This window comes from Malaclemys terrapin, chromosome 3, assembly GCF_027887155.1.
Source record: "Malaclemys terrapin pileata isolate rMalTer1 chromosome 3, rMalTer1.hap1, whole genome shotgun sequence".
Taxonomy (NCBI): domain Eukaryota; kingdom Metazoa; phylum Chordata; order Testudines; family Emydidae; genus Malaclemys; species Malaclemys terrapin.
The window spans coordinates 74,671,794-75,791,095 of NC_071507.1; the positions used below are offsets into that span (position 1 = coordinate 74,671,794).

At 41.6% G+C, this 1,119,302-nt stretch overlaps 2 protein-coding genes and 1 long non-coding RNA gene across 4 annotated transcripts; all 3 read right to left on the minus strand.

Annotated features, from left to right (window-relative positions):
- Positions 1 to 54,015: 54,015 nt before the first annotated feature.
- LOC128834741 (uncharacterized) lies at positions 54,016 to 115,909 on the minus strand. Its single transcript, XR_008444479.1, has 5 exons — positions 115,822 to 115,909; positions 109,485 to 109,559; positions 89,089 to 89,214; positions 64,453 to 64,633; positions 54,016 to 56,071 (listed from the first exon to the last, which is right to left on the minus strand). It is a non-coding gene; the product is annotated as an uncharacterized LOC128834741 (long non-coding RNA).
- Positions 115,910 to 282,030: 166,121 nt separating this feature from the next.
- On the minus strand, positions 282,031 to 969,839 carry RYR2 (ryanodine receptor 2). Its single transcript, XM_054022704.1, has 106 exons — positions 969,608 to 969,839; positions 793,893 to 794,012; positions 760,383 to 760,487; positions 730,192 to 730,212; positions 714,763 to 714,777; positions 709,470 to 709,544; positions 708,575 to 708,653; positions 706,705 to 706,817; positions 695,093 to 695,192; positions 691,195 to 691,291; positions 664,688 to 664,762; positions 659,658 to 659,814; positions 644,486 to 644,650; positions 642,162 to 642,283; positions 638,532 to 638,715; positions 637,384 to 637,519; positions 633,443 to 633,538; positions 609,967 to 610,085; positions 609,618 to 609,751; positions 607,424 to 607,665; positions 604,790 to 604,982; positions 602,441 to 602,657; positions 599,105 to 599,209; positions 594,073 to 594,176; positions 589,487 to 589,570; positions 577,373 to 577,532; positions 565,946 to 566,093; positions 559,211 to 559,419; positions 556,487 to 556,661; positions 547,281 to 547,489; positions 545,217 to 545,563; positions 544,191 to 544,305; positions 543,159 to 543,319; positions 541,428 to 541,587; positions 541,071 to 541,157; positions 538,458 to 538,684; positions 535,761 to 536,562; positions 533,050 to 533,250; positions 531,903 to 532,008; positions 529,064 to 529,207; positions 528,069 to 528,342; positions 520,954 to 521,068; positions 520,039 to 520,171; positions 512,263 to 512,366; positions 510,098 to 510,233; positions 508,868 to 509,054; positions 507,804 to 507,906; positions 505,971 to 506,091; positions 500,647 to 500,816; positions 498,380 to 498,600; positions 496,329 to 496,419; positions 488,098 to 488,238; positions 486,240 to 486,403; positions 481,779 to 481,857; positions 480,861 to 480,950; positions 478,967 to 479,104; positions 474,132 to 474,209; positions 470,737 to 470,812; positions 464,358 to 464,484; positions 462,705 to 462,820; positions 458,368 to 458,432; positions 456,971 to 457,092; positions 453,686 to 453,735; positions 444,905 to 444,965; positions 443,005 to 443,243; positions 439,267 to 439,348; positions 435,237 to 435,367; positions 433,389 to 433,709; positions 430,718 to 430,958; positions 430,203 to 430,290; positions 422,914 to 423,006; positions 419,702 to 419,872; positions 416,268 to 416,327; positions 413,203 to 413,337; positions 405,831 to 405,867; positions 404,532 to 404,643; positions 402,750 to 402,846; positions 395,348 to 395,451; positions 394,417 to 394,468; positions 394,215 to 394,268; positions 393,435 to 393,458; positions 381,179 to 381,278; positions 379,424 to 379,503; positions 373,591 to 373,667; positions 369,532 to 369,605; positions 355,878 to 355,958; positions 354,829 to 354,917; positions 352,172 to 352,300; positions 349,086 to 349,190; positions 346,067 to 346,148; positions 343,275 to 344,578; positions 341,231 to 341,298; positions 337,809 to 337,956; positions 335,573 to 335,659; positions 333,372 to 333,590; positions 329,869 to 329,999; positions 321,061 to 321,103; positions 319,232 to 319,365; positions 310,614 to 310,674; positions 308,358 to 308,504; positions 304,795 to 304,929; positions 299,916 to 300,072; positions 291,497 to 291,561; positions 289,724 to 289,824; positions 288,246 to 288,297; positions 282,031 to 283,314 (listed from the first exon to the last, which is right to left on the minus strand). Exons 1-106 carry the CDS (start codon positions 969,653 to 969,655, stop codon positions 283,219 to 283,221), a joined length of 14,925 nt encoding a protein of 4,974 aa, XP_053878679.1. The 5' UTR covers positions 969,656 to 969,839; the 3' UTR covers positions 282,031 to 283,218.
- Positions 969,840 to 1,028,337: 58,498 nt separating this feature from the next.
- On the minus strand, positions 1,028,338 to 1,109,815 carry MTR (5-methyltetrahydrofolate-homocysteine methyltransferase). Of its 2 annotated transcripts, none has more exons than XM_054022591.1 (33): positions 1,109,728 to 1,109,815; positions 1,104,382 to 1,104,596; positions 1,101,808 to 1,101,897; positions 1,100,414 to 1,100,483; positions 1,099,374 to 1,099,466; positions 1,099,160 to 1,099,266; positions 1,098,560 to 1,098,619; positions 1,097,667 to 1,097,761; positions 1,089,077 to 1,089,177; positions 1,087,864 to 1,087,925; positions 1,086,359 to 1,086,426; positions 1,084,820 to 1,084,899; positions 1,082,758 to 1,082,870; positions 1,078,032 to 1,078,172; positions 1,077,015 to 1,077,200; positions 1,075,970 to 1,076,149; positions 1,073,095 to 1,073,211; positions 1,072,859 to 1,072,999; positions 1,069,023 to 1,069,112; positions 1,066,972 to 1,067,124; positions 1,066,195 to 1,066,302; positions 1,062,214 to 1,062,314; positions 1,054,610 to 1,054,677; positions 1,052,526 to 1,052,646; positions 1,045,532 to 1,045,613; positions 1,039,296 to 1,039,394; positions 1,038,122 to 1,038,197; positions 1,035,770 to 1,035,925; positions 1,034,152 to 1,034,348; positions 1,032,264 to 1,032,464; positions 1,031,066 to 1,031,258; positions 1,030,142 to 1,030,254; positions 1,028,338 to 1,029,997 (listed from the first exon to the last, which is right to left on the minus strand). In XM_054022591.1, exons 2-33 carry the CDS (start codon positions 1,104,538 to 1,104,540, stop codon positions 1,029,911 to 1,029,913), a joined length of 3,708 nt encoding a protein of 1,235 aa, XP_053878566.1. In that variant the 5' UTR covers positions 1,104,541 to 1,104,596; positions 1,109,728 to 1,109,815; the 3' UTR covers positions 1,028,338 to 1,029,910. The 2 variants fall into 2 exon arrangements, with proteins under 2 accessions (XP_053878566.1, XP_053878565.1); XM_054022590.1 differs by lacking the exon at positions 1,109,728 to 1,109,815 and adding an exon at positions 1,109,400 to 1,109,510.
- Between the last annotated feature and the right edge of the window lie 9,487 nt (positions 1,109,816 to 1,119,302).

A 1,119,302-nucleotide genomic window follows, 5' to 3' on the forward strand; every position in this document is an offset into this window, starting at 1 on the left:
AGTTCTGGATAAAATCAGAAATGTCTTGAATCTTTCCTACAACTCAAACAGAACTTTTTTTTTAAGGTTGGAAGTCTTTTAATTTATCCAAACTAGCTTGCAGATCCCTAGCAATAACCTTTTCTCCACTAATATTTCCTGCATGTTTTTTTTTTTATTTGTTGTATAAATATGTTTCATGGTAGAATTCCAATTTATATGGGGGAAGGGGGAATCAGAAAATGAATTTCCTTCAACTGTTCTCCCTTGTGTTTTTATTTTATTATTAGTTTTGGGATGTGCTCTAATAGACATCTATTAAATGTTCCAGCTGAATACCTCATTTAGTAGCATACGTTTAAAAATATCCCCTTGATTGTCTTGTTTACACAGTACAGTTGCACTGGATAAATGAAACAATAAGGGTCATGACTTTGACTTCCTGTGATATAGTTGTTGACAAGGCTGGAGTCACAAATGGAAGAATTGATTAGATATCATATAGATCTGGTTAAATGCATACAGTATCTATTGTACCACATCAGGTTGATTGTGATTTAATAACAATAACAGTTTGAAAGTCTACTTTCCACTTCAAAATATTTCCTTTGTTCTAGCTCTAATGGTGCTCTCCAAGAGGAATAATGCATGTGAAGATTTTAAATTAAATATGCATGAACTTGGCATGACAAACTTCAAATACTTTAAAACTATTTGAGATTAATGTCTTAATCACACCTATGTTCCCTAAAAGTCTTTGTAGCAAGAAGGCAGTTCCAGGCCAGCAAGTTGAACAGTGGTTGCCAACCTTTTTTGCTGGAGCCCCTGCATTGAGATGGATTGCTCTCCAGTTACTCTAGTTACCTACTCGCTTCCCTGATCACCATTATACCCCTATGAGATAAGAGGAGTGTTATCCCTCTATTGACACTGAGACACAGAGTTCCTGATTCAGCAAAGTAATTTAAGCGTAAGTTAGAAATGTGCTTGAGTCATCCCATTGAAGTCAATGGGTCTACTCACATACTTTGCTGATAGAAGGCCAGAGAGATTAAGTGACTCATTGTGGTCACAAGTCTAGACTAGGCAAAGTGGGAACCCTGTATGCAGTAACTGTAATACTTTAGATTCATACAGTGTCTTTCCTTTGAGGACTTACCCACCTTTTAAAAGCAGTGTGATCTTCATGTCCATTTTTCAGAGGAGGCAACTCAGGCACAGAGCTTTTCATTGATTTGCCAAAGGTCACACAGCAAACCAGTGCTCAAGTCAGGAATAGAGCCCCAAAACTGTCATAGCTCAAACTTCATTCCTCTCAAATGCAGGTTAGCTATAAATTACTAAAAGGCAAGGTCTGTGCTGAGGAGAGCATAAACAGGGGAGAAGCCACAAGGAAGGAGTAAAGTGGCCATATATTGGATGTTCCTCTTTAGAACTGGCTTCCTCCCCTGCCAACAAATCAGTGTTCATCATTTCTGCAGCAAATAGGGATGGAGCCTGTGGTAAGGAAAGGAACCATTTTTTTTTTTTTTTTTTTTTTACTTTCTCCTCTAGGAATTTTGACCTAGAGCAAGTGGTGGGATGAAGGCAGATAGATCTACTTCACTCCGATTTTTATCTTCCCATTTTGTCATTGAGAATGCTACAAATGTGCTGATGGTAGACGCTCCACTGCACACCACAGGGCATACTTTTCAAAAGAACACAGCATACCCAATGGGGACCAGACTTTCAAAACAGCTTAGATGCAAGATAGTCACCAGAACAAGTGTGCTTCTTTCCCAAAAGATCGCAGCATAATGGGGGGCTTTTGGATGCTGAGCAGTTCCGAAAATCTGTCTCTGAACTCTTTGGAAAGTCTGGCCCTAAGAGGTCTGTGTCTAGCCAACCACCACAGCTCTAGGTGGTCATTCCCTCTCAGTTAGGTCACATGGTAACTGGCCTAGCCATACTGCCATTGCTAATGAGAAGAAGGGAGTGAATGGGAGCACAGACTGAAAATATCTCAACTGTGCATGACTATGGATCTGTGGGGTTTGGAACTAAAAATCGTCAGTTCCCTGGCTTCTGCAGATTTTGCTGGCCTTTCTCACCTTGGAATCCTTATGACGGCTGGAAGGCAAGTGAAAACTCTGCCTTTTACAGAGTTAAACACCCTGCATGTAAGTTTCCCCTTTGCACAAAAAGAGAGTAAACAGGCCTGTGTATTGTTCTTGTAATTATAAAATATGTGTTGAGATGGCACAGTAAATAATAAAGTTTGTCCAGCACCTGGGGCTATGGGGTCTTAGTCCATGACTAGGGCTCCTGGGTGCTACACTCACACAAATAAATAATAAATACGGTAGCTCTTTCTTGCCCAACAACTTAGTCTAGAAGGTGTCTCTTGCTTATGAGAATCCTGCTGTCTCAGATTCTATCAGATCATTGCAGAACTCAGTCCTTCAAACCAAAGCAAAAAAAGACAGCAACCTAATAAAAATGCCTCCCTTGGAATTCTCTCTGACAAATCTAATCAATCATTCTATCCCCTAGAGATTCAGGATGTGCTGCCAGTTCAGAAAGAGAAAATGTTGTGGGAGGGGATAAGAGGAGAGAGGGTGAAGGCTTATAAGGGGAAAAGCAAAATGGGGTTTTGCCCATGTGGGAGCTAAAATCAACTTCCTCTATTGTCTTCATATGGTAGGTACCTGCAAGACAGACTCTTCTGTAGATTCTCTAACTGTTTAGAGTCAGGCCATGAAAAATGTTGTTTCAACATCGTCCTTTAAATAAAGCTCTGCCAGTCATCAGGAATGAGATGCAAAAATCAATTCCCCTTAGAGCCACTGTCTAATCAGTGTGTAATGGGAGAGAGTCCTGTGGATCGTCCCTAGGCCTTAGGGAAAGGGAAGTAATGAACACCTCTCATACCACTCTGGTACTTTGTCTCAGCAGTCACGCAGCTCATGCAAACGATTTGTCTTCCACTAAGGCAGCCTATGAGGGAAGTGGAGCACAGAGATCCCACAATGTTCAGCAGCAAAAGCTCCTCTTAGCTCTGGCCTGGTATTTTCATGTCTACGTCCCTCTATTTTGACAATTATTTTTTTAGAATGAGCAATTTCTAACATTTTTATACATCACCCTTACATTTTAAATAATGGAGGGGGGGGGGGGGGGTTGGGGGATTTGGAGGTGGGAGGTTACCTGTGCTTTGCAAAGGCAGCCCTTAGTTTTAGGGATATATCTCTATAAACACACACTGCAACCATGTCACATTGTGAATCAATTCCATACCTTTATATATCCAAAATCACAAGCCTTGTTTAAAGCTGAAGGAGCAATACAACAAAAACAAATGCAATTACTATGGCATATAAATCAACACGCATGGAGAACAATGGCTAGAACTGGTTCTTCAACTCCAGGGGGAAAAAATCTTCCAATTGAGTTAAAGGATGCCTCTAGCTGCTAGTAGTAATAACAATAGAATAATACCTAGCTCTTATATAGTGCTTTTCATCAATAGATCTCAAAGAGCTTTATAAAAGAGGTCAGTCCTATCATCTCCATTTTACAAATGGGCATAGAGAAGTGAAGTGACATGCTGAAAATCACCCAGCAGGCCAGTGGCAGAGCTAGTAAAATAATCCAGGTCTCCTGAGTCCCAGTCCAGTCCTCGACTCATAGGTCCTTTGAATCTGTGGGCTAGCCACTAGAAAGCAGCCTTACATCTTCATCCATATTTGGCTTCTCCTGTCTTCAAGTGTGTGCAGCCAAAGACCTTGTGGAAAAACCCCACCAGTTGGGTAGGTTGATCATTATACTGCTCACTAGCCTCTACAGATTCTGAAATGGTAAGTGTTTGAGTAGTTCAATTTTAAATACATGTTAGTAACTAATACACACTCACAGATCTGCCAGCCATCTGACACTTTATTGTAACAAACTTTGCAATGCGTGACAGATAATTTTACTGTTTCTTAAGACACTTTTGCAGCCCTTACTCCACAGCTTTAGGTATTTGACTATTCCTGTAGATCATGCATTATCATTAACGAACAAAAATGTAAGTGTAGCAGCGGATTCAACAAGCCTGGTCATGTGGCAGAAATATACCAGTTAAATACTACACAGGAAAGAAGGGTCTGAGAATTATGTAAGGGGCATAGTAATTTATTAGAGCAATATGATTTTTAGAACTTCATTATAGAATACTTGGGAAAGTCATTCTCCCTTTGTTGTGAAAAGACAGTTCTTTAGACAAATAGCTATGCCTCTGCATTTCAAATGGCTGAAGAGAGTCGGTTCCTTTACAGAGTAATTAGATAACAAAATTATAATCTCTGTCTGGACCATTGAACCTTGTTAAAGGTGACTTAAGTAATCTCAGGGAAACTGAAAGCCTATTTAGAGAACAGATATTAAGCAGCAATAATTAAGTAACACAGTGGGAGTGCAAATCCCAGCAGAAAATGGTGTAATAACACCACCATTTCAATTACTTGTGAGTAGCCCCTATAGTTTTCTTCAACAGAAATCTACTGCCATTTGTGATCTCCAAGAACAGATTGTGCCAAAGAATATATGGTCTGATTCTGCTCTCTTGAAGTTAATGGAAGTTTTGCTATTGGCTTCCGTGGGAGCAGGATAGGAGCCTTAAAGTGTTGCTTGCACACAAGTGCATCCCAGAAATTCTGTGCTTGTTTTCTATATGAAAAACAAATGGAAACTGCTTTTTCATTTGTCTTATGTTGGCGCAGTGGGGCGTATCCTGTCCTGTGTTCCAAGCCTGAAGCTACATCTATACTAGGAGTATTTTACCGGTATAGGAATACCAGCATACTATACTGGCAAACATCTCCTAGTGTAAGCACAACTGTACTAGTATAATAAAACCACTCCCTATGACAGAGCATGCTATGTTGGTAAAAGTGAAGTTTTCCCAGCATAACTGCATCTACGGGAGAGGGTTCTGCTGGCCCAGGACAGCTATGTCGTCAGGGATTACACCTCCTCACACCCCCGATCTGCAGGCACAGCTATACCAAGTATGTAGTGTATTCATAGACTGAGCCCCACTCCTTGGGGTAGGAACTCTATAAGATTCAAGAGAGGAATCCGCTCCAGCCACTTCTACAACCCGTAAGGCTACACTAGCTTCTGTCCTGCTGTGCATTACTGTGTTTGGAGGGTGGGGACAAGAGTCAGTGTATCCACATAATCCTGCATCCACCAGGACCCAAGCTTGTTCCTACCCCCGCCTCAAAATGACTCGCCACATCAGCATGAGAGGAGCCTTTTGCTAGGGTGGGCTCAACATGTAGAGCACAAATTCCCTACATGAAGGTTCCAAGCACCTTTGCTCCTTTCTGCTAAACAGATGCTGTGGACAGAGTTCTCTGTGGCTCTGCTAGTATTTCCTCAGTAAGAAAAAATTACCGACCAGATTCAACAGTATGAGATGCAAAGTAGCCACAAACCTGGCTTAGCTAGACACTCTAATGGCAAATCTGACCTGAAATAGGTTTAAGTGCAATAATTCACTGTTGCAGAAATAAATCAGAGCAGCAAACAGCAGCTGAACTGAAAATAATCAGACAGTGTATTTACCATTTTGCTAGAAGCTACAGCCACTGGCAATTTTCCCAGCACAAAAACAAATAGGTTTGGGACTCATTTGTACAGTTTTAATACAGGAAAACAGATTTCTTCTGTCATTAATAGCATTAATTGTATTTCCGCCAATGCACTTTACTTTTAGTCATACCAAAATAGATCTGATTAAAATAAATCAGTGTTTGGTGTATGGCTGTTTGCATGATGGAGTTGCTCAAGTGTGTTAGTGTATCAAGCAAATTCTGTTTACTATTCAAGCATAAATTCTTTGCAATATAGACCACAAAATATACATAAACAGATATGAAGAAAATCTCATTATGGTAAGCTTAGCCTACAATTGCAGCGTGACACCTCACCCATATTCTTCATTGTGATATTATTATGATATGATTATAGCATAATTATGATGTATTTTATGCAATACGGGTTGTGTAAGGTGTCATGGGAAAAGTTATGATTTGCTGAATATGATTATCCTATTTATATGCATGTTTCATTTTTGTACCTGAATTTAGAAATATGAACTATGTAACTGTACTTCAAATGTAGTTACACTTGGGAAACTCCCACTAGACAAAAGGCTTTCAGTCTAGATAGCTGGTTGGGAAGGGCCTATTCAGGGCAATGAGCCATTAGGGAAAACAATAGGCCTTAGGAGAAGCTTATCTCTCACCTGGTGAGCCTTCCTAAGAACACTCCAGACAGCCTGTAAGTAATGGCTGCTATGACTATACAAGGACATGTGACCAGGCCACATGATTCTAGACTCCATCTTGGGATGTCAGTATTTTTCCACAAACTCATCTAGGAACCAAGTTTTGAAACAAAGGGTACCTGCCATATGCTAAAGCTATATAAGGCAGGGAGTGACACTGTCTGTTGTTCTTCACTCCCCACACAAGAAGACTCCTGGAAACACCTGAGGAAAAGAGACTGAACTGGAGGAAGTACTTAACCCGGGCTAAAGGAATTTCTATTCTGTGTGTGAAAGACCTGGGAATTCCAAGATGTAAAGCCAGTGCACCTTGTCCCTTAAGAATCTGTAGCCTGCTTGTATCATCAGCCAGGGTGAGAATTTGTTAATTTCTATCCTATGTTTCTAATATCTTAATCAAAAACGCAACCTGAGCCTATTTGCTAGGTAATCTGCTTTGATCTCTTTGCCATCACTTAAAATCTATCTTTTGTAGTTAATTTGTTTTAATCTAAACCTGTGAGTTTGGAGTGAAGTGCATGGGAATCGTAGCTCAAGGGGCAAAGGCTTATGCATATTCCTTTCCACATTGGGGGGGAGGTGAACTGGATAACAAATTCATACTGACTGGAGTTTGGACCAAGGCAGGACGGTACAGCGCTGGGGTCCAAGGCTGGGAAGCTGGTGGTTATTTTGGCTGTACCCTCTGTATGGTTGGTTCCCATGCAGTGGCTGGTCAGAGAGCCTGCATGTAACTGCAGCTGGTGGAAGTGTGGACTGGGAGCGGATCTGCAGCTTGTCACAGCACCGCAGTGAGAGAAGGAGCCCAGACTGGTGGGTTAGAAGGCTCAGTGAAATCCCAGTTCCAGGTGGCACCCTGGGAGGGGGAAACCTGTCACATGCATAACAAACATCAGTTTGTTGCACTTCTTTCCCGACATTGCCAAGAAGTGTTTTTTTCCTATGACAAATTCAGATCTTGGAAAACCTGCTCAGGACAAACTTTGACAAACATTTTCACTTATGAGACAGTTCTGCATTTCTCTCTGCCACACTGCGCAGGCAGCTGAGTAATGTCATGGGAACAACATTGTTCCTGTCAGAATCAGGATTAGTGTTCTCAAAATGTGCCCTATGATGACTTGACTTCAACTCTATGTTTGTTTTAATAGTATGTTACCAGATGTGCCCATTACTTTGGGGTATGCTCATTTATTCGGGTTACTCCTCGGGGGAAGGGGGTTCTGTAATCCTGTCAATGTACTGATTGTGTCACTTGTGTTTACATATGGAGCTCTACTTCTCCCTTCTGCAAGTCCCCTCCCAATGGAGCTATCCTGCAGGACCTAGGATCCCTAGGGCTGGGTTACTCCCACCCCAGAACCGAGTGAACACCCACACACCCACACGTACATTAACAGAGCAAGTCTGAGCGGACCAGGTCAGTCAGCACTGTCAAGCTGACCCCTTATATGTCTCTGGACTCACTGGGCTGGAGGAAGCAGCACTTTCAAGCTGTCTCTCCTTATATGCCCCTGGGCTCCATGGACTGGGTCAAGCAGCACTTTCAAGCTGTTACCCTTATGCAGGACCGGCTCCAGAGTTTTTGCCGCCCCAAGCGACGGAAGAAAAAAAAATTGCAATTGCGATCAGCGGCACTCCAGCGGCAGCTCCACCGCGCCGCTTTCTTCTTTGGCGGGAATTCGGCAGCAGCTGCTTCCCTCTGAGAGGGACCCACCTCCAAACAGCCCGACGTGCCGCCCCTTCCCCTTGGCCGCCTCAAGCACCTGCTTGCTGTGCTGGTGCCTGGAGCCGGCCCTGCCCTTATGCATCCCAAATTCAGCACGTCCCTATCCCCACTCCCCCAACACAATTGTACTGGCAGTAACCTACTCGATGAGCAAACCCCACAGTATTTTGGGCACTGAAGGGATCTTTAACTTAGGTAAAAGAAGCATTGCTGTAGAGTGAATGGGGGAAGCTACAAACACAAACGAGTAAAATTCAGCAAGAGAGAGAGAAGCAACCAACTTAACCATAGAAGTTATTTGTTGAATAATAGTGCTAACTACACAAGGAGGACTAAACCAACCTAACATACACGATTAAAGGTTAATACCTAAGGTAGAAAGGAAAACAGAGAGAGAGAAAGAGGGGGGGATCTCACCCACTCCATAAGGCTTGAACGGGTCGGGGTTCCCAGGTGAGGGTGGTAGCTGAGAGTCCTGAATGCTGGAGACAGGCAGACCCCCTAGCACGATCAGTCAGAAGATGGAGTTCCAGTGGAACTGATGCATCAGAACCCTGACTAGAGGGTGAGTAGGGATTTTTGTAGAGAAAATACAATGGTTCAAGGGAGGACACTAGATTTCTTTATAGGTAAACTGATGACTCAAAGGTTTTCTTTAGACTAGACAATAGGAGATGATGACTCTTGGCTATGGGTGGTGTTTTCTTCCAGGGAGCTCACAATACAACTAGGCTGCTTCAGTATTTGGATATCAATTAAGGATTCATTACTAGAACTGCTCTGAGCTGGGTGTGTGTGCAGGCGTAGGTTCATTAGCATCTGGAGCAGAGATTCCCATGATGCAGTGCTTCCCTGCTTTTTCTGGTCCCGGAATTCAGTGTGGTTCTCTGTTCTACATTCTGTATGTAAATTGAGATATCTTCCTGTCCCATCTGTCATGCGGATGAGGCTAGGGGAGTTGTCTCTGCTCTACATTCTGTATGCTAATGGAGATGTCTTAATCTTGTCACCCTTGTCAGGAGGGGTCTAGGAGTGTCTCCCAACACCCTTCACTGCTCTCTGCAAGTTTTCTTCCTCTGATGGGTTTTGGTTTAAGCAAAGGCGGGGGAGGGGGAGAGGTGTCTTTCATGAGTCAGGCTGGATACTGCACCCTGGTTCCCCAAGAACACAGAGGTGTCTGGTATCAAGTAGTAACTAAGCTATCAAGTAAAAACTTTAGGGGATGGGGTAGGGAATAGCGTTTCAGCCTTGCTCAGATGAATGGACTAGAGGATGGGTGGATACACACTTCTCACAATCAGATATTAGAGATGGAAGAGCAGTGCTAGATTACTCAGTCCATCTCCTGCCACTGCAATTTGTTCTACAGAGCTAAGTTTCCTATAAGGTGCATGGCTGCACAGCAGCCTATTTAGCACCGCACAGGCACTTAGGGAACCTGCCCAGGGACCTGCTGCGGCTGAGGGTGGGGCACCCCTGCTGCAGCCTGGATCAGCCATCGCCGGATCTAGCCCAGGTGCGGCCTCAAGCACGGCCAGGGCGGGGTGGCACAGCCCAGCCCAGCCCAGCCCGGCCCAGCCCAACCCTGGAGTGGCCCAGGCCCAGCTGGGGCAGCGTGGCCTGACCCCAGAGCGGCCCAGCCCTAGGCGTGGCCCAGCCCCAGGCATGGCCTGGGCAGCCTTTCCCTGGCCCCGACTTGCTGGGATCGGGCGTGGGGCACATATCCTGCAGCTCCAGTCCCAGAGCTCCCGCGCCTCTCCCACCCAGCCCAGGTGTTGCTGTGGGGAGAGAGTGTTGGGGGGAGTCCTGTCTCCCCGCAGTAGCCCCAGAGCACCCTCCTGCACCCCAAGCCCCTCATCCTGGCTCTACCCCAGAGCCCGCACCCCCAGCCGGAGCCCTCACCCCCTGCATCCAATCTTCTGCCCCAGCCCTGAGCCCCCTCCCACAAGAACCCTCGGCCCGACCCCCACCACATGAATTTTGTTATGTGCACTGATATGACAGTGATGTGTCACACATCAGCTCCATATTGGTGCACATAACAAAAATCATTCTGCACATGGGTAGGAAAAATTAGAGGGAACACTGCTACACCCTATATTTTTTTTTTTTAGTGATTTATCCAGTTTAGTTCTTAAAAGTCTAAGTAATGGACCTTCCATTCCCAAAATCTTATGGGAAATTATACCATATCCTAATAGTATCAGGTAGCTTTTCCTGAAATTCAACTAAACTCTTCTTTCTTAATTTCACCCCATAATATATATATATATATGGTATTTATATGGACCCCCATTACCATACTGTCTGAGCACCTCACAATCTTTATTGTATTTACCCTTATCGTGCACCTGTGAGGTAGGGAAGTACCCACTATCCCCATTTTACAGATGGGGAATGGAAAGACAGACTAAGACTTGCCTAATGCCATACAGGAAGTCTGTGGTAGAGCAGGGACTTAAACCCAGTTTTCCACATACTGGGCTAGTGCCCTAAAGACAGGAAGATCCTTCTTGTTTAGTCTTCTCTCATAGCTGTAACTCTCATACTGCAATGTGCTCAGTCCTCTTGTTGATGCTCAACAGGAGCCATAGCAGGGACCCAGAGGCTGGAAATACAACTCTCGGCAATTTTGCCTCCTGCTCTTATTTCCCCGTGGAAATAATGTGGCTGCACAGGAGACAGTACAACAGGGCTCACCTCCTGTGCTCCCCACCTCTGATCGCTCTCTCCGTCCTCCCCTGGATTCTGTGGTGCTCTGTGCTCATTGAGCTCTACTGGAAATAGAGCCATGCGGCAAGCAAAAGGGTAGTGATGATGCAAAGGGGGCACTGCCGATGTGTCCATTACACAGAAAGGATATCTGTGTGTAGAGGGCCATCTCCATGCATGGATCCAGGGAGAATCAGCCAGCCCACTAACTCTTCACTAGTCTCCCAGATCCCTCACTAGTACTCAGTAATATCCAATCAATTAAACTGTGTGATGCTCAGCATGGGGGACCCAAAACCATGAGCCACTCTGTTACCCCTCTTAGCCTGAGCAAGTGAGAGCTTTGCTGCTGCTAAGCTATGTGTCAGCTTCCTGACACACAATTATTCATCTGCCCTGCCAGCAAACTGTTCAGGATTCTGCAAGGTAATGATCAGTGCACCCCAATTCCTGGGTTCCCTTGAGACTTCCCTCTGCAGTGTCCAGTCCCTCTCACTGGCCACTCACAGAAGCTATTACTAGTTTGGCTGTGTCCAAAGAGCGTCTACGGTCAGCTGGGGTTAGATTCTCCACCTTAATCCATGGTACTTAGATGATTTATTGCAAAACTAAAAATAAGTTGCTTGAAATTACTTAACTCTATATTCTTTGTCAATAAAGAGTGAAAGAGATATGTTTACGAACAAAACAAAAAAAACACCCTTTCTAGTGTCTACGGTTCTAGTAAGATATAGCTTTGCCTAACAGTTTCATACTCGCACCAAATTATTAGCATTCTCCAGCCTGTTTTGCAGGAGGAACCATCTTTTTTAGATAGGAAGCACTGGCTTCTTTGTTCTCTCAGGCGATGGATAACTCGAAGTCTTTCAGCCGTTTCTTATATCCCCAAAGTTAATCTCTGTCTTCAAAGTGAGGAAGGCCTCCTGGGGGCTCAGCTTTCTGCATCCACCATGGAGCTGACACCATGTTAATTTTGTAGTCTCCTGTGATTTACAATGCAAATGATCTTTCTGCAGGCTCCGATGCAAATGAATACCTTTTGTCTCTGTCCTTAGCCACACCTGGCTCGATTTGCAATTGAGCCAAAGAGGTGTTTGTCTTTCTCTTTTGTCTGGAGGGAAAAAAAACCTGTTTTGCCTTCTGTGTCTGTTTCCAGATTCCAAATCATAATATCACATATTATCCATAATTTCATGTACAGTGTTGTTATATACATTTCACACATTACATGACCAGCATGTTGTTAGTTTCCAAATAATATATTACAAGACCTTTTAAAATAAATATCATGACAAAAGTGTGAGAAGTGTATTGAGCTGGTCAGGCCAGCTGAGATTTACTGTTACATGCGAGGGTGCCTCTTGCCATCTGGCACTGGGGTGCTCTTACAGTCATACTATGATAACAGGGTCTCAGTTCAACTATCATCTGTTCCTGAAGCTCCATTGACTCTAATGGGAATTTTGCATCTGAATGATTTAATATGACTACACACAAATTTAATAATAAAGACAAGGAATCACAAATAAGTGATATCTAAATATATAGGGCCTGATTTTTTTTTTGATTTTTTTTTTTTAGATGCCAGGCTCTCATGTTGTGCGTGCTACTAAATGTGTGTACAAATAAATATGGCTGGAGTTCATAATATAGATGCTTCACCAGTATATTTGAAGGTGTCTTTTGGTGTGTTACTATTATGAGTCTGCTTTTATGTGCTACACCTCAAAATGTTGAGAGACTCTGCTGTCTGCAAAGACAGGTAGCCATTTTGTGCAGTGCACTGCAGACTGCAATAGCTGAAGACACAGCAGGTTCTTTCATAGAACCATCGCTTCTGTTCTTTCATGCACTCACTGAGTGGATATATCTGTGTCGGTTTTTGTATATGGAGAAACCTAACTTAAACCAGGTAGACAGACATCTAAATGGCATTCGTTGTACCAAATTTTATTTGCACTTACAGTTACTTGCTGTTACAACATGAGACTGGGTTGAGGTCCCTTTCAAATTCAGCAACAAGGCAGATTGCATGAATGTTACAATAAATAATTTACCATTCATTACCCTTTAGGCAAAAAGGTGACATTCGGTCTCAAACCTATGCATATTGCATATAATGTATTTCTTTACTATAAAGAGACTGCTCATGATAGTACATCACAATCACAACACTTTATTTATAATACACAAGCTTTCAAGGGGCCAAGAAGCAATTTTTATGACTCAGCATATTGTTCATAGTGTATAATGTTTATTAGTCAAATAAAAAGGTCATGTACTAGCCTATCAATACAGCTACAAATATTTTCTGCACTTCACTATACAGTAGGGATGAAACTTATCCAAATGCAGATACCCACATTAGGTTCTTGGCCTCTTGTATGCCACACTCAGTACCCCAGCATGAGAGCATACAGGCCGAGTGACTAGGCAGAGGGAGTGTTTTCCTGGCTACAGTGATGGATTCCATGATAGAAAGCCTCAGAAAGGCAATAACTCATGGAGCCATGGGGGACGGAGGGGCTGGAGGGTCACCAAAGGAGGGGCTAAGAGATCCAGTGGCAACAAATACTCATTCAAGGGACACAAGGAGACAGCAGCCACTGTTTCAGCCTACAGTGTGGAACAGCAAATATGGATGGGCTGTGCTACATCTCTGCATCCTGCTTATAGGTTACGGTGGAGTGAATTAAATTCTCTCAGCATGTGGAGGGTCCCTTCCCAAAATCAGATTATTCTGGCCTTCTGCAGGAGAGTTGAATTGCACCACTTATCTTTTAAACTGATTCCTTATATACATTTAAACTACGTCATGGGGCCAGATACTCCTCTCACTTCCCCAAGTCTTTTCACCAGTGGAACTCCACTGACTTTAGTGGAATAAATCCTGATTTACACTGGTGTGAAATCAGGATTTGACCCTGTTTTGTGTTCTGCCGTGCATATAATCAGCCTCATTGCAACAATTTCACTTAGACATTTTGAAAATGCTTTTGAGGCTGGTGCATTAGATAGAGTTCAGAGAAAACACTTCTTAATTTTCAGGTCATCACATTCCAACAATCAATATTTTAATTTATTGCTAGATAAGTACCAGTATTTCCACTGATGTGATCATTCTACATGTTCTTATGTTGCTTTGGTGTTATTTTATTTATAATTTCTTTTAGAATAGAAATTAAAGGACAAATTCTGTCCTGATTTACATTGTATTCAATTCCATTGGAAAGATGTAAGGCCAAACTCTGTTTCAGAGGTTTACAGCATTTTTAATATTTACATGCAGAACAAAATTTAGGAAAAAAGAAAATGTATCTTCCAATTACATTATTGTTCAGTTTGGGGCAGCTCCATTTGTTAGGAACTGCATCCAAACCTACTTGAACAGACAAGGCTTTGCCACACTCTTAAAGCTCCCACTGGCCTCTCCCCCTTAAGCAGCCTGGGCTAGGTTTTTCTTTAACATGCCAGAGAAGACTGGAGACATAACAGAATAAAATAGATCAGGCACATAATCCAAATCCAGGTGTTATAATGACCCAGGAATTCATTCCAGGACAAGAGGAGCTAAAAACCTCAACAAAAAAAAAGAACAAAGCCACTAAATTGGGAGGTGATGTAATCTCATTGACTCACAGCTATCTTGACACTGCCTTATCTTCCCCTTTAGTTACCTACTTCTATTTATGGCCTGTAAGAATTAAAAACCTGGGACTTATCAGATAGTTATAAATACCCGTGAAAATTTAATTATGTCAAACATAGGGTAGATGGGAGAATCAAAAGCCTCATAGGTGGATGCATGCATATTATTACTGCTACCAGCATAATAATTAATATGGGTTATGCTCATTATATGGTGATCACCTCTGGTGCCAGAACAATTGTTTCAAAAGAACTGAAATTACTGCACTGGGAATTCTGAGGATACCCAAGGGTAAATACAGGCATCTATAACTGAAATATCCATTTAAATTCTTGTCTATATCTATATCTATATAGGGAATTTAAATGGATATTTCAGTTATAGATGCCTGTATTTACCCTTGGGTATCCTCAGAATTATATATATATAATGTCTATATATGTCTATGTATAAAATATGGACTTTTTTTAACCTGACCAGGGAGGAGTATAAAAATATTGCTCAGGCGTGCAGGAGTGAAATCAGGAAGGCCAAATCACACTTGGAGTTGCAGTTAGCAAGAGATGTTAAGAGTAACAAGAAGGGTTTCTTCAGGTATGTTAGCAACAAGAAGAAAATCAAGGAAAGTGTGGGCCCCTTACTGAATGAGGGAGGCAACCTAGTGACCGAGGATGTGGAAAAAGCTAATGTACTCAATGATTTTTTTGCCTCTGTCTTCACGCACAAGGTCAGCTCCCAGATTGCTGCACTGGGCAGTACAGCATGGGGAGAAGGTGACCAGCCCTCTGTGGAGAAAGAAGTGGTTCGGGACTATTTAGAAAAACTGGACATGCACAAGTCCATGGGGCCGGATGCGCTGCATCCGAGGGTGCTAAAGGAGTTGACGGGTGAGATTGCAGAGCCATTAGCCATTATTTTTGAAAACTCATGGCGATCGGGGGAGGTCCCAGATGACTGGAAAAAGGCTAATGTAGTGCCCATCTTTAAAAAAGGGAAGAAGGAGGATCCGGGGAACTACAGGCCAGTCAGCCTCACCTCAGTCCCTGGAAAAATTATGGAGCAGGTCCTCAAGGAATCAATTATGAAACATTTAGAGGAGAGGAAAGTGATCAGGAACAGTCAGCATGGATTCACGAAGGGGAAGTCGTGCCTGACTAACCTAATTGCCTTCTATGATGAGATAACTGGCTCTGTGGATGAGGGGAAAGCAGTGGATGTGTTATTTCTTGACTTTAGCAAAGCTTTTGATACTGTCTCCCACAGTATTCTTGCCACCAAGTTAAAGAAGTATGGGCTGGATGAATGGACTGTAAGGTGGATAGAAAGCTGGCTAGATCGTCGGGCTCAACGGGTAGTGATCAATGGCTCCATGTCTAGTTGGCAGTCGGTTTCAAGTGGAGTGCCCCAAGGGTCGGTCCTGGGGCCGGTTTTGTTTAATATCTTTATTAATGATCTGGAGGATGGTGTGGACTGCACTCTCAGCAAGTTTGCAGATGACACTAAACTAGGAGGCGTGGTAGATACACTAGAGGGTAGGGATCGGATACAGAGGGACCTAGACAAATTAGAGGATTGGGCAGAAAAAAACCTGATGAGGTTCAACAAGGACAAGTGCAGAGTCCTGCACTTAGGACGGAAGAATTCCATGCACTGCTACAGACTAGGGACCGAATGGCTAGGTAGCAGTTCTGCTGAAAAGGACCTAGGGGTCACAGTGGACGAGAAGCTGGATATGAGTCAACAGTGTGCTCTTGTTGCCAAGAAGGCTAACGGCATTTTGGGCTGTATAAGTAGGGGCATTGCCAGCAGATCGAGGAACGTGATCGTTCCCCTTTATTCGACATTGGTGAGGCCTCATCTGGAATACTGTGTCCAGTTTTGGGCCCCACACTACAAGAAGGATGTGGAAAAATTGGAAAGAGTCCAGCGGAGGGCAACAAAAATGATTAGGGGTCTGGAGCACATGACTTATGAGGAGAGGCTGAGAGAACTGGGATTGTTTAGTCTCCAGAAGAGAAGAATGAGGGGGGATTTGATAGCAGCCTTCAACTACCTGAAGGGGGGTTCCAAAGAGGATGGAGCTCGGCTGTTCTCAGTGGTGGCAGATGACAGAACAAGGAGCAATGGTCTCAAGTTGCGGTGGGGGAGGTCCAGGTTGGATATCAGGAAAAACTATTTCACTAGGAGGGTGGTGAAACACTGGAATGCGTTACCTAGGGAGGTGGTGCAGTCTCCTTCCTTGGAGGTTTTTAAGGCCCGGCTTGACAAAGCCCTGGCTGGGATGATTTAGCTGGGAATTGGTCCTGCTTTGAGCAGGGGGTTGGACTAGATGACCTCTTGAGGTCCCTTCCAACTCTGATATTCTATGATTCTATGATTCTATGAATACCAATAAAACACCCCCAAAACCAAAAAAGTATGAAATTGGCATTTATTTAATAAACACCTGAAATAGTTACCCCTATCTAAGGGATTGTGTACACAAAGCAGTAATGCAGCTGACAGGGATGTGATTTCCAAAGTGCACTAATATTTTGCGCATTGATTCGTTCATTTAGACCCTGTTGGTGTCCCCTTAAGTTTCCCTAGTGCGCTTTAATATAGTGCTGTTGAAAAGAGTTGTATGTTAAAGCTCACTAGGGAACATTACAAAGAGATTATTCATTACAGGATATACTACTGCAAGGAGTAATGTATATAAATTACTCATTACAGAATATAAAGAGCCCGCAAAAAAACTGCATGTAAAGTGTATTTTTGTACATAGCTAAAATGGTTTTTAACTATTTCCATGGCAAGCATAGGATTTTCCACGACTGCTCACTTGGCTGACTTTCTATGCAACCACTATACAGGGCCTTATGCTGGCTCTCCTGTGAGTAGGCCTATTAAAGTCCTTGGCAGTTTTCAGTTGCTCGCCAATTAAAGTGTTCTTCTGTCTGCCCCAAATTAATTAACAATTGCAAATAGCTTGGCAGAGGAAACAACTTTGCAAGTGTTGATTGAGATATAAAAAAGGAAAATGAGCAATCTCAATCCCACAGTAACTGGTTTTGGACTTGTGTGGCTGTAGTAAAGGTATGGCGTTGGTACTTAGTGGTAAGAGCAATTTGTATTGTGATGTTTTATGTGCTATGAATAAAAATTCAATCAAGTGCCCCTATTGTAAGACTAGTTTTCAGAATTTAGTTGGTTTCTCACTAGTCATTTCTTTTAACTGCTTCCTAAAACTAATTGCCACATATTTTGGTAATAGCTGCACTAACCCAGACAGTGATCAATTAACTAGGGACACCTGAGTCCAATTAAGGGCTGCCTGGGATCTTTAACACACCCCCTCCACACACACACACACACACACACACATTTAGATAGGAAGAGGAGAGAGAAGCGGCTATAGGGCTAATAGTAGCAGTGAGAAAGGCTTCTCCGGAGCAGAAGGTAGCTTTCCTTCCTACAAGGGAAGGATGCTTTGTGGATGTCAGGAAGGCCATTCCAAATGTAGGAGGCAACATAATAGAAGTAAAACTGAGCATAGGAAAGGAGCCTGATTCTGATATACGGTAGCTGAGCAATGGAGAACCTAATTACAGCACAGAATTCCCATGACCAGTCAGAGTAAAATGAGTCCCATTCATTTACTAAGCAGCCCTTCTGCTGGGGGAAAAGATGGTTGTAGAGGCTGGAAGCAGCATGTGGGAGGGGGTGTGAAGTGTGCTATGGCAGTAGCCACTATGGAAGCATCAGTGCAGTCAGAGAAAGGACTGCAGCCTGGGATACATGACCATCTTTGGGAAGAGACTGGCATGACAATTCATATTGAAATTCCATCAGTATTTTGGGAGTTTCTTTCTTGGTTTTGGAGGGTAATGTTTAGCATTTCTTTCACAGGCTTTTGTGAGGCTTTACTACTTTTTGTAGGGATTTTTTTTCCCCCTTGAAACTCTATTAGCAACACTGGATGATCTGATTTTATTCAGTGTATAAGGTGACTCTGAAAGTGATGCAATGACAGGAGAGGAGATTCTGCTTTTCAAAGCAAGGAGAGAAAGACTATGTATAGCTGAGACCAGTCAACAAAACGGAAAAGCAGAAAGTGTCACAGAAATGGTTAGAACCAGCAAGAAAAGATTAATCTTCTAGGAGTAACAAGGTCTGCAGTTTCATGCCCTAAATTACTTTAAATCATAGGTTTTCAAATCGTGGAGCATGTATGCAGGGACCCGATAAGGTTATAGGGGGAACAGGCACCTGATGTGAATTAGAACATTCCTACATCTTTGCTACTTTCTGAGGAATAGGAATCAGCAGAGGTAACACGCAACAGAGGGTCCTGTGGCACCTTTGAGACTAACAGAAGTATTGGGAGCATAAGCTTTCGTGGGTAAGAACCTCACTTCTTCAGATGCCAACATTTCTGCAGGCAGTGGCAACAGCCAGAGCACAAAGGGAGGCTCCAGAAAGGGGTGGGTTTGCTCTCCAATCCCTCCAAGTGCTTGTTATTTCCTTGTCCCCTCACACCGAACCTGCACATGCCATGGACACTGGGCTGGTGACAGCAGATAGTGGCACAGGGAGCAGTAGTACAGAGGAAGCAACTGGAGCTAAAGAGTGGAATCAGCAGGTTCCTGATAGGGATTGTGGCCTGGCTGTGGGAAGAGTGGGGCTGCATGAGGAGGCAACAGGCTGGTAGAATGAGAGAAAGGGGGCTGGGAGGAGCTAATCAGGAGCGTGGGGACAGGGCCAGGAGATTGGGGGGGGGGGGGTGCACATGGGACATGAAATTCCAAAGGGGGATGCAGCAAAAAAGTTTATGAATCTCTTCCTTAAATACTTGCACGTAAACGGGTACCTATGGTTTTTGGGGCACCCATATTTTGTTAAAAAAATAATTTGATCCCAATTACAGTGTGACAAATTCACAAGGGAACATAGATTTCATATGATTTATGGCCCAATCCTTCAAGTTTTGGAAGCCATAGCAGTAGAAGGGTGCTGAGAACCTCCCAAGATTGAGCTGATAGATACTAGGATATTCTACCATTGGGCTATTGCAGTTCATCCAAAACCTGATTGAAGGATAAAAACACATTAGAATGGAGCCTTGTACACGTAAATATAGTAACAAATCTGTTCATATAAATGCAGTATTGCTGGCTGCATGGTATTGATTCTATGACTTAAATCATGTATTAGTAAATACCCCTGATTTATATTGTTCACTTGTCATGTACATTTCTCTAGGCTGGGGAAGTGAGCTTTGTTTATCCTGTTTTATGAACTATACTCAAGGATGCAGACATAGATCTGACTTTGATGCTATTTCCTATATTTCCATCCTTTTTGTCTTAAAGTCCAAGCTCTTCTCTTGTGTTGTGACCTTCAGCTATGTTGTTTTTAAGCACTATGAAGCTATGACTTTTTGAGAACAGTTCATTTTTTATCCACACCCACACGTGGTGACTAATAAGTTGTTGTTTGATTCAAGCTTCATTCGCATTCTGTAAGCATTTGGAACAGCAAAATTCTTGTTTTCTCTTTTCATATAATCTATTTGTTTAACTGCAAATAGTTACACTGAGAAGGTAAGGGTCACACTTAATTTATTTTACTGAATTTGGACCAACAATTTATTTGCGTACCCAGGGTCTTTAGTGCAGCTTAGCGGACCTATTCATACCTTGAAAATGCCTTAACAAATATCCGAAGGCGATAAAGACAAAGGACATTATTGTTAATCTATTTTTAATTATATTTCATCGCTGATTTTTAGTAGGAAGTTCTGATTAAAAAAATGATGGCATAACATGGCCTCAGAGATGGTTTAAGTGACTAGGAGTAGAAGCATGGAATTAAGAAACCTAAATATGAGAGAATCTTCCTGCTAATGAGAATTGTTAAATTGTGGAACTGACTTCCAAGAAAAGGGGTGGAAGCAGGGCCGGCACCAGGCAACCAAGCACATGCTTGGGGCGGCCAATCTTGGGGTGGTGGGGGGCAGCGCGCGGCATTCCGCGAGGGGGGCGCTCCAGCGGCTCGGCGGGAGGCGCTCTGGCGGCATGGCATGCGGCGGGGGAGCGGCGGGGGCGCGGCGCTGGGGGGGGTTCCGGCGGCGTGGTGCTCTGCGGGGGGGGGTTCCAGCGGTGCAGCGCTCGGCCGGGGGGGGGAGGGCTCGGCGGGGCGGTGCTTTTTTTGGGGGGCAGCAAAAAAGTTAGAGCCAGCCCTGGGTGGAAGCTGCTGCAACTTGGAAATTTCAGGAAAAAAACTTGGACCACACTAGTCAATGTACAAGATGGAATAGGGGCCCAACCTTGCAGCCAGGAAAAACACCTTTGATTTCATTGAGTACCATGTGTAAGGAAGAACTAATGGATTGGCAGAGAGGTGCTAAATGATCTAATAGGTCTTTTCTATGTCCTTCTGTATAGCCTGAACGTTATCCAATTCAGGCACCCTTCCCAAAAAAGTTTTTACCATGGATGTCTTGACCCTGCTGTGACATGGGCAGACCAGGTGCCAGCTCATGCCAAGGTCCCCATGTCTCAAATGGACACTGACAAATACAAGCTGGAATTATCTAGCTCACCCTTTTTAATATTGTTTAAAAGATATTCATTAGAATATATTTAGTATTTAGACTTTATTGAATGCTTCTGGGCGGCTGTATGCATTAATCTCACTTATACGATCTGTAGCCCATATTGTAAGGTAATATTTGAGCATTTGTATTATGAATCTCTGACTGTAAATCACCGGAAAGAGTCGTTAAACTTGTGTAAGTTACTGGGCTCCAACAGAAGGTGGTATTTCCTGCCCAAAAGGGATGGTCGGCTGACACCAGATAGGTTATTGTGGAACACTATAGAGTACAAAAGATGTTTGTTGCTTTTGCCTCCTCTCTTCCCCAATCCCCCGTAAAGATGAGTCATGCAAGTAAATTCCTCCCATCAGGTCAGAGCACAAGTGAGGAAGGGCATAAAATTGCTAAGAAGGAACTGTATCTCTGCTGCTTGGACTCTGAGGGGCAAAGTTTCTAGGCATAAGCAAGGGATCCTCAGGTACTTATGGACATATAGTGCTTGCTTATTATAGAAGCTTCTATTACTTTTTGAAATTTAAGATTATAATTCATTGTTGTATGTGTGTTGCCTGCTTTAACCTTGTAAATAACTCTCATTTCCTTTTCCTATTTAACAAATCTTTATATAGTTTACTCTAGGATTGGCTACAAGTCTTTCATATAACTCAGGAAAAAAGCCCACTGACTTCTAATTGGACTGCAAAATCAAATCCACATTTAATCCATGTAGCTGCTAATGTGTATATGAAAAGGAAAAATTATTACAGACCTTATAAATGTAGCTTTTATCAAAAATAAAAGATCCTGTCCTGCAGTCCTTTATTCATTCCTTATTCAGGCAAAACTCCCATTGACTTACCCAAGTCTGCAGGATTTGGCCCAAAGGGCCTATACTTAAATTACTTTAGTTTTAATATCACACAAAAGTGAATGAAGATCATTACATCCTGTTTCTCTTTGTTCAGTTAACAAATGCAATACAAATGGGAAAAGCTTTATTCCAAAAATTACTAACATGATGGAAATATATTTTCAGCAAAAATGTAAAGGAAAAGGTTGACATTTCAAGGTAGCAATTACTTCCTGTACACATCAGAGTTTCAAATACCCTATTTGTCTGTTAAAAGCTACCAATGTTCTATAGAGAAGTTGCATTAGCAGAATCCTTTCCCACACAATACTATTATTTCAGCAAGAATCCATACAGTAATATACATTGTATTTTCATTTGCCCATGCAGGAAATTCAGCTCATTTCAGAACATAAACAAGATTATTTGAAATAACTTTTTGGGACACTTATCCTTGCAACAATGCATGCATACTTTCCTCTTTAAAGTTCTGTGAGGAAATATGGAACCCTTTCATTCTTAATATAGAGCATTCATCCCCAGAGATTCTCATGGATCCATAACTGCCAGATTGCTTACTTGACAGAAAATTCCCTGTTAGCATAAATTCTTCACCAATGTCATTACTACATTTGGCTAATGTAAAAAGATTTATCTTTCCGGCATCACTTGAACATTTTGTAAATACATGTTTGGGCATTGTATATCTTGCATAGAGCACATACAATACACATGATAAACGTGGTGCATATTCATTTACCAATGAAGAAGCAAAAGAAAACTAAGTATTTAGTGGTGCCTGGAAAAGGATAGGAGAAGACTAATTTAGAAATGGGGTTAAAGAGATTTGAGGTTCCAGGTCAGGGGTAAAATTTTCAAATGTGCCTCAGTGATTTAGGATTGTTATTTCCATTGACTTTACATGAAACTTTGGCTTATGTTCATATGTTCCTAAGTAACTTAGGGCTAGAATCACAAAGGGAGCATTTCAGCCTAACTCTTGAAAGTCACAGAAACAACATTTTCAAGGTAGGTATGTAGGTTCCTATACATTTCTGGTGTGTGCGCGTGTGTGGTGCCTTCCTGCTTACTGAACACCGTGTTTTCGTTCCAGTGTGTGTGTATGCAGTATTAGGTGTGGGCAGTTACTCGGAGCCTGCTGCTACATGCCATTTGGACTGTTATGTTTTGTTCAGAGTGTTGCTGACTTAACTGGTTTATGTGTATTGCAAGTTTTGATTAACCACCTACCTGCACATCTTGCTTCAATTTCTTTGTGTTTTGGGATTGCTGTTCTGGGATGTGTCAGAGTGAAACAACAGTGAATGGGGACAGATAGGCTCTGTGATTCATCAAAGCCAGCAAGTTAAGCAGGCAACTACCTAAACTAGCCAATGTGAGATGAGGATTAGAGGGGTGTCCTAAGCCTCACCTCTCTGATTTAGGGCCTAAGTCCAGAGAGGGGCCCATCTCTACTAGTGATTCACCACCTGGAACCCTTCTCTTGGGGCCAGATGGCTTAAGTGTATCTTATGAGAATTAGTTGGGCACCACCTCCAGCTGACTTTTGGGGGAGTGAAGCAGGCACCTATCTTTTAGCTCTTAACCAGTGATCAAAGCACTCAGCTGGGATGTAGAAGATCCAGGTTCAATTCCCCCCTCTCTGTCAGATGGGAGAGAAGGGATATGAACAGGGCTCTCCCATCTCACAGGGCAGTGCTCTAACTACTGAGTTATAGATTTCAGAGTAGCAGCCGTGTTAGTCTGTATCAGCAAAAAGAACAGGAGTCCTTGTGGCACCTTAGAGACTAACAAATTTATTTGAGCATAAGCTTTCGTGGACTACAGCCCACTTCATCGGATGCATGCAGTGGAAAATACAGTAGGAAGATAGATATATAGATATATATACAGAGAACATGAAAAATTGGGTGTTGCCATACCAACTATAACGAGACTAATCAATTAAGGTGGGCTATTATCAGCAGGAGAATTTTGTAATTATTTTGTAGTGATAATGGGCCATCCTGATTATCACTACAAATGTTCTTTTTTTTTCTCCTGCTGATAATAACCCACCTTAATTGATTAGTCCCGTTATCGTTGGTATGGCAACAACCATTTTTTCATGTTCTGTGTGTGTGAGTGTGTGTGTGTGTATGTGTGTGTATGTCTTCCTACTGTATTTTCCACTGTATGCATCCAATGAAGTGGGCTGTAGCCCACGAAAGCTTATGCTCAAATAAATTTGTTAGTCTCTAGGGTGCCACAAGTACTCCTGTTCTTTTTACTGAGTTATAGGACATTCTGATTCAGGGCTTCCTCAATCTCTCCTGTTGACATTGTTCTACTTTGGATAACTAATTAAAGACTCACTAGAGCAGAGGGACTGGGTCCTGGCTCTCCCAACTCCCAGGTGGGCTATAGAGTCATTCTCTCTCTCTCGCCCAGTGACTAGATTCATACCAGCACTTTTGTGAGAAAAGTATTCAATCTAGGCAGTGTAACAGCCAGGAAAAAGGAAATTCTCTGTCTTAAACCAGAGACTGACCTTGCCTTGAAGTGAATATAAATTGTGACTATTTTCCCCCCTTCCTTTCTAAATTAATATCACCACATCCTCCCGAGGAAACCAGTCTTGTTTGTATACTATAATTGAATTCAAAACAAACCCAGTTCTTGTGTTAAAACACACACCTCCTGAGAACAATCAGAAAGCAATTAAATTACAAGGTGAATGTTAGCGCGTCAGAAACATGACAGGACGTCAGTATGGAATCTCACTGACATGTGTACAAACCATCACAATCAATACAACCTTTTTTCCCTTCCCGTTGAAATTGCCGAAGATGCCAATGCTCACCTGGGGGGGTTAGTAAAATGACACAGAGGGTGCAAAGGTACTGACTTTAGTAGTAACCCTAGAAAACAAAGAATAGTCTTTGCAGCAGCTGAGCTTCCAAGAATAGGACACACCTTATTGCAAATGATAATAAGGAAAGTCAAAGATTCTCTCTGGCCTGATTATGAACTCACTTAGCCAGACCACCTAGCCAGGCCTGTCCCCTGGCTTGGACCTTAAGCCAGCCAACACTACACCATCATCAGCATTAAGAAGGCTCAAGTAGCTTTGGAGCATACACCACAAGTCTCTTCTGGTGAATGTTACTATCCTGCAGTATCGCAACCCCGAGCTCCCAATTGCCAGAGTGGCAAACAAAGATCACCATGTCTCCTGGTGTTAATAATGAATCTGGTTTGGAAACTCCCCGCCCCACACACACACACACACACCAGTTCTCCCCCTATGCTAGGAGCTGTGCACACCCTGTTCCTCCTAATTTTCTTTCTCTTCGCTCTCTCTTTCCTGGTGTCAGCATTTTTAAATACTATTGCGAGGATGGGCAGAACTGAGGTGGAGGGTATTTTTATGTAAGCAGGGTCTGAATGAGCTCTCCCATGATGCACTGGGAGAAAAGACTTAGGAGCAGACTGTGTTTGCATAGATGTGTCTACTTTGCCTAGGTGCCCAGCATGATGGCGCGCCTTTGCCAAAATGATCAGTTCTGGCTGATCTCAAGTTACAAATCACTCTAGTATTCAAATGCAGAGTTAAAGAAATGTTATCTTTATTGTATGAGTAAAGGGCAGCAGAACTGTGCTTTGCATGCCTTGATTGTGGGGGGCCCAGTGAAGATGAGAAGGGGCATGGGCATGTATATTTATACCTACCTTGTGATGTGGATTCTGCCTAAAGAGGCCTGGACACCATTTGTCCTTCCTCTCCACAGTGTTTAAAGACAGAGCTGATTAGACTAAACTGAGTCATTGTTTCTGTTCAGTGATTACCAGAGCTGACTCCCTCATAAGCAGCTCCCAGGGCTATGCCTTAGACCTGGTGTAGGGACAGGGGTGAAATGAAAGACAATGCAGAGGCTGTACTGGAAGTGAGGTTCCCTGCTATGCAGTGAAATCATTAGGAGTTGAAATCACTAAAGACCTGGGTTAAGTGGTGGTGGAACTTTAGAACACGGCATCGCAGAAGTAGCAGTGAGTGTCCAACAGTGGCAGTCTGTGACCAGCAGCAGCAGGGAAAAGCAGCGGAGGCAGCAGCAAACAGCAATTGCAGAAGCGTAGTGACCCCAGAGACATTGCTCAACACCCCTGTCCCCCCACTTCTTGGGTGGGAGATGAACCCCTATAAACATATCTCTGAACTCTGGGTCTTTGCTAAACAAGAACAGCCAACTGTAAGTGGGGTGCAGCAGAGGAAGAGGAGAGTGATGTGTTAAAGCAAAGTTTGTTCATTGGACTTTGCCACCACAAGGTGGGAAACTGAGGCAAAGGACACTGCCCAACACGTTGTGGGGTAGGGTTTTTGCTTATGGTTGCATGCTTTTGAATATGGTTGTGATGTTTTCCCAGACTAATGCTTGGTTTCCTTTCCCTTTTAATAAAAGTTCTCTTTTGTTATACGCAGACTCAGTGCTTGTGAATGGGGTAGTATTGCTCTTAGAGGTGCTTGGGGTAGTAAATTTTCCCAGATTACTGGGTGCGGGCTTGAGCCAGTTCTGCTCTGTATTGTTAAAAGGAACCCCTAGATATTGAACCTGGCCCTTCTGGCTGTCAACTCCAATGGGGCAGAGAGGTTATTTTTATGTGAGAAAGTGTTAATGACTGCCATCAATCAGTCCTCCTGAACTATAGACAACTACAGAGGTGTCTGAAGTTGTGGTCATGCCAGAGGCTCCAGGTATCTTCCCATTTGCCAATTTCTGTTTTTGGTGGGGTCAAAAAAAAAAAATCAAGAGAGTTCTGCCCACTGATGCCTAGAACAGTCCCTGAAATATTGGAATTGATAAGATGTGGCATTCAAAAATCATCATGTTATAAACTGACAAATGCCATCAAGGTGAGTTTTCTTTTCTGATACAGAAGGGAAAACAATAAAGCAGAACAGACAACAAATAACAAGAAATTATGACTTGCAGAACCAGCTGAAATTACAGAAACTCCCTTACCTCCCCCACCCCCACAAAAACGCAAAAAAAGGGCACTTCTCTTCACCTTCATCAAGAAGGGAGACTGTACCTGAAAGTGTACCCTTGCTCCTATTGGACTGCACTTAGAGCAGGGCCAGCAAACAAAAAATCTACTTGACAGGGGAACCAGCAGAGGGAAATATTTTGCCACTTGGAATGATCTGGCAGCCACAATAATACATGCTGGTAAAAATATCCCATTTGTTTCATTCAGAAGGAATGAAAGTTTATTAAACCACATGGTCTGCTCTGTCCATGTCACTGAGTTGCTTCTAGCCTAATTCCCCACCACATTCCATGCTCCTTGTGCCTTGTCCAGGGAACATTAGTCGAACTGACGTCAGAGAGCCAATCAGGATATACCTATCTTTGTATGTATCATTTAGTATCTCTCTGGCAATCCATTAGTCCTTTCTTACACATGGTACCCAATGAAGTCAAAGGTGTTTTTCCTGGCTGTACCATGAATTTTTTGCAGAAATCTCATTGTCTATAGGGATTTGAAGCAAAGCACCAAGGAAGCTGAGGTGTTACTTAGGGCATGTCTACACTGAAAGAGTTACAGCGCTGGGAGTTATAGTGTCGCTCAGAGAGCATTGAAGGGAAACCGCTGTTGTGTGTTCACACGGTCAGCTGCCTGCACAATAGCGTGTTCACACTTGTGGCTCTTGCAGAGGTATTTGGAGCGGTGCACTCTGGGCAGCTATCCCACAGAGCGTTTCTTCCTCTTCTGCCACTAAGAGTTGTGGGAAGGCGGAGGGGGTTGCGGGGCATCCTGGGTCCTGTCCCAATGTCCCATGATGCATTGCTTCGCATCCCATCAATCCCTGTGCTTCCGTCCACATTTGGCACCATCTTTCAACAGTTTGTGTACTGTGCGCCCTGCCTCTTCGGGCTGCAGGAATGGATCCCAAACTATTGACCAGTATGCTGCTTGCTCTGACCAACACATCATGAGTGGCAGTGGAGTTATTCCTTAAACTACAAAGGCAAGAGGAGTGCAACATTGATCTTGCCACGCATAGTAGCTACGACACGAGATTGCTTGTGGCATTCATGGAGGTGCTGACCACAGTGGAATGTCTCTTTGGGGCTCGGGAAACAAGCACTGAGTGGTGGACTCACATCGTGATGCACTTCTGGGATGATGAGCAGTGGCTACAGAACTTTCGGATCAGGAAAGCCACATTCATGGGACTGTGTGATGAACTCACCCCAGTCCTGCGGCGCAAGGACACAAGAATGAGAGCTGACCTGTCATTGGAGAAGCATGTGGCGATTGCACTGTGGAACCTGGCTACTCCAGACTGCTACCGATCGATTGCTAACCAGTTTGGAGTCGGAAAGTCGACCGTTGGACTTATGTTGACGGAAGTGTGCAAGGCCATTAATTGCATCCTGATCCGAAAGACCATGACTCTGGGCAACGTGTTTGACATTGTAGATGGCTTTTCACAAATGGGCTTCCCTAACTGGAGAGAGGCGATAGATGGCACCAATTCCAATTCTGGCACCAGACCACTTAGCCACTGAGTACATTAATCACAAGGGGTATTTCTCTATGGTTCTCCAGGCACTTGTAGATCACTGGGCGTTTCACAGACATTAACACAGGGTGGTCCAGAAAGATGCATGACACACGCATCTTTGGGAACACTGGCCTGTTCAGGAAGCTGCAAGCAGGGACTTTCTTCCCGGATGAGAAGATCACTATAGGTGAAATCGAAATGTCCATTGTGATCCTGGGCAACCCCACCTACCCCTTAATGCTGTGGCTTATGAAGACATACATGGGGCAACTTGACAGCAGCAAGGAGAGGTTCAACAACAGGCTGAGCAAGTGCAGAATGACTGAGTGTGCTTTGGCCATTTAAAAGCCCCCTGGCGCTGCCTGTATGGGAAGCTGGACCTGGCCGATGACAATATTCCTATGTTTATAGCTGCGTGCTGTACACTCCGTATTATTTGGGAAGGGTAAAATCTTCACTCAGGGCTGGATCACTGAGGCTCAGTGCCTGGAGACTGAGTTTGAACAGCCAGAGACCAGGGCTTTTAGAGGGACACAGTGCGGGGGCATTAAATTCAGGGATGCCTTGAGGCAGCAATTTGAAGCTGAAAGCCACTAATATTTGTTGCTGTGCTCGTAAGTGTAGTGCACTAGGAGGTGATTGGTGCAGACAATGAAGCATGTGGCTTTAACATAATAAAATGTTGCTTTGCAGGGCTCTTTTTGCTTTCAATTAATAGAATTGTGTTGGTTTGAAAGCAATCTTATTATTTTATTAAAAAACAACAACCGGAGGAAAGAGTCAAACCAAAAAAAATCAGGGGGATGGGGGAAGGGAAGGTCCCAGGAGGAGGGTCCCAGGATGGCTAAAGATTTATGTATGTCCAGGGATCATATCCAACCTTCTCCTTTGGAGTACAATGCAGGGAGTACTGTACTTCAGCAGGGCCAAACTGCAAAGGGATGGGTGTTGAGTGCAGTGAGTAGTGGGAGTCAGCATTGCTGGACTGTGAGGAGGGAGGAGTGGAATGCCGTGGGGATAGACTGGAGCCAGGAGGTTGATAAGAATGTGTTGGCGGTGTCTGGGGGGAGTATGAGAAAAGGTTTTTTGTGCTAGTGGCCACAGAGAAGGACGGGAGAGGAGCTGCTTGGTTTGAAGAGCTAGTATCGCCTGGAGCATGTCCACTTGGCGCTCCACAACCTTTAAGAGCCACTCTGTGGCTTCATTCTGGCATGCAGCCGTCCCTCTTCTCGCTGTCCCGCCACTCCTTCGATTCCAGTTTCTTGGCCGCAGAATGCATCATAACATTACTCCTTAGGTATTCTTGGTCGCTTTCTAATTCTGCGCAGCTGTTCAGACACCAATAACAAAGAGGGAGGCTGGGGTCCCAAGGTCATCTCTGTGAAGTTTAAATGCAACATTTTACAGAAACAGTATTGTTTGCAACAGAGAACAGTGATTTAAAACACAGCCAGTACTCTACTGCCCTGTGACAGGTGAGAGAGTTCAAACTGATGACCAGAGAGGTGAGAACAGGCATTATGGGACACCTCCTGGAGGCCAATCACAGCATTGTAATCGCCATGGTGTCTACACTGGCATCGCAGCGCTGTATCCCTGCTGTACACCTCTTATTGGGGTGGGTTTTTTACAGTGCTGCAACTGTGCAGTTTCTGCACACTAAGTGGCTTGGCAGTGTGTACACCTCGTGAGTTACAGCGCTCAAAGCTTCTTTACTGCAAAACTTGCCAGCGTAGACAGGGCCTTAGGCTCTGTCTACACTGCCACTTTCAGCGCTAAAACTTTAGTCATGCAGGGGTGTGAAAAAGCACACCCCTGAGCAACAAAAGTTTTAGTGCTGAAAAGCTCCACTATAGACCACTACCACTGCTCGTTCGGGGTGGGGGGGTTTTTTATCGCCGGGAGAGCTCTCCCCTGGAGATACAGTGTGACTACACTGCCCACATCACAGCACTGCCACAGCAGTGTAACATGAGCAGTGTAGACATACCCTTAGAGTGGTGAAAGGAGTATAGTTAAGTGTCATGGGATAAAATTAAACAGAGGACTGTTTGGCTGAACATACAGCTAAATGTTCTAACTGTGAGGACTATTAAGCTGTGCCTGCAAGATATGAGGTGGAGGTTTAATTGCTTGATACTTAAAACTGCAAGGCCAGAGTACTATACACTATATTGTAAAGAACACTCCTACACTGATTAGAGAGAGGAATAAGTGGGGAGACTGAATGAAGGGCAAAAATAGACATTGCATCAGATCCTCTTTTTGTATAAATCTGTATAGCGCCAAGGATTTCTATGCTGCTTTCAATGGAGCTACTGTGATTTACATTAGGTGAGGATCTGACTCACTGTAATGTCTTTTTTTTTCCTTCTTCTTTTTCCAAAAAACATTTTATTTCACTTCACGTTGTGGGTGCTTATTTTGACTAAGTGGGAATACTTTGAGTCCTGTTTATGCCTCGGTTTCCCCTGTGTGCTGCATTGTTACCCAATAAGTGGAAGGGGACTGTTTTCTCTCTGGGCAGGCTGAGAGACATAGGTGTGGGTGTCGCCTAGCTGTTTGGGCCTTAGTCTCCATATCAGCAGAGCATAAGACAACGGCAAATCCAGTTGCCAGGACATTGAACAATCCCCAGCTTGAGCTCAAAGGACTGGAGGGGTATGAGGTGGGGGTTAAGAGCTGGCTGCTGGAAAGAGGAGGGGCTCTCACTTGGAGTCTGACAAAGGAGGCCAGGTGGGGAGACAAAACTTGAACCAAGGGGTTCGCTACAGTTTGGCAGGGCTCTGGGCTAACCAGAATGGACTATGCTTTCACCTTCAGTTCTCTGTGCTAACATAAGGACTTCCTGTGCTGTGTTCTAGTTGACTAATAAATCCAACGCTATCAGTTAGACTCACTGAATGGAGCTCATGGTGTGAAGAAAGAGTATTGAAGGCCCAGAGGTCCAATCTGAGGAGGCGGTGAAACAACATGGCTTATTTTAGAGGAAGCATGAGACACATGGAAGGCTCTGGCACACTGAAGGGGCTTTTCGTAGAGCAGTGGTTCTCAACCTACAGGCTACTTGCGCCCAGTCAGCACATAGATGTTGCTCATGTTACACCCTCAGGGTCGTAACTAGGGCAGGGCAGGAGGGGCACTTGCTCCAGGTGCAGAGCCAGCCAGGCAGGTGTGCAAAAATGGGGTGGCACGGGATCAGGCCCAACAGCATCAGCCTTCCCCCAGCAGGATCAGGCCCAGCACATCGGCAGGAGGCAAGGGTGCTCTGTGCCCCCGCCCCCCTGCAGGATCATGGGTCCAGTGACCCCAGCTGGAGAAGGCTCCCTGGCACTAGGACAGCTGAGCTATGTGCAGCTGAGGTAGGAGACCAGTGGGCATGAGGAGGGGAAGTGCAGATGGTTAGGACTGTGGGGAGGAGGGTGCAACTGGTGCATGGGGGGACTCGTGGCTGGGGACATTCCCTGGATGGGGAGCAGCCCATAGGTAGGGGACTGGATGCTGGAGGGGGTAGTTCCGGGGGGGCAGTTCCTGGGGGCGGGGGTGAATTCGGCCCTGTATGGGGCACCCTGGTTCTGCAAGGCAGGCATGTATTCCAGCCCAGTGTTGCAGAAGGGGGCAGTCTCAGGTGGTGTGGGTGATGCGGGGAGGGCAGTCTGGAGACGGGTTGAGGGGCAGGCCTTGGTTGGGGGGGTCTGGGTACAAGGGGGGCAGTCTCTGGCTAGGGGGCAGTCTGGGGAGGGGCTGGCAGGCAGTCCCTGGGGAGGGGTTCTGGGTGTATGGGAGGCAGTCCCTGGGGACTCATCTTTGCAGACAGACTCCGCAGCTGCGCTCTCCGGGCACTGAGCCCAGCTGCTCTCCCATCAGTAGTGTAGAAGTGAGGGTGGCAATACATCCTGCCATGCCACCCTTACAGTAAATTAATTAATTTTAGCAGTAAATGTTTTGATTTATTTTGCTAATTTAGAATGCTCTTGGTAGACATTTACCAGCATTGAAATGAAAGGTACTATATTGATTTGAATCGTATTCCTGTCATATAACAAATACTAAACTTCCTTTTTTTTTTGGTAGATGTACTGGTAGTATATACATAGTGTGGATGCGGCCCAGATAACATACAGAGAACCACATATGTGGCCCTCAGTGGTAAATAGGTTGAGAACCACTGTCCTAGAGACTGTTCCGAAGCTGGGGCCATAGCACCAATCCTGTGGATCTCTGACACTCAACACCTGTGAAAACCAGCCTACTTCTCTTAGGCTAGATCTACACTACCCGCCTGAATCGGCGGGTAGAAATCGACCTCTCGGGGATCGATTTATCGCGTCCCGTTGGGACGCGACAATCGATCCCCAAATCGGCGCTCTTACTCCACCAGTGGAGGTGGGAGTAAGCGCCGCCGATAGAAAGCCGCAGAAGTCGATTTTGCCGCCGTCCTCACAGCGGGGTAAGTCGGCTGCGATACGTCGAATTCAGCTACGCTCTTCACGTAGCTGAATTTGCGTATCTTAAATCGACTCCCCCCTGTAGTGTAGATGTACCCTAAGTATCTAATTATGGATTTATTTTCTGAATTTTAGGCACCTAAATATGAAACTGTTGGCCTTGTATTAAAGGTAGGTAAAGGTACATAAATACATTCCTCTCATGATGTTGTTCTAGGTAAACTATTGCCTGTCCTTGCCCCAGGGATGGTCGGTGATTGTGAATGAGAGGGAAAGTAGAGCTGTGTGAAAGTCAATGGAAGAAGAGATTGTCCACCTGACTGCAAATGACAGGGGAAGTGTCCACAAGACAATCTATCTGTTACAATGTGGGGCCAGATTTACAAAGGCGCTTGGGTTCCTAAAGCTTTAGAAGCCTAGTGAGATTCACAGATTCACCTAAGTGAGTTAGGTGCCTAACTCCCATTGACTTTCAATAGCTTTTTAAATAGCTGTGTAAGTCTGGCCCATGGTCCATACTATGAAAACATTTGAGAAACCCTGGACCAGAGGATTAGTTGCATAGGTCTTTTCTTTCTTAACTTCTATGATTTTATACTTCATCTATTCAATTTGACTATATGGCCGCCAGTATAACTCTTCTTTATAATGTAATAAGGTACATTTCCAGGGGACATGTGATTATACAAAAGAATCCCATATTGGATGGGGCACAAAAGGAAGGTGGCACAAACATGGGTATTGTTTGATGGAACTTCAGTCTGTGGAAGCAGAGAAAAGGATAAAGGGAATTTGAATGCAGATATCTTAACTTTTAGGAATAAAGTAGGTGTTAGGCTAACACTAGCTCTAATAACGTGAGATTTCAGGCAGGGCCTGGGCAAGTAGAAAGTGAGCGGAACAAAAAACTGTGAGAGATGCTGTTTTTTCGACCTTGTGTTAGATAAGAATGGAATACAGACTGTAGCAGGAACTGCTGAGAAAAGTAAGATATCAGAAGGAATATGTGTAAACAAGATGCGGCTGTTGACCATTATTGTCTGTAACAAAAGGTATAAATGCTTGTCCTAATTGTTTATCTAACGGAGACCTGCCTGGGACGAGGAGAACCCCTGTCCGGGTGTACTCTCCCCTTGCAAGTGTCAGGAAAATAAACTGTCTCTGACTTGTTGCAACCAACCTGAGAGTGAAGACTGTTTTCTTCCACAAGTCTGCAAAGTGATCACATTCAACAGCACTATACTAACTGAATGTTTTTAAATCGGGGAAAAATATGGAGGGATAAAAACCTACTGCATATCAGCTAATTAAAATTTCTCCTCATTTCTGACAGCCTTCATTGCCAAATGAGTTTACCTTAAAAAATCTTGAGGAAAAAGGAAATATGCAAAGAGCATCAATTATGAGGATTAAATATGTTCAGTCGAGACCATCGGAATTCATTTCAAAAGTTTGAATGACAGACAGTGAAATGCTATGAAGAATGAAAAAGAAGAATTGATTAATCTGTGATCTGCATTCTTAAGTGAATATAAAAGGCTATGTGATGAGACAGATTAGTTTCCTTTGTCTGTCAGGGGAAAATCCCAAACTTTCCATACCAGCGTTATTTTGTTGTGTTTTTTCCCTGCACAAAATCAATGCTAAGGGGAGAAGGAAGGAAAAAAAAAAAAAAACAACCCTCCCTAGCTCCTTCCATATAACATTTCATTTCAAACTGATTTGCAATTAATGACTGAAATAGTAGATGTATCAACCACCACCCCCAATAGCAGTAATCTTACGGTATTCACCAACTCCCTGGTCTGAAGTGCTTACATAGAAGGAGAATTCATTGATCATCCAGAGCTGGTTAGCTTGTGAACAAATCAGAGGATGAGTTCATTAAAAATGGGAACTCTTAAAATTCCCAGACTGTAGTTAGAAATCTCTCTAGCCTGAATTATTCTTTTAAGGATGGGAGGTAATTAATTAAAGATTATCTATAAATATGGTTACAGGTTTAGATAAAAAAGCAGTTTCCTCAAAGCAAGAAGTTGGCAAAAAATTAGATAACTTTGATATCAAAATGCTGATTGACATCAGTATTTTAAAATTCTGGTTTTCACCCAGTTGCTTGTGTTTAAACAAAACCATTAGCTTCCATGTGTAAAAGATGAACTTTAGGACATCTGGAAAGGAAGGTATTTGCATGATTGGAGCCAGATTCACTCCCTGATACACAGTGCACACTAGCAAGGAAATATGGAAAAACCACTAATAGCTACTCATCACATATCAGTCTGGCATGCCAATATTCCCAGAAATACATATTTGCTAGGACCAGCATCCCTGATAGGATTCAGCACAGATAAAAGGGCCAGTTTTTCATAGGACCAGCATCAGAGGAAAGAAACTGTTCCAGCTCCAAATACAGCAGATGTTACCAGATGCTGAACGCTCCCTTTTGATATTTAGATGGGTACTCAGTTTGCCATCGCTCTTTTATCTCGTAACCTACAGAGGCCCAAATGGGAGGCACAGGTATTTGAAACAGGCAGGGTTGAGACTCCTGAAGTTCAAGGTTTTGCTAGTTACTTTTATGTTTCAAAACTAGCTTCATTCAAGTCAGTGAAATTTTTCAACCCATGTTTTTCTCCGGATGTAGCGCATTTTATTTTTAAATTATTTTATTTAACTAAAGAGAAGTCTTCACTATGTGCTAATGTTAGGGACAGAAGAACAGTCTGCAAAAGCTAGGCAGACACAAGTTTGTGTTTTATGGAATAGATTTTTCTTTTTTTTTAAATTAGCCCTAAATGTCACAATAGGAGCTGGATACTGAACTCTTTTTAGCCACACACACACACAAGATTTTTTTATTTGATTTCTTTTCTTTCCCTTTCTCTACTTTTTTTTTAAAAAATGCTCCTTTTTGAGGTTTTTTTTTTAGTTTCTGATTTATTTTGTTCTCCCAAAGGAACAGTGAACCTAACAATAATAACATTGTTTGACTTGAACCTTGTGTGAGTAAGTGTGAAATTAAATAAAAAGTAGTTGAACATGCCTACTTTTAAACCTGTGACTAAAGCCAATAGGCCAGATCCTCACTTGGAGTAAACTTGTGGCAAATAGATTCTTCTTACAGATTGAATTATTTAACAAGCAAGAAAGTTCCTTCTCCTTTCTAGAAGTGGTTGCTTCTGATCAGCATTTAGGTAGAGAAGTGTAGGAAGGTTTTACTCCTGCTTTGACACTTCTGTGGATAAATAGTTTGCATCATTTTTCACTGCTGTCTATCTGGCACCATGAATAAACATTAAAAATAAAGTTCAAAGGGCTCACACCCTTATACAACACTATTTCACATATGTCTACCAGAATATTGTCCCTTTTCACATAATTTCAGGACTAGATTCTGCTCCCACACTCACCCCCTTTACACTTGTGTAACCCTATGGAAGTCTGTGGAGTTCTATCAGTGACACTGAGAGCAGAATTTGCCATTAATCACCTATCAAAATGGCTAATTATGAAGATTAGGCAATGCATTTTCTAAAACGTTTTCTAGAGAAGACAGGACTATCATGCAACACAGCCAGTGACTGCAGCCAATATGATGGATGTGATGATGGTATATTGTTGCATGTCTAATTGTGTACAGCCTCTTCTGAGCATGTTCCCAGGTATGAGTTGCCCAGTTAAGTGCTTAAGTAGAATTTTCAGAGACTGAGATGGAAAGGCTCTTCCAGTTAAACTCCTTAAAGTAGTGGGAAGATTTGCCCAAGGAATTACTCAGGATAGCTTTAAACATTCCAATAGCTCCACACATAGTCCTTTTATGTAAGACATATAAGCACACAGCTAGCAAGCTATCTGAAAAACAGAGCATTAGAAAAATCAGACTTAAAGCTTTAAATCTTTGCCAGGTTTCAAACAAACAAGAAAGAGAAAAAGTAAGTTAATGGCGACCAGTGTGACAAACTATCCATAATCTTGATGCTGAATTAAAAGTGGACCCAAAGTGCCAAATGTATAATACTCCTACTCAGTCAATTTGCCTCTCTGTGTTCTTTGCTAAACCCATCACTGTGTTATCTGGTCTACCCAGGTGGTAACTGCCTGGGGATTCCTGGCAAAGGGATCCTCCCAAACAATAAGGGGATCTCACACATACAATATTATCCAGTCAGCCACCTTTTATTCTATAAGGTATTTCTTGGTGATTCTTTAATCACTTTCCTACAATGCTTCTACTTTTCAGAGGCATAATGGGCAAAATCCTCGGCTGGTCTAAATGGAAGTCAAGGGAGCTATGCCAGTTTACATCAACTAAGGACGTGGCCTAATACATCCAGACAATGACATACAGGAAGTGCAATTCCTTCTGCTCCACAGTGAGGCAGAGGGCCATAAGTGAGCCCATATTCTGTAATGTAGTATATCCGAATATAATGAAAGAGTTACATAATTTTCATTACTAATGAGTGACAATCAGGTGGGAAAGAAATGAGACGCCTGAATTTCTGTGTAACCCCCACTTGGAGTTCTCCAGCTCCTAGAGTGACCGACTGAGCCTCAAGGGGGTCCAACCCTAAGGGCCACAACAATAATGGCTACCAGAGCCTCTGACAACATTGCCAAGGATACTTGGATTGAGATGGAGGAGAGGTTAGGTTCTGGAAGGGATGGATGAATCTGATTCTATGATTCCAGTTGAATTGCCTCCCAGGCTTGTAAGTCTGTTTCAGCAAACTTTTGATGTAGTAGAAATTCCAGCTGGGTCATGAAGTTTAACAACAGTGCAAATATGCTTGGTCCACATTTGTAGCTGACCAAACACCTCAATTCAGCAATATATAGAGGGGTGACCATTAGCAGAAAATCCAATTGGCACAGACGGCCAGCACTCATTCACAGGACAAATGCTTGGTTTTTGTCATCAAAAGTCGGGACAGCCAGGGCAGGACTTAAAAGGGGACTGTCCTGGTCAAAATAGAATGTATAGTCACCCTAGGCTGTGGTAAGAGCTGCCCGGGCAGCTGTGCGGTGCCCTGGACCCTCCACTTGCCCTGGGCAGGGGGTGGGGTGGGATGCCCGAGAGCAGCCCCCGGCCTGTGTCCCTGTCCCCCCAGCACAGGTGGAGGCTTCCCAGGCAGCTCTTACCATGGCCTCGCTTCCGGCCAGGCCAGGAGGTGGGACCATGGGGGAAGGGGAGGAGCAGGAAGCAGGGCCCTGTGGCAGGGGATTGGGCAGGGGATCCAAATGCTCTTTGTGCCTAGGGCCCCAATAAATCTTAATCTGCCTCTGTTTGCAGAGAACATATGCAAGTATGCACAGAGTCTAGTAACCACGTAAGCATGCCCGTGTAACAGGGCCAGCCTTAGGGAAAATAGTGCCCTGGGCGAACGTGCATTTTGGCTTCCCGCTCTCCCCGCACCCTCTTCATCCCTAACCCCTGCACCCTTCACCTCTGCCCCTGAACCCCTGCACTGTGCCCCTGTTATCCCTAACCACCCCTTCTGTGCTACTAACCCCTGCAATGTGCTCCCTTTGTCCCTAACCCTTGCACTATGCTCCCTTTGCCCTTAACACTTGTCCCTCTCCTGCATTCCTAAACCCTGCACTGTGGCCCCCTTTGCCCCTAATCCCTGCCCCCAATCTCTGCACTGCTTCTGTGCCCCTACTCCCAACTCCTGCACTGTATGATACCTACAGACAGATTTCACGATGCATGACAGAAAGTGACCATGACCGGGACTCACTGCAGTGCAGGGTCAAATTGAAGGAGCTGGGAATGCCTACCACAAAGTGCGGGAGGCAAACCACTACTCCGGTGCTGCACCCACGAGCTGCCAGTTCTACAAAGAGCTGGATGCAATACTTGGTGGCAACCCCACCTCTACTGCGAAGGCCACTGTGGATACTTCGGTGGCTCGCGTTCCAGTTAAGAGTGGACTGAGCCAGGAGGAGCAAATCTTGGACGAGGATCTGGAGGGGGACCCAGAGGCAGAGGATGACTCGGAGGTCAGAGATGCATGCAGCCCGGAGCTCTTTTCTACCCCAGAGGAGGCTAGTCAGTCACCGCTATCGGAGCTTGGCGAAGTGCAAACAGGAGAGGAGGCCCCTGGTATGTGGATTTGATTTTGGGAATCGCTGAAGTGAGTTGTTGGAGGCAGGAGGGTTTCAGAAAGCAGGCTTGTGTCTGTATGATGCGCATACCACCACATGCCTAGTCTGAGCAGCAGAACAGGCTGTTGATCGACTCCCTCACTTCACGGGAATCTGCCTCAGAGATCTCCAGGAAACTCTCATGGAGATACTGGGCAATCTGCTGCTGCAGGTTCTTTGGCAGAGCAGCATTGTTTCTTGACCCATTCTTGATGGTAACTTTCCTGCACCACTCTGCTGTCACAGGGAGGGTGGGGGTGGACTATTGCTGCACACAGGCGAGCCACATAAGGGCATGGTGGAAGCCACAGTCTTGGAGAAGACCCTCCCTTGATTCCTTGCTCACCCTCAACAGCGAGATATTTTCCATAATGAACACATTCTGTGGAAAACGTGGGGAGAGTAATGATTATAAGGCCACTCCTACAGTGCTGGCTGTCCTCAAGAGCCACATGCCCAGTGTAGAATAGGGTCTGGGAACACTGATTTCCCCTGCCCCTGTGGTTTCTCACCATTCTGGTGATCTTGTGGCTCGTGTGTGCTTACCTGGAATCAGCCAGTTAGTGATAGGTATGTGAATAGTGGCTGTGTTTTAAATCACTGAATGTGATTCTGTGTGTTGCAAACAATACTGCTTCTGTAAAACGTTGCATTTTGGCTTCACAGATATGACTTTGGGAGCCAGCCTCCCTCTTTGTTATTGCCAGCTGAATGGCTGCGCAGAATTAGAAAGTGGCTATGAAGAACTAAGGAGGACTTTCTGCGTGATGTCATGATGCACTCCGCGTCCGATAAGCAGGAATTGAAGGAGTGGCGGGACAGCGAGAAGAGGGACTGAAAGGAGACTGCTGCATGCCAGAATGAAGCCACGGAGCAGTTCTTAAACGTTATGGAGCACCAAGCAGACGTGCTCCAGGCGATACTAGCTCTTCAAACCGAGCAGCTTCGCCCCTGCCCTCCCCTGCAGCTGCTGTCACAAAAAAGTCTTTCCCATGCTCCCGCTAGAGACCACCAACACACTCTTAGCAACCTCCTGGCTCTAGTCTGTACCTGCTGCATTCCACTTCTGACCCATCACCGTCCAGTCCTGCGGACTCCCAGTACCCACAGCACTCAACCCCTGTCCCTCTGCAGTTTAGACCTGCTGAAGTACAGTGCCCGCTGCACTGTCCTCCAAAGGACAAGACTGTATATGACACCTGGACATACACAAATAGTTAACCGTCCCGGGACACCACCTCCTCCTGGGACCTTCTCTTCCCCCATCCACCACAGTGCTGATGTGTTTTTTGGTTTCTGTCTCTCCTCCAGTTGTTGTTTTTTAATAAAAGAATTGTTTTGGTTTGAAAGCAATCTTTATTCCATTAATTGAAAGCAAACAGAGCCCTACAAAGCAACAGGCAATTTTCTTAAACCTTCATAGTGCACCGTCTGCACCAATCACCTCCTAGCATTATTGCACACCTGAGCATAGCAACAAATAGTAGTGGATTTCAGCTTCAAATTGCTGCCTCACTGCATCCCTGATCCTTATGGCCCTGCGCTGCATCCCTCTAATACCGCTGGTCTCTGGCTGTTCAAATTCAGCCTCCAGGTGCTGAGCCTCAGTGGTCCAGCCCTGAGTGAAGCTTTCACCCTTCCCTTCACAAATATTATGGAGCATAGAGCACACTGCTATAAGCATATGAATATTGTCATCAGCCAGGTCCAGCCTCCCATATAGGCAGTGCCAACAGGCCTTTAAATGGACAAGGGAACACTCAACAGTCATTCTGCACTTGCTCAGTCTGTTGTTGAACCTCTCCTTAGTGCTGTCAAGTTGCCCCGTTTATGGCTTCATAAGCCACGGCATTAAGGGGTAGGCAGGGTCTCAGGATCACAATGGGCATTCAACTTCCCCTACGGTGATCTTCTGGTCCTGGAAGAAAGTCCCTGCTTGCAGTTTCCTGTACAGGCCAGTGTTCCCAAAGATGTGTGTGTCATGCACCTTTTCAGACCAGCCTGTGTTAATGTCTGTGAAACGCCCACAATGATCAACAAGCACCTGGAGAACCATTGAGAAATACCCCTTGTGATTAACGTACTCGGTGGCTAGGTGATCTGGTGCCAGAATTGGAATATGTGTGCCATCTATTGCCCCTGCATAGTTAGGGAAGCCCATTTGTGCAAAGCCATCCACAATGTCACACACATTGCCCAGAGTCATGGTCTTTCAGAGCAGGATGCAATTAATGGCCCGGCACACTTCCGTCAACACGAGTCCAGTGATCGACTTTCCCACTCCAAACTGGTTAGCAACAGATTGGTAGCAGTCTGGAGTAGCCAGCTTCCACAGTGCAATCACCACGCACTTCTCCAGCAGCAGGGCAGCTCTCATTCTCATGTCCTTGCACCGCAGTGCTGGGGTGAGCTCATCACACAGCCCTATGAATGTGGCTTTCCTCATCCGAAAGTTCTGTAGCCAGGGCCTGTCATCCCAGACGTGCATCACAAAGTGATCCCACCACTCAATGCTTGTTTCCCGAGCTCAAAAGTGACTTCCACTGTGTCAGCACCTCTGTGAATGCCACAAACAATCTCATGCCGTAGCTAGTACATGTGGTGAAATCAATATTGCACTCCTCTTGTCTTTTAACTCCACTGCCATTCGTGACGTGTTAGTGAGAGTGAGCAGCATATTGGTCAACAGTTCAGGATGCATTCCTGCAGACCCAAGAGCCAGAGTGAGCAGTACACAAACCGTTGAAAGATGGCACCAAATGCAGATGGAAGCACAAGGACTGCTGGCATGCGAAGCAATACATCACAGGGCATTGGGACAGGACCCAGGATGCCCTGCGACCCTCTCTGCCTTCCCACAACTCTTAGCCGCAGAAGAGGAAGAGATGCTTTGTGGGATAGTTGCCCAGAGTGCACCGCTCTGAATACCACTGCAAGTGCCACAAGTGTGAACACGCTATTGCGCAGGCAGCTGACAGTGTGAACACACAACAGCACTTTCCCTTCAGCACTCTCTGAGCGGCGCTGTAACTGACGGCGCTGTAACTCCGCCAGTGTAGAGATACCCTGAGACTTGTTGCCGTGGGGGTGGGGTTTGCGGTGTACCCTGGGAGTTCTCTATGAAGAATAAGTTTCAGAATACACAACAGAAATCTACCTTACAGGTAAGAGATCTGCAGTTTGGGGTTCAAATAGGAGAACCTTTATCTCAAAAGTGAAAAGGGTAAACTACTTGGCTCTCATGTCCTGCAGTCTGGATAACACAGTGATATGCGCTATTCAAAAACTGTACTAAGATTCTCTAATTTCAGTGCTGTACTGTAGGATTTTTCATCATTGCATATTCAGAGTTTCAGCAGCTACTTGCAGTTAGGCAAGAACTCTATCTGCCTTTGGCTAATATTAAATAAGAGGAAAAAATACACCCAAGCAATTGTGGTGTAAAAATAGTCACTAGTTGGGGATGTAACTTTGTTGTGGGAAGACAGGTGACCCATCTTTCTGTAGCTGAAAGCTAATGGTCTAATTTCCCTCTCACTTACACTGCCACAGATCAAGAGTAATTCCATTAAAGTCAATGGAATTACACCGGTGTAAAATGACAGTAGTTTTCTTGAGTTGCCAAGTAGCAATAATTCTCAACTGTTCTTTAAGATTTGTTCTTCTGATGGATACACCACCAGAACTAATAAACTGAGAGAGAGAAAATGCAGAATGTCTTAAAATGAGACCCATAACATCAACTAAGGCCAACTTTCCTTTGTGTGATTTAACCTTTTTATTTTAGGCTAAGTTCTTCACTGCCTTGCACTTTGTGCAGTCATTAAAATTTGTGTAAAGGTTATAAAATGCTACTATTCTGAGTAGATAACGTTTTTTATACCTTCTTTGCACAGGTGTAAATTGTGACACTGGCAGACCAGGTGCCAGTGCATGCCAAGATCCCTAAGTCTCAACTAAACATTGATAAATGCATATCTGGAAACCAGTCTGGCTCACCTGTGTGTTAGTATTGTTAAAATAGGTATTAGGTTTTTGAAAATGCATTTAGTGTTTAGACTGTATGAAATGCTGGTGTAGTTGCTGCATGAATTACTCTCACTTGTAATCACTGTATCCCATGTTATAAGTTAATATGTAAGTGTTTGCTTAATGATTGTAAAAGTATTTGTTCTGAAACTGTAAACCCCCACAATCAGGAGTGCAGCATTACCAAGTACAAAATATTTCTTTACCACAAAAGGTGTTAGGCCTTGCCCACAAGAAGGCCCACTGAAACCAAATGAGCCATTGTGGAACATCAGAGAACAAAAGACTTTTTTGATGCCCTCCCCCCCCCCCCACACACACACACACCTATGAAGAAGAGACATGCAAGGGGATTTGTCCCAGCAGTTTGAACTCTGGGGGAAGGAAATAAAAATCCCTGACAAGAAAAAAAACTACATTTTTATGCTGCTTGAACTCTGTGAGGCAAAGACTTCTATGCATAAACAAGAGATTCTCAGCTGGTTAGCCCTAAAGGACATACAGAGCTTGCTTATTATATACACTTCTATTACCTTTTAGAACATAAAATTGCATCTCATTTGTGTGTGCTTGTTTACCTGCTTTAACCTTGTAAATAACTCATTACTTTTTCTTAATTAATAAATCTTTAGTTAGTTTAATACATGATTGGTTATAAGTGTTATCTTTGGTTTGGGATTGAAGGTGCAATTGACCTCGGGTAGGTGACTGGTCCTTTGGGACTGGGAGTAACCTGAATATTGTGGTGATTTTCAGTATAAGAGACCATCTAACACAAATGCAAGATTACCTGTGTGACAAGATGGACTGGAGAGCCCAAGGGGACTGTCTGTGACTCCAGTTAAGACTGTTATAGTGCTTGAGGAGTTAACACATGAAGGTTGGTTGGTGAAATCTAAGTGTGGCACTCAGAATCAGTTTGTGGTTTGCACCCTGGTTTGTAACAGTCTGCCCTAAGGTTGATATTCACGCTCTTGAGCAACTCCAGACAGAGGAGCAGTGCAAACAGTACACATCAATAGACTGAAAGCTTCCCATGAAAGGGAGATGGTAGTGAATATGATTTGTTGTGCTGATGAGGGAACAGTGAGGAAGAGACTCCTTTGGAGAGCATTAAGATTTGGGAGGGTTTGAGTCCCACCCAAAGGCAGGAGATGCTGGCCCTTTTGAAACACCACAGCAGGTATTTTTGAAGAGAGGCAAGCCAGAAACCAATGGAAGCTCACACATTGCAACTCATAGTACTGGAGCGGCAAAAGGAGCTTCCACAGCCAGGGCATACACCCCCCACCCCACCCCCACACACAATGAAATGTGTATGAATGGGATATAAAATGCTACCATTCTGACTAGATAAAGTTTTCTACCTCCTTTGCACAGGTGTCTATGACTACCCAAGATGCAACACAGCAGAGAAAAATGTCACAACTGTAGCAAAACAGGCAAATGCTGCTCAGAATTCTGCTGTCATTTACCTTGCTGTAAATATGAAGTAACTCCACTTAAGTAAATGGAGTTACTACAGAGTCACACTGGCATATGAGCAAACTGTGAGTGTTACATAGCTTTTTAATCACTACCAGACTGTCTGAACGACATGACAGGAATTCAGAATTTTTAGTCTTGGTAAAGAACAGAAGTTTATTGTGTCTAAGTGCAATTTATTTCACAATTTTTACATTTACAATTGATATATGTTTTTTCATGCTAGCACAGAACAAAATATGTCTTCTATCCGTTGCTTTCCTCAGTTGTGCTTGCTGTACATTCTACTTCCAGTTTTATATTTCTACAGGTACACAAATAGTTGGGAAAACCCAGGGAAAACGCTGTGAGAATAAAATATTGTATACCAGGATAAACTGATTTTTTTAAACCAACATGATGCAATTGTAATTACACAATTAGGACGTTTGTGGGCCTGATTCTCATTTCCATTAACTGCATCAGAGATACTTCTAATGCATACTGATGTAAATGAAATCAGAATGTGACACACTGTCTTTCCTGGAGTTCACAAGACCTCATTAATTTGGGATCTGATTAATTTTGGCCTCATAGGACCTAAATTAACAAGACTTCATTCTAAGAGTAATCTGTCTGCCTCTGCTAAATATACTGGAGCTATTCCCTTTGTGAGCTATTAATGTTCTCATGGTTTGCCAACTCATGGCATTTTCATTTGGATGGTATTAAACAAAACACAGAGGCTTAATACCTATCACAGCATCCCCAGTGAAACCTGATGCCCACCCTCTGTTACACTGATGCACCTTTTGGCATTCAGAATCAATATTTGTATTAATTTGTCAGCATGCGGATATCAAATTGACTTGATACATATTTCACTTTTAATGTGATTCTATGTGACGGGATTTGTTCTAAGTCTTATCTGTGCTAATCATAACTCCTTAGAATCGTTTTGAAAATCCAGTTTACAGTATTTTATGTGATTTTTTTGGTTGGTTTGTTCCTTTTTTCACATATCATCCAACTTGGAAAATCACATTAGAAAGATCAAGTTTTGGGAATGAGAGTGTTCAAACTACATGATAGTATCCCTTAAACCTATTTATTCTGTGGGGTTTGGGCACTTGGAAAGGTAAGACTGGCTCAATATTTAAACACACATGCAAGTATGCATTAAGAAAACTGATAGAATAATTGTTGTTATTTAACACAATAAGGTCAGATCCCAGCTGGTGTTAATCAACACAGTTCCACTGACTTCAATGCAGCTATGCCGATTTACATCAGCCAAAGATGATGGTCACCTATTCCACATGTGTGGGGCCCAGGCTTTAAAAAGCATTCAGGCTCCCACTCTCTGGTAAGACAAAGGCAGCTGGGAGACTGGGGGAGTTTCCCAGCAGAAGAAGGCAAGGAAGTTTGGATGTGAGTTGTTTTCTTTTCCTTTCCTTACCTTGCAGATACTCCACAAGGAAGAACCTGCAATGGAAGAAAAATGGCGTGTTGCCAGAACCACTGCTAGCTCTTCCTCTACCTATACCTGTGGGGCCCTTAGGCAGACAGGGGCATCCTGATCCTGGAGGCTGAGAATAAGGCCTGTCTCTCCTTAGCCAGGAGTGGCGAAAGCTTCCTAAAAGCATGTGGGGGCCACCGGCACCAGAACTGTGGTTCCCCCCATGCTGCCCATTCCCTCCAACCCCTGCGCCACCTTTTTCTCCAAGCCCCCACCTTGGTGCCATCCCTTCTCCCTGAGCCCTCGCCCCCGTGCCACCCTTTCTCCCGAGGCCCCATTCCCATGCCGCCTCTTCCCCCCCCAAGACCCCACCCCTGCTTGCTCCTCTTTGCCCCTCCCCCCATCACTCATCCTTAGGGCCCATAAAAAGGGGGGGACATGAAAGTCAGATATGGGATACCACCTGGTGCAAGTGTCATCTGTTGGTGGAGTTGCTCAAGAAGCAGGGTTGAGAGCTGCAGGAGGAGGTGGTTTATCTGCGTAATCTGGAAGCACAAGGACTTCATCAATAGGGCACATGAGGAAGCATCTGGGCTGGAGAATGCTAGTTGACTACAGATGACACAGCAGCATCCCCCACCCAGGTCCCCTGTCCTATAAAGAACCAGTATGCTGTACTGGCCACAGAAGTAGACCCCAGTGGCCAAGGAGGAGCAGCCTGCCCCAAAAGCTGATAGGCTCCCAGCCACCACACCCAAGAGGAGGACTCATAGGGTGCTAATAGTCAGGGACTCCCTTATGAGGGAAACGGCAGCATCCATCTGCTGAACTCACATGATAGCCTGGAGGGTATGCTGCCTGCCTGGAGCCCACATCCAAGGTATTACAGAAAGGTTACTGAGGCTGAACCACTACCCCATACTACTCAGCCACATGGGCAGTAATGATACTGCCTACTATGATCCTGAGCAGATCAGCATCAACTACAGGGAGTGAGGATGAAGGAGTTGGTTGTCCATCCTCCCGGTTGAAGGTAATGGCCCAGGCAGGGACATACACATCCTGGAGATGAATGCATGGCTGCACAGATGGTGCCAACTGGGAAGAAGGTCTGATGGGGTTCCACCTAATGGAGAGGGGAGGAGAATCTTAGCACACGGACTAACCAACCTATAGGAGCAACAGGAGGGAAATCAATGGGAGAATCTGCTCAACATCTTAGATGTCTATACACAAATGCAAGGAATGTGGGAAATAAACAGGAAGAACTGGCAGTATTAGCATGTAAGCTAAATTATGACTTAATTAGCATCAGAGAAACTTGGTGGGATAAATCTCATGAGTGAATATTGGTACAGCTTGTTCAAGGAGGACAGGCAGGGAAAAAAAGAGAGAAGATGTTGCATTATACATCAAGAATATATACACTTGTTCTGAGGTCCAGCAGGAGGTGAGAGACAGACTAGTTGAAAGTCTCTGGGTAAAGATAAAAGGGGAAAAAATAGGAGTGACATAATGGTAGAGGTCTACTCTAGACCAGCAAATCAGGAAGAGGGGGTGGATGAGGCATTTCTAGAACAGGTAACAGAAATATCCAAATCACAAAATCTGGTAGTAATGGCAGACTTTACCCACATATCTGTTAGAAAAGTAATATGGCAAACCACAAATTTTCCAATAAGTTTTTGGAAAGTTTTGGAGACAACTTTGTTTCGGAAAGTGGAGGAAGTAGCCAGGAGACAGCTATTTTAAACTTCATTCTGAGCAACAGGAAGAATTGGCTGCTAATCTGAAAGTGGAAGGCAATTTGGGTAAAAGTGATCATAACATAATAGATTTCATGATTCTTAGGAAAGGAAGGAGTGAGAGCACCAGAATAAGGACAATGACTTCAAAACAACAGACTTCAACAAACTGGTGGGTAAATGTTCATATGAAGAAAATCTAATGGATGAAGTAGTTCAGGAGAGCTGGCAGTTCTTCAAGGAGAAAATATTAATTGCACAACTAACAAACTATCTCAGTGTGATTGAAGGTTAGGTAGAATATGGCTCCATCACAAGCTCTTTAATGACCTGAACATCTAAAAGGAATCCTACAAAAAGTAAAAAAAATGGATGAATTGCAAAGGAGGAATGTAAAAGAATAAAACAAACCTGTAGAGGCAAAACCAGAAAGGCTAAGGAACAAAATGAGTTACATCTAGCAAGAGACATAAAAGGCAATAGGAAGACATTCTTTAAATACATTATAAGCAAGAGAAAGATGAAAGACAGTGTAGGGAAGGAGAGCTAATAACTTATGACATCAAGGAGGCTCAGGTGTTTCATGCCTATTTTGCTTCATTCTTCACTAAAAAGGATAATGGTGACCAGATAGTCAACATAATTAATATTCACAGCAAGGGGGAAGGAACACAAGCCAAAACAGAGAAAGAACTTGTTAAAGAATATTTAGATAATTTAGATGTATTCAAGTCAGCAGACCCTATTGTAATTCATCCTAGGGTACTTAAGAAACTAGCTGAAGCAATCTTGGAACTATTAGCAATTATTGTTGAGAACTCATGGAGGATGGGTGAAGTCCTAGAGGATTGGAGAAAGGCAAACATAATACCTATGTTTAACAAGGGAAACAAAGAGGTCCCCAGGAATTATAGCTAAGGCTAAGTTTTTGTCACAAATATGTTTAGTAAAAGTCAGGGACAGGTCGCAGGCAATACACAAAATTTCACGGAAGCATGGGACCTAGGGTGACCAGATGACAAAGATGAAATATCGGGACGCGGAGGGAGGGGGGGGAAAGCTGGTGCTGGTGCCCCCTCCCCACCGCCGCCAGCCCCGTCTCCACCCAACTCTCAGCTCCGACCCCCAATACACCCCCAGCTCCCCCATCCCCTCACTCCTGGGCCCAGCCTGGGCTCCGAGCTGTGCAGCCGAGCCACACTCCAGGCCCCTCCTGCAGCTCCCAGCCCAGCCGCTCCCGGGCTCCATTGCCCCGGCCCCTCCGAGTCGGGGCAGGGGGGGCTAGAGCCCCTCTGGGCTCCGCCTGTATGCCGGAGTGGAGGGCAAAATTGCTTGTTTGTCCCGTGTCCCGACTGAACATCATTCAGGACGCGGGACAAACAAACAAATATCGGGACGTCTGGTCACCCTATTGGGACCTGCCCTGACTTTCACTTAATATATCTCTGAAAAACCTGGGAGGTGGGTTCAGCATCCACTGCTCCTGGGGCTCCCGCATCCCCCACTATTGTGGTCAGTGGGAGCTCTGGAGCCCCCCGCCACTGTAGGGAATGGGAGCTGCAGGGTCCTCTTGCCCACAGGGTTGGGCTGCTGCAGGGTCCCCACTGCTCCCGGCTGAACGGCTAAAGGGTTCCCCCACCAGTGTGGGGGCTGGAAGCTGCGGAGAGCGGGGGAGGAGAGCTGGCTGAGAGGTCCAGCCCAGGGGAAGAAAATGTCACGGAAGTCAGTGGAAGTCATGGATTCCGTGACTTCTGTGACCTCTGTGACATAACCAGTCAGTCTAACTTTTATATCTGGAAAGATACTGGAACAAGTTATTAAACAATCAATTTGTAAGCACCTAGAGAATAAGAAGTTATTAGGAACAGTCAGCATGGATTAGTCAGGAATAAATTATGCCAACCCAATCTAATTTCCTTCCTTGACAGTGTTCCTGGCTACTGGATTGGGGGAAGCAGTAGACAGGATATATCTTGATTTTAGTAAGGCTTTTGATACAGTCTCACATGACATTCTCGTAAGCAAACTGGAGAAATGTGGTCTAGATAAGTTACTATAAGATATGTGCACAATTGGTTGAAAGACCGTAGTCAAAGAGTAGTAATCAATGGTTTGATGTCAAACTGAGAGGATGTACCTAGTGGAGTCTCACAAGGATCTGTTCTGGATCTGGCACTATTCAATATTTTCATTAATTACTTGAATAATTAACTTTGCAGATAACACCTAGCTGGGAGGAGCTGCAAGTACTTTGCAGGACAGGATTAGAATTTAAAAGGACCTTGACAAATTGGAGAATTGATCTGAATTCAACAAGATTAAATTCAATAAAGACAAGTGAAAAGTACTTCACTTAAAAGGAAAAATCAAATGCCCAACTCCAAAATGGGGGATAATTTGTTAAGTGGTAGTACTGCTGAAAAGGATCTGGGTATATAGTGGATCGTAAACTGAATACGAGTCAACAATGTGATGCAGTTGAAAAAAAGCTAACATCAGTCTGTGTGAATTAACAAGAGTGTTGTATATAAAACACGGGCGGTAATTGTCCCGCTCTACTAGTTACTGTTGTGGCCTCAGCTGGAGTCCTGTTTCCAATTCTGAACGCCGCACTTTAGGAAAGATGTGGACAAATCGGAGAGTCCAGAGGAGAACAACAAAAACAAAACAGGGTTTACAGAACCTGACCTATAAGGAAAGATCTTTTTCAATTATAATCACTACAGTTGCAAAATAAGAATACAAATAGGTAAATCTTTTAGCTCTAGTTTAATTCATTAAAACTAAATTAAATGAAGCCTTCATTTCTTTTGCATTTAGTTATAGCTACAGTACCTGCAACAAGAAAATCAGATTTAATTCCACAGATCACACTGGATAATCTGAGGATAAGCACAGTAATAAAGGAAATGATACACAGTGGGAACTTAGTTCCCTATACTGAATTAGCTATTAGCTATAAAATGCTAATGAATACACACATTTCATTAGCACTCGAACGCTGATTCCCAACAATGGTGCCATTGAATTATACAACAAAACAGCAGCGTTATCAGAAAGGACATATGGTGGACATGAAATCCCCAAGAAAGTTTGCCTCATTAGCAATATGTTGTTTCTATGGAAACACAATCATAACATTTAAAAAAAGTAAAGGGAGCTATAGTATTAAGTGGGAGACTTTAATCACCCTGATATCTGCTGGGAGAGCAATACAGCGGTGCACAGGCAATCCAGGAAATTTTTGGAAAGTGTAGGGGACAATTTCCTGGTGCAAGTGCTGGAGGAACCAACTAGGGGCAAAGCTTTTCTTGACCTGCTGCTCACAAACAGGGAAGAACTAGTAGGGGAAGCAAAAGTGGATGGGAACCTGGGAGGCAGTGACCATGAGATGGTCGAGTTCAGGATCCTGACACAAGGAAGAAAGGAGAGCAGCAGAATACGGACCCTGGACTTCAGAAAAGCAGACTTTGACTCCCTCAGGGAACAGATAGGCAGGATCCCCTGGGAGAATAACATGAAGGGCAAAGGGGTCCAGGAGAGCTGGCTGTATTTTAAAGAATCCTTATTGAGGTTGCAGGAACAAACCATCCCGATGTGTAGAAAGAATAGTAAATATGGCAGGCGACCAGCTTGGCTAAACAGTGAAATCCTTGCTGATCTTAAACGCAAAAAAGAGGCTTATAAGGAGTGGAAGATTGGACAAATGACCAGGGAGGAGTATAAAAATATTGCTCAGGCGTGCAGGAGTGAAATCAGGAAGGCCAAATCACACTTGGAGTTGCAGTTAGCAAGAGATGTTAAGAGTAACAAGAAGGGTTTCTTCAGGTATGTTAGCAACAAGAAGAAAATCAAGGAAAGTGTGGGCCCCTTACTGAATGAGGGAGGCAACCTAGTGACCGAGGATGTGGAAAAAGCTAATGTACTCAATGATTTTTTTGCCTCTGTCTTCACGCACAAGGTCAGCTCCCAGATTGCTGCACTGGGCAGTACAGCATGGGGAGAAGGTGACCAACCCTCTGTGGAGAAAGAAGTGGTTCGGGACTATTTAGAAAAACTGGACGTGCACAAGTCCATGGGGCCGGATGCGCTGCATCCGAGGGTGCTAAAGGAGTTGGCGGGTGAGATTGCAGAGCCATTAGCCATTATTTTTGAAAACTCATGGCGATCGGGGGAGGTCCCAGATGACTGGAAAAAGGCTAATGTAGTGCCCATCTTTAAAAAAGGGAAGAAGGAGGATCCGGGGAACTACAGGCCAGTCAGCCTCACCTCAGTCCCTGGAAAAATCATGGAGCAGGTCCTCAAGGAATCAATTATGAAACATTTAGAGGAGAGGAAAGTGATCAGGAACAGTCAGCATGGATTCACGAAGGGGAAGTCGTGCCTGACTAACCTAATTGCCTTCTATGATGAGATAACTGGCTCTGTGGATGAGGGGAAAGCAGTGGATGTGTTATTTCTTGACTTTAGCAAAGCTTTTGATACTGTCTCCCACAGTATTCTTGCCACCAAGTTAAAGAAGTATGGGCTGGATGAATGGACTGTAAGGTGGATAGAAAGCTGGCTAGATCGTCGGGCTCAACGGGTAGTGATCAATGGCTCCATGTCTAGTTGGCAGCCGGTTTCAAGTGGAGTGCCCCAAGGGTCGGTCCTGGGGCCGGTTTTGTTTAATATCTTTATTAATGATCTGGAGGATGGTGTGGACTGCACTCTCAGCAAGTTTGCAGATGACACTAAACTAGGAGGCGTGGTAGATACACTAGAGGGTAGGGATCGGATACAGAGGGACCTAGACAAATTAGAGGATTGGGCAGAAAAAAACCTGATGAGGTTCAACAAGGACAAGTGCAGAGTCCTGCACTTAGGACGGAAGAATCCCATGCACTGCTACAGACTAGGGACCGAATGGCTAGGTAGCAGTTCTGCTGAAAAGGACCTAGGGGTCACAGTGGATATGAAGCTGGATATGAGTCAACAGTGTGCTCTTGTTGCCAAGAAGGCTAACGGCATTTTGGGCTGTATAAGTAGGGGCATTGCCAGCAGATCGAGGAACGTGATCGTTCCCCTTTATTCGACATTGGTGAGGCCTCATCTGGAATACTGTGTCCAGTTTTGGTCCCCACACTACAAGAAGGATGTGGAAAAATTGGAAAGAGTCCAGCGGAGGGCAACAAAAATGATTAGGGGTCTGGAGCACATGACTTATGAGGAGAGGCTGAGAGAACTGGGATTGTTTAGTCTCCAGAAGAGAAGAATGAGGGGGGATTTGATAGCAGCCTTCAACTACCTGAAGGGGGGTTCCAAAGAGGATGGAGCTCGGCTGTTCTCAGTGGTGGCAGATGACAGAACAAGGAGCAATGGTCTCAAGTTGCAGTGGGGGAGGTCCAGGTTGGATATCAGGAAAAACTATTTCACTAGGAGGGTGGTGAAACACTGGAATGCGTTACCTAGGGAGGTGGTGGAGTCTCCTTCCTTGGAGGTTTTTAAGGCCCGGCTTGACAAAGCCCTGGCTGGGATGATTTAGCTGGGAATTGGTCCTGCTTTGAGCAGGGGGTTGGACTAGATGACCTCTTGAGGTCCCTTCCAACTCTGATATTCTATGATTCTATGATTCTATGATTCTGGCTATTCTACTATTTCCTAGTACTGTATGAAGGTAAATATAAATAAAGCATCAAGGGTGTTACAGGTCAATGAGTCATGCCAGGTTTTTTCTTTGAATTGCATTTTTCCATTTTAAATTGGGTAAATTTAGGGTATAGTTTTGTGCATTTTCCATCAGGCCGATTGTACCTTTGTTTTGTTTCACTAGTTGTGCCTATAGTTCTGTGCACGACTACATGTTTTTCTGTCACTCATGTTTCATCCTGCAGCTGGAGGCCTCGAGGCCTTTAAATCACCCCTGGAGCTACCAGCTCCTTTAAATCACCGCTGGAGCCCTGCCGCCGCTACCCCAGGGGGGCTCGGGAGGTGATTTAAAGGGCCCTGCGCTCTGGCCACTGCAGGGAGCCCCGGGCCCTTTAAATCGTCAGCCTGGGGAAGCTGGTCCGGGCAGGCATGGCGTACCGGCTCACTTTCACCTCTGGCGGTTGGTACAACTTCCTATGCTACTCTCATGCCTTAATGAAGCCCACTTTGTAACAGTAACTATACGCTGTAGTTAATACTCCATTCTGTCTTTGTTCTATAGTGTTACAGTTTACCTGTTTTTAGAGTCCAATCCAATTCTATTCAGCAGAAGTTGGATTGGGCACTTAAATCACAAGCTCTTTGGGCGGGGGGGGGACGGTGCGGCCCAGGTGTCGGGCGGCAGGGACGGCTGCAGTAGGGGAGGCACAGCCTCCCCTAGCCTATTATACCTGCCACCCATGCAAATCAGTAGATTTCCTCTTCCTCACTCTGTGCTTGAGGAGTGGCAACCTTCACACAGTCTTCCCTGTTACGTACTCCAGCAAGACCAATAACATCAACACGGTGACAGACCGGCAATTGACCGCCTCATTGTCTAAAAGCAGCTCAAACAACAATCATTGCTCTGTGCCTGTCTGTGCAAACTTTACTCATATGAGTAGTCCTCTTGCCATATGAGCTTGGCATGATCTATGGTCTTTTTTTCCACATTTCTGAGGGATTTCTTACTTCGAAAAAGAAAAGGGAAAAAAATCTTTACATCTTCTCTCTATTCGCTAACAAACAAACGCCCACCTCTAAAAACACAGGTCGAATGGACAACAATACAGAGAACAGGTAATTTTCATTCCTCTGTAGTAAAATGCTGGTAGTTATTTTTCAACTTCTTTTTCCTGAAATGCACACACAAGCTCTTTGCTCCCCATTTTTCTAATGGCAAATATGTGTGACAGATTGACAACATCCTGTAATATCCTGATCACATTTTATGAAATTAAGATGAACTTTATTGAATTAAGTTACATGTTATTGAATTAGATTTAATACCTTTGGGGTACATTGTATTAAAAATGTAATTACATATGTGTTATTGTGGCATTATATGTACCTTTTCTAGTAGGAGGGGGATGGTAATGTAATTATTTAGGTTATCAGCCCTTTGAAGACACCCCTGGGGACAAATACATATACTAGTTCAAACTGGATTTTCCAGAGACCAACAGCCAAAGAACAATTTTTTTGAAAAATAGCCTGGATTTAAACTGATGCAGCGCCTTCTTTCTCACCCAGCAAATGGACAGGGCCCCTAGTCCATTGAGGGCCCCAATCCCTAGGGTAGGATTGGAAGGACTGGGCCTACTAAAACTATGTTTTGTTCTAAGTTGAAGCTCTCTTGAACTTGTAACCACAACAAAGCTTATAGGCTGGGATACTGAAAGGCTGCTCCTGCCAGACCCATGTTAGGTTTGGGGTGATCTCTGGTAAATTTACTAGCATGTGTGTATGTTCTTTTATTGTTGTTAATTTGTTTTCTCTGTAATGCTTTTTACCTTAAGACTAAAATAGGCTTGCATGGGAAGTGCTGTGTGGTACTTATAACTGTAGCAATTACACTTGTTAACCATTTCTGAGGAGAAAGCAAGCAGGTGTGCTTGGGTAACCTGTCTGTGCTGGGAGTAACACAGTGAAGGCAGGGATGTGAGCAGCCTGGAAATACCCCAGTCAGAAGGGAGAGCGTCACAGGTCTCCACCCAAGCAAGGCAACAGCTGGGGAGCTGGAAGCCTGGCAGTGAGTGTCCCTTGCTGGACCACTGAGGGGAAATACAGGTGCAGTTGCCTAGAAATGTGACATATATGGTGGCAGAGTTTGTGGGATCTGTAACAGTGTGAATTGCATAAGTGCCAAGAGCAGCAAAAACGTGTACTGTAGACCGAAAAGCACAAAGGAAAAAGCTTCAATAGTCTGTTTATGGGGGGAAATAGCAGAAAGAGGGAAAGGGGGAAATGAATTATGACCAGCTGAATTAAAATCAGGTGGTTGAGTTATGCTGAGAAGGACAGATCAACCCTGTGGATAGAACAAAATCACAGCTGTATTTGAACAACCAGTCAAGAAACCAGGGCTTTGGAGATGTGCTCTGGCTCCACTCCAGCTCCAGGCAAAAACCTGCAGCTCCACTGCTCCAGAGCTGCTCCACGCTCCAGCTCTGGGCTCCGCTCCAAAGCCCTGCAAGAAACGATGGTCCAAGTTCACAAAGAACCTCCAGACGGCTGTCTGAGAGTCCAGCACACAAGGGAAGTCTTGGAGCCAATGCCCTGGAGGGAAGCAGGAAAGAGGTTGACAGATGCAGCAATTATATTCCATCCAGACCAAGCATATCACTGAATTAGGAATGGTGGACAGCTCAGTAGCTGGAGCAGAAGCAGCTGCAGTTGGAGAGGATCAGTGTGCATCTGGAAATCCAGTAGCTTGAAGACTAGGAGCAAGAGAGAGCAGATCAGTTACCATGTGTTAGAACACACCTTTTTTTCCTAATGAAGATGCAGACACAAGGGCAGGACACAACCCAGGCATACAGCATGTATACAATATTTCTGAAACAGTCTCAGTGATCTCTTTCGTATAATACACATCATTTTCTTTGCACTGCTATGATAGTGCGAAATAAGTAGTCTGGTGGCCTGAGCCCAAGAGAAGCAGCTGTGTCTCCTGTTCTAATCCTAGCTCCCACAATTGCTCACACTCTGTGCTATGGGCAAGGCACTTAAATACCCACACAAAGTCTTCCCCTCTGTAAAATGGGGATAATAATATTTACTTATCTGTAGGGAAGATGACTTACTAAATCTTTGTCATGTTTGAAGTTCTAAATGCTAAAGAACATTTAGTCAAACCCTGAAGTCCTTACTTCTGTGGAACTGCCTTGGAAATTGGTGGGAGTTTTGCCAGAGGGACTGCAGAGGTTGGTCCACTTTTAGAAGCCCAAAAGCCATTGTCAGTAGCAAGTATAGTCCAAAGGACTATAAGGCAAATGCAGTTTTTAAAAGGCCCTTCTTTCTCACCTGCCATGTTTAACATGTATGACATCCTAAAGAACAGAGATGTGTCACTATTCAGGCAGACAGCTAAGCTAGCAATGCAGTGAACCTTACACACATAAACAGAGCTTGACCTCAATTAATTAATTATGCTTTAGTCATTAGATAGTGCACCCCTCACTGTGAATCACCAAACTAATGAGGCATAAAAGTGACAAACTCTTAATCATCCCAAGAGCTGTGGCAAACCTTAATGAGACAAAATGAACCTAGAGGAGAAGAATGTGTCACGTTGCTTTTTTGTTTCTTTGGGAATTAACATTTTTAAAATATGGCATGAAAAGAACGATTGTACAGATTGTTATACTGTCAGGTTATATTGGCTGTTCAAAGTCTGCATTTGTATGCAGTTAAATTAGATGTAATAGAACCTAAATGATACTCATTAGGAAACTGCAGCTACCTAGGGCTTGTCTTTATGAACGGCACTGCAGTGGTGACAGTGAATTTTTCATAGCCCTGAAAGATGTAATGATGCTGATATAGGGCTGTGGTGTAGACCTGGCTCTAGAGTCATTGGGAGTTAAGAGGAATGCACAGTGTGTGTTTGTGCAGTGTGTCTGAGACCATCAAAGAAAGTCAAATGGGCAAAACAGGGCTGTTTGGAGTTTTACAATCAGTAGCATTTTCTCACCTTACCAAAACTCTTCATTACTAATCAGACGTTTCCCACACGGAGTAATACATACTCACATGAGGAAGCCCAGAGTCTCCCCTAATACAGTCCCCTTATACCACTCTGCTTTGAATGCCAGGATATACACCCAGGAGGCTTTATGCGGACAAGCTTTGGAAAAATTGACCCACAGTGTTTAGTTCTGCTTTGTTTTTCCTTATCATACACCAGTCAGTTCGCGGTGGTGTAAAGTGAGAATAACCAAAAATATAGGATGTGCACTACATGTCCCAAAACAAGATAATCTGCACCAAATGTGGGGGCTGGTATCTTCTTCATTGGAGATGTGTGGCACAGGAAAGGCAGAAGGGCAGCTGGGCTCTTCACAGGTGTGATGTTATGAGTGTAATATAATGTCTCATTGAAAGATGACAGGGCCAGAAAGAGTTAATTAACTCACAGACTGACCTGACTCATGGGTGAACCTTAAGGACTGGTTAGGAAGATATGTAAATGAATAGAGCTTTGAAATGCAAGTCTGCATTGTTAGAGATCTCAAGGGTAGATGTTTGCTCAAGTCTTGTGATGTAAGCAAACTAGTCTTGTCTATTGCTATAACTTTAATTCAAAGATCAAAAAAGGAATATTAACATTTATGATGATACTTGAGTGAAATAGTATTATTGTCTATATGTCTCTTTGAAGGTTGTGGTAACCTGAATCTGAACTGTTTAATGGATAGATTACCCTGTGCTAATTGCCAGGATGTTTGAGAGAAGGAGAGTTAAGCCTATTGTTTTCTCAGGCCAAAAGGCTGCTGGAAATGTATAAGAACCCTGGGACATGATCCTATTTCATCTTGGATATGCTTTGGGTTTCAAGAGGGGGAAACCTTAAGCCACAAGGATTGAGATCCCCAGTCATTGACTTGAGCCACCCTGAACATGGACATTGGACTATAACCTATGAACTATATCTAAAAGGACTTTTGACAACTACAAGCTCACCTCTGCTATGCATCTGAACCTCAAGAATTGAATTCAAGTCTGTATGTATATTGATCTTTTAACCAACACACTCTCTTTTCTTTTTAATAAATTTTAGTTTAGTTAATAAGAATTGACTATAGCGTGTATTTTGGGTAAGATCTAAGTTATAATTGAACCTGGGTATGTGGCTGATCCTTTGGGATTGGAAGAACCTTTTCTTTTATATGATGAGATAAGATTTTCAGTAATCATCATCATATCTGACAGGTGTGTCTGGACGGAGGCCTGAGGCTAGGCACTTTAAGGGAACTGCGTTGTTTGGACTTCTGGGTAACCAGTGAGGTACTATAGAAGCTGTTTTGTGCTGGCTTGGTAAATCCAAGTATTCGAATAACCACCAGCTCCTGATGATTCCTTCAAATTTGGTGCTAAAATTTTAACAAGTGACTCCTAAGAGCCTCCTCCATCTCATAGAGGTGCTAAAATGATAGGAGGAGGAGGAGTGTATGATGGACTGATAGATAAAGAGAGAGAAGGATAGGATTGAGAACTTGAAATGGAACCTAAGTCTGAGAGAAACTTTAAAACAATAAAAACAGGAGGGGTGAAGGGGAATAGCTTTTCCCTGTTGGGACGCTCTGTATCTTGAGGGAACACCTTTCACCCCCATGTTCATCCTTTATAATATGATTGTGTGGTATCCAATGCAAAGTTTGTCATGTCGGGTGTCTTCAGAAGGCTCTGCATTGTTGTTATAGTAATGTTATAGGTTGTAATATCACATATATAGTTATGAGGCTGAAAATGTGTCCTCGTAGCTTAAAACAAGCCCAGGCAAAACTCTCCAGGAGCAGAGGGGCAGTTCGCACCTCATTAGGGTATGTATGGGACAAACCCAGCCCAGCCTCACAGAAACAAAGGATACTGGCCTAGGCAGCAACAAAGGATCTGTTGGACTCTTGAGTGAGTCACTTCCCTTCCCTTGGTCAGTTTGGGACTACAATGAGGTAATGCTCAACTGACTCTGAAGAGGGGGCGCAAAGCCAAGAGGGAAGAAAATAATGATAAAATGGAAACACATTTGCCATGCTCTTTCTCTTTTCCACTTCCATATACAGACACCACCACCAAGTGACTGAAGCACTGATCAAAGGGGAGAACCTGGCTGAAGGGCAACCAGCCAGCCTGTGGTGAGAAGCAGCTAAGTTTGTAAGGGCACTGAAAGTGTTAAGATCAACTTAGAATGTGTTTTGCTTTTATTTCATTTGACCAAATCTGACTTGTTGTTAAATTGATGAACTCATATAAGCTTGCAGCATCCAACGGGCATAACTGGATACATAACTGCAAGTCAGAGGTTCCTAGGGTGGCGTCTGGGCCCGGAGATATTGACTAGTGTCATTCCGTTGCACAATCCAAGCAGCAGCTGGCCAAAAGTGCTCACTCACGTAGCTGGGAGCAGCTTACATCTGTGTGAACAGCCCGGGAGTGGTGGTTCTCACAGCAGAGCAGGGTAAGGCTGGCTCCCAGAGACAAGGATTAGAGTGGCCTAGCAGATCACCGGTCCAGATAACACCAGGGGAACGTCACACCTGTTCTTTAGGATTTGGGCCACTTTTCCTGCTCCCTGCAACTCAGAGCTGTATCAGTCCCATCAATTGCTTCTTCCTTATTTCTCTGTTTTAGAAAGTTGCTTGCTCAAGGGGGTTGGCTTTGTGACAACCATGGACTTTGCTCCAGCAAGGAAGGCCTTGGTTTTTCTGTTGGTGTCACAAGCATTTTATTGACTCAAAGCTTCCACTCAGGAAAAAAATTCTGTGATCACACACACACACACACAAAGAAAATGATCCCTGATTACTTAGTGTATTCAAATCAGAAGAGCGTTTGTAATGTGTTGTAACAGACCCCTGTGTCTGTTATCTGGCACACTTAAACATCTAGAACTGCTAAAATCATAATCTAAGATACAATAGGCTAGTTCCTGTACCCCGCCAAAGAAATTTCAGCTGCAGATGGCCCAGAATTGGAAAAGGACCCACTTAAGTTATTAAACCAAGGAGTAAAATGTACAATAAGGTCTTGCTATTTGCCACTGAGGGAAAAATACTATCCATCTGTCTTTGAGGAAAGAAAAATGCCTTGATATTCTTTTGGTCCTCCGCTAATTTAGTAAGACTTTCAGATGTGAACTTTCTTTAATATTAATTTTAAATTTATGTTTGTATCATACAGGTTGTGCATAGGAGTTCTGGGGTGGAATTAATGTGATCCTTAAAACTATCACACACAAATCAGTATGGAACTCAATTGCTGATAGTACTTTCACAGATAGCTAGCTTTTGTCCACTCATTCATGCTTAAAATTCTAGCAGTTAATAATATAAAGGGAGCTTACTCAGATTTGTATATATTTATCAAAATAAAGATTTTAATTTTGGGATTGTGTTTAACCAGGAAAAGAAATTGTAATGTACATCAACTGAATTTTAATTCTAGGACCATATTCACCTGTCTGTCTTGCAGAAAGGGAGTGCGGTTTTTTTATGGGAACTTAATGATTTTCATTGGACAAAACCCTGTAAGAAAGGAGGAATTCAAAGGCTCCAGGACTGAACATTATAAATAAATAAAATCTCTCCACCCAATGCAGTGAAAAGGTCTAATCCTAGCAAAACAATCATAACATTTGGCTACTACCTCTGCAATGAAAAAAGTTGTAGGGCAAAGGACTTACATAACAGGGGTGAAGATCACCCATACTCCGCACACCTGACATATGAAATTTCCAATATCAGTCATGCTAGGCTAATTCATTAATTTTATTGACATGTCCTAAGTTTTAAGGATAAATATAAATGTTTTCCCCACTATTGGGGCCTCAGGACACAATTAACATCTATTTTTCTTGATCTATAATTATAGAGCTAGACAGGAAGCATAATTTCAGTTTCTCGAACATTTTGAGTTTCCTAAAAATTTTTCATCCCAAATTAGGAAATAAAGCCAAACTCGAATTTCTTCATGGAATTGAAATTCCATGCTATTTTGTATCAGAAATACTGGGTAGCCCAGGAATCCAGCTCACTGAGAAATAGAGTAGCCCAGGGAGCTGGCCAACTGGCTAGCTAGTCAGCCTATGGATACTTGGCTCCCTGGAAGACCGCTGGGTGGGGAGCCAGGCAGGCAGGGAGCAAGGGATTTCAGGAAGCTGGGATTCCACCCAATTGCCAGCCAGATGGTTGGAAAGCAGGAAATCAGACAAGTAGGTAAGCTGGCTGGCCAGCCTGCCTCCCTGCCGGGTTTCTGTCAAAAGTTTGGATGGAATTGATATGTTCCATCCTGTTGAACATTTCTCTCTGCCCACTGTATCTGCATCTGAGTGCTCAAATTGTCATTAGGTTGGAATTGCCTCCTTTCAGTTCCACTGCTTTCTGGCAAAATCCTTTCAAATCACTGGAGAAGAGTGAAAATAACTCGGCCTTTAACAATAACAGAAAAGGTCAATCTTATTGTTTGAAAAGACGGCAGGGATCCTCTGATTGTCATTGAGAGAGCAGCACACCATTGAGCCCTAGTGAGAGTGGCACTTCACCTGCCTGAGATTGCCTCAGGTCAGGAAAATCCTCAACTGGCCTTTTAGAGCAGCTTTCCAGCTGCTTTCCACTGCCTCAGCAATGGGAGAATACAGAATGCAGCTGAAGATCTGGCCAATTGATGCAGCGAGTTACACCTGATCTATACCGGCGTGAGGCCAGAATTAGGTTCATCCCAGTACCTTCCAATCTGGGTATCATTTCAATCAATGGGAGCTGCAGATATTCATGCAAAGAATATAAATATAAAAAAAGGATATTTAGGAGCCTAAATATTGATCTAGGTGCTGCACTTTCGGTTGCTAAATGAGAAAAAAATCTGCCTAGATAATTGAATAAGGATCACAACTTCATCTTTCTGTGTTATGTAAGCAAACGTATATATCAGAGCAAACATGCAATCCATTTGTTAACATCTGACTACAGCTGTTGGATTTATGCACAAATCAAACTGAATATGTTGATCCGTAAACTCTATTTCCAAATCACTGGAGCACAATATGAAACCATAGTTACAGCAATAGCAAATCTCAGCCTGTTTGCCTTTTTCAGCTCTTAGAAATGTAATGGTGGCCCTTCAGCTTACTTAGTATTTCATAATAATAAAATCAGAAATGAGAGAGACCTATTAGGTGATTCCTGTCTTAAGATTACTGGTCTAGCACATTGTCAAAACGATGCTTACCCACATTTGAAAAGCAGTTGGAGCTTCTGGGATGAAGTGTGCTATATAAGCACAAAGTATTATTATTATTATTTTATTATGATGATTACTATTGCCTAGTACCAACCAGTCTTGCTTCTCCTCTCTATAGCATCATGTGTTCTCAAGTGTGAGCTACACCAATACATCCCAAGGTGCTAAGTTCCAGACCTCAAGGGGTCTCTTATCCTGCATGGCTGCTTTGAGAGCTTCCCCCTGCCCTCAAGGCTTGCTTGGCTCCCTCAGTACACAGGTGTTGGCCATTTCACACAGCCTAACTAAACTGATCCAATAAAGAATGCATGCTGTGCTCAATAAACGCTGAAATTGTTGCAAGTACTGGGGAATGAGATATGGGACTTTTCAGCATGAGGCATGTGTGAGATAGTGAAGAAAACAGATACTGAAAAGTCAATTCATAAAGATTAAATGAGTATTGTGGTAACTCAAATGCATCTGATTTTTTGTCACTTTGGAAAAAAACCCCAAAATTATTAAAATATCTTCTATAGCTAATGAAAAACTTTTTCAGAACCACATACTTTCAGCAATACTTCATAACCAAGCTGAATCAATAAAATTATTTTAATATGTAAGAAGAATGTGTCTGGCAACACTTTCTTTCAACTCCATTTAAATGCATAGATGTGTGCTACAGTGCAGACTTCTATTTCTAGCAAGCAACAATTCTTACAGCTTTAAAGTTAATAGCTCTGATGCAGTTTGAGACAGTTTGCGTTAAATTCGTTCTTATACTTTAACAGAACGAATAAAACACATCAAGGTCGTTTGGGGCATGAGATTTGAGATGAGATTGCTTGGCATCTGGTTTACATGGTTTAAGATCAGACTTCCATTTAAAAGAAAAAGAAAAGGTAAGATCTTCCTAGGCTCAGGAAAATTAAATTGATTAGCGTGATTCATTTTATACACCAATAAGAGGGTATTAATCACGTTGCATTGTTTAGCCACAGTTTCATTATAACTGCAACATGCAGACTAGCAGATTATCCTCATTCAAAAAGAAGTCATTCCAGGTTCAAAGGTTTGTTAAAAAATTTCTACCTTCATTATACTTTTATTTTGGGTAGATTTTTGATTTATGGGGTTGTGACTTACAGTTAAATGCCTGTTCCTGAAATGTGCAAAGCATCTAAACCCTGTCCCCCTGCCAACTCTCCAATGTCAGTGGGAGTTGCAGGTGCTCAGTATTATCTTTTCATGCACAAAAAGAAAAATACTTTGTGACCAATCCTTGTTCATGCACTAACTGCTTTGTGCCACTTCAGCAGCTCAAAGTCCCCTAACCTAGGTCCCCTGATCATATCACTTGGTGTAGGGAGCATTGTCAGATAGTGTAGAGATACCATAGTGGATTCTACACCCCCATCTCTGCAACCAAAATAAGCCATGTGTACACAGGAAAAGGGGCCACGGGGCATCCCTTGCACCATAATCCAGTAATCTTCAGCCGCTGTAAAAGACTAGTGAACAGTTGGCTCATGAACACTGCTCTGGGTGTGGTCTATACTTTCATTCTAAAATTAGTTTTTTAAAATTTTAGATTAAGCATTAGCAAAAAGAACTAATGGGAGAGAGCACAATGTGTGTCTTCTACACACCCTGAGAAAAAAGTGAGTGCTGTTTCTGCAGACAGGCTGAGTTCTTAAAAATGTAAAGAAGCAAGAGAAAGAAATCAAAGCAGAACGGTTTCAAGCTACACACACTCCTTGGAGCCCCTCTCAGTATAAGGCACTGCACTGAGAATCAGTTCAACAGATACAAAACCCTGCACGATAGCACCTATCGAGCCTTAAACTGATTCTAAACATTCTTTTCCCCTCCATCCACCTACCTGCATATACATCTTTTCAAATGGCTTCTCCCAAAAGCTCATACATCACCGCATTAGTGGCATCAATAAATCTCACCGATTATGATTAGGAATTTCCCTGATATCACTGCAAATGATTCACTCTCTAGGGAAGTTTGGTAGCCAACTATTTGTCAGGCAGCTGCTGATTGCTGTTAACACACTAGAATAAGAAAAGAAAATGGTAAGAAAAATTGTTAAAATAAATCTTAAGTGTCACGAACGTATTTGGCCAATAGATAACAGTATTATGTACAGTAAGTAATAATTTAAGAGAACTTGCATTTATTGATCCAGAGCCTCAGCCCTGATACCATTTTCCATTGCTCTGGTGGTGCAGAGGGGAAAGCTGCCCTACGTGGGCAGCCAAAGGTGCCCTCCAGTGGAGATCACTAGAGCTGGTGTAAAGCCACCTTGACCCATTTGTTCAGCTTGGACAGACCCAAAGACTGGGCCGTCGGGCTTGATTCTGCTCTTAAATCAAGAGAAATTCAGTTAGGTCCTTATAGTCTAGCGCTAGTCATCTGAGAATCTTGGAGAATTTTACACAGGTCAGTATAAATAGCCACGTGTTATAAGCAGGGAATCTGAGACACAGGGCATTAAGTAACATTCCCATAGTCAAACAGTACATTAGGAACAGAACCCAAGTCTGCTGAAACCCAATATTCTCTCCTATTCTCCATCAACTACCTTAACTCTGCTCCAATCCAATATCAGTATGTTTCCAAAGTAACATTAGATTCCAGACACCTATGGTTTGAAATAGTAGGCCCCAAAGAGAGTAATTGGGGTGGGGAGGATATGCCATTTAGCTATCTCACACAGGTACGTTTACCATCCTCAGCATCTACATATAGCAGATCAGCTTGGTCCCATGGCTGCAAGTTGTGTACCTGGCCAGCTTGGTCCTGTCACGGTTCCCAGATAGCTTTCCCCTTCCAAGACCCTGTTCCAGGCCCTTGAGTACACTCGTCTTAAGTGGCTGGGCCAGGCTCAACATCTCTTTGGGGTAATATCCTGCAACCCAATCACTCTCTGACAGGGTCCCCAGCCTACATCTCCCTGGGTGCCAACGGTGTTACCTAGCAGTCCCAACTGGGCTTGGACCCTGCCAGAGTTCCCCCCTTTGGGATCCTGTGCTCAGTAATAGCATGCAGTGACACAGAAGCAGTTTCTCCAAAACAAGATGCAATTTATGTAACCGAATGAGACACAGAGCTTAGAAAAGTAGATTCAACAAAGAACCGTATAGGCATATTGTCTTACATATGCTTGGCATTCTCCTCAAGCCTTAGGTAGATATAACTTAGCCTTGATGTCCTCTGTTCTCTCTGGTCACCAAGTTACAGCTTGCTTGCTGCAGGCCCCAGATCTTCATTAAATATGTTCAACCCTTAAAGTTTAGACTCAAATTGCCCAGCTGTACGAATGAATTGTGCTCAATTAAATGAAGGTCGACAGTTGACAGCAAGAGTTTCCTTCTGTTTCTTTCCTCTGAGCCTAATTTCATTGCTCCTCAAGAGCCACCAGAGGAAGGGACCATTAGTGTGAGCGTCTCCTGTGGCAAGAGAAAAAGGGGCTCCACCGCTGCTGCTGCACTGACCCCCGATCTTGGACCCAGGAGAGGATTTGTGCGTGGGGAGCAGGAAGGCCAGAAGGGATACACGTTGTACCCCCCATTGCAAACCAGTGGTTAATTCATGCTGAAGTGGTACTGGTGTGTGTGTGTGTATATATATATTTGGTAAGTACATGCAAAACCTGTTTTTGTTTGCATTTTGTGTTGTAATGGAAACCATTAGCTCTATAGGAAATCAAGGAACTCACCCCCCAATTTTTACCCAATATACTCCTCTCCTTCCAGATCTAGGTCATGGCTCCCTTTCTTTTGGGCAAGGAAAATTAAATGGGACTCCCTTCCTTTTTCTTTTATTTGCCAGAGAAGAACTTCCTCTTGCAATGGCTGAATGTACTAGCCCATGTCATTCTGGGGAGAATGAGAAATTGGACTCTACTAGTGTCTACAGGTTTCTTGTGCAACAAGACAGAACACTAATGGCAGAAATAACAGGGACAGTGGGACCAACCTGGAAGACATCAATTAATATCAAATGTTTGATGTTCTGAGGGTGGGGGGGGGGGGTGTTTTCCCCCCAGAAGCAGTAGTTCTCTGGTGAAAGCAAGGTCTTGTCTCCACTGCCCCAGAGCGCAGACTACAGGGGCGTGAGTTGCAGCATTCACGATGATATTGGTCTGTAACTGCCCCCTGTAGACCCTGCTAGCACAGAGATACCTAATTCATATTAACATAGTCCCATTTAAAACAAGACTACGTTAATGCAAACTAGATATCTTTTAGTTCACACTAGCAGGGTTTACAGGGGGTCATTACAGCACAAAACTTTAGTGTGCACTGCAAGTCATACACCCCCAGTCCATACTGTGGGGCCATATGGACAAGTTATGTTTGCTATGCTACCTGCAGCCATGGGGTTGGTTATTTGTGTGAAAGAGGGAAAAGCACAGATGAAAACTGGGGCATGCCCTACTCCCTTGGAAAAACCCAGAGGTGAAGGTTTTGGAGAAGAAAATGCTCTAGGTTTCCCCCTCATAGAGTTTCTCTTGAATCCTTCCATCAGGGATGTGGGGTTTGTTCCACCTATGAAGGATACAGGAACCCCTACCCACCTGGATTTGCAGAGATCTCTGTAGATTACTGGGATTTGCCAGGGGCCCAGGGCCACATATTCAATGGCTCTCTGTGCTAATATACTGGCTCCAGGGCACAGAATGTTATTATTTCTATCACTAATCAGAATTAAGGGCTCAGACCTGTAGGTTGCTGGTCACTTCTATCCCCCACTTACTGCCATTTTTAAAAAGTGTTAACAGGTGAGATGCCCATCACAGGTATGTTTATACATGTTCCCATGTTAAAGTGGCTTGTGAGAACCAAACAGAGAGCTGATCAGGCTTACAAGACTGACTAGCTGGTATCCACTAACGCAGGGATCGGCAACCTTTGGCATGCGGCCCGTCAGGGTGAGCACCCTGGCGGGCCAGGTTGGTATGTTTATCTGCTGCATCCACAGGTTCAGCCGATCACGGCTGCCACTGACCGCGGTTTGCTGCTCCAGGCCAATGGGGGCAGTGGGAAGAGGCGGCCAGCACATCCCTCGGCCCGTGCTACTTCCCGCAGCCCCCATTGGCCTGGAGCAGCGAACCGCGGCCAATGGGAGTCGCGATCGGCTGAACCTACAGATGCAGCAGGTAAACAAACCGGCCCAGCCCGCCAGGGTGCTCACCCTGGTGGGCTGCATGCCAAAGGTTGCCGATTCCTGCACTAACATTTTCAAAAGTTCTGGATCCACATTACTTATAAAAAGAAATGTGACTAAATATCTATGTTATACATTTTATTAAAATGCAAAGAATATATATCACCAAAGCTAAGTTCTTATTAATAATGTTAAACTAAACTAAAAATAAAGCACTACAACTCAAATCATTATCAAATTAAGGTCAAATCAAAGTATTGGACTGAAGATAAAACATCAAATTAGTACAAAAATAATTAGTTCTTATATAGTTTCAAAGAAGGCAGCTGTCTAATTAGTTCTAAATCCCATTTAAAGAATTTTACCAAAGTTAATCAAATCTGTAACTTGAATGGTTAAATATCTTAATAGTAAAACAACATTATCTTATGTCTGAACCACAACCTCAGAGCCAATTACTGAACTTCAGCCTAATATTTCTGTTCTTATGGAGTGGCTAACCCTCCCCCCAACTCCTCAAACAAGATATTATAATACAGACTTTAAGAAAACTCTCTTGATAAGCCGAACTAAGACACACTTTTATTTACCAAAAATTAGATGACAGTCTCAAATTTCTCACAGACATAGAATTTACTCTGAGTAATTTCATGAGACACTATTTAGGGCTGCTTAAACCTGGGGAACTTTTCTCTCCAGTTCCTTCCCTGTGTGGACTTTATGGGTACTCACACATGCATGTGCATGCTCACAGCACACTTTCACTTCCACACCCTTAAACTAAAAAAGGATAGAAGTGCTGGGCGGTCTCCCAGTTAATAAAAACAAAAGACAAAAAATATGAAGAGGAGGTTTCCAAACTCTTCAGCCCTTGGTGTGTCCTCGACTTTATTTATAGAGTAGGGGCTGGAACTGCAATCATGCAACCAAACAGTGATGATCTGCTAGCCTAATGCTTCTTGCTAACGGGTCTCCTTCATGTGCAAAGAGATTGTCAAAGGCTGGAATGGCCTCGCTGATGCTGTTGGGACTTCTTCTCCCCAAGATGATTGGTCTTGGAGGTTCTGGAATTTCAGTCTCCTCTCAGGTGGCTTGTTGACATGTGTAAGCTCAAAAGCTTGTCTCTCTCACCAACAGAAGTTGGTCCAATAAAAGAAACATTACCTCACCCCCCTTGTCTCTCTAATATCAAGATAAAACTCACTTAAAATGTATAATTGTACATGTTATATAATGCCTGTATTCCCATAAAACTATTCTCTCACAGACTACCTACATATTACATTGTGGGATTCCCTGCTTATCTCTCCAGTAACTCCATCTGACATTTGCTCAGTTTATAAGTAAAAAAATAAATAAATAAAAACATTTCTCCGAACTGCTGTTGCTGCAAACTCCGCTTGAGACCTGGAAATGAAGTGTTTTCCTTTCTGTGCCTCACATCATCACTGGCACTATACGTATTTTTTTGTTCATAATTCAAGGAGATCAAAGATAACCTTCCTCTCTGTGGCCTACATCCTGCAAGCATGACTGGAGGCTGCGGAGGGGAGCAGGTAAGTTTAAATACTAGGAGCCATACTCTGCACTAAGAATTAAGTCCAAGTGCCTCCTATACTCCTCCCTTCTGCTCAAGAGTGCAAGGTACAACGGTGATAGGATGGATGCACCAAGCAAGTTTGAATTCCTTTTCAGTCCTCACCATCAAATAAGGAAGTCCTTCCTATCTGAACACCCTCCCCGAGGTAGTGGAGCACAAGTATGTGGGGGATGATGGAACTTTAAACATCATTCTATACAATACCAAACGGATGCACCAGTGATGTATCTACTGAATTGCTCTAAACTGTATTGAATGTAATTTGTTCTCTGTGGAGTACAGCTTTGAGATGTTAAATACACCATATAAAGAACTGTAGAGTGACTATAAAAGCTTAAATTCATCTATGATCTTTGTGAAGTTTGCCAGAGCATTAAACTAGAGGTGGTTTGAAAAGCCACTGACAACCCTGAAACTTAAATTATAACAATTAGTCTCTGCTGCCTTGAAAGGCATAGAAAATTAACAACATACAGTTTGAAGACATTTACAGCAATTGAGTTGTAATGGTCAATCATTTTTAATGCATCAAGAATTAATTTAATGCATTAGAATTTAAAATGCTTAATACTGAGCGGCTTTATAAATGTTATTCAGTCACTTTATAAATATTTATTTTACAGAGTATTATTTATTTTGCACAATTTATAAACCTATTTTGGGTACTAATCAGTGATGTGCCAACCAGTTCAGAGAAAATAAGAACCAACCCTAACCTCCTCCCTGCTCTCAAACTGCATTTGGTGCAAGATTTGTGACTATTTTAAAACTTTTTGTTTTGCAGTTCCGATCAAGAGTGGAAGGGAGGCTGTTTATGCTGTATTTCCAGCCTGACTGGAGTAGGAAGTCACAGAGATATCACAAGATTGCCCATTAGTGCCAGTTAAAAATTTTCTGTCACAAGTACTTTTCAACAGAAAGAGACTTTTAAAAAATTAATCAGGAAAAATTCTCTTTTCAGAAAAAAAACAAATATTTGATTCTTAGGGGAGGGAGGAGGTTAATGAAAACCTGAAATTTCAAAGAAAAAAAGATTTCATTTTGGTCATCATTTTTCATGGGGAGGAAAATAATAATTTCCCAACCAGCTCCATGGCCTATGCAATTTGCAGAGGGGTTTGAATAAATGTGGCTAACCACCTGAACTTCTAAGTGCTTGATCCTTGGGTCAGGCTGAGCTCTGCTTAGTGCAGGACCCCAGGAAGGCAGGAACAAAGGGGGTACGTTGTCTGTATTGTGATCCAGGGATTGTCTGCCAGCTGCTTTTGCCCCTTGATCGAATTGGAACAACATGAGGGCTGCACCAACCTGCACTGGTTGGCAACAGCCTCCACAAGGGATCTTTCAGCAGCCAGTGATCGGCAGAGGACAGCAGCATTCTAGCTCTATCCACTTCCCTGGCCGTGCCCCCAACATGCCAACTTCAATGCAAAGGGAGGAGGAAGTGGCATACACCTCTTGGAGAACTTGCCTGTACTGGGTACATACTCAGCTTGTTGGTTAAGACAAGTTATGGCCTCTTTATTCCACCAGAGTTGTGAAAAGGGGCAATATTAGGGGCCAGAATCTGGCCTCAAATCTCTCATGATCATGAGACGGCTATAAGTCCCAATGATTTCAATGGGCTCTACGCAGAGCAATATTCACTCACAGTGAATAAGGGTGGCAGTACTGCGTCCCTCACAAAGTTCAATGGGAACAGGATTGGGCCTTTCATCAGCCCAGAGAATAAGATAATACAAAGAAAGATTTCTTTTGTTTCCCCTAGAATCCATGAATTGGGATAAAGAGTCAGAATTTCTAAGCTCAGTCTGGAGATGTAATAAAAGCATTAAGTCAGTCTAATCAAACGCTGGCGATACTGAAAGTTATACTCATGTGGAAACAGTTTTCACAGGCCTTTATCACTGTGAAGCTGATTACAAAGCCAACTGAGGTAAATGGGAATCTTTCCGCTGACTTCAATTGGCTTTGGATCAAGCCCAAATTTAACAGCATCCCATAGGTCTGGTTTTACTTCCTTTTTATTATTATAAAATGTTTACACCAGTAGTGCTGGCTCATGAAGCAGAGAAATGAAATGCTCTTTAAGAAAAAAAATGATTCCCATACCATTTTGAGCTTCACTTTTTGACCATCATTTGATGTGTGTGTGGGTACTTAAAAAATTGCTTTTTGAATGTTTATTTAAAGTTACTGCAAGTTTGTCATTTCACAAACGTAGCTGCTGGAATGTCTTTAAAAGCTTGTATGGGATATTAGATTACTCCTAATTGATCAAGCTTGCAATATAGTTAAAATCTATTGGAGCAGTAACAGAACTATTTAACATCCTGTCTTTTCAGAGTCGGCATGGTATTTATTCATCTACAGTGCCTGAATCTATATTTCCATTCCATTCTATGAACTCGCTGAATTTGGCTCATCATGTCTCCAGAATAAATATCCTTTGTTGATTTAGGAAATAATGATTCCCCCCCTTTCTCTCTCTAAATACTGCAATATAATATGGTTACCATGCTTTCCATTACCGTTGTTCTTTGAGATGTGCTGCACATGTCCTTTCCATTGTAGGTGACTTACAAGCAAACACACATGGAGGTGGGTTCGCAGTCTACCTGAGCAGAGATTGTAGGACAGCCCATCATCTCTGGACTGATGGGAAATAATATTACAAGAAGCAAAATTGTGGACTGAAGACCAAGTGTCTGTGAAGACCAAGTGTCACCAAGAAAGCTGCAGAAGATGCTCTGATAAAATGCTCTAACTGGCAGGGTTGTATTAGCTAGTTGGTAGCATAAACAAATACATGAAGAGATCCAGGATGAGATTCTCTGAGTGGAAACTAGTGGGCCCTTAGCACGATCTACTACCACTACAAACAACTGCATAGAGGATCTAAAAGATTTAGTCCAACCCAGGTAAAAAGCTAAAGCCCCTCTCACATCCAATGAGTGAAGATTTTCCTTCTCTCTGTGCTCATGGTATTTCTGAAAGAATGTGGGAAGTAGATTGCTTGATTAACATGAAAATTAGAGACTACTTTCATGAGAAATTTTGGATAAGGGTGGAGATAAACTTTATCCTTATAGAAAACTGTGTAGGGGGCTCTGATAGCAGAGCTCTCAACCGGCCTACGCTTCTGGCTGAGATAACTACCACCAGAAATGTTACCTTCATGAAAGGTGAAGGAGAATGCAAGTTGCCAGAAGCTCGAAAGTAGGTCCCATCAATTTTGCTAGGACTAAATTCAGATCCCCAGGGGGAAGGGGTCTTATACATGAGGGTATAATCTGACTAAGACCTTTAGGAATCGGGTAACAATGGGATTTGGAAAAAGGGATCTATTATCCCCCAGACATGGAAGGCCGAAATAGCCATGAGATACATCCTTATAGGGCTAATGGCCAAACTCTGTTTTAGATCTAGAAGAAAGTCCAGCATGAGGTCCAAGGGTGCCCACTTTGGAGATACACCTTTTCTACAAGACCAGATGGAGAAGTGCTTCCACTTAGTCAGGTAAGTATTCCTAGTTGAGGGTTTTCTACTATTCAGAAGCACTTTCTGAATGTCCTTGTGACAGAGTGCTAGGTATAAAACCCTGAGTCAGCACTTTGTTCACAGCAGCTCCAATCAGGCATAGCAGATTGGATCTGACGAGGCAGACCTGCGCCTAATTTGTGGATGGGGCAGAGCTCACAAATAGACACAGGAAGGAAACGAAAAGTGGGAAAGCACGCAGTGAGAGGGAAAGAGAGAGAGAATGCTCTCCCCCTGCTTGTAAAGGCGCAAGATATGCTGTGAAGGTGGTGGGACTCAATTATGAATAAACTGCACAGAGTGTTGAATCAGCACAAGGGTCTCTGCATGGTTTGTTGACTGAGACAAAAGCAGGACCAAGGATGCCCTGTTATAGTCCTTCAAACAGGACTTTTCAAAGACTGACAGCCATGAAGCATCCATGCTGTCAAACGGGGAGCTCGGAGGTTGGGATGGAGCAGGCACCCATGTTCCTGAGAAATTACATCTGGATCCAACGGGAGAGACAGGGGAGGTTCGACCAACCAGGATAACAGGGTCAAGTACGGGTGTTGATGAGGCCAGGCCGGTGCTCTGAGAATGAGTTGAGCATTGTCTTCTTTCACTTTGAAGACAACTCTGGAAAATAAAGGAATCAGAGGGAAAGCGTACAGGAGGGATTTCTTCCAGGATAGGAAACAGGCATCTGTCAATGAGCCTGGGCTGAGCCATCCCCAGAAACAGAACTGATGACATTTTTTGTTGGTTCTTATTGCAAACAGGTCCACTTGGGGAGTCCCCCACAGTTGGAACATGGACCTGCCTATGTCTGGGTATAGTGACAAGTCATGGTGATCAGAGAAGGATCTGCTCAGCTTAACCGCTAATGTGTTCTGTTTCCTGGAAAGTAAGCAGCTCTGAGATTCACTGAGTCAGCTATACAGAAGTCCCAATGGCGAATTGCCTCCTTGTTTATGTAAAACATGGTTGTCGAATTGTCAGAATTAACAATTTTTCCCCCACTATGTGAGGGAGAAGCCCAGAGAAGATGTGTCAGTGTCTAGAGTGAGGGTTGGTAACAGGAGGAGAAAGTGAACCCTCCATTCAAACTTTCAGAGGGTTCATCCACCAGTCTAGAGATGACAAAACTAACATTGGCACTCTAGCCAGTTTGTCTAACTGGTGATGACTCAGGGCATACATTGATGATAGCCAGGCCCGCAGTTTTCTGAGGTGTAATCTGACCTGCTGAACTACATAAATACATTCTGCTACGTGACTGAGAAGACTGAGGCAGCTGCATACTGTTGTGACATCACTAAGTCTTGTAAAGTTTCAAACCTGACTTGTGGTAAAAAGGCCGTGGCCTTCTTGAAGTCTAAGACTGCCCCCAATGAATTATATTGTCTGTACCAGTTTTAGGATTGATTTGTCTCGATTTACTGGGAGCCCCAGTGTGTCAAACATTGACAGGACAGTTCATATGCTGGATAAGACTTGAGCCTCAGACTGACCTCTGATCAATCAGTCATCTAGGTATGGGAACACATGGACACATTATTTTTGTAGATAAGCTGGTATGACTGTCATGAACTTTGTGAACACTTGAGGAGAGCTGACAGACCGAACAGAAGCACTGTGAACTGATAATGGCAGCCATTCAGCATTAATCTGAGATACTTCCAATGGTTGTGGTGTATTCTGACATGGAAGTAAGAGTCCTTTAAGTTGAGGGCAGCCTACCAGTCCCTCCGGTCCAGAGAAGAAATAATTGAAACTAGGGTTAACATTATGGAGTTTTATTTTCTTTAGGAATTCATTAAACTATCTTAGGTCCAAAATAGGCCTGAGACCTGCTTTTGCATAGGAGATCAGGAACTAGCAGGAACTGAAGTTCTTCCCATCTATGGCCCCTGCCTGCACAAGAGATTGGACCTCTTATTGAAGAGCAATCTCATGAGGCCAAGTATCAGAGGAAGGCTCTGAGGACTTGGACCATTGACTACATTTCATGTCCAAAAGCTCCAGCTCTGCACAAATATGACAAGAAAATGAAGCAAGAGCTCTTTTCAAATCTGCCCTTCCAGCAATTTTATTCAGCAGATTCTTTAACCTGGGTCCCCGATGAATCATCCTCCCTCTTGGGATCATACAGATTTCTTTTTTCTTGTAAAAATGAACTTGGCTGTCTCCTTGCCTGTAAGGCAATAGGTATAAAACTCTTGTTACTGCAGCTTCAGTGTATGATCCACTTTCTTTGAAGGAGCGAGATCAGGGGAGAAAGACCACTTGGGAATAAGAACGAGAGCTGCTGCCCTGCAGGTTGAGCCTGCTAGTCCCTGCTGCAGTGTGTGATGTACCACAGTTCATAAACTGCATTATGTGATGCAGTTCAATCTGCCCATAGCTGATGAGTTGGACAAAATGACTGGAAGGGAAATAGGCCATTTCAGAACCGCGACATTATAAAAATAAAGCTCATCTACCTTACAAGCAGCTTTCCCCTGGCTTGTGGTAATTCCATTTTACACATCCATTCAGGTGTGATTCTGGTCTTGCTTTCACTGGTTTGACAACTGCATAACTCCATTGGACTCAGGGGTATCAGTCCTGATTTACAGTAGTGTAAAGGAGAAGAGAATCAGGTTTAGAGACTCCCAACTTGTAGAACATAGATGCTTTGTTATTGTTTTCATGCACCTGATTTGAGTAGTCTCTGCATACATGAGTTTTCTTCCCTAATTTGGAATCTTGGGGTTCCTACTCTGGCTCAAAATAGAGGGTGAAGCTGCATCATACATTATGTCTCATAAAACTAGGGCCTGATTCTGCAAAATGCAGAATGCCTCCTGAAGCCCCTCAACTCCCTCAGTACAATGGGAGTTAATAAGAGCTACTTTACATCCCCTACTACATCTGCGCAGCTGCACTGGGTTAGCTCCTTGCATCAAAAGGAGTAATTGAAGCTTAAGTCCTTAAAGGTAATAATTTCCTATTTGGGGATATGAATTGTCACAAACTGTTAGAACAAAAACTCCTTATTGTATTTGGAAATAAATCACTTTATGTTTAAAGGCTTTAAAAAAAGAGCTTGCTTCAGAATCACTGCTAAAAGAAACTAAGTCTATGATCAACTGAATAAATTACTGTATCATGTATAAATCCTATTGTAATCTTGGACTTCTTTTCATGGTTTAAAGCAAAGATATTTTTGTGGGTCAATAAACTGAATCTGGTGTAAACTCAGACAAGAGCTACTAGAATATAACTCATGTTGCTGTTCTCTGTAGATAACCAAAACACACACTGCTTCTGCAGTAACAATAATAAGCATGCAGACATACTATGTATTTACTTCATTTGGAAGAGGTACTTAACATACTATAACTAATGGTTCTTGGCTATAAACAACAGTGTTTATGAAGTAAAGGATACTATAAAACCCAATCCAACCCACTAAAATGAATTGGTTCCTTTCCATAGACTTTAATAGGTTTTGGATCATGCTCATAATGTACAACAGAAGGTCATATCTAACCTGGTGTAGTTCCATTGACTTCTTGAATGAATACAGCCCTTTGTTATAAGTAGGCTTGGCGGAACTCGATTTCTTTTCTTATTGCAACAATTAATATTGATTTTTATTTTTAAGATTTTTTTTCTATTTTTAACTATTTTTATTTTCCAGTTGCTGGAAATTATAGGGAAGTCAGGTTGAGGTTAGGACAGCTGACAGAAGATGGTCACTGCATGGCTGAGGAGCCCAAGAAAGCCAGGCACAATGTGCAAGGCAGGCTGTGGTCTTGGCCCGGCAGAGCAGAGACTCTCACCATGGCTGCAAGGAGGAGAACAAGCCCCTGGCCATGGGGTGCTGCTGAAGAGTTCTTGGCTGGTGAGTGAATGGAGCTGCATAGGGCTCCCTGCACGCCCGGATGGCCAATGACATCTGATCCCTGCAGGCACTAGGTGAGGGGAAGGCTGCTGTCCTGGCTGGGCAGAGCAGAGGCTTCTGGCACTCTTAGCTGATGAGCGAGAGAGTAGGTCCCTAATAGTGGGATTGCATAGGGCTCCCTGCACTGCCACAGGAGCCATTCAGCAGCGGGATGACCTACCCAGCTGCTGGAGGCTCATCCTCACCATGCCCCCACCGCATCTTGCACCTGCAGGGATTGGGTATCACTGACCCTGTGGCTGTGCAGGGAGCCCTCTGCAGTCCCTCTAGGGTGACCAGATGTCCCAATATTATCGGGACCATCCCGATATTAGCAGCATTGTCTTATATAGGCAACTATACCTCCTCCTCCTTCTCCCTGCCCCTCCCCAAAAATTGTCCTGATTTTTCACACTTGCTATATTGGGTCACCCTAAGTCCCGCTGTCACGCACCTGCTTGCTCACTTGCCAACTGGGGTACGCACACTGTCTCTGGGCAGCAACCGTTCAGCAGCAGGATGCCCTCCTCCATGGCAAGGGGCTCCTCCTCTTCTTTGCAGTTCTAGCAGGGCGTCTCTGTTGCCCATAACTTGTACCTGCAGGGATCAGGTGCCACCAGGCCTGCAGCAGTGCAGGGAGCCCTCTGCAGCCTGCTGTCACAGACCCGCTCCCTCCTTCCCTCTCTCCTGTGACAGTAGGGCTGCAGAGGGCTCCCTGCATTGCTGTGGGACTGGTGACACCTGCTCCCTGCAGGCGCACTGATGCTTACTGATTGATTTTTTTGGGTTGATTTTAGCATTTCAGCTGAAATTTATGTTTACTGACATTTATTGACTGAAATCAAATCCTACCAAGTCTAGTTATAAGGCTTTACTGCTTAAGCAAAAGAAACTATATGAACAATCAGACAGCTTTTTATTGGAAAAAGGGAGATGGTCTTACCCAATGGAGTCCCTCACACTTCTATTATCTTTGGGAGTGGAGAGGATATTTTTTCACGAGGATCCTTATTTCTTATTTTAAACTCTCTATGAACAGCAATGGGTAGCCATTCTTCCAATACTTCTTATGCCCTCTGTGACGTTGTGCAGTCTATATGGTTTTATAAAAATATGATAAGTGAATATAACGTAACTGGGATATGCTTAATGCAAAAGGTCTCTTGTAAGGTATCATTACAAAGCTTATAATCTACTGAGTGTGATCATCCTATCTGTAAAATGTACTACTCTTGTATCTGAAACTAGGAATATAAAATATAACTCTGAGGGCCTGTTGTAATTATGCGAAGGGTAGGCCATTAATGGTGGTTTGGAATCTTTATGACTCCCATTAACCAGGACCATTGTCTGCAGATGGCTGTTTTTTACCTGTGAGTCTTCCTGTATATGTGTGTGCTGGCAAGTGGGTAATGAAGTCTTGCAGTGACATGTGATCATGTCACCTGAACTGGAATCCATCTTTAACTTGGTGCTTCTCCAGTGGGAGGGGGGGTGGAAACCCAGAGGGACAAAGGGTTCCCGCCTTATGCAAAAGATATATAAAGGGGTGGAACAGAACAAAGAAGAGAGATGAGCCATCATGAAGAACCCCCTAGCTACCACCTGAGCTGGAACAAGAGCTGTACCAGGGGAAAGAATTGTGCCCAGGCCTGGAAGGTGTCCAGTCTGAGGAAAAAACTTACTGAAGCATCTCTGAGGGTGAGATTATCTGTATTCAGTTTGGTTAGACATAGATGTGCACATTTTATTTTATTTTACTTGGTGACTTACTTTGTTCTGTCTGTTACTACTTGGAACCACTTAAATCCTACTGTCTGTATTTAATAAAATCACTTTTTACTTATTAATTAACTCAGAGTATGTATTAATACCTGGGGAAGCAAACAACTGTGCCTATTTCTCTATCAGTGTTATAGAGGGCGAACAATTTATGAGTTTACCCTGCATAAGCTTTATGCAGGGTAAAACGGATTTATCTGGGTTTAGACCCCATTGGGAGTTGGGCATCTGAGTGCTAAAGACAAGCACACTTCTGTAAGCTGTTTTCAGGTAAACCTGCAGCTTTGGGGCAAGTAATTCAGACCCTGGGTCTTTGTTGGAGCAGACGGGAGTGTGCTGGAGAGGATGCTGGAGTCCTGAGCTGGCAGGGAAAACAGGAGCAGAGGTAGTCTTGGCACATCAGGTGGCAGCTGCCAGGGGGTTTCTGTGATCCAACCTATCACACCCTCTATGATTAACACCAGTGGAAAAAAAGACAATGATATATATATATATATATATATATATATCTAAAAACATCATTAGTGTAAGCAGCTACTTGGAAAATAATTTGATCATAAGTAGTCTGTTATTTCACCAATCCTGCCAACTGATATGAAGCAAAAAAACACATGAAGAAGAACACCCACAACCTAACACTTAGCCTCTGCAACCTACAAAACTGTTGGTGTCAGAATATGAATGGGAGGTGAGCAGTCAAGAGAGAAAAGTCATAAGAACAATGAACTTTTAGTAACAGAACCATAGTAAGTCATTTGTTTTCAAGTACTCAAATTATAGTAGGATAATGTTAATTAGTAAGATATTTGAGGTATTCTCACCCCAGGGTCAGAGAAGTCTGTATTTAACTCAAAGATTGAAAAAGACCAGTTAGGTCATCTTGTTTCCTCTTCTATCATTAGCACTTTTAAGGAAAATAAAATAAATGAAATGATTTAAGAAGGGGCTTGGCTCAGAAAGCCACATTTTCTCATCATTATCTCATCTTGCGTGTATTTTGTTTCATTGTGAGAGAATGTGTTAGATGTCCCTGTGGACACAAATATCGTCTGCAATCTATAAATGGCTAGAACCACTAGAAAACTCACTTCCACAGAAACCAAAATCTCATAATGGCAGAAAGGGGTGATCATTCACGAGCTTTCTCTCAACCCTACTGCAATATATCCATAAATCAATCCTTTAGTACAAAGTTTAAATGAAATGAATTTATCATTTCAGATTGTAACAAGAATAGGTTACTTTTTCTGTTCTCTTAACACTCAGTGACACGAGAAAAGGGATTCATTTTGTGATGCTTTATAACCTCATCTCATAATCCCAGTAGAACTACAAGCCACTCAGGATGCTCAACTACGAATGGCTTAAAAAATCAGCTCCATCACTTGGATGGTTTGCCCCATTATTTTTTTAACTTACTGAGAAAAAAAACAACCCCAAAAAATGTACTCTGGCCTTTGTCAGTCTTCTATGCCTTATGGACAACAAGCATGTTCTGCTGACTGAGGACACAACAGATGTCAGTGATCCCTCTCAGATAGTGGATAGTACCACATGCTTCAGAAGAAGATGCAAGAAAACCTTGTCTTGAACAAATATAGAATGACCTGTCCATAGAGCAGTTTCTTCCTAGCCTTCATAAACTAGCATTTGGTTTATGCTTTGAAGAATGAGGGATGCTCTTCTATACTTACAGGTTTTATTTTGTCATTGTTTTTAATGCAATATAATTTAACTGTGGATGTTCCTTAATTAAGTAAGAGGCCTAATCCTTTTCTTTGAAGCCTAGTACACACTTGGCCTCAATATCTAATGTCAAGCAGTACCATGACTTAATTAAACACATTGTATAAAAGTCTTTGCTTTCAATGTGTTACCTTTCATGGGATGTGCTCTATTTTTTTATTTTTAAGAGGAAGCTTTCCGGTGTGAATAGCTGTTTGCAAGTATTTGTCAACAGAAACTTACTTGGCTTGAGTTTTAGCTTTTCTCTCTCCTTTGTCTCTTAATAAACATTCTCTGTCCTTTTGCCCTATTTTTTGTCTTCAAGAGCACTATGGAAACATAGTACAAGTCATTACTCTGTCACACTCCTACACTTCTTTTTCTTATCTTCAGCAAAGAAAGTGAGCTACTTTTTTATTTGACAAAAACACAAATGCAAATTAAGCCATTTACCCTAATTAATTCACATTGTTTCTATTTCTCAGAGGTCTGACCTGAAGCTTCCCCCTGACCTTTCTCTGTGAGCTCTCCCTGATGAGAGTCTTAAGTGCCACTAATCACATAGTTAAGAGTCAGCAAGGAAAACATGTCACAGTAAGCAAATGGCCCTTTAACATTCAACTCTGCTCTGATGCACAGGTTTCTTCTTTGCTAAGCAAAGAACCCTTTTCAAAAACACAAGCACACCAGTGAAAAGCGGTCTTTTTAGTTGCCTTTTAAAATTTGTTTTCCTGAAGTTTCATAGTGCAAAATTAAACATACAGCACTGTACAGTAAGGACTATATGTGTACATGCAGATACAAACTTAGATATATGAACTATACACACAATTAAGATTATCTATTGGGATTGATCCTGCTCTCATTTATACCAGTGTAAATCTGGGGTCCACTAGAGTCAATAAGAGCAAGGTCAGACACAGGTTTCTCTGATACACAGTGATTGATGATACAATTATGTGCAGGTAGATGCAATAGAAGTGTTTGAAGCTTGAAAGTGCGAATTAGGGGTGGAAAGGAAACGCTGCCCGGTGTATACTGGGGCATCTGCTACACCCATCCCCAGAATTATAGGGCCAGTGTCAGTAGTGGGAACAACAGTATTTCATTCCTATTTGCTGCTTTTGGTAAGAAGGAAATTCCAAAGTGGATCTAAGATAGGGGATAAAATGAGAGTGTTGGGGAAACTGGGTCAGCTGGCCACCACCCAAAAAAGTCAGGAGAAAAGAAATGGCATATCTGCAACTCCTCAAAGATATTGGATGAACTTGTAAAAGATCATGAAGCCGCACTTGCGCCAAGAGAAACTGCAGGAAAATAAAAAGGGTTGTAGGACCTGTCACAGCAGCTTAGCTGCTCACTGGGAATGGCCTATTCCCCAGTTTCCCCATCTCGCTGTACTTCAGTTTCTCTTGTTCTTGGGTAGTTTAGATTTCAGGCCAAACTCAAAAGTCCTTCTTTTGGGGGTAAATAAAGATCTAAACCAAAAAAAATTGCAAACCTCCTCCACTTGGGCAAGGGCTCCATTTATTTATGTTAACTCAGTACTATCAGACCCATATTGCCACTTCCGTTCCAGGTTGGTTTTCATGCAGTCAACATTCATGTTCAAAAATTAAGCTTTACAGCTTTACAAGAAAGAATAAATAAATGGCAAATGCAGCATTTAGTTTAAACAGACAATGCAAAGAAAAGAGAAAGCGAGAAAGGGAGCTGAGAAACAAATTAAAGAGTTCTGACCCCATGAAATTAAAGACATGATCCTTTCCTGTTTTATATGCGATGCTTCACCCACCATGATAAGGAGCTATAATTCTAATCAGATGCAAAAAATTAATCATATTTCAAGGGGAAAAAAGAGCAAAAAAGTTGAATACACTAGGGCTGTCTTGGTTTAAAATCCTTCCGTGATAAATGTATATTTTATAAGGCATGTACTATACCATAGTTAACTTTGTAATTAAGTGCTAATCTTTATGGCTTTGTAGTAAACAAAGCAATACACAGCTGCTGTGATTGATTAAATGCTGAAGCACTGCTGAGGCCTTAATCAACTTAAAAAAACAATAGCTTTTCATATACAGTTGAATGAACATTTAAAATTGAGAATAAAATGGGTCAAATTAGAACCAAAAACAGTGGAAAATATTTGCCAATTTTTGGAAGCCAATTTATTGTCCTGGAATAGGAGGAAAAGAGAAAAAGACAGAAATAGAAATCTAGAACATAATAAAAGGAAGATATATTTCATAATGAGAACAGGTAACTTTTTTTCATTTGTTGAGAATATTTGACACTACAGTATTTTTCTACATATGAGTTATTGTTTGGCACCTTTAACGGTAGGTCTATGCAGGCTAGACCTAGGGTAGGGTGGGTCTATGCAGTGTGTAGAGTAAAGACACTGCTCACCCAGCTAACACAGGTATAAATAGCAGGGCAGATGGCAAGCCACTGCCTATGTGAGGGTATGTACCCTAGGGCCTAGATGGCTCTCTGCACACCCAAGCAGTGCCTCCCATATCTACACTGCTACTTTTAGCACTATAGTGTCTCACTGCCTCGGGTCTGTGAGAGCCTTTTCCTGCCACAATGAAAGACTTTGGCAATGGGGAAAGGCTCTGGAAGAGAGGAGGTAGTATGGAAATACTCCAGCAGTGGGGAGCTGCTGGGCCTTCTTCCCATGCCTTCCCCCAGTCAGAGCCTTTCACCGCCATATGTAGCTACAGATGGCAATGAACGTGGACTCAACCTACCTTTTATTACTGCATATAGCTACATGTATTATAAACAATGCCGAACGCGTAGACAAGACCTTTGAAGCATCAGGTGAGCATCTCTCACATCAACATTTGAAATTCACCACATCCTAGGAAAGGGGTCTTCTCTCCAGAGTAACAAGAAGACACGAATGACACAAGTTGCTCTAATACACACAGGGCCAAAATCATACCTCTATAACAAGATCCAATGGCTGGATATTGAAGCTAGACAAATTCAGATTGGAAATAAGGCATAAATACTTAACAGTGAGGTATAATTAACCACTGGAACAATTTATTAAGAAATGTGGCAGAGTCTCCATCACTGGCAATTTTAAAATCAAGATTAGATAGTTTTTGTTTTTTTTAAATATGCTCTAGTTCAAACAGGAATTAATTCAGGGAAGTTCTTTACAGGAAGTCAGACTAGATGTTCACAGGGGCCCCTTCTGGCTTTGGATTCTATGAAATTCTATTTGCCTCAACAATTTTAATACCCCCAAATGAGAAGAATGACCACCATCGTACTACAAATTTGCATATATTTGGTCTTAGTTATATATGAATATAATTTAATGTTGCCAATTCATTTTACAAAATTAAAAAGAACAGTATATGTTCAATAGGTCTGGACTTTTGTATGGCTTCAAATGTTGGGCACTCAGGAAGAGACAGGAGGAGATCTTGAATACAGGGAAAATGAAAAAATTAAGATGGAAGCTTGGAGTTACAGGGATAGATCATGTTTGGAGTGAACTAATTAGGGAAAGTGTGAAGGTGGTACCAACTATAGAAAAGCTGAGGGAACCCAGGCTTAGATGGTTTGGCACATGAAGAGAAGATCAGAAGAATATATGAGATACAGGATGTTAAACTTGGAGAAGAGTGTAAGAGAAGGGTTTGAAGACCCAAAATTAGATAGATGGATGGATGGATGGATGTCATACAAAAGGATATGACAAGCTGCAGAGTTTCCGAGAAACAGCTTCAAGACAGATTGTGATGGAGAAAACTCAAAGAGCTGACCCTATATAAATGGGACCACGTCTAGAAGAAGATGCACAATAGGAATTTAGAGTGATAGCTGTGTTAGTCTATATTAGCAAAAACAACGAGGAGTCCTCGTGGCACCTTAGAGACGAACAAGTCTTACCTCACACTTGGTAAAGCAACCCCCATTCTTTCATGTATTTATACCTGCTCCTATATTTTTCACTTCATGCATCTGATGAAGTGGGTTCTAGCCCACAAAAGCTTATGCCCAAATAAATTTGTTAGTCTCTAAGGTGTCATAAGACTCCTCGTTGTTCTGCTAAAGCTTCCAACACTACCACAGGCTTCATCTACAAGAGAAAAAAAAACAACATCATACAGAGTGCACCATTTTAATAGAGCTGTTCCTTTTGCATCAAGTATTTTACATCATAATGCCCTGGAGATGAGCTATTTCCAATAGGGCTCAATTAGGTTGACAGATATAACTTAATAGCTTCATGGGAATGGTAACCATGTATAACAACATCACAGACACACATCTGGAGTATTGAAGGTTTTCTAAGCACTTTAAATGCTTTGTTCCTTGCTGAGTCCTTTTCTCGTTTCCATTCGGACCTGATAGGTTTGGAAATGTGCTAATCACTGGGAAGGTGCTCCTATTCAGTAGGACTAGATCACAAATGAATTCAAATCATCATAGCTTATGTACAGTATAGAAATAAGAAATAAGGCTAACTGTACTGTTGCAGATATATTTGGAAGATAATAAAATAACTGGATTTTTTTCACCCTTGGTAACTTCTTTATATAACACATAGATGGTAGTGTCCTCTCTCTCTCTCCGTGTATTTGGTGATGCACATGAGTTTAGGAGTACTGCAATATTTGGGGTTAAAGAAGAATAGCTTGATTTCAGCTGCAGATTCAAGGGCCAGAATGGATGAGGATCCCAGCCTTGCACTCTTACACTGGGGAGAAGGTGCAGGTCTCTGGAGGAGAAGAGAGATGACAGACCACACACAACACCCTTTTGTTATGTAAAATTAATCAGAATTGCCATTCTGTGTTCTGTCCTTGCTCATCCTGTGTCATCAGCAGAAGATGGAGTTATTTACCTGAAGACAGGCAAGTAAGAAAAGACCAAAATTCATCTGATGCTTCCCCAGGCCTTCCTAAATAACAAAGGATCACTTTACCAACAAACCAAAACCCCTATACAGCCATGTTTAGTGAGCTATGGGAAAGGTTTCACCTTCCTCTGAACCATTAGGTTTAGCCCACTGCTGCAGGCACAAAAGAAGATCCAAAACCTAGTGTTCTTATGTGGTATGGTCAATCCTATGAAAAAAAATTTAAATACCTGGTACAAGTTTTCATAGTTTCTTATATGTATATTCATTCTTGATCTACAAAAAACAAGCTTTTTAATACCATTAATTGCTACATAAAAAGACAGCCAGCACAAGAAGACACTAACATAGATTTTGATTGTTAATTAGGAGTTTGAGAAGTTGTCATCCAATTTACTACTAGTGGTCTTAGATGACTGGAACTCTCTCTATCCCATATGAAGTGTGTAGCATAGAATAAAGTATGTAATTATTTGTTGTGTTTAGTGTTTCTGGAATTTTAAGTTAACAACATAGCAACTGGCAAATGGATTTCTTGCATGTAATTAAAATTCAGTGAGTTTTCTCTCATTCAGTGATTATGTAATTAACATATAATGAGGCCTTATAGCTAAATGAAGCATTATTGGGTTACAGCTTTACTGTTAATCAAACTAAATTAACTTGCCCACATGATCTGCAAATAGTTTAGTATACCATATTTTCCTCAAATCATTTTTTTTCATTATTATTAGGTATAAGGAGTACAAAGGATACTCCCTCTTTTTCCTTTAGTTTTAACTTCTCCTCTTAGAATTTGCTGTCATCTAACTTCTTGCTCTGTTGTCCCCATGGATTTATGTCTCCATAACATTACGTTCACAAGCATTCCCTCTTCAGTAGGAGCTGCTACATCCTACCTCTGATTCTTCTACACTACTAAGCCTTAGACAACAGAATCCAGGATGCAAAAACACTGGACAGGCTTCTGGCAAAAAAGGACTTGAAAAATCTGAATTTCCAAAGGAGAAGTTTTTGGAAATCTACTGTTATGGAGAGCAGCATTAATCTCGGTCACTAACAGCAAGGGTTAGGTATTGTAGGTAGACTGCTCATTGCCAATCAGAACCCCCTGCTGGCTAAGCAATTTGACACCTGTGGGCTCAGTTGGCCTGTATCAGCTGACTTGGTCTCACAGGGCTTGGACTACAGGGCTCTTTAATTGCAGTGTAGATTTTCGAGCTCAGACTATCCCACCTACCATGGTCCTACAGCCCAGGCTCCGGCCTTAGCCCAGAAGTCTACACTGCAATTAAACAGTCCCGCAGCCCAAGGGCCACGAGCCCATCAACTGGAAATGCAATGTAGACATACCCTCAGCATGGGGAGGAGGAAGCACTCAGTGTTCCTTCAACCTCCACTTCTGGCTCGGAAGCTGATTTTTCTTATCAGAATCCCCCGCCCTCCACCCCAACCCCATCTCCTCCAAACCAGCCTGAAAGCAGGAAGAGAGAAAGAAGGCATTATTGTCACCACAACTAGAAACTGGAAGAAATTCCTTCTACTTAAAATTATGATTATTCATACACTCTGATTTCAGCTATGATGTATACAGTAGAGCCATTGAACAAAAATGGACAGAACAATTTTCCATAAAAAATGCAGTTTGGTCAAAATCAAAATGTTTTCTAGAAATATATCGATTTAAACAAAATTTCAACAGGAAAAGTTTGTGTTTCATTTCTTTATTGTTTTAATTAATTTCATTTTGATCTTTATATTATATTTAATACTGTGTATACTATATTATTTTAATACAATGCAAACATTGAAAAAATGAATTGAAACAGAGTCAAAATGAAACATTTTCAACACTATATAAACAAGCCAAGTTGATGGTTCCAAATGGAAATTTTGGGGAATTTTCATTTTGAAATTTTGACTTTTTATTCCAATTCAGGATGACTTTTTTTTAAATGTCAGACTATCCCACAGAACAGAAATTCTGGTTCTCAACCAGCTGTAGTATACAGATTTGAGTTTACTTAGCTCATGGATTTCTGAAGATTCATTTCCAGTTTTGAGCATTGAGGGGGCCCCTGAATTTTTCAAGGGTAGCAGGTTATTCTTGTCAGACTTGAAAAACAAGGCAGGCATGCATACTTTTCTTGATTAGATGGATGGTAGAGTAACCATCTAACGAGGTCTCTGGAGGGTAATCTGTATCCCTGAAGGATTTTTTATGTCAATCTGTTATTCAACCAAGATCAGTTGCATTCTATTGTAGTCTGTGCACTGTTACCTAATTTGCACTATTACCTATGAACTACTGTCTCTCGCTCTCCATTCCCACTCACCTGCTCTGTTTTCGCTCTCTTCCTCCCCCCCACCTTTGCCTTCATGTTGTGGGGGGGTTTTTTTGTTGTTTTTTTTGCTTCTTTTGCTACCCTGCCTTCCTTGTTTGAACTCATAATATTGTCTGCACCATTCAGTTCTGGCTCCCAGCACTTGCGGCCTATTAAAATGGACAGGCATCATTATTTGTTAAGTGCTGTCCATTTATCCAGTGCATTCAGACACAATACAGAAGATTTTACTTTGCCAAGCTTTAACTTTCTGTGTGGGGTAGACAAGCAGTTACTTCCTTACTGTCTATTCTGTTTGAAGAATTTGGAAATGATGCTTTAGGGAATGATTCTACCACTCTTACACTGAGTAGTACTTAAAACTTCAAGCAGTCTCAATGATTTCAATGGCCCTACATGTGGAATGAGGTACTACACAGCATGAAAGAGGTGAGCTGAAACCACCCTGATACTCCATTGCCTTGCAACTTGCATAGGCATTCTACACCAGATGAAAAGTGAAGGGGTGTTAAATGCTTTAATTCTGATTGAGTAGGCCTTTAGATCCACTTTGCACATGTATAAATGACTACACAAGGTGCAGGGCAATGGCAAATCAAATGCCAGGATTCTAGTGGGCCAGATTCTGCTCTCATTTACATTGGAATAAATCAGGAGTAATTCCCAGTTTATACCAGTACAACTGAAAGCAGAATGTAGCCCAGCAAGTTCAAAATCAGATAACTTCAAGCTGTGCAGTCACCATGCACTGGGTTCATTTTTGTCATACTATTATTATTTATAAAGTTTTTGTTTGGTTGGTTATTTGGAGACTGCAAAAGATATTGACACTCTGTCCCATAGAAAGGAGATTAAAAATTCTGGAGGGTAGAATTCTGCTCTCAGTTATGACAATGTAAATGGGAATAACACCAATAGAACATCTCTAACTGAAGGCAGAATTTGGCCCTAAATATATGTTTATACAGCTGGGTCAAATTCCCAGCTACACAGAGGTTGCAGGTGGTTATCAGAGAACTTGGATTTCAACTTGTGAAAGACAGAAATTCTTTCTGTAGCAGTATTTAACTTCTTGGCAGGCTCCTCAAGCCTTTGTGTTGAAAGCCAGGAGATTCCCTCCCTCTGGGCTATCATGTGACTGAATCAGAAACAGCTCAGCTATCTTGTCCATTCTACAAGCCACACCCCCTACCTTTTCAGTCACGTTATGTCCTGAGACTTGGTTTACTTTAGCCTTTGGAAATGGAGTCCCTATGTCAGATCTATTTATGAATGATGTATCAACTTTACTTTTACAGATGTAGGTGGAAAAAGGCCTCATTCACACATTGTGGTTTTCCCCAATCTTACTGAGTCCTACAGCTTCATTAACAGAATAGGCTGGGGTCTCAAATTTTATAGAAAATCCGATGCAAAGGAATGAAAATAACAAAAGGAAAGAACAATCTCCAAATATTCTTACCTTTTTCCTCAGTAAGAACCACAGAATCATTATTGGCTGAGCTAATCCAAATATTTGCAGTCAACCCAGCCTGCCTTCAACCCACCTCAGATCCAAGTGCATCCTACTGTGAAGAGCTTCATTGTACTTTACTACTGAAAAGATTAACATCTGAAATGACTTCACCAGTCCTGGTTCATTCTGTTCTGTGTCCCCAATCACTTGATGACCTCTGAAAAATAATTACAATTCATCAGCACTTGGCCCAGACACACAGACATAAGCCGTAATTGGGGATACCGCTGTTATCCCATTCAAGCTAGATCCTTACCCTGAATGGCTGGTAAAAGCGAGTGAAGAACTTCAATGCAACCTGCGAGTATAAATACCTCCCTCAAAGGGAATCTCCTAGTGACCCCACAGCATGAAATAGACTGTTTCTCAAAAAACACATAATTAACAATTGCTATTTCCTGTCCCTTCTCTAATCTCACCTTCTTAGGATGTCATATAGAAAGTGCTGGTGAATGAAATCGAGCAGTTCCTGATCTTGGCAACTGTGCTGGCCCACCCAAGCTAGGCTTCACATTTAGATGGGGCAGAGTCCAAGAGGTTGTTCTACTGAAGGTTCTTCCTGAGTTATGGGACTAAGGAGAAACATCTATGCTACGAGGCATATCAGCAGCCTTTGGCATACTTATCAGGTTAATTGCTTTAAAAGTTGGAAAAAAAACTGAAAATAAGTGTGTGTGTGGCTATCATTAACATTATCTACATTAATTTCACTCTGCTTCTTCAGCTTTCAACAAGAGTAAATATAACAAAATCCTGCTTATTTTATTTACATCACACAATGAACAGGGTTGTATGACAGGGTTGCCTGCAATCACAGGGGACTGGACTTGATGCCCCAAAAGGTCCCTTCCAGTCCAATGTCCCTATGACTTCAGTGGGATTATTCATGGGTAAAGTCATCTATGGGTTAAATTCACACTTTATTCATAGATTCATAGATTATAGGACTGGAAGGGACCTCGAGAGGTCATCGAGTCCAATCCCCTGCCCGCATGGCAGGACCAAATACTGCCTAGACCATCCCTAATAGACATTTATCTAACCTACTCTTAAATATCTCCAGAGACGGAGATTCCACAACCTCCCTAGGCAATTTGTTCCAGTGTTTAACCACCCTGACAGTTAGGAACTTTTTCCTAATGTCCAATCTAGACCTCCCTTGCTGCAGTTTAAACCCATTGTTTCTGGTTCTATCCTTAGAGGCTAAGGTGAACAAGTTCTCTCCCTCCTCCTTATGACACCCTTTTATATACCTGAAAACTGCTATCATGTCCCCTCTCAGTCTTCTCTTTTCCAAACTAAACAAACCCAATTCTTTCAGCCTTCCTTCATAGGTCATGTTCTCAAGACCTTTAATCATTCTTGTTGCTCTTCTTTGGACCCTTTCCAGTTTCTCCACATCTTTTTTGAAATGCGGCGCCCAGAACTGGACACAATACTCCAGCTGAGGCCTAACCAGAGCAGAGTAGAGCGGAAGAATGACTTCTCGTGTCTTGCTCACAACACACCTGTTAATGCATCCCAGAATCATGTTTGCTTTTTTTGCAACAGCATCACACTGTTGACTCATATTTAGCTTGTGGTCCACTATAACCCCTAGATCCCTTTCTGCCGTACTCCTTCCTAGACAGTCTTTTCCCATTCTGTATGTGTGAAATTGATTTTTCCTTCCTAAGTGGAGCACTTTGCATTTGTCTTTGTTAAACTTCATCCTGTTTACCTCAGCCCATTTCTCCAATTTGTCCAGATCATTTTGAATTATGACCCTGTCCTCCAAAGTAGTTGCAATCCCTCCCAGTTTGGTATCATCCGCAAACTTAATAAGCGTACTTTCTATGCCAATATCTAAGTCGTTGATGAAGATATTGAACAGAGCCGGTCCCAAAACAGACCCCTGCGGTACCCCACTCGTTACGCCTTTCCAGCAGGATTGGGAACCATTAACAACAACTCTCTGAGTACGATTATCCAGCCAGTTATGCACCCACCTTATAGTAGCCCCATCTAATTTGTATTTGCCTAGTTTATCGATAAGAATATCATGCGAGACCGTATCAAATGCCTTACTAAAGTCTAGGTATACCACATCCACCGCTTCACCCTTATCCACAAGGCTCGTTATCCTATCAAAGAAAGCTATCAGATTGGTTTGACATGATTTGTTCTTCACAAATCCATGCTGGCTATTCCCTATCACCTTACCACCTTCCAAGTGTTGGCAGATGATTTCCTTAATTACTTGCTCCATTATCTTCCCTGGCACAGAAGTTAAACTAACTGGTCTGTAGTTACCTGGGTTGTTTTTATTTCCCTTTTTATAGATGGGCACTATATTTGCCCTTTTCCAGTCTTCTGGAATCTCTCCCGTCTCCCATGACTTTCCAAAGATAATAGCTAGAGGCTCAGATACCTCCTCTATTAGCTCCTTGAGTATTCTAGGATGCATTTCATCAGGCCCGGGTGACTTGCAGGCATCTAACTTTTCTAAGTGATGTTTAACTTGTTCTTTTTTTATTTTATCCGCTAAACCTACCCCCTTCCCATTAGCATTCACTATGTTAGGCATTGCTTCAGACTTCTCGGTGAAGACCGAAACAAAGAAGTCATTAAGCATCTCTGCCATTTCCAAGTTTCCTGTTACTGTTTCTCCCTCTTCACTAAGCAGTGGGCCTACCCTGTCTTTGGTCTTCCTCTTGCTTCTAATGTATTGATAAAAAGTCTTCTTGTTTCCTTTTATTCCCGTAGCTAGTTTGAGCTCATTTTGTGCAAAGTGTCAACATGAGGTCTATAAACTAATGTCCTACACTGAGATCCTAAGTGGCTCTGATGTGATGGATAGTCCTAGTGCTGCCTTCCCCTTGCCCTTGGAACTATAGCCCATATGAATCTTCATTGAAGTAGGATTTGGTCACAGTTTGTAACAAAAATACCGTATTTCCACTTGCTCAAACTTGATTAAATATGTTCCCGGTCCAAATTCTGATCTCACTTTCACAGGTGAGAATTTAAAGTGATTCCATTGACCATGTATCATATTCTCTGGTTATCTGTGTCTGTTTTGTGTTGTCCCAGTGACACACAGTGTGGTTGTACAGCTGCTAGCACAGTAGAGCTAGGATCTTGGAATGAGTCCTCTAGGTGCTACAATAATATTCAATAAATAACTGAACTGGCTAGATGAGATGGGTTTACAGCTTTTCTGTTCATAAGAGTGGTGAACAGTAGCCAGAGTATAATGGTGAATCTGCCTCCAAATGTATTCAATGGGGGGTCACTCCACAATTACACCAGTACAAGAGCCGAAGTGGTCCATTGTTTGATTAATAATCATAGGCTAGATGACCAAGTGCACCAGAGCAGCTCTTGGCACACTCTATGGTAATAGGACTTTAGGCTAAGGTCTCTTGGGTCCCAGAAAAAGGCTCCCAAGGAACCACTCGGCTGGCCCAGATCACCAGAATGCATCACAACCTGACCCCACCTCCTCACAACCCTGATACATCTGGGAGGGCTTGTCAGAGCTATCTGAAGTTTCTGCTATGCTAAAAGAAATCCTCAATTGTTGATTTAAGGCAGCTTTAAATCCCCTGAAGTACAAAGGGGACTTCAGAGGAGCTGAAAATCTTGCCCCATACATTTATAAAGAAAACTGGCATTTTTTACCTGTTACAAATACCACCTTGGACTATCAATCAGTAGGACATTTTTAAATGGTTACATTTACATTTCACAATTAATTCTGTCTGTTTGCTATTTACATTTCATGTCACTAGAACAACTAAACCAAATTAGTACATGAGGTTTTTCTACAATCCCTTTTTAGTCTATTTTACCTCTTGGTACTCTTCAGTAGGGAGATGTTGCAAACACTCCTGGGATTGCTCATAGCCAAAAAAATAAAATGTATGACTTAAAATTTCCTTAAACCTTTGTAATAGATGTGATATAGCTTTAAACACAGCAACAAATAATCCCCAACATCTAAATTTTGGGCATAGTCTACTTGAAAATATCTGTTTCATTACAATTAATAATCTGTCCAATGCTATGTAGATGCCAGAATACAAAATTATCCTAAACAACATGAGAACAAGTCTAGCAACAGCTCAGCTGTTTTTATGAGTAGCATTACCATTTTGCCAGGTGTTTTTTCTTTACTGCAATCAGGGCTTCAAAGTTTATTTATTATAGTCAGAGCTGGTAACATTACTTATAGTTAAGATTTCCTGACGTTTCATTATAAGACTCTGTTTTCAGTGCTTATAACTTTGCCACATTTTAGCTATTTAGACTGAAACTTTGCATGCTGGGCGGTCTGCCTAAGGCTGAATTTTTTGTGGAACGTTTCAACTAACATAGTTCAGCCATTTCTGAGAATGAGGTTAGAGAAAATATGCTGTTTATCCCTCATCTAAAAACCTTCCAAATGTTTCACTGAACAACTCCAGTGCCTCCCAGCTTTGGAACAGGGTTCTGAAGTTTGGCACAGGGTTGCCATTGTGTTCCCTGTGGAAATTCACCCATATTTCACAAAGTTATAAGTCTCTGATAAATTTCAGTTTGCATATGCTTGGTAAAGACTTGATAGGGCTTGGCAGGTAAATTCTCTGAAGATTCAGTCTGCAATGAAAATGCTCCACTCCTTCACAGCTCCTACTTGCAAACCAGACTGTGCACCTGCCATCCACACATAGCAACTGAACCGTACATGCTTCATGCTAAGGCTGCAGGAATTGAGCAGGACTTTCCCTGCAATAATTTGTCCCAGCTGCCAGGCTCGACTGTGTCTCTGGCACCAGAACTGAGACTACTGAGTGCTCTCAGTGCTCACCCTGGCTGACATCCAAGCAGCAAGGAGAAGGAGGAAGCATCTAATTTTAATACAGAAAGGTGATAAATGGAGTGGATATGCGCTGGGGTGATGTGCGTGTGTGTGGGGTTGAGAATAGGGTGGGTAGAGCCAGAAAATAGCAGGGTGGGTAAGAACAAAAGGTGTTAGGAGCTGGAATTGGGGCACTGAGGTAGAATGGTCTATAGCACAAGAGCACACTCCACTCCCAAACCTGAAATTGAACCCAGGAGCCCTGAGTATCAACATCCCTCTGTTGTGACCATATAGCTATGAAACACACAAAGTGAGAATCTCATCCCCCTCTACCGGCTGGTCTAGATAAAGGATAACACTGAATTATTGCTACCACTTGCCAGTACTCAGTTAGCTAAAATGGTAGAGATCTGTGCCATGGATCTAAAGTTCTGAACCCATCTGATGACCCAAGATGGTAGTCAATATGGTTCCACGTGATAAAATGTATGTTTTTCAGCTTACTTTTTTTTTAAATATGAAATTACATCCAAAAACTATGCTAAAAGAATGTTAAGGTTGCATAGTCAAGCACCCAAAATTAGGAAACGCCAGAATTAAAGTTGCCTGGGCATTAGCATACAGTTTTTTATTACATGCTCACACATTTTTTCCACAGGATCCTTGCCTTATTTAATGCACAGGATGAACCAGCCCTGGGATGAATCAGGTTGTGTAATGAAGGAGACTGCTGTCTATAGGGCCCCTATCTCATTTGTTCCAGAAGTTGGGAAGCACGTAGCAAATGTGGCAGCAACTGAAGGAAGAGAAAGGATAGTCTTGTGGTGAAGGAAGTTGAATGCGACCCTGAAATTTTTCCCTGCCTTGGCCACAGAGCTGTTGAGTGATAGCAGGCAAGTCACATAAATCAAAATGTTCAGTTGGCCACCACTAATTGCATGTTCCTTATTATCTGATTATTGTGAGACATCTGGAGCTATATTTGCAGAAGTGCTGAGGGTTCACAAATGCAATTGAAGTCAGCAGGAGCTGTACTTCGAACAAATAAAACGCTATAGAAATGCAGAACCCTCTGAAAAATTAGGTCTGGAGTGTCTGAAGTTGGGCACTCAAAATTAGTGGATGCCTTTGACAACTTTAGCTTTAATCTCTCTGTGTCTCTGTTCCCCAGCTGAAAAATGGGGATAAATAGCACAACATAATCTCACTGAGGTGCTGTGAAGATCAATTAAATTAATGTCTCTGAAGATCTGAGACACTATAGTGAGGATCACCATAGAAATGCCCAAGAGGAAATAAATAATTCTGTATTCAGTGTAATTAAATAAAGGCTGGAGCCACACACCGAATGAGGAGGCTAAAAAGAAATATTGAATAGCGCTAGAGATAGCTAGAAACTGGAATTTCCATTCCAGGGGAAATTATGAAACCTTAAAACATTTTTCATCCCAAACCAGAACAAAAATTGACATTTCAAAATTTCCTATGGACTGCAAAATTCTGAAATTTTGTTTAGAAAAAGTCAAAAGAACATTATGTTTCAACCATTTCAAAATGCTCCCCTAGTTGCTCAAAACCTCGGCAGCCCACCAGGCAGGGAACTGGGCAGCTTGTGAAACCTGGGAGCCAAGGTTGAGGAGCCACAGACCCTGGATATCCTAGGAGCCCTGGCTCCTACGCAGTTTGCTTGGCAAGCGTCCCTAGAGTCAGGAATCCTTGGTGCCCAGACTGACAAGGAACCAAGAGCCTGGAAGTCTGGGCTGCAGGCAAACTGGCGAGGAACCAGTCACAGTTCCATTGTAATTTTATCAAAATCAACACACTCCTGTGCAACATTTCAGTCTCAACAAATCAGCATTTTCCAACAGAAAAGCGTTCTGATGGGAAATTTCCAATGAGTTTTAATAACTAGCCTTTCACTTACTGAGACAGGGGTCCCGAGGAAATAAAACTGCATGAGAACATGCAATTCAAGACTGTCATAATGCACATGCAGAAGGCAGCTGAATTAAGGTTATACAGGCCAGTCAGGGGCAGGCTGTGTCTGGGGAGAAGAACCACAGGGGAGTGGAGTTAATTCTGGAAGTGGGTCCCTGGAACAAGGGACTATGTGCTCAGAGAGGTAGTCCTGGGGCTGGTGTTCCAGAAGGAGAACAGCACTAGCTATGAGAAAGAAGCTGGCTGAGAATGGAAACTGCAAGAAGCAGGATTACCAGAGATCCCTGGGAGAAGAGGCTGTGAAACTCTAGGGCTTAGCCTACACTACAGAGTTAGGTCAATATAAGGAAGTTTATGTTAACCTAATTATGTCAATATCTTCACTTCGATGCTGCTTCTGCTAAAGTAAGTGGCCTGCTACGTGGGCATAACTCCATCACCACGAGAGGTGAAGTGCTGATGTCGATGTAATTAGGGCAACACAGTGTCCATGTAGACACTGCATTATCTACATTGGCGTTGGCCAAATGAGGCTGACAGCTGGAATCCTCCTCTCCCCTCCCCAACACTGATAGCCCGAGCTGTCAGCAGGGCGCGGTGCTCACCCGGTGCCTGGTGTCAGCGCCAGGGTGGGCTGTAGGGACTCCGCTGTGAAATCGTGCCTGTCAGACAGCTCCATCTGTCAGCACTGAAGCAGCTGTCAGCATCAGGAAGCCAGCTGTGAGCCCTAGGTGGGGCTGAGGCTATCAGCTCCAGCTGTTAGTGTCCCACAATGCTCCACTTCAGTCAGTGGAAGTGCTCCTGGTGAGGACGCAGACCACTGACAGAAGGAGCAAGTGTGGATGTGAACCACCAACTTCATGACTGCGGTGGCTTTATGTTGACATAACTTAAATCAATTTAATTTTGTACTGTAGACAAGCCCTCGAACAAAGGGTGAGCTAAGGAACTGTATTTTGTCTGTTATGTGCTTATAGTTGGACAATAAACCCAGTTAAAATGAGACTAGGAATGGGGAGAAGCCCTGCCATTTTACAGCCCCATTGTCACTCGGCACTGTTCAAAAAACACTGAGAGATAGTCCCTGCACCAAAGAGTCTCATTTCAATAGACATGGCAGACAATGGGTGGGAGGGGAAGTGACCTGCCCAAGTCACAGAGCATCTTCCAGCTTACTGCCCTATCCAATGGGGGTGCTCTGCCTCTCATACACACTTCTTAAATCTTTATAGATTAATTTATTGAATTTTAATCAGAAAAAAATCCTTATCCTTAATTAACCCTATTTCCCAAAACATCAATGGGCCATATTCTAGCCCAGGGGTAGGCAACCTATGGCACACGTGCCGAAGGCGGCACGCGAGCTGATTTTCAGTGGCACTCACACTGCCTGGGTCCTGGCCACCAGTCCAGGGGGCTGTGCATTTTAATTTAATTTTAAATGAAGCTTCTTAAACATTTTAAAAACCTTATTTACTTTACATACAACAATAGTTTTGTTATATATTATAGACTTATAGAAAGAGATCTTCTAAAAACGTTAAAATGTATTACTGGCACACGAAACCTTAAATTAGAGTGAATAAATGAAGACTCGGCACACCACTTCTGAAAGGTTGCCGACCCCTGTTCTAGCCTTACACATCTGGTCCCATTAAGAGTTTGCTCACTTATTAGAAGAGCTAATTTGACTCCTTTACTGTAATATCTGGTTCTGGATTACAAATTTTGGGTAAATTTTTCCCTTCAGATTCATGCATATCCCTAGTGCTTGTTCTGCACTTCCCTCCCAGCATTCTGTGTATCGATGTCAATAGGAATTGCACAGTGAGCCGGAGAACAGAAAGCATACTAGAAAAGATCCATAGCACAGATTAAAGCACAGAATGGTCCCAATTAAGTCAATTTTAGTGGTTGTTGTTTTTTCCAACGACTTGAACTGCTTTCAAGGATTTCAAAAGCAAATTCCTATTTATTGTAAACTAAAATATGGGGCCAGATTCACAATTACATTCTGTCTGCTTTGTGCCACAAAGCAATCATTAACCCAGTGCAAGCATTTAAATAAGCTTATGGTTGCTAGCATCTCTGGAGTGGCAAAAGAAACTGGAATGTGCCAGTAAATGCGGCCGTTAATTTTTTTGTGTCAATATTTCTAGTAAAAAGATTTAGCACTCTCAGACATAAAACTAGACATGATAAAAATAAGCCCTTTTCTTACTAGATTTTAATTTAGGCATTATGATCGGTGTGATTCTTTTAAGCTCTCTGTATGTATGCATGTCTTCTGACATGTATAAAGCTTATTAGCAGACCCACCATCTCTGCCTAATAGAAAAATGCCCTCTATATTTTATTTATGCTTTAGTACAGAAAGACTTTGGGTCAGAGTCTCAGCTGATGTAAAAGCTATAGTTTATACCATTGCTTTACCCCAGCTGAGGATCTGGCCTCTTATTTTTTTTTTTCAAATGGAGATTTTTATTTTTTTAAAGAAAGTTCTTTGTATCAGGGAAGCGTAACAGCTACATTGTTTTATGTTTTTTAGTCTATTGATCAGCCTGGATTCATTGATATTTGCAATAATAATTTCTCAAAATGCCATAACCTCAGGTCAGGTACTGGATTGAGCCAAAAGTGCTTTAGTGATGAAATGGAAGGGAGTGTGGCTTATGTCTCCCAGTAGGCCTGGTTTTTGTCACATGATCCTTCTGTGACATGACTCTGGTACTCATGTCTCCCCTCCCCATCTGCAGAGATAAGTAAAACATGGGACAGCTATGACTGACGCTGAACCCCTTGAAGAATCAGCTCACCCTTTGACAGTGGGCTTCTTGGTAACAATTTGTTACTAGTAATTAAAGGGACACACCTTCAAAAAAATACACCTCTGTCTGATGACTTTTTACATACTATTGTTACAAGTGACAGCTAAATATACTATTAGAAGAAAATATTTTCTTTATTTATCCATTTGCTTACTTTGTGAAATTGATAGTGCTATGTGCCAGCTTTGCTTTTTCCCCTGTACAGCTGGTTAGTCAGTTTCCTTTGTTTTTTGGGTCTCCCCTGTTTTTTCCCCCCTGTCGCACAACAAAGTGCTTACATTTAGATCTCATATATCCCAATTTTGTCATAAACCTCCATATGGTGCCAGAATTACACACAGAATAAAGTGAAGTAAGAAGATATTATAGGGGAATATAGAATATTTGGCTGCTAAAATATGCTGCCTATGGTGCTTTGATTTCAGTTAGCCTGGAGATTAGAGGGATTGGAAACAGGAGATCATCCATGACAGGCTTGATGTGAAGCTGAGTGAAGAGAATGGGGAATGTACTCTTGGACAGAAAACCAGACTGGGAGTCAGGAGGCCTCACTAGAGCTGAGCAAAAGTCAAAATTTTCATCCCAGGAGAAATTCTGATATTTCAACATTCGTTTTCATTCCAAACAGTTATGAAAAGTCAAAATATCAGTTATTTTCACAGAACAAAAAGTTTCAAATAATTTTGATTCAGAAATGTCAGAACATTGTTTGATCAAAACAAAATTTTTCAACACTCTTGAATGGAAACCTTTCATTTTGCTTTGTTGAACTGAATTGAAATATTTGTGTTTCAGGTCAGTTCGTGATTAAACTGCATCTGCTTAGAGAGCTGTGGTGCCTTATAGGAGTTACAGTTCAGGTGCTTCATGCTTGCATTCTTCCTTTCAGTTACAACTTCTTGGCTGGACTATATTTTCCATGATGCACCAGGCACCTGACCCTCAACTTGGACAGTGAGGAGTCCATGGTGCATCATGGGAGATGTAGTACAGGCAGAAGCCCAGCAGAGAGGAGAGAATGAACTTTTACAGAAATTGGAGTTGGAATGTGACCTCATTTTAGAAAAGGTTTGACAGACAGCACAAAATGCTCAATGTGTGTAAAGCTAGCTAAATGATAAAGCCATGAAAGGGCTGAATGTATGAAAAACCTCAATAAAAGGGTAAAAGTGGCAGTTCCTCCTCAAATTCAAAAGCAAGCCACGTAATGCATTCTTTATGGCATGAAATACGCATTTAATGCCCACTTCCTGCTCTGCCTAACAGAATGCTGTAAGTACATTAAAATGGCTTTGCTTTCATGAGTCATAGGGCAACTTTCTTCAAGGCTCAGTTGCCAGCTCAGATTATTGTAGTGCATCTTTGAAAGTTCAGAGTGAAACTTAAAATATAAGGTACAGAGTGTTGCCCTAACTATACATGTCTGTGTTTTCATAGAGCAGTTCACATTCTGAGGCTATATCCTTAGCTGGTATAAATGGGGTTAGCTCTTTTGAAGCCAATGGAGCCCTGCTGATTTATGTCTGGCCACAGCTACAGTTATTGCTGTTTTAGAAACCCTAATGGCCAATGCTGAACACAAGACTTTCAGGATAAGGTAGTCAAAGATGGAGGATAGATGTAATGTGGTTCATCCAGACTGACAACAATGGGCATCTGGAACCAACTGTTATATCCACACATACCTAGATAGTAAGCTGTTTGGGACAGAGTCCATCTTTTTGTTTGATGTTTGTACAGCTCATAGACCATTGCATCTGACTGATGCTCCTAGGCACTCCCATGATAAAATAAATAATAATGTATGTTATGCAACAATAATCAAACTTGTTTGGGTGTTCCATGCCATGCATCATAGGCTTGGGTATCAGTATGGTGCAAATACTTTGCACACACAATCCGGTTTATTTTGGATCTAAATCAGGTTGTTCTTGCCCTGCACCTTCCTTCATGAGTCTTTGTTGCTTCTATTTACCCCTTCAACTTCTTTTCCCTATGGCACACCACCCACTGGTTTTCAACTACACCATCTGATTCCTGTGGTTGCCACCTGGATCCATGTGTGGTGGTGGTTTAACAGATAAAGCCAGAGCCATCACAGACAGGCCAAAAATGTTAGCATGGCACTTGATGAATCCATGTACGGGATGGCCAACTGCTGAGTTGACACACTCAATTTACTTGTTTATGCACATTTCCCCCTCACTTTTCAGAGTATTTGTAGTGGATCAGTCATTTTCCTATTCCTCCACTCAAAGTCTAGAGAAGACAGGCTGAAGATGTCTGGTAAATGGAAAATCAGGAGAATGAGAAAGAAAATGTAGGCTCAATGCCTTAGTTCCGTTAAGGGGAAATTAGCTTCTTCTGTTATCTGGCAGCTGCTAAATGTCCACTATAAATCTCCATTTTAAGGCATATGTAACTTGGTCATAAAGAGTACTGCTTGCAGATAAGAAAATGAACTCCTGAAAGGTTAGGGATGTGATAACTCTCTTTTTAACTCATCTGCTCTAATTGCCAGAACATCCATCACATTTCCTGGTATCTTAGGGGGGTGGGGGGGAAAAAAGGGAAATCAGTAAGACTTGGCCGCAAGGTAGGGAAGAGAATGGATGCACCAGGAAACTAGAGGGACAAAGGAAAGGGCTGAAGAGACAAAATTGCAATCGTCAAAAATTTGACAAAATGTTTTTGAAAATTTTGAAAGTTTCTAATTGAAAGTGTTCTCAAAGAGCCCATTTTGAACATGTTCACAAAATGTTCTGTTTTCCTCATCTCTCCCCCATGTTTTCTATTTTGTCACTATAAAAAGGAAAAGGGGAGAGAGAAAGGGGTCATTGGGAGAGGAATGGAAATTTTCTAAAGACAAACATTTTTAAAGTGTTTGTTTCTGAAAAAGGAAATTTTTCATTCAATAGTATTAGAGCTTGTCAAAACCTAAGGGTCAAGAGGACAGCCAGAGAAGGCATGGGAGAGAATCTGATGCAAGGGAAAGGACAGTCAGTCAAATGTTCTAGAGATCCAGAAAGGCAGGGGAAAGACTCCCACACATCAGGGAAGTCAGTGAATAGTGAGAGAAAGGAGGGAAGAGGATCTGATCCCCTGGGGGCTTGGAAAAGCAGCTAGCAGGGATAATAGAAAGACCATATTAGGACACACCAAGGATCAGGAAGGGCTGACAAATTCTATTAAGGTAAGGAAGACACAGGAATGGATGGATCATGGACGTGAAATGGCAGCCGAGAGAGGAGAGAGGGAAGTCACATATTTGCCTGGTGCTGTCCCTAAGAGAAGAGAAAAAAAGAGAGAGAGAGAGAGAGACACACACACACACACACACACACACACACAGGAAGAAAAAGAAAGGAGGTGGACCCAGAAAACAAATACACTCTTTAAGTAGCATAGTGACCCAGCAACTCAGCTCAAGGGAGTGCTGCTAGGACATTAGAGTTGGAAAGGTTGAACTCCCTGGCTTAATACTATTGTGAATGGTGGAGTTGTGCATAAACGCAGGCATAATCAACAATTTTATCTTAATATGCCAAGTAACTGCTCCCCTGAATCAGTCAATTAAAGAATCCCCAGGTTCACATTACCATAATATACGCTAACTGCACCCAAGGAACCATTATCATGTAGCATACTGCAGTCTAAGGACTCCCCAAGTAGGCATTGTCAGGATACACCCTAAGGGCTCCATTCGAGCTATTATACCATAGTGTCTAAAATCTATGGATTAAACACTCCCATAATAGGCATTGATGTGATAGAACGTAGCAGCTACTGCCTATAATGTCAGTCACCCATGGATAATAGGAAAAACCAATACACTTCCAGTGAAATTGAAGAACCACAATCAAATCAAAGGAAGATACACAATCACTATCAGTGTCATTCGAAATTGTAATGGGAGCAAATTTTCCTACTAGGATTTAAAATGACTGAATTTGTTTTACATTACCATAAAAAACCTCTCAAAATAATGCAGACTGTGACAAAAGCTCACAAAATGGTACATTCATGTCTCTCTCAATCCTCCCATTGTACAAACGTGTGAGAGCCAACATTTTTATTTCTTAGGCAATTTTGCACCATCGTTCTACATTAATCCTTAATTTCCTCACCCTGATTGTTAAACACAGGAAAAATGTAACCACCTCCACCCCAACTATGAAGCAATCCTCACTTGAAAACAGGTTCATTTTAAATGGTTTTACTTCCAAAATGTTCTTCCACATTTTGTTCAAAAAATTTGCCCCTAAAAGGGATTACTTATGCTAGTCCATAAATTGGGGGGAGGGAAGATTGAATACTTTTGCATTTCATATTTTGCACTAATCTATATTGCTTTTAAAAAAATCTGTACATATGCAAGATTATCTAGTGGTCCCCAATCCCTACAACAGGGCACTGTACTACATCAAGATGCTTTAAGAATGGAATTATGATGAGCACCATTCTAGAAATCAACAATTACATTTTAATATAAAACAGAACAAGACAATTTAGGTGCAAGCACATAGTGATATCCATCTCTGCCCAGTACAGACTGCATCTACACATGTCTAGGGTAATAAATATGACTGTGCTCTGTCCACATTAGCCCTCCCACCATTGCTACCATGGGTGAAACAAACTGCATTGGTGGTATTGCAAAAGTGGAAGATTCCACAAAAATGCTTAGATAAGGCACCAGAATGCCAATGTATTTCTAGCTCTCTTCCCCCCACCCCTCACCCTCCTCCCATCCCCTGACAGTCCCAGCAGCTACAGCACTAGCTTTTGCTTCTGTCACAAAAGACCATGACTTTGGCCAGGTCTACACTAAAAAGGTTTGCCAGTGTAGCTATACCAACACTCTCCTCGTCTAGATGCAGCTTCAAAGGGCAAAAAAGTGTTTGCCAGTGTAGCTTATACCAATCCAGTGATCAAAAGAAGCTATACTGGCAAAAACACTTATGTCCTTATAACCAGGGCCGGCTCCAGGCACCAGTGAAGGAAGCAGGTGCCGGGGTGGCCAATAGAAAGGGGTGGCACGCCGTCTGTTATTGGGGCGCACGTTCCGGTCTCCGGCAGCAATTCGGCTGCAGGTACTTTAGTCACTCACTTCCTCTTTGGCGACACTTCGGCGGCAGCTCAATCGGGTTTTTCTTTTTTTCTCCTTCGCCGCTTGGAGCGGCAAAAAAGCTAGAGCTGGCCCTGCTCATAATTGTGCCGACGCTAGTGTATTTGCTGGTATAGAAATGTCACAAAAGAGTCTGACTCTGAACAAAGTCACACCCCAATATTATTATACCAGCAAAAGTTTGGGTGGGTGCAGACCCGGCCTTAGCAAAAGAAGAAAAGTGCTTCAGCACAGTGGTGAATTCTCTTGAATGCCTCCAGCCACCTCTGCTGGGGTGGGGTGAGTCTCACTCACCAGAGCCAACAGTAAGCCCTGAGTCTCTAAATATCAACTAGAATTATATAAAGAAAAGTATCCACTGCTGAAAAAAGTACTATTAACCCCAAGCATTCATAGATCTGAGTCAAGCCTAAAAAAAAAAAAGCATGATTATTTTTTTTTTTTTTAACTCTGATGATTTTTAAACCAGTGATTTGGTGGGTTCTTTTTATTGCCTTCTGTTTTTTGAGCTTTTAGTGGTCATATTTTCAGGCTATTTCCTGGTAAAGGAAGAACAGGAGTACTTGTGGCACCTTAGAGACTAACAAATTTATTAGAGCATAAGCTTTCGTGGACTACAGCCCACTTCTTCGGATGCACAAGTACTCCTGTTCTTTTTGCGGATACAGACTAACACGGCTGTTACTCTGAATGCTGGTAAAGGAGGATACCCATCACAAGTTCCCCCTTGTGGTCAGACACAGCAGGGCCACTTTTCTGGCACCTCCCCTGGTGGCAGCTGCCATGACTCTGCAGTGGTTTGCCTTCTTGAGCCCCCAGTCCTCTGGCTAAGTCATGCCTTTCTGTCCACCACTTTCAGTAATACAGCGAGTTCTGTAATAGGGTAGCCCCGTTGGTTAGGTGATGAGCCATCTGTGTCTTCCCTGGCCCAGATTCTCCCGTTAAGGGTGGGGTTTATACTTTCTGCATTCCTTCGGAGGAAGTAGAAAAACCCAGGCCTGCCCTCTCCACCAAGTTCCAATTCAGGGCCCAATGGTACACAGCTAAGGCCTGTGCACAAAAAGTGTTATACAGCTAAGGTTGCCAACCCTCCAGGACTGGCCTGGAGTCTCCAGGAATTAAAGATTAATCTTTAAAGATTATGCCATATGATGAAATCTCCAGGAATACCTCCAACCCTATATACAACCCCTGGATCACTGCCTCCAGTCTCCTCTTTCCCAACAGGTAGACTAATGACCTAATAACTGACCTGACTGTTAGGAGTTTCTCCCCTAAAGGTTTGGTAAGGTGTCTGCAACCAGAGCCTTGAGCAGCAGGACCTCTTGCAGTGCTCCTTCCCAGGAGTTCAGCATGTAGGTCAGTTCATCCCCATTGTCTGCTCCTCTATTGTACTGGCCTGTTCTCCTTTCAAGCTCCTCCTCCAAACTTTGCAGGTGTGGTCAGGGTAGGGCCATTTGGTCTTAGAGACACTGCTTAACCCCTTCTTTACCACAGTGGGGTTTTATACCCTGTCACATCTCTGCAGCTAAGAGGGCTAGAAACTGACTTTAAAAAAAAAAAAAAAAGTATGCGAGACTGTCAGCATTTAATACATGCCTCCAGGAGTATTACCAAAACACCAAATATCATGAGACTTGTGATAATTCATGAAATATGGCAGCACTGAAAAGGACAAAGTCCATTTTCAAGTTCCTTGGTTCCTCGGAGATCTAGAGGGAATTTTTATTTCACTACATTATATTGCCCAGCAGGAAGCTCCCCCTGCAGGACTCAAGGGACCTGCATGAATAGACTCTGCACTTTTCAGTGATTGCCTCAATAATTGGGTTCTCTTTTTTGTGTTAGTTTAATTATTTTTAAATTAAAGAGTTAACAGTGGAAGAAATGCATCTCTCTTGTGTTCTCTGCACTCAGCCAGAGTTTCATAGATTCCATGCTTCAGGACTTTGCCATCAAGTGCCACTGGAAATGTTGCTAAAAATGCAACACAGATTTTTATTTTGTTTCAATTTTAACCAACCTTGACCAGGAGTGCTCTGAATATTCTCAAGCCTCTTTAATCAGGCAAAGTCTGTGAAACATGTCACAGCCAGGATGGCCTCTGACACTTGTGGAGTTAAAGTGAGCCATGCTACTTGGTAAATTAAAGGAAATATGTGGGTAGGAAGATACAGGCTGAACTTCTAACTTGAGCTGAATCACTGACTCGTGTCACTTGGGTGAATCACTTATTCACCTTATGCCTCAATTAGTGGTAAATCTGACTAAAAGAAAGGAAGAATCTCCCTGGAATCACCATGTGCCATTCTTAGCTGATTATCCTAGATAAATACATTTCATAATAAGAAAGCTCATCCAGAAACGTTTGCTAATTGGCAAAAGGTGACATTTTCCAAAGTGCCTAAATGACGTAGGAGTCCAAGTCTTATATTTAAAAGTGACTTGGACAATTAAGCCTCTTAGTCCCATTGACTTCATGTAGGGACTTTACAAAATTTTATCCTAAGCCCACATAAATAAATGTGTCAAAAAACCCACAAACCCTCTGACTGGTATTAGACAAAAATGTCTATGGACATGGCTACAAACCACAAAAATACCAAACAAGAGATCTTCATATCATAGGAGGAGATAAACAATGGGTGAGGGGAAATTTTTAAACCAGACTATGTGCTATAACGTCTATTTATACTGAGACTTTAACTGAGACTCCATATGCAAAAGAAGTAGCTCAATTACTTGAACTAAAGGAGAAACTTAAATTAGCTCTGGCAGTCACACTCCTTTTCTCCCACGCATGCATGACTGCAGTAGGCAGCCTTTAGTGTATGCTTGGTCATGTCCCAGATATCATGCCTTGGCTGAGGTATGAGCAGTCTGTGAGATCACCTGTCTGAGCAGGAGGATTGGTATTTACTCAAAAGTATTTTGTGAACCTGTATTTTTTGCAAAACCTCTTATGATTAGCACTTCAGGGTCTATCAGTGCACACAAAGCTGCCCCTCACCAGTAGAAAGCCTGGCTTCCTACTGGCTGGAGGCCTAAAAAGGGAATGTGACTACTGTTTCTAATTAAGATACTCCTTTTCAGAATGAGATAGGGCTCAGTTTCAAAAGAAGCAGTGGTCTCAGTTCAAGGGAAGTCAACTTCTTTGGTCTTTCCCTCATTTGCCCAGCAGAACCATCACAATGGTGGTTCTGCTTTTTGAACCATCAACTCCGTAGCAATATTTGGTCCCTAGAAGGCAAGAACAAATGCTTAGTACGCAGAGTGCTAATGTGGCTATCTGAACACCACAGAACAGAAATACTGGGGGCAGAACCAAAGAGAAAACTTTGCCCTCCCACTGAAAAGTGTGGCACTTTGGGGCCACAGGTGAACATTTTTCCTAAGAATCCCAGTGTCACTGATCCCGTCACATCCAGGGCACAGAAGAGCTTGATTTCTGTCAGCAGTAACATGGTAATTGCCAGCAGCCAGTTGCATTGGGGGGGGGGGGGGGGAGGAGGGAGAAGGAGGGGGGGAATTAGAGAAGAGAACCATAATCTTTCACACATGACAGCATGCAACTAGAGCTGGTCATACCCTTTTTGCAGAGGGGGGGGGGGGCGCGCAAAGTAAGATTTTCAGCCAAAAATGAGGTTTTGGCAACACACTTTTTAGTGGTTTTATTTTATCATGAAATTTCAATGAAAAAATTCTCAGGACTTTTTTGGGGGGTCTGGGGGCAGGAGAACAACCCCCCCTCTTACTCCCCTCCCCCCTTTTCACTGGAAAAGGTTGCAAAAGTTGAGAGAATTTGGAGAAAACTTCTCCCCCTCCCACCATCCACCCCACCTTCACTTTCCAGTAGGGAAATGTTAAAAAGTGACACGGTGGATTTTTCCCCTTTAAAGAAGAGATGGGGGGAAACGGGTGGTGACTGGAAGGAGAGGCATGGAATGGGAATCAGGAGATCTGAATTGGTCTCCACTTTTGTCACTGACTTGCTATGTAACTGTGGCCTGATAACTTATGGCCTGATTTTAATTGTATCAAATTGATTTTAAAAGGAGCAGTGGGAAATCAAGCCATTATACTTCCTGTGGCTAGTAAAATGGGGATAGTGTTGCTTATGCATCATGGTAATTTTGAGGCCAATAGATAAAAGTGTTGAAGAGGAATGGAGAATTTGTGGTTTAACACACAGTGCTTGGATTCAATTCTCAGCTCTGCCACAAACTGAGAGCTTGGGCAAGTCACTTAGGACCTGATTTTCACAGCTCCCAGTGAATTTAACTGGGGTCTTGGGTATGTGTATATATATACACACACACACACCTTTGAACATCAGGGCATTAGTTTTTCTGTGCTTTCATTACCCATCTGTAAAATGGGGATGATAATCTTCTTTCTCCAACACTTTCTGTCTAGTCTATTTAGATTTAAAGCTCTTCATGGCAGGGACTGCTCTTATTAGGTGTTCCTACAAGTGTACATTTTGCATACCATGGGGTTCTGATCATGTTTGGGACCTCTCGGTAGTAGTAATAATAATAGTTACATGTTATTTGACTATTCTCCCAAATATGTGCATGACATTCAGTTTTCAGTATTCAATCTTCGTAAAGGCATGACTACAAAAAATTCCAAATCACGAAATGCTGGGTTTTGTTCAGTTAAATTATACTAAGTGTATAAGTGAATTATGCCTTTGAGGCAGCTGCAAGACTTCCCTGTTGAAGGAGCTCAGGTATCCCTGTTGCATTCAATTTACTCTTTGGCAAAGACAGAGTGGACATTTGTTTTGCAATCTACTAAATTTGCAATCATTAAATGGTTGTGCCCTGTTCCAATTTGAGAAATGTAATGGTGCACTGCCATTATGAAAAATCATATATTTTGGACGGAAGGACGGAGACTGAAGATAAGATTTCATTTCCTGTGTTACTAATAGTTATAAAAATCTAGGGTAAGATTTTCAACAGGACTCAGCATCAGTCCAGTTCTTCTCTACTTGAAGTCAAATATCACCTTTGTAATTTTCATTAATGTAGGCTACTTACAATGAGTGTAGCTATCTGAATTAAACAGGACTTCACATGAATATCTTCTTGTGTGACTGTACAAGGTTTGATTTCATGAGCCAATTTTAAAAAGACTAAAGAGCCTGATTCCCATTTGCATTAATGTTCCTTTACACTGTTCTGGAAATGTAAAGAGACTTTAGTATAGAGACTTTAACAATAACCATCCTCAGACCACATCACAGCCTGTGTGCCAAGTACCACTGATCTCGTGTACCCTGTACTCCCAAAGCTCTCTACACCATGAGCTAGCATGTAGTAAAAAGACAAAAGTAACCTCCTTCCCCCAGACTCTGTTGCTGCATAAAGGCAGGTACAATTGCATTCCTTGTATTCCAGCAGTGCCCAAATCTAGAGCCCACAATAAGAATAGCTGGTGGGGAGAAGTGGGTGAGGAAAGTACAGCTGCCCCCACACATGGAGGATCGTCTGCTGCACCCTTTCAAAAAGTGTATGGGTGTAGCCACTCTCACCCTGCACTGCAGGAGGCATTATATTGAGGGGATACATCCACCCGCTATCAAAACTGAGCGCACTCTACAGGCCCTTCTAGATCCTTCACTGATACTGTAACCAAGATGTCTACCACTGCTATAAAGGTCTTCTTCCATATGGCAGGACAGGAGGCTATAAACTCACCTGACACATAAGGATCTGGCCATGGTGGTCCATGCATTTGTCACCTTCAGGCTTCACTATTGTAATGCACACTACCTGGCAATGAAAAGCTCCAATTAATTTAAAATTTATTAACCCAACTAGTAAGCATCACAAGCTTCCACAAATATATCAGCCTGGTGCTTCAGATCCTGCAATAGTTCTCCAGTGAATAGCTCCTGGAGCTCTAGGGTATCCTGCTAATGCATGCACCTAACAGGAGCCATCTGAGCCTATATATTTGGGTTGTCTAATTTTAATGACTCCAGCAATGGTGCTGCCTCTTACTCACCTGAAGATTATGCCACACCCGAACAGATCCCACCATCAGGGCTGGCTGTAGGCACTAGCAAACCAAGCACGTGCTTGGGGCAGCACATTTTCAAGGGCAGCATTCTGATCTTTTTTTTGTGCTTCCGGCGGCAAAAGCCTGGAGCCGGCCGTGGCAGCAGCAGCACGTCATGGGGCACCCTGGGACCGCTGCAGTTCACACCGCAGGGGAGCAGCACCCACACCTTGTGGCGTGGCTGGGCCGGGCAGGCTTCGAGTGGGGAACACTCAGCTGGGGGACACCCCCCCGGGGCACACGGAGCCGCCCCCAGCGCTGCAGCCGGGGCTGGGGGAAGCGACCCAAGCTGCCCAGGGACTGTGGCAGGGCAGCCAGAAGCAGCAGCGGGCCCATAGAGGGCGGGGCGCTGTCGTGCGGGGCCTGCGTCCCGCTGTCCGGGGCTTTGCTGCCTCTGGGGCTACCCTGCCCCGGCTCCTCAGCCCTCTGCCAGGGTGGTCCCCTGGCTCTACCCTCCCAGGTCCCGGCTGGTCCTGGAGGCGGGAGCCCTGGATGGAGGGACCCTGGGCTGAGGCTCGGCCCGGGAGCCCTTCTGCTTACCCCAACTCTGCCAGTGCCAGACCGGCTGGAGGTGAAGGGGGAGCGGGCAGAGTCATCACTGGTGAGGGGGAGCCCAGGACTGGGGTGGCAGGAGGGGGGGGGGGAAGAGCCCACGGCTGGGGTGGGGGGTGGGGGGGGGAAGAGCCCAGGGCTGGGGTGGGGGGCAGCCAAAAATGTTTTTGCTTGGGGTGGCAAAAAACCTAGAGCCGGCCCTGCCCACCATAGTGAATAGTTAGCCTAAACTTTGCATTTGTGCATTTCATCTCAGTATTCCAAGTTATTCCCCTTTAAAGCTTGCTAATGAACTCCCCCCCCCCCCATTTGATTCCTCCCTTTCCAGTTCTCAAGCACTCACACAAGCACCCTGGAGCCGCAGATGAATATGTTAATCTCCACATAAAGAACACTTATTTTCACTGACTTTTTAAAATCATCATGCAAACATTTATGGCATTTAAAAAACCCTATTTCTAACAAACCATAAAAAATGGTGTCTTGTGTCAGACTGGAGTTGTGAATGTTGTTTGTGAGTCATGGATGCCAAAAATATGGGCATGACAGAATATTGATATCCAGATCAAGTCTCCTTGATAGCGGTCCAATAATAGATGTGCTGAGAAGTGTCTAAGGTCAATGAATGTTGTACTGTTCATATTAACAATGTGAAATCACACAGAGAATTGTATGCTACTAAATCAGGTTTGTCAAATGGGTAAAGCAGAATCCATTTGTGGTGTGCCAATGCAGTTGTGTCACATACATGAGTTAAAGACCTGATTACCAATTGCCTTACACCTTGTGAGTTCCCTTATCCCCGCGCAAAGCATGTATACCACACTACCATTGTGATTTAGTAGCATTTTATAGCCAGTTTGCACAGATGTAAACAATGACTGTTGCAAGGCCATGGGGAATCTGGACCTATAAATTTGCCATCGGTTGTGCTTATGTAGTCATTCAGGATCTGCTGGTTAATTTCAAAAAGAAAAATAAGCTGGCTCCTGGGCACTATGTACAGTATTTAGAACACAGGTTGGCATCAGAAGCATGTAGGGACGCAGCAACTGTCAGTGAAATTCAAAAATACTTGGTGGGGAGGGGGAAGGAAAGCAGACTGCTACTATTGTTACTCAGCTTAATTAACAACAAGAAAAGAAGACTGAATGACATTCTCAAGGAAGGTGGCATCAAGGCAGTAACTTTGCAAAACCCAGCAAGCTCCAGATGGTTCTCACTTCACAGGGCTGCCTCAGCTGTTTGTGACATGAAGCGCACACTTGTGCCAAGCTTTCAGAAATAAAGTTTGCAGCGGTCAACGGGAATCACAAATGCTCTTTCTGAATGTACAGTATAGAGTGTCAAATGTGTTCTTAGCATTTTCTTTCTTGAGGCTACATTGCAAGATGTCAAAACACACATATCAAAATGCTTTCTGGGGAATTTAAGTGATACAAGAATTATTCACCCTACAGTATGATTCACACAGGAAAATTAACCTAACCTGCTTTCAGCATAGTCTGCCAGGGGTGATCTCTCTCCAGCACACAGTATTAAGAAGTCTCATCTAAGGATCTTATTATTTTACATAGATTTCATGTACCATCCAAATGTGTTAATGAGTGATTTTTACAAGAAAATTCTTAGTATTGGTTTAAAAATTTCCCAATTGAGAGACATGGAAATTATCTACAGAATCTATACAGCATGGGCAGTAGCAAAACAAGTCTCCTTCAAATGATCTACCAGTATCTTTCATCCTGGACCCAAAAGGCCCGATCGGCAGGGTTAGAATAATTCCTCGTAGCTATGTGTGACGACAGCACTGAGTTGTGCCAGTCTTAGCTGCAATTCTGTGATGGGGATAAGTACTCAAACGAACAGCACTGAGTCCCCAACTCATTCCATGTAAGTCACCAAAATGGTAATAAATTTTGGTCACTACCATTGCAGGGTGGATTTAAAAAAGCAACCTAGAACTTCTTATAGTCTCTTTCCAAGCCCCTGTCATTATATATATGTTCTAAGCATGGCCAACCAGGTCAGACCAATAGTCCACCTTGCCCAGTATCCTGCCTCTGACAGTGGCCATGCCAGATGCTTCAGAGGGAATGAACAGAAAAAAGCAATTTTGAGTGATCCATTCCCTGCCATTTAGTCCCAGCTTCTGGCAGTCAGAGGTTTAGGGACACCCAATGCATGGAGTTGGATCCCTGACCATCGTCTAGACACTTATCCGATTCTTTTCTGAACCCACTTACACTTTTGGCCTTCACAACATCTATGATGGGGTGTTCACTAGAAACCAGCCCTGAAGGGCTTAAGGTGGCTCAGAAGGGGTCAATTAACCTTACAGGCATCACTGCTAAACCCTAATTGAAGATGAAGTCCAGCTGGGCAAGAAGCTGAGGTATAAAGCCAAGAAATTTGTCCCAGAAAGGGCTGGGTGGGGTTGGCTAGAGTGAAAATGGAGGATTTTCTGACCTTCAAATGATGATATCAGCAAAAAAAGCAAAACCAAAGAAGGAAATAAAGCAAAACATAATTGTAAGATCACTAGTCAAAGTAACATGATTAAGTGACGTTAACCCTATGAAAATAACAGTCTGGATTAAAAAAAAAGCATAGGGGATATAGTAAGAGCCATGAAGCTGCGAGATGAAAATCTTATAGTTGAATATAAAAACAAGCAGCAAGCTGATAAACTGCTAAAAAACTAAAACGCTAGGACAAATTAAAATAAGTTGCCAGCTACCATAGGGAAATGAAAGGAGAAGTCTTTGGAGTGCTGTTAGAATGGAACAATGATGAGAGAACCAAAAGCATAGGAGGAAAATAAAGTGTTAGCCAGTAAGCAATTAAGTAAACAAGGAGGAGAAAGCTAGCCATCAGTAGCAGTGCTGATTACATTTAAGCGAGGGACTCTACCTGGGAAAGGAACACTAGGGTGTCAGATGTTCAGAACCGAGCCATATATCCCTCCCATAAGGTGTTATATGTAGCTACTGCTTGCAAAGAGAAAACAAGATGCAGTAAATGTGAGGGAGTGCGTTCCTATGAAAATTGTACAGAAGGTACATAGGTCAAATGTAGTAACTGTGTTGGTAATCAAAGTCCAGCATATATAGTGTATTGTAGAAAGACACGCTAAAGAGATATAAAAGACAAACACTTAACAGATATTATGCAGAAGCTGTAAGGTGACTCTCAAAGTATCAGGAGAGAAGGATGAGAAACTCAGCACAGGAAAAAATGGAACCACAGACAGATTCTCATTCTATAAAGAATATGATAAATACTGTGGAAGGAATAGGCAATAATATATTAGTGGTGGAAAAAACGTTTATTGCATTTATGAGAGCAGTGATACATTGTACATCACAAACGGGGAAGGAAATCAGAAAATGAAAATTATATCAAGGGCAGTGGAAAAATACTTGTATGTTAGCCATTTGTCAATGAACTGTATTCATGCAATTTTTAATAAGGTTAATGGTGAAATATGACTAGTATGGGAATCACAATCTTTTGCTGGAATGTGTACAGTTTGATAGCACATGGTCAAGTACTAAAAGAAAATATCTTGGAAATGAAAACAAATCAGATGTTATATTTATCCAAGAAACTTGGTTGGTTGAAAAGCTTGCTTTTAAAATTCCAGGGGATATTGCCTTTAGGAAGAAGAGGAGGCATTTGTACTTTCATAAGGATAATTTTAAACTACATAGCAGTAGAGCATGAAGACATAAGCCTAGGATATAATGCTGTTGAGTTCCCAATGAAGAGAAATATTTCCTTAAGAATTTATAATACCTATAATCTATGTGGGAACTGAGAAAGCTTGGAGCTACAAGAAATAGGAAAGACTGCTAAAAGACCGTATATTATATGTGGTGCCCCAAATGGAATAAATTGTGGTGAAGACAGACAACTGTTTAAAATAGTGCATACTTATAAAATAAATGTAGTGGTTTTAAATGATGGCACTCCAACTAGATCTAATGCAACAGATTTTTTTCCTGCTTAGACCTGGGAATTATAACAGCAGATATTGCAAGTAAATGCAGCTCGAACATATATAAGGAAAAAGGAATGAGGAGTGATCATGTCTCTATACTTATTACTTTTCAAGGGCAATGGGAAATTACCCACCTGGAATTTTAAGAAAGCCACCTGGGAGCTACTTACAAGTTAATGTACTGAATTTTTGAATAATCATGTGATGACAGAGAAAATTTCAGTGATAATGTAATAATAGGATTAATAGCAGTAGCTACTGTAGCCATACTTAAGATGTTGAAGTACCCCAGAACTAAAAAACTCACTTCCATGGTGGATGAGGTGTGCAAAATGGCAATTAGAAAAAGGAACAAAGCCTAAAAAAAATGCAATGAATACCAGAAATATAATGAAGTATAAAAGTGGTAAGGAATAACAAAGAATTATTTAAAAAAAAAAATCAGAGAGAGAGTTGGAGAAAGTACTATGAGTGGATAAATAATGATACCATGACATCAGAAATATACAAGCAAATTTAAAACTGACTGAAATTCAGACTAACAGTAGTCAAGTCCTAGGTCTTCTTGGGAATGACAACATAGTTAGAAGTTCTGATAAGAAAGCAGGAGTTCTAGCAAAAACTTTCTGAAGGGTGAGTAATGATGAAATCAACATTTTCAGAGTAGCAGCTGTGTTAGTCTGTATCCGCAAAAAAGGTGCCACAAGTACTCCTGTTCTTTTTGATGAAATCAAAGTGACTTTTCCACCAGATTAAAAGGCAATTCATTGAAGAGAGTCATAATTTACTAGGTAGTTGGGATAAATGTGAAGTTACTATATTGAATGAATGGTTTTGTATGTGAGAACTTGAGAAAGCTATTGATATCAGCAAGAATATATCTGCAGGTAAAAATAATATATGCAACACCATATTAAAATTTCCTTGAAAGCAGTTTGAGGGGTCTCTTGGAATTATAGAGCACTATATAGGAAAACAGAGTCATAGCATTAGGGTGAAAACATGGAGTAGTAACTCCATTAAGAAAATCAGGCAAACTATCCACCATAGTGGATGCCTATAGACTAATTGCCCTTACACCCTGTCTGGGTAAAATTACAGAGAGAATGGTGAATGAAAGACTGGTTGCTTATTTGGAAAACAATGACACTATAGATAAGGTGCAGAATGGCCTTAGGAGAGACCAGGGCTCCCACTGTCCATCATTTTCCCTCTTTTCTCCCCAGCTGGCAGCCTTTGGGGAAATTTTCTGTGGGCTACTGCCCACAAACCAGGGGTCAGCTTCTCTTCTTCCCCTGCTCCCCTTTGCAAAAGGAGAGGGTCTGGCTGGAACAAGGACCAGTCTCTCAGAGAGCCCCCGGCAAGACAGCTCTCAGGGCTTAGTCTCTGAGTCTATTGCCTCCCTTTGTGGGGTTTACCTTCAGCCCCACTTCCTGGGGCATATTGCTTTACTGTCAGTCAGGGCGGTTTTGGGAGTGGTGCATCTCACAGCAGTCTCCTTCGTAGCTGGACTCCCTCTGTTAACAGCAGTCCCTGAGCAAAGTAAGCTTCTTCCTGTTTACCACTCCTGCCTGTGGTAAATTCCTCCCCCTTTAATCTCCTCCCACTCCAGGCTGAACAAGCCTTGCAGATGCATCTCATTAGCTTAGAACAAGCCCAGAGGAGCTCATTGGCCTTCTCCATACCAGTGTGAGTGTTTGTCCTTTCACAAAAACAACAAAGAGTCTGGTGGCACCTTAAAGACTAACAGATTTATTTGGGCATAAGCTTTCGTGAGTAAAAACCTCACTTCTTCGGATGCATAGAGTGAAAGCTACAGATGCAGGCATTATATACAGACACATGGAGAGCAGGGAGTTACTTCACAAGTGGCGAACCAGTGTTGACAAGGCCAATTCAATCAGGGTGGATGTAGTCCACTCCCAATAATAGATGAGGAGGTGTCAATTCCAGGAGAGGAAAAGCTGCTTCTGTAGTGAGCCAGCCACTCCCAATCCCTATTCACTGAACAGTGCACTGACCCACAGGAACCTTCCTACCAACACTACAAGAAGAGGAACTCTGCGTGGACTCCTCCTGATGGTCGAAATGACAGACTGGACCTCTACATAGAGTGTTTCCGCAGACGTGCACAGGCTGAAATTGTGGACAAACAACATCACTTGTCCCATAACCTCAGCCGTATAGAACGCAATGCCATCCACAGCCTCAGAAACAACTCTGACATTATCATCAAAGGGGCTGACAAAGGAGGTGCTGTAGTAATAATGAACAGGTCAGATTATGAACAGGAGGCTGCCAGGCAACTCTCCAAGACCACATTCTACAGGCCACTATCCTCTGATCCTACTGAGGAATACCAAAAGAAACTACACCATCTGCTCAATAAACTCCCAGCTACAGTACGGGAACAAATCTACATGGACACACCCCCAGAACCCCGACCAGGGGTATTCTATCTACTACCAAAGATCCATAAACCCGGAAACCCTGGACGCCCCATCATCTCAGGCATTGGTACTCTGACAGCAGGATTATCTGGCTATTTGGGCACTCTCCTCAGACCCTATGCTACCAGCACTCCCAGCTATCTTCGAGACACCACCGACTTCCTGAGGAAACTACAGTGCATTGACGTTCTTCCTAAAAACACCATCCTGGCCACCATGGATGTAGAAGCACTTTATACCAATATTCCACATGAGGATGGACTACAAGCTGTCAGGAACAGTATCCCTGATGAGGCCACAGCAAGCCTGGTGGCTGAGCTTTGTGACTTTGTCCTCACCCACAACCACTTCAGATTTGGGGACAACTTATACCTTCAAGTCAGTGGCACTGCTATGGGTACCCGCATGGCCCCACAGTATGCCAACATTTTTATGGCTGACTTAGAACAACGCTTCCTCAGCTCTCGTCCCCTAGTGCCCCTCCTCTACTTGCGCTACACTGATGACATCTTCATCATATGGACCCACGGAAAGGAGGCCCTTGAAGAATTCCACCTGGACTTCAACAATTTCCACCCCACCATCAACCTCAGCCTGGACCAGTCCACACAAGAGATCCACTTCCTGGACACTACAGTACAAATAAGTGATGGTCACATAAACACCACCCTATACCGGAAACCTACTGACCGCTATACGTACCTACATGCCTCCAGCTTCCATCCAAGACACATCATACGATCCATTGTCTACAGCCAAGCCCTAAGATACAACCGAATTTGCTCCAACCTCTCAGACAGAGACAAACACCTACAAGATCTTTATCAAGCATTCGTAAAACTACAATACCCACCTGGGGAAGTGAGGAAACAGATTGACAGAGCAAGACGGGTACCCAGAAATCACCTACTACAGGACAGGCCCAACAAGGACAATAACAGAACACCACTGGCCATCACATACAGCCCCCAGCTAAAACCTCTCCAGCGCATTATCCACGACCTACAACCTATCCTGGAAAATGATCCCTCACTCTCACAGACCTTGGGAGGCAGGCCAGTCCTTGCTTACAGACAACCCCCCAACCTGAAGCAAATACTCACCAGCAACTACACACCACACCACAGAAACACCAACCCAGGAACCTATCCCTGTAGCAAACCTCGTTGCCTACTCTGTCCCCATATCTACTCTGGCAACAGCATCAGAGGACCCAACCACATCAGCCACACCATCAGGGGCTCATTCACCTGCACATCCACTAATGTCATATATGCCATCATGTGCCAGCAATGCCCCTCTGCCATGTACATTGGCCAAACCGGACAGTCCCTCCGCAAAAGAATAAATGGACACAAATCGGACATCAGGAATGGTAACATACACAAGCCAGTAAGTGAACACTTCAATCTCCCTGCCTTGGGTTTAGCAGGCCAATGCTCAAACCACTGAGCTATTCAATCTCCCTGGTCATTCTATCACAGATTTAAAAGTCACTGTCATTGAACAAAAAAACTTCAGAAACAGACTTCAAAGAGAAACAGCAGAACTAAAATTCATTTGCAAATTCAACACCATTAATCTGGGCTTGAATAGGGATTGGGAGTGGCTGGCTCACTACAGAAGCAGCTTTTCCTCTCCTGGAATTGACACCTCCTCATCTATTATTGGGAGTGGACTACATCCACCCTGATTGAATTGGCCTTGTCAACACTGGTTCGCCACTTGTGAAGTAACTCCCTGCTCTCCATGTGTCTGTATATAATGCCTGCATCTGTAGCTTTCACTCTATGCATCCGAAGAAGTGAGGTTTTTACTCACGAAAGCTTATGCCCAAATAAATCTGTTAGTCTTTAAGGTGCCACCAGACTCTTTGTTGTTTTTGTAGATACAGACTAACACGGCTACCCCCTGATACTTGTCCTTTCACAATACACCATTGATCACATTATTAAATTAGAAACAGAAATTCAAAAAAGTAGGAGGCACAAAGGTTTCGTGATAACTAACATTCTAGATATTGAAAAGGCATATGACATGCTCTGGAGGGAAGGTTTGTTGGACAAAGAGTGGAAGAATGGATGGATGGATTAGAGAATTTTTGTGTAAAAGAACATGAAAGCGAGAGCTGGGAAAGCTATGCTGAATATATATAATATTAAAAATGATGCACCACAGGGAAGTGCTACCATCCTGACCTTATCTAATATTGTGGTAAATGATCTCCCAAAACAGATCAGTTAGGAGTCACTCTAATTCCCAGGTGATTGTAATCTGTGGGTTCAGAGTAGGAATACTGCGTGGCAGAAAGGAAAAATCAACAAAGTGTTAGGAGAGACCTCTGACTGGGGAAATGCATGGGGTTTCAAGCGCTCCATTGCTAAATCCAAACGATAGGCCTTTACAAAAAGGGGAGTTACAAAGAAATGCAAATTGTATCTATATGGAGAACAAATAGACCAGGGTTTAAATTCTTAGGGGTAATATCTGATACTAAATTACTTTGGAAAGATCATATAAATTACATGAAAGATAAATGTTCAGGAAGGATTAACCTGCATAAAAGCCTTGCTGAGACTAAAGAGGGTGAGAGGCAGATAAGAAAAAACTGCTGATAGTATACAGAGCCTTAATCAGACCAGTTATTGACTATGGATGCCAAGCCTTTGGGTCAGCATCAAAATCAGAACATAAAAAATTAGATTTAATACAAGCCCAGGCACTACAAATTGCATATTGTACGTTTATTACAACACCTATATGTGCTACAAATAGCTGCTAGTGAAATGCCAGTAATACTACAAATGAAACTGCTGAACCTTACATTCTGAGGAAAGTTAATGAGAACTGCAATGATGAAAGGACCAAACAAATATATACCTATGGATCCAAAAAAGAAAAAAAAAAGAGTTCGTGATGACATATTGTATACCAAAACTGGGAATTAATACATCTAAAAGAATATCTGATTATGTAGCTGTCACGACAGACAAACTTGTAGCAATAATGCTACCATTAAATTGGATCTGGGATATACACACAGCAGCATGGGTCATTTTTTTAGATTCAGTCTCAGGCCTGATAGCAATAAAAAAGGGTGTCTCAATATGCAGAAGTTATTTTATCAATGAAATGATATTTCTAATAACAGAGTTAGTACTGATAGGGACACGTAGCACTAGCTTGGATCCCAGAGCATAGTGGGATAACAAGGAATGAAATGGTGAACAAAGCAGCTAAAAACATTATAAGAAATAGAAGGGTTTTCACAGAAATACCCTTGAGTAAACAGGAATTCAAAAGCCAAGCACAGAAAAATGTAAAAGAGGACTGACAAAAAATTAGGATTAATGAAAGAAGAGAGAGATTTTTTTAGTTGTGCCCTACCGTTGAGGATAATGACATACTTCAGGGTCTGGGTAGGAAGAATGAAGTGCTTTGGTTTAGAGTAGTAATTGCCCATTGCGGCTTAAAAAAACATTTTCTAATAAACAGACACAAAGCTAGACTATGTACACCTTGTAACATGGAAGAAACAATTGTTCACTTTGTATAGGTGTGTGAGGGCTTTGGTAAAGAAAGGGAAAAGCTTTCTAAGGAATTCAAATGTCTTAAGGTAAAAAAAAAATACATTGTATTATTCAGTAAAAACACTGTGGAAATAAGGTATTATTAAAAAGGGGTTGTTACATTACCTGAAAGATACAGGGCAGAGTGAGAGGATATAAACTGCTAATTATTGAAGTTGGTGGTGGCTATAGACTATTCAGTCAAATCTGCTTTGCCATATAAACAAAAAAAGAAAGGTGCTCCAGGGAAAGTGTCTGCAGTTTCTCTGTGAGCACAGAGAGGTGGGTAGAGGAAACCCAGGGGGAGTAAATACCCTGGGAGCCTGTCCCTGATGGAAGGAGTTTACCCAGGGGCATTGCGGGGAAGAAAGCCTGTGGAAGGCAGAGTAGGAAGGAGCCCAGGGAAAGAGCAGTGAATGGTTAAGACTGCATAGACCTTGGTTGCTGATGATTGGGTCCCTGGACTGGAAACCAGAGTAGTGGATGGGCCCAGATTCCCCGGCCAGCTACTGGGAAGTAGCACAGATTGGGAATTGGCACAGAGGACAGCCTTGGCTGGTGTATGGACATTTGGTCGGGAGGGACTTTGATACACTCAAAGGTGCGGACTATAGTGACCAGGCCAGAGGGCCAAACCAGGAAAAAGGAGGAAGGGAGACCACAGGGCGAGCAACTGATGTGGGGGGGGGGGGGCAAACTGGGAGAAAGCTAATCCCCAGATGTAGCCACTTGGAGGTGCCAACTGCAGCGACGTGTCAACCAGTTTACAACATCCCATGGCAATAAGTTTCACAGGTTGACTGTGTGTTGTGTAAAGAAATACTTCCTTTTGTTTGTTGTAAACCTGCTGCCTTTTCATTTCATTGGGTGACCCCTGGTTCTTGTATTATGGGAAGGAGTAAATAACACTTCCTTATTCACTTTCTCCACATCATTCATGATGTTATAGTCCTCTATCATATCTCCTCCCCCACCCTCGTCATCTCTTTTGTAAGCTGAACAATCCCAATATTTTAAATCTTCCCTCATATGAAGGTTATTCTATACCCCTAATAATTTTTGTTGCTCTTCTCTGGAAATTTTCCAATTATATTCATCTTTTTTGAGATGAGGCAACCAAACTGCATGCAGTATTGAAAGTGTGGGCACACCATTTGTCTCTCGGTCAGCAGCACTTGTTAATTTTTACAGTCAATCATGGATGCAAATGGAAACAATGGATGCTTTTTTAACCCCTGCTGAGAGCATTTGAAAATCGGAAGTAGTTTTCTAATGGTCACTTATGACTCAAGAAGGATGCCATATGGATATCCCTAGAGACTGAAATCTTCATTTTAACTACTAAAAAATACATCAAGTTTAGTAAGAGTACACACTTCCCCGAACTGTGTATTCCTCTTCTCCATACTCCAATTCTGGCCCTCCAAGAAGGGATATTCTTTTTCATACGTACTCAGTGTTGATCAGTGGAATACACCCTACAGAAAATCCCCTGCAGGGCAGATGGAATTTTAAGACATTTTGGAATTGTGTGGAAATCTCTATGCCTTAATGTCTCCCCAATTCTAGATAAAAGACAGGTCTCTCCCCATGGCCCATTGGCTTCTCTGCTGAGGAGGATACCAATGCAATGGAAGTTTCATGATGAACACTTATCCATGAGGACCAGGAGCAAGATCACCAACTTATTTCACATAGGTTTCCAAAAGGATGTGTGTTTTCTTTTATTCAGGGAGAAGAATATGGAGGAAATCAATGCATATTTTGAAGAGGAAGTAAAAGCTGATGGGAGAGTATATCCTTCATTTATACAGGCTGCCACAGTTAAAGATGAGTACATGCAGTTTAAATCATTTTTAAAATTAATGCTACACCCTGGTATACATGACATATGCTACTGTCTCTTCTGTAATCAGTCAGTCCAAGAGATAGTTCCTGACTTGGCCACTTCAGTTTAAAATAATGACATAGATCCCTGCTGTATTCTCTGGAGAACATTTCTTGACAAAAATCATCTGAAATTCTGCCTGAAGTCTCCTGTAAGTAGAGCAGCACTGAATAAACTTGTGAGAATCCCCAGGCTCCTGATGACATGATATGAATTGAGTTTCAGGAAAGGATTCTAACATGGATAAAGAAGACTGGAGTAACCGCCTGAAGTTTGCTGCCTTGAAGGATATCTAACTAGACATTTATACCAAGCTCATCACCATCCTACCTGTGCCTCTTACAATTTCTAAAAATAAACAAAGCCAGGCCTCACAGAATCCCACCAATCTCAGTATTCAAGATCTTTATTAAGCCATTGGGAAACTTGGGGGACAATAACAGACTAAAGTGCCAGTAGTTCCTGGATGACACCCAGTTTTATGTCTCCTTTATGTTGAATGTAAAGAGCACCATCTCCTAGGTTTCTGGTGCCTTGTATAGATCAGCACATGGATGAAGAGCAGCTGGCTAAAGTTGGATCCAGGAAAGACTGAGGTGATGTTGGTAGGAAGAGGACTGTATTTTGAAGACCCCACTTCCTCTCTGAAATGCCCATGTGCCCTCAGCTTGTCAGTCTGCAGTCTTGAGATCCTATTGGACTCCTCAGTGTTACTGATTGCCCAGATAGTCATATCAACAAAAATGCCTGCTGCCATCTATGATCAGCCAAATGATGACACTGTCTCTGGTTGGACACAGATCTGGCCATGGAGAGCCATGCAATTTATGACATCAAGATTTGATTACTGCAGCTTAGTTTACCTAGGACTGATATGCCACACTAGCTTGTACAAAATGCAGCAGCTCATCTACAGTAGTTGCACCTTAAAAGTTCCATCCACTTTGAAAACTGTTGCCTTCTTGAAAGATATTCCCCACACCAAAAGTACTAGTAGAACTGGTAATATGTCAAACAAGTGGAAAATTTTAAAGCAGACCCACAATAGTCACCAGAAAAATTGCTGTGAAAACATCATTCTGATGCTCCTCCCTCTGCATTGGCTCCATATTAAATACAGAATCCCTTTCAAGGTTTCTGTCTTGATAGCCAAATTTTTTCATGGGATTAGCTTCAGCTTCCTGAGAGACTGACTCTCCCTCCAGGACAACGGTCTCCAGTGATGGCTACATTCCACACTATGATGGAACTTGCTACCAGACGAGGTAAGAATTGCCATGAGCCTTACCACATTCACAACTAATGCAAAATTCATTTCTTCAAACTAGCATTCTCACAATAAGTACCGGTTCTACTTTCAGGGCTTAAATTCAGCGGAAGCTGTTCGGTAAATATTTTCAAACTTGCAGGGCTTCAGCCCAGCCCTGGTGCCTCCTGTGGAGCTGAAGCCCCAAGTTCTGGGGTTCCAGGAAATAGTCTATAAAAATTTGAGCCCTAACTACTTTCTCTCTCTGTCTCTCTCTCTCTCTCTCTCACACACACACACACACACACAAAACCAACAGAACTTTAATTCTATTCAAGTATTTACTTCTAGCTGTGGGAAGGAAGGATGGGGTGTTATTGCTGTCTTTTTTAAATATTTGGAAAGTGCCTAGAGAACACAGTGATGGGCACCAATATAAGAACCCAGATAGATATTTCTTCTGTATTCTTTAGTAATCTTGTCTTACACCCGCTTTCACAGCATGAGCCTGTCTCATTATGCTGACCTTCAGAGATCAGCCCTTGAATAGAAAAGAAAGCTGCATAATTTTTAGTGTGTATAGGTAAGATTATCTAAGGCATGTGAGTGACTTAGGAGCCTAACTTGATTTTCAATGTAATTTGGGCTCTTATGTCACCTAGATGCTTTAAAAAAGTTAAACTTATTAAACTCTAGATTTTCATTTATTTACATATGGTCTGAAAATCTCTAGTTTGTTAATCAGTCTTCACGATGGGGCAGTTTCCGCCTCCCTTACTCACACAGGGCCTAATACAATGTCATTGATCAGACACACCAATTAAATTGGACAGTGATGGAGAGGAGATCAGTAAGGAATAACTAAACAAAAGCACTGAGTTCTAAGAAGAGATGTGAAAGAACACATGGAGATTGCTTGGAACATAAAATGAGATTATTTTTCCAAACTGCAAGAGTAGCATGAAAAATGGTTCAGATGTGAGCGGAAGGAAACACGGGTTATTTACAAAAGCTTACTTGCTGAGAAAACAGTTACGTTATACGTTTGCTGTGAAAATAACTTGTGCTCTTAAACCGTAGATTTGAGCATAAATTGGAGAACTATGTAATACTGCAAACTAGTGATAAAAGTAGTGATCTAGCATTTATTTTGCATGTTTCAGGCAAACAGCTCCTAATAGTTTGACATACTGTACTTATTGTACATACTAAATATAAGCCATATATTTTATACACATGTGTGCGTACATATACCTACACACTACATAATATATGAAATATATGAGTATGTGGTGTGGTATAAAGGTTTTATCAGCATAAATTCAAATGTGTGCCATTCCTGCCCAGTGAGGAATCCACTGAGTGATGCAATAAGTGATGCAAGTCTTCACAAACAAGTGCTGATAGAAGCATCATATCCCCATCATGTATTCTGTCCGCAGAATGTATTAAAAAGATCAACTCCTTTAGACATGTTCTAGAGAGTTTTACAAAACTATTGGGACTATTTTTATTTTCTCATATTTTTTGGGTACACAAAGGTTTTGATCCTGCAAGGTGCTGAGCACTGTGATCCAATCCAGCAAAACATTTAAAAACATGTGAGTGTTTAATCATGTGAGTCATCCCACAATGGAACAGTTTGCGTTCTGAAAATTAAGCAGGTGCCTAAATGCTCTGCTGGACGGGGGCCAGAATGCTCCACATTTAAAGAGCACAGCGATTCTTTTAGTCTAAATGACTTTTTTTAAATTATGAGACATGCGAAGTATGAAAGAATAATAATAAAAGGGCATGTACAATGTCTGCCTCCTCTGAGACAATCTGCACTAAGCTAAATAAAAACAGGGTCCCTGTCTGTAGAGTCCTTGGAGGTTTAAAGAAATAATAGACAGAAAACAGACGTAATAGTTAGGTAGCTCAGCAGTGTTTGTCCAGCACCTAGCATGTTGAGCCCCCAACCCTGAATGAAGCCTTTTGTTATTACTGCAGTACAAATAATAACAAATACATGATACTTCCGACTTGTAAAGCCACGCTTCCTTCATTATCAAATGATCAAATCTGCAGTACTCATGGCATGATAAATATATGTAACTCCCCTACCACTGCTACAAGTGTTATAGGAGCTTTAAGGATCAGAAAGTCAGGAACTAGGATTACATATCATCCCAAAGTGGTTTAAACACTTTCTTTTACTAGGCAAAACACTAGAAAATATACTGTAAGAAACAAACCTGCTTTGGCAGTGGGATGGACTTGATGTAGGACTTTTCCATCAGCGAGACCTATGATTTATTATTCATTCAGTGTGTGAATTGCCTGATATGACAGTTCTGAATCCTATGCTGTCTGACTCCAGCAGATGTAATTTACAATTAGACCTAGAACTTGTAAAAAGCAAATGATTTCAAATAACTGTGCTTATTACAGTACACAAACAACCTTTCCAATGACTCCAGCTCCTAGATTTTTAGGATGAGAGTCCTAAAATGTTATTTAAGGTGGTGTGGGGAATGGGAAATTTGGGAGTGCTCGTTATTTTTCATAATGAAAGCTCTGATATTTTCTTTTCTTTAGGAGAAAAAAAGCATCAGCAGTTTGGAGAATTTTAATTATAAAACCTTCCACCTTGGAATGTTTCCTGAATACAGAGTCCTATGATTAAAGAAGCCAGTTCAAAGAAAAGGTTTTTGCTGCAGGAAATGAAATAATTTTAAAATATAGAAAAGGGAAAAGAAACAAAGGTGAAATTTGAGATAGCTTAATCTATGGAGCCAGCACAGGCGTACTCTCCTAAGAAATATAAAAGAGGAAACAACCAAAAGATGAACCTCTAATTGGGAGCACTGCATTTGCTCTTTCTCAGCCAACAGAATTCTTGTGCATGATAAAAATATTTCTGTATAGCAACTGAAACACAAGGAATGAGGAATTAAGGTTGAAGAGGATAGGAAATTCAGTATGGATAAGTCCCCCAAAGTACAGATGCTTATCAAGATCTCTAAATATCCATCTCTTCCCACTTCTAACCCATTTTATGTATCTCCCCCTTTCTTCCACTCCCTGCCACTCTCACTCTTCACTCCCTCCGTTAAAGGTTAGTAATCTTTATGGCTGACCCCACTCCATCAGTGGCCTAAACTCGGTGTCCCTTTCGGAGACTCCCAGTGTTACTTTTCTCTCTCACTACTTCCCCCATCCAATAATTCTGTACCAAACTCCCTTTATTGAAGCCAGTTTATGTCAGGTGCCAGTGTTACTATTTAGGGTGATATGAAGTACCCCCTGCTATCCATAGACTGAGCTAGTACAATCCATTCTGCTTCCAGTCCATCTACCCAGTGAGGATGAGAATGAACTAATAAATGAAATCTAGTTGCCCAAATGGCACCTCAGCCACTTCATATGGTCTTTTTTAATTTCCTTAGCTCTCTTATGGTCCTTAAAGTCACTTTATTTTTGGACAATATTTTCAAAAATGTTCTAACTCTGTACTCACTGAAATCAGTAGGCGTTTTGCCATTAACTTATGTTGGAGCAATTACACCAACATTGGGTGCTTTTGAAAATCTTACCCTTTAATAGTATGCGTGTATATGTGTGTGTGTGTGTAACATAAGTTTAAACTGCGTCACATTGTGGGTGAAGTCTTTGGCCCCATTGACATCAGGATTTCACCGTGTGTTTATTTGTCTTAAGTATAATATAATTTAGGTGTCAATGCACCTCAGGAAGTTTGGGATCTAATTTGGGATGGGTGGACCATACAGTTCTGCAGAATCCGAATTTGGAAACCCAAATCTTGTGCGTTTCACGGTGTCAGTGTCTCTGTGAAATGCCTTGGCCTCCTAAACTACTTCCTACATCAAAACATTTTGCTAGGCCCTCAAGGCTTCCATAGAAAATCACCTCTGCTAACATGTCCCTTTCCTCTACCCCCAACAGTTTCAGAACATCTCCTAATTGTTTCCTTCCAAGTTCCTAAATTCCTTCTCCCACACAATTCTTTTTGCCTGCAACTATCCTCAAGCTCCAAGATTCAGCAGTCAGAATAAGGCTCTCAAATTGCACTCACATCTGCACAGTTGTTGTTTTTTTCTACTTGCTTCTGAATTGAGTGTGTAGGTTGGGGAGGAGGGCAACAGTCCCAGATTTCTTCAAGTCTGATCCATCCCTTAAAATTATTTTGGGGTCTCCTTGTGATTCAATGAATTTCTGCCCTGGTGAGTGAGGATGGATGAATTTGTTTGGGAAAACATAAGACTTTTATCTGATATTTCAACCTTCCCTTGGATTTAGAGCTGAACTAGAGCAAAACCATGTGTTTACTTCACTTACAGTTTCTGAACCCAAGATCAGAACTGCCCAGCTTCTATTGTGGCATTTCCAGATATGACTGGTAGCAACGTCACAGGAAACATCATGAAAAAGCTTGTTCTTACAAGAATTGCATTCCACCTTTTGGATATCCAAATAGTCTGAATAGCGTGCATGAGCATGCAAAGTTTTGGTTGCACACCCAGTTGAAGTTGGCTTTCAAATCTTTTTGGCTCTCCTCTCTCTAAATGAGAGTCTGACTGATTTGTACCCGTGATTACATTATGTGATCAACACCGCTAGTTGATTCTGCATCGAGGCAATATCATTTCTAAACTCTTTTCTGCTTCCTGTAGTTCTTCTCCTTAGTGTGAACATATGAACTTTGAGTTTGGCTTAATAAACACAAATTTAATTTGTTTGGGTAGATGGTGAGTTTTCATCATACACTCCATTCACCCTGTCCTAGTCAATGATATGTTATTAATTTACTTCCCTGCGCTTCCACACAACTACCATCCCACCCCACATATGAGTTTCAAGATACCTGGAAAACTTTAAGTGAATTAGACTCCCCCACTGGGTAATTCATGTTTGCCAGCACTCCTCGCTAAATGAGAATTTCAGAAGTCCAACAATAATTCTATCAGTGTGTCCCAGAATCTCTGAGATTTCTAACTATGGTGAGAGGTAAGGAGAAAATGAATCAGAGGCTTGGAGGTTCAGTTTAGATAAACTGTTATACCAATAGAATAAAAACCAGCAGGATCTTATTAAGAGGGATAAGGCAAAGATGCCACATTTATTGTAAATATACTGATAAAGCAAAAGATAAAAGTAAACAACGTTGTTTGACTACTTATTTCTTATACACACACACATACATATATATATATATATAGCGAGAGAGAGAGAGAGAGAGAGAGAGAGATTCATTCACACAATCATTCATTCAAGTTCTGTATAGGTGTTATAGTTACCAGCCTAGAAGTTGCTCATGCCAAGTTACTGGCCAGGTATCTTGGTCATGAGGATGGAGCCGAGTCCGTGTCAAGTGCACCTGATGCTCCTGGAGACTGGCAGCAGAACCAGAGACTCAAAGTCATCAGTCTTTAGAGTCCATTCTTATAGGAATTAATTCCTATGTTAGTCTATGGGAGCTGTTTCATCCTGCTGTTGCTGACTCAATCAGCAGATGGCACATTCCTGTCCAAAGTGGCACATTCCTGGTGGCTCCACACTGTCCAAAGTTTGTGTTTCTCATCCTTCCAGGTGATGGGGTGGATCCCAGTTTATCCTCAGGGGGTTGTCTGGTGGTCCTACTCGACACATTCTTCGGCCGATGGATACTCCTTTTCTAGGCTGGCACCTCCCTAACCATTCATGTATATCAAGCATTCATCAGCATACATTCCATATCTTAACCATATTTTAATTTCAGGGTGTGTGCTAATTCATTTGAGACTCCCGGCCCTTTAATCACAGAGGGAGGGGGTCTGTCCTAGGAGCCATTGAATGAAGTGAAAGTCACTTAATGGCTTATAGTGTTTGTTTGCATTGTATCAATTACTTCAAGAACAAAGTCAGTTAACTTGTTTGTAAGTTTTACATAGGAGTAAAGTATCTTTCACAAGATAGATATAATCAATGGTTTCTACAGACAATAGCTTACAAGTTTTAACAGAAGACCCAAAAGATTTTTGTACTTGGTGAAACTGTTGGATTTTAAAGTGTGGGGGACAAATTATGAGGGGGTCACTGTCACTTGGGGGAATCACTGTTAGTACCTTCTTTAATATCCCTACATAATATCCAAAAGTGCACATGTTTTTCCAAAGTTGGCCCAAATTATTAGCAAAAAGAACAGGAGTACTTGTGGCACCTTAGAGACTAACAAATTTATTAGAGCATAAGCTTTCGTGGACTACAGCATATATGCATCCAAAGAAGTGGGCTGTAGTCCACGAAAGCTTATGCTCTAATAAATTTGTTAGTCTCTAAGGTGCCACAAGTACTCCTGTTCTTTTTGCGGATACAGACTAACACGGCTGCTACTCTGAAACCAAATTATTAGGAACATTTTAAGTCTCCCAACTGGGCCCAAGTTGCTGGCTTCCACACACCCTCCCGTCTACAATCTCACTACTCCTGCCCTACCTCACCTGGAAAATTGTTGGTTTGTGGGGGTGTCATCCACCCCAGTCCTCCCCTTGAATAGCAGGTCTTCTGGGAGATGATTGACTGGCTCTCTCCCCCTCCTTTTGCGGCAGCATGTAGGTGATGGGACATAGCATCTGCTCCTCTAGGTCCTATGCTTCTTCACCATCTATTCGTCTGCACTCTGAGGATTTCTTAGCATTTAGGGCCATCCAACAGTCATAATTTTTAACCCTAAAGAGGCAGTTCACTGTGCCATAGTTGACTTTCATTTCATTGCAGGATAAATAGATGCTAAGCTGACTTCTGATGTATCATAATTAAGGCTCTACTTGGATTGCAGGATGATCTTCAAAATAATTGTGGGTGAGTTGTAGACAAGACATGGAAAATTGCAGAAATGTAATAACGGAGCTTTATTAATAGTGGTAATTTGGAAAAGCTAGAGTAGATCTATTTTGTTTATGAAAAAATTGCTGGAACAATATAAACACTCAAGTATAATGTTATGCCTGCTAATTTTTTTTTCATAACCAGACATTTTGCTGCAACTATATTACATTCGTTTGGGAGGGGAAAATGACTGTTACAATATAAAATTCAGAAGACTAAAAGTCTTAACACAATGGCTGTAGAAATTGAGTCCAGTCACTTTAGCCTTGTTCATTTTACAGGCATTGAATGTTAATACAGTACTAATTGCATACTCAAAATGTATGCAAAATTGTAGTCTGTGCAATGTAAGCTAATCATAATCAAAATTGTGGTGGAAGCCTAATATTGCAGGAGCCACAATTTCCGCAATATCGCAAATGAAGTAGGGCCTTAAATATAATATATAAACTTTTAAAATACTGTACCTACAGTATAGAAAAACAACATTCAAAATGTTTCAGTTACATTATATATATATATATATATATATTGTACTCTGATGGTCAAATTCTACCTTCAGTTACACCCATGTCAATCCAAAGAAGTCAATGGGACAAATTCAGAGCTGGTGAAAGCAATTGTAACTCCACTGAAATCACTGGAACCAGATTTCCAGCTGGTGGCAGTAGGCATAGTTGTACCGAAGTCAATGAAGGTACACCAATCTACAGCCGCTGAGAATCTGTCCTACAGTATCCAAGTCACACATCTTCTGCACTTTGGTTTCCACCCTTTCACAACTGCAATCTAAATTTTCAGTCCATGTAGGAATTAGCATTATAACACTTGAAAGGCAAGTTAGACAAATTTATTTAATTTAGCCTTCTGTGAACATGTATGCATATGCACACACACACACACACACACTGTGGTTTGGGTCCTTTAATCTGGTAGTGGTGAACGTAGTTTAATTTCAGAACAAAATATGATTGGAAGCAGTATTGTCCAAAGCTCAGCAAGTTAATGTAGCCAAATAGATTTATTTATTGGTATGGAGATTTTGTGACTCTGACATCAAAAAAAGCCGAATAACCAACTTTATTCATTTGCTTATTTTGTGGGAATTCACACAAGAGACTAGAAACAAGTGCTCAGCACTATGTTTTGACACTATTTTATGTAGCATAGTTAAAATCTCATCTCAAAGAGAAGTTATTGTGAAAGGCTCTAATTAAAAAAGAGGAATATATAATTCAATTTAGGAAAGTATTTAATTATTCTCAAACCTTCCCTAAGGCTTTTTATTTTCAATTGTGTTTGTGTAATGATGATTTCCAATGCAAAATAATAAAGATCTCTTATTGATGTACTGTGCATAATTTATTTAGATGGAATATTTAGAGTTTTCTCTTGATCACTTTGAATTGTATATAACACAGAATCCTCTGCGTATGTCTAAGCAAGGTACCTGACAATTTTTCACATTTTTATTGAAAAGCCTTTTTTCTTGATTCATATACTACTCTAATATCATGAATTTCTTAATGCTTCTAAGCTATAATTCAGACAGACGGGTCTATTTTTGCTGGCAGCAGTGTTCATTTGATATAACATGTATTAAGCTTGACAACTGTTTGTTTAGACATAAACACATAGCTGACCTTAAAGTCATTGTGACTTTTATGTGCATTACCCATTCCCTAGTAGTTAGAAATGATTATCCCAGATTATCTATATGGGCCTATAGAACTATTTTTTGTTGTTGTTCTGTCATCTGAGCTACCCCTGTTGTAAGTTAAATAGTTTGAGCCTGATTCTGTTCTCATCTATGCTGATTTTATACCAGTTTAACCCCCGTTGGGCCAGATTTTGTGGGACATTTCAATTGCTTTGTTCTATTGCAGCAATGTGAAGCAGCTTTAAACCTAGCTTTATTGAGGAGTTAAACTTGGTTTACAGCTGTTTTGTACCACCAGAATAGTACAAACCAGCAGTAACATACTAGCCCCTGCTAATCAAGGGAATGGAAATAAAGCCTAAGGGCAGGTCTACACTTGAAATGCTTCATTGATGCAGCTGTGCTGTGCCACTGTAGTGCTTTAATGAAGACAGGTTCTTCCATCAGCATAGTTAATCCACCTCCTTGAGAGGCAGGAGCTATGTTGGTGGGAGGAGTTCTCCCTCTGACATAGCACTGTCCACCCCGGTGCTTAGGTTGGTATAACTACATCACACAAGGGTGTGGATTTTTCACACCCCTGAGCAATGCAGTTATACCAGAGTAAGTCTGTAATGCAGATCTGCTCTAATATTCAAACCCTTGTAATAAAGATTAGCTATATTAGGAGGATTTACTAGGCAAGTTTTATGACTAGAAGAGTTTTAAATTATTTACCCCTATGTAAATCACAAATTGGTATCTACTTTCCATGTGAGATATTAAGTTTTCTATTAATCATGTCTAGGCTATTAGGGTGACCTGAAAAGCTCAATCTAAAACAGCATCACATCTTGAGGTCTCTGAATCACCATTCTGACACTGCATTGCATACATTCAGGGATGCACAAGCTTCATTAACCAGATTGTTTGTATATGAAACCTAGATGTCATTAAGCTTGTTTCCCATAGTTTTCCTATTTTAACAAGAAGAGAGAAGAGAAGAGAAGCTAAATGAAACCACTCTTCGGTCTTGTTAGATTTTGGCTTATTTCTCCACATCCTGATGTGTTCTTTCCTCTTGCTGATCCACAATCTTCCTCAGGTGATGGGACGAATTGGCTGCTTTAAATAGTTCAGGAGAAATATTGCAGTGCACGGCCAGTCCAGACTGGGGTAGTACAAATATGGTATAAAGCTGCTGGTAAGGATCAGAGCCTAAAGTTTTCTTCTCACTTGGAAAACTGCCCTTTCAATCCTTTATCCTCTCTGTATTGTGTCAGAACTAGGAGTTTTATTTCAGTTCAGTCTGAACACTTGCATAATCTTTTCCTTCTATGTGAATATTTTCATCATCTTTTACAAATTCCTCTGATGATCTGAACTGATTGGAGAGCTATTTCTTAGCACTTATAAATTGTTCAGGGATTTTGTATTTCAGTACATTTCTGGATGTGGGTAGCTCATTAGCTTCCATATTCAGACATTTACAACTTGAAACAGACTCTCTTACTCTGGAGGGAGTATCAGTATTAAATTCTTAATTATCTGTCATCCCTGTCAATGTATTCCCACAAATTCTCAGCCTGTCCCTCTAGCTTTTACTTCCTGATCTGTATAACCAGCTCATTTTAAACTTTCATGATTGGGGGAACCAACATCCTCGTCCTCCTTAAGTCACGAAGTCTTTCCTAGGACTCTCCCCTGCTTCTCTCTAACATATTACTATGGCCTGGTTTAAATCTAATGCTTCCTTTAAGAGTTCAGAGGTCTCGTATGAGCTTAGTCTTTGGGATTCTCAAACCAAATAATGTTGCCATATTGGGTCTTCATGTCATGACATAGGATCTGAGCATGATATTACAACATTTTGATGTAAATATGGAGCAACGAATTGTGACACCCCCATGTCACCATAATGCTTAAGATAAAATTTCAGAATGGGTAGAAATCTTGTCTGATTTACTGCTCAATTAAGTTAAAACCAACACATATTAAACAATAACGAATTAACCAGCACAAATTGAGTGCAGTTCTCCTCTGCACCAGTATAACCTCACTAAAACCAATGCAAAATGTCAGTGTATATCTCCAAATTGAATATAACTCAAAGACTTGTCTAAGACCTACCATGCACCGAGTACAACCGCACCATCCATCTAAAGTGACATATTACAGTCATTCTTCAGAGTATAGCCATAATGTGGGATTACATCAATAATTTCTCTCAGCAGCTTCCATATCTGATTTCTTCAGTTATGAATAAAATTATGATTTTTAAAACTCTCAGCCCTGAAAAGTCACACTCGGGCATATGAAAGTCAAGCATTGTCATTTCTGGCTGGTACACAGGCACCAATAATAACAGTTCTGCACTATGGGGATTAGTTCAGAATTCCTTTGACTATGCAAGAGATTGGAGGCAATCCAGCTCATTCCTCTATAGCTGTACTGACTCTTCAGAGCTGCAGAAGAAATACAAATTTGTTTTTGTCCTTAGACTGAACAGATGGTACCCGGACTGCAAACAGGGAGAAGATCTGTAGAATAAGGATGTGTCCTTCTTCATAGATTAATTTATGATAATAACGGCATGTGAATACCCACAAGAGACTGATTTTCATAACAGGCCAGATTACATCTATCCTTAATGACAGTGTGCAGGGGAGAAAGAGGGCAAAAGGAGTCACAATCCCTCCCAGAGTTTCCCTAGGGTGTTTTAATTCCATGCCATTGGCAGATTCGCCTACACCGAAGGAAGCTTCAAGTGGCCATTTCTGCTGGCATTAGGACTGATTTGAGTCATCTCTTGGCAAAAAGTGTTTGGAGAGCTAGAGCCATTGTGGACAGTGATGAGAGAGTTTTTTCTAGTAAATCAGGGAGACTCATCATTACAGGACGATTGAGGTTTTTATATAAACCTATGAACATGGCCACTTACAGTGCAGTTTGGGACATCTGAGGGCATCTGACAGGCAGATCCAAGTTTTATAATGGTGCCAAGGCAGGCAGAGAAGCCACTGTTGAGTGATGAAAGGTTCCCCTCCCCCTCAGACTGAGCGCCTTTGCATTGCTCTCACATAATCAGGGAAAGTCATGAAAATATCAGTTGCTTCAGGGGGTTTTCCTTAAAGGGAGTAAAATTCAGCATATTATTCTATTCAGCTTTCTTCACCAGATAAAGCTGCTCCTTCTCCCTTTTCTAGACAGCTCATGCACTGGGTAATACTCAAGTAGAGAGCCTCTTTGAAGTAGTTTCTGATTTCAGACCTAACTCTTAAAATAAAGAAAAACTGTACATGCCTTGAAATATTTGGAGCTAGAATGCGGCCCTTTTACTCACTTTGTGACATTTACTCATGCAAGCAGCCTCACAGAAGTCAGTGGGAGTAAGTGCCAGTATTACCCACACTGGATGTTCAAAAATCATGAGTCAGGCTCCCACAAAACCCAGGAGAATGGACTAAAAATCATGTGACTTTCAAAAAGTAATAAATGTTGAGTTCTTTTGATTTGCCTGCTAAGCCTTTAGGGGGAATTTGGGTCATATTTTCAGTCTCCTCAAACCTGAGCAACTTACACAAAAATATGAGATTCTCATCTAATCACACGATTCCAGGAGCTGGGGCTTTAAGTGAAGCATCAAATATCACAAGACTTTCAATAAATCATCCAGAGCTGGCAATACTGAGATGTTCAATAAAATAAATGGAGTTGCACAATACAGTCTTTAGTTCATGTATGTTTTTTTCCCCCTAAATATGTTGAACTTCCTTCTAGGAGATGCTGCCTTTCTTGTCAATAAAGTTTCTTCCATTTCACACTTGAGAAAACAAAAACGATTCTCTGAGCAGAAACAAATCCTTTTCCATGCCCAATGTGTGGTGAAAGAATAGCCTTTGCCACAGTCTATGCTCCTAATACTAATAGTGCTATTTCTTTATATAACTTTTTTTTTCCTATTTTGACTTTTAGACTTACAATGATGGTTCTGATTGCAATCACACTGTAGTTTGACACACTACTATTACAACATAATTATACAGTTGTTATGCTTTGGGATATTTGTAATTGCCACTAACTCATATTAGCAGGAGATTAACTGTATGACTAAATAACTTAGTTTGGAATCCTAATTAATATATTACATTGTATTTACTCTGAAGTTATACTGTTTGACATGTGTACTTAGTACCATATCCTGAAACAAAAAAGTCAATATACGGATTTCTTTTTAATGGACCAAACTCTCTACAGATGTAAATTGTAAAGTTCCATTTAAGACAATAAACCAATTTACACTGACAGAATATTTGGTCCAATAAGCTCAGTGTAAATATAGCATAACTACAGTCATTATATTATGTTACCCTTACAACTGTACAGTTGTTATCCCATCCATTATTCTCATTTATTCAAGATGGCAAAGTTAATATGATAAAACCATTTTACAGGTTCTATTAGAGAAGCAGATAAGGACAACAGCAGCCCACAAAGAAACAAATATAAAGCCAAGCTCATGTCTCCATAGTAAAACTCTGCATATCGACCTGGCTTTTGCCATAGTAAATAATTCAAAACACAAAGCTAGCTCTTAATCCCTTAGTCAAGGAGGTAGAGGAAGTTAGATACTAGGTAATATCTGTTATATGTCATCTGTCTAAGAAAGGTAATCCAACCCAAATTCCACAAATCTTGCCTTCAAACTAAATTGGCAAATGAATGTCAGTATGTGTCCAGTTTCTGGGTTCACTTCATCTTTGGGAAACATTGACTGTTTTATATTCTTTTTTATCACCTGCAATGAACAATTTAGTATAAAATGAAATACTTTAATTAAATGTACACCTAGCAGGCTAGTTAACTTCTTACAATAACTGACCAAGAAAATTCTTAATTTCAATTCCTATTTTTAATACATTTCATCTGCCTGTCTTCTTTCTGTTGAGCTATATTTACTCATATTATCACATAACTTCAAAATAAAATAAAATAAAAGGAAAGGAAAAGTTTGATCTTTCCCACAGGTTTGCTGACAACTTACATTTTGAGCACAGTTTGAATCAAAAAAACATTTGGGATCTTATCCATCTTGGCATTAAAAATTTTCTTTGAATGAAGGAATGCAGCTCTAGGGGTGTTGAAATAATACAGTGGCAGAAATCCTAACTACAGAATCATTATTAGGATTTTTCTGCTCACTCACATCACTGTATTACCATTCTTTAAAAATGAAACCCTATGCACAAAAAATACATCAAACTTGCACTTAGCGGGGAAGAAAGGTATTCCCTCTCCAAATCAATAACCAGAGGAAACTGTGGTAATTTCAGAGCTCACTGAGTACCCTTTGGTTATAAAAATGCGTTGGTCTACTCTTTTTGTGTGTTCTCTTCTTTTACAATTCAGCAAATGATGCAGTAGGAAATTCAGGTCACCAAATCAGATACAAATGTATATTCAACAGTCCATATTTTTTTCAAATAAAATCCCAATCAATTAGAAAAACCCTCCATCTGTTATGTTACCCTCTCAGATGTTTCAACAACGAGCAATCTATTATATGGCATAAAAGGGCACTAAGCAAAGAAGAAAGTTAACCCTGTGTGTGCATTCTGTTTCACATCATTTAATTCTTTTAAGTCTTGATTCAGTGCTCATTGAATTCAATGGAAAGATTCCCATTGACTTCAGTGGGAATTTGATCAACCATTTAATGACCTCCTGAAGATTTCTTTAAAGAATTATTGTATTAAATTGTACAGTAGATACAGAGGTCAGTAGATTAAACTGCAAAGTCTACAGAGGGGCTCAAACCTGCAAAATATAGGTGTGAATTTCAAAAATGTATGCTTTTGAAGTATTCAAATCGGGAATTTTGATTCAGGCAAATCTCTGAGAAAGAAGCCTCAAAATATTTCCATAACCTGTGTTTCATCAATAATGGACCTGCTAGCACAGGGCTTCAAAACAGTACACTTAGCCATTAGTGCTCTGGCACAATGGCTTGTTTTCATTTACTTTCCTGTGGCAAACATTTGGGGTAAAATCATAGCCCCATTTTGTACTCTTGGTGGTAGTTTTGTGAGTTTATATGTAGTGTGTTACAGGCATACCATGGAATTACAATGGCGGGTTTTAATACCCAAATTCTCTAGTGCAGACAGAAAATGTGTTCTAGGAAGGTTTAATCCCATTCAGTCTGGCCAGCCAAATTCTGTTAGAAACTGATTTAGCCACAACAAAATTTAAACTGTGCATAAGCATAGCAGATAAACTCACTTGAAAGCCTTGTGAAGATGGGGCATCACATTGCCTGAAGAGCAACTGCAAGAGACCATTGCAAAGTAATCAAGCTGGTCTCTACAGTGAAGTCTTTTCATCAGAATACATACTCTCCAACAGTAAATGTGTCATGACAACAAAGAAGAAAACTATTGTTCTGCTTTAGAATTTATTATACACTATGGCATCTTATACATGTATACATCTCATACATATCCTTTTTTACTACATTACCAACAGTTACTTATTTTTATTGTAACAATCAACCATATGTTGATTGTGATGAACTGTTCCTTTACACACAGCTAGAGCAGGGTACAAACCAAAATCTAAATATTCCCAAACTTTGGGGGTATTTGGAATCCAAACCTAGATCCAGATCTGAATTTTGCAGCTAGGCTCGCTCTCTAAAATATGCTAAACTAAACCCAAGATTTACACACCCCTACATTTTGTAGGATTCAAAGTCTGGATCCTACTCTTGTAGCCTGGACCTGATTTTAGTCTCAACACATGCAATTGCTTTCTTTATAAAATAATAATCAGCAGTTGGTTTTATGTGCTTTGTTGCTAAACCTGTTTAAAAAAAAAAAAAAAGGCTAGTGCATTGATATTACCTTCGTAATTCCAGTGACTTTGAACCCGCTGGCTCTGATAGCTCTCAGAGAAACAGATTTTTCAAACTACAGCTGGTCTCCCTTAATCTGATGCATTCTAGAACTATTGGAATACCAGTTCCTTTGGTTTCTTTCCTGCTTAGAATGGAATACTACCAGAGGATTGAAACTCTTTGTTGTCTTTTATCAGTCCTTGACTTTTATCTTAATCAGGTTATCAAGAATTCTTTTTCAGGGATGATGATGTGGCCACTCAATGTATTGCTAGAACAGGAACATGAGCACTTCTGATTTTTTAGCTCAAGTGAGTTCATTGCTACTTTAAGGAGACTGATGTGGAGTAGTGAAGTGAACAGAGAAGCTACTTCATGGATAAAATTGATTCTTATGACAGAGACATATATGAAAATAGGGCAAAAGCTTCTTCACCAAGGGCAGTAGACGTAGCCCAGTGGGGCCTAACAAGGTAACAGAACAGAGACAGGAAACACCGAACTTAATGTAGACATCTCAAGGAGTTGGACAAAGACCGCAAAGATCTACACAGCTTAGCTATTAACATGTCTCTTTCCACATGATTTTGATGGGATCAAGCTATTTTCAATCTCAAAAAGGTGCTATGGCTTGAATTCTATATATTTTAAGGCATGGATATTATTTTCAACCAACCATCTTACAATGAAACACTCTTATTGGTCCAAATCCTTACTCATTCTCTCTGTGGGCATGGAGCCTGGCCACAGCTCTATGTCCTGCCTCAGCTTGCCATGGAGCAGGATCCATAACCAGAGGGCACAGGATTCCTCATCAGCCATGGCTCTGTGCTTACCCAAACACCATTGCTCCTCCAGAGGAGGAATCCCAGACTGATCCCTGCAGTGTCATATATTTATGGAGTGGCACGAGGGAGGCAATGCCTAGCCAATGACCCTGTGGGAGGGGGAAAGCAAAAGTGACTATGCACAAAGTTCTGTCAGATACACCAGGTAAACAAACTGAGAAAATAATGTCTCCTTATCACAAGTTGGATTGGGCTCTCCCTGCTGGTCACCTACCTGACGGCTGTGAGGGGAAATGCAAGCCTCTGGATCCACAAGTGTTTTAAGCTTCCCTTGGTCTCAGGAGACTGCAGCACTCTTTCATCCCTTAGCCTCTCTGGCATATTTCCTGGGCACCAATACTCAATCAGCTACCCGATCATTGAAATGGACACCCTTATCCAACTGGCCTTGGGACCCCAGGATCAGCACTCACCCCAAAAGTACCCTACTAGCTTAAAAAAAAAAAACCTTCCCAGAATCCAACTGAAAGAGTGAGACTTTTGGATTCAGTTCAACTCTTTCAAGGGGTACATGGGAGTTTTAGCATATAACACACAGAGGGACATTTTCCACAGAGTGTAACACATTCTTTGCTTGTTACTTAATCACATGAAAATTACACAGATCCATACAAAAAATAATAAACCCTGGGTGCATTTCCCTTCACTGTACTCACCCTTCCGTTAGGAGTCCTTGGGGGACCATCTGTGTTTGGGTAGGTTCCCCCCATCCATGGTTCATCCAGCTCCTGTAGCATCTTATCTCATCTTAACACAGTAGAAAATATCCAAAAGAGAAAATACAGAAGCTTCTGCCCTTTTATAACCTTCCAATCACTCAGTCAGGTGTATCCCTTGTCAGCCTCAACAGGTGACCACAGAGTTCTACGAGGTGTCTTCATTGCTAAGTGACCTCTCCACTGACAAACTAGTTCCTCTGGGCAGAAGCTAGCCTTTTGTCTAGGGTGATTCCTTCTTAAATAGAGGACCATCATCATTTAATAACCTCTGTTGTTAGGCCTTTGCCACTAACACTCTTGCAATTTTAGTCCAACATGCAGGTGAAAAGAAAACAGAAAACAAAAGACTGCACTTTCAAAATAGAGTATGCAGCTTGGTAAAGATATATACAGAGTTCATAATCTCATCCAGAATTCACAAATTGTACAGACAGATTCCCCAGTTCATCACCCTCCTAACCTCTTTCAGGTATAATAAACTGAGGTGCTACTAGCAACAACAGAATTTAGAGCATTCTAAATACCACCACGTGATTACAGAGTTGGCATTATCCCTTTAACAGAACATAATATGGCACTGGCAATGCAGATTAAATATTACAAATAAGTAGCAAGTAAAATTCCTGGTTTTATTTTTGATTTTTCCATAATATTTTGGTCTAAGATTCCTAAAAACATGCACTTTGAATTTTAAAAGTTGCCAGTTGAGGATCCTCAGAATCTCCTATTACTATTTTTCTTGCCTCAAACAGAACTCCACAGCTTCCCTGATTTTGTTTGCTAATAGTAATGATTCTGCATGAGGAGAGATATTATTAAGGAGAGAGAGAGAGAGACACACACACAGAGGTAATTTGTTGTTAAGCATTCTTTGTCCATAAATTTCTTTTGTAATTAGACTTAACTGAAGAATGCAAAAGTGATAAGATAACAAAAGGAAGGGCTGTATTAGAGCTGAGTTGAAAGGTATATTATGTAATCAAATATTCTTATCCATAGGGATGTGAACAGAAAGTTATATGCGCCCCTCAAAAGTTGTTTGTCCGTTGCCTGTGTAATTATTGCACTATTTTTTTAACTATTACATAACAATTATAGATCATCAGAGGATTCCCTGTTCTGAGCACTGTGGAATAAATTGCATAAACCTATGAAATCAGTAGCTTTAATTGTGATACACATTATATCTTTCTGGATTATTCTAAAAATCAGTAGCTGACCCTTAATGTTGTTTACTCATGGACATTTTCTGTTTATTTTACAGTAGCATCCAGAGGCTCCATCTGAGATCAGTCCCCATTGTTCTAGTCACTCTACATATTCACAATAACAGACAGTGCATCACCCCCCCCCCAAAAAAAACCTAAAAACCTAAAGAGAAAGAGGAAACCAAGGATAGAAGAAAAGGGATAATTATTTCCCCACATTTACAGAATAGGGTTTATCAGTGAGACACAGGCTCAGATTATCATGGACACCAAGGCCCTTCTTTTCCACTACTCTGGAAATGGAAAGTTGCTTTAATGGGGGGGTAAATTACATTTACACCCACTTTAAAACTGCATTCCATTGCCTGAGTAGTGCAAAGTGACATTTGGAGTACATGAGAATTCAAGCCTAACGTTGTATCCTCTGAGGTATTTGGGCACCTAATGCCCACTGATTTCTTTTGAGAATGTGGGCCAAAGTGACTTGCACAATACCACATTGGAAATCTGTGCAAGAGGCTAGTGGTAAACCCAGATCTCCTGTGTCCCGGGCCAGGCCAGGCAGGCCAGCACCTGAACCACATGCCCATTCATCCCCCTTCCCCACTGGTGCCCCCAAGATGGCTATCTTTTACCTAAGCAAATTATCAATACAGCAGTCTAGCCCAGCCATGACAGATTGGTATGCTACAGATAAGAAATTTCACAAGTTTCTTGCGAGGTTTATAGTAAACCTTCTTCCAACACATATTATTTTTCTAAAATAGGTTTTGTTGTATTAGCACCAGATAGTGTGTCAGAAGAAATGCTAACACACTTGGCATAAAAAACTTTTGAAGACTGAAGTTAAAAGCTGCCTTTCAAACAACTCAATGAAAAACTCTCTGAGAGAAATCAAGTCTCTAAGGTGCCACAAGTACTCCTGTTCTTCTTTTTGCGGATACAGACTAACACGGCTGTTACTCTGAAACCTATAAAAATATTAGAAATAGCTAGTGTATCTTTACAGGGTCATGATTAATGCCAGACAATATTTTATATTTGAGGCATATTCAAATAATAACCAAGGCCTACCCCAAATCAGAGGTATAATCAGGTTCAGCGCTTACCTTCAGTTAAAGCTTTCTGAAGGTCAGTGTACATGTTGTTTCAATAAAGAACCTTGCATAGAAAAGTGGAAGAAAAGTTTTACAGTTAAGAAATGTAAGAACCTGTTTCCCCAACCATCATTTCTCTTTCTCCTTATGAACACATTGCACACAATGAGAAGCCGGAACCATTTCGTAACCAAGGCTAGAAGTTTTTTGTACTATGTATTCATCGTTTATTCATGTAATGTAGAAATGAGTTCACACAAGTGTTCTGTACATTCACTGACTTGACTTACCTAGCCTTCTTGATATTGTAAGCATGTTCATCCTCTGGGTATTGAACTGAAGGTCAAGCTGAATTTACTTAGAACATTTCAAAATATCAGTCCTTTCTTTTAAAATAACATTTCCATCCTATCTTGCTTACGGGGCTTGGTCCAGCAAACAGCCTCAGAACACATCTGGTCTTTCTTTACAAAGGAAGGTGGAGTATGCTTTCCTTTGGCCCTGATACACAATAGCCCAGTGTGTAGGGCCCTCACCGGACATTTGGGACACCCTGGTTCAAATCCCAACTCCATCTGATTTGGAGCAGGAAGCTGAACCCAGGCCTTCAACATCTGACATGAGTGTTCTAACCACTGGGCTATAGGATGTAAGGGGTCTGCCCCCAGCTGCACAGTCTCTTCCTCTTTTTTCTTTTTTGGTGAGAAAGAGCTGACCTGGCTTAGGCACCTAACTCCAGGAGAGAATTCACAGCTGTGAATCCCAAGCAGAAGGAGGCTTAAGCCCCACTCATCTCCTGAGCATTTCCTACTGGCTAGCTTAGGCGGCTTCCTGGTCAGCATGCTGGCATCTCTCCCCCTGCACTATATAGGGAGCCTGAGCACCTACTCAGGGCTGTGGATTCCCCTAAGTGGCAGAGCACCTAATAGGTAGGTATTGCAATACCCAAGTTTCATTGTGGGTCTAGCCCTAAAACCATAATCCTGCAACTGGGTTCTACTCATGCAGATGTGGTTGCAGGATTGGGACCTAAATTTTTTCTCATTACTGTATATCATAAAAATGTCAATTCAGCTTTTAAGTGGTGTATTTTTGAGTTGCAAATTGGGTATTGGTTGGATTTCCTCAGACAGAGGAAATCCCAGGGTATATCTTGAGGAATTCTGACTGGCAGAACGCACTCCATGTCCTCAGGAAGATCTCCACTCCTTGCTCCCACCCAGCAATGTGTTCCAAATAATGACAAGGGATGGGCCTGCCATCCACCAAAGATACCTTGAAAGGACAGAAGACTTTCAGTCCTACCCTCCAGGAAGACAACATTAAGCCCAGGGAATGAGGGGTGCTTCATAAAATGTCTGTGGCCAGGTCTACACTACAAACTTTTGCCAGCATATTTGTTTTGGTCAGTGATGGGATGAGGTGTGATTCCTGGCTGATGTAGCTGTGCCAGCAAAAACCCCTTCTATACTAGCATTTATACTGACAAAACAGGCTGGGTTTGCAGCAGTTCTGCAGAAATAGACCTGGGGATTACAGTGGAGGAGAATCTGGAGATGAGTTATAGAATCATAGACTTTAAAGTCAGAAGAGACCATTATGATCGTCTAATCTGACCTCCTGCAAAACGCAGGCCACAAAATCTCAGCCACCCACTCCTGTATCAAACCCCTAACCTATGTCTGAGCTATTGAAGTCCTCAAATCATGGTTTAAGGACTTCAAGGTGCAGAGAATCCTCCAGCAAGTGACCCCTGCCCCACGCTGCAGAGGAAGGCAAAAAAACCCCAGGGCCTCTGCCAATCTGCCCTGCAGGAAAATTGCTTCACGACCCCAAATATGGCGATCAGCTAAGCCCTGAACATGTGGGCAAGACTCACCAGCCAGATACCCAGGAAAGGATTATCTGTAGTAACTCAGATCCCACCCCATCTAACATCCCATTACAGGCCACTGGGCATCTTTACCGCTAGTAGTCAAAGACCAATTAATTGCCAAAATTAGGCTATCCCATCATACCATCCCCTTCATAAACTTATCACGCTTAAGTCTTGAAGCCAAATAGTCTTTTGCCCCCACTGCTTCCCTTGGAAGACTGTTCCAGAACTTCACCAGGGCCGGCTCCAGGCACCAGCCAACCAAGCACGTGCTTGGGCAGCACCCTAGAAGGGGCAGCCAATGTTGGGGTGGCGGGGGGGCGCTCATGTTGTTTTTGGGGTTTTTTTGTTGTTCGGCGGGGCGGCGCTCAAGGGTTTTTTTCTGTGTGTTTTTTTTTGTTTGTTTCGGCCGGGCAGCACTGGGGGTGTTTCGGCAGCATGGCGCTGGGGGGGCGGGGACTTCGGTGGCGAGGCCCGGTGCTGGAGGTGGTGGCGCTCAGGCAGGGGGGTTTGAGCGGCCCAGCGCTCGGGGGTTTGGGTGGCGTGGTGAGGCAAAGCGAGGCGCTCGGGGGGAGCGGGGGTTTGGGCGGTGCAGCGCTCCGGGGATTTGAGCAGCGAGGCGCAGCGCTCGGCGAGGTGCTCGGGTGGGGGGTTGGTCGGCCTGGCGCTCCAGTGGTTTGGGCGGCATGGCCCGGCCCGGCGCTCGGCGAGGGGGGGAGTTTGGGCGGCCCGGTCCGGCGCGAGGGGGGGGGGGAGTTTGGGCGGCCCAGCGCTGGGGGGGGGTGTTACGGTGGGGTGGTGCTCTTCTTTTTTGCCTGGGGCGGCAAAAAAGTTAGAGCTGGCCCTGAACTTCACTCCTCTGATGGTTAGAAACCTTCGTCTAATTTCAAGTCTAAACTTCCTGATGGCCAGTTTATATCCATTTGTTCTTGTGTCCACATTGGTGCTCAGCTTAAATAATTCCTCTCCCTCTTTGGTATTTATCCCTCTGGTATATTTATAGAGAGCAATCATATCTCCCCTCAGCCTTCTTTTGGTTAGGCTAAACAAGCCAAGCTCTTTGAGTCTCCTTTCATAAGTCAGGTTTTCCATTCCTCGGATCATCCTAGTAGCCCTTCTCTGTACCTGTTCCAGTTTGAATTCATCCTTCTTAATCATGGGAGACCAGAATTACACACAGTATTTCAGATGAGATCTCACCAGTGCCTTATATAACGGTACTAACACCTCCTTATCTCTACTGGAAATACCTCGCCTGATGCATCCCAAGACCGCATTAGCTTTTTTCACGGCCATATCACAATGGCAGTTCATATTCATCCTGTGATCAATCCATACTCCGAGGTCCTTCTCCTCCTCTGTTACTTCTAACTGATGAGTCCCCAATTGATAACAAAAATTCTTGTTATTAATCCCTAAATGCATGACCTTTCACTTTTCACTATTAAATTTCATCCCATTACTATTACTTCAGTTTACAAGGTCATCCAGATTTTCCTGTATGATATCCTGGTCCTTCTCTGTATTGGCAATACCTCCCAGCTTTGTGTCATCCACAAACTTTATTAGCACATTCCCACTTTTTGTGCTAAGGTCAGTAATAAAAAGATTAAATAAGATTGGTCCCAAAACTGATCCCTGAGGAACTCCACTAGTAACCTCCCTCCAGCCTGACAATTCACCTTTCAGTATGGCCTGTTGTAGTCTCCCCTTTAACCAGTTCCTTATCCACCTTTCAATTTTCATATTGATCCCCATCTTCTCCAATGTAGCTAATAATTCCCCATGTGGAACCATATCAAATGCCTTACTGAAATCGAGGTAAATTGGACCCACTGCATTTCCTTTGTCTAAAAAATCTATTACCTTCTCAAAGAAGGAGATCAGGTTGGTTTGGCACGATCTACCTTTTGTAAAAGCATGTTGCATTTTGTCCCTATTACCATTGACCTGAATGTCCTTAACTACTTTCTCCTTCAAAAATTTTTCCAAGCCCTTGCACACTACAGATGTCAAACTAACAGGCCTGTAGTTACCCGGATCACTTTTTTTTCCTTTCTTAAAAAGAGGAACTATGTTAGCAATTCTCCAGTCATGCGGTACAACCCCTGAGTTTACAGATTCATTAAAAATTCTTGCTAATGGGCTTGCAATGTCATGTGCCAGTTCTTTTAATATTCTTGGATGAAGATTATCTGGGCCCCCCGATTTAGTCCCATTAAGCTGTTCGAGTTTGGCTTCTACCTCAGATGTGGTAATATCCACCTGCATATCCTCATTCCCATTTGTCATCCTACCATTATCCCTAAGCTCCTCATTAGTCTCATTAAAGACTGAGGCAAAGTATTTGTTTAGATATTGGGCCATGCCTAGATTATCCTTAACCTCCACTCCATCCTCACTGTTTAGCAGTCCCACTTCTTCTTTCTTTATTTTCTTCTTATTTATATGGCTATAGAACCTTTTACTATTGGTTTTAATTCCCTTTGCAAGGACCAAGTCTACATGGCTTTTGGCCTTTCTCACTTTATCCCTACATGTTCTGACCTCAATAAGGTAGAGCCCTCCCATCGGCCACTCCTTGTAGGCTTTCTCCTTTTTCTTAATCACCTCTCTGAGATGCTTGCTCATCCAGCTTGGTCTACAAGTCCTGTCTATGAATTTTTTCCCCTTTCTTGGGATGCAGGCTTCTGATAGTTTCTGCAGCTTTGACTTGAAGTAGTTCCAGGCCTCCTTCGCCTTTAGATCCACAAGTTCTTCAGTCCAATCCACTTATCTAACTAATTTCCTTAATTTTTTTAAAGTTAGCCCTTTTAAAAACATAAATCCTAGTCACAGATCTACTTTTGTTTATCCTTCCATTTAGTTTGAACTGAATTAGCTCATGATCACTCGAACCAAGGTTGTCTCCTACAACCATTTCTTCCTCACTACTCACCAAAACCAAATCTAAAATGGCATCCCCTCTCGTTGGTTCAGCAACTACTTGGTGAAGGAATCCATCAGCTATCGCATCCAGTAAAATCTGAGCCCTATTATTATTACTAGCACATATATGGGAAGTTAAAATCTTCCATGATCACACAATTCCCATTAGTATTTATTTAATTAAAAACATTAAAGAGGTCTCTATCCATATCCAAATCAGATCCCTGTGGTCTATAGCACACCCCAAGCACTATCCCAGGGAAGGATCTAGTAGCTTTCCTCCCCAATGTGATTTTTGCCCAGACAGACTCTTATTTTTTTAACAGTCTACCTCATCATTAATATACAATGCTACTCCACCACCTTTGCCTTTATTTCTGTCTTTCCTAAACAGCAAATACCCTTCAATACCTGTACTCCAATCATGACTACTTTTCCACCGTGTTTCTGTTATCCCTATAATATCTGGTTTCACTTTCTGCACCAGTAACTCTAGTTCCTCCATTTTGTTACCTAGGATCCTCGCATTGGTGTAAAAACATCTTAATTTTTGCTGTTTGGCTTTGTTCACATTCTTTACCCGATTAGGCACAGACATTCTACTGCCAGTATCACCTATTAGACTGGTATCTACACTACCCTTCCTCCTTATGTCCATTCTCCTACCCACGGCTGTATCCTTTCTTACTTCATTTTCTTCCCTCTCAATGTTAAAATCCAGCATGGAGATTACCTGGACATCTCCCCCAAATGCCTAGTTTAAAGCTCTCTTAATCAGTTGTGCCAGCCTCCATCTTAGAAGTCTATTTCCCTCCCTACTCAGGTGAAGTCCATCCCAAGAGAACAGTCCTCTGTCCATGAATGCCTCCCATTGCCACCACTGCCTGAGCCACCTGTTGATCATCATAATCTTGTCACACCTTTGTTGCCCTTCTCTAGGAACAGGCAGAATTCCACTGAAGATCGTCTGAGCCTCAATTTCCTTAAGCGTCTTCCCCAGCCTGGCATAGTCTCCCTTGATACGTTCCAGTGAGAATCTAGCCGTATCATTTGTTCCCACATGAAGGGCAATCAGTGGATTCTTTCCCGCTCCTGTTAGGATCCTCTTCAGCCTCAGGTCCACATCACGTATCTTAGCACCCAGAAGACAGCACGCCATTCTGTTCTCTGGATCAGCTCTGGTTAGAGACCTGTCTATTCTTCTCAATAAGGAGTCCCCAATCACATAGACCTGCCTTTTCCTGTTGATGGTGTGATTCTCCGGTCTATCCCCTGTTCCCTCTGGCTGCAAGTCCTCTCGATTCCTATTCTCCCTTGCAATCCTCTGCAACCCATCCTGTATCCTCCTGGGGCTCATATTTGGTGTTATCTCCATTGACTCTTCCCCTCTTCCGATAGGACTAGCTGCTTTTCTCTTCTTCCTTGCCCTCTCACCTTCAGTGACCACCTGCTGAGCCCCTTCTTCATTTTCCAACTCTGCACACCTGTTCCTCAGCTCTATTTCTCCTTCACTAGCCCATCTTTTCCTCTGCCTGGTTCTCTTAGGCCTGGTCCACACTAACCCCCCACTTCGAACTAAGATACGCAACTTCAGCTACGTGAATAACATAGCTGAAGTCTAAGTACCTTAGTTCGAACTTACCGCGGGTCCAGACGCGGCAGGCAGGCTCCCCCGTCGATGCCGCATACTCCTCTCGCTGAGCAGGAGTACCGGCGTCGACGGCGAGCACTTCCGGTATCGATCCAGGATCGATTTATTCTGTCTAGACAAGACGCGATAAATTGATCCCAGAAGATCGATTGCTTACCGCCGGACCCGGAGGTAAGTATAGATCTACCCTTAGTCACATGCTTCCACTGTCCACTTTCCTTACCCACAGTCTCCCCTCAGAGTTCTTTGGTCCTGCTTCCATCTGCAAGTTTGAGCTTTTCCCTTCAGCCTCCTTGTGTCTTTGCTCCATCATCTGCTCGAACCCCTTTCTAAACTCAACCAGAGTTTCCACCTGCATCTCCAATCCTCGGATCTTTTCTTCCATCAGCTCTATCAGGTGGCACTTCATGCAGATGAAACTCTTTTCAGGTACCCCTCCAGGATCATGTACATGCTGCAGCTTCCACATCCAGTCATCTTCTTTCTGTCTCCCACTGCTTAGGTCACTACCACTGCTGCCTCTGTATCTGTCATAGGCTTTCCCACCTAAATCCTGTTAGTCTGGGAAACACAAACCAAACCAAACCACCACCACCCACAGCAAAACAAACCTCCAATGAGCACCAAAACACTGCCAGAACACCACACACTCCCTTCGCTAGCCTGTCTGTACCTCTGCCTGCCTCTCTTAGTCTTCCTCCCAAACTCCCCTTGCAAACTCCCACTCAAACTCCCCTGTTTACAGCTCTGTTTGCTGGCTCCTGTGCTGCTGCAGCTGTCTGTGATGCTGCCTGATTGGCTGGCTACCTTTATCGGACCCCTAGTCAGAGAAGCCCCACCCCCTAATCAGGGCTCAGCTTCTCTCCCAGCACACTGCCCCTACCAGCCTCTACACATACACATACAAATATCTACAAATACCTTCAGCAGTGTGCCCTTGTTGCCAAGAAGGCCAACGGCATATTGGGCTGTATTAGTAGGACCATTGCCAGCAGATCGAGGGAAGCGATTATTCCCCTCTGTTTGGCACTGGTGAGGCCACACCTAATATATAATATATGGAGATATACCTATCTCATAGAACTGGAAGGGACCCCAAAAGGTCATCAAGTCCAGTCCCCTGCCTTCACTAGCTGGACCAGGTACTGATTTTGCCCCAGATCCCTAAGTGGCCCCTTCAAGGATTGAACTCACAACCTTGGGTTTAGCAGGCCAATGCTCAAACCACTGAACTATCCCTCCCCCCACCTGGAGTATTGTGTCCAGTTTTGGCCCCACCCACTACAGAAGGGATGTGGACAAATTGAAGAGAGTCCAGGGGAGGGCTACAAAAATGATTAGGGGGCTGGGGCACATGACTTATGAGGAGAGGCTGAGGGAACTGGGGTTATTTAGTCTGCAGAAGAGAAGAGTGAGGGGGGATTTGACAACAGTCTTCAACTACCTGAAGGGGAGTTCCAAAGAGGATGGAGCTAGGCTGTTCTCAGTGGTGGCAGATGACAGAACAAGTAGCAATGGTCTCAAGTTGCAGTGGGAGAGGTCTAGGTTGGATATCAGGAAACACTATTTCACTAGGAAGATGGTGAAGTACTGGAATGGGTTACCTAGGGAGGTGGTGGAATCTCCATCCTTAGAGGTTTTTAAGGCCCGGCTTGACAAAGCCCTGGCTGGGATGATTTAGTTGGGGTTGGTCTTGCTTTGAGTAGGGGATTGGACTAGTTGACCTCCTGAGGTCTCTTCTAACCCTAATCTTCTATGATTCTATGATTGAAACTGTGTTTTTGGCAGTATACGCTTTGCCTCTATAGTATACCTGTAAAGCTACACTGAAATGTCAAGGAAAAGGAGATTTGGTGGCGAGAGACACCACAGATGGGATCTGTGGAGAGACTCCCTAAATCACTAAGAGTATGTCTACACTGCAGTAAAACACTCATGGCTGGCCCATGTCAGCAGACTTGTGGGACAATGGAATTGCAGTGTAGACATCCAGGCTTAGACTGGAACCTGAGCTCTGGGAACCCACGAGTGGGCATGGTCCCAAAGCCCAGGCTCTGGCGTCTACACTGCAGCTAGAGCCCCACAGGCCCAAGTCAGCTGATGCAGGCCAGGCATGGGTGTTTTATTGCAGTGTAGACATACCTGGTTCCTGGTACATTTTCTTCTTATTGGATGAGGTGATGGGAAAGTGCCATGCGTGAACAGTGAAACTCCAGGTTACTAGGAAGACCTGGTGTCCTTCTCAGCCCTGTTTTGGGTCTATTGCTATTTTATATATTAAGGAAGACTTTTTCATCTCTTAATTTTTCAGAAAATAGCTAGGTTAGTATGTTTGTTGGTGTTACAGTGCAGAAATTTTAATCTGTACTGTGCACAATATTTAATTTAGATGTAGACTAAGAATGTGATGAAAATTACTTTTTGATATTTGTTTGAATACCAAGTAAGTAGTTTGCAATGAATAACAAATGAGTAATGAATACTTTCATGAAGCATTTATGAGCTAGTGAGACCTTTTGACAGCAGGAAGATTTGGCCAATGGAATTATGTTTCACCAACAGTGAGACACCAGACCGTTTTATTTGTAGCTATGGCACTTATCACTCTAGGATCTGTGCATTTTTCAAACATATTTATCACGCTTCTCTGAGATAGGGAAGTATCTCTCCCTTTTACAGAAGGGAAAACTCAGGCACAGAGTTCTGGTGTCTTGCCCAGGGCTATATGGCACTCTGAGATAGGCAGGAACAAACTTCAGATCACCTCATTGCCAGTCCTGTTTGTAATTTACAAGGTAGTCCTCCCTCCTTTGGAATATAATAATGATCGGTGCATGTGTCCTCAGCAGAAGTGTGGCTGAGGTAAACAGTGCTTAGTGGAAATCCCATTCAGGACTGTTGCAAGTAAAGGTTAAATTGGGACACTTTATTTTATAGTAGATATTTAAGTTACACATGTGTCCTACAAGGTTGCCCCCAGCTTTTCTCTTCTTACTCCCCCATCCTGCACAACTAAGGAAGAAGATACTTCAGGACCATATGAAGATGGCAGCCTGGACTAGCTGCTCACAGCATCAGCCAGCTGCAAAACAGTTTAAAGCAAAAATTCTGTGGGTGCAGGAAATGAGATGCAGATTCATAGGCACCAGCTTCTAGTTTTCCCCAGGGGTGCTCCATCCCCGCACCACCCCGGGGCCCCACCCTAACCCCACCTCCCCGAGATGCTAAACACCTGTGGCTAGTGGGTGCTGAGCACCCACTATTTTTTCCGTGGGTGCTCCAGCCCCGGAGCACCCATGAAGTCGGCGCCTATGAGCAGAAGCAACCTACATCCAGCTGTACTTCACTACTCTGAAACCCCTTCCATCTCCTCACTTGGCAGCAACCACTCTCTCCATCCCTCTCTACACAGCACTCCTTCAACCAACAGCAGCTTGTCCCGTCTGTCACTCCAACCAGCATCCCACAAACCACCCTCACCCACTAATTGCCAACAACCCTTCTGTCTTAAAAATTATAACATAACACAGAGATCAAAATAATGTAGTCAAAACAAAACATTTTGACCTTATGGGATTTCACCTTTTTGTCCTTTTGAAATCTTGGCTGGTGTGAAAGTCACACATTCTCCACACATGTTCAGTCCTTGCACTCAAATGAGAAGAAGGCTGATTATCTGGGCGTCCTTTTGGGAAATCCTGAATTTTCCTCATCCAACATGTCTTCCATACTCTGAATATTGTATTAGTGTGACATCTATTGGAATACTGTGTCCAGTTCTAGTATCCACACTTCAAAAAGGAGGGCTTGGATTCAGGGTCTAATCCCCAAACATTCAGCACAGGGTTAATTAAATTGAAATCCATAAAGAAATTTCCAAGAATAAATAGATAATTCAGAAGTGCTATTTTGGTGCTGGGTTGCCAAAGTCACCTTCTGTCCTAAGTATCTCAGACTTCAAGGGCACCTTGTAGGACCCAGCCCTCCCTGACTGATTTCACCCTTAGCTGGAAATGCTGAATTTAATCCTCAAATATTCCTTTTTGTCCTCTGCCTAACTAGAAAATAGCAATGAGTGGTGCCAACCTTTCCATAAGAGACCACTTAAAGGAGAGAGATTTCATTCATCATATTTCGAGCACTGTGTCAGCCTCACTGCAGCACTACGGAAAATATTAATTTCTTTTATTTTGTCTTAAAACATGGCTCTAAGCTTTGTTGAAAGGAGCACAGTGAGCCATCACAGCTCAGTATCTTTCACAGAGTAGCAATGGATTTTTCTCTTAGCTTCATTCAGCTACCGCTGTACTTACTCTAAACATGTTTTGAAGTTGGCAGGCTCTTGCTTCCTGTAGGAGCATCACTGCTGTGCCTCTTTCTGCCTCCAGACTTGACAGAACAGTTCAGGTCATTTTCTGAAAGAACGGGGCTTTGCTTTACTTTAAGTCGGTAAAGGAAGGGATGTGAGATCAGATCCTGGTTCCATCCCCTTTGTGAATTTGGAGAGCTCCCCTAACATAGTTCATGCAAACAGAGTCCCCAGTGGCATAAAATTGACTTAGGCAGCTCTATGTGACCCAATCAGAAGCAGTCTGAGGCAAGCAGGGGTATAATAGCAGGGGTGGAGCCAGAGCACACTGCACTCTGCCTATTGCCAGCCCACAGAGGAGTCCCTAAGGGAACACTCTAAATAATGTAAATTAGAGCAGCACTTAGGCTGCTCTAAATTATTCTTGGGATTCAGTTCAGCTCCCTCATTGGCCCAAGGGTCAAGAATGTGGAAAAGCAACTTAAAGACACCTTTCCCTCCCCATCCTAGAACCTGCACCAGGTGCAGTTCACCCAAACCCAGGGTTCTGGCCCATGGATTTACCAGCATCCATCTTCCCCAAAAAGATTAGGTACAGTTAGTGACACTATAAAATAAACATTTCCTCTGCCCCTAACAGACATATTAAAATCTCACTAGACAAATGCATATGTATATGGTAAATGTTTCCTGGAGACAACTATTTTTCATTCACAGATTCATAGTTTTTAAGGCACAAAGGGATGATTTTGATGGTTTAGTGTAATCTCCTACATAACACAGGCTCTGAACTCTCTCCAATTGAGTTGTGGACACAGAACTGGACACAGTATTCAAGTAGCAGTTGTACCAGTACCAAAACACAGAGGTAATATAACTTCCCTACTCAAATAATCCACTGTTTATACATCCAAGGTTTGCATAGTCCTTCTGACCACACTGGTTGCTCATGTTCAGCTGATTATCCACCATGACTTCCAAGTCTTTTTCAGAGTCACTGCTTTCCAGGATCCTATAAGTATGGCCTGCATTCTTGATTCCTAGATGTACAAACGTGCATTAGCCATATTGAAATGCATTTAAAAACACATTTAAAAAAAAGTGCATGCCTTAAAGCTCCAAGTAATTAAACACCATTTTCCCAATACTCTCAATAAATTCATTTAATAAACAACAGCAAACAAATCCTGCTTGACTGATCTCCTGATGGAATTTCTGTGAAAGCAGACAGAATAGAAAATCTACTGCTCTAGTTTGCTTATGCGGTTTCAGTGTAGACTAGTGAATCGGAATTTAATGAAGTTTAATATTTTACTAACTCACTTTTGCATTCTTTAATATCCTCAACACAATGAGATCCCTAGGAGAGAGACTCAAGAGCAATATTTTAGGGCTTTGGAAAATGACACATCTAGACTTCCTGAGACAGAAGAACACGTTACTCTGACCTTTAAAGATGAGGATGAGGTGAAAATAAAGGGAGAAAAAGGGAGTGATCTTCCTGGGAGGGAGGGGGGAAAGACAATTCGTCCAATCAGATTTCAAGGTTGTGCTATTTTCAAGTTCCAAATGATGAGGAGTGACACACCTGGAAACTTGATTAAGCTTCACATGTGCCACCGTTGACTGTATAATGAGGATGTCCACTGTGCTTATAAGAATGAGAAAGAGGTAGGTTGGGGATGAATTACACTAATTAAGAGTGGCTCTGACTGTATGAGATAACAGCTACGCCAAGTTACATCTAAAAGAGTCCCGTGTGAAGGCTGCCAAGTTGCAGTCTTCCTAAAGACTCTGATGGCAATAAATGAAGCTCCAGCTAGTTCATTTATTTTTATCAGATTTCTTCTAGGTGAGAGATTTTGTTATCAAGCTGTTGCAGAAACATCCTAAAAAGCATCAAGATATTGATTTAGATAGACTGAGCAAAGATTTATACCTGACAGATGTTTGATTAAAAAAAAAAAAAAAACCACACAACCCTCTCCTCTCCCTAGAAATAGCTATAAAGGTTGAGGCTTCCTGTGGTTAAATATTACAAAATGTACATAATAGTCTTAAGACATCAGAGGCAAACAGAAGGGTATTAGCAGAGTCCTGATGATCTGTCAATCATATAATAAGGCAAAAGTTGCTTCATCAGCAAACTAAGCCAGGCTCAAGGGCCACACTTTAATCTGTCATTCCTATCTAATTCTGATTTCACACCAGTGTCACTCCATTGACTGCAGTGGAGCTACTCTACATTTCCAGGGGTATAAATTAGAGGATAATCAAGCCTTTGAGTCAGTTCCCAAAACACAGATGGACCAAACTTGTTGAAGTTGTTGAAGAATCACATTTTAAAAACTGAATACATTTTGTCACTTCTGCAGAGACCTCTTGCCCCACTCCAAATCAGGTAACACAAACCTCAGGGATTTTTTTTTTTGGAGGGGAGGGATTTAGAAATTGTGGATTTTTACACCTAATTCCCAGATTTAGGGCAACATTCTGACCCACAAAACCACCATTCAGCTGCCGCCTAGCCCTGTAGGTACCTAAACTCTCCCTTGGTCTCTCCTGCTGAAGCTGTTCCACTTTGGATAAATAATTAAACAAACATTTGCACAGGGGAATGGGGAATCTAGAATGTGGGCTTCCCTCCTCTCAGGCGAGTGCCCTACCCACCATGTCAGAGTCATTCTCATAAACTCTCTCTTTCTGGCCCCATTACTATTTAAATATTTAATCCAAAGGGGAACAGCTTCAAAGGAGCGACTGAGGGAGCCCCCCATCAGAATATCCCACAGCTCAGTGGTTACAACTCCATACTGAGAGGTTGAAGAGCCCTGTTTAAATCCTTTCTCCCCATCAGACACGGGGGGGGGGGGTGGAATTGAAACTTGGTCTCCCACATTCCAGGTGAATGCGCTAACCACTGGGATAAAAGTTAGAAGGGAGGCACTGATACCACCACTTTCGCCTCCTCTGGAATTTCTTGCAAGCAAAGCCTAGGAGCTTAAGCCACCTGACTCCAGGAAAGGTCTTAGGCACCTATTTCTCCCCAGGCATCAAATAGGGAGCCTAATTCAGACTTTGAAGATTCCAGTGATTGTCAAAGCACCAAAACGTTAGGCATTGCAATGCTGAGTACTGCCCCTTTGTAGATCTGGGCCCCCTTCCTTAGGGCCATTGCCAGTTATGTCTGACCCTTACTCAGCTTTGCAGAAGGAGGGAGGACAAAGGAGCTAACATCTTTCTTCTGCCCACCTAAGAATTAGCCCTGGTCCCACCCACTCCCCCGCAAATTGGGTGCACCACAGAGAGAGGCCTGCACTACTCTAAAAGGCCTTGCAAGATACTGCACTCATGACCAGATGTGTGTAAAAAAAATATCCATCTCTGTCTCTCAACAGAAAGGTCTAGCTTACAAATACAATTGAAACTCACTGTGTCTGCTGGGCATTAGAACAGGTTTAATTAGTGGAGTCCATCCCAAACCAGGGGCTGGAATAAACATTACTGGTGACAAACTCAAACTGGGACCTTCATAATCTCATAAGCAAGAATTCTATTAAATGAGCCAAAAGGACTCTTCCCCCAGTTAAGTCCCCCAGGAGCTCCTTTAAGCTTGTCCCAACTGGAAATCACTCTTTGCATATATTAATATGCCAAGGCTACAGGGACTATTGTTTTTTAAAAAGTCAAACGCTGAAAAAACAAACAAAAAAAACCTCCAACAGAGTTTAGTTTTACCTCAAGAAAGTCAGCAACATAAAATCCCTTAAAGAAGAAACTGTAGGGCAGATCCTCAGCTGGTGTTAATCAAATAGCTCCATTGAAGTTAATGGTGTTACACTGATTTCCACCTGCTGAAGATCTAGCCCACTATATTCCAAATATAGTTGGGCCTACCAAATCTGAACAGCACCAAAAGAAATAGCAGGCATGATCTCATTTTTGCATTTACATCCTAATTGCTCAATTTAGAGTTCTCTCATTACATGTGCCATGTCCCATGCTCTGCTCTAGTACTGCAAAGGGGCTAGAAAGCAGCTGGATCTCACTACATGGAGATTCCCCTGGTGTGAGAGCATCCCCAGTTGGCATATAGTCAGTGTGACGGGTTCTTATGCCACTAACCTGCATTCTTCAAAGAAGAAGATATGTTTGAAGTTTCAGGGGACAGGGCCAAAAACCTACAGTCTATTGGAGACAATGGGAGTTGAGGAAGCTCAAACTGCCTTTGAAAATCAAGCCACTTATTTTGGTGTCCAAATTATTATTATTATTAGTTAATTATTTGCATCACCATAGAACAAAGTATGGATTCTGGTGCCTAACTTCAGGGATTTATGTTTAAAAATTTTGGCCACGGTTCACTAAAAACACTTTGCACAACTTACTCAGAATTTATATTACTTTTAGAGCTCCAGCAGGGAGCATCTCTCCCTGACAGACTGCTCATCATATACACCTACACAGTTCCCAAATGACAGAAACCTCTCTCTTCTAACTCCACTCTAAACGCATTACAATTTCTTTTTAAGAATTTGTTTATGGTTCTCTCAAAAATATACTCTACACATATTTCTAGCTAGGTTGAATGCAATTCAGTAATACTCTCCTGGTATAACAAACTGCACCAGTGTTACCATTGTGTAAGAAAGAGACAGAACCATTAGCTACCTGCCCAAAGGGAGGCAACCTTCACAATGTGATTGAAGTTAAATCCCCTGTTTATTTCCCATTACTGTCCATTCCTGATTGAGCGAGAGGTTGCTCCATAGTAGGATGCCATCACAGACATCTCTCTTACCCCGTGGCTAGGCACATCACTTTTTGAAGTAAAGTCTTTTATCATCATTCCTGATCATTTAAAAAAAAAATTCTCACATTCCCTCTCCTTGCTGTCATTGGAGTATAAAGTCTCTCTCTTTTTTCAATCACATTGGTGTCATAATCATGTTTTCTGGGTTTGAATTGTGTTTTGTGTCTCCCAGAATTTGTCTACATGGGTAATTCAGAAAAGTTTATCCAAATTAACTAGTGGTAGGAATTTAAAGTGGGTTAGGTAAACCACATTAAGCCCCATGTGGACATTTTTAGGCCTGGTCTACACTACAAAGTTAATTCAACATATCACTTTGCATTGACCTAGTTTGGAGTGTGTCTACACTCAAATTTGTCTCCTCCAATGTAAGTGCCCCATTATAGTGATACCAACTCAAGTGGCACTGGGCCACGGTCAGCACATTGAGCTTGATGCAGTGCAAGTGTAGACACTTCGTGACCTATGTTGACTCTAACAATCCTCCAGCAGCTGTCCCACAATCCCGGACATTGACCACTTGGGTCACAATTGTGAACTCCACTGCCCAGGGGGGATGCAGACTGGAAATCACACATCCCCATTTAAAGCCCAAAGTATTTTTGAAATGTCTTTTCCTGATTGCTCAGCTTGGTGAGCACACCTCACAGCTCTCCCTTGTCGTGAACATCTGCCCAGCAAATGATGCCAGCTTCATGCTCCAGATGCCCTCTTGCCTGGAGTAGACAGGAGGTATTGGATCTCCTGGGTCTGCAGGAAGAAGAAGCTGTACAGGTGCAGCTATGGGCCAGTCGTAGAAATGTGGACATCGGCGAGCAGAGGCAGGCCAAGGGGATAAGCAGCAGCAGGGCCTCCAGAAAGCAAAGGAACTGTGGTAGGTGTACCAGAAGGCCAGGGAGGCCTATAGTTGATCTGGTGCTGAGCCACAGACCTGCCACTTTTACAAGCCGCATGCCATGCTTGGTGGATACCTCACCATCATCCCACAGGATGGGAGGAAAATGGGAGATGTGACACCAGCTATGGCATGAGCCAGGACCTCTTCGAGACTCCTCTGCAGTCTAGTCGGTTCTGAAAGCTGAGCATGGGCAAGCCCGATGCAGGAGAAGAAACCTCGGGTAAGTATGTAAATGCATTTCCCATTGCAATGTTTACATGTACTGATGGAGCCTGACCCAACATAGCAGGACACAGGTAGCAACTTTTCATTAATTTACTCACACTAGAAGTAGCAGCAGTGCAACAAACAGAGGTAGAGTTGGTATCTGCTTTTCATTCCCCTCTAGAGTTAGATGGGGTGGGGAGCATGTATGTACAGGGGATGGCCCTTGAAACCCCTGAAAGATCTCAATGAAACTTACATGGAGGTACTCTCCCGAATCCTCTCCCGAAGCTTTCTAGGGATGGCTGCCTTATTTCGTCCTCCACAGTACGACACTTTCCCACACCCCTGTTTGATGACTTCGTCAGGCACCATTACTATAAACAGGCTATTGGTGTACAGGCCCGGGCAGCTTCAGGACACCAGCAGCAGCTCTGCCCTCTGTGCCTTTGTTACCCTCAAGAGCAAAATATCAACTAAAATCACCACTGCCTGTGGAAAATAGTGCCTGTACTCAGGGCCATTGCCCTGCATTCATAGCCATGGAAATAGGGACCAAAATTGTATTGTTTCATGCAATTAAATGATTCCCTCTTCATTTGCCACCCCCCGCCCCCCCCCCCCCCCACACACACACACACACCTCCGCTGCTGGACCATATTCACCAAGACTTGGACTGGAGAGCAGTGCTGTGGACAGGCACTCTGAAGCTGCAGCATCAATAAACATGTCTTGTTTAAAGCTTTAGGGGAGCAAGGAAAGGGAGTTCTGAAACTTAACTTTCACTTCACTTTCCTACTAGACCTACGATACCTCTGTGTGTTGTATCTGTAGCTGCTTCTGTTGTGGCTTGGAGGGGGTCTCCCCTCCACACCCGTGGAATGCCTGAGCTGGATAAGGAGGAGAAAGAAGAGTGCCAAGTTGTCTGGTGTGGCTCACAACCAAGAGTGCCAAACTGAGGGCAGACTGTCAAGAAACAGGGCACAAACCACAAACTGGCTGTGAATTCTTTACTTAGATTTCACCAACTAACAAACAAGTGTTAACTCCTCAACCACTACAACAGCCTTAACATGGTGGTATGTACAGTCTCCTTCGGTACTCTGGTTTATCTTGACACCCAAGCAAGCCTGCCTTTGTCAAAGGTGGTCCCTTACATTAAAAATCTCATCAATATTTAGGTTACTTCCAGTCCCGAAAGACCAGTCACTTACCCCAGGTCAAGTACACCCTAGATCTCTTACCAAAGATAACAGTTGTAGCTAATCCTATAATAAACGAACTAAAGATTTATTAACTAGGAAAAAGAAATTAGTTATTTACAAGCTTAAAACAGGTAAACAAAAGAGTGATAGAGTCTTAGGTTCCAAAAGTTGATAGTAGCTGCTATAATAGGTAAGTTTTATATGTCCTTTAGGGCGAGCCCAAGCTGACTAGCTGGGGATCCCTTGCTTATGCTCAGAAATCTTTGCTCCCAAGAGTTCAAGCAACATAGGGATAAAGTTCCTTCAGGTCAGGCATTTTTATTCCCCTCTCTATCCCCCTGCAAGAGTTCAAACTGATGGGACCAGCAGAGCATTTTTGCACGTCTCCTCTTCATGGGCATGCGGGGGAGAAATCAACAAAGTCTTTGGTCAATTGATGTTCCACAATGGCTTGTCTGATGTCCATAGGCTTTCTTTTGTTGGGGAGGAAAGACACCTCTTGCGGTGAACTAGTATTTCACACTTGGTAATGATTTTCTCTTGACTGTGGGCATTTCCACTTTCATAGCAAACACTATAGTTTTATAGTTACAGAGCAAATACTTAAATATTACCTTATAGCATAGGATACAGATATTACAAGTGAGATTTATGAAATGCTTGTAAGTTGCTGCATGTATTAAGTCTAAAAACTAAACCTCTTCTTATGACTCGGACACCTATTTTATCAATACTAACCTACATGTGAGTTAGACTGGTTTCCAACTATGTATTTGTCAGTGTTCAGTGAGGCCTAGGGGCCTTGGCATGAAGTGGGTCCATCAGAGTCACAAAGAGGACTTGGGAGGATATCTTTTCTGAGATTCTGCAAGCCAGCGCTGCATCAGACCATGAAAAGTGTGTCTGAAGGGTGAATAATTTAGATGATATGGAGAAGGAAAGAGCAGACAAGAGAAGGCCCAGGAGTCTCAGCAGGAAAAGGAGACGGAAATGCACCAGGACATAATGGGGCTTCTCTGGCAGCAAACACAGATGCTTCAGACTCGTGTGGACCTATAGGTTCAACAAGCATGGGCTTGTGTCCCTTTGCAGTCGTGGACAACTCCATTTTAGCACCTTCCTACACACCCCCAACATTCCACATGACATCAGGAGCCGCATCCCTATCCCTACCCTTACCATTCCATGCCCGGAGCAGTAAGGACAGCCGCAGTTTTACATATACTGATCCATGAGAGCCAGAGTCACTGTATGTGTAGCGAAAATGGACGTCAATATTCTTTGCCATTAAGTTCTGTTAATTTATTTCAGAAGTTTGTATTGTATTATTTTTTAGTTGTACAGAGTTTCCATGCACTGGTTTTGGTATGTAATGAAATTCTATTTTTTGGAAAATAATTCATCTTTATTACTTCACAACATATGCTGCAGAATGCCTAGTGCTACTGAAAGTAGCCACTATTTGTTATTGCACAGGGCAAGAGAACTCATACAATCAATGACAAACACAGTGTAATAATTATAAAAGTACAGGGAACACTGCAAAATTAATAGGTACAATAACAGTGTTATCATAAATATGCATAATTCCTAACAGCCACATCACATTACTGTGTTTGTCTGTCAAAGTGCTCTTTCAAGGCCTTCCTCAGCCACATAGCTCCACGTTCAGCTCTTCTAATAGCCCATGCATCTGGCTGTTCAAACTCAGCAGAAATTTGATCTACCTGGGTGGCAACTTTCCCCCTTTGCTTCACAGATATTATGCAGGACTCAACAGGCAACTATAACCAATGGGATATTTTTCTCACTGAGATCCAATGTTGTGAGTAAGCAATGCCGGCATCCCTTCAATCCACCAAAAGCACATTCAACTGTCAATATTCTTCTCCCACTGAGCAAATAGTTGGATTTTTCCTTTGTGCTGTTGAGGTGGCTGGTATATGGCTTCGGGGCTAGGAGAACAAGAAATAAGCTTAGTCCCCCAAGATCACTATTGGCATTTCAATATCATCAATGGGAATCTGCTGCTTAGAATATCCCTGCTTGCAGCTTTCTGAACAGGCTTGTTTTCTTAAATATACAAATGTCATGCACCTTCCCTGACCAGACAACATTAATGTTGGTGATGTTTCCCTGGTGATCAACCAACACTTGCATAACCATAGAAAAATAGCCTTTCTGTTGATGTACTCTGTGGCACATGGGCTGGTGCCACAATAGAGATGTGTGCCATCTATTGCCCTACCAGAGTTCGGGCACTCCATAGCTGAAGAGCTATCCACTATGTCCCACACATTACCGAGAGTCACAGTCCGTATAACAGGAGAGGATTAATGACCCCATACACTTGCATCACAACAGCCCTCACTGTGGATATTCCAATGCCAAAATGGTTTCCCAGTGACCATTAGCAATCCGGTGTTGCAAGCCTCCACAGACGTGGTCCCCAAACTTTTTACCTTGTACCCCTCTCCTTACCCCAGTGCACCCCACCTCCCACCTACCCCGGAGCCAGGAGCAGGGCCACAGTTCTGGGGCTGGGGCGGGCAGACAGACAGGGGTAAAGCAGCCAAAGCTGGAGCCGAGCCTCAGCCAGGGGCCAATGCCGGCAGCTGGTGCCACGCACATGGGGCCAGCAGCTGTGGCCGGTAGCAGAGCCCTGGGAGCAGGGCTGGCAGCTGGGGCTGGGGCCGGGCCAGGAACGGAGCTGGGCTGTTCTCCCTCCCTACCCCCCTTAGGGGCTGGCCTGGGCCCCAGCCTTGCTCCTTCCCCCCTCCCCCGAACATTTGCCCACAGATTGGGGACTTCTGTTCCACTGTGTGATCACCACTCACTTCTCAATTGTCAGTGCAGCTCTCATTCTGGTGTACCTGTGCAGGACCGCAAGGCGAACTCAGCACGCAGACCCAGGAATTAGCATTTGAAAGTTCTGCAGCCATTGCTTGTCCTCTCAAACCTGCATTATGATGCAATCCTACCATTCAGCAATTTTTTTCTCAGGCCCAGAAGCAGCACTTCACTGTCTGCAGCTGCTGTGTTAATTGGGGTGCCAGAATGGGGAGGCACGAGGGGGCAAGGAGCCATGGCCCATCCATTTTTTGCCACAGGCCTGGCCCCTTGTCCCTCCTCTTTCCCCCAAAGCCCCAGCCCTCCCCCCCCCCCAGGCTGGCAGCAGGGAGCCCGGCCCAAGTAAGAGTGTCCAGAGAGCCCGGGCAGCTGTGGGGAGCAATGGACCCTCCACCTGCCCTGGGTGGGAGGCCTGGGGACATGGACTGGGGGCTGCTGTAGGGCACCCCCACCCCAGACAGGTGGAGGGGCCCAGGCTCCCCAACCCAGCTTCCGGCTTGGCAGGGGGAAGGGAGTGGGGCCTCATGCCCCTCCCCTTTTAGGAAGAATCCGTTGCCCCAGCATGAATGCCACCAACAATCTTGAATTGGTTTTCATTGTGTTTCACAGCAATGTTCCCTCCACCAAATCATCATGGCCCCTGCTGCTGCTACAGTTCTTCTTGCAGCTCTGCAGCTACCAGCAAATTGTTCATCCAGTGTTTGCAATGCTCATGACAGTAGTGTAAGGCCATGAGGGCTCCATGCTTCTGTCAGAGAAGGCAGGCATCAAGAAATGAGATGCGGTTTAGTGGATTATTTTTTAAAAAGCACAAAATAATGGGATGTAGATGACATTATGGGATGGAGAAAGTTGCATAATGGGAACTCTTCCCTGGCTCCCAGTCACTCCCTGTGCAATTAGTTTCTGGCCCACCATGCATTACCGCAATTTCCCAAAAGACAGCACATCAGACCATGGTGAGTTGCACACTGGGATACCTACCTATGGTGCACTGCACCGTGCATCATCACAAGCAATCCAGGTGAGTATGCGCAGCGGCAACACAAGGAGCTAAGTATGCATGTGCACGAGTGATACATTGACTGTGGTGGCTTATGCTGACATATCATGTGTCAACTGAGTGTAGCCATGACCTTATTCAGAATTAAAGTGGCCTTTATTCAGTTTAATTTGATTCATTTCCAAAGTGACTTGAGATAAACCAAATTAAGGCCACTTTAATTCTGAATCAGAGCAGCCACCCAGGGATTTAATGTGGTTTAACCAACACACTTTAAATTCACCCCTTTAGTTAATTTGGATGAACTTTTCTGAGACCCCCTTGTAGACAAGCCTCCAGTTTCTTCTTCGTCACTGATTCTGTGCTTGGTAAGAATCTGCCTTAGCTTTGTGCAGTTCATCAGCATGAAGTAGTCTGGTCATGTCTCAGTTCCTTACAGTCTAGCTTGTTGCTGGTTTTGATTTATTTCTCCTATTGCCTTTCATATTGGGATTTTAGATGTGGGCATAGTAGCTTAAGCAGAGAGGGGTAGAATCATTTGCTCTGCTTGTCTGGAGATTAGTGTTGCCAAGACGAAGAAATAATGTTTTCATTTGGATTTAATTTTTGAAGTGAAGGCAGAATTTGCTGTTTTGGATGAGCTGGCACCAGGAGCTGAATGTTATTTTCCTATGTATGTTGAGTGGGATGGGAGAATAGATACATTTCTGCTCAACGGCCGTTGTTGCTGGCATTCCTATGTACACGTATTATTTGTTTGGGGAACTGACTATGTAGGGTTCGTGGAAAGAGACAAACTGTATTCTAGTTTATCCCTGGCTGCTGGAAAAGCCACCACCGCCCTTGCCCTCCTAGCAAGTGAAGCTCAGTCCCATTTGAGAATCAGGCTCTAAATTCAATAGCGTATGGTCAGTCACACTGCTGTCTTTTGCTGAGCTAAAGGTTCATCAACCTAAGAGGTCTGCTCTTGCTTTGCTATTACAGACCAAGACTTTTCTACTTAGTAATTTAATTCCACCCACCATGACAAAGCTGTGAAAGTTCTGTGCCTTTATTTCGATGGGCTGTTGTGGAAAGGTGCATCATCTCCAAATATATGCTTATTCGGGGGTGGAATCTGGTTCTCTGCCTATGCACGTATTTATGTCTCCACAGATCTTTCTAGTGCTGGAAAACCAATACTTTCAATTTTAGGTATAACCTTGAACACAGCAGGGGGATTTTGTAAGTGGAAGATATCAGAGTGCAGAGAGTCTTAGGCTATTTTGACCCACAGGTATGTGCTTGGCCCTTTTTTCAGTAGCAAGGGAGCATGATGTATTTTGCAAGAGGCCACTGGGGCTGGTGGCCCAAAGCTCCGTGAGTAGGGTAAGTGCATCATTCTCCCTGTCTAGGGCTGTTCTCCAACATTAAACAAAACACCATTGAATTTAAGACAAATTATCCTCACTTTTAAACACAAGAGCTGAAGTGTTGGCTACTAATGGCCCATTAATCTCTGAAGTATCTATTGTCCTCATCAATTAAGTCTATTTGATATTGAGCTAAGCAGATCTGAGCTGCTTTTAACCCTTCTGTTGCAAGAGGGAGACATCACAAAGAGGAGCTTATCTAACAAGCTTTATTATTTTAATGTTTTCCAGCTGCTCCCGTGACAGGGCTACTCCTTCCCCATGCCACTCCCACATGGTGAACAAACATCAGCAGGTGGGAGGAGCTTGCTGTGGGTGGAATGCAGCATAGTCCAGTGGATTGGGCCCTGCCTTACAACTGAACTAGGTTCTGTTCATGATTCTGCCACTGAATCACTGTGACACCATTTCATTTAACTTCTCTGCGCTCAGTTTCCCCATCTGAAGAAATGGGGATATCACTACTTACCTCTTAAAAGCACTTAGAGGCAGTGCATCCCACTGGATAGAGCACTGGCCTGAGCTTTAGAGAACCTGGGTTCTAGTCCAAGTTCTGCTATTGGTTTTCAGGATGACATTAAACCAATCACTTCTAATTCCTGTGCCTCAATTTCCCCATCTGTAAAATGGGAATAATGATAGCAACCTCCTGTGTAAAGTGTTTAGAGATATACTGATAAAAAGTGCTACATAAGAGCTAAGTATTAGAGATGAAAAGTGCCTTCTTTCCCAAAGCACCTAGTGTCTACAGGTACATTTTGCCTGCTGGCAGCAGTAGATACAGTACAAACCTCTGTAGCCTTAAGTTTGAAGGAACCAATCTCAGAAATGTTGAAATAACCACTTATGATAGTAATCCCATTTTGCTGACGTGAGACCCTTTACCGTCAACTTTTGCCCAGCTATTTATCAATTCAGTTCATGAATTTAACCATCTATCATTATCTTGTGTAAAGTAAGATGAAATAGACCCAAAAGCACTAATCTCCATGCATTTTTGAGGCACATAAACTAAACTCCAGAAAGGAATGTTTTTTTCCCCCCACTCAGATTTATTTTTTTAAGTAATAATGATATACATACATTTGAGTGTTTATGAGAAACTTATGGAAGAATATCTTAAATCTATAGAAAGGGATGTTATCAAATACTTATTACAGAAGTAGGATTGCAACAGCAGCTAACCTCTCTCAAAATGTTACTGAATTATAAAGGCAATATTAGAAGATCTTTGGGGCAGGGACGCTCTTTCTGTTCTGTGTTTGTAAAGTGCCACAGCCTAGCATAATGGGTTCCTGGTCCATGACTGGGTATCTAACCACAATATAATAATTAATAGTAAACTATAAAACATCAAAATATTCACCAAATCTTTACAAAGATTGTGGCAGAGGTATTGCTAAACCCTATAGTTTTTGTTGACTGTAGAAAACCAGATAAAAATTTTAAAAAAGCTTTAAATTATGCATTCAGGCTATCTTTGTTGCACACATTGATTGCGCAGCTATCACCATGTATCTGCTTGCACATTACATGGCTTAAAGCTGGGTCAATTAACGTTTTTCCAAGTAAGAAGAGTAGACACGCCCCACTCCCCTGCAGGCCACAGCTTTAAAGAAAGACATGACCAGTCTTCTGCATTCCCAGGATTTCATGGTTATTTGAAAGCCAGAACAAAGAGATGCATCTTGCCCAGGTTCAATTCCCTTTAAAAGTTCTAAGTGACCTCACTACAGGGTGCTACACTAGTGTGGTGACACTTCGTCTTACTGGTAGCTACAAGTTTAAAGACAAGCATGGTCAGTGCTCCAAAAACTGTGGTTAAACTCCTGCCGTTATTGAGTTCCCTTTTCAATATACCACTGAGTTTCACAGCACTCAAATGCAGTGGGGTCTCAAGTTGTGTGCCTGTGGAAGCACTTGCTCATGGTCCCTGGCAAGCTGGCTCCTCAATGTCCAGCTGCTAAATCACATTCAAGGAAGTCCCAAAAGCATTACGTTTTATTAAATTTATATCTGTATTTTAAAGTTATTAATCCTCCATGGAAACAATTTGTGCAGCTTCATAGGAATGTTATGTGAACATAAATGTGAGGGACCCTAGTTCAATAGAGAGTCAATTGGATGAGATATGTCCATGAAACATTCTGTCCATTAACTTGTGGTCCACTCTATGAGAAAAAAATATGCAAAATAACTCCTGCTCTAATCATAAAGCTGAACTGATCATGTTATATTCACAGCTTTACTAACACATGATCTCACAAATGCAGAATGATGATTTTCATTGAAGGATCATGCAGCGGAGGCAGCTGGGCTGTGAAGGAGAAAGTTATTAAAAACTTGAACATCTGACATAGTAGCAAACAGAATAGAAGCAATGACTGCTCTGAGGAAATGAGTTTCTAAAATGATATTTTCTTGTAGCAAGATTTCAGTATGAAAGTTTCCCTATAAAACTTTGAGCTTAACTCATTCCCTTCTATTTCCTGGAAAGTAAGGGAAGCCACTCAGGTAGATCTTGCTGGGGCTGCAAAAGTGGAAGAGAGGTTCTACTTCAGTGTCATAATTCCGCATGCCCTGCCATAACCCTGCAACATCCCTTCTGCTGGCAAGCCACAGGGTCAGAGTTCTGCAGAGTTTTGGGGGTGGTGGTAGAACAGATCTTCACAGAATTTGCCCTTATTTAGATAGAAGATATCCATGGGTCTACATTGCAATAGGAGGTATGATTGCAGTTCATGTAGACATAAGCAAAGTAATTTTAATCTACCTAGCTCAAGTACTGGACTCCGCAACATAGGCTGTACAAGCCCATCTGGAAGCCTGGTAAATTACTTGAGTGGCCCACCCACACTGAGCCTGTACTGTGCAGCTTCATTCTTACTGGTATCCAAGATAGTTAGCTCAGGTCTGTCTACACAAGCTGCTGTCACACCCCTGCAATTGCAATGTAAGCACATCCAAAATGAATGCGTCTTAGAGTGGCATTAACTAGGGTTACCATTCGTCCGGATTCCCCCGGACATGTCCGGCTTTTTCAGGTTAAAAATAGCGTCCGGGGGGAATTTGTCAATGTCCGGACTTCCCCTCCTTCCCCCTCCCATGCAGAGCGTGCGCGCGCTTACAAAGCAGCCGGTGCTCCGACAGCCAGAGCCAGAGCTCGGACAGCCAGAGCCAGAGCCCTGCTTGCACTTCCCCCTCCTCCCTCCTGAAACTTGACACCCCCCCTCCTCTCCCTCCCTCCACTCACAGATCGCCGGCTCCGACACTGCTGCCCTCCCCCGCTGTCGAGCACGCTGCTCTGCAGCACAGTAAGGGGGCCGGGGGCCAGAGAAGCGGCAGGGAGGTTCGGGGGGGGGGTAGTCAAGAGACAGGGAGCAGGGGGGAGGGTTGAATGGGTCAGGGAGTTCGGGGGGGGCTGTCTGGGGGTTGGGGGTGTAAGGTTTTGGGTAGTCAGGGTACAGGTGGGGGGTCTCAGGAGGGGGCAGTTAGGGGACAAGGAGCGGGGGGGTGTTTGGGAGTTCTGGGGGGGGCTGTCTGGGGGTTGGGGGTGTAAGGTTTTGGGCAGTCAGGGTACAGGTAGGGGGTAGGGTCCTGGGGGGCAGTTAGGGAGAGGGGTCTTAGGAAGGGGCAGTTAGGGGACAAGGAACAGGGAGGCTTAGGTAGGGGGTGGGGTTCTGGAGGGCAGTTAGGAGCAGGGGTCCCAGGAGGGGGCAGTCAGGGGACAGGGAGCAGAGGGGTTTAGATGGGTCAGGAGTTCTGGGGGGAGCTGTCAGGGGGTGGGGGTGTGGATAAGGATTGGGGCAGTCAGGGGACAGGTAGGGGGGTAGGGTACTAGGGGGCCAGTTAGGATGTGGGGAAGGTCTCAGGAGGAGGCAGTCAGGGGACAAGAGGCAGGGAGGCTTAGGGAGGGGGTGGAGTCCTGGGGGGCAGTCAGGGGACAAGGAGTGGGGGGGAGGGTTGGGGGTTCTGAGGGGGCAGGAAGTGGGAGGGAGTGGAAGGGGCAGGGGCGGGGCTAGGACAGGACGGGGGCGGGGCTAGGACAGGGGCAGGGCTCCTCCCGTCCTCTTTTTTGATTGTTGAAATATGGTAACCCTACATTAACCACATTTGCACCCATCTCTGAGAGAAGTATTGTGCACAGGAGGGGACTCAGCAGGTATGCAGGGAAGGAGGAGTGGAGAAGAGGAAAACAGGAAGGAGACAAGGATCAATTATGCAGGGGCCATCCTGGGAATTCCAGATGGTTCTGAGGGAGGATCCCCTTTAGGCCGGTTGGCTGTTCTATCAGTGGTCCGGTAACATTTTATAATCTTTTGGCATCTGTACCGTAGCCCTTAAATACTCTTTTCCCTGGCTTTGCTCTCTTCATTCACTAAGTGCTTGTCTACACTTGAAATGCTACAGAGGCAATGCTGCAGCTGTGCTGCTGTAGCTCTTCAGTGCAGACACTACCTATGCTGATAGGAGGGGGTCTCCCATCAGCATAAATAATACACCTCATCGAGAAGGGGTAGCTAGGTCGATGGAAGAATTCTTTCATCAACCTAGTGCTGTGTACACCGGGGGTTAAGTCGGTATAGCTACATCTCTCAGGGGTGTGAAGACAGCTATGCCAATGTAAGTTCCCAGTGTGGACCATCCTTAAGTATCAGTGATGACCTGGGTGAAAGAAGCAACAGGAAAGATAGCTACAACATCTATGGGGGAACTCTTGTGCTGAGTCTGATCATCAGCACCACCAAGAGGGGTTTCAAAATATTATAGCTAGATGGTGCAGGAGGCTAAGCAAGGTTTTTCTGCCTTCACCATAGCATCCAAGAATGCTCATGTCAAGAAACTGTTCCAGGTAGTTGGTGGCTTGGTAAAGTTATGTTGCTTCCACTCATTTACCAGGTAGAGTTTTTCTGGTGACAAAGAAGGTTTCAATAACTTTGTAGTAATTTTATTTTGCTGAGTCCGTTTGGTTATTTGCATGGGCAGTCAATTAAAAGTGTGATAGCTAGTTTAGAAATAGTGTAAAGCTACCAAGGCTAAGTATGAGTATTAAGAAGTATCAAAAATAATTTAACTAAATAGAGCCTTTGCAGAACTCAGCAGCCCTTCTTCTTGGGGATCAATAGGATAAGGAAACTCACTCCTCTGAGGGGTGGACTTGCAGGAAAATTTCTGAGAGATGAACCTTGCAGTTTCTTGTACTGCTCCTGTTGGTCTCTCTCCAGGAGGATACAATCTGGGCCTGGGCCTTGTTTTATTTTATTAAAAATCAGGAAACAAAATGTTCACTGCTTAGATGTAATATAAATTGACAGATAACAATATAGATGCACGATCTCGCTTTTGTACTGCCGATCTTTCACATCTCCTTGCTTTCATTTTGCAGAATGTCTTCATTTCAACATGATCATCGAGGTCAGAACTTTAGCCTTAGCATTTCTAAAAAGATTTAAACGTTATTGGCCATCTCAGAATGGTAAACCCACTACAGCACCAGGATCCTGGATGATCATTTGAACTTGTCTGAAAAGGTGGTCTTCTATGCATTTTATTAAGTTTCTCATCATTGTTTTTTATATTATCTTACCTTTATTTTCATTACAGTTCACAGAGCCTGCATAACAGTTGTTGGGGGTTGGGGGAAGGCTTCACAGCTATTAGTCTAAAAAGGTTTGTGGGCTTCTTAAGATCTGCCATTAAAAGGGTCTGATTTTCTACTGGTTTTCACCTTGTAAGTCACAACTATGTAAAGTGAGAATAAATCGTTGCCATCCAAGACTGATAGTACTGGTGTAAGTAGCTACACGAGCTGCAAGGCAATAAAGAATTAAGCCTCCTGTGTCTATGCTTAATACTTCAGATCAAATTCCTCAGTAGTAATTCATACAAATGGCTAGAATCTCATTCAATAACTAGAACTGTACAGCTTTAGAGACAAAGAGGAAAGTTTTCAGAAGCATCTAAGAGTCTCGGGAGATTTTGAAAATTATACCCAAGCAAGAAACTAGCACTTCTAGCAAAAGAAGAAAAATATCTGTCCACAAAAGTATAGCACCATTACATTCCCAAAATTTAAGAAATGCAACCCTTCAATCCTTTTCAATGTGTACAGTGAGTTACATCATGGCAGTTAATTTAATATTCTATCAACCAACTAAACGTTTAATGATGCCGTTAAGTCCCATGCATTGATGGAGCAGAACATTAGATGGGATTTGCTATATAGAAATGGAAAAAGAATTTTTTCCCATAGATCAGAAGCCCTAAAAGTAAGACTTTCATATTGCTGTGGTTTTCCCAAATGCAAAAATCAGGCATGTACTTTCAAACTTTATTTAATATAGAGAACAAGAAATAACAAAAGTAAGGTCTTCAATACTGAGAGCCCACAATGTAAATCTCCTCTGTAGAAAGCTACGTGTGATCTCAGAATGGCAGATGCCTCTGTAACAGAAAGGGGAATCTTAATTTAAAAGTTTTGGTTGCAAACTCAAGTCATAATAGATTTAAGTTTCATATTCCACACAAATACACATGCTATATGTAGATTCCTAAAAGTAAAAAGCAGGTATAAAACTGTTAAGTTTGCTTAAGGAAACACCCACCAATACTAACCGCTAAACAAACAAGAAATGCCCAATTAAGATATCTTCTCACACACGTTGACCCCTACACACCGCAGTCACCATTTTTAATGACAGTCTCCACCCTTATAAATAGCTCCCATACACTTCTAAACTGTTGTGACATATGAGTGTACAAACCAGACTGAGTAAGGAGTGTCACCCCTACCCTGTAACCTGGGGTGCCCTTCACAGTGCCTTGCTGTTGTAGCTTCCAACCTGGACTACTCACAAACAGCTTCCAACATGTCAGTCAATCCCAACTTTGTCTGTATGTGTGCTGTAGCCAGCCAATGATACCTTGGCTCTTACCAGCCTTAAACACACTTCCAGTCCCAGATTTTCCCCCAGGAAAGTATGTCCTGTACTGCCCAGTGCTCTCCTGGGCAGTATAAATAATTAAGTCCATTATTTCTTTAAGAGAATAATATGCACACAATTTGTTACCCCAAATGGGGTCAATTTAAACACACTGGATTAGATAAAACAACAAAAGTTTATTAACTCCCTCCCACATAATTCACCTAATCAGCACGTTAGATTGCCAGAGTGAGATTCTTTCCTAACTCCTCAGCTTATGCCCTGAGGCATGAGATTTGATTTCCCTTATGTTTTTCTGGAAAATGTTGCTGGTAATAAAATTATTCAGTCACTTTTTTTCAAATCAAGCTCAAGTATTTGATTCACTGGCCCTCTGTGGCAATGTAGTCCAGAAACTGATGTCTTGTGTGAAAATGATATATTTGTAAAATGATATATTTGTTGTATATGCACCATAAAATTGGCTAGGGTATCCATGGAATAAACTGCTCAGCCATGTGATAAACTGCATTTATTATGCACCTTTGACCATGTTTTCTTCTGCTCACCAATCTGCTCCAGAGCTATTTCTAATACTCTGAACCACTGAGCAGTTTCAAAAAGCGACCATTTAGAAAAACCCTGCCATAAAAGTGTTGCCCTCTTTCCCCCAAATATAGAATTACAGACATGCCTAGAGACAGAGATTATATATACTCCACATATAGCACACTACACACTTATATCAAAACCTGATGATCCGTTTAAGACGGCTGGTCTAACCTATCTCAGTTATCATGCACCATAAAGCATGCATTGCTATCGTTCTAACTCAGAATTTGCTACTTTTATCTTAGTAAACCAGTTAAAAATATGTGGCTGACAGTAAATTTACTGAAAAAAAATGATCTTGCTCTTCACCTAGTGCGGCTCTTAACTACCACTCATATTTTACAGCTGCACATCGTTTTTCATCCAAGTATCACAAAGAACTTTATGACCATGACTTGAGAAGCCTGAAATCAGAGGGAGTTTTTAAGAGTGCAAGGGATACAGTTACACCCCTGAATAAATTCAGCTTTTCACCCCCTCAAAGAGATAGTCAAAACTTTCCCTCTCTGAGGTTTCTACAGGACTACGTAACCACTTACTGTTTGACTTCGTCTGGGGTATCTGCACTAAAAAACACAATTGTAATTGTAGTTCTTCCCATTCTGTAATTGCTATGTAAATTAGACAAAAAGTTTCAAGTTGTGAACTGAAAGAGTCCTGAAATTATGCTTTTTTCAGTGAATTCATACGACATATGTCATCCTTAATAACCAGAAAGAAATCAAGGTCTCTAAAGTTATAAATATTTTGCCCTTATAGAGGTGAATATTCAATTTTTCTTCTTGTGTTTACACTTTTATTCTTTTCCCCCCCAACACAGTTTATGAAGAAAAAGTGATGCCATCATCATGTTAAAAAAAATTAATTGATGGTTGATTTTGTGCATAAGAAAAGAATAAATTAAAACAACTAATGTCAGAGACTGGGATGAGAGTGGTCACGCCTAGCGACTGGAGCAGGAATCAGTAGCCAGGAATCACAGTCAATGGTCAGAAACAGAGCTAGAGGCCAGATGCCAGAGCCACGGGGCAGAGCCAAAGTCAGATGTCAGGAATTGGAGCGGAGGGTCAAAGCTGGGTTACCTGGAGGCTGGAGTGAGGCAAGGCTAGAGCAGGGTTGGGTCCAGGGCAGGAGCAGGAACTATTTCAGCTGTGGTCAAATGCTTTGAGCAGCCACCGAACTACTCCTGCTGCTGGGCTTAAGAGCTGCTCGGCTGACTCTTCCCACCAATCAGGCAGTCTACTACAAACCAGCTGTGCTCATTCCGTTGCCCAGAGACTGGCTGTGCTGCAGGCCTGAGTCCTGACAATCGTTCTCCAATGAGCAGTTAAACATTTTGTTTTATAATTTAAAAAAAATCAGTGTCCATTATCACACTCATTTTTGATTGTATGAAAATGATACTTGGGAGGTTTTTTACCCTGTAAAGACTTTTTGAGCGGTAAAAATGCTAAACACAGTGGAAATACATTTCTCACTTCCACACTATAAAACAAGATGTTATTTCCTCTTGGAGGAATAATAGTGTCTTTGTGATATATAGAGATGCATGAAATAAAATAGATGATTATGGACTTGGATAGGTCAGGAGCTTGGTTTTTATGTCAAAAGTAATTTTTAAATAGATATCTATGTCTGGAGGCACTCTCTATCACTTCTATTCCAAACTGCTAAAAGTGCATCCATCATCCAACAAAATTGTTATGATACTGAGAGGCATGTTCTTCCTGTTTACCCTGAAGAAAATAAGAAGCAGTAGTGAATAATATGGAAAGAAACCCAGTTCCATACTAATAAAGTTTAATTAAAGCAACTTCTGGAGTGCCAAAAGACTGAGTGTTCAGAGGTGTCAAAGTTTTTCTTTAACAGTTTCTACAGCAGGTCACAAAATCTCAGTGAAACATGAAGACCTGTGGTGATCATTCAGTGAGACACATGGTAGCTGCTATTTTATAGGTGGGTAGATGCTCTATGTTTATGTGGCAAGGAAGGAGTAACATGAAATATTCATGCCTATAAGGATAAATGTAGCAATGTAGCTTGAAATCAAAAGTTCAGAAAAAAATAATGGGAGACAATTTTCACAAATATATGAAAGATGGAGATGAGGAGAAAGAAAAGGTATAGCTAAAATAAAATGAATAGGCCAAATTTATCCCTGGGTAACTACTGGCTGCAATGGAGTGACACTTGGGATGCCTTTTGCCTAGCAATTATAATATTGATTTTTTTTAAATAATTAGTTATGAAAAGGTTTTGCAAAGAAAGAAATCGCACCAAAGCCATTTTACTTGCTCTAAACTCTGCATGTGAAGGGGAGGGGATAAGAAAATATTAATATTTATATACATTTTCACAACAGAAAATAAGCTGAAGCTTTTCATTGCTAATACCTAAATTTATAACATTTCCTATAGTTATGAATTGCAATATAATTTTATTACTATTTTAACTAACATTAAAAAACATTCATTATCTTTGTAACCTTTCTGGTAGGTGCTTCTCCCAACAAAAGGGCCAAGATCACTAGAATATACCTGACTCATATCACCAAGATTTCATCCTAACGGAAACAACCCTGCAGGGCCCTGAATCTTGGCTAACTACTCAGGGCAAAGGGGCAACAATAGCAACACAGAATCGAATATAGGACTAATTGAGAAAAATCTAATATTCTGGCCATAAATTAGCAGCTACAGCCTTTTCCAGTCACACTGCCTGTTAAATCTGCCCATGGGGTACAGTCGCTGCTTCCCTTTGAAGTATCTGCCCTGAACAGCCACCAACCTGTTCCAAAGACAGAGGGATCGGGATATGGGAGGAAAAGAACCAGAGCCTGCCTGTGTTAAAACAGAAAGTCTAAAGAGACAAGAGCATGGATTACACAGATAGGACATCAGGCATTTAGTGAGCAGGCACAAGTTCAAGTGACAGATCATCTACCCAGGACAAATCCTCTTCTGGTCTCAGGCCAGTTCCTTCTACTGGACATATTTATACATTGCAAAAAACAACATCAAAGTAGGCTGCCTGGACAGAGAGGGCAAATGAATGAATCGACATGGAAACTGAGGTATCTTGTCATGCCTACAGCGCGATGACCTCTTTAGATCCAAGTAATACAGCTTGCACTGCTGCTGCCTGTGATTTACCTGTTATTTTGGGATAGGGAGATGTACGTTTTTAGTGCTGCCAGTCAAGCATTAAATTCCATTTCCCCAAACATTCCCACCCCAATATCTCTGAACACAATTGTAGGCATTATAATTCTTCTTCTTCTGATCTTCTATTGAGAAAATAAATCATAGGATAAGCTTTATCAGAGAAAAGCAATCTTTTAAACTTGTAGCTGTTCAGCAAATACAGATCCTTCTTTACCAAAGAACCAGAATCTTTTCCATCATTATAAATTAAATTTAGGGAGAAAAAAGATAGATATGTTGTATGGAGAGGGGTAAAATGTGGCAGAACTGTCATGTTCTTAATTTTCTGTTCTGGGGGAAAATGGTATTTTGATTAACTTTAATTATTAAGACGAGCAGATTGTTTCACTCTGCCAAAAAGACACTGTAATATTCATTTTTCATTAACAGCATTTTTAATATAATGTGTGAGATATCCCCACACAGATGTTTATCAAATCAGTGCCTATGTGGGGGATTTTAATAAGCCTGATCCATAGTATCTCATAGATTACATCCATTCATTATCTAATGTCTTGGCCAATTTGAATCTCAGTTCCCTAAACAATCTGCCTCCAGCTGTTATCCAAATTTGTCCTTGCAAAAGGTTTTCATCAATCCCGAAGAATTTCAGAAAACAGGCTAAATGTGTTGTATGATTAGGATGGGCATAGATAGACAAGAGGAAGAAAGCATTTGTAGCAGAAATAGTAGAGACTTCAATTCAGCTATATGTAAGGCTTTCCCTGTTCAGTAAATCACTTAAGCATGTGCTTAACTTTACACAGATAGTTAAGTCCCACTGAGGAACCTAGAGAGTGTTTAATTAATTTATTTTCCAGCAGGTCAGAATAGCAACATCATAATGATATTCTCTGGATTTTCCCCCAAAACTTAGTGAAGCTTGTACTTAGCCAATGCTTTCTAACCAGTACATTCACAGTCACAAAGCAACATTTCGGAAAGTCATTTAACTAACTGTATTCAAAATATGAAGGCTGAGCCATTTAGTTTGTTGTGATTCAGGAGAAGACTGCTACATCAGCTTATTGGAGAAATGGGATATGGGCAGTAATTGGAAACCATTATACTTTTAGAGTCCAGAAGTGCTAAAATAAGATTAATGGTATCACCTTAAAATGTAAAACATTGCACTTAATAATATGCTTGATAAAGTGCACTTATGTACATCATATTCAGCTTGACTAGCTAGGAATGCAAAGAAGAGGGTTGCCAAGAACTATGCAACTGATGACAGGAATGACAAACTACTTAAAATAATGAGAATACTATAGTCCAAAATCCAAGAGAATTAAGCCATAAAATTGTAGATCCAGAAGATTTCTATTAGTCTCTTTGTTCCTATAGACAAAGCGGATAGCTACCAAATACCCTTACTTCCTCTCTAGGCCCCCCAATCTCTTTCAGTATTCAAACATACTAAAAGCTCAGTCCTTTCTAGTCCAGAACAACTATCTGATCTCACGTACTTCCTTTCCAATTGCTTCTTCTCTCACCCCATTCACAAACTCTCCCCAGCTTAGTTTAAGTAGTTATTGGTGTTTTTGTCTCTTTAGAAAGAAACTATTTCACATTTAAAAAATTAGTTAAATGAAATGAGATTTTCTGCTTCTTCCAAAATAGAATATAGTTTAATATCAAACTAAATTTCCCTTTTAATGACAAGTATTCTTTGGCCACTAGGATTGGTGGATAGCAAGAGTGCTATGGGCTGCCATATTCTCAGTTACCCTGGCACAACCCCACTGCCTTCAAAAGGTTCTGAGAAACTCAGTAATTCACTGAATTCATATTGGTCCATCCCTTTAAATGAGATGAGAACTTGCCCATTGTCAATAGAAATATTCAGCAGTGATTAGAATGTGGTCATATTTGTTTATGGTGTATACTTATCATGTAACACACCAAATACTACTAAAGGGACTTGTTTAAAGCTTTAAGATTTTGATCTTGCAAGTCGCTGCACCACCATTATAGAAAGTCAACCAGGGTTCCACCCAGGTGCACCACTGCATCTGCATGAAATGAACTGAAGGATTAAGATTTAAGATCATATTTCAATCCCCCTCCCCCCCACACACACACTTTAAATTAAACCAGTTCTAGGACCCTTGCGCCTTTGTAGAGCTCATTGGATGATTGGGACCTTGAAATCAATGGGGTTGGGCACCTAAATCTATGAGGATTTGAGCCTTAGATCCTACCATCTGTGATAGGCCCACAGGCTGATACTACTGGCATTGATAAGGGCTTCTCAGCTGACATGCACAAAGTGTAAAACTCTTGCCTGACTCCAACCAAGTGAAAAAGAGCATTTCAAGAGATTATTCAAACGAGCTAAATTGTACAGACTGCATGATTGAATGTATTCACTGGGACCTATCTAGACCTATTGAAATCAGTGGAAGTTTTGACATTGACTTCAAGGGGATCATGATTGTGCCCTTAATCAGAAAGTAGCATGGCAATTTGTGGAACTTAATGAACATCTAGATACGTTTATGTACCAAGGTAAAGTAAAGAGCCCTTTTCCCAGCCACTCAATAATTTACAGGAAATACTTCACCTGGAGGTCACTGCTGTTGTTTAAAAAAGAAAAAGGAAGAGAAAATAGTTCTGAGAAAAGTTAAAGGTTAAAAATTTAGTAAATGTTGCTATGAATATGGTTTAATATATTAAGACCCTGTTCTGTCTTCAGTTAGATGGGAGTTAATTCCCATAAACTTCACTTGCCATTTCATTAAGATAACTGAGGGCAGAACCGGACCATTAATCTATTCATGGTAAAAGTGTGAATCTTTAACTACTATGAGAAAAGTCGAACTTCATTTTTAATGTTCCATTAGGTTCATAAATTGTATTATGCCCACCATTATTAACACCTTTATTACTGCCACCGTATGACTCAGTGCAGAAAAATATCGAGTTAACTTATCCTATGAATACAACTGCTTTAAAAAAATATTGATTTATTTAATTTCAAACTTTAATACTTTTGAAATGAAGGAAAACCGGCCTTAGAGTAAGCACTTAGATCAGAGGTGGGCAAACTACACGAGACCATCCTGTCCAGCCCTTGAGCTCCCGGTCGGGCTGCGGGGCTGCAAGCTCCTGCCAGGCAGCGTGGCAGGCTCCAGCCAGGAGGTGCAGTTACCAGTCCTGGTGCTCTGAGCAGCATGGTAAAGGGGTGGGGACTGAGGGGGTTGGATAAGGGGCAGAGGGTCCTGGAGGGCAGTCAGGGGACAGGGAGCGATTGGATAAGCGTGGAGTCCCAGGGGGCCTGTCAGGGGGCGGGGGTGTGGATAGGGGTCAGGGCAGTCAGGAGACAGGGAGCGGGGGTGGGGGTGTTGGATACGGGGTGGGGTCCTGGGAGGGTGGTTAGGGGTGGGGGGTTTCAGGAGGGGGCAGTCAGGGGACAAGGAGCAGGGGGCATTGGATGGGTCGGGAGTTCTAAGGGGGGCAGGAAGTGGGAGGGAGCGGATAGAGGGCGGGAGCCAGGCTGTTTGGGGAGGCACAGCCTTCCCTATCCAGCCCTCCATACAGTTTCGGAACCCCTATGTGGCCCTCAGGCCAAAAAGTTTGCCCACCCCTGATTTAGATAATAGATTTTTTGCTTTTAAAATTGATGTATGCAATTCTACCTCTGGATCTTAAAAATGCTGTTTCAAGTAGGACTCTGTTTTGTAATGATTCATTATTTGCGGACCTGCCAGACATCAAGGAGTTTAAAATACCTGCTTAGCAGCATCAAAGATGATCTATTGAGATGATTTCTTAGCATTCAAACAAATATTGTTAGCAAATTAAATACATGACTTGACTCAGTGGTAGTTGCTGTTTCACAGTCTAGATTTTGAAATGAAAATATATGATTGACATTTCATAAAAAAACTTCGATACAGTGGGTTGTGTGACTGGGCATCATCCTAACTAACAGTGTCTCAAAGCAATACTCCTTATATTTTGTATTATCAACTTGCACTCTACCCTTACTTAAGTCAGACAGCACTCATGGATCTCAGGTCTAAAACAAACCATGCCCATTCTAATGAAACAATGCAGGGAAACCTGTCAGTTTTCCTCCACCCTGGACTTTGTTCTCCTGTGAGTTTTTAAATGGGTGGGTGCAGCCTGGCTCTAAGCAAGCATTTTCAGATTTGCCTCCATTGGGTAGTGGATTTCATTTTATTAAAAACTTAGTTTCAAAGAGTTAATTTTGGATCCAAAGCCTGCTCAATTGTTCTGAAATGATGTAGCTCCATTGACTTCCCAGGTGCTATGCCAATTTACGCCGGCTGCAGATTTGGCTCATTCACTTAGTTATTGTTTCCAAGTCATTTTTTCTTAGGGTACAAGTGGTATGGGTCCATATTAATTTGTATCAAATTTGACCAAAATTCAACTTGACAATTTGTAATGCGTGTATGGAAAGGAAGGAATTAAACTTGATGCATACTAGTTGCAATCCTAGCTCACATTAAAATGTTTTTTTTTATATTTAAATATTTAGTTTCAGACTCGGTCCAATAAAGAGATTCAAATTAGACTCAGTTATGCTTTGGCAATACTATTTAAGTCAGTATATTTGCATGCATGTAACTGATGGCAATTTTAAAAAGTTTAAATTGCCAAGCCACTTTATTAGTGTTTTAAAGCAGTTTACTATGTATGCAGCAGTCACATTTATTGTGCAAAACCACAATTTTAGTGACCGCTCTGTATTAGAGTCACTAAATACAAAATTTCATCTGATAACCATTATGTTTTCTACATTAAAGTGGTTTTTTTTTTTTTAAATGGTCTAAAACTGATGCAAACCAAAAGCTCTAGACTATTGAATAATGCATGTTTCAAAAAGCCTGCCATAATATATTTACCTGAGTAACAGCTCCAGTCAAGCAACTGCTCTGGAGGTTTAAAGGTCTGTCATATGTAAACAATCTGCAACAGTTTCGAAATTGCATTTGTGGTCAATTTTGTGACTTCAGTTCTGTCATGTCACCACTTTTCCTTTGTTCTTGTGTGTGTGTGTGTGGGGGGGGGGGTTCATAGTTCAACTAACGTAAAAGCAACATAGTGAAACCAGATTTAAGTATTTTAAGAATCTGATTTAAACCCAGAAAGGAACAATATTTTTTTTATTCGTTTAGCTATTGATCCAGATTGGTGATCCAGGCTCTTTCATTCATAATGTTTTAAAAGAGCACATTGACCATTAGGATTATATATCAATTTAGGTATATAACCATCATTTTGGTTGTTTAGATTTTCTAAATTTATGTCATACTCTGAACCACATGGTAATAGCTTGAGCTGGTCAAAAAAAATGTGTGTCAGTTATGGGATTGACGGCACCTTCGACCCATCTCTGTCTTGAAGTGCACCCTCCTAAGATATCAGGCCTTCACCCGCCCTAGTGTGGAATCTCACTATTTTCCCACTTTCATATACCGAGTCCCTAGGTTACAACACTCCTGTTTACCAAACATGGTAAATCAACAGGTCCAATAGGATTTGGCTGCCCCTGCATGACTTACCTTGGCTAGTGAGCCTGGGGTAACTTTGAACAGCTTCTGAGTCACAAAATAAAGTATTATTTAATCTTAGTAATAGGAACAAAGCATAACAAGAAACAGGATTTTAACATATTAGGAAATATGCATCTCCTACCTAAAGCTTAGCATTTTGCTATAAATTTAGGCAGGTCTAGCTGCTTAGGATCCATACAGCAGGGCCTGTGTCTGTGTCACTCTGCTCTCCTCAAGTAATACCCAGGGTTGTTGCAGGGGTGGAGCCTCAGGGGGAAGGGGTGGCACTGGGGGAGGGGCCATGGTTCAGGTACCAGTGGCCCCCTCACTTTTAGAGACCTTCTGCTGTTCCTGGTAGCACCCCCACCAAGTCCCTCTCCCAGGTCTTTGGGAACAGTCTTTTCATCTGTTTCAAAGCTCTTTGTTTCAGTTTTTCTACCTGGAATGCCCCAAATGCCACCACCTTCTGCCGTGCCAGATTGCTGAAACCAGCATGGATAGGGGTTAAACTTCAAAGACACTAAAACCTATATTGCCTTTTGAGCACTCCTGATTGGGTTATCTATAGCCATTGTCTGGTTACTTGCCAGATATTCAAAAACTACCCAGGTCTGAATTAATCCCTAGTAATCCTGTAGCAAACTAATAACAAACAGAAATATACAAACAGAACATATAACATTCATTATTAGTCATCTTCCAATTTCTTCACATTATGTTTCATTTTCATATTTTTTGTCCATTTTGTTCAAAAATTTTCATGAAACTTTTCATGAAATTTTGGTGGAGAAAATCCCCTGATTTCATTTTTTTTATTTCCCCCTTCCTCCCCACTACAAAAATATTTTAAAAAAGTAAAAAGGCATAGAAAGTGGGATTTTTCCCCACAGTTTTGAACATTTTGAAAAACAATGCATTTTTCTTGAAATTTTTCATTTCTAGTTTTCCTTGAAAAATTCTGTGAAAAAATCAAAATCCCATTATTTTCAGTAAAAACAAACCTGTTCAAAAAAAATTCAATATGTTCTAATAAATGAGTTCCCTCTCGACCAGTGACCGTACTAATAAATCAATACCCTTATTAACTATGGCCAAACTTTTGATACCTATTTCATGTGAACACCCAAAATCTAAGGCAGTCAGAATTAAAAACCAGTTTTGAAAATGTGGCTCTCTCTCTCTCTCCATGGCTATAATTGTTCTTATTTCGTTAAAGCAGGTAGGCCTCCCTTAGAAACAAATCTCAGAGGAAAATGTAACAGATAAAATGAAAAGCAGGTATCTCCTTCAAATGAGAAGCGTTCTTCTTGTGGCCACCACTGCCACCCAGGTTAGCATGCACAGCCCTCCTGTTCATGATGAGTATCTTTGACACAGGTGGAACTATGCCAGAAGATGGAGTGGAAGAGCAGTTAGGAACACAACTGCTGAGACAGGAGATCTTCACATACTGAGTTGTGCAGTGGCAGCAACGAATTGATACCGGTTTGGGTTCCCTTTGCAGCCCACAGAGCATAGGGGGCATTTATATGAGTAGCAATGGGCCTCTAACCATGCTCCCTCCTGGCCTTCACTCCCACAAACCCATAATTCTTCTCCCCCTCCCCTTCCCAAGGAATTTTCTCTCTTCACAAATGAACTGGATCACACCTCTGCCCACCCAAACGTGGGCTCCTTGCTACCCACCTTGGCCCTGGTCCACAAGTTGCCCCTTCAGTCTGAGGGATTTGCAAAGCACTACAAGTTGTGAGCCTTGTCTGCTCCCCCATTGTGGCAGTTGTAGCCTGTGCTTCACAGCTGGGTTGTGAGTGGGAGAGGCAGTGTGAAGGAGCATTAATAGCCCCAAGTCTTAGATATCATCTGTCACACCCCTTTCTGGATCCTGGTTTTGTCTGGAGAGGATATGTGAAAGTTATAGCTTCAGTTGCGGGAGGAATGCAGTTGGCAGCTGTGCACCTACTGCAGCTCCTCTATTGGTGACCAGCTGAGCCTCTCTCTGCTTTCCCAAAATCCCCATAACCACCACACAGTTCAGCCTGCTTCCTTGGTTTAGGAGACTCAGTGTATCAATATAACAATAAATACGGAGGGAATTCAAATTTAGGGCAATTTGTAAAGACAATTTAGCCTGAATAAATATTACAGGATTGGGCACTCCAAGCACCAACTTCAGCATGTCAGCAAAGGGATCTATGTCATCTTCATGTAAATATTGTACTTTTCTAAATGTACTTTATAGAAAATGTTCAGTAGATAGGTCTCCTCAATAATTTTGACCCGACAGCATCTCTTGCCTGTGATCTTTTGTCATTTGTACTGTATTAGTTTGAGTTACATTGCATTCTTTTCAAGGCAGGGATGGTCTTCTTAGATGTTTTAAAATACTTTCCATACCTCTGGTGCAAGGTACTTCATGAAAATCTTCTTACACTATATTCACAGAACAATTTCATTATAAGTGGAAACAAAGTATAACTGGAGTTGTAATCTGCATATTGCCATACCCTAAAATAATTCCCGATTCTCATTTTACTTCTCTATAAACAAAATTTCACCCTATCCAAGTTTGCTGTGGATGAAATTAATTCCAGTTCAGAGGATCCAAGCAAAACTTCCCATCCTACTTAAGCTCAAATCCTGAGCAGCAGAGCACATCTTGAATATTTGGATCTGAGTTGCTCTAATGCATTGGTGAGTGGGGAAGGTGCACTGCACAAGTTATGACCCTGCCTCCAGGAGCCTGCAATTTAAAACACAAAGTAGGATCAAAAGAATCAGAGAAAGGACAGTGATAATGTCAACTTTTGACAGATACATGGGAGTGGTGACAGAATTATGTTTATTTGAGTTAGGCCTGGTCTACCCTAAAAAATTGTCAACTTACCTATACTGCTCAGGGGTGTGAAAAATCCACACCGCTGAGCTACGTAGTTGAGCTAATCTAAGTCCTTGTGTAGACAGCATTAGGTTAAGGGAAGAATTCTTCTTTCAACCCAGATACCATCTCATTGGGAGAACCCCTCCTGTCAGCATAGATAGTCTCTACAGTGAAGCACTGCAGCTATAGTAATTCAAATGTAGACAAACCCTTAGAATTTGCAGGTCTTAGACAACACATAGGGAGTTTTGTCATTGAATTCAGTGGGGTCAGAATTTCACCCAGAGATTCTTAAATGAAGAGAGGGTGAATGACTGGAGAGTTATGCTAAGGTGGTCATTCGGAGCATAGGGGTCTTTTGTGGCATAGATGACAGCAAAGACAGACCTGAAGTGAGATGGAGGGAAGAAAATGAAGGGAGCAATGAGGCTTTGCAAGTGATTAACATTATTCTAGTAATATGTTGTCTCAGTGGTTAAAATAGGTTGAAGCTGGAGGGGAAGTACTCATTACACCGGCTATAGAGGACAGTAAGCTGTGCACGAGTGCAATTTACCCAAGCCAGGGAGAGAAAGGAGAGCTCCCTGTGCTTTAATCCCTAGGCATTCCTTACACTAACTACAAAGTAAGATAACACTATCTCCTTGAAAAGGCCAGTTTTAAAAAAAAAAAAAAAAAAGAAAGGTTAATGTTAGCCATTTTACACACAAACATTGGGCTTAACTGTTGGCAATGACTGCAGTAATCCCTGCCTTTGCAGAACCACCCGGATTTTAACTTTTCTCTCCTCTGAGTACAAATCATTTAAAAACGGTCTTACTGAATAGGGTCAGTTCAACTAATAATTTCCTTTATGTAACAGCTGATCCCTGAAATCACACCAATAGCCCATTAACAGCAAGTAATTAAATAAGTATCAATGAATTCTAAGGGGAATGAATCTGTTATAGAGAGTGTAGAGTTCCAAAAGAGATGGCTGAATGAGAATTTACATGCATCTTTGAAGGCAGGTGTTAGCATTTGTGATAGGTGAGCTGATGTGAAAGCCATTTCCAATGCTGTGAAACTGATCATTGTGTCAGTAATGGTGACTACCTTATTTTGGAGCTATGGATTTATTAACAGAAGACTTGCCAGGCTAGATCAAACCAGTGGTTCATTTAAACCAGTGCCTTGTCTTTGACAATGATTTTCAGAGCAGTGTTCATGTCTACCTATGTATTTGTACATCTCCTAGCACAAAGGAGTTTCCAGTGAGCCCCAATTTGGGTTCTACCATAATAGATATATAAACATGTTTCAAAAGGTGTGAACCCCCATAACGTTCAGTCTGCAATAGCTTGCCTATGGCAGAAAGCACTTCCTAACCCAGAGTAATTGATGCTTTATGTCTTGAAGCATGAGGATTGATAAATACATTTTTATATCTAGGTAATGCAATTGTAATATTATTGTCCACCTCAAAGACTAATCTTTTAAAATGTTATTAAACTCTTGGCCTTTATGATATGTAGCAGTGATTTTTGCAGGTTAATTGTGTGTCATGAAAAAAAACGTTTCCTTTAATCAGGTTTACATTTGTTGCCTATTAATTTCAATAGTTGTGCCCTAGTTCTTGTACTGAAAAAGGGTAACCCACTATTAACCTGCTTCTATGTTTAAAAACTGCTTCTATGTTTTCCATTTCTCTTTACCAGCTCTTAATCCCTGACCCTTACTCAATGACTTAAGATGCCTGTACACATTACTTGAAAGGCTTTTCCCTCAGAGAATTGCCCTCACTACCACCAGCGAGAATGGTTTCCAGACCAGGCAGAAGATGTGTGCACTAGTGCTAGATGTTACTGCTAAATAAGGTGCAATCAGGCACACAGGCCTGCTGTAAAAACAGTCTTTGAAGCTATTGAAGTGGGTTGTTGTTGTGGAACCATTGGTGATAGGCTGCCAGTTCCAAGTTTTACGTGGACAGAAAAACAGCTACTAGAGGTCCCAAAACAATGGTCTACTGGTGGCTCAGTTCTAGCACTGACACTTCTTAATCTCTTCACAAATATCCTTCCCAACACCATTGCCGAACATTTTATCTATTCAAATGACATCTGTCTGGCAGTACAGGACCAGAATATTAGTCACCTTGATAAGATTCTGAATTCTGAAATGAAAAAGAGACGACTGTTGTATTCGCTATCGTCAAACATGTAGACTTAAACCTAAGTCCAAAAAGACTGTTTCTGGTTGCTTTCATCTATACCACAGTGTCATAACTATAAAGGGAAGGGTAATAGCTGTCCTGTGTACAGTACTATAAATCCCTCCTGGCCAGAGACTCCAAAATCCTTTTCCCTGTAAAGGGTTAAGAAGCTCAGGTAACCTGGCTGGCATCTGACCTAAAGGACCAATAAGGGGACAAGATACTTTCAAATCTTGGGGGGGGAAGGCTTTTGTTTGTGTTCTTTGTTTGGGAGTGTGTTCGTTCTCGGGACTGAGAGGGACCAGACATCAATCCAGGTTCTCCACATCTTTCTAAACAAGCCTCTCCTATTTCAAACTTGTAAGTAAATAGCCAGGCAAGGCGTGTTAGTTTTCCTTTGTTTTTCTCAACTTGTAAATGTACCTTTTACTAGAGTGTTTATCTTTGTTTGCTGTACTTTGAACCTGAGACTAGAGGGGAGTCCTCTGAGCTCTTTAAGTTTGATTACCCTGTAAGGTTAATTTCCATACTGATTTTACAGAGATGATTTTTACCTTTTTCTTTAATTAAAAACCTTCTTTTTAAGAACCTGATTGATTTTTTCCTTGTTTTAGATCCAAAGGGGTTTTGGATCTTGATTCACCAGGAGTTGGTGGGAGGAAGGAGGGGAATGGTTAATTTCCCCTTGTTTTAAATCCAAGGGGTTGGATTTGTTTTCACCAGGGATTTGGTGAAGGTTTTTCAAGGTTTCCCAGGGAGGGAATCCATTGAAAATGGTGGCAGCCGAACCAGAGCTAAGCTGGTAATTAAGCTTAGAAGTTTTTATGCAGGCCCCTACATTTGTACCCTAAAGTTCAAAGTGGGGATCTCAGTCCTGACATGGTGAATAGCGGTGGGATCATTTTAAACCCAAAAGCCAGTGAGATTTTTTTTTCCTTCTAGCTGCTTGGAAAGCCGAGCTGGAAGTAGATAGATGCATATCTTATCTCTCCTTGCCTGAAGGCAGAGGTGTTAAGTTTTTTTTACAGGTCCTTTGTTAAGAGAAGGGTTCAATTAGCAAATGACTGGTAAAAGGTATTTACAAGCTGAATTGTTTTTTTTTTTCTTTTTACATCCTCGGGAGTAGCTAGTTAGAAAGTTACTGTTAACTCTGCAGCAGCCAGAGCTGAGAGCTTCCCAGTTTGTCAACTGCAAAGGGGGTTACCCAGCACAAGAAAACAGGAAAAATGACTACCAAAGAAGTAGCTAACAAAATAGAACTGGCCAAACTAGAAGCAGAAGAAAATGAAAGAAAACATCAGAGACTGCTTCAATTAACAAAACTCGAGACAGAGCAGAGAGAAAGAGAAGAAAAAGCCAAAGAGGAGGCCCACAAGAGAGAGATGGAGCTGAAAGAAAAAGAGATGGAGCTGAAAGAAAAAGAGATGGAGGAGAGAGAAAAAGAAAGGAAGCATGAACTGGAAGTAGCAAAGGCTAAGCAGGATGCACCAGCCAATGCTAACAACCCCCCTCCAGGTACCACTTCCCATCCCAGAAGATTCCCCACCTACAAGGCAGGCGATGATACTGAGGCCTTCTTAGAAAATTTTGAAAGGGCCTGCCTTGGATACAGCATCGCTACAGACCAGTACATGGTAGAGCTGAGGCCGCAGCTCAGTGGACCCTTAGCAGAGGTGGCGGCTGAAATGCCTAAGGAACACATGAACAGTTATGAACTTTTTAAAAACAAGGCCAGACTCAGAATGGGGCTAACACCCGAGCATGCCCGTCGGCGGTTCAGAGCCCTAAAGTGGAAACCGGATGTGTCATTTACCCGTCATGCCTACCACATTGACAAAAATTGTGATGCCTGGGTATCAGGAGCAAATGTTAAATCTCTGGAAGATCTGCTTTCCCTAGTAAAAATGGAGCAGTTTTTAGAGGGTGTTCCTGAGGAAATAGAAAGGTACATCCTAGATAGGAAGCCCAAAACTGTAACTGAGGCGGGGGAGATTGGAGCCCAGTGGGTGGAGGTGGCAGAAAAGAAAAAAACTAGTAGCAGTTGGAGCGAATATCAGAAGGGGCAAGCCGAAACAAAACCTTACCACCGGGGACAACCCAAGGCCCCACCCACATCCCAAGGGAAACCCCAGACGCCTTCTCACCCCACCACACCAGTCTCCACCAACCAACCTCGTCCCGGTGATACCTTAGCAGGGCGATGTTTTAAATGTAATGGACTGGGACATATAAAGGCTCACTGCCCCAAGAACCCCAACCGATTACAGTTCATTACACCCCAATCACACCAAAGATCCCCAAACCCAGATGCCTCTCTCATACCCTCGGAGCGAAGGGAAACCTTGAGAGTGGGCGGAAGGAAGGTTACCGCTTGGAGGGACACTGGGGCTCAAGTGTCAACTATCCACCAATCTCTAGTGGACCCCAAACTCATCAACCCAGAGGCTACAGTGACAATTCAACCCTTCGTGTCACAATCTGTAACCTTGCCTACAGCCACGTTGCATGTCCAGTACAAGGGCTGGTCAGGAATGTGGACTTTTGCAGTCTATGACAATTATCCCATTCCCATGCTGCTGGGGGAAGATTTGGCCAACCATGTGAAGGTAGCCAAGAGGGTGGGAATAGTCACCCGCAGCCAGGCTAAGCAAGCTTTCACCCCCATCCCTGTTCCTGAGCCGTCCACCAGGGCCCCGTCTGTGTTACCGGAGACCCAGACAAAGGTGGTGGAACTGGATCCTCTGCCAACGACTGCAAAAGCCGTAGTGGATCCAATCCCAAAGACCCAGCCAAAGCCAGTCCCAGAACCGGAACTGGCAACGCAACCAGCACCAGAACCATTGCCAGCCCTGAGTCCAGCCCTTGCAAACCCGTCTACAACTCCAACGCCAGAGGGCACCAGCGAGCCTGAACTGGCAGAAGCAGCAGATAACCCTACCCAAGAGGCTCAGCCAGAGCCTGAGTTACCACATAGTGCACCAGCGGACAGCGGTTCACAGTCAATGGAAACAGCCCCAGCACCTGCATCGCTTCCAGAGGGACCAAGCCCCAGTCCACAGTCCAAGGAGGAACTGATGTCTCCAGCATCAAGGGAACAGTTCCAGGCCGAGCAGGAAGCAGATGACAGCCTTCAGAAAGCTTGGGTGGCGGCGCGGAGCACCCCACCGCCTCTCAGCTCTTCTAACCGATCCCGGTTTGTTGTAGAACAAGGACTTTTATACAAGGAGACTCTTTCTGGTGGGCACCAGGAAGACTGGCATCCTCAAAGACAGTTGGTAGTTCCCACTAAGTATCGGGTAAAGCTCTTGAGCTTAGCCCATGATCATCCCAGTGGCCATTCTGGGGTGAACAGAACCAAGGACCGGTTGGGGAAGTCCTTCCACTGGGAGGGAATGGGCAAGGACGTTGCTAATTATGTCCGGTCTTGTGAGGTGTGCCAACGAGTGGGAAAACCCCAAGACCAGGTTAAAGCCCCTCTCCAGCCACTACCCATAATTGAGGTCCCATTTCAGCGCGTAGCTGTGGATATTCTGGGTCCTTTCCCAAAGAAGACACCCAGAGGAAAGCAGTACGTACTGACTTTCATGGATTTTGCTACCCGATGGCCGGAAGCAGTACCCTTAAGCAACACCAGGGCTAAAGGTGTGTGCCAGGCATTAACAGACATTTTTGCCAGGGTAGGTTGGCCCTCCGACATCCTTACAGATTCGGGAACTAACTTCCTGGCAGGAACCATGGAAAACTTGTGGGAAGCTCATGGGGTGAATCACTTGGTTGCCACCCCTTACCACCATGAAACCAATGGCCTGGTGGAGAGGTTTAATGGAACTTTGGGGGCCATGATACGTAAATTTGTAAATGAACACTCCAATGATTGGGACCTCGTGTTGCAGCAGTTGCTTTTTGCCTACAGGGCTGTACCACATCCCAGTTTAGGGTTTTCACCAATTGAACTTGTGTATGGCCGTGAGGTTAAGGGGCCATTACAGTTGGTGAAGCAGCAATGGGAGGGGTTTACGCCTTCTCCAGGAACAAACATTCTAGACTTTGTAAGCAACCTACAAAACACCCTCCGACATTCTTTGGCCCTTGCTAAAGAAAACCTAAAGGATGCTCAGGAAGAGCAAAAGGCCTGGTATGATAAACATTCCAGAGACCGGTCCTTCAAAGAAGGAGACCAAGTCATGGTCTTAAAGGCGCTCCAGGCCCATAAAATGGAAGCGTCGTGGGAAGGACCATTCACGGTCCAGGAGCGCCTAGGAGCTGTTAACTATCTCATAGCCTCCCCCACCTCCAACATAAAGCCTAAAGTATACCATGTTAATTCTCTTAAGCCCTTTTATTCCAGAGAATTAAACGTTTGCCAGTTTACAGCCCAGGAAACAGATGACGCGGAGTGGCCTGAAGGTGTCTACTACGAAGGAAAAAAGGATGGTGGCGTGGAAGAGGTGAACCTCTCCATGACCCTTGGACGTCTGCAGCGACAGCAGATCAAGGAGCTGTGCACAAGCTTTGCACCAATTTTCTCAGCCACTCCAGGATGGACCGAACGGGCATACCACTCCATTGACACAGGTAATGCTCACCCTATTAGAACCCCACCCTACCGGGAGTCACCTCATGCCAAAGCTGCTATACAAAGGGAGATCCAGGACATGCTACAGATGGGTATAATCCGCCCCTCTAAGAGTGCATGGGCATCTCCAGTGGTTCTAGTTCCCAAACCAGATGGGGAAATACGCTTTTGCGTGGACTACCGTAAGCTAAATGCTGTAACTCGTCCTGACAACTATCCAATGCCACGCACAGATGAGCTATTGGAGAAATTGGGACATGCCCAATTCATCTCTACTTTAGACTTAACCAAGGGGTACTGGCAAGTACCACTAGATGAACCCGCTAAGGAAAGGTCAGCCTTCGTCACCCAGGCAGGGGTGTATGAATTCAATGTACTCCCTTTCGGGTTGCGAAATGCACCCGCCACCTTCCAAAGACTTGTAGATGGTCTCCTAGCAGGATTGGGAGAATCTGCAGTTGCCTACCTCGACGATGTGGCCATTTTTTCTGATTCATGGGCAGAGCACATGGAGCACCTGGAAAAAGTTTTCGAGCGCATCCAGCAGGCAGGGCTAACTGTTAAGGCTAAAAAGTGTCAAATAGGCCAAAACAGAGTGACTTACCTGGGGCACCAGGTGGGTCAAGGAACTATAAATCCCATACAGGCCAAAGTGGATGCTATCCAAAAGTGGCCGGTTCCAAAGTCTAAGAAACAGGTCCAATCCTTCTTAGGCTTGGCTGGATATTATAGGCGATTTGTACCCCACTACAGCCAAATCGCCGCCCCGCTGACAGACCTAACCAGAAAGAACCAGCCAAATGCAGTTCAGTGGACTGATGAGTGTCAAAAGGCCTTTAACCAGCTTAAGGCAACACTCATGTCTGACCCTGTGCTAAGGGCCCCAGACTTTGACAAACTGTTCCTAGTAACCACAGATGCGTCCGAGCGAGGCGTGGGAGCAGTTTTAATGCAGGAAGGACCGGATCAAGAATTCCATCCTGTCGTCTTTCTCAGTAAAAAACTGTCTGAGAGGGAAAGCCATTGGTCAATCAGCGAAAAGGAATGCTACGCCATTGTGTACGCGCTGGAAAAGCTACGCCCATATGTTTGGGGACGGCGTTTCCAACTACAAACAGACCATGCTGCGCTACAGTGGCTTCATACCGCCAAGGGAAATAACAAAAAACTTCTTCGGTGGAGTTTAGCTCTCCAAGATTTTGATTTTGAAATACAACACATTTCGGGAGCTTCTAACAAAGTGGCTGATGCACTCTCCCGGGAAAGTTTCCCAGAGTTAACTGGTTAACAATTGTTTTTGGAATGAAACATATTGTTAGTTTTTATATAATCAGTAGTATGTCTAAAGGTACATGTGTCTTATTAACTCTGTTTTCTCCTAGAACTCCAGGAAGAAATCACAGCCAGTGTGGAACCGAACATCCAACACTATCTGTGATTTGGGGGGCGTGTCATAACTATAAAGGGAAGGGTAATAGCTGTCCTGTGTACAGTACTATAAATCCCTCCTGGCCAGAGACTCCAAAATCCTTTTCCCTGTAAAGGGTTAAGAAGCTCAGGTAACCTGGCTGGCATCTGACCTAAAGGACCAATAAGGGGACAAGATACTTTCAAATCTTGGGGGGGGAAGGCTTTTGTTTGTGTTCTTTGTTTGGGAGTGTGTTCGTTCTCGGGACTGAGAGGGACCAGACATCAATCCAGGTTCTCCACATCTTTCTAAACAAGCCTCTCCTATTTCAAACTTGTAAGTAAATAGCCAGGCAAGGCGTGTTAGTTTTCCTTTGTTTTTCTCAACTTGTAAATGTACCTTTTACTAGAGTGTTTATCTTTGTTTGCTGTACTTTGAACCTGAGACTAGAGGGGAGTCCTCTGAGCTCTTTAAGTTTGATTACCCTGTAAGGTTAATTTCCATACTGATTTTACAGAGATGATTTTTACCTTTTTCTTTAATTAAAAACCTTCTTTTTAAGAACCTGATTGATTTTTTCCTTGTTTTAGATCCAAAGGGGTTTTGGATCTTGATTCACCAGGAGTTGGTGGGAGGAAGGAGGGGAATGGTTAATTTCCCCTTGTTTTAAATCCAAGGGGTTGGATTTGTTTTCACCAGGGATTTGGTGAAGGTTTTTCAAGGTTTCCCAGGGAGGGAATCCATTGAAAATGGTGGCAGCCGAACCAGAGCTAAGCTGGTAATTAAGCTTAGAAGTTTTTATGCAGGCCCCTACATTTGTACCCTAAAGTTCAAAGTGGGGATCTCAGTCCTGACACACAGAAAAGCAAATAAACAGCTCAACATATTCCAGAATGGACACAGACTGGACCACGACCCAAAGCCTGTATCTAGATGTCATACTGGATCGCATCTTGACTTTTAAGGAACGCCTTACCAAGACCTTCCTGAAAATAAAAGACGAAAAATAACCTGATCAGCAAATCAGCTGGTTCTATCTGGGGAACCAATGTGTAGACATTAAGGGTGCGTTTACACTTGGAACTCAGGGTGTGATTCCCAGCTTGAGGAGACATACCTGAGCTAGTTCTAATCAAACTAGTATCTTACAAATAAAATGTAGCTGCAGCAACATGACAAATTAGCCATCCCAAGTATGTGTCAGTTAGAGACTCTAGGCATGGCTAGCCCATCCCACAAGCTGATGCTGCTGTGGCTACATTCTACTTTTAGCTCAATGAGAGCTAGCATGGTTCTGTCTCCTTATAGCTGAGAATTACATCCCTAGCTCCAAGGTCGACATACTCTAAGTAAGTCTGGGTTTCCCTTCTGCTAGTGTGGCTCAGTTCTTTTCACACAGGGCTAGTAGATATTCAACTGAATGAAACAATACATACAACAGGTACCAGGAGATCAACCAACTTGTCCTGGCTGCTGATCCTATCCAATATTGCCCCTCCCAACATCAGGTGACAAACTGCCCTGCAGAATCTGCTCCTGAAAGTGAAAGATATGTCACATCTACCTATGTTTAAAGAGATGTTTAATTTACTGAGCCACAGTCTCAGCTCAAGGCAACCCATTTTGAACAATTCCCCTAAGGAACCCTGATATCACTGCCAGGTGGCATACTACGTGGCAAGAACAAGCATAGTCAATGCCTATCTTGTGACAGATCCAACAGTCCAGACTCCTGGTTTTGACTTTTCACATCTTTGGGTGAAGTTCAATTGCTTCAGATGTGGAGAGATCAGATGCGCCACTAAGGACTATAAATGGGGCTTTTGTAAATTGCCTCTTCGCCGCTGTGACCAGTTAGAAGATGTGGGCCACATACTTTCAGGCTGCACCCATTGGCAAGAGCTGCCTGATTCCCTCATTAACCTGCATAACGCTTTCCTCTCAGCTATTGAATGGTTAAGACATTTAGACTAACACACTTTCCTTGATTGTCTATGTAGATGCAATCACAATATATGTATACATACTCAATAACTAATGAAATTCCTTTAACAGTGCCTTGTAAAGGACTTTATCAAAGACTTTGAAAAGTCCAGATAAAGAAGAGCCAGTAGAAATAATTTATCTTTAATTATAGATTGTGAAGGCTTTACAATCTTGACTTTGACTTACTATTTGTTCTGGCCCACTTATGGACATTGTAAAACTAAAAACTAAACGCACTGTTTTATTGATTGAACTAGATCAATAAAAGTTTCAGTGGTATATGGAGAACAAAGTTATACGAGTACATGAAAGCTAAGAACATTTAACAAATTCATCTACATAAAGTAACTTTGAGTCTCCTTGATTTTTTCCTCCAGCATATTTTATTTTGATTTTAACTAGTTTAAGTTTGGCAACCACATTATGTTAAAATATGGCACTTAAGCACATGCTTACCAACAAACATGTGTGCAGTCTCATTCATTTCTCATGGTTGCAGTTAAAACATGCTCTTAAGTGCTTTGCTAAATCAAGACCAATTTGAGATATAATTTGTAATAAATAATAATTTCAAATATTCTAAGTTTTTGCAATATTTTTAAGCTATTGCAAATAAAATAAATATAGAGATTGAGAAAAAGAGCTAAGTCTGATCACAAAAGAATCTATGAATTCAGTAATCTGTCCTACAGAGAGTATTTAATTTCCAGATATCAACTAGACCAGAGTTTTACAGTCTTGTGGGCAATACAGAGCTTGATCACCTATAGAACGTCTTTATATTTCCTTTGATAGCATGAGGCCTCATGCCTTTTCCTCACTGTCAGGCAAACATGAGAAAATACCAATGAAACTGCACATGGCAAGCATAGAAGTTGAAGCACAGCAGGTCAGCTGCATCCTTTCCTCTTCCAAAGAGCCTTCAGAGCTTCCCTCCCCATCCCCACCCCCCCAACACACACACCCCACAACTTGGGATGGATGAGGCAACAAAGATTGGAAGGTGGCACACTTGGAGATCAGCACAATTCTCTGTGGCTTGCTTTCTTGGATTTCCACTGGAAATTTCACAGGAGAATTAATGTTGCCAGAAACTGCATTAGTTTTCCTGTATAGTTTTCCCCATGTTGTGGGGTATTGTGTGTATCCTTAGTGCCAAGAATAATCTGGCTCCTGTAGTAGCCATGCTGCCATTGGGGAGGAGGGATATACAACCAGCGCAGAAGATCACTGGAGCCATTTGGTTGCCCTATGTATTACTGTGGATCCACTGGGTTTACAGGCCATGGTCCATTCACTGCTCCATGAAAAGAGAAGCAGATCAAAGACTGAAATCTTTGTCTACGCACATTTGAAAATCCCACTAGGTGCCTATCTGCATTTTTAGGTGCCTAAATACCTTTGAAAATCTGGTTGTGAGGCTATTTGCCGTGCATGAGGGTGAGTGAAAGAGGAGAGAGAGAGAATCAAGAAAGGAGACTGGTGGCCTCCAGACAATTCTCATATGTCCGATAAAATAATTTTCCACAAATCCAGTTGGTGTGTTCCACATTTTAATTCCTTTACAAAATTCATTTGAACAATGAATTCATTTTAGGTTTCAAAGGGTTTATACACTTTCTTATTTTATGTAGGCCAATCCATCCACAATATATCTTGGGATTCAGATCTCCCATAATTACATGCCACTGTTGCATAATTTAATTGATACCTTACACCACTGGAAACCTTTTGGCCTATCATGGATGCCTGAATTAGTAGCTTGAAAATGAATATACTTGCATGTCTGCTATTGTGCCAATCACCTTCATTACAATCTTTTTTTCCCAAAAAGTATTTACTATAAATTGTACAGTATTAACATCCTGTCCCACAACCCCTTCACACCACTGATTGAATATCAGATACATGGTTGCAAGAGTGCATAATCACCTTTATAACAAAAATCTTAGTGAACCAGTTCTAAACTAGATAACTTTCTTAAGTAATGCTATCATTGTGTCCTATTAGGAGATTCACAGAGGTGAATACCTTTTCACCTACCACTCCACACGACTTAAACCTTAGGCAATTTATTGTGGACAAAAAAGGAAGACTTTCATCTACCAATATTATTTTGACTAGATAATGATGAAAAGGTTGTTTATATTTGCTGAGAAACGGGAAAGTTACCACATAGAAGAAGATGAACTTGGTGGACCCAAAATTCTTTAAATCAATGTATCAAATACTACAGTGATCAGTGAGGTATAAAAATCCATACAGAGTAGTATACCTAAACAAAGGAGAGCTAAGAGAAAACCATAGGACCCACATCAGCTAACTCTTCGCTTAGGGAGTGATCCAAAGCCCAACTACGTCAGTGGAAAGATTCCCATTGACTTCAATAGCCTTTGGATCAGGCTCTTAGCCACTGCATTATAAATAGATCTCTCATCATAGTGGGCAGCAGTTGACAGTTAAATGAAGGGGTTGAGCATAAATAAGCAAAAGGCTGTCCTAATGTAATAACTTCAGTGTCACTCTCAGAGGTGTTCCTGTTAGAAGAAAATATATGCATTTTCTCTCATTCATACTGTTTGTGAGGCAATGCTTCCTCCATGACGACGACAACAACAACCTTTCACCCAAGTGGATCTTAAATTACTTACTTACTGCTGGTACAGACTACATCCTGTGTTCAGAAAGCAGTTTGCTGACCACTGAAGTATAGTCACAAGAGGAAACTGAAGCAAATGGGAAAGCAAGTTAAGTGACTTCTTGACACAAAATGAGCTCAGTCTATTAAACCTTTGTTTTTTTCCCCTAAAGCAGCTGAAGTGCGCAATGCCTTCTGTGGGCCAGTTTCTTCAACTCAGCAAACTATACATTATGAGATTTTTTTTTTTAGTTTTTTTTATTTCTTGAAGGCTGTCAGATAACCTGGCCCAGATTCTCAGCTATTGCTGAGGAACACTCATGGTAGCCCACTTCCTAGCATAACTTAGAGCAGCCTGAAATAGGGCTGGCCTGTCATCCACTGTTGTAGGAGTCAGAGGTCCCTTGTAACTCCAGTGTTCAACTTTTCAAAAGTTTTATCAGAAGAAGGTTCACTTTTCCATTTTGACCCAGGCCATTTCAAAACCTGCTTTCAGTTCCTTTACCTCTTGTTAGCACTGACCTGGAGCAGATGCTGCTTCCAAATTCTATTATTTCTCATTTTTATTTGACAAGATTTTATTTTGGGCTTCCTTTTCTGTTACAGTGGTTCTAAGACAATCTAGGTATTTCAAGCTTATCTTAGCAAATCAGACTAAATTTTACCGCACACACTCATTCCTCAATTTATTTGTTCAAATCAGCAATTTGTTGCTTCATGATTTGTTTCTTCTGCATTTTCCTACCTAAGAAATAGTCTGTCCATGCTAAATAAACAATCAAATAATTCTTCCCCTCTGTTACTCTTCCCCTCACTGTGAGAGGCAATCTTCCTTATACCTAGCAACCCTACTCTGTCACCATATATTCCCATCTGCCAGCTTCTTTCTGCTGTATCCCTGACTATAAGCAGTCAAGGCTCCAGAAACATGATCTAGCTCCACCAATGCAAAATATGACCATGACCTTCAAATAGTACCCATACAGGTATAATCTTCACACAACAGCAAATAGACTGTAGGGGCAGTATTATGTGGAGTCCTGGATTTTATCTTGTCTTGAAATTGTAAAAGGTCACTGTTATGGGGTTGGTTCCCCTAAGGTGCCCCCAAACGGCATGACAGCATTCTGAGCTCACCCAGCCTTCAGTGTTCAATCTGCAGGTGGCCAACAGCACAGATCCTGGTTATGGGAGACAACCCTCTGACTGAAGCTGTGGAAGTCTACCCTTTCCAGGGCTATCAAAGGTCAGAAGCAAAACCAAACACAAATGAACACACACAGAATGGTAGGACTTTCTTCATTCAGAAAGCCTGTGGTATCCTATAACTCCATTCAGTGCCCATTGGCAAACCTCTCGTAATAGTCCCAAAGTAATGGTTCAGCCTGAGGCCCTCCTTTCTCTTGAAAGGGGTCACTTGTACAGCTCCTGCCCTCATCCAGTACCTCTCTAAGAGCTGAGGATTGAAGCTCTGCTCTCCTATCAGGTCTGCCACCAGTTGTGCTGGGCTTTTCTCTTTTACAATTTCTCTCCAGACCTGACACACCTTGCAGGTGTGTGTGTGTGTGTGTGTGTCAGGGGGGCGGGGAGGGAGGAGAGGCTGCTTGATCCCAGAGCAGTTCATTAACTCTTGCCTGCTCAATGTGGGATTTATACACCCCATCATATTCACATTGAATTTGACCTCTGTCACAACAAGCAGCACAACAACATCAGGACACTTCATTTCAGGCCCTTGGGGAATTCCTCTCTTTCAGCTGACTCCACACTAAGTGGCAAAATTGTAGTTGAAAAGCTGGCATAGTTGCCAAGCTAAGGTGTATTTAATGCAATTTTTGTAGTTGGACAAACAAAACAGGAAATGGTATTGGGCAAAGTTGAAGCAGATGCTGAATTTTAAATAGAGCAGTCAAACAATACAATCACGTTTTATCTTTGATCACTGACTGCAGGAGGATTTTAATTAATAAAAACCCAGCAGCAATAGTCAACTGCATAACCACATAAAGCAGAACACATTAGTTACATCATGGTTTTTGCTGTTTTATTGTGTTAATAATTCACAATTGTCCCCCAACACAATGGGCCTACTTCATCCTAGTCTCAGTCTCATTCCATGGAAGTCTGTAGAATTAGAAAGGAAGTGAATTAGATTAATTGTGAATAAAGCACAAGAAAGCGCAGACAGAACAACTATTTTTGATTAATTAGTCTCTTAACTTCATACATTACTGAACACCATCCAAGGTGTGCTATAATCTTCCAAAAATTGTACTTGTTCTCCTGTATTATTCCTTAAATAAGAGTGTTGCTAAAATCTGAGAGTAACAGAGAGAACTTACTTAGTAGTACTTTTTTCTTCACAGAAATCAGTAAATGAGGTATGTGCACGGCACACTCCATCCAAATTCTGAGGAAACCAAAAGAGAAAAACCAGAATGGAAATTTACACACTATATGACACCCATGCAATTAAGGAACTGGCCATGGCAACCAACACAGAGGAGAGGGGAACATCATGCTAGTCTTTTGTTTTGTTCTTAAGGATGTGGACTACTTTTAGTGAAGAATATTTAAGTTTGAACAAGCTATTGTAGGTATTGGACTGTGGTCAACTCCTGCCATGAATTGGAGGATAGGCATTAAACAGAGAAACCACAACTAATGGGCAACATCAATCCTCATGATAGGCTGAAAGGCTTTTATTTAAAGTCTGTGAAACTGCATTTTGCTGGCCTGAAGTCTATTAACCTTTATTAGTGCAGGGGCTAGCTGACTCAAGCGACTGAATTTTAGAAGCACCCCTTAACACATTCACAGAGTAGATGAGCTCCAAATGAAAGATGACCAGGTCAGTAAACTATATTTTCAAAAAAACTATTTTGATCATGTACTTATTAAAATTCAGGAGATGTGTTTAAACTGTCTAAAACTCACGATCTGCCATTTGCCTGTTATGGCCATTATTCATCATGAGCCTAGATTTGCCTAATATACAATCCAATAATACAATGTAATGTTTTTTATACAAATCATGGAGACTGGTGGAAAATAGGCTTATAATAAGATAAAGTTTAAACTAATGGTCAGAGACTGCTCAAGACAATCTGCTGCCCTAGGCAAAATTTCAGCATCCCATCACCCCCTACGCCCTTTGAAGTAAATGGCAGACCCCAGCACTTCTGCCACCCCCCCTCACCACCAGACCAAGTGCAGGTGGTTGGAGGCTGACAGGACAGAAAGGGGCCTGGGGCTGCAAAGGGCCCTGGGCCCTGGTGACAGACTCCCCACTCCCTCCGGAGTGGGAACAGTCTGAAACCCAAGCGGGCTGAGCCAGGCCAGGATGAAAGTCCCCTGGGCCTCAGCACTAGGCTTTGCAAGCTGCTGAAACTCACATCCTGATTGGGCAATCCCCCAGCTGTTTCTGCCCTTCTCAATAACCCTTTCCAGTAGAGCTGGCACAAGCTGCCCAGAGCTCGAGATTGGAGCACCCCAGGTGCTCAGCACCCCTGACAGCAGTAGTTCCTTCCTCTGGAGGCACTCAGCTCAACCCAATGGGTCTTGGGTACTGGCAAGGGGCAGGTCCCAGCCTGTCAGGCCCATTTAATGGGCAGCACAGACCCCCTCACCTGGAATAAAGCCACCCAGGCTGGGGTCACTGATCCCCCAAACACAGGGGCAGGCTCCTTCTCAGTAGAAAAGTGCAGGTCAACGGACCTCAGCCCCCACACTTCCGGCCTGGCTTTGCACCTGGCTCTCCCAGCTCAGCCTCACATGTCGGCCTTTGCACCACCATGACCTTTGTACCACCTATTCTGCCCCCTGCTCCTGGCCTGGTTCTCAGCAAGACCCGCACCTCCCAGTCCACCCCACTGCACCTTTCCAGGTGAGCTCCTTGCTGATAGCCAGGGTGGTGGTAGTGCCTCCAGAGCCCAGACACAGTGGAGTTGAAGCTGCAGCTGCAGTTGCAGGCCAGGGGGGCACTAACAGCTGGGGCAGGGTTCGAGGTCTGTCCAGGCAGCAGGGCTTGCAAGGGCCAGGTGTGGAGCAGCATGTGAAATGCAACCTAGATGGAGCTACTACAAGGTGGGTGCAAAACTGGTTGGAAAACCATTCCCAGAGAGTAGTTATCAGTGGTTCACTGTCATGCTGGAAGGATATAAAGAGTGGGGTCCTGCAGGGATCAGTTCTGGGTCCGGTTCTGTTCAATATCTTCAGCAATGATTTATAAAGTTTGCTGATGACACCAAGCTGGGAGAGGTTGCAAGTGCTTTGTAGGATAGGATTAAAATTCAAAATGATCTGGACAAACTGGAGAAATGGCCTGAAGTAAATAGGATGAAATTCAATAAGGATAAATGCAAAGTACTACACTTACGAAGAACAATCAGTTGCACACATACAAAATGGGAAATGAGTGCCAAGGAAGGATTATTGCGGAAAGGGATCTCGGGGTCATAGTGGACCACAAGCTAAATATGAGTCAACAATGTAACGCTATTGCAAAAAAAGCGAACATCCTTTTGGGATGTATTAGCTGGAATGTTGTAAGCAAGACACGAGAAGTAATTCTTCTGCTCTACTCTGCACTGATTAGGCCTCAGTTAGAATATTGTGTCCAGTTCTGGGCACCACACTTCAGGAAAGCTGTGGACAAATTGGAGAAAGCCCAGAGAATAACAACAAAAACGATTAAAGGCCTAGAAAACATGATCTATAACAGAAGATTGAAAAAACTGAGTTTGGGTAGTCTGGAAAAGAAAAGAGACATGATAACAGTTTTCAAGTGCATAAAAAGTTGTTACAAGGAGGAGGGAGAAGAATTGTTTTTCTTAACCGCTGAGGATAGGACAAGAAGCAATGGGCTTAAATTGTAGCAAGGGAGGTTTAGGTTGGACATCAGGAAAAACTTCCTGTCGGGGCGGTTAAGCACTGGAATAAATTGCCAACGGAGATTGTGGAATCCCCACCATTGCAGATTTTAAGTACAGGTTAGACAAACATCTGTCAGGAATGGTCTAGATAATACTTAGTCCTGCCATGAGTGCAGGACACTGGACTAGATGACCTCTCAAGGTCCCTTCCAGTCGTATGATTCTATGCAGGCCGCTGACAGCAATTCCAGGCCAGAACAGTCAATGGGCCCCCACGCACGCACAAGCCATGTCCGCAGTCCACCTGACATTTGGGCAGTGCTGCGCCTGTGCTGGCTGGTGCTCAGTGAGCTCTTCCGGTACTGCCAGGGCTTCCACATGCCTGCCCGGTAGGGTTGCCAACTGTCTAATCGTGCAAACCCAAATACCTTTGCCCCACCCCCTCCCTGAGACCACCCTCCTGTCCCGCCCCGTCTCTTATGCCCCACCCCTTGCCACTCCATCTGTATCCACAAAGGCAGCCCCTGGGTTTGTCTGGTTGGATTCCTCAGAAATGAGGAATCAAAAATTAGTGGCCACTATTTGAAAATCTGGGGCTAGAATCAACTTGAACTGAAATCGCTTAATGTTTCAGACTTAGATATACAACAAACAATTTAAACTGTATTAACATAACACTTCTGCAAAGATCATGGTGTTAGAAAGAACAGATCCTAGATGTCTCAAGAGTTCGGAGGGATGGTCCAGTGGTTAGGGCGGGCAGAAAGCCTGCCTTAGCCCTGCTGCACTGCCAGTGACGGCTGGGGCACCCGGGCCCTTTTCAATCACCTGGACTCCATGGCAATTGCCCCCTTCCTCCCCCTCCCCCACCGTCGCAGGCCTGACTATGCCTGTTTCATGCATGTCCCAAGTTGCTTGACACTTGTGCCACACACACAGCCACCATGTTATCTATGCTGGGGCAGGGAGCAGCTGGGAAGGGGTAGTAGCATTTCCCCTAAAGCCTGGCTGGTAGCTGCTTCCTGCTCCTCAGAGCCCCAGCTAGTGGATGGCAACTCTCTCTCAGGCAGCCCCACCAGCCTCTTCCCCCACCGCCATGGAGGAAAGCTCAACTGGTGTGGGGGGTGGAGAAAGCCAGTGCATCTGGCTCTGAGCTGGTGCTGGTTTCCCCAAGCCAGGCTGAGCCCCAATAGGGTGGTGATGGGCATCAGACATTCCCAGTGCAACCCCTGCTCCAGACTTCAGCAACTATAATGCTGCCCAGAGCAGGGTAAACCCCTCCCCCGCAATATCAACTCCGGAGGGAGCCTATGCCCAGGCTGAGGGGTTCCAAAAGCAGGAAGCCAGCCCCAGACAACAGGCTTGGTATAGAGGTCACAACATAGACCTAGCTATTGGCAGCCCTAAAGGTGCAAGTCTACAGTCCCAGAAAACTGCCATCCTCAGAAATCTGCTGTCATAGGCAGCTGCTTAGTTTGCCTATAGCTAGAGCAGCCTCTGTTAATGACTGAAAATAGCAAAAGCGACTATGTCAGAAATTGATGCTAGATCTGAAAAGGAAATCTGGCATGAGTGTGAACAGAAACTTAAAACCATCAGACACATTTTAAGAATGTATTTCCAGCACGTGTCTATAAAGTCCTTTCTGGGTTTACTGTACATACATCATACAAGAATATTAATGATCAGTGAGTTATTAGTTTTCCCAGCAATATATTAAATGCCACCTTTTGAGTATATATCATGACAACAGTGTACCAATTGGGATTGGGGTGCTCTTATGGTTACATAGCTAAAATAGGAAGTTGTGTGAAATAAATGACATCACTAAGGGGGTGTGTGCACTATTGAATTTTATCCGTTTAACAGAAAACTAAAAATGCTAAAGGGACTGTTCAAATATTATGCTTCACCCTGCACATGCTGACAAGTTATGTACTTTGTAGATTATTGCTCTGTGCTTATTATAGCAATGACATTTATAGCTAAAGATTTATTAAATGTTCAGTACTTCACAATATGTTATAACTTACAGAAAAGTGACTGGAAAATACAAATTGTTATCCAAAACTCTTTGCCTAGCACAGATATTAGTTTGTGTGGAAAACCACAAGATAAAGTGTTTTGTACAGTGCTTCTTCTGCACTACAGCTTCATCAATTTTATAACTACAGTGTTTATACACACTGACACTATGATTTTTAATGATGGAATTTACTTCACTCCCACAGGAAGCTTTCCTAGTGCTAGATTACTGTCATCAGCCACCATCTTCCCCTGAATTATAGGTCACCCAAAAGGGAGAGACAAAGATGGTCTTCTCATACCAAAATGCTTACTGATGAAAGTTCTTGTTCACATGGCAGGGCCATGTGCTGTTTGACAAATATCGGAGCTAAATACCAGATCCAGGCATTGGGATATCAGGAGTACACTTTAGGTAACAGTGGCTCTAGGCTTGGGTCTTTTATTTATTTACACTAGGGACAAGAACCTACATTTTTCTCCTACTGAAGTTAATAGAAATTGAGTGTGCAAGGAATGTAGATTGAGGCCCTGACGGACAATTTGTTCTTTGTTACCTTCATCTGTGCATCTCTATTGACCTCAGAGAGTGTTGTGGGTGCAACTGAGACTAAAATATAGCCCGCAGTTCCAAATTCTGTTTCCATTACACCGTTACAACCCCAACCTAAATTTAGCAAGCCTGAAGTGATAGAATAGCACAGGTGACTTTCTGCCACCTTTCTTTCTGACCCTGGATGATACCTGTGGGCCATTCCAGCCCCTGGCACAAGTTAGAGCAGTATCAGTGCTATTTGTAGTAACTGTCCCCTAGAAGCAATCAATCAGCCTTGGTATTTATATCATACCCAATGCCATGGCTCTGAGTGACCATATGGTTGTGCAGTGCCTTTGATTCCATCTCTGAGAATGGGATGGGGTTGGGCAGTATCATGTAGTCTGAAATAGCCCCAGTTTATTGATCTTAAAAGTAAACGGCAAAGTCCATCTTCTCTCCCTAAGCTTTTGAAGAGGCAGGAGAATTATGCGAGCGGTTAGTAGTGGTAGAGGGGATTGTTTCACTCTTAAATATGCCTGGTTGCTGATGGTTGGATTAGATGGAATTGCTGGAGCAGCAATGAATGGTATTTTGAGGACTGTATTGTAAATTATGTCAAGGGTGACTAGAGCAAATGGAGAGGGGTTCCTGTTATAAATCTAAATACATAAATAATAAGCACTAGATGGCTGCGCCTTGGTTTTTTTTCCTCTCTCTGCTGAGTGCTGCTTAAAGAAATAAAAATTGCAAATCTTCTCTCTATATAATTTAATATACAGGGACTAAATCATCCCTTCTTGTGGAAAAAAAGCTATGGGAGGTGTAACATTGAGACAAAATGTCAATAGTTTTTGAGGCTGCAGAAATTCCATTCAGAAATCTTCCCTTCTTAGGAAGAGATTTGTGAGGACATTTCAAGAGAAGAAAGCATGACTAATTATACATGTGCAATAATCTCTAAGGAAATACCACAAGTGCAACTAAATGAAGGGCCTGTCCTTCTGTGCTACTTTTTGGGCCCCTCCATGTGCCCTCAGAGTCCACTAATGAGCTGTCGGATAACTAATGCCCATGTAAGTTTTGAAGGTCTCAACCAGGAGACCCCAGCACCACCACCACCACTACCCAGTGATCTGCATGGAACTCAGTTTAATCACTTTGTGAAGATTAACAGCAGGAATTAAAATTGGTTCCATGGAATTAAGGGTTCTGATCTTGGTCTCACTTGCACTGGATTAATAGCAGTACATTTTCATTGCCTTTAGTGAAGATAACTCTGGATTGACAGAGTGTAATTGAAATCAAAATCAGGCCCTATGTATTTCAGACTTGATACTTGGACAGCAAACCACTGTCTGCAATTTCTCCTAAACAGAAAAGGTAGAACATTAAAGAGAAAAGACTCAGCCACAGCTTTTGAATTCTTGAGTGTTGATAAAATTCTTATAATGGATTATCCACAATTAAATGGAGAGTTAAACCCTGTTTGTGCTTAATTTAAGTCTTAAAGAATTTTGGTATTTGTTGTTGTTATACTTGCATTGCTCATTTTTCTTGAGACATAATTGGCTTGATTCTGACCTCACTTATATTGGTTTTACCATACTGTAGGCCTAAACTTCAATCAGTGCAAATTGATGTAGCATCGTTTATTTTAATGGACCTACACTGATTTCCACCAGCTGAAGACCTGGGATCGTAACTCCATTAATTTTAGTGGAGTTAAAACTCATTTTCATCTGCATGAGCAAGATCAGAATCAGGAACTAGATGAAAATTGATAAGATTATTTTTCCTTTGGTTGCTCTTTATTGTTTATAGTTTAGTAAGAGGGTACTTTTTTGAAGCCTTTGATTCATCAATATTCATGTAATATTTCAAAAATAACTAATACAATAAAGAAATGTCATTGTCTATTAACTACATTGCTCTTTAGTCAGGTTAATGCTTTCACAATGAAAGCTCAGATACAGAAGTCAAGCTTAAAATATTTCCACTGATCTGAGAGACATTTCCTTTTCATAAAGCATTTTGAAAAGTGTCTAAAAACTAGACCACAAAGGGACTTAGACTTTGCTATGCCCAACTTTTACATGCCTAGTAACCCAGTGGAATCCATAGGACTGAGTTAGGCACCCAACCTCCCTATACAATGCATAAGGAGAGAGAGTCACCTAAGAATTGGATCCACAAAAGCCAGCACTCTGGGCCTGGAGCCACCTAAGCTAGCCAGTAGGAAATGTCAAGGAGGAGGGTGGGTCCTAAGCCCTGTCCCTCAAAGGGACTTAGGTGCCTAAGTCCAAGTCAGACTTTCCACTTGGGATTCACACCTATAAATCCCTAGGCTGGTTTTTGGCAAAAAAGGGGTGGAGAAAGAGGTGGTGCCCGTACCTGCCCTCCCCTTTATAACTTTTAGCCCAGTGGTTAGAGCACTCACGTGTGATATGAGAGACCCAGGTTCAGCTATCACCTCTCCCCAGTGTGGAGAAGGGATCTGAACTTTGGTCTCTTCTCGTCCCAGGAAAGTATCCTAATTGGGCTCTCAATCTCTCCTGTTAGAGCTGTTCCACGTGGTGTAAACATTTAAACATGCATGGGTTGGAGAGAGAGTGACAATGACTCTATAGCTCACTCTTTAGGGCACCCAATGGGGAGAGCCAGGATCCAGTCCTCTTAATCCAATTCATATTTAATTATTACTTTAGACTACAGCATCTGTGCACATGTTCACCGTCAAAAACATAGGCTCCTAAGAGACTTTCACAGAGGAAATGTAGACACCTACTGAGTTAGCTGGTAACTAAGTGGAGGTTTTGATGCTGTCAGTGGTTCCTAAATGTTGGATTTAGACATCCCAAGTGCTAGAGAGCTATGTTCTTGTGTGGATCTAGCACTAAGTGATTTATCTTAAGTCCCATTTTCAAGAAAGACTATGACCCTTAGGAGCTTAACTCATTGACAATCAATGGGACTTAGCATCCCAAGTAGAGTGACTATATGTCCCTACACTGAAAACAGGACACCCAGAGTGGATATAAACCCTTCTGCCCTAGAAGGTTTCCCCATCCCCTCCTCTGTCCTTCTCCCTGACCCACTCTGCTTCAATTTCCCTCATCCCTTGCCCTCTGCTCACCTCTCTGCACTGAGGGAATACGAGTTGCCTGGTGTAGTCACTGCTGCTCTCTGGCCGCCCAGACAGTGCTTAATTTGTGCTAGGGCTTAGCCCTGGGACCTCTTTCATTACATATTAAGCACTGCATGGATATCACAACTTTTTTGGGGGGCAACACTGGGCTTCTGTCCAGTCTGCGCCCTCGTAGGGCAAGAGCAAATAGGACAAATGCCCAGTTTTGCCAAAACATCATGACATCCAGGACAGAGCTTAAACAGGGGACTGTCCTGGCCAAAACAGGACATATGGTCACTTTACTCCCAAGGGCAAAATTTTCAAAGGTGTTTAGACATGTAAATATGCAGATAAGCACGTAGCAGGATTTTCAAAAGGGCTTATGTAAGGTTAGGCACTTAACTCTCATTAGGATAATTTAAGAATTATTTGAAAATTCCACCAGTCACATATCTGCACCTTCAAGCATCTAAACACCTTTGACAATCTAGCTCTAAATATCTAAGTCACTTTAGAAAATATTGTGGGATTCTAGGTATATCCCACATTCTAGGTGAGTGGCCTTACAACTGGGCTATACGCTATTTTGGCCTCTGTCTCTAGAAATTCCATCCTGGACCTGAAAGAAGTTTTGGTTTTGACAAATCAGTATTTTCCAACCAAAAAAAAAAAATTAGTCTAAAAGTACCCAATCAGTTCTAGCTGGCAATTCCGCATATCACAATAATGCTGCAATACTGCTGTTTCCTCTCCAGGCACAAGTTTGTTTAATTACCAAGAGAAGACTGAGAAATGAAGCAGTTAGTACTCAGGTGTAGACCATGGCTCCTCGCAGTACTGCTAGAGTATTTTCACAAAGAAAAGGCAAATTAGCGGTACTCAATGTGCCCCAGCCTTCAAGCAGAGTGGAGCAGCAAACAGTCAGGGCTCTGGCCTGCAATCAGGTAGGGATGAGCACAAAGCAGTCTAGGAGCACAGGCCTCCTGGCCTATGGAGGGGGTGTACTGCCACCCCAGGGTCAGCAGGGAATCCACCTGCAACAAACTGACCATGTTTCTGGTTGCACCGCAGGCAGATGGTAGTCTGGTTCTTCTGGGCTGCTTCCTATTCTCGCTCTCAGGTGTACCTGCATCCAGGGCTTGTCCTCAGTCTCCCTGGGATACACCGCCAAGGATAGCAGTGGCAGCCCCTCAGCATCAGGAGTGGCACAGTTCTCTGGAAGCTCATGCAGGTCCTCGGGGCAGCAGCAGTTCTCCTTGGCATCAACTCCGGCAGCGGGGAAGAAGCATTTGTCTCCTTTGGCAGCTCCCTCTCACAACTGGGCTGCTGGGTCAGTCTTTTGTACTTCCTCTTCCTGTCCCACCCCTCTGCTTCTGGCATGGCCCTCCTGGTTCCACCCACTTCTGAGGGAGGCCACACCTCCTCGCTACATCAGGTAATACAGATTTAAGGCTGACAGCTCAAATTTACCTCTGCCTCCCTGTGCTTATGCCTTAAAAGAAATTATCCCCTTAGACTATTCCAAATTATTGGCAATTTATAATTTCATACAAACGCCAATTTCAAATAGAACCTGTCACTCCATGATTTACAGAATCATACACATTCCCCAAAAGTGGAATTTAATTGTGACTGTCTACCAACTCAGGGACAGATATATTTCTCTCTCACTCAGCTGTCAGTGGGAGGATTGCTATTTGACACATTTATGAGATTCAAATATTGATTTTCCTCTCACAGGAGGAATTTCTTTGGATTTGACTCCCTGCCCTCTCTCCTTTCACTCCTCTTCAATTCAGTGAATTAATCCAAGGTGCTCTTAGAGACAAAGAGCTAGCTTTTGCCACTCTTCTGTGACTTGGACATCACAGGGCTAGATCCTTTATAGTACACAGCATGGTGACTCTCTAGCTGCTTGCCCTGAGAGACTAGGCACTGCTGTCTATCCTCCATCGGGGTATGCCCTCTTCCTCCTCACAATCGACCTGCTGGTATAGACAGTCGCCAAAAGGTGAGTCCTGCTGTCTAGATTCAAAGCAGCAACTAGTTCCAAGAGGAAGCCTCGACCAGTTACTCTTATGGGGAATGTGAAGGAGGTTTTATTCAGCCCTACCCATTATGGTTATATGGAGTCTCTTTTGCATTACACGTGTGAGATTATGGGTTATGAGCAATTCCTCAGAAGAATTTTTTGTTTTTAGCTCATGATGATGTCACTCTCACTATTAGAATTTGCATGGAATTGTTCTGCTAAATGTCTTGGATAGGCTTGGACTTTCTGAGGGTCCATCCCCTGCACTCCCTCAGGATCAACTCCTGATGGCTCTCTGAGGAATTAAGCTCTCTTTAGTTCAGAAGGTGCCCTAATTAAATACCAGTTTCATGGGTAAAGAAGCATGGCTTCCCACAGGCTGACTGGACAAAGGCTTAACTCAAGAGTAGCAAACTCCCCAGACACCCTATAGGAACCCACTCTAAATCAAACTCTGTATGACATGAATCCCCATCTCTTTCTGCTGTACTTTTACAGCCAACCTCACCAAAATGTTCACCTGAAGCCTCTTTTCCACTTTGCAGCAGAACAGGTGGAATACTGAATTTTCTATATAATATCTTTTCACAAATCTGTCCTCACCCCTACAAAATATTTCCAACCCCCTCAGTAAAGGAGAATTGCATTTTTAAATGAACAATTAATTTGGAACTTGTAAATAATGAAAATATACCGATATCTAAAAGAAAATAGATGTCCCAATTCTCTTCCATCAAATATGCCAGGACAATGGGCATAATTCCCAATTTATTAGCCCCACTGTTATGCTATTAAGCACTCCAAATTTAAGGAGATGACTGATTCAGGCGTAGGACCCCAAACTAGCTCAGCTGTGCAATCACACTCGGGCTTTGCTGATTTGATATTCTTACTAGAGCTGGGCTGAAAAGGAGAAGGAGCAGGTGTCAATCAGTGTACCCAGCTGATTGACATGCATCCTCAGAACACTCACTCTAACTGTAGGGGGACTGAATAATCTATCATGAGGCCACCATCTCCTCTGAGAATCAGTCCAGTAAACAGTGATTCCATGCTTCTCAGAATGGAGCACCCATGTTAATCAAATGGTGTGACACTGATGTGTCAACTTCTGCTACAAGCAAGTTTCTGTGGAGATAGATTTCAAAGTCTGTCACTGAGCTCAGATTGCCAACTTCTCAATCAGATCCCCTTATTTGAACCAGTATGCCACTGGCATAGTTGAAGAAACAGACTAAGTCACACAAAACCTTAAGGCCTGATGCAAAGTCTGCTGGAGTCATAGAGGTCTATAAAATCAGAAAGACTCCCATTGGATTCAATGGGCTTTGGATCTGGACCATAGTGTGTTTCTTTTCACTATCCTATGCAATCCTTGAGTCTGAGTGCATAAAACTGGCAGTGATTTTTTTCTGTCTGAATAGACTCAAAAAGCAGAGAAAAAAACCAAAACTAAAAGCCTTGTTGTTATGTGTTTGCTTGCTATACTATTACCACACAATGAACTTAGTTAAATAAGGGTTAAGGTGGCTCACATGCAATTAATATTGACACAAACCCTCAAAATCCAGCAAAGAAACCATTAAATCCCAATATGCCTAAAAGACTAAACAAACAGATACACATACTCTGTACGATACATCAGCACTTGCTCACCAAACATCCACACATCATCACAGTCACTCCCAGTCTTAACTGTGGCCACTGATAATGAGGTGGTTTTGGAACAAACTGATAAATTAAACAATATAAAGTCTCCAGGACCATATGGTAATCCCCCAAGAGTTCTGAAGGAACTCAAATATGAAATTGCAGAACTACTAACTGTGGTATGTAACCTATCACTTAGATCAGTCTCTGTACCAGATGATTGGAGGATAGCTAATGTAATGCCCATTTTTAAAAAAGGCTCCAGAGGCTATCCTGGTTAAAAGATAGGAAACAAAGGGTAGGACTAAATGGTCAGTTTTCACAGCAGAGACAGATAAACAGAAGGATCCCTCGAGGATTTGTACTCTGACCAATGCTGTTCAACATATTCACAAATGATCTGGAAAAAGGAGGAAATGCTGAGGTGGCAAAGTTTGCAGACAATAAATTACTCAAGATAATTCAAAGCTGACTGCAAAGAGTTACAAAGGGACCTCACAAAACTGGGTGACAAAATGACAGATTAAATTCAATCTTGATAAGTGTTAAGCAATGCACACTGAAAAATATAACCCCAACTATACATAAAAAATGATGGGGCCTAAGTTAGCTGTTACCACTCAAGAAAGATCTTGAAGTCATTCTGGATAGTTCTCTGAATATATCTGTTCAATGTGGAGCAGCAGTTGAAAAACCAACAGAATGTTAGGAACCATTAGGAAAGGGATAGATAAAACAGAAAATATCATAATTAATATATAAATCCATGTAAGCCTACATCTTGAATACTGCATTAGAACTGGACAAAGTACAAAGAAGGGTAACAAATTATTAGGGGTATGGAACAGATTCCATATGAGGAGCGATTAAAAAAACTGGGATTGTTCAGGTAAGAAAAGAGATGACTAAAGGGGAATATCATAGAGATCTATAAAGTCATGAACACTGGAGAGAAAAAGTGTTATATACCCTTTTACATAACACAAGAACCAGGGGTCACCCAATGAAATTAATAAGCAGCAGGTTTAAAAAAAAACATAGGGAAGTACTTCTTCATACACCACACAGTCGACTTGTGGAACTCATTGCTAGGGGATGTTGTGAAGGCCAAATGTATAACTGGGTTCAAAAAGGAATTAGATAAGTTCATGGAGGATAGGTCCATCAATGGCTATTAGCCAGGATGGGCAGGGATGCAAAACCATGCTCTGGGGGTCCCTAAGCCTCTGACTGCCAGAAGGTGGGACTGGACAACAGGGTATGGATCACTCAAAAATTGCACAGTTCTGTTTGTTTCCTCTGAAGCATTGGGCACCAGCCACTGTCAGAAGGCAGGATACTGGGCTAGATGGACCACTAGTCTGATCCAGTATGGCCGTTCTTATATCTTGGATTGATAGTTGTCTCACTTCTTTCAGCATGAAATCTCTGTTAAGCAGAGCACTATAAGAGATGGAAAACAATGCCACTCTGCTTTCTACACTGGCTCCCCACAGAAAACCAAGTCAATTTCAAGGTCTTAGTCCTCTTTTTTTAAGGCTATTTTTGGCATTGGCTCAGCTACCTAAAGAATACCTTTCACCTAGAGATCACATGCTCCCTCTTCAGCCATGTTTCAGCACAGAAATAATTCAACCCTCAGCACCATGAGAGGGTTTGTACACTGCTGGCCCAAAAGCATGGACCTCCCTTCCAGAGGAAATGAGAATAACTATAGATTTTATTACTTTCCAAATTAAGTGCAAAACACACTTCTTTAAGCTTTCCCACAATATCATCAGTGAGAGAAGATACGAGGAAGAGACAAACAATTTTTTAAAAATTCAAAGTTTAGCTACCTCCTAAGGCGAAATCTAGCCTACTTGTTAGATTAATTCTGGCATTTGGTGCGTTAAAATAAATTATAAATAAAAAAAATTAATGGAGATATCCCATCGCCTAGAACTGGAAGGGACCTTGTCATTGAATCCAGCTCCCTGCCTTCACTAGGAGGATCAAGTATTGTTTTTGCCCCAGATCCCCAAGTGGCCCCCTCAAGGATTAAACTCACAACCCTGGGTTTAGCAGGCCATTGCTCAAACCACTGAGCTCCCTGCTTGTGAGGTGTTCAGATACTATGGTGATGAGTATTAAATAGATCTGGAGACAGGGTTTGAGTCCAGTCCCTCTGAAATGAAGGGAACAGGATAGAATAGTTTATAAACACAAGCAATGGCATATGAAGAAGAATGGCTTCTTCTTGTCACCCCATTCTCCTCACATTTTTTCTAAAACTACAACCTTGAGGCAGGCTGCAGTAAAGCTAAATTGCATCAGCACTAGAAGCCCTACATAAATCACACAAGCCATCTAAGTAACAGCAACAGGAATAAAAAAAAAAAAAGAAATAAAGAAATGAAAGCAGTGTTATTGATTATATCATCAAGATTTACATATGCTCCTGAGGCCCAATACCCAAGAAGCCAGTTTTAAAACTAAACATTTCTCAGTCACACATTTCTACTAGACTAAGCTAATTGGCATTGTGGATAGGAGAATAATGGAACCTCAAATTAGCCTCCTCTGATAGCATGCCACATCTGTTTATCTGTCAGTGTGGTAATACACCAGGAGCGTTGAGTAATTTGTTTACAAAAGAAGAACAATTCACTTAAAAGTTTTGCAACTAAAGAAGTGCATCAGGAGAATAGCAACTATCCACTGATTGTATCACAATAGTAAGTGTGCGAACATCATTTGCAGACCATTAGTCAACATAATAGTAAAAGCAATGATGCTCTTTCAAAATGAACACAAGCTAAAAATGTGCTAACATTTACAATTGTTGGTTCTAGCAGTCACAGCATGTCCTTTTGCCTATCCCAATTCCTATCATTAAGGCAGTGGTTCTCAACCCATGGCCTCCGGGCTGCTTGTAGCCCAATCAGCACACAGCAGCGGTCCGTGTGACACAGGGCCGGCTCCAGGCACCAGCCCACCAAGCATGTGCTTGGGGCGGCGCCTGGAGGGGGGCAGCGTGGCGGGGCACTCCGGCCTGACAGCGGGGCTGCGACTGGGCTCACCGCCCTCCCCGCGGTACTCCGGCCGGTCGGGGAGAGCAGGGCCCCGGCCGGGCTCGCCGCCCTCTCCCGGCGCTCCGGCCGGTCGGGAAGAGCAGAGAGCCGCGGCGGGCTCTCCGCCCTCCCCCCAGTGCTCTGGCCGCCGGGGGCTCTCCGCCCTCCCCCCAGTGCTCTGGCCGCCGGGGGCAGCGGAGAGCCCCAGCCAGGCTCTCCGCCCTGCTCCCGGCACTCTGGCCGCCGGGGAGAGCGGAGAGCCCCGGCCGGGCTTGCCGCCCTCCCCCCCGGTGCTCTGGCCAGTCGGGGATTGCGGGCCCATGGCCGGGCTCGGTGCCCTCCCCTGCTACGCTGGGGGGGGGGGGGGGAGAGACGGGGACGCGGCGGGTGGCTTTTTTGCCTAGGGTGGCAAAAAAGCCAGAGCCGGCCCTGGTGTGACATCCTCAGGTCCATACAGTAGTGTGTACGTGTGTATGCATATATATATATAGTGTGTGTGTGTGTGTGGATGCGGCCCACATAACACACAGAGCTGTATTTGGTGCCCAGAATGGTAAATAGGTTGAGAACAACAGCATTAAGGGGTTTACAGTGATGATCCATGCCCTGAATTGTCAAAAGAACCAGCTTCTTTTGTCTCGCATTTTAGGCCTAGACTATATTAAAATAGGTCCCGTTTCTAACTAATATAGATCCATCTTATACCAGGAAAAGTGTGTGTTTCCTGGTATAGCATATACCAGTTCCCCAACCAAAATAAACTATACTGGTGAGACAATTTCGGGAAATCTGTCTATGTACAATTTATTAATTCTGTTTGAGACTATGAACTCTTTAAGACTTTATGATTATCTTTGTGTTATGAGGGAGGAGCACCTGAGTGTCTCTGAACAGATAGTCATTAAAGACAAGCAATACATGAATAGATCTTGCAGAAACAGAACGGGGTGGCTGCATTCTAGGTAAAACCAGTTTTCTCCAGTTTCTTCTGCAGAAAGCTAGGATTTTAAGGAATGAACAATCCCCAGAAGGCAACAAAGAAACGTGTGTGTCAGAGCTGGGATTTAAAGGCTGAGAAGTTGAGGAGGGACTCACAGAAGAACTCAAAAGGACAGGTTTCCTGAGCAAGAGGGAACCTTTATGTGTGATAGATCAGTTGAAGGACACTGACTGCAGGCGTCAGAGAAAGATACTCCATGATTTGGAGGAGAAATCATGAGCTGGAGGAGTGCAATCCAAATCCCAAAGAACATTGAGGCAGGGAATGGCATAGATGTTTTTTATTTTACCTACATCTGTGTCTCATGTGCCCTCTAAAGTAAACAGTGATTGTTTTTGAAATCCTTCTGCAAAGTCTGTGTCTATTTGCTTCAACTATTATGTGTCCCTAAGGACTAAATGTAAACCAAAGTGCCCATCAGGATGGAGCTCTGTGAAAGGGTGAGCTTAAACTATTGAGAAGTCTTGGGATTGTTTCGGACTAGGGCTGCTGGGCCCTACTTCCAGATGGGGTATCAGACAGACAGTCTGTGCCCAAGTATTGTGCTAAAGAGGCTGGAGTCAGACCAAGGGAAGCTTAAAATCACACGGGCCCCGTATGTGGTTCCAAACACAGCAGCCTAGTGAGTCTCCAACAGAGGGAGCTCAACCAAGGCTGTGACAACTGGTAACAGCACTTTTATGCGGGTATAACGAGTCTACACTTGGGCTTTAGCCTGCGTTGTTTAAAAAAAGTCACACCCCTAACTGACATTACAATACCAGCAAAAGTTTCTAGTGCAGACTTAGCCTAATATTTAGATTGTGAGCTCTGCTGGAGAGGATTCACCTTGTTGTTACATGTCTATACAATGGCTAGTACAATGGGGCCCTGACTGGGTCTCCTAAAGGTTACTAACTAATTATTAGCCTTTTCCACACTTGCAAAAAAGATATAGGGCTCTATTTCTCCTTTAAGATAAATATAAACTTTGAACTGACTGAGTGACAAGTTCTACTTGAGGAAATCAGAGGACTTGATTCAGAAGCAGTTTCCTATATACAGTCATTTCCCAAATGAATAGCTGGTTCCACACCACAAAACTACATCTTATGGAACTATCATGCAAGTATCCCTTCTAATTAAGCAGTATGGAATCTGATAGAAAAAGATAATAGATTCACAACCATATTTTAGAATTAAACATTCAATTAGAGTTAAGGTTGAGTACATATCAGTAATTTAAGGGTAAAAGTATTACAAGATGTTCACAAAAATTATCAAAAATGAGTATTATGAGGATATTCAGAATCATTTTTTAAAAAATAAATCCAAACAGTTTAAGGTATGGAAATGCATAGTTAAGGGACTTTAAGCAACCTTAATTCTGCTCAATAATGCCATGCAATAACCACATGGTTCTGATTAGTGCATAGGAGTTTGTAGTACCAGATTAGATTAAACTAATTTTCTAAAGACACATTTGATTTTTTTCCCCTCGTGACAACACTACAAGGCATAGTTAATTTTTTTAGAGTGCCTTAACTTCACATTTCTAAAAAGTAAACAGTGGGACAGATATAGACCGAATATAAATCTCTATGAAAGAGATACAATAATTCTCTCCATATCTGGCACACTTAGTGGAATATTGGAGCAACAGCAGGTGTGAAAGAGGAGGAGGTAAAATTCTGTCAAGAACAGGCTTGTGTGCAGAAGAGGGAAAGTAATACGAGGGACAAATTCATCTTTATTTGGCAAGTGTGCAAACATGCATATATATATATATACTGTGGCAAAGCTCCAACCTTGTCTCAGTGGATCCCACACTTCCAGGTGGATTACGCTATGTGACCCTCCACATAGCCTCTCTCTCTCTAGACGCAAGGGTTACAGCCTACTGAGCCATTTTCATCATAAGCCAGCAAGGGAGGTGGGAAGAAGCAACCCTCCCTCACACAGTCTCTGTTGTCTCACATTCTCTGTGATTAATCAGGGAAAGTGGGGAGAAAGGGGGAACCCAGGTCCCCCTCTACTCCAGGCTCCAGCCCAGGGACCTTAATAGCAGCCGCTATTGGTAGCTGACTTTTTGAAACAGGACAAGTACAATTCCCTGGGCCACTTCCCCACAATAGCCTCCACATCACTTCACCCTTACCTCAGGGTCTCCTTCCTTAGGGTTTGTTCTACCCAGTTTCTCCAGCAGCACAGCTTCCTTCTACAACTCTGATACACATCCAACTGGCTAAGTGGGAGGCTTTTAACTAGTTCCAGCCAGCCCTTGATTGGCTTCAGGTGTTCCAATCAACCTAGCTGTCTCCCCTGCTTTCTAGAAGGGTCTTAATTAGCCCCAGGTGTCTTGATTAACCTGGAGCAACTGCCACTTGGTTACCATGGTAACAGATTTGTTTAGCCTGGGGCTAACATAGCTGTTTCTTACTACTTTCCTATAGCCATCTGGCCTTGCCCCGTCACAATACACGCACACATATCCCGTAAACAAATATCTACCATAAGAAAAAAGAAAAAATGAAGAAATATCGTTTTCATTGCCACTGGAAGACAAAAAAGGATTTATACTTTAGAAAGGGTTGCTTCCTCCTTTAGAATAGTAGGAATTCCCAGCAGTCTGACACTTTTCTGAGCTCCACTTTCAGCTTTTCTCAGTTGCTCCCTTAAGATTAACTGAATCTTTAGCTTTGAATTATTCGATTTTTCTTTGAAATCTCACTTGGATCTAACAGACTAGAAAACCTTGCCCTGACAAGAAACTAAACTCTCTCTCTCTCACAAACACATACACATACACAGACAGAGCGAGAGCAACAACTCCTGCTTCAGATACACAGCATGATCAAAGATTTGTTTCTGCACTAATACAAGAAGCTGCCATTCAAGGGATGTAGCCCTGCTGTGTTGTATGGTTTTGATTTTTGTTTCCTCCTGAGCTGGATAATACTCCCAGCTTCTCTTCCAATTGGCAAGGCAGAGGCTGTATAGACTGACTCCAGAAAACTGCTCCAGCCCCAAAACAGTGGTAGAATCCATTTGTTGCAAATATAGAAACCAAATGAAAATATCATGACTGGAATATGGTGTATGTATTCCACTCCCCAGCCGGGGGATCTTGCCTTGAATGGAGGGGAAATACTTGTTCTAACTCAAAAGGTGTATACAAACTAGGCTGTCACAGTTGGCAGGAAGGACCTGCATCTGGGCCTCATTAGAGATGCAGGTCTTTAAAAAGGAAGCATTTGATTCCAGGAGATAATGTAAGGGCCCTTTGTTCCAGAGAGGAACCCAGACCCTCCATGGGTCCTGGGCCAAGAGAGAATGCAGAGAAAGTTAGAGATGTAGTCATTCTACTTTGGACTTGAAAGACTGTTTTGTGTAGTGCCCCTGAGAGGCCAGGGACATTCACCGAGTTAACCCTTCCAAGGAGTCAGGAATAAAATCATTTTTCGTGCTACAATTGTGCCAGGCCTCACTATGTGAATCCAAAGATTAGCTGCGGCTGCTCACTCACTCACTCATGCCCGTCACCCCAGTCGGGGTATGGGCCGCCAACCACAGATCTCCAGAGTCCTTTATCCTGGGCCATTTGCTCTAGCTGGTTCCAGGTATAGCCCATTTTTTTGCCTCACGTTCCATGTACCAATGGTAATCCTCCTGGTTGCAAGAAGGGTAATCAGCTTAGTGGCTTCCTCACGACTTTCACCACCCAGCGTCATGCGTCTTCGAGTCGAAGACCTTTCTTTTTCCAGGCTAAAAGTCTCTGTTATCTCTATTGTTGGCGTTTCTATAGCAGGTTGATTTTTTACGGGGTGGAGTTGCTAGCCCCACGCCCAACCCTCCTCCTTTATCCTGACTTGGGACAGGCAGATGGCCCCAAAGGACCTCTCTGGTGGAGTTGGGGCTGCTACAGAGACCTAACTATTAGCAGTATCAGCGCCTCATTTCTCCATCACTAATTTTACCTCAGAATAGGACCATATAACATATTCTATTTCCCCCTCTTTTCTGATTTCAAGTTGGGAACATTTTCTAAGTGTTTTTATTGTTTTAAATTCTGTGGTGTCACTATGCCCCTTTGATAACATTTGCAAGTTCATGACTGCTACTGAGTGATGTAAGCACAATAGTTTTTAAGGCAATACATACTTTACATACTTTTTTTTTAATGTTTTCAGGGTGTTTCATCTTGACAGGTTTTAAAATAACTTTTCTCTCTGAAGATGAAGATTCCAGATAAGCTGTTTGACTTATACCCTGGTTCCACATAGAAAGTTTATTGCAAGTTGTCTTGTTCGCAAGACTAATTATGGTATTGGCAATAAGTTGTTACAATTTATTTTGCTGATGGATGACAGTTGAGTGACTGGTCGTTGAAAAAGAATCCTAGCAATCAGCTATTTTTATAGGATCAAACTTTCCATGAACTGATGACGTATCTCTAGATGTTTTCATCTGGAGAAGACCTTCCCAGTTTCCTCAAAAATGGTCTCATCCAGATTTTTGATAGTTTTGGGAGCTCACAGGCTTACAGTCTCTGTAGTATGCAAAACCCCAAATATTTTTAAAATATTGGTTTAAATAGGAACTTTTCCTAGCTGATACTCACTGACAATGACCTAATTTGAACCTGAATGGATTAAGTTGTGTGGTTCCAAGACAGGCCTCTTTCCTGATTTGTCCAGAGATCTTGGAAGCAGATGCTGAGAGACAGAGTAAACACAGTTCACTAACCATAAAAATCAGGAGCAAGACTGATAAGCTTTGCCTTTTGGGTCAACAAGCCACCTGAGGGGAGGCTGACACTGAAGAATATCCAAGACTAATCACAACAAGCACCACCAAGCCACTCCAGCCTCTCTATGAGCCTGAAGGAGTCCCATTAGTGAGAAGAGCTGTGCCAGCGGAACATTACTCTCTGGCTTGTCTGCAATTCCAGTTCCTACTCTACATAGGTCCAGAAGATGATGAGAGCTGAAGAGGTCACAAACTCCCTTTTATCTTAAGTTTCTTTTTTCTGTTTTTGTCTTTTGTCTTGATTAGCTGGGAGATGTCCCAGACTATTTAGCCTTTTCAGTTTTAGGGTTTGGAAGTGAAAGTGTGGGTGTGTGCATGCATGTGTGTGTACGTCCACCCATATACTCCACATAGGAAAGGCACCTGAAAGAAAAGTTCCCCAGGTTTAAACAGCCCTAAATAGTGTCTGTAAAATTACTCGACATTGAGTGTCTTCTGTGTTCTCTGTTACAAGCCCTGAGAGATTTGAGACTGCCATCTGAAATTTCTGGTGGTTTTTTTGTTTGTTTGTTTTGTTTTTAAAAGGTGCAGGTGGGGGCTTGTCAATAGAGTTCTATTAGAGTCTGTATTCTAATCTCCCATCTTTTTTGGGGGGGGGGAGGTGAGAGGAGGAAGGAGGGAAAGGGTTAGCTGCCACACAAGAATTGAAATCTAGGGAGGAAGATCTATTTGGCTCTGAGGTTGTTTCAGACATTAGATAACTTGTTTTTTTAGTGGTACTGTATTTAATCATTCAAACTGTACATTTGATTGACTTTGGTAAAATTCTTTAGTTAGGACAACCAACCGGACAGCTACCCTCTTTAGAATTTATAAGGACTGATTAGTTTTAGGATTAAGGGGATTACGGTATTTATGTGATGACTTAACTCCAATCCAATATTGAGACTAACTTGTTAATTTGACCTTGATTTCATATTGAATAGATAGTTGTATTGTTTTGTATTTAGTTTAGTTCAATATAATTAATAGTAGGTTAGCTTTGGTGATATATTTTCTTGATTTTATTTTTGTTTAATTAAGTGTTTTACTAAAATTTATAGAATAAATACTGACTCACATTTCTGTCGATAAGCAATGTGGGTCCAAAAAACTTTGAGGACCTAGATGGATATCAGCCAATCAACTTAAAAGCCTGACTGGCTCCCGCTAATTAGTCTCTTTTGTAGTCATAGACTTTAGGGCCAGAAAGCACCAGCAAATCATCTTGTCTTATCTTCTGATTATCACAGGCCTCTAAATACCACTCAGGACTTGCACATTAAATCCAACAACCAAAATTACAGCAAAGTATTACAGCCATCAGGAAATGAAATTATTGTGTGACAGGCAGAGAACAATATCCAAGTTCCCTGCAATGGCAGAGAATTGATTAAGTGAAAGAGAGCTTATCCTGGCAAGCACCCCACACTGCAGAGGAAGGTAAAAAACCCCAAGGTCACAGCAGTCTGACCTGAGAGAAAATTCTTATCCTACCCCATATATGAAGATCAGTTTGACCCTAATCAGGTGAACAAGAACCAGCCAGCCAAATACTGAGGGAAAATTCCCAGGGCTAGCTCAATACCGTATGACAGGGTGAATATCAGAAAGTTCAGATAAATATCAAAATGTTTGGGGGTGTTTATCTTTACCTCATCTAAACCATTTGAACTGGGCTGAATATTTTGAGGAGAGATTTCCTTACAATGTTTTGATACTTCTTCCAGGAAATACAGAATTTCCAAACTGCAAAATATAATAAAAAGGAAAAATGACTGTTGTTTTTTTCAAACCAGATTCTGATTGAGTCAAGAGGGGAGATTATTATTTTATCTCAAGATCGGTTCACATCAAAATATTCAAATCCAAGTCTCCACCCAAACTTGCCCAAAATTCAGGGTATGTAGATCCAGAATTTTGCTTCAGTCTGAATTTTATCAAAGCCCCACTTCTATACTGAGATTTAAAATACAAGGACACAGACTTTCATGAGCTACATGGTGAATCAGTGGTTCCGCTCCACCCCCAATCCAGCTCCATTCTATCACCATTCCATTTTGGCAGTAGAAGCCCTATTATAGAAGAAAAATTGTAATGCAGTGCAAGGGTTTTTTTTTTTATTATTATTTTTATTTTGCAAGAGTCAACAAATGACTAAAAGAGGACAGGACTGCAAGCCATAGCACAGAAATGAGAGAATTATATGACATTTTGACATTCTTTTCTTTGTGTCATACTTTACAGCTAAAAAAATATGGATTAAATTCATAAATAGTCCTTCAATCGATAATACAGTCGAATAATACTTTAAATATGTTAATTAGCTAAAGCAATTTGTTTTTAAATAATGTGTCTTCTGCTTTGGGGAATTCTTTCTTGGATACATGCCCCCTTTCCCTGCTCCTCTCATCCCATTTCATAATCAAGTTAAAGCAAATAGAACAAATCCTGAAGCCTTTACTCAGTTTTCACTCACTCCTTACTCAAGCAGACACTGTTAAAATGAATGTGACTTTTGCCTGAGTGAAGTATGAATAAAAAATGCATAAGAATTTGGCCCACTGTTAAGATGAAATACCTTCCATTAATTTTCTTCAATCTATTAAAATGCTGCAGATTTGTATGGATGAGTTAAGACACACTCAGGAATGTTAAGATTTCTACTTCAGCCTGGTACATATTGCACTTCAGGAGTTTTAGTCAGAAACAAAACATTCCACAGTGTCAGTCTCCGCCACCGAAAGTGGGCCGAGAAAAAAAATCTATTCCTATTTATCTCAGGCTTGGTTAATCATCAGGAAATTGAATCAAACCCGGCATGCTCACCAATCTCCCCTGGGCAGATTTCTAGTTGCAGTAGAATAATTGTATTATAAGGGTACTTCTATAGAGATGGATGTACTACTAGAGACTACCAGCTTTAACTTCAATAAGAAATAATATTAAACTTGGAAAAAATACCTTAAATACAGAATAATAGTAATCCCTAGTGTAATGAGATCTTGAGGATGCTTCCTAATTATAAAATAATAATTGGGCTGAATAAACTTCAAGGAGAAAGGACAACTGCCTTGCTGACCTATAGGGAAGTGAGGAATATCATGCCAGGAAAGGCCTGATCCTGCTTCCATTTGAGCAAAACTCCCATTCACTTTCATGGAGAACAACACTGGGGCCTGAGGAAACTAATGAATCAAATCACCATTAAAAACTTTATTTAAACTCCTTTCCCTTTCAGCAGTTTGACAGCTTCACTTAGTTTTTCTAGTAGGTTTCAGAGTAGCAGCCGTGTTAGTCTGTATCCGCAAAAAGAAGAACAGGAGTACTTGTGGCACCTTAGAGACTAACAAATTTATTAGAGCATAAGCTTTCGTGGACTACAGCCCACTTCTTCGGATGCATATAGAATGGAACATATATTGAGGAGGTATATATACACACATACAGAGAGCATAAACAGGTGGGAGTTGTCTTACCAACTCTGAGAGGCCAATTAATTAAGAGAGAAAAAAAAAAAACTTTTGAAGTGATAATCAAGCTAGCCCAGTACAGACAGTTTGATAAGAAGTGTGAGAATACTTACAAGGGGAGATAGATTCAATGTTTGTAATGGCTCAGCCATTCCCAGTCCTTATTCAAACCGGAGTTGATTGTGTCTAGTTTGCATATCAATTCTAGCTCAGCAGTCTCTCGTTGGAGTCTGTTTTTGAAGTTTTTCTGTTGTAATATAGCCACCCGCAGGTCTGTCACTGAATGACCAGACAGGTTAAAGTGTTCTCCCACTGGTTTTTGAGTATTTTGATTCCTGATGTCAGATTTGTGTCCATTAATTCTTTTGCGTAGAGACTGTCCGGTTTGGCCAATATACATGGCAGAGGGGCATTGCTGGCACATGATGGCATATATCACATTGGTAGATGTGCAGGTGAACGAGCCCCTGATGGTATGGAGTGGAAATCCATCAACCTCATGAAAAAACTCGTACAGATACAGACAGACATCATCTTCCTTTCCAAATGCAAGCAGATGGACATCATACCAAAAGGACTAAAGGTAAAAAATCCATTACAATCTACATATCACACAGACTATGCTGAGAGACTGTGTCACACACTCTCAAAGAAACTGCGAAACCACCTGATCAGCATCCTATATAGCAAACAGGGAAAGATTAAGAATGAGCTCTCAGAACTGGATACTCTCATAAGAAACCAACCTTCCACACAAACTTCCTCATGGATACACTTTACAAAAACTAGACAAGCCATTTACAAGACAAACTTTGCTTCTCTACAAAGGAAATAGGACACTAAACTATCTAAACTGCTACATGCCACAAGCAGCCACCACAGTAGTTCCCTTAACCCACCCAGCAATATTGTTAATCTTTCCAGCTATACTCTTAGCCCAGCAGAAGAGTCTGTTCTATCTCGGGGCCTCTCCTTTTGTCCCTCCAGACCCATGAATATGATACAGTTCTGCGGTGACCTTGAATCCTACTTTCGACATCTCCGACTCAAAGAATATTTCCAACATACCTCTGAACAGCATACTAACCCACAGAATCCTCCCTACCAGCACTACAAAAAAAAGGATTCTGCGTGGACTCCTCTGGACGGTCGAAACAACAGACTGGATTTCTACATAGATTGCTTCCGTCGGCGTGCAAAGGCTGAAATTGTGGAAAAGCAACATCACTTGCCACATAACATCAGCCATGCAGAACACAACGCCATCTACAGCCTCAGAAACAACCCTGACATCATAATCAAAAAGGCTGACAAAGGAGGTGCTGTCGTCATCATGAATAAATTGGAATATGACCAGGAGGCTGCTAGACAGCTCTCTAACACCACATTCTACAGGCCATTATCCTCTGATCCCACTGAGGATTACCTAAAGAAACTACACCATCTGCTAAAAAAACTCCCTGACAAAGCACAGGAACAAATCTGTACAGACACATGCCTAGAACCCCGACCAGGGGTATTCTATTTGCTACCCAAGATCCATAAACCTGGATATCCTGGATGCCCCATCATCTCAGGCATTGGTACCCTAACATCAGGCTTGTCTGGTTATGTAGACTCTCTCCTCAGACCCTACGCTACCAGCACTCCCAGCTATCTTCGAGACACCACTGACTTCCTGAGGAAACTACAATCCATCAGTGATCTTCCAGAAAACACCATCCTGGCCACTATGGACGTAGAAGCCCTCTACACCAATATTCCACACAAAGATGGACTACAAGCTATCAGGAACAGTATCCCTGATAATGTCACAGCTAACCTGGTGGCTGAACTTTGTGATTTTGTCCTCACCCACAACTATTTCACATTTGGGGACAATATATACCTTCAAGTCAGCGGCACTGCTATGGGTACCCGCATGGCCCCACAATATGCCAACATTTTTATGGCTGACTTAGAACAACGCTTCCTTAGCTCTCGTCCCCTAACGCCCCTACTCTACTTGCGCTACATTGATGACATCTTCATCATCTGGACCCATGGAAAAGAAGCCCTTGAGGAATTTCACCATGATTTCAATAATTTCCATCCCACCATCAACCTCAGCCTAGATCAATCCACACAAGCGGTCCATTTCCTGGACACTACTGTGCTAATAAGCGATGGTCACATAAATACCACCCTATACCGGAAACCTACTGACCGCTACACTTACCTACACGCCTCCAGCTTCCATCCAGGACACACCACACGATCCATTGTCTACAGCCAAGCTCTAAGATATAACTGCATTTGCTCCAATCCCTCGGATAGAGACAAGCACCTACAAGATCTCTATCAAGCATTCTTAAAACTACAATACCCACATGCTGAAGTGAAAAAACAGATTGACAGAGCCAGACGAGTACCCAGAAGTCACCTCTTACAAGACAGGCCCAACAAAGAAAATAACAGAACACCACTAGCTGTCACCTTCAGCCCCCAACTAAAACCTCTCCAGCGCATCATCAGAGATCTACAACCTATCCTGAAAGATGATCCTTTACTCTCACAGATCTTGGGAGACAGACCTGTCCTCGCTTACAGACAACCCCCCAACCTAAAGCAAATACTCACCAGCAACCACACATCACTGAACAAAACCACTAACCCAGGAACCTATCCTTGTAACAAACCCCGATGCCAACTCTGTCCACATATCTATTCAAGTGACATCATCATAGGACCTAATCACATCAGCCATACCATCAGGGGCTCGTTCACCTGCACATCTACCAATGTGATATATGCCATCATGTGCCAGCAATGCCCCTCTGCCATGTATATTGGCCAAACCGAACAGTCTCTACGCAAAAGAATTAATGGACACAAATCTGACATCAGGAATCAAAATACTCAAAAACCAGTGGGAGAACACTTTAACCTGTCTGGTCATTCAGTGACAGACCTGCGGGTGGCTATATTACAACAGAAAAACTTCAAAAACAGACTCCAACGAGAGACTGCTGAGCTAGAATTGATATGCAAACTAGACACAATCAACTCCGGTTTGAATAAGGACTGGGAATGGCTGAGCCATTACAAACATTGAATCTATCTCCCCTTGTAAGTATTCTCACACTTCTTATCAAACTGTCTGTACTGGGCTAGCTTGATTATCACTTCAAAAGTTTTTTTTTTTTCTCTCTTAATTAATTGGCCTCTCAGAGTTGGTAAGACAACTCCCACCTGTTTATGCTCTCTGTATGTGTGTATATATACCTCCTCAATATATGTTCCATTCTATATGCATCCAAAGAAGTGGGCTGTAGTCCACGAAATCTTATGCTCTAATAAATTTGTTAGTTTCTAAGGTGCCACAAGTACTCCTGTTCTTCTTTTTTCTAGTAGTTTCTTCCTCTCTCGTTTAAAAATTATAACTTCCCAACAACTACCCAGAGGGGTGCTGACTATCATATGAAAACTGATGAAGGTCCAGAAATCAAGACCCACCAAATCCACCATTATGCCCAAATATCTGGTTCTGACAGACACTTACCCTCAGTCTCTACTATGCCTTAATCGTCTTCTATCTATGTCACCAGAGCTCCTTAACCTGTTTGTTTTATTGTGTCTCTCTACTAACTGCAACTGCACTAGCTCACATCCTGCAGCTTTGATCACAGCTTCTACTGCTACTGACAGCAGGAAAGCTTTCTTGAGTGAAACAACACTGGCAAGCAGCAGGTGGAAATAAAAACAAAGAGGCTCAGGTGTTCTAGGGACATCAGTGACACTACAGGCCAGAAGACAGCAGCTGGAGTACAAACAGAATCAGATGCACCAGCAAGAGCAAGAAAACACACACACACATTAGTGACCTGCAATTCCACATATATATACATAACAAGAAATAAGAGGGCAAATTATACAAGGATGCTTGTCAAAACAATTTAGCAGACTAATCCACTAAGACGCTAAGATAACTTATCCAAATCCTGGATACTGCCAAAGCTCTTAATACTGAACAAACAGATCAAGGAAGCCTCTTTCCTACAGTGCAGAGGCAGACAACACTTTCTGTAAACTGGTGCATCTTGGGAATGTCGTCACTCATTGTGCCAGTTTATCATCAGCCTCATTCCCAGCAGTAACACAAAGAATAGAGATACAAACGTAGTGGATACAATTGTAGCATTCACTATGTGCTAGGCATTTTTTAAACATTCAAGAAGGGATAATCCGTATTCTGATGAGTTCACAGTATAAAGGACAGGTAGACAAGCAGACACAGGTTGAGGTAAAATAACTGTCATTGTATATACAAGTCAACTTGATTCACTGTAAACAGCACCTCAGAAACAAAAGGGGGTTAAAGGTGGACAGATTTAGGGCCTTGTAGATAAACTCAGGGAACAACAATGGAATAGAGGGGACAGAAATGGTGGCTGCACAAAACTCAAGAAAGATAAATAGGGAGAACAGTCATTTAGCGTTTTGAAGATAGTGACAAGTGCCTGGATCCACAAAGGCAGGTGTGAAAGTGAGCCAGTACTTCGTACCGGTAAGAACCCGCACCGGCCCATACCCAGCCCATATTAAAGTGCTGCCGCTTAAAGCACTACCGCGGTAGCGCTTTAATGTCCCTGCCCCTTTTGCCTCCCCTGTCGGTGGCTCTGCCGGTACGCACCCTACTGGCAGGGCTGATGACGGTGGCGACGGGGTGTGTGTGGAGGGGCAGCAACATTAAAACGCTGCCGTGGCAGCGCTTTAAGGACACTCCTTTGCCATGGCAGCACTTTAACATTGCTGCCGTTTCCCCCTACCCCTCCCGTTGGCAGCCCTGCTGGTAGGGTCCGTACCGGCAGAGCCGCCGACAGGGGAGGCAAAAGGGGCAGGGGCATTAAAGCGCTGCTGCGGTAGTGCTTTAAGGATGGTCCTTTGCCGCGGCAGTGCTTTAATGTCGCTGCGTCCCCCCCCCCCCCGGGGGGGGGAGGCAAAGGGAGCAGCTGCCCTGGGGCTGGTGATTTAAAAGGGCCTGGGGCTCCGGACACTGCTGCCGCAGGAGCGGCATCTGGAGCTCCGGGCTCTTTAAATCAACATGGGAGCCCCGGGCAGCACGGGCCAAGGGCTGGCTGGGGGATGCTGCCCCCCCCCAACCCTGCCCCTTCTGCCCGAGGCCCCGCCCCTTCTGGGGGCAAGAGCTCCCCCCCCCCCCCGTACCAGTACGTGTCCTCAGTTACTTTCACCCCTGCACAAAGGTATTTAGGTGCCTCAATCCCAGACTAAGGCACCTGAGTCCCAGTTTTGGCTCCATTACAAACCACAAAACTCAAGCCTAACACCTGTGGGAGCCTTAACTCACTCAGCACCTAAGTTTTTGGAGTAAAAGATCCTTCAGTGCCTATGTTTCTGCTTCTAAGACGCGCATTGCAGCCTCCCTCTAAGCACTCAGGTGCCTGTGTCCTACCAGAATCCCGGAGTGATTCACAAACCAGGCCTTTGGCTGCCTAAGTGGCTCGTGGGGCCTGATGCAATAGGCATGCTCAGAGGTACCCGAACCATTGGACTACAGAGCCATTTATTCTCACTCTCTCCCCCTCTGGCCCAATGACTATTCCACTGTGGAAAAAATACTTAAATAGTCATTCGTTTTGAGAGAGAGAGAGAATGACTCTGCAGTCCAGTGATTCAGGCACCCACCTGGGAGGTGGGAGACCCTGGGTCTAGTCTCCCCTGCTCCAATCGCTCTTTCATTATTTATCCCCAGTGCAACAGTTTCAACAAGCCCCACAGTTTATCATATTCCACTGAGAATTGGAAGAACCCTGTTCAAATCCTCTCTCCCACTTTGGCTGGGGCAGAAATTGAACCTGGGTCTCCCACAACCCAGGCAAGTGCTCCTACCTCTGGGCTAAAAGTTATAAGGTGGATACCACTGCCTCCTCTTCTAGCTTGTTGCAAAACAGCATAGGCACCTAACTCTAAAGAGCGAATCAATTGTGAATCACAAGCAGAGACAGGGAGAGATAGAAGAGTGGATCTTAGCACACAACCCTTTCATCAGCGTCTCCTATTGGCTAGCTTAGGAGGCTCCCTACTTAGCATGCTGCTTTTTGTGAATCTCAGTATAAGGTGCCTATCTCTCCCCATTCATTGTATAGAGACTTAGGTTCCTAACCCAGGATTTGTGAATCACAGTGATTTTCCAGACAGCTAAAAGTTACGTGCTGTGGTACTCAGCATCATAATGTCTAACACCTTTTGAGCCTGCAGGAAAAGAAGTTCTGATACGATATGGATGGCATCATTGGATGGATTTAAATAGAAGAGTGAAATAATCAAACTGATGGCCAAGGAAAATGACTTTAGCAGTTACATCTAGAATGGACGTAAGGGGACAAAGAGTATGTCTGGGAGGCAGAGGAGCAGGATGTTTTAATAGCACAGGGGTCGGCAACATTCGGCACGTGGCTCGCCAGGGTAAGCACCCTAGCCAGCCAGGCCAGTTTATTTACCTGCTGATGCGGCAGGTTCGGCTGATCGTGGCCCCCACTGGCCGCAGTTCGCCGTCCCGGGCCAATGGGGGCGGCGGGAAGCCACGGCCAGCACATCTCTCAGCCTGTGCCGCTTCCCACCCCCCCCATTGGCCCGAGACGGCGAACCGCAGTGAGTGGGGGCCGCGATCAGCCGAACCTGCCGCATCAGCAGGTAAATAAACTGGCCCGGCCCGTTAGGGTGCTTACCCTGGCGAGCCGTGTGCCGAATGTTGCCGACCCCTGTAATAGCAGATGATGAGGGCCTACATGAGATATTTAGCTGTGAGGATGCGGGAGGGAAAAGATGGTCTCTGGAGATCTTGAGATGGAAAAAGTAGCAGGATTTAGATGTAACCTAGATGTGTGGAGCCAGGAATAGGGGGGAGCCAAAGGTAACTCCGAGAAGACTGGCATAAGACAGTGATAGGGAAGTATCAGGGGGTAGCCGTGTTAGTCTGTATCTACAAAAACAACAAGGAGTCTGGTGGCACCTTAAAGACTAACAGATTTATTTGGGCATAAGCTTTCGTGAGTAAAAACCTCACTTCTTCGGATGCATAGAGGAAGTGATAGGGAAGTTAGTAGTGTTGTTAACAGTAATAAAGAGAGGAGGAGAAGGCTGGGGAGGGTCTGGTCTGACCATGTAAAACAAAAATTGATAACAAAGAATGCAAGAAGAGATATCAGAGAGACACACTGAGATACAGGGTTAGATGCAAGTAGACAGCTCAGTGCTGGAGACATCAATTTGTGATTCATCAACATAGAAAACATAGCTGAAGCCCCATGTGCTAATGAAATTGCCAGAGACAAGGTGGAGAAGAGGATGAGCAGAGGCCCAAGGACAGATCCTGGGTACAACTACAGAGAGTGGAGGAAGAAGGAAATGGGAATAGTCAGAAAGAGAAGAGATAAATCAAGAGGACAGTCTTCTAAAACCCTGTGAGGACAAGATGTCAATAAGGAGAAGATGATCCAACTGCGTCTGAAGCAGAGGATAGACCAAGGAAGATGAGGATGACGACTTATATGGAGCTTAATGCAGTCTAAGGGTCCAGCAACAGAGATCCAGTTGCATAGCTGACATTCAACTTTCTGACCTGAATTTTGCCTAAGGATTTTAGAACTGGGCCCCAAATTGTTTGAGACCTAAAAGTAAGGGAAGTTATTTCATTCAAACATAGTAGTCTTACAAGTTACTATTACTCATCTAATAAAATGAAAATAACTGATATGCACTTGCATAAGGTTTTTCAAAAATCCTTTCTGTGATCATCATTGATTTATTCAGCCAGCAACCATTATTTTTCAACTGAAAAAAAGGCCGGCTGATAGTGCAATTACCCACTAAACAGAGTCTGCAGCGCAACTTTGTGATTTACAGCAAAGCACTTATGATGAATGACCGAACCACACAAGTATAATTATTATAGGGACCGTAACAAACCATTTTGCGTTCCAAAATAACTGATTAATATTGGAAAAACATTGCTGAAGCTGGATTCTAACTCTCCATGCTGATAAAATACATAATGTGATACCAAATTACCCAATAATTAAAAGAAAAACATCAATCTTTATTTTTTAGTTCAAGAATATTTGAAAGGGAAGAATAAACAAATATTTTCATGTGATGATTAATTTTCTTGGTAAGAAATACCCTCAATGCATAGCAGAGAACTACAAAACTTAATACATTTAGAACTTCATTTGCAGAAAGACAGACATGAAAAGTCTGATTCTTATTTGACAATATAAAGGGGCCTTACAGGGGGTAATTTATATCCAATTCACACTGACAGAACTGTGTAAAGAGACTTCAGTATAAATGAGAATGAAGCTTTAAAACATTTGTTCATAATTCTCTTACTGGCAATAAAACTCTCAAAATCTATTTGACAGTCTGAGTTGGCAAAACTTAGCATTACACACATACCAGCAGCCAACATCAAATTCATGAAAATGTGCACCATATAAAAGTTACTCAGAAGGAGGGGAGAGAAAAGCATGATGACAACATGCTTTTGAAAATGGTGGGAGTGCTGTGGCTGGGGTTGATGTACTGGGTTGTATTGTATGGCTAGGATTAGTTGGTGGGGTGAGGCAGGTATAAAGTGAAGCATGTGTTTATGCTCCTCTGGGCAGGAGACAGAATTTTCTCAGGGGCTGGTCTAAAACTGTGGAATGAACTCCCCCAGGAACTAAGGACCGTCACAATTCTCACCACCTTTCTGCTCCAAGTACAAGGTGCATTTCTTTGACCTTGACATCTCTAACATAACCATAGAGCAAGAGCATATAAACACCCTACTAAAACAAGACATTCCACTGCACATGCTTCTCCCATGGGGACCGGAGGAGCAAACAATCAACACATGACAAATAGGTAGTCATGTTGTTTAATACGCTACTGGAAGGCTCTCAGATATTAGAGTGATGTGCATTATATAAGCACCTACATAGAATAGAACAGAAATGCTGTCTTGAATAGGGTTTCCTTCATGCATAAGGGCCTTTAGGGAAACACAATTACCCAGATTGGAATTTGGCAGGACACCAGGGTTCATACTTCTATTCTTACAATAAAAAAAAAAAGCATTAATATTTTTAATTATCTAATGTGAACAAGTTGTATGTTTCATCGAAAAGAGACCCAAGGATGTTTGCTGACCCACAGATTATTCAGATTTTTTTAACTCTCTCTTCCCCTGCCATTATGGGCATCCTTATATTGTTCACATCATTGCAGGATTGTGAGACTCGTCAGGGGCTCACCAGACAGATGATAGTCCATCCTGTGTACAGGAAATCACCATCTAATAATCAAAAACATGTCTACCTCCACCATTTTCAATACATGTATAAATGGTATCTCTCGTGGTGTTTCATGGGCTATGCAAGGTTCAGACTCAGTTTGGAGCCCGGCCTCTGGGACCCTGTGATGGGGTTAGGTCACAGATCCCAGGCTCCAGTCCTGCCTCAAATGTATATACCACAAGTAAAGAGCCCCATAGCCCAAGTTCCATAAGCCCAAGTCAGTGGATGCAGGCCAGCCATGAGCGTTTAATTGCAGTATAGACATACCCAATATGGCCATCCAGATGAGTATGGACATATTAGGGCTAACTAAATTGCAGCAGCAAGTGGAGATAAGGGTATTGAAATGGGCTGCACATCAAATATGTCCATATTGCAGCAATTGGATAGGAAGGTTGTGGAGCCTCCACCACTATATGTCAACCAGCTGAGATGTTAACGTCCAAAGCTGAGGGAAATAAGCTGCATTTGAAAAACGCAAGAGGTAAGCAGCGGAGGAAATATAAACAGGGTCATAGCTCTTTCCCAATGCTCCTCCTAGGGTGGTGCCTCTCCACACTGCCTAACACCTGGAGTAGAATCTAAAAGCCCTAACGTAATATGAAGTTTGCGTATTTAGTAGTGAAAGCCAAGGAACTGATTGATTTCTGGGAGTCTTATGATGTCTTCTTCGTTGTTTCTGAATGTAGCTTATACCATTGTATTATTTGTCGTCCCCCCCCCCGCCCCCACTGTGACATCTTGAACTTCTCAGTACAGGAAATGGGAATTTTAAAAACGTATCTGCATCATAAAATATGCTATCAAAAGCAGCAATCTCTTCTAGCCACTGTGAAAAGCTCTAGTGTGAAAGGACAATAATGATCAGACTAACTAGAGGTTAGTGCAGCAGCCAGAGTGGAAGAAAACAAAAGAAAATCAGCTTTTTATTACTCCAGAGATAGCATCCTTCCCTTCACCATTCAATAAGGACACATGCAATGCTGAATGTTGTTGTCCTAGGCAAACTGGAAAATGTTCACTCTTCTTCCAAGCCGATAGTTACTCATATATTAAACATTCACTGAATATTTTCATGTTTCTAATATTTTGCTACGCTAAGTGATCACCTGCTCTGCCAATGCAGGTGATCACTTAGCGTAGAGCTGGTGTGGACCACATGACCATTCTGTGTGTTTTAATTCAAAAGAAAACAGAATTATGTCTTTAAAATAAATTTCTAGCAGGGTATGAAAACTTCTCTCAACAAGACACTTCATCCCCCACTATTTGCCTGATTGTGATACGGGATAGAAACCCTACACTGGACAACAACAGGTTAAGTAGCCGCCCTGGCCTCAAGGAGCTTCACCCCATCACACTTGCAAGGCATGCACAGGTGGGAGGAAGAGCTTAAAAGGGGATCAGGGCAGGTCACTTGTTGACAGACTAGGGAAGAGAACAGACCTTCAGCTCCTGTGGAAAGGGCTTACAACTGCACAAAGACCCTTCCCTGAGGGAAGGAAGGGCCAGTTTCTGACATGCCTTGAGAAGGAATGATTCCTCTCTATTTCTTAATAAATCAGTTTGTGACCTGGGTCCCAGTAGGGGCCAGCTGTGGTCACTCAATTAGGGTGAACTGCAAAGAATGGGGCAGACAATCCCCATACATATGGTGGATATTCCAATACTTAGATTTACCAAGCCAGCATAAAACAGCTTCTTTATTATCTTGCTCGCTACTCAGAAGTCCAAACAACACAGTTCCCTTAAAGTGATCTATCCAGATACCCACGTCAAATATGATGAAAATTTCTGTAAATCTTATTTCATCATATAAAATAAAAGGTTCTACGAATCCCAAAGGATCATACACATTACCTCCCAGGTTAATGAATGTTTCCGATCTTACCTAAATACATGGTACAGCCAATTCTTACTAACTACACTAAACATTATTAAAAAACAAAGAGAGAGAGTATGGTTAAAAGATCAATATACATACAGACATGAGTTCAATTCATTGAGGTAAGGATTCATAGCAGAGATGGTGAGCTTCGTAGTGAAAAATGTTCTTTCAGAAATAGTTAATAGTTTATAGTTCAATGTCCAAATCTCATATTCAGGGCATACCAGCATAACTGGGACCAGAGGCTAGGTCTATACTACCCGCCTGAATCGGCGGGTAGAAATCGACCTCTCGGGGATCGATTTATCGCGTCCCATCGGGACGCGACAATCGATCCCCGAATCGGTGCTCTAACTCCACCAGCGGAGGTGGTAGTAAGCGCCGCCGACAAAAAGCCACAGAAGTCGATTTTGCCGCCGTCCTCACAATGGGGTAAGTCGACTGCAATACGTCGAATTCAGCTACGCTATTCACGTAGCTGAATTTGCGTATCTTAAATCGACTCCCCCCAGTAGTGTAGATGTACCCTCAGTCTTGCGACTCAAACTTCCCCTGATGAAGCCTAAGCAGATCTGATATGACAGAATCAAGACCCAAGGATCTTTTATACAATTTCATGTCTTTTGACAAGTTGGAGTTCCTCAGGGAACAAAACGTAATTAGGATGACTTTGAAGGAGGTCCATCACTGGTACTTAGCTCTATGAATTAACATAAGGCCCTTTGCTTTTTCGTCCACCATTCACAGTACATTTCAAAGAGAGATTAATATGGAGATATCCCATGTTTACAATTCATTTAAATGATAGGATCTTCTTTTGACCTCTGAATTATCAGAATACAGCATAGACAGGGGCTGTTGATTACATTGCCCACCCTACTCATACATATGTAAATACACAAAAACACAAACTCATGTTTTTTGAGGGTTATTTATTTTGCAGGATGTTTAATCCTTTCTAGCCATGCGTCACACAGTTTATTTGTGTTAATTCCGCTTGCATTTTTGTTTATGGATTATGCTGGAAGGGGAGAGTCTTTAAAATGAGCTGGCTCGAGAGCCAGGTCACAGGAAGAGGCTGGTCACCACACAGGCAGAGTGGCCATCGGCAAGAGACACCCAGTGGGGAGAGAGAGGTTATGCCGTGCCTGGCCAAAAGTAGGTGCCAGCTGTGAGTAAACCCATTCACACCAATCTACAATATAGATGAATTAATTTAAGAAAATATCTAAATTTGACTTTGTGAGGAAAGACTGAAGAGAGTCACTGGGCTTTAGAAGTCAACAATCACAAACAATCACAACCTGAACAAGAACTGGATCACCGGTATTCATAAACTAGCTTGAATACAGAGTGCATGTAAGCAAGAATTGACAAAGGACTTCTAGCAGACATGAAACTCATCCTTGATCCTCTCAAAGAAATATAATGGAGCTATATTACCGCTTAATCAGAGCAACTGCAGTCAGTCTAAGCTTATAATACAGTCCCATCTTTAAACTTCCAGCTTGTCACAGATTTCCTTAGTTTTCTTTGTAGTTGCCACTCTGTATCTAGAATCTTCCAGTTTTCAGTACTTCCAAGTTTCTGGACTTAGCATGCCTAGAGTTCTCCAGTTCCTGAATCCTGCAGTTCTTCTCCACTCCAAAAGTTATAGCCTCTGTATGTAAATGAGGGATACACAGGCAATTAGCTGATTAGCTTCTAAACAACTCTATCCTGGGTGTGTCTAGGGCATCTACTGTCATAACACTTACTTGCCAAATACAGTAATTGAGAATCTCAAAGCTGTGCATAATGGACTCTGCTCTTTGCCTCTCTTGGATTTGGAAGCTCTCGCTTACTAGACTTAGTTTCTAGTCATGTGTTGTTAATCGTTCCTTGTCAAATCTTCTTAGTTCATGTTGTGGTTTCACTTTCAGATATCAGAGATAGTAAATGTTCTCTTCTTGTTTATACTTATGTTAGACAAACTTTTAAACAGATAGAGAGATAAAGAACTTAAACCCAGACCATTTTATGTTAACATAATTATATCCAACTAATGTGCCACAAATAAAACAAGGCTTAACCACACAAGAGTTGCATTTGCCCTGGATCAAAACACAAGTACTCTCTTGCTCCATCTAGTGACCTGGTGAGGTATGCTTTAGACCTAAACTTGCAGAGATTTCACCATAGCTCTTTTATGACAGCCAAGAATCCAATGTATGTATTTATGGTACTACTGCACCCATCAGTTCTTCTGATATGGTATTTTGATGTATATCCCATGTGATATTATTGACCTCCATGTGGTTGTAATCAGAGCTCAGTTTGGTCCCATGTCTGAGTTACAATTCGCATGGTGGTGTGTTTTGATGCATCTATCTTGGGGGGGGGGAATACACACACACACACACACACTCTCTCTTATTTAAATAGGCTTCATCCTTTACACAACAGTAAAGAAATGTAGGGTATTCAGATGGATCACAAAGGTGTCACATTCTAGGGTGCAATCCAGACCACTGATGGGTTGACAACATCTGCCCTGTAACCTTGGGTGCCTCATAATGCTTTGCTGCTGTAGATCCCAACCTGGGTTACAGGCATGCAGGTCACACCCTGAATCTGTATATAGTTGCAGCCCTGATCCAGCAGCTCTGACCCAGTAGCCTGCCAGCAACACACTAGTCACCATCTGGCTCCCACCAGCCTGGGTTACAACCAGCAAGATAACCCCAACACACTCCAGGTCCCAAATTTCCCCAGAAACGTGTGCCCTGAAAGGTCCAGCCCTCTCCTGGACAGCTCAGAGAAATAAGGTATATTGCTACTGTAAAGATATAAAACCACATCACAGTTTATTAACTTGACTGGGAGTAAATACAGAATTCCCTTCAAACAGAGAATTGGTAAAAATGAAATAAATTTATTAACAGACTTACATAGGATTAAGTGAGTTCAAGTATAAGGAATGAAGATAGAAAAAGTTACAACAAAACAAAATACACTTCTAAAATCTAAAACTTAATCTAGTAAGGTACAATCTTTGCCTAAGCAGGTCTCTCACCTATATTCAACCAAGGAGGGGTTGATATTGCTGGGAACTGAAGGCAAGGGCTTTGTACCTTGTGTCTGTCTACTGAAGGATGCCAAAGATGGCTTCAGTCCTAGTTTATATCTTCCAAAGTTCAATGAACTTGTTTCAAGAGGCAGAATGGCCTCACACATTTCTTCCCTTCTTGTGGGTTTCCCATCCTCCTGTATGATTTCTGTGTAAATGGGGCTTCCAGTTTTTTCCTGATTCCACTATGTTTATTTTACATAGAAGACAAGAAGATAGTAATGACATTTCCTCCTGTCTGGGCGGACTGTACATCCGAATATCAATGAATATCCAGAATTCATTATAGAATGTTAATCCCTACATTTTACTATATTAATTACCAGTTGTCATTAGCTTTCAGAAAAAAACCTCATTTATGCATTCTTATAAAACAGCAATATTGTATATGATCATTTGATTCAATTGCTTATCACTTTAGGTTCAGCCCTTGTCTTCATAGACCAGTAAACCTTTGAAATGGATTCTTCTGAGGTTTACCCCTTAAAGTCAAGTTTATTCAAACCACAAGGAAGGAGACATGGAGTCTGGTGGTGAAGAAAACTCCATGCTTTTTCTTCCCCCACTTGTTTGCTGAGAGGCAAATTGTTCTACTTCCTGCCATCTCCTTCCCTTGCTGTCTTGTTGGTCCTGTTTATATGTAAATACAGACCTTCATTGTCTTTGCCTGAATATTGGGCAGGTCAGAGAATCAAAGACACATTCCTTTATCTAAGATAGACCTATTTAACAACTCCCCCTGACATACTTGATTTACACACACCTTAATGATAATTCCAACATATATTCATAATTCTTAATACACATCACATACGTACATCATGAAAGAATATTAATTATCATTGAGTTATAGTTGTCAGATGAAAACTGGCAAGGCATATTTTATGCAAAGATTATTACAACAGTGTGTAGGGTGTGAATACAGGGACACTTAGTGTCACAGAAGATACCTTGAAAAGAAGAACAGGAGTACTTGTGGCACCTTAGAGACTAACAAATTTATTAGAGCATAAGCTTTCGTGGACTACAGCCCACTTCTTCGGATGCCTTGATTTTATCCTTGGCTCTCCAACTATTTTATTGTGTTACCTTGGACAAATCTTTTAACTTTCATCACCTTAGTTTTTCCAAATATGAAGTGAAGATAATGATACTTACCCATTTTATAAAGTGCTTTTAAATCTACAAATGAAAGGCTAGTTGAGTGCCAAGTATTATGATTAGAGTCAAAAGTAATCTTACACATAAAATTGCATGCAAATTCGACCATACCTTCCAACAGCCTGTCTCCTCCCACCTGACTGCTGAAATTCAAAGCATCTCACTCACCAGCTGTTGACAATGCAAAGTTTAATAGAGAAAAACATGAGTATCTTTTTATATTCCATTTAAGCAAAGAAAGCTGCTTATCTCTTTTGGAAAATAGGGACCTAGATGTGCATCTCCAAATTATGTTCTTGTCTTGCCAATGGCTGTGCTCTCCACCTGTACATGAATGTCTAAGGAATTAAACCAGTATTCTGAATATTTACAATCAATTATTAAATAGCAGTGATAATTAGAGCCAATGGGAAGTTTATAGAGATTGATTGCTGCTTTACAAAAATGATTTGCATTCTAACAGGTGTTTTATTATAATGTCTGTGCAGCTTTCAAATGCAGGCACCTGGAACATGCTCTGTGGCTCCATGCCATCAGATTCTTCTAAATAAATGTATATGATTACAAACGAGTATAACGAAGCCAGTGAAGCAGTGCAGCATAACCTCCATTTTGCCAGTGTATGAATCACTCATTCAGCAGTATCTTGGGCTGTGGTTGCCATGCCAAATGAGGTTAATGAACAGCCCACTATGTTTCTTTGCCTTTGCTACCATACGGGACAGAACAATACAGCACCACTTGAACGAAGCAGGTGCTGAAATGTGTCCAAGTGAATGAGTCTGTATATCTGAAATAGTACATCATCTATTATGCTCAGTCCACATTTCACTTCCTTTTTAATTCTATCTCTGAATATTTCTTCTTTGCTTCCTTTGGTGCTCAGAGATCATTTGCATTTTGTCAACAGATTGCAGTGGAAAATCTGTTTAATTTCTTACCTCTTTCTCATGTGATATTATAGTAACTCCTCGCTTAATGTTGTAGTTATGTTCCTGGAAAATGTGACTTTAAGCGAAACAATGTTAAGCGAATCCAATTTCCTGATAAGAATTAATGTAAATGAGGGGGGGAGGGTTTAGTTTCTAGGGAATTTTTTTCACTATATATATATATATATACACATACACACACACACAGAGTATAAATTTTAAACAAACAATTTAATACTGTTCACCGCTATCATGATTGTGAAGCTTGGTTGAGGTGGTGAAGTTAGCGGGCAGAAGAGGGTGGGATATTTCCCAGGGAATGCCTTGCTGCTAAATGATGAACTAGCACTCGGCTGAGCCCTCAAGGGTTAACACATTGTTGTTAATGTAGCCTCTCACTCCACAAGGCAGCAGGAATGGAGGGGAGGAGAGACGGCATAGCAGACAGAGACAGACACACATCTTGTGTGTGGGAAAGAGAGAGAGATGCACACGGCCCCTTTAAGTAAGCTGACCCCTTTAAGTAAGCTGACCCACTCTTAAGTGCATTGTCTTTTTAAGTGGATCAGGAAGTTAAGACAGCAGCTGCTGCCCCAAGCTCTCTCTGTCTCTTTCTGTCTCTCTCTGTCCGTGTCCCCACCCTGTTCCATATGGAGAAGGGTAAGCCGGGTGTAGGAGCAGGGGGGAGGGGGACACCCTGACATTAGCCCACACCCACCCCCCACCTGCACAGGAAGCAGGAGGCTCAGGGAGCAGCTCCAAGGCAGAGGGCAAGAGCAGCACATGGCAGTGGGCAGCAACTGATAGCCTGCTGGGCAGCTACTGCACAGGGAGCGGGGAGCTGATAGGGGGGCTGCCGGTCCACCCTGGTTCCAAGCCCCCACCAGCTAGCTCCAATGGGCTACTCTTCCTGCAAGCAGTGGACAAAGCAGGAGGCTGCCAAACGATGTTAGAAGGGAGGCAGTGGAGGCATGGTTGTGCTGGGCTGAGTGTATATCCACCAGTTTCAGGCAGGTTAGTACATGGCATGGCTTAAATATGCTCCGCTGCCACTACCATTGTATATACTCACTCTACCTCAATGAGAGCTAGAGCGAGCATGTGTATGTGAGCAGGGGAATCAGATCCCTAGCTCCTAGTGTAGATTAACCTTAACTGATGCATAGGCCTTGCACTTCTGCATGAGGTGAATTTCAGCCAGGTATAACTGGAGAGTTCCTCCACCGAGAAGGAAGAAGAAATCCTCCACCAGGCCACTGAATGTCAGCTCTTTCACAGTGACCAATCCATTGTCAGGGCTGAAAGTAGCCTCACTAGTGGTTCCCTTTCCTTTAAAACTCAACCACACATTGGGAGAGGGCTGCTGGATCAGACTACAACTTACACCGGATCCATGAATCCTGTCCACATGAAGCAGAAATACTCCTGCTCCACCACAAGATGGTCTTTCTTGACCACTTGCACCTTCTGTTAAACCTTGGTGCTAAGAACAAGAAAAATAAACTTTTAAGATAAATTGAGCCTTTATATGACAGTACTGGACTCAGTTTTTGAAAAGGGCTCCCCTAATCTGTATGCACAATTTTTGTAATCTGACACACCATTTTTATATATGAAAAAGTTATTTCTGATATCCAGAATACTACCAAATAATCTAGATTTCTCTTCCCTTATTTAAAAAGCAACTAATTACATCACTTCTTTCTATCTCACATATCTTCCACTAAAACTCAATTTGACTTCTATGGGAGCAGAGTCAGGCCCACTGTATATTATCTACACCCATGAAACCAGAAATCTGTAATTACATTTTTATTTATAAACCAAGTCAGAGAATGTGTGTCTAAATCATAAAATATCCAGCTCTTACTGTAGATTATTTGTTGATTCATTTTGTAACATGAAATGCCTGACAGGGTGTACAAGACAAAGAGGAGAAAAAATCACTGAAAGAAGAGATGTGTGATGGTACCTCACATAAGGCTTTATGGAAATATGCTTAGAATGTGTTTTATGCTACATATGCCATGTAACAAATCTCCGTAAAGGTTATGATCTACTGAATATATTAATCCTATCTGTATGCATGTATCATTTTTGTATTCAAAGTTATGAATGTTGGCTGTGTACTGGCTTGATTTCTACATAACCTTAGTAAAAAGAAGAACAGGAGTACTTGTGACACCTTAGAGACTAACAAATTTATTAGAGCATAAGCTTTCGTGGACTACAGCCCACTTCTTCGGATGCAGGCTCGTTCACCTGCACATCTACCAATGTGATATATGCCATCATGTGCCAGCAATGCCCCTCTGCCATGTACATTGGCCAAACCGGACAGTCTCTACGCAAAAGAATTAATGGACACAAATCTGACATCAGGAATCAAAATACTCAAAAACCAGTGGGAGAACACTTTAACCTGTCTGGTCATTCAGTGACAGACCTGCGGGTGGCTATATTACAACAGAAAAACTTCAAGAACAGACTCCAACGAGAGACTGCTGAGCTAGAATTGATATGCAAACTAGACACAATCAACTCGGGTTTGAATAAGGACTGGGAATGGCTGAGCCATTACAAACACTGATTCTATCTCCCCTTGTAAGTATGCTCACACTTCTTATCAAACTGTCTGTACTGGGCTATCTTGATTATCACTTCAAAAGTTTTTTTTCTCTTAATTAATTGGCCTCTCAGAGTTGGTAAGACAACTCCCACCTGTTTATGCTCTCTGTATGTGTGTATATATATCTCCTCAATATATGTTCCATTCTATATGCATCCGAAGAAGTGGGCTGTAGTCCACGAAAGCTTATGCTCTAATAAATTTGTTAGTCTCTAAAGTGCCACAAGTACTCCTGTTCTTCTTTTTGCGGATACAGACTAACACGGCTGCTACTCTATAACCTTAGTAGAGCATTTGGTCAGTTCCTGGAGAAAAGAATGTTGAAATTAAGTACCTAATCAAGAAACACTTAAAGGACAATGGATTTTGGAATGCTCCAATCCACATAAGAAGTCTACTTGAGGACATTCATGGTAGCATGTAAACAATGGATGCTACCTGTAAAAACTGAGAGTCATGCATGGACATGTGACTTGCCCAGGTGACTTCTCAACTCCATCTTGGAGCTGGACTTTGCATAGGAGTGAGGAGGGAGTCTCCACCCACAAGAGAAAGTCTATTTAAACCCCTGGGAGACCCCTCCATTTGGTCTTCAGCTGGCTAAAGAGAGAGCCTCTCCATCCCCCCTGCCCCCCCCCCAGGATACCTGAAAGAAACTGAAACAAAGGACAGTGACTGCAAGGGGTGTGAGTGATTGCTGGACCCAGGCTAAAAGGAGATTAGTCTGTAAGAGGGAGCATTCTGGAATTGGTGAGGATCTTATCTGTATTCAGTTTGCGTGTTTTAATTTATTTTGGTTGGTGACTTACTTTGTTCTGTCTGTTACTACTTGGAACCACTTAAATCCTACTTTCTGTATTTAATAAAATCACTTTTTACTTATTAATTAACTCAGAGTATGTATTAATACCTGGGGAGGCAAACAGCTGTGCATATCTCTCGATCAGTGTTATAGAGGACGAACAATTTATGAGTTTACCCTGTATAAGCTTTATACAGGGTAAAATGGATTTATTTGGGTTTAGACCCCAATGGGAGTTGGGCATCTGAGTGTTAGAGACAAGCACACTTCTGTAAGCTGTTTTCAGTTAAGTCTGCAGCTTTGGGGCACTTGGTTCAGACCCTGGGTCTGTGTGGGAGCAGACAGGCATGTCTGGCTCGGCAAGACAGGATGCTGGGGTCCCGAGCTGGCAGGGCAGGAAAGCAGGGGCAGAAGTAGTCTTGGAACATCAGGTGGCAGCTCCCAAGGGGGTTTCTGTGATCCAACCCATCACAAGATGACTATAAGCAAGTTTAAAGACACCAGCTGACTAGTACAGTTGCAAAACATTGACTCTTCTTGGATTCTGAATAAGTATGTAGAGCCCAAAGATTGCGGATCGTTATAGACATTTTAAAGAGAAGAACAGAAGCAAATAAAAATCGTGGAAACTTAATTATCAAAGCTCAATTACTGTATAATATTGATTCAGAAAATTATACTCTACTTATAAGCTGTATTCCTCATACATTGTAAGACCTATTTTTCCCATCGTTTGGTCCACTCATCTCCATTGAGGGGGAAAAATCTATGTTGAAAGCATAAGCAATATCTGGCAAGCGTAAGTCAGTTTCTGAAGTCTAATGTATGTCAAATGTGATCATAACCATAAGATAAAAGCATAATTCAGATATGCGTGCACGTATACTCATAGTGGGGTCAATTAATATCCCAGTGCAGAGAACTCAAGGAAGACTTAGGTACTAATCAAATTCCTCTATAAGGACTTTAGTGGTAGCTGGTCAAAATGTTTCATTTAAAATGTTTATCCAATGAAAAACGCCTTTTTTTGTCAAAAAGGAAATTTCCACGGGAAACATCAGTTTCTGATTACATATTTTGTTTTTTCATTGAAAAACCAAACACCTAAAATCTGAATTTTCAGCCAATAATCAATTATTGCAGTTTTTAACAATCAAATAACAAAATTCAGCCAAAAATATGGTTTTCAGCTGGACATTTTCTGTTTTCAGGTTTCCAGTTTTTCAGCAAAAACATGAAAACTTTTAAAGAAAATGGTCAAAGAAAACAAATTTTTGTTTCTGTTAAACTTCTTGGGGAGGAGGGGGAGTTGAAATATTTTCCGATCAGTTCTCTTAAGCACTACTTCAGCTTTGTGCTGTGCTGGCTCTTCACACAGCAGTGAATTTCACTCAGCCGGAACTTCCACACACTAAGCTAAAAGAGGTGATTAGGCCCCTAGAGAAGATAGTTCCTTTCTTTTCCTTAAAGATGCAGATTTTAGTCACTATTCATTCTTTGGATAGATCCATTGAAACCAAAATCCTGGCTCTAGATTAGAATTGAAGTTCATAAATTTAATCTCTCTTCATAGTGGCTAAATCTGAATACGCTCAACTTTATAAAAGTTCAAAAGCTTTTGGATTCTAGGTTTGTGTGCCACATTATAAAGATGCAAGTCAGATCGAGATCTGGAAATAGGATTCTTGACTACTCATGCTCTTGCCCAGACAAGGAAGTCAAGACACTAAGATTCTGTTCTTGCCTTAGAATTCAATACAACTCCTATTGAAATCAGTGAGGAGCTTTCTATTGTTTCCAATGGGAGTTAAGTGCTTAACATGCTTAAGCACTTTTGAAAATCCCTCTAGTTGGCTATCTGCATCTCCAGGTGCCTAAATACCTTTAAAAAAGTGACTCACTCTCTATCTTTCATTTTCTCTCTAAAAAGGGGGTTAATAATATAGACTTACTCAGCATTGTAAGGTGATTTGATATCCTCACATAAAAGGCTCAGTGGAAATTATCATTATAATAAAAGGTAATTGTCTTTATGAGCTTGACATATCACCTACTGATGACTTCCTCATATGCTTCATCATATATCCAATTATGTTTTTAATCAACTTAATAAAAAACAGCATCAATTATAATGCAAGTGAGCCTGTGACTTAGGTGGAATCACCCATTTGATAGCAAAGAATTACTATTTATTAGGACTGCATTAAAATTTTAAGAGTAGTTTTATAAGGTCCCGTAAGGTCATATATTCACTCCAATCATTAATCTTCTCCGGGCATCTTTAATCAGGGGCTCCTTCAGAGTCATTAAGTAAAACGTTTGCCCTCAGATCTTTAATTATAATGCCCAGATTCATTAAAAAAATAATCAACATGATTATTGAAGGATTCCCAGATGCGAAGCTGCTCCCTGCTTCAAGTGAAGGATGACATATAAAATTCAGGTTCACCCTATACAAATTATAATATTTGGGAGTCTGGGAGGAAAAGACCACGGGATTATAAAATGGTGCCTCTAGAATTTAAAATGAGGTTGTTGAAGTCAAGAAGTCATGAGATGGATAGAGGAGGTTCCTCTAAAGGTGAAGAAAACCACCAGGACTCAAACTTGTAACATTTAAGGTTGTCAGCTAAATTGTATAGAACAAAGAGATAGAATATAAATCCTTATTTAAAAACAAAACAGAGTGCAAAACTTTTAGATACCATAGTGATCGACAAATTGTAATTAAAGCTGGGCAAAATTTTTCAACCAAAACTCTTTTTCACTGAAAAATGAACATTCAGGTCAACATTTTGAATGTGGCCCAAACAAAAAAAATGGGAAATGCCTAAATATTTTAACAGCTCCAAAACATTACATTTGACATGTGTTTGTGTGTGTGTGGGGGGGAGGGGTCAGATTCACAAGGGGATTTAGGCACCATTCACAAAATGGAGGCGGAGGCACCCCCTGTTATAGCCAATAGCCCAGGGTTTAGGGCATTCACCTAGATTACAAGAGACTAATGTTCAGATCCACAATCTAGAGCAAGGACTTGAATCCAGCTCCTACCGCTCCCAGAAGAGTGCCCTAAGCACAAGTCTATATTCTAAGGTGGGTATCTCTTGGTCTCTCCTGTTGAAGCTGCTCCACTTTGGATAGCATACCTGAATAGTGACTGGGCCAGAGAAAGAACAAATAGGAATGACTCTATAGCATGGTAGCTGGGACACTCACTGGGGGAGAGAGGAGGGAACACCTGGGTTTTAGTCCCTGCTCCAAGAATATAAGATCCAAATTATTAACATTGACTATAATTATTTACCTCCAAGTACTCCTTTATTAGTGTTACTAACTGATGAGTTTAGAATTCCTAGTTTACCTTCCAGTTAGTTAGTTAATGACGATAATATTTTACACAACTATTCTAGGCAGCACTCCTGCTGAGTGCAGGACCAAGAAAGTGTTCCCACCTGTTTCTCACACCTTGCTGGTGGCTTCACTTAAAGTTGAAGAATCTCAGCCCCACTGAGGATCAGGACAGATGATTGTAAACTCTTTGGAGCATGGCCTATCTTCATTTTGTCTTGTTCTGAGTTGAGTATATTGTCAGCACTTAACGACTAATCCCTCCCCCTTCCAGAAAAGAAAAAAATGCAGAACAGTCATGGCAGAAAATCAGCACTGAATTCTTGCTCAAAAATGTATTCATCTTAAGATTTCTAGAACTCCCTGTTTGTTTTGTTGAAACCAGGGCCGGCTGCAGGCACCAGCCTGGCAAGCAGGTGCTTGGGGCGGCTGCTCCGGAGAGGAGCGGCACGTCCAGTTATTCCGCGGCAATTCGGCGGATGGTCCCTCACTCCCGCTAGGAGCGAAGGACCTCCCGCCAAATTGCCGCCACAGATCACGATTGTGGCTTTTTTTTTTTTTTTTTTTGGCTGCTTGGGGAGGCCAAAACCCTGGAGCTGGCCCTGGTTGAAACTATAATAGTCTCAGATTGTATTTCAGCCAAAACAAATGCAGAAGAACCGAAAAAGTTAGTTCAAATTTGAGTAACTTTAGAGATTCACATGGGGTCATTTTAATGGGCAAATGGGCAAATGTTGCCATTTAATGGGCAAATGTTTCTACAGGTCATTATTTTATTATCCAAACCAATTTCCCCACCTTTAAAAGAGTGACAGGATTATGTTTTGCTGCAGTATGTAACCAGGTGTGGTAAGTTTCAGAGTAGCAGCCGTGTTAGTCTGTATCCGCAAAAAGAACAGGAGTACTTGTGGCACCTTAGAGACTAACAAATTTATTAGAGCATAAGCTTTCGTGGACTACAGCCCACTGATGCATCCGAAGAAGTGGGCTGTAGTCCACGAAAGCTTATGCTCTAATAAATTTGTTAGTCTCTAAGGTGCCACAAGTACTCCTGTTCTTCTTTTTATAGATCAGAGGATATGTCAAGTGAAGACTGCAGTGATTAGTAAGATTATGAAACCCAAGAGTCAAGCATCACTAGATTCAGAGTAACAGCCGTGTTAGTCTGTATCCGCAAAAAGAAGAACAGGAGTACTTGTGGCACCTTAGAGACTAACAAATTTATTAGAGCATAAGCTTTCGTGGACTTCTTCATCCGAAGAAGTGGGCTGTAGTCCACGAAAGCTTATGCTCTAAGCATCACTAGAGGGTTTAGAAGAATAGCATGTGGTTTTATACATTGCCCATAATAATTTTTTTCTGATAGACATAATTACCAAGCAGCATTACATGGAATCTTTTGCTACTAGTAATATGCTCTGCTGTGTTAAGTCTTGTCCTAGCATTATTCTCTGTCACCCACCACAGTGGACCTGCCAGTCACCTTGGCAAAATTACTTTAGTAAGATATTAATATAGCTAATATCATTGGTAGCATGCAATAAAGAAAAAAGTCAGGAGGAATTGTGAGACATTTTCTCTCAGTAAAATGAATGGTAACATACGTGCTCTAGTTTACCTTCCTAGAGAACGGCCCCTTGTTGAAAAATTCCTTCTTTGTGGTCTCTACTTTCTTCCTCTTGCCAAAACATTGACGAAATTTAAAAAATTCAGTTTCTGTGTTTATCTTATTTTAAATGTTTCTAAATGAATTTAGTGCTAATGAAAGGCATGAATGGAGACTGACATCTTCTGTTCATCCACTGTATACTACAGGTACAGCATTGGCAGTAACTGTGCAAGCTTCCAACACAGGTCTGGCTTCAAGCCGTCTGTCCACAGCTGAAAGGCAATGAAAGTCAGTTGCTAATCGCCTGAGCCAACCGGTCTCTTCTAACCTTTACTTGCTCTTTTTTCCTGAGTTCCTTGCTGCCTTATGAAAAACATGCGGCTCTGGCTCTATGTGTACTTTGTTGTTCCATGGGGCAGATCATCAGTGGGTATAAGTTTTCTCTGTTCAATTCAATGGAGTTATGACATTTTATATTAAATGAGACTATTCCCTCTTTAAGTTTAAGCTTGTGGTGGAATTTCAAAAGCTAAAATTAATGAATGAAATTTGGACCATTGAAGTCTATCACAAAATGCCCTTGATTTCAGGGCCCTAGGATTTCATCCTGTGGATGTATCATTCCCTCTCTCCAGATTGAGGGAAATTGAGGGAAGAAGAGGGAGTTAAATAAGGCCTATTCAGCACATTCTAGCACTCAATTCTCTGCTATATTAGTATGTTATTAAGCATGGTGATTGCTTACACTAGGATGTCTCTAAAACTATCTGTTTGTTTTTCACATTGGTTTACATACATCAGAGAGGTAATGACAGTATGTGATAAAGAAAAGGAAACTTTTCTGAAAGAGGAATTATTCATCTTTGAAACCACCAGGAACTCCCCACTCAGTTATTTAATATTAGAGCTGGTCAAGCTTTGTTTTAAAAAAGCTTTTCATCAAAAAATGCCCCTGACAACAACATCTTTCCCAAAAGTTTGTCATCGTTGTCAAAAAGATTTCATTTTCACAAAATAACAAATATTTTGAAAAAGATGTAAAAATTAGTATCAAAAAAGGGTTTCAAAATGTTTCATTTACTGAGCACTAGTCTTCGGTCAAATATAATTCATAAAAAGTTCACTTACATTCAATAAAGCTTTTAAATGCCATAACATTGTGAAACATTTTGGGGAAAAAGATGTCCATTTTGAAAATTTCAGAACAAAAACTTTTGAATGTTTTCCCTAAAACAGATTTTCATTATTTCTATTAGCTCTATCTGAAATTAAAGAAAACATATGGGCAGAGAAGTTTTCTAAAAGTTTGACTGTTTTGTGCTTCTGAAGGTGCTGGTCTATTTGAATCCTAGAAGGCAGTGGGCAGAGCCCACCAAAAATCTTGTGAGGGAGGATCCACAAGACCCACCTGGAGGTGCTGGTTTTATAGATTTAGGCCAGGTCTACACAAGAAACTTTTGATGATATGATAATACCACATAAGGGTGTGATCTTTTATGACACTTTTGTACCAGAAAAAAAGCCCCCGTGTAGATGCAGTTACATCAGCAAAAAGAGTTCTTTTGCTGATATAGCTTATTTCATTTGAGGTTTGGTATAAATTATACCAGCTAAAAGAAATATTTTTAAAGGTGTCTTTATTGGGGTTTGGGGGTGTAAGGAGTGTTTGCTGGCATAGGTATACCAGCAAACCCTTTCTAATGTAGACAAGTCTCTAGAGACTGAAGTCAACTTTTCAAAGTGGTACAGTCAGAGTAGCAATTATACATGTTACCCCACATCATCTAGTGTGCCTTGAGTCTGTTCTTGAGGGCCATTTTATGACTGAAAGGACAGTTTAGTTTCTATGCTGTGGCAACCCAGTTTTCTGCTCTGATTGCTGTAAAGGGGGCCAATTAGTGCTAATGGTAATGTGGAAAGTTTGGGGATATTGATGGTTAGGAGCTTATCCTAACAGATTAACTCTCTGGGTATGGTAAAAGCCACAAAGGGAAACCTAATATTTATCACTGGTGCTTACTCCCCCTTTCTTCTCTCACACATGCCTTCCTTTTTATTTGTTTTTGCTAATTTCCTGTAATTAATTCCTTACTGATTAGTTGTCTAATGATGTGTCTTTAAAAATTACATCATTGATCACCATACTTTTCAACATTACAAACAACAAATTTCAGATCACAATATTGTTTCACTTGGCAACAACTGGAAAGGAAAGGCAAGTAATTATACACTACTGTTATCAAAATCCCTTAATTGGATTCGTTAATGTTCCTTGGATTGCTAGATGACTGAACTATTTAGATTATACATTAATGTGACATTCTCCTATCTTCGTCCTCATTTACCACAGGTAATAGATGCTCATCTTCTCCACCAGCATGTGCAAAGTATGTGTAGAAAACAATTCCTTCTATTTTTTAATGAACGCTTAATGGGCACAAGGTGGAGAGGCTGCCTGTCATCAACTTATATTTATTACACATTTACCTAAAGTGGTGGTGAATCATAAGAATAACTCTTTAAACTGCAGTTCCAATCAATCTCCATCATCTGTGTCATTACCTCCTGATTTCATTTGTAGCACGACTGTGTCCTATTGCATTAAATGGCATTAGTGTATGGGTCTTCAGTAAAACATTTTGGCCTTTTGCAACTCCACAGATTTATTACGTATTGATTCAAGATTTTATCTTTAGAAAAGGGCAGAGATCAAATGTTAAATCTGCATTTCCAAAGTCCGAGCTTGTGTAGAATTTTAGCTTAGGGGTCAGAGGCCCTAGATGTCAGTAACCAGTATGTGGGTGGTCATGCCTAATGGTTGGAGCAGGATGCAGGCCTACTAGTTGGAGCAGGAGTCAGGAATTGGTAGTCAGAACCAGAGCCAAGGCCTAGGAATCTGAGTCAGGAATCAAAGCCAGGGAGGGGTAAGAGCTGGAAAAGTGAAGCAGGGTTGGACCTACTGAGGAGATCAGAAGCAAGGCGGGGAACAAGGCAGGCACAAGAGAGATTGCTGTGATGGGCATGTGCATATGTTGCTGTTGGGATTCAGAGCAGCACCAAGCAGGTGGAGTAGTTAATCAGGTCACCCTGCTGTGGCTCAGCTGTGCCCATAGGCTGCCTGGAGACTGGACAAGCACAGTTGCAAGATCTCGCTACTGATACTAGAAGCATGAGGAAAAATCTCAACTAGCAATTGTCATCAGATTTCATCCTGATTTTTAAAGCAGCCACAACAAAATAATCTGAACCCCAAATTAATTGCAGACATAAAATAACACAACATAAACTTACAAAACACAGACCATTTCTGAATATCAAGCCATAAGCGTCCTGTCCAGTATTGTGCTTCTCATGATTCTATCAATTTAAATATCTCATCCCAAAATATCAATGCACTAACCTCGAGGTCATCATTTCAGATGTATTTGGTGGGTAAGGTGTAAGAAGTATCCAGTTTTTTTCTATAGAAGTGAAGTAATCTTTATCCTAATATTCAGCTGTACTTAGCTGCAGCTGCCTGTTGGGTCACTAATGACCCTTGATGAATCCTGAGCCTTTTTGTATTAAATATGGTGACAGTTTTCAAGCACTGTGCAAACATTAACAAATTTATATTTCCAGGCTTTCTATAAGATTATTATTTTTATCCTTGATTTACTAATGGGGAAAATGTAGCAACAAAGATGTTATATGGCTTACCTAACACAAATCAGTGTAGCGACAGGAGCAGAACTCAGGATACATGGCTCCCAGCGCTGTGCTCTACCCACCACATAGTAATGTCTCTCCTGAACTGGCTACCACACAGCAACAGAGAACTCTTCTTGTGCTATCAATCAACAACCAAAAACACAATCAAACGAACAAACAAACCAAAACCAGAGCACTAATAAACAGGTAAGAATTTGAATGGAAATGCAAGGTGGATATGCAAAACTGAAGAAGAAATTAAACAAGTGAAAAAGTACATACTAAATGTCAAATAGCACTCTAGAGGAATTCAAAAGAGGGATAATAACAGATAAATGAAAGAATCAGCTCCTTTATAGATAATGTGTCATCAAAGGAGTAGAGGAATTGTGGCCATTCATAATATAGTTTTTAAATCGAACAATCAGTCCCTTTGAAGCAAATTGAGAAGCGCTAAATTAAGTTCTCGTTCCATATTAATGAAGTTGCTAGGGATCAGAACATCTAGAAGTCATTACAAAAAAGTCCTCCAAACACAGAGATGAGGCATCAAGCCATTTTCTTTGGTGGGAGCCCCCTAGAAATTGCTAAATGAGTACACAAGCAGTCTCCTTTATTCAAGTATGTCCCCTTGAAAGTGTAACTTCCTAAGCTGATGTGCAGGGGCAATGGGAGGGGTTAAATACATTTCATTAGGGTCAGTGCTATTGCCTTACCCTTATACTGAACCTCTATCATCCTTCATTCACAGCCAATAAGTGTGGGTAGGAAGGAGGGAGAGTAAAGGAAAAAGAGGAATAGAGGAATAAGATTAAAGAGAAAAAAAGGCAGCAAGGGGGTGGATGAAATTCTCCCTTTTGCTTAACGGGAACCTGGGGAGTTCTGAAAGGGAAAAAGGGGCTTTTGGATGGAATGCTGATGCTTAAAGATTCCATGGCAGTGGGTGCAGATTGTTGTGGGGAGCTGTCAGATGGAATGCTGATGCCCAAAGATTCTATGGCAGTTATGAGTGACAGGTTAGCTGAGTGAGACAAGGGAGGAGAAACTATTAAGCTGTACTCTGGTCGCTAGGGGGCTCTTCTTCTCCCAGCCTGAGTGAGTGAAATGAAGTCTCACAGCACCTATGAGCACTTAAGCCGGGTGTGCAATGGGGTGTGTGGACTCCACATGGATGAGGAAGGTGCCAGAGAGGTCCTGGGGGTGGAGCTGGCCCTATCAATCATGTATAATAGGGAGGAAACTGCAGTCAGCATGAAGGGGTGTGTGGCAGTGATGAATCTAAGCAGCAAACTGCAAAAGTGACTCCTGAAGCCATGGCGGGAACTCTGAGCCAAGAGACCTTCAGCTGGACCCTACAGAGAGTGCAGCGAGCTCCCAGGGCGAGCCAGACAGACTAAACCTGACTCAGCAGCCTAGCAGGGAGATATCTCAAAACACACTATGTGGGCACTGTATTATTGGCAGCACTGTGAACTTCCTCCCCCACACACACACTTTTGATGGGTCCTGGGAAGAAGTTGAATGCATTGAGATTTGGGACTTTCCTTTTGATCACTCCATCCAGAGAAACTTAATTTGGCCCACAAAGGGAAGGGCCCCTTTGCCAGTAGGTAAGGAACTGAGGCCTGTGCTGGAGCCACCCAATGCAAATAACTGGGTGCAGTCAGGCTCTCTCACCATCTGGGGGAAGAACCGCAGGGGACTCGGTTACAGAATGAATAAGGTCAGGGCCAGACAGCATATCCCATGAACCCTCACCAGCATGCTCAAAGGGCAGGTGAGCAGAGTTAGTAACTGTCTTGCATCAATAGATTTCTCCCCAGTGTTATCAAGGCCAGTGAATTCACTTTCCTCTCAGTGCAGAACAGAGAAGTGTTTTTCCACCCCACAGACACCTGCTGTCTCCCAGTATCTTGCTATCGCCCCATTATACAGGCACTTCTTGGGATACATTCACTCCTGCACTAGTGGGAACAACTGCACCTCTTGTGGTGTGACAAAACACATGGCATTTGTGCTACTTTCCTCTCCCCAGTTTCTACCACAGCAGTTACAAAGCATTTTCTGGTCTTCCCAGGAAACTCAGTGCATCCTCCAGCCAACATTTGTGTGCACCCTCCCAAGTCAGCCCCAAACATTTTTCTAGTTTATATTGTCCAACTCTGGGCTCCCATCAAAGCAGTGGTCAATGGTTCATGCTGCTGATATACACTTTCTTGCAGATTTTCTACAACTGGGGATTTGGTGTACAAAATGCTGTAACTGCTAGGATTTGTTTCCTGTGTATTGTACTTTTCCATTCTTTAGTAGTCTGTCAGTCTGCAGGGCCAGTCCCCCAGGAAGGCACATAAGTGTTACTCTAGCTGTTTTATATACAGAGAAAACAGGCACAAAGAGCAATTCAAGAGACTTATCTAATGTAGGGTTACCATCTGTCCGGGTTTCCCCAGACATGTCCGGCTTTTTCAGCTTTAAATGGCCGTCTGGGGGGGATTTCTAATAAAGTAGAAATGTCCGGGATTTCCCCCTTCCCCTCATGTAGAGTGCGGCGCAGCTGATTGGACAGCTGGGCCTGATTGAAAGCCGTTCGCAGCCACTGGGGCCTCTAGCAGCCAGAGACCCTCCCCCTCCCCCACTCCCTCCTCCCCCGCAGAGCAGCGCGGCACAGTGTTTGGGTCCATGTGGAGCCCTCAGCTCTCCCTCTGCCGGGTGAGGGGGGAGCAGGGCAGGCGGGGGGGGGTGCAGAGGCTGCAGGGCGAGGAGGCACAGGGCAGGCAGGGGCAGGGCAGGTGGGGGGTGCAGAGGCTGCAGGGGTGGGGGGGTGCAAGGGCTGCAGGGCAAGTGGGGAGCAGGGGCATAGAGGCTGCAGGGGCAGAGCAGGCGGGGGGTGCAGAGGCTGCAGGGCAAGTGGGGAGCAGGGCAGGCAGAGGCATAGAGGCTGCAGGGGCAGGGCAGGCGGGGGGTGCAGAGGCTGCAGGGGCGGGGGGGTGCAGGGGCTGCAGGGCAAGGAGGAGCAGGGCAGGCAGGGGCATAGAGGCTGCAGGGGCAGGGGGGTGCAGGGGACACAGAGGCTGCAAGGGTGGGGGGGTGCAGGGGCTGCAGGGCGAGTGGGGAGCAGGGAAGCACTTAGCAACCCCCAACCAAGATCAGAGTTGGAGGGAGGAGGGGGAATGCGGGGTGCTCAGAGGAGGGAGCAGATTTGGGGCAGGGACTTTGGGGAAGGGGTTGGAATGGGGGTGGGGAAGGGGCGGAGTTGGGGCAGGGCCAGGGGTGGGGAAGGGGTGGGGCCAGGGGCCCCGTGGAGTGTCCTCTTTTTTAAATGTTTGAATATGGTAACCCTAATCTAATGTCACACAAGTCAATTGTAGTGTCAAGAATAAGTTCCCTGGCATCATAATGTGCTTCTCTAGATACACCACATTGCAAACCATCAATATGACATAGTCCAAGGTTAAATCTAGTGTGGACTTACTGAAGTCCAAAGAAGGCATTATGTGTAAACCTAATAAACAAAATGTTAATTTCCTAGAAGATCAAAATATAGGTTGAGCAAGTCATGAAAATGGCTTTCATTTCAAACCAGAAAAGTTCTTATATTATGTCAGGATTCAAAAAGGGCAAGCGGGCTGAGCTGGAGCAACTGACCTCAACCCAAGGCAAAATAATGGAAAAGCTAATATGGGACTCAATTAATAAAGAAATTGGAGGATAGGACTATAATTGGTGCTGATCAACACGATTTTATAGAAAATAGGTCATTGCAAGCAAACCGGATTTCTGTTTTTGAGGCACTTACAAGTTTAATTGGTAAAGGTAGCTGCACAGATGTAATAGACTTTTGAAGGCATTTGAATTGCTACTACACCACATTCTTATTAAAAAAAATAGCACTAGACAGTGTCAATAAATCGTGTTAAATGGATTAGTAACTGGGTAACTGATAGATCTCAAAAAGTAGTTGTCAACGGGGAATCATGAATGAAAGGGGGTGTTTCTAGCGGTTTCTGCAAGGATTGGTATTACGCCAGATGCTCTTCAATCTTTGTATCAATGATCTGTAAAGTAAATACAAAATCACTGCTGATAAAATCTGTGGATACCCCAAAGATTGGTGGAGTGATAAATAATGAGGATGACAGGGCAGTCACAGACAGAACAATCTGGATCTCTTGGTAACCTGGGCTCATTCAAACAAAATGCAAGGTCATATATCAAGGTACAAAGAATGCAGGACACACCACAGCATGTGAGGACTGTATCCCGGAAAGCAGTAATTCTGAAAAGGATTTAGGTGTCCTAATGGACAACGCAACATGAGCTTCCAGTTCAATGTTGTAGCAAAGTTAACAGGAACGTTGGATGTATGAACAGAGTAGAAGAAAGTAGGAGTAAGGAGGTGATTTTTACCCCTGTATATGGCATTATAAGCAATAATGGAATACTGTGTCCACTTTTTATTTTTTATTTTTTTATTTTACTTTCATTATATTATTTTAAATGGATGTTGAAAAATTGGAGTGGGTGCAGAGAAGAGTCTCACAAATTATTTGAGAGCTGGAGAAAATGCCTTATGATGAGAGACTGAATGAGCAAAATCTGTTTATCTTATCAAAAAGATGATTCAGAGGTGGCTTGATTACAGCGTATAAGTACCTTCAGAGGGAGAAACTACCAGGTACTAAAAGGCTCTTTAATCTAGCAGAGAAAGATATAACAAGAAACAATGACTAGAAGGTAAAACCAGACACATTCAAATTGGAAATAAGGCACAGATTTTTACAAGTGAGGGTGATTAACCACAGGAACAAACTACCAAGGGAAGCAGTGGATTCTCCATGTCTTAATGTCTTCAAATCAAGACCAGAAAATGTGCTTTAGTCAGACAAGGTATTGGGCTCAATACAGGGGTAGCTGGGTGAAATTCTAGTCCTAGCATCTACTTTTACTGCCATTTCTTTGAGTACCTGTTCTAGAGTATGAGGAAGCTAAATTCTCATTCACTGGAGACAAGCTTGCACTCATGCATTCTGTGAAAGCCACCTAGTATTGTGAAATGGGGATTTCAGATAGCAGATGTGATGATAGGAAAGTGCATATGAAATTGACAACAGGCAGTGCTTCCAGTTTGAACTTATTATTAGAACTTTTCTCTCTAAGAATTAGTATCTCAATTCCATACAGAAAGGAGACCAAATTTATTCTACTTCAACCCTTTTGGAGACTTTCCGAGAACATTTTCAATGAACAGTGAATCAACTTCCATTAGAATTATACTGCATAACCTTCAATATTTGGGAGTTAAATGAACCGTGAAAGGAGCTGTCTAAGTACAAATAGGTAAATTGCGACTCTTGTTTGTTCTTTTCTCTCCTTGTGCTTTTTTCTGAAGCGTGGCAAGGACTCCTATAAATGTAAATAGGTTTAATTGGCTTACATTTGAAGGTTTAAGTGGAAAATGTTGGAAAAGTCACTCTGCACACAACTAACATTAATAGGATGGCAAGGCTACACCATAGTCTACTGAAGCTGCATGTTTATTGCAGCTGAAAGTACATGATAACATTCAGACTGCAGTGCTTGCTGGAATTAATATTGTACTGGGGAGGGAGGTGGGCTATTTGTTTTTAATTATTCACTTCTTCTTTGTCCAATATGCATTATATTGGCTATCAGTAGCACATATTTTTTCTTTGATGTTTTTTTGCTGTTAAGAGACTTTAATGTCTTCACATCTTAATTAAAAGATGTTGACTTTTGGCAATGAAGAAAGATACAATTGAAAACTATTTATTTTTATAGTATCTATACAAACGATATCCCAAAATACAGAGTTAAATACATGATACAAATAATTCATAGCAGCGAGAGAAAGGCAATAAGAAGTATAACAAAGGAGATGTAGTTGTTTTCAGATGGGATTTTAAAAGAGGTTGGCAGTCAATGTTGCAAAAAAGCAAAGGAAGGCTCTTTTAGATGGCAGAAATTGCAGAGGAGAAGGCTCTCTCAGCAAAAGTAGCAAAATTATATGACATGACAGAAAGGAGGCTGGTGTTGTAGAAAAGGGGATGGAACAGGAAAGGGAAAAGAGAATCTGCAAAGGAAATTGGTGGAAGTCCACTGAGGGCTCTTAAAATAAGGAGAGGCAATTTTGATCTGGATCCTAATATGACTTAGAGAGCTAACAGAGTCATTTAACAATATGGTCAAGCTTCTTTTAACATGTTGAAAGCCAGGAAGCGGTAACCAATAAAATCTCTTGGCAGTAGACGGAGCTTGTGTGCAGTAGAAGGGCATTTTAATCAAAAAAATAATCAAGAGAAAAATGGTAAATGTTGTATAGTAACCTAAACTGCATAGATACTGATAACAATCACATATAGCCAGTTTTTCACACATGTTGAGATGTAATCTTCCATAAAGCTCTAGATAGGGTTCATATTACAGGCTTGTGTGAAACCGATGTTATTGTAGAATGATAACACTTATGGGATTCACAAACAAATTGGTTCAAAACTGTTACTTCAGGTGTAAATACAGCTGTCACATCACACATGACTTGTCATTTCATAAATCTTGTGTCCCTAAAGACTGAAAATATAATAATGAGCATACAGAAGGTCTCGTGAGATGTCAGCACTGAAGTTAGCCAGGGGAGAACACTTACCCACAGAAAATGAAGTGGTTGTTCAAGAGGTATATTATTAAAAAAACAACTACAATCTTCATCATGACCCTGCTTCAACAAAGCATTTAAGCATATGCTTAACTTAAAGTGTTTAAGTTCTTGTTGAGTAGTAATGAACTTAAGCACGTGCTTAAGAGCTTTGCTGAATTGGGGCCTGTGTGATTATGTATAAAAATTTTAAAGAATGGTGTGTTTTGCCTATTTCTATCCCTTCTCTATTTTCGTCCATCTCTGATTTGTTTCCATCTTCAACTCTTTTCCCATCATCCTTATGTTTTATTGTCCTTCCACACCTTCTGTCTCACTTTTTCAACTCTATCACCTCTCCCGCAATACTTTATAGAATGAAAAAAAAAATGAGTGAAGGGTTAAAAGGGGAGTTGAAAAATACATTAGTAGCAGGGTGTCAGGTTGCATTACTCCATCTGATGCAGGCCAGGATATCAGCCAAAGGGATTCTTGTATTCCAAGTCAAGCAATTCAGAAATGAGCCAGCTCAAGGCTCCAAGTCAGTGTTGTGGGGGTTTTATCCAATTCTCTATTCTATGCTGCCATTTACCAAAATTCCCCCTGCAGTGGCAATAGGATATAGTATTCTTTACTTCTCATCCTTCACTGATTTTTTTAAATTGCTAAGCACTGTTATGTGTAAAGGATGTGTAAAATCAAGGAAGAGAATCCAGATCTCCTGAGTCCTAGGGCAGTGCCTATACCACCAGTCTTTCCACTCATATCTTTTTAAATAAGTAGCATATTTCTATTTCAGACATCTCATTAAGCATGTATGTAGAGCGCACTGATGTCTAACTCACTCTCTCTAAATCACTTTAAAGGTGATCTCCATATAATAATCTCTGCATTGATAGTAACACAGATATGGCTCAAATGAAGAACTGAACCCTATCCACAATGTTTTTTTCTTCAAATGGGAATATTAGATACCTGGTGACTTCATGGTGTTTGTTCTTTTTACTAAGAAGTAGTTTTTTATGATTGTCTTTCTGGAGTAGTTATCAAACTAAAATCAGCTGATGAGGCTAAAAGGCTACTTGATGTCCAGTCATAACTATAAAAGCTATTTAGATATTCATATTAATATGGCCCCAACCATCCTCAAAGCTGGGAAAACACTCTTCATAGATTGGAATCTCTGGCTCACACATTCCTTCCCATGTTAACTCAAGAGAGGGAGCAGTTAGTAGGAAGTCTCTGCAAGGATTTCTTAATGGAGAAACCCAACATTTCCCTGTCAGGGGAGAGAGGGAATGTTCCCCACATCTCTTCCCACGTGGTAAAAGCCATGGCCCTGCCTTAAAACTTGGCAGAGCCATAGAAGGTCTCCACCTCTGCACTGGTTTGTCTGTTTTACCAGCCCTGCATGTACCTGGCAGTGAGGCTCCATTTGAGTTGCTCTAGCATGGATTCGCCCTGGCTACTGCAGCCCCTAGAGATCCAAATGGGGAAACTCTGCAGATAAATTAATCTGGCCTTGGTATGCATTAGGCCAGGGAGGGGGCAAAGTTGTCTTTTCTCTGTCTAACCCACTGGTACAGCCCATTTTTCTCTCTTTCATTGTGCAGAGCCTGTGACGGGCCTCTGTTGGGTCCAGGGTAGTGGGGAGGACAGTGGTACAGAAAAAGTTGAATACTCCTCTCTGCACAGATCAGATGAGGTACAGTTCAGTTTTTGCACTTCCTTATTTCAGTCAAAATCAGAAGTGGCACTGAAATTTCCCAACAAGAATGGAGTTCATGGTATATCTTGCTCTAACAAAAACAGCTTGTACCGGAAATCTTGCAAGAAAATCTGTTCTTATCAGATTTCCAGTCCCATTTTGCAGGATCAGATTAGTGTGATGCATATATCCTATGCTTCTTAGAGAAAGAGAATTCTAAAAGTTTGATACAAAGCCTTTATTTTAAAATGTTTTCCTTAAGGCAGCAATTACATTTAGAGCCTTAATTACTTTATAAATGAGCTTTGATCTCTCGGTTGTAACTGCCTTCAGTTCCGTAGAAGATGTCTAATTATCTTATCTAAGTCATTAAATATGCATTTGCTAAAGTAATTTTCCTTTTCCCAAAAAGATGTTATCATAATTATTGATTTTCTTTCCTTCACAGATTATGATTTGAGTATTGTTATGTTTTACTGACTATCTATTTATTTTTGTGACCAAGTGAAGTCTTACCTTCCTTTTTTAGAGACACTTTTCTTATAATGTGAACATTTGAATTTCATGATTGCAGAACAAGAACAACATGACAGTGAATTAATACCAAAGCAGGATACCTTTCCATCAGCTTCTAAGCAGTACCAACACACTGGCTTTTTTAAAAAAAAGGGCTGGGTGGACTACATGTGCTTATAGAAATCATCTTAGAAGGGAGAGCCAAGATCTTTTACTAAAGAGCAATGCTGAACTTGTTTAAAAAAAAACACATGAAAGAGCCAAGTCAAAGTACTGTAAAGGAAAGAGTGTGTCACTGTGACAAGAGTTGTACTTTATGAATAGATAGCCCTAAAAAGCCGGGATCCATTACTCACCTATTCGGACAGATTTTAAACGAGTCTGAGCTAAGCATAGTCAATAGCAGAAATTCCTATGGGAAAATACAGAAATGGCTAAACAGATGAAAAATACAGAGCATTCCATATCTTTAAATACTGTATCCCCTACAGAATGACTGTTCCTTGCCAGGTTCATTCATATTGCATACTTTAAATGACCCTCTAATACAGAAACATACACACTATAAGGAGAGTGATCAGTTAAGGCGAACTATTATCAGCAGGAGAGAAAAAGAACTGTTTGTAGTGGTCATGAAAATGGCCCATTTCCAGCAATTTGACAAGAAGATGTGAGGAACTGTAGGGGGGTGGGGAAAGCAAGGGGAAATAGTTTTACTTTGTGTAATGGCCATTCAAAAGGTGGACTTCAACTGACATTCTATTTTCCTTCACTGCAATTTCTCCTGATCAAGTCCTAGGCTGAAACTATGGTCCCAGGGAAAAAGCACATAATCAGCTTCTGGCAACACAATCTGAGTAGTTCTAAATACACTTTAATTCCAGTTGTGCCACTGCAGATCCAAGGGAACTGCATGTCTAAGAATCACACACACGTCCAGGGCGGATACAGCACCATGGAGAGATTCATAGAATTTTGTCAGCAGCACAGAAGTTAGTATTTTGAGCAAGCTCGCTGCCCATCAGTGTCATGAGAGTAGTGTTATATCAGATCTAGTGATCACATTTTTAGTGTATGAGACATTCACACCCCTTATGGGATTTGAGACATGGAACCTTGAAAACAAAAGTATCTGCTATATCCCTTGATCTTCAAGAGAATCTGTGAAAGCTGTCAGTAATACTAGGGCTTATATCTTGTTTGCAGATACTGAGTCTTGGAGGGGCAGCCTCAAGGCAGTGTGTCACATGCTGATTAACACATTGGGCCTGAGCAGCAGTTTCAGTCCCCCAGTCAACAAGAAGTCTGAGAGGTTCCATTTCAGCAGTATTTTGCATAAAGCACCACGTCACACTACAGCACTCTAGAGAATGGTGATCTAGCACTTGAGCAGCTTTGTCACATCCCAAACGTATTCACAGCAGCCTCATGAAAGTCCCAGGACTGCTCTAGCAGAACCTATACAGCACTTATGAAGTCCTCCATGCTGTAAAGGAGTCTGCTGTCAGTGTCTCAGTATGCCTTTAATAGCATGGGAATCCTTTGAAATGGGGGTCTGCCTTTTCACTCAGTGGAAAGATTTTCAGCTCCTTTCAACTCAGGTATTGCTTAGGTGAAGAGCCAACCAATCCCAAAGGTGAAAGGCTGATACTTAGTAAAATATCTTTGACTCTCCTTACAAATTTGGTTTACTGGGGGAAAATACAGGTTGATGGGGAGGGGTTAAGAAGTTAATATTTTGAACATATAAAAATATAATAAATGCAAAAAATAATTTTATCTGCCATCCACATATCTCTTGGTGCTTTACAAATATTATGGAATCCACTGGAACTCATGAGTATTTCAAAATGAATATTTTGATGAGCTCTGTCTCTTTTGCTTTTTGCAAACTTTCTGCACATAGCTAATGATTTTCTCACATTTTTTCTTTATATGGATTGTGATTTAAAAATAAAACTTTGTGTGAGCCTTTGTGCAAAGTTTAAGAAAAGAAGACTAAGAAGAAAAAGAGTAATGTGTGCACTTAGCAGCACTCACTGACCATTAGATAAACTCCTCTGCCATTGCTGGAGAAAGTGATCTGCAAAACAAACAATAGCTGACTCACTGACAGCTCAGATATAGCGTAAAGGAAAACCATAAGTCTAAATTGAAGACCACTTTGAACTCTACCTCCCAAATCTTTCCACCTCTCATGGGCACAGGGAGCAGGAAGAAAATCTCAGGTTGAGTGCTGATCCCCGGAATGAGTTTAATGAATTCTCCTTCTCTGGACTTTTGTATGGAATTTATTCTTTCGGCACATGTGTATGTGTAGTGTTTTGGAAAAAATAATTAAAATGGTATTCAAAATTCTACCCTTGTTTATACCAGTGCAACTCCCACTGAGAAGTGCACCATTGTAACAGAGGGGAGAATTCAGCTAATTGATTCCTATTTATCTATATTCCTATCATTTATAATAATATAATATAAATAATATATGGACATATCCTATCTCCTAGAACTGGAAGGGACCCCAAAAGGTCATTGAGTCCAGCCCCCTGCCTTCACTATCAGGACCAAATACTGATTTTGCCCCAAATCCTTAAGTGGCACCCTCAAGGATTGAACTCATAACCCTAGCTTTAGGGGGCTAATGCTCAAACCACTGAGCTATCCCTCCCCCTCTATAAAACAGGCCCCTCATACATACAGTGCAGATGCCCTGCTCCACAGAATTCCCCACCCACACACAATACAGAGCCCTCCACAATTGATACAGCCCATTTTACAAATGGAGAAACTGAGGGCACATCTTCACTACCCACCGGATCGGCGGGTAGCAATCGATCTATTGGGGATCGACTTATCGCGGCTAGTGAAGACGTGATAAAATCAATCCCTGATCGCTCTGCCGTCGACTCCGGAAATCCACCGCGGCAAGAGGCGGCAGCGGTCGACTTGCCGCCGTCCTCACAGCCAGGTAAGTCGACCTAAAATGCACAACTTCAGCTACGCTATTCACGTAGCTGAAGTTGCGTATCTTAGGTCGACCCCTCCGCTGTAGAGTAGACCTAGCCTGAGACACAGAGAGGTGAAGTCATACAGGTGACTCACCCAGTAACAGTGCTAGGAATAGAACCCAGGTCTCCTAAGCCATACTTTAATGCACTAGCCATTAGGCCATGTATACATCTTGCATACATTTATATGAGCACAAGTCAGTTAAAGTCCAATTTAACTTTATGGAACTATATGGTCTTGATTCTGATCTCACGCCAGTGTAAATAAGGAGTAACTCCAGAGCAATAAATGGATATCAAACCAGTGGAAAATCAGAATTTGGTTCTGTAATCTTATGGATTTCAGAGAATACCAGTTTATTACAGTTTTGAAGATTATCCCCTGTACTACATAAAGCCTGTCCTTCCTTAGGAATTTTATTCATGCTAGTGGTTTTTAATTATATTATGCAATATCATTAACTGATGAGAGTCTCTGTAATGTACCGTGACTTGAGATACTCACAATTTCCATTACTTAGATTATTTATTTACCATTTCAGCTGGTTGTCCATTTCAGATATAACTATAGAAAGGGCTATGATGAGATTTTGAAGTGATGGGTCATGGGATATTTCCTGGGAAACCAGAAAGTTAAAGGTTGTGACAGATGACAGAAGATGATAAAAGAATTATAGATTGTTTAGCAAATGTGTCACATAATAGCATTCTGTTTCTTCACCTTTCAAAGGGTGCCGGCAAAGGTGTAGCTAGAATCCCTTTTGAGACAGCAAGGAACCGCAGTGTAAACTTCAGCTGTGGCGGTCTCATGTGAAAAGTCATGTAAATTGCCCACTTCATTTTACGTGGTATCCTGCAAAGCGTGTGAACCCCTTATGCATAACAATCTGTCCCACCTTGTGTTTAGCTTGAACTATCTGATTTCCTTCTTCGGACTTGAAGAAGAGCTCTGTGAAGCTTGATAATTTATCCTTACACCAGTAGAAGTTGGTCCAATATAAGATATCACTTCATTTGCTTTGTCTCTCTCATATGAAAAGGTTACAATGAGAAATTACCTGATGAGAATAAGCAAGTCTTTTTTCCTGCATAGCTTTGGTGGAGATTTCATTTCCTTAACACAGGGGTCGGCAACCTTTCAGAAGTGGTGTGCCAAGTCTTCATTTATTCACTGTAATTTAAGGTTTCACGTGCCAGTAATACATTTTAATGTTTTTAGAAGGTCTCTCTCTATAAGTCTATATTATATAACTAAATTACTGATGTATGTAAAGTAAATAAGATTTTTAAAATGTTTAAGAAGCTTCATTTACAATTAAATTAAAATGCAGATCTTATCAGTTTAGTGTGATCCTTGCCCTTGCTTTTCCTTCTGAGTTTTCCAATGTCTGGTACGTATTTGGATACTTTAAGCTGCACACAGGCTTCTGAGTGATCAGTTGTTAACCGGCTCCGAGAGGGACGGAGGACAGATTTCATGTGTGAAAATGCCTGTTCACACAGGTATGTGGATCCAAATGCTGAAAGCATTGCAAACGCAATTTTCTTCAAATAGTTAAATTTCACTGGCAGGGACGTCCAGCAGGTCAGAATAGAGGCCCCATGATCTCTCTCCGTAGCTTCAAGTGCACTCCGCAGATCTCCAAACTTTGATGCCCACAATTCTGAGTTTTTTAACTAAATGAGCTGCATTTCAAAATCTTCAACACCCATCCACTGAAATACAGACAAATCCAAGTCACTTTCATTGAACTTTTCAGGTTGAATTAGAAAAGAAAGCATTGGGCCAAATCACTGGAAATCTTGAAATCTGTCAGAAAATTCTGATTCCAGTTCTTGCATGTACATTCCAATCTCATTGACACTGACAGGGCAATGCGTCGATAGCTCTTATGTGTTGGAAGTAGCAGAAAGTCGAAGTTCGAATATCCAGAGAAAAAACTGCTAGTTTTACAACAAATGTCTTCCAGGCTTCATAAAGACCCAGAATCATTTGCCCTGCACCCTGGAGACAGAGGTTGAGTTCATTTAGGTGAGCAATGATGTCAGTTAGAAACATGAGCTTACACAGCCATTTGTCATCATCCAGTTCGGGGGTAGTTTTATTCTTTTTCCGACAAGAAAGCCTTGATTGCATCAAAACAGTTTACAAAGTGCACCAAAACCTTGCTACAACTTAGCCACCGAATGTTGCTGTAAAGTGGAATGTCGTTATAAGCACTGTCCATCTCTTCTAGCAGTGCTTAAAACTGTCTGAGAGTCAAAGCAGATTGAGCAACAAGGAAATTCACACCACTGTATTCATCACATTATTAAGCTCTAAATTAGACATTTTAGCATGCAGGTTTTCTTGATACAGTGAAATTTGACTGTTAGGCAGCCAATTTGATCTTCAAGTAACTTTACAAATCCCTTCTGTTTTCCGACCATTGCAGGAGCACCATCTGTTGTCACACAAAATATTTTTCTGATGTCAACTCCTCATTCTTCAAAATGGTTTACAAAACTTTCCACTATATCTTCTCCCTTTGTTGTGCCATGCAGGGGTTTTAGGCAACGAAGTTCCTCTTGGATTTCATCGGAAGCACAATAGCTTGCAACAACTGCCAAATGTGGAACATCGTTTATATCCACACTCTCATCAACTGCAACGCTAAACACTGTTGTGTCTTTTAATGCAGTCTGCTTTTCGTTAATGTTTTCTGCCATTTCGCTTATGCGTCTCTCAATTATTCTGGCAGAGACAGGAAGTTCTTTTATTCTAGATACGATTGTATCTTTATTTGGCAAATCATTGAACAAAACCTCCAAACTGCTGAGAAAAACTTCTTTTATATATTCCCCAACTATAAATGGCTTTCCATTTTTTGGAGTGCACTGTGCAATCTTGTAACTTCCTTCTGTAGCTTGTTTTTTACTTACACTTAAGCATTTAAAAACACTGCTTTGCTTCTCACATCCTGCTACTACCTTTTTGATCGATTCAGTCTCGTCTGCTTTGTCAAGAAAGGTTTTCTTGTGCTTAATTTCAAAGGGTCGTTGAACACCTGATGTGTGACAAACAACACTTTCACAACAGAAAGCACAAACAGCACGGTCCTTCTTTTGAATAATCCAAATGTGTCTGTCCAAGAAGGCTGAAATGAACAGACATCTAACTTTGCTCTCTTAGGAGCTGGCATTTTGTCAAATGTACCTCTCAACTCACAGTGGAAAAAAAAATCGCGACAGATGGCACATACAACGTCAAACGCAGTGCGCTGCAGGGGGCCGGTGGCTGGAACTTCAGGCTGGCAGCGGGCTGAGCGGGGCCGGCGGATGGAACCCCAGGCCGGCAGCAGAGTGCCACTGAAAATCAGCTCACATGCCGCCTTTGGCACAAGTGCCATAGGTTGCTGAATCCTGCCTTAACATTTCAGCCATGAAAGTCATAGGTGATTCCTAAACTGTTGATGTTTTTCTAAGGACCCAAGGAATGTCTTTTGGTAACATTTTCAAAAGCACTTAAAGTGACTCAGGAGCCTAAGTCCTGTTGACCTTCAATTGGCCTTAGATTCCAAAGTCACTTAGGCACGCTTGAAATTGTTTTATAGTCCTGTAGTCTTAAAAAATTCCTGCAGTACAGGAGTGCTTTTTTTTACAGGAACTCATTGGTATTCAGGACTGCAGCCTGCAGGGCAAGATCAATTTTCCAGGACTTTCTATTTAAGCATGAATCATAGACTTTAAGGGTCAGAAGGGACCATTATGATCATCTAGTCTGACCTCCTGCAAAATGCAGGCCACAGAATCTCACCCACCCACCCCTGTATCAAACCTGTGTCTGAGCCATTGAAGTCCTCAAATCATGGTTTAAAGATTTCAAGGTGCAAAGAATCTTCCAGTGGGATGCTTTTGTAAAGGACAAAGAGCATACTGTGTCTATGGAACAAGTTTCCCAAGGAGATCAAGTGAATTCAGAGCCTGACTGTCTTTAGAAAACCCTACAAAACCTTCTTTCTCAAAAAGGTGTATCCAACATAAGACAGACACATTGCCTTCCACCCAAAAAAACCCAACTGGCCAAAACAAATAAACCTTGAAGCAAATCAAGCTTTAAAAAAATAATTGTATCCCTTTTACCAGATGGTGTCGGCAGTAACAGAAGCTGGGTTCAATATCTAGGGGTTCCTCTTAACAATACAAAACAGAACTGGCTTCATACACTCAGAGCATGGCAAAAATGTGCTGGTGGGGCATGGATCCAAAAGCATTAGCCAGATCGAGCCATGTTATGGTACATTGCCTCCATGCCCTCCTGGCCATGTCGATGGCAGTTTGAAGGACAAAGTTGTGTTTCTAACAGTCTTTGCAAGACATGATGTCCTTCTGGATGGAGCTGATGACCCCTCCCTTCATTGACCAGTCTATAATCCTAGCCGCAATGCAGCTGGCATACAGTTTGTACATGGTGGAGCAGAGAGAGATGGGTCTCCAACCCATCAGAGACTTCTTCCAGGAGCTGGCAGTATGACAGAACTGTTTGCACTTGATGAAAATGGCAGTTAGTACCAGGTAACCTGGATCTTGTTTTTTCAGGAAGTCATAGTCAATGGCATCTTTTCTTGGGGATGTGTTTTTTGTCTTCATAAGTCTAGCCATTATTTCCTGTGATGTAAAGATTTCTTCCAGGCCCCCTTCACAGCTAAGCTGGGACAGAGGATGAAGGCATCCTGGACCTGCATGTCATTCTGGACTGAACTAAACTAAAACGAAAGAATCCTAAAGGCTAAGCTACAGTCTAAGGTTGACATGCGCATTCTGGATGCTCCATGTAATGCCATAGGGCAGTTGAGAAGGAACTGAGGGCGGTTAACCTGCGCAGTTCTGTATATTCTTGGTGCAGTGCACGAGGAAGTCTAGAGTGTGTGTGTGCAGGCTGAACAAGTACTGCTATCAAAAATATCCAGTTAAAGGTGCCTGTGTACCTCAACTGGAGCACCCATATGAACACTACTCAAAGAAACAGTATTTCCTTCAGATGTGTGATCTGTCTTTGACAGGTGTTTGTATACATGTGGTAGGTTCTAGTTACTGCATAACTGCAAAATGGCTAGGTACAGTAGGTGTCTTCCCACAGTTTCATGGTTTGTCAATGGCTGTGGACCTGACCCTTTGGTATGGAGTAACAAGAGAAGGTATTCCTCTCAAGCATTTCTCCCTGAGAAGCAAACATTGAGCTGTGACTTACAAAGACTATTATTGAGATTGGCCTTCTAAGGCCTTGTCTTCACTAGACTATTTTAGGCAGTTTCAGCCCTGCAGTTAAAAAAAATAATAAAAAAACCATATACCATCTGGATCAAATGTGTGGATCAAATTTACAAGCATGTTAATTACCCCAAGCTAATTGGTAATCAATTATCTCAAAGTAAAAAGCTTGGTGTAGTCATACTCCAATTCCAGGTTGCCCAGGGTTAGAAGGTGTCTTAGATGTCCCCTGCATTTCTGTGCAAAGGCTAATCACAATCCATCTCTTCACAGAATATTGACTCATACATATAAAACTAATTACATCATGAGTTAGGGATCACAATTTCCCTACTTACTGGTTCTGTATGATCACACAGCACTGGGAATTCTCTAATTATCCCAGACTTGCACATCATTTAGATGCAAAGGATGAGATAGAAAGGTCAAAATGCAGAGACACACAAAAAGCATGATTTCCATCTATTTGGATATTAGTCATAATAGCTTGCGACTCTCTAGGAGAAATCAGAGGGTCTCTATTATTATTTCTAAAAGCAAAAACTGAACCAGAAGAACAGGAGTCTGTATACAAAGTGGTCTGTTAAAATAATTACATCATTGAAATATTTTGTTTTAACTAATCAGGAATTTTTGGTGTTTTATTTTGGCTTTTTTGCATAGTTGTTTCAAAGTATTGCAGCATGTATCACATAAATCTACTTCTGCAGCAAGGCAGAAGTGTGGGTCAGTGGAAAGCATAAATCAGGCTATGTGCCTTGCGAATAAAGAATGCAGTAAAGAATGCAGGAGAGTCTCTTTCTAAGATTGATACAGAAAGGGAGGTAAAAATGTAAGAGGACTTGCTCATCGCTTTATTGTCATAATATTTCAGACTTGTCTGGCATCTTCCACCATAGTTGTCAAAGAGCTGTAGGGAGATGAGTTAATATTATCCTTATTTTACACATGTGATAACTGAAGCAGACTGCTTGTGACTTGCCAAAGTTCACAGAATGTCAGTGGTAGTGAGGAACAGAACTTTCAAAATGGATGTTGATAAATTGGCAGGGTTCAGGGACGAGCCACAGGAATGATTAAAGGATTAGAAAACATGCCTTATAGCAGTGGTTTTCAACCTTTTTTCATTTGCAGACCCCTAAAACATTTCTAATGGAGGTGTGGACCCCTTAGGAAATTCAACCTGTGGTCCGTGGATCCCCACTGTAGAAGTCAGACTGAAAACTAACTGAACAGAATTCAACTACAAATGCTGCATGTGCTCAGCATGGCATTTGATGCAATATGAGAAAGGGCCCTAAACTGTGAGCTTCTATGGTAACAACAACACTTCCATGTTTTGACCTGTAGGTGGTGGTATTCACACTTTTGATTGATCAGAAAAATGGAATGCCTTTTCTGGGATCTGAAACTTTATTTTCAGAGTCACCTTTCGTGGACCCCTTAGACATAGTCTGTGGACCACCAGGTGTCTGCGGACCACAGGTTGAATACCATTGCCTTATAGTGATAGGCTCACTGAGCTCAATCTATTTAGCTTAACAAAGAGAAGGACAAGTCTAGGGTCTATAATTGCCTACATGGGGGAAAAAAATTGATACTCTTCAATTTAGCAGAGAAAGGTATAACATGATCCAATGGCTGGAAGTGGAAGCTACTCAAATTTGGGCAGAAAATAAGACATACATTTGTTACTAGTGAGTGTAATTAATCATTAGAACAGTTTATCAAGGGTCATGGTAGATTCTCCATAACTGGCAATCTTTAAATCAAGATTAGGTACACTCTGGGAATTATTTGGAGGAAGTTCTATGGTCTGTGTTATACAGGAAATCAGACTAGATGATCACACAATGGCGCATTCTGGCTTGGACTCTTGGAATCTATGAACTTTGGTCTCTGGACTTCTCATTGCATGCTCATTCCACTAGATCAGTTATCCTAAATAGCAGAGTGATTGTTGGGAGCTCTATGAAGGATATTGTAAATCCTATATTTTAAAGATTTGTGGGCTCCACAGCAAAAAAACTAAGCATGTTGTATGTCATGTGACCCCAGTTTAGGGAGGGTGAATAAATTGCGTCAAGGTCAGCAATCTTTCTACATACTCTATAACAAAAATAACTTGGAATTAAGGCATACTTTAACAGTAACTGTTGTGGGCCATTAACATTTTAAGATAACACACTGAACTACTTAAAAACTATTCTCAGTAGGCATATCATATATATTAGGCCACTCACTGTAACATGTGCTAGAGATGCCTAGAAATTAACTCTTTCCTGTCGGTAAGTGTTAGTGTTGGAAATCTTATCAGTTGCAATGAAGGAAGTCAGACTCTATTTCCTACTACTAAAGTGATGCCTGCTATGTTTCCCATCGCAACTTCAGTATTTTTCCTAGTTATTAGTAAATTTTCTCCCTTCATTGATTTAACAGAATTGGTGAAATGGAGTCAATGGATTTATACTGATGAAGAATATGGCTTATTGTCAACATTGAACAAATAATTGGCAGAAAAAGAATCGTAATGAATTTAGTCTTCTTTTTTTTGCTCAGGAAGTGTTCGCAAGTATTTTAGTAATTTGTAGTCTGTTGCCAGGTAATAGACAAAAAGCAAATACAAATAGTCTATTGTCATCCTTTCTCTTGCATTGACGAGGGTAAAGAAAACATTCCTTCATAGCTGGCAGCATTCTATCTGACTGATGCTCACTACCACAACACAGAATAGCAGCCACATTAGATGTCCCTGTAAAAGACAGCAGTACTCAACTATGCCATTTCAATTTTGTATGGTACTACACAGACTACAGGTGTAAAAAATAAGTATGTTCATTAATCTGGTTCATAACAAGCGATACCACCTTCTTCATAATTACTGCAAATGATCTCCTCAGTGATACCAGAATAGGTCATGCACCTATCCATCTTAACCATGTCCATGGCACATATTTTCCAAGATGGTATTTTATGCAAGATTTATAATAATTTCAAGCTTCTTACCATAATTCTTCTCTTCCTTAAATAAACTATGCAAGAAACAAAATAGTGGTGACCTTTTGAGAACATTCTATCAGATATTCATTTTATTACCAGAACACACCAGTGAGTTTGATATTAATGGATGTTACCTAGCTCCACTATTTGTTTTACAGTAATGAGATTTTATAAACACTCAAAATTGAAATTAGCTACCTTAGAACACAATACCTACTTATCTGTAATATGTGCAAGACATCTCTAAACAGCTTTCACCAATCAAGTCATTTTCCTTTTAAATGTCTGTATTTCCATTAAAGATACTTTAATCTTTGTTTTCCATTGTTGTTGTTTAAGAATGCTATACAGGAAAAACTGCTGAAAATTTTTTCATAAGGATACACAACAGCACAACAATATCAATATTTGTTAAGTGCTGTGGTCAAGCTTGACGGCATTAGGGATTTTCTGATTCAAATTTGAATATGTGGATTTGATGCCTGGGTAGACTGGATCAATGTTATAAATGAAAAGTACTTTCATAGTAAGTCAAAGCTTGATGAAGCAATCACCTAGTGAGAAACTGTAAAAAACCATCAGTTATTTTCATGAAGTGGTACATTTATATTTAATCCCTGGAAACAGGAGAAAAATCAGTATGCATATTTTCCAGTGGAATAAGACACTAAAGCTTTGCCTACACTGGCAAATTTCTGTGCAGTAAAGCAGCTTTCTGAGCTGTAACTCCCGAGGTGAACACACTGCCATGCCACTTAGTGTGCAAAAACTGTGCAATTGCAGCACTGTACAAAAACTACCCCAACGAGAGGAATACAGCTTTCTGTGCCAGGGCTACAGTGCCGCGGTGCCAGTGTAGACACCCTGGTCAATTACAGCACTGCGATTGGCCTCCAGGAGGTGTCCCACAATGCCTGTTCTCACCTCTCTAGTCATCAGTTTGCACTCTATTGCCCTGCCCTCAGGTGACCAACCATGAACCCTACCCCTTAAATTCCTTGGGAATTTTGAAAGTCCCCTTCCTGTTTGCTTGGTGACTCATGCAGTGGTCTCGGCATATATTTCCAGATGGACATGCTCCAGCCGTAGGAATCAGGATACCTACGGTCAGATTTCACAATGCATGACAGAAAGGGGTCATGACCTGGACACACTGCAATGCAGGATCAAACTGAAGGATCTGCAGAATGCCTACCACAAGGTGCTGCACCCATGAGCTGCTGATTCTACAAAGAGCTGGATGCGATACTCGGTGGCAACCCCACCTCCGCTGCGAAGACCACTGTGGATACTTCGGTGGCTCACGTGCCAGTCGAGAGTGGACCAAGCCAAGAGGAAGAAATCTTGGATGAGGATGTGGAGGGGAAGGAGGATCCAGAGGCAGAGGATGACTCGGAGATCAGAGATGCATGCAGCCAGGAGCTCTTTTCGACCCCAGAGGTGGCTAGCCAGTCACAGTTGTTGGAACTTGGCGAAATGCAAATAGGAGAGGAGACCCTGGTAAGTGGCTTTCATTTTGGGAATCACTGAAGCAAGTTTTTGGGGGCAGGAAGGTTGCAGAAAGCAGGCTTGTCTGCCACCGCATGCCAAGTCTGCCTTATAGTGATAGACTCACTGAGCTTAATCTATTTAGCTTAACAAAGAGAAGTCTCCCCCAATTCACGGGAATCTGCCTCAGAGATCTCCAGGAAACTCTCATGGAGATACTGGGCAATCTGCTGCTGCAGGTTCTTTGGTGGAGCTGCTTTGTTTCTTGCCCCATTAAGGGTAACTTTCCTGCACCACTCTGCCATCACGGGGTGGGGTGGAGGGACCATTGCTGCACACAGGCGAGCTGCATAGGGGCCAGGGCAGATGCCGCAGACTTGGAAAAGACCCTTCCTTGATTCCCTGCTCACCCTCAGCAGCGAGATATCTTCCATAATGAAAACAGCCTGTGGAAAATATGGGGACAGTAATGATTATAAGGCCCCCCCTTACAGTGCTGACTCTCCCCAAGAGCCACATGCCCAGTGTACAGTATGGCCCTGGAACACTGATTTCCCCTGCCCCTGTGGTTACTCACCATTTTGGGGGTCTTGTGGCTCATGTGTGCTTGCCTGGGGTCAGCCAGTTAATGATAGGTATGTGAATAGTGGCTGTGTTTTAAATCACTGAATCAGTGGTCTGTGTGTTGCAAACAATACTGCTTCTGTAAAATGTTGCATTTTGGCTACACAGATATGACCTAGAGAGCCCAGCCTCCCTCTTTGTTATCACCAGCTGAACAGCTGCACAAAATTAGAAAGCGGCCATGAAGAACTGAAGAGGACTTTCTGCGTGATGTCATGATGCACTCTGTGACCAAAAAGCAAGAATTGAAGGAGTGGCAGGACAGTGAGAAGAGGGACCAAAAGAAGAACATGTCATGCCAGAACGAAGCCACAGAGCGGCTCTTAAGGAGCACAAGGCGCTACTAGCACTGCAAACCGTGCCCAACCTCCCCTGCAGCTGCTGTCGCAAAACTCTTTCCCATGCACCCCCCAGACACCGCCGACACACTCTTATCAACCTCCTGGCTCCAGTCTGAACCCGCTGCATTCAACTCCTCCACCATCACAGTCCAGCACTACGGACTCCCAGTACCCACTGCACAACACTTGTCCTTCTACAGTTTGGCCCTGCTAAAGTACAGTACCCGCTGCACTGTATTCCAAAGGAGAAGGTTGGATATGATACCTGGACATACACAAATCTTTAGCCATCCTGGGACCCCACCTTCTCCTGGGTCCCTCCCTTCCCCCATCCCCCTCAGTGCTGATATCTTTTTTTGTTTGTCTCTCCTCCGGTTGTTGTTTTTTAATAAAAGAATTGTTTTGGTTTGAAAGCAATCTTTATTCCATTAATTGAAAGCAAACAGAGCCCTGCAAAGCAACGGGCAATTTTCTTAAACCTTCATAGTGCATCATCTGCACCAATCACCTCCTAGCATTACAAGCACTGCACTCCCGAGTACAGCAATAAATATTAGTGGCTTTCAGCTTCAAATTGCTGCCTCAAGGCATCCCTGATCCTTATGGCCCTGCGCTGCACCCCTCTAGTAGCCCTGGTCTCTGGCTGTTCAAATTCAGCCTCCAGGCTCTGAGCCTCAGTGGTCCAGCCCTGAGTGAAGCTTTCACCCTTCCCTTCACAAATATGGAGCGTACAGCACACGGCTATAAGCATAGGAATATTGTCATTGGCTAGGTCCAGCCTCCCATACAGGCTGCACCAGCGGGCCTTAAAACGGCCAAAAGCACACTCAACAGTCATTCTGCACTTGCTCAGCCTGTTGTTGAACCGCTCCTTGGTGCTGTCAAGTTGCCCCATGTACAGCTTTACAAGCCACGGCAGTAAGGGGTAGAAAGGGTCTGCCAGGATCACAATGGGCATTTCGATTTCTCCTACGGTGATCTTCTGGTCCGAGAAAAAAGTCACTGCTTGCAGCTTCCTGAACAGGCCAGTGTTACGAAAGATGCGTGTGTCATGCACCTTTCCGGACTAGCCTGCGTTAATATCTGTGAAATGCCCATGGTGATCCACAAGCACCTGGAAAACCATTGAGAAAAAGCCCTTCCGATTAATGTACTCAATGGCTAGGTGATCTGGTGCCAGAATTGGAATATGTGTGCCATCTATCGCCCCTCCGCAGTTAGGGAAGCCCATTTGTGCAAAGCCATCCACAATGTCATGCACGTTGCCCAGAGTCACGGTCTTTCAGATCAGGATGCAATTAATTAGGCAAATACAATTTAGATGGGGCTACTATAAGGTGGGTGCATAACTGGCTGGATAACCGTACTCAGAGAGTTGTTATTAATGGTTCCCAATCCTGCTGGAAAGGCATAATGAGTGGGGTACCGCAGGGGTCTGTTTTGGGACCGGCTCTGTTCAATATCTTCATCAACGACTTAGATATTGGCATAGAAAGTATGCTTATTAAGTTTGCGGATGATACCAAACTGGGAGGGATTGCAACTGCTTTGGAGGACAGGGTCATAATTCAAAATGATCTGGACAAATTGGAGAAATGGTCTGAATTAAACAGGATGAAGTTTAACAAAGACAAATGCAAAGTGCTCCACTTAGGAAGAAAAAATCAGTTTCACACATATAGAATGGGAAGAGACTGTCTAGGAAGGAGTACGGCAGAAAGGGATCTAGGGGTTATAGTGGACCACAAGCTAAATATGAGTCAACAGTGTGATGCTGTTGCAAAAAAAGCAAACATGATTCTGGGATGTATTAACAGGTGTGTTGTGAGCAAGACACGAGAAGTCATTCTTCCGCTCTACTCTGCTCTGGTTAGGCCTCAGCTGGAGTATTGTGTCCAGTTCTGGGCACCGCATTTTAAAAAAGATGTGGAGAAATTGGAAAGGGTCCAGAGAAGAGCAACAAGAATAATTAAAGGTCTTGAGAACATGACCTATGAAGGAAGGCTGAAAGAATTGGGTTTGTTTAGTTTGGAAAAGAGAAGACTGAGAGGGGACATGATAGCAGTTTTCAGGTATTTAAAAGGGTGTCATAAGGAGGAGGGAGAAAACTTGTTCACCTTAGCCTCTAAGGATAGAACAAGAAGCAATGGGTTTAAACTGCAGCAAGGGAGGTCTAGGTTGGACATTAGGAAAAAGTTCCTAACTGTCAGGGTGGTTAAACACTGGAATAAATTGCCTAGGGAGGTTGTGGAATCTCCATCTCTGGAGATATTTAAGAGTAGGTTAGATAAATGTCTATCAGGGATGGTCTAGACAGTATTTGGTCCTGCCATGCGGGCAGGGGACTGGACTCGATGACCTCTCGAGGTCCCTTCCAGTCCTAGAATCTATGAATCTATGAATCCAGCCCTATTGATTTACCTTCTTTTAAATTGTTCTTAAATCCACCTCTCATTTAATGTATTCCAAACAGAGATGCACGCAGTTAGGAACACCTCAGGAATGGAGGTTGTTCGTAACGCTGAACGAAACTTTATGGTTGTTCTTTCAAAAGTTTACAACTGAACATTGACTTAATACAACTTTGAAACTTTACTATGCAGAAGTAAAATGCTCCTTTCCCTTTTTTCAGTAGTTTATGTTTAACACAATACAGTACTGTATTTGCTTTCTTTTTTTTCTGTCTCTGCTGCTGCCTTATTGTGTACTTCCGGTTCCAAATGAGGTGTGCGGTTGATTGGTCAGTTTGTAACTCTGGTGTTTGTAACTCTGAGGTTCTACTGTATTATATGCAGTAATTTACCTTATACAAATTTGCTTTGGAAGGTAGAAAAGAAGAGGTTACTCACCTTGTGCAGTAATTGCAGTTCTTAGAGATGTATCCTTAAGTGTGCTCCACTTCAACATGCGCCTCTTGAGGTGTATGCACACCTGTAGTAGAGCACCCATAGGGACAGTACTTAAAGAAGGTGTCACGTCAGCAGACAATTACATCTTTCAGTTAAAAGAGAAGGATTTACACCAGAGATTAGTTAGGTCCAATTTGGTTTTGTTTCTTTTTTTACTGTCAGGAAATTTAAAGGCTGATATGTCAAGTGTATTTTGGCCCAGATCTTCACATCCAATACCTGATAATATAGTCCCAAGACCATGTTGTTGTAGATCCACCCATGATTGCACTGGTGTGCAGGAAGCTAAGCTCCACACTGTGCAGACTCCTGGCCTCCATTTGCACAACAGATACATGAAATTTGGCTGCCGGAGAACTTCAGCATTGATAGAGAACGTTCCTTTGTCCACTTATGCCAGTCATGGTTTGTTTTTTTTTTTTTTTTGCCTGAAACAAGATTCCACACAAAAAAACCCCATAAAGACAACCAGAAAGAATAGATAAATTGCACAGATAGAGGGACCAGATGTCCCGTTTTTAAAGGGACAGTCCTGTTTTTCTGGAACTTTTTCTTATATATGTACCTATTACCCCCCATCCCCTGTCCCGTTTTTTCCACAGGTGTTATCTGGTAACCCTCACAGATACCATTAAAATATCACATGGACTACATAGAAAGATGCTAATTCAAGAAAGACATAGGGAGGAGACAGAAAACTAAATATGAGCTTTTAGTGCAAAGCTATTGTGAAAACCCAGTATTATTCTTGGATGTATTTGTAAATGATTACATGTAAAGTAAGAAGTACTAGTAATACTCTATTTGCCTGGTGTGGCTCCATGTGAAATATTGTATGCAGCCTTGCCCCCAACTTTTTAGGAAGACTAAGGAAAATACAGAGGGAATCAAAAACCAAAAAAGGATAAGATACTAGGAGACTATGGGGAGAGACTGAAGGAGCTACATTTATGAAAATTAAAGTTAGACGTAGAACAGTCAGCAAACAAATCTACCCCTGCTTTCTGAAATGCCAGCTTCTGTTTCTTAATTGAGGTTGTACCAGATATTAAACTGATACTACATTTGGTTAGTTAAGAAAGAAGGAAATTCTTATTTTAGATATATTATAGGCTAGAAAACAAAGGACTGGAAAATTATCACAGCCAAGAAATATTTCAAGGTAATAGTGTAAATGAAGGGAATTAGTCACAGTCTCAGAGGACCATAGCAGTTTGTACTATTGGCCTGGAGCTGCAAATTAAAAAATTATGAAAGGCAAAGAAAATGCTACATTAGTAAGAGTAACTTGATGGTGGGGGTTCGCAATGCACCATACCTGCAGCTCTTCAAAAATGGCTTAGACAAGACATGAGAGGCAAAGATATAGGGAGCAATCTTGTAAAATACAGAGGGTGAGAGCATCAGCCTTAAAGGACTAAGTGGCCTTGTTCTTTCTGTGATTCTCTCATGTCAAAATCACTAATAAAATGACAGATGGATGTTTGTGATTGATAAAAGGAGACTATTAGTGCTTGTGAAAGGAGCTACACTGATGACAAGTATAACGTAGACAGGGACCTCCTAAGGTTCCTGAATCCTGACCACAAAAGACTGGTCTGTATAGACAAATGGCTATTTCAACCTCTACCCTCATTTACTTCCTGTTTCATGTGTATTTTTTACTTCTCCATCATCATTCATTCTTTGACTTATTTGCTAAAACTAACCAGAATACATGACCACATACAATACAATGTTGGTAGCTTCCTTGTACCCAGCATGCATCAAAAAACATCAGCAAATCCCCTCCAACATCTTATAAAGAGCGTGTCTTGAAATATTTTGTATAACTTGTTCATACCTTAACTACAAGGTAACGGCTGAAATATTTAAAAATGCAAATATTAATGTATGCACTTGTAAATGTAATTGGACCTTAAAATATCTAACGGTACATTAGGTAAGTACTGTAATTGAATTCGTAGACATAATACAATAATGCTTTTTCAACTGGTGCATTGTCACATAGCCTTGTACTTCAGCCTGGAAGTAGCTTTCTCCCATGGCACACTTCTGACTTCATTTTAAAGTTTAATTCTTTCCAGACAGTTGCAAAAGAATTAATTCTCTGCAGAATTTGGCAGCAGTCATGTGAATAAGCTATTATTTATGCTGCATTCCATTTTACAACATCCCATTTCAGAAGCTTGGCAACAAAAATCTTAGGAAATCAGTTTGATCAGTGATAGTTAAAAGCTATAACATTTAAAGATTTCCCTTCCTTTTTGCATGAATCCAAAATGCAGTATTTGAATAGCTTTCCTTCCTTTTCAGTATTTGACAGATTTGCTTGAAGGATCATACTTGAAAAAACTGAATGTCACCATTAGAATCAGAATGAGTTACTGAAAATACACAGTTTAATAAGAAAAACATAATACTCTCATTACATGTGGTTTTATTCTCAACTTTTTGGAGTTTTCTTCTGAATCTTATGTTTTGAATACCACATCCAGGTCACTATAGCGAACTGTGGGCTAGTATCTCAGTGGAGGGAGCAGGGGATGCAGGGCAGAAGACATTCACACCCATGGTCCACAGCCACTCCATGAAGCATACCTCTACCCACTTTCAACAATGCCAGCCAAATCTTGCTCACATCAGTGAACCCATTATCAGCTGGGAGGAGACATATGTCCCTGTGAATGGCGGGTGGGCAGATTTATTCAGTAGGTGCAGATGTATATAATGAAATGGTAAGCATCTGTTCCACCACCAAAGATGGGCCCATTGTTCATTAACGTGGTTTCACACATATTGGGTGCTACAGAGTCTTGGGCTCAAACAGTAGAGAATGATGTGGAAGGTCTGATGTGGAAGGTCAAGATTAAGGAGACATCCCTCTTCTATTCATATATCTATCTGCAAAGTCCATATTCTTCCTTCTGAATTTAGTTATTGAAACAAGTACTTCATTGATCTTTAAAACTAAGTCAACATCATCAGCCTGGTGCTCAGAAGCAAAATCTATAACAAACCACTGTATGTGCTTTTGTGAGAGGGAAAACCTCTTCTGCTAACATCTCAGGGGGGTAGTGAATAAGAAAACAAATCAATTCCTGGCAGCTGTTTCCTATTTTTATAATCATAATTATAAACCAAAATTCTGGGTTCAAAGAGCAATGGAATGTTAGGGTATTTGAAATCTCAACCCTGCTCTGGACCCAAATTTCAGAATGGCCCCTGTATTTCTGTTCAGCTGAACTGACAGCCTACATCTGAACAGCCCTAGAGGTTGGGAAGGATTGAAATATGATTTTTGTGGCTTTTAAACTCCATATTCATAACAATTACTTCCCACTTCTCTTAGCTACAACTGAGTGCTAATGAAGCTACTGATTTGCCTTTATGACTGGATGAAGTTGTGGACTTTGAGTGAAAAAGATGCAAAGTGGGATCACCACAGAGCACAGGAGGATAATAATTTCAACAAAAAGACGGCAGAGAGTGATCCTGATTGTTAAATCAGGTATTAACTAGCAAACTCAGTAAGAAAAGGCTCAAATGTTAGCAAAACCATCTTGCTTCCATTCTGAATTTCTCTTTTTATTTGTAAAGACTGCCATTACAATTGAAAAGGACTCAAAATGGAGTGATGTACACATCATTGGTGCTTCATGATGAACCTGATGGAATCCCTGAATGGATATTGCTTCAGCTTTGATTTTAAAAAATGGTCTAACAAGAAAATCTTTAACTCCACTATTGATCACAGGTGGCAAAAATAAAAGAAAGAGAAAAAGAAATTAAACCAAAACTACTGTTAAGTTCATAACATATACATTGTTGGCTGATGACACTGATTCCAAATGTACAATAAAGCCCACAACACTTTATTACTATGAGTATGATTATTGTGATTGTTTTTCTCATGTTGATCAACTTGCTTTTGAAGGTTGTTGTTTTTTGTTTCTTGGTTTTAAACTTGCATAATAAACATGCAATGAAATATTTCTTTTTAAAGTGTTTTTCAATCTGTTTTCATACAAAGATTTCATAAAGTTGCAGTGTTGCATCAGAGCATTACCAAAATAAGAGCAAGAGCAAAAGAGGAAGGTAAATGTGAACTTAGCTTGATGAGAATAACCTACTCTTGTCCTGAGACACGCCACAATCTTATTAAAAAGATGTGCACAGTCAAACCCCTCCCCCCGCAACCTCACCAAAACACAAAATAAATATTAACTGGGAAGAAAGGGACGGCACAAAGAAAAGATAATATGTCATCATGCACTCATCTTCTGCATAGCTCAACCCACATATAGTAAGGCACTATTTCCCCACAACTTAGTGTCCAAAACAATCCTTTACAGTGCTCTGTGAACTATATAGTTTCTTCCAGGATGATGAAATAAATAGATTGAATAAATGTCACTACCACATTACCCCACGTGTGTTCTCAGAATCAAGGGATTCATCTGGCAGTCTCATAAAATAATTGCCTCTTCGTGTGTGTGCATGTTATGTATGGGGATTTATGTGTGGGTGTGTGGTTTTTTCCCCCCCATGAGTTGCTGTTTTAAGTTTTCATTGTTCTTTACTCCATTGTTCTCAAAGCAAATAAACAGGGAAAAAACCCAGCACAGTCAGGTAATCAGAAACATAGCTTTGGTGCTCCAAAAAGCACACAGCTTTGGAGAGTCGAGAAATCAGTTCTTCCCTAAGAGTTGGGAGATGGATAGATATATTTTCAGTGGCGATTCGTATTTAGTTGAGCTGGTCTTCATACTGTTTTCGGAAGCAGTCACCAGCAGGGAAAAACTCCCAGCACCGTTCTTGATACATTTTCCATACATAGGATTCCTGCAAGACACAGGAGATTTAAATAATTAATCTGATTCAGTGAGAGTACATTAGTCATCCCTCATCTTTCAAAAAAGACTACATTCTGTTCTAAATTTTCTGATTCAATTCAAAATTGATCTGCTGTGTATGAACCTATATGTGATGGAACACACTAACAACTTAGTTCATTTTAGTCTAGGCTTTTGGGTTTCTATCTCCTGGATGAAAGTATTATAGAAACACACATATGTTAGGCTAGGGAGTAGTTTAAAGAGACTCTTGAAGAGCTCAGGAATTTTGACCTTCTTTCTGGTGAAATAAAAAATGGAGACAAAGGGTACGTCTACACTACCCACCGACTCGGCGGGTAGTGATCGATCTATTGGGGATCAATTTATCGCGTTTAGGGTAGACGGGATAAATCAATCCCTGATCGCTCTGCCTGTACTCCATTGCGGCGAGAGGCAGAAGCGGAGTCGACAGGGGAGCAGCGGCAGTCGACCCTGCACTGTGAGGACACGAGGTAAGTTGGCCTCAGATATGTCGACTTCAGCTACGCTATTCTTGTAGCTGAAGTTGCGTATCTTAGGTCAATTCCTCCCCCCCAAATGTAGACCTGGCCAAAACAATTAGTTTTGCTCTTTTATGTCCAGGAGCAACTTGAAGCTCAAGTACAGTTGCCTGCAATACCAAACTGTAGCTAAGGATTAGTGTTTTAATGATCCTTAAAGGAACCTCCGCTGAATTTCTACATCAGCATTTCAAACATGCCCGTGTACAATATATAAAATAATACAATGGCTTTAATGATATCAATTTCTGGTAGAATCCATAAATGGGAAGTTTCCCCTAACTATAGGTTTTATCCCCACCTGTTTTAACATATAGTTTACTGTCCAAGGGATCTAGTCTTGTCCTGATGTATAGCGCTTATACCAAATATATCCCTACATTCATTGAATCTGGTGTATTGCACATTTTAAGGGTGACTCTTCAGCTTTTGAATAATACAGTAAAAACAAAACGAGACAGCATTTTATTGTAGCAAATACCAGCGATTCAGTTGATTAGATAGCTCAGAGGGCTCTCTCATTCCCCACATCTAAATGAAAGCATTGAATAACTAACCAGACTGGAGTGATTACTGGTAGTCACTGTCTGGACTCAGTGTATGCAGTGGGTCAACACACACAATAAGTAAGGTCAAACAATGGAGCAAACATAAATGCAGCAGTATTTTTCCCTAACAAATATTATCAATTTACAAAACAGAGGTAAACATTTTAGTCTAGTTTAACATGTCATTGTCAAAGGACAAAATAGATATTCAGAAATAGTAAAACAAGTTTATAAAATGTGCACCCAGTCAAGACTGACAGGCCGTATATAGACAGAACATGATTACAGTAGTTTAGTATATTTGTCAGATTTCAGAGAGAACAGTTTAAACAAACAGCAAAAATGTGCTGTATCCCTGTGGTGTACTGTAAGCAATCTCTGTGTGTGTAGGACCTGCAACTACCCATCACTTTACCGATCACTCTTACACAGCTCTCAGTGGGAATTCCAGCTGTCTGAGCACGTTTGGCACACTTTTTTTCTGTTGACAATTGTAGCTAAAAGGCTTGAGGAAGTGTCAAAAGGTTTGGAAGAACATTTCAAAGAACAGTGAAGGCAAGAAAAAAAAATCTCGGTAAAATAAATCTTTGGGGCATCATTTCCCAAAGGGTTTACCTTTTATCTGCACCCAAAAAAGCATGTAGCCACCTACATCTGGACTCAAAATGTGAATGTTTGTAAAGAAAGCAGATCTTTACATTCCAGTTTATACAATTCATGCACATAGATGCTCATTCAAAAAAGGAAGCCACTGGAAGATATGGCCTGTGAAGACTAACAAGCACCCTTGCCAAAAATATGGTTTAGTTCTGGTTGCCCTTGTGAAGGTGTAAAAGGAATGAGGGCAAGGAAAGTCTCTTCTCATCAAGTGCACCTGTGCAAGATGCAACCCATATCACGTTTGTGGGTTTTGAATGCCAACAGTGTTTCACGTAACAGGGGTGTTGTGAGGAATAATACATGAATGATTGCTACAGTGAGGTGAGCCTTATAAGTATGTAGTGTGACAGACCCAGACCAGTGGGGTACAGGAATCTGGTAGAGGGCAAATATACTGGTCACTGGATGAGTAGTTTTCTGTTCCCTGAGTGACCAGAGCAGGGGCTGCACTAGAGTATTCAGGAACCTGCTAGAACCAGTTAAGGCAGGCAGGCTAATTAGGACACCTGGAGCCAATTAAGAAGTTGCTAGAATCAATTAAGACAGGCTAATCAGGGCACCTGGGTTTTAAAAAAGGCGCTCATGTCAGTTTGTGGTGTGAGTGTGAGGAGCTGGGAGCAAGAGGTGCAAGGAGCTGAGAGTGAGAGGGTGAGGGTGTGCTGCTGGAGGACTGAGGAGCACAAGCGTTATCAGACACCAGGAGGAAGGTTCTGTGGTGAGAATAAGGAAGGTGTTTGGAGGAGGCCATGGGGAAGTAGCCCAGGGAGTTGTAGCTGTCATGCAGCTGTTACAGGAGGCACTATAGACAGCTGCAGTCCACAGGACCCTGGGCTGGAGTAGAGGGCGGGCCCGGGTTCCCCTCAAACCTCCCAATTGACCTGGACTGTGGGTTCTTCCAGAGGGGAAGGCCTTTGGGCTGTTCCCCAAACCACATGGTGAATCTCTGAGTCAAGAAAATCCGCCAATAAGCTCAGGACCCACCAAGATAGAGGAGGAACTTTGTCACAGTAGCTAGATAGAAAGACAACCCAAAGAGGGCATAGGCAGGGCTCCAACTTTCAGCAATGCAGCTGTCAGCACTGTGGGAGAATCTATGATATACTTCCCAAAAAGAGAAGTAGGAGGAGGCTCTGAGTACACTCGTGTCAGAACTGAGATCCCCACTTTGAACTTTAGGGTACAAATGTAGGGGCCTGCGTGAAAAACTTCTAAGCTTAACTACCAGCTTAGCTCTGGTTCGGCTGCCACCATCAATGGATTCCCTCCCTGGGAAGCCTTGAAAAACCCTCACCAAATCCCTGGTGAAAACAAATCCAAAACCCCTTGGATCTTAAAACAAGGAGAAATTAACCATTCCCCTCCTTCCTCCCACCAACTCCTGGTGAATCAGTTCCAACCCCCCCCTGGGATCTACAACAGGGAGAAATTAACCATCCCCCCTCCTTCCTCCCACCAACTCCTGGTGAATCAAGATCCAAAACCCCTTTGGATCTAAAACAAGGAAAAATCAATCAGGTTCTTAAAAAGAAGGTTTTTAATTAAAGAAAAAGGTAAAAATCATCTCTGTAAAATCAGTATGGAAATTAACCTTACAGGGTAATCAAACTTAAAGAGCTCAGAGGACTCCCCTCTAGTCTCAGGTTCAAAGTACAGCAAACAAAGATAAACACTCTAGTAAAAGGTACATTTACAAGTTGAGAAAAACAAAGGAAAACTAACACGCCTTGCCTGGCTATTTACTTACAAGTTTGAAATAGGAGAGGCTTGTTTAGAAAGATGTGGAGAACCTGGATTGATGTCTGGTCCCTCTCAGTCCCCGAGAACGAACACACTCCCAAACAAAGAACACAAACAAAAGCCTTCCCCCCCCAAGATTTGAAAGTATCTTGTCCCCTAATTGGTCCTTTAGGTCAGATGCCAGCCAGGTTACCTGAGCTTCTTAACCCTTTACAGGGAAAAGGATTTTGGAGTCTCTGGCCAGGAGGGATTTATAGTACTGTACACAGGACAGCTATTACCCTTCCCTTTATAGTTATGACAACTCGCCTCAGAGGGCATTCTCTCTGGCCTCTGGCTACATCCCTCTGGTATGGTGTATCTGTTCACCATCCATGGCTGTGCCATCTAAAGCCCCTGCAGAGCCCACTGAAATTAACAAAAAATAAATGAGAGTCTGCAGTTCTTATCTTTGCAAGAGTGATTTGGGGGTGGTGTACAGCAGTGTACAGTGTCTTTAGGCTGCTCCTTGTGCTGGATTGTTCCTTGGGTGAGCCAGCCCTATTCTGCATGCTGGTGAAAGGGAGGGAAGGGAATGGATCCATAGTCCTGCCTCCTTGCTCTCCAGGGAGGGGAGAGAAAAAGTGAGCATAGGAACTAATAGGCTGAGCTGAGCAAGTGGTTAGAATTTCATTTGGATAAAATGTTGTGAAATTTAAGAAGCTTTAGTTTTATCTGTTCTCCTCTTAAATGAATGTCACCTGCCTGAATTTCATGTGTATCTGGGCTGTATGTCATTAATGGACACACTGTTACTCATTGTACATGAACAAATTCTCTTCCCCTTGCCAAATTTGGGAATGCTTATTCCAATCTGAAAGTTAGAATCCAGTTTGATATCCTCGTTAAGAGGTGCAAGTCTCACTATAATTGTCCTTATGTCTAATAAGCCTGCCTCTTATGGAAATCACCAGCTTTCAATATTGCTTATACAGTACCATGGGAGAAAATGGTATTTTACAGAGATCCATGGCACTGTCCTGGCTTTGAAAAGAATACAATATAAATTACAAGTAACCACGTAAGTAATAACAATAACAAAGGAAGCGAGGGAGATAGCCAATAGGAAAAAGTCAAGTGACTTGTTATTTTAATGGGATGTACGTATTTTGTTAGTTGCAATTTTCCTTTCATGCTTATTTTGGGGAGACAAGTTTTAAGAGTACAAAATCAGGTACCAGAACAGATGCAAAGGTGCTGAAGAGGAGGTTAACAATGAAACTCTGGTCAAAATAAGTGAGTTTTAAGGAATGTTTTGAATGAGGTCACTTGTTCCACAGGGAGAGCTTCATACGATTGGTTAGAATTCTTATCTAGTTGTGCCATACTGAACATTCCTGACTTTTATCACTAACAGTTTTTAAATAGTACTGGTATAAACAGTGCTCACTTACCTGTCCTGTATGCTCTGTTTCATCTTTGTTAATGAGATACATCAGAAAAAATCTACAGACAAAGACATTTTCATCAGAAACAAGCACATGGAAATATCAGAAAACCAAGGAGAAATACAGACAGATGGATGTTTGGCATTATGTTTTATAGAATAAGAATAATTCTGTTAATGGATATACAATATACGCATGACATTTAGAATTTTAGATATATATTAAACCACACACAATCTCAACACTTCTGAGGTTCACCCATCATTCATTTTTACTAGCTGACTACAATTAATAATGGATGACCCTCAAAAGAGTAAGAGATTCGAGTTTTGTTTACTATAACCATGCAGCAGTTATGATGCTTAGATGAAGCTTTCCCAACCCTTCTAATAGGAAAATTATAACTGAAATGTTCTTGTCTCAGACTAGTGAATTAGGGCTTTATTGTACACACTTACATTGGTGAATAGTCAAGGAGACTGTTTCCATGAATACACATTATTCAAGATGATTAGGGCTTTCAGAATCAGTTTATTAAACAGTTTATTAAAGAGGGTGTTTTATTAGATCTTGTGGTTCAAACTAGTCAATACAGATGAAAAAACTTTGACAGCAGAATATAACCCTGTGGTTTTATTAATACTCTAGGCTTGATGCTTTGGCATATTTACACACATGCTGATGATTTCATAATCTAGCTCATTTTTATATTAAATCCATTCTAGACATGACATCTCTCTCTATAAAATATAAACGTAAAGCATGACCATTAATTTTGAGTGCCCAATTTGAGGTACCTAGGACCAGATTTTTCAGAATACTTAGCATTAGATAGCACTTTATATATTCAAATGCAGCTTCCATTGACTTTAGTTGCAGCTGTGAGAACCAAGCACTTCCGTCTCAAGTTGGGCACCCAGATAATCAAGAATACACAATTAGTAGCCATTTGTGGAAAAAATGGTTTAAATGGCTTGATTAGCACCACACAGGAACTCTATAGCATAGACAGTGATAGGATCCAATTCTCCAGGGCAGCATTCAACTGCCTTAACTGTGCGGCTGTCCTTTTTATGCTATCTGTTCCCTACTTCATTTGCTATACACCTTCCAATTTCTGCTGCAAATAACAGTTTCTTTCACTACACAGCACTAATTCATTCCCAGAGCAGGGCTCATTCTGTGCACTGAATGAGACAGGGCCCATGGAATAAATACTATGCAATCATGTAATTAAAGTCTGCATCATAATACATATGCATAGTGGGGCTGAATTAAGGTTACACAGGCAACCTTTAACCTGGCATTACCTATCACAATGAGAAAAATGGAAAGGAATCTTTCTCTATACCTCTCTTGTTCACTCATACAGCATATAAAATCTATACAGTGGTCCTTCTCCCTTATTTTGTGGGACTGATTAGTTACTTGCAAGGGCTGATGGAAGTCATGAGTTATTGATGTTTGTGTGGTTCTGTACTTACAGATAATTGGCCAAGTTGTGCTCCTGCAGGGTATGTGTTTCAAAGCCATGGGGCACTGTGTCAAAGTAGTCATTGCCTATCCCACAGATAAAGCATTTGGTCTAAAAAAATCCAGAAAATATATACATTGTTGAAATGCTCTATAACAGTGCTAGCTTCTTTGGAAAAAAAACCCAATAAGCACACAACAATTTATTTAGAAATTCTGAAACATGAAATATACTATGTGCTTAATAAAGGTTTTTGCTTTAAGGACTCAGCCTAAGCCTCAGCCAAGCACATGAACAGAAATTTAATTGCTGTCACAATCACTTCTTGCTGTTTGGTAAAAAAATCTTTGGCATCAATAACTGAATAGGAATAGATCAGGAGAAAAGAGGGCATGAATTAATCAGGGCTGAAAAGCAATTTTTCCTTTTTGTTCTCGCCAGGCTACTTAAATGAATATAAGAGTCACTGTAGTCCATAGCAATCTTTACCTCAAAGGTAGTTATGTTTACCCATTTGAAACTGAATACACTCTCAGTTGAGATTACAGAACACAGCAGGTACCTGATACTCTTCTGAATTCTGACAGTCAGATTTAAACAAGAAAATGGGAACTCTGCAGGAACAGACTACTTTCACTTAGGATATCCAAAGAAAATACACAAGTGAGATTAACCATAACAGGGGACTGGACAAGATGACCTCTTCCAGTCCTATGATTCTATGATTTGTAACCTGGTTTCATTAATGCTGAATATTGGGAACCTCCAAGCTAAACTAAAAAAGCCTTCACCAACCACTGAGGTCAGTTTTGTTCTATTCAGCCAGAGCTGACAAAGTTAAAATAAAATAAAATCCTTAGCATTAACATAAAAAGACACACAAAAATAAATTGGTAGGTGTTTTGGCTTAGTTTTGCTAGTTTATCACCTATAAGGAGCCAGATGTACCAAAGAACCAACTGAGATTGCAGGTAGTGGACAAATAGGTCTAAAATGTGTCAAGAGCAGAATATCAGTTTTGATTAACTGTGTCCTGTGTGATTCTAACTGGTAGTGCTGAAGTGCAGTCAAAGAGCTCTCTCTCCACTGTACCCCTTTCACAGGCAAAAGTGGGCAACAGTAAATGCTATTCTGTAACCTGGCTGTTAGCAGAGCACTTTGATTAAAAGGAATTGTATTAAGACTGTTCTACAGAATGCTACATAATTGTTTCTGTAGGCTTTTATGTGATATAGTAATATATTTGCTCTAAGAAGATATTTAAAAAGTCATTCAGTCAAAAAAAGTCAGTCATGGAAAGTCATCTCAGTAGACCAGACTCTCAGTTTTATTTGTCAAGTATCAGAGGGGTAGCCGTGTTAGTCTGGATCCGTAAAAAGCAACAGAGAGTCCTGTGGCACCTTTAAGACTAACAGATGTATTGGAGCATAAGATTTCGTGGGTGAATGCTCACTTTGTCGCATCCGACGAAGTGGGCATTCACCCACGAAAGCTTATGCTCCAATACATCTGTTAGTCTTAAAGGTGCCACAGGACTCTCTGTTGCAGTTTTATTTGTGTGACTTCAATATGGTTTCACTGAGGGGTAACTGAGGACAGAATCTTGCCCAGTATGCTGTTTGATACTGAACCCTTTGTTGTACTGCTAACTGCATACTTTCCTGTCAGTTTAAAATTACTCTCTGATGAATCATCGCATTTGGATAATGAATGGACATTCTGGCAACCAGCACTTTACTTAAATATGATAGAGTGAAGCAACTAGGAGCTTATCATTTCTTACCTCCATGTCTTCTTTAACTTGTTCTTGTTGGTCTCTTAATTCTCCAAAAGCATCAATAATTAAACCTGGTGTTTAAATAAAAATGATACTTAACATTCAAGAGTACAATATGGCGAAATGTGCATACCCAAGGAAACCAAGGTTGCGCTCTGACGGAGTAAGATCAAATGAGAAGTTGTCTCCAGAAGTAGTAGAAACCTTCATATATTTTGAAAATCACTCTAGTGTCTAAATATGTGAAACAAAGCTGACTACACAAAAAGAAAACAAGTCCCTCCAACTAGGCTGGCAGAGATTTTGTAACATACTTTTTAATTGGGTGTTTTGGGACAAGTGGATTTCTGTTTTATATGTACAGCCCTAGCCTTTTCTTTTATATAGTAGGTAAAAGGTAGACACACATTTGTAGGGTAATGGAATCTTTATTTAAAAAAAAAAACCCAACCCAATAAAAGGATACTACTATATACTTAGCAGAGTTCATAGCTTTATTATATGAATACCATGGAGATGGCCAGGGGCTATGTGCATCCTGCAGCTCCTGCGCTCACTATGCTTGTCACTTAGTATGGAATTCCATTAACAGAGCTCCGAAGAAGTAATGGGCCATTTCTTAGAGAAACAGAAAAGGAAAAAACATTCTAGGGTCAGAGACCTATATTATAAATACAAAGGGCCTGATTCTTCCCTCACTTGCACTGGTATAAATAAGACCAATGCCACTGAAGTTAATGGAGTTTACTGCTGTACAAATTGTGAAAGTGAGATGAGAATTAGGCTCAAGTTTTACAGTTAAGACCTGTCAACTTATATTCAGTTACTCACAACCAGGGAAACCAAACTGGAAAAGCAAACAGCATGAGATACACTGCTTGAGGCTATCAAAACCTGGAATTCTGTTTTTTACAAATGCCTTTTAAAAACAAAAGTTTGCTTGAATCTTTGAGACAACACATCAGAATTGTAAACAATTTGCCACATAGCTGAGAACTCTTATCTAAGCACACCTATAAGAAGCTGGGAGGTATCCTCTCAGAGCAAAATTCATCATCTAACTACATGTTAGCTGGTACAAGGCAATCAAAGATCATTATTTATAAAAGCAATGAAACCATCAAACTCTTGACATGTGTTACTCCAAAAGGATGTATATATTGATTTGAATTTTTAGAAACTATAACTGTAATAAAAGAGCATCCTCTTCAATGCTGTGGGCATCCTTGACAATTTTGCACCACCACACCTTCTCTGCTACTTTTAGCCTGAACCAGCTAGGTTAAAATTAGCATGGGTATGCCTACACAAGCTGCAATCACACCTTGATTACATAGACACATTGTAAACAAACCAAAGCCCTTTAATTCTCCTAGAACAATTAATACCCCAGGATCAGCATAAATACAATAAAAAATAAATGACTTCCCACAGTCTCCAGAGTACCAAAGCAACACAACCAACTCCCCATCTCCTTACAGCAAAAAAAGAAAAGTGGGTCTTGCAGAGTGCTCTGAAGGATGACAAATTCAGGTTGTTATGGACTTGAGGGAAAGCAAGTTCCAAAGATCCAGGGCCCTGTCAGCCACCTCCTCTCTGGTAACGATTGAGCTTATGCTCAGGCATCTCCACTGACTACCTAGGGATAGTTTGCCACTGGGAGAAAGGAAGTCTATGAGGTAGGTAGGTCCCAGGCCACTTCGGGCTTATAGGTCAAAACCAACCATCTTAAAATCCAGTAACCAACAGTCAGCCAGTGCAGATCACAGGATACAGGTTTACAGACTGGGTCTCAATCTACACCGCATTCTCTCTCAAATAATGAATAAGGCAATGACATCTCCAGCTGGGACAGTTTAAATGGAGATATAAAGCTACATGTCATCAGCACACTGAAGACATTGCAACCTATGCCTCCTCACTAACCTTTCCAAAGGTCTCATGTAAACGATGAACAAAAGAGCTGACAAGATGGAAACATGTGGAATTTCCCATTGGAGAATGTCCTCAGGCAAAGAAGCAATTGTCCAACATGTATGAGCAAAGCAACCTGACACAGTGACAGATGGCACTATATTATGTAGCCTTAATTGCAACATCCCACCTCTCAGAACCCAACTATTTTGGTTGCATGGCAAATCCTTCAATTAATGCTCTCAGTATGTTCATTCTAACAGGCACACATGTTCATCTCTTTCCATCTGCTATTGCTTTTTAAAAAAGTAAGTTTAGCCTTCACAAGAGACAATGGTGAAAGAACAGTTAACTACCCATAACTTTTCTTAGAGATGTGATGCAGACGTGTAATCTACTTAGGTGTGTGAACACCCAGTGCACCAGAGCCAGAGAACTTTGCTTAGCAGTACCCATAGGGGCGGCGCTCATGACTTGTCCCCTAAGCCCTTCATCTGGCCATATGAGGTGGCCTGACCCTCTCAGTTCCTTCACACCAAACGTCAGAAGTACAGACTCCAATGCAGAGGGGACAGAAGGTGGATCGTGGAATACATGTCTGTGCCACATCTTGAAAAATAACAATTAAAAGTAGGTAGCCTTTTCTTCTTCAAGCAGATGCAGCTGTGTAATTCCAGTTAGGTAATTTACAAACAGTACTTGTAGGAGGTGGGGCTCTGAGTCTCTTTAAACAAGGACTGCAGGATTGCCTTCCCAAAGTTTGCATCTGATTTGGATGCAGCAGTAATGGCACAGTGGCTTTTAAAAGTACGTACAGAAGACCAGGTGGCAGCTCTGCAAATGTCCAATATAGAAAGGTCATTGATATTGCCTGGGCTCTTGTGGAATGAGGAGACATAAGGAGGCCTAGTCTGGGCTACTTTGTATGCTGTCAGGATACAGGAATGTACCCACGTGGAGATCATCTGTGAAGAGACTGCTTGACCCTTCATTCAGTCTGCATATGAAACAAAAGAGATGAGGAACAGAAATGTTTGGTCTTATCCAGATAAAAAGCTAAACATCGCCTGACATCCAGTGTTGAGATGTTGTTCCTCTGGGGTTGAATGTGGCTTAGGGAAGAACGCTGGTAAATATATAGCTCAATTCAACTGAAACTGGGAAACCACCTTGGATAAAAACTTAGGATGCAGCATCAGGGTTACTTTGTCTCTAGAAAACTGCATGTAAGGGTGCTCTACCATCAAGCCTGCAATTCACACAACCTCCTTGCAGACGTTATCGCTACAAGGAAGGCAGTTTTCTGACACAGAAGGGAGAAAGAAGAAGTTGCCAAAGGCTTGAAAGGAGGTCTCAGAAGGGTCACTCAGACAGTATTAAGGCCGAACAAAGGAATCACGCTTTAAACGGCGGATAGAGACAAGTGATTCCTTTAAAAAATCTCACTGCCATGGGGTTTGAAAACATTGATGTCCCACGGATTTGTGGATAAAACGCTGAAATCGCTGCCAAGTGGACTCTCAATTAACTCAATGCAAGACCAGAAGACTGAAGATGTAACAGGTACTCCAAGGTTTCCTGGATACAATCCAGCTTCAGTTGAACTCCATGGGCTAATGATCATATCAAGAACCGCTTCCAACTGGCTAAATAGGTCACTCTGGTGGAGGGCTTCTTACTAGTTAGCAAGACTTGCCTGACTGCCTCTGAATATAGTTCTTCCTCCTCATTAACCATGTAGCATCCACTCTCTGAGATGGAGGGAGGTGAGCATTGGGTGCAAAACCTGACTGTGTGGCAGAGTCCGGAGGTGGGGAGGAAGGGATATGGGAGACTAAACTGATGATGTGAGGAGAACAGAGGAACAATACTATCTCAGCCACAGTACAGCAATGATAAAGAGCTTGGCATGATCCAATTTCATCTTGAGAATGACCTGCAGGATGATCAGGATTGGATGCATTGGTGACAACAGTCTTAGTCAGCGGGGACCAAGCGAAGGGAATGCCCTGGCACACATTGCCCTGAACCACCCATTAGCATAAGGCATCTGCCAATCCTGGATTAAGTCAGACTAGTCTGTCCAAGTGATGATGATTCAGATGATAGACCAACTTCAGCCACATTTGAAGAGAATGAAAGTGCATTCTGGCAAATTGGACTACCTGTGTGTATGCAGCCAGATGACCTAATAACCTTAGGCATACATGAGCTGATGTTGAGGGTTGAGACTGCAGTTTCAGACATAGGTGGCAAATAGTGTGGCATCAGTCAGTCAGCAGAAATGCTCTTGAACTTGTAGAGTCTATCAGGGTCCCAATGAACTCAATTCTTTGAGCTGGAACCAATGTTGACTACCCATTGTTTAAAATGAAACATAGACGATCAAGAAAATGTAGCATGAAGCGAACATGAGAGAGGATTTCTTCTATGGATCTGCTCTCAGGAACTAATAGTTCAGATATGGGAAGATATGAATGCCCTCTTCCTGAGATATGCTGTCACTACAATGATGGATTTAGTAAAAATCAGGGAGCGGAGGACAGACCCAAACGGAGTGTGGTGAACTGACAGTGCCAGTTTGCCATGACAAACTGGAGAAACCTCCTGTGGCTCAGAAGAATTGCTACATGGAAATAAGCATTCTAAAGGTCTAGGGCAGCAAATCAGGCATTATGATTTAAGGCAGGGAAGATGTTTGCTAGAGTAACCATACAAAATCTCACATATCTGATGTATTTGTTGAGATCATAGAGGTCAAGGATAGGTCTCAACCCTCCTTTGGGCTTGGGGATCAGGAAACACCAGGAGTAGAATCCCTGTCCCCGATGCTGCAGGGGGATCTGCTCTACAGCTCCAAGCACCAGTAGAGACTGGACCTGCTTGAGGAGCAGTGTCTTCTGAGAGGTGTCCCTGAAGAAAGATGGATTGGGGTGGGGAGGAGGGATGGAGAGGAACTATATGGCATAATCCAATCTGATGGTGCTTAGGACCCAGATGTCTGTGGTATTCGAGTCCCAATATGGGGGCAGCATTGGGAATGAAGAGGAACTGAGGATTGGCACTGGTGGTATCGAATGAGACAGACTCCCATTTGGTACTTGGAGAGTTGCCAGTACTGAGGCTAAAGTAGTCCGAAGCTCAATGAAGGCATCTGCCACCAAGACAACGATGGTGCTGAAATATGCACCAGTGGCTAGGGGGTCTTCAGTGCCAGGCACGTGTTGGCCTCCATTAAACAATCCAAGGCCTGGGCAGCTCTGTGACACAGCCAGGAGGTGCCAAGGGCACAACAGAGGATAAGGCAGTAGAAGTGATGGCACCAGAGTGCTCATGAATCAGTGGAGAGTCTGGGACTGAGAGCAAAGGAGGTCTGATGCCACTCAGTATGCTGCCGGGATGGAAATAGTCACTGCTAGTATCAACATCATGGATACTGGACTCAACAGATGCCCCACGGCCAAAACCGGAGTTGATAGTACAGGCTCTCACTGATTTCAGTCTGATACCAGGGAGAAGTTGAATAGACTTGCTCCATTCCACGTGCCGGAGGGAGTATGGTGCAGATCAGCACTCTTCTTAGGAAATGAGGAGGAGTCTCCCCAAGCCCTAGAATGATCCAAGTTCATTTTATCAGACTTCTTTCTCACTGTACCAGAGGAGAGTGAATGACCCCTCTTTCTCTTGAGGGAAATGCCACAGCCCGAACATGGAGTGGCATCACTTGTCAGATCCAAAAGTGACCACTTATCAGATGAATGGATGAAGGCCTCAGTGCTGAAGCAGTCTTCACGATCTGCTCTACCCGGTGCCAATTCAGCTGCAAGTCTCTCGCCACCAGAGTCCTTTTTGTGAATGACTTGCAGATGGATCATAACTCTCTAATGTCTTCTTCACTGAGACACAATAAATAGCTTGCGTGGGGATCACTGTTGGGGATGGCCCCCTCCCACGATGGACAATGCTTGAACCTGGCTGAAGGCACATCACAGGGCAGCTAACTACTCTAACTAAAACTTAACATGAAACTTAACCAAAGAAAAAGTTCTCAGAAATGGAGAACAAAAGTCTGAGGTGAAGATACTGCAAAGAGCTCCGACTCTAGCCATGGGTAATAAGAAGAAACTTACTGAAAGGGTCAGGGAAGCACCGCCCTTATATGACCAGGGGAGGGGCTAGGGCTAGCACTGCCCATACAGGTACTGCTGGGCAAACTTCTCCAGCTCTGGTGCATTGGGTGCACCCATGCCTAAGTGGAATACACAATTGCATCTACTCAAAGAATATAAGTGATAGGATTAAGTATCAGAGGGGTAGCCGTGTTAGTCTGAATCTGTAAAAAGCAACAGAGGGTCCTGTGGCACCTTTAGACTAACAGAAGTACTGGGAGCATAAGCTTTGGTGGGTAAGAACCTCACTTCTTCAGATGCATGTCTTGCATCTGAAGAAGTGAGGTTCTTACCCACGAAAGCTTATGCTCCCAATACTTCTGTTAGTCTTAAAGGTGCCACAGGACCCTCTGTTGCTTTTTAGTGATAGGATTCTTACTGAAAATTTGACAAAAGCCAAGTATTGGATACTAAAAGCCTTGATTTTGTGTTCCTTTTATGGGAGAGCCTCTCTCTTCATTGGAGAAAGATTGAAAGGCTTGTTTACTATGGGCCAAACACTCCCTTCTGCCCTCCTTTTCTGTGCCTTTTGAAGAACAAATCTATTACCTTGCTGCTCCTCCATATCTTCTCTTCTGTTGTATTAAACTTCTATACTGCACTCATTGTGCTAGTATGAGTGCCTTGAAAGCGGGACAACTCATGGAACGGATCCAGAAAGGATAATGGCAAAAATGGATTGGAGGTCAAGCTGTACTGGAGAGAATCTCAAGAGTCACTAGTCTTTTGCACTACAGGATCCTGCCTACCTGCATGTCCTACTTCATATCTGTTGCAATGATATGTGGTACACCCATCTTGTATGTGTAGCCCCATTCTCTGAATAGAAAAACCATGATGGAGGAGCTGGTATTGCTCTTAGCAGCAATAATGTATTGTGATTAAAGCATTGTAACTTGCCACAGACTTAAAGAGAAGCATGCCCCATTGTGACTGTACCTCAAAATGACATCCTGTACCCACATATTCACCGTTATATGATTATATGTGTTGTCCAAAATATGCCTTGCGAAGTATCATTTGAGAAGTAATGACCCATTGAACATTACTATCCTATTGAATTGTATGTATTACCATTGTATGTGAAATTGTGAAGTTTGCTATACGTTATTGAAATATATTGTGAGTCTGGGAGATGCCCACAGCTGGCCTTCAAGTGGCAACAAAGGAAAAATTAACATCTCCAAGACAGATTTACATTAGGATTAGCCAGCCATGTATTAATGGCCCATTAAAAAGAATCCACTCCCCCAGTGGACCCCTCCTGAAGCACGTAGACAATGCAGGCCCAGTGTCTCAGCAGGGTATCTAGAACACATGATCCCTGACTCCATGTTTGAGACAGTATCTTTCCATTTAGATTGATTGGGGGTTATAAATTGGAGACCGTGACATCAGCCCCGGGCCTCTCTCCTCCCCCACCTACTCTGAAGGTAACAAGAACATTTGAATGAAAAGACTTTGAACTGGGGAGATTGGCTCCAGGCTGAGCAGGGAATTCAGCCTGTGAATTAAGAACTGTGAACTGCTTATAGCGTCTAATGGGGTGAGAAAAACTGCTTGATTCAAATCTTGCTTAGTCCGATAAAGTTTAGAATTTAGATTGTTAATTTACTTTTATTTCTTATGTAATCAACTCTGGCCTCTATGCCTAACACTGATAATCACTTAAAAGCTATCTTTCAGTACTTAAACTTATTTTAATATTTTTTCTTTATTATCAGTGAGTTTGTCTAAAGTGTTTGGTGAATCTGCTCAGATTACAAAGGCTGGTGCATGTCCACTATCCTTTCATGAAATGGCAAACTAAGCAATGAGCTTACATTGTTCAAGAGAAGATCTTGAGCAGTGTAAGACGTTATGTTTCTAGGATGCAAGGCTGGGAAGTGTGGGGGATTTTCTGGTGTTTCCCTGTATATGGTTCATGAGTGGCTTAAAGAGTATTCATGCAATTTAGCTGGGTATGTCCCTGCACGTTGTTGACTGAGTGATTACAGCACCTGGAGGGGTTTGCTGCTTGTCACTAGCAAAGCATCATGAGAGACAGGCCAGGCTGGAGATTTAAGTGGGCACAGCGGTCCCACAATTCCAGGTTGTACCCCAGGTTGTCACACGCATCAAACTGTTTTCCCTCTGAATCCCCCTCTCCTTGCCCTGTCCTCACTCCTGGGGTTATGTGGAGTTGGGGGAAACATCCTACCTAGCTATTATCACCCCTCTTTGGTGACATTTTGGTCTTCTAGTTCCCATTAACATCATGTATGTGGAGGGATGACTGTCGCACTAAGATTCCAGTGGTTTCAAATATCACTTCCCTGTGGCCACAGAGTATGAACACATACCTTGTATGATGGCTAGCAGAATGACAATTACAAAGAAGAAGAAAGTAATGTCAAAGATGATCCGATAGATCTCATATTCATCTCCTGCTGGATCCTCAATTTCATCACCAATGCCTCCACCCGCCCGCACACCGACATACATATGAAACATGTAGCACTGGAAAAGTGAGAAAAGGAAAGAACACATAACCATTTAAAAAACCCATTCTCCAAGACTTTGGCTACTTATTACTACATATTTGTATGACAGTAATACCTAAAAGCCCCAACTCAGAATGGCATCCCACTAGGAGGTACTGCAGAAACAGAGAGACTGTTCCCGAATTGAAAAGCTTTCAGTCTAAATAAGCAAGGCAGAGAAAAGGCAAATTTGACTTTCTTATTTATTTACAGGAGAGGAAACAGAAGCACAGGGGGTGAAATGAAATTACCCAAGGTGGCACAGCAAGTCAATGGCAGAGCTAGGAATAGAAATGAGGTTTCCTGATTCTCAGACCAGTGCCTTATCTACTAGACCATGCTGGATCTCTCCCCCCACACACACCTTTTTTTTTTTTTTTTTTTTTTTGAGGGGGTGTGTAATTTTACAGCAAGATTGGAAATGCTGCTGAGATTCAAGTGGCAAAATTTCATGTTTCCAATTGCAGCATAAAACAAAGAGGAAAGGGTATTACAGCAATTGTATCAGATTGAAAAAACTGCTAACTGCTTGTAAGTAAGTTATATGCTCTTATTGTTGCTTAGCGTGGCCTGGTGAAGTAAGCATGAGGTGACAGTGCAGGCACTGCTATATTCTAATTCTGGCTCTGCAACTGAATTATTACAATTTTATTTAAAAGGCAAGAAATTATATTTCTTTATTCTTTCCCCATCTTCAGTACCTCAAAGGAAAAACAGCTCTTGAGAATCCTTCTTCAGAGGACATGTTAGAGATGCATGAGATAATTAAAGTGCACTTCCATTCTGAAGAGTGACTAGTAATAGCAATGTGGGGCTCCTTGTTTATCACATCACAATGATCTCATACCAAATGTGCTCAGTTTAAGAGTTAAAATCTTTTTTTCTGACTCCCAACCCTACAGACACACTCTGGGATCTTAGGATCAAGCTGGGTTCTTTTCCTTTCCACAACTTCACAAGTCATGATGATTCTACAGTGTGAATGATGTTCTCAGTTATACTTGCACAAGACCTTCTAGAGGCTTGTACAGGTAGTACTGAAGGCACTGTGTCACCTGCAGGATCATTATTGCTGCTGATAAGGGTGTGTTAGAAAGAGAAAGCTTGTCTTTTCGGAGCCCAGGTTGAGTTCTAAATGGGGGTGGTAATTTTTACTTGTAAACTGAGTAAATGGGATATCAAATCGGTGATACGTAATAAATACGGAACCCCAAAAGTGCCATTTACATAAGAATTTTTTAGAGTACAAATCACACTTTAAGAGAACAAAATGAAATTTTAAGAATGAGAAATCTGGATTAAAATACTGCATCTTTGAAAAGCAAATCAGGATGGAACATACTGATATTAACTCATTTTGGTCCGGAGGAAGAGGCAACAGTGAGAGGAGGTAGAAAAAGTATATGGAATTGTGCACTGTGCAGCCCCAAATGCACATGGGCAGGTAAAGAACATAGCTAGCTGTGTGCAAAAGTTCCAGCAGAGGGATTTCATGCCTGATTCTGTGACCATTGCTCTGACTGAGTATTATTTTACTTCAGGAGTAGTCACAGTTAGATCGGGAGGTTATATGCAGACTAAGTTCCTACTCAACATACATGGGGGAAGGATAGCTCAGTGATTTGAGCATTGGCTGGTAAATCCAGGGTTGTGAGTTCAATCCTTACAGGGGCTATTTGGGGCAAAAATCTATCTGGGGATTGGTCCTGTTTTGAGCAGGGGGTTGGACTAGATAACCTCCTGAGGTCCCTTCCAACCCTGACATTCTATGATTCTATAAGGGTAGCAGAATCTGACCCTTTCTGATTAAGGGCAGTGGAAGAAGCTGCAATTACTGTAATTTTTTTCACACCTCTTCAGAACCAGAAAGCTTTGTGGGCTTTCTATTAATGTGTATTAATGTGGGGATTTCTATTAATTCATAAAGGGATATAAATTCCCTACTAGATGACTTTTGATATTTTCTTCAGACTTTGATAAGGGAGTAGTCTGCAAGGGATGGGCAGAAAGAAATCTATTCTGTTCAGGTTCATATACCACCTTTGTCACTTTAGTATCTGAGCGCCTTCCAGTCGTGCATTAAACAATGTCAGTAACATCTGTCACATGTGGTTCCATTTCTTTCTCATCCTCCCTGCAGGGAGGAAATTGTATGTGCAGGGTAGGGTTTTGATAGCTTTTTGGTTTGGGGGCGTTTATTGAGTCATTACTCTCTTCTGAAGCTGAATTATAGGCTTACATGTGTCATGCTATCTTAGACAAATTGTTCCAAATCAGAGTTTTTTCACTCTTTGAATTTTTCATTTTTTGGATTATTTTACACTTTCCCCTCCTCTTGTACTATGATCAGAATAGGATCACATCAAATCTCCATGTTGCTATAATTAGAAATGTAACCTCAACACACATCTTAAAAAACATTCTTAATTTGATCCAATTAAGTAGGAGCCACTCTGCAAACTGCACAGCTGCACAGTATTTCAGACAAATGGAACACAGTTGAACATTAGGGCTTTCCCAATCTGAAGCCACATTTGTAACTTGGACATACTATTGTAGAAGAGCAACAAACCCTGCCTCCTTATAAACTAAATTAGGTCCAGAATTATGTTGTTGGGTTTTTTTTTGGCAGGATAGGGGTGGAATGTTTTTTAATTTTTGTGATGGATGCTACTTGAGGAACCAGATTGTGTTTTTGCAGACTTCCCTGTATAAGTGGTGCATACGATGCTGAAGAAAGCCCAGTGCAGTAAAGACATCAGGCCTGAGAAAGTCATGTTTCCTTCCGTCATCCCTGCTTTCTCCTTTGGCACTTTCCACTTGCAGATGACAACCCCATAGCACTTCCAGTTTAGTTGCATTGACCGGTGCATTAGGAGAGGTGGAGTCAATGTTCCAGCCATTTCCCACCTCTCCCCACACACTTACATGGTCATGGGAGCATCAAGTCCACAGTGCCTGTTTACTGCTATACATCTAGACCCAAGTTCTGGGAAGGCCAAGCAGTTTCTTACTCGCCCTTGAATCCCAGTGTGGCCCTGTAGTACAGGCCACAATCTATCCCATTAGTAGTTTATCTTAATTCCTTTGATTTATCTTTATACAGAACATGTCCATTCATTGCATCTTGCCTTGCCTTCCTCCCATCCCTACAACCTCCACTCTTGACTGGATCAGAGGATTCTGAAATGCAATCAATTCATTTCGCTCTGAAATCAGTTGGAAATTCAAAAAAGAATTAATTATGTCAAGCTACAAAAGTGCCAAGGAGATATTGTACTGTCAGTTATGGTGATTATACTTGCAAGTGGATGTTCTCTACTGACTAATTTACAAACATGCTAAAGCCAAAAAGAAAACCCTTCCATTTCCTAATGAGTATTCCTAATGTATTTCACATCAAATGGACTTTAAAGCACAGAGAAAGCGGACAGGTACTGTCGACCAAATTCTGATCTTGCACTCTTGTAAATCAGTAGTAGCTCTATGAAAATCAGTGGGATTACACTGGCATAACGTAGAAGAATCTGGCCCTGTATGTCATTGCTGTACAGCTAGTCAAATTCTGCTCTGGTTTGCACTGGTGTAACTCTGCAATATTTCCACTAAGTCAATTTTGTTCCTATAGTTTTCACTAGGTTTAAATCAATGGAACCGGGAGCAGAAATTGATTCTTAAGAAGTATTCTGTGGAGAGCGTAAGGCTACTTCATCTTAATAAAATACCTGTCGTATGCACCAACACCAATAGCTAGTTGCTAAGAAAAGGCATAATAAATGCAAGAGCCATAATGCGGTATACGGTAACAGGAATGATCTTATAAATATTTTGTTCACAAATAGTTCACAGCATAGCAATTTGAGACTTACAAAGCCAAGGCCAAAGGAGGAAAGTGAACTCCTGTGGAAAACACCATAGCATTTTTATAAGGGTTTTTAGTAATGTTATTTTCTTTTACAATTTGTCTGATAGTTAGGATTTTTAAAATATGTGGTATTGGTGGTTAGGAAATGAGGTAAATAATATGTAAAAAATACATCAGAAAGTCACTATGCTCCTGAGATTTTGTAATGATCTAGGCAACGTCTTCTGAATCAGCAAAACCTGACACTAGCAGACCCTTTCAAATGGCAATTTAAAACAATTGGATAAATAATTGTCAGGCTACCAAGCACCAAAAAGTTTCCAGTGACAGAGATGTCAACGGAAGACATCTAATCAATCAATTGAGGTTAGTGGGAATCACTGGATATTCAGCACTTTTGAAAAACAGGCAGATTTTAGAACCCTAACTTTAGGCTCCTATTTTTGAAAATATTGGTAACAGTTTACAATAACCACTCAACTCTCTGTATGGCCTGTAAAACTGCAGCATTCAGAAGTACTTTCACGCAACTTTTGCGAAAGCCTCATGCAGTGAAACAACTTTCTGACTTTGTTTGATTTTTTTAGTCTCAGATAAATCATAGCACAGACTAATGTCACATTATTTCATCTCACTTGTGGCCACGTTCTCTAACTCCTGCAGGTTTGTATTACATTTTTTATTCCTTCACGCTTCACTGATAATCTGCCTGTTCTGAGCAGCCATCCTTCTGGCTATAGGTATTGTTCAGGAACAGTTGCATGAATAGGAGAGGGGGAACAGGAAATACAATAATAACTTAAGTAAAGATGAGCAAAAAGCAAACAGACTTACTGTTAGCATATCATCACATTTCATATCTGGCATATCTCCATCTTCACTCTTGTTGTAGAATTTACGGAAAAAATTGAATGCCACTACTGTGTACAAGTAGACTACCACTGCCAGTAATCCCACTGTTAAAACAAGCTAGAAGAGAGAATTATATGATGTATGTATTAACACCATGAAAACATGCAGTGCAATTTTCTTATATGATGGGGAAAAGAAAGAAATAACAAACTACATTTATTGGCGAAGATTAAACTCACTTTATTCACCCCCATTTCTTTCCCCCTCCTGAATCTGGCATTTTAAAAAGCAATTTTTGTTTTATTTTAGTAAAATACTGGTGTATTTTATGCAATGTTAGAGCATTTAAATTGGCTCATGAATGTTAAAATGTTCCTAGAACTTTGAGGCAAAAAAATATATATATATAAATTAGCAAAAATGTAAATTCATATCCATACCGATATGTGTTTACAAACAAACAGAAAAGAAGATATTTCTATTCTGTAAGCTTAAAAAATACATTCCTGTTTCCTAGTTATAATATCAGTGCAGGTCACAAGTACATTCCAATGCAATTATTAAATGAAATACCCAATGTCTGGGAAATTAAAATGGTTGTAAGTCAATTCTGTGTACATACAGCAGGTTTTGAGTTTGTCAGATACTCACTTTGAGCTTCTATTCAAGGATCTCAAAGTACTTTATGAACAACGATGATGTAAGCTTTAAACCTATCTACCATGGATTTTAATTATTATTCCCATTACATAGAATGGGAAGCTGAGATAGAGAAAGCTTAAGTGACTTGCCCAAGGTCACAAAGCAAGTATGCTGCAAAATAAGAAAAAGCCTCTAGAATCTTATATATATATATATAGAGAGAGAGAGAGAGAGAGAGAGAGAGAGAGAGAGTGCTGAATATTATATATATCATAGAACTGGAAGGGACCTCGAAAGGTCGAGTCCAGCCCCCTGCCTTCACTAGCAGGACCAAGTACTGATTTTTGCCCCAGATCCCTAAGTGGACCCCCTCACAACCCTGGGTTTAGCAGGCCAATGCTCAAACCATTGAGTTTCCCCCCCCTAATTTCCTTGGCTTTTAATAAATATGTGGAAGAGTAGAAAATATGAGATCTTTGCTTTTGTTTTTGAAATTTTAAATGAGCAAATTTTTAATGCATGGAAGACAAAATTTTCTGGAGTCTAGAAGTTAAAACCAGCTTTAGATTTACTGACCAATTCGATTTAAGCGTATGCTTTGATCAATCTGTAAATCAATGCCACTATTTGAAAGTGTTACTTCATCTCCATGCACTTCAACTTTGATGCAAAACTACACTTCAGAAGCAAATTGTACAGACCCAACTTGCAAAATTTGGTGCATCTTGGAGTTCATGTAGAAAAGTGACATTTAAAAAGTTTGCTATCTAGCTTAATGATAATTTTATAGTGACACAGTTTCAGTTATACCTGGGGGATCCTAGAAAAAACAGCACATTAATATTAGTATAATATCTCCTTTCATAAGTGGCAATAAATCCCCCCAAGTCCTCAATTGCTACAGCATTAAAATATTGCCTTGAGCCAGATGAAAAGTAGTTAGAAGTGAATTACAATTTCCTGCAGCAAATATTCGAAAAAAATGAATATTTTAACAAATAATTTTCATAACTACCTAACTTATGAAGTACTATATCACTTTACATTCCATGTACTTAATTTGTAGAGGCTTCATGTAAAAGCTACAGATCTGCTGAATCATATCTGGACATTTAAAAGGACTTGCGTCTGGAAGGCTAAAATTTGACCAACCTAAAGTGCACATAACTCAGCTTTGCAAATCTCTCCAAACATGCATGCATCAGCCTTGCAAAATTCTACCTGCCCATTGGTCAAGGACAACTATTTTTATTTTTTTTTGGACAGGCAAGTAAAAGATCATACTTTTTCTGTATCGTTAGTTGTCATTGTAATGGGCAAACAAATAGATATTGTTCTTTCCTTGGTAAATATGAGTCATAGTGAATGAAAAAACTTAGCACTGGTTTGTAATTGTCAAGTTGAAACCAGAGCACGGTTTGCTTTTCTAGCATATAAATTATCATTGTTTGCAACCTTTAAAAAAAAATAATTTTCTAGGCCCTGCAGCTTTTCCAGGTCAGTGTTCTCCAGCCTTCTAATTCTGTTGACGAACCTCCCCTCCCAGCATCCCAAGAACCCTATTGCTTCACTCTCAAATATTTAGTTCTGCAGACAGACTTGGTGAGCTCCATAGAGTAGAGTTTGAAAATCCCTTTTTTAGGTAAGAAACCTGATTAATAGCTTGTCAATGTGTGCAAATAAGCAGGACTCTCTCCTGCCCTTAAATATGGGGGTGGGGGGGTGCCTCATTGCATAATTTAGACTATAAGCAGTGCCTATAAAATTGGTGATATGGACAACATAGCTGAGGGCAGGATTCACCTTGCATCTAATAGCTACTCACATCACACTCATTCACACAGATGAAGAGCTTGCTAAAGACTTACATTCCGATTGCATGAATTTGCTTAAAATAAAGCATAGTAGTCCATTTCTACAAATCACTCAACAATAAAATTGGAGCCAGACAGATGCAGTTTAAATTGAAATTTTTGTGATGCAAACTGCAGTCTGCCAGCTGATGAGTTACTAACAGCAAAATCATGGAATGCTGTTTTTTTGTGGTTTACATTGCTGTGGTCCAAATCACATCTAGTCAACTTGAACAGTGTTGTGTTTTGTCAACAACAAAAAACAGTGACTAATTTATCAGAATCTTTAATCCTAATGTGCATTGTAGGTGAAATTAACCCAAGCTCAAAGGGCCGTATGTAAAGAATAAGCCATGCTTAAACTCTGCATTAAGGTACAAAATTTCAGCCCAGCCTCAAAACCTGTTTAATTTAGCTCGGAGCTGGATATAGCCATGGCTGGGGAGGAAAAGAAGGCTACTGAGTAAATACATTACCATTCTATGGCTATTAATACAGCTCAGACTGTAGTAGCCATTGGAGTTCTAACACACCCTCTGCACAGGGAGGCATAATGGAAGGATCCATGTAGCAGCAGATCCTCTGGCCCTCTCTCTGCTTCACCCCTAGCTTGGTGGTACACAGGGTGACACTGCAGAGCAAGCTTCCAAATCCTATCCTATCCCTCCTTGTGTAGCAACTCAGCTGATGCAGTTCTGCTAGGATGGTGTCTGCACCCAGAGGACGGCCTGTATTTGCCCTGAACTAAATGCTTGTGTGGGCCTTTTGCACTGGTTAGACTTTCAACCTTGAAGCATAGGAGTGCTGCTATAACAGAACTAAATTGACAGTAAAATTTGGTTATTTTCTTCAATATATGTCTGAAATATAACTTTGGATATCATGATTATCCTCCAGCCCAGCTTCCTCATCAATACAAGACTAAACTTTGCAATTAAAGAACATTTCTCCTTTCCATCCTTGAGAAAAGTTTCCTCCAGTCAGTTTGAATTCAGGCATGGGATGAACCTTCCTTTAGCAAAAAAGGGAGAGGGAGATGAAGCTTGATACCTGTTTGCCATTGTGGGTTACTGACGACAGAATAGTTCGTAGTGTCTTGAATCCCATTGCAATGTCAAGGAGATGAGCAGCAAAGAAAAAGTTGTTGTAATGGCCGAGGATTGACATAGTCATATACCAGGCTAGGTAAAGAAAAGACTATTAGGGAAAAAAGAGAGAGAATTGCATTAGGAAAATAGGAAATGAAATCTACAGCCTTTGAGTAATAACCAGTCTTACCTTAGTCACAAAGTAAAAGAGAGAATTATATTAGAGCTCAAACTTGCCTTTCTGTTGGGTATTCAGGTATGGTGGTTTACTACAGTGACGCTTGCTAGAGCTGGTTAGGAGTTTGCCGACAAAATGTTTTTTGTCGAAAATGGCAATTTGTCAAAACTCAAACCTATTCACAGGAAAGAGTAAGTTTTGCCAAATTTTTCAACTTGAAATTTTTTTGAAGAAGTGAATTTCAAAATTCTCCTAACATTTAGTTGCAACATTCTCCAATCAAAAAAAAAAAATTGTTCTTCTGATTCCAAATTACTTTTTGTTCAGAAATGTAAGCAAAATATAGTAAAGAAAATATAGAAAAATTTAAAATGGTTGAAACAGAAATGAAATATTTTGAAATTATCAAAACAAAAAGTTTTGATTGACCTGAACCATTATTTATTTATGGATTTTCAGTTTGCAAAAATTTTGAGATTTTTATTTTTCATCCCAATGTGGGACAGGAAATTTTTTCAGTAACCTGAGAATTGTTATGGGACAGGAAAATCACTTCCCACAAAGCTTTAATGTTTGGATGTTTAAAGAAGGACTAACCTTAGAACAGGCTTGAAAACACGTGGATATTTATAAAATAAGTATAGGTTTGTCAGGGTTTTAATTTTTATTCTGAATGCTGTTGTTGCAGATATTTATGAGGGAATAAGAGCTTGTAACTCCACAACCCAACTATGTATGAGATCATAGCATTTTGCTCTGAAATGGTCAGGATTATAATTTCACTTTAGCATTCAGCAAGAGAAATAGATGGAATCTGAGGGAAGAAATATCTTTCATAGTTGGCAATAGAGGTAAGAAAAAGTATGAGAAATATACAAGAAAATGGACACGTAGGCGGGCTTACCTTCAATCCAGCACTGGTCATGCCACTGCTTTGGTTTATCTTCAATTTCACATCAAACAAACCATCACATCTGTTTTTTTCACAGTACTGCTCCCCTTCTAAGTGTGGTTTATTACCATAAAATAACACTCCAAACCTTCCAGCCCTCTTCTCTGGGCTCATTTAGTTCTTTCAATTTATGATGGACTTTAGCATCCATATAACCCTCCCTCTAGACTCAAAAGTCTTTCCAGTCCTTAATCAGCACTTCCTCTTGCTTATAATTCTCCCTTCAGGCTCACAGTCCTATGCACCCCTCTTACATCAGTGGTCTCTTGTTCCCTGCAGGTTCCTAAGCCTGGGACCGCAGGAGAAACTGTCACCTGCCCTTTCCCAGTAAGCTCCCACCCCAAACCCAGACCCAGCAGGCCTGTTTCTGAGTCACCAGTTTCCCATCCTTTGCATTCATTCCCTTCATCTGGGGAGGTGACTAGGCCTGGGATGGGGGAGGCTGATCCCTAACACTCAAAGGTCAAACTCACCCTGTGCCAGGATATAATTTGAACGTCTGGTATACTGAAAGGTTGGGTATTATTTTAACATGGAAATGAAGAGGAGTAGAGTTAATAAATCATATTCTGTGCCAAATCCTACTTCCAGATATACTAGTGTAAATCCAGAGTAACTCCACTGAAATCAACTATTGCTATCTGTACTTGTTCTAGTAATTCTCAGTGGCTACACATATAAAATGGAAATAGATCTAAGCCTGGCATGAGAAATTGTGATTAAAGTTGATACCCACACTAAAATAATTCAGATTCACTCTTTTCTTATTTTCACAAAATATCACACACAAATTTTTGTAAGTTTCTATGCACAACAGAGGTACACAAAAACAAATCAGAGAAAGACCCAACTGAACTCTATTCAAGTCAAGGAAGTTTCTGCAGATTTTTACCGTGTAACTGAGAAGGGAGTTTGGCTTCCTGTCCAAGTTCACAGGTCAGGATTAAAGAGCAATATTACCTCCCGTATCAGATTAGTAAATTGTTATCAGTAGCACACAGAAGTAATCAGACCTCATACATTTCAACCAGTTCCTCATGCTTAGAGCTCTGTTTTATTTTACTAAACATGTAGTAAAATGAACTTACATTATCAGTGAAAACAACTCCTAATTTCCACATCTGATACTTTACGTCAATGGAATTTAGCCTGCAAAAAAAGTAGATGTATATAAAAGCTGAGTGAGAAATCACACAGCATCCATTCTACCATAAGTGCATTATCCTGTAGGTATAATAAGCTACAATTGTCCTGTTTCTCCTAAAGTTGAAAAGAATAGTAGAATTTATATAGAGAACATGCTGTTATTGTGGGATGTTCCTATCTGAAACAGAAGCAGGAAAATGTTTAGATGAACAAATCTCATGTGTCTTTGTCCTACTGAAACCAGGGATGAGGGCTATTGAAAGAAAGGGTTATAAAGATACGAGAAATGAAGCTGGGAAATTGGTGAGGGAGGGAGATGAGAGGGTTTAATCATGGAGGAGAGCAAATTTAGTATGTTTAACAACAGCAGCAGCAACAAAATGAACGTCAACTCTCTATGGATTAGATTGTGCCATTCTGGCATAGCCCTGCACTGGGGGCAGTGTGGAGCTCCATGCCTGCCAGAGAAGCATAACAGAAACTATCTCAGAGAGGCACAATGCCTCTCAGAGTTCCCCAGTACACAGGGGCATCACGCAAACTGTTACACACCACTTTAAGGGTTACAGCATGTAGCTTCTCTATCAGGCCAGCCAGTTCCACTGGTCAGCTCAGCTTCCCAATACTCTCCACTCTCTGGCCCCTTAAGGCAACTTAAGCTATGAGGGAAGGAATTAGGCAACAGTTCCTTCATTGATTTGAGTGCCAGGGTTGTCATTCTGTCCAATCATTAGAAGAGCAAAGAAAATTCTTTACTTCCTTCTTTACCACTACACACCCATTAAAGGCTAAGTCAGAATCTAGTCTATACTTGTATGTTGCATCCCATTCTCCCCACTCATTGTCTGTCTTTGTCTATTTTACTCAAAGTTTAGTCTTAACACTCCATAAAACAGGGACTAGGTCTTCTGTGTTTGTAGAGCTCCCAGCACACCTTGGGTTCTATTGCAATCTAAATAGTAATGATTGTGTTAAAACAGACACACACACACGAGAGATTTAAAATTAGGGATATTCATAGATAAAAATGAAATATTCTCTCAGAAATCTACACCTGTTAGTATTTTAGTAAAATTATTTCCAAGGAATTTTCAATTACAATTAGCATTCTATTACCAGTAAAAATTATTGTATACACACTCTGCAGTATTTACTCATTTGCTGTATTGCTACCAGTTGCTGGCCGTCTTCATAAGAATGGCCATACTGGGTCCATCTAGCCCAGTATCCTGCCAGGTGCTTCAGAGGGAATAAACAGCAGAGGTAATCATCAAGTGATCCATCCCCTCTCATGCTGTCCTTCTACCATTCAACCCCTTCAGTGGCCCAGCATCACTTACCCATGACCACTATGCTTCCTCCTCCTCTCTTTCTTTCCCCTCAGATTGATTCTTTCTTCTTACTCCAACAATCTCTTCCTCTCAACCCTGATACTTCTTCCCCCCAAAAGACCCCAAAACTTAAAGCTACATTTTTCATAATACAAATAAACCATTTTTTGTAAATAGGTGAGACAAGGAACTATCACGAGTCGTCACCATGGCTGCTTGCTTGGACATTAAGCCCTGTTACATGTTGAGACACTTTTTGGTTCTTTATCTTTATGGAGTGGAAACTATTTGAGCTGTCTGTGAAGTGTTTAGCAGAAATAGACCCTATTCTGATTGGGGACTTTTTGAACAATTATAATTAGATAATTATATTAAAATATTATCCCCCTTCCCCATGCAATTGTGAGTGAATTAAATGCTCCTTCAAATAAAGAGCAAATAACAATGATTAGTGTTAGGTATAGTGTAGACAGGTGTAGTGCCCTTGTCATCTCAGATTGTGCAGTGGTTCTCTGATGGCTGCTTATGAGAGTTTACCTAAGGCCACTAACATAACGTAATCTATTCGGGGCTTAAACTCAGGTCTCCCAAGGTTAGAGTAGGTTTTGTTAGATTCTCAATTTCATGGACAGAACAATTCATCAAAAATAAAAAAATCTCTCTGCTTTGTTTAAATGTTTACCATTCAGAGAAGATTTTGCCATCAAATCAGTTGAACTTCCATTAGAAGTATTATTATTTATATAGCACCATAAGTCTACAAGGAGATTTACAGGTCAATAAAAAGGCAGAAGACAGTTCTATCTTACGTGCACTGGTATAAATCAGTAGTTATTCCACAGAAGTCAATGAAGTAACAAGGATATGAAACCTGTGTTAAGTGTGATCAGAATTAGGACAACAGTCTCTGTCCAAAGGAACTTACAACGTATTTTAATTGTGATTACGTTGATTTTACTTATAAAAATGCCAGTTACTTAACACAGAGGAATTGTAAAGTTGGTGGTTGTCTGGATTAGTGGAAAATTTGTCCTTTGCACTCATTCTCACACTACTATTATAATACATACTTTTCACTATATAAATTTCACTCTACCACAGAAATGGTTTAGATGATACAGTAAATCATATACTGTATTAACTCTCATTTAGTATCTTGCCACACGCAAACACCCATTGATTTCCATAGGACAGCTCACTGTGAGAAGTGGCACCATTGGGTTTTTAATAAACAATCTCTGCTGACAGAAATAGAAATAGTTTTAACACAGAGAAAAGCATGGCCTAGTAGGCCACACATAGGGACTAAGAGTATTTGAGTCCTAACCCCAGTTTTACTACTGATTTGGTGTGTGGTCTTAAGCAAGTTCATTGACCTCTCTGTGATTCAGTTTCCCCATTTGCATACTACATATCCAGTTCACAGTACTCGAAATCATGTGAAAATTAATGTTTTTAAGCAAAATACAAATGTTATTAATTTTTTAAAAGACCGTGTTATTACTTATCTTCATACCCATAGCAATTTGTTTTCCATATCATCTCTTTACCCTATTTATTTCAAGTTTGCACATTACTTGATACAGTTGACAAAATTAATAGAATGTTATAATATAAAATTTACACAGGGCATGCTATTGCAGATGCAAATCAAAAGGGAAAACTTGTATGGTTATTAGTGCCCCTTGGAATATTATTGGCTAAGTTCACATTGTGTTCAATAGCCTTCTTGGCTAGAAAAGTTTTGTATAATGTAACTTTTTCTCCCCAGGACAAGCAAATTATGGTGTCTTTGTATCTGACCACCTCCAAACTGCTTAATGAGATCTCAAGTGTCTGTCATACTTGAATGCACATTTGTTGTCTGAAACATTCAAAAAGAATAAGCAATTGTTGCACTCCTATGGGTACGAGAGCATCCTTGAACAGTACTTCTGACACAGGCCTAGAAGCAGACAGCTTTAGACGACTCTACCTGGAGGGAAAAAATAGATTCCTCTGTGGACTAGTTATTTTGGGTCTTGAGTCCTCCAATTCAGATGACTGCCTGAGAGTACTCTACACCTTATTACAGTGAGGCAACAATGGAAGGGTATTAGTCTAGATTCTGCTGCCATTTACCCTGGTGAAATTCTGAGCAACTCCATTAAATATGTTTTGAACATATCCTTCAAAACTACAAGACTTGACCCCTGCAGAGGAGAAGAGCTGGACCCTATCTTGACTGATCAAAATAACATATTGCAGTTTGTCTGTTGGGATGTGATCTGTTCTCCTTTCACAGTTGAAATATAAAATCTAAGAGCCAATATTATGGTTCAAAGCTGTTCAACTGATATACAGCCTGGTCTCTTGTAGTTTCCAGACCATAAACTGCAAGGTGACACTCCAACCCTAAACTGGATGAAGAAATAGGAACAGTAGAACCAAAAGGTACCACCACCATCTGAGGACAATGTATTTACAAATAACTCTCTTCACTGAGTGAAGATGCTACAACAATATACCATGTAGGTATACCTGTAGGAGCTGCATTCTTAGCTTCACAAAAGGGGTGACAATGATACAGGAAGGCCATCAGAACACATACTGTTATTTAAGATCTGACTATTCCTACTAGTTGACCTATTGACTTAACAATGGCTTTTCTTAAGCTCTCAAGTTATCTTGCTGAAGAAAAGCAGAATTCACTTTAGAGTCTATAATTGCTCCCAGAAAAGTTAACACTTATGTTGTTTATCCGGATATCTAATTTCCTGAATAGAAACCAAGTATGTGAAGGACATGGATTATTCTTTGAGGCAAACAAGCTCTGATGATACAGATGTCAAAATAAGGGCGTACCAGGAGCTCGCTATGATAAACTGTTTTCAATTCCAGACACTTTGGGTTGGATTTTAACCTTACAATCCAGCTCAATTAAGGAGCAGCATGTAGTTGAGCAGAAGCAGGGAACAAACCAGACTGACATTCAAATGCCTAATCATTCCCTGCTTTTCTCTTGCTTGGGGCAGGAGGTGGCATGGGGTGGAGTAAGCTGTGCCATTCCACTTTCCACTCCATTCCACTCTGCATCAGTTCAGCTGTACATAGCCCCGCCCACTCCCTGTCAAACTGCAGGAGTGGAAGTAGCAGCCTAATGGCAAGGTGGGTAGCCTGAACAAGGGAGTAAGCAGCTCCTTACATCCCCCTTACTTTTCTGCATGGGCATGCACCCACAGAGGGCATGCACCTCACTCCTGACGCCAAGGTAAAACTTGAGGCTCTGCAGATATGGAACACTTAACTAAAAGGGGCTGTTGCCCAGTTAGAACATAGGATACCTACTGTGTGAATCCTAAAGGTTGGGAGCACTGAACCAGTCCTAAAGGAGGGGATTATGCAGACCCTAGAAGCACCATTCAGAACTGGATGCTTCTGATAACTTAGTGAGTACACCTCTCAAAATGCCCCTCCGTTTAGTCCCAAAGTTACCTACATTTCAGAAAAATTTGGTGTCCTCTCACTTTTCACGTTGACATTTTTTTTTACATCAGAAGTAAAGAATCAAGAAAAAGAGGTTACAAAAGCATTATTTACATTACATGAATGAATCCTACAGCATTTTAGATTACTGAGTGAATAATTTGGTTTCCCTCATTTTGGGTCTTTTTTACAAACTGCACCCCACATTTGGGCCTTGGCAGGTCAAGAGGCATTCTCTTTAATCCTGGAGGATCTGGTATTTTAAGACGACCGAGTTTTGGAGGATAAGGAAAGTAATGGCAGTAAAAACTTCAATTGCTTCAAGTCTTGTGTCCCTCTACTCTTCCTGCCTAGGATGTATCATTGGATTAACAGATACTAGAGACTTTTCATGAGTAGAACAGAACTCAGTCACTTTCTTGAGGTGTATGGGAGACAGACAAAGTGGAGACCAAGTAAGATCTTTCTGTCCGCTACTGACTTGGAAAGTCATTAGAGTTTTTTGGGTTCTGGATTAGGGTGGTTACTCTTTTTGGTTTGTATTAGGGGTGACCTATTTGTGCTTAATGGTTGTATGTATATTTGAGAACACATTTGGTTGCTCACAGTCTTTTCATTCCTGTATTGCTATACTTTTGATGTGGTAACAATTAAAACACCTTACATTTTATAAAACAGATTAAGAGCTAAGTCTTCTCTACAACTTTGTTTTTCTAAGAATCATTATCACCACATTATCTAATAATTTCCTTAGTTAGAGAGTGAAATGGCATTATGAAATGATGGAAAAAATAGTTCTAAAATCCCCTCAAATGCAGTAAAGTAGAAACTAGGACCGGTTGTGATGTTAATTTTTAAAAATTTCAGAATGCTTAGATTGGTGGCTAGTATGCAAATACCACATGAACAATTAACTGCTTCAAAATAGTTGCAGGATTTCTAAGACACAATGTATAACTGAACAAATGCACAAATCTACAACTCCATTAAGAAAACAGTTAAGTTGGCACTTTCACCTTAGTTTCAAGAGAACATTTGCCTAAACACTATGGAACACAAAAACACTATGGCATCAAGAGAGCCAAGTCTGCAATTGCGGGGATGTCACAGGTCATAGTACTGATGAACTGGCAGAGTAGTGCCCTAGCAGTTGTACAGAACCTGCCTGCACTATGTTTGGCAACCGCCTGTGCTATTAGTCCACCACCTTCAAAGCACCAATATAGTCACAGTTTCTTTAAAGGTCCACTTCATTCAGCTACTACAAGCAAAAGGTTTTTCTTTTCCAAATACTACATTTGTTTTCCTTCTCAGGAAGTCTACTGATGCTGTAATGTTAACTGGAATTAGAACTCTGAACTTTTCTGCCTGAATCATCTTAATGTGCATTTATAAAAACTGTTCAAAGCACCTACAGGGAAGCACCAATTGCAGATTTATAAAAACAAGTTAGATTGGGGTGCCGGATCCTTCATAAAAGTGGAGGGCCCATGAGGCCCCACCGCTTCTGTGGCCCCACCTATACCCCATGGCTCTACCTGCCGATCAGTCCAGAAGCCGGGTAAGGTAAGAGCCACCGAGGGGGCCCGGGCTACTGTGGGGAGCCCCGGACCCTCCACACGACCTGGGCAGGGAGCCCAAGAGCAGCCCCCAGCCCATGTTCCCCCCAGCCCCGGGATGCACCACTCAGGGCAGGTGGAGGGTCTGGGACTCCCCACACTGTCCCAGGCCCCCTGGGCTGCTCTTACCTTGGCCTGGCTGCTGCTCTGAGGCCCCACCCTCTGGCCAGGCCAGAAGCTGGAGCCTGGCCGGGGTAACGGCTACCTGGGTCACTGTGGGGAGCCCAGACCCTTCACCTGCCTTGGCTGGGGGGCCCGAGAGCAGCTCCCAGGCCATTTCTCCACCACCCAGGGCACTTACCTTACTGCCTGCCTGGGGGGCAAGGCCACAGGTGAAAGAGGAGGGGAAGGGGGCCAGGGCCTGTTCCACCTCTGCCCCCACCTTCCGGCACCACTGGGTTAGACAAACACCTGCCAGGGATGGTCTAGATAATATTAGTCCTGAATCACTGGAAAGGGACTGGACTAGATGACTTATCGAAGTCCCTTCCAATCTTATATTTCTCTGATTATATAAGCGGTAACAAGATACAGCAAGATACAGCCCCAAATCCACATTGATAGCCTTTGTTCTGCTACGGCCATGAACAGTCTAGGTGTTTCCTAAAGGGTTTTGTTCTCTGAAGGCAGAACAGCAATCCTCAACATACATCCAGAGAATGGAATCTCTGGTCCTTATTGATAATATGAGGTTCAGGAAAAAATGCAGGTAAGTGTACAGTCTGATTTATGTGGAAGTCAGAGTCTACTCTGGGGATGAACTTAGGTTATAGTCACAATGATGGAATACAGTTGTGGGTCAGCCATAAGGGCCACCAGCTCACCTTACCCGTCTCGCCAATGTGATGGCTACTAAGAAGGTGACTTTGATAGACAAATGGTAAAGTGAGCATGTTACTAGTGGTATCATTAAACAACTACAACATATATTTGATGGCAACCCCATCCTGAAAGAAATTTTTCCTAACCCCTCCCGCCCTCCCCCCATTTCTGGCCTTCAAACAAGCCCCCACCCTCTCCAAGTTCATCATCAGAAGCAAGATCCCCACAGACCAGGACAACAATCTGTAACCTCACTAACCCCTCTTTGTCCTATGACTGCAGAGGTGTTAACAGGCCTCTCTACCTTGAATGGTCCCTTACAATATGCGCTAACTATTTCTGCTAAACAATCTGTTCCACCTTGCATTTTGCTGATATGCTGGGAGTTCCTTTCCCAGACCTGAAGAAGAGCTCTGTGTGGCTCAAAAACTTGTCTCTCTCATCAACAGAAGTTGAGAAATAAAAGTCGAGAAAAAAATAAAATAAAAGATCCAATAAAAGATATTACCTTACCCACCTTGTCTCTTTAATATCCTGGGACTGACGCAGCTACAACTACACTGCATAAAGCCAATTAAGCAAAGTTTCCAAGACTACACATCTAATTTTCTAGATTATACAGCATTCATGGCATTGTCTATTAACAACATGTCATTTCTTTTCACTTGTTTTTAAAATTGGAATGTATGATATACCACACTGTCCATTTTTTCTGCTGATTCGTATTGCAGGAACCATCAAATGAAGATAATAAAATTTCCAGCACTGCTATCATTAGGCCTTATTAAAACAATGGCCATATTATGCATTCAAACACTAATATAACAAAATAAATCCACAGCCATAAAATAATTTGCTGTTCTATGACTTCTCTGTCTACTGTACCTCTCTAACTTCTGTTTGTCCAGGACATTCACTAAATCATAAAATCAAGAACATTTATCATGTACAGAATAAGCATAAAAGTCTGCGCCTTGCTGTTTCCTCACGGGGCTGCTCCACCCCTGCTCCGCCTGAGGCCTCGCCCCCAAGGGCCCTGCCCTCACTCCGCCCCCCAGATCCGACTCCCGCTCTGTCCCCACCCCTCAAGGCCCCCACTAACCTGCCGTTCTCCCCGAGCTGCCAAACAGCTGATTGGGGGTGCCGCTAAACAGCTGTAGCTGGTGGACGCTGAGCACCTGCTATTTTTTTCCCTGGGTGCTCCAGCCCTATAGCACCCATGGAATCAGCGCCTCTGAAGCACGGCCACAACATTCAAACCTAGATAACAAATGTCAAATGCTTGATTTTCATTTATACACAAAACCAGAAGGAAGTACTTACACCGCAGATAAGGAGCTATCTTTCTTCGGCTTCTTTTTTTCTCGGGCATCGCTAAAATCCAGAGCAGCCTTGTCCATTCCTAGTAACTCACTGATTCGGTCCCGGCCATAGAACTCCCCGTATTTATCCATAACCTAAAGATTAGAGGAATGTTTAACACAATCAGTTGGGTGGGAGAATGGTCATGTTTTCATTACTCTGATTATTCTTTTACATCTGATTAAATAAGATATAATTGTTTCCATCTTAAAATAAGTTACTCGAAATATGCTTAATATATCTGGTTAAAAAAAACCTCGTTAACAGGACTAACAGTTGAAAGTGAGTTTCAGTGAATTCCAGCTAATACCCAAAAATATTATATCTATGCTTACAAATATTCTGCCCCTTTCACAAAATATCTGCAAACATTAAAATAGCTGGACATGAACAATTACAGGATGTAACCAGTCCCCTATCATTTCCGAATACTTCATTACTCACTCTTATCCCACAAGATTTACTTATTTGTAACCTTTGTAAAATATACCCACAGGAAAACATTAGAGATTACAGGCACATAACTGAATAAGAAATAGTGTATAGTCGCCTAAGAAATTGTATAGTCGCTTAATATTTTGTGGTTTAGATCTCGGTGGATATTTTTTGTACATTTTGAGACTTTTTTTTTTTTGGTATATGCATAAAAACAGCTCTGCATTATGGTGACTTAGGCAGTACCCTGGGGAGCAGAAAAAGTGTGTAAAACAAAGAACCCTTCCTTAAAACACTGCATTTTGCCTTTAAGACACTCACGTCTGTTCAGAGTATTTCTCTACCCCAGCATACTAAAGCAGGCATTCTACAGTCTGATTGAAAACATAATCCTTTCTTTTTCCCCTCAGCTTTCCATTGGCTACTTTTTAATAAATTTTCATTTATGAGCTCCTGATTAGCCTTCCTAGACAACTTTAGTGCAGACTTTCGCTATCTATCTATCTCCCAACAACCCCTTCAAATATACAAATGGCATCTTCCTCAGCAAGGCTAACAAAACATAATTTTTTAGCCAAGGTAATAATTATTACAAGCCAAAAAAGTGAGAAATATTTTAAAAGTCAATTTCTGATAAATTTTCAATAAAAAACATTACTCCTGTGAAATCAGTGGAGTCACACTGGTATGAAGCCTGTGTGACAGACAGAAAACTGACCCAACAACTTTAAAACTCCTTTTTTGATCTTTATCAAACTCCTTAGAAAGATTTTTTTCCTGTGATGATATTGAGATCTATAAAATTGTCAGGAAGATCAGGTTTTATTCGTGGAAACTGGAGAAGTGGTTGACAGTAATATTTATAAGAAACTAGCATCAATGTTCATATTTAAGCAGCACAACTCCTTAATGTTATCTATCTGTTGATGGATAATCTTCTATAAATAAGTAGACACATACAAAAACATATGGTTGCGTGTATGTAATATACACACACACAAAATTTCACATGCATCTTACATTTCTGATTTTTATTTAAAAAGGCAAATAGACTTATAAACTTATAGACCTTAAGGTCATAAGGGACCATCATGAGCTCTAAATTATGTGGAACAAATTTTCAAAATTAATTGCCCAACTTGTATGCAAAAAATGTGTAACTACATGCACAAAGTGGGTGAGGAATTTAAAATAGTGTAGAATGGTAGACACGATAATCTACAGTATATAAGCATATATATATTTTAGAGAAATGTACCATCTTCTATTACACCAAAAATCAGCACAAAATTCCAATAAACTTAGAAAAAACTGAAAAATAATCAAGCCTATTGAAAAACAATATAAAGCATTACCTTTCTTTTAACAAACTTATCCCAATAGTTGTTAGGAAATGATCTGAAAAATATAGATGAGAAAAGATACTTTGAGGATTATTGTTGTACCGAGTAAGTATAAAAAAAATAACAAGAACGAGAAAATGCACATACATTGGTCTGGTCTTGCAATCCATAGACAGACAATTCCTGTTGAAGGCAGTGAAGTTCTCCTATGTATGGGCTCCAGAAACATTGTTGGAAAGTGATGTAGAATTCCTATATCTGCAGGGTTAACTAAATCAAATACAGAGCGTACCTAGCTGGAAATTAAAATGTTGCCATAAAAATGATGGTGGTATTCGCCCTGTCTAATGTGCAGAGTTTATAAGGCTTGATCTTTCTCCGTCAACATCCACATTAAGCCATTAGAGAACACTGTGATATGCTATGGGCTCACTTATCATCATTATTATTTATATCTATTATTTGAACTACCATAGCACCCCAGACACTGTACAAACATTGAATAAAAAGACAGCTTTGCAGATGTTTACGGGGGCAGGAGGAGCTTCTCCTAAGCATGAGGGGCAGCATGGGAGAAAGGACAAAGGTGCTTGTTTCAAAATTTAACAAGTGGGAATTAGAGGCATGATTAGAGTGGGAACTGACATTTCAGTATTGAATGACAGATAACAGGAATGTAAGGGATTGATGGTAAAGAGTCTTAAAAGTGAGGACCAAGAGCTTCTCTTTGACGTGATAGAGAAGGGGGAGAGCCAGTAGAGGGATTCAAAGAGAAGGGTGACATGGCCAATGCAATAGCACAAGAGAATGATCCTTGCCAAATCATTCTGAATGGATATAAACGGGGAAGGATTACATTTGCCAAGTCCAGAGAAAAGGCTGTTGCAATTACTGAGATGTGAGATGAGAGCTTGGACAAGAGTTTCAGTTCTGTAAATGGATAAGAAAAGCCATATCTTTCATATGTTATGCAGAAAGAATCAATAAGATGTAGACATCCTGGATGTGAGGACCTACAGAGAGGTCCAAATCAAAGATTAAGCCCGGGTTATGGGCTGGGGTGACAGGCAAGATGACAGGTGGTGTTGTCCATGGCTAGACATCCACTAAGATATCTTGAAAGAAACCGGTGCAGAGAGAGCAGTGGAGGAGGGGAGGGTCTGAGGAGACACAGGTAGCAAAAAGGTGGCTGGGATTGTGGACATGTAATTCAATTAATTTGGAGAAGTAGAGTTGTTTAGCTAGGAAGATGGCAGCACTGAGAGGAAGGAATGAATTTGTAATGGAGGAAGTAAGTATGGTCACAAGATTTCTGGTAGTGATGCTCTGTGGGAACAGGAGTGAAAGACATCCTTCATATGTAAATGAAACACAGCTATACTAAATGCATCTGCCTCATCTGGAACAGAAATTTTTGTAACCACAAATGTCATGGATCACTTCTAATTCGGGATACAAGTCAGAAGAGGAATGCACTCTGTAAATCTAGCAGAAATCATAACTGTCCCCTCAATGTAGGGCCTCAGCACATCACCTTGTCAACCAGTGGGCAATCTTTGCTTAATATTCAATTCAGTTCTATGTCTATCTATGTATACATGCATTTAGAGGGTCAACCACTGTAGTATCTAGGTGACAAATACAAGAATTTAAGCTTCAGCATTTACTGTGCAGGACTGCATGCTCACCTAACCTGCTGATGTTGTATGCCATGTGATGTCTTTTCTTTTGGGTGGAACTCTATTGGGAGTGGAGAGTACTTTGGTTCATGATAGAGTTAGGTTAAGTGATGAGACTGCACTGCTCTGAAGGAGGAAAGGTCAACCTGATGTAGGAAGTTCCACAGTTAGACTTTTTCTCTGAAAATGAGTTGTCTCTAGATCATATTAGCCTTGTTTTGGATATCAGTGTACCTGTTGATCACAATGTTTGTTGAATGGGAGAGGGAGAGGTGATCCATTAGGCAGTTGATCTCTCCCCCACAAGAGACTTTAAAGATGAGAACTAAGAAAAGCAACTACAAGAAAATAAAACAATATATAACAAATGGGAAAAAGGGTAAATTGATAGCAATGAATATAAATTAGAAGCTAGCAATTGTAGAAAATTGATAAGGGAAGGAAAAAGACACAAAGAGAAATCAATTGACTATCAGATGCTGGGAATAGGTGATGGGGGATGGATCACTTGATGTTTACCTGTTCTGTTCATTTCCTCTGGGGCACCTGGCATTGGTCACTGTTGGAAGACACTGGGCTAGATGATACTGGGCTAGATGGACCTTTGGTCTGACCCGGTATGGCTGTTCTTATGTTCAGAGCAAGAACAATAAGAAGTTTAAGTATATTAAGAACAAAAATGAGCCTAACAATGATATTGATCCATTGCTCTATGGAAATGATTGAATTGTCAATAATATTATTTAAAAAGTCAGAAGTATTGAATACATATTTCTGATTTGTGTTTGGGAAAAAACCAGATTATGTATTCAGACCATAAAAAGATGATGACATACTTTCCATTCCATTGGAAACACAGGAGGATATTAAACAGCAACTACTAATGTTAGATGTTTTTAAGTCAACAGAACCAGATAGCTTGCATCCAATAGCTTTAGAAGAACTGGCGGAAGAGCTCTCTGGACTGCTAATGTTTATTTTCAATTAGTCTTTGTACACTGAGGAAGTTCCAAAGGATTGTAGGAAAGCTAATGTTGTGCCAATATTTAAAAAGGGTAAGCAGGTAATTATAGGCCTGTCAATCTGACATCAATTCCAGGCAAGATAATAGAACGGCTGATATGGGACTCGATTAGTAAAGAATTAAAGGAGGGTTATAGAATCAATGCCAGTCCAACATGGGTCTGGTTCTTGACCCTGTGCTATTTAACATTTTTATCAGTGACCTGGAAGAAAACATAAAATTATCACTGATAAAGTCTGAAAATGACACAAGGATTGGGGAAGTCATAAATCATGAAGAATACAGGTCCCTAACACAGAGAATCTGGATTGTCAAGTAAGCTGAGTGCAAATAAACAATATGCATTTCAATATGGTCAAAGGTAAAGTCATACCTCTAGGAACAAAGCCTGCAAGCTATACTTACAGGATAGGGACTCTAACCTGGGAAGCAGCGACTGTGAAAAAGACTTCAGGCTTATGGTGGATAATCAGCTTAACCTGAGCTACTAGAGTGATTATATGGCCAAAAGGGCTAATATAACTCTTGGGTGTGTAAACTGGGGATATTAATTAGGAATAGAAAGATAATATTACTTCAGCATTTGGCACTGATGTGACTGCAACTGGAACACGGTCCAATTTTGGTGTTCAAGAAGGAAGCTGAAAAATTAGGGGGGGTTCAGTGAAAAGCCACATAAATTATTAAAGGTCTGGAAAACATTGCCTTATGGTGAAGGACCATAAGAAATCAATCTATTTAGTTTATCAAGGAGATGGTTCTGAGGTGACTCCATCACAGTCTATGGGTATGTCTACTTAGTGATAAAAAAAAAGAAGGAAATCGATCGCACTGAGTTTCAGAGCCCAGGTCAGCTGACTCGGGCTCACAGGGTCAGGCTGTAAGGCTATACAACTGCAGTGTAGACATTCGAGCTCAGGCTGGAGCCCAGGCACTGAAACCCCACAAGGGGAGAAGGGTCTCAGAGCCCAGGCTCCAGCCCAAGCTCAAATGTCTACATTGCAATTTTATAGCCCCAGAGTCTGAGCCCTGTGAGCTCAAGTCAGCTGACCCAGGCCAGACACAGCCATGTCACAGATCTTTCATTGCACTGTAGACATATCTTATAAGCACCTACACGGGGAATAGAAATTTGATAATAGAAGCCTCTTCAATCTAGCAGAAAAACATATAAAAAGATCTTATAGCTGGATACCAAAGCTAGGCAAATTCAGACTCAAAATAAAGCACAGATTTTTAACAACAAGGTTAATTAACCTTTGGGACAAACCATGAGGTTTGTGGTGGATCCTCCACCACCGCAAATTTTAAATCAAGATTAAACAGAAATAAATTCAGCGAAGTCCTTGGCCTGAGATTGGACAAATGATCAGGGAGGAGTATAAAAATATTGCTCAGGCATGCAGGAGTGAAATCAGGAAGGCCAAATCACACTTGGAGTTGCAGCTAGCAAGAGATGCTAAGAGTAACAAGAAGGGTTTCTTCAGCTATGTTAGCAACAAGAAGAAAGTCAAGGAAAGTGTGGGCCCCTTACTGAATGAGGGAGGCAACCTAGTGACCGAGGATGTGGAAAAAGCTAACGTACTCAATGCTTTTTTTACCTCTGTCTTCACGAACAAGGTCAGCTCCCAGACTGCTGCACTGGGCAGCACAATATGGGGAGAAGGTGACCAGCCCTCTGTGGAGAAAGAAGTGGTTCGGGACTATTTAGAAAAACTGGACGTGCACAAGTCCATGGGGCTGGATGCGCTGCATCCGAGGGTGCTAAAGGAGTTGGCGGATGAGATTGCAGAGCCATTAGCCATTATTTTTGAAAGCTCATGGCGATCGGGGGAGGTCCCAGGTGACTGGAAAAAGGCTAATGTAGTACCTATCTTTAAAAAAGGGAAGGAGGAGGATCCGGGGAACTACAGGCCAGTCAGCCTCACCTCAGTCCCTGGAAAAATCATGGAGCAGGTCCTCAAGGAATCAATTCTGAAACACTTAGAGGAGAGGAAAGTGATCAGGAACAGTTAGCATGGATTCACCAAGGGGAAGTCGTGCCTGACTAACCTAATTGCCTTCTATGATGAGATAACTGGCTCTGTGGATGAGGGGAAAGCAGTGGATGTGTTATTCCTTGACTTTAGCAAAGCTTTTGATACGGTCTCCCACAGTATTCTTGCCGCCAAGTTAAAGAAGTATGGGCTGGATGAATGGACTGTAAGGTGGATAGAAAGCTGACTAGATCGTCGGGCTCAACAGGTAGTGATCAATGGCTCCATGTCTAGTTGGCAGCCGGTTTCAAGGGGAGTGCCCCAAGGGTCGGTCCTGGGGCCGGTTTTGTTTAATATCTTTATCAATGATCTGGAGGATGGTGTGGACTGCACTCTCAGCAAGTTTGCAGATGACACTAAACTAGGAGGTGTGGTAGATACAGTAGAGGGTAGGGATCGGATACAAAGGGACCTAGACAAATTAGAGGATTGGGCCAAAAAAAACCTGATGAGGTTCAACAAGGACAAGTGCAGAGTCCTGCACTTAGGACGGAAGAATCCCATGCACTGCTACAGACTAGGGACCGAATGGCTAGGTAGCAGTTCTGCAGAAAAGGACCTAGGGGTCCCAGTGGACAAGAAGCTGGATATGAGTCAACAGTGTGCTCTTGTTGCCAAGAAGGCTAATGGCATTTTGGGCTGTATAAGTAGGGGCATTGCCAGCAGATCGAGGAACATGATCATTCCCCTTTATTCGACATTGGTGAGGCCTCATCTGGAGTACTGTGTCCAGTTTTGGGCCCCACACTACAAGAAGGATGTGGAAAAATTGGAAAGAGTCCAGCGGAGGGCAACAAAAATGATTAGGGGTCTGGAGCACATGACTTATGAGGAGAGGCTGAGGGAACTGGGATTGTTTAGTCTCCAGAAGAGAAGAATGAGGGGGGATTTGATAGCAGCCTTCAACTACCTGAAGGGGGGTTCCAAAGAGGATGGAGCTCGGCTGTTCTCAGTGGTGGCAGATGACAGAACAAGGAGCAATGGTCTCAAGTTGCAGTGGGGGAGGTCCAGATTGGATATTAGGAAACACTATTTCACTAGGAGGGTGGTGAAGCACTGGAATGCGTTACCTAGGGAGGTGGTGGAGTCTCCTTCCTTGGAGGTTTTTAAGGCCTGGCTTGACAAAGCCCTGGCTGGGATGATTTAGTTGGGAATTGGTCCTGCTTTGAGCAGGGGGTTGGACTAGATGACCTCTTGAGGTCCCTTCCAACCCTGATATTCTATGATTCTATGAGTTATGCAGGAGGTCAAACTAGATGATCACAATGATCATTTCTGGCCTCACAATTTATTAATAAGAACTTGAACTGGCCCTGATACTCAACGGGGAAACCAGGATATTAGGAAGATCACTAGCATGACATGTTACTCTTATGCTTAGGAGACAGACAGCTGTACTTTGGACTAATTGCCATGTCAATGCAGCTTCCAACAGCTCTAGGAAACAGGTATTGCAGCACTGTAACCTTGAATTAGCAAAGGGGGTGATCTCTGTGATCAGGTTAACCAGGAGTGGGCTGAGTTTTCTTCTTACCTGATGGTATAAAAACAAGTTCCCAGCCTCTTTATCAATTTGGATACGATGGTGTAAAATTAGGTTAAGTGTGCCTTAACATCTGAGCATCTCCGCCACAGTACTTGGACTAGTGTTCTCAACTGAAGGAGCTGTCACAGCCATGAGCCTCTGCTAGATCTTTGAAATAATTTCATCTACTCACTACCATTGTCTTCTTCATCCAGACATGGACAGAAACACTTTTCTACCTCTCACAAGCAAGAAGACTGAAGACTGTCAATTATTGATCTATGTCTGTGTTACTTCCCTGCTGGATTACTGTAATGAGTTCTACATAGCAGAATCATAGAATCATAAGACTGGAAGGGACCTTGAGAGGTGATCTACTCCAGTCCCCTGCACTCAAGGCAGGGCTAAGTATTATTTTCAAATGCCTGTCCTCTGAGTGAGATAGACACACAGGAATATATTACTGTACTTCAAGTCCCTGTGTGCTGCACATGGGTCCCATTGCATTTTAAGTATTTGGCACTCATTTTCAAAGCCCTTAAAGAAACCAGGGGCCCAACCACCTCAAGAACTGCTCTTTCTTTGCTAAGACCTTCCCCTCAATAGAGGTAGCAATAAACTAACATGTAAGCTCTCTCTTTCTCTCTGAAAACAATTAACACAAGAAACCCACAAAGGAACAGAGAAGAGAGTCCTACTTGGATGATAAAGGGAATTTTAATTCTTCCATTGATGACTACGTTTCATGATGATTGGCACACTACAAATAGATACATCACTGTATCTAACCTTCTGTTTACCACCATTCACCTTTCTATTTTCATATCCCTCAATTCCTTTCTCCTGTTATCTTCTCTTTCCCCCACGTCGTCCTCTTTCTGGACCCTTTTTAAATGTATTTTTCCCTTTGCTCACCTCTTCTCTTCACTCTTCCCCGCTTTTATATATGTTACCCTTTTCTAGTATCTTCCTACCACTTCCTTTGTTTTATTTTCTTTCATTCTTGACCTCCAGACTATTGAACACTCTGTCTGTAACCTACCAAGAGCCAGAAACTACTCTCCAGTTCTGGAGAGAGGCAGGCCACACCAGAGGAAGCTCTGTAGCTTTTTAATAACATCTGAACAATTTTATTATTAGATATCTGAGTTTTCCAGATACTGTATATGTCTTCAAGTGTTATTCTTATTCAGTTGAACAATGCAAATAAAGTTCCTGTTATAACCAGTTAATTCTCTTTTTAAAAAACATAATGAGAAAATCAAGTATTCTGAGAAAGCAACATCTGTTTCTATTTCTCACTCTTTTTACTCTGCACCACAGTACATTGCAGTCTGAAGGCAGATGTTAGCTAGCTTCATTGTGTGTGTCAAATTGAAGGTTTTTTTTCCCAACCTGAAGAAGCTTTATTTTGTGTGCATGTTTTTGCCCAATATTTTTCTACAGTTGTGTGTCATGGTACAATGTTAGCGCAACTGTGATAAACTGGGAAATAACTTTTATGTTTCATGACTATGGTACATACCTCTGTGTCTGTGTTTATGATGAGTTACTTGTTATAGAATTAGCTAAAAAGAGGTTGTTAAAGCAACCAGATGGGAAAGATAAAACTATGATAGAGCACTCAGAATAGCCAGTTTTATAGCTGTGAAGAGGTGACTCCTCAGCCCCGATGACACAGCTCGTTTGCCAAGGTTAAGAAGAGAGAGTTCCAAAAAACCCACTAAGCCACCGAGGCCTGGACAAGGTTGGGAGGTTAATGAGTGGCTAAAGCCGGCCCTGGAAGTGTGAGCGAGAGCTGACAGGCTGGCAAGGGAACACAGGAAGACAGAGAAAGCCTGCTGTGAGCAGGACAGTCTGTTTTCTCCCAGTAAAAGTGGGGGATTAGCTGGGATGAAGGGAGTTTACAAAAATCTGGCAAGGAAAGACTGTTGTGTAATACCCATGCCATTTACTGTTTCTACACTTTGCTCTGCATGCTTTTGTGCCTTTGGGGGAATGAATAAATAATACTTTGTTTGGAAGGCATTGTTTCTGAGTTGCTTTAGTCAACTTGACTGATCACAGGTCCCCGGAGCGAAAGGGCGAAAGGTGTCAAATTGAGTTGGGTGTCAACACAGTTAGGGTTGACGTCCAGAGACCCAGACCCAGAGTGGATGGACCATGTGGTTCTGCCCAGAATGAGTTGCAGGAACCTGGGCCTGTCACCTGAGGGGCACACTCAAGGCGGTCTAAAAGGTTCCAAAGTGCAGTTCACCCAGTATCTGTGGCAGTCGCATTTGTTCATAAATATAATACTTACCAACGTGAACTTTATTGTGCCTTGGTTTTTTTGCAGGGCAAGTCATTTCAGATTCAGGCCCTCAGAACACAGACTAATAATCATGATATACAATAATTCCTACAGATGCTTACAGTCTATTGGATTATTTTGCTGGAAGCCTAATCCCCATCGCCATCGTTTACTTCTGAGAAACTTGAGAGCTAGCTATATACAATGTGTGTATTCCAGAAAATTCTGTACACAGCTATAAAAGCTAAAGTAAAAACACTCACTGTGTGTTGATGACGAGTCTGTCCCACTGCCCTTTAATATCATCTTCTGAAGGCTGTTCTGTAATGTACAGCCCATCAAATTCCAATTTCCTTGCAACTTCCTTTTCACGCTTAAAAATAACCAGTGGAACCTGCAATAGAAAAATAAACATATTAAAAATTAGTTCAAAATCAGTGACAGCTCTGGGAGCTGCTATCTTTTAAGAACAGCTAACTGCTTATAAAAATTGAATGCACAGATTGAATGAAGCTAAACCAGCAATCAGAAGGAAAAATTGCATACTACACATAAGCTACAGTAGTCTTTCAAACAGTCAAGTATTTGACTAATGCCAGGAACCTGGGTATGTATAGATGAAGGAGGCCCAGATCCTTCAGTGCCATGCAATGACTTTGCACTGCACTGTTTCAGTACTGTGGCCATTAACCCAAGAAGGCTCAGACAAATGCCAGGGGGATCATATGGTGGCATAGAGCCAATATAAGGGTTTGTAGACCACACACCTTCCCTGCTGTCAGCATAGCAGGGTGAAAAGGGGCATGGCTAAAAAGTGAGCAGCACATTGGGCATGCTCCTATGTCAGGCTCATCTGGGGTTGCATAGGGTTACCATACATCCGGATTTCCCCAGACATGTCCGGCTTTTTGGTCCTCAAATCCCCGTCCAAGGGGAATTTTCAAAAAGCTGGACATGTCCAGGGAAATAGAGAGGCATAAGCCAGGGGCCACCTGGCCCCAGCACGACCCGCCGGGATCGCAGCGCAGCCCAGCCGCCCCGGCTACATTGTAGTGAGCTCAGGCGGGGCGAGGGAGAGGGCGCAGATGCAGAAGGTGGCGGAGGGGCCGCTGCTGCCCCCGCAGGCCGGGCAGACTGCGCGCCCCAGCCAAGCCCGCAGGACCACAGGGAGGCCAGGCCCAGCCAGCGGCTCGGGCTTCCCCCGCGGGCGGGGACCCCCCGGCCACTGGGTAACTCTTCCTGTGGCCCCAGGGCCGCGGGAGCTGTTTCCAGCGGGGAACGTGTTCGGCGGCGGCAGGAAGGAGGCTGTGGCGCGGGGCGGGAGTGTGGTGTATGCCTGGGCTGCAGGGACCCGCGCCGTCCCGGTTGCCGCTGAGCATCCGAAGCCTCCGCCAGGCAGAGGCTGCTGGATGAGCGGGGGAGCAGGGCAGGAGGGGGGCGCAGAGGCTGCAGGGCGAGTGGGGAGCAGGGGTCACGGAGGCCGCAGGGCAAGGGGGGGTGCAGAGGCTGCAGGGCGAGTGGGGAGCAGGGGTCACAGAGGCTGCAGGGGTAGGGTGTGTGTGCAGGGGCTGCAGGGCGAGTGGGGAGCAGGGGTCACAGAGGCTGCAGGGCAAGGGAGGGTGCAGGGGCTGCAGGGGCAGGGGGGTGCAGGGGGCACAGGGGCTGCAGGGGCAGGGGGGTGCAGGGGGCACAGAGGCTGCAGGGGTCGGGTGGGAGTGCAGGGGCTGCAGGGCGAGTGGGGAGCAGGAAAGCACTTAGCAACCCACAACCAAGATCAGAGCGGGAGGGAGGAGGGGGAATGCGGGGTGCTCAGAGGAGGGGGCAGAGTTGGGGCAGGGACTTTGGGGAAGGGGTTGGAATGGGGGCGGGGTTGGGGTGGGGGCGGGGAAGGGGCAGAGTTGGGGCAGGGCCAGGGCCCCCATGGAGTGTCCTCTTTTTTTCAGTGTTGAAATATGGTAACCCTAGGGTTGCATTAAGGCACCTGGGGCTGTTAAAGATTGGCATAAATTAAAGTAGTCCTGAGGCTGCTCTTAAGACACAGCAGGGGAAACAGCTGCACTGGGATGAGAATAATGCAAAAGACATCGTTAAAGTACTTTTGCACACCGCCTCCTTGAGTTGTGCTCAGTGCACTTTGCCTGCCCCTGAGGATCTGGACTACAAGGCTCTGGATGCCTTCCCTGGGACAGAACTCTCTATAATGAGCTGGGTGACTGACATTCAAGAGAAGTGCCTCCCATTGGGGCTGGATGCGGCTGGCAGATCTTTAAGTTCCATTTGAATGGACTTTCCTTAGAAAACTGCTACTGACAGAAAAGTACATTCTGGTTGCACTAAAGCGTTAATTACATACAGAGGGCTGTTTTATTGGACTTTTATTTTGAAAAGTGATTCTGTTAGGCTCCCAGCATTATTTCAGAATTTCCCCAAATTCACCTTTTATTTATCCACTCCACATGAGTGACTCTGCACCTAAACCACAGCCTACAGCTGGACAGCATTATATTGGAACAATAACAATTAAAACTATATTACTTGATAATAGGGTGGATATTACACTCGATATAAAAACTGTAATTCAAATATTATTTGAAGACAGCTTCATAAAAAGTTTTTAGTGGATTTTACTCATTCCCATTTTAACAGCAATTTACAGACACAAATCTTGCACACAAATAAAAAGCAATACAGTTGAAATGGATTTTTTTTAAAGCAATGTGTGTCTACAGTGGCCACAGGTCGAGACTAGAACTGTCCCTTTTAAGGACAATGTCTTCCATTCAGGGCATCAGAAATTGTGGGAAATCATTATGGCAAACAGTTACTTCAATAGTTTAATTCATGTCTACCAAGAGGATAAATATAAAAAGTTATTTTTTGAAAGACATTCCATAAAACTCACACAGAAAAAAAGAAAGCCGTATCTCAAAAGCCAGGACCTGGAGATGGTACTGCATATGTCACCTGACACCCAGTCATTGAAAATGTGTTTCACTATTTATTGGTGTTGTGCAAGTATTTAAAGTGCATAAGGAAATCAGCCACTTGGTAACCATTTGCCTTCACTTGGAAAGCAGATCCTGTCTCTGTGGCAAAGAAAAGGTAACCAATTAAAGATAGGATGAAAAAATAACTAGAAGTCAAATAATTTCCTACTGCATAAAAACCTGTGCAAAGAGAAATGCTATTCATGTGCCTCCTTTGAGCAAGCTGCTGCTATGTTGCATTCCACTTCTGATAAAACAAGACTAACAGAGGTATAAAAGGGACAAGAGGAAGGCCTTGTCAGAATATCACCCATGGGAGATCAGTCAGAAACTCTAGTCCAACTACCACACACACTTGGCAATATACACTTCTTGTGCAGCACAGCCAGCTGACATGCAATGCTGCCATTGTAATCTATCCTCCTCTGATCACATGTATCCCCCTCTACTTGTATTTGAAAGCCACAGGTGGCACCTCAGCCAGAACAGGGCTGCATTAATGTACATGGCAAATGGCCATGTGTTGAGTCTATGAGAACATGCCATATGGAGGGATTCCACCTCCCTCACATGACAGGCCTCACCTTTCTGAATTCTTGTGAGGTTCATCACATGCATAACTTATATACAGGGGAAGCCAGCAACCTAGTGGCTCTTCATGGGGGTCCTCACCCTGTTTGTGAAAAATTTCTGTGATTTTGCTCCACTGCACATCACTCAATGGAAAGGAGCAAAGGGGTCTACAAAAACAAACAGTGCTACATTCCTCGACCTCTTACTTTCAAACAGTAATATCCAATGATGCAGAAAAAGGAGATGACTGTGTGTAGGATGGCCAAAATCCGCAGCGTGGGTTCCATATAGCCACTGCTTTCTTCAAGGACATAGTGCACAGCGATGATCCGATGGGAGCCGCTTTCCAGGCTGTTTAACTTGGAGTCTTCCTCAGCATTTACCACAAGAACTTCCTTTTCTTCTATCACAGCAGAGGTGGAGACCTGTTCAAATCACTCACAGTCAGTGGGAAAACTATTTAATTTGACAGGAGTTTTGCATTTCTACACGCTATGTACTATAAATCACAGAGACAAACAAAAATGTAAATGGGGGGAAGGGAACCTTTTTTTGTGAAGAAATCGCCACTAGAAATACCTCACAGAGATCCCTCTACTTTATTCCACTGGGATGACTGGTTTTGCCATTCCCTCACTATAGAAAAGCTACCATGAACTTGACAGATCACTGGGGATCCATGGAAGGTCATGACCATAGAGTCATAGATTTTAAGGTCAGAAAGGATCATTATAATTGTCTAGTCTGACCTCCTGCACAACGCAGGCCACAGAATCTCACCCACCCACTCCTGTAATAAACCCCTAACCGATGTCTGAGCTGCTGAAGTCCTCAAATCATGGTTTAAAGACTTCAAGGTGCAAAGAATCCTCCAGCAAGTGATCCCTGCCCCATGCTGCAAAGGCGAAAAATCCCCAGGGCCTCTACCAATCTGCCCTGGAGGAAAATTCCTTCCCGACTCCAAATATGGCGATCAGCTAAGCCCTGAGCATGTGGGCAAGACTCACCAGCCAGACATCTAGGAAAGAATTATCTGCAGTAGCTCAGATCCCATCCCATCTAACATCCCATCACAGGCCATTGGGCATGTTTATCGCTAATAGTCAAAGATCAATTAATTGCCAAAATTAGGCTATCCCATCATACCATCCCCTCCATAAACTTAGCAAGCTTAGTCTTGAAGCCAGATATGGCTTTTGCCCCCACTGCTTCCCTTGGAAGGCTGTTCCAGAACTTCACTCCTCTGATGGTTAGAAACCTTCGTCTAATTTCAAGTCTAAACTTCCTGATGGCCAGTTTATATCCATTTGTTCTTGTGTCCACGCTGGTACTCAGCTTAAATAATTCTTCTCCCTCCCTGATATTTTTCCCTCTGATATATTTATAGAGAGCAAGCTTATCTCCCCCTCAGCCTTCTTTTGGCCAAGCTCTTTGAGTCTCCTTTCATAAGACAGGTTTTCCATTCCTCGGATCATCCTAGTAGCCCTTCTCTGTACCTGTTCCAGCTTGAATTCATCCTTCTTAAACATGGGAGACCAGAATTACACACAGTATTCCAGATGAGGTCTCACCAGTGTCTTGTATAACAGTACTAACACCTCCTTATCTCTCCTGGAAATACCTCGCCTGATGCATCCCAAGACCACATTAGCTTTTTTCACAGCCACATCACATTGGCGGCTCATAGTCATCCTGTGGTGGAGGCCTTGTAACACACACTGCAGCTCTGACCAGCCCTGCTCTGATTCCCTGATAGCACAGCTCTGCCAGGGATTCGTCTAGGTACGGAAGCTTCCAGGGACAGGAGAGAGTCATCAGTGGAAAAGCGAATATAGCTTGGAGCAGCATTAACTATCTTCTGCAGGACTGATTTATGTGCTCCCGCCACAAATTACACTCCCTCTGTTTGTGCAGTCTCTGAACTATGCAGACCAACTGGGGCAGGGTCTAGTGTGGGGGAGGAGAGGGGCTGTGCTCTGAGATGGTCTTCTGCAATGAGGAAGGTGAAGACCCCCCAGTGTGCAGGCCCAGCAGGCTCTAATTAGCATTGTGCCTTATTGAATTTGACTATTTAAATGGTTAACTCTTTCCTGCCATGACTGTGTGTAGAGAGGTCAGGCATATAGGCTTTTGGTATGTGTGGCATGTTTTACATAAGATTCTCTATTTTTTTTAGAATTGTACTGATGGAAAAAATACTAATAGACATTTTAATAGAGGTATAACTTTAACAAGATAAGCACTCAATACATTTTAAATATTAAGCAGATCCTTAATTCACTAGGCTATGCAGTCTTTGGCTAGTTTTAATTGGAAGTTAGAGTGTGTTAATTTGGCTGCGGAGTCTCCCATGTTTTTCAAATTCATGCAATACAAGGGTTGATTAGTAATAATACAACAAATTTACCTTATAGAAGAGCAGGATGAAATTGATGGCAAAAGCAACAAACAAAGCCAACATCCTCATGTTATAAAAATTGCGAGCAAAATAGTTCTGAAAATAAAAATAAAAAATACAATTTATCTATAAATAATTTTATATATTGATTTAGTCAACTTTGATGAACTCATAAAAATTACTTCTAAGAATCTTATGTTATAAAAAATATTTAAAGTATCCAAATCTAGAAAGCTTGTAGAGTTTTACTGTTAAAAACCCTCACAAGAACACCTCTTCCCACAATCTCCTCCAAAAATTGCTTGCATGTTTACCAAGGTTTTCAGTTAGAGTGGGAGAATCATAAAACAAAGCTGAATTTGGAACCAAATCTTAGACCTTGTGAAGAGTGAAATGCTTGGATAACTCGGTCTTGAAATTAGTTTTCATGTTGTTAGGCCACTGTACTTTCAAGTTCCAACTGCAACAGGATTGAAAGTGGAAATATGGGAAATCCCATGAAAATACTGTTCCCCTAAGGTCTGTAGCCGGACGTGGTTTGAACAGTCCAGGTAAGTTTCAGATGTGGAGCTAAACTTGTATCCTAACTAAATCTTTTGGATATTTCCCATGGCTAATTTTTAAAACATTCACAGCTGCTGCTTTTATCTCTCTCTACATATACACACACACACACACACGCACACAAACACACACACACACACACACACACACAAACTACAATAAAAGAATACTAAAGTTGCAAAGTGAATCACTCAAAAAAATCACTCAAAAAGTCAGAGAATGTTGAAGATAAGGCTGTATGCATAACCGTAACTCTCCACCCCCTTTTGCGAATGCATTACAATTTACAAGCTGGCATAAATATGTATCTAAACTGGGGGGGAGGGAAATTGAATTATTTGAGAAACATGTTCCTTTAATTAGTCTTATTTTCCATAGATATGGGCTTTCAAGACAGTTTTTAAAAAGGTAAATATTTCATGCAAAATAAAGGACATCTGTTTTATGCAGATTTATATCTAGATATGAAATTTTAGACTAATATTGGGTTTTCAAAAATTCTTTAAATTGGTTTGTCACATGCCATTTGTGCTGCTCTGAAAGGTCTCATATACAATGGAAATTATTTATCACTGCTCTAGGGGCTAGAAAGCAGAGAAGCAGTGAAAGGTGACCCTGCAGACTCTTGAACACTATGGCCTTAGCAGTAGCTCTTTTTACAGGAATATGTGTGGTGGAGTTGTCATGCAGGCAGGTGCAGAGCCAATGGGTTAGAGAGTTGCTTGGATCCATGGGAGAGAGCAGAGGAGCCCTGACTTGTGGTCGTTGTCATGGAGAGGCTCTGTAGCCACTACCACAGGTCTGAGACCAAGATTCCATTCTTCAGCCTTGTGCCTTTCAGATATTGAGCAAAGCCTCTGAATGGTGCCTCAGCCTGAGAGACAAATGTAATTTACCTGTGAGAGAGCTTCTGAACTCACCAAATTTTGCTCTCAGTTCTGAGATCTCTCCACTCTCCCCTTCATGGATTCCAAGGCCAGAAGAGACCAGTGTGATCATCTAGTCTGACCTGTTGGATAACATCGGCCACAGAACTTCCCCAAAATAATTCCTTTTGAATGTCAGCATATCTTTTAAAAAAAAATCCATCTTGATTTAGAAATTGCCAGTGATGGAGAGGCCATCACGATCCTTGGTAAACTGCTCCAATAGTTAATTACCCCCACAGCAGGTTCGTGCTGCTTACTAATAGGATTTCACAGCCGCAATGCAGCTATGAACATTCGTGGCAAATTATTTTCAAGAATGCGTATAATTCTTCCACCCCTTAAAAATACAAAATACATATGCATCCATTCCAGCCACAAACCCCCATATTTGCATTCACAAATTGGGTAACTGCATGTACAAGTACCAACTTGTGCAAAGAAAAAAGCAGCATGGTTTTGTCGTTATAAAGAGTGTACGTGCTTATTTGAAGGCAAACATTACATGCAGATTTAAAGAAGGCCCTTAATGTTTGTTTGTTTTTTTAAATGATTATTTTGCCTAGCACATTGGTATTTTCACTGTCATGTTGTTTTTATGCCTTTTTGGGGGGTGGGTTAAGGGCAGAGAATGAGTGAAGGTTGCTACAGCTTTCTCAGATGCACAGACACTTTCTGTAGGCCTTTGTGACAAGTTCCTGGCTAACATTCAAGTATTGAGTCCAATGTAGATAACAGTGTAGATAACATCTTACAAGAAGTTTCTGCTGGTATGCTATGATTTTCTTCCAAAAGGCTGATTCCTGGACTTCTGGTTCTCCATATCTGTGTGCATGAAGCTGTCTCAGCTTCTGTTTCCCTTTGTCTTCTTTGGCTTTTTCTTCCTTTTCTCCATCTTCTCCCCTGAGAAAACAAATAAACCCATAATGTGTGCTGAGTCACTGAAGATAACCTAGAGATCTATTGTAAACTTTTTTCCCACCCAGATGTTTACAGTCAGGGGTCGACACCACCACATTGCGCGACGGACACTTGACAAAATTACCATATTTAGTGACGGACATTGGGGGTTGGGGGTATTGTGTCATTCAGTCATTCAATGTTTTGAAAAATTACCATGGATCTCAAAATTTTTACCATGGACACATTGCTGACCCCTGTTTACAGTCCCACCACATTAAGGGGAAAATCCTGTCCCCTCATGAAGCCACAATAGCCATGATTCGTGCAGGGAAGAGACGTGAAATGAAGAGGAATCCTCCCTCTCAGGCCACAAAGAAATGGCTAAAATGTTCTGTGGGTGATACTGCAGCCACTGCATTGCAGTAGCCTCTCTTAAATGAGGATATTTGACTGGTGAATCCAGGTAATTATGGATCCACCTGCTCCACCCTTCCTATTCCCAAGCCCCACTCCATATTTGTGTAGTTAGTACCAACAGAACTAAGCTCTGTAATGCACTTCGGGTAGCTCCCCTTCAGCCTCATGACTACACCACATCTGCTGTGATGAGGGCTCCAGGATGCAGAGAAAGCAGCAGGATTTGGCCATAACAGAAAATAGTTGACTTAAAACTTAAAACACATTTATGTTTGAAACAGAATAACTGAAAAAGCATTTCCTCCTCTATTTAGGAACCAAGTCTTGAGTTCAGGATTCTGCATTTCCCCTCCAACAGTTGTGGATACCACAAGCACTTACAAGAATTGATTGTTGCACTTTCAGGTGTATGTGACGTATCAGCTATACAAAGGAAAACAAGGAATCCTGAACTATGGGATGTAATTTCACTCTATTTTACCAGTTAAAACCAAACACTGTATTTTGCATTCCATTACATTTATTTGATTTTTAACTCGGACCATAATTCTATTACTAATATGGGACCTAAAACAATGTTGCATTAATTTAGAAAACCAAAAACAAATCAAAAACAAAGAGAAAGGCTGAGTTGCACATTGAAAAAACTGACATTAAAGTTTGTGCTGCATAAAAATCTAAAAGCACTGAACTGTCATCCTGCAGTGAGCAATGCCCACACAGAATTTTGCTAAAGCCAAAACAATATTGGACTGACGAGGTTTGTAAAATCAAAATCACCCTGGTTTACATACCTAGCAGCTACACACAGTGCATTCAGTGAACCTGTAGCTGAAGACTTTGCCAAAGACCATACACCTTACTATAAAATTGTTCTCTGGAATTTATGTGGTGTTTGTCTGTGTCTATGTTAAATGCTTCTAGCCACTTTAGACAAATGGACTAAATAACGCTGGTCAAACATTTTCTGATGGAACCTTTTTTTCCATTGGAAACTTCTGATTTGATGGAATCAATATGTGCTGTGGGAACATTTAGACTGTCAAAACTTTTGATGGAAACCAGGCAGGCAAGCAGATTGGCCAGCCCGTCTGGATTCCTCTCAGCCTGCCTACAAGCTGACTGGAGGGTAGGCATGCAGACTGCTTGGGTCCCCAGCCTCCCAGAATACTGGGCAGCCTGCCTGGTGATGGCTCCCTTAGTTGCTCGGCTTCCAGCGCTACCCAGCTAGTCAGCTCCCTGGGGTGCCCATCTGGCAGTTGGGCTGCCTGGCGCCATAATTTACATCCAATAGAAAATTTTAATTTTCAACTTTTCATTCCAAGTAAAAAAAAAAATATTTGGAAATGTGACATTTTTCATGGGACAGAAATTCTGGTTCCGGCACAGCTCTAGAGCTGAATGTAAATCAAAGCATTTTCTTCCTAAGTCCTGGTCTACCCTAAGTGGGGGGGATTGATCCAAGTTATGCAACTTCAGCTACATGAATAACATAGCTGAAGTCGACGTACTTAGACCTACTCACCGTGGTGTCTTCACTGCAGCGAATCAACTGCTGCCGCTCCCCCATCGACTCCACCTGTGCCTCTCATGGCGTTGGAGTACAGGAGTCAACGGGAGAGCGCTCAGGGGTCGATTTATCGCATCTAGACTAGATGTGATAAATCGACCCCTGCTTGATCGATCACTGCCCGCTGATCCGGCGGGTAGTGTAGACATACCTTTAGTCAGCAGACAGCCTGGAACAATAGTTCTAGGAGGGATAAACTCCCTCTTCCCTTAAAGGGGTTTTAACTCTGAACCTTAAAGATAACTATTAAACATCAGACATGTTAGCTTTTGTACTGCTGGTCATTTTAATACAATCTTCCAGCTAAAGCTCTTGTCCCACAATCCCACTCTGCCTCTCAAACCTGTTCAAATGCCAAAGGCCCTAACTATTTTCTGCCCAGCTGCCAAAACCTCCAGTTTCCCCTTGGTGTGTGCGCGATAATGTGTGTGGCAGATTGAAAAGTGAAATCTTTGGGACAGCATAAAATAAATTGCATTCAGTATCACAAACAAATGCATGCAGGGGCTACTTACATATTTAGACTTCTAGTTTTAAATTCAAATGCTCCTGTAACTAGGAGTTCGGTGCCACCTTAATGACTAACAGATTTATTTGGGCATAAGCTTTCGTGGGTAAAAGGTACCACCGGACTCCTCATTGTTTTTGTGGATACAGACTAACACAGCTACCCCTCTGATAAATGCTCCTGTGGAATTTTCCATTTTCTGCACCAGCATGCTATAGAAGCTGGGGTTGTTGAAGTAGACATTAGGTTCAGTTTTATGTGGAGTACATGGGGCCTTGGACGCAGGGGAACTCAGTTCCAAGTGATATTGGGAATTTGTCTGTTCAAGCAGCCCAGCCCCGGGCTGGACATACAGTGAAAGTATGTCTCAACTCTTAACTCTCCTGGGGAAGGGAGGGAGATAGCGTGAGACAGTGTGTAAATTCTAGTCATCAGAAGACTTATCATAGAGCAGCACTATAGAGAAGGCTGACTGTTATCCCAGGTGTCATGTAAATACAGGGATCACAGCTGGAAACGGAACTGGGAAGGATGGACTGGAATAAAGGAAGGCATAAAACCACCATAATGGCATCAATTTTATGCTGGTTTCACTGCACTGGGACTGTGAGGGGCTCCTTTGCCAGCGAGGATGATGTGTGATGGGGAACCTACATTCAGACATGTGAGATGTCTCTATGACACAGAAATGAAGGAGCAAGGGACTACCTGTAAACAAAACTGATTTCTCAGAAAAACAAACTACAGTTCTTAGGGGCAAGGTCTAGGGTTATACCTACTCTGCTTTTTCAAGTTCCGATTTAGTTTCTTCTTTCTCCTCCTTTTCATCGTCATTCACTTTCTGCTCCTTGAATGAGTCAGATAAAAAAAATGTCATAGAGTTTAAGGCCAGAAGGAACCATTAGATCATCTAGTCTGACTTCCTCTATATCACAGGCCACCAACACCATCTATCACCCACACACTGAAGCCAACAATTAAAGTGAGACCAAAGTATTACAACCTACATGAGACTAAATTGTTAGGTGAAAAAGGCAGAGAATAGGAAGGGCTGAAATGTACCAGTGATCCAAGCCCTGCAATGGCAGGAAAATGATTAAGTGATACCCAGATAATCCTGGCAAGTGACCCACATCCACAGGTTGCAGAAGAAGATGAAAAGAACCCAAGGTCACTGCACGGGACTCACCCCTGCAGCACCTCCTGCTGGTCATCTCAGGAATTAGCTCTCTAGCCTGCAGAGCACCCTCTGCAGGCTGGTGTCCCACTGCCGCTTGGCCCCCATGTCCCTCCCGGACCCCGGTGCCCCTTTAACTGGGTGCTGTCCCCTGGCAGTACCCCCACAGTTCTGGGTCTCCCCCTCCCAGGGGAACCCCCACCCACTATCCCCACTTCGCCTCAGTCTTGGCTACTGCCTAGTCTCCATCTAGCCCCCATTCACTGGGGCAGACTGCAGTATAAGCCACTCATCACAGGCAAAGGGGTTCGGACCTGCTGCCTCTGCTTACCCATGGGCTGCCTCCTGCAACCCAACTGCCCCTTTTGCCTTACCCTAGACCTGCAGCCTGGGGCTTTCCTAGGCCGGAGCTCCCCAGCTCTCTTGGCCTTTCCCCAGCCCTGCCCCACTCTAGGCACTTGGTTAAGCTCCCTGCAGCCAGGCCCGTCTCTCACTGAATGCGGAGAGAGACCGTTGAGCTCTTGGCTCCCAGCCTTTTTATACCGGCCAGCTGTGGCCTGATTGAGGCGTGGCCCAGCTGTGGCGCTTTCCCAATCAGCCCAGCTTTTAGAGCTGCAGCCCTCTCCAGGGATGCTTTTACCACTGCAGCCCTCTTTCAGGGCTGATTTCAAGCCCCTCAGGGCAGGAGCAGATGTCCACCCTGCTACACTGCCAATATGACCTGGGGAACAAATCCTTCCCAACTCCATGTATACTGATCAGTGAGACCCTGAGCACATGAGCAAGAACCAGCCAGTCATCCAGTCTTGCACGTTGATAAAGAGAATGCTCGGTGCCCTCCATGTCCAAAGTCCCATCTCCAGCTGTGTCCATTCCTGATGCTTCAGAGGAAGGAGATAAAAAAAAAAAAACCCTCCCAGAATACCTTGTCCCCTGAAGATACCTGGATGAAACCCTGACGCATGAACTTTAGAAACATAAGACCAGGGCCGGCTCCAGGCACCAGTTGAGCAAGCAGGTGCTTGGGGCGGCCAAGGGGAAGGGGCTACACGTCGGGCTCTTCGGCGGCAATTCGGCGGAGGGTCCCTGTCCCTCTCGGAGGGAAGGATCTGCCGCCGAATTAGAAAGCGGCGAGGTGGAGCTGCCGCCGATCGCGGCTCCCCAGCCCCCGCCGCTTGGGGCGGCAAAAACCTCGGGGCCGCCCTGCATAAGACAAATCAGAAGTGAGCCCCAGGGCTGTTGAGATCTGGCCCTTACCAACACAAGCAATCCCATCTAAAAGTCTAAGCAGTATTATACGGTATGCGGCCTTCAAAACATGGCTAAAAGGCAACAGTCATAATGCTGAACATCAAGGCATTTTTTATTAACCAACGCTAAACTGAGGGAAAATGACATTTCCCTTTGCATTTACAAAAGACAAACTGAATTTTGAATTTAAAAGCAAACCAAATAACATGGACTAGTCTGAGCAGCTTCAACCTCATGATCCCAGAAAGACTAAACTTTGGTAATTCACTGTTATTCTTTAAAAAGCATGCCACACTTAAGAAAAACACTAAAATCACAGAAACATAGTTGTAAGTTTTATTTCTGGCCCACACAGAACAGACTGAAACATGATGGATAAAAATATAGTTTGTTACCTGAATTTTTTCCTGCATCTCAGGTAATGGGAGTAAGGAAGATGTGCTCAACAAATCACTCAGACCAGCATTTGGATTATGAGGAATCAGCTTATACTGGCCTCCTTCTCTTTTCAAGTCCAAGCCAAATATGTCTGAGAGTAGGTCACCATCATCTGATAAAGCTGTCAGATCAGTCAGATCTTCTGCTGGCAATGCAGCTTCTGTGGGTTTCCTTTCTCCCTCTTCCCCTTCACCACGTACCTCATCCTGAGTGGGATCTGGCATATTGGCTAAAAGTTCAGCTACCTTGATCTTCTTAGCCCCTTCTACCAGGCTTCCTCCGAGTAGCAAACTGTACATGATGCGAAAGAAGCCCCGGAAAACACTACAGGTGAAATGCAGTAAGCCCATCAAGATGCTCCAGTAGGAAGAAAATAAAGCCATGAACATGTCCTTCATGGTCATTTTTTTCATTTTCTTCATCTGCTTCTTTAGACTCTTCACGCTGAGCACTTTTGTAAGAGTCATTATATTATATTTGAGGGCTACCAAGGCTGCCTTGACAGTCACAAGGGAGAAGAAGCCCCTGCTAGGGTCCTGTTCCTCAGGCTTATCTTTTTCATTCTCTTCTTTATTTGTGGACCTCTCATTCAAATCTGACTCAGAGATCTGGGCAGCTAGCTGCATTTCAAAGATGGTATCCTCACAGAAATTAACAAAAAGTTCCATCTTTTCCTTCTCCCCTCCTTCGTTTACTACATCAAAGATAAACTGCCTCTTTGACTCTTTAACCTGAGGTTTCTCCCACTGAGTCCGACTTGACTCACTTATTTCAAAGTAAACTCGCTCAATGCGCTTTGCACTACCCATGATTTCTATGCGTCCAAGGAAGGGCTGAAAATAATTCAGAACGCTCTCTGCTAGTTCAAGAAAAGTCTGCAACCGAGTATCATGGCGCATGTGCTCTGAAAGGTTGGTTAGAAGAACAGCAACATTGAAACCAATGTCTTTGGCAGGCTCATGGAACCGTTTCACAAATTCCTCATAATCCAGAGTCTCATTCTCATCTGTCTCAGCACAAGATAGTAGAAACTCAGTTTCAGACTGGGTGTAGTGCTTATGGCTTTCCATGGCCTTCTGAAAGTCCCTCTTTGAAATTATACCCTTACCATCAGGGTCATATTCCTTGAATGCATCAGATGAAGTTAAATCCTTCAACTTTAAGAACATATCAAAAAACTTCAGAATCATTTCCACGTTATTGGAAGACTCCACTAGCATGTCAACCATCTGCTTGCCAATAGTTCCATTCACAACATTACCTAAAGGGGGTGACATGCAGTAACAAGTCATTGGTGACAATGAACATTTTGGCAAATAAAAGCATTGAATAATGACTACTGAAATCATCACATGGTAAGATTTACAAACTGCTAACTGATCTGGTTGCATGCAAGTCTTCAGTGTATAATTATACAGGTTATCATTTAAAAATACTATACCAAATCAAGATCTATGAGGAAGGATTGAAAAAATTGGGTTTGTTTAGTCTGAAGAAGTGACGACTGAGGGGAGCCATAATGACAGATTAAAAGGTTGTTACAAGGAGGAGGGTGAAAAAATTTTTCTTGTTTGCTTCTTTTCCTGTCCTCAGAGGCTCTATGTTTAAATTGCAGCAAGGCCGATTTAGGTTGGACATTAGGAAAAACTTCCTGTCAAGAAAGTTAAGCACTGGGACAAATTGCCTAAGGAGGTTGTAGAATCTCTGTCACTGGAGGTTTTTAAGAGCAGGTTAGACAAACACCTCTCAGGAATGATCTAGTTATTACTTAGTCCTGCCTTGAGTGCAGGGGATTGGATTAGATGACCACTCAAGGTCCCTTCAGGTCCTACACTTCTATGATTCTATAAAGATGCAATAACAGAAGTAATTATAAGCACTGCTTTTGAAAGAAGGAGATAAATGTCAGTATGTATACATCTAAGATTTCTTTCACATTTAATAGAATGCTGAATGGGAGATAGAATTTAGGAGTGACATTGAGACTTTTCTAGCCACTCCTCTGAGGAGCTTAGATATGCTGTGGAGATTAGGTTTTCTGGTTCTGAGGGAGAAAATAGGTATCTTTGGGACCATCTTTGTTTATTCAATGCCTAGCACAATGTGGTCCAGGTCCTTGACTGAAGGTCCCAGTGGCCACTGCAAATCAATAAATAATAACCATATTTTTCAATGGCCACCTGCTACTGGGTGAAGTTGAGGTGCAACGGTAGCTGTTGCAAATGTTAAACAGGACAATCCCCCAGAGCCATGGTAGACCTACCCAGGTGAATTCAAAGCCCATTCTTTCATGGTTAAGGTAATTGTCAATACAAAAAAGTGTGATGTTAAATGCAGCACACTGAAGTTGCTAACACACAGTAAATAAAACAACTGATAAATAGTGAAGCTTCCTTCTGTAGCAAGAACCTTGGATTCTAGCTTCACCAGCAAATAGCATCTCATTTGAACCAAAATAGAAGCCAAACACATGGAAATAAGTAAATCTTTGTAATGATTCAAACTGAGCTGGCCTGTGCATAATTAACATTGATTTAATTAATTCTTACATTATCACTCACCATGCAAATTATAGTTATAGTAATTCCCATGAGCCTTTAAAGATCAACAGCTCTTCTGATAATAAACAAATTAACTTTAAAATACTAAAAAAGGAAGAGACATTGGTTTTGCTGTGAAAAAAATGTGCAGAGGAAAAGACACGGTTATAATACTTGCAAAATAAACTTTTAAAATAAATTAAAATTACCTTCCAGCATAGAGAGCAACATGACCACCATATCCTTCTGAAGATCCATTAACTCTTTCAGTAATTCAATTTGACTGGAATCCTGCAAACATGAATACATTGTAAATAAGACTATTTTGGGCCAATATTTCTATGACCCTCAACTGAGCCTCTGATCTTGCATGAACATATTTTGCACAAATAGGAACTTGCACTTGTAAAACAGGTATTTTACACATACAACTGCCAACTTGAACTAATGTTTGTGTTTGCACGTGTAGGTTTAAATAAATGAATAGAGACATCCCATCTCCTAGAACTGGAAGGGACCTTGAAAGGTCATCAAGTCCAGCCCCCTGTCTTCAATAGCAGGACCAAGTACTGATTTTGCCCCAGATCCCTAAGTAGCTCCCTTAAGGACTGAACTCACAACCCTGGGTTTAGCAGGCCAATGCTCAAACCACTGAGCTATCCCTCCCCCCTAATTTTCATCTAGGGAAAATCAGACTGAGAAGCTGAAAGGCCATTAGTGTATTTGGCCCTTTATGTCAGATCTGAAAATAAAATGAAATCCAACTATTTACTGTCATACAGTAGCAACACACACACACACTTATTTGTTTAGAAGAAACAGTAGTTTAATACAGCCATAGTGCAAGTTGAACTACTATGGAGAATAAAGAAAAGAAAAGCTTTTCTGATAGTATGCAGCTGTGTCAGAGTTGAAGAGATGATGCCTATATAATACTTTATGTCTGCTAAACTGATGATAGTATTGCGATGATCAGGTTCTCACCCACACTGCCATAAGAAAAATGTCATAACAGCAATAGCATTGAATTACAAAAAGCTCAAATAAGACAAAAAGTCACAGATCAGTCATAGTTGGGAATGTTTTATACGAGGTAAAACAAAGTTATTAAACTTTAATTGTGTAGAACTTTGTCAATCTTTAACTATTTAATCTGAAATTTCCCCATGTTTCTTCTGTACCTCAGGCATATTTTTCTTAAAATTTCGCCATAGAAAGTTCAATGGCTTCAAATCTATTTCCAACCATTCTTGGAAGAGCTCTAGTGCCAGCCTTTATGATGTACACCAAAGAGGTGTCATTTGCCAACCCCACTGAAATCCACCCAGATTTAGTCAATTCAGAAAAGACTCTGAAAATCAGTATTTACACTTGTTCAGATGAATTTATTAAAAGTTTGCTATGAAAATACCTGAGCATCCCATCTGCATTAGGCATATTCAAAGCCTCAAAGATCTCCCGATATGTCAACTATTCTGAGATACTGAACATGCTCCCAGGCCCCAAGAGCTTGAACTCCAAATGGGAAAAAGACATTGCACTGTCCCATAGAGTAGGAGGAAACCATCAGGTCTAATCTAGCAACTAATATTAATAATCCTATGAACTTCCCTCACCCTATTATTGAGCAAAGCCTCATAGCTGTCTTAGGAGGCAGGCAAATAGTCTCTCATTTGACAGATGTAGTAAGAAAAACATTGTGCAAGGTCACTTCAGATAGATCTGAGAATACAAACCTGTCATCGCAAACCCAAGTCTCATCCATAGCCATTCTGCCTTTTATAATGAATGTGCCAAATCTATGCACTTAGGTGTACTATCTCTAACCACTAGACCCCATTTCCTTCCTAAGCCAGGAACAGAATCCAGGAATCCTGAACACCAACATTACCCTACTGTCTAGCAAACAGTTGGCAAAGTGTGTGTCAAGTCCTCTCTACTAGCTGATCCACATACAGGATGAGAAGATATTACTGCTATCTGTCACTCCTCTAACTCAAGTGGTGGAGGTCTGTGCTGTGGATCCAAAGGTCCTAGATTCAAACTCTGCTGATAACTCATTCTGAGGGTCAATATGGCTCCATAAGATGGAGTATTTGGTGGTGGTGGATTTTTATATGTTTTTATAATTTATGAAATTACATACAAAAAACTATCATACAAGATGAAGCAACCAAAAGTTAAGAAGTGCCAGAATTAAGGTTGCTCATACACATTTAATTCGGTCCCCTCATAAGGTTTTATGACATAACATGATCACTTTTTTTTTTACCATAGGACTCCTGCCTCATTCAGTGCAAAGGATGAACAGTGAATAAAGCAGAAACTTTTAATAAGAGAAAAGCATGTCTTCTCATACTAAAAGCACTACACTGGGACCCAAGAGGATTTTACTCCTAGCCTGGCCACAGACTTTCCACATGTTGTTGAACAAGTCTACTTTTTCATTCTTAAAATAAGTATATTTTGGTAACCATGACAATATGTGTAGGCTATTTGTGCACCTCTATTTTGTATGTGTCTCCCCTTCATCATTTAGAAAGTCTGCATTCACTACAATGCTACCTGCTGTGAGAATGCCTGTTCATGAAGACAAAGAATGTCTATAGCACTAAGAAGTTCAGCAGAACCAAGATATCAACCTTCACTCCATACTACATCCCAACTTTCATCTCTGTGGCACATTCAAAGACTGGATTCTTGAATCATATCAGAATCTAAAATAATTATAAAAATCTCCGTCTTTAGAGCTCTAAAACTCTATAACTATAACTTTAAATATTATAAAAGTAACAACAGAGATTAAAAATAATGATAACACCAAAAAAGCATTTCCCACTTGTCTGGCACCTGTAATCTGAGTACATCAAATTATTTTTCAAATACTCCACCACACCCACCTGAGACAGGTAAGAAGGTAAATATGACTCTGCTTTACAGATGCAGAAATTGAGGCACAGAATGTTTGATGTGCCCAAAGTTACAGAGGAAGTTGGTGTCAAAAGAAAGGGTTGGATCATAGGAGTTGCAGTGTCATTCTGTAATCATTTGGCCAAGTTTCAGTCCCACTAGTTCACAGCCTATACTGCCTCAATTCTTCTGTATTCCCTTGCATTGTTGTTCTGGTCACCCTCTCTTAATATGAAAATAATTTGTTCGGGCAACAATTCAGCTAATGTATTGTAAAAAATTAGTAACTAAAAAATAAGAAAAAAAAGTGCATGATACCTGAGATAGTTTCATCTGCATGTGGGCAAACACATGAAGAAAACCAACCACTGCGTCCCATAGCCTGCTGTGTGCCAGACTCTGCTGGTTCCCTGTACATGGACCCTACCATGCAGATGACAAGAAAAGGAGAACAGGGTTTATATGCAAGAGAATTACATTAAACATTAGGATAAAATTAGAATCACAGTACCTAAAATATGACCAGTTGAGAGCTGCTACACAAGAATTTTAGGAACTGTTAAGGAAAGCTGAAACATAAATGGAATGACAATTTCATTTGATAACACATTAACAATTACTATAGAATATCCCTACCACTTCCTTTGCTTTAAGGCAACTAAGGCCACATTTTCAAAGCTCTGTATAAAGAGGGAGCCGCAAAAAATGGATCTCAATGTTCATGGAACAGTACTAGTTTGCACCTTTAAATTGGAATCTCATGAGGGGCACAGATGTTTAGTCTAATTCTCCTCTACTTAAGCAAGTGTAAACCAGGAGTAACAATGATGAGGTTGAGGTAAAATTGTTTTAAGAAGAGATGAATCAGGCCCCTTGTTTTTTGTTCAGCAAGTTTCACCTGTTGTAAAACACTGTCTGGTGTTACAATGGTATCATATTTTTACAAACATCAGACGATATTTCAAAGGACAATGAATAAGATAATTATTAACACTGTGAACAGAATAGTTTGGGTGTAGCAGGCCAAATCTGTTAGAGCTGTGTGCATACATTTGCATATCACCAGCTTCTACTAGTACTTATTCAAGCCAGTACTTTCACAATTCACTCCTATGAGCTCTAAAATAATACAGATTTCCATAATGAGGATTTGAATGTGAATAAAAAAGTACAGTCTGTATGCTCCGTCTTTAAATAAATCCTTCCCAAGAGAAATTACAATGATTAGAGGTCTGAATCCTCACTCGTATAGGTTTCATATCTCTGTAAGTCCATTTACTTTCAGTGGAGTTACTCCAGAATCTGGGCCTATTTTTTAAACATTATTTTTTGGGGATAATTTCTCAAAAATAGTTATCAGATAAAGCTACCTTTTGGCTTATCAAAATTATCCTTTGGCTGATTAACATAATTACCATTTATCAGAAGGGTAGCCGTGTTAGTCTGAATCTGTAAAAAGCAACAGAGGGTCCTGTGGCACCTTTAAGACTAACAGTTTGGGTGTAGCAGGCCATTCTGTAATCATTTGGCCAAGTTTCTCTCCCACTAGTTCACAGCCTATACTGCCTCAATTAGTCTTAAAGGTGCCACAGGACCCTCTGTTGATAATTAACATTATTTCATATAGTGGAGTTTTGAATAAACTCCTGACAGTTGAACCGCAACTTCCATAATGAAAATATTGTGTAATCACAAAAAAGGCCCCAAATTATTTTTAATCACTTCATATTATCATAAGCAGCATTTCTCACTTGATTATTTTACATGGGAAAAGGCTAGTATATTGTAGCATACTGGTATGTGACATTCACTAAGAAATAAATGAATTATATGGGACCTCAATCTGCAAGTAGAGTGTCTACTTATGGGGAAAGAAGTTCTGTACGTGGCTAGAGGATCCAATATAGTATAGGATGAATGGTAGTGAACCATGTTAAGGCTGCCTAACACTTTCCCCTAACATTTATCACACTTCCTTTTTTAAGAGAACAATAAAAGGTACTTTAAAATTAAAACACAGGAGAATTTGATTCTTTAAAAATTCTAGCTAGTTACATAGAAAAGAAAAACTACATTAAACAATGTAATGAAGATTTCAAAGTCGAGTACTCAAAAGTTAGGAAATGCCAGAATTCAAGTTTTTCCATAGGACCAAGCTTCCAGGGAGTAGTGATGACAAAAAAACCTAACTGACTTCAGACTGAGCTTGATAAGTTTATGGAGTGGATGATATGATGAGACTGCCTACAATGGCATGAAGCCGATCTGCAACTGCTAGTAGCAAAGATCTCCAACGGTGGGTGATGGAACACTAGATTGGAAGGGCTCTGAGATACTACAGAAAATTATTTTCCAGATGTCTGGCTGCAGATCTTGCCCACATGCTCAGGGTCTAACTGATCACCATATATGGGGTCAGGAAGGAATTTTCCCATGGCTCAGCCTGTCAGAGACCATGGGATTTTTTTTCTTCCTCTGCAGCATGGGGCATGGGTCACTTGTAGGTTTAAACTAGCGTAAATGGTGGAGTCTCTGTAACTTGAAGTCTCTAAATCAAGATTTGAGGAATTCAGGAACTCACAGAGTTTATGGGTCTTTTACAGGAGTGGGTGGGTGAGGTTCTGTTGCCTGCAATAGGCAGAAGGTCAGACTAGATGAGCATGATGGTCCCTTCTGGCCTTAAAGTCTATGAGTCCCCTTGCCTCAGTCAGTACACGGAATGAAGGTTCTCATAGAATGACACAGCTATTCAGTTTTTTTCCTTATCTTTCAATGTGTGGCTCCATATTTTATTTGTTGCACCCCTTCCAAGCCCTGCACTCAGTACAGAATTATTAATTTCTTCTAGAACTTTTCTATGGCGCTCATTACATCCTGCCAGCAGTTTCTTCTTGTTTATTGCAAAGAGGGTCCAGGTCAAGCAAGTCTCTGCAGATCTGAAACATGGCAATATGTCATGGGGAGAGAGTTTTTTCAAGCAGTATATTTAGAGCTTTATAATCAGCCCTAGCACCTTACGCTCCAGCCAGAAACTGACAAGACGCCAGAGCACTAATTGAATATGCCACATGATATTCCACTTACTAAGCACACAGCCACATTCTACGTTAGTTTTACTTTTCAGTTAAAGTAAATGTGAAGAATGCATTAGGATGCATTGCAGTAATACAATTTTGAGGTGCAAAAACAAATTATAATGGCAAGGTTCCTGTTGGAAAGAAAAGGACACAACTGGCTACATACTGGGACACAAGCAGTCTTGGTTAGCAAAAGAGGAGACAATTCAGTGATATCTGGGAATCTGCTAGATTCTTAGGTTGCAAAAAAATAACAAATGGCTACTACACATATTTCAAAACATTATTTCTTACTAATTTCATGCAAATGACAATGTGAGCAGTTACCTGAATATACTCTGTGAGAGTATTGAAGACCTGTTTTGCAACTTGAATTGCTTTGGAGAAATTACGTTGTCCTTGCTCATCAATAACATCCTTCCCAGAATAATACCAGTAGAAATCACTAATTGATTCCTATAAAACAGATGTAAGAAACAACATATACAAGTCAGGTATTCAAACCGCCACTCCTTGGTTCATCAGCATTTTCATAAAGTAGACTTAAAAAACAAACTTAGTTGTGAGCAAAACACTTTTTTACATTCATTCATATGGATTTAAAATAATCTCAGAGATTTTCGGTATCATCAACATAATGCATTTTCTCTCTCATTGCCAGTGAAACTCACAGGGAAAAACAAAACAAAACCAAAAATCCCTTCAAAATCTAACTTTTGTCTAGATTACCTGGCCTTTTTGTTTATTTCAAGCTTCACACAAACACAAGGGTCCTTAAACTGAATAAATAATTAACACAGTGCTGTGTGCTGTTCATGTGAACTATGTGTCTTTATACTGTCTTTATACTCTCTGCCTGTCAGCTAGCTAAATCAAGGAACTGAATATTCTTTGTGCACAGAATTCTTTTTTCCATCTTCTTTAAAGAATGCCAGTTGAAACTTCATCAAAATGAGCTACAAAACATAAAAGGGTTTATTGTTGTTATTACAACCGAGCCTCTAAAGAACTTTCAAGGTCACACAGTAATACTGACAACAGCAACAACAACTAGAAAAGGATTGATTTTTCACATACTGGAATTTTTAGAAACAACAACAACAAAAAATGCTAAAAGGAAATTTAATTGGTTAAATTAAAAAAAAGATACAGTGAGGTGTGCAGTAATGTGGATTTTCAGACAGATGAGACATATAGGTAAAATGATGAATATGTTTACTGCAATACATCTTCTATGTGTTTCATGCACTTGGTTCAGAAAAAGAATTAGATGTTCTGCATTACCCTTGGATGGATTATGACAATGTGATGCTTTCCCAGAGAAATGGGATTTTGATATTATCTCTTTAAACTAAAGCTAATTAGCACCAATTGTTCAGAGGCTCAGTTTGGATAGGAACCCCAGATCAGACTGAGGCCTCCTAATAGTACAGAACATTGCAGCACATCTCCTCAGCAACACGGACTATGATGAACACATGAAACCTGTCTTCCACTCTCTACACTGGCTCCTGATAGAACATCAAGTCAAGTTCAAGGTCTTGGTCTCTATCTTCAAGGCACTCTATGGCCTGGGCCCAGATTATTTAAAAGATTCCCTAAAGCTCCAGGATGAAGACCATGGTTGACAACTATGCTCCTCTGGCACAATGAAACTCTCTACAATAAAGGTAAAGCTTATTTGAAGGAGACAGAACTTTCTTGGTCTGTGTGTGTGGAATGAACTCTCCCAGGAACTAAAGACGATCACAAACCTCACCACATTTAGCTCCAAGTGCAAGGTGCAGTTCTTTGATCTTGCCTTCTCTAATATATATGCATAGCAATGTGTGTGTTCACACACACACATGCGCTCGTTGCTAAGCGCCTGAATATACACATAAAAAAACCGCTCCCCACTATACAAGATGAGAGAACAAACAATATGTTGACAGATGTGTACTCATGTCCCTAACACTGCTGGAAGGCGCTAAGATACTACAGTGCTGAACACAGTATAAAACCTATATGGAATAGAATAGGATTATGTACTTGAAATGGATAATCTCCAATATCCAGTAACCTGTGGTAATTCCACATCTTGATGCAAGGAAATGACTCAAATGGTCACCATAGAGAATACAGAAAATGCATACTGTGATTGGGCAAAACCACAGGTTAGGGCTGAGCAGGTGCTGAGAACATATGAGCAGCAGAAAAACCTGTTCTTGGTTTAAGTAGTAGTACTCAATTTTTTCATAGTAGGACCCCATACTATCTAGCCAAGAACTGCCTCCCATTTAACAATATGGAAAATGTTTAAGTGTCTCCTTTTAGCCTGTCTCTTCTGTTGCTGCTGTGGCTGCGACTTCTGGCGAAGGAGGCATAAATGAAGTCAGATGAAGGAAATTGCTTCTGGAAACAGACCATGAACCTCCTTCTCTAGCTCGGCTGTAAGTCTGGTCTTTCCATTGAAGTTCTGTTGTCTCATCTTTTCCAACCTTGCTAATAATCTCTTCCTGTGAGAAAGGAGATCTTGCACCTTGGATTGAGCTTCCTGAAAGCCAGAATGTCAGTGGGGAGTGATGTCAGACATCACAGCTCTCACCAGTGTATCCGGTGCACCATAGAAAGATAGAGGGCCTAGCTGGGAACCCACGAAATGCCCAGTGATAACGTCTTTTTCTGCCATCTTCTGCTCCCCAAGGAAATGATTTAGCAAACGGAAAACCCAGTCCCCAAAGCTGGAATTGATATCAGACTATCTCCAAGAAGCAGCTCCAGATCCCTCTTTCAGTGTCTCCAAAAATGGAGTATGAGGGATATTCAAGTGCAGCAGTATTGTGATGAATGTGTAATGTACTGGTAAATGTAATGTAGGCTTAGTTTACTCATAATCAAAGCAAACTAAAGCATCTCTGTGTTAAGGCACATGAGGTATAGATGGAAATAGTAAAAGGCAGCTACTTGTATTTATTTGAAATTAGTATGTAAAATGGGTTTACCTGAACTCTCAGTAAGTAATCCACAGTGGAGATGATAATATTGACAGTTGTGTTGTTACCAGTTTGAGTTCTCAAATAATTCTGAAAATCTAAAAATGAGAGGATGAGTTCAAGTTAAAATTTATTTAAATCTCAAATATTTTCAGAATTATTTATTAAAATAAATTCTGGTATAATCCATTGGTCAAAACCTACTTTAAAGACCTGAAACATCTTTTAAGTAACTTTCCTGTTTAAATCCATATTTTAATTCAATGAACCGTTTACCTCTTCCTGAATGGTACCATCTTATTGAGGAGATCATGTAACAGTTTACAAGTTCTAATATCTGATTTCTCCTGTGAACATATTATAAGTCTGACTTTGATCTCACTTATATCAATTTTACACTGATGTCGCTACATTAATGTCACTGGAATTATTCCCGATTTACACTAGTCTAAATGAGATCCGAATTAAATCTTATGCCATTACTGTTGACAATGATATGAATATTTGACAGCTATAAACTGGAATCCTTTTTTATAATGCCACAAAGTATATGAGTAAGTGAACTAATATTAAAAATACTTTAAAAGAAATGGCTAGTATTTCTTGCTTTTATATATGAAAAATTATTGTTCCTCCTTCAATGAAGATCTCCCATATGCTCCTGGAATGACATTCCAGTGACAACCAGAACTCTAAAAATACTGTGCATGCCAAAGTATAATATGTTCACTGCAAAGCCCTCCTTTGAGATTTTCCTCTCATTTAGTGATCAGGAGCTAAAACTAGAGTACGCTTCATTTTCTATTTAATTTACCTTTCACACAGTTCTTGCTCCAGGAGTTATCATTTTGTGAGCCATTTTTTTCTCCCAATGTTTAAATGAACAAGGAAACTTGACATTTTAACTCCACATAAATATTTTTCTTTCATGTACAGTTCAGCTACTCAGGAACCTTTCATAATATTTCCTTAAAACTTGCCAAGCCTTCAGCACTGATGAGCTTTTATCCCTGGTTACCATCACCTTGGCTCAGCTGACTGGCAGCCTGCCCACAAACCTGAACTGTGTCCTTCACAAAGCAACTGGAGGAAGCGGAAGAGGTCACAGGTGAATTCGTCATCCTGCATTACCTTTTCTCCTGTGGAAAGCCAGATGGAGGGACAAATTATCACAGACTGTCAACTAGCTCCCCACTCCCTCTTACCAAATCTCCATATTTAATCTGAAGTCACCATTAACAAACAAACATACAAAATGCAATTTATAGCCACTATTCTATCTGAAGCATGGCATGTGGCTGGCAGATAGGTGCTATTTCTCTTCCATAAGAAAAGAACATTTACATTTCAAGACACAAATTTCTCTCTATACAATGTGGCAGCATGGGCTTGGCAACATTTTAGAAAAAATCCATCATTTACACTCTTCTTTTGTTTTTGTTGGCATGAAGTCTGCATCATGTACAAAGGTTAATACTGGATTTACTTTGTTCCAATGTCTGATAAATATTGAAAAGCCCGAAAAATTAATCAAGTATTGCAGAAGAGAGACCTATACAAATATATATATATTTTTAAAGCAAAATAAGCCAACAACTTTATAGACATTTATGTTCTCAGAAAACACTTAACCTGGGATTTTCAAAGGAGTCTAAAAGAGTTAGGCAACCAATTCTCATTGAAAGCCAGTGGATACAAGGCACCTAATTCCCTTAGTTCTGGTTAACCAAAGCATTAAGTATGCGCTTAAGTGTTTTTTCTGAATGGGGCTGGACTTCAGCGTGTCCTTAAGGACTTTTGCAGAACTAGGCCCCATGGCCTAGTTTTTCTGTAGATAGCAGTTATCCAGGTGTTTAGAGCTTTAAAAGATCTCCAGAATTGCTTTAGAAAATCTGGTACACTAACATGGTCTCCATTCAATTAATGCACCTCTACAATCCTATCAGTACAGAGAGTCAATCTGGAAGTCTAAATGAGAAAAGGGGAAGCATTAGTGGGTCTAGGAAAGATCAGGGATTAACAAAATTGAACTGGAAGCTCGATAAATTGGCATAGAGGGAAGACATAATAGCAAGCAAAACTACACTGGGGTATTAAAGGCAAATGATTTCATTATTAGGGCTTTATACAAATAGTTTGGGGACAAATGGTGTCTTGGCAAAAATGGAAACAATTTTTTTTTTAAATACAGAGGATTTTAATGTGCAATCATTTGTTACTTGATGATGGCATGAAACTAAAAGACAAAAATGCAAGTAAATTGAAAAAGTACAGTATATTAATTCTGAAAGTTTTCTTAAAAATAGGAGGCATTTTGGACTGGTACCTGAACTTCCAAATCCAATGTGATATTAAGAACACTATCCTTTTCAGTTGGTGAATAAAAGAAATAATGAGAGTTAAACAAAAATATAAAACTTCTCACAGACTGGAAGTGCTTGAATTAGAGAGACAATATATATGCATATATATAATGTATAAACAGGAATATGGTTGGATGTTTACTGTACATAAAAATTATGAATGATTACAATTACAAATAGCCAATGGACTTACCAGTCCGCAGTCTGTGACTTTCAAAGTGAGAGGCTTCAGTATAATGGTAGGGTTAGGAAGCAAAACCATTTTGAAAACTAATGTGAACATTAAAAGAAGTATATAAAATCATTTCACTCTTTTCCCTGTTGGCCAGCAAGACACAATATTTGGTGACCAAACCAAGTATCACCAGGTATACATAAAAATGTGGCAAACATAGGGAGAATTAAAATGTTTTTTTCCTCCCCCTAGTTCTTGCTGCATTCTCACTGAAATGGCAAAAAGAAAAAAAAATTGCATAGTCCTCTCCCTGACAATGAATCAAGTACTAGATGATGTTTAACACAATTTGTCTCTGGGTCGGACATTTATACCAGATATATAGCTTTTCAACTGTACAAGATTGAAAATCCTTACAACTAATTAAATAACGAAACACAAAAGACTAAAAGAGGATCCTGTGCACACAAGTAGTATATAAATCAACAGTACTATATATGGGTTCAATTCTGCAAGATGCTTAAACACTTTGCTGGACTTAGAATGTTCAGCATCCTGCAATATCGAGCATTTTATTTTTATAACTCAATTGGATTCCTCATGTTTTAATATTAAGTATGTGCTTAAGTGCTTTGCTGGATAGGGGCCAGAATGCTAAGAACCTTGAAGAATCTCAATTACCCTTATGGAACCTGAGCCTGCAAAAACATATGCATGTAAATGAGACTTCAATGACTTCAAGGGGATAACACATGTAAGGAAAATTAATCCTACATAAGTGTTTGCAGGATCAAGCCTACAAAAAGCCTAACTACACATTCCTTGAGTATCCAAATCTCTCACCGACTTCAGTGGCAGTTTGGCGTGAACAAAGAACACAAATCAAGACTATTATGGGAATGTTAAAAAAAACTGCATTAATCATTTAGATTTCAATAAATTCAATAAATTCCAGTAAAATTGATCTATGTTACTCTTACAGTTAAAGATTGTTTCAATATAACTTTTTTTTCATAGCAAATATTTCACATGTATTTTATTTAGGCCCCTCCCACTCCCTATTTTAAAAAAAATGTTTGCCAGGTGAATATTTTCTTTTCTTCTAAAGGAAATTTAATTCTGCCATGTGGCTAGCTGACCACTTTCACTTGGAAAAGGTGTGTGTGGGGGGAGCATAAAAAGTGACAGGAAAAATAAATTCAGTAGATGCAGCAAAATTAGGACCTCAATTGAGGAAAATATTTAAATATTTAAGCACAAGAACACTTCAGCATGCTTTCTTGAATTAGGGCCTAGGTGAGGTGAGAGTGTTAAAGTAGTATAGTCACAAGAAAAAATGGTGGCTTTTTAAAACAAACTACTGTACAAAGCTTGGCAGGAGCTTTGAACAGCACTTGATCTGCACTGTTTTCTCACTTTCATTTCTCACTTTCATTCTCACTCAGAAAGTTTCTCAGAAACAATTAATATTCATATTGAACTTGATAACACAAAGTGCTAAGCACTCCAGCCATTAATTTTAATGGAATACTCATGTGCTTAAATAGAGCACATACTTAAGTCCCTATTTCAGCAAAGCACTTAAAAGCATATGCTTGGTTGAATCAAGGCCTATGAACTTTGCTGGGTCGAGACCATAGTGCTTATAACCTGGCAATATTGAGTGTCCTATGCCTGACTTTTAAGTGGTTGTGTGTGTACTGAATATTAAAAATATATATATTAACAATATACATAAAAATAACACTAGATACAAGTTTGGTGCTATTAAAAACTTCAGCATCACTTTGACCATGGTGAGAGGGAAAGTCCAAAGTAAGAGGAATGGTTGAGGAGGCCTTTAAAAATGTAATCATTTGATAATGTCCTTTAAAGTGGCTGAAAATATTTATTTTTATTTCCTCTCCTACCATTCACCTCCCTCTCAATACCTCTCCACTTTTGCTTTTCTTTCTTTTCCCCTTCTCAGCTTTTGGAGACATTCACGGAAGGTGGGGAGGGACAGGAAAGCCTTGAATTAAATGATAGCAATATTCCTTTATAATGAAATCATTTCCTGACACAACAACTTCACTATAAGAATCAGTTTGCTGAAAAGAAATTGCAATTTGCACACTGCAAAGCATTTGGTTCTTTCATTCAATGTCTCTATAGAGATGGTTTCATAACTGCTGAGTTACTGTAAGTGGGTTTTCATTGAGATAATGAAAGACTGTCTTTTGAGGTTTTGTTATTTCAGTTTTATCCTCCCTCCTAGTATATTGGATCTGATCATTCACAGTACCTCATGGAAAAATGTATTTACATCTGTGTAAAATGAGTACAAATCATACACAAAATTATACCAAGTCAGAAAGGTAGTGTTGTATGCCTCCTATCATAAGGAACAAAGGCAGTGGTAGATCAGACCCATAGATTCATTTTTAAAAACAAACTATTTATATGTTTCAATGTTAATCACAAGCAGTTTTGAGCAGTATGCCTGTACTGATTACAGAGATCAAATTCTTCTGACCAATAAAATATCTGAATCTCTTTTATAATGACAAATCCTTAGCATTAAAAAAATAGACCATAATCTGACTCACAAACAAATGCTGGTCCATTAGCATTTTTTCAGGATACAAACACTATTTAATGACTACAGAAAGGTGTCTCTTTGGAGACTACAAGTTACACATCTGGAATTCAGATCCATTTCTTTGCTTAAAATCTAAGCAAGCCACTTTTGGTGTCACATACACAAATTCATGCCTCCACACACAAACATTTATACATATAGTGTACTTACAAATATACGTATTGCATATAGCATGACTTAGGGAAGTGAGTCACTGCTTAGGTTAGCTTCAATTGATGTGATGTATATACTATAGTACATTTGCTTAAACATGTAACTATTTGGTTAAAATGCTGCCATTGCCCATGTTGCACATAAATGGTATGGTTACACACATGAATGGCTTTATGCCTACAGTGTGTGCAGTTGCGAGTCTGATTCTGTGATGTATACAAACAGAAGCAACGTCTGCAGTAAAATAAAAATAAGATTGAATGTAACAAGCATATGTATCTCCTTGAAAGTGTTTGAATCTCGATTCATTAATTCTTTCCTAGCCTCCATTTTGAAATCCCCACTGCTATTAATATTTAAACAGATTTGTGGGCCATTATATATTAAAAAATATTTACCATTCTAAAAGGCACAAGGGCCCAATTTTGACGAATGCACAACTGTTAAAGAGCAAAGATCTGCCATAGTAACACCAATTAATTTATTTCCACTAAAAGATCCAGAAATTGTTCCGCTGAGTTACCAGTGCCATATGTCTGTCATTGTCTGTTTATTGCCCCTCATTTACAATAAATCTCATAGGAAACAGATCATTCAAGATCTCAAGCCAGATAAAGTAACCTTTTCCCCCTCGCTGAGCCATGCACAACTACCTCTGCTAGCCCAAGCAAGCTAGTTTCGCTTGTACTAGTGTAAACCCAAGTGCAGGGCCCTCACAGGTGGAAACTCTGCTAGGGAGATGTGAAGATGGAAAGGATTGCTACAGCAGAGGTTGAAGCAGGCAACTCTCCCAAGCAAAAGGATGCAGTAACGCTAGCTGGAAATACACTAATTCAGAACACTCACATATCAGCTTCAGCAGCTTATAAATATTGTTGATATGAATTTAATTTCAAGATGTATGTGACTGCCACTAACACGAGGTAATGTCCTGCAAAGATTTAAGCACATGCTTAATGTTAACTGCTAAAGCGGTGTGAATGGACCTTACTGTAAATGAGAATCCGGCTCAATTGAATTAAAAACATGCTTAAAGTTAAGAGAATGCATGTTTTTGCAGGACTGGGGCCTATTTAACTATTTTGTACTACTATTGGTTTTTAACAACTCTTCTGTGTTTTATTCTATCTGTGTTATCAAATGGAATGTGTGCCAGGCATGCAGATTGGTGAAAGGCTAATCTTTAAAGGGATAACTGTCAGGTCACATTTCCCCCTGTATTTAGATTTTATAAAAATAAGCTTTTTAAGAGCTAAGACAAACAGAAATAATTCCATTACATTAAAAGAATCTAACTGAATCCACACTTTATTAATCAACATTTCACTGCAGTGTTTTTCCCCCAAAGATTCCAGCACTGTACTTGTATATAAGAATATAACAATAAAATTGGCTAGAAACTAACTAAAATTGTTCAACTGAGGAGAAATTTAAAAAGCACCTAACAACATGAAGAGAAAAAATAATGTCCTTTTTATAATTTAGGTGTCATTCACAATAAGAAATTTTGTTTTTGAATTGGTTTGATTTTGATTTGAATTGATTGAAAATTGATTTTCAAACTTACAATATCCATTTAAGCGATGTCAGCAGATTATAATATTAGATACTTTGCAACTTGTATTTAAAGGCATCTTTTAAAAAGTGGAAGTTAAATCTTATTGAGGAAAACAGAATGGAGCATAAACTCTGGCAAGTGAAGTGTAAAACTATAATTAGGAAGGTCAAAAAAGAATTTGAAGAACAGCTAGACAAAAACTCAAAAAGTAACAGCAATTTTTTTTAAGTACATCAGAAGCAGGAAGCCTGCTAAACAACTAGTGGGGCCAATGGACGATCACAATGCTAAAGGAGCACTCAAGGAAGATTAGGAACGGAGAAACTAAATGAATTCTTTGCATCCGTCTTCATGGATGAGGATGTGAGGGAGATTCCCAAACCTGAGCCATTCTTTTTAGGTGAAAAATCTGAGGAACTGACCCAGATTGAGGTGTCATTAGAGGTGGTTTGGGGGAAAAAATGATAAATTAAACAGTAATGAGTCACCAGGACCAGATGGAATTCACCCAATAGTTCTGAAGGAACTCAAATGTGAAATTGCAGAACTACTAACTGTGGTATGTAACTTATCATTTAAATCAGCTTCTGTATCAAATGATTGGAGGATAGCTAATGTGACGTCAATTATTTAAAAAGGCTCCAGAGTGATCCCGGCAATTACAGGTCGGTAAGCCTGACTTCAATACCAGGCAAATTGTTTGAAACTATAGTAAAGAACAGAATTATCAGACACATAGATAAACATGATTTGTTGGGGAAAAATCAACATGCTTTTTGTAAAGGGAAGTGTAGCAGGGTGGACACCTGCTCCTGCCTGGAAGGGCCTGAGATAGCCCAGGGAGCAAGCAGCTACTTGGCTGATTGGGGGAAGTGGCGGCAGCTGGGCCCAGGCCCCAATCAGGCCTCAGCTGGCCGTATATAAGAAGCTGGGAGCCAGGAGCTCAGTAGAGTCTCTCTCTGCCTTCAGAGAGAGAAGGGCCTGGCTGCAGGGAGCTAGATACAGAGTACCTGGGTGGAACAGGGCTGGGGAAAGGCTGAGGAGCTGGGGAGCTCCAGCCTGGAAAGCCCCAGGCTGCGGCCTAGGAGAAGGCTAAGGAGTACTGGGGGTTGCAGAGGGCAGCCCAGGGCTAGGCCAAGGCAGCAGGTCCAAACCCCCTTTGCCAGTGATGAGTGGCCTATACTGCAGTCTGCCCCAGGGAGCGGGGGCTAGTTGGTGACTGGCAGTGGCCTAGTGCTGAGGCAAGGTGGGGATAGTGGGTGGGGGTTCCCCAGGGAGGGGAGACTGAGATCTGTGGGGTACTGCCTGGGGGCAGCATCCCAGTAATAGGGGCACTGGGTCCTGGGAGGGACACGGGTGCCAGAAGAGGATAAGGCAGAACACCAGCCTGCAGAGGGCGCTCCAGAGGCTGGTGAGCTAATTCCCTGGACGACCAGTAGGAGGTGCCACAGGGGTAAGTCCGGTAGTCTTACAGGAAGTCATGCCTCACCAATCTACTAGAATACTTTGAGAGGGTCAACAAGCATGTAGACAAGGGTGATGAAGTAGATATAGTGTACTTAGATTTTCAGAAAGCCTTTGACAAGATCCCTCACCAAAGTCTTTTAAGCAAAGTAAGATGTCGTGGGATAAGAGGGAAGGTTCTCTCATGGATCAGTGACTGGTTAAAAGATAGGAAAAAAAGGGTAGAAATAAATGGTCAGTTTTCAGAATGAAAAAGGTGACTAGGGTGTCCCTCGGGGATCTGTACTGGGACCAGTACTGTTCAACATATTAATAAATGATCTGGAAAAAGGGATAAACAGTGAGGTGACAAAATTTCCATATGATACCAAACTACTCAAGGTAGCTAAGTACAAAGCAGACTGCAAAGAGTTACAAAGGGACTTCACAAAACTAGGTAACTGGGCAACAAAATGGCAAATGAAATTCAGTTTTGATAAATACAAAGTAATGCACATGGGAAAACATAATCCCAGCTACACATAAAAAATGACGGGGTCTAAATTAGCTGTTACCACTCAAGAAAGAGATCTTGGAGTCGTTGTGGATACTTCCCTGAAAATATTCACTCAAGGTGCAGTGGCAGTCAAAAAAGCTAACAGTGTTGTGAATCATTAGGAAAGGGATAGATAATAACACAGAAAATATCATATTGCCTCTCTATAAATCCATGATACGCCCACATCTTGAATACTGTGTGCAGATGTGGTCACCCCATCTCAAAAATGATATACTGGAATTGTAAAAGATTCAGAAAAGGGCAACAAAAACATTAGGGGTATGGAACAGCTTCCATATAAGGAGAGATTAATAAGGCTGGGACTTTTCAGCTTGGAAAAGAGGCAACTAAATGGGAAATATGTTAGAAGTCTATAAAACCATGACTGGTGTGGCGAAAGCAAATCAGGAGTAAAGTAAATGTTATTTACTCCTTCTCATAACACAAGAACTAGGGGTCATCAAATGAAATTAATAAGCAGCAGGTTTAAAACAAACAAAAGGATGTATTTCTTTACACAATGCTTTCAACCCATGGAACTCTTTGCCTGAGGATGCTGTGAAGGTCAAGACTCTAACAGGATTTTAAAAAGCCCTAGATAAGTTCCTGGAGGATAGGTCCATCAATGACTATTAGCCAGGATGGGCAAGGATGCAAAGCCATGCTCTGAAGAGTCCCTAGCCTTTGTTTTCCAGAAACTGGGAATGGGCGACAGGGGATGGATCACTTGATGATTACCTTTTCTGTTCATTCCCTCTGGGGCACCTGGCATTGGCTTCTGTCGGAAGACAGGATACTGGGCTAGGTGGACAATTGGTCTGACTCAGTATAGCCATTCTTATGTTCTTAAAGAACACCATTCTAAAAGTTAACAATTTTAACAATAGTTTTATACATATCTCTAAACCTCATTCCATTTTATAGTTTAAAAATGAATGGATTATTCAATACTGCTGAGAAAACATCCATATGTTGTGAGCTTCAATTACGAGTCTATAAAAGAATGCTAGCACTCTGAGTTCAAGTAGAGTTTTGTCTGTGAAGCCCTCAACTACTGTTTAAGTGTCCTTTCTGTATAAATGCTGTTGTGGAAATTTATAAGTCTTCTGAAGATAAAAATCAACTGGCCTTGAACCAAAGGTGACATTGTAGCACATGCAGGGGCGGCTCCAGGCACCAGCGCAGCAAGCACATGCCTGGGACGGCAAGCCGTGGGGGGTGGCCTGCCGGTCACTGTGAGGGTAGCAGTCTGGCTGCGTTGGGCGGCATGCCAGCAGGAGGTCCGCCGGTCTCGCGGCTTCGTTGGCAATTTGGCGGGGTGGATGCTGAAGACACGGCACTGGCGGACCTCCCGCAGGCATGCCGCCGAATCTGCGTGACCAGTGGACCGCCCGCAGGCACGCCGCCAAAAGCCGCCTGACAGCCGTGCTTGGGGCAACAAAAAACATAGCCGCCCCTGAGCACATGGCAAATACTGTCAGGCATCAGAAATAAAGTATTGTTATCCTCTGTAATTTAAAATTCCATGGCACTATTCCAAAACTGTCTCTCAAGTGAGATCAGTCAAATGCAATTATAGTATTCCTCTAACAAAAGGCAAGATTCACAAAAGATTTAATGAAATGAAAAATGGGTCTAAAAATCTATTTTCAATTAGTAAAGAAGTTCTTCTAAATCTTAGTAATTTTTTTTCAAGCATACTAGTATTTAGTAAATTGTAGAGATTGTATTACATGAAGAATATGTAAATAAAATAAATCAATTAAAATAAAATCAATCTCAGATAATTGTAGTAATTCTATGTTTTTTAAGGAGACTGCTAATCAATCTTCTATTGAAACTCTTAATAGGATAGCTGCACAGTCTGATGATTAAAGGAAGAAAGTGGAAGTCAGAATTTCTGGGTTCTTTTCCCAACTTGGTTAAATGACTTGCTATGTCATCTTGGGGAAATCACTTAATTTCACTGTTTTATTTATCCATCTATAAAATGGGTATAATTATGGCTACCTATCTTACAGGGGTTAGTGAGGCTTAATTATTTGTAAAGCAGTTTAAATTTTTCAAATAAAAGGTATCAAGAGTATTATTGTTAATAATATCAACAGATTTTAAAGTGATTAGTATCTCAGGGATACAGTATTTGGCTAAAGCAGAACTCCAGTAGCCTGACCCAAACTCTCTTTTCCTTGCTGCATAGTAAGTTTGATCTATTTAACCATACATCACAAACAACAATAATGATTTTATGCAAACCACGCCAGTCATATAGGCGGGTATGTGTTTCAAATGGCAAGTACCGGTAATTTTTACAGAAGTTGCCTCACCAGCTAATTTAGGAAAAATCATTCTGACCCAAGGACATATTCAAGTTTCTTTTTGAAGTCTTGTTAAAAGAAAAAAAATCCTGTACTAGAAGAGTGCCCAACAATAGCAAGATAATGCAAGTGTAGAGTAAACAAATGCATTCCATTATCTGTCAACTAAAGTAAGGGCTTTGGGAGGAGAGAAAAATTGCACTTTCAAGGTTATCATGATCATGGTGAGACAGCATAGACAGAGATAGTTAAATGAAAAATGGAAAACCATCAAATGGGATAATGAACATTTGTGCAACTTTGATTTTGAACCTTTTTTTGTAAAAGAAACATGACAATCAAAACAAATATACATACAGAAAGATACAACATTAAGTACATCACAAAAACAAGAAGAAACACATTTGCTGAAGAACCATCAGTGTTTTTACCAGTGGGGGTTCCAGGATTTTGTACAGGAAGGTGGTATTAGTGAAAGGGGAATCAAGACAAGGAGCTTAGACGGGGATAGCACAAAGAGAAGATTGGAAAGGGGCAATTCATCTTGACTCACTGCAGGGTTTTCTGCTGATGCCAATGTGGAGATGGGAAAAGAAATCAAGTTTTATAGAACACCACCACCACTAAGAGGTCAAAGCCTACTTCCATTGAAGTCAACAGAAGTTTTTACAACTGACTTGAGTAAAAACTGACTCAGGCTCATAGTCAGCAATAACAAGTTAACAACTCATCGATAAATTCCTGCATCAAATGTAGAAATAGCAAGGAACCAGGTTATAGTGTGTACTCTGGACCTCACTCCATTTCCCTAACAATCAACCACATGTTCCTGAATCTTGGAGTAAGTATCTGTACTGTAAAATGGAATGGAAAAAAATATATTCTCCCGGGGGTCACCCAATCTAAACTTTGGTGCTCTCTTGGAATGACTTTTTAGATAGGTATTTGTAGGATTGCTAGCAGTTATGTGAGCTCAGCTATCCCATACAATCTAGAATGTCTAGCAATCATTCACAGCAGGATCTAGAATTTCTCCTCCAGACACAATGGCTGGGCTTTCATAATGCTATCAGGCATTAATACCAATGGCATTGGGCTGCCTATAACTCATATTCAGTGAATTAAAATGAGTGTGCTCAATGACAGATGAATTATTGTTATCCTTTACCTCTAAGGGATACACATTTTCTCTGTTGTATGAAAAAGCTCTCAAAGTGCCAAAATATCAGGAATAATTAGTAACATCCTGATGTAACCCTGAAAAGAAACAGCAGAGGTGTTTTCTTTTTGTTTTGCTTTTTAAACTACCAGCTACTTTAGCAAGTACTGTAGTAGAAAATGAATTCTGACTGCATAGTGTAAACCTAGCCAGTGGCAGCCAAGATCTCCTTTCTATCCCAACCTCCAGCCCTCTCTGGATCCACCACTGATTTCCTGTGACTGCACAAAATCAATGCAGCGATAAAGCCACATTAAATGCACAACAAAATAGTACAGGAGGACTACAGCACAAGGGTTTGTATATACATATAGATATATTTTTTAAAAACATCCAACCATTGCAAATACTGGGCCCACTAAAAAAAACCACAACCAAACAAAAAAAAAATTAAATAAATTAAAAAAAAGCTTGCTGCTCTTACATCTAGCGTGCCAGTTACTGTGCAAATCCTGAGAAAGGGAGGAAGAACAAAGAAGTGGGGAAAGTTGGCATAAAAACGGAAGAGTTTGGAGTACACAATTATAATAATAGAAAAGAATCCACTTGTTTAAAAGCCTCATAGGAACAAAAAAAACTCATGGTGTTCAGGAGCTGTACAGTGCTGACACAAAGCTAACAACAGGAAAAAATAAATAAAAGGCAGCTTGTTTTTAATAATTACCACGCTCATGACTGATGACTGAGGAAGGGTGGACAGGACATTTAGTTCAAAGAAAAGAAAACAGGAAAAAAGTAAAAAAAAAGTTGAGAATTTGTTTTTAGCAGATACAAAAGACACTCAGTATTGGTTTTGGCAAATTAGTTCTGCACTAAAGAGAAAGATCAAATACAAACAAACAAACCAACCAAAAAATTCTCAGATGAGGAAGCATGAAAATACCCTATGAGAAGAGTCACTTATGCAGTTGTCAGAGTCGTTTATAGTTGCTTGCAAAATTTGTAATTTCTAATAACTTTGGTAGATGATTAAAAGAAAAATGATCCTGTATCAAAAAGCCCATTTCAAAAGCCAAAATTATTAATAATAATTTAAAAATATATATTAATAGAAATTATGCCCAGAATGTCCAAACATTCTGGAGAATAATTTGCAGAGAAACATGAAAGCAATGGTCAAGCCAGCCTATGCCTTATAAGACAGACAGCACAATCCAGAGTAATGGGGCCAAAGTTTACTCATGTAAATTGACTTGACTGAGATTACTCAAATGAGTCAGGCAAGAAGGATATGACCTACAATTTATTAAGCTATGGGAGCACTTTTGATGAAAGAGAATAATTTTAGAAAAGTACGTGTGATCTGTCTTAAAGGCATTCAGTCAAATTAAACAATGTGATGCAAGCACTTGAACAATCAAGACATATGTCATGTAAAACAGCTACAGGCACAGTAGCCAATGACATATGCAGTGAAGCAGGTATGAATTATGAACTCCAAAATACAATAATGAATACGCAGTCAAGCTTTTTTTCCTTGTTTTTAAGAATAAAAACATGTAAAAGGATTAGTTAGTTGTAGGATTTAAACACACAAAAATATGATGAATGAAGAATGTAATTGGGAATAGAGAAAATGTGCTTTGGTAGCTCTATTAATCACATAAAAAAATAAACCTAATGGTTCCAGACAACCACACTAATAGGATGACAGAACACATTATGAGACAAAAGAAAGAAACTAACAATGAACTGACAACACAGAAGGTAGAAAACCCAAATTGTTTCAAAATCATAAGTAAACATAAAATATCAGAATATTTCCCAAAAAGACAAATTACACAGAAATACTTGTAAAACAGAAACTTTCACAACAAATGTCTTCCAAACAGCAGCTACTGTTCCCTTGACCTCTGATATTTAATTTATTGCTTACTAAATTGTCTATTTTTTATTCAGCCGGAGACAATTTAACAAATCAGTTGGGAGCCCTTCATTTTATTTTATGCTGAAACTGGTTAGGGATTTCTAAGTTGTTTGACATAAATACTGCTGTTTGTGATTGGAATCTCCTTTCAAATTTACTCATAATATTTTCTTTGCTACTTCAAAATGATATACTGCACTCCTCTGAGACATTCCCTCACTCTCAAACGTGCTCTAGTGATCTTTTATTGTCTAGTACTGTCTAAAGTAGGCCAGTTAAATTATAAACTATCTGAAGAAATATCATCTTAGCTTCACCCTTAAACATCTTGATGCAGATTTACAAGGGTCCTTAACTATACAGTTTTGATGAAGAACAGTAAAAAGGAAAAGATTATTTTCATAAGATGATAATACCTGATCCTTCTTCTGTCACCATGCCAAGGCCCTCTGCTTTGTTTTGGCGTTCAAATGCATTTAGGTCAAGAACGCTGCAATGAGAAAAGCAATATAGCATTTAGATTCTTTGATAAATCCAATATTTTATCTTGTTGATTTTCAAAATGATGGAATTAAACTTAGAAATATAATTATCATCTTAGCTGGAAGATGGAAAATAGTGTTTAGGAGATAACTGAAATGTAATGTCACTAAAGCCAGGTACACCATTTTTTTTAAACAATGGGCCAAATTCAGCTCTAAGTTACACGGTTGCACATTTAGAGAAATTCCATTAAGTCAATTCAATTACACTGGATTCACTGTGTAAATGATAGCAGAATGTAGCTCATTATGATTTACTGAAAAAGAAAGTACATGTATATACATCTCACATTTCATAAAAATAATACATTATTATTTGTGTACACATATTCCCCCATTATGTACTGGGAAATTACATAGTTGTGTAAGCCCAAACACAGGTCACTGTCTGGCCATACCGGAAGGAGGATAGGAAACATTTTACATGGGTTTAATCAGGCTCCAACTTTATTATTGGATGTCTGGGACTACCTGGCAGATAACAGTGTACAGTGCAGGTAACTCCATGTTTATGTCGTAATTACCTGGGGAGCTTCCCCCTTTCTTACTGTTCTGCTTCCACCTGGAACCATGCGGCTGAGACATGCTGAAGCGCTGTGTGCCTTCCTGCTTCAGCCTGCTCCATGTAAGGGAGGGTTCAGGCAGAGTTGAATATAAGCCAGTACGCCCCGGTACGGCATACCAGACCAGTTTCTCCAGGTGGCAATTTATAGGGCCTGGGTTTCCCAGCAGCGGCTGGAGCCCTGGGCCCTTTAAATTGCCGCCAGAGCCCCGCTGCCAGAGCCCCCGGGTAGCGGAGGTGGCCGAGACCCCAGGGGCTCTGGTGGCGATTTAAAGGGCCCAGGGCCCCGCTGCGGTAGCAGCAGCTGGGAGCCTCTGGCCCTTTAAATCACCATCGGAGCCCCGCCGCCGCTACCCCAGGGCTCCAGCAGCAGGCCTCTGTCAGCAACTTAAAGGGCCCAGGGTGGTAGTGGTGACCAGAGCCCTGGGCCCTTTAAATTGCTGACAGAGGCCCGCTGCCGCTACCCAAGGGCTCTGGCAGTGAGTTAAAGGGCCCGGGGCTCCAGCCACCGCTCTCGCCCGGGCCCTTTAAATCGCCGCCTGAGCCCTGCTGGGGTTGCGGCGGAAGCTGGGACTCACGGGGCTCCTTCGGCAATTTAAAGGGCCTGGGGCTTCACTGCGGTAGCAGCAGCTGGGAGCCCCGAGCCCTTTAAATCACCGCCAGAGCCCCCAGCTGCCGCTACTACCCCGGGGCTCTGGCAGCAGGGCTCAGGTGGCGATTTAAAGGGCCCTGGACTCCACTGTAGTAGCAGCGGCTGGAGTCCCAGGCCCTTTAAATGGCCCTCAAGCTCCAGGGCTCCCAGCCGCCTCTGCAGCTGGTAGCTCCGGCAGTGATTTAAAGGGCCCGGGGCTCCCAGCCGCCACTACTGGAGCCGGAGCCCGGGGGGCCTTTAAATCTCAATCTAAACACTACCCCCTTCTGGTTGAGGCCCCGACCCTGCTCAGGACTCCGGCGAACCGGTAAGTCCTTTAAGTTACTTTCACCCCTGGCTTTAGGTATAGATCTTCCCCTTTTAAACCCTACATTCCTAGGGAATGAGTCAGTAACCACACTGACCCTTTTGCAGCAGTTTTCATCCTCCCCTCCAGCCATAAAGCACTAATCCCTTCATATCAACCAATGTATTTTTACATTTTCCATTTATTTTGGTTTATTAAGATGTTTAAAGGTCTGTAGTACCATGCAGATGTACTCTGATGCACTGGGAAATCCAGTGCCAACATCTCTACATGGTTGTGGTAGAGATGATTAGATATATTTTTTTTTACTGAAATATTTTTCCATCAAAAAAGGGGTTTATTTTTTTTTGGTGGCGAAAATGTCATTTTCTATAGAATTTTGATTATTATTGATGGTAAATTAAACTTAAATTTGCATTTTGTTTCTGTTCTGTGTGTGTGTGTGGGGGGGGGGGGAATCAACATGAATGGAAAGAAAAAAATATCATTTCATTTTGAATTTTCCTAGGAAAAATCTAAACATTTTGAATGAAAATTTTCAAATAACTTTGAATTAAATATTTTTCAATGGGTTGGGGAAAGACGCCTGTTTTGCTGACAACCTCTATTCTGTAGGCTGCTTAATCCCAAATAGCAAACATTTTAAAAACCTTATTTACTTTACATACAACAATAGTTTAGTTATATATTATAGACTTATAGGAAGAGACCTTCTAAAAACATTAAAATGTATTACTGGCATGCAAAACCTTAAATTAGAGTGAATAAATGAAGACTCGGCACACCCCTGAAAGGTTGCCAACCCCTGCCATAATGGCTCCATCTCCTGCCTTCCCTGGATTTAGTTCACTGTGCCCTACTTCACAACCTGCTCTCCTCTGAGCCACACAGAGAAGAAATTATATGGTTCCATTTATCATAAGTCTGTATACCTTGTTGATGGCTCATCTACCTTGGTGCAGGGATTCTCATTGTAACAACTATTTTGTTCTTTGGATAACATAACAAAGGTGGTGATCTGCAATCCCAGATGGGTTGTAACTTTCTGACGAAAACTTCATATTTTATTTTTTTCTTTGAAAAATATAAAGCTCAATTTGGCAAACACTTCATAACCATTGTTATCATACCAAAAGTATTTTTTCATTAAAAGTAGAATATTTAACAGCTATTTTTGTTCAGGAAGAAAAAAATAATACAGTAGTTAGTCCAAGTCCTAGGATATCTGTCATGCAGCAGATGGTGCAAAAGGGAATCTTCTAGCAGCCAGATAAATCGGGATGTTTTTCACCAGCCTGGAACATAGCAGTCATAATGTAACAGTGAACTGGGCTCAATTTTAACTTTCTATGCAAGTGTCTTTATACAATTATTGTATTTATTTACGCACTGCATACTTATTACAAACACATTCAGAAACACAAACCTGCAAAAAGACCATAGAATGTCCTCCTGTCCACTCCAAAACAAATGACTTAATTCCCTTCTCCACCTTCCAAAATTCTATTAACTCCCTCCCCACACAGAGGCCTCCCCGGAATTCTTGAGGAAATGACCCTTGTAGAGTTCCTTGAAGGTATTCAAATCTGGGCTCTGTTGAAGGATGGGAGTAGATGAGTTCCAGAGCCAAGGACCCCTCACTGACCATGCCTTACCACTAACTCTGCAGGCTGTTATCTTGGACACATCAGTCAATTACAAATGTCATATCATCATGTGAAGAGAGAGGTGTGGCTAAGGTAGACAAGACCCAAATCATATGTCATTTATATGTCAGAACCACCACTTTAAATTTCACCCCCAAATCAAATTGAGTCCAATTCACATCACAGGCCACAGGTGCAGTGCACTCTTTGCACAAAACATCCAAAAATCCAATATCCCTAGACTGTAAACGTGAGTGGGAAATGATGAGCAGACATTTCCAAATGCTTTCACAGCCTGTAAACATCAATGGGATAAATCAGGAAATAAGGTACTATTTGCTGTAAGGGAAGCAGAATTGGGTACACTGAAATCAGGGAATAAGTCATGGCAGCCTGCAAGGTAAGTAGCTGTGTAATTAGTCATAGGGGCTCAAAAGTGGGGTACAAATATTCAAAGACAATGGTTTACGTAATCCTGCCTGAAAGCTGGAGATAAGCATAGCCCCAGGACAGTTCCACTATCATAGCATCATAGAAGTTTATTGTTGTTGAAACCCTAGGAATATGAAAGGAAAACAAGTGTGTGTGTGTTTGTGTGTGTGCGTGTTTGTGTGTGTGCGTGCACGCGCGCGCACGCACACTCCTGGCATATTTACCCTTCCTGTCTCACCAGGTAATTCTTCCGACATTCTACTGATATTACAAATCCTGTAGAAAAGAATTTAGATACGAAATAATAGATATATTATAATAGATATTTTCTTACCTACATGACTGCATAAGACCAGCAAGGCTCTGAAAAAAGCCCACATCCTTTTTGTCCTTGAGGTAGTCGAGCATTTTCTACAGCAAACAAACCACATAGTATAAATGTTAAATCATTGGGGATCTGTTATTCTATGCCAATTAGACAGTCTTGTGAAATAATTCTGATGGCATTTATAAATCTGATAGAACAGACCAGTTGACAAAAACCCTCATACCACAAGTCAGGCGGATATTTTGTTACCGACCAAACCTTCCAGAGGAGGCTGCCACCATGACATGGACACTTTTTAAGGAATTATAGGAAATAACAATCACTAACCTCAGCACATTCAGAACTAAATGCAAAATCTAATCTTTGATTTAGCTTTCTGCTAGTTCATTCTACACATGCACACACACAAACTATAAGTTAATCTATTTCTCTAACAACCTGGAAGGGCAGAAAGAAGGAGAAATTGTTATTTCTTTTTAAAAGTATTTGGAAGATTCTCTGACATTTTGGTGATGACAGTTTAAATAGAATTACTGATATGAAAAAATAATTGACATGGAATTATATTGCAGTGTTACAAAGTCAGATTGAATAAGTTCACAAAACGTACCCCTCTGTCTGCACCCTATTATAATCATCTTTGTACAAGGTATGTCTTGTAAGGTATCATTTTAGTTCTCACAATCTGCTGGTCAATATTGTCCTGATAAAATATGTGTGGCAACATTGTATGTAAAGTTATAAGATTTTCCTGTATGATGTTTGGAACATATGTTCCAAACTGAGATTGGCAAATAGGTCAGCCTCAAACAAAAGAATGTATTCTCTGCTTAACTTGCATTTAAGCAGTAATCAGAGCATCAAGCAGGAAGGGAGACAAAGGGAGTTCAAGCAGGTGAGAAAATCGGCAGGGAATATCCTTACATATAGATACTCTGTCTCCTGCATCTCAGCTGGAAATGTTTTCCAAGACGGGACTGACTCTATAAAAAGGAGGAATAAATGCCCCCAAGGGACTCCCCTCTCCTTTCTCTGTCCATCGATTTACTGCACAAGACAGGACAAAACAAGCAGCCCTCAAACAGAAGAAGGGGTCCTGGCCCAAGAAGTTTGGCCAGTACGACTGTTGAGAGCATATAGTAAGAAAAACATGGCTTTGAATTTACCAGTTTGTTAAGTTGGGCACTAGTTGCATTTTGTCTTTATTTCTCTTGTAACCATTTCTGACTTTTATGCCTCATTATTTGTATTCACTTCAAAACTCTCTCTTTGTAGTTAATAAAAACGTGTTTTGCTATTTTATTTAATGCAGTGTGTTTAAATTGAAGTGTCTGCAGAACTATTTGAAATAACAAGTTGCCATATTTTTATTTTAAGAAATAACAGACATAACACACATTATTTGTATTGTCCAGGAAGGGCTGGGCAGTACAGGACATATGTTTCTGGAGGAAAAGCAAAGACTGGGATTAAGCTGGGGTTACCCTGCAATATAGTCAAGGCTGGGAAGAACCAGAGTGAAACCCAAGTGTGGCTGGCAGGCTGCAATTACGCACAGGCACTCAGGATGTGCCTTGCATGCTGGAAAGCTGTTTCTGAGCAGCCCAGGTGGGAACTCCTTCAGCAAGGCATCATAAGGCAACCAAGGTTACAGGGCAGGGGTGACACAGCTACTCATCAGTCTGGATTGTACCCTGGATATGTCACAATGACCATGTACTGTGACATTTTCAGAAAAAATAGCATTCAGGAGATGGTTTTTATGGTAATGACATCACAAGGTAATTGGTCAGAGAATGTATTTTTAGGGTTCATGAGTACTGACAGGTATTTCCAGTCAATCCTATCACTACATATAGGATGACAGACTCAGAAGAGACTCATTTTTGGGGCCTTGATTCAATACCATATTACTTCAGTTTCAACGGCAGCTACTAATAAGTGGCTAAGGGGGCTAATCCCACCCAACACTTTTTGTAGCAAATCTTCCCCCTTCTCTCCAGCAGCACAATGAAGAAACAAGCAGAGCTGAGGTGAGACAAGGGGAGGATTCACCCCTGGCATTATTCAGCCCTTTCAGTGCAACAATACACAGTGCAATCAGGGGAGGGGGGAGGCAGCTGAGGCTGTTAGAAGTCTAGAGCCCCACAAGAGCTCCTCTTTCCATTGAAAGTACCGTTGCCCCTCAGCTAAGGGGCAATCAATTTTAGGATCATGCAGAGGTCGTTGGTGAAAAACTCGTGTCCTAGAGTTAGGTCTGGGGTAATTTTCACTTTCATGAATGTTTTTATCTACACTGTCTTGTTACTGTTAAAAAATCAGATAGACCCAATCACATACTGGTAACCCTGAAAACCTCAGTTCAGTCACCCTGAGCTATCACCAAGAACAGTTGCCTTGGTCACTGTCCACATCTCTCGAACCATCCCCCTGCTCCACTACTGTCCCACACCCTTCTTGAAACACTACCACTCTCCACTGAGGAGCCAGAAGAGCATCAGCAGATTCATCACACTACCCTTTGCTGACCTATTATTGTTCAGAAGATTTATTATAGGTTGTGTAGGAAACACTACCTTGCTTAAGGTTGCCAAACACTTTCCTTTATCAGACCCGGTTTTTGGTTGCTTATAACTTCACCAAACTAGAACAGTTCAGCATCTCAGAGAATGAGGTAGACTTTAAAAATATCTTACCACTGTTTCTTTGAGAAGCTACATCTTCATTCTTGGGAGCAGGGCCTTGAAATTTGGCAGCAGCGTCACAGAGGTATCAGGGACATGTGTTTTGCCATCCATATGAAAATTCAACCAAGTTTGACCAAATTATAAGCATTTGCTAAGTAGAAACTTATTATAGGATGCTAGATAAATCATGTGGATTTTGTCTGCACTGCGCATGCTCCATCCTCTCACAGCTACTATGTGTGGACTGGTTAACATGTGCCATCCCCACTATCAAAGTGTGTGTCTCCAAACCCCACTAGTGGCAGGTCCACACAGAGGATAAACTGTTATCCTACAAGTTACTCTGTTCACTCAAGTTGTAGAGGACTGTGCTGTGATTCTGAACATCCCAACCCTGCTGAGGATCCATGCTGGGGGGACAATATGGTTCCCTAGGATGAAATGGTTATGTTTTTAATGTAGGTATTTTGCACACGCAACTTAATTCTGGCATTTAATCAACTTCTGGGTGCTTGATTCTGCAACCTTAATGTTCTTGTTTGTCTAGATGTAATTATAGCACAGTACTCAGACTGACCCATGCTCAAAGGCTTCCTGTTCAATTCCTTTTAGGGCTAAAGAACTTTAGACGCAAAGAGTATAGAATATAAGTGCACTTCCAGCTCAGAGCTCCTCCTCACCTCGAACAGCACCAGGGGCCCAAACAGGGGAAAGCTGCGGGTGAGGGAGTAAGGAACTTGCCAGTCTGGGATTTCAAGGAGGCAGCAGGTAGGTACCTGTGACTGAAGAGGAAAGGCAAAGCAAAGGAGTCTCTGGCCTGGCAAGGTAGAATTGAAAAAGGAAGCAGGAGTCTGGGGGGAGGGGTAAAAGGGAGGGGGCAGTGCAGAGAATGGCTGCTTGCTCATTTTCAAGTGGAGCAGGGGACCAGTGGTTGGAATGGCAGAAGAGAAATCATGGAGGGGATGGGGGCAGAATTTATGTATTGAGGGAGAGGGAAGAGATCTCAATTGTTTCGTTAGCTGATTTTATTTGGGAGGTGGTGGGTGAAGGACAGTGGAGGGCACTGTAACTAATGGTCAGCCACAGCCACATCCACACCACTTATTTTGGGCACCAGACACCACTGTTCCAGTTTTTTTTTTGCAAGGGTAACTCCATTTAAATCAATTGGAACCTCTGGGATTACACCAGCTGTAAGTGGAATAATACAGTGGTGAATCAAGCCAGTTAAGTGTAAAGGAGTCATGAAGTTCAGAGGCAAAAAGAAGCAAAATATAAATATAAGTGACACCCTTAGGTTTGAATAAAAACTGAAATACTACAGCCCTCGCCACAAACCAGTATTGCTGTTAAAAGTACCCATCTATATTTAAAGTTGAAATTCAATCACCTACAAACCTAATGCTAAGAATGTATAGTTTCTGATGATTCAAAATTATATTCATTTGTCAATAAACCTCTTAGAGATCCTTTCACTCGTTTCCCCATGTAAAATTAGAAATTGAAATCTTTGTGTTGGTCTTCTCTCTCTTTTAAAGGAAATAATAATTTGAATAGTCTGACCAACACTGAGGAAACCCAACCCGGATAAATTGTTCTAACCAAATACTACCTAGTGCCAAAGCTCCAGTTCCCAAGCAAATAATGAGAGAAGCTAGCCAAAGCCAAACTACAAGCTCATCTAATTGAAGTTAATATTCTAGACCCAGCACATTCTGGAATCAGGCAGGGCCTTGGAACTAAGACTTCTTTAACAGCACTGATGGATGATCTTCTGCTATCAATGGAGACAGAGGAGACATCCATTCTCATCCTTCAGGACCTCTCTGCAGAGTTTGACACTGTCAACCGTCAGATAACACTTTTTTGGCTGAGAAGGAGGGGTAGGGATCCAGGTTAATAAATGGTTTCAGTCCTTCATGAAGGGACACATCCAATGAGTAGTTATGGGACACTACACCTCCATCACTAGATCCCCTCTCTTGTAGAGTCCCAAAAAGATCAATATTCTCTCTGGTCCTTTTTAACATCTACATGAAGCCACTAGGTGAACTCATCGGTTGACATGGACTCAAGTGTCCTCAAAATGGAGATGACATACAGATCCCCTTATTTTTCACCACATATGACCACTCCACCACCATCACGATGGCCCAGTGCTTGAACTAGCTCAGATCATGGAGGAAGAATAGCTGGTTGAAGCCGAACCTGAGGAAGACAGAGGTAATGCTAGTGGACAGACAAAAGCACTTTGAATAGCATGCAGCCACTGCAGAGTCTCCATTAGATGAAGGCCCACATCCACAACTGGACAATTTAATCTGTAGTTTAGAAGTACTCTTGGATTCCTCACCAATGCCAAACTCTCACATAACAGCATCCACAAGTAACACTTTCTACCTTCTTTAGTTGACCAGAAGAGACTGTCCCATCCTAGCAGGCAGTAACATGGCCTCAGTTATTCACACTTTCAGCACTGCTCAGTTGGATTACAGCAATGTGACATATTTGGGAATGAAACCTTTTGTGTTTAGGAAACAAGCTAGTACAGAACACTACTGCGCATTTCCTCAGCAACACTGACTACCAAGAGCCTATCAAACCCATCTTCCACTCTCTACACTGCCTTCTCTAGAATTTCAAATCAGGTTCAAGGTCTTGGTCCTATCTTCAGGGAGCTACATGGCTTTGGCCCAGGATATATAATACTACCTAAAGATCTGGGATGAAGACTGTGGTTGACAGCTACACTCCTCTGGCACAATGAAACCCTCTATAATAAAGGTAAAGTTCATCTGTGTGTGGGATAAAACTGTCTAAGGGGGCCAGTCTGAGACTGGTTAATTCCCCTAGGAGTTAAGGACCATCACAAACCTAATTGCCTTCCATTTCTTTGACTTTTCCTGCTTTCACATAAACATGCAGCAACATGTACATTTAAAAAACAATCAAAACAAACCACAAAAAAACCCTATCAAAACAAGAAACTCCACTGTACATTTCTCCCCTTCAGGAGAGGAAGGCAGAACACATAACACATGACAAATGTTAGTCACATCACTTAATGTGCTACTGGAAGGCATTCAGATACTACAGTGACAAATGTCTATTAAGAACCTACATAGAATAGATTGGATAGAAAGGAACTTTACCTGTTGAACTGTAGAATTTCCTCCATTTAAGATGGCAATCCCAAGCTTTAAGGTGGCGGCAACCATGGGACCCATCTCACCTTGAAAATATTAAACTATTATTTTAAGTTCATATTTAAATAACAAACAAACCAACCTATTATACTAACTTACACTGCCTTAGGATGTGCACAGCATGGAGTCATTTACATGGCAGTTTACAGGAGAGGATCATTTAAATAATCTCTCTTGTAAAACAGACACATATTTTCCTTCACCATATCTACTGTGTGATTTAGGGCAGGTCTACACTACTGCTTGACGATATAACTTACATCGCTCAGGGGTGTGAAAAAGCCACCTCCATGAGCGACACAAGTTACAACAACCTTGGTACCAGTGTAGACAGCACTATGTCACGAGAGATGCTCTCCCGCTGACATAGCTACCACCTCTTACTGAGGTGGAGTAATTATACCAATGGGAGAGCTCTCTCCCATCAGCTCTCTCCCGTCTATTCACCAGACATGCGATAGCAGCGCAGCTGCATAGATGTAGCGCATCTGGTGTAGATTAGCCCTCATACTTTCTAAGAATACATAGATAAAGACTGTATAAAAAAGGAAAGAAAAGATGAAAGACATGAAGAATTGTCATCAAAAGAATATAAATTACTTTCAGTCATGACAGCCTTGAGCAGCTGGTTCTGAGGTTGGATGCACAATTTAAAACTGACTTGTCAGTTTAACAATGTGTTCTTACTGTATGTCCACACAGACAAAACTTTGACAGTTCCTCAAGGACTAACTGTGAAGTGAAGAAGTTAAATATAGTAGCAAGAGGAAATTGGTTAGTTCTGCTTATGAAGGACAGAGTTGTTTAAGTAATAGTGCAGTAGACACAGTACAGAAAGGTAGGAAAAATGATTGGTGAAAGATGGGGCCTAATCGTAGGTGTAGTTTGACTTCTATTTTGGTGAGGCAGCTCCAGTCAGCCAATGGGCCACGCATGGGAGGGCAAATTCCACATCTACCTGAGACTTGCAGTTTGGGGGAGGAGGGGCAACACCCCCCTACTCCCTCCCAAACTGCACCCATAGGCCTGATGAACAGAAGCCTAAAAAGTTATACTTCTTAGCAATATAAGGTGAAAGGATATGGACGAGGCAGGGGATGAACAGATTATAAATGGGCACGGGTGAACTTGTTCAGAAAAAAAATCAGAGCCTGTGCTAAGTGCACAGACACACAACTCCTGGTAAGTCTGGAGCCTCACTTTGTCATTACACATTCCCAGTGCACAGCTATGACCTCCCTGCCATCTTTCACTCATCTCTACATCATCTGGACTCCAGCCAGGGCCAGGAATGCAAAACTACCACAAGAAAATTTCTTGTGATTGTTTTTTAGCAAACTTTTGCAGGATCAACTCCTAATCATCACCTAAATTTGAGGTACACCTCTACCCCGATATAACGCGACCCGATATAAAACGAATTCGGATATAATGCAGTAAAGCAGTGCTCCAGGGGGGCGGGGCTACGCGTTCCAGCGGATCAAAGCAAGTTCGATATAATGCGGTTTCACCTATAACGCGGTAAGATTTTTTGGCTCCCGAGGACAACGTTATATTGGGGTAGAGGTGTATTTATTGGAAAATGAACCTAATTTAAGGTGTAGCCACCAATAATTACAAGGAGCAAGTTCTAGAGCCAACAAATCTTTATAAAATCTTCTTTGGGATTATTTTTTATGTACATAAGCGGTAGGTCTTTACCTTTGCTAGCGCTGATTGTTTGAAGCACCATCTCTGCAGCACCCCGATCATGCAGTCTTGCTTGCTGGTACAGAAGCTTCTGTTTTTCCATTTCTTTTTCCTGAACAGAAATTCCAATCATTTAAGTTGAGGACTTCAATGACCATCAGGTCGCCAAAGATTTTTTGTTATCTCTTAGTATATGGGCTCTATTGCAACATCATAGACCTATTCAACGCACATACAATGCTACTGAACAAATATTTAACATGTTCAATATTTCCCTTTGTATTTTTCTTTTTATCCTTTTAGTCCTTTGTTTATCGGGAAGGAGTTCTCTCAATTGTAAATCATTTGGTTAGTTCAAAGCCCATATTCACAGTATGTATGTACTGCATGTATCAAACTTGCACTCCTGTGCTATGTTTTTGTGCAACAGTTTATACTCTCTTAATAATCTTCTACAGTGTGACCATAACTTGATACTGCTCAGTACACGGCTCTTGAGGTGCAAGTTGTCCCTGAATGACAGAATAGCTTCATCGGGAGTTTCATTCATCTGGGAAAATTTGTTTAAAAAATAATAATAGGCAGCGTTGTACATTTCAAGTAAGATGCTGACTTATAATATAAGAGAGGTTTCCCCAACCCACAACATATCCCAAAAGGATATTAGACAGAATGCATTGTGCCTTTATATTTTGCATTCTCTAGTGGCAACAAACGGTACTGCATGGTGCTGCTTGAGCAATGGCTGAAGTTCGTTCTTCATTATTTAAACTACTGAAAACATAAAGAGAAAACATAGAGGCACAGCTAATTCCAGGTGGGTATGAGCTTTCACAAGCTTAACTGAAGTTTGCTGGAGAATTGAAAATGACTAAGCAGTGTAAGTTGCAAAATGGAAGTTGCATAGAGCCCTATGACCGCGAGTCCATCAGATGGCGTGGTAGAAAAGCGTAGTCAATGGGGCATGACCTAAGAGCAGGAACAGCTGCAGCAGAAGTAGCCAGAGGGACAGCTTTGCTGCCATAAACTTTCCATCCAAAGTACAGAAAATAAACACTGGAAGATGGAAGAGGTTTAAAAAATGAAGGCTTGCTAGATACAGACTATGAAAACGAAAAACTAAAAAGAGGTACAAAATAGAAATGGGTTCAAATGAATGAAAAAAAAGAAACCTTTAAATCAAAAGCAAACCAACACAGACATTTATGCTGTTACCAGAGAGTTCTCGCTGAGGCTGGCAAATTTGTTTCGTAACTCTTTGATAATATCGTGCTGCGGAAACAAAATTCATCACATTTTTTTTTTCATACTACAGTTAGAGCTCCTGTGGTTAAACCTTCCCCTTAAATTATGTGATGAGTCGAAATGGAGGCACAGAAAAGAAAAAGAAATATGGCAGCTTTGCTTTATGTGGAGCCATGCTAACGTCTGAAAGGTTTGCCTTCATGTTTAAACCTCTTCCGGTGAATTAAAAAACAGAACACAACCATACACGTACACACAAACAAATAATCATTACACAAAACCAAAGAATCATTACAACACAGTTTCAATAAAGCTGCAACAAAATATTTTCATCTGCTTCAGAGGTCATGGAAACTCGATGAACATTTGATTTTTCCTTTACATTTTCCTTTCTTTATTTTTAGACCCAACAATCTTTTCTCTCTCTTCCATTGCAAGAGTCACTTATTTACTTGTGTCTTCAGGCCCAGGGTTATTATAAAAGGACCTTTTGTTGACAGCCTGATGAGGAAAGCACAATAGCATGGAGCTTTCCCTCCAGCATCTACAGACCAAGAGAATGGGAAGGCCTGATGCCTACAGTTACACAACAAAAGAGAGGCAGGAAGAAGCCTGGTCAAAAGGGTTTAAAACCAGGTTGGAGAGAAAGGAACTTCAGGGATTTTGTACCTCCCTCTGGGAAACACAGCCATTTAGATAGTTGCCAATGGCAGAATGGTCCAGCAAAAACAAGATATGAAGATGATCAGTCCTTGGATAAGAGCTTTCAAAACTCATATTTCCCCTCTCAGCCAGGCTAAATTTTCTGGTGCACCTTTCTCTAGACAATGAAGGAGCATATGTGTACATGGGCTCAGGAGAGAAGGCAACCTGCCAGGAGGACAAAAAGTATGCTAGACCATTTGGTGTCCTGTTTAGGTATTATCACTTCTCTGTGGTGTCCATATTCCTAGTTACCGTTGCTACAACCAAGCCAGCTATAAGGCTGGCAGTTGTGTTTAATTGTGTTCAGTCAGGCTGATCTTTAAATAATGGAGATATCCCATCTCCTAGAACTGAAAGGTCATTGAGTCCAGCCCCCTGCCTTCACTAGCAGGACCAAGTACTGATTTTTTCCCAGATCCCCAAGTGGCCCCCTCAAGGATTGAACTCACCACCCTGGGTTTAGCAGGCCAATGCTCAAACCACTGAGCTATCCCTCCCCCCAAGGATCTGAAGGAAGCTTGATAAGGTATGAGCTTAATGAGTTAATTTGATCTCATTCATCACACCATCACAACCACACACAAAAAAATCATGCTAAAAGAAAAGTCTGGTATAATAAAAAAAAAGTCAACATTTCACAGAAAGGATATTTTTAAAACTCTGACACTAAAAAAAAAATCAGTTTGTTGTGTGATCTTAATTTATATCATATAAATGAATCGTGAACACTGAGAAGTGTACATATGTGGATTTTCACCCTGAAGGCTTTCCCCAGCAAGGCTGTGCATGAGCTAGGAGGCTCCTTCGTCATTATCTTCATCAGAAGTAGAGTCTGTTCAAAACTTAGACATTTTTTCTGTTTCATTCTCATATTTTAATAGGTAAAAAGCAACCATATGGCAAAGGTAGATACTAAATCTGTCCTGTATTTGTATCACAACTAAAAATTAATTTACTTATAGTCACGCTACAGTGATATCTGATATATTATACTTTTACCTGTCTTAGAATATGTAATAATTACAGTACAACAAAATATTACAGGTTTGTAATTGCTGGCAAATGTTAACATTAAAAATGTCAACAACCAACTTTCCAGTACAGGAAGACAATTTGTATTGTCTAAATTTTACATGCCTATAAATATTGTCTGTTGGTAAGTATATGCCCAAGATTTATGATGTTACTTGCTCATTTCTTTGGATTGTGTGCTTGGCTTGTTTCTTTCTTGTACTGTGGACTATAGCCATTCAGAAGACTAAGATAATCCAAATGTTCTATTGCTTAGTGCAAGCGGTTTTTTTCGGTCTACACTTACACTTAAAAATATCAAGAGGAGTTTGCTCTTTTGTGAAGTAGCTAGTGATTTTGGATTCCTAATTAAGGAATTATATTTTTATTCACTGAGCTGGATACTAGAAGAAAGAAGTCTTGTTTAAAGGCCATTCTTGTCACATATTTCAAAATTAGGATGTGGCACTGCAATTAGTCTGTAAGAAGAATGGCTATTTGCAAATGCTTTGGGACAGGCTGGTTTTAGAGTATGAGTTCTAGGTCCTTACTGAAGAGGAGGTTGACCAGAATTATTACTAAGAATGTTACTTTCATTTGACTTTCCCTCTTAGTAGTGGCATTGGTCATTGCAGGATAAGTGCCTCAGAAATCTGTATAATCAGCAGACAATCAGCAGACCCAAGGTAAGAGGTCTGGATTCTATTTTCATTTCATTTTGTTCTCAGTCTCTCTTCCAAGGGCCACAGATGTGACTGAAATTCCTAATTCATGGTTTATTAACTTTCCCATTTTCAGTAGTCATCTTTCAAGCCACTGGCACTGCATACTGACAAATGGTCTTGAAAAATCCCATAATTTCTCTGGTTACTTACCTATTATCTGAGAGGAAAGACTGTGATAGAGGTTATGTTGTTTACAGCAACTTGAGGATTTCTAAGGGCTTTACAACTTTATTTTCTTCAGGAGGCATAAGACATTCATTTTAAATGATAGTGTAGCTGACTGAGCCCAACAGGAAGATATACTTACGCTTCTCTCGCTGAATAAAGCATAATTTATTCTTTAGTAGTTCTATGACTGCTTAAGCCTAATTCTTTGTAGTTGTTATCAAGGGACTGAAAAGCAAATTTGATTTGATGCAGTTTTTTTTGTAAATAAATCTAGAAAGCCTCATAGATCTTTCAATCAAAGATCTGGGGTCAGACCTGGGATTAATTTGGACAAAACTTTCATATTTGGCGAACAAGGGTGTGGTAAAATTTTAACTTAAAATATTCAAGCAGGAAGGTACTGTAAGGAGCCAGGTGATATTACACATGAGCAGGAACTGACAAGAGTGGAGCTCTGGAATATTATCTACCAACCCAGCATGGCTCTTTGTCTCTTTCTAGTAACTACCTTGCATAGGAAGGTTGGAGTCTACTACTACTGCCTTTGAGCTAATGGAGCTCGCCCGTTAGCTCAAGCAGTTGACACTTGCGCTATTAGATCCAGGGGCTTAGCTTTAAGTCCCAGAGATAGCCAACTAGAAATTTTGTTATAGTTGCAGGAGCTAAGTACCAATAATTCTATAATACTTTATAAAAAGTTATGAACACACTCTGAAAGTCTGAAATAACCGAAACACATAAATGGAAGATTAAAATAGAATAACCTGAGAGAAGACAAAAAGGAAAAGAAACAGTTACTTCCATCTCATTCTGCAATGATCACATCTCCTTTAATTTATCCTCATGTTATCTGCTTTCCAAGATCTCCTCTGCCATACAGCACTAAAGGTCTCCCCCATCTTGTACGGTGGAGCCAAGCCAATGCAGAGAATAAATCCTACTGCAGTGCTTACACAAGCAAAATGTTCATTTATTTCAGGGGTTGCTATGCAGGGGGGTCTTAAAAAAATCTTTATGTTAAACTTTTAAATTTGCTTCACTCTACATTATGTTCTCTGGAATAAGTCTGTTTTTAATCCTAAATTACACATGTTGAAATATACACAGGGAAAGTAAATGGACTATAACACAGTGCCTACTCAAAGCTTAAAATGTAGGCTTCAGAAGTGTGTGTGTGTGTGTGTGTGTGTGTGTGTATGCATGCATGTGTGAGATAAAATAAACTTTTCCCATTCTGCTTGACAAAAATAATTTAAGTATTGCAATCTCTTGCTGCTGGAAGTCTGGTCCCACCAGATTTAGCTCTTCTTCTTGTTAAAAGTACATTATTGAGATAATACTCAGCTGAGTTGAAACATCTTTTCTACATTGGAGTCCTGCTAGCATTATACAGAATAACATAACACAAAAGGAATTTTTCAAAGCACAGATGACAAAGAATGAGAATGAGGGAGGTAAAAGCAAATTCAGAGACTATCTAATTAGCACCTACAGGCAGGTACATGTATCATTAAAGTACAGTAGATTCATCTTGAAAGCGAACTTCATAGTAAAAATATTCTCCGCAATTATAAAAAATGATGTCCTCCTCTACTTGCAGAGCTCTCTTTTTTATACTTTGTTTAAATTCTTCCCATCTTTCCTCCCCAGAAAGACAAATTATTGGCAACCGCTCCAAGATGTTGAAATCTTGATAGAACTGCGGGCTGAGGGGAATGTCACTAAACATATACGTTTCAAAATATTGGTACATGCACTATTTGTGAGTCGGTGACTGCCTCAAACTTTGAAGACGATTCTCTGGGATTTTTAGTTTGATCTGGTGCACTGTATACAGTATAAATGTGGTAGGGTATTGGGTACTGTACACATATGATTTGTGAACAATTCAATTACCATGACTGAGTGTATGTATATGGCAAAGAATGACAGAGTTATATGTGTAAAGTGGAGAGAACTCTTCAAGGTTACAAAGACCATTCTTATAAGCTTCTTGGAGCACAACCATGTCTTCCTTTGTATTTTTTGCCACACATGCTGACACTCAACAAATATTAATGATAAAACCAAAACGTGGCTAGTCAAGGCATTTATGCTAAAATGGCTACTTTTACCAGGTGTGCTGAGAATGCCTATGTGCTTGCTTTCCTGGGTCCTAATCTGTGGTAGTTGCCAGGAGATGAGAAGGGAAAAAATGAAAAAGAATATTGGGTCATAGGATAGGAAGAAAATCAGGTTGGACTTTCTACTCCTGAATTTTTAAATTTTGCACCTAAAATAGCGGCAGAAAGATAATACTTCTTTTTATATAGTAGAGAAAAGAAAGAGACTACAGTGCCAATTATTGTGTGTTAAAACGTTGTATGTTTTTAAGATGTGTGTTGACAAGCATCAACCAGCAGTACTTTGAGTTACTAGTGTCATTGGCTCTGTCGATCCTATCCCACAAAAGATGCATTGATAGAAAAAATGTTATATTATATTATATAGTTAGATTTTGAGAAACAGTATGTGATCATGCATTTATAGGTTGTATAGGAATGCACCTGAGGGCAGAATTAGGGTGCATAATTAATCAAATCGTTAGCATTTCTGGATTTTGAACAATTAAACTGAAAACATTTTTATTGCATAATGTTACATCTATATTTTGAATATATATATATATGAATATATATATATATATTGTGTGTGTGTGTGTTTGTATAGATACTTGTAATTTAACAAAGAAGACATAATATTAAACAAAATACTATTCTGTGTTCAGTGAGCATTAAAACAGAGCTAAAAATCTACAGGAACAAAGAAATTCAGAGTTAAGACTGCCACTGCACACTTAATTCAGTCCCATTTTGCTGTCATGTCTCCATGTAGACTTGCCTCAACATCTTTATTGCTTTCATTTTGACATTAGCATTGTCATGCCATTGCAACCTCATCACCATAGACTTAAATTGTTATTGTTTTGTTTCATGTTTCCTGCCTCCATATACTTGTTTGCAATGTTGTAGTAGTGTTATATTTGCAGTGTTGGTCTAATAAGATCACTCAAAACACTCATTCCTATTCAAATAGATAGGAACAGACATGATTACAAGCATGCTCTAAAAAGAAAAGCACTTGCTAGCAAGTTTGCAAAGCTATGTCTTCTCTGTTCCAATATTTTTCTCCTAAAATACTGAAAAGATAAGTTCCCTTAAATAACTTATAAAATTATGCATTATTTATATTAATCTCTTTGTTTACACCGTGGGGGAGGAGGGATGGAGTGACATCTTTGAAATCGTTGCAAATTATGTTTTTTGCAGCTGTATTATTAAAACAGTCCATTAAAAGATTTTTACAATCCAAGTTGAGAACCTATTTAGCAGATCTGGCTCTGCGGTAATTTGAAATTGTTAATATCTTAATCTCTCCTTCCAAGCTGGGGAAACGGAAAACACTCCGAAAGTTGGGATATGCTCAATAAGATAATTACGTAACTATTCTGTTAAAAATAATCAGGGGACAAATAAGGAAGTTACCAAACTCATCACTTGATTATCATGGCATGTTTGTTTGCATCATCACAGAGGGGCGATTTTTTCCTCTTTTCTTTGACCACTGAGGGCCTAGCCAGAACCAGTTTTGTTCCTTTGTGCTGCAGCAGGGGAAGTGCATAGGATTCGAGAGCCCATATAGAAGGTTTGAACCACCAATGGCCCGTGCAGCCAGCTTCACAGGGGATCACTCCATGTCCCCTCATTCAGTGGCATGAGGTAGTCAGGAGTTGTGAATTTTGCATATTCACTATCTGTTGCTCCCCATGCAGCAGACAAACAGCAACAATAGGCCTCAATATCAGCTTTGGAGTAGCTCCACTAATGTTGTCTAGCCTATGACAAAGAGATCTCTTCCCCTAGTACTCCTTCCCCCACCATTATTCAAGCATGTTGCTAGGGTTTGGGGATTGGGCCATGACAGAGTAAAACTATTGGTCTTTTTTGTCAGCTTGATCTTGCATTTGTTATACAGGCAAAATATCCATTGGCTTCAGGAGTTTTTTCTAAGTGCCAGTATGCAATATGGAGTCCTTCATTTAGAACAACTTAAGGATTAAACTGCGCATAAAGCTATGCAACAAACGTATCCATTTTTCACTTCAAAATTTTTTCATGCAGACTCAGAATGCTAAATTCTGCATTATCCCTTTGACTGTAATAGGAGATGTGAACATTTAGTAGCAGATTTTTGGCTCTAGATTTATATAGGATTTGTAGGGTGACATTTCACCATTTCTGTCAGTGAACACAACTTTGCTCAGAAATTCAAATCTCTTGCAACAAATTACAAATTTGCCACACTATTTTTTCTTTAAGGAAAATTGGTTGTTTTCACAGATCCATTTAACTCTAGCATTTTGTAGAGAGAGGTCCATCAGGAAAAACCCTTGAAACAGCTAAACACAGAGGGGAATCTTGAGCTGGAATTTGTGTTATGTTGATATTAGTTTCTCTGTTGATAAAGTCAAGTCCCCAGGATTGGGTGAGTTTGACTCTATAAAGTGTGTGCAGACTTTATTTGGAACAGGGCTGAATCTAGAATGTGTGTAAAACTGATGAATAAATCACTGAACCAGAAAGAGAGATTTTAGAAAAATAAAATTGAATAGATAATAAAAGTGACAACTGGGGATGTCTAAGTACCTTTAATTTCTATATACAAAGCCTCTGGCAAGAAATCAAATTCAATGTGTGGATCATTTTAATGAGATGAATCTTAGTTACATAAAATAAATTTGAGAGAGAACATCTTTTTAAATATGCCATACACAAGTCTCAGGATAATGTCTCCTTCAACTATCATGATAATCAACAAGGGAAACAAATTTTCCTCCAGATATGCATACTGGGCTCACACTGAAGTAGATGGAAGTTCATCATGCAACATGGGAAGGCAGAATTTGGCTATTAGTTCCCCACCTTTTTGCAGCTTTTAACAAGGCAAGTTTTCTGCATCTTGCTCTGTTGGCCAAAAATCACCAACATTCTATTAACTAATTGTCAGAAACAATTTGAATTATTTTTGACTTCATTTTGCTCTTTAAAAAATAAATTAAAAACTCTTCAAACGAGCCAAGCAACTGTTGTTTTGTAATGCAGGTCTAATAGGCTACTCAAAAATCTTCAACTTACCAACTAAGGACCAAATGTTGACAAAAGTGTCCTCTGAAATTGTGCCTGCAACAATGCAAGAAAACAGTATTTGCACATGCAAACAGGGTAACTGAGCAGTTAACCACCCTGTTTGATTGTGCAAATGCACATTTTGTTCTTAACATATGTATCTAACTTTCTGCAGGTTCAGTTTTAGAGATTATTTTTGGAAATTTGGTAGTAACTATTAAATATGTAAAAATGACACTGTTTTTTCATTTTTTCATTTTGATTTATATTTTAAAATAGGAAGGCAGTTCCATGTTAGGTTTGGAAAACACAACTATTGTGCCTCTAATCCTGAGCTGTTCCGGAGACTAATATGTATCATAGAATCATAGAAGATTAGGGTTGGAAGAGACCTCAGGAGGTCATCTAGTCCAACCACCTGCTCAAAGCAGGACCAACCCCAACTAAATCAAGTCATTAAGTCAGCACAGCCCCTGTGTTCAGAGAATTCTCTGATAGCTTTATCTATGCCCTTTAAGGAACCTTTACTCCTCTGGAGCAGGGGAACAGAATGTGTCCTCATATCCTCCAAGGGTAACTTTTGCCTAAGCTTTCCCACTGAGGTCTGGAAGTGATAGAGGAGCAATTTCAGACTTGTATTCATGTCCCTCATGACTGGTGAAAGCCAATAACAAATACTGATTTAAATGTTTAACATATCTCTAAGAAATGGTTCTCACTAGATGTCCGTGATTCTCGGGTTTCCTCTCATTGCTCTGACAGAACCTGAGTTTCTTGACTTTCAGGACACAAGGTACAGCCACTCTATTTACATAAGCTATTCCAAAGGACCACAATATTGATGATCTCTAAAGAGCTGGATCCTAAGCTGAGAGTCTCACTGAATTATTAGATGTTATTAAACAATATAAGTTTCAGTATATGTGCCCAGCAATGTGCACATTGCGAAATGTGATGTGCACATTGCCAAATCTAATAGCTGAGTGGTGCCATCTTTTACTCTTCTTCCCTTTTCTCCTCTTCCCAGATTCAACTGATTTATTTTACGAAGTGGAACTGTGTTTTTGATCCTCCATTTGCACCCTGACCCTATCCATATTAATAGCACTAACGTATAACATGCTTGGTGAAGACCAGTTTGTATTCAGTCCAGTGAGGCACTTTGATTGGAAGCACTTTTTATCAAATAGAAGAATCAAGGACTCCACAGAGTTATTTCTATATCTTTATAACTGGGTAGTTAGTGATCTTAGAGACAAACAGCAAGGAGGAAAAAATAATCTTACTAATGAAAAATAAATACCAGGGGAGCAAATGCATGAGGTCTGTACCCCAATATTGCACTAGGGTGCAGACAGGCACATAATAAGGCCTGAACATCATTACTGTGGGTTTATATTCTGATTTGGGTGCTGCTCACACAGAGGCCCCAATACGGATTATTCATGCCAAAAAGCAAGAGTAAACTGCACAGGACATGGGCTGACCATGTCCCTTTACTTAAAGCCCTGTCTAAGAATTACCATTCTGAGGTTCTGATTGTGAAGGAATTGCAGAAAGTTGAACATCATACACATTGGACTGTCACTATTTTTTAGACCCACAGAACATGGAATAAGTGAACAGCATTCAACATTGGGAATCTAAACAGACAATTGTATTCCTGAAGCCTTAACATTTTCTCCTGTCCTGCAGGAAAGGAGTGTGGGTTTTTAGAACATATTGTTTCCTTGCTTGTGTGGGTTTGTGTCATGAATGTTGTATGTGTATCAACTGCACCTGCTTCCACACAATGTTTTTTGTGTATTAGTTTCCTAGGCTTTTTTAATGCTTCATTTATTGGTGATTAGAAAAAGACCTTGCAGACTTGTGGGAGGAAGAAATGCAGCTCATCATGGAGTATATTTTATCTGTCAGCACCTATGAATAAACCTTCAGGTATCAGCAGCTGCACAAAAACCTCCCTCTTTTGTAAGATAAAATCTGACAGAAAAACATAACTCCTGATGGAGCAAGTTGTATGTGCTCTTAGTCCCATCATGTGGCTGGAGTCTTGGGCCTGTTGCCAGGAGTCCAGCCATCAGTCATGTGCATTCCTAGTCCCAATCAACCATCAGGTTTGTATGTACCGTGCATAAACTTGCAGTTATCAGGAGAACAGCAATTAAAAATGGCCCTAAATCCAACACTCAAACTACCTCTTGCACTAGATCTATTCTGGGCACACCAATCTGGCAAGTTTTTTGTAGACAGACAATATTTTTTTAAAAAATAGATATCAGTCAACAATGGAAAGTAAGACTGACAAGCAAAAACTTCAGCTGGATCTGAAATTCAAAGGCTTCTGTTAAAAATGTATGATGAGAAACCACACAAACCTTATGTAGGAAATTCAATGGGCATAAAAACTAACTCTGTGAAGTTGCACACCACCTGGCTACATGCGTTTTGAGAGAAACAGAAATAAATGCCCCATTTTAAGCCCATTTTAGATTCCAACCCTAACTATAGAGTTTCTACCTGGTGCCCCCTAATGAAGGCTGAAGATAATAACAACCAACCATTTTCATTGAACATGTTACAAATATTTTAGATTAAATGACCAACGGTCACTTAATCTACAATTCTATATTTAGATCTTTAAATTAGTGGAAGACTTTGGAAAGAGTGTCAATCTACTCCAAAGAATTTAAATTGCAGAAAAGGTAACACACTTGATATTAGGCTGTGATGAACACTGGAACTACGACTTTGTTGGATGGATCAGCAGCATGTTCCTGGATTAACATGGTGCCACACAACGTTGGCTTGTTAAAAGAAAGCAAAAGTACGACTGTATTCCCTTCCGATCTGAAGAAGAACAGTTTCAACTATAGAAATGAAAGAGTGATAACTGGCATTTCTTGGAATAAGGCCAGTAATCATTTTTTTAAAAGTACCATTGGCAAGAATATTAAGATAATATGAAAAAATAAAAAAATAAGTCAAAGGTTATTCCATTTTCACTAGAAGGGAAAAATGTTTTTGTATTTAATGGGGTCAAAAAGTTTCATATTATTAATCCTTGGAGTTTTAAGACGAATACATTTTTGTTCAGATGAAGGGTACTGTGAAGATAAATTATGCAAAAGCTGGAAATAGTTAGAAATATTTTAAAGACCCTTTATATGAACTTATCCAAGATGTTGGGTCTAAAAGCTAAAAGTCACAAAATTAGACCCAGACAAATACACACATTTTTTTTTTTACCTTGCTGCGTTGCGATCCTGTGACCTTAAGAAAGGGTGAGGACAAGAAGTGAAATAGCAATAAGAAAAAATATCCAGAAATATTTTGCAGATAAGTGACTGATCAAACACATATGTAGATCTCCTGTCTCTCATTTCTGTGCTTTAGTCACAAGACCCTGTGCCCCCTCATACAGCGATCACTATTACAAAGTCAACATTAATCTACAGTAAATGTAGAGTAGTGTCTGAGTTACTGCAGTTATTTCCTATTCTAAACATCGGAAATAACATGCTAACTGTGGATAAATATTGACCTTTTCTTAACAGTCATTGCTCTATAAACAGAGATGCAAATAATTGATTAATTACTGCTACTGTATATACAATATTATTGCAATAAACACTATTCTTTCAATATTTCTTACCCATACAAACTCTGTCACCATTGGAACTCTTGTCAGTCTGTTCTCATCAGATTTTCAGAATGATTTGAGGTTCAGGATAGCAATTGAACTGTTATATGTTTGTCCAAACTGACTCTTTTAAGGTTCACTCATCAATTTTATATACAAGTGTGTGTGCATGTGTATATATATATAATTATGTAACACTATCTTTTCTCTCTGTTTTACTACTATGAATCTGATTACTCATATTTGTCAATCCAGCTTCTGACATGCAGTTCATTTACATAATAAGTTGCAGGAAGCCATGAAGCAAGAAACATAAATGTCAGTTAGAAGCTATGGAATAATGTATAATATGAAACAAGAAACCAAAAAGAGGACTTCAAACTTACTTCAAAACTCTTCACTTCTTCTTCACCATCATCATCCTCTTCATCATGACAACTCTAAGACCATGTAAAAACAAAACATTCACAAATAAAGTTTGCTTTAAAAAAAAAAACATGGCCCCAGTTCGATATACACCAAAACTCTTTCAATCTCCCTTACTTTCTCTTATTAAAAGGTAAATGCAAAAGATGGGGAAAAAGTTACCTTTGCCATAATGTCAGCATATGCCATATACAAGTAATCTTCCTCCAGTTTGCTAGGGAATAGAAGGGGAGAAACACTGTAACCATTGATGTAATACAGCATCTCCATAAACAATTGAAACCCTCAAATATTCAGAAGAGGACCAGAAAATTGAACATTTTAAATAATTATAGTTTCCAACAGCACACCTTCTAAATAGGATGTCCTGAATTTTGTTTTTAACCTCCTTTAATTTTTTTATAAGGGTATTTCTGTTCCCATATTAATTCTAAGGGTCTTTTCAGGAAAGGAAGAAACTAATAAACTAATACAGGCTGAACAGTGAAATTGACTACACACATAGAGCTGAACAAAGTGAAAATAGATTTTTTTTTCTAACTTCTTTCAGTTGTAGGATTGTTAGGGGTTACTTCTAATCCAGCATTTTCAGATAACACAATTTTCAAGATATGCATCCAAAGAAGTGGGCTGTAGCCCACAAAAGCTTATGCTCTAATAAATTTGTTAGTCTCTAAGGTGCCACAAGTACTCCTGTTCTTTTTGCGGATACAGACTAACACGGCTGCTACTCTGAAACAATTTTCAAGCTGTGCGTGTCCCTTTCCATGTGGAATACGGACATTACTAAGGACACCACGGGACAGATTTTCAACAGCAACCATAAACGTGGCATTGACGTTTGTAGGCAGATCTGTTTGCTGCAGAAAATTCCATGTACCTGCTTCTCAGTTATGGTAAGGCCCCTCTATGCCACTCTGCCAAGTAATTAAGAATCAGGCCCTACATGTGCAGGTACATGCAAATCCGTTAGTGCTTGCTTAGCTACACTATTTGCATATGTGACATATTGCATGGCAAACCACTGCAATTTAAAAAATGGAAGCAGCTAGACAATTTGCAGAAATTTTATAGCCCCTCCCACCAACCTTACCATTTTTCAGTTAAGGCTGTTCGACTGAAAAGCAGAATAAGCTGATGCAGCGGATCAACTCTTTTAATGCCTTCATCCTCCTCTGGTGGCTCCTCTCCAGGTTTCTGTGGGGAAAGAAAATTGGAATAGAAAAAAATATATGCATTCTACGTTATTTGTTGTGAAATCTGTCAGACTGTGAAACTTGTATTAGATATACTATAGCAATACATATCATTTGGGCTCTTTGAATTTCCTAGATAACGAGGATTTAGCAGTCTAGCTCCACGGAGTACCTTTGGGAACAGGTAGGCTAGCATCCTGAACACACTCAAACCATTAAAATTTACCCTGAATCACCCCATTCCTCATAATAGCTACTCCCCCTCTTCCCTGGATACCGTCCCAAACCCTACCTTAATCCTGTCTTCAGGATTAAGTTGGGGGGATAGCCTGAACACAGTATGGGCTACCATCTTAAGGCTGACAAGGCACTAACTATCTGCTCCTACCTTACTGTAACAGCCTGCCTCAGCAGAGTGAAGAATTCTTCCCTGCTCCTACTACTTTATGGTGCCTATTGTGACCTGCCAACCATGCTGCTTCTTGCTCCCTAAAGAGCCTGATGCATTGTGCGGTGGGGGAGGGGCTGTAACCCGAACTTGCAGCCCTCCTCATCATTTTAAGATGGGGGATTTCATGTCTACCAATAACAGTGTTAAAGTTGGCAAGGGTGGATCCTTTGGACAGTCCGCATTTTTACTGTTAATGTAGATTTTTTTTCTTCTCACTTTAAAGCTCTACATTTGCCCAAGTTTTTTCCATACTTAGAAAAGAGCATCTTTGCTTGGTTGGGTAATTTTTAATTTTAGGTTTACAATCCTCTAGTTAGGGCTGACTTTTCTTTTTACAATGATTTATAAAGTGGCAGTTGACAGAGCACCCCCCCAAAGGTTTGGATTTGAAAGTATCTTCAAAGCATTATTTTTAACCTCATCTTATGAGCCTCCATGAATTAGTAGAAAGCCAACTTTCATATGACAGCATAGTACTTCAGATAGTTTCAGTCTGCAAACCAGGGGTCCCCAAAACTGTACTATGTTGACCATCAATGTTCCAGAGAACACGTGGTGGTGGTTCCAGGAGAACTGCCTAAGCACGTGGTGTTGGCTCCTCCTCATTTCCACCTGCCCAAATACATTAAAATACAGATAAAAATATGCCCAATGCATAGCCGAGATTAATATTCCATGTCAACAATTGTTGTCACAGGCATGTTATTTGATCACAATAGGAGGGGTTTGGCCACATGACAATTGCAAGGAGATTAGGTATTCAAAAGTCCTGTTAATAAGTGGCACACATTATGAAAAAGTTTGGGAATCCCTGCTTTAAACATCAGGAAAGAAACCCTCAGGGAAAATACACTGGAACCCTATTGTACTCTGAGATAGACATGTGCAACTCCCAGTGAAGTCAAAGAGAGGTGAGTAGCACATTGGGGCAGAACACAGCAAATTCTATTTTAATCAACTTTGATTATATATGAGCACTTTCACATTTCCCGTCCTTTGGTCTTCATTATTGAGGGTATCTGCTGATAATTAATCTACTCCTGAGATTAATAAGAATTTATGTACTGTAATTCTTTTTTGAACCCCATTATACTTTTGGCTTTTACAACATCCCCTGGCAATGAGTTCCATAGGCTGACTGTATGCTGTGTGAAGAAGTACTTCTTTTTGTTTATTTTAAACTTGCTGCTTATTAATTTCATTGGGTTACCCTGGTTCTTGTGTAATGTGAAGTAGTAAATAACACTTCCTTATTCACTTTCTCTACATCATTCATGATTTTATAGATTTCTATCATATCCACCCTTAGTTGTGTCTCTTTTCAAGCTGTTTACTCTCTCCTCATACAGAAGCAGTTTCATATCCTCAAACATTTTTATTGCCCTTCTCTGTACCTTTTTCAATTCTAATATCTTTTTTGAGATGGGGCAACCAGAACTGCACACATATTCAAGGTGTAGATTTATATAATGGCATTATGATATCATATGATTTTGATATTTTCTGTCCTCTTATCTCTTTCCTAATGGTTTCAAATCCTTATTCCTTAGATGAATGTATAATCCTCTCTTTCTGACTGTGAAGCATGAATTCAGGTGGGGAATAAGGAACAGTAACCATTCTTATTTTTAAAACAAACTTATCCAGTTTTAAAATCTTTTTAGTCACAAAGTGTAAGGAAGAGAGACACAGAACACACAGGATACATAAGGAATGTAAATGTAATTAGAAAGTATTTCAAAGTTACTCACAAGGAATCAGTTGTTCACTTTTAACTTTTCAAAGAAAATAGGGACTTTCCCATACTTACAAATTAATGCAGAAATCACCTATGAAGAATTTCAGCAAGAGGCTTAAGGATCACTTGAGATCACTTAAGACCTCAAAATAGGTGCTGGTCGTACACACAAAGGTGAATTTCACTCAGAGAGCGATTGCCCTCACATAATAATATAGTGAGACACTAGTAGCTATATTTTCTATAACTTTATTGAAAAGATAAGCATGCAGGATAAGTCTTCACTTCACTGAATTGCTTTTAAAAAAAGAGAGTAAATTTTGTAAATTCCCACAGATAATTCTATTTTTCTAAAAGGAAAAGTGATGTAAGATCTAAATGCCTTTGTGAATTTCTTCCTGAAGACCTTACTCAGGCAAAACACCAAATGACTTTCCATTGTAAGGACTAAGGGTTAAATCACCCTGTCAGGAAAAGGCAGCTACGCCTGAAAAAGGACACCATATTAAATCCACAAACAACAATTCTCAATTTTCACTCCAAGAATCTCAAAGTACTTAAGCACATTCATAAATGTATCCACTGCTTCTTTGTCATCCTCATTATTCCTGTTTTACAGATGAGGAAACTGAAATATTAAAAGATTCTGGGTCAGATGATCTGATCTGCTCCAGTCTCTTTGCAAAGGAGTTGGAAAGCCAGCTTTGCGGGCTAGCTGTGGATTTCATACTCATATGGCACCGAGATGGCTTCTAGGCTATCCACTTCTAGCCCTTCTGGTATAGAGGTTGTGGCTAGAGCGCTGCTGCAATTCCTGCTATCCCTAACTAGTGTACCAGGTCCTTTGGGCAATAGCTAGCAGGTGTAGTTTAGAGCAGATCTAATACTGCTCTGAATTGTGTGAGTGATTGGATCAGTATTGAACTGGGCCAATTATCAGAGAGCTACAACTGGCTCATTCACCCCCTCCCTCTCCATTCAGCTGTACCGAATATTTACTGGATGAAGCTGTGGGCTTGGCTCCTGTCAGATATGGCAGTGCCTGTCTCATAAAGCCTTTAAATTAGCCCATTTTCAGGGAAATAAGTCACCATTGTTATTATCCAGGACCAGGAGTGTGCACAAACATTTAGGAATACAAGTCAGTGCTTACAACAGATAATTATGTCTGAATAATGCAAATTACAATTGCAGTCATATTTGATCATCATAGCGGGCCCTCCATGGGCTCTTTATTCTCTTTAATTAAATGACAACTTTCTATAACCCATGATTTCATCATCCAAAACACTTGCCTAACGTTATAAAAACTGATCAAGCTAAAGAGTGGAAGTTGTGTTAATTTTTTAATCCACGATATTGGATTTCAAAGGTCTACTTCAAATTAAATGTAGGAATCAATTTGCCAATGACTGTGTTAAATGGAATTCATTGCGTTAGTATACTCTAGCATGGCAATGAGAACAAGTGGGTTTTCTGGTGTTTCTGGAATGCAGGGGTTCTTAATTTTCAATTTATTAATTAATAAAATTTTGATTTACATTTATTTAAATGTAAAATTCACTACCTGAACAAACTTAACAAAAGTGGGCAAAACAAATGCTCTGGGAATTATTTTGGGGGAGTTCTATGGCCAGTGCTATAGAGGAGGTCAGACTAGATGATCACAGTGGTCCCTTCTGGCTTTGGAATGTATGAATCTATAAAAAAATTAATTGGGAACATTTTTAATTATAGTGTTTCTAAATATTGAAGTGCCACACAATAGAAGTTGAGTTACACTAACATTAATTGATTCAGTATCATTCCTGTTAAATAACTGCACTCAGTAATAGTTTCTCAACATAGTTTACTGCCAGAAGTCATATATCAAGTGTATCCATATGAACTCAGGTGCATATATAATCTCTGTCTTTTTATTAAATATAGGAACAGTGTTTTTTGTAACAGAACATTAAAAAAAGGAAGGCATGGTAAGCCATCTGATTTAATTTCAGATAAACCCCCATTATTGTAGAGCACCATAGTCAAAACGTTAAAAAATAGATTAAAAATCTCAATTTATTTTGGTGATACTTTTCAATAAAAGTAAACTTTTCCATGCTACAGTGTGACCCTGGTGAGAGACTTCAGGCTGAAACCAACATTGTCCTTCTCTTTGTGAAGGGAGTGGCACCCTGAAATGTATTGATGCTGGTATCATCACCTCATACATTAAAATGTGACAATGTTGAAACATTCCCAAGAGGAGAAAATGCAATTGTGGCAGAAACCCACCAAATTGTCTTTTCAATGTACCAGACTTGGAAGGGCTGTGCTTTCCTTTTGGGTTTAGCATGTCAGACTGAAATAATCACACTTTGAATAGCAAAATGTTGGCCCATAGGTGGAATTTTGAGAAGCCAGGGAATAAGGGGCAGGAAAAGGTGAATTCCATTTCTATTATTGGAGGAAAGGACAAATAAAATAGAAATAATTATTTCCTTTCATGAGAAATTTTCCAGATTACTTTGGTTTTTATGGCAAGTGTCGGACACCCTTGGCTGTCCTTCTGCATGTGAACAGGGTGCTTGACCCTGCAAGGAGCTTCTAAGATTGGGAGACTGTGTTGTAATCTACGGTGCTAACTTCAACAGTTCCTTCCTCCTCCTACACCAGCCATCAGAACGGAGCTGGCATGGAGGGAATGCATGCTGCCCTCTATTAAAGGGCACTGCAGCAGCCAATCTGCTTGGTGTTCCCCAAAAGGCATACTGGTGTGAGACTTCTAGCCATCTGCTGGTACAGAGTTTATTTTGATCTTCCCAGAACATACATACACATCATGCTGAGATGACGAGGAAAGGTGACTAGATAGTGAAGAGAGAGCCCTTCATGTTATTTTAAGTTAGTTACTGTACCAGATGTTTGCATGCACCCCCACACCCTGCTGCCACAAAATTGTCACTTCTTGCAATTTTGGGGAATGCCTCTGGGGTCACAAAGTAGTTCTGACAGCCAGGGTCAGTGTAAAGACTTTCTATTATATTTTGGTTAATTCATCTATGAACATTTTGTGTTTCCTTTTTCAAAGCCCTTACAGTTACTTTTTATTTTCCCCTTCTTTTCTCGAGGCCACTGAACCCTGCTTTTTTAATTTTTGAAGATACATGGGGGTGAATATCATAGAAATAAACTCATACATGAAATAAATATCATGAGGGTGTGTCTATTTCTGGTCTCTCTCTCGGTCAATGTATGAATGGTGCAGCAGGAGTCCCCCACTCCGGCCAAGAATATGAGCTTCTGTGTGCCCTCCAAGATGCAAGGTTAGTTGCACGTAAGTGGATTCTAGTTTTAAAGATTTTGCAGGAACAGTGGATGTTAGCGCACAGCATGTTCAGTAGTTCAGAAGTTGAGCAGTCTGAAATTAGGCTGTGTGTATTGCTATAAACAACTATAGTAATTTATCCATTGTTTACTTCCAAAGATCAGGAACAATTCTTGAAGTGTTCTTGTTAGAGGTTTCTATTTGTAAACATTTTAAAGAGGCACTAGCTGCTATTAAATGCATTACCCTCTTAGTGTGTGTGAATTTATTAAGTTATATCTGCAATAAAAAGATTTTTTTTTAATGAACTCTTCTGTGCTCTCATCTGTCTAGGGGATATAACTAACAGCATGAGGCCAAAATAGACAGTGAAGTCACATAACACTATACACACAAGGGAGAAAAAGCCCAACATTATGCATAGGTGGAGGAAGCAAGGATCAGTTATGCATGGAGAAGGGTCTAATTATGCTCTAATCACTGACATCTTCTGCTCTTTAGTTTATGTCATTTTCCAACTTCTCATAACCCCACTAGATCCTACCATTTAAAAAATAGGGAAAGAGAAATGCCGGACATTAAAGTGTTAAATTGGTTATACTTGAGCACATAACGTTATATAAGTGTTTAGACTCTGAGTAGACTGGCTGTCTAATCCTCACAAAATCATAGTTAATCATGTAATAAATTAAAGCTTTTTGTTGGGTTAATATCTTAATATATGCTTCTATTCATTTCTCTTTATAACAATGTTTCTACAATATTCTGTTTCTCAAATTCTAGATGATCTTCAGGAATCTTCAGAATTGCTCAAAGCTATTAAAGACAATATCTATAGAAATCATTATGAAAATATGCTTTTCAACTGTATGTTATCTTTTGACTACATTACAAAAAATGAAGAAATTTAATTTGTTATAATAAAGTTGCTGAAAGCTAGATTCTGAATTGATTATTTTTAAATAGCCTGTTGTAAACAATTATTGTAGACAGGCACAAACACTGTTAAATATTTTCTTGTTTTTATAACCGCTGTCCAGTGAATCGAATTCTAATCCAATCAGGAAAATTGTATTTTACGCTGACAATGTAATGCATTGCACAAAAAGGGATCTACAGAAAACTGACTTCAACAAAACTAACTGGTTTTTAAAACTTAGGCAAAAAATAATTATCCTGCCTCCTAATAGTAGAAATCTCGTTGACATTTTGTCAATTTATTGATCATATTCCCTCTTCTGTTTCAATCTTTGTCTGCTTCAAAACAGTTCACAGTCTCTCTCAGCATAAACTCAAAACAGTTAAAATCAAATTAAACATTTTGATTTTTAATAATAGCAGCCCAGTTTTCCTCCCCTACCTTTGTGTATGGAGGGGACCCTTCACAAAATGCTAAGACTCATACCTGACTTCAGTGTGCACTGAACTGGGCCCGCAGTGTGAAAGGTGGGGCTGAGCCATCTCCTCAGGACTCGTGCCCTTCACCCGGGCCCTACAGAGTGGGAGGAGGCTCAGCAGTGGACAAGAACACAGAGCCTATTTGCCAATGGCTCACAGGATCTGACGGGTTTGGAGTAGGAACCATGGCATTTTCTGCAGGGCTCAAGCTCTACCTCCCTAATAGATTTCCTCCCCCTATGCAAATTCTGCGGGTGCTCCTAAGGGAAGGTCTTGTCGGGGCCAATACTAATACCCTGGTTTTGTATTTTGTTCTTTTTCCTTAAATACCTGTCTGTTCATTATATATGATTATCAATAAATATAATCTACAATCCCATTATCCCTGCACCCAGAACATACTGCTAAATCTTCTATCAGTTTATCTTCAAAGTAATGCTCTTCTGTTTCAATCCAAGACTTTTCATAACCTTGAAGAAAGAGATTGACAGCTCGATGCCTAAAGAGAGAATATTTAAAACAAAACTATTAATCTATAAAAAGAAGATTTACTCAATATAAATTCATTTTATTCAGAGAATTTTGCAGCTATTACAACAACCACTTGCACAGGGCAGCAATATTTCCTGGTAAGACCTGTCAAAAAATATCCATTTGTTTAATTAAGTCTGCCCTAGAATTTTCACTGATGTCCCCTATTCAAAAGTGTCTGGCATTAAAAACATCTACGCAAACTAGTGTCAGAGTTTAATAAATTATTCAAAGATCTAATCATTCAAGTATCTTTTGAAGCAATTAAAAATAGTAAGAGAGAACTACAATCCTTTCAATGATGATGATCTTGTGGGATTACATTAGTGTGTTTCATCTTGACTGTAAAATTTTAATTTAACACTATACTGCTGGGACCACAGCCATGGATGACTTTTTGTTTGGACTGATGGCCAAGTAATTGTATTTTTAATTGTCATGATTAAATTTGCATATTCAAAATCATAAATTAATTTATTTCAAAATAAGTAAAATTAAATCAATGCAGAGTAAAGTGAATTTAGGACCATGTTTTTATTTCAGAGATACTTGCAAGATAATAAGCAAAAACAAACTTTTTACATTTATAATTGAATCAGTGGAGTACACCTCAATAGAACAATCTTATGAATCCTCATTCATTTCAGCAATCATTTTCAAATGTTTGGGGTGAATGAAGAGTGAAACAGAATTAATAAAAATATACAACTCCAATAGGCATATATGCAGAAACACATTGAACCACTTTTAAAAAGTAAGAATAACTAGTGGCAAAGGTGTCTCAATCTCTATATATAGCAGTAGTTTCCTTTTAGAAGCAGGTACATAAGGCCAAAAATCAATCCAATGTGATAGCCCAAACCACTGCCACCTTCCCTGGGGCAGAATCACAGACTCAGCCTCGGCAATTGTCATGGCTTTTGTGCTTGATACAGAATTCCCTTTTCCTGACTGAGCTTGGCAACAAGCCAAATGATCTCTTGGAGAGAGTAGCATGTTGTACAACGGACACACACATTCTAGCAATACTTTTTGCTGAACTGGGCCAAACAGCAAAGTGTCTAGGGGCAAATCCAGCCCCGTCCTCCACAGCCACTGAGATTTCTCGGGTCATAGATTCTGTACTTCTGCTTCACAAGGAGGAGCAGGGACATCTGGTGCAGCCTGGAGGAGCAGGATGCAGAGGGAAGGCATGTAGAGAGCGTCCAGGGTGGAATTATGGGAAGATTAGGATTCATTACTATTTGAATAATCCCAGCCCTCTGTCCTGTGACAAGTGTGCACCTAATAATTACTGTTGCCCCACAGCTGATTCATGGCCTGAGAGGAGATTTACTTCCCCTCAGTGGTTTCTGGGGTGCACAATCCTGTGTTTGGGCCATGAGCTCGAGCACTGCATTTGGATATAAATGCAGACCAATAGAAAAGAAAATTTATACCAAGAAGAACGTAACAGAAGGGTTTACTGAGAAGAGAAAATGCCATGATCAGCTTTTTTCACTTAGCACTTTTAGCAGCTCTTTTCAAAAGACAGACGACAAGAATGTAATAAATCATTGTACATTTTCATTTCGGAGATAAAAACAGAAAACAACATTAAAGAACCTTGGTATGTGTATTTCCTTTGTTTGACGCTCGCCACATCATTCTTACCTTGGCAGATTATATAATGGAGCCATTCTAAAGCAGGCCACTACTGCTCTTTTTCTCTGTTTGGACAACAGTTTGTGCCACACTGCCTTTTTGGACCTCTGAGGATGCTCAACCTGGTAGATAAATTACACAATGAAAAATAAACAATGTGTCTTTTCCTTGACTGACTTTTAATAAAAAACTAACCGGGGCACAGTCAGAGAACAGATAACAGAAAGTAACTAGCAAAAATGTTTTCTACACATTATTCAAGTGACCAAATATTATGTGACCCGCATGATTTTCCTCCTTCACTTTTACCCTAACCCTAGGCCATTTGAACTAGAGATTAGTATGTCACTGAGGCCATCTCTCATGTAATACTGGAATTCAATGAAAAACAAATTATTTTTTACTTTTTTAAAAAATGTCTCTTTTTATAAGAGCCAGAACAACCTTTTTAATTAAGTTATTTTAATAGTACTAATTACACATGTTGTGGCAGGCAGCACTGAAAAGTGATGAACTTATCTATCTATCCCAATAACCCTGTATCTCCTTCCTTAAGCATGTATCGTCAGGATGAACATAAGGTGATCTAAAACACCTCAGTTGTGCCTGTGAATACTGGAAATGAACATAGTTAAAATTTTCTCCTAAAACAATTCTTTTATTCTACTCAAAACTACGTAATTCTTACTCAAGAATCTATTTTTTTTTCCCCTGCGGACCACCAATTCAGACAGAGTCATCATGCTGTTTAACTGTGCTCCAGTGTACTCAGATTCTCTACCTCCCCACATCATCAAAAAGGACAATGGAAGTTAAATGTCACCTTAATGAAAGGTTTGATGCTCTCATTCATAATAAAGGAAACCACAGTACTTTGAAATATACAACAATGAGAACATTTTTAAGGACACAAAATTGAATTTAGGGAATGCAGTTATCAAACAGTATTTTATTAGTTTAGTGACCCATTCAAAATAAATAAAACCCACAAACAACACACCTAGGAGTCGTGAATGGAATCACTTAATTAAACAGGCAAAGAAATTACAGGGCATCCACAGCACAGTGGAGAAGAATTAATCTCAGTGAAAGACAGATTAAATGCCACAGCCCCCTCCAAAAGAATGAGTAAAAGTGAACCAAAGTTGTTATGAGAAAGGGTATGAAATAAATCACTGTATAGCATTCATATTGAGAACCACAAAACAAAATGAAGCCATCAGAGCTATTAATACTCAGCCAAGCACATCCCAAAGTGAAACTCATTATTAATATATTTACAAACTACTATAAAACTCTCTATACTTCCCAAACAGAAAAATCTCTGGCGCATTTTAGAAGATCTCTGGAAGTAATAAAAATAGAAAAAATTAGACATGCACAAAAGATCAAAACCCGATGGCACCTCCCTGCAGATGAAATATGCAAAGCTTTCAACATAATGACACCTGGAAAGCACTGGGTTTTGCTGGGCTATAACAAAGTACCATAAAAATTAATGGAACTGATTGTTCCCATGGTTAATATTTTTCACATAAGATTAAAGAAATGGAACTATCCGGTTCAATGAGGGAAGCAAACGTATATGAAATACGTAAAGAGAATAAAATACACAAGGCCATATAATGAAACATAATATGAATTTAAAGAGAAATACATTAGAAAATAAGAGAGCAGGGATATATGCAGACTGGTCAGATTAAAAAAAACCACAGATTTCTTTTAGGGCTGAATGGTAAAGGGCAGCTACTGGTGTGAAGGAGAGAGAAGCTCAAATAATGATCTCAGCAGGTCCAAAATAGGATGTGGATTTGGGTTTTACAGTTACTTTAGTGTAGGAGTGTTACAAAAATTTAGTAACAGAGAACTCCAATTCAACAAGGTTCCTTAAATCTCTTGACATCCATGGGACTATTCACTTGCTTAAAGTTAGGCATGTGTTTAAGGGCTTGTGTACACAAACATTTAGTTCGTGGCAAGTTGCAGTACGAATCTACCCTGCACTAGTTTGACATGGAATGTCCACATAGACCCTGCTGATACAACAGTTTGTTAGTGTGCTTTGATCTTCTGTTTCAAAGAGGACTAGATCAAAGTGAACTAACAGATTGTTAAAAGGCAGCAGCAGGGGTCCATGTGGACCGTTAGTCCACAGCAAGCTAGTGTGAGGCAGGTTCATACCCCAGCTGGCCATGAATTAATTGTTTGTGTAGATAAGCCCTGAGTAATTTGCTGAAGTGGGACCAGAATTCACATCAACTAGTAGAGTGTTTGCACTTGTTGCTCAATTTCCAAGGGCACCATCAACTCAGCTAAAAACAGGAAGAAGACAAGACCCTGAAGAAAACCAAATTTGCATCTGTGATTATGTTTGCTGCAAAAAATTTTAAAATATTATTGAAAAAACAAGGGAAAGCTATTGTGGTTAAATTTGAAATGATGAAAATTCCCAAACTTCCATGAGAAGTCACTGAGATAAGTCATCACAACTCATCATTTTGAATTATATTGTAATAAAGAAAATTACTTACCAGTAGTTGTTTCTAATAGCTGCCTCTATGATCTGAGGAAATTAGTTACTATAACAGATGCCCACCTTTGGGTCCAATTTTTCAGAATAAAGCTACTGAATACTCCCCTAGTTCTAATTTTAAAGGTACTACACTGCCTCATCAAGAAGTAGTATCTACTAAGGAATGGCAATGGTCCCAAATGCCTTTAATAGTCAGCTCATTTTCTGAGGAAAGTAATCAAAAATATTGTCAACATTGCAGGGAAAATAGATGGGTGAAATGGGTGAGTAACTTGGCTCCTAGTATAATAACTACAAGAACTTCTGAGAATAAATATTACAGGTATTTTTCCTTTTTTCAAAGGTAATTTTTTCTAATATAACCCTATTCCTGGGATCTAAAAAATGCAAGTAGTGCCCTAATACATGTTGCGATTAAACATAATAATAATAAAACTGAAACCAGAAACAGACATATTTTAATTGCATGTCAACTTAATGAATATATCACTAACAGAAAAAATAACAAGAGCAGAGGATTTTTATGAAGAGAATTATAAAACACTTAACAGATGTAAAAGACCATAGAATCATAGAAACGTGGGACTGAAAGGGACCTCAATAGCTCATCTAGTCCAGTCCCCTGCACTGAGTGAGGACTAAGTATTATCTAAACCATCACTGACATGTGTTTGTTTAACCCATTTTTTATAAACCTCCAATGATGGAGATGCCACAACCTCCCTAGGCAATTTGTTCCAGTGCTTAAGTACTCTTACAGTTAGGAAGTTTTTTCTAATGTCCAACTCAAATTGCCCTTGCTGCAATTAAAGTCTGTTTCTTCTTGTCCTATTCTCAGCAGTTAAGGAGAACAATTTATCACCCTCCTCTTTAGAACCTCTTACATACTTGAAAACTGTTATCATGTCCCCCCTCAGACTTCTCTTCTCCAAACTAAATAAACCCAATCGTCCCTCATAGGTTATGTTTTCTAGACCTTTAAACATTTTTGTTGCTCTCCTTTGGATTTTCTCCAATTTGTCCACATAATTCCTGAAATGTGGTGCTAGGAACTGGACACAATACTCCAGCTGAGGCTTTATCAATGCTGAGTAAGGTAAAAGAATTATTTCTTGTGTCTTGCTTACAACATTCTTGCTAATACATCCCAAAATAATGTTGGGAGGGAGTTGCAACAGAATTACATTGTTGACTCATTTTTTGTGATCCACTATTACCACCAGGTCTTTTTCTGCAGTACTCCTTCCCACGCAGTTATTTCCCATTTTGTATTTATGCAACCTATTGTTCCTTCCTAAGTGTGTACTTTGTATTTTTCCTGTGCTTTGGATGATTGCCAGTTTCCACCCTGTGAAGGAGCAGTTTCCTCCTCCCTGGTGGTGCTACTGCAGTCTTCTCTATCTAATGACTAATCACAGACGCAGCCTAAAAATGCATTAGCAGGGTACGATCTGAAAGAGTTGACCTACTTCTGGAACCAGGATTCAAGCCACGATGCTATCCAAGCAATAATTCTTTGTAATTATATAGAGAACTGTATGTGGTTTACCTGTAACTCTTCTGGACAGAAAGAGATCTGAGATGAGCTACCAACTCTGAAACACCTTTGTGTGCACATTAACATACTCTCTAGTTTCAGGCCTGCAAGAAAACTGCAATGACTGATGCAGTGAGACTGCTATTTAGACATGGTTTCCCTGTACGCAGCTTGACCTATTGTAAAAGCAAAACAAAACACTATGTGGATTTTAGTGTAGGAAACTCAAATAATTTTTCAACATCTAATTCATAAAGAAGGACCTGCCAGATTGTGCATGATGACTTGGCCAAACTGTTGGGGTTCGTAGGCTGATTAATATGAAATATCATCACTCTCTTGGGAAGGAATTTGAGATGAATCTGTAACACTGCCTAATTTCTGAAATTTTGCATAAAATCTATCAACTTGCAGGAGAGAAGCCCTCCCTGCCCTTTCAGGGAGCTGTGAGATCCCACCCTTCCCCTAGCCACGAGTTCAGCAAAGAAAGATACTGCTGGGAGAGTACTCCCAGAAACACAGCCATCAGGAGCAGACACAAACAGCTGCAGGTGGTACGGCTGCACTATGGGGAAATGAGGGGAGCTGAGACCCAGCTGGACTTACCAAGGTTATCTCAGGACCCAGACACAAAACTGTGCAGGGAGATGCCCAGTTCTTGGACAACAAGGCCAATCTGGACCCACTCCTTCTCGCTAGTCATGGGAGCTTGCGGAAGAAAGAATCTCCTCAGAGGGGCCTCCCAGAAACCTGGCCAGCAGGAGCAGAGACAAGCAGCTGCAGCAGGGACCTTTGGACCCCAATGACCTCATCAGTGCCTGATTGATTATTTCAGTTTTCACTCTGGACATCCTTTTCCCCAAGTGGCTGTTAGGTACAACTCCTTCCCTTACAGCCTCCTCACTTTAGCCTTACTCCATCTGCCTTCCTTCTTCCTCTGCTCTTCTCTTTTCTCCTAGTCCCTTTACACCTCACTTCCATGTACCTTCTCCTTTCCTTTGCCTCTTTGTTTAGCGAACATTAAATTTGTCAACCATCATTGTTCATTCTGCTTGTATGGTATATTCCTTTTCTCTTGTCTACTTAGACTGCTCTCTCTTCAGGGCAGAAATTGTCTCTCACTATGTTTTGTACAGTGCTTCTCACAATTTGTGAAAAACTGACAGGGGAAGCCAAGTGACACAAGGAGAACTCTACAGCCTGCGGAGAATAAGGACAGTAGGAAGGAGTTTTCAAAATATTTTAGGAAAAAAAAGAATCCTGACAATGGTATTAGTCTATTACTAGATGGAAATGATAGAATTATCAATACTAATTCAGAAAAGAGAGAAGTGTTCAATAAATATTTCTGATCTGTATTTGGGAAAAAGATGATATTCTCATCATATGATGATGATGATAACAACACTCTTTGCATTCCATTAGTGTCTCCACACAGCGATAAACAGAAGCTACTAAAGTTAGCCATTTTTAAATAAGCAGGTCTAGATAACTTGTATCCAAGAGTATAAAAGAGCTGACTGAGGAGCTCGCTGGACCGTTAATGCTGACTTTCAATACGGTTTGGAGCACTGGGGAAGTTCCAGAAGACTAGAAGTAAGCTAATGTTGTGCCAATTTTTAAAAAGGGTAACCAGGATGACCCAGGTAATTATAGGCCTGTCAGTCTGACATTGACCCTGGGCAAGATAATGGAGCAGCTGATACAGAAGTCAAGTAATAAAGAATTAAAGGAGGGTTATGTAATTAATGCAAATTAACATGGTTTATGGAAAATAGTCATGTTAAACTAACTTGATTTTTTTATGAGGTTACAAGTTTGAGTGATAAAGATAATAGTGTAGATATAATATACTTAGACTTCTGTAAGGCATTTGACTTAGTAACACACCTGTTGATTAAAAAACAACCATGTAAAATTAACATGACACACATCAAATGGATTAAAAACTGGCTAACTGATAGGTCTGTAAATGGGGAATCATCATCAAGAAGGTGTGTTTCCAGTGGGGTCCCACAAGGATTGGTTCTTGGCCCTATGCTATTTAACATTTTTATCCATGGAAGAAAACATATCATCACTGAAAGTTTGTAGATGACAAAAATTGGGGGAGTGGTAAATAATGAAGAAGATAGTCACGGATTCAGAATGACTTAGATTGCTTGGAAAACTGGGCACAAGCAAACACTGTGTGTTTTAATATGGCTAAATGTAAAGCTATGCATCTATGAACAAAAAAATATAAGCCATACTTACAGAATGGGGGACTCTATCCTGGGAAGCAGTGACTCTCAAAAAGATTTGGGGGTTATGGTGGATAATCAGCTGAACATGAGCTTCCAGTGAGATGCTGTGGCCAAAAGAGCTAATGCAATCCTGCGATGCATAAACAGGGGATTCTCAAGGAGGAGTAGAGAGGTTATTTTATCTCTGTATTTGGTGCTGATGCAACCACTGCTGGAATAGTGTGTCCAGTTCTGATGCCCACAATTCAAAAAGGATGTTGAAAAATTGGAGAGGGTGCAAAGAGCCACGAGAATGATTAAAGGATTAGAAAACATGTCTTCGAGTCATTACAGTCAATAAATATCTACATGGGGAACAAATATATAATAATGAGCTCTTTAGTCTAGCAGAGAAAGGTATTGTAAGGACCCTGGGATTCATTAAATAAGAAACCAGTGAATGAGTAAGGAATAAAACTTTTATTAAAAACCTAAAGAGCATCCATTCTGAACTAATGTACACAGTTACCCTTTGTTCTCAACCCCTCTGCTTCCAGGGCACATTTCAAAATTCCTAAATTCATAATACTGCCTCTTCTAAGGGAGCCTCTCTAAATTATAATATTTCACAAACATACCTCTAAAGATATAACATGATCCAATGGCTAGAAATAGAAGCTAGATAAATTCAGACTGGAAGTAAGGCATAAATGTTTAATGGTAAGAGCAATTAACCACTGGAACAATTTACCAAGGATTGTAGTGGATTCTCCACCTCTGACGATTTTTAAATCAAGACTTGATGTTTTTCTAAAAGATCTGCTTTAGGAATTATTTTGGGGAAGTTCTATGGCCTAGATTATGCAGGAGGTCAGACTAGATGATAACAGTGGTCCCTTCTGGCCTTGGAATCTACAATGGGCCCCAATCTCTGTTGGGTTCCCTCAGCACTAAAGTAATGCAAATAATAAAAAATAAATCAGTCAGTAAACCTTTAAACTCATTCACTATGCAAACTCATATTTTTATCTCTAAGTGTAAAGTCTTCCATATTACAAACTGGAAGCATACAGCTCAAAGGGAGGCTTCCTTTGCTGACCAAAAACTATGTGTAGTGTAAATTATCCGCAACACCATCTACTAGCATTGAGGCCTTAGATACCTTTTATTCTTCCATGTCCCATCATTTGAAGTTATGATCTAGGGGCATTGAATTGTACATCTGTCCAGCATATACCCTCATTCTATGGGCTTTCTGGACCAAACTCACCCAGAGATACAAGTGGAAAAAAGTCTACCAATGGTAGAGGGAGAAAGGACAGGTATATGACTTAAGGAAAATGGGAGGTACTGCAAAATGGGAGGTACTGCAATTAGGGCATAAGGGGAATGCACTCACTACACACATCCCCTAGGCACTTTGCCAGTGAGCTTCTATGCAGACCCCAGCAGACATTCTCACTTGAATCCCCACTGGAGTGCGGCAGGCCAAACTGGCACTCAACAGTGTAGTCTATACCCATTTCTGTACCAGCAAGAGTGAATCTGACTCCTGTCTATTGATTCACAGTTTGTTGAATTATTGATATCAGAACATAGCTTGTGTTGCCAAGCAGTTTGGATAACCAAGAGTTTATGGTATTTCACAGGAAATTTAATTATTTTTAAATGTACGTATATTTACCCAGATTCATTTTACCTGCAGCCCTCACCTGGATTTTGAAAGTTATAACAGATACCCTGTTGATAAAGTATCTCTTTTAAAAGCTATTTGAAAAACCAGTTTATAGTAATTAGTTCCTTAAGATTACAATATGACAAGAAATCTGTTAATAATCTGAATAGCCAAATTTCATATTAATATACAGCTTGTTACCAGAGGTTTGGGAAGTTTGAGATTAAGTATCCTTCTACGTAGAAAATCTATTGGGTCCAGGAAATACTAATGGGGAACAAAATTTACTGATCTTGAGAAACTTGCATATTTTGTTATTTAACACAATGTTCCTACAATCATGACCCATAGACCATCAGAAGTCTGTGGAGCATTTATTGGTGGTGAACAGACAGCTGGCTGGTCCAATGGTACCAGCTAAAAGGCACTAAGAGAGTTTAAAATATACTTTCCTAATAATACTTTTCCAGGCAAACAATTGCTGGAGTTGCTGCAAGGATTTTATGTGATCACGAATGGTGAAGATTGCTAGAAGCTAATCGGTCTATTAAGATACGGTCCATACTATGAAAACATTTGAGATCCTCTGGTCTAAGCAGAGAATTTTTTTTAACCCACAGTTAAGAGTATGAAACATTACCCGTGATTGCAAATACTTTCCATCATCTGCTTTTTAAAGTAGGATGTTATAGGACTGAAAAAAATCTAACCTGTTCCAGGTGGAAAAGTACATTAGCTATATGCAGAACTCTTTCCACGGTCTTCTCTGGATCTGAAGTATCTTCGGTCCTGTTTGGTAAATCTTTGTAAAGGGCCATCTGCCACCTAATGGCAGGATCCTCGAGCTGCAAGAACAAGATATTTCAAACATAATCTAAACAAATTTCCAAACACAAGCGACAAACAGTTTATGAAGTATTATTAACACTGCTTCTAAGACAACAGAAGGTCTTTTTTTTTTTTGCTAAACCTTTCCTTTTGAGTGTCTAACTGTAGCAGCCGGTACTGCTGTAATTTGGCACTATTCCTTGAAAAGCAATGGGAGGATGTATGCAAATAGAACTACTTGGCTACTGATTTGCTGAAAGTTTGTTGAAGGGGTCTAAAGAGATAATATACCAAGGAGGATGCCCAGTCATTAGGAACAAATCATCATCAGAAGAAAAGGTGATAAGCATTGTTTATACAGGATGTACAGCAAAATACTATGTTGTAGAGAAACTTTTATATGTTTATATCTCAACATTAAAGAAGAGCTACCAAGAGGGATTTTACAGCTAACTGGCTGGCTGGGTGTCCATCAAAGGGAGCTATCCCCCCACTTTATTTATCACATGCCCCCCAAATCACAGACGGTGCACTGGCCAGCCTGGTTCAGGTTGGGTCCACACCAGCTGGGATTTCTTCCTGGAGGTTTAGGAAACAGAATTAATAAGATACATGCAGCTCTAATTTTTACTAATAATGACATGAAGAACTAAACAGTACTTTTTACATTTCCAGGGCTACAATGACTTAGAATGCAGGCACATTTTTACCCGACTGATTCTGGGAAACCTTCCCGGAAGAGTACATCAGCTACTTTGTTAGAGGCTCCTGAAATGTGTTATATTTCAAAATGAAAGTCTTGCAGAGTTAAACTCCACCGAAGAAGTTTTTTGCTAGTCTCTTTGACTGTGTGAAGCCACTTCAGTGCAGCATGGTCAGTCTGCACGTGGAACTGCTGTCCCCAAATGTATGGGCGTAGCTTCTCCAGAGCATACACAATGGCGTAACATTCTTTTTCTGAGACTGACCAGTGGCTTTCCCTCTCAGAAAGTTTTTTGCTGAGAAACACAACAGGATGGAATTGTTGAGCTGGTCCTCCCTGCATTAAAACTGCTCCTACATCATGCTCGGATGCATCTGTGGTTACGACAAATGGTTGGTTGGAAGCCCAGGGCTCTCAGTACAGGACTGCCTTAAGCTGGTTAAAGGCTTTCTGACACTTTTCAGTCCACTGAACTGTATTTGGCTGTTTTTTCCTAGTCAGGGCTGGCAATTTGGCTGTGGTGTAGTACAAATCGTCGGTAATACCCAGCCAAGCCCAAGAAGGATTGGACCTGCTTCTTTGACTAAGGGACAGGCCAATTTTGGATAGCATTTACCATAGCCTGTTGGGGGTTGATAGTACCTTGACCCACATGGTGTCCAAGGTACGTTACCCTGTTTAGGCCTATTTGACACTTTTTGGCCTTAACGGTTAATCCTGCCTCCCTTATACGTTGGAAGACAGTTTGGAGGTGTTCCAGGTATTCTGCCCATGAACCTGAGAAGATAGCCACAGTGTTGAGGTAGGCAACTGCAAATTTCCCAAATCCAGCCAGAAGGTTATCTATCAATCTTTGGAAGGTGGTGGGTGCATTTCGCAGTCCGAAAGGGGGCACGTTAAATTTATACAGCCCTACATGGGTGATGAAGGCTGACCTTTCCTTGGCCGGGTTATTTAGTGGCACTTGCCAGTACCCCTTAGTTAAGTCTAAGGTGGAGATGAACTGGGCACGTCCCAGTTTCTCCAATAGCTCATCTGTGCGTGGCACTTTATCATAGCTTTCAATAAGACAAGCTTCTTACATGACTTTGGTACATAAATGCCTAAGTCCCATTGACTTTCAATGGGATTTAGGCTCCTAAGCACCAAAGTTGTTTTAAAAATGAGATCTAGGCTCCCAAATCCCTGGGCTCTTGACTTTTTTCTTATGTGCCTAAATTACTTTGAAAATGAGATTCTGGCTCCTAAGTCACATTCATGCTTTTGAAAATTCATTCCAATCATTTCACAAATGTGGCAAACACTTGTTCTTTCTCTGTGCCTGAGTTAATGTTAAAAAACCAAACCCTTCAACTCACTGGGCCAAATCTGCTGTTCCTTGGGGAGGGAGGCAAAAGTGAGTTTAAATCAAATTTGAGCCTCCAGCCCTGGAAAATCTTAGATCATCTCAAATCTACTGTATGTTGTGTCAGTTTGTAGCTTCTCCTGGGCCAATGTGTTCTAGCCACACTTCCCTTCTACGATCACACCCTCTATTCCAGGGGCTGCAAAGCAGGGGCAGTGTAGTGTAGTGTCATTGTGGCAACACTTTACCAACCGAGGAACTCCTTTATACTGGGAGTAGTCCAAAAGGGCTGGTTCCTCTTTCTTTATACCCCAAAATGTCATAAAGAGGCCTCAGCATTCTGCAGGTTCTGGCCAAGGTACCAGATGGCAGATTACAAATAGAGGAGCTTTTTCAACCTCAATTGTCACATTGTTATCCACTCTGAGCATATCACACTGCTCTACACTGCATCATTTAAGGCAGTGGGGCCCTGGGGGTCTGCAGACTAAGATTTCCAAGGGATCCGCACCTCCATTTGAAATGTTTTAGGGGTCTGCAAATCAAAAAGAGTAGAAAACCAGTGATTTAAGGTGTTAGTGTGATGAAATAAGAGAGTCACCCTAAAGGGCCATGCATTATTATATACCAGATACATACTGTTAATATAAATGTAGCAGCTACTAACTAATCTGAATTTCTGGCAGAACATTTGCAAATAGTCTCTGAGCAAACTAGCTGGATTTTTGGGTGCTTAATTAGGAGTAATATGTAGGCAACATCAGATAAAGCTGAGACACTTGACAGCCCAGAGAAAGGGTATTCTAAATACACATTGGCTGGTCTTGAACAACTGAAGGGTTCCTGTTAGTTTTATGAAAAAAGAAAAAGAGCATACTTAAATATTGCATTTAAATTACCTTGCCCTGCAGATGAAGATTACTGTGGATAATATCCCTAACTTCATCCTCAGTGTCTTTCTGTGAAGGAAAAATACATTGTATCACATACATCATACAGAACATGTACTTAAATAAAGCAGGTTTCAGAGTGGTAGCTGTGTTAGTCTGTATCAGCAAAAAAAAACGATTAGTCCTTGTAGCACCTTAGAAACTAACACATTTATTTGGGCATAAGCTTTTGTGGGCTAGAGCCCACTTCATCAGATGCACAAAGTGAAAAATACAGGAGCATGTATAAATACATGAAAGGATGGGGGTTGTTTTACCAAGTGTGAGGTCAGTCTAACAAGATATACTTACCAACATGCCTCCAGCTTTCATCCAGATCACATCACATGATCCATTGTTTACAGCCAAGCTCTAAGATACAACTGCATTTGCTCCAATTCCTCAGACAGAGACAAACACCTACAGAATCTTTATCAAGCATTCTTAAAACTGCAATACCCACCTGGTGAAGTGAAGAAACAGACTGACAGAGCCAGAAGGGTGCCAAGAAGTCACCTACTACAAGACAGACCAACACTAGCCATCAATTACAGCCCCCAACTAAAACCTCTCCAGCGCATCATCAAGGATCTACAACCTATCCTGAAGGATGATCCCTCACTCTCACAGACCTTGGGAGACAGGCCAGTCCTCGCCTACAGACAGTCCCCCAACATGAAACAAATACTCACCAGCAACTACACACCACACAACAAAAACACCAACCCAGGAACCAAACCCTGCTACAAATCCCAGTGCCAACTCTGTCTAAATATCTATTCAAGGGACACCATCATAGGACCTAACCACATCAGCCACACCATCTGGGGCTTGTTCACCTACACATCTACCAATGTGATATATGTCATCATGTGCCAGCAATGCCCCTCTGCCATGTACATTGGCCAGACCGGACAGTCTCTACGCAAAAGAATAAATGGACACAAATCTGACATCAGGAATCATAACATTCAAAAACCAGTAGGAGAACACTTCAATCTCTCTGGTCACTCAATAACAGACCTAAACATGGCAATTCTTCAACAAAGAAACTTCAAAAACAGACTCCAATGTGAAACTGCAGAACTGGAATTAATTTGCAGACTGGATGTGGTCAGATTAGACCTGAATAAAGACTGGGAATGGTTGGGTCATTACAAAACCTAACCTTAATTTCCCCAATACTAATTTCTCCCTACTGTTACTCACACTTTCTTGTCAACTGTCTGTAATGGGCCACTCTCTTACCACTTCAAAAGTTATTTTTCCTCTGTTGGTATCCTGCTGTTAATTGATTTATCGTGTTAGACTGACCTCAGACTTGGTAAAGCAACCCACATCCTTTCATGTATTTATGTCTGCTTCTGTATTTTTCACTTCATGCATCTGATGAAGTGGACTCTAGCCTACGAAAGCTTATGCCCAAATAAATTTGTTAGTCTCTAGGGTGCCACAAGGACTCTTCATTGTTTTTAAATAAAGCAATTACTTGTGTCAAACAGGGATGTTCTAGGCTATGCATATCATGTTAAGGAGCATTCTCTAGGGATTAAGATGGGGTCAGAACTCCAGGATTCTATTCCCAACTCAACTGTGCTGACCTACGCAGCTGACAGCCACTATGTATCTCAGTTTAACAAACTGTACACTGGGGATAACAATATCTGCCTATCCAGCGGGCAGGTGGTGAAGGTTAAGTGTTATTCATATCAAGTACTTCGATATCCTCAGATGAAAAGCACTGTATAAATGTAAAGCATTATTTTGATGATGTGTTGTTCAAACACTGGGCAAGATTATGACTTTCACCCTTCTCTAATGTTGGCAGTGACTTAAAGGGAATTGCATACCAGCTGCAGCTCCTGAACATATTTTGTTGGAGACTGGTACAATAACTGCAAGAATTTGGAAAGCAAGAGGATAAGGTGGCCCCTACATACACCCTTTCACTGGTGTATGCTTTCTTTACATCTGCACAGACCCAGCTGTTCTTGTCAGTGTGGAGAAAGGAGAGGCATTGGACCCTCCTTGTCGCTACTCTCTTTGGGGTGTCTAGCACCACTGTCCACATTGGTCCCCTCTCCTCTTAATTTTTTACACACCAGGAGTGGAAAGACCGGGTTTGTGTCTGGACCCTGCATCAAGTGCAACTGAAAATTGAGGTAAGGCTCTCGGGGCTACCTCTTAGGTATCTGGGCATGGCTGACAACATTCTAGCTCTCTGGGAGTAGGTCTAGATGCCATCATTTATATCTGCAGCTACACTGATATCTACCCATAGTCATTCAGCCTGCTGCACAATAATTTGCATTAAAATCATCATCATAAATAGAGTCTGGAAACTTTTGTCCAAATCGGTGTAATGAATGGTAACATATGGAACTCTTTGTTGCTCACTCACCACTAAACGGAGAAGGAGGGTCTTCTCAGACTTGAGTTCCCTTCCCCTCATTAAAAACCTGTCATTTTTAAACAGCATAGCTGTCTGAATGACATAAAAGCATTGTAGCTTCACTAAATTGTGATCATACTGCCAAACAAAGCTACTTGACTGTGGAATCATTCCTAGAAGTACCATCTGTATGACAGTGAAACCTCTAGGTGAATATAAAACTATGTAACCAATTGGGAGTGGTCTGGGAGTGGTGAAAGTAGTACTGTATTTGGGAATTGGTTATGTTAGTGTATTTATAGTTTCTATCTGTATTTCTAACTAATGAAAATTTGTTAATATCTATTACTGGCAATTTTTCATGAAAAAAATCAAACAAGAGAAATAACCCTAACCCTAAGCTAGAAAAAATACACTTAAAAAAGCAATATATCCAAAAAACATTTTTTTCAGCAAATCAAAATAAAATTAAGTGGTGTAAATAAATAACCATGGTGTTCATCCATGATAGTTTTTTACATAAGACTGTATTGTACACTACTCAGTTATAACTGGTAATCCTTACAATTATGTCCACAAATCAACATTAAAATAATAAAAAATATGTTAAAGATAGAACAGGTTTTAATGCTTTGCATTTAATCTTAGTCATAATTTCTTACTCTTTTGTCTGCAGGGTTGCAAAGACAGAACTCTCTCTATTCAGCCCCAAGAAAAGAGTTTGAGAATGTCTCACATTTCTTACCGATCAGTTCTGGAATGCTTTCATAGTCCTCTAAATTGAGTTCCATCTAATCATTTTAAGCATGATCACTAGGGCCTGATCCAAACCCCACTGTGGTCAATCAAAAGACTCAATGGGCATTGGGGTCAGGCCCTGAGGGTAGAGGGGATTAAACCAAGGAAAAGCAGGGAAATCTCACAGAAATCTGTTAGAGGAATAGTGTAATGTCACTTTTCCACTGCCCCAGATCTAGGAAAAAAAACAAACACACACATGAAGAGGACCTACCATGCTGAATCTGTTTTTGGCAAGTGCAATTAACTCTTGGTCTCCGGGTGCACAAATATTTAGACCAATAGGTAGTAATCTCTTCAGTGCTGCTACAATGAGAGATGTCTGTACAGAATACCGGTCCCCTTTTCGCTTCATTTTCTTTCTCTCCTGATCAGAAACAGCTCCCTAGAGCATATAACAAACAAATACTCTATTATTATTATTAAATATTTACTCCTGCAATGACATTTTAATTTACATTTTTCTACTGTTGCCTCGTTCTGACAATTTCATTACCACCTATCCAGCTCCATCCTCATCCAAAGGTATTGCTCACTATGCTACACTGTCTTGTGTTTCATGCAAATACTTCATAAACATGAATACTTCCTAGAACAACTGTCTTTTGACTTGATCCCACACTCTTGTTTCCCTTCCTATATGTGACTGGACGCCGTTCTTCAAGAGACTTGTCAATAGTCCTTTTATGTCTTTCCTCTTTGCAAACATGTGACATTTCCAAGTTCCAGTCTCTGAGTCCTGCCTTCTCTGTTTTTGTTGCTGTTTGTTTAAATACCACTATCTTTTGTAGGGGAATCACCATAGTTTAGACCACCACTGAGTTCTGGCTGAAAAAGTGGTGACAGTAAACAAAAGTGTCGGATGGAACCATGGAGAAAATTAAAGTAGCTGCAGCAGAATTTTCTGAACTGAACACTAAAAATCATAAGCACATTTCTTCATAAACATAGCATTGTCTTCTGGACTGAACACAGTCTTGAGAATCAGACATTCCAGTGCCAGTTCTGCCACCGGTTTACACGCTGTCTCAAAGGACTTACTTCAGTCTACATCAGTGTAAAGGAGACCAGAATGTGGCCTTCCTCAGCATGGGGGCGTTTTCAAAATGAATTCATTAACATTCATTTCATGCTTCGAGTATGTAAAGTGTTATATAAATGCTGAGTATTATTTTAATTAGAAATCAAAAAGTGGAGTTGTGATTGGCTTTTGTTTGATGAGATTTTGCCATGTAGGAAACAGCAAGGACATCTGCAATTAGTAGGTCATAGAAGCTGGATTGTTTAGCTGTCTGGAATTTCAAAGAATCATGTGCATTTCAAAAGACCACATTCAATAGTTTTCTCCTGTTTGAAGACAAACACACAAAGGGATACATGAAAAAATAAGCTAATGGGTGAAAAATAAGCGATTGTATGAAATGTTTGACTATATATATGTGAAAAATACAACTTGATTAATTAAATTCAATGTTTACTAGTTGATATGCAGCTTTTTCAAAAAGAACCCTTTGAAGTGACACGTATTTAAGTGACTAAAAAGGAAATGGAGAATAAAATATACTGTTTCATCAAAATAATGCCTTGTCTGAATCGGGGTTGATAGATGAAAAGCTGTGCATCCAGTTTCATGTACTCAGAGTATACTGGTACATTTAGAAACTTCTGACACTTCCATAGCAATTTAACTCTGCTGTAACTGAGAGAACCTGTTCACATTTACATGTTTGACCACTACGTAGTCAATGGGGTGGCATGGGTACGACTGAGATCAGAAATTGACAATTTCTGGGAAAACTTGTTCACATACACTAAATACAGGATAAAACTGTAGAGTTATGCTTAACAATTAGACAATAACAGTCTAATATTTCTACCTTACTAATTAAGGGGCATTAACACATACTGATAATGGGAGACAAGAGGACAAAGTATGTAAAATATCCTGGAAACAGGAACTGGGTTTTAAAATATATTGACTGTGTGTCCAAGGAGATCTGACTGACCCAAGAAAGTAGATGCACATGCTGTCATGGAGAGGTGATAGAGGGTACACTATCAGCATTTTTCCAGAGAAGATAGGGTATTTGGACATTTTATCTGATTGAGTGAGGAGAGAAGATGAAGGAAGATCACTAAGAGGCATAGGAAAACAGGGGATCATGCAAATTGCCATACTGGATTAGACTAGCGGTCCATCTACTCTGGAGTCCTATTTCTGACGTTGGCAAATATTAGATGCTTGAACAAAAAATGCTAGAATCCAAGGAAAGGATAAATATGTAACAACCTACAGGGAGGAAAGGGGAAGTTAACTTTTCATTTAAGTTAAAAATGTTGTTTCTATTCTCTGTTCAGGTTCTGATGCAGCCCTCCTCACTGTTGTATCTCAGCACCTTGCAGAAGTGCATTAAGTGATGTGACTAGCAGTTGTCATATGTGACGCTTTCTGTCTTCCCCGTATTTTCTCTCTCGGGAAAATTATGTGAGGTTTTATTTGATGGGGAGGAGTGTTCAAATTTTTTTTAAAAATATTTAACGTCTACTGTATTGTACATGTTTGTTATTGAGGACCATGTCAAAGTAGTGAACCTTGCACTTGGACCAGAAAGCTGGGATGTTTGTGGGAATTCATTCCACAGCCTTGAACTGGCCCTGGAAAAATCTCTATCTCCTGCACCATGAGCTGATTTTCCTGATCCCCCTAGTTAGTGATTTGCTTATGCCTTTAAGGATGAGGGATTATGTCCTTTATGCTAGGGACGAAGAGTCTCTCTGAATTCTGCTCAGCACAGGACTCAAGGGCTGGGGAAGGTAAGGAGGCATTATACCATCTTTCTAAATCTCCCTCTCTCCCCTCCCCCCACCGAGTCTGGCTGCTCCAAGCTGTGGCCAGCTGAAATGCCTGCTCTCTCTTACCTTCATCCTAGTAACTACAGATATTCCCTGTAATTATAGTGGGGAATAACTCTAGAAATGGAAGACTCACACACACACACACACACACTTTGCCCACTGTAGTAGGCACAATTGCATTCCATCATGCACCAGTGGCCAGATCCTGCATTGTTTGCCTACCCAAAACTCGTGTGGACTTCCATGGGATGTTGAAGTGCAAAACAATTAAGGATTAGGTCCAACACCAGTAAAGAAGATGGATCAACTACTGTGGTATGTGCAGCCAGTGATATAATAATCACATGGCCTTTAAGCACACCTGATATTTCCATCCACTCTAGCCAAAGCAAATAGCAGCAGCACAGTGCATCTTCAGCACTACTGGAAGGACCATCATAAATGGCAGGAACATTGAATTTAAGGGGTTATAAATGCGGACACTTGCCATTAAAATCTACAAAGCTAAAACACTAAGAGGAGAGAAAGCAAGATGGGATAACAATATTTAAATTTTGCAGCTTATTGTACCTTAGACATCTTGGATTTGGTGTCAGTAATAAGGAAAGACATGTTGTTGATTTCATTCTGTACCACAAAATTCTGCTCTTCCCTTTTGAAATTCTGAAATGTTACACAGGAGATTTCAGTTAAAAGCACTTATTACACGTGAGAAATCTGTCCATACAAGTCTTAAATAATAAATATGGGTTCACTGGAACTCTGTAGATTCCACAAAGTTACAGTCTCTACGTTTTTAATGGATTCTTGAGAATGTGTTAAATTCTGGCATTATTTACATTGCACAAATCTCAGATTTTTATCCACTCTAAACATAAAGTGGATCTACAAACAGACATCCCCTTTTAAATGAAAGAGATGTATTTTTATTCTCGGAAGGGTCTGGTGCATCTTTGAAAATCTACTAGGGAAAAGAGAAGGAAAGCAAAGAACTACTAGGAGCGAATGATGTCAAAAGATACGATTGAAATTTTAGCCACAGTGCTTAGAAAGCTCTTCAGAAACTGTTGTTGTGCAGAAGAATCTGATTGTGCAATATAATTAATTTGTATAAATGAAGTGAGCATTTTTATATCTGAAGTGAGCTTTAATTTCAATATTTTTTCTCTAACACCTAAGTAAATATAATTTCCAACATGATATTAACATTTACATCTGAGCACAATATTTCAATAACATGACTCACTGAACTTGAACTTGTCCCTTTTCACATATGCAATAAGACTGCCATTACCAGCTTCTTGAACTGACAAATTCTGTTTTTTGGTGGTGGTTGTTTTTTAAATGCACTTTTCATTGTGAACAACAACCCACTGTGGATATTTGAAATTCCAGCTGTTAGTTGTGATGAATCACATAAACCAGCAGTTCTCAACCGGGATCCGCGAGCCCTTTCAAGGAGGCTGCAGGGCCCTGAAGCTGAAACCCAGTCCCCGATTCCTGGCGACCGACACAGGGCTGAAGCTGGTAGGCGCTGGGCTGAATCCCCGAGCCCTGGTGCTCCCTGTGGGGCATAAGCCCTGAGCCCATGGGCAGAATTGGGAACATGGAGGGCATTGCCCTCCCCCCAAACTGCAGCGCAAGAGCACGGCAGTCCCGGGGGCAGCTCCACACCTCTCCCCCCCACCTGATCGCCTCTCTCCGCCCCCTGGCCATGTTGGAGGTGGGAAGCCGGAGCCAGGTAGTGCGGGACAGCTGCTGCTCTGGCTGCTGCCATGGAGCAGGCAACAGCAGCGTTCCCTTTTCTCCTTCTGGTGCTCCGGGTTGAAGCTGCTCCTCAGAGCAAAGGCAGCCAGTAAGAGCCACCCAGGTGGGGAGACCCGGCTCTGTGGCTGGCAGACCCCTCCAGGAACAGGGACCGCAGGAGAGCCCTCCCTCCACACAGCCCCTAGCTACCCCCCTCCCTGCCCCCTGAACTACCCCCCTGCCCGCACACAGCACCTAGCTACCTCCTCTCTGCACCCACAGCCAGTGTTCCCTCTAATTTTTCCCACCCATGTGCACAATGAATTTTGTTATGTGTACCAATATGGAGGTGATGTGTGACACGTCACCTTCATATTGGTGCACATAAAATTCATGTGGCGGGGGTGGGGCTGAGGGGTTCTTATGGGAGGAGGCTTAGGGATGGGGCAGAGGGTTGGGGCTGCAGGATAGGACCCACCAGGTCCGGGCCGGGGGAGGGCCGGCTGGGCTGCGCCTGGGCCCGACCCAGCTGCGGCTGGGTCCGGGGCCGCTCCAGGCTGCAGGGTGAGTTGGGGTCAGAGGAGGGGCACTCCTCCCCCGGCAGGTCCCCGGGCGGATTCCCTAAGTGCCTGTGTGGCGCTAAATAGGCTGCTGTGCGGCCGTGCAGCTTACAGGGAACTTAGCCCACAGCTACCCGATGTGTACACAACTCCTAGCTACCCCGACTCTGCACCGTATGCTACCCCCATGCCTGCACACAGCCCCTAGCTACCCCATCCCCGCACCCTAAGCTGTTTTCAAACTTTCTAAGCTAAGCCCCCCAACTTTGAGTTATAATTTTTGCTTATCTCCCCCCACCCCCAACCCAGAAAGGCTGGGTGGCCTGATGAGGTGAGTCAGGGGGTGGAGGTGGCGCTCCCACCCTGGACCGCACCATGTGGAAGTGGCTCGAGCCCCACTGGCCCCTGCCCTCCCAAAACAGAAGTCAAACTACGCCTATGCCCAAGGCCCCTGCCCTGAGGCCCCCCCCCCCACTGGGCCCTGGAATTTTTATAGCATGTCAAGGGGGGCCTCAGAGAGAAAAAGGTGTAGAACCCTTGACATAAACCACATGGTTTTACTTCTGTCCTCTGGCTGAACTAGCGTAATTTTTATAATTTGGAAGGGTTAAGAAAGCCACTTTGTCTTTTAATCTCCTGTAGAGGTATCAGTTGATAGAGAGGCATCATATAAACAGGATTAAGGAGTTTTAGAAAACTAAACACTTTCTACTCTTGCCAACACTAAGTTTGGCTCCAAACATCCTGCCAAAAAAGTCTGATTACTGTAAAATATATAACCCGAGTGCCGAAATTAAATTTAATTTTGTCTTGTGACTTTCACACAAAGTCATTGTGTTTACTAAATAAATGCATATATGTATACATGGTCCAAGCTGTGTAGGTTGCCATCAGATCTTTATCCAACTTATTTAATTAACTCTGTGCCATGGCTCTAGTGAGGGATATTTGGAACATTGGATAGTATTTTGTACAACGGGGAGGCAATCTCACACTATTAGTGTGAATGATAGAGTATGTAAGCTTCCAAATTCACTCTGTGAGCATTCAGGAGAGTGAAACTTGATCACTCAAACAATCAAAGGAAGTGAGCACAAAAATGGATGCAAGCACAGCCAAAGTAAACTCATTTTAAAGTTCGTGTGAGTATTCACAAAATTGTTCTCTTTATTCTCTAAGCTCTAATGATATGACAGATTTGAACTATGTAGATAGGAACATTGTAGATAGATATAAAAATACAATGTTATTACTAGGGCTGGCTGGAAAACAGGAGTATTTTGTGAAAACTTTTCAGGTTTCAATATTTGCTTTTGTTCTACACCAGGACAACACCAAGACCCTTTGGAAAAACAGAGCAAGAAAGAAGAATATTTGGTAGCCCAGTGATTATGGCACAACTCTGAAATATCAGACACCCAGGTTCAAGTCCCTTCTGTTCTTGATTCAGAACACGCATCTTTGTGAAAATTTCAGTTTTTACAAATTAGCATTTTCCAACAAAAAATGTTTTCATTGAAAATTTCCCAACCAATTCTAGTAATTGCACATGTATTGAATTCAAATATTAGAAAGTGTTTATATTGAAAAAAATCATGTAGCCTTGATTAAGCACTATAAAATACCATAGCAAAACTTCTATATATTTTACCTTAGCTATTTTTGTTCGTTTTACATCAAATATTGTAGTTGAAAATAAAAAGATTTTACAAAATATGCTGTTCAGTTTGCACACCTTAAATGATTTTCCACATAATAAAATAACAAGCTAACTTAGCTAAACTTTGATGCAAACCTCCAAGGCATAAAATCAATTACTGATGGCAATGACTTTGCTATACTCCACTGCTTACCTGCAGGCAAACAAACTTTCTAAACTCAATTAAAAGCCTTTACATTTGAAAACTCTGACAGATTACAATAAAGCGTAAACTTATCCGGTTTCCATTTCAAATATGAATTATATTAGATAAAGGATTGTTGCCTCACATTTACATAGTGGAATGGCATAAAATGCAAATAGTATCACAATTAGATAAAAAATAATTGCCTAGATATTATCATACTGGTAATTCTGTCTATCTTAGGTTTTTCTCCAGTGAGCATCACTAGAGTACCTCTATCTAAAATCCTGATCCAGCAAAGCACTTAAATATGTGTGTAAGTTTAAGCATGTGAGCAATCCCTTTTAACAGGCATGTTTAAAGTTATTAACATACTTATATGTTTCGCTGACTCAGCGCCTAATTGTTGAACAGGTATTTAGGCTGTGCCTGGTGGGCTTCACAGATAATGTTAGTTAAAATACCTCTAAGTACAGAAATAGTAAAATACTATCACTAAGGCCTGGTCCACACTAACCTCCCACTTCGAACTAAGGTACGCAAATTCAGCTACATTAATAACGTAGCTGAATTCGAAGTACCTTCATTCGAACTTACCGCAGGTCCAGACGCAGCAGGCAGGCTCCCCCGTCGATGCCGCGTACTCCTCTCGCCGAGCTGGAGTACCGGCGTCGATGGCGAGCACTTCCGGGATCAATCCGGGATCGATTTATCGCATCTAGACAAGACGCAATAAATCGATCCCAGAAGATCGATTGCTTACCGCTGGACCCAGAGGTAAGTGTAGACTTACCCTCAGACTTGCAGGACTGTGGTTATAGAGGGAAATGCAACTACGTAAAGATGACACTTCTTCACTCGCCTATTCCCTGTGAGTGTTTAGTCTCATCTTATTTTATTGGCAGTTTTCTTTTAGTAATTTTACTGCTTTTTACTCTTGCACACATCGTGAGCTGCGTCCTATTCTAAAGCATGTATCATCAGTGAAGTTCATAGCTTAATTCTTAATGCACAATCTTTGTTGCTGGTGCTGGTGTACAAGCCAGAAAAAAAACAGGTTGAGATCCCAGGACACGTTTTACAGGAATGGCATTAAGAGGAAATCCCCTAACTTGCAATTTAGTGAATCTCAGCTAGAAGTCACCAAGGGTATGTCTATACTCAGAGCCGGCTTTAGGAAGTGCGGGGCCCGATTCGAACAGTTTTGACGGGGCCCCGGCAGGGATGACTGGGAAAAAAAAAAAAAAAAAAACACGTAAAAAAACATGTGGGGCTTGTACTCACCGGGCGGCACTCGTAGTCTTCGGCGGTTTGTCCTTCACTCGCTCCGGGTCTTTGGTGGCACTGAAGGACCTGCTGCCGAAGTGCTGCCGAAGACCCAGAGCGAGTGAAGGACCCGCCGCTGAAGTGCCGCCGAAGACCCGGAGCGCTGCCGGGTGAGTAAAAATTAAAAAGGAGCCTCTAGCCAGGGAAGGGATTCTCGGCCACTTGCCCCCACCCCGGCAGCCCTGCCACTGGGCGCGGGGCCCTCTTAGGCGCGGGGCCCGATTCGGGGGAATTGGTGGAATTGGCCTAAAGCCGGCCCTGTCTATACTGCAGTTAGACACCCATGGCTGGCCTGTGGCAGCTGGCTCGGGCTCACATGGCTTGGACTTCAGGGCTGTTTAATTGCAGTGTAGACGTTCCAGCTCAAGCTGCAGTCTGAGCTCTGGAACCCTCTCACCTTACAGGGTCCTAGAGCCCAAGCTCCAGCCCGAGCCCAGACACCTATATGGCAATTAAACAGCCCCGCCACCTGAGCCTTGCAAGCCCAACTCAGCTGGCACAGGCCAGCCGCGGGTGTCTAGCTGCAGTGCAGACATGCCTCAAGAGGCAAACATGGAATGCCAGGACTTCTTTTAAAGTTACTTTTCAGAGCATAACCCTGATTTAAAACATGCTGAGCTATTTGTCTGTCTGCTCTGTGCACAGAACTCCCATTGGCTTCAGTGAGACACCTTCTCATGCAGAGCAGTTACTGAAATGGCAAAATAAGTGAAATGCTTTCCTTTGAATTCTGTTAAAGAAACAGAAATCTGCAATGCAGCGTTAAGTCAGTGGAAGTAAAGTTACACATTCTCTTCAAAGAACTTCTAGATTTCAAGTTTCAGAGTAGCAGCCGTGTTAGTCTGTATCCGCAAAAAGAAGAACAGGAGTACTTGTGGCACCTTAGAGACTAACAAATGTATTAGAGCATAAGCTTTCGTGGACTACAGCCCACTTCTTCGGATGCATATAGAATGGAACATATATTGAGGAGATATATATACACACATACAGGGAGCATAAACAGGTGGGAGTTGTCTTACCAACTCTGAGAGGCCAATTAATTAAGAGAAAAAAAAAACTTTTGAAGTGATAATCACTTCAAAAGTTTTTTTCTCTTAATTAATTGGCCTCTCAGAGTTGGTAAGACAACTCCCACCTGTTTATGCTCCCTGTATGTGTGTATATATATCTCCTCAATATATGTTCCATTCTATATGCATCCGAAGAAGTGGGCTGTAGTCCATAAAAGCTTATGCTCTAATACATTTGTTAGTCTCTAAGGTGCCACAAGTACTCCTGTTCTTCTTTTTTCTAGATTTCAAGTCTGCCAGTCTCACTGAAGACTCTTCTATTACATACGTTGTATCACAACCATGCCTATAGATTGAAGGACGCCGGATATCCAGCTATGGTGGATAGATTTTACAATTTCATGGTGAGTTGCATCAATTTATACTAATTGATTAGCTACATATTCAGACAAAGAAAGGAGTGCAGGGGGAAATAAAAATATAAGGCTGGTGGCAAGAACTCAGTAATGACCATCTGTACAGGAGCCTTATGAAAGAAATACGAGTTCTCGTGAAGAAATACATATAGTCATAGAACTACAAGACATCACTGTATTTCTTCAACTTCACAGAACTTCAGGAGTGGCAGGAAATTAACAGCCATACACACCTCCTTGTCCACAGACCCCTCTCCATCATTATGTATGTTTTCTCATGCAACCATTCAAAGATCATTACTGGTAGCAAACCAGAGACCCAAATTAGGACTGCTTGTAGGCCTCGCAGCTCTCAAGTGGAAGAGACTGGCTACAAGCAATAACATGTTTAGCATCTTACAAGAAAAAGAGGATGGCAAACTCCTCATGATGAAGCACTTTTATCTGATGGGGAGAAAATAATGCCAGCCTGAACAGAGAAAGTATGATCCATCCTCATAGCCAGAAAAAAAGTGTCAATGGTGATTTATAAGCAAGGAGGATAAACTGTGTTTGAGTCCATCCTGGAACATTGCAAAAGGAAACCTCAAGTAAGGCAATCAGAATTGGCTTCCCCACACATTGTAGGATTGTGACAAATTATCCCATGATGGTCCCCCCACAACCAGTTTTGCTTGAACGACACACCCACCTATATGATCCAATATAATTGATTTACTGTTTGACTGATGCATCAGTAGAGCTATACTGCATTGCATTATATATCTATCCTTTTTGTGTCATACGGTTAAAGCAATCAGAATACTGTTAAAGAAAAAAAGGAAATTTACCTGGGCGGGGGGCAATGCACCACTTGCACCTCCTTCTCAAGGGATGGGCATTGCTTTTAGTTAAATAACTGACCCATCTTCCAAGAAAACCACAGTAAAATAAAAATTGTAAGAATTTACTTACATGGGATTTTGACCAGTAAATGAATACCTCAGCCACCATGCGGAACAGTTCCTCTGCTTCCGGGTTGGGTTCTTTCAGCCATTTTGCCCTAAAATTAGGTAACAAGAAGGAGAAAATCTTGGCAATGATCCTTTCTGGTTTGGATAATGCAATTTTAACATTTTGCTTTTAAATCAATTTTTAACAGGATATCACCAGGAAAAAAGCAGAACTACGTGCATGTGTTTTAATTTATGTTAGAGTGGCCTTTTGATGCCCTACTTCAACATCTGAATACAGTTTCCCTATAATACCAGGTAAAATGCAACGGGAAATTTTTTGTGATTTTTCTCCAAATCCCTTCCCTAAAAATGCAGTAAGTCTGCAATAAGGTACTGTTAATGTCACTTTAAAATTGATTGTGTGAAGAAAAGTTATTCATATTCAGTGTAGAACATAATCAAGACAGAAAATGAAGTATCAAGAAACGTAACTAGGTTTTGAAAGGATTCACTAAGTTGTTTTTTTCCACGTACCTGTTATAGTCCACAAATCTAATCAACAAAGGGTAGAAGGCATAGAGGTCCCGTGCCAAAATGGTGAACTCATCTAGGATAAGCAGTTCAGCTTCAGACATGTCACCTCTGCCTTCTGCTCTTAGATGGTCTTCATCTGATACAACCATTGCTGCTTTTTTCTTCAATTTATCCATCAGTGGCAGGAAGTGGGTCTTTAAGAGCTGGGGCTTCACTTTGCTTATGATAGGCTGGGAAAACACTATTTAAGGCAAATCAATACTATAATAAACACCTGACCACAAAGTGTAATCCAAAACCTTTACCTTCCCCCAGCCCCCACTCCTTATTTTATTTTAAAGAACTAGGGTGAAATCCTGGTCCCATTTAAAGTCAATGGGAGCTCTGCACTGACTTCAGTGGGGCCAAGATTTCATCCCAAGTTCATTTTGTTAGTGTGAAAACAGAGATTCAAATTAGCTAGTACCATGCTAAACACTTAAAACCATGAAACTTGTCTTATATCTACTCCAGCATTTTGCCTTAAGAAAATTAAAAAGTTTCATAAGGTAAGTAAATGTTGTGCAGTGATGTATGTGGGGGATAAATCGTTCCTGAGCTCCTAGCTCTTCCTTCGCACAGTATTGTTTGGCTTGGTTGAAAGGAGGAAGTACTGGAAATCTCATCTGGGAGCTTGCTCTAGTAATTGCCAAACCCATTTTGCATTTGCACAAGCCTGGATAAGTTATGAATACACATTTGAACTTTTGGGATCTCACCTGGACTAAATGAGCCTCTGAAAATGTTGAGAGGCACCCATCACTCAGCCACTTAAAGTAGAGTGACCAGATGTCCCGATTTTATAGGGACAGTCCCGATTTTGCGGGGCTTTTTCTTATATAGGCATCTATTACCCCCCACTCCCTGTCCTGATTTTTCACACTTGCTATCTGGTCACCCTAACTTAAAGTATCCTGGGGCGGGTTTTCTGCAAATCCACTCATCCAAAGGATAATCCTTAAGGAAGTATTTAGCCAGTGTTTGTTTAGATAACAAACACCTACAATTCATTTAGTAGATTGTAAGTAATTTGCAGCAGGGAACATGTTTGTCTATGTTGTTTTACAGTGACTATCAAAATGGGGGTCCAGACCTGTATGTTACCAAAAACGTAAGCATCAAAAACAGAAAGAAGACAATAAGCATTGAAAATTGAATGAGCGGACAGAAGTGACTTTTCCAGGGAGATGATAAAGTTTTACAGGGTGACAAATCAAAAAATCAACTGTGTTTTCAGCCTTTCACTGTTGTGATTTTCAATAAGACCCAATGTAGTATCATCTTTCTTAAAAAAAAAAAAAAGCAAGCCTAAAAGTGAGCTATGAACTGCCACCCATCTCAAAGGAGCATATGCTGAAGTGGAAATTCTGATAATATTTTTATGACTCCTCTGAGGGCCTGAGTTTCCCTGTGCTTTGCATTCCTATGCATGGAGTGTAAAAAGCTGCCCATGGGGCAAAGCAGAAGATATGAGGTGTTGAGTCATGTAACTGTTTAGGGTGGTATGAATGGGTCATTAAAGTATTGGCTGAAACCGACCCATATTAATGGAGGATCCAGAACAACAATGGGAACCCCAATGGCCAGGACATTCACACCTAGCAACCAACAGCCAAGAAGAAGGAGATTCCCCCCAATATCTCTTCATGGAGAAGCAGAGCGAAGGCTACAGCTGGAGAACAAAGCAGAAAGGAGTCAGATGGCTGGGTTAAGAGCTGGCCTTTGGAGAGACACAGAAACACACACACCTGGGACTAGGAACCGAGACAGAGAGAGAGCGCCTAGATAGCTTTGATGGTAGCATGGCTCATGGGAGCCCTGGCCTAGCGTTGGCCGTGCTGAACTCTTAACCTTTGCTTCTCTACTCTAACCTAAGGACTTTCAGATTCTGTACATCAGGTGACAAATAAATTGTTGCCTTGTTTGGAAAAGGCTGGCTGGAGTCGCTGCAAACAATCACTAAGAGCACTGCACCCTGAAGGGACACAGTACAAGCCTTCTGCAGGAATCTGGCTTTGGCTGGACTCGCTGCATGGAACCAAAGAGACAGACGGGGTTTGTTGGTGCCTGAAGGCTCAGTTCTGGATTCTTAGAGGCCACGGGCCTGCCTCTGTGGAACTGTGTTCATCCTTGGGCCCCAAGCACACTAAAGGGGTCACACTCCCAAGGAACTAGTTAGAAACTGGGGCACTGAACAGACCCGGTGCAATGGAGACAGGGTGTTAATCATAAAGCCTAATGACAACACTTCAAAAACCAGATTTTGTAATAGTACGCAACTGCCTTCTGTACGTATAGATAAATGGGTGGCACAAATATAATTCTTTCAGTTCAGTAAATGGCATATTACAATGCAGGGATGGCCATGCTTTTGAAGGAGGGAAATTTATTATGAAGTTCAATATGATATATACCAATTATTTTAAAATATATCATCTCTCTTTCAAAGAACTGCTGTCTTATTGTCTCATTTAATTAGACTTTATATTATTCAAAGAGGCTGTAAAATAGGGGCTTGATTCTCTTCCAACTTCAAGTGGGGTAAATATAGAGTAAATCCATTGAAGTCAATGTGAACTGATGTAAGTGAGAAAAGAATCAGATCCAAATTATTCATATCTTCAAATCTTACCTGCTAATCTCTTCATCCAGGCTCCCTCATCAATACCTAGGTTGTTATAGATGATTTTCAGTATGTTACCCAACAGAGTGTTCATGTGCTCTGAGGTCAAGGCTGTGCAGCACATTTCAGCCTTGTCAGGATTGTTTTCTGGCCCATGTTCCCACCAGTGTGACATGTAGCTACACAGCATAGGCAGTATCACTTCCATTATATGTGGCATTTGTGTGTAACGAATACCAGACTCTGCCAATTCCACTATTTCTTCCATTAACTTCTCCAGGGAAGGAATTTTTGGACAAACCTCTTCTACACTGATTGGCAAATCAAGAGCTAGAAAATAAAAAATAAAATGTATCACAAAGAGAAAACACATATAAAATATTTATATCCAAATGTTTTTCCATTCTACTTTTACTTTCTCTTTCACAAGATGTCTATCTGGCTGATAAAGCTTTAGCCACAAAGAAAGAGTGCTTTTATGGAACTGAGTAGAGAGTTATACATCAGCTTCAATGGAAGTGTCAACTTGTGTAGTAAGATTAGTGCCAGTACTGAAGTTGGAGCCAAATTGTTTGTATCTGCCTTTACTATGGGCTATTTTTCAAAATCAGGCTACGTCTCATTTTAACACTGAATACATCATACATATTTGTTCATAGAGCTGCATTAATGCTTGCTTTATTGAAGTTTGGAAAGCATTTTGAAATCCTCAATAAAAGTAAATTCAAATTATTATTATTATTATTATTATTACTATTAATAAAAGGATATTTCTTTCCACAAGACATAGTATAGGCTACTGTGGATGTACTAAAATTACAGAACATATTACTTATTAATGTAGACACTGACATTTGCCAGATAGACTACTGTAGCTCTATAGAAGAATGAATCAGTTACTCTTCTTTTAAAATTGAGTGGGTGAAGTTATACATAAGATGCCATTAAGTAACTGTTGTATACTATAGCATAGTGTTTTTCATTTTTGCCATATTTGTGGTATGCATTAAATTAGAATGAGAAATAACAAATTAAAATTATATTCTCCTACTATGAAAGGTAGCTGTCCAGTTTTTAATTTCACCCATGGTAGTTTAAAATAATACAAGTTAATCAGTAGAACCTCTAAAATATTTCCAATAGGGAACAGCATAAGGCACAGTGTTAATTCCCCAACTATGTTTTTATTAAATAGCCCTCTGAGGGGGCATCTACATGAACAAATGTTTACTTATTTGTATTTGCCTTTGCTGTGGTATTTCCTACACTTAAAATACCACAGCAAACAATTTATGTCATGCTATCCTAAGTATTTACTTGTTAAGGGCATACAATGTATCAAAATATTTAGCCCCAATTAAAGATACAGATAAGTCCCAGAAAGAGTTGAGGCTGAAAATGAGAGATAAGGAAATAAAACTGTTCATTAAGATATGCTGTTTTATTTCATGATAGCAGGTAGTATTAAAATATCTACCTGTGTTTGACATATAAAATAAACCTTATATAAAACCACTTATTTATATACAATACAAATAGCTTCTGAAATTACAAATTTATTCCATTTTGCAATGTATCAACATGTTCAGAATGAGGTGGAACTAGTTTAGCAAGTTAATTCCAAAATAATAAGAATATCTCCATATGCAACATTGGGCAGCTCAAAAAGGAATGAAAAACATTGAGTTTTTGCAAGATTTAACCTACCATTCTAGCAAATGAATACAAACAGATCAGTAAATGAAAGGGAGGATTGTTGTAATAGAAAATGTATGTAAATATGCAGTGAATAAGACAACCACAATTGTGTGTGAAATCCAGATGTTAAAATGCCTGCCTGTGAGGTTCTGAATGTACCTGCTCTGTCTCTTGCAGACTTGGTGTTGTAGATAGAGTAGGTATTATGTTTGTTCAGATGAGTTTCCAAAAAGGCCACAGGGAAGGCACCAGCAAAAGCAGCCAAACATTCTCCTAAGGCTGAGCGCTGCCTGTGAATTCACAAATGCTCATTGTTATATATACACAGACATTTTTTTCTGATTGAATATACTCAGAGCTAGTTCAGTACCATCCTTACTATTATTACAAACCATAATCTTCACAAAGAGAGAATCTGCTACATGATTATAACTACTAACATAGTAACAGAAAAATACATTTAACAGATATCTGAGGATATCAACTTTCTGCCATTACACAAATAAAATGTTATATATAAAATGTCAAAGCTGGGCCTACTTATATTTGCCGAGAGCTATCAAGGAGCATACAAGGAAAACACAGCACTTGTATAATAACAATAATGATAGTAATCCTATAGCTACCGAATAAACTGATGGATCAAGAGGCCAAATGTTACCACCATTATATCTACATGATAACTGGAGGGCATTTCTCCTTTTTATGAGATAAGTAATAACCATCTCCTGGGCTTGCCCAAAAGCCAAAGTCTGATATAGACAGGATATTGTTATTACTGAATTATTCAGATATACTCTCAAGTTTTTATTATGCTAAAACTTTTGCTGTTTTCCCATTCCTGTAAATTACAATCACCCAGTCTGATTCCTTCTGATGTAAAAGAAAATATGTCAGTCTATGCTATCTGAGACATGTCTCCCCTCAACTTTGGAACCCAAGGCTAATCTTTGTGGCCTGTCACACAGAAAAAAAATGGTCACAGAAAAGAAATTACTCCCATCTCAAGGAGGCAAAGAAGTCCTGGTCCCACAGAATATCTTAGAACCAAACGACAGTTGACATAAAGACATGTAGGGAGTATGTTGTAGAAAAAATGATATTGTTTAAATTGGAAAAAAAATCTTTGTGGTTACCAATTTTCCTATATAGAGGGTACATTAGATCCCACAGTCAAGTCAATTTTATTGTAGTACGTGATTCTCAGAATGACTATCAGGTGTTGTACCATTCTGAAAAGCGTGTGGGCAGCTTTAAATAAAGATGGCTTAGTACCAGGAGATGAGCAAGCCATTTCTAATTTCTTTTGGACTAAAACATGCATAAGGAAGTAAGAATCAAACTGGAGAACTTGAGGAAATTCCTAGAAGTCACAGAAATTCTGCAGTTTGGTCAAAATCCTGCCTTCCTTTCTGACCCAGGAGAAACCTGGAGTTTCTGCTGTAACAGAATGCCATTGAATTCCCAATCCATAATACCCACAATAAACACAGGAACTTCAGCTTCTGACGCCATCATATCTCTCATAGCTATTTCTCCTCCTGATTTCCTCCCTGACCCACATAATGTCCATGTGAAAAGAACATGTTTCACATACATCTATAAGACAGCATGCTATCAGCTTTCTATATGCATTGATGCTTGTGGACTATAATAGATGAAAGAGAGCACTTCACTTTCACAATAGCTCTTGTAAGAGTCAATATATAATTTCATATAAGACCAACATGTAAAATATATGCCACTTGGAGAGCATTCACTGAAAATTGCATACATTTTTATTCCGCATTGGAGAGTAATTATTTTTAAATTTAATTCTATTCATGATTAGACGGGGTGACAAGTAGGGGTGAGGTCAAAGGCTGAGGTGGCCATGTTTGTTGTGAGCACAGCGTTATACATAGATAGCAGTTCTGAAGGCAGTAGCCATTTGGAGTACAGTGATTATGCATCTCTCTCTAGAGTTACACATCCTTCCACTCTTATTAGCTAATAATGGCTCTTTGATAGAGTACAGGGTTTTCCAGACTAAGGGCTACTGAGAAATAACATCAGTCACCATGCAAATCGGAGCCCTTTTACCAGAATGCAGTCATTTTTAAAGAAACAAGTTTACATAGTACAGAATCCCTGAATTTTGATAGCTGAAACAATGTAACTTGTATTGACTTGTTGTAACGTTACATTCTGACTCCCAAACTGGTTGCCAGGCGACCGGTTTTCAACCGGAACGCCCGGTCAAAAAGGGACCCTGGAGGCTCTGATCAGCACCACTGACCTGTCTGTTAAAATTCCAGTTGGCGGCGCAGTGGGACTAAGGCAGGCTCCCTGCCTGGCATGGCGCCGCGCGGCTCCCAGAAGTGGCCAACATGTCCCTGCGGCCCCTAGGCGCAGGGGCGATCAGGGAAGCTTTGTGCACTGCCACCACCCCGAGTGCTGGCTCCTCAGATCCCATTGGCCAGGAACTACGACCAATAGGAGCTGCAGGGGCGGCACCTGTGGGTGCGGGCAGCGTTCACTGTGCAGAGCTGCCTGGCTACCCCTGTTGACATTCCATCCGCTTCCGGGAGCCACAGGGAGCCTGCCTTAATCCCGCTGTGCTGCTGACCAGGAGCTGCCTGAGGTAAGCATTGCCTAGCTGGAGCCCCCCCTGCCCTAATTCAGAACCCCCCCATGCACCCTTACTCCCTCCCAGAGCCCGCATCCAATCCCCTACCCCAGCCCTGAGCCCCCTCCTGCATCCAAACTCCCTCCTGGAGCCTGTACCCTGCACTGCCTCCCACACCCCAACCCCCTGTCCCAGCACTGAGCCCCATCCTAGATCCCAAACCCCTCATCCCCGGCCCCACTCCAAAGCACCCCCCCCCCAAGCTGGAGCACACACGATCTCCCACACCCTTGCCCCAGTCCAGTGAAAGTGAGTGAGGGTGTGGGAGAGCAAGCAATGGAGGGAAGGGGGATATAGTGAGTGGGGACGGGGCCTTGGAGAAGGGATGGGGCATGGGTGGGATCTGAAAGAAGGGTGGGACGGGGCGAGGCGCAGGTGTTCGGTTTTGTGTGATTAGGAAGTTTGCAACCCTAACCATATACAAGGTTTGAGAATTAATGGAAAGGGGTAGAGAACTGACACCCTGGCAAGGAAGTGGTTGTTACACTCCTCAGTGCTATTCTGGGTCTGCTACTGCTTTGCTGTGACCTTGAGCAAGTCACTTGATCTCTCCTATTTGTCAGTTTCCCCCTCTGAAGACTGTAGATGATTAAACCTACTGGGGTGTTGCAGAGTGTTGTAAGATTTAATTAGTGTTTTGATGAAAGTGTGATATAAGTACAAAGGGTTATGAATAAAGTTCTCTCTCTGTCTTGCTTTATGGCCTGTTTGACTGATTCTGCAGAATCAATGATTATTTTCAACAGTGATTTTTTGAGAATGAGTCCATCCAGATTGGATTCAAGATTCAGTCTTGAATTTTATAGCTCAGATCCACCTCTACTTGAAGTACAAATTGAAAAAGTACATTTTTGATGCATTACGATTTTTTCATTTGATTTGTTAATAGAATCATGAATGACAAAATTCAGTAATTCTGAACGGATTTCTTACCCATTAGAATGAAATTGCAAAATGAATATATAACATTTTATTTACAAAATGTGAAAACATCAGGTTTTGAATATCAGTCATGAACAAAAATAAATGAGGGATAACCATAAAATACAGTACAGTTAATCAATCTACAAGCAACAATTATAAAACTAATTGTAATGAAAATTTGCAATTTCCCCTTCTGGAACTCATAAATTGTCTAAGTTCCCCATGAAATTAATACTGCTTGTATTATACAAAAAAGTCAAATCCTGCAGCCCCAATGCAAGCAAGAAATATCATATTTTAGACTAAGAACCTGTTCAGTTCTAATTGAAGACTATCTTTTTACACAGTTCTATGCAAATTTTTAATTTTTTTTATAATAAATCCAGTATAGTTATTATCACAACTCCCTTTTCTATTAAGGGGTACTTGATTTTTTCCCTCCCCTCCCCTCCAATTTCTCCCCATACTCCTTTTTGTGCTTTATTAAAACTTCCACCTTGGAAAACAACATTCTAATAAAGAATGCACATGATGTCTCCGTATACAACTAAATGTATATATGAAGATAACAATTATGTACATGATTTTTCATCTTACCGCTCCACATAGATACTTTTGCTGGTTCCTAGAGAGTACAAGCTGGCCAATATTCTGTAACAAGAGACCTGAACATCTTCCACTAAGGGAAAGGGGCAGAGAAGTAAGAGAAAAAGGTTTTACTGCATTCCATTTTAGTACTACATAGTGGGCTTAAAATATAGAGACAATCTAATTATATTTGACTTGACAACCTGCATACTAATGAGTACAAGCTACCAAACATCATCTTTAGAAATCACTGTGTAAATACAAAAAGTAGTCTGATGGCCAGATGCTGACGTAGCTTTATATGAAAAATTTCCACTTAATTCAATAGAAAGCATATACTAAGAACAATATCATATTTAATGTACCATTAGCGTGCTCTATTTTTCTGTGAAAAATGGCAAACCATCTTTGTTAGGATAACGCATAGTTATAGAAGCTGAGATTTGATTTATTAAATAATCTATGCAATATGGTATACTGAAGCTTTTCCAATTGCTAGAAGTGCTTTAAAGGCAGGGAATTCCCACAGCAACTATCTAAAGTGTTAAATGAGTAAAAGGAAATTATAATCAGGGAACTAACCAATTTAAGAATGCATTATGCTTTGTAAAAATATACAACAGTGGAAAAATACTCTTGCTAAACAGCTTTTTAATTTTGTAAATTATATTTAATGATATTACCTCATATTTAGACAAAGCTACAGGTAAATAGCATCTAAATGATGTATTCATTAGTCAGGCAGGGGAACCAAAACAAAATGATCACCTGATCCCCACAACAATTTTTCTCTTCATTTGCTTGTTTTAGGAATAACAATCATCACATTATGAATTCTAGTGTAAAGAACAACATTGTTTTTCCATGTGCAGCTGTAAAAAACTGAATTGATAAAATTGGGGAGAAAAAAATTGATAATATGCCTCCCTTCCTCCCAAAAGTGATTGCATTAGAACTTTTTCTCAGTGTTCTATATTCTTTTTTTCAATTCCCCTATGCTATTTTTTCAGCTAATAGCATTGAGAAATCGGGGTTATGTTTTTTGAAATTTCCCACGAATGAGAAATTCCCCCCAAAATTGCTTTGGAAACACTAACATATGGTATTTCTGAAACAAAATATACTCCAGGGACTGGCAAGAGCAGTGAAATGGACAAAGAAGCTAAATTTCAGTCAGCAGCTGCTGAGGGCCCCAGAGTCTGTGGCTCTGGCGCAGCCCTGCCCTGCAGAGAGCCCTGGGGCCAGGGACCACAGGGCTTCCAAACTCCTGGGTCAGCTGGCTCCAAAGACTGCCTGACTCTCACGGAAGCTGGCTCAGCAGGCTTTGGGTTGCTCTGGACGTTGGAAGAACATTCCAGGACCTCCTAGCTCTGCAGCAGGGAACCTAGAAGCCTGAGAGGCCCAGCTAGAGTCCAAGTTCTCAGGGCTTCCATGCTCTCTATGGCACAGCCAGTTTTGCCAGGCTCTCAGTTCCATGGCAGGGAGATTGGAAGCCCTGAGAGCCTCCAGCTCTGGGCTTTCAGGCTCCTAACTCTATGGCAGGGGGCCTGGAAACACTGGCATGGTGCTGCTGCCCCATAGCCAAAGACCCTGGAAACTAGGGCTCCCCAGCTGCCCACCAGGCAGAACTATGACTGTGATTCGACTACAGTTCACTCAACCCGATTCACATTCACGTTACATTTCAGGCTCAATGAACCAGCATTTTCTGACAAAACTCTGTTTCACTGGACATTTTCCAACCAGCTCTAGTTACAACTGCCTGCTAAAGGGCCTAGGGTTTTTTTTAGCTCAAGCTGTAGAGATTCATGCTTTTAGCTCTGGGGTCCCCAGTTCAAGATGGTGTACATCACACAGGTGGGAGCTCATCCAGGCATTGAGCAGATGTGGGCCTCCGATACTCAGGATGAGCATAGTCTGTCCAGAGGAAGTATGTAACCCGGTAGTCTCTGTGCTACATGTCCCCCACTGTGTCCAGTCTACAAACAATCTGAGATTGTTACCATCCCAGCTACAGAGACTGGCTTTTTAGCTCAAGCTACTTTCAGCTCTGCAAGTTTTCTGTTCAATACCTAGTGTCAGCCAAGGTGATGGTCATTACACTAGTGTAAATAACGTGATTAAGAAAATTTGTCTCATTCACCCAAACGGTTTTAATTCTGGTAGGGGGATGGGACCATAAATTCAGTAGTGATGTTTTTTCAATCCTTCACACTGCATGAAGCAGAGGCAGATATTTTTGATTGGCTGGCCTGACACTCTAGTTAACTCCTCCCCCCACTGAAGAGCCATTCCAGAGAGTCTCTTCTAAAGCCAATAACGGTCATATCTGAATAAAACACTTTTTCAAAATGTATTAACAACAATGGATAAAACTGCCCAGCGCTAAGAAGTAACTGTCCAACTGAGGGGAAAAAAATACACAACTGGGATGACACTGCAGCGAAAAGGCTATTATTCCTAAAACACAATGTGAAGAAAAGTAGCGCTCTTGTGTATTACGTAAAATAGGTAAGCACAGTTCAAATTAACCATCAATTCAAACTATTAGTGGGTTTATAATAACTGAATAACAATCATATAGAATAGGTGATTAAAATCATGTAAGTAATAAACTATCAGAGGCTAATGATGAAATTCTATTTGGATCAGAAAACAAAAAGGAGTAGAAGGTGTATACCTGATCTTCTATAGATGGCATATAGTCCCACAGCTTTTTAGTTTTGGATTATGTTTTTAGACATTGAAATTAAATGTCTTCAACCATAATTGATAAAGAAATAAAAATTATAATAAGCATCACCCTGTCAAATTTTAAATATCAACAACCATTTTCCACATAGCTATTTTATATTTTCTCAGACATAGGAAATGCAGATGACTGAGTTTCAGTCTCTTTTTCTAGATCCTCCCTGGGTGGACTCCTCTTTCAACAATTCTCCATTTCTGAGCTGGCCAGCTTCGAGGAAGAATTGCTGCCCACAATAGAGGGGGAGCTGGCTATTAGAATTCCTTTGGGGCTTCTAAAAGGTACAAGATTGAAACTCTGCTTTTTGGACTATAGGAGGCACTGCGAGAGAACAGCTTTAGTCCCACCGAAATTAGGTGATTTACAAAATTTAGGCTCTGCATCAACTGTGCTCCTGCACTCCACAGAAATGGAGTTCAGAAGTACCTCCCCACATCAGCCCCTTGCAGATTTCTTCAGCAGTTCCTCCTGCTCTGCCTCATGCACCCATTTGAACACCCCATCAACTGAAACAAGGTCATGTACGTTGCTAAAGTCAGGTGACCTAACCTTGCTTGAAAAGTTTGAATGAATGAGGTTGCATTACAACAGCTTTCATGAGAGAACTTCAAAGTTCTATAAAAAAATTAAGTTTGTGACACGCCTGTGTGATAAATATTATTATTACCATTTTACAGATGGATAAATTTATGCAGAGTGAGATTACGTGATTTATGCAAGATCACATAGCAAGTCTATGGCAAAGCCAGAAATATAATCCAGATTTCTAATCCTATCTTCTAACCACAAAACCACACTCCCTCCCATAGTTTTTACACAACTAGATAAAACCTGCAGACCTTATTCTAAGCTTAAGACAAATTCTCATTTAAATCAGTGAAAATTCTGGCAGAGTTTTGTCAGGGTTTGTCCCCATATATTAGAACCCAAACTGTAATAACCCTCAGTACAAAACAATAAAGATCATTAGCTGCATGGCATTTCTAAATAATACATACATATTAGATCTTCTCCAAATTGATGCTGTCCAATGTGTTCAAATAATGAAGAGAGCACTGGCAGGAGAGCCACTGTGGTGTAGTTAATGATTTGTGTCACCCCCTTTGGTTGATTTCTTGTGTGTGTAAACTGGCCTTGCTTAAGATTTTCCATTGTCATCTCCAGATCTTCTGCAGCATTATCCAAAAATGCTCTCAATGCCATTTTAACAGACTCCAGACCAGTCTTCATCACAGTCCTGTGCATTCCATATAAAAGAATTAAAGATCATATTCTGTTAGAGAAACCATGAAACAGTCTACTCTTGGATGATATAAAAAAGATACACAAGATCTTGGGAAAACCTTCCGATTGGGTAAAATCCTCTTTCCCTAAAGAAAAAACCTTCCAATTGAAAAGTAGTGTCAGAGTGTCACTCTGCAGACAGGAAGGGATTTCAATTAATTTTACATTGACAAGGCTTCTTAAGGAAAGGCTTAAATTCTTCATAAATACAAGGAATGAAGAAGCCCGCTAAATCATCAAAACAAGAAGCTTATGGTTGTTTAAACTGCAACCCAAAATGCCTACTCAACCATCATAGCCAGATTTTGCTTCAGCAATTTTAAAAATCAGAGTGGGTTTTCTGAAAGCCACAGTTAAAATCTCTAGTAGAAACAGAGCAACATGAACATGTTGGTTATAGAACTACAATCACTTGTATCCAATTCTGTAATTCAGTGTCACTGCCTTCAAACAGAAACACAAAGCTAGCTGAGTTGACTGTAGAGGTCCTCTATTCATAGCAAAGTAAAATTTCACAGAGTTTTCATTTTAATGTGTGAGAGAAATTAGTCCAGGTGAAAAATGCTTGACAGCCCAGGAGACTAAAGTAACCTATTTTATTCACATAATATGTACTGCATAGGTGGCAGCAATGCAAACTTCCATATATAGCAATACAAATGTGCCTCAATCCTGACCTAAAAGGACCTTTCCACGGGTATGCCTTCACTGCAGAGTTAACTTGGGGGACTGGCACCTGGGTTAACCTAGCCTAGGTATGGGCAGCCATACTGCAAAGCCATACTCAAGTCACTATATCCTCACTGCTACTGCACTCGCCCATGTGTCACCAGGACATCTGGGGGGCAGATTCCATGGTTCTTAGCACTTCTGTAAGTGAGTTTTTCTGTGATTCTTCTACCTAGTGAATTGTGGGAGAACTTGTCTGTGCTTCTGGACATGTCAGGGGAACTGTGGGAAGGTCATCCGAGGACTATCAGCACTTGAGTGGTTTAGTCTGCATTTTCCTTGCAAAATGGACACTTTACTGGCCTGAACGAATGCACCAGCCACACTTTAGCTTATAGACCCACCCGAGTCAGCTAGCCTGGGCTGAAAACACCACTAAACTCAGGTCAGAGTTTTTGTGTGTGAACAGGTGACAGATTAGAAGCAAATCTCAAATAACAGCCGGAGTTAGCTCAGCAGTGAAAACATACTCAAAGAGTGAAAGCACACCTCACTCGATGCCCATTCAATTCTTGGCTTCTCTGATCATGAGGTTGTAAGCAAAATAGTGAATTATTTCCAATAGCTATGACAGTTTTTGAGACACTTATCCACTCGAGACAAAACCCATAAATAGCCAGCAGTTTTTGGTCACTACTGAACTGGCCTGGAGTTGAAACAGTGAGCTAGAGATGAAAAGCTCTATATTGTATTACCAAACCCTCAGGTTATCAAGAATAATAATGAAGCAACATTCGGTATAGGAACTTTTTCAGCAGGACAACCCTTTTTTATTTTAGAAATTCTGTGGCCATGTATAGATAATCAGCCCCCAAATCCTACTATACATGTGCTATTCGGTTTTAAGTGATTTTTTTATACTTTAGAAAATGTATTCAGCATTACCTTGCATCCAAAGTCTGGCCAAGTATATGAAGACAGTTGACTATTGATGTTGCATCATTTCCTAAACATGAAGCAAAATGATTCACCAGTTAAAATGAGTTTGCATTAAAGCAATCCTATTTTTGTTAACATTTGTCATTTTCAAAGAAGCAATGACACAGCAGAGGCACAATTCAGCTTCTGCATGATTTTAACAGTCAAGTTAAAAACATGCAGTTTGTTGCATTAACTTTGTTTACACAGACAATAAAGCATCTCTCATCAAATAGCTGAGGCATTCAAAGCATCTCTCCCTCAAACATCTGATGTGAAATTAATTAGAACTGCAGTGTACTATTTGTATTTCATTTAAGTTGTTGAAATTTTCACTTTAATTGATTCCAGTTTATCTGAGCATTTATTTTCTCTCTCTCAGATAACAAAGGTTATCTGATACTCTCAGTCTGGTGCTGCCTCACTGATACAAGAAATAAGCATTCATATAAGATGACAAAGATGTTAGACCCTGAACAGCTGAAGTGATCTACTCGGGATCTTTGAAATCAGATATATTTTCCTGAAAAGCAACATAAATACTTCTCACAATTCTTGCAGTTCTCCACCTAACACTTTATAATAAGCTTTCTTATGATGAAGTATAAAGCACAAATTCATGCATTGGCATAAATGGATGTCATCCAATGAAATAAGGAGTCTCATTAGTTAACACCCAGGGCAGAATTTGGCCATACATACATGATCCATATATATTATTTCACTGTTTTACAGTTAATTCCCCCACCTGCTTACAAAGGTGGAATCCTCTCTCGCTTTCCTTTCTACACTTCTAAAATTAGTTGGTCTTCAGTAACCAACAGTCGCGTAGTACACCTCTACCCCGATATAACACTTTCCTTGGGAGCCAAAAAAATCTTACTGCGTTATAGGTGAAACCCTGTTATGTTGAACTTGCTTTGATCCGCCGGAATGCGCAGCCCCGCCTCCCTGGAGCACTGCTTTACCACGTTATATCCGAATTCGTGTTATATTGGGTCACGTTATATCAGGGTAGAGGTGTAGTATGTTTTAAACATTGATTTGGACATACAATGAAAAATTATTTTTTTCAGTGAAATAGAGATTTTCAAAAGGCAGACCATAGAGAAGTAGAGGCAATGGTGGCATTTGGGAGGGCTTCTTTACATTACTCATAATTAAGGATACAATTTACTCACGGAGGTCACAGCAATCATGGATTCCATGACTTTACTGGACCTCCGTGACTTCTAGGTTTTCAGGAACAGGAGGCGGGACTGTGCGCCCCTGCCCTGCAACTGGGGCTGGCTGGAACCAAGACCCTACAAGCTCCAGCCCTGCTGCTTCCTCCAGGGGACTGCAGCTGGGGCTGGGAGATGTAGCCAGGGCCAAGGGCCCAATACCTGCGACTTCCACTCAGGGCCGGCTCCAGGCACCAGCCCACCAAGCTTGTGCTTGGGGCGGCACCTGGAGGGGGGCGGCGCGGTGCTCTGGCTCCGGCCGCCGGGGAGAGCGGAGCCCCGGCTGGGCTCTCCGCCCTCCACCGGCACTCTGGCCGCCACTCCGCCCTCCTTCCGGCGCTCTGGCCACCAGGGAGAGCGGAGCCACGGCGGGCTCGCGCCCTCTCTCGGCACTCTGGCCGCCGGGGAGAGCGGAGCCGAGGCGGGCTCTCCGCCCTCCCTCCGGCACTTTGGCCGCCAGGGAGAGCGGAGCCCTGGCCAGCTCACTGCCCTCCCCCCGGTGCTCTGGCCGCCGGGGAGAGCGGAGCCGCGGCGGGCTCGCCGCCCTCTTCCCGGCGCTCTGGCCGCCAGCGGAGCCGTGGCAGGCTCGCCGCCCTCCCCCCGGCACTCTGGCCAGTCGGGGAGAGTGGCCTGCGGCCGGGCTCGGTGCCCTCCCCTGCTGCGCTGGGCGGGGGATGGCCGGAGGCTTTTTTGCCTGGGGCGGCAAAAAAGCCAGAGCCGGCCCTGCTTCCACTGGAGGTTGCAGCCAGGGACGTGTGCCATATCCCCGATGCGACCCGGGCTTGGCGGGGGACGTGCGTCCCAGCCCTGATGCATCGTGGGCTTGGCGGGGGCCAGGACCATGCGCCCCAGCCCCGCAGCTTCTGCAAGCTGCAGCTGGGACATGCGACCCAACCCCACGGTGTCCGAGGCTTGGCGGGGCTGCAGCTGGGCCATGCACCCTAGTCCCATGGCATTCCAGGCTTGGCGGGGCTGCAGCTGGAGCAGTGCACCCTAGCTCCGCAGCTTTCGCCAGGGGCTGCAGCTGGGAGCGCATGCTCCCTTTGCAGCTTCCCAGTGTCATGTGTCTCCCCCCGCTATGGCAAGGGCTTGGCAGGGGCTGCATTGGGAGTCGCTCACCCCTGTCCCACAGCTGGGCCAGCTCTGGAGCAGGGGCTGTGTGCCCTCCATGGCTGGGGCTCGGCCTGTCAGTCGTCCCCCCCGGCCCCCAATGGGGCTCCATTCCTCCCCCCTACCTAGCCCTGCCCCCAGTTATTAGTAGTAAAGTAACGGACAAGTCACGGGCTCCATGAATTTTTGTTTACTGCCTGTGACCTGTTTCAGAGTATGTTTACTAAAAATAACCATGAAAAAAATCTTAGCCTTACTCATAATCTCACAGTCTCTTAATTACATTCACAGGAAGAGTCATGTGCTTTGTCAGGGTCAGCTAGACTATATAGTGAGGGTCAGTAAGGTGGAGCCAGCAAATAGTCTAAACATGCTGAAAACTAGCCAATTTTTAGAACTACCCCCACAGGAGATGTGTGTGCGTGCTTTCTTTCTGATAGTAAAAATAGGATAAAACTTCACTGGGACATATAAGACTTATACTGAAGTAATATTAAAAGATTGAGAAACTAAACAAAGTTTAAAAATTCTAAGTTAAGGCCCTGATCCTGAAAAAAACTTATTAACAGGATTAATTTAGCTTCAGTGGGACCATTCACATGCACAAGTCTTTGCAGGAACTGAGACTTGGGAAGAAAAGCCAACCTTAATTCACTACTCTTCATTTAATTATTGTAATATAATCACAATCCATTTCGAAACCTCTGCCCCACATGTATTAAACATGTTTAGATGAGAACAGTAGTTGGAACACTGATGATCTATCTACACTAGCACTTCCACTGTTCCTACTACTGGTGGGGGCCGTATATTTCTGAGTAAGACATCTAGTGTAGATATAGTCCATGATAGCTATATTTTTGGAACAGAAAAGAGTGACTTTAAAAAAAGAAAAATAAAAAGAAAGAAAGCTTAGTAATTGTGGAGAGAACTAAAAATCACAAGATCCGTATCTTTTTGACATCTATACATTTTCCTATTCCTAATGGTAAGCAGAACATATTTTTGGAAGGTTGTGGTGTATGTGCTTCAGTTCCACTCCTATAACCGTCCTCATGCAAATTAGCACAGCAGCAACTGAAGGGTACAGCCTTCCTCCACAACTATGTTTTCCCAAATAGACCATAGCATCACCAATGTCTACTGATTTTTTAACTTCAAATAGTTGAGATATTTGGAAAAGCATCTGAAGTTCAGATCCTTATCTGAACCTCTTTGGTCTGGAAATGTGCCTGGAAATTTTGCAAGAATGAGGTCCATTATGAAATTTCCAGTACTTCCTTATTTTGTTTTGCCTGGAAAAATTGTGAGAAGAAACTTTCATGAGGTATTTTCAAAGCCCTGGTTCTGATTCTGGGTGTAGCCAAAGAAAATTGAATTGTTAATACTGTAAAGAGCAAACTAAACATTTTTGAACTTCACATAGATGTTTTGTTTGGACCTAATTTGGAGAAAAGTATTCAAAATACCTCAGTCCTTATTACACTCAAAGTTATAGTAAAACTATTGCCAGTCATTGGGAGACCATTACAAATTAGAGAATTTTGTGAATTAGCATGTATGCTCCTTTCCTCCTGGATTGTCTGCCCTAGATATGTCAGGAAAAATTATGCTCTTACTCATATAGGTGAATTTGGCCCAACATCTTCACGGCACTATTTGCTTCTCAAACATAGGAGCAGCGACAGTGAGAATTCTGGGCTTTGCACTTCTTTAGACTTAGAGCATTTAGTTGTTTCCACTGTGTTTTCAACACACAAAAGCACAAAAAAACAATTGGCGTGCCCTCACTTTTAATTTATGTATATATGCCACTAAATTAATAAAGACCAGACCAATCTTTTTTATTTCAAAATGTGTGGAAACTATTTTGTTTCTATGCTGAGACCAGACCACATACCAAGTTATAAATACCTGAAATTAGGAGTTTCTAATTAAGTGAATTCTACTGATGCCACAAAAAGTTCTTCAGCAGTAACACAGCTGTGGCAGGTCTGCCCAAACAGACCTGTAGCCAGAGCACAGTACTAGAGCCTAATGCAGAACACATTCTTCTAATCCGTAACATAGCCTTTCCATTATAAAACACTTTAAAACAACAGGGTACAAATCAAGGCTCAGAAACCACTATACCTTAAAGGAATTGTATACATAAGTAACTGCTAAAAGAACAATAAAAATTTCAAGTACAAAAACATTGTCATTAAAAGAGTTCAGGCTAAAAACATGCTAGAAGCTAGTGTGATCACTATGTATCTGAATGGTTGTTCAACCCTGGGCTACAATCACAACAGATCTCATAAGCAAAATAATTGGGTTTAATCAGCACTTGGATGGGAGACTTTGAGGAAAAAATCCTAGATACTTCAGGAACTGATGTTGGTGATTAAATTCAGTGTTAACACCCTGCACTCAAAATCCCCTGGATACTCATCTCCAGGATGCCTTAATGGAGGGACTTCTACTAGTTCCGAGGAAGTGGTGAACAATCAGGCAGAAACAGCATCCCCTCCCACTTTATATCACCACAGAGTGTTCCTCCTGAGTAATATCCTCTCTGTTCATGAAAGTGAATGGGATAAATCCGGTCAGCTAGCTGTATGGCTAACATTTGTTTCAGACTGTATGTCACTTTGTCATCAATAGTGAGAATAAAGAATTGGGCTGATAGACTGATACCTCTGAAAATAAAAAGATAGCATCTCATACCAGAGTTAAACAATATTGAAAAGTAAATTAAACTATTCATAGAAATGTTCTTTTTAAATGAGGAAAATATAATTTCAAAGGCTCATTCCACTGCAAATAATTTGTGAAAAATTCAACCCATTAATAATAATGAAAGTACATAAATGTACTCTCCTGAGTGCACAAATACAGCTCTCAAACTGTAAATTATCATTGTTAAACCTCAGTTACCCAATAATCAGCATATAATAATTCCATGCTGAAGAATAACCTTAACAAAAATATTAGTAATTGTGACACTGGCAGACCAGCCAATCTGTATATAACCCATAACAACTTAACTAGGCATTACAATTGTATCAGGATAATTCACTTGTATGTGAATTTCGACGAGACTACCAGACCAGCAATCGTTAACCCATTCATTTGCAGTAATAGAAACCAAGGGTAGATGCTATCCTGTTAGAAGTTTAACAATATAACCAAATTAGCTTGTAGATGCTTATTCTTTTCATGTCTTAATTGCCTTTACATTATGTATGCAACTGTGTTCAGTAGACCTTAAGATCAAAGATGTGAGACACTGCATGAAATTAACAATATTACATATATTGTCTTCATCTTATTTATCCATGATATAATCTCTGATCGGCATTCGCTTTACATTCATCAGTATAACTAGATTACCTGTGTATGCATAGTAAATAGAATGTTAACTTCAAGTGATGGGACAGTGTGTGCTCAACAAAGAAGAATTCTCAGTCACATGCTGTGCTCAAAGCACTTGAAAAACCTGCTTCAACTATAAAGAGAAACCTCCGGCCTGATCCTTTCATCTCTAGTCTGCTCAATTTTGAACAGGGAAAGTTTAATCCGTGGGACTGAGATTTTCCAAGTAGTTACATGGAATACTCTGGAAAAGGCATGGAAAGACTCTAGCAGACTCTAGATCTACGCTGCATTTGGATTCTAACCTTATAGGATAATTCCAAAGAGACTTTTGCAAGCCAGCAGATAGATCAGAATCACAACAGTGATGTTATATGAACACTGAAAATCACTTGTATGTATATGATTCCTTAACCTTTTAATAACGCCCTTCTTTTCTTTTATTAATAAATCTTTAGCTAGTTTACAAAGGATTGGCTGCCAGCGTGCTATTTGGGTAAGATTTTAAGTATATATTGACCTGAGGGTAAGTGTCTGATCCTTTGGGATTGGTAGAACTTTAAGTATGATTAATAGAGTTTTCAGTAACCTACCACTATATTAGACTAGACTGAAATGCCTAACGGGGACTGTGTTTGGCTTCTTGTTAACCAGTGTGGTACTGCAGAAGCTCTTTGGTGAATCTAATTATAGAATAAAACACCACTTTGGGGGACTGTCTGTCCTATTTCTTGCAGTCTGCCCTGAGTGTGGCATTCTCAGTGTGACAGGTTTCAGAGTAGCGGTCCATCCAGGCACCCAGTCACAGTAATCCAGTATGGTTAACACATTTCAGGGTCTTCTGTCTGGCAAACCATCATGCTTAGCTTCTGATTTTGTGTGGCCCTTTACACAGAATTAAGGCCACACAGCTTTTACAAATGTCTTTCCTTTTACTATACACAATATACTAATCTATCTTTGGGAGTAGTGTACAGATCCCATAACACTCATAAGAACGGCCATACTGGGTCAGACCAATGGGCCATCTAGCCCAGTATCTTGTCTTCAGACAATGGCTGGTGCCAGATGCTTCGGGGGGAGTGAACAGAACAGGGCAATTTATCGAGTGCTCCATTCCCTGCTGTCCAGTCCCAGCTTCTAGCAGTTGGAGGTTCAGGAACAGCACTACCGCACATGTAGTTAATGTCTAGCCAGTAGCAAGTCCCATACTGCGGCTACAATTAAACTTGTTTTGTTCATTCAAACACACATTCCAAAACACATAAGAAGCAAAGTAAATTCCTAGGACCTGACTGTATCCCCTAGATCTGCATGTGGAGGATTCACCCTCATGTGGAGCTCTTCCTCTTCCAGACAGGTCTTGTCTTCACTAGAAAAAAACGTGAGTTCTTAACTAAAGTTAGCTAACGTAAATTTTAGTGAAGAGAAGGCAGTTTGTCATTTTCTCATGAGTTATCAGTTCAAGGTGACACTCTAGACTCCTCCAGTCTTTAATTCAACCTGCTAACAGACATGAAAACTACAAAGTGCCACGTATAGTCATGAGGATTTTACTTTGTGGTAGTTATCATATGTTAGCTAACGCAGATTAAGAACCAACTGTTCTTCCTAATGAAGATGCACCCACAGTAGTTAGACTCAGCTGCTTCTGTGGCACCTATACCCTTCATCACATAGATCCAGCAAAGCCCCCTCCACAGAATCCAAGAATGGAGACTGGCTGGGCTGGGATGTACAATGCAAACTGTCCTCCGTCTAGCAACACAGACCTTATATGAAGTTCACAATCTCAGTTTTTGCAGTTTGCCCATTATCAATCCTAAAAAAATAATCCAAGAGATTAATCCATGAAAAACTATTCCTGAAAATATTTCCCCAAAATCTCAAATAATATAATACTGAGCTGGATAATCTGTCAAATCATGCTAACTGTCACTGACTTGGTAGGCACCAAAATAAACCAATAGAGGTTGTAACATTTTGTGGAAAAGCAGCCTACCATACATGAAGAGCAGTTGTGTGACATACTTTACACTTTACTGACATTATGCCACAAAAAGCTGAAACAATTTCCCACATTTCGGGCAAGTAATTTCATTTCTCTCATGGTCTTGTAAAATGATTAACAGATGAACTATATCCACTTTGCTTATCCCAGAAGTCTGAAAGTTCAAAACATGATGCCAAATTACTTTCCATATATTTTTTTTATCTTACTGATTACAAGAAGGGTTTATAAACTTTTGGAATATCACAGTGCTGCAGCAAACAGGTATTTTCCCTTCAGATAGAAAGGAATATATGGGAACTGGGTTAGAACTGTATTTTTTAAATCAAATTGGAATCATCCAGATAATTATCCAAATGGATAATGATGGATGCTGAAGTCCCCACTGCTCCTATTACAGAAGATATGGACATAGGGACATATTTTCAGCTAGCCTTCCATCAGCTTGACGTTAGAAAAGGCTGCAGAGAGTGAATGACTGTACCTTGGGTCTAGAATAGACAATTAAGTGATTTTCACCTGGCAGAAATTAAGGATGCACACCACCACTTTTATAATCAAGTGATGTCTGAAACATGATAGACATGCAGATCTAGAGTTAAGCACAAGTATGGAAGAATTCCATGGAATATCAGCTAAGCATTTCAGCCCACAACAGACTTTGCTTTAGTGACTTTCAGAGATAAAAAATGTGTAAATGCTAATCTGTTTTGACTTTAGCAGGCCAGTACTGAATAGGTATAAAGCAACAAATACTTTTATAATGATCTTGTTTGAATTCTGTTTCTTGTTAGGACAATGAGCCTGGGAATCAATCTCCTCTTAATCAGATTTACACACACTTCTTTTTTATTACTACAAAAGCTGTTTACTCCATCTAAAAACTTCTGTGTTCTAACAACCTAAAGGATCATTAGTAGCCCATGAAGACCATGCATTCAGCCATGCAGCCATGCAACATGCAACAAGGCAGTACATAACACAACGCAAAAATGGCAAAGAAAACCAAGTGATGGCCATGCTAGTATTTGTCAAGGGTCTCCTTACCAAACAGTGAAATCCTATGCCTGACAAGAACTCCAAGTTTGCAGAACAGGCTGAAGACAAAAGAAAAATAAAGAGAAGAAGGGGGGAAAAGAAAAAAAAAAGGAGAAGAAAGAAAAATAACAGCTGATATATGAGCAGGAAAAAGCAACATGATGTCACGCAGAAATTCTCTGAGCAGAATGTGGGACTGAGAGTACTAAAGAAAGAGATTTAAAGTGCATATCCTTAACAAACATGGTTAAATAAGCACATATTCTAATTAAAGAAACAAAAAACTGAAAGCAAAGCTAAGTAATATAAAAGCGTTCTATATGAAAAACCACAAGGAAATAATTCTTGAAGTGTTACAAAATAAAATGCAGTCAGTGGGCTATTCAGAATATCATTGAAAATTTGGGGGGAAATGTAAGGAAGTCAGATTAATTGAAATGTCTGATGGTAAAGGTTTAATTAGTCCAATTTGGATCTCATCATATTTAATATATTAGATAATTAAAAAGAAATCTTGTCCATTAAAACATTTAACTTAAATGATTTAAAATTGGAAATAAATAAACAATAGTTTAAGTGGCTAATTCAAACAAAGTATGGATATAACCAATGGTTTTGTTTAACGTGTTTAAATTCATTTTAGCACTGATGTAAGGTGCCCAATTGAGAGCAATGGATAATGAAGTTTTATGTTTATTCATAGACAAGGGAACAGCAGTGCAAGCTTCCCCAAACTGCCCCCCAACCATTGACTCAAGCTTCATCTCAATCTCCACGGAGAGAGTAGTTCACTCTTCATGGCCCAATTCAGTCCTTTGCATCGCATAGGAGAGCATCACTCAGGGTGTATATTGGTGTTTACTGTGGTGTCATTTTCTGCAGCAAGGACCTTAATCCATTGGAAACTGTATTAAGGATATCATCTCCTTTTACTTTGACCACCAGCATCCTGGGCCTAATTCCAACCAGTGATGTCAAAGGGAAAGACATTATATGTCCCATTATCAAGCCCCTGACCCTCTAGTCCACCATGAAAAGTTTTTCAAAAGTATGTTTTCATATATAATTCATTTTGATTTAAACAGTAACACATTAAATAGAGGTCAATCTATTTCTCCTGTCAGTATATGAGCACAACACTCATCAACATGAGTAGAAGCTGTGCTCACATAGTTGAGGGTGGAATTGAGCTCATGAAGCATGTGTAGCATGCCTAGTAGAACCCATCTGGCAACAAAGCCAAGGGCCCGATACTTGGGCTCATATCCAGAATCGATCCTACTAAATTGCAGTACTAAGAGGAGCTGCTTTGCTAAGTGGGTTGGTCTTAACAGAGAAGACATTAAATCAAAGCCCATTACGTCAGACTCTAGTCACTAATGAGGTGGAAGTTAATAATTCCATTGTACTTTATATAAAATGCTGGGGATAACCTCAATGTCTTGACCCACATGCACTCAAGTAATACATCAAGATTTAATGTCCAAGGCCACGTGTGTTTGCTGAGCACCAAGTGGTTGTTGGATTTGCCTGCACAATCACTACATTGCCATTATCAATTCAAAACTCGTCTACTTTACTGCCAAAAAGAAAATGTAGGTTTTGTTGGGTGTTTCAAAAGACAAACTGTCTTTCCATCCTGGGAAAAACCTACATGAAGCCAGGGTCTAAAGGAAACTGAAAACAATTAAGAAATAAAAAAACAGCTTTGGTGAATCTCATACCCCTTCCTAAGCTCAATATTGAAATTAAACCTTCCCTTCTTGAGTTTTACCCTGCCTTTCTCAAAGCCCCTGAAATCTTCGACAGCCAGTAGGATGGTTCATAGCAGAGGACTGTAAGATGGAGTTTCTATAGCCCTTGAACATTTAGCATCAAGAATTAATTTTGCACGCTAGTAATGGATGGTTGGTCAGGTGTGTTACGGTGTCTTTTAAATTCCTTAAAGAACTCCAGACAAAGCAATGTTAGAAACAAGATGTCAGACTAAATGGGCCATTAGTTTGCTCTAATATGCCAACTATTATGAGTTATGTCCAATAAGGCTACCAGAGAATAGCCCTCGTGTAAACATGGCAGCCCTCTGTATCTGTGTCACCTACTTGTGTTTGTGTGTGTTACAGCCTTCCCTCTGTGCTGTCCTGCAGAGATCATCAATCTGTGAAAGCCCTACCTAGTGAGCTTGGGCTCAAACTGTAGCAGCTCATGCTTGCAGCTCTGGAGAGCCCCAGTTCATTCTCTGGCATCAGCCAAGATGGTGGCTGGATATGCTGACTGATTCCTGCTGACGCATTGTGACTGGTGTGACTTTTTTAACTCCACCCTTAGTTTAGATCAGCAATCCCCAAACTTTTGAGGGTCACACCCACCCTTATCCCGTCCACACCCTGGGGTGGGAGGAGGCAGACAGAGGTAAGGGGGCTGCAGCCAGGTACGGCTCCACTCCCGGCCTCACCCCAGCCTTAGCCTCGGGCCAGGAACTGAGCCATGGCTAGCGGCTGAGGGCTGGTGAGGGGATGGGAGCAGAGCCACACTGAGTCTGGGGATGGGGCCAGGCACAGGGCCGGGAGCCAGGAACACACGTGTGTGTGTGTGGGGGGGGGGGGACCAGAGTAGAAGCTGGGAGCGGGGAGTTGCTAGGTGGCGCTCTCTCCCTGCCCCCTATGGGGGCTGGCTTGGACCTGCCACATCCCCCCGATATTCCTCCACGCCCCACAGTTTGGGGACCTCTGGTTTAGAGGTGGTGGAAGTAACAATTTAGCAGGAGTTTACATAAGACAAACAGGTATCTGGAGGTAAAGCCTAAGAAGAGACAAGTTTGGGGAGAAGGTTGGGCTGAGACTTATGTTGTGTTACTATTATTAAGAAAGTCCCTGAAAAGGTGTGAGTCTATATTATACACAGAACATCTTGACTCTTCTCAGAGCAGGGTGAGAATATGTTCTCACAATCTGCCAAGGTTAAATTTTGTTCTTGAACATATTTGTGAAATTTTGCATGAATAGCAATTTTTGCACAGTCTTAGTACTTGTCTGTACTGTATGTGAAAATAAATTTAGATTCCTGCCCACCTGAATAACATCCACTGCTTTTTAAAAGTAGTATTGGATTCAGAGTCTGAAACACACACATACTTTCATGTGTGTGAATTCTCCCTTCTAACATCAATGAATCATCTTACTACAAGAAAGAAAATGAAAAACGTTAGATCACTTGTGTTTCCATAAGGCTACTTTACCTCCCCTAAGCTAAAACCTGCCTACACATCAACTACTGTTCTTTCTTTATTTTTACCTTGTCACCATTTCTTTCTCCTTGTTAGAGGCATGTCCCCCGCTGCTGAGAGGCCTGCTTGCTGCAGATAGGAAATACAGCCGATGATTTTTGAAATACTGATCAATTAAAGGGAGCACAACCTGAAATACATCAGAGAAAAACAGACATGGTCAGCTCAGGGCTTCTTGAGCTCCAGTTCATAATAGTCATTTCACATCACAGTTTCATGGCAGCAGGGATTTCTTAACACATAACATGTTTTTTTCTCTTTAAATTCTGTTTCTCTTTAAATTTCCCTTCTTTTTAAACAAGTATTTAGGATGTCAACCAAAAACATGCACTAAAGTGAATTTCTACTTTACTCCAGGAACTTTGTCCCTGGAGTTTTAGGAGGGCTCTGAAGGGGGAAAGGTTATTTATTTATATTTATAATAAAATATATCTGTTATTACTCTGGATGTGATTGACAGAGCTTAAAAAAATTGAATCAAAACAGCAGCCAGCCTGACAGCAGCTCCCCGCAAAACTCCATAAAAACTAACTGTTCTCCCCAACAAACATCTTTTCCCATCATTCCCTCTTCTCCCCCCAAAACCTCCCATGCCACCAAATGGAGTTTAACCCATGAACAGAGCCTACTGTTCAGTGCCTATGGCTGATCCATCACCCAGGCATGGATTTAAAAAAAAAATTCCAAACCTTATTTCATTTGGGAATAATTTTGAAAGGAAAAAGCGACATGAGTTCCCCAGTGGATGAAATTGCAGATGGTGATATATTTTGTGACAGTACTTTATAGCACAAAGACTATAATTTACTGCTAGGGAATCAGGGTCAGAGAATATTGCAACACCTGTCTGCTTATTCATTAATGGATTGAAAAGGCACCTTGAATGTGCACACACCAGGCAAGCTTATGAGAGCCAAAGGTGTAAGCAGAATTTCCTAATGTATAAAAGATAAATCCTTTTTGGCACAACCAGACATCAAGATAATTTTAAAACAAGGAAAGAAAGAGGGAAGGTGACATTGGGAAATACCTAGCTGTGTTTTCTCCAAGTATAGCTCACATTAACTGCCTAAAGATTATATAATAGATACACAGTCTACCCTCCTTCACAACTGGGCTAAACCAGCACAGGGATAACGTGAGGAGATTATGAATACCTAGCATGATATGCTGTATACTGTAAAGAAAGGAGATAAAGGGAATTTAAAGGAGAAAAATTTATTTTTTTCATAGATGTATTTCATGTGATAGTCTGTTCAAGCTGTGTGGCTTTTCGTTTGCCAACAATATAACAATAAAATTCTACACACATTTAATGTAGACAAATGCAAATATAACAAGAACAAACATGCTTCTTATCAAGCAGTTTCTGCACTGAAAAGGGATAAGCAAAGATATACTGTACTTTGGCAAAGAACTTGATTTCTTGCTCATAAGGGAATTGTTCTCCTTTGCCTCTGCTGCCACCATCTGTAAGTAGGAAGAGTTTAAGATGCATACTGAAGAAATACAATTACACGCTGTTCTATATTTTAAAAATGAACACTTCAGAGGAAGTAAGTTGTTTCTCTTCTTCAGGGCTAGGTTTTAACATGCTTCAGATAATATATATTAGTTACATACGTATTTTAAGACTGCTTCATCAGATATAAGATACATTATAAAAGGGGGTAAAAATAAGGAGCCAAAACCTCAGGTGGTGTATATCAGTGTAGCACCCTGGAAGCCAATGGAGCTATGTTTACTCAAGAGTCAACTCAAGAGTTCTTATTTTTGTAAAAGTTGGTAACTTCTTATAAAGTCCTTGCTAACATAGATAAATAAAGCTAAAAGTAACAAAAAGAGAAATCAGAGTAGCTTTTAATTGACTTCACTTGATACAAAAAATCCCAGCCAGAATTTGGGACCCCTACTTGATTTAGCCAACTTTTTCCGCATTATAAAAGCCTGTTTTGGGAGCCAATTAATGACTTTTTCTGTGAAAAGGCTGTACCTAGGACAAAGCAGGAAAGGAAATTTGACTGTGTTTCAATCACAGATCTAGCACGCAATTATTGTTGCCTGCTGTTGTGGTTCTCTTGTTCAGTAGCAGTGCTCAGTATGATGCATACTGAGTGTAAGTACAGAAAAAAACCATAAGAAATCAAATGATAAAGGAGAGAAAAATCTCTCTCTCTGAAATCGCATAACTGAATTCCACAGAAAGAATTAAAGTTAGATTAGGGAAGCTCAATACCTCAAAAGAGTAATTATATAGATATGAACTACAAAGATTATGATTAAACCAGCTTTCCCCTGTAATTGACAAAATTATTGGATTTAGATTGCATGGTTATGAATTTTTCTGTCTAAAGAATGCAATTAATTAAGAAAAGTACCGACTGGAGAGTAAACTTACTTCAATTGCCACACTACAATGAAACTCAGATACCATTTGATAAACACATCTGTTGCAATCTGCAAAATCCTGATAAGCAATTAGTGTTAGCACATGTCCAAGTGAAGCAAAAAACCTGTAAATTTTCCCACCCCATTTATTTTGCGAAAAGGAAGGGAAATAAATCATTCTTTTTTTCAAGCAGTTTGAAACATTTACCGCAATCAAATGAGCAACAACCGTTCATTGCACAGAAATAAAACACATGCTGTTTTAGAAGGCTCTGAGCAGGTAAGAGTCTTCCTCACTTCAACAGTCCAGGAAGTTGAAAAAATTTAACCAGGGGCTTTGATGTTGCCCAACCAGTGTGGCAAATTACACTCACCAGGAGTAAAACCTCTGATAATGTAAGAACTGAATCATTTTTAAAATTTATTAGTGTGTTCTTTCACACACGTTCAGGGTTGGAATGCATCTTATAGGATCTGTCCTGTATAGGGAGCATTGAAGAGCTTCACTGTCCCAGTGGAAGCACAATTCCTCCTCATCTAAATAAGCATTTTTCATCAAATTCCCCCAAACAGTGTGGGGGGCTAAACTGAGAGAAGAAATTATGGGAGCACTAGTGTAAACAGGGTACCTGGGGGCCTCTGGTATTTTAAACCACTGTGTCCTCCAGGCCTACTCTGACCATGGTTAAGACAACACAGCAGTTAAAATGCTAGCAGTTACTACTCCTGATGGAACTGTGCTGGTGGTATATCGATGATGGGAAATTTGAAGAAAAATGCTAATGCAAAGAGGACGGATGACTGGGCACTAACCTGGGACATGGAAGACCCGGGCTCAATTCTCTACTCTGCCTGGGTGACCTTGGGCAAATCATTTAATCTCTCAGTTCCCCATCTGTAAAATGGGGTCTACCTCACCAGCGTGTTGTGAAAATAATGCTAAAAACAGTGAGGGACTCATATATTATGGTAATGGGGGCCACTGAAGTGCCTAATCTAGATAGGTTGATAGCCCTAGAGCTCCTGGTGAACAAGGGGAGTGCCGAGGGGATGCATCACAAGAGGATACAACATGTGCTCTCCTCAATAGATGCTCAAAAACTAGGGGAACTTGTTCCATCCTCCCACTCTACAGACTTGTGCAGAAACCTCTATCTACGATCAAATTTACCCCAGTTAACTAACCGGGTAAAGTGAAATCAATGGGAAATCACCAGGACTGATTTGTTTCTAGGGCTGTGTCTACATAGCCCCGCAGTTCAGACTACGGGGGCCTGAACTGCAGTGTGCAGTAGCCTGCGGCACTGTAACTCCTCTGTGTGGACTCTATGGGCATAAACTAAAAGGTACCTAGTTTGCATTAACTTAGTGCTGTTTAAATAGGACTACATCATCATGAACTAGATACCTTTTAGTTTGTGCCTACGTTGTCCACACAGGGGAGTTACTGCAAAGCACACTAGTGTTTACTGCAATTCACACCCCTGTAGCCCAAATTGTGTGTAGACAAAGCCTAAATCTCAATTCCAGACTACCAATCATAAATTCATTTCCTTCTCTCTACTTGTTTACTAATGGAAATCTATTCCACAGAGGTGCATCTCTAATCTGTCACTATTTATGCATCTTTCACTTACATTATGCAAAAACTAGCATGAATTCTTTTTCTACTTAAATGATGTCAAACCTTTATTTTCTTGTTGGCATAACTCCATCTTGCTGGAAAGGCATGCTGAGCTGAGCTCACTTTTTATGGCATTTCTGGGGTTATGCATGCAGGGCTGAACACTCAAGCCCTGTGTTCAGCCTCAGAAAATGCTTGGGGCAGGGGAAGGGGGAGGAAGGACATTCTTTTCATAAGCTCATGGACGTTTCAGAAGCCACTGTGAACATGTTCCACTGCCAGTAGGATTTACATGGCAGTGCAGGGGCCTAGCTTGATTTGCTCCTTTAAAAGCAGATTACAGTGAACCTTGAACGACTTGGATTCAATCTCGGTTTGAGATTCACAGTGTTTTGTGAATCGAGGAGGAGGGAGCTTACACTTCTTCATCTCAGCTGGCCAGCCCTCCCTCCCTCTCACCAATAGTTGATTCCCTCTAGGCAAGCCCGAGAACTCTCTACTGGTGTCTTCTATGAGGGCCTGATGTCTCCTCCCTCTCCCATTGCCTCCCAAATGAATCTTCCCTAGGTTCTATGACTGCTAAATAGGGCCAATACACCTCCCTAATCGCCAAGGTTATTGTGGAAGGGAGAGAAACTGGCCAAACTCGGTCAGGTATGGCATATGGCTCTGTAAAGCAAGCAGAGCCCTGAAGAAATAGTGCAATACTGTAGCTAGCAAATCCTCAGAGGCTCCCTCACAATCAACACTAGGAAGTGAAGCCCCATAATGTCCTTTGTGGTTGCTACAGAAATCTTGAATTGGGACACTAACGCCATGTGGAAACTAAAGCTAGCCATGAATGTGGTGGGGTTTTGAGTAGAGTGTAAAGTATTGGTTTTCATGTATAAAATTGTAAATAACTCAAGAATGTGATTCACTGCGTTTTCCACACTGGGCCCTTCCCCACGCCCCAGAGCCTCCCCTTCACCTAGCTGGGATTCCTCTCACGTTTAGCAAGATGGAAGGTGCAGGGGAGTCATGACCTCCTGACATCTGGCTGTGACCCCCAGCTTGGCTTTGGACTTATCCACCAGAGACACCACTTCTCTTCCTTTGCCTTACTCCACAGACGAGAACAGCAGAGCCACTTGAACCAAAGTCTCATTGATGTAGGTGAGAGGTGGATGCTGGTTCTCTGTGAGGGACCCATAGCTTTGGAGTTCACTACTCCCCACATGCTCTTGGTATAAAATAGCCTGAACTGGATGGCCTGCAGGGCACATGAAAGAGCTCATTTTTCTAAGCTTTTGAAAAGGGGGAGGGGATTTTGAGGGAGGAGAACTGATGGAGAGAGAGGCAGTTTTTATTTTTATTTTGCCTAGTTTGCTGATTGGGGATTACATGATTTAGAAGTAATATTACAAATCTTAAACATGATATGATTCAAAGAATGTAAGTTATCATATGGGTAGGTTGAGAGCCTTTTGTCTCAAACCTATATCTCAGGAGTGACTAGATGAAGTCTGAAATGACTACCCCACAGATAAGATGTTAAATCAATGTCTACAATGCTAAGTTCTATTATAGCCATTGTACTGACACCTTCCAAACAACATAATGTCCTTCAGAAAAAGACCGTGCACTCTAAGAATATGATATTTTTGGAAACTATACATTTGTTTTTTAAATTTTTCACTGCAAATTTCATCAGTAAAAATATTTAGTAAAAATGTAAGTAGGTACTATACCAAACTCCAGAATGTACTGATGGGCTTCATCCACATATCTTATCAGCTGCTGAAGGAAACTGTAAGCGAATCGTTTCTCAATGGAAGGTGTGTCTAACTCCAGGTCCTTTAATCCTCTGAAATAATAAATAAATAACTAATTTACCACACACTAAAGGATGACTCAGTGCAGTCTTAATTCACTAAATAACCCAAAGCTAAATACTCTGGTACTTCTCAACTGTCTTTCAGAGGGAGTTAAGTGAATAGGACATCTGAAGATCAGGGCCTCTTATTGAACTGTGATCCCAATCTGGGGCACTCAATTTTGAATTGTTTTACCTTTGACCATCCTATACAGTATATGACTACTTCCCAATGATTGTTAACTACAATATAGTAGTAAATTTTATCTAAAATACCATATATTCAACTACAATGGAGTTTGAATTTTAAATGCCTCTCCCCATCTCAATGGAGAGAAGTTTGGTTGGATCAGCAGGAAATGGCTAACTCCTAGAAAGGAAAAGGGAAAGCTCATGCCAACATACTGGAGGTGAGCTTCTTTGTGCCTCAAAATGCACGTGGGAATGTGCCTCAAGGAGGGTGAGAGGTTTTTCTGCCTCTCATCCAGGGGAGATGAGGGGAGGTGACTGCCTCTCTCGGCCAACCCCACCTCTATTTAAAGCCTTCTTGGGTCTCCAGAGATTGCTATTTCTGCAGAACAAACTGCAGCTGAGCAAAATGCAGCAATGTCTGGAATGAAAAACTGCAGGAGAGCTCACAGATGCAGCAGCTAGTGATAATTCTGACTTCTTCTGCCCACAGGAGAAGAAGAGGCAGAGCACCCCCACTAGTTAGGGACTGCGCAGCAGTAGTAGCAGCTAGAGCACAGGCCAGCCCTGAAGCAAGAGGTAGAAGATCAGCAGCAGCAGCTGGGGTTGAGTGGAGACAACATGGGGGAAGCAGTGGGTCAGTTCACAGGCTACTTCCAAGGCACAGAGGAATCTAACCAGGCTTTCCTAGAGCCAAAGAGAGCTCTGGCCAGCTGAGGTGGGCAGACGCAATTCCTTGGTACCAGGGTGGCTTCAGGCACCAGCGCACCAAGCACATGCCTGGGGCGGCAAGCCGCGGGGGCCAGCCTGCCGGTCGCTGTCAGGGCAGCAGTCAGGCTGTCTTCGGCGGCATGCCTGAGGGAGGTCCGCCGGTCCCGCAGTTTCGGCAGCAATTCGGCGGCAGGTACGCTGAAGGTGCGGGACCGACGGACCTCCCGCAGGCATGCCGCCAAATCCGCGTTACCAGTGGACTTCCCGCAGGCGTGCCACCAAAGGCTGCCTGACTGCCGTGCTTGGGGCGGCAAAATACACAGAGCCACCCCTGCTTGGTACTGGGGGATGGGGGAATTGCAGGTTTGAGGTCTGTTCCCCCTAACCCCCCGGATAAGACAGTCTCTCAGCATCCCCAGGGCAGTGGAAGGGGCTGGGAGTTTCTGTTTCTGTTCCTCACCCTGCCCTTACCATGTACTCATGTAAGAGCCAAGCAGAATTGTTCCCTCATTATCTTAAATAAACCCCTTAAGTTTAACACTCCTTTAGATCCTTTTATATTAAACAAGCTATTAAGGAGGGTTAATTATCTGCGGTGAAGCAAATTCTGTATTGGATTTGAATTTACCTGGAGACAACATATCCATTGATCTGTAGAAACTTGAAAATATCCTGTGCTTTCTCTCGGTCTTTGGCTTTTTCTTTGGCTGTCAGCGTGTCATAGGGAACCAGCAGAGGATGGTTGCCTCCTCCTACTACAAAATGTCAAGAAAATGACAAAGTAGTTGGAAAACATGTGGTGAGATGGCACGTCCTTGTTTGTAACAATTCTGTGATAACATGCAGTGCTTTGTAGGTCACTCTAACAACTAGTAAATACATGATAGGTTCCTCTTTACTCTAAAGTACCAATAATATCATAGAATGTCAGGGTTGGAAGGGACCCCAGGAGGTCATCTAGTTCACCCCCCTGCTCAAAGCAGGACCACTCCCCAGACAGATTTTTGCCCCAGATCCCTAAATGGCCCCCTCAAGAATTGAACTCACAACCCTGGGTTTAGTAGTGCTCAAACCACTGAGCGATCTCTCCTCCCACACTTTTCTGTTTCACTAAGCACATTGTTTTCCCACACAGTGTATCTGAATATACATTTAAAATATATTTATAGACCTGACTACACACATATTTATAACGTAGTCAAATTATCCCAAGGCCTGCAAATTTCATGATAGAAAGAAGCATCAACATCCTAGATAAAAAAAATTCTAGTAGGGAAAAAGCACTTAAAAAGTTACAATTATGACTTGACATTATGCCAGTGATCACATTTCACAGCACACTATGATTCCCTCGCTGCTAAAACTTGTGTCTAGTTAGATTTTAACTCACATTTTTGCTTTTTTCTCCTCTTTCTACTCACTGTCCAAAAGAAAATGTCCAACGTGACAAGCTATAGTTATCTTTAAAAGCTCACTATAGTATAATTAGTATATAAATAGTATAATTTAAAACCACTGCTACTAAATACTGTGTGTCATTGGCTAGTCATTGAAGTCACTGGCAGAAACTTCTAGGGGGACCAGAATTTGCCTCTTTGAGAAGCAGAGTTCTTTGCTTTTTATAAATACAGTGGTAATAACAAAGGGCTCACATTTTTAGCAAAATAAAAGCGTATCTAGATAAATATCAAATTATGATGTGGATCTATTTTATAGTAATAAAAAAGTCAATACTACATGGAAAAATTTGCAAAGCATGATCTTCAGGGAAAACTCAGACTACTGATCACTCTGACCAGCTTTTTGTGGTGGAGAGAGAAAAAAAGATAATTAAAGAAATAAAATTTAAAATTTTCCAGAAAAATATGGCTTTTTAATTTCTCACTGGTTGCAAATACAGCCTTTTCTTCATGACGATAAATCCATAAGATAATTATTACAACTACCAGTGTGCATATTTGCATAAAAATATTGTCTCTGAGTTTTTCTTTGGAGTTAAGAATTAATCAGCTCTCAGTACTTATTTCTTACCTGAAGTCACCATTCTCTAACAGACCACAATTAATTGCTGTGGAAATTACTATGAAGTCACAAAAAATGATAACAAAAACAAAACTTTCCTGAAGTTATCACAGCAAGTCTCTGATATAAATATAACATTAAGGAAACAAATCCAATTCAGAAAACACTACAAAGAAGAAGAGATGTTTTCAAAAAGAAGATTCTTTAGAATTTTCCAGGAGGTCTGAGTAAGCTCTTTAAAATGCATGAAAAATTAAACCCTGGCAGGCTAATGTATGTTTTCTCCATTAAAACAAATGGGTGCAGATACTAAATTAATGTCAGTTATTTTTGGGTTTTGTGTCATGTTTCACACATGCTGCTGAGTTCTCAATGCTATGCCTTTAGAAAGACATGAAAAGCACATACAAAATAAATAGACAGGAAAATCCTATGTAAATCATAAGAAAGAAAAACAGCCAACTGAGTTTTTCATTAGTAAGAAGAGCTTGTGCATTTGAGAGAGATTTGCATACGTGAAAATTGTTTAATAAAATATAAAAGTGTATTGTCTTTGACGAAAAAGTGTCAACATTAATTATATTGCTGACTGCATGAATATCTATTATAGATCTTGGGTGAAATCCTCGCACCACTGAAGTCAATGGCAAAACTCCCATATACTTCAACAGAGCAGGGTTCAACCTTTATATCTAAGGCCCCAATCTTGTAAACTTTTAGCCGTGTGAGTGGTTCTTATTCACATGAGTATCTCCAGGGAAGCAAATGGGACACCTCACGTGAGTAATGGTTACTCATATTTATAAGAGTTTTATTTACATGTTGCTACTTTTATTTTTACTTTCTTACCATTCAGAGAGTCAGATCTCTAAAATGGATGTTTTGTAATTTATTATTAGTTTATTAATTGTTTGTAGACTTCATACAAACTTTTTACTTGTTTCACATTTAAAATGCTTATCTTTACTAAAAAAAAAAAAACAAGCCCAGAGTTCCATTAACACCCTTATTGTAAGAACAACTCAAACAAAAAATTAATAAGAAAATACGCCATACCAAATTTACACCCGGCACCATCTTTCTATATATTAAACTGCCACAAATCAGGAAAAATGAAATTCTTTGACCAAGTTCCATCAAGGTTTGCAGTTTGAAGTCAATGGGATTTGTGCTAAGTCACTTAAGTGCTTTTGACAAGCTCACCCTTAGGGTACATCTACACTACAGGGGGGAGGCGATTTAAGATACGCAAATTCAGCTACGTGAATAGCGTAGCTGAATTCAACGTATCGCAGCCGACTTACCCCGCTGTGAGGACGGCGGCAAAATCAACTTCTGCGGCTTTCTGTCGACGGCGCTTACTCCCACCTCCGCTGGTGGAGTAAGAGTGTCGATTTGGGGATCGATTGTCGCGTCCCAACGGGACGCGATAAATCAATCCCCAAGAGGTCGATTTCTACCCGCCAATTCAGGCGGGTAGTGTAGACCTAGCCTGAGGCTAGATCTACACTGGCGGGGGGGATCGATTTAAGATACGCAAATTCAGCTACGCGAAAAGCGTAGCTGAATTTGACATATCCTATTCGACTTACCCCACTGTGAGGACAGTGGCAAATCGACCGCTGCAGCTCCCCCATCGACGATGCTTACTCCTCCTGACGAAGTGGGAGTACGCACATCGATTCGGGGATCGATGTATCCATCTAGATGAGACGCGATAAATCGATCCCTGAGAGATCGATTTCTACCCGCTGATCCGGGTGGGTAATATAGACTAGCCCTGAGGTACCTAAATATGAGCTTAGAAGCCTAATTTTAGACTCCTGGGGGCAGAGCCTCACCAAGTATAAACTGTACTGTACCATGTACTGAAGCAGAGGATCTTTCCTTTATTTTTGAAAATTTTGAACTGTGTATAAAAAAGTTCACAAAAACTTAACATACAGAAAGTATTGATAACTTTTCACATTAACACTGAAGCAATTTTGTTTTGAAGTGGCCAAGATTTTGTGTCACTAAGACAGAAGCTTTTAATGAAAATACAGTTTTGGCCCCTGATGCTGCAACACTTATGAACATACTTAAAGTCTGGCAACATACGCAGTTGCACTGTAGTCAGTGGGACTGTTCATGGAGTAAAGTTTTGTACAAGCCTAAGTGGTTGAGTGTCAGCACCTTCACTTTCAACATTTTTGTTTCCTATTTTGTTTAATGTTTGTAATATTCAAGATAGGGACATTTAAAAAAAAGAATCCAGCATTTATGATTTAGTTAACTATGAATTTATATCTACAGTTGCAATAGCACCCATTTGAATTAGGTTTATAAGGTCTCTACCTAATTTACATTAATTTTTTAATCGATGATTTAAATTGCTCTACCTTGAATGAGATGCTACATATTCTGTATGCAATGCATGGAGAATCTCACTGGATAAAATGCTCTATAACATTAGCATTTTAAAGCCTCCCAGAAAAGCCAGAAAACTACAGCTTTTTGGAATCATGCATTTTCCCTCTGTGAAATAGCAACCCACATAGATATGCCCACACATCAAAAAGACTCATATTTCATAATTAGAGACAGTGAAAAGATCCACATGTACAAGGAGAGAACTCTATAAATCATATTATTGTACTGAATACACCTGACCATTAGGTGACAGCAGAGGATCATAATTTGAAAGATATTGCTGCAAAAAGAATTAAAAAACTATACAAGATAATATTACCCTTTGTATACACATGACCGGTATCATACATCTAAATTATTATTCTGCCATTTTCATCTGTGGGAAAACAGATATATTCACTATATCACAAAAAGGCAAGTATACTGGAAAATCATAACAATTTTTCACCTGCCAAACCAATCCACACTTCTTACCAAGTAGCACCCAGCCTATCATTCATCATAACTCCCTGCAAGGTTTTCAATCAAAACACACCCCTCTTTATGCTGCCTTCCTTGCCTGTAAATCCCTTTATTTAATAAGTGCACAGCGGCAACATTTCTGCCTTTTCAGGAGCCAAATACACCTCCCTATTCCAAATGTCTAATCTTCCTGCAACATTCTTCAGAAGACCAAATCCCCTCCCCCCAAACTGGCTACTTAGGTTAGATACATTTTATTTAAAAAAAAAATCACAAAGAAACTGAAATGAGGGGAAATATAATGGAATATATGGAAATTTACTCTCTTATTCATCCAACATAAGGTCAACCAGATAAGGCCTTACTGCTCAGTAATACTAAGGCTTCATTTACACATTCACTGAAAACGCTTTCAAAATTCTGCCTTCAATCATATGCATGCAACCCCATTTGAGTCAGTAGGATTGTGTATGATTAACACAGTGCAATCTGGTAAATAGTCAATATCTATAGAGTTATGGCCGTTCTTAGTTGGTGGAGCTAGTTTAAATACGTATATAGTGGTGTCAAGCCACCATTAAAACACTAGCTACCACTGTACAGTAAATAGAAACTGAGATAAAAAGGGAAAAAAAACAATTTCCATATTAGCTCTTTGCCTTGACATCTTTGGGTGAGAAAAAAACCCTAAATTCCAGTTACGGAAATGTCCAATGCCATCACTATTTTTCTTCCATGAAGAAATTAAACGATTATAACATCTACAGCAGGGGTGGGCAAATTACGGCCCAGAGGCCGAATCCAGCCCTTCAGACCTTTTAATCCAGCCCTCGAGCTCCCGCCGGGGAGTAGGGTCAGGCTTGCCCCGCTTGGCGCATGCCGTGACTCCACACAGCTCCTGGAAGCAGTGGCATGTCCCCCCTCTGGCTAGGGGGCTCCTCACGCTGCCCCTGCTCAAGCGCTGCCTCTGCAGCTCCCATTGGCAGGGAACTGCAGCCAATGGGACCTGTAGGGGCAGCGCTTGCGCACGGGGCAGCACATAGAGCCTCCTGGCCGCACCTCCACATAGGAGCCGGAGAGGGGACATGCCGCTGCTTCCGCGAGCTGCTTAGGTAAGTGCTGCCCGGAGCCTGAACCCCTGACCCCCTCCTGCGCCCCAACCTGCTGCCCCAGCCCTGATCCCTATCCCGCCCTCCAAACCCATCGGTCCCAGCCCAAAGCCCGCTCCCGCATCCTGAACTCCTCATTTCTGGCCTCACCCCAGAGCCCACCCCCACAACCAGAGCCCTCCCTCCCTCCCACACAGCAATCTCCAATTTTGTGAGCATTTATGGCCTCGCCATACAATTTCCATACCCAGATGTGGCCCTCGGGCCAAAAAGTTTGCCCACCCCGATCTACAGAATAAAATGTTAGCATTAAAGCAGAAAAATTAAAATAAATAAAAATCTTAACATTCTTTAACACAGAAGAAAACATAAGAGGTAACAACTATCATGTATAGTAATATTTACCATCTGGACCAGAAGATATTAGACAGAGTACACTATTCTCCTTGTGAAGCCAAGGAACTAATCTAGGATTAATCGCATTTGTCAATTTAATGTGTAATGAATATAATTCTTGATTAATGCACTGCTGGATAACTTGGCAATATGTAGAGTAGTGTGAATGAAGTCTAACTCCTGTGACCAAGTGTCTGGTATCACAAGGGAAATAAAATAAATAAAAGAAACCAAATGCAACCCAACCATCAAGATGTTTACAAGTCTTAGTTAAACAAGCTCTTGTCTTCTCTTTTTCCGTATTGAATTAGTCTAAATTCTCTGGGGTATGGACTGTCTCACTCTGTATTTCTGTGAAGTCTTTAACACTCTTCTGGATGTACAAAAATAATAAGGATCACGATAATAAAGTAATTTGAAAATTGTGATAGTTTTGTATTGATGTCTGATTATTGGGTCAATTTTAAACGATTGGTTTTATTTCTTTTTTAATTTGACTTTCTTTAATACTGCATCATGAAAACATAAGCTAAGTTGAGTCACTTTGAACTTAAAATACCTCAAAACCCCCCAAAAACAAACAAGCAGAAAAACCCAGATGATTACCTTTTGCTTCCAGTTCCATTTTCTTTTTCTTTGCCCATATGTTATGGTAGTTTTCAGCCATCATTTCAGCCATTGCCTTAAGAAAATGGAGAAGTTAATGATTTAATGTTATAATAGCTCATCTCAAAGAAAGGTAATTTTTCAGTTTATATTTAATATCAAGATATTGTAATGTAGGTAATATATAAAATTACATTTAAATGTTCAATTGCAAACTATCATTTTTATTGATTAGTCAACTGACAAATCTGGAACTCAACAGCTAAACCCAATACAGCTATTTCTTCTGCACTGAATTTCTCCCTCAACCTTGCACAAAGACCAAAGAAACCAATTTTGTATGAAGTACTACATCAGGCTGGGGGATGGAGCCTCTCGCCCTATGTTCCTGCTGCTCCAGCACTTCGTCTGTAGTGGGACAGCAATGACTTTGCACCCCTTAAATGGGTGTTTCTATTTACTGGATCCAGGTAATTGTGGATCTACTGCCACAAATCACAATTTCACTTCTCATTTCTGTTAGGGGACTGGAGAGCTCCCATATAGGCTGTACCCTTAGCTGCTCCTGGTGGCTGAGCTTTGTGACTTTGTCCTCACCCACAACCACTTCAGATTTGGGGACAACTTATACCTTCAAGTCAGTGGCACTGCTATGGGTACCCGCATGGCCCCACAGTATGCCAACATTTTTATGGCTGACTTAGAACAACGCTTCCTCAGCTCTCGTCCCCTAGTGCCCCTCCTCTACTTGCGCTACATTGATGACATCTTCATCATATGGACCCACGGAAAGGAGGCCCTTGAAGAATTCCACCTGGACTTCAACAATTTCCACCCCACCATCAACCTCAGCCTGGACCAGTCCACACAAGAGATCCACTTCCTGGACACTACAGTACAAATAAGTGATGGTCACATAAACACCACCCTATACCGGAAACCTACTGACCGCTATACGTACCTACATGCCTCCAGCTTCCATCCAAGACACATCATACGATCCATTGTCTACAGCCAAGCCCTAAGATACAACCGAATTTGCTCCAACCCCTCAGACAGAGACAAACACCTACAAGATCTTTATCAAGCATTCGTAAAACTACAATACCCACCTGGGGAAGTGAGGAAACAGATTGACAGAGCAAGACGGGTACCCAGAAATCACCTACTACAGGACAGGCCCAACAAGGACAATAACAGAACACCACTGGCCATCACATACAGCCCCCAGCTAAAACCTCTCCAGCGCATTATCCACGACCTACAACCTATCCTGGAAAATGATCCCTCACTCTCACAGACCTTGGGAGGCAGGCCAGTCCTTGCTTACAGACAACCCCCCAACCTGAAGCAAATACTCACCAGCAACTACACACCACACCACAGAAACACCAACCCAGGAACCTATCCCTGTAGCAAACCTCGTTGCCTACTCTGTCCCCATATCTACTCTGGCAACAGCATCAGAGGACCCAACCACATCAGCCACACCATCAGGGGCTCATTCACCTGCACATCCACTAATGTCATATATGCCATCATGTGCCAGCAATGCCCCTCTGCCATGTACATTGGCCAAACCGGACAGTCCCTCCGCAAAAGAATAAATGGACACAAATCGGACATCAGGAATGGTAACATACACAAGCCAGTAAGTGAACACTTCAATCTTCCTGGTCATTCTATCACAGATTTAAAAGTCACTGTCATTGAACAAAAAAACTTCAGAAACAGACTTCAAAGAGAAACAGCAGAACTAAAATTCATTTGCAAATTCAACACCATTAATCTGGGCTTGAATAGGGATTGGGAGTGGCTGGCTCACTACAGAAGCAGCTTTTCCTCTCCTGGAATTGACACCTCCTCATCTATTATTGGGAGTGGACTACATCCACCCTGATTGAATTGGCCTTGTCAACACTGGTTCGCCACTTGTGAAGTAACTCCCTGCTCTCCATGTGTCTGTATATAATGCCTGCATCTGTAGCTTTCACTCTATGCATCCGAAGAAGTGAGGTTTTTACTCACGAAAGCTTATGCCCAAATAAATCTGTTAGTCTTTAAGGTGCCACCAGACTCTTTGTTGTTTTAGCTGCTCCTGTATCTGTGGGGTGAGGCAAATTTGCCCTTCTTGTTTTAATGTTTGTCTCATCACTGTTTAATTCAGAAAATAGTAATAAAAATTATGAATAAATCAAAGGGGTATAACTAAAATACAAACGAAAACCTAATTATGTGTAGAGTGACCATATGACAGCCAAAGGAGAGATGATGATAATCTACAAGTGCTGTGTGTCTGACCTGTGTTCAGTAAACTCCAGAGCAGGAGAGAAAATACTTAGAGGAGTCACAGGGGATATTAATTAGAAGTAATGGCATGTAATTAAGGTGGGGAAATGAAATAGCAACAAATGATATATTTTAAGACCAATAAATACTCCTGTGTCAATACTTGTTATGAAACTTACGTACATTTCTGCATCCCCTGTTGTATCAAAGATACATAGGAGGCTTAAGTTAGGCACAGAGAAAGAGGGATGCTGAGATTGTGGATGTGGTAAGTAGCACCACTTCTCTTTTCCACTTCTACAGTGTTTCAAAACTTTCATTTTGTTATTAGAATTGCTGGGCAAAGAGAGTCTTGAATTTCATTTCACAATGGAAAAAAATAGAGCACCTTGTTCTTGGTCAGCAACTTCAAGCAATCAACCTGGTGACTAATCTGGATGTGAAACTTACAGGAAGTTATTTCTAAGGGAACTGTGTGTGTGGTGGCATCCTGATTTATCAGATGATAAACAATATTGACTTGGCAGCTCTTAATAGTAGTGGAAGCATTGGTAATGATCTGTAAATCAACCACAGTTGATAATATTTCTGTAAAAATAAATACTTTTAAAACCTCACTGTCCATTTATTTATCACTTCAAGAGTTATTTTATTTTTACTGGCTGCTGATTATAAATCTGATGAAAGATTCACATTTAAAATCATGCCCCCAGTTAATTTCTCTTTTTCCTTCTTCATAAATACAAAGTGGTTTTTCATAAGGCTGACTCAAGACCTGGCATTTATTTATTTTACAAAGAAGAGTAGTGAGGCATTTATTTTGAAAAACAGCATACCAGGAATTTAGTTAACAGCTACACATAAAAATAAAAGACTGATCTTGCAAGCCCTTGTATGCAGAACTCCCATTAAAATCATCAGATGGTTTGCACAAAGGGGATTTCCAGGATCAATTGTCCCCTAAGTAAAATGTTAGGTTTTCAGCCTTAACAATGCCTTTTGAACTAACTAAAACTACAGGACACTGAACTTTTGTTTTACATAAATCCACAAAAGAAAATGTAATGCATTTATATTTTTTTAAACTTAACTACAATAAGACTTACATGCAGGTCTCTGGAGAGGGTAACGTTGCTCATGTCGATAGCTCGAGGGCTGTAACCATGGGCAGCATCTACAGACACCTGAATGACCGATGTGCAAAAAAGCAATGAAGTATTACAAATACTAGGTCCTAATAGATTCATGTCACCTAGATATTCTAGGCAATCAAACAGCTAAAGAAAAAGCAAACTTGAGGTAGAAAGGAGCATTTAGATATACACTGGCAGAAAAACAGAGAGCATTACATGAGAGTTACTTGAGTTTTCTTTTCTTTTTTTGCCTGACAGCAGTAATACTAAAAATGGAACAGATTAACTGGGACCAGGGGTAGATTTAAAAACGCAGATTAGTCAGATAGTTACAATGCAAACATTGCCTGTTATTTCCAGAGAAAGGTCACAAATCAGGCAAAAATCTCTTTTGCTTAAATGGAAGTTTTGCCTGAACAAAGATTTCAGATTTGAGCTCAGTGTGAAAAATACTGTATTAAAGAATTACAACCAAACTACCAGGTTTTGTATAGAATTTATTCTAAAAAAGTAGAGATGGACCTGAACTAAAACCACAGATCCCAAACCATGATGGAGGTTCAGATACAGATCTGGGTTAAAACTTTGCAGTTCAACCCCATTTCTACAAAAGACAGTGAAACCCAACCAAGTAAATCCATTCTGTATTTCTCTACTCAGAAAACATTATCCTCTGGGAAATTCTCTCCCCTTTATCATAGGATGTCCTATAGGACATCTTCAGAATACAACGGCTGGTGCAAGACATGTGGTTGGGATGTCCTATGTCTTGGCAATCCCTGGCAACCATATCAGCTCCTCTGAGCAGCCTAGGGTGACCAGACAGCAAGTGTGAAAAATTGGGACAGGAGTGGGGGGTAATAGGGGCCTATATAAGAAAAAGATAAAAAAAATCGGAACTGTCCCTATAAAATCGGGACACCTGGTCACCCTAGAGCCGCCACTAGTCAGTGTAAATTACAGCAGCTTTTAGGGTACTCTAATATACCCCAAGAACTAGCCCGGCACTCAGTGGCCAGTACTGAGGGAGGAGACAAAAGGACACATTTATATCACAACCCTGCACCGAAGCTATGCCAAGCACTATTACAAATCTGCCAAGGACCCTAGCCTGTATGCAGAAATTGGTATTGAAGCTATATTGTCATTTCTACCACCTTTTGTATTGACACAATACTGAATCCATATTAACATTTCACAATGACAAAGGCTAAATGCTTAAGCAGTATGTTTAACCAGAACTGAGTTCTCTCTGATTACCCAAGCATGACTTTAGAAATGGACTTCAAAATCTGGATGACTTCAACAATGTGTCGAAAAGCCATGATATTTTCTCTCAAACTTGTGTTCTAGGACAGCGTATTTGATTCTGAAAAGACCAGATTTTAGTACTGATAAGAGATCTGCTTTCTTAAATTTTCTTCAAGGACACACTAACACAAAGGAGATAAGGCCAGACAGTGAGATACCAGTAACTAACTCCATGACCATGCTTACTAAAAGTACAGTATTGTCAGAAAAAGAAAAATCCTCAGTGCTATTGTTAGAACCTTTAGACTAGGAATGATTGAAAATTTTGCCACAAGTGTTTTTGATGGAAAACTGAGTTATCCAAAAAAATAAATAAATAAATAAATAAATAAATCCCCCAAAGTGTCTGCTTTCTATGAAAAATTTTAATTTTTCATCAAAAAAGCAAACATCCAAAATATTTTAATTTAGAATGTTGCATAGAAACTTATGTAAATTGCAGTTTGGTTACCCCTTGTCCCTCTCCTCCTATGTGAGCCAGATTCGCAAACTACATCTTCCATGATGCACCTCCTTTCTAAGAGAGGAAATTGTGGTGCATCATGGGAGTTGTAGTCCAATCAGGTAGCCCAGCTTATAGAGGAGAATGCTAGCATGAGAGACTTGAACTACAACTCTCCTGTGGTACCGTGGCAGTATTTCCAAATCAAAATATTTTGGTTTTCAGATAAATTGTTTAATGTTTTTTGGTTGGGTTTCTGAATTTCTGCCAAAAAAAAAAAAAAAAAAAATTTCCATGGGCGGGAAAAGAAATTTCAATCAGCTCTGCTGTAGAGTACTAAGGCCTGATTCTCCATCACCCTGCACCTTATGAAGTCATTATCACCATGTAGAATTAGGGTAATGTGAGTGTAAAATGCTACCACATCTCTTGTGCTGATGTAAATGATATTCATAGGGTAGAGCAACACAGAGTAAGGCTCCTACTTTCTGCCACATGCTTTTCTATTGAATCAGGCAAAATAAATACATCCGAGAAAGGCAAAAGTATGAAAATAGTTTGTATTTTACTAATATATCCAAGTCAATGTCATCTAGCAGTTTTGCAGGCCACATGTCTTTTTTGAAGTGAGAGTAGAACTGAGATCATCAATACTGGTCTTCCTTTTAAAATTATTTTTCATTTTAGTTTTGGCTGTCATGGGTGTCCCAGAGTCTCTTCTGTGGCACATTTACAAGATGGCACCCCTCTCACATTTCCTAGCTCATCAGAAAGAAGCAGAAACAGAAGCAGCACCTGGGACATACTGACAGTTTAAAGACAACAGACTACTTCTTAAAATCGCAGCTTCAGCAGTCTAAGATGCCCCTGAAAAGATTTTGGCAGCATGGGGAACTAGGGAAAATACCTCTTCTGCCACAAGAGGCAGACAGTTTCATGGGGGAAAATCAAAGCTAAAGTGCTGTCACAAAGTAAATAGAAGAAAAAATTGATCTATATTTCAGATTATTTTCTTTCAGTTGCAGTCAATGTAGGTGTTACTTGTACTATTGAGAAATAAAAATATTTCCAGAAAGAGGCATGATTTTTACATTTACAAATTCTATTTAAACAAAACAAAGTTTCAGCTTAAATTTGCCATTTGTGTGGAATAACGTGAAGGACAAAAGGAAGCTGGTCAACTGAGGCATGTGACCATTTATCTATTCTCTTTTCCTTCTCATAGTCTACATACTGTTATTTGACAATGGCATTATTTCCACTAGGTAGATTTCCCCATATTCCTCACTGATTTTTAAAAGATATGCTTTATGCAGTTAGATAACTTTGCCTCATGGCAGCACTGACTCAGATTTTCAAACATGAAAGTTAAAAAAAAAGTCATTTATGTGATTGGGTCTAAAATATCATCAGTCTTCATAATGACACTTACGTCTTCTGAAAATATTTATATTTATGTACTGGAGAGTCAATGGACCCCTTTGAAAAATGCCTCCTGTTGATCCTTAAGAATATCTTTCAGGACAGTGTATTTAGAATTATACACACAACTCCTATGAACAACAGACTGAAAACATATTCCTTCATTTTTCACTGACACAAAATAATGTTTTTCTAATGACAACAGTTCAAACAGCACTGTACATAAGAATGGCCACACTGGGTCAGACCAATGGTCAATCTAGCCCAGAATCCTGTCTTCTGACAGTGGACAGTGCCAGATACTTCGGAGGGAATGAACAGAACAGGGCAATTATAGAGTGATCCATCCCCTGTCATCCAGTCCCAGTTTCTAGCAGTCAGAGGACACCCAGAGCATGAGGTTGCATCCCTGACCATCTTAGCTAATAACCACTGATGGACCTATCCTCCATGAACTTATGTACGGTAATTGTTTTTTGAGCACAGTTATTCTTTTGGCAACATGTTCCACAGGTTAACTGTGCATTGTGTGAAGAAGTACTTCCTTATGTTTGCTTTAAACCTGCTATTATTTTCATTGGGTGACCCCCTGTTTTTTGTATTATGTGAAAGAGTAATTAATATTTCCCTATTTACTTTCTCCACACCATTTATTATTTTATAGACCTCTATCATATCCCCCCCTTAGTCATCTCTTTGTGAAGCTAGACAATCCCAGTCTTTTTAATCTCTCTTCATATGAAAGCTGCTTCATGCTACTCATCATTTTTGTTGCCCTTCTCTGTACTTTTCCAATTCTAATATATCTATTTTGAGATGGGGTGAGCGGAATAGCATGAGTATTCAAAGTGTGGGCATACCATGGATTTATATAGTGGCATTATGATATTTTCTGTCTAATTATCTATCCCTTTCCTCACATTCTTAGCTTTTTTGATTGTTGCTGCACATTGAGAAGATGTTTTGAGAGAACTATCCACAATGACTTCAAGATCTCTTTCTTGAGTGGTAACAGCAATTTAGATCCTATCGTTTTGTATGTGTAGTTGGGGTTATGTTTTCCAGTGTGCCTTACTTTGCATTACATTATCATAAATAGTATCATAACTGACTCTAAACAAAGTGAAAAAAATCATCAATTGCATTAATTTTTCAATCTCAATTTTTAAAAAATGTTTAATACCAAATTACATGGGAAATACTCCATAGGGAGATCTAATCAACTGGACATTTTCAGATTGTTGATTCAGTCTTTTTGAGACGTTTTCTTCCCCCCCCCCCTTTTTTTTTTTTTAAAACCACAAGCATTTTTTTTCATGCTAGCACAATTGTAAGCATGGTAAGAGATTTTGCTTAGACTTTCATGTTTGGGCTATGGCCAAACAGGGAACATTACAACTGAAAAGGAGAGTTTTCAGGAAGTTTTGAGCATGTGAAACAAGAGGTTAATAGAGATGTGAACTTTAGCTTCAAGTGAGTGCTATAATAAAGGAAGATGGGGGAAGCTCAAGGACATCCTGAGTAGATTTTGACACTTGCATTTTAAATACACCATCCCAGTAAAAAGACAGGCACAGACGCAATATTAGTACAGTCATTAATAAAATGGTTTGAAGCCTAGCACAGTACTCACCTGACTTGTCTGAGATATGCGACGTGTCCGATTATAAAGGGCCATACTATCTCCCTCCCTTGTCCTTTCAATCCGCCATCCCCAAGCTAGCATGGTTTTCAAAGATTCTTTGATTGGCCACCGATAAATTTCTTTTTCCTAGGGCAAGTACACATGGGAGTGACTGATGATTATATAACTGAGTGGAATAAAATCTGATGCATTATTACTAGCCCTTTGCCCTGTTGTGTAGCACTGCAAATTTACATCCATTGAGACAAATTGCAAACAGTCTGCTGTGGGATAGAAACAGCAAAGAAACAGTCTGTGCATAAATAAGGAAGCCAATTAAGAGAAACAGTAAAGGCAACTATTTATTCCCAAACCACTTATGCGAACCAAATCATATGGACATGTGATGCATGAACTTTTTCAAATCATATGGACATGTGATGCATGAACTTTTTCATGGATGAGTAAGGCTACATTTCAGTCACCGGTATTTTTAGTAAAAGTCATGGACAGGTCATGGGCAGTAAACTAAAATTCATGGCCTGTGACCTGTCCATGACTTTTACTATACACCCCTGATTAAAACTTGGGGAGGGCTGCCCGGGGGTGCCATGGGTACTGGGGGAAGGTGGCCTGAGTGCTCGGGGTTGGGCATTGGCCCACGGCCCGGGACCCCTGCTGGTGCTGGTGCTGGAGGGGGAGAGTGCGGTGGTGCATGGCCCGGGACCCCCACTGGTGATGGAAGGGGGGTTGGTGGGGCTGGCAGGCTCCCTACCTGGCTACGTGCCCCCCCACACTAGCAGAGTTTGGGTGCGGGAGGGAGCAGGGGCCCAAAATAGGGTGAGGTGGGCTCTGGGCAGCGCTTACCCGGGGGGCTGTCCGGAAGTCGTGACATGGGGGGAGGGATAGCTCAGTGGTTTGAGCATTGGCCTGCTAAACCCAGGGTTGTGAGTTCAATCCTTGAGGGGGCCACTTAGGGATCTGGGGCAAAATCAGTACTTGGTCCTGCTAGTGAAGGCAGGGGGCTGGACTCGATGACCTTTCAAGGTCCCTTCCAGTTCTAGGAGATGGGATATCCCCCACTCTCAGCTCCTAGGTGGAGGCATGGCCAGGTAGCTCTGCGTGCTGCCTCCCCCTACAGACACCACCCCCGGAGCTCCCATTGGCTGGGAACTGCCCCCGCGGCAGCTGGTGGGACTGGCACAGGGGCTGCCTGAGCTGCCCCTGAGCCAGGCGCACTGGCCGCAGCAGAAGTCATGGAAAGTCATGGAATCCGTGACTTCCATGACAAATTTGCAGCTTTACGGATGAGTTATGCAGAAGAGGTTTGGCTCTGCCGTGTCCTGAGAATCAGAGGGCTGATGATGATAATGACAGTGCATTGTGCTAGCATGCTCTAATATGAATATAAATGTGACAAGAATTGTTAATTATCATGAGTACCAAGGTGCTTTTTTCTAGTCTTTGAAACAAACACCAAACCAAACCAGACAAAGGCTATGTCTTCACTGATCAAAAAGGCATGTTTTTATTGTGGGATAACGAAAACACGTTTGCTATCACACATTGTAAAAACATAGTGGAGACAAGGCACTTTAGTTTTACCACAAGGTAAACTCGGTAAGGACAACTATGATTGAGGGCTATGGTGCTGACCTCACCTAGCTACCTCGCAATAAAACTACGAGTGTTTTGTCTCCCCTTAGGATTGTGAGGTAACAATCACATTAGTTATCTTGCTGTGTAAAACAAAACAAAAACAAAAACAAACAAAAACATCTTTGTGTCAGTGAAGACAAAGCCAAAATGCCAAATTGCACAAACAGACAGTTGCCTCTTATCAAAGATAGAGAAACAAATGTTTAGAAACATCGGTGTAATGAAGAATGAACAAATTCCTCACCTTTTCTGATAATAGTTTATATTGTTTCATTAATGGCTGCACCTTGGAAGACTCAGAATATGTTTCACCATATATCCATCCATTTGAAAACTGAAAAAAGTGAAGGAAGAAAGGAAAAAGCAGCGGGAATATGAAGAAAGAATAATCAGAAATCTTATATTTATTTACTTATGAAAAAGAATTGGGGTAATGCTTCTGTAAGACTCTTTTCTTATTCAACTCCAAATCTTTTGCTCCCTTCCCCACTAGCCTCTCACAACCTAACCTCCTGCCCCCACCCCGCGCGCACGCACACACACACACACACACACACACACACGCGCACAGGAATCAGTTAGGTAGTGTCATTTTTACTTCTGAATGTCTAGACTTTTGTTATTTTATCACAACATTTATGTTAACTTAAAGTAAATACATTTGAATATACTTTCTTATTTACTATTCTGCCAGGGTGTCTGTATGAATAGGGACAACACTCTTTGAGGCATAGACAGCAGATTTTAACACCAAGCCTGTGGATTTTACAGAGATATAAAAGATCTTTTGAAAAAGTAAAACTTAAAGTGTGAAGTAACAAAACTACTTAAAAATCTACCAATTACATTTTTCTCAAATACTGTAAAAGTTAAAACACACACACACACACACACACACACACACACACACACACACACACACACACACACACACAAGAAATGCTGGCATGTTCAAGATCTGACCAGATGAGTGCAGTTATAGAACTCTTGAAAAAAGCAACTCTAAGATAAAAATGATGATACAGTCTTAGCCAGACATAATTGATGTAATGCTAAAACAACCCCAAAAACTTGAGTAAAAACTTAAGTAGAATCCTTAGAAAATATAGGTAGATCCATAATATTCTGAATGCACTTTGATATGAAAATAATATAATGTTACCTTTTCCATTGACCATTTATCATGAGAATGTTCTGCATATTTGTTAATGAAATATTCTAGCTTTTCAGGAATTGTAATACTGAAAAAGAAAAGAACAAATTTCAATACATTATATATGTTATAATTTGAAAGGGTTCTTTTAAAAGAAAATTTCTGAAAAACTATAGAGCACTATATACTGCCAGTTAGAGTGTACTGTTGTGCTGGCTTCCCCATACAGATTCTGATACAAAGCCCACTGAAATCAGTGAAAAGCCTCCTATAGGCTGGAGACATATCAGTTGGAAGAGACAGAGGAGGAGAAAGACCTGGGTGTATATTACTTGATCACAGGATGACTATGAGCCACCAATGTGATGAGGCCATGAAAAAGGCTAATGCAATCCTAGGATGCATGGGGTATTACAGTAGATACAGAAAAATGTTAGTACCGTTATACAAGGCACTGATGAGACCTCATCCGGAATACTGTGTGCAATTCTGGTCTCCCATCTTTAAGAAAAATGAATTCAAACTGAAACAGGTGCAGAGAAGGGCTACTAGGATGATCCGAGGAATGGAAAACCTACTTTTTAGCCTAATCAACAGAAGGCTGAGGGGAAATATGATTGCTGTCTATAAATACATCAGAGGGATAAATGCCAGAGAAGGAGAGGAGTTATTTAAGGTAAGTGCCAATGTTGATACAAGAACAAAGGGCAATAAACTGGCCATCAACAAGTTTAGGCTTTAAATTAGATGAAAGTTTCTAACCAACAAATGAGTGACATATTTGAACAGCCTTTGAAGGGGAGCAGTGGGACAATAAACCTAACTGGCTTTGAGACTCAACCTGATAAGTTTATGGAGGGGATGGTATGATGAGACTGCCTACACAACTGTGAGTGGTCTATCAGCAACTGCTAGCAGGAAATATCCCCAATGGCTGGAGATGGCACACTAGATGGGGAGGACTCTGAGTTACTACAGGGAATTCTTTCCCAGGTGTCTGACTGGTGGGTCTTGCCAATGTGCTCAGGGTCCAACTAATTGCCATATTTGGAGTGGGAAGGTATTTCCCCCAGGTCATATTTTCAGAGACTCTGAGAGTTTTTCACCTTCCTCTGTAGCATGGGTCACTTGCAGGTTTAAATTAGAGTAAATGATGGATCCTCTGTAACCTGAAGTCTTTACATCATGATTTGAGGACTTCAGTAACTCAGCCACAGGTTATGTGTCTATTACAGGAGTGGGTGGGTGAGGTTCTGTGGCTTGAGATGTGCAAGAGGTCAGACTAGATGATCACAATAGTCCCTTCTGTCATTAAAATCTATGAGTATAATGACTTACAAAATGTAATGAAGTTTTCTGATATGGGTTTAGATTATTAACATCAACTTATTTGTGTTTTAAAACATAGTTCAGTTCCTATTTTCCAGAAATACAGTGCATATTATATACATAACGTAAATTCACTGTCAACCACCTCTTGTTAAAGCATATTATAAACCTGTAAATGTTATTATGTAATTGAAATACTGCAGTTTATAGCCACTCAAAAAGGTACAAATTTCAGATCCCATTGAATGCCTAAAAACCATTCAATATGAAAAATAATAAAATCAATATGAAAATAAACTAGCAATCTTTCAGGTGTGCAAGAGGGTACTGAAGTTGAAGTTGATTTACGACTACAGGAAGAGCAGTAATACTTTTCTTCCAAACAAAAACAAATACTATAGAACAGTGGTCACCAACCAGTCAATCGCGATCGACTGATCGATCCTAGAGGATCTCCCAGTCGATCGTGATCTCTGGCGGCACAGCGGGGTTGCCGCTAAGACAGGCTCCCTACTACCTGCCCCGCCCCCCACGCTGCTCCCGGAAGCAGCCAGCGCGGCCCCATGGGCAGAGGGCAGGGTAGGGTGACCAGATGTCCCGATTTTACAGGGACAGTCCCAATATTTGGGGCTTTTTCTTATGTAAGCTCCTATTACCCCCCACCCTCTGTCCCGATTTTTCACACTTGCTATCTGGTCACCCTAGGGCAGGGATCTTGCAGAGAGGGGCAGCACGTGGAGCCACGTGCCAAACGCCCTCCCGCCCAGGGGCCACAGGACCGCGTTGGCCCCTTCCAAGAGTGGCGTGGGGCCGGGGTAGGCAGGAAGCCTGCCTTAGCAGTAAGTGCTGCCCAGCAGAAGGCTACACCGCAAACCCCAGCACTGAGCCCCTTCCCGGAGCCAGCACCCTAAACCAGCCTTGAGCCCCCTCCTGGAGCCAGCACCCCAAACCAGCCCTGAGCCCCCTCCCGGAGCTAGTACCCCATACCCCCCCGAACTCCGAGCCCCCTCCTGCACCTCAACCCCAGCCCTGACCCCCCTCCCAGAGCCAGCACCCCCACTCCCTCCTGCATCCAAACACTCTGCCCCAGCCCAGAGCTCCCTCCTGCACCCCAACCTTCGGCCCCAGGCTCAGCCCAGAATCCCCTCCCACGTGAACCCCTCAGCTCCAGCCCAGAGCCAACATGTCTTCCCAAACCGCAACCCCCGACCCGAGCCCAGTGAAAGTGAGTGAGAGTGGGGGAGAACGAGTGATGGGGGGGAGAGAGACGGAGTTAGTGGGGTGAGAATTTGGGGAAGGGGCAGGGCCTCAGGGAAGGGGCAGGGAAGATCCTGGGTTGCCCTTAAATTCAAAAAGTGATCTTGGGCGAAAAAGGTTGGATACCACTGCTATAGAACATTTTTTAATGAACAATTTATCATACAAAGCAATCTCCTACACTTGTGTTCTTACAAAATAAAAGGAAAATTGCTTACTGATAATTGTTTGTCATAGTACCCTCTTCTCCCATTCTATGACAGCGGATTAAGGGATAGACAATGCTACAGTGACATCTACTGGGAAGCAAGGAGAGTCTGTCCTTTAATCCTTTGTCATAGGATCAGAGAAAAGAGAGATGTACAACAGTAATTATTCCAAGTAGTTAACAATTAGTGTAGTACTGTGCAAAAATGTATCCAGGTACGAAGTAGGAAGAAGCCACAAAAAAATCATCATGTGTTCTCAGCAGGATTTTTTTGTTTTGTTTTTTTTGTGTGTGTGTGGGGGGGGGGGGGGCACGATACAGTACTCTGCATAAAGTCACAAATATAACAGATTGCAGCTGTTCACCTATAATCATTTCCAAAGAGGATTAGGCATGGCTAGTACTTAGATGGGGGACTGGCAGGTAAACAGCTCATGACGGAGGTGACATTGGTAAGGCAGTACTTTCTCTTTTGAACCAATACTACACCAATGCCTTAGTATGGCACTAAGGGGAAACTGTGATGCTTGAGATGATGTCTTTTGAAAGAGGTTAAAAACCAGTCTTGACAAATCTTGGTCCTTGAAGGCCCCATAACAACACTTTTTAATAGAGAGGAGTGTGGCCACCAGAGAGTTGGGCAAACTCTAATTATTTGGTTATTTATATTCTGTCTACCTAAAATTCACCCCCACAATATCAACTGGATAAAATAATCTTCATTTCATGTCCTAAATGGTTGTGTAAGTTATGTAGTTAGACACTTAGCACATTACACCTCACAGGTGATTGTACTTTAGTGGTGGGCAATATGATTCCTCTATTCAGGGCTAGATTGTGGCTTTTGCAGCCACCTTCACATTATGGGTGCATGTGTGCATAAGCCCAGTGCACCAGTGGCAGTGATTCGAGGTATTCTGCCTGTTGAGTGTTAAGATAGACAGAATGTCTATAAGGGTGCTTGCACAGCCATGCCTAGAAGTGATCTTGTGGAAGAGGTAGTGTGTGGTCTTATTTCTGTCAGGTTTGTATCACCATTGTGTGTACGGCAGGATGGGGCTATGGCCACATCCAGGATGTTAAATCCACTTGGGCTTTGTGCACTTGGGGTGTATAGAATCGCTGGATCGTGCACTCATAGGACACAAACAGTGGGATTCTGGCTGCTCATTGCAAAGATGTGGCAAGCTAAAGAGAGGGCTCCTTCTGCCCACTTCCCCTCTTGGCACAACTATGCAAAACAGCCAGAACGTGGCCTGTAGCTTGGAATCCTTCCGGATAAAAAGGCATTACATAAATGTACAATCACTATCACATTTTGCAGAGTAAAATTTAAGTGTCAGTCGCAGGAATTTAGTACTTGGCTCCCATTAACTATTAATTATTATTTACTTTTACAACTCCCAAAAGTGTGCTAGGTGCTTTCTAGAACAAATGGGTTCGGGTAGTTTAATTTCCAGACTGAAAATTTGTCTCATTTGTGGTAAGGTGCCCAAGGAATATATAGTGAACCACTTGTGGCTTTCATGTTTTATAACCAAACAAGCCCCCCATTTTATCTTAAGGATGGTAATTCAAGATGGGCATGTACTTATGTGTTTTCTGTACTACCATATTTCAATTACAGGCTTAAACTGTTCATGGTAAAAATGAGCTGCAACAGAAAAAGTTCATACTTTGAGGTATCAACAGGTTGTGGGTTAAAGTTCCCATCTGAATCCATTGAAGCCTGTTTTTCCATCATACTGACATAATTGGATTCCATGTAGTCTGGAGGTAAAGCTCCCGCAACTGCACTCAGGCAGGGCAAAGCCAGTTTGAACAGTTCCTGTTCGTACTTCTATGGAGAAACATGGGATAAAAAGACATAGTGTTGAATGGAGATTGTTTCCATTATTGCTGAAATTGATTCATCATTATAGCCATACATGAAACCAAATTGTCATGGAACAACTTTTTTACTCAATGTGAAATAGAATCTCAGTTCTGAAAATAAAAGAAACTGACATCTGAACTACAATGAAATACTACTGAATACTGAAGCTAGACTTAGGACCAAATCCTGCTTTCATTGAAGTTGATGGAAAAACAATTATTCACTTTGGTGGGAGCCAGACTGGTCCCTCACAGGGAGCCAGAACAGAGTAAAGCAGAGGAATATCCAACACTTGTCCAAGAACCTGGATTTTCTATACCAAATGGCTTCCCATCATGGTGAAATCCTCATCAGGTTGGGGGAAAAAAAACACTATATAATGTCCAAATGTATTATCTAGTCTTGTCGAGCTAAGGTATAGACGATATTTCAAAGATAGTTTAGCTGATGTTTAAAATGTTTAAATAATCATGAAAAAATAGCTGTAATAAACATTTGTGTGATTTAAATTTATTAAATTACCCAATATTTTTTTCCTTCCAAGGAGGAAAAAAGCCCTGAAGAGATAATATGATGGTACTTATAACAAATTAAACTTAATTTCTAGATGCATTTCATTAGTGCTACTATAGTGTATAATATAGGGCCTGATCCTACAAACTCGTACTCATATAAGTAGTCCTTATTACAGTGAGTGGGTCCATGGAACTGAAAGGTCCTATTGTGTCAGCAAGGATTAATTATACTTCCTCTCTTAGGCTGGGTCTACACTACCCGCCTGAATCGGCGGGTAGAAATCGACCTCTCGGGGATCGATTTATCGCGTCCCGTTGGGACGCGACAATCGATCCCCGAATCGACGCTCTTACTCCACCAGCGGAGGTGGGAGTAAGTGTCGTCGATGGGAAGCCGCATAGGTCGATTTTGCCGCCGTCCCTACAGCGGGGTAAGTCGGCTGCGTATCTTAAATCGACCCCTCCCCCCCGTAGTGTAGATGTAGCCTTAGTCTATAACGGCCATTGCAAAGTTAACTTTTGTCCTGATAAACTTCAGGACACACTACAAGGCCCAATTTTCCCCCTTACCAGTGATGAGATAGGTGATGGGGAGGACTGAATAGAGGTGGTGTAGGACTCTGGTGGGGATTTGGTGGAGAGGTGAATTAACATTTGTTATATTAATGCTGTTGCTGCATTAATTGATTTCATCTGTGGTAACAGATGGGTCTATCAGTGTGTTTTTAAAGATTGTCAAGGACAGATCGTTGGAAGGGCTCTCTTTTACTGTACAGTAATAAGTCATATAAACAAAAAGACAGATAAAATGTAAGGGTATACAAGATTAGACCCACACAGGATTGCATGGATACCATTTTATTTTTTTAATTATTATATTTATCATGGAAGCAGCATATTCCTTGACAAATTGTTAAACCTAAGCATGTTGAGGATCTTATATGTATACACTATTATTAGCTATTTGATTAAATAGTGTTAGCACATGCTGTTTGCCACATAATCTGTTGTGCATGTAATTGATGCAGAATAATTTATAATAAAATTACATAATTTTGATGTCATTAACTCAAGTTGAAATAAATACTTTGATTAGAAATGATCAGCCTACATTGTGATCATGGAGAACTACATAAAAATTACCTTTTGAGACAGGGCATCAAAAATACCCCAGAACAACTTTCTGGATAAATGAAGTTCTTCTTCTGAGGCAGCACCAAAGTTGCCCCACCCACTTGGCAGGCAATAATACTTCCAGCATCTTTCATAATGATTTGTCAGCAACTAGAACACAAAATATTTTGAAAGCATCCAAAATATGTAACAAACACAATCAATTATCTATCCTGACATTCAAACGCTATACGATCCACACAATAATGATACTAGAACAATCTCTCAATTCATTCAAGGAGTTCATGTTCTAATATACTATTTGCCTTTAGAATCCAATACAGAAAATTATTACTAATAATTACAATTTTAAAACGGTGGTTAAGCATTTTAAAGTTTTCCCAATTCTTAATAGTCTGTAATTTTTTTAGATTTCAGATGAATGTTACCACTTAACCTTAGATGGCACATCTGTGGTCTAGTGCTTAAACACGAGAAAGAAGGTGAGGTCCTCACCGTATTGAAGTCAATGGCAAAGTTCCAACAGACTTCAATAGAGCCAAGATATCACCCAGAGTTCTTTGCATCCTACATTTTATTCTGGACTCTACCAATGACTGCTGCAGGAAGAAAAGACAAGACTCCAGGAATGAGATTTAACTAGGCAGCAAAATTATTAAGCAATACATCTTGGAACTATCCAGCAATAACTCATCCAGTGCAGGTCATCCTTCCTTCTGTAATCCATATAATTTGGTAAAAGACTTCTGTCAACCCCAACCCCTTTCTTCTGCCTGGTTCCAGGATAAGTGGGTAGGGAAGGAGGGGTTGTCTCCTCACTGTACTGGACATTAGGAGTCCCATCCCCATTCTCCACCTTCTTTAGGAGCTGCCTTCTCCTAATCTGCTTCAAATCCAGTTTTTCAGGGAACCAGACTATCTAGTGAACAAGCATTTGCACTGGACACCTGCAAAATTGTGATAAAATGAATTTAAAAACCTAACCTCTTTCCACCAGCTCTCTGGCCTGCTGAGAGGAAACTGAAAAAAAACCTACATTGCCCACGCCAATTTGGCACTAAGGGAAAAATTCCATCCCAACCCCCAAAATACTGGCAGGCCTCAAAACCTGGTCTTCCTCTAATTCCAACTAGCAGAAATGGGGAGCTTTTTCTCAGGGCACAGAATGGTGCCCTGGACAGGGGGGAAGGGTTTATAAGCCCTCCCTTGGGTGGACAGGGGCTAGTAAGTTTATGTTGCCTCCTTCTGACCCATCCATCAGTCAAAGAGTTCCCCTCTTCCCATCCTCAAGTCCACAAAGAGACTGGGTTCCCATGAGGAGGGGAAGAAAGGAGGAAGAAATCTTTAAAGGGGCCAAGGGATTTATTTTCCTCCCTGCTGGTCCAGGCAAAGCCTTCCCACCTCTGAGGCTGAGGAAAGGGGAGCATTTTGTGACCTTTGTCGAATCTGTTCACCTCTGAAGCACTGAGTTTACGCACCTGGGAAACAGGTATAACTAATACTTACACCTTGTGTATCTCAAAGGTGTGTTCTTAAACTTAATTGAGATAAAGTGCTTTGAGAATTTAGATGAAAGATGCTATAAAAAGGATAAATAATTATTTTAATCCCTCATGATTCTCTTAAAAACTGAACATTAAAGGTGCTCAGAGAAATAAACTCCTTGAAACATGGCAATTTTTGCTTTTAACTTTAACATTGATTGTAAAAGTTGAAAACAGAAGTGTGATAAATGAACAAATAGTACAGAAATCTAGGAATGACAGCCAGGTGTACAGCCTGCCTTTCTGTTGGGTCGCCTAGATGTGCACACCCCACTCCCAACAAACCTATACATTCACAGCGAAGGGAAAACAGAGTCTTTGTGTCAAAAATGGCTAGGGCTGCAGGGCTGTCATGGCGGTGGTCTTGGCCCAGCTTCCCAATCTGGGCATTGTGACCTGAGGCAGATTTGGCAGACTGCTGAGGAGAGATTTATGTCAATTGTATTTAAAGAGGTATAGATCACTGAATTTTCATATCCATGACTTTACCCACCATTTCCCCTGAACTTCTAACTTTACTAAATTTACCATGGCAGTGCCATGATTTTTGATAAAGAATGCTGTGACAAATCTGCAGCTCTAATAATGGCAACGGCATCATTAAATATTCCGAAGAGCATGTATGGGTGTGTTTTGGGAAGCAGTACTGTTAGAGATATGGTACAGTAAAAACTTAACTAAAATGTTGCACAATCAAATTGAGTTATGTGACAGATAGGAGGAAACTAAAAATAATTTGTATTAAATAAGAAGTATTTTTGATAAGTGGTCCGAAACATTAAGTTCAACACAGGCTGCTGGAAATTATTTTATTTCTGCACATAATTTACTTTCTATACAATATTTTTTTCTCACCCTGGGGCAGTCTTAAATCTAAAGAAGTTATTTATGTTGAGAGCAGCATACCATTTATCATCCTGAAGGAATACTGATATGCCTGTTCTATGACAGAAGATACGTTGTTCTATGACAGACGTTCTTAACCTTTTCCATACCATAACCCTATCTTACAACAGCAAAGAGTTTTAGAACTCCCCTTTCCATTTGGCTATAAGTGAAAGGAAGGGTGGTCAGAGTCCCTTGAACCTGATTGCCCCACCCTGAGGCTCACCCCCAGGCTGAGAATGTATGTTCTACGAAACTTTTGTGAAAGGCAACAAAAATGAATTCTTGATATTTTGAAATTGCCTTCACCAGAAGGCCAGCACCTATAAAGTAAAATTTTTATCAGCACTGCAAAAGTTGCTGAGTCAGACTCTTAAGAGCAATAACAGAGCATCAGGGGGCTTCATATTTTTTTAAAATTATCAGAAAGAAAAGAAATGGCATTATAAAAGCATGATTCCATTGTGTCTGGAATACACCTTTTGGAAAGCTCTTGGTCCCTATTTTCATTCTATTTTAATCTTCTGGGCTGGAATCCTGAGATTACACTGATCTACAATTTTTGAGAAGTCGTCTGCTTCAGAGATAAAATGTGCTATTTATTATGTATTTTGATGTGCTGAATTCAAATATGACAATTAAAACAACTGATTGGCTATTGTTTCTAAGGTATTTAAGTTTTTACGTTTTATGTCTATGAATATTGTGTAGATAGTAGAGTTTTAATCATAAATTGTAAACCTAGGTCTTTTCATGTGTTTATGATTGCTTTACATGATAATATTTCACCTGTCCTGTTTATGTAATACTTTAAAAATCAGCAAAAGGGTTATATAAATAAAATGTATTATGAAACAAAAGGCAAAAAACTATTATGTACATAGTTTAGTCCTATTCAGTGTCTACTCGGCACTTCTTGGCTTGTCTCTTGTATTCATTAAATGGAGCATCTCTTGTCACTGTCCAGCAATAGTCTGCAAGCATTGATGGGCTCCATTTGCCCTGATAGCGTTTCTCCATTGTTGCAATGTCCTGGTGAAATCGCTCGCCGTGTTCGTCGCTCACTGCTCCGCAGTTCGGTGGAAAAAAATCTAGATGAGAGTGCAAAAAATGTATCTTTAGTGACATGTTGCAACCAAGGCTTTTGTATTCTTTGAGGAGGTTTTCTACCAACAACCTGTAGTTGTCTGCCTTCTTGTTTCCGAGAAAATTTATTGCCACTAACTGGAAGGCTTTCCATGCCGTCTTTTCCTTGCCACGCAGTGCATGGTCAAATGCATCATCTCGAAGAAGTTCACGAATCTGAGGAGCAACAAAGACACCTTCCTTTATCTTAGCTTGACTTAACCTTGGAAATTTTCCACTGAGGTACTTGAAAGCTGCTTGTGTTTTGTCAATGGCCTTGACAAAGTTCTTCATCAGACCCAGCTTGATGTGTAAGGGTGGAAACAAAATCTTCCTTGATTCAACAAGTGGTGGATGCTGAACACTTTTCCTCCCAGGCTCCAATGACTGTCGGAGTGGCCAATCTTTCTTGATGTAGTGAGAATCTCTTGCACAACTATCCCATTCGCAGAGAAAACAGCAGTACTTTGTGTCTCCAGTCTGCAGACCAAGCAAGAGCAACAACCTTCAAATCGCCACAAAGCTGCCACTGATGTTGGTCATAGTTTATGCACCTCAAAAGTTGTTTCACGTTGTCATAGGTTTCCTTCATATGGACTGCATGACCAACTGGAATTGATGGCAAAACATTGCCATTATGCAGTAAAACAGCTTTAAGATTCGTCTTCGATGAATCAATGAACAGTCTCCACTCATCTGGATCATGAATGATGTTGAGGGCTGCCATCACACCATCAATGTTGTTGCAGGCTACAAGATCACCTTTCATGAAGAAGAATGGGACAAGATCCTTTTGACGGTCATGGAACATGGAAACCCTAACATCAGCTGCCAGGAGATTCCACTGCTGTAGTCTGGAGCCCAACAGCTCTGCCTTACTCTTGGGTAGTTCCAAATCCCTGACAAGGTCATTCAGTTCACCTTGTGTTATGAAGTGTGGTTCAGAGGAGGAGGATGGGAGAAAATGTGGGTCCTGTGACATTGATGGTTCAGGACCAGAAGTTTCATCCTCTTCCTCTTCCTCGTCTGACTCAAGTGAGAATGATTCTGGTGCATCAGGAACTGGCAGTCCTCCTCCGTGTGGTACTGGGCGTATAGCTGATGGTATGTTTGGATAATGCACAGTCCACTTTTCCTTCTTTGACACACCTTTCCCAACTGGAGGCACTATGCAGAAGTAACAATTGCTGGTATGATCTGTTGGCTCTCTCCAAATCACTGGCACTGCAAAAGGCATAGATTTCCTTTTCCTGTTCAACCATTGGCGAAGAAGTGTTGCAGCATATGTGTGGGGCCCACCTCTTGTCCTGATCTCCAGTTTTGCAGCCAAAATAAAGGTGATAGGCTTTCTTAACCATAGTGGTTATACTGCGCTTTTGTGATGCAAAAGTCACTTCACCACAAACATAGCCGAAGTTATCTGCACTGTTCACACAAGAACGAGGCATCTCTGCTCACTTTGGCTAAACAGAAATGTGTCCCTTTGCAAAATCAAACACTGACAAATAAGAGAGCATGACACTGTATGATTTCTAGAGCTGATACAGGGCAATTTGTTCAGCAGAGTGATGGAAGCTTCGTTATGATTGCATCATCCATGACTTCTAGGAATAACATGATGCAATTCATATCATGTATGACGCAATACCAGCTTCAGATTGCATCATTCATTGTTTTGCCTAAAAAGCAAGTACTGTCCAAACCCAGTCATAGATTTATTCATAGATCCAGTCAAAGATGTATTTTAGTCATTTCTGGTTTAAATTGAGATCCCTTCCCTTTATAACTCACTTATCCTCTGCCATTGCCAAGTCAAGGGTCATATATACTGACCCAATAGCATATCTTGAAAACTAGAGCCAATCAACAATTTTAAGCATCATTTTCGTTCTCAGTGACCCAGAATTAGTAAAGTTTGACTACATTTATTTCAGAAGCATTTTGGCTGTAGACTAATAATTATTAGAGGTTCAAAATAATGTCACTCATGATGTATTGTCACTAAAGTGGAGGACTCTTTAGAATATCTAAAGAACAGTTCTTAGCATGGAAGTTAAACAACGGATATATCATTCTCTTTACAGGAGAGTTCCAGGGCATAAAAGAAAAATACTAAGCTAGATTTTTTTTTAATTCATTGATTTCAACAATCCTGCAGATAGATTACTCCACCTACCGGAAAGTAAACAAACAAAATACTCTGAGTTACAACCAGTATACGAGGCACCAGACCTTCATCTTCTCATCAGTCAGAACAAATCACAAGACACAAAACTGAAAATACATAGTACATTATAATAGAGATACTAAATTCAAAGTTATAACTCCCTGGAATCTTCAGAAAGTTCTGCAGAGGAGGGAGGGAGGATTTTGATCACAACCAAAAATGTAACTATATATTTGTAGTCCAGGTGTCATGCTCCCATGGATTTAAAAAGCAAACTCAATGTTGTAAGTATTTTCAGAACTAAACAAAGATCAAGATCAGGGGGAGGGATAGCTCAGTGGTTTGAACATTAGCCTGCTAAACCCAGGGTTGGGAGTTCAATCCTTGAGGAGGCCACTTAAGGATCTGCTAGTGAAGGCAGGGGGCTGGACTTGATGACCTTTCAGGGTCCCTTCCAGTTCTATGAGATAGTATATGTAATGGGAAGCACCTAAAGCTTCATCACACCTGTAGAATTATAGTTGTGACAGATATGACATTTCCTTCCATATCCTTTGGAGAACTTATTGAATTAAGTTTAAGTATCTTTAGCATCCATTGTATTAAATGAATGAATTAGTGTTATTGTGGGGCGAGACTGTATGTAACCTCTTGAGGAGGGAGATGTGACAGATGTGAGAACTGGGGGTTCAAAGGACTACATTAAACAATGTGCCAGACAAGAATGGACTTTTTGGAACAAAAAGCGTTAACTGGTTTTCCTGGGGAATATCTAGGGGGAGGTGAATGCAAATCCCTCAATTCCAGTTATACAAAAACCCAGTCTTTTGCAGCTATACCCTGTGTGCCACTGACCTATTACTGAAGACTAAGATCAAAGGCCTGAACTGTAAAAAGAAATGGCTGCTCTTCCCAACCCATGTGCAGGTTCTGAATCTGAGACAGACATGATCTTGTAACCTCTGGGACAACCCAGCTATGGGTTTTGAAGGACTGACACCTACCAGAGCCCAAGTTTGGAGCTGGGGTGATCTCTGGTAAGCTTTTAGAATTCATGTAGGGTTTTTTTAAATTATTTTTAATACGTTTTCTCTGTAATGCTTTCACCTTAAGAATAAACCTGCTTGCTTATAATGAGCTGTGTGGTTACTTGTAACTGAGGGTAATCACATTGTTCATAACCCCTGGAGAAAAAAAACAAAACGCAGACACATGCCTTCCATGCAGTCTGGAGGGCTAAGGATACCACAGTGTAGACAAGAAACTCTGCAGCCTGGAAAACTCCCAGTCAAGAGGGAGAGAGGCATAAGTCTCTACCCAAGAGAGGTGACAGATGAAATTAAACATGACCTGCTTCTTATAAAAGGAAGGATAAAAGGCAAAATAAAAGGAGAATAGCTGCAATGTCTTGCCGAAAGCGGTGTTCGGAAATCATCAGAAGCGAGTTTTCATAGTTCACTAAAAAACAGTAGGATATAAGGTGGTGAATGATTCAGTTCTTGGCACACTGAGGCTTTACGCTGAGGACTCTGTGTTGAGGATCTTGTCTAAGTAAGTATATAAGTGTATCCCTTCATGGAGCAGAGCCGCAACCAGCATCAACAGGAGACGATAAAACCTTTGAAGCCTGAAGAAAACTTGACTGGCAGGAAAAAGATCTGGATTCCTCAGACATCCCAGCTATCAGGCCTCATCCTCAAAGGAAACCTGCACAACACTTCCAGAAGATGAGCCTGGGAGCTTAAATTCGTAACTTTGCTAGACACTAAAAATCATGGTCTTAATTAAGACACTGCATTTATGGCTTATTACAAAATTCTATAACCCACTAACCTCCCTTTTTGTCCTATGACTACAGGGATGTTAACAGGCCACTTCACCTTGAATGGTTCCCCTTAGAGTATGTACTAGCGACTTATGCTAAACTATCTGCTCAATCTTGTATTTAGCGGTGACACTCTGAGTTCCTTTCCCAGACCTGAAGAACAGCTCGGTAAGTTCAAAAGCTTGTCTCTCTCGCCAACAGAAGTTGGTTCAATAAAAGATATTACCTCACCCAGCTTTGTCTCTCTAATATCCTTGGACCAACACGGCTACAACACTGCATACAGAGAAAATGAGTCAGTTTTCTGGGAGGAGAGAGACTAAACACGCAGAGCCCAAGCTGGAGATCCTGGGGAGCCACCCAGAAATTTACATGACCTTGCTCTATTTATGCCTTGGAAACATCTCTCTCACCCTCTCGCCTCTCTCCATCTTGTTTCTTTTTTACAAGGGCTTGAAGAAAGGACAGAATTGGAAGGGGAGTCAGAGATGAGGAATGAACTTTATGCTTCCGTGTGGACTGATCAGAAGTGAGCATTAGTGGCTGTCACAAAGAATAGTCTTTCTCCTTGCTTCCTACTAGAGTGATGACATGCTATTGTTTCCTCTACCGGATGGAGGCAAGGCAACATACAAGTAATAGTACATTGCATACAAGAAGATTAAAATATACCTTTACTGTAAACCACACATACCTTCAGAGGCATCTTTGCATGCTCATTTAATAGGGGAACATCAAACACTAATCTCCTCAGCAAGTGTTGCATCATGGAAGGCCTCAGTTGGCTGTAGGTAGACAGACAGTTTCAACAGAGCATACAACTAGCTTTTATGCAATAAATAGACAATGCATTAAAGTAACCACACACTCCAAGGATCTGTGCCAATTGTCCTACTCCTTCAGATATTCCCAAATCCATAAAGTGATGTAATTTTGTTGGTGACACAGCAGATTAAAAATGTGTGGGAAGGAAATGGAGAGCAAACAATAACAGAGGCATTCTAAACAAAACTTCCAGAATATGCTACTTCCAGCTATGTTCCAGTGTGAACAATATAAATTACAAAAAAAAAAAAAAAATTGTGAAAACACAAGCTCTGAAATAGAGACGAGAAGAACAGGTGCAAAACAGAAAATGTAATATTCCGATACTATATTTGATTATCACCATGCATATTGTAACACATAAAAAAAGCACATAAAGAATAATATTTTGCCATTATTCTTGCATTGAAGAAGCCATATAAGCTAAGTTTTGACACTGTGGATGTACTATACTAGGATCCAAAGAGTATTGGGCATCAGCTGGAAAGAGAACAAACAACAGGGATTTGTCTATATGCCACTCTATAATAGGCAGAGAATATACATATAAAAAGTCTCTCAATAACAGCAAACTGTGAACAGATACGATATTGACATTATCAAAATTAAAGTATTGTTATTAACTAAAATGAACTAAGGTTTAGGAAATATGACCTTTGAGAAAAAGTTAAAAAAACTGAAGGCATGTTTAGTCTCGAGAAAAAGACAACTCAGGGGGGACCTGATAGCCTTCAAATATGTTAAGGGCTATTAGAGGGAGGAAAGTGATCAATTGTTTTCAATGCTCACTGATAGTAGGATAAGTAGTAATTGGATTTATATGCAGCAAGAGAGATTTAGGTTACATATTAGGAAAAATCTTTCCAACTATAAGGTTAGTTAAGTACCAGAATAGGTTACCAAGGAGTGTTGTGGAATCCCCATCACCTGAGGTTTTTAAAAACAGATTAGACAAGCATCTGTCAGGGATTGTCTAGGTAAAATTGGTCCCACCTCAGCACTAGATGATCTCTCATGGTCCCGTCCCATCCTATATTTCTATGATTCTATAATATATAGCATAAAGAATCCAGTACACTGCTTTTATTTGCCCTGAACTTCAAAATTACCACTAACAATACAAGAAGGTGTGTCCCTTTCAACTGACTGGGAGGTTCATTAGGAAAAATCATGTGGGTTAAAATTTTCAAAAGTGCATAAATGATGTAGGTGCCTAATTCCTACTGACTTTCAGTGGGACTTAGATTCCTGAATGCTTGCACATTTTGAAAATGGGACTTGGGCATGTTTGAAAATTTTGCACTTGGGCTGCTAGACTTGAGAAGGGAGAACATAGGCAAAAATTCCAGGATGGAAAGAGGGTGGCACTAATGCAACTGATAGGTTGGAAAGTGTGCTGATCATGAACTACTATGTAATTAAAGAACAGCTAGGATTTAAAATGTAACTGATAACTGAATAGCTTCAGCAAGCAATATAAACTTCTATAATAAATCACCACACGGTACTATCAGTTTGCAATGTTAAAAATGCTCTTAAAAATGATACTCTATTATGTTCATAATTCCTTATTTATATAGATTTTTGTCCCCAATGCAGTGCGTTCTCTTAGTTACTTACTGTTGTTAATTAAGGAGAATCTGTTAGAACAATAACTAAAAATTGCATTTACATGTAATTACCAGCTGTGCAACTTGAATATAATCAAGTATATATTTATTTAATATATCTTTCCCAGACTCCGCAAAAATGGAAAAATACAGTATCTGAAGAGTGACAGTGTATTAAATAAAAGCCATAACCATGCTACTGATAAAAGGTGACATGTAGTTAGCTACTCTGCTGTCATGCTCTTGTATATATCACATCTCAATATAACAACTCATCTTTCTATGGAGTCAGGGATATTCACTGACTTACCCACAAATAGAGAGTAAACATTCTTCAATGGAATCCCGCTGAGCTTTGGTAAGAGAGCAGCCCTTGGAGAGTCTGTACACAGTATGTAATAAGGAATCTATGAGGGAGGCATGGTGCTCTGTGCCAGCAAAAAGAGGAGCACATCTGGTTAACAAAGGCAAGACTGCAGTACAAAGGTATCGATTCAGAGCCAAGGCCATGTCTGTAGCACTCAGAGCAGCCTATGAAACAAATTAAACACAAACAATGAGACTTGTTTGATAAATATTGTTACAAAGGAAAATAACTACATTTTGCAGTTTTTGCTTTCATAGTAGATACAAAAGGAATTAATTTTCCCAGGCACAAAGGGGAAACTCTCCTCCCTACAAGCCATGTATGATACATTTACACACTATTTTTTCAAATATACTATAATTATTTTGTGGAAAATGTCAAAGAAGAAGGTGAAATTTGGAAAAGTAATGAGACTTAATACACGGAGAGACAGACAGACAATATACATCTTACAGCATGTATATTCCATTCTAACCTCCTATATTCAGTCACTTGTTACTTTCCAAACATGTCACTTACTGTGTAGAGATTTTTCCAGATGAAAAAATACATTTTAAAAAATCCAATTATATATACTATTTTCCCTGAAAAACAACATGCTATAGAGAGATGCCAAAAATGGGGATCTACAAAATGTTAATGATTATTCTACTTAGAAACTGTATGATACATAGATACACAGATATTATATACAGAGGTGGGCTCAAGCTTCAGAAATTATTTTGAACTGTCTAAAGTTCATGAAGCATTTGGCATGGGATTTTGGGTCAGCCATTAGAAAGACTGGTGCTGTTTACAAAATTCAGATGCATTTTTAGATTTTGAACACACCACATATTCAGGTCCAATACAAGGCTTTGTTTCAAGTCCATTCTCTCTCTTTTACACACACAATGGAGTGTGTTTAAAGTATGACCTCTGGGTATTCACACCTCTGGAAATGTTGAGCTTTGGAACCTTCTGGAAAATAAAGGCAATTGAGGCACTGAACAGTCAAAGTTGAGGTTATAGTGGGGCTATGTGGCCTCCAATTACCTTGATTCCTTCTGCAAAACTCAAGCATTCTATGAAGTCAAAATTCCTGGAAAGGTTCACTTCTTGGAATAGATGTTTTTGGTGCTCATAATAAACTTGGGCCCCATAGCTCCAAACCATCCAGTACTGACTTGCCTGACATTTAAGTAAAAAGCAGCTTGCCTTGTTTCCTCACAAAAAATCACTTGTTTATACTTCATTCACATTTGCAAGTTCTTTTCCCATTACTAGAAACTTTTTTTAAAATGAAAACAAACTCTACAAAATCTGATCATGTCAAATATACATCAAGTGGACTATGTTTCTGATATCTCTGCTCTAGGGTGAACTCTTATTGTTGCCAGCACAATTGTATCTTATCTGTTTTCTGTAACTATAGAATGATGATCTGCTTAAAAACAAGTTTAAAGTTCCTGAAATAAGACTACTGACATATAGTACCTTCTCGTTCAAAGTATCTGTTCCAGATGTAGAGAGTTATAACTTGCTGATTAATGACAAATATTTTCCCTTTTAGCCTTGCAGAACCAACACAGCCAAGAGTAATATGGATTTTATTCCTTATCCTTCAAAAAAGCGCAAAAATTCTGTGCCAGAGGCAGTAATGCCCACTTCTCTTCTGACTTTTTTGCCTCCTTCCATCTGGAATCTTGAAGCCCAAGTCTCAGCCCTCAGACTCCCATTTTCCTTCTGGCCCATATAGGAAAAATTACAAGGGACAGATGACTGAAAATAGGAGACAGGTGATTCCAAGGCAGAAATAGGACAAAGTTAAGAGAGTTCCAGAGTAAGAGACAGACTCAGATCACAGACTTCTGGAAAAGAAATCCTTTAGCCCAGTTCCCTAGGGAGAGGCCCTTAGTTATATCCACAGGGACCTGATCTGATTTTAGATTGAGGACTCAGGCTCTGAAAGTCTCTTTGCTGGGAAAGACACTGGGCCTCTATGGGTTGTAACCCTGGGCTTGAGGTCTGAAGTCTCTATAAGACAAGGCATTAATCTGGAGAATATGCCTCTTTGCTGCTTTTCAAGATGTTCTTAAAGGTCAGCAGCACCAGGGGGTGCATCCAACAAGTGGGAATAGACAGAGGCCACCTTGAAAGAGAAGAATGTTATTTTGTGCAGTGCTTGACAAACTGAGGGAATTGACAAATCAAAGAATTTAAATCTTTACCGTGTCTAAGGAAGCAGCAGCACGGAGATCTGGCAGAAAGCCAACCTCAAGGAGATGTAGAAGGAAATCCTGGACCTCAATTCCATAGACTCTGTCAAGGAACAAAACCATGGCTGCCTTGTGATCTGGGCAAAACCCCGCTGACATGTCAGGTTCCACCACAGTACCATCTAAAAGGAAGCAATAAGGCTTCAATAAAAAGGATCATTCTGCATAGGCAAGGGTATTGAGCATCTGTTAATATCTGAACATTTTCCATGTGTTCATGTTACACAAAGGCAACCAGTTCATAGCTTGACTGAATAAAATGCATAAGGCAACCTAAATCCAGGTAAACCCTATAGTATAAGTAGGTGGTCTCTTTCATACTCTGCATGTCAAAGCAGTCACACTACCTGACTCTCTTATGCAACGTAAGAAAAATACCCTGTTGTATATTGTTTTCACTAAAAAGGTCCAATGAAAAGTGAGCAGCAGAATGATTCTGACTTGTATAACCCTGGAATGCAGCACCAGTGAGAATACCTGAAAGGCAGGTTCATTAACAAAAGGAATGAGAGCAAGAGATTACAAGAAGAAAAACTCAAAAAGGATCATTTACTAGAAGATCTTAAAAGGTGATGGAAATTCAGAGCTATTTTTTGAGCTTTAGGAAGTTTATACTTAAAAACTATACTTCGATGACACAATCAAGATGCTGTTAGTAAAGGATCTGTATAGTTATGTTTGAAAACATAACAGAAATGTTAATCCTTTTGATACTTTCTTTCCAAATAATATTTTTTATTCCTGTATTTCATAAAGTGCTGTTTAGTTATAACTTCTGTCTATAATATGTTCTTGTTTGTAAGGTAAATTAGCATTGCTGTGTTTGTAACACTGTATTAGAATCAGGATATTCTTGTGCTGTAAGTGCTGCAGCGAGCCACGCTGCACACATGCCTGCAAATACAGTGATAATTCTGCTAAATGCCAGCAACATGGGGCTGACCCTGCTCTTGCCATGAGCTCTATGAAGGCTGACTTGGAGTCCCATTTAATTTATTGGGTCTCTGGAGTGACTGGAATAACAGAGACTTGGTGGGGTAACTCACATGACTGGAGCACTGTCATGGATGGGTATAAACTGTTCAAGAAGGACAGGCGGGGGAGAAAAGGTGCAGGAGTTGAACTGTATGTAAGTGAGCAGTATGGTTGCTCAGAACTCAAGTATGAAACTGGAGAAAAGCCTGTTGAGAGCCTTTGGGTTAAGTTTAGAGGCGAGAGCAACAAGGGTAATGTCGTGGTGGGCATCTGCTATAGACCACCAGACCAGGAGGATGAGGTAGACGAGGCTTTCTTTGGACAACCAATAGCAGTTTCCAGATAACAGGCCTTGGTTCTCATGGGGGACTTCAATCACCCTGATATCTGCTGGGAGAGCAATACATTTTTGGAGAGTGCTGGAGGAACCAACTAGGGGCCATGCTCCTCTTGACCTTCTGCTTACAAACATGGAAGAATTGGTAGGGGAAGTAGAAGCATGTGGCTATCTCGGCAGCAGTGATCATGAGATGGTCGAGTTCAGGATCCTGACAAAAGGAAGAAGGAGAGCAGCAGAATACGGACCCTGGAATTCAGACAAGCAGACTTTCACTCCCTCAGGGAACTGATGGGCAGGATCCCTGGGAGGCTAATATGAGGGGAAAAGGAGTCCAGGAGAACTGGCTGTATTTTAAAGAAGCCTTATTGAGGGCACAAGAACAAACCATCCCGATGTGCAGAAAGAATAGCAAATATGGCAGGCAACCAGCTTGGCTTCACAGAGAAATCTTCGGTGAGCTTAAACACAAAAAGGAAGCTTACAAGAAGTGAAAACTTGGACAGATGTATAAAAATATTGTTTGAGCATGCAGGGGTGTAATCAGGAAGGCCAAAGCACAATTGGAGTTGCAGCTAGCAAGGAATGTGAAGGGTAACCAGAAGGGTCTCTACAGGTATGTTAGCAACAAGAAGGTGGTCAGGGAAAGTGTGGGACCTTTGCTGAATGAGGGAGGCAACCTAGTGACAGATAATGTGGAAAAAGCTGAAGTACTCAATCCTTTTTTTTTTTTGCCTCAGTCTTCACAGACAAGGTCAGCTCCCAGACTGCTGCACTGGGCAGCACAGTATAGGGAGGAGGTGAGCAGCCCTCAGTGGTGAAAGAACAAGTTAAGGACTATTTAGAAAAGTTGGACATGCACAAGTCCATGGGGCTAGATCTAATGCATCCGAGGGTGCTGAGGGAGTTGGCTGATGCGATTGCAGAGCCATTGGCCACTATCTTTGAAATCTCGTGGCAATGGGGAAAGTCCTGGACAATTGGAAAAAGGCAAACATAGTGCCCATCTTTAAAAAACGGAAGAAGGAGAATCCGGGGAACTATAGACCAGTCAGCCTCACCGCAGTCCCTGGAAAAGTCATGGAGCAGGTCCTCAAGGAATCCATTTTGAAGCACTTGGAGGAGGGGAAGGTGATCAGGAATGGTCAGCATGGAATCACCAAGGGCAAGTCATGCCTGACCAACCAGATTGCCTTCTATGATAGGATAGCTGATTGTGGATATGGTGAAAGCGATGGATATGGTCTCCCACAGTATTCTTGCCAGCAAGTTAAAGAAGTATGGGTTAGATGAATGAACTATAAGGTGGACAGAAAGCTGGCTAGATCGTTGGGCTCACCAGGTAGTGATCAACAACTTGCTGTCTAGCTGGCAGCCGGTATCAAGGGGTCGGTCCTGGGGCCGGTTTTATTCATCTTCATTAATGATCTGGATGATGGGATGGATTGCACACTAAGCTGGGGGGAGAGGTAGATACGCTGGAAGGTAGGGATAGGGTCCAGAGTGACCTAGACAAATTGGAGGATTGGGCCGAAATAAATCTGATGAGGACAAGTGCAGGGTCCTGCACTTAGGACGAAGAATCCCATGCACTGCTACAGGCTGGGGACTGATTGGCTAAGTGGCAGTTCTGCGAAAAGAACCTGGGGATTACAGTGGATGAGAAGCGGATATGAGTCAATGGTGTGCCCTTGTTGCCAGAAGGCTAATGGCATATTGGGCTGCATTAGTAGAAGCATTGCCTGCAGATCAAGGCAAGTGATTATTCCCCTCTATTTGGCACTGGTGAGACCTCACCTGCAGTATTGCGTCCAGTTTTGGGCCTCCCACCACAAAAAGAATGTGGACAAATTGGAGAGAGTCCAGCAGAGGGCAAAGAAAATGATTAGGGGGCTGTGGCACATGACTTATGAGGAGAGGCTGTGGAAACTGGGCTTACTTAGTCTCAAGAAGAGAAGAGTGAGGGGGGATTTGATAGCAGCCTTACCTGAAGAGGGGTTCCAAAGAGGATGGAGCTAGGCTGTTCTCAGTGGTGGCAGATGACAGAACAAGGAACAATGGTCTCAAGTTGCAGTGGGGGAGGTCTAGGTTGGATATTAGGAAACGCTATTTCACTAGGAGGGTGGTGAATCACTGGAATGGGTTATAGGGAGGTGATGGAATCTCCATTCTTAGAGGTGTTAAAGGCCTGGCTTGACAAAGCCCTGTCTGGGATGATTTAGTTCGGGTTGGTCCTGCTTTGAGCAGGGGGTTGGACTAGATGACCTCCTGAGGTCCCTTCCAACCCTAATCTTCTATGATTCTATGGTAGGCCCACATGTGGGCGCAGGGATATGCCAATGAGGAGTTCGTTGCAGGATCAGGATCACAGTGTACGTCTAAACTAGAGCTGGAAGGTGTAAATTCCAGTTTGAGGAGATATACTTGCTCTAGCTCAGATCAAGCTGGCACAGTAAAAATAGAAGTGTAGCCACTGTACACGAGCTATGGGAGGGACTAGCTGCCTCAAGTACAATCCGATCCAAGACCATAGGTACATACTCAGGGCAGCTAGTCTCTCCCACCTGTGTGGCTACACTTCTATTTTTAGTGGGGTACCTCAATCAGAGCTAGTGTGAGTATGTTAGAATTTTAACCTACCTTCCAGCTCCAGTGTAGGCATACTGCCTACACTAATAAGTAAGTTCTGCTAAAATAAAGAACAAACAACAAGATTGTGGTACCAGAACTAGGGATTAGATTACCAGTCTCTCAGGAAAAAAGACGGCAAGTTGCATTTTTTTAAATTTTTTTTTAGAAAAATAGAGAAAATATATTTGTGGGTATAAAGGCATGGATTGTCCTTACATACCCATTGTGGAGCTGCCAATGTGCCACACCTTAATTTCCCCTGATTGGGACAGCAATAAATTCACTTCAACATCCCAGGGCAAGGACAATCCAACACATACTAACAAAATAGCATGTCCCTTCTAACAAACTTTCTGGACAGGAGCCATCAGAATAAACAGTTTGTAAGGTTCTCACCTCAGCACCCTGGTTCAGAACTCCCAAATGTTGAAGTCGACAAAACAAAATCTGACTTTGGTGAGGTTAGTCTGCCAAAGAAACCACCACCCACTGCAGCCTGTGTGGCTCCTTGCCCCGCCCCAACCCACCCTCCCGGCTCAGTTAAGCTTTCTGTTGCATGCTGTTTAACACAGCCTCACCCTAGGGCAGGGCAGGGCAGGGCAGATCCTCTTTGATTACACCCCAGGCTGTCAGGGCCCTATGCTCTAGTTTGTCCTTTAAAGCGGCAGCACACTCCATCACAGTGGGATTATTTTAAAAAACAGTCTTAAGGGGTTCTTCATATCTATTTATTATTATTTTCCAGAAAAAAAGAAAAAAACTCTATCTGAAACCTACCAAAAAAACAACAGCCTCTTAAAGGCTTAAAACAAAAAAGTTTCCTTAAAGAGTGAACAGAATAAATAGTATGTGCTAAAGTGGGGATCAAGCTCCAGTTTCTGGTGTCAGCATCACAACACTACTGTCACCCTTGCCCTCCAGCAACACTAACATGGAGGAGCATGAACAGCCTTGTGATACTTGTGCCCAGTGCACATGCTTCAGGAGAGAAGGTGTTCCCAGTGCTATTATAGATTCAGAAATGGTAATGTGTGGCATTGTGATAAAAGTAGGGTTCTATAGCACCTTCAAAAATTCCCACTTTAGATCTGATGGCCATTCTGGACCCAATGATGATCCCACTGAAATCAGTGGAGGTTTTACCACTGATTTAAAAAATGAATGTATAATCACTATCTAGAAAATCAAAGAAAGTGGTATGACTTTTCTAGTTCACATCACGAATAATTAAATTCCCTGGGAAATATGGATATAAATATTCACATATTAATAGCCAAATTCAAAAGAATGAGTTGGCGGGGTGGGGGGAAGAAATGCTCAGCAATCATCTTACCTTTAGCTATTGTTGGCATGTGGAAAGGAATGCTAATTACACCCACCAAATCTTCCAGGGGAATCAAAGACCGCAGAATTGACCTGATCCTAATGGCTTCCCCTTTGCCAGCATGGATTAGCTAATGAAAGAGTAACAAAATTTAACAATAATATTTTTTTCCTGTAACTATATTTGCCTGCATACTCTAGAAACCTTCAGAAGTACATTTTACAAGAATGAGTGCTGAGTCAAATGATAATTAAATATACACATTTTACACAATATATATTTCATTTGTTTTGATCCAGATGCAAATTTGTGGGACTTAGAGCTATGAAGATTTTGTTATTAATGTAGAATAACCTCATTTTCATGGTAAAATGCTGAGACACCTGGGAAGAGGTCAGGGTGTCAACATATAGTAGGCTTGGTGAAAGAAAATCCATGAGATGCTGATGAGTTCAGCTATTCTATCGTCAGCAGTTTCACTGTCTTAATTGGCTTATGGCTCTCTCAGGGTGACCATGGGTTTATGAAAACTAGGTTAAAATAATGTTTATTCTCCAAACAAAACAACACAAAAACACATAAAGAGAACTTATAGATTCTTCCAGTTTTTGAGGATGCCTAACCCTATATAAACCTGACATTTGGGGGAATCTGTACAAGACAGTGTTATTTTAGAGAAATGAGGCCATAGTTTGAACTTCAATGAGCATAAGTGGTTCCTACCTCATACTTCCCACTCCCACTTGTTAGTTTGCCTCATCCACTTGTTGCATCTAGTCATAACCCAGGCCCCAGTCCTGAAAAAAATTACATCCATATTTAAGTATTGGAGTAGCCCTAATAAATTTAGCGAGACCACTGACATGCATCAAGTTAAGCATGTGCATAAGTCTTTGCAGGACTGGGGCCCGGACTGTAAACTCTTTGGTGTAGGGTCTGTCTATTTATCATATATCTGTTTGGCTCCTAGCACAAAGGTCCCTGATCATTGACTAGTATCCCTGAGTATTGCTAATACAGCCCAAAGATCATGATGGAATACCACTGTATATTTCTGGGTGTGGAGTTGATTGTTCATGTTTTAATGGAAGGCAACATCATTTTTAATTTCTTTTATATGTGAGTTCAAATGGATGTAATGAGAGTAAAAAAATACTGCTTGTTGTTTAAGAAATAGTTTACAGCTGTGAAAAAAAGAGGGCAGTTTCGTCCGGATAGTCTCACTACCACATGGGAGAACTTTGTTCAAGAGTATCTTTTTGATGCTGAAGGCAACTGTCTGAGATATTTTCAGTCTCCTGGTAGGAAAGGAGGCAACCTGACATTTTGCTTTGTGCCTATTAGTGACTGCAGAAATGCACAATGGGTTACAGTGAGAGACCAAACACTGATTCAGGGGTTCTCCAACATTTTTCTTTGACTAAACCTTCTATTGTATTCTGGCAAAATGGTGATCTTAAAACCATGTGGTATATCTTGACTGATTCTCTGATTTCCCTACAAGCCCAAACATACTCGTACACCCCCTGGAAGTTCTGCACAGGTAAGAAGACCAAATTACTGGAGCTCAGATGTGCCAAACAGATTCTGAAGGCAGAATTTTGCCTCTGCATAGGTTACATGGAAATCCTTAAAAAACTGGCAACTGGACATTGGTTTTAACTATCATCAAAATGATCCCACATACAGTTTATTTAAATCATCTGCACATTAAATATTATACTGGCATAACATTGTTTCAATACCTAAGGAATAACATGTATTGCAGGGAAAAGGCCAATGAACTAATACACCAGACTATCAGTAAGAAAACAGCAATACTTGCAGAGACAAAAAACTTACATGCATTTCAGGGGCACAGCGTCCTAAGAGGTCAATCAAAGCAGCGTAAAAGGTCATGATGGCATTTCCCATATGGATGGTGTCATCTTCTTCTTCCATCTCACTTTTATTTATTTGTGAAAGGAAACAAAATATTAAAAAAGACTTGAGACTTTTTCATCAGCTATGAAATCAACACATAGTTGATTGGCGCCAAAGTCAGCTCACATTTACACTGGTTCAAATCCAGGGAGACTCCATTACCCTCAGAGAAGTTATTCTGGATTTATAGCAAAGCAATTGAGAGCAGAATTTGGCCCTCAGTGATCATACTGACATCTCCATTCTTACTTTTTAACCTTTAGTTTTCTACTGTGCAAGCTATGTAATACAATTCCAAGCACTCCTCTTTCAACAGGGACAGCATTGCATCATGAGTATAGTAACTAAGAAAGAGAATCTGTGTATATGGAGTAAAGAGGCATTTTTTTAAACCTGAAAGTATCTGAGGCAGCCATGCTAAGGCTTGGGCTGGTGCCCTGGCTCTAGGACCCTGAGAAGTGGGAGGATCCCAAAGCTTGTTCTCCAGCCTGAGCCCAAACGTCTACACTGCATTTAAGCAGCCCCTTAGCCTGAGTCCTGCAAACCCGAATCCCCTAGCATGGGCCAGCTGTGGGTGTCTAACTCCAGTGCAGACATACCCTAAGACTCTGTCCAGCCCTAAGATGTTTGAGGAGAACAATAGAGGAAGCACAAGCTACATGCACTCTGTCCCTAACTTTACAACAGGAGACTGGTTCCTACCTACACCTGACTGATGGGAACAAGAAGGAATCCTAAAGATGCTGTGCAAATTGAATATAGTCACCCAGGCTGACAGCTGTGAATTCAGGGACAGAAGCAGGGGCCTCACTTGGCTGAAGATGCACACCTAATGGAATTTTGGGAGGAGGAGAAAATATTTCCTGCCCTACATAGTCAGATTATGTGATATTTTAAAAATATGGTAAAAAGAAATACTTAATTCCACAAATAGGATGATAAAACAAAAGGTGTAGGTAAATTAAACAGCCCATTGCACCTACAGAGTTTTACTGGATCCATTACTTGGGGAAGGTCCATCTCTAGTAGAATCTTCTGATATTTTTATAGCTTCCTCCATGGCAGAAAGTAACCCGTTACCTCCTTCCCCTCTCAATGCTGGACCAAAGCACTCAGGACGACGAATAAGTAGCCTGACCACAACATTAGCATTCTCTTCAACACTCTCTCCTAGCATCATACAGAAAAAAATATTGGTAAATGGATCCATTCAGTATACATCCGAGATATGATCTAAGGTGGGTGATGAAGGCACATTACATATGTACAAGACAGTACATATGTACCTCAGTACAAGACAGACTGTATTTAAATATCAAAGACAAAATTCAATTTTATTCAGGCATTCTTAAAAAAAAATCAGATGCATGAAATTGTGTAATGCCAATAGAAGGAAGCAAAGAAGATTAGTGTTTACATATTTAGATTCTTTCACTCTTCTGTGGTTCAATGCTGCCTTCAGAAATTTCATATAATTAACACTTACTTGATATTGTGTAATGAAAGAGATGGAAAGTGTTAGACTGTGTGTGAATTTCATCAGCATATAGTCTAAAAGATGTATAAATGAAGCTCAACACATCTAGTAGCACGGTTATAAGCTATTAGCTCAGTAGAATGAAGCTGAATTTTATATTACACACACACAAGCACACAACTTCTGGTGATTATTGCAATGAAAGTTAAGTATACAGTAACAGAATATTTATTTGACTTAATTTTAAATTAAGTTATGATCCAAAAAGTGATTAACACATATGTCATTCGCCTGTGGTAAAATTCACACCAGTGCCAGAGGGCCAGTGCAAGAATCAATGCACCAGTTAAACACTTAAACCAGATCTTATATAGGCTTCCTGAGTCGCATAAGGTTACTTTGTTCAGTATGCTGCATTTTAACTTTTGCTATGTCATGACCTTTGACTGTATCTGTAATTTAAGTGCCTGTTGGTATGGTGATTTAGTGCCCAACAAGTTGGGGCATGAACCTAGAGCGCTCTAGTCTTCTGTGTACTAAGTGGCTGTGCGGACCCTGCTGCTATGCACTACAGAAAATTTAGTGTGCGATAGCAGTCCATATAGCACTTTAAGGCATGGCAAGCTAAAGCACTGTAGAGTCACACCTCAGCTTGCTGTGCAATAAATCGCCAAAGAGACAAGCCCTCAATAACAAATTTTACATATACAATTATTTAAACATTACAGAACAGTACCATTGCAAAAAACTGCAAAGCGAAGAAAATCCAGATATCGCTCTCCTTCAACTGGATTCCAGCCAATGTCTGGATATCCCTTAGAAACCAGCAAAGGGCAGCTTTGCAAACCACATCCAGCCAAATAGCGAACTACCTAAAAATAAGGTAAGATGAAAAAAGACAAACATTTATTGTTGAAAAGGAGAAAGTTACTGTTTTTAAAAGGTATTTTACTCAAACTCCCTCCAATCTGGCTTCCACCCTCTAAGCTCCACTGAAATGGCTCTAACTAAAGTCTCGAACAACCTCCGCTTGACCAAATCTAAGGACTAGTACTCCATCCTCCTCCTCCTCCTCAACCTTTTGGCTCTGCCAAACATGATCTACATCATGAAGTCTTGTCGTCTCTGTTCTCTTCCTTCTTCTCTCATCATTCCTTCAGCACTTTGTTCAGCACTTCCCATTTCTGCTCCAACTTTCAGTGTGTTCCCCCAATGACTCCATTCTTAGTTCCCTCCTGTTCTCCCTCCGCATTCTATCCTTATTCAAAAATAGGTTTCCAACTAGTCTCTTTATGCTGATACCTTACAGATCTGCTCTTCCATTCTAACCAATCTCCTTCCAATGTCTAAACTAAACTGTTGGCCTGTTGTTTTTTTGTTGGACATCTGCTTACCAATATCCAGCCAACTTACATTCAATGTACCCAAAAATGGGCTCTCAATTCCCTTCCGTCCCCCAACCCTAGCCTCTTCCCACTTCCTCATTTCTCACTCACCATGGACAACAATTCCATCATCCCTGAAACACATGCCTGTCACCTTGGTGTCATCTTTGATTTGGCCCTCCCTCTAGACTCACAAATCCAGGCTACATCTATGTGATCCTGCTTCTTCCTGAACATCTCTAAGACCCAGCCTTTCTGTAAGTGCAGATAAAACTCCCATCTAAACCTTCTTCGTCTCAGGTCTTGACTACTACAATCGCCACCTTGCTAGCCTTGGCAAATGCCATCTTGCCTTTCTTAAATCCATTCTTGCTGCTGCAAAGATCATCCTCCTGACTTGGAGTTCCAGCTATCTCACCCTCCTTCTTCTCTCCACTAGTCCCCCTCCTTCTCCACATAAAGCACAAATTACCTGTCTACACTTTTATGGCCCTTCAGAACAGAGCCCCATCCTACATTTTATGATATTGAGATGTCCTCTCTGCTTTATCACCAACCTTTAATGACCACTAGTTCAATCTTCCTTTAAACACATTTGTACTTTCTCTCACGCTGCCCTCACACATGAGAGGAACTCCCCATAAAAATCTGCAAAGCCCTTAACATTTTCTTCTTCAAGGGCAGATCTACCCTAGAAAATTTTGCCTGTTTAACTACACCAGAACATTTGAACCAACGAAACCCTCCCAGCGCAGACACTGTTATATCAGTATACAATTGCTTATACTCTTACGGTTTATGCCAATTCAGGGAACTGTCATAAGCACTTTTATACCAATATAACTATGCCTACACTAAAACGAGGAGTCCGGTGGCACCTTAAAGATTAACAGATTTATTTGGGCATAAGCTTTCGTGCGTAAAAAACCCACTTCTTCAGATGCATGGAGCCTACACTGGAGCCTACACTGGAGCTTTTACTGATATAACTATGTTGGCAAAAAATCACTCCCTTACCCAAATCACTCCCATAACTACTATGTTGGTAAAACTTTTAAGTGTAGATTATGTCCCAGTACCTCTTTAAAACTCACGTCTCTTGTGATGTCTATAAAACACTTGACAATGGCTAGGCAGCTGAAGTGCTGTAATAGTTAATTGTTACTTTGTGCACCCCCACATGTGTTATCTTTTGTCTCATACTTTAAAAGGAAGCTCTTCGGGACAGGGACTGTATTTTTGTACTGTGCCTAGGACAATCTGGTCCGCGCCAAGACTGGAGTCTCTAGGTACTACTGCAAGGCACGTCATAAATTTTTTTCCACTGAGTAAATTTAAAGTTTTCAAATTGAAAATGTTTGAAAGCCTAGTACAGATAATACAAATAGAAGTAGAACATCTCCAGGAAATATATGACTTCAGGTAATCCATTACTTGTAGTTATAAATGCATGTTGATTCATATTTTATGTACATACACACATCCTGGGAAAATGCTAGAAAATATTGTCATTAACCTTCTCCAGGTCAGGCTCCCTTAAAGCTAGTGCAAGTTCATTGTTATCCATCACAGATGCTGCCGCAACATCTAGAGGGGTTGATCCTCGCATAGAAGGGGAAGCTGGTATAAAACAGTTGCCAAAGTTAGTCATTTAAATAAAAAATAATAAAGATGCAATAGCTTATAAAAATACAAACATGTATCCAGAGGACAAACATATTTACCATTAAAGTTATAATAAACTATGAGGCAAACATCTGAGGTTTAGGCACTAATAACCAACTAGTAGCTGAAAGCCCATGCAGTTGTATGTGTATAATTTGTAATATCATGTGGGGGAAAAAAGAGATGGCTGATAACTCAAAAATTTGATGCTAACAGACCACGAACCCCAGTGATGACTGAAGCTGGTGATATTCTAAACAAAAAGAGCTCTCAACTCAAGCGGTGAGGGGCTATGCATGCCCTTTGTATTATTTGCCTGTTTGTGTATGCTGGTTGTGTTGTTGTGTGGGTGGTTGTGTTTTGCTGAGAGGGTTATATGGATGGCGAATGAAGCATGTGTGTTGCCGTGAGGGGCTGTGTGCATTTGGGGTGATTATGTGCTCTGTCACTGTTGAGCCAAATAATGCACCTCTGTGCAGTCTCTTTCATACAACCAATGAAATTGTTACATAAAATTAGCTGCAGAGTAAGGGTGGTGATTGGTTGACTTACCGCTGATATCACAATGGTCTAGGACTCTTGGCATGCACAGATACATGCCTTATTATAGCTACACACTGAATGAATATAATGAATAAAGACAAAATGACTCAACTTAAAAATTGGATAGTAACAAATTGTGAAACCCAGTGATGATACCGCCTAGTGATATTCTGCACTCAGGCCTGGTCTACACTACGGGTTTAGGTCGACTTTAGCAGCGTTAAACCGAATTAAGCCTGGACACGTCCACACAACGAGGCCCTTTCTTTCGACTTAAAGGGCCCTTTAAACCGGTTTCTTTACACCACCTCCGACGAGGGGATTAGCGATAAAACCGGCCTTTGCGGGTCGGAATTGGGGTAGTGTGGACGGAATTCGATGTTATTGGCCTCCGGGAGCTATCCCACAGTGCTTCATTGTGACCGCTCTGGACAGCGCTCTCAACTCAGATGCACTGACCAGGTAGACAGGAAAAGACCCGCGAAGGTTTGAATTTCATTTCCTGTTTGCCCAGCGTGGAGAGCACAGGTGACCACGCAGAGCTCATCAGCACAGGTAACCGTCATGGAGTCCTCCCAGGATCGCAAAAGAGCTCCAGCATGGACCGAACGGGAGGTACGAGATCTGCTCGCCATATGGGGAGATGAAGCAGTGATATCTGAACTCCGTAGCAGTAAAAGAAATGGAAAAGTATTAGAAAAGATCTCCAAGGCCATGAAGGACCGAGGCCATAACAGGGACACACAGCAGTGCCGCGTGAAAATTAAGGAGCTACGGCAAGCCTACCACAAAGCCAGAGAAGCAAACGGAAGGTCCGGGGCAGAGCCGCAAACTTGCTGCTACTACGCGGAGCTGCATGCGATCCTAGGCGGTGCAGCCACCACTACCCCAACCGTGTGCTATGACTCTCTCACTGGAGAAACACACAGGGAAGACGGTTCGGGGAACGAGGAAGATGACAATGGAGGTACTGTAGGTAGCTCACAGCAGCAAGGAAGCGGAGAAACCGGTTTCCCCAACAGCCAGGATATGTTTGTGACCCTGGACCTGGAACCAGTAACCCCCGAACTCACCCAAGACCCTCAGGGCACACAGGAGACCTCTGGTGAGTGTAACTTTGTAAATATTTGTAAACATTACAAAAAAAAAGCAAGCAAGTCTGTTAACGTGTATGGGGATGGAGCGGAAATCCTCCAGGGACATCTCCAGAAAGCTCTCCTGGTTGAAATGGGGTGATTTTATTAAGGGGGACATTCAGAGGCGCCCGTTCCTGCTCTTCTGACCAGAAATGTTCCCCGCTGTTAACCACGCGGTGGGGGGGAGGGGTGAAGTGATCATCCCAGAGAATCGTGTGTGTGTGTGTGTGGGGGGTGGTTTACTTGTGTTTGTGCCGCATGTTAACCGGGAAACCGCAGCCCCCTCCTTTTACATTGAAACCCCATTTTAAATGGACAACCCAATTCATCCTTGATATGGGAAATGCGCTGCTGTTTGCAACCTTTCCCGCATGTTAAGAAGGTTAAAAAAGCCAAAACACTGTGGCCTACGATGGCTGCCTGCAAGCCGAAATATGCGACCTTGTAATGAAAGAGTGTACCCATTGTTCCCTAAAATGTGTCTTTTTTAACCACCTCTCCCTTCTCCTCCACCAGCTGCAAATGTTTCTCCTTCGCAGAGGCTCGTGAACATTAGAAAGAGAAAACGTAAGACGAGGGACGAGATGTTCATGGAGCTGCAGATGTCCGCCCAGGCTGATAGAGCACAGCAGAATGCGTGGAGGCAGTCAATGTCGGAGATGAGAAAAGCCCAATATGAACGAGAGGAGAGGTGGCGGGCTGAATCGCGGGAAGAACAGAGCAAGTGGCGGGCTGAAGACGATAGGTGGCGTCAGCTTGCAGACAGACGGCAAGAGGCAATGCTCCGTCTGCTGGAGCATCAAAGTAATATGCTCGAGCGTATGGTTGAGTTGCAGGAAAGGCAGCAGGAGCAGAGACCGCCGCTACAGCCCCTGTGTAACCAACAGCCCTCCTCCCCAAGTTCCATAGCCTCCTCACCAAGACGCCCAAGAACACGGTGTGGGGGCCTCCGTCCACCCAGTCACTCCACCCCAGATGATCGCCCAAGCATCAGAAGGCTGGCCTTCAATAAGAGTTAAAGTTTTAAAATGCAGTGTGTCCTTTTCCATCCCTCCTCCCCCACCCATCCCAGGCTACCTTGGCAATTATCCCCCTACCTCTGTAAGGAACTAATAAAGAATGCATGAATGTGAAAAAACAATGACTTTATTGCCTCTGCAAGCGGGAGGGGAGGGGAGGGTGGGGTGGGGTGGTTGGTTTACAGGGAAGTAGAGTGAACCGGGTCGGGGGGGGGGGGTTGGAGGGTTCATCAAGGAGAAACAAACAGAAGTTTCACACAGTAGCCTGGCCAGTCACAAAACTCGTTTTCAAAGCTTCTCTGATGCACACCGCGCCCTGCTGTGCTCCTCTAACTGCCCTGGTGTCTGGCTGCGCGTAATCAGCGGCCAGGCGAGTTGCCTCAACCTCCCACCCCGCCATAAAGGTCTCCCCCTTACTCTCACAGATATTGTGGAGCGCACAGCAAGCAGCAATAACAATGGGGATATTCTTTTCGCTGAGGTCTGAGCGAGTCAGTAAGCTGCGCCAGCGCGCTTTTAAACGTCCAAATGCACATTCCACCACCATTCGGCACTTGCTCAGCCTGTAGTTGAACAGGTCCTGACTCCTGTCCAGGCTGCCTGTGTACGGCTTCATGAGCCATGGCATTAAGGGGTAGGCTGGGTCCCCAAGGATCACGATAGGCATTTCAACATCCCCAATGGTCACTTTCTGGTCCGGGAAGAAAGTCCCTTCCTCCAGCTTTCGAAACAGAGCAGAGTTCCTGAAGACGCGAGCATCATGTACCTTTCCCGGCCATCCCACGTTGATGTTGGTGAAACGTCCCTTGTGATCCACCAAGGGCTTGCAGCAGCATTGAAAAGTACCCCTTGCAGTTTACGTAGTCGGTGGCTTGGTGCTCCGGTGACAAGATAGGGATATGGGTTCCGTCTATGGCCCCGCCACAGTTTGGGAATCCCATTTCAGCAAAACCATCCACTATTGACTGCACGTTGCCCAGAGTCACTACCCTTGCTATCACCAGGTCTTTCATTGCCCTGGCAAATTGGATCACAGCAGCCCCCACCATAGATTTGCCCACTCCAAATTGATTCCCGACTGACCGGTAGCTGTCTGGCGTTGCAAGCTTCCAAAGGGCTATCGCCACTCGCTTCTCAGCTGTGAGGGCTGCTCTCATCTTGGTATCCTGGCGTTTCAGGGCAGGGGAAAGCAAGTCACAAAGTTCCATGAAAGTGGCCTTACGCATGCGAAAGTTTCGCAGCCACTGGGAATCGTCCCATACCTGCAGCACGATGCGATCCCACCAGTCTGTGCTTGTTTCCCGGGCCCAGAATCGGCGTTCCACGGTATCAACCTGCCCCAGTGACACCATGATTTCCACATTGCTGGGGCCTGTGCCTTGTGAGAGGTCTATGTCCATGTCAATTTCCTCATCACTCTCGTCGCCGCGCTGCAATCGCCTCCTCGCCTGGTCCGGGTTTCGCCTTGGCATGTTCTGGCTCTGCATATACTCCAGGACAATGCGCGTGGTGTTCATAGTGCTCATAATTGCCGCGGTGATCTGAGCGGGCTCCATGATCCCAGTGCTAGCTATGGCGCCTGGTCAGAAAAAAGGCGCGAAAGTAGTATCTGATGGACCAGGAGAAGGAGGGCGGGAGGGAGGGAGGGAGGGAGGGCCGAGTGATGACATGGCGTACAGGTACAGGAACAGGGAGAAACACAAACAACTGTCACACAGAATGGTCCCCCCAAAGATTAAACTGGAAACCCTGGGCTTAGCAGGCCGTTGATTTCACGGAGGAAGGGGAAGCAAATGAACACAGAACAAATCTATTTTTTACATCTTAAGGTGGCAGCCGACGCTGCAGCATGAGTGACAGCCATACCAGTACGATGACGATGGGTACCAATCATAATATACCATCATCTGCCAAAAGGCAAGGGGCTGCTGCTGTGTAGCAATGCAGCCCCACGTCTGCCAGCCCCACGTCCGCCAGCACCCAGCATCGCCCTCGGCCTCTTCTGGGTGCTTAGCAGACAATATTGGGCAATTGGCAGAAAATAGTATATTATGACTGGTAACCGTCATCATCAAAACAGTAGCATGTCTGCCCAGGTGGCCATGATTGACAGCCATACCAGTATGACGACGACGGGTACCAGTCATAATATACCATCGCCTGCAAGGGGCTGGTGCAATGCAGCCCTACGGCTGCCAGCCCCACGGCTATCACTCATGCTACACCGTCTACCGCCAAAAGGCAGTTAGCAGCTGCTGCTGTGTAGCAATGCAGTCCCACGTCTGCCGGCACCCAGAGGACATATGGTGACGGTGAGCTCAGCTGAGCTGAGCGGGCTCCATGCTTGCCGTGGTATGTTGTCTGCACAGGTAACCCAGGTAAAAAGGCGCGAATCTATTGTCTGCCGTTGCTGTGACGAGGGGGGAGGGGCCTGACGACATGTACCCAGAACCGCCCGCGACACTGTTTTGCATCATCCGGGCATTGGGATCTCAACCCAGAATTCAAAGAAAAGGCGCGAACCGCTTCTCGGCTCGAGCTGTGGCGCAAACGTAGTATCTGACGGCCTAGGGGAAGGAGGGAGGGGGGCCGAGTGACGACATGGCGTACAGGCACAGGGAATTAAAATAAAGAACGGTGGCTGTGCATCAGGGAGAGACACAAACAACTGTCACAGACTGGTCCCCCCCAAAGATTAAACTGAAAACCCTGGGTTTAGCAGGCTGTTGATTTGACGGAGGGAGGGGGAAGCAAATGAATACAGAGAAAATCTATTTTTTTACATCTTAAGACGACGGTGCAGCGTGACTGATAGCCCTCGGCATCTTTCTGGGTGCTTGGCAGCAAATACGGGGCGGTGTATGACGATGGTCTTCAGGCCTATTGCACGAGCTGCTGCTCAGGGAAGACTCTGCTAACGTGCGATGACCCGACTTGTAATAGGCCGGCTAACAGTCATAATACACCATTTACTGCCAAAAGGCAAGCCCCACGGCTGCCAGCACCCAGATCGCCGATGAAGGCTACCAGTCTACTGCACCGTCTACCGCCAAAAGGCAGTTAGCAGCTGCTGCTGTGTAGCAATGCAGTCCCACGTCTGCCGGCACCAAGAGGACATATGGTGACGGTGAGCTCAGCTGTGCTGAGCGGGCTCCATGTTGTCTGCACAGGTAACCCAGGTAACCCAGGTAAAAAGGCGCGAATCTATTGTCTGCCGTTGCTGTGACGGGGGAGGGAGGGGCCTGACGGCATGTACCCAGAACCGCCCGCGACACTGTTTTGCATCATCCGGGCATTGGGATCTCAACCCAGAATTCCAAGGGGCGGCAGAGACTGCGGGAACTGTGGGATAGCTGTGGGATAGCTACCCATAGTGCAATGCTCCGGAAGTCGACGCTAGCCTCGTACTGTGGACGCGGTCTGCCGACTAGAGCACCTAGAGCATTTTATTGTGTGGACACACACAATCGGCTGTATACAACCGATTTCAATAAAACCGGCTTCTATAAATTCGAACTAATTTCGTAGTGTAGACATACCCTAACAGAGCTCTCAACAATGCTTGTAGCTGTTTCTATCACTTCATACTAACAAACAGACATTCTAGACACACTTGGGGGACAACCCCAGAATTTTATTACACAGATACCACTTCACTATTTTTTTTTTACCAGTACCATTATTAACACTATAATATAAGCATTTATGGTACTGAACTTTCCAAGTGTGAGCCTCATATCAAGTTCCCTTGTAACCTTGTGTTTTCGTTCAATGAGAACTTTATGCAAAATTAACTTTTTAGTCTACATATATAAATTCTTCATTTCAGGTAGAAGATGATTACTGTTTTAGAGGGGAGGGTGAGTGGAAAGTTTAAAGAAAATCCATTTGGACATTGTTTGAGTTATGGATAATTTTATTTTTCAGCTTTAAAATAAAAGGATTTCCCCCCCTTTTCTTAAAAAATGGAAATTAAATGCAACTCCCCCAATGTTAACATAATATTAGCAAAAGTTATCACAGTAACATTAACTAACCCCAGTAGAAACACAATTTAACTATTTTCACTCTAAACATACTTTTGGGCTATGCTTCTGACATGCAAAAATATGCTAAACACAAAAAATATGGTAACTAAATTTTTGAGCATGAAAATAATCAGATACAACTATGCAGTCCAGAAGAAAAGCACTAAAATAAAACCAAATTGGCATTTCACATTTCTGTGCCATTTCTGAGCCTCAGCATAAGCATCACAGATAAGTTAATGTTAGCATGAAAACCTTAATTTAGGATTCTGTTGTGAACTGCCTACCACACCTATGCAAGTGAACAAGCACTGGCTACTCTCCCATTCCCCTTGTACAGATGGCCAGACCCTTCGCTCTGCCTCTTCCCTGTACAACCCAGAGCATCTTGGCCCGCGTGCAGAGGGAGAAAAGCTGTACCAGGAAAATCTCTGTAGAAAGGGGGAAGCAGGCTTTGAATGGTGACTCTTACAGTAAAACTGTTCTGTAAAAGATCTTCAGCTCCTGGGGCAGCACAAATAGACTCTGCCCTTTAGATGTGGGGGAGAGGGTAATTATAAGGTGCAATCCAACCCAAAGACATGAAATGATATTCTTGCTGAAATTTGTGTCCATAATTTTGAATTCATGTAGGGTGGGCAGCTGTTTGTTTATGGGGCTTTCTGCATTTAAAAATACAGTTTCATAAGATCTTTTTCACATTTAATAATATAGAAATGTCAAGTTGTTGCTTTTTTAAATCATGCTGCCAAGCAGAATGTTGTGGGAAGGACTGTTTTAAACATGGGGTTTGGAGTTTTTTTGTACTGTTTTTCTGTTTGTTCATAACTTATAAATCAATGAAAACGTTTAAAACAGTATTTTACACAAAATTTAGGATAGATTTTATGTTACTACTTACCAAGCCCAACACTGCTGTTTTCCAGTAAGTAACTAAGATGATCAAACATAGCCTTTTGATTCTGCCTGCTGATGCGGCAGAAATAACATAGAAAACGACAGCAATTTGCCACCATCTTAGGGAAGGTGATTTCCTAGACAAACAAGACTAAGTTAGAGCTGCAAAAATGTATACAATCACCAAAAAATCATTGTATGTGTGTCCTTTTACATATTTATCTTCGGGTATTTTTTTTAAAAACACAATTAGGTACCAATCCTGCAAAATTATCTTCCAAGGGCAGACCCCATTGAAATCAATGGGGCTCTGAGCAAGTGCATGGTTCATTAAGTTTATTTGCACAGATTGTGGCCTTAACAAGAAAGAGAACTGGATTCACACTTAAACCCTAGATTCAAACACTGAAGTATGGGAAAGTTCAGAAGAAAAACCTGATGTTACGGCCATCTCTAATCAGATGTTTCCAGAAAAATGTCTTACTTTAAAACGCTCTTCATTTTGGAAATCCCTAAATATACTTTTTGCTTATATATATATATATTAGACTCTTTTCCACATACCATGCAGATCAAGAATCCTTTGAAACCAATACCTATAAAATATAATAGGCTATAAATGCTTTTGGCTGTCCTTCCTTTCCCATGTGAGAATACTGCTCTTATTCTATTCTAAATTCACAAGCAAAAAGGGATCCTTGTAATGTAATATTATCAGGATAATAATTAGAAGATACACAACTTTTTCTATTAAAGGTGATTCTACTCACTAAGAACTTGGCCCTATATTGTGCCAATGGGAAAAGAATGGGAGTTTAGGGCTCTCAGCACTTTCATCAGTTTCTGAACACCTTGCAGGATCAAAGCTTTAGAAGGCCACATTCTAAATTCCCTCTCTCCTGCCAATGAAATTCTTTACCTTGGATTCTCCTCCGCCAAGTACATTTACCATCACTTCCATGACAGTTTCATGCATTCCTAGAGCCCTCATAAGATTAGGATGTTGGTAAAACACTTTATTATTCATGATGTCTCTATAAAGAAACATAATAAGAAAATAGATTAAAATGTACTGTTCAGGGAACATATATTAATTTCTCTGTTACATAATACTCACACAACTACCAGTCTGAAGAACAGGCCTGCTCTTGCAGTTCTTACTTAGGTATAACCCCCAGTGTTTGCACAGGGACAGAAGGACTGGGCACAAATAAAGTTAAGTGTTAGAAGTTACTGAATTTTATTGATTGAGTTCAATCCTTGTAATTTAATGAAATTCTAGAAAATGCACGAAGGGTTGAATGCTTATTTCACTGTATGTTACCGACATGGAATGTTCTCAAAGCCACATGATACAGAGATCATAAGTGAAGTTAGAGGCCTTACTGCAAATCCAGTGGAAAATAGCTCATCATGATGATGGCATGACATTTCATCTCCTAATAGGTTAGCTGGGTTTCAGCACATTCATACAGTTCATGCATTCAGTGCACCTGAATTACATACATACCAATCTGATAGAACAGAACTCCTAGGGCTGTGTTCAGCAAAAACGTCATGCGGCTTTCGTACCAGGTGCTCAAGATTCCCTCCTCAACCACACACACTGAACAATTTGGGAGATCTTGTCTGAGTTATAAAAGCCGCGATAGTACAGAAGGTGGGTGGCATTGGATTTAGTCTGGCCCTCAGGATCATGCCATCCCCTTTACTATGTGTTGCAGAAGGTGAAAAAAATTGCAGGAAGGGTTTTGTTATGGCCCAAAATCTGTCAGAGGGAAGGGGGTAGAGCCAAAGAGGCATCATTCCACCAGCCCCTGACTGCTTGCTGGACACCATACAGTCCATGGGCTGAGGGGTAATGTGACTGGATGGCATAGACGGGGGTGACAAGTAGAGATATTCTCTGCAGCATCATTCCATATAAAACCCACAAGGAAATTAGCCAAGGGGCAGGCAGACAGGCATTTGGTTCTGAGTGGGTGGAGGAGATACCCGAGGGGTCATGCAAAGGTCTAGCACCTTTCACAAAAGCCCCAGGATTAGCAGCATTTCCTCATGGCTTTAGGACAGGGGTCAGCAACCTTTCAGAAGTGGTGTGCCAAGTCTTCACTTATTCACTCTAATTTAAGGTTTCGCGTGCCAGTAATACATTTTAATGTTTTTAGAAGGTCTCTTTCTATAAGTCTATAATATATAACTAAACTATTGTTGTATGTAAAGTAAATAAGGTTTTAAAAATGTTTAAGAAGCTTCATTTAAAATTAAATTAAAATGCAGAGCCCCCTGGACCTGGGCAGTGTGAGTGCCACTGAAAATCAGCTCATGTGCCGCCTTTGGCACGCGGGCCATAGGTTGCCTACCCCTGTTTTAGGACATCCATAAGGTTAGAGGGCCATGACCAAGGACATGGTGGATTCTCCATCAATTGAAGTCTTGATTTAAACACTGGATGTCGGTCTAAAAGATATGCTTTAGCTCAGACAGAAGTTATGGGCTTGAAGAAAGAATTATTGAGTGAGGTTCTACGGCCTGTGTTATGTAGGAGGTCAGACTATATCATCATAATGGTCCCTGCTGGCCTTGAAATTGGTGAATCTAACATCTCCCTGACATTCCCACTCCACAGGCATGTGCCACCTCCTTTTTTGTTTGTTTGTTTTTGTTTGTTAAGCCTAAATCTGATATTTACTCTAATTTATTTTCCTGCCACATAAATATTGCTTAGTACTGTATACGAAGTAATTTACATGGATGTAACTAATATGATAATTCATAAATATAACATCCTGGATTACCCAAATAAAATTGGTCTGGCTGCTAGATGTGTTTTTTAATTAAAAAAAGAGATGTTAATAAATAAGGGTCATAGTGGAATAAAAGCCTAATATGGTTATCTCACAGAATAGCAATAAGATTTCCACAAAGAGGAAAACAATGCAGCAAAACAGGAGCTGTGGGTAAATGATATTAATAAATTAACCAGTCTAAGCCCAGTCCTGCAGTCCTTACTCCCACTGAAGTCATCGTGAGCTCAGCCTGAGTAAAGAATGGAAAATGGAACCCAAAGTGATGTGAGAATGAAAGCTTTAATTATCCATTAAATAACAATTATTCTGCAATCAGAGTTTCTAAGATTCATTCTGTCTAATTAAAAGATTGTAGTATACATGACAGAAGTGAAGGAATTTTTTTTTCCAGTAGGAGAATGCACATTTGCAAACATTGTCCCAAATAACAGCACTAGCAGTACTGATACCATAGAAATGTGCCTGTTACATCTCCATGCGCGTTAGGCATTTGCCTGTGGAATCTCCTATCAAGCTCAAGAAAAGAATTTAGAGTATGGGTAGAAAAGAGAATTTACGACATGTCTACACTGCCTCACAGAGGTGTGAATAGCCGTATTCACCAAGGTACTGTCTGTAACATCCCCGTGTGGCTGCTGCAGGCATGAACAGAAAGGTTCCTAGTTTACATTAACATAGGCCTGGTCCCCACTAACCCCCCACTTCGGACTAAGGTACGCAAATTCAGCTACGTTAATAACGTAGCTGAATTCGAAGTACCTTAGTCCGAACTTACCGCGGGTCCAGACGTGGCAGGGAGGCTCCCCTGTCGATGCCGCGTACTCCTCTCGCCGAGCTGGAGTACCGGCGTCGACGGCCAAGCACTTCCGGGATGGATCCGGGATCGATTTATTGCGTCTAAACCAGACGCGATAAATCGATCCCAGAACATCGATTGCCTGTCGCCGGACCCTCCGGTAAGTGTAGACGTACCCATATTCCTCTTCAAACAGGACTACACTCATGCAAAATAGGAACCTTTCAGTTCATTTCTGCAGCTGCACACACGGGAGTTACAGTATTATTCACACCCCAATAGCCCCAACTTCAGGGCAGCGCAGACATGTCTTTAATTCCAGTTATCCTCTTGTCATCAAGTATTAGCCACATAAAGAGCAATAATCATAACAACAATAAATGTTAACCTAAATGAATTACTGCTCAAGAGCACATTCTTTCCTTTCTACTGCACTTCAGCCGTGCAGCTTTAAACATGAGCACCAATTTTGAAAATTATGTTGTCAATATTATTTTACATAAAGGCGGAGATGTCTAATAAACATGAATATTTTTTAAAGTAATTACAATTTAAAAGCTGTAGCAAGCCTTCAAATTATATACAACTTAGAAATAAATTTGAAAGCAATGTGCCTCAGGTCAGAGGAAAAATGACTAGATAATTATAACTGAGGCAACAGTATAGTTAAGTCTCCTGATAATATTGGGAGTCTTATGATATTTGTTGTTCCTCTTTTAGCTTCTGCTCCTGGAGTTATTTGATTATGTAATTCAGCTTTAGTTAAAAAATGGTTGTGAAGAAAAGCTTGAAAACATGAACACTACAATCTCAAAAACCAGATGCATCAGCCACACTACACAATCTCTGTAGTGTAGCTGACAACTGTCATATTACTAGTAGTGCTTAATTCTACTAGCCCCTAATGACTTAGGTGTCCCCTCTTCCTGTTCCCCAGACAAGCCTTCAGGTCAAAGGCTACATCTACACTACAGGGGGGATCGATTTAAGATACGCAAATTCAGCTACGCGAATAGCGTAGCTGAATTTGACATATCGCAGCCAACTTACCCCGCTGTAGGGACGGCAGCAAAATTGACCTCTGCGGCTTTCCGTCGACGGCGCTTACTCCCACCTCCGCTGGTGGAGTAAGTGCGTCGATTCGGGGATCGATTGTCGCGTCCCGACGGGACGCGATAAATCGATCCCCGAGAGGTCGATTTCTACCCGCCGATTCAGGCGGGTAGTGTAGACCCAGCCAAAGTTACTATGGGATCTGTATACCTGGAATCTCAACCCAGGAAAGCTGCTCATGCTATGTGCCACTCCCCGCATCTACTCTGTGTGCCCTGGGCCATGATCTGTTCGTTGGGAACTGAGCAGTCCTGAACATGTAAGACACTTCAAGGATTGGCCAGTGGTATCAAGAACAAAGACTCGTTGAAAGCATAACTCTTACAATACTTGGCATAATTACTGAGCATATTATAAAGTGTGACAACTCAGCAAGACTCTGCAGTATTTTGTGAAATAACATTATGATGAAAAAGACCTGAAGAAGAGCTCCGTGTAGCTCAAAAGCTTGTCTCTTTCACCAACAGAAGTTGATCCAATAAAAGATATTACCTTACCCCCCTTGTCTCTCTTGTTATGATGAAAAAGATAATTGTGACTTTAAATATGATTGAGCAATGCTCCCATTTATCCACTGGAAAAGAGGGATCGTTGACAATGAATTCCTCACAAGACTTGGCACACTTATGAGAATGAAAGTGAGGCTTGAGCAAAGATTAAATATCATCAGCCTTTTCATTAAGCCAAATATCTTGGTCTGAGCTCTCAGATGGTCAAAAGCTATTTTACTGTTAGCTGTACTCCCCGGATACAGGAATGGCTAGAGACAACAGAAACATATTTGTATCTTCTTTACTGGTGGAAAATAATGAGAATGGAATTGTTTTCCTTATTCATTTTAAACATCTAGCTATGATATATCTGCCTTATACTTATTTGAGATAGAATGTAATTGGTCACTGTCCTTACAATAATTGATACATGGCTTTCTTTCAGTGAGCAGATATTATGAACTCTGCAAGTGTTGACTTCATGAATCAATTAAATTATCATCTCTGGTTTTCAATTGCATAATTTAGTTAAATACTAGCCAACTATCAATCCCACAGAGGTGCTATGTACATGGCCATACAGTTACCTCTTGAACTGTTAAGACAGGGTACTTTGAGCTCTTTGCCATGAGAATAGATCACTTAAGGGCTATCTTAGCAGTGTGTGTGGATTTAAGAATGGATATAAGGTGATACATAGAAAAAATGTTTAGGGCAATTTAAAAATGTATACTTCGAATTTTGGTAAAATTAAACTAATCCATCAGATATGTCATGAGCTTAAACTTGTACTAGGATAGAACTTTTCTGAAGAGTCTGAGACAAGTCAGACACAACATTTCAAAAATATAAGAGTTCAAAATTGAGCTGATTTCATTTGAGATGGGATCACCAAGAGCAGCCTTATAGGCCCTCATAGGAGACTCCTCAAACAAAGATAGGTGGAAGAGTCAGAGGAGATCATGGCCTGGCTCATACCAGAAGATGATGGGCAAAGTATCAGACCTCCACACCAAATATAGAGCATGGAATGCTGCCTTCACGAGGTCTTGATCAGAACCAGGACAACATATGGATACAGGAGAACTGCCAGGGTAAAGGGGGGAAAATGACACACAGATCACCGACAATGAGTTGAGGCATCCCCCAGTTCCAACCTTTCTTGGATCTGGAGGCCTTCTTGGAGCAGACGGGTGCCTGGATCTGTGGCTTTTATGATACCTACAAGTTCCAGCACCTGGGCCTGAGAAGCATTCTTGGATTTATGCCACATTTTCTCTCAGAATAGATCTGAGGACTCCCTATGGTTATTAATCATAAACCTACAGGGAAAAGGTCAGAGTTTTAGTGGCTTACTTGGTAATTCAAATAATTAAAATAGTACTAACTACATTATGAGCGTTAAAATGATTAAATTATATACATAAAGGATTTCATTATGAATAATGAAATGCAAGTATAATTAGACCTACACAGAATTACAAATTTCAGTGGAAGAAAATGTAGGGAAGTTCTAATTCAAGTAGGCAGATGCTATCTCATTCATTTAAAATCACTTTTGCCCATACTTCTCTACTGACTGTCATACTCTGGAAGGAATCTCACTGCTGCTCATAAAAGTACATTGTAATAAAATAATGCCACCAAATATATAATGCTTGAAGCCACATAAAAAGAGAGAAAATGTAAGAGGCAAGCTGACCAGCACTTCCTGTGAGGTACCGAGCATGCTCAGCTCATCATGCAGAATCAGAGTTAAGAGATGTGTACAGAGTGTAATTGCTATTGAAAAGTCAAATATATTTCAATAGTTACCACCAAAGGCATTTCTGAGGAACTAAAATGTTCCTGTTGTGTCAAAACAACTTCATACATAAAGTTGGCATTAGTTAATCAGGACTGAAAATGCTCTGGGTCCATAGTCAACATGAGGGGGACATAAAAAGAGGCTAGTTTTGGATGTGCATTCTAGGTGTGCTCTGCTAGATGCAAGGTCTAATAGTGGGCAAGCTATGAGCCTGGTAGAGGAATCGGTGTGGGGATTAAAGCTGGGTAAAAACTTCTTTCTTGTTCTCTTACACAACTAATGGCCGTTACATAGCATTCAGGGCTATGCTCCTTCAAGAGGAGAAAAAACACTGCCTCAAGCAACAATAAAAAACTGAAGCGGAAAATCCAATTTTTAACTTTTAGTGAATTCAGAAACATGAATTTGTGCTGGCAGTTAGAAGATTTATGGAATATACTGGGGTCTGAGTGCAATCATGACTCTCCTGGTAGCTGGTTCCAGCAACTACGAAGCCCATTAACATCTCACAAATAAATGTATTCTCTTTAAACTCAAATGGATGAAACCTCTGGCTTTTGGTGTTGAAAGTCCCAGGGTGACCTTTACTGATGGCTGGGCTATTTATATGCGTATGCAGCCTCTATCCTTTCAATTTATAGAAAGGTCTGAATGCTGATCCTGATTTTATCCTTTAAAGTGAAGTTATAGTGTTTCAAATATGACTGACGTATTACTGTAGGACTGTAAAGCGCCTCACTTTTGCTTCTCCCCTCTATGAATTTTCCAAAAAGATAAGACTTATAGTGCAGTTTACTACTATTCAAAAGGCATCTTTGTTAACAATGCTTCAAAGCCTAGATCTTAGAACTACAGAAGCTCCTATCTCAACCCAAAACTTCCTTTTTAGTCTCCTTAAACCACAGACAGACATATTTATAGTCAAACAATATGCATAACCCAAGTGATAACAATGAGACAAATAATTGGAAAGTAAGAGATCTGTCAATCAATTGTTACTGTACTCCAGTGATTTACCCTAATCCACGAATCATAAGCTTCTCTTCCTCCTTGCCCATTCTGACGCTGAGCAAGGAACGGATCTGGCCCAGGGATGCCAAGAGGTTGATTGTATCTTCCACTGATACACCATTTATGGTGTAGGTCTTTGGTAAGCTTCGAACCAGACCACCGATACCGTCATACTGCCGATGCAGCAATACAAACATGGCCCTCACTAACTCTGGATCCTCTATTACTGACTCCTGAGCCCAGCGTACCATGGTCTCTGAAATCAATTGCTGAAGAGTAGCTAAAAAAGAGTGAAGAATGAAAAAAATCAAAATTAATTTCTCATGTATCTAATAACAGTATCTTTGAATGCATTATGCAGCATATTAGAATTAGCACAATCTAGAAAAAAATATTTTTGTTTTCTTAACAGGCTGACGTACAATGTAATACATTGTGTCAAGTGAAAAATATGCCATTAAAGGAAAAACAAATAGTAATATTTTGCTGCAAGAAGCTAGCTTTAAAATTATAGATATCACTTCCGCATATGACAGTGTAAAAGAGCACGAAGATATAATGGATCCTCACTGGAGAGCAACTGTACAGCAGTGGCCAGCTCCACTTCCAGATACTTTTTCCATGAGTTTTGAAAGCATGAGTTTTAATTATTATTTTTTATTATTATTTACATGGTGTAGTATCACCATTGTTAGCTGCTGTTTATTGGACTATTAATTTAGGATACAGAGATACATATCTTATTAAAAAAAATAAGTGTTTTGGCTGGCATTTCAGACAATACTTGGGCTGAAGTAAAGATCCCATTGAAAAACCAATATTGTACATACCGAAAACTTCAGTTAAGCCTGCTTTGAGTTCGAGCCATAAGATTAAAGGTACACACAGATGCTTCCCTTAAAATCTAACTTCCTCTTACACATAACATATACGGAGCTGCCAGAACTTTTCACCCCCTACCTCTTCAGAGCAGGACTACACTGGACTTTAATTTTACTTACAGGGCTTCTTAGCATCATTATCAACTGGTTTCTCATTTTGTTTCTTCTTTAAATATGTGACTTTTTCTACTAGGTACATGAGGCGACCTCTAATGGTTAAATCACTGTTTCCATCCAGGGCTCCATCTTCATCTAATTCAATTCCTGAAAGCAACAAATATTAAATCACTAACAAAATACAATTAAACAGATGACAGCTGTGCTCAGTGTGCAAATGTGAAAATATAACCAAACTGATTTTGTTCTACTCTGTTAGCTAAGTGTACTACAAACAAATAAATATATAGTACTGCTTCAAAGGTGTTATATCAGTTTAAAGGTTAGAGTAGAGGACTGGGAATCCTGTAGTCACAGTCTGCTTCTGTCATTTATTCACTGTGTGACTGTGGGTCAGTCTCTTAGCCTGTGTGTGCCTTAGTTTCCCCATCTGCAAAATGGGATAATACCTGCATCCCAGGAGATTTCGTGGCACTTGACTGAGGTTTGTAAAGTATTTTGAGATCCTCAGTGGAAAGGCTTTATAGAAGTGAGAGTATTGGCAAGGCTGTTAATTCATTTTTCAATTTGTAGGTATGAGCAAGTAACTCCATTCATTATATCATGGCACATGTGATAGGCAGCTATTAGGAAAAACAAGGTGTGAAAATCCAAAATATGTTGATTTGATGCAAGATTTGTTTTTCATTTTTATGGTTTCATCTAAAGTACTGTCACTGAAACCTAAGGGTTTGGTCCAGGCTCATAATTAATATTAAAATGTTATGACTATATGAGTTCAAAGTGAAAATGCCATTAGTATTTTTTTTTTAATTCAGAATTATTCAACTTTTTAAAAGTATGATGGTCACTTTTACAGCATGATTCTGCCTCACATTAGATCATTCCGCTTGCTCCTTTGGTATTTTTGATAAAGAAGTTGGGTTGTTTTTAAATTTTATTTGCCTTTTTTCCATTAATCCTTATGTGGTATGTGATCTATTCCCTTTACAGGGTGTTTTATTGCATTTCACACTAAGGAAAATGTTAATGCATAGGTCATTGATAAGACTACAATTAAGTCATGGTATTTTTTAGTAAAAGTCACCTGTCCATGACTTGTACTATAAATACCCCTAACTAAATTTTAGCTGGGGGTTACTGCTCTGGGGAGCCCCCGGGAAACTGCTGCCTTGAGGGGCCCCTGGGGCCAGCCCCACTGGCTGCTGCTCAAGATGTTCAAGGGGCCAGCAGCTTGTATGGAAATTGCAATCTGACTGGTGGAAACTGCTTTGAATTGAAGTAATTAACAATAATGTAACTGAACTGTCTAATCCAGTTAGAGTACAGAAACACTCTATAGTTATTGATGCACAAATGCCAGATCCATATGTCTGATTTAAAGAATATCAAAATGATTATTTCTTAACCAGTACACAACATATGAATCCCCAAATTATGACTGGTTGACAGTCATCATTAGCCAGTCATCTACAACCTAGAGTTGCATAATCTGTTTGTTTCCTTTTGACTACATAAATCCATGTACTCTGCTCTACTATAATCTTCTCATTGGCTTCTGCATAGCTCTTTCATTTTTTTGTAGCTTTTCTTTTCCATTTAAAATTTAAATATTTAATTTGAAATGTCATAACAACAATAAGAGTCCTTGAAGGGCCCTCCTGTTTGAGACCCAATCCTGGAAGGAACTCAAGGCAAAAAAATCAATTGGGTTCTAGACAAGTCTGAAGGCCTGAGTTACGGAGCCCCTTCCAGGATCAGGTCCTGAGTTAGAGGGGAAAAAAAATAATCACATGACTCGGCTCCAGCTTTCTCCATGTGGGGGGTGAGGGAGGAGAATTTAAATGTGGAGCAGCTCAACTGCCACCTCCCTCTGCTGGTCGTCAACTGCTGATTCCTTTTACAAATTGAGCAGCTAAATTTTCCTGTTTTCTTGTGATTTACAGAGGAAGAGGTGATTTACAGAGGAAGAGGGCATACATAACTTTAAATAGAGAAGTGGTGATTATTTACAGCTTTGTCTTGTCAGTCTCTAAGAGACTGAAGCAAAATTTAAACAGAAGGAACTTCTTAACTGGATCTGCACTGTCCACAGATGCGTGTTTAACATTTGAAAAATTATTTTGTTCTTGGTTTGGTTTCTTTGCATTTACTTTATTTTCTTACAATGTTCAACATTTTGACACCAAAGAGACTGTTGTATTTCATGTAATTATTGTAACAAAAATATTTGGACTGAGCTTAAGCACCATTTTTCCCATCTGTCTTCAACAAAACCCCAAGCCTCAAAGTTTCAGTAAGTGAACTAGCATGTTTTTTTAGCATGTTCATTTTTCATTTTCATTTGTGTTTGGAGAACTGGAACAGCTACAGTCCATCAGCCATTTTATTGCGGTTAATAGGACCATAGTTATGTTGATAGAGTGAAATTCACCCATTGGTGAATGGGAGCAATTTACCTATGGTACCGGAAGAAAAGAGGAGCAACATTCGCTATTCTAGCCCCAGAATATTACTGAAGAGCTATAGAGCTTCCCAATACCCACGGGAGCTAGATTTCATTCACTAACCTCAGAGGAGTACCACACAAGTTCCATTTATTTGGTGTTTGTATGGGAGGAATAAAATTTCCTCTTGTCGAATAAAATGTAACGTGCTTTCTTGTATTCTGATCAGATGAGAGGGTGCACTTAGATTATAATGACTGAGGAATCCACACCCCGTTGTGTATTATCTAGCTACCTGTTGCTGACATAATTTAATGGGTAGCTTGGTTTTGCTAAAGTTATTGAATCTGGCTAATACAATTTCAGAGACAAAAACATTCAAAAACAGGGTTTACCACAATGTGTCATTAAGTCCTCATGGAACTCCAAGAGTTGATCTCTAATTTCTTCAGAGCAAGGACAATCACTTTTATCATCCTTAAAATTCAGAAGCATGTTAATCTTAAAAAGAAAGAATACAAAAGAAAGTTTAAAGCTTTGGGAGCATCTTTTTGAACACTTTGCAATAGGCTAGAAGGGAATATGTAAAGCCAAGGATGCCTGGAATCCAAATATGTACTTAGAAGACCAATAAAGTATCCACAAGGTTTACAGTTAATATGCAAATACTGCATTTCTTTTTGCTCATTATCTCCATAAATATGTGCAAATAAATTTTAAAACAATTATAGAAATTTTTTAGGTAAACTGAAATACACAAATACCAGAAGAACTATGATTTCTGAAGAGGAAAAAAAAATCAGGCATTTAAGTAGAGTAGGTAAAAAAGGTCATAAATGAGCATCAGTGTGAACTGGTGGCTAGAGCAAAGGATAGAAGACAGGACCCCTGGGTTCTGTTTCCAACTCTGCCACTAATTAGCTGTGTCACCTTGGTCAAATCACTTAATCTCTCTAAATATCAGTTACTCTATGTTTAAAATAGATTAAAAAGGGTGTTGTAAGGTTTAATGAATGAATGTTTGTAAAGCATTCTGAAATCCAGAAACATATGTCTATGCTAAGTTTTATTATTACTGCAGAACCTCATCTGAGAACTGCCTACTTTCCTATAATGTCATTGTATACATAGACATAAGAGCATGGCAAGGCTGTACTCTAAAAGCTTGTCTACGCTGGGAAATTACACGGCACTAGACAACATTAATGAATACATATTACTCAGTGTAGATAAAGACTACCAAGTTTAACATCACATCCCGTGATGTCATGTCATGATTATCCCTAGGGTGGACCTTAGGGCTAACCACAACCAGCTGACTGACACAATGTTAAACATGACCTATCCTTGACTGCACTGAATATTGTACATCATGTAAGTTTAAATACTTGATTTACCAGCATAGAGAAGGGTGAGAACTGAATGAAAATTTGAATGTTAGGACACAGCACTCTGACTGGGCTGGGATCCTACATCCCTGCTTTGGCTTCCCTGCCATGCTCACAGTCTGGAAAAAGAATAACTACCCATTTTAAGTGGTACCTGCTCTTGAGGTGGAGATCGAAACTCTTTTGTTTTCCTGGCTGTCAGGGCGGCAGACATGTTTAAGGCCTGCATAACTTCATTATATCGGAATCGCTGATTCTCTTGAAGCTTAGCCACAAAATCATCAGAAAATGCTACAATGGCTTCTATCCGATGACGTATCTGGCAGTCACAGAGGTACTGGAGTAAGTAACACATCTAAGAAAACACCAGAAAAAGGGCAACAAAAAGTAGACAAACTTTTAAAATATTCTCTACATATTCTGTTAACATATAACTGAGTGTGGGTACTGTAGACTCCAAGTGATAAGGCAGAACCTGTTATCAAATGAATTGACGGTAATCTGCGATACAGTCATGCTTGAGTTAGTGTTAGGGCTTATAAATTGCCATCTGCAGGAGATCCTTCTGCCTCAGAAACATATACAAGGACATGGGAATTGTGCTAGAGTAAAAAGATAATAATATAGATTTAGACCTTGTCTAAACAGCAATTTAGTGCACAGCAAGCTGAGGTGTGAATCTACAATGCACCAGCCTGCCGTGCACTAAATGGCTGTTTGGGCCCATGCTCTTAGTCTCTATTTCAAAGTGGGTCGTCTTTTTCATTTGTACCCGGAAGCTGCAGAATGCCCTATTAAATTAGTCCCTTTTAGAAGTTAATTCTGACCAGATAACACAGTTGTTGCTAGGCTGATGGCTAATAATAATACCATTTTATTAGGAGTTTAACTCCATGGTTTTACTACCAGTAAAGATCCCCCTTAAGCCCAACTAATAACCACAGGGCAGCTCAAATGAGAGAGTGCAACTTACATTTCTGTTTTTTTGTGTTTGGCTAAATGTTTCATTGGCACCCTCTAGTTTTTCGTTTCGGGAGAGAGTGTGTACATGCGCAAGTGAGAGATCATGCCAAAACTGTTGAAAATTCTGCTGTCTTTATGTAATATTTTTTGCTGATAGCACAGTAGATTTAGAGGAAGAAGTGAACACACTATAACACAGATTCACAAGCAATTGTGATAGTAAAGATTTATTTTATCATCCAGTGCAACCCCTGACACTACAGGATTATACTTTGCAATATTTTTTCTAGTGAGTTGTCAATTCTACTTCTAAACTCTCTTTTTAAATATCTCCATTATAGTAAACCTCAGAGTTACAAACACCTTGGGAATGGAAGTTGTTCATAACTCTGAAATGTCCATAACTCTGAACAAAACCTTATGGCTGTTTTTTCAGAAGTTTACAACTGAACACTGACTTAATACAACTTTGAAACTTTATTATGGAGAAGAAAAATGCCGTTTCCCCTTTTTTTTTATTAGTTTACATTTAACACAGTACTGTACTGTATTTGCTTTTGTTATTGTTCTTTGTCTCTGCTACTGCCTGATTGTGTACTTCTGGTCCAAATGAGGTGTGTGGTTGACTGGTCAGTTCATAACTCTGGTGTTCGTAACTCTGAGGTTCTATTGTACTTCCCCTTGGGAGGCCACTCAACGGTCAACCAAATTTCCAGATTTCTCTGTTAAAGTTTTTTCTTATCCCATACTGAGCTTATATGTTCCTTTTATTCATTTCATTCCATTCCCCTTTGTTAGATTTCCTGTACCATGCTTCCTCGAAGTTTACACCCTTCTACTATTTGCCCCTCTTAAGTTATTACTTACAAGAGCCAGGCTATACATATATAATTCCTTTATCTTTCTTTATAAAATAATCACATCCATCTCTTATTCATTAAAGGTGAGGTCACCCAGATCACAGCCTATGCACCGTTTATATCCCAATTAATCTAATTTGATGGCTTCCAGGGATTTAAGTGGTACCTAGGCCTTGTGCTGTCTCTCTGCTCAGGGATGAATTTCATCCTAGAAACTACATTGTGCCATTTAAGATAGCTTATAGAAAGGGGTATCACACACAGTCACACTGCTTCAGGGCAACAATTGGAGGCATTCTGCGTAAACTGACAAAATGACTCCCACAACTTCTGGGCATGTGGAGGCAGAATGACTATGTCTGCTATTATTCCAGTGCCGGTTCAGCCTTTTGTTATTGTTGTTATTTGGTTGGTTGTTTTTTTCTCTCTGCTCTGTTGATTGGCCAGCCTTTTTTTTTTTTTGGCTTGGTTGCTCCAGGGGGCACCAAAAATGGCCAAATGCCTGGCTGTTCCTGAATAAGCTCCATGTAGTCAAGCCCTTAGTCCACTCACACCCAACCAGTCACTACTCAACTATGTAACAGCCAGGAAGAAAATAGCTCTTAGAAGCTGCTCTCACTTGGGTATCTACTAATAGCCACAATTCTCCAAAGAAAGTTGAAGGGAAAATGTAATAAATTATATAGAAGTCGCTGCTTCTAAATTTATAAAACGACAATTTTATTTTTTTATTCAGAAGATATTTCCTACCTAACTATGTTTTATTTATGTCAGATTTGGTTCAAAACAGGTCTCACAACGTCCACCAAGGCTACTGCTATCATAGGGCAATAAAGGGGATAATGCAAAATTATATCATCAATAGCAATTATATTTTTAAAACACAATGTAAAACAGCACTAAACATGCACATGTTCCTGCAAAAAAGAGTGTATGGCTTGAAATATGCTGCTGGACTGCTGTGTTCCTTTAAATATTTGAATGAAAGGAAGGAGGGAGTATAAAATATACGAACATCCACTGATACTATCACAGTCATTACCTGTAATTTTACTGGTTCAGGAAGTTTCATTTGAAGAAGACCTTCCTTCAGCACCCGCCCCCCTTTGACTTCGTCCTCTCCTCCTTCTGGCTTTAGCTCCACTGCACTCAGCTCCTTCTCTGGCACTTCACTCTCATCCTCCTGGCTCATGTCTTCCTTGAAAACGCTGGGCTCAATCAGCTGCAAGATGTGTTTCAGATCCCCATTATGGAAGACTCCCATGATTAGCAGGGTGTAAAAAAGCTTGATGAGAGGGACAAATAGAAACTCTGTAGTACCCCCTACTGGATCTCTGACATGGAGGTTGCCCTCTTGAACAGCCTCGGTCAGCATCTCTATAGTTTTGGCCTTTAAGATATCCAGAGGAAATTCAGGGCTAAATTGATAGCACTCACTGCTAATGCTTACAAAACTGGGAGAGGAGAACTGGATTCTAGGCCGTAGTGAAGTGCTGAGTCCTATACCAGGGAGGCCATGTTTTTTGTTCTCATCAGGAAACAGAGTAATGCTCTTGGTCTCATTCGTCATCGGAACAATAAATTCGTTATTCATCATTAACCTGGCCGTGGCATAGGTGTTGAGGTGGATGTCAATGAGTAAGTCATAATAGCCTGTGCGAAGCAAGCCTGGCATATACTTATTCTCAATGCCATAGAGAAGCTGAGATTCATCCACATGGCTGCACATAGCATGTGCCACCCGGTTGTTCCCTAGAGCACAAACAGCTGAATACAATCGGAGGGTATGATAGTGAAATTTCAGCAATTCTTCCTGTTCTGTCAGTTCTAAAATATCTATAGACCTGTAGAGAAGAAGGGAAAATAGAGGAAGTTCCATATCAGTGCAATAGCTAGGAACATAGGACCCAAAATTCAAAAAAGTTATTCAGAATTCTACAATTGTGCAACATGGGCAAATTAGCCATTGTCTGGACCTTGACTTTTTGACTTCCTGACTTTCAGATATTTAAACTTGCAATTTTATAGACAACGGACGGCTTAAAAATTATGACCCAAGCCTTGAAATTGTTTAGACTGAAAAAAACTATCACTTCAAAAAACTCCAATAGTCTTCAGTGGGAGCAGGATCAGGCTGATTTATTTAAAACAAATTTCCCTTTAGATTTAGATTAGAAAAAACAATTTAGATAATTGAGAACATAAAGACAACATTCCAATTTAAATTTTCACTAATCATGCTACTTATTTACTTTTCATTTCAGGTTGGACAATGAAAATAGTCTACTCACAAATACTGCACGTGAATGTATTACATTTTTTGAGGTTTTATTTAAATGTTTCCTTTAGAATTTAACATTAATAAAACCATGGAAATGCTTCTATTGGTCACTAGTTTTGTAAAAGCTTACTTTTACAAAAATAATTTTGGGGCTTTTCATAAATGTAGGTTGGGTTTTTTTACATTGCTTTCAATTTTCTTCTTTTTAAAAACAAAAACAAATAAAACCTATATGCATTGGAGTTGAGTAACAGTCTTGCAGTCTTCCAAGTTTGAAACACAACAGTAATGGAGATTTCAAAACCACCTAGTTCATGAATACCTCTTGCTCTCATCTGTACATTTTAAAAAGTGAGATCAGATCATAATACAAGCTAATCACTTTTAGGGCTAAATCCTCCTCTCAGTGCCAAGACCAAGGAGTCAGGCGTGCACAGGGAGATTTCAAAGGGGCAAAAAGAGACACCCTGCTCTGCTGCCAGCATGCCCGTCCTCAAACTTGATTGGTATCTGAGCTAGCCTCTCTGGCACACAGGGGGTGTGGCTGCTCCTCTCCAGCTCCCCAACACCAGACCTGCTTCCTGTGCTGTGGAACCAAGTCAGTTCCACTCCCTCTGAGGCCCTTCATAGCCCTGGAAGGAGGAGCAGGATTTGCCCCACAATATTTTTTAACAAATATACTCAAGCTGCATATGATATTTAGGTTTTTCACTAGGGACCACAATGCACTAATTCTCACTCTCCACATATCCCATGCACAGGTCTGAAGAGAATATATGTAAAACATAATCAAAACAGGCGGTTTATTCTACCGAGATTGGGTTTTGAAGAGCCTTAAAGCACACAGCATATCAGAGTTGTTTGATTATTGTTAACACAAAAATCCAAGTAAATTACTAGACTACAAAAAACACTGAAAGACATTGTACACATTCACAAGCCACAACTGAGGCTTTCTCCCTTCTGACCTATCTAATGCTTTGTAAGGATTAGTTTCAAGATGTTACCAGCAGCTTTGTACATATTTCCCCTCTCAGCAAAATAATATACAAAACAAAATCAGGCATGCATTGTCTGCATCTCTATGTAGTGCTGGCATCCACAGAAGCACTTGCTTCTCCCTGAGGAGAAAAAACCCAAATCTGTCATAAATGCTAATTGGCAATGTCTCTTTAATTCAAGAGATCTCTTGTTGTTGAACACAACTAGAAACAGTTTAATAAAACCAGTGATGATATTTATGTGACCCAGTTAATAATTCAGTAATTGAATTTAAATGAGGCCTGCAAAAAGGGGTTCATTTCTAAGTCAGAATATATTATTTGTATTTATATATATTGTACATATGCACGAGAGAAAGGGAACTGACTGTCTAGCAGACTATTTTCTTGCTACTTGTCTGACCTCATAAAACCCACACCTACTCTCATTCAATTTATACATACAAACAAAGCCAACCTGTTTTCTTCTGGGATATGGAGGGACATGAACTGCAAAGGATCCAAGCACTGTACCATCCAGCCTTGACGTTCACTGACCCGTGAGATATCAACCTTCAGAAAGTGGTTTGGCATTCTGCTCCACAGCACATGGGTCAAAAACTGGACATGGAGTCGGGGAGGGCATTGAGGGACTGGGTTTTTATGCTCGCTTTTGAACAAGCCAGCAGACAATGGCATTACATTCTGGAGACAGCAAGAGAGGAGACAGTTTTATAATCACTATAGGACAATGCGGTGTATGATAATATACAAGACGAATGTGCTGCAAACAGATACGAAATCAATGCAATGAAACAAGCATAGTATGGTAGGAATGTCGCATTTTACGCAGCTCCCACAAAACAGGCTGGGGACTGCTGGCTCTCAAAGCAAAATATAAAACACTAAATAGAGCTTGCCTAAGGGGATGTCTTAGAGGTGTAGTAATGAGCTGGGGGTGAAAATATTATCTAGCTGCCTTGAAACCAGAGATATGAAATCCAATAATCCTTCACCCACTCTGAAACTTCAGCCTTTCGTTCCTCCAAGACAGAGTTCAAGTTCTGTGCAATTCAAGTTTGCTAGAAGCAAGCAGTTTGGGTGAATCCTTGAAAACTGAAGCCCAATCTCTTCTGTATGGACATTAATGATCCCATGGCCCTATTTGTAAGAGTAAGGGTTTTCCCTGGCATTCAGACCAAAAATTGTACCCCCGTCTCCACCATCACAAGTTATTTATTATGTCCGCCTCCTAATTCAGAAGAAGCTAATTTCAGCACGAAGAATAGGATTTAGAGGCCTCCATGGAACCTTAAAAACTCTGTGTTAGTTCTTCTGGGCTGCAACCCTTTTCATGAGACTACACAGTATCCCATACATATAAATTGACTCTGCGCTAAAGCAGACATCAGTGCATTGGATATATTTAAAAATGAAAATCCACACCTTTTTTACCTATACAAGTGTACATTCGAATTCTATCAGTTTTTGATATTATTTATACTACCAATACTAATTGTTTATATTGCAATAGGACAGAGGTCTAGGTCAGGATCAGGGTCCCCTTGGGCTGTAAAAACACACAAGTGGCAGTTCCTTCTCCAAGAAGGCTTGTTGCTCTCTTCTACTACAAAAAATCACTTCTGAAGATTTGTTGCTGATTGTTGCTCATTATTAAAGCCAAACCAAGGCCTTAATAAAGGCATTTTGAGCTTCAGAAAAATAGGCACCGAAGGCTAGATTTGGCTCTGGTCCTCTATAGATAAAAAGGGCAGTAAGCCTCTACCGCTCCCTGCCCAGCCACCTAGGACATGCCCAGATCATGCCTCTGAGCATGGGATGGGAGAGAGAGCAGGGGCTGCACAACTTATACATCCAGCTGCAGTATATGGGCAGGGAATGGACATGGAGAGGACGAGTCCTTAGTTTGCACAGCTAGCATTACACCAGTTAGAGTAGCTGGCTGAGCAGACAGATATGGAGTATGCTACATTGCCAACACTATTTTATTAAATTACTCCCTGCAACAAGAAAAAAGATGGAAGAAAAATCGTGCCTCTCGAAGACACAATTTGTTCCTGATGCTCCTCCTGAGAAGGCACAGCAACATGCTGCCCCATAGTAAGCCTGGAGACTCAGGCCACGTCTACCCTAACACTTATGCCAGCAAAACTTTTGTCACTCTGGAGTGTGAAAAAATGCACTCCCACCAATAGAGTTTGTTGAGCTGGTTTTATTATGGTGATGGGAAAGCTCCCTCCCATCAGCATAAAGTGGCTACACAAGCACTCCTACAGCAGCACAGTTGTATTGGTGCAGCTGTGCCATTGTTACCTTGTAAGTGTAGACATGGCCTCAATCCAGCACTAAATATCCCAAATCATTAAATTCAGCTAATACACACAGTAACTTTTGTGATACAAATATGTATATAACCCTCATAACTGTTCTTTACTACAGAATGACAAAATATAATCAGGTTCGGGGAGTGAAATAATGAGAGTTATAGAATTTGACTAAATTTGCAATAGTGACAGATAAAATGAGCACATCGTCCCTTTCACAATGTGAATAGCACCTCATGCATTCGCACTGCAGGAATATGTGATTTTAGAATCTTTTCACAAAAGGTTGAGATTCTTCCACAATGTTCACATTTATTTTAGCTGTGACTACCTTATATGTTCATACCATGTATGTGATGGCTTCAGAGAAGACATGATACGATCTAATGAATAAATAGTGCATACTTTAAAATTGACCTAGTCATTTTATTCATTGCATGACATACATCATGAAGGGTGACAAGCATAAGAAATAAATATTGCATTTACAGTTTGGAAATATTTAAGTTCTCAGATGCAATCTTATGAAAATTGTTTTATCCTGTGCCATAAGATAAAATTTCCAAGCCTACTTGCAAGCAAGAACCAAAATATGTGCCTTACAAAATGCCATACTATACAATTGCACCAACAAATATATCCCCAACACCAGAAACATACTTAATTTAACAAAAGAGCAATAATTGGATGTTATCTGATATAACAATTAAGCTTATAGAGAAACGAATAAGTGTGGTCTTATTTACCTTTATCCTTCCCAACTCAAACTGGAAAACATTGGGGCTTGTAGCTTGTGCAAATACTGCAGGAAATAACTTAGTACTTGGTTCAACCTAAATCACAAACAGAAATACACAGTGACTGAAGATAGCAAAACACCATTGATGCTAAGAAATCTATCACTTGTGTCAACTGCTTATAGGCTGAAACTACTGCGCGAAACTCTAGAAGATCACAATTGGGGTTCAGAAGAGAGAGAGGATTACAATCGCATCAGAGGAGATAACTTTTCCTTTCATTTCTATTACTAAATAAGGCTAGTAAAATTCAATCTACTAGCTTTTCTCATCTGGATGAGGTGACAAAACCAAATAAATATATACCTGATAATAGGTGCTCAGTTCCTTGCCATTAGCAGTGAAGGTCAGCAGACCACTGGCAGCATCGACCACACAACCAATCTCCAGTCCATTGTTGTTGCGACCTTGTCCGGGGCTCATGCTCTCTCCAGCGCACACCATATAGCAGTTACTACGTTTGATACTGAATTTCAAGAGATACATTTGTGACTAGCATGTGAGTTTGTATGGGATGGTATTGTTGTAGTCTATTTATTCAAATTAAATTATACTGTTGCAGTGATCAGGGTACTGCTGAAACTGGCATGTTGTATTAACGCCATGGTTGGAATCCTGGCCTCATTCATAGCAAAACTCCCACTGATGGCAATGAAGCCAGAATTTCTGTAAACTTCGGAAAATTTTACGACAAAACAAGAACCAGCCCAAACCTTTACATGAACCAGACAAAAGAGATTCCTGGAGTTAACATTTTACATGGTTTATTTTTATGCACCCCTCAGGGCCGGTTCCAGGCACCAGCTGAGCAAGCTGGTACTTGGGGCGGCAGCTTGTAGGAGGCGGCATTCCGCCCAATCCTAGGGCGGCACGGCCACTTTTTTTTTTTTTTTTTTTTGTGGTGTTCCGCTCCAGGCGCGGAGGAGGGGAGTGCCCTGCAGCAAGCCCGGCAGGGCAGCCTGCGTCCTTCCCTCCCAGCCGACCGGAGCAGCGCAGAGCCATCCCCACTGCTAGCCGGGGCACATCTGCAGCACCCCTGAACCCTGGCTCTGGCTGCGCCTCAGGTTTTTTTTTTTTTTTTTTGCTTTGCCATTCTAGCCGCCCCGTTTTTGTTTGCTTGGGGTGGCCAAAAAGCCAGAGCTGGCCCTGGCACCCCTGAACTTACGGGTGAAATACCGTGAAAGCATGAAAACAGCCAGCCTAATTCTGGCCTGACTAGAAGCAGGAAGTACCAGAATTCTAACAGGAGACTGTTCAGACATAAAATACAGAAGGATCACAGCACACTATTACTGAAAAATTGCTTACTTTGATTTATTTTATAATTATATGATAAAAATGAGAATTGGAATATAAATATTGTACTTACATTTCAGTGTATAGTATATAGCACAGTATAAACAAGTCATTGTATGAAATTTTAGTTTGTACAGACTTCGCTAGTGCTTTTTATGTAACTTACTATAATACTAGGCAAATATCTAGATGAGTTAATATATGCCCTGAAAGACCTCTGCATACCCGTTTGAAAACCACTGATCTAGCCCAGTATCCTGTCTTCCAACAGTGGCCACTGCCAGATGCTTCAGAGGGAATGACCAGAACTGGTCATCATCAAGGGCCCCATCCCCTGTCATACACTCCCAGTTTCTGGCAGTCACAGGCTAGGGATATCCAGAGCATGGGGTTGCATCTCTGCCCATGTTGGCTAATAGCCATTGATGGATCTATCCTCCATAAACTTATCTAATTCTTTTTTGAACCCAGTTATACTTTTGGCCTTCACAGCATCCCCTGGCAATGAGTTCCACAGATTGCTTGTGCATTGTGTGAAGAAGTACTTCCTTTTATTTGTTCCTGATCCCTATTAATTTCATTGGTTGACCCCTCAACATTTAAGGGTCGGATTCTCCTCTGTAATACCCATTTTATACCAGTATAACTAAACATTACTTTCAATTTATACAGGTGCTAAATGTTTAAAAACATATCAAGTATAAAACAATTCAATGAAAAAGAAAAATAATTGGAACAAACCTCTCATGAACCTTTCCTTTTTCATCCCCTAGTGTCACTGTAACAGTGCGTACTCTGTCCAAGTCAAAGGTCATGTCATATTGATGGAAGTCAGATGTAATCCAGCCCACCCAGACATTAGCAGGTTCTTGCCCAGGAAATATTCTCACCGAGTAATAGTACTGTCAATAAATTAACAATATCCCATGGTGTTAATATTTGGTTTATATGTTATAATTTTGATTCAGAATTAATTTGTTGCTTTAAAATCTTGTCGTTTATTTTTCACAATCTAATTGGGATGAATCAGCTTTTGTGAACAGATATAGTCTTGTTCAAGAGTAACTCATTAGTAGAGCAATGGAAGAATGATGTCTTGTATTGCACTGACGTGTCCTGCAAAAAAGGGTCTTATTTAAACTGAAAGACAAGGAGGATAAAAAAAGATGCATATTTGTTTAACAAAATACATGCAGATACAGTGGCGGTATGTTCACATTACAGTGAGTAGAGGATGAATAGACATACGGGTGCATTATTATGCCTGCAAATACTGGAAACACAGTAAACTGAGCAGATTTAAGGGGCTGATCCTGTCACTGATCCACGCACAAAACTGCCATTGATTTCAGTGGGACTTCCACATTTCATACTCTGAATCAGGATCATGTATTTAGTTGTTGACTCTTTAAATCTCTACATTTGAGTAGCTCTGGGCTTGACTAGCTGTTTCAAAATAGGGCCATATTCTGCCCTTGTTCTGTTCTTGTTCTGTTGCCCATGGATGTTCTTTTAAGCATAGATCCAAGCTAAGTTACGGCTCTTCAAATAGGAGTTGTTTTGGATTTGTTGTTAAGTAGGAGGCATGTCAAAATGGAATGAGTGTGGTGATCTCAAGTTTTGCTACACAGTACTACTACAGAAAATTGCATAAAAAATATGGCCCTTGATAAAAGGGAGAAAAATTGAATGTGTTCACTTAGACTCTACTAGCAAAGGTAAGCAAACGTTAGAAAAGCAAACAGCAAAAATATGAACACTCTGTTGACATACCGTAGAAGTATGCATCAAGTAATCATAGTCATCTCTGTCATCTGCCAGAACATCCTCTGTGAGCCGTGCAGAGTGGCTTGTGCTGTAATCTGGCTTTGTCCTTCTGAGCATAAACCTGTAATACATTTAGTTGGGTCCAGATTGTTATTTATTGTTCACATCAGGTAAGGGTGGAACAAGAGCTTTACAGAAGACACAGGGTAAAATTTTCAAGCTTGCCTAAGTGGCTTAGAAGCTTAAATTCTATTCTCAAAAGTCATTTAGGAGCCTAAGTTCCATTGACTTTAAATGAGAGCTTGTCTCTTAAGTACTTATGTCACTTATAAAAATGGATTTAGGCTTATCCACTGCCCGTATTCCAAAAGTTTACAATTTAACATGACAAAACAAGCTAGGAGATAAGCAAAAGTAGGGAGGGAATGGAAAGATAAAGATTTCAGTAATATGTCTGGACAGTTACTAATTTTGGGTATGAGTATCTTGTGGATCAGATGGGGAAGGGGATGGTTTGTTTGATTACCCATGAAAATGAGGAAGATAAAGATATAACATAGTGAATATTCTTGCCTCACTTAATGGGGCATGAGAGAAGACCATGAAAGTTCAGATATTCACCAAAGCTTCTTTGGCCTTTGCTGGAAGTCTTGTGAGCATAATTTTCTGAAGAAATTTTCAGTATTTCCTAGTTTTGACAGGATCAGAAAAAACCCTCTGGTGCTTTTAGAGGGCCTTTCATCAGAGAATGTCAAAAGACTGCATTTAGCGTCACAATATCCTTAGAGGAAGGCTTCTTTTATAGATTTCTGTTTCTTCTATTTAACAGATGATGAAAGGGAGGCTCAGTGTTACACAATGATTCAGTGGCAGAGCTGGGAATAGAACCCAGGAATCCCGACTGTCAGTTTAGCACTACAGAAAACTTTTACGGGTGATATGGGGAGGGATTTAAAATGAATTTTCTAGTAACATTTAAAGTGAACCCAACCCACCGTATTATGACAAAAACAGATCAAATATGTGACTGACCTTTGTTTAAGACGTGAAGGTTTCTCTTGAGTGTAATCCTTGTGGTTATTGAACTCCAGTTTTGTAGCTTCTTTTTCTGCCCGGTCAGGCACTAGGTGACCATGAGCTGTCTTCATCAGAACCTCAAAATCAGAATCAGCATCATAATCCTCCAAGTCACTTTTTGGGCCAAAAAGACCAGTGCCTGGCAACCCTCCTGCTGATATTTTGGAGAATACTTCTGCACACTCAATAGGCATGCTCAAGCGAAAAAACATGATGCCTGTTTTGCTGTTCTGTGAGCCAAAGGACTTCTGAGTGACCTTCAAACAGGGGGAGCTGTCTGTGGTGCCATCTATTCTCATCACCTATCAAATATAAAAGCTCATTTATTATAAAAGTAAATGTCTTCCCCTCCTACACCCAAATGTTCCAGTTTTATTTTTAGCGTAATATATTTAATGTATTTAGAGTTACAAAATGATTAAATGTTACAATATGGCAGAGACATTTAATTAAACATCAGCATGCACTATAGCAGCGAGTGCAGGTAAATACATTGACAAGTGAATGAAATTGCTTCCTTTTAGCACTTATAAACTGGATATTCAGTCAAAGACTATGCCCACTATTTTTTGCAATAGTAATCCAACCTTGGCCAGTATGATCCATAATAACTCAGACACAAGACACAAAGAAAGAGAAAGAACAATATTTCTTTTTACGTATGCTTCCTGTTATATTTCAGTAGGGACAGAGTTTCAGTTTCATTCAGATATGGCTTTCATGTAGTCTGGTAAAAACTGATTGCAATTTTATAGAGTTAAATGTATTTTGAAAATGTATGCATTTGTACAGATTTTTGTTATTAGATAAAACAAACAATCTGCAAACAGCCTATTGTCTATTCAGGAGAGTGAATATAAAAACTGAGAAACAATTTCCATTGAACACATGAACTTAGGGTATTACATTGAATTTGTGCACGCAAGCATAAAAAGGTGACCAGAATTTCAGTTCCTGTATTTAAATGCCTGTGGAGTACAGTCAGCAAAAGTACATGTAGAACTCTGAAGTGTCTTTATATATTACAGTCCATATTTTGAGAAAGAGAGAGAAATACTGTTAAGATCGCAAAGGTGATGTCACAGAAGTTAGGAAATACCAGAGATGAAAGTTACCAAGGCAATCTTAACTCTGCTCCCTTGTGCATATGCCTTATGATACAGGGTAACATTTTCAAAAGAACTTAAGTCAGTTAGTACTTAAGAGCCAGATTTTTAAAAGTGTTTAGGTGTTGCTTTGCTCAGCATTGTAACACCTAGCTGATTTAGGAGCCTAAATCCCTTTTGAAAATGAGACTTAGGAGCCTAAGTCTCATTAAAAGTCAATGAGAGACTCCGAAGTGCCTGCGTCACATTTAAAAATGATATTTAGGTGTCGCAGTGCTGATTAGAGAAAGATCTACATACCTCTTAAAAACGGAGCTTAAGTCACTTAGGTGCTTGTGAAAATGTTACTCATAATCTTTGACTTTTTTTTTTTGTAGAATGCTTGTCTTGTTCAGTGTGGAGTTTGTATGGAGTGCAGTATAAAACTTTTGGGTCAACAAGATACAAGCAAGTATTAAAAATTTACCTCACACATGGAGCACTATCTGATTTACACTATTGAATGAAGCAGGAATCTAAGTTAAAAACAATATAATTAAAGATTGTTTCATAATGTACTCATGCAAAGGGGTAGCGTTAAGGTTGTGGAAGCAATCTTAACTTTGGAACTTTCAGGCTTTTGACAGCTCAACTTGGCAAGCTTAATATATGATTTTATATATTTATTTAGGAGTCTAATACATTCATACTCCTCCAAGAGATCACTCATTGGCTGACAGAATTAATTATCATGTTCTCATTGAGCTACAATCATAGTTTACCAGGGTGAGTGAGTGCATGTCAGATGCCAACACTGATATCCCTATTCAAAGGGAAGGCTGAAATAGCAAAAGCGGCAAGTTAACTGTAAAGTTCATTTAATTAAAACAAATTCCTGAAAAATTAACAGGAAACATTAATGTAGAATGCAAACCTCAATATGTTCATGGTTTGGTGGCACTGGGAAAAACTGAGGGAGTCTCTTGCTGAGCCACATGGTAATGTCTCTGTTTGTATTAACAGCAAAGGGTTCATAGCCTTCTTGTAAGCCACAGATAGTAAAATATTTCAGGGAGCTGACATTTTTCCCAAAGTTCATTCTTCCCACTTGAGACAAGCCCAAGCTGCACACAGGTAATAAACCTATAGAAAGAAAGAAAGAAAGAAAGAAAGAAAGAAAGAAAGAAAGAAAGAAAGAAAGAAAGAAAGAAAGAATTTATGCATCTTATATATTATAAAAGTGTTTTCTTGACATAACACAGGCGGAAATGGTTTGGGATAAAAATGCCTGAATCCCAGAAAGTACAAACTCCTGTACTAGTGTGTAGTATGCTACCACCCAGGAATCAGCAAGCAGCACATTTCTTTTATTGTTCTGAACAGAAGCCTCTCTAAAAGGAGATGCAGCAAGAAATGCTATCCCATACCAGATAATTCACTCTTCAGAAATATTAGACAGTGATTGCCATATTGAACATAGGGCCAAATTCTCTGCTGGTGACCAGTGCTGCCAGTGCTCATGATTTAAAAGTCTTACAGTATTTGATTTTGCTCATCAAGCTTCAGCTCAGAGTTGTGGGTTTTTTTTTGTTTTGTTTTGTTTTGTTTTTAAAACAAGAACCTCACCTTTCCTTTAAAAAAAAAGTTTCTAGCCCTAATGGCTGCAGAGAAAAACTTGAAAACATGTCCCAAAGGTAACCTAAAAACCAGAAGGGCAAATAAAAAGAACCCACATTTATTTCTTTAAATCTCATTATTTTTACACCAATCTTATGATATTTTGGGGTCAGATTCGTGACTTATGAATGCTTAGGGTAGGCAATACTGTACTGTAACTTCCATTAAGTTGATGGATGGGGTTGTCCCTGTGTAGCATCAGGTGCAAGTTTGGGATACAACTCTAGAACAAGACTGGTCTCTCGGTACTTCACTTCTAAGAGAAGACCCTATTCATTAAAGAATGAAATTCACTCCTGTGCTGAGTCAACACAAGACCTATGCACCACTTCAAAAATTACATTAAGACATCTCTGGTTGTTAGGTTCAGTCTGTCATTTTAGAAAACGTATTTCCTTCTCTTTCTCCTATTCATCCTTCTTGTTCCCCTTCCATCTAACAATACTATTGAAAACTTATCTGACTTGTCTGCTAAAAAAAATAATCAATTAAGTTTAAAAAAAACTGTCAAAAAGGAAATTCCCTTCTTGCCCCCCAAGAAATGTAAATCTGGATGCTCCACTCCATTACGCTGGTAGAGGTGAGTAGAATCTAATGGAAATGGGGGAGGAGAAATGGCAATGGTCAGCAGGCAGAGCAGCTGGGTCTTCCCATTCTTTGGGACCCCTAAAATTAGGGGCTATGCAGGATGGGAAGGAGCAGAGCCTCCATGCATGACATGCGCTGCATACACAAGTAAAAGAATGTCACAGCCAAAAGCCACAGTGGTTAATGCTGTTCTGCATTAACTTCCAGACTTCAAAACTTCCTTTGAATATTTTATTACAGATAAGAAAGATTCACTGTCATTTACATGTGTGTTAAGCACGATAAACATAAGGCCAGAAACTACAAGCTGCAGACTCTAGTCTGTAAGATTAATGTCTAGATTTCTATCTTTGTGACCAGGCTTTTAGTAATGAGACATCAGTTTCACACACAGATAATGAGAGTGCTCAGTTAGTATGATTTATGACTACTTTTTATTGCAAATCCATTGTTAAAATATAATACAAACCATTTGTCAGCAGAATAACAGAACTAAACGGGAAAAATCATATTAAACAATTTATAACGAGGGGAGTTATATTTGCATAAATCAATATATATTTAAATTAATATCTGCCTCACAGCTTAACTTACAGGGAAGCTAACATGCACCCTGCAGAGTTCAATGAACCATGAATGATTGCAAATGTTTTTAGGCAAAGCCAAAAATCACAGCTCTGTCTGCAGTAGGATGACAGATCTTGATGCATCACTCAAGAAGCGTTGTTCTTGGGAGCAACTGTCCCTGAGGGAAGCAGTTAGCGTACTTAGAGGAAGGGTGTTCAGAGAAGACAGCATGGACCTCTGTAATGCAACTCACCATTTGCAAGTTTCCACTTTATATATGGTGGAACTAGATATAAATTTATCAGACTTAAACCACATGCCCGCCTGCCTAACACCTTGTCTCCCTTTACCTCTGTTTCTTATTGATGTAAAGCACTTTGAGAGTTCTTCAGGATGAAGGACAACATATGAATGTCAGTCATTCTTGGGTAGAACTGACCAGCGCTAAGCAGACATTCAAGAGGAAGAAGGAACAAAAAGCCTCCCTTCCTCTTACAAAAGGGGAAAGCACAATTGCAATTCTTGTGCTAAGGGAGTACCAGGACCGTACAAAGGGAGCTACTGCACAGTAGCATTAATCTTTCCAGAATGGGTGGTATTATAGCCCTGCCCCACACTCCACAATGACATGCTTGTAAAGAGGGGTGCCAAGATTATGCTCCCCAGGCACTCTAAGGAAGTAGGCACTGTAGGAAGTGATGTGTCTGAGTGACTCAATGTCTCCAAGAGCTCTCAATGGAGTAGTACAGCCCTGCACCATCCTCAATATAAAAAAAATCTTTAAGGAGCATTGATATAACATACACTTGACACAAATGACTCTAGAAACAACACGCAATATTCCACACAAACATTCTGACTTCATTTTTTTAAGAGCATTATAGATTGGAAACTATGAGTGCATGCCGTGTTTGTATGAGCAGTTTTGGAACAGTCAGAATGCTACTGAAGTTATTAGTGACAGTATAGAGGAGCCATTTAAGAAACTACAGGTGTATTTCTTTGATGTAGATAGGATTTTGTCTCATAAAGGAAAAAATATATACATTTAGAATGAAATTTCAAGAAGTCCCTGTCATCCTCTCTGAAGACAAAAAAATGTACATGGAAAAAAAGAGCTCCAAAATTTACTCAAAAACAGGAAAGTGGAAGAATAAAATGCTGTCTGCATCAAATTCATGTGAATTTGCAATACAAGAGCAGCTCGTTAAGGTGGGTTTTAACAAGGGTCAATGTTTCATGTAAGTAAGTGGCAATATTTTTACCAAATTCTGTATCTACAGCTATTGGAGATACAACTCACATGAGCTAGACCCTTACTACAGCAATCAGCTCATATATGAAAGAGCTGAGTTATTCATAATACAGGTAGTGGCAGTTGCTGTGATGAGCAGAAGCAAGCAGCAAAATAGTAGGAGTGGAGAAGCTGAGTATATAATGAAAATGCAGTCCTGCATCTCAGGAGAGATCATCACCCCTAACAAGAAAGGGAAATGAGCTGTGTACAAGATGACACACATACACTATTAATTCTACTATATGCATGCATGTCTGTCAGATCTGGAGTAGTATTCTCACAGAGGCACACATTATTAGAAATATAATATACAGTTGCTTCTCATCACATGTTCACTAACATGGTAAAATTAATAGGAATCATAACCTTAGCAGATACTGTACCTGCTTTTCAGACATACAGATGTATTTATTGTACTAAGGTAAGCTGTCTTTAAGTTACACGTATCTGACCAAGCAGCCTACGTTGCAATGAATTTTGGACTAAATCCTCACCCAGGAAATTTTTTCACTTGATGTCAATTGGCAAAATGCAGAAGGTTCTCATTAACTCAGTAACCAGTCAGTGTGACATGGAGATGACAATCCGTATCATCAGCCCAGTTCCACCAACCAGATTAATCCACCAGATAAACCACCAACTCATTCTGCAATAGCCAAAATCCCCCAAATCCCCCACACTGGACCAGTATTTGCTGTGGTGCCTCATACATTGAGTGAAAATGGTTGAAGATGCCTATGGCAGCATTAATTTGCTCCGTAGGTCAAATCCTTCCCTGACTGACATGCAATGCAATCATACCAAAGTAGATGCAGTTGCACAGGGCATGAGTCAGGGTAGGATTTGCCCCTCCCCACACCCCTGGGTTTCTTTTGGCAGATGCATATTGAATAAGAGATTTGGTCCTGAAAACAACTCCATCCACTTTTTCCACACCCAAGGTGAACCACATAATGCCACTCTTTGCTTAGGGCAAAAGAATAGGGCAGCATAATTTCCATGTAATTTATACTCTTTTGGAGAAGACTGGGTGCAACTTGTAACCTTTTTGCCAAATATACAGTGCAGACATGAAAATCATGCTCTGAAGTTGCAGTGGTATAACTGGGGACAGAATTTGAATCATACTATTTACCTGGCTGAATATTCAGAATTATGCATGAATACACCATACCTCCTGCATGAAATCTCTCTTGCACAATCATATATAATGTGCAATTATTATTTAATAGTTATGTTTATTACTTACAAGAGTGATATCTCAAGTGGTACCGTCTGTCATAATTCTGTGGAACTCTTCTTGTTGGCAGCAGACCCTAAAATAGGGGCCTGTGAGCCTGATTAGTAACTTGGCAGAGAGCCATATTCCCTTTCCCTGATTATAAATATGTTATAACACCGGCACTGGCTTATAAGTAGGCTGTGTCCTCTGAAGCAGGGCAGATGGCTCTGACAAATTGTTATTTTTTGCCTGAAGTGAAAAGCCTCATTCTGCAGCAACCTAAATCTCCAACTGCCTGAAGCTGGGAGTGGACAACAGGGGATGGATCACTCAAAATTTCCCTCTAAAGCATCCAGTACTGGCCACTGTCAACCTCTCAATTACCTTATTGGTTCAATGGTTGGTCGGGGGAGTTAGGGGTAGAGAGATAATTCTTGCCTGCTTTCTGAGGGCAGGTCTACACTACAGCAGGGATCGATGCTCTGAGATCAATCCACCGGTGGTTGATTTAGCAGGTCTAGTAAAGACCCGCCAAATCGACTTCAGATCGCTCTCCAGTTGACCCCTGTACTCTACCCCTGACGAGAAGAGTAAGGAAAGTGGATGGGAGATTTTCTCCCATCGACCCCCCGCAGTGTAGATCCCATGGTAACTCAACCTAAGGTTCATCAACTCCAGCTACGTTATTCACTTACCGCGGTAGTGTAGACATAGCCTGAGTTACAGCTATAAGGCCTTGTTCAGTAATAAGGGCTGTGAAGTTCACAGAATTGTGCACACTAGTAGGTGGAAGCACGAGTCTTTGACTCACACCCACCACATCTTCCCTGAGTGGGGAATGTAAATGAAACCAGGAGCAGCTCTGGGGCAGCACTGCTCTAGAAAGCAGGAGACACAAAAATGAGCACTTCCTCTTCTTATAGCAGAGCTGGGGAAGCTGATGCAGGAGTAGCCATTTAACATTCATCTGTTCTATTAACTCCACATCCTACTAAAATAGAGGCCAAAGAAAGTACAATGTAACCTGTTATTAAAAGCTATAATTTTGAAAGCACAGTAACATACTCTAAGAGATGTGTGCTCATCAGTCAATGCAGGTGTCTTTAGCATGTAGAGACACATGCCATTTAAACTGACAAATGCACGTGCCACAATGTGCTGTTGCATAATTACATCAACTTACTTACACTCTGTGAATATGGCACAGAAAATATTTACAGTAGGGGTGAATGCACACCATAGCAGACTAGAAAACTGAAGCTTTTTTTTTTTAATTAAGAGAGAGAAATAAGATTTTCATGACCCCATAAAAGTGCTGTTATATTCAGCATCAAGGCCCAAAAAGGAAAACCACTATGGCTCCATGACATGAATATGGGACAGGCAGCAGGGAAGTCAGACAAAGAGGATTTGATTCAAAGCCAATTAAAGTGAATGGAAAGACTCCCAGTGGTTAACTGGTCTTTTGATCAGACACCTCCTGCATTCGATGAACTGCTCCACAACAGTTCTATGACAATGTGGAGAGGAACTTGTGCACAGGAAAGGACACTCTCTTCTATATATGTTTCTACTGCAATGGGATCACACTCAGTGTTCTATAAATAATTAATATCAGGCAAGGCTTGAGGAAGCCCATTGTCTCTTGTATGTCTGCAGAAGCATCTCTCAGAGTTGCTTCAATGCCTTTTTGAAACTGGAAACACAAATTGTGTCGCATAAAATACTGCAAATGCCGACAGAATGAAGCAAGTTTTTGTTCTACATTGAATATTTTGAGGGTGAAATTCTATTGGGCAATACAATCATGTTTCTGGCAAGCCGTTTAGAGATTATTTAGCAATATATGTATCATTCAGAAAAAAACAGAACACAAACTTTCAAAATATGCAGTGAACAAACACAAATCTTCATTAACAGGAACCTGTCAAGTCTGAGATTTAAAATTCCATCTAGCAGTTTTATTTTCGTTTGTGGGTGTGTGCATTTTCCTGAGCAGCGCATTGAATTATTCAAAAACACTTCTATCAGACATTTGCAGCCCCACAGGCGTTCTGCAACTGTAGCTATTAAAATCAATTCTTAATTCTACATCCTGTCACTGAAGCAAACTTGAGATTTAGGCCTAATCCAAAGCCCACTGAAGTGAATGGAAAAACTTTCCATTGTAAAAATGAAAATCAACGCTCATCTTCTTTGCACCAACAGTTCATTTACCTTCATTTTTCTTTTGAGGGCCTGAAGCTAAACCTCAGAAACAACCCCCCCAAGTGCAAATATTCTTACACCCAACAGCAGTTTGATTACTTACGGGAGTGCTAACAATCTGCAGCCAATTGCCTAGAAATGGCACAGCAAGATGCACTGTTTACCTACCATACAACAGTATAATGGCATGGGACATGCCTATTTGAGAGTTGTCTTATACAAGAATGCCCGCACAGTATTGCCACAGCTGCAGTCAGTGGAGGTACTTGAACTGTAGATCTCTTCATATACAAGATAGGGTGCAGCTTTCTGCAGGAGAGGCCCACAATTTTGGAACCTTTTCCTGTCCTTTGTACAAAACTGATTAGATTTGTTGCCCTTCTGGACAGACTGAAATGTTTGTTTGTTTACTCAAGCTTTAGATGTGACTGAAAGTTTTCTTTAGCAGTTGTACCTTTCATTGTTGATTGGCTTCTCCCAAAACACATTGTCTATCACATAAACTCTTGCCATGATCAGGTGCAATGGGTATGTGGTGTTTGCTTTGTTTTTATGTTATATTGGCATTGGGATAATATTTAGCCATTATTTATATTGTAAATGAAAGTTTATGCACACAAGCCCCATGGATGGGAGGTGGGTGCACATAAGCCCAACTAGTTGATGGGGGAAAGAGAGGTACACGTGAGCCTGGTTTGATGGGAAATAGAAGAACATAAAACCTCTTCATCAGGAGATACACTTTTCTGTCGGATTCTACCCTATAAAGAAGGGCTGCTGACACATAAGGGATTAAACAGATTGGATAAACACATTGCCTTCTCCCAACTCCAAACATCCACAACTACTAGTATTGAGGATAAAAATAATTTGGCAAAGGGGCTCATTCAGACGGGCGAAAGGAGGATACAGTTAAGATCGTGGAGCATGGTCCGTGGCATACAGTAGTTGTGGTACTGCTAAGGTGTGTGCCTCTGGGTGAGGAGTGGAGAGTATGTAGTGTTAAGTGACTTTACTTTTCATTTCCTGGCTTTTGTGGGTTTGCCTCAAATACGTGTGTAGCAACTCTAACTGCTTTGCAACAAATGTTTTATATAATTAGATAATATATTACATAAATAATATAAATAATTACAGTAACTAGTCATTGTACTATCACCCTACGGCCAGATCAACACTAACGTTTTTGCTGCCTTAATGAGCAGATCCTTAAACTGCAAACAAAATGAAAGGTTACTCGAATATAGGACAATGGGTGAGGCAATGTAAACACAATATTCACAAGTGAAAAACATAGGAAAGAGAACAAACAGAGGCAAGGGGAGGCCTGTCAAAAAAGATTTGTGTGGGAATAGTTTAATTTAAGGCTTTTTAAACTAATTTTAAAAATACATGGGATCTAGTTCATTAATAACAATTATCATTGTAAAATGATATAAAATGATTTTTCTTCTCTCAGCTAATACAAATCTGCCTATCAGAATCTTGCTATTTTCTTTTATGCTGAATGTAACTATTAGCACTCAGACCAATCTCCTTTCAACCTACAGCGGAGGTCACCAAAAAAGTGTATGATATTTATCTCGTGAATTTACCACTGGATTTCTTGTAAACCAGTATTGTCTACCCTGAGGTCCTCCAATGTATTTATTGCATGACAATGAAACTTTTTGGTGACTTCCACTATCCTTTCCTCATTCCAAAGTTGTGGAAAAAGTTCTGCATTGAAAATAAAGTTCATGATTTTTTTTAATCTTTCCCTTAAGGCTTTTTAAAACACATTTCTGACATTTAAAAAAATGACTCCCACACACACAACACATGATGGTATTACTGAAATGTAATATCTGAATTTTGGGTTGAATGATTCATCCCAAATCTCCCTGTTTCTTTCTTGAGACCAAATGAAAATATTTACACATTAAAGGAGGAAGAACTTTCCCTCCTCAGCAGGAGGGACAATCCTTATTGTCCTTTAAAATATTTTGAAAAATAAATGAATTGGTGGTGAAAGGTTCCATATTGCGTCCTCTGTTTGGCCACAGAACAGGCAGTGGCAGTATAAGCTTCCTGCATTTTGAGTGATGAGGTAGGTTGATTTTATTTACAGTCTTATTTCTGCAATTTCAGCCTTTCCTTGCTGATGTCATGGAGATAACAAGGGAATTCAAAGGAATCCCAGAATCCCAGTAGTCTGTGAAAAACTAAGTACTTCAGCCATGACTACAAGTTCTGAAGAAGTGCCCCAGTACAGTAGCAAAATGATGAACCAAGCTGTTCTATTTGCAATCACTAGTGCTCAAGATCAGCATCATACAGTAATTACTATTCTATTTCCACTGATGCACACCTTTTTGCCCTATGCAGTTCTCAGCTAAATGAGAGAAAGCAAAGTTACTGTAAAGCAATGCCAAGTAACAAGTGTTTTTCTGCCAAATAAACTATGCTATGCACATGTGACAAAGCTGCATTCTCATCTGCTCGTACACCCCCAAAGAGCATGGTAAAAGGATGTCAATCCACAATAGGCACAATCTAGCAACAAAAGCAAATTAACAGCACAAAGCGTGCAACCACTTACCATCACCAACCTCAAAGTCCTTGAATGCAAGCTCTGAACCTGAGTCATCAAGCAGGATTTCACCGTTCAGGGTGAACATCATGGTGTGCTCGTTCATGTCAACCATACACCCCACGACATCCCCTGCCAGCCAAGAGCGGCCAAAATGCTCATTACCCTGGTGCCACCGCTGGGCCTGAAAGGGATTTCAGAAAAGGATAAAAACAATGAGAGTATTTCTCTCCCCCTCAGTGATATGACTAATAATCATCCCCCTCAATTAACACAGCACTAGAATTAATACTTTTACAGCAACTCATTCTGAAACAATGCTCATGAGTATCACAATTACGCTTTGAGAGTGGCAATCCTACAATTAATTTTGTCGAAGCACTTCCAACATCAGCATTGTAAAATGAGGCCCAGTGAATAGACAGGGTAAATTGATATTTCAGCATATTAGTACACATGTAAGAACGTATTTTATTTTTATTTGGAAGATCTACAAAAGGTCTGTTATGAAAATAATATGGTCTCAATTGCAAAGTTAAATAGCTGCTTTATAGTATTTTTTAAATTATTTTCATGCAATTGCTTGGCCTCTAAATTTTATGCTTCCAAACAATCTTCAAAAATGTGTTATTCTAAATGCATTTATTTAGACTTATGCAACATGCCTGCCATGCTCTCTTAGGCCCTGAACATGCAGGGTGTTGAGCAATTCTTGGAAGTGATGAGCACCCTCAGTTCCCACTTGTTTCTATAGAAGAAGTTGAGGGCATTCATTACCTCAAGGAATGGCTCAGCACCTTGCATGACTGACCTCTAGAGGAATAAATATTGCAGGTTTTGATGGGTGCCCTTTGTTGTGGAGTTTGCATAAGAGCAGAATCTAAATAAATACATACAAATTCTTAGTAAATTTACAACAACAACAAAACCCACTATCAATGACTAACTCTTCCTAACACACCAATTCTATCAGGACTAAGTTTCCAATCCTTACTACCAACTCCTGAAAAGCCTGGGAGAACACGGGAGCCTTGCGGCATGCCCTGAAAGTCAACAATCTCAAGCTCTCTCTGACCAAGGGGGATGGGAATGAATTCCAAAACTGAAGAACCTTCATCTAAAATCCCTCCTGTAAACAGCCTCCCAAATAAACTTGAAACTGTTAGTTCCAGCACCTCAGCTGATCTCAACTGCTGTGGTACAGTAAGAGGATAGAGCCATTTTTAAAAGGTAGTCACAGCTAAAATCCTTAAGAAATGTATCAATCAAAACCAACATCTTAGACAGCACCTTGAAATCAGATGGGAACCAGAATAGAGCACACATCAAGGGTAAAATGTGCTTCCTGCAAGAAATACAACTTAAAAAGGGGATAACGTCCATTACATTAATCTTAGCAAAACAAAAAGTATTACTAAAATCCCATTATTGGCTTACAAAGACTGAGATTGTATTAGCTTGGAAAACTTCACTGATGACATGGTTTACACCTAAAACAAGGCACGGAGTGGCATTCTCACTGCTGCTTTAGGGGTTAGTGATCTTACACAGTTGCAAGGAAAGCATCAAGGCCTCAACTCAGGATTTAGCAGCTGATTGATTCTCAGCTTTTTATTATCATTTTCAAATATATTCAGTGCCCATCCTCTGCTAATGATAGGACACTGTGAATGGTTATTTAATTTTACCAATAATTTAAAAAATTCTGACTTTTCAGTTCAATGTTAAGGCATCTCAATTTGTATCATACAACACTGTCAAATAAAAATGCAGTAACAACAATAAAATAGGGCTGAGGTAGGTTTGGCTTGACAATCTGCATTTCTGAAAATTGAGTTTATGAAGAGTAATGGTAACTTCTGTCAAGTATTATAATAACAACAACATGACTGAATTCCCCAACTCCAGACACATAATGCATTTAATATGCATTTTTGTACAAAGACATGAGTCACCACTAGTCTAGATAGCAACTGTTATCATGGCAGAGATTTCACATGCCTACACACTACAATTATTTTTTTCTGCCACACTTTAATGAGTCATTTGACTCTTGTGAAGGATCAAAAACCAGAGGCATAAAAAAATGTTCTACTTATCTCTATATTACCCATACAATTAGATTTTAATCTCTCCTTCTTTCTTTCTTACCAAAGTTGGAGCTAGAACTACATGCTTTCTCATACTACATGCTATCAGAAATTTCCATTAAAAAGTTAGTCTTCATTTTCATAACTTTTACATTCCTATATTCTTAATCAAATTCAGTCCAATGGAATTACTGCTGACAATGAAAATTACATTAACTTTCTTATATATATGTCCTATAGGGAGACCACTGCACTAGGATTCAGAAGAAATGGGTTCTAATCTCAGCTCTCCCAATGACTTGATTTAGGGTAAGTTACTTAAGTGCTCTGTGCCTCAAATACTCAGCCAATTTTGTACAGCGTTTTGAGATTTTCATATGAAAAGACCTATGTATGTGCCAAATGTTCTTACTGTATTTTTGCCAAGTCATACGGTTCTACATTCTAAAATATTATTTTACCTTTCATTTCACCCAGACCTTAAAGAGGATTCTTAATATTTTCAAACCCTGAAACAAAAGCTAAGGCACAGAAGGGTATTAAGCTGAAACAACTAGAATAGGAAGAAAAAATTAAGTGATTTTTGTTAACAACTTACTGTCACTACTTGCAATCAATCCCATCAAAACAAACCTATACAAACCTTGAAGCCATCAAAGACAAAAGCTTGCTCATCTGAGCCAAGTTCCTGGTCTGGCTGGCAGCCTGGCCTGGTCCAGCCAACTCTCATGTCTCCTGCAGTGACTGCCTCAAACTCAAAGTACCATTTTCCAGCCTTTACTGCGTAAGTCTTCTCAGTGCGGAATATTCGGAATCTTTCCATTATCCCAGTGCACACGTCTGACCTTGTAGCTGTGACGTTTAAAAAAAAAAAGACCCTTATGTTTATCTGATAACAAAATGAAAGTGATGAAAATAAAAGGAGATTACTGTATAGTATCCATACTTCTCAACCTTATTGAAAAATATTATGAAATAGATAGTGGCATTTAGCAATGATTTACTGTAGGCCACGAGGGGAGGATAGCTCAGCAGTTTGAGCATTGGCCTGCTAAACCCAAGGTTGTGAGTTCAATCCTTGAGGGAGCCATTTAGGGATCTGGGACAAAAATCTGTCTGCGGATTGGTCCTGCTTTGATGACCTCCTGAGGTCCCTTCTAACCCTGGTATTCTATGATCATGATGCTGCATAGTCAAGAATTAAAGCCCCAAAAGCTCAGTTAATACAGTGAGCTAGTAATGCTACCAATGATTGGTAATGCACAAGAGAATATCATAGACTCAGATTTTAAAGGCCAGAAGGTTCATTATGATCATCTACTCTGGCCTCCTGCATAACACAGACTACAGAATTTTTACTCAGTATTCCTACTTCAAGCCTATATTTTATGGTTGAGATAGGTCATATATTTTTGAAAGACATCCCATCTTGATTTAAAGACTTCAAGAGATGGAGTTAACACTACATCCCTAGATAAATTGTCCCAAAGAGTAATTACACCTCACTGTGGGGGGGGGGGGGGAGTGCTTTATTTTCAGTCTAAATTTTTCTAACTTCAACACCCAAGTCTTTGGATCTTGTTATGACACTCCTTGCTAAATGAGAGTCCTCTACTATCAGAAATCTTCTTCCCTAGTTGGTACTTCTAACTGGGATCAAGTCACCACTTAATCTGATCTTTGATATGCTAATTAGATAGAGCTTCTTAAATCTCTCATTGTAACACTCTTGTACAAATATTTATTTACTGTAATGAGGCCTACCCACAGTTATATGTGCATAGCTAAGAGCACCTGGACCATGTAATTTAAGCATCCTTTTTCTGCAGTGGGAGGAGTGGGCAGAAGGAAAGGATACATTTATCTGCATGAGTCTCTAACAAATGTACACACCAGATGACCACATTTCTGCGTTAGAAAAAATATCAACTTCCGACAAGGAGAAAGGGCAGAGGGTTTGAAAAAAACAGATGCCCTTTAAAATACAAGTGTAGGAAAAATAATGGGCATTTCTTATTATAATAAAACTGACTGATTTGAGGTTAAGTGGATGAGGTTACATCTTTTATTTGACCTACTTCTATTGGTGGGAGAGACAAGCTTTTGTGAATACACAGAGCTCAAGGCTGTAAACTGTTCAAGAGTAAAAGAAAAATCAATGTTTTGATGATGCTTGAAATCAGACCCAAAGAGGTATTTAGAAAATATTGCTAGACTCTGAAATAAAATATAAGATTCTAATTGAATAGACTATTCTTATTCACTTTCCATCCTAAACTGTTGTATAGATATTGTGTCCTATTAAACAGTTGCCCTGATTGCAACAGCTAAAGAACAGCACACAAGTTTACAGGCTAAAAGGTTACTTATAAGTATCACATTTTCTCCCTTGAACATACTTTCCCTTCAAGACTAATATGGCTACATGACAATTCACTCAAGAGGGACTCAGCATGAAACACGATTTAAAAAATCTCCAGTAGAAGGACACATTAATCTTACTCTTACCACTGACATTATTATGCAAACACTGTGTCATCTTGATCACAACAAATGTAAACTCCACAAAAAGATTAGTCATACACTGCATAAGTGAACCATTACGGCTCCTAATGCACCAGAGAACAGTGGAATAGTTGGGAAATGCATGGGTTTAAAAAATAATCTGTCAGTAAATAAAATGTATTTAGATTTTTAAAAGGAAAGAATGTGCATGTGTCACTTTGGAGTGCATGAATACATCTATTATTCTCTCTTCTTTTTCCCTTACAACGGACACTGAGGTTTCACACTTTATCTCTAACCTCTGACCCTCTCCACCTACTCTCCTGAGCCCATACCTGTCCTGGACTCCTGCTTTCATGCACTCCTCTTCCTTCCTCCTCAACCTCCAACTCTTCTCTGGCTCCACCTCCTCAGAATGTAAGTATATTATGGTCTCCTCCACAGATGAAAAAAGCCAGCTGTTGATTTTGCCTCTCTCTCCCATTATGCCACCACTCCCTTCTTCCCCTCAGCTCTAACCTTATTGAGCATGTAACCTACAACCATTGCCTCAAGTGCCTTATCCTCTCCAACTTCGCTTCTGTCCACCTCACTCTAACGAAACTGCGCTCACAAAGTTTTCTAATGCCCTCTTCTAGAAAATATCTCAAGGTTTCTACTCCACCCAGAACTTTCTTGATCTCTATGATGCTTTTCATACCTTCATTTATACCCTTCTTCTTGACATCTTATCCTGTCCTCTTTCTATCTCTCTGGCTGATCCATGGAAAGAGATAGAGAGCAGGAGAACCCAAAGGGCTCTCATGTTGGCTGCCTCCTTTTCTCACTTTACAACCTCTCTTTCATCCTCTTACACAGCTTCAACTACCACCTCTAAGCTGATTACTTGCAAACTCTCCCTATTCCTAACTTATCTTCCTCCATCCAGTCCTCCATTTTATCTGTTTCTGACATTTCCTTCCAAATGACCCATTGCCAAGTTAAACTTAATACAGTCACCCTCGTGCAAACTGGGTGTAAATGGCAATGATCACATTTTACAAAGATGTAAAGGACTACAAGGCACAAGGAAGAGAAGAAGAAGAAGAAGAAGAAGAAGAAGAAGAAGAAGATGGCCCCTTATTGCCTTCCCAATTCCCATATTCTCTGTCATTATAAACAATGTCACCATCTTACCAATCAGTCAGGCCCACAACCTGGGGCTCATGCTTTAATTCCTCCATTTCCCTTCTCCTGCACATCCAGACACAGTTGCCAACTTTCATGCGGTAAATAAGCACCCTGATTTTCACAATAAGCCAAAAATCAAATTAAGCCCATTTCAAAACATGGCCAAAACAAGCCAATCCCTAAGAACCCCAACACTCTATGTGACTAGATCCCCCCGGCATGCAGTCTGGGACTGTGGTGGGCCTGCTGTGCACTCCTCTCTCCCCCCCTTACCGATGCTTGCCGTGAGCCTATCAAAAAAAAGAAGCAACAAGCTACAAGCAACAAGCCAAACAAGCAATAAGCTACAAGCCAAAAACTAGCCAACAAGCAACTCACAAGCCAATTAAGCCAAAACCAAGGCCAATCACTGCATTTTTTTCACAGATTTGGCATGTCTGCATCCAGATTATGTCTAAATCCTGCTGCTTCTTTCTCCACAAGATTTCTATAATTCATTCTTTTACATACAGCTAAACCTCCTATTCAGGGACTCTTTCTCTCATCTTGATTACTTGATCATCTCTGATCTTCCTATTAGCTCCACTGCTTCCCTTCAGTCTGTACAAGACATAGCTTCTAAAATCACCTTTCTTGCCTGCTGCTTTGACCACATCAACAACCCACCCCCCATCTCACCCTTCCAATCCCTCCACTACCTCAAGTTCCAGATACTTGTTAAAGCCTTGAAGATTCTATGTAACTCTCTCCTCGATACTTATCTGTTCTTGTCTCTTTTCCTGCCTTCCATCCCCTCTCCTCCACCCTGCCAGTGATGCCAGCCTCAGCAAATCTGCCCCTGAGCTTTCTTCCACATAGCTATTTATATATTGCATTTTCTATCCTGGCTGCTCTACGTGCCCATTGCCCTCGCAGCATTCAAATGCCTCCTGAAAACCCCTGGTGTCATAACTCTACAAGAAATTAGCTGACTACTAATAGGAAGGTAGAACAGCAGTTGGGAATAGTGTATATATATAATTTAAAAAAAAAACTAAACATCACCCAATAACTTGTATGTTTCACCCATTGCCCCTACACTTTGTCTGATTCACTGTATTTTTAGATTCTAAATAGTTCTGTATCTTCTTCTTATGTTTGTACAGCACCTAGAACATTTGGGGTGCTACTGGAAGCAATAAATGACAATTAATAAGGATAGAGCTGAAGATACTCCATTTGGTTAACCAAGGCTAAAAAAAAAAAAAAAAAATCATGAACCAAAAACCAGAAAACCACTAGAGGTCTCTAAATCCTTTTATAATACACTTTATAGAATTTGAATGATGAAGAGGGGCTTCCCAAAATGTTTCAAAGGAAAACATCCTATGTCAGACAAGAAAACCTTGGAAAGCAAAGATTCTGCAAAGCAATCACTTTTTAAAGACGATAACTATAACATAGCACTTTAACTATCAATTCATAGTATTGTCAGATTCTAAAAATGAATAAAAAACCCTGTCACAAGCTTTACAAATACCTTGAACATATTACTTAGAAAAATACAGAATTATTCTTCATTTGCATTTATTTAATATTATTATTAAATTTTATTAAGTCTAGGCACTAAATTAAGCATTTAATACATTGACACAAAAGCTAAGTAATATGCAACTAGAAACACCCAATTTAGTACAAACATCATAAAATAACTAAAATACAGAACACTCTTTTTAATAATACCGAGAAGTTAATAACTGAGACTTGTGAGTTTCATTCTACAATTCTACCATAGAAACACAGGCCACACATCTTGAAAAATAATTCGCTTTCGGCCCTAATGCAATCCACTACATAGCTGAGAGTACTGTTATTAAAACATATGCAGACTTAAATATTTAAGTGTAGTGAGAGGCATTTTGTTGAATTTGACATCTGTTATTTAACGAGCATTGCTAGTGGGACAGTGGTGTACACTACATACAGCAACTCTCAGTCCTTAGTTTGCCATCTAAAATGGACTAAAAGCACATTTCAGACACCAGACATTTAGGGGTAATCTCAAAGTGGTACAGGTATACTGTCTTAATGATTTCATTATATACTTATGTTCTGATGAAGTTAGGGATGTCTTCTTAACTATCACGGAAGCACACAGAAGAGAACACCATGCACCAACATGCATACTCAAACCTATTAGTTTATTTCCAAAGCCATGTATCCTAGAGCAACTTTATAATACATAATAATGAAAGCTTCCCTAAGAAATAGTTTCTCTGTATATATCCGGTTTATAACTTCTGATTTTTTCCCATAATGTTTTTTCCCTGCAGCCAGTATCTATTTTATTTCTTTATACAGCTGATTTCTTTTAAGAAGCAATGATAAAATAACATCTCCTCTGAGTGGCAGGTTATCTCCGGTAGGTATCAAATGCCAACTAAGGAAATGGTGCAGGAAGTGTCTTCACACTCTAGATGTTCTGTGATTATCTGTAAATTCAAACTGACTGGGAAAGTGACCATCTTTCAAATGAGGGCACTCACAAATTGATCTGAAGTCCTTTCTAATGTCTCCCTACCTTTAGAGCAATCATCTAAAAACTATCATAAAAATGGTGTCACTAGAGTCACAATTTACAAGAATTTGTCACCTATTTTCTTGTCTTTGAGATTAGTCCTTGCATTGGACATTAACCAGTATGAAACACTGGACAACAGCAGCAACTAGCTTGCTACTTGCATAAAAGTAGTCGAAAGAATATAAAGGTTCATTCTTCCTTGAACACACTTGCGTAACATCCGGCACTGCAGCCTTAAGAAAAGTTATGCCCATACATTAAGAAAGTAAACAAATCCTCAGCTTTTAGAGAAAAGTATTTCAGAGCCAATGATTTCAGACAGACTAAGTTAAACTGATGTGTAAGAATAAACAAAGTTGTCTACAGCCACATGAAGTCTCATTGACATTCAGGTCCACACTAAAGGATCCTCTGAAGTACTGGGAATTACATTACTGTATTAAATTTCCTACATACAATATGTGTAAATTGGTACTGAATCTGACTACGACCAAGCAAATTAACCAAATTCTGAGGTCCTTAGTCAGTTTACACTGAGTTCTTTTACTCTGTTCTTCAAAGGCTCTGCGGTGAGAGTTTGATGTAGAGGTTGAGGCAATGCTTGATTCAGACACCAGTCCTTGGGGAACACTACCATAAGGCTGAAGGACTCAGATGATTGATTAGCATAACCCAATGGCCTGGGAAGACTTAGCAGAGTCCCTACATGCTGAGGTGTTTTTGGACACAGAGCCTTTCTGGGTACCCATTCCCATCTCTGGAAAATGAGACATGGACTGGATGCAGGGTCACATCAGGCAGATCAGAGCTGGAAGACAATAACCTCATGCCACCTCTAAGAAATGAAGCTTAAGGCAATTTTCCTTGGCAATACACGTGCTGCTAGTGAGTGACTTGAACGTGGAGCACTTCCCTGATTTGGAATAGACATTGTGCTTGTTCATCAATGAGAGATGGGCACAGCCTGAAGCCAGTGGATTTGGTCATCCTCAGCAGCCCTGCAATGGCTCAGGAAACAGTTCAATAGGGCTAAAAACCCCCCACCCCTAATAAACTTAATAACAAATAAATATGCCTACATCATTATCAATACCTATTGAAAATTACATGGATTTTTTAGATTAAAAAAATTGAATTAAATACCGTGATCTTGATCAGGAGCCTCCAGGTTGTAACCATAGCCAAGAAGGGTGCGAACGGCCTCCCGGAGGCTATCTTTGTTTGACTTCTTGGTACGATCATCCAAAAGGGCATATGGAACAAGGCGGGGGTTTCTTCGATTCTTCACATCCTACATAAGGATAAGTTATTAAAAATCATTGCAGTTTCAGAGAGACCAAGCTAAAACGAAGCATTTTTTCTTACAAATAAAATGTACAGTAACATCAGTTTAAAAAATATGATTTGCACAAAGTGAAATGAAGACTTGCATAACACCACACATACAATAAGCATCTTGCAGAGTAAACTGAAGTTCTTGAAATCGATTTGGACACTGAATTCAAAAGAAGCAAGTTATTCACAAATATTGATATTTAATGGCATGGCGTAAATTTTCTTTCATTTTCCACCAAATAATTTAATGGAAATATGTTCAGGCAACACCAAGTGTGAAAATCAAGAACAGAAATGAATTGTTTACAATCTAAGTTTTTGCACTCTCTTTAGAATGGGGATCATGTTTTTCTTCTCTGGGCACAGCAACTAGCACAATGGTGTCCTAGTCCATGCCTGAAACTCCTAGGAGCCGACATAATATAAATACTTGATAAATAATAATAGTGCCAATCTTGCACTACCCAAAGTGAATGGCTGGTTTGCCATCCATTTGAATGGAAGCAGGATCAGTCTCAAGATTCTTATCTTTATGTAGAAGAACAGAAGTGTCACAACACCAAAATCTAAAACAACGGCTGCTTCTAATGTGAAATACTCAAGGCATATATTTTTCCAAAAGAAAATATTGGATTTCACAGTTCTAGTAAGAATCCACGTGTAAATGTCCTTCCCTCAGTGTGGTGCTCTACTGTGGAATTTTGTTAGCATAACATAAGATAAATGCAGCTCTCTGCTCCCAGTGGAATGAAGCTATTAAGTGAGTTCAAGTTTGTTTTTAATATAAAATTATTTTTTTCCCTTTGCTAAGGTCATTTCAATTGCAAATGTTGCTTATATGGTCTATTTAGTATACATTATGATAATTCTAGTAAGTATTATAATTTGCCTCTCTACTTTTTCACTTCTGCACTTAAGCGAATCTATTGGCAGTGGCAGAAGCAGTGCAATAGATCTCTCCATATCCTTGCTAGTTGTGTAGAGACTAATTTTTTTTTTTAAAGTTAAAGGTTGAATCTGCCATAATAAGTTGACTATTGTATAGGAACAAAAAGCAAAGACATTGGGAACTTTCTACTAATGGGAGATACCAACAATTGTGAAAATGAAAATATCACAAAATATTGTCTTGGTATTTTATTTTATTATGGTTCTAATTTTCAGAATTTTTCAGCTTTGCCCCTGTACTCTCTCACACACAATTTTGCATCCTCAAGCAGCAGATACATTTTGGTACTACAAATACTTGTGGCTGTTTTCCTTATTAGCTATGACATATCTAGCTATCTGATATAGTAGCACCCTGGTAACTAGACTCTTAAGTGTACTAAAATGTGTTTTTTGCCTACCAAAAGGCTCAATAAATTCTCAGTGCAAAAGGGAAATTTGATCTTTCATGTGTACTTTCTTACTAGGACAAGCCACAGCATAAAAATGACATAACCTGGATGTTAAATGTGCCATCAAGGTGACAGCAGCATATGAAGCAGACACACAAAATGTCAGGTGCTGCTCTCCCCAAGAATGTTACCGGTCACTCAGCTGAAGGAGCAGTGACACTGGGTGTAGAGATGTTTTTTTATGATGAACTATAAAGAGCCCTTTTGTGGCTCTCTATCCACTCATTCTCAAACCGTTTTAAGGATGACACCCTCTCTTCTCTAGACACATCATTCGGTACATGAGTGTTGCAGAATATGGCACCTCAATAACCTTTAAGTTCCTTTTCAGTTTATACATAAATTCAATCCTCCTTACTCCCCTAAGGACTAATGTAATGTAAAGATTGCTGGGACAGAGAAGAGAAAATTTGGTCTAACCTGTGAATTTTCTTTCTAGAATCTTCCAGATTTGACAGTCTGATTCTCCATTGGAGGACTACATTACATGCAGAGGTTTTCTAGTAATTACTTGCTTTTTAAATAATTTAAATGAGATGAGTAGGTTTTCTTCAGGGAAACCAGTAAATTTCTTGTCAACTCTCTGCTGCAAATGGTTTGAGTTAAACAACATTTGTTAACGTTTACATATAGTTAGTGTTTTTCAGTTTTGGAAGTTATCATTCTATCAAACACAACATTATTAATTTACACCTGAATTCTGGATTGCTTAAGGAAAAAAGCATGGGGACTAGAAAAGTACCTGCAAATATATGCAGGGAACAGAGCAGAGAGATATAGGAGGACATGAATTAACATGTTTGAGCAAATATAGTGGAAATGTAGGTTCTAAAGGCTCATATCAGGCAAACAATGCTCCATACTAGTGACAGCTATCAGGAAATAGGCAGAAGGGATGGCCCAAAGAAATGCACACAAATAAGAACAATGTGGGCCATCTAAAAGGCTGTTAAAACTCCTATTAGAAACAAAAGGATCAGGCCCATCAACGCTTCACAGTTGAAAGAGATAGTAAGGTGTATATGTGCATACATGCATGTTATAGGTATGTGGCAGGCACACAGAACAGATAAATGATCCAGTGAGGGCCACATCATATATAAAGAGACGTGATATGAGAAATGATAAAAGATAAAAGATAGTATGTGAGGGAGTCAGGCCGCAGAAGCATCTACAGAACATTGCCCGTAGCAGCACAGAATAACAGTGTTAAACGGCCAGTTTGCACAAGCAGCTGTAAGGAAAGTAACTATTTAAAGGATCCAAAAGGAATCTCACACTCAGAGCTGTGCACTTTAGAGGTAAATCAACAACAAAGTGCCATTTTCCTATATAATCCCCTACTAAACATCTTCCGTAATGACATGGTATGCAATTAGGTTAATGAACCTATGCCTTGTTGTGCTTGGACACTGTTATGGAGTTCAACAGAAGTGCAGGTCATCATCTAAGTGGTTTAAGGAGAAGACAGACAACTAGACACACATTACAGTGCTTAATAAAAGGAACAGGAAATAAAAGGAACAACCATAGAAAGCATGTAATAGGAGGAATATCGGAAAGACATGGATAAGCAACTGACATGGTCACAAGTTAAGTGATTTAGAACATCAGGTATTTATAAATATGTTTTCCACAGGGGACCTAATTATTTTGTTCTCATAGCCATGGATGCTGACAACATATGGATCAATAAATGATTAGCAGTCACCTTCTATCACTGAATTTAAGGAAAATTCTCTTGGAAGTGGATTCTGTTCAGTATCAGAGGAGCTATTCCAATAAAGTACTATGCAATACCTCTTCATTTGGCACTGGTGCAACCACAATTAGAGTACTGTTTCCAGTTCTGATACCCACAATTCAAGAAGGATGTCGGTAAATTGGAAAGGGTTCAGAGAAGAGCCATGAGAATGATTAAAAACTATTTCTTATAGTGATAGACTCAAGGAGCTCAATCTGTTTAACTTAACAAAGAGAAGGTTAAGGGATGACTTGATTACAGTCTGTAGGTACCTATATGTGGAACAAGTATTTAATAATAGGCTCTTCATTATGTCAGAGAAAGGTATAACATGATCCAATAACTGGAAGCTGAAGCTAGACAAATTATTTCCATTAACATTTGGAAATAATGCAAATGTTTAACATTTTCACCACTGGAACAATTTACCAAGGGTCATGGTGGATTCTCCATAACTGACAATTTTTAAATCAAGATTGGATTTTTTGTTTTTAAAGATATGCTTTGAGAATTATCTGGGGGGAGTTCTAAGGCCTGTATTACTCAGGAGGGCAGACTAGATTATCACAGTGGTCCTTTCTGGCCTTGGAATCTATTAATCTTGTGTTTAGCTTCCTACTCAAGACCTTGTCTAAACTGCTTTTTCAATACCCTCATCCCTGTTGAAGAACACATTAAGGAAAGCCAATGATTTTGACTAACTGCAAGTGTAAGCAGTATGATAGATGCTATAGCAGTCTGGCTATTAAGCCTCTCCCCTTACTCATCACTAGTAGTTGTAAATTGTGGCATGGGACTTGCAGGAGACAATGGTTAAATGGGGTATGATTGCATTCAGCTATTGCATAAATAGGATCCTGCTCCCAGATATCTTGAGTAATGTCCCCACTAATAGTCCTTTAGCAGGCAATATTAGTACTATAGAAGAGAAGTACTGGGATAAATGATCCTGCTCAGAAAATGCATTTCTCCACATATGATCCAAAGAGACACAGTCCTGCAAAAGGTGTGTAACCCAGTTACAAATTCACCCCAGGGGTTCACACAGAATAGTACCTTGAACCTGTACTCCATTACTGTGACATGATTATACACGAGCTTCTCCCACGTGTCCTGCCTGTGGCACAAATGGTGTCTATGCAGTTTCTATGCTAATCCCCATTGGCATGATTGTCTGCAGTTCTATCACAACCATGGCACATTAGGCCTGTGCACAGCACACTAAATGAAAACTGAGTAGTTTATTTGCACAATACAAAAAAGCTTTCTGGTTCAGAATAATACATGTGTCCTACACTCCACATTTAGAAATATTCTAGTTCACCAAGCCAGTTTGCCCACAATGTATGGTGTCATTGTAATTACTATGTTGCCTTGGTTCTGAAATTGGTTTAGTCATATAATTCCTATATATGGTATCTGTATACAAATGGTATGGTCACTGCCACTGTTGTCATGTTTGATCTTCAAATACCACTCTACACTTCCAAGACATGGCATATATGTCATTTGTCTTTTTATGATGCTATCTGGGCAATTCATTCCACTTCTGAGAGTTACCACTTTTTCTACTCTTACTAACATGAATTTACTGTTTTATATTGTAATCTTATAACAGAATTTGGCCCTTACAGAACATCTTACTGATCTAACAAAACAGCAAAAAAGGAGTGTGAATACATTTGTATTTTCAGAAGATACGTAAGTATCAGCTGAATCATTCTTTCCCAGTAGAAGCCAATGACTGCCTCTGTTCCTCTTGTGGTGTCATGGCACTAGAATTCTGTGTATCTCAGTATCCGTCTAGCTAGTTATATATACCTCCTCTCCTCATCACCAAAATATCTAAACACCACGTGAGGGAGGAGGACTTGATACTCCTATTCAAAGGAATTAATTAGCTTTTTGTCTTTTCAATGCCTGTGCCATAAATATGACACATTGTTGTTTAGAGGTCTTGGGGGTTGATATTTATAATGGCCGTTTTCCTTTAACCATAAACTAAATTAAGATATGATTTTTTTCAAAGCCATGGGAAGTGGTGTTCTAATTAAAGTCTTGCCAAAGTTGTAGCAAATTCTGTTGAAAAGTGTCTCAGATGTATTCACCTCAAAAAAGTAACCCTATTCCTAAATTCCACTTTAGAGGCTAAATTCTGCTTTTGGAGCTATGTCTGCAGCTCCCATTACTTTTAGTGGGAGATGCACATGAGTACAGGATGCAAGACTAGCCCCCGTTGGTTTCTAACTAAAGTAAGTTACAAATACAGCAGTATAAATAATGTAAAATGTAAAGTCATGCAATGCTAGTAATTTTTAGAAAACACACCTCTGTACACCTTAATAAAGCAAAATCAATTTTCACAGTTTAAAAGAAAAATAAGTGACAAATTTTGAGTTGGAGGTTTTTTCCTACGTTTCATTCACCCGTGTGTTCTATCAATTCCCCCTTCTTGTCTCAACAGGAGGGAAGTTTGGTCAGACCAGCACAGGGTTGGCCAACTCCAGATCAAACAGTGGTTTAGAATATTTTATATACTGTATGTGATTGAAAATGGTTTGGCCCTGTCTTCATGCAAACCCACAGCTGACACCTATTATCTACCATGGGTAATTTTTCCTACAATACACGGGGACATGGTAACCTATGCTTCATATTAACTTAAAAAAAATGTCCTATCTACATAAGGTAGCAAGAATTTATTTCATGAAAACTACTTTTTAATAACCGTTTTCTAGCACTCTCATTTTTGTGAAGTAGTGTCTTCAATATCTGGGGTCCTTCTGCAACAAAACATAATCAGCCTGAAGAATGAGAAGGATGCCTTGCTGCAAAGATATTAGATGAAGTAATGTACCATTTCTACTGTCTTTGAGGTCACACTTAAAAAAAAAAAGCGACATGTACAACTTAGTGTATATAACTGAACCCAGTGTCTCTAATTATAACATGAATGTGGCCTAAATCCTACTTGTTATAGGCATGCCTGCCCTGTACCCCCACCCCAGTGGCCATAAAGGGGGCTGTAGGTGTTCACTGCCTCAGTTTCCCCTCACCAGAGTTTTTTCTCTCTCGGGGATTCCCATGGCTCAAGGCCTCTGGCAGGGTCACTCTGAGTTTAATCCCGTATTTGGGTAACAAAAAAAAAACAAATAAAAATCCCAAAGAAACAAAAGGTTCTTCCTCCCTGCTTGGGCTCCCCTTCAGCCTGCCCTCTGGGGTCAGTTCTCAATTCCTTCTATGTTACCTTTGAGTGTGTCTGGCTCTGAGATAGAGCACTGACTCCCAGACTACTTCACTGGAGTGCTTCCAGACCCTACTCCCAATGGCTTCTCCTTCAAATTGAGTTGAGTTTTCTCAGCCCCTTCATGAGGCCCAGGTGTTTCAGGCTGTCATCTGGCCACAAGTAATCCAGCCCCCTTAGGCTGATAGGCAGCTAATTACAGCTGGGACCGAGTGAACAGGGCTGGTGAGCCCCAGGCCTCTTGCACTTTAGAGTGGCAAGTAGCCTGGTGGGCCCAGAGGTCCGAAAAGGGAGCAGAACTTGTGTAGTACTGCTCCGCAAGGGCGTCAAGCTACAAAGAGCCAACACAGGAGCTATCAGCAGCCCCAAGCATGCTACAGAGCTCTAGGTCATGAGCATCCATTTGTGCTAGTGCAGAGAAAGGTCTTAGAGGTATGGTGTACTGGAGAAGGATCAGGCCATAGCAAGTATACCCATAAGTATGTGGCTAAACTATGTGGAGCATGGAGCAGGAGAGAGTAACAACTGTGTAGGCTGTTATAGTTGACCTAGAGTATGTTTACACTGCAATTAAAAGCCCATGGTTGGCCTGTGCCAGCTGAATCAGGCTCGCAGGACTCAAGGTTGTTGAATTGTGGTACAGATATTCAGGCTTGAGATGGAGCCTGAGCTCTAGGCTCCTATGAGGGGGGGAGGGTTTCAGGGGTTGGGCTGCAGCCCGAGCTGAAACATCTACACTGCAATTAAACAGCCCCTGAGTCTGAGACCGAGCCCTGCAAGCCCAAGTGTATAATTGCAGTGTAGATATACCCTTCGAGCATAGCTCAGGGCTTTGCAGGATAGATTCTGTCTCCCTCCAACTCCAGCAGAGAGAACCCAATATTACAAACCCCAAGCATTTGATAATCATGAGTCAGTCCCCAAAACACCATCAGACTGGCTTAAATATCATGAGATTTTAAAAATAATGTATTTTGAGTTCTTTTGCCCTCTGACGTTTGAACCATTAGGATACATGTTTTCCATCTAATCTCTGCAACAAGGGCTAGAAACCTATTCTTTTTTTTTTTAATGAAAAATGAAGACTATATTCACATGACTCCAGAGTCTAGGAAGTTAGGAAAAGCACCAAATATTGCAAGATTGGGGACAACATTACAAGAGCCCATTTTTTCCAGTAGGATTTAGACATAAATGCACCCTTACAAACTGAAATAAGTTTATTTTTAATCAGTTTCATCACAAATATGGTTTGAAGTTAGAGAGATGGTGAAGTACTTAAAGACACTTGGGACAATGAATTATGACATCTCCTACGTCAAACACCGTAGACAGATAGGGATAAAATGACCCATAGTACAATCCTAATTACTTTTACTGAGTTTACCAGAGATCTATTTTGTCCTGTTTGCCTTACCTATTCAGGTCACAAAGAACTCCCTCAGTTCAGAGACAATGATCAATCTGAGAGCAAACATGTTCTTCCTTAAAGGGACACTGTCAAGTATGTTTATATATATATATATATATATATACACACACACACACATTTGTTTTTCACTTACCATTGATATTCACTACCTTTCCATAAGATAAAAAAAATATATTTTTCCTACTTGTTTTGTCCTTTTTCATTTCATAAACACTCATTTGTGCCTCCTGCCTTATTTATGAAGCACAAGCTAATGTGGCTCTGACTTATTTACAGTACTTACTTGTTTGTGATCAGTGTCAGCATTGATGTCAGCACAGTTCTGGGAACAGGATTTATTAGTTAACTTGTGCTCCCTCTGCTGGCTGGCTGGTTGGCTCTGCAGCAGCACAACAAAAATACTGGGTACAGTCATGCATAAACAGTGCTATCATTTGTTAAAAATTTCCTTGTAAGCAGTGGTGAAGTTAGGAGACGATATGTAGAATCTGGAGGGCATTTCCCCTCCACATTATAATAAAAAAAATAGGTTATGTTTGGAATGTAAACTACTTGACAGTATCCCTTTAATTTGTTGCAGTTTTAGAATCACAGAATTTTAGAAATTAGAGATAGAAAAGGCCAACTATATAATTTAGTCCATCTCCCAGCACAATTGTTCACTATAATATATTTTCCAATGATTGGTCCAATCAACTTTCAAATCTCTCCAAGCAATGAGTTTTCCTTCCCCTGGCAGACTATTCCACAGAACTATTTGATCTCACTGTGCATACCATCACATTACCTTATGCAGAACTGTAACATGTCACAGTAACATGATGAGATGACAAAATGTAGCCCATGGTATAACCCAGTGTGGAAGCTAAGCAGAAGCACATATTAGCACAGATATCAGTTAGCAGCTATGTTATGTGTATGACAGAATTAAATGAGAAGGTTTTGGTTTTGTTCCAATCTGGAACAAAAACAATTTTTGAAACCTCTAAAGTTACTGCTAAATGAAATTGTCATCCTCCAGTCAGCTCTACTTATGAGGAATAAGTGCCCTACCACAACTAGTCTTTACAAAGTGGAGCCTTCCATAGCTACACACAGGCACAAAAACAGAAACGCACAGAGAGCCTGTACAAATGAATAATCTGAGTAATGCAGAGAAACTGTATCTACCACCCATTCCTGCTCTGCTTCTTTCCTCTCCTCCCCAACCCAACCTGATAACATTTAAGAAATTCTTAGCTGGCTTCATTATCACTAGGTATCTCAGTAATTCGAAGAGTATATAATTTGGTTGCAAAGTTCATTGTAAGAAGGTTGGCAAAATTAGTCATTCCTCAGAAATTCAGATGTACAAAGTAAGCTCAATTGCTCTCAAGGCCTAAGGAACCTCAACCTTTACACCTAATTTACCTTGGATTGTGGATCTATATTTTGCTAATACATTACAGTTTAAACCACTGTGTTAATTAGCAAATATAAACATACATTTTTGATTTATTGTGTTCTTAACTTGTTATTAACTGGTCCATAGCATATGCATTACTACATTTGTTTTTAGGCACAGCAAAACTACCAATGATTCTACCAAAGCTTTAATACCACCCCCATTTTTCACTGACTTTAAATCTTCTCAATTTCAAAGCCACAAACTGCAACCATTTGGATTCTGGCAGAAGACGAAATTATGGGATGCAACCTGGAAATCACTGATAGCATTCTATAATTTGCCAGTGATGTTGCAGGTGAGCATTAAGAAGCATTCCTTCATTCTAGGCAATGAATGCACTGCCTTCACAAAAACTACATGTGAAATTGTGAATAGAAAAGACAGTGTCCGCTTCTCCTATATGGCAATGTAGGGAACTATTTCTCCCATAGTCCATTAAGCCAACTCTTTATCAGGAACATAAAGGCACTTTAAAATGTCTGCATTAACACTGCATCTGTGAATGTAAAGTACACGATGGAATTTTACCAATGCTGAATATGGCCCTGAATGTCTATACAAAGAATATCAGAGCCCATATTAAAAATATCCAAATGTAAACAAATATATTTGTTGTTAGTTCACAAGCTGCTTAGGCCCAAATATGGAAAATAGATTTATACAATGACTTGCAAAGCCCCAAAATGAAAGATATCTAACGAGATACACTAATTGAGGGTGCTGGAAATGATATGTCGCATATTTCTTCAACATAAACAGTCTGTCAAATGTGATGAATGAAATTTAGTGATTCACTTAAATAAAACCGTAAAAACAGCAGTTTGTTTATTGACAGGAAAGCATTGCACACAGAATTAGTTTTGTTCTTGCATGTCAAACAAAATTCAAGATGTACCGAACTGCACTATATAAACTGAATTCTTGACAAAACTAAAATGAAGATTTTGCAGGCAGAAAACAGTTATGTTCCTGCAAAAAAGCTGTTTTCCTTTAAAAATGTCTTTTCCCCCCAGCCCAAATCCATGAAAACTCCAACTTTTTCCCAGAGGGTGGATTTTTCTATAGTTTCACTGCAAAATGCTACTGTACATTCTTTGGCAAAAGTGAAAATACCTGTCCTAGTTTGAATTCACAAATAATCACTAAAGCATTGGTGGATGTGGTCCACAATAGAAAACTGATACAGTGGTTGTCCTGAAAATGTTAATAGTTACCGCAGTAGATTACATGGTACATCAATGGGATTTTTATATTTATTAATCTTTGTATAGAACAGCTAGAGATCTTGAATTTTGCTGCTAACAATCCACCATGCTTTATTTTTACTCACTCCTGACACATAGCAAAAACTCACCACCAGAACTGGCACCTGAAACCCAGGTTCCTAGCCTCAGTGAAGGAGCAAAAATTTGGATGGGCCATGGAGACTGAATTACCCTCCAACCCTTAACGGTGGTCTCCTAGACCAGAGATGATGCATATTGCAGGGTAATTAGTAGGCGTTTACACTGTTGCTACCTGGGGGCTTTAAAGAAAAATTGAGTCTCCCAGATGAGGATATGTAAATTATTTTCCTACTGTAAATGATTGCCTACACTTCCTAAAGGGCTCAGAGGACAGCATTTCAGAGGCAGAGGGGAGCCCAAGACTTAATCTATATGCTTTAGACAACACATAAAGTAATGCCACATCCCTTTCCCCAAGGTAGCTGTCCAGAACATGCAAAGACACACCATACATTTAATTATGGCTACCATAGAGATTACGTTACTTGTAGAGAGTAAATCATTTATTGCTGGCAAGCTTAGCTATATTTATTAACAATGTAAACACAGATGCCAATGGTTTGCCCTCTTGACTGAGAGGCTAACGTTTTGTCAATGGCTTCCTCTAACCTCATATCCCAAATTCAATTGTACAATACCTCAATATGTGGGTGAACTTTCAAGTGTCCAAGTTTGCTCTTACCTGCTGGATACCATATGTCCAACCCTGCCTGATACGGTCCCTTGCCCACACATTATGAGCATTCTCTGCTAGTTTATCCACCATGGCTTCTTGAGAGGGGGTCAACTTGATAAAGCTCAGATCCATGGGAGCAGGCTTGTATCCACTTGACAACTGGTAACTGTCAAACAATGTAGAATGTGCAATTGGTGATTTAAAAAAAAAATTATCACATATTTCACTGAGAAAACTACTGTATCCACTGATAAAACCACAGAAATACAAATATTAATAATCCAGCTAAGATCTAAGTTATAAGAATAATGCATGGAAATAATGCACAGAAACTTACCTTTGGTTTCTATTTAACTAAACCTAGAGTGACTGAAGAAGTCAATTTCATTAGGTAGTAACATGTGTCATTGGATGTGTAAGTGACTGAGAATTACCTACATCCAAAAAAACTTTAATATACATATTGTGGCATTTCTTTGCATGCTTAAAGCAGTGCGGAGATTAAAGCTGATATCTATCTAGGTACTACATGGCCCCCCCATCACAGTATCTAAGCACCTCACAATTATGAATAGATATCTACATCCTGGGAGGTAAGGAAGGATATCCTTGTTTTACAGATGAAGAACTGAGGCACAGTGCAGATTAAGTGGCTTCCAAATAGAAACACAGGAAGTCTATAGCTGAGCATGGAACTGAACTCTGGATTCTCCTGGCCACTAGACTATCCCTCCAGCCCTCAGATTCCTATGGCTTGAATAGGAAACACCGTAAGTAGAGCTCTGAAAACCGGCAATATAATGAACCTTGAAGGTGTCTGTGTTATTTTATTGTTTCCCCATTAGCATTATTTCTATGCATTTCCCACTCTGTCAATGTTTCCCTACATGGGGACTGAATTCCAATAGCATTCAAAGTAGTATTGTGAGGCCCATGCTCAAGAACCAACTCTTGACATTGACAACCTGGCTAACGATCTATCATTTTTAGGGAAGTTCATCGAAAGCCTATGATAGGCAAATTTGAACGTTTCTTGACATTTCCTTGACCCTGGTCAATCCTGCTATAGGGCTGAAGAGGGGACAGAAATTGTATTGGTTGTATTAGTTGTGATTTCACTGACCATTGCTAGGAGGAGATCATCAAACTGTTGAAGAGACTATTTCACTGGACTGAAGTATCTACCTTACAGACACTATAAACGATATAAAAAATCATGAATGCTAAAAAAAACCCCAATCATTAATCTAATCAAACTATGAGGACCTATTGCCAGGAAATGGGGGGTGGTGGTGGGGGAAATCACATGTATTTTCAGTAAAAGAAAAAAGGTAGAAGAAATTATTTGTCCCTGCTACTTGATCAGTGTCAAAAAGAAGTTTATTGTAGACTTTGTAATAGAATCCAGAACTCCTAACTTTTAGTCCTGTGTCTTTATCTTGTTTGTACCAGAGACACTATTACAGTCTATAGGGAGAATTGGATGGTGGGCCTCTCCCGTAAACTGTTATCATCACAAGATGAGCTATGTTCACTCATTACGTCTTTCTTAAAAGTCTTTAAATGTGATTTCTGATAAAAAGTATAACAGGCCTCTATGCAAAAATGGGTATCATAGCATGCATTTAATTTGAATTCAACAGTAATCAGACCCTCAAAGGGCCAAACAGAACACCCCCACATCTTTGTTTTAATCTTTAGTTCACTTCTGCTGATACTGCACAAGAAATCAATTTTCAGTGACAGTTATTCCAGATTGATTTTACTGTGCCCTCTATCTCAAAGATGCTTCAAAGAATGAATAAAGCATTATGCAAATCACTGAAATAGTGCTAGGAAAATCTCATACAGTAATTTTGGAACTGGTGACTTAAAAAAAGCAGCTAGTTAATATAGCCTGATTTTTTTTAAAGTAAATTGAAATACTGCTATGCTGATGGTTAGAGTACAGAATAAATCACTTACCCAACATTAACAAGCTGTTGCTGTTTTTTTTTTAACCTGTCATGTAACTCACAGCTCTTAAGATGTGCCAACAGACATAAAAGAACTGAAACTGAGTCTTCATTCTAAATGTTTATTTTATGTGAATATTCTCACTGGTGGACTGGTTAAGATTCTATCAGTACAGTCACTTGCTCTCCACTACTGCTGCCTGTAGTTCAGTCCACCTGTATGTGGATAAACCATTAAAGAAGATGCAGCACAGCAGAACTGGATCAGCCTATTATTTTGTTAAGACCTTCTTTCATAAGGAGTCTGTTAAACTGAACAGCCAGTTAAACAGAGAGATAAAACAGGCTGATTAACAGGTGAGATTTTTTTCACCATGAGCGCAGATAAAACATGTACCATTTTGGTCACAAAGGTATGTTGGTCTGTCAGAAAACACAGTTCTGATTTCACAGAAATTATACATACTAAAGACCTGTCAACTGACATGGGAAAACAACAAAAACACTGAATTCAGACAGTTTAACTAATCCGGATATTTTCTTGTATCTCCCTGGACTAGAGAGTGAGAATAAAATATTAACTCACCTTTTTTATCCTAAGATCCTAAAATGCTTTGCAAACATTAAGCAAGCCTCATAATACCCTCGTGAGGTATCTACTGCATAATTCACTTAAGTAACAATTGGGGACATAAATGGAAGAACCCTACAGTCTAACAAAGACTCCTAAACCCACATACTAATAGTTATTTTGAAAATAATGTCTTGTTCAATTTATTGCCCATGATCTGTAGATGCTTTTCTGTGCTTGTAAATGCTGTAAAACAATAGATTGGAATTAAAATGTTTTAAACTTTGCAACTATTTTAAGTTGTATAAACTCTAATCTATTCTCCCTCCATCTTCCCTTTTTGACCCTCCTTTAATTTCGCTATAGTCAACTGAAATCTTATTTTTTCAAATAATCATGACAAATAGGAGCTAAGAGGAAGGGTAAGTACAGCATGATTGCTGGAATATGAATGATAGAACCTTTTGAAAACAGAGGTTTGTAATGAAGACATCACACAATCTGAACTAATTTATAGGAGGCACAAACAGCATCATGATGATGGTAAATGTAAAACACAAAATGGCCCAATCAGTTTTCTGTCCAACTATAAAAATACATTTTAATAACTTACCAACAACACATACTCATATGAAATGTATGTAGTCTCAACAGTTATAAAAATGGATTTATTTTGTTAATTAATTAGCTTTGTCTGGCAACTGTATCAATTATATCTAATCACTGGCTTCTGTCAATCAATTTGTATTCGTAAGATCAATTTATAGTCTAACATTTCATTGTTCTACACACAAATCATCTTCTCAGCATGACTTACTATAGAGCATTTTAACACTCCTGTTTGGGGGAATCAGTGAGGTGGCAAAATTTGTAGATGATACAAAAGCACTCAAGATAGTTAAGTCCCAGGCAGACTATGAAGAGCTACAAAAGGATCTCTCAGACCTAGATGACTGGGCAACAAAATGGCAGATGAAATTCAATGTTGATAAATGCAAAAAGAAGAACAGGAGTACTTGTGGCACCTTAGAGACTAACAAATTTATTAGAGCATAAGCTTTCGTGGACTACAGCCCACTTCTTCGGATGCATATAGAATGGAACATATATTGAGGAGATATATATACACACATACAGAGAGCATAAACAGGTGGGAGTTGTCTTACCAACTCTGAGAGGCCAATTAATTAAGAGAAAAAAAACTTTTGAAGTGATAATCAAGATAGCCCAGTACAGACAGTTTGATAAGAAGTGTGAGCATACTTACAAGGGGAGATAGAGTCAACGTTTGTAATGGCTCAGCCATTCCCAGTCCTTATTCAAACCGGAGTTGATTGTGTCTAGTTTGCATATCAATTCCAGTTCAGCAGTCTCTCATTGGAGTCTGTTTTTGAAGTTTTTCTGTTGTAATATAGCCACCCGCAGGTCTGTCACTGAATGACCAGACAGGTTAAAGTGTTCTCCCACTGGTTTTTGAGTATTTTGATTCCTGATGTCAGATTTGTGTCCATTAATTCTTTTGCGTAGAGACTGTCCGGTTTGGCCAATGTACATGGCAGAGGGGCATTGCTGGCACATGATGGCATATATCACATTGGTAGATGTGCAGGTGAACGAGCCCCTGATGGTATGGCTGATGTGATTAGGTCCTATGATGATGTCACTTGAATAGATATGTGGACAGAGTTGGCATCAGGGTTTGTTACAAGGATAGGTTCCTGGGTTAGTGGTTTTGTTCAGTGATGTGTGGTTGCTGGTGAGTATTTGCTTTAGGTTGGGGGGTTGTCTGTAAGCGAGGACAGGTCTACAAGACAGGCCCAACAAAGAAAATAACAGAACACCACTAGCTGTCACCTTCAGTCCCCAACTAAAACTTCTCCAGCGCATCATCAGAGATCTACAACCTATCCTGAAAGATGATCCTTTACTCTCACAGATCTTGGGAGACAGACCTATCCTCGCTTACAGACAACCCATTCAAGTGACACCCACCGCTTGAATACTGCGCAAAGATGTGGTCATCCCATCTCAAAAAATATATATTGGAATTGGAAATGGTTCAGAAAAGGGCAACAAAAATGAGTAGGGGTATGGAACGGCTGCCATATGAGGAGCGATTAATAAGACTGGGACTTTCCAGCATGGAAAAGAGACGACTAAAGGGGGGATATGATAGAGGTCTATAAAATCATGACTGGTGTGGAGAAAGTAAATAAGGAAGTGTTATTTACTCCTTCTCATAACACAAGAACTAGGGGTCACCAAATGAAAATAATAGGCAGCACATTGAAAACAAACAAAAGGAAGTATTTTTTCACACAACGCACAGTCAACCTGTGGAACTCTTTGCCAGAGGATGTCGTGAAGGCCAAGACTATAACAGGGTTCAAAAAAGAACTAGATAAATTCATGGAGGATAGGTCCATCAATGGCTATTAGTCAGGATGGACAGGGATGGTGTCCCTAGCCTCTGTTTGCCAGAAGCTGGGAATGGGCGACAGAGGATGGATCACTTGATGATTACCTGTTCTATTCATTCCCTCTGGGGCACCTGGCATTGAACACTGTTGGAAGACAGGATACTGGGCTAGATGGACCTTTCGTCTCACCCAGTATGACTGTTCTTATGGTCTTATAAAGCAAAATTTCTTATCAGAAAAGATTAATGCAATGGTAGTTGACTACATAAAATTAAATGTCAAAGAGTTTTTGTGTTTTTCTACTGTCTTTCTATATTTTATACTTATTTTCTGATATAAAGTATGTATCACACACACATCACAAGTGCAAGATAGGCTTGGTAGTATATTTTAAATTTAATCTGTCTTTAGTCATACAAAAAATGAAATAGTATTCTGTTTATTTTCTCAGAAAAACATAAATGTTGTCGATTGTGCCTATGAAAAAATGCTGTGTACGTCAGTGAAAAAAAAAATATCTGTGTAGCTAAACACAACACAGGTTTTTTTCCTTTGAGTTGTACCTGGAGTTTTAGCACGAATCAAGTTAAATGGAGCTGGAAAGTCATTACGTTGCAAATGATATCAGGCAAACATAAGCAGTTTATGACCAAGTTCAGTGGATGTTAGCTGTAAACTCCATTTCTAAATCTGCTATTCAAGCACCTCAGAACAAATGGGAAAATCTCAGTTGACTGCACAAAGAAATATTAAGAATGTTTTTTGTTGTGAGCATGTTTTTAGAAGCTGACAAGGGAGTGAATTTTCAAAGAATATAGTTCCTTTTGTCTTTCCTTTCAATTTGTCCTTGTCTTGTAGAGGACCAGGCATTTCCCCCTCATTGTGTGTCTCAACAACGAAGTCTCAGTGATGACAACATGGTTAGGGAAAACTGTAGCAGTCATTTATAATATCTGAGATAGTTAAATAGTTTTTTAGGTTTACCCACTTTTTAGGAAAACAAATGACAAAATTATTCTCAGTGAGTAGTTATTTAAAGAACCTGCATTGCATTAAAAATGAATGTTCAAAATAAGACTTCAGGAATATTTGTCACCCTTTCACTAAATGCCAGCATAAATAATATTCATGTCATTGCATCACCGCTTGCTGATGTACATCTTCTGCTCTTTTCTTGTGATACACTAAACCCCAATTGTCATGCAACCTTTTGCCTCCCAACATCTCCAGAGATGGGGACTCATGGACCCTTCTGGATCTCCTGCCACTACTGTCTACCAGTTTGGACCTGATGAATAAGCAGGCATTTGGGGAAACAGATTCGCCAAGCAGTGCTTTGCGGGGGCTCCCCAACATATTTGAAAATGCACACAACCTTGACTACAGAAGACTGAGTAGGACAAATGACAATTTTATTTCATCAAGAAAAAGAGGTGGCTGATCATATGTTTCTCACAGTTTTCTGTAACTACTCAGAAAATAGATACTCTACCCTCATAAGGTAAAAATCATTGCACAGCTATTTGCAAGAGCTATTAAAGAATTTTCATAAATGTTGTGGTTACACTAGCTCTATATGAAAGAATAGAAGCTCTTTAATGTTACAGGAGCATAAATTATCTACATATCACTTAAAAGTGAGAATATCAGCTGCATCAGTATGCCATTACTGATACTGCCCTCCAATAATGACATTAGAGTGGGAAAGACAGAAAACATGGGATCCAAATTCTGGCCTTCAAACTGATTTTAATGGGGTGTAAATGTTTTCACTGAGGATAGGATTTGGCATGAGGGTTTTAAACTAACTCCAGGAGCTCAGGCCAGAGAGCAAATGGATATTTTAAAATGAAAACCATGGAGCAAAGTCAAAGATAGTATGGATCTATCTCACTAATATCTAAAATCTTCCCTCAGATATGCATGCAGTTTTGTGTTATGTGCATGTATTTGAATTGTACTAATTACATAAAAGAACAACAGTTTTGCCCCTTTTCCCAAGTGGTTAGTCAATATTTGGGGCCTTGATGGAATCTTTCCATTAGGAGGAAAAATTTATTATACAAGTCAGGTATTTCTTTGGTACAGTCCTGTTTATTTACAAAGAATGTATATGAAGTCCTGTTTTCCTGAATCCAGTAAGAACAAACAGGAGGCAGTTCCCTTGCTTGCAATTTCCAAGCCAGCCCTTCAAGTGAGCATCCTGCCCAAACAAAGTCCCCTCTGTTAGCTTCCTCACAGAGCCACACTCACACTGCTTCTCTTGCTGTCCGCTTGCTTCCTCGTTGCTTTCTGTGTCTGAAACACACACACACACACACCTCCACTAATCATTATCCCAGCCCCTGTGACTGCAATATGTCCCAGGGAAACCCCTCCTATCTTCCCTCAGTTGGTTCTTTGCTCAGGCCTTCTCACGTGGCCCAGCACTTTCTGAGTGATTTCTACTATTTCAGCTATCCTACACCATATGGAGAGTCTTACTCCATAAAAGAGCTTATCTGTTTCTTTGAATAATGGCTAGCACACCCACCAGTTTCAGTGAGGTATGTGATTGCCCACAGACCAAAGACATGCTTGCTGGCAGCCATCAATACCCTCTAGCACAACAATACATTATTTAATTACACCTCTGACTTGTGCAGCATCTTCCATTAAAGGGACTCAAAAGTGGCTCAAACATTAATGAATTAAGCTCACACCACCATTGAAAGGTATTTAGGCAGTTTTACAAAGGGGAATATTAAAGCATAGAGAATTAAGTAGCTGGTTTACAGAGTGGTTTGACCACACTCATCTTAAAGTGAAGTCAGCAGGAGCTTCCTGTGATGTAACAGATTTTATTGCATCTTGTTTGTTACACCTCTCTGAAAAAGGGCCTAAGTAACTTGCTCAGGGTCATGCAGGAATTCTATGACAGAGCCAGGAATAGAACCCACCCCTCTTGGCTCCAAGTCTAGTGCTTTGGTCATAAGACAACTCTTCCCATTTCTGTTACCTTTAACTCTACAAAGCTGTAGAGGAATGGGAACATTGCTGATAATCACCTACATCCCTGATCTAAAAATCTTAGAAACACACAGTGGAGTAACTAGACAGCACATAGTGACTTTGGAATTAGAGAGAGAATAAAATAGGAGGTGTGTATCTCTTCAAATGGTGACAAAATTGCTCTTTCAACAAAACAACCATGCACACCATGGCCATAACTAAAGGCAAATTTGACCCTGAAAGATGATAAGATAGGAAAAATACCCCAAAGATAAACAAACAAGTTACAATAAAACCTGTTACACCACAAACTGAGAGCTCAAGGAGCTGACAGAAAATCACTACAGCACATCCAATTATTATAATTTCCCTTTGACTTGAGTCTGGCCATTCTGGCAGGTTGACTATTCTGCGAGCATCCATCCACCTTCAAGCATAGATTACCACCCATGAGAACATACACTGAGTGCCTACTCAACCTACATTGATCATAATGTGAAACACTACCACCCTCCTGGATCATTATGAGATAGAAGTATGTGAAAAAGAATTAAGTTTAAAATAGTTAAATATGAAAAACAAAATGAATAAAAAACAATATTAAAGTAGCAACTTGAGTTTATTTTAATTTGAGCCTCACCGGGGAATCTTGATATTTTTGTCATTAGTAGTCAAATGAATAAAATATTACACTAATAGTACATCTCAGTATCCAAAACAGTTACAGAAACCAACTTAACATTAATAATATTGTACCACTGATTTATTGGAATGAGTCTATTCGTGAAATAAGCTAAGAAACCTAAAACGAGAAGACTGTTGAGGTACAAATGAATACTACAACAAAACAGCCATTACAGTTACAAAGACTACACTATTTCTTGGCTGGATACATCTGGAAAACAGTACAGGTTTAGCAAAAGCCTACGAAAACGGAGTTTACAAGTGCAACCAAGCTTTGACAGCATCACTGAGCAGAGCATATGTAATATTTCCTGCAATAGGCCACAAGCTTTCTGTTGTGGTGGCCACTGTTTCCCAATAACAAAGTGGATCCATATTGCAAGTGAGTAGTTGGACTGAGTTTAGTATTGTCTTGGCAGTGTGACTGTACTTAGTCCATAATTAATATTTGAGGTAGTGGGAATTGGGTCCATGCTTTACACATTTATTTTCTGGACTCCAGAAACAAAATTAGAAGAAATGTCATTATTCCAATACAAAAAGCAGAATACAATCAGAATGTCACCACGTGCTGACACCTGTTGGCTTCATCTGGTGTCTTTGTGGCATGGTACCTTCGTGTTAAAATTGTGTTACTGCAGTAATCAAAAACCTTTAAAAGCATCCAGAACAGGTGAATGAATCTTCCTATCAGGCCTGATAATCGTAATCCAGCCATTCTAGCTATGGTAGCATGATTTTTCCAACATGGCTCAAGTCTCAGTGCATGATTCAATTTTATATAGATTTTCACACATTTCAGAATCACCACAACTTCACCGGGTATTACTTTTGTATCTAACCATATTTCATTGACCATTTTTCATCCACATATGCTCAGTGAACCCCACCAATTACATATTACATTTCAATGCATTTCTCAACTAGTCAGATCAATCCAGAGTAGCAATTCATTTAATGTATTTTGCATGAATTCTGAACATTTTGAGTGCCTAATCGCCCATAACAAGTGGCAATTCATTACAAGCTTTTGTAACTGATCATGCTATTAACCTGATCTATTCATTCTGCAGCCACTGAAATTATGGGAGTTCTGCATGTTGAATGGCTACATGATTGTGCCCTATAATGCCACATCTGCCAAACAAAAAAGCTACCAATGTACCACTCCAAGTGTTAAATTGGGTTCTCATTTAAAAAATTAATCTGGAAGACCACTGACTTCATTGTGATTGTATGGTTATAACTGACAGAAGAATTCGCTCATCTGTATTTTCTACCAGAAAGGCTGTCAGTAAGTCTAGGCACATATGAATTGATCCTTATTAATTCAAGACATCATAATACAGCAGTGACCTCCTCTCCCACTTTAATACAAAAATCCTTGTTGCTTAGTAGTAGCTCATAATGTTTTGGCAGAGTTTCAATGAATTCTACTAGTTGAGTACAGAAACCGCATCTCTATCTCAACTGTTATCAGTCTCAAGTGTTATAGCAGGTAAATTAAAATGATGGTCAGATTAATTCAAGATTCCTTCAGAAGGCCCCAAATAAACCTGATATAGAGTGTAGTCCAACCTAACACCAACATAGCTAGTTCCTAATCCTGAAGTCCTTACTCAGCTCTTAGTCAGACACAACTGTCTCTTGATGTCAATGGTAATTGTCACAGTAATGTTATTTTACTATTAATTTTCTTTAGAATATATTTTTTTAGTTTTTTTTTCTTCCCACATCTCAATTTAATAATAATAATAAAGAGTGATTTGTTGGGACCTCCGTTTTTTTCAAAGGCAGTGAAGTTATGGTCTCCAGTCCAATGGAATTCAAAAACACTGAACTTTGTCATGGATAGAATGGCATAGTTCTTGTATTACCAAGTATGATTTCTTGCTACTTAGATATGGTATATGAACTTTAGTTAGTTTTAAATCCCCCTTTTTCAGAATACCATTACTGAAGAAGAGTTTGGGGAAGTTTATTCCAATTCCTTATTTTTCTTTCTTTATTCTTGCAAAGGAACTAGATGTCGCCCACAGGAATCAGCAGATAGTGACATTCTAACTGTGATCATCTTTTTTGAGTTAGAAACGTATTACAGTCCTTCATCCCCTTTAATTTTATTTTCTTGATTCCAGAAAATAAGTATAAAAACATAGGCCCAAGTATTCAATGGGCTGTATGTCATGCATGTTCATATTACTGAATATCATCCCATGACTTCCACTGGATCTTGTGCTCCTAACTCCTTAGGTGCTTTTCAAAGTCCCACCCAGAGTGACTACAATACAAGCTCTATCTATAAGGGAGCCCAGGAACCACTGATCAATTGCAAACAAGTTGAATAAACTGTAAAAGTCAGTATCCATTACAATTTTTACTGTTTGTCTAAACACCAGATCTTAGTTATTCACATGAAATTATATACAGTAAAAGCTGTGTTATCCAGCCCCGTACCAACCGGAAAACTCTATAAACTGGCATTTCTAATCTTCATAGAAAGTCCAGTTTATAGTCTGGTTGGTGTGGGGCCGGCAGGCTCTCTACCTCCTAGGTGGAGGAGCAGCCACAAGGCGTGTGGGAGGGTGTGTAGGACTGGGGCATGGGAGGGGTGTGGGCTCTGGGAGGGAGTTTGGGTGCGGGAGGAGGCTCAGGAAAGTGGGTTGGAGTGTGGAGGGAGGAAGAGTTTGGGGTGCCGGATGCAGGGGGCGCTCACCTCGGGCGGCTCCCCACAAGCAGCAACCTGTCCCTGCTGTTCCTAGGCGGAGATGCGGTTAGGCGGCTCTGTGTGCTGCCTCCACCCGCATGCGCTGTCCCCACAGCTCCCAATGGCCACGGTTCCTGGCCAATGACAGCTGCAGAGCCAGTGCTTGGGGCGGGGTGGGGGCAGCACGCAGAGCCGCCTAACTGCACCTCCACCGAGGAACAGCAGGGACAGATCGCCATTTGTGGGGAACCACCCGAGGTGAACATCCCCCGGATCCAGCACCCCGCACCCAAACTCCCTCCCTCTTAGCTAACTGGAATTTTTCACTTACCGGCACCCCACATTCCCCCAACATGCTGGATAAAAAAGCTTTTACTGTATAGGTATGTATATGAGGGGGATTTTGAAAAACATCTAAAGAATTAGGAGCACAAGACCCAAAGAATGTCATGTGATGATATTTGGTAATATGAACATGCATGAGATACACGCAGTGGAATGGTATGTTTGGACCCATGTTTTATTCACTTATTTTCTGGGTAGCAAATACAAAATCAAAGCAGATGCAAGTGGTCTGGAATACATTTCCAACCCAAAAAGCTGAAGATCACAGTCAGAATGTCACTACATGCTGACTCCTGTGGGCTATGCCTAGTATTTTCTTTTCTTCCTCTTCCCTCCCTCACCTCCACACACACTTATTAGAACTCAGTCGCCTCACTCCTCTTCCCTCATTAAACAATAAAATAAAACAAAATAAAATAAAAAGGATGTCTTTGAATTTTGACTTACTTCTTAGGAAGTTTCAGTTTTTTCACTTTTTCTTCAGCATATTCATCAGCAATTCCAACATGACAACCTAATGCCAACAGGGTTCTGGAAGGCAAAACCAGTGATAAACTGTCATTTAATATATATTGGTTTCTGTTATCATATATACAGAACAGGACCCTTATGTCAAATTAGACCTACAACATAAAATTCCTTCTTTATGTAAAGATGCTCATCACACTTCTTTTGAGATATATGTTATACACTTCTGTGTATTCTTGGAAAAATGTATAAGGGTACTTCTAAGTAGTCTATTTAAAATGTTAGATCAGACTTGTTATTAGAATGGAGCTTTCATATGGGTAAAAGTTTCAAATACATCAGACTAAGATAGTTGGGTGAAAAACACTCCCCCCACAAAAAATAACATTTATTAAAAGTAAAAAATTATATTGGTCAAGCGCATTTCTGTTCCCATATGTGTTCCAGAAAAGGCTCCTCAGGTAATCAGAGCAGATGCCGAATGCTCTCTTTTGAATTAAATACAATATAAATATAATACACACAGCTGCAAATTGACTCTGAATAGATTGGTAAGGCCTTCTGAATTTTTCCAATATACCATCTAAAAAATCATGACTATAAACTGACATTCTTTTTGTATTTCCTGATGTCTTAAGACAAATAGCAACTCTTATTTTCTCCCAACTCATGATCAAGGAGTCCGTGTGACACAGACTTCACTTCCAAAAAGGAGGACTATAGGTGGCTTCCTCCAGGTTGTCCATACGCTCCTTTGATAGGCCAGAGAACTTGGTGGAAGAATGAAACAAGGTGTTTCTTTCTTTAGAGACAGAGCATACTACCTCTGCAGTGATCTCAGACTCTGGCCAAGCCAAACAGCGCACTGATACTCTATTTTTTCCTTTCTTTCTTTAAGCACTACTCCCATTTTGGCTTTTAAAAAAACAGTTGGCACCCTTGTCAGATCAAAGGATCAAATACTAGCAGGAGTCAAAGATCAGAAATTCTAGGATGGTGCATTCAGTTTATTTCTTTAGAAAATGTTTGATTTTTAAATGCCATTGTTTTGAAACAACAACACATTACACTTTTTTCAGCATGGAACCACATAAACCTCTGCAGCAGTATGTTATATATCATACACGAGTTTTTACTCAACCAATGAATCACAACCCCCAAGGGTTTCACAAAAGGAAATTGGAGGGGTCATGAGTCATTGAAAATTTTAGTACGATCTAAAAAAATGAAAACCTCACTACTCTCCCCCTGCCTTCTACACACCTTTCTCCTTGAAGATTAAATATTCTCCATTAATCTCTCAAAATCTACACACAAGTAAATTATACAGGTTTATCATGGATACATTTTTACAATTACTTTTATTGTAAATTTAAAGGAGTCCTGAAATTTTTTTATTTTCATGAATGGTCACCAACCTGAAAATGCTGGGCAACATTGTCCTACGCTATGACCATTTTATCTGATGTAATCTAACATCTACTAAAGCGTTTTACAGTCCTCTATTACAGGCTGAACAGACAGGTTATTCAAATACAAGGGACTACAAATGATCATATGTTGGCTTGTGAGAGTAATGCATACAATCTGAGGGTATACCGTTTTTGTTCTGGTTTGCCAAAAACTGTGATTACATTTTCTTGTTATTATTGTTAGCCTATAGCTATCAACTGAGGAAAGACCAACAAGTTTGAGACCAACAAGTTTGTGATGGACTGAATGACTGTTGTTGTACATTATAATATGCTGTAAAATTCAGATAGACACATTTTATCGACTTTTATCATGCAATCTGAGGGCAGGAACTTCTCCCTTTTAAGTACTGACAATTTACAAGTGGGATCACCACTCTCAGTCAACGTCTTTTTAGGCTGTGTTGTTAGTTTCTAAGATGATGAAAGGAAAAACATCAGAAAATGTTACCTGTCTTCTTTAAAATGTGATTCTTTTAGAAGGAGAGACTTCAAATATTTTAATTTGCAACCAGTGTGCTTATCTGTGCTAGAAAATATTTTAGTTGATATTAGAGGGGTAAGTGTCAGACCCTAATTTTTCCAGTGTCAGAGTTACAAATTTGCTGTTAGTAAAATGGCTGGATATGTTTTAGTTCTGTTAAAACTACAAAAGTGTATAAATCCTCAAGTTTGGACCCAGATCAGAACTTTCCCCAAATTTGAGGGTGTTTTTATCCATAACTTTGGCTCAGACTGATTAAAAGAGAGACCCAAGAGAGATGAAATTTGGATTAAGATCCCAATTTTTCCACCACTCAAAGGGGTTGGGATGGAAGGTTTGATTTGAGCTGATTCTAGTTGTACCATTCTTTCTTGATTTTACTTTCTGGTGCATACTGCTGCTCAGGTTGTTATACAATCCCAAATTTATTTCTCCTTGCAGATGAATCATATGCTTCAACTGACTCTTAAATCTTATTTTTTCCACTGTATGTAAAATGAATATTATTGTTATCTATTATGAACCCAGACTTTCTATTGTTTATTTTTAAATAAGGAATTATGTTTGTTGGTCTATTTTTTAAAGCTCATGCTCAGTCACATAAATTCTTCTTTGTTTTTAGAGAGAAATGCAGTATCAAAAAGAAAAAATAAGCTTTGAAATAGAACTAATTAACATGATTTTCAATTGTTGATGCACAATACAAGACTAGATGATGAACCGAGTTATACCACTGACCCTCAGAAAACAGAAATTTAATCCAGGACAAGGGGCTCAGTCTTTTACATTGCCTCCATCTTGCATATGCAAAAATATTCTGACATTGCACAGATAACTATGAAATACTGTACTGGTGATTGACAAGTAAATCTTCAGCTCTCAAAGTGTATAAATGTCTATATTTGACAAGATGCTCAATCCTTTAATCACATCACTTTCTTCTATCCATGGTAAGACTAGACACTAAGACCCAGATTCTCTATGGGCTGGGATAATTTAGTTGGGGATTGGTCCTGCTTTGAGCAGGGGGTTGTACTAGATGACCTCCTGAGGTCCCTTCCAACCCTGATAGTCTATTTAAAGGGGGAAGGAATAGCTCAGTGGTTTGCGCATTGGCCTGCTAAACCCAGGGTTGTGAGTTCAATCCTTGAGGGGGCCATTTAGGGATCTGGGTCAAAAATCTGTCAGGGATGGTACTTGGTCCTGCTGTAAAGGCAGGGGACTGGACTCAACTCAATGACCTTTCAAGGTCCCTTCCACTTCTATTAGATAGGTATATCTCCATAATATAGGGAGCATCTGCTGGCTTACAGCTAGCAGTGTATCTGCCTCCTATGCCAGCACTCTCAACCACCACCAAGGGGAGGTGTGTCATGGGAAGGAGGTGGCATGGGGAAGTTGAGTTCTGCTGCACCAAATCCTCCCTGGTATAAGAAGAACTTACACAAGCAGAGTAAATTAGAGCAATAGCCTTTCTGCTCTAATTTACATCCAGACCGACTGGCACTGAATCAGGGAGCCAGAAAGGGAGAATTGGGGCCTTGAGTCAGACTATATCACCCTTAAGTTTACAGTTCAAACAGACCCCCTAAAATCAGTTGGGCCTCTCACAGACTAAGGTGCTATGGCATGAAACCCAACTAAACATATTTTAATATTATACCATTTTCAGTGACAACTCATTCTTGAATTTTGACATTTTGTAGTTTATATTATATTTACACTTCATATTTGTGAAGGTGCACCATAATACTATCAAATATGCAGAAATAGAAGCATAATGAAAAGAAAAGATGTGGCATATGATATGATTCAATACTTTTTTGGTTTCTGCATCTCTGATCTAGTACGGCTGGCAGAAAACTGTCAACACCACAAAAATTAATTAAAGTGCAGAGTTATTCCTCAAACCTCGAGACAGCTGTTTCAAGTTTTGAACGAACACTCTGGTGAAAAATATGAAGAATATGACGTTGTTGTGGTAAGGATTATAAGAAGCTTAAAAAAAAAAAAGGATGTTTCCTTTCCCTCTTTCTCCCCCGATTGAAGTTAAGTACTAATAAATTTAAAAACTCAGTTAAAGGACTATTCAAGCTACACTGAAAGTACCTTCAGATTCAAATCACTACAGGGGACATTAAGAGTGGATTAATGCACTATTCCTCCACTTGTATAGACTAGCAGAAATGAAAGGAGTCTGATACGCTCATTCTAGTCCCTGGTAGATAAATGTCTACATGACAAAGTCACCATGATACAACACAACTACACTGTGTGCTTAAGAAAGGTCCAGTATTAGAAAAGTAAGGCTCTTGCAGGACTGTAATCAGATGCATTATTAAAGCTGCAGGACAGGCGAACAGTGGCCCCCCCATTCACTTAACTAGCAGATTCTATATATATTATGTGTAATACAAATAGTTTGTTTAGCTAGTATGGCTCTTTCTAGTCTCAAGTCTATTATTCATCAATATACCGTAGTTAGTAATTTTTGTATTACCACCCTACACATTAACAAACTTCACAGATTGGATTAGAATTTCTGACACCACAGCTGCTTAGTTGCATGAAAAAGACTTGCTGTAAGACTTTAGATGGTAGAAACTTACTTCAGCGTCTCAAGTGACATTTGTAAATTATAATTTCGTTCCTGCTCTGGCAACTTTGAAAACTCTATCAAGCATGGGTGTTGTCTTTTGTTGTCATCTCTAACCTGCAAGACAATAAGGGAGTGAGTTTAAATGTGCCTTAAGAACTGTAGTAATGATTTAAAAAAAAAGACCCTCAAAACTTGGGGCTGATTGTCAGCCCTACTGAAACAGAATATTTCTTTGATCCAAAAATAGCCCCAATTTCAGAGCATAAAACATTAATCATCTCAAGTAAGATTGGCAGAATTTGGCTCTCAGTAAATAAGACAAATCCAAAATGTAATACGTTTTAAACATGAGCATCAGTACATCTTATTCAGTAGTTCACAACAGGTACACTCTGAAACAAACATACTGAAATAGACTTAAAAATATTATTCCAAGGTAACCAAGACCTTGAGGATTGCATAGAACTCAGCATAATTTGACAGACTGCACCATAAAAAGTCAGTTCAAATATCATCTAGGGATTGTCTGTTCCCATTTTCAGTGTAGTTTGTGAAAATTTGTGTATGGGACTTCCATGGCCCAACTGATGTGCATAATACTGAAAAAATATTCCATACAAACAAGGATATTCAGTTAAGGCTAAACCTCCCCTTCTCTTAATTCAGTCAATCTGTGTTTCAGAAAATGACTAAAAGATGGCCAGCAGCATACCAGCAGACAGAAATTGTATAGCACACATACAAGATTGGCATAAATAATGTACTCTTATTAGTGGGAGGTAGAGTCAAGAAGGGAATCATACAAAACCCTTTCATTTCATCCAGTCATAGCTTTGCCAAAAATATTCCTTTCAGGCTGAAACTTTGCATTCTTAGCTTCATTCTGACATCAGCCTCAATCAGGGAATGGAGCCTCTAAGAGTTAGAACAATAGACAGGGTGACAGATGTCGTGGGTATTATCTCCAGCTTTCCCACTGAATTGACAAAGCAATAACCACTGTGGTCTCAATTACACCATCCATAAAAATAATATAATACTTCACAGGGATGTTTCAAGACTTGATTAATTAAAGTTTGCTTTGTAATTATTAGATAAAAGGTGCTGTGTAAGTGAAAAGTATGATAATTGCTGAACTGCAAGTACTTTTAACTAAACAGATTTAGTTCAAATGTTTTTCAATAAAGGGCTAGAATGCTGGGGAAAATGGATGCATATTTTTTCCTTTGGCACTCATATAAGTTTGTTGTTGAAACGTGAATTAACTAGTAAGCATGAGAATTTAGGTCACCAGTTCTGCAGAAACGTCCGGGGGAAGAGCTCTGGAGGAGAAAATCACTGAACACAAGTTGAGGATTGTTCTCCTCTCTACTACCCTTGCACCTGTTGGAAAAAGTGGCAATACCTACCCCTAAACCCAACACATCCTTGGGAGGGTCAGGTAGCTTTCATTCTAAGGCTCTGCGTCTTTGCAGCAACTCAACCCCTTTCAATCCCTGATAGCATGGCTTCGTTGGATCCACACTATCAGTGACTCCCTTGGCTTCCTTCTGGCTCCATCCCAAACTACCAATCCTTGTGCACTTCTGTAGGATCTGGAATAGGGGTGGTACCTTAGAGGCTGAATGCTTTGTTCCATATGGAAGTTGGGGGATTCCCATCTGTGTGAAGATACCCAGGAAGCAAAGTATGGTCCTTAGTAACTTTCTTTCGTTTGGTCGTCTAAATTTTGAGACTCTCAGAAGTATTGATTAACATTTTCCAGTTAGTCATGTTAGCTTTTGTTAAATGGCTATAGGCAAACCAGGGTAGGGAAAGGGACATGTGGCAGTGCCTCCTCCAACTATACAACTCAACTGGCCAAAAGTTGAACAGAGATGTGTAATGAGATGCAGCTACCCTACAGTCTGGCAGCTGCAGTAACCTCCACACAGTGGCTCTGCCACTACTCTACACACTGGTTTCAGGTTGAGAATTAGGAGCATCCCATTATCTCAGAATAGAACCTCATATGAAGCCAGTTCACTGTGTTTTGGCAGAGAATGAAAATTTAGCCCTCAGTTATGTAGGAGCTTTGTTAAACAACAAAAGAATGTCACTATATAATATTTTACCCAATAAGAAGTCCTTCATATTATTTTAATACACATTTTTAATTTACTATTCCCCCGGGAATGAGAAAAAGCAGTGGGGAGACTACTGTGATATTCATAATATTTGTGTACTTAGACTGCCACAAGCATGTAGGGGCCTGATCTCAGAGATGTATTCTGTTCCATTGATACCAGTGGCACTTACATGGGATCACGATCAGACCATTTATCTCTTTGTGCCTCAAGGTTGTTTCAAATCTATAAAATTAGGATCGTAATACCTACCACATGGAGCTGTTGTGAAGATAACTTAATTAATGATTTTAAATCACTCAGATCTTTTTGCTGCAAAGCAAAGTATTACACTAGTTGCTATTAAAAAACAACATTAATATATTCTTTAAACTGGATTTTTTTTTACTTAAAGCTATAATAGGTTTTTGTTTATTTATTTTAAGAAAAGAAAGGCCCTCAATGAAGTGCAAATAGCAAACCATGTACAATCAGTTCCCAACTCTTAGCCTGATCTGCTCTTCTAAAATGCTGAATTTGCAGGAGCAGATAAAAAAATAAGAAAGTCCGTAAAAGATGTGTTGGCATGAAGGTGCTGCCAAATCAGTTTTCTGGACCTCAGAAAAAAGTAATCTACTATATTTAAATTGATTGCCTGGCCCACCATGTTGCATCAAATCTAGGAGCTTTTCCCTTCAATTTTTATTTGTTTCTTAATGAAAAAAAGCAGAAACATCATAATAATAAGTCCAAATGCAGAATCAAATACTATAGATTTTTTTTTAAATCTGTGTTCTTTAGCAGATGTGGTACTGCTAACAAGAAATGTGTTCTCTCATCAGTCTCTCTCTCATATATATAGAAAGTATCAGCTCACTATCTCCTATGTATCAATAAATGAACTGGACACCATTTGCCATGGTACTTACTTACCATAGCTTTTTCACATCTGCCACAACACCCTCACAATATCTTTAGTCATTGTTTCTGACTGATTTCTTTTCATTTTTCTGTCAGACTCCGTGATAATGGTTATCAAGCTGAACTGAATACAACAGGTTTGTTTTTTTCTTTAACATGAGCGGAATCTACAGGGAATATTTCTTCAGGCTAGATGGATTACATAATGTTCTTTGGCCAGACAATGGGAAGATTTACCCACTCCCACGTGGAGCAAAATCATTGGAAACTGATTTGTACTGTTTGAGATAGAGAACACTGAGATAAGAATTGGGTGTTTTTTTAAAAAGTATTACTGAAAGCTTTCAGAATTTGTTCAAGTATATAGAGATCTACATGGGAAAAGGACTCAATACAGGCTCCAATGAAAGTCCACGCTTCAGTCATGTATTGAATTTAGTCTTGGATCACGGCTTCAAAATATTACTGTAAGATTCTTCTGCTCTACAAACTGTAAATATTATTTGATAGTAAGATTGTGTATTCAAAATATGTTTGTAGGTTGTATGTATTTTTTTCTTTTTGAAAACAACAAAAACTTTTGCATTTTGAATATGTTGCTCTCCTCTGGATTTTCTCCAATTTGTCCACATCTTTCCTGAAATGTGGCGCTCAGAACTGGGCACATTACTCCAGTTGAGACCTAATCAGCATGGAGTAGAGCAGAATAACTACTTCTCATGTCTTGCTTACAACACTTCTGTTAATACATCCCAGAATTATGTTTGCTTTTTTGGGGGGGGCAACAGTGTTACACTGTTAAGTCATATTTGGCTTGTGATCCACTATGATCCCCAGATCCCTTTCCACAGTAATCCTTCCTAAGTAGTTATTTCCCATTTTGCATGTGTACAACTGATTGTTCCCTCCTAAGTGGAGCACTTTTCTCCAGTTTGTCCCGATCATTTTGAATTTTAATCCTATCCTCCAAAGCACTTACAACCTCTCCCAGCTTGGTATCATCCGCAAACTGTATAAGTGTACTCTCTATGCCATTATTGAAATCACTGATGAAGAACTGATCCCTGTGGGACCCCACTCAATATTTCCTTCCAGCTTGACTGTGAACCACTGATAACTACTCTCTGGGAACAGTTTTCCAACCAGTTATGCACCCACCTTATAGTAGCTCCATCTAGGCTGTATTTCCTAGTGTGTTTAGGGAAATACATAAACAATAAAATGCATAGTTTAACATAGGCACAAAAAGAATATAATTCACATAAGGGGTTGAGGGACAGTTGGAGATTTCCTGGCAACTCTCATTCCTTGAGAGTCCACAGAATTATTTTTTCCATGAACACTCAGACTGGGACTCTAGCAGGTGCATGCTGATCAAGGGAGGCAGGGCAAGCCGAGGAGCATCTGTTCTGTATGGCTCATTCCCTTGGCAACCCAGTCAGTTTCCCAACAGAAGTCCATCCAAGAGTTAATCCTGGTCTTTACTTCATTGACTCCGTGACCATGATTTCTACTTCTCTTGGGGAGGGAAGATAGTGCACAGCCATGGTGTGGGAGATAATGACAGCATGCCCCTGACATGTTAGAGGAGCTTTACGGCTGCTTTACATTGCAGTGCACTGCCCCCAAAAAGCTGTTTTGCAGCCAAGACAGACATGGTGCTCCAACTGCACTCCTTTCTCCTGACTCCTTTCCTGCCCAAGTGCAAGGTGAAAAAGAAGAGCCAGCTATTCTGTTTCTACACCAGCCTGGGAATCCACACCTAGACTGACTTAAAAACTCACCATAAAGCAGCCTTCATGGATACCAGGATTTGGCCCAATATCTTTGCTTTTTGGTGATATGAATATTGTCGGTTTCCAACTATTGGGGGAAGGTTAAAATCTACCCCATTTTAGCAATGGAAGAAATCCAGTATGATCAGAGTGGTGTCAGCACACAGTACAATAAGGTAGATACAATTTTGCTATCTAAGAGAGTAATTAACAGAATGTGAAATTTTAAAAAGGTACTTACTGGGCCATACTGCCAGCCAAGTTCAATTTTATTCATAACCCAGAGTTCATGGATGTTCTCTGCTAATTTTTCTCTAATTCTTTCCAGGTGAGGAGGCAATACAATCTAAAGATAGAAGAGAGACAGACTATTACAAATAAATTGTATTACTGTGCAATCCGGTTACTGTACTCTCAGTACCAACATTGTTAACATAAATAGTCAGTTAGAATAAATTAGAGATCTCTCAAGCCAACCATAATGAAGTTTGTGTGTTTTTCAAGTGCTCCTTTGACAGATACACGTTAATCTGTGCATTTATGAGTATTTTATGGCTCTAAAGATGGGCCAGAAAGGGCAAATGGAGAAAGAGATGTAGACACAACATGAAAAGAAAAATTCCTCCAAAATATCTAAAAGCTGTTCAAACCTACAGTATTTCTTCACTTACATGATAAAACACTAACACAAATGTCCATTTTTCAGCAAAATGCTTTCCCATAATAATTGGTTAAGGGAATACAAATACTACAGCCTCCTCCACTGGTGCAGGAACCCCAGCCTGCCTCGGAATCAGAGAGGTTCTGATGTGTTGGTGATAGATAGGGCATGTGAAGCCTGGGGAGAGGGGAAGGTTCTGTCCCAAGTACCCCCCACGAAACTCTCCAGTGCACAGTGCAGCTGCTAAGGCAGTGAGTGCATTGGCAACAGAATTGGAGTCTAAAAGTTTACCAACATGTTTTCCTGAGAAAGCATTTTGTCATCTTGCAAACACAAACTTAAAAATTCAACAGTTTGTCTACAAACGTACGGAATGCAAAGAAAAACTGAATTTTTAGGCAGAATTTTGGGGAGTCTCTAACTCCTGCAACACATTACAGATCATGAAAATAGGTCAGCTTTCACTTTTCATAAAAGCAGTGACTTGCTCTTGACCAAAATGTCACCTCTCCTCAATGTTATTCAGTGAGCTTTGTGCAAGTTTCTGTCCTCAACTCCAGCCACATTGCTCTCAGACCTGCCTGCTAGCTCCCCTCTCTACACCGAGTAGGGAAGAGCCAGTAAGGTCACACACACAATTTAAGTGCCTTGATGAGAAGTGCTGTATAAAGATGTACAATGCATTTTCACTCTCTTCCAGAGCTTATACACTATTTTAATTTTAAAATGGTGGCCTTATAAGGATCTAAATAAATGTATAGATAAGTTGTGCTCACAAAATAAATCTCACATTACCCACCAGCTTCAAATGGGAACTGAATCTAAAGAAAACAACTACAGATGCAATATGCTATATAATCATTGGTACTATTTCTCTATAAGGCTTCCTTCTCCCATGTAGTTTTGCAAAAACAAGCTACTTTTTTGGAGACTGAATTCTTAGGATATCTTTTGTTACTGTAAAATAGAGGCAGTGGTAGTCTGGGGATTGGAATTTAAATTTTTACCACATCTCATTTAGATGTTAACACTGAACCCTAATGATGTTGTCACCAATGTGAATATTGTTAACTATTTTACTGCTGATAATTTTAGTATAAGCTGCCAGTGAATGTCCTGGTCTGGAACAGAAGCAACCCCTTTCACACCAAATACACCATTTTACAGGGCAATGCTATAAATGGTGGAGCCCTTACAAAGTTCCATGGCCTGTCCTTAAATTGCATTCTCTGTCCCCGACTAAGAAAGATCAGGGGCAGGGAGGAAGAAAGAAGCTGCCATTGGGCTTCTTTCCAAGAGTAGGGATTGGGTTGTGGGGGAAGGTTCCCCTTCAGATTTGTGATTAGCAGGTAATTCTGGTTTGTCCTCCCTTCTGCTGATCCACCTTGCTGCTTCTTCTCTACTCAGGGCAGAAAGGGGAGCTAGGAGGCAGGTATGAGCGCAACTGGTGAGATTCAGAGCAGGAGCAGCACTGATCCAGGAGCCTGATGGAGGGATGCATGAGAAAAAGAATTTGCTGCTGAAACCACTCCACTGTATCAGTGAGATGAAGCAGAGGTGCTGCCAAACAAACCTGCAGAAGATTACACTTTTGGGGCCTACTTTGAAGAAAGAGTAGGATTGAGAGGGGACTGGGTAAAAAAAGCCCTCCAAGGGAAATCAGGAATACACGTCACCCTAGCTCTCCCCCAAATCAGCTTCACTCCTGCTGCAAAAAACAGACCCCGGAACATAGTGCTACATTATTAACAAATCTGATATTACATTACTCACCGCTATTACGTGACAGGACCCACAAGACAGAAGAGTTATATTTATTAAACATACAATTCTCCAGCAAGCTGTCTCAGAGTCATTACTTTATAAAAGAGCACTGTCAAAATACATTTGCCTCAGCCTTAGTCTACCTTTAAAGCTGCATATTACATAGTTGGACATGTGCTGTCTGTTTCAGCGGAGGATTTGTTCTTTCTTGTTCTATCATTTTATGGCTGAAAGTTCACTAAAAGTGAACATTTAGGGCCTGATCCTGTACACACTGAAGCCAATGGCAACATTCCCATTCATTTCAGTGGGAGCATGATCAACAGGCAGAGGCCATTCATCCAGTTTTAAGCCAGACAGTCCTGTTTTTGTCCTTGCCTGGTGGTATTGTGGCGAATGCCATATTGCAGTACTCCATCCCCACTGTTGTGACCTCACGTGTCTGGTGTGTGTGAGGTCATGGCAGTGGGGGCGAGCCCACATCATTCTAGAAGCGTAGCCATGGCCAGTATTCTGGGGATGCATCAATGGCCACTCTAAGGATCAACCCAATTAAACAGACTACCTGTTATCTGTTGTCATAGGTGGAGCTAGAAGCACATTTCTCTTTAGTGTTAGCCTTCATTTGTCAACTTTTTTATTTCTCCATGACAAATACAGATATGCAATAAAGCACAAGGATAATGCAAGTTTAATTTATACCATTTTCTGTCCATAATGAGCCAAACTCTGCTCTGTCACACGGCAACCCCTGTAAATAAAACAGGGTTAAACGTGGCCCAGTGCATCTAACATGATCACAAGCCTTCACCTTTAAAATATTATATCAATAAAAAGTACAATAATAGAATACTTGTATCATCTCCACTAATTCAAAGGTCACTCTGTTTTACTCTAGTTTCACTCCAAGGATAAAACTACATGTCCTAAGGCTCATGAATGTGAAATAAATAAAATTTCTAATAAGTAGCAACAAGTTCTTTACTGTGCCTTTCATGTCCCAGTGTTCTCAATGGTTAGCAATAAAATGTACCAAATCAGCACAGAAGGAAAACCCACATGTTTGAGACAAGCTGCAAGCTCAAACATGAAGCTAACCCGGGCCTGCAATGTCTATGGTTGAGAAAGAATATGGTTGTTTGGTTCCCTTACCTGGCTAGTGTCTACGGGAACTGGTGTGAAGGCTGCTTGGGATAAAGAGATGGTTGGACCCAATAGGTCTCTTGTACAGTGGTGATCCTGTTTGTATTCTCGGCTATGTTCCACTTTTAGCTTCTCTTTTGGCAGAACAGCTTCAAAGCAAGGCGCGTACCCAGGTGGAGGCAGGAATTTGAACTCTCCATGGCGGCCTCCAAGCAGAAAACGTACCCTGTAAATAGCAGTAGCAATTTATGCAATCATAACACTGCCAGTACAAATCCATGGTTAGTCTTTCGCCCTCAATGGCAATCTAAAACCGTCAGTGCTGCAACTTCTTCACCATATTAAATGCTTTCCTTTCAAATGTAACCTGGTAATTACCACTGGAGATTGTGGGGAGGAAGAAGGAATGAAGAAGGAACAGGTGTATAATCAGAAGAGATTTAGCCACCCCACAAGCTAATCTCCACCTTTTATTCAAGAGTTTTAGAGAGAGGGAGGATAATGGAGAAGAAAGTGAGAGAACACGAGCTTGCTAAAGATGCCTAGAAGGCAATAACCTTCCTAGTATCCAAAGTTTGGCCAAAACCCTGGACACAGACAGATTGCCAATCAGAGATAAAACCAGGCCCAGAACCTTTCCCTCTGACGTCCTTGAAGTTAGGGAAATTTGAAAAATGAGACCCAAAAACTCAGTGGAAAATCATTCCATACTCTCTCCAATAGCATATGAAACCTTCAGAACACAACACAGAAAACTCATTTTACTTTCAACATTACAAGTTTTCCACATTTCCATGTTCTGTAGTTTTACAATGATGCCTGTCATTTCTGTCACTGCAAGGCTCTGAGTATAGAGATGAGCATAAATTAGTGATACAAAACTGAGAAATTCATCTCGGTGTAGTGTGATTTGGAAAAAAAAGGGGGGGGGGGCAATTAATCCCTAGTGTAACTACAATGGCTTCAGTAGAGTTACAACACAGGAGAATGTTGTGTATTCCATTCTATTCTATTCTGGTTCTTGTATGGCCCTCATCCCTGTAGTATCTCAACACCTTCCAGAAGTCCATTGAGCTATTTGACTAATATCACTCACACATGGTTCTTTCTTTCGCCTTCTCCTCAAGGAGAAATTGTGTGGGGAAGTTTTTTTTTTTTAAATATAATTTGTTATATGTACATTGTATTATATGTATATATTAGCAGAAGTAATGTGGAAAAAGTGCACTTTGCATTTGGAATGAAAGGTATGGTCAGCGATGGTTAATTCCCGTAGGAGTTTGTTACACAGTCTTGGAGCATCTACCAGCAAAGCTTTGGGCTTGCATAGATGAGCTTTAGCCTTGCCATGTGTAGTTCCATTGTGCCTGGGCAACAGGTCTGAGGACGGTACTCTGGATCCCAAAATGTGAAGCAATCTTTTCAGTATCATGAGCCCAAACCATTGAGCACCCTTGAAGAAGAGGACTAAGACCCTGAATCTGAGTTGCTAGTCTATTGAAAAACAGCACTGTGAGCAGAGTACAGGTTTCATGGCTTAGCGGTAGCCTGTGTTGCTGAAGAGACAAGCTACTGCATTCTGTGCTAGTTGATGTTCCTTGGGGGCCCACAGCTGCCTATGCAGGAAGATAGCATTGCTGCAGTACAGCCAGAAAGTGACATGAGCATGTAGAACTGAGGCCAGATTATAGATGCTAGAACATTTTACTGGAGAGACAAGGTAGATGAGGTAATATATTTTTATTGGACCAACTTCAGTTGGAGACACACAAGCTTTCGAGCTTACACAGAGCTCTTTTTCAGGTTCCAGAAGAGTCAGCTTTTAGTTTTAGTTAGAACATTTTACTGGTAGACAATGCTATGAGAGCTTAGCATTAGCAAAAAGTCCCAGAGTGCATCCAATTGGCAGACAGAATTGACCAATTGTGCTTGTGTATCTTCAACTAACAGAGACTACACTGCCACAGGCGCATTATGGAAAGTACAGTATTTTGCATTGCAGAAATCAGAAAAATTCATGTACATAAATTGATGTTTTTCTTTTAGTTTGGCTTAAAGGCTGGCCTGGCAGTGAATGCTAGCAATGTGTGTTGTGTTGGCAGCTAAGAAAGGAGACAGAAAATGTTTTTAAATCCTAAGTGGAGTATATTAGTGAACTACCTGAACATGTTCGCATGCCGACAAATGCCAGGTGCACTATCCCTTCAGGACTCCTTTCAGCTCTTACCTCACTCCACCTTTATGGAACAGGCAATGTGCCAAGAAGGCAGATGTCAGAAAGGGAAATGAGGGGGAAGGTAGCAGAGGAATAATTGGACATGTTCACTGAAAACAGGAAAAACTACAATCGATGCTAACTTTATTCCTGCAGAGAAGCTGACGACTGGAAAGAAGAGACCATCTATGTTGAAATTCTCAAACATCCCTTGAACTGGTTGACCATTTATCCGGAATGAGATGCTTGGGGCACTTAGATCCAAACAACAGCTGATGACATCATCCGTTCTTAACAAATGTGGATTGGGAGAATTCACTGTCCGTGCAATACAGCCTATGGAAAAAATGAAATACATTTCGAACAACTTTAGAGAATCACATAGAAAAGGTTTCACTAAAACCTGAAAAATTTACTTAAAAAAATAATGAGGTAAAACTGCTCAAGGAGATGATGTTACATTTCACTCTGGAAGTGCAACAGCAACATTAGATGAAAATGAGATTACTGGATCCTGGGAGAGGAACAGAGTACAAGAGAACTCTTGAGATAGAAAATGTCTATTGTTTTCTCTCAAAAAACAAAACCATTCTCCCCAACTCCATTCATTTTATATTTAAGTAATTTCTGGCTCCTAAAGTATTCTCTTGCCTATAGTACCTCCTGCCCATTCCAGAGTTCCCTTACTGCTGCATCTTTGAGATATTTCATTATGATTCCTTTGAAACTGAGCTCGCCAGGTCTCAGAGCTCAGGCTCCAAACCAAGCCCAAACATCTACACAGCTGTTTTTAGCCCCGTAGCACAAGCTTGAGTCAATTGATCCAGGCTCCAAGACTCACTGCCATGGTGAGGGGTTTTTTTTGGCACTATGTAGACATACCCTTAGAGTTCAATTAATGCTCAAGTGCATATCCTATCAATTCAATCACTTAAAAACATCAGTTAGGGCAACTAACATCCAGACCAACCTCAATTTACATGCCTTACCAGATCAGAATATCCAAATGCTCTCACACACTCCTCGATGCCACAAAAATCCCTTTCACTTCCAACATACAATGACCTATAAGGCCCTTATCCAATTCTTCACAATCACACAGCTTTAATTTCAACCCCAGCTAAATAGAGAATTAAAAACTTGTAGCTCTGCGGAGGAGAAGGCATCTTCTCCATCTAGCAAGACTTCTTTAGTTCACCAGTCTAAGTCATTGGGACAAGAACTCCCACTGGCAAACTTATTCAGTTTGCAGGAGACTCAGAGGGAAGACATGCCTGGGATAGAGGTTAAAAAAAAAACAAAAAAAAAACCCTCAGCTCACGGGATGCATATGAGACACAGATGAGGAAGAAAGGGAGACAGTGTGAGAGAACAGAAATACCCCTGTACCTCGATATAATGCTGTCCTCGGGAGCCAAAAAATCTTATCACGTTATAGGTGAAACCGCGTTATATTGAACTTGCTTTGATCCGACGGAGTGCACAGCCCTGCCCCCACGGAGCACTGCTTTACCGTGTTATATCTGAATTCGTGTTATATCCGGTCGCGTTATATCGGGGTGGAGGTGTATATGGATACTGTGCTATGCATAGGCTTTCTTGGCATAAGTTTATGACAAATATGGAGAACATCTTTTTCTCTGTGATAGCTTGATATCACCACAATGGCCTCAGTCAGCAATAGAATAAGGCTTTTGCAGAAGAAAAAACAAAACTCAGTAATTCCTATTGTATATCCAGTGCTTCTCCTACTGTTAGCACACAATATTTCTCTCCTGTAAGGGTAAAAACTATGATTTCAGATTAATTAAATCCTGGGCCAGTGACACTTTTACGTTGGATTTCCAAACTAACCACACAATCAAATGAAACACGCAGTCAATCTAAATTTCTGCAACTAAAATATTTATATCACTGCTAAATATTCTCTCTTTCTTCCATCTTCCCTACTTGGTAAATATCATATTATTGTATTCTATTAAGATAATACATTCACACACTTCACATGCATACATACTTAATATCCAATGTCTAAATTTCTCAGAACATATCCTGTAATGGCATCTACAGGAGCGGTTTACACATTTACACTGAGATTTTTCAAAGCTGCTTAAGGATTGTGTCCATATCAAAGGGTGGCTTTGAAAACCCCACCATCAATGTATTTCCATTTATGTGAACAGAAACACAGAGAAGTACTTTTAAAATGTATGATACAAAAGTTTTCTTACTACATATTCAAACAAACTCAATATGCACCACATACAGAGAACAGATAGGACAGTATGCTTACATGAGTCCCCATTGTCTGGCTTTAAGAATTTCTAAACTTTTGAACTAAAATCAGTAGCTCAAAGAAACCCCCCAAAAATCTATATGACCTAAATCTCTCATGTTGGTCTTATAATATCACAGAGGGATTAGAAATCCAGTCTACCACTGCGAGAATGCTTGTCAGACTTCATTTTCTGTACCTTTGAAGTTTTAAAGCAAAGCTTTGGAGTGCACTGTTAAAAAAAAAAAAAAAAAGCCTTAGGTGGAACCAAATTATGATTCCATCTATAAATCGCATTGTTTCAAATAAAACTGTCTTTTAGATGAGAGTAGTCAACTTAAAAAACCCCAGGATGGGACTCTGACTCTGCATTTTACCCCAAATGGAATCCCCTCCTAGCATTCATCTACATACATGATTTATTTTGATGCTGCTGGATAGCACAGACTTACTGGAAATGGCTGTTCCACATCCCTTTATCGAGAAATTAAAAATGCTTTACCTGACCACAGATGAAGACCATCAAATCCATAAGAGTACAGGTCATCGCCAACACCATTTCCACCCCATTCTTCACCTCCCCCAGGGTAGGGTGAATAGCCCTCTGTTGAAGCCCAGCCCACTCGAAGATGAGTTGCTTCTGCTGTCACAAAGGGCTCCACGTAGTCCACCATAAGCTCATAGTACCATTTTCTGTATTGGGCGGAGCCGTCACTGATCCCAAGGAAGATATTGGGTCTCATGCTTAAAACAAAGGGGAAAAATGGCTAGCCATAAAAACAGATCAGAAGAACATGTTACAGTAGTTAGACTTCTTTTTCTCAGTTTGTGTTTACCATTCATGGAATGTATGTCTTGTTTCATTAAAAGTGAAGAACAAAATTAAAGTTCTTCAAATTTCTGGTGGAAAAGCTTCCCATATGGTTCAATCAAAACTGTAATTTTCAGCAATTAAACCAGCACTACTAATCAAATACCTGTAATAATACTTTGCACTTTTAAGTACAGTAGAATCTTGGGAATAGTGGTTGTTTGTAACTCTGAACAAAACATTATGGTTGTTCTTTCAAGTTTAAAACTGAACACTGAGTTAATATAGTTTTGAAAAACTTTAGTATGCAGAAGAAAAATGCTGCTTTTAACCATCTTAATTAAAATGAACCAAGCACAAAAACACTTCCTGTTCCCTTTATTTTTTTTTTTAGTAGTTTTCATTTGTTTCTGCTGCTGCCTGATTGCATACTTCCGGGTCCAACTGAGGTGCGTGGTTGGCCAGTCAGTTCGTAACTCTGGTGTTTGTAACTCTAAGGTACAACTTTTCTATTCACATTGCACATCCCCAAATTTGCACACACAATAATGACAGCCTCTTTCTCTCCCACCCCCATCAGAAAAAAGTATATTGAGTAGATACTGTAGAGTGGTCTCATACTGCAGTACTAGGACTTTATTACACTTATAAAATGTACTACAGAACACTTTACTGTGAAATGTTATAACTAAAACTACAATAAATTTGTAAAATAAATGTTCACTTATTCACCAATTTGCAAAATCAAATAATTCACAATGATATACCAGCCATTCATGCAAATTAGCAATATAGATCGCTAAAATGAGGTACAGAAGTTCATTCATAGATTTTAAGGCCAGAAGGGACCATTGTGATCATCTAGTCTGACCTCCTGTGTAACACGGGCCATAGAACTTCACCCAATAATTTCACATCAAGTCCATAAATTTTATTTGCGCTAGAGCCTGTGATGGTGGGTTTTTTTTAAGGAAGGCATCCAAACTTGATTTTAAAAGACTTTTTTAAAAAGTCTGCGATCACATTGTTATCATTCACATTTTTATATTTACATTCTTCCTCCCACTCAATGATTAAGTGACTTGCTGGTATAGTACCCTTCACTTGAAAGGCCAAATTCTCTCCTGCACAAGCATATGCTCAGTGCAGGAATGGGGGTGTATCAGGAAGCCCTTTAGCGCTCCCTGATTCTCAAGCTACTGCAACACTGCCCCAGAATTAAGTTTAGGGTTGCTTTTACTTATGACAGCTGGCTATTGTCCCTATTCTGATTCTTATGGATATAATTTATCAAAGCCAGGGCCGGTGCAAAGAAGTTTCGCGCCCTAGGCGAAACTTCCACCTTGCGCCCCTCCCCCCAGCCCTGCGGCAGCTCCTCCCCCCTGCCCTGAGGCACCCCCGTGGCAGCTCTCCACCCCCCCGACCCGGGGAGCCGAGCGACAGCTCCCCACCCCAGCTCACCTCTGCTCTGCCTCCTCCCCGAGCACGCCGCCCCCACTCTAATTCTCCTCCCCTCTCAGGCTTGCGGCGCCAAACAGCTGATTGGCGCTGCAAGCCTGGGAAGCGGGAGAAGTGGAGCAGTGACCGCACGTTCAGGGAGGGGGCGTAGGAACGCTGTAAAAAAAAATTGGGGGCACCGCTTTTTGGCACCCCCAAATCTTTGCGCCCTAGGCAACCGCCTAGTTTGCCTTAATGGTAGCACCGGCCCTGATCAAAGCCATAATATGCCAGTTAACACATTGTCTTTACAAAAATTCACAGAGGTGATTCCTGTGATGTGGTTAAATAGATTTTTCTCTTAATGATTGCAGATATCGTCTTAGCACAAGAACTCAAATTCCTTTTGCTTTGCTAATCTATATTTAAGTAAATATTTTTCTTTTACCTGCTCACATGGTTCACAAGGCGTGTCTGTAGGAGGAGATCTCTTCCTGGTAGGAGGTTGTCACAGATTAGATGTTGATTAGACCGCACAGCTACTCCATGGCATACACACAGAGAGCACAAGACATCTAAAACCTATAAAAGAAATCAAGTTATTTTCACTGTAATTTTCTTTTCATATTAGAACATTAATAACCAGCATGGACTACTGAAAGGAACTGTATTGATACCCCATCCCTTTGAATGAGATACACATTTTACACATTAAACCATTTGGAATTTCACTTTTACAGATAACATGCTTTTCTTATTCACTGCAGTTCATCTATTCATAGAAGTAGCTTGCGCACCTTATGGTTTCTTCCATGTTTGTCCAAAAGACAGATGATCGATTTAATATGTCCTTCCTTAATAATGTTTAGAGCTTCTGGACTTTCCACCAACACACAGTGCAAAACCTCCAGAATTCCTGAGAAAGTAAAAAAATAGTAATCATGTATTGATTATATAATATCACTAGCTGAAAGCCTGTACTATTGCCCCGGTGAAATCTATAGAGTCATGTGATGCGGAAGTGACTGCTGGACAAAAATATTAGGCAACAAGCATACGAATGCAAAACATGTAAAAATTGCAATTTGATAATGTGCATGTGACAACTTCGGTTCACTTCACCTAATTCAAACATACCAACCTCCCTTCCAGTTGTTTGGACCCGAAGCACCATTTCCCTGACTCCCCCACTCTCCAGCTGCTCTGGGGTTTCTCCTCTGCCCAGGTCCAAGTAGCACCACTTCCCAAATTCCCCTCCCTTGCCCACATCGTAGTGCCCCGGACCCTCTCTCTCCTATAGGGTATTGCATGAAGGCAGGACTCAGTGACAGGACAGGTCAGTATCCTCAGCTCCAGAGCTCTAGCACAGAGTTCTGCCAACATGGCCCCTCCTGAAGACTGTAGGAACAGAGAAGCTTCTTGAGTCATCACTAGAATCCCGTGACTTGTGATCAGTTTGTGAGAGCTGGCAACACGGCAACACTGCCTTCCCCTGGCTGTGTGGAGGGGACCCTCCCTTACCCACCACTACCCCCAGACTGGGGGAGCTGCTGTTCTACCCCCTTCATCATCTATCCCCACCACTATCTTCTATGCCCTCTCCTGCCCCCAATAACACAGCACCCCATTCCTCTGCAACATCATCAGCCTCCTGGTCCTCCCCAGCACCCCACTCCCCCTCATTATCCCCATTCACCTTTCACAGAGTCTCTACTGTGCCTCACTTTCCCTGTGTAGTACATCAGTGATAGTGTGGCAGCCATTGTGTGGGGGGGGGATGGCTTCAGTCGCATTGAAAACAGTGGGAGGACGCACCCAACCTCATTAAGGGCAGCCTCATTTCCACATGCGGATAGACTGTAGGGAAACAGTGGGCACTTGCTGGCTTCAGGCCCATTGACCATAACAGGAGATGGGTAATCCACTGTCTGTCCAGTCACCCTCATACAACCAATAAAATTGCTGCATGCACATTAGCTGTTAAGGGTGATAATTGGTTGATCTATCTCCAATATCACAAAGGTCTAGAACTCTCGGCATGGCACAGATACATACTTTATACCTCTGTGGTGTACAGCTATGGTAATTCGTAAAGTCAAAGTGACTGAGAAATTAAAAAATTGGGCAGTAACAGACTGAAAGCCAACGATGATTCAACCAGTTGATATTCTGAATGAAAAGAGCTCTCAACCATGCTTGTAGCAGCTTCCATCACTTCACCCTGACTTAGACAGTTTAGGCTTCAGAGTGACACAGAGAGTGACATCCCAGTAATCATATTATATAGATTACTATACATGGGCTTCACTGCACATTGCGTTTGTCCAGCAATAGACAAAGTTTTAAAATTGCTGCCTATACAGTGAACAAATAAAATAAAAGAATATCATGTTGATATTGTTACTGGCAGGCTTAGCAGAACAAATGGATTTAGGGGAAAGGTTAACAGAACAGTAGTATCTTGCAATTCACTTTGATCTCTGCAGATAAATTTGATAATTATTGTTCACAAGCTAAAATATGAGAAATATCCTGGCCCCACTGAAATCAATGACAAAACTCCCACCAACTTCAAAAGGGCCAAGATTTCACCCTACGTACGTACTACATACACACACACACACACACACACACACACACAGTCTCTGTGTGTGTTTATATTTCCCCCCCAGGATAATATTGTCTGAAATATGTAAAAAAAAAAAAATTCAGTCACACCAACAATGCGCTAAAACTGGAACTTTGAATCCTGCCCAATGCTGGAGGAGGGGCAGAGGTGAGATTCCTAACACAGTGACCCAGTGTATGTCACTGTTTTGGAGGGAACAGTCTTGCAGCTGGAGCAAGACATCCTGAAGCACTTCATACTCTTTGTGTATATCACAGCTAAGCAGGGACTGAAAGTTGCTGTTGTTTAAGGAGCAAACAAATAGAAACAGCATGAAATTGAGTCACACAAAGAACTAAGAACCACTAAATCACTTGTAGCCTCCCAATTAAATGTAATTATCATCCCAATAAAGCAGCAGTCATTGCCATTAAGAATCATTAGACTTAAATCTGTTCCCTACTATGGTGCAGTAAGACAGGATCCCATGTGTACTGGGTCCAGGCACCATTGCTTCAGGGGGCCTCCAAATTTGGCAGCCACAAGCATCATGCATGCAGTTAATTGCTACTAACCGCTGCTGTTGCTGCCATCAGAAGAAACAAGTCACAGCACTGAAAAGGAGGGCTGAGAAGCAGTTTTGAGCTAGCAGTTACACAAGATCCAGTGTTAGCCCTGTCATGTCATGTCTCTTGTGACCTTCTGCCTCTCCCCCACCTCTTGTCTCCAAGATCACATCCTGACTCTCCGAGTGAGATACATGCCCCATGCCATGCTCTTTTCCTGTAAGAGGGCAATGGTAACACCACAGCATCTATTCCCTCTCTTCTATGGAAGGAAGCCTCAGCCAGTACTTCTCTGCAACTCCCAGCTGCATTAGAGATGTCAGAGCTTTCCTGTTAGTACATGGAGTGAAGGGAGGAATAAACCATCAACTACTACCTCAGGGGGGAGGGATAGCTCAGTGGTTTGAGCGTTGGCCTGCTAAACCCAGGGTTGTGAGTTCAATCCTTGAGGGGGCTACTTGGGGATCTGGGGCAAAATCAGTACTTGGTCCTGCTAGTGAAGGCAGGGGGCTGGACTCGATGACCTTTCAAGGTCCCTTCTGGTTCTAGGAGATGGGATATCTCCATTAATTAACCCAGAGCATCCATCACACTGAGCATCGAAGAGGACAGAAATCCCCCATCTTCTTGCAGAAACGAATGGAAGACATATTTGCTGACCTCCCAGAAACTAGTAATGAAGGATATTCTCATTCACTAGTATGTCAGGAGGAAGGGGAAATGCCTGCCACCACTCCTCCCTGTAGCTAAAAGGGCAGAGATACACTCTCACTCTTCTCAGCAGCTAGGATGAAGAAAAGCAAAAATAATATCACTCCCATCAATCAGAACTCCTAATGCCACATAGGTTGGGGTCCTCAGTGCACATGATGGACAATGTGTACTGAATGAGTTAGAGGACACTTACTAAAGAATAAGGATAAAAATAAATACTGTTCATCTGACACATTCATTACACTTCATCTGTCATGCACACTGAGGGCCTGAAACAAATCCCACGCAAGTCAATGAGATTTTTAACACTGACTGCACTGGGCCTAGGATGAGGCCATGACTAAAGAAGAATTATAGCATGTGACCATGACATTGAAGACTACAGCATGAGGGAGCAACTGAACAACTGTCCTCAGCATATAAAATCTAGAACAAGTTTCTGTCAAAACTCGGCAAGCTAGCTAGCGTTTGCCAGAGGAGTGTAGAAAACATGCTTCTGTGACTTTATGAACATATTTTTATTATTGAGTTCCAATTTACTCACAATAAAAACACAATCTGGACACACAAAAGAAGTATTCTTCAAGTGACAAAAGGTTTACTCTGATTTATTGATGTGAATTTTGTTGCTGCTGTGAGGAACAGAACACCCAGATGAGAGAAAAGAAGCAATCTAAAGCAAGGCTATTACACCAACCCTCCAGTAAGGATGGAGAGAGCAAAACAAATTGAATACAACATGCTGACATCTTTTAATGAGAAAAATAAATGCTTTGGTGGACAATTCAAGAAACAACAGAACATAGTCTGGCATGCAATAAGCTGTTTGTGGGGACTCTAGGAATTTAAAAATACTCTAAACTATCTAACAAAACAAAAAATAACAAATATCTAAAGAAAACAAATCATTATAGAATCTATGGAATGCCACATTATGCAAAGTAATTAGTGTTTCTGAAAATAAAACAAAAAGGAGAAAAATTTAAATACAGCAGGCATGGAAAGAATTAATAATTAGTATATTTCAAGTAGCCTTAAAATGAACCCACTTGCATTAACTAACCAAATTCTTCATGTATGAAACAAATATGGAATAATATTATAAGCATAATTCAGGAATCCATTATGATAAAGAAATCTATGTTCTCTATAAAAATACCATAAAGTTCCCTTCTAGAGGAGTTGCAGATAACTTCTCTAGAATGTTTGTATGGTCAAAGCTAAATAACTTAATGCTATTACAGGTTTCAGAGTAGCAGCCATGTTAGTCTGTATCCGCAAAAAGAAGAACAGGAGTACTTGTGGCACCTTAGAGACTAACAAATTTATTAGAGCATAAGCTTTCGTGGACCCCATCCGAAGAAATGGGCTGTAGTCCACGAAAGCTTATGGTCTAATAAATTTGTTAGTCTCTAAGGTGCCACAAGTACTCCTGTTCTTCTTAATGCTATTAATAGCTTTACTGTAGGAATAAGCCACAATAGGCATGTATTGGTAGACTATTGATACATACTTCTTTGTGACATATAAAACGGAAGGCCGAAAACTTCCGAGAAATCTATCAGTATCTAACTCCTGGTGTGGTTTATTGCTTTTAGATAATGCTACAGTTTTAATTTTAAAATAAAAGAAAAACATTTTACATTAGTTTTATTTGGGGACGATGTCTAGGTAGTGCAATGTATCATCCTACTATGAAAAATAAATGCTAGTAGAAAGATAAAACAATTGCAAAGAAATTATTATGGATACCTTTTATTCCATTTTTTTTTTAATAAAAAGGTTTTTTTGGCCTCTACAGACTCCCAGCTCCACCCACTTATCCTCAATGAGCAAGGGCTGCTCTGTCTGTAGCAATCTATGGCACAACAACCAATTTCAACACATTTGATACTGAAAGCCCAGATTAGTTTTATTCCACAATAAAATGTGAGCTAATAATTGTCACTGGGATTTTCACGGACTTCAGTGAGAACTGGATCAAGTCCATAGTACTGTTGAACAGACAGCCAAGCTCATTGAATAGAGGAGGGTAAATCTTAGGGCCAAGGGCAACCACTCCTCTTAGAATGGAGTGCTAGTCAGTGCACTATTAAGCCTGGAAATTTCAATGCACATAAGTCAGTACATTCCAACACAGTATTAATTCCAACACATCTCACTGCCTCACTATAATGTACATTTAACAGCATGAACAGTAAGCCAACAGTACTTCACACGTCATGAGATCCAGTATTACAGGGTTACTGTGACAACCATAACATTTGAATTCCCAGGCTTGTGTGATAGAACAACACTAAGATTATGGATTCAATCATAATATTTAGAGTTTATTTTCCAAGATTTTGGTTTGTTTTTAATACAGTAAAAAAAGCCTATGTTGAAGAAGTAAATGATGTGGAATGAGCAAGTATTATCTCCTAGACTCCATTTCCAAACCAACCAGCCACCTCTCTATCTATCACACGTTATCACTGCAGCAACTGAGCCTTGGGTATCAAACACAGAGAAAACCCTACAGATGCAGATGCTCTCCTGGCAGTCATATCCTGCCACGGACAAGTGCCCTGCATTCTTGGACACCACCTCTGAATGTGCAACTTGATCACACATTGATTGAAATATGCCTATTTGTTTATGGTAAACCAACTGGCCTGTCCCTCTCTCCTTGGAGCTGCCTAACAGTGATCTAGTCAGGTAAAATGTGTTTACTGCTATGAGTTCCTCTAACAGAAACAATGGAAACACACAAAACATCACACCAACAACTCTATCTAATACAAATTTGAAACCAAGGATGTTTCTTCTTTTACATGGGCTCTTCATCCACACAAGCAACAGTGGGATGTGGAGGGTTTTAATTATAAATGCTGGCAGGAGATTCTATCTTAATGAGTCAACATGAAGTGGAAAAAGAAGCCTGAAGACTAGCAGATAATTTCAGTCAGATGCAGTGATCCCTAGTGTATGAAATTTGAGACACCTAGAATAAAAATAATTGTTGTTCATGTGTGTCTTTAAAAATGATTTCTCCCTTATTTACTCAAAAACTCATCTCTGCTGTTTCCTGGAGACCATCATTTAGAAGATTAACAGATTTTCAGTCATTTTCAGTTTGCACTTTACATGTTTAGCTACTGTTCCTTTAAATTTTTTAAAGGATTGGTTAATATCAGCTGGAGTTTATTCTAGAGTGAGACTCTACACTTGTTTTAATTTATGCACTGAAGAGACAGAATATTTGCATTTTCCACTCTGTTTCTTCTGTGATGTTTCAGTGCTAAATACGTCCAATCCCAAACACCTTCTTACTCACACGAATTCTCATCTTTTAATTTTGCTTCAGTAAAGAACTCCAGATCAGGACAAAAATAAGGATGGTTTCCCGGTACTGGTTTCTGTTTTCTTCAGTCCTGGTTTAATGTTTACCTAGTTTGTATCCTAGATTATTTTTTTACATATATGTTTGACTTTCATAATCAGTTTCCCATTTTACAGCATTCAAGAATCTGAAAAAGTTTTAGAAACATTAATGTAATAAGCTGCACAACACTCCCAAATGGCAGGTAAATAAGTATTATCATGGGGAAACTGAGGCACAGAACAGTGACATGACCTCCCCATCATACAAATCAAATCACTGGCAGAGTGAGTAAAGGCACTAGGAACTGTTGCCTCTCAGTCTAGCACTCTAACCACCAGTCTACAGAAACACCCTATTCTAGGGCTAATTGCCATTCAATGGAATTTTGCTAGAAGCATTATTTTGGATATAACAGGATTGTTTTTAGTATATAATGTTTCCATTTAAGACAATATTCAGACTAGAGATGGGACAGAATATGGAGGCAAGCTTATTAAGCAGTGTATGTCATCATAAGAACATGACACCAGAGCTCAATGATCTGCATTCCACAGATGGAATTTAAGGTTTTGTTTTGTTTTTTAATATCTATAAAGCTCTACAATACTGTGGGCAGTCTCTCTCACCATATTAGACTCACATGTATGTAGCCTAGAGATGTCTAAGTCTCCTCAATATAAAGGGGTGGGGAGATATGCCGGCAGGAGCACGCAACTGTGGAATCTACCAGTCTTTGGGACCAGGACCTTATTTTCAAAGAATTAAGAACTTAAAATGAATTGTTTTTATTTTCACACTGGTATGAATAACCATTGCACTGTTGTCACTGCATGATGGAAATAGGGTCACCAGATGTCCCGATTTTATAGGGACAGTCCCGATTTTGGGGTCTTTTTCTTATATAGGCTCCTATTACCCCACCACCCCCGTCCACATTTTTCACATTTGCTGTCTGGTCACCCTAGATGGAAAACCCAATGGAGGCTGTTATATGAGAGTTTTAAATATATATTACATTTGTAAGTATTCAATGTTTTTTTACAGATTTGTTTCCTTGAACATTGATTTGCTCTCACTGGAAGCAGGGTAGCATGCTAGTTCACTTCAATTAAGGGAGAAAATCCAAATAATTGATCAACATGCGTCCAATGTGTAAAGTCAACTTAACAGACATGGACATGGATAGTATTGAGAGCCAGGAGTTGTCCTCCCTCCCCTCCACAAGTGGTCAAGCAAAAAATAGTAATAAAAAAAACAAAACACCCAAGCGGCACAGAAGTATGGTGCCAACTGGAAGTAGGCACTCAGTGTGCATGTCCTGCTCACCCGCCCCTAGAAACAGCCCTGCGTGGAGCATTCCACACAGAAAATAAAACAATCCCTTAGCTAAAGGGTTAGGGGTCTGTACTGAGGATTGAAACTGCCTCAATTCAAACCCTGCTGCCAACCCATAAGGGGGGACAGTCCTTATGGTTGAACATGCTGGTGTGACGTTGGTAGGCCAGGTACCTGCTCTTGCCAAGGCTGTATGCATCAGCTGAGCACTGACAAATTCATAGCTGGAAGCCAGACCATCTCACCTGTATGCATAGGCGCCGACTCCGTGGGTGCTCCGGAGCTGGACCACCCCAGGAAAAAAATTGGTGGGTGCTGAGCACCCACTGGCAGCTCCCCGTGGCCCCACCCTGCCCCCCTGCTCCAGCTCACCTCTGCTTCCGCCTGCTCCGCGAGCGCTCCACTGCATTCTGCTTCTCCCCCCTCCCTCCCAGCGCTTGTGCTGCGAAACAGCTGATTCACGGGGCAGGGAGAGAGAGGGGAGGAGGGGGAACGTGGTGGGGGAAGAGGTGGGGCCAGGGCAGCGATTTGGGGAAGGGATCCAATGGGGAAGGGAGGGGGCAGAGTTAGGGCGGGGACTTTGGGGATGGGGTTGGAATGGGACGGGGCCAAGCGCGGGGCTGGGGTGGCATCGGGGTGGGGCCAGGGGCGCGGGCACCCGCCAGTGCCGGAGAAAGTTGACGCCTATTCATGTATGTTCATGTAGTTCAAGATAGGTGCTGAACTTGTAAGAATATGTTCAGTGTTTCGACTCCATAAGGTGCTTGTAAGATGCTGCATGCATTAATCTTACATGTAATATCTATATCCAGTGCTATAAAGTATTTCTTTATCATTGTAAAAATGCCTGCTCTGAACTTGTGAACAGAGCCAGAAAAAGTGGTTCCCCTCCCCATCCAGAAGAACTATCAAAACTAAATGGGCCATTGTGGAACATCGCCACTCAAAGGCTGGAATAATGGCCCTCTTACACCCATGAAGGTGCTATGTGCAAGAAAGCACGTCCAGCAGTTTGAGTTCTCGAAGAGGGAAATAAAGATAGCTAATGTGAAGATTTTTCATCTCTTTGCTGTTTGAACTCTTACAGGGGCTGGAGCTAAGAAACAAAAAGCAGAGACTCATGGGGTCAACATGGGCTATCCCTAAAAAGACATTCAATACTGACAGATTATTACATCTCTGTCATCTTTTGGAACCATAGACTGAACTCATTTGTGTATAAATGTTGCCCGCTTTAAACTGAAAATAACTTATTTCTTTTTCCTAGTTAATAAATCCTTAATTAGTTTACTATAGGATTGGCTACCAGCATTGCCCTTGGTGTGAGATCAAAGGTACAAACTGATCCAGGGTAAGTGACTGGTCTCTTGGGACTGGGAGTGACCTGAATATTTTGTGATTTTGGATGTAAGTGACCATTTCTCACTAAGTCCAGCTTGCCTGGGTCACAAGATAGACTGGAGTGTCCAAGGGGACAGTCTGTGACTCCATGATAGGACTGTTACAGCGATCAGGAGTTCACATTTGTTACAGGGTTGGTGAAATCTAATTACAGAATACATGACCAGTTTGGGGTGTGTGCTGTGATTTTGACCGTCTTCCCTGAGGTTGGCACTCATGATCATGAACCACTTCAGACAGCATGACAGTTGGAATTTCTGTTTTTCCACTTTTCCATAAGTTTTAGAAGTATGATCAAGAGACTAAAAATTGTGTACAGAGCACATCCTTTATATTTTTTTTTTTTTATGTTTTTCTGGGGCTTTTTGGTGGGTTGACTATTTTGTATGCACAATAAGGTCATTTCAGATATAAGATGCCGTGTTTCATTTTAGTTGGTCACTTTCCTTAGCAGAAGGCTGTGAAATCATAAAGCATGCATCGTATAGCACTATAGGACAGAGGTTCTTAAATGGGGTGGTACAGAATATATTTGGGAATGGGGGACAAACTTTAGGGAAAAAAATCATACTATGCACATTCTGAATTAGGTGGCCAGAGAGTGGCGGCTGCTGGCCGTGCGCCCCACTCTGAAGGCAGCACCACAACTAGCAGCAGCGGAGAAGTAAGGGTGGCATGGTATGGTATTACCACTCTGACTTCTCCGTTGCTGCTGGCAGCAGCACTGTCTTCAGAGCTGGGCACCCAGCCAGCAGCTGCCACTCTCCCCTCTGCCTTCAGAGGTGGACATCCAGAGAGCGGTGGCTGCTCAGGCAGCGGTGGCTGCAGGGGGAGCAGGCGAGGGCGTAAACCACCACAGACATAAAGAAGGTGGACGCGACGAAATAAGCTTGAGAACCACTGCTGTAGGACACACAGATCCATGCACTCCACATCTCACACAAAGTCTGTTATTTAAAGATAAATATTTGTCTGAAAGTGAAATTAACTTCTTTTCAGTTTTAAAGATATCGATTACTTGTATTCCAACCAAATTTTGTCTCATATCTACTTGGCTCCGCAAACTACATCCAGTAAGCCCGAGGGAATATAAATTACATATGGGAGTTTTAAAATGACTTTTATATCATTTTTTGAGAAGAAAGAATCTAAATGGTTTATCTTTAATTTGATTTTCAGCTCAAAACCCAAAGGCCAATTAGGATTCTAAGTGAGAGATTTGAGAATGGCCTACTTCACATAGATATCTTAAATCTGGGGATAGCTAACATTAAGGCTTCCTAGCTTTCTAAATCATGATGGTACCAGCTTGTGATTTATAGATATTTACAAATCATTGCTAATTAGAATAAGAATAAAATAATTTAAAATATTTTATATATTGACAGATTTTCAAAAAGTTACTGTTTCTTATTATGAGCGATAGGATCAAATTCTGTTAATCTTATTCACATGAATACATTTATTGTCTACCATGCAAATAAGGAAGCACAATTTTGCTCAAAGTGTAAGTCATTCTTAATAAGGAGACTGAAATGTAGAACTAAACAAAGCCAGGGTGATCTTGGCTCTGCAAAATCTCAACGGATACTCTTTTTTCCCCCCAATCAAAACCAAAACAAGGGGTGATCTAAAACTGGATCCTCATTCTATTTAAACTCTAAAGTTTAGACAAATTATTCTGGTTCCAGACTCTCTTTTCTGAGAATGTTTTGCCAAGTAAGGTGTTGTGGTGTTTTAAGTGTTACTGTTATTATAACCAAACCGTCTGACATGAGAGGATAGACAATTCTATTTTAGAAAACTTGCCTGATTTCCAGGCAGAAATGATCACACTCCCCTGACATATTTTCTAAGTGGTTTACTTGAAGAACAAAGAGACCACGCTCGATTATAATTGACCTCAAATAGCTTCTTCCTTCTGAAATCTCCTTTGTAATGCAGTTGGGATTTAGAGAGGAGTGCTGAAAACAGCCTAAGCTTCAATTTGGTGAGTGAGAATACATCAGGGAATCACTGGAAATGTACTTATTATGGTCCCAAATGGCTTCATGCTATCATTTCATGTAGTGCTGCTTATAATGGGAATATTAACAGATTACCATCTATGGTCTTAGAAATGGCATTTTGTATCCTAACTACTCTCCATTGAAAGGTATCACTGAAGAAATGGATGTTCTGCTTAGAACCATACACATCTTCAAGTCCTGTGTTCTTCTTCACACAGCGCACAGTCAACTTGTGGAACTCCTTGCCTGAGGAGGTTGTGAAGGCTAGGACTATAACAGCGTTTAAAAGAGAACTGGATAAATTCATGGAGGTTAAGTCCGTTAATGGATATTAGTCAGGATGGGTAAAGCAGGGTGTCCCCAGCCTCTGTTTGTCAGAGGGTGGAGATGGGTGGCAGGAGAGAGATCACTTGATCATTGCCTGTTGGGTTCACTCCCTCTGGGGCACCTGGCATTGGCCACTGTCGGTAGATAGGATACTAGGCTAGATGGACCTTTGATCTGACCCAGTACGGCCATTCTTATGTTTTTATTTTCACTGGAAGAAATTCAAGAAAACATTCACTCCGGGGACATAACTTAGAAAATTTCCATAGTGAAATTGAATTAAATTTCAATCTGGCCAAGAGAAATTGCTATTTTTCCTTTACATATGGCACTTTAGAAAAATAAATTGATTATTTTAGTGGAATACCTCATGTAATTATACTTTGGTTAAAAGATGTAATTTCAAGAATCATTTCTTCAAGAATCATACATGCGGTATGTATACTTTCTGGCACCAATCCAACAAACAAAGTTTAAAGTTAAGCACACAAGTCCTCTTAATTTCAATCAAACTATTAACATGCTGAAACTTAAGCATATGCTTAATTGTCTCAGAGGTCAGAGCTCTTGGCAACTTGCAGAATTGAGCCCCAGACATTATTCAGAAAAACTCAAACGTAAGAGTGAATTTGCAGATCATGTTGGAATCAGGCAGCCAGAACTAAAGTGACCTACTTTTTATAAAACCAATTCAGAACAACCTGCATCCGAACTCTTGTACCTCAAATAACAATCTTCAAGACTTCTGTGGACTAGCACAGAAGCTGGATGCATTTGATTGATTGATTGACTGACTGAAGGTGGGATTTTCAAAAGCACGTAAGTGATTTAGGAGTACAAGTTCCACTGAAAGTCTATTAGGTGTTTCTGAAAATCTCACCCTTAAACTTTTATACAGTGCTTATCAATAGCTCCAAGCACATCATAAAAGCACAAAAGTTAACATTTTAAAAACAAAGATTTCAAAAATCTTTCCAGCCTCTACTAAGCTCCTCAATAGAATGAGTCTCATTATGCAACAGAATTGCACAGCCAACTTTCTAATAAAGATTCCTTTACAACTTATATAATATATATCTGACCCTTTACTACATTACCATAAATATGAATTTTCAAAGCTAAATTTTCAAAAGTGGCTAGTGATTTTGGATCACAAAAACATGATGGTTGGAGAGTGCCCAACTTGAGATAAATTAAAGGGACCCGATAGGTGTCAGATACTCAGGCCCCTTTAAGGGGATTCAAGTTGTTAGGTTAGTTCTCATACTGTCTTTCGGTCAGCGAAACAGCCACCAAATGCATTGTGTGTCTCCTGATGTCCTGTCCTGAGCCAAATCTGGTATGTTACTAGGTAGGATGCCTGTGAGAGACAGGTGTCCATTGATGACATCCAATGATTGTGTTTTAGGTCTTACGAGCGAATTGGGATCTTTTTCAGTGGGATTCAAATTGGACTCACCTCCCCACAAAAAAAATCAAGGGATCCAAAATCCTAACCTGTTTCTGAAAATCATAATCCCAGTGTGTTACATAAAATGTGAAACAAACATAAAATTATTGCATTGTCGACTATTCAAAAATGCTTTCAAAAGAACAAATTGGTACTCAAATTCTATGCAATTTCTAAATTGTGACAAGCAACAGAGAGTCCTGTGTCATGCGTCTGACGAAATGGGTATTCACCCACGAAAGCTTATGCTCCAATACATCTGTTAGTCTATAAGGTGCCAAAGGACTCTCTGTTGCTTTTTACAGATCCAGACTAACACGGCTACCCTTCTGCTACTTAAGTTGTGACAATATTTCCTGAAGGTGGAACACAGCTGGAAAGGAATCTTAACTGTGGCTCTGTCAATTTTTAAACGACTGATTTTCTTTTCACCTCTCTCAGACTCAAGTGTTCATGAAAGCAAGGTGTTGAAAGCACCAACCCAATAGGTATCCCCAAAATGGTGCCAACAACTTCCATATTGTGCTGCAACATCTCCTACATGTAAAGGACCTTGTCTTCTTATGTGAAAGCACCCATGTTCTTCCAGTACTGCCAGCTCCAGTGATATTCCCCAACCCTTAACTGCAGCATCCCTCTACTAGGCATCAGCGCTATGGGAGCTGCCTGTGCATGCACTAAGGCATCAACGCTGGGGAAGCCCAGGCTGCAGCACAGAGACCTTAGTGCAACCTTAGCTCCATATATAGTTGCTGCCTCAAATCCCCAGCTGCACCAAAGAGGAGTGTCATGAGGAGCCAGGAGCCCAGCCATATAGGGGATAGGTGAAATCAGCACTGCTGTGGGGGCAGCAGGTAAGTGTGGATGGAGACAGGTGTATATTAGCATTTATGCTCCCCACACCATGCTGCACCTTCAGATCTCCTGCCAGAACAGACAGCGTCTCTGTGTAGAAAGAGAGAATGGAAGTAAGAGAGGGAAGGAACTGACATGTCGGGGGCAGGAACCGTCACAGGGGGGCTCTGTGCAGGGATGCATGTGAGACGGAGGGTCAGCATTGGTGCCCTGGAAAATAGGTAAGAATTATTTTAAAATTTCAACCAGTTATGCACCCACCTTATAGTAGCCCCACCTAGGTTGTTTTTCCCTAGTTTGTTTATGATATGTCATGTGAGACAATATCAAAAGCCTTACTAAAGTCAAGATATACCACATCTACCACTTCCCCCCTATCTACAAGGCTTGTTGCCTTCTCAAAGAAAGCTACTAGGTTGATTTGCCATAATTTGTTCTTGACAAATCCATTCTGACTGCTACGTCTCACCTTATCATCTTCTAGGTGTTTGCAAATTGATAGCTTCATTATTTGCTTCATTTTCTTTCTGGGTACTAGCCTTTCTAATTTTGTCTCTATATACTTGTTTGCAATTTGACCTAGTTTCCACTTTTTGTAGGACTCTTTTTTGAGTTTCAGATCATTGAAGATTTCCTGGTTAATCTTGGGTGGTCTCTTGCCATACTTCCTGTCTTTCCTACACAGTGGGATAGTTTGCTCTTGTGCCCTTAATAATAGCAGTTTTTCAAAGAGACAACTCTCTTGAACTGTTTTCCCCTTGACTTGCTTCCCATGGGATCTTACCTACCAACACCCCGAGTTTGCTAAAAGTCTGCCTTCTTTAAATCCATTATCTTTATTATGCTGTTTACCCTCCATTACTGTAATACAAGCAATAATTCTGCCAGAGAATCCCACTTACCCCACACAGAAATATGTACTCAGCCACAGAGAACCAGAGTCCCACAAAGTATTCTGACAGCCTGGAAATCATCCAGTTACACAGGGCATCCTATCCTTAGCATAGGATTCCAGAAGTTAAAGAATCTACATCCTAACTTCAGCCACAGCAGCTCCCATCACCAGTCTTTGGTGCCCTCTGCAGAAACGCCAGGTACAGGGGATGGGAAGTTCTGGGCTGGGCCAGAAATAGGAGGGGACCAATTCAATCTTGGCCGAGGTGGTCTTAACACCTTAGTATTTCCTCACTCCACAGACCCAATAGGAGTACTGGGTGTGTATTGTGGGCCAAACCAGCCACCACAATTCCAGAATCATGAAGGCACAAGCCACCTCCCTTCAGTCCCAGTGCCAGCCCTAGCACCAATATAGGGATGAATTTGCTCAAAGATTGTAGCAGAAAGACACAGAAATTCTTTTTCACAATGAAGAATTCCATCTAAGTAAAGAATTACATATGAAACTGATGAAATTCCTGAAATGGATTGTGGGAAATCAAGACTATTTTTAAAAGCTGATGCTAAAAGACAGAGCAATAGAGGTGATTTTAACACAGGTGTCTGCTGTCTTACACCAGGAGTCCCCCTCTTTTGTGAGCTCCTCATCAAAGGCAGTGTTAAACATCACTGCACGAGGAGACCAGCATGGCTCAGGGTCCCAAAGTGACAACTCCACTTCCTTCACTAAAGAGAATCAGACTTCTAAACACTGGCATATACTGTAAGAATCCTAGTAAAATGGTGGAAGCATCCTTGCAGAATCATTCATATCAGTTGTAATCACCACCTGCTGAGACATGTCACTACTTGGTAAACGTTGTGACAGCTGATCCCAGTTCCTATGGTGAGAGCAGTGCTTGCACTGACATTGACTGAATATTTTCCCTTGGCGTCTCAGGGACAGAGAGTAGTGGTGAGGGACAGGGATATGTGTGTATTTCTTATTACAAAGCTGGGGGGGGGGAAACAGACAAATCAGTTGCCTAGGGATATGTCTGCCTCCACGGCTGCTGCTGATCCTCTGAAGGCTACTGAGGCAACAAATTTAACAACTTATACCAAGTGATGATCCATGACGGACATAACCTACAGCATTAAGGAGGGCCATTCAGCAATGGAAATATGCTGTTTTGACATAGGAGTACCACAGAAAAAGGCTGAAGAGAACAAAAATGTGCCTGTGACATGGAAACGTTACCTCCTGCTGTGTTTTCAAATTTCCATGAATCCGATGTATCTGATAAGCGCTGTGCAACATTCAGGGCACAAAGGCAAAGCACCAGTGCGCTGTTGGCACTTTTGCTTTAGGACGTCAACTGAAAGTATATATTGGCATATGGGAGAGGGAGAAGAAACTATTTATTGGTGGAAAGGAGGCAGCAGAGGATGGAGCAGCAGGTTAGAATTCTGATCAGTTTTCTCACAAGACATTTAGAATCAATGCATGATGCAACTGAGAGGTGGCTGATTATGCTGCTGCCAGTTCGTAGAACATGTTGCTGGTACCACAAATAGTGGTACGGTGTATTTGATAGATTTTGTTGGAGCCCCCTGAAATGGCTTGCACCCCAGTACTGGGACAAATAAGATCAAGTTGCCCTGTACCCTGGAGAGAAACAATGTAACAACCAAATGACAAAACAACAAGGGATGAAATATGACTCAAATCAACCATTTAAAAATGCAACCTAGTCACTGTTATTATTGCTGTGATCACTCTAAACCTCTTCGGTTCTTACAGCTCCTGACTTCAACATGTTGCAGATTAATGCATAATAATACCAGAACCGCATGTAGATTTGTGTGAAAAAAGTGGACACCTTGATGACAAGTGCAGTTCCAGATTTCCATATAACCACAGATTTGTGAACAAGTAGGCAGGGCAAACTGAAAACATGACATGACAATCACAGCACACTGAATGTTGTTCAATTCCATTACCCTTCTGCTCCAGCCCAGAAGTCTTACACACTTCCCTCTCAGAGATACATTGCCTAAAAGCTATTGCTGATCCCACTGCTAAAGGTCAACTCTCAGAGTGCTGCATTATATTACTGTAAACACCATTATGTCCATACTCATTGTGAAAAAATAATGAAGAACACACTCAAAATATGGCAATTCCTGTGTTCTTATCAGACCAGTGTGTCACAATCAGGACATGAACAGTCTGACCTACTGACCGGAGCAGGAGTCAGACAGGGTTAGGTTCAGGGGTGCTGCACACACCCCAACTTGAAGTGGTTTCCACCATATACAGAGGTTACAGTTTTGTTCAGTGGCTTTCAAACCCGTACTATACAAATTGTTCCAATGCCACTGGTTGGGTTTCCAGGAAATCACAGTCCGAGACAGGCCAGAGGGCAAATCAAAGTCAGGTGTCAGTCAGGGTCAAGTTACCAGGAGACCAGCAGCAACCAGTAGAAGCAGGTATCTCAGTGGAAGCAGTCCAAAGTAGGGACAATCTAGTTGCATGTACTTCTTCCTGTTCCTGTGCTAGTTTTATATAGAAGCTGCCAACCAGTCAGGACCCCCAGCATTCTGCCAATCAGATTCCAGGACTGGGGTCCTCTATGGAGTTCAGTTCCTATTCTGACAACAACTAGCAGGTCACTGAGTGGCAGGTTGGCGCTTACTAGTGCTAACAAGCCCTCTGGACCATGATGGTTCCTGATACAGTGGTTGTCAATGACAGTGGCTAGAATCAGATGTTTCAGAAGAGAAAGTGCAAGAAATCCAATACTAGACGATTATATAATAACCTGACTACAAGAAAAGTTTTTCCCCCCAACAAAAAAATAGTCGTTGGTTGGCTTATGCCTTTAATAAGGTTAATACAATTTATACATTTTAATCTATGTTATGTAACTGTGATGTTGTTGTTATCCATATTACACCAAATAAGTGTTAATAGAATAAGTTAAGGCTGTTAATGTTGCAATGTCAGACAACCAAATGTAAGGAAATTCTAGAATTAAGAGTGCCTGTACAACTGTAATTTGGCCCTCTTGTGTATATGCGTTATGATACAGTCTTTAATTACATGGTCACATACTATTTTTTCCACCGAACTGGTATTTCCTAACATCTGTATTTTTGACTTTGCAACTTTAATGTTCTTTTAAGGAAGATTTGTGTAGGCAGTGTAATAGGTAGGCTGAAAGCAAACTGAGAAAAACATATTCAATCTAGTGGAATCGTACTGATTGATCATCAGTGGAGTGGGAACCTTTAGCTCTACAGCACAGCCCTCTGCCATGGGAGCTAATGGAGTGACTAATGGAGTCTTCCCCAGCCAGGCTCCTTGTCCCACTCCCCTTGCCCAGCAAGGTCCAGACTCCTCAATACTCCCAGTTCCTCATTTCATCTCAACCTCCCCATCCATTGGTTCCCAGTCTCCTTGCTAAGCCAGTCTCCCTCACTCCACCCCTTCAGCTTGCAGTCCTTCATCCCCTGCCCACCAACTCTCAATTTGTCGCCCATCCAAATGTTTGTCCCAATGTACTCCCCATGCGGCCCCAAATCCAACTCTTGTTTCCTCTCCATATTAGTCATCCTTCCGCTTCACTGCATGGGCACCAGCAGGGGAAGCATTAAGGAATAAAAGAGGGAGTCTCTCTGCTCTCTGTTCCAGGACAATGCAACAGCCACCCACAGCAGCTGGAAGCAGCAATTTCAGAGGAAGTCCCACTCAGCCTCTGAATCCCTTGGCTGCAGCATTCCCAGAAGAGATGAAATCTTCTTAGGACTAGGGCTGGTTAAATACAGGTATGTTTCAATCATATTTAAAACAACAAGTTTTCTTGAAATTTTTAATTATTTTTTTTGGAATTCTCCAATTAACATACAAAGCCAAAAAACAAACTGATTTTTCAATTTTCAGTTTGTTTTCTGTTATTGTTTCCCCATCCCCTTTCTGTCCCTTGTGCCCCCAACCCTTTTATTATTTTCCCCCCTTTCCATTGTGCAGCTGAATAGATAGATGAGCAGGAAAGGCAAAAAGTGGAGATTTTTCATCAGAAAGTCTGGAAAAAATGGCCATTTTTCATCAAAGATCAGTATTTCATGAAAAACTTCAGCCTGCTCTATCTAGGATGCAGCAAGACAGTCAGGATAAGCCTATCAATCATATCCATTTAAAGCATTCAGGTTTCTAAACAATTCACCAAAAGCTACATAACAAATGCATTTCTTTCTTTCCTTTGTTAAGGATTAAAGGCCTTTGCTCCTGGTGTACCTTGTGAATTGGTGGTGAAAAGAAATTTGCGCAGACTGTGCAAGTAGTGACAGAAGAGTCTACTATGTTCAAAAGTCTCAAGGCAATAAAAACCCACTATACACTAAATTCATATCCTATATATGCATGTGCCCCTTTTGTTGACATTAATGAATGCCATGTATGCTTCTTTTTAAATCTGTTTGTATCCATTTTTCCTTTTTAGTTAAAGCTGAAATTTGCAAGACAAATGATTTTGTCAGAGAACAGAGAAGTTAAATAAAACTGTGCTATTCTCTGCTAGATTGTTAAATTATCTACACTCATGAAAAATAGCTCATGAAAAAAATGGGAAAAGAAAGATCGGTTATATTGATATCCCTTTTATATTTTTTCCTCAGCTCACCTGTTTCTCAGCTCATCCTCTCTGTCTTATGACTCACTCAGTTTGCAAGTTATGCACCAAAAGAACTCATTGCCTAACAATCTTTAACCAAAAAAAAAAAAAATAGAAGTATATAAATTTTTGTTCTGCATTGCACATGGAATTCTGAGCAAATCTAAGAGGTACGGAATTAATTTGTGTGAAGTGTACAAGACAAGAGTCATAGTAGTACTCTTTTCTTCCCATAAATACTTTATTTAACTCACTACATTGAAAGGGGGAAAGAACAAGAGGCTAAGAGGTTATGGTCATTTTTCTTTGCAATATTAGCTGTAATAGTCATCATATTACTTTGCCTTCAGACCAGTAATGTGACTGTCAGCATGGAAAGCATTCTTGGGAAACAGTCAAAAATCAATCTCAAATGTCTATTCCCAGCAACTCCTCCCTGATCCCAATTTATATCTGTTAAGTCAAGATTTTATTACAATCTACCCAACTGCCTGTGTGACATCATACTGGTACATTCTCAGGTTGACAAAGATAATTTTTAAAAGAATTAAAAATTCGTATTTAGAACAGAAAGAAAAGATAACAATTACATCAGCAAATAAAAAAAAAGTAATGGATTAACAGCCCTTAAATCAGCATTGTAATTTATAGAAATGCAACCCTGATTTCTGACTATTGGCTTGGGATACAAGAGATTCTCTAATGCTAGAAAATTTGTCTCCCATATATTGTCTACTGGATCAAACTAAAGGAGGTGGAAAGAGGCAAAAAAAATACACTATCAAATTTTTAAAAAACAAGAGCTTTGTAATAAATAAGCAAATTGACTGTTTTAAACTAATGGGAAGTGAGACACTTTGGTAAGACAAATAAATATCTTTTAAGTGGTGCCCAGATTCCCAGGGATGGACACTTCAGATCTATAAAATAAAATGTCTTCAAATATTTACTGTATATCTCATCAAGCCACTCAGGCCAATAGAAATTTTGTTTTGACTTAGTGGAGTTCTAGAAATATTAAGGTCATGTTAAATATGCATAGCTAAACAGAAGAGTACTGCTGAGCATCCTAAATACAATTATTTATTATTCTGCACAACTATTCCTTTTCAGTACAGTCCAAGGTACTACTCAATCAATTTCCTAGTTTTGTATGTTCGAAGGCAGTCGTTCTCAAACTTATTTGATCGTGCCCCCCATCTTTGAGCCTGTAATAATTTATGTCCCCACCCCTGCCACACAAGTATATATACAGCCGCCTAGCTCGAAGGCAGAGTGGAGAGTGGCGGCTGCTGGCTGAGCACTCAGCTCTGAAGGTAGTGCCACTACCAGCAGCAGTGGAGAAGTAAGGGTGGCATGGTATGGCATTACCACCTTTACCTCTCTGCTGCTGCTGGCAGCGGAGCTACCTTCAATGGCAACACCATACCATGCCACCGTTACTTCTCCACTGCTGTTGGTGGTGGTGGCACTTCCTTCAGAGCTGGGTGCCCAGCCAGCAGCTGCCACTCTGTGACCACGCAGTTCTGAAGGCAGAGCAGCTTCTCACACCCCTCGCCCTCTCCAGAATACATTCCACACCACCTGCAGTTGGAAAACCTCTGTTCTAAGGTTTTAAAAGAATTACCCTGAATGCTTGTAAATTAAAAACAAAAGTATGTTGAGCCGGAAGAGTAACTTTAATGATAATGTGAATCCCATGCTTAGTTTATTACTTCCAGGGGAGGTAGAAGCGGGGATCCTTGGAAGCACAATTCAGCAATCAAAGGTGCCTAGGTCCATCATTAATAGCTTCTCTAGAGAAAGTGCCAGTTGGTCACCCCAGACATCAAGATGTGCTGGGCATCTGGCACAGGACCTAATCAAGATAGTAAGGAAATTAGGTAATTACATGGGGAATAACTGAGATATACCTGCTTTGCTAGATTGTAAGCCCTGCAATTTATGACCCACCCATGCTCCTTCCTGTTCACCTTGTACAAGGCTAACTGTGAGGGGTGGAAAAATGCTCAAAAACAGAAAGGGAAAGAAGTAGAAAATGTATGTATCCAAGATAATCCCAGTGGTTAATACTTACAATATCACCTATGTCTGTGTCAATTTATTAATTCCATTTTGGTTCTGTGAATGCCATGTTACATTTCAACCTTCACGTTGAATATAAGCTTTAATGTGGCCTTGAGCATTTATTTTTAAGCGGAAATTTAATATATTATGGAAAGACTATGCGTGTGAAGCTGTGACAGAGCAATCAAGAGCTATCAACCCTGAATGTGCCTACACTAGTGGAACAATGAATTTGCTACCAGCAGAAGCTCTGCCCAGAAGCCCTCAGCCATTTCACCACCAGAAGACAGACAATCAGGCTAAGAAGGATGGGGAGGACACTCAGGAGGATTGCATTCAGCAGTTCACTGTTTTCCATACATCTGGAACTCAGTTGTGCTTTTCAAGGCTAAAGTGTTTGTATAAGAAATTCCTTTGCTTAGCCTGTAATTCCTTGCTTTACTGCCAGAGTGTCCATGAAGAGCATAACTAGAAAACCAGAGCTCTCACAACAAGGTGGACTCTAAAGAATGTATCTAAGCAACTGGGGCTCTGGGAAGCTATGGCACTGGTTCCAGAGTCAGACTGTGGGCTCCTACTGCTGAAGTATAGTATCATGGAGTCTGCACTTGAGAGTGTGCATGAGACTCCCTTAAAACTAGAAACAATGATCAGTCATTGCCCAGACCCAGGGGGTATTAGACGCACATGGGATCAAATCACAACAGACAGGTGCTCGTTCAGAAAGTGGGACAGGACCAGGTTGTGACACCATCCACTTCAACAACACTCAGGTTTACAAGCACTTCACATTAAGGATAAAATTAACCTCAGTGCAGTAGGCCACTATAAGGCGTATGCACCACTTAAGTCCCTCTTGAGCTTTTACACTGTCTCGCTGCACTGGGGTAAGCTTCACCCAAAACAATTTGAGCAAAGCAAACACAACTTAAGACACAGGTGCTTAAAGATAATTCTTAGATGCATGAGGGATTCAGTGGTTGGAGAAGAGTTAGACTTTTTATTAATGTTTTAATTATATTATTTAGTTATTTTGAAAAGCAATCAGCAGCTTTAAATGTGGAAATAAACAGTATAACAAAAACATACTCCTTTTAGACAAACTTACTTGAGGGCCATCTTTCATGATAGCATTCTGCACCCATACTCATTGCATTACCATCAGCCACTTCAAAGTTCTTTAGTAAACTCTTTCCCCGCCCCCCACTCCATAACCCAAATGAAATGGATAATCTGACCAATACCAGCATTGTTGCAATTTACATAATACAACCAGATTTTGCATTGCGAAGATCTTTTGGAGCTGTAAAACCAGATAATTAAAATACAAAAATAAGAATTCTTCAATTTCACATTTAAAATAAAACTTCATTTTGGCTTTAAGTATGTTGAGAAAAGTAATATTCCCAATAACCAAAACCAGAGTTTCAAAACAGGCAAATGTATTTTATGCAGAAAAAATGTAACCAATAGTTAGAGCCTTCTGACACCACATATTCAATTTACATATTAACCAATCTACCAATGAACTTTGAAGGTATTGTCCTACCTTAAACCCAACACAAAGATTTGCTGGCAGGATATGCTGTTTGGGGGCTATTCATGTGAGCAATCCTGCTTATGTATTTTGCCCCAATTGGAAAATGGAGATGATAATATAGCCAGGTAACCAAGGATGAGACCAAATTCAAATGTTACTCAAAATAGAAATAGAAATGAAAGAAAAAGGGGAAAAAAACAACCCTAATTCATTAATTCATTGCTTTCAATAATATGTAGATAGACCTAGTTTTTATCACTATACAGTACTAAATACCAAAAGAGTATCAAAAGCATACCTAGATCTACATTGATGACCAGTGAAAGTTATGGGTCAAATCTTGCTTTCCCCACTCCAATCTATTTTCCCATCAGCACAAAAAAACTCAAAACAGCATGACTGAATGAGTGCTTGATCAAGTCTTTATACATTTTTGAAGAAGAAACTGGGAGGGAAAAAGGGAGATAGAATACTGAAAAACGTACCAGAGGAGGCTTCCAATCTTTCCAATCTGCTGATCAACCAGTCAAGAGATCCAGAAAATTGAGCACAGTTTTTACGATTCCCCCTAATAAGTGCCGCTATTAAAAGAAGAAAAACAGAAAAAAAGTTAATAAATATGTCCAATTCACATTAACAGAAGCCCCATAATTCCTGTGATAAACCATGATCCAACCAACCAGATGCAAAACAACTTGGCAAATCACTGAATAGTAAAATTTGTAGGATTTTGTCATCATATTGCCCATCACTGTAAAAAAAATTATCTAAAGCCAACAGTCATCTTCCTAGATCCTTATTTGAATATCAAAGTAGTCCATTTTGAAGCAACAAAAAGTAAGTCCATTGGTATTCCTGAACAAATCCCGATATAGCATTATTGTTGGAGGAGCAGGAGGGTATTGGAAAGGAGGAGGGGGGACATACAAACCTAAGGGGACAGTGGGATTTACCTTGTACTGGCAAAATAAGTATGGTCAAGAAAGAAAAAGAAAAAAAGATGACAATGAATTTTATGTTCAGGTAATGTTTGTCAAGCTTTCTACCCTTATGGGATTTGTACTTCACAGTACTGTACAGGTATGATGTTAAAAAAAATCGATTGGGAACAAAGGAACTTCTACATAAAACCTAAATGGAAGAATTATGTTACCATCACTTATCTCTAAATTAAGGAGACCAGAAGAGGTCTCTGATGGTAACAAGGCTTCACTGTTCAAAATATCATGTCTTAAGATAACACTGTAAATGCTTCTTTTAAGCTATCACAAGTAGGGTTAAAGTCATCCAAACAAACAAACAAAAATAACCTGGGCAAAATTCATCCTTGGACAGAAATGGAACTACAGGTGGAGATAAGTACATAGTAATGATTTTAGGACTTGAAGAACCTTTCCTTCTTCCCAGGGGGAAAAAAACATCAGGGACTAACAATTCCATCTAGAGAGTGGAACAGTGCCAACTGCTGTTCTTATGCAAGCGTCACATGCAGCTCTACCAAAGCATCAATCTTAATCAGAAACTTCCCCTGCCATTCTCTTCAACAGAGACTGCTGATCACACTGGGAGACAGTATGGTTCAAGGGCTAAGGAGTATACCTGGCTCTGCCACTAATTCACTGTGTGACTTTGGGCAGTCATCGAATCACCCTATACCTCAGTTTCCCCATCAGTAAAAGGGGCTAATAATGCTTGCATAACTTCCTAAAACACTTTGTGAGCTACAGATGAAAAGCACTAGATGATGGCTAAGTATTATTGTTTGGTTATTAGTTATGTTATATTGTGCTATGGTTTTGTGATATTGATTCATTTCCATTAGGAAATGCATTTAGACCCTTAGAATTGTGGCCTCGGTATGATTTGAAGCTGGATCTGCTGCAGAAATGAAAGGCCAGGGTATGAATCCTTTACATCACTAAACCAGTGGGTTGACAGAGTAGTTTTAGGGAAGCAGGGGAAGAGAGGCTGAAAACCTAATGGTCTGCGGCAAATCATCTTTCTCTGCTCCTGTAGAACCACACTCTGCGTGGGAAATGGTGATCAGAGAACAGTTCCACTAAAGCTTTATTTAGAGGCATTCAGCTGTAGCTGTAGATAATTTTACTACTGTTCAGGTAACCAGCACAACTAATCACAAAGCACAGAGAATTCCTAAGGGCCTATTATGGCAGAAGGGATGTAGAAGAGATGCATTCCTAAATTTGACATATAAAGTTCATCAAAATTACGAAAGCTCACATTCCACATAGAAGCTAACTCATTTAAATATTCTATTTTCTTAAAAGGGTCATTCTTTGTAACAATGAATTATAAGACCATGTTTTGAGTTAGTATATTTAAGAGACTATCAAGCATTTCATTTTTCAGAGTTTGAGCCATAGCATTTTTAATGTTACTTATGACTGAAAATGAAACAAACTTTTCTCAGTATAAACCTATTTCTGGTTTTATATGACTGGAGGCAATCACCACTCTGGATGGAAACATTTTATGAAAAATTCTCTCTTTCAGGTACTTACAAGGCCCACATAACCATAACATCACAGTGCCTCGCCATTTTTATAGTCACAACACCACTACTGAAATGAATGCAAAACGCTTAGTCTCTCTGTACCTTATTTTGCCTCACATCTCCATCTGTAAAATGGAGACAATATTATAGTTCCCTACCTCATTTGAGTGATGTGAGGATAAATTCAGTAATATTTGTGAGGCACCAAGAAGGGTCTGCAAAAGTCCTTATACCATGTAGTGTAGTTAAAAAAAAAACAAACAAAAAAAACACATGAGGCTACACTCCATGGGAAGATAAAAGTATTGAACAACTGCTACAGAATTCCTCAGGAAAAAGCACTATGTGATCATGTAATAAGATATTATAATGCACGCACACACACACACAAGGGGGATGAATTAAGGTTTCACAGGAAAACTTATTTTTGACATTTCCTAACTTCTCAGTGCTTCCTTTTGCAACCTTTTAATGTAGAATTTTTGTATGGACTATTACAATGAATTCCAATTAATCAACAATGCCTATTGTATATTAGATTCAACTTTATTTTATTATAGGTGGACCCGACCTTAATGCTGGCATTTCCTAACTTCTGAACACTTGTCTTTGCACCCCAATTTTGAGATATTTTAATGTAATTCATTTAATGGGATTCATATGTAATTTTATGATCATTTTAATATTTTTTCCATTTTATAATAAAAATGATGCTATCAAGGTGTCAAATAACCCTATTCAGCACGTACATAGGTTAAGTGTCTCCTAGCAGGTAGCATATAGCAACTATAAAGAACTCCAACAATGACAGCAAGCAAAAAATAATAAAAATAACTATTTGAAATTTTACTGCTAGTCTCAGAGACCTTAAAGTTTCTCTTCTGTTCCTCTTCTATGGTGGTGGTGAAAGTGACAAACTGCATTTTAAAATTTACATTTTCAAGGTTGCCTTTTAAGGCTTATAACAAGGACAGAAAATATCTGAAACCCACTGACAAAGTGTGTGCAACATCCCCCTCCAGTGCTGGTCTACATGTAACTCGACAAGATTTCATGTAGCAAAATCTCTGCTTTTATCTGATCCACTTTGCGAGGGAAAGAATGGAACAGTCCTGTGGCAGGTTTTGTCTGTTTTATTTGAAGAAAATGGCAGCTATTTGAAAGCTGCTCACAGGTTAAGGAATGTTTAATTAGTTCTGGCAGAGTATGGGTGAGGCAGGAAAATATAGTAAAATAAATGCAGTTTATGATGGTGATTTTGAAGTTTATTCCATTGTTTTAGAACTGAAGGATTTATTTTTATATAGTCATTTTCCCCCAACTGAAGAGCAGCCACCTCTGGGATGAAAATCAGCCAACAGGAGCAGCATATAGTAACAGAACATACCTGTTATAGACAGGAAGTGAAGAATACTGTATCCAATTGAAATTATTGGGGGAAATGTTCAGGAAACAGAAGCTACTACACAAGTGGACATTTGGCCAGGACATCAAGACCCTTACAAAGAAGGTCATGGGAACTTTAATAACCACAAGTAGTCAAGATCTTAGTTTTATATCATCCAGAAAACAGCACTCCCCACACAGATACTGTACCTTTATGCATGTTTATACAGAACCTGACAATGTTGACTGAGACCTCTAGGCAAAACTACAATATAAATATTTTTTCCAACCATGTGCAAGACACAAATGCAAAAAACCATGGATTTGTCAAGATATCCATTTACTTTAATCAAGGCATACTCAATTCATTTTATTCATAATCATTCTTCCACACTCACTGAAATGGAAGGTCTTCTCCAATATAGTCCCTAGATAATTTCAACAGTCTTTGGTTTAAGATTTTCATTTCAGTTGAATAGGTTAGTTTCCTGTCAAAAAATCCTGGACAACCACAATATGTCTTACCTAGTAATTCATACAAAGAATTTAGAATAGATTTCCAAGTCTCTCCTGCTTCCTTCCCAGCTACGTCAGCAAAATGGGCTGCACTGCTGTACACGTGCAAGCGATCAATGCATTCAAGGACAAGGTTGATCATACCCTAGAAAGAAAAATTTCAGGTTTTCAAAGAAGAAAGTATCTTCTGTACACAGTCTACAAAGATGTCAATGTAGACTGAAAGAAGACATGACAAAAAGAAAAATAAATGTAAAACACAAAGTAGATATGTAGCAGATACAGCCAGCTATCTCTGGGGGGAGTTAGTAAGGAAAATGATGAAGAATGTTTTACAATGCTTTGCTACTAGCATATTTGCTCTATGAGTCTTCCAAAGTAAAATTAAATACCCAAGTTCCAAGATCAATTACTAGTGGCACCAGTAAAGTAAGTGGGATAACACATGCTTAAACTAAGGCACGTGCTTAAGTACTTTGCTGCATCAGGGCATAATCCAGTATAAAGAGAGGGAGCTAAAGCGTCTTTTATGACAGTAATTACTAATTACATTTGAGAGGAGATCATAATTCAGGGATCCTGAATGGCACTTTAGTAATTCTGATGTTCAGAAAATAGTATTTTTTTAAAAAAGGGAAAGGAAATAAAACCTTTAATTTCCCCTCCAAAAAATCCAAATAAGTACAGATCACAGGCAGGAGCAGACCCTAAAAAACTAATGGATATCCCACATAAGCAAGGCTAGGATCAGATGTGCAGCCATCTCAAAATAAAAATAAATTTTAAAAAATTACTGAAATGATTTATCAGCTTAGATTCTGACAATTGATGTATTGCAACAGAAATTTATTAAAACTAGGCTCAGCATTACAGATTGCCAGTTACATGAATCATCCACGAAACTCACACACAAAAAATTAGATTTTCAAAATTATGCTATTAGTGCAGATAGTTTAATATCAAAATGTCCTCCCAAAAGCTATTTTCAAAATTGAAAGTGTCCCCTCTACCATACTGAGCCCCATGGTTGCTCCTAAACCTGGGTTTCCCACAAGACACCCAGCTACCTATAATGCTATTGTTAGGTCAAACCAGTTAAAAACCCTACTGGTGTACACAATGTGGGAAGTACAGTAACAACAAAGAAAAAATTCTACCTCTTCCTGGAAGAGATTTTGTCGATTCTTCAGTGCTCTTAGCCTGTTCTGTTTGTCTTCATGTTCTAAATGTTCATCTGGCGGGTGGAAGTAGCCGATCAAGTCCTGAAGGCTCAGACTGACTGACTCAATGGGAAAGTCAACTGTGGAAGACTTCACTTTCTTGCTGAGAGCATCAAGGCCCCTAAAGTGAGTTGCAAACACTTCTTTAAGTTTTGAAAATGAATTGATTTGTCATTGTCTTTTTTTCTCTTCACGGCTTTAAAATCAGACCTGAGTTCTCTGCTCTAACACACTGTCCTCTCTATGTTCCCTCCTCGCCAACAATAAGTCAAATGCATTGGGAAAAGAGAGTTGGTAAAGGAGACTTATATCACTTCCATTCAGCTTTTTTAAAATAACCAGAATAGATATTTCTTGGTGTTTCACCTCCATATTTGGAGTGATGAAGGAAATATCAGGGACAAAACAAAAGAAAACACAACTTTTACACCTGCTCAGGGTGTTTCTGTGTCATCACCTCACTTACAAGCTAAATGAAGAGCTAGAACTAGAAAACATTATGAAGGAATCACTGTAGGAGTGGGAGGAATTGTTACCGATGAAGAATGAAGGATCTCAGTTACAGTAAATAACTCAAAAACATAACTAACACTTATTATGGCCCTGCTCCTCCTTCCTTTGAAGTGAGCTTTGCAACTGACTTCTGCAGGAGCAGGATTGGGCTCTATTCAATAATCTTTCTATTAAGATTGCAGGCTTCGAGTCAGCAAGATTCTTCAGAATGTACCCAACTTTCAGCATGTGAGCAGTGCCATTCAAGTCAACGGGATTGCTCATAGGGTCAAAGAAGGGTACATGTTTAAGCAACTTGTTGAACTTCTGGTCTACAACATGATTTATTTTACAATGTGAAACTCTCAGGCAGAAATAACTAACATAGTTCTTTATCCTTTTTGCAACCTCTTATTCAAAGTCAATACACTACAGTATTTTCAGACAAAACAGTAATTTATGGTTTTACTTACCTGAGTGAGCTAGAAAGAACCAAGCTACAAAAACAAAATCTCCATATTTTTATTTAAACAAACAGAATGAAATTCCTTGCGGGAGAAAATGTTAATAAATAGCACACAATCAATTTATTTCAATATAGTATGTCAACATACACAAAAATGGTGAATTCTCAGAATTATTTCCAAAAGAAATCTAAGAAAGATGCTGATTTAAATAAAGTCTTAAATAATGCTTTGAAATACGATCTAATTCAATTTGTGCTTCTTGGAATAGCATCATGCTAAAACTGGATTGTTAGAATAGAAATATGGATGCCACTTGTACTTCTACATAATTTCTCCTGAAATTCAGTGTTACCTACATTTTTAAAATGGTTACCATAACAATACTTTATGATAGTTTCTTTTTTGTGAAGGCTATCAAGGGCTTTACTCTACATTCTTTATTTTGAATGTCACACAATAGGCAACTCTTCTAGCAGGCACTTCTGCCTGTCACATCATGAGTAAATGGAGATTTACGTTTTCAATAAATTAGCATATCTGTATATTATGGGTGAACATGGATCCAGGCCAGAGACACTTGAAACCAATATCTCAACTCTCTTTTGGCTTTGGGAAGGAAGTAGCATGCGACTCACTCATTATTTTGCTACTTCCAGCTACAGTCAGAAACAATACAAGAATGTCCTTTTGTGAGCTATTGGGTTAACAAAGAGGTTCAGGAATTAGGCTCTTACCAGTGCCATTTAAGAGAGAATTCAGAGTGGGAAAGCTTACTATACCCTAGTTGCCTACAATTCTCTCATTCTCAGCAGGCCAAAATATTAATTGATAAAACAATTTTATACACTCCAAGGTAATAAAGAAACAAATAATAAAAACATAAAAGACAAAAAAGCAAACAAAGGGAGCATAGTGGAAAGGAGAAAACTTGGCAAAATAATGATCTAATGGTGTGATGGGAAGGAGGAGGATTCAGGTTTTTCAGAAGAAAACATTTACAGCAAAATATTGAGATTACAAAGAAATAAAAATAAAAGCTTTTTAAAAGATATAAATGATAAGTGGAGATGGCAGAAATCATGACTATTTTAATGGTTCTAGAATTCCAATTCTTGGATTATTTTAAAGTGGAGAAGGGAAAGGGATATGTTCTCTGAAAAAAAAATTCCCCAAAAGTTCTAAAATGTTTTTGCAGAACCCCTCATACATTTCCAAAAACTCTAAAGGTCTTATTTGTAAATCCATATTTGTCCAGGTTTGAAATTTCACAATACAGCAAAGAGTAAGCACTTAAGCCCTGATCTAGCAAAGCAATCAAGGTCATTTTCACATGAGTAGGTCCTTCGACTTCTTCCGGAGCTACTCATGAAGGTAAATTTAAACATTACTTCAGAGCATTCCTGGAACTGGGCCTACGTTTGTAAAGTAAAATGATGCAGCAAGACAAGGAGGAGAAGAGAAGGAATGGAATGGAATTAAATTAAACATTTTTGAATTTGAAAAATGACATCTCTAATTAAATATTGTGATGGAAAGGGCTATATCCTGCTTAACCGTACATAACTATGTAAGGAGCCCATAGGTAATGAGGTAGCGAAGGCAGATATCTTGCAATGCAGATGAGGACATGGCTCAGGTGTGATCCTGGTGTAGCCTACTAAGGACACTAGCAGCAAATATACCATGAAGGAATGTACGCTCATGCTCACAACCCAAGGTTTGAAGATAAAAGTGCTTTGCTTGTTCCAGCTTTATTTTTAACCAGCATAGAGCAGTCTGGACACCTGGCAAACTACCCACAGCATGGTCTTGAGCTAGTGGTATAGTTGAAAATGTAAAATGAGATTTTAGTGGAGAAATAAGAATAAAACTTATATTTTGTGCCACTAAATATATATTTTTTATTTTTCTTTCATGTCTTCACAAAATGATTTTTGAAGACCATGGTTTAGCTAACAGCAAGTTTATGACTTCACTCTCTAGTGTTGATTAAAAATCACTTAGTTTGGTCATAAGGCAGTAAGAATAATATAAAAACATATTGGCCAAAATGCAGTCTCACTCAGTATTTTATTACCCACAATCAGTACAAATAAACAAAATCATAAAAAGCTCTAAGCAGGAAGGATGATTGCCATAATTGGTGCCCATCTACAACAGTTATTGTACTGTACTGCTACTATTTTATGCAATGACACTATTGTTTCATTTTTCCTGGCAAAAGCATCAATTTGTTTGTTGATATTATCACATTTTAACTACAGTTAGAAAATAAAGCACCTTATGGCCTGCTTGATAGCCTCACAAATTCTGGCAGGTGAAATTTTTCTTTTATATTTAATTTGAACCTTAACATCAACATACATGTTTATAAATTTATATCGAGGTTGGAAGAGAAGAGAAGATTAGAAATGGAGAAAATAAATGGACTGTAATTCTTTTGCAGATTCCCCTTTGCTGATTGTTGATAAAGAATTACAATGCCTGTTATTATAAATATTGGTCTATTTTTTTGCAAAGCTAAATTGCTCACTGTGATGTCAATGATCATTTGGGGTGGGACGGGGAAAGGAAAAGGACGACAAGAAAGGACCACATTAAAACATACCTTATAAACCTGTTGAAAAGGAAGACTGTACTACGGATGACTCGTGCTGTATGGGATTCTTCATGCTGAGATCTGGACAAGGTCAAACCATCATCCATGTGGCCTTCATGGTGCATTATAGCCTGCAATACAAAGACAAAGACCAGCCATTGCAAAGAAAAACATAAGGAAATTCCATGTTCCTTATTTGTAAAATATGTAACGAGAGGGGAGAGATGGAGTAAATACAAAAATACACACTGAGAAACCAAAGTTAATTAAAATCAGATTAGCCTGTATTTTACTGCCTGGTACCCAGTTATACACTGGTATTAATTAAAGCATGTCCAGTTCCATGACAATTTTAGTACTACCACTTCTGAAAGGCTTACTTACAAAGTCATCAGAAGTCAGCGTTTTCCACATTAAGGTCATAGCTGGAATGTATATGGCTTTACCTCCACAGGAAAGTAAATATATGGGCATAAATTAGGAATGAGAAGGCTAGTTCTGAAACATAAGAACTATGCTGAACATCAGCTCTTTCCCCTTATCCACCTGCACATAAAACCTTCTAAAATTCAGCCACATCCAGAAATGGGCTCTTTGCTGACCCTGGCTGCCAACCCTTTTACTGGCCCTCTTTCTTAATACACCCAGGATCACTAGAGAAAAGCCTAGATATGATCATGACTAGCTACTATGTTTTTAAAGGTATTAAATCCCATACACCCTAGTGTATTAAACCACGTTAGTTAACACATTCTTAAACACCACCTATGTTCTACTGTAAATGTTTGGGGATACTTTTTATGTGAAAAAAAATTGTACATACTAACAACATAAATAAAACAAACACTTTTCTTAACAGAGCTGTGTTTATGTTGATCAATGCACTGTTGTGCTTAAGATCTTACATGCACAAGAACAAAAAATCAAAGTTATGGTTTCCCATTACTTGGCTGCATTAGGCCTGATCCAATGTCCACTGATTTCAGTAGTAGTCTTTCTACTGAGTTCAATGCATTCTGGATCAGACTCTATGTCCAAGTTGCTGTGCAAATTATAACTTCAAATTTCCTGAGTGTGTGAGAGTGTAAAATCTTAATCATAATATTACATTGTTGTTGTTGCCACCTTCCTGGTTAAATATTTAAAGATACATTTAAAAACAGAAAGACAAACTGCTGGTGCATTTATCTGATGAACTCATTCAAATAAATTGCTATTTCAGACAAACATTCAAAGTGAACGCAGAGTTTATTTTATCTCAGGCATTTTCTTCATTAAGAAATAATTTCATGCCATGTTAGAAATTAATTTTTTTTTTAATTCTTATAGCATCTGAAACATGGCTCAAGAGTGAAAAGCACCTTTCCCCTCCTTTTCAATGCTCAGATAACCACAAATAGAATTATCATACTTTTGGGGGGGGTGGGAGGGAATACATCTCTGGACTGAAAATAAGAATGAAAAATTTCTGCACAAAAAGGTAACATTTTCAAAATATTGCCAACACCTGAAAGCACGTACATTGAATGCAAGTGCTTTCTCAACCACAACTACAGAACATTGAAGAACTGACTGTTCAGGGGGAAGGATAGCTCAGTGGTTTGAGCATCAGCCTGCTAAACCTGGGGTTGTGAGTTCAATCCTTGAGGGGGCTATTTAGGGATCGGGGCAAAATCAGTACTTGGTCCTGCTAGTGAAGGCAGGGGGCTGGACTTGATGATTTTTCAGGGTCCCTTCCCGTTCTATGAGATAGGTAGATCTCCATATTACATGGTACTGTAAGTATTCTCAAATTGTTATATGGTTCTTTCCTGCAATGAGCTAAACAGTTTCCCTTTGAGTACTATCAAATTCAAGAACATTTGTAAGCTAACAGGTGTAGACTAACAGTAATAGTTGGATTTAGTTTTTAATTTAAGGAATTGATGCATACTGCCATCTTGATTTTTGAGCCATGACTACAAACACTTTAGGATAGATCTTCATTGCAAGAAATGATGTCTTCTTAACTCAGGTTAGCTAACCCTACTTATCTTACTCAGGTTAAAACAACAGTGAAGACACAGCAACTTGACTTTCAACACGGGTTAGAGGCTCGAGTTAAAAGCCTATAGGGGAGCCAAATTGCTCTGTCTTCACTGCTATTTTAACCTGAGTTAAGACCATACTTTTATTTTATTTTGCAGTGAAGACAATCCCTAATATTTGATACAAAGGCTGGCTTAAAATATTTGAGCTGTAGAAATTAACAGCAGGCTTTGATTTTCTTCACATTTTTCTCATGTCGTACACAGTTGTGGAAGAATGAAATGTATCCTTATTCACAGTCTTACCTTGCGTTGCACAGATCCCATTCTTACAGACTTTGCATCCACAGACTGGTATGTGAGCCACAGGCCTGTATCTGCATGTTGTATGTAGCATACTGAGTCACCATACTTTATTTCAGGTGCTCCCATTCCATCAACCTCTTTTCTCATCCCTATATCCAGTTTTTCCTAAAGTGAAAAAAGGTGCAAGCATAATTAATTAATAAACACAGCTACAAACATTGAATGCTGGATGTTATTTTCTTTGATTGAAGGAACTGTAAGAACTCTGTAGACATTGATGTATTCCCTCATTGCTAAAATGATTAATAAAGGGAGAAGCAATAAAAACCACTAGCTTCTTAGCCAAATACTTGAGTGAAGAGAGAGAGATCTTGTCGACACAAAATCCAGCTGAGCATTATTGAAGAACATATTTTATATTCTACGATCTGATTTTCCAGTCAGTTTAATCCCAGTGAGCTAGCATAAAACTGGAATAAACAAAATGGAGAATCAGACCTTATATTGGTCAATCAGATTTCAGTTTTACTAGACTATGCTCTCTGCAGAGCATTCCTCAGAGGTACAAATTCTGCTCATCTTACTCAACCTTCAAACACCACGAGTTTTGCACAAGCAACACCAGTAGGACAGATCTCAAAGTAGTTCAGGTTAAGAAAACAAGAAAGTCTGCTCCAGTATACAACTGTCTCTCTGAAAACACTAGACATAATAGGCATACTGGGTCAGACCAATGGTCCATCCAACCCAGCATCCTGTCTTCCAACAGTGGCCAAGAAGGAATGAACAGAACATGGCAATTTCCAGTGACCCATCCTGTCAGCCACTCCCAGTTTCCGGCAGCTGGAGGTTTATGGGTACCCGGTGCATGGGGTTGCATCCGTAACCATCTCAGCTAATAGCCAATGATGAACCTATCTTTCATGAAAGTATCTAATTCTTTTTGAACCCGCTTATACTTCTGGCCTTCACAACATCGCATGGCAACAAGTCCCACAGGCTAATACGCACCATGTGAAGAAGTACCTCCTTTTAAACCTGCTGCCTATTAATTGCATTGGGTGACCCCTGGTTTGTGTGTTATGTGGGGTAAATAACACTTCCATATTCACTTTCTCCACACAATTCATGATTTTATAAATCTTTCAAATCCCCCCTGCCTCAGTCACCTCTTTTCAAAGTAGATCAGTCCCCATCTTTTCAATATCTCCTCGTATGGACGCTGTTCCAGACCCCTAATCACTTCTGATGTCCTTCTCTGTACCTTTTACAATTCTATAAAAATCAACAGAAGGTCCTGTGGCACCTTTGAGACTAACAGAAGTATAGGGAGCATAAGCTTTCGTGGGTAAGCACCTCACTTCTTCAGATGCAAGTAATGGAAATCTCCAGAGGCAGGTATAAATCAGCGTGGAGATAACGAGGTTAGTTCAATCAGGGAGGGCGAGGTGCTCTGCTAGCAGTTGAGGTGTGAACACCAAGGGAGGAGAAACTGCTTCTGTAGTTGGATAGCCATTCACAGTCTTTGTTTAATCCTGATCAGATGGTGTCAAATTTGCAAATGAACTGGAGCTCAGCAGTTTCTCTTTGGAGTCTGGTCCTGAAGTTTTTTTGCTGTAAGATGGCTACCTTTACATCTGCTATTGTGTGGCCAGGGAGGTTGAAGTGTTCTCCTACAGGTTTTTGTATATTGCCATTCCTGATATCTGACTTGTGTCCATTTATCCTCTTGCGTAGTGACTGTCCAGTTTGGCCAATGTACATAGCAGAGGGGCATTGCTGGCATATGATGGCATATATAACATTGGTGGACGTGCAGGTGAATGAGCCGGTGATGTTGTAGCTGATGGCCAGTGGAGTTCTGTTGGTTTCTCTTCTGGGTCTGTCTTGTAGCAGGAGGCTTCTGGGTACACGTCTGGCTCTGTTGATTTGTTTCTTTACAGAACTCCACTGGCCATCACCTACAGTCCTCAGCTTAAACCTCTCCAACGCATCATCAGTGATCTACAACCAATCCTGGACAATGATCCCTCACTTTCACAGACCTTGGGAGGCAGGCCTGTCCTCGCCCACAGACAACCTGCCAACCTTAAGCATATTCTCACCAGCAACCACGCACCGCACCATAACAACTCTAACTCAGGAACCAACCCATGCAACAAACCTCGATGCCAACTCTGCCCACATATCTACACCAGCAACACTATCACAGGACCTAACCAGATCTGCTACAACATCACCGGCTCATTCAGAAGAAGTGAGGTTCTTACCCACGAAAGCTTATGCTCCCTATACTTCTGTTAGTCTCAAAGGTGCCACAGGACCTTCTGTTGCTTTTTACAGATTCAGACTAACACGGCTACCCCTCTGATACTTTACAATTCTAATACATCTTTTTTGAGACATTGCATGCAGTCCTGGTTGTCCTATTTGAAGTGTGCGCGAACCATGGATTTATAGAGTAGCATTATGATATATTCTGTCTTATCTATCCCTTTCGTAATGGTTCCTAACATTATTAGTCTTTTTGACTGCCGCTGCACATTGAGCGGATGTCTTCAGAGAACTATCCACTACAATTCCAAGATCTCGAGTGGTAACAGCTAATATAAACCCTATCATTTTGTTTATATCATTGGGATTATGTTTTCCAGTGTGCATTCCATTGTACTTAACATTGAATTTCACCTGCCACTTTGTTGCTGTCACCCAGTTTTGTGAAATCCTTTTAAGTCTTTGCACGCAGCTATGGACTTAACTATCTTGAATAATTTTGGATCATCTGCAAACTTTATTACCTCACTGTTTCCACTTTTTCCAGATCTTTTACGAATATGTTGAACAGCCAGGTCCACGTACAGATCCTTGAGGGACCTCACTATTTCCCTCTCTCCATTGTGAAAACTGACTCCTTTTACCCACCTTTTGTTTTCTGTGTTTAACCAGTCACTGATCCATGAGAGGACCTTCCCTCTTACCCTGTGTTTGCTTACTTTGCTTAAAAGCCTTTTGGTGAGGGACCTTGTCAAAGGCTTTCTGAAAGTCCAAGTACATTATACCAATTGGATCACCCTTGTCCACATGCTTGATGATTCCCTCAAAGGATTCTAATACATTGGTGGGGAATGAATTCCCTTTACAAAAGCTGTGTTGATTCTTCCCCAACATATCGTGTTCATCTGTGTCTCTGATAATTCTGCTCTTTACTATAGTTTCAACCAATTTGCCTGGTACTGAAGTTAGGCTTGCTGGCCTGAAATTGCCAGGACTGCCTCTGAAGCCTTTTTTTAAAAAATCAGCATTACATTAGCTACCCTCCAATAACCTGATACAGAGGCTGATTTAAGTGATAGGTTACATACCGCTGGTCCCTCATCTCCAACCCCAGCCCTGAGACCAGCATCTGCCCCAGTCTTGACCACCCTGGCAGATTATAAGCAGGCCCTGCAGCCCAGTAGGAGACTTTCCAGTTGCAGTTTTGTTACCTCTGGCTATGCCCTCATAGCCCCAGCCACTGCTAGCCTCAGTCTCAAGGAAGGAGCCTGTTTCAAAAGGTCTCTTAATAGTCCCACAGTCCAGTTCTGCCTTGAGGAATTTCTCGATAAGGTATGCTGCCTCCTCCAGGCAGGTTACCTGGTAGCATATGACAAAACTGCTCCTGCACCACCATCTCCACAATTTTCTGTGGGGAACATACCTCAGGCTTTAACCAACAAGAGCAGAAATCCCATAACTGTTGAGCCTCTGCTCAAAGCCAAGAATCAGGGACAAATTCTTCCAATCATAACTGGCAAAAAATCCTTCTTTGCTGGCCCCAAATAGTTACATGACTGCATTCAATGCTCTATAGGCGTTTGGGGAGGTCCCCTCCATAGCGCCATGTGCAGTCTGGGCCTTTCCTGTCAAGTAAGGGGTTTATTTTGATGGCCCACACATCTTAGGGCTATTGGTGGGCACCTGCCCCCTGTTCAAAGATAGTCAGGGAGGCCTCAGGGTTGTCCTCCAGCCCCATCTTAGCCCTGGTCTACACTACAAGTTTAGGTCAAATTTAGCAGTATTAGATCGATTTAACCCTGCACCCATCCACACGATGAAGCCATTTTTGTCGACTTAAAGGGCTCTTAAAATGGATTTCTGTACTCCTCCCCGACGAGGGGATTAATGCTGAAATTGACCCTGCTGGGTCCAATTTGGGGTAGCGTGGACGCAATTTGACAGTATTGGCCTCCGGGAGCTATCCCAGAGTGCTTCATTGTGACCGTTCTGGACAACATTCTCAACTCCAATGCACTGGCCAAGTAGACAAGAAAAGCCCCACGAACGTCTGAATTTCATTTCCTGTTTGGCCAGCGTAGCGAGCTGATCAGCACAGATGACCATGCAGATCTCATCAGCACAGGTGACCATGGAGTCCCAGAATCACAAAAAAGCTCCGGCATGGACCGAATGGGAGGTACTGCATCTGATCGCTGCATGGGGAGATGAATCCATGCTATCCAAACTCCGTTCCAAAAGACAAAATGCTGGAATATTTGAAAAAAATCTCCAAGGGCATGATGGACAGAGGTTATAACAGGGACCCACAGCTGTGCCGTGTGAAGCCTACCAAAGAACCAGAGAGGCAAACAGCCGCTCCAGGTCAGAGCCCCAGACATGCCGCTTCTATGATGAGCTGCATGCCATTCTAGGGGGTGCCCCTACAACTACCCCACCCCTGTGCTTCCCTACTCCTCCACCCCTCCCGGGCTACGTTGGCAGTTATTCCATTTGTGTGACGAATTAATAAGGAATGCATGAATTTGAAACAACAATGACTTTATTGCCTCTGCTAGCGGAGAGCAAAGGGGGAAGGGGAGGGCGGTTGGCTTACAGGGAAGTAGAGTGAACCAAGGGGGCGGGTTTTCATCAAGGAGAAACAAACAGAACTTTCACACCGTAGCCTGGCTAGTCATGAAACTGGTGTTCAAAGCTTCTCTGATGCACAGCGCGCTCTGCTGTGCTCTTCTAACCGCCCTGGTGTCTGGCTGCACGTAATCAGCGGCCAGGCGATTTGCCTCAACCTGCCACCCCACCATAAACATCTCCTCCTTACTCGCTCAGATATTGTGGAGCACACAGCAAGCAGTAATAATGATGGGAATATTGATTTCGCTGAGGTCTAACCAAGTCAGCAAACTGCGCCAGAGAGCTTTTAAACATGGAAAGGCACATTCTACCATCATTATGCACTCGCTCAGCCTATAGTTGAACTGCTCCTTACTACTGTCCAGGCTTCATGAGCCATGGGAGCAAGGGGCAGGCTGGGGTAGGTGCGACCGCGCAGTGCTGCCGACTGGGAGAGCAGCCTAAGGCAGAAGCCTCCAGCTGGCATGATATTCCAGGCAGGACTGAATCTCCATTAGACGAAACTTAAAGAAGAAAATGACCTGGAGTCATTCCCATTTTTGTCCAGGCACCCCCAACTGACCTCACCGAGGCTGGCCAGGAGCACCCATGTCTGCCCAGGAGGGAGGAAAGGAAGGAGGGGTCCTGATGACATGTACCCAGAACCACCCGCAACAATGTTTTTGCCCCATCAGGCACTGGGAGCTCAACCAAGAATTCCAATGGACGGTGGAGACTGCGGGGACTGTGGGATAACTACCACAGTGCAACGCTCCGAAAGTCGACGTTAGGCTCGGTACTGTGGACGCACACCGCCGACTTAATGCACTTAGTGGGGACGCACACAATCGACTGGATCAAATCGATTTCTAAAAAATCGACTTCTATTAAATCGACCTAATTTCGTAGTGTAGACATACCCTTAGTGAAGAAATCCTCCCCCATACAGAAGTAACCAAGGCATCACCCTCATCTGAGAGTTCCAGCAGAACTGCTGTTGCTGCAATTGAGGCTATTGTTGCTGCTTGTGCTTGTTGTGTTGTTGCTTCTGTACCAAGAGCTGCTGCAGCTACTATAGTGGTTGACATCATTTCCCCAGCCATTTCAACAGGGCCTCTCTATTTCTGTCTTCAGGCTGTAGTAACTGTTCGTATGTATTCTCCACCAAGTGTAAACTGGTGGGCACAATGTATTATTTAAATAAACACAAAACAAAGTGATTCCCCTGACCAACACCAGCTGCAGTCTCCAAAGGTCTTTCCCTAGCCTTGCTCAGCTACAAAGAGGACACACCCCTTCCTTCAGGCCCCTGCAGAGTCATGTGACAGGCTGGTAGCTGTTCACCTTTTCTTGGCTGTTCCACCCTTTCACACCAACACTTTGGGAATGACTAGAATGGTTCTAGCATAGCAACAACAGTCTGGAAAGGCAGCTTGCTAGTAAAGGCTGTCAGGAGATGTTTGTCTTGAATTAAAGAGAAAAACAATCTCCAGTTTAATGAGGGATTTGCAATGCACTGCTTACGAAAATGGAGTAGTCATGAGTATTATCAGAAAGTTCTTGTTCACAAATATGACTGGATTTCTACCTTCTACAAAAATTATAAATGCATTTTGAAGCACTTGAAAAAAAGCTCTAAATTATTGTTCACAGAGAATTCTTAAACTTAAGTTTGGTAACATTAGGCATCCTAAGAAAATATATTCATTGATTCAATTTATTAAATTGCTTTTGATGCAGATGCTAATCTTGCTCAGTTTGAATTCCTGAGATGATTTAAATTCTTTTCTTCTTCTAGTCAATTATTTGATATACTGTAATAGTTGATTTGTTCATACATTTGATTCTGATTGTAGAAATATACTTCTAACTCACTGTTAATTCATGAGTGTTTGCCATAAATATTATTTGTTCATATCATTTCTCTTAGTGTTGTATTACATTACATTATTTTAAAATGTAATACAAATACGTGGCGATAACAAACATGTAAAAATGCAAAAGCTTAGGAAGTTGTGTGCAAATACTGATGCAAGAATCACCACATTAGATCCCATTGTTACTTGAACAAATGAAAAGCTGATTTCAAGCTTCTGAATTGCCAAAAAGCACTTGTCTTTTTTAACCTTTTTATCCATGTTAGTATGCTGTACTTCCACAGTCTAAGATTGTCTTTTTCAGTTTGGCTTCTCTAAGACTTTACTACAAACTTTAAGCATAGGAAGTTTTTGTCTCTCTCCTGTGAACAAGAGGTGGAACACTAACAAAAACACAATTTGAAAGAGTGGCCATTTCAGGTTCTGATGTCCAGAAACAGATAAAAGAAGTATTATAAAGAGGACAGGCTCAACTAAACATGGGTAACTATGGTAGAAAAAATATATTTACATTTGTCCCTACTAACATAGGGCATTATAACACTCACTGCATTGTTCTGTTAATTCAAAATGTGTATTAATAAATGTATTCTGTAAAGTAGGGTTACCATATCTAGCAAATAAAAAAAGAGGACCCTCCACGGGCCCTGGCCCCGCCCATTTCCCCACCCAGCCCCGCCCTAACTCCGCCCCCTCCTCCCTCCCACTCCCAGCCATGCGAAAAGGGCTACCCGAGCGCTACCGGCTTCACGGTTTGCCGGGCAGCCCCCAGACCCTGCGCCCCCGGCCAGCGCTTCCCCAGCGCAGCTGGAGCCCGGGAGGGGAAGCGCCCAGCCGGGGGCGCAGGGCCTGGCAAACCGTGAAGCCGGTAGCGCTTGGGCTTCGGGCAGCCCCCTTGCCTCCGGACCCTGCGCCCCCAGCCGGGCACTTCCCCTCCTGGGCTCCGGCGGCGCAGGGTCCGGAGGTATGGGGGCTGCCCAAAGCCCGTAGCGCTCGGCTCTTAAACAGAGCCGAAGAGTCGGGGAGGAGCAGAGCCGCCGTGGCTGGAGGCTCTGCTCCTCCCCTGACTCTTCGGCTCTGTTTAAGAGCTGAGCTGCCCCAGCACTACCGGCTTTGGGCAGCCCCCATGCCTCCGGACCCTGCGCCGCTGGAGCCCGGGAGGGGAAGTGCCCGGCCGGCGACTGGAGTCTGGAGGCAAGGGGGCTGCCCGAAGCCGGTAGCGCTCAGGCAGCTCGGCTCTTAAACAGAGCCGAAGAGTCAGGGGAGGAGCAGAGCCGCCATTTTCCCGGACATGTTCAGCTTTTTGGCAATTCCCCCCGGACGGGGGTTTGAGCGCCGAAAAGCCGGACATGTCCGGGAAAAAGAGGACGTATGGTAACCCTACTGTAAAGTATCATCTTAACATGATATATATAGAAAGGGAACGGAAAGTTTAAATTAAAATATTCAGTACTTACTTTAACAAATATCAAATTTGTTAAAGAGAATAAAGACATGACTAGAACATATCTAAGGCGGAATGGAAGCTACAACTATAGTTAACATCATTCACTTACTGTGTAAAGTTGCATGCTGACAATGTGAAAAGCAGGATCTCAGTCTCTACGCCAATCCAAAGAACATTCCTTGGCAACTAACAAGTCAAGTTTTTGTTTAGAATGAACTGAAACACATTCAGCTTAACTCTTCCCATAAATTGTTATCAGTGTTACAAGGCACTCTGAGACCATCAGCTATTGCCCCATATAGGCCATTCCTATATTGACTGTATAGTATTTTGAATTCTATAGACAGCATGATGTTGTGTGAATAATATAGAGGTTAGGAAAGCAAGGGAGTGAAGGATGGACCGTGGCAGATGGGAAACTGGAAAGGAGGAGATGGTGAGAGGAGGCATGGGTATAGGGGAAAGTGGAAGTAGCATGGCAGAGAGGAGGCAGTTGTGTGCTGGGCTGCACATGAGGGTAAGAGGAAACTGGAGGGTGCTGCAGGGAAAGTCAGAGCAGGACGATGCCTTCCTGGTAATACATTAGGATGACCAGACAGCAAATTTGAAAAATTGGAACGGGGGGGGGGGCGTAATAGGAGCCTATATAAGAAAAAGACCCAAAAATCAGGGCTGGCCCTATAAAATCAGGACATCGGGTCACCCTATAATACATACGCAGACAGTTTAAACAGGTACAGGGGACTCATCATATGATCTAATATAAACCAGCTCATCAGAGAGGATTGCTGTCTGAGAAAAGGCTGCAATTATCACACTATGATTTGGTAGTGGTATGATGCATGCTGGGACAGTCTCCACATTGTGAAGGACCCCATGCCACTTTATCTGTAATGATACAGCCCTTAATTACATGATCACATGCTATTCTCCCTCCCTCCCCCGCAACAACTGGACATTTTTCCCAGTGTGATTAACTTTATTACAGTTATAAAGCAAGAGCTCTGCATAGTTATATCTCCACCCTACTGAGGTCACACTTGTGACATTGTCAGCACACCAACTTCTAAACGATGCTAAAGTTCAGAATTCTTCACAATCCATTCATTAAATCAGAATACAAAGAACTGAATTCACTGGTATGCTCCACTCCAGTGAAGTAAAGCAACCATAAACCCATCTTAACTGGACAATTTTAGTTTGAACAATTCTAACAGAATCTTCCAAAATTGAGCCTGGTGAACAACTCTCCCCAAAAGGACATCATAAATACAAGTCTTTTTCTGTGCACACCACTTCGTACTTTTAAAGGCTAACGTAATAGAATTGTATCTTAATATCAGTGTTGAATGTGCATGATTCAACCTACTTAGACTTGAAAGTATGTTTTACTTCAATATTTCTATATAGTGCCTGTGCAATATGCATACTAAAGATTCACATAATTAAGTTTTACTCTTGGAATTTTACCCTTTATCATCATCCCCTTCCTGTAATTTTTGTGGCATTTCTTTGACATTGCCATTCTATCTGATGTCAATGAATAAAAAGCTGAAGTATGACTTGTGTTTTCAAGTGACATTTTAATGGATTTCCTGAGCTTTTTTAAAAAGAGAGTCAGACTGGATGCGTAATACTTACAAGTGTATCATAATGCGGCATTTTATTAAAATTGACATATTTCAGCCCACTCAAAAACCTGGGGGTGTTTAAAAGTTAGTGGGAGAAAAAGAAGAGACTTTTGTATGGAAAGAAGAAATATGATAAAATTGAATATTTATTATGTAATGATATTTTTCCACTACACAGAAAGAAAATGCTGGTTATACTTCAAAGTCTTATTTACAATATACAAACCCCACACATTCAAACTACTGTAAAAGGCATATTTTATGGCAGTTTTGCTTACTTACTTAGGGCTGCAATCCTGCAAATTGTTCCACTCTGGCAGACTCTGCTCCCAGAAGCCAAAAGGACATCCACATGGAACAGCTTGCAGAAGCAGGGCCTATGAGATTGTTCAAACCTCCCTTACTAAGAACCTGCCAACATGTCTCCAATGTTCTACATACTGTGGAGTAACCAAACTTCTGATCATCCAAATGTATTTTAGTTCCCTCATGCAGTTCAATAATCTGAATCCCACTACAATTCTCCTTTACGTATGTGTTTAGCCTCCCCTGAAATTAAGGCTGTTTGCTGCAGAGTTTGTATTTTGTTTACCATGTCCTGAGAAGGATATTTCAAGCACTTCTTGGGATTCCAAGTACTCAGTGTTCTGTGCCTAAGTACCCCCTAAAGAATTTTCAATGGGTTAGGAATGCAGCAATTTTAAAATCAGCCTATCAAAATAAATCTACTTTACACAATCAATTATTGGATTAAAAGATGGTATTTACATGAATTAGTTTTTTATTCTTCTATGGAAAATGCTAGAAGTAATCCTAGACAGCTGTGTGCTATAGTGCAATAGCCTCTACATTCTATCAGCCTTATTGACAATTAGAATTGTTTGCTTACATTATTTCAAGAGAAAAAAAATCTATTAAACTTGTGTTTTACATTAATGTCTGAGTCCTTACTCAATAGTTCAGTTTATTACTATAGGCTGATCATTGTTTTATACATTTTGATGGGGGCATTTACACATTGGGACATGGCATCTGACAAGGCAGAGTTTAAGACCCAGTTCCTGGCTGTAAGAAGCTGTGTAGCTACAGCCAACAATCCAGCAATTCGACTAAGAAACCATGGAACTCCTTCTGCTTTATCAAGTCTGTTTAGAAACAAGCACCTGACTCCTTAAAGAGCTGGGGAATTTAAAACAGCAGCCAAAAGAACATCGCCTCAAGCATCTAGATATAGATAGATGGGTATACTTCCATATTCTCTCCCATGGCAGATTTTCAATTACAGCGTTCTTTAGTTACATCTTCAGTTTGCACTGTAGCGGATAGAAGTTTTAATTTCTCTTTTGAGCTGTGATTGGGGGGAAAAACCCTTAGAAAGACCCAGTCAACTTCTAAATCACATTTCCAACTGAAAAATGTGTTCTTGCTATTATAGCAAGCACCACTGAAGATTACCGCAACTCAAACAGAAAATCTCTTTTTTCCCCAGTTTGTTTGCCTTGTGAATATGTGTATAGTTAGCTTCCCTGGTTTGTCATTGGTCAGGTGTCCCGCCCTCATATAGAGCTCTCACGTGAATGCTCCTCCCCAGACTCTGCAAGAGCATTTACCAGTGACAGCAGCAAAGCTGAAACTGAACAAACTCCAGGCCGGCATGTGCACACAAAGGTAACTGGTGGCCCTAGGTATGTTGGATGTTACTCCCAGGACCTCCCAATGATCCTTATAAAACACAACAGTGGGCAGAAAGGCCCAAACTTATTCTTTATTTATTTATTTATTTAAAGGAATTTTTAGAACATCAGGACAAACTATTTAAAATGTGCCCTCTCTGAAAACTTGAGATTATCCCTTTGACTATGTCTATGTCTATGCCCTTTGACTATGTCCACTGCACAGCTTCCACAAGCTGGTGCTAAAAGCTACAATATTGACCAACCTCACACAATAAATAGGAGAATTTCCCATTAGTCTTGAATCTGTCATCCTTAGTTAGTAGAGGATAGTTGCATATTCCCGAGCTACGTTAAAGGATGCAGTTATGTCATTCAGCAGCCCATAAAACAGATACATATAAAAGATTTGACCATTACTGAATTCTGCGTCAGTACTGGTTTGAATTACTAACTTGAAACAATTGTTTGTGAGAAATATTAAAGAAAGAAAGAGGGAACTGACAAAGATTTAGATACAGTATATAACAGAAATGGGCATAAAACAAATCCACCGATCTGAATGCCTGTGAACTTTACATATGGATCAGAACTAAGTGGTTTGGACAGTATCTCACATATATTGGTGGCCTGGGTGTCGGAGGAGAAATGGTTGTACATTTAAAATAAGAAATAAACTATTTTAAAAACCTAATGCATTTTAGTTCGGTTTTATTTAACATGTATAATTCGTCAAAAACATGACTTGCAGAAAATAATCCTTCCCATGTGAAAATGCTATTTATTGTTCACAATATCAATTTTTAAATTAAAATTCTAACTAATGTGTGATGAAGTTTTGGGCATCACATTTCTTTATTTTGCTGAGATGTTTAAAGAACATTAATACAAGAGAATATTCTGATCGGTTTATTTTTTTATTCAGTTCCTTCGGTCAATCAAAACTGGATCCTGATGTCTAAACTGTAAATAGCCCCATACATTTTGTGTTTAATTCACGACACAAGCCATAACAGTGCTTTCTTAATTGCACCTGCAGTTAGTCATTACCTGCAGAGGCGCAGGTGTGTACCCTCAGAGACATTATAACCAAAGAAGCACTGGAGTGAGGGTGAACAGGACTTGATTCACCTTTAGGAAAAGTATAGTTGTCTCTCCTGACATATTCCTCCTGCTGATGTTTGTCACTGTAGAGGTAGTCAAGGCCATCTCCTACTCAGATACATTCCTTCTGAGCTGACTAGTATTACAGGCCCATGAGCACAAAGCAAAATTACAGCTGCTTTCTCTATGGACATTCAGGCAAAAGAGACTCCAGACTTCCCTCCTCTAAACAACTCATTCTGGGACAGATATGATTTGACCATACTTAAGTTTGTTTCCGTAGAGCAAGATATCTGTAAACTTTGGGTTAATTTTTCCCCCACTGCTAAATCTTAGGCCTGACAACTCTATTTCACAGCAAAACATGACATAATTTAACAAGATCTGAGTCGCAAACTAAGTGTAATGAATTCATTTTCAGCAATTAAGTACAGACGCCCTATGGTCTCTCCCCAAATTCTTCCACAGTCGATAGTTAAAATGGTCTGATTTTGGTCTAAAATTTGATTATCACAAAATTAACATCAAGTCAGAGGTCATCTCCCAATGTGACTTTTCCAGCAAGTTGTTGGGTTACCCCTGAAGCAGTCCAAGAAGGAGACTGACTAGGGGAGTCACAATCGCCTTCTGTTCACCCCACTGCTCCTGGGAAGGAGTAAATTGTGCCAGCTCTATACCAGCTGCAGCATATGCTTCCCAATGTGCCACTATAATTAGACAGACAGATTCCAGAGTTTTCCTAGTTACGACTCCTTCCCACACAGGGAGGGGGGGGGATGTAAAATATGAGGAGCGGATTTACCCCTGCTGCCAGGAAGCAGTAATAGTCAACACAAGCACAAGAGAACATGTTAAGCCCCGATTGCTCTCTTCAGGCAACACAAAGATGGGCCACAATTTTGCCCTTCAGTAACAGTAATAATGATAGATTCTCCTCTTTAACAACAGATTATCAAAACGTTTGACCTGAGGCCTCCAAAGATTCTAAAACTTGGGTTGCCTCTCAAATAATAGCTTAAAACCCACTACTAACTACCAACCAGCCAGACTTTAAACTCTTCATTCATAACAACTGATGCAAGCTTACTGAACACTGGGATTAAAAATAAAGGAAGTAGCTCTCAAGAAATTGGATGGTATAAACCTTAGAAACTCGAAGATTAAAATGCCTCAATAAGCAGAGTACTTTAACTAATCAAGACACATGAAGCATTCCCTAGGCTGAAGCCTTCACACAGGTGTACCTTCTACTAAATTAAATGGAATTTCTGCCCATGTAAGGAATACAGGATCAGACCACAGAACCCTTTTCTCTGTCTAGAGTGGCAAAAAGGGGCAAGGGCAGAGATGAGGATCTCAAACCAGAGTGTAACTTTTTCAAAGCCCACAAGCTAGCTTCTCTTCCACCCAAATCATCATCATTTATTTGAAGCTTTTGAGCATTCCCCTAAGAATTTTGTATAAACAGGATTTCACTGTTTTTCTTGCAATGTTTGAGGATTCTACGGTCACTCTTTTTCACAATGTTTTTTCTAATTGGGAGAGAGAAAGCCATTGTCTGAGCACCCAAACTATAGCCACCAGATGTAGCCAACAAAAATCCCCAACGCCAGATTACACAAAAAATATATACCCAATTTCAGGTGCCTGATTATTGTTTATGACCCTGCATGTACAATGGAAGAAATTATACAATGTCTAAGGAAAATTCCCACAGAAATGTTAATAAAATTGTTAAAATTTGTAACAAAAAGCAAACATTGTAAAGGATAACTAACAAAATACTAATTTCGGAAAACTAAAATTTTCAGTGATATTAGGCTGCAACTGCAAACACAAATTGAGTCATAGCACATTTTAAACTGTTCGCCCACCACACAAAAAATATACTTCCCTAATTTGAAGTACCTACAAAAAAATTTAAAGGAAAATGCTGAATACATAATTTCAGCTATCCTAAATGTAGATTAGCTTTACAGATAAATCGTTTAATTCAATAAAACTGATTTCTTCATTTAAGTTAAAATAAACAATCATGTAACTGCCTCTCATCTCACCCAACCAACTAAAAACAGTGAAAGAACTACTGAAGTTCCCAGAAAAATTGTAAGAGACACCTGGAGATTTTTCAAATTTGGGTAAGCAGAGTAACAAAAGCACAAAGCAGCACTACCCAAGGCAAATAATGTAATATAGCATTTTTGGAGTTAATCCTATTATTCTGAATTTCCTTATTTATAGTGAAAAGGTAGGAAAATAGGAACGATTCAGCGAAGTCATATAGTGGAAGATGTATAAATGCCACAAGGAATGGACAAATGTCATTCAGTTCATAGAAAGACTAAGGTGCAGCATTGAGTCTGGGCTAACTAAAAGCTTGAACACAGAAGCAGAAGCAGATAATAGAAGAGTCCCATAAGGAGAAAAACACAATTGGATGTTTGGTAGCACCTTCACTTCATTCATTTCTCTATTTTTTCCCTAAATGTATTTGAATGCTCATTAAAAGAGAAATCAAACATTGCCAGGCACGTTAATGCTGCATTTGTTTTGTACCTTGGAAGACCGAAAACAAAACGCTGTAGATTTCACATCAGCTTTCTCTTTGTCCGTAAGAAGAAGACTCTTGTCATCCATGAGGCTTAAATATTTCCCTGTTGTTATATGTCTTAGTCTGAATAGCTGTCCCCATCTAATGTGGCTTCCACTCCACCTAATAAGGCAAGTTCAAAGGAGGATTCTTAAACAAAATGTTTAAAATTTAATGTTCTAGACCAAACAAACATATTTAAAGATTCATTATTATTCAGATTAGTTGCACAATCATTTTAATGTGTTGGCACAGAATGTCAAAGTCCACCCTTCACAGTACAGTATTAACAGAAAAAGCTACAATGTTTTTGGCTATCTGATGTGGTATCACTCCAATAGGTACAATAAACTCATGTTTAAATTAACCTGTTAATAAAAAGTATTGCGACAAAAGAAAAAGGTCAATGAATTATGATTTTTTCCAGTCCCAAAGAAGTGGAGACAGGGGGGTTTGATTAGAACCATGAACACCATCAGTACAGTTTAACAGGGGTTGTTGTTTTTTTAATCTTTTCGCTGGTAGAAAAGATTACTTCTTTGAGCTGTATTTTCTGCACCGACAATAGGAAATACCATCCGAACACCTTGAAACCTGCATATGCAGTGCCTCTCCCCTGTGCCACTCTGTCATAGCTCAAGAGAAGTCCTCTCAGGTATAATGAAAGGGAGCTGTGAGTGGGATATTTGAGAGGAAGTTTAGTTCCCTTTGGTTATACAAACAAAAATTCAGCTGTTGCAGAAATGGCTGCTTACCAACAGAAAAACAGAAATTATCCACAGATGAATTTCAGTAACTAGAGGATTTTACAGACACCCTATTGCATCCAGGAGAGGAGATCTCAGCTCCAAAGTATGAGCCAAGACCAAATAGGTCCTCACTTCAACATTTTATCCACTGGTAGCTAAGTTCACCTACCTTCCAAGAGCACTCCTCTGCTCAGCTGTCTGTGCCCTCAGATATAGTGCTCACAAAATAATTATAAAACCAATCAACAAGAGCCTGCCCATATGCTTCTCATTCTGCAGGAGATAAAGGGGAATAAGACGGGATGCTCCCACTCTGGAGTTCCATTCACAGTGGACTTCAAATTGAGGCACAGAAAGAGCAGGGTTCCAACTCCCTGCTTCAGACTGAGCCCCCAGTACTCCAGATGTGTCGAGGTACTCCTCCATCAGTGGTCTCTCAGAGGAGCTCTCAAACTTTACTTAGACTGGAAGCTTGGGAGGGAAGGGACCATTCTTTTGTTCTGTGTTTGTACAGTGTCTAGCACAATGGGGTCCTGGTCCATGACTGGGGCTCCTAGGTACTACCACAATACAAATAAATAATATTCCACTTTTGTATGAAACAGCCTAAACTCATCATTTATGGGTCAAATATGACTGACTGGTATTGGTGAACCTACAGATATTCTATTTCAACTAAATCTAAACTATCCCACATAGCAGAAGCTTGTATTGCTGCCCCTTTTTGCTTACATGTAAATTCTTATGTACTTTTAGAATGCGCCCAAGCACAAAATTCCAAAACAAATTAAAAGTTTTTCCCTGTATGTGTTTCATATGCATCTGTACACTAGCCTAGGTCCTATTCAAAGCACATCACATACGTCATTATCACTGTAGACTAGTGTAACAGATTTAGACTATTATCTGTGCACTAAAAATATCCATTTGTTTAAGCACCTCTTCATAAGTACTAGGTATACTGTCAGTGTAAATCTTGAAAACACATTTGGCAGCCATTTTCACAATGTAAGTTACCTCTTGGCTTCCATTTTCTTAAAGAAATTGGGGAGGTTCTTGGTTGTTTTAAAACACGCTAGAAAGACAGGGTTTATTTCTGTAGCCTACTTTTTTTTTTTTAAATGACAGTAAAAATGTTGGACTCTGCTGTGGGATTTTTTGGTGGGGAGGGAAGGAGGATTTCTATCTCATAAATGCATTCTCCCCCTCCCCCCACTAAGTCTTCTATATGGCAAGGTGAGCATCCACTACCAAAACACATCCAATACATACAACTGTCAGCTGGCATGAAAATTCCATCATTCAACCATATAAAGACCCAGGACCTGATTCTCAGTGATCATGTTGCAGCACTTGGGCCAGGGAAGGCAAATGTGGCTGAATATTTTTGCACTCCTCATTATGGAGCCATGCAGGAGCCTACCTTAGCTCAGACTAGGGCTGCTCTAACTTACACTCTGAGGAGACTGTTTCTGACCACTTAAAGGTCTCCTCTGCACAGTCAGAATGGCATAAAAGCTCTTTAGCCTAACTGTTTTGCCCACAGTAGTCTGTGGGCTTGAGTCTATGATAAACACTACCATCAGCTGCTCTGTAGCAAAAGATTCCTAACAGTTTGGCGTGAATTTATACTGAGACTGGCTACGGAATCAAAGCCGTGCAATGCTTCAGGGGGTTCTGTGCTAGTGAAGAGAATTCAAAAACAAGAAGCCTTTTGTATGGTAAATCCCATCAGCACAGTTTGTGGGAAGAAGCTGGATAGCCAGAGCACAAGTTCCAGGTTGTGGTGGGGTGGAGTGGGAGGAAAGAGTGATTTTACCAAAAAAGAGAAATTGGGAAAAGGAAAGAGGACTGGGGAACAGTGATGGGTAGGTGACAGGGCATGCACAATTGTAAAACAAAAAAAAAGGCGGGGGGAGGGTTGATTTATGAAGCAATAGCAATAATAGTCTTATAACCAATCTTATTAAGAAATATTCTTCTAAAGAAAAGATGAATAGCATAAAACAAGATCTTTCAAAAGCCCAAGATTCCATAAAATACACTAAGCTACTCCAATTCCAATGGATTTTCCTTGCAATTACTCAGGCCTTTGTCTCATTTCCATCTATCACTTGATCTTTCCTTTTCTAGTCACAGCCGTGCTATCCTTCCCCCTCTGATTATCCTTTGCCTAAGCCCCATCTTTTTGCTCTGTCCAAGCCTTCCTCTCCTATTCTCTTCCCAGAGAAAATACTGAATCCACTTTCTGTGGTCACAAACCCCCTCCCTATCCAGGTGCCTGTGCCAGGGTTTATATCAGTGGAAACACACATAGATCTGGGCTGTTGTATATTTTCTCTATGTTGAATCATAAAAACTCCCAGATTCAAGTAACCTTTCTCAAAGTTTCAAGAATGAGTAAGAATGCACATACACGTTATTTTACTCCATGTTATGTACCAGGAAACTCTGTGACCATATCTGCACACAAAACTGTGTAGTATACTCAAATGCTTACTAGAGTTTGCCTTGCTCCCCCAAAAAATCTTACAATCCAAGCCTGGAAAGACATTAATCTAAGTAGTGACTTCTATGGGATAAAGCTAGATATGTGCATAAATCTCTACAGGACTGGAGCCCTAGAATGTAAAATATTGGGTTTACTCTCACTAATCAGCACTACTTATCGTGGTGTTTGCAAGTCTGAGTCATTAGATAGAGAGATTTTCAGGCCAGGAAACAGATTTTAGTCTTTATTTGTTAAACATGTAAGTGTTGCACAATATAGTGTTGTCTAATAGTAATAACAAACGTACATACATATTAGACTGATTTGTCACAAATCATGTGCCCAATTCAATACATTCAAAATTTACTTCTAATCACTGATGCACATAAATTTATTTATTTAGCAATAGGCTTTAAGAGGTCACACATCTGAGCACCAGCTGGAAAGTTATAAGCTGACACCTTTGCTAACAAAATAAAACATCTGAAATTTGGCCATAATTGGGTCCCACCCAAAAAAAAAAAAAAGTTTAACATTTTGATAGTAACAGTCATGTTCCTTGTAAAGGAAGATTACTACTGTCAGAGTTGACTTGTATTGCAGATTCTTTTGACAAGTTCTCTAAACCTGCAGTCTGTACACATTGCCTGTCAAATTCCAGAGATGGCATAAGGCTATCAAATCGTAACATAACTCACTGTTCCTGTGCCATTATTTGTCAGGTGGTACACATTGATGGTAAAATACTACCATGAAACATGTGAAGAGAAAGGTTTTGGAAACAAAAAGGCAGAGATTCTCATGTGGTTTCACTGCTGTCGCTCAAGCACAATTTAGTCCAAAAGCAACTAAAGGGGAGTGGAGGGAATTTCTCCATTCCCCTTATATGTATTCAATGTCTTTTAATATCATCCCGTTAAATGACATGCACACATTCAACAGCATCATTAGAGTGTAACATTTCCCCACAGCTATTGTCATTTAGTCTCTAAAATGATAATTTGTCACTTCACATTTTATCATAACTGTATACTTGTGAGTGAAACTTTAAGGCATGTTTGTATATTACAGTCACAGCTAAATAAGGCACAATTCCCAGCAAGCACTCCAACTTTACATCATCCTTTTGCAGATGTTTTCCTTTCAAATACAGGCTGTCTAATAATTTTTGTTCTTAACATAAAAGTGACTATTTAATACCATTTTTAGCAGTGCTATGTATTTGGGTAACAAAAGAACCTGAATACAACTATAACTATAGAACCAGAGTAAACCAGAAGACAGCCAAAAAAACCTGGGTGTGTATTTGTGTGAGTTTTTCAGTTTATGTGGGGCTTTTTTAAATGCATCAGAAAGCCATTTATGGGGACAAAGCATAGTAACATAAAATCTTATTGGGATATTACTACCATGCAGGAGCTGTCCATAACCATAAATGACTGGAAAAAGGGAAAATAAAACCACAAATATTTGAAATTAAAATAGAATAATATAACCTGGATGTGATTCAGCAACATATTTAAGCACACACCTCTCTTTAAGCACAAGTAGTCCCAGTGAAGACAGCGGAACTATTCATGTGCTTGAAGCTAAGTACACACTTAAGTACCTTGCTGACTCAGGGCTTTCAAGTTCACCTCTAGTTTTTACCTACTGTGCTATTGATTTAGAGACCGACCCTACTCTGACTGAAGTCATACAGCTGATCAAGTTTGATTATATTGTATATATTTTTTCTTAGCATATTGTTACTTACGCAACTCTTAGAGTCTCTAGTCGCCAAAGGGAACGAGCATGAATCGACACAGCGCCACCTTCATAATGGACAGTTCTGTAAATCAAACAAAGCAACATTCTGAGATGAACATTCTGATATCTCTGCTTTTAGTTTCAATTTGTTCTGCTAATTGAGGATTTTTAATTTCAAGGTCCCCAAGACAATCCAGTTGTTAACAATTATGGTTATCAACTCAAAAATAACTCGTCCCTTAAATGTTCTGATCCACTCGTTCATACACATTATTTTGTTTTTAAAATGCATAATTTTATCAAGTCTTTCTTTCCACTATCACATTTATGCCACATTCAAAAATTTAAACCTCAGTGTTTTTAAGGATCAATTTGCCAGGAGAAAAAAATATATAATCTGAAGATTAAAACATTGCATAGTCCTAACAGCAAAATTCAATAGATATTGAATAGATATTTCAAAAATAGATATTTCAAAACCAGAAGTAAGATGGTGGTGTCCAAATTTCTCATTTAAAAACAATAGACTAATACAAGAAGTTACAAATGTGCCAAAATACTTATTTGAAGATAAGGAAGGACTAGTTCCAACTCTAAGGCGTTAAAGGGAGACAAATAAAGCATAAGAGGAGCAATGTTAAAATATTAATCCAGGGCTAAAAGATAAAGCTAAAATGTTGGGGAAACAAGTTAAACAGAGGGAGCCACATTATTGACATCCTAAATGAATGAGGTTTCAAATTATGTGAGAAAAAAGTAAGTCAAAATAGAAGCAAAATATGTTTTGTGTAAATTCAAATAAAAATCATTGACCCAGATAACTCCCTCCAAGATCCATGCACAGGCAGTCCCCTCTCTGTGTGCATCTACCTCAAGAAAAGGCGCATGGGCAGTTCCTTAACATTGGGGGTAAAATCCTGGCCCTCTCAAGGACAAAGAGAGTTCTGCTGTTGACTTCAGTAGGGCCAGGATTTCACACCAAGTTTTTTGTTTGTTTTTTTTTAAAATGGGATTTTAGCTAAATTAGAAATAGGCTTTTAACCATTTGCTTATTCGTCTGTTAGTATGATCTATGCAATATGTTAGGATGGCATTGCTGATGAGCCAAACAATGGACCTGATCTTGGAAGTTCGTACTCAAGCAAAACACCCATTGACTATTTACATTGTAATTAGTGGATGGTTTGCCTGAGTAAGGATTGGGATGATATATCCAAATTCATGTTATATTGGGCCGCGTTATATTGGGGTTGAGGTGTATCTTTAGAAATGCATGTAGTGAAACTGAAAGAATGGGTCCTTTCTGGTTGAACTGATTTGTTTTATGTCAACATACATCCTCTTTCGTTCTCAAGATCATTCAGATATCCTAAGGGCCTAAACCACTGGCTGGCCCACTAATGGGAAGGATGAGTCCTGGAATGCTCACGTGGGAGGAATTTGGAGGCTAATGGGAGAGGAAAGCAGGCTACAGGAAAAAAACTGGGAAATGTAAATACAGTATTTAGGAGCCTCCTACTGGAAAAGAGCTTCTAGCACATTCTCACCCATTTTCTCTGAATGAATATGGTACCGTGGAGTAATCTCTCTTTGTGCTGTAACTTGTCCATGAATGACGCTTTGCAGCACTGCAAAGTGAAACTGAGTGCTTCTACCTTGAATGAACTGTGAATGAGTAACTCCATAATACACAGAGAGCTACCCTCAGGGAACCATTTGAATTTAATAAAAGAAAGCTACAAGATAGGCACAGACAAAAATAAATAATGGATTAGCCAAATAATGAAAGTTTATTTTATTAACAAATATTCTTTCTCTGTTCAATGTGAACTTCTAAACAAAGCACACACAAAAATCTCCCAAAGCCAGGAATATTTGTTCCACGGACAGTCAATCTATTTAAGAGAAAGGGTGGCCTGATATATGTACAATAATGAACCCTCAAAGCCTTTATATCTGGGAGTTAGGAGGATATTTGTTTGGAGTGTGAGGGTGAGGAGTAGACAGAACTAATGTAAAATAAGTTCCCCACTAGTCTAGGCACAAGAAGAACAGGTCCTATCCAACCTACGGATCATCTAATAAAATTACCTTGTAAATTTGGTGGTGGTCACCCCTAACTCGCAGTCAATAGAGAGGAGCAGGGATGTCACTACCTTCTCTGCTCTGGCAGAGGTCTCACTGAAATTCTACAGTCAGTCTCCCTCACCTCATAACTGCCTGCAGCAAGTTGCTACCCGAACCCACCCCATTCTGCCCAGATGTGGTGTTCTGGCAGCTGTGCCCCAATTACCCCCCTCCCTGCCAGACTGTCCTTTGGCCTACTCCAGCCATAGGAGTGCCTAGCCCTTCTTTACAGTGTTCTACCCCTTCTGGGTCCAAGAGTCCTTTACTAAAGTACTCAATATATACAAAATCCAAACCATCAGCATGGCTGGGCTCAGCTGCCAGCCACCTCATCGCAGGAATGCCTCTGTTCCTTTAAACTGTCCTTCGGTCCTTCAATCTACCACATGATCTAGGGACTGGCCCATTTCTCCCCATAGTCATTTATTCAGGAAGGCTCCAACTAGGTTTCCAGCTAGCCCCTAAAGAAGCCTGTCTGGTCTTCTCACCTTTTTCTTCCTCAGCCTTCCAGGCAGCTCCTCAGAGACAGTGGAGGGGGGGGGACTCCCTCACCTCCAACTTTCCTTCTCCCAACTGGGCTCACCCAGCTCTTTAGGGAAACAAGCCCTGATTTCCCCCAGCTGGACTTTGTTTCTAATTAGTCTAGGCCACCTTCCAGGTGCAAGCAGGCAGATTAATTGGCCTCTCAGATCCATATTAATACTTTCACAGCATGTGTGGGGTAAACTCCTCATCACACTGCTGTTTGGTTTCAAAGAAAGGCAGAGGGAAATCTGTGGCCAAACAAATTTTATTTCTTCCAAAGTAGATTTAGCTTTTCGTAAACAAATTGTAGCATACATAAAACCTAAGAGGCTACTATCTTCAGTTACATCAATGCAACCTTGCTGAAGTCAACAAGGTTACACAGATGGGCAGAATTTGGCTTGAAACTTAGAATGTTAGACAGATAACAGATGTGTGTCTGTTAACTTGAAGTCTAATCTTCATTTGTTACCTTCTTCCATCCCCAGAAAATAATTATTAGAATTTACTTTATATCAAAATGGCTTTCAGTGTTCCATTTGATGTACCCCATTTATACCATTTATCTAGTACTTCCAGCAGTTCAGAGTCCAAAATGAACTGTGTTTCATTACATTTTAATCCTTACTGAAGGAGACCCAGAGTTTTTACTACTAATCCTTAACAGCAGATGACATTACTGGGCTAAAACACCCACTGCTTTCCGTTACACCTGTGCAAATCTGTAATAATTCCTTTGGCTACAAAGGAGTTATTTCAGATTCACACTGGAATAATGGAGAAAACAAAAATACAAGCTGTTAAGTGCAATAAAGATTCATATTACTAAGTGAAGAGCAGTACAGAGAAACAAATCGTGCAGTAGTTTATATTATTCATATTTTCATGATAAATACAGACAAAAGTAATGGCAACAGAAAATGAAGAGGGGGCAGGAACCCAACAAGCCAGGCTCCTACCCTTAAAAGAGGGGAAAGAGAGTATAGTCAAGGCCACAAAATACATTCCTCTTCCCCTGTGAGGCATTCCATAAAACACTCCTGCCATTTTCCTTTCCTTTTTCCAATATACCCTTTAAATTTTTTTTCTAAGCTCACAGCCCCATGCCATTAGGCACTTTTATTTCAAGAGAACATAGTTCTAATTAACTCAGAGTCCTCAAGAGTCTGACGTTCATCTTTACTACAGATCTTTAGCTTGTTCAGTTAGTCTGTATAACGAAGCTAGAAAGACAAGGTGGATGAGGTAATATCTTTTATTGAACCAGCTTCTGTTGGTGAGAGAGACAAGATTTCAAGCTTACACAGAGCTCTAGGAAGACCTGAAGAAGAGCTCTATGCAAACTTGAAAGTGTGTCTCTCTCACCAACAGAAGTTGGTCCAATAACAGATATTATCTCACCCACCCTATCTCATTAATACCCTAGGACCAACATGGCTACAACAACACTATACACTATAATGAAGCTAAGTATCAGGGGGTAGCCGTGTTAGTCTGTATCTACAAAAACAACAAGGAGTCTGGTGGCACCTTAATGAAGCTGTCTTTTGTCTGACCTATGGCTGTTTATTAAGCCTAACACAACCAGTTCTTCTTGATCATGACATTAATCTATTTAATTCCTCCTAATACAAAGTCACTAGGGCCTAGAATTTGCTAATTTGCTCATTAATTCCTTGGAGTTCACATACTGTAACTACAGCACCAAGGACAGCTCATCCTTTCTTCCATTCTTCAGCTCTGAACAATTCTTGGCTCCACACTGCACAATTCTTGGCTCTAAGTGACATTACTGGGACACAAAAGTAGGAGCTAACCAGAATTAATCATGTTCCCACTTGCTGATTCCTAACACTCTTGTGCTTATCTTTGTGAGATGTACAGCAGGAGTTTACACTGCATGACAATTGGTAAATCTCAAAAAGGCAGCAAGACAACTGAAGATCCAATTACAATAATGAATTAATTACAAGGGTTAAAAATAGATTACTGTATACCAACTTTCCCCAGAGAACCATTAGCCAATTCATATTCTTATTACAATATTGCAGAGCAGTGTGGGGAGACAGCAGCCACATCAATTAAATTCACTAACTGCAATGCAGGGCACTAAATGAGATAATCTATACCATTTTGATATTGTAGAAATTTACCTGATTCAATAAAGAGCAAATATTAAATTATACTGTGAGGAGATAATGAAGTACAACCAAATGATCTGAGACACATCTAGATGTCACAAATGTTAAATGTTTTTCTTTTTATTTCTCGATGTCAAAAATGTTAAAGTCTTATCTAAACAGCTTTCCTTTTTATTTGATATTTTTAATTAACAATTCTTTTAGTTTTATATGCATAACAGCATGGTGCTTTGCATGGATTATAAATGGATTAATAAATAAAATAAACTTCAAGGGCTTAGTTATAGTTCTTAGAACAAGAATCATATTGGGGTCACTAGGAGATGGCATACTGCCTAAGTAAAGGTGGCTGGAGGCTTTATGCCTCCAGAGATCAAGACCGGACATAATGACTCTGGAGACATTGGAGGAAGCAGGCTCATCTATGAGCTTTGCTATACTTTTGAGAAAAAATTAGTTTGTATCCTCCCAACACAGAAGTTCTGCTGTACAGGGAGATTGGAACTATGGCCATAACCTCATTTCACCCTCTGTGGCATGGAGCTGCTCCTCTTCTTCTGGGAGTCAGGCAGCAGACACCTACTGCCTCCTGCTCTGGAGCACTAGAAAACGGAAGGAAAGCCCACATTGTGATCAAGGAGGCAGAACTTGCCCCAAAGAAAAGATTAGTTATCTCAGTTTGAATTGGCAGTCATTTTATTTAAGAGTAACGTGAGTTTATTGTAAGTGTCTAATCAAGTCGGTATCATTCAAAAGTTAACTCTGGTGTCCTAGCACAATTCTAGTTCAGATAATGACATTCAAAGTTATACTTAAAAGCCAATTATATAAGATAGTCTCTTCATATCCTGCTCACACCTGCTGTGTGTTTTCTCTGTACTCAAATAGTGGTTGCATTTCACACACAGGTGGCTACACGCTTCAGTGATGGACAACGTTGTTCTGTGTTTAGTTTATGAATCCACTGGTAAAGTGGGTAAAGAGTTTGGGATCCTTCTGAATGAATATATAAATGCAACATTGTTACCATTTAAGATTGTGGGGGGGTTTTAAGAAATCAAAGAAATTGTCCCTTGTCAGTGTGAATTTTGTGAGCTCAAGCCTTAGTCAAATAATCCTTTCCTTGGGTCAGATATTCACCTTTTCTGGGTATAATGCACATTTGTGCAGTTATTAATGCTGTATCTAAGAAAATGTTTACACTTTAAAGAGACTGACATAGGTGCCAGTACCTGTAACAAACAATTTGCCTTTTTGGATTGTTGACCCATATATGCTAGGCTAAGATAGATATATTAATATATGTGGTATGAATTTTATATATCTATGTAACATTTCTAGCAGTTACGTAACCTGAATTGGCCTGTGTCTCTCTATAATTCTGTTCACTTATGCTACATATGCCACAGCACCTTGCATTAGCTGAAAAAGTAAACAGGAAAACTGTCAGGATCACAACATATGTGTGTTTACCATAGAAACAGGTGGGGAGTTACTTTCACAGTACTGGAATGTCCCAAAGGCAAAGGAGAAGATACATGAGTGTTCTATGCTGGTACAAACCAAGGGGGTGCCTTCATCCCCTTGGTACTTGGAATGCATGTGTGCAGAACACAGAGATAAGGGTAACACCATGGTACCAGAAAAACAAAGCAGAAAGCTTCTAGTTTCAGATGACACACATAATGCATTTTACCTGTAAACATTGACTAAAAATAAAAAAAGAATAGCTTTAGGGGTATAACTTCAGGAGCACACCTTTTGTATAAGGTAAATTTAACAACACTGCATGAGACTGCTTCCCAAAAACTGGTATCTTATTGAATCTTTCTTCATATAGTATAGTATTATTGACTTTTAACAATAAACCTGAACAACATATTTAAAAAACCAAATAACCAATATTACACTGGACCAAAGTGTGATCAAGCAATTGATTACAGAATGTATCAACAGGATCTAATCTCTGTTCAGGCAACTTGAATATGAGTTTCATTACTTCACACTCTGCCTATCCAGTTTTGAGTCTAGTAGAAAGTCCTAAACCTCATTTGCAAATCCTTAACTGAGCAGGGACCTAGAATGCTTTAGCCGAGAGAATTCCAGGTACTCCTCAAAGGGTGGGGGGAGGCAGAGCTGTTGAACCAGCTTCCAATGTAAAGTAGGCTGAGCCTAATGCAACTCTTAATGCAGGAATTTTCCTACTAGATAATTTAGGCACCTGACAAACTGAAGCCTGACCCCTCTAATGAGATCCTATGTAGAAGTCAGGAGATCTATGATCCCTCCCAGGAGCACGTGTTATATAAGATGACATTTGTGGAAGAATCCCATGGTGCAGGATACTTTAAAAATGCATATAACAGTCAGAATAGTAAATTACTTGCCATCTGTAATATTTTAAGTCCTAATCCTAAACTGAGAACTCTGTGGGTAAACTTCTGCACCAGCACAGAGCCCCACTGAAATCAAACTCCCTCCCCAGTGCCCTGTGCTGGACTGGCATTCCATTTTATATTTCTGACTTCTAATAAAAGACAGCTGTTCATTCTTTTCAGAGGATAATTATTATTGTTACAAAGAATAACAATTCTAGCTCATTATTATGATCATGGTCTTTTTGATGAGTCAGTGATTTTTTATAATAAGCACCTTAGAATTGGGACCTAAAGAGGAGTGGGAGAATCCAGCATAGTGACCCATCTCACCAATAATGCTGCTGTAGATTGGATCCCAAAATTCAAAGATGGGAAAAACAATTAAAATAATAATAATATAGTTATTGTAGGGCTGAAGCCCTCTATGCAAGTCCTTTCTGTTTCTCAGTCCAGTACTGTATTTAGGGAAACCAGATGTCCCAATATTATGGGGACAGTCCTGATTTTTGGGTCTTTTTCTTATATAGGCTCCTATTACCCCCGTCCTGATTTTTCACATTTGCTGTCTGGTCATCCTAACTGTATTAAGTGTCCTCAACTTTGCTGACTGCTTTTAACTTTACTATCAGCCCTTGTTGGACTGACAAAAGACAAGTACAGGAGGAAATTTCTCTCTTAATTGTTTACTTCCTTAGACAACATATGCAAGAGTATTTCTCTGCTTACCCAGACAGACTACAGGAAAAGTGATTATTTACCATTCAAAAGACAGATAACTTTTGGGTGCGTTTTTTTTTTTTTTTTTTGTTCCCCCACCCAAGACTTACAGCATAATGTCCTCTACAGAATTTTAGTTTTGAAGAAAAAGCAGTTATGATTTTGAAATTCAAGGTCACAGTGGAGAGATTTCCATATTTCTGAATAAACGCTCAATCGATTTACTGATTCATTTATTGGCTTCCTATCAAGATCAATTGTCCTGAGAGAGATATAAGTTAACTTTGTCCTTCACTCAGTGAATATTTGCCTGTTGATGCAAACAAAAAACCTTTATATTCATCTCAACAGAAACTGATATGACCACATCCAGCCCCTTTGAATCTTTTCACTTGCTTCTTTCTTTGTCTCCTGCATCAAATTCACTGCTCTCTCCTCTTTCTGCCCTCTTTTTCACTCTGCTGAAGTCACATACATAATTACTCACTTCATGTCCTTCAGCTGCTCTCCATGCCTTGTCCCATGTGGCCGATCCCTCTAGCACACCCTCCCCTCGGCCACAGATCACTCTCCTCCTCAAAGTCCTGTCATAAAAAAACACTTTTTCCTAAACCATGAAAGAAATGCTAACAAGAAGATAACAAATGCTTATTCAAAATTAAAAAAAAAAAAAAAAACTCATGGAACTAACAATGCACATGATGAACTTCAATGCCCATTCACTTTGTTTTGCTCTTGTATCTTGTATCCCATACATTAGTACATTATCTTTTTTTATAGATTGTTTATTTTATTTTATTGGGTGAATACATAAATCACCTTGTGCATTCTTGGTGCTATATAAACTAATATATATTTTTATTTGTTTGTTTTCCCTATTATAGGCTTTAACTGCTCTTGAGCTTCCCACATTTTCACCAGATAAATCATCCCCTGCAACAACAACTACAAAAAGTCAAAGTGCTCATAGATTTAAGCCTACATACATTCTTCATATATTAAATACAAGTGCAAAAGAAGAATTTGATTCCTTCCTTACAGAGATCTGCAAAGACAATTGTGCTTCTAACTACTGTGAAACTTTATGAACAATTACTAATTTTACAAGAGTAAATACTAGAAATTCAAGTGTCAGTTCCCTTGCACCGTATGAAGATAATTCCATGAAATCCTTGTGTTGTGATAACACAAAATGAATACTTGCACCCCATAGCTTTTGTTGGAATAAAATCGGTATGTATGTATGTCATCTTTAACAAAATCTATTGCCTATTCCATATTATTCATTACATTATTAATGTTTGTGCTTTAACAAACATATTTTAAGCTGATATTTGAATTGTTTCCTATCCTAATGTTCCTTTGGGACTTTTGCCTTGGTCCGAAGCCTAATGCAATTGGTGTGAAAGAGGCAGAATTGTTTACTAGATAAGCCATTGGTTTGATGTAGCATGGTAACTGTTGTTGATAAATTGTATAATCAATTGTGTGATCACACTTTGGTTTGTAATGAAATACGTTCAAAAGACAAAATAACCAGTATCACTCAAATTTACTGCTAAAAGACAGTAAGAATATAGTACAGGAAAAGGGTTCAATATGATACCAGTCTCCAGGAAGCTGTCTCATGCAGTGTTGTTAGTCACCTTACACAGAAGGTGTGCCCCCAAAGTGACAGCTGGCAGTATTTATAGGATAATTTTATCAGTTACACATCTCTTTACATGACAGTAAAAGATAAGCCATCAGTTCATCACATCTCCTTAACTTGTTGTTCGGTTCCTTTCCTTATCTCTGTTTTGGATACTAGCATTCAAGGTATTGGTGCATGAAAGTACCTCCTATGTTTGTACCAGGGTAGAACAATCATATATCTTGTCCTTTCCCTTTGGGACATTCCATACTGGCCTGTGAAAAACTCCCTACCTGTTGCTAAGAGAAAACATTCATATGTACTGATCCTGGCAGTTTTCCTATCTACTTAAGCAAAAACTTACTTCAGCTAATGCAGGATATTATGGCATAGTTAGCACAAATGAACAGAATTATAAAAGATATGGGCCAATTTGGGCTATATAACTGTTATTATTATGTGCTTAATACATTCATTCTCTCTCTCTCTCTCTCTATACACACACACACGGTGCAAATAATACACATTATTACTATGACAAAGACATATGAATGTTTAAATACCTTGGGTTTTATAACAGCATTGATCAATATATGCTGGGCATATAATGTTAAACTCCAGAGAAATGGGCCTTATACAAGAAACCAGATAGATTAAATTTGACAAATACAGTACATAGAAAGAAGCTATAAAACCTATGCACAACATGATCAGGACTCAACATTTCTGAAACTCCTTATCTCCCTTCACTCCCAAGCAGAATGTAATAAAGCCATATGAACTTCAATTCATATGATTTCTGCTTTTAGATAGGATAGCCTTTGACTTCTCATCAGGGTCGTGAGCCGTGTCAGCAGAAATATGCGTTCTCTAATTCTCATAATACACATTTTTCTACCCTTTGGCCGCTCCGTCCCAACTAAAACCATAGAGAAAAATAGTTACTAATTTGATGCCACATTCCATTCATACCGTCAAAGTTGCTATTAGATTATTTGTCCACTGCAACTATATTCCTGAACCCTCCCAGGAAAGACCCAACATTCTATGGGCAGTAGACAAATTAGATGATTCTAGATGTTTCTTCATTTCTCAAAGCTTAAATAAATGGCATAATATCCACAATGGAACTTTCCCCCCTATTTTTCCTTGATATTCTTCTCTACCCCAGCAGAGACATTCAAAATAAATGAATTTTCTTGGCAAGCATTGTTTGATGATATTTGATGTGGCATCTGTTTTTCCTTTAACAACTCGTTGCCCTATGGATGTTCACTACACAACTAGAAATTCTTTTAGCCATATCACAGAACATCCTCAAGTTCCATGCAACACAATAAGCAACATCAGAAGCTCCAAGACCCTTCATGTGCAGCACGAAAGGGTTTACTCAGAGAACCTATTACTGCACCAAAATTTTTATTTCTAATAACAGTTATTAGCTGAAAAGCTGGTGTAGACTAGACTCGCTCTTCTGCAGCAGCCAATATCATTTCCAAGTCCTGTAATTTTTCAGCTGAGCAGCCTCTCATTTTCTAAATATACAAAAACACACAAAAAGAGTCTACAACATTATACATGATTCCATCTCATCTAATAATGCTTTTAGAGGTACAGATTTAACAGATGGGGAGTGCCCAGAAACCCATAGACAAGATTAATTATTCTCCCTGCTTTTGTTGTGCTTTAGGATGAAAAGGTAGAAATCTGCTATCTTTTCTTGTTTTTCTCCTGTTTCTTCCCATTTCCTTCCTTGTTTTCCTTTTTTTCTCTTGCTGGATATTACTTCATATTTTGTAACTTCCATCAAGCATATCTGACACAGAATGTCAGAAACATAAATCAGGAAAATATTACAGCTTCAGAGGCAAGTGAAAGCTATAGCTAAGTTTGCAAACTTTTATTACAGCACACTATTTCATTTACTCATAGCTTTCTGAAAAAAAAATCCTATTGGGCTTTATTCTTAGCCTCAGCCCAAGGACAAATGTTCAAAGAGAAGAAATATGGTCCAGCGGTTAGAGCACAAACCCAGAATTGGGAGACATCAGTTCAAGTCCCTCTTCCACTGCAGATTTCCTGAGTGACTTTGGGTAAAGGCCTCAGCTTCCTATTTATAAAGTGGGGAAAACACTACTTCCCTACCTCATATGAGGTACTGTGAAGATAAAGAATCATTACATTTCTGAAGGTCATACAAGAACCTAAGATAGACATAATTGAAGAAGATGTATTCATCCAGATCGGAAGAGGGGAATTAATATAGTTTGGAAAAGATGAAAAATAAATACTTAATGTTTTTATTTTAAGACGTGGTTATTGCACACAGACCTGATGCTTGACAGTTGAAATTGTGCAACTAAATAGTCCGAATACTCAGTCATGCTCTTGCTTGGTTTGAGAAAGAAAAAATATGTAAAAATACATAAAGATAACGGATTGAGGAGTCACATATGAATATGCTCATGGAGCAACTGCTAAAATTTTAGCAGTCTAATTAAGTCCCATACCCTTTTATACATTCCTCTTGCTTTAGTACTATAAGGCTGGGCCAACACAGGAGCTGCTGCTCTCCTGCTGATTCTGGGTACAGTTTTCAAGAGGGACTATTTGTTACTATTTCAGTGAAACACTCACAAACCAAAAGTCCTCCAACAAATTGCCATAACATAGTATGCCACCCTATGTTAAAGGTATAAAACACTATCTGCTGGTGTGAAAAAGTTATGTATTTCCCCAGTTTTAAGGCCTCTAAATTCCTCCTGCATTCTGCAATATACTGAAAATGTCAAATAATAATTTGAAACAATGTAATTTTCTATTTTTTCTACTGCAACTATGCAGCTAGCATAATGTATTGATACGTTGTTATTTTGTTAACCAAATCTTGCAGAAAACACTGTCTGCAGCCAAACCAGGAGCCAGGTAGGAACTCATCCTCTTTCCCTGCATCCCTCTTTACCTCTAGCCATGTAGCCTGAGGTACAAAGAAATTCCAGGGAAGGAGGAGCCAGCCCCGCAGGCCACACCAACTCTTTAGCCAGCAGGGGCAAACATAAGCAATAGCCTTAGGAGATGCAAAAGCACAAAGAGGATATGGAGCACAGCCAGGATTACTCCTTCCCCTGGGAACTCCCTGAACTATACAGGATTGATTCCCCCCTACACTGGAGATACTAAGACCCAGGCAGCACCTTTCCCCTGCTACTCCTAGCCATGTGGGCTCAACCAAAGAAATTCCAAGGAAGAACCAGCCCACAGGGCCACAGACATTCAAGCCAGCAGGAGCAAAGGCAAGAAGAAGGGACTGCTGAACAGTGATGTCAGATCAGGCCACATTTCCACAGTTTTGACTCAGGACATTCCCAGAAACTGACTGGACATTTGCTTCCCTGCTGCTCCCTCCCTACAATCCCATCAGCTCAGACTTACTCCACAGGTTCTCCATGCTCCCAACCTTCCTTCCCTGCTGAATGCCCTCTTGCTTTCCTCTCTCCCTTCTCTCTTCCTTTTTCTTTCTATTTACATAATCCCAGTTTAACAAAACTCCACCTAAAGATTTTGAAAACAACGAAGAAATCCACCAAACTCTACTCCTGGAAAAAAGAATTGTGGCTCTGACGTGATGTTTGCAAACTGTAACTCACTTCCTTATGCATGAGCATTCTATCCTTTTCCTCGATGTTGCATCTGTTTTACCTAAATTGGGGCATGAACTATTACTCTAGGTTAACAGAGTTCCTAGCTGGGTTCTTGATTGGGCTCTACACTCTGCCAAAATACAAATAATGATACAATCATAATGAGAACCCAACGTCAGAACCTAATGGGAAATACCTTTACATACTAACAAACAACAAGAGCAATTTCAACATACATTTGTGGTATAAGGTTGGTTTGTTTTTAAAAAGGACAAATACAAAAAAAAAACACCTTTACATTCATGCAAGGTTCCAAAACAAGGGAGTCAGGAAACACAAAATTTAAAGTTTCTACAGCAACACTAACTTGGCCGCATTGCACATCATGTGTATTTTATCACACACCTTCAAAAACATAAAATTAAAGAATTAAGTTGTACAGTTAACAAGAAAAATAGGAACATCTGTTATGTGGCTGAGTAACATTGCTGGAGGAATCTTAAGATGTGTATTTCCTGACTTAAAAAAAAAGCTGTACAACCTTAATTTAGTATTAACACAGCATCTTGCTTTCAGCTGTTTAATTAAAAGAAAGAATTCTATGTAATTTCTCACATGCAGTTCAGTGCACGTCTGCTCTAGACACAACGCGCCCTCTAATTACAATAATTTTAGATATGCCCTTGATGTTTATGAATTCATAAATAAAGCCTCAAAATTATAATCAACAAATAAAGAAAAAATGCAGTGCTACAATTTCAAGAGAAGACACAAAACACAATGCAGGGACCATTTCAAGCTGCTTGGGATCCAAACAATGATTTAAAGCTTCTGTGTCAGACAATTCTCCAAAACCAGGATTCAGAAAAGTTGTTAACAAATTACTAAAGTTTAAAGAGGAAGGAGATGAGAAGGGATTCCCTAGCCATTACTTGAGTTTATATTTTTTTCAAAAACACTGGTAAGGAAACCATTTAGCCACAGCAGATTCTTGTTAACTTCATATTTAGATCATGCTGATGACTTGAATTAGACAGCAGGTTAAAAGGTCATTTTCTGTATGGTGACTGCACAAGAAAAGAATGCATGAAATCATGGCCCTGTTCAAGTCAATGGCAAAACTCTCGTTGACTTCATTGTAACCAGGATTTCACCCATTCTTTTTCCTCTTAATTTCCATCAGTACATATTCACAGTGGATTCTGTGCCTCAAATACTGCTACAGTACAATATGTTTCTGTTACCACACACTGTAGTACTCCCTAGAGATAAAGGCAAAGAAAGTCAGTGAAAATCATACCTATAACATTGTGTGTGTGGAGGGGGGGAAATCACATGGCAGGGGAAGGAAATAAATCAGAGGAAAGAGTTGAAATCATTGCAAGTTGCACGCTTCAACAAATTGCATTCAAGGAATGGCCCATTTTGTTGTGAGATGCATAAGTTCCACTGTAAAATTATGAATATGTGAAATATCTTGGATGCAAAACCAGACCTCTGCCCAAACATTCTGCTAAAGAAAGGGGAATAAGTAGCAGATAGCAAAGTGGGTTTAAAGTAAACCAGGGCCACACAAGGAAATGGGATGAAATAAGAATGGAAAACGTAAAGGGCATTTAAGAGTGTGTTTCCTGGGACTGCGACAGAGTCCTGTGGCACCTTTAAGACTAACAGATGTATTGGAGCATAAGCTTTCGTGGGTGAATGCCCACTTCATCGGATGTACATGCATCCGACGAAGTGGGCATTCACCCACGAAAGCTTATGCTTATGCTCCAATACATCTGTTAGTCTTAAAGGTGCCACAGGACTCTCATTGCTTTTTACAGATCCAGAGTAACACAGCTACCCCTCTGATACTTTTCTGGGACTATTTGTCTTAAGAATGTAGAGGCCTTGAAAATAATTGTAATCTATGGAGTGGAGGGTCAAATATGACCCAAAATTCAGGTTTGGTAAAATCAATATTTTACAAATCTTACATCTAATAGAAATGTTTCTGGAAATAAATTTTAAAAATGGAATGAAAGCACTTTAATTAATAGATAGATAGATAGATAGACAGATAGATAGATATTCTATTATTAGGGTTGCCAACCCTCCCGGATTGGCTGGGAGTCTCCCAGATTTGAAATTGACCTCCTGGTGGCTACTGAAACCAATCTGGGAGATTTTAATAGGCCGCTAAAAGTCCGTTTGGCATGCTGCCCCCACCCAAGCTCCAATTCCACAACTCCCATTGGCCAGGAACCACGGCCAATTGGAGCTGCGAGGGCTGTGCCTGCAGGCAGGGGCAGCGCACAGAGCTGCCTGGCCAACCCTGAGCCTAGGAGCCAGACATGCTGGCTGCTTCTGGGAGCCACCTGAGGTAAGTGACACCCAGTTGGAGCACGCACCCCAAACCCCCTCCTGTACCCTAACAATCCTGCTCCAGCCCTGAGCCCCCTTCTGCCTCCAAACTCCCTCCCAGAGCCCACACCCCTTCCTCACTCCAACCGTCTGCCCCAGGCTCAGCCCAGAGGCCCCTCCCACACTCCAAACCCCTCGGCCCCACTCCCCAGCCCAGAGCCCGCATCCCCTCCTAGCCCCCTGCCCCAGCCCAGTAAAAATGAGAGAGAGTGGGGGGAGAGCAAGCGACGGAGGGAGGGAGGGAGGGGGGGGGAATGGAGTGAGCAGGGCCGGAGCCTCAGGGAAGGGGCGGGCAAGGGGGTGGGACAAGGGTGTTTGGGTTTGTGCAATTAGACAGTTGGCAACCCTATCTACTATATCATTATGCTTATGCATGAGAAACTAAAAGTGAAAACAACTAGAAGTGGGTCTTAAATAAAGAGAAATTACCATCATTAATTTTCATTGTTGTCCAAAGTTAGAGAAATGAAAAAGTATTTCAGCATAAACAAGTAAAAGTTTAAACTAGTGTAAATGGTGAATTCTCTGTAACTTTAAGACTTCAAATCATGATTTGAGGACTTCAGTAACTCAGCCACAGGTTATGGGTCTACTACAAGAGTGGGTGGGTGAGGTTCTGTGACCTGGAATGTGCAGGAGATCACACTACATGATCATGATAGCCTTTATGGCCAGAAGGGACTATGAGTCTATATCCAATATTAAAATTTGTTCCTATTGTAATAATCAAAGGAATTATCACAGAGATGAAGAAATGTGCTTTTAAAATGTATGATTTTTAACTGGACATGCTGCCTTCAGCCATGGCAGTTATAAAGGATATTAGAGGAACACGTTTTATTCCAAAGCAATATTCTTTTCAAGTTTTAAGAGAAAATAATACATCAAAGTGAGTTTGGTAAAGCTCTCTGCGGTTTTTCTTGGGAATAGACTGCTAGTAGCTACTGTGACATCTTGATCCCACTGACTTTTATAAATGAGATCAATTTGTATAATAATTGTTTTAATATTTTGCTTTCTTTCAGTTAATCTCATATCAATGATGTATTCGTCTTTTGTGGAAACCAGCTAGCCTTGTTAGATCTTATTATTTAATATATTTTGGGTTTTTTAAACACATGATTCTTTGAATAGTAAAATCACTGATGTCCAGGCCCCATTAAGGCTACATCCTGCAAGGTGCTGAGCTACTCTTACCAGATGCTGGGTTCTTTCTGCTCTGACTTACGGTGCTCAACACCACAATTAGTATAATTAGTAATAACTACTCTTTATTTATTTTTCTTTCTGCTTACCTTTGGATTCATTTCATCATTAGGGAAAAGCCAGCCATGCCTCATTTGTGTGTGATCATCTCAGGTTCAAAATTTAACTTTAAATATATGCTCAAACTGCAAGCCTCCCTATACACTACTCAGAAGGGATTCCACTTACCATCACCCTGCATGTGAAAAGCTACCACTCTATTCCTCTGTATCCCTCACTAAATAAAGAGGATAGGTAGCTGTCCTACTCATATTGTCCCTCCCAGAGTCTGCTGTCTCCCACCTGCCTCTTATATTCACTTGCTCCCCGCAGTTTATTCCCTTCTCCTGCCTCCTGGTGTTGACACCCCGCACGAGTGTTGGTTACTTTCCTTGGTGTTGCCTCTGGGGAGCTAATGTCTAGCTGATTCCCCAACTTATAGTATGTTTTAGTAACCACCATACAGCACAATTCTCATAACTTCGTATGCATTAATGATAAGAACATAAGAACGGTCATACTGGGTCAGACTAAAAGTCCATCCAGCCCAGTATCCTGTCTACCAACAGTGGCCAATGCCAGGTGCCCCAGAGGGAGTGAACCTAACAGGTAAAAATCAAGTGATCTCTCTCCTGCCATTCATCTCCACCCTCTGACAAACAGAGGCTAGGGACACCATTCCTTACCCATCCTGGCTAATAGCCATTAATGGACTTAATCTCCATGAATTTATCTAGTTCTCAATAATATGATATACATATATGGATAGAGAAATGACTTTCAGCAGGTCATAACCTTTCCCCTGATACCTTACAAGGCATGCTTTATATGTAAGATCATGATTATATAATAATGAGGAATATGGAGGTTCCAGGATGCTCCCCAGAGGTACAGAATGTCACACCCTGCATCCCTTTCAATCTACCTTCCACATTCCCTTGATTCCTCATAGTTTCCTAACATATCCCAACTCCGTGCTGCCCCCATAGTCTTAATCCCTGCTCCTCTAAATTCTCTTGCGTCTTGTCTGGCCCTCACATGTCACAGCCTCACTTCAGCCACATTAGAAACAACAGGAGTTGGCAGCCATCTTGTTGACTTCAGTCACATTGATCTATAATGAAAGGTGGCAGCCATTTTGGTTAAGGATAAAACTTCACAGGGGTGAAGGCAGAAATTAGATATTCATGAGACTCCTTAAAACAAAAACTAAGTTTCACATGACTCAAAATGAAATCATGAGAGTTGGCAGTGCTGATGTTTCAAGATTAATTAGTCTTTTAAAAAACACATTAATATATTCAATTGAATGGTGCTAAATAATTGCAAATTAATATTAATAAACATGGTCCAATAGTCCTGTCACCAGTATTTGAAAGAGCTGGCTGAGGGACTTGCTGATTGATTAATGTTGATTTTAAATAAGTCTTGAAACACAGGGGAATTTCTAGAAGCCTAGAGGAAAGCTAATGCTGTGCCAATATTTAAAAAGGGTAAACTGGATGACCCGGGTAATTACAGGCCTGTCAGCGATCATAGAGAAGATAATGAAGCAGCTGATATGGGACTTGATTAATGAAGAATTAAAGGAGGTTTATGGAAAATAGATATATGAAACTAACTTGTAATCTCATACAAAAAAAGATATCAGGTTTGATTCATAAAGGTAATATTGTTGATGTAACATACTTAGGCTTTTGTAGGGCATTTGACTTGGTGCTGCATGACATTTTGATTAGAAACTATAAAGAGATAAAATGAACATGGCACACATTAAATGGTTAAAGACTGATAGGTCTCAAAATGTAATTGTAAACAGGGAATCTTCATAAAACAGGTGTGTTTCTAGTGGAGCCCCAAAAGGATCAGTTTTTGGCCTTACGCTATTTAACATTTTTATTCATGACCTAGATGAAAACAAAATCATCACTGATAAACCGATGACACCCAGATTGGGGGAGTGGTAAATAATGAAGAGGAGAGGTCACTGATTTAGAGCGATCTGGATCACTTGGTAAATTAGGCTCAAGCAAAAAATATGCATTTTAATATGGCTAAATGTGTGTGTGTGTGTGTGTGTGTGTGTGTGTGTGTGTGTGTGTGTGTGTGTGTGTGTGTATACACACACACACACACACTCACAGGAACAAAGAATGTAGGCTATACTTACAGTATGGAAGATTCTACCTTGGCTAGCAATGACTCTGAAAAAGATTTCAGGGTCATGATGGATAATCAGCCATAGTGACTAATCAGCATGCCGCTATGGCCAAAACAGCTACTGCAATCCTTGAATGCATAAACAGGATAATCTCAAGTAGGAGTAGAAAGGTTATTTTACCTCTGTATTTGGCATTGGTGCAGCCACTGCTGGACAACTGTGTCCATTTCTGGTGCCCACAATTCAAGAAGGATGTTGATAAATTGGGCAGGGTTCAGAAAAGAGCCACGAGGATGATTAAAGAAAAGCTTGCTTTATAGAGACAGACTCAAGGAGCTCAACCTATTTAGCTTAAAGAGAAGGTCATGATTACAGTCTCTCACTACCATCATGTGGCACAAATATTTAATAACCGCCACTGGGCCCTGGGGATGCTCAAACCCCCACCAGCCCCACCCCCACTCTGCCCCGCAGCGCCTCTTGCACGCCACTGAACAGGTGTTCCGCAGCATGCAGGAGGCACTGGGAGGGAGGCGGAGGAGTTGATCAGTGGGGCCTCCAGCGGATGGGAGGCGCTGGCTGCCGGTGGGTGCTAAGCACCCAGTAATTTTTTTCCCAGGATGCTCCAGCCCTGGATCACCCCCAGAGTCAGCACCTATGTAATGGGCTCTTCAGTGTAGCAGAGAAAGGTATAACATGATCCAGTGGCTGGAAGCTGAAGTAAACACATTCAGACTTGAAATAAGCAGGAAATTGTTAAGAGTGAGAGTAACCATGGGAATAACTTACCATTGGTCATGGTAGCGTCTCCATCACTGACCATTTTTAAATCCAGATTGGATATTTTTCTAATATACATGCTCTAGGAATTATTATGGGGAAGTTCTATGGCCTGTGTTACACGGGAGATCAGACTAGATCACACAATGATCACTTCTCACCTTGGAAACTATGAACGATCCCAACATTCACTTTTTCATTTATTTTATGGCGCACACCACATTTTTGGTTTTTGTCATCAGGGTAAGTTAGCTTCAAAACGAGACCAGAAAATAGTTGTGTCTAAATTAACTTATTTTAAAAAAACAGCTTTAACCTCCTTTCCCACCACCCCCTAAACAAGCGTTTTGCTTACTATTAGTGCAATTGTAAACTTCATGCCAAATACACAGCCATGCAATTGGCTGCCGAATCTGTCCCTAGCCACAGAAATGAACACAGAATCTAAGCTTTCATAATAAAAATGTTACAGATCTGACTCTCCACTCTATAAATGTTTTACACCAGTGTAACTCCTTTGAGTAGGCAATAATATATTTTTGTGAAGAAAACCTTCCAAATGTTAGCTGAGTGTAACCAATGCAATGATGTCTGACTTAGTCTACAGGCAGGCAACTGTGAAAGGTATAAACTATCTCTCATTCTCCTTAAGTGTTAACTATGATCCTAGTGATGGAAATGTAATGTCAGTATTGTTGACTATTATACTTCTGATCATTTAAGCAGACAAATTCAGCTAATATGCTTATTCATCACTGCTGAATGCAGCGGCCAATAGAGGGGTGGGAGATTGGGAGAAAGCTACTTGCTGTCAAGGGTTGCTCAAGTGTGGAACTAGGAATTCAAGTCCTGCCAAAAAAATATAGTCTCTTTCAATCCAGCTCACAAGGAGAATGAAAGAGAAGATGCATTTTCCTATCCCATGCCAAAAACCTCAGTCTCTTACTATGATGCTTTCCTCAGGAACCCAGAACCATAAGTCATAGTGTTACCTTTCTGCCTCAGCAAGAGTGAATTGTGCTGGAAATTAGACTGTGTGTCCAGTTCCCAGCCACTCCAGTCAGTACATCTCACCAGCAAACTCCTGGAGTTTCTGACAGTCTATATCTTGCCCTTCAGATAACAAGGAGTGAACCCCAATTCCCAAATTCTTCAGACACACCTTTCCTCAGTGTCTAGTCCTTCTTACTGTGCACTCACAGAAATTATTAAGTTTGCTGCCTCCACACAGACAGAGCACACACCAGTCTGTTAGCTGAGGACATACACTTTACTAAATAACAGCACCAAGATGGTTTATAGTAAAACTAAGAATAAGTTTATTAATAAAGAACAGAGACTTAAGTGATAATAAGAAAAAGAAACAGATTTGTTTACAAACAAAAACAGAACATGCTTTCTAATGAGTAAACCTTAAATGTTAACACGTTGCAATCATTGCCTAAGCAGTTTTCTCCCTTACATCAAGTTACCAGCATCACTAGCCCTCTAGGCTGGAGGATTCAACTTTCACAGGCTGAGAGGGTGCTGTACCCTATGTCCCCAAAGTGATGGATAACTAGAATGTCCTTTTCGTCTCCCTTATATTTTCCAAAGTCTACTGTCTTTGTCTCTGTTTAAAGAGCCAGGAAGACGTCCTGGGATTGTACTCTGTCCCCTGAGGTACTCACTGGTTTCCTCTGCCACTTATTAGCTTGATGGCTTTATTAATCTTCTATGTAAATGTACTTTCATTTACCTCTGCCTGTAATCAACCTCGTTAGACAGGTAAATCCACATTCCTTTGTCTACAGCAGACTTGATTTATGCACTGCCTCCAAAACACATTTTAAGAACATATTTCCAGCACACATACATAACTCATTATACACAACCCACACATATATCATGCTATGATATTCCTAACTAGCCCATCACCAGTTTACAAGATACCTTTTGGATATATATTACAACAACAATGTGTTAGGGGTACAGAGGGTATCAGGCCTGATATGAGTTACATTATAGTGGACCATCTGCCAGTGGGCATTGGGGGACTCTTAGGGTCACACTTAGCTACCAAAACCTCCACTTTAACCTTTAGCAATTTCTACAATTCGGTTACGCGTCATCACTACAAAAATCTGAAATATGAAAATTAGGGGGCAGCATAAAACAATGAATTTAATAACTTGAGCAAAACAAGGACTTTTGAACTGACTGTATTATTCCTTCTCTTATATAATTCTATAAAAAAAACTTTTTTTTTTAAATTTACCCTGAAGCTGCTGCAGAATTTCCAGCCTGCCTCATTGGAGTACTACAAAAATCAACTCTACATACTTTAGGCCTAGTTTGCTACAGATTATACACAGCCTTGCTTAATATGCATATAGGTTGGGGGGGCGGAGAATAGTAAAATACAGCTTTAGGGCACCATCCCACTATGTGCTGTACCGTCTAACCTCAATCCAACACATGCTTAGATTAAGTAGGTGTGAAGCCCCATTTAAGTGCTCTTGCTGGATCAGGGTTGGAGTGCTCAGCTCCCTAAGGTCAAGTCACAGTATCTATGAAAAATAATATTGTTGCCTCTAAAACACCATAGTATTATACCAGTTGAACTAAGGTATCATCACAAACTACTTTTTCCATCTTCTTCACCCCCCACTCTCCCACCCCATTCTGCCCTCCAACTAGTTGTTAATTACTAGATAGGTTAGGTATATACAAGTTCAAGATGAAGCTGCTTAAAACTGCTCCCTCGTTTGGATGTATTGAGGCAGACTAGTCTGTCTCCTATGACTACATTATTAAAGCTATTGAAGCCTATTTTATGAGCAGTCGTTCCACCTGGCATTTATGGCAAAGATACTGCTCTCAGAAACTCTATCCTACTTTACTGCATTGATTTTTTTTTCTAAATTACTGAATGTTGTCAGAACACTTAAATGAGCTCTCAGAGTTTCCTCCCTTCTCCACATCTGTACTTTTCAACAACCTACACACATTTTTTAATGGTTTTAAACAATTTTGAATAAGGGACATATATCACCACAAACAATACAGCCAAATTCCAATGATATTACACTGAAGGATTGTAAGGGTTTGAGAGAGAGTGTCACATGTTGCACACAATGCTTGTATTATTATTGATTTTAGTAATCTTTAGAAACCTACTTAACCTACCTACATGCAAATTCAAATAAATTTAACATGCACTAGAACACAACAGAAAAATAAACTATTTTTAAAAAGCTGTCTAGAACAGAAACCATCATACTTAAATGATTTATTCATTACAGATATTTGATGCCAGGCAACAAAATCCAATAAAGTTGGTATTTTGGGACTATCTAATCTTTTACCTATTTGAGAAAAAGGTTTAGGAGAAAAATATCTTTTTATTTGCTAACTGAGCAAATCTGATTCAGAAATCAGTGAGTCAGAATGGATATAGGATCCCGCAATGCAATTTTTATGCTGTCATTTTGCAAGGTAGAACTGGTCTTTGAAGACTTCCTGAAACAAAACACAATTCTATCTTTATGACTAAAGCCTGCCTTCAGACAATTCCAAAAGTTACCTGCACAGATGATGCAGAATAAACATACCTCCAAATATAGCCCGACTTTAGTATATACATTGTGTACAAAATGTCCTATATCAGACTGAGGCTCATGAGTCGCAACTGGCACTGATCTAGGGAGATGAAATGCATGAGAAATAAGGGCAGGGCAAATAGTGAATCCTACAAGGCAAATAGTGAATCCTACAAGTTTACCACCCACCAAAATTCTCCATACCTTTCTGTGTGTAGCCCTGTCAGTAGCCAAATGCCACACATCAGATATAAAGTATGCATACATTTCTAACAACTGAAATTAGGCTCCACAGAAATCTCCCCGCGATGAGTGCATCCTCCTGTCAGACACATGGGGGGGAGGAGTACTAGTCCGCAATAAGATCTAAAAAAGATTTTGTGCAGTAGCTAAATCTGTAAATATTTCAAGAGGAGAAAAATGTGAGACATGTTAATGTGTTTCCTAATTTCAGAATGCTGGACTTTGCACCCTTAGGCTTTTTTTAATGTATAGGATTTTTTTTTATGTTGTATATTAAGGTTAAGAATAAATGTTATTGCCTATTGTAAAGATACATCCCTATTTTCTTCTTTAATTTGTGTTTAATTTAAAGCTCATTAAATCAGTACTCGATGCTGCAAGCCCTTATGTGTTATCTCACTGCAGATCCTCCCGCTACACTTCATTCTATTCACAATAGCACTTCTGGAGGGAAGCAGTTGTAGCAGCAATAAATGCTACACCATATGGGCCCATTATATAGTATCTAAATTTAATACATGCAGTGGTCACACTTCAAAAATGTTCTCCATCTTGAAACCATTCTAGGGTTCAAGAGATATCCCATAAACTTTAAATGGTAAATACCACTGGAACTGGTAATATCTGTCAAAAAAAAAAAAAAAAAAAAAAAAAAAAACCTAAGTGCAACCACTGTAATTCTTTTCATTAGCCTGAAAAAAAAAAGTGCTATATATTTTACACAGCAAGGGCTATCTAATTTCTTTTAGCTATCTTAGAAGACAACTTGGAAGGGAAAAGATCTTTTTTAATGAGCAAACCTAATATGAAGAACAGGAGTACTTGTGGCACCTTAGAGACTAATTTATTAGAGCATAAGCTTTCATGGGCTACAATATGGAAATCGATGAATCACAAGGAATATGGGGAGAAATATTTTTGAAACACTAAGAGAAAAATAATTCTCTTGATTATATGCTGTTTCTATTTCCTATATCTAAGCCACTTTTCACAGCTGTCTAAGTGTATATCCTATCCTGGCCTGCTTCTCTCTAGAGTGCCTCTGCTTGCATTAACTTTTTTTTTTTTTTTTTTTTTTTACATCTTCACTTTTTTTCCCAACTTTTCCAACTTGCAAACAAACCAAAAAAAAAAAAAAAATCAGTTATCTGCCCTGCTATAGTGCCTGAAACTAGACTCACAAGTCAATATTTAGCCACCTAAATCTGAGCTCAGAAGTCTCGCTTCAGTAAGCCTTTTATTTTAAAAAAAATCTTTGACTTATTTATTGTTTTTAAGTGCCAGGAGAAACAACCCAGAAAAGTAAACATGAAAGGCACAAACCTTAAATCTGCAATGCTATAAGCAAGAAAGAAGAAAAACATAATCAAGGGATCTCTGGGCATATATAGCAAAATGGCTACCCTACAAACCAACTGGTAGGTTACAAACAAAGCAATCTATATTGTCTTGAGATAACAATTTACTATGACTGCTTAGAAATCAAACAATTATTAAAATATTTCAGGAGTTATCTCCTCCTCCACATACTAGTTTCTATAATCATTCAGTTAATTCAACTGAAGAAATAATCTGTCCTGATAAATCAGTGAGAAAAATCACATTTTCATACAACTTAAAAACTAAATTTTTGAGCAACAGAGCATACTATTAATTTATAGTAGCATCTACCTGCCCCAGTCATGGACTAGGACCCTTATTGTGCTAGGCACTGTACAAAAACATAACAAAAAGATGGGTTTCTGCCCCAAAGAGTTCACAATTTGCAGGTAATACTTTTGAACATGAAAGGTTAAAATTTCCAATACTTCAGTAACTAGAAAATATGTTCCTTCTGCCCAATTATTAGGATGATAAAGAAGAAGGGAGCAGAAAAATATATTTATGTAAAATCTTTTCTCCCAAAGGACTTTACGAACAAGATAGACAAAGAAAGCACTTCATTCTCACTGAAATGCAGCCACTTATGCTATAACATAGCAACTCATCTGATATTAATGCCACAAAACTACTATTTAGGAGCTGAAGTTAGAAATAATTTATAGGATTTAAAACTACACCAAGGCAATGTTTAGGAAAGAATGAAAGTTATCTAAATTAGCATTTGGCCAGAAAACAGATTAATGCCATACTCTTGAGAAAAGTTTAATGGGACTCTTTAATTACCTCAAATGTACACAATTTTGATTTTACCTCCCATTTGATTCATCCATATGACTGCTCATATGAGAGACACATACTGAATCACCATTACAAATTCCTGCTGCATTCTGGATTTCCTTCAGTCTCCTATCAAAGAAATAAACTATGCCCCCCCCCCCCCCCCCGAGCTTGTAAGATCTTGCTATATCACCTCCTGAGGTAGTCTGTATGCTACAGAATGGATCAGTAGTGACAAAACTGATGAAGTTTGCCTATAGGTCTTTGGGGACATTAAAGAACCAAATCAATCATAAGAAGAGTACATAGTTAATCCTGCCATTCTGTCCATCACAACAGCTCAGTTTCTAGCACAGTGGGTATGGAGGTTTCTTGGCATTTATGCTCCCAGATTCAGTTTTAGGCTAACGACACAAGCAAAAAGGTGACTCACAAGTCATTAATTTAAAAGTTGCTAAGTGATTTAAAGTGAATTTGTTTCAGTTTTCTTCTGATTTCAGTTCACTTGCTTGATGTTCCTGGATTAAGTCCACTTCCAATAGAGTTTATTACTTTTGCAACTGTAAAGGAAGTAAGGTTAATGAAACTGAAAAAGGAAACTCCAGAGAAGGCTGTAAGTTTCATACCAAGAGTTAATCCCAATGGGATCTCCCTTTAGGATGAGCGATGTCTGTATAAGTCTAACATGCTGAAATATTGTAATATCGGTGAGTGTCAAAATTAATTCAATAAAGCTTGTTACTCCTGTATGTGTTTTAGGCTTCAAGTCCTACCTTCGCTGTTCTTCTCCATGTTCCCCTGAAGGGACAGTAAGGCATTCATCCATGTGCCCATGCAATAGCCTCAGCACATCACCTCCTATCAAATATCCTGGAATGAAAGGAAGAAGAGAAAGTCATGTATATTTGTCTGAGCTGAACCACAAAAAAACCACATTCAAACAATATTAAAGGCTCACTTTCTGGCTGGCCTCAAAACAGTCTCCAATTATTCAACGTATCCACACCATGGGTGCATATACAGATCTGAGACCCGCAAGTACACACAAGTGTGCGTGGTACACAGCACATGTGAAATTGAAGACAGCAGTTGGAAATAAATCCCTAATGACCGCACTAAAATCTCAGCAAGTGAGAACATCAAGAAATTGGAACTTTTCTTTCAGCCCCATTTTGCTTGTGTATGTGGTACTAAAAACTGACAATGTTCTGATAGCCTCACAATGCTTCCTATAATAGTATGAGCTAAGAGGACAGAGATTCAGTCAATTTCCAATTCAATTCAATGAGATTTTATTAGCCTGAAAAGCTATACTAGTGTTGCCAACATGTAATAAATTCAATGCCTAACCCTGAATTTCTCCTTGCTAGTATGGATTTATATCAGGATCTGCATCTGTACATGATTTGAGGACTTAATTGCCTTGGTTTTACTATAGTACCAAAAAGGAAAATAAAATTGACATTGGCATCCTACTGGTATAAAATCTTTGTATCAGATATTTTGTCCTTGGATAGAAACAGATTTAGCCACATTATGGAGCCAATCCTGCCTTTATCTCCCCAGGTGCAGTACTAGTGCCTGCTCTTTCATGAGAGAGGGAGCAGGATTTGGGTGCATGCACCTCCGATGCAGCACAGAGTCCAGCTTTTTGCATGGCCATGCTCCATGATCCTGAAGTAGCCTCCACAGATTGGTTCTACTGCCACTGTGTGACAGAGGTATGTGAATTCCTCTCCTCCTCTTGCATGGATCTTCCCAATGTCCTGCCGAGATCCTCAGCCTAGGCACTGGGGACTCAATTTGCCCCTTTGCGAACCATTCTTCACATGTATTTGATGCACAAGTTATATGTTCATAACCCACTTGTTTTTCTTCCAGGTTTTTAATTCAAAGGGCAGCTGAAAGAGGTAGATGCAGGTGATGGGAGCGTTTTCCTTAACAGGAAAAAAAAATTGTTTTTTGTTTTATTTTTTAAATGAAGCGGGGGGAGAATGTCTCATACTCAAAAACAGTTATTCTATTTTTGTTCAACTTTTTGAAAAGACATTTCTCTTTGGGTACAGAATTCAGTCTGAAAAGTCTTCATTCCAAAAAGTTATGAACATGTGAAAATGGGATGCTAGAAGGGAAAAAGTTATGTAATCTTATAACAAGAAAGGCTGTGACTGCTATTGATAATTTAGCTATATTGCAAAGCAATTACAGTGTACAGAATTTCAAATATAAATGTTAAAAGTAGCACATGTATGCATATTTGAAATCTAAGTGTATGCTAAGAAAAAATCCTTTCAACCCTATATGCTCTTGAGCAAATTCAGTGCCTTCATTTAAGCTTCAATATTGGATTAGCATTTGGCTTTCTTCTCTTATTTTGAAATATCGCAAATTTATTTGGGGAGTTTTCAAAAGTGAATTTTTGATTTGTAGGTAAAGGATTTTGATATGATAGCTTATTATGATTCCTTCAGAGTCATTACCAGATATATTTTAATTTTGTAATATGGATCCATATTGGGGTTAATACAGATATGTGTATTCAGACTTGTGCCCATCTTCAAAAGGCAAAACGCTGCACAAAGCAACTCTTTTTAAACTGCCCCCATGCAATTTACAGTACAGTCTTGTTTGACTTGTAGCTAAAGACCCACTTCCACTAATCAACTTATGTTTGCTGATTCCTTAACACAGGTTTGTGAAAAATAATGCAACCAAGTTTTACATAGTAACAAATTCATTTAAGTTTTGGCTACAAATTCTGATTTCACATCATGGACTTATGATCTGTACATTTTTACTTAAATAAAAGCTATTGTTATGTTACTGATATGTTTCAAAAATCTGACACAAATGTCTTCTTGTTTCTACAAACTAATATAAAACAAAGGGCTAAAGTTGTAACAGTATTTTTTTAAAAAAAGAGAATGGAAAATTTTGATCCAGAATAGGTGTTCTCTGGAATTACATACACCTAGAACCAATAACTTAGTGGTTTGCATTCAACGATGTCAAAGTATTTTATAGACATTAATTAAATTAATGTCACCCTGAACTCTGGGATAACAATTATCCATATTTTAATTATAGATAAAATAAGGCACAGAGACCAAGGTGATTTGTCCAAGGTCATACACAAAATCAGTGCTTTAACTTCAAGATCATCCTTCCTTCACAAAGGACAGACTTAATTACAGTAGTGATTGCAGGCTTTGCTGTAATAAAGTCTTCACTACTAATACTAATTGTTCCTGACATTACCCAGATGATTACCTATGCAAGGGACAATGCTGCTCCCAAAAATTAAGTCAATTAGTTAAAAACCTGTATCTATAAAAGAGGCAAAAAGGAAAAATTGTATTGACTTGAGTTTCAATCAAATGCTCTGATACAAAAATGTAAAACTGGCATCATTTTCATATGATCTTCTGTGGGTATGAACACCTCATCTGCTACTACTTTTCAGTCATGCACTGATAATTGCCTAACAATTCACTGTAGCAGACACCATTTTATTCAAGCTCTGAATGTGTAAAATGGCTCTGTTACCCTCACAGAACAAAGAAAATGAAGAGAATCGGTGTTAATGACAGTGCTAATCAAATCAGAACAAAACCAATGGCAATACCTGCTAGAAAAATCTGTCAGTTACAAAAATTTAAACTGGTGGGTGTTATTTGGTTTTATTTTTTAAAAAAACAATACACACCCTGCAGTAGATTGGGAAAGTAAGGATGTTTGTGAGTTTGCTAAAAGGACTGTCAGTACAGTATTTATAAAAGTAAATCACAAAATTTACTTTCTACAGAATTACAAATTATTGAGTTTCCTGCCATAAAAGATTATTTTGTAAGAAGGATCCCTCTTTCTCCTCTGCCCACAAACGTAGTAATATGTCATGGTGTTGAAATTCAGGAATTCTTTGCCCAAATTCACTTCAACAGTTGAATAAAAATTCTTTCTAGACTCTAAATATAACAGACCAATTCTACAGCCTGTCCCGTCCTGGCTCTTCCTCATCCATGGCCCATCCCAGTCCCATTCTCCTCACACAAGTAGTCCCATTCTCCTTGCCCAGCAAGTCCTAGGTTCACCCTTCAAGACAGATGCAGGGAATGAACCCAGGCCCTTTGGATTTATAAGCATGAACATCTACTGCCTGAGTTAAAGAAAAAGGCCCATAATTAGAAGCAGTAGCAAACTCATAATCCTCTAAATGTGGTCTAACGATTAGAGGTGGACAAATAGCCTCACTGTTAGTGTGGGCTACACACATATATAGAAATTGTTTGGTAACCTAAATACAGGTGTCACTACCAGTTCTCCCTATATGTATTGCAACCTTAAGATTGATATGAGCGAGTAATTTTAAATTTGGACTGTAAAATATTCTATCATTTATTTTCAACATTAATGTGACTTTAGGATAAAAATATTTACTTCATTTTTTTCCATTCCTTAGAAATAAGTGTGTAGAAAATCATTACTATACCCTTTGGTACAATTTTTAGTCTTGGTTTTTGGAACATATTTTTTACATCCATTTGTGAGATCAAATGTTCATGCAAGAGAAACCCCCTTGCTACAGTACATGAATCATTGGCAGATTTTTGGGGGGATGTATTTAATTCACAGTCCGGCGGACTCTAATAATTAAAGTCAAGTCAATCTTACCTTGGGCTACTTCACTTCCTGAGCTTATTGGGGCTACACTCCAGAGTGTTTGCTGGAAGGCTGCATCAACATGTAAGCTACCGTTGCCATAGGACAGATGCTACACAAAGGAGAGAAATTAGATATTTATTACAGATTTTAAAAATTCCTATCAGATGTTAATTAAATCACATGGAAACATTCATTCAGTATTAACACACAGTAATAGTCTCCATTGACTTTCACAGGCCAGGTTTACAGATTCAGTACATTCTATCACAGGGACGCATGTACAGCAGCTACAAAAGAAAAATAAATCCTCTGACCCATGCAAAATTGTTACATAATCCAAACCGGATTCATTTAATTTGATCTCTGTATATGAAGCCAATCAATATGTATCTAGGTCCTCAGTTCACAACCTACAAGCATCTGCTCCTGTCCTATAACATTATAGTTTTTATGTAGGGTCAAGCAAGACTCTGAAGTAAATCTATCTGCAGATCCTGAAGATGGGCATTAGCAATTACCATAAACGAAATACCAAAAGTCAGGGAAGCAACACCCTATAAATGGCAGTTACAAGAGAAGTCCAGTGAGGGGAGAATTACAATAATCTAGGCTAGAGGTGACAGAGGTGTGAGTGTTCCACATTAGTCCACATTAGAGAGAAAAAGATAATCCATCTAAACACCACAGAAATGGCAAAGTCTGCCATAAAGTTAGTTGATCTTAACTAAAAGCAAGGAGAAAACATTCTAGGTGGGAAGGATTAGTCATATCAAAATGGAAATCTGCCCGTTTTTTATATATATTTTATATCACTTCCCCTTTGATACTCCCAAAATGATTTTTCAAGATATTCAAAAGTCTCTTGTAATTTTATTTAGCAGTATCTTGGACCATGAATCCATTTGATGACTTTCTGACACCTGAAAATGAAAGGTGGTTTAGCCCTACTTAGTATAGAACATCACTGGAACTTGCACTTGTTATAATTTTACAGGTTGGCTATACTAGAATAGAGATTGTCTATGGCTTCTTCCTAAGAGGGAGGCAGACACTCTGGTGCCAGTTCATTGCCTCTTTCACCACTACTAACATCTCCTCTGAGTGTTTAGACTCAGTGGTTGCCTATTCATTTCAATCTGGGAGCAATTTATGGATTTTCTAAATTTGGCATTGGTTTATTCATCCTCCGTGCTTCTCAATGCACTTGGGGGAGGAGATATGCTTCAGGGTTTCCCTCTCGTGAATTAACTGTATGTATGAACTGCATTCACCATGCCAATCTATATCTGCTGCACCAATCACCAAGTTTTCTCTGCAGAAGTATGATACAGATACAGGTTCTCCCTCATACAAGTAAGGTAAAGGTTATATTGAGTCATTACAGTGGAGAAAATATGTATGTGAAGGGGAAGTAGGCAGAAAAGGGAGGGAAATACCCTCTGAAACAATTGAGTGAATAATAGCATACCTAGTCACTGTTTCCAGGGAGTAGTGGAGGCAGCACTAGATTAAAACCCATAACAAGTCTCTGTTTGCATTAGAAAGGAGTCATATAAGTGATTATGCAGAACATAAAGGTTCTTGGTGCTTTGGAACAAAAAACAGTTTCTAGCCAACCTTTTTGGTGAGATCCAAAACCAAAAAAGTCTTTTAGCACTTCTGCTATTTCCACATTTTCTGTCATTGTTCCCGGTCTCTCCCCATTGAGTAACAGACCTATGCTGTCGTTGGTCTTCCTTTTGTTTCTTATGTATTAGTAGAATATTTTCTTGTTGTCCTTCATGTCTCTAGCTAGTTTAATGTCATTTTGTGCCTTGGCCTTTTTAATTTTGTCCCTACATACTTCTCCCTTTTTTTTTTAATGTGTAGTCTGTTTTGCTAATGTACTCTCTGCTATCTTGGAGTGAGTGCCTAATACGCTTCCTCCTTCTCAGTTTCAGTTCTTTATGTGCCCAATCAGCAACCATCACATGGCTATCTTTTAAGTCTGTCTTCTTATCTGTTTTTGCTGTTTTTCTAAGTAGTGTGAAGATATATTTTGCTGTCTCAGACATTCTACTATTAAAAGATGTAACTTGCAGTAATCCTACAAAGCCTGCACTCTACATTGTCAGAATCTGTTCCATTAATATGTATTTGGGGACTTCTGATATACTGTAAAGACTACAGAGGAGCAACTGAGAACTGTCCGGTAAATAAGAACTTAGATTTTTAATTATTATTTATTTTACCAGATTAATAACTTTTCACATATAGTATCAAAAGTGTATTTTAAATTATTGGATTGTAACAGTGCTTAGATACCAAAGTAATGGGTGCTTTAGAAAATCCTAAACTAAGTTACCTAGATCAGACATGAGGAGCAACGGCAGATCCTTGACTTTAAGATAGTACTTCAATTTTTTTTTTAATTATATCTGACATACACTCAGATGGCTGGGAGACAGTCTACAACAGGTAATGACTAAAATAATAGTGTGTCAACTACCAACAGCATAATGGCAGTATGTCATCCCATCTTTCTGTTTCTTGCCTGGTCTCTCTCAGTGCATATCTTACTGCTGTGGCATTATACAAGCATTGCAAATCAGCCCACTGACCTCCCAGCTCATTTAGATGTATCAAGTAATAACCATTAATGTGAATAGAATGATATCTCCTAGTTATGCTATCTTTTTCCACAGGACACCTGCCTCATTCAGTGCATACGAAGGCTTGTGCTCACTGAATGAGCAGGTACTTTATATTTTGTTTTCTCTTCATTGTTCAGTGTGTGGCCCCATGTCTGGCATACTGCACACTATTCAAATCCTGCTCTGAATACAGAATTATTAATTTATTTATGGGCTTTTCTACACTACTCATCACTGAATCACCTGAATGCTTCACCAACATTAATGAATTTATCTTTCCAACACCCCTGCAAGGAATAGTGAAATAATTATTTCCATTTTACAGATGGGGAACTGAAGCACAGAGGCTATTATTAATCTGTATTACCATAGTGCCTAGGAGTTAGAGGTGGATTACTGTTTTGTGGGGCCCTGGGCCAGAGCAAGTGGGGGGGACCCCCCCTATACCTTCCACCTGCAGTCTTGCCCCCATTCTGCGTCTTCCGCCTGCAGCCTTCCTACAACTGCACACCATTCTGCCCTTTCCCCTCACAGCCCCTCCCCTGTTCCACCCCATTCTGTCCCCCCCAAAATGTGGCCCCCGTTTGCTCCTTTCTCTCCCCCTTCCCCACTGCAGCCCAAGACCGGAGAAGCTCTGTCCCCCCTCCCAAGGCCTTGGGACTGCAGCGGGGAATGAGAGCTCCTCCAGCCCTGAGGCTGCAGCATGCAGCCAGAGCTCCTCCAGTCCTGGGGCCGCAGCTGAGGTCTGGGGGTCCAGGCCATGGGGCTTCCCCTGCTGCCCCACGCAGGGGACCAGGGTCGGGGCTTCTCCCACTCCACCCACTCGGTGCTGCTGTCAGGGAGTGCAGCATGGCCTTGCCCCACCCCGGCACTTGTCGGCTGGGGGCGGGACACCCATTTTTCTGGGCCCCCGATTGGCCAGGGCTTCTGAGCACAGGCCCTGTGGGTCCATTGGCTAATCTGCCACTACTAGGAGCCTTAGTCATGGACCAGAACCCCACTGTGGTAACCACTGTACAAACACATGAATATGGCCTGATTTTTCAGAGAACCTAGTATTTTATAGCAGTTTATTTCAGCTCCCATTGACTTCAGTTGCAGCTGTCAGTGCTCAGAACTTCTGCAGATCAGATCAAACGTATCTCAAGTTGGGTACCCAGAAAATTAGCAACATATGTTTACTGGCCACCTGTGAAAAATTTCATTTAAGTGACTTGCCCAGTATCACATAGGAACTGTGTGGCAGAGATAGAATCCAGTTCTCCAGGGAAGCATTCAACTGCCTTAACTATGAAACCTTCTTTTATCTTCTTGAAGCACCCTGCCTTATTCACTACACACCTTTCAACGTCTCAACAAATGAAACAGATCCTACAGACAACAGCCTCATTAACTATCCAACTTGACTCACCCCCTTAGCACCATCCATCCAGTGCACTGAATGGGTGCAGAAGTCCAGTGGAAAAAATAGAATGTGATCATGTAATTAAAGATTATATCATGCTGTACACACACAAGTGGATCAAATTAAAATTATGTAGGAAATCTTAATTCTGGCATTGCTTAAATTTAGAGGGCTTGACTTTGCAACTTTACAAAAAACTGCATTAAAGAACAGTATGTAATTGCCTGTGTTTTTAAAAAAGCAAATTAAAAAAAAAAAAAAAAAAACAGAAATTCCATCCTATGGAACCATACTGATCATCAGGGTTAGAAGTTTTAGATGCAAAGCAGAGGCCTCTGCCACGTGACATAACAAGTAACAGAGCAGTAGCAGGCTGTCACCTCTGTATGGACCGCCACTACAGGAAGAAGAGGCATACATTTTGCCAGTGGGTTTGACAGTTATTTGCAGACAGGAGAGGAATGTTGAAATTAGGATTCCTGAGTTCTATTCCAGGTTCTGAGGAAAACTCACCCTCTTCTACCTAGTCTGACCCTTTCCTGCCCCATGTCTTCCAGGCAGTCCTTGTCCCAGTCCCAGTTTCTTCACCCTCCCTATTTCTCTCCAGGTTCCAGTGCCCCATCACCACTATTTCATCCCAGCCCCCCCAACACTACCCTCTTTGGCTTCTTATCCCACTCTTCTATCCACCCCCAACCCTTTGTCCCAGTCTCCCCCATTGCCATTCCCTCATCACTCTGCATTCAAGTCTGGATTTTTTCTCCTTGCTACCTGAGAGCCATCAGGGAGACAATGAAGACAGAAGACAGAGAGTCTCCCAGCTCTCGGTTCCTGCACCTGACTCCACAGCCCCAGCTCCCACTAGCCAGGTGGAGCAAATGCAGGTGAAGTTCTGCTCAGCCCTTGCAGCTTCAGAATGGAGCATGCTCAGTACAGACAAATCTTTGGAAAATTTATCAGTCAGACTTTAAGAAGTCTCTACTGAGTATGTGAAAACATTTTCAGGGGCTGATAATTTGGATACCTTTGGGCTGATTTTCGCAGAGATGGCAGAAGGTTCATCCTTACAGGGAACGAGTTGTAGGAACTTTTTCAACATGGGCAAAACTACATATTTTCCCCCTAACCTCATTCTGAGAAACAGCTGAACCATTTTCATTGAAATTAAAAAAAAAAGAACAAAAACAAACAAACAAAAAACACCAGACTGAGGCAGACACCCATCATGGAAAATTTCAGCCCAAATTCTTTGGCGAACTAAGCAGCAACTGAAAACAGTGTCTTGAAATGGACAGCATCAGGCAAACTTAATTGCTAGCTGCACCCCTTCTAACAAGAAAAGAATCAGACCATAAAACAGCTATTAATCAGTCCTAGTGTTTAAATCAAAGGAGATTTAACACAATATTTTATAAACATATGTAAAACTCTGCAGCCTATCTATGATTTCTGAAAAACTGAAGTCTCCCCTAGCACAGCAGGTTCTCCCATCATTTGTAGCCTCACTTAACATAATATATATTGACCTAAAGGAAAATAATCTCTCACAATCACAGCTCTGTTCATTGGTGTTCACTGCAGAATCTTGTGCATCTGATTTATTGAAATTCTTAAACATGAGAAGGATATCTCTGCAAGAACCTTCAAGCCATGCCTCTAGTACCACAATTACATCTAGAAAACAATAGCTCCAAATGACTAGCTCATTTTATTTTAAATGCAGCACTCAAGGCATGCACAAACGCTGACACGAAAGAAATGCAGAGTGCACTGTGGAAATAAACAATATATTTCAATCCACACATTTCCGTCACTCAAGGAAAAACATACTTAAATGTACCTAATGTTTCTGTACTGAAGAACGTGCTGGTGTGCAGAGAGCAAAATATTAAGAAAACAAAAAGCCGGCTGAAGGCTTCCTTACAGCTAAGCCATGTCAGTGCTGATATCTCATCTAGTTGTAGCTGATAATTATGGGCTCTTTAAATTTCTCAGCCTTTCCCAAGTAGCAAAAAAGGCTTCCTTTCTGGTGCAACTTGAGAAGTGTATGTTAAAGATTATACTGCAGCTATTAAAGCCACTGCTGCACTGGAGGAGAGAAAGGGGTTCAGAGGGCCACACACACCAGTAGCAGTATCTGGAAATATTCTGCCTGCAAGCAATGCCTCCGAGGGTGCTTCAGGACTCTACATGAAACCAGCAATGGCATCATCATCGAAGCAGGATCAATATCAGCTAGTGTAGGAAATGGAAGTTACAGATTTGCTCCAGTGGGGCTAACACCTTTGCCCTTTTCTTCTCTTTGCTTAGAGCAAACGGGGTGGGGGGGGATGCAACCCTCGTGGAGCACAACGAGATTATCAGGGGGCATGAGGACCTGATAGGGTCACACTGAAGAGCCAGGGTCAGGAGGGGGTTCTGTTTGGTGAGGCTCTATGCAGTCAGTATTAGCTACTTGGACCAGGCTCCCTGCCCATCTTACTCCCCCACTGCTACAGTTACCTTCCTCTGCTGGGGAGGCCAGTGGGAACACTAAGTGGGGAGCTGAAAGCTGCACCCCAGGAGTACTCATCCCCTGGAAGAGAGAGCCCCCTCCTGACCCCAGCCCTTCAGCACATTAGCTTGCCCATTAGCTTCCCCTGCACAGGTGGGGAGCGAGATAGGCAAGGAACCGGGTCCCGGCAGCTGAAACTGCCCAACTGCTGCAGGGAGCAAAAGGTTTCCTCAGCTGCACTGGGTAAGTCCCCCCTTAGAAAGAGGGGGGCATGCATGGGACATGAATCTCTGATAGGGGCTCAGAAAAAAAATGTTGTGGAACCTCTGGGTGAGAGAACACAAGTAGCTGACTCTTGCCCTCCAGGTACCCTCTTTCTCCCCAACTCCTTGCACTCCACAGCAGGATCCAGAATATGGCTCTAAATGAGTATTAACCCTTTCAGCCATGGGACAGAGGGTCATTTTTTATTTCTCAGATAATTACCCTTGCCAGCCAACCAAGCAATACCAGTAGGTTCCAAAACATGTCTTGAAAGGACCTTCCTCACAAAAGCTGTGCCTCTGAGAAGGAATTCAATGGAACAGAAAGGATGTCTCCACAATTTTGCTTAGTTCTCCTTACAGAGACTGGGATCGGGCAAAGGGAAAGCCCAATGTGATGTAAAATAACCAAGTTATGGCTATTTTTATGCCAGGCAAGGAATCAAAGTTCACATAACTGTACCTACAGCTAGTTAGCCTCATGCTTTCTGTTCTCTTTATGCTGCAGGAGGGAAGAACATTTGATTTTAAGACTATTTTAAAGTAAGCAGTCTTCAGAAAAAGCGTAAGAGGGAAAACTGGCATAGTGCCTTCACAAACAAAAACACTGAACAGCATCCATCCTGCTAATTTGCCAGGTATAACTTCACTTCTGACTCAACTTGTTTTGTCCAAGTTAACGGACATACATGATACTGACAATGGTGGATGCTGTCAAAAAAGCATTTAGAAACGATATTTGCTTACAGGAAGGAAGAGAGGAACAGGAAGGGAAAGTAAAACCCTTAAAATTGTAGCTGTGTAAAGTTTTCATAATACAGCTAAAAACTTGACAGGTTTGGATACAAAAATGAAATGGAACCCAGGATCACTAAAAGATCTCTGAACCTTTTGAGCAAACCTGAGTTGAGTATTTTTTTGGAGGGGGGAACCAGCCCCTTGCATTCTGTGAAAAGAGTTGAAAATTCCAGGTTTTGATCCAAAATTAGGCAAAACCCAAGAAGTTTTAGTAGGATTGAACATTTTGCTAAACCCTAGTCCCTTTTTATCCATCTGATGAAGCAAAGCAGCCAGAAAGGTAGTGTAAACAGCCAGCCAGGGACCCACGGGGTAGCTGGTGTATAGCTGGGACTGCTAGCTATATACTACCCCTTTCCAGCCTCCCCCATCTACATATAGGGAGTGTCAGAGTGGGGGGTTATAGCGTGAGTCTACAGGCATATAGGAAATGTCACTCTACATCAGACACAAGGTCTGACTAGTCTTGTATCATGATAGCGGCTATTTCCAGATATTTTAATAGGCAGCAGGTTTAAAACAAACAAAAGGGAGTATTTTTTGACACAATGCACAGTCAACCTGTGGAACTCCTTGCCAGAGGATGTTGTGAAGGCCAAGACTATAACAGGGTTCAAAAAAGAACTAAAAAAGTTCATGGAGGATAGGTCCATGAATGGCTATTAGTCAGGATGGGCAGGGATGGTGTCCCTAGCCTCTGTTTGCAAGAACCTGCGAATGGGCGACAGGGGATGGATCACTTGATGATTACCTGTTCAGTTCATTCCCTCTGGGGCATCTGGCACTGGCCACTGTCGGAAGACAGTATACTGGGCTAGATGGACCTTTCGTCTAACCCAGTATGGCCGTTCTTATGTTCAGAGGAAGGAGAAAGAATGCCTCAGCAGGCAGATGTGGGATAATGATGAAAGTATCAGCCTACGCTCTAATAGTTAGACAGTTTAAACCCTGAAGTAGGAGGTTTAATATCCCTTCCAAATTTTCATCATAATTAATTATGATTACATAAAAACACTATCTTAAAAAGGAACACTATTATAGTCACACGGTCAAACACTCAAAAATTAGGAAACACCAGAATTGAGGTTGCCTGTGCAACCTTTATCCAGCACATACAGTCTGTAATTATATGATCATATATTACGTTTTCCATATAACCCCTGCTTTGTTCAGGGCACAGGATGGATGGCGTTCACTTAATCAGCAGCTATTTAATATTTTGTTTTATTCTAATTGTTCAATGTGTGGTCTCAAGACTTATTTACTGCATGCTATTCAAACCCTGCTCTGAATACATGGGCAACACTATGTGTTCTTCCCTATCCGCATTCTCACAAACAGCTTCAGCCCAAACTGTTAAAGTTTAGCCAAATCATAAGCAAGTAAAACTAGGGCCTCTCAATGGGAAGTGTAGGGCAAGCTTAATATTAAGCTGCACTTCCAACCCCATCTATTACAACTTTGGTTATTCCCTTGCGCTCCAGAAGTCTCTGATTGCATGAAGGCTCTTGTATTCAAGGCCCTCTTATGGCATAAATAAAGATTTAGAGTGAGTACCTTTCCTATTTCACAAGCAGCTGTTCCTTTGTCCTGGGAGGGTGACAGAAGTCAGCCGCACTGTATTAGAAAATATTCTTCCAATTCAAGATACATAATCTTTTTAAAGGAATTTCTCCCTGTCCCCAATCAGTCAACAATGCTGAAACAATTTCAGGAAGAAACTTCCATTTCTAATGATATCAGAGTATTAGTTTCCCATATTTTAAGTCATTGTCATCTTGGATGTGAAAGAGAAGCAAATCTCAAGCCTTCTTAGATTTGCATAATGCAGTTGCAGACCAGCATTATAATCAGTATAGTAACTATGTGTCTCTTGTGATGTAGAAATTATTACACTGTATTGAACATCTCTGCACTGAAATAACTGCAGTTTTCAAGTTTTTAAATTGATTTTCTAACACATTACTCAGCTGAGTCTCTAAGGTGCCACAAGTACTCCTGTTCTTCTTTTTGCAGATACAGACTAACACGGCTGTTACTCTGAAACTTCTCATTGCTACTAATTCTCATTTTATCTTCATCATTCCTCTTGTATTTCATTTTCAGATCTATGGAATTTGTTCTGGGGGATGTTTAAAAGACTAACAATTCATTGTGATCCAGATCCTTATTCACTTGAAATACACAAAATGTTAATTGAATGTTAAAAGATTGGCATATTCGAAAGCTATCAGTGGTGAGCTCTGCTATCAACCATACATATCTGGCACACATGAGTGCAGCAGCAGTTTTTAAAAATACACATTAGATGGTGGCACATGCTGGCAACATTGAGACGTGTTCACAGAACTCTGTTGCCCCAACAGAGGAAACTGACTGGTTATGGGTCCAACCTAATGGCCAGCAATATTTATAAGAGAACATCATTTTGATCTGATTGGGTTAGGCAGAGTCATACTCTGTCCTTGAAAGGAAGTGGTCACAGCCCAGTGCAGATATTATAACAACACTTAGCTTTTATGGAATGTTTTTAATCAGTACATCAAATCACTTTAAAAGAGATGCGACAGGTGCCGGCCTATAGTGGGGGGGGAGGGACGGAGCGGAGTGAGGGCAGCAGCTTCAGCAGTGTCACAGCACTTTGGAGGAAAAAAGAAAAAAAGGCAGGACTATAACTCAGGTCTCTTGATTTACAGTCCATTGCTCCACCTACTGGACCATGATGGCTCCCTATCAATGCAGTAGTTCTTCCTTGGATTCGGGAGCAGATAGTTCAGGTGAGAAAGCTTGTCACATATTTTATTACTGCTGGTAAAGTTATTAACTCTCCACACTCACTTTTTACACTGCAAATAGAAAGCATCATATGGCAAAAAAGATCTGGCATTGACTACCCTCTTATATGGAAGACTATGCTCATTTCTGAACTAGTAGGAAGTAAGCAATCTATATGCATTGCTTTCCGCCCATTTCAACCAACCCCCAACAAATAGACAAGATGGCAGAATTGCAACACAATAATTTTCTTGTATTTTAGGATGTAGTGTGCTCTCTTTCTGCCCAGTATTACACACATGATGGGATTTACAAAAAGATTTACATAGAACACTAATAAATTGGTGTTATGAAAAAAATTACTCTAAATTATCATATTTACCAAAATGTATATGGCCAAGTAGGCTGTAATAGCCCCGAAGAGGTTATTTATAGACTACAGGTAAAAACCACACTTTTTTACTTATGTATTTTTTTTTTAAATCTACACTTTTCTCAGTCTTAATTATATCTTATTTAAATCATAGATGGAATATATCTTGATATATTTCACACTTTTTCTTTAAAATACAATTTAACAATGAATTTCGCAAATTGCAAATGGTACTTGAATACAATGAAGACTGTGATACAAACTAACAATAGCAGTGAAATGCAAGGCCTGAGAAAGAAAAGAGGAGAGTTAGATTACAATTGTAATGATGTAAAATTATTCCTCCCACAGTTAGATGAGTTTAGACTCAATATCTGTTTTTAAATGATTATTGATTCACTTACCAGTTTGTTTTACAACCTTAACCTTATGCAGGTAGATTTTTTTTTAATTCTGATATAAAGTTTTATTTCATATATAAAAAGGGCTGTTAATCTCAGATCTATTATACAATTCCACAATTATGTTAGGATCTTCTATAGTATGAATTCATAATTACTATTTCATTTTCATATAATTAGTAAATTTATTCAAGAACCAATAACATCAATATCATTATCCTATATACCAATGTCACTACTTCCAGACCTATGATGTTTTGGTTTATGTCATGATATCAGTGTTAGCTCTTATGCTCAAGCAGTATTAACAGCTATTTATATTTTATCAAACACTGAGATTGTATTATTTAATCTATACTTTAGAGAAAAAATTGCAGATCAAACTGTAGAGCAATAGCTTTATTAATTTCCATGTCATTTTCTGGATCATCATTTCTATAAGACAAGCACAATCTATATATTCTTACTGTAGCACTTACTAAGTATCTTTCTGAAGATATACTAACTAAGATGAGGTCATCTCCAACACGCACTTTTTCTCCCTCTGATCGCTGTTTGGAGGCAGGATGTATGGTCCACCAGCAGGCCTCACCTGTGTTGTCATGGATTAATGAAAGACACATTAGAAAGGAAATTCTTGGTATTATTCTTATTTCTTCAGTTTTATTTGGATTTTTTAAAAAATTCTTATTAATGTCCATATGTACTTTAATGCCTTGTATATAGTTAACACTTTGTTTGACATACTTTCCTGAGATACGATTCATTACAGTATATTCATTGGCTAAATCACTAGGGGAAGTCACTTAATCTCTCTGATCTTAGTATAAAATGTAGACAATATTTCCTCTCCCCCATTCTAGGAGATTGAGTTATAAAGATATTAGAACCTGTTATATTTGAATGTATTTCTTAACTTAAATACAAGTTCAAAGGGTTTATTTTTAATTATTCAAAAGGTCTGAGCCCTGATGTCCTGACCTCGTTTTTACTCACTCAGGCAACCCCTTCCCTCCCCACCTTCCCCCCCCTCAGGCTTGAGAGTCCAAGCTCCAACCCAAGTCTCAATATCAAAGCACCATCTACACAGCTAACTGTAGACCACTGGCCCCACTAGCACAAGTCTGTGGACCCGGGCTCAGAGGCTCGCTCCCAGATGTAGTCCTGGCAGACCCAAAGTCTAAGGACTTTAGCTAAGGACAGAACATGCTGTCCTTGAGTTATCGTTCCTGCATTACCACATTAAAAAAATCTGTTATGGCTCAGAGACTTGTATCCTTCTCTATCAGAGATAGGAATACTGAAGAGGATACGTGCTCAGCCAACAGAGTATAGGAACAGCTCACATGTGTTGGAATAACGGTCTGGTAATGATCAGTGATGACAAGATAGGACTAACAATTCTAAGCTCTTTAGGAAACGCAATCCAGTCTTCTTTCACTAAGGGACCTTCCTTGTCACTATGTCACAAGGTTTTGAGTAAGAATGGGGAAGAAGAAATTCTCCTCTGAGAACGAGGGCATAGATATTGAGGGGAAATCCACCAATGAGGACGCAAAAGAGATTATCAAAAATTAACCTGTTAGTAAAAGAAAGCATTGTTAAATTAAGACTATAGTCAATTCTTTGGTCTAACGCCACTAGAAGGTACTGTACATGTAGCTTTCATTCATAATAAGAGTACTTGTTAATTTGTTTGCAAATTAGTTTCCATAATGAAGCCCGTTTTCAGATACTCATGGCATTTGGAAAAAATTGTTCCTTTTCAAATATATATTATAAAATCTTGCTAATTAAACAATTTTGTAGCCCTGTGAGACTTGTAGGAAATTGTCTCCAGTCAACAGCAGCAGCAAAGGAGAAACCTCATCCGTACCCCTCACCTAACTTTAGTAAGCAGAGGTGATTTCTCTCTCTCCCGCTTTCAAAAAGAAAGAAAGAAAGAAAGAAAGAAAGAAAGAAAGAAAGAAAGAGAAAATCGAGAAAAAGCCAAACCACCTACATTATTGCAACATTAATGATGTAGAATTAAAATTAAACAAATGTACAAGATAAGGATTTTACCGCAACAATAACTTGGCCATGTACCATATCCTTAATATTCTACATCATACATTTTACAGCCTAAAAAAGACACATTAAACTATGTATTTGGTATGAAAAAATGGAATATAAAATATTGCATATGTGCAACATGGCCATGGTAACATTGTAAGAATCTTAATTTCTGTGCCTTTAACTTTGTAGTCACACCTTTTTAAAGTAGTTTGCATTTATATCAATTTAATCTAATGATTAAACAAAAGGAATCCTCCGTGGCATGGGGTTCCTTAAGAGAGAAAGTTTTACCTGTTGTGTCTTCTTGCAATCCCACATCAAATGCCAATTTATCCATCGAAGACCGTGAGGTGGAGAGGCAGCAAAGATACTACCAAAAAAAAAAAAAAAAGTCTCAGTAGTTTTTTTTCATGCCTGATTTCTTATTCTGAATGTTACAAGCCATCAGCCTGCTATTATAGAACTTTTTATCACTTCTTGAACAATCCTAACCACTCTCTTTTAAAGCACCAGGATTTTAACTGCCTGTTAATGAGAACAGCACTTGAGCTAAGATTAATGTTCTGAAATATGTTGTCAGTCTTCATCTACATCAGCTTTTCAGTGAAAAACAGGGAGAGCAATACTGACAATGGAATGATTTCCACTGGAGTTTAATTTCTAAGATTTTGATGGGTCTTTTAGGAAGCTTTGAACCTGGATGCTCCAGAAAGGTATTGAAATTGGCAAGATTTCTGTCTGAAGTATATACAAGGTTCTGTCTCCTTGTCCATTCAATCTTTGGCCGGTGTTCAAATTGCCAACCAGACAGCAGTTGTGGCAATACTGTAATTTATGTAATGTGAACAATTATCCCATTGGGAAAGGAAATGAGAAGTCATGAACCCATTTAACATAGGCCAACAGACAGGGATCAGATATTAATTATTTTTGGTCTGTATCAACATGGGCTGGATTTCAAAAGAGAACCTACAAGTGAAAGACACTGTTTCTTATTACCAGTCTCCTAACCCACTTTGTTGCCATAAGTTCAGCGGGAGAAACACTTCTCTCATGTGAATAATTCACAGGATAATTTTAAATGGCAATAGTTTGAGTGTTATCACTTGTAGGTATAAATACTGACAGAAAATAGATACAAACACTAGCATCAACACCTACACATCAAGGTAAAATTCATACATACCATGCCACTGTAGGAATGGCGCAGCAATATTGCATGTCCATAAAGAAGCGTTCGATGACCACCACCTTGTGCAGTCTGTACAGATAAAGAAAATTGGTTGATGGACAGGTTAGATTAAAATTAGACCCTTCTTCCAAACATAATCGGCTCCCAGGTAACATTTCCTCTTTATTTCCATTCAACACCCACAAACGTATCTGCCCCCTGCTAGTTAAATCGATTTTTTGATACAGATGAAGTTCGATGATTTGGCAGTAGTTAATACTGCCAATGTGTTCTCTTTAGCTGTGTAATCCAGTTAAGTAACCTTTGCTGCTTCTTACCATAGTGAAATTTTAATCAGAATGTATTACTTCAGTTGGACACTTCTCAGAAAAGACTTGGACAAGTGATTACTGAATTAAACTGTCATTTAATATCACATGTTCTTATTTGACTGATACGGGCAAAATTATGGACTTTGCATCCAGCCATATAGAGATTCTTTGTAGAGATCTTCAGGGAGATAAAAATCTTTCCCCTTAGGCTGAAAATGGAAGTGAAGCCACTCTTCAGGCCTCAGGAGTGACGTAACTTTGATGTGTGTTGTGTTACCTTCCATATGGGAATGGGGAGGCAGAATGGCCAGTGCATCTGTGTAGCCACAGATCAACAGGTCCTGTCAAGCCCCCTCCAGCCCCAGACTCCTGAAATATTGCTCCCCCATTTCCCAAGCAGTATAATCACACTTCTTCAACTGCATTCAGAGATGTCCAAACTCACAAGTGTTTGTCGCCTGGTGTCCAAATGATATCAGACAGCTTGCATTGTCTAACAGGAAATTAAGGCCAAAATGCTCAAAATTGCCCAATTTTTCATGCCCATCCTGAGAAACCACAAGCAAGTTTCTCAGAAGTACTGAGTACCCAGAAACTCCAGTGAAAGTCAACAAGATCTGTGAAGGGTCAGAACGTTCAAAAATCAGGCCCAAGTCATCTGAAGTTGGGCATCCAAAACTGGGAACGATACGCTTGAAAATGCTAACATGAGTGCACATGGTCTTGATGAAAATGAAACTAGCCAAGTAATAAAATCCATTTTAACACAAAGAGACTGCAGTAAATGATTTTTTACAACACAGAGATGTTTTGTTTTATATATAATCAGAATACTCACTGCCTGCCAACAAAACCTAATAATATTTGTTACAGCACTAGTCACTTTTTAATAGAGTGAGCTTCATTACAGTGCACATTTATTTTCACAGCTTCATGTACATTAAGTATCATCCATATGTAAATATGTTTTAAGTGTATAGCTACAACGGTTTTACATAAAGATCCATCAGATCTTAGACTTCGATATAAGAGTATTCCCATTTAAAAGCCCAAGTTTTTATTTTCCCATCTACAGCATTTCCCACTTCTTTTCCATCAAGGTGGAGTGAGTTCTTAATTGACTGGAGCTTCAGAATAAAAAAAGTGTACTGTGCCTAGCTAAAAAATGAATTGGCAGCAACAACACGCCATTATCTCACTGGCAGTTTGATAGCAATGCTGAAGCTCAATCTCACTGAATTGCTATGGTGACAACTCACAATTTTTCCTCAAATATCAGTTTTGTCTCTCCTAAGTTTAACCTACCTATCATGAAAGCAGACAGTTTGTAAGGACAAACAACTCAAAAGTAATAATTTTGGTGTTTTTAAGGAAGATCCATGGATCATGGCACATACCTTAATATCAAGTTTTTGGTTTTTGTCAGAGTATCCTTTATTTTCAATAAAATAAATACACTACACTGGGCATATTTAGAGGTACGTTTGTAAAAATTCATGTAGGATTCTCACTCAGTAACATGTTGTTTGGGACATCAAAGACCATGAATTCTTATTACAATAAACCCCAAGTCATGGTTTCTCTCACAAACACAGAGTCTTTATTATTATATGTAAAAACCTAGCTGGAGACACTAGTTGTCCAAAGTCACATGATGATTGGATGGTTGGTACTTTAAGGATGTCACACCTGTGTCTTTTCTACTCCATAGCCTTGCCTATATACAGAAGTTGCACTGATATAAATTCCATCAGTTCAGTGAAATTGATACAGATATTTGGGTGGAAAGCATTCCCACAGTGGGCTTACACCAGTGCATGCTGCAACACCTGTGTCCACATAGCAGCACATTGAACCGATGTAAACCTAGTGGAGTATGGAATGGTGTTCTTATTCCATGGACCCCTGAACTACCTGCAGGCTCACTGCTAGATGGAAAGTTTCACACCATAGTGCACAATTCGACTGGCATTGAAGGGAATTGAAGGAGTAGAGATCAAACACCCATAATCTCTTTCATTGTATCCTGGAAGGCATCTGTTGTCTGCCCCAGTCCAAGCTCTTCACTGCGCATGTGGATGAAGGACAGATGAACGCAGCTCTAATATCCATTGTTAGATAGGAAAGCCAATACTGTTATACTGGGGAGGATTCCAAAGGCAGATAGAATTGCCAGAGGATAACCGGAGTATTGGTGCCGTTGAGGAGTTCCTGGTTGCCAGACAGGTCAGTTCTTCATTGAATGGTGCAGTGTCGGATAGGAATGGGAGGACTTCTTGCTCCAGTGTTACTACATCAGTATAAGTGCATGACCATATTGCCACTACCTCGATTTAACTAGTGATGTAGAACTATGCCAGTAACAACAACAACAACAAAGGAGGAAGAACTATATAAAGTTAACTCATGGATCTATTGGTGGGAGACAGATGTGTGTAAATTTATGACTGCTCCTACCCAAATGAGGAAAGTTATATCAGTGCAATTTTTCTATGTAGAGTAAGTCAGAGTAACTTCTGATACTCTTTGGAGCATGACTACAGAACTGTAATGCTTCAACATCTGAACAGAAGTCCTAATTGCAACTCCTTTAATATATAAATATTCAAGCAGTTGCAGTCACCAAAGCCAGCAATTAACAACATCCCACAACTGCTGAATGTGTCAAAAGAAAGCAAGAGCTAAAGTGCATTGTTATGAAGAACAAGTTAACAGCTTTTTTGCAGCTGCAAAAACTAATTTTATGATGGATACCTCATGAGAAGGGAATTATGGTAAATGGTAAGTGCAATTATTGGAATTGTAAGGAAAAAATTTTGTGAAGCTCTAATAGGAGTTAAAGTTGATTAAAATAATAAGTTATGTCACATTCCGTTCCGTATTAGTACCTTCTAAAATATGGGCCCCATGATCTACATTAAATGTGGAAAAACCCAAAAATGTTACAGATGTTTGGCTGACATTTGTATAACACCTAAACTTTTATTTTCAGTAAAAGCAGTTATTAAGTACAGAGAGAGAGTGGTAATACCTTCCTTTGATTTCTTCAGCAATGTCTTCTAAAGCAAAGATTTACAAGATACAGTAGTAACTGTTTCAAATGTCGATTTTTTTTAAATGGCAACTACTCTAATGTTTTTAACCCAATGCTTGTAATCTTTAAAACAATGTGTACTAATGTTGTATTAAAATGTAGTATTCCTCTCATAAAAACCTGAGTCACTGCATTATTTCCAAAGCAAACTGGGCCCTCAAGGCTGCAGATAATTTATTACTATCATAGGCTTAAAATGCTAAAATGTGCTTTAAAACTGCTATCTGTAAAAACAAAATAATGACTAATACAGTAAATAGGGATTTATGCACAAGAACACTGTTGACTACTCTTTTTTCTAATGTCAGGTTATTAATACCTGTCAAGTGTTGATGCTGGGTAAAGCCAGTCATTCCACCAAATATATATGATTTTATTGTAGGAATGGTGGTTGTAGTTGGTTTAATTCCTTTTTCTCCATACAGAGTAGTGAATGGAGGACACTTTAATGCTGGAAGAGCTATTGCAACGACAACATTACACAATTCTTGTAAATCCAAGTTTGGTGGGATTTTGCTCTTTAACCTTCAGGTCACTGACATTGCCCAGTTTTAGAATCAGAACGTTTAGTTCATTAGCAAAATAATACAAATAGAGACTATAAAAGTACTATTTCATGTTACAGAGGGAAGGGAGGCTGTGACAGGGTCAGTCCAGATGGCTACAGGAGAGTGATAGAAGGCAGATATATTAGCCCCAGATTAAGTAGGTCTCTTTTCCCTGGGTAAGATAACAGGGAAGGTTCTAGAACAGTCAGGAACCTTCTGGAAACAATTAAGGCAGACAGGCTGATTAGAACTCCTGCAGCCAATCAAAAAGCTGCTAGAATCAATTAAGGCAGGCTAATCAGGGCACTTGGGTTTTAAAAAGGAGCTCACTTCAGCTTGTGGTGTGGGTGTAAGGAGCTGGGAGTGAGAGGATGTGCTGCTGGAGGACTGAGGAGTAGAAGCATTAACAGACACCAAGAAGAAGGTCCTGTGGTGAGGATAAAGAAGGTGTTGGGAGGAGGCCATGGGGAAGTAGCCCAGGGAATTGTAGCTGTTGTGCAGCTGTTCCAGGAGGCACTCTAGACGGCTGCAGTCCACAGGGCCCTGGGCTGGAACCCGGAGCAGAGGGTGGGACCGGGTTCCCCCCAAACCTCCCGATTGACCTGGACTGTGGGTTCTACCAGAGGGAAGGTTTCTGGGCTGTTCCCCAACCCACATGGTGAATCTCTGAGGCAAGAAAATCCGCCAATAAGCGCAGGACCCACCAAGATACAGAAGGAACTTTGTCACAAGGCTATTAATAAAAACAATAAACGTGAAAAAATATATTGATGGGGAAAAGCTTTCCATGCTTAGCTTATCTATGCTCCACCTACAGATTTAGAGAATTCGTCTAAAAGGAGGAGATTTTCAAAGGCACAACTAATTTGGGATCGAAGAAACCGGCCAAGCATAAAAAAAAAAAGTGATACAAAGAAAGAAGAGAGACAACAAATATATAAAAGCTATAAAATGTATCAAACGTTATCTTTTTCTAAATCATTAAAATACATTTTAGCAAAGGTTAAGAAGGTTTTCACCTCTTTAGACAATTGCTTTAATATTTTAAAACAATAGTTAAGAAAAGGTTTATCTGCCACTGTTAAAGTTATGCCTTCAAATACTATTGCTCTACATAGCCCAGAGTGCCTGCCTCCGCCCATCCATGATCATAAAAAAGCCTTAAACTAAGTTTGTGTGGTTTCTAAATCCATAGCTTTCAGAAGTCCAAGAAGTAAAAATCTGGTGAAAGTTTGATATTTACTTTAAAAAATAAAAATAAGAGATAAATAATGAACTAAATGAAATAGTCAAAAGTCATACAAAGTACAATACTAAATTTTTAGATTGCTTACCTTCATCATAAATTTCTAGAGAGCCATGGGGCGTAGGAGGGAAAAAGAGAAAACATACAATGAATATTTGCTCTCAGTCACTTAAAAATGTGCTGTGTTTTCCTTAAAATAGTGAACAAGATGCACTGAAGTAAAATCATATTTAAAAGCAGAATTTACCATAACAATTATACAATTACAGTATGTGCTAGAAAGCATATCTGCTCAAAACAATTATTCATAACTTCTGTACAATAATTTCCTCAATTTAGAGTATTATATTAAAGCATACATCAAATTAAATAGTTTTTATTGTGTAAATCAAAATGGAGTGCAGTGAACACAGGGGTAACAGTTGAAATATTTTAATAATGTGCTCTGCAAATGCTTACTAACTTCACTGCAGGTTTCCACATTCAAAAATACAGTGATCCGGACAGCAACACAACTGATAGCAGTGACTATGTTATAAATATGCATCTACATAGTAAACTAAGAAAACAGAATTGCTACTGCTATTTCTCGCATATTAATTCTAAAGAATTACTCCAATGCCATATGCACTAAGATGCCAAAGAATTATGGAAATCCATAATATAGTTTTCAAATAACTCATATATAAATTAAGTGGGCGGAAGAATTCTTCTAGTTCTAAGTAGTTAGAACATGCGGTAACTACTTATGCTAAACTACTGTTCCATCTTGTACTTAGTTGTGATACTCTGAGTACCTTTCCCAGACCTGAAGAAGAGCTCTGTGTAGCTTGAAAGCTTGGCTCTCTCACCAACAGAATCTGGTCCAATAAAAGATTATCTCACCCACCTTGTCTCTCTAATATCCTGGGACCAACATGGCTACACCAACACCCAGTAAGGGCTAAGACTAGTACAAATTATTCCTCCCAATGTGCTTTACCTAGTTTTGTCAACATTTAATTTCATCTGCCATCATGTTGCCCTTTCCGACTAAATCCTTCAAGAACCTCAGTTCTCTGCTTGTCACTCACCTATGTAACTGTTATCCACAAATTTTGTGCTATCCTTGCTCAGACCCTTTTCAGCTAATTAATAAATATATTAAACATCAGTCCAAGTACAGAACCTTGTTTTCTGTCCCTTAGCCACTTTCCATTCATTTACAGTACCTTTATTTCTCATCCCATGATTGCTTAAAGATTCCTTAAAAGACTCTTGAGACTGCCTTTATCAAAAGTTGGTTGTTGTGGTCTTTTTTCTTTCTCTCTCTCTCTTTATTTTTTATTTTTTCTGAAAGCCCAAATTAAGTTTACCAGTTGGTTCACCTTTGTTGACATGATCAAGGAATTCTAGTAAATTAGAGAGATAATTTTTCTTGATAGAAGCTGTACTCTTTTGTCTCTAGCATATCATGTTTGTCTGGGTATTATATAACTCTAGTTATTGTTTCAGCCAGTTTGCATGGTACTGAAGTAAGGTTCATTAGTTTATAATTCCTAGGATCACTTCTGTGCCTTTTCTAAAGGCAGCCCCACTGGCCAGTGGTGCTGGAAGCAGTCAGAGAAACAGGGAGCCCTGGATCACTTCCCCACACACTACTACGCACCAGAAATAACCAGAGGGAGGATAGCCCTCAAGACCTTTCCCCAATCAGTAGTAATGGAGGGGCAACTCTGAATGGCAAGCACCTATCCGCACACAGTGCCTGCTAGTAAGGGGCACAGCTGAACAGTGCAAGCCTTAGGGGGAACCTCTGGACACATCCCACACAAATTGGTACCACCTCAGCTATTTACCTACTGCTGACTGAACAGAACTAGAGCATTCTAGATACATCTGCCACTCCCTGGTGAGAAAAGGTTCTTAAAAAAAAAAAAGTGTCTTCAAACTGCATCTCCTGTATCTCATTCACTGCAAGAGGAGAATGCTGACTTTTGACAGCATTAACACACGGCTGAAAAAAAATCTGCCATTCAGAAAGGGAAGCGTGCCATGTATAACAGTTCCACAGCTATCGCAACATCTCCCCACACTGAGACACAGAGCCCCCACGCTACTGAAATATCTGAAAATGGCTTTGGTGGACTCCCAGGAATGGGGGGGGGGCATACATCGGAGGCACTACTCCATGTATTCTGATGCTCAGATGCAGGAGGCTGGAAGTGGGCACACCCTTCTGCTCCATTATATTTGTTCCTCTCTATGCCTCACAGTGCAGGCAAACACAGGGCTCTAGGCTAGGAAAAATAATCCTGAATTTATTTTTGGAAATTAACTACACAGAGTTATACTATGAGATATCTTAATGCCATCCTAAGCAAGGACTTCAATACTGACCTTGAGAGATATTGCTTAGAGACAGAATTATATTGAAGTTTTAAAAAATACATAATATAGATTTATAAAGGCATGAAGTCTAACAGGGGAATAGATATTAAAACAATGAGTAAAATAATATCACCCATAACTAAAAAGCAAAATGAAAGAAGAGAATTAACAGTATGGAAAAGTTTGTTATAAGTTACATGCAACTCCATTGGCCTATCAGTGAAGTTGAGATAGTGTAATTGAGATCATAGTTTGGCCAAACACGTTTAGTCACATACCCCTATGAAAAATGACTATGTTTCCAAGTCCATTAACATTAACAAACCTTACATACAACATCCATTTTAAGGATGCCACAACGACAAGCTCTATATTATAGGCATTAAAAATCTGAGGAGTTATTGATTTTCATTTTAGCCATTAAGGCACAAAATAATATTTTATTATACTCTGAAATTTCAGGATCCATTGTAGATTTTCCTAATATTTAGAGGCATGGACCAGAAGACAGACTCAGTTCTGATGATACTTTGAGTTCTGAGATATTTCCACAATGAGAATTAAAGACAGTTTAGGACAAGGGTAGGCAACCTATGGCACGCTTGCCGAAGGCAGCACACAAGCTGATTTTCAGTGGCACTCACACTGCCTGGGTCCTGGCCACTGGTCTGGGGGGCTCTGCATTTTAATTTAATTTTAAATGAAGCTTCTTAAACATTTTAAAAACCTTATTTACTTTACATACAACAATAGTTTAGTTATATATGCTAGACTTATAGAAAGAGACCTTCTAAAAACGTTAAAATGCATTACTGGCACACGAAACAAATTACATGAAGACTCGGCACACCACTTCTGAAAGGTTGCCGACCCCTGCTTTAGGATAAAACCCAGCCCCACTGAAGTCAATGGGAGTTTACCATTGACTTCAATGAAGCCAGTATTTCTCCCCCTAGATTCACATTGGAGTTCATCACTACGTGTTATAGTTTAGAACACATTCAACTGGTATTTCATCTAGTAACCAGTTTATTAAGAAGATTGCTATAGTTGTGACTGTAATTTATAATAAAATATATTGGTCTGTAAAAAAAACCAGATCATTCTTAAAATGCCTCCCTCTATCCAATGATGCTTCACAGTTCTTTTTTTATTCATCTTTACGTTGAGACTGATTCATGTGGCATTGAACTGTAGTTCTCAATACAAATTAAAATATTTTGAACATTTAACACATTTTGTTTTTTCTCTGAAGATTTGCACATAAGGATTTCCATAGATGTGCTGCTTGGTAGAAGGGTATTACAGCTGTATACAGAAGCCTTGAAGTTTTAATGTTTTTCCAGATGCAATATCATACCAAGGTCCTGACCACTTGAAAGAGATGAAGTATCCTGACCTGATTCCAGTTTGGATAATCCCAATATCCCAGCCTAAATTCCCTACATTCAACTGCATATGGTATTTAATCTCTTGGGGTCAAATCCTGGGAAGAGAATCAAAGCCCAGGTAAAGGGGTTTGTTCCACATGAATAGTATCTCGCTCTGGGGAACAGAATCCTCAGCCTCAAGCAGCCAGGCTGTCTGTGCTGCTGGACCACAACAACAAAAAACACAAAACAGAGAGTTGGTCCTTATTCTCCCTATAATATGGATTTGGCCCACTAGATGGGTGCAGCATACTGAACCACTGGCCGCTGACCTAACACAGTACTGGCACTCCCACACAGTCCTCCCACAGAGAGCTTAAGGCAGGGGTTCTCAACTGGGGGTCGGGACCCCACAGGGGGTCACAACGTTATTACATGGGGGGTCGCGAGCTGTCAGCCTCCACCCCAAACCCTGCTTTGCCTCCAGCATTTATAATGGTGTTAAATATATTAAAAAGTGTTTTTAATTAATAAAGGGGGTCACACTCAGAGGCTTGCTATGTGAAAGGGGTCACCAGTACAAAAGTTTGAGAATCACTGGCTTAAGGGAAATGCAATGCAAGTTTTTCTCTGGGGATTATAGGAAGTGTACAGACACCTCTGCTTCTGCTGCCCCTCTGTGAAGCAAACACACAGCTTTACAGCTGTTTGGAGCATTTTTATCCCAATTGTGCCTGATTTTTTGGTGCTAGGTGAAGTGATTCCTGTCTATGTAGTTTACAAAGTGCTCTGGGTTCCCCTGATGGATGAAAGGGGTGATATAATGTAAAACATTATTTGATATTATCTACTGAAGTAGTTACCATTTTCATAATTTAGACCACATTTTAGTACAGAGAGTATTTCCTTACAATACCCCTTTTATTCTTTATCGTGACATGCCTGTGACAGCTATAGTTATGCTTACATGAAAAACTAATATTAGGAATGTCTTAGGTGCATTTTTAGCTAGGTTATATTGTGGTTTAGCTGCTGGGAATAAGTAGAAATAGGCAGTCCAATGGAAACAGTTTTCTGCAGTCCACTGGTGATGCATGGATGACAGTTCTACAGCATGATGTTGAATGATAAAGGGGAAAGGATTCATAATAGAATATTAGAAAGATATTTCTACTGTTGCATACAAAAATTCAGACCTCATCAATTCAGCCTTGGAGAGAGACGTGCATTTAGGCAACCACCACATTAATTTCCCTTAAATGGAACTAAGATACAATCCCAAAAGTAAAGAGCTTCATCAAATCACATAATCCATAATACTCTTAGATTAATTTAAAATAATTATTTTTATGCAGGACTTTCAGCCCTGGATTAAATTATGCCTTTAGGCATGGATATGTAAAACAATAATTCCATATTAAAGACAACTTTTAGTATAATTCTTCATTTGAACCTCATGTGGTTCTCTCTCCCACCCTTCTCTCAGTTTTCACTTAAGTCATGGAGATGTGTATATGCCTAAATTGGCTGATCATGTGGTGACATGGCTGAGACCCTTGTTCTTCCTCCATTTGTCATCCTTATACTTCAGGTGATGTCCAAAATAAGAATGTAAGTTCTTCAAGGCAAGGGCCATGTCTTTGTATTTGTTCGGGAATGTTCCTAACATGCTTCTGCCCATAACGACATAAAATATCTATATTTCTATACATGTACGTACTTAGTGATACAGTGCACACAAGAAAATTCTCACAGAACATTCACATTCTCAGATGACTCGTTAAAAACATTTGAAACTGTGGTAATTAGCCCTCCTAAGCTATGCAACTAATTACTTTTAAATGATATTGCAGATGTATTATACCCTTTGCTATGCTTTGCTGAAGCTTAGTTCCTCACTGCCATTTTAACCTCTGAGACACTCCTAGTTTCTTTTTTCTACTCATCGCCAAACTGTATTTCCTAGAGGCCAGCTCTTCTGTTTCATTCTGTTCAACTCATTTCCTGTTCCTCTCACTCCAGATTCTCTGTTACCTAACCAAGCTCCATGTGGGATTTGAAAGTAAGTGTTTTACAAAATATCTAAAATGTGTCCCTCTCTCACTCTAAAAGATTTACTTGCATACTGATATGAAGAATAGTCTTATCACCAATGTACATTTGGGCTGAAACAAACAGAACTCATTTGAGGGAAGAGAAAAAGGCTAGTATTTTATTTCAGCAGAAAAGGTTAATCAATCTGATTTTGCCTTAAATATTTAGGGCACAAGTGTACACCACTGAAGTCAAAGGGAATATTGTCATTGACTTCACCGGGTGCAGGATAAACCACCTACTCTTCAGCATTTTAGCATTTAAAAAAAAATATTTCTTGCTTTCTGAAGGTTATGTAAAGGAAACATTTTCATAAGAATTAGCCACATGGATTTAAAAAAATCACAGCTGGATATATGAGGGCCAAATTTTCTGAAGAGCTAAAACGTTACCATTGCTTTCAATGAGCAACCCGGAGCAGTAGGGTGCTGAGCAATTTTGAAAAATCTGACCACTATATTTCGGTCTATATGGGAGCTAAGCGCTTTTGAAAATCTAGAGCTAACTCTGAGTGATGTGCACTTTTCAAAATGTGGCCACTAATACATAAGTCAACACCAAGTTGCTGGGATGCTACAGACAGATCTAGATGCAGGAATTTTTAGCACTTTCAAAGCAACAAGGAATAAGCTTTATTTTTATTTCACTTGTTTTAAAGGATGTTAAAAAGGAAAAAGGAAATAAAGGAAAAAAGAATGAGAGAAATGTCTTCCATAAGAGGAGGTTACCTGTAACTGGAGGCCCTTCGGGATGTGTGGTCCCTATTTGGATTCAAAACATGGATGCGCATCCACGCCATGTGCCAGAGCTGGAATAGTTTTGTAGTAGCGTCCATTGACACTCACATGCATCATCTGCGTGCTTGCATCCAAGGCTATAAGAGACTGTGTGGGTTGACACTGCTCCGGTATCCCTCTTACCACTACGCAATGTAGCCCGCAGCAGGGGGGATGAAGGGCAGGTATTGGAATCCAAAAAGGGACCACATATCTCAAAGAACCTCCATTTACAGATAAGTAACTTCCTCCTCTTCTTCAAGTGATGGTCCTTATATGGATTCCAAACGTGGGTGATTAGCAAGCAGTAGCTCAGCGTGGAGATGGGTGCGAGGACTTGCAAGAAGTTACAATCTGAAGGACAGCGTGGCTGACTGCCGCATCCGCTGCTCCTGCTGGGGCAATAGCATAGTGAGTGGTAAAGGTGTGGACAGAGTGCCACGTGGCTGAATGCACCAGTTCCAGAGTTGGACAGCTTCTGCACATAGAGAGGAAGACCTGGAGCCACCTTGCTTGATGATATAGACAACTGCTACCACGTTGTTGGATAGCACGAGTAGAAACAATGCCTGACAGATAAGACAGGCAGTTCTCAATTCCAGGACATTAATGTGCATACTGGCCTCTCTCGGTGCCAGAGGCCTTGGGCGGTATGACCATCCAGGTGGGCACCCCAACCAGTAAGGCAGGAGTCTGTGGTGAAAGTAGCCCGGGGGCTGGGAGATGTAAACAGGGTGCCGACCAGGACCTTGCACGGGTTGGTACACCACCTGAGGGAGGCCAGGACGATCTGGGGGAGCAGGATGGGTTTGTCCAAGAGGTCTGTCTGCAGTTTGTAGATCAACCTGAGCCATAGTTGGAGACAGTGCATGTGGAGGCAGGCATAGAGCATTATGGGGGTGCAGTCCACCATGTGGCCAAGGAGGGAAGGACATTGACGGACACAGGTTGTGTGGTCTGCAGTGTAAGTCTATAATGAGAGGAGTGAGAGCGGCAAATCGGTCCACCGGGGAGAAAGCCCTGGCCACAAGAGTGTCCAGCTGCGTCCCAATAAAGGTGATCCAATGAGTAGGTATGAAGACTGATTTTTCCTTGTTGATACAAATGCCCAGATCATCAAGAAGATTCCAAAGGGCCTGGACAGCTGAGAGGAGTTGGTTGCATGTCATCACAATTAGAAGCCAGTCATCCAGGTAGGGAAACACGGAGTGGCCAAGGCACCACATGTGGACTGCAATGATGGCGAAGACTTTTGTGACTACCCAGGGAGTCGTGGTGATACCAAAGGGGAGCACACGGAATCGATAGTGGGAGTCACCAACAGTAAAACAGAGAAATCTCCAGTGAGCTGGGTGAATGTTGATGTGGAAATAAGCATCTTTCATATTGAGAGCCACAAACTAGGCTCCCTGGGAGAGGAAGGGGATTATGAGGGGGAGCATGACCATCCAGAACTTGAATTTTCATATGAACCTGTTGAGTAACCAGAGGTCCAGGATCAGGCAGCGGCCACCTCCCTTTTTCAGAATAAGGAAATATGATAGAATAAAAGCCACGGCCCTGGTAACACAGGGGGACTTGCTCTACGGCAGCCTTCCCAAGAAGGACCTCTGCTTCCTCTTGGAGGAGAAATTCATGTGAGGAATTTCCATGGCCACCCTGGAGAGGGCAGCGAGGGGGGAAAGAAGAATTCTATGGAGCACCCCCAGTGAATGATGTGGAACACTCTGAGGTCCATGGTGATCTTGCTCCAATTGTGGGCAAAGAGGACAAGATGGCCCCCAAAGATGACCTGGAGCCCCACAGAAGGGATAGGAGCAGTTTCACGGTTCTCGATGGAGGAGTTAAAACTGCTGCTTCGGTTGACGTTGCAGGAGGGTTGATGGAGTCGAGGTGGTAGTGGTGGAGTAGCAAGACCGCTGAGCACACTGGTGATGGTGGGATGGCTCCTACTGTCTTTGAAAGTAGGGCGGGTAGGGAGCGTGGGGGCATAGGCAAAAGGATGACCTCTGCTGCCTGTGTAATGGGATGTAAATGCCGAGCGACCACAGCGTGGCACAAGAATCCTTCAGTGAGTGTAGGGAGTCATCTGTTTAGTCACTGAAAAGTTTATGGTCATCAAAGGTGAGGTGCTCATGACTGGTCTGGACATCCTTAGAGAACCCAGACAATTGGAGCCAGGTGTCTCCTAATACAACGCCCGTCACCAAAGAGCATGATGCAGTGTTGGCGACAGCCACAACTGCCGAGAGGCTCACCTTGGCAACCAGTCTGCCTTTGTCCAGCAGCATCTGGAAGTCTCACTGCTTGTCTGGAGGTAAAAGAGCCTGAAACTCCGAAAGCTTGCAGTAGGTGATAAAATCGTATTTCACCAACAGGACTCGGTAGTTGGTGATACAGAACTGGAGTCCCATGGAAGAGTAGATTTTCCTACCCAAAAGGTCCAGCTTTTTTGCCGCCCTGTCTGGAGGAGTGGAGCTGAGGTGTTGTTGGCAAGTGCATTCAGTCACCAGATGATCTATCAGCAAGTTGGGGTGTGGGGGAATGCGTGGGTGGGTGGAAAAGGAAGTCCATGCCCTGAGAGGGAACTAAGAAATACCTTTCTGCATGCTTAAGAATAGGGCCACAGGAGGCTGGTGTATGCCAGACTGACTGTACCAGTTGCAGGATGGCCTCATGGACAGAGAAGGCCATTTGGGAGGGTCCCGGCAGTTACAGAATATCCAGGAGCTGGTTTTGTGGGTCCTGGATCTATTATACCATGAGGCCAATGGCCGTAACCACTTGCTGAAGCAGGTTGTAGTATTTTGCCTGGTCATCAGGAGGAGAGAGGGAGGGTGGAATCAGTGCCTCGTCCATCAACAAAGAGGCTTTGGTAGGGACCAATAGTACCGACGGTACTGGCTGCACTATGTCTTCCCTAGGGTTGTCATAAACTGAGGAGGGTGTGGTGTGGGCAGGGGATGGTCGGTAAGATGTCACTGGCGGAAAGGAGGGATCCAACTCTAAAAAGCACTCTGACTTGGAGGATGGCCCGGCAGGGGTAGAGCTGATGGTGCTGGTGTTGCAAAGCAGGCAGAAGAAGGGCACCAGTCAGCAAGGAGCAGGAGAGGTTCATCCGCCGGAGAAGGCAGGACTGAGGTGCCTGGGGGATTGGAGAACAGCGGGGAACCTGGCTATGGGAGCAGAAGCTCCTCAGGAGGCATCAGCAGTTCCAGGTGGCCGGACAGATGGGGAACTGCACGCAGCAGTCTAGAAGGGCCTGGCATCATCGACAGTGCCAGCGGTACCAGACTGGTGACCAAGGCTGGCTGTGGCACCAGTGGATCACATCGCTGCTTCGCCTTGTGCTCGGTCCAGGGCTTCTTGGGAGTTAGAGCAGCCAGGTCAGTGCGTGACTTTTCACCCAACCTGGCTCAGCTTGTGGAGGCAACGCTGTGCTGTGGGGTGGTCTCCATGGGGGAGCTGCCCTTATGTCTCTGCTTCTTATGCTCACAGTGTGTCTTCACAGGCTATGGCAGTATCTCTGGAGCCTGGTAGGAAGATGGAGGGGCCTCACCGGCAGTGATGGATGCCATTCTGGCAGACCCACCAGTCTCAGATCCAACTGCACATGTGGGTGCAAAGTCTACTCCATTAGAAACTTGCGGAGGTGAAGTTCTCTAGCTTCTCATGTCCTGGGCGGCAACAATTGGCAGATGGTGCAGCAGGAAGCGACGTGGGCTTTGCTGAGGCAGTAAAGGCACCATTGGTGCTCGTCATTCACAGAGAAGGAATGCAGGCACAAAGTACCGTTTTTAAATCTGACTTGCCAGGTCATAACCCCTGGAACGGGGGGAGCTCCCTGATGGGGGAAGAAGTCCAATGGGGAAGCCTAACAAACTGAGTCGATCAGATACTATATGGAACTAATACAACTATAAACCCTATATACAAGGCGGGGGGGGGAAGCAGACATTCAGCTCTTTTAGCAAGCTAAGAGCACCGAGGAACAAGTGTTCTGACTCTGGCTATGCGGCAGCAAGAGGGGACAGGAGCAGCGTCGACCCGCATGGCCTCTTACAGCCTTGGATGCAAGCACACGGACAACACACGACGCAAATGTGGGTCAATGGACACTACTACAAAATTGTTCTGGCTCTGGCGCATGGCACACCTTTGGAATCCAAATAGGGACCATCACTTGAAGAAGAATATATTCTTTTCTTTCATCTTGTTCTGTCACTATTTATACTTCCTTCATCTTAAAGAAAACATACCAGGAAAATAAAGCTCCTATATATTCAAGTATGGCGATGATATTTTTCAAGCAGTCAGACCCTGTGGTGCGGTCTTGAATTGGTGGCAAGATCTTGGGGCCCTATCACTTGACCTGCTGTCCGAAATTACACAGAAGCTTGTCTTTTGTGAACTCCAAAAGTATAACTGGGTTAAAAAAATTAGATAGTTCATGGAGGATAGATCCATCAATGGCTATTAGCCAAGATGGTCAGGGACACCACCCCATGGTCTGTGAGTCCCTACACCTCCAACTGCCAAAAGCTGGGACTGGATGACAGGGCCTGAATCACTTGAAATTGCCCTGTTCTGTTCATTCCCTCTGGGGCACCTGGCATTGGCCACTGTTGGAAGACAGGATACTGGGCTAGATGAACCATTGGTCTGACCCAGTATGACCATTCTTATGTTCTAAGAGGAAAGATAAATCATGAAAAAAAATCCTTTTACACTCTCTATTCCCTGGATTTATACATTCAATTTTTTTTTATAGCTTGCATTTTCATTTGCATTATTACTGGTGGAATGCATAGCAACCTCTATATTAACATAGTCCAAGCATTTCCATTCTGAAAAGGGCATTTCCAGTCTCTTTTTAACTTTGCATCTTTGCAGTTGAAATTTGGTATACTTGTTCTCAGTTATCTTTTTCCTTAAAGTTTCACCAAAAATAGTTGCACTGTTTTCAAACATGAAGGAGTATGGGAAAAAAGAGGCTTTTATATTATTAATCTTTCTGAAATTTTTATGAGATGCTCTTAGTGCCTCAGAGGATGGTAATGGAAAGATAACATTTTGCAGATACATAGACCCTGATCCAGCAAAGCATTTAAGCATATTCCTATTTCTCTGATCAGGGCCACAGAAAGCCTTTCTCTGATCCAAAGCCCACTTAAGACAATGGAAAGACTTCCATGGGCTTTGGATCAGCCCCACAGTTTCTCGATTACAGATTTCAGTGATCCGATAAAATCATACGTATTTGGCAGAATAGAAATTGTTTTATAAAATTCACCCATGTGCACTGGTTTATGTTTTACAACAACAATCTATTGGTGTCCCATAGCTATGCACACCTGCATAAATAAAATGAGTGGAATTTTCCAACAAGTATATGATCTCTCTGCATTCTATATGATTTGTTCATACATAAGGAAGCTGAATGGAATTTCAATTTCCTGTGAAACAGTCTGTGAATGGATATATGGAATGAGGCAAGGGGTCCAGCCTCAATGATCATGTATTCAGTATATTGAACAGCTTTCTGCTACTGTCTAGCAAATAGTTGCACATTTCTCATGCGATTTTCAAGTTGCTATGTTCCTTTAATATTAACTGAATTAATCCAAAGTAGAGCTGGGTGAAATTTTTTGGACAAATAATTTATTCACCAAAAAAACTGTAGTTCCAGTTTAGTCAAAACTACTGACGAATTGGACAAATAGTTTAAATTCCAAAACATTTTTGGGGACTCAGATGCAGTTGATACCCTTACAATTTTTACCCCAGTGGTTAGAGCACTCACCCAGGTTCAATTCCCTCCTCTGCCTGATGTGGAAAAGGGATTTGGACTTGGGTCACCCACATTGCAGGAGAGTGCCCTAAACTGTTGGGTTATAGTATGGGTCTCTTGGTTTTCTTGCAAAGTGGAATAGCATCAACAGATCAGTGGAGGAGAGATTTGAACATGGGTCTCCCAAATCCTAGGTGACTCCCCTAATCACTACACTGTAGAGTAATTCTCTCACTCTGGCCCCAGGACTATTCATTGTCATTATGAAAGACTATGAAATTGCCACTATGCATGACAATCAATGCTCATGGGGCCATAGAGAAAACAAGTTTTCCTTTGATTTTTTGGAACCAAACAAAAAAAAATCTGTTATTTACCCAGCTCTAATCCAAAGAATATATACAAAAAAACATACTAAAGGCCAGATGCCTAGCCTTGGTTAAGTCCTCTTAGCAACCTCCAGCAGTGCAAGGGCCACTTAAAACTACCCTAAAGTTGGGGATTTTCCAAAGCTAGAGGAATCTCACAATGATTTAAAGCTAGCACAGCTGGCTTTATACCACCTACTCCACACCCTCCAGACAGGAAGCATTCCGAACTGGGCTATAGCAGAGATGGTCAAGATATTGGTATACTGAGTTAAGCACTGTGACTAATCTAACTTTCACCAGGGGTCAGTTCAGTCCCAGTATCCTGGCAGACATAAGGTAGCTTCGAGTCATCTTTCCCACCCCAGCTACACATGCTTGGCATAATAAGGATCCAGCCCAATATTTCTGATGTTATGAAAAACAGGACTTAGCAACTTAAACTAAACTTTTCTCCAAAGCAGAAATACAGAGAATGCTCGGATATCTGGCTTATTCTTATAATTGGATGAATATCTTCAAGAATAAACCAAAGTTATTATTTTAGTTAAGCAGTAAACAGTGTCAGAATGTGCATTATTGGGCTTCCAATTCACATCTCAAGTGCTTTGTAAAGCACAAGGACCAGGGCCAGATTAACCTGTCACTGAGTTCTAGGGTCCTGCTTTCTTATGGCTAACCACAAACAGCCATGCAAGTACACCCACCATGGCCAGGCTGCAGATTTGCTGGAACCAGCTTCTCATCCTGCTGCTGCTCAGGGCACTGCTCACCACGCCGGAGGGGCAGCCACGCCAAATCTGAGCGAGTGGTGTTATGACCTGGTGCACTGGATTGCAGAACAACGAGATCAGCTGTCCATCCGTCACAGTGAGAAACACCCTGAGCAGCAGCAGGATGAGCTGCCAGTCCCAATAGATCCATACCATAGCTAGCCCAGTCACAGTGCGTATGATGCTTGTTGCCACTCCCTCCCTTCCCCCCACGAATATGTGTCTTAGCCACATTTTTTTTTTGTTTTTCTATGTGTTAATCCGACCCTGACAGGGACAGATTCCAATCAACTAATAAGAACATGACTTTAGTCGTGGCCCAAGTTACCTCTCAATTACACTGATGCAATGCCAATAAAAACAATGGAGTCACATGGGATAACCTGAGAGGAGCATTTGGCCCTTGCTGTTTAAAATACACTCCATTCCCTAACAACACAGTTTACTAATGCTTGTATAAAGCATTTGAGATCCTCAGATATAAAAATTGTTCTGCTACGCCTTATATTAAGCACACACTTAGAATTAGACTGTAACAATCTATAACTGTTGAATTAATACACCTCTACCCCGATATAACACTGTCCTCGGGAGCCAAAAAATCTTACTGTGTTATAGATGAAACCGCATTATATCGAACTTGCTTTGATCTGCCGGAGTGCGCAGCCGCCTCTCCCCCTCCCACACACCCCCGAGCACTGCTTTACCACGTTATATCCGAATTCGTGTTATATCGGGTCGCGTTATATCTGGGTAGAGGTGTATTTATTAACTAGCTATTAAATATGTATTAATCCTCTATAAATGGAGCCTTAATAAGATGTGTCACTATAGAACTCCTATTGTTCCCACTTACATACAGAAACAGGATGCCACAGATGATCCAGACTATTGCAGATAAAATTAAGGACTGATGCATCATGAAGGCCTTTAGACTTTCTGGGCCAAATTTTCAAAAGGGCCTCTACCTTCTTTCCATTTGCATGTGCATAAACACCTTCACCCCTAGGTGGGCAGATGATAGAAATTACATAGGATAATTACACAGGAAAAAACTATTTGTGCAAATGGATTTTTTACACGGAAATTATATCACATGTTTGCACAGAGACCCCCGCCCTGCATTTCAAATCCTGATACAGGCTGACCCTTGTAATGCCCTGGCTGGGGCATCAGCAGCAGGGATAGGACCTAGGACATCTGGTCAAAAGCATGACCTTCAGCTGCCTGAACTAAAAGATCCAAGTCTGATAGCTCAAAGGCTTTATCAGATTCAAGCTCATATGTGGTCCAGCCATTAGAGGGGGGAAAAGGGACAGAGAACCACACTTTGTAAGCATGGATTACACACTAGTGTTGAAGGCCACTTTTTGATAGTTTGACCCGACTGGCTTGAAATAGTTCAATACATTACATTTAGTAAGAAATGATGTCTGGAACACAAAATAAGACATTTGTGCTGAGAGATTTCTTCCAAAACATCTATAAACCATTTAAATTTATATATTCTGTAGCAGCTGTTCACCATTTTAAAATATTCAGCACACAGAGAATTTGGAGCTGCATAAAATGACACCTATCATTTATCAGTATTAACAATTATCTTATTGCCATGCATTGCAAAATTACAATGTGTGCATTGGAAAAGACAGTGAGGTTTTACAGGATGGAGTTAAAACATTAGATAGCAAGGCTCAAAATTGTAAGGCAATAGTCAGAATTTTCTAGGGCTTAATACTACAAGAGAAGAAGTAATTACAAAAGAAATAATAATGAAAATCATTTCTGTGTGAGATTTTCGATGGAAAAATGATTCTGAAATCACCAGACCCTGCCTGGTAATGTAACAGCCTCTCTTTTGAGCCTTGCAAGTTCAAGTGTTATGACACATACAGGATACCAAAACAGACAGATTAGAATTAATGGCAAACATGGAATATTTTTGATCAAGCAAATAAACGAGAGAAGCACATACCCATTTTTCCACATCAACTAGCTGTAGAAAGAAAAAGCAAAAAATCAGTCATCTATATCTTTGAGTATAGTGAACCACAGTTTCAAATTTTCAGAAATCTCTAACAGGGATGAGTAAGAAGCCATTGCCTATTTATCTCCCCTCCTTCCCCATATGCCAACAGCTATTTTTTTCTGAATATTAATTTCTGCAAAGTACTTCAAATTTTGAAAGCCTAAAATGTCGACCATAAAGTCTGATAATTAACTACAAGATTAACACACATACTACATTCTAGAATACAAATTAATTCAATACTACATTCTAGAACACAAATCTAACTGTATTCTGAAGTATGCCACAGGCTTCCACACTAAAGAATCTGCCTGTTCTCTCCTCTGTGTGCTCAGCCACAACAGCACACATTTTGCTTCAGAGGGTATAATGGCTTCCCTCCAATGTTTATCACTTTAAGGGGGTGCTATTAGATAGAAAACTAATATGGGAGGAGGGTATAGCAACCCTAATCTCTGCAGCACTGTCACCTGGAACATATAATTCCCATCATCAATGGACATTATGTGCAAAACAGTAGAAAAACAAAACACCAAAGTGTCATTTTATACACTTTTGGGGGGTGGGGGGGAACTGTCTTAGTCAATCAGTTTCAATGTTTAATAAGGTAATTCGTTTAAAAATTATCACCTCGTAAAATGTTTGGGCCCTCTTTATAAAGTTCCAGAAAGACAAAGGACTGTCTACCGAAATACACTGGCTGTCACTAAAAAAAATTAGTATTTCACCAAACTACCATGTCTAAGATAGTTCTGTATTTCCTTATACTTAGAATAAAAAAATACTGCAATACAGTATATCATATGCTCTAGTGTTTTACTCCTAACTAATGATGATCTTTGTTAACAGAGACCACTGTAGTAGCTCTTTATAATTTTCACTGGATGCTTCAGTGCCAAATATGAGTAATTTAAAAAAAATATTTCGGTTCCTTATTACCCAAGGGATCCCTATGATATAATGATCGCTCAGGTCCCAAATGTAGGTTTTATTATAAAAGCTGTTTAATACATATCAAATGTTTTCTTTTTATTATATATCATTTCAATTATTATAGAGTTTTGGATTTCCAATACTACCACATTCCACTAGTGGAGAAGAGAAACTGTTATACAACTTTCAACTTGTCAATCGTCGTTCTTAGTTTGCTGGGATTTTGACTGTTTGGATTGAGATTCATTATGACAATTCTATGAATTGTCTATAACATGTATTACCTTAACCCTGAGTTGAGTTTGTTATCTGCCGCAGTCAACATTAGAGAAATCCGTTCAAAATTAAGATTCATATGTTTTTAAATAAATTAAGATGAATAAGAAATAACGACAAGCCATGCTATAAAAAAAAAAAAAAAAAAAAAAAAAACAGGTAAGGCCTAAAGCCAAAAGAAAGCAATAAGACAAAAGATATCTTACTAGATGAAAAGGAATAGTCAGGTTAATTTCACTTGAGAGTTTGCCATTCATCATCTTGTTTTCTTGACATCCTTTATACTGAAATTGTACGTGTGTGCTATTTTGCTTCACAATCAGATGGAAAGTTGATGCAAGAGAGAGCTAAATTAATTAAAGCTATATCATGTTGCCATGGTTCTTTTGGAAGTTTTCCTGCTAATCCAAAATTTACTTAAGTGAATTAGACAGCCAGAATTGTTTTTGGGAAGGCTGTGAATCCACTTAAAGCTCAAGCTGCATTATTACTTGTATTAATCAATTGCCTCCTTATTGCTGACTTGTCTATTTGTTTTAGCAGACAGCAAAAACATTTTACAGTTTCAAGAGTCAAGCTTAATTTTAGATCACGTTCTCAGAGGCTGCAGTACACATTGTACCCATGTACTGGCGCTCACAAAACCCTACCTTTGCAAGTACTTACATAGGGTTACCATACGTCCGGATTTTCCCGGACATGTCCGGCTTTTGGGGGCTCAAATCCCCGTCCGGGGGGAAATCCCCCAAAAGCCGGGCATGTCCGGGAAAATCGGGAGGGAGGGCTGAGCCGGGGTCGTGGTGCCGGGCCGGGAGCCGGGCCGGGAGCCGGGCCGCCGGGGGGGTGCGCTGGGCAGCGGGGTCGGGCAGCCGGGGGGGTGCGTTGGGCCGCGGAGCCGGGGGGTCGGGCCGGGAGCCGGGCCGCCGGGGGGGTGCGCTGGGCCGCGGGGCCGGGAGCCGGGGGGTCGGGCCGGGAGCCGGGCCGCCGGGGGGGTGCGCTGGGCAGCGGGGTCGGGCCGCCGGGGGGGTGCGCTGGGCCGCGGGGCCGGGAGGTCGGGCCGGGAGCCGGGCCGCCGGGGGGGTGCGTTGGGCCGCGGGGCCGGGAGCCGGGGGGGTGCGTTGGGCCGCGGGGCCGGGAGCCGGGGGGTCGGGCCGGGAGCCGGGCGGGTGCGCTGGGCCGCGGAGCCGGGGGGTCGGGCCGGGAGCCGGGCCGCCGGGGGGGGGGGGGGTGCGTTGGGCCGCGGGGCCGGGAGCCGGGGGGTCGGGCCGGGAGCCGGGCCGCCGGGGGGGTGCGCTGGGCCGCGGGGGTCCGCGGGGCCGGGAGCCGGGGGGTCGGGCCGGGAGCCGGGCCGCTGGGGGGGTGCGCTGGGCCGCGGGGTCGGGCCGCCGGGGGGGTGCGCTGGGCCGCGGGGCCGGGATCTGGGGGGTGCGCTGGGCCGCCGGAGCCGGGGGGTGTGCTGGGCCGCCGGGGGCCGGCCGGCAGTGCTGGGCGGGCCGGGGGTGGTCGGCCGGGGGCCAGGGCCGGCACCCCAGGGCCCGAGCCGACCCAGGCTGGAGCCGCCGGGGGGGCCAGCCTGGGCCGCACCTCCTCCCCCCACACCCCTCCTTACCTGCCCAGGCTTCCCGCGAATCAAATGTTCGCGGGAAGCAGGGGAGGGGGCGGAGACTTTGGGGAGGGGCGGAGTTGGGGAGGGGGAGGGGGCGGGGCTGGGGGCGGGGCCAGGGCCCCGTGGAGTGTCCTCCTTTTGGAGGCACAAAATATGGTAACCCTAACTTACAGGCTTTTGAACATGCAAAAAGGACCTGTACAGACTGGTCTATGGGTGGAATTGCTTGAGCTGTACACATATGTATATCAAGTTTTGCAAGCATAATGGCAATTTTGTGGATGCACCCTTTGGGCCTACCTTTGAGGGAATGATCCTTAATCTAGTGTAAGAATACACATCCTTCCACTGGAAACCCTTTCATTCTTAACTATCGCCAAATCCTGCAGCCTTTAGTCCGTACTCAGGCAAAATCATCACTAAAACCATATTACATACACTGATTATTCTAGGAAAGCCTCTCATTCTTACTGTAAATAGTGAGAATGCGAGAGTGAAATCCTGGTCTTAATGAAGTCAATGGTCAAACTGCTATTGCCTTCAAGAGGGTCAGGAAATCACGCTACTGTAGATATTGCAATATATTTTTCACAGCATGGTGATAAACACACCAGCAGCCATTCTACACTAATGCTGCCATATTTCTAATGCTGGTGATGTCAAGGGAAGCTGCTGCAGGCTCAGTACTTTTCAAAAATCAAGCCACTTATGTAAATGCCTCAGTACTGCCTTAAGATTCTAACTTTTAAAAATCTGGCCAGTTAATGTTGACATTTTCCTCTATCATTATTTATTACACATGACAACAAATGCCCAATGAATATGGAAGGCAATATAAGTAGTGTTACATAGACTCCGATGTCTATATTACAACTTTTGCCAAAAGAAAGAAAATAGCATTGGCTAAGACTGGATGACTAATATGCAAAATGCTTAACTGACGAAGGAATATTTCTTGAATGTATGTAGGGAATGAATGCTATTACAGTTATGAGGACACTCTGTCTGAATTAGAAATACAGTACTAGTCCATTAGAGAACACTCCCACCTGCAAAGTAAAAATAAACTCATCTGATTGGGGATAATTACCTTCAGGATGCCTACTCTAAGGACAGGAGTATACGACCACCTCCTGCCGGGATTCAATATGTGTAGTGCTGTAAACAGCAGAATGAGGTTCCAGGGTTATATTCTATGACTTTGTGGGGTTGGAATTAGAGCTGGACAACATTTTTTGTACAAAAAAATTTTTCAGTGGAAAATACAGATTCAGCGACACTGTAACGTTGAGCATGAGTCCGTTTTGCTGAACTGTTTTGATAAAAAAAATTCAACATTTTTAAATGAAATATTTTGATTTTTCAGTTCAAAGTGACTTTTTATTTCAAAATGTCTGTTTTTAATGAAAAAAATCAAAACCATTAAAAATTATTAAAATTGAAACAAAACCTTTCAATTTTGTCAAAATAAAATATTTCATTCAACCCAAAAATAATTTTTGATTCACCAAAGAGTTTTAAAAAATTCATTTTCAGTTCATCCCAAGTGATTTTTTTCACAACTACCAACAAGGCAAAAATATATATATATAGGTTTTTCCACACAGCTGTAGTTGGAATAAGGTTGATATTCCCATGAAGCATATAACATTAGGATTTGTACAATACTTTCTTTTCATGACCATACTGACAACATAATACAGAGCATTCACCTTTTGCTTGGACACACTTGTACAAGCACACTAAAGCTCTCCTGAAGGAACTTAAGGCTGTTTCACTAGTTTAACATGGTAGTTCGCTGCGGACTTTGCACCAGCCAATGGAATAAGTTTTATTTCTTGGCTTCTCTTTTGGTGTCCATGAAAGAAATCATCATATTACCCAAGTATTCATTTTAAATCTGTCAGGTCTCAGATGAAGGACTGGTTTTGCAACAGCAGACCGCTGTGAAATCTCAAGATTCAATTCTAGGTTAATCAAGCCAGAAAGCAATAGTCTCTTCAGACAGAAAGGCATAAACAGTATCACTGCTACTGTCTCATTCCTATCTTTTGTATTGCTGTGAATAGCAGTGGAAAAGGTGAAAAAACATACAGCAGGGACCTTGCCCATTTTGCAAGAGGTCATTCTCCATCTCACCTCCTGGGTCTTGAAACAGGAAAACAACAGAGCACTTTATTGTTTCCAGATGCACACCAATAAAGAACCAGCCCACCAAACTGACTTCCCATGAGTGAGATATTTCTGGGTATAGGAGTCACTCTGCTAATCCAATTATCTAGAATTTAATTTGTGGTGTTCATCTTCTCCTCAGTGAGAAGTGCACATCCAGAGAGGAAAACTTTGCTCCACCCAAGATGGAACTTCTCTTTCAGAGGTAAGGCTGATCACATTGTTCCTAGCAATTTATGAAAACTCTATCAGACATGTTAACTGCCATGACCTACACAGGTCTGTTATCTCTAGAAGGGATACTGCTTCAAGACCGCAATGTATCATTGTGCTCTAGTGGTTGAATGTTGTGCTCTCTCTCTTTTTGGTATTCATTCCCTGACATGAATTGGGAAGATCCCTTAAAAAATGCATGATTCTCTGCATTCACCAGCTGAGCGAGTACAGAATATACAACTAGAGCTGGATCTCTTCTAATGGATGAGATAGGGTGGGATGCAGAGGAGAGACCTGGAATTATTGGACAGAACTCATATGAACTCTAGAATATTGAAGCATGCCTGTGTGTGAGATCAGAAGTCGCAACAGGCTCCAATAAGAATTGATTTTCTGTTTCTGTGACACTACTTGTTTTCCTTTATGGCCATCTTTATTTTCTGTTAACATTCTTCTGAGATGGGATCTGGTACCTGACAGCATTCATCCTCAGCCCAGGCCTAGGACTGATTTCTCTGGCACCATGTGAGTGTTCATCCTGAATCCAAGAACTATATCACTGTAAGTGTTTGTTTCAGCTTTGTCTCTGTACAGAACTCTGGTCAAAAAAAAATTGTCTGGGAAGAGATAGATGAATTTTCTTCCTCACTAAAGCTAATATTTTTTGCTACCATGTTCCTGGATACCCCAGGAGCACATGTAAGACCAAATGGCAATAATCAAAGCTCGGAATGGGAGAAAAGGAAGGCTCCCATCCATCTGCCAAACAAAAATAATTGTCTGAGAATGGTGACATGGGAATGCTTTGAAGCTAAGCCTCCACTGTGAATTTATTTAGCTGTTTCAGAGAGGGCCCTGCTCTGTTTGTCCCCAATTCTGAGGGTAGAAATAGGATGTGGAGTGGGTTGTAATGTTCTGATCTAAAGTAGATGATGGATGATTTTATTCATGTCATGAATAAAACCCCTTCCATGGGTTGCTGAGACTGGGGATGGAGTAACCCTGTTCCTGTAATTCTTCCACAGTTCCATAGGGTACCCTCCTTGGACACAAGAATGTAAGAACGGCCATACTGGATCAGACCAAAGGTTCATCTAGCCCAGTATCCTGTTTTCCAACAGTGGCCAATGCCAGGTGCTTCAGAGGGAATGAACAGAACAGGTCATCATCAAGTGATCCATCCCGTCACCCATTCCCAGCTTCTGGCAAACCTCTAGAGGCTAGTGACACCATCCCTGCCCATCCTGGCTAATAGCCATTGATGGACCTATCCTCCATTAATGTATTTAGTTCTTTTTTGAACCTTGTTATAGTCTTAGCCTTCACAACATCCTCTGGTAAAGAGTTCCACAGGTTGACTGCATTGTGTGAAAAAATACTTCCTTTTGTTTTAAACCTGCTGCCTATTAATTTCATTGGGTGACCCCTAGTTCTTGTGTTATGAGAAGGAGCAAGTAACACTTCCTTATTTACTTTCTCCACACCAGTCATGATTTTATAGACCTCTAACATATCCCCCCTTAGTCGTGTCTTTTCCCAGCTGAAAAGTCCCAGTCTTATTCATCTCTCCTCGGATGGAAGCTGTTCCATACCCCTAATCATTTTTGTTGCCCTTTTCTGAACCTTTTCCAATTCCAATATATCTTTTTTGAGATGGGGCAACCAGATCTGCACACAGTATTCAAGATGTGGGCATACCATGGATTCATATAGAGGTAATATGATATTTTCTGTCATCTTATCTATCCCTTTCCTAATGATTCTTACCCTCATTTGATCAAAGCTATAGGTAGCTCTTTTTGTTCCCAGACTGAAAGGACTTGGCATTAATCTGAAGTCTAATTCTGACAGCTGCCCTCTACTGCCTCAGAGCTATTAGCATTGCACTTGTTCTAGCTAGGACTAGAAAAGTAGTATTTTTTTTCTTGTTGCACTTCATTGGAATGCTTCAGTCTGCCATATGACTGTATTCCTTTCTATGGTATCTTGCAGAAGTCAGGATTGTATGTCAATTTTTCTGACTCTGAATAGCCTCAGCTTGCCATAATGTTTCCCAGTATATCACTAGCTAGAAACTGATGTGTCTGCGTTTTGGACCCCAAGGACCAAACCCCATATACCTGCATGAAACAGGTTTGAATGCCATCTCCCCACCACCCCCAATGCACCCAGGGAGAAGTCTTTACTATCATATGCTTTTTAGGTTAAGGGACCATACCTGTATCACTGTCCTGTCCACCCATATTAGTGTTCCTTGTGAAAGCATATGTAGGCACTTGCAGTGTTAAATGACATTTCATATTTGTTTGTTTATTGCTGGCCTGAAGCCACCTGAAAGTTTTCATGCCTGAAGAAGGGGGCTGAGGTAATGCCTGCCTGGACTCAGCTGCCTGTGAAGGGCCTGCATCGTGAAGAGTCCACTCTTTCAGGTAAAGCTTCCCTGACTAGGGGAAACAGCCACATTTATGGTGGGTAGCAATTCCGGTTAAATTTGGACTAGTGCAGAGACCCATTATTGCTCTCTCTAATGTTAGCAGCATCTGTGCTATATCCTGTGCCCTCTCTCCATGGTGTGCAGGGAAATGAAGCGCAGCTGAGCACCGCAGTTCGTGGTGTGGTAGTTGGTGCAAGCTATAGGGAGATCTTCCATCTGGTGTGCTGCCCTTCTGGCTTCACTCCCCTCATGGAGACAGGAAGGAGCTGCTTGGCCCAGAGCCAGCATCTTTCCAATCCCACCCACTTCTTTTCCTTCCCAAGGAAAGGAGGCCAAGGCAACCCCACCCAACTGGGCTATGAGGGAAAACTTTGCCCACTGAACCAACTGAGCTCCCCAACAAGACACTCGATTAGTCAGGGAGAAGCAGGATATGCAGACCCTTGCTTTTGCTTCCATCTTTCCTCGGCCCAGCTCGCTCCTCGACGGGACATCAGCCTCTTCAAACTCTTCACAACAGAAAGGGGAACTGAGAAGACAATCTCCCCAAAAATCAAATGCAGCCCTGGGACACAGATCTGAATCAGACTGACACCGAACTTGATAGTTTAAGATTTGAACTAAAGTTTTGAATTTCTCTGAGAAAAGTTCTGCAGCAGGAAGGGCTGGCTGAGCTTCCAGTTGTTGCGATGGCATTAAAAACTGGAGAGAATTTCATGAGGTGGGACTTTCTCCTGCTGCTAATGACCGAAAGGTCTGGTTCTGTCCCCAAGGCTGAAGTACCCGTGGTAATAGAACTGTGAGCATTACCACAAAGAAGAATGGAGAGCAGATATAAATCCAACCTACTCCTATCCTCTACTGTTTTCAACTGAACACAGCAGCTTTGGCAACTGGGTACTGCACACTGCAAATAAAGTCTTCGTATTCATTAGTTTGGGGGCGGTTATCAAAAGAACATTAGAAAACTCAATGTTTTCCATTCTGATAGTCATGGAAACTAGGATTTTTTTCACACATTGAAACAATGAAAGACTGCCAGTTCTCTCCATATATTTACTAAAGATGGAGCTGATTCATGAAGTTCAAATCTGGTTAAGATATGAATCCAACCTTCCCCCAAAGGGTTTGGCTAGGTTTGATGCTTCAGTTCAGCTCTTTTTACAGACAGGCCCAAAATACAAAGTTCAGGGTCTTCTCTAATAATTAACTGTAAATGTTCTAATAAATGCAAACACTCCCGTTAAGAAGCCTGAAAATACAGGGGAAAGTCTATTCCATTCCCCTCAGAAGTCTCCTCCACAAAATCATTTTTGCTAAGACAATTATGAAGAGATGCAAAAGAGCAGACTTCTACACAGTGAAAGTGACAAAGTACATTTCAGACAAGAAGAAGAACAGGAGTACTTGTGGCACCTTAGAGACTAACAAATTTATTAGAGCATAAGCTTTCGTGGACTACAGCCCACTTCTTCCAGGTCTTTACATGAAAGAGACCATACAGGCATATCAACTCCTTAAAATTTAGAGAGCTAGCCAAACACAGCCAAGCACTGAGCTGCTATTATTCTGAGCACTATAATGGGATTTGATCACATGGATTGTTATCATTAGTGGGAGTAATGTGGCTAAATCCTGGCATACAAAACTAAACATGTATCCTTTAGACTTGATTACGAAATGAGCGGCTTTTAAAAAAAAACAGAACACATTTGTGAAAAAAAGATTGATTTAAATTTAAATCAGACAGTCGCCAAAGTAAGAAGGCTATTTGTGGTGGCCCAGTAGGGTTGGGCCCAGTAGGGTTGGGTAACAGAGCTAACCTCTTTCCCCTTGCTGCAGTACCAGGGCTGTCCCATCCATGACCCCCTAAAGTCTGGGGTGGGGACAAGGGTTAGCAGACAGATCTGAAATATTCATAAAATCATCAGCTATACTTGTACCCCTTCCTGAACCAATCATTTCCCTCCATTCTAAGGCTGTCAAGGCTGAATCCCCACTCTGTCACTTTGAGTACAGAAGGTGGGGGCCCGCAAGGATTTTAAAAATTAATACTTGCCACTCAGGCTTTTATTAAGCTCCCAAGGTTACAGCTTTTATCTGACCTTGGCTTGGTAAACGCTGCCACCACCCAAATGCAAAAAAAAACCTTGGATCCAGGAAAGAGCACTTAGGAATTCCTTCCTATGGGGTAACCTCAAGTCCTTTCACCCCCCACTCCCCAGGGAAGAGCTGAGAAAGGAAACAAAGGAAATTAGCTGTTGCTACCAGTTAATCAAACAACATGCACAAACCTCTTAGGACACCAAAAATACAATCCTGTTCTTATAAAAAGGTAAATTTTATTAAAAACAAAAAGGAAGAAAATACATCTGGAACTTAGGCTTTTGCTAGATTTTAAAAGAGCAATTCCAAAAATTAAGCACCCAAAATAGCTTTCTTGGGGGTTATCTTAAAGATTACAAGCAAACAAAAGCATCTGGGGTTAGCACAGAGGAGTCCACAAGCCTTAAAAAATAAACAGAAATAAACCTAATTGCGTCTTCCTAAACATTCCTAATTTACTTACATATTTGGGTTGTTAAAAATAGTTCTAGATATGATCTGATTATTTTCATATCTCGTTCAAACTTTACACAGCATTCCTGCTGCCCATCTCTTCAGCCCAGAGAGAACAACAGACAAAGGGAAAGTTTCTTTCCCAATTTTAAAAAGTTCTAGCCTTCCCATTGGCTCTTTTGGTCAGGTGCCCACTTTTTTTTTTCTTTACCTGGGGGACTTTTTAACCCTTTACAGGTAAAGCAAGTAGAGAACAGCTACCAAGAGAGATTTTACAGCTAACTGGCTGGCTGGGTGTCCATCGAAGGGAGCTACCTCCCACTCTTCATTTCTCACAAAGGCATAGAAAGCCATTGAACTGAGTTTTGCTGCATACAGGGAGTTCACATAGGGTTTCCTCAGATTTTTCCCCCTCAAACACACAGAGAGGAATCCAACTGACTTGACTTCCTACTGAGCCTTAAGTGACCAAGGAAGGGAGTCAGATTTTCCCCTTTGTACATGGGCTACCCCAGAAATAAAATCAGACAATAGTTTCCAGTTCAGTGGTGTGAAAAACAAGTCTTCTTTAAACAGGCCAACCAGGAGATGTGATTAATTAGCCATGACTGGATGATTAGCTGAGAGTTAATAGGCTCATAATACAATTAGGTTAGGACACAGTTTTAAATGATGGGTGGACATATAAAGCATTTGCCTGAAAAACTAAATGCTCTAGGAGTTGCAGTGAAATCTGTGAAATTAAAATTTCAGTCCTCTCCCATGTTAGGAAAATAGGTTACATTTTGTATGCATGTCCATGTACACTGTGGGCAATCTGACTTTGACATTCTGTTAACAAGGCCTGACATGGATTAAAGAACGTGCAAGAAGAGTCTGCCAATATTACTCACAGCATCAAAAAGGGTGAAGATATGCTCACACATTACAATTAGGACACCTTATTAAAAAAAGTCACTACATGAGTTTATTCTATGGCTGGTTAGCTTCTCATGTAGTCCAGAGACTATAGTTTAATGCCCTGCTTTCAGAGTTCTGATTCTCAATATCTTAGGGGCATGAAAAAAGATGACAATTTGATTAGTGTAGTTTACTACAAAATCATCATGCTTTTTATAGAACAAAACAATGGCATCCTGGAGATTGGAAACTGTTGCTGTCAGAGGGGAAAATTCTGGTCTCGGATCCAGAAAGCAGACCCTGACTCTGCTATTCTGCTTAGCTCTATGTTAAGAACTGCTCTCAATAACAGTTACCATGTATCAATATCCAAAAACTATCAATTCCACTTGGGGGGGGGGGGATGTTACAAAAGGTTTAACCAAAAATAATGGGATGAAATTAAGGAAAGCAAAATTTAAGCTAAACAAGGGAAACTTAGTTTTTCAGTTGTCACACAGACAGAGAAAGAGTGTGTTTGATACAAAAGGAATTCAAAGTTATATTGTTAATCACTGAACCCTGAAGTCAGTGGTTGTGTCTAATATAAACAGGTTTAGGTCATCCAATGAGAGTAAGCAGAACCTTTTACAGTTCGAAAGGTATGACTAACTGGTAGCACACTTTGATTTATTTGTTTAAGACTGAAAACTGCTGGTCTATGTCAGTGCAGCCACCTCTGGCAGTGGACAGCAGCAGCGGATTATCTCCACCTAGCAACAAAAAATAAGAGTTCAGAATATGAAGTGAATACTGTATCCAGCTGAAATTTAAGGAGAAATTTAGATGAGTGGTTTTGATCTGCCTAAGTTGGAATTTAGTAGAACGTTTCATGAAAAATGCCACAAACGGCCAGGTCTATCAGTGCAAGTCTCAGCCAAAAGGTAGCACACCTCTCACAGCAGAATGACACTGAAGCATCTTAGGCAGAAATGTTTAAAAAGAGAAAAAGCTGCACCGTTGGTGGCTAATGTGTCAATCTTGTTCATATGGGGAAGTCAAACAAAACGTTCTAAGGTTCTTTGACACAAGCGCAATACAAATAGCATGTATTTGTCCTAGTCCGTTCCATTTCGATTTCCATACTATGCTCACCATTCTAGTGTCTGCATGGACATGTATTTCAGTTCTACAGGTCCTTTCATCCATTTAAGAAAGAGGATTTCATCCAGGGTTAGTTCAAATTTTATTTGCATCACCAGTTAATTACATGCAAAAATCCTTCTTAAAAGAACATTATTCAGGTTGCAAAATTAAGCTCTCAGAAGTTAGGAACTGCCAGATTAAAGTTTTCCCCCTTGTGCATGTGCATTACAATATAGTCTAATTACAGAATCATGTAGTATTTTTTCCCTGCTGACAAGATTAATGGTGAGACTCAAGAGATCTTGAGTTCCATTCTAGGCTCAAAAAGAAAGTGGGTTCTAGTGGGCACAAACTCTTCTGCCCATTTACCCCATTTCTTCCCAGTCCCATTCTCCTCACCTATCCAGTCCTAGTCTCCACTCCTCAGGCTTTTCATCCCAGTCCGTCTCCTTGCCAAATCATTCTCAGTCTTCCTATCCCCCGTACTCATCATCTGATCTGTCTCCCACCTTGCCACATTCCCTGTCCCCTGTAGTTCCCAATTCCAGGCTCCTTCCTGAGGTTCCTCATCCAAGCTGTCTCTCTCTCCCTCCACCATTTTCTTGTCCCAGTCTCTTTGCCCAGCCAGTTCCAGTTTTACCCCACATCCCAGCTCCTCATCAGATCAGTCTCCCCTCTCCTCTGACCTCCTTCTCCAGCCCCATTGATCCTCAATCCTAGGCTATTTACCCAGCTAGTCCTAGTTTCAATCCCAACTCCTCATCCAATCTCAGTCTACCCCTTGTCCCCATTTGCCTCCCCAGTCCCACACTTGTCCAGCCTCTCCCTCTGCCTGCCAGTACCAGACTCAGTCCCCTCTACCTCCTACCAGACTCCAGTCCTAGTTTCTACTCCCCTCAGGCTGTTTATCCTAATCAATTGCCCTTGCAAATCAAGATCTTGACTCTAAGAGCATCCCAATGACAGAGGACAAGGGGGTAGTCAACACAGACCACTCAGTGCATGCTTATATATTGGCTGGGAGCATCGACAGACACAGACTACAGCCACAGAGCATTTTAAGGCACTCAGGGTTCCAGGGCAATAGGTGACAACCTCTCACCGGTTTAGGTTGACCCCCAAATATGACAGCCCTCTATCCTTTTGAATCAGACAGCTTCTTCCTCCATGTTAACCAACCCCAGCAGGGGTGACACAGACAGCACAGGAGAGAGAGTTTCCCTGCTCTCAGTTCCTGTGTCCAGCTTTGACTTGGCCCACAGCAGACCAGAGCTACAACTGCAAGGAAAGTCTTGCTCAACCCTGCATGGGAGGATGTTCAGTGAGGACAGAATCACCAGGGAAAATAGATGCTAAAAGAAGTTGCTACTGATCATGTGCATACTGCAATTTTTCAAAAGCTTACAACATAGTGAAACTTGGGCAGATTTTTATTGGGATGGAAAAAGCCACAGCTTTGACACAAAGGCCACCCCTCCAGCCAAATGGCAAGCCCCTGCTCTAAAGCAGGAGAGTACTAGTTATTTTCAAATAAAAGGTTCTCCGAATTCTTTAACATGAGCAAAACAATGTGTTTTTCCCTAGCCTCATTCTCAGGAACAGCAGAACCATTCTGACTAACAATTTTCCAAACAAGTTCTGCCTGAGGCACATACAAGGCTTGGACAAATGCAGCCCAAATGGTTAAAGTTTGGAAAAATTATAAGCAACTGAAAAAAGGGTCATATAACTAAAGGTTTCAGATGACCTTAACACGAGGCAAAGCTACCCTCAAGGCTTTCATGATAGCTCCTCTGTTGTCAATATATCAAATCATAAGACCAATTCAGAGATGAGTCTAAGAGTCTTGGTTGGATCCATCAGTGTGTATGTTACACCATTTTAACCTCCCTTAAACCTTATCCATTTACTAAAGTGTAATTTACTCACCCTTACCATATCCCCTCTGAATTTGTCCAGTGAGACAGTGTACAGGAGTCTAAATTGGTGTAACTCTCAGACGAATGGCCCAGAGGAAGGAAGTAGCAAGAAAAGCATCTAATAAGAGGTGTACAATTTTGTGGACTAAAGTAGGCCACCACCATTCTGAATTTAGGCCAATTCCTGGCTCCTCAGCAAGTAAATTACCTACCTTTAGACTCTTTTATACCTAACTTGCACCATCTTACATATCACCTCTGAATTTGACCTCTAAGCTTGTCAAGAAGTTGGAGAAATCCAATAAACCAGGAAGAAACCAGTACTATTAAGCAGATGGAATCGTAAAATCTGTTCTGAATTGGGAGGCAAAAGGGCCACAAGTTCAACTCATAAAAACCCACTTTTACAGCTATGTCAGTTGGTCATGAATCCAAAATCCAAAACTCCTTTAAATACGGTAAAAAGACAGAAGATAAGGCATTTGGGAAATTGTTCCTATTGCATAAAGCATTGGTTAATGTTTGCAGCCTCCAAATCCTCAGGAGGTTTGCATCCAGTGTTAAATCTAAAACCTCTAAACCCTTTGTTAAGTACAAAACCATCTCAAAGTGGTTTGTGGCAGATTTAAAAATGATACATTACACAGGAGATCTGTTGCTAGAAAGAGAGACCCCTAATGCTTTCCTAAGTACTCCAGTATGTGACAACAGAAATTTCTTCTGCCTCACTGATGAAGAGAAATTGTATCAACTGGAAAGTGATTATCTTTAGATTGTGAATACTGCTCCCCCTTCACCTCCAGTGGGTAAGTGTCCTGAAGAGTCTAGGTGCCAGAATGCAACTTTACCTATTGTGCAAAAAAGAGTCTTCTGTTAGAGGATAATTTTTATAAAGAAGATTTGGTTTAAATCTAACAACATGTGTGAAAAATCACTGGGGTTTCAGACAACAGTGGTAAACAGGGGGCCTGACAGGCACAGAGAGTTTCTTGTGTGTACATTTCCCCACACAAACTCCACAATATGTGTGTGCTGTGCACTGTAGTCTGGATGGCAAGGAGTAGGGGCTTGAGCTACAGACAAGTACACACACACACACACACACCTTGTCGCCACTGGTGGTGGCAGCATGTAGGGTACATACAGCTACATGCCGCAGTGAAAAGCAGGCTGTAGATACCCAAGACAGTGAAAGGTTCTGGCAGGAGAGAGCTGCCAGAGCCTTTCCCCACTTCCTCCCCAGGCTTTGGCCACACGGCTTTGGCCTCCGTCCCTGGGTCCTGTCCCCTGGCCGTGAAGCTGTGGGTTATGGCAGAAGGGCTTCAGGCTCTAGCCCCCCACTGCTTCCTCCATCCAAGGCTTAATTTGTTGCCAGGGCTGAGTAAGGCTGCTGTGAAAAGTGATACTTGTATGTTTGTTGATAGTACTTTACATAATAGACTTACTAGCTAGCAATAAATAAATTACAATGATTTGGGCATGTATATGTGCATATTTATTTGGTTTTCCTAAAGCTAATTAAGTATTTTAGGGAAAAAGTGTGTGAACAGCCACCAGAAAGAGTTGGTGGCGGTATTCTGAGGCTACCAAAAAATTTATCCTGAGAACCCCTGGGCAGACTCATCACATTAAGAGCTGAACATGAAATACAACCATAATAATAATAGAAATGAAAAGATCAGCAACTCATTATTTTCTGAACTTTGTTTTTTTTAAGGCCTGAATTTGGAAGATGCTGATTTCAATGAGAGTTAGAGCATTCAAGACATTGCAAGATTGGGCCCTTATGAGTAAAGTAGACAAACTTACTCGGCAATATGAAATATTGCTAGGATTTAGCAAGCACTAAAAATAGATCTGGGCAACCAACAGTCTTTTCTACTTAGACAACTCATTCACTTGTGGTAGGTTGGCAGATAGATTACTCCCTTGTCTCCTCACAACATCCTCTTGCACGGTTATGGTATCACCACCTCTTTTTTCCTGTCCATTTTCTCTCTCTCTTGTACTGTTCGGTCCTTTTTTGTTTATTGAACTTCCTTTACAAAAAGAATTACGCTTTATTTGACTTCCTTTTCTCTTCTAATTCCCTTTCTCTGTTCCCCCACAATATACTGCGCAGAGTGGTAGCTTTCATGCGGTTGGGTCCCATTTGAACTCAGCTCTGCTGGAAGAACAGAAAGCATAGGCCAGCGTCCTGTCGCATGAGCCTCCAAGGGCTGGTCTACAATACAAAGTTAATTTGACCTAATGACATTGCTGAGGGCTGTGAAAATTTTTATGCCCTGTGCAACATAGTTAAGCTAACCTAAGCCTCAGTGTAGAATTCTTCCGTCAACCTATCTAACGCCTCTCAGAGAGATGGATTTACTACACCGGTGGAAGAAACCACTGAAGCATCTCTAGTGTAGATGTACCCTAGCTCCTAATATATGAGTTGCTCCTATGACTGGCTGTCATCTTACCTGCAGCTGTGGGAGCATGTTTGCAAAGGGAAGCAAAGTGGCACTTGGGCCAGGAAGCTATCTTCCTCCTTACTCCTCCTGCCCTCCAGCCGGTTCCCAGGTGCTGCCCTCTCTGTGCTCGCACCACCAGACTTGGAAACAGTGCCCCAACAGAACATTCGTGAACTGGTGTGAATCAAAAAGCAGTGATGGGCAACCTAAAAAACTTAGTTCTGATAAGGACCTAAAAGCAACCAAAATAATTTAGGGACAGTGTCCAGACTTTTCTAGCCTCTAAAAAGTTTCAGTTTGGAGTTTTGGGAGAAGGTTGAGGTCAATTCTTATTTTGGCCTGACTGATTTGTCCATCCTTACAAATAAATTGAGCTATTAACATAATGCTGTGGGTTTTAGGCTCCCTGCAATCAGATCTGTGTGAGTGGGCCCAAGCACAGCCCCAGTGACTTCAATGAGGCTCTGCACAAGTATAATGGTCTGTCCACAAAAATCCAATCGCAGGACAAAGGTCTTAATCAGGAGAAAGGCCATTCTGGCTGCTGAAGCACAGAAGTGGGAGACAGGAAAGCTGAGTTCTGTTCATGACTCTGACAAAAATCTTGTGGCCTTGGACATGTTCCTTAACCCATCTGTCCCTCACTTTCCTCATTTGTAGGATAGAGATAACACCAAGAAAGGTGCTAAAGAAATACAGAGTACTATGTACAGGGGAGAATTAATTTTCCTCGCTAGAATACAGTACCGCAGACATTTAAAAGGTGTTTGTAACCCTCACTTGGAATTTGCAAGCAGGGTCGGCTCCAGGCACCAGCCTGGCAAGCAGGTGCTTGGGGCGGCCACTCCGGAGAGGGGTCGCACGTCCAGCTATTCAGCGGCAATTCGGCGGATGGTCCCTCACTCCTGCTCGGCGCGAAGGACCTCCCGCCGAATTGCCGCCGCAGATCGTGATCAGGATAGTGGCTTTTTTTTTTTTTTGGCTGCTTCGGGGGCCCAAAACCCTGGAGCCGGCCCTGTTTGCAAACTCCTGAAGTGCCAGACTGAGCCTCTAGGGGGCCCTACCAAAAAACTACAACTACAATGGGACAACAGTGAGGTTTCTCCTTGGGGTGATCTGGACAAGCAGTCCACTGGCCCAATGACAGGACTTTACTGTTCCCCAGCACGGGGACAGCCTGACTTAGAGAGACAACAGATTTAGTTTCAGTGTTGAGTCCGGAAGATGAGAGCAACAGCACAGCTCAGCAAGTCATTGCTGAACTCCCACCAAAGGGAGTTCTTGCACTGCCATGAGATCTAGCTGCATGGATCGGGCAGGTCCTGCCCTGCAGCGACCAGCATCCAGCAGAGAAAGATCTGACCTGGCATTGGCTACTGAGAGCCAGCCGAGACCCACACAGGACTCCAGATTAGGGAGCCAGCAAGCCAGGAGAGGACCCTGCCCCACCCAAAGGTGAAGATAAAGCAAGGACACCATTTTCATTCCTTTGTTTTTTGGCTTTTGTTTACGTATTTTATTTATCCCTTGTGTACTGGACTTTATGCTCCTTGCCAGCTAGTTATATTTATTTTCTCTAGGGACAACACCCTCTTTATGGCACAGCGAGGAGTCATCTTAGGTGGAGGCATCAGGAGCCAAAAAAGAACACAGGATCCAACCCATGAGAGGAGAAGGGAGAAGCTGTTCCTAATATTGGTGATACCAAGCTTCCAGGAGAGAGAAGGGAGGAGGCTTAAACCACGCCTCAGGGAGGGCTACATTTGTTATTCCCATTATACATTCAGAGAATACCCGTATTCAAAGAATAAAAACTTTTTAATTGTACCCACTGTTGGTAGTAACATCAATGGAAATTTTGTATCAACATCAGCAAAGAGGAAAATTCTTACCACTAAGCCTATAGTGGGACTGCTATTACTGTATTTGAGGCACTCTAAAGGCCAAATTTTGCAGGGTCCTAAAATATCCACCACATCCTACCATGCAATGCTTCTAAGATGGTTGTTTTGGGTTTTCTTATCAGAATCATTTTAAAAGGTTCGCATATAGATTTTAAACCCTTCTTCCTTACTTTAATCTCCCTCCAAAAAATATACCCTTCCCCACACACTCTTAAAGGGTTGCCAACCCTCCAGGATTGCCCTGGAGTCTCCAGGAATTAAAAATTAATCTTTAATTAAAGATTTCCATGTGCTGAAGCTTCCAGGAATACATCCAACCAGAATTGGCAACCCTATCTCTCTCCACACACACATATTTAGCCAATTAAATTAAAAAAGAATTAGAAAGTCATTCTAATTGTGAAAATTAAAAATATTATCCTTCATCCTGCCCTACTTCCTATCTATCCTTAGGTTTGGAATAGGGAAGTGTCAACAGAATAAGATTAAAGCATTTAAACATCCACTCCCATCTTGCAGGTTTGTGTGTTTATTCTTATTATTGGGTCAAATGAAAGTGGATAGCTCTCTAGGATGTCCCAAACAAATAAAAAATTGAGTATTAAAGAATAGCCACACATCAAAGAGCACTCTCTGACCACACAAACCATTGTTAAGCAGGGTATAACATATGTTCTCATTGGTCCTGTCATTTCATTTAAGATATTGTAGATTTAATCAAAGGTGAAGTTAGTATGGCTTCAAATTTCATGTTGCAAGTGGAAGCTGCATATCTGCTGTTTATATTACAAGTCTGTGTGTGCGATTGCAGCATGTCTTCCATCTTTAAGCTTTTAATAACACTTCAGAGCTGCTCAGTGACAAGTGCCTGGAATTTTTGCAGGTCTTTCAGATACTGTCAGACCCTACAAGCTGTGCAGGGATGGACTTCATTCCTTCCCAGATTCTCCTCCCTTCTGTTCACCATACCAGACCCTTTGTCACACACACACAGCAGACTCCAGTGCAGCTGTGACAGCAACAGGCTGTATTCCAAGAATACCACACAACAACAAATGGACGAGGTCCCAGGCAGCTGCTGCATTGAGCGGATGTTGGCTGGCACTCGCAGAGTTCTTATATAGCTGGTTGGGCATCCTCTGGTGGGCCGCAACCAATAGGGGGGTAAGCTAAACTAATTCAATTACAAGTCCTGTACAGAATGCATGAGTTCCTTGCACAAAGTTAGTGTGAAGTAATTCTTTGTAAAGTGAACAGCCTATAGCTGCAGGCATCACAAAATTATACTAAGTTCACATACAACTGATCAGTTTATATTTTAACTGCATATTTACTTACATTATTGTCAAACATTTTCCCTTAAGCTTATAAATATTTTGTTTTCATATTCTAAGAATAACATTTAGCTATCTACTAAGTTCTCATCTTCTTTCTTGCCACTTCCCTGTTCAAGATCGGCAACTTTTATAGCCTTCTTCCGAAACTCATGATCATATGCCAGGCTGTCATGCAGATTGCTCTCTCCAAGATCTGCCAATATCTGGTCCACAGACTGAGCCTTTGGTCTCCCCGTCGGGCAGCTCCATCCACAATCATTGCAAGAGCAATCCTACCAATAGAAAACTCTGATCTCTGCTGGACATGCCTATACCAACATAGCCTAGCCCCACCCCCACCCCACAGCTTGTCTTCAGGTGGAGCAACCTGCATTAGGTCCCTTACAAGCTCTTTTTGTTTCCTATCATGGAGTTCTTTTAATGTATTTTTATGTATTATAGGAATGATATGCACAATTCCTATTATACAGTAAAAATACATTAAAAGAACATTACGGTTGTAAAGTCAAAAGTTAGGAAATGCCAGAATTAAAGTTGCCTGTACAACCTTAATTTGATTCACTTGCACATATGCATTATGGTACTTTTTAAATTACATGAGCATACACCATATTTTCCACAGCACCCTTCCACATTCAGTGCACAAGATGGATAGTGCTCACTTAGTAAGCAAGCTACTCAATATTTTGTTTTCTCCTTGTTGTTTAATTTATGACTCCATGTCTTATTTACTATAACTATTCAAACCCCTGCTCTGAAGACATGAATTTCCTCATAGGCTTTTCTATGGTATTCATTACTATAGTATCAGAGTGATTCAAAATATTAATGAAATTTATTTTTACAACCCCCCTGTATGACAAGGGGCTTGTAGTCTCCCAGCTGTACAGATGGGGAACTGAGGCCCAAAAGCCCAAATTCACACAGGCACTTAGGTGTCTAAAGAGTCATTGAGCCAGAGAGGGAGAAAAAAAAGTCTCTATAGCAGGGGTGGCCAAGCTGCAGCTGATGAGCCACATGCAGCCCTTTTACAGTTAAAATGTGACTCACGGAGCCCCTCACACACACACCCATGCCCCTCCCCGGCCATTCTCCGCTTACCAGACTGGAGGGGAGGAGCATAGGCAACGACTCCATGGGTGCTCCAGAAAAAAAAATAGTGGGTGCTTAGCATCCACCAGGAACCAAGCTCCCCACACCCACCCCCAGCACCTCCCACCCGCAGCAATGCTGATCAATTCCTCCCCCTCCCTCCTAGCACCCCCTGCATGCTGCGGAACAGCTGTATGCAGTAGGTGCTGAGAGGGAGGGAGAGGCGCAGGGACGGGGCATGCTCAGGGGAGCAGGCCGGGCAGGAATGGAAAGAGGCAGGGTAGGATTGTGGCCTTGGGGGGGAAGGGGTGGAATGGAGGCAGGGCTGGGGGCAGAGCAGCGGCGGGAAGAGGCAGGGTAGGATTGTGGCCTTGGGGAGGAAGGGGTGGAATGGAGGCAGGGCTGGGGGCAGAGCAGCGGCGGGAAGAGGCAGGGTAGGATTGTGGCCTTGGGGGGGAAGGGGTGGAATGGAGGCAGGGCTGGGGGCAGAGCAGGGGCGGGAAGAGGCAGAGCAGGGGTGGGGGCGTGGAGGAAGGGATGGAGTGGGGGCAGGCATGGGATGAGGGGAGGGTCAAGTACCCCCCCCGGGTAGAGGGGAAGTCAGTGCCTATGGGGGGGAGCTCAGGGCTTCTACCCTGCAACAGGGCAAAGGGCTTCTTCCAGAGACGACTGGTGCCTGCTGAGAGTGGGGGAGCACAATTTAAAAGCCCCCCCCACAATGCCCCCTCTTACCGTCAGCAGCCTCTCCCTGAAACTCCCAGGTGTTAGCTTTGTGTGGAGAAGCAGTGGCAAACACCCGGGAGCTGAAGGGAGGAGCCGTTGCTTTTGGTCCATGGGCAGAGGCAGCAGCAAAAGCAGTGGCACTCCCTGCAGATCCCAGCTGTCTCTACCTATGGCCACAGCTCCTAGCTTGCCAGCTCCAGCACCTGCCATGCAAGGAGGGGGCCCAGCAGCACCATGTGACCAAGCGGGGCCAGCAAACCCTGGCAAAAATATGGAGCGGACACATGACCCCATGTGCCCCACAATGTCATCATTGGCTTCTGCCCAGTGGGGAAGGGGTCTTGGGGCTTCAGCCCCACAGGGTGCACCTGCCAGGCCTCAGGGCTTCAACAGGAGCAATGCTGAAGCCCCGAGCCCTGGCGGGTACGCCCCAGCTCTTGAATTTATGAAGACTGTCATATGCGGCTCTGAGGGTCAGTAAGTTTGGCCACCCGTGCACTATAGCCTGGTGCTTAGTGCACTCATGTGGGGAAACAGGAGACCCAGGTCCAGCCCCCTGTTCCAAAATTACTCTTTCATTATTTAGCCATAGTGGAACAGCTTTAATAGGAGAGAGAGAGAGAGAGAGAGAGAGAGATCCCCACATCAAAATACCCTATAGATCAGTAGTTCAAGCACTCTTCTGAGAGGTGGGAGACGACTGATGAAATTATTGTAGACAGAGGGGGCATTGGAACATGAGTCCCCCACATCCCAGGCGAGTGCACAAACCACTGGGCTAAGAGTCATAAGGTGGGTAAAATGATCACCACTACTTCCTCCTCTTCTTCCAGTTATTGTGTGTGTGTGTTGTGAAGGTGGCATCTAACTCATTCTCCTCATCTTAGGTGCCTAAGCCATCCTCCTCCAGGAGAGGGGTTCCCGGTTACTGGATTTCAAGCAGAGAAAAGCACCTCCTTGCACCCCACACTTACGTGCCTGTCTCCGATGAGAAGGGCAGGATTTAGGACACACCCTTCTGGTTTTCAGCATCTCCCATTGGCTAGCTTAAGCGCCTTTCTGCCTAGTGTGCTGGCTTTTGTGGATCACCTTCTAAGGCGCCTCTCTCCCCGCAGTCATTGTAGGGAGCCTAGGGGCTCAACTCAGGCTTTGTGGATTGCAGTGTTGTTCCAGTGATTTTCCAGATGCCTAAAAGTTAAGTATTGCAATGCTCTGCATCACAGCAGCTAAGTCCCTTTGTGGATCCAGGCCAGAGAGATTAAGGTCAAAAGTTTCTACTAATTTTGGGTGCCCAATTTCAGACACTGACAACCTGATTTTTCTGAGTATTCAGCATTATATAGCACTTTATATGTTCAAAGCACAGCTCCCACTGACTTCAGTAGCAGCTGTGAGCTCAGCACCTCTACAAGTCTCCAGTCAGGCAAATGCAAGCTCTGGAGAAGAGCGCTCTCTCATGGACACAGACTCTTGCTCCTTCCACCCAAGTGTGATCCAATTCTGGCCTATCCCCTCCAATATGTCCCTGTCCCAGTTCTGTCTTGTCCCAGTCACGGGCTCCTTGGCCCAGTCCCATTCTCCTCACCTCGCCAGTCCCAGTTTCCATTTCTCAGTTCACTCGTCCTGGTCCCAGTCTCACCCTTGCAGCTTCCCCTTCCCAATCCCAGTCTCCCTGCTAGTCTCTTGCTCAGCCATTTTAGTTCACCTCCAATCTTCCAGCTTCTTGTCCTCAGTCTCCTTACCCAGCTAATCCCAGTTTTTCAACCAATTTGTCTTTCTCTCCCTCCTCCCACCAAGTGTCCAGTCAATACCCCTTACCCACATTCTCCAGTTCCAATCTCCTTTGCAGAGCTCCTCACCCAATCTGTGTCTGCCCCACCCAGCTCCTTGTTCCAGTCTCTTTGTCCAGTCAATCTCAGTTCTTTCCCCACACCTGCTTTCTCAACAAATCTGCCTCTCCTCCCTCCTAACCTTCCTCCCCCCACTCCACTTGTTCTCAGTCCATGTTTTCTTGGCGAGCCAGTCCTCGTCTCCTGCCTGGCTCCCAGTTTCCTTGCCAGCCAGTCTCAGACTCCCTCCATCCCAACTACTAGTTCCAGTTTCCCACTGTCCTGCCAGCCTCCAGTGCCCGTTCCTGCTCTCCCCTTCACTCTGCAGCCTTCCTGTCCCAATGTGCTCCATTCACATCTCCCACAGGTCCAGCTTTTGTCCTCTTTTCATTTGAATCAGGCAGCTTCCTCCGCCATGTCGTCTGGGCCCAGCAAAGGATCAGAGTATAGGAGAGAGTCTCCCTGTTCTCAGTTCCGGAACCAAGATGTGGACCTGACCTGTTTATCATCAAGCCAAAGATGCAGTTGCATGGAAAGTCCTACTCAGTCCCAGGCAGTGAAAAGAAAGGCCACACCCACCAAGTTTCAAGTCCCCACTCCAATGCACAGGGGCGATAGCGTTTTTTAAATAACAAGCCCACAAGAATTTTTTTATGTGGAAAACATTATTCTCTAGCCTTGTTCTCAGAAATGGCTGACATTTTCAAAAACAGAATTCAGCCTGAGGCAGATTCCTCCTATGGAAAATTTCAACCTAACCAGTTAAAGTTTAGCAAAGTTATAAGCAGCTGCAAACAGGGTCTAATAATGTGAAGTGTTGGGTAACCTTAATAGATGGTGGTACCTGCCCCTACTATAATAATCACATGTCCTCTTAATAGTGTCATTTTTACTCTATATAATCCTCTTTGTGTAGAACTTTTTCCATGACTCTAATCATCCTTGTCAACCTAATCTACATTGGATTTCATCTGACACAGCGTTGCCCAACTGCGTAAGCTAGTTAGGGCCTTCTTCAGTTCTTCATAATCTTTTCTAGTCATGACAAACTCTGTCATCTGCAAATTTTGCTACTTAACTTTTCATCTTGTTCTTTAGCACATTAATGTTAACCATCTAGTGCTAGTAGGAATCAATGGGGCTTCAGTTTCCCCAAATGTAAAAGTGGGGGGAGGGGAATCTGCATCACATAGATGTTAGACTTTATTCATGGTAAGGAATTTGGAGATCTTTGTTTGAAACATGCTTTTTAAAGTATGATTCATTTTTAAAAGGATTTTTTTTTTTTTTTGCTTTCAGAACAAGACACTGGCTATTGACAAATTTATTTGACAAGCAGCTAGTTTCATCTTTCATTGTACTGCAATGTATTTATTATTTTAAAGAAAGATCAAATAAATATCTGATGAACAAAAAGTGATACACAAAATTAAATTAACTTGGCAACAAAAGATACTTTACCATAAGTGAACATGAGCAGAAACATAGCCTTTATGCTGGCTAGAATAAAAATCTGCTTCTCTTGTGGCTGAATTAAGTTACATTTGTCCTTTGCATTGTGTTCCCTGAAACAAACCCAATTATACCATGATACAAGTCATTTGCTCTCTTTTGTCCTATATTTCTTCTACTCCTCTGTATTTAAGATTCACCTAAATGAGGCCTGCCAACCTAGTACCTTAGAGTTATATGTTAAATGCCCCCCAAAACAAGTGTAACCAAAGTATACACAGTGTAACTGACTTACAACTTGCGAGTATCTTTTTATGTGAATGTATGTGAGAGAAAGATCAGTATGTACTATACAGGTGATGTCTGTCCATCACAGATATTCATAAAAGTGATTCAGGACAGGACTATTTTCTTTGATAGCAACATTAGCTGTGTCTGTCACAACAACACGATGCATTCTCTTCTCACTTTGGCCTGCAAGGAGGAGCACTGGCCCTGGTCACTTTTTCTTGTTTTGGTAAAACAGTAGTGTCTAGACTGAGGCACCAATCAGAATCCTATTATCCTAAGATATGTAGAGTGCAAACAGAATGGGAGAGTCCCTGCTCTGACGCGGGGTTATTTCAACACCTCTGGTATCCCCAGCTCCTGAACAGGACCTAGTTCTGACAACCTGGGGGGAGGGTAGGAGGAGTGTGTGTGTGTGGGCATGAAAGTCTGTCATGGATTTGCTATTCTTATCAGAAAAATTGAAGAGAATCCTCCACAGCAGGATGTGGTCAGGTTTGGGTTTGCAAGTGACTTCTGAGTCAGATCAGCTGCATTGGTTGAGATCTGGCAGATGCTGTAATCATGGAGAGGGAACAGGACAGATCCATGTATATTCTTTATGCTGGGGCTAGTTGGCTTTGGGGTGGATTTCCTCATGACCAGCACTCCTGCCTTATATTTCACTTTTTTTACTTTATTAGAGATTCACAGTTACTAGTGTAAATGTAGGATGGCTTTGGGGGGCTTGGGTGCCACTTGTAGAGAGCAAGTAGTGTACATATTCACATATATATACACATGCACACCCACATGTATGTATGTATATAGTTTGTACAAGATCATTGGCTAACGATGAGATAAGTTAGAATGATTCTGCAAAATCCCTGTCATGGTATATTAAGATGACCTTATACAAATACTCAGGAGCCCACACAGTATCTGCTTAGTATCTTCTGAATGAGACATAATGAGAGTGAACTTGAAGTACATTTGATAGATTGCCATATCTGCCCAGTCTTCATTACACATAAATATTTTTATCTCAGTTTCTCATTGTCCTCGATTACATGGCTCTAGGGATATATTTGTTATAGTTAAACAAACAATAAAATTTTGTAGAATTTAATTTAAAGTTTCCTGTCAAGTGATCTTCGTTACTAAATTTCCTAGTGAAATTTTCAAATAACAAATAAGTAACAAATTATCTCTGGAACTGACAACACTTCCCTTTCCCAAATATAAGGAAATGAAGTTATTACAATTGAATTCTGGCAACACTCTGGAAGATGTAGTGTTTTATATGTAAACATAAAAATATCTCTTCTTGTAATGCTTAAAGAAAGCATGGCAGTCACTAAAAGTTGAAACTTGCAGCTTCTACAAACAGCTACTAAAACCAGAAATTAAGCTTCTTAAATAAGGACCTATCCCATAGCATTCAAGCATCTAGAGGCTGAAAGTTATGTAGCGTATATATGGACATTGAATACGCTCCAGCTAATGTATCAGGAAGTGTCACATGCATTTATTTTACAGTTATTGCTCTTGGTTTTCAGAGATTTACTGAAAAGAAAATTAGTGGCTTTTTTTTTTAGTGTTATAATAATTATTAACAGATATATAGCGCTGATTTACAATCAGGCTTAAGTTCTGCTTGGAGATTAAGATAGATTCTGCTCTGATCCCAATGTATCAGTCTCCTGGATGGCGGTGAAGACCGCACAAGCAGCATCATAATGCACCTCTGCAGAAGCCAAGCAAAATCCATGCCTAGTGATCCATGGGATACCAGCATCATTACTAGGGCCCTACCAAATTCACGACCATGAAAAATGTATCACAGACCATGAAATCGGGTCCCCACCCCCAACAATGGAATCTGATCTTGTATGCTTTTATCCTATACTATATAGATTTCACAGGGGAGACCAGCGTTTCTCAAATTGGGGGTCCTGACCCAAAAGGGAGTTGCAAGGGGGGTCACAAGGATGGGGGTCATGGTATTGCTACTCTTCTGCACTGCCTTCGGAGCTGGGCAGCCACAGAACAGCAGATGTTGGACGGGCACCCAGCTCAAGCAGCTTTATTTCTGGACAGCAAGATCTGATTTCAGCCTTACTTTGTGTAAATCCCACACAGAGATCTCTGCCTAAGGTACACAATTCTCAATAAGGATAATGGACTTCTTACAATAGCTGGACAAGCCTTAAACCTGATCTGGAATTCTTTGCTCACTCAAATCTGCAGCTAAAGTCCATGGCATTTTTCATGTGTAAGGAAACCAGAATCAGGCCCTTTTTTTGAAGATGATGTATTGCTGATGTTTTTCTTACCCGTATCAGAAGTGGGGACACTGAAATGCTAACTACATTTCATAACCAACTGCAATATGACATGTGTCACCATAGCAAAACCTTGCCTAATCCAGTTTCAGTCAGGCCCTCTCTCCTTTTTAGGGTCCCCAGTGATGGCACATAGACTTGCATTTCATTCAAGTATATTCTCTTCTTGAGGTTCTGGTTTATTAAAATAGATCAGTGTCATCTCAGATCAAACTCATCTTTCCCAGACTCGACAGTCTTTTAGGCCCTTGCTGGGCTCAGTAGTTCCTTCCCAACACCCAAGCACTGCTGCCTGGTATTTTTTAAGCTTCCATTTTTGTATGTATGCCCCTCATGGCAATCAGCTCCAACCAAGCCTTTCCAACTCACTGGTATAGTGACCCTGAATCTCCGGCACAAGCCTTCCCATTCTTTGTGAGTGTCTCTGAGGCCTTGGCTACACTTGAGAATTCACAGCGCTGCCACAGCAGCGCTGTGAAGCGCAAGTGTAGTCGCACCGCCAGCACTGCGAGCGAGCGTGCAGCGCTGCAGGCACTGATTACACTGGCGCTTTACAGCGCTGCACTCGCTGCACTCGGGGGGGGGGGGCGTTTTCACACCCCTGAGCACAGCAGGTTGCAGCGCTGTACAGCACCAGTGTAGCCAAGGCCTCAGATGCTCTGCCTAGGCACTCTGGAGAGTTGCCAGTAACCTTCCCTCTTCCCAGAAGACTCACACTCCCACTGATTGATCATAGGCTTGCCTTCTATTGCTCATCAGGCCTGATTCCTAATCATATGTTCTCATAATGTACCTCTGGACTGAGAGATAAACTAATCACAAGTGCGCCTTCAAAAGGCCAGCTTGCCCTGTGATTGCTACTTATAACTAAAAAAAATTATGGCTAGACTGAAAGTTTGCCAATAGAACAAAACACTGTAAAAATACTAAGATTAAGATCAAAAGAAAAATGTTTAATACTGGAATTAAAAACAATCCCTTCTAGTGTTCTGTTGTGGCCCTTCTGAAACCAGAATAGAGAAGCGAATCTTATTTTTTCCTCAGCGTGGTACAACATGCACATGCTCCCTTCCGCCATGTGCTGCAGCTCTGGATCCCTCTTGGATTCACCCCAATGGTACTCCTGCTATTGTTGGCCCAGACCTATCCTTACTGGGGGCAGAATGAGAAGTCACAGGAATACAACAACTGAGTTCCTCAATTATTGTTAAAAGCAACAAAGAGTCCTGTGGCACCTTATAGACTAACAGATGTATTGGAGCATAAGCTTTCGTGGGTGAATGCCCACTTCGTCAGACACATGTAATGGAAATTTCCAGAGGCAGGTATAAATATGCAGGCAAGAATCAGTCTGGAGATAACGAGGTTAGTTCAACCAGGGAGGGTGAGGCCCTCTTCTAGCAGTTGAGGTCTGAACACCAAGGGAGGAGAAACTGCTTTTGTAGTTGGCTAGCCATTCACAGTCTTTGTTTAGGGTTACCATACGTCTGGTTTTTCCCGTTCATGTCCGGCTTTTTGGTAATCAAACCCCCCGTCCGGGGGGAATTGCCAAAAAGCCGAACATGTCCGGGAAAATACCGGCCGGGCACTTCCCCTCCCGCGGCTGCTCTGTTTCTCCTCTTCCGCTCTAAGAGCCAAGCTGCCTGACATTTTCTGGGACCGACTACAGCATATTAGTTTGGAGCTTGCTTTCTCTCAGGCATTCTCAGAGCTTTGAGGGGGTCTGTTTCTCTCCTGCCAGCTTTCTTGAGTGACGGATTTGCTATTAATCCCTTCCTCTGTTTTGTCTCTGTATGTTACTCCTGTACCACAGCCACTCTTCCCTTGTCACTCTTCCTCAATTACAAGCTGTTTTCAGGATATGGTCCATGCAAAGGATGTGTGCAATCCTAAGCTACGTGACTGTAAGCTAACTGAACTACACCGTATACACAACATTAATCATACTACTATTATTTATTTGTAGATAGTTATTTGCTACTCAGAGTTGCTACTCTATTTCCCTCATCACTCATGAATGCAAGGATGCCTAATTTCCATATTCATCTAACACCTCTGATTAATATGACATCTTCAATTTTAAATCTGAACTAGTGGACATTTTTGCTCAAGCAACATAGAATAGTGTCATTTTTTAAAAAGAACTAAACATGCCTGATTCTGCATTTTAATATTACCGAGTATTTTGATTTGATACAGTGGTGTTTATATGCCACTAGGATGCTCTACAGTAACACAGCCCTGCATTTGGATAGGGGCCTTAATTCTTCTTAAGGCATGATTTAATTATGTTTCTAAACTGTGATTATTTTGGTATAGTGATAGTAAGAATGCATGTGCCCTCAGCGACCTTTAATCATAATTCCTCAAATCCTACAGTCAGCTCACTAATTTAGGGCCTCATCTTAAGAGGTGCTGGACTCCCACAACTCATTGACTTCAATGGAATTTGCAAGTGCTCAGCATTCCTCGGGATGAGGCCCTTTCTGTACTGGAGAATGAGACTAAAGCTACACCAGTCATCGCGTTAGTACTGTGGAAGGAATGGTATATATCCCCCGTTGATCAAAAAAGTCTAGATTGGATACTTACCCCTTCTGCTTTCTCTTCAGTGTTAGCCAGCATTTCCTGAAGAGCTCGCACTGACAAGGATTGTTCCAGCACAAAAGTACAAATGGAGAGATCCGGTGGAACATTCTAATTGAAGAAAGAATACAAGTTTACATTAATGATGTGATTGCCACCAGCCAAAAGTTGCTATAAAATCGCTTCCCCGTTTCACTCTTAATGTCTCATTGAATCCGAACGGATCTACTTGGAAAGCATGAACACAGGAAACAGAGTGATTATTACATGATTGTAAAACAGGTGTGTACACACAGATCTATTTTATCTTAAAAAAGTTTATATATTGTACAGTATTCCACACAAACAGAGCTACACTGAAACATTAAGGTTGCAAAGTTAAACACTCAACAATCAGGAAACAACAAAGCCAAGGTTGCCCGTGTATACCACTGAGTCAGTGTGTGTTATGCATCCCCCTCTGTTCCTGATCCACAGAGGATGTGGCTCACGCTGTAGAGACTCATGCATTTAGCTCGAGAGGTCCTTGGTTCAGTACTCAATATATCAGCAAAGATGGTGGCAACCAAACCTACATACATTACCTTTCCTCCCTAGTGTGCATGCACTATGATACAATCTTTAATAGCCCAAGCTGGATAGATAAAACAGATCAATAGCAATCTACAAGATAGGCAGATACAAGTCTAAATGCAGTTTTGCAGGTTTCGGAGTGTTATTGCTTTGCACGTCTTCACAAATAGTGGCTACTTTATTTACTGCTTATGGTTATGCTGGTGTTTTTTTCCTTTAAACATATTTGCTCATAAAAATACCCTACACACAAATTAGGTTCCTTATCTACTGTCTTGACTACTGCAACCTCTTTCTCTCTGGCCTCTCTGAAATCCGTGCCTCACTCCACCCGGGTTTGCTTTTCTCACAAGCACTGTTGTGCTTTCTTCTAAGCGACCTTTTACTTATGGAACATTATTTATTAGCATTTCCGTAGCACCTAGGAGATCTAGTCATGGGGCAAGACCCCACTGTGCTAGGCACTCACCCCAAACTACCTTATAAAGCCACTATCTTCTTTCGAATCCCTCCCTTCAGATCCACTTCTACTATGATTACTAGGAGGAACTTCCAACTGTCTTCATAACACTGTAATGCCCTCAGCACAGGGACTCTGCTTTCACGCTGTGTTTGTCCAGCACCTAGCATAAGGAGGCTCCAATGCTGACTGGGCTCTCTAGACGTGGCTATATGAATAATTAAAATAAGTAATACATTTATTAATTAACAGATAATTATTAATTGAGAGATTGGGAAACTCAATTTTTCAGTGAAAAGCAGGAACATATTTTTCACAAAACATTCATGGGAAAAAATTCCTATTTTTGGACCTACTCTAGTTGATTAATTAAGAATAGTACAGGAAAGAGAAAAAACACTTGAGTTTTGGGCTTGTGTATTCCATATAGATACCATTTGGGTAAATATGATCGATACAGGATGTAATTAACTAACTCCTTAATACTCTAAGAATCTTTACAAATATTACAAATATGCATTTAAATGGCAGACCAACACATCTTCTCTATTTCTATTTTAAAAAACCATTCAGGAACATTTGCAAATATGTAGTAGGCTTGGCGTAAGAGATTCAGGACTACGATAGTGAGAATCTGACTCAACTAGAAACTTCTAGACACGTGTTGGTGATGTCCCATTGCAAAATAAATATATATATTATCAATCTATACTAGATTAAAATGGCCAGAGTAAAAGTCATCAAATACCTGTCATTTCCAGTTTGTGTCCATGATCCTGATCCCATAAATTGGGGAATAAGAGCCTATATGTAAAGCTCTGAATCATCCTATGAACTTTCCCAAATAACGAGAATCTGTCACCGGGAGACAATATCCTGTCTGAAGGCATCTATACTACAGCATAACATCAACGCTGCTGCACCGATGCAGCTGTGCCACTTCTGCATTTTCACCAGAAGCGCTATGCCAATGAGAAAGAGCTCTCCTGTCAGCATAACTACTCCACCTCGGCGAGAAGCGTGACATAGCGCCAGTCAGGACAGCACAAAACTTGCGTCACTTCAGGGTTGGGGGGCTTTTTCACACCCCTGGGGGACGTAAGTTAGATCAACTTAAGCAGTAGTGTAGACCTGCACTGAACGTGTTACTTCTGTATTGCTGTTGTTCAGCTGAAATACAGTGGCAGTGGCCCATACAACTCTGATAACCTCAACCTTTGTGTTGCCAGGGAATGATTAATATAAACAGAAGGTGAACAAGCCACATATATTTATAATTATGTGACTAGATACATGCAGCACCATGAGTGCAGGGGCCTGGATTAGATGACCTCTCAAGGTCCCTTCCAGTCCTATGATTCTATGAACACTGTTTTTAAAAACTAAGCATGTTTATATCCACACCCTATTTTACTCTGGATGTATTTTATTTCCTACTCTGAGAAGGCACCAGTCCTTTTTATAAACTCCTGATTAGATAACGAGGCTCACCTTTCCTTAATTGTATCAGATTCAGGACGTAATCCAGCTGCTTTCATTTTATTCCACCCACTCACTCTCCTGGACCAGGGAATTTAGTTGTCAGTCTCCAATTTTCCCAGGGAGCAGCAGTTCGGGTGGAATCCACAAAGGGCTTAGGCATTGCTATGCATCACTCTCTGGCCTCATGACTGTTCCACTACGTATAAATACTCAAATAATTTATCTGGCCAGAGAGAGACAGAAGGAGTGTGTGAGAATGACTCTGTAGTCCAGAGGTTGGCACACCACTGGGCTGAAAGTTATGAGGCAGGCACCATCACAACCTCCATCTCCAGCTAAATTTTGAACTGGACCCAATCTGGGAGTAGTGCTGAGAGGCTGCCTCCCAGACTGGGCCCCGCATGTGACTTAGGCAGCTGAATGCCGGTCTTTCTTCAGTTTGTGAATTGCTCTGGGGCTTAGGCAGGAGACACCTAGAGTGGGACAGCAATGCACATACCCCAAGGCCTAACACGTAGGTGCCTAAGGTACTTTTACAGTGGAAAGTTAGGTGCCAAGTGAGTTTAGGCACCTAGGATGTCAGGTTGCTGCCATGTGGGAGATTTGTGTATTGTAGTGGTGCTGAAGAGGGGAAGTTAGGCATCTAAACTCCAGAATAGGGCACCCAAGTTGCTTTGTGGATAACACACTTCATTTCTTAGGGCACTTCTAGTAGCCTGAACCTTTCTCTGTTCCACTGTCCAGGTCAGAGTGCATTCCCTTTAGTGATGAAACAGTGATCGTCAAGGCTGAGAAAGCATTTCTTGGCATATAAAGGACTTGTATGCTTTATCACAGTCTACTGCTACTAACCTTATCTAAAAGATATCTAATATAGATAATATAAGCTTTAATGATTGCAAAAAGTTGACATTGGAAAAAAATCATATTCACAGGCTAGCATAAAAATGGCTCACAAAATTAACTGAAACAGTTTTGTATGAAATAGTAATGCCTAAATTACAAGCTAAGAAAGAAGAATTTGATTGCATGTGGGGACTTTTCTTATGTTAATCAACGTACTTCTACTCATACTCCTACACCTTTCCTTCTTGTATCCAGCACCTCTTTTTTCCTTTGTTCCTGCTCTTTTCTTCATACTGTATATTAGTCGTGTAATTTAGTTTCAGGAATATTTTACTGAGTATTGTAAATCTATTTTACACCATATACTTTTTGCATTAAAAGACTGTGTTCACTGAAAATTCAGGGACTTTTTAAAAAAAAGAAACCCTTAAATATAAAAATTAGATGTCTGCAAATTCATTTTCCTTAAGTATCATTCCCTCTATGAAAAAAATGTTAGTGTATCTGTAATACACAATACTCATTAAGAGCTAATTAAATGTTACTTATTATCCCAAAGCTTAGAGCAATCCTACTCTGTTTTATAACAAATACACATTTCATTACCCTCCAGGATTTTTTTTAAATAAACTAAAAGCAATTTAGCAAAAGTCATGGTAGATCCCCCATCACTGGCAATTTTTAAATCAAGATTGGATGTCTTGTAAAAGACCTGCTTTAGAAATTATTTTGGGAAAGTTCTATGGCCTATGTTATACTGGAGGTCAGAGTAGATGATCAGAGTTGTCCCTTCTGCCTTGGAATCTATGCATCAAAATATTGCTTGCATTTTAAAGTATTGCCCTACGCTAAGAAACTCAAAGTTGAGCAAATGACACCTTGTTTTCTTACTTGGAAGTATAAAAATAATTTAAGTAAAAACATGTCATCACCCTGGTCCATGGCATATATTAAAAACACACATTCAGTCAAACTTCCAACATCAAAAAAACATAAGTATGTATAAATTTCATTACCACTCTCCTTACTATGGTTTCTCAATAGCTTCCTAGATAATTAATATGGTCTATTTCACCATAATATTAGAGCACCACACAAAACTTTAATTTGTCCTTACAATGCACTTGTGACAAACTGCACAGTGAGAGAACTGAGGCACAGAGAGTGAGGGCTCAAATGTAAAAGAGATCCACTTTGTAAACACTTAAAGTTTTCCATTCTAATTTAATCTCATAGAATTGAGTTGCCTGTAATATTCCAATCCCCCCACCAAACCTTTCCAGCTACAGTCAAATAAAAACTCAAATTCTATTCCACTGTGCTCAGAAGTCAGCCATTCCGGACCTGATTCACTACTCTTTTTACTGCTTGCTTTTCAACATTTTTTATATATATATATATATATTATATATAAAAATAAAAATCAGGTTAATGGTTTTCAAACCTCTCTTTTTACTTTATCATCAACTCTTAAAAATAACTTTCCACTTGCTATCCTCACTTTTTCACATCTACCCACATGGGAATTGCATTTCCTAGCTGCAGTGTAGCCACACTCTGCCTTCCATGGGAATTGGGGCTCTCAACTCACAGGATGAGGCCCTTATTACATAAGGGCCCAATTCACAGCCCACAGAAGTCAGTGGGAGTCTTAACACTGGCTTCAGTGGGCTGTGCATCAGGCACTAAATGAGCAAGTTTAGAATTATATTAGGAACATTTTGCTACAAAACCATCTCTACCCACCAACTTATCCCTGCAGGGCCACACAAAGTCACAAACACCAATAACCAGTTGAAAATTTACAACCGCTTAATAGTAACACTGAATTCTTTCTAAGTTCCATGGAGGATAATTGCTACAGACACTGTATCAATTATTACCTTCTGTATTCAAGCTAGAAGTCAAATATCACTGTAAAATCTGCTATAGTAATTGTTGTATTCATATCAATTTCTTTGAAGGTTATTTCACATACATTTGCAGAATTGGATAATGTGCAAATAATGGCCTTTAACATGAAATATGGCTGATGACTTCAAAAGCAGCAAGTAACGTCTTATAAATTTGTTTCCATCTGAAACATTTTTAAAGTACTATTGATTTTCTTTGTTCTTGTTTGATTATGTACAATCTATATTACAGAAATGTTGTCTGGAAAACCCAATCAGCCATAATCATACACTAACATGCATATAAAAACTTAAACAAGTAGATTTTCCAATTATCAGACTACCAATATATTACATTTCAAAAGAAGATGCAGTAGGGGTAGGGGAATGAAAAATAAACTATTTTGGAATAACTTCAGTAAACTTTGCGTCATTGATTACGATATGTGAATTTTGAGGTCAGTAATGTTAACCAAATTCATATATTTTAACTCATTCAACATTTTATAAGGGAAATATTATATAACTGTCTTTAATATTTACTACAATCGTTGGTTTTTTTTTTTTTTTTTTTTAAGAGATAATTACCTACATTCTAGAGCTCTTTGTATAATAACCTCTAGGCATTTTATACTATGCTATTGCCACAGTATCTCTGAACTAAAACACTCCATATTAATATTTATGTAGTAAAATGTGCTTCACTGGCACACCTCCATGGCAGCCTGATATGCCAGTTAAGCAACCATTCCCTTTATTAGAAGCCTATTGAACTAGGCTTTAGCACTATTGATCATGAATAAAAGACAATGGGTGGATTTTTTCCATATTATTTCAGGAACTCTAACTCTAATTCTGACTCATCACAGAAACAGCCCTGGAAGAAAATAGGCTCATATTCAGGACTGGCTCTGTCGATTTAAAATAATGCCAAAAGCCACACTAGCCTAGGCTAGCAATGAAGGCCATGGACTCAAAGCTGTCCCTTGGTATCATTATTCTGCTGGTCATTCAGTAAAACTTAGCCTCACGGATCTATGAGCTTTTCATATGAAGGGGGTTATAATCTTCTTGCACAAACAATGCTGACCTCAATTTCTCATGAATGTGTGTGTAAAACTGAAGCACCATCATCCTCAGCTGTAAAGACGGTCGTCTCTCTTCTGCTTTCTCTCTGTTATAAGTTATCAGCAAACTCTCTGGTTCCTCTGCTGGAGACCATGACATTGCTTTTGCTCTGACATCCCTCCACTCCCAATCTTAGTTGCAAAGGGGAATTGACTTGATGTTTACACAGTCTTTTCCATCTCTAGGCACTATAACTAAAATGTTTAAACTTAGATACCTAAAGTTGGGCTCCTTATCAAGTGACCTGATTTACAAAATTGTTGCGCATCCACATCTTGCACTGACATTAACAGGCATTGTTGCTGCCCAGCACCTCTGAAAAACTAGGCCACTTAGGTGCCTAGCTTTGAGAACTGAGGTGGAACAGTGGGAATGAGGGTTTAAGCCAGGGGGTCTCAAACATGCGGCCCATGGGGTTATTTCCTGCGGCCGCCAAGCTCCCCTCACCCGCCGCCCCTCTTCCCCCTAGCGCACCGCATCCTCTCTCCTCTGCCTACCTCCAGGCACTTCCCACCGCCAAACAGCTGTTTGGAGGCGCTTAGCACTTTCCAGGAGGGAGGCGGAAGGAGTGGGGAGCCGCACGCTCAGGGGAGGAGACAGAGAAGAGGCAGAACAGGGGCAGGGATTTGGGGAAGGGGTTGGAATAGGGGCAGAGGGGGTGGAGACTTTGGAGAGGGGGTTGGAATGGGGGCGGAAAGAGGCAGGGCCTCATGGAAGGGGTGGAGTGGGGGCAGGGCCTTTTGCACCTTTATATGAAAAGGTGTCAGTGACGCGGCCCTCGGGCCAATGTACTAGTCCTTATGTGGCCTGTGTGGTGATTTGAGTTCGAGATCCCTGGTTTAAGCAGAACATCTGTAACCCCTGTTTGTGGGAGTAGACTGACAGAAATGGAATGAATTACCCACTTTCAAAGCTTCTCAAACTTCTAGTGCCAAAAAACTCTTTTTTCAGTCCTACTTATTCTGCCTTTTTTGAAGGCTGGTAGTGGAAAAGAGTAACTAGCCCCTTTCTGCATGACAGAACAAGGAGTAATGGTCTCAAGTTGCAGTTGGGGAGGTTTAGGTTGGATATTAGGAAAAACTTTTTCACTAGGAGGGTGGTGAAGCACTGAAATGGGTTACCTAGGGAGGTGGTGGAATCTCCTTCCTTAGAGGTTTTTAAGGTCAGGCTTGACAAAGCCCTGGCTGGGATGATTTAGTTGGGAATTGGTCCTGCTTTGAGCAGGGGGTTGGACTAGATGACCTCCTGAGGTCCCTTCCAACCCTGATATTCTATGATTCTATGATTTTGTGTGGGGTTTTTTTTTAAAGAAACTAAGACATAAACCATTTCAACTTTTAAAACTGAAAGCAAACAGGGAATAGCAAGTCAAAACTGTTCCCCAGCCACAATTAATCCCATGGATTATCTGATGATTAATGGTTCCATCCTTATTAAAACTGTGCAATAGGTGTAAATATAATGGGTAGGCTCTTAAGTAATTTGCACATAAAGGCTGAAACCATGGGGCTTCCCCAACAGAGTGTTCACTCCTATGGTGTAAGCACTCCCGTGGTCCCCTGTATTCATCACAACCAAGACAGCGAACCATTTCTTGCTTAAGTTTCTGAAATGAAAATAATGATTTTTTAAAAATATTTGTGATATAATTTAAAGGGATTTTATAATATTGGCGCTTAAAGAGCTAGCTGGAGCCGGTGCTAGGTGCTTTGGTGCCCTAAGCCAATAGAGGATGTGATGTCTTTCATTCCATTGTTTCCTGCTTACCTTCTCCTAACAACCAAGTCAGCCCACTCAAAACATCATTCATTTGGGTCCATCCAGCTTCCAAATACTCTTGAAATTAGCTTCAGGGGCACTAGTGGATATATAAGGCACTCAGATGTTACCATGTAATGGGAAGTCAGTTTCTAGGATCCTGTATACAGGTGCATAGCTCTCTCTGGACTCAAACTTGTTATAAAGCACTCAGATTGTGAGAAGAAACACACAGCTCTGGCTGCTGGGAGAGTCAGTAGAAAATAAGATATTAGATACAAATCCAGAAATATAAAATGTCTCTCTGCAGTGGAAGGCGCTAAGAGCAGGGTTAGAGGAGTCCTTAACACTGCAACCTGAGAAAAAGCAAGTTCAAGAAGCAGCACAGGCTCAAGGTTAAAATTTGTTATTTAAGTTACCCCATTGCTGGGTTCCTTTATTGGTAAGTTTGGAACTTATCAGTGCACATATACTGAATTAGGAGGAGGATGGTCTGACAGGAACTCATTGGGTATAATTAGAAATACGTAAAATCATGTGGCAGAACCAATGGCTTTACAGATACCATAGATACAAAGATCAGATTTATTAAATACTCTGCAGTCAGAGGATGGTGGTTTAGTAATAGCCTAGTGACTGGATGACCATACAGTTTTCTATGGTGTCTCCTCAGAAATGAAGTACCATAAATCAGATGCCTATTTAGGTCATGCCTAAAGATGCCCTTAGATTGTTTTGTTTCCACTCTTCAGTAGCTACCTAGGTGATTACCATCTCAGCTTTCTGTAGCTGTTCTCACCGTCTAAGAACACCATACACTCACAGGTGTCTTGTTGCCATTTGGAGACTAGATAGCATGCCTATTTTTGAAATCAGTTGTTGCAGGTGTGACGGTCCAATATCGGGGTCTCAATCAGCCTTCAATTAGCATAATGTTGCGTCATCTCTTTATTTATCATATCTCTGATATAGTTCCTCTACATCCATAATGGGAAGGAATATCCTGAAGTGTGAGGGCTGTAATTTCAAAGCCCTATCCAGATCTAAATCACCCTGAGGCACATCAGCCTTAAGAAGGAGCATATCTCAGGTTTTATAAGGATCCATGTTCTCTGCGTCCCATCTCAGACAGTCTTCATAAAGTGTCTGGATTATTTGGACATTAGATTTGTGCTCTACAGACTTCCTATTCATTTCAGATCACTGAAGGAAACTTGTAGAGTTAAGTGGAGAAAAGACGAATAAGTGGATGTTTGACACTACAGTTTGAATTGACTCTACAGTTGTCAACTAACAGAGCACCTTGATTTCCCAGTATTCCACATTTTCTACTACAGAATCCCCTCCTAAAACATCTCGCACTAGAAAAGTTCGACCACTGATGCATTAGCAAAAGGTAAGCACAGAGAAAAATATAACTGTCCTGGAACAAGCAGTGCAGTAGTTTGTCTCAATTTATCACCAGAAATCACTCTTCCATTCCCAGAAAGATTAGCATGACAGTAAAAAAGACTGAAATCCTCTCCTTGTCTTAATTCCAGATGGTGAGCATCATCTTCTACCTCATGACAAGATTTGAATCAGGATGGGCAGTGGAAACATTCAGTTTGTTGACACTGAAAAATGATATCTGCACTATAATCAGTGTATACTGCAAAGACGACAACGTATCAAGATACTTTGATCTTGATTTTCTTTCTCCTGATAATTCCCTTTAAAAAAGTCACATACTGTGTTTCCAATGGCATGGTCACATTAGTAAGACATTGTTTTTCCCCACATTTGTAGGCAGCTCCTAAGCCTTTACTGTAGTTTTTGTTGTTGTTACTTCCTCATTTCTACTTGGGTCTTGAAAACCTGCACTTTTGGCATGTTCGCCTGTTAAAGCCCCAGGTAAGGTGTATTTTCTTCTGACATTTCTCCCTGTCCTCCCCAATGGTGCTGACATTTTAACATTGGTGAGCCACTGAGACAGAATGATTTCCCTTTGGTGACTACGTTTCCCAGTTTGGTCTCTGAATTGTTAAAACTCTTAGCAGTAGATAACAGCGACGTGGCTGGGGATTCACACGTTTAACATTTTAACCTTTTAGACAAACTCGGGTCAGTCTGGTTGGCAGCCACGATAGCAGTAGGAACTGCCGATGAGGGGAAAATTAAAATGGACAATCTCTTGTAGTACATCACCATAAAAACAGTACAAATGTGTTAACTTTGCGAGTAATTAGGAAAACCCCATTCCAATCAATCAAAAATAGAATCCTGTACAGTGGTTCACAGGCACATATGCAAGTTAACAAACATCTTGTTAACTGTATTCTGATCAAATGGATTCTACTGTAGTCTGCGCATCTCATCTGAGCAATTCAATTTTTTGTACAAATACAGCTGACTTTGATTTTTAAAAAGTATTAGCTCCTTGGTGACTTGCATCTGCCATATAATTTGCAGTCTGTCACATCTGAGAGGTCTGTAGATCCCTGATGCAGGAAATATAAGATCTTGCTTATGGACACAAAGTCACATTGAATGTCTGAGTCCTGTTTCATTTTGTAATGCTTTCAGTTATTTCTTAGACATTCAACACTTGTACCCTGCTTCAGTGTGGGTGTGATGATCATAATGTAACCTTGCTTGTTTTTAACCAAATCAAAGCAAAATACCTAAACTATCAACAAAAAATATATTTTTGTCAATGTCACACCTCATATAGTAAAAGGAAACGCTTAAAAATAATATAATGGCAAGAAATTAGCTGAAAAACAATATCCTGAAAAGTATCAGAGGGGTAGTCATGTTAGTCTGTATCCACAAAAACAATGAGGAGTCCGGTGGCACCTTAAAGACTAACATTTATTTGGGCATAAGCTTTCGTGAGTAAAAAACCCATTTTTTTACTCACAAAAGCTTATGCCCAAATAAATATGTTAGTCTTTAAGATGCCACCAGACTCCTCAATATTCTGCAACAGGCCAGAAGGATGTTTGAGAGCTGTGTGAAGTGGCCATAATGAGAATAGGGCCATTGCATTTTGCTTCATTTAGACAATACGATTTGATTGGCCTGCTAGTTGAGTTCTCCTCAGTATTTAATGGCTCCTGCCTTTGACAAACATTAACATTTCATAACACGTGTTTTTCCTCAATGGCAAAACAGAAACACTGCATCGTTTTGCAGCAAGCTACTACATGTGCAAATCAAAGTTAAGTACAGACAAGCCAATAAACATGATAATTTAGGAATCATTGCATTGCTGTGGTGTTTTTTTTTTTTCTTGCCTCATCCTTTTTTTTCCCTTGTTATCTCAAGATAGCATACAAATTTTATTTATCTGAAAAATCAGTGTGGCAGGAAAACAAAAGGCAATAACAAAGTATCAGAGGGGTAGCCGTGTTAGTCTGAATCTGTAAAAAGCAACAGAGGGTCCTGTGGCACCTTTGAGACTAACAGAAGTACATGAGTCTCAAAGGTGCCACAGGACCCTCTGTTGCAATAACAAAGTTATCTTTTGTCAAATTTTTAAATAGGTATTGGGCAGTGAATGTGAAAACAAACTATTTACTCACGCTTTTCCAATGTATAAGAAAAATGGAAAGGGGTGAAAAAAAACAACTGATTTTACTGCAACAAGCGTTTAATCTTTCATGGGTTTTAACTGTTTTTGCTCACTAATGGCTCCAGATAGCCAAAAACTGCAGCCATGACTATTGGCCCATGAAAACGCCATAGAATTCTCCTGCTTCACAGCTATGAAAATTAAGGATGATTCCTAGGGGAAAGTCTTGTCTCAGCAGAAGCATTTCATGTCTGAGCCAGTCTCTTGATCAGACTGTCAAGATGGAGGTTTTCCACATGACTAATTATTTTTTATATTATGATTTTTAAAAGTTTTACTAAGTAACTGTTATTGGCAATTAGAAATAGTGAGTGGAATATATTTATGTAAAAGAAAATCGGAAGCTTTTGTGCCAGCTTTTTTATTTTAAATTCTCAAAAGAAATGACCATAGCAGCACTTTTCAAATTAGGTTTTACAATGGAGTGCTCTGTATTTGAGATGTAAGCAAAAAACAATTTTTTTTTTGAAAATATATCAGTATTTTTATTTTTTACTGTAATAAATTTAATCACTCATTTGCAGAGCAGCACTTCAGAACTTTTAGGAAATTAATTTCTGGTATAGCACAAGCAAATTATCTATTTTGTTTTCATGGTGATGAATTAGTTTTGTTTGTTACACTGGATATATTTTGCTGCTTGAAACATGAATGGAATCATTTCACTCTATACTGCCTACCTAAGAAGTCTTAATAAGGAAGAGTATAAACGGTCCACAAGAGGCAATATGAACAACTGAGTTAATAGTAGGATTGAATATTTACGGCTCTGATCCAGTCTTTCAATTTCCATTCACTTTTTTAAAATCAACATCAATGTAAGAATCACACTATACAGTGTCTTCTCCTGGGTTTGGGGGAACAGATCTCTTAATAAACCACCAAAATAGTGGTTTATTACAGTATCACACTAGCAATCCTCTATTATCTGTGCCTTAACTTCCCTCTAAATTACCTTTTTGGAGTTTAAAATTTCTCTTGCTTTTCCTCAACTCAACAGCAAAGCATACTTTAATATGCACAGTTCTCCTCTCAAATCTACAAAGTCGATTTTGATTCCAATTTTCTGCTCTTTACACAGGTACAGATTTCCCATTGACATCAGTGAGAGATTCATTCCTGCAAGGAGAGCTGAGATAGAGATCTATTGTATGGAAAGGAGAATCTAGCCTTAAGTTTGAAGGAAATTTGTTTAGCTGATTTCAAGTTACGAGCATAAAAAAGTTGTTTAATCTATTACAACATTACTTAGGCCCTTTTTATTTTTAGTTACTTTGTACTGACTTTTATAGTCAGTCATTCACAGTTGGGTAGAAGCACAGAAGGATAAAAAAATTACCAAGCAACGTTTTCAGCTCAGTATATATGGACAGATGAAGCTCAGCAGCTTCCCTATGAACGGAGAAAAGTCACTTCACACCAACTTATAAACTACACAGAAACTCAACTGAAACAGATTTTTATAATCAAATATGCTAAACAAAACCACACATGCAACAAAGGCATGCAGCAATATCCAACTAATGCGCTCTACCATGGCTCATTGCTATGCTACCATCTAACAAGCTAGCTTTGGGATGGCATCATCCTTGGGAAGTAAAAGTTGGTATGAGAGCACTTAATGGGCTTCATGCCAAGTCAGAGTTAAGACAGCTTCAGTGAAATGCAATGCCCTCTCCAGGCTTCCGGATACAGGAGAGTAATTTGCACATGGAAAGTAAATTTTAAATTGTCAATACCATTATCCCACCTCCCACCCCCGAACATATCTCAATTTGCTACAGAGCTAATTTCAGGCAGGACTGAGGCTTTCAAAGGAGTCCAAGCTTACTGATCATTAGCCATTCTTCCAGAGTCCATGGAAGGAACAGGAAGATTGCATTTCTATAAATTTGCTAATAGAGAAAATCTACATTGCAGCACTTTCCCATTATTCATGCTTGTCTAATGGATATTTAAATGATTTTATAGACAATCCCTTTCATACTTCATATTTCAGAAAGTATAATATTTTGTTTTATAAAACCTCATACAATCCTTTTCACATAAGCAGGACTGGCTCCAGGGTTTTTGCCACCCAACCGGCAAAAAAAAAAAAAAAACACAACACCACCACACCGCGATCGCGATCTGCAGCGGCAATTTGGCAGGAGGTCCTTCGCTCCGAGCGGGAGTGAGGGACCGTCCGCCGAATAGCTGGACGTGCCGCCCCTCTCCAGAGTGGCCGCCCCAAGCACCTGCTTAGCAAGCTGGTGCCTGGAGCCGGCCCTGCACATAAGTTTTGTACCCAGACGTTCTCTTCTTTTTATACTATACTTCTGCACCAGCAGTCAAAATATTACAGTCCTTGGTATTATAACAATTTGACTCTGCTCTTTGCTAATGATCAATCCACAGCTTAGACATTTAATTCATCATAGCCTAGTTCATTTTAAATGGGTTTTGATAATTTATGTGGTTATCATCAATTTTGATTCACATCTCCCAGAATAATTGCCTCATTTATTTCCGGTCGCAAACATTCTACCGTTGAGTCATAACTTAGAGGAACACCAAGAAAAACTGAAGTTTTTCCAACCTTTACTACCATTAAGTGACATTCACATTGGGGTGGATGGCTCATAGGATTTGTATGGGAGCACAGATCAAAGCTGGCCTAAGTTTGAATCTTTAGGAAGTAATGGTTTCTTATGGTTATTTGGTCACATGTAACATAAGGTGGTCCTAGTGGGAAAGTAATCACAGATTGTCCCTTTGTTTTCATATCAGCAAAGAGATGCAACAGCTTGAAGGCTCAACTACCCTCTCACCCCTAAACATCTTCCCTTCAGTAGAGGGCTAGGATACATGGATGGGGAAATTCTGCTGCTAGACTGGAGACTATAACCTGCAGTGGGGCTCATCCAGGACCTTCCACAAACACTCAATTTGTTTATGAGATTTTATATATTAGTAAAATAACAAAGCCTGTTGCAAAGTCAAACTGGCAGGGAAGATTAGATAGTAGCTATCAGTACGGGCATCACCATACTATTGTGACATTACACACTTCAATTCCTTTTAGTGACAAATTTATCTCAAAAGCCCAATCTGGTGAATTGTCTGAACTTTCTGAAACTGCCAGGGGACCATCAGTAGGACTGACTTGCTGTGAATTTCATATCCACACATACATAAAGCTCAGCAGCTCTAATGTCCGCCAGGTTACACCTGAATAATTTAATTTGGGCATTCTAAGGCTATGCACATAGCCACCCAATCAGTGTGCAAAACCAGGGCTCAGACAGAAAGGACTATGAAACTCACTTCAGCCTAGAATTGAAATCTGGAAGCTTTGGAAAAGAAAGAACTACAAAGATAAGAGATTAGAGGAAAGACCAGCCTGAGCTATCAATCAGGAGAAAAAACATAGAATTTGGCATTTATATAGAATCATAGGACTGGAAGGGACCTCGAGAGGTCATCTAGTCCAGTCCCCTGCACTCATGGCAGGACTAAGTATTATCTAGACCATTCTTGACAGGGGTTTGTCTAACCTGCTCTTAAGATTCCACAGCCTCTCTAGGCAATTTAGTCCAGTGCTTAACTACCCTGACTGTTAGGAAGTTTTTCCTAATGTCTAACGTAAATCTCCCTCACTGCAATTTAAGCCCATTGCCTCTTGTCCTATCCTCAAAGGTTAAGAAACATTTTTTCTTCCTCCTCCTTGTAACAATCTTTTACATACTTGAAAACTTATGTCCCCTCCCAGTCTTCTCCTCTCCAGACTAAACAAACCCATTTTTTTCAATCTTTCCTCACAGGTCATGTTTTCTAGACCTTTAATCATTTTTGGTGCTCTTCTCTGGACTCTCTCCAATTTGTTCACATCTTTCCTGAAATGTGGCACCCAGAACTAGACACAGTACTCCAGTTGAGGCCTAATCAGTGCAGAGTAGAGTGGAAGAATTACTTCTTGTATCTTGCTTACAACACTCCTGCTAATACATCCCAGAATTGTGTTTGCTTTTTTTGTAACAGCGTTACACTGTTAACTCATATTTAGCTATGACCCCCAGATCCCTTTCCACAGTACTCCTTCATAGGCTGTCATTTCCCATTTTGTATGTGTGCAACTGATTGTTCCTTCCTAAGTGGAGTACTTTGCATTTGTCCTTATTGAATTTCATCCTATTTACTTCAGACCATTTCTCCACTTTGTCCAGATCATTTTGAATTTTAATCCTGTCCTCCAAAGCACTTGCAACCCCTCCCAGCTTCGTATCATCCACAAACTTTATAAGTGTACTCTGTATGCCATTAGCTAAGTCATTGATGAAGATATTAAACAGAACCGGACCCAGAACTGATCCCTGCAGGATCCCACTTGTTATGCCCTTGCAGCATGACGGTGAATGATTGATAACTACTCTCAGAGAATGATTTTCCAACCAGTTTTGCACCCACCTTATGTAGCTCCATCTAGGTTGCCTTTCCCTAGTTTATTAGATGGTCATGAAAGACAGTATCAAAAGCTTTACTAAAGTCAAGATATAGTGCATTGCAGCTATAGATTTCAAAATGGTTTTCTAAAGGCAGGTAAGCATTATTCCTATTTTACAGATGTGGTAGAGATGACAATTCTACAGGGCAAGAAGGGTGGTGGTGCCAGTGTGGTTTGTGTGTCGTGCACATGATGTATACCTACATAGATTTTAAAATCTATATACACCTACACAGATAAAAAGCCCACTTTAAATAATCATGCTGGTGGTAGACTCAAATAGTCTTTAGTTATATAATCATACTATTTTTTTATCAGGATCCTTAATTTTTGAATGCATATTTGTCCTCAGTGAGATAGCTATTTATTAACTTTGTGAACCCTAACAATATTATATTTTCGCTTGTGTATTTCAGCCCCTCTCCATCACAGTTGGGATATTGTTATTTAAAAACAGCTTGCATTTATTATTAAATTGTATATCCTCCTATCTCAACCAAATCAAGGCCAATGTTCATTGGAGCAGTGAAACATCTTTCCAACTTAAGGAGATCTCTCCCTGCCCAATTTTAGGTTTCTACCCCAAACCACTGAAAACCCTGCACTGTCCAAAATATGGTCGCAACCCTTTTCTGTGGCGGCAAAAGTGTATTTTCTTCATTCCCTTTGCTGTCAAAATAGGCCAAATGCTTTTTGTTCAAACTTTGAGGGGCCAGGAGAGGAGGATAAGGGGGGAATAGTCTTTGGGCAAAACCCAGAATCTGGAAAAATTCAACTCAAAAGGTGAAAGTTTCAGAATGGTATAAGCAAATGTAAAAGAGTTTTTGGAATGGAAAAAAACTTAGGCTTAATTCATGTAAAATGAAGACAATCTCAGACGGATACTGGAAGAATTTATTAATTCATAGGCCACCTGATTCATGCAAGTAGTTCCATTGGCTTGGGACTATTCACACAAGTCCAGTGAACAAGATTTAACCCAATGTTTTGTAGTGCTTTAAAAGTATTCAGTGCTAAGCATTAATCTCAGTTTTACCATGGCTACATAACCAAATGAAAGCTGTTACTTTACAGGACACTTGGTTAAAGGGCTTACTGCAAGTTAAACACTTGTAATTTCATGTGTTCTGAGTTTAAAATATACAATATTATAAATCTGTCAGTGATTCAAGGATCTAGGATTTTCAGCTACATTATCAGCATAATTAAAATGTAAGAGTGTTTTTAGAACTACTGGACATCTAGTATTAAAATGTATTCTGCTCTAAGCCACCAAGCGAAAATTAAAATGTCTTAGTCCTACTGTGAGAACTTCATAGAATATGTTACTGCAACTTTTCATTAGCAGTTCTATGACAAAATAAAATATTAAGCAGGACTACAGTGGTATTGTACTTAGAGCCAGAAGCCACTGTTTTAAAAAACAAGAGAGGGTCCTGTGGCACCTTTAAGACTAATAGAAGTATTGGAGCATAAGCTTTCGTGGGTGAAGCTTGCGTCTGATGAAGTGGGCATTCGTCCACAAAAGCTTATGCTCCAATACTTCTGTTAGTCTTAAAGGTGCCACAGGATCCTCAGTTGCTTTTTACAGATTCAGACTAACACGGCTACCCCTCTGATACTTGACAGCCACTATTTTGTTACTTTCATCAAACAACTGTCACAGAGCTGGGGAGGGAAATGTCTTTTGTCTAAAAAAAGCTCAGAATGTTCCTACAGTTACTGCACTATGCACAGTCAAATCATCTATTGCCAGTCCCGCTGCACCTTGTCCCAAGACTTGGTGCTTTTGTACTGAAAGACCAAAAAAAAAAAAAAAAAATCCAACTGAATTTGCAAAGGCTCTTTTTGAACAGGATGTGAAAGACTCCCTGCCATTGTTAAACAAATGAACTTGGTTAAAGCAGAACATCACAAACTATAATGAAACAACAAACAATTGTTTCTAACAGGAGAACGACAACTCAACAGGAACATAAATCAGAGCAAACAAGTGGATTCCAGAAACTAGGTGAATACTCACTAATTCAGTTATAGGGTTGTATGGACTGTCAGATTTGGCAACTTGACTTTGTTACATCAGGTTGCTCTTTTCATGGCAGTATCTCAGTCAGGATTCTCTAGCATCATAACTGATTTTCATTTTGACTGATCAGATCCATAGATGTATAAAAAATAGCAGAGCTAAACAAATAGAACAATTTCCCACAAATATTTGTTCAGATTGGAAAGTGAATTTTCATTTGACCACATTTATGAACCTTTCATGTTTTGCCAAAATCTGATCTCCTCTAGTCCATTCAATTTGTGCATCTCCATGCCACGTTACCAGAAATATTCCAGAAAAAGCATATTTTTTGAAACCATGAACCATGAACACTCAAATATTTGCAAAAAAATAAACTACAAATAGTAGATTATACTGAAAATTCACAATTCATTCAATACTGGTTAATTACAAAAATTACATATTTTTTTCCCGGACTGGATGACTTATGCAACTAACCAAAGAGTAACTTTAAAAGTATCACAATCAAATATGCAACTTGAGTTGTATGCTGTGGTGGTTGGTTAGTTAGTTATGTATATTACATAAATTAACAGATGAGAAATTGTCTATTTGATTTTAATATTTACAGTTCCAGTGGTCTGCACGCAAACAGTTATGCAAAATTTTGCAAATAATTTAAAATAGCAAACTGTCCAGACACTTCAACAATGGGTGATGGGGGTGGATCAAAGAAAAATTATATGTTGTGAATTACTAGATATAAAGAAAAAGCCTATTAGGTCTAGTCTATTCTCCCTGTCACAGTCAGGATGGCTCTCTACATTAGATTTTCTGGTTTTGTCCAGTTTTTAATGTGTCACGCAATCTTTTAATGTTGCAGTGTTTCCAACACTTCACTTGGGAGGCTCTTCTACAGTAGCGTTCCACAAGATTCCTGTAATTGCTTCTGTTTCAAGCAGAACATTACACCTTTCAGTGAAATTCAGCATTGGTTATAGGCATGCAATATTCCGAGTACTTGGCTGCACAAAACCTTACTCTCATTCCCCTATGTAATTCTTTATTCTATCTCACCATCCATTAACATAGACTATCTTGTTCACATACCTTGTTATCAATGCCAGGATACAATGCCTGAATTTTTCTCTGATATGGAGAATAGAATATCTTCAACCCAGCAAAAGCACCTGAAGTATTTTAAAGGTTCTTTATTAAAGTTCTGCAATGTATACATCACTGATCTGAACCTTAACGGATTATTACTGAGAAATAGAGAAGATTCTTTTGAAAAATATGCCCTTGAAAGTGCTATATGAACTGACCTATAGCAACATAATATTTTAAAGTAATAGGATAGGTGGTTGGGCTCTGAAAAGGAATTCCCATTTCTTGCTGAGTGTACACTTTGTGCCTTCATTTTTTTTATTGAAAAAAATAGTGACATTTATAGATAAACCTCAAACTTAAAACACATTTATGCTATTAACTAACAAGGTAATCTCTCCCAGATAGCAGCCAGTCAGAGACTCCAGCCAAAGCAGGGACCTCTGGACATTCCAGGCAAAACTGGACAGCATTCTCTGATTTTCTCTGCGCTGTGCTGATAAGCTGTTTCCTCCAACACTCCCCTTTCTTCTCCCTCACAGTCTCTTCACCTCAGTTTCACTCCACACCTGCCCCTCTTACTTTACATAAAATCATGACTGGTGTGGAGAAAGTAAATAAGGAAGTGTTATTTACTCCTTCTCATAATACAAGAACAAGGGGCCACCAAATGAAATTAATAGGTAGCAGGTTTAAAACAAACACAAGAAAGTATTTTTTTCATGCAATGCACTGTCAACCTCTGGAACTCCTTGCCAGAGGATGTTGTGAAGGCCAATACTATAACAGGGTTCAAAAGGGAGCTAGATAGATTCATGGAAGATAGGTCCATCAATGGCTATTAGCCAGGATGGGCAGGAATGGTGTCCCTAGCCTCTATTTGCCAGAAGCTGGGATTGGGTGACAGGGCATGTCTGTTCATTCCCTTTGGGGCACCTGCCATTGACCACTGTCAGAGGACAGGATACTGGGCTTGATGGACCTTTGGTCTGACCCAGTATAGCCGTTTTTATGTTTCTTCTTCACTGCCCTGTCCCCCTCACCTCCCTTTCCTTGTCTATTCTTTTTCCCTCCTAAATAAACCCATCCAAAAAAAAAATCAATAAATAATTGTGAACATGGCATTTGCTGCCACCACATTGTTCACTCTGCTTAGACCCTTCCCTCATTGTGAACCTTACTTGTCTATTCAGGCAATATTTTCTCATTGTTCCCTTGTACTCCCCTGTCTGACTGTATCCATCTATCGCAGGGGTGGGCCACATCTGGGTATGGAAATTGTACAGCAGGTCATGAATGCTCAAAAAATTAGAGGTTGGGTGCGGGAGAGGGTGTGGGCTCTGGCTGGGGGTTCTGGGCTCTGGTGCGGGGCCAGAAATGAAGAGTTCAGGGTGCGGGAGGGTGTTCCAGGCTGGGATTGAGCGGTTTGGAGGGCAGGAGAGGAAACAGGGCTGGGGCAGGGGGTGGAACATGGGAGGGGGGCAGGGGGCAGGCTCCAGGCTGTGCTTACTGCAAGCAGCTTACAGAAGCAGCAGCAGCAGCCGGGAGGCACTGATGTCAGGCAACCCCTTAAATAGCAGCTGCACCAGCACTGCCCTGGCATTTCCCGGGCTGCTCCATCTGCCATTAATCCTCGATACGTGGCTCAGCCAGTGCACTGAGGACAAAAGTTTTTCCAGTTCTCTGGAATGCAGGGGGGAGAGAATATCCCACAAGTGACAGACACCCCTCTGCTGCCCCAGGCTTCCCGCTCCCCCAGAATAGCCCAAATCACAGCAGCTCTAGGGAGAGTGCTGCTGAGGGCACCCTGCTCTTCCCCCCACCATTTGCAGTGACCCCGAGCCCCACCACTGGCTGGGGCCTCCGCACTCAGCTGTTGCCCAACTCTGCTTGGACCCATCCCCGGGGAGAGCAGCCCAACTTTAGCCCCATGCTTCCGTGCAGCCCATTCATCCCCAGGAGAAGGCTGACCAGCCCACAGCCTTTACCTGCTGGCCGCATGATCCTGAGACAAACCCGGGGCAGCAGGCCCTGGGGAGCAGGCTACGGGGCCTGGGGCAGGCAGCGGCAATGGCTTGCCCTGGCCCCCTCCCCTGCAGCTGGTTGCATGCAGCCCCTGGGGAGCCGGGCCAGCTCCTCTCTCTGCTCCTGCCAGCCGGGGAGTGGTGGTCTGGGTAGAGAAGGGGCTGAAGGCACCTCTTAAAGGCCACAATGCCTGCTCCGCAGGGAGCCCCCGGCCACAGCGGAGGCTGCTGCCCGGGGTTAACCAAATGCCTTTCCCTGCCCCTCCGCTGGGATCCACCCCCTGCCTGTTGGGGCTCGCACCACCCCCGAGCTCCACACAGAGAGCTGCTGCAAACCCCCTCCTCATCCCCCCACCGACCGGAGCCGCCAGGGTCCCTTTTCGACCGGGCATTCCAATCGAAAACCGGACACCTGGAAACCCTAATTAACAGGTGGGAGGCAGACGGCATTCTGCAGCTGGGACAGAGTGGAATTTGACACACTCAACGAGCAAAAGGGCAGAGATCAAGAGAGACATAGTTGGGAGACTAAGGGAAAATAGAGGGAGTTGCCAGAAAAGAAGAGTTTTGCTTTTCTTTGCCTGGTTTATTTCCTGCTGCCCCTGGCCTGTAGGATAAGGGTGGGCCTGCATTTGTGCGTGCTGCCCTTCAGTAGCTGGTTGTATAAAAAGACTATGAGCACTAACCCTAGAGGAAGCTAACAGCTTTACTTCAAATTATAGATGCCAAAAGTCAGGACCGCCGGCTCCAGGCACCAGCAAACCAAGCAGGTGCTTGGGGCGGCACATTTTCAGGGGTGGCATTCCAGCCAACCTTTTTGGGGGGGGAGTGGGGGGCACTTGGGTGGCAAAAGCCTAGAGCCAGCCCTGGCAGCAGCAACACGTCCTGCACTGGGTGCGCCATGGGCCACTGCAGTTCATGTCGGGGAGCAGCACCCGCACCTTATGGTTGGGCGGGCTCCGAGCGCGGGACACTCAGGCTGGGGGCCGCCCCTCGGGGCACACGGAGCCACCTGCATGTGCTGCAGGGCGGCTGCCCCCCAGTGCTGCAGCCGGGGCTGGACGAAGCAGCCAGAGCCGCCCAGGGACTGCGGCAGGGCAGCCAGGAGCAGCAGCAGGAGTGGGGCCATAGAGGGTGGGGCGCTGCCGTGCGGGGCCCGCGTCCCGCTCTCCGGGGCTCCGCTCCCTCTGGGGCTGCCCTGCCCCGGCTCCTCAGTCCCCTGCCAGGGCAGTCCCCCGGCTCTGCCCTCCCCGGTCCCGGCCAGTCCTAGAGGCGGAAGCCCCGGCTGGCGGGACCCTGGGCTGAGGTGCGGCCAGGGAGCCCAGCTGCTTACCCCGATCCTGCCAGCTGGAGGCGAGGGGGGAGAGGACGGAGTCAGCACGGGTGGGGGGAAGCCCAGCACTGGGGCGGCAGGGGGTGCAGGTGGGGTGCGGGGGAGAGCCCAGAGTTGGGGCAGCAGGGGGTGCGGGTGGGGTGGTGGGGAGAGCCCAGCGCTGGAGTAGCAGGGGGTGCCGGTGGGGTGGGGGGGAGAGCCCAGGGCTGGGGTGGGGGGCAGCCAAAAATTTTTTTGCTTAGGGAGGCAAAAAACCTAGAGCCGGCCCTGCCAAAAGTCAAGAGATCTATTCCCTAGGAAGCATGAGTGCAGTTTATCAGGCAAGTGTAATGTCTATGTATGCATACAGTCATGGATCATTACAACATGACTGAGCTGAAAGCACAGATCTTTCCTAATGATTAGCTGGGGCAGGAACAGAAACGGAGAGGACTGCTGTTAGAGAAAAAGGCAAACAGCACAACACAGTAAGTAATCTCAGAGGATGGAGGGAGGCAGTATCTTAGCGCTCTGCTCTGCACTCACTCAGAAACACAACATAAGTGCATGAATCCTATTCATGAATATAATCCTTAATGCTCAGTTAAGGATAAACAAAACATCAGCACAGTACAAAAAAGATGCCCCAGAAATATTAGGCTAAACCACTGTTAATGCACAGCACTCTTAAATATTTGGAAGCTTTTATGCTATGTTATTACTTCATTTACAACATCAATAGCTGCTTTTCAAATCAGACAAATATAGCAAATTCCTCCTACTCAAAACATAATTCACTGAGCAACTATCATGGCTAAAAAGTTATATGATGAGCTGAAAAAGAAACTCAGAAATTAGTGGAAGTCGGAGACTAAAATGGTAGTGGGATAGTGACCTGGCTGGCCTGTAGAAAAGAAAAGAAAAACCACCTACTGTGCATCAGTTTATGTGCAATTGATAGAAGATTAAATCCTTGGATGAATAAAGGGACATTTCACATTCACTACTTGCTAAGACTACGTATTTAGCTCTTGTGGACATTATGGAGTGATTATTCATGTAACGCAAGGCACACGAGCAACACCCCTCCAAAAGAAGGAGATTCTTTTTTGCCATTCTCCTTCCCCTGCAATCCTTAAAGTTATTTCAGAAAGCATGCACTGTCAGTTAAACAATGCTACATGAAACACTATTTCTGTAACCAGAAATCAGCCCCAATAGGCCTCTGTTCATTCAGTTTCTGCTTAGTGAAACCTAAAGGTGGTCCATGATTTTCCAAAACAATGGTAACTCACTGGTAAGTGCAAGGTATGCTTTACATGATAGACACCTGTCCAGCTCCCCCAGCTACCATGGGAGTCATGTGTGTGCATTCATGGGCAGGAAGTGGCCCTCACATTGTGAGAGTATTATTATTTTTTAAAGCCTGCCCTTAATTAAAGCCTTCTATCTTCATAACAAAGCCATCATTACACCTAATTGGTTAACATTATGCAACAAAACAAAAATGCACTGCATCAATCCCACTCATTCCAGAAACAAGGACAGGCATCTGATATCAACTTTCAGCTCAAAGAGCAAATGGCTAAGAAAGACAACTCCAGTTACTGCAATAATGTCAACAAGTTTATAATTAAGAATCTAATTTTACTATACATATTCGGGAACATTAAATACTATGCTCCCTAAGAACAAATGATCAGTTTCTATTATGTCTACTTTAGTCATCTGACAAACGAGGCATTTTCAAACTAAATGCTCTGATGAGAGCATTTTAAGGGCTAAACCTAGTTATAAACTAACTTTTATATTACCTTAAATAAAAAAGATATACCCACAGTGTTTTTATTTAGTACCATCCTTCTTCACTCTATAAGCTCCCAATATGGAAACAAAAATATGGAGAAGCCCACCCCAGAACACCAAATATTTTTCCAAAAATGTGATTTTTGTCTGATAACTCAGTAATTGCTTCTGAAACCTTTCTAATCAACCCCTCTTCCTCCCTGCATTGCTACCATTGCTGGTGGATGAAATGCAGAACACTAGCATGCGCTGAATTTGTTGAAATATTTTCCCTTTGCATTATTAACACACCTATTTGCTCCACTTCAACCTGTAATTTACTCCACAAATTTAGACCACTTTCCTAGAAATTTACAAAAGAATTTAAGTTGCCATAAAATGTTCAGAGCATTAAGTGGCTGTAGTGGGGCGGCTGCCCCACTCCCTGAGAGTATGGGCTGCGGCAGGCCAGTGGGCCTGCACAGACGCACAGCCAATGGGAGAAGGGCTTAGTGGGAACCAATCAGGGCCCAGACTGGAGGCAGCCAATCGGGGCCAGGCTCAGCCCTATAAAAAGGCTGCTCAGGGAGGGCACAGTCAGTCTGTCCCAGGCCTTTGACAGATGAAGGTCTGTCTCCAGAGGAGGGAGATTAGCACCGTGAACAGTGCAGTGTTGGCCAGGCTCGGGGAGCAAAAAGGGAGCTCTAGTCTGAGGCCTGCCAGGCTGCAGGCCCTGAAGAGAAGGGCCTAGTGGGTGCAAGGGGCCATAGGGGAAGCGGCCCAGGGAAGTAGGCAGATAGAGGGGAGAGAAGGAGGACAGCAAGGCTGCCATCAGAGGGTTCCTGGGTCGGGACTCAGTAGAGGGCGGGCCTGGGTCCCCCCTTTCCTCCCTTGCAATACACCCAGCCATTGGCCGTAGGGAGTGGCCATTATAGACCACGCCAGATCCCTGACAGGAGGGATTAGACTTTGGGGTGTGTGGTTGACCACGGTGGCTGGACATAGAGATTGCTGATTGACCCCCCCCAGAAGGGGGTGTGGAAGGACTAAGGGGCACTGCCGGAGGGCAGTGGTCCTGAAGAGGACGCTGCGAGTTGGTGAGCAACGTGGGCTCAGAAGCCAACTGAGGGCAAGACAACGGGCGGGATACCACTGAGCGGGGACGCTACACTGGACTGAGCTAATTCCCGGAGTAACCAGTAGGAGGTGCCACAGTCGTGAGTCCCAACCCTGTTACAGTGGCAAAAACAAAACTAACAGATGGAGATCATGGTGAAAGGGGTCAGAGGTCAGCCAAGAAGCAGATATTCAGACTTCCTCTTAACATTTGTATGACTCTGCTCTTCAAGCTTTGCTGACACAAGAAGTAAGATCACCACTTATTTCTTCATTCTGTGATAATTACTGAGTTTGCAAATTAGTGGTTTAAGTAGTAGTGAGGTTCTACTGTAAAGTTCAGAGATCCTACAGCACCATTTTATTCCCTTTATATGAATAATTCACAACTCTCAACGGGGTTCTACTGCATAAGGGTGTACTTCCACCTTAAGGAATATGCACTAGAAGGCTGAATTTGGATACTTGTGAACACAAACACGACAACCAGTGCAAAAATATTCACAGCGTATGCAGCTTGTCCAATTAAAATACACCTCTACCCCGATATAATGCTGTCCTCGGGAGCCAAAAAATCTTACCGCATTATAGGTGAAACTGCGTTATATTGAACTTGCTTTGATTTGCCAGAGTGCGCGGCCCCGCCCCCCTGGAGCGCTGCTTTACTGCGTTATATCCGAATTCGGGTCGCATAATATCGGGGTAGAGGTGTACAAGAGGGACATTGCTTTAGTTTGCTGTAAAGCAGCATATCAAATACACATTGGGTCAACTTAAAAAAAAAGTGCTGGTAAAATGTGTACATATGCAAAAATAGATAACTGAGCATGCACACATACACTGCAGACTGAAAATGAGTTACATGCTGACCCAACTTCTGTCTATTTGTGCTCTCAAGTGCTATTACAGTACTTATTTGCAAATAAAATAATCTGCAGACACAGCTTAGACTCTGGGTTTTTTGCCTCATAATGGCAATATTTTCATTGTATGCTAGTTTACTTAGGCCATGCTTGTGAGTTGGCACAACACTGCACAGAAGTAAGGAATAAGGACCCTGCCACAGACCCTGTGCAGCTGTGCCAGGCTTACCCAGATTATGAGCTTCAGTATGAGAGGGCAACAAGGGTTATGCACCTGTTAGTTCCTCCATGAACGAGTGAGTGATATAAGCTGGGGTGAAGGTGGACGCATGGCTTCTATCCCCTTATGCCAGTCACACGATGTTAGTCTAGTGACACATAGTCAAATCACTTAATGAACAACTGGAGGTGCACAGGTGAGGACCCAACAGAATAGACTAAGCTGGAAATGAGATGAGAAGGAAGTATGCTATATCTACTATTGGTCCAATAATGCCTTCTCTTCCCCTCCCAGCACAAGACAGAAGCTCCAAAGGAACCGTAACTCATGAGGTGTCTGAGGGAGAGATCTTTTCTGGAGCTCCTCCTGGCACAGCACAGCTACTCACCACCGCCTACAGAGGAGAACAGTATATTCTCACAATCTAGTCTTATAAATTTCATATACAAAATTCCACATATAAATAGAATGTATCTGCTTGTATTTTAAAATGCTTTCCCTCATGGCAACATACTGGCCACTCAATGTAACTGATGTATAACGGTGTATTGAAAATGGAATGTTGCCAAACTATTAAACTGTTTCTTCATAATATTACTGTATGTCTAAATGATAGCTGTAAAGTAAGGAAACAAATATACATGCAGCTATATGTACATTTACTAAGTACAGGTTGAACCTTTCTAGTCCAGCATCCTCGGGACCTGACCGGTGCCAAACCAGAGAATTTTCCAAACCGCGGGAGGTCAATGAAGAGTGTCAGCGTGGGCAAGTATGGATGGATGGAGTACTGCAGCACCCCCCGGCTTGGCACTCAGCGTGGCTTCCCTGCCCAGGGGCTCCAATGCCGACCCGGGGGCTCCAATGCCGGTCCCAGCCACCAGCCCCTCACTCAGGGTCCCAGCCGCTGGCCCCAGGTCCTCTCCCCCGGACCTTGAATGCTGCGAATCAGCTGTTCGCAGCGCTTTGGAAGTGCTGGGAGGGAGGAGGAGGAGGAGTAGTTGGTAAGCACGTGGCCGCTCTGCACCCACTAATTTTTCCCCATGGGTGCTCCAGCCCCGGAGCACCCACAGAGTCAGTACTCAAAGCAGGACCAATCCCCAGACAGATTTTTGCCCCAGATCCTTAAATAACCACCCTCAAGGACTGAGCTCACAACCTTGGGTTTAGCAGACCAATGCTCAAACCACTGAGCTATCCCTCTGCTAGTATTTAAATATCAAGATTTACTTTGGCAATATGGTTTTCAAGGAGCACACAGGATAGCGGCCACAGCACAGCCATTCTTTTCTTGTTGATTTTTTTTTAAAAGACCAATAATGCGAGCATTAAGAAATATCCAACAATTGGTGCAAATCTCAGAAAAACTAGAAAGGATTGCCAACACAGATTTTGGATTCCATGAATTAATTTGCCGATGAAAGTCAAAGAAGAAAAAACTTTGGTTGGCTTCTAAACACAATGCTAGTAGGTCTAGTATATATATACACACACACACACACACACACACACACCCCCCCCACACACACACACACACACACACACACACCAGAGGTCCGAATCAGCTCTTGGCCTTATTCACAGCAAGTATGGAATTACCCAACCAAAACTTAATGCATAAGCACTGTCCCTCAGTGGAAGCCAAGGAGATAATTTATTGTATTAGGCACAGACATGCTTGGTACTATGCAAGACAAAAAAACAACAATCCCTGCCCTGAAGAGCTTACAGTTTATAGCACTCCCCAGAATTAGTTGACATGCCACCTTCTTAAATTGTTGTGAAGTGTACTGATTAACATCAAGCTCACGTACCACAGTTTGAGAAGCCTGGCTAGAATACAGATGCAAAGAAGGCAAGATACACAGGTCTTGCCCACGTGCTCAGGGTGCAACTGGCTACTATATTTGGTGTTGAGAAGGAATTTTTCCTCAGGTCAAATTGGCAGAGACTCTGGGGGCACAGGGCACTAGCAGGTTTAAATTAGTGTAAATGGGGGATTCTCTGTAACTTGAATTCTTTAAATCTTGATTTGAGCACTTCAGTAACTCTTCCAGAGGTTATGGGTCTATTACAGGAGTGGATGGGTGAGATTCTGAGGCCTGCAATGTGCAGGAGGTCAGACTAGATCAGAGGTTCTCAAACTGGGGGTCGAGACCCCTCAGGGGGGTCATGAGGTTATTACATGGGAGGTCGTGAGCTGTCAGCCTCCACCCCAAACCCCACTTTGCCTCCAGCATTTATAATAGTGTTAAATATATTAAAAAGTGTTTTTAATGTATAAAGTGGGGGGGGAGGAGGAGGTTGCACTCAGAGGCTTGCTATGTGAAAGGGGTAACCAGTACAAAAGTTTGAGAACCACTGGACTAGATGATGATGATGGTCCCTTCTGACCTTAAAGTCTATGAGTCTAAAATACAAAAATAAAAGGAAAGTTATTCTGTTCTAACTCACTTATTCTCTAATGAGATGTTGGGGGTGTGGGGAAATAGAACAGGGAGGCCTTCTTTTTAATAGCTAAAGCTGTGAATCTGAAGGCCCCAAAATAAACCCTCTAACAGAGGACTGTTATGCTGACTGCCTTTACAAAAAGTAGTACAGGCCAGGGCCTGAACAAGATTGAACTGCACAGTTCTCTGCCAAATTCGGTCAAGGGTTATGACCAGAGGAGGGATGGGGAAGGAACAATGCAAACTGCTTTAGCAATATAATAAACGCAAGTTTATAAAACCACTTGTTTATGAAAACAGAATATCCGCTTACATTAAGAAATTACTTTTGCAAAGAACTGATCACTCTTGCAGTTGCAGCTATCTGCAAACTTTCCAATTCCAGCTATCTGCAAAATTAGCCAATCATAGACCTTCTTTAGGCGTCCCATGGTAACCCCCTTAACCGTAAAACCCCGGAAAATAACATGTATCTTGCCGAGAAATGTACCCAAACTGGTGCCAAGTACCACCCCTGGGGAAAACCACCAAGCGCCCCTGTACCCAAATAAAACACACCAATTCTCAGAAAATAATAAGGAAGGTGCCGGGTAGGGGGGACTGACCCCAACCCCAATTTCTTAACTCATGACGTATTGTTTGTACTTTGCTTGAGCTTTAATGAAATAAAAGCCGCCTGCGAGCGGTCCTCGGGGTGTCAGTCTTCGGACTGCACCCCAGTGCACTGGTATGTATGTCAATAAACTGGCCTCAGGCTTGAGTCTGTAAACTAAAATCAATGCGTGGGTGTCTTTGACCACAACAGGGGAGAGAGATTGTTTGATGTGGGTTAGTGTCTGTGTTTGTGAGCTTCATAGAAGAAGTGAAACATGCAAAAGGATACAATTGAGAAAAAGAGAAAGAGGCCAGAGCAGAAAACAGCATGATATTCTTATTGTTACCTCTCATCCTCTCTCCTCTTATTTTTAGGTTTATTACAGGAGTATCTAGGGTCCAACAAAGACCAGGGCCCCACTGTACTACACAATGTATAAACAGATTAGTAGACAGTCCCCATTCAGTAATTCATTACATCCATCACTGAAACTTCTCTTAGGGGTAGTGACTGAGCACTGCCACAGTATAAAATAATTATAACACCATCACTTGAAGTGGGAGCTCCCACAGCCTCCCGTCATGCATAGCACACCTAAAAGCAAACAAGAAATAAAGAGAAGGAAATGCTCACTCCGGGCCTGGGCCTGCTCCCAAGGAAATCAATTCCACCTCTGTTATTGGTTTCAATAGGAGCAAGACTGAGCCCTTTGTCACTGACCCAGCTCCCTTTGAAATCAATGGCAAATCTCCCATTTACTTCAGTGGGTACTGGATCAGGCCCAATGTCCTCTGAGTCTGAAACACTCAGACCCCCAAGCTATCAACTAATTCAAAAAATTCTGGAATCTCGCTAAATACTTTGGGATGACCGAATTAGTGGAATCACCATGAGGTGGGTTACCCCAAACAATGTTACCCCAAACAAGTGCTAATAAAACCTTCACTCCATATTATCCTACTTTGTTTATGATGTTTTACAAAAAATCCTAATTTTAGAATGATTTTTAAAATTTTTGAGACTATTTTTATATATACTCACTATTTATAAAGCCAAGATATCTTAGTTCCATGAGTCCAAAATGCAGAGGGTTCAGAGGGACAGAAAAATTATAAACAGTACATTTTAAAAAACACTAAAAAGAGATATATAATAGTTCTATAAATCATAATGTCATGATATTTAAGGTCTGCCAGCAAGAGGAAAAAAATCCCTTATGCCATTAGAAAAAAGGGATTCTTAACTTTCTAGTGACAAAGCTGGCATTTCTAGCCTTGATGATTCACAAAACATCAAAACTCAAATCCAACAATAGTGGAGAGCTGAATATTTCCAATCCGGCACTCCTGACTACTGTAAGTTTGTGTTTGGGAAGGAGGAAAGGAGTTTCACATTTAGGATGAAAAATATTTTTGGATGGCGAATATTGGAAAGGACTACTCCAGTACCATGCATTTAGATCTTAAGAAGAATGATTCACTTTAGAAAGCATAAAGTTTTTGATAACATTTTTTCCGTATCACTGAGATTTGTATATACAAATAACGACCTGGTTTTCAAAACAAAGAAACAGATCCTATTGGCAACAGAAGGGGATTAAATGTCCCTTGGTTCTGTAAACCCTAACTAAGGCCTGGGTTTTCCACACAAGGAATAGAGCTGGTTAAAAATGCCCCCCTCCCCAAAAAAGTGAACTTTTTTTGCCAAAATTTAGAAAAATTTCTACAAGCTCTAACACCATGAAAGCTATTTAAAATTGAATTCACCTACAAAAGAAAAAAAATAGGTTTGTGCCTTAGGTGTCACGAAGAAGCAACATAAAGTAGGATTTGAAGTTTTTCCATTTTCTCCTTGCTTGTTGAGTAAAAATTCAAGACTTGTCTATCCTAGGGGTTTTTTCTTTTGTCTCCTGTAAAACTCTAGAGAGCCGCTGGAGAACTAGAGGATGACATGAGTGCCAATAATGTGAACCTTGAGCAACCTAGGGCTTGTCTTGACTAGGGTGTTTCCCTCACGTTATTTGATTGAGGGAGTTACCATGTTTTCAAATTTATTGGCAAACGCTAGTCTGGACACTCCCCAACATTGGTTCAAGGACACAAATGTCTGTGCTGACTTGGATTGAGAATAAAATGTAGCTGTAAACATTTTTCACTTGAACTATTACACACCTATAGATGAGATCCAGAGTATTGTTTTTTCTGGCAAGACCGATTTACATTTTCTGATAGTTGACTTCTAACTGTTTTTTTTTTATTATCTACCTTGTCTAGTCTCTCAAAAGGTGATTATTATTATTTATATTACTGCAGTGACTAAGGACCCCAGTCATGGAGCAGGACCCCATTGTGCTGGGTGGTGTACAAACAGAACAAAAAGACAGTCCACAATATCCACAAAACCCTTTTAAATGCTCTTGCCTAAACAACAAAACATACTTAAGTATCGTAGAGATAATGTTTTTGCCTGCTCATAATGCCTCTCTCATTTTCTCTTGTTCCAGTCAGCTTTGTGTTGCTGTCTCATAATTCTCTGGCTCTCTCAACACTTAATTTCTCCAGATGGGCTCATTTTAGGATTTGTGAGCCTTTGAAAAATTAAAAACAACGGCCTTCGCTCTCCCTCCCACCACCCCCCCAACTCTTACAGAGCTAACAGAGTAGATGGTGACTTATCAGGCACCTGGAAAAGATGGTATCGAAGAAGAAGAATTGGAACTGCTTCCAAATGTATACATTATCTTCGCAGTTATAACATTTTATTAACATTCTAATAAAAATTTTATGATGATGAATAATACAGTCAAAATGATGAGACATGGAAAATAAAGCATTACTCTGCAATATATGAGAGATGATGTATTTAATGATAAAATGATGCTATGGAAGTTGGTAGGCTACTTTTTTCTTTTTTTTAATGACCTCAATACTAATCCCTTCTGGAGATCTTACTTTCTAGATGCTTTTCATACATTTAATTCGATCACCAAACATTTATACCTGATCTGGAGAAAAAATATTTATAAAACTAGAAACACATGCTACTTAATATCAATAAATAAACATCAGTTAACACAAACAGCTGTCTAATTTCCTCCTTTAGAAATGGCTCTTTTTGATTTCAGTGAGAGATACCCAAGTTTATGAATGCAGAACTGAATCACAGTGTGTGAACACTCATTTGTTGAACAGCAACCTCCATTGTAAAAAATCTCTTCTCACCATTACCACACTATATGTACTATATTATAGAAAACCATTACGTAGGTTGGATACAATTTATTTGATATTTGCACCAGGATTGTGTATCTTGTCACATTAGAAAGATTCAAAACAAACAATTATCCCAAAGCAAACAGCACAAAATAAACCCTTACTTTTATCACATATGCCTAGTGGTGGGATAAATATCCTCTGGCAACAGCCTCAATGCCACACTAAAGAAATGCATCTTTGCACTGCATGAAGTTTGCTCTGTAGCACACCAAAGTAGTGTACTGGTGAACTGGCAGTAAGGAGCAAAATCCTAAAATGAGCTCCCTCTGCCAGATGGGCTTCAAAGGGTAGCCCCCCCCCCATATATTCCAGTAATCCAGCCTGCAAGTGACAAAGAATTCAGCCTGCAAGCGTCATGAGGGATTAAAACCTTCATTATGTATTTGGGCATTTATTTGACTTGCCCATGCCTTTAGATAACTTGTTTACTATATGTCACAGCAAGCAATATTGTACCAACAAGAAATCTTCCTCCTTGTTAATGACATTACAAACAGCACTACATTCAGACAGCTTGCTATACCTTAGAATTTGAAGTGGATTCCAAAAAACAGAGCCTGTTGCCAAATCCTTCTGCAGCAAGGCACAGTTTCTGTTGCTCCTTGTGAACGGTGGCAGTGCATTGCAGAACCACTTCATCATCCTACAAAAAAAAGACAAAAATTGAACATGGTTATGGTTTTGATCCTATAGGTCTTTGGGAAGCATTTACAAAGACATAGCTAAAAATCAGAAGTAATCAGCGACAAACAGCAACAGAAATGAATCCCAGGGTAGCTTTCATTCATGGAAGGGAAAATTTGGATGATTCAGAGGGAATCATCACAATAACGTGCTGAGATGCGTGATGTTTTGTTTGTTTTGAATTATATTGAACATCTCATCTATTAATATTGATTTTTGTTTCAAAGGATAGACACAACAATGATTGGGGCCCCTAATCCTACTATTACTGTAGTCAAAGGAAATGTTGCCCTTGACTTTCACAGGCCCTAATTTAGACCCCAATCCTGCAAAGGAATCTGTTCCCAAAGTCTTTCAGATGGCTCCCTTTCCAGTTTTGGGGCCTTAGATGCTGCAGTAAAACGTTGCTACAATGTGTTTATATTCGAACACCACATTTCTTTTTAAGAACTACATCACAACAAAAATAATGTACTAATGTAATGTAATAAACACTAAACACTTTGCTGACTCTGATTTATGAAGCAAATAAATGTCATTCAGGCGACTATGAAAAGGTCACACCTAACATCAGGTGCATAAAATATTACCTAACAAAAATGTGGATTGATGAATGCAACCAGAAGCAGGTAGGAACCTGTAAATATGAAATTCATTTTTATGGTCATCAGTGCAGTTCTTAGTTAAACACAAGCCACTGCATTTCTTCTATGTCCCATATGTAGACCAAGCATTTTCATCAGATGCCAACAATAAATGACTGAGCTTCAAGTTGCTGGAGATAATGATGTATGGTAAAGTTAAGGGGTGTTAATTCCCAGGAAATTCTATGCATCTCAATCACTCCTGTGAAATATTTTATCGACCCAAGAAACTCTTTACTTACTACAGTGGCTCTTTGTAGCTAGACATGTGCTGCTTACAAAATAATTTTAATTAAGTATATAATATACCTGTATGTAACCATGTAATAACATCCGGGGAAGAGTCACTTAAATGTATATTAAACTCACAAGGAGAGAAGAACTGGAGTGGGGAAAATGAAAATTCTTATCTACTCTGCTCACAAGTTTTTACTTCTATGCAAAGGAAGGTTGTATACACTATCTGAACCAAGGGACTTTTCATTCTTGGCATCAGTCTATGGATTTCCAGGACCTATTACTAATGCATTTTACATGCCTACTTGGCACTGAAAATTCAAGAATTTGCTGAAATATCTTACTGCCCAAAAATAAATAAAGTCTCAGTACAGCAGTAAATTAACTTCACACATAAAGGAGCTGGGAGATCAAGTATCTAGAAACTAGTACCTCTCCTCTGGGTGAACTCTTCTTATACCCTGTATCTATCCACATGGACCTCTTGAACACCAACTTTCAGTACTTCAGAGCTGCTTTGTTCATTAAGGCACAAAAAAATCATTTCTAATAAAGCCTTAGTTGTATAATATTAAAATAAAAACTTTAATGTTAATTTTAGTTGTTACCAGACTGGAAACTTAAGTCCTCTCTTTCTCCACAGAACACATTCATAGAACCTTTTTCCTTTTCCTGTCCCCTTCCCCTAACCAATCCAAACCCCACTAGAACAGCAGCCACTGTTACCAGTTGCCTGCAATGACCCTGCCAATAGGGTTTGCAAAGCACAGGGGCAGTGTAGCCTTGTGGTTACGCCAGAGGCAGGGAAGTGTGGAAGTGCAAGTTCTCCTCCCAGCTCTCATTGATTTGTGATGTTTCTTTGCACAAATAATTTAATCTCTCTGAATCTCACTGTCCCAGTCTGTATAATGGGGCCAGCAATGACAATCCACCTTTGCATAGCACTTGGAGATAGAGTATGAAAAAAGTCTTGTGTTTGCGCACCATCTATCGTTATTATTTGCTTAAAGCAGCAACAACTAAAAGGATTCTTTGGCAGTTCCCTGACATGCAGTACCACTTTCCCAGATTACTGCTACTTCCACCTGGCCATGCCCCCATTACTGGCATACATCCCAGAATACATGTTGGTGTGGAGGAGATGCTGATAGTTACAAGGTAGGAGAAACCATACACTGTAGCTGACTCACCTCTCCACACACTCCCTTAATCCATTTTATACAGATTTTCTCTGATTTTGCTATCTTGTGCAGTGGAACATGTGGTCCGCTGCCTTTAAATTTGTAGCTCAAAAAGAAAGCATGCTATCTTAAAAATAAATACATAAATAAAAAAGGTTTGAATAGCCCCTTGCAAATGTACTTCCTATGATTCAATATGTTGCCATGAGATTTTCACTATGACTAGAATGTGAATCAGACATGTTTTGCAATACACACAGATTCTTATAAATTTGAAATACATGCTGTACAATCATGGAGTGGTTGAGCCTCTCATTTTAGTTAGTAGCTTGGGCTTGATGGAACTCACGTTATCCATATTGTCCAAAACATTTGATGTCTTTGTCAGAGTAAATTAGAGTCAGATTTAGTTAATTATAATGCTCAGTTGAGTTAATTTTCATTCTTGTGCACACCACTAGAGAAGCGTCTAAGGGTACATCTACACTACAAGGGGGAGTCGATTTAAGATACGCAAATTCAGCTACGTGAATAGCGTAGCTGAATTTGACGTATCGCAGCCGACTTACCCCGCTGTGAGGACGGCGGCAAAATCGACTTCTGCGGCTTTCTGTCGACGGCGCTTACTCCCACCTCCGCTGGTGGAGTAAGAGCGCCGATTCGGGGATCGATTGTCGCGTCCCAATGGGACGCGATAAATCAATCCCCGAGAGGTCGATTTCTACCCGCCGATTCAGGCGGGTAGTGTAGACCTAGCCTAAACAGTAATACCCTGAATTCAATCTTCTGCTTTTGCTGGCTGTATGTTTAGAGGAATCTGACATATTTGCACCATCACTGCACTGCAGAATTGGACTCAGAAAAAAAATCCCATTCTTTTTCTATAGACTTTAGAACAGTGGTTCTTAACCTTTTCTGCAGCCTGCACCCCTTTAGTTCTCAAAATATATCCTCGCACCCCTTTTCAAAAATCAAAATATGTCCTCGCACCCCTTATCAAAAATCATTGAAGTAGGTCAGTTCTTTAAACCTAGATCTATTTTTGTTTGCATATTACAGTAATGGTTAAAAAATTTATAATGTTAATAAATACATAGATTTGATGAAACAAAGTAGCTGTATTTACGTGCCTGTGCTTAATTTGAGTTTTTGATGATTTACCTTCTAAAAAAATCTGGCATGTCTCACACCCCGAGAAAGGGCATCTTGCAGCCCCAGGGGGTGCGTGCACCCCAGGTTAAGAACCGCTGCTTTAGAACATTAAATAGACCATTTTCTGAGTATCAATGCATTTTTCACACCTATTTATAGATCAGGGTATGTTCTCTCATTAACATATTCCTATCACCATAGGTGTTAAAATATAGAATTTCCTTAATTGTAGTTGTTATGAAATCACTACAAAAAGACCTTGTGACTTCATAACAGACCCAGGGCAGAGGGCTAGGGGCACCACCCTGATATCTAGCAATAAATTTCAGCTGGCATGACTAGCCCAGTGTACCCCAACTCACTATTGTTATAATCTCTATCTAAAAGGTGTCATGTCATTGAAAAGCTCATTACACAATGGTATTAATAACCAGTGAGTTATGTAGATGCAAGCAATTAATGCAAAGTGATGGATATACATTTTAAGAATTGTAATTTCAGTGTGTCTTGCCATTCAAACAGGAGTTACCCCCACCTTAAACAAAGGAATGTGGTTTTTCCACTGGGCCTCTACTTACAAGTACTTTGACACACAAAAAGAACGTATTAGATAAACAAAGCTATGAAGCTAACAAGTTGGGAGAAGAGACAATGTGGCTACACCCCGCAGAGAAGAGAAATTTATCTCAGCTATAAAGACAAGAGCTCTAAACATCAAACAAGCAATTGAATCAACGGATTGATGCAATATTAGTGTATCATGTAAGGTCCTTTATCTATGCCTGTAACATGCCAGTGATAATGCATACATTTCACAAAAGATATTAAACACTATAGGAGGAATTATGAATACTCACTGATATGTTTTAAAGTGTGTAGCTGAATAAAGGAAGGAACAGTTCCCAGCCAGACAAGAGAGGTGGCAGCTATCCACCTGTCTCCTATGTCAATTAAGCATGGTGTGACCAGAAATAATGGAAGCGTCATCCTGCCTCTTCAAACAAGTTCACTGCACTTCGGTGTATATATAAGCAAGGATAGGAGCCATCTTTGGCATCCATCACCAGACAGACACAAGAGGTCAGAGCTGTTGCAAGTTGAGAAAGATGGATCTGTCAACCAAGGGGTGGTGGCGGGGTTTGAAGTTTCTGGAACTGAATGTAGGCAAGAAATCTCCTTAGGAAAAGATCTTCCACCTAAGACGACAAAGGATACCAGCACCTTGTACTTTTGTGGAAAGTCCTGACTGATGGAAAGTCAGACGTGGCTGGAAAGAGAAACTATATCTTGAACAAAGCCTGCACATTGCTAGATTAAGTTTTAGACTTTTAGATGCAGGTTTTCACTTTTGTTTGCTTGTAACCCTTTCTAACTTTATTCCTTTTACTTGGAATCACTTAACCTATGTCCTGTTCTTAATAGGTTTGTTTTATTTTACTATAAACAAACTCAGTGCTGTGTTTGAAGGGAATGGTGTATTTACTCCAGTTGAGTTAAAAAGTGTGATGTGACTGTCTCTTTACAGGAGCAACAAATATTTCTCTGAGCTGGACACTTCAGGGCACACAGTTATAGAGAAATTCGGGATTTGGAGTGTGTTGGGTTCATGTTACTGGCAATGGCATTGGAACAATTTGTATAGTGGGGGTGCTAAGAGCCACTGAAGAAAACTAAACCCTCTATATGATGGAAACCACTTCAAGCCAAAGGGTGCAGCAGCACCCCCAGCTCCAGCACCACTGCTTACTGGTTGTAACCAAGGCTGGTGGGAGCCAGAATGGGGATATAGACAGGCTGCTGGGGCCAGAGCTGCTGAACCAGGGCGGTCTAAGCAGACAGACACTCAGGGTATGTCTTCACAGCAAAGAAAACCCACCGCTGGCCAGTGCCAGTCAGTCAACTTAGGCTCACGGGGCTTGGACTGCGTGGCTGTTTCATTGCTGTGTAGGCTTCTGGGCTCAGACTGGAGCCCAGGCTCTAGGGCCCTGCAGGGCGGGAAGGTCCCAGAACTCAGGCTCCAGCCTTAGTCCAGAAGGCTGCACAGCAATGAAACAGCCCCATCCCCACAAGCCAAAGTCAGCTGGCACAGGCCAGCCATGGGGTTTTTCTTTGCTGGCTAAACATATTCTCAGGTTGTGACCTGCAAGCTTCTTGCTGATTGTGTGAATCCCAGGCTGTGAGCTACAGTAGCAAGGCATTGTAAGGCACCCAGGGTTGCAGGACAAGTGAAGGCACCTCCACACTGGATTGCGCCCCCCAAACCCTGACTGGACAATGAAACCTATTTCTAATTTCCTCTCAGCCCTCACGTAAGGAGGACTGCAATATGCCGTATCCTTACTATGTACTTTTCAAATATATTCTTAAATATTTAATTAGGAAGTTTCCCAAACTGGTTCCATTCCTTCTTTAACCTTCTGAGCACTTTTACACCCCATCCATTATGTAGAAGAGGTTTTCTGTCATCACAATTTTAGCTGTCAGTCACCTGTCAGGTTCAAACTGATAAAAAGCACTTTATGTCTCAGATGGGTATAATTGCATCCTTCAAAAGTTAGGTAATCACATTTTATTAAATATTCCTATTACTTTTCTCCTACCCTCCTGATTTGCTGTTTTAAAGTCCTTTGGCACAGTCAACAGTAGTTGACAAAAACACCTTAAAAACAACGAGTCCTGTGGCACCTTATAGACTAACAGATGTATTGGAAAATAAGCTTTCGTGGGTGAATACCCACTGACGAAGTGGGTACTCACCCACGAAAGCTTATGCTCCAATACATCTGTTAGTCTATAAGGCGCCACAGGACTCTGTTGCTTTTTACAGATCCAGACTAACATGGCTACCTCTTTGATACTTGACACCTTAAAAACAATCATTTTAAGAATTCAATAATTCCAAATACCTCGTACACCCTCTAAGTTGTCCACAGTCATTTGAATGCCCCATGTCCTCTCTCCTCCTGGAGAGAATCTGCCCTAAAGGTCAGAATCCCCCCAGTGAGGTTGGGAAATATTGTTATCTCCATTTTACACAAGGGAAACAATCATAGATGGAATCACCTACCCCAGGTCACACAGTATCTGTGGGATAACAGGAATTGTATCTAAATCTCTAGCATCCCTCATCACAGTCTTAACCACAAACCATCTTTCCTCCCAAGCTCACAAAGGAACTTGTATCCCTGCAGTACCCACCAACAAGTTCACATTTTAGAAATTCATGAGCAGGTTGCAGTCTAATCCACTTATCCAGACTTGACCTCAAATGTCAGCCAGTATCTAAATAAATCATTAAATTATAATGTCTCTGCCAACGGAAAGATATCCTGCTTTGTATTATGGCAAACAACAACACTGTCCCACAGAGAATGGAGAAGCTGCAACAGCTGATTATGTAACAGTGTGACATTCCAATAACTTCTTGCATCTTTCTGGATTATAACTGGGATTGCTCATTTTTCAGTGTGTTCCTTAAAATAACTTGTACTCTTCAAGCTGCATTTTTGAAAAATGGATAGATACTGTGTACTCCAGAAAGCCACTCTTGTTTAAATATCCAACTCTGAAAAAGCCAGGACTACTATTGAGGCAATAGCAACAAGTAATCTAAATAATAAGATTTCAGTAGTGTCACTCTGTGTGTCATCCTGAAGTCTAACATGTCTGAAGCAAGAGAAGCAGCTACAAGCATGGTTGAGAGCTCTCTGTTCAGAATGTCACGGTGTTGAATCAGAATTTTGTGGTTTGTTACCATCCAATTTTTAATTTCTCAGCTATTTTGACTAGGAATTACACCCATGCAATGTACAGATTCAGTAAGACATAGCTATGTCATGCCAAGAGTCCTAGACCACTGTAATATCAACAGTAACTCAGCCAATCACCACTCATACTCTACAGCTAATTAGCATGCAACACTTTCATTGATTGTAGAGAAAGACTGTAGAGACAGTGTCTATCTTTGCCCAACTGCCACAGTTCTTCAAAACCCAACCCCACACAACAATCCGCACACACAATAACCACAAACACAGAGACCCTCTCCATAGCACACCCTCCTCACTCATCACCTGTATAATTATCTCAGCACAACTCCAGACAACACAAAACCCAACCAGCCCCAGCACACACAAATCAACACAGCCAACCCTCCTTCCCCACCTGCACAAAACACAATCAGCACACACAGTAATCCCTCACTGCAGCATACACCCTGCATTAACCACCTACATAACTCACCAGTAGGGTTACCATATCTAACAAATAAAAAAAGAGGACCCTCCACGGGCCCTGGCCCCGCTCATTTCCCCACCCCCAGCCCTGCCCCAACTCCGCCCCTTCCCCACCCTAACTCCGCCCACTCCTCCCTCCCACTCCCAGCCACGCGGAAAGGGCTGCCCGAGCGCTACCGGCTTCACGGTTTGCCGGGCAGCCCCCAGACCCTGTGCCCCCGGCCGGCGCTTCCCCAGTGCAGCTGGAGCCTGGGAGGGGAAGCGCCCAGCCGGGGGCGCAGGGTATGGAGGCTGCCCGGCAAACCGTGACGCCGGTAGCGCTTGGGCTTCGGGCAGCCCCCTTGCCTCCGGACCCCGCGGCCAGAGGCTCTGCTCCTCCCCTGACTCTTCGGCTCTGTTTAAGAGCCGAGCTGCCTCAGCGCTACCGGCTTCGGGCAGCCCCCTTGCCTCCAGACCCTGCGCCGCCGGAGCCTGGGAGGGGAAGTGCCCGGCCGGCGGCGCAGGGTCCGGAGGCAGGGGGGCTGCCCTAAGCCGGTAGCGCTGAGGCAGCTCGGCTCTTAAACAGAGCCGAAGAGTCAGGGGAGGAGCAGAGCAGCCGCAGGAGGGGAAGTGCCCGACCGGCATTTTCCCGGACATGTTCGGCTTTTTGGCAGTTCCCCCCGGACGGGGGTTTGAGTGCCGAAAAGCCGGACATGTCCGGGAAAAAGAGGACGTATGATAACCCTACTCACCAGAACTACCCCATAGCCACAACTCAACACAAATCTCCCAGCACACCACACACATTTGCTATAAAACAAACCAGAGCAGGAACGCCATGGGTCATCACTTGTATGATCTTAATACGCAATATAGCTGTTCATTATAAGCTACTTAATTATTTAATAAAACATTTCTACTTGGTGGAACTACACAGGCAATTAAACGATTCAGCAGAGAAAAGAACCCAGTATCCATACAACTCTATTTAAAAAAAGGGTCCTAAAAAGAAAACATTGCCAGTTCACAGCACAAGACATGGCAAAAGTACATGCTCAAAGTGACACACCAGAGGGCCAGATTAAGAGAAGAAACTGTTTGCTGTAGGTAGTAAAGTATTTTAAAAAAGCCAGCTAGCATGGCCTATAATAAATCTTTATTGCTTCTGCAGCACTCAAATAATCTCTGTTCTCCCATCTAGTCTCTCCCGAGAGGCACACATTTCGTGTAAAGAGTGGCTCATAGCACATTTAAAAATGTTGGCATGCTACCTTTTATTATCAGATCATTTCTCTTATTGATCATTTTTAAGTCACAGCTGAGAAATCATTCATTTCTTTGAAATAATCATACTATTTTGGTTTTGCCCCTTTAAGGCCACGAAAAGTAACACTATGTGAGTAGTCAGACTTGACCAGGGCTTGAAATCAGCCAGAGCTGTCCGGAGCGGAACTTCATTAATTATTTTCAAACCCCTGGAGTTTTTATAGCATGTTGGGGGCAGAGGGTGGCTCCAGGAAATACTCTGAGAATTTAAGACCTGGACTTTACTAATCCTTCACCTCCTCAGTATATTACAACTATTTAAAGGATTACAGCTGGCTGACTGAATTCCCACAGATCATTGCTCAATAGGCTTAGTCGACACACATACCCCACCAGCCCCACTATTGTCTTTCATAACTGCTCCATCAGCAGTGGGGGTAGGGACCAGGACATTTGCATTCTGTGTATTTCTGACATACTGTTTGATAATAGTTTTTGAACAATCCTGCCTCATTTTTAATTCTGCATTGAACTTTAAGCATTATACTTTTCAAAATGTTTATCAACCATGCCCTTTGCCTCTCACATCATTCATAGACTGACATTCATCTCATAGTGGCTAGACTCTACACAGCTTACCAAATACGATGTCAATCATTTAGCATTGAAACAGTGTCAGCGATCCATCCAGATATGTCTCAGATTTTAAAATAATATTCACTTTAATAGCACACATTTCACCCAGGGTTCTCAAAGCATTTTACATACATTAATTAAGATTCATATCAACCTCCTGAGAAGGTTCACTAAACATGTGGAGGAAGTGTTCACTAAACAAGTAAAATGCAGTCTGCTCTTAAGTGAAATGCAGCTATTTTTCCATACCCCCAAGTTGTATAGCTGGGTTGACCTAACTTTTTAGTTTAGGTCTGGCCTGGCCTATGGTTAGTAAATTCCCTTGTTAAGCCAGCATTTCTTGTCCAAACTATTTTCTCTGTAATTAACTAGCTCTCTTTATTACTGCATCCTTCCTTTCTCTCTGTCAATCTTTCTCCTTCCTGCATGCTACTTGCCCACCCAACTCAATTTTACAACCTATCTGTACAATCTTCTTTCTATCTTTTTTGTCCTTCTCTGTGCCGGTATCTCTACGGTTTAATGGAAAGAGTTGATTAAAACATCACACAGTCGGTTTGCAAGTCTGCTTTAAAAGGAGAATATCTTTAGTAGAATTTGAGTCTCACAAGGGTCTAACCACTGAAAAACTTCAAACCCAGGACACTTGATTGGGCTCAAAGCAATAGTTATTGCCACACTTCCTCTTTTTCAGATTATTTTCAGTCTGAACCCTTTTAACTAAAAGGAAACAGCTAACTATTGAATTGGTAGGGTGACCACCAATGGTACAAAAAGAAAGAGAAAAATGCATGTCATACACACTGCATATGACGATATTTCCTGAAAACCCAACATCATTGATTAATACATATTTTCATAGTGCTTAATGACTATTCCATTTGTTCATCAGAATAGTTCAGTTAAGATAAAAATGAAGGGTATCAAATTGTTTCTTCCTATATAAAGTTACCCTGGAAAAGAAAGATAAGGGAAATAATGTTATACTGTATAAGCTACAATCCATCGGAGGATTTATTCTGTTTCTATAAAATGTAAAATAAACTTTTCTTCCATATGTCCAACCCCTTCTGATTATTAGCTCCAAGTTTGTTGCTTTAACTATGCAAGAGAAAGAATACTGTAGCTTCTACTACTAAGGTTTTTGCATGAAAAGTTGATGATAGATAATCTAGACGTTTGTTGCAAGTGAACAGTTATTTACAGGCACTATATATATCTATATCTACATAGCTGGCTACAAGGTGTTCCAACTACCTTACAACCCTGACACCTGTACTCTGTTTCCACTAAAAACAGGCCACATTTTTCAGATTTTTATTCAATGTACTACTTTTCCAGATGCTTCAATATTTTACAGGATTTAATAGCCCCCAGGAGAATATAGTAAATAAACATGCAATATTACTGCTTCAAAGATTTAAAAAGTGGTTTGATGTAATTATGACATGCTGATGTGGTAATCATGTTATCCAATACAAACTCTATCAAAATGAAAAATCTGATGCAACTTTAACTATGGTGTTGCTCATGCTCCATCATAGTACTACTTTATTCTGAAAATACCATATAAAATACTTTAAGAGATTGTTAATTCTGCAAAATTAAGCACCCAATGCTTGAAAATGTCAAGTTATGGCTGCACATGCTAACTTAGTTCTGTCCCTTCGTATTTATGAAGACAGGGCTTGATCCAGTTAGTACTGTAGTCAATGGAATCTTTCCGTTGATTTCAACAGGCAGAGAATCATGCCCACAGCGCAACTTTTAATTGCGTACCATTATTCCTGCAGAACTGTGTAACATTCTGCAGCTAGACAGTGTGCAATGAATGACGAAGGGGTTCACACTTTTAAATTAAGGTATTACAACAAATTAAGACAACTGCACACCACACACTTGTTTTCTGCCTAACAAAACTTTAGAATAATTTATGCTTTACAAACTTTGAGTTAGCCTCACACCACCCAGGGGAGGTAGGTATTATCTCCAGGAAAAGATTAAGTGACTTGCAAAGAAGGCAAAGGAAGTCTGTGGCAGAAGCAAGAGAAGAACCCAGATTTCCTGACTACTAGACTTGTGCTTTAGCCACAAGCCCACCCTTTTCCCCTTTAGCAGCACAAGGCTGCATATAATTAACACTAATAGTAAAATTCCATTTACTATTACAATAAATATTAGTGCCTGCACTATGCTGAGTGGAAACAATCCTAGAGATGATGGAAATGCTAGCGCTAGAAAAAGAAGCTGTCACTGGCCTACCCAGGATATATATATATAGTGTTGATTTTTTAGTAATTTGTCTTGTTCTGTATGAAGAGTCATTTTCATAGGCATTAGATGTTATTCCACAGAAATCACCCCACAGGACAGGAAATCACCTGGAGTACAAGTGAAATTTTGAAGGCTACTGTAGTAGATGGTAGTTTTGTTGCAGTAATCGATACAGCCTCTCGCAGCAGCATAAACCACTTGGTTCCACTCCCTTTCCCAAATTGCTTTCTCTAATTTAGTCATCTTATTAATTTATAAGTTTACAGCTATATCATGCTGATCCACAATACCAGATTTATTTGGCAGTAGAGAAATTGAATCTCAGGACATTTAGATTTGTAGTTAGTGCATGGCATAAAAATTTTGTGTGCCAGAGCAAGGATAAACTGGGCCTACCAAACAAGCCCTGAGTATGAGGCAGAAAACCTTTGTGCACCTCTTGAACAGAGCAACATTACATGGCAGAGCAGAGAGTTTATCTAAGGATTGTATATTGACATAGAACAAACTGTGAGTTCTAACATGTCAGCAGACAGATTCTAGAGCTGCCAGAGCAAAATGAAGAGAACCTTAGTAGGCTTCAGCACAGCACAGAACTGAGTAAAACTGGGCAAGTGGTTCAGCACATTTGGGTAGGGTTACCTTAGGTCCGTTTTTTCCCAGACATGTCCGGCTTTTCAGCAATCAAACCCCCGTCCAGAGGGAATTGCCAAAAAGCCGAACATGTCCGGGAAAATGCCGGCCGGGCACTTCCCCTCCCGCGGCTGCTCTGCTCCTCCCCTGACTCTTCGGTTCTGTTTAAGAGCCGAGCTGCCCAAGCGCTATGGGCTTCAGGCAGCCCCCCTGCCTCCGGACCCCAGCCGCCGGCCAGGCACTTCCCCTCCCAGGCTCCGGTGGCGCAGGGTCCGGAGGCACGGGGGCTGCCCGAAGCCAGTAGCGCTGAGGCAGCTCGGCTCTTAAACAGAGCCGAAGAGTCAGGGGAGGAGCAGAGCCTCCGGCCACGGCGGCTCTGCTCCTCCCCGACTCTTCGGCTCTGTTTAAGAGCCGAGCGCTACCGGCTTCGGGCAACAGAGTGCTTTCTTTTGAATCACACTGAGTTAAGTGTCACCAGACCCTGCCAGTGCAGATCAAAGCCTGCAGACTTCTCTCCACTGCTACAAATGATCAATACTCCCACAATCACATCTTTCCAGATCCATGGGTCTGACATGTCCATCACAACAAGTGATATACCTCATCCAATGTGCTAAACACCCCCACAACTATGTGGGTGAAACCAATCACTATGCTCTCGAATGAACTCGCACAGAAAAACGATTTAAAAAAAAAAACCCTAAAAACTAAAACACCACATCAGCTGTGGAAGAACACTTTTCACAAAGCAATCACTATATCTGACCTATCAGTCCTCGTCCTCAAAGAAAACCTGCACAATGCTTTCAAAAAGACAAGCCTGGGAGCTTAAGTTCATAACTTTGCTAGACACTAAAAATCATGGACAGAATAGACACACTGGATTTTTATATATATATAAAAATATATCTATATCTATATATATATATATATAGATATATATAAATAACTTATGGCTTATTACAAAAATCTATAACCCACTACTGCCGCCACCACAGCTGCCTCCCCCCTCTCTTTCTTTTTCCCAGAGGAGTGTTAATGGGCCAGTTCACCTGAATGGTCCCTTGAAATGTGGGTTAACTACTTATGCTAAACAATCTGTTCCACCTTGCATTTAGCTGTGATGCTGGGAATACGTTTCCCAGACCGGAAGAAGAGCTCTGTGTAAGCTCAGAAGCTTGTCTCTCTCACCAACAGAATCTGGTCCAGTAAAAGATATTACCTCACGCAGCTTGTATCACTGAGTTAAAACTGACAGCACTGCTCTTCAATCACAGTGTAACCCTCAATTGTGGATCCTTACAAATCCACAGTTCTCTAGTGACACTAATGGTGCATGGCAAACTGAAAACAGATTTCTGCATATGCGTATAGTCATATTATACAGTTTCCTCCATAGACTATCATATTGAGTCAATATGAATCAGTCTCAAATTTGGTTTCAGGATGCAATGAGCTTGTGTGTGCGAGTTCTTGATGGATTCCAAATATAAATATTCTTGGAAGTGATAAATGAGTCATCCCAAATGAAAATGTTATTACTTTTCCACTGATTATCTTTGTGGCCCTCAAGCTTGGAAATGCCAAGTTCAGTTGTCAGTTTCTAATGACAATTATTATATCTGTCTACAATCATTGTTAACAATGGCAACCCTGTTATCTAACTTTGTTGACAGATGTGGTGGAAGATATTTTCTATAAAATATATTTATCAAATTATACATGAAACCAGCTGCAGGATTGATTTCAGCTACTGAACAGCCCTTCTCAAAACATACTGGGTCAAATTCATCATTAATGTAACTCTGCTCATGACTTCAATGGAGAACTCAGTTATTTACATGAGGAATTAATTTGACACACTAGCCTACGGGCTTATCTACATGGTAGGGTAACATGCTGCACAGGCGTGTGATTTCTGACATGTTGTGCATTAATTAGCCCATGTAGACCCTGCTGGGGCACTTTAACACAGTGCTGGGTGAAACAGTACTACTTTACTGCACGCTAGTGTGCACCAGCAGGGTGTACATGGACCAATACATAACATGTTAATGCAATTTAGAAATCATATTCCCGTAGAGCACATTTCACCAGTGTGTAAACAAGCAACAAGTCTTGCTCCACCTCCACTGAAGTACTGTCAGACTGAAAACAGATGATCAGGTATTAGCAATGGTTGCTATTCTACTTCTAGAATAAAGCAAAAGAATAACAAACAGCCCACAAAATTATGGTTTTCTATTGAACTAAAAAATGCAATTAAAAGACGACAAGATTTAGAGAATCACAGTCTTCATCTGGCTATGAAAAAGAAGAGCAATTAGAATAAGTCAACTCTCAGAGTGCTGAATCAGATTTCACAATTAAGTTTTCGAGATGCAGCAGTCAAAGGGATGTAAAATACACAGTTACAAGTGTGGATCAGAATTTCTCTTCTACATTGCAGTAACATATTAGAGGGACATCTTGGGATTCCTGGGTACCTCTTGCTAAAATCTGCCACAGCATTCAATGCAAGTTTGGAGTGATTTTCAAGCTTCTAAAACAATCACCATCTCTCCAGAATCTGTTGAATCATTCCTGTCAGAGATGGACTTATCCCCAAGGCTCATAAAATAATTTTTAAGAGCCTTTGAAATGGGCCAGATCGTTCCAAAGTGTCAGGTATTCCCTAAACATTTTGTAAGGGGAGGAACTTTACAAATTCTTCATCCCTGCCCTTCTTACCAGCAGCTTCAAACTACACCATCTATCTAGGAATGGCCTTCATTACTGTCGTGTCTGGGAGTCTCAACTACTGAAGGGTTTTATCCTCAACATCTTTATTTAGGGTTGCCAGGTGTCCTGTTTTTGACCAGAACACCCAGTCGAAAAGGGACCCTGGTGACTCCAGTTAGCACCACTGACCAGGGAACTAAAAGTCTGGTCAGCAGCACAGCAGGGCTAAGGCAGGCTCCCTGCCTGCCCTGGCTTCACGCAGCTCCCAGAAGCTGCTGGCCTGTCCCTCTGGCTCCTAGGTGCCCCCGACCCCAGCACCAGAGCTCCCATTGGGCTGGAACCGTGGCCAATGGGAGCTGCGGGGGCAGCGCCTGCAGGTGCTGGCAGAGCCCCTGGGCCCTTCACCTAGGAACGGACATGCCGGCCACTTCCGGGAGCCACCAGACGTAAGCGCCGCCCGGCCTGAGCCTGTACCCCTAACCCTTTCCTGCACCCCAACCTCAGCCCCAGCCCAGAGACCCCCCTGCACCTTAACTCCCTCCCAGAGCCCACATCCCTCACCCCCTCCCACACCCCAAGTCCCTACCCCATCCCTGAGCCCGCCCACCCAAACTCCCTCCCAGAGCCTGCACCCCAACCCCTTTCTCCAGCCCTGAGCATCCTCCTACACCCCAAACCCCTCATCCCCAGAGTCTGCACCGCTAGTCAGAGCCCTCACCCCCTCGCCAGTGAAAGTGAGTGAGGGTGGTGGAGAGCAAACGACGGAAGGAGAAGGGATGGAGTAAGCGGGAGCTGTGAACTTGGAGAAGGGGCAGGGCCTCAGGAAAGGGCAGGGGGGTTCAGTTTTGTGCAATTAGAAAGTTGGCAACCCTATCCTTGTGAGATATGGAACACTATCCCTATTTTACAGATGGGGAACTGAGGCACATTGTTTTCTCTTTTGGTGATCTACTGTCTGTGACTGAGTTAGGAATTGAACGTAGGTCTCCGGAACATCAGTTCAGGGTGCTACCTACTAGAATATCGTTCCAGAAATTGACACACTGTGCTTTGTTTTGAACATCATAAGTACAGTATAGTTTTCAGGAGCAAAATATAAACATTTCCAACCAAATTCACTTAATACAACTTTGTTTGGAAAATGGTGCTGCCTCCTCTCGTGGCTATCACTTATTTTAATGGCAAAACTAATTAGTAGATTCCATAATCCCTTAGTCCTCTGCCCTGTGGGGTTAGCACATACTAATTATTGTAATTTCCTGGAAATCCCTTCAGATCACTGCTATCTAGCTTTGTCTAGCTACAATGGCAGGAGTTTGTATTAATCATAATTTCAGGGGATGAGGAGCAAATAAAAGATATGTATACAATAGTATGTGTTAAGTTGATTAGCTTGTAGGAAAGTTTGTGTGTAGATATTCAGCTGTATGTTAGGAAAAAATAATGTTACTATGGAGATCGGTCCTTCGGACTAAAAACTGGGATTCTTTTGTAAACCAAGTCTCATTCTAATGTCCATCTGTTTTCAGCACTATACTGCACTGTCAATATATTTACCCTTCTTTCAATCTGAAACTGCCTTATTTAATGAAATTAAGTGCTCCAGTTCATCCATTTCTCATCAGAGGCCTTCTCCTTGCTACGAGAAAGCCACCATACCTTTGATGACCATTTCCTTCTTGGACTCTAGTTCCTTTGGAAAGTTCTTTGGCTGGTTTCCTCAATTTCCTGTTACTATCATTGACATGCAGTCCCTTCTTTCTTCCAGAAATTAACAAAAAGATTACATATGAAAAGGTCAAGACAGCCATACATGAATAATTCTACTAGGCATGTCAACAATTCAATTTCCAGCCAGCTGGAAAGGCCACAAAAATGCCATCACATTTTAACAGCTTTCCCTCACTACTTTCCTGGTCTGGATTTGAAATGGTAACCTAAAAGTGTACCCTATTAGAAATCCCCTGAGCAATCTCAACCCTGATAACACAGTTCGTAAGCATTTCCACCATAAGAACAATTGAAAGAGATAACCCATTAAAAGGAACAGTTTCCAGGCCAAACCCACCTCCAATCAGATGATTTACTGATAAAAGCACTGTACGTACATACACACTATTTCCCTGAAGCATTTTGGGGCTTCTGGTTTTGGGGGTTTATTAACTTAATTGGGGGGGGGAGAGATATCCAAAAATCAGGGGTATTCAGGGCTTTCTTTGTATATTGTAATGAGTAGTGTAACAACATACATTACTCCTTATAATATATGCTCCTTTACCATACTGTAATTAGTAATGTCTTTGTAATGCTCCCTAGTGCACTTAAATGTAGTATTCTTTCAAAGAGCACCATGTTAAAGCACATTAGGGAATCTTTAGTGCGTACCAGCAAGGTCTACATGGACCCATTACCGCACAACCCTATAGTCTGCATTACTGCTCTGTGCAGATAAGTCCTTGGATATATGTAACCATTCCCAGTGTTTCTTAGATAAAACACCAATTTAAAAAAATACCAATAAAACATCCTGTGTTTTATCAGTTAATGAAAATCAGAAGCCCTAAGCATTGGCAACATGAAACTCTGTTAATGCACGAGAATCTCAAAGTAAAATTTATCAAACTATAAAGGAAGAAAAAATACTAGTCTTATTTCCAGTGTCCGAACGGGGAGAAATTAAAACAGCATAGACAGTAAAACTATTTAAAATTTTCAGGTTTAATAATCAGATGTGTTACTTGTAACAAAGGTAAAGCACTTGTTTAAACAAATAATGTTAATCTTATTGCGTCCCTTTGAGCGATTCCTGCTACAAGAAAAAAAATAGGTTATAGATTGTAGCAAGGTTCTGTGTGCCCTGCTGCGGTTGAATTTACCACTTTATTCCACCCTTTCCCACAGACATGTGCTCCAGAATCTAAGCTTTCAATTTAAATCAAAATGTTGCTAGTCATAGTGATTGTGAAGATGATTCAAGTATGAGTCAATTAAAAAAAAAAAAAAAAAAAGCTGTCTGTATAGCCTAAAAACCAGTAGCCATGAGAGGTGTGAACTGCATTTGTAAGTATTTTACCATTGTAGCAGATAATCCTAAAAAACCACCCCAATGCCGCCAACTGTCCCATACCCAGCTACTAAATGTTCAGCTTACTCCCTGGCAACTTCTATGATGCAGTTGTGCCCTGTCAAAAAAAAAATTGTATCACAAAATAAAGTACATACATTTAATATAAAAAACACAGGGATGACTATTTTGACTGCTTTATTCATTTTCACATATGGGTTTTTATAACAATTTTTTTCTTATTCAATTAAGCTGCCACAGAATGTTCATTCTGCCAGAGTTCAGGCTGTAAAATTTAGGTCCAGCTTGTCAGGGAGTGCATGAGGCCATAGTTGTAAGTGCCAGGGAATCTCTGTTTCAAAAGTGCTGCAACTGGATTACCACCATGTTGACACTTAAGAATGCCAAAAAAAAAAAAAAAAAAACCCACCCATCAACTAGAAATGAAATACAACTGTATAATGTCTGAATATTTTCTGTTCAAGTTTTATTTTTCAGTCTATGAAAGAATGTCAGTAGTAAAAAAAAAAAAAAAGGCAATTCAAGATTAAAATATTCATGCCACTAGCATTATATGCTGGTCTGCTCAGATTTATGTAAGAAAACAAAGCAGGTTATGATATACTGTGTATGTCCAGTTATTAGCAGAACCCAATGCATTCTGTGCTAAAGCAGTCTTGTAAAATAGTAAAAATGTATGAGTTACTAAAAGATTCTTTTTACCTCTCCCTGCAGGATACTTTTAATTTTTAATAATTTCTCTGTAGTCCTTCATAGCATTACTGCAGAGCTGAATGCTTCACAGAAAGCTGCAAGACTCCACTAGCACGCTGCACATTGTGGCAACTGCTAACCAAGAAAAATTAAGGGGCCTTCAGATACATAGTAAAATGGTTTCCTAACATGAGGTGCTCACACCTACGATAACCCTTTGCAGCTTCTAGTCAGGTACAGTATGCAGGCAGGCAAGCAGAAGCTGAGCACACACACACACACACACACACACACACACACACACGAGTATAGAAATGCAAAAATCTTTCACGCTTGTGAACATGATGTAATTTTCAAACAATGTTTTCTAATTCTTCCCTAGAACAAAAATGCAGTGGCTATCATAAATGAGCCAGGGAATGGAAAATTGTCACTGGTAGGTATTCAAAACAGCAGGATATCTTTCATTTATTATTACTATAAATTGCATTGGAAATCTTTACGTACATAGTTAGGTAAAAGTACAAAAATCAAACCTTAACAATCACCTATTTTAACACATTTTCTTCTTCTGACAATATTTACAGGATATGATGCCCTTAACTTTCCACCCTCTCTCAAAAATAAATGACACACAACAGAAAAACTTTGCAATAGTCATATAAATGATTGCAAAGTGGACTTTCCAATGCTGTAAATTAAAAAATAAATATCAGGCAAAGGTCAAGTTTGGACCAATCATAATCAGAAATGCAAAGTTTCAAATGCAGGCATGTTAACATGTTGGTCTCAAATTATTTTCAGTATTACATATGGAAGGGAAATTTTGTCATCACTTCATGTGTGCTCTGACCACCGCGGCACTAAGAATGTCATTGTGCATAAGTAGAACTTTAAGCTTCACTTAAACAAGCTTAAAGGAGTCTCATTCAAGGAGACAGTCCCTAGGAAGTTCTCACCTCTGCTGCTGAAGTAGACAGCTGCTTCTCTGTTTTATTAAAAGTAAAAATTAAATCACTACTAAAATTAAAATATATGAATCAACCATTTTCCAGGGGCTGCTATTTCTGCCCTGCTTGCTTTGATTGCACTGGTACATTTATTAGATGCAAGAGATATCAGTGAAAAGTGAATCAACATTTTAACCAGGAAAAGTAGATTCAGAATAATGGTTTAATCACAGGTGAGAAAACATTAGTCCAGGGTAAATTTAAAGTGTAGGCTTTCTATTAAATAAAGCTACAAGAATATTTTTGCTAGCTTTCCCAAATACTCTTGATGCCTGAGCAGCTGCATCTTTCTAAAGATTAAAAATTGTAAAGTGTAGTGCATAGTTTGAAAAAAAAAATTGTAGACAGTCCAAATCAGACGCTGAACACTAGTGTGCCTTCCTCTTCCCAAGATTAGCTTCCACTAACCTGTTTCATTCTTTCTTGCAAACCCACTGTTGTAACATTAAACATTCAGAAGTAGGAACAATACATGGCCCTGATCCTGCAAATGCTTATGCACGTGTTATTTAAACCATGCAAATAATCCCACTGAAGTTAAACAAATGCACAAAAGATTTTGTTTGTAAAGGACTGAGGCCTCTGATTATATTCCAACACTTGACAACAGAAGAGTGACTTATTCGGTTTACAGCAAATGTTAACCCCATTGCTTCCCAATTATCTAATATAAAAGGGAATGACAGCAGAGTTCCATTCTTGACTATGACACTGGCTCACTGTGTTACCTCAAGACGGTTTCAAGGCTTCATTAAATAACACTTATAATAGGATCCCTCCAATATAAATACTAATACAGCATAAATTCACTTTTAAAGGAACCTTTTGCAAAATTTGAGTGGCTACTGAAATTAGGTATGGTGTGAATGATGGAAATATCACATCTCTTCCACAATGAGCTTTTATGTTCCATTATTGCCCATTACCTTAGCCAAGGAAAAGATAACTAAGGTTGAGGGAACAGTCTGGCAAACTCGCTTGGCCCATGTGAACAGCTGTGTATTCAGATTAAACTGCTGAACAGTTTATCCCAGTCCTACCTATAACCCAAAGATCCCTGCATCGCCAACCATGACTTCAGAATTTGGCCTTTTATACAGGAGGTTTTGCGCTCTACCCCATTTCTTCCTTAATCTACATTGCTGTAGACACGCTGCATCTTCAGTCCCTGCTTGGATCATGGGATAGCAGACAGCTGCTGTGGACATCATGTTAAGAGGGAAGTAGCAACAGGCATTTAGAGCCAGGACCTGGCTAACTGATGAACCATTTATAAGGCTTGGTCCACACCTAAAACTTAGGTCAACCTAGAAACATCTCTCAAGGCTGTGAAAAAATTTCATTCCCTGTATGACTTACTTAGGTTAATCTAACCCTGGTATAGATGCAGGTAGGCTGCCAGAATAATGCTGTCAACCTAGCTACCGCCTCAGAGAAGTGGATTATCTATATCAACAGAAAAACCCCTTTCCAGTGATGGAAGACCAGTCTACACTACAGTGCTACAGCAGCCAGGACCGGCTGTAGGCACCAGCAAAACAAGCACGTGCTTGGAATGGCACATTTTCAGGGGCGGCATTCCAGCCAACATCTTCAAAAATTCCAACATCAAGCCTCAGATCTCCTCGGGCAACAAAGTGCCCAGCAACTGCCTGGATGTGGCGGGCAGCGGCCCTCGGGGCTACTGCGACAAAGTCTGCCTGACCCTGGAGTCCGCCAAGAGCGACTTCATGTTCCTAAAGCCCTACAGCCTGAGTCCCCCAAGGAACAACGAGAAAGCTGCCGAGAACTTACCAGGGCCGGGAAGGAAGCCCCGAGCGGCCAATAACACCGTCAGTGCTGCACAGCCAGTGGGGCTCAGTGAGATGCACCGGGAGACAGTGCCATGAAATACCCCTTCAAGGGTTAGCCCGGCTTTCCCCCTTCTTCTCTCCCTCCCCCACCCCCTTGGAAACGAATCTGTGCTGGGAGAAATCCTTTCATTCAGGCACAACTTTTTAAAGATAATGACCCGACCCTTTGATCAAGTGGCAGTGTCGGAATTAGCACCCATCAGACAGCAGGCAATTCTCCAGCGCACTCCTTACCCATGTCAGTTAATGATTTGGGGAACGTCAGGCTCATTTTAAATGAGCAAAAGTAGCAGAAAGCCCTCAGAAGCAGCAGCCCAGCTACTAGTATGACTGAAATACGGCGCGTGTCCAGGAAAGCTAAGGGCTGTCTCAAGAGGTAACTGTCCCCTTTTGAAAGCTCTTGCTTAGCCTCCGATCGGGGCTGCACAACCCCATAGCCTTCCTTCAAGAGACCCAGGTGTGACACCGGGGCAGCAAAGCATGCGGTGATTTAAGCCTCTTGAAATGCTCGGATTGGGACGGGACGGGGACGGGTATGGCGGTGCTGGGCCGGGGGCCGGGCGGGAGACGCCGGGGCCAGAACCTCTTGACCTGGGCCGGCCGGCCGCCGGTGGGAGCCGCTCGGCCAGGGGGGCCGGACTGGGCCGCACCGCACCCCGCCCCAGCCCCAGCTTACCTGCTGCCTCCCTGTTTCAGGCTTCCCTCGAACATTTGATTCGCGGAAAGCAGGGGAGGGGGAGAAGCAGGAGGCGGAGTGTTCAGGGGAGGGGGCAGAGTTGGGGTGGGGACTTTGGGGAAGGGGTGGGGTTGGGGCGGGCCTGGGGCGGGGACTTTGGGGAAGGGGTGGGGTTGGGGCGGGCAAGGGGCGGAGTTGGGGCGGGAGCGGGGCCCCGTGGAGTGTCCTCCTTTTTTAAAACTAAAATATGGCAACCCTACCCTCCGCACATATCACAGGCGGCACAAGTTACTCAGGCGCTCTAGTGGCCCATGGGGCTTTTCAGCTCCTTTGTCTCAATAAGAAATTCAGGCAGATACACCCGGCTCAAGCAGATTCAGATGCAATCGTTGCCCAATGTTGCATCAGTACTGCACCCAGAAAAACAAAACAAAACATTGTGAAGTGCAAACGTGTAAAAGCCAAAAAAGGGGGAGGGGAGCAGCCAAAAAAAATTTTTTTTTGCTTGGGGCGGCAAAAAAGCTAGAGCCGGCCCTGACAGCAGCACAGCTGTAGCTGTGCCACTGTAGCACTGACATGCCCCAAGATATTCCTCCAGGCACTTTAAAATGTTGTAGTAGAGAGGTGGTGAAGACAGAGGAGAGAAAATGCTGTAGGAGCTCCACAGTGCTTGCTAGCTTCCTCAGACAATAGTAACAGACTAATGGCATGCTGCCAAGCCAACTGGCTTTCTCTCTCCCTGCTCCCTTCCCCCCCCCCCGTTTGCCCCCCCGTAATGGTTAATATAGAGACTATTACACCATGATTTAGGTTAGTACTAACATTTCAATATCTGAACAGTTTTTCTTTTCAGACTTAAGGTTTAAGACATAGGAACATTAAGAAATTGATCATGCTCACAGCAACATCACAGCAGAGAAAGGTGTTTATTATAACAAAAACTTTGGAAATTTCTAAAGGGGTAGAACATATTGTTCACATTATAGCATACTGGCCAAAGTTAGTGCAAGACATTTACATATATATTTTAATATGAGATCACCACTGAGAATTAGAAGCTATAATTCAATGTTTCTGGTTTTACTAGGCCTCCATTCACCAATAACGCTACTTCAGCAGCAATTAGATATAAAAAGTTTGCCATTTCCCATCTGTTACCATATATTTTAGCAAAATTTATGGTTACCTAGAGATTCTCATAACCCTTTTTCAACAACCCAGGGATCTTAATACCAGAGATATAAAACAAAAATAAAACAACCCACTTTGGAAGGTAAAGGTGTATATATTCCATGCAATATTGGGAAAAGGTCAACATTTTACACCTGAACTTGGCTTACACATTATACTGCATTGTGCACAGCATCTATCGCAATATCAATTAGTCTTGGTATGTTTATTGTAATGCACATTCTTAGAGCAAAAGCTACAAAGGCAGTAAAAAACAAGTAGGAGCCAAATCTCAAGCTTGCACTTTGCCACACAGAGAGAAGGCAGCCATTTTAGGCCATTATCACTGAAGTTACTGTAATATGCAGGAGTCAAACCAATTTAAATCAGAGAAGCCCCAACACAGCTGAGAATCAAGACATGACAGCAGTAATGAATAATCAATAGTCTCAATGCCTCAGAAATAACACTGGAGAGGTCAGGTCAGGAAACAATTAAAAAACTTGATCAGCAATGCCCATAGCAGAATTCACCATACTGTAAGGAACACTCAGCACCTGGCAGGATCCATCCTGGGTCATGACTGAAGGATCTGGGCCACATTGTGCTGAAGGTAGTTCCCCTAATCAATCACAGAAGTAAGTCCTAGCAAAAAACACCTTTAACTGAAAATATTATAATATGATATTTTTTTCATTTATTTTCAAAAGCACAGAAAATCCGCTCAGGTGACTATATCTGTTCCAGCTTCCCTGCACTGAGCTAGACTTCCAATTAGTTCCATTCAGCAGCTTTAAAAATGAAAGGGGGTAGGGATGGAAATCAAATACAAAACTAAAAATCTTGTAATCTATTTTGATGCTTGTGTTGACTAATGGTTCAGGAACCACCAGTCACACATTTATAAGAATCCATCAAACCATTGATATACTCTTTGGCATGAAGCCTGTACACTGCCTAACTAATTGTTTATTAATAAACATATTTTGTTTTCCCAAAGTGTCAATTTAAGCATAGTAGTGCGTGCACTGCTGATGGGTAACACCAGCACACATGAAGTATACTAAGGAAAAGAGACAGTCAAATATCTTTACCAAAAAAATATTTGGGGGGGAGGGAGGGAGGGAAAGGAGGCTAAAAAGGTAAAGAAGATGGTTATATAATGAGGGCTGTATATATATTTATATTTGTTACAAAGTTACCTGATCTTGCTGGTGGCTATTTGTAATTATTATTAACCACATATTGCAGCAACACCTAAAGGACACAACCAGGTTGGGCCCCACTGTGCTAGGTACTACTGAACGAATATATTACATGAAGGCTGCAGTCTCCAAAAGCATAGTCAGTGAGAGCCAAGAGCTGCTACTTATCTTCGGTGTCCTCTTTGCAGGCTGGAGCCAGAGGTCCCTTTATAATGGAAGCACAGCCCAAATGCTGGGGGTTTTCAATATCTGATGGAGCCATTTGAACTTTGACTTTAGTCTTGTGGCCTTTTGGGAAATGGAGTTTAGTAACTAGAAGCTGTTTAGTTGCAAGCAGTGTTGATTTTTTGCTTGAATTAACAAAGTGACTCTACTAACAGAGTTTTTGTATTGTATTAAAGATCAGGGAAGAGTTACCTGGTCTGTTTGCAGCTCCTGGGAGATAAATGGTTTCTGGGGGCAAACATGGTGTTCTTTCTTAAATGGAGAAGTTGATTTTAATTCTTTTGGGTGAAAGGTTAAGTAAGTTCATACTTTACTTATGACAGCAGCCTGTGGCTAGTTGTAAATTGGAAAGACTCCTGTTGACATCAGTGGGGCCAGGATTTCATCCTAAGTGAAGAGCACAAGTAATTGGCTCCAGTAATTGTTTCTATGCAGCTGGATGCCTTTGCCCACACAGCACTCAGTTGGCATCAGTGGGATCTACACAGGCACATGGGTTCTCTTACACAGATCCAGTTGTAAGACCAATATAATAAAGTATAGTAAAATCTTGGTCTCATGGGGAAAAAAATTCTCATGTGATTCGATGGAATCACGATTTTGTCACAAATTAATAAGCCGTCTAAAACTGTTAGTAGTAACTACTTGTATTTTGACCATTTTTCTTCTTCTTCTTCTTTTTTTTAAATAAAAAGATTTATATAATGCTTTCCTAGTTTTCCAGTGAGGGATCCCATCTGTTCATAATATTATATTTGGTTCTCTTGTATCAGTCATGTACTTGGATTCTGAAAATATGATGTATTTGTGTATGTAAATATATGCCATTTACACCTACATGTGTTTCTCCATCAGCAAAAAATTTTCTTTAAAGGAAGGTCACCTACCTTTCCAATTGATCTAACCAAATCGTTCTTTTAATATTTCCCCTTCACTACCACATAAAATTCAACTTTCATGTCCTTGTCGCCAAAGCCCTACATAGCTCATCCCACTTCCTTCTTGTCCAGCCTAGTCTCTTAACAGGTAAACCCCTTCCACCCTTCTCTGAACAAACAATGTTCAAAAGCACAAGTACATCTTTGTCACAAGGAAAAGGTGAACATGATAAATACCAACTATTTTCAGAAAATGTAGCTAAAAGTATTTATTTAAGTTAGAGGTGCACTTAATTGTATTGAAGGAGGTAACTCAAAAAGACAACAAATCCCTCAGGCCCAGATGGGTATAAGAAAGCAAAGGTAAAAAATTAGCCTCTTTGCTAATTAGATTATGCCAATTAATACTGAGTGTAGGACCCAAACATCAGGGCCGGCTCCAGCATTTCTGCCGCCCCAAGCAAAAAAAAAAAAAAAAAAGCCGTGATTGCAATCGTGACCGGCAGTGGAAATTGGGGAAAAAAAAAAAAAAAAAAAGCCACGATCGGCGGTGGCAGTTCAGCGGCAGGTCCTTCGCTCCTAGAGGGAGTGAGGGACCTGCCGCCCCCGAATTTCCGCACGTGCTGCCCCTCTCCCTTGGCCGCCCCAAGCACCTGCTTGTTAAGCTGGTGCCTGGAGCCGGCCCTGCCAAACATGCAGGTGCTGAGCATTCTTTTCAGGACATGATTAATACGGTCTAGTAGCTGCAAAATACAGTCTATGGAGCTACCAACTCTTGCGCTGCTCCACGGAACATTTTATGTAAATTTGATTAAGTAATTGGCTTACTGTAAATAATTTGCCTATAACCACAAATTCAGCTATCATCTCTAAAAGTGGTGATTCTACCTCTCCACTCCTCCTTCAGGCCAAACTAAAATCTTGGCTTGTCTTTCTGACATCTTCCCATGAATGTCCAGCTGTCAATTTAAGGTCAAAATAGCCAAAACAGAGCTCTTACACCCAAGCTCTCCCAACTCCCTATGGACAGCACCACCATCCTACCACTGACTCATGTCTAACCTGTGCACCAGCTCGGATTCTGCCCTCTCCCTTTATCTTCACTTCCAGGCTATGTTTAAATCTTGCAGATTCTTCCTGCCTAACATCTTTAAGATATGCGCAGCCTTTCCTCTCCATCTGCCTAGCTAAAACTCTCATCCAAGCTCTCACCATTTAGAGTCTTAATTATTGCAGCATCCTCTTCTCTGACCCTGACAAATATAATCCTGCCCTGCTCATGTCCATTCAGAATGCTGCTACAATGATCGTTTCCCTAGCTCATTGCTTTGATCAGGTCATCCCTCTTTACATTCCTCCTCTGGCTCTCTGCCTCTACCATACACTTGCTACTGATGCCACCTGCTCCTTCTTATGGCTCCAGGTGGTGGAGCAGGGAGATCAGAGGCAAAGAGGCCATCTGGCTTCTTGCTCAGGAAGTAAAATAGTGGCTCCTGATGGCTTCCAGCAGCCACTCTGCAAGCCATCACTACAGCCCAGATGAATGTATGACATCCAGGGCCGGCTCCAGGCACCAGCTTCTCAAGCAGGTGCTTGGGGCGGCCGCTCCGGAGGGGGGCGGCATGTCCAGGTATTCGGCGGCAATTCGGCGGACGGTCCCTTACTCCGCCTGGGAGTGAAGGACCTCCCGCCGAATTGCCGCCGCAGATCGCGATCGCGGCTTTTTGTTTTGTTTTGTTTTGGCTGCTTGGGGCAGCCAAAACCCTGGAGCCGGCCCTGGTGACATCTCTGGAATGGCTCAAAGATGCAAAATGTAAGATCGATATGGGGCTGCTATTACCATGCACCAACCATAGCTAATCTTCTACTGCAGCAGACCACATAAAAACTCTCAATTGTGCAGACTTAAATCAGATATTAATTAGAGTAGATCACAAAATAGTTTTTCACCCATTAAAAGTTTTGATGAACAAAAATTCATTTGCATTTTCTTTGAATTTTTTCAAGTTTTTTTTTTTTTTTTTTTGTAAAGCTAAAAATATTTGGGTAGTTGCCAAAAAAAACCCAATATTTTTCACAGTTCAGGCTTTGTTTTTCAAACACAAATGTGTATATTTTCAAAGAAGATGGAAATATTTGTGTAAAGATTTTGTGGGAGAAAAAAAAGTCATTTTCCACTGAAAAGATGTTTTGACAAACTATTGAACTAGCTCTAATGCTAATATTATACCTAGAACATTGGCTCCAGTCTAAATAAATTCATTCCTCATCTGGGTCTCAAGAACTAGAAAGGATTCATTTTTGGTTGCAGTTATCTTTTGGCACACTTTCCTACATGCTTAGCCCAGTCTACTGAATCCTTTTTATCATTAGATACAGAAAATGCCTCTGTGTGATTGTTTTTCAATGTTTCATTATTGCCAAGTTTTTATTTAGAATGTACTTTTAAATTGTGCAATGGAGTCCTTTAAAGTCTAAAAACAAACTGGATTTTTTAATTTGCAGATGTAAGTGAGGCAGGAGGTCCTCTCACCATTTTTGTTTTCTATGGCAGGTTGTAGGCACAGCTCTGAGTTAAGTGCTACCATGGACCAGCCACCAACACATTCTCCCCCAAGAAGGGAAATGCTTCCTGGGGCTCTCTTGTGCATGAGGGACTGCACAAAATATTACAACAAGTTGGGTGCAGCACACTCACCCCCACATGGGCAACATAAGGGGAGGCAAGCCCCCTACTTTCCACCCATCTCTTGGGGCACCATGTAATCTCAGACGTTATCAGGGAGCACAGAGGACTGCAGCGCAAGTCTTCCCAGACCTGATGGAGATGAAATACCGGGAGTAGACCGCTCCTTACTTCCTCCATTAACTGTGCACCCACAAAATGAAGTCCTATATTAATTGAGTTGTTTGCCTGCTTGATAAATGTGGCGATATGGTCTACATGTTCGCTATTTGCAGTATGTAATTGTATATTCACACCTTTCAGTCTCTAACTCAGGGGTGGGGAACCTACGGTCCGGATCCAGCCTGCTGCTTCATTTAATTTGGGCTGCGGCAAGTCTCCGCGCCCCAGGCCAGAAGCCCCAAGCATCTGTGGCCCCCCGCCCTCCCTGTGGCTGGAGCTGCAAGCACAGCTTGCCGGGTTGCCAGAAGTCTGGTTGGCTTCATGCAGTTCCCGAAAGCAACCGGCATGTCCCTATGGCCCCCAGGTGATAAGGGAAGCTCCCCGCGCTGCCCCCACCCCCAGTGCCAGCTCTGCAACTCCCATTGGCCAGGAACCCTCCACCCAGGGGCCGGACATGGCGGCCACTTCTGGGAGCAGCAGGGAGCCTGCCTTAGACCCGCTACACCACCGACCAGGAGCTGCCTGAGGTAAGCGCCGCCTGGCCAGAGCCCACCCCCGCCCGAACCTCCTGCCCCAGGTCCAAATGCCCTCCCAGACCCCGCACCCCCACCTGTACCCCAACTCCCTGCCACAGGTCAAAACCACCTCCCTCACCCTAACCCCCCCCCAGAGCTTGCACCCCAAACGTCGTCCCGCATCCCAACCCTCTGCCCCAGCCCTGAGCCCACTCCTGCACTCCAAATCCCTTGGACCCAGCCTGGAGCCCTCTCTCCTGCACCCTGAACCCCTATTTCTGGCCCAACCTCAGAGCCTAGGGGAAGCCCCAAGCCTCCGCCCCCCTTCCCCCCCCATGAGGACTGTGTGTGACCCACAACTGGTTTTTCCTGTGGGTCAGTGGCCCGACAGAAAAAAGGTTCCCCACCTCTGCTCTAACTGAAGTGATCAGTAACTTTTTGTGGGGTGAGTGAAGTCGAAAAATTATTTTGAAATCCTTTTCCCTTGAAGTGGAATTGCTACTGTTTTCCCAGATTCCTTACATCACTGTCCCAGGACAAGCATATTTGCTTTCATCAGTTCTAATCATTTATCAAAACTAGAGACCTAAAGGAAAACTATACTAGTGGTGGTAGTGAGACATGGAGTGCAAGATTGCATTTTATGTGATCATTTTATTACTGAAGTTAAAACTTTAATACTGAAGGTGAAATCTGAAGCAGCACCTACACAATCATTAACTTTTTACTGGAAAAGGGGAGTTAGTGGGATGAGCAGGAATAATGTACAAAATCCACAGGAAAACAAAATGTATTATTGGTTTAAATCGCACAGTTCTCATTGAGGCAAAACTCCCACTGAAGTTCGCCTCAGTAAGGATTGCAAGATTTGGCCAATTGTAATTAAAATCATATGAATTACTGCACATCATCATGAGAGCTCTTAAGTCCATGAGTTTGTAGCAAAGTGGCTATGTTTTAGGCTTATGCAAAAATGGAGCAAATAAGTACTAATAAGCACTTACACAGCACTTTTCCTTTCCATGCACTTTACAAAGAGGCGTTCAGGAAGTTATTAGAACAGAACTATATTAAGTAACAAACAACCACAATTCTGTGTTGGCAGACCCCTACATCTGTTCAGAGCTCCACTGAATCCACCCACTAGATCCAATTGCAAGACTGGAGCTAATGTTATTACTAACACCTATGTACCTTTTTCCCTCCAATGATCTATTAATACAAAGTAGATTGAGACATGACTTCACCCACTAGTGAAATGTAACCACTTCAGAGTAGAACTCAGCTTTTTTAGGAGAAGGAATGAAAATTACTCCAGTTGTTGCTAGAGGGGGAATTTAGGTAGGCAGGATGTAAACACGACTTGAAATTAAACAGGGACTCGGGATCTACAGCCTCTACTCTTTCAAATACCAGTGGACCCTTTATCCTCACACATTGTCATGATTTCTGTTGTATGGCTTCTTGAAAAGGTAGCAGTACTAACAGCATAGTACCCTCCCATCCCCACAAGCTCTATGCTAAGGCACTTGCTAAGGACTTACTCAAAAGCAAAGATCTTGATCTATTGAATCACCTACATCTGTTATTACAGCAGCTGCTGTTCCATAGAGGTATCCCATGTAAGAACTGATCAACATTCAATCTGGCTAACTTTCTGAGAATCAAGGAGGACGCACAAAGCCTGGCCACAGTCAAATAGCTGTCACAACCCTATGTGACTATATTTCTGAAGAGAGATTCCCCTTGTATTCCCTTTCTTTTATTTTCATTCTGTTCTCTTTTTCATGGTTTATTTGCCTGCTTGAATGAATGAGAATGTTTGGTGGTACAACACCACTGTGGGCTTGATCCTACACAGCACAGATGCTGTGTTTCAAATATAAGCATAAACTACAACATGATGATAAAAACCAGGGACAGAAGAGACATGACTCATCAGCAAGAATACTGCTGAGTGGCAACCAAGTTGCTTTTTTGCCTGGAAGATGAGAGAAACAGCTGATGTCTTTTAGACATAGAACCATAGGATTAAAAGGGACTGCAAGGGTCATCTAGTCTAACCCCAGCCAAGATGCAGGATTTCTTGTATGACAACCATCCAAGACAGCTGGCTATCCAGCCTCTTTAAGACCTCCAGGGAAGTAGATTCCATGAACTCCCTAGGCAATCTGTTCCATAGTCCTATTGTTCTTACAGTTAGAAAGGTTTTTTCCTGAGATTTATTCTAAATCTTCTATGCTATAGTTCAAACCCATTGCCACTGGTCCTGCCCTCTCTGGCAAGAGAGAACAATTTTTCCTCTATCTTTTTTATGGCAGCTACCTTGTCCCCCCCTTAATCTCCTCTTTTCCAAAAAAACAACACCCCCCACATACCCAGTTGCTTCAGCCTTTGCTCATATATATGGCTTGCATTCCATCCCTTTGATTATCTTTGTCCTCTCCTCTGGATCATTTCCAGTTTCTCTACATCCTTTCTATACAGCAGTGACCAAAACTGGATACAGTACTTCAACTGAAACCTAACCAGCACTGAGTAAAGTGGTACTATCACCTCCAGTGACTTGCATGCTATGCCTCTGTTAAAGCAACCCAAAATTGCATGGGCTTTTTTTTTTTTTTTGGCGCAACAGCACCACATCGTTGACACATGTTGAGGTTGTGAGATCCACCACAACTCCAGATACTTCTCAGAAGTGCTGCTGCCAAGCCAGTTATTCCCCATTCTGTATTTATGCATTTGGTTTTTCTTCCCTAAACGTAGCACCTTACATTTGTCTTTGCTGAATTTCATTGTCTATAGCCCAGTTCTCCAATTTATCAAAATCTCTCTGAACGTTAGCTCTCTCCTCCAAAGTGTTTGCAACCCCTCCTAGCTTTGTCATCTGCAAATTTGATTAATATGCTCTCTGTTCCTACATTCAGGTCATCAATAAAGCTGTTAAGTCACACCAGACACAGAACTGATCCCTGTGGAACCCCACTTGAGACCTCTTTCCCATCTGACATCATAGAATGCCCTTATTCTACACATATGCCCTCTTTTTTAAGACTAAGGAAGCTGGTTCACAAAGTTCTAACACTTCTACTCTGTGCAGAGAAACACCCTATTGCTTAATCTACATGGACATACATAGCCTCCGCTCACCCTCACACAGGAGTATGAGATCCTTGCATCTCCTACTACGTTGTGCGAGTAGTTGCAAGGGTAGAGCTCTAAGTATTCTGATGAGAAAATATGGTATAAATTCTTTGTTCTAACAGGCAGAGATCCTGGATGCCTAATGCGAGTATTCTAAATCCATATCTAGTCATCTAAATGTAAGTGGCCTCACAGGGGGCACCCAATAATTCTTTTGAAGTAAAAAGGATCCGGGGCTGCTCAGTTCGACCCTGGAAAAACCACCCACACAACCAGAATTGTACATGCCTGAATATGAATTTGACAGCCTAACTTTAAGCACTCAGCACTGAAAAATTTGTCCTCTGCCTTGTCTATATATAAAATAAACGTATACTTAAAAACCAAAGTGATGTGCTATTTCCTTGTACCTATCTGACAAGAGAAGATCAAGTAAGATCAACTTGGAGAACTAGACACTCTCCTGCACTGAGTGAAGAACTGCAAAGATACAAGCCCCACACTGCCAATTAATTTCCTGACACGTAGTACTGCACACCTGTCTTAAGAATTCTAGAACATCCCAAAGAGAGACTTTTCATAACAAACAAAGCCATGACCTTGTTTCAGTTTCATCAGCAAAGACATGCCTCTGCCCCAGCATGTCACTGACCAGCCTGCAACTCCAGAAGGTATCACTGCTGCAACTACCACCCTAGTAATACTGTATCTCTGTCTGGTTCAAACAGAAGGTGTTTAGAATATAGATTATTTTGGGAGGACTGGCTGGCTAAGGGTTTACCTGTAGGTGGTGGATTTCAATCTAAATCTAGCATGGGTCACTGATATTCGCAATCTGATAGCTCTTCTATTCTGTGGGCTATGTAACAATGAGACTGGTGAGCTATTCACATCACAAAACATCATTACAACTGTCTAACCATGCTGGCAGCCCCAGCAGAGGTGCCACGGACTGAATTAGCATTGAAACTCAACTATGCTGACACCCTTAGAGGTGGCTGCTACAGGTCAGGGTTGAGGCAGGTGGCAGGCAGGGGCATCATGGTGAATCCGGCACAAACACGTCCCATTTCTTTTTCATACCTGTTCTGTGCATGCACAGAGGAATTTGCATCTCAAGGGCTCTCAACCATATTCCTTTCACGAACATTAAATTCACACACACAAATATAAACATTTTAAGAGCATCAAACCCATTGTTAGCCTCCTGTTTGACTGTTGCACTACATAAGGCCACACATGAGGACTGGGCTAAAGTTCATAGAATTAAAGGGCATACTATGCAGAAACAGTCACCCCTCCTGCGGCATCTGCTACTCACAATAATCTCCAATAGCCATCTGTTCCCAAATGGTTCCTTTGCACGTACTCACCCACACCTACATCCAAGGTGAAGTGGTCATAGGGACAGCAGTGACTGAACTGGGGAGCCCTAAGAAAGGAAGCTACAGAGAGATGCATCTTTTGTTACATCTACCCCACCTCCGTCAAAAGCCTCCTTTATATACTCCAGTCCAAACTAAACCTGGGCCAGTAGAAGAAAAATAAAGAACATCTTTAGAAACTTGATTTACTAACATGGGGCGGGGGGGAGGAGGCAGAAATAGACCCAAACAAAACAAAACAAAAAAAACCTGGCAGTAACAAAAGGATGATTAAAAAGGTTAAAAATATGCCTTCCCCTAGGGAAGAATGATGGGAACATGCAGCCCATCGTATAGGATGAGGACTATTTTGTGCAATAAGATGCAGTGGCCCTTGCTTTTTGAAGCTTTGCAGCAACACCCTGCTGAGTAGATAAGTTAGCACCCAGAGCTATAAGCACACATCAAACATATACCAATGAGCTAAACCTATCAGGCAAACCAAAGGATACAGGGCAGATCAACAAAAGAGGGATATGGAGATGCAGAAGAGGCAGGAGATACAGAGGAAACTAACTGGAATAGAATACAAAATGTACATATCATAAGCCTGCCTAGGTGATAAGAGCATCTGAAACCCACAGATTCCTTCTAGTCAAGGTTACCAGATGCTGTTAAGAATCTCTGTAAGGGAGACCAGATCAATACAGATTAAGGTGGCAGGACACATCCCCCAGAACAGAGGTGGGCAAACTACGGCCTGCGGGCCACATCCAGCCCGCGGGACCCTCCTGCCCGGCCCCTGAGCTCCTGTTCCAGGAGGCTAGCCCCCGGCCCCTCCCTTGCTGTTCCCCCTCCCCAGCAGCCTCAGCTCACTGCGCCACCGGCACAATGCTCTGGGCGGTGGGGCTTTGAACTCTTGCCTGTCAGCGCAGCTGCAGAGCCGGCCTGACCCAGTGCTCTGGGTGGCGCGGCTGTAGCACCATCAGCTACCAGTGCTCCAGGCAGCGCGGTAAGGGGGCAGGGAGCGGGGGGGGGGGTGGATAGGGGTTGAGGCGGTCAAAGGGCAGGGAACGGGGGTTGAATGGGGGCAGGGGTCCCGGGCGGAGGCAGTCAGGAAGGAGAGGAGGGGTTGGATGGGGTGGTGGGGGACAGTCAGGGGTGGGGGGTCCGGGGGCAGTCAGGGGACAGAGGTCCCGGGGGGGGGCATCAGGGGGCGAGAAGCGGGGGGGGGTTGGATAGGGGATGGGGGACGGGTCACGCCTGGCTATTTGGGGAGGCACAGCCTCCCCTAACCGGCCCTCCATAAAATTTCAGAAACCTGATGTGGCCCTCAGGCCAAAAACTTTGCCCGCCCCTGCCCTAGAAGGATAAAAATGCCATAGAACTATCATAGTGAAAATACACAAGGTGAAAGTGATAGAAGCAATTCTGAAAAAAAGGCGCAGTGTGATAATACACGACAGAATTTGTTGTCCAACACATTTCAGTCAGTTACAAAACAAGAAAGTATCGAATTCATAAAAGTAAAGAAGCTACAGCAAATGGGCATTAAGTCTGTGAGGTATCAAACAAGCAGTGTTAGAAGCATATCATGGAAATGCAATTTATTCATTCTTCACAGAAAGTCAATGGCCCTGATAACTTTCCTGAATAATCTGTTGGTAAATGTGACACCTCAGAGGAGAGATGCTGAGGTCTAAGCAGGAACACACATCAGTACTAGCTTGGCATGCAGAGAATTGGGTTTGGTATAAATAGTTATGATTTGGAGTAAATTTTTTTTCCTCCTTTTCAATACTGTTCTCCATGGGTACAGAAGGAGAAATCATGGTAATGCTATAAGCCTTTTATGGATTACTAATTTTAAGGACAGACAGTGTGCTTGGTGCTGTACAAGACAAAAGGAAGATATAGAACCGTATTACTGTGATCATAAGAGACAACTGACAGAAGCCCATTTGTGGTTCACTACCCTGTCAGCAACTCATCAGGCCTGACACTCTCACTACACCTCACACAGTGATGTCATTATTTAAAAAGGTGGCATGTAATATATCATTTGAAATCTATACACACTGGTCACTAATGTCACTGTGGAAGATTGGTAACAACTTTGTAGGTGAAATTAAGGATACTCTCCAATATGTCTTCTATATAAAGGGAAACTAAATCTGGCGGCGAACGCCCTCTCCAGGAAAGAGGACTCTGACCTGCTGCCTCCGGTCAGCCAGTGACTCCTGCAGCTTTGTAAAGTGGGAAATGTGACCCTAAGAGGATCCCAAGGCCAGAGGGCAAGGGGGTTCTTGATATCTAGCAGTGAGTTTTGATGGCTTGACCAATGTACTCCCACTCATTGGCGTCAAGATCTGTATCTAAAATGTTTAATGTAATATATCATTGGAAAATTAAATGACATTGGTGATTAATATCATTGTGAAATGTATGTATTAACACTGTGAGAAATAATGAATATTCACAGATATTATGCTTTAAAGTCCGTGACCAAACACAGAAACAAACAGGTTTTCCCCCAGAGAGGAGAGAAGGCAACTATCTACCTGTCTCTAATTAAATTAAGCAAGGTGTGACCAAAAGCCAGTGGAAGCTCTATTTACATACAAATCAACAGGAGGATGGGAAATCCACAGGAATAGAAGAACAGCATAAGGTCATCTTGAGTCTGAGGACAACACACGGAGTTTGGTTCTAAACTTAACATGCTGCATCAGCACAGCTGCACCGATGCAGATACGCTGCTGTAGGGCTTAAGTGAAGACACTTCTTGGCCAATGGGAGAGCCTCCCCATCAGCGTAGTTAATCCACCTCCCCAAGAGGCCGTAGCTATGTTAATGGGAGAAGCTCTCCTGTCGACAGTGCTATCTACATGGCGGGTTAGATCAGTGTAAGTACATCACTCGTGGGTGTGGATTTCACACCCCTGTGGATTTTTCACACCCCTGAGCAACATAGTTATAACAATATAGGTCTGTAGTGTAGACTTGGGGTTAAGTTAATAAGCTGTACTGTGCTTTTGTCTCTTTAAAGGAGCAAATGAACTCTAGTATTACTTTGAGTGTTGCAGGAGAGGGCTGGACACATCAGGGCAAACAGTTTTGGGGGAAACGGGGAGTGCGTTTGGAGTCATCCCTGCATAAGGTGTTACCAGAAAGGCACAGGAAGGTGTTACCTCCTTCAGTTTGGATTGCATCCCAGAATGTGACAACATCTAATCATAATAGTTGTGTTTAATATAGCAGCACCTCTTCCACCCCTCACCCTAGTGGAAGCACTCAGATCTCCACATAGTAGAAATGCAAACAACCACAAGTACCTTACCCACTTCAGTATTATTTGTATAAGGGCAAAACAAAAACATCATAGAACACAGTCTAAAAATCCACTACAATACTAACAAGACAAAATGATGGGGAAGGGAAAGAGTCAAATAGGGAGGCTAGCAGTGGCTAAATCCGAACCTAAACTCTGAAAATGAAGCATGTTTAGCAGTCTTTATAAGCACAGAAGAATGAGCTGAGGCAGACTGTTAATGGGAAACAAGTTCAACACTATAGGAGGTAAGACAATAAAGGTTTAGTCACCTGCAGATCTAAAAGGTATAGTATGGAAAGTTAAAAGGCAAGTGGTATAAAAGCACAGATACCCACCAGGCTGAGGCTTTCAAGAAGGTACCATTGTGTGACAATCCCCTGGCTGGGTCATTCGTGGGGAATAATCCCCATACTTCTGCATCTAAGTGCACAAGACTCTCTTGCCTGAGCTAAAGGACTAGATCCATTAGTTGAAAGGCAGTAGCAGACTCAAATCTCTTTATGTGGTTCATCTGCTAGAAGGAGACAAAGACCCACAACTGGGTTATTGGGCACTATATGGGGTGCAGGTTGCAATGGGGGCACAATTTGGCCCCACAAGGCTATTAGAACCCCACCCAATGCATTCTCCTGTGTTCTTGCTCCAGAATGTAAGTCTCTTTGGTTTTCATGAAATGTTATTGCCGGCTCAAAGACAGAAGAAGAGGGTTAGCTTTAAAGACTACTTCTAGCCATTTAGAGAGGTCCAGCAGATAGGGCACAGGACAATGAGTCAGGAGGCCTGTCCAAAGCACTACCACTGGCCTGTTGTGTGTGTCCTTGGGCAAATCACTGTGCCTCTGTTTGCCCATCTGTATAATAGGGATACTTATTCTCCTTTGTAAGACAGATCATCAATGGAATGTGTGTCCTTACCTCACAGTGCCCTTAACTAGACTAAATTAAAATTTTAAGACTTTCAGATGAAATACAATGTGCCTTTTCAGTAACATGGCAAACTATATTTCAATTTATTTTCTTTAAATCTAGCAAAAACATTTGAATAGCATGCTTTGAATTGAAGTCCAGTGTCTGGTACAACCATATTGACAGCAAAAATTGTGTATGGCATGACATCCCAGTTGTAGATTTCAGATATTGACTATAATTTCTAAGCATTAAACCTGGTGAAATAATATTTTCATCTGATTCAGATTTCTCCTAGATTTTAAAAGTCTTGGAGTATAGTAGGTTGAAATGTATTAAAACTATTTGTGGTCAAAATGTAGAAATTAATTTAATTACCGGTAAATAATTGGCTGTTTGCAAAAAGAAACTTCAGAGTTTTCAGAAAACTCAATTGTCCGAGGATATGTCCAGATGCATTAAAGAAAACAAAAGTAAAATTATTTTCCCCAAGTTTCAACTTGTATTCCCTTTACTGCTCTAGTCTCACTTCAACATCATGTGTCAAAATGAACACAATTTAGAAAATGGCTATAAACATTACCAAATCCTTTACTGCTGACCTAAGTATAAAGGATACATATTTTTACCAAGTCATATTTCCTCCCTATAGACCTGACCATTTCAGCCTAACTATTCATTAGTGAACTACCTTACTCTGTGGAATCTTCATGCTTAAGGGGAAAGTGTCTCAGTTTTAACAGAAATACATCTAAGTTAAATACTGTAATTGTGTATTTTGCCTAATTTCACTGTTATTCCCACTAACAAAGCATAAAATAATATGCTGAAATCAGTGAGACAAAGACATTTAGAAAATAGAACTCTACCTCAAACACCCGTAAGATGTGTACAAGACAACAGCACATAGTGTCAATAAATAGGTGCCATTGTGAGTTTTAAAAAAGCAAATAAATTGAGTAGGACCAAATGATGTTGGGACAGGTTAACAGATATTACCTGCATTCATCAAAATGTCAAGATCTATTGGTAAAATTTAATTTTAAATATTTTAAAAAGGTCAAATTTATGACAGGCTGTCAAATAGAACTATTAGGCCTAATTACTCCTCAGTACAATCACAGCTCTCTCTCATCTCAGTCGTCTCTTTGATTATACGATTGTAAAGAAAGATTTCGGAAATAGGATAAGTACAGGCATTCTTGCACCCCTATCTTATTCACGTCATTTTTCCAATTTAACTTTACTGTAAGACATGAGAAACATCATACAGATGCACTAAAAGACAATTAACATGTTACAAAATTTGTCCTACAGTAAAATGAGATAGTCTAGTGTTGTCTTATTTGTATAAAATAAATCTACCATCCCATTATGTAACAATGTAACAAGAAAAGCAAGGCAAATTAATACAACAGAAGAAAGTTAAAATGGGAGAATTTGCTATGTTTATAATGTAATGGAAGCCAACAGACCGGTATTTTTGTCTGATATTCACCCCAGTACATTGGAACTGCTTCGGTAGTATAAAAGCCAATCAAGGGGGTAGGACCAACCCCAGGAAATATTCCTGGTGTAGATCTGCCACCATGGCCTTAATAGTGTCGAACCCTCGCAGCTCTGGCATAAGGGGCATGTCAAGGGACAGGTAAAGGGAGAGTGACCAGAGCACAATGTGGCCACAGCAGCCAGAACATAAGAGCAATCCCAAGGAACAGAACAGATGAGAGGGGGAGATAAAATTGAAAGCAGAAGTAGGGTGTGAGATTAAAATTTTCAGAAATGTGTGTGTGTGCGCGTGTATATTTATACACACACACACACACACACACACACACACACACACACACTCCATGGTATGAAAATGTTTGGTAATTAAGTCACTATTAGCAAAAAGGGTAAAGACATTTGTTTGCTTATATTATTTGATTTTCAAACAGGCAGTGTCTCTTTGTAAGGGCAGTGGCCTGCGGGGTGATAAAGAACTGGCAAGTATTTTCAGTTGTGAGGATTACATTTCTTCTCACAATTCTTTTGTTACAGCTGTAAAAATCAGATTGTTCAGTCAAATGATAAGAGACACCTGCCAATGCTGCTCAGCTCTAAAGTTCAGCCAGTGCTTCATTCCTATTGCTCTTCAAAGATGGCAGTCCCTTGTGAGAGCAGATGCTCTCTCCAGTACATGCAGTTCTAGTCTCTGCATGCTCTCTGGATAGATTGTCTGAGCACACTAAAGACTATGAGACCCATTGTCAATTAATTACTTTTGCTGACTGAGTAAATGAAGAAACAATAAAAATAAAATCAAGGATAATGCAGTATCAGATATTTCATAGTATACAAATAGATGTTCAATATTTTTCTAATTAAATTTCAATAGTGAAACCTCATCATAGCCGTTGTTAGTAAATCTTGGCTTAGAATTGGGGTGAGTTTGTCTAGTGATAACTGTCAGTTTAGTGAATCAGTAAAAAGGTGAGACTAAGGCCTGGTCTACACCACAGGGTTAGGTCGAATTTAGCCGCATTAGGTTGATTTAAAAATGAATGCCTCCACACAACCCACCCCGTTCTGTCGACCTAAAGGGCACTTAAAATCAACTTCTGTACTGCTCCCCGGCGAGGGGAGTAGCGCTAAAATCAGCTTTGCTGGGTCGAATTTGGCGTAGTGTGGATGCAAATCGACGGTATTGGCCTGTGGGAGCTATCCCAGATTGCGCCATTGTGACCACTCTGGACAGCACTTTGAACTCCGATGCACTAGCCAGGTACACAGGAAAAGCCCCGGGAACTTTTGAATTTCATTTCCCGTTTGGGGAACTCAGCAGCACAGGTGACCATGCAGTCCCCCCAGAATCGTAGAGCGTAGAACATTTCTACGCTCCCCCTATCATCTCTGTCCCTGAGGTTATCGCAGACTAAAAGGCGAAAAAAAACGCACTCACAATGATATGTTTTCCAAGCTCATGTAGTCCTCCTGCACTGATAGGGCACAGATTAATGCATGGAGGCATTCAGTGGCAGAGGCCAGGAAAGAATTTAGTGAGCGGAGGCAGGACGTGATGCTGAGGCTAATGGGGGAGCAAATGGACATGCTGAAGCGTCTGTTGGAGCTGCAGGAAAGCCAACAAGAGCACAGACCCCCGCTGCATTCACTGTATAGCCGCCTCCCCTCCTCCCCATGTTCCATATCCTCCTCACCCAGACGCCCAAGAACGTGGGGAGGATAGGGGGAAAGGAGGCTTCAGGCACACAGCCACTCCACCGCAGAGGATGGCCCAAGCAACAGAAGGCTGTCATTCAAACAGTCTGATTTTTAGTGTGGCTACAATATGCAATGTGGCCTTGTCCTTCCCTCCTCCCCGACCCCACCCGAGCTATCTTGTCCGTTATCTCTCTTTTTTTTTTTAATTAATAAAGAAAGAATGCATGGTTTCAAAACAATAGTTACTTTATGTCGAGGGGGGGGAGGGTGGTTAGCTTACAGGGAATTAAAGTCAACAAAAGGGGCACGTTTGCATCAAGGAGAAACACACACAACTGTCACACTGAAGCCTGGCCAGTCATGAAACTGGTTTTCAAAGCCTCTCTGATGTGCAGCGCGCCTTGCTGTGCTCATTTAATTGCCCTGGTGTCTGCCGTGAAACGATTGTCTGCTGTTGCTTTCACAGAGGGAGGGGCGACTGACAACATGTACCCAAAACCACCCGTGACAATGTTTTTGCTGCATCAGGCATTGGGAGCTTAAATCAGAATTCCAATGGACGATGGAGACTGCAGGAACTGTGGGATAGCTACCCACAGTCAGGGCCAACAAGTGGAGGGGAAGCTGGTACAAATTACTGGGGCCCAGCGGTCCGGAAGGGGGCCCGGGGCCCGGCTTCCCCCACCCTCTCGTTGGCCCTGTTTAGCCGATCTGCCCTTACTGGGGGCCCGAAAAAAATTTTCTCCGGGGCCCGAACCCGCTCTCGGCGGCCCTGCCCACAGTGCATTGCTCCGTAAGTCGATGCTAGCCACAGTAGTGAGATGCACTCCGCCGACTTAATGCGCTTAGTGTGGACATACGTAATCGACTGCATAAAATCAATTTCTAAAAATCAACTTCTTTAAAAATCGACCTAATTTTGTAGTGTAGACATACCCTAAGTGAGGCTCTACTGCTCAGATGAGGGAAGGAAATAGCTCAGCTGTTCTAAATCAAACTCTCACTTCTTAATAGGCATCATTGTTTTTATGATTTGTTTCCACAGAAATTATTTTCGCTAGCTGGTCTGGTGGCTTTCTGTGACAGTGCAGTGTACTGCAAACTGCCTTAGATTTGCAATGAATCTATGACCTTATTGCTCACCAAACAGCAGAAGCAGAATATGGTACCAAAATCCCTATATCTCGAGTTCTAAAGAAATAGCAACATTGACAAGAGAGGATGTGTATAGACTTGATCCAGCATTAGCATGGATCTTTAGGAAGTTGCTCATCCACCTTTTGTCTAAAGCTAATGTCATTGCCTCAAAGACAGATGGGTTCCTAAATTTATCTAGCTTCTGATATGGCCCCAGTCACCATATTATCTGAATGCCTCTGTGTTAATGAATGAATTTATCCTCAAAACACACCTGTGAGGCAAGAAATTATCTCCATTCCCAGGTGGGGCAATGAAGCATGAAGAGGTTAAATGACTTGAGAAGAGTCACATAAGACGCCTATGGCAGAGTCAGGAATTAAATCTATATTTCTTGAGCCCATGTCCACAGTTTAAGATCATATTTCCTCCCATATGGTTTACACCTCCCCCAAAGGGGGGGGGAGGGAGAGAGTCGTAGAATAAGTGTAGGGGAAGCTTCAGACGCAAGACCTTTGGAATACTCGGGATGAAAGAAAAAAATTACAAATTCTTAACTGCAATATGAACCAGCTTTTAATTGAAAATGTTCTGAGATTTGTATCTTAATTACATGCAGTAACAATTCTTGCCTTAATATTTAATATTCTACAATTAAGAAGCCAGAGGAATTTCTTTGCAATTTTAATGAAAAAGCTATTTTCAAGGTCTGGGGGCACTTGGCTGATACTGCAGTGACATTTTATAGACCTGAGATAGAGGATGGACTCAGGATACAAAAGTTCTGATAGAACTACAGAGTCACTATTTTTTATGTACGGGGAATGAAGTTTTGAAGATAACCACTCAAACTAGATCCTCAGGTATGTAGAGATTTCAGATACAAAACTAAACAGATTCAGGTCCCTGGGACAGGACAAAAATGGCAGTATATGGAAAACCTAACAGCTCTGTTCAATCTGGTGCTGGTTTAGTTCCCAGAGAAATACCTTTTAAAAAAAAAAATTAAATCACATTCCATAGAAATAAACAGTGTATCGAACTGATCTATCTGAACATTGAAAGGAGAGACCTACATTTTTCCAGACATACCAAAGCAACACTACCATCGGTTTATTACTACAGATTTAAAATATTTTATTTAATTTCTCTCCTCATATCACAAGCTAGCTACAAAGCTGTTAAATAAGCTCTTTGAATACTCCACTTCCTTCTTTTCTGGGGTTATTTCTACTTGGTCTTCTTGACAAAGGTTTGATTTTCTTAATATGCTTGATATGGCTTCTAGTATCACTCATGATGGTGAAAAGCATCTCTCTCAAGAAATGATCTCCTGACATTTTCTCAGTTTATACGAATCGCTGCCTGAACTAAACATGGAGCTTTTGAAGCAGACGTGACTTGATTACATTATGTAGGAATTTTGGTTTTTTTTTCCTGTCCTAGGGAAATCCCTGAATCGCTCATATGTAGCAATAAGGGTTGCATAAGCCTCTAATCTCCACATTTTCTGACTCTACTCTCGTTTAATTATGTACATTTTTCCAATGTTGTACAATGGTTGCCTTTGAAAATAAACCTTTACATTATGTATAAATGCTGCACTACGGTCTAAAGAGGAATTACTGCAGTATACTTATTTACTTAATTTTTAAAAAATTACTGTGGGCACCATTTAAATGGATGTGGGGGGTGATAAAATGTGAATAAAGTCAAATATGATATGTATGACTGCATGGCACCAATGTGAATTCAAAGAGAAACGTAGGGGGGGAAATCTAGATGCAATATAGCCCATTTGTTTTTAAATGTTATGATCTTCCACAAGACACTTCGTCAATTAATATGCATGACAGACAGACCACAGCAGAGTGTTAAATGGAAAACAACTATTAGCCTAATTAAAAGCAGCACCTAAATAAAAGGCAACAAACACCATAATCTCTGTCCTTCTTGGCTATTGACATGCTTTAGGCATACAAATAAGCTAAAAAATTCTATTACAAAGCATAGAGTTGTTTGTCAGTTCATAAATAATACATTTTACTTCCATACTGGACAGAGAGAGCTTGCGGAGCTATTTCTCATAAGACATATTATGAAGGAAACTGAAACTAGGCTGCTGCTATCTGGTAAAGTATAATTCAGAGTTTTAATTTGGAAAGGATTTGTGTTGATGTAGCAAACCTTATTCCATCTCCCTAAAGGATATAAGTACATATTTAACACCACTAATAATGGGTAAATGAGGTACAGAACAGTACCCCACAGCACATGCGTACACTAGAATAGATATCAGCAACCTTTTTTATTTTTTTTAAGTTGAAGGAAACATTTTTGTACTACTGGGCTCGGTTGTTATGCAAACAAGTTCAAAAACCAACAACAAATTTGATTTCTAATTGTTCTTTTCTATACAAAGCCAGTCTTTAACAAAACACTTGATACTGACATGTAAATACACAAACTAATCAATTATGCCTTACAACAACCCTGTAAAGAAGATACATTATAGCCATTTCAGAGAATGTGGGAGAGAAAAATTAAGGCTAACATTTTCAAAAATGACCTATGCTTTAGGTGCCTCCGTTATTGAGTGCCCCATGTTAGACACCTCGAACCTTACTTTCAGAGACAATGGCAAAATGAAATCAGTTGCTGTAGGTACTCCGCACCTCTGAAACCAGGTCCCAGGTGTGTCTAGTTGAGCACACAAATCAGAAGCGACTCTTGAAAATGTTGTCCAATATGACTTCCTTCACTGCACATCAATGACAGATATGACTTTTGGCACCATTTAACTCAGACAAGCTATTTAAACAGTCACTTTCAAAGAACTGAAAAACAAGTCAAGAGAAATCTGTTATGAAAAGGAATTAATGGCTCCTTGCCCCGTGCTATCCATCTAGCTTAGGTACTGCTGTGGCACACATCTTCATAGTACATGGACAACTTACAATATTTAATCTTTACAAGATCACTGTGAGGAAGGAAAGTGCAATTATCCCCATTTTACTGATGGAAACTAAGGCACAGAGAGACAGGCAGGTCTACACTATGGGGTTAAGTCGACCTAAATTACGCAACTCCAGCTACGTGAATAACGTAGCTGGAGTTGACGTAGCTTAGGTTGACCTATTGCAGTGTCTACACCACACTGGGTCGATGGGAGAAACTCCCCCGTTGACTTACTTTATACTTGTCGTTCCGGTGGAGTACCAGCGTCAACAGGAGAGCGATCGGCGGTCGACTTAGCGGGTCTTCACTAGACCCACTACATTGACCCCTGGTGGATCGATCGCCACAGTGTAGACATGCCCTAAGTGACTTGCCCAAAGTCATAAGTCTATGGTGCAGCAGGAAAGCTAGCCTGCGTCTCCCAAGCCCTATGCTTGTGCCCCAACTGCTTCCTCATGCTTAGCCCACTAGATTATTGTAAATAAAGAGATGAGGAATCAGAGAGGCAGGAAAAGAGGGGTAGACTCTTCCAGAAAGTTGGTGTAGTAGAAACAATGGAATTGTGTCTAAAACAGGAGAGGAGAGAGTGGGAGACAGAGAGCCTAAATCTGGCAGAGAGAACAAAGCTAGTTGGAATATAGAGGGAAAGGACCTGCTTAGTAAAATTATCTTACTATTTTTTCCTCCCAGATGGAAGGGGGAAAAAAAACAGTAAAATCAAAGCCTTCATTTTAACCGCCAAGCTCCAAATACTGAAAACTGTACTCAGTTTCTACTCTGTCCTTACACCAGTAAATCACACGTTGATGTCAGTAGGAGTTTTGTTGCATTCAGGACCCAAACAGAAACTGAGTAAGGAATTCAAGATTTACACACGCACACACACACCTTCAAAGATACAAAGCATCTTTAAAAAGTGTAGACATCATATTTTGTTGTCAACCTGACTCTAATCACCAGGATATGGAGGCACACAGCTAAAATACATGCTTTTTAGTAACACAGCTGTGGCACCAAGCCATCAAGGAGTCAGAAGACCTTTTTCATCAGGCTTTTAGATGGTTAGCACATCGTTTTAGGAAATTATTCACTGCATATGTTTTTGAAGTAAAAACATTTTGCACTAAAAATACTTCTCACCGTCAAATGCTTATTTTTACTTTGGAATCTGACCAAGTATGAGATATTGAGCAGATACTTCTCTCACCCCACCCCCATACACCTTGTGTTATGCTTCTCGGGATATTTTCTTGTTATGATAAAGAGTTAAATTCATCCTGAGCACATGTGAAATGATATTGCTACATTCTTGCCAAGTAAATCACAGTGCTTCTTCAAACCCAAACGTAACAGTCTCTTGGCTACTCAAAATATAAGTTCACAAATCATAGGTTCATAGATTAAAGTATGCAGCATTACAAACATTTAGTCTGACCTCCTGCATACCACAAGCCGTACAATTTCTTCTCTCCTGTGTAAGTGAACAATGTGTTGCCTACACAAATAAATCAAGGACAATTACAGCAATAGTTCAATGGGGATGTGAAAAAAGTTATTTACAGTACAAATACATATACTAAAAAGAAATCAAAAATACCAAATGCAATAGAGATGGCACAATACTTTGATAATAGCAATATGCACAGCTAGGAGTGGAAAAACTTCGTGAGCTGAGTTGAAGTGGTATGAAGACCATAGAAAAGGTGGTTTTCTTTGTAGAAGAGAAGGTATGGATATGGTCAGCTTTGGTGACAGCAGGGACACTGGAGATCTGGGTAAGGAATAGAAGAGAATCGGGGGTGGGGGGAGGATAGAACTGGCAGTTATTGCCAATTGGTAAAGTTCTGTAGCAGAAGAAATTAGCAAATTCTGTAGAGATGATGGCAAGCTGAGAGATGGGTGGGAGAAGGAATGAACAAACAATCACTGCCGATAATGCTTATTTCAAGAGCCTTTGAAAATCATTACATATTTTCCCTTAGTGGCAAGTATCTTCTCAGCGTATTCAGATTGCCTGTATCAAAGCTATCTGTTTTAAACCAAGGAGAGTCAACTACAATAATTTTGTTGCATTATCTTTTATTAATTCTGTGTTCATGATCAATAAATCATATACTTCATCCCTTTTTATAGTTTTCGTCTATCACCAAAAAACCCCTATTTTAATCATCTATCATCTTATTTCTCTCTCTCTCTCTCTCTGGTAACAAGATATTATTAAAGCATATTGGTGTTTCTAGAATGGAGTTCCAGTGTGCATGCAGAATTAAAGTTATGTCAAAAGCACCCACTAGCTTTAATGTGGCCAGTAAGAAAACATAGAATTTTATGATATTTTAGACTCTAGACTTTTACAGCCCACAAACTAACTATTCATAGATTGTGATTTAGTTCCATCATTAATCCTGCCCATCCTGTCCATTAGCTGTTGTTTGAGATTTTGAGAGCCAAACAGTCAAAACTGTCCACTTAGAGGGCAGTAAAACCTGCATGTACAAATCTTTGGTTCCTACATGGCTCACAGCTACGGGATCTGTGATTTGGGAGAAAGTGAAATACGAAGTAGAATCTCAGCTTCAACTTCTAAAAATAAATAAATAGCAAAAACTGTTTTCTAGGCAATCTGATTGAAAACAGACAACACTGATTGCTAGACTTGAAGTCAATAAGAGGCCATGTTCTACTTCAGAGGATATAGCAGGAGAGCTAAAAGAACCTTCCTTCTTGAGGCTCTCCCACTCATAATACACCTACAATTTGTAGGTGAAAATGAGTCAGTTATGACTGGAATGGATCCAGAGGTGAAAGTGGGCAGGTAAGCAGTGGCTGCCGGTAGGGGCCCATACACAGCGTAACTATCAGTGTTGAGACACATGAATGGGACAGTATAGGACGCTTACACTGCCTCTGGTTGTACTTGTGCAGACGGACTTCCATCTGTAAGGCTGTCTACCTGGCACCTTTCATGAGGACTAAATTCACTTTAAAAGTAAAATGAGCCAAGTTAGTCAAGCAAGTTCTATCTATGCCTACCTATAGATTCCTCACAGCCTGACTTACAGGGTGCAGTAGGAAAAGGGAGTACAGATCAAAAAACATTAACTGTCAGCTACTGTGTCTTCTTCCAACAGTACCAGACACTGATGTATCAACTTATTCTGTGGACCACCATCTCTGTCCAGAATTATTTATAACAAAACAGGCAGTTGTCACTACTAAGTTGTGTCAGTAAAATGAGGATTTCAGCAGGGGTAGTGTCAGGACCTTAAAGCGAAGCTAACAGACTGAGGTAGTGAACAGGCATGAAGTCAAATTCAACCTCATTCTGATGCTGAAAGGAGAAAAGATGGATGGGTCTGCACCCCGGCTGTCTACATCCCACACATTTCACTCTCCTGGCCTAGTATGTTTTTCTGCTCCTCACACCAAACTTGGTGGGAACAGCACTCATGGTTTAATGGTGTCCCCAGTAAAAGTAGTCTAAACCAAATACACCAATGATAATCAGCACTTTCAGAGATCTTCTAATCGTCAAAGTGCTTTATAAAACAAGAATTAATCCCCACAAAACACTTACCGATAAGTTACGTCAGTATTATCCACATTCTGAAAATGAGGAAACTGAGGCAGAGAGGAGTCAATTTCTGAGCTGAGATTTAAAAATACAAACACACGAGTTCCCCGCTCTCAGCCCTGGGCGCAGATCATTTTGTCTCTTCCCGCAACCCTGTCTCCCTCCCTCCCCCGCCCCCTTAACAGCCATAATATGGTGAGTTGGTCGGTCTATGGTGCTAACTCTCCTGGTTTCTACTTGTTAAATCCCACTAGAAGATGGCTAAAAAAAATATTTTCCTAATGTGAATTTCCTATGAGAGGAACTACTGTAGTTGTCAAGCGCCTCAGACGGGATTATGCAAGGGAAGGGAGGTGATCCACCCAGTTGCAAATGGGAGAAGAGATGGCCCCACAGGACAAATGGTTAAAGTGTGATCCACACTATCAAAAGTCTTAGAATCCCTATCACGAGACTATCACAGTCAATTGCCAACTAGTCATGAAAAATCCATTAAGTTTCAGTATTCTGTTATTAATATGCAGCAAATACTGTGTTTTTCTATTTTGCACTAGGAAGTAGCTATTTCAATTTACACTAAACTTGGCAAACTAGTACTGGAAGAGAGGGAGTCAAATCTTTCCTTTCGAATATTCAAGTGAATCAAAGAACTTTAAAGCCCAGTTGTGCATGTTGATTGCCAATCTCACTCCTTAATATAAGTGATTCAGTAAAACATGTAATTGTAGCTACACTGTTTATAGTGCAAAAATAATAGTAATGTGGTCAATGCAAAAAACAGAGGGAACAAAATCTACCAAGTCAATGGCAGTATTCCCAAAACCATGCTCTAAATTAATTAGTGCATTATTGGTGAAAATTTAAGCATAAAATAAGTTCAAAATTACAGATTTGCATCAGATGCAACTCATTCTATTTGTATGTATAACACTGTTTTTATGATTATGCAAGCCATTTATTCTATTAATTCTTTATTCTTTAATTACATGGGTAATGTAAGAGGTGTGCCTGCTATAGAAACTATGAGCCAAACTCATCCCTGGTATAACTCCATTGACTCTGATAGAGTTATAGGGTTAAATTCAAAACCTGCCTAACTTTAAAATGACTTGACTTTTGTGTCAATAAATTCAACTATAATGTTGTTAACAGAGATTTTATAATTGATTTTTTTTTTTTTTTGCTTTTTTCTAATAGTAAAAAGAAAACACTGAATGTCCTTACACTGGACTAAATACAAAGTATATCCTTATTTCAATGTACAATACAAGATTAAAATAATCATATACCGAAATAAATGCAGAGAATGCATGCTGGAGGGTTCAGATAAATGAAAACTTGTATACCCATCCCCTGTTTTTGATAACTTGTGACTTTCCAATGAAAGATTTAACAAGATACAGTATGTGATTTTTCAAATACTCAGTGTCTTTACTTTTATTCTTCAAATATGTAAAAGAAAAAAAATCAAGCTTGTGCGATGCATGTAGCTACAGAACTGTTATTCTTATAAGGGCAAGACACGCAGGAGTGCTGATAATTTCCTGGCATGGGTGAGTATCACAAAAGGTTATCACACCCCTGTAACATAGCAGTTGTCAGTACCCAGTGGCTACTGTTAGATAGAGAAGTCATAACTATTACTCCTTTAAACTTCTAAAGCTGGCAGGCTCTCCATTTTAGAGTTTCAGTTCAAAATGTAAACTATCATAGGGTCACCATAGCCATAACAAACACTGTCCTCATGGAGACTTTATATTTGTTTTGTTTTTCCAATAAGTTGATATTAAAGTCATTCAGATTGAAGGCAGACTGTTGCTTTGTAGTTTAGATCAAGAAAAACAGAGACAAAAGTATGGTCTGATTTTCAGATGTTTTGTGCACTTGTAGCTGAAGGTGCTTGGCACTTCCGAAAACCAGGCCTACAGTCTCCATAAAAAGAGCTCTGTGTATCAATCAAAGCACTGCTCGCTCTCGCTCTCTCTTGGTAAGCATCCAGATGCCATGACATACTGACAAAAAAAAGTGTAGCTGAGATCCCCGCAAGGATAGTAAATGAAACCTACAAACATAGGTCTTAACCTTTTCCTTTTAACTAAATTTTCTACCAGCATTATTTTTTTATTATTATTATTCTTAAGATAACCTCCAGTTACTGAGATAATGCCAAATGGCTTATTGCCTAGCTGGATTTGTAATGAGGTAGCTTTCAGCACCAATTGAGCTAAACCCATTGTGAATTCTCCTTGTCAGTGCCTAGTTTAGTTATTGTAGGAGTCTGAAGAGCAGTATTTCTGGCACACAATGGCTGCCTGGTTCCACTCGAAAGCTGGCTACATTTTTGTGATCCTGCTCTTGTCACATGGTGGCTACTGCTGTAAAGAATGCACATCAATTTCCATCTAAATCTTTCTCTAAACACAACTTTTAAAAAAAATAATCTTTGGGGTAAATTTTACATACTTGGTCTGACCTAAAATGAACTCTGAATAAAAACCATTTAGCTTTGAGTTGACAACTGAAGAGAAAGGGGAGATACTTCCCTCTCCTGCCCCCCTAACTTAAATACATTATGACTGATTTTTTCCAGCGGCAGGAGAAATAACTTACAATTGCTATACTTGACAATTTCTGTTTAGTATGTAAATAGTACTTAAAGAGAAGTATGTACTTGCTAACTCAAAAATTATTAACATAAGTATTTATATTTTAATGAATATTGAACTGAAGTAGAAGGTTCTACATGGATGTAAGTGTGTTTTATTGTTTGTATTAGTTATCAAGTTAAGAGCAGCAACATCACTTCCTTCTTCAGTTACAATTTAATGGGATTTAACTTTCTAGAATTTAATTTAGTTAAAATTACATCTTCTTAAAACTAACATCCTGGTCCAACTGAAGAAAGTGGAAAAACTCCACTTATCTTCCATTAAGATCTGGAATAGACCTTATATTATATATATTTCTATCCAATAAAGGTGCTTCTAAAGAAAAGAAAAGAATACTTGCACTTTACACAGCACTTCACATGTTCAAGACTCTATAGACATTATCTGACTGTAATTAAGATTGCACACAGTCAGCAGTTAATTAATGAGTAACAAATACATTTTATCAAGATTAGCTTCTTACTTTTCTAGAACAAATATGTATCTATCTAAGCACTTATAAGTGGCTGACAGCTTGATTCAACATGTAAAGATCCAGAGAACTAGAACCAGTTCCACAGGGCCACAGGTGACCAATGCTTCCATGCCACAATCTGAGAGAGCTGCAATTAATGTCTTATAAACCTTGGGGGATTAAGCACCACAGGAAGTGCCTTCCATAGAAGACCTGTTTGGCACTAACCCCCTATATCCTCATGACCTCCGATTGGTCCAGGAATACTATCTGAGCATGGAAAGTGTTCCAGGAAGCTTTCTGTACAACTTGGCAGTAACCAGCCTGTGGCTACAACGGACCCTGCATTTGTTCATTGCTTCAGACTGACTCAGCTCTTCATCTCTGATTCCTGGCTAGATATCCTGATTCTGGGTCTGACATTTGGCTTAATTCCCAGCTTCTGACTTTGGCACTGGCCCTTGGCTTGACTTCCGATTCCTGACTCTGGTTCTGACATTTGGTTTGACTCCTGGTTCTGGCCCCAGCTCTGACCCCAGGCTTGGCCGCTGGCTCCTGCTCCAACCACTAGGCATGACTCCTGATCTTAATTGCTAGTCCTGATCGCCCACATCCTGGTTGTGACGAAGACCACTGAAGTCATTGGGAGTCTTTCCATTGATTTTTTTGGTTGGCTTTGGATCAAGATCAGAATTCTTACTGCACTCTGATATCCCATTCTCCTTCTAGTTTTGTTAACAACCTTACTCTAATTTGATACCTTACCTACTACATCGAAGGCCTACTTGGGCAAAGAGGGGGAAATAGCAGTTATCCTCCACTGACACAAAGGGGTTTGGAAAGGACAGTTACCTGTTCCGTAACTGGTGTTCTTCGAGATGTGTTGCTCAGGTGTATTCCGCTATAGGTGTGCGTGCTCGCCACGCGCACCGGTGCCGGAAATTTTTCCCTTAGCAGTATCCATAGTGGGGGAGCACCGCTGCGACCCCTGGAGTGGCGCCGGCATATCGCGCCATAAAGGAGGCTGCATGCTCCCCCCATCCTCAGTTCCTTCTTGCCAGACAACTCCGACAGAGGGGAAGGAGGGCGGGACGTGGAATACACTTGAGCAACGCATCTCGAAGAACGCCAGTTACGGAACAGGTAACTGTCCTTTCTTCGTCAAGTGATTGCTCATGTGTATTCCACTATAGGTGACTCCAAGCTAAACCTGATGGAGGCGGGTAGGAGTTTAAGTGTAAAGTTTTAAGGGTTACCCGGGCGGAGCACCGCCCTACCAAACCCTGCGTCATCCCTCGTTTGGGAGACAATTGCATAGTGCGATGAAAAAGTGTGGACAGAGGACCACGTAGCAGCCCTACAGATGTCCTGAACGGAGACATGAGCCACATAGGCTGCTGATGAGGCCTGGGCTCTCATCGAATGAGCCTTCACAATAGGAGGCGGGGGAAGCCCTGCCAGGTCGTAACAGGTGCGAATGCATGAGGTGATCCAGCGGGAAATCCGCTGGGTGGACACCGGTTGTCCCCTTCGGCCGAGCACATGAGCAATGAACAGCTGGGGAGACTTCCTAAATGGCCTGGTTCTGTCCAGATAAAAGGCCAGCGCTCTACGCACGTCTAACATGTGCAGGCAGTGTTCGTCATTGGAGGAACAGGGTTTAGGACAGAGGATCTGGAGGAAAGTATCCTGATCCACGTGAAAAGCCGAGACAACCTTCGGCAAAAAGGCGGGGTGAGGGCGGAGCTGAACCTTGTCCTTATGGAAGGCCGTATATGGTGGTTCAGAGGTCAGGGCCCTGAGCTCGGAGACCCGGTGGGCTGAGGTGATAGCCACTAAGAACGCCACCTTCCACAACAAGTGGGACCACGAACACATGGCTAATGGCTCAAAGGGAGGCCCTGTGAGGCGGGAGAGTACCAGGTTTAGGTCCCAGAACGGGACCGGGGGTCTGGCATAAGGGAATGCCCAATCTAACCCTTTCAGAAACCGGGCCGTCATGTGATGAGAAAACACAGACAGGCCATGCACCGGGGATGGAAAGCCGAAATGGCCGCCAGGTGCACCCTGATGGAGGAGGGCGCCAGTCCTTGAATCCTAAGGGACAGGAGATAATCGAGGACAAGCTGGATAGATGCGGAAGAGGGAGAGGAATCTCTATCCCTCGCCCACATAGAGAACCGATACCACTTAGCCAGGTAGGTTTGACGCGTGGAGGGTTTCCTACTTTCCAGCAGGACCCTTCTCACATCCTCAGAACACCTTCCTCCTCATTTAACCATGGAGCAGCCACGCTGTCAGGTGGAGCGCGGCCAGGATGGGATGGAGGAGACGACCTTCTTCTTGGGAGAGGAGTTCTGGGCGAAGCGGCAGTCTGCGAGGGGGGGCTGCTAAGAGTTGCAGTAGGGTCCCGTACCAATGTTGACGGGCCCAATCTGGGGCTATGAGGATAACTTTCACCCCCTCTAGGACTCTACCTATTAGGGGGAAGGGCGGAAAGGCGTAAAACAGGGGACCTGACCATGGGATTAGGAACGCATCCGGTATCGCCCCTTCACCCTCTCCCGCCCTGGAGCAGAATTGTGGACACAGGAGATTCTGGGCAGTAGTGAACAGGTCTACCTGGGGAGTGCCCCCACTGTAGGAAGATCCACCTGGCCACCTCCTTGTGCAGGGACCGCTCATGATGTTGGGAGAACACCCTGCTCAGGCGGTCCGCAAGCATGTTGCTCTTGCCGGGCAGGTAAAAGGCCCGCAGGCCCCTGATGGAATGGGAGGGCCACACGCCCCGGTACCAAGGAGGCAAGGACATTAAAGAGTGTGTCAGAGGGCTCCTCCATCTCCTCGGCCCGGAGCTCAAGCTTCGCTGCCACCCTCCTAAGCAGCTCTTGGTGCGCCTTGAAGTCCTCTTGAGAAGAGGGAGGCAGTACCGCAACTGAATCGCCCGGTGCCGAAGAAGTAGATGGTGAGGTGCCCTCAGCCACTGACGGCATCGTAGGCTCAAAGTCCAGGTCATGTCCCGGGGTCAGTGCCGGGCGGGGAGGTGACGGTCCCGGGGAGGTGACGCGGGGCAGCCCTGAGAGGCTCCCGCCACGGAGCGAGGTCCCGGCTGTGAGGGTGCCTGAGGCCACAGTGCCCACTAGCACCATTGTCCTTGCCAGGGCACTGCCTGGAACTGGGACACCTGGGGCGCAGGCAGAGCTGGCTGCTCTTGTGGTGTGATGTGGCCCGGGGAGAGACGGCTGCACGCCCGACGCCAAAGTCCTGGGGGAGCGCACGGTGCCGTAGGAACGACTGGAGCGGTCTCTGTCGTGACAGCTCCTGCCCCGAGACTTCGACCTGGACAACGTAGACAGGTAGATGTCCGAGGAGCTGTCTCTGGACTCCCTTTGGCACCTGTGGCCGGGGACTCTCAGGACGGACTCGGAGCACGACCTCTGTAACAACGGGCGCTAGAATAGGAGTGCCGGTGCCGACGGCGTTGGGACCTGTTCCTCTCAGACTGACTCGAGGAGGAACGGCGTCGCCTCTTGTCACCTCCTCTGCGGCGCTCGGGACCGGAGGAGTGGGACTCGCTCACAGAAGAGCAGGCACGCGGAGTTGACGTACGACGCAGGCCTCTGCTCGGCACCTCGAACCTGGAAGGTACCTCAACTTCCGATACCTCCAGGGAGGGCTGATGGGCGCCCAAAGGCGGCTTCCCATGGGACCGGGGGCCCGACTGAGGTGGCGCTCCCGGCACCAGAAGGGCTAGGATATCACGCATGGCCTGAGCTGCCTCTGGCGTCGAAGGAATGTGTACTTCAGGCGAGGATCGCGCGGATGGAACCATACTACTCCGCTCAGCATGAATCGGAGGTCTCTGTCCCAACGGGGATTGTGGGCTGCCCAACTTGGGTCTGGCCTCACCCCTCTCCTTCTCTCGACGCCACTGAGTCTTCCCTTGCTTCTTACTGGGAGAGCGGTGCCAAGTCGACGACGGTGCCTCGCTGTGCACCAAAGACGCGGTGCCGGGCGCAGAGTCGGGTCAAAGCGCCGGTGCGGGGGCCAATGCTGACTCCATTAGCAAAGCGCGGAGTCGGATCTCACGCTTTCACTTAGTCCGAGGCTTGAAGGAGCGGCAAATCTTACAACGCTCACTAACGTGAGCCTCTCCCAGACAGCGAAGACACTGAGTGTGTGGATCGCTTCTGGGCATAGAGTTGCGACAAGAGTCGCACGACTTGAAGCCTGGGCCACGGGGTATGCCCTGAGCCAGGCACTAATGGAAGAAAAGTTCAGCAAGGAAAGTTCAGTGAAAATGGATACCTCTAAGGCTATAAATGCTGCAGCCAAGGCTGGAGCAAGTTCCAACTACCTTCACTGGCGGCAAGAAGGAACTGAGGGTGGGGGAAGCACGCAGCCTCCTTTATGTCGCGATTTGCCGGCGCCACTCCAGGGGTCGCAGCGCTGCTCCCCCACTACGGATACTGCTAAGGGAAAAACTTCCGGCACCGATGCACGTGGCGAGCACGCACACCTATAATGGAATACACATGAGCAATCGCTCGAAGAAGAACTTGGATCTGAGCCTAATTAAGGATTTTTGTCTAAATGGAAATTGTGCCATGTTCTTAATGCCACTTTACTCTGTAATAAGTGTTCCTCTAGTTAAAAAATTTTAACTGGCTAAAATCTTCCAAACAGTGCAGGTCTAAATTCTGGGTTAGAATCCATCTAGCAGAAATTTAACACCTGGATTAAACATTAAGGGATTTACTGTAGTTTCACCCTCTCTGTACTGTGATTACTTCAATGGAACATTATTTCCCAGAACAGATGGCTGAGAACATTATTCTCTCCCTATCCTTCCTCTTCTAAATCTTAACCAAAGCCTGGTATCGGTAGATAAGCAGCCAAAGAACTTGAATTTGTGCTCCTAAATCAATTAGGCACTTCGGAAAATCCCACTCAAAAAAGAGAGTATGCCCTTTCTTCATAGTCTGCTGCAGAGCTATTGCTGAAACAACATACTTAAGCACATACTGAACCACCACATTATACGCTACAGCTTTTGTTAGTGAGCCTCATATCTTTAAGGTTTCCCTGATGGAAGTGAGGTAGTCAGGAGTCTACCCCACAGTTCCAATGAAAACTTAAGTAATGTTCCATATAAAATGAAGTCAGAGTGAACACTTGTCTCCTGTTTCAGAGTGGTAGCTGTGTTAGTCTGTAGCAGAAAAACAACGAGGGAGCCCTTGTGGCACCTTTGAGACTAACAAATTTATTTGGGCATAAGCTTTCATGGGCTAAACCCACTTCATCAGATGCATGGAGTGAAAAATACAGTAAGATGGGAGTTGCCTTACCAAGTGGGGGGTCAGCTATTTTCAACAGTTGACAAGAAGGTGTGAGTATCAGCAGAGGGAAAATTACTTTTTGTAGTGACCCATCCACTCCCAGTCTTTATTCAGGTCTAATTTGATGGTGTCCAATTTGCAAATTAATTCCAGTTCTACAGTTTCTCGTTGAGGTCTGTTTTTGAAGGCTGTTATTGAGTGTCCAGGGAGATTGAAGTGCTCTCCTACTGGTTTTTGAATGTTACAAATCAGACATCAAGAATTGTGTCCATTTATTCTTTTGCGTAGAGACTGTCCGGTTTGGCCAATGTACATGGCAGAGGGGCATTGCTCCACATGATGGCATATATCACATTGGTAGATGTGCAGGTGAATGAGCCCCTGATGTTGTGGCTGATGTGGTTAGGTCATATGATGGTGTCCCTTGAATAGATATGCAGACAGAGTTGGCAACGGGGTTTGTTGCAGGGATTGATTCTCAAGTTACTGTTTTTGTTGTGTGGTGTGTGGTTGTTGCTGGTGAGTATTTGCTTCAGGTTGGGGGGCTGTCTGTAAGCGAGGACTGGCCTGTCTCCCAAGGTCTGAGAAACTGAGGGACTGTCCTTCAGGATAGGTTGTAGATCCTTGATGATGTGCTGGAGAGGTTTTAGTTGGGGGCTGTAGGTGACGGCTAGTGGCGTTCTGTTATTTTCTTTGTTGGGCCTGTCCTGTAGTAGGTGACTTCTGGGTTTCTGGTATAGGGTGGTGTTTATGTGACCATCGCTTATTTGCACTGTAGTGTCCAGGAAGTGGATCTCTTGTGTGGACTGGCTCAGGTTGATGGTGGGGTGGAAATTGTTGAAATCCTGGTGGAATTCCTCAAGGGCCTCCTTCCCATGGGCCCAGATGATGAAGATGTCATCAATGTGGCACAAGTAGAGTAGGGGTGCTAGGGGACGACAGCTGAGGAAGCGTTGTTCTAAGTCAGCCATAAAAATGTTGGCATACTTGTCTCCTGCTAATCTGATGAAGAATAGGACTTTTAAATGGTGAACAAGTCCCTCTGATTTACAAAATTCAGTAAATCAGGATTTCTTAGTGTAAGTACTAGAATTATGAGCTACAAGTTTTGGAACCAATATTCCTACCAATGGAATAGATAACACGGTAGCTAATAACTGCACTGCTTTCTTTTAGAAATTCTTTAAATAGATGTCAAACATTTTTTAGTCACTAATTTTTTTAGTTACAGAAAACTTACACACTGAGTTTAAGATATCTTAAAGAAGAATTTTGGCTCAATAAAAGTAAGCTCTTTTTGATATTTTAGTTGTATCTTAGAAACATTCCAAAGAGAGGGAAAGAGAGATCTTTGACTTTTGTTTTTACATCAAACATCTCCTCTCTGAGAGGAAACATGCAGATATCAGCCAGAATTCATGATCCAGCAGGTAACTTTTTTTCCCCAAAAATTGTGTTTGTTAGCAGCTTTTAAATACAAAATCCTTCTGCACAGATTTTTCTTATTATAAATTGAGGAAGATGTCATCAGGAAAATGTATTCAGAATGTAAAGCACTAAGCCATGTAAAACGGCATAAAACACTCCAAAGTTCATAGGTGTGTGGATCAGAGTTTTTGGTTCTGTCTGCTATAAAAGTAAGAGGTTGTTTTGAGCACCTGGAGCAGTGAGTGCAGTTCTCTGACCTGTGCTAAGGAGAAGGTCAGAGTAGGTGACCACAACAGTGCCTTCTGACCTTAAAATCTGTGACTCAATCCGCTAATTTAGAACCAAGACCATATTTCAAACACTCCCAAACTTGCTGTGCCATCTCTAATTATGCTATAGTCCATTAGGATTAACTTATCACTTGTTTTATAATACAGAGAAGAGTAATACAACAGGATCTCAATTAATAGCTCAAATTACATCCCACTTCAGCTCAATATTTGAGCTGTTTTCCACAAATCAGTAAAGTTTCTGTAAAATTGATAAAAAAAGAGACATTCAATTTGTTGTATAATTTGAAGTGACTGCTGATCTCACTGCTTCTTACACACATCCCACCTTTGATCTAACATAAGCATAAAAGTTTTTCTTAACACTTCTTCAGACAAACAGCCTGCCCAATGTCAACTCAAACAAAATTCTAAGTACAGGGATAGTCAAATCCTGCATCTGCTTCTTTTTTAAGACTACATTTTGAAAATGTTCCCCATTGAGGATTATTGGTCTTCGCATATCTGCCTTAATTTTAGTTTGAAAAAAGCCAGATATGATTCTAATGATATTTTTCTGTCTCTCACAGTCATCTGGTAAGGTACACTAACACCACATCTTCAGTGAAATGCTGCAGTCATATTTAAAGGTGAAGGGTTATAACTTTTTTCCACAAATCAGCTAGACTCTTTTCTTCTGTCATTTCAATCAGCTCAGTGAACTATGACCCCCCCTTCATGAAATGGATATCTAAATGAAATTCTAATCCAGTTATTCAGCAGTGAGCATCACTACACTATCGCTCTGGTGAGATTACAGAAGTGACACTGTGTCGAACATTGCTAAATTGTGTCTTTTGCTATGTCATTGACTTGGAATAATGGGTTATACACTGTACACTCCCTACACCTATGGGCTATACAAATGTGTTTTGGTTGTACCAGTCATTCACACTCTCCATTACGTTAGTTTACCAACTCCACATATAGTGTTCCAACTAAGAACAAGTATCAGAGGGGTAGCCGTGTTAGTCTGGATCTGTAAAAAGCGACAGAGTCCTGTGGCACTTTATAGACTAACAGACATATTGGAGCATACGCTTTCATGGGTGAATACCCACTTCGTCATTCATCTGACGAAGTGGGTATTCACCCACGAAAGCTTATGCTCCAGTACGTCTGTTAGTCTATAAGGTGCCACAGGACTCTTTGTCACAGCTAAGAACAAACATGCTTTGTAGCTCACTTTTCTGTTTTGGACAGGGATATAGTTTCTCTTGTTGAAATGTGGAACAGTCATTATAAAGTGTTGAGTGAGTTTGTAAAATAGATTGTCATCACATAGGTACTTAAGTTACAGAAAATTTTTAGGAAAAAGATATAGGGTACCAAAGAAATCATCTTTTCATTTGAAATAGTATTATTACACTGCATGGGCAGTTACCAGAATTTTTTTCTAAATTGATGCGATAATATGCCACCAATTTAATAAGACTGAACATTTGCAATCATTTTTTTTTCCAAGACATGAGCTAAATTCTGTTCTTAGTTATCCCAATACAAAGCCAAAATAACAACTTCTTGTCTCACTGAAGTTGCTCTGGATTTACGCCACAGCAACTGAGAGCAGAATTTAGCCCAAGGTACTCAACATTACACACAATTTTAAAAAGTCAATGTGAATGTTGTATATAAAGCTGTATACTTTATTATATCATAATAGAGACGGGAGAGATTCCAGAAGACTGGAAAAGGGCAAATATAGTGCCCATCTATAAAAAGGGAAATAAAAACAACCCAGGAAACTACAGACCAATTAGTTTAACTTCTGTGCCAGGGAAGATAATGGAGCAAGTAATTAAGGAAATCATCTGCAAACATTTGGAAGGTGGTAAGGTGATAGGGAACAGCCAGCATGGATTTGTAAAGAACAAATCATGTCAAACCAATCTGATAGCTTTCTTCAATAGGATAACGAGTCTTGTGGATAAGGGAGAAGCTGTGGATGTGGTATACCTAGACTTTAGTAAGGCATTTGATATGGTCTCGCATGATATTCTTATCGATAAACTAGGCAAATACAATTTAGATGGGGCTACTATAAGGTGGGTGCATAACTGGCTGGATAACCGTACTCAGAGAGTTGTTATTAATGGTTCCCAATCCTGCTGCAAAGGCATAACGAGTGGGGTTCCGCAGGGGTCTGTTTTGGGACCGGCTTCCGCAGGGGTCTGTTTTGGGACCGGCTCTGTTCAATATCTTCATTAACGACTTAGATATTGGCATAGAAAGTACGCTTATTAAGTTTGCGGATGATACCAAACTGGGAGGGATTGCAACTGCTTTGGAGGACAGGGTCATAATTCAAAATGATCTGGACAAATTGGAGAAATGGTCTGAGTTAAACAGGATGAAGTTTAACAAAGACAAATGCAAAGTGCTCCACTTAGGGGGAAAAAAATCAGTTTCACACATACAGAATGGGAAGAGACTGTTTAGGAAGGAGTACGGCAGAAAGGGATCTAGGGGTTATAGTGGACCACAAGCTAAATATGAGTCAACAGTGTGATGCTGTTGCAAAAAAAGCAAACATGATTCTGGGATGTATTAACAGGTGTGTTGTGAGCAAGACACGAGAAGTCATTCTTCTGCTCTACTCTGCTCTGATTAGGCCTCAGCTGGAGTATTGTGTCCAGTTCTGGGCACCTCATTTTAAGAAAGATGTGGAGAAATTGGAAAGGGTCCAGAGAAGAGCAACAAGAATGATTAAAGGTCTTGAGAACATGACCTATGAAGGAAGGCTGAAAGAATTGGGTTTGTTTAGTTTGGAAAAGAGAAGACTGAGAGGGGACATGATAGCAGTTTTCAGGTATCTAAAAGGGTGTCATAAGGAGGAGGGAGAAAACTTGTTCACCTTAGCCTCTAAGGATAGAACAAGAAGCAATGGGCTTAAACTGCAGCAAGGGAGGTCTAGGTTGGACATTAGGAAAAAGTTCCTAACTGTCAGGGTGGTTAAACACTGGAATAAATTGCCTAGGGAGGTTGTGGAATCTCCATCTCTGGAGATATTTAAGAGTAAGTTAGATAAATGTCTATCAGGGATGGTCTAGACAGTATTTGGTCCTGCCATGCGGGCAGGCGACTGGACTCGATGACCTCTTGAGGTCCCTTCCAGTCCTAGAATCTATGAATCTATAAATTCTATTCTTAAGGTTAAATCTTAGTATTCAGAGTCTCTGAAGAAAATTATTCCACTCTTATGATAGAAGCACAACTGGACACAATTCAAAAGGCCAACATGGAAAACAGAGGCAGTCTACTTTTCTGCAAAGAGTTTTATAGGTATTACTGACAGTTTCTATTAGGCTTCATTTTAGGAAATCATTGTGTTTCTCTTGCATGGTCAAGCAGCACAATTCCTTTTAATAGGTTTTCTTTGCAGTGAAGTGCATCTCTGAAAGCTCCAGGTTGCTACATCTTTTTCTTAGGTACACTTTGTGAGATCCAGCTCTGCTAATACAACTAAATATTCACAATACAGTGAGGCAAGGGAGCAAAAGCAGCAGAAACATTAATATTTTACTACTGTTTTTTTCCCTTGTGGCTGATAAGTTAATTTTCTAGCCACGCATTTACAAACTAAGCACATTAGATTAATGCTTTCTACAAGTACAGTGAAGCAATACCAGTTCTCTCTCTTAGCATTTGCAAGAAGGGGGGAAATTCCACCCTTCCTCCTTTTTTAAAGGTCAGTCACTGAAGGGGAGTGGAAGACACACCAACTTGTTTTCTTACCTCTCCCTCCATTTGACCTCGCAACGGATTATCTCAGATTCTGATGTTAGCTAATAATGTTTCACAGAGTTTGACCACACTGTAGGCACAAGTCTCTAAGGGTAAAAAGCATTAAGTGGCTACTAGAAATTCCTCCTTCCTGCCGCACAGAAGAATTTGTGATGTATTGCCCACACATACCACAGTGGCCAGCATGTGGCAGGTATGCCTGGATAGGTTAGATAGCTGTTCTCCCAACACTGGCTTTCCAGTATGTTGGATCCATTGCCATATTAGTATATCATTATAAAAGAGGTGTTGATGGCTTACACAGGTGTTTGGTATCAGAGAGTCATTAAAAGTAAGACGTGGGTTAAAGCAATCTCCTTTGTCTGACATTAAAAAAAAAAAAATCACCACCACCCGCCCACACAGAGCTTCCTGTGTGTTGAACAAGAGTTACACCAAAGGAATCCTGATAGCCAGGTACATCTTCAGACAATGGAGGTAGAGCTGGAGCAAAACTGTGAGTTAAACTCACAACCCTAACTACCTGTGAGAAATTCTCGCAAAGATAGTGTGAGGTTATGTCTACAATTGGAGCTAGGGGGTGGGGTGTGATTCCCAAATTGAGGACACATGATTTCGAGCTAGCATGCTATAAATAGAGTGTCCAGACCATAGGCATATACTTGGGGCTTATAGCCCTGGCAGTGCAAGTGGCAAGATGGGCTACACTCTATTTAGTGTGCCAGCTCAGAGCTAACTCAAGTACATCTCCTCAACCTGGAATTTACACACCCAGCTCTAAGTGGGTGTTAAGCTTCAAGCAGTCAATTTTTGGCTGGGAGTCTGTGGGAGGGTCCCTGGAGAGAGCCACAGGAAGAGAGCTGCTTCTTGCTTAGGGACAGGGCAGAATTGCTGGGCCCAAGGTCTCTACCAAAGAAAACTAGTTACCGGTGCGCTGTTTTTACCATCCCTGCTTCAGAAAACAGGACTCAGGTCAAAGATAGTGGGGGAGGCAGAGTGAGAGCAACCGGTTTCAGCAGTGTTATTGAGCATGCTCAATACAAGCCAAGCAGCCAATCTGGGCAGGGCACATGACCCATATGACCTCTTCCCATGTGTCGCCTCTCACTCTGGTAATTTTTGTAGTGCAATTTGTTTGTTTACACCATGAACACATCTATTTTTGCTCCAAAACTATGAACAGCCTTGTGAGGCTCCAAAATCTGATACTGCTTAGTAGAGGGGCAATGTTATCAATATTGTCAATATGTCCTTGTTCCAATTTCTTTTCCATCTGTAGCAAGAAGGGCACTGGGGAAGAATATAGACAAGCTCTGCAATGAAACAGAGACAAATAAATAATGGTAGTGATAATACCTTTTCCTTATTCTAATAAAGTTTCTCGTTCAATATTAGAAGAAAGGAACTCTTCACTGTGATTCTTTACCATTGTCATATGAAAAATATCATCCTTTTGCTTTAGCTTCTTTGCTCCCAGTCAGAATTAGTGGTACATTCAACTGAAAGTGAGGAAAAGGAAAACAAGAAAATGGATCCATTTAACACTCTCCTCTCCATATCTCCGGGGACTCTGTGATCACTGGCCTGTGCCACCATGTCTACACTGCTATTGTTGCCTGTGCTAGCTAGATAAAAGATAACACAGGTATGCCGATCCATACTATAGTCACATCTTCATTTGCAGCGTAGGCATACCCTGAGTTTCATCATCAAGTCAGGTAACTGCAGCAACACTGCACCTCTGATGCCACCAGCCCTGAGAGACATGTTAACTAATGTTGCTAATTCAAGGTGAGGAAAGAGTATTAAGCCAAATTGTTATAAGAGAACTTAAAGTTATTTAAAAACTGTAAATGACTTTTTAAAAACAGCTTGTATAAATATTAGTTATTGTTAACACTGTGTTCATCAGTGTATACCTAGAGAAGTATAAAAAAAAAATTACAGAGGAACTCTTAGCTACAACTCCCACTCCCTCCTTAAGTCTCCTGGCACATCTTTCCAGATTAGTGAGATAGTGTAAATTTCTAAAATACACAGCAAAATAGGCAATTTCACCACAACAAATATTTTATAAACCTGCAAAGCAGTGTTGAGATTAAGAAGTTTGCGTGGCATTCTTTCTACTGGATCTTGATTAGAGTTACAGAAAACAAAGCAGGCAAAATAATATCCCTTATTTCCTGACACTGGCAATATGTATTGAAACCATGCTCAAATCACAGACATTTAGTGGTGGACCAATGAGCTCTTTTACACACACTGCTTCTCCCTACCCTCCTCTGAAAGCCATAAGCCTGCCCACTGCTGCTGTCTTTACTCTTTGGAATGCCGCAGTGGAACGAAGCTTGGCTTATCAGCGCAGGGCTCTCTGGAGACCTAAGGATGCAGGCTGCATCATCCGCAGCCTATTATCACTGCAGCCATTTGACACGAGTACATTCAGATCCCGAACACTTGCTGCAGGCCTTGGCTACAATCACAATACATTGTATCAGGCAAACTGGGGAGGGCAGGGGAAGAGGGAAGCTTTCCTTATTTCTTTTCAAAGGAGAACAGGGATATGGGGAGCTTCTGTGATAAACGCACATTTATACTTACTGCATTAATAATCTACCTGAATAAAGCTGTGGCTCTTGTTGCGATACAGCTACGAAAGTCATTTCAGTATTAATCGGAATAGCTTTATTCATGACATGGATTGTGATAAGACATTTCCTGGGAAATACAGTCACACATTGGCAGCAAATAAAGCATCAAGTCACTCACATGTCAAGACTGCATTTAGTTTGCCGGTTTCAGTCACAGGCAACTTAGTAGACTTAAGGGATATACAGTAAGTTTTTTCTGCTGATTTTTTTACACTCCACACACAGTTTTATGGTGTAAATGTCTTCTGAGGTGTCCATGAAGCACCTAGATTTTTCAGGTTATATTAGTAAAATGCAGTAAGTGTCTGGTCCTGCAAACCACCCTGCACTCACTTGAGGCCTGAACCAAAGTCAGCGAAAAGACTCCTATAGGCTACAATGGATTTTGGATCAGACCCTCGAAGCCAATAGACCTACTTGCAAAATTTAAGTGTATGTTGCAGAATCAACCCTATAACTTGGAAAGGACAGTTAAACGAGTGCACCATTATTTCACACAGAAGGTATTCCAAGATACAGTGTGACTACACCTCGGCTATATAATCCCCAAGCAAAGATATCCCATAAGGAGTTAGGGCCTCACACACCTCTGAGCACCATCAAAATAAAAAATTTAGTAGACCTTTTTTCAGAACAAAATAGAAAGACATCCCTGCACAGAGAGAGTGCAATCTAGTTTTTAGGTACAACACAATGCGTGTCAGTAACAAACGGTAGGGAGACTACAGAGTTAAGAGCAGCAGTAACAAGCACACAGTTTTAGGCATGAGCATTATCTTGCTGGCTCAATAAAGAATTGGGGGGGGAGGGTAAATAAAAGTTACGACTCATACGTTGTGAGCATAAATGAGAGCTATTGAATGAAGAGAGGGTAGCAGTTTAGCTAATCAGAATGAGGTGGAGATACTATGTGTAAGAGAGCAGGGGTGGGAGGAAACCAGAGGTGCTTGTGGAAGAAGTGAAAAAACTAGGCATCTTAAATGACAGATTGGAGTAAGAGGTTAGAGGGGAGTTACATGATAAAGTTCTGATCCTGTGAAATAGCCCCACTGAAGTCAGCGTGTAAAGTTAAACACCTGTTTATTTGCAAGATCAGAGCCTGGTCTACACTTAAATTTACATGGGGCGTGAAAAATCCACACACCTAAGCAACACAGCTGTGTCAGCCTAAGCCCTCATGTAAACATGCTAGGTTCATAGATGAAGGCTTCTTTCAACCCAGATACTGTCACTTAGGGAGGTGGGGTTCCTACATTGACAGGAAAACCCTTGCTGTTGGTGTATGCTGTGTCTAAACTATGGGGTGATGCCAGCATAGCTATGGTGCTGTAGCTATGTCAGTATCCTTTCATAGGGTAGGTCTTCACTATGGGGACAAGGACAAATGTCAGTGGGGATGAAGTAACTGAAGGGCCCTGATTAAGAGGATCTGCAATTAGAATGTTTGTTGACACTGCAGAGTAAACAAGTTCCTTTTGTCCTGATTCAGTAAGGCCTCAGCTACACATGGGTTTTATACCAATGAGATGTGAATTTCTACTGAAATTATTAAAGCATTACAACCCCAAAGTGTTAATGCAGTTATCTTAATTCCCTTACAGGAGACAGTTGTAGTGGTATAAGCACCTTAATACCAGTATGTCTGCCTCCATACTACATTATAAGATAACCTATCACAATAGTTAAAATGTCTAAATACAAAAGTTGTACCCAAGCCCCAAGGACAGTTTAAGTTACTCTTAAACATGGAACAGAATATCATAATCGGGAGCAGAGAAGGAAGGGAGAGGGAGATCACAAGTGCAAGACCATGTGAAATTTAATAGAAAGTTGATTTCTCACATAGATAGATCTGTGAGTTGAGATTCATGTTAAATTACTTTGTTTTCAAAATCCCTCTCTTTTGAAACTATATCAGAAGAGCTGACAAGCTCGTGATTTAAATTGGGTATTAAAAATGCACAATGATTTGACAATATGCTTCCAAGCAAGCTTTGCTTCTAGTTCATGAAGCACGCATATGTCCTGTCCATACTACAGCAAATGCTAAGATACCAAAAGCATTTTAAAAAAGAAAACCAGTTTGATTGCAGCTATCAACGTTTTGCCCTGAGTATTGACTATGCATAGTAGCATTAAAATTGGTATTGAAAACTGTTGTGAAAACAGGGGATCAAATCCTGAAACCTTTACTCATGTAAAGAAGGGCAGCAAGAGTAGGTCCTTTTTATAAAAGTGGACTAAAACTTCAAGTGTATTCAATTTTATATTTGAGTTACTGTTCAGGCTATGAAAGATAAACTCATTAAATAGTTATTTTTACTGTTAATTGTGTTCATAACTCAAGTGATAATTTTAAAATTTGTTTTCTACACTAAGGCTAACATTTTTGAATATATCCACTGCTTCTGAGTGCCTTGATTTTGGGTGCCCCACCTAGACCAGGATTTTAGAAAGGTTCTACACACACAATTGGGGCCAGATTTTTCAGAAGAGCTCAGCTTCCCCTGATGCACCAAAATACATGGCTAGATTTCCAGAACAGGTCAGCAAATTATGTAACCAGGGGTGCTCAATTCTTCTGAAAATCTTCACAATAGAAGCTGCTGGACATCAAGCCGTTCTGCAAAGCTGGCTGAAAACAAACCAACCACCGTCCAAGCACCCCCTCGTGACCTGAGGTCACTCTGCAGGCACCCTGCCTCAGTTTCCTTTTTGAACCATAAGACCCTTCTATCAACCTACCAAACTCTTCTTCTCTGGCCCAACCACACGCCTTCTTTGGGCCGGATTCATTAAAACAACAAAATTAATTCCACAATAAAGTTCACAGATCTTCGACAAGTTCATACTCACAGTCTTTCCCACTGAGGTTTTGCTGCCTAGGGTCTTTTTCCTAAACACTCAGGGTCCTCTACCAGAGCCTCACCATTCACAACAGCTACTCCCTGCATTAGCTGAAATCTTACTCCAGCTTCATAATGTCTCTCTCTAAGCACCCCCATTTCCCCCGCTATTCTTTATAGAGAAATCCTCTACTCAGTTCCCAGCTGATACCACTAATTAAACCCATACCCCATTCCAGGTGTGGCAGGCAGAGAATTATGCAGGGTTGGCCAGCTCCAGCTCTTAAAGGGGCAAGACCACACATTACAACTGGCTCTTATCTAGGTGCAAAAACTGGGAGCAGAGCTTTCTTTAAAATCTGGCTCCTTGTGCCTGACCTTTGGAAATGCTGCAATGGCGCCTCAAGGAAGCGGTTGTTCAGATGTCTCATGCTCCCATTCTCCTCTATAGGCTAGTTTGCCTGGTCAGACTACATCTCATCTGATCTACCATAGTCTCCCCTCACCATAATGTATCTGGCTGGGTAGCCCAACACTTAGAGGAGAATGGGGACACGAAGAAACAGTAGGCTATTCAAATCAAACTGAACAAATCAAAACATTTTGGTTTTCAAAAAATATCCATGGAAAGCAGAGGCTTCTTGCAAAGAAAAAAAAAAGACTGCTTTATCAAAAATCAAGTTTTCCATTGAAAAACAGTTTTGACAGAAAGTTTTCAACCAAACCTAGTGCTGCCCCAATTAGCCCTGCATATGGAGGTACCATATCAGCTTAAGTGGCTTGGCTGTGCTCTGGCAACAACCGTGGGCCTGGGAATCCTTCCTGCCAGGCCACAGAATGGCAGCAGATACACTCCACAGACATTATTTCAGCTGCAGAAGTTACCCCAGCTAATACAGCACTTCCCACCTGTGGAGGAGTATGGTGAGTGGATCCACAAAGTCACACTTCCACCAAGATGGCTATCATTTCCCTGAGGCCCATCTATCCCCAAAGCATGCTGAGGCACTGAGAGCTCCTACAGGGCAGATTTTCACGGCACATAGGCAGTGCAGACTTCCTACACTGGGTCCTTAAATCCTGCCTTGTTCCTTTCCACAAAAAAGGCTCACTGATTCTGGAATTTCAAAGTCCTTTGCACTTGTAGAGGAGTGGGCAGGATATAACTCCGATACCCACAGTGAAGGGTTCAATATAAAAACCCTATAAAATAGGGTGAATATAAGTATTTATAAATAATGGTTTCAATATTTGGAGAGAATTATCAGGTACTTGAAGGGACGCCAGAGAGGAACAAAGAGCAGCAGTTCTTTAATATAGCCAACAACCACCCTTATCTTTAATTAATGAGCACTAAGATCAAAACAGTGCATTTTAAGCTGGAATGTTTAATTGCTGTGCAGCCACAACCGCTGTATTTTATGAAAGGTGTTGTCACCTTAAGACTCCTGGCAAGTTACAATGTGGCCCTCAATTGGGTAGAGTTCTGGTAATCTCAATATTGTCTTTGTGACAAGCATATATTCACTTCACACTACATAATGTTTTCCTGTCTAGTGCTATAGTCAATACTTATTACACTCTGGTGATGACGGAGGTAGGTGTCTCATATTTCAGAGAGGAAATGGATATGCTTCCTTTATATCTGTTTTGAATATGTTTTATATTGCTAACAACTTTGTAAAACCATACATTTACACTGATCATTTAACAGAAAATAAAATGATAAGGGCCTCTATGGGTGAAAAACAATTTAAAAATACCCTCTCATTGGCTATATTAAGCTAAACTAAAAGCAAATATTTTATTCATGGTGAGAAGGATTTTTTTCCCCCTCTGTACATTTTATCTTTCAATAACAAGAGCTGTCCTGGGGAAAAATTAGTCAAATCATTTATTTAGAACTTATATTCTCTCCCATTTTTAAATAGGGTGTATTTATGAAGGCTTCGTTGACTCAGCTATACCATTTTACACCATTTGGGGATTAATTTTGTTTGTGTTTGTTAAAGTATTCAAAATCACCAGAGTCACTAAAAGTGAATTTGCCATTTGGAAATGTTCTTTCTATTGTCAGAAATTAAAGAGATTCCAGAGAATTAAACAAGTAGCATCAAATCCTTATTTACAAAGTCCCTGTAAACTTTGTTGTTATTACGGCTGCTAAGGTGAAATTCAAAAAGCAAAACCAAAGATATTGGGGAAATGATTTAAGGGCTACAAATCATCTGATGGATTCAGACTTCCACATCTAGGGCAGCTCAAGTGATTCAAGTCTCAAAGCTTAAGTAGTTCAAACCCACTTAGTCATCAGGTTATGATGACTTATTATTACCTATTTGAAATAGTTATATAGCTTCTTAGAGTGCTCTCTATTTTTTAATATAGTGACTTCCATCTGATGTTCATAAAGAGCTGTATAAAGATGTATTCAGCTTCACATCTCCTCCAGAAAGTAGGTGAATTTTATATTTTATAGATAAGAAACTGAGGCACAGAAGAGTCAACAACTCACCCAAGGTCATATCGAAAGTATGATGTATAGCTGAGAATACAACTCAACTCTCCCAAGCTTTAATCACAAGACTCTCTACCTCTCACACACACACAAACACACACTCTCTCTCTCTCCCCTGATCTAATAAAAGGTTTTATTCTGGTTTTAGAATAGTTCTAATGAGGCTCTGCAAGGCCTTCTCTCTCATGTTCTTGACCACACCTCACTGAAAAATTCTCAGAAGAATCAAGTATGCAGTGTAGTTTGCAGCTGTGTCAGTCCCAGCAATTAGAGAGACAAGGTGGGTGAGGTAATGTCTTTTATTGGACCAACTTCTGTTGGTGAGAGGCAAGCTTTCATGCCACAGAGAGCTCTTCTTCCAATCTAGGAAAGATACTCCCAGCATCACAGCTAAGGGGCATGGATCAGCGTTCATGTCACTCCCCGTCAGTACGCGGCCCGGGCTGAGGAAACTAACAATCCAACCAGTGGACCAAATTTGATGATGAATCCTGGTCACATAGCGTATGCACAATGTGCCTCAGGTGGTAAGAAGTGTCACAGCTAAATGCTAGATGGAACAAATTGTTTAGTGGAAATAGTTAGTTCATATTGACCATTCAAGAAAGAGTGGCCCGTTAACACCTCGGCAGTTATAAGACCAAAAAAAAAGGGGGGGGGAGGGTTAGTGGATTACAGATTGTTGTAATAAACTATAAATCCAGAGTCTCTGTTCAGTCCATAATTTTTTGTGTCTAGCAGCATAATGAATTCAAACTTCAAGGCTCATCTTTTGAAATTGTTATGCAGGTTTCCTTTGAGGATGAGGACTGATAGGTCAGATACAGAGTGATCGCTTTGTGAAAAGTGTTCACCCACAGGTGATATGGTGTTTTTGTCTTCACATTTCCCTATGAGATCATTCAAGAGCATAGTGATTGTCTGGTTTCACCCACGTAGTTGTTATTGGGGCATTTAGTGCACCACATGATGTATACTACATGTTGTGATACTCGATGGGGAACCCCTCTTGAAAGAAATCTTTCCTGAACCCCCACTTCTGGCCTTCAAACAACCCCCCCAATCTCTCCAAGCTCACCAGCAGAAACAAGCTCCGCACAGACCAGGATGCACCAACTCAAAGCAGCACCAGACCCTGCCAGAACAAGAGATTCAAAACCTGCAGACATGTCTCCACTGCTACAATTATCAACATCCCCTGCAACACACCCTTCAAGATCCAATGATCCTGCACATGCCTGTAATCACCCCATGTGGTATACCTCATTCAGAGCACTAAATGACCCAGTAACAACTATGTAGGTGAAACCAAACACCATGCCCTCAAATGAACTTGCCCAGGAAAATCATAAAAGACAAAAAACACCTACCACCTGTGGATGAACAATAGGGTTGCCAACTTTCTAATTTCTAAAAAACGTACCCTCTGCCCTGCCTCTTCCCTCCGAGGCCCCACCCTGCCGCGCTTCTTCTCCCCAGGCTCCACCCTTGCCCCCACTTCTTTCCCTGAGGCCCTGTCCCTGCTCCACCTCTTCTCTCGAGGCCCTGCCCCTGTTCGCTCACTGCTTTGCCCTCTCAACTCCAGCATGAGCAGCCCCAAGGGACTTGCAAACCCGCACTCCAGCAGGCCACCTGGGAAGAAGAGCGCTGCAGTTGCACAAGAACAGCCAGCCAGCCAGCCCTGCTGACAAGCTAGGACGTGGCCCTCCTGCACAGCAGCCTCCCACCTCTCTCTGTACTGCCTGCCCAGAAGCCCCTGCCCCAACTGCTCGAGCCCTTCCCACATTGGAGCTGCCTGGGACCCCAGCTGGGGGAAGTGCTGGCTGGTGGGGAAACTCATGTTCCTTCCCTCCCAGGGACCATTCCATGCCCTGCCCTGTGCCGCAGCCCTGCAAACTGTGCTCATCCCAGGGGCCGTCTGAGCCAGTGCATGCATGCTGCCTCAGGAGTTGCCTCTTCAGGGCCAGGCAACAGGCTGCTACTTCCAGTGGTAACCAGACTTTTAATGCCAGGTCCCCTTTTCCCCATCACCTTCAGATAGCTGAAGAGGTCATTGGGACAAAATCTATCTCCGGTTATTGTTTAGTAAATTGTACTGTAGAGGTATAAGGCTTTCCCTATGATTTCTTTGTTAAATGTGGGATTTTGTACCAAAGTTCTGCAGCCATTTCATGGTATTGAACATATCTAGCTGTGCCTCCTAATGAGCTCTTTTTGGAATCTAGTTTATTTATGGGGTGTAGTTTTCTATCAGTGCCAAAAGGATTTTTATTTAATGCTATGGAGGCCATAACTCCATATGATTAGTGCAATGACAAAAAATACAGAGATAAAGAGAAAGTTTTTATTTATTTATTTATTAATGCATGCTTTGTGGCAGCTAGGTACATTTGATGTGCCAAGACAAAAAGTATGGAATATGATCCTTATTCACATAAATTCATTTCACACACATTCTCCCATGCACACACTCCTCTCCCATGCACACAAAAGAGGGCTGAATAGATAATGGTCCTTATAAACTGTCAAGATAGAATGTAATGAACTGATAACATATCAGAAAGAACATTATAAGACAACAATTAAATATAACATTTAGTAATTCTCTCACACCTACTCCTGAAGTTAGTTGAAAAAATTATTCAAATATTTTTAAACACCAATTTAATAAACATTGCCAGGAATATCCTTTTAAAAACATTTGCAGCTTGCACTTTCCAGTGCTCTTGAAGCAATGGATAAAAGTACCTTTTCACCTAATATAAAATGGTTAATGAAAATTAAGGGTTGTCACCAAGTGTTTCTGACAAATGTGTCAAGTTTTCTCATTGTGCTGCCAAGTAAGATTTAACGCCTGCAGTGTCGATACTTTTTTCAATCTTTTTTATTTAAAAGCAGGTTATTCTGTCAGTTCCTATTATTGCTGGGTCTCTAAACACAGGTTCAAATGCTGGCCAAAAATGAATTAGAAAGCACATAAAGCAAGGTATTCAGGGCAGCAGCTAAAAACCATTAACTCAATAATCATTGTATAAACTATTTAGGAATCCTGGCAGCACCAGGACTGCAGCATGGGTATGCACCCTAAATACACACAACATGCAGAGAGTTACAGAATTGACACTCTAATGAAGACTACCAAGGCCATTTCAGCTAAACTCTTGTTTTCACTCTTAAGGTAAAACAGATACACGGGCTGAAATTTCTCTTCCTATCAAGCCAAAGAGGAATTTCTTTAACAAGCTTCTACAAAATATAATGTTCCTTTTGATTTATGCTGCCTTGAAGAAAATGTTTCTATTTTTAAAATCTTCCCACATTTGTAATTTGAAGAGCTAAAAAAAAAAAAAAAAACCACCTTTCTATGTACTTATTCCTCAGTGCAAGCATCTGAAATACTTTTAAAGAAAAATACTTCTACTATTATTATTATTACATTGATACATAGGAACTCTGATCATGGATCAGGGTGACTTTATACTAGGCATGGTACAAACAAAAGAAAGACCTTTTCCCAAGAGGAGGAAGAAACAGAGAAATGAGATGAGGTGGGTTGGAAGGATCAAGTAGCAATAAAACCAACAGAGGATAGCAGAAATGCAGTTTTACCAGACAGTTTTTTCAACATATACTATACTGTGAATATATTGGAATGTTTCCCTAACGGTGGGTCCCAACACACCAATGGGCTGCGGGAAGGGTCTAGATGGGTCACATGTGCCCCAAAGGTGCTCCCCTTGCACTCTCACTTCTGATGCACAGCAGCAGGACAGAGGAAGCACTCAGAACCAGAAAGTGGTGGTCACCAACCAAATAGTGAGCACCTCACCAGGGTCCAGCCACAAGGAAAGAGGAACAGCTAGGGCTGAGAGAGTGACAGCAAAGGGGTTGGGTGGGGGTAAAGCCAAGCAGGGAGATATAAAGCTGCAAAGACGAGGAGGGAAGCAGGAGCAGGGGTAATGGTGGGACCTTAAAAAAGACAAAATGCAGTTGGTTGGTCGCCTTAGTAAAACATTTGGGAACCACTGATCTATTATGATGCACAAATTGAGAACAACAAAGACAGGCACCCAATACAGCAGCCAAAGCCCTACGATAAACAATTCATCTAGCTGTCAAGGCCCACAACTAATTCTGGCTGGGAATTTTCTGACGGAAAATGCAGTTTCAGCAAAATTGAAATTTTCCATGGCTCACAAGACTCCTAAGGCTGCCCGGTTCCCTGGCTTCCCAGCAGTGTACCTGGTGGGGAGTTTGGGAGCTAGGGCTTCCCAGGCTCCCCAACTCTGTGGCAGCCCCACCTGGCATATCCAATTTTTTGTTCCAATTAAACAGGAATATTTTTTCTGAAATGTAAAATTTTCTGTGGGATGGAAATTCCAGCTCCTGCACAGCTCTACCCACAAACCTGCTCAGCTGCCCATCTGTGAAACAGGGATAATGCTTATTCACTTTTCTAAAATGCTTTTAAAACTTTGGATGAAAGGGGTTATATACATGCAAAATTCTTGCCACAATTCCCAACCTCCGAGCTTTGGCTACTGACACTTGTGGCTACTAATATTGTCTCTGCTTTCTTGTACTCCCCTGTCTGTCTGTATCCATCTGTTGTCTCTTGTCTTCTACTGAGATTGTAAGCTCACTTTGTTCTGTGAGCTGTACAGCGCTTCGCACAGTGGGTTCCTGCTCCTTGACTGGGGCTCCGAGGCACTACAGTAATACAAATAATAAATAACCCAGTGTAGCCTAAAATCTGGGTGCCTGCAATGGGGTGTTCACTCCCACACTAGCCCGGAAAGGGCAAATGTGGCTCAGAAGGGGTTAAATAACCAGACAGGCCACACCTCAGGGAGAGTTAGGCTTGATAGGCAATCTCTGATTGAGAGTGGAGCCCAGCTGCGCAGCAGAGGTGGGGCTAGTATAAAACCAGAAAGAAAGGGCAGAACAGGGGCTGCAGGGTGGATGCTTGCTGTCATTCTCTGGACTGAGAGGGCGGAAAGGAAGATACCGGGGCGGGGGAGTAGAAATTCTGGAATTCTGGCCCATAGGGAAAGGTTTGGCCAGAAGGGTGATGTCTTTTTATAACACCTGTCTTGTAAAGTTTCTTTTTTACCTTTAAGTAGTTTTGATTGTTTGTTGTTCCCTCTGATGGTTTCCCATTCAAAATCTTAATATTTCACAAAGATAACACTGGTCTACAATTTTTGAGAAGTCGTCTGCTTCAGAGATAAAATGTGCTATTTATTATGTATTTTGATGTGCTGCATTCAAATATGACAATTAAAACAACTGATTGGCTACTGTTTTTAAGATATTTAAGTTTTTACATTTTATGTCTATGTATATTGTGTAGATAGTAGAGTTTTAATCATAAATTATAAATCTAGGTCTTTTCATGTGTTTATGGTTGCTTTAAATGATAATATTTCACCTGTCATGTTTATGTAACACTTTAAAAATCAGCAAAAGGGTGTTATAAATAAAAATTATGAAACAAAAGGCAAAAAACTATTATGTACATAGTTTAGTCCTCTTCAGTGTCTACTCGGTGCTTCTTGGCTTGTCTCTTGTGTTCGTTAAATGGAGCATCTCTTGTCACTGTCCAGCAATAGTCTGCAAGCATTGATGGGCTTCATTTGCCCTGATAGCGTTTCTTCATTGTTGCAATGTCCTGGTGAAATCGCTCGCCGTGCTCGTCGCTCACTGCTCCGCAGTTCGGTGGAAAAAAATCTAGATGAGAGTGCAAAAAATGTATCTTTAGTGACATGTTGCAACCAAGGCTTTTGCATGCCTTGAGGCGGTTTTCCACCAACAACCTGTAGTTGTCTGCCTTGTTGTTTCCGAGAAAATGTATTGCCACTAACTGGAAGGCTTTTCTATGCCATCTTTTCCTTGCCACGCAGCGCATGGTCAAATGCATCATCTCAAAGAAGTTCACTAATCTGAGGACCAACAAAGACACCTTCCTTTATCTTAGCTTCACTTAACCTTGGAAATTTTCCACGGAGGTACTTGAAAGCTGCTTGTGTTTTGTCAATGGCCTTGACAAAGTTCTTCATCTGACCCAGCTTGATATGTAAGGGTGGAAACAAAATCTTCCTTGATTCAACAAGTGGTGGATGCTGAACTCTTTTCCTCCCAGGCTCCAATGACTGTTGGAGTGGCCAATCTTTCTTGATGTAGTGGGAATCTCTTGCACGACTATCCCATTCGCAGAGAAAACAGCAGTACTTTGTGTATCCAGTCTGCAGACCAAGCAAGAGAGCAACAACCTTCAAATCGCCACAAAGCTGCCACTGATGTTGGTCATAGTTTATGCACCTCAAAAGTTGTTTCGTGTTATCATAGGTTTCCTTCATATGGACTGCATGACCAACTGGAATTGATGGCAAAACACTGCCATTATGCAGTAAAACAGCTTTAAGACTCGTCTTCGATGAATCAATGAACAGTCTCCACTCATCTGGATCGTGAACGATGTTGAGGGCTGCCATCACACCATCGATGTTGTTGCAGGCTACAAGATCACCTTCCATGAAGAAGAATGGGATAAGATCCTTTTGACGGTCACGGAACATGGAAACCCTAACATCACCTGCCAGGAGATTCCACTGCTGTAGTCTGGAGCCCAACAGCTCTGCCTTACTCTTGGGTAGTTCCATATCCCTGACAAGGTCATTCAGTTCACCTTGTGTTATGAGGTGTGGTTCAGAGGAGGAGGATGGGAGAAAATGTGGGTCCTGTGACATTGATGGTTCAGGACCAGAAGTTTCATCCTCTTCCTCTTCCTCGTCTGACTCAAGTGAGAATGATTCTGGTGCATCAGGAACCGGCAGCCCTTCTCAGTCTGGTACTGGGCGTATAGCTGATGGAATGTTTGGATAATGCACAGTCCACTTTTTCTTCTTTGACACAGCTTTCCCAACTGGAGGCACCATGCAGAAGTAACAATTGCTGGTATGATCTGTTGGCTCTCTCCAAATCATTGGCACTGCAAAAGGCATAGATTTCCTTTTCCTGTTCAACCACTGGCGAAGATTTGTTGCACAAGTGTTGCAGCATATGTGTGGGGCCCACCTCTTGTCCCGATCTCCAGTTTTGCAGCCAAAATAAAGGTGATAGGCTTTCTTAACCATAGTGGTTATACTGCGCTTTTGTGATGCAAAAGTCACTTCACCACAAACATAGCAGAAGTTATCTGCACTGTTCACACAAGTACGAGGCATCTCTGCTCACTTTGGCTAAACAGAAATGTGTCCCTTTGCAAAATCAAACACTGACAAATAACAGAGCATGACACTGTATGATTTCTAGAGCTGATATAGGGCAATTTGTTCAGCAGAGTGATGTAAGCTTCGTTATGATTGCATCATCCATGACTTCTAGGAATTACATGATGCAATTCATATCATGTATGACGCAATACCAGCTTCAGATTGCATCATTCATTGTTTTGCCTAAAAAGCAAGTACTGTCCAAACCCAGTCATAGATTTATTCATAGATCCAGTCAAAGATGTATTTTAGTCATTTCTGGTTTAAATTGAGATCCCTTCCCTTTATAACTCACTTACCCTCCGCCATTCCCAAGTCAAGGATCGTATATACTGACCCAATAGCATATGTTGAAAACTAGAGCCAATCAACAATTTTAAGCATCATTTTCGTTCTCAGTGACCCAGAATTAGTAAAGTTTGACTACATTTATTTCAGAAGCATTTTGGCTGTAGAGCAGTGTAATAATTGAGCCTTGCATTATTTCACCAGCCCAAAAACGCAGGGTGACAAATCCCTCTTGGCCAAATGGGCCATCACTGAGACACATTATCTCCTGGTGACTAATTTCTACTCCAAGTCCATAAAGTATACTTTCAATATAAATACATTATTCCATAAATATTACCCATACTATGAATCTTGACAAGTTGTAATCTTTCTGTAAATACCGTACATGTTACTCTTTATGGCTAAATATCCTGTGAGGTGAGTTTGGTCGGTCTGAGATGAGGGATGTTTGCAAAGAACAGGGGACACTCTGCAATAGGGTGTCTGTGTCACAGTGAGCAGGGCTGGACTTAGGGAAAATGGCACCCTGGGAGAACTTTCTTTGGCACCCTGTAAGTATTTCTCCCTGAGCAACGGATGGCTGCTCAGCGGACAGAGCAGCAGGCGGAGCGGCAGCTGCGCCACAAGTGTCATGCTGCTGGGAGGGCGAAGAGGGGATGCATGTAAGTGCCTGGCTCCTGCCCCACATCCCCCTTTATCCCTTTCCCCCACCTCTTGGGTGGGCATGGCCCTTTTGCAGCCTCTTCACCATGGCGCACACACCACAGTGCCCTAAGCAATCACTCACATTGCCCACCTGTAAGGCCGGCCCTGACAGTGACCAATAACAGTTCTGTCCCTTGTCAATTGATGCTGTCTGATATGTGAACAACATACAGACTTTTTAGCGGTTATTTTAATATATTGGACAGGTTTTTTCTTGACTGTTTTGTGTAAGGTAGTTCTAACTCATAATCTCGTCTCTTCTCCAGATGAAATTCTTTCATTTGATTTTTTTAATTGCAATCTTGAAAATCCATTCGTCAGGGGAAACTTATCCATTAAACATGAGTTCACAGAAATTTCTTAAAACCAGTCTACCCAGACACATCAAAATGATTTTCCATATATGGGGCAGAATGCTAAACAAAGCAGTCTTGAAAAAAGACGACTTTTAGTATCCATTATTAATGGACACAAAACAAACAGTGATGAAAACAGTAGTTGATACACACACTATACAGTAACCCAAGCAGTTAAATCCATAAGGAAAAAAAATAAAAGCTTGCTGCTTTCCTTTTGCCATTGTAGCATCTGCTCTTTTAATCACACCTAGATGTTCTGGCCTAATACCCTCCTCCATGTTGATGTGTGTTTCTCGCTCTCTATTGCACCCCCTCCCTTTTTATTTAATCTAGAAAAGATTATGAAAATAACCTAAAGACAAGGTTGTACATCTTAATCCTTTTCCGGACAATATTGAAAGAAGGAAAGGAGCTTAAAGTTAATGTTTTTCATGGTGTCACAACACAGAAATGCTTTGCTCTGCTACAATCTTAGTATGGTGATTTCAGAACACCAGAATTCACCCTAGGGAGGACCGAACACATGATGTATTCAAACTAAATGTGCAACCTTGAGATGTGATCTCCCCCAATCACACAGGGTATCCCTGCTCACTAATTGGAGGGAGACCTTTGAGAGGGAAAAAAACCACACTGGTGCTAGAGGTGGCATTGACAAGTCAGTAAGTGGCACTGTACCCTCTGAATCAATACTGACCCAATGCCCCACGAGTGCTGGAGTGTCATTTTTTTAATTGAAACATAAAATTGAGTTTCTAACCACTTGTGGTCAGAACAATCTCAAGGTACCTTTTGTCAGAGTACAAAATGCCACTTGAGTAACTGCCTTCAGTTTACCTAGATTTCCCCTGAAATTCAATAGGATATCATATTATTCTTCAGTCACTTTACTAAAAATGTTGAGTAGTGTTGCTGTGTGCTGAAAAAGAGCCCATATATTCCACCTCGAGAATTTTTGTGCAAGTTCAGCTAGACCAGAGGCTCTCAAACTGCGGTCCGTGGACCACCTGTGGTCCGCGAGCTCCATTCAGGTGGTCTGAGGATAGTTCCCTCTAAGGTGCACGCCTACATGGCCACCCACCTAATTAGTGAAGCCATGCAGGCTTGGCTCCACTAATTAGGTGTCTGGACCCTGGAGAAGACACACATGTAAGGTGAGGTGGTGGCCTTGGGGGAAATAGGGGCTAGGTGGGAGGGGGCAGTGGGGTGAGAAGAGGGGTGGGGGCAATTTGGGATGTGTAGGGCTGTGGCAGCCAGAGAAAGAGGCAACTTTCCCCAGCTCCAGGACTGCAGCTGCCAGGGAGGGACGGCCCTCCTTCCCAGGCTCAGCTCTGTGGCTGCTGTGGTGGGGGAAAGACCCCCCTCTTTCCCAGTCCCAGCTTTGGGGCTGCCATGGCAGGGGAGAGAGGGCACATCCATTGCATTAGAAAGGTAAGACTACTGATATTAAAATATGAGTTGTGTGCTTTTATTTGTAGAATTAAAAAATGTTAATTATTATTGTGCTTTACTATAATTAGTTAACGGTACAAACAACATTTGGAAAGATCATTAAGTGGTCCGCCGAGATCCTCAGCAATTTTCAAGTGGTCCTTGGAAAAAAAAGCTTGAGAACCACTGAGCTAGACAACTAGCCATAGTTATAGATATGCATGCCCAGCTGTATAGTGAGTAAAACAATGTTACCACTTAAAGATTAATTAGCACCCTCGTTAGCAGGCTCAGAGAGAGGTCAGATTTAGTTATCTGCTTTTGCCAACAAACTGATAGCTCAATTAACATTTCTGACAGTCCATCACTAGGACTCCAATGTAATTCCTCAGTTTTGATATGGAGGAGGAGCCTTGTTTTGTAGAAAAATGTTATACCAAAGTTACTGACTGACAAATTCTCTGTTAGGAAAATTTTGATGATCTTCTATAATACAACCCATTTTATACAAATCTGGCAAAAACTCAGATTTAAGTAACCAGTTGCTAATCAATCAAACTCATTTGAAAATGTCACAAGACAAAAGAACCTTTTTTAGCTTCAAACTTGACAATTCATCTGTTCAAGAAAATTAATAACCTCAGATACTCTGATTCCAATATGTTTAAACTCTAATATGAAGCTCTTGGACATAATGCTGATGAAATAGCTTCTGTAGCCACGTAATAAAGCACAATCGCTCAACTGATCTGTCACAAAATAATTAAGTGACAAACATTGTTTACTCTTGATTTAACTTTGTACAGTCAAGTGACACTTATTACAGTACTTCATAGTCTGTTCCTCCCTTCTCCTTTCCTCTTCACTAATATGTATACAAACAGTTTAATATTTTAAATGCTTAGTTTGGTAGCAATATTTTGTCTTGATGCATCTTGATTTCTAAATCAATGTCCAAACTGGTTTACACAGGATTTTCCAATGGATACTAAATGCTCTAGACTACCATCATCCAAAATCTACTTTTTCAAAAGATTAAAAGAAATACCATAATTCAGGTATTAAAGCCAAACTATGAAGCAGCTAAGGCAATGACACACAGGGTACTGCACAAGTCAACACTTACCAAACTTCTGACCTATCAAAGGTTCACAGGGATTTAAAGGACTCTGGAATCGCTGTGTCCTTATTTAATCCTTCACCTCTGTTCAAGGGGATAAAGGGGGAGTCGGATGTCCCATAATCTATTGGATTTCTCCATGGATTTTAGAGTATGCATAAGGATGGCAAGCTACTCTGCATTTTTTTTTTTTTTTTTTTTTTTTTTGCAATCATCCCCAACCTCCATGGGCTCTGCATCACAATTGGTACATCAACACTGCAAAACAAACCCACTGGAGCAGGTCTTAGCACCTGGGTTAACTGACTCCAGCTAGTGCGGTTCATGCTAAGAGGCTAAAAATAGCAATGTAGACAGTCCCACTTGGGCAGCAGTCTGGGCTCTGTGACACTTGCTCCCAAGAAGGTTTGATATCCACGGAAGTTAGTGCTGACAGGGTCAGTTTGCTATATATAATTCTTATGAGTTTCTCAGGGACCAGTGCTCCATAGAATGGATGTCCTTCGTGCTCCAATCCTCACATCTGCCTCACAAAACTGCAGTGCCCACGGAGTAGGTGTGTCTGATTTTCATTTGTTTACTGGCCAGCAGGATCATATGCTAGGATAATATTTTTCTGGAGCCTTTAAGGCAATTCACACAAGGAATTTAGGATTTTTTTTTAACTAAGGGTTGATCTTACTACTTGAAACTACTTGATTTTTTCAGTCTATATGTACTGGCAAGGACTTGTACCTTTGATTATGCCTGCCCACTTTCATCAAACTGGCACAACTACAGTGATTAATCTTAAAACAGAATGTCACCAAAAAGTAATACCAACAGTTGACCTAGGTGTGACACAGGCTGATCAGGTGCCAGCTCATGCCAAGATCCCCGTCTCAACTGAACACTGACAAATACATAGCTGGAATCAGTCTGGCTCACCTGTGTGTTAATATTGTTAAACATGGGTATTAGAATTACCCACCTTACAATTCTTGTATTGATCTCTATATTGTCCTTCTTAAGTAATGATTTCTCATGTGGTACCATATCTAATGCTTTACCAAAGTTCAGATAGAGAAATGCAATAGATCTAATCTAGCTAAAAATAAGTTATTAAAGAAAGATATCAGGTTAGTCTAGCATGACCTATCTTTGGTAAACCCATGTTGCATTTTATCCCATTTTCCATTTACTTCCATTTTTTTAATTATTCTTTCCTTACAATTTTGTTCTAAAGCCTTGAATGCTACTAAGGTCAGACTAACAGGTCTGTAGTTGTCCAGTTCACTTACCCCCACTTTCTTAAGTACAGGTACTACATGTGCTTGTCTTTTGTCATAGGGGCCCACCGCCCACTTGGTAGAGTTCTTAAAAATCTTTCCTACTGAACTTGCAATTTCATGTGCCGGTTCTTCAGTTCTTACAATATCCGGGGATGATGATTATTCTGTCTCCCCGGCTCCCACCTCTGACTAGCGTGCACAAAGCTCTGAGTTTTACTTCCACCTCTGATTTCCATTTCCATCAGCCATCTTGCCTTTGCAGAGGTATAAGCAGAGTAATGGCTTGGGCCATTGAATCAAAGATGAGGAAGCAGCAACTGTCCTCCCCCAAACAGCAATGCAAGGATGCTGGCTGGGGTCATTGAGAGCATGGTGAGAGAGAACAAATGAACAACACCTATTTTACCACAATATCCAAAATAAATAGACAACAATATTGACATAACAATGATGGCTCAAAAGAGCCATCCCAAACTTTGAAAGAAATTTGGAAGTTTACCAGGGAAACACGATAAAAATATAGGAACAGCAAATAAAATGGCAGTACCTTAAAAAAAAGAAAAGAAAAGACAGCTTTTACCGCCCTACATTTCTCTTCAGTTACTCACCATCCTTGTCTCTTTCCCCCACACAATTGTTTTCTCTCACTTTATCCAGGCTTCTCCACTTCTTCTCCCTGAGTCTCTCTTCCTACCTTCTCTCAACACCTCCTTTCCTCTCATTCTCTATTGTCTTTCATTATTTCCCATCCCCTCACCTCCCCAACAGGGTTGTCCACCCCCTCACTTTCTTCCCCAGTATGTTATCCTTGTTCCCTTGCTCCCCTTCTTCCTTGGCTGAATTTTATCCCCTCAGCTCTTCTCTTTGTTCCTACTTCGCAATCCATTGTCTCCCTCAACCTTCCACATCTCTTCCTCCCTCAAGACTGCCTTCTCAACACCTTTTTGGTCTCCAGCTTCTTCTCCCCCGCCCATCTGAATCGCTCTTTTCCTCCCTGCATCTCACTTTTCTATGGCCCCTGCGGTGGGAATCTACCCCCAATATGATCATTCCCTCCAGTCTCCCACTCCCCTTGAGATTCCTCCTCCTTTCTAAGTATCTCCTTCCCCCTAGTCCTTGGGTCTCCTCCTTCTCCACCTTAGCCATGCAATCTCTTGCCTTTCCCTAGGGTCTCCCATGCCCTTGAGTATCTGCCCTGTCTCGCTACCCCATCTCTCTTTCCTTCACCACTCTCTGAGGGTGTCATGGTCTTTACCACACACTCAAATTCTCGTGAGCATCAACACACCAAAAGAGGGTTGGAGGTCTGATATACTCCACTCTCTGTTGGTTCCTTTGCTCCTGGTCTACAGCGAGTCACAGACAGAAGTATGATGAAAACGCAAATTCCCCAACTGTAATTCCATGTGGCTCCATTTCTCAATGAGGGGTTTTTAAAACAAAAACAGTGTAACTGCAATATAGAAGCTTTTATATTTTCTTTTGTCCTTTAAAATACAGCCAAAATGCAAATGTCTTAGAAGCAAAGAGAGTAAAGCCAAAAGAAAATATAACTTGCATGTTATCAAGATGTTAGTTAAAAAAAAACCTGCCCCCTCCCCCCCCCCAAAAAAAAACTATTAGAAACTTAAACTACAAACAAGGCAAAACATAAAGCAGCATCACCATAACATCCTGAATCAGCCATTAGGCTATCATTCCCTTATAGCTAAAAATAGAGACCATCCATTCACATTTAAACCAAGACTGTATGTTTTTTAAAAAAGATATGCTCTCTGATTTATTTGGGGGGGAAGTTCTATGGCCTGTGTTGTACAGAAGGTCAGACTAGATGATCACAGTGATCTCTCCTGGCCTTGGAGAGCCAAAACCCTTTCTAATATTTTGCAGTAAAGTTAGTAAACTACTGGCTAGAAGATCTGATCATTCAGTTTTTAAGTTGGGGTAAGGAAGTTTGTCTATGCACTTAATCAGTCTCTGGAAACTGTTGAAACATAATATTCTGGGGGGAGAGGGGGAAACAATTCCCCAAGTGCTGAATTTTCACTGGCATGGCCTGTGGTTACATAGACCTGTTAACTTTAACAGGAGTTGATGAAACAACTTGCCAATCACGGAAATGAAATTACAACCAGGGTTGTTTCCACTTTAGACTGTGTGTGATAAAATGCACAGCAGAAGTCCATATGGCTATACAAGTGTCTTTGTTGGAAATGTTTTATGATACATATAGCAAAGGCAAGCTAGGCAGACTGTATAACAATTTCCTGAGAACTGTAATTTACTATAAAAGTGGGGCATGTTGGCTGCCGTCTTGCTTAACCTTTTGAGCAAAGTAGAAACATTAATTAAAAGATACATCATTAGATTATCATCTCTGTATTTCTACAGCAGTTCTTGCAAAGACAGTTCCCTGTCCCAAATAGCTTAGATGCAACCCTTTGATCCTATGGCATTGTATAATGTTATACATTTGACACACACCCTGGCTCCATATCCTTTTTAATAGACATCCACAGTGCTAGTGCTTGTGCATTTTCTTAAAAATTGCACAATTTTTATCTCCTATGATTTTAAGACTAATCTATGTCATCTTGTCTTTTATTCTCCATTGTTTATAATATCTTCTTAAAAGATGGAATTTAAAACTCTTTTTAAAAAAAATCTAAAATCGTCCTTTTCCATTTAACTAATATTGATTCCCTTTCCCCCTTCCCCAGTCCCACGCACGTGGCTTAAGTTAAATAAAGCCATCCACATTAACAACTTCATAAAGCTCATAGTTTATCTTTATCTGTGTGCTGGCTTTATCAGGTATCAGAAGCCCAGCTCTGGGAATACTGTGAGAGAAAGGGGTAAAGTTCTGGTTACAGGGAGACATGGCTGCATCAGGAGGACCCTTGGGACTGGAGGCAGAATCAACACAACCCACCTCCTCTCCTCCCCCAAATGGCAATTTTCACCTCCTTCCTCAGACAGGGAAGCAGCAAAGGAGAAGATGACTGCTGCAGCAGATGAGATTAGCAGCAGCAAGAAACCAGCACAGATCCTGTACTGGGCCGTGAAGTGGCATTAGATGTACGGAGGGTAGGGAGTGTGGAGCGTGCCACCTTCTGGGGTGGAAGATCTCTTTTGATCTACATTGGGGGATGAGGTGGAACGAGTTTCTCCTGGGGAGTGAGAGGCAGCATGGTCTTATGGACAGGGCAGTGGACTGGGACTCAGGGAGGTTGTATTCCACACTCTGCCACTGACCTACTGTGTGACCATGATCAAATCACTCCAGCCCAGATCAACAAAGGTATTTAGACACCTAACTCCCATTGATTTCAAACATCTTTGAGAATCTGGGCCGGCTTCTCAGCCTGTTTCCTTACCTTTCCACCCTTTGTCTGTCTTGCCTATTTAGATTTTAAGCTCTTCAAAGTAGAGACTGTCTCTCACTCCGTAGAGTGCCTAGCATAATGGGGCCCCGATCTTTGTTGTGATTTCAAGCCACTACTGTAATACAAAGAATGAACAACTGGAGGTAGGACCAAGATGCAAGATGAGTTTATTCAGCTCTTTTCTATTACTTTAGTCCACTCAAAACAATTCAGCAGCCTTCTCTGCAGAAAAAAAGTAGTAAGCTAATAATTTGCAAATGTCTTTGCCAGTGCAACTCCTGGACCTACACTATATTGTGTGGAATATAAAACTGTTAAATAAAACAAAACTGTTAAGTAAAAATATGTCAAAATGATTTCTCATATACCAGAAAACACACACACACACACCCCTAGTGGTAAATTCTGCAGCTTTCAAGGATGTGGTCTTTGGAGACTCCATACATTCCAAATTTCACACGGGAATGCTGCATATGTAGCTAGACTTCTCTTTTGAAATGAAGTGTTCTTAACTCTCATATATTTTAAGTCAGCACAGAGCAAGTAGAGGGAGCTGGTTCTGAAGTAAAGGATCAGAGAGGTTTTGTTGAGGGGTTCTCTTTTTTCTTAGAAATTGTTGGAAAGGTCATAGTCTGCTGGACACAAATTCTATTTGTCTGAGAATAATAAAGAAGGTCAGAGCCTGCTGCAAATTAAAGTCCTTCAAATAGACTATGAGGAACCCAGCTAACAAGTAGCAATTTGTTACTATATGCAATCAAGCCTTTCAACCCAGCAAAACCTTAACATAGGGCAAAATTCCTGAGTTACTGCAATAAATATGGGAAGCTTTCAATGATGTAGGAATAGTTTATTTTAGCAGACCTAGTATAGTATAAACTTAAGTAACATCATTCAGTGGGTTAGCTTCACAGAAATTGATGGGAAGAGGTGTCATTGTGCCTCCCAGTGCCCACGCTGGACCCCTATGCCCTAAAAGGGAGAACAGGTGGTATTGCAGCTGCTTGCTCCTTTTTGGGACTTCTACTAGGGTTGAGCAGCTTTAAGATAAAATCCAAGTTTCGCAGGAATTCCAATGGCAGAGTCTGCCCACGGGCTTCGCTGAAGTCAGGCACCTCCCCAGCCATCACTATTTTTCTACTAGTTCTCTATAGTCTCCCAAGCAGAGGGGAGGTCGCAGCTGCTTTCCACTCTCACAGCCTCTCTGCCCAGTGGACTTACCAGTGTCAGAAGCCCTCACTATAGCCTGTTCTGGCAAAACCAGACAGATTTGAGGCAAATATTTGCCAGTACTGTTTCTCAGAATAAAAGGAAATAAGATTTCATGTGGTTTAGAGGTAAATGTGAGGCAGACAGAGTGATGTTTGAGAGTATACTGCATGGACCTTACTGCTGGACTGTTCTATACATTTGTGTACTTTTTTGAGACACAACAGGATTCCCCCCTCCTCCATCTTCTGATCTTACTCCCTTTGTCTTTGGCTGACCCGCAATGCAGTAACTTGCCTCTACCCTAAAGTACAGGAACAACCCCATGTAACTCTATAGGGAATCTGTAGTGAATTTCCACTGCACTACCAGCAAAGTTGTATCATACACATTATTGATGCAGTGCAACATTTTAGACTATGGAAAATTACTAAAAATAGCAACTAAATTAATTCTAAATTTATCTTCAAAATCGTGTCCATGATCCCACTGACTGACAGAAAAATGTCATTTTCAGACAAAAATATCAACAAGTTAATACAGTTCTAAAGTTATTGGGAAAATAGGATAATTATTATTAATCTACTCCTATACCTCTTTCCATGTTCTCTCACACAAAGGCTAAAAGCACTATAATCAAGGTCTGAATCATGAACTGAGTTTGGAACACTTGCCATTTGCTATTTTAAGACTTTTGTGTCACTGAGATATATTTTGTGGCTCACAATAGGATAAGGAGTTTTTAGTTCTACTTTTGGGCTTATTGTAATGATTGTGATGGTCTAAAAAAAAATTCAGAAACATCATTAACACAAACCATTTGTTTCCAACCTTTCTTGGTGTTTCAGATTCCTTATCATTAGTCATTCTGACTCCTAACACTTACCATCTCAAGCAAAGTTTAGTTAACAACTCAGATAATGTTCCCTCAGCAAATGCAGATAAACTATAATATGTCTGCTATTTGAGAGCCTGGAAATTGTCCAGAAGCACTTTCCATTTTAGAACTCCTACTTTCATTAGATGGTAAATATTGTCACACTATAATTTTATTCCTAATGGAAGCTTGTATGCAAAATTCTGAATTCTTTGGGACTCCCAAAGGAAATATTCTTTTGTGATCATGAATATGTCTCACAATCACAGTATGTACTGTTGTCACATATGGTTTTTTTTTTTTTGATAGGCTAGAGTATGAATGAACAAATTCAACATTTTTCTAAACCACTGCACTGCATAATTACAGGGAAAAATTACAAGAGCTGCTCTTGAATAGCAAAGCTCCTGATGAAACTCAAATGCTATCTACATTTGTTCTTTTCTTAAAGCTTGTCTCTCTTATCAACAGAAGTTGGTACAATAAAAGATATTGTCTCTCATAAATATTTAGGTATTTATAAATGGCTGATATCAATATCAGCAAGCAGGTTATAGATCTGTTTACTTAAGAAATGGAACTTTAGATTGGAGGTTTGTTTAGATTGGAGGTTTCAGATTGCAGGTGGGTTTAGTTGATTGTCTTAGGGTTTGGATTTTTTGTTTTGCAATGTTCCCCATTAAACACAAGTCTGATGCATTCACAGAAAGGTATAGCACATAACAAGTGGACCACCAAATTCTGCACCAGCTTCAGTTTCTGGTAAGCTGTAGCCCCATGTAGAGTGCATTGCAGTAGTCCTATTCTGAGTCAGAGTTTAAGGCCAGAATGTAACACCATATCCTCTAGTCCGACCTCTTGAGCAACACCACCCAGACACAAAACCCCAAAACTGCAATTAGACCAAAGTATTACAACCCACAGGAGACTAAACTACTGTATCACAGGGAGAGAATAGGAGAGACCTAGGTGCACCAATGTCTGAGGCCCCTGAAATGGCCGGGAAATGATTAAGTGAGATGTACCCAGATAATATGCCTGCAGTGAGATATACCCAGAAATCTGCCTCCAGAGGAAGGTGAAAAATCCCGAAAGTTACTGCCAATCTGACCTGGAGGAAAATTCCTTCCCAACCCCACATACAGCAATCAGTTACACCCTGAGCATGTGGTCAAGAACCTTCCAGGCAAGCACCTGAAAGAGAGACTGCTTGGTACCACCTCAGAGCACTGGCCCTCCCCATCCAGTGTCCCATTTCCAGTGTGGCCACCTCTCATGCTTCAGAGGAAGAAGATCAAACAGCATCTAGAATACATTGGGAGAATCCTTCCTGACCCCTACTGGTCAGTTGAAGCCCTGAAACATAGGATATAAACCAAAAGAGACCCCGCGGCTCCCACATCCTCCCCCCACCATCATAAGCAGGGATCCTAGTTTTCCCGTGATAAAAAAAAACATAAAAATCCACGGTTTTCTGCAATTAAAATGAAACACTGAACTTTCGTTTCCCTGACCATAATATATATAGGTATCAGTTGAACACAATGTTTTATTGATATATTTACAATTTTTAAGCTGACAGACAGAGCCCCAACCATTCTCCTGATTATCCAAATTGTTGATGATCTGGCCCTGGTCCCACTTAGATCAGATAATCAGGGTTCCACTGTATATATTTTTATTTTTCCACAAAATGTAAAAACTAAAGATTCTCTGTAAAAAACACAAAATTCATGTTTTTCATGGCAAACAGATTTCTAGACTCCCCGATCATAAGCAACCCTATTATACAATCCCACTCAAACTGAAAACTAATTAAGTTGTTTGCCCCCCACAACTCTTATTGGGAGGCTGTTCCAGAACTCCACTCCTCTGATGGATAGAGACCTAATTTCTAGCCTGAATGTGTTCATGGCCAATTTATACCTAATTGTTCTTGTGTCAACAGTATTGTTTAATTTAAATAGTCCTTCACCCTCCCTGGTGTTTACTCTGCAATGTATTTATAGGCAGTAGTCATATCCCCTGCTCAGCCTTTGTTTGATTAGTCTAAGCAAGCCAAGCTCCTCTAGTCTCCTCTTGTAAAATAGACCCTCCATTCCCCTGATCATCCTAGCAGCTCTTCTCTGCATCTTTACTAGTTTGAATTCATCTTTCTTGAAAATGGGTGACCTGAATTGTACACAGTATTACAAATGAGGTCTTAACAGTGCCTTGTACAATGGCATTAATTCCTCTCTTTCTCTACTGGAAAAGCCTCATCTGATACGTCATAAGATTGCATTTACCTTTTTCACAGCCACATCACCTTGGCGGCTCAGACATCCTGTGACTGACCTACACATCCATGTCTCTCTCCTTCTCTGTCACTTCCAACTGATAGTCCCCATCTTGTAGCAGAAATTCTTACTATTACAGCCTAAGTGCATGACCCTACACTTTGTACTAAGGAATTTCATCACATTTGTCCCTCCAATCTTCAAGGCCATCCAATTCTTCCTGTATACTATTCCGATCCTCCTCTGTGTTGATGCTACCTCCTACCTTTGTATCAACAGCAAATTTCACTAGTGCACTCCTACGTTAATAAATAGGACAACAGTCACTAATAAAAAAACTGAACTGAATAAAAATATTGACTATTGAGGTGATGAAAGCATGGATGACAGCTGCGAGGTCCACACCTGAAAGAAATCATCCTAATTTGTTGGCCATATGAAGATGAAAAAAGTAAATCCAGCTATTGCTACTATCTAATCATCTAATAACAGCTTGAAGTCGAACCAGATTCCCAACTAGGGCCATGTCTACACTTACCAGAGATCAATGCTGCTGTGATCGATGCAGTGGGGGGGTCGATTTAGCGGGTCTTGGTCTTTGGAGACCTGCTAAATCGATCGCAGAACACTCTTCAATCAACTCCTGTACTCCACTAGAACAAGAAGAGTAAGGTAAGTCGACGAGAGCGCCTCTCCCAGCAATGCAGCGCGGTGCAGACACCGTGGTAAGTTGACCTGAGCTACGTCGACTCCAGTTATGTTATTCAAGTAATTTGAGTAACGTAACTTAGGTCGACTTACCACGGTAGTGTAGACAAGGCCTAACCCACAACAGACATAACCACACCTAAAGGAGCTGATATTATGTGTATTGTTGCTTCTAGTTGCATCCTTCAACCAACCAACATCACCTCAGTCTTATCCAGATTGAGTTATGCCCTGCTTGTTTTCATCCCTGCACCAATCTCATCCAAACACATTAATTTTAATGGCTGCTCTGACCAGATCAGAGTGGAGACAGAGCTCAGTGTCATCAGCGCTGCAATCCATCTGACCTGATAAACCGCCCAACGGCCTTAGCTACTTTTAAACATGAGGGGTAACCACAGGGGAGCACTCTCATGGAAGAAAAGCAATTGCCCACCAATTCTCTTTGGTAAGGCCAGCAAAGTAACAAGGGACTCTGCAGGCTGGGGAACACGTGGGTACCTCGCTTTTTCCCCAGCCGACTGGCCATGCTGGGACATGAGGAGGCACTATGATGTATTCAGAGTTGTGTTTTAAAAGAACACACCCAGAAACATTTGAAAATTATATTCTTATGTCTTTTTGACAGATTGTTTTCTGCCTATGGAGGTTGCTTGAAAGAGAACATTTATCATACCAAAAGAGAAGAAACAGAAATGAAAACGTTTCCAAGTTGTAAGCTGATGTTTTCTAGTTTAAAAAAAAGTTACTCACTGTTTTGTATTTTCTTCCTCACCCAAACAAACAGAAAGGAACAGTCCTCAATTCACACCTCTATTAGGTATTTTAATCACCCATAGCCTAACACACACACACACACACACACACACACACACACACACACATGCCTACTCGCTCAGAAAGGCCTGCTCATAATTTAGTCTGCCATGTGTCATTCCTAAAACTGATAAGATTATTTTACGGGATAAAAGCAGTGTTGCATGAAGACATTTAAAGAGTGTTGTCATGTCTCTGCCTGGCATTATCTTTACCAAAACCTGGGGGGAAGGATTCTGCAAATAATCCATAAATAATTTTATGATGGTATTTCAAAAGGCAGCATATTACTGAAAAGAGATAATGGTCAGATAGTGATTTTATGTTATTATTTTAAACCTAAGGCTGGATGAAGTAATACATCACTGGAAATGTGAGTGCCTCCAACTGGTATTGTTTTCTGGGCTTTTATGTGGTTTCAGGAGCTAATAGAAATTAACTGTTCTATCTCTGACAAGCTGTATAATGCCATTTGGCACAGATGCAAGCTGCAAAAACCGAAGTTTGAAGATCGAGGCTCATTAATGGCTTCATTATATTAAGAGAAAGGAAGGCTGTAATTCGTCTGTCACCATTTTCACTTTTGAAAGCCAACAATGACATAATTTCAGTGTGATCAAATCATGGAATTGGAATCACTTGAGTGTATTTTTCCAGCCACATTGTACATTGATAGATAGGGGTATATATCTACTAAACCTTACAGTTGCCTATTGCTTAATCATGCTTTGCATCACAAATGAATTATCTTGTAGCCTTTGTAAAGATATTATTTTGCCATTACCATGAAATATTTTTCTGTTAAGGTCCTGTTTCAGGAAAGCATTTAAACACATGCTTAAATCCATCCCTGTCCAGGAAAGCACTGAAGCGTGACTTAAATTCAGGCATATACTTAAATCCCATTGATTTATATGAGACTTGAGTTAGATCTTAAATACTTTCCTGAATCTGGACCCAAGATTGTTAAATTAAATATTGATTTAAAAATAGGTCTGTGCAACAGATCTAAATGAATTTCTTACCGTGTATTTTATAGCTCCTCTTGACCTCTGGATTGTTCAGTACTTTCTGAAAATTAGGCAGATATCTAAATATGGTTTTAAGAGCCTAACTTTAGATGCCTATTTTTGGAAATTTTGGCCTAAAAAAAAAAAAAAAAAATCTTAAAATCTGTTCTCCACCAACAGAAAAGAAAAGAATTAAATTTCTTTAGGAATACAAGATGCCTCTCATACAATAAATAAAGACATATTTTTAAAAAATTGAAATTGAAATTATAGAAGGTTAATTGAATTACAGCATTTCAGCTTGAATTAGGCATAATTTAGGTTATGCATAATGATTTTATATATGAGTGCTAATATCTATGATTTTATATATAAGTGACTAACTGAAATTATATGGTTACAGTATTTTGAAGTAAATGTTTGAAGAGGGAGCAGGGAATCCAGTAAACTCCCTTCTATGCAACTTCATTTGCAACGTCTGCTGTGTTTAAAAGGATTGTCCAACAAATTTCCCTAAGTAGTAAAGTAATAGTAATTATTACTGGTCATTAATTTCACTCACGTAAAATCAAACCCATGAAATAAATCATTAGGATGTTTTAACTGTTAAGGTCCAAATTTTCAAAAGGAACTTCTAGTTTTGGGTACCTTGAGAAACCTAGGGCCTGAATTTTAGAGGTGCGGAGTATCAACAACAACAGCTGAAGTCACTGGGAGCTGAGGGTACTAAGCACGTCTCAAAAGAAGACACTGTCAAGTTTGACACTCAGGAACTGGGGCATCCAAAACTAGAGGGTATTTAAAAAATGTGATGCTAAATGTGGATTTACCTTAAAGTGCAGATGTTTTCTCATGAAATAATTCATACTCCTCAACCAATTATCATAAGGTTCTTTATTAATATGCTATCTAAAAAGTTAGTTATTTATTCAGAGAACACATTGTAAACTATCAAAATGATTTCAGCTTCTTCAACCTGTTGTATAAAGTCAGTTGGAAATTATATAAAAAACAAATAACTACTTAACTTTTGATTACACATTCGGCCAAAAAATAAAAACAAACAGAAGACACTGGATATTCAATCATACTCCAGCTCCAAAAGTACATGCTTATGTGAGTGGCTGGGGATGCCCCATAGTCATTTTGCAAACAACTTGCAGTTCTTTAGCACTCATGCTTTTGTGTCTGTCTTGCACGAAACAGACGGTAAAAGAGAAACCATTATATGTATTATTCGGGGCATCCCACAGGATGTTAGGAACTTTATAGAAAAGTAAAAACACAGCTCTTGCCCCAAAGAGCTTCAAACATAAGTTAATGTGTATAAATTAGGTCAAAATGACCACTAGTGTCACTATGATACAGTCACTCACTATCAAAAGAATACAGGTATGAGAAGCCTCACAACCCCTGCAACAGAGCCAATTGCCAAATCAGACCACCCTGTCAGTGACAGAAATCGACCTCGGTTCAAAAGAGACTGCTTGCTAAGAGACAAGTTTAAATTAATATGCATATACCCCTCCCATTGACTTCAATGGGAGCCCCTTATGGACGTCAGAGGACAAAGTATGCCACCGTGGTTAGCATGGGACCAGTGCCACCCCTCCTGTGCAAAGCCTGGAAGGGAGCAAAGAAATAGCAGACAGGCAGTGCAACTAGCAGAATGAGGGGAGTGGCACCTAAGCAACTCACTCCCTTTCCCTACTAAAAGTTGTTCTTATGCAACCACCACTCAATTGTGGCTCTACCGAAGTTGAGAGCAACATGACTGATATGGGGAGGAGCCAGACACAAGCCTCTACATCAGGGGCGGGCAAACTTCTTGGCCTGAGGGCCGCATCGGGTTTCCAAAATTGTATGGAGAGCTGGTTAGCGGAGGCTGTGCCTCTCCAAACAGCCAGGCGTGGCCCAGCCCTGGCCCCTATCCGACCCCTCCTGCTTCTCATCCCCTGATGGTCCCCCCGGGACTCCTGCCCCATCCAGCCCCCCTGTTCCCTGGTCAGGCCTGGGCTCTGCAGCTGCACTGCCTGGCAAGAGCTCGCAGCCCCACCACCCAGAGCATTGCGCCAGCGGCGCAGTGAGCTGAGGCTGTGGGGGGGGAGGGGCCAGGGGCAAGCCTCCCGGGACAGGAGCTCAGGGGCCGAGCAGGAGGGTCCCACGGGCCGGATGTGGCCCATGGGCCCTAGTTTGCCCACGTCTGCTCTACATGGAACGAATGCCACTAAAAACTGGCATAAATCCTTGCAGAAGTTACTGATGCTTTTTGCTTTCTACTCACTTTGGGGAAGGGGCGGGGGGGGGGGAGAGAAACTGTGCAGGCACAGCAGGGAAACCAATGGCAGCAATGCTCAGGTGAGACATGCTGCCGGGGGAGAAAGGAAGCAGCAAGGTGAGACAGGCATTTTGTGTGGATGTCGCAGGATGCGAGCTTGGGATTGGGTTCCCTGTGAACCTTCAGACTCAGCACTAAAAGCCATGCATTCTGCCTCTTCATGTAACCAATAATCTTTTTCCCTTCACTTTTAAGAGTCTTCTTCCTGCGCCCATGTGTTTTTTCTGGAATAGGGGAGCATAAAGAGCTACGGTGTTTATTCCACTTACTGTACACTATTACTTCTGCTCTTACCAGTGTCTTCATAGAAATAGCCTTTTACAGCAGAACATGTGAAATTAAGAGGTGCTGATTAAGCACTTAGATATTTGTTGAGGTAGGGGTTGTCTTCTTCTAGTTTTGTGCTATGTTGAACATGCTGTCAGTGCTTAACAAAAAAAGATTATCTAGTTTAAAATAATCTAAAGATCTATCGAAGACATGGCTTATCTCTATATTTATTCAATCATGAAATTCAAAACAACTGCTCTTACAGAAGCTCAGTCTATCCTCCTTAGTGATTTCATGTACAAGCAGAGCAATAACCAACAGATAATCCATATTTCCTATTTCTGAGTGTTCTTGTAAGTTATAAAGGCTGCAGCCTGCATGTCCCCAATGGTTCCATAGAGGTTGACAAGTACAACAGGAAGCAGTTTAGCAGGTTTTATGTAGACATAGCAGTGTATCTGACTAGATCAGGGGTGGGCAAACTATGGCCCGGTGGCCACATCTAGCCCTTCAGATGTTTTAATCCGGCCCTCAAGCTCCTGCCGGGGAGCGGGGTCCATGGCTTGCCCTGCTCCGGCACTCCAGCCAGGGGCTTGCCCCACTCCACACATGCTGTGGCGCCGTGCGGCTCCTGGAAGCAGCAGCATGTCCCTCCTCCGGCTCCTATGCATAGGGTCAGCCAAGGGGCTCCGCAGCTCTCATGGCCGGGAACCATGGCCAATGGGAGCTGCAGGGGCAGCGCCTGCGGATGGGGCAGTGCGCTGAGCCGCCTGGCTACGCCTCTATGTAGGAGCTGGAGGGGGGACATGACGCTGCTTCCGGGAGCTGCTTGAAGTAAGCGCCATCTGGAGCCTGCACCCCTGACGCCCTCCCGCGCCACAAACCCCTATCACTGCCCTGATCCCCCTCCCGCCCTCTGAACCCCTAGGTCCCAGCCCAGAGCAACCTCCTGCACCTCCAAACCCTCATCCCCAGCCCCACCCCGGAGCCTGTACCCCCAGCCGGAGCCCTCACCCCCCCCCCCCCCCCGCACGCCAACCACCTGCCCGGAGCCCCCTCACGCACTCTGAACTCCTCATTTCTGGCCCGCACCCCCAGCCAGAGCCCCCATTCATGGCCCGCCATACGATTTCCATACCCAGATGTAGCCCTTGGGCCAAAAAGTTTGCCCACCCCTGGACTAGACCTAGACTATATCTTGGCTGCAGTAATCACAAAAATAGTCCAGAATATTAAAGGCAGAGAAATACACAGGAAAAAGTTACAAGACGAGGTGACAAATAATTGAAGCAATCTGAGGGATTTTAACTACTGACCTCTCGGTATTGAAGAAAAGTCCCTGGTTTACTAACAGCTTTAGTACTGTATGACCTTCAGTGCATATTATTCTTATTAACTCTCCTTCTGTACGTAACTAGTTTTGACCTCTGAAATGTCCTTAAGTTTTTCTTTATTACTAAAGTTACAAAAAACGTCAATTTAGTACCGGCTAGATGAACCCAGAATGGTAGATTTTTTTTTTTTAAATGGGCTATACAGCTAATTATCAAAACTGCTGATTCACAGGCTACATTGTTTATCTGCAAGATTTAAATGTTCATACATGGTAACTCTACTTTTGAACACGACTGACCAAAACAGAAATGTAATTTTAACAGTAGCTATTTAAATTAAAATGTCTAGAATAGGGAATAGTCTGTAATAAAGCAGGGAAATAGGATGCAAAAATTAATATTAGAAAAAGAAAACTTGTGTCACCATTGTCTATTATTGCTTTTACTAATGTTAATACACCTCTACCCCAATATAACGCGACCGGATATAACACGAATTTGGATATAACGCGGTAAAGCAGTGCTCCGTGGGTGCGGGGCTGTGCACTCCGGCAGATCAAAGCAAGTTCAATATAACGCAGTTTCACCTATAACGCAGTAAGATTTTTTGGCTCCTGAGGACAGCGTTATATTGGGGTAGAGGTGTATGGGTTTACACAGTTCTGCATTTTTGTACAGCAGTTATAAAGTTAGATCAAATAATAAAGAAAAAAATGTAGACATTAGTCTGGTACATTTTGTACCAGAAGAATGAATGAAATGACATTCAGGGAAAAGCTGAAAGGTTGTGTAGTCCATTAACCTGGTTATGTTGAATGTTTCTCTGGAAGGCAAATACCACCATAATATATCTGGCCAGAGAACTGTACAATATTATTCTGGGTGTGAGTGAGTGAGTGAGTGAGTGTGTGTGTGTGAGAGAGTGAGTGAGTGAGTGTGTGTGTGTGTGTGAGAGAGTGAGTGAGTGAGTGAGTGAGTGTGTGTGTGTGAGAGAGTGAGTGAGTGAGTGAGTGAGTGTGTGTGTGTGAGAGAGTGAGTGAGTGAGTGAGTGAGTGTGTGTGTGTGAGAGAGTGAGTGAGTGAGTGTGTGTGTGTGTGTGAGAGAGTGAGTGAGTGAGTGAGTGTGTGTGTGTGTGTGAGAGAGTGAGTGAGTGAGTGAGTGTGTGTGTGTGAGAGAGTGAGTGAGTGAGTGAGTGTGTGTGTGTGTGTGAGAGAGTGAGTGAGTGAGTGTGTGTGTGTGTGTGAGAGAGAGTGAGTGAGTGAGTGAGTGTGTGTGTGTGAGAGAGTGAGTGAGTGAGTGAGTGTGTGTGTGTGAGAGAGAGAGAGAGAGAGAGAGAGAGAGAGAGAGGAAAATGAAGGAATTTTTCCTGACCCTAGCTGGTGATAAACTTATAACCTGAAGAATAAAGTTTGATAGTCATTGTAATTTCCCTCCTAGCTTGTGGTGCTTCAGATACTGCTCTTAGTCACATAAAAACACACATTTTGTGATAAAAAGGCCATGGTTGTCTATATGCTTGAAACACAATGTGTGCTCTTTTATCATGTAATATTATTATTTTATTTGTATTGCCATAGCACCTAGAGACCTGTCAGGGATCAAGGCTCCATTGTGCTGCGTGGTGTACACTGATATATCGTACAAAAGACCCAGCCCCAAACAGCTTACAATAGTAGCATATGACAAGAGACATACAGTGATAAACAAGCAAATGAGGAAGAGAAGGGAGAAAGGAGAAATGAACAGAGAGACAATTACGTTTGGTAAGCACTGACACACAATCATCAGGGGTGGAGACGACTGATTGATTGCTCATCAGTGATGGTGCCCCAACGACCAATGCGGTTATGGGAGTGGTGGTGATGATAATAATAATTAGCAGCCACAGCCTACCAACTGCCTAGCCACTGTCAATATTTTGTAGACAGAGAAATCTGATGGACAACAATCTGGTGTTCTGGGATTTTTCAGGGATTTTCCTCTATTTTATGCCACTGTTTGATGTTCAGAATTCCCATTAACTTCAATGGAAATTTGATGCAGATCAATGAAATGGCCAGGCCATAACTGGATAGTGAAAATATTTTGTAAGGAGATTTTTTATTAACTTTCTCAGTAAACCCACTTCTCACCAACTCTACTACCCGATAAAAGTGTCACATTTGTGATACTAAAGCCAAGCCACTTTCAATCTCTCCATTTAAAAATCCCCATTTTAAAGGATTTATAACTTCACACATGCGATTAGTTCCAGGTTGAAAGTGCCAGAGAGTTTTCTCAGCATAAAAAAAGAAATGTCTTTATAACATTTTAATAAAAATTGGTTTGGCCAGCATTTTTTGTGTTTTTAGGTAGCTGACGGTAGAAAAACTAAAGATCTGATTCTGATTCCACTTACACTGGAGTAAGTCAGGAATGATTCCATTAAACAATAAGTGACACTGGCATAAAACAGAATAATTGAGATCCAAATCAAGGGCTCCACTTTTCAGTTTCTTAAATGCCAAAAGAATATGAGAGAGATGGAGAGAGAAGGAGGGTAAGTTATAGAACATTAACTTGAGCAGGGACTTAAGTATAAATATATTCAATGTGCTCTGCAAGTTACCCAATATCCCAACATTGTGCTAATACCAGGTGAATGGATATTGTGAAAAAAAAATAATTAGGCACAGATTTGAGACCTTTTAAAATGTGACTATTCCACATGTGCAGCAAATTAATTTGAAGAAAATGTTCACTAAGGGTCCAATCCTGCTCCCATTGAACTCAATAGCAACATTTACACTGATTTAAATTATATATAATTAGACCCTAAGCCTGTTATTTCAATGAATGAACTAACCATATTGTATATAACTGCCTGATATTTCTCATGATTTGGTCAGCTGCAAAAGCAGCAAATGGGTCTAAGTGCAAAAACGTTAGCATATTGATACACATCATACTTGAGATGGCATCTGGATTTTATTACATTAGTGGAATGCCATCTATTATTAATGGGTTCTTTAATTTTCTTGGTTTTCAGAATAATGGGATGGGGAACAAAGTTAAATCTATCCTTATATACTTGTCATGCAATAAAATGTATAGCTATGCCTCTGAACAATGCAAAGTACAGGTAAGGTACAGTATATGCTGCAATAACTAGGCACGGTGGGATGGAGAATGGAGTTTCACAATTAACTCAGATTTATTTGTTTTAGAATATTCAAGATGTTTTACAAAATTTTAAAAATAATTTTTCACTCACTCAATCTCCTTTCCATTATCTCATGGAAAATCAAAATCCAAATGTTTTCTTAATGGCTTAGTCTCTCTCTGTTTTGGGAACTGTTTGTGAATTGGTTGTTATGGTACTTCTATTTTTAAAAGAGCAGACTTTTGTCTTCTTCTAGATCTGGAAGCACAAGCTAAACGAGAATCAAAAAGTATTTAAAAATCAATATAATGGGAAATTATGGAGCAGGAAAGTACATTCAAAGTGTGCCTGTATCCCAAACTTTATTGTTAGACTAACAATAAATTCTGCCATTCAAAAAAAATATCATTTTGAAAACAAGCATAGCTTGAAACAGGATGGTTGCTATAACAAGTTTTATAGTTATGTTCCTTTCTGGTCCTATATATCTTGAAGCATGAACATTGCTGTTATATATTTTCTCCTTTTATTTAAAAAGTTATTTAGTTACCAAAATTTTAAAAAGTATTCATGTTTCATTATTGGTTAAAATAATGACTGCTACAGAATTTCTGCTGCATAGCTTATATGTCAACCTCCAAAATCAAAATGGGAAACATTTTTCCTCCCCTAAACTCATAAAACTTTGTACATTTTCAAGCAATCACAGAAAGAATAAATGTAAATCAATATCATTTCCTACATACATGTATAATTTCAGACATTTGTATGTGCAGACATAAATACAATTGATAGTGTCATCTAAACACAGTACAGCACAATACTTTGAGTTTATCAGCCAATATGCTAAGTACATTTGGAAGCACTGGAACCACAATTAAATCGTCAGCCCTAACTCTTAATAGCGTGCTCTATTTTTCTGATACCATTGTGGTCAGCAAACACACACATTTTGTCTGTTTGCTTCATTTATAAGTAAGGAGGCACCTGAATTTTCACTTGCAATTCTTGAGAGTCCCCTCTACCACTTTCAAGAGAAGTGCACAGTTGGACAGGATGAGCGGTATGGACTTAAACTAGGGGTTACCAAACTTTTTTCTCCCTGAGCCCCACCTGTGCAGCTGCAATATGCACGCAGCCCACTCAACACTTCTTGAGGAAATTATTACATACATATAAACAACAACACTGTAAATAAACAATGTATGTTTCCTTTTCATTTTAATGTATACAGTTGTAATGATAGACATCCCTAGCAATATCCACTCAAAGAAATGCTTCAGGATCTTTGAAACCAAACAGTTTTAGTAAAATTACATTTTAAAAAATATTGAGAGACAAATGTGGTGTTCAAACAGGGAAAACACAATTTTGTAAAAAAACTGAACAAGACTACACGAGTCACGTGGATTTAAAGATTTACTAAGAGCTTGACTGGAGGATGCAGTTACAACTTGTCCCCGTGAACCACCTGGGACTATGTAGCAGACCACGGCCCATATTTGGGGATCCCCTGATTTAGACCACTCTTGGGGACAGTACCTCATATCAGAATGACAGACAATGCTGTTTCGGGCAAGTTGGACTGTCTATATTTTTTTTCTCTGAATACCTTTTCTTTATTTTTTTTCCTACCTCTTCTTTCCCTCTTTCCCCTTGTTTCTCTCCACTTTCCCCCACATCTTCACTTCTCTTCTCTCCCTGCCTCATCTTCATCTACCATCTCTCCAGTCTGATACCTCCTGATTCACTTTATATTTCTCTTCTGTCCCAGTATCAGGCTTTCCTCTCACCATCTCTTCCCCATCTCCCTGTCTTCCCTTCTTTAACCCTACTTTTCCCTTCCCTTCCCTTTTTGTTTCTTGCCCCCACTCCATTCTGCATTTCCTTGGTTGTCTCCATATGGTTTTCTCTACCTCTCCCTTTTGTTCTATCCCTGTGCCCCTTCTAACCACCCCTTTGTACAAAATTCCCTGTGCATCAACAATGGAAGTTTGGGTCCCACTTTCTTACACCTGTGGTTAGCACATTTGGCACCATGGACTAGTTCTAAAATTATACTCTATGGTCCCAAACAAGAAACTTGTAGATTTTATTATGAAAATTACTTCTAACAGAACAGTGGTCATCAAGTGTGGTGATGGTTCAAGTCTCCCACATTGAATGAACAATGGACTTCCACAGGAATCTGTACTCACTCCAAAGCTCTTTAGCATATATATACACAGCTGACCTGCCATCCACCTCGGCAACTAAGTTCATGTACACTGATGATATCTGCCTGGCAATAGCTAGAAGCTATGAGGAGCTGGAATCCTGCCTGTTATCTGACCTTGACAAAACACTTTACGAAGTGGGGACTTAAATTAAACATGCTGAAGACATTGACATCTTGCCAACCTGTTAGCTCATCGACAGCTGCAGGGCCTTCTGAACAATCAGTCAGTCATTTCTGATCCATATCCTCCTTATTTAGGGATAAAGCTTGACTGCTCTCTGTCTTTTTGACAACATATCGAGAAGACATGCACCAAGCTCCAGTTGTAAGTTGCAATGCTCCGTAGGCTTGCTGGCAACTCCTGGGGCAGTAGCACTGCAATCGTATAGATATATACTAATGCCCTAATTGTTGCACTTGCCAAATACTGTGTGGCACCCCGGGTCGCCACTTGTCAATGTGGCAAGTTGGAGTCAGCGATCAACTCTGCCCTTTGTATCCTCACTGGTGTGACCCAGACAATTCCAGTTTCCAACCTTCTGCTCCTGCTGGCATTGCTGCCCCAGGAATTTGGCATAAAGGCAGGTCCCTGGCCACATGACTGTGTGTAGTCAACTATCAAGACAGCCTACTTCACAATTCCATCTCAAAGTCACATCAAAAATGGTGATTCATAGGACGACACCCATTTTCTGAAATAGTTGTGCATCAGACACAATCTTTCTAAGGAACCGTGGCAACAGGCAATGCAGGACTATATTTTGGATCGATGGTGCATTTCTTGGCAAATAGTCAACTCAGATCTGCATCCCCTAGTCTCATCCCAGATCACCTTCTGCATGCCCCTCAGAACAAATACGTGAATCAAAAGATCCTTCTTTATTACAACATTGTAGTCACAGGAGGTTTAACTTACATCTTTACCTTTGGGGCTTCTTGAGCTTCCCATCCTGCCACTGTGGAGCTCAAGAATAAACAGCACGCCATCTGGTTATGGACTAATTAATTGTTTGTGCTGCCACGCGGCGCACCACTCACCGCTGTCTGGTGTCTCCCCCTCATCATTTTGAGGATTAGATCAAGTTAGAGGCTCTCCTTCCGCACTTGCTTCCCTCCCCCCCCCGTCTTGATTCAATCCGTTGCTCCACTCACTCCTAAATCTACAGCTCTCTCCTCGTGGCTTGGCACTCCAGCCAGGTCCCTTAAGTCCTCCCCTTCCGGGGAATCACAATCTTTCTAGACCCTGCTGTCTGGTTGACCTCTTCCACTCCCTTAGACACTACCCAGTGGCTGGGGGGAGAGGACCTGGGCCCACCCACTGCTCTGGAAACTGGCCCAGAGGCCATCTCTAGCCCTACGTAGATACAAATTTATATCCGTGGATGCGAATCTCCACAGATATAAAATCGGTATCTGCAGGGCTCTCCCAGGAACTGCAGTGGCAAAAGGAGCAAAATATGGGGCTGCCGCTCCCAGGACCCAGCGCCCCATGCCGGCAGCTCCTCCAATGCGGCTGTATCACCACCAGTCCCACCCACTGGGGCAGGCACAAGGCTCACCAGCAGCTGTCCCTGGTCATGCTCGTGTTCAAGCGGCACGCACACGCCCCGACAGAAGACACAGACCGCTGCATGGAAGGGGCAGGGCTGCGGGCGGTACAGCTGCACCAGAGGAGCTGCCAGCGCATGGCACTGGCTCCTGGAAGCAGCGGCCTCAGGTTCTGCTCCTTTCACTGCTGTGGTCCCTGGGAGAGCCCTGCAGTTCTGCGGATACCAATTTATATCCGTGGATATCCGCATCTGCAGATATAAATTTGTATCCATGCAGGGCTCTCGCCATCTGAACCGCAATCATGTACTGCGTTCCTTTGCCTCGACTATCGCTTCATTTCCCTGAGGCCACAGCATCCTACTCAGTCCCAGCAGTGGTCTAGAGCGCCTTTTCTACTCCCCGGATCGCTGCCTGCACTGCTCTGTCCAAGGTGCTACAGGGTTGCAGCCTACTAGGGGCACAGTCTTCTCTCCTTGAGCCCCCAGCAGCTACTGATCCTGCTCTGGTCCTGCAGTTCTTCTTATATGGGCCTGCTGGACCTGGATTGGCTGCTCCTCACAGTCCCCCTACCACTGGCCACTTCCCCATGCAGCCTCCCCAGCCCTCTTTTAACCCCTTAAATACCAGTGTGGGGCATATGCCCCATCACAGTGCCATCAGAAGACATACTCCGAAGAAGGTTAACAGGACTGTAAATCACTACAGCACATCAACTTGTCAAAACAGCTGACTGAATACATACGTTTGGCACAAGATAAAATCTAAATCCTCTCTAAATAATTGTTGTACTAAAGGGAGGTTTTCCCGCCCTAGTGCACCTAATTAACCTTATACACAATTTTAAAAGGTTAAAATAAAGATTATCAGAGGCTTCCAAGTTCTTAAACGTCTTTCTAATATTCCCTAAATCATACAAACCTTATTTCCTTCTTACAGATAACAGGAGTTAAATCTCTTCCACAGCTTACCTGCCTGCCTTGGAGAGGAGAGTGGGAGGAGGGTAATGCTGTCAAGTCCTTTATAGCATTAAATTATTCCAAACAGCAGGGACCCTCGTGTAACAATGTTACACTTCAGAGCTTACTCCTTTATGTTCCAATAGAGATATGAAGTGGGGTTCTGTTACATGAAAAGTTTGAGTTATACCGTTATACTGAGCTATTTATTCGGAATCAAAATATAAGGTGATTAAAACATCTAATGAAGAGGCAGAAGTTTGTCTTGCACTACTTTTGAGATGGAATGCCTGAATACTGAAAGGGTCTACACTCTGAAAGGTGGCTTTCTTCCCACTGGTGTTTATGCTCCCCACCCCCAGACAGCAGGACCGGCTCTAGGCACCAGCAAACCAAGCACGTGCTTGGGGCAGCACAATTCCAGGGGCGGCATTCCGGACACCTTTTTTTTTTTTTTTTTTTTTTTTTGCTTTGGCACTTGCACTCTCAGAGGTTTTTGTGTTTTTTTTTTGCTTGGGACGGCAAAAAACCTAGAGCTGGCCCTGCCAGACAGTGATATGAGAGATTCAACCACTGCAATCCCCAGAAAGGACATACTCATAACTGCCAGCAGGGATTCAACTAGAACTGTACTGCAGAGATCTGCAGTCTGTTTCATCAAATATTCAGTAATGTTTTCAAAGCCAAATAAAGATCTTATTTGCTGCTTTCCCCCCCACAACTATCCCCTTTTGTAGGTTTCCATGACCTTTATGTCAAAGATTTGTTGCCTAAACAGTACTTAGGAAAAAAATAATCTGTGGCCACATCATCTCATGTTATTTAATATCATCTATGTACTTCAGCGACCAGTAATTTGCTCTTAAGACCAATAAGAAGTAATTACCACTTAAAGGTAAGTGAAGTGTCACAGTCAGAAGCCAAGAACCAGTAACAGTAAGAATGTAGTGATCTCTCCTCCCTTTCTGTGAACTGATGAAAAAGCAATTAAATTGTCTCAAGCTAATGCCAACTTCTGCATTGCAGGTATGTTCAAACTAGTACTGGAATTAGCAAGAGCAAATATGCTCCTAATCAAGATTTATTAGAGTGATACTATCTAAAAAAGAGAGTTATATTAAAGCAGAAAAAAAAACAACTTTTACCACTCAATCATGGTTGTTAAAACTGAACGCGTTTTAAAAATGTAATGTTCACTGTTGGTTCTGTTAGTTCACTCTTAAATTTTATCTAATATTTTTAATTAGACGAAGAAAATTACAAATTAAATATGCCTTGCTCTGAGCATGTGCTGCCGCTAGAGGAGATGGCTACCTTAGTCCTTTGTGGAATTGAGGGATTAGCCATCCTCAGCTGAGACCCTTATATAAGGCTGATTAAGGAGTAGTATTGGTGGGTTCAGAAGCAGTCCTCTAATATAGGATAAATGCTTCCTTTTTTATTACTACTACTATTTAGTGAGTTACTGACCAGTTGCAGCACATGATTTTGTAGTCCTCACTCTCATCACCAGGAGGGTTGTCACAGGCAGACGGTGAAGATATTCTTCGTGGGGGGAGAGGGACTGCGCTTGCCCTGCACTCATCCCGCAACAGAGGCTCCTGTCCTGCAGGGCTGAGCCCAACTCTGCATTCTGGTCAATTGGCTCTCACCACTCAGATTTGGAGGAGCCTGCCACAAAGTTACTTGATGAACACATCTGGATGCGGAACACCCCACCCCCCTCCCTTCCTGGCCCTAGTGCAGGAGCCTCGCGATCTTCTCTCCCCCTCCCCCATCACCTCAGTCTGCTCCCCCCATAAACACCTGAGGATCTTCTCCCTCCCCAGAACTACCCTTCCCCCCGCCCTCCCCGCAATCCCATCAGGATCTCTCCTCTTCCCTGCGAGCCTCATCCTGATCCCCAATGTGGGGGCTCTAATCTCTGCTCCACACCAGTATCATCTCCTCCACCCAGACAGACCTCTCCTGCTCCTCTGCTGGGGCTCAACAAATGCTATAGCTTTTCTTCCTCAGAGGCCCACTCTAGATCTGGCTGCCGAGCCTTCCTGCACAGTAGAGCCTGCTGCAACCGGCACTTGGCAAACTTCAGTCCTCCCAGGACTCAGGAATCTAGCTCCACCTATTGGGAATCCAGTGTATAGGCGGCCCACTCCCACCGATGAAGCCCTGCCCAATTCCATTCCTCGCCCTGCCACCGGCGGACACAGGACTTTGCCAGCCTAGTGGAAAAGAGCACAGGCAGTAGGGTGACCATATGTCCTGATTTTATAGGGACAGTCCCAATTTTGGGGTCTTTTTCTTATATAGGCTCCTATTACTCCCCACCCTCGTCCCGATTTTTCACATTTGCTATCTGGTCACTCTAACAGGCAGCAAGGAGGCTCAGAAAATAATGCAGAGAGAGATTCGGGGGGGGAGGGAGGGGGCTCTATCTTGTCACCTACTACCTATGCTAGTTATGTGTCCCATGTGCACACAGTTTTTGTTTATTCACTCAGGCAGAATGTATCGATCTCAAAAGGCATTTGTGCATGTGTTATATATGTAGGTATTGTTCATTTTCCTGATTGATTTCAAAATATCAAAGCAAATGTGCTTTGAACACCAAAGAGAAGAACTTTTTCAGGAGGCGTTCTGAAATGATGAGTCATGCTCGCCATGTGTCTAATTACTGAACTCTACAGAAGGCATATAAATGCACTGTCACATTTCAAACTACATTTAATTTAATAAAGATTTACCCTGATTAACAAGAATACCTCCTTGTACTTTATAATCTGAGTTACTAAATACAGAGAATCTCATATTAGTAGATTAGAAGGCACTTTTTATTTCCCAAGTATGTGGGAATGTGTTGTTGATGTAATTTAGTCACATACCTTTAAACTAACAGAATCATTAAAGCACTCTGAAAAATTACTATGGCCAGCTGAAACAATGATTAGAAGGTTTCATCTGTGCTTGTCCTTTTCCTAATTCATCTGTCATTAACAAACCAAAACTAGCAAACAAACCATGTAATATTGTTTCCAATAATAGCCTCAGAAAGACTGCTTTGTTACAGATAATGATTCAGAAGCTATCAAACTAGGGTATCTTGTAATATAGCCTTTTATAAAAAAAAATCTCTGGAAGCCTAGAACTGTTTGAATTTTCACTCAACCCTGCCACACCATGGTAGAAGAGCAGCTATTCAAATGCTAATCAAAATTTAAAAAATTCATTACACTCTAAATCCATTGAGACAATAATAATATAGATACAAGAGATCTTCTATGTCCCTGTCAGAATCAAGATTGCCCCATTTTCTGCATTCACACCATAGCCTGTCCTCAAAGCCATATTCACCATTTTTCTGGACAAGGAAAAAGAGGCTCCATTCAAAACTTGTCAATACTCAGCCCTTAATTACCCCAAGGTGTCACTGTATTAGGACATAAGATACATACCTATAGACTTCTTATTCCTCCAATCCAAGGAATGAGAGCCTGGACTAAAAGTGAACCCAGATATCTCCATAAGATAGTTTAGTACACTACTGCTTGCCAACCTAATAACCAGAACCTTTTATAGAAAGTTCAATACAATTTAATAGGGAACGTACCAATAGGGATTATAGAAAAGTAATAAGGGGCTATAGAAATTACTCTTAAAAAATATAATTTAATAAAGAAATCTCTCTATAGACTTTTTGAATCATTGTATATCAGCAGAATTCCATAGCAGAAGTATAGTTATTTATTACATTTTCTAGAATGTGTCAAAAACTTTAGAAAAGGTTGTTCAAGGATTTTTCAGTATGGGTTGTCTTTATTTCACTTAACTTACAACTGCAAATAGAAATCAAGTATCCTCTTTCTCTTCCTGCTCCCCACACTTGAAGAACCCCCATTTAAGCAACTCTTACTCGCTAGCATTTCGGATATATTAAAAGATTTAGTACCACTTGAGAGGTCCCAGTTCACATTTGTTTTTAAAAGCTGACTTATTGTTTATACTTATAGTGATGTATAGTTTTTCCCAGTCAAACAATAACCCCAAACTGTTTCTCTAACAAGACAAAGAACACTGTTGATTAAGGTGGCTTGTATTTCCCCCTAATGTAACTGGGAATTTTTAGTGTGACTTCATGGCAGATCAGACCTGTTTTATTTTATTAGACTATGTGCAAAGTTAGACAATGTAAACAAAGTAGGAAACAGGTTATTTCCTCTATCAAAAGAAAATATATCAACATCGTAAAGAATTAAACATTCCTACACAATTCTTGCATTCAAAATATAACCGTTCACTATAAAGCCTAAAATTACATTTCTCTGTAGTTTGGGGTGGGGTGAGAGGAGGTACCCACTGATTTCACTAGGCATTGTGCATGCTAGGACTGCAGGATCCAGCTCAATTTAGACATGAAACTTGGATTTTTTTTTTTTTAAGAGCCAGAACATACTTGTTATTCCAGGAAGGCTTTTCACTCACTTTTAAGAATTCAGTACTAATTGACAGTTCAGTCATACATAAACCACCCTCAGTGTAAGGCTGTACACTGAAGTGCACCACCCCAAAAGGAAGCTAAGGGAGGAATTCCACCTCCAGGAGGCAGAAATCTTTCTGCAGTTTCCCAGCATGCTGGAGAAACACTCCCACTGCTACCATGCTTCAGTGGTTGTAGCTTCTCCATGGCTCAACATCCTCCTTACCCCCTTTGGTGTGTCTTTCACTCTAGGAGCTACATAGGAAAAGTACAGGGGCTACAACTGTGCCTGACTGCTGCAAAGGGGTAGAAGAAGGGACCCAACCTTGCATACCTGTGGAGGAACAGGCCACAATCTAATACTAAATCATGCCAGTAGCAGCTGTAGCACTTATCAGAGGTTCTGTTGGACTTTTAAAACTCAAAAGATATCCATCCATATTTTGCTGTAGGTTTCCACAGGTCCCAAATAATGGGGAAAGTGAGAAAAAACATCATTATTTGGGAATTCCTGAACTTTTAGACAACACTAGGAAAGAGAAGCAAAAGACATCTACCTAGACTCCTCCTGCTGGTGAATTAGAGATACCAAATTTCTTTGAAAACATATACCAGTGAGAAGTCAGTCCAACACAAGTTACCCTACTGTTTTTGACAAATACAGCCAAACATGAAACAGTAGCATATTACATTGTCAAAATCATAATTCAATCTACCAGAAAATGAGAAAAATCATTTTGAAGTATTCTTGGAATGGTTCAGAACACTAAGTGCCATTTATATCTTATATCCTCTACTTCATACTGCTCCCAGTATTAACTATAACAAAGCAGACTCCCATTAAAATAGCTGATGTGATTTCTCACTTCCCAAAGCTTGCTGTGAAATCATTACTGCCTCAACTTCTAAATCTCAAATGTATTGGGAGCTATAATAATTTTCATAGCAAAGCTAATGAAATGTGCATAATTTTTATAGATTGTGATTTCCCAGAATTCCCATCTATTAACCCAACTATAATTACAACTAATAACCAAGTTTTAGAAATCTGTGTAAGTCACCCTACATACGAATCACCAAAAAAAACAATAATTTAACTGACCAAAGCCTGGCATAAAAAAAAATGTATACAATAGATCAAAGGAATTAAATGCCATATTTACCTTAACTTTTTAACAGGCAGAGGCAAATATGAGTGAACAGTCAGGGAGAATTCCCTTATTTACCATAGCTGAAAATAGATTGTAATGACCAGATAATGTTGGTGTCATATATAAATGATTATGATATTATTCATATTGAGCAATAAGTCAGTAATTATTTGTTGTTTATAGCTTCCAAATGATCTCAAATACCAGTAAATTTGCAACTGTAACTGGGTACAATCCATTCACATCCTCTGATGCCCCCGAAACCTCTCAGACTCTGCCTAGTAAGTAGCAATTTCATGTGAATTTATTTATATTCCAAACACCAATATAGTCTCATGCAGCAAAGTATTTACACTATTTCCTGCCCTTGCCTACAGAGCCAGGGAGGAACAGATGTCTCTCTTCCTTGACCTTTCAGATCACTCCTGATTCAGCTAGCCCAGCTCCTCCCCCTCATCCTTCCTGTCTCTTCTTTTTTATCTCTCAGGGGATGGCTAATTGGTTCATCAGCCTTCCCAGCCTGATCAGCTACATATCCCCAGCCAGCCTTCTCCAGGGGAACTGATTGGTGCCTAAGTGATCAGAGTGTTAGCTCACCCAGCACCAGCCATAGAGCAAATGGCTCCCCAGATGAGGAGCATCTTCAGCACCCCCCTCCATGTGTTAAACTTTTGAATATCTTATTTTATTAGCCCATTTCATGACTCTGATGCACAATTTGCATGCATGATTAATCCCAGTCATATAAGATGGTAAATTTGCACACTAGGATCTGTAAATCTGTATTTATTCATGCCAGATATAAGCAAATAAAAAAAATTCTTCCGTTTCACCTTATAGAAATTTTTTAATTTTAAGAACAAATGAAATAACTGAATTTATGCTTCGCTCCTCAATTTCGTCTGCACTGGGACGATCGCTACTGCCTAAAGCCTGATCTATATTGTTCTGTTTCAAATATTTTCCCATCAAATTTGCCCCTTGCTGCAAACAAGATTTCAATTGAAATTTTTGCTTCCTATACTGAGCTCCTGAAGGCTTCTTTGGGGCCATCTTTTATTTTCTATGGGGAAAAACAGACAGTATTAGGGAGAGTAAAAGTCTATGTTCCACAGTCTTAGAAAGTCATCAAACATTACATGTTAAGCATGGCAAAAGAAGTAACAGTATTTACTTGTCAGACAAGGTCAGCTCCCACACTGCTGTCCTGGGCAACACAGTATGGGGAGGAGGTGAGCAGGCCTTAGTGGTGAAAGAACACTTAAGGACTATTTAGAAAAGCTGGACATGCACAAGACCATGAGTCCAGATCTAATGCATCCGAGGGTGCTGAGGGAATTGACTGATGTGATTACAGAGCCATTGGCCATTATCTTTGAAAATTCATGGCAATCAGGGGAGGTCCTGGACAACTGGAAAAAGGAAAATATAGTGCCCATCTTTAAAAAAGGGAAGAAGAAGAACCTGGGGAACTACAGACCTCACCTCAATCCCCGGAAAAATCATGGAGCAGGTCCTCAAGGAAACTATTTTGAAGCACTTGGAGGAGAGGAAGGTGATCAGGAACAGTCAACATGGATTCAACAAGAGCAAGTCATGCCTGACTAACCTGATTGCCTTCTATGATAAGATAGATGGCTCTGTGGATATGGGGAAAGCAGTGGACATGATATATCTTGACTTTAGCAAAGCTTTTGATATGGTCTCCCACAGTATTCTTGCCAGCAAGTTACAAAAGTATGGATTGGATTAATGGACTATAAGGTGGATAGAAAGCTGGCTAGATTGTTGGGCTCAACTGGTAGTGATCAATGGCTCAATGTCTAGTTGGCAGCCAAGTATCAAGCGGAGAGCCCCAGGGGTCAGTCCTGGGGCCGGTTTTGTTCAACACCTTTATTAATGATCTGGATGATGGGATGGATTGCATCCTCAGCAAGTTTGCAGATGACACTAAGATGGGGGGAGAAGTAGATACACTGGAGGGTAGGGATAGGGTCTAGAGTGACCTAGACAAATTGGAGGATTGGGCCAAAAGAAATCTGATGAGGTTCAACAAGGACAAGTGCAGAGTCCTGCACTTAGGATGGAAGAATTCCATGCACCGCTACAGGCTGGGGACCAACTAGCTAAGCGGCAGTTCTGCAGAAAAGGACCTGGAGATTACAGTGGTTGAGAAGCTGGATATGAGTCAGCAGTGAGCCCTTGGTGCCAAGAAGGCTAACGGCATATTGGGCTATATTAGTAGGAGTATTGCCAGCAGATTGAGGGAAGTGATTATTCCTTCACTTATTATTCAGCACTGGTGAGGCCAGATCTGGAGTATTGCGTCCAGTTTTGGGCCCCCCACTACAGAAAGGATGTGGACAAATTGGAGAGAGTCCAGCAGAGGGCAACATGACTTACAAGGAGAGGCTGAGGGAACTGGGCTTGTTTAGTCTGCAGAAAAGAAGAGTGAGAGGGGATTTGATAGCAGCCTTCAACTACCTGAAGGGGGGTTCCAAAGAGGATGGAGCTCATCTGTTCTCAGTGGTGGCAGATGACAGAACAAGGAGCAATGGTCTCAAATTGCAGTGGGGGAAGTCTGGGTTGGATATTAGGAAACACTATTTCACTAGGAAGGTGGTGAAGCACTGGAATGAGTTACCTAGGGAGGTGGTGGAATCTCCATCCTTAGAGGTTATTAAGGCCCAGCTTGACAAAGCCCTGGCTGGGATGATTTAGTTGGTGTTGGTCCTGCTTTGAGCAGGGGATTAGACTAGATGGCCTCCTGAGGTCTCTTCCAACCCTAATCTTCTATGATTCTATTTCTTTTATATTGTTGTGTAGATAGGGGTTCAATAGATATCTCCGGCGTTTCGTTAAATATGTCCTTTATTAGTCGCTACTTACACTCTTCAAGTCTTAAAACACAAGTACACTTTCACAATTACACAATAAAACAAGATTCACAATATTGCAGCCGGGCTTTAACTTTGTTCTTATATCTCACTGACTGACTGGCGATGCCCTGCCTCTTATAATACTCACAAGGGCATGGCTCACAACACTGTAGGAGGTTCAAGGAAAATGTAGTTCTCAGAAAGCCTGGAAGGTTCCACAACATTCTACAAAGGTCCAGAACATTCTAGGAGGTTAGTGAAAAATAAATCCACATTCAGAATACCTAAAACATTTTACTTCAAACATTCTATTGTCCCTTTTGTCGCTAACAACAAAAACAGCACCTTAAGCCTGGAGCTCCCCCAAGCCCAGCACCCCAGGTGGTTGCCTGCCCCTAAATCCAGTCCTGGGCTCACCTGTTAATTTCCCGCACTCTGTCACAGCAACCAATCCTTAGCCCTCTCATACAAAGTCATTTGGGACAGAGGTTTTATTGGGTGTTGCTACACAAGTTTGGAAAGGATGTGAACAGTGATATTGCTGCAAGTACAGTGCAGCATGCAAATGGGGTCTATTAATAATAAGGTGCCAGGCAAAATGTAATGAGATCTGCTTCAGATTTCCCTCAACCCTCAGGTCCTATACAGCCATTTCAGTGTAAGCACATTATAAAACAGTACCTGCTCAGCCAGTAAGCATTTACAATCCTCAAGTGTTATGAAACACTATGGTACCAGCAGCAGCGACGGCAGCATTTCATGCCTCTCTCAGAGCAGTGGGGAATCAGTATAAGCATACGAGGTGGTTATTTAGCTTCTTAGTGGTAAAATATTCCACTGTAATATTTCTATCAAGGGTGTTCTTACATTTAAATATGCTGCAATGCCTAGAATAACAACTATGGGAGGGAAACTGTATGATTTATAGTATATGAATCCTTCCCAATGGGGATACATATCAGTATAGCCTCACAAGTACTCTGAGTATCAGAGACTCCTTGGTTTTATTTTGCAGGGTTTGCCCCAACTCCAACACTCACAAGACCCATCCCAACTGCATTTATTAATTTATGGTACAGATGCTTTGAGAAGACACCAGACATTTGGGATCCAGTGTCCTACTGGTTCAGAGTTTCAAAAACATGATGACAGTTAATTACTGGCACTTGTGACTCTTTTGGATGATTTTACAGCTAGCTTTCCCATTCTGAAATGTGATTTTCTAACATTGTAAAGAAGGATGTTACATTTTGTAGAAATATGTACTTCAAAGTAAAATATACAATTTACATGAAATATGAAAGTAGCCCTATGGGTGGTATTAAGGAAAATACAGAGCCACGCAGTCAAAGATTCAACATCCAAGTTGACCGTTTAACATACGTGACCATTATTGGATACAACACTAAACAAAATGGAGGAACAAGAAGTGTATGCCTGATTTTTCGTTGAATATTCTAGCTATAATAAATACAACCCCAGCACATCTAGCACAAATCTGTAGCTAAGCAATATAGCAAAGTGCTAAGTGGACTTTTCTAAGGCACTTTTTTGTTCTCCAGTCTGTTCAGGGTTGTTGTTTTTTTACACCTCCTCACTATGCCTTTCTGGAGTTCACATGATTTAAAGGTGTTAACCATGTCCTACACTAGGGGCTAACATATTTTTTAACCAGCACTTAGTAAAAAAAATGTGAAATACCTTTTTCCCCTGGTGTGGACAAGCCTTGAGGTTACTAATCTATGCAGACACAACCATCTTTACTTTACCTTGTCCCCCACCACCCTACATTTTCTCTGTTTACCCTGCTGTTAAATTTTGTTATAATCCTAGATTATGAGCTCTCTACGGCAAGAACTGTCTTTGTTTTATTAGTTTGTACAGCACCTACCACAATGGGACACTGATCCCTGACTGGCATCTCTAGGTGCTACCACTGTATAATTTATTTTATTTATACTAATAAAATTATTTTTTTTTTAAACTAAACTTTAATTATGAATGAGCCACATATATCTGAAGAATTCAGTGATGGAGTAAATATATACTATTTCAGGCATTCATTATAATTTCTAAATATTCAATACTTATATAATACATATACACATATATGAGAGAGAGAAAGTGAGTACTTGACATAGGGAAAAAAATAAGAATCCTGTCATAAGAGCTTAAAGTCTAACATGACAAGGGAAATAGATAAGAAAAATCAGTTCTGCTAATGGAGATGGTGCAGAGATCAACCTGGAGACAGAGGGGTAGGCAGGGGTGAAAGTAACTTACAGGACTTACCGGTACTGCCGGAGTCCTGAGGGGAGGTGGCCTCAACCGGAAAAGGCAGGGCTTCTCAAGATTTAAAGGTCCTGGGGCACTGGCTGTGAGCCCCCGGGCCTTTAAATCAACCCGGGTGCAGAGGTGGCTGGGAGCCCCCAGGGCTCAGGAGCAAATTAAAGGGCCCAGGGCTCCGGCTGCCACAGAGCTCCGGGCCCTTTAAATCCCCACCGCAGCTCCAGCTGCCGGAGCTGCAGGCAGGATTCAAAGGGCTCTGGGCTCCCTGCTGCAGCGGGAGCTCTGGGCCCTTTAAATCCCAGCCCCAGCCTGGGCGCTGAGGGCAGCAGCGGGGAGCCCAGAGCCCTTTAAATCCCCGCCGCGGAAGCTGGTGCAGTCCGGCACGGCGTACTGGCTCTTGCCAGTACGCCGTACCTGATCGTACCAGCTTACTTTCACCTTTGGGGGTAGGTAGCACCTGCCACAATGGAGAAGTCTAGAGTAACCAAGGCAAGAGATGACAAAGGGTAGACACAGTTATTAGTATCGGGAATAATGAAGAAAGAATGGATTCTAGAGAAATTATAAAGGAAAGAAATATGATTTAAGGAGAGTTCATATATGTGAGGAAGACAGAATCAAAGATGATGGTGAGAAACAGGAAGAATGGTACAGCTGTCAAAGATCACAGAGAAGGGCAGATGTGGAGAGAGCACAGAAGGAAAGGACAAGATTTGTACAGATTGAGTTTGAGAGGGTGATGGAACATCCTGGATGAAATGTCCATAAAACATTTGGAAAAGGTAGATTAGACAGAGAGAGAGATTATGGTAGAGAAGTGATCTTGGGCCTCTGTCCTAAATGGAAGGTATCAAAATAGGACAGTGAGCAACACCAACAGATATGAGGCGAGGGCAAGATGAGGAAACACCAAAGATGATACTGTGGTCAGCGAGGCAGGAGAAGAACCCTGACAGTACAGAATCACAGCAGGCTTGATGAAGGGAGGCAGGGTGGTCATCAGTGTGGAAGGAAAAAAGGCAAAACAAGGAGATTAAGAACAGAAAGTGCCAGATAGTGTAGTCATGGAATCACGTAGTCACGTAATCAACTATTGCAGGAAAAACACAGAACTCTAAATTGAATGATTTTCAGGTAAAACCCATCTATATACTGTACGTAGGAATTTTTCATCTGTGAGATATAAAACTGATCATTTTCTTTCTGTATAAAAATAATGTCAGTTACGAACAAATTTGAAATGTTCACATTATTTAGCTACTTCATTATATCATCTAGGAGAGAACACAACAAATATTTCTTATAAAAATGTAAGAAGGAATTGCATAGTTCTGTGATGCATAATATGGATCTGAAGTAAGTAGTATAACACACTCTGGTTGGTCCATAAAGGTATGCCATATCTGATGACATACCCAGGTATATTAGATAGGATTTTTTAATTTTTATTTTTGAAGAAGAGGGACAAAAACCAACCACTGACTGAGAGGGTTAGGAAAAGACTTCCCTGATGGGCAAGTTATTCTATAATTAGCCAGTATGGGGATTCCAACACTTTCCTCTCAAGCATTCTCTCCAAATTCTGGACTAGATATACCACCAGTCTGATCCAATATGGCAATTCCTATGTTACTAAACTCCAGATTATGATATGCCTATACATTCATTTAGGAGGTATGTTACAATATGCTACCACTATGAAAGCAAAATGTGGTCATACATAGGACCGAATTAACCATTAGGCTAATAAGGCTATAGCCTTAGGCCCTCCTATTTTTAGGCCCTACTGGTCAGGAGGGGAGAGAGGACGAGCTTGCTCACGCAGCCCTGCTGGAGCGCTCCTGCCAGCAGGAAAGGCAAAGCAGCCCTCTGTGGTTTAGAAGGAGCTCAGCCAGCAGCCTACGGCTTCCGCTCCCTCCTGTTGGCTGCAGTTCTCCCCGTGCTGCAGAAACACACTGCCAGGTATCCGGTTAACAATGGTGACCGGACACTAAAAGTCCGGTTACCACGGGAACCCGTGCCAGCTGTGGGTGTAGTTTGAGGAGGCTCCCCACCGCTCTTCCCACCCCTGATTTCTCTGGAGCTCTGCTTAGCTGTCAGGGAAGGAAGAGGTTCCCTCCTCCGCTGAGGCTGGCAGGCAGCTCCTGAGCGACACCCCCTGAGCGACATAGTTATACCAACCTAGCCACCCCTGTAGCCAGTGCCATGTCGATGGGAGAGCTTCTCTCGCCGACATAGCTAACACCTCTCTGGGAGGTGGAGTAATTACACGGATGGGAGACACTCTCCCATCAGGGTAGGAGCATCTTCACTTTAGCACTACACTGGCACAGCTGTACTAATACAGTGTTTTAAGTGTAGACCTGCCCTTTGCATTCCTCACAGCTGTAGTCCATCAGACCCATGCAAGAAAATAGCAATATTACAGGCAGAGCAACTTTAATTCAGCCCTCTTGTGCACATGCAGTATGATGCAGCCTTCAACTCCATAAGCACGTATTCTTTTTTCCACAAGACCCTGACCTCATTCAGTGCACAGGATAGATAGGGCTCACTTCATGAGCCCTTTTTCAATATTTTCTTTCATCCTCATTGTTCAATGTATGGTCCTGTATCTTATTTACTATACACCATTCAAACCCTGAAGACAGACTTGCTAATATCCTTATCTGTTTTTCTATTGCTCTTATCATGTAGTATCTCTGTGCTTTACAAACATTGAAGAAATTCTTTAAAACTGCCATATGAGATAAAGTGGTATTATTATTCTCATTTTTCAGATGGGGAAATAAGATACACAGAGATATTACAGAGATATAAATGTGTCCAATAATTTTGGGTGTCCAATTTGAAATGCCAAGGGCCTGATTTTTCACAGCATACTTGGCATTATGTAGTACTTAATATGTTCAAAGCACAGTTCCCATTGACTTCATTTGCAGCTGTGAGTGCTCAGCACTTCTGCAAATCAGGCCCCATCATCTCAAATGGGGCACTCAGAAAATGAGGATACACAATGAGTGAACACCTGTGAAAAGTTTGATTAAAGTGATTTGTCCACCATCACATGGGAACGCTGTGGCAGAGGCAGTCACATACTTAAATTCTCCAGAGCAGCATTCATCTGCACTAACGGTGAGACTCCCCTTTCTCTTCCTGCAGCACCATGGCTCATGCCCTACACAACTTCCATGTTCAGCAACAAATGAAGCAGGGACCCTACAGGCAACAGCCTCCTTCACTACACAACCTTGATGCACCCACAGAGCAGGTCCATCCTGTGCACAAAAGAGCATGTGATCATGTAACTAAACACTGTTATCACAATGCATACACACAAGGGGGCCGAATTAAGGCTGCACAGGCAGTTTTATTGTGTTGCTTAGGCTATTAGTGCTCTAATTAGAAGCATGGATTGGATCTGGGCTTTATAGCTACAGCCTGATAGCTCTAAGTAGAGCTGGATGGAACATTTCTGACAAAATGCAATTGGAGAGACCTTATGACCTAGGATATTGGAGATCCAGGTTCAAGTCTCTGCTCTGCCTGATTCAGAGTGATCTGTGATTAAAAAAAAAACCCTGCTCTCAGCCTGGCAGAGCATAGGCTCAAACCTGAGTCTCTCCCCCAACAGCTCAGTGTCCTACCCGTCAAGACGTAGCCAGTGGTCTTGGAACAATTTGTATAGTGGGGGTGCTGAAAGCCATTGAACAGAACTGTAAATCCTGTATATGATGGATACCGCCACACCCCCAGTAGTCTTAGTTCCAGCACCCCTGCACATAGAGAGTGATATACACCGAGCTTAGCAGCAGCTAGGTAAGAGACAGTTTGTTCTGATTTGATTTTAAAAAGGAGAGTAAAATTTACAAGCTCTAGGCTGGAATTAGGCAGTCCAAAGACAGTAATCTTTCCCAGAGAGGCAAGAGAGTTTAATTTGCCAACCAAGCCAAAGTAGGCTTTGTAGTAAACTGAGCTACTGGATTATTGCTGCTGCAAAACAATTTTATTTGATTTTTGAAGAGAGGTAGTTTCGCTCTAATATTTTGTTTAAATCTTTCAGTTGCAAATTTTGCTGCTGCTGTCAGGAGCAGGAAGTTTAATTTGTAAATCAATTCTTGATTGATATACTGTTTTAAACACATTTATATAAAAACTATTTGGTTGATTACTTGATCTTTAAGATGGCCTTAATTTTGGCTCAACCTACATTTCACACCCGCAGAATGAAAGACTTTCTAAAGGAACTTGCAAAATTTCTTAGGGAAGTGTCCTAGGCTACATCTACACTACAGCACTTACAGCAGTGCATTTGCACCGTTTGTGGTGAAGATGCTCTCAGCTGACGGGAGAGAGCTCTCCTGTCGGCTTAGTAACTCCTGCCTCCACAAGAGGTGGTAGCTACGTCAGCAGGAAAAGCTCTCCTGCCAACACAGAGCAGTACTTAGGTTGATGTAATTTACATTGTTCAGGGGTGTGAATAATCCACACCCCTGAGCGACGTAAATTATACTGAAGTAACTTGTAGTGTAGACAAGGTCTCAGGAATGCATACAGAAAGCTACATTTATTCCTGTACTTGTTGATGGATCCACTGACACGTCTGTAATTGAGCAAGCATTATCACGCATCAGATTTGTGCAGGATGGAAAACTCTGTACTACTCTTGTTGATATAGTAGATTTGGAATCTGCCATAGCTGATGGCTGACAATCAGGAATTAATAACAACTTTGGAAGTTGCGGGGATCAAGGCGGAAAAGCTCAAATCAAAATTGCTTGGCCTGAATATAGATGGTGCAGCAGTGAATATGGGCTGTTCTAAAGTCATACAGGCCAAGTTTATGCAAGGCCAAGTGCACTGCATCAACCACAACTCTGAGTTTGCTATCCTGGATTTCAGTAAATATTTCCCTTATCTTAAACGTTTGTATTTATTTGGAAAGATTTCTGCAATTTTTACTTTTCAAGCCCTAAATAGCAACAGCAGATTCAAGTTCATGCCAATGTCTTTGAGACAACTGAGAGTTATACTGGAGGTCTCCACCTTGTACTCTGGGTTGCTAGTCAAACCAGACTACTGAAGGCAATGATCAGAAAATATCACTTGGTGGTCACCCATTTGAAATATATTTCAGAAACTAAGTCAGAGACTCTTGAGGCAACTCAGACAGGCAAATTTGTGGGGACATTGTATTTCAGGATGGACTTAATCAGCATGATGACTGAAGTCTCTCACTTTTCAAGAAAAAGATGTCTTGATTGTTAAGGCTTTGCAAATACACTAGAGATTGCTATGCTGTAACTCTCAGCAATGAAGGCCAATCTGGCCTTTGTGTCTAAACTTATTCTTACGGGCAGCAAATTTGAAGGGTGTTTAGGGGCCAATTTCAGGACCTGAGGCAAATATAAGAAAGCACTAGAGTAGATGCTTTCCAGCTCCACCAGGCTAATCTTGACAGTCTTGAATGTTGAAAGACAAAGTCAACATAAGTATCCAACAGAAACAGTAGGCTGTATTAGTGGAGGATTAGAGTGGTGCTGTTTTGCATGATCGACTCTATATTTCAAACCAAATGGACATCATTCATAATATCACTTGAGTATTAATTTTTTTATTTGAATTTGAAATAAATTGCTGCATAGTCTCAGTTAGTGCTGGCAATATGACTGAATATGGCAGTGGCATTTTAATTTGTGTTCAAGAAAGTGCAAAGCTAAATAAGAATCAGAGATGCCAATAAAAAGAGAATGAAAGTGATGAGCCCCGTCACAGTAGTTGAAAACAAAATAGATTGCTTTAGAGAATTTGGGGATTCACTTAGAAATTGGAACAGACGCGTTTTGTTTGTTTGTTTGACGGATAATCACATTTGAAGTCTTAGCAGCCCAGGACTAGCGATTGAAAAAGTTTCTTAGCCTTGTACAAAATTCACTTAATCTCTTCAGTTTATCATTCTTTACTGGCCTACAGTCAGACAGTAACCAACCAGAAACATGTATTTCTTTAGACAGATAATTACTTATATTGACAAAAGGAGCAGAGCAAATCTCTCACAGTGTCACTAAGCTATCAGTGGCATCCAAACGAATATATATATATATATAGTACGAGATAGTAGTAGTATGGGGCCGCAATGACAGCTAGCTTGATGTTCTTAAAGGAATTGTGTCATTTTTGGTAGCTCTAAAAATCACTCTGATGTGCAGGCATTGTTGAACAATGCAAAGTCTGTCTGTTCCATCCACCTGTTCCTTTCTTGTAAGCAGGTGGGCTATTCTAAAAGGGAAAAGTCCTGTTCTCAGACAAAGTACATGTCAATATCATGCCCAAAGAATAGAGCATGGAGGCAAAGCAAAGGGGTTCTGATGTGCATATATATGGCAAACAAACCCAGTGTCTTGGGTTTATTGTTTGTAAATCACTTGGGTAGAAATATTGGCCCCGCTGAAGTTGGTGGCAAAATTCCCATTGACTTTAATAAAGCCAGAATTTCACATGCAGTGTTTTAACAATATTGCAGCCCATATTTGGAAAGAGCAACAGAGTTACACAGCATGTCAAAAATAGTTTTTACTGCCGGTTTGTGGCAACAGCAGAGCTGCTGTCCCTAAAACAATAGTCCTGAAAATGAAGGCCTGAATCCAGAGCTGGCTAGGGGCCAGATCTTTATTTAACCCAGCCAGGAGGAAGTCTAAGCTGTGTTGGATAAGTCATTCACTAAAACCCACTGTGAACGGTACAAGACCGCTAGACAACACTGTCTCAATTAAGCAAACAAAAGATCTCCCCCTACTGTAGAGAGGTGAGTCTTTGTTCTCCTAGTCAAAGTGTGTATCATCATTCAGAGCAAAGAGAAATTGCTACTCCTACAAACAAACATTGTTAAACACACAGGAAACTTTTCAAACTTAAGGTAGCAATTTTATGTTTTAGCAGGCAAACTCAATACAGGAAGAAAAACAAATGAACAAGCCACAGGCAGCAGGTAAGTATGAATAACCTAACAAGTGATGAAGAGAAAAAGGACCAGTCACATTTTGAAATGTGGTGTAAGGTTATTACATCAATTTAGTTTTTTTTTAAACTTGAAATTGTCTGTACATTTCTTGTTGTTTTTAAAGTGTATAAGTAACAGAACAGGGCTTTCTTTACATCAACACAGCTGTTTTTATCTCCATTACTGTATCAACAGTGCCCAGGACTATGGAACACTGTTGGCAGTGTGCCTATAAACCCAATTAATCACACTGACAACTTAGTAAAAGGCAAGAAACCACAAAATTAAGATGAAACAAGTATGGTATGCTCTGGCTGATGGTTATAATTAAGGGTATGGTTTTCAAAAATAAATGCATGTAGAAAAGTGCATGCAGTTACCGCAATTTCACTCATAAATCAGATATTTGTGCCCACAAATATCCTGAATTGTCCATTGTACACACAGACACTTTATTTGATTTGCATGCTCAGTCAAAGTAATTGCACATGCCGGTTCCATGTTCAAATGCATGTGCATTTTTTAAATTTGGCCCAGAGTGGGTGTGCGTACACGTATGTACATACATATGTTATCTATCTATATCTATATTCTCCCTTCCTCCCCACACACATAGTTTGTCATGTTCTCTGGGTATCTTCAGGTTGAAATAGATTAGGTATGATTATTATGTACGCTACAAGAGAAGACCAAGATCCCAATGTATTATAATTTTTGGTTTCATACAGACAGACAAGTTTCAAGACCTTTAGCAATAACCCCAAACATACAGCATAAGGCAAACTCCAACAGAACACCTTCCATTCTCTATTTGGCACTCCCAACAGTCAACAAAGTTACATACCAATAATATAACTAGAAATGATAAATGCCAAATGCTAATACTATGGATCACACAGTATGTTTTGAACGGCATTGATCTGTAGATGCATCTATCAATAACAGACGTTTTTGTCTGTATCTTTTGCAAAATCATAATATAAAAGTGAATTGAAATTTGATCACTTAAGCAAAATAAAATATAACTCAATCATTTTAACGTCAAAATATTTATTTTCTAATATACTAAATAACCCAAGTTTGTGTGTTTGTAAACACACACACATGCAGCTACATATATATTAATACATATACATTGAGAAGATGGAACAATATCAATTAAGTGGGGAAATATTTCTGATACTACACCTCTACCATGATATAAGGCTGTCCTCGGGAGCCAAAAAAATCTTACTGCATTATAGATGAAACCGCATTATATTGAAATTGCTTTGAGTGTGCAGCCTGCCCCCCCCCGGAGCATGGCTTTACCGCGTTATATTTGAATTCGTGTTATATCGAGGTAGAGGTGTAGTTCCTACTTTAATACATAAAAGGATAATTGTGCCCACCTCTGGTTGCATGGGAATTCTAACCAAGAGATATGAATCACAAACTGGAACAGCTATACCACTACTACATGGTTTGACTCAACAAAACAATGAGGAGTCAGTAATTTAACATTTGCAAGCAATTAAACTAATAAAACAGGTAGATTATACATCAAAAATCAGTACTGGAAATAAATTAACTGAAAGAATAAAATGGAGGAAACCCAAATAGAAAACTGGCAATAAGATACACTCTGAAAAGACCTGAATAAAGCAGACTAAGGGATTGTCTAGACCAAGGGTAGGCAAACTATGGCACGCGTGCCGAAGGCGGCACGCAAGCTGATTTTCAATGGCACTCACACTGCCCGGGTCCTGGCCACCGGTCCGGGGGGCTCTGCATTTTAATTTAATTTTAAACGAAGCTTCTTAAACATTTTAAAAACCTTATTTACTTTACACACAACAATAGTTTAGTTATATATTATAGATTTATAGAAAGGGACCTTCTAAAAACATTAAAATGTATGACTGGCATGCGAAACCTTAAATCAGAGTGAAAAATGAAAACTCGGCACACCACTTCTGAAAGGTTGCTGACCCCTGGTCTAGACAAACAATTAGCCTGCAGCAAGCAAGAGCATGAATTTACCCTGCACTAGCCTGCTGCTAACTAAGGCCTTGTCTACACTGGCAAGTTTCTGCACAGTAAAGCAGCTTTCTGCGCTGTAACTCCCAAGGTTACTGCCAAGTCACTTAGTGCACAAAAACAACACAGTTGTAGTGCTCTAAAAAAAACCACCAACGAGAGGCATACAGCTTTCTGCACCAGAACTACAGCACTGCAGTGCCAGTGTAGACACCATAGTAATTACAGTGCTGCGATTGGCCTCTGGGGGGTGTCCCACAATACCTGTTCTCACCTCTCTGGTCATCGGTTTGAACTCTATTGCACTGCCTTCAGGTGACCAACTATCAGCCCCACCCCATAAATTCCTTTGCAAATTTGAAAGTCCCCTTCCTGTTTGCTCAGTGATGCATGCAGTGGTCTCAGCACATCTTTCCAGGTGGGCATGTCTGCTCCATGCACCAGGCTGATCCCCAACTTGGAGCAATGCCGAGCTGCTGGACTTCATCGGCATTTGGGGAGAGGAGGCTGTGCAGTCCCAGCTGTGCTCCAGCCATAGGAATGATGATATCTATGGACAGATTTCACAATGCATGCTAGAAAGGGGCCATGGCCATGACCGGGACACATTGCAGTGCAGGGTCAAAGTGAAGGAGCTGCGGAATGCCTACCACAAGGCGCGGGAAGCAAACCACCGCTCCAGTGCTGTGCCCATGAGCTGCCGGTTCTACAAAGAGCTGGATACAATACTTGATGGCGACCCCACCTCCACTGCAAAGGCCCTTGTGGATATTTCGGTGGCTCGCGTGCCAGTCGAGAGTGGACCAAGACAGGAGGAGGAGGGGGAGGGGGACCCAGAGGCAAAGGATGACTTGGAGGCCAGAGATGCAAGCAGTCAGGAGCTCTTTTCTACCCCCCTTTTCTAGGAGGAGCCGAGCCAGTCACAGCCGTCGGATCACAGTAAAGCTCAAACAGGAGAGGAGGCTTCTGGTAAGTGGATCTGATTTTGGGAATTGCTGAAGCGATTTGTTGGGGGCAGGAGGGTTGCAGAAAGCAGGCTTGTCTCCCACCGCATGCCTAGTCTAAGTGGCGGAACAGGGTGTTGATAGACTCTCTCACTTCATGGGAATTTCCCTCAGAGATCTCCAGGAAACTCTCGTGACGATACAGCAATCCACTGCTGCAGGTTCCTCAGTAGTTTCTTGCCCCATTAACGGTAACTTTCCTGCACCACTGTGCTGTCACGGGGGGGGATGGGAAGGGGACCATAGCTGCACAGAGGCATGGCACATAGGGACCAGGGCAGAAGTCGCAGGCTTGGAGAAGACCCTCCCTTGATTCCCTGCTCACCCTCAGCAGCGAGATATCTTCCATAATGATCACATCCTGTGGAAAGTGTGGGGACAGGAATGATTATCAGGCCCCTCCTACAATGCTGGCTCTCCCCAAGAGCCACGTGCCCAGTGTACAGCAGAGTCCGGGAAGAGTGATTTACCCTGCCCCTCTGGCTACTCACCATTTTGGGGGGTCTTGTGGCTCATGTGTGCTTGCCTGGGGTCAGCCAGTTAGTGACAGGTGTGAGAGTACTGGCTGTTTTAAAGCACTGAATCAGTGTTGTCTGTGTTGCAAACAATACTGCTTCTGTAAAATGTTGCATTTAAGCTTCACAGAGATGACCTTGGGAGCACAGCCTCCCTCTTTGTGATCGGCGGCAGAACAGCTGTGCAGAATTAGAAAGCGGCCAAGAAGAACTAAGGAGGACTTTTTCTGTGAGGTTATGATGCACTCCGCCACTGAGAAACAGGAATTGAAGGAGTGGCGGGACAGTCAGAAGAGGGACTGAAAGGAAAATGCGGCACACCAGAAAGAAGCCACGGAGTGGCTCTTAAATGTTATAGAGCGCCAAGTGGACACACTTCAGGCGATACTAGCTCTTCAAACGGAGCAGCTCTGCACCCACCCTCTCCTGCAGCCGCTGTCACAAAACTCTTTCCCATGTGCCCCTCAGACACCGCCAACACACTGTTATCAACCTCCTGGCTCCAGTCTCAACCCACAGCATTCCACTCCTCCCTCCTCACAGTCCAGCACTGTGGACTCCCATTACTCACTGCACTCAACACCCATCCCTCTGCAGTTTGGCCCTGCTAAAGTACAGCACCTGCTGCATTGTACTCCAAAGGAGAAGGTTGGGTATGATCCCTGGACATGCACAAATCTGTAGCCGTCCCGGGACCCCTCCTCCTGTTGAGACCTTCCCTTCCCCCATCCCCCTCCCTGCTGATGAATTTTTTCGTTTGACTCTCTCCTCCAGTTGTTGTCTTTTAATAAAAGAATTGTGTTTGTTTGAAAGCAATCATTGTTCTATTAAGTGAAAGCAAAAAGAGCACTGCAAAGCAACATACAATTATGTTGAGGCCCCTTCTTGCATCATGTGCCCATTTGTGCAAAGCCATTCACAATGTCACGCACATTGCCCAGAGTCACGGTCTTTCAGCGCAAGATGCAATTAATGGCCTTGCACATGTCCATCAACAGGACTCCAACGGTCAACTTTCCCACTCCGAACTGGTTAGCGATCAATCGGTAGCAGTCTGGAGTAGCCAGGTTCCACAGTGCAGTCACCACGTGCTCCTCCAGCGACAGGGAAGCTCTCATTCTCGTGTCCTTGCACCACAGGGCTGGGGCAAGCTCATCACACAGTCCCACGAATGTGGCGTTCCTCATCCGAAACTTCTGCAGTCACTGCTCATCATCCCAGATGTGCATCATGATGTGATCCCACCACTCAGTGCTTGTTTCCCGAGCCCAAAAGCGGCGTTACACTGTGGTCAGCACCTCCATGAATGCCCCAAGCAATCTTCTGTCATAGCTACTACGCGTGGCGAGATCAATGTTGCACTCCTCTTGTCTTTGCAGTTTAAAGAATAACTCCACTGCCACTCATGACGTGTTGGTCAGAATGAGCAGCATACTGGTCAGCAGTTCGGGATCCATTCCTGCAGCCCGAAAGAGGCAGGGCGCGCAGTACACAAATAGTTGAAAGATGGTGCCAAATGTGGATGGAAACACAGGGATAGCTGGGATGCGAAGCAATGCATCACGGAGCATTGGGACTGGACCCAGGATGCCCCGTAACCCCCTCCACCTTCCCACAACTCTTAGCGACAAAAGAGAAAGAGGTGCTCTGTGGGATAGCTGCCCAGAGTGCACCACTCCAAACAGCACTGCAAGTGCCGCAAGTGTGAACACGCTATTGCCCAGGCATCTGTCAGTGTGAACACACAACAGCAGTTTTCCTTCTGCGCTCTCTGTGCTGTAACTGCCAGCGCTGTAACTCTGCCAGTGTAGACATGCCCTAAGGCTATGTCTACACTAGAGATCTTAGAGCAGCACAGCTGTACTAATGCAGCTGAGCCACTATAAGATCTCTCATGTAGCCGCTCTATGCCGATGGGAAAGAGCTTCCCCCGACATAATTAAACTACCCCCAACAAGCGACGGTAGCTATGCTGGCGGGTGAAGCTCGCCCGCCGACATAGCGCTGTGCACACAACCACTTATGCCGGTGAAACTTATGTCGCTCAGGGGGGTGGTTTATTTCACACCCCTGAGCAACGCAAGTTTTGCTGACATAAATGATAGTGTAGATGAGGCCTAACTGTAGTATGAAAATTGTTGATGCATATTAACAGTTCATTAATGTGCTCTGATTAATTCCATTGCAGAGAGGACTAGCTCAAAGTGAATTAATGAACTGTTAACACACAGCAGCTGTGTCTACACTGATAGTGGGTAGCAGACTAGTGTAGGGTAGAGTCATACCCCAGCTTGCCATGAACTAATTTTGTTTGTGTAGACAAGCCCTAAAAAGTACAATAATTTTACCATTGGTGAGGCCCATAAAAGTGATTTATGAATGAATTAAACAGAGATGGATGGAAAGGAGAATCTGGCTCTAGCACAAAATACAGAGGCAGAAAATATTAATTGAAAAACAGGTTGAGAGTCAAGAACTACCCATGCTGAACTTGACTTAATCTGTTCCAACGTAACCTGTGATATTGCATGTTGTATTACAGTGGATTCATCAATAAACAGACCTGGTGAAACTGAAGCTTGCATAAGCTAATATGCAAATTCAACTCTGAGATAGGACTGCTGGCACTTACCTTGTGTACAGTTATGGACCATTCTAAACATATTTTTTGATAATACATCACCATCAGCATAACAACATTTGATGGCTGGAAGATGAAGTTGGGAAAAAGTCAAAGTGGAAATAGGATGCAACATTTTAACCCTGAGGACAATCAATCTTTGGGACACATTACCAAGGGAAATGGTTGATTCATCTTTACTTGGAATCTTTTAATAGAGATTGGATGTCTAGTCTAAGACACACGCTCTAGTTCAACCACAAGTTATTGGACTTGATAAAGTTCACTTCGGACTTCAACACCACCCACTGAAGTCAACGGACATCTGATCAGAGCCTTACATAGTAGCGAAGAAGAATGTCCTCTAGTCCAGGAATCACTAGGTGAAACGTTATGGCCGAAGTTATGCAGGAGATCAGATCAGATGATCACAATGGTCCCTTCTAGCCTGAATCTATGTCCCAGAGCTAAGTTTCTGATGTTTTGTAGTTGAAGGGCTACCTTTAGTTGTGCTACCTTTAGATAAAGAACTAAAAAATAGGCAGAGACCACAAACGTTACCAGACAGTCTGCTCAATTGATGATGGGAGCTAGGTTCAAAAGCTGAAGGCATATACAATTTTAGGTTTCTGGCAGCAGCTATGTATTTAGGGTCCATCTCTACAAGGTGCTGAGTGCCCTCAGCTCCCATGATAATCAGTGGGAGCTCTAGGTGTTGAGCACTTGCGAGAAGATGTTCAGCACGTCACAGATTTGACTCCTTGGAGCCCAACGGCTTTTCTCAAAGTTGCCATAGATAAATCTTGGTGTGCTGTGGCTGAGCATATCTGTTTGAATTCTTATCCAGCTCATCTTTTGCTATGTTCAGAACAATGCTTTAGTAAGGAACTGAACTATTAATGTCATGTGACAGGGCTACTTTGGACCACCACAAACAGGCTGGATAATTCGATTTTGTAAACACCCGTGTGTTATTTATTAGATCCCCTTTACCAGTTTATTAGTACAGCGGCAGCCTTGTGCAGCAACATACGAGTGGATATAAATTTCCCCCTTAGCCACCTCTCTGGGAAGGGACAGAGTATGATCTCCTGATCCTGGAGCGTCTAGCCCCTGCCAACCTCCTCCTCCTCTTGTACTTAATTCCTCTCCTTTAACTGTTTCCAGCTGATGGGTTGATAGTTCTCATTAGCTCATCAGCCTTCTGCCTAATTAAGCCATTAAGCACTCATGTCCCCAGTAAGACCACTTCAGGGGGGAACAGCTAGTACCTTAGTGACCAGAGTGCTGGGTCAGCTCTAGACTCCAAGCACTCTATCGCGTCACAATAATAGAACATGCAATGCAATATTAAAATACATAACTGCTACTTCCCACAGGGAGGGGCATACCAGAAACAAAAAATTATAGCTAAAGTCTGTCATTTTAGCAGTGTTTTATCTGAGTAGTTAAACTATCCCTTGCCAAGTCATGCAATGGAGCAACTTAGCAATGTTTTATTTGAGTAGTTGAACTATCTATTGCCAAGTCATGCCGTGTACTTCCCATGAGCCCAGAAGACTTGAGAAGCAGCTATCCTTACACTAATACCACATTTCAGACTACATTTTCTTGAATTCTCATTATCCAGAGGAGAAGGAAGGGGCTTTTCTGATCCCTTCAGGAAAGGCATTCAATATGTAAGGGACAGCATGGAGGAAGGCAGGAATATGCTTGTGTAAGAAGATGATGTAACAGGGTGCGCTGAGTCATGAGCTGACTCAGTACCCTAACACTCAAATTCCCACTGATATAGCTTAATTGGGACCTACCTTGAAGATGAGTTAACAAGTGGAGATGCAGCTAAGGGGCTAATTAGAAGGGGTGACAACCTCAGCAGCTGGGAGCAGATAAATTGAGAGGAAGCAAGCCATAGAAGATGGGGGAAACAGAGAACCTGAAAGAAAGTGGAGGCAGGCACTGCTCCCTTCCCTAGAATCAAATGGGAAAGCTAGGTATGGAATGTTAATAGCACTACAGGTTGTAGCCTGCTGGAACAAAATAATAAAGCACAGAGGTGGTGAAGAAGACCTGGAATGGGTGTGGTCTGTACTTAAGGCGGGAGAGGACTCCCAGAGGGCCATTCTGTGACAAATGACAAATAGGCAAACACGAATAACAGCAGTGCAAGAGCAGAGGATGCAGTGGAGTGACATGATAAGAGTTTCTAATAAATCAGGCAATGATAGAGTTTCTGCTAGAATCTGTATTTACAATGATTTACTCTATAATGAGTTTTATTTTACCGACAGGGTTGAGAACGTCACACACCAGTAATTTATACTTTACCTTTCAACTAAAAAAAGGGGGACCAAAGCTCCTAGGACACTCGGTTACTCATCTCTTAAGAACGCCCAATGTCAAGCTGACCATACTTCACCAATCAGGAAGACAACTGTGGTAACTAATAATATAGTTTACTGAACAGCAATAATTTGTACCATATACACTGCCAGCTCAGCATTTCAAAGTGCTTTACAACCTTTAGTTAATTAAATCTTACAACCACCCTGTGAGATGCATGTTGTTATCCCCATTTTACAAATACAGCAAAGGTGCAAATAAGAAAATCCCCATATTTGACTTTTAAAAATGTCATGATTTTTCAAACCATGATTTTTGAATGCTTGGGGCTGGCAAAACTGAAAATGTAAACATTTCACTGGATCTCTAAGCATTCAGGGTTTTTCTGTGGAAGGTGGGAATTAGGGGCTTTCATCTCAGTTCGTAAGGAGCTCAAAACTGCTCGCTACTCATATCAATATAGCATATCCCCCTACTTACAGATGCTCTCACATACATTGCACAACTTCCCAAAAAAACCAGCTCTCTGTTTTTCCTCTCTTTTCTTTACCATCTCTCCAGTGGGTGTCTCACTTGGTAGGATTATCTGTCCCATGACAGTGCAGTTAATTTTTCCCCCAGGTCAGACTGACAATGACTTTGGGAGAGGTTCATCTTCCTCTGCAATAGGGCTCAGGTCATTTGGTACGATTATCTGGGTATTTCTCACTTAATCAATTCCCTGCCCTTGCAGGAGCCTCAGGCATTGTGAACCTCTGCCTGTGGCCCATAACAGTTTAGTCTCCTGAGGGCTGTAATACTTTGGTCTAATTCTCATGAAGCAGCATGGGCTGTGGAAGTGCAGCGGGTGGCTGGATGGTTAATGGCCTCTGATGTACAGGCGGTCAGATTAGATCATCTGGTGGTCCCTTCTGGTCAAACTATATGACTATGATGCTATACACTGGAGCAGTAGGCTAATATATATAAAACTGACTAGACCCAAAACTAACAGTCTGTTTTCATTGTCCACACACCTTTATGTAGGTACAAAAAGGGAAACACCACCATAAAACTTGAAAAATAAATTAGCTTTTTAAAATTCTTTCCTTACTAAATATCTGGGATTATTAACAACATTTGTACAGTAAAATGTTTAATATAAATATTTTAACCTGACATTCTGATAAATTTGTTTTTCATAATTGAATGTAGTTCATGAGAAATACACTAATACTAGGATGATTTATTAGGATTCATATTTCCCAAATTAAAAGGATGCCAAAATGGTATGAAAGGAACAATATGCCCAGATAATGCTTTTTCTCTGGCTTAATCAGATAGAAAGGTTATACACCAGTAACTGTAGTTCTCCAATGTGGAATGAACTCCCACAACAACTAAAGACCATCGAAATCCTCACCACTTTCCACTCCAAGCGTAAGGTGAATTTCTTTGACCTTGCCTTCTCCACTATAAACACACAGCAGTAGGTATATTTATAAAAAAAACAAACACCTCTACGGAAACAAGACACTCCACAGCCCATGCTTCTTTCACTGAGCAGAGAATGAGAGAACAAACACCACATGTCACATATGTAGTCATGTTATTTAATGCACTGCTGGAAGGTGCCCAGCTACTACGCTAATGAGCACAGTATAAAAGCCTATATAGAATAGAAAGTGTATTCTCTTTGCATAAGCACAGTCAAAGTATGCATACTGGTGCTGCAAAAATTCAGGAATCTTCTAGAAAGTAGTGCCCACTGAGGCCACACAAATGCTCACTTCCAAATTGAAATATTTGGACCTAAGCCTGTAAAAGGACCAGAGGTCCCTAAATTCCTCAGGTCCTTCTGCAAAACTTCAGACTTTTGATAAGAGCAGTTTCCAAAGACAAGGGAAAGGGGAGTGGGGTGGGTGAAACTGCAGAGACAATATATACAGAACAAACCTGAAATTTTCAAAACTGAAAGGTTTCTAGAAATTATTTTGAATAAAGCTAAAAATAATTCCTTTGCAAAGTCTATGGAACAAACAATGACTGCAATGTTATTTGCAAATATCTAACATTTTTCAAGCAGTTCTACTCAAAGTGGGAGATGGGGCACTTTCCATAAAAAATTAAATATATTCCTCTGACACAAAATTGTAAAAGCTGCAATTCAAAGATAAAAAGCATCACTGTTTATATTATCACAGGGGTTAATGACAGACTGTACAGAAGGCTTATGAGTAATGATAACCATGATGCCTTTATAACAGTGGAAATCCTACCTGAGGAGTGCTCCTCCTTTTGGGACTCTCAGACAACTGCCCCAGAATGCTCTATGTTTATACCTCCTCTGAGAAAGTTATCCCTTATAACCTTGGTGTTAAGCAGAAGCCGTGTTCCTGCTTAGCCTGTCTATAATTATAATTTAATCCTTTTATAGCTCATTAATTTGCACCTTCTTAGGGGCTGCAGGGAAAATAAACCTCTAATATTAGTCAACTGCTTAATTCTACAACCCCCCATACATACACACGACCAATAACTGCAATTAGATGGAATACAGCTTTTTGTTACTGTTTTTATGGGATCTACAGTGAACTAACAGTTGGGTAACCTTACATAACACATTTTAAGTACAAGTCATCTGCAAGTGCGCTCTTGCATATTAAACACGCTACATAGAATGGATACTTTAAGATGAGAAACATCCCTGTTGGGGTTTAATCTTCAGATTCCACCTTCATTTGGTATTTTTGCTCTGGTTAGAAACATTGTAAATTGCAGACCTGGTAGTATGGCAGCCAACATCCCTCAGAGTGGTTTTGGTTGCTTTTTCTTGACTCAGACGTGTACAGTAACTAGTTCACATTTCAGTTGGATCAGATACGCTGGGTGATAACATCAGTGTTATTTCTGACCGTGAATAAAGCTGCCTATTGCAGACCCTTTCGGTTTTATTCCAGACTAGTAAAATCTGATTAAATTCCTGGATATTGATTATGCTGGTGTGGGGAAGGGGAAGAGATGAGAGGAGACTTTTGGAAAAGCATTCTCTCGCTGTATTTCAACAGAATTAAAGAGTCTTGATCCATCTGAAATTTAATGAAGGTGGCCTCCAAGTGGCAAAGAGAAATTCAATTTCAAATGCCTTAATCCAGCAGGAACACCTCTGTTGCTGAAGTTTCAAAGCTATGAGGGTCACCTATAAGTTATACTACTTTACCACAACTCATTGTAAGGTTTTATTAATACATTGCTCTAGCCTTTCATTATTTTCCACTGCTCAAAAAAGATGAAAAAAATCACATGTAGCAAACACTACATTTACCCTGTTTCATAGTTACCCATTGCTAACAGAATGATCACATTATAGGAATTAATTATTGATACTGGAAATATTTCATCCAAAATCATCCACAATATGGATAATATATAAAGGCAGTTACTGTTTTAGAGACCCAGAATCTGATCATAACAAGGGAATTTGGTGTTTGATTTTTAGAGTGAAAACTCAGATTTAATTATGCTGTCACCAAATATCCTGTATTTCATATGACTACTACTTCAGGGGTAAGGTTTGTTCCCTTGATCCCTCTGTAATGTTTACAGATTATAGATTTCGTAGAGTTTAAAGGCCAGATGGGACCATTAAATCATCTAGTCTGATCTCTTTATCACAAATCATTAAATTTCACTAATTACCCCTATATGGAGCCCAATAATTTTAGTTAGACTAAAGCATTTCAGTCCTCAGGAGACTAAACTGTTGAGTGCCATAGGCAGAGAACAGGAAAGACTGAGTTGCTACCAATGCTCAAGGCCCCTGTGATGGGAGGAAATTGATTAGATGAGATATACCCAGATGTTATAGTATATATAGGCTACCCTGATATAACGCAACCCGATATAACACGAATTCGGATAGAACGCGGTAAAGCAGCACTCCCAGGGGGGCAGGGCTGCGCACTCCAGCGGATCAAAGCAAGTTTGATATAACGCGGTTTCACCTATAACGTGGTAAGATTTTTTGGCTCCCGAGGACAGCATTATATCGGGGTAGAGGTGTCGTATGTTTTGAGTGTGATCAGGGCAGACTGCTTCCCAGCCTCCTTAAATTGGTGTTCCATATATTTATGGAATACAGATCACAAGCAGGAAGAAGGATTAAACAAGTTCATCTTTAGTCTAACATAAAAATTATAGGCTACCTTGATATACATACACAGGAAACATAGGGAATAATAAAAACAGTTGATGAACTATTATGAAACATGAAACAAATATTTTAGGCATATTCAAGAAAACTATTCCAAAATTTACTTATTACCCAAAAAACATCTTAGATCACCTTGGAAACATCATCTGGGAATTTCTCCCATTTTTATTCTCTTAGGTATTCTTAGGACTAATAAATCCAATCATTATTAGGCAACTCAGGATGTTCCATCTGAAGATATTTCCCTTACCCCAGATAATCAGACAATTCCTCAGTCTGGCTTTCAGATCTAAACTGAAACTTGGGAGATGTTAGTTTCTAGTTAAATAGTACATGGCATGTGCATCCATGTGTTTCCATGGAGATGCCATCTTCAGATTCTGCAGCATGCGGTTAGAGCCCTTCTGCATCCCACTCACCAACACTTAAAACTTGAATATGAATGTATCAATTAGCTCACCAATTTCCTTCTGCTTTTTAATCAAATAATTTCATTTAAACTATGATGCTACTTGAGGATCTACATGCTCCTGCCACCTCTCAGCAACCAGAGGCCAAACATTTCCCTCTGTATTGTAGATGTACATTTCATAAACTATAAAGACATAATAGCCATCCTTTTACATCAGTTTTAGCAATTTTTTCTCTTAATTTTTTTTTAAATTTTTGTAAAACAGTGGCTTCCTGAAGTGAATCTTCTGTTTCCCAGTTCTTTTGTTTTATTCAGAAATGTCATGAATACAGGACAGTAGTATGAATTTTATTGTTTTAAATTAAGTATTACAGCTCCATACTGTTGGGCTACCATTAAAAACCACTAAATACCAAGGCCCAAAAAGCAAAGCACCTCAAAATTGGTAGCAGGAAAAAAAATGACAAGATTTGGCAATATACAAATATAAGGTTTCTGGACTTTGAGTAAAGTAAAAATCCCCTGACAAACTTGTGTTTGCAGAAGATAAGCAATGTTGACATTAAAGAATCATAGTGTGCTCTCCAAACCTCTTCTCCCTGCCTCCTAATAGATTAAGGGGGAAGACAATAGACATATACCAATTTATAATCTTAAAAATGAAGGAATGACAATGATAAGATTAAAAGCTATTAGCTATATTTTGAATAAATGGTAATTATGGATACTGAATAAGTATAGATAAACTAGCATGTAGGCTAAGCCCTTTCCTGACATGAGTGTTTTTGCCAATTTTTCTTTGATATAATTATATTATTGCTGGCAATATAAGTAATGTGTCATGTTGGAAGATGTAACCAAGAAGTACAAACATTTAATGATAAATAACACATACACCCCTGCAATTCTTAGGGAATCATCCAGACCAATAAGGGGTTCTGTCACCACCTGCCTTTATAACTTTCAGTGTCTTAATGTATGCTGCTGTGATTCAGTTCTCTGACACCAGTAGCCAGCCTACAAGCATAAGGTCCCACCATGGCTTCCACCCTCCTAGTTATTTCTTGCAGTTTGACCTCAACAATCCCTTCTGGTCCTGAGCCCCCCCCAAAATCCATCTCCCCAAGTTCTTAACTACCAGACACCTGGACTTTTTCTCTCTGGTTCGTCACCCACAAAAGTGTGAAATCTGCTCCCAATTATCAGTTCACTTTGGCACACACATTCTACACAGTTTGCACAACCAAGACCTGCTTGAGATAAAAATAAACAACATTTTACTTACTTCAAAAAATCATGGATTCAACAAAGCAAACAGACAAGTTACACAGAAAATAAAACAAAGATGCAATCTCAGGCTTTAGTTCTATATTAGCTAAATTCTCTTTTCTAATACAAGCTACCTATTGCCTCTGAACAGTTTCCGAGCATGCCATTGGTCCTAGGGGATCCGGAACTTCACAGACAACACCCTGCCTCCAGTTTCTGGGAAGGCTCCACTTCAAATCCCCTTCCTTTTAACAGGATTTGCAGGGGTTCTTTCCCTTTTTCTCAGACTATGGCAATTCATGGTTACACAGAGTAGGAAGGTTTCCCAGAGTGGAGTTTTCTTTTCACTTTCAAGTTGTTTCAGTGTTTTCCCATTAACTTAAATGGTCCACCATTGTCTCTCCCTGGCTGGACAACACTACGTGCTTGGAGCTAATTTCCTGTAAACACCTGGCCTGGGAGCTTGCCTCACCACACTGTTGTGAGATGCTGCTGCACTTGCTCTATAGTTACAAATTACAATTTTCCACACATATAACACCCATACATTCATAACCATAACTGGTATACATAACTCCGAATGACCATCAAGTTCAGGACATTACAAGCTTTCATAGAAGACCTTATTTGACATATATTTATACACAATAATATTGCAACCAGTTGATTCAATTGCTTATTGTTTGGGTTCAGACCCCCCTCCTTCACCCCCATTCTCCCTCCATCTTTGCTACCTTGTATTAGATTTTGACACTTTGTGGGGAAGGTGAGTGGCAGGAAGTGGCCCAGGGAGGCAACTTCAAGGCACTCCAGGGTGTTTAGCATTGTTGCCTCTCACACAGGCCCTGAGCTGGAGTTTGGTGGAGTAGGAGGACCTGGGCTTTCCTACCCCCACCTTTGTTATGGAAAGAATGAAAAATCCTCACTTCCATCTGCCCTTCTCTCAGAAGTAAGGAGTGGGTAGAGACTCTGAACACTTTGCGGATGGGACGGGCCACGCACAAGGGCCAGTAGATGGACTGAAGGCCTTTCCAATCACAAGGGCTTAGGACCCTATATATTCCTTGGGAATCTGTCCAGGGAGGGGCAGGACTAAATCAGTGACCCAACCAGAGGCCAAGTCAATGCCCACCAAGAGGCAGACCATTACAGGGGTAGTAACTGTCAGTGAGAGACAGCAGAGATAGGGCGAGTGCCCAGTGACCCAACCACTAGGTGACACCGCCAGTGAGCCCAGCCCATCACAGCATCTTAGGATCACATTAGCTCTTGTAAAAAGAAGAACAGGAGTACTTGTGGCACCTTAGAGACTAACAAATTTATTAGAGCATAAGCTTTCGTGGACTACAGCCACGATGCATCCGAAGAAGTGGGCTGTAGTCCACGAAAGCTTATGCTCTAATAAATTTGTTAGTCTCTAAGGTGCCACAAGTACTCCTGTTCTTCTTTTTGCGGATACAGACTAACACGGCTGTTACTCTGAAACTTGTCATTAGCTCTTGTGACTACAGTGTCACACTGGGAGCTCATGTTTAACTGATTATCCACCACAACCCCCAAATCTTTTTCAGAGTCACTGCCATCCAGGATGGAGTCCCTGATCTTGTTGGTATGACCTAAATTCTTTGTTCCTAGATGTACACATTTACATTTAGTCGTATTAAAATGCATATTGTTTGCTTGTACCCAGTTTACCAAGCAATCCAGATCGCTCTGAATCAGTGACCAGTCCTCTTCATTGTTTACTACTCTCCCAATTTCATCAGTGATTTTGTTTTCTTCCAGGTCACTGATAAATGTTAAAAAGCATAGGGCCAAGAAGCAATCCCTGTGGGACCCACTGAAAACACATCCATTTGATGATGATTCCCTGTTTACAATTACATTTTCCAATCTATCAGTTAGCCAGTTTTTAATCCATTTAATTTGTACCATGTTCATTTTATATTTTTCTAGATTTTTTAATCAAAATGTTATGCAGTACCAAGTCAAACTACTCACAGAAGTCTAAGTAGATTACATCAACGCTATTACCTTTATCAACCAACCTTGCAATCTCCTCAAAAAAAAAAAAAAAAGGATATCCAGTTGGTTTGATAGGATCTATTTTCCATAAACCCATGTTGATTTGCATTAATTACATTGCCCTCCTTTAATTCTTTATTAATCGAGTCCTATATCAGCCGCTCCATTATCTTGCCCGGGATAGGTCAGACTGACATGCCTATAATTATACAGGTCATCCCATTTACCTTTTTAAATACTGGCACAACATTAGCTTTTTTCCAGTCTTCTGGAACTTGCTAGTGCTCCAAGATTTATTAAAAATCAACATTAGCAGTCCAGTGAGCTCCTCAGCCAGCTCTTTTATAACTCTTGGATGCAAGTTATTTGGACTTACTGATTTTAAGATGTCTAACTTTAGTAGCTGCCGTTTAACATCATCCAGAGATACTAGTGAAATGGAAAAAGTGTTATCACCATATGATTAGACTACATCAACTGGGTTTCCCCCACACAGACACACACTGCTGCCTTTTCTGCATTATTATTGATAATTCTATCATTTCTATCTAGTAATGGACCAATACCATTCTTAGGATTCTTTTTTGTTCCCAATATACTTAAAAAACTCTTCCTTATTGTCCTTAACTGCTGGCCCTTGATTTTTCCTTGTGTCCCTTTTTCTTCCCTTATCAATATTGTACAAGTTCCTAGCTTCTGATTTATATTAATTATCATCAACTTTCCCTTCTTCATTTATTTATATATAGATAGATATAGATATATGTTTGTTTATATTTTTTAAAGCTGCCTTTACTTAACCTCTAAACCAAGTCGGTTTTTTAACCCGTATGACCTACTTGAGTATAGGCCTGCGGTTTGGAGGGGAGGGCATTTTCTGGATTAAATTCTTTCTTCCAGCTGATTCAACTCATAATTGTTTTCAGTTTCATGAAAGCTCAAAGCTCCCCAAGTCACATCACATTAGTGACTCCACCTTTTTCTCACATCACTCCCTACACCTGGAAAAGCCTCTCTCTCTTTCTCTGCAAGACATAAAAACTTGTTCTCCTCCTACAAACCCTTCCTACAGACTCACTTTTCTGTGCTGTATTTCCATTACTGACCTAAAAGATTCATGGATGCTATTTTAAAATAAAATAAGGGAATACAGAGTGCATGTGACATAAACAGCTCATGATCACAATATGAACCAATACGTGAAATGGAAAAATACACGTTCCATATATACATACTGACTTTTCACTTACAAAAATAGAGGATGACAACTAACTGCATTCAAAGTAGGGCCAAGATCAGGTAATACACAGTGAAAGCTTTGTCACTGATTTCAGTGGGTACAGACTCAGGCTCCAATAGCATGGTGGTAAAATTGTGAAGTGAAGAAATTATCAATATTGACATACAAACCCTGACTTGAATAATTCTGTATTCAGATATCCTGCAAATACAAGAAACTCTAGAGTGACATTCAAATACTAGTGCAAGGAAGTTAAACCTGATACAGCAGAGGACAGCCAATAAAACAGCATTGGGATTGGAGTGATAAAATCATTGTCAAGTTGTTTAGCTTGGCTCACGACCATGAGTGCAGACTGTTAAGAAACAGGGCACAAACCACAAACTGGTTGTGAGTTCTCTCCTTAGATTTCACCAACCAAGAATCAAATGTGAACTCCTCAAGCATTATAATAACCTTAACGTGGAGTACCAGGCAGTCCCCTGGCGCACTCTGGTCTATCTTGCCACCCAGGCAAGACTGCCTTTATGACCAATCGTCCCTGACACTAAAAGTCACAATATTCAGGTTACTCCCAGTCCCAAAGGACCAATCATTTACCCCCAAGTCAATTGTATCTGAGATCTCTCACAAAGACAATACTTTCTGCCAATCCTATAATAAACTCACAAGATTTATTAACTAAGAAAAAGAAATGAGAGTTATTTGGTTAAAACAGGTAAACATACACAAATGAGTTTCTGTCTCAGGTTTCAAAAGACAATAGAAGCTGCTGTAATATGAAAGCTCAGCTAATCCCTTGCTTATTCTTAGAAATATTGTCCTCTCCAAATTCCAAGCAGCATAGTAATACAGTTCCTTCTGGTCAGGCATTTTTATTCCCTTCCCTCCCTCCCCCCCCAGAGTTCAAACTGATGGAGCAAGTATCAGCACCTGTCTCCTCTTTGGGGTGTGGGGGGAAGGAGCATCAACAAAGTATTTGTCCTTTGATGTTTCACAATGGCTCGTTTGGATTCAATGAGCCTTCTTGTGTACAGGACCAGCACTTTACAGTAATTAATGCTTCTTTCCTGTTTGCTGAGTTACCCAATTACAGAGGTTTACAATGCAAATATTCAATATCACTTTATACCATGGGCTACAGATGCTACAAATGAGATCAATACATGCAGCATCCTACAAGCGTTTCATGAACAATAAACACATTCTTATTAACTTAACGTTTTAAAAATCTATTTTAACAATGCTAGCATACAGGTGAGCCAGACTGGTTTCCAGCTATGCATTTGTCAGTTTTTAGTGAGGCCTAAGGGCCTTGGCATTAGCTAGTACCTGGTCTGCCAAAGTCACAATCATGGTCACATTTTATGGCTTCAATTAATACTCTTCCCACAGTTCAAAATGATAGCAGGAGCGTATGATGATCATCTTTTGGAAAACCAACACAAAAGTTACTATAATCAATATATTTAAAAAAAATCCGAACTATCATGACGACCGACCACCAACAAATTAACTCTCTGATTCTTTAAATGCTCACGCAGGATTGGTGTTTGAATGATTTTTTCATTTTGGTTTGGTTTTTTTTCCATTACAAATTATGATCAACTACAAAAGAAAATCTTGCATCATATCACAAGTAGGTGGTCATCAGCGCCTTCTGAGTGGTACATCACGCCAGCGCTGACAACTTCTGGGTCAGCTGGCACTAGCACTTACACTGCTTTTAGCACAGAAGTAGCTTATCTCTGCTGGAGAACAGATAGAAATTTTGCAGTGTAGCTACACCCTTAGGCTTTCCCTACACTACGCTTTTTTCTACCAACTTCCCATTGCTGCTACCACCCATATAGCGCTGCCAAAGGGAGTGCTAATGCAGGCGTTAGATCCCTGGCAGCTCCTGGCATTTTAAACAAGTGACGGGGTTCAATTCTTAGTCAATGCAGCAGCATATACTTCTTATTTAAGGGGTGACTTGATCACAGTCTTTAAGCCATTCCATACAGAATAAATAATTGACAGTGGGCTCTTTCTTCAAAGCACACAAAGGTATAACAAAGTCCAATGGCTGGAAGGTGAAGCTATATAAATTCAGATTGAAAATGAGGTGTAAATATTTTACAGTGAGGGCAATCAATCATTAGAACAATTTAACAATGCGGTGGTAGATTCTCCATCACTGGTAATTTTGATTAATCCAGATTGGTTTAATTAAATTAGATTAAGATTGGATGTTTTTCTAAAAGATATGCTCTAGTTCAAACAGCTATTATTTCCGGGGAAGTCCTATGGCCCCTGTTATCCAGGAGGTCAGTCTAGATGATCACAGCTTTCTCTTCTGGCCTTAGAGCCTATAAATCTATGCACCTTAGCAGCTCTGCAGCTGCCTCCAGGAGCCCTTCCCTCAGTCTTACATGTCCCTACTAATTCACAGCAATAGGTTGGAGCAGACTTTTAACTACACAGCTAGATTAGCCATATATACACGTGCAGTGAATCCTTCTTTGGGCACATACTTCACAAGGTTAGCAGAACAAACAAGCAAAAACAAACAATCCACTGTGTATGATCAATACATGATTTTCAAAAGCTCATAACTCAGTGCAATCAACACCAATTGTCTCTGGAACAACCGATGTTATGCATCATCAGCGATGGCTATTTTCAATGCCCCCTGCTAAGTTTGATGTTTACAAAGGAAAACAGTATCTAAAAATAACCGCACTATATCATTTCTCTAACTCAGGGATCAGCAACCTTTGGCACATGGCCCGTCTGGGAAATCCACTGGTGGGCCAGGACGGTTTGTTTACCTGCAGTGTCCGCAGGTTCAGCCGATTGCAGCTCCCACTGGCCGCGGTTTGCCATTCCAGGCCAATGGGGGCTGCGGGAAGCGGCACAGGCCAAGGGATGTGCTGGCCGCAGCTTCCCACAGCCCCCATGGGCCTGGAACGGCGAACCGCGGCCAGTGGGAGCTGCAATCAGCAGAACCTGCAGATGCTGCAGGTAAACAAACCATCCTGGCCTGCCAATGGATTTCCCAGACGGGCCGTGTGCCAAAGGTTGCCGATCCCTGCTCTAACTGTACTAACAGTTCTGGGGCCTGACCCTTATTCAGAAACAATTAACATTGGACTTCAATGGGAGTTTTGGTTCAGTATGGAGTGCAGAAGTAGGCCCAACATGTGGGGAAATTGTTAGTTTCTCATTAATTAGGTTCGGAGTAACTCTGCTGTAGCTTACCATACAACAGCACAGCATTTGTTACTAAGGGAAAATTTCATACAGTGGAGGAAAATTCAGCTTTGTAAATTTCAAGTGTAACATTTCACCTAAGCACCCTAGTCACTTCTTAGCCAGAGGAACCGGTACATTTCTCCTTTTATTCTTAAATCAAAGCTGACTTTAGGCTTCCAAACTTTATAACTATTTATTTACGCAGACTGACCTTTGCCTGCAGTGGTAACCACCAAATTCATTTTGTTTCCAGTGCAAAGAACAGAGTTCTCTGCTAGTCACAAGAGTTCTATACATAACACAATCTAAAATAGTATCACAGAAGACAAATTTCACTGCTATGAACCTTTTTCCCTACTGCCCTCAATAGCAGCCATTGGCTATTATCCCTATATGTTTACTTTCCTTGAATTCAAAGTAGTGTACAAGTTACAATAATTTACATACTCTGCTAAGATGCAATAATCTAAAATAGAAAAGCTAACCAATTTCTGCAAACAGAATTTCTTCAATGCTAGTTGCTGCTCCACCAAATTTTAAAGGAATCATTCCAATTCTTAGAGAATCTATTTTAAATCTGTTATGCTATTGTTTCTAGAATGTGTAAAATCACCATAATAGAGCCACTAATGGTCAATTAGTATTTTCATTATGACCTCCCTCAGACACGCACCATTTAAAAAAATATGTACTTTATGTTGTGACCTTTTCAAAATACATCAAGTTTAACCTTGGAATTGTATTTGCTAGCCCCAAGACTTTAATGTGGAGTTTTATTCCAAAAACTGACTCTCTGAAAAATGACATCCTGGGTTCCATGTTTATTGCCTCTCAATGGCTCTAGGTCAGATGTGCCCATTTCACAACTAAAAATGCATTTTTTTTTCCTTAACTGCCAGCCCTGCAAATCCAACCTATAATCCAAACATCAAAATGAGTTTTTTTCCTTCTTGTGCGTCCTCATCTCAAAAAAAATATACTGGCATTAGAAAAGGTTCAGAGAAGGGCAACTAAAATGATTAAGGATTTGGAACAGGTCCCATATGAGGAGAGATTAAAGAGGCTAGGACTTTTCAGCTTGGAAAAGAGGAGACTAAGGGAGGATATGATAGAGATATAGAAAATCATTAGTGGTGTGGAGAAAGTGAATAAGGAAAAGTTATTTACTTGTTCCCATAATATAAGACCTAGGGGCCACCAAATGAAATTAATGGGCAGTAGGTTTAAAACAAATAAAAGGAAGTTCTTCTTCACACAGCGCACAGTCAACCTGTGGAAGTCCTTGCCTGAGGAGGTTGTGAAGGCTAGGACTATAACAGGGTTTAAAAGAGAACTCAGATAGATAGATAGATAAATTCATGGAGGTTAAGTCCATTAATGACTATTAGCCAGGATGGGTAAGGAATGGTGTCCCTAGCCTCTGTTTGTCAGAGGTTGGAGATGGATGGCAGGAGAGAGATCACTTCATCATTACCTGTTAGGTTCACTCCCTCTGGGGCACCCAGCATTGGCCACTGTTGGCAGACAGGATACTGGGCTGGATGGACCTTTGGTCTGACCTAGTATGGCCATTCTTATATTCTTATTACAAAGGGTCTGGAGGCCTATTTATGCCATCAGTCCTACAAGGGCAACTCCACTGTCCTCAGTTTATGCTCTCAGTGACACCAGTGCAATCCCATTCCCTTTTGTAGGTTTGCTCAGATGTCAGTAATTATAATTTAGTGAATAATTCCACTGATGGTACCAGAGGAATCCATGTCACTCTTAGATGCTTTGTCATATAGTGTAATTAAAAAACAAACTAAAAACCCTTATTATGCTCACTAAAGCCACTTATCAGAGTAGAACCTGAACTGGCTGTGGGGAAGTTTAGGCTTGAAATTAGATGAAGGTTTCTGACCATCAGAGGGGTGAAATATTGGAACAGCCTTCCGAGGGAAACGGTGGGGGTGAAGGACCTGTCTGGGTTTAAGATTAAGCCAGATAAGTTCATGGAGGGGATGGTTTAATGGGAACATGATTTTAGTCAAAGGAACAGCGTGCCATAGTTGGTAAATAGTATAATGGCCAATGAGGGTCTGGCTGGAGAATCTTGCCTACATGCTCGGAGTTCTACTGATCGCCATATTTGGGGTCAGGAAGGAATTTTCCTCCAGGGTAGATTGGCAGAGGCCCTGGAGGTTTTTCACCTTCCTCCGCAGCATGGGGTGGGGATCGCTAGCTGGAGGATTCTCTGCTAATTGAAGTCTCTAAACCACAGGATTTGGGGACTTCAACAGCAGAGTCAAGGGAAAGGGTTGGGATGGCTTTGTGGCCTGCGTCATGCGGGAGGTCAGACTAGATGATCATAATGGTCCCTTCTGACCTTAAAGTCTATGAGTCTGAGTCTATGAACCTCATTTTAATTTCTTTTTTGGGGAAAGTCCATTTTCTCCCACACCATATTCTTATTGGAAATGCTAAAATGTTAAGTATTATACCTTTCCCTCTCCCACATTTCATCAACAGTATCCCCTTTTCAGTCCTCTCAGGGTACGTCTATAGGGGATTAAAAACCCATGGCTGGTCCGGGTCAGCTGATTCGGGCTCCAGGGCTGAAAAATTGCTGTGTAGAGTTTCAGACTCAGTCTGGAACCTGAGCTATGGGACCCTTCAAGGATGGAGGGTCCCAGAGTTCGGGGTCCAGCCAGAGCTCAAACATCTACATGGCAATTTTCAGCCCTGAGAGCCCGAGTCAGCTGACCTGGGCCACTCATGGTTATGCTGCAGGGCTTTTATCCCAGTGTAGATGTTCCTTCAGTTTCTCCTCCTTGGATGGATAGGAAAGGGTGCTGAGAAAACACCCTCCCCTCCCAGCAAGGATGCTCCCTTCCCTTTAGGAGCTACTCAGTTCAGCTCCCTCCCATTTCACTTAACAATGATGCCAGTTGTGGGAAAATTAGAACTACCCTGTAACTGCAGAAGGTGGGAAGGAGCGGGAGCCTTACATGCAGGCACTATCCTTCACTCAGCAGTTGATGACAAAGCTTAAGAGAGCTTCTGCCAGCAATAATTGGAGAAGTTTGCCCAAAACAAGGAATTCTTGTATGAAATCCTTCTGATTCAACAGTAAGTGCCTAGCCTTTCTTTGATTGGCCTTTCAGAGTCAGCGTAAAGTAGATGAATATAAATCTGCCTTAAAGGGAATCTAGCTGTTTAGCCTTTGAACAGATGTTTTCTCTTTGTTCAGATGTTTTCTGAGTGTGCTATAGAAGCCTGCTTAATTTGTCTCTGCATAATGTACAGTAGATATATTCAATTAATAAATTAGTAAATTCTATTCTTCATAATTGCAAATGTAATTTTCATCCCAAGAGGCTGGCAGTAAATAGTATAATCTTGATTTGGTGGGCCTACTGTATCTTGGATAAAGGAGAGACAGTTGATATTATTTATTTAGACTTTCAAAAGATCTTTAATAAAGTCCCCCACAAGAGGTTATTAAGGAAACTAAGTAATCATGGGATAACAAGTAAATCTCTCTCATGGCTTAGAAACTAATTAAGAGGAAAAAAACAAAGACTGGGAATAAATGTTCGGGTTTTGTCCTGGAAGGAATTTAATAGTGGGGTGCTTCAAGAATCCCTGCTAGGACTACTATTGTTTTACATATTTATTAATGATCTGGAAAAGGGAGTGAACAGTCATGTATCAAAATTTGCTCACAGGATAAAACATATGCTATGTTGCTGTAGCTGTGAAGAAGAGCTCTGTGTAAGCTCGAAAGATTGTCTCTCTCACCAACAGAAGTTGGTCCAGTAACAGACATTACCTCACGCACAAAATAAAATGTAGATATTTAAGATAGCCAAGACTAGAGAAGACTACCAAGAACTGCAAAAGGACCTACCTTGTCAAACAAGATACTTGTACAACATTTCAACAGATAGTGTATCAGTGTCGATATATGCAGAGTTGCACAATGGAAGGAATAATATGAACCATTCATACTTGTTGATGGCTTCTAAAATTAACTGTAATCACTGAGAAAATAGACCCAGGCTTCACTGCAGCCAATTTAATTAAAACACCTGCTTAGTACACAGCAGTGGTCAAAAACCAGCAGGAAAACAAAAATAACTAGTAATCAACGCCTAGCTCTTACATAACATTTGTGTCTATCAATCTCCAAGCAAGATTTTCATTCCTATTTTACAGTTGGAAAAGCCAGCATGCAAAGACTGCAGTGATCTGATTAGGGCACACAGTATTGTCATGGCAGAGCCAGGAGTTATGGGGGTGCTGTTTGCAACTCCATAGTTAAGGTTGAATTCCTTTTTTTTGCACTTAAAGCAGAGATTCAACTTCTGTTATGTTTGAAAAATACAGTGCATCCTCCCCAGATTTACAACATTTACACTTTTGAGTAGAGAAATGTATTCTCTAAATAGAACCCTGAAAATAGAACCCAGCTCTCCTGACTCCATTGCCTTATCCATTTGACCACACTGCCACCCTGGCAAAAATAACATTCAGCATTCCAGAGCCTTCTTTATCTTTACTCATACACGTAACAAGCAAACAGCTGTCACTCAGCCTACCTTCAAAAATAACTAGTATATGAAGAGCCTCCTACAATGATTCGAGCTTAGGATCAGTAATAGATGGGAAGCAAACAGTCAAGGCTAACTGGCCTGCAGGATTGCCCAGAAAAGTCAGGGGGCTCTACCTCAATCGTCCAAATTTCTTAAGTAGCAAGTGGGGTGGGATCCTTTTGCCTCGCCCACAATTGAGCCTCACAACTTACTTATAGCCTGCTGGGGGGAATTAATTTCTTGCAGCTGCCTGAGCTCCACTATCCTGCAAGACCCTACATTCAGAGAAGGTCAATGTGGTCCTTCCCCTCATCAGAGGGAGAAGGTAAGCCCCTTTCTGACCAGCCTCTTGATGAGATCCATACACCTCGCAACCAAGCCAAGTGTATGCTTGGTTTGTCTGTTTTTTTATAAGGAGTGGATACTCTATTTTACTACTCACATCTTTTTAGCTTAAAAAGAAAAATTAATGCTGAGAATTTGCTGTTAAAAATCAATCTATATTCAAGTGCGGTAGTTTAGGAGCAATCATTCATTACTCATTACATTCTACACGTTTTACACTTCCCTCTTAGAAAAAGAAATTACCATTTTTTTTCTTGATTTCGCAAGGTCTAAGACTATAAAATTATAGTCTCCTCTGGGTAGCCTGGTTAGCACTAACAAAGCAGTGCCAACTGAGCAGGGTAGCTGATGGCATAGAGCTATATCACATCAGTGCTGCAGAATCTCTAATTCCACCAATCCAAAGAGAAAGAAAAGAAGCCAGGTTACTGAAAACCCTTTGAAAGGCTCAACAGATGTGACGGAACCCTAAAATAGCAATACTGTAAGCTTAAATAGAGTTAACAAGGAAAATAATAAATAAAAAGTTTTGCAAATTCATTTTTCTGTGAGAAATGTCTTCTGTTTTAAAACAGTATTAAAGCTGACAATGGCTGCAGGTTGCACTGTGTAACTTCTTAAGTTTCACTTCGACCTTCCCTATCATTACATCAGCTAGTCTTCAGTGATATCCTCTGACCCTGTCCACTAACCTGATCATTGTTGGTTTATTAGCTAGCTGGGAGGCTGTGATAAGTGATACTTGTATTTTGGTTAATATCACTTTTCACAGCACAATTAGTAGCTAGCTGGAAGGCTGTGATAAGTTATAGTAACAAACATACAAATATCACTTTTTACAGCTACAGAGAGTTTTGTAGCACCTTTAAGACTATACATCTTTTAGTCTTAAAGGTGCCACAAGACTCTCTGTTGCTTTTTACAGATCCAGACTAACACGACTACCCCTCTGATACGTGACACTTTTTACAGCATAATTTTTATTACTGAGTCCACAAAAAAACCCTACATAAAGAAATTACAACAATTTGGATGTGTATATGTGCATATTTATATGCTTTTCCTAAAATTAACTAAGTATTTTAGAACAAAAGTGTCAGTGCGGTCACCAGTGAGAGTTGGTGGCCGCACTCTGAGGCCACCAAAAATTTTGTTGTGAGAACCCCTGAATTCTAATCAACCATTCTAGGGATCAGCAGTACAGCTCCAGTGCCTTCAACTCCCACTGACTTCATAAAGCCATTTCTACACTACCACTTATGTTGGCAAAACTTATGTCCCTCACGGGTGTGAAAACACAGCCCTGAGCGACATGAGTTTTGCTGGCATAAACAGTATTGCGCACGGCGCTATGTCATCAGGAGAGCTTCTTCCCCCAACATAGCTACCACTGCTTGTTACAGTGGTTTAATTATGTCGACAGGAGAGCTCTTCTGTGCCACGGTAAGCTTGCTAGAGTAGACATGACCAAAGACACTTAATACCACACAGGAGTGCTCAGCACCTTTCAGGATCAAGTCCTGACTGAGCAAAATGTCTTATTTTAAAAGTATACAATTAAAACAAATGTTCTTATAGAAGAACAGTATTTTAGCATACAAATAGAGACAATGCAGTACTTCAGGGAGATTCCTAGGATCACAGCAATTCTCCTTCCTTCCCAAAAAAAGAGAACAATTATCCAAAGGGGTGTGCTACATAATCTTAAACCGGCAGTCTATTAAGACCCAAGTACTGTGTGGCAAATTCAAGCATCCAAGAAATAACTTAGTTAAAGATTTTTTAAAGAAACCTTTAGCAGTGCAGTATAGGTCTTTGAAACTAACTGTGCAAAGCTGAGGGCTATCTTTTTAGTTGCTTGCTCAGGGTAAATATTAATATTTGTAAAGGTCAATGCACCAATAGTACAGAAAATGGGCCTCTCCTGTTGTATGCATTTAGGCTAAATTCATTGTAGATAGCTGCAGTACAACATTCAGTGCTTCATACTTTTAGGGCCTGGTTATGCCTCTGTTAAAGTCAATGGGAGTTCCGCAATTAAGTGGGAACAGGATAAAAACCTTAGCATCCTCAGTGACCATAGTGGGCCCTAGATGGTTTGCAGCTCTAATTGGCAAGAGGATGTGTGTGTTATAATCAAGGGCAGCTTTAAACTCCTTTGAAGGATCACCTCCAATTCATAAGTAAATAAAGCTGTACCCTAAATATCTCACAGTCAGAGTCCATCAATCTGGGTCATATGTAATGCTTAGTGGATACAGAGTAGATTCTTTGACTAGATATTAAACTACAATCGATTAATTTCAGTTAGGACTGCTAATAGAATTTAAGCCATGAGGTGAAGAGCCAGTGTTTTACTTGCAACCAATGTGCACTATGACTTTGTAAAACAGAATTTGTTACAGGCCTATGGCCAACAATCACATGGTATCATCAATATTTTTTTCTTAGCCTTTTGCTAATGAAATATTCCCCTACAGTGTATTAAACAAGATGTTACATAAACCTGCCTGTCTTCTACATTTTTGTTAAATTATCTCTTCTCAGTCAGTAAGAAACAGATCCAACTAGAAATTTCCAAAGGCATTTGATGGTTTTCTGTGGCAGATGATTCTATTTCAAGGAGTATGATGCTGTTATAAATCCATTTCAGCCTCACAGCTGTTCATTCTCCCACTCCTCCCCAATAAAATAAATCATTATGAAACAACACAGTTGCTAATATCTAGCCATAACTTTTTAATAAGAACTTACTACGGCAACGTGCGCTTCCCAAGCTCTAGATGTGCTTCCAATTGTCAAACTGTAATTCTGTAACAGATAAATCATCATAAAAAAGCCACTCACCAATAAGAAATCACACATGTACATAAAGATACGTCATTTTATTAACTTTCAAACTCCTACACTTGCCACCTAAATAAACACTCTACTTTATTGATTGTTTATATTGATCCATGTTTACTTACTCCATAAGTAAATCAAAAAGTACAGCATGGCTTTCTTATGTAAACAAAAATGTGAATGCCATAGGCAGAAAATAAATCAACCTTCCAAGTTCTATCAATTTCTAACTTACAGTATTAATTGGATGACTTTACAGGATTAGAGTTTTAGGAACAGTGATACTTCTAATTTAAGAAGTTCTCAGAGTGGGTGAACTTCACTCCTATGCAGGGGGCCAGCACAAATTGTTCATAAAGCTTTGTGTTGCCCCTCATACTGGGTAAATTCATCTCGCTGCAGCAGGCTAACTACTGAATGTGGCTCTTAGTTTGGAAGTGAAGATTTTTACCTGTGTTTTTCTAAAAGTTCTAAAACTACCACATGAAACACAAAGACATTGTAGAATAAGAAACACAAATAATTCAAAAAATAAAAAAAATGAACATTTCCAACTTTGCTTCACTAATGGACCCATAAGGAGTTCATAGGGAAGAGGAAATCCAATTAAAAAAAAGTGTTAAAATATTCTGGACTACTACTAGATGGATATACTAACAATAGACTAATTGACACCCCTAATGGTTCATGGTGGCTTTGTGATCATTGAAATACTCAGTGATTCCATCAGTCAAGACTAACAAATACATTTATCTTAAAGAACCTTATTCAATTTTCATTGAAGCCAACGGACAGACTCACACTGACTTCAGTGGAATTCCTAGCAGGCCCCAAAACCACAAGCCAGGCTTCAACCAGATTTCAGAACAAAAAAGAATAATTCATATTTTCTGATAAGTCAAAAGGTCCTTTGCTATAATGTACTCAATAAAAAAAATGCCAACTTTGCAGATTGATACTATATCTTGAAGTGACATCTGCCTAGAAATTTCAGTGGATTACAGTTGATGTTAGAATGTCAATTTAAAATAAAACAGCCTCCTATGCCAATAAACCATTCAATTCCTAAATTCATATGTGGTTTACTCAAAGTATACATACATTAATTTTTAAATATTTTAAGTAGACACTATACAATCTGATTCTCTCCAGGCCACCTGCCCATTTTTCTCCTTCCTCTCCAAAGATATCATTTACCTACCTCCACTTGTGACTAAACTTCTGATGGCCCCCTATACTTTCCACCCCAAACCAACTTTTCATTCAGGAGAAGGCCAGGAAGCATACTACACCATTCCAGAAGAAGGGAAGTTTCACCTGGTAGGACACAGTGTCTCCCTGCACCCCACTGGGGCCCACTTGCCTCTGAATTAAAATTCAGTGTTCCTTGGGACTACCTAAATGTGCAGTGAGTACTCACTATCTCTTTTCCATAGACAAGGTGGAGAGGGGGAGTGGAGGTTAAGGAAACAGAACTAGAAAAATTGACCTGACACATATTAACTAGCCAATAGCCTATTCAAAACACGATGGAGACTTCTGTTTGTAGGGGGAGGAATTCAATAATCTATCCCTCTCCCAGTCTACGGGATGTAATTTTTTTATTGCCGCGGCAGTGCTTTAACGTGGCTTGTGTGGTCGCAGCAGAGAGCTGGGAGAGAGTTCTCCCAGCGCTCTAAAAGAACCCACCTCCACGAGGGCCATAGCTACCAGCGCTGGGAGCGCGGCTTGCTCCCAGCACTGGTGCACTGTTTACACTGGCGCTTTACAGCACTGAAACTTGCTGTGCTCAGGGGAGTGTTTTTTCACATCCCTGAGTGAGAAAGTTACAGCACTGCAAATTGCCAGTGTAGACAAGCCCAATGAGCACAGAGCCTTGCTGAATGCCATTGGGGTTTTTTTCTTACTGAATCTTCTAATCGATTTACAAAGGGAAGAGATAGAACCAAACTGCTACCAAACTTCCAAAAAGTACTTCGAGTCCAAGGATAAGCACAGATTTGAGTTCATCCATAAAATTAACTCACACTTTTCAAATGCCTCCTCAAATTTAAATTATAAAATCTGTATGGTTTAGGTTTCTTATGAACTAATGCAGAGAAGAATCAGATTTCCACCCAAATAATTGTATTGTTTGAAGTCTGCGGTTCAATCATGTATAGCTGATTGCTCTGTTAAGCATTTCAATTTGCATACCACATTCCACAGAAGACTGTTTCAACAACGCCACCGTATTCTTACACCTGGTCCTGCATATCCTTATTTGTAGGAGTAATCTTTATTCATGCAATTATTCAAATGTTTAAGTGTGCTGCCTACCACTACGTTCCAGACACAAAACAAACAAAATGTTAACAATCTTACAAAATGAATCAATAAGAAATTAAAGACTCTTTATTACCCAAATTAATCCACCAGGATTACGCATAATCAAGACTATCAGCAAGCATCCCCGTAAGACCACATACCTCCCCCACCCCCCCCCTCCAACCATCTCCCTTCTGAAGAGCTGGGGAAAACTGATCAGCTTTGCTGCATGCTCTGGAGATTCAAGCTCTATCAGACCAACACATGGAGGGCAGGGCAGGAAAAGGTAATTCATAGAATCGGAAGGTCATCTAGTCCAACCCTCTGCTCAAAGCAGGACCAATCCCCAGACAGATTTTTACCCCAGTTCCCTAAATGGCCTCCTCAAGGATTGAACTCCCAACCCTACATTTAGCAAGCCAATGCTCAAACCACTGAGCTATCCCTCCTGCCAAGTGCCAAACTTAATAATATCAATCTCTTATATAAAGCCCCCTCACTGAAAATGCTCAGGCACCAGCCCATCTAAGGGCTTGATCCTGTGCCATTAAAGTCAATAGGAGTTTTTCCCATAGACTTGAATGGGCGCAGGATCAAACCCTAAACCAGGGAACTCTAAGGGCAGGCCTACACTTAAAACACTGCAGCAGCACAACTGCTCTGATGCAGATGTGCCCCGTAGCGCTTCAGTGAAGATGCTACCTACACCTACAGGAGGGCTTCACCCATCAGCACAGGTGAGTACCACCTCGCTGAGAGGCTGTAGCTATATTGATGGGAGAATTCTCCCATTGACTCAGCTGTGTCTACAAAGAGGAATAGTTCTGTGCCATTAAGGGGTGTGGTTTTTTCACATCCCTGAGCAACGCAGTTATACTGACCTAATTTCCTAGTGTAAACCAAACCTAAGATGAGCACCTCATCTTATCTCAATGACTGTACCAACTCACAGGAAGAGGCATTCTCTCAGGTAGCCAGGAACTAAACCATTTAGGGTTCAATGGATGAAAGCCAACACCCTGAAGAGCACCTAGAAATGAACTGGAAGCTAGCACAGATCTCACAGTACAAATATAATATCCTTCCTGAATGGGGCACCATTCACCATTAGAATGGTGAATTAGGCATGTAGGTGTAGCCTCAAGGACACTACGCTGCAGTAGTCTATTGAATTAAACAGGGCTACTTCTGTGAGTAAAGGTTTTCAGCATCACTCCCACTTACTAAAGAAAAAATTACAGGAGTTATATTAGAGGTATGTACAAGTGAAAAGGCATTAGCTCTAAATGTCTTAACTGTTTTCTTTTTGTCCGACTCCTAATATTAATTACAAATAGGTTGACAGGGTTTTTGTTGTTGTTTTTAATTTAAAAAGACTCTTTATTCAATACACCCTAAAAAGAACCATCCTGTGTTGACAACTTGATTTACAGCCTTTTGCCTTTTCAACCTTTATGCTGTTTCTACTTGTTTACCAAATAATCTGTAATGGTTCTGTATATAATACATAATGACTTTTTGAAAATGCAAAAGATTCACTGGCTCAGATTTAAAAAGTGATTAGGGAGTTAGTAAAGCTGAGATGCCTAACACAATGGATCATCTAACATGTTAAGACCGACTCAGAGCCATTTAGTTAGCAAACCATTAATTCAGTAGACTGCTTTTCAGAGCTATTACACTGTACTGGGTGAATGCCTACAGTATTTAGGGAATTTTCAGTTTCTGCCAATGTGGCCACCAGTCATATGCAGTAAATTCAAGTGCTAGATTTAACAGCAACTTCTTTTCCCCCATTTTACATCCATGTATTGCTCACAACCATTTCCAAGGATTAACCATGCTAGCTAAAGACAAGAATAGTGTGGGAAGGTGTTATGCAGACTTCCACACATCTGTGTATAAATGCACCTCAACTCTGATCCATGTTATCCTTACTATTCCAATTGTGGGCTTTTCATGAAGCGCATATATACATGCACGCATTCATGATGGTGGTGTACTCTGGATCTTGTGTTTAAGCAGGCACACTCTATGAATGCCACTATGTGCTACTTTTAATTTCCTGGCAATATCATGTCTCATGGTGTAACTGGCAGGTTCTTTGTTCTCCATCAGGCTTTTTATTAATAGTGCTAGATCTCTCTCATTGTACTATTTGCTAATTAATCATATGGTGTATAACTTCAGCTCTGCTTTGAAATATTGTGGTTATACAGCATGTCTGCTGGAGAGCTAGTAGATGGACCAGCATGTGCCACATCACTATCAATACCTTTACTGTGGAAAATGTCAATTAGGGACAAATATTAAACTAAGTTTTATTTAATATGTGACCTTAAAAGAACTTGAATCCCAGTTTCCAAGATTAAGGGTTATTGTACTACTTACGATGCTGATAGAAATATTTTTTGTGTCTCCCAAGTCATCCCTATTGCACATTAAAGCCTGGATCAGATATAGTGAATTACAGTATTTATCTGCTGCTCCAACAGAAGGGAGTGTGTTCAGTCTTTTTGATACATTCCACAAGATTAATTAGTGAGTAAATGCATATAAGAATGGTATAGGTCCATGCACAAGGTCACTTTACTATAGATACATATTTAGATATATATTCATACAATAAATGTTAAGTCACATAATTTACAGCCATCTTTATTCTTCTTCTTCCTATAAATAAAAACAAGCTGCAAAGAAAAAATCTGGAATGTCCTCAGGATTGCTGTATGACCAAGAGGACACATTCATCTATCTAGGTATTTAAAAGGCCCCTATCACCATAGTAACTGAGCGCCTTATCTGGGACTGCTTCAGAGACAAATTCCTCATGCCCATATAAAGAGGTTTGATTATCTTGTGTCCAGCCTGTTCTTTCCAGTTGCACTATTAATTATGTTGATTTTTAACCAGGACATGAACATGTAGCACACAAATCCATGAATTATTCTCAGTTTTATGCTAATGTTTATTAATACTGCCACAGTGTTCACAGATATTGAGGATCATATCAATCCAGTGTTTACCATGTTGGTTACATAGTCCATTCATAGTCTGGTATTATTCTTTGTACACCTTTCCAGTTTCTTCCATTCTTCTACAGTAAACATGCAAATAAGGTCTTTGGCCAGCACTATCCCCTGGCAAGCCCATTGTTAAATTCACACAGAAGTTAATGCCAACTTATGCAGTTTCGTACAGTCAGATCACCCGAGAGAAGGGTTTCACCCAAGCATGGATGCCCTCATTATACACAGAACCCAGACTTTACAGTGAATCCTCTGCAGGGGCTTCAACTGAGTCAGAGAGAGGGGGTGAACCAGCTCTCCCCACTTTGTTCTCCTGCAATAATTCTGATGGTCAAGATCTGACCAATTTTGCGTCCTTTTCTGACATTAGATGAATGACTGAAAGGTCCATGCTTTTGTGCTGTTCCATTAATGTGATGTCTTCTGAAAAGCTGAGCTATAATGAACTATAATGAAAACAGAGGCCTCACAGTGTTTAGAATATGAACAAAAAGTTGTGTCATGATACTACAAAAAATATTCTACACATCAGAAACTCACTAATACACATTTCTTGAGTGGTCACCTTTATAATGTCAGCATTTACCAAGAGTTATCAGACTGTGGTATCTAAAATATGGCAGTATCTCCATACTTATAACAGGAAGTAATTACAATATTTTAAATGTTACAATGTAGTAACCACTGGCTTTAGCAAACACTAATTCACATCACAAAACTGGAAGTCTCTTCCCACTTTTCATTAAATATTGGATAGTAGATGCTGTGTTGAGATCTAATATTACTAAGACTTTGTTAGCTTTATAAAAATCTACTACAGTTTATTAAATTAAAATAAAATAAATGGATACAGTACATTTTGCAGTGCATTATCGTTGTTACTCTTTGCTTATTTCAAGTTTGGTTGCCAAAAGTTATGAACTTAAATGCATAGTTAGGCACTAAAAAGTGCCTTGATTTTGAGAGGGGCAGAGCAACCAGCACTGCCTTTCAAGTCTCCAATTCACAATAGATGCTTCAGTCTTAGTGTGAATTAACAACATTCTATTATATAGGTATTGCAATAATATGAAAGTACCATATTGTTAAGCTCTCTCACATTAGCAGCATATTTGAAAAATCTATTTACTTTACCCAAGAAGAAATAACACCATTATATAATAGTGAAAATGACAACACCTCACCGACCTTTTCCCTCTAACATAAGGAAAAGCAGAGGTATCAAAATAAATGAATTACACTGCTCTACAGCCAAAATGCTTCTGAAATAAATTTAGTCAAACTTTACTAATTCTGGGTCACTGAGAACGAAAATGATGCTTAAAATTGTTGATTGGCTCTAGTTTTCAAGATATGCTATTGGGTCAGTATATACAACCCTTGACTTGGGAATGACGGAGGATACTGAGTTATAAAGGGAAGGGATCTCAATTTAAACCATCTTTGACTGGATCTATGAATAAATCTATGACTGGGTTTGGACAGTACTTGCTTTTTAGGCAAAACAATTAATGATGCAATCTGAAGCTGGTATTGCGTTATACGTGATATGAATTGCATCATGTTATTCCTAGAAGTCATGGATGATGCAATCATAATGAAGCTTATATCACTCTGCTGAACAAATTGCCCTATATCAGCTCTAGAAAATCATACAGTGTCGTGCTCTCTTATTTGTCAGTGTTTGATTTTGCAAAGGGACACATTTCTATTTAGCCAAAGTGAGCAGAGATGCCTCGTACTTGTGTGAACAGTGCAGATAACTTCTGCTATGTTTGTGGTGAAGTGACTTTTGCATCACAAAAGCTCAGTATAACCACTAAGGTTAAGAAAGCCTATCACCTTTATTTTGGCTGCAAAACTGGAGATCGGGACAAGAGGTGGGCCCCACACATATGCTGCAACACTTGTGCAACAAATCTTCGCCAGTGGTTGAACAGGAAAAGGAAATCTATGCCTTTTGCAGTGCCAATGATTTGGAGAGAGCCAACAGATCATACCAGCAATTGTTACTTCTGCATGGTGCCTCCAGTTGGGAAAGCTGTGTCAAAGAAGAAAAAGTGGACTGTGCATTATCCAAACATTCCATCAGCTATACGCCCAGTACCCCACGGAGAAGGACTGCCGGTTCCTGATGCACCAGAATCATTCTCACTTGAGTCAGACGAGGAAGAGGAAGAGGATGAAACTTCTGGTCCTGAACCATCAATGTCACAGGACCCACATTTTCTCCCATCCTCCTCCTCTGAACCACACCTCATAACACAAGGTGAACTGAATGACCTTGTCAGGGATTTGGAACTACCCAAGAGTAAGGCAGAGCTGTTGGGCTCCAGACTACAGCAGTGGAATCTCCTGGCAGGTGATGTTAGGGTTTCCATGTTCCGTGACCGTCAAAAGGATCTTATCCCATTCTTCTTCATGGAAGGTAATCTTGTAGCCTGCAACAACATCGATGGTGTGATGGCAGCCCTCAACATCGTTCACGATCCAGATGAGTAGAGACTGTTCATTGATTCATCGAAGACGAGTCTTAAAACTGTTTTACTGCATAATGGCAATGTTTTGCCATCAATTCCAGTTGGTCATGCAGTCCATATGAAGGAAACCTATGACAACATGAAACAACTTTTGAGGTGCATAAACTATGACCAACATCAGTGGCAGCTTTGTGGCGATTTGAAGGTTGTTGCTCTCTTGCTTGGTCTGCAGACTGGATACACAAAGTACTGCTGTTTTCTCTGCGAATGGGATAGTCGTGCAAGAGATTCCCACTACATCAAGAAAGATTGGCCACTCTGACAGTCATTGGAGCCTGGGAGGAAAAGTGTTCAGCATCCACCACTTGTTGAATCAAGGAAGATTTTGTTACCACCCTTACACATCAAGCTGGGACTTTGTCAAGGCCATTGACAAAACACAAGCAGCTTTCAAGTACCTCCGTGGAAAATTTCCAAGGTTAAGTCAAGCTAAGATAAAGGAAGGTGTCTTTGTTGGTCCTCAGATTCGTGAACTTCTTCCAGATGATGCATTTGACCATGCACTGCATGGCAAGGAAAAGGCGGCATGGAAAGTCTTCCACTTAGTGGCAATAAATGTTCTCGGAAACAACAAGGCAGACAACTACAGGTTGTTGGTGGAAAACCTCCTCAAGGCATACAAAAGCCTTGGTTGCAACATGTCACTAAAGATACATTTTTTGCACTCTCATTTAGATTTTTTTCCACCGAACTGCGGAGCAGTGAGCGACGAGCACGGCGGGCGATTTCACCAGGACATTGCAACAATGGAGAAACGCTATCAGGGCAAATGGAGCCCATCAATGCTTGCAGACTATTGCTGGATAGTGACAAGAGATGCTCCATTTAATGAATACAAGAGACAAGCCAAGAAGCGCCGAGTAGACACTGAAGAGCACTAAACTATGTACATAATAGTTTTGTGCCTTTTGTTTCATAATAAATTTTATTTATATAACCCTTTTGCTGATTTTTAAAGTGTTACATAAACAGGCCAGGTGAAATATTATCATGTAAAGCAACCATAAACACATGATAAGACCTAAGTTTACAATTTATGATTAAAACTCTACTATCTACACAATATACATAGACATAAAATGTAAAAACTTAAATATCTTAAAAACAATAGCCAATCAGTTGTTTTGTCATATTTGAATGCAGCACATCAAAATACATAATAAATAGCACATTTTATCTCTGAAGCAGACGACTTCTCAAAAATTGTAGATTAGTGTTATTCTACAATTATCAATTTACTGGCATTAAGATTATTAATGGTTTTATAAAACAAATATATAAAATTACACTACTACCAAAGCTGCTTTGAATCACTGTTGGCCTACACTATTTTTTTGGGTAGTCATTTTTTTCTGTTAAGACCCACAGACAGTGACTTCCCATAAAAATGTTCCACTTGTGTTCTTGATACCATCACTGTGGTATTCTCTACAGGTAGAGAATACTGCAATAACTCTATTTTGTTATGATGGCAATTTTAAGGGCAATTAAAATAAATTACTGTAAATATTTCAGTTTGGGCAGCTAACCCCTTCTTCCCTATTCTTTGATCAATTTCTATGATGTATACATCTTATCAGGCAACAGGCATTCCATTTTGAAAGCAGTCAGATACTGCTGTCACGTGAAGTATACTGCTGAAACACCCCAGTGTGGTTTAAATGTTTAAGTTACCAGGAACTTGGGTCTCATAAATAAGGGCAGAATAGAGACCAGAGCTAGCAACAGTGTTAAGACAAACACAAAAGCTACATGAGTCTATTCTCACACAACTAATGAGAGAATTTACTGAGCAGAGCTAGTTTGGGAAGTGAAAGTAATCCTTTTCCCTTTGTCTACAATGAAGGAAGATTTAGCACAGGCTTTTTCCAACCGTTTGAATGATGGAGAAACTAATTTCACATAATAAAATCAATTTTCAGCCCTACTTCTTCACCAAACCCAAACCAATTCCCCACCAGCAAACCAAGCACGTGCTTGGGGCAGCACATTTTCAGGGGCAGCATTCCGGCCATCTTTTTTTTTTTTTTTTTTTGCTTTGGGCGGCAAAAGCCTAGAGCCGACCCTGGCAGCAGCAGTGTGTCATGTGCTGGGGGCACCCTGGGGCTGCTGCGGTTCGCGCCGCCAACCGCGGGGGAGTAGTGCCCGCACCTTGTTGCCAGGACGGGCGGGCTCCGAGTGGGGGACACTCTGGCTGGGGGCCTCCCCACGGGGCATGCAAAGCCGCCTGTAGGTGCTACAGGGCAGCCACCCCCCAGCGCCGCAGCCGGGGCTGGGCAAAGCGGCCTGAGCCGCCCAGGGGCTGCGGCAGGGCGGCCAGAAGCAGAAGCAGCAGCGGGGCCATAGAGGGCCCGCGTCTTGCTCTCCGGGGCTCCGCTCCCTCTGGGGCTGCCTTGCCCCAGCTCCTCAGGCCCCTGTCAGGGCGGTCCCCCGGCTCTGTCCTCCAGGGTCCCACCGGTCTTGGAGGCGGGAGCCCCGGCTGGAGGGACCCTGGGCGGAGGTGCGGCCCGGGAGCCCGCTGCTTATCCCGACCCTGCCAGCACCGGACCAGCTGGAGGCAAGGGGGGAGAGGGGGGAAGAGAGATCTCAGCGCTGGGGTGCAGGTGGGGTGGGGTGGGATGGAGAGCCCAGCACTGGGGCGGCAGGGGGTGCAGGTGGGGTGAGGGAAGAGAGAGCCCAGTGCTGGGGCGGCAGGGGTTGCAGGTGGGGTGGGGGAAGAGAGAGCCAAGGGCTGGGGAGGCAGGGGTTGAGAGTGGGGGGGGCACTGGTGTGGGGGGTGAGAGCGCAGAGCAGGGGTGGGGGGCAAGCAAAAATGTTTTTGCTTAGGCTGGTAAAAAAACTAGAGCCGGCCCTGCAAGTAGCACAGTGAGACCATGACTACACTACAGAGTTACGTCAACTTAAGTTAGGTCGACGTACAGCCACCACTGTAATTGCATGTCCACACTAAGCAACTTGTGCCAGTGGAGTGCGTCCACAGTAGCAGCTCTTGCATCAACACAGAGAACAGTGCACCATGAGTAGCTATCCCACTATGCACCTCGCCACCATCTGCCACAGGGGGTTTTGGGAAGGGTTTGCAATGCCTCCTGGGGGCAATTTCAGCATCCCAGTTGCAGTTTTCTCCATCCCCTCATTCTATGGGCTTCCTATTTTGTACCACTTTTCAACAGCCCTCTATAAACCACATGACCACCATCTCTGTCAGAAAGCCTGGATCTTTCACTGCTCTCCAGTATTGTGGTGAGCATTATGAACACAACACACCTGATCCTGCAGTATTTGATGAGCTACAAGTCTGATCACAATGCCTTGGTGTCTGTCTTGCTGTGTGCCATGGAAAGAAACAATTCAAGATTGCGGTTAGCATTCACAGAGCAGCTGCACATGGTGGACCGTCAGTTCTGGGCTTGAGAAACAAGCACTGAGTGGTGGGATTGCATCGTTATGCAGGTCTGGGCTGCAGAACTTTCAGATGTGCAAAGCCACCTTCCCGGAACTGTATGCGGAGCTCACCCCTATCCTCCAGTGTAAGGACACCAAAATGAGAGCTGCATTGGCAGTGGAGAAGCGAGTGGCGATCGCAGCGTGGAATCTGGCAACACCAGACTGCTACCAATCAGTGGCAAATCAGTTTGGAGTTGGGAAATCAACCAAGGGGGTTGCTTTGATGCAGGTGTACAGGGCCATTAATTGTCTCTTGCTACAAAGGACTGTGACTCTGGGCAATGTACATGAAATAGCAGATGGCTTTGCAGCAATGGATTTCCCTAACTGTGGTGTGGCAATAGATGGCAGGCATATCCCTATTTTGGCTCCAGACCACCTTGTGATGGAGTACATCAACAGAAAATGCTACTTTTCTATGATATTGCAAGCGCTGGTGAATCACCAAGGTCATTTCACCAGTATCTACACAGGCTGGTTAGGGAAGGTGCATGATACACACATCTTTAGGAACACAGACCTGTACAGAAAGTTGCAAGCAGGGGATTTCTTTCTAGACCAGAGGATTACCACTGGGGATGTGAAAATGCCAACAGTGAACCTCGGAGACGCAGCCTACCCTTTGCTCCCATGGCTCATGACTGGCTCAGCAGAAGTGCTTCAACAACAGGCTCAGCAGGTGTAGAATGACTGCTGAATGTGTCTTTGGCCACTTAAAGGGCCACTGGTGCTGTCTCCTCAGCAGGCTAGACCTCAGGGACGACAATATCCCCAGCTGCCTGCTGTGCACTTCATAGTATCTGTGAAGCAAAAGACCTTTCCCCAGGGCTGGCGTGTGAAAATTGAATGGTTGTCTCCTGATTTTGAGCAGCTAGAGACCAGGGCTATCAGAGGGGAGCTATTCAGATCAGAGAGGCTTTGAAGGAGCATTTTAACCATGAGCCACAGTAATGCGTGTTGCTGTAATGTGTTGAGTCTGACATTGGTTTTTTTGCACTGTAGCACAAACCTGGTAATGATTGCTGTGTGTACACTACTATAACAATGCAAATACACCTATTGCTACTGTCTGTGAATGTTAGTAGCAGTTACCATGTGTTGGAGAATAATAAAGATTCATTCACTTTCCATACATTTATTTTTATTCCACACTCATCCAAACATACCAATGTCATGCTGAGGTACACGTCATACACACAGGGAAAAGTATCTTTAAAGGGGAAGGGACACTGAATTCTCAAGCACATATGCCAATGAGGCTCTTACAGCGAGGTGTCTGTCCTGCTGTCATTGTGCATAACCTCCCATGGGGTGGAGTGCCTGCGGTACTGCTGCAGCCACAGAGGATACGTGGAATGGGGAAGGGACGTCGGGAAGTCCTGAAATGCAGTTCTCTATGCAGGGCCGGCTCCAGGCACCAGCTTCTCAAGCAGGTGCTTGGGGCGGCCGCTCGGGGGAGGGGTGGCAGGTCCAGGTATTCGGCGGCAATTCGGCAGACGGTCCCTCACTCCGGCTCGGAGTGGAGGACCTCCCGCCGAATTGCCGCCGCAGATCGCAATCGCGGCCATGGCTTTTTTTTTTTGGTTTTGGCTGCTTGGGGCGGCCAAAACCCTGGAGCCGGCCCTGTCTCTATGGGCTGCAGGAGGAGGTGAGCATGGACGTGTTTAGCCTGAAATTCAATCAGAGACTGCAACATGTCTGTTTGCTCCCTGAGCAATGTTATCATCTGTCCCTGTCCCTGCTTCTTTTCCTCAGTATCCCCCTTCATTTTCTCATTGATTGCTCGCAATCTGACGCATCAGAGGATTGCAGCACCTCCTGGAACAAGTCTTCCTTAGACCTCTTCTTTCTTCTCCTTATCTAGCCAAGCTGCTCTGCCAGTGTGCATGAAGAGACCTTCAAGGCCACATCTGCAGCTGCTAAAGAAACAATGGACAGAGGTCCTATTGTTAGTGCACTTACACCACTGGATCCAAACAAGTTACAAGAACAACTTTCTCACTTTCTCTTGGAAGTCATACAGCACAGTGGCAGCCTCAGCCGTGGTGAGTATGGCCCGTGGGGTGGGGAGGGGAAGGGATGAATTGGGACAAATTGGAGCTGGGGGTGGAGGTAGCACTGGGTTATCAGTACAAGCGCATAGGGCTATTGTACTAAATACTGGCACTGGGGATGAGTTGGGACAAGGAGGGGGATTGCACTGGGTTATTGTACTGAATACTAGCACCATTTTCCAGGGGCGGTGGTGATTGTAACTAGTATCTCACTTCTGAGGGTAACCAAGAAAGCAAGGGAGCACATGCTGCATGCATGTGGCTGCAGACTGGGTCCATATGCTGCTAGCCTGTGTGCTGCAATAGTGCCTGCCGAAGTAATTGCCAAGTGGCGTGGAAAAAAGTGTCCTACTATGGAGGAAGAAACAAGACAGCCTTCCCAAGAAACCTTCAGCAGAGGATTGCAGATTACCTCCAAGAAAGTTTCCTAGAGATCTCTATGGAGGATTCAAGGGACATCCCAGTGAGCATAAACAAACTTTTCTGCAGGGCCCCCTCTGCCTAGCTGTACAGGGGAAATGAGAAGCAAATAGCAACTGTACCTATATTGGTTATTTCACTACCTCTTCTACCCTGATAAAAAAAAAAGGAGTACATGAGCAGATGTGTCCCTGCAGTATTGACGCAAACTGAATACTTACCAGAGGTTCCCTCCCCTGCATTAGGCTCAGCACAGCTGGACTGCTGGGAGTGGCTAGACTGCTCTGGAGTCAAAAGGAGGTCCTGGCTTCCCACACCACCAGATCTCCCTGTTGCCTGCTCCCCATCCTTTTCTGCCTCCACTTCCTCATCCAGCATCTCATCCTCAGGGTTCACTCCAGTGGCTGGGGACTCCAGTCCCCCCCGAAGTATCCATGGGGCTCTTGGCAGTGGAGGTGGAGTTGCTGCCAATGATGGTGTGCAGCTCCTTTTAGAAGCAGCATGTCTGTGGCTCCACACTAGAGCGACTATTTGTCTCCCTTGCCTTCTGGTATACCTGCCTCAGCGCCTTTATTTTTTTTACACGGCACTGCCACGTGTCCCTGTAATAGCCCTTCTTCTCCATGCCCAGAGCGATCTGGCCACAGATATCAACGTTCCTGCAGCTGGAGCGGAGCTGTGATTGCACAGCCTCCTCTCCCCACACCCCCAGGAGATCCATTGCCTCCGGTGCACTCCAGGCAGGAGTGCATTTGCTGCATGGAGCCGGCATGGTCAGCTGGGCAGTAATTATGTTAGTCCTCCACTCCAAGCAAACAGAGAGAGCAATTTCAAAGCTTCCTGGAGCTTTAAAAGGGGAGGAACACATATCTGTGTACCTGGCTAGAAGGCAGACGAGTTCAAAACGGTGACCAGAGCGGTCACGGTGGGCACAGCGCAACACCTTCTGGAGGCCATTAAGGTCGATGCAAGCAACACAGTGTCTACACTGAGACTGTGTCGCTCTAACTACACTGTCCTAAGCACTATGCATCTTGTCCAGGTGGTCGGGGTAGTAGGTGAGTTAGAGCAGAGGAAGGAGCATTGTAACATGTATGCCTCCATAGTTAGGTCGACATAAGCTACTTTACATCAACTAACTTTGTAGTGTAGAAAAGCCCTTGCCTTGGTGAGTACTTTTAAAAGATCAGCTATGAGCTAATTTCCTGGTACCGCTGCCCACTCCCACCCCATCCCAAAAATATAAGAAAATTAGTAGTGTCAGTGCCTCTCTTTTCTTTCCACCCTATTCTGTTCCTCAAAAGGTAGACCCAAGGCCATGTCTACACTACCACTTATGTCAGCAAAACTTATGTCACTCAGGGGGGTGAAAAAACACACCCCTGAGCACCATAAGTTTTGCCAGCATAAGTGGCAGTGTGCACTATGTTGGAGGAGAGCTTCCCCTGCCCACAGAGCTACCAGTGCTCATTGGGGGTGGTTTAATTATATTGATGGGAGAGCCCTCTCACATCGGCAAACAGTAGCTACATGAGAGATCTTACAGCGGCACAGCTGCATCAGTACAGGAGGTACAAAGAAACCAATTAATGGCTGAACCACTCCAATACTTGTGATTTTTTATTTCCATTCCACTCATTCTGAAAAGTGGCGCTGAACCTTTTTCCTCATGCTTAAAAACATTGTCCTCTGCACAGAAACCACGTCTGGAAAATATCACCCCAAAAAGTTATTTATTACCTCCGGACAAGATTTAAGGGTCTGATCCTGCTTCCATTGTAGTCAACAGCAAAATTCCCATTGACTCTGATGGCACAGGATCAACCCCTTAACTTGTTCAAAACACAAATAAAATTGCTCTGGTTTTACTTCCATTTTACCAGTGAAAGGGAAATCCATCTCAGGAAACATACACAGCTTAATTTTCCCAGAACTGCTGCACTAAGGGATTCATCAGATAAGCCATAAAAGAAATCTCATCAATCCATATTGGCAGATTTGGGGTCTTTCCATGGTGTGCTTATTGGATTTGCCAGAATTGAGATTATATTTACAGAACAGTAAATACTGTGAGTACATTTCTAGGCATTCTGCCTGCAAACAAGAGTGTTAGGTTGAAATCCTGGCTCTACTGAAGTCAATAAGAGTTTTGCCATTGACTTCAATTGAACCAGAATTTTACTCTTGGTACATATAATAGAACGTCACTAACTCATGGCTGACTGTAAGACCCACTGCAAATTAATGTATTTTACAAATTAGTAAGCAAAACAAACATTAAAAGCAGTGACACTATATCACAAGGTGTATTTTGCTCATAGTGTAGGTTAGTGTTAACGATTTATGTCAATACCTCATAATAGACTAATAAATATACCATGGTGTATTTTTGTGGAAGTTAATGGATCTTCATAATAGGAGACCTCATTACAGCATCTGCTATTAAATATTTGCTGAGTGAAGTGGAGAGACACGGCTGGTTTTGTGTGCAAATCAGCAAACTAAGATTTAGAGAGGCACAACTGCACACAGTGCAGGAAGAACACTGCCGATTTGTTTCATCACCAGTCAAACTGAAACAGTCACACCAAGACAAATCTGAACTCCTCTCACATATTTCATTAGGATTAATTAATTTTAAAGTTTAGCGAAAACTGCTCAATCATTAACACTATTGAAACAATGGACAAAAAAATCCAATTTGAGTCACTCCATTTTTATTAGAAATTGTAACAAAGTCCAGTTTTGAGTGATTGCGAAGATGCCATCCACCCACCCCCCAAAAAAAAACACTCTCAAAGACCCCTCACAAAACCAAATCCAAACCCCAAATGACTTAAGCAATTCAGGAAATTCAAGCAATATTTTAAATGTAATTTGAAAGGGACACCATAAACTTACATTTCCTGCCTGACACAGTTTAACCTACTATTGTAACAAGTAACACCTGTAACTGAAAAATTATAGAAAAAAATCTGTATTTTTCAGTTTATTTAATTTTTATATTTGACATCACTTTGTGTAGAGTCATTTTCAATGTTTCCCCATATAGTCAGTTTCCCCTCTTTGATCCCGATTCATAAAAGCACTTAAGCATATGCTTAAATCTAATCCTTATGCAAAAAAGCACCTTAAGTACTTTTCTGAATCAGGACCTTTGTGTGTACCTTTCATACAGCAACAGGGGTGAGAAAACCCACTTTTTAAAAACATGATAGGTAACGGTGTAAAACCACAAAATTTGGCAGGGGAACTCAGAAGCAGATGTAACACTGAAACTACATTAAACTCATATTTTGAAACTGACTAATTTACAAGTTAGTAGAGTTCTTTTAAATCCTATAGCTTTAACTCCTGTGAGCAGCCCCACCCAAGCCCTTGATCCAACAATGAACTCCGTACATGGCAGATATATAAATATATTTATATTTTAAAAGGAATAGAAATCCTCATGCCTCAGGACATTAGTCAACTAACTGATGAGGATTGGAAAGCAACTTTCTTGAACCTCTCTTTAAAGCAGCTGATAAAGGCAACTCTGACAAACAGGGCAGTGGACTAGATGGATCACTGGTATGGTCAAGTAAGAAAATTCCAATGTTCACATCCTTGAACCAATCTGTAAAAAAACCAAGGTATTTTTTGCATATCGTTCACAAACAAAAGAGGGCTAAATTTGTTGGATAAGTTGTTCACTACATTTAGTCCATTCAGCTCTATTCCAAATCAGCATTTGAGCTCATATTCAGTGCTGACACTGCAGTGCAGTTTCAGGAGGAAGAGGAAGGTCAATACATTGCAATGCTAGCCATGCCATCCCTTTTATGAGATGCTGACCTGTGGTCCTTCGTATCAGTCTCTGGTGGATATCCAGGAGTCTCATATTGTGAGTCATAAATGGTACCTTTTAAAAATTGACAAGAGTGTTCTGGTCAATGTAGTCTCTCAGTAAAACTGGTTCAAACACCCAAGGCTGTTTTTGAAAGGTTTGCTGAGTGTATATAGGTGGCTTTGTTTTTATACATGGTCACTGCAACAACCAGAATCTAACTCATTATCATAAACCACTTGAAGATACCTGGTATATGAAGCAACAGAGGGTCCTGTGGCACCTTTAAGACTAACAGAAACTATTCTGTTAGTCTTAAAGGTGCCACAGGACCCTCTGTTGCTTTTTACAGATTCAAACTAACACGGCTACCCCTCTGCTACTGGTATATGAAAAGCACTATAGAAAAATAATTCAGTACTATTGCTTTCCACTCTAGGATACACTTTAGAAGAAATTCAGCTTATGTTTATTTTCCTTTTTATTATGTGTAATAATTTACATGAAGACAAGATCTTGAAGATCTCATCAGCTTCTGTTGTTTATCTTCCCTGTATTTCCACAGTGTTAACTGTGAAAGACCTCAATTCAAGACAGCACTTCAACACATAACTTAAGCATGTGCTTCACTTTAAATCTCATGTAATTGCTGTCCTGGAAAGGAATGCTTTCCTGAATGAAGGCCAATGTGATTTTGAAATACCTGGTGCTGTATCCCTCAAATGTTACTGGGCATGGCACTCTTTTAGACTCAAACTTAAATCCCTCCCATACAAAACCTAGTGGTCTCTCACTGTCATGATGTTACAAATTGTTAAATTTTGACAGTGAAGTAATAAAGAACTTTATTCATGCTTAAAAAGTGAATCCTGCATAATTTCATGCTTCCTGTTGAAGTACTTTTTAAACTGTATCTCCAATTTTGCATCCGTGTCACACATTTTAAGGACCTATGGCACATTTTGGCACTGGCAGATTGAGAGCTATACTGGAGAACTATACATTCAGGTGGGAAATGAGAAGGAACAGATAAATGTTTTTTTTAAAAGACAAACATACTACTTAATTGCTAATTACCCTGTCAACAAAATGAAGAAAGGCTAAGGAAAGAGTGGAACACACAGATTCCATTGACCAGCTATACCGAAAGAAGGACAGGAGACACTTGATATGGATTTAATCAGGTCACAACTTTATTATTAGATGTCTGGTACTACCTGGGAGATCAACGTGTACAATGCAGGTAACTCCCTATTTATTCTGTAATTACCCAGGGGACTTCCAACATCTCCCCCTCATTTTTCCATCCCGGTCCCTCCAAAAAATCTATTTCTGGGATCTTATCATCCAACTCCCACTTGTAGATATAAGGTGGGATATAAGAAAGGGGGGCTGGCTCATTGCCATTCCAACCACAGGAGCCCCAAACCCCCCACAGTTCCATTTCTTTAACCAGCACCTCCTTTTTAAGTCCTTTACCAGGCCATTAACTGGTCACTGGATGCCTTCCCTATGGAGTACTTGCACTGGACATCCACCACAAGGAGATGCCAGCAATTACCTTGGCTGCCTCCCCCGCAACCCAGTCGGGTTCCCAGACATCTTCGAATAGCCTTCTGTATAGCAGCCCAAAACATGACCCCCACCCCAAGTTTGATAGGTGAACCTCCATCCTCCCAAATGAACTCAGAGGCCAAGAGCCAAAGATCTGCATGCCACCACCAACCCGATATGCTCAAACTCAAGTTCATCGCTAGCTCCTGGTACAAGCCCCCCGCATTCTGTTGAACTGAAAACAAGACAGGGCATCTGCTATGCCATTATCCACCCCGGGCACGTGCTTGGAAGGAAAAGAGATGTTAAGGCTTAAACATTGTGGCACAAATGCCCTCACTAAGTTCATAACCCTGCGATTCTCCAAAGAGATGATTCCGTTAGATCTTGAGAAAGGAGAGTTGCTCAGGTTATCTTTTTCTTTTAGGTATCACCGTTATTACAAGCATATTGACCTTAGCTGCCTTGCAGCCTGGTGAGGGGTTGCAACACTGCTGGTTTAGTTTCCATGTATTGTAATTATGTCCCGTTACAAGCATCTGAAAGAAGAACCTAGCTCAAACTTTAAAAAATGCTACAGAACTTGACATCCCACCAAAGTCATCCCTATTGCTTTTGGGGAGGCTCCTCAGAAACATTTAAATTACAACATAATTACCCCATACTTTAGACATATGATTGCTCCCAAACTTAGTTTACATCACAGATTAAATCAAATTCAGGAGGTGATGCTGTTAGAAAACCTGAAAGCATCTTTATCCAATACAAAGGATACCGTTACCTAGCGCCTTCTTGAAAGTTTAAGATTAGTATAGTTCCATTGATAGTTTATAGCCCTGTTCCATAGGTCTTTCCTATGATGGTTTTAGAGAGTCTAGGTTAGGGCTGTCAATCCTCCAGGATTGTCCTGGAGTCTCCAGGAATTAAAGATTAATCTTTAATTAAAGCTTGCCATGTGATAAAACCTCCAGGAATACATCTAACCAAAACTGGCAACTCTAGTCCAGGTTTGTACCAGGAAGATCAGCCTTTTCACATATGTATTATGGAAGCAGTCTGATTGTTTAGAGGAAAAGATTTCCTGTTCTTCTTCCCTGGAAGTCTGAATTGCTTTTATTTCAGACAAATTATACATCCTGGTAAAGAATTTCATGTTATTTCTAAATGTTATGAGCTATAAACACTTTATATTCTTGAATGTAAAGACTGACACGTGGATGTTTATTTTGTACTATGCATGCTCCTTTGTTTCTTAACATTAAAAAGGATTAATACAGATGGGGGCTCTCCCCCCACCCCATCAAATCCATGCAGGGCACAAGCTCCCCCTGAGTCCCTCCCACCCACATGCATGCATTTGATGTGGGGGAGCCAGAAAAGAGGAGCTTGTTTCTGGCAGAAAATTATATATCTAAGATTATTACTAAATGGAATGTTAAACAAAGTTATGAGTCTGAACACTGTCGATGCTGAGGTGTGAAATTCATAGGGCTAAAAAACATTGCCTTGAGGACTAGCCTAATAATACAGCAGCAGCATTCTAGTCCATGTCTCAAGGATTCTAAAGCAATTTTAGCATTGCTCTTCCAGAGACTCAAGGCAATAAAAGGTTACATCCTCCTCTCTAAATGGAATGCATCAGACTTGTTGCAAAAGGAATCAAGAATCCATAACAGCAGCAGTTTTGCAGGGAGCCATGCATGCAGCCATCTTGTCCAAAGAAGAGGTAGCAAACAAACAAAGAAAAACAGGAAGATTAGACGAAGTAGGAGAGACTGGAGAGGAAAGGAACACAAAAATATCGCTCAATATAGGGGACACACACAAACTCAATTTACTAGTTAAATGTAAACAAATATTTTTTTAAAAAAATCAATGGGAAAAATGTACTTGTAAAGAATAAAACCCCAATTTTCCTCTCTTTAAATGTAAAATGTCTAACATATGATGCTGACATTCTAATGCAAAACTTCATTTATGCTGCAGAACCTTTCCAATTTCCTAAAAAAAAAATGACTTTTAAAAGTGCAGCAGTATTGTATACAGCAGTGGGCAAAGAATGCTAATTGAAGTGTAGTGGGGTTTATAGATTACCATCCACTATGGAATTACCTGAACACAGGAAAGCATTTTACCCAGGGTCACAGACTAGGTCCTTCATGGTATGTTTTATCTACCAAGCCATTAATGCACCCCTCTATCCGTAGGGCTAACTAATTGATTAAAAATAAAGACACCCAAATTGCATTCATTATCAGGATATATTCAGTTTGCAAACTAAATATTTTATCAATGCCATGTAGAAAATATTACACGTGAAATATTGAGCCCTGGGAGGTTAGTCCAAAATTTCAAACAATTAACTAAGACTATATTAGGGTGAAAGTTGTTTAATCTTTAAAAAACAAATTAGTTTTCCATCTCTTTTCATACAAATGTTCCCAGCGCAGGTGTACAGAGGAGGGAAAGGGGTAGATTGAGGAATAAGGCAGGTCACCATATAGAAACAATTTTAAATTGGAAATTCAAAACTTCACAAATAAAGGAAATGTCTAAGGCCCTTTTTTCCTGCATGTCTAAATCCCTACATCAAAAAATTTCCCACTGCTCCAATTTGCCACCTTCTTCAAGGTCATTTTATTACCAGACCAACATTCTAAGGATTTTTAAAGGATAATCCCAGGATAGGATTGCCTCTTTATTGCCAGCAGGACACCCGTTATCAGAAGTGTTCTTTTACGTAATGAGCTGCTGCTGTCAGGGTCTGTAGTTTTAACATTACCCTATATGTACACAGTGTGATATTAGCATGCACATTGGTTCAGATTCCCCATTAAGCATTTCAGATAACAACACCTCCACGAGCTAAACTTAACATTTAAACCTGCAGTAAACCTGTAAATGCACAACTCTTCCAAAATATTTGTACCAATTTTAGCACTAGGAAACAACAACCAAACTCTCACAAATTGTGAAGCCATATCTTCTTTCAGAGAAAGCTGAAAAGCAAACTAAAATCTATTTGCCAGGACTGCAGTACATGCCACATAATATTAACAAGAAAAAAAGTTGACAGTTTTGTATTCCCATTTTCAACATTGCATAACAATTGTACTCTCAACAAGACTGGCTGTTTTGATGGATTCAAAAAATATTTAGAGTAGATTATTCTTTTAATGAATCCAGTTTGAAGCAGACAATGTAATAAGAATTATCCAAACCAGCCTCCACAATGCTGCAAAATGATACAAACATGCTCTGCCATAAACCATCTACATGAGTTGTTTCTCCTTTTTTCACGCACCCTTTTCTCATTACTTGTCACAAAATGTGACTGTGCTAAATAAAAAGAAAAATAAAGTTTAAGCTACACCATACAGTTTCAATGTCTACACATACCCAAAATCTACACTGCTCTCAAAACTACCTACATATTTGTGTATAGCAATATTCAAAAACACCTATTTGTAAAACTTGCTAGGACTTTGTGTATAAATAGCACTTGGGAGATGATGCAGGAGGTGAATAAAGGCAGTGGTTGGTGAGAAATAGTCCAAAATGAGCATAATCAGCACTCCTAATACAGAACCAAACTGAGGGAAGAAATGCTTGGGCATTTTAAAATGTACTACATTTAAAAAGCAAAGGAAGAAAAAAAAAGATGTTTGTAAAAAGATGTAAGTACTAATCCACCTTCAGTGATGATAATGCCTGCAGTTATGGGGGGGCAGGGGGTGTTTTTGTTTTAGTTGTTTTTTTCATTTTGTTTTTGCAATAGGCACTACAGTTGCAGCTTTGAGGCTGAGCACTGCTGCTTGGTTAGTATCTGCAGTGTACAGAACAAGTCAGAGGATGGAAGGGGAGCGCTGAAAGATACTTAGGGGGAAATGGTGTTGCTGCTGAGCCTGTGATGCTGCCTTGCCTGGTACCACTCATTCTCCAATTGCCCGCTAGCAATAGCTTGCCCTGCCTCGGGGTCAATCCAGGAGTAGCCAAAGCCGACCCAAAGCCACCACGCACATTACTTTTAATTGTCACTGCATTGCTAACGCACAGCTGAGCGCCATGGCTGTTCCCTCGCGTTGCATTCCCACGCAGGCACCGTGCCAGCCCCCCACCCCAGCCGGAACACGTCTCTCATTCCAACCACCACGCAACACGGGCCGCGGCTCCCCGGAGCGAGCCCTCGGCTGCCCCACACCGACACACCGACACCGCTGAAGGCACGGGGAGGCGTTGTGATTTTGTGCCGCGGCGCGTGTGCGCGCCTGGGAGAGCAGGCGAGAAATGGGGCTGAAGAGGAATTCCTGGCAAGACTCTCCCAGCCCCCTCCCTCAACTCCCCCCGGGGAGGGGGGCTTCCCCATCACCATGGACACACGGCACAAACTGCCCCATCACCAGACGCCCGCAGGACACAAGTTCCCCCTAGTCGCTCCCAGCCCCGGGCATGCCAGGTTCTTCCCCATCCTTCCCACGCGCGCAAGGCACCAGCTCCCCCGCATAGACACGGTTCATGGAGCCCCCTCAAACCAGTGCACGGCGCAATCTCCCCCTTGGCTGCCCCCACACACCGACCCACCACCCGCGGGGAGCCCCACAGCTACGCGTGCCAGGCAAGCTCTGCTGCCCCCCACACCCCGGCCCCAAGCGAGGAGGAAAAGGAGCGCGCGGTGCTTACAGTTCGCAGGAACTGTATCTCGTCCTCGCCCTCGCCCCCTTCGGCCATGGCTCCCCCTCTTGCCCGGCGGCGGTGCCCGGGCTGGCTGGGGCGGCGGCAGGCGCCCCCCGCGGGGCTGCAGCTGAGGGAGATGCTCACGCGCGGCCCCGCGCCGGACTAGGGGAAGTGGGAGCGCCCCGGAGCCAGCAGCCCCAGCCCCAGCTCCTCTGTGCCGGTCTCTCTCTCTCTCTGCAGCAGGTTGACGGCGCTGCCCAATCTCCTCCGTGCCCGTGCCTGGAAGAGGAGCGATGTGATTCACTGGGGGGGGGGAGGGAGGGCGGAGCTGCTCGGCTCCCCCGCTGCTGCAGGTGATCCGCAGCCGGCTCCCTCTGCAAAGCAAACCTGCGTCCCAGCGCCCCTTACTGGCTACTCGACAGATAGACTGTGGCTACACATCCGGCCCCACAGACAGTCACACTGCTGGTGTACCACACTGGGCATGGGGGTGTGCTACAGACGGTGGGCAGCGTTTTCAAATGGCCACTAGCTGTGGGTGCCCCACTTGGGAACCCCCCCCCCAGGGACCTGATTTGCAGAGGTGCTGAAAACCCACAGCTCCATTTAGGAGCCTCTGAAAAATTAGGCCTGGCCTGTCTCAAGTTGCACACCCAAAACTGAAGCACACAGAAATAGTGGCTACTTTAGCAAAAAGTTTTACATATATTTCTGTACATATAACATATGCACAAAAAATGGAGGGTGTTTTGTGTGTCTATGCTATAGGGGTTGTACGACTAGTGACCACTGTAGTTGAGAGTTTCCATTCTAACCTCCTGTTTTCAGTTGTTTCATAACTTTCAGAAACTTTCACCTTTCAGGCTGATATTTTTTAGTCTTCCTCTCTGATTGACAATGATTTTTTTATAATTATGATAAAAAAATTATTTAGCCATTAGAGTAGGAGGATAGCCAAAGAAATACATTTTCCCTATTGTTCTAATATTTTTTTAAAAATATTTTAACTTTTTTTTAAACAGCTCTAGTTACAAAATAGCTGTGGCAAATTGAAGTTGGTCAAGAAGTACCCCTGATTTAATCGATGTGTGTTGTGATTCAGATGAGTTTTGAATTTTTGCAAATCACACTTCATGCACATGCACTGAATTGAAATGATTTTTTAAACACACTTTAGACCAATGATAAGAATATGATTAGATTTCCTTACTACAAATGTTAACCATATTGTAACTGGGTCTTTTGTTTTAACTATATTGTAATTGGGGCCATTGACTAGGGACCCAATCCTCCAAATATACACATAAACAGCCACATTGAACTCAATGGGACTAATGTTTGTAAAGTTCTTCTCATGTGTAAATATTTCCAGGATAGGGGCCATGGGTAGATTGTGGTACATATAGGACCTGTCTTTGTATCTTTTAAGGTGAGCAGCTAATGGGGTAAGTGCTACACTTACTGCACATGTGATAAGAGCACTATAAGAAAAAATGGAAATTATATAAACAGTTCACAAAACCATCAGAAGGCTGAAATGTTTTGTATAATTTTCAGCAAAACATCAGGGAATGTACAAAGTAGCTAATAGCAAAGATTTTTCTGAATAAGTGTGGTCAAAGAGATTAATTGTAATTGAAAATACTATTTCATGAATCATTCACCAAGCAGCAATGTACACACACGCACATATAAATACACTGCATATGTGTATAACAAATGTACCCAAAACAAACACTTGTTAAGGCTGCTCAAGTGTATACAGTATATCACCAACACAAACATAAAAAAACCCAAAATCACTAAAATCCTCAACCACCATAGTTTTTTCTTCTCCATATTACTTCCCCTCTCTCACACATATACACACACACACACCGCCTCTCTTCACCTACACACAAAATTTGCCACCTTTGACTCCAACTGAGTAGAAAGGTTAGAATTGTTTTCAAATTGTTTAGAATGTTGCACTGGTGTTGTGTTGAAGCAGGAGATTAGTGTATACAGTAATGTGTAAGGTTTTAGTCAATTGTGTTGTGTTGGAAGATTAAGAGAGGGAATTATTTGCTAAGTGGAAATAATTTGTGATAGTGTTAGGAAGTTACTGTAATGTCTGTACCTATTTAGGTGAGGTAATGGACAAAAAACACACATACAATACCGAACTTTGTCAGTAATTGACATTTGTGGGTGTCAGTAAGGCTGTATGTTATATGTGGAGCTGGAACACACCCACATATGTGTGTTCCTCCTACAGCTATCAAGGTGCTGCACTCCTGCTCTCCCTGGTGTGCTTGGGGAGCAGCTCCAGGGGCACTTCACACACTGCCATCCCAGACCTTGCGGGGGGGGGGACGACACAAAGTTCCAGATGCTCTTCATCCCCTTCTCCGAGATATGAAGGGAATCAGGTGCAGGGTCTCTTCAACTCCTCACTTCTGTCCTGTGAAAACAGTGTTGGCTGCTTCCTCTACCCTAGCCTAAAACTTCTGTTAGCTCCTATGGGGAAGAGAGCTTTGTCTGTCTCCTGCAGCAGCCCTCGTAGACTCATAGATTTTAAGGCCAGAAAAGACCATCATCAGCATTTGTTCTGCCTTCCTGCACATCGCAAGCCACAGAACCTCACCCACCCACTCCCATAATAGGCCCATAACCTCTGGCTGACTTACTAAAGTCCTCAAATCTTGATGTAAAAGACTTCAAGTTACGAAGAATCCACCTTTTATTCTGATTGGGTGCCCATCCCCAAGAGGTAGGGAAGAGGGAAAAGCAGCCAGAAAGGAGGAGGAAGCCAAAAAAGCTTCTGGCAGGGCCACCCAGAGGGGGGGCAAGTGGGGCAATTTGCCCCAGGCTCCGCAGGGGCCCCCCGAGAATGGCTGAGGCTCCCTCCCCAGCCCAACCCTGCCTCCGCCCCTCTTCTGGAGCCTCAGCGCATCTAGGAGCGTCCCTGGCTCCGGCGGGGCCTGAGCTCCTCCTCGCTCAGAGCCGCATGGTAAGGGGGCGGGGCTGCGAACTCCGGGCCGAGCGGCGGGAGCTCAGACCCAGTGGAGCTCGCAGCCCTGCCCCCTTACCACGCGGTTCTGAGTGGAGAGGAGCTCAGGCCCCACCAGAGCCACGCTGCAGCACTGTCCAGGGATGCTCCTGGATGCGGCGTGCTGAGGCTCCGGGTGAGGGGGAAGCCGGGGGTAAGGGGCCGGGGCCGGGGGGTTGGATAAGGGGCAGGGAGGGGGCAGTGGTTGGGGGGGCAGTCAGGGGATGGGGAATGGGGGGTTGGATCATGGGAGTTCTGGGGGTCTGTCAGGACTCGGCAGGGGGGTGGATAGGGGTCGGGGCAGTCAGGGGACAGGGAGCAAGGGTGGGGTCCCGGCGTGGTGGTTGGGGGGGTCTCTAGGGGATGGTGAGGGGACAAGGAGCAGGATGGGTCGGGGATTCTGAGGGGGGGCAGGCAGTCGAGGGCAGGAAGTGGGTGGGGGTCGGATAGGGGGCAGGGACAGGCTGTTTGGGAGGCACAGCCTTCCCTACCCTAAAGCTCATTCAGCAGATTGAGGCTTGCAGAAGAGCCAAGCTGTTAGCTTTTCCATTACGGCTGCTGTCCCTTTCACTTCTCAAATGCCAAATTATAGTCTATATTTAATTTCAGTGCCATAGGGAGATTCATGTCAGGGGAGGGTAGCTTCATTTAAAATTAGCCACTGGGGGAGGGATCACATGAGAAGAGCAATATCCTACACCACCTACCTCCTTCCCAACCCTACCAAGGGAGATCCCTCTCCCCTGCATTCCCTGAGGCTTCAGAGTGGTTAATTCAGTGGTTCTCAAACTTTTGTACTGGTGACCCCTTTCACATAGCAAACCTCTGAGTGCGACCCTCCCTTATAAATTAAAAACACTTTTTTATATATTTAACACTATTATAAATGCTGGAGGCAAAGCGGGGTTTGAGGTGGAGGCTGGCAGCTCATGACCCCCAGTAATAACCTCGTGACCCCCTTAGGGCTCCTGACTCCCAGTTTGCGAACCCCTGGGTTAATTTAATTTTAGCACCCTGTGTCCATTCACATGCATGTGCTATTTTGAGCATTTCAGTTTTCACAACATAGGCTTATCCCAGATTCTGGAACAAGCTCAAATGCTCAGTTCGTGGAGTATGTACATAAGCTATACTAAAGACAAACCCACAGTTGCCGTCTCCAGTTTGTGAGGGACCCCCATGGAGCCAGCCTCTAGGAAACAGATAAATGCATGGAGATTAAGTCCATTAATGGCTATAAAAGGAAGTTCTTCACACAGCGCACAGTCAACCTGTGGAAGTCCTTGCCTGAGGAGGTTGTGAAGGCTAGGACTATAACTATAAATTCATGGAGGTTAAGTCTATTAATGGCTATTAGCCAGGATGGGTAAGGAATGGTGTCCCTAGCCTCTGTTTGTCAGAGGGTGGAGATGGATGGCAGGAGAGAGAGCACTTGATCGTTACCTGTTAGGTTCACTCCCTCTGGGGTACTTAACATTGGCCATTGTCGGTAGACAGGATACTGGGCTGGATGGACCTTTGGTCTGACCCAGTATGGCCATTCTTATGTTCTTATGTTCTAACCTAAATGAACCCAAGGTTATGGAGACAGATATGAGTCCAGGAAGCCAGTAGAGTATCAGAAACCTGGAAAAATCTCTGACTGGGATGGGATCAGGCATTTGGTCACAAGCTGAGGTGGTTCAAAAGTTTTGGATTTTTTTTAAGCAGAATTTTTGTGTTGTTTCTTTAAACAATCAAACACAACAAGCAGCAAATATTTGGCCACACACTTCTGAAACCCCAAACCATATTCAGGTTTTGGCAGACTAATTTCAGCTTTTCAATTAAAAAAACCACAACAAATTTTGAAGGAAAGCAGACATTGTCCATGATTTTTTCTGCTTTTTAAAAACCCCTAGTTTTCAATCTAAAAAAAGTTTTGATGGAAAATATTTGTCCAACCCTTTTAATGAGCTTTAGTGCCTTTTAGCACTAGCTGATGCTGAGAACCAGTGATACCTTGTAGAGAAGTTTTCTCAAAATTGGGTTTGTGCCGAGATGTGGAAGGTTTATTTTTCCCAGGGCCGCCCGTGGGGGGAGGGGTGGGAGCAAGTGGGGCAATTTGCCCCTAGGGCCTGCAGGGGCCCCCACAAGAATAAAGTATTGTATAGTATTGCAATTTTTTTATGGAAGTGGCCCCCAAAATTGCTTTGCCCCAGGCCCCCTGAATCCTCTGGGTGGCCCTGGCTTCTGGGCAGAGCTAAAGATCTCTTAAGCCTGGAGTTTCTCATGTTATCCCCAGACTGGCTCCATCGGAAGCCCAAAAAGCCTATTAGTGGTGATGAAATCAAGGGAGTGATAACACTAGTATTTATAGATGGTGGGTGAAGGTGAGGTGATGTAGCAAAAGCAAAATCCTGGCAGACACTTGCAAGATTGGAATGAGGAGTTAAGTAGTGAGTGCCTGACTTTTAATGTTTATGGGGGTGGCTTTTTTAAAAGTTTGTTGTTTTTTGAATATATGTCTCCAATGTCATTACAAGTTTAACTGACAAGTTGCCATCAAAACATTTTTTCCATGGAAAATGGCCTGTTAACAAAAATAGAAATTTTTATATGAAAATGGAGTTTATTAAGAAATGGATTTTAATTGAAAAACCAAAAACCTGAATACCATTTTTTTCTTTTTGGCACCTCAAAACAGTTTTTGTTTCTTTAATAAAAAAAAAAAACCAGAAAAAAATTATCAGTTTTAAATGTTTGTGGGGGGTTATTGTTGTTTTTTGTTTGTTTGTTACAAAAATCCAAAAGATTTTTAAAAGTTCAACAAAAGTGGGGGAGGAGGGAATTCCTTTTAGTAAAACTTTTTCATAGGAAAAGTCATTTCCTGACCAGATCTAGTCTATGTCAATGCTGATAGTTACGTGGGTAGCTATCAAAATGGAGATCTTATAATCTGTTTGTCATATATAGCTCTGTGCCTCCTACTAGACCCCCTACACAGCAGCACTCTTCCCCATGTCCTGCCTCAGAGCCCTGATTTTGCCTTCCCATATATGACCCACGTCACCCCCCGACTGGTCCCTTCACAGCCCTATTCTTAGTGTTTCCTCTCCATAGCCTATTCCAAAAACATGTTTCTCTCTCACCCAACATTCCCAATCACAACCATGCCACCCTATTCCCCTTTGCCAAATCACAGCAAGTTTCCTAAAGGGAGAAAGTGGCTCAGGAATAGAGTTGCTACCTTTACTCCTGAAGCAATTCAGCTGCAAGATTTCCACTCTCCCTTTCCCTTCTTCCACAACTTGAGTGAGAAAAGGAGCGTCAGCGTGTGAAATGTTTCCTGATGCTGCTACCTTGATACACTGAGGCAGCAGAACTATAGAGAGCCCATGGTACGCGAATGCTTGAAAGACAGGCCCTTGCCCCCACTGAACAGCTGCTGCTTGGTGTGCTGAACAGCCAAGACCACAGCACCCAAGCAACAGCGTCTCTGTTGAGATACGTCAGTATGGAGGCCCATCATACAGTTAGTGTATGTTATTAAATGTGCAGTGTGGCCAAGTTAACATTATTGTGAGAACCGTAACATTTTCATTTCCTGGATTTTGAGCATATGAACTCATAACCTTAATATTATATTAACATAAGTCTTTTGAGTATGGGCCTAGATATGCATATCTCTCTAAAACAAATGTCCCAGTGCAGGGGAGCCACCACAGAGTTTCTGCCTACAGTATTGGTCAAAGGCATTGTGCAGGCCCTGTTGACAGTACAGCCTATAAGAAATTCACAAGTTTTTCTTCTTTATTTCCTGTCTCTAGCGGAATAATCTACTATATGCACCAAATAAAATATAAATATTGTCTTTTTCTCCCAGCAAAATGGTAAAATAACTCCAGGGCAGGGTTATAAAATTATCCAATCTAAATAATCATGATACAACCAAAAATACATCCATCTTTACTATTGAAACTAACACAACCCTGAAAAATGCTTATGTTACAATGGCTGTCACAGTGCAGAACCCATGATTTTTTTTTTTTAAAGTTCTGTGTGTTTACCAGGGCCGGCTCTAACTTTTTTGCCACCCCAGGAAAAAAAGAAGAGCGCCGCCCTGCCGTACCCCCCCCCGAGCGCCGCCGAAATCCCTACCCCCCCAGCATCATGCCACCCGAAGCCCCGCCCCCTCCAAGCGCCGCCCGAAGCCCCCGCCCTCCTCCGAGCACCGCACCAGCCCCCGACCCCCCAAAACCCCGCCCCCTCGAGCACCATGCCGCCCGAAGCCCCCGCCCCCCCTCCGAGCACCACGCCGCCCAAAGCCCCGCCCCCCCCGAGCACCACCCGAAGACCACACACCCCCTACGAGCGCCACACTGCCAGAAGCCCCTGCCCCCCCTCTGAGCACCACGCCGCCCGAAGCCCCTGCCCTCCCTCCGAGTGCCGCGCCGCCGAGTCAAAAAAAAAATAAAATAAAAAATCGAGCGCCGCCCTGCCCCAAGGTGCCGGCCCAAGCATGTGCTTGGTCAGCTGGTGCCTGGAGCCGGCCCTGGTGTTTACACCTATATTAATTTCATGGTCTTAGAGGTAAGGAATCAAACAGTACTAGCATGCATGAGACAGTACAAACAGACACAGTCCAGACCTTCTCACATTGCTCTGTCAACATACCTCAGAGTTGACTGACTGACAACAGTTCTGATAAATCCTGAGCAGAGAAACAGTTAAGTTGAATTGTATAAGACAGTGAGAGATTGTTTCTCCACTCACTTACACCATTACAAATCAGAAGCATCTCCTCTGAAGTCAATGGAGTATAAAATCTGTAAGATCAGAATCAGACCCTGACTCTTTTGTCCTGTGGACAAATGGTGACTAGGGAATAGGATGAGAGGACCAAACTCATTTCCAAACAAATTTAAAATAGGATTTTATTTCAGATTAGCAGAGGTTAAAGACTAGGGATGATAAGATATCTAGAGCAAAACAAAGTAATATGCCTGTTTACCTAGTCAGATTTAATAATATATTGCATTTTTGTTTAGTTAGTGTGTTTGTACAGCATCATGAAAATGTAAAGCACTATATAATAATATTACACTATTGTTTAAATTAGGAGTGACAAGTCTGTATTAGGTATATAAAATGTAAAGCCATAATTCAAGACCTACAGGCTACGGCCAGTAAGATTTCAGCTTAACCACATTAGGCTGCTGTCTTAAGAAGACTTGACATGAGAGGATGACCTAAGACTGGCCCTATGCCATTAAACCCCTAAGATTACTGCAAAGGATATGCCAATAGGTGATGTTACAGAAAAATAGACTGCAATGTACCCATCTAGCTCACAAGACACCTGATTGTAACATCACGGAAAGTTCTGTTCAGACCGCAGGTTACCATGGGAATGTGTATGTAAATGTTAATGAGATGCTAATAAGAAAAAAGGGAACCAGGAAAACACCAGATGAAAAATGAAGCACCCCAAAATTTATGGGGTGTGGAAGTACGCATAAGGAAAAGGAGGTTTGGAACCCACATGCAGCCCTAAAAACACCCCAAACTCTCCTATCACACACACACACGCCCCAGTGGTCAAACCAACCAAGATGAAGAACATACCAAGAACCAACATGTCATCTGAAGCTTCAAGTTGTGAATCTACATCCGAACAAAGCACAAATACAGCTACCTACTGAAGAACCAGCGGCTCCACAACCTAAAGGTAATTCCTGATGTTTGTCAATCAAACTTTTCCCATTTATTGAAATCACAAAAGATGGCTACTTGGGCACCTCTTGCAAAAAGCTTACGAAGAAGGAAAGCTTCCCACTGCTGCAATTGGTAAAACTGGAGGAACTTGGCATGCCAGACCAATCAGGAAAGCCAATGCTGACAAACTACATGAAAAGGCTGCAAAACACCAAGCCTCCGGACTGCATCAACATGCAGAAAGCCTTATAAGCCAGTCATTGTCAAAGCCAATTTTAGAAGTACTTAATGAGGCTGTTAAGAATGCTGGAGATATAACACAGTTTATGTGAACCAACATGACTGTTGCATCATACTTTCTATTTAAGCAAGAGATACCACACACTACAAACTGGAGGCCAATGTTAAGTGCATTGTCACTTGTTAACCCAGAAGTTGGACACTGGTTCTGAACAAGAATGGCAAATGCTCATTGTCTTTCTGCAAGAAACTTAACTGCTAGAAGCATGCAGTGCAACAATGAAAGACTCAGCGGTTGAGAAAGTGAAGAACTCTCTCACCACATTCAAAAAATGTGCATACATGGCTGATGAATGGACCAATGCAAATGGACATCAAGCATTAAGTCCTTGTGTACATTATCTTGATGTCAGTGGTAGGCCAGAAGGGGCATTTCTAGATGTTCAGGTTATAGCAGACACAGCGACTGCATCTGTGACAACCCACATCTTAGAAGAGTTAAATGCTTGTAAATTTGACACCAAACATTTAATGGAGCTGCAAACTTCCCTGGAAGACATTGTGGAGTACAAGTTTTGCTCAGGGAAAATTGTAATTCTAATCGCTCCTATACACACTGCAGAGGCCATTTTAACTTCAATACCCAAAAAGATAATGGAGCAGATGATTAAGCAATCAATTTGCAAACACCTAGAAGATAATAAGGTGATAAGTAACAGTCAGCATGGATTTGCCAAGAACAAAGTGTTTCAAACCAGCCTATTAGCTTTCTATGATAGGGTAACAAGCCTTGTGGATGGAGGAGGGGAGGAAGTGGTACGTGTGGTATAACGAGTACACTTATAAAGTTTGTGGACGATAACAATTTGGGAGGGGTTGCAAGTGCTTTGGAGGATAGGATTAAAATTCAAAATGATCTGGACAAACTGGAGAAATGGTCTGAAGGAAATAGAATAAAATTCAGTAAGGACAAATGCAAAGTACTCCATTTAGGAAGGAACAATCAATTGCATATATACAAATGGAAAATGACTGCCTACCAAGGAGTACTGTGAAAAGGGATCTAGGGCATCATAGAAGATCACAAGCTAAATATGAGTCAACAATGTAACACTGTTGCAAAAAAAGCAAACATCATTCTGGGATGTACTAGCAGGAGTGTTGTAAGCAAGACACGTGAAGTAATTCTTCCGCTCTATTCCATGCTGACTAGGCCTCAACTGGAGTATTGTGTCTAGTTCTGGGCACCGCATTTCAGGAAAGATGTGGACAAATGGGAGAAAGTCCAGAGAAGAGCAACAAAATTATTAAAGGTCTAGAAAACACGACCTATGAGAGAAGACTGAAAATATTGGGTTTGTTTAGACTGGAGAAGAGACGACTGAGGGGAGATATGATAACAGTTTTCAAGTACATAAAAGGTTGTTCCAAGGAAGAGAGAGAAAAATTGTTCTTGTTAGCCTCTGAGGATAAGACAAGAAGCAATAGACTTAAATTGCAGCAAGGGAAGTTTAGGTTGGACATTAGGAAAAACTTCCCAACTACCAGGGTATTTAAGTACTGGAATAAATTTCTTAGAGAGTTTGTGGAATCTCCATCATTGGAGGTTTTTAAGAGCAGATTTGACAACCACCTCTCTAGATGATGATCTAGATAATACTTAGTCCTGCCTTAAGTGCAGGGCACTGGACTAGAAGACCTCTCAAGATCCCTTCCAGTCCTACGATTCTATGATTCTATGATCTACTCAACTAGCACTAGTATGAGCTGCAGAATATTAAAAAAACATTTTAAAAGCCACAAATTTAATGTCATTGTTATACTCTTTTTTTCAGCAAGAGTCCAAAAAGACTGAACATATTGGAAAAAATAGAAAATGCTCTGGGACTGAAGTTCAAATCAGTCCAACCTGGAAAAACCTGCTGGTTTTCTCATGAGCAATTCTGGGCTCTTTTCTTAAAATTACTCCAACCATTATTAGAAAGTGTCTACCCAGATGGGATAGATCTAAATAGCCAGGCTGGTGGACTACTTTTGCTACTACATTCAGAGAAGACAATCACCATTCTCTGTCTTGTAAATCTACTATTGAAACCACTTGGGTCATTAAACAATGCCATCCAGGCATCTGCTACAACAGTAATAGAGCTTTGTCCAGCCATTGAAGCTAAACTTGGATCAGTCAGAGAGAGATCCATTGAAAATGTAATGGAAGAAGCAAAGACTTCAGTCCAGAACTTGACTAATGAAGGCACTTATATTGAATCCTTAAGTGAAGAGGAAAGAAGTGTTTGTTAAACCAGCTGAAAGAGTACACAGACTTGATTTTTACAAATCTACAACAGCAACTTCTGAATTCTATTCAACCTCTACGTAGCTTTTACAGATGCCTGTCTTTTAAAACACCAACAGTTGAATAGAGTGAGTCACTACCAGCAATGGGGCTGCCATGTGACCTGGAAGAATAGAGATTTTGAAAAAGTGGAATGTCATACGACGAATGAATGAAGATTTGACTTCAACTTATTTTTTATCATCACTAGTGGCTTGACCCAATCTTTGTGCTATGTTTCCTGTGACGAAAGAAATAGGAATTCATCTTTTGCTACTCCCAGTCACAACAGCTACAGCTGAGCATTCTTTTTCATAATTCAATAGAATTTTGTGTTCTGAAAGAAATCACCTTCTGCCTGATCATGTGACTGAAGTAATGCGCATATCAGTTGAAAGACTGGAAGTACCATGCACATGAGAAACCACCAAAAATGAATGAACAGAGTTATGCAAAATTACAACAAGAAACCAAGAAGGTTATAGATGTAGTGCTTCATAGAAGGCTTGAGTAGCCAAATTTAATTTGTGATGACTTTAAAACATGAGTTAAATCTAATAAAATTGGTGTGAGACATTTTTCAGTTTTTACTCTGGTGCCATACAGGCCACCTTTGCCCTCATGGTCTCATCCCTTGGTCCTCACCTCCCCGCCCCTGTAAATTTGAATGTACCCCCTAATTTCAGTTCCTGGGGAAAATACTGCTCTTTTGCATATGCATAACATGTTAGGCCTGGTAAGAACAAAAATATAAGAGGCTCCCTGGTGGGGCTAAAGTGGGAATACTCTGAAGAAAGACCTCATAGGGAAGATTTCAGCAGGAACCACCCCTTTATTGATGATCACCTGCTGAGAGACTCTATAACATCTTTGGGTATGTGAGTATGAATGTGGCATTGGCTATTACTTGGGCTCTCTCAGGTTGTGTAGATGTGTATGTGAGCATAACTTATAATACAAACAAGATTTTTTACTTGTAACTGTGGTTGTGGTCACTGTATTTGTTCTTCGTGTGCTCCTAAGAGTCTCCCAGTCTAAGAGAATCTTAAAGGGTACACTATTGATCTGAAACTATGGCTGCAAGGGAGCTCTAGGGACACTATAGTTTATCACAGTGCTATCAATCAATTCAATTTTTTTTAAAAGGCTACATCAGCATTTAATTGGTTCCAATGTGGGGGTCCTATCATATAATTCATAACTCGGGGTAGGTTCTCCTCAGCCTACCCTCCAGAACTCAGCTCACTGAGGCCTACCACCCTACCAACCCCCCATAAGAGGGACAGAGGGTGCAAAAGGCTGGAGCCCTCGACCCACAAAGGCCACAAGATCTCATCCTATCCTGTGAGCCCAAGGTCCATCACCAAAATTCCAGGTCTTTTACCTCTAGGAACTATTCATGTTATCCTTGTAACCACACTGGAAACCAGCTACAAATTGTGATGAATTAACAATTTAATCCAAATACCTCAGTTAGATACTAAGCACATTCCTACTTAACATTCTGTGGCTTGAAGGTGCTCTGAGGAAGGCAAAAAACTCCCAAGTCTTCTGCCAATTGGCTCCTGGCAGAAGAAAATCTTTCTTGATCCCCAAACAGGCAATTGGCTAGACCCACAGCATCTGTCATCCCAGATTCCCATTCCTAGTTTGAGTGGGGCTGCTGGAATGGAGCCAAAAGAGGCTCCACCTGGCCCCCATTCCAAGTTAAATCCTGGGAGCTGGGGAATGCTGGCTAATCAGCTCCTTCCCCTCCTGCTGGCCAATGGTTGCCTGGTGTCTTCCTCCCTGGCTGCTAGGACTTTCCCCTTTCACTAGGGTGACCAGACAGCAACTGAAAAATCTGGACGGGGTGGGGGGTAATAGGCACCTATACAAGATAAAACCCCAAATATCGGGACTGTACCTATAAAATCGGGACATCTGGTCCCCCTACCTTTTACTTCCAGTCCCATCAAGTTCCCCCATCCACTAAGGCAGGTGGATGGCATTTCTTTCCCCCAATATAGAAACCACAAGGCATTCTTCAGAGCAAAGCTCAAAGCTTTTCATTTCCATTTTCAATGTCAGTATGTGGCAATATTAATTGGCATGAAGGGAGAGTTAAGATTCTTTTTTCCTACATTCTTTTTGAGGTTATATTGCCCTTTTAGATTTTTTTAAAGTTGTTTTCTGTTAAAACCCCCAGATGCCTTTGAGTTCTAGGCCCTGAAAAAATTAGTTTATTTTTATATGCCCTGTCTTTTAATGCATGTACAATATACATTAAAAGTGGAATGCTAAGGGTGAAATTTCAGCCTTAACTCAGAATATCCTTGCATCTGTGGGTTTATGCTCTGCTAAGAGATTTATAGAACTTACTAAAACAACACACCGAATCCTCATGGGTGACTTTATTGTCACATGCATGTGTCTTTGTTCCACTCACCTTACTTACCTTTAAATTCAAATCACATTCCTGTTTGTTTGGGAAAATAATTATAAATCAGTCTTGGGAGCTGATTCCAATCTCCCTAACAGTTGGTGAAAATCAGGAGTAATTCCTTTAAAGTCTAAGGGTATGTCTACACTACGAAATTAGTTCGAATTTATAAAAGCCGGTTTTATTGAAATCGGTTGTATACAGCCGATTGTGTGTGTCCACACATAAAATGCTCTAGGTGCTCTAGTCGGCGGACCGCGTCCACAGTACAAGGCTAGCGTCGACTTCCGGAGCATTGCACTATGGGTAGCTATCCCACAGTTCCCGCAGTCTCCACCGCCCCTTGGAATTCTGGGTTGAGATCCCAATGCCCGGATGATGCAAAACAGTGTCGCGGGCGGTTCTGGGTACATGTCGTCAGGCCCCTCCCTCCCCCGTCACAGCAACGGCAGACAATAGATTCGCGCCTTTTTACCTGGGTTACCTGTGCAGACAACATGGAGCCCGCTCAGCTCAGCTGAGCTCACCGTCACCATATGTCCTCTGGGTGCCGGCAGACGTGGGACTGCATTGCTACACAGCAGCAGCTGCTAACTGCCTTTTGGCGGTAGACGGTGCAGTAGACTGGTAGCCTTCATCGGCGATCTGGGTGCTGGCAGCCGTGGGGCTTGCCTTTTGGCAGTAAATGGTGTATTACGACTGTTAACCGGCCTATTACAAGTCGGGTCATCGCACGTTAGCAGAGTCTTCCCTGAGCAGCCGATTGTGCAATAGGCCTGAAGACCATCGTCATACACCGCCCCGTATTTGCTGCCAAGCACCCAGAAAGATGCCAAGGGCTATCAGTCACGCTGCACCGTCGTCTTAAGATGTAAAAAATAGATTTGCTCTGTATTCATTTGCTTCCCCCTCCCTCCGTCAAATCAACGGCCCGCTAAACCCAGGGTTTTCAGTTTAATCTTTGGGGGGGACCATTCTGTGTGACAGTTGTTTGTGTCTCTCCCTGATGCACAGTCACCGTTCTTGATTTTAATTCCCTGAGCCTGTACGCCATGTCGTCACTCGGCCCGCCCTCCCTCCTTCCCCTAGTCCGTCAGATACTACTTTCGCGCCTTTTCTTTGAATTCTGGGTTGAGATCCCAATGCCCGGATGATGCAAAACGGTGTCGCGGGCGGTTCTGGGTACATGTCGTCAGGCCCCTCCCCCCTCGTCACAGCAACGGCAGACAATAGATTCGCGCCTTTTTACCTGGGTTACCTGTGCAGACAACATACCACGGCAAGCATGGAGCCCGCTCAGCTCAGCTGAGCTCACCGTCACCATATGTCCTCTGGGTGCCGGCAGACGTGAGACTGCATTGCTACACAGCAGCAGCTGCTAACTGCCTTTTGGCGGTAGACGGTGTAGCATGAGTGATAGCTGTGGGGCTGGCAGCCGTAGGGCTGCATTGCACCAGCCCCTTGCCCTTTGGTAGGAGATGGTATATTATGACTGGTACCCGTCGTCGTCATACTGGAGTGGCTGTCAATCATGGCCACCTGGGCAGACATGTTTCGATGATGATGGCTACCAATCGTAATATACTATTTTCTGCCAATTGCCCATTGCCCAGTATTGTCTGCTAAGCACCCAGAAGAGGCCGAGGGCGATGCTGGGTGCTGGCGGACGTGGGGCTGGCAGACGTGGGGCTGCATTGCTACACAGCAGCAGCCCCTTGCCTTTTGGCAGATGATGGTATATTATGATTGGTATCCATCATCATCGTACTGGAGAGGCTATCACTCATGCTGCACCGTCGGCTGCCAGCTTAAGATGTAAAAAATAGATTTGTTCTGTATTCATTTGCTTCCCCTTCCTCCGTGAAATCAATGGCCTGCTAAGCCCACGGTTTTCAGTTTAATCTTTGGGGGGACCATTCTGTGTGACAGTTGTTTGTGTTTCTCCCTGTTCCTGTACCTGTACGCCATGTCGTCACTCGGCCCTCCCTCCCTCCCACCCTCCCTCCTTCTCCTGGTCCATCAGATACTACTTTCGCGCCTTTTTTCAGACCAGGCGCCATAGCTAGCACTGGGATCATGGAGCCCGCTCAGATCACCGCGGCAATTATGAGCACTATGAACACCACGCGCATTGTCCTGGAGTATATGCAGAGCCAGGACATGCCAAGGCGAAACCCGGACCAGGCGAGGAGGCGATTGCAGCGCGGCGACGAGAGTGATGAGGAAATTGACATGGACATAGACCTCTCACAAGGCACAGGCCCCAGCAATGTGGAAATCATGGTGTCACTGGGGCAGGTTCATGCCGTGGAACGCCGATTCTGGGCCCGGGAAACAAGCACAGACTGGTGGGACCGCATCGTGCTGCAGGTATGGGACGATTCCCAGTGGCTGTGAAACTTTCGCATGCGTAAGGGCACTTTCATGGAACTTTGTGACTTGCTTTCCACTGCCCTGAAATGTCAGGATACCAAGATGAGAGCAGCCCTCACAGTTGAGAAGCGAGTGGTGATAGCCCTGTGGAAGCTTGCAACGCCAGACAGCTATCGGTCAGTCGGGAATCAATTTGGAGTGGGCAAATCTACAGTGGGGGCTGCTGTGATCCAATTTGCCAGGGCAATGAAAGACCTGGTGATAGCAAGGGTAGTGACTCTGGGCAACATGCAGTCAATAGTGGATGGTTTTGCTGAAATGGGATTCCCAAACTGTGGCGGGGCCATAGACGGAACCCATATCCCTATCTTGTCACCGGAGCACCAAGCCACCGACTACGTAAACCTCAAGGGGTACTTTTCAATGCTGTTGCAAGCCCTGGTGGATCACAAGGGATGTTTCACCAACATCAACGTGGGATGGCCAGGAAAGGTACATGATGCTCGCGTCTTCAGGAACTCTGCTCTGTTTCGAAAGCTGGAGGAAGGGACTTTCTTCCCGGACCAGAAAGTGACCGTTGGGGATGTTGAAATGCCTATCGTGATCCTTGGGGACCCAGCCTACCCCTTAATGCCATGGCTCATGAAGCCGTACACAGGTAGCCTGGACAGTAGTCAGGACCTGTTCAACTACAGGCTGAGCAAGTGCCGAATGGTGGTGGAATGTGCATTTGGACATTTAAAAGCGCGCTGGCGCAGCTTACTGACTCGCTCAGACCTCAGCGAAAAGAATATCCCCATTGTTATTGCTGCTTGCTGTGCGCTCCACAATATCTGTGAGAGTAAGGGGGAGACATTTATGGCGGGGTGGGAGGTTGAGGCAAGTCGCCTGGCCGCTGATTACGCGCAGCCAGACACCAGGGCGGTTAGAGGAGCACAGCAGGGCGCAGTGCGCATCAGAGAAGCTTTGAAAATGAGTTTTGTGACTGGCCAGGCTACTGTGTGAAACTTCTGTTTGTTTCTCCTTGATGAACCCTCCAACCCCCCCCCCCCGACCCAGTTCACTCTACTTCCCTGTAAACCAACCACCCCACCCCCCCTCCCCTCCCGCTTGCAGAGGCAATAAAGTCATTGTTTTTTCACATTCATGCATTCTTTATTAGTTCCTCACAGAAGTAGGGGGATAATTGCCAAGGTAGCCTGGGATGGGTGGGGGAGGAGGGATGGAAAAGGACACGCTGCATTTTAAAACTTTAACTCTTATTGAAGGCCAGCCTTCTGATGCTTGGGCGATCATCTGGGGTGGAGTGACTGGGTGGACGGAGGCCCCCCCACCGTGTTCTTGGGCGTCTTGGTGAGGAGGCTATGGAAGTTGGGGAGGAGGGCTGTTGGTTACACAGGGGCTGTAGCGGCGGTCTCTGCTCCTGCTGCCTTTCCTGCAACTCAACCATACGCTCGAGCATATCAGTTTGATGCTCCAGCAGACGGAGCATTGCCTCTTGCCGTCTGTCTGCAAGCTGACGCCACCTATCGTCTTCAGCCCGCCACTTGCTCTGTTCATCCCGCGATTCAGCCCGCCACCTCTCCTCTCGTTCATATTGGGCTTTTCTCATCTCCGACATTGACTGCCTCCATGCATTCTGCTGTGCTCTATGAGCGTGGGAGGACATCTGCAGCTCCGTGAACATATCGTCCCTCGTCCTAGGTTTTCTCTTTCTAATGTTCACGAGCCTCTGCGAAGGAGAAACATTTGCAGCTGGTGGAGGAGAAGGGAGAGGTGGTTAAAAAAAGACACATTTTAGAGAAAGAACGGTTACTTACCTTCTGTAACTGTTGTTCTTCGAGATGTGTTGTTCACGTCCATTACACATTAGGTGTACGCGCGCCGCGTGCACGGACGTCGGAAACTTTTTCCCTTAGTGGCTCCCGTCGGGCCGGCGGGGCCCCCTCCTTCCCGCCAGAGCGGCGCCCCGCTCCAGGGTATATATATCCCTGCCGACCTGACCACTCCGGTTCCTTCTTGCCGGAGACTCCGACAGAGGGGAAGGAGGGTGTGAAGTGTAATGGACGTGAACAACACATCTCGAAGAACAACAGTTACAGAAGGTAAGCAACCGTTCTTTCTTCTTCGAGTGATTGTTCACGTCCATTACACATTAGGTGATTCCCAAGCTTACCATTGGAGGTGGGTAGGAGTCAAGGTACAACTGACTGTAGCACAGCCCGACCGACCATCGCGTCCTCTCTGGTCTGACAATGGATCGCGTAGTGGGCTGTGAACGTATGTACGGACGACCAGGTGGCTGCCTTACAGATCTCCTGGATAGGGACCTGCGCCAAGTATGCCGTTGAGGACGCTTGGGCTCTAGTCGAATGGGCCCGGATCTCCGGGACCGGAACATTGGCGAGCTCATAACAAGTGCGTATACAATGCACAATCCATGCCGACAAGCGCTGTGTCGAGATAGGCAAGCCTTTCATACGTTCCGCAATAGCAATGAACAGCTGGGGTGTTCTGCGGAACGACCTGGTCCGTTCCAGGTAAAATGCCAACGCCCTCCGGACATCCAGGGTATGTAGGCTGCGGTGGTGAGGGTCCGTATGGGGTTTAGGAAAAAACACCGGTAGGCAAATGTCTTGCCCCATGTGAAACTGTGATACCACTTTTGGGAGGAATTTGGGGTGCGGCCTCAGTTGCACCTTATCTTTATAGAACACTGTATAGGGTGGTTCCGAAGAGAGGGCCCTCAATTCCGATACCCTTCTGGCCGACGTGATGGCCATGAGAAACGCCACCTTCCACGAGAGGTGCGTGAGGGAGCAAGTGGCTAGGGGCTCAAAGGGAGGACTCATGAGTCTTGTTAGGACTAGGTTCAGGCTCCACGCCGGGACAGGCGGGCGTGAGTAGGGAAACACCCTTTCCAACCCCTTGAGGAATCGGGCCACTGTGGGGTTGGAGAACACTGACACTCCCAACTCTCCCAGATGGAAAGCCGAAATAGCGGCTAAGTGAACTCTAATTGAGGCGGGCGCAAGCCCTTGATTCTTGAGGTGCAGTAGGTAGTCCAAGATCGACGGAATTGAGGCTTGTAAAGGCTGTATGCGTTGAGGCTCACACCAGTGGGAGAACCTTTTCCATTTTGCCAGGTAGGTCGCTCTTGTAGAGGGCTGCCTACTATTAAGGAGGATTTGCTGAACTTGGTGAGAGCATCTGTGTTCTGCATCATTCAGCCAGAGAGATACCATGCCGTGAGATGTAGCGAAGACAGGTTCGGGTGGAGTAGGCGACCTTTGTCCTGCGTGACTAGGTCGCGATGGAGGGGGAGGGTGATTGGATCGGCTATGGACAGTTCCAGCAGGGACGTGAACCAATGCTGGCGTGGCCAGGCCGGGGCAATAAGTATGATCGTCGCCCTGTCCCTGCGGGTCTTGAGGAGAACCTTGTGTATGAGTGGGAACGGAGGGAAGGCGTATCTTAGGCTCCCTCCCCATGGGATCATGAAAGCATCTGCTAATGATCCCCGGCTGAGGTTCTGGAACGAGCAGAACTGAGGGCATTGGCTGTTGTCCCTGGTGGCGAATAGATCCACCCGGGGAAAGCCCCACCTCCGGAAGATCGAATGCAGGACGTCTCGTCTCAACGTCCATTCGTGCATTCGGTAGGATCGGCTGAGGCGGTCTGCTAAGCCGTTTTGAATCCCCGGAAGATACGTCGCGATGAGGTGTATCGCATGGGCTATACAGAAGCTCCATAATTGGAGTGCCTCGTGACAGAGGGGAGAAGACCGGGACCCGCCCTGCTTGTTTATATAGAACATGGCGGTAGTGTTGTCCGTCAGGACTGCCACGCTGTGACCTTTTATGGAGGCGCGGAAGGTCTGACAGGCGAGGCGAACTGCTCTTAGCTCCTTCAGATTGATGTGAAGCAGCTTGTCTTCTCTGGACCACAGCCCTTGGGTCCGCAGTTCCCCCAGGTGCGCCCCCCAACCCAGGTCCGATGCATCTGTTACCAACGTCAGAGTGGGCTGTGGGGCAGCGAAGGGGATCCCTTCGCATACCTGTTGGCGATCGAGCCACCAGCGTAGCGAGCTGAGCACCTGGTTTGGGATCGTGACTACCTGATCCAACGGGTCTCTGTTGGGGCGATGCGTGTGGGCGAACCACAACTGTAAAGGCCGGAGCCTCAGGCGGGCATGTCTGACCACGTGTGTGCAAGCTGCCATATGCCCCAGAATCTGCATGCAACACCTTGCCGTTGTCGTGGGGAATTTTTGGACCGAGCTTACGGCTCTGTGAATTGACATGAACCGTGCCTCTGGTAGGCTCGCTTGCGCGGTTACCGAGTCCAGGGTAGCACCTATGAAGTCCAGCCTCTGTGTGGGGACTAACGTGGATTTGGGCACATTGACCCGGAGACCGAGCTTGTCGAACGTCTGCAAGGCCAGCGTCACGTGAGATCGGACCTCGGCCTCCGACCTGCCCGCGAGTAGCCAATCGTCCAGGTACGGGAACACACGCATCCTTCTTTTTCGAAGGAAGGCTGCTACCACGGACATGCACTTCGTAAACACCCGTGGTGCTGACGCCAGGCCGAAGGGCAGGACCGTAAATTGGAAATGGCGCTGGCCGACAACGAAGCGCAGAAAACGTCTGTGGGCCGGATTGATTGCGATGTGAAAATAGGCATCTTTCATATCGAGGGCAGCATACCAATCCCCCGGATCCAGGGATGGGATAATAGTTCCAAGGGAGACCATACGGAAGTGCACTTTGATCAGAAACTTGTTTAGATCGCGCAGGTCCAAGATAGGACGGAGGCCCCCTTTCGCCTTGGGGATCAGGAAGTATCTGGAATAGAATCCTTTTCCCCTTAGGTCTGGTGGGACCTCTTCTACTGCTCCTGCAGCGAGAAGGGTCTGTACCTCCTGTATGAGGAGTTGCTCGTGAGAAGGGTCCCTGAAGAGGGACGGGGAAGGGGGATGGCAGGGAGGGGGCGAGGAAAACTGGAGGGTATAGCCCGCCTTGACTGTGCGCAGGACCCAGCGGTCCGATGTTATGCGCAACCAGGCCCGGTAGAAATGGGCCAGACGGTCCTTGAAACCCAGAGGAGGATCCGGTATATGAAGTGGTACGCTGTCCTCGGGCGTAGCTTCAAAAGCCTGGTTTATTTCCCGGCTGTGGCTTGCCCTGGCCGTGACTCTGGCCCTGGTTAGGCGTGTTGTTACGTCTCCGCCTGTTATCCCTGCCCCGACGGCGGTACGGCTCGTGTCGGGGCCGAGGGTGGTATTGCCTTTGCGGTGGCTGAGGTTTAAAGGGCTTACGCTGCGTTACCGGCGTGTGCATACCCAACGACTTAAGGGTCGCTCGTGAGTCCTTAAGGCTATGTAGCCTGGCGTCCGTCTGGTCGGAAAACAAGCCCGAACCTTCAAACGGGAGGTCCTGCAGCGTGGTCTGCACCTCTGGCGGGAGACCTGAAGCCTGCAACCACGCTGAACGCCTCATCACGACTCCCGACGCAATTGTTCTAGCCGCAGCGTCGGCTGAGTCTAGTGCGGCCTGTAAAGAGGTCTTGGCCACTGCCATTCCCTCATCCACCAGGGCCGTGAACTCCTGATGCGCGTCAGGTGGGAGGGAGTCCTTAAACTTGGCGACTGATGCCCAAGAGTTAAAATTGTGCCTGTTTAGAATCGCCTGCTGATTGGCGATCCTCAGTTGAAGGCCCCCCGATGAATAGACTTTCCTCCCGAATAAGTCCAATCTCTTAGCTTCCTTGCCCTTGGGGGCAGGAGCTTGCTGGCCATGCCGCTCCTTTTCGTTGACCGCCGAGACCACCAGCGAACAGGGGGACGGATGTAGAAAAAGGAAGTCAAACCTTCTAGATGGGGCGAAGTATTTCCTCTCCACGCCTTTTGCAGTTGGCGCACTGGAGGCCGGTGTTTGCCACACCGTCTTATAGTTGGACTGTACTGTCCGTATAATCGGGAGAGCGACTCTGGAGGAGCCCTCTGGGCTCAGGATATCGACCATGGGGTCGTCCTGCTCTACAGTCTCCTCCGCTTGCAAGCCCAGATTGAGGGCTACCCGGCGAAGCAGGTCTTGGTGTGCCCGATGGTCAATCGGGGGAGGGCCGGACACCAGTGTGCCCGCTACCGCCTCATCTGGCGAGGAGGAAGAGGTCGGGGCCTTCTGCCCATCCTCATTGTCTTGCAATCCGGCATCAGCCAATTGTTCCTCTGCGGCCTGACCCGCCGCGTGGGATTGGGACGGTACCGTACTCGGTGCCAAGTCCACTCCTTCCCGCTCCGGTGGTCTAGAGACCGTTGCCTCCCTATACGATGGCGGACGGTGCCGCGGGGAGCGGGATCGGTACCGGGATGGCCCGGATCTCGAGGCCCTCGATGGGGGCCCTTGTTGGTGGTAGGCCCAGGGTGTCCAGAATGGCCATTGGCTCGGTTGGCCCCATTGGAACTGACCGTAGTCCCTGCTGGCCTGTGACCTACGGGCATACCCGCCGTATCGGTCTGAGTCAGTCCCCGAGACCACGGACGGTGACCTGGAAGGCCACGGCGGAGCCGTAGGACGGTGCCGGTCCGGTCTTGGGGAGTAGCGCCTCCGCGACCAGGACCTGGAATAGCGCCTCGTCGACCTGGACCTGGAACGGTACCGGTGATCGCGGGACCAGGAACGGCTACGGCTGGTCGGCCTCGGGTAACGAGTCGCCGATGCTTCGCGGTGCCGACTCGTGCTCGGTTGCTGAGTCGGTGCCGACCGTTTGCTGAAGCCCGACTGCTGCGGTGCTTCTTGCGCCGAGGGCAACCGGGAGTCCACCAAGGCGGAGCTCGACCGGGACCGGTCCCTGGAACGGTGCCGAGACGGCGACCGTGATGGGCGCACCATCGCCGGCTTGCCTCTGCGCGGCAGCATAGGCGGGGCACGTTCAGCGCGTGCCGGGGCCTCGATGGACAAGGCAATGAGGTCCTTAGCTGCCTCAAACGTGTCCGGAGTGGAGGGCTGTTCCACGAGCTCCTCCAGCCCTTCATCCTCACTCGACGCGCTCATCCCGGGGCTCGACGGGCCTTTCGGCGCCGGAGCTACTACCGGGGCCTGTGTTGGGGCCGTATCGGCCTTAGGGGCACTCGAGGTCTTTACCGGTGCCGCCTTCTTGTGCGGGGAGCGACCTCGGGCCTTAGGTTGGCCCTTCACTTTCGCCGGCGAAGACGATTGGCGTCGTGCATTTCCCCGCTGGGTCGGTGCCGCGGTCTTCGAGTGACCCGCCGGCGCCGGTTCCCGCACCGAAGCGGGGGCGCTCCGCACGGAGGCAGACGGTGCCGTCGAAGTGGAGGGCTGTAACGCCGTCTCCATGAGCAGCTGCTTAAGGCGAAAGTCCCTCTCTTTTTTAGTTCTGGGCTTAAAGGCCTTGCAGATCTTGCAGCGCTCTTTCTGGTGAGCCTCCCCCAGGCAACGAAGACACGAAGCGTGGGGGTCGCTCAATGGCATAGGCCTGCGGCACGTGGCACAGGCCTTAAAACCTTGGGCGTGTGGCATACCCCACCGCCCGGGGCCAGTGCCGGGGCTGAATAAACAACCCCGGCAGGAACTTTAAGTACTCTAATGAGCCGTTAACTACTGACTAAACACTACAACAACTAACTGATAACTGCTAGATAACACTAATGACTATTGCTAAGGGACACTCTCAGACGAGAGACAGAGTTGTTCCAACGCCGCCACGGACGGTAAGAAGGAACTGGAGTGGTTGGGTCGGCAGGGATATATATACCCTGGAGCGGGGCGCCGCTCTGGCGGGAAGGAGGGGGCCCCGCCGGCCCGACGGGAGCCGCTAAGGGAAAAAGTTTCCGACGTCCGTGCACGCGGCGCGCGTACACCTAATGTGTAATGGACGTGAACAATCACTCGAAGAAGAACAATGGGTACACTCTTTCATTACAAGGTCACATATTTCGGCTTGCAGGCAGCCATGGTAGGCCACAGTGTTTTGGCTTTTTTAACCTTCTTAACATGCGGGAAAGGTTGCAAACAGCAGCGCATTTCCCATATCAAGGATGAATTGGGTTATCCATTTAAAATGGGGTTTCAATGTAAAAGGAGGGGCTGCGGTTTCCCGGTTAACATGCGGCACAAACACAAGTAAACCACCCCCCCCACACACACACACGATTCTCTGGGATGATCACTTCACCTCTCCCCCCACCGCGTGGTTAACAGCGGGGAACATTTCTGGTCAGAAGAGCAGGAACGGGCGCCTCTGAATGTCCCCTTAATAAAATCACCCCATTTCAACCAGGAGAGCTTTCTGGAGATGTCCCTGGAGGATTTCCGCTCCATCCCCATACACGTTAACAGACTTTTCCAGTAGATGTACTGGCCGCGATTGCCAGGGCAAATTAATCATTAAACACGCTTGCTTTTTTTTTTTTTGTAATGTTTACAAATATTTACAAAGTTACACTCACCAGAGGTCTCCTGTGTGCCCTGAGGGTCTTGGGTGAGTTCGGGGGTTACTGGTTCCAGGTCCAGGGTCACAAACATATCCTGGCTGTTGGGAAAACCGGTTTCTCCGCTTCCTTGCTGCTGTGAGCTACCTACAGTACCTCCATCGTCATCTTCCTCGTTCCCCGAACCGTCTTCCCTGTGTGTTTCTCCAGTGAGAGAGTCATAGCACACGGTTGGGGTAGTGGTGGCTGCACCCCCTAGGATTGCATGCAGCTCCGCGTAGTAGCGGCAAGTTTGCGGCTCTGCCCCGGACCTTCCGTTTGCTTCTCTGGCTTTGTGGTAAGCTTGCCGTAGCTCCTTAATTTTCACACGGCACTGCTGTGTGTCCCTGTTATGGCCTCGGTCCTTCATGGCCTTGGAGATCTTTTCTAATACTTTTCCATTTCTTTTACTGCTACGGAGTTCAGCTATCACTGCTTCATCTCCCCATATGGCGAGCAGATCTCGTACCTCCCGTTCGGTCCATGCTGGAGCTCTTTTGCGATCCTGGGACTCCATCACGGTTACCTGTGCTGAGGAGCTCTGCGTGGTCACCTGTGCTCTCCACGCTGGGCAAACAGGAAATGAAATTCAAACATTCGCTGGTCTTTTCCTGTCTACCTGGTCAGTGCATCTGAGTTGAGAGTGCTGTCCAGAGCGGTCACAATGAAGCACTGTGGGATAGCTCCCGGAGGCCAATAACGTCGAATTCCGTCCACACTACCCCAATTCCGACCCGCAAAGGCCGGTTTTATCGCTAATCCCCTCGTCGGAGGTGGTGTAAAGAAACCGGTTTAAAGGACCCTTTAAGTCGAAAGAAAGGGCTTCGTTGTGTGGACGTGTCCAGGCTTAATTCGGTTTAACGCTGCTAAAGTCGACCTAAACCCATAGTGTAGACCAGGCCTAAGAAGTTGCAATGCCTTACAATTTTTTTAAGTGAGATCAGAATCAGGTCTTTAATGTTTTCAATAAGCAGCTATATTTTTAATATTCCTGGTTTACTCTGAATGATTGTATCCTTCAGTTCCTAGACACGGACCAAATTCAACTTCTATTACACCCAAGCAAATCAATTGCTAGATCTAGAAAAAAATTGTGAAGAATTCAACCTGTGATATGAATCAGTCTGGTTTCCATTCTACCCATGCCATAGTATCTAGGTAACACATAAAGCCAGTAAAACTTCATTTCTGTCCAAAAAATGGCCCAGTGGAAGTCAGCTGGAGTGGCCAGTCTGCAATTGGTTTGACCATTTACAAAAATATTCTTCATGCAGTTGGTAGAAATTTACTTTTCTTACAGACTCTCTGGGAGATGCCTTTGTCAATATTCAAAAAATTGTCTGGAGAAGCTGAAATAATGAGTGTTGGTTTAAATTTAAATGAGTGGGAGGTTTGCCATAGACTTCAATCGGGATCTTTGAAAGTAGTTTCTGGTGACTGTGATTTTAGGCTAAAAATGTTAGATGGATTACACAGAAGATACATAAATGTGAAATCTGATCCCCAGATGATTTTTATTTTATGCTTAACACTATCTTAAAATGTTATCTTTCTAGACTGTTTCATACATCCTCTAGGCTTGATAATGCATTCCTTATGTACCCAGAATCTCCCATTGCAATCAATACAAGTTTTAGTTGTGCAATGTATGCTAAATTGTAAATCTATTACTGTACATGATGTAATTTAATATTAAATCATTTAGAGAATCATGGTGCTGCTAAGCCCATTAGAAAGCAACAAACAGTAGAAAGCAGCTGTCCTTTTGCAGTTGTTTCTCTAAAGTGAGTGCTTAGGTTCTTTACTGTGATTTTTTAGTTACTTACTAGTATAGTGTTGTGCTGGAAATATTTTAGTAAAGGTTGACATTGTATTTCTGTTTAAACTGTTATTTTCAGTTACTTACGCAGTGTGGGGAGATGGGGGAAGTTCTCCTCTCACATTAGCCACAAGCCTAAGAGTGATTTGATTTTTTTTTCCCCTGTGTACACACCAAATTTGACAGTCACTGGCTACTTTGGAGTTCAGCCTGTTACGTTTAGTTTTAAAAGTACTTCACTATTTGCTGACAATGATTTCTGAACACACACAATACTAACAGACATCTTCTTCCTAAGGTTCTATAAAACTGAAGCTTTCATTTTAAATAGCTATTATATTTAGATTTCTTATGGTTGCAAAGAAAACTTCTGGACCTGATTTACCACTGCATCATTCCAGTTTTATACCCCTGGGAAATCAGGTCCTCTGAACGTGAATAAAGCTTAAGCTGATGCACTGTTGGCTTATCCCACCTTCAGGCAGCCAAACAGTGTCTGAGACAGGTGTAAACTGCCCCAATTATCAAAGTGAATGGTTGATTCTGAAGTCTAATGATGATAATATAAACCTCAACATTGTTAACTACTTGACTGCTGATCATTTCAGCAGGAACATTCAGTTAATGTACTATCACACAATCCCAAACCACAGGCCATGCCTCCCCAGGTGACAAAAGCCCCACTATCCCCTAGTCAACTGCCACAGCCTCCATCTTGCCCCGGCAATTTCTACAATGGAGTTATGCATTGTTAATATCCACACACATTGGCACATGGAAAACTGAGTGGCAGACTGAAATAAAATGACTGATATATCAGAATAAGTAAGTGGCACTGTACTGATTACATTATACATATTTATATGGAGTTCAATAAAAGCCTTCCTTCTGGAATCTACCTGAAGCTGCTGCTGCATTACCAGTCTGCCACACTGGAGTGTAGCAAAAACAGAGGGCTTTGCTGCTGAACTGAGGTGCAGCTAGCACACAGGGCCTTGCTTCTAATGAAGAGCTGAAGCGATGTGCCTAGCGTCAGAATGTAATATAGATAATACATAGATGCCCTGCGCCAAAGAGTTTGCATCTGAATTAGGATGAGAACAAACAGAAGATCATACATAGGCAAGAAGGACACTGTGATTGTGCAGTCACTTAGGAGGCTAGTGCACGTGTCCTAAAGGGAGTGACTTTTTTCGTTTTTTTTTTTAATGTAAAATAATTAATTTTTCCATCTATCAAAGGCAACAGTTTATCCACCTCTTTGAAGAAGTGGGGTTTGAGAAGGGAGGCGGCATGGCAGGCTGAGTCAGGAAGTGCGCTCCAGTCCTAGGAAGAGAAGGTGTGGAAACAAGCATGGGAGCCATTCAGATGATCACAAGAGGAACAAACTTGGTTCTTGTCTTATTTTACCCCAAAACCTTAAGGTAGTGGAATTGGGAATAAACAAACCCTGCTCCATAAAACACTTCCATTTTGCACCACTGGTATAGTCCTACTTTCAAAATACAGTAACTCCTCACTTAAAGTCATCCTGGTTAACGTTGTTTCGTTGCTGATCAATTAGAGAACATGCTCATTTAAAGTTGTGCAATGCTCCCTTATAATGTCATTTGGCAGCCACCTGCTTTGTCCACTGCTTGCAGGAAAAGCAGCCTGTTGGAGCTAGCTGGTGGGGGCTTGGAACCAGGGTGGACCGGCAGCCCCCTATCAGCTCCCCACTCCCTTAAGTTTCCTGTGCAGCAGCTGCCCAGCAGGCTATCAATTGTCAGCAGTTCAGCTGTCCCTCCCCCCATTGCCATGTGCTGCTCCTGCCCTCTGCCTCGGAGCTGCTCCCTGGAGCCTCCTGCTTACTTACCCCAACTCCATAGAACGGGGGGCAGACAGGACAGGGCTCAGGATGGAGGGAGCTTGCGGGCAGCTGCTTTCTCAACTTTCTGATCTACTTAAAAAGGCAATGTACTTAGAGTGGGGTCAGCGTACTTAAAGGGGCAATGCGCATCTTTCTCTCATACACGGTGTGTGTTACTGTCTCTGTCTGCCATGCTGCCTCGTAGAGTATGAGGCTACATTGAAAACAATGGGTTAATCCTTGAGAGCTCAGCCAATTGCTAGTTCATCATTCAGCACTAAGGCATTCCCTGGGAAATATTCCACCCTCTGACTCCACCACCTCAACCAAGCTTCACAATCATCATCATTGTGTACCAGTATTAAATTGTTCGTTTAAAACTTATACTGTGTGTGTGTGTATATATATATATATATATATATATATATATATATATATATAGTCTTTTGGCTGGTGAAAAAAAATTTCCCTGGAACCTAACCCCCCCTCCCCCATTTACATTAATTCTTATGGGGAAATTGGATTCACTTAACATTGTTTCCCTTAAAGTCGCATTTTTCAGGAACATAACTACAACGTTAAGCAAGGAGTTACTGTACCCGTATTTACTAGTGTTCATCCCTAAATTATACTAGGTGTGAATACACTTATCCCATTAAAATGAAGATGAAGAGCTGCTGTTTATCGCTCTGTGATCTAACTGGAATAAAGACTGCATCATTTCCTACATATTCCCCCTCCAAAGTCAGTACCCCATCTACATGTTAGCCCCTCACTATCTCTTCAGTTAATTAACATGGGGGGGTGAGTCCTAGAGCCCAGACATTTACACTGCATTTAAACAGCCCCTTAGCCCAAGCTCTGAAAGCCCAAATCAGCTGGATCAGGCCAGCCACAGGTTTTTAATTGCAGTGTAGACATACCCTAACTTACACCAGGAGTGAGCTCTACAATAAGAAAAGCACAAAGGTGGCTTAAAGCCAATTTTGGTCCCATCCTGTTCCTATGCCAAGTTCAGCTGAAATAGAGAATTTAGGCTATTTAGGTATCTCTACACTGCCCAAGGCAGCGAGCCTCCCAACGTGAATGGACAAACTTGGGCTGGTGTGGCTCGCATAGTGCTCTAAAAATAGCGGTGTACTCTGTGCTTTGAGTTGCGGCTTAGGCTGAAGCTCAGGCTCTGATGCCCAGGGTGCGGGGTGGGCTTCATAAACCAAGTTGCAACTTCAAAGCCCTGTCTATCTACAGAGCTATTTTTAGAATGCTAACATGAGCCCCACTAGCCCAAGTCTGCCAGCCCCGTCTAGGAGACTCACTGCCGCAGGCTGTGTAAATGTACCCTAACTTTACCTCCATCTCCTCCTCAGAGCTATCCCTAGGGGACGGTGAATCGGGGCCAGGCCCCATGCTTTGGGGGGCCCCACGGACCAGCACAATTGGCCAGCGCTGCATGGACAGAGGGTGAACCGCTGGCTGGGGCTACCCCCAGCCCCGCCCCACCCAGCACCACCCAAGGGAGCGCTAGGAGGGAGAGGGCGCAGTGCTGCTGCAGCTCCCCAGCCCCAGGAAAGTGATCACCTCCGAAGCAAGGCCCTGAGGGTACAGAGTGTGGGTGGGGCCACACCTGGCTGTTTGGGGATGCACCGCCTCCCCCAGCCTCCCCTACCCATCCCCGGTGCAGTCGGTCCCAGAAGTGACATCACTTCCATCCCGGGCCCCGCACCCCTTAGGGATGGCCCTGCTCCTCTTTTTGATTGATCCCTGAAACAGAAGAATGTGAAATACATCAAATATGCCATCATGTTGCTAGTTATAACTCCACTGTCCTTTGCAACAATTTCTGCTGACAGTATCAGCACCAAACCATTCAGAATACTCATACATCATGATCGTACAGTCTCTGAGCATATCAACACTGAGGGTAATGGCTGACATCAGCAATGAGCAGAAGGCAGAATGGGAGAAGTAAGAGTAGGTATAATCTACTTTAGGATTCTCGTTTGAATGTTTTGAAACCTGACCAATGTTTACATAAATCTAATCTATTTTCTTTTTAAATACACATTTGCTAACGCCAAATATTGCTGCTTTACAAAAGTTTGCCAACCTAGTTTCCTATTTGATCCTACATAAGCCCGAACCCAAAGCCTGTGATCAGAGGCGGCTTAAGGTTTCCCAGGGATCTGGGCCATAACAAGTGGGGGGCCCTCCCCACCACATCTGCCTGCAGTTCTGCCCCTGTTCCATCCCTTCCACCTGCAGCCCTGCTCACAGCCCCACCCCTTTCTACCCCTCCCCCCTCCGGGGCCACACCCTGTTCCACCCAGGGTCCTCACCCATTCTGTCCACCCCACAACCCATTTGCTCCTTTCTGCCTCCCCCGCACCGTGGCCACAAGACCAGAGAAGCTCTGTCCCTGCGCCACAGTCCCAGGGCCGTAGTGGGGAGTGAGAGCTCCTCCAGTCCCAGGGCCACAGCGGGGGTCTGGGTGCTGGGGCTTCCCCTGCTGCCTTGCAGCTTCTGCCAGGGAGAGGGTCAGGAGTCGCTGAGGGTCTTCCCCTGTTCTGCGGCTTCTGCCAGGGTCAGGGGTTAGTGCAGGGGGGCTTCACCTATCCCACAGTTTCTGCTGGGGTGGAGGTGCTGCGGGGGCTTCCCCCCGCACCGGCCAGGTGATGGAAGCCGGGGGGCCCCCAATTGGTTAGATCCCTGGGCACGGGCTCCGTGGCTAATCTGTCACTGCCTGTGATCAAAATACCCCACAAACCTTAGAGCACTAGGTGAATGGAGTGTGGAGAACTGAAATTTAGATTTGAGATCCATCATTATTTATCATGCAAATATCTCACTCATTTTAATACCAATTGTGATGACAAGCACAGGATTGTCACTGGAGCTGAGCAAACTATTCAGTGCAAACAGAATGATTAATTTAGCCTTTTTTCAGTTAGAAAGTTATCTGCAAAAAGACTGTTTTACTAATGTATTTGATATTCATAGTTCAAATATGTTATACAAAAATATTTCAGGCACAATTTTGAGGATTATCCATTTGTATTCTGTCTTAGGTTATTCATTATTCGTTATTGTGGTGTTTACCTAAGTCACATGGGATTGTTTCTGCTACCTGGATGACAAATATCAAAGGAGCGAGCAACAAATACCCTACGTGGACACAAATAACTGTCTGTGTGCCAGTACAGGTATCCACATAAAAAAAAAGTGCGACATTCTCAAAACATTTGCATGAAAAAATAAAGCATTCCAATATTTATTTTATCACAACTATTTCACCAGAGAAATAAGAAGATAGCTCTCCAAATTTCACTGTTAATTATTTTCATTTTTGTTATATTTCAGACAATTAAACAGGCGATTTACTTTTTTTATAATTAGATTAACTGATTCCAGAAACCTAAATTGCATTTTTTGTCTAAGTCATTCTGATATCCTCATTGTCAGTTACTTTCTTTCTAAAGGCATCTGTGAGCTGTAATTTCCACTTGACACTAAAAGTTGTGAATCTAAACACTGCCGGAGTAATACAGGAAAAAAAATGACTCCTAAATTACGATTAAGCTTTGCAGCAATAAAGTAGTGAAAGCCCCATAGAGATAACATGACAAAAGTCACAGAGATTTCATTCCAGTTGAAATAGAGCTCTTAATTATTATTATTATAGCTACAGTATCTGAACAAGGACATATAATTAATAAATAATCAACATTTTATTGCTTCTTTCAGTAATGTTTTAAAATAACTTAAAGCATAAACAAAACTATAAAAACAAAAGGCAAATACATTAAGCTATTTAAAAAAAAATAGTGGCTAATATAAGTGATTGTCCTTAGGATAATTCCTTAATTGGAGCCCTATATCAAGCACTACAGGAAAGCAAACAACAGTGTCAGAACTTCAGGCATTCTTATTGGAGCATCAGATTTATAGTTACTATACCTCAGTTCTTTCTGCAATTAACTAGAAACCTCTTTTCTGAAAGCTTCTGAGGAAACTATATTCCACAAATATGTTAATGTTTTATTACTGGTAATTGCTCTTTCATCCTCTAAAATTAATAATATACACTTCACCTCTGGTACTTGTCTTGAAAATGAATGTTTACCGAACATCAAGAAGTACTGGTTGGGAGGGAGGGGAGTACAGATGGTCCTAAATCCAAATCCTACTTCTTCACACTCCAGAAGTTCCAGAAGACTGGGAGAGGTCTTAGCAACGTGGGAATTGCCAGACTGGATAAACCCTAGTCCCAACTAGTCCAATAACCTGCCTCTGACAATGGCCAGCACCAGATGCTTCAGAGGAAGGTAGAAGATCCCTACAGTAGGCAGATGTGGGATAATCAATTTCCTCCTCCTCCTTAACGCACACTAGGTCACACCCAGGTTTCTAATAGTTAGAGATTGGCTTAAGCACTGAAATAGGAGGTTTAATATCCCTTCCAAAATGTTTATCATTATTAGTTATAACAATTCTGGATATCCTTGTTATCTATATAAACAGGGCCGGCTCCAGGCACCAGGAAGCTGGTGCTTGGGGCGGCCAATTCAAAGGGGCGGCACTCCGTCCGGTATCGGGGCGGCATGTCCGGGTCTTGGGTGGGAATTCGGTGGCAGGTCCCTCATTCCCTCTCTTCCTCTTTGAGCTGCCGCCGAACTGCCACCAATGAGGAAGAGAGGGAGGACCCGCCACCGAATTGCCACCGAAGAAGCGACGCGATTGAGCTGTGGCTGAAGTACTGCCGCTTGTCTTTTTTTTTTTTTTTTTTTTTTGTCGCTTGGGGTGGTAGAAAAGCTGGAGCCAGCCCTGTATATAAAGATCCTTTTTTGAATCCTAAATTCTTGGCCTCAATGACTTCTTGTGGCAATGAGTTTGACAATCTAATTTTGCATTGTGTAGGAGAATATTTCTTTTTAAGGGTTTAGAATTTGGCACTTTTAATGTTATTGAATGTCCCCCTTGTTCTCGTAGCATGAGACAAGAACAGGAATTCCCAATCTACCTCTGCTATACATTACTATACTATACATTACCATACCACTACTATTCATTATTTTACATATGTCTATCATGTCCATCATGTCCCCTCTTATTTGTCTCCTTTCTCAGATAAACAATTTCATTCCTTTCAATCTCTCTTCATATGAGAATTTCTCCAGGCCCCTAATCATTTTTATGCCCTCACCTGAATCTCCTTTAGTTCTGCATTCTTTCTGAGATGGGATCACTTCACAGTAGTCCAGTTGAGGGCACATCATTCATTTATATAATGAGATAATATTTTCCATTTTATTTATAATCTCATTCCTTATGCATCCTAATAATCTTGTTTGCCTTTTGGACTGCAGTCTCACACTGAGCAGAAATTATACCTAGATCCCTTTCCTGAGATGAGATTGTTAATTTAGAGCTATGTAAGGTGTATGAAGAGTTTAGGTTTTTGCCTCAAATGCAATTTACTGTGCGTTTATCAACACTGAATTTCATTTGCCATCATGTTGCCCATTTGCATAGCTTGTTTAGGTCTCTCTGAAGTTCCTCACAGTCCCCTCTGATCCTAACTAACCTAAGTGATTTTGTCATCTGCAAATTTTTCTACTGTATTATACACCCCCTTTCTAGACCATTCATAAATATTAAACAATACTGTGCCACATATGGAACCTGGAGGGAACCAACTATAACTCTTTTTGTCATGATGAAAATTGACATTTAATCTTACTCCTTGATTTCTGTCTCCTATCCAGTTTTTGATCCATGACAATACTTTGCCTCTCACCCATGACTGCATAGTTTCTTTAGCTACTTCTTGTGAGGGACCTTGCCAAAGTCCTTTGGGAAGTCTAAATGAATGTCAATTGGTTTCCCTTTATCCACTATTTTACCGACATGTTCAAGATTCTCAATAAACTTGTGTGCTTGTCCCCAGCCTCTGTAATGGTACAAAACAATAGCCTTTGTTCAGAAAGCCCCAAAGTTTGAGCAAATTCAAATCCAGATTGTGACTCAGGCTGATATTGATCTCTCCTCAAATTCTGAGCAGCCACTTTCCAAAGAAACAGCAGGGCACCAAGCAGTTTTCCTCCGCGTTTTAGATCAAAGATCTGCAAATTATATCTCCATCCTAGGTTCTCTGAAGCATAGTTAATTTTACACAGTCACAAATTGTAGTTAGAACAGACCATTTAATCACGTTACAAAACATGTTAAAGGCCCTATCTACACTACAAATTGGAAACATATTTGTAACATGTCAGAACCATGTGCCCTGATCTGGTTGTATGTGTGGTGGAGATAGGGCTTTAATGGGTGGAACTGACACTCTCCACGTTGGATTCAACTACAGGATCCTGAGTGCTTAGTCCACTGAGAATGAGCACGATCCAGCTGGCCTAGGTTCCAAGTCCAGTTCTGAACCCATCCCCCTCCAAGTCTCCCCAATAGACTAAGCACAACCCCTCCCAGAGCTCCATCCACCTGAGTAGTCAGATTTATGGTTTAAACCTTTCAGAACACGACAAGTACAGAAAGGCACTCAGAGACTGTACACAGTAACTTCTTAAACACATACACTTTATTCATAGAGAAGGCATAGAGACTTACAGATCCATGCTAAAAACAACAAACCCTGCATGCAAAAACTCTCCCTCTCTTGTCCTCACTATTCAGGGCCTTTCAGGAGTCCCAAGGCACCCCAGACATCACTCCTCTGACTTAGTCTTCTCTTCCTGATCATAGATTCTCTTTTGACTCCTACAACAAGCTCTCTTCAGCTTGAGCTGATCAGGCAGTCAAAAGATTCCTCAGCTCAGACAACTTGCCACTTTATATTTCCTGAACTTCCGAGCTTGAGTTTTTAAGAACCAGTTCTAATACCTGTGTTTTTATTCTCCTGCTGGGAAATTTCCATTGCTCCAACCCCATCCACTGCAGACAAACTGGGGCAAACTGGTTTTCCTTAGGCTGCAAACATCCCATTGTTCTAAGGTGCTCCCACTTGAATGGAATTCAGGTTAATCACTCTTCATTGATCCTGGTCTGGGAGATACTTGACATCAGCCCTGGTAGCAGATAGCGGATTCAATATTCACTGAAGTATTCAAGGATACAGCAATTTTCTTTAAAATCCCTCAGGAATTCATAAATTGTACATACATTGTTATAATCTCTTGCAATGATTTGGGCAAAGAAAAGGGGGTTTACATAAACAAAATCAAAAAGAAAACACACAATTTAGGTTATAATCTAGCTCTCTGGGAACTGAGTGGAGCACTCTTGCCAGAAGCCTTCTGCATTCACGATTTTCTAGGTAACTTTTTGCAAAGTTTCCTAGGTTTCATCTGTGTGCTCAGTTGGGTGTTTAAACCTCCAACCCTGCCTTGTTAGTCCAGCCTTTACACTTGTGTGAGAACTAAGGGTATGTCTACACTATGGGATTAATCCAAATGTACAGAATTCGATTTTTTGCAACCGATTGTATAAAGTCGAGTGTATGCGGCCACTCAAGGATGGAATAAGGCTGCACTGCCCAGAAATCTTCTGAAAAGGCTTTTGGAATACCTCCAGGAGAGCTTCATGGAGATGTCCCTGGAGGATTTTCGTTCCATCCCCAGACACCTTAACAGACTTTTCCAGTAGCTGTACTGGCCACGAATGCATCCCAAGTCTTCAGGGCAAATTAATCATTTAAAAATGCTTGCTTTTAAACCATGTTTTATATTTACAAAGGTACACTCACCGGAAGTCCCTTCCATTGCCTCATTGTCTGGGGGTTGGGAGGGTACTTCAGTCAGGCTGAGAAAAAAATCCTGGCTGTTGGGGAGAACGGCATGCTGTGTGCTCTCCGCAAGCTCGTCGTCATCCTCCTCCTCCTCCTCATCTTCCCCGTCCGCAGAATCCTCAGGCATGGCGGAGATTACCCCCGCCTCGGAATCCATGGTCAGAGGTGGGGTAGTGGTGGCGGCCCCCCCTAGAATTGCATGCAGCTCAGCGTAGAAGCGGCATGTCTGACAGTCTGCGGCTCTGACCCGGAGCGACCGTTTGCCTCCTTTGTTTTTTGATAGGCTTGTCTGAGCTCCTTAACTTTCACGCGGCACTGATATGAGTCCCTATTGTGGCCTCTCTCCATCATGCCCTTGGAGATTTTTTCAAAAGTTTTGGCATTTCGTCTTTTGGAACGTAGTTCTGCTAGCACTGAATCCTCTCCCCATATAGCGATCAGATCCAGTACCTCCCGTACGGTCCATATTGGTGCTCTTTTTCGATTCTCAGACTGCATGGTTACCTGTGCTGATGAGCTCTGCGTGGTCACCTGTGCTCTCCACGCTGGGCAAATAGGAAATGAAATTCAAAAGTTCGCGGGGCTTTTCCTGTCTACCTGGCCAGTGCATCCGAGTTCAGATTGCTGTCCAGAGCGGTCACAATGGTGCACTGTGGGATAGCTCCCGGAGGCCAATACTGTCGAATTGAGGCCACACTAACTCTAATTCGAAATGGCAATGTCGATTTCGGCGCTACTCCCCTCGTCGGGGAGGAGTACAGAAATCAATTTTAAGAACCCTTTATTTCAAAGTAAATAGCTTCATTGTGTGGATGGGTGCAGGGTTAATTCGATTTATCGCTGCTAAATTCGAATTAAACTCATAGTGTAGACCAGGCCTAAGACGGGATGTAACCTCTTGGGTGCTGGTGATTATACAAGTCTTCTGCAGCTTGTCAGATGGAGTGCAGGCTCCTTTCTAGCACAGTATGATCTTCCTCTTCATGCTGAAGGGTGAACTCAAGGAGTCAGAACCTTATTAGCTTTGGTTGTGAGCAGAAGACAGCAATGCCCATGAGGCAGTGAAGTCTTTGAATACAGCTGATATTTTTCAGCTTAGTTTTTTCTCTTTTCTATGTGATCCCTAAAGTTAATGACAACATTTCGTATCTTTCCTTTTGCTGCATCCATCTTCCCAGTTGCTAGCCAGTGGCAGCACTTAATGATTTAACCAGCTGCAGCCTGTTAACCTTCCATCTATGACATCTGATGTTCTTTATGTTAACAAAGCTGATATTTTATAAGGTTTGTTAGGTTGATGGGATTTAATATATCAGATGGTATTGTATGCCCCCATTTTACCTTGTTAAATAACTATGAAAAGATCAAAGTGGCTCTGTGCCAATGAAGCAAGGGCTGGGCCATTGACAGAAATCTTAGGTCAAATCCATCATTTTCAAAAGACTGTTACTCCACTGAAGCCAAGGGAATTACACCTACTTACACAGTGCCACATTTTGGTCCTCTCTCTTTAGGAGTTGCAGAGTTTGTAGCACACAGCAGCCTCTCCCAGTTAGAGCTAAACTCCTGGAATCAACATTGTTAAGGGAAGCAGTTGGGTTGGCTAGCTCAGGGCAAATGATGCCTACTGAGGCATGGCAGCCACATTCCTCCACCTAGTGCTCTCTTGAATGCTAAATTGGAATCCTGCCCAGCAGCTTTTGAAGAATGCTGTGCCTAAGACTGGCAGAAAAGAGAAACTTCTTGTGCCTTCCTCTCTCCTCCCCACACTATACTGGCATACATAACACTGCTCCACCTGCCCTTTGAAAAAAAGCCATCTGAAAAAAGCAAATTTGCAATGGGTGATCAGTGAATTCCTCCCAAATATGCTAAATGCTGAACATACATAAAACACAGTCCCTTCCTTGAAGAGCTGGCAATCTAAATAGACCATGCAAACAAAATACAAGCAATTGTGATGTGCTGTACCTCACTGGCAATGGTTGTGATATTTCCTACAAGGCATGCCTTGCAAGGTATCATATGAAAGGTCATGATCTGCTGAAACTCATTGTTCTGTCACAATATGTGTATCATCATTATATATGGAATTATGAGATTCTGCTATATGGTTCATATTGAAATATGTTGTGTGTCTGGGAGACACCCACAGCTAGCTCCCCAGTGGCAACAAAGGAGGTGACCCACACCCAAACGGACGTTAAGCGACCATCATGAGCCATTGACCAGCAAGGGAAATGTAAACAAGAGACTTACAATTCTATAAGAGACAGTTGTGCAAGCACCACATAATGGGAGTTGCTCAACTCTGTGACTCAGCAAGGCCCACCGGAACATGTCAGGGCCAATATCTTCCCTGGGACATGAATTGAGAGTATAAAATAAAGGACAGTGGCATCATGAGACCAGGGGCTCCAGGCACCAGCACACCAAGCAGGGGGGGCGGCCTGCCGGTCGCTGTGGGGGCGGCAGTTAGGGAGCCTTCGGCGGCAATTTGGCGGCGGGTACGCTGAAGCCATGGGACCAGCAGACCTCCTGCAGGCATGACGCCAAATCTGCGTTACCAGCCGGACCTCCCGCAAGCATGCCACCGAAAGCCGCCTAACTGCCGTGCTTGGGGCGGCAAAATACATAGAGCCGCCCCTGCATGAGACCACCTCTCTCCTCCCCCACCTATGCTGAAGGCAACAAGAATGATGGGAAGACAAAGACTTAGAATTGAGGAGATTAGTCCCAGGCTAAGAAGGAAATTCAGCCTGTGTATTAAAAACTGTAATCTGCCTGCATCATCCAGTGGGGTGAGAAAAGCTGTTTGATCCAAATCTTGTGTCGTCTAATAGAGTTTAGGATTTAGAATGCATGTTTACTTTTTATTTTCTTAGGTAACTATCTCTGACCTTTATGTCTCCCACTTATCACTTAAAAACTTTCTGTAGTTAATAAACTTATTTTAATGTTTTCTCTTTTCAGTGAGTGTGTCTAAAGTGCTTGGGGGGATCTGCTCAGATTACAAAGGCTGGTGCATGTCCCCTATCCTTTGACGAAGTAGCAACCTAATTAATGAGCTTGCATTGTTTAAGAGAAGGTGTTGAGCAGTGAAATACAGTACAGTTCTGGGGTGCAATGCTGTGGGCTGGGGGGATTTGCTGGTGTCTCCATTTGTATAGTTCATGAGTGTCTTCATGCAATTTATCTGGCTCTCTCTCTGTATGCTGGTGGCTGAGTGATAACTGCACCTGGAGGGATTTGCTTCTTGTCACTGGCAAAGCATTGAGAGACAGGCAAGGGTGGAGAGTTTAAGGGACACAGTGATCCCACAGTTCCAGGTTGTACCTCAGGGATCCCATCACACTCACCCTCAGTCATGCTCACTTAGTTCCCAGAATTAGATCATTAGACCTAAGGTTTCTATTCAGGTAGCTCCTGTCATCTTCATACACTACCAAAGCACTTTATACATTACTTTGATGTCAGCTAATTAGTTCTGCACTGCTTGAGCCTGTTCAACAGGGTATCTGGACTTACACAAAAGAGTGTATTAAAATCTCAATAATAAACCCATGATCTTAAATATATTTTTCTCAGATCATAATTGTAGCCTTGTTCAAACAGGTTCCAACTTCTCTCCTGAACATGGCCTTGATGGTATCAAGGAATTTTATGAGCAGGGTCTTTTCTGGAGCATGTACATGGACAGCATATGAAGGCAAACTTAAAAGAGTGAGAGAAGGCACCCTGCAAGAACTACGTTATCAAAGGCACCCCAGAACTGTACTGTATTTCACTGCTCAACACCTTCTCTTAAACAATGCAAGCTCATTAATTAGGTTGCTACTTCGTCAAAGGATAGGGGACATGCACCAGCCTTTGTAATCTGAGCAGATGCCCCCAAGCACTTTAGACACACTCACTGAAAAGATAAAACATTAAAATAAGTTTATTAACTACAGAAAGATTTTAAGTGATTATAAGTGGGAGACATAAAGGTCAGAGAATTTTCCTTTATGGAAACACTTCCTGAGTACTTACTTTGTTGGAATATTCCTAGCAGGGTAATTTATAACCCAGCCATGGACAAAGCACAATAAAAGATATTTGTAATCCCAAAATTAGAAACTAATATTTTTAAATTATAAGATTAAAATAAATTATAAAGATACTAACATCAGGCATAATGTGGTTTTGGAAAATCTTTGCCTTTTTTATTCTTTTTTGTTGTAACTTTTCAAAACATTTAAAAGTGTTTGTTAAAATAAACAGCAATAATTTTGTTGCTTTTTAAAAACATATACAAAGTTTCCATCACATGCTATCACTGCCTTGAATTACAATATTTTGTGAAACTAAAAAATTCCCCCCAATGTTCTCTATTGAGCAGTTTGTCTAGTAACATTACAGTTACCCCTCTGCTTGGAGAAATTCTAAATGGAATTATGGAATGATACTGTCTTTTCGCAGAGGTTACGAACTTCTGACAGTCTTAGAGTGAATTTAAGTTTCCAAAATCAAAGCAGAACATGTCAAAAGTCTCTTTTGCATGTGATATATGGTGTATTCTGAATACAAACTACTGCATAGCCTTTACACTAAAACAGGGGTTCTCAAACTGGGGGTCAGGACCCCTGAGGGAGTCACAAGGTTATTACATGGAAGGGTCATGAGCTGTCAGCCTCCACCCCAAACCCCGCTTTGTCTCCAGCGTTTATAATGGTGTTAAATATATGAAAAAGTGTTTTTAATTTATAAGGGCTGTCACACTCGGAGGCTTGCTATGTGAAAGGGATCACCAGTACAAATGTTTGAGAATCACAGCCTCTCATCGACTGAACTCCCCAACACCATCGTAAAACGTATTGAGGAGCGCACAAGGAGTTGTGGCCCATTTATTCATGTTGTTTTAGCCATTTCTTCATCCATCCTTTGGCTATGCTGTCAGTGGCGCATTTACCTCCTCAACTTAGCTAGCACCCAACCTCAAGGAGGAAGACAGCTGTCCTCTCCCTCCCTGGGTTTGTAATCTTTTTTTGATAATATCAATAAGAAACATCATGAAAACTGATCTATTTTAACTTCTGTGACATGGAAACAAAGTTGACATGTTGAAATATCCACAAAATTGTTTTCCATTGTTTGACCGGCTATATCTATCTCTTCATAAATTCCCAGGCCAAAAGGACCACTGTGATCACCTAGTCTGACTTCCTCTATAATACTAGCCCAAAATAATTCCTAGAACGTATCTTTAAGAAAAAAAGATTTTTAACTCAAGATTGTATTAAGTTGTCAGGGATGGAGAATCCACCATGACCCTTGGTAAAATGTTTCAATGGTTAATTACTCTCACTGTCAAATTTATGCCTTACTTCCAGTCTGCATTTGTCTAGCTTCAACTTCCAGTGACTGGATCATGTTGTACCATTCTCTGCTAGACTGAAGAGCCCAAAACTCAGCCTGACTCTTACCAAATAAGAACAGGGACCACAAACTAGAAGAATCTGGGAATCTCAGAAACCAAAACCAGTTAGAGGCATAACTATGAAATCACTGTGAGACTGGAGCATAAAACACTTTCTACTCTACTATCTTGTCCCCATCTCTCATCTCCTGCCTCAGTCTGAGATCTTGCACCTCTCATCCTCCACCTCAGCACTTCCCACCTCAGCCTGACCCCCCCCCCCTGTTCACCACCCACCTCAGCGCTTCTTACCACCTCAGCCTGAGCCCCCTGCCGTTCACGCCTCCCCACCTCAGCACTTCCAGCCTAAGCCTTGTCCCCATCTCATCTCCTGCCTCAGTCTAAGATCCTGCATCTCTCATCCTCCACCTCAGTATTTCCTTCCCCTCTCATTCGAGCTTCCCAGTATTACCAACTTCAAGAGACCAACAATTGTATGTTGGACCAAAAAAAAAAAATCAAAAAAAATCACAAGATTAAAAAAAAAAGACTATTTTCCTCAGTCTTCTGATTTTTGAACTCCCCTTGCCCATCCCCAGTGTGTGAGAGAAACAATTAGTGTTGCCAGTGATCCCAAATCTATTGGGTAAAGTGATTTTGATCCCTGCTGTAGGAGCTCTCACCTCTACATCTGCCTGTCCCCAACTCCGCAATCAGTTCCCCCACATCAGTTCAGCCCCCCTCAGCCTCACCTCTGCTCCTCCTGTGACTCTTCATCTCCCGCACCCAGGCCTGAGGGGCTGCAGCAGGGTCCCCTCTCCCCCTTCCAGGCCATTGGGGTGGCTGCAAGGGGCTCCTGACCCCCTTCTGCCCCCCACTCCACTCTTCCCCCTGCAACATCCAGCCATGAGAAGAGTGGAGCGGGGGGAAGAGCACCCCTGAGCAGTTGGGCTCTTTAGCTCCCTCTGAGACCCGCCTCTGGCACATGCTCTCTCTAAGCCCTGCCCCCTAATTGACAGGAGGAGGTCAGAGAGCTGGAAGGGTGTGGTCTGGGGCAGGGAGCTCTATTCATCCCCTCATGGAGATGAGGTAGTGGGTCCATGCCAGGGCCCTGAGCCGGGGTGGCAGTGGGGATAGCACTGTGCAGAGGTGTGAGGACAGAGCTGACCCCGGTCACCCCACCGCTTGCTTCAGAGAACCAGGACATCCCCTGCTTTCCCAGCATAGCCCACCCCACCTCTTCCTTCAGGGACAGGCCATCCTTTACTGTGCCCCAGCCCTGACCCCACCCCACCTCTTCCTTCAAGGACAGGCCAGTCCCTGCTGTAGCCCACTGCTTACATTAAAAAAAAATGGTGTAATTGTGGTCCTTGATTAGTTTGGACGATGATGATGATGGAGATTGTCCTTTGTTGGCTCTCCCCTGGGGTCAAACATAGCAGCTATTGTAATTGTGCCCTGAAAAATCAAACTTATAAGTGTTGGGGCCAAGGATAAAATATATCACTTGTATTTAGGATACAGAGGTAAAATATAAAAAGTAATGTTGTAACTCAAGGCCTACAGGGCTCAGGCTTGTAAAATATTTAGCTTAGCCAAATTAGGCTTTAGGATACGTTAGCTGTATTATAAAGATAAGTTAGCATAAGTAAGTTAATAATAAACCTGCTGAGCTTTTGTCTCTGTTTGTGATATGCTGATGTTTTGAAAATATCAGCTTAGTTTGAATAATAATGTTTACAAGAGATCAGTAGATACCACAACATGACTATTGGTAGCCAGGGTGAAATATTAGATTTTCTCTTATCTGTTACTATGAGGATATGGTAACAATTGTTAATGAGAAAAGGGGAAATAAGTTAGCCTATGAAAAATGGGGCATCCCAAAAGTGGAGGTGTGGATGTTCAAATAAGGAAAAGGAGTTAAAACTTCATAAATATGTATGAACCCGAGTTGGTGTTAGCATAACACATTATAAAAGCTGTATCCCTGCCTGCATGTCTTGGTGGGGGAGACAGTTCGACAATGACCACTGGTGGTGCTGATGATGAGGATAATGACACATACTTTAGGTTTAGTCCGCAAGGCATGTTGTGAATAATGCAAATACAGCAGAACTCTGTTTATATCATCTAATTGGGACTGGGGCCAGATCAGATAATCAAAAATTCAGATAAACAGTAGAATGGGCAAAGAGATTATTTTAAAATGCAAAGCTGCTTTTAAATTAGCTGACGCATACGCCTCCGAGTCCGGGGCTAAAGTGTGTAACTTAGCTTCATGCCCCCCTGTGGCATGGGGCCTCAGGCAATTTCAACAAAAAGGTTGAGAAACACTGTTCCTGTTTGTGCATAGGTGATTTGGTTAACAGAGAGAGTCAGATAATGGAGGCTTGGATAAACAGGGTTTTACTGTACTAAAATAAAAAGAATAACTGGTGCAAACACACAGGTGGGGCCACAATTACACATCACAAATGAAATCATAATTACACTTTCACCACAAATTTCAACTAAAGGCATGGAAAAGGGGTCTTTTCCCTTCTCCTCTCCCAAATGTACATGATAGGCTAAATTTTGTTTCGGCCTCCATCTATGTAGCCATGAGTAAAGAGAAGAAAGTTGCTCCAAAATTAGCACATCTCCACAAACATGAGCTAGTGCAGATTTGTTCCTATTTACACTAGTATAGGAAACAGATGAAGCCCATCTGCATCTGTTCTTTACCAGTACTGAGCAGCAGAAAAAGGGAAAGCGTTGGCAAAAATAGATACATTACCTCCACCAGGCTCCTTCAGCACAACCCCCTACACAATTTATTCCACCTACAAGGTTGAATATGTCAGTTCAGAAAAATCAAGGCTGCTTCTTTTCCCCTCCAATCTCACTACCAACTTGTAAGGTCCTGGCTGGTTTGGAGGAGTTGATTGGACTAAGCATCCCATCATGCAGATAGAGGCTGATCCAGCTCTTCTTGAAGTAAATAGAAAGACAATGAGAGTTGGATCTTACCTTTAAATAGTGCTACAAAAATGTGAAGCACTTCCAGGATAACATTGTACCTTAAAACTTCATGGTATTTCTGCTGTATTTGTATGAGGGAGAATTTTCAAATGTTCACCATTTTGTCATGTTAGTACTATTTTTTTAAATGTACCGGAACAGATACTGTACATTAAGTACTAGTCACATGCCAAACTCCATGTGTAAGATTCAGCTCTTCTGAGTTATTTCAAACACATAAAAGTCATAATGAACAGGAAATGTATTTTCCCCTTTTTTATAACAAAGTAAAATGTCTTTTTGCTCAAACTTTCCAAAATATTTGCCTCTGTGCAAAGATCAAACATGGAAAATGAATTCCCCAAAAGTGAATATTTTAGTAAGCTGTAGCCTTTGAAAATGCTGTGCTGGCAAGAAAATGGTTCACAACTTTAACTATGACACTTACTTGCTTTCATATTTTAAAAAGGAATATGCACCACAGTTCTTAAGAACACACTAGATGATCATAATGGTCCCTTCTGACCTTAAAGTCTATGATTCTAACCTCACTTATACCTGTTTGGGTTTAGTGATGGGCCCAGGCCACAAAGTTTAGATCCAGATCTGAACTAGTTTGGGTTGCTCCAATTCAGGGTTTTGGTTCAGTATCCATCTCTAATTTCAGGATACATATTTAGTGAATGGGTCTGTTCTCTCTCAGGAAGAGATGCCTTTTTGATGACGCGTCAAAGCAAGGATTCAATGTAATTCAAAGTACAGTAGGATTGAGGAACAGCAGCACCATTAGAAAGCAATTTAAATCAATTCTAAATTATTTAATTTAGCATTTGATGTAATCATTATTAAATCAACCATTTTCTTTTCAATTATAGATCTTAATTTATAAATCCAATGCTTCCTAATTTCCAGTGCCTTCACACGTCTAATTTATACTGTATGTAAGACAGCATGACGAACATCAGATAGGACACAACACTTTCAAATGCTGAAGCCAATTCTTTCAATTCCACTGTGTAGGAAACAGACACCTTCCAAACTGATCGGTAATTATTCATTTTTATTTTATTGTAGACACTTTTAAAAACATTTTTAGTGATTTAGTCTTCTAAGTAGTTAGACACAGAAATTAGCAACCCGTTCCTGCTGCTATTGCATCCACGGGAGAAGGATCTGGATCCTAGGATATTTTTTATATTACACTAAAGATTTCCTTTATACTGACATTGTTAGTTACCTTGGAGAACCTTCCTTTCTGTCTGCTTTGACTGACCATTACCAGTTAGGTATTTTATCGTACTTACAAAAGGACTTATCCCTCACAAGCCTATGGAAATAGTGGCCAACTTGGGCAACCTGAGAAAGTTCTTTCTGGGAAAACAGTGAGAAGATGCATAACCATAGTTCATCACGAAGAAGCAGTCACATTGAGAGATCACTGTCACTCTTACTATCCTAAAAACAAATCAAAGCAACAGGCCATTACAAGGAATGGCAAAAAAATACAATACCGTCTCTAGTGGACAGCTAACTCCTGTCTATGCCAAACAGTAAAATAAACAACTAAGATGCAGGTTTCACTTGCAAGCAAAGTGAGAAGAGATTTTAATGCAACAGGACAGTGTATTTCCCCTTTTCCATTTCCAACGTGAGGCATCAGAACCATGTATTTCTTAATTTTAACCACCTGGATTTTGGCATGGCAGAGGGTGCGGGAGAGGCTCACCTGTAAGGAGGACAAGGAAAGGGGGGACACAATTCTGTAGTGGACCGCAAATGTCACATATTGCCTCTCCCTGGATCTACTGCAGTATTCTACTTCCCCTCCAGTACAATGGTCCCCAGTGCAGGGATCACCCCTAAAACCTAACATGATCTTCCCTGCAGTTGAACTTTCAGAATCCAACTTTCTGGGGGAAGGAGGACCAGTGAATGAGGCTGGGGGGCTGTTAGACTGGGGTGCACCCTAGGAAGAGCCCCTTCTTAGGATTCCCGCTCCTGATGACTAATGCCCCCATTTTGGGTGCCGAAGATCCCTACTTTGAGGCTATTATGAAGGTGGTAAGAAGGGCCAGGGGCAGATTTGCTTGTCCTTCCCCTGGGACTGCCCTGGGAAAATGGGCGAGGGGAGTGGTACTTTACTGAGGCTGCAATACTCCCATGGGTTTTGTAATGCTCACTATAAATCCAAGAAGTGCAAAAATAAAGCACCCAGGTACAGGAAAAAAAAAACGGAAGGTTCTTCCAAGTAAAAAAAACATTTTAAATTGAAAGAGGGTAGAAATTGTATGATAAGAACCTCAATGATTAAGATGTCAACCAAGCTAAATTATTGTCCCCTTGTGAATAACTCCCATTAATCCCTTATTTATATGGTATTAGGATCTTTCATACAATCAGACTTAATAGAATTTAATCCACACCTCAGTGGAAACACAAATCATCCTAATTAACAAAATTTCTGTTATAAAGCAGCTGGTATTCTCTGCTGTTTTACAGATCATGTAGGAACTATAGTGAAGGATAAAATCCCAATAAAGCATATAAAGATTTACAAACTGTATTATCTATACACGAAGGGCATAGCATGTAAAAGCTATGCACTTTAAAGTTTAAAATCCATTTTCTCTATGCATGTGAAAGAATATTTATGCTGAGCGGCATTCACTTAGAATAATTAATGACAATGCTCTTTTAGCCATCTCTCGTACAAAGCACAAAGGTTTGCTTATAAAACAGGCATGCATGTTAAACACATTTATGAAATAAGTTCCATCCTGTCTGTCTAGGTTAAGCAGACACCCCTATTATCCAAGCAATATTGACTGTGCTAAGCAACTGTGGGGTCATCAAGCTACAAAAGCCTACTTTTTCTAAGCTGTTATTCAAATAGCAGCTGCCTTCTGATTAGCCAACAGCTTCCACCCACCCATTCCCCTTCTGTGCTGTTATGTTCAGAGCTACAGCATTGTACCCCAAACGACATATAAAAAAATAAAGTTTTCTTTTTTAATGCTGCCCAGTTACCGTAGCACTGTAGAGGTTTGCATGCATCTTGACATACATCTGGTTTGCTTATGTGAACGATGACTGGTAAGCTTTAGTCTTTTGAACCGTATGAGACATTTTATGCTTATACATGTTTTTGCTACTACTGGGTTACTACTAAATTATCATGCCTTTAAAGAAATTAGAGGTGTTAAGCTATGTTTTGTGTCCAGCAAGGCCATACAGGTATAATATCCAATGTTAATAGATTATTAAACAAAAATGTACCATACACGGAGGACCTCTGCAATTTTATGCCATGTCAATAATCGTTTCTCTGGCAAGAAAAATTTGTAAGTGTCTGCTGTTCTAGTATTACCCTAGCATCTGCAATTTATTTAAGTAAAAGGTTTCATATGTCTTGTCATAAATTCAAGTATCAGAGGGGTAGCCGTGTTAGTCTGAATCTGTAAAAAGCAACAGAGGGTCCTGTGGCACCTTTAAGACTAACAGAAGTATTGGGAGCATAAGCTTTCGTGGGTAAGAACCTCACTTCTTCAGATGACTTACTTGCATCTGAAGAAGTGAGGTTCTTACCCACGAAAGCTTATGATCCCAATACTTCTGTTAGTCTTAAAGGTGCCACAGGACCCTCTGTTGCTTTTGTCATAAATTATAATTCAAATAGTTATTGAATAATTTCTAGATAACCAAGGCACCGTAACTGCAGTACACTTAACTCCTTTTTCCTTTGGAAAAAAAACAGAATGATAGGACTGGGTGAGTACTCCGAAAGATTTGTTCAGATTTTTAGGTGAATTTGTGTTTGTCATTTTCATGCCCCCTTTTTGTATTTGAATTTGATGAGCATTTATGCAATCCATAGAATTAATTAAAAAAAATACCATCAATATTTCACTGATGAATAAATTAAGGTAAATCATTGTGAATTATTTGGTCAGCTTTGTCTCATAATCTTACATACACAAGAATCACTTTCCCACTGAAGTGTAAACACCCCTGAGATAGAATGTGGCATCTGTTAACAGTATACAGCAATATTACACAATAGTTTAGAACAGGAAATGAAGAGTATCACTTACAGAGGGGGGAAAAGGAACTGTATTGATCTCTTCATTACTAGTGATAAAATCTACTGAAAGCATGAATGTGAGAGTCTCCTTCTCATGTCATTTCTAGGCCTCATTATGGGCTTTGGCCCAGATCCACAAAGCTATTTAGGCTCCTAACTTCTATTAAAATTAATTGAAGTTAGGAGCCTAAATGGATTTGTGAATCTGGGCCTTTGTTCTTTAGACTGTTGTCTCTCTCAGCTCAGCCTTTAATGTATTCAGGTTGATAGCCGTCTGAGGGATGTAGTCAGGACTGATGATTGGTAGAATGGGGAAGCTCATAATAATTGCAAAGCAAGATTCTTGGAACTTCTTGTCTGACACCTGAGGACTAAATAATTTATCTTGAAACTGACACAAACAGAGTTGATAGGACATATATTTGCTTTGAGGTCAAAATAATCAGTGTTTTCTTTCTAGATTTTGCCCTTATATCTTTGTCTCTACTCCTGTAGGCATGTTTGGCAGCTGTGACACTGACTGCTGGCATTATTCAAGATTCAGGGTCTCCTGTAGGCAAACCAGATATCCTCTCATTCAAAGCATAGTGAGGACTATGTTAAAAGAACAATTACACAGTAATTGCAGCCAGCCAAAGGAATGGAGGTTTATAATTGAAGACTCAGACTTCTACTACCTACACCCAAAGAGGTGCAACATACTGCTTTTTTTAAGTGTAAAACCTGTGTCTAGTCTCTATCTCCACCATATGAGGAGGGATTAGAATGGGGTGGGCAAACTTTTTGGCCCTAGGGCCACATCTGGGTAGGGAAATTGTATGCAGGGCCATGAATGTAGGGCTGGGGCAGGGGGTTAGGGTGTGGGAGGGGGTGCAGGGCAAGGGGTTGGGGTAGAGGAGGGGTGCCGGGTGTATGAGGGGGCTCAGGGCAGGGAGTTGGGGTGCAGGAGGGGTGAGGCAAGAGCTCAGTGCAGGGGGTTGGGGTGCAGGAGGAGAGCGGGGTGTGGCAGGGGGCTCAGGGCAGGGAGTTGGGGTGCGGGCTCCGGGCCGGCACTGCTTACCTGGAGTGGCTCTGAGGTAGCAGCGGTGCACATCGAGACCAGGGCAGGCTCCCAGCCTGCATGCCCTGTCCCTGTGCTGCTCTTGGAAGTGGCTGACACCACATCCCAACGGCCCTTGGGGGGGGAGGGAGGAGGCAGTTCCCTGTTCCCAGCCAATAGGAGCTGCAGGGGAAGGTACCCACAGGCGAGGGCAGCATGTGGAGCCCTCTGCCACCCACTTGCCCCCCCCCACACCGCCGAGGCTGCAGGGACGTGGTGCCAGCCACTTCCAGGAGAACACAGAGCCACGGGGATGGCAATCCCACGGGCTGGATCCGACCCGCAGGCCATAGTTTGCCCACCCCGGATTAGTACTTGGAAAATACAAAGCATAGAGCAAAATACTTTTACCAAGCTTTTAGAGCATCCTTTACAAGCTTGAGATCTGCTGGGACCCCAAGAACTCCACTTTGGGAGGGGCACGTTCTGTGACCTCGCCGTGGCCCAGGGGTGCTGGAGGAATTCACTCTCTTTGCCATGGCCCCAGAGCCAGAGAAGTTCTGTGCCCCTGCTGATTACTGGGGGAACATGCCCATGCTTGCTCCCCACCCTCATGCATGCCTCTTGCCAGAACCTAAAGAGATTAAATAAACTGAGTGAAAGGAACACGATCAATGGTGAATCAGAAAGACAACACCAGCATGTTGTTGTCTTTCTTTGGGAGGAGTTTTCTATGAGGAGGCGCTGATTAAAGCGGATAATCAAAATACTTAGTATTGTACTTGGGTCATAAATAGGGCCCTACCAAATTCATGGTCATGAAAAATGCATCACAGACCATGAAATCTGGTCTCTCCCTGTGAAATCTGGTCTTGTGTGTGCCCTTATCCTATACTATATTGATTTCATGGGGGGGAAGGCCAGCGTTTCCTGGCCCAAAAGGTGGTTGGGGATGGAGGGGGGGGGTCGCAAGATTATTTTATGGGGGTTGTGGTATTGCCACCCTTACTTCTGTGCTGCCTTCAGAGCTGGGTGGCCTGAGCGGCAGCTGTTCTGAAGGCAGCAGCACAGAAGTAAGGGTGGCAATAGCATACCATGCCATCCTTACTTCTGTGCTGCCGTCAGTGGCTCTGCCTTCTGAACTGGGCTCCCAGCCAGCAGCAGCCACTGCTCTCTGAAGGCAGCGCCACCACCACCAGCAGCGCAAACATATGGGTAGCAGTACCGCAACCCCTACAATAACCTTGCAAACCACTACCACCCCCACACACACACACACACACAACTCCTTTTTGAGTGAGGACCCCTACAATTACATCGGCATGAAATTTCAGATTTAAATAGCTGAAATCATGAAATTTACTATTTTAAAAATCACGACCATGAAATTGACCAAATGGACTGCGAATTTGGTAGGGCCCTAGTCATAAATATTATACTGTCTGAAGTAAAACTAAGGATTTTTTTCAGGGTTCTATATACTTTATTCTTTTAAGATTTAAAGAGATTAAGACCTCTAGATGGTACTACAATACAATTAATATAAAAATTAAAGTTAAGGGATCTAGCCAGTACTCCAGTGCCATGTAACCCTACCTCACTCACTGCCATCCCACCTGATTTACACTATCAGACATTAAACCTAAAATTGCCTCCTAAAATTTGGAGAAATATATGCAAAGTAGGGTGGATAAAAATCAATGTTTTTTTTAAAAAATTAAAAATCTATTTTTATTTAAATCAGATTTTTGAGGGAAAAACCTATCTAATGATAGTTTTAATTAAGATACATTATAGCTCAAAGATATCTCATCATGGAATAGGATTATAAATTCTAATTCAATAGTATGAGACAATATATTCATGTAATGTTTAAGAAAAGTTTTGTAAATGAGTTCCAATTGTTCATGGATTAGGGACCCAATCTTATGGGGTTTCAGGGGCTTCTGTATAGATTATTTAGGTTAATCTTTCTATCTACCCAATGGGACTCAGTGCTCAGCCTAGAAGATACCATCAGAGATGCTTAGTTTTGCAGTTCTCAAACTGTGGATGTGTGTGTCCAGAGATAACATGCTTGTTAACAGCAAAAATATTTTAAAATAAATCAATCAATATATAGAAGTGAGAAATAACAGACCTCAACCTTATTGTCCCTCTGCAAATTTGTGTACACAGAGTCAATCCATTACCTCTCTCTAAAAGTGCAGTTTCAAACAGTTCAATGAATAGAAGATTGTTGGGGGCGGAATAAGGCGAAGTCTGGAGATAAATGTGAGACGGGAGGGACAGGCAGTAGAAACAAAAGTGAAACTGTTTGAGCAGCATATTCCAGAAGTCTTGAGGTCTTTCTGAGTTTAGCCATCATTGATTTCAGATCTACCATACCATTCTCTCACTAGAAGGGAAAACCTATAATGGCAGCAGGCCATAAAAGAGACCCAGTTTAGGAATAAGAACCATTCAAGAACAACAAGGAGTCCGGTGGCACCTTAAAGACTAACAGATTTATTTGGGCATAAGCTTTCATGGGTAAAAAACCTCAGTTCCTGTCATAACTATAAAGAGAAGGGTAACAGCTGTCCTGTGTACAGTACTATAAAATCCCTCCTGGCCAGAGACTCCAAAATCCTTTTCCCTGTAAAGGGTTAAGAAGCTCAGGTAACCTGGCTGGCATCTGACCTAAAGGACCAATAAGGGGACAAGATACTTTCAAATTGTTTGTGTTCTTTGTTTGGGAGTGCGTTCGCTCTCGGGACTGAGAGGGACCAGACATCAATCCAGGTTCTCCACATCTTTCTAAACAAGTCTCTCCTATTTCAAACTTGTAAGTAAATAGCCAGGCAAGGCGTCTTAGTTTTCCTTTGTTTTCTCAACTTGTAAATGTACCTTTTACTAGAGTGTTTATCTTTGTTTGCTGTACTTTGAACCTGAGACTAGAGGGGAGTCCTCTGAGCTCTTTAAGTTTGATTACCCTGTAAGGTTAATTTCCATACTGATTTTACAGAGATGATTTTTACCTTTTTTTTTAATTAAAAGCCTTCTTTTTAAGAACCTGATTGATTTTTCCTTGTTTTAGATCCAAGGGGGTTGGATCTGTGTTCACCAGGAGTTGGTGGGAGGAAGGAGGGGGGATGGTTAATTTCTCCTTGTTTTAAGATCCAAGGGGTTTGGATCTGTACTCACCAGGGAATTGGTGAAAGGTTTCTCAAGGCTTCCCAGGGAGGGAATCCAATTGGGAAATGGTGGCAGCAGGCCAGAGCTAAGCTGGTAGTTAAGCTTAGAAGTTTTCATGCAGGCCCCTACATTTGTACCCTAAAGTTCAAAGTGGGGATACAGCCTTGACAGTTCCGCAGACTCCTTATTGTTTTTGTGGATACAGACTAACACGGCTACCCCCTGATACTTGAAACCATTCAAGAAATATGTTTGCTGATGATGTTTTAAAGAAAGTCACACCAGTGAACTGGTGGAAGTCACTTAAGCACTTGGATTCAGAGACTGTTGAAGTAATAATCTTGCTTTTAAGAGCAGTAGCTTCTTCTGCTGGTGTAGAAAGAATATTTTCTTCCTTTGGACTAATTCATTCCAAATTGAGAAATCGTTTGGGACCTGAAAAAGCAGGAAAGCTTGTTTTTCTTTTCCAGATTTTGAACAAAACAGGAAAATGAAGGTGAAGGTGACTGATTCAGCTGCAGAAGCCAATATTTTAAGTTTCTCATGTTGACCTGGCTGACATAGTCGATCTAATTTTTGTTTTGTTTTTTTAAATATTTCATTTAACTATTTTAAACAATGTTAACAAAAACAAACCTGATTTTAAAAAACTTGAATGTTTAAATTCAAAAATTCATATGCTTATTTTGTTAAAATATTATGTTTGCTGTTGAAGAAAAAAATCCAGAATACATAACGTTGTTTTAGTTTAAAAAAAAAAATTTAAATGTCTGTCTGGTGATGTTCTCCTCCTTATACAGCATGGCAAGAAAAACCTCCAAATATTAATGATTAACCTGTTGAATTGGAGATAGTTCACCTCCCAATGACTTCATAAATATCTGCTTCAATTACCTTTGGTAAATGAAATAACCAAACAATCATTCATTTTCTGATATAGCTGTAAAACTAATCTAAAAAGTATTCAAAATATATCACTTGAAAAATGTATAGTGTGTACCTTCTAAAAACTAAACCTACATCTATCTCTGAGTTGTGAAGAATATGTATTAAGGTTATAACAACCAACAAGGATGCACTTTTACGGAGAATCCACGATTAAATAGAGTCTTCCTGACTAGTGATTTAAATCAAATCCACCCAGATGCAGAGGTCAAATAGAAAATTAGGAGGTGATGAAATCTCATTTCTTCAAGGGATCCACTGAATCACGAGAGTAAAGTAATTTGCATGGAGTCCACTGAAAGAAAGGGAAATGGTGTCTGATGGTTCCTTGAGAAAAGACAGCTGAGCTTAAGAAATAGAAAGTGGGGGGAGGGGAGTAGGCAGTAGCCAGCATGACTATGACAGACTATTGATGAGGGAATATCAACAAAGTGCATTTAAAGCTGCTTATTTCTTCTTATATCGGAATATGGGGGTTCAGGACTGAGAAGGGTGGCTGATGAGCTGAGAACAAAAATGGAGATTGTTGGTGGATAAAGAGGGGTGTTGCCAGAATAGGGAAACAAAAAGGATGTAGTGAGCTCTAAAGGATTTGGGCGTGATGGTGGCTCCATATTTGTGTATATCTAATCCTCAGTTCACCTTAGTTCCCCACTGTCTCCAGTAAATAATCTTCCCTTAACAACTTTGGTCCTCTTGCTGTGCATTTAGTAAAATCCAACTGATCTCACCAGTGGTTATCACTGAATTGAACATGTAACGCATACCTTCTTCTGTGCTGTAAAATAACTGGATACGAGTCTTGAAGCAAGAATACCATTATAGAAGTATAAGGTAGTGCGCTCACTTCCATTTGTGTGAATAAAAACTTTTTTTATGCATGGATATGACAACGCTTTCATGTATAGCAAAGTTATTAAGGAGTTGATCCTACAAACACTTACTCACATAAATAGCCCTGTTAAAATCTCTAAGATTTCTCACAAGGCTTGTAGCATTAGATCCTAAAAGAATAGAAAAAGAGAGTTATCTTTTCTGTAACTGGTGTTCTTCGAGATGTGTTGGCCTTGGCTTTCTACTTAGAATGTACCTTTCCAAAAACTGACTCAACTTTTCATCACTACAGTGGATAGGTGGAAGGGTCACCTGGTGTCCTCTCAGAGGATTTCCAATTGGATCACCTCGTGCATAAGGACCTGTTTCGACCTGGTGGGGGGTCCGCTGCCACCGATTGTCAGAGCCTACTCAACAAGAGCGCAGGCATCTTCGGTGGCCTTCCTGGTGCACATCCCTATCCAGGACATCTGTAGAGCTGCAATGTGGCCCTCTGTTCACACGTTTACCGCTCATTATGCCATCACTAAGCAGGCCAGAGAAGACACTCCGGGGTACTGCTTTGGAGTCACCTAATATGGAATGGACGTGAGCAAGCACTCAAAGAAGAAAAGACAGTTACCTTTTCAGTTTTCTTCCACAACCCGCCCTCCCTCCCCACTGTCGGAGTTTCCGGCAAGAAGGATCTGAGGGTGGGGGGGAGCCGGCGGCGCTGCTTATACGGCACCATGGGGGCGCCACTCCAGAGGGCGCCAGAGCCAGTCCCCTATGGATACTGCCAAGGGAAAAACTTCTGGCACTGGTGCATGTGGCAAGCACACACAACTAGTATGGAATGGACATGAGCAAGCACTCGAAGAATATGTCTATTCTTCATATTCGTCTAACCGGAACTGTCTGTTTAGAGAGACGATCATAAAAGCCAAAACTTAATTGAGAGCCACTGCAGAGCAGTAAATTATAAACTCCTGATTGGGTGAAGAGGCTCTTGTACTGTATTTAGCAAAGCACTGCATCTCAGGAGCACTTATTTCCTGAAATCAAACCAGCTGAGCACAGACAAGATTGAAGCATGTGTTTAAAAACCAGCATGATTTATGGCAATAAATCAAGTACAAATTTTACCAACATATCTCTAAAGAGCAGTTTGTTAAATTAGTCCTTTGCCTGTCCAATGCAGCTTTTCATCAGTCTGCTTCCTGAAAAACCACCTTGCTAATCTGCAGAAACGTATGTACATGTTTGTTCTCACAAGGTCAGAGTACAGAAGTGCAGAAGGAATCTATCAGCCACAAATTCACCTTTTTAGAATGAACCAACATTTATACTTTACACATGACATGATGTAGTTCAACACAGATTTCACTATCTTTTTATAACTTGAGAAATTTTCATCTTAGAATAATCCAATCTGTGTAAAGAGATACATGTTTAAAAGTATTTATTACTTATCAAACTAATGTACACACAAATTCTCCAGTTCAGTTTGAGTTCACAATGGATGGTCTCTCAAGATGTTAGAAACTTCAGTTTAAGGTAGTATTGCAGCTGTAGACTTCTGGAATCACTAAGCGCTTCCAATGGGAGTGCTCAAAGAAAGAGACAGCAAGGCATATATTTGTGATAAATCTTGGTGCTAACCAGAAGGAGGGATCTTCAGCTGCCAGCCAAAGATACAGTTCTAGATCTCTCCTCCTGTTCCAGGAGTCTGAGCTTGTGGAAACTGATATGCTGAAGCTGTGGGGCTTATTTTATTTAATTATTTAGGCAGCCCATTGATTAGTTTCATTTTCAGAAATCTGAGGTGGACCAATCAGGGTACAATCCATGCCTTATACAGAACAGAGGTGCTGTCATCAGAATTGAATCTGACTACTCATGGCTGTGAAGTGCTTACGTCTGGGCAGCATTAGACCCTATGTGCCCCCATTTTGTTAGAAGGAACAACAGATTGAAGGTGCAATGCAACAAAGTATTTAAATATATGATTAACTTTAGGTATGTGCTTAAATCCAACTGACCTCAATAGGAATTAAGCATGTACTTAAGTGTTTTGCTGCAAAAAGATCTGAGGCATTTGTTTACAAAAGTACTCACAAGATGCTGCATTGACTTAGCAAATGGATAAGTGGGAGAGCAGGTTCAATTTTGTGTCTATCAGCCTTGACAATGATACTAACATGAACTGTGGCTTTCCTGGCTAGCTCTAAAAACAATCATCCTAGGAAATGGCTGAGAGTGGTTTTGTAACACTGCTTATTTTGCACAAGCAGCAGAGGTTAAATGGTGGATTTTACTCTGGTGCTCAGCATCCTTAAGGCTTGTTACTGTATTTTGTTAAACTACATAATTTAACTATTTAACGATGGTTACTCTTTATTAAGATGTGTACTCCATCTTACTACTGTGTAATAAATTTTTATACTGAACGCAATTCCAATTAATAGTAGTCATAACTCCTCTTATCCAACCCAACCATACAAAACAGTTAAGGAAATCAAATACAAAAATCATGTTGAGGGTCAGATAAATGCCCAAGAACACCACCATTATAGGCAGAGTTACTAGTACTGCCTATTATTAAGGTTGCCTGTCCCTTCCCATTATAAGATCCTGTTTTCAATAGCTTATAACTTTGCCAAACTGTAATAGACTGAGTTATTTTGAAAAGTTTCAGCTAAAATGGGGTTCCACTCTTTCTGAGAACACGGCTAAGGAAAAAAACATTCTTCTGAAATATTTAAAAAAATTCTGGCGACTTTTTCTTTGAGAAGTTCTAACATGCAAATGCTTTCGAGCAGAGACTTGAAATTTGGTAGAAGAATGGCCTCTGTGGCAGGCCCTACTATGTGTGCAGCAGGCAAGAGGAAATGGCTAAATGATTAAAAATTAAAGCCCTGCCTTCAAGTTAAAATAATGCACCAGAGAGAGCAGATTTCAAGTCCTATCTTGAGATGTCCGAAAAAGGACAATGTTTTCAGGAAAGACTTTGAAGACAACTTTAACCACTAATGTCTCATGAATTTCAAAGTAGTATATTCCTTTCATATTTGAACTTATGTCTTTTTAATAAAAGGAATCCCCAAGGAAAGTAAATAACGTTTGCTTTTAAAAAATCCCATCAATTTGCTCACAAGGTAGAACTATTCAAAGGACGGTCTTTTCTCTCAGAACCTGCTGTGATTCTTTTGAAGGGATCAAATTAGAGACAAAAAAGGGATCAAATTTGAGTCTCATCAGTTAAGTCAACTGACATTTAGGACCAAGCTTTTAAATGAAGCCACAGTTGATGAGCCCACAGAAATATATTAGCACTCATTACCCTTCTAAACCCTATCTGCACATGCAAAATGAATCTCCGTCTAACTGGCTTTTAGAATGCACAATTTCACATGTTGCATGTGGAAATGGAGATTTTTCTGGGAGTGATGAGTCTGTGTACATTTTTATGGACAAAGCACTTGCATGAGCCTTTGAAAGTTGGGCTCTTGGGATTTCTTAGTGCTAAGTACCAACACAACACTGTCATATCCCACTATATCTTTTCATCTTCTTGTAACACTCAGAGCAGTCAGCCTGATCCTGCTTCCACTGAAGTCACTGGTAGCTGTGTTACTGATATCAATGGAAGCAAGATCAAGATGTATGAGCCAGATTCTCATCTCATTTACACCAACATAACTCCAGAGTAATCCTACTGACTTCAATGCAGTTACTTTGGAGATGTGCCAATACAAGCAAGATCAGAATCTGGCCTTCTTTTTCCATCTACCAGCAAGGTGTGGGGGGGGGGGAGATATGCCAGTTATTAGCACCTAGAAAAGCCCAACTATAGATTTTGAATGGGGAAAATTAAAGATTCCAGTCATTAAAGATTAACTTTCATAGGGAAAAATATAAGACATTTTAGGACCCGATTTTCATTTGTACTAAAGCCCTTTGATGCCACTGTGGCAATGTACAGGGGCCTTGTATTGTAAAGGGACCTGAGTGTGAATTAGAATCAAGTCTTTCAGTCTCTTGCTCTATGTAGTTTCTGTTTACAAAAATAATCTCAAAATGATTAAGTGTGGGATTTTCCAAAGCACTTAACTGAGTTCAGAGCAAACTCACTTAGGTGCTTTTGAAAATCCCATCCAAAGACTTAAATACAGAAACATAGGGCAAAGTGTATATTAACTACAAAAATAGGTCAGATTTTATTGCATATTTTATGTCAATAATGTATTTTAAACTGAGGTTTGACAAGGATAGCACTACCGATAGATTAATATTTATTGTTTAAGGAGTCATATATGCATTTTTTTCAGTATATTTCAAAAGTCAGATGAAGGTTAATATTGTAAGGCAATATTTAAATACCAATTGATTACAAACAATATATTTAGAAGGGGGGGTCTCTTTACAACACAGGTCATTGTTTTTGACAGATACCAGACTTAGAAAGCAGGACTTTCTCCTCTATGTTTCATAAAAGTTAATAATTAAATACATAGCTCTGAGCTAGACTAGTGCCTACATCAGAGATTATTAAAAACATTTATAAACAGTGAATTTATTCAAAATTAAATATTTATTTAGAGACTAAACTTGTAGATTATCTATTGCTTACATTCAGATCAGAGGACTAAGCATAGTAATTTGATTAAAAAATTGTCATGTAACAGTTTTTCCAATATGATATTTTTTCTTAAAAAGTAGTAATTGGGTGAAAAAACACAGCGGCTATTTCCAAAGGCCTTTTCTTCATTATCAGTAAGTAAAGGTATTGCAGCCACAGTTTTAATATTCAACACCCAAAGACTTACCTGCAACTAATATACTGAAGTCAGTATCTCTTTTCATCCTCAAAATGGTATATAAGCAACAAGTTTCACAATACACATCAGTGAAGTAGGAAGTATTATCCCCATTTTACAGCTACGGACATTGAGTTAGCTAGATAACATGGTTTGCCCAAAGCCAAAGACGACCTGTCAGAGCTGGGAGTATTCCAGGCTTTCAGTTCCGTGCTCAGTCCTATTCTTTAGGATAATACAGCATTACTTGGATTGTTTCAGACCACCACATTACTTTGGTAGTTACAATAACAAAAATAATCAAAATAGCCTTAGTGATACAACCTTCTTTCTGATATAGCAAGATTGTTATATGAGCATGGGGTCTGGTGTTCTCCCGAAAACAGGAGAGGCATCGGTATAATGAGGGGGGAGAATAGATCCCAAGTTGTTCCTTACCCACTAAGTATTACCCATTACTTATGAGGCATTCTTTTATTCTATTTCCGTGTCTTTTGACTTGCCGATACACATGCCATTTAAAGACCAGAAACAAAATTCTGCATTATTTGAAGCAATGGAGTGCTTCAGTGCAAATGTTTGTCCCAAGATTATTAAGGTGTGAGCCAGTTCTCAAAACGGCCACAATCAAAAAGAAAACCCGGTGATCTCTACATCTAGCCCAGTTATAGTATTTGGGCACAGAAATGCACAATTATGATTCTGAGGTCTTTAGAGGATTTCAGTACTATCCCCTTAACAAAGGGCATATTTAAATACAAAACTACTTTGCCAAAAATTAACAAAGAATCACACAAAAATGTGGTGGGGTTTTTCTTTTTGTTGGCAAGCGATACTACAAAGTGAACAGCCTCCAAAGCCCACTGAGAGGTTCTGTCAATAGATGCAAACTACACGATTCTAAGTCCAGCTCTGTTCTATTTCTGGAGAAGAAACTGGAAAGAGCAAGGCAGAGGCTTGCCCCTGCCATCCCACAAACAGTTATTCCAAATCATATGCCAGGATGGGCCCCAGCCATTTCTCAACCTCAACCACTGGCAAGTTTTTCCTCAGTGCATAATCTTCAACCTGCAAAGAAACAAGAGAAAGATTTTAACACATTGATTAGTAAGTCTCCATGAGTCAACGTTTCCAAAATAGTCAGAAAACAGCTTGTTTCTACTATTTAATCAGCTTATTTGTAGCTCAACTATATCATGGAATCCAAATTACCTGATCCTTACATATTTTACCAACAGCAAAGTATTTGGATTTGGGGTTGGAGAAGTAGAGACCTGAAACAGCGGAGGCAGGTGTCATTGCTAGTGATTCAGTTAACTGAATACCTGAAAGAAAAAATAACATTTTGTTTAGTAACTGATAGTAACACACCTAAGTTCTGGAGAGGTCTTGTTTGGCAAACTGAAAATTCTGAGACAGCATTAGGCAAATTCAAAAATGCAGGTTTTTAATGAACTAAACGGGGAAATTAATAATAGTTCAATATTCCTTGTGTTATTTATTTTTATTAAATAAAATTTATTTTCCTCGGGCACTACATTTTCAGTTTTCAACACGCTGCATATTTTTGTATCAGCAATGCAGGTCTGCAGCGTAGAAGTTGTTAGGGATAAACTAGACATTTTGGCATCTGGGAAGGGAACATTAGGGGTTTTTGGAACCTAGGAAGGTAGTTCGGGATTAGCAGTGAGATAGCTGACATTTAAAACAGCAACAGGAAAGGAACAGGGCAGTTCACACTTTCTAAGAGGTCTAAGAGGTTTGAGGCTCTCTGCAGACTGGGGAACACATCACTACATTGATCTACACTTTGTTCATCTTTGGAAGTTTGCTTGCGGCCACAAAGACATTAGAAATGTTTTTTAAATGCAAACTAGATTCTACTACAAAATTCACTAACACACAGGAAAAACAGCAAGATGACATTGTTCCATAAAAAAACCTCCCTGGCTGCAGCAAAGGAATAGGGACGGGAGGGATAAGGGGGGGGGGGGAGGGAGAGAGAGACAGACAGACACAGATTCCAACTATAATTGTTTTGATTTTTGTTTGTATGCAGCTCTGCATTGGATACTTTGTCACAGAGCTTAAATTCCTTATTCAGGTCAAAGGGGAAATAAAAAAGGTTGCACGTACCTGTTGCCTCCTCAATGTTTGCAAGTTTCCACATGGTGAGTTTTTCAGTGTGGTCGGGCTGGCTCGGGTACCCAGGAGCTGGACGGATTCCATCATATTTGATCCTGCGCAAGTCTGAAATATCCAACTGTTCACTGTTACAGTAAGCCCAGAATTCTTTTCGGACCCTTTCATGGAGCTCCTCTGCAAAGGCCTGGGAACAAAGCATAAGTATTCTTTTAATTTGCAGAGATTGCCAAAAACAGCAATTTAATCCAGGACAAAAATGACATGGTCAGATTTAATTTACTTCTTTGTAGGGACTCTCACCATGGGTAAATAAGCATCATACAAGCAAACTGATTCTACTGAAACACACACAAAGCACTTCTTTCACCAATTCTGGTTTTTTTTGATGCTTGACAAGCGTATGTACTGGAGTGGGAAAGAGGTGGCTGGTAACCAGATGATGATACAGTGCCAAGCTTAGAGAAGATGTTTAGACTTTGCCTACACTATACCATTTGCCCGGTTCCAGCCATGACAGACGAGCCAGCGGTGTAGCTGCACCATCACAAACTTCTAGTACAGACACACAAATTTGCTACTTGTGTCAGAAGAGCTTAGCTCTGTTTGAAACTGGAGAAGTTTGACAGGTGCAAATTCCAGCTTTCCTTGTTTACACTATAAGTTTGCACCAAAATTTGGTACATGACTGGAATCAGGACAAACTCACACTGTAGATAAGATCTTAGCCACAGTGGGTCAAATTCTTCCTTTGGATATACTTGTGTGGTTACCATTAAAGCCAATGGAATCCCTGCGTTTGTATCCAAGGGTAGAACTATTAGGTCATTTTAGGGTCCAAAAAATTATCTGAGGGAGTTAGAGATACTTTTAAAAAAGAGGCCCAGTTTACAACCTGTTTAAAGCTACTTGCTTTTTTGAGACTTGACCCTGAAACTCTCTCGTGATGGAAAAAAGTCTGGAAAGCTGCACTGAGTCTCAGATTCCCCTGTTACTCATGCTGACTATCCTCTCTTTGCTCAAGACACATTCGGTGGCAAGTAATTTAATTTCAGATTTAACGAGTAGGACGCACCGTGTCACACAACACCCACTTTTATCTAAGAAGGTGAAGAAGTGACTGTCAAATGAGTCCAATAGAGAGTTCGAGGAAAGTATAAGCAGCCATGCAATCTGTAATAAAAATTGTTACCTCTGCTATACGATCTCCCAGTGCTTTCACCATTATGCTGTTGTAGTCATCACACTGTTTCTCATATTCCTTGCACAGCTTGTCTACCCCAAAGCAGGCCACAGCAAACAGGCCTAAATAGTCACGAACACCAGAATTCAAGGGGGCTATAAAATCAGAGAGGCAGTAATATGGGTCTGTGCAGGTGGAGTCTTTTTCGGCCTAAAATAAAAAACAACAAAAAAGTTGCATCAAATAAGAACTTGCATTTTTTTAAAAAAGCTCATTAGAACCATAGAATATCAAGGTTGGAAGGGACCTCAGAAGGTCATCTAGTCCAACCCCCTGCTCAAAGCAGGACCAATCCCAAAACAGATTTTTGCCCCAGATCCCTAAGTGGCCCTCTCAAGGATTGAACTCACAACCCTGGGTTCAACAGGCCAATGCTCAAACCACGGAGCTATCCCTCCCCTCCCCCTGCTCAGGCAGGCCTAGAAATGGGTCCATCTACTTTCCCTCAACAGGCGAGAAGTTGTTATTTTTAAACCACAAGGACTTCTAGATACAAGATATTCTTGTAAATATCAGAAGGCAAGTATATGCCAGGCCTAGATGTATGATGCCTTCCATCTTTTCAAAGTGAAGTTTACACTAAGGCCCAGGATCAGCATATTAGATGATAGACCAATGGGATTAGCCTGTAAAGAGACACTCATATTGAAATCCAATCAGTAAAACAAAGAGAGACGAAAGTAACTGTGTATAACACCCGACCCGTGAGACCCAGAACTAATTTTGCAACCATGTTTTCACATTTTTAAAGGACATTTTTCTCTCCCCTGTTGCTGATTGAAAGACCTACACAAACAGAGGAAACTGTCAGACCGAACAAGAGAATTAGTAAAACAGGCTATAATACAAGTGCTGTCAAACACATAAAACAAAGCGGGGGGGGAGGGGGGAGAAATCTCTCAGTTCTAGTAATCTTAAGGTTTACTTGTAACAACAGCAGTAAAAAAAAATTTCAGATCGAAGTGTGGTTTGTAAACTGACAGTGTCCCTCTAACAACACTGTTACCTTAGACAAAATCCTGCAGCATGTCTCACAGAATCCACACCTGTACACAAAACTGTGCTCCAGAAATTGAGTTTACATATTTTTTTTAATTCTGTTTCTAAAGATCATAAAGATAACTCTGAAAATATGAACTAAGCATAAACTGAACCAACATTATTTTCCTGGGATAGCTTGAAACTGTAACTCTGAGAAATCCAAACTTCTCCATTCACCTGAATGGGTTGTTAATGCAAACCTAAAGATGACCATTTAAAATGTCAATAATTAACTATTTTGCTACTAATCTGTTAACAGAAATGACTAATAAATGTGTTTATTCTCAATTGTTTCCCCAGGTGAGAATTAAACAAAAATAAAGACTGCAGATAACTGCAGGACAGACGACATTATTAATGTTCATACTTAATTCATTCAAAAATCTAATTTTTAGTATAAATTAAGCTCCCACAGAATTTCCAGTCTGATGGAGGATCTTGGTGCAAAATTTAGGTTGGGTACACAGAGTCTTGATTATGAAGTTATGCAGCATGATAGATGCACAATGGTGCTTTATGGCTTCTAAAATATTAGAAGAAAAAGAATCTGAAAAGATGAAATCTAAGGAGTGTTCTGTAATACACTGTTTCACCATTCACAGATGTTACTAATTAATAATCATTTTTGAAAAAGGCAGACAGGGGATCAGGAGATGACTCTTCCTTTGTAGATTGCTCTCTCAGATTATAGCTAACTTCATTTTCAGCATGAACTTTAACATTATCCCTTTGTTCCATCTTCACAAGCCAACACAAAGAACTTTATACTAGGTCAGCAAATACTCCATCTTCCTACCTGTTGCCTTAAGCCGTAAAATTTAGCTATTGGTTCTGCAGACTGCAATGCCTCTTCTGTTACGTATAAATGAATATCATCTTGAACACTTTGCGCTGGCCAGAACCCAACCAGGCCGCTGGCTTGCAACTTCTTTTGGCTAATAATAGTTTTCAGTAGGATCTGAGCATCATTATAAACTCTTTTGGCTTCTTCTCCTAACAGGAAAAAAAAAAAAAAAAGAGACATAACTTTAACCAATTTTCCAGCTTTCCCCTCCCTTCTTTTTAAATAAATACACTTTCTGGATAATCCTGCTATTTCCTCAGTCATCTTTCTTATTGGTTACTACTGTAGCATTTTAGCTGTTGCTAACAGAGAAGGTGTCAGTGCTGTCATGGTTACACAGTTGTAACAGTATACCTGCTGCACAAATACTTCAGCCAGCAGAATTCTAATACAGTAAAAAATAAATAAATAAATAAATAAATAAATTAATGGAGATATCCCATCTCCTAGAACTGGAAGGGACCTTGAAAGGTCATCGAGTCCAGCCCCCTGCCTTCACTAGCAGGACCAAGTACTGATTTTGCCCCAGATCCCCAAGTGGCCCCCTCAAGGATTGAACTCACAACCCTGGGTTTAGCAGGCCAATGCTCAAACCACTGAGCTATCCCTCCCCCCGAACAGATTTTTGCCCCAGATCCCTAAGTGGCCCTTCTCAAGGATTGAACTCACAACCCTGGGTTCAACAGGCCAATGCTCAAACCACTGAGCTATCCCTCCCCTCCCCTTCAGGTGGAGCAGAATAAGCGATGTGGACAGATTGTACATGAAAGTACTTAAAATACCCCAGAAATCATTAGATTGTGGTTGGGACCCCCTAAACACCTAAACACCTCACAGACTCTGTGCTGTAATCCATTACTGGTAACCATTCCATACTGCTTTAAAAGAGCGAGCCCAAGTGTCTTGCTTATCCAAACACACAAGATCACATAAACCATCCTCACTTTGATAGTATTCATTCCTTAGCTCACTTAACTCTGCTAGTGTATATTAAATACTTCATGTGCTACGTTACATAGCAAATTATCTGGCTACCCAATCTAGTCAGAACCCTGTGCGGATATAAAACTTGTAGCCGCATCCGACCTGTGATCCGCAAACATGGTCCACAGCTATCCGCAGCTATAAAGCAGACAGCCGCAGATTTGCAGGGCTCTAAATATAGTATAGCAGAAAGAACACTAATTTTTAGAGGTTTGGATACACTTGCAGCTTTATTACATATGTTCCAATGGTCTTTTAAAAGTACTTTCAGGATTATATGTAATGGGACTCAGGGCTTCTAGTGATGTTGTCCAACAATGAATATAGACATATCAAGCCCTCTATAATTTTTTTCCATTATCAAAGTATTTTCCTTTGTTTTTATATACTAGTGAACTCTTTACAGTTAGGGCCTAAATATTTCCCCACTTACTTTCTATTATTAATCTTTTGTACCATTTTATTAAAACACTTTCTGATTCAATTGAAGTTGTTCATGTGTATTTGTGAACAATCAGAATATATATTTTAAATAACTGATCTGTCTGCATTACCTTCATACAAGAAATACTATTTCAATACTCACCCACTGCTTTATCATTAAAAATTTTAGGAAATCCTCGGTTGGGATATTTGCCCCGAAGTTGCCAGACATCAAAAAAAGGCTTCCAGTCAATGTATTCCACCAGCCTCTCCAGGTTATAATCTTCAAAAACTTGAGTGCCAAAGAATTTAGGTTTAACTGTAGAAGTTTAAAGTAGTTTGTCATTTGGGAATTGCCACATATTACTGAATCTTTTACATACATAGTAGAACCTCAGAGTTACGAGCTGACCAGTCAACCACACACCTCATTTGATACTGGAAATATGCAATCAGGCAGCAGCAGAGACAAAAAAATAAAAATAAATACAATACTGCGTTAAACATAAACTACTAAAAAAAAAATAAAGGTAAAGCAGCATTTTTCTTCTGCATAGTAAAGTTTCACAGCCGTATTAAGTCAATGTTAAGTTGGTAAAAGAAAGAACCGTAACGTTTTGTTCAGAGTTACAAACATTTCAGAGTTACAAACAATCTCCATTCCCGAGAGGTTCATAACTCGGAGGTCCTACGGTACATAACACAGCAAGGAAACAAACCATCACTACCATTTATAACTTAGTTTTCTCGTTCCCTATGCTTTTGAACCCTTATCAGCATCTGTATTTAAAGTTGTCATCCTTCAGAAGACTGTCACGATAAACTGAAGTCAATCTAACTACCATATCACTATTATCTGGCCTAGATAATCTTCTAGGCCACTACACTGGCCTAGAAGATTATCAGGCATTAGTCTTGACATATGAAATTTAGAGTTCCTTCATTAGTTCATCCAAATCAATACTGATTGATACTTAATTGTGTTGGACTCATGAAGTTATTTTGTTGATCATAGGGCTTAGAATATGTCAGAACTGGGCAGATGCACAGACTACCTTCCACTAAATGCTTTCTATATTGATGCTTCATATCAGGGGCAGGCAAACTTTTTGACCTGAGGGCTGCATCGGGTTTCTGAAATTGTATGGAGGGCCGGTTAGGGGAGACGGTGCCTCCCCAAATAGCCAGGCATGGCCCGCCCCCTTCCTCCCCCCCCCCAGGACTCTTGCCCCATCCAACCCCTGTTCCCTGACAGTCCCCCGGGGACCCCTGCCCCATCCACCCCACCTGCTCTCTGTCCCCCGCCCCATCCAATCCCGCCCCTCCTTCCTGACTGCCCTCCCAGGACCCCTGCCCCATCCAACCACCCCTGCTCCCTGACCGTCCCTGGACACTCCGCCCTTAACTGCCCCCCACTGCCCCATCCAACCCCTCCTCTCCTTCCTGACTGCCCACCCAGGAGCCCTGCTCCCATTCAACCCCCCTGTTCCCCGCTCTCTGACTGCCCCGACCCCTATCCACACCCCCGGCCCCTGACACCCCCCCCAAACTTCCCTGCCCTCTATCCAACCCCCACCCTGCTCCCTGCCCCCTTACTGTGCTGCCTGGAGCACTGGTGGCATGGCTGCACCAGGACAGGCAGCTGCGCCGCACAGCACAGAGCACCAGATCAGGCCCCGGTTCTGCAGCTGCGCTGCCCCAGGAGCTCGCCGCCCAGAGCACTGCACCAGCAGTGCAGTGAGCTGAGGCTGTGGGGGAGAGGGAACAGCAGGGGAGGGGCCGGGGGCGAGCCTCCCGGGCCAAGAGCCAGACAGGACAGGCCCGCGGGCCGTAGTTTGTCCACCCCGGCTTTATATCCAACTCTTCTACTCAGACACAGCCCAGTTCACCAGCATTGTGTGCTGTGGAGTTCCACATAAAACCTAGTCGGGAAGCTTCAGGAGCTTTTGCAACTCCCATACATCCACTAGGATAGGGGTGGTGAGGGTGCATGTGCAGTGGTGGGTCCTTGTTATGGTGTAGCTACTGGTCCAGCATTTGCATCTTCCCCCCTTCTCTGCTACCTTAGTATGGACATTTATAAAGATTAGTTAACTAGAAACTGAATGCTGCATTTTGGCCCTGTGAAAGTAGGCACTACTGAGTGCATACCTAGAGAAGTTGTGGAATCGCCGTCATTGGAGGTTTTTAAGAACAGGTTAGACAAAGAGTGGTCACGAATGGTCTAGTTATTACTTAGTCCTGCCTTGAGTGTAGGGGACTGGACTAGATGACAAGTTGGAAATCAGAAGAAACAAAAATAAATGTAATGGGGCCAAACATTTGCAAGATGGGGAAGAGAACCCTTCATTTTAGGTCACTGATCTCCCATTTGTGCAACAACAATCCCTTCAAATTCAATAGATACCAGTTTATTTTCAAGTCATGCTGCTCCCTCTGACAGGAGACCACACAGCTATATCCAATGAGGTTATCAAGTATTAAGTGTTCAATTAAAAAAAAAAAGTAAACGGACCGGGTTTATAGTCTGACAGCCAATCATTATGGAAACCTTTTCTCCTAGCTTGCTCCAATGACAAATATCTTCTTTCCTGAATGGAAATAAAAGATACATTTATATAACCTCTCAGCTTTGAACAAAGTAACTTCAATGGCCTTGTTACAGTCTGAACCGATTTTGTTGATGATACATCTGAGGACAGCTTTAATTTCATCATCTAGCAAGTACCTTGGTAAGACTAATATAAAATGTACTTTACAATGAGCTAGTCAATTTACTGTACTACTCTTAATGGACAGACATTTCTAGTTGATTTAGCCTACAAGATTATCAAGCATTAATCTCCCCACATAAGTTTAAGTTCCTTTATTAGTTTAAAAAAATGAGTACAGATTCATAGGAAGGTGCTGGATTTTATCTCTGTTGTCTAACCTTGCTCGGAGCGAGTCTAGATGACAGCCATAAAAACCACAAGTGGTTCCCGGTACATAGGATGAAATTCTGGCCCAGTGAAGTCAATTCAAATTTTGCCATTGACTTCAATGGGGTCAGGAATTCATCCCGGTCTACACCATAGTTCCCAGAGTTGCTGCACCAGTGGTAGTGCAATTATGGGAAACTTTAGCAAGGTGTTCCGAGCAGAGGACCTTAAGTTTTGGAATCAACTTCACTTGCAAAGAGGCCAAAGTCAGAGCTGGTTGACCTTCGAGCATGCTTCTTTGTCTGTCTTGTCAGACAGAGGACCAAGGAGTTGTCTTCAGTGCATTCCATACTCTCATTCCTCATATTCAGTCTGTCTCCAAATCAACTCTTTCTCTCTACCAACATTTCTAAAACTCAACCTTGGCTTCTGTCCAGACAGTTAAAACTCTTGTCCAGGCCTTTGTCTCAATTACCATGCAGGTCCCTAATCTTGGACACTACTGCAGTGTAAATATTAAACAATCACAATCAGGCCTTTCCTGAGTGAGTGGTAAGAGTTGGGTAGAGTTTCCTTTGTGGGCTGGACAATTCCATTTCATGTTGCCTTTTGTAAATTAATGAATGTGTACTATAGATTTTAAATTGATGGAAATATGCCCAAAGATCATTAATATATGGAATTTGTTTTACAAGCAATAATGATATAAAGACCAATCATTTTAGAAGGGAAAGAACTGAAATCAATACACAATGCAGTTTTATTTACCTTGAGAGACTCATAGTGGTCCTGTCTAATGTCTTCATACTCCTCTATTATTTCTTCAAAGAAATCATCTTTCAGGTTTTCATCTAGCAGCTGAGAGCACTGAGAAAGTAAAAGGGAGTTTTAGCAGCAGGAAAGCTGCTGCAGCATGGACAAGTTTGAACTTCAAAATGAGTCATCAGCCTTTCATACTGCAGCTTCTGTGGGTCTTGTGACCGACATAGCAATTTCCTAAAATATCCTTGGGAGGCCTTATTGAATTAAGTTTTAGTACATTTGGGGTCCAGTGTATTACATTAATGGTTTATGTATTATTGTGGGCCAGGGTTGTACATAACCTCTCTCTGGGAGGAGACAGGATGTGAACCCTGGGAAGTGTTATGAACTTCAAAGGATTATACTGAACGATGTGCCAGACAAGAATGGACTTTTGGGATAAACAGTGTCAAGTGGTTTGCCTGGGGAATCTCTATGGAGGTGAATACAAATTACCCACCTCCATTTATGCAAAACCCCAGTTGTTGGAAGCTAGAGCCTGAGGAGGGGATCACTGTCTGCTTACTACCTGCTCCTGGAGTCTCAAGATCAAAGGCTCAAGCTGTATTAAGGAAAGACTGACCTATTCATGGGTGTGCTGGGTGTTAAGAACTTGTAACCACAGAAAACCCCCTTTATGGGGTTTGAAGGCCCGACTCCCTGACAGAGCCCTTGTTGGAGCTGGGGTGATCTCTGGGATAAGCTTATTAGCATATCTGTAGATTCTTTTGTTGTTTTAATATTTTCCCTATAACGCTGTCACCTTAAGAATAAATGTTTGCTTGGAAAGAGCTGTGTGATAACTTGTGACTGCTGGCAATCACAGTCAGGAAGGAAGGGAGACACGGATGTGTAATCAGGAGAAGTGATGGGTACAGAGCCAGGAGCCTAGAGCAGATGCCTTTGGTGGAGCCTGGAGAGGGAATACAGGTGCAGTATTCCTGAACTGTGACAGTTCTTATCTAGCTCAGGGTGATAATGAAGAGCCCAGTCCCATCACTAAACTACCAGTGAGCTAGTAAATCATCATATTGTAGATGAGAGACTAAGTCAAACATATTAAAGCAATACTTCAAACTAACACTGACTGGTGCAGCCAGGCTATACCTTCTAGCCCCGCTGTCCACTGTCAGCTCTCTGGCCTTTCTGAGAGTGCCGAAAGAAACAATCCCCATAAAGGCACAGAGTCTGATGCACCCTGCCTCCCTCTCCCTTGCTGTCAAGACTCCTTCAGATGGGACCAATCCTACTCATGGTTTGTTCCCCATCACCTGCACCCCTCTTGTTCCTGGCCCAAAAGAGCTGTTGGAAACTATCCGCAGATGGAAGGAGGGGAAGGCGCGCCACTTCCCGCAGCTCCCATTGGCTGGGAAAGGCGAACCGCGGCCACAGGGCGCTCAGGGGCTCCATGCCTCCAGACGTAAACAAAACGACAATGTATTAGATATTCAATTCAATGATTCCATAGAGTTTAAAATCATCACATTTTGGTGTAGACCCGTTTATAAGCCGACCTCCGCTCTTTGATGTGTCACTTTTTAACCAAAAATATTCGGCTTATGAACGAGTATATACGGTAATTCCAGATGTGTTCCCACCTACCAGCAGTCACCGCCCTACTATAAAGTCAAAATAAAGCCCAAGACATTAGTTGATGCCCAGATAGCAATCATCCTAGGAATTAGCTAAATGTTAATCATTAGTTAATGGCTAGTTTAAGGGAAAGGAACCAATTGAAAATAGCCAATACTTCATACATAAAGTAAAGAATGAACTAAAGCACGCCTATCCGCCTGTCACTATGGGGAGGTGACAAGGAGTGCTGTCACCCACTCTGTCTTCACTGCCAGATGAGAAGGGCAGCATCTGGCACAGAGTGACAGCCACCTAGTGCTGTTCAGAGGAGAAGAAAAGAAGCTGCTGAGACCCAATCCTTTCTCTTCCCCATTGAGGAAAGAAATTGGAGGATGCACAGTATAAATTTCCTGGGAAGAGTACAGGGAGAGAAGGCACAGTATGCATGTGAGGAGAGGGCAGAGGGACTGTGTGATAACCACTTCAGGGCTGAATGCGCTAAGGGCCTCAGAAGGGTCCCATTAACCATATAGGCCACATCTGGGGGTGGGGTGGCAGGGAGAGTCAGGCTTCAGTGACAAGCATTAATTGAAGATGAGGTCTAGCTAAGCAGGAGCACGCTGGGCTTGTATAAAGCCAGGGAGTTGAGAACAGAAAAGGGCTTGAGGGAGAGGGTCTGCACTCACTCTCTGGACACAGGAAAAGCCCTGGGAGCTTGTCCCTGACGGAAGGGGTTTACTCAGAGGAGTTGTGGGGAAGAAACAGAGGGAAAGAGCAATGAGTACTTATACTGTGTAGACCTTGGCTGCTACTGACTGGCTCCCCAGGCTGCAACGTGGATTAGTAGGCGGGTCCAGCTTCCCCTACCAACCTCTGGGGAAGTGGCAGATTGGGAATTGGCACAGAGCACCTCCTGGGACAGTGCACAGACAACTGGTCTGGAGGGACTCTGATACCACAGAAGGGGAAGACTATACAGCGACCTTGCCAGAGGGCTGAGTCATGAAAAGGGAGTGCTGTGAAGTACGGGAGGAGAGATCACTCCTGAGACAGAGTGACTGACAGAAGTGGGCACCAGACCAGACGAGAGCTGATCCCCAGATCCAGCCACAAGGGGATGCCCCAGAAGTGAATGAACCTCGCCTCATACAGGGTCAATTTGCTGGAGGTAGGAAGGACCAAAAGAAGAAGTGGGTGTTATAAAGCATGTTTTGTCTGTGTATCTACTAGAGTTAGGATGTGGCTCCTTGAGTCCTTTACATGATTAGGACATGTTCTTTTTTGTCCATGTTACCAAAAAAGACAGTGCCTGTACGATGGTATGAGAGTTCAGCCTGGCAGAGGAAAGTGCTGAGAGGAGGAGACCACTAACAGATTCTAAATAGCCACAGGAACCAGGCCAAGGCTCAGCCAGAGGATTCCACGTTCTTTTCTATAACCTATTTTCCTGTTCTGAGGAACAGCACATACCCCATAACTACCTTGGTGGGGAGTTTGAATGCACCAGCATCTGTCTTAGCCCCACACGGCTATCTTCTATAACAGTTACAGATCAGAAGACAATGAATCAGTAACTAGCCTCACCCAGTTCAATAGCTTGTCACTGCAAAATGCCTTGAATTATAATCAAGGTCTCTTAAATTATTCATTATGCCACTGTAGTTGTGGAAACGGGCACTTAAATACAATGGGCTAGCCAATGATAGTAATTGAGAAGCAAGTCAGCCAGATTCAAATCAGGAAATCGTCAGAACATCTCAAGTGAGAAAACTGCAATTAGGCGATTGGGGTCTGTGTTAGCTTTTTTCAGTTCTCGGCTGCAGCCCCAAACTCAGGCAATTCAACTTTATCCTAAAAAAACAACAACTTTTTTTCACAATGTTACTCAGATTTTGTCCATAACAAGCATTTTCTTCCCACAGAATGGGCAGGGAGGCTGATGCACAGAAACCCTATGTCTCATTGGATCTGCTTTAGTCCAGGGACATACACATAAAGGCATTGCAGAGGCACAGGGTTTATCTTTCATGCCAGCAGCTGCTTCCCCTGGGAATGTCCCTCCTGAGGGTGTTTCAGAAGAGCGAATCCAGTAAGAAAATGCAGACCCCCATTAGCATTAACTCCAGTGGGGAAATCTCTGTGGGACTGCAGGTAAGAGGCAGGAGAAATGACACCACAGAGCACAGCTGTCCTGTTTCTGCCAGCATTTGGCAGATCCCCTTCCCAAATGTAGATCCTGAGGCCTACAGAGAAGTTTCCCTGAGGTTGGGAGGATATGGAAAAGAAATGATGATGGCATGAAGGCGACTCTCCTTTTTTCTCCACATCCTCAAGGTTTTTTATCTCCTTTACCCCTGGAGCGGATTATTAGGTCCTTTGAGCAACTGTCTTCTCTACCATTAGTCATTTTCAATGGCAGTACTAAGTCTTTACTTTCCTTTAAAATGTAAAACATGCTGTCTTTAATGAAAGAACATTTTAGGAAAAACTAATCACTTAAAACAATCTCATCTTCTAGAGTTCATGTTAAAGCTAAGACTTAAAATTTGGAATCCTCAAAGCTTCTTCAAACTTCTGGCTTACTGAAAAACCAGAGTCCATAAAGTTAACATATACTTTGCCTTTAGGCATCCAGTGTGGAGAATGAAAATGATATTTTTATGGAGTCAAGGGGACATATCTATAAGATACAGTACTGTAGGTGTTTCCCAAAAAGAAATTATTCAATGTGAAGAATCAAAGTTTGAAAAAAGCATAAGCCAACCCCAGGATAATATATTTACAAGCAAAAACATGGAATTTGAGGTTTCTATTATTCATGTTGCAATCTACATGAGAACATAAGAATGGCCATACTCAGTCAGACCAATGGTCCACCTAACCCAGTACCCTGTCTTCTAACAGTGGACAGTGCCAGATGGTTCAGAGGGAATGAACAGAACAGAGCAATTTATCAAATGATCCATCCCCTGTCATCCAGACACAGATTCTAGCAGTCAGAAGCTTACAGACATCCACTCACTGCTTTTCCCCCTCTGTTTCTTCCTGCTCTGCCTTCCACAGGTTTTCTTCCCCACAACTCGTCTAGGTAAACCTCTTCCTTCATGGACAGACTCCCAGGGCTTTTTCTGTGTCCAGAATGGGGTTGTGACCCTGACCACCCTGGCTAATAGTCACTGATGGACCTATCCCCCATGAACTTATCTAATTCTTGTTTTAACCAATTATACTTTTGGCCTTCACAGCATCCCCTACCAATGAGTTCCACAGGTTGATCGCATTGTGCAAAGAAATACATCCTTATGTTAGTTTTAAGCCTGCTGCCTATTAATTTTATTGGGTGACTCCTGGTTCGTGTGTTATGTGAAAGGATAAATAATAATTCCCTGTTCACTTTCTCCACAAAATTCACAATTGTATAGACCTCTATCATATCCCCCATGCTCCAGTCATCTCTTCTCCAAGCTGAACGGTGCCAGTCTTTTTAAAGTCTCCTCATATAGAAGCTGTTCCATACCACTAACCATTTTTGTGGCCCTTCTCTGTACTTCTTCCAATTCTAATATTTCTTCTTTGAGATGGGGTCACAAAAACAGCACATGATATTCCAGGTATGAGCATGCCATGGACTTGTATAGTGGCACTATGATATTTGTCTGTTCTTAAAATATTTAATTTTGTCCATGACTGCTTTAAGCATTCAAAAGCAGCATAACAATACCATACAAATCTGATATAGAGACAGTGGAGGGGAGTTGCAGATATTTATTTTTCATCACATTTGCATTTCCTTGTGCTTATTTATGTAGATATTATACTGGCAATTTTATACAGTAGGCATTTGATATGGATTAAAACAATACGCCTTAAGGAGACGACCAGCTTCAACAATGTACTGCAGTGCTGGGTCTAGGGAACAAATCTTACTTTGTATCAGCATGGGGCCAGCTAGCTCTCAATGCAAGAGATGATTCCAACTGATAAACCAGTGAGTTCCTAAAGAATAATTTTGTAATCCTCCATTTCATCCATATATTGGCCACACCCTGATCATGTGGAATGTTACTTCCAAGGGGAAGTTGCCTGATGTCCAGCTCATGAACTGGCCTGCAAAGGATACTGGCAAGAGAAAAACCTCAAGCACTGCTTCATTTGCTGACACACTTTGAGCACTCCCCAGCTTGGCAATGAACTCAACCCAGCCTAGAAACCAGGGGGTATCCCTGACCATGGGTTTCCTCCTTTTGGTGACAGTGTCATGATGAGTACTACCAGGCAGGTCTTGTCTGTAGGAGTTAGCTTTTAAAAAGCAGGAAGAGGCTTATTGGTGACATTCTTAAGAGTTAACAGCTAAGCAAAGGGATCTGAATGGGTGTTTGCACGTGCACCCTTTGCTAAGGGCCGGCTCAAGACTTAGGCAAAACTTTATTCCCACTTAAGCTCTCAAAATAGGCTTCAGTGAGATTTCACTGGTGCACAGGCCTTGATCTAGCCCCATGCACAGAGTGGCTTTTACCCACAGTGAACTTGCAGGATCAGGCCACTTCTTATAAAATATACAGCACTACAGAAAGGGGTGGGGTGGGGTGTGTCTGTTTGAGGGGGGAGAACCGTGATCCAGAACTTACTACCACCACACTCTTGGATGCATCCAGGACATGAATGACCGGTGCGCTGTACCGTGGGGCAATTTTCACAGCTGTATGTGTTCTGAAATGGGAAAACAGAACAAAAGTAAGTGTTGCCAAGGTACAAGGCTTTTCAAAACCATGATGCACTGAGACACTGTCAAGCTTGTGCTTTTTAGAAAGATTTTAAAAAGCCAAGATCTCTTTTGGCAGACAACGAAATCCTAAATTTACAACTAGAACAGAAGATGACATTAATCCATTCATCTGCTGTAAATTGATCAATAAGCACAGATATAATTTAGATGTATAGTGGCTCCTTCCAAGGGTATCGACATTCTTTACAAATATTGGGCCAAATTCTGTGCCAGCTTACCCTACATGTAACCTCACTGACTTTTAAAAGGTTGTAACACAGAACAGAATTGTGCTCACCAATCAAGCCTCATAATACCCCGTGAGATTGACGTTCAAGGCTAAACCCACCAGAAAAAAAATTATAGTTCCTTCTAAAAGAACAGGAGTACTTGTGGCACCTTAGAGACTAACAAATTTATTAGAGCATAAGCTTTCGTGGGCCTCAACCCACTTCTTTGGTTGTAGCCCACGAAAGCTTATGCTCTAATAAATTTGTTAGTCTCTAAGGTGCCACAAGTACTCCTGTTCTTTTTGAGGATACAGACTAACACGGCTGCTACTCTGAAATAGTTCCTTCTGTACATCTTACAAGTACTTCTGTTTAAGTAGGCCTCTTGTCCTTTAAAAGAGTTCCACTAACACAGACTTTCGACCCAAGAGTACAAGCACCCACTCATTTGAATTGAAGGAGGAACTTTGTAAGTTGCAAGATCCTTGCAAGGACCAGTCACTAGGGGGAGACATGGTCTCTCTCGCTCTCTCTCACACTCACACACCCAAAATTCAGCACAGCATTTAAGTCCATCACTACTCAGCAAAGCACTGGAGCACATGTCTGAGTCCCACTGATCTTGGGCATGCACTAAAGCACTTTGCTGAATAGGGATGGAGTGCCAAATCACATCCTAGCCCTGTGTATTCTATGTAGTTGGTCTTTTCAGCAATTCATCCTGACAAATGGTGTGAAAACATGTGTGACTCCACTAGCAAGCAATATCTTGCTTGCTCAATTTGCTATCTTATCAAATCCCGCTACAACTTGATAAGGCAGTTACAGAAAAGGTAACTGGTGTTCTTCAAGATGTGTTGCTCATGTCCATTCCACAATAGGTGTGTGTGCTTGCCATGTGCACTGTTGCTGGAAGTCTTTCCCCCAGCAGTACTCATAGGGGAGCGCCCCTAGCAACCCCTGGAATGACGCCGCTATGGTACGGTATAAGGGGCGCTGCGTGCTCCTCGCACCCTCAGTTCCTTCTTGCTAGACAACTCCGACAGAGGGGAAGGAGGGTGGGATGTGGAATAGACATGAGCAACACATCTTGAAGAACACTAGTTACGGAAAAGGTAACTGTCTTTTCTTCTTCCAGTGATTGCTCATGTGCATTCCACTATAGGCGATTCCAAGCTATATCTGTTGGAGGTGGGTAGGAGTTCACAGACACTCGGAACGGAGTACAGGCCTGCCGAATACGGTGCCCTCCTTGGTCTGGGAGACGATCGCATAATGCGAGGTGAACGTGTGAACCAATCACCACATAGCAGCCCCACAGATGTCCTGGATGGGGACCATGAGCCAGAAATGCAGCTGACAAGGCTTGCGCCCTAGTCGAGTGTGGCGGGGGGACTGCTGCCAGGTCGTAACAGGTACGAATACATGAAGTGATCCAGTTGGTGAGCCACTGAGTGGAGATCGGCTGACCCCTTATGCATTCGGCCAAGGCGATGAACAGCTGCAAAGACTTCCTGAACGGTTTTGTACATTCCAAGTAAAAAGCCAGAGCCTGTCTCACATCCAGCATGTGGAGGTGGCACTCCTCACTGGATGTGTGGGGTTTGGGACAGAGCACCGGCAGGAAGATGTCCTTACCCATGTGGACCCACTTGGTACCTCTTCGGGCACGGAACCAGGGATGAAGCCTCCACCAACTCCTTCCTGGGAGGCTGAGAGAGGGAGGCCAACGGTCTCTCTGAGGCTCTGGCCACTGAACGAGCCACCACGGGGGGCTGTGTAGGGGGCCACGGGACCCATTGGTACCATGGTGCCGGCCAAGGAGCTCGGTGCCACTGCACCTGTGGTGGTACCGGTGGAGCAGGCTGTTCAGCCTGACTAGTCTGGCCCATCGACTAACGACTGCGAAGGGAGGCTGGGCTGGCATACGATCTGCCGCTATCCTGGGACCGGGACGAGCGGTGACGTCGGGAACGGTGCTACCACACGGTTCGTGACCCTGGTGTGGAGCGGGAGTACCGCTGGTAGCAGCTGCTCCATGACCGGCTTCGACGGGTGGATCCGCGACAGCAAGGTGCCAGCAATCGACGTCTGGGGCTGCTGAAGCAGTGCCTTGGCAGGGACCTCGAGCAATATGAAGAACGGGAATGGCGTCGATGCCCGTACCACGAAGGGCTACGGTAGGCTCTCGGAGACAAGGACCTCCGGTGCTGTCTGTCCTGGTCTTGACAGGGCATGCTCTCCTCGCGAGGTCTATGGTCCCTCAAGCGGAGCGGTGCCTGGAACCCCTGCCAGTTTGTACCCAGCCAGACAACTTGGTGGGGGTTGATGGGAACCGGCGCAGACTGCACACAGGGCGGTTGCTGAGCGGTGAACGGTGTCGAGAACGTTCCCTAGACTGTGAACGATACCATCCAGGCAGCAACTGCAGGGATCCAAGCGGTGGCTTTCCTCTGGACCGGGGAGCCAACGGCGCCGGTGCCCCCAGTACCGGCAGAGATATAACATCCCGGGCCACCTGTAGGGCCTCCAATGTGGAGAGTACCTGAACGTCTGGCAAGGTTGGCATGGAGTGGGCCGGGCTACTCCACTCATCTTGAGTCGGAGGCTGGGAGGCTGATGGGGACCGAGAGCTGCCCAACGCGGGTCTAGTCTCTGCCCCGGTCTTGCTCCGGTGTCTCGGTGGAGACGATCTCTTTTTTGCCTTCTTGGAGTGTCCCGTAGATGGGGAGCCGGTAGAAGGCACTGAAGGGTCGCTGTGCACTGATGCCAGGGTGCCGACTTGGAACGGTGCAACCGTGCCGGGGTCAGGGCCGACTCCATCAAAATGGCTCAGAGCCGAATATCCCTCTCCTCCTTGGTCCTAGGTTTGAAGGATCTGCAAATCTTGCAGCGATCGCGGAGATGCGTTTCCCCCACACAGTGTAAACAGTCCGCATGTGGCTTACTCACGGGCATAGGCCGCTTGCAAGTGTCACACGACTTTAAGCCCAGGGCACCGGGCATGACCCGACCTGGGCGCACCAAACTAACTCTAAACTAAACTACTTTGAACTACAGGTACTACTAACTATGAACTAACAGAGTCCAAGAGGAAAGCTACAGCAAAACTGGAGCAGAGCAGTTCCGACGCACCTTCACTGGCGGCAAAAAGGAACTGAGGGTGGGGGAAGCTTGCAGCACCCCTTATACTGCGCCATAGTGACGCCACTCCAGGGGCTGCTAGGGGCACTCCCCTACGGGTACTGTTGGGGGAAAGACTTCCGGCACCGGTGCACGTGGCGAGCACGCACATCTATTGTGGAATGCACATGAGCAATCACTTGAAGTAGTAGTAAGTTGGTCAAGAAATGGATTTGGTGGAAGTAGCGTACATGGAATTGATGAGGCATTTCATGGGTGTGCAAACCAAGTATCACTTACACATTAAGGGGCTAGTTACAGGAATGAAACTCAGGAAATTTTCTTGTAGCCTCATCTCATTCTGTCCTTTGCCATCCATGTAAGTTACACTCACTTTGCACATCAAACGAATGCCAAAAGAGCATTTTTTTGACCAACTTACGCCCACCATGTAACTTTGCACCACCATTTATGTCATTACAAAATTTGCTGCATCAGTTTCCAAGAGTGGTGCACCCCCTTACGCCAGAGTTAGATTTTGACCACAATTATTAAGTTAGAGACTCTAAAATGTTCTTTGCAATGACCATCTTCTCAGCTGCTCTAGGGCTTCCAAAAGCCTTAATTTCTTGCTTCCAGCACCGCCGAATTGCACACTCGACTACCTGTGGTACTTAATTTTGACAGATGTGTCCAATAATGCAGTAATTAAAAATGAATTACACACACATAATTGTAACATGTAGATATGCAAAATTTAGCACACACCAAAACAGGAGAGCAAAGGGCAGAAGGATGGGTCCACGGTTTGGGCGCTGGCCTTGGACTGGGTTCAAGTCCTTGCTATGCCACTAACTTCTTGTGTCACCCTGGGCAAGTCACTTCTCAATCTGTGCCTCAGCTCCCCATCTGTAAAACAGGGATAACACCACTTCCCTAGGTCACAGAGGTGTTTTGAGAATAAAGACCATGAGGCACTCAGATACTACAGTAATGGGGGCCATATAAGAAAGAATAAAAATTAACTAGATAGGCATGGCCATTTATTTCGGTGCTTATATGTACTTTAAACTTGCACTCAATGTTTAATTTCTAAACTAAAAAAAAAAAAGAGACAGAATTAAAGCATCTACGACCTTAGAATTATTTCAGAAGTGTAAATGAAGTGAGAATAATTCCACATTTTTGCACCATCAGTTTTGTATGCTGAAGTCTTGAGTTGTGCATTTAACAATGCAATGTAAAAATATAGCCCATAAGGAGGGAAATAAAGTAACATTTTCCACTGGGTTCTCATATTAATCTTTATATGCAGTGATGTTGTAGCAGTGTTGGTCCCAGTTGGACACAAGGCGGGTGAGGTCGTATGTATTATGGATAACTCTGCAGTATTATTGTGAAAGCTACCTCTTTTGGCTCTTTCTTTTGTCTCTTTTGGTAACATATTTGGGGGTTCAGTCAACAAGATATAATATTTGCGTAAGGTCCAACCTCTTCCAACCTTCATTTTAATATGCAAAGGTGGGAAAAAATCTGAATGGACAGATACATGGCACGATTATACAGTGTGAGCGCATCTTTTTGATTTTTTAAAATTATCTTTCATAAAATCATCAAGTGTAATACATTGCCATTATGTCTATGTCTGAAATTACTAAGAGACATGTTAGTAATAATGGAAGTATGTGCTTCTCAAAATAAAGACACCCAACTATGTACATCCTGTTTGTGGATTTGTGCATCTCCTCCTCCCTCAGCCAAACTTATTTTCCCCATATCCAAGCAATGACGGTGTTTGTAATATTGATATTCATCTATGGAAAGGAACTAGAATGGATGCAACTTGGACTACAGAGGATGAGTGCAGATGGCTTTTCATAAACAGCCTTTGAAGTGTATTTGTCTGAATGTAAAAGTAAATATGTGTTATTTTACTTTGAAGAGTAATAAAGAAAACGCCTCATTCTCCAAAATCTGTGATGAAGCAAGTGTCTTTGATTTAAAAGTCCAAATACATTTTACATACATTGTATTCTGTGTCTGCGCACTTGTATATATGCATATACACAAAACTACACTGTATAACAGTGATTCTCAAACTTTTGTATTGGTGACCCCTTTCACACAGCAAGACTCTGAGTGTGACCGCCATTATAAATTAAAAAACACATTTTTTTATATTTAATACGATTATAAATGCTAGAGGCAAAGCGGAGTTTGGGGATGGAGGCTGACAGTTCACAATCCCTCACATAATAACCTTGTGACCCCGAAGGGTCACAACCCCCAGTTTGAGAACCCCTACTGTATAGTAAAATGCACATATGTAAATTATTACTCTCCAAAATCTGAGATGAAGCTTATATGCTTGTAGTTTACTTTGTCTTCATATGAATGAACTGTGCAAGGCTGTTTCAAAATGACGAAGCATTGGGACCCACAAATGACTAACATTTAGGGTTGTAAGCAGGTAGTCCTCCACTAATTAGGACAAAATTGCTTTGCTGAAAGTATCAATATTTGAAATCTCAACATTATAGGGAATGAATGAGACCCATGCAAGTAAAAAGGTTATTTCATAGGTTTAAAGGTTATTTTAAAGTTTACATCACAATGCAGGGTGGATTGCTGTGACAGTAGACGTCTTCTTAATCTAGTCAGTCCCTGTAATGTTACTGGACCATTTTGTCAAGGCCAGCTGGTCCAGGATTCATGGAACTACAGAGCACCGATCAGAATATGCACAAGCTGCTGGTAAAGAAAGAAGCGATGCTAACACTTTGACAGGGTCAAGAACTGACTTCTGCAATCTCCAGAGTTGTCACCTGCTTAAATATGTTTAGAAGGTTCATATTAGATGTCAACTAACGGTCAATATTGTTCTTTAGAAAATCATAACAATGACACTATTTCATTTTAATGTATGCGAGAGAATGAGATCACAGTCCCAAAACTGAGACTACCAAATTCGATATTTAGCGGCATGTGGGCAAGTGGCCAGAATGTGTCTCCCTTAGCCTGCTTCAACGGGACCCTGGGTTCAATCCTCAAGGTGCTGCACATACTGATCCTGATCCACCAAAACACTTAAACATATGCTTAAACTTTAAGCATGTCAGTAGGCCCACTGAAGTCAATGGAATCATCACATGCTTAAAGTCTAGCTAAAGGCGAATCTGCATGGCGATCCATCTGCAAAGGGACATAGCATCCTTGGGACATGCCAGGACGATGATGATGGCATAATCATGATATGATTAAAGTTAAGTACACTCAGAAGTGCTTTGCTGGATCAGAGCCAAATTGCTCAGCCTCTTGCATGAGGGTGTGGTGAGGGTGGGGATTTGATCCATGGTGGTAAAAGTGTTTTGGGAGCCTCGAGATGAAAATTAGAACAGCAGCAGTACATGGCAGGGAGAAGAGTTACCGTTCTATGTATTGTAAAAAAAAAAAAAAAAAAAAATCTTATATTTGCACTCCTCTCCCTCAAAATATCTTACTTACTTAGATGTAGTTGCTCCTCCAATCAACAAAGGAATCTTGATCTCTAATCTCTCCATTTCCTTGGCAACAAAAATCATTTCATCCAAAGAAGGCGTGATAAGACCAGACAGGCCAATTATATCTATTACAGATTAAACAAAGATGGGTAGAAAAAAAAAAAATCTACTTAGGAAAGAAGTGTTACCTGATACAATTTTTCATCTGTAGCTAAACTTTATAATATCAGCTTTGTGCTTCAGACACCAGAGAGAAAGTGTACTGTAAAAACACAGCCATTATTAATAAAAGATAGTATTTCAGAAGAACTAGATAGTAGTTTTGACCTAACTGGGAGAGAGAAAATTTTCAGAAGAGACAAGGATTTTGGATGCCCAACCTGGGAGACCTTGGGCCTAGTACTGAGCATGTGCAGCTCCTATTGACTCCAGCTGGAGTTGGGAGGGGCCCACCAGTGGCACCTCCCAACCCACCTTGAGGCCTAAGGTGTCTTATGTTAGGCATCCAAGATGGAAAAACCAGATGCAGAAACCACTTCTTAAAATTTTGGTCAAGGTACCACAGTCTCAAAATTTAAATAAGGCTGTGATGGGGTGTGTACTGCGCACACACTCTGAAAGAGTTAATGTGGGCCTGAGAGGTAGCTATGCTACCTAGCTGCACCTGGAGTGTGGAGCAGGCTCAGTTAAAGAGGAGTCCCAGCGGAGAGGGTATAGTTTAAAGGCAGAACATTTGGAGCAGAAAGGCACTGCAAGGAGGAGAGGAAGGAACTCTCTGGGACTAGAGCGGTTGTGAGGAGAGAGCAAGGGGAGATTTGGCCCTGGGATCATCTGTCAAGAGGCCAGGAGACACATGGAACAGTCACCAGGGCGAAGCAGGCTCGAGTGGTGATCCCTGATAAAAGTGCAGAATCTGTACTTCCAGGAAGAAAGCCCTGGAAAGTGCTCAGCTGAGGAACGTAACAGAACACCAGAGAGGGATGAATGAACAAGCCCAAAGGCAGAAATTGGGTTTTCTTTTGTACTTTTACTTTGGAATTTGATTGGGGGATTCCAGGGAAAAATCCTGCAAATCCTTGGCCCTTAGAGAAGAGTGTGGGAATAAGGCCTCGTAAAAGGCTATGGCTGGAAGAAGCCCAGAGAGGTAGCAGGATTGAATTTGAATAGACAGACCTTGCCTGCTCGCTACAGGGCCCTGTGCTGGAACCCAGAGGAGCGGGAGGGCCTAGGATTCCCCTACCAGCCATTGGAGAAGGTGCAACGAGAGCAAAACATGAGGACTAGAGGGCCCAGAGTTGGGACTGAGGAGCTGATACAAGGTTTTGGACTTTGGTTTGCTGGACTTCTTGTTACCATGGAAGGGGTGGATTTAAATCATGACCTCGGCAGAGGGCTGAGTTCCAGGAAAAGAGACCACCACCAAGCCAAAGTGGCCATTGGCCGAGGGCTTTAGAGGTGACAGAACCTGCTACACCATGCCCAGACATGAGAGAACAGGCATAAGGAGTTGGATTACTATACACACAGCCCTTGGGGACCCCCATCTACCATACTGGTCCTTTCAAACCTCCCCATCTGTATTCCTGCATAGTTCCCATTCTTCAAGCCGCAACACATAATTTGATAGCAACTGGGACTTGGTCCAGACAAGTTCTTTATTGTCCTAGAAAGATGAATTCTGGTTTTAACATGCACTGGTTTACAAGTTCAGAATGGTTCTAGAGGCCAAGAGTTCTATTCCTAACTCTTTTTCTGACTTGTGACACCTTGGACAAATCACTTAACCTCTCCAAGCCTCAGTTTATCCATCTGTGAAACGGGTATAATAGGATTTACCATTTCACACGGGTATTATTTTGCCAAGTGTTTTGAAATCCCTGGATAAAAGGTGTCAAGTAAATACCAAACACAAGTAGCAATAACAATAAAAAAAGATAAGTACTTAAATTCTGACTTATCTATGCTAAAGTCTTTGCATTGCCATGCTGTTCATAAGTTTCTCAAACTTTCAAAGTATGCCTCATCAGCAATATAGTTCAAACGTGTTTAAAATCAAACAGTTGAAAAGTACAAATGAAATCTCTGTACCTGCTTTGTTTTCAATAGCAGCTCTCAATATCTTATCACACGGAGTCATAACTCCTAAATCGATAACTCTGTGAAAAGAAACGTAATGGTACAAGACTTCTTAAAGTTAACAAAAAAAAAAAAAAAAAAAACAGTTACTCACCTGTTTGTAACTGTTGTTCTTCGAGATGTGTTGCTCATATCTATTCCAGTTAGGTGTGCACGGATGTCGCAACTTTTTCCCTAGCAGCTACCTGTTGGGCCGGCTGTGGAGCCCCCTGGAGTGGCGCTGACATGGCGCTCTATACATGACCCTGCCGGCCCAACTCCCCCTTCAGTTCCTTCTTGCCAACTACTCCAACAGAAGGGAAGGTGGGGGGGAATGGAATAGATATGAGCAACACATCTCAAAGAACAACAGTTACAAAAAGGTGAGTAACCATTTTTTCTTCAAGTGCTTGCTCATATCAATTCCAGTTAGGTGACTCCCAAGCCTTACCTCGGAGGTGGGGTCAGAGTCAAGGTATTACAGACTGGAGAACTGCCCTGCCGAAGGCGGCATCATCACGTGACTGGTGAACGATGGTGTAGTGTGACTTAAAGGTGTGCACCAAACTCCATGTGGCAGCTCTGCAGATGTCTTGGAGGGGGATGTGTGTGAGGAAGGCTGCTGATGAGGCCTGAGCCCTCGTGGAGTGCGCCGTGACAATAGGCGGAGGGACCTTCGCTAAGTCATAGCAAGCACGAATACACGCTGTGATCCAGGAGGATATCTGCTGGGAGGAGACCGGCGAACCTTTCATCCGTTCCACTAGGGCGGCGAATAGTTGGGTTGTTTTTTGGAACGGCTTCATTTGGTCTACGTAGAAGGCAAACGCCCTTCTAACGTCCAGCAAATGCAGCCGCTGCTCCCGGAGGGTGGCGTGCGGTTTTGGATAGAAGACCGGTAGGAAAACATCCTGGCTGACGTGGAAGCAGATGACGACTTTTGGTAGGAAGGCCGGGTGAGGCCTGAGCTGTACCTTGTCCTTATGAAAGCTGGTATACGGGGCTCGCACGTGAGGGCCCGTAGCACCGAAACGCAACGAGCCAAATTGATGGCCACTAGGAAGGCAACCTTCCAGGAGAGGTAGAGTAGCGAGCAGGAGGCTAGCAGTTCAAAAGGAGGACCCATGAGACATGACAGAACTAAATTAAGGTTCCAGGAGGGACCGCGGGTTTCGTCGCAGGATGGATCTTTTCCAGCCCTTTTAGGAAAGGGCTCACTATAGGGTGTGCAAACACTGACTGCCCGGAAACGCCCAGGTGAAAAGTTGAGATAGCCACGAGATGAGATTGGGCATGTGAGGTAAGTGGATCGGGGACCGGATCGACAGGTCCATGAGGGTGGGGTACCAGCACTGGCGAGGCCAAGCTGGAGCCACCAGGATGACATCCACCTTGTCCCTGAGGACCTTGAAAAGCACCTTGTGGATGAGAGGAAATGGCAGGAAGGCGTACAGTAGTTGACCAGACCATGGAATCAGGAAGGCGTCTGTAATCGAGCTCTGACTGTCACCCCGGAAAGAGCAAAAGGTTGGGCACTTCCTGGTGGCTCGCATGACAAACAGGTCGATTCGGGGAAACCCACAGCTGTGGAAGATGGAGTGGATGACATCCGGCCGAACCGTTTGCTCAAGCTGTCTGCCAGTACGTTCTGAATGCCTGGAAGGTATGAGGCTTGGAGAAGGATGGAGTGGGCTAGACAAAATTCCCAAAGTAGGAGGGCTTCCTGACTGAGAGGAGACAACCTAGCTCCGCCTTGCTTGTTTATATAAAACATGGCCGTGGTATTGTCCATCAGCACTGCTATACAGTGGCCCTGCAAGGGTGACAGGCACGCAAGGTGGATTGCCCTGAGCTCCTTGATGTTGATATGTAGGGCTATCTCCTCTACTTCCCACAGGCCTTGAGTCGTCATGCTCCCGAGATGCGCTCCCCAGCCGAGCGCCAACGCATTTGTTACCAATGTGAGAATGGGCTGGGGGGAATGGAACGGTACCCCGGTGCTTACTGTATGAGGGTCCACCCACCAGTGTAGTGAATCGAGGATATGTCCGGCACGGTCAGCACCATGTTCAGACTGTCATGGCTCGGGCGATATGCAGACTCGAGCCACGCCTGCAGGGGCCTGGGTCGCAACCTGGCATGCTGCACCACATAGGTGCAGGATGCCATGTGACCCAGCAGCTTGAGGCACTGTCTCGCCGTGGTGATGGGAAAGTTGCAAAGGCCGGTGATTACCTGCGCGAGGGCTAGACGACGGGCCTCTGGGAGGAATGCTCTCGCCCAGTTTGCATCCAAGACTGCCCTGATGAACTCTATTGTTTGTGTTGGGGGCAGAACAGACTTGCTGACATTCAGAATAATGCCCAAGTGGTCAAACGTGTCTCTGACCAATTGTACTTGCGATTCTACCTGCTGGTGAGATCAACCTCGTATGAGCCTGTCGTCTAGGTACAAGTAGACATGCACATGATGGTGACGAAGGAAGGCTGCCACGACTGCCATGCATTTGGTGAAGATGCGGGGGGCTGTGCACAGGCCGAACGGGAGAGCATGAACTGATAATGCGTCTTGTTTACTATGAAACGGAGAAAACGTCTGAGAGACGGGTTGATTGAAACGTGAAAATAAGCGTCCTTCATATTGAGGGCGGCATACCAGTCTCCCAAATCCAGGGATGGAATGATCGTGCACAACGAGACCATGCAGAACTTTGAGTTGACGATATGTTTGTTGAGTTCCTTTAGGTCCAGAATGGGTCATAGACCTCCCTTTGCCTTGGGAACGAGGAAGTAGCGTGAGTAGAACTCCTTGCCCCTGAAATCCCGAGGTACCTTCTCCATAGCTCCTAGGGCGAGGAGGGACTGGACCTCCTGAATAAGGAGTTGCTTGTGAGGGGGTCCCTGAAGAGGGACGGGCAAGGGGGGAGGGCGGGTGGGGAGAAGCAGAAATGGATAGAATAGCCCGCCTCTACCGTGCAGAGGACCCACCGGTCCCATGCATGGTAGAAGCGGGATAGACGGTTCAAAAAGGGAGGATAACTGGCCGGGGTATGGACTGGTAATCCGTCCTCATTTGCATCTTCAAAATGGGTGCTTAGGACTTGGAGGAGCTTTAGACTGTCCCTGGCCCTGCCCAGAGGGAGGACACGATGGTCTGCGCCTGGTGTATCTATTTCTCCTGCGGGAGAAGTCCTGCCTGGGTCTAGTGTGCATGCTGAGAGACTTGATTGTGTTTCTTGAATCTTTCAAGCTATGCAACCTAGAGTTGGTCTGTTCAGCGAAGAGCCCCTGACCGTCGAACAGGAGGTCTTGAATAGTTTGTTGAACTTCCGGCGGAAGACCCGAGGACTAAAGCCAGGTGTTACACCACATGGGAACGCTGGATGCCAGTGTACGTGTCGCCACATCCACGGCATCTAGGGAGCCTTGAAGGGCAGCTCGGGCCACTAGTCTGACCTCCTCAGCAATGGCTCCCAGCTTCTGCTGAGAATCAGATGGGAGGAGCTCCTTAAACTTTTGGATAGCAGACCAGGAGTTGACTGTATCTGCTAAGGATTGCGAGCTGATTAGCAATCTGTAGGGAGAAGCCACCAGTAGAATAAACTTTCCTCCCAAAGAGATCCAGACGTTTCGCGTGCCTTTATTTAGGGGCAGGCCCTTGCTGACCCTGCCTTTCCTTTTCATTTTCCGCATCCAGCACCAGGGAGCATGGGGAGGGATGGGTAAAAAGGTATTCATACCCCTTAGTGGGGACAAAGTACTTTCTTTCGGCCCCTTTGGCCGTGAGAGGAATTGAGGCCAGACTTTGCCAGATTGTTTTGGCATTCGACTGGATAGTATTTATAACGGGCAGTGCCACCCTAGAGGGCCCTTCTGGTGTCAGAATGTTTGCCATTGGGTCCTCCTCTTCTACGACTTCCTCCACCTGGCGGTTCATATTTAATGCCACTCGCCGCAGGAGTTCCTGTAAGACCCGATAGTCCATGGGTGGAGGGCCAGATGTAGATGTACCCGCCACCGCCTCATCAGGAGAGGACGAGGCGACCGGCAAGATTGGGTCCGAAACCACTTCTTGGTCCACTGGATCTGGTTCCTCCCAGGCACCGGGTGTAGCCTCCACCGAGGATGGGGCTGGGTCCCACGATTGAGTGGGGTCCAGAGGACGACGACTGATGGTTGCCTCGGGAATATGTGACCCAGAGCGTGAAGGTGGTGGGATGCCTGAAGGACCGCCCTGGGGTTGGTGGTACGCCCAGAGGGTCCAGAACTGCCAGTAGGGTGCTGAGGTGTCCCGTTCGATACTGCCCGGGCCTGATCGGCATACCTCTGATGTCCTACCTGACCTGAGGGAGGGTGACTGGGAGCGGGACGGCCAAAGAGGGGCAGTGCGCTGTGCCAGGGGGATTTCCGCGTCCCCCAAAGAGCGGGATGGGTGTCGTACTGGGTGGTGACCAGCAGTGCCATTGTGGGGAATGGTACCAGGAGGTCGACCGGTGCCGAGAGGCTGGGCCTCGCCTCAGTGGAGATCAGCCACAGGAGTGTGACCGTGAACAGTGCCGTGTTGGGGAATGGTGCCACAATGGAGAGCGGTGCCACAATGGAGAGCGGTGCCATGTCTGATAGCGGTGGTGGTGTGGAGAGGTACAGTGCTGCAATGGGGACCGGTGCTACTGTGCGGAGCTGTGCCGGTTTGAGCGGTGCCGCAAGGTCTCAGACCTTGACCTGGACCTCGAGTGGGACCACGACCTGCTAGCTGATGACCACCTTGAGTGGGAGCAGCTCCGAGGATCAGGATTGCGAGACCAGTGCTGCGAGTCAGACTGGCGCAGAGCATGGGTGCGGTGCCAGGACTCAGAGCGGCACGGTGGTGCTGGTCTGGGAGGAGACGGCCCAAAGAACACCAGTTTGCCTCTTGACGGTGCCGCGGCTCAAGCTGGTATAGGCCTCGAGACCGGGGACTTGAGCGCCATCATCTCAATGAGGCCTCTGGTGGCCTCAAAGGTGTCAGGCGTGGAGGGCAGTGTGACCTCCTCCACCTGCAACTGCGGGGAGTCCGGCGGTGTGGGGCTCCCCTGGGGAGCGGGGGCCTGTGCGGGACAAGGCCTACTGGAAAGCGTGTCGACCTTATATCCCTGGTCCACACCATGCCCTGCCAGGGGTGCAACTGCCACTTCAGGCCTTTGTGGAGGCTTCTCTGTGGCCTGCTTCTTACGGGTGGCCGGGGAGTGGGAATGGTACCGGGGAGAGTACTTCTGGGCCATGGGATATAGCTGGCCCCTAGAAGGGCGTGCCAAGTCCCTTTTCTGCTCCGTAGCTGGCACCACCAGGGGGGCGCTCCGCACCGAAGCGCTCGGGGATGGTTCTTGAGGCAGACGAAGGGCAGACTCCATGAGGAGTTGTTTAAGTCTAATGTCTCTTTCCTTTCTAGTGTGAGGTTTAAATGCTTCGCAAATCCTGCACTTATCTGCTTGATGGGCCTCTCCCAGACACCGTAGGCAGGAGTCGTGGGGGTCGCCCATGGGCATGGGCTTGCTGCAGGAACTGCAAGGTTTGAAGCCCTGAGACGGCATGCTCCGTAGGGCACTCGTTGAAGGGGAAACCCCTTCAAGAGATAACAACTATATTTAACACTATACTTAACACTAAAGATAACAAACAATAGGGTAACTATACACAGTAGATAAGTAGAGCAGCTAGGGAGAAGTGGAGCACTTGCGGGCAAGAGACCACTGTTCCAACAACAGTCACTGGTGGTAAGAAGGAACTGAAGGGGGGCGGGATGTCAGGCCAGCAGGGTCATATATAGAGCGCCATATTGGCACCACTCCGGGGGCTCCACAGCCGGCCCGACAGGTAGCTGCTAGGGAAAAAGTTCCGACATCCGTGCACGCAGCGTGCACGCACCTAACTGGAATTGATATGAGCAAGCACTTGAAGAAGAACAGAGCATTTTTGAATGAAGGTCAAAACACTTCATTATAAACCACTGGCCCAGTACTGCAGCATTCTATCATAGAGGAAGAAAACAGAAATCTGAAGGCAAAGGGATGGATCCATTTTTGCAGGTTTATTATTTTTGGAAATACTTGTGACCCTGGAGGACTTTCAGCTTCTGAAGGGATTTCAGATGATAAAGTATCAGGGAGAGGAGGGGACTAAGAAACTGCACAGTACGACTTTTTAAAAAATGTGCATGGTATTTTTATTTATGTATTAACCAGGGATGGAGAGGAAACAGATATGAATAAAACTAAACACAAGTAGTATGGAAAGCAGTGATGTTTTCATATAACAATTTTGGTGGCTAATAGATGTATTTTAAACTATGATTTTGACAGTATTTAACTTCACTCGTTCTTCCATTTTTCTGTTCAATTTTGTTGAAATTTTGTTCAAATACTAATGTGGTGAAGGCTTTTAAAAAGTACTAAGTAATAAGTTACTGATGGTAAAACATTAAGGTGGTAAATTTTAAGTGGGAAGGGGGCACGAAGAGAGGCACAGAATAAAACACAAATACAAAAAACTAACATCAGGGCTCAAAAAATCCACTTCCTTTGGGCAATTGAGGCAACTTGTACCACAAACGTATGTAGAACTTATGCTTTCCTTTACAAGAAAACTAACTTTCTATTTCTTATGATTGTGCAAATAACTTTCCAAACACTCTTACAGTGAACCAATACAGTGTCACCTTTCTAAATCTGCACAGGTAGCTCAAGTACCTCTGCTACTGCTCATAACTGTGCAAAGCAGCAGTGGAGCAAAGCTGACAAGCTTCTGGTCAGTTCCACAAGCTGCTATTCGCAACCATGTGGGCAGCAGCGAAACCAACAAGAATCATGTCAGTTCCATGCTGCTCTGGCAGACAATGGAGTTCTTCATGGGGAAAAGAAGCCAAACAAAGGGTCAGGGAGGAGCCAAGTATCCAAGTACTCTGCTTGCTCCTAACCTCCACACCCTTTGCAACAGCCAAGATGTTCTGGATAAGGGACAACAACAAAAAAGTTTCATCTTCTTTCCAGCAGCTAGAAAAGGGAAGAACTTCAGATTTATAAGATGCCTATTAGCCAGAGGCTGATATAAAATAGAGGCCCCAAGCGGGATCCTGGGACAGTACCGTGGCTTAAACCCTCACTTTTCCCTCTTCCCTGCAGCTGATGGCAGGAAGCTGGATTTTTCATGTGGGTAATTCCCCTGGATTTTGATGGTGGGGCCTCAGTACTTAGGTGAGCCTCTCAGCTTAAATTAAAAAAAAAAAAAAATTAAAAACATTCACAAAATCTTTCAAGTTTCAAGGGCTTGTGGCTCTGAAGAAAAGTTGAAAAAAAAGGACCTTAAAGGTTCAAAAGCAAGATGGCACATAAAAGTAACCCAACGTTTATTTTTCTTCTAAAATCTTGTGGGTTTAGTTGTTGTTGTTTTTAACTCATAGGACTAGCAATCCTGCCCCTTGCTTTTTGCCCTACTCTAGTTTCTTCTAACACAACAAATTTTAGTATTAAATATTTAATTGTAATTTAGAAAAGAATATTATACTGTAAAGAAAACAAGGACATAAACGGCTAAGCTCATTACCTGAAATTGTTGCAGCCTAGTACCACTCCCACGATATTCTTGCCAATATCATGTACGTCACCTTTTACAGTAGCTAGCACTATTGTGCCATGGTAAGGGTCCTGCAAGATGAACAAACATCTCAGTATTTATAACTGTGAGGAAGGCTCGATTTGTTTGTATAGCACCTAGCATAATGGGGTCCTAGTCCACGAGTGGGGCTCCTAGGTGCTACTGCTACACTAATCAATATTAATGACAATTATTAACTGAAAAGTAACTGATTTCTGAGACTGATTTAACTGGTCAACTGTTTTAGAGCTGAACCCTATTTCGTTAGTGTTACATAGACTTGAACTTGTGTAGTACCTCTGCTCTAAAACAATAACAACTGCACTAATATTATAGTTTAATTAGATAAAATAATTAGAACAACGGAGCATGACTGCTCAGAACCAAGTGCATGTTTGGGCCTCGAGGACAATTTTGATCTATTTTGAGTGTTGTATTGAACGGGAAGTGAATTATGGATGGAAAGGGATTGAGGAGTAAAGTTTCACACACACCAAAAGAGTTAGAATCTTCTACAAATCAATAATAACGGTCCAGACTCTCTAGTCCAATCTGGCTATTTTATATGACACAAACTACACAAATTGGCCAGATTCTGGACATCAATGGCCAGCAGAGAATTCCCCTTGATGATCAGAACCTACCAAGGGCGTAAATCTGGACCAAGGAGCTCCTGCACCAGATGCACCCCCAATGCTGGCACAGAGGGCACTGCCAGTGGTGTGGCAAAAGCAGAGCTCCCCTATAGTGATTCTCCCTCAAGAACCTTATGTCAGTGACATACCTTAGAGCAGTCCATAGGCTGCTATGATCCCATGTCTGGGCTGGTGCAGGACAGGGAGCTGTCATAGGCTCCATGATGGCTCCCCCCTTCCCTGCATCAAGCAGAGCCCAGGCAGAGGGGAGAATGTTGATTAAAATATAACTAGAAATATACATTTTGAGTATCTTATCTCCTATATAGATCCAGGAACAGACACCAGATCTCCTTCTTGGGGACCCCGGTGCCTTTTCTGGGCCTGCTAGAACATTTCCCATTATGCATCTCCACAAATTTCAGTGTGCCTACTAATGAAGCGTTCTTTCAGCAATCATTGCTGCTCTCAGTAATAAGTCTTTTTGTGAGGTGCTTGCATCTCTGATCACTTGCAAATCCTTGGCTCCTCAGGGATATTGCTGTTTACTGAAATGGCTAATCTCCTAATATCTTAACAATACTTCTCTTTTAGGAGAGGGGGCACTTGACAACACCACACCTAATGATGGTTCGCTAGGAAACATCTTTGAGGAACTACAGTGATGAATTTTGCAGAGCGTATACTGTTGGAATACATTAAAATAAATTTTAAAATCTATTTAATCAAGGGAGGAGGAACTATATAAAAGTATGATGACCTAGTAACCACAACAGACTTAACCAGAGATGAAAGCTCTAAGGAAATAATGAAATTAAGGGGAAAGAAAAAAAATAAAATCTATACTAGACAAGTACTTTATTTTAGATGTATTCTATTTAAACATGGCCATTTCAATTGCTGTAAATAAGGTGGAGGGCTCAAATTGCTCTTTTTGTTCTGCTACTGGCTGTGGTTGCAGACAGGGCCGGTGCAACCACTAGGAGAACTAGGTGGCGGCCTCAGGCACCAAGTGGTTGACGGCGCCAAAAAGCGCGCTCAGGGGATGCGTGGAGTGGAGGTGAGCTGGGGCAGGGGAGCGCGGGGAGGGCTGCCCGCAGCAAGTAACGGGGGGAGGGCGTGCAGGGGAACCGCTTCTCGCCCCAGCTCACTTCCGCTCCGCCTTCTCCCCGAGCCGCCCCCGCTCTAATTCTCCTCCCCTCCCAGGCTTGACGTGCCAAACAGCTGATTGGCGCCACAAGCCTGGGAGGCGGGAGAACTGGAGCAGCGCCAGCGTGCTCAGGGGAGAAGGCGGAGCGGAGGTGAGCTGGGTTGGGGAGCTGCCCCAGGGGGGTGCCGGAGGGCGGACCGGGGAGCTGCCGTGTGGGGGCTCCCCGGGTGGAGGGGGGATGGGGAGCTGCGGCAGGGGGACGCCCCGGGCAGAGGGGGGTGGCACCACAGGGCGGGGAGCTGCTGCGGGGGGGCTCCCCAGCTCTTCCTCATGGCTTCACCCCAACCCCTCCTCTTCCCACCCCTGGTCCGCCCCACCCCCACTCCCCTGAAGATTGCAGCCAGGCCTGACTCTGCACTCACCACATAGTAAGTGGAGCGATCCGGCCCCAGCCTGCTCCGCTCCACTAGCTCCCAGGCTTGGGGGGAGGGGGGAACCGCCCCCCTGCACTCGCCGGCAGCGTGGCTGAGAGCCAGGGGAGCGGAGCAGGCACGGGCCGGGTCACTCCACTTCCCACAGGAAGTGGCCAGCCCCCCCCCTGTGGAGGCCTGGGGCGGGGCCCCACACAGCCCTCCCGCAGAGGCCTGGGGCCCCACAGTCCACCCGTGGAGGGACTGCGGAGGGCACCAAAATAGCTAGGGTGGCCCTGGCTCCCCGGGCCAGAGGGGGGGCGCAAGGTGGAAGTTTCGCCTAGGGCATGAAATAGCCTTGCACCAGCCCTGGTTGCAGACCTTCTGTCCTCTCATGCAATAGGTAGGGCTTCACCATCCCTGCAGCTCAGTGACTGAAACGGTCCTGGAAGTAACCATGAAAAAGTGAAAAGTCTGTCAAGTGTGCAAAGGTGCTTTCAGATGGAGGCTGCAAGGCATTCTCCTCCTGCTCAACAGCTATCTCCAGGAGCAATATTTCCAGGGGAAGGCTCTATAACCCTCATCCAGCAGAAGCTGCAGGAGGGTCTGCTCATCCTTTTCCCACCTTCCCCATCAGAGCAGCAATCTACATACAGTCAGCTCCTGCTTATTTTTAAAATCCCTCAAACTCTGTCTGCCTCCCTTTGGTGACATAACAGAGTTCACCACATGCCACAGAGGCCTCAAAGCTCACGTGGTGCCCAATCCAAGACCCCTTGAAATCAGGATCAGATACAGGCAGTCTCCCTAAAGAGGAATACTAGAGTGCACACAACTTAAAATAGACAGGAGCTGGCTCGGAACAGAGAGCAGCAGAAGCAAAGAATATGTTGCTGCTGGGAATGGAGGGGAAGGGAAGAAAAGTCTGCAAAATCATTCTCCGTCAGAAGAGAGAAAAATCCATAAGAGATGGCTAAGGGAGGAGAAAGAGAAAAGACACGTTCTCTCTCTCCCATTAGATTATACAGAATTTTTCTATTCAAGTTCTTCTTTTCAGCATTTTAAAAAAATATTTAACCATTATTTCATGAAAGGCATAACCATGTAAAGAATCAATAGCAAATGGAAAATAAATTCTATATCAAGAGGCCTTGATGTCTGCAGCACAAAACTATAAATCCATTGAAAAGTATTCATCTAAGGAAAAGCCCAAGAAAACTTACAAATTTTAGATTTACCATTTTTCTGTGTTTCTCCCTTATTTTTTTAAATTCTTTTACAATATGCGGCTACAGAAGTTTCCATTTGCCACAATATCTGCTGCTGACAAACTGCAGAAAACAGATCTTGCTGCAGAATTTAGATATGACATCACATCCAGGGTCCTGATAATTGCTAAGGCCATATGGGATTTGTCAGTTTCAGTTTACCAGTTTACAAACTTTGAGTTCAAACTAAAAAAATATACGACATTTCAGACCCAACCACAGACGTTCTGGTGTTTGGCTTCAGGTCACAGCCATGCAGAGCCTGAGCGTGCCATGTGATTTGCACTCCTAGCCCTAATTCATACAAGATCCACTTGGAACCAGGCCTAGGTTCACACACCTCGGTGTGCCTGGCTCAGATTTCAGGTTTTTAAAATCAAACAACTCATACAGATCAATAACCCAGCTTCAGTGACTTCAGTGAAAGCTAGTTTTAAAGAGTTACAGCACAAGGGAGCACAACTTGCCTCTTCTTCAATGCTGCCGGATTTAGCTCTCTTTTCCTCTCTTTCCTTTTCCATGTAGGGAATGAGGTGGCCAACTGCCTTCTTCATAACTCGAGCAGACTTTATCACCTGAATTGACAAATGGAGGAAAAGTGTGTCAGACACAGAGAAATTACAGCCCTTCAAACAGCCTGTTTTTCTAACCAGTCACAGAAAACCTGCAAACCAAAATACACATTTGCAAACACAGATCCCAATCTTGCAGTGAGCTCCATGCTGTCCAACCCCTGCTCCATGTGGAGCCCCACTGACTTCAATGGGGATGTGCCTGCATGGAGCTCACTGTAGGAGCAGGGCTGTGGGGCCCAATCCTGACAGGTGCTTAGTAACCACCAAACATAAATAGGTCAATGTGAGTTCAAGGCGCTCAGCTCTTTTCAGGATCAGGCCCTTAAGTAAAGTTCACTAAAGATGAAATTACAATGCAATGGTCAAAGAGGTGCCCACCAAGCAGCACGGAAAAAAAGGTTTGGAAAAAAGACAGGGAATTGAAAAGAAAGGGAAGAAACAAAACAGAAAACCCAACAAAACCCCACCTACAAAGAAGGGTCATGTGCAATGAAAGAACAAAAAACAACAACATCTTCATAGCTACACCTACGTTTTTAGAATTCAAACATTCCACTTCCTTTGGAAAGGGAAGCTGGAATAGAACCATTTATGGACACCTATTATAAGCAACAACTGGAGAGATGATAGAGAGGAAATACAAGAGACAGGGGTTATTCCCTTCTTTACCTGAGGCAGAAACATCTTTCCAGCACCGAAAAGATCGCCAACAACTTTCATGCCATTCATCAGGGGCCCTTCAATTATGTTCAGAGATCTGGGATATTTATCCTGGTTTAATCTTGCCTCTTCTGTGTCCTCAATGATGTATTTTTCAATGCCCTGAAAATTTTTTACAAAATTTTTATTTTATATATAAAATAAATATACACACACACACATATATATATAAGCATACACACACATACAGTGTGTGTGTATATATGTGTGTGTGTTCTCCCCAAAAATTTCAGAGTCCTTTAAAAATACACAAATAAATAAATAAATAAAATCACAAAAAGCAAAAACTGATCAACTTTAGACTGCTTATCTTCAAGAATGCGTCATAACTATCTTTCAATTACGTTTTCTTGGACAGCCTTGCTCTCATTAAAATATGCATAAGATACTCCTGAAGGAATTCTGCACCAAAAATGTTGAAGATTATGTGCACAATATTTTAAAAATTCTACAAATTTTATTTGTCAATAAATAAATGTGGCTCCAGAATGTCAGTGGGGAGCACAGGCCACTGACTGCACTGAAGCCCCTACCTCCCCCAGTACAGGGACTCAGTAGTGAGGCTGTGCCTGACCTAGTGCAAGGACTGGGCCTGCCCCAGAAACACCCTGGGGCCCTACCACTCTGTGCCAGGTGTACCAGGTATGGTCAGGCAGGCTCAGCCCAGCAGAATCCAAGTGTGGAGGGGCTTAGTGTGTGGAGATCCAGGTGTGGTGTGAGACGTTTCTGTGTGGGGCAGTCTGAGGGAGGGCATCTCAGTGGGAGATCTGGATGCACAGGGGCTCGTTGCGGGGTTCCGGGTGCAGGGGCAATGGGACTCGGGAGGAGGGGGTGGCAGCAGTGGCATGTAAACCCATGTGCCCCTCCATGCCTCACCTCTGTTTGGAGGGGATCACCCCACCCCCACCTTCCCTACAGTTTTCTGCAGGGAAACACAGGAATTCTGTGCGCGTGGGGGGGGGGGGGGGCGGGGGGGGGGGGGCGGCGGCGGCAGTGGAGAGAGAAATTTGCGTTTTCTGTGGGCGTGCAGTCACTCAGAATCCCCTCAGGAGTAATAAGAACAGCCATATTGGGTCAGACCAAAGGTCCATCTAGCCCAGTATTCCATCTTCTGATAGTGGCCAGTGCCAGATGCTTCAGTGGGAATGAACAGAACAGAGCAATTTATTGAGTGATCCATCCCGTCATCCAGTCAAAGTTTCTGGCACGCCAAGATTTAGGGATACCCAGAGCACAGGGTGGTGTCACTGACCACCTTGGCTAATAGCCACTGATAGACCTATCCTCCATGAACTTATCTAATTTTTTTAACCCAGTTATACTTTTGACCTTCACAACATACCCAAGCAATGAGTTCCACATTTGACTGTGCATGGTATGAAATACTTCCTTGTATGTGTTTTAAATCTGCTGCCTATGGGAGACCCCTAGATTTTGTGTTATGTGAAGGGGTAAATAACACTTCCTTATTCACTTTCTCTGTGCAATTCGCTATTCTTTATTTACTACCCAATTAGTAAACTGTCTACAAGCATGTATCCAAACACTGACTAATCATGAAGTTACATAATTACATTGTGCGCTAATTCCCAACATATACAGATCTTTTTTAAAGCGTTTCAATGGAAATCAGTTTATGATTACATGAATCCTGCTCTTCATCACATTTGCAACCCAAATATACCAGCATCCTGTTAATGAAAAGTGAAATGGATTAGAAACAGAACATTAGATGTGAAGCTGACCAGTCAATCTCCATTCACCTAGCTCAGTAAAATGCAAGTCAGAGAGTCTAAGCAGTGAAAACGAAATATGACTATATTCTTTGTTTGAAATTACTTGTGTTATTAGTAACATAGGCAAGAAAGATTATGAATTTTAAGCCAACAGTGGCCTTCTTAAGGACTATATCACACTCTTGGTAACAGCAGGTGGTCCACAGGTATGATCCATGCATACTGTGCACTTTGACTAGGTAAGGTAACTTTATATAAATTCACCTTGACAAGTGAGTATTCCAGCCTTTCCTCCACGGGGCTATCCCGCCATTCATCAGTCTGTACCATTTTCTTTCCTCCTTGGGCATGAGTCTAAAATGGATTGAGAGAGAATTGGAGTCAGTGGAAATTTGACTGGGTAAAGGACACAGTCATAAGCTCAGAATCTGGTCTTTTATTTTTCTAGGAATCAGAATTAAAAACTTCACACACGTCCCACACTAACGTTTTTAGACCTTCTAAAGTAGTACTGTTTATACAAGTATACAAAGCACTATGTGTCTTATGCTCTACTGACAAATAAAACTGACACTCCTGAGGAGCATATGTTGTAATAAAGATGTAGACAAAGAAAAGAAAGACTTCTAACAACACTACCACTATTAAGACATGCTGAAAATACTCATCTTTAGGTTTCTACTTAGGAATGTAATTTAAATTGATCCCAGGCCAGCCCAGTGCACAATTCATTTTAAAATCCTAAATAATTAATTTGGCATTAGTTCAGTTCTGCTCGAGTAGAGTTTATGTTATGCCACATTCCAGATGACTTTTGAATTAAAAGGCATTCAGAACTATTTCATGTTGGGAAGTTTCATCAGAACAAAATAGCCAACATACACTTTCTTTCTCTCATTTCAGGCTTTAGTCCCATAGCAGGATTTGTTCTTAAGTACACAAATATCCACCAGAAAGGTGCATGGTTGAGGAAACAGACCATTACATCCATCAGTGCACTTGGTTCAAGTCAGTTTGCTTTCTGCAAACTGTTCCTGTGGTGCATTTTGAAAGCGAAAAATTTCCCTAAACACTCCCACATTTCATTGACTTCTGATCATCTCATCCCATTGCTTTGAATGTTTATTAGCAGCCTTTTAAAGGTAGGACCATGTATTTGTATTGAGCTCAACTGACTTTCTGCAGACTTACCAAGCCTTATACCTCTTATCCCATAAGCCTTCTAATCTTATTCTACCCTGCTCATGAAATGGCCCTCACAACCTTTTGGATGATCCACAGAGGAAACTAGATTGGCTCCAGCTGACTTTATTCTTTCTGTAGATGAGAGATCCAAAGTGCTCTCCTTAATGCCTTGTCTATACCGGAAACTTGGAAGCATTTTTCTGCACCAGTGTTACCTACAGTGGTAGCTGTAATGTAGACAGCATGCAGGTGTTCTCTTATCAGCATGCAGATAGCAGAGTAGCTGGGTCAAAAACAAAGATAACCGAGAGGCCACATGAGGATGGCAAATCTATATGGATAAAAAGGTGCTTGAGGGAAGTGAGACTCCAATTTGCAGAGGGATGAAATAGAGAAGAGAATGTTTAAATAACCAGTGGCAAGTATAAGTCAGAATAAGAGGAGACTAGGAAAGGGGAAATCACATGTTGCTGTAGGTAAGATCCAGGATACAGGCAACAATGATTATAGATTGGAGAAGGCTATCGGAGTCAAGCAGAGAGAGGATGAGTAGGTCATGGAGGCCATCACTCACCCTGAAATCCCCAGAAAAGAGAAACTTGGCAGAAGAGACATTAACAAGAAGTAGTCAAATAGAAGAGGGAGGAAAGGGTGGGTAAGACTTTTGAAAGGGAAGTGGTAAACTAGAGAGTTTAAACAGTAAAAAGAGAAATGGGGGTGGACGGATGAAAAAGGAGCAAAAAAGTAATAACCATGTGCTGGGCCTCTGGCCATGCATTTCAGTAATGGGATCAATTTTACCCACAATTACATAGCATGTAATTAATGTATAGAATTTGCTGCTGCAGGGGAATGGGGGAAACACACTATGAATGGATTTTTATAGTAGGATAATTCTGGACACTAAGGATGGAAAGCCGTCTTCACTGAAGGCAATGGCAACATTCCCACTGACTTTGACGGGGCCAAGATTTCACCCTAAGAATATTGCAGCTATGTAAGGGATGAATGAATTTCATGTTTCAAGCACAACCTGATCCCCCAGGGGAGGTGGGACTGACAGAAGAAATCTCCACACACCCCTCAGGTGTGCAGCACTGGGCGACTGGCAAGGTGCATTGCTAATGGCAGGGGGAAGGTGGAGGGAATGAGGCTGTTAAGATTTACCGGAAGAAAGAGCCCATCTGCTTTACCCAACCATGTTACTGCTTTTCATGCTCCATTTGCATTCAAAGTCTGCCTCTTGCAGAAACACTACTTATGTGGTCCCTCTTGAGGGCTGTTGAATAGGATTGATTGGGCTATTAATTCCCTTTAACATTAAGGGACACCACCATAAATTAAGACATTTAGCCTACTTGACAGAGATATTTCTGGTTTAAAATAACCCCTTTTGGTTCTTCCACCACCACCACTTCAGGCTAAATTTACAAAGGTATTTAGATGCCTAACTCACGTACGTGCTTAGTGAGATTTTCCAAAGCATCTATCTGAATTTTTAGGTTTCAGAATATCTTTGTTAACCTGGCCCTTAAACTATTTTACTTTTCACTCCCTTTGGTTCTTCTATCTCATTGTAAGGCTCTAGTTGGGTTTTTTTCTCCCTGCAACAGCAGATACTGTAAATATCCCAAGTTTATCATCACATTCAGGAAAGATATCTTGTAAATCCACTGGTATTAAAAGAATAAGAGCATTGTACAAAACAACCTTAGTAATGGTATTCATTCTTACATAAAGTGTGTGGTATGAGGATGAGGGACGACAGGGATAGAAAAGTTTTCCTGTTATTGATTTTAAATTTACTGCTCTTGTTCTTATGCAGGCATGGACACAGTTGTGTCCTACAGGCCAAACACAATCCATGCATTTCAGTAATATAGCCTATAGTCCTCCTCATCTTTAATAAGGGGTGTGGCCTGCAGTCATTAGAAATAGCTCTTCAATCTGGTTTAGGATTATTCTATAATGTGCCCTAGTAACTAACTTGGAAATCGACAGGAGGGTTGACACTGGTTTCAATGGGACCAGGATTTCACCTTAAGTCTATAGGGTTGTTACTTTGGCACCTTTCATATTCCTTTAGATAGGTACTTATATGGTCCCTATCACCACAGTCTCTCACAAATGCATCGATTCACATAACACCCCTGTGGGGTAGGATAGTTTTAGCCCCGTTTTACAGATGGGGAGATGAGAAAGAGGAAGATTAAATGACGTACCCAAGAACACCCAGAAAGCCTGGCACAGCTGGCAACTGAATGCAAATTTGAGTCCCACTAGAGTGCCTTTACCACCGGATCACCTTTCAGGCACACACAAAATGCTCTCTGTCCTCCAAAAAGACACGTAGGGGCTGGAGTTGCAAAAGAAAGAGCCCTCTTCACCTCCCGGAATGATCCTAGCCCCTAGTGCAATATAAAATTCTGCTCTAGAGGCAAAATAGTCTCAACAGAAGGTACCTTTGCCACAAGCTCTCCTTAGGAGTCAGAAGGACTCTGATTTGGTAGCAAACCTTCAGGGCATGATGTAAAGTGTATTTGGTTCAGTTTTTTTCCATTTGCTTTTAATAACTGAGCTGCTTACACCAACTGTGTCAGCTTCTACTACTCACTGTCAGAGGCAACATAAATGTGTGTTTTAATCTTACCGGGTGTGTCAACACTTAGATGCAACAGCCTAGGTTCTGTACAAAAGGTTAATAAAGACATAAGAACATAAGAATGACCGTACCAGGTCAGACCAAAGGTCCATCTAGCCCAGTATCCTGTCTACTGACAGTGGCCAATGCCAGGTGCCCCAGAGGGAGTGGACCTAACAGGCAATGATCAAGTGATCTCTCTCCTGTCATCCATCTCCATCCTCTGACAAACAGAGGCTAGGGACACCATTCCTTACCCAACACTGAAAGTTACCTGGGCGTAATGTAAAAGCTTCTCTGTTGCATCTGGGTCTTTATTCCAGATCAGATTCTCACACAGCTGTAGAAGTTCCTTGTGAATATCATCATAAACTGGAAGATTCCCTGCATTCACTATCCCCATGTCCATGCCATACTAAGAGTACAGAAAAAGATCATCAGCAATACCCATAAAACTTCCCACCATATATCTGTGAAGCACAAATAATGTAGTCGGAAAGCACATCATACCTTAATTGCATGATACAGGAAAACTCCATGCATTGCTTCTCGAATGGCTTCCATCCCCCGGAAGGAGAAGGACAGATTGGAGAGGCCTCCACTTATTTTAGCTCCTGGCAGTGTTTCCTAGCAACAAGATCAAAATATCAGCATGGTCAAACTTTACAGAAGTGATTCCAAAAGAGGAGTTGGAGAGGCACCAATGATCCACAAAGAACTTGTTCCACATTTGTGCAGTGCTGGCAAGTCATAGGATGATAGCGCCTCCCTTCCTCTCCTTGGTTCCAACTGCTTCTACAGTTATCCAGGCTCTTCCTTTCAGAGAAGAACTTGAATGTCTGTAGAAGAGGCTGGAAACAAAAAGGAAGACCCAACCTAGCAAAACATAAGCAACTTGCGTGGTTCCCAAAGGGATGATGGGCTATTATGAATGGGTTCTTGACTGGGAAGGGTGTTCCACATAATAGTAAACAGGAGGGGAGCTGCTCTCTCAAGATGTGTTCCACACTATGAAAGTCTGACAACTTGTGCTTTCTACAACACTAACATGTTCACTTTTCCTTAAACTGAGCAAAGAAACCAGGAAGAAAAGGGATCCAAAATAGTAACACCTCACAGATTATCTTTCTCAACAAAAATTGTAAATTAATTATCTGTCATAAAATATTAACTAGACCCTGTTTGTCAGGTTTTTTATTAATAACAGGAAGGGTTGCAGATGTGTCACAGTATTTTTTAGTCAAAACTCATGGAGAAGCCATGGTAAATTTAGTAAAAGTCACAAGGAAAGGGTAAATGGGGTGTAAAGTCACAGGAGCACCATTTAAAGTGGGTGGGGTCCTGCCCCCTGAGGGTAGGGGGTTGCAGAGCAAGCCCAACCCCCACTCACCTGGCAGTGGTGGCTCCTATCCTGCGGGGCTGGCCCAGCTCTGCCCTCTGGTCTGTTGGCTCTTGTTATAGCACGCAGGCAGGGCCTGCTCCCTACAATGCCCTCCCTCCAGCCTTGGCACCACCAAATCGCTTGCCCAAAACTGGACTGTGGTTGCAAAAGTGGCCATGCCATGGCACAGGTTCCCCCCCCACTCCTGCCCAGTGACAAAGAAAAATCCTGGCCACAATAAAAAAGTAATGGACAAACTGGGGGCTGGGGGGGTTGCGGAAATCACACGATCAGTGACACTTACCACTGTGACAAACCTGTAGCCCTATTAATAAGACCCATGGTCTAGAGCCAAAAGTAGCTGCAAAGCTGAAGGTTTGCAGCAGGGATGCTAAAAGCAGCAGACATCCTGTGCAGAAGGATTCTGCCTCCTCTGCTCATTGCACAGAAATCTCTGTGGGAGGGGGAGGAAGATAGTGACATGGGGGGGGGGGGGGAGAATCTGTGAATAGATTGCTTTGTGGAAGTGCAGTGAGTCACATCCATACTACTCTCCAACAGGCCCTACTAGCAATCAACACCTGACCGTAGTGAATGCAATGGAGATTTCTCCCCAAAGAACTCCTCTGTAGTTCCCTGCAATCAGAACTGTCTTACTAGAGGTTTGTTATGGGATTAGCACTTGGGACAAAAAGTTTATTACCATGCATCTTGGATACGGATGAATTCATTAATTCCTTAAAACTGAGAAACTCAGACTAAGGCCAGAAGGGACCATCATGATCATCTAGTCTGACTTCTTGCACACTGCAGGCCACAGAACCTCATCCACCTACTCCTGTAATAGACCCCTAACCTCTGGCTAAGTTACTAAAGACCTCAAATCATAATTTAAAGACTTCAAATGACAGAGAATCCACCATTTCTTCTATTTTAAACCTGAAAGTCATCCACCCCTCAGAACAAGCACACCTGTTGACTGCCAGCACTTCCAAGGTTTTGGAATTATTTTGTGATTTTTAAATATCTGGGTCAGGTTTTGGGCAACTGTAGTTCTGAACAGCTCAGACTATGGAAGTGTAGAAAGAACAATGGGCCCCCCCAAATCACTGTCTTCCCAAAGGGAATCAATCGTTGCCCTGCTACTCACATACCCAGCATCCAGCTGCCTTCTCTTAGCAGGCCGTCTCCACACTTCACACACACACTCTTAACTTGAATTGTGTTTTTTAGGGAGCATCTGACAGCCCTCTTCTGGGAAGGGGGACAACTAACCCACCTCCACTTCCTGGAGACCTGGATGAGCTCCTCCATTCTCAGTGCTTCCACCGCCAAAAGTGCCTTAACACACAAAGCTAGAGACATGCCACAGGAGTACACTGGGCTGGCTTGGAATCCCAAATCTCATCTGGCAACTGGAGAGCCTTTCTGGGTTCAACTGATCCAGGACAGGGTGCTGCCTGCCTATCTCCCAGAAAATATCTCAAATAGAATCTGTTTGCATGGGCTGGCAACAAATAGAACCCATCACATTGCCCCCTCAAATGTAAAAGGTAGAATGGGTGACACAGCTTTATACAAGTGATGTCCTGGTTGTCCCAACAGGTGTATTGTGACTAAATAAAAAGTAAAGGAAGTCTTACATTAGGTCAGGTTTTTCAGTGTGCTATAATCCAGTCACAATAATTAAACTCAATTAAACGAGTCAGCTTTCACATGTCTTGAGTGGGGCCTTTTGGCCAGAGTGCTGACATTTTATGAACGTTACTTCATTTCATTAATACCAATATATCTATGGTACAGTTTATGGACTGAGCTAAATTTAGAGCACTACATAATTTATAATGTTTCCTACTGGAAGCATAGCAGTGTTGAGAAACTATTGCAGTTCACAGGAGTAGTCCACCATTATTAATTTAGGAAATAAATTATTGTGAAGCACTGGGATTTTTTAAGTAGATCTGCATGAAGTAAAACACCACCACAGCCGCCAAAAAAACTCACTTTTATGGTTTTAGCTGCATTGATGAAGTTAATCGCATACAGGTTATGTTCTTCCATTCCAGTCCCTACGGTCAGAATATTGGGGTCAAAAATTATATCGTTTGGATTGAAGCCCACTTTCTTCACAAGGAGGTGGTAAGCTCTGGTGCACACTGCAATTTTAGTTTCCGTTTCTGTGGCCTGGAAAAATAAAAAAGGGGGTATGAAAAGAAAGCGTTTCTGCTGCGTAACACAGAGACACGATAGAACCAAAGCTCCAGCGCTAAGTCTGCAGGTCTCTCATGAATCAGTGACCAATTTGACCACCATGAACTTGGGAAAGATGAAATTTTGAGTTTCTAAGTCCAAGTTTAGGCGCGTTCAGAGCTGAGGGGTCTTTGTTCAGTCCATTAGAGAAAGGTAGGTTAGATCAAGAGAGAGACTACACGGTTCTGGTATGGGCCCCATTTCCAGCATCGCAGCAAAACATAAGACAGCTCTGGGAAGAACAAAACTAATTCACAAATAGATCTGAGCTTAGTTCTCTCTCTGATCCATATGACAATCAATTTCTGAACTGGAAACCTGAAGTGGAAAAGTACTATAGAATTTAACAGAAAATGTATATCCTTGTTATAAAATTCCTGCCTACTCCACTATCGCGATCATCATCTAGTACAGGTGGCATGGCCTTGTGGCACACCAATACTGCTGCTACTACTGGCAGACCTTGGCCTCCTATGATTGGGCCTGGAGCTGCCCTATAAGTAGCTCAGGTCTGATTCTGTCACTCTTATAGAGTGGTATATTCAATTCAATCAACCTAGTGGTTTCAAATAGACTACCCACATGGATATAGTGCTATCTAAACACAATCAGGCCAACAGGGTCAAAAACATCTCTAGATCAGAGTTAAAGAAAAAAAAAAGGGTTACTAAGATTGTATAGGCCTCTAGTCATATTTGACCCTAACTACACAGCCACTTTACCTCCTCCTCCTATGGGAATAAGGAGCCTGTCATCTCAAAAAGTGAAATCTGTCACATAATAAGAAAGTGACACTCACTTGACCCACTTCATCAAAAGCCATGACCACCACAGCTGCTCCGTACAACTTAATCCTTCTTGCTTTTTCCAGAAAATCATCTTCACCTTCCTTCAGGCTGATGCTGTTCACAATGCATTTCCCTTGGCAACACTTCAAGCCAGCTTCAATCACAGAGAAATTTGAGGAATCGATGCATAACGGCACCTGAATCCAGCAGAAAGATAAAGAGGGGAAGTGCAAATTAGCAGCAAATTTTCCCTGACTACCATCCTCCAACTTAAACAAAAGACTGGAAAAGCAAACACAATATTCATCAGGTTTTCAAGCCTGCTTAAGGAAAGGAATAAAAAACAGGAGAAATCTACAAACAAAATAGCACCCAGAATACTTGCTTTCAGTACAAATCTCAATGCAACTCTAAATACAGAGTTGCTATGGTACCTCCATAACATGCACATTATACAGAGATATCTCTCTCTCTTCCCTGCTCTCCTCCCCCCACTTATCTTCCAGCATGCAAGTATTGGTTTTTAGAAAGCCAAATTGCTTGGCATCAGCAGGTTTTAGTATCATGTGGGAGAACGTTCCTATGTCCACAGCAAACTCTGGACCCTTGTTCTGCAGACAGATGAGATTTACGTACCAGAACGCTGCTAAGCACAGCACGCTACTGCCACTTTATATTGTGTATAGTGGTTTTAAAAAGGACTTGATATTCTGCTCTGCCAACCAAAGGAAAAATGCAGCATGCCTTTGAGTTGGCAATAAAAGACAATGCAGTTCAGAAGGAGTGTGCTTAAAATCTGTGTTTCCGTGGAAGGCCATCTGCTGCATGCCACTTAGCACATGACACTATTCTAAAGGGAAGGAAAGAACCCAAATTCCAATGCCTTTCCCATCACAAAACTAGTGGAGGATAACTAAATACACACATTTTCTGTTTACTAAACATAACAATCTGTATCAACATTTTACTGAACTATGATTCACATATCAGAAATCTGACAATGTGCTGTGGGATGAATCAAGTACAACCTTAGCAATGTCAGGTTCCGAAGCAATGAAGTTACAAAATCTGGCCATAGCACTCGGCCCATCCAGCATTCCATCATCCATATTGATATCCAAAATCTGGGCTCCCATCTCAACTTGGGCCTTGGCTACACTCAGAGCTTCCTAAAGAAGGGATTTAAAATGAATAAGCAGAACAAATGAGTTAGTCATGGAAGAGACATTATTTCACTTTCCCAAACAAAGCTCTCTGAATTCACCTTATGTTGTAGATTATCAAAATGAGAGCATCTCCTTTTCTGATTAGTTTTATAAAAGTTCCTTTGTTGACATAAGATAAGTAGGTGTCCTCCTACAAATCATTGGAGCTTCGATCAGTGCCCTGTAAAAGGTCACGAGGCTGTAACTCTTGGATCTTTGAGAAGCCCAGCTGTTTGAAGTCTCAGAGGTTAATCGCTCCTGCATGGTGAGGGATGGAGCTGAGCTGAGCTACACAGGCAGACTTGGTATAAAAAGTCACTTGCTAGGCAAACCTGAGAGCCACAAACAGAGGCGTTTCAGAGGGAATTAAGAGTGGGAGTGAGAAAGGCTCTCATTCCAGCTCTATATGGGATATTAAAGTGACCAGAGATGGAACAGTGGTGGAGACCTGGAACAGATGTGGCCACATTCTCTTTCCTGCCTGAAGCCAAAAGGGATTTCCTGTGCATGAAGTGCAAGTTGGTGGCTGTGCTGGAAGAAAAGATTTGCAGTTGGGGGGGGGGGGGGAGAGAGAGATGAACTGCTCCTGGGAATCAGAGAAGGTGAGCAGTTCCTAGACAGCCAGGTTTGGGAAAGAAGAATGGATCAAAGAAGAATAGAACTGGCCACCAAAGAACTGGAGAGAAAGTCAGTGAGGAGTCTTGGCAGTTGATAACCACCAGAGGCAAGAGGTCAGCAGCATTCCACATTGCTGGAAACAGATGAGAATAGGCAGGCTGTGACCACCAGAGAGAAGAGGACCAGAAGGAATTCCACACAAGCTAAAGTTTCATATGGATACCAGGTCCACCATGTGGAAACTGTGGAAGTTAAGACTCAAGATCCAACAAGTTGAAGCGTACTCCATTTAGGAAGGAACAATCAATCGCACAGATACAAAATGGGAAATGACTGCCTAGGAAGGAGTACTGCGGAAAGAGATCTGGGAGTCATAGTGGACCACAGGCTAAATATGAGTCAAAAGTGTAACGCTGTTGCAAAAAAAGCGAACATCATTCTGGGATGTATTAGCAGGACTGTTTTAAGCAAGACACGAGAAGTCATTCTTCTACTCTGCGCTGATTAGGCCTCAACTGGAGTCGTGTGTCCTGCTCTGGGCACCACATTTCAGGAAAGATGTGGACAAATTGGAGAGAGTCCAGAGAAGAGCAACAAAAATGATTAAAGGTCTAGAAAACCATGACCTATGAAGGAAGATTGAAAAAACTGGGTTTGTTTAGTCTGGAAAAGAGAAGACTGAGAGGGGACATGATAAGTTTTCAAGTACGTAAAAGGTTATTGCAGGGAGGAGGGTAAAAAAACTGTTCTTATCCTCTGAGGATAGGACAAGAAGCAATGGGCTTAAATTGCAGCAAGAGGAGTTTAGGTTGGACATTCAGAAAAACTTCCTAACTGTCAGGGTAGTTAAGCGCTGGAATGAATTGCCTAGGGAGGTTGTGGAATTTCCATCATTGAAGATTATTTAGAGCAGGTTAGACAAACACCTGTCAGGGATGGTCTAGATCAGGCGTGGGAAACTACGGCCCGCGGCCCGGATCCGGCCCCTCAGGGCTTTGGATCTGGCCCGCGACACCGCCGGCACCACGTCCCTGCTGCCCCTGAGCAGTGGGGCAGAGGGCTCCACGCATTGCCCTTGCCTCCAGGCACTGCCCCCCACAGCTCCCATTGGCCGGGAACTGTGGCCAATCGGAGCTTCAGGAGAGATACCTGGAGGTGTGGCAAGGGCAGTGCAAGCACAGCCCTCTGCCCCTCTTCCGCCAAGGGCCGCAACGCTTCCGGGAGCGGCGCGGGGCCGGAGACAGGTCCCCGGTGTGTGCCACTGCCACCCCGGCGCCATTTGAGGTAAGCGGCACCAGGTCGGAGCTCGAACCCCTCCTGTACCCCACCCCCAACTCCTTGCCCTAAGCCCCCTGCCTGCACCTTGCACCCCTCCTGCACCCCAACCCCCTGCCCTGAGCCCCCTCCCGCAGTCTGTACCCCTCTTGCACCCCTGCCCTGAGCCTCCTCATACACCCCGCACCCCTCCTCTGCCCCAATCCCTTGCCCTGAGCCCCTTCCTGCACACCGCACTCCCTCCCACACCCCGACCCCCTGCCCAGGCCCTGCATACAATTTCCCCACACAGATGTGGCCCTTGGCCCAAAAAGTTTGCCCACCCCAGTCTAGATAATACTTAGTCCTGCCATGAGTGCAGGAGACTGGACTAGATGACCTCTCAAGGTCCCTTCTAGTCCTATGATTCTATGACACAAATATTTGGGGAGTGGTAAATAATGAAAAACACAGGACACTGATTCAGTGCAGTTTGGATTGTTTGGTAAACTGGGCGCAAGCAAGCAATATGCATTTCAACACAGCTAAATGTAAATGTATACATCTGGGAAAAAAGAATGTAGGTTATACTTACAGGATGGGAGACTATCCTGAGAAGCAGAGAATCTGAAAAAGATTTTGGGGGAGTGGATAATCAGCTGAACATGAGCTGCCAGTGTGACAAAGAGCTAACGTGATCTGGGGATGCATAAAACAGGGCAATCTCAAGGAGCAGAGAGATTGTTTTACCTCTATACTTGGCACTAGTGCAAATGCTGCTAGGATATTGTGTCCCACCCTGCGTCCACAGTACAAGAAGGATGTTGATAAACTGGAGAAGGTTCAGAGAAGAGCCATAGAATGATTAAAGGATTAGAAAACATGCATTATAGTGACAGACTCAAAGAACTCAGTCTATTTATCTGAACAAAAAGAGAAGGTTAATGGGTGACTTGATTAAAGTGTAAGTATTTAGATGGGGAACAAATACATAATAATGGGCTCTTCAATCTAGCAGAGAAAGGTCTAACAGATCCAATGGCTAGAAGTTGGAGCTAGACAAATTCAGACCAGAAAGAAGGCGTACATTTTTAACTATTAGAACAATTTAGAGTCATGATGGATTCTCCAACACTGACAATTTTTGAACCAAGATTGGATGTTTTTCTAAAAGAGATATTCTCTAGGAATTATTTTGGGGAAGTTCTATGACCTATGTTATACAGGAGGTCAGACTAGATGATCAAAATGGTCCTTCTGGCCTGGAAATCTATGAATATACCAACCCAGAAATCATTAGTAATGCAAAGCTGATGTCATTCTGTCTGCAAAAATGTGGTGATTTTGACACAATGGCCTGGTAGTGCCTTAAATTTTAAACATAGTTAGCAATGTGTTTTATTTAAAAGATCAAAGCTTTACATGGTCACAATCAGTTCTGATTGCAAGTGATTACAGGAAAATAGCCTCCTGGGATGGACTACAGTAAGGACCTGTAAGTCATAAACTAAAATCTTCTTAGCCTCTAAGGTCAGATCTACACAGCAAAGAAAAACCAGCAGCTGGCCCGTGCCAGCCAACTCAGGCTCATGGGGCTCAGGCTGCAGGGGTGTTTCACTGCTGTGTCGTCTTCTGGGCTCGGGCTGGAGCCTGGGCACTAGAACACTGCAAGGTGGGAGGGTCCCAGAGCTCAGACTCCAGCCTGAACCCGGAAGTCTATACAGCAATGAAACGAGCCTGAGCAGGCCAGGGTTTTTCTTTGCTGTGTAGACATACCATATATTCTTCATTATTGGAGGCTGTTACATGTTTATTAAGCTGCAAAACAATATGTGTGTGTGTTAGGAGGGGAATATTAGAGTCCTTCTTCCGTTATTTGAATGCTTATGTCTGTTTGCTTTGTTTTTGTCACTTGATTGATCTCGGGGGCGGAAAAACAAAACAAAAACAAAAACACCTTTCTATTTCTCACAGCCCCGACAAACTGTGGTTCAGTTTTCCTCATCTTATGGCAGACTCAGCTGTTACAATTTAGGAGGTCTCACTCCAACGAAAGCTCTTATTTCGATGGCATGAAATAGTAGAACAATCTTCTTTGGGGGCAAATCCTCAGGTGGTATAAAAATACCACACTGCCATTTGCCTCAAAGGAGCTATGACATTTTAAAACAGCTGAGGATCTGCCCCTCTGTCTTTTCATTTTGAGCTGGCATTGTTCTAAGTTGTAGTGACCAACTTTTCTTGGGCACCTTTCCTATAAACCTCCCCATCTCCCTCCTCCCGCCAGCTTCAATCTCTAGCTCCAGATTGCTGAGGATACAGCATAAATCAAGAAATATTTATTTTCTATTTTCTATTTATTTTCTCCTTGGCTGTATAACCAGTATTATAGGAGAAACAGATTTTTCAATAACACTAGCTAACAAAGCACTTGGCAAAATCCTAACTGTGGATTCATCAAGAGCTATTATGCTCAGCAAGGAACCTAAGTAAGGAAGAGCAATGAGAAAAAACAGGATAACTAAAGAGATTTTACCTTCCTATAGCTGGTATGGGAGAAGGGCTATATGTAGACCTAATAAGTAACTACTAATGCAATGTAATGGAAAAATACTGTAACCATATAATTGTTTAGAAAAAAGCAGTGTTAGAAGCCTAAATTAAATGGGATGCTCACTTCATAGTTGCCTGCCATGATGAGCTTAGCAAACTTCTTTGATCCTGCCACATTGCAGCGTTCACCAATGTTAACGAAGTTGGTGTATGGGCCAATCCTGAAGGGCTCAAGACCTTAAAGGGACATTTTAGAAAACATTTGTAAAAATGGAGGGAAAAAATGGAAACATTGTAGAGAATAAGCAATTTATTGCCAGTCCAAGAGATAAGGCCAGGTTTATCTGTGGGAATGCGCATCCTCAATTTATCAAGCTGAAATTGGAAATACATAATTTCGTCCGCTAAATTGTCATGGCAATGGACAAAATCTCTTTCAATAGCAAAATTCTTAATTGCAGGCTCTAGCAGCTGTATCTCCTTTACAATGTAGACAAAGGGTCAGAAAATACTGGCGTAGGTGGGGCACCGCACGAGTATGCCGATGGGAGACAACCTCTAGAAGAAAGGAACTCTACACAGCCACACCCTCATATATGTATCTCTAGCATCCTGATCTTGTAGTTCTTCTGGGCACATCCCTCCCCATCCACACCAATGGGGTTTTGCATGTGGAATGGCCGCAAGGTTGGGCCTCTAAACTTTGTAGTTGTACTATACACCATATAAAAGAAACCAGTCCTAGCTGTAATTCTCAAACTTTAGGCACCTGAATAACTGACTTGAGTTTCAGAGGCAGTGATCAAATGCAGCTTACGTGGAAGCAAGTCAATGGAACCAGATGATGCTCGACACCTCTGAAAATTAAGCTAACTGCATCCAAGCTTGAAAACACTGTCCCAAGTTATGAGAGCCACACATTAAAATAATGATAAATGGTATAAAATATTAATTCCTCAATAAGATTAATTAATAATGCTGAGGACAGGGCTTACTTCCAAACATGCAAATACCTTCATGTGACTTGATACTGTGACATTAAATCCTTCTGCTATCACTTTGGAAATGTACCCAACAAGGATGATGAGTAACTTACTTCTTGACTCCCAAAGGGCAATGGCTAATTTGTCCAATTAAAAATTTTCCAATTCATTAAAAAAAATATTCAGAAGCTTTTGGCCCCAAATACTGTGTATAGGCCTTACAGCTGGATTTAAGAAATATATCAAACAAGGTTCCATTACACAAGAAACATAAGGTGGTATGGCCCTTTAAGAGTCAGGCTTGACATCACTGCTCCCAGTCTGTGACTAATTCGCTACATCCCCAGCAGTGGGTCTGAACCCAGATCAGGCAATACCCTGCAGGTCTTCGATAAAAGGACAACAACAAGCAGCTCAGTTGAGAGTAAGACCTACTGGGAGCAGGTAGGCTCCTGTTGCAGACCCTAGATCAAGACCTGATTTGTTTAATGTATGCTGAATTGCTTTGGTTTGGAGAAATCAAACCCAACCCTGAAGAGATAGGACTGAAATCTTGCTACTGTTGCAAATGTTATATGATGCCCTGGCTAGAGAGTTGGCCCCCAGACTTACAGAGGGTTTTGGCTAGCTGGTGTGTATAGAGCCAAATTGTAGCCAAAAACCACATTCTAGATTCAGATTTACCATGGGCTAATTCCATCCTCACCAGTCAAACAGTGTTATAAACCTGAACCAGCAGCATGATACAGTAACAGAGCATTTCCCTAGGATCAGGGGACCTGCCTTCTATTCCTGGCTCTGCCATTCACCTGCCACATGACCTGCTGCACATCGGTTCACCTCTCTGGGCCTACCTAAATTTCTCCATTTGCACTAGGGGATAAGCACACTTATCCTTTTGTGCGAAGTGCTTTGAGATCCACTGGTGAAAAATACACAGGCTATTATTAAACAAGACTGAGGCCAGCGTAGGTCAGGTCTAAGAGACATTTCTACTGATTGTGAAGCTGATAGTTTCACTAATTCTTTAGCTGTAACTCGAGATGGGCCCAAGCTGTGAACTTCGGATCTGCATGCACAACTTTCAGAAGCTGGTGTATTTGGCTATGGAGTTGGGATCTTGGCCATCCCTTCTGGTCTCTAGAGAGCAGTAACTCAGTATGTCACAAGACCTAAGTCTCAAGCTGTTATGCTCTCTCTTACCTGACAGCAGCATATACCCTTCTGAAACGAAGGAGGGGGGAATACGAGGTTTACAGGTTTTTACTGCTTCAGCAATCTCCCTGAATAACAGAAGGAGGAAAGAAAAAGCTCCAGAGTTAAGAATACAAATTTGTAATTAAAATCTAAATCCTCGGTGTAATATTCAAATGAAATGTACTAGAAAGAGACACCCCTCTCCCCTGTAATTCAGCCCTGCCAAACAAGAGTAATAATATCTTTCATTTTGGGTAGCCAAAGGCAAAAATAAATGCTCTTCAGAAATATGTTATATCCAAATTGTAGTAAGTGTATAGAGCTAAAGACTTCTATCAGATACAAAATGGGAGATCACCACCCCCACCAGATGACACATTTACTTAGGGGTAAGGCTACACTCATGTCATGGGGAAGTCAAGGAATCTGTTCTGTGAAGTTTTCTGCTTCAGCCCCTGGGGCCGCGGGACTACAGCTGGCAGCCAGCGGGGCCCCGGCAGGGTTCCAGCGATGGGCAACAGCCTCCTCAGGGTTCCAGCAACAGCCTCGCGGGAGGAGTGGGGGAACCCCACAGCTCCCAGCCACCAGGGTGGCAGGAGAAACCATGGAGCTGCAGCAGCAAAAGCCACAGACAGGTCACAGCTTCCGTGAATTTTTGTTTATTGCCCATGACCTGTCCGTGACTTTTACTACAAATAACCATGACAAAATCTTAGCCTTACTTATGGGTGGACAGAGAGCTTCTCCACACTACTGCTCAGCCCCAGAGGTTCCCATTAAAATCCTGACTTCTCGAACATGGATTGTTGTGTAGCAGCAACAAGGGACAGATTTCACTAACTCTCTGAGCTGGGATGCTTCTCCTAATGGCCCTGAGGCGACCCAGGATGAACACAACTACTATGACAGCATGTCCATCTTCCCTCTCTTGGCTTTGCAATCAACTGAGGGCAACGTGCAATGCCTCCTGCACTCACACAGGACATCAGAGCAACAATGGCTCAGAAGGGTTAGCTTTTCCCTATCCCCACGGGAGAGGGGGTCTGCCTCTTGCGAACGCTGAAGGAATAAAGGGAGGAAGAAAGTCTTCCAAATTACTATTTCTAGTGGGGCTGTACCGAAACATTTCTCCCGACCAGATGGGACTGTCATTTTAACCTTCCCATATCCTTGCCATGGCTTTGCCTCGTTTTTCCTTTTCCCTTCAAAGCAGCTTTGCAGTATTATCACACAAAATCTAGAGGAGCAGCACAGCAGAGGAGGGGAAAGGAAAAGACAGGGTTTTATTCTGGAACAGTTTTAGTCGAGACAAGGGACAAGGTGTATTACACTTGTTTTTACCCTCCAGTCCCCGCAACAACAGGCTACTAATGCAGGAGCACAGCACTTTCTGCCCCACAGGCTGCAGCAGCTCGATCTCAAGTGAGTTGTCTTATTCTTTTTGTGAAGAGGTCTTAATACAAATCATGGAACTCCAGTTTGGAGGAACAGGGATATTTTCCTTTCCTGTGCATTTGAATAGACTAACATGACCTGCAAAGTTACCTGATATGTGCTGGAGTGGTACCACAGCAACCTCCAACTATGTTGACCAAACCATCCAAAGCAAAGCTCTGTGTGCAGGGAAAAGACTATTTAGTTTCAAGTTGATAACTGCATCCAATAACAGGAAATTCACAAAAATGAAGGTAAGAAAATCTATATTCTCCAAATATCAAGCAAGCTAAAGCTCCCAGAAGAAAAACAAAATGAAGCAATGTTACTGAATTAAACCCAACTCAAAGAAGTCCATTGAATTTTACCCCTCTGGTTTCAAGACTATTACTTCCCCGTAACATTTATTATTCCTTCCACTTTATTCACTCCCAGATGCTAGTATGGCAACCCTCTTGTCTCTGGCCTACAAGCTGTGGACCAAATTTGCAAATGTGAGTGTCTACAGCTAAGTGTTGATTTACACATCTACAGTTAGGTACCTGCATTTGAAAATAAACACACAAGGCCAAAGTTCCACACTGCTTCAGATACTGCACCTCCTGCTGACACTTTAAAGCCCAGACCCCTCTGCTAGTCTCAGGTGGACAGCAAAGGTCAAATAGCACTTTGCAGAGCGAGCAATGGAAAAACCTGTGTCATGGACTGCTCTTCCTCTCCCAAAAGTGGTTATAAATGCTATGACTGTGCAAGATAGTGCCAAGTGCATAAAGGCTGCTCGGTTTGCCTGCACAGTACTCAACTCCCTATTTTACAAATTGTTTTGAAGCACTTGTATATTACAAGATAATACACAAAACCCAATTCAGTTTTATTTTGATTACTTGACAGTTAACAGGCAATAGCTAGCTTCCTCCTCCATCAGCGGGAAAATCCTCTTGGAAACCAAGATTTCCAACTGTTGTAATTTGTGTTGCCTGCCAACTCAGGCCAGGGTTTCTCAACCTGGGGGTCAGGATCAGTTGTCAGGGGGTTGTAACCACTCTGCCCTTCCTTTATTGCTCTATAAGAGGGTCTTTGCTAGATGGGAGGGGATGGAAAAGGCTGGAAACCATTAACTTAGGCTAGAGTTACTTAAGTGAGCTTCTTTCTCACTGCAGGTTTCCTGCCCAGGAACTCAAAAAAACCACTCAGATTTATGTTCAGTTAGCTTGCCCTCTTACGTGATGAATTATTTCCAAAAAGAGAGGGAGTGAGAGAGTGAAAAAGAGTGCAAATGCTTGTGATCTGTAGCACCTGATCAACGGATCTCACAACAAGCTAAGCAACCTTCCTGCAACTTAATGGGCGGGAAAAAAAGCCAGAATGACAGGGTTTCAAAATTCATTAAATAGAAGTTTCTCCTGATCTGAGTCAGCAAGTACCACCATTCAACACACTGGCTATAAACTCCTGGGGAAAAGTGGTGTTTGTAACATACAAAACAGAACCCAGCTAAATACCCAGGTGATAGTTGCCTGAGAACCAAAGTGCGACAGTAAGATTGCATAAAGTAAATACAGAGACAACCATGTTACTAATACTGGTAAAACCCATTCATGAGAAATATTCCCTACCTTTATATGCTTAGCAGTCACTTCAGGGGTTTCGTCATAACCTCCAAAGGCATTGGGGAGACCTTGAGAAATATTTTTAGAGTATTACAATGTGTTTAACCCCCACAAAGAGGAGATATTTAAAGCAGCTGCACATGTAGAACTAAAATGTCTCACTGCACTTCTGATCATCATTCAATGAGTTATTATTAGTTGCTCCTGAAAGTGTTTGGGATTCCTCATGACAACTAATTTTTTTTTTAAATGTTAAATTCTAAATGTGTTTCTAACTCATAGTAGTAATGACATTTATCTCCTAAAGAGTTGGAAAGGGGAATGCAGTAAGGTAGGAAGAAAGTTTTGGGATTTGTTTTTAAAGGAATTATTTCCTTTAACCTAACAGCTATGCTGCTATAGCTACTGAGTGCTGTTAAAGTGCCATCATTTCCTTTCAACTAAGCAGATGCTACAGTTCTAAAAAAATAAATAATAATAAAAAATTATTAGTCTTTTCTTAATTACCAAGTTGCAAGTAGTAGTCTGGCCTGGCCTTAAACTATTTGCTTTTCAGAGTAATTATTTTCTTTTTCAAGCTTCAAATCCTGTCTCAAAGGGGGAAATAAAATTTTGGATATTAAAAGAATATAGAAAAGAGTTTGGGAGCAAACTGCTAGAATATCAGATACTTGAGCTGCTAGAAAATAAACCAGTTTACATACATGCTCCCAAAGGAGTTTTGGGTAACAGAGCTTTATTTCCCCATCAATCCCTACTTCTCTCTCTTTCACAGAAAAATGTTTGCTTAAAGCTGTGTTGGGACAATAAAAGAGCCTCATCCTTCACACTTTATTCACATAAGTAGCTCCTATTAAAACAAGTAGCTTGAATGACTTCATTGGGACTACTCAGAAGAGTAAAGGTTGTAAGATTTAAATTATCCACCATGCACCTGAAACTGCTCTGACTGAAGTTAATAGGTATAGCTGCTCAGTCAACCTTCTAGATCCACCTTTTTATGAGAATGATCAAATAATCACACTATACAAGCTTCTAGGCCAAAAATAGCTTCTTTGGGTGCTGAAATAACAAAAAAAAATGGAGTGAAGATGATGAGCTACTACATTGTGTACACGGTGATTGACCTGTAAATTATCTACCTGGTGTATAACTTCTAGAGGTATGGAAAGGCTGGACTAATTTCCTTTGTGTACACACACACACACATAAAACACACCTGCATTGGGATAACAGATGATGTAGGCAGTTGTACACTTCCCAATTGTTTCAATGAAGGGCCTCATTTCCACTGCCCCTAACGCACAGTTTAAGCCAATACTGAAAAAATAAAAATTGCATTTATTCCTGGTTTAAAGCAAAAAACAAAACAAAACAACAAAGAAACACTGGCAACAATGGTACTCTCCCACTAGTAACAGAGTATGCCTGGTAAAGAAAGGAAGCAGATTTTAAGCAGATTTTATTTATCTCTACGTAAGACAGTGTACAAAGTATCAAATGTGTTTCTGATACCTATGTTAAGGCTCCAAAACTGTGGCTTTAATTTGTGTGTGTGTTTATATATATATTTCTTTATACAAGAATTAGATACAGTGCTCCTGACAGCTAATTTCTTAGTTATTATCTGCTAAAAACTAGTTTACAGGTGCCTAACTAGCCCCTGAAATCACAGTTAAACTTACCCTCCACTACCAAAATCTGAAATGGCTCCCCTACTTCCTTCCTGCCTGGTTCACATCTCCAGAGTGCGGCTCCCTGCCACGTGCCTGCTGCAGCTGCACATGCTCTGGCCCAGGCTGACCACACTAAGGTTTAGAAACTGGTTGGGGCTCAGGAGCTGCACAGAACCAACATTCATCCTCATTCCTGCCCACTGCCTCCTCCAGCTGCTGCTAAGGACGGAGGACAGAACCCAAAGGTTTTGGGTGATGCCTCCTACAGTCACCTGTGCTCAATTAACCCTCTCTAGCACTGAGGTCCCCTGCTCCAGATTGACCGCAGCGTGAGTAGTTATATTATGGCTCTGAGTCTCCAAATAGCCTACTTTGCTATGTGCAAATGGCTAAATTTAAAATATAATCACAGAATCATAGAACTGGAAGGGAACCTTGAAAGATCATCTAGTCCAGTCCCCTGCACTCATGGCAGGACAAGTATTATCTAGACCATCCCTGACAGGTGTTTGTCTAACCTGCTCTTAAAAATCTCCAATGATGGAGATTCCACAACCTCCCTAGGCAATTTATTCCAGTGCTTAACTACCCTCACAGTTAGGAAGTTTTTCCTAATGTCCAACCTAAACCTCCCTTGCTGCAATTTAAGCCCATTGCTTCTTGTCCGATCCTCAGAGATTAAGAACAACAATTTTTCACCCTCCTCCTTGCAATAACCTTTTATGTACTTGAGAACTGTTATGTACCCTCTCAGTCTTCTCTTTTCCAGACTAAAACAAACCCAATTTTTTCAATCTTCCCTAATAGGTCATGTTTTCTAGACCTTCACTCATTTTTGTTGCTCTTCTCTGGACTTTCTCCAATTTGTCCACATCTTTCCTGAAATATGGTACCCAGAACTGGACACAGTACTCCAGTTGAAGCCTAAATAGCACAGAATAGAGCAGTATAATTACTTCTCGTGTCTTACTTACAACACTCCGGCTAATACATCCCAGAATGTTGTTCACCTTTTTTTGCAACAGCATCACACTGTTGACTCATATTTAGCTTATGGTCCACTACGACCCCCAGATCCCTTTCCGCAGTACTCCTTCCTAGGCAGTTATTTCCCATTTTATATGTGTGCAACTGATTGTTCCTTCTAAGTGGAGGAATACTTTGCATTTGTCCTTAATGAATTTCATCCAATTTACTTCAGACAGTACACTCTCAGATTTAAAGTCATTAGCTATTGGTATTATTTAAATAATTTCCCCCTAGAAGTCTGCAGTTGTTTATTGTTGTTGTTAGTTTGTTTATTGGCTTAGGTTTTTTCCTGTTGATTTTCTGTGAATAAATGTTGCACCAGTGAGCTGACAAATATGAAGTTTAAAACCGGTCTGTATATATTTTTATTCTTCTTTTGAGGATAACAGATAAAAAAAAAACAACCACATGTTTAAGTGCATATTGTAAAAAAAAAAAAAAAAAAAAAAAAAAAAAAAGTGTGCCCACAAGATGCACTGCACAGTCCCTCCAGCTCCCCCTCAGTCTAGCCCACGTCAGCTCACCCACTGGGAAGAGGCTGGAGCAACCCCTGCAGAACTCACAACATATTACTTTCCTCATGCAACCTGCTCCAATTAAGTACTGCCTACTTGCCTCATGGAAGTATGTAAAAGCTTCATTATGTTTGCAACATCCCATGGGAACATCTTAAATTTTGCTCTTATATAATATTGTTACTAGCAAAAAACTGCTGTTTCTCTACCATACTGAAGTACCGGCCTGCTGCAACACTGGGAATGGTGAAGCAAGGATTGGAATAAAAGTGCAACTGGAAAGTGACCATATATCTTGGCAACATTTGTACCTACTGCTTTCTACACTGTAGGTGTGAAAGTACAAGCAGATCCAAAATACTAGGATTTAATGAGAAAGAGGCACTGCCTTCTGCTACAGGAAAAAATGGAGACGACAGAAAGATCAAAGAACTGCCTCAACCCGCCCAGTTAAGATACATTTTTCTTTGCTAAAACATTTTTAAAATTTGGAAGAAACTGAGTGCATCAGTTAAGATGTCCAGTGACAGCATTAAGCTTGTACAATTGAATTTACTCACCAGATATATCCTATGTCTCACTGATTTAGACATAAGAACATAAGAATGGCCATACTGGGTCAGACCAAAGATCCGTCCAATCCAGTATCCTGTCTCCCAACAGTGGCCAATGCCAGGTGCCCCAGAGGGAATGAACAGAAAAGGCAAACAAGTGATCCATCCTCTGTTGCCATTCCCAGCTTCTGGCAAACAGAAGCTAGGGACACCATCCCTGCCCATCCTGGCTAATAGCCATTGATGAACTATCCTCCATGAATTTATCTAGATCTTTTTTTAACCCTTTTAGAAGGTTGGCCTTCACAACATCCTCTGGCAAAGAGTTCCACAGGTTGACTGCGCACTGTGTGAAGAAATACTTCCTTTTGTTTGGTTTAAACCTGCTGCCTATTCATTTCATTTGGTCACCCCAGTTTCTTGTGTTATGAGAAGGGGTAAATAACACTTCCATATTCACTTTCTCCACACTAGTCATGATTTTATAGACCTTTATCATATCACCCCTTAGTCATCTTTTTTCCAAGCTGAAAAGTCCCAGTCTTTTTAATCTCTCCTTACACGGAAGCTGTTCCATACCCCTAATCATTTTCATTGCCCTTTACTGAACCTTTTCCAATTCCAATATATCTTTTTTTGAGATGGAGGGACCACATCTGCACACAGTACTCAAGATGTGGGCGTACCATGGATTTATATAGATGCAACATGATATTTTCTGTCTTATTATCTATCCCTTTCTTAATGATTCCCAACATTCTGTTTGCTTTTCTGACAGCAGCTGCACATTGAGTGGATGTTTTCAGACAACTATCCACAATGAATCCAAGATCTATCTCGAATGGTAACAGCTAATTTAGACCCCATCATTTTGTATGTATAGTTAGGATGATGTTTTCCATCATTACTTTGCATTTAACAACATTGATTTTCATCTACTATTTTGTTGCCCAGTCACACAATTTTGTGAGATTCCTTTGTTGGTCTTCGCAGTCTGCTTTGGACTTAATTAACTTGAGTTTTGTATCATCTGCAAATTGCACCACCTCACGGTTTAAGCCTTTTTCCAGATCATCTATGAATAGGCTGAGTAGTACTGGTCCCAGTACAGACCCCTGGGGGACACCACTATTTACCTCTCTCCATTTTGAAAACTGACCATTTATTCCTACCCTTTGTTTCCTATCTTTTAACCAGTTACCAATCCATGAGAGGACCTTCCCTCTTATCCCATGACAGCTTACTTTGCTTAAGAGCCCTTGGTGAGGGACCTTGTCAAAGGCTTTCTGAAAATCTAAGTACTGTCGCCCCCGGGGTTACGCAAACCCGACTTACACAAATCCGCTCTTACGGAAAAAATTCCGTAAGCCAGAAATTTTTTTTTTAGGGCGAGGGAAGGGAGGGGGGCGGTGTAATTGTTGGGTATACGTTTCTGACTTATGCAAAATTCGAGTTACGCAAGGCATTCCAGAACGATGCGTAAATCAGGGAGCATCTGTACACTAGATCCACTGGATCAACCTTGTCTACATGCTTGTCGACCCCCTTAAAGAATTCTAGTAGATTGGTGAGGCATGATTTCCCTTTACAAAAAACATGTTGACTATTCCAATAAATTATGCTCATCTATGTGTCTGACAATTCTGTTCTTTACTATAGTTTCAACCAGTTTGCCTGGTATTGAAATCAGGCTTACTTGCCTATAATTGCCAGGATCACCTCTGGAGCCTTTTAAAAAATTGGCATCACATTAGCTATCCTCCAGTCATTTGGTACAGAAGCTGATTTAAATGATGGGTTACAAACCACTGTTAGTAGTTCTGCAATATCACATTTCAGTTCCTTCAGAACTCTTGAATACCATCTGGCCCTGGTGACTTATTACTGTTAAATTTATCTATTTCTTCTAAAATCTCTCTAATGACACCTCAATCTGGGACAGTTCCTCAGATTTGTCACCTAAAAAAAAAACAGCTCAGGTTTGGGAATCTCCCTCACATCCTCAGCTGTGAAGACAGATGCAAAGAATTCACTTAGTTTCCCCGCAATGGCCTTATCGTCCTTGAGTGCTCCTTTAGACAACGTTATAGCAGAGATCTTTCACATGCATAAGCTTCTTGAACAATTTCACCAGCATATTAGGCACAAACACATTTTCTTTCAATATCAGATAGGCAAGTGCCACCCTTAGGGCCCTCTCCTGAATCCAAATAAAGCCAACAGTCCTACACTGATGTCAAAGGGAATTTTGCATGCTCCAGACATATAGAATAAGACCTTTAACATACTGTGTTCCCTGATCTCCCGTTCACACCAAGCCATGCTTCTAATGGACTACAAGTCACCCCCCGTCACTGAAAAAGTCAGAGTGCTAAACTGACTGACTCTTACATTGCTTCTGAGGGATAAAGGTGAAAGGCATATCAGCAGTAACTCCTAGTGCATCAAGAGGGAAACAATCTACCCCAAAGGGACTGGGAAGGAGACAGAGCCATGGTTTTGTCCCAGCACCCCCAAAAGCCAGCTGAAGTAGCCCGCCACAGAGAGGGCTGTAGGGATGGTACAGTGTGCACATTCCCACAGAACTGCCCACAGTTCAGGGACAGCTCAGCTCTGGACTGGGGTGGGTAGGAAAAATGTCAAATCAACTACTGTATGTTTCTTACGTGTACCTGGGTGGGAATTATGCATGTAACTGCAAATCAGAGCAAAAGAATTTGCATGATTACTGTGCAATTACTAAGAAGTAACTATACAGGCGGTATACAAATCTCTGGGCTCCAGCTGGCTTCTAACAGCCAGAGAGTGGGGATCTGCATACTATACAATTCTTTTTCCATACTTGAACAATATGCAACTCCCCTTACTCCAACAGGTTGTGGTGTAAGAGCTGACTGTGTAACTTTATAGCATTTCTGAACTCTCTCTGGCTTGGAGCATTCTATTTAAATATACCATAGGTTTCAAGGGAATCATTTTACAACTCCCCACTGATTTTTGTGTTTAAGCATGTACAGGTTATACACAGATAAGTCACTTATATGGACCCCCAGACACACATCATGCACTATGGCGCAGGGAATGTGTCATTACAAAGATGGGAAGACCATTTATTTTCATGATATAAGGAAGGGCTCAACGTCAGGATTGCTGAAGCGAAGTAAAGATAAGGATAGTTAATGAGGCCATCCATGCCAAATGTAGATAAATGCAATTGACTCTACACTCTTATGTCATGTTTGATTTATAAACTGGCAGCTCACTTTTTTTTTTTCCAGGTTGTCTCTTCATCGTAGCCAGCTGCATTTCCCTCTGCCTTATCTCAGCTCCATCTGTCTCCCTCAACACAGGCTCATCTGTCATTCTCTCTTTGCCTCACCTCAATGGCAAGATATTTTAAAGGCAACTAGTGTAATCAATGAATGAAAATATTTTGACACTCTCACTGGATATACCACGTTATCGGGTACCAAAACCATTTCTCCAGACCTTCTGAGGGATTTACTCTCACAGCAGGAGCTGACATGAGGCTGGCACCATGTAATTTTTTGATTTTGAAAGTACGCCTATCGGAAACCTGGAGCATGCTTACCCAATTAAAAGGCAAAACGTTGTACTTCCTGACCAATAGCACCCTCAAATCAGCTCAGCCCCCTCACCCACCTCAGGCAAAAGTCTGAGAAATTAAATGATCCTTTCACCATGGCCCAAAGCCAACAACCTTAGGCCAGAAGTTGGTGAAATTATTGTGGTTAGTATAATAAGCAGCAGTTACAGCGCACCATTATCGTGGCCATCCCGTCTCTTCCCCCATTTGTTTGTTGTAGCCACCTGTTGTCTCTTGTCATAGTCTACGGTTGTAAAGCTCTTTGGGGCAGGAACTCTCTGCATGCAAAGCAGTTAGCTCATGAGAGCCTTGCTTCCCTGAAACTGGCTTCTAAACCACAATACATATAAACAACAACAGGGCTCTGTCAGACCAAGGGAAGAAGCTAATCCCACATGTGAGAGCTGTTCACAAAGAATGCCCTGCCACCGATCAGCTATGCTGGTAGCGCACAGAGTGAGAGTGTATGTAAGATACTTAATCAGGACCCAAACCAAAACAGTGATTTACACTTCAAACTCATTACCCCAAATCGTACTCAGGAGCAAACTGAAAGCATGTGCAGACGTCCAAGAACAGGTACAATGTGCTCCCTACAGGGAGCACAACTAGACAGACAGCCAGACTCATTTACTCCATTTTGGTAGCGTAAAGGGACCTTAAAGTGGGGTTAAATGTAACTCACTCTCATTTTAATGCTTTGTTTGCCATGGCAGTGTAAAGTGGCAATAGCGTAAACTGGAATCAGGCCCAGAGTATTGTATTAAATGACACTAGAGTCATGAGCACCTTGTCTGAGGCTGAGATCTGTGCCAAGCATAGATCTCTAAGCTGTGATAGTGAGCGAATCAAGTAGCACCCTGTTCCAAGCGACTCCATATGTTACTTCTGCAGCACAGTCTGGTCTGGGAAAGTGGAACCTCAAGGGGTGGGGGGAGGAGAACATGTCACAAAAGCTGGGTTCATTGTATGTTAGTGCAGTCTCACACTTCTGCATCACGGGGATAACAGACTACTGTTTTTAACTGGGATTTTGTTGTAAAAACAAAGAATGGTTTGTCACAACATACACTGAGTACATGTCTAATAGCAAATGAAAATATTTAAAATTGCAGGAAAATTTTGCTAACTATAGGGAAATTCTTGTGTGTAAATCTTTAGATAACTAGAGAAACAGGGAGAAAAGGATACAGAAAAACACAAGGATCGGGGGGAAGAGGGGAAGCATGGTTACACGCAGGGCTCTGTCTTACGCAGCTGCCAAATTTTACAGAATATAAGCTTTCATTTTAAAAAGTTTCTAGCATTTATGTTTGCATGGAGAAGAATATATTTTTATTAAATAATCACCTAGAAGCGTCAAGTATTTTTCAGAACAAATACACGTTTTTGAGAAAAAATTTAGTGCACATTTGCAATTTTGTAAAAAATCAGGGAAAAGGATGCTGCAATGACATCTCATGACTTAGCCTTATGATCTGACACTGGAATCTTTTTTCTTTTCTTGTTTCCCCCCTTTTTTGTAATTATTATTTGTTTCCTCCACCAAATCTATCTAGGGCCAGTCTACCAGATTGGGGGAGGGATAGCTCAGTGGTTTGAGCATTGGCCTGCTCAACCCAGGGTTGTGAGTTCAATCCTTGAGAGGGCCACTTAGGGATCTGGGGCAAAATCAGTACTTGGTCCTGCTAGTGAAGGCAGGGGGCTGGACTCAATGACCTTTCAAGGTCCCTTCCAGTTCTAGGAGATGGGATATCTCCATTAATTTATTTATTAACTGTTTGCAAAGTAAATCTGAAAGTCTAAGCTTCAGATCCAAGCACAGCTTCTGAAATTAAAAAGTTTTAAAACAGTTTGGTCTTGACTATATCAGCCAAACTCCATTTTCCAATATGGTTCACAGTCCAATGTAGATGAAGCCTCAGTTCACACATCATATGGGGCGAGGAAGGTAGAGAAGTGACTCTCTTCAGAGAGAGAATGGAAAAAGCAGCTTCATCTCTCTATACGAGAAAGCCATTATTTCACCTCCTGCCTGCTTTTGAAGACTGGTATCATGGGACTCACTTAGGTCCTGGCTACACTGGGTTCAGAACTACACCACTGGCATTTGAATATTACTGTGCTCGTGGCCAGTTGTTAATTGTTAATTGCACCATTTACCTTACCAGCATGGACAGGAACCTTATTAAGCTGCATAACAGTAATAAGGACTCATAAAAGAGGGGTATGCTACACCATGGTTCTCAGGAAAAATAATTCCTGGTCACACCAGACAGGGAAACTACACTACAGTATGCTAGCAATATACATGGTTAAATATGGGTGCAGATAGCATGGTTAAGAATCTACTGTTGACAGGGCCTTCAAAACTTACCATTACCTTCTGGTCTTAGAATAATGGACTCAAGAAAGCACATTCTCTTACCAAAGTGGATCACTGTGGGATACACTAATGACAAATGCCTCTCCTGTCTGGCCAGAGAGAGTGCGTCCACTCTTATCTACAATGGTTCCAGAAACCTAAAATACAAAGGGGACAGGGAGAGGGCGGGAGAGAAGAACATATGTTATTAATACTGCCCTCTCAAAAGCCAAAACAAGATGAAGAGTGTTTGGTTCAAAGTGATGACAGGCAACCCAAGCAGGAAATCAAAAAAAATTTTCTGTGCAACCTCCCAAAGTCTTCTAGCAAGTAGAAAGATAAACTTCTGACCCAAGAGCTTCAGAGGATCACTGTGCTAACCTTTATTTTCAATAAATAAATAAAATCTCTCTTGGGAGGTACAGTTTGTTGGCTGATGTTAATAGCTAAGGATCCTAACTGTGATCACAGCCCTTCTCCTTCCCTCACCATCAATAACTTCTACATTCATTATTATTTAAGACCAATCCTGCACTGTGCAATGCACAAGCAGATCGTTGGGCCCACATGAAATCTCCCTTAAGTCACAACACACAGCAGAATTGGGGGCCTTAGACTGTAAGCTTTCTGGGGAAGGTACCTGACTTTCTTTTAAAAAACTCATCTGTGAAGGGCCATGAGAAAGTATGAAGCTTTACAAATAATAATGCTTTAACCTCAAATTCTCTTATAAGATTCGGAGAGTAATGTTTTCCCACTGTCCTAAGGATCTTAAGATAAAAAAGTCAGTATGTTTTCTAGAATTGCCTTTTGGCATGTTATACTGTGTGTGTTTTGTTTTTAAAAAATGCACTCATGCCATCACCAGCTGAGCTGCCACCTCAGTTTTGTTAGGCAACCACATGTACAAACATCACATGATTTTAGTTAAAGTTAGTAAAATGTTTTGTGCTTACAAATATTGGTCTGGGATCATACTCTTCCTCAAACAGTTTCTTGAGAGCAAATAGAGCTGCCTGTTTAATGATAAAGGTTACAACAAGTTAATGAAGCTTGAATAGACTTTTACACAAAACTTACCATACAATATTGCTAGAGATTCTGGAAGAATTTACTACATTCAAGGGCATTCCTTCACCCCCAGAAACCTCTAGGTTTTCAAACATATTATGGTGGTATCACAGCAGCTAGGCAGCCTGAAGCCCTTTAAGACCCAAAAATCACATCACTACACTTGCTAAGATTTGGACACAGTTATTCATCATTCACATCTACAGCATGTAGGATAACTAAGCTTTTAAAGTCTGTGTGTTACATACATCTACTATATACATCCAGAGTGTGAATGTAATGTGTTTATACAGTTACACATATTGTCAATGCATAACTCCTACATATGAATCCATTTAGTCCACAATAGTTTCCACAGAATTTCAACATAAGATGGGTCAGTAATATATAGGGAAAATTCCTGTCTTAGCCCCCACAGCAGAATTTTTTATTTAGGCATTTAATAAAAGGTTCAAACCACTTCCAAGTTTTCCCAAAAGTCTCACCTTGGCATTGGCTGTATCAAATATGGTTTCTACTAACAAGATATCAACCCCTCCATCTAAGAGTCCTCTGGCTTGCTCTTGGTATGCTTCAACCAGCTCATCAAAAGCTGTAAATAAGAATTAGTTTAAGTGGTTTGTCTCATATCTTTAGCTAGAGACATCTTCCTGTAACGTATCATGAAATGTAGAATAGAATTAAATTACAAATACTTACTGATGTTCCTATAGTCTGATCTTTCCACTGAGGGAGACACAGAGAGCGTCTTGTTTGTAGGACCCATAGCACCAGCTACAAATCGCCTACGCTCTAGACAAGAAAAGAAATGTCACTCATCAACTCTAGCCACCTACAGTCATAATATTGTAACCATCTCTTAAGACATCATGGCAACAATGTAGATTTAACTCAGAACCTCCTGTTCTAAAAGCACAAGTCCCTACCACTTGGGGTAGAGGAGGATCTAAATTAGCTTTGGATAGTTGAGTAGTTTTGATTCTATCCCAATAAGGGTCAGTGGTATTTACAAATAATGCCACTGCAAGCCATCAATTCAGTCCAAGCTTTCTTTTAAGTACTCGGTTCCCTGAATATTTTTAAATGCACAGCACCGTGCCATAAAGAGAAATTTCAGTGCAATATAACAGATATTCTAATCACAACATTTAGTTACGAAGAACAGAGAACCACTAAAAAAAAAGGATGTTCCTTAATTCTTATATTTAAGAACCAAATCGGGGAGGTATTATCTGGACAATCTAATGACAGGTTTATAAACAGAAAATGCAAATTGGTGTTAGAATGAGAGAGAAAACTTGAAAACTTCTAAAATACATTATCCCTTTATCAAGTGTTCTTGTTAGATAGGTAGGTCTCTACTAAACAGAGATGTAGATGAAGAGGTCATTTTTAGGAATGACTGCCCATTTAGGGCCGATGCTGTGAGCTATTGAGCACCTCCTGGCAGATGCTGGGTGAAATCAAACAGGTGGATTTCAGTGGGAGTTGTGGACTCCCAAGAAGCACTCAGCACCCTGTGAAAGAACCAGAGTAACATTTCGCATATCTAAATAGCTTATAAGTCACTCATACATTAGGCTTCTCTTGGAAGACAACTTGCAGCATCACTGCTCCCAGATGCAACCAACTGCACCAACCCAAATCACAATATTTCAAAGCTTATAATGAGACAATAGAACATATAGAAGGGAACGTTTGGATACAAAGAGGAAAAACAACAAACCAACAACATTCACCTGTCTGAGCAGTCACATCATCAGCTGCTTTTCTGGCCACCTGTGCCGAGACTTTGTTTAACTGATAAACCTGGAACAATGACAGCCAAATTACTGTGTGCTAACAGACAAGGCTTATTCTGTACATTAAAGGTATGTCTATACTATCCGCAGGATCAGCAGGCAGCGATCAATCCAGCGGGGGTCAATTTACTGCATCTAGTCTAGACTTGATAAATCAATCCTCGAGCGCTCTCCCTTCGACTCCTGTACTCCACCGCCACGAGAGGCTCAGGCAGAGTCGACAGGGGAGCGGCAGCGGTCAACTCACCCTAGTGAAGACACTGCGGTGAGTATGTCTAAGTACATCGACTTCAGCTACATTATTCACGTAGCTGAAGTTGCGTAACTTAGATCGTTCTCCTCCCCCGCCTAGTGTAGACCATGCCTATGTCTCTTCTATGAAGAAAACTAGCAAAGAAACTTACAAGAGTCACCCTCTTCTATGGCAGCGTGCAGTGCATTCTAAGTGCTCTATAGGCCAGACGAACACATGAAAGCATTACAGCAAAACAAAAAAAAAACACACTCTGGGTACCCCCAGCATGAAGAATTGCTTTGTTCCATGAAGCTCAAAAAGTAAACTGTAGTGATGCGATTATATGATGGAAACCATTCTACTACATGTCTGTGCCTAAAACTGCTAGTATAAAATTAAACAATGGCAAAGAAACTAATGGCCAGTTCTGTACGGGTACTGAGCACCCTCAATTCCCGCTGAAGTTAGTGGGAGTTGTCACCTTGAAAGAAGGGGCCTTCTGAAGGTAAATTTAGCTTATCGGGAACATCAGCTCTGATTTAGATGGCATGTTTCCAGGTACTGTCGTGCCATCTGCCGAGATTAATTTTAAAATGATGTGACCCACATCGACAGGCAACATAAACCTGAGCTTAAGAAAGTTCTAAGCGCTGCAAGAAGGAGAGACCTCTGTGCCAAAGAATAAAATATACATACAACGTTAAGAGACAAAACACATTTCCATTTTGGCACCATCTTGTGAAACTGGAAGCACTGAAGCAGAATGTTCTTATTCACAGAATGAGACTCTTCTGCGAATACTCAAACGATGAAGCCCAATACAAATTATTACTGACTGTGCCTTCCTCGACAACTGTCCTATGACAAATATAATTTTCATCCTAATATTACCATAACAATGGAAACGTGTTACAAGTAAATGAGATATTTCTTTGCTGAGCACCAGAGACCCAAACAATCTCACCTGTATGCCCAGAGACCGTGCAGTTAGCAATAAACGTGAGTCTTATGGACTCTGGAGACGAGGTTAATATTGGCTGCTGGGACAACAAATCTTGATTAATATCTTAACATGTAAGTGGCTTAAAATTCTTACCAGATGCTCAAGGTCATAGTCAGCTTGTGCAACTCTGGTGCTACTGAAAGTGTTTGTTTCAATGATATCAGCCCCAGAAAGCAAGTATTCCTGCAACAATAAAAAACAACTGAGAACTAATGATTTCAGATCAGGGGATGGAAAAGAAGGGAGTCAGAGGATTCTAACATTTTGTGATTTTCAGCTGAACAAGACAAAGGAGAACTGCCTCCCAATTCACAGAAGACCAAATCCTGCAGTTCTTACTCCTGTTGTTTTGAACTAGTGTTTGACACATTTGAGGTTACAGCTTTAGCGTTTAAGGTTATATTTATAAATAGTTTATAAAGGGTTAAAAATTATCAAGGTTCCAATTCAAGATGGTACTTTAGGCCCAAGCTTAACTTTAAGCATGTAAGTTATCTCACTGATATGCTTAAAGTTAGACAACCTTCGAGAATCAAGGCCTAATAGATGTTATAAACACTTAACAGGCATGAGTAGCGTATGTTATACATGGTTACAATCAACCTACTGAAGCATTTATTAAAATGGAATTAACAGATGTTATTAATTCTTTAAAAACTATGTATAAATGTACCCTTAATAAAGCATGGACGTGTTTGTAGGCTGGGGTTGAAATTCTGGCCCCACTGAAGTTAATGGGAACCTGGCCATTGACTTTAATAGGGGCAGGATTTCACCCAAGATTTTCAAACAGTGATGTGATGGTGAGAGGGGTCATTGTCAGGGGCAGGTATAGAATGTTAGCAGGACTTGCTGAGGGATGCCATGTGGAATGAGAAAAGAAGGTGGCGAGATGGAGGACTGGAAAAGGAAAGCTGAATGATGTGGAGGCAGCTGCACAGTATGGAAGCACAGAGTGGCTAAGTAAGGAGCACTGGAAGGGATTAGTAGTAGGTTGTGTTAGGAGAATTGTATTTATTGGGGATTGTGTTTAACTATTAAGTAACTGTGTGAGCCTGTTTCTGTAACCCTCATGTGCTTGTCTTCCTATTTCCCCACCTAATATTGTAGCTCACGCTTACTGTGTCATGTATACTGTTACAAAGAAAGCCCTTTGGGGCAGGGACCTCGTCTTCCTGTTTGGAAAACATCTTGTGCTACTGAAAAAATGAACAAAAACAACTCTTCAGTTAGAAATATAGATGTGCAAACCTGCAGACACAAAAACTAGGTTACTGTCAGTCGCACTTGGGACTTAGGATGATTTTAAGTATTTACACATACAATTTTTGAAATGTTTCTTTCCCTGTTTTTCTGCAACTAACTGAAACAACCAACAGGGGAAAGTGACTAACTGTCAATGGGAAAAGAGAAAACCTGACTTTTTACAAAACACTGCCAAAACTGTTCACAATATAAAACTATAAAATTAATGAATTTGTTTTCTCTAACCTTTTTCATTTGCTGCAATTTTAGGTATAATTTGTAACAGGGAAAAATGTAAGCAGAAGTGTGATTTGATAGTGTCCCTTTAATGACACACACTATAAAGCAATGGGTGGGAGGGGGGAAATCAGCTGCATGTTAGGCCTTTTAGCGAAATGCAAATTGGCAATCACTGTAATTCTTTTCCAACACGCAATGAAGCATAACAAGCTTTCACCTATTAGGTCTGATCAGAAAGGCTTAGAAATGAAAAAGGATTCCTAAGGGGGAAAAAAATATTACTCTTTAATATAAGTACAACAAATGTCATTAGGGTTCACTATTGTGTGGATTTTCTTAAAGGTGCATGAGAAGATGAACACTTCAAATGCTAAAGGAAAACTACATGATGATTTTTATATTTGGGTCAGAAAAGTACTGATGTGATTACACTATTGAGTATTTGGATTTTTCTAAATGAAGAAACAAATGAATTTAATAGTAATTAAGGCAAATAAAATTTTAATCAAACTGATGGCGGAATAGGAACATATCTAATGTTAAAGACAATATTAATTTTAAAATTAACTAGCAGAAAACTGATACCCCTCTTCTCTACTCCCTATTCTGGACACATGCATGCACTCACACACTGAGCTAATAAAGACTGTGCAGATCCAAAGGGCACACTGATATTTATTATATCATTTACACACTTGAGTTTCACTTTCACCTTCTTCAAAATCATTCATTAAATGACAACAATTTTGAACCTTCAAGCTCTTATCATTTTATCAGGCATAGAACATTACTGAATACAATATATTAGTAGGTAATAATGCACTTTAACTGGGAAATCCACTTTGACTTTTGAAAATAGACTACCCACCCTCTCTCGATGACATGGGATGGATCATGCAATAATTGCCCTGTTCTGTTCATTCCCTCTGAAGCGTCTGGCATTAACCACTGTCAGAAGACAGGATACTGGATTAGATGGATCATTGGTCTGACCCAGTATGGCTGTTCTTATGTTCTTAAAATATTTTAAAAGCTAAGCAGAAAATGAGGGAAATTCAGAAATAAAAAAAACCCTCTATTAACAGTTAAGGTTGCACATAGAAATCATTCGGAAGAGTCAGATTTTTTTTTTTTTTTTTTTTTTTTTAAATCAGAACACTCAGAAGTCAGGTGATACAATACCTTGTGAATTTTGTAGATTATATCAGGCTGAGTTATGCTCAAAAGGTCATTGTTGCCTTTCAGATATTTTGAATGATCCTTAAATTCTTGCCCTCGGAAGTCCTCTTCTGATAGCGCATGCTGCTGGATCATGGTCCCCATGCCTCCATCCAAAACCATAATCCGCTCCCGCAAAATAGATTCAATTTCATCTTTCAAGCTTTTCTTGGTATTCACTATAAAAAAATTACAGTTAAAACAAAAGTACCATATATTCTCGATCATAAGCTGGTTCGTTTATAAGCCAACCCCCCACAAGATGGTTAACTAAAATGGAAAATTTTTATAACCCGTTCATAAGCCAACACTATAATTCAGGGATCAGCAAACTTTGGCTCCCGGGTCTCTGGTGGGCCGAGATGGTTTGTTTACCTCGAGCGTCTGCAGGCATGGAGGTAAACCTAAGTAAACAAAGTGTCCCGGCACGCCAGCTGCTTACCCTGACGGGCCGGGACAGCAACTGGTGGGGAAATTTGGGGGGGGGGGGGGGGGGGAGAAGCTGGGAGTCAGAGGAGTAACCCCTGTGACCACCCCCCACATGATCCGACCCCTAGCCTGGGACCCCCACACTCTCCCCATCCCATCCCTTCCCACCTTATCTGGGGAGGATGTCTCTGACCTGGCTGGAGTTGCTCCGGCCGGCTGGCCAGCGCGGCCACAGCCTGCTCCGGTGGGCCAGACCAGGCGGCGCGGCTGCAGCATGTTCCAGAGGGCTGGGCTGGGCTGGGCCGGGCGGCATGGCCACAGCATGCATCGGCGCCCTCTAGCCCCCGGGGCCTCTTCCCTTCTGTCTCTGCTGGCTGTGCTACCTCTCCTTGCTCTCTCTGTTGGGGGGGGAGGGGCTGTGTCCCACCTCTCCCTCTTTATACCCATTCATAAGCCAACCCCCATCTCTGGTGCTTCCCTTTTTTACTAAAAAAATTTGGCTTATGAACGAGTATATACGGTAAGCAACTTTGAAATTCCTCTCACCCCCCCCCCGCCCAAAATACATAATTTTAAAGTATAAGTACTTTGAATTTTCTAAGTTAATTTCAAACAAGGGTTATTTGTTTTATTATAAAATAGTGGTCAGTTATGGTACTGCACCTGAAGTTGTGATATTTTAACATAAGCAAATAATATGTTATAGGTCTCTGATCCTGCTTCTACACCTGTATGAGCAGAACCCTCCTGCAGGAACCCCACTTGAGTCAATGTGGATACACCTGTATGGAGTCAGCTGCAGAAGCGGGGCCTAAGTATATACCCAAGTATATAAATAACCATTTCCATGAGCAACTAGGCATATAGATATTGACCTATCCCTTCTACTACATCAGCACTTATTCAATGCAAATTTTGTATTTCTCTTTGTACAAGTTCTCTCAGGGGCCTACTCCTGCAGTCTTTACACAAGCAAGACTCCCACTGAACTAAGTGGGAGTTTCAACTGAATAAGGACTATAGAGTCAGCTCCATCCTAACAGACTTTACTTCCTTGGGAAAGGTCTAGGCCACACCCACATATCTCATCTTAACCTTATTTTCAGTTATAGATTTATTTGACCTGACCATTACCGTGCTACAGTGAAAAAGGCTGCCTGCGTCTTTTCAGGGCTAAGTACAGACCTTTTAAAGTTTCCTTATGCAAACATAACATGCTTTAGCACTGAAGAATTCCTCTACTACCCAAATACAAATATAACACAGTTATTAGTGATGCTTGGACAATGGACATTCATGGATCAAAGGAAACACAAACAATTTAAGGTTTGATCCAAAGCTCATTCTTGAAGACCACAGAAAGAGTCTCATTTACAGTAACTCCTCACTTAACGTTGTAGTTATATTCCTGAAAAATGGGATTTTAAGTGAAACAATGTTAAGCGAATCCAATTTCCCATAAGAATGAATGTAAATGGTGGGGGTTAGGTTCCAGGGATTTTTTTTTTTTTTTTTTGCCATACAGTACAGTACTATAGTTTGGAGGTGCCCCCGCCTTACCCCACACAGGCACAGCCCACTGGCACTGGAGACAATGAGGCAGGCAAGGAGGCTGAAGATGCTGTAGACTAGGAGAAGCGCATTGTGCAACAGAAGTGACAGCTTCCCCTACTCTGCAAGCACCAGGGGCAGGGAGCTGAACCCACGGCCTGCCCACACCACCCCTGCCCCCAAGTCCCCACCCTTAACCCACCTCTTCTTCCCCCTCTACCCCCCTTTACTCCGCACACCGCGCCCTCGCTCCTTCCCCCTCCCTCCCCTGCCTCCTGCCCACGACAATCAGGTGGCTTGCAGCGATCAGCAGGCAGGAGGGGGAGGAGCAAGGACACAGAGCGCAGGCTCCCCCTCGCTCTCCAACACCGCAAGCCAGCTGATTGCCACGGACAGGAGCCAGGGGGGAGGTGCGCCACGTCCTCGCTCTTCCCCCATCCGCCCACGGCTTGTGATGTTCAGGGGGCAGGAGGGAAGAGCGAGGACTCAGCACGCAGGCTCCCCGCCTCTCTCCTGCCTCCTGCCCGCAGCAAGGCGTTCGGGAGGCAGGGGAGGGAGGAGGAGCCTGCGCGCCGAGTCTCGCTCCTCCCCAGTCCCTCCTGAACGCCGCAAGCCAGCTGATTGCCGTGGGCAAGAGGAGGAGGAGGAAGGTGCTGATCCGCGGGGTCTGTTGGTGGGCAGCGCTGTGGGGGGGCGTAGGGGAGTTGATGGGGGGCAGCCAAATGACGTTATAGCGAAGCATTGCACAACTTTAAATGGAGCATGTTCTGTAATTGAACAGGGACGTAAGATCAAAACAACGTTAAGCGAGAGGACGTTAAGTGGGGAGTTACTGTACTTCAATGCACTTTGGATAAGGACCTTAGGTCCAAAATTTGGGTTTTGTTTATTAAAAAAGAGGTGGGGAGATGGGGGATTCAGAACTTAAAATGAAAAGTCCTGACTTTTAAGTGAATATCAATAATACTTTTTAGAAATCCACGAACACTGCCTTGTGGTGATAGAAAGCAAACCACAAGCGTTCTGCTAATGTGAGACAAAAACTAAAATAGAGCTGGTCAGAAAAACTCTAATGAAATATTTTTTGTCAGGATTTGCTGATTCAGCCAAATCAAATCATTTCACAGAGACAGTTGGTTTCCTGCCAACCTGGTGAGCTGCAGGGGACTCCATGATCTGTATCTCCAAGGCATTCACCTCAGAATCAAAGCTTCATAACCTTTTGCAGAGAATTTTGATTTGGGGGTGGGGTGGTATTGTAAGTGAGAATGAAACCAGCTTTGGAAATCCTCTACAAAACTGAATTACTTTTCTCCACCCAGAAGTACTTAAACAGTAAGTGGAACTAACCACTCCAGCTCCAATGTCTACACGGAGAAAAATTCAAAAATAAGCCAACAGTAAATAGTGAAGAACTGAGTACATTTTAAAAAATTCTTTCCATTTGAATTACCTAACCATGTTCTCTGTATCACAAAAACTAAAAAACAAAAACAAACAACCTGCTATATTAACAGTCTCTCCAGCCATCTCATCAACTGCAACTGTCTATTTGGTCCCTCATCCTGCAATGACCTATGGGAAGGGTCCTTCCATGCCAACTTCAACAGATCTTTGCATATGTCCACACACATGCATCTCACTGCAGTACCAGGCCTTGAAGACTGGTGAATAAAACAATCTGTTCCTTAAAATGTTTATTTATTTATTTATTTAACAGCACCTGCTTTTGCACAGTCAATGAGCAAAAGGCAAGATACACTATGACAGACACCTGCAAAAAGCTTCTTTAAACATAAACAGGAAATAACCTTCTTGCTCTTAGCAACTGAGCTGAGAGAGAAAACCAAAACAAGCAAATTATATGGGAATGCTGTGCTATTGGGTGATGTGACTCTACTACCAGTACTATTTTTATTTCAATCAATACTAGATTCACATATTCATCAACATGATGAAAAAAATCTGCTTAGTACTTCCAACCCTAAAAGCTCAAATGTCACATTAATCACTCCTCTCCTCCCCACCTCACAATAAATGGATGTGTTTAGAATTTATCAAACTTTTTTAAAAAGTGAGGTGTTTCTTCAGTCCCCTTCATGATTTTTGACACTTTAGTGGTAATCTGCCGCCCCCTAGCAATTTCGTATGACCATTTCAGGCTGAAAATTCCACTTTACCGGCATGCAAATGCATGCACAAAAATACAATACACCCTTGTTATGACGAAGTCCTAGGGATCCAAGCCATTTGTTTGGTATAGCCGCGGGTCTATTACAGCGAGGTGGCGGGGGGGAAAGACAGATCCTCTAGCCCCAGAGCCGCGGCGGGGAGACAGGGCACTCCAATCTACACTGTTAATAACCGAAAGACTATCTTTAAATTGGTAATGGGCATTTGAGGCCAAATACAGACTCATCCAAATACTGCGCAATTCCAGTTTCCGCTCACTAGCATATTAGTTAACCAGCAGGGCGACTTGCATCATTTAAAAAGTTTGTTTAACCCGGGGCAAGACACACTGCCAGGTTACAGGCAGGCTGATGAGTCAGAGGCAGGTTTCTAAAATCCATGCGCTCGTTAAAAATGTTATGCACGGGCATGAGCGGGTGCAAGAATACATGTAACCGTAGGACGGGCCAGCGCGCCTCTGATTTCGAGGAGACGGAGAATGAGACGGGAGCTTCCCCAGGAAACACAGAGCAGCAAATAGCTAATCTGAGCCCCGGAGCACACGCGGCCCAGGCAAGCTCGCTGGGCGGACAGCAGAGGCGCTGCTCTCCGGTTGCAGGAGGATTGCAGCAGCAGCTCCCTCCACCCCCTCCAGTATCTTGGTAAAGAGCAACACTCAGAGCCCCCAGCAGCCCCCCGCCGGGGCGGCCCCGGGGCTGGCTCCCCGCACAGCCAAGGGCGAGGCAACCCCGAGGCCCACGCGCCGCCGCCGCCCACCCCCCAAGCCCAGAGGACCCGCCAGGGCACGCAACACTCGGCCCCTTCGTTACCCGGCCGCTCGGGGAACTTGTAGCCGGCGGGCGACATGCCGCAGCTGCAGGGCCGCCCGCTCCTCCTCCTCCTCCGGCAGCGGCGGGGCGGGGCGGGGCCGCGCGCCTCGGTCCGAGCCTCCACCTGCGCCACTCCCCGAGCACGTGACACAGCAGCAGGGCCCGGCGGCTCTCGCGGGGGCGGGGGGAAGGAGGCGTGTGGCGGCTGCTGCTGTGCGGCAGGAAAAGCGTCTCTGTGAGCGATGAGCCGGCAGCTGACGCGGCCTCAGAGCAGTAGGGCCTGGGCCTGGGCCTAGGCAGGGACCCACCTCTAAAAACCAGAACGTACCGTGAATTCATTCCCCTTGTGACAGACCCAGCTCCATAGCCCTGCATACGTCCTCTTTTTCCCGGACATGTCCGGCTTTTCGGCACTCAAACCCCCGTCCGGGGGGAATTGCCAAAAAGCTGAACATGTCCGGGAAAATGGCGGCTCTGCTCCTCCCCGACTCTTCGGCTCTGTTTAAGAGCCGGGCTGCCCGAGCGCTACCGGCTTTGGGCAGCACCCCTGCCTCCGGACCCTGCGCCGCCGGAACCCGGGAGGGGAAGTGCCCGGCTGGGGGTGCAGGGTCTGGAGGCATAGGGGCTGCCCAAAGCCCGAGCGCTACCGGCTTCACGATTTGCTGGGCAGCCTCCAGACCCTGCGCCCCCGGCTGGGCGCTTCCCCTCCCAGGCTCCAGCTGTGCTGGGGAAGCGCCGGCCGGGGGCGCAGCGTCTGGGGGCTGCCCGGCAAACCCTGAAGCCGGTAGCACTGGGGCAGCCCTTTCCCCCTGGCTGGGAGTGGAAGGGAGGAGGGGGCGGAGTTAGGATGGGGAAGGAGCGGGGTTGGGGCGGGGCTAGGGGTGGGGAAATAGGTGGGGCCAGGGCCTGTGGAGGGTCCTCTTTTTTTATTTTTGAGATATGGTAACCCTATGCATGCACCTGCAGTGTTGGGGCAAGTACAAGAACATAAGCATGGCCATGCTGGGTCAGACCAGTGGCCCATCTTATTTAGCTCAGCATCCTGTCTTCCGACAGTGGTCAGTGCCAGATGCTTCAGAGGGAATGAACAGAACGGGGTAGTTAGCTAGTGATCCATCCCCTGTTGGGCCAAGCCCGGGAACTGGCAGTCAGAGGTTTAGGGATGCCCAGAGCCAGGGCTGTTTATGTTCTTCTCACTGCCTCCCTCCCAGCATTGGTTGTCTCCACCCTTCTGGAGAAGCTGCAGTAGAGTGAAAGAAAAAAGAATCTCACTTGAAATGGCTGATCCACCTTTGACAAGATAGAGCTGTACCAGTGTCCCTGGGAGAGGTCTGTCTGATCTGAGTGGCCTCCAAGAAGCTAGCACAAACCCTGGTTCCATAATATACCAGTGTGCTGACACAGCTAGAAAAGGTGGAGACATTCGCAATAAGCCGAAAGCTTACCGCCAGCTTTTTGGTTTAAGGTACTTAAATATTTGTAATTAGCCAACACAGTGCTGGTTACAAACCCTCTGTGAGCCAAACCAGACCTAGAAACCCAGATAACTCATGATTATTTCAGTCACTAGTGCTGCTAATAAGTATCACAAATTCAACTTCATGATTCAAAAAAAGGGATTATTCACAGTGAAGAAATACAATTTGACAACACATTAATTATGCTGGTATATGCAAGTAAGAAATGTAAACTTATAACTGGACAAATAGCAATATAAAATTGACATGTTTGTTTAAAAGAATAGAGACTAATGTGGTCATTATCTCATATAAGTATTTACAAAGCTTACATTAAACCAGATGAAGAATCTGTTTTCCCCTTATAGTGTAGTGGAGGACAGCAGGAACGAGATGTATCATCAGGTAAAACGAACTCTTTCCATATATGAAAGGGGAAAAATTACATTAATACTAACATTTACAAATATTTCTATGATGTAACTTAAGTGGAGTATTACACGCATTAGCCCATTTAAAATTAATAACATGAGAAGTCAAAGTTTTGTCTGCGAATGGCATCTAGTACAGGTACTTTAACATATCATACACGTACTCAAAGATTCTGGTCTAATATAAAGATTGTAAGATGTGGTGGACAAAAAATTACAGTTTAGTTACGTATCTTAGCTATTGTCAAGGAGCTGATTTCAAGAGCTATAGTGTATTGTAAACCTGAATATGTATCCTTAAATTAAATATCATGCTTCAGACAGATGAAAGTTACCCAGTGAATTAAATCTAGGAGCCCTGACATGATGAAAGCTGCTGTGGTGGAGGAAGCTACGGTACGTCACAAAGAGAAGAATCAGAAGATATCACAAAATACATAATCAGATAAATAGATTAAGTCAGAAGGAACCATTATATTCATCTATAGTCTGACCTCAGGCATAAACAAAGGCCATAGCATTTCACTCAGTAATTCCTACAGCAAGTTTTATAACTGGTGATTGAACTAGAACACACCTTTTAAAAAGGCATCCCATCTTGAAGTAAAGACCTCATCACTCTGGAGAATTATCACACCCGCTGGTAAGATGTTCCAATAACTGACACCTCCAGCTACCCCCAAAAACCCCAATCAACATAAAACATAAAACCCCTGAAAGAAATCAACTGTAAAACCATAACAGTAGGGAGCAAAAACTAGAAACAACACACACTACCCTATGCAGAGATTTTACCAAGATAAAGGAGAAGTGCCAAAGGTTCCATGAGGGCAGTCCACTTTGCTATTGCTATCAGTTTTGCATGGAAGTTGCTCATGCCCCAATCCACAAAGGTACTTAGGCACCTAAACCTCAGATTTAGGCACTGTGATCCACAAAACTCTCACTGAACCCTGTAAGCATTTAAGTTTCTGCCTTTGAGCTTGTGCACTGCGTTCTGTTGTAGTGGTTTAGATGAGCCAAAGGCGTTAGCATAACCTCATCATCGTCCAACATTAAACAGTTTTAAACAAGGTTCAGGGTTTAGTATAAAGTGACCTCAGCCTGCTTAGTATCATGGCAAACATACCATTAAAAATCCTTTAAACCTTTTATTAAAGATACAGAAAGGAAGGAAAAACAGTTACGCATTTGAAATGAAAGGAATGAAGTAAGATTTTCTTTTTAACAGCCTCCCTTGTGCCCTTTCCCTTTAGCTAGAGAGAGTTTTTAGATGGAAAAAAAACCCTTTTAGACTGTCTTTTAGATGGTATCAAAGATGGTAATAATTGTCCTTTTGGAGAAAAGAGAAATTTGTTGAGCTGGGCTGGAGCTGTTGTTACTGCTGCTGAAGACAAAGCAAGACACACACAAGAGGGGAGAGGAAAGAACAGCAAGGAGAGAAAATGCAACTTCTGTCTCTAGTGTTGATTCTCAATTGTAGCCCCACTGCTGGCTGGAGAAACACAGGCCCAGCATGCAGTCTGATCAGCCACTCCAAGACCTGGTAAACTCATATAAGTATTGGGCTGTTTAAGGCGTTGAATTTAGTTGCATCTTTCTGGTCACAGGCTTTCAGCAGTGTTACAAAATATGCTAAGCCAGACGCTTATTAAACAGAAGGGAGGAGAGTTAGGCAAGTGAAGAAATATGGTAGTAATAAGAAAAAGGACACATGAGAGAAAAAGGGAGACAGAAAGTCTCACATCCCAGGTGCCATTCAGGATTTAGGTGGAGCCGATGGAGGTGGCCATGTCATCTGGCTCCCTCTCTCTGGCCCAGACCAGTCAGGACATCTCTCGAGATTAGGATGAAGAAGGTCCAGGGTCCCAGGAAATTATAGGGGTGGCAGCCATGACAGTGAAGCTTGCTCCAGTAGCCAATTTCACCCCCAAAATCTCTGTCTTTAAGGACCCACAAAGGGAGTGGTGGATGGAACAGCCCATCTCCTCTTTATTTTGTCCTCCAATTAGGCTTAATATCTGACACACCAATATTGGTTCATTAATTTCCAGTCCCACATTTTCTTGTTTACAAAGCATGATCTTAATACAGTTCTTGAGTTATGTCAGTAGGCTACTTTGTTCGTACTAATTCAAAGAAGCCTATTGATTCCCTTTTGTATCTTTTTCCATCAGCATGTTATTATAGGTTATTGTGACATTTTATGAACTTTCACCTACTTTTTACAGCTGAGCTCACAATTAGGGTAAATTTATAGGCCTAATTATTACAATACGCCTCACTGTGGGCATCTGGACACCTATTGCCCCAAGTCCCAGATTCACAAACCAGGGGAAGATTGGCATTCAATTTATCCACCTAAGTCACATGCAAGGCCTGATCTGGTAGGTGGCCTCAGAGGTCACCTACAAGATCAAATTCCAGACCAAATCCAGGGAGCGCAGTTTTTAACCTGATGATTAGAATACTTGCCTAGGCTGTGGGAGACCAGGCTCAATCCCCACCCCCTTCTCTGCCAGAGGCAAAGAAAGGATTTGAACAGGGGACTCTAACCACTGAGCTGTGGGATATTCTGATGTAGGGCTTCCCCAGTCTCTCCTGTGGAAATTGTTTCACTGGGGATAAATAATGAAAAAGTGATTGTAATAGAGGGACTGGGTCCCCACATTCCACATGGATGCCTTAACCAGTGCCCTACATTTAAGTGTTTGTTCACAGTAGAACAGTGATCGGGACAAAAAGAGAGAGTGAGTGAGAATGACTCTGTACTCAAATGGTTAGAGCACCCCAAATATTTGGGAGACACAGGGTCCCCATTATCTCACTATTTATTCACAGTGAAACAGCTTCAACAGGAGAGATTGAGAGAGCCCTATGAATGTGCATACACTCAATATGGTGTCATATTATTACAGCTACGCTTAATTCAAATACAAGAGATTCTTAATTGTATTAATGTTGCTTTGTTACAGATTAGGGGATCTGGGGTTCCCTTCCTTGGTTTCTTTATTTTTGCTGAATATTATCGAGGGAATTGGTAACTATCCTTATATTTATACTTTCCATTATAAAGGATTATTGCAACTTTTTCTGCTAAGACTTCTAACATCTCCATTGTTCGCAGCAGATCTTTGAAATTCAGCAGTGAGGATGGCCTCAAGCTAGAGAAATATCTATTCGCAGTCCCATGAAATTCAGTTCAGATTTAGCTACATTAGAGTGTTAAAAGATCATTGCCTTTCTGTTGCTTTCAAACCAGCATCAGCTCTGCACTAGGAACAATTGGGAGCTGCTAGAGCAGTGAGGGAAGAGCCAGACTACCTCACACCAGACCTTGCACATAAACCCACTGTCCTGTCCTATCCCAACCCCTTTGGGGGCAGGGCAGGGATGGGATTCCCAACTCTGTGGTGGGGGAAAATTAAACCCTAATTCTGCCCCCTTATGTGTATCCATTAAGATACACAGTCTTTAATTGCATCATTACATGCTATTTTTACCACAGGAGTCCTCACTCATCCAGTACACAGATGGGACACACAAGGGAACAGAATAAAAGGTTGCACAGGCAACCATAAATCTGGCCTCTACTTTAGAGAGTTTGACTTTGCAACCTAAATACATACAAAAAGAAATGTAATGTTATATATTTGGTAATTGTTTATTAATGGCACTCTGATTTGTCTAACACAGCAGTTCTCACACTGTGGGTTGGGACTCCAAAGTGGGTCGCAACCCTGTTTTAATGGGGTTGCCAGGGCTAGCTTAGACTTACTGGGCTCGAAGCCAAAGCCCAAGGGCTTCAGCTCTGGGCAACAGGGCTCAGGTTACAGGTCCCCTGCCTGCAGCTGAAGACCTTTGGCTTTGGCCACCCCACACTCAAGCTTTGGCCCCCTTCTGAGGAAGATCTATTTAAGGAAAAGAAATCATCAAACATGTACTGATGGCTAGTGTGTTCCTACTAATACCCTCTATTGACTAGAATATATGTTACTAGGCAGCTTCTGACACAGGACCCGAAGAACTGGATTAAATACTGATAGTGTTCTGACTTGTCAGCCCCAAGCATTCCAAAATAATGAGTCAAACAAATAGCTTAAAAATCGTGAGGGTGTTTTGTTTGCTTTTGTCTTTTTAATTGTTTTTTTTTGTGGGCATTTAAGCTTCATATTTTCAGGCTTTTCTCTGCAACCATGAAGGCTAGAAACTTATTTTGGGTTTGTTTTTTGTGTGTGTTGTTTTGCTTTGTTTTATGAAAGCTGAAATTCTCTGATAATTCCATGATTCCAGAAGCTGCATATCTTTTTAAAGAACACAGCAAATATCACAAGAGTTGGCACCACTGACACTGTTTGGGTTTCAGTTTGTTATTTATAAATTTGTACTTCAGTAGCATTTAGAGGCCAACTGAGATTGGAACCCCTTTGGGCTAGGCACTATACAAACACAAAGTGAGAGACTGACAATACCTGCCCTGAACAACTTACAATGTGACTAGACAAGACAGAGGGGAAACAGAGGCACAGAAAGGGGAAGGGACTTGCCCACGGTCACACAGCATGTTAGTGGCAGTGATGGGGTTAGAATAGAGTTTCCCCCCACTCAGTTCAGTGCCTTGTACATTACCACACTACCTTCTCAATTAACATGATTTTCCTTGACTGACCAGCAATTTTTGGACCAGACCCTGTAACCTGTTCTGCACGGGAAGAAGGCATCAGCTTGTGTGGAACATCTTCCAAGACCAGGGCCTTATTTTGATTTCTTCCTTTGTTCCACAGATGTGCAATCCTGTATTATATCCAGAGGTGAAAGTAAGCCGGTACGGGCTGGTACATGGCTGATGTAAAAACGCTGCCACGGCAGTGCTTTAAGCACTGCACGGCAGGGCGGCTGACAGGGGGTGGGGGGGAAGGGCAGATGCATCGGGGCTCACTGGGTGGCACGGGCCGGGCAGCGCTGAAGGGCTGACTGGGGGAGTCTGGCCCCAGCCCTGCCCCTTCTGCCCGAGGCCCTGCTCTTTCCGGCGGCCCAGAGCCGCCCCCCAACCTTGCCCAGGACCCCGGCCGCCCTGCATACCGGCAAGTCCTTTAAGTTACTTTCACCCCTGACTATATCTTATTGAGGAGTATATTGGGAAAGAGATTTTATAGAAGTCTTCCTTTTCTTTATGAAGACTTTGAGCCTGTATAGTTTTTTGGCTTGTTCTAAGGCTTAACGTGCCAGGTCTCCACATTTTAAACTCTTCTTGAAAATAGTTCATGAGCACAGAAATAGCTGTAGTGATTATGTGGAGGGTTTTCTTCACTCCTTAATGGCCACTATCTCCGGTTACTTCCAAATGTTTTGAAGCAAAAGCTGCCTCATGTATGTGAAGTTGGGTAGGACAGGCAATTAGGGGTAGGAATAGGAGGCAACGGACAGTGGAGGCAGAGCTGAGAGAAAAATGGGATTGAGAAGAAAAGAAAAACAGGTTATAGGAGAATAAAATGAATTACCCCTAGCAGCCTGGACAGGGGTCTGTACTTCTGTGAGTCATTCTTAAAGGACAGTAGAGAGACAAGGTGGGTGAGGTAATATATATTTTATTGGACCGACTTCTGTCGGTGAGAGAGACAAGTTTTCGAGACACACAGAGCTCTTCTTCCTTTATGGATGTCCCTTGTTTATTAAGTCCACTTATTGTCAGAGCTGATCTTAAAAGCACATGGAGAAACATTGTCACCAATGTGGGAAGTGAGCTCATAAGTGCATACGCTTATACTGTTAATTCCATAGTAGTAGCAGCAAAGTCATGCCCCATAGAATTATTCTGAACCACAAACTTTGTGATAAGCCAGAATGCCTCCATCTAGCATCAGAAATCAACTGCTCTGAGGAATTATCTCCTTCTTCATTACATCACCTGTACATGGAATGGTTTGCGCAGACACCAGGAGCAAGTTGAGTATGTAATCAATAACACAGTACAATCCCTCCAAAAGTTTGGAACAACATGAAGTCCTGGATATTCTAATTGAAATACAAGCCACTAACCACTACTGGCATCTCTGATTCAGCCCTTTTGTTGCTAGTGAATAAGAAAACAAGGGCTTCTGGAATCCCTATTAAAGGCGATAGGCAGACAACATCAGCTCTGCGTTTTGTTAACCTCAAAAGCTGACATTACTGTCTCTTAGATACCCCAGTGCCTGGGTGCTGTCAGCACCTGGCTGAAGAATAGTTGTCTGAAAATGAACCAGGACAAATGAAGGCAATGCTGTTGGAAGAGAGATGTGCTTCAAATAACTGGCCATGTCCATAACATCACCTCCATTGAGGGACTCTGCCCTACAATTGTTAAGACAGTCTATAGCCTTGGAGTCTTTCTCGACTCCTCACTAATTCACAATATCCAAGGGTGTTAAAAACATCCTCTAGCACCCACTACTGAGTGGAAGAATGGTTCTGCTCTATCATGTCCCACTTTAATGTAGGAACATAGGGCTGGAAAGGACCTCGTGGGTCACCGACACCAGTCCCCTGCTGTCATAGGCAACCCCGTCATCTAATCCCATTCACAAATTTAACAAACTCAATCTTAAAACTCATTAGGATGTTTGTCCCCACTTTGGCCATAATGATCCATGAACTCTAGGGTTGAATATTGCAGGTCATTACACCAAGGAATCTGGGATGGAGCTAATCAGAGCATGACAGTCAGCAAATGCCAGTCAGCAAATGCCAATTCAGCCACCAGCCCCAAGTGTAAACAAAGTGGTTCAGTAGAACAATGCAACTTTCAGGAACAAAAGTGAAGGCTTGTGAGCACAATGGACAGCGCTTGCTCACTGGCTGTCCCACCACTCTGGAACTCACTCCCAGAAAATATCAAAAAGACCACAAATTTCTCCCCCTTCAGAACAAAATACAGAACTCAATTATTTAACTTCGGTTTCCGTAAATAAACATGGAGAGGGAGAGAAACTTTATATTTTTTTTAAGTTTAAGGAACAGCAAGGTGACAAATACAGTATAAAATCTTTAGGTAGGTTTGGATGGGGCATTAAATCTCTTCTTTTGTAGGTTACCGGGCGCTCTAAGGCTAGTTCTGCTTGCTGGTTTCTTTGGACATTACAGACTTGTTCCATGGATCAAAAATTATTTTACAAATGCTATTTCCTACTAGTGCTGATGGCTTTATATTCCTTGCTTATCCTGATCAGTGGAACGTTCAGATGAAAGAACGAATGTTTCAGTGCTTTCAAAGCTAGGGAAGAATGTCATGCCTATTGGAGCAGCACTCAGCTGCATGTAAAGAATTTTGTAGCTTGTGGAAGTGCCAGTTATCACCACACTGAACTGTCTTTGCATTAAAATGTCCAGTATAACTCTGTTTCTGTAAAACAGAGATTTTGTTTCCATGCCTGTGCCTAATTTGGAAGCTCACTGGTTTACAGACACACTGTTCATTCGCATACAACAGTGAACATGGGATATACTGTAATGGATCTTTTCAACAGGATTCAGCTGTACAGTCTCCTGACCATTCATTTGGCTAGCAGTCTGGGAAATTCCATAGTATCCAAGTATTAAAATCAAATAAAGACATGATCATCCTTAGCACTTATATAGCGCTTCTCAACTATAGGTTTCAAAGCAGTTCATCAAGGTGGATAAGCATCATCTACCTTTTACAAGTGAGAAAAAAATAATGGGCAAGTACCTTAACCCGTCTGTACCAAGGCAGAGAGTAGGGAACAGAACCCAGTTCTATTCATTCCCAGCCCTGGCCTTAAGCCACTAGATCAGGGACAGGCAAACTTTTTGGCCTGAGGGCCACATCCGGTTTCTGAAATTGTATGGAGGGCCGGTTAGGGGAGGCTGTGCCTCCCCAAACAGCCAGGCGTGGCCCGGCCACCGCCCCCTATCCAACCCCTTCTTCTCGCCCTGACAGGCCCCCCGGGACTCCTGACCCATCCAACCCCCCCGTTCCCTGATGACCCCAAGACCCCCCCCACCCCTGACTGCCC

What these genes read in the sequence shown, in the direction of transcription:
- RYR2 (XM_054022704.1), bottom strand. Translation starts at nt 969,655, where the DNA reads ATGGCCGAAGGGGGCGAGGGCGAGGACGAGATACAGTTCCTGCGAACT. An exon ending in CTGAACCAGTAAAATTACAG is followed by an intron (nt 533,251 to 535,760) that starts GTAATGACTGTG and finishes GTGTTTTCTTAG; the next exon opens with ATGTGTTACTTACTCCAGTA. An exon ending in TACTTTTCCACCTGGAACAG is followed by an intron (nt 405,868 to 413,202) that starts GTTAGATTTTTT and finishes TATTACTTCCAG; the next exon opens with AGATCTTCTAAAATGCGCCA.
- MTR (XM_054022590.1), bottom strand. Translation starts at nt 1,109,436, where the DNA reads ATGTCGCCCGCCGGCTACAAGTTCCCCGAGCGGCCGG. An exon ending in TGGAATACTCACTTGTCAAG is followed by an intron (nt 1,067,125 to 1,069,022) that starts GTGAATTTATAT and finishes AAAAATTTTCAG; the next exon opens with GGCATTGAAAAATACATCAT. An exon ending in TGCTATTGAAAACAAAGCAG is followed by an intron (nt 1,052,647 to 1,054,609) that starts GTACAGAGATTT and finishes AATCTGTAATAG; the next exon opens with ATATAATTGGCCTGTCTGGT.